The sequence below is a fragment of the Rhinopithecus roxellana genome, chromosome 11 (genome assembly GCF_007565055.1).
Source record: "Rhinopithecus roxellana isolate Shanxi Qingling chromosome 11, ASM756505v1, whole genome shotgun sequence".
NCBI classification, from domain to species: Eukaryota; Metazoa; Chordata; class Mammalia; order Primates; family Cercopithecidae; genus Rhinopithecus; species Rhinopithecus roxellana.
In genome coordinates, this window is record NC_044559.1 from 18,207,163 (window position 1) to 19,360,595 (window position 1,153,433).

The following is a 1,153,433-nucleotide window of genomic DNA, read 5'->3' on the forward strand; positions in this document are numbered from 1 at the left end:
AATGAAATTCACAAATTTTAGGTGTGAAATTGAAGAATTGTTAAAAAATGCCTACGTTTTCACCACCCCAGCAAAACGTGTTTGTGCTCCTATCCTAGTCTGGCATTCTTATTTCCTAATTTGATCAGGGGCCAGGCCCAATGACTCACGCCTGTAATCCCAACACTTTGGGGGGATTGCTTAAGCCCAGGAGTTTGAGACCAGCCTGGACAATATGGCGAAATCTATCTCTACAAAACACACAAAAATTAGCTGAGCATGGTGGCACACACCTGTAGTCCCAGATACTTGAGAGGCTGACCTGGGAGGATTGCCTGAGCCCAAAAGGTTGTGGATGAAGTGAATCTTCATCATGCCACTGCACTCCAGCTTGGGAGACAAGCTGTTGTTGTCTCAACAACAACAAAAAAGGTTTAGGTACATGTTTTCTCTAAAAATAATAATAGTGACAGCTAATGTTTATTGAACCTTTACTCTAAACCAGGCATGGCACACATAGTACATCATGAATTAAGAGAATGATCACTATTAATTCACACATAAATTTTATAGTAAAGGCAATTTTATAATCTCCACTTTCCAGATAAATAAACTAGAGTTATAACAAGAGAATTTTTTTTCTTTTGGATCCCAGAAGCAGAAAGTTGAGTTAACCATTCTTTTTAGTGTGGAGCATGTTATTATAGTTCATCTGTGTAGTAAAAGCAGCTTTTATGTAAGAGTAGTTACTTAGTGTTAGATCAGGATAGGTCTTATGCTAATATCTTGTTACCAAAGTCTTGACAGTCATCTTAACAAACTATGAACTTGAAAAATGTTGAATGGGAACCACTTTTGGAGAATTTGTGCTAAAAATTTGAACTTTGTCTGTCTGACTTAAACATTTAAACACTGAACCACCAAATCCTGTTATCCTAAGTGCTATGGAGAACATTTCTTACCATTGGTCACTGTGTATTCTGTCTCGTGTAAGAGAAAGCACGCATTCCCATAGTTTCAGTAACCCCAATCCAACTTCGAACTCAGCTCCTTTTGCCCTTCATTGTGCTAAAGTAGTCAAAGCTTCTCAGACACTGACACACTTTCACTAAATTGAATAAATTAAAGGATGTGTGAAAAGTACATAAAATGATTCTCCTAGACTACTTAGATTTTGTCCCCATTGAGATTCCTTTGTAACACTTCTCTTTTTCTTTTTTGAAAGTAATATTTTCGTTTTTTTACGAAATCATTTTCTTTTTTCCTTTAAAAGCAAATCTGGAAAGAGTAGCATTTCTGAATGTCTGAGGCAACCCCCTCCGCCCTTTTTTAAGGAGACTTTGTGTCTCATTACACACTTTTCTCTTTAAAATGGTAACTCCATGAAGCAGGTCCCCAGATTGATAATTATATTCTCTGAATTCTCTGGGTGCCTTCCCAAAATTATTGCCAGAACTTTTGGTGCTAGAGGTAGAGAAGGTTTCTCAGCATGGAGGCTCAATTCTGCAAGAAAGGTCTGGGAAATGCTAAGTCTCTGCTGACTTCACATCTTTTTTTTTTTTTTATGTTAATATAATGTATCATGTTTATTGATTTGTGTTCACAGACGACATGATCTTATACCTAGAAAATCCTAAATACTCTATCAAAAAACTTACGTTGATAAAGAAGTTCAGTTACGTTGCAGGGTACAAAATCAACATAAAAAAATCAATGGCATTTGTACATGCCAACAGCAAACAACCTGAAAAGGAAATCAGGAAGGCAACCCCATTCATAACAGCTACAAAAAAAATAACATAACTAGGAATCAATCTAAAGAAATGAAAGATCTGTACAAGGAAAACTATAAAACTCTGATAAAGGAGGTCACAAAAAAATGGAAAGACATTCCATGCTCATGGATTGGAGGAATTAATATTGTTAAAATTACAATATTTCCCAAAACAATTTACAGATTCAATGTAATCCCAGTCAAAATACCAATGACATTCTTCACAGAAATAGAGAAACAATCCTAAAATGTGTATGAAACCAAAAAGGATTCTGAATAGCCAAAGCAATACTTGGTAAAAGGAACAAAACTGGAGACATCACACTACATGACCTCAAAATTAACTACAAAGCTACAGTAGCAAACACATCATAATACTGGTGTAAAAACATACGTGTAGACCAATGGAGCAGAACAGAAAACCCAACTATAATCCATGCATTTACAGCCAATTCACTTTCACTTAAGATGCCACGAACATATAATGGGGAAAGGACAGTCTCTTCAATAAATGGTGCTGGGAAAACTGGATAACTCTCTGCAGACGAATAAAACTAGACCCCTCTTTCTCATACACAAAAATCAAAATGCATTAAAGGCTTACATCTGAAATCTGAAACTATAAAACTAGCAGAAGAAAAAATTGGAAAAGTGCTCCAGAAAATTAGTCTGAGCAAAGATTTTTTGTATATGACCTTAAAACCCCAGACAACCAAAGCAAAATTAGACAATCAGGATTGCATAAAGCTAAAAAGCTTCTGCACAGCAAAGAAAACAATCAACAAAGAGAAGAGATAACCCACAAAATGGGAGAAACTCCCTGCAAAGTGTCCATATAACAAGGATTCAATAGCTAACATATGTAAGGAACTCAAACAACTCAACAGCAAAAAAAAAATATGATTTTAAAATGAGTAAAAGATCAGAAAAGACATTTCTCAAAAGAAGACATACAAATGGCCAACAAGGATGTGAAAAAATGCTCAACATACTAACCATGAGAGAAATGCAAATCAAAATCACAATGGCATATTACTGCAATTAAAATGGCTTTTTTTTTTTTTTTTTGTAAAAGTTAAAATATTTTACTGGGCATTTAAAAATGCTCAAATGTGAATTCTAAACAGGGATGTTATCTTACTGAACTTTGAGTATTTAAATTTTAGCATCTCAGATACTCACATGGGATGGACTGCTTCCTCTACTCCTCCAGATGTCTGGGTAAAATCTGTCCATCCTTTTTTTTTTTATTTATTTATTTTTTATTATACTTTAAGTTCTAGGGTACATGTGCATAACGTGCAGGTTTGCTACATATGTATACTTGTGCCATGTTGGTGTGCTGCACCCATCAACTCGTCAGCACCCATCAATTCGTCATTTATATCAGATATAACTCCCAATGCAATCCCTCCCCCCTCCCCCCTCCCCATGATAGGCCCCAATGTGTGATGTTCCCCTTCCCGAGTCCAAGTGATGTCATTGTTCAGTTCCCACCTATGAGTGAAAACATGCGGTGTTTGGTTTTCTCTTCTTGTGATAGTTTGCTAAGAATGATGGTTTCCAGCTGCATCCATGTCCCTACAAAGGACGCAAACTCATCCTTTTTTATGGCTGCATAATATTCCATGGTATATATGTGCCACATTTTCTTAATCCAGTCTGTCACAGATGGACATTTGGGTTGATTCCAAGTCTTTGCTATTGTGAATAGTGCCGCAATAAACATATGTGTGCATGTGTCTTTATAGCAGCATGATTTATAATCCTTTGGGTATATACCCAGTAGTGGGATGGCTGGGTCATATGGTACATCTAGATCTAGATCCTTGAGGAATTGCCATACTGTTTTCCATAATGGTTGAACTAGTTTACAATCCCACCAACAGTGTAAAAGTGTTCCTATTTCTCCACATCCTCTCCAGCACCTGTTGTTTCCTGACTTTTTAATGATTGCCATTCTAACTGGTGTGAGATGGTATCTCATTGTGGTTTTGACTTGCATCTCTCTGATGTCCAGTGATGATGAGCATTCTTTCATGTGTCTGTTGGCTGTATCCATGTCTTCTTTTGAGAAATGTCTATTCATATCCTTGGCCCACTTTTTGATGGGGTTGTTTGTTTTTTTCTTATAAATTTGTTTGAGTTCTTTGTAGATTCTGGATATTAGCCCTTTGTCAGATGAGTAGATTGCAAAAATCTTCTCCCATTCTGTAGGTTGCCTGTTCACTCTGATGGTAGTATCTTTTGCTGTGCAGAAGCTCCTCAGCCTAATCATATCCCATTTGTCAATTTTGGCTTTTGCTGCCGTTGCTTTTGGTGTTTTAGACATGAAGTCCTTGCCCATGCCTATGTCCTGAATGGTATTACCTAGGTTTTCTTCTAGGGTTTTTATGGTATTAGGTCTAACATTTAAGTCTCTAATCCATCTTGAATTAATTTTCCTATAAGGAGTAAGGAAAGGATCCAGTTTCAGCTTTCTACTTATGGCTAGCCAATTTTCCCAGCACCATTTATTAAACAGGGAGTCCTTTCCCCATTTCTTGTTTCTCTCAGGTTTGTCAAAGATCAGATGGCTGTAGATGTGTGGCATTATTTCTGAGGACTCTGTTCTGTTCCATCGGTCTATATCTCTGTTTTGGTACCAGTACCATGCTGTTTTGGTTACTGTAGCCTTGTAGTATAGCTTGAAGTCAGGCAGCGTGATGCCTCCAGCCCCGCTCCCTTGACTTAGGATTGTCTTGGCAATGCAGGCTCCTTTTTGGTTCCATATGAACTTTAAAGCTGTTTTTTCCAATTCTGTGAAGAACTCATTGGTAGCTCGATGGGGATGGCACTGAATCTAGAAATAACCTTGGGCAGTATGGCCATTTTCATGATATTGATTCTTCCTATCCATGAGCATGGTATGTTCTTCCATGTTTGTGTCCTCCTTTATTTCACTGAGCAGTGGTTCGTAGTTCTCCTTGAAGAGGTCCTTTACATCCCTTGTAAGTTGGATTCCTAGGTATTTTATTCTCCTTGAAGCAATTGTGAATGGAAGTTCATTCATGATTTGGCTTTCTGTTTGTCTGTTACTGGTGTATAAGAATGCTTGTGATTTTTGCACATTAATTTTGTATGCTGAGACTTTGCTGAAGTTGCTTATCAGCTTAAGGAGATTTTGGGCTGAGACAATGGGGTTTTCTAAATATACAATCATGTCATCTGCAAACAGGGACAATTTGACTTCTTCTTTTCCTAACTGGATACCCTTTATTTCTTTCTCTTGCCTGATTGCCCTAGCCAGAACTTCCAACACTATGTTGAATAGGAGTGGTGAGAGAGGGCATCCCTGTCTTGTGCCAGTTTTCAAAGGGCATTTTTCCAGTTTTTGCCCATTCAGTATATTGGCTGTGGGTTTATCATAAATAGCTCTTATTATTTTGAGGTACGTTCCATCAATACTGAATTTATTGAGCGTTTTTAGCATGAAGGGCTGTTGAATTTTGTCAAAAGCCTTTTCTGCATCTATTGAGACAATCCTGTGGTTCTTGTCTTTGGTTCTGTTTATATGCTGGATGACGTTTATTGATTTGCGAATGTTGAACCAGCCTTGCATCCCAGGGATGAAGCCCACTTGGTCATGGTGGATAAGCTTTGTGATGTGCTGCTGAATCCGGTTTGCCAGTATTTTATTGAGGATTTTTGCATCTATGTTCATCAGGGATATTGGTCTAAAATTTTCTTTTTTTGTTGTGTCTCTGCCAGGCTTTGGTATCAGGATGATGTTGGCCTCATAAAATGAGTTAGGGAGGATACCCTCTTTTTCAATTGATTGGAATAGTTTCAGAAGGAATGGTACCAGCTCCTCTTTGTACCTCTGGTAGAATTCAGCTGTGAATCCATCTGGTCCTGGACTTTTTTTGGTTGGTAGGCTATTAATTATTGCCTCAATTTCAGAGCCTGCTATTGGTCTATTCAGGGATTCAACTTCTTCCTGGTTTAGTCTTGGGAGAGTGTAAGCGTCCAGGAAATTATCCATTTCTTCTAGATTTTCTAGTTTATTTGCATAGAGGTGTTTATAGTATTCTCTGATGGTAGTTTGTATTTCTGTGGGGTCCGTGGTGATATCCCCTTTATCATTTTTTATTGCATCTATTTGATTCCTCTCTCTTTTTTTCTTTATTAGCCTTGCTAGCGGTCTGTCAATTTTGTTGATCTTTTCAAAAAACCAACTCCTGGATTCATTGATTTTTTGGAGGGTTTTTTGTGTCTCTATCTCCTTCAGTTCTGCTCTGATCTTAGTTATTTCTTGCCTTCTGCTAGCTTTTGAATGTGTTTGCTCTTGCCTCTCTAGTTCTTTTAATTGTGATGTTAGAGTGTCAATTTTAGATCTTTCCTGTTTTCTCTTGTGGGCATTTAGTGCTATAAATTTCCCTCTACACACTGCTTTAAATGTGTCCCAGAGATTCTGGTATGTCGTATCTTTGTTCTCATTGGTTTCAAAGAACATCTTTATTTCCGCTTTCATTTCGTTATGTACCCAGTAGTCATTCAGGAGCAGGTTGTTCAGTTTCCATGTAGTTGAGCGGTTTTGATTGAGTTTCTTAGTCCTGAGTTCTAGTTTGATTGCACTGTGGTCTGAGAGACAGTTTGTTATAATTTCTGTTCTTTTACATTTGCTGAGGAGTACTTTACTTCCAATTATGTGGTCAATTTTGGAATAAGTGCGATGTGGTGCTGAGAAGAATGTATATTCTGTTGATTTGGGGTGGAGAGTTCTATAGATGTCTATTAGGTCCGCTTGGTGCAGAGATGAGTTCAATTCCTGGATATCCTTGTTAACTTTCTGTCTCGTTGATCTGTCTAATGTTGACAGTGGAGTGTTGAAGTCTCCCATTATTATTGTATGGGAGTCTAAGTCTCTTTGTAAGTCTCTAAGGACTTGCTTTATGAATTTGGGTGCTCCTGTATTGGGTGCATATATATTTAGGATAGTTAGCTCTTCCTGTTGAATTGATCCCTTTACCATTATGTAATGGCCTTCTTTGTCTCTTTTGATCTTTGATGGTTTAAAGTCTATTTTATCAGAGACTAGGTTTGCAACCCCTGCTTTTTTTTGTTCTCCATTTGCTTGGTAGATCTTCCTCCATCCCTTTATTTTGAGCCTATGTATGTCTCTGCATGTGAGATGGGTCTCCTGAATATAGCAGACTGATGGGTCTTGACTCTTTATCCAGTTTGCCAGTCTGTGTCTTTTAATTGGAGTGTTTAGTCCATTAACATTTAAGGTTAATATTGTTATGTATGACCTTGATCCTGCCATTATGATATTAACTGGTTATTTTGCTCGTTAGTTGATGCAGTTTCTTCCTAGCCTCGATGGTCTTTACATTTTGGCATGTTTTTGCAATGGCTGGTATTGGTTGTTCCTTTCCATGTTTAGGGCTTCCTTCAGGGTCTCTTGTAAGGCAGGCCTGGTGGTGACAAAATCTCTAAGCATTTGCTTATCTGTAAAGGATTTTATTTCTCCTTCACTGATGAAACTTAGTTTGGCTGGATGTGAAATTCTGGGTTGAAAATTCTTTTCTTTAAGAATGTTGAATATTGGCCCCCACTCTCTTCTGGCTTGTAGAGTTTCTGCCGAGAGGTCTGCTGTTAGTCTGATGGGCTTCCCTTTGTGGGTAACCCGACCTTTCTCTCTGGCTGCCCTTAAGATTTTTTCCTTCATTTCAACTTTGGTGAATCTGGCAATTATGTGTCTTGGAGTTGCTCTTCTCGAGGAGTATCTTTGTGGTGTTCTCTGTATTTCCTGAATTTGAATGTTGGCCTGCCCTACTAGGTTGGGGAAGTTCTCCTGGATGATATCCTGAAGAGTGTTTTCCAACTTGGTTCCATTTTCCCCCTCACTTTCAGGCACCCCAATCAGACGTAGATTTGGTCTTTTTACATAATCCCATACTTCTTGCAGGCTTTGTTCATTTCTTTTTCTTCTTTTTTCTTTTGGTTTCTCTTCTTGCTTCTTTTCATTCATTTGATCCTCAATTGCTGATACTCTTTCTTCCAGTTGATTGAGTCGGTTACTGAAGCTTGTGGATTTGTCACGTATTTCTCGTGTCATGGTTTTCATCTCTGTCATTTCATTTATGACCTTCTCTGCATTAATTATTCTAGCTATCAATTCTTCCACTCTTTTTTCAAGATTTTTAGTTTCTTTGTGCTGGGTACGTAATTCCTCCTTTAGCTCTGAGAAGTTTGATGGACTGAAGCCTTCTTCTCTCATCTCGTCAAAGTCATTCTCTGACCAGCTTTGATCCGTTGCTGGCGATGAGCTGCGCTCCTTTGCAGGGGGAGATGTGCTCTTATTTTTTGAATTTCCAGCTTTTCTGCCCTGCTTCTTCCCCATCTTTGTGGTTTTATCTGCCTCTGGTCTTTGATGGTGGTGATGTACTGATGGGGTTTTGGTATAGGTGTTCTTCCTGTTTGATAGTTTTCCTTCTAATAGTCAGGACCCTCAGCTGTAGGTCTGTTGGAGATTGCTTGAGGTCCACTCCAGACCCTGTTTGCCTGGGTATCAGCAGCAGAGGTTGCAGAAGATAGAATATTGCTGAACAGCGAGTGTACCTGTCTGATTCTTACTTTGGAAGCTTCCTCTCAGGGGTGTACTCCACCCTGTGAGGTGTGGGGTGTCAGACTGCCCCTAGTGGGGGATGTCTCCCAGTTAGGCTACTCAGGGGTCAGGGACCCACTTGAGCAGGCAGTCTGTCCGTTCTCAGATCTCAACCTCCGTGTTGGGAGATCCACTGCTCTCTTCAAAGGTGTCAGACAGAGTCGTTCGGGTCTGCACAGGCCTCTGCTGCTTCCCCTGTTGTTTTTTAGCTGTGCCCTGTCCCCAGAGGTGGAGTCTATAGAGACAGGCAGGTTTCCTTGAGCTGCTGTGAGCTCCACCCAGTTCGAGCTTCCCAGCGGCTTTGTTTACCTACTTAAGCCTCAGCAATGGTGGGTGCCCCTCCCCCAGCCTCGCTGCTGCTTTGTGGTTAGATTGCAGACTGCTGTGCTAGCAATGAGGGAGGCTCCGTGGGCGTGGGACCCTCCCGGCCAGGTGTGGGTATAATCTCCTGGTGTGCCCGTTTGCTTAAAGCGCAGTATTAGGGTGGGAATTACCCGATTTTCCAGGTGTTGTGTGTCTCAGTTTGCCTGGCTAGGAAAAGGGATTCCCTTCCCCCTTGCGCTTCGCAGGTGAGGCAATGCCTTGCCCTGCTTCAGCTCTCGCTGGTCGGGCTGCAGCAGCTGACCAGCACTGATTGTCTGGCACTCCCCAGTGAGATGACCCCAGTACCTCAGTTGAAAATGCAGAAATCACCGGTCTTCTGTGTCGCTCGCGCCGGGAGTTGGAGACTGGAGCTGTTCCTATTCAGCCATCTTGCTCCGCCCCCTAAAATGGCTTTTTGACTTCACATCTTTCAGTGGATGGCAGCATCTCCTTTCCACGAGAAGCAGGCAAGAGAACCATGGGAAAAACAAGGGAAGCTGAAAACTAGGAAACCAAGTGTACCCTCATATTTTATAAATCACAGTATCGAGAGCACTAAACAAACAATCCTTCTAACATTATACCACACAGACATGCCAAAATCCCCTCTGGATCTAATTAAAATTTTTTGACCAACTATCAATCATCATGATCAACCCCCAAAATCTGGAACATCCTAAGATTGAATAAAACGTAGGACCTTCTGAGAGATAGTCTAAACCATAAAACCAAATGCATTCACTATCATATTTTATTTTTCTAGCCTGGAAGCTACAAGAGGACAATTCAGATGATGAAAATATTATTGTTTATTGGTTAAAAGAATTTGAAGTCACAGAAGCAAGGGAGAAAGGAGACCCAGCTGTGTCAAAATTCTGGAGAATAAATGTTTATATTTCTAAATTTAGGAATGGTTGAAGGGAACTTTAGAGCAAAACATAGAACCAAATAAAATGTAAATTAGCTAAGCCATTGTTTGTTTATGAAAATTGTAGTTACATAATTAAGATGTTAAGTGAGAGACTTTTGTACATGTAGTATCACAATTAGTTGTTTTTTATTTTAATTCTCTGAATAGAAAATCATCCCACTTTGTTCTTTGGAAACATTTTCCTCCTTCAATTTCTCAGTACTAAATGGTCAGGAAACATTAGCAAAGTCAGTTTCACAAACATATTTCCATTTAAGTGTCAGTCAGGTTCCAGCCAGAAGGTGGAAACAAAATCTCCTATTTTAATTGAAAGAATCCAATAGAATGTATTGTTACTTGGTATGAGAGAACTGAAAAAAAGAAAAATAGGACCTGGACGTATCATCACAGAGGCAGACGAAACAGTTACTACCCCTGAAACTGGGTGGAGGAAGGGAGGGAGTTGGGCTTATTAAGTGTACAGGCTAGAAGTAGCTACAGAAAGCTGGGCACTCAGGTCTTTGAGAAGGGTCTGTTGTTTGTCTGGTACTTGTACCCCAAAAGCTCACAGGAGCTCATTCAGAGCCAGGACTGGGACCACTGATGAGGAACTATTGCTAAAGCAGTAGCTAAGGAGCTTGGAGGTCAAGTTTTGTGGAGCTGAAACTCAAACCATGGAAGGGAGAGTGCTGGACAGCTGATGTCTCTCTAGCCCAATGGATTTCTCAGTAAAAGAGTCAGAATAGTACACTACAATGTATCTAAACTGCCTGCAAGATTTAAACAGCCTCACCAGTTACTATTAAATGTGCCTCCCATTTAATAGGGGAGGCACATGAAGGGGATATCTCAACAAACTTCAGACCATCAGACATTAAGAAATTGCCCAAAGATGGTGTGTCACTGAAGTTTCATAAAGTTCATCTCCCATCATCTGGCTTGCAGGTGTCTTACTAAAGCAACTGAAGTAATTGATATTTTGTGCTCATCTGGTCTGATTGGCACAATACCCTCAGAATAGTGGCCATTCTTAAGGCATTCAAAATTTCTGCAGCCTATGAGTGCCAGCAAAAGATTTGATGTTGCCAGGAAGCAAGTTTTTGAAGATGAATCGTGGGGTGAAATTGAACTGCTTCTGATGGATAGATCTTGCAAACTGAAATAGAGAATAAAAGCATGTTCTAGCTGAAGAGATGTGTTATAGTTGCTGGCGGCTGTGCTGATTTGCTTCTCGAGTCACCTTACCATATCTGCAGCAGCAGCTACCATTATAGTGGTGACCTAATTGTGTGTATGATACTCACATTTGTTCTTAAAGTTCCATCTCCCTTTATCATAGGCTAATAGGAATACTAAATGAGGTACAATAGATATCCACACTTACAAATATTTCAAGGTTTTAGTGGTAGCACTAACCTTTGCAATCTATAAGGATATGGTGTGGTTTTTCCTTTGGTATTATGGTAGGAGAAGATAAATTCCAGGGGCTTCCACTTGGCTTTTCCTTTCACAATAGCAGTAAATCTATGGGTCAGAGAGACAATATGTGCCTTCTGATATTTTAAAAGTCTGTCTATTAGAATTCCTCATTCGGGAACTGAGGAAATATACAAATATACACAGGGTATGGATAAAACTACTAAATCTACTGTAATTCAAACTTTTACCAAAACTCCATCTATTGCCTAAACTCCATTGGCCTCTAATTAACTTGAAGACCACTGTCATATTATGGATTCCTAGAAATTATTGTCAGATTGAAATGGTTTGGGTCTGTGTCCCACCCAAATCTCATGTCAAATTGTAATCCCCAATGTCAGAGGAGCGACCTTATGGGAGGTGATTTGATCATGGGGGCGTATTTCCCCCTTGCTGTTCTCATGACAGTGAGTGAGTTCTCACGAGATCTGGTTGTTAATTAAAAGCATGTAGCACCTCCCCCAACCCCTTCCTCCTTTTTCGGCCATGTAAGAGGTATCTGCTTCCCCTTTACCTTCTGCCATGATTGTAAGTTTTCTGAGGTCTCCCCTACCATGCTTCAAGAAGAGCCTGTGGATCCGTGAGCCAATTAAACCTCTTATTTATAAATTACCCAGTTTCAGGTATTTCTTTATAGTAGTGGGAGAACACACCAATACACAGATCAAATATAATGTCTATTGAGTGTGATAAATTCTAAGTATTTTTATTTCCTTTGTTAAAGTGCTCATACCCTTTGGGGAAGGTGAAGGAATATTTACATATATACTGTGGCTACATAGTACGTCCCATCCTTAAGGAGAAGAGATTCCTCCATTAAACAAGTGACTGCAGGTCTGTTAACTGACTGTGAAAGAAAAACTAGGTGAGTGTCCATGATTCTCAATGATAGCAATTAACCCACCAAAATTAGAAGTTTTGTTTGTTTGCTTGCTTGTTTGCTTGTTTTATGTTGCTCAAGTAATATCTATTAGGCCAACCATTTATTCCTAGAGCATTTTCATCAATTAGCAAACCTCAAAATTTCCCTATAGGTCCAATACTGTGATTTCCACCACATCCTTACAGCTCATTATGGTAAATATTCCCATGTTGTCCAAGATAGTTATGTGCTGCCAGTTGTCTTTTGTTCTTCTGGGATCCTATCATCTCCTTTGACATCAGGGAGTTCTTACTCATCTTCATATGCAGCCTAGATAGGAAAGCGACCACAGAGCTTATCAAGGACACTAGTACTCTCATTACTAATGTATATGTCAATGTCTTAGTAAACCAATCGTCTTCTGGGCACCCTTAAGGGATGTCGTGGGGATGATGAATATCCAAACCTCAAATATTTGAGGCTTGGATTACATTCCACATTTCCATCTTCCTGAAAGTTTGAATTCTTTCCTTTATGTTATTTCAGGGAAGTTGGGCATCTCAATTACATTAAACGAGGGAAACCAGTAAGTTCTAGTTTTACTCAACCAACGAAACTTTTCAGCTCTTCTAGATTTGTGAAAGTTAAGTCTAGTATTTGTGATAAATGTGCATGCATCAAATACTTGGACTAATCAAGGATTATATTCAGTCTTAGTTTGGGCGAAAATACAGACTGGGTAGCTTAAAAAAGTTCCATTTATTTCTCACAGTTCTGGAGGCTGGGAAGTCCAAGATCAGATGTCTGGTGAGGGAGGGCCTACTTCCTGCCTTGCAGACAACCACCTTCTCACTGTAGCTTCACATGGTCTAGAGAGGGCAGGAGAGCTAGTGCTCTATTATGTCTTCTCTCATAAAGGCACTAATCCAATCATCAGGGCTCCAGCCTCATGGGCTCATTAACTCCCCAGTCCCATATCTCCAAAAACCATTTCACAGGACTTAAGCTTTTCAACACATGACTTTAAGAATTTGTGGGAGGGGGACAGAAATATTCATTCTACAGTATATTCTACCCTGCTTTATCTTTAAGGGGCTACCAAAGACACTGTTAAAATCCAATCTCAGACAGGTGCGGTGGCTCATTCCTGTAATCCCAGCACTCTGGGAGGCTGAGGTGGGCAGATAATGAGGTCAAGAGATTGAGACCGTACTGACCAACATGGTGAAACCCTGTTTCTACCAAAATACAAAAACATTAGCCAGGTGGTGGTGTTCTCCTGTAGTCCCAGCTACTTGGGAGGCTGAGGCAGGGGAATCACTTGAACCTGGGAGGCAGAGGTTGCAGTGAGCTGAGATCTCACCACTGCACTCCAGCCTGGCAACAGGGCAGCAGAGTGAGGCTCCATCTCAAAAAAAAAAAAAAAAAAAAAAAAAAGAAAGAAAGAAAGAAAAAAGAAATCCCTTCTCACATTTATTTCCCAGGTTTCTGTTGGTGTAAATTAACAAAATCTTGGAAACTGTTTAGAATATTTGCTATTTTCTTCTGGATTATAATTTGTGCTTGTTCTCCTAAAGGATTCTAAGATGTGACCCTAGGATTCTAATTTATGACTTTAGTGACAATAAGGATATGTATATGGTGGGAATGAGAAGAATAGGCATTCTCCTGTAAGATACCCTCCTCTCCAGGCAGTTATTATAATGTCTTCAAGAAAGAGATACATAGACTCTTCAGACACAAGAGAATAGATTGTTTCTATTAAAAGAAAAGGATTCAAAATAAATTGAAAATTCAAGATTTTCAGCCTTATCTCAGTCTACTCACATACTCCCAACCTTAATTTTATAGCCCCAGTACTTTTCAATAAATGCCCTTTCACATGAGATCCTTGGCAAAGCTGCGAATCCAATGTAAACTGAAATTTTGCAACTTTCACAATTAATCTCTGTGTCTGGATCATTAAATTTAACCCTGTGGCTACGAGAATAAGACATTCTTTTGGGAGGCAACCACAGAAGTCTTTTGGTTCCTTAACTATGACCTGTGCCTGTGATTTCTTTCTTTAAGCACTCCACACCTCTCAGAAGCAGTTATTCCACACCAAAGTCCCTGTTAGCATCCTTTGTGCCATTATGGCATGAGGTCACTGAATCACACAAGGTCACTGAATCACAAACAGCCAGGATGATCACTTAACTAATTGTCATTTCACTAAATGCTATGGGTTACTAGCCTTCCAGTCCTGCCTACCAATATCAAGGATTACAGCACTGCATTGAATCCCAAAGACATAGACAAACCAATCTATAATTCCTATCTTTGAGGGTTTGTTCCTAGAACCATTCTTGTTATCCATTTCCATATTATTCAGGTTCCAGTCAAGAATAAAGAACAACTGACCAAAATTTTAACAAAGCAAATTTAATTAACCAGATATTAGATAAGTGAAAAGGCAAAAGGAGATCACAGAGCAAGTAGCTATGACCCCGAGGGTGGGGAGAAAAAATGGAAAAAGATGGGAGAAGGGAACCCCACAGAGCTGAGAGTCAGCTCTGGAAGAGGGGGGTCTGGTAGGCTGGAACTAGTGTCTCAGAATCTCAGAAACGTACCCCCATCAAGGTGGACCTCAAACCTCTAAGCAAGACATGCTGATATGTCTGAAGCAGCAGTAAGGGACCAGTCCTGTATTGTGGAAGAACGACAAACGGTAATCAGCCACTGATACAGAAACCAGCCACCACAGCCAGGGTGAAGAGCAGTTTCTGTGGTGACACAAACAGGAGCAAGTTTGTTTGTCATTCCCAGTCTTACAAATTCTATCTGGCTTTCCTTGTTGGTTGAGCCTAACAGCAAGCCAGTCCAAAAAGGAGAAATGTAATTTTCACAGTCCCAGGCCCAGTATCATAGAGCATGGTATAAAAGGGTGGGTTTTTTATTTAAAAAAAGAGGCACTACCTTGACAATCATCAAACTTTGAAAAATGGAAATAATCCCAATATCCAAATAAATTGCAGGTGTTACCAAAAAACAAGAATAAGGGACTAAATTTTGGCATTAGCTCAAAACTTACTGAATGTGGAAATAGATTCCCACATTAATGTATAGAGACAACTTTGTTATTCTTCATGCTAGCCCAACTAAGTATAAATTAATTAGGTGCTTTATGAAATCTGTCCTTATTAAAATAAAATGAATTTTACCATAATAAAAATTGTGATATTCTGGAATTGGTGACTAAAAGTATTTGCTGAATTTCTGTGCATGAAGTATTTAAGAGCAGAATATGCCACCTGGGTCAAAGAATGAGCAGTGAAAGAAGCAAGGTCTCTAGATAACCTTTAGTTTCTTCTGCATTTTGGTAGTATTCTGGTATTTTTTAAAAATCAATGTTGGTGTCACATCATTTTAGAGTGCCTATCTTTACCACTAGTGGAGCCTGAGTTTATATAGAGTTTTGAACTTTTAATAACTTACATTAGTTTTCTGTGGCTGCCATAATAAATTCCCACAAATTTATTAGCTTAAGCAATACAAACTTAGAAGTCTTAAAAGTCTGGGTGGGTCTCACTAGATGAAAATCAGGGGATTGGCAATACTGTGTTCGCTCCTGGAAGCCATGGGGGAAAATCTCTTTTCTTGCCATTTTTAGCCTTAGAGGCCATCCACGTTCCTTGGCTTGTGGCTCCATTTCTCCATATTTAAAGCCAGCAACTTTGCATTTCTCTGACCATTCTTCTATGATTATGTCTCCGGCTGACCACACCTGGGGATGGCTATCATATTTTAGGGAGCTGTGTGATTAGATTAGCCCTACCTGAATAATCCTGCATAACCTACTTCTCTCTGTGTTTTAATTTAATCACACATGCAAAGCCCCTTTTCCCATGTAAGGTAATATATTCACATGTTCCAGAGATGAGGGCAAAGCCATTTTTGGAGGCCATCATTCTGATTATCAGAACACTCATAATCTTGGTGAGATGCACAGCCACCTGTAGAAATGCAAGCCAGGCATTTTATGGGTAAGGCAATTGTAACATAGAGAAGTTAGGAAACTTGCTAAAAATCACACCTCAAGTAAATTGCCAGAGCCTGAACAAAATGCACATTTCAGATGTTAATTTGTTTTTATACTGATGTCATGAAATCATAACTGCCAACATTTAAAAATTACCTAGCCTAGTTCTTCATTACACAAAGGAGGAAATGAGACCTAAAGAATGTCGGCTTTCTTCCAGATCAGTGCCAGTGAGTGAGAGACCTAGTTTTTAAAGAAAGGACCAGAAACAAAAGCAGAATCTCCATGTTTATTATACCACTTTGCCTCTACAAAATTGTCTCATATTTTTATAAATTGTTTTAAACATAAAATTCACAGTCAACATCCCTTTAAGCATCTGGGCACGTGTCCGCATGTGGACTTGCTGTAGGACAGGCTTCACATGCAGAGAACTGGTTCAGCTCTGATGTTTTTAGAATTCCTGGACTCGAATCAAATTGTTTAAGGCTCAATATGTGTGTAACCAGTATGTTGAACAAGCACGACTCCTGACATAATCAAAACACAACTTTATTTTTGTCTCTCGCCATTCTTCAGTTCTGATAGTTTTTCTGCCCCTGGAAGAAAACTTCAAGTCTATGATATTTTTATTCGTTTTTTTTCTGGTAATAAAATAGCCTGGAGCTACTTTAAGTAACAAACTGGTCCCAATTCAGAAATTAGAATGTCCAGTCCAAATCATTAATGCAGACTTTGAATTTGATTTAGCATTAAAATGCTCTCATCTCCCCAGTCTGCAGAAGCCTGCATCTCCTGGAAGGATGCAGTGGAAAAGAGGCGAGGCGTTGACTTATTTTTCATTTCATTACCTAGTGCTTTCACTCCTTCACTACCCCACCTTGCTAGGTAGTTTCTGACTCCTACATAGCTGGAACAGGGTGAGGGTGGAGCAAAAGAAAAATGGAATCTTTTATTTTATTTTATTTTATTTTTATTTTATTTTATTTTTTTTTTGAGACGGAGTCTTGCTCTGTCGCCCAGGCTGGAGTGCAGTGGCCAGATCTTAGCTCACGGCAAGCTCCGCCTCCCGGGTTCACGCCATTCTCCTGCCTCAGCCTCCCGAGTAGCTGGGACTACAGGCGCCTGCCACCTCGCCCAGCTAGTTTTTTGTATTTTTTAGTAGAGACGGGGTTTCACCGTGTTAGCCAGGATGGTCTCGATCTCCTGACCTCGTGATCCGCCCGTCTCGGCCTCCCAAAGTGCTGGGATTACAGGCTTGAGCCACCGCGCCCGGCCAGAATCTTTTATTTTAAAAGATAGTTCCATAAGCTAGTTTTCTGCTCTGTGCACTTGGCAACTATTTTGAGCTAAATTGTTTTCTTTGGATTCTCTCAGAGACTCTCTGGAGTTTCTTTGCTGACCCCTCAGGCTGTAGATCATATACCCTCAGCATCAATTTGTGGGTAGTGGCTTAACCCTAACCTGAGCAGCCCCTAGATATCCAGGGATGCACTTTAGTTTTTGCTGCTAGGAGTTGAAACTCTTATTCCTGAAACCTCTTGTTGGCACTCCTGGACTGGAGTCACAGTGAACCCAGGCTGAATATTACTCTTCCATACGTCCACTTCTGGTCCAAGAGAAAACCCAGCGGATCCTTTGCATTAACCAATTTTGGAGGTACATGCTGATTGCAAGATAACTACAAAATAGCCCTCCCAGAACTATCGATATTTCATTAATGGGAGTTAGACTGTGACATTTGGTCTCAGAAGTCATGTATTAAGTTTCTTGTGTTGTTTCAGGAATGCCTACTTAGCAAGGATCTGTGTGAAGGAATGAGAGCACCCTTCTTCCAGAGTTGCTTGTTCTCTCTTACAAAATCCTTTCTTTGATATGTATATATGTGTGTAATGTGTACATACGCACATGCAAACGCATACACTCATACAGACAGACACAAACACGCAAATGCATATAGCTATTGATATAAATACACAGAGAGGGTTGTGTGTATATATACGTATAATCTAGCTAAGAGTTTCAAAATTTGTGGAACTGGTTTAAAGGATTTCCTTTGAACATTTCCATGAATTAATTTGGAAAGTAACTTTAGAGGTTTTCGTCTCTTGTACCTTGATGCCTAGTTAGAATATCACCTTTAATAGCTTTTCTGTGTGATTCATTGCCAATTTAAAAAAATACATATCCTAGAGAAGTGCATCCCCAACTTTTGTGTGCATCATAATCCTCTGCAACGTTTTTAAACTTTCTGATTCCATGAGTTTAGTTGAGGACAAATAATTTACATTTCTAACAAGTGCACAGGTGATGTTGATGCTGCTGGTTCGGAAACCACACGTTAAATCCCACTGCTATAGGGCAACAAAATGGAAGGGTAGCTCTCATTTGGTACTGTTTTTGGACTTGCCTAACACTTAAGAATATAGAACATGTATGAGTGTGAAGTTCTTATATAAGATTCAATAAATGTAACCCGTCCAACCAACATCTGTGATCCTAATGCTATTTTGAGTTAGAGACTTTGCTTCCAACTTGCAAGTGATACAGAATAGCAGCATGCATAAATTTTACTTGTCAATATCATCTACTTATTTAACTAATCAATAAACATCTATTAATACCTATTGCATGCCAGGTATCATTCCTCTGGGACAGTGTTTCTCGAAGTATAGTCTCTGGACCACCAGCATGAGTAAAGTGGTTCTCAGTCTTTCGCATGCATCAGAATCACTTGGAGGGCTTGAAAAGCACAGAGGACTGGGCTCCGTCCCCAGAGTTTACAATCTAGTAGGTCCAGAGTGGGCATGAGGATTCACGTCTCCAACAGTTTACCAATTGTTGCTGAACAAATGTGGGTAGATACTTCTAAATTGTCTTACAGTATTACTCATTTCTGTTTACTCTTTACAGTTTTCAAAGTAAGGGAAAAAATATATCTCTTTAACAGTGAAAGTCTCCATCTGAATCATCTTGAAATTTTTGCTGATGGTTGAAAATGAGTGATATTTTAGCAGCACAGAATATGTATCTTTCATGTCAAAAAAAATACAGAGTTCACAGATCATTATAATTGCAATCCTTTTTCTCTCATTATTTTCTTTCCTCCAATTAGCTGTTTCAAAATCAAGTTAAGGGCTATAGGTGACAGGGATGGACAAGAATTTCTATTATCCTGTCAATAAAAATAAATGTCCAGCATGAAAATGCCATACATTTTTGGCAATGACTGAAATCCAGTGATGTATTTAAAGGAGTCACGTGAAAACAAAAGTGCGTTTTGATATTTTGGACTCCTGGTTATAATCGATATGTAACAGCTTGAATCAGACCAATCCCCCTGTTGAAAACAACTGAAAACTTAGGCAAGAACATAAAATAACTGCTTAAAATGCCTTGAAAATAAACTATGCCTAGAGGACTCAAGGGGCTACAATTCACAAAATGAGTTAAGCTCCATGTTCCCAAGGTTTTATTCCTGAATCTGTCAACTCCTGCTTGGAAGAAAATTTTCCTAATTAAAAGGAGCAAGCACATTGGGCCAAGGAGACAGAAGCTTGAGTTTAGAGTGGACAAAGCAGCTAGGACTTTAAGGGCAAATATTCCAAATAAAGGAAATGTGTAACTGAGTATAAAATATGCATGTAATCTGCCCTTGAGTTGTTTGCAATTCAAGATTTGCATATTGCAGGATAAAACTTCAAGAAAAGTAGCAGAAATTAGCAGCTGCTGGAATATTAAAGAGTTGAGAGCCACAGTGATTTTGTACTAGAGACACACCAAAAAAGTTGACATTCAAGGCTGTTTGAAGTAGAACAGCCCCTTTCATAGTTTTGTTTCAGACCCCAGAACATACAGCAGCTCTAACAAAGTCTAAAGCCAAATCTCACCTAGATAAAGGTTGTGTACTCTATCCTTCATCCAGAAGAAATATTTATACAATTATAATAGAGCTAACATCATTTACAGCCTCTAAATATTTGTGTTTTGTCTAGGACCCAAATAAAAGTACAAGCACAGAACAAAACAGGACAAAGAAACAGAGACAGAGACAGCGTGTGAAATAGACAATAGAAACAGATACACAGATGATTCACATTTCACATAGACAGGTACTTTATGATAATTACAATTAATATGTTCCAGAAAATATAGGAAAAGGCTGGGTGCTGTGGCTCATGCCGGTAATCCCAGCACTTCAGGAGACCAAGGTGGATGGATCACTTGAGCCCAGGAGTTTGATACCAGCCTGAGTAACATGGCAAGACTTCATCTCTACAAAACATAAAAATATTAGCCAGGTGTGGTGGTGCGTGCCTGTGGTTCCAGCTACTCTAGAGGCTGAGGTGGGAGGTTTACTTAAGTCCAGGATGTCCTGGCTGCAGTGAGCTGTAATCACACCACTGCATTACAGCCTGGGTGACACAGCAAGACTCTGTGAAAGAAAGAGGGAAAGAGAAGAAAGAGAAGAGAGAAATACAAGAGAAGAAAGAAAGAGAAAGAAAGAAGAAAGAAAAAGAAAGAAAGCCTGCAAGCCCTAAAAAAGTCAATTATAAATTTTACCACTGAAAAAATTGTAATTTGAACCTAAGAATTTAACAGAATGTAATAGAAGAAAAAACATTGTTTCACTGGAAATTATGTCAGAGTGCTATAATCAAAAGGATGGAAATACATAAAAAAGTATAACAGTTTTATTGCACTTCTAATTGCAGTCTAGAAAGAGTGGAGAGGCAAAAAGATTCTGAAGCAATATTTGAAGAAGTGCTAGCCAATAATTTTCGAAAACTGGCAAAACAGTGAAATAAAGCATCAAGAATGAATAAAGAAAGCGTAATCATGAACTTGTAGACTGCTATCATTAGTTAATTAGAGTTTTGGGGTCTTAGTTTAGTTGTGTGACTGACTTTGTTCCTGTGGAACAAAGAGTGAGCTTTTCAGATCCTTGGGTTTGGGCTCCATCATGCAACGCGCTTCGGCTAATGAGACGATAGCATATAAGACACAGAAGAGACTTGAAATACGCTTTGATAGTCATGCTTACTCTCTGTGTCTTCTGCCATCATCATGAGAAGAAAATACTTCAGAGAGCCTGCTGATCCAAGAGAGATGATACACATATAGACCACTTGTGTGAACAATCTTCCACCTTTGGCCACTTCCTGCTAAATTGACCAAAAATACCCAGCCCCAGCCAATCTACAGATGGATGAATATGAATAAAAGACTATTGTTTGTGATTTCAGCTTTAAATTAGTGGTTTGAAAAGTGATTTCTTATACAGCACTATGCAGCGACAGCAAACAATATAAAATACTAAATTCTTCGGTTAAAAGACAACGACTGACTGGTTTCTGGGAAGATGGAGTAGACATACTTCTCCATATTCATGGTAGAGATACATTTAAGAACTTAAGCCATTATATATTAAGCAAACATAAAATGATTTTGAAAGGTACAAACAAGATGGGAGATCAGCTAGGGACCTTGAAGCACAAGTGAAGACATAGTGGTGAATTCCCTTGTTTTCTTGTTACGTCATATGTTACAGTTATGGATTTGAAAAAATTGGCAACCTAGTAATGCCAACAGACACACACACAAAAGTCCTAATGAATGCCAGGTCTCTCCAGCCAAAAGACTAGAAAAGATGCAGGCTAGCAAGACACAAAACTTCTACTCAGCAACTGTGCTACTCAAGCCAAATATCACAGAAAGAAAAACTGTAGCTCCCTCCCACCCATATCAGCTAATACCAAGTGGAGAGACCAAACTTTCATCTTTCTTATGCTCTAACACAGTGTGCCAAGCACCCCCGACCAGAGAAGACAATGTAGGAGGCGAGGATTTTCATTCCCACTAGGCAATAAAGAAGCCCTTCTCTCCCTGTAGTAGAAATCATGTGGAAATCCTGGACTGGAGATGGTCAGTGAGGAGTTGGAACATTCACTGCTGCCCGTTCGTAGCAAGGGCCACTCTCACTTGGATGTCATTGAAGGCTACGCAAGGAGAAATACAAGACTCTCCAGGTTAGTCCATTCTTGCATTGCTATAAAGCAATACCTGAGGCTGGGTATTCATAAATAGCAAAGGTTTAATTGGCTTATGGTTTTGCAGACTTTATAGGAAGCATGGTGCTGGCATCTGCTTCTGGTGAGGTCTCAGGAAGCTTACAATCAGGACAGAAAGTGATGTGAAACCATCAAGTCACATGGCACGGAGATGAGTAAGATAGAGACGTGGCAGGCGCCAGGCTCTTTGAACAACCAGCTCTTGTGCAAACAGAGTGAGAATGCACTCATGACTACAAGGACAGCACCAAGCAATTCATGAGGGATCCACCCTCATGACCCAAACACCTCCTACTAGGCCCATCTCCAACATTGGAGGTCGTATTTCAACACGCAATTTGGAGGAGATAAACATCCAAACCGTACCAAACTCCTGCCAGTCAGGAAGGAAACAGTGCTGGCCTAGTGAAGAATCAGAACTCCCACTCCAACCACAAGTATTAAGGAAGACACCCCTGCCTCTGTCAAAAAGACTGAGAGGGGAATATGGAATTATTACCTCTTCTGTCAGTAATGAGGCAGCCCACTCCCCACCCCTATTCTTTCCTTTTTGGGAAAAAGTAGCTGAAACAGAAAGCTTAAATAAGAGGCCAGGTTTCAACCAAGAATCTCTCAGTATACCAAGAACCTGAAAAATCTCAATCTCAATGAAAAAATGACAAGCAATCAATGTATACACCAAGGTGACAGAAATGTTAGAATTATCTGAATACAATTTTAAGGTGGCCATTAAAAAATATTTCAATGAACAATTATGATCAGTCTTGAACCAAAGTAAAAACACAAAGTCTCAACAAAGCAATAGAAAGGCACAGAAAAAAAAGGGAACATAGAAAGAACTAAATGGAAATTTTAGAGCTGAAAAATTAAATAACTAAAACACAAAACTCCATAGATAGACTCAAGAACAGAATGGAGAGGACAGAAGAAAAAAGCAGCAATCTGGAAGAGAAGCAATGGAAATTAAACAATCTGAAAAACAAACAGGAAAAATGATGAAAAAAGTTGAGCACAGCTTTAGGGACCAGAGGGAGTACAGCTAACGATCTAACTTTTGTGTCATCAGCACCTCAGAAGAAGAAGAGAAAGAGAAGAAATAAAAAAATTCAAACAAATAATGGCTGAAAACATTACAAATTTGGCAAGAAACTTAGAGTCAAAACCCAAGTGAATATGAAGAAGAAAAATGAAAATCCACACCAAGACACAGTATCATCAACTTTTGAAACTAAACACACTCAAAAAGTTTTTAAATGTCTTTTCTGTTGCTTTTTTAAAAATTGTTATAAGAACACCCTGAAATCTACCCTCTTAAATTTTTCAGTGTATGATACAGTATTGTTAACTATAGGCACCATCTTTCACAGCAGATCTCTCAAATTTGTTCATCTTGAATAACTGAAACTTTATGTGTACCGAATAGCAACTCCCCAGTTACCCCTGCTCCCAGTCCCAGGGAGCCAACATTCTACTCTTTGCTTGAGTATGACTGCATTGGATACCTTATATAAGTGGATTCATGCAGTAGTTGTCCTTCTAAGACTGGTTTATTTCACTTAACATAATGTCTTCAAGGCTCACCTATGTTGCTGTATATAGCAAAATTTACTTTTTTAAAAAAGCTGAGTAATGTTCCATTATATGTGTATACCATATCTTCTTTTTTTTAACTTTTATTTTAGGATCGGGGTACATATGCAGGTTTGTTATATAGGTGAACTCATGGCACTGAGGTTTTTTGTACAGATTATTTCATCAACCAGGTACTAAGCTCCATACCCAATACTTATTTTTTCTGCTCCTCTCCCACCTCTCAGCCTCTACCCTCAAGGGGGCCTCAGTGTTTGTTGTTCTCTTCTTTGTGTTTGTGAGTTCTCTTTATTTAGCTCCCACTTATCAGTGACAACATGTGGTATTTGGTTTTCTCTTCCTCTATTAGTTTGCTAAGGATAATGGCCTACAGCTTCATCCATGTTCCTGCAAAAGACATAATCTTCTTCTTTTTTATGGCTATATAGTATTCCATGGTGTATATGTACTACATTTTCTTTATCCAATTAGTCATTGATGGACATTTAGGTAGATTTGATATCTTTGCTATTATGAATAGCACTGCAAAGAACACATGCACGCTTGTGTCTTTATGATAGAACAATTTATATTCCTCTGAGTACATACCCAGTAATGGGACTGCTGGGTTGAATGGTAGTTCTGTTTTTAGCTTTGAGTAACTGCCACACTGCTTTCCACAACAGTTTAACTAATTTACACTCCCACCTACAGTGTATAAGTGTTCCCTTTTCTTTTTTTTTTTTTTTTTTTTTGAGACGGAGTCTCGCTCTGTCGCCTAGGCTGGAGTGCAGTGGCCGGATCTCAGCTCACTACAAGCTCCGCCTCCCGGGTTTATGCCATTCTCCTGCCTCAGTCTCCCGAGTAGCTGGGACTACAGGCACCCACCACCTCGCCCCTCGCCCGGCTAGTTTTTTTTGTATTTTTTAGTAGAGACGGGGTTTCACCGTGTTAGCCAGGATGGTCTCGATCTCCTGACCTCATGATCCGCCCATCTCGGCCTCCCAAAGTTCTGGGATTACAGGCTTGAGCCACCGCACCCGGCCAAGTGTTCCCTTTTCTCTGCAACATTGCCAGCATCTGTTATATTTTGACTTTTTATTCATAGCCATTCTGACTGGTGTGAGATGATAGCTCATAGTTTTGATTTGCATTTCTCTAATGATATTGAGCTTTTTTCATAAGCTTGTTGGCTGCATGTAGGTTTTCTTTTGAAAAGTGTCTGTTCATATCCTTTGCCCACTTTTTAATCGCATTGTTTGCTTTTCTCTTATAAATTTGTTTAGGTATCTTATAAATGCTGGATATTGAACCTTAGTCAGATGCATAGTTTGCAAATATTTTCTTCCATTCTTTAGGTTGTCTGTTTATTCTGTTGATAGTTTCTTTTGTTGTGCAGAAGCTCTTAAGTTTAATTAGAACCCATTTGTCAATATTCACTTTTGTTGCAATTGCTTTCAGCATCTTCATCATGAAATCTTTGCCTGTGCCTGTATCCTAAATGGTATTGCCTAGGTTGTCTTTCAGGGTTTTTAATAGTTTTGGGATTCACATTTAAGTTTTTAATCCATCTTGAGTTAATTTTTCATATGGTGTAAAGAAGGGGTCTAGTTTCAATCTTTCACATATGGTTAGCCAGTTACCCCAACACCTTTTATTGAATAGAGAGTCCTTTCCCATTGCTTGCTTTTGTAAGCTTTGTTGAAGATCAGATAGTCAGTGGCCTTATTTCTGGGTTCTCTATTGTATTCTGTTGGTCTGTATGTCTGTTTTTGTAACAGTACCATGCTGTTTTGGTTATTGCAACCCTGTATTATAGTTTGCCGTTGAACACTGATGCAAAAAATGTTCAACAAAATACTTGTAAACTGAATTCAGCAGCACATCATAAAGCTAATTCACCATGATCAAGTAGGTTTCAGGTAACATGATGCTTCCAGCTTTGTTATTTTTGCTTAAGATTGCCTTGGCTATTTGGGGTCTTTTTTGGTTCCATGTGAATTTTTAAATAGTTTCTTTCTAGTTATGTGAAGCATGTCCATGGTAGCGTGATAGGAATAGCATTGAATCTATAAATTGCTTTGGGTGGTATGGCCATTTTAACGATATTGATTCTCCTTATTCATGAGCATGGGATGTTTTTCCATTTGTTTGTGTCATCTTTGATTTCTTTGAACAGTGTTTTGTAGTTCTCCTTGTAGAGAACTTTCAGTTCCCTGATTAGCCGTATTCCGGGGTATTTTATTATTTTTGTGGTATTTGTGAATATAGTTGCATTTTTGATTTGGCTTTTGATTTGGCTGCTATCAGTGTATAAGAATAGTAGTGATTTTTGTACATTGATTTTGAATCCTGAAACTTTGCTGAAGTTGTTTATCAGCTGAAGGAGCTTTTGGGGCAAAACTATGGGGTTTTCTAGATATAAAATCATATCATCCGCAAGGAGGGATAATTTGACTTCCTCTCTTCCTATTTGGATGTCCTTTATTTCTTTCTATTATGTGATTGCTATGGCCAGGGTTTCCAATACTACACTGAAAAGGAGTGGTAAAGAGAGCATCCTTATCTTGTGCTGGTTTTCAAGGGGAATGTTTCCAGCTTTTTCCCATTTAGTATGATATTGGCTGTGGGTTTGTTTGTCATAGATGGCTCTTATTATTTTGAAGTATGTTTCTTCAATATCTAGTTTATTGAGGGTGTTAAACATGAAGAGATACTGAATTTTATTGAAAGTCTTTTCTGTGTCTATTGAGATAATTGTGTGCTTTTTTGTCTTTAGCTCTGTTTATGTGATGAATCATATTTATTGATCTGCATATGTTGAACCAACCTTGCATCCTGTGGATGAAGCCTACTTGACCATGGTGAATTACCTTTCTGATGTGTTGCTGAATTTGGTTTACAAGTATTTTGTTGAAATTTTTTGCATCAATGTTCATCAAGAATATTGTCCTAAAATTTTCTATTTTGGTTGTGTCTCTGCCAGGTTTTGGTATCAAGATGATGCTGGCCTCACAGAGTGAGTTGGAGAAAAGTCCCTCCTCCTCAATATTTTGGAATAGTTTAAATAGGAATGGTACCATCCCTTCTTTGTACATCTGGTAGAATGCAGCTGTGAATCCATCTGATCCCAGGCTTGTTTTGGTTGGTAGGCTATTTTTTATTGATTCAGTTTCAGAGCTTATTATTGGTCTGTTCGCGGAATCAATTTCTTTCTGTTTCAGTCTGGGGAAGTTATACGTGTCCAGGAATTTATCCATCTCTTCTAGGTTTTCTAGATTGTGTGCATAGAGATGTTCATAGTAGTTTCTGATGGTTATTTGCGCTTCTGTGGGGTCAGTGGTAACATACCTTTTGTCATTTTTAATTGGTTTTTTTCAACCTTTTCTCTTTGTTTATTACTCTAACCAGCAGCCTATCTTACTGATTTTTTTCAAAAAGCCAACTCTTAGATTCATTGATCTTTTCAATGGTTTTTTCTGTATCTTAATTTTATTCAGTTCTGATTTTGGTCATTTCTTATTTTCTGCTAGCTTTGGGGTTGGTTTATTTGCATCTCTAATTCTTTCAATTTATACAATATTTTTTAACCCATTTCTTCATTAAGTTGTTTTCACATCTTGGCTATTATGAAAAATGATAAAGGGAACATGGGAGTGCAAATATCTCTTCTGGATTCTGATTTCAATTCTTTTGGATACCTATCCAGAAGTGGGATAGCTGAAACATACAGTAGTCTATTTTTAATTTTTTGAGGAACCTCTGTTTTCCATACTTGTTGCACCATTTTATATTCCTCATGACAGTGTACAAGGGTTCCAATATTCCTTCATCCTCACCAACACTTTTTATCTTAATTTCACAATAATAACAATTCTTAAATGTGGATTGACCATCCTTACTGTGGCTTTGATTTGCATTTACCTAATGATTAAGGACATAGAGTATTTTCTTAATTTACTTGTGGATCATTTGTATTTCTTCCTTGGGGATATGTCTCTTCAAGTCTTTTGCCCATTTTTTGAAATTAATTTTATTATTTTATTTAGTATGGGTATATAATAGGTATATATATTTATAGAGTACACATGATATTTTGATAGAGGCATACAATGTGTAATATAGTCACATCAGGGTAATTGAGGTATTCACCACCTCAAGCATCTATTATATTTTTGTGTTAGGAACATTCCAATTCTACTATTTTCACTATTTAAAAATATAGAAAAAATTATGTTGAGTGTAGTTATGCTGTTATGCTATCAAATAGTAAATCTTATTCATTCTATCTAACTGTATTTTTGCACCCATTAATCATCCCCACTCCCTGCCGCCCCAGTCTCTGTTACCCTTCTCAGCCACTGGTAACAGTCATTCTACTCTCTATCTTTGTGAGTTCAATTGCTTTAAATTTTAGCTCCCACCTATGAATGAGAATATGCAAAATTTATCTTTCTGTGCCTGGCTTATTTTACTTCACATAATGTCCTGTAGTTCTACTCATGTTGTTGCAAATGACAGGATTTCATTCTTTTTATGGCTGAATAATATTCCATTGTATATTTCATCATTATTTTAGAGTGTACTTCCTTTACTTATTAAAAAAAAAAATAAGTTAACTGTAAAACTGCCTTAGGCAGTCCTGTCAGAAATAAGGCATTGCTATCATAGGAGATGACAGCTCCATAGGTGTTATTGCTCCTGAAGACCTTTCAGTGGGACAAGATGTGGAGGTGGAAGACAGTAATACTGATGATCCTGACCCTGTGTAGACCTAGGCTAATATATGCATTTACGTCTTAGTTTTTACCAAAAACTTTTTAAAGTTAAAAAGTTAAAATAGAAAAAAGCTTATAGAATAAGGACATAAGGGAAGTAAACACTTGTCTACAGCTGTACAGTGTGTTTGTGTTTTAAGCTAAGTGCTATTGCAATAGTCAAAAAGTTAAATAAGTTAAAACATTTATAAAGTTAAAAAAAATACAGTCAGCTAAGGTTAATGTACAGTATTTATAAAGTCTGCAGTAGTGTATAGCAATGTCCTAGGACTTCACATTCAATTATCACACACTCACCGATTCACCTAAACAAGTTCCAGTCCTGCAAGCCTCCTTCATGGTAAGTGCCCTACTCAGTTATACTATATTATAATAATTTATACAGTATTTTTACTGCACCTTTTCTATTTTTAAATATGTTTAGATAGACAAATATCATTGTGTTAGAATTGCCTGCAGTATTCAGTACAGTAACATGCTGTATAGGTCTGTAGTCTAGGAGTAATAGGCTATGCCACATAGCCTAGGTGTGTAGTAGGCGATACCATCTAGGCTTGTGCCTAGATGTGTGCGCAACTACAAAATATCCTAAGGAAGCATTTCTCAGAACCTATCCCCACCATTAAGTGTTGCATGACTGTGTTAGAAAAAAGGAAAAATTACAAATCAAAAATCTAAACTCTTATCTCACAAACCTAGAAACAGAACAGAAAAATAAACTCAAAGTAAGAATAAATATGTAAATGATAAATATAAGAGCAGAAATCAATGAAGTTGAAAACAGAAAATGGTAGAAAACATTAATGAAACAAAGAGCTGGTTCTTTGAAAATGCAAAAGAAATTGACAACCCATAGGAAGACTAACAAAGGAAAAAAAGAGAAAAGCCATACATTATCAATATCAGAAATAAAGCAAAGGTCAGAGCCTTTCAACTAATAGTTCTGGAGCAACTGAATATCCATAAAAATACAAATAAAATGAAATAACTTTTTTTTTTTTTTTTTTGAGACAGAGTCTCACTCTGTCGCCCAGGCTGGAGTGCAGTGGCACGATCTCGACTCACTGCAAGCTCTGCCTCCCAAGTTTACGCCATTTTCCTGCATCAGCCTCCTGAGTAGCTGGGACTACAGGTGCCCGCCACCACGCCCGGCTAATTTTTTGTATTTTTAGTAGAGATGGGGTTTCACTGTGTTAGTCAGTATGGTCTCAATCTCCTGACCTCATGATCCACTCGCCTCGGCCTCCCAAAGTGCTGGGATTACAGGCGTGAGCCACCATGCCCAGCCAAAATGAAATAACTTTGACCTAAGCCCAACACCTTTGGCAAAAATTAACTCAAAATAAGTCATGAACATAAATGTAAAGTGTAAAGTTATAATACTTTTTCAAAGAATAGGAGAAAATCTTGGGACTCCAGGATTAGGCAAAGAGTTATTAGAATTGACACCAAATCATATTTCCACAAGACTAAAGATGCTTGTTCAAGTCAGTCTCAGTGGCTCACACCTGTCATCCTGGGCCAAGGCAGGAGGCCTTGGTAGGCCAAGGCAGGAGGATCACTTGAGCCCAGGAGTTTGAGAATAGTCTGAGCAACATAGTGAGACCTCATCTCTATAAAAAATGACAAGTTATCTAGGCATGGTGACAGACATCTGTAGTCCCAGCTACTCAGGAAGCTGAAGTGGGATGATTGCTTGAGCCCAGAAGGTTGAGGCTGCAGTGAGCTGTGATCACACCACTGCACTCTAGGCTGGGCAACAGAGAGGGACCCTGTCTCAAAAAAAAAAAAAAAAAAAAGTCTATTTTGTGAAAGGCCCTGTTAAAAGGATAAAAATACATGCTGAAGAGTAGGAAAACTTATTTGCTAACCATATATCTGATAAAGGGCTAATATCTAAAATATGTTAAAGAACACTCAAAACTCAACACTGTAAAATCAAATAATTTAATTAGAACATGGGCAAGAGACACGAAAAGTCATTTCACTGAAGATACACAGATTTCAAAAAATGCTTAAAGTTATTATCCATAATCGAAATGCAAATTTAACCCATAATGTGAGGTCACTATACACCTATTACAATGGCCAAAATTAAAAATAGTGACAACATCAAATGCTGGCAAATATGCAGAAGAATTGGATTACAGTGCTGAATACACACAATGATCTGAACTAATTTCCACAGAATCATGCAGAGTAAAAAAACTATTCTCAAGAGTTTTATATTGTACAATTTTTTATATAACATTCTTGAAATGAAACAGTTATATAAATGGAGAACAAATTAATGGTTTCTAGAAATTAAGGAGAGTATGTGGTGTCTATACAAGGGCAATATGATACATGTATGCATTGTAGAATGATTAAATCAGGCTAATTAACATATCCATTGCCTCACGTACTTTTCTTTGTAGTGAAAACAATAAAAAAAAATTATTTTAGGGCATTCAAAAGACCAATAGGTATATGAAAACATGCTCAACATCACTAATCATCAGGGAAATGCAAGTCAACGCCACAATGAGATATCATCTTATTGCAGTTAGAATGGCTATTATCAAAAAGACACAAAATAAGACATGCTGTTGAGGATACAGAGAAAAGGGAGCTCTCATAGGCTATAGGTGGGATGTAAAGTAGTACAGCCATCATGGACAACAGTATACAGACTTTGCAGAAAACTAAAAATAGAACTACCATATGATCCAGAGATCCCACTACTGGGTCTTTATTCAAAGGGAAGGAAATCAGTATATCAAAGGAATACCTGCACCCTCATGTTTGTTGCAGCACTATTCATGATAGCTGAGATAAGGAATCAAATTAAGTGTCCATCAATGAGTGAATGGATTTTTTTAATGTGGTATATATACACAATGAAATATTGCCATTCAGCCATAAAAAAAAAAAAAGAATGAACCCTGGCATGGTGGTTCATGCCGGTAATCCCAGCACTTTGGGAGGCCAAGATGGGCAAATCACCTGAGGTCAGGAGTTTGAGACCAGCCTGGCCAACAATGTGAAACCCTGTCTCTACTAAAAATGCGAAAATTAGCTGGGTGGGGTGGCATGCACCTATAGTCCTAGCTACTCGGTAGGAGAATTGCTTGAACCCGGGAAGCAGAGGTTTCAGTGAGCCTAAATCATGCCACTGGGTGACATTCCAGCCTGGGTGACAGAGTGAGACTCTGTCTTAAAAAAAAAAAAAAAAAAATATATATATATATATATATATATATATATATATATATATATATATATTGGAAAAAAAAATGAAATCCTGTCATCTGCCCCAACATAAATGGAACTGGAGGTCATTACGTTAAACGAAATAAGCCAGGCACAGAAAGACAAATATCGCATGTTCACACTCATTTGTGGGAGCTTAAAAGATTAATCTCATGATAGTAGAGAGTAGAATGATAGTTATCAGAGGCTAGGAATGGTGACAGGGATGAAGTGAGCTTGGTTAATGGGTACAAATATATGATTACATAGGAGTAAGTTCTACTGTTTGCTAGCATAGTAAGGTGACTACAGTTAACAAATATACTGCAAATTTCTTTTTTTTATTTCCAACTTTTAAGTTCTGGGGTACATGCACAGGATGTACAGGTTTGTTACATAGGCAAAAGTGTGCCATGGTGATTTGCTGCAGAGATCATCCCATCACCTAGATATTAAGCCCATCATTAGCTATTCTTCCTGCTGTCCCTTCTCCCACCCCCAATGCTCCAACAGGCCCCACATGTTGTTCCCCCTCCATGTGTCCATGTGTTCTCATCATTCAGCTCCCACTTATAAGTGAGAACAGGTGGTACTTGCTTTTCTGTTCCTATGTTTGTTTGCTGAGAATAATAGCTTTCAGCTCCATCCATCTCCCTGCAAAGAAATGATTTTGTTTCTTTTTATGACTGCATAGTATTCCACAGTGTATATGTACCATCTACTGCAAATTTCAAAATAGCTAGAAGAGAATATTCAAAATGTTCCCAACACAAAGAAATGATAACATTCAAGGTGATGGATATTTTAAATACCCTGATCTGATCATTACTTATTATAAGAGTGTATCAAAATCTCACGTCTACCATAAATAGGCATAATTAATATATAAATAAATCTTTTTAAAGTAAAAAAATAAATTCTTTTAGCAATTTTGAAATATACTGTATATTATTATCAACTATAATGACCACATTGTGCAACAGATCCTATAAATATATAAAATTATTATTTGTCAATTAAAAATACATATTTTTTAAAGGACAACATAAAGATCTTTGTGGTGATGAGAATATTTCATATTGTGACTTTATGTCAAGATGTCATAATATCAATATCCTGGTTGTAATTCTGTAAGATGTTACCATTGGGGGAAACTGGCTAAACAGTACATGGGAATACCCTGTATTTGTTTATCACCACTACTGTGAATCTGCAATTATCTCAAAATAAAAAGTTGAATTTATAAAAAAGACAAAGAATGGCAGGCAGAAAGAAACAATATAGTATTTTAAAAGATAGACTTCAAGGTAGATTGAAGGCAATCTAGAAATGAAAAAAATGAAAATACAGTACATATTAAAAAGGCAAAACTATATGAATATACAAAGTCAATTTTAAGGCAAAAATAATATAAAGAAGAATTCATAATAATGAAAGAATGAAATTTAAAAGATGATATGGCAGTTCTAAATATATTTGACCCTAATAACACACCTTCAGAATATCAATAACAAATTGAAAACCAATCACACACATATGATTGGCAATTTTGATACACCTCTCTTCATAACTGCAAATTAAGCCGAAAATATTAATAAAATTATAGAATATTTGAAAAACATAATTAACAAACTTGACCTAATGAACATATATAAAACACTAAGTGTAAATAATGCAGAATACACAGTAATCCAAGTGTGCTCGGAACGTTTACCATTATTGATCATAGCAAAGGCCATTAAGCAAGTTTCAACAAATTTCAAATAACTGAATTTATACAATATTCCTTCTGATTACAATGAAAGAAAACTAGAAATTTTAAAAAACATAATTAGCAATACTTGTCTAGGTGCAGTGGCTCACACCTGTAATCCCAGCACTTTGGGAGGCCAAGCTGGGAGGATCGCTTGAGACCAGGAGTTGAAGACCAGCCTAGGCAGCAACATACTGGGACCCCATCTCTAAAAAAAAATGAAAAAAATTAGCCAGGTGTAGTAGTGCCCATATGTAGCCCCAGTTACTTAGGAGGCTGAGATGGGATGATCACTTGAGCCCAGAAGGTCAAAGCTGCTGTGAGAAGTGATCACACCACTGCACTGCACTCCAGCCTGGGCGACAAAAGGAGACCCTGTTACAAACAAACAAAAAGAAAGAGAGAGAGAGAGAGAGAGAGAGAGAGAGAGAAAGAACGAATGAACAGAGAGAGGGAGGGAGGGAGGAAGGAAGGAAGGAAGGAAGGAAGGAAGGAAGGAAGGAAGGAAGGAAGGAAGGAAGGAAGGAAGGAAGGAAGGAAAGAGGGAAGGATTACATATAGTATTTTAATAATTCATGAATCAAAAAAGAAATAACAATGGAGATATTTTAAAAGTTAAACTAAGTGGTAATGAGTGGGTCGTATCAAAACTTGTGAGATGTAGCTAAAGCAGTGATTATAGGGGAATAAAAAGTTTCAAATATATGTACACATATGTATGTGTGTGTATAAGCAGAAATAAATTAAAGCAAAATATACAAAACAAGAATAACTCAAATTTGCTTTTAACAATTAATAAAACTGATAAACTTCTAGTAAGTTTGATCAAGGAAAATGAAAGAAAACAAAAATTACCCATATCAGAAATCAAGAAGAGGACATTAATGTAGATCTAACAAATAGCAAAATGGTAATAGAATAATAAAACAAATTTATATCAATAGATTTGAAAATTAAGATGAAATGAATAAAGTATTTGAAAAACACAATGTACCAAAACAAACACAAAAAGAAATAAATTGACCAGGCAGGATGGCTCACACCTATAATCCCAGGACTTTGGGAGACCAAGGCAGGCGTATCTCTTGAGATCAGGAGTTCAAGACCAGCTTGCTTAGCATGGTGAAACCCCATATCTATCGAAAATACAAAAATTAACCAGGCATGGTGGCCCACACCTGTAATCCCAGCTACTAGGGAAGCTAACAGGGAGAATCACTTGAACCTGGGAGGCAGAGGTTGCAGTGAGCCGAGATCATGCCACTGCACTCGAGCCTGGGTGACAGAGCGAGACTCCATCTAAAAAAAAAAAGAAAGAAAGAAATCTAAATCGGTTGATAAATAGTCAATAAAGCTTCCTATAAAGTAAACTCCAGATCCAAGTAATGTCAGGGGTTATTTCATTCAAAGAAATGAGGAAGAAATAACACTAATCTTTCACGAACTCCCCCAGAATATAGAGAAAGTGTGAATTCTTATCAGCTTGCTTTATGGTGCCACCACCCTAACCTTGATTTCAAAATCCATTAAGGACATTATACAAAAGGGAATTAAAAGACAGGCTATCTCACGAATATACTTGCAAAAATCCTAAACAAAATATAAACAAATCAGATTCAACACTATAATAAAATAAAATGTTTTAATCAAGTGGAGTTTGTTCTAGGAATGTAAGATTAGCTTCACATTGGATAATTAGTTAATATTGGCAGAACAGAGGACAAAAACGTGACCATATCGCAAGATGTGGAAAGGCATATAATAAAATTCAAAACCTATTCATGTTGTTAAAAAGTCGGCAAATTAAGAATTTAAAAAATTAGTATGATAAAGTCATTTGCAAGAAAAACTCCAGTAAACAGCATACTTCATAGTGAAATAATAAAACCTTTCCCCCTGCTCTTTTGAGCTAATTTTCCCCATACAATATTGTAAAATATTACCGTTTCTATTCAATATCATGTTCATCTTCCTAGCCAAATAATCATCAACCAATCAATGGTAGATATATTTCAAATAGAGAAGTAGAATTTTAATATGCACATATCCTTGAGTACATAAAAATTCTAAAGGGCCCTAAAAATTATTAAAATTAATAAGTATAAGTAACAATTTCACCAGATATAAAGTCAATATAAAATTAATTTTGTTTTTATATTCTAGCAATAATGAGTTGAAAATTAAGATAAAGAGATCATAGTCACAATGCCACCAAATACCTTAAGTAACTGAAAATAAATGTATTGAAATATGTGCAGGATTTCCATATTGGAAAACTAACAAATATTGCTAAGAGAATTTAAAGATCAGAATAAATGCAGAAAAATAATATATTCATGGATGGGAGGACTCAATGCTTTTAAAATACTAATTTATCCATAATTGATTTATACATACAATGCAATCCTATTAAAAAGTCCGTCATTCTTAGAAGTTGACAATGAGATTCTAGAACACGCTGGAAGAACTAAGGGACTTCATATCAGGTTTTATGATGTATTATGATGTTGCAATAATTAAGAAGTGTTTTTTAGCACAAAATTTAACAAACTTCATCCAATAGGGAGGATAGAAAATTCAGAAGTAATCACACACACATGCAGTCAGTTGACTTTAATGAATGTACCACAGCAATACAACAGGAAAAGGATTTTTAAATTTTAAATTAATGGTGCTGGGTTCATTGATATCCATATAACACAACATGAACCTTCAACCTTACTTCATGCCATATACATACAAAGAAATTCCAGATGGATTATAGATAAAAGTGATAAAACAATACATCTTCTAGAAAAAGTTTCACAAACATGAGGTAGGAAAATATTTATTAAACTGAAAATAAAAAGCATTAGCCATAAAGAAAAGGTTTGAAGTAATTGATAAATTGGATTACATCATATTAAGAACTTCTTTTCCCTTTTAGCTCTTACTGAATATATTTATGATGTATAACATGATGTTTTAATGTATGTATACATAGTGAAATCATTACTAAAGTTAAGCAAATTAACATATCCATCCCCTCACATGGCTACTCCTCCTTCCCCTACCACTTTTTTTGGTGTGGTAAGAGCACTTAAAATCTACTATCTTAGCACATTTCCAGTATATAATACAATATTAATAACTATAATCCTCACTGTATATTAGATTCTAGACTTATTCATCCTATATAACTGTAACTTTGTACTCCGTGACCTACATCTACTCATTTAACACCCCCTGCACTGCTAGACACAAGAGTACAAACTGTTTGATTTAATTGAATAAGTTCAAGAACAGCAAAATTAATATATAGTTATAGAAGTCAGAATCGGCATTACTTTTGTCAGGGTGGATGCACATGGGCGTTATTGACTGAGAAGGTACAAGATCCTGTTCATATGCTAAGAAATATTTCTTTTTTTTTTTTTTTTTTTTTTTTTTGAGACGGAGTCTTGCTCTGTCTCCCAGGCTGGAGTGCAGTGGCGCTATCTCGGCTTACTGCAAGCTCTGCCTCCCAGGTTCACGCCATTCTCCTGTCTCAGCCTCCCTACTAGCTGGGACTACAGGCGCCCGCCACGACGGCCGGCTAATTTTTTGTATTTTTAGTAGAGACGGGGTTTCACCGTGTTAGCCAGGATGGCCTTGATCTCCTGATCTTGTGATCCACCTGCCTTGGTCTCCCAAAGTGCTGGGATTACAGGCGTGAGCCACCGTGCCTGGCCGAGAAAGAGTTCTATCTTCATCTTTGTGGTTGCATTTGTGCATAAAAATAAAATCACAGAAGCAATATATAATTAAGATTTTGACAGTCTTATTCATGTGGGTTAAATTTTAATATAATTTTCAAATATTTAAAAAATGTTAACAAACATTGTCAATGTTACTGGGCAGGGTTCTCTTTAAACTAACTTCAGCTAATAGCCATAGGTTAGAAAAGAGGAACATTTTCAGTTGATGATGTTTTGCCTTAAATTGCCATACTCATTGATTCAAGTTTTCTCTTAAGTGTAAATTTAGCTTTATGTGACATTTGTGGTGGGTGTTTATGATTCATCCTAGTGCTGATCATCTGACAACATTAAGAAAGGCTATTAAAGATATGAGAACATTAGCTTTGTTATTCTCATTCAAGAAACACTATCTTCTCTGTGCCTGCTTTAGGTTATGGACAGAGGTTAAGAGACAGATGACACAACCCCTAAGCTATAGGAGTTTGCAGTCTAATGGAGGAGATGGCTAACTTAGAAGATAAGAATAAAAAAGTACAATGTCAGAATAGGCACAGAGTGCCAAGAGAATACAGAAAAAAGAGATACTGTTTACCTACTTAGCACTACAACAACAGAACCAAAAAGTACATTGCAAGATGATCTCCATAATGAGAACCTTTAAAAGTCTGTGGATAAATTTCAAACATTTCCTAATATCATGCCAATATCTAGCGGATGATGGCACAGGGGGTGGCAGTCACAGACCAAGAATTGTGCTGCAAAGAAGGAGGCCATCAATTTGGGGTTAAATCTATGGTAGCAGATATCAAAGAAATAAAAGTAGTTAATGTAAGTCAAAGTAGATAAAGCTACTAAAATCTAGAAATATCAGTGAGTTGGATGAGAGATGGAGAAATGGAGAAAAAGATTTTGGCCACAGGCCTCTACAGAAGTTGGGCCTTTGGATAGCAGGCATAAAATACCAGTTTAACAATGAACCGATTGACTTCTTAGATAGGGGCTCATTAAACCACCCCTGGAGAACCACAACTCCTTTTAGAAAATGAACAGGCCTCAGCTAATAATGTACATCATAGAGATATACCTGGTGATAGTAACTGAGCAGGTAAAGGTAGTTGAGTGGATCCTAATAACAATTTTTCAACAATCATGGATCTACGTCTAGGCAGTTTATTAAAGTTCATTCATATCTTCACATTCTATAGTATCTCCACAAGATAAATTGCATGTGTTGAATAAGGGATGTATTAAGGGATTCCCTGGCTGGGTGTGGTGGCTCACGCCTGTAATTCCAGCACTTTGGGAGGCCAAGGCAGGTAGATCCTTTGAGGTCAGGACAACATGGTGAAAGCCTGTCTCTACTAAAACTACAAAAATTAGCCAGGCATGGTGGCAAAGCCTGTAATCCCAGATACCTGGGGGGCTGATGTAGGAGAATTGCTTGAACCTGGGAGGCGGAGGTTCCAGTGAGCCAAGATAGCACCAATGCACTCCAGCCTGGGAGACAGAGTTAGACTCTGTGTCAAAATAAAAAAAAAAAAAAAAAAAAAAAAAAAAAAAAAAAAAAAAAAAAAAAAAAAACAAAGGGATTTCCTTGGACCTTTTCTAAAGTTAATTTCTCAAGCTGCAAAGGATAATTCAAGTGCATAGTTAAAAGCTCAGTCTCTTGCCCAATCTACTGTTGACGTCCTAGAAGCTTGCAAAGATGCAGATTGATGGTACAGTGTTTCACGTAGAAGACCGGCTTGGCAATAACTAAGAAGGCAGTAGTTTATCCCATCCTTTCAATTTGCTTCCAGAGTGAAACTTCTGCGTTCCAACACCTGTTCTCGACTCTTCTTTTTATATCTTCTGGGGTATGATGGTCTTTAAATTGTATTTTTACCCTAACTGGAAATAAGTTGATTTTTTAAAAAAACTGAATGGATTTTAACTCCTTATCTCCCATCTAGAGAAGCATGTTGAAGAACAGTGTCAAACTGAAGTTGGTATTTGAAGTATGAAGCAACTTTAACAGCTACCATGTATTGAGTGTTCACTCTGTCTCAGGTAAATTAGTCTTACATGAGGAAGGTGATGTAACCTACATTTTGCAGATTAAGGAACAGGGATTCCAAAAGTCAAATGATAATGTACAGTCAGTGAGTGACGTGCACGGGATTTAAAAGCAGGATTTTGACTTCCAAGTTTAGGATTTTAAGCCCCACACTGTTCTGCTTCTCAGCACGAGACAGACAGACACAACAGACTTTGTGCCTTTGACCGCCTCTTTTCATTTCATCTTTGGCGTCCCTCTGTGCCACTACCAGAGCTTAGCATAGTGTTGGGAATATCTGGACTGGAGGCCTGCTCTTGGTCCAGATCAAACAGAGAAATGGGAAGCAGCATAAAATAATTAATGTCTGTTCAACTGTGCTACTGATTCTTTGGTTTGTTTTCTTCTTCTGCAAGATACTCTTTGCTCTGAGTGAGAGTTCCAAAGATCTTGTTTGTCAGTGGCTACTGTACATTTTATAGAGTTGTATTCTGCTGGGATATTGTGCCCCAGAAGTCTACTGAATTTGACTTTATATTAACCTCATTCATCTTTGGATAGGTTCTTGTTAAAGGGGACAAAAATAACCAAAGACTTCTTATCATATAGAAGCTTTTGGTTGTGTAATCATTGGCCTTTGAGGAGTTTTTTGAGGTAGCATTCTGTTTCCTTTGTCCTCTCTCCTCCAGTCAGTATTCCTGAAGCAACAAAAGTAAAATGTAGCTCCAACTTTAGTTTAAAATAAACTGAGTTTATTTTTCCTATTTGTATTTCTAGGGAAGTTGGACCAGAAAACGTGTTATGAAGTTGGTTTCGTGATTTAGTACATCAAAGTCTTTTTATGTTAGACTTACAGGCTAGAGAAAGACAGAAAAGAAATCACAGAAGTTACATTATACAGTTTTCAGATCAGTTTAAGACTATAATAAAGTTATGTTAATGCATTCTCAGACTTTTTGGTAAAGGTATATTTTCAAAAATCTAATAATACAATCTTTAAATAAACTTATTTAATCATAGTATATTTTTATCTATTTCACTTTAAGTATGAATATTAAAATTGGAAAAATATATATACATATGTGAGTTTACATAATGACAGTGATATTATTTCATGCTTCTCTTTTCCTATTTAATTATGCAAACTATCCTTTGAAACCTGAAATGATTGTATAAGCACTGCATAATAGCTACATAAAAATAATGTGGAATTTTAATTCATGAATATACAAATTGGGAACAGAACTGGACAAAATAGGGGGGGAAAGGATAAAAAGACAATCTGTTCTAAGTCTTGTCTCTAAGTCTGTGACCTTAGATAAATTTCTTTGTATTCTGTAAGATACAGGCAAAAACTGCCCCCTACCTATCTTTTGGAGCTGCTGCAAGATTTATTAAACTAGGGGGAAAAAGGCAAAACAAAAGCTGTTTAGAGGTGTGATGAGATAGAGGGTACACAAATCCAAGACAGTTTTGTTATCTCCAAGGGGTGTCCAACGTAGAATTAACTTTCATAGCATCCTTATGAGTTAGGTAGATAATCTTAGCCCTATTTTTAAAGATAAGAGGGCTTATGTTCTCCTACTAGCACCACTTAGATTGGGTGTATGAGAATGGATACAATTATTGGATTCAGAGCTAGGTCTGTATTTGTTGATATCTGAAAGTATTTTAAGGAGCAGATTTTTAAAAATCCCATCATTCTGTTGGCAGGCAATGAGAATAGCCTGCATATTATTCTCCCCAGTTTTCTTTCTGTGGTTCTTCATGAAATTGATCTGAAATGCAAGACAAGACACCTTGTCTCAATGGTATCCAAGGGGAGCCAAGTATTTTGAGAACTATTAAAAGACATTGTTCCAATGATGAGGTGTATAATGTGATTTAGTGCAAACTGAAGCCAAAGTAGCCATCAGAAATCAAGAGACTTAGGAAAGAGGGAAGACAAAAAACCAATGAAACAGTTAACCTGTAGCTTATGCCGTAAGATTATGTGGGGAGTGGTTATACCACTCTCTTTAACATTACTCTCCACACACAAAATAAAAGCAAATAGAAATGGCGAGTATATATATATTCCCCTCAGCCTAAAAAAAAGTGTGCACTTGTTCCCAAAATTGCTTGCTCAACGTTACTAAAAATGATTCAAGCTAATTAGAGAGCCTGACACATAGAATATCATCAATAAATGTTATCTGTTATTAGTGGGATTTGGAGTAAAACAGTATTTCATAAAACCAAGAACATACTAGGAATAAGAATGCCTATTGCAGAAGCCTTGTCTCTGCACTAATTGCTGTGTGACCCTAGATAGTTACTTAATATCATCTGTGAAGTGGGGGAAATGATAGTACTTATCTGAGATAAGCTTTGTAACAAAAAAGGCATGAGCTGGTACATTTAAACTCCATAGCATAGTTTCTGGCAGAGAGTATATATCCGATTTACGAGGTATTAGTTACTAAGAGTTGTGCTCCTAGGCTTGTTATACTGGTACTGCCCAGCTAGCCAGCCATTATTTCTTGGGCACTTAATAAGTTAGTGAGTGGAAGAAATGTTGAAATGAGGTTAATAAGGAGGATATGGCCTTTATCCACATGTAGATTTTTTGGAAGTTATTAACAAAAAACAGGTTTAAGTAAAATAATTAAATGCTGTAATATACACTTAGAAAGATCTGGCAAGAGACTGATACAGAAAATATAGAATAAATTTCTTCTTTAGGCAGAGGTTCAGGAAAGGTCTCTCTAAGGTTGTATATTTAAAGTGGTCTCAAAGAAGAGGAGTCAGCCTTGTGAAGTGGGTTGGAGGGTGGATGTTCTAGGCAGGCGGAACAGCATGGGCAAAGTCACGAACTGGAAAAAACCGGGCACATCAGAGGAAAGGATAGCCCCTAATGGTTGGCGTTTTAGAATGAGGGTAGAGAATCCTGCCAAGTGTGACTCAGAAGTGAGTATTTGGTCAGCCATGGTAAGGAGTTTGGATATTATTCTGTTTGTGATGGTAAGCTGGCAGGAAGTATTAAGCAGTTATAATAAATTATATTTTTGATACTTTTGAAAGACTACTTTTGCTGCTTTGTAGGGCAGAGTGTTCACACTTTTTTGATTGTGCACACCAATCAGTATACAATGACTAAATGTTCATATTCATTGTCTTTCTGCCTCTGCTTCTTTCTCTATCTGCCTCTGTCTCTCTCTTTATACATACATATGCATATATATACATGTTCATATTGTATATAAAGCTATATATAACATAGGTATATTCATCAATAAATATTTTAGCAAGGCTAAATTTTAATCCTTCTGATTAAAACTAAATATATCACCAAATTATTATTTTCATCATGCACAAAAATGGATCATCTCAGTGTGCTTGTGCCCTTGTACTGATGCCATCTTTGGAGATGACTATTGGAGAGAAGGAATGGAATAGTGCAATTATGGAATAGAGTGAGCAGTAAGAGGCTGCTGTGGTAGTCCAGATGAGAACTGATGATAACTTAGACTAAGTCGTGGCATATTTGTCACGTGCACAGTGAAAAGACTCCTTATTGGAATTACAGATTTATGTTCTCTACTAGCCTTTGATATCAATTACTTTCCTAACAAGTGACTCATTCTTATATATTATATTATATTAATAAAAACCTATTGGATTGCTTAGTGGGTTGTTGGATTGAAAACATCTTGAAATAGACTTCCCTCCATGATTAGCCTATTTATTGTAGTCTTCTGGAAAAGGGGAATAATTTAGGAAATTACTGGTACTTTGCTCTTCTATTTGTTGGCAGAAGTAAATGGGGAGCAGAGCCATAAAAAATAAAATGAATCTATCTATCTACATAAGAACAATACGACTTGCAGCCAATTTCATCCACACTTGTGTAACTTCTGTCTCAAATGAATAATTAAAATCAGGCATTAAAAACTTGCCTGCTCTCTATGAACTCCCAGCAAATGGACTGCAAATGCTTTCACTTTAAAGGGATCATTCTGACAGGTGTGTTCGAAAAGATGTTGTAAATTCTGGGAAGGAAAAATCAACTCTACTTGTACCAGCATTCTTCAGGATACTCTTCCATTTTGAAACCAAAATAACATAAATTTTGGTAGGGCAATAATAGACTAAGGCCAGGAAATCTGAATCTACTAATGTCTTCTTTTCCATTTTGCTTCTTCCAGCCTATATTTGAAAGAGAATTTATTTGTGTTCTGATTCTTTAATCTGGTTTTCCTTTCTTGGAGGAATTCCCACGTACTTATCCAGACTGGAAAGGAGGTTAGCAGGGCATAGAAAGAAGTCATTAAGTAAATGATCCTGCAAAGCTCTAAAAACCTTTCTGAGGAAAGAAAAAACGACCGCTCTGGGTTTTGACAAAGAACATTTGCAATTTGGGGAGGAGAGAGGACCTCTGGCTCTCCTCTCCTCCATCTAGAGGCCATAGCCTGCCAGACAGCCTTTCTGTTTTAGAAGATCCAGGCATAAAGATGTTTTTGGTTGTATTTCTTCTTTAACGACAAATGGAACATTCTTTGGTCCTTTTAGGTACTCAAGTTTAATGGCTGAGAAGCCTGCCCTCCTTGCATTTGCAGTTTTCCTGCACTGGTCATAAGAACAATAACTTAGGTTGATATTTTACAACACCTCTCTGGATTGGATTGATATAACAGACATTTTCTTGGACATTAGAAAGAATTTAATTAATTGAATCGTAATTATCCCTCTGTATTACATTGAACTTGGCCTCATTGCAAACACAGTATACAGATTTTTCAGTGAGGTTATCATTCTAAGTGTGAAAATGAACAAAAATGTTAACTAGAAACTGGAATAGGTACTATTTTGTTGTGTCATTCATTCAATCAGTAAATATTCATTAAATAATGTAATAACTACCATGTACATAAGAGAATATTACGTATATGAAGACTGCAAAGAACTCTGAAACCATTTCAACCCTTAGAAGCAAACTGTCTACTTTAAAAAGGATTGGATTTTGAGAAATTCTTTGCCATTTTCAAAGCCCATTCACCTGCTATAAATCTTCATCTGAACTTATAAACAGTAGCAGAGGCGCTAGGCTGGGCAGATACTATAATCATACAATTATAGAATTTTAGGAGCGGTAGGGATTTTAAAGGTCATCTAACGTGATCATTTAATTTTAAAGCTTAGGAAGCTAAGAGATTGTGATTTGTCTGAGGTCCCAAAGCAAACCACTGGCAGAGCACCATCACAGACTTTCTAATAGGGATCTCAAAGCATGTAGCAGTAGCACTGGGTCAGGCACCGAATGACACAGAATAACGATAAGTACTGTGCTTCCTTTCCTGTATTTATTTGTTATGCAGATATGCGTTAGACTCACAATACACATTTATTGAACTAATGACTGGCAGATTTCCTCCCATGTAGGATACAGTGACAAGTACTGAGGAAAATGATAAACAAAAACCGGATCACTTCCTCCAAGTTGCTCTAAATTTGATCTTCCTGTCCTCAGTGAGTTTGCAGTCTCTTAGGGAAACCAAGATATATCCGCTTAGAAAACGCCTAGTGGAAAGCGTTTTCTTAAATATGATTGCATACAGGAAGATTGGGTTCAAATTCAATGAATGCTTTAGGAGGTTAGGAGAGAAATCTAAGCGTTGTAATTGATGGGAAAAAAAAATCCCCCAAACTAAAACACACACACACACACACACGAGATCATTTAATTACATCACTCTCTGCTGCTGCCTTTCCGAGATCTCCCCCAGGCTGGGACACACAGCCTGTGCTCCGGGTAAGGTCAAGATGCCAACTCAGGAAGCATAAGAGAGGGGAAGAGCAGAAGCCCACCCATCTGTATCTCCTCAACTAGCAAAGACGAGAAAGATGGAGAAAAAAAGAAACAGCAACACAGACTGATAGAAACAATAAAGCAGGAATAGGAAGCTCCCGACACAGAGACTGCTCCTGGAGCCCGGGGTCGACCGCCCCCGCGGGCAGGGTGCGCGGACTCAGCGCTGGGACCCGCGGCCGCGGGGGCGCAGAGTGGGCGGCGGGAGAGGCGGCGGCAGCGCCTGCGAGGCCGAGGCGTTCGCTCCAGCGCCCGGAGACCCGGTGCGCAGCGCAGCTCGGCCGCGGGACGCGGCGCCCGGAGCCCCGGCAGCGCCCGCCCTCCCTCCCGCGTCGCCCGCCCTCCCTCCCGCGTCGCCCGCCAGCGCCCGCGCCCGCTCCGCCAGTGACTTCAGCTCAGCTCCACCCCCGCGCGGCGGCGGCTCGCTCCGTCCGGACCCGCGCTCGGCACAAGCCCAGCCCGGGCGAGCGGCCGCCACCTGCCTGGCGCCGCCTCCGCCCGCCCCCACCGCGGCCCAACTTGGATGGAGTTGGGGTCCTGAGCGCCGTCCCCCCACAGCCGCCAGCGCCGAGCTCCGCGCCGCCACCTTCGGTCCGGGACCCTCTCTCCGCTGCTCTTCGCTCCCGCGATGGGAAAAGTTGGCGCCGGCGGCGGCTTCCAAGCCCGGCTGAGCGCGCTCCTAGCCGGCGCGGGGCTCTTGGTCCTCTGCGTCCCGGGCGTCTTCGGCGGCGGCTCCTGCTGCCCCCCGCCGCACCCCAGCTCGGCCCCACGCTCGGCCTCGACCCCTAGGGGCTTTTCTCACCAGGGTCCGCCAGGCAGGGCACCTGCCACGCCCCTGCCCCTCGTAGTGCGCCGCCTGTTCTCAGTGGCCCCCGGGGACCGAGCGCTGTCCCTGGAGCGGGCTCGGGGCACTGGGGCATCCGTGGCGGTTGCTGCACGCTCCGGCCGGAGGAGACGGAGCGGTGCGGATCAGGAGAAGGCAGAACGGGGAGAGGGCGCGAGTCGGAGCCCCTGGGGAGTGCTAAGAGATGGAGGGCAGCAGGAGCCTGGTACTCGGGAGCGGGACCCGGACAAAGCCACCCGCTTCCGGATGGAGGAGCTGAGGCTGACCAGCACCACGTTTGCTCTGACGGGAGACTCAGCACACAACCAAGCCATGGTCCACTGGTCTGGCCACAACAGCAGCGTGAGTAGAATGGGACTGAGGGCAAAGGGGTGGAAGGACGGAAAGGGTTAAAGTCGGCTGTGTGATCTGGTGGAGAATTGGGGGGAAATAGGGTTTCCGGACTTGGGAGATGCTGCAAACTGGTCTTTGCCCACTTCCCCCAAGAGTTAACATCACCTGTTAGGAGACCAGCCTCCCCATCTCTCCCACCAACACCATCAGAGTCCTCTCCAAATGCCACAGTTTCAAACTGAGGAGTCAAATCCCTATTTCTTGTTGCCTTGGTCGCATTGGTGTGTGGAACTGAAGACCAGGCAAACAGAGGGGTTAAAGTTCTCCTAATATAGAGACGAAAGGGTTAAATTTCCAGGCAGGCTGACATCCCCTCAAGTGACTTTCCCTTTACTTGCCAGACTTATGTACTGGCTCAAGGAAGATTAAGAAGACCCATGTATGTAGGCGTTTTATTTTATTTCATTTTAATTTCATGCAGAGCTCCTAACCCCTTCTTCCCCACGAGGGAGAACTGCAGTGGAGAGTATAAGGTGTTCTTTAGTGTATCCTCTGCTTTGGGGGACCAAGTGGATGCAAGTTTCAGGACAGGAACTCTCCAGCATCTTCTAACAGCACTAAGCGAGTGTGTTTTGAGAACTGGGGCTTTCCAGCCTGTGAATGAGCGGTTGTTCTCTGGCATGGTCAGTCTCAGGAAAATCAGATATATGCCAGTGACAACAACTCCCTGTTCTCCCCCATTGCCTGACCTCCTCTAATGAAGAGCACAAATAAAGACTTAACATTCCCTTTATGAAGGCAGGAAAGGGATTGCTCAGTTCCAGGAGGCTGGATTCCAGGGGACTTAGGATGCAAGTCCATGAGCTTTGGTCATATCAGGAAAGGTTTTAGATTTTCAGAAAAGCTTGCTTGTCTGCAATCTGAGGGAGCTATTCCCATTTAAATTGAACCTGGAAACTTCAGTGAGTTGAAATAATAAAGAACCAGCTTTGATTGTAGTAACTAACAATGATTTTAAAGTGTGGAAACTTCTCCAGACATAGACAAGAACATAAAAACCAAGGATGGGTAAAATGGGGGAAAAAATTTTCAAGTTTTACAGCTTCGACCAGGTAATTGAGATTGTAGTGTTTGTAATATGCACAATCTACACATTCTGGTACCTTTCAAAACGTTTTCCGTTGTGATGTAATTCCCAGAAACCTTCCCAGAGAAGTGCCACTTTAGTGAGTTGTGCTCATTGTCAGCTTTTAAATGAGAGTTGTGAACATTTTAAAATGCTAGTCTGTCATCATGAATTCCTTGGGTACATCGATATAAATTGTATTAAGGCAAATCATGGTAGATAATATTTAATATTGATGTATCTGTCCTGAGAGCGGTAGCAGGGTTTTCCCTACAATTCCTCCTTCACGACAGAGGCTGTGGTTTTATGTGGTTCTCAGGAGTGGTTTGATCAAATAAATGAAGCTGAAATTCTCTCCATTCAAGTTCTGGAGACCCTTGCCCTCATTCCTTACCTTAACTATTTTATGTTTCATATCATAGCCACTAAAATTAATCCTCTAATTTGAACTCAAATCTTCTTAAACTGATTGAATAACTTTCACACTGCTTTAAGTGATTAACTCAAAGCTTCTGGCTTTGAGGGGAGATTTTAAACACATCAAACATGTTAGCTCTTGTTGTATTAAGAAGTAAAAGACCTTGGACTCAAAATGTTTCTGGCTTTTAATGTAATTCAAGCCGTAAAATATCACTCACCCATTAGACCTCTTTTTTTTTTTTTAGCTCATCTCTTGAAAGATCTTGGAAAGAAAGAGAAAAGTAGAATACATCTTTGGCAAATTTTTAACCTCCATTTAGGAAATGGCGCCAAGCACTGCCAGCATTAAAAAATAATAATAAATGCTGCTTATAATTCTAGTAGGGCTTGTTAGGGTCAGGGCGTTGAACATGCAGGCAAGTCTGAGATAATGTAGGAAATAAGGTGATGAGTGTTAAAGTTTTGATCACTCAAATCATGTTAACTAATGAGGTGAGATTTCTGCCCTCTGAAGTCTCTTATTCCATAAAGACCTCTTCTGACCCAGTCCCTTCTCTGGTCATCACACACAACGGTGTTTCTTCTTTTTCTTTTGTAAGTATAGATATACAGACAGTGGAGAAAGAGAAATAGTCTTTATCTGTGTCCTCCAAAACAAAGCTAGTCCTACGTATCTGGACCAGACTCAGAGAAAGTTTAAAATATTTTTTAAAGGAAAGAAAGCATAAATAAACTTTTTTTTTTTTTTTTGGCAGTTTTGTAGAATGCAAAGCAGAGTGGAGACCTGAATTCTAGTTCTGCTTATTTGTGGTTAGACCGAGGCAAATTGTGGATTTTTCCATCTCTGAAGTGGAGACTGTACCGGTCAGATTAACTACAGATAATTAGGAGCCAGGCTGTACCTAAGAGGGCAGCGTGACTTTAAAGCCTCATACACTTGTTTGGTACTCTGAACGGCACTTCACTTTACCCCAGAGTGGGAAATCCACTAATTTAAACCCGAGGGCCAGACTGGAGTGGTGGGGGGCATGGGGGACTCTCATCTTTTCACATTTAGATGTCCTCCCCTATAAATCTGCCTCCAAACCCATTCAGGGCCACAGGCAACACACATCCTGTGAACCCCTCTCACCTTTAGCAAAAAGCCTTTGCTAAGAAGAGTCTCTGATTATGACAACACCTGCATTCAAGGTGCAAATGCATGGTAATTATAGGCTGCCTGTCAATCTGGTGAAGAGTTCTGGATGGTTCACTCACCTCCTTCCCTTCTCTTTCCTGCCCCCTCTCAGCTGTTGGACTTGAGCAGTTGTATAAAGACATGTCTGTTTTGCCTCATCTGTGGGTGTGATGTGATTCCTCTGTACTGCAGTCTCGATTGATGGAAACTGTTGCTAGAGTTGGTGGAACACCTGGGGGGATCTTCTGGCATGAAAGGTGCTGGGTATGAATCATTTGTCATGAGCTTGGTGTCGTAAGCAAGAACATATTGTTCCCACCCTACTCATCCCAGGCATGCTGTGCCCTGATCTAAATTTATATAGTAATCCTTAGAGTGTTAAAATATATATTTGCCTTTATATGTATGCATAATGGTGTATGTGTTTATTCCTTATTTCTAAGGGATTTTAAAGTGCTGTAGCATTAATCTTTATAAAATTCTTTGTAGGTAGTAAGTAGGTGATGAGTGTTAATATCTCTTTTTCATATTTTTATGCCGGAGTTAAGTTTAGTATTTCAATTCACCACTCTGCCCCTTTCTCACTGGCAATTATATTACAAGATGTGTTAACAGAGGGTTTTACTTGACTTCTATTTTGCCATAATGACATCTTTAATGTTACATTTCTCATAGCACGTGATGGACTGCTTGATTTCTGTGTACCTCTTTGCTTCCAGTTGTTCTGGGATTTGACATTTACCCTCCAACATTAGTGAATAAATTGAGTCCCAATCTGGGCCAACTTCTGGGATAGATGCCTTACATTCATCATCTCACTTAATTTTTCACAGAAATGTCATGAGTAGGTGTTATTATTGTCATTACATACAGGAGGAAACTGAGGTTCCAGAAGGCTAAATGAATTGCCAAATAGACACAGGGGGTCAATGGCAGAACAGAGACTGTCACCCAGAGTGATCCTATGCCCAAACTGTACAGAAGGTCGCTTGTACAATGGACTTTAAAATAGAACAGAAAAACTCAGACCTTTTGGAATCTGTATTTTAGATAATCCTGTCTTGAGTTGATTTCTGATGATGGTGGAGGAGGATGTACTCTTAGCTGGAAGCTCCATCTTCTTGTAGAAAAGCGAGGACATGAACACGTGCCTGTCACATTGCACTCTTTACCTTAAGTAGTGATTTGGTTGTTCTCTCATCCACCCACCTCTTCATCTTCAGTGAGATGTGGAATCTGCACCTGGTGATTCAGTGAGCAAGAGGTAACCTGCGATCTTTCATCTTTCAGCACAGTTGTTCTTCAAGAATAGATTCCTTTTCTAATGTAATGACAAATCTGATATTATAGACATGTTGGCTATGAATGCTTGACTTGGCTATACATTTTGATACAGTTTTTTTTTTTTTTTGGTGGGAGGGGTGCTGACCTTTTAAAAAGTAAAATGATAAAAGATTTTAGCTTTATCTAGCAAGCCTACATAATTCCTTCTCTCAGTACTTAATGCTATATGAATGCTAATGTGGTGTGATTTGGAAGGCAGTGGGTTTGAAATCAGACAGATTTGAGTTTGAATCTTAGTTGTCCTGCTAAATCAGCACATTGCCTTGAGTAAGTCACTTAAATTCTTCAAGCCTCAGTCTCCCCATCTAAAATATGGGGATAGTATATCTTTTGGAGACTTTTTGCTAAAGAGGCGACATCGTGGATACAAAGTGCTTTGTTCATAGTAAATACTCAATAAATGCTACTTACTTTTCTTATGAGAAGAAAGAGTTCTTTACTGGGAATTAAGAATTGTGGGTTATAATCCTGGCTGTATACAAAAATTATATATGTAGTCATAGCATGTTGAAATGTTGTGGCCTCAATTTCATCCTTTGTAAAATGGCGCTAATAGACTAAAATCCTTTACAGGTCAAAACTAATTTAGTAGTTTGTTCATACAGATACTGTGTACCTACTGTATTTACTAAGTAAAGTGCACTAGGAGTGTTGGGGATGCAGAAATAACACAAAGACCTATACCCTTGACCTGTAAGGGAACAAACCTTTTATTTCACAAGATTCTTCCTTTTTCCTCAGTTCATATGCATATCTATTTAAGGAAAATCAAGTAATTTGAGATCCCAGCAGGCCTTCATGTCAATCTGGGCACATGGTTTGCAGCAAAACATAGTTTATTAGGTTTGTTGTATTACATCTTCATGTTAAGGAACTTGCTATCTTTGGACCTCCCCGCCCCCCAAAAAAATACCCTAATGTGAAATTGGAAAGTAAAAATCTCTTAGTTATTGAATGAGATTTTCTAGCGATCATTGACATGAATGTTGACTCTCAGAACTATATCCACATTTTTTAAAAGAGACGCCTTAGAAATTTATAAGATAGGGCAAAAAAGCAGATACACCAATCACATTTATATATGAGAGTAATGATTGCTCCCATTTAGGAGTAATTGCTATGTGTCAGCATTATGCTAAGAGGCTTACACAAATTATTATATTTAGTTTTAATTCAACAAGTATTTATTGAGTTCCTAATATTTGTCATTCACTGGCATACGGATATTTGTGAAGTGCTACACAAGATGAAAAGAAATAATTCCTGCCCTCAATGAGCTCTTGGTCTTGTACACAAAGAAACTTCTTAAGAGACAGCGGGAGATGTGCATTCTCTGAGGACAGAACATGCTGTAGGAGGTCAGAGGAGAGTTGGACATCTTCTTGCTGGGGTGGCCTTCAAACTGGATTGTAGAGTATGTACTTCAGACAAACCTTGATGTGTAGAGAAGATTGAAAGTAACAGTTGGAGATGATTACAAGGATATTTTTAGCTGAATGGATGTCATGACTAAAAGTTGAGAGATGTAAACCTTCCTCTTTATATCCAGGAATTTAAATTACTTTATTTAAAAACTATGTTTAACTAAAGTTTTAACCTTAGGAATGATTGAAAAATATGAATTAAGCAAAATATATACACATCAATCTTGTAGTAAATTTGGGTACATTCCAAGCCCAGTAGGAAAATAAAAACCTTTATGGTCACTGAGAGACATGACTGCCCTTATTTGCACATTAAATCTTAGCTGGAGTCATCATCATTTCATTTTTACCTTGACATTTTCCACACAGAGTTTTCACAAAAGGACTTTCTTTTGTTTAAGTTGCTGATGAGAGAGATCACTGTTCAGGCTGCCTTGAGGATAAATTGATTTGGCTCCCTGCCAGCTTATATTCAGTCACTAAATGTATGTAAAATATTTGTCCTGTTTTTGTGTATATCTCAATTACTGGCCCTTATTTTGTGGCTAAAAGGTGTAGAGAAGGCACTTGTGTCTCCTGGAGGGGAAACTGCCAAACAGCGTCTCTGCAGTGACTAAAGGGGATGGCAGAGAAGAGATGTGTTCATTGCGAGGTGAACCCAGGCTCCATAAAAGTGCAGTGGTTCCTGTTAAGGAGCTCAAACTCTGCTCCGATTGTATGGATGGAGTAAGCAAACAGTTGGCAAGAAGCAAAGGTGGAATCTTACTGTGCAACGTTTAGAATGAAAGAACAGCTTATCCTAGAATGTAGATAGGAATAAAAAAAGGACGTGGATGCTCTGTCGGAAATCCTATGTGAGATTTTACACACATATGAAAGATATTGTGTCTATTTCTATAGCACTCCTGAATGTTTTTATACCACTTTAGATCAGTTATAGCCCTTTTTTCTCTTTGCAAAATGATTCAGTTTTCAAAGATCGACACATTACTTCCATTACTTAAGGTATTTCTTCTCACCACAATTCTATAAGATAGGAAAGACAAATGTCATCTACACTCTCAGATAAAGAAACCAAGATGTTCCTATTAAGTAGGTCAGTTAGTGGAAGAAGAAGGTCAAATAACATTTGGTCACACTGTAGGAGTGATTCTTGGTTTGGCCCACTGCTGGCTTGCCACAGGCAAGAGTTAGAACACAGCTGCACCCTAGCCTTGTGGTTTGTCTGAAGCCCATGCACCTGTGTCCATAAGGTTTTCCATTGTGGGCAGAAGAGTGAATAATGGCCGTAGAGCTCCTGAGTTCTAGGTTCCGCTTTTCAAGTTGTTGTCTTGGGCTTCAAAACAAGTAGCCTCATGAAAAGTCATGCTCTTGGCATTGTTTAAACCTCTGAAGTTCCCTTAAAGAGTGATAATGGGACCTTCTGGAAGTGAGGTTCCTAGTAATAACCTGTCTGCCATATATATTCCACTGCTAATGAACTTCAGAGATGAGACTACTTATGACTGGGTTTATTGCAATAGTGGTTGGGGTAGAAAGGAGGTACAGCTATCTCTTCCTCTGTTTAATTTTCTTATGCAGATAAAAGCTAGTTAAAAATAATATTAAAGGTGGTCTCACTATGTCTTCTCATATAGGAAACCTAGAGTATTAATCAACATTTTGGAGCAGCAGTAGTCAAGCTGAAGGACTGCCTGTTGATGCTAATGGGTTTTACTTGCTCTAGGATTATAATTGAGTTACCAACTATAGCTTTTTCTACTTCTAACTTTTGGGGTGATAGTGAAAGAAGAGAGCAAAGGAAAGTTTGCTGAACATCAGGGACAACTCTGTCTACATAAGACATATTGATTATAACAGAAGTCTCCTTTAACAATATTAATATGAATAACCACCAATTTAGTGAACAGCTTCCCCAGAAATATGATCTGGAACATCACCACATGATTTTTCTTGATTCTCACAACACCTTTATGAACTACATATTGTTGTCCTCATTCTAAAGCTGTAGAAGTCAAGCATAAACAACTTGCCAAAGGTTACCCAGCTAGCAGGTGGCAGAGCTGGGATTTGATTTTTGCCCTTTCTGGCACCAAAGCTGTTTCTGCTAAATCATGCTTTGTATGGGTTTTTTATATAAGTTCATTTTTGAATGGGTTTATTTTTGAGTTTCTTTTTTTTTTTTCTTTTTTTCTTTTTTTTTTTTTTTGAGACAGATTCTTGCTCTGTCACACAGGCTGGAGTGTAGTGGTGCAATCTCTGCTCACTGCAAGCTCCACCTCCTGGGCTCACGCCATTCTCTTGCCTCAGCCTCCCAAGTAGCTGGGACTACAGGTGCCCGTCACCGTGCCCGCCACCGTGCCTGGCTAATTTTTAAAGAACTCCACAATTCAGTGCAGATGGGGTGATAGGGGAACTCTTGATATGAATGACTTTTCTTGGGGGTCTCCCTTTCACTTCACCCCATTGTCAGGTCACTGACACTTTACTTGGCAATGACTCACTCCATGATGCAGTTTGGGTTGAAACCCTCACCTCTGTCCATCCCCACAAGTGGCTTCCGGGGGTTATTAATGTGTGTCATCTTGTTATCCTGGGAGGATGTTTGGGATGGGCTGTTTGGTTTCTCCCTGCTGACTAATGACCCTACAGTGACAGTGTGTACAACGTGTACACTTTTTAAAGAAAGTGCTAATAAGAATCATGTTATCAGACAACCAACTAATCATGTTGTGCCCTGGAACCAATAGATTGATGCCTCTAGTCGTATTTCCCTAACCAGAGTAACGGGAGCTGTTGAGACACAAAATCATGGGCTATCAATCCTTCTGCTCCAGGGCCTTTGGTGGTTTGGGGCTGGGTGGTGGGTGACTGGGGGGGGGGGGGGGGGCAGATTGAAAGTGAAAGATTTTCTCCTTACCTCAGCAATTCCCACTGTACGTTCTTGATTATAATCATTAAAGGGAAAAAGGCTATTTTAGGCACATTCAGCACCCTGGTTTAGAAATTTATCGTCTGCAGCCCTGCTTGCCCTGACTTGCATTTTGCTGAAACGATAGAAGAACTCTTAACTGGGCAGGCATGGGCTCACTCATAGGTGCCTGGGGCAGCATTTCTCAAAGTACTGTCCTCATGGGTCCTGCTTTTGAATGCCATGATGGGAAGAAGGGACCAGGAATCTGTATATTTTACGAACTCCCCAGGAGATTCTTGGGAATACTCAAGTTTGAAAATCATTTCCTTAAGATTTGCACATGAGTTTAAGAGTCCGTGGACTTCTTCCATTGTCTGCATAATTTTGTGTTAATATGCTTTACTTTTTCCCATGGAGAGATGCAGCCCACAGTGTTTATCAGCTTCTCAATGGAAACCATGTGCAACAAAGACGTGGTGGAATGGAAGGCTCTATAAATCACATGGGACAGTACAATGTCGCCCAGGTGAAATTTCTGTCATTCAGTGTACACTAAAAAACTATCTTCCATGGCTGTCCATGTAACCATGGGCAAAATATGTCTTAAATGGCAAAAAGTACACATGATTTAAAATATAATTTATTGGGTGAATTGCCGACTCTACTATCCACTAGATGTGTGAACTTGTGCAATTAACTTTATCTCTGTCCTTAGTTCCCACATCTGTAAAATGAGGATACTAATGGCATATTTCTTATATGGTGGCTTGATGGTTAACAGAGATAATATAACTTCTTAACGGAACATCTGGCATATAACCCATATAATCATCAATAAGGGTTAGCTGTTATTACAGTTTCATTGATATTAATAGTGCTTCAGTATGGCCTATTAAAATATGTTTGTAATATGACATTTGTGATGTTGTTTCTGTTTCTGCATGTAGGTTCTCTCGCTCCAGTTCTATTTCCTTATATCGAAGATTAGGGCACTGTCCTAAACCTTTTAGCAACCCTCTCAGCATCTCTAGCTGTTTCCACTTAATACTTGCTTACTAAATATTTGCTATTTTATTTGCTATTTCCTTGGGAAAGTTTTTTTTTTTTTACATGTGCTTTGTACCTGTGTGTTGTGGAATAATGAAGTCATTAAAAAGTTGATTATGTAAATATATATTTTGAATTGGGAAACTGTCCACAAAATATCAGAATAAAATATTACAAAATAGTACAAACATAAACCCATTAAGTCAGAGTTTTTTGTCTGTGTTGTTCTCTCATATATCCCAAGTCCCTAGAAATATACCTGGAGGCCAGGCACGGTGGCTCATGCCTGTAATCCCAACACTTTGGGAGGCTGAGGCAGGCAGATCACTTGAGGTCAGGAGTTCGAGACCAGCCAGGCCAACATGGAAAAACCCTATCTCTATTAAAATACAGAAATTAGCCAGGCGTGGTGGCAGGTGCCTATAATCCCAGCTACTTGGGAGGCTGAGGCAGGAGAATTGCTTCAACCTGGGAGGTGGAGGTTGCAGTGAGCCAAGATGGTGCCACTGCACTCCAGCCTAGGTGACAGAGCGAGACTCCATCTCAAAAAAAAAAAAAAAAAAAAAAAAAAAACCTGGAAATAGTAAGGGTTTGAGAGAGTTTTTTTTCAATTATTATGTACTGTAAAATTAAACTTTTGTGGAAAAAAAGCAGGAAAGATACGACTCAAAATGTTTGCCAGTGATTATGGTGAATGTTAGGATTCTATGCAAGTTTCTTGTGTTTGTTCGTTGTTTTTGTCATTTCTCAATAAATGTGTATTGCTTAAGTTATTTTTAAAAGTTATTTTAAAATGAAAATAAATGAAAGAGAGAGCAAACGAGTTTGTGAACTTGGCCTCATTAAAACTGAATTCCGGGCAACAACTGTACAAGAGCTCACATTCAAGTTGCCTGTTTCCCTTTTAATCACTGTTGTTGGGAGACAGTCTGGTGTCCAGGCTTTTTGCAAAAGATCAAGATCACTCTGTGTCTGTCTCCTGGGTATGCAGCAGCATGTGCTACCAGGCCTTTTGTTTATCATCACCTTTGTTGATTCCAGAGAGAATGATTCATGGTAGTTTCACCAACCTGACTATATATCCCAGAAATTCCAGTGACCTCCATTCACCCAATAAAGCAACATATATTTCAGTTTAAATCTCAATCTCTGTCTTGATTTTGCTATCCATCTCCATGTCATATAAATACATATAAATATATACATAATAAATATGTGCACTCTTGTATGTCTGTATACATTCACAGCAACATAAGCACCAATGTACAACATTTAAGTCTCCACTCTTAAAAATGAAATATTAGCATCATAAGGCCTCAGTAAGGATGTTTACTGATTGTGAATGCTGATTGGAAAGAGAGCTCCAGAACAAGGAGAGATGAAAAAAAAAAAACCAAAAACAGAGAGGAGACAGAGCGATGTCAATAACAGATATATGGAAGACAGAAAATGAATAAGAGAGAGAAGAAAAGAGAAAGGGAGAAAATGAAGCAGGGAGAGGGAGGAAGATGGGAAGAGAAAGAACATAAGTGCATGACAAAGGTAGAGAGAGACAGAAGGAAAGCCAGAGAGCAGAGGCAGATTGAGAAGAGGAGGTAAAAGGAAAGATGAGAGACAAAGAGACATGGAGAGACCACAGGCAAAGAAAGTCATGTTGGGAGACAAAGACAGAGCTGATGGAGGCATATAAACAAAGCAGGAGAATCACAACAAGAGAGTAAGAGGTGAAAATAAAAGGCAAAAGTTTCAGTAAGTGTATTAGTCCATTCTCACACTGCTAATAAAGACATACACATGACTGGGTGATTTTTAAAGGAAAGATGTTTAATTGACTCACAGTTCAGCATGGCCAGGGAGGCCTCCAGAATTTTACAATCATGGCAGAAGGGGAAGCAAACAGATCCTTCTTCACATGACAACAGAAGAGAGGGGTGCAGAGTGAAGGGGAGGGAAAGCCCCTTATAAAACCGTCAGATCTCGTGAGAGCTCACTCACTATTATGAGAACAGCATGGAGGTAACCACTCCCATGATTCAGTTACCTCCCAGTAGGTCCCATGTGTGGGGTCCCGTCCAGGCTGCTTACCTGGGCTGGCATTGAGTGTCTGTAGCTTTTCCAAATGCATGGTGCAAGCTGTCAGTGGATCTACCATTCTGGGATATGGAGGATAGTGGTTCTCTTCTCATAGCTCCACTAGACAGTGCCCCATGGGGACTCTGTGTGGGGACCCCAACCCCACATTTCCCTTTTGCTCTGTCCTAGCAGAGGTTCTCCATGAAGGCTGCACCCCTGCAGCAAACTTCTGCCTGGACATCCAGGCATTTCCATACATCCTCTGAAATCTAGGCAGAGGTTCACAAACCTCAGTTCTTATCTTCTGCACGCCCACAGGGCTAACACCACGTGAAAGTTGCCAAGGCTTAGGGTTTGCACTCTCTGAAGCAATGGCCTGAGCTGTACATTGGCCCCTTTTAGCTGCAGCTGGAGCTGAAGCAGCTGGGATGCAGGGCACCACATCCTGAGGCTGCACAGAGCAGTGGATTGTGGACCGGGTCCACTAAAGCATTTTTCCCTCCTAGGCCTGTGGGTCTGTGATGGAAGGGCCTGTCGTGAAGGTCTCTGAGATGCCCTGGAGACATTTTCCCCATTGTCTTTGTGATTAACATTTGGCTCCTTGTTACTTATGCCAGTTTCTCCAGCAAGCTTGAATTTCTCCCCCCAAAATTTCTCTGCTTCCCCTTGAATGCTTTGCCACGTAGAAATTTCTTCCACCAGATATCCTAAATCATTTATCTCAAATTCCGAGTTTCACAGATGTTTGGGGCAGGAGCAAAATGCTGCCAGTCTCTCTGCATAGCAAGAATGATATGTGTCTCCATCGAAATCTCCACTTGAATTGTATCTCCCAAAATTCCCACTTGTTGTGGGAGGGACCCAGGGTGAGGCAATGGAATCATGGGGGTCAGTCTTTCCTGTGCTTTTCTCATCATAGTTAATAAGTCTCATGAGATCTGATGGGTTTATCAGGGGTTTCCACTTTTGCTTCTTCCTCATTTTCTCTTGCTGCCACCAAAAGTGCCTTTTACCTCCCACCGTGATTCTGCGATCTCCCCAGCCATGTGGAACTGTAAGTCCAATTAAACCTCTTTTTCTTCCCAGTCTCAGGTGTGTCTTTATCAACAGCATGAAAAGAAACTAATAAAAAGAGCTACCTTTACTCCAGTTTGCAACAAGTTTCTCATCTCTATCTGAGAGCACCTCAGACTGGACTTCATTGTCCATGTAACTATCAGCATTTTGGTTAAAGCCATTCAACTAGTTTCTAGGAAGTTCCAAATTTTCCCACACCATCCTGTCTCTGAGCCCTCCAATTCTCTAGGAAGCTCCAAACTTTCCCAGATTTTCCTTTTTTCTTCTGAGCCCTCCAGTTCTCTAGGAAGTTCCAGACTTTCTAACATCTTCCTGTCTTCTTCTGAGCCCTCAAAACTGTTCCAACTTCTGCCTGCTACCCAGTTCCAAAGTTGTTTCCACATTTTTGGGTATCTTTACAGCAGTGCCCCACTCCTTAGTACTAATTTACTGTATTGGTTCATTCTCATGCTGCTAATAAAGATATTCCCGGGACTGGGTAATTTATAAAGGAAAGAGGTTTAATTGACTCAGTTCAGCATGGCTGGGGAGGCCTCAGGAAACTTACAATCATGGCAGAAGGGGATGCAAACACCTCCTTCTTCACATGGCAGCAGAAGAGAAAGGTGTAGTGTGAAGACAGGGAAAAACCTCTTGTAAAACCATCAGCTCTTGTGAGAACTAACTCACTATCACGAGAACAGCACGGAGGTAACTGCTGCCGTGGTTCAGTTTTCTCCCACCAGGTCCCTCCCACGGCACGTGGGGATTATGGGAACTACAATTTAAGATGAGATTTGGGTGGAGACACAGCCAAACCATATCAGTGAGTGAGAAGAACTTATAATCAAATCAAGGGCATAGAAGAACTTGGGTCCTAAGAAGACTGCCCTTCCAAAAGCACAATACTTCACTTGCCTCTTGCTTTGCGTGATTTTGCACCCAACCATTGTCAGATGGTTAGCACAGGCAGCAACTCCTGCATGTGTGATGGCTTTGAAGCCATATGTTGGTCAGATGGGTGTGAGTGGAAGGGGTTCATGTAGTATTTATGCATTAAGAATCTTTTATGAGTGATTTTGTTTTGGAAGTGGTACTGATGTTCTGAATGTTGGAAAGACAACTTTTAACCTTTCCTTTTATACCAGTTATGCTGTTCTGAATTTTTAACATGGGCATGCATTTCTTTAATAATAAAAATACTAAAACATGTTTTAAGTGGCTGTTGTGTCAGCACTGTGGTGAGCACTGGGAGTACAAAGATGAATAAGATCTGATCTTTACCCTTAAGGGTACATATTCTGGTGGAAATAGAGCCATAAACAGATAAATTGCAATTTACTGTGATAAGTGCATAATAGCCGTAATAGAGTTTTGTGCAAAGTGCTATGGGAGCAAAGATGAGTGGGGGACAGCTAATTTTGCCTGAGATGGGGAGGCAAGGTTTTAAAGGGAAGTGACATTTAAGCTAGGTTTTTATAGAAGATTAAGAATTTTGCAGACAGAATAGGGCAGGGTAGGAGAAAAGGTCATTTGTGCCTGTTTTTAACTCTCCATATCTTGGGTCTTGGGTTGATCTTAGGTTGTTAGCACAATCACCAAGCTGTGACTGGAATAAACTTTCTTTATCGTCTCAATGTCTAAAATATTTGGAACCAAGGCTAACAGTGTTTTAAAATATCAGATTAGATTCCACATCTTAGAATGTCCTGTTCTTGTCCTCAAACTGGACAAAGGAATCTGATTTTCTCAGAGATAAATTGCTCCCCTAAATCTTCACCCAACCAACACACGCAATCAAGAATGCACACGCATGGGCACATACACAAAACCATTTTAAAGCATCGCCATTTTCTCTCTTCACAGTTAAATCTGATTAGCACAATGGTGATGGGATTTTTTATTGGTTATTCTGTATACTTCTGCTTTTAAAGACTTAAAAGTGGTTGTTTTTGGTATATTCTTGAATATACTGCCCAAATCAGTATTAGAGATGAGTATATTGGGATGAATTGGATGGTTAACACTTATGATTAAAGCATGATTTTTTTTTTTTTTTTTTTTACAGCAGTAAGAAAATGCAGTAGAATATTCCACTCCAGTGTTAGTCATACTTAGTTATGCCTTGCCAACTGGAGACAGTGTATGTACACTAAATACATGGAAAAGTCCCAGAAAGTCAAGTTAGCTTTTAATTAGTTGGCCCTTTCCGTTCTTCTTGTCTACCTTCTAAATAAAAGAAAAAAAAGAACAGAAAGGATGAAGCTGGGAGGAAATGTATGTATAGTCCGAGACAGAGGGAATATGTGCTCTCAGAGCTGGCTTACCATCCAGTGAGTAGTTGAAGAGGTACTTTTGTGGTCTTTCAGTTCCCTCCTTTCCTTACACATAAGTCTCAGCAGTCTGCTGTTTGAGATGATATTACAAGGTCCTGATCTGGCTTTAGGGTGTTGTGACTTTAGAAATTTTTGCTTAGCATTTTTTTTTTTTTTTTTTTTTTTTTTTTGCTAGGCAGTAGAGAATCAATTCTAGGAGTTTCATCATTTTAAGACAAGAATTAGTTAAGAAAGAGCTTTTCAGCAGTCCCAAATATACCCTGAGACAAATAGATGACTATCCCCAGAGAGTAGGAATTAGCTCCCTTGCAATCACCTAATCGTTGGTTTAACACCTTCTATGAAAGTCTCCTTGACATTCATTTAATTTAGATTAAAATCTTAGGGCAGGGAGAAGGGAAAATTATATTTGCCTTGAAAACTCACCAACTTTATAAGTATCCTAGTACCTCTTACTCAACTTAAATCCAGGTGTTGAAAATATCTTTAAAGAAATGCTTGCATTCCCCATTAGAGGGAAAGATATAATTTATATTTTGTTGCAGGTAGGTTTTGAGGTAGTTTAACATAGGGGTTGCCAAATTATAGCCCATGGGCTATATCTGTCCTGCCATCTGTTTTGTATGGACTGCAAGCTAAAGATGGTTACTACACTTTTAAATGACTGGAAAATCTAGAGGAGAATGATATTTCATGACACGAAAATTATTTGATATAAAATTTTATTGGATCATGGCCACACTCATTCATTGACATATTGTCTATGGCTGCTTTCCTGCTACAACAACAAAGTTGAATAGTTGTGACAGAAAGTGTATAGCTCACAAACCTAAAATATTTACTCTCTGACCCTTTACAGGAAGGAAGGTTTGCCAAGGCCTGATTTAGGAGATTGGAGAGAATGTAAGCAGTGAGGCATAGCAAAGGTCCTGTGGTTGTCATCTGCATGCCAACCTGAGAGTGTTTTTTGGACCCTTGGTTTTCCTGCCTCAAAGGCATACACCTAACCGTTGCAGACTTCCAGTCACAAAAGGGATCATTTCTTTTCCGTCCCTGCCCCTTCGCTCAAGCTGCCTAAAACTTTGCTGCCTCTGTTTAAAAACTCAATCTGCCATGTCTGTGTCCACTTAAATCCTTTCCATTATTTAAGTCCTCATGTGGATATCACCTCCTTTCTGAGGATTTCTCCAACACTTTCAAGAAGAAGGGAAGCCTGAATATCATGAAGAAAAGATCTGCTCTTGTGTGCCAGGTCACTCTCTCTATGCCTCCCTCCAAGCACTAAGCATCACGTAGTGTGTGCTCCAATTAATAGTGAGTTTCTCAAGGGCAAGGCTTCATTTCATTCATTTTTATATGCCAGTATTTGGCATATAGATGGTTTGCAATAAGCATGTTTTTTTCAGGACACTAAAGCAATAGAGAATCTTTTTATTTACCTCTCTTGGTATAGAAGATAAATGTTCAGCATTGATATACCATAAAGAATGGCTGCCTGGATAGTTTTCACTGTCCTGATTCTTGAAGTATAAACTCCCTGAGTTGTTTCATCCAAATTTTTCTACAAAAGTGGCCAAAAATGAGACACAGGAAGAGAGAGAGGGGAGAGAGAAAGAGAGACAGTGAGAGAGGGGAGAGAGAAAGAGAAAGAAGCACAGATTCAGATCAAATCAGATGCATTGGAGGCCACAGCTCCCTTGTGGCAGGGAGAGCAGGGGTGCACTTTGATAAAGCGTGCTGCTCCAGTGGATAGGATGGGCTGATGGCTGTCTAGTCGGGGCTAGGACTGCCAAAGGCCTGAGGGAGAACATAGCTTCATGCTCTTTGTTTAAGGAGCTGAACTGAGAACCAGAACCCATGATGCAAAGTCTCAGCCACGCAAGAATGTTTGAAAAATGATGAGGACGCATTGCATTATGAGAAAGATAAAATTGCATTTGTGATAATGGACTGAACTGAGAGCACTATGACAATAAGAAAAAGAATTGCAGGTTAAACTTACAGTTTCTTTCAGGCACATTTACCTGAAGGGGTAAATTGAGTTGCTGGGTTTATCAAGTGAGTTTGGGTATAATAGAATTTCAATTAAAGGTAGGTAAGGACTTAGGGCTTGGGTGATAGTTAATATAATAATAACTAACACTTACTGGGTTTTTACTATGTGCCAGGCACTATTTGAGGGGAAACACGTATCTGCAACAATAGGAAGTAGGTACTGTTATGATTTCCTAGAAATGAGTACAAGGAATTGTACTAGTCCCAGTACAACAGGAAGTAGTCACCATCATTATTCTCTAAATTAAAGTCTAGGTTAAGCTACTTAACCTAGGATGAGAGATTAAATAACTTACCCAAGGTCACATAGAAAGCAGATGGTAGAATTGGGAGTTGTGAAGTTGGGGTCTAATAACACCAAACAGTTTAGACCCCATGCAGTTGGGGTCTGAAAAGCTCAGCTCTTAACCGCTATATTCTACTGCATTTGGAACACTATGACATATCATCTTCAAGTAGCCTCAAGTTTTTCCTGTATTTAGTAATTGTTAATTGGATACCTGGTGTATGACAGGCGTACACCAGGTGCTGGGGATTTGTTCATGGTAAAAACCAGTCATAGCCTCGATCCTCCATAAGCTGAGAGCATGGGGCATCCGCTTATGCTCTGTAGGCTTTGAGACATTATGATCCAGGATTCTTTTTGGAAAGTAGACATTTCAAAACTCCCAAAGCTAACTCATTCGTTAGGAGTTAATTGAAAACATTTAGAGGAAACATTTTTTGAAATGAGATGAACATTTTTAGGCAATAGGTGGAGTGGTGGTTGTCATGGTTTAAATACTGTAAAAATGCATTTACAGCAATCTATATCTAAAGAGACAAATGCTTAGGGTTTTGCTTATCATGGACATTGGTGAGTTAGTATTTGTGTGTGTGGGTGTATGTGGTGGACATTTATACAGTCACACATGTCTCTGCTTCTGCTTCTACACCTATATTATAAGCTATACTTATACCTGGAACTGGATAATCTCATTCAGTGTCTCTGCTTTGTCTTCAAATTTTGAGGCAAATTCTGTTATATAAGGATGCAATGATACTGTAGAGCTACTTCCCTGTGAAAATCAGGATGCTTGCCTCTGTGGTATGATTAAACAAACAATTTATGTGTACATGACAAAATGATGAAATTGTTTAAAGTTCAATAATAGTGTAATAAGGCACTGACTTAAAAATAGAGCTAAAATGATAGTCATTCTGTAAATAATTTGGGCTCCTTTCTTTTTATAATAATTTCTTCTCTCACCTGGAAAATGCTTCTCTCTGTTTAAAAGCTGTCCTTTTTTTCTCCCAAATCAGAAACTGTTTTAGTTAGATTGTGTGTGTTCACTTGCTCACTTGCTATATTTCATCCTAACATTTAAGTTGCCTGAATTCAATCAGAACAAATTTGAATTGTCTGACCTTGATTTATCATTAAAACTTCCCTGTAGCCAACTTGTTTGTATTTTTAATGGACTTTATTATGTTTAGAGCTGCTTAAATTTTATTTATGCTCAATTGTTTTCAAAATCATGAATTTGTAATTTTATTTTATTTTATTTCTTTGTTAAAACACTTCGTGCATGTGGGTAAATTTCCTGCACAGTGATTTAGAGTAGGACAGATGTTCTTAAAGTGCAGTATTTGGACCACCATCAAGAAAGAAAACCAGGATAATAAATGGTTTTTGCATATTTTAGACAAAACCATTTTTGTAATCTGCCAGTCTAGGATAACTGATGAAATGTTTCCTTCCCAGAAGTTGCTGGTCTCTGGCCTTTCTCCAGGCTCCTCATTTTCTTCTTTTGGTCATTTAATTCAGTCACATTTGCTTTTTCCAGAATTCCTGGTAGTTTAACTAACTTGTACCATCAGGAAATGCCAAATATGTTTGCCTAAGACTTTCCTACCAAACACTCTGCTTTATTCATTGCTTGCCCCATCTCATATCCCACTACCACCCACCTTGGTGTTTATCACATTGTTTGCTGATGGATATGAGCAGAGAAATGTAAATGCTTTTACACCTCCCCCTGCATTCACTGGAAGATAGAGATTATTGCCACTTTGTTGAAAAGGGAGATAGATTAAATAGCACCATGCATCCTGATGGCTTAATTCTTTAAAGGAGACACTGCAGAAAGCCTTGGTATATTGACATAACTATTCTTCCCCCTTCCCCCCCACCTTTTAACAGCATGATGTGGAGATTTGTCACACGTATATCCTTATAATCCTGTAAAAAATGCAGGCAAGTGATGAAATGCAAAATGTCTTTCTGTCCCTACTGTGATGCTGTCATTTCTCAAAATTGTGACTGCTCTTATATAGATAGGTTCTAGCAAAGCTGTGCTGAAGGCGGAGAGGAATGTCAAGGAGTTCAGCAGGTGGAGCTGTTCCCTATGAGACAGTGCTGAACCTGACTTTTCAGTTGGGGCTCAGCTGCTCACTACTGAGTGCCCAATATGGCAAGGCTGTGGGCTCTTGTTTGTTTGGCAGAGGCCAGCTAGTTGCAGAGTCATGCTTTTTCTTTAAACCCAGGTGATGTTCCACAGGGATATGCCTTGTATATGATGAGATGGGGGAGTTGTGTGCTTAGCTCTCTGGATGGCCATTTTGATACTCAGGCACATCATCTGTGGTCAGCAAAGAGTTACAGGAGGAAGGAGAGAGTAATGGTTAAAAATATGGACACATGTACCCAACAGTTTTGAGTTTTGTTTACTAACTCTTCATCTTTGTTTTAGTATTATTAAACCTATCATGTGCTTAACTTTCTGGCAGGGCTAAGAACACAGAGATAGTCCTCTTCTCAAGTAGTTCAAAGTCTAAGAGGAGAAATAAATAGTTGAAATATAATTTGGTATGTGCAATACACAGGTATGTACAGATGAGGAGAATCTAGCCAAATAAGAGTGGAGTAAGGGGAGGGTATCAGCAAAGATTTTGAAGAAGATATCACATAAAAGATAAATAGGATTTTCCAGATGAAAGCATGAGAAAAGCAAGCTCTAAGGGGGAAAGATAAGCATGTGAGGCCCCTCAGAGCACAAAAGGAAACAGCCCATGAAAGGAAGGGAGAATACAGAGTGGAAGATGGGATGGGAGATGAGGCTGGAGAGAAAAACTGGCATCACATCAAAAAGGGCCTTGAAAACTAGATTGAAAGAGTTTGGGGCTGGGTGCGGTGGCTCATACCTGTAATTCCAGCATGTTAGGAGGGTGAGGTGGGTGGATTGCTTGAGACCAGCAGCCCGGGTAATATGGTGAAGCCCCATCTCTACAAAAAATAGAAAAATTAGGCCGGGCGCAGTGGCTCATGCCCATAATCCCAGCACTGAGGCAGGCAGATCACGAGGTCAAGAGGTTGAGACCAGCCTGACCATCTCTACTAAAAATACAAAAATACAAAAAAAAAAAATTAGCCTGGCGTGGTGGTGCGTGCCTATAATCCCAGCCACTCAGGAGGCTGAGGCAGGAGAATCGCTTGAACCCAGTGAGCAGAGATCAAGCCACTGCACTCCAGCCTAGGCGACAGAGGGAGACTCCATTTCAGAAGAAAAGAAAAGAAAAGAAAAGAAAAGAAAAGAAAAGAAAAGAAAAGAAAAGAAGAATTAGTTGGGTGTGGTGGTGTGCGTCTGTAGTGCCAGCTACTTGGGAGGCTGAGGTGGGAGGATGACTTGAGCCCTGGAGTTGCAGTGAGCCACCATAGTGCCACTGCAGTCCAGCCTGTGCGACAGAGCCAGACACTGACTCAAAAACAAAAACAACAAAACAAAACAAGAGCTTGGACTTTATTGTGAAGGTATGATGGAGTGACATAATCAGCATTTTAGTTGGGAAGAAAAACATGTATAGCAAAAATAAATTGGATGGGTGAAACATAGGAAAAAGGGAGACCAGTTGCAAAGCTACTTGTAGGAGTCATTCATCCATTGAACTCATTTTCAGGGCATTGTGTGAGTGCCTGACCGTGGATATTGATGGGGCTTGTGATTTTTACGCCTACTTTCTCAAGATAACACTATAGAGGGCAGGGCCAGTGCACAGAGTCTGTCACAAAATATGTATCATCAAGGGTGATATCCTTTGTCTGTTTTATACTACTTCATCCTTTGCTTTTGGATGTATAACATATGTGACCTTAGCAATTTTGGAAGCTAGATACAGGGATGCCTGTGCTAGGAGTCAGTACACCTTGGTCTTGGCCCCAGTTGCACCACAAATTTCCTGTGTATCTAATGATAGTAATTTTAGTTCTCTGGATTATTTCCTTCATTCCAAAATGAAAATGCCAGACTGGACAATAACCAAGGCCTTATCTGTTCCAAAACCCTGTCAGTGTCACCCTACCTATGACCTAGTGATGATGGCATTGAAGAAGAGCTGGGAGAAGAACCACAGGTGAAACTGGACATTAGACTGAAGTACTAATGATTGAGAGGGCTTTCTAGGAATAGAAAGTATGCATTTGAGCCATACTAAGACATTTTAATATAGACTAGTGCACAAATAAAATATATAAATTTAGGCTGTGGATAAATCTTCTGAGCATACGGGTGATGTTTAATAAGTATCCAAAGTGAATACTAAGTAGCTTTAAGGAATAGAGGACATCTACTTTCTTCATCACTATGCCTAACACAGTGCCTTTCTCCCACTAGTATTTGAGAAATGTCACTTAACGAAGAGGATTTAAAACATTTTTGAGTGTAGCTGAACACTTAAGCAAGAAGAGCACTTGTGGTTTCAGCAGCTTCTTGCAGCACGGGTTCTCTGTGCCACAAAATCCAAGCTCCCCACCACAAGCTGGTGTTCGTAAAAATCAATCACTAGTAGGAACTCTGCTAGAATCTGCATCTCTCTCCTGGGCACACATTTTAATATCATTTCCTCCTTCCAAACCTCTGCCAAAGGCTGCACTTGGAAACCACAAGTAAATAGAGAATGGCCGCTGGGAAGTAGCAAATGAGGGGGCCAAGCCAGGGTCCATTTCCCTAGAATTGAATAGGAAAGCCATGGGAGATTAAAGTGATTAAATTGGTTGGGGAGGATAATTCAAGGTGCCCCAATCTCTTTTCCTCCTCCGCTTTATCTTCCCACTCCTTAAAATGAAGGAGATTCAGGTGTGTTTTAAGCTGCCAAGAACTGCTTTCCCATAGCAGTGCAAGTATAGGTGAAGGAAGGAGACTATTTTACAAGAAGGTGAATGCTGGTGCTTTTGATTGTACAATATTCAGTGAAGTGGAGGGCTGGTGCCACAGACAGAAAATCACTCTGCTGCCTCAGCATAGTTCCCTGGGTGCAGGACCTGCTGCTGGGACTGTGCTAGGGGAAGCTCCTGAGTGCAACACGAAGCCAGGCATCTGGGGAGTCATGATCAAAGGCAAAAACTCCTTGTTACAGGCAGCCTTTCAAATAGACCCAATTAGGGCCTTAACTGGAAACCCGAGGGATTCCTCTGCCCCATACCTGATACCACTGCACTCTGCGTGGGACTTCTGCATACACACAGACTAGGAACAGTAATAATAACTTCTTTTTATTACATGATAATGAGCCAGGAACAATTTTGAGCCAATGATCTGAGCACTGCCCCAGAGCAAGTCTGTGTTACATAACTACCACCTTTTTGAAAAATAGTCCAATAATCCTCACTGGGCTCACTGCATACTTCCTCAGCTTGGAGAGTATGAACAATGTTAACAATAGGCCCTGGAAGGAAATGCTGAAGTTTATGTTATTAGATGGAGGAAACAATAATAATTTTAATTGGTTTCAGTATTAAATAAGGTGTGTGTGCCCCTCCCCACCATGGAGTTCCTCTCTACAAAAGTGGCCAAGATAAAACTTGGCCCAAGGGATTGCTTAGTCCAGAATCTTGTGAACTCCACTTGAGCGCACATGGGATTTTGCCAGACACCTTTCATTCCTTGCGTTTCCACCAGTCTGATTTTGGTAATTGAGTGTAGTTAACTTGGGTCTCTTATGAAGAAGAAAGATCTCTGAGGTCATTTTCTCCAGTGTCCTCATTTTACAGATGAGAAATCTGAGGACTGTAGAGACTGAACTAAATATGCTGTGAAGGACTTAAGAGTGTGGATGCCGTTGCTTTTCATAAAGGGTTCGAAACACTGGCAGGGTAATGTGATGGTTGAAGACTGGGTTTGAATTCCTGGTTCTGCCATTTACTAGTTGGGAAATATTTGAGGAGTCATTTAATTTTTCCAAGATCATTTCATTGTTCATAAAATGAAACTAATATTGTGACAACTAATAGGGTCAACCTGAGTATGACAAGAGATCATGCTTATAAAGCGTTTTGTCCAATGCTCAGCCAAAATTCCCATGTGTGTCATATGTTGGGATATCGAATGATGTCTTGAGACAATATAGCTATAGATGTCTTGAAAGCAATTTCTTATGGGACTATGTATAGGTGTATGCAAGGAGATATATATATATATATATATCTAATATATATTATATATATATAATATTATTTATCACAATGGTTGGTAAGACAGCTGGCCTTCATAATGTAAGAATCTTCTACTAAAGGCAGGTTGTAGAATGCATTTCACTTAAAAACATTATAGGCATTCACGGTAAACGTGGAATTTTAGCTCAGTCTGTGACAACATAGGTCAATAAGAACAAATGTTTGTTCATTTGTTTAAAAACTCAACATTTACAAGTCAGTCACAAAGAAGCAAACCACAAAAATGATATTGTGGAATTATTGCTGACAGTAAAACTGCATATGTCATGAAATTAGAAGTTTGAATTTTAACAACTTTTAACATAGCATACTTTTAGAAGATTTTGAAGCCCTGTATTGCTGGAATCGGTATGTAAGAATAATTGTGATGTGGTAAACTCAACTTCATAGATTGTGCAAGGAAAGTTTGATAGCTGAAACTTGAGATATTTAATGTATGTTCACATAAACATACATTATATAAACATAGACACATATATTTTCTTTTTGAATGGTAGATAACAGAAAAACATGACTGGCTGTGAGGTCAAGATGGAGATTATTTTATTACTGGATTTAATTTGAATGTTGTTGCAGTGTTAGCTTTGCTCTGATGGAGGAGTGGAATGTCATGCTTTAGAGAATCACTGGAGGCCCATGAACCTGGGTTTGAGTCTTTCTCCACTTTTTACTAGCCAGGTGACTTCAAAGAAATTACTTAAACACTCTAGATCTCAATTTCACCAAATGCAAAATGGGACTGATGATAGCAACTCCATAGGAGTGTGGTGAGGACATACGTGAAACACTTAGTGCTTGGCCAGGTGCATGGAACTGCTGAATGTGAGCCAGTTATTAGCTATGTCTGGGTTATTATTATTATGTGTTGGTCACACCAGGTTTCTCGGAAAGGACTGTGCAATCACTATAAATAGTTCAGTGAAGAGCTTGCCAAAAGACTAGATGATATGGTTTGGCTACATTCTGTCTTGTGAAATATGGGGAGCATCATAGCAGCCATTTGGTGATGAAACTGCCTCATGTATACGGGCGTCACCAATCTCTACTGATTGTGTATATGTCTCACAGCCTGACTATACCTTTAAGAATCTACTCTCTGTTTTTTCCCCTCTGTCTTTTCTTTTCTCTTTCTCTCCCCCTCTCTCTTCCCAATCTCCCTGGCATCTCCTAGAATTTGCTAGGAGCTCGCTGCAGTCACCAATTGATTGCAGGACCAGATCACAGGGTCTAGGTGGCAGTGTCTTTATTTCATTTAGAAAGCTTTTAGACAGATAAATAGTAATAGAAATTGCATTTTGTCTTGACTTTTTTTCTTCCGGTTTTCCAAATAAGCCAATCTTATATCAGCATGGCTAAAACTAAGTGCACAACTCTGCCTATTACTAGCTTGGTTCCTGTTTTTAAAAAGTGTGTTTCTGGCTTTCCGAGACTAGTGACTTACCTTCTTTTCTACCTGGAATTTCTTTTTAAAGAAAGAATATCCAGATGATTTAAGCAAATGGGAATTTAATTCATCAGATTTAATCTTATTTCCGTGCTTAGATTCATAGCTTTAATCTGTAAACAAGCACATCATTAGGGAGATAGGTAATTATACAAGTTAGATTGGAGAAATTTTGCCAGGGGAGATGGATTTTGTTTACCCTCATTTGGTTGGCACCAGAGGAATTTCTCACACAAAACTCCATCTTATGTGGCTAGAGAAGAGGAAAAGAGTGAAAAGTCTAGGAAAGGAATATGTTTGTCCCCAGGATGAAATCTTGAAGCAACAAACGCGTGTTCCAGCCTGCTCATGGGGGTCAGTCTGTAGGGAGAGACAGGAGGAAGTATGGCCCGCATAGAGGCACTGCGGCTTCACTTACCCAGGGGCCTGGCACATACATTTTTTTTCTCAAAATATGTTATTTGGCTTCAGTGAGAAATCTCCCAAAATTTTAAGATGTGCTCTGCACATGTTGACGTGCACTTATGAACAATTAAATTGCCCTGAAAATCTTTACTCTTAAAAATAATTTCTAAGCCTGATAGAAGATATTTTGTCCTCAAAGTGTGGATAATCTACATGACAAATAAAATGAAAATGCGAACTGATGTCTCTGTCTGCCTATCTTAAAAGAAGAATGGGTAAAAGATTGATGAGTGGTGTAGACCATCAACCCTGGGCACAGTTTACCAGAAGATAGGATTACTGAGGGTTGGAGCAAGCAAGGAAAAATAGGAGGGGAAAAACTGTGTATGAAAAGGATGCAGTAAGAAAACAATTCTCTTTGGACAGATGGACCCTTGTAAAGAATAATAAACAATGAATCTGCAAAGATAGTTTGGATCCTAGTCATTAACTATCGTCTTTCTCTTATGGACAAGTGGGGAGCCAGTAAATATTTCAAGTAAAGAATGAACTAAGGAAAGTCACATGAAAATAAGAATGGTTAGTCATGAAATTCAGAAAGGATTTGAGGGGTGGAGAGATCATTTAGGAGATAGACGATTCATTGGTTTATTTTAAAAAATATTAATTGACCACCTACTATGTGCTAGTCACCATACCATTTGCAGAAATGAAAATATAAGATAAATTATTTTGACTATGATTATTGTGATAATAATGGAAATTTATCCGCTCAGTAGCTTATTTAACGCATATAGAAGGCTTATGATATTTCAGGAGTATAATAATAGGTGTCAGAGATCCTGTAATGAACAGAATACACATGGCTTCTGCCTTCATGGAACTTGGAATTTAGTAGGTAAAAAAGGATATAAAATAAATAACAGTATTAATTTCTTTTTGTTTTTGAGACGGAGTTTTGCTCTTGTTGCCCAGGCTGGAGTGCAATGGTGTGATCTTGGCTTGCTGCAACCTCTACCTCCTGAGTTCAAGCAGTTCTCCTGCTTCAGCCTCCCAAGTAGCTGGGATTACAGGCATGCGCCACCACGCCTAGCTAATTTTGTATTTTTAATAGAGATGGGGTTTCTCCATGTTGGTCATACTGGTCTCAAACTCCTGACCTCAGGTGATCTGCCCACCTCGGCCTCCCAAAGTGCTGAGATTACAGGTGTGAGCCACCATGCCTGGCCTCATTCTCCCAATGGTGCATACTTGAGTCGTTTTCAGTTTTGGGCCAGATATTTTTGCTATGAATATTCTTATAACTGACAGTATTGCAGCACTTTTGATACATTCTAGTACACATCAAGGGGATTTAACCTAATCTGATAGGGCAGTAAAAAAATTCAAGGAGTTGAAATTTGAGTTGGGGGGCGCGGGTAGGGGGTGCAGAGTCTGGTCAGAAAGAATGGAATACTGTATGCCGACATCCAGGACAGGATGAGATTGGATTAAAGTGTTCCTCTAGGTCAAAAAAGGCTGGGACCCAGTGGGATCAGTACAGTTGGCCTTGGAATGCTCTGGCACTTGTGTCATCCAGTGCCTACGTAACACCCAAGGTCTGCTTCATACTCTGCCATTCCTACCTCTCAGCATTCTCTAGTGCCTGGCTTCCAGGCTGGAGGAATGATGGCTGTGTCTCCAGGCTGGTAACTACATAAGGGATACCATTATGGGAACCAAGAGTTAAAGGGCCTTTGGGGAGCCTTCTGACCACAGAGTCCCGGATTCTTATGTTGGTGAAACATTTCCTTTCCAAAATGGAACACTGGGCAAGATTTTATCTAGAGTAGGGGCTAGACTGTGGTCTTATACCTGTCTAAGGTAGAGTGATTTGAAGATAATTTGTTCCCAGATAGAGTTAGGTGGAGCTGACTGGTCCTCTCAAATTTGCAAAAGGAAGCAGGGGATGGAGGGGAGTTTTGGTGGAGTGCAGGGAGGCTGTTGGTGTAGACTGAATTAGCTACGAATATGAAACCAGAGGTCACATAGCGTGTGCTTGAAACCTGGTACTCCTGCTTACTAGCTGGGTGATCTGGCCATGGTGTTTCACCTCCCTGTGCCTCCATTCTCATATTTAACCTGCACTTAATAATCAATGTGTTTATGAAGATCTAATGATATATGTGAGGCAGTTAAAACAGCATCTCCTGTACCTAAGCACCTTGTAAGTGTTGGATATTATTGTCAATTGGGCCCCTCACTTACCAGTTATGACTTAGGATGAGTCCTTTTCCCTCTCTAAGCCTCATTTTTTTCTGCACTGAAACTCTGAGGTCTCCAAGACCCTTGACTACTGCAACATTTATGATTCCCCAAAACTAAATGATTTGATCACACAGCTCAGTACACAAATATGTTTTGTGTGCTCCCAGCATTGACAATTATAGACCCAAAGTGGTCTAGCAAAACCCGCTGCTCTCAGGCTTTGATGGCATGCAATCTGAACGTGATGCATTTTGTTTTTGTTGCAGGCTATGTGGAACCCCCAATTTGGCTCAGAAAAATAAAGACTTCTTGTCTGAGCTCTGTTCTCTCATTCTTTTTGGTTTTTAAGATTTCAGCAGATCACTTATATGAAGAAAGCCAGGACTTTTGTCCTCTCCCCTGTGTATGGGTTCCAGAGTCACTCCTGTGAAAAGTCTTTGATGAAAAATGTCCTCCTAAGTTTTGCGTAAATGAATTTCTCAGTGTTGTCTCCTTGATTCTAAGTTGTCTTTTCTTTTCATCCTTTTTTTGTTTCTTCCTAAATGTCTTTTTCTACAACTGCAGTCTTTACTACTAAACAAGGGCCACCTTTTCCTTTCATCTTGATGAACAACTTAAACGAAAAACCAGAGGTTATTTATTTGAAAATAGGATCATGGTGAGGGGTGGGAAAGAATGAGAGAGAGATCAGGGGCTGCTTTCAGTTGCTATAACAACCATATGTAATATCTGTATTTTCTTCCCTCTTTGCTTTTAGTAGCTTCTCTAATCTGTCTTCTGGCTTTTGATTCTAGAAATCACCTGGGATTATTTTATGAAAGGACATGTGATTTTAATAATACTTTAAAAAAGAAACATAAATGCAACAATGGCTGTCTGGCATTGTGGGTCTCCTACTGGCTGGGCACTTTACTGGGTATTTAATGTGTGTCGTTTCATTATAGTATTCTGTTCTACAAAACTGTAGAGTATAATGCTTGGACATAATTGCTTTCTGGACAATACAGTGTTAATCAGATACACTGATAGTTGGAGCCATTAGGAAACTTCAAATGTATATTCTATATCAGAGCTTCTATAAGGAGCACCCTTCTGTATTGGCAGGTGCTGGTTAAGGAAGATAGCTTGATCAATGCCCTTTCATGATTTTTCCAGCAACTTGTGTTTATTTGACACAATTAAAGTTACGTTTGGTGACATAATTGTCTGGGTATATTTTTTATTTGTTAAAGGGAATTCTGATCTGTGTGTGTGATACTTTTGCCTCTTTAATGCTTAATGAGAAGAGGATATCGGCCACTTTTATACTTCAGTGCATTTAATTTTGCATGTACTATGTGCAAAGCACTGTGCTCAGTGCCATGTGGGAAAGTAATAATAGTCTTCAGCCTTCTGGACTTCATATTTCAGTAGGGGAGAGAGGCACATATGTGAATAATGCAAATAATTTTCCAATTGTTTTAGAAAGGACATAAAATCATTAAAAGAAACTAATGATCTTACCATAATAAATTATTTACCATAACAAATAATTACCCGTATATTAGTTCTTTCCCACAGTCCCCTTTTGACTATTTGAATTCAATTCACAAACATATAGGAAGCTCCTATTATGTGTTAGGCCCTGTGTTCAACCCTGGGTTTACAGTGGTAAACAGGACAGATCCTCACCCACGTGGAGTTCTTGGGAAAGATGTATTTGTACATAGTTACCTGCAGAAAAGCATGAATGTGATTTCCACAGCACCTTTTTCTCCTTTACAAATCTCTTCCTTGTATGTTTCTTATCACAGGCAAAGCCATAGTCACTCAACTAAGGGCCCAAGACATCATCTGAACAACTAGAGTTAAGTTTCTGAAAGACGCATTCGGTTGTGTTACTCTGCTTAAAATCCTTCAGGGTTCCCTATAGTGTATCTGGAAACAATAATGACTTTTCCTCTGCTGACTTGTCCCATTTCTCATCTGTCCCAACCCTTACATTGTGGTCCAGTTATACTAAGCTACTGTAGAATGATGGAATGTAAGTCTTTTTTGGGGGAGGGATGGAGTCTCGCTCTGTCACCCAGGCTGGAGTGCAGTGGCGTGATCTTGACTCACTGCAACCTCCGCCTCCCAGGTTTAAGCCATTCTCCTGCCTCAGCTTCCCAAGTAACTGGGACTATAGGCATGTGCCACCACGTCCGGCTAATTTTTTTATATTTTTAGTAGAGACGGGGTTTCACCGTGTTAGCTAGGATGGTCTCGATCTCCTGACTTCGTGATCCACCAGCTCAGCCTCCCAAAGTTCTGGGATTACAGGCGTGAGCCATCTCACCTGGCCGATGGAATGTAAGTCTTAAATTATTCACTTTAGTCGGAAGTGGAAAGACGGGAGGCTGATCAGTAGGAGTTAAAAGTGTAAAGTTTAAAGAGTTGTGAAATATTTGTAGTAAAGTGATGGTTACTTCTTCATGGAATTAATTGTGACCACACAATTCCTTTTTTCCTTCCTGATGTCAGTTTCTAACTCTCCCTGGTCCCCAACCCATTAGAGTGAAAGTATGCCAGTTACTTTTCCCAGGGCCAGGAAGACCCTCTGACTCCATCATTGTCACCAGTACTATCAGTACTGCTACTACTACTACTAGTAGTAATAGCAACAGTAGCAGTGCATAGGGAGAGAATTCTGACTCATACAAAATGTCAGCAATTTGTGGCAAAGTTTGTTGGAAGCTATAGTTCTGCATATGCTTTTTTCGTTCAGCAGTCTTTTGACACAGTGTAAAGGATTGCTTTAGTAAGCTATTTATGTTTGTTAGAGAGACAGAAAAGACAAGAAAATCTAAAGTTGAAAGCTGGGGAGCTGTTGGACTTCCATCCATTTCACGGATATAACTAGATGTTTTTGGTTGGCAAATTTCTAAAGTTCTGAATGTTAGAAAACTGCAACAGTTGTCTCCAAGTGCCAACAGTTACATACATGCACCAAGGCTGGTGAAAGAGACACAAGGGAAGAAAATAAGAAATGCAACGAGGCTGAGTTGTGGGTTCTTTCCACAAAGGCCTTCCAGCAGCCTAGGTTTCTAACTCCTATAAAAACATCTTTTGTACCTGATATTGGGACTCAGAAAATGATATCCCCAAATGTACTGCTTCAGCACACTGAGTACTCTGAAATAAAGGATGTTGAAAGGCTTCAGAAATATCCTCAGAATCAAGGTCTCTCTGACCTTCTCTGGCACTCTACCCTTCCCTCCTGAAACACAGGGAGGGGGTGTCTCTGAAGTTCCCTTATCTGAGTAAGGGAAGTTTCTCCAGAAGGAATGCAGTTGTCTTGAGCCCCCTCCCTATAATATCAAACAAAAGAATAGCTCACTGGAAAGGAGACCAAAGGTCCATGGATCCTGTTCTTCTGAAGACTGCTGCCTGAAAAACCATATCCGCCCGATAAAGCAACCTTTGTTCACAGTGCAGTTCCTCCCCTCACCTTCTCATTGTTTGTCTGCAGGAACCTTCAAGCCCCTATTTATTTCTGTAGTTCAAAGTGCTATTTAAGATTCAACCAATCTGGCCTTTCTTTGAGTCTCATATTTTGTTGGACTCCGTGAATATGAACGTAATAAATTTGTATGTCTTTTCTCCTGTCTAGTTTATTCCAGAGATTGAACCTTCAGCAGGTGTAAGGAAAGGTCCCTTTGTCCCCACACTGATAAGAGGGATAAAACAAAATTGCTCTGACTCTTCCAAAGGTGTGATTGTTGTTTCAAAGGGAGGGAAAAACTTGTGTGTATGTTGAGTTAGTTGTTCACAGTCTCATTTTTCTTGATTTTATTCTTGAAATATGGTTATATACATAGAGTAACAACGGGGCTGTTGAACATGGTAATCTTAGTGAGTCTGGTTAATGCTTTAACAAACAGACAATAATCACAATCAGCACATTGATTCTTTGAATGGAAGTAGGCACGGAAGTGCTGCTTAAAATAGTGTGTTGATTTTCACATAAAGTAGGCCAAATTCTCTATGTTTACAGTATTAATTTGCTTAGCCAGCCCTTTATTTCATTGACAGTATGGAGATAAACTTCAGCCCAGCTGTGACTGAATTATCGAATCAAGCAACAAGTATTTGTTGTCTACTGTTAGTGTGCTAAAAGTTGCTTGACACCATGATGAGTACATGGTATAAATGATATCATAACTCCAGTTTCCAAGAAGCTTGAGTCTAGAACTAAGAAACTACTAATTTGAAAGTTAAGTGCTATGTTTTGTAAATTAACATGTGGCACCGGAATTAAGAGAAGAGTGGGTGGGATAGTGCTAAACAAAAGGGGCTTTCACTGAATTTTTAAGAATAGGTGGGTTTGGATAGGAAAAATGTGAAATTGTCTATTCATAGGTAAAGCTTGGGTATAGGAATAAATAATGGGATTACCTGGAGTCTGTAAAACCTGAATGTCTTGAGGAGATAAGGATAATGGGTGGGAAAGATGAGAGAGAGGAGAAAGAAGAGGGGAAGGGGAGAGATAGAGAAAGGGAGAGAGGGTGAGAGAGAGGGAAATTGACCTGTATTGGATGCCTTTAAATGCTAGGCAAAAGAGAATTATCACAAGTTCTTACTCAGTTGAGTCTGAGAAGTTTAACTTTCTAGGTTTTTTCTTTGCTACTTTCTTCTCAAAGAAGGAAACATTGATGGAAAACAAATTTTTTTATTTTTCAGCCAATAGCAGTGGTTCATGGTGGAAGGAGGCTGAGGGCAGTGGACAAGAAGGAAATGGACAAGGAAGATAAAATTTTTCCCACCTATCATTGTGCCTCAGCTGCTCAGTCTGTGAAGTGGATTGATAATAACTCAGTCACAGAAGATTTGCACGATAGCATCCTCTGTGTAACAGGCTCTTCCTAGCATTATCCTAAAGTGTAAAAGAAAGAGACTTTTGTTTATGAGACAGTCTTGCTTTGTGGCTCAGGCTGGAGTGCCATACTGCGATCTAGGCTTACTGCAACCTCTACCTCCTGGGTTCAGGAGATTCTTGTGCCTCTTGAGTAGCTGCAACTACAGGCACCTGCCACCACACCATGCTAATTTTTGTGTTTTTAGTAGAGATGGGGGATTTCTCCATGTTGGCCAGTCTGGTTTCAAATTCCTCACCTCAGGTAATCCACCCGCCTTGGCCTCCCAAAGTGCTGGGATTAAAGGTATGAGGCACTGCATCGGGCGGAAAGAGATAGACTTTCATCCAAAATGCTGTAACATCCAAGAGATGGTCTGCAGCTAGACTGTGGGAGCAGCAGTTTTTGAGGGAGCCTCTATAGTTGATAGATTTGTTTTAAGAAAAGAGGGAAGACTTGGAGGAGCAGGAGTTGGGTCAGAGGATAAGGCAGAAATGTGACGTGAAGGTCTAAGTCAGAGACCTGGGAAGAGGACATGCCAATGATAGTGTCTGTGTCAACACCAGGGGACAAACATTAAGAGAAATACAAAAGAAGCCCAAATGCAAGAATGCTCAGAACTAAGGACAGGTAGTATAAAAAGCAGGAGAGTGTATATAGGGCCTGGACGCCTACACGTGGTGTTTGCAACAAGGAGGCTTTGAAAAGTGAGTTCAAATTCTAGCCTTTATCACTTATACGAGTTACACAGAATAGGCAAATTTGTAAAGACAGAAGAAAGTAGACTAGAAGTTACTGGGGGATTGGGAGGGAGGAATGTGGAGTTATTGCTTAACTCCAGGGTTTCTGTTTGGGGATGATGGAAACATTCTGGAAATAGATGGTGGTAATGGTTGCACAACATTTTGAAGGTACTTACCGCCACTGGATTGTACATTGAAAAATGGTTAAGATAGTAAATTTCATTTATGTATTTTTAAATTCCAATTGAAAGAGTAATCTAGCCTTTAATCTAGGATTTAAAAAAAGTAACTTTCTGCGAGGAAGGAACTCTGGGGCCCAGGGTCCATAGGGAAATCTGTTCACCTTCAGGTAGGATAAGGGCCAAAGTGGGAGCAAAAGATGTTAGAGAGATTCTAAGTCAAAAGATTTCACATTTTTGTGCTCCCATCCATTGCCTGTCTGCTGCACAAAAGTTCTTGTCAGCTGTATGAGGCCGTTGTTATGATGTTGAACTCCTCTTACAACTCTAAGCAAGTTGCTCCCAGCCTTTGCTCTTATAGGTAGATTTGGGAAAGGTTTTGATTAATCATTTAATACCTAGTTTACCTCTGAAAATTATTTAACATCCGTTACTGCTTTTGTAATATGTTTTCTACTTTAAACTATTATAAGTATGAAGCTTGATTTTGAGAAATGCTGATTATTTGTTGCTCTGCAGTTTGTAACTGTATAGCAGAGTCCCCTTGTTCCTTATGCAAATAAAAGTAGCCATAAGATGAGAAACTTATTTTTTAAGAAATTTTTCTCTGCTTCTACATAAGGATGCTTGAGTGACGAGGATTTTCTCATTATTGGTGGTTTGACTGAGAAAGTTTGGGTTCTCTTAACTTACAATGAAGTCTCAAAATTAGGATTGGAAAACAGTGATTCCCTCCAGTTGGATGGTCCTTTATTGCATGTGAAACATTTTTTCTTCCTTGAGAGTTTGTTCTTTTTCTCTAGAATATATAGAACATTTGGACATGCTGAAGACGTTATTAAGTCTGCTCCAGTTAGATGAGGTGAATCCTCCTCTGTAATGCAGAGCAACATGATTTCATTCCTAATGGATAAACGGACATCAACAAGCACAGAAACTCCCTCTTGAGCAAAGCAAAGCTTTTGTGAAGTTAAGGAAATGATCAATGGTCTTTCACATAGAATCCAACAATAGCAATATAGTGAGTGATGGGGTAACTAAAATCAATAAGTAAAAAGAGATTTCATCCAAGCCATCAAAGAGGTTATTAGGGGCAGTGAGAAAGGAGAATTAGAAGAGCAGTTGGAAAGGGTCTTAAAGATCTTCCTTTGAAGAGGTTTGTTTCGAAGAAGCCTTTGGAATGTAAGACATCAAGAACATGCTCCCATTTTCAAGTTAAATGACAAATTGGGAAGTGTGGGTAAAATTTAAAACTTAAATTATGCTCGTGTTGAAATATTTTCCTAATTAATACATTAAACCGTCTCCACCTGGTTTCTCCCTAATGAACAAAGGCAATTATGTTATTGTGCAGGCTCATGTGCAGCCTTTGATAACAACAGAGTTATTTGTACATTCTTTTTCCGCCCTTCTTTTTATGCCAGTGAGCAATTGAGCCCAATTATTGTATTTCTCTTAACGTTGAAGGAACTGGCAGCTCTCGCTTGAGCCTGATGGATTTATTCTATGTTCTTTCGTCCCACGGCAACTAAATTCTAGTTAAATTTATTTTTGAACAAAGGTAGTCAGCCTCCAAGAGATTCTCTTTTAAATGAATGACAGCAGACAGTTCCAAGACCATTCATTTGCTTATATCTATTTGCTGTATCTAGACAGCTATTATCATGCATGTGGTACTTCAGAACAGTTTCACCCAGTCTGCTGTCAATAGCAACCAGCTGAAGAAGCCTGCACCAGCAAGACTTATACTTTGTGTCTTGAATCTGAACGGAAACTTTTGTTGTTGCTGTGATATTTGTATGAGTTCATGCTCAGAGACTGTTGCTGAGAAAGAGCATCTTTTTGCAAATAAGTTATTGGTTTAAAAGGACTTCAGATGAGCATTATATGTTTTTAGGCAGCCCTGTTATTAAGAAGTTTGCAGAATTTAATGTATTTTTATCAGAGTCTCATCACCAGGAATAGTGGCACGACCTGGGAGTATAAGACCCAGGACACCTTATTGGAGATTGAGATCATAGCTAAGGGGCAGTGGGGAGAAATGCCAAAGAACTAATGTTAATCCACATCACGCATCAGCATTATGAAGCAAGGAGAAAATAGAAGAAATGCTCCATCTCTACAATACAGGGGTATTAGAATTAATGAAGTCCCAGCTAGGAAAATGTTCCTTAAGAAACTATTGGTAGCAGTTCTTCAGCAGTTCCCTATGCTGTGGTTCAGGTGTGTGTTTGTGTGTTTTTGCTAAGCACATTCCATGGATTTGTTTCCTTATATTTAATCATCACAAAGTACTGTTGTTACTTCCATTTTAGAAACGAGAAAAAAAGTTCAGACACTTATCCAAAGCCAACAGCTGGTAAATGACAGTGATGGAGTCAAACACTTACAGGAATGATGATTTCATAATCTAGACTCCGTTGCCCCTTCTGCCTTTCTTCCTTGTCTGGTGACTGTGAAAGGTCACTCTTGAGATTTGCAACTTCCCTAACTGTGAGAGCAAGACGGGACATCATGCAACACATTGTTGTGTTCACCCAAAGGACACTTTAATCTCTTGTTTCTTTTGTGTAGATTCTTTCTCATGAAGAACATGATTTAGGCTTAGTTTATTTCTATCTGGAAGTAGGGCTTATATTTATCTGGAGAAAAGGATGACTTAAATTTCCTAAGTAGAAATGGAAGCGCTATGGAATTTGTTTCCTGCCTATGAAGATTGTAAGACCTTATACTTATCTTGAAGAGTGTACAAGCAGTAAGTAGAAATATTGGAAGGAAAATAAAATAATGTGTTGAGATCCTCCTGAGTTCTAATCCCTTTCATAGCTATTTTGCAGAAATACTTGTATTCTGTCTATGAAATAGCTGAAATCACCATTAGTGTGACCAATTTACAATGAAGAATCTGAGGTTCCAAGATGATATGTTAGGGGCCAAAGTTCACACAGCTAGTAAAGGAAAGAGACAAGATTTAAAGCCAGGTATGCCTGACTCCAAAACCAGCCTTTATTGCCACATTCACACCACTCTTTCAGTGTGCCTCACATTCAGAGGTGGAGGTGGGCCCTACCTACCAGGTGGAAGAAATCTGGTAAGGCTGTATGCCTCTGAACAGAGCCAGATGGAAAGGCAGCCTTTGAGCATGAGGGCAGAAGGGGAAAGCTGTCTATACAGGACGGAAGCACAAGTGAGGTGATGCAAAATCAGAAAAGGCATGAGATGCACACAGAGGACTTGACTAGAGCCAATTGTTTGCTTAAGCTCCTCTGCTATCTTCAGGAACATGATCCCATTTCCCTACTGTCCTAAGAATTAACCAAATCATAGACAAAGTTATGCCTGTGGGGAAGATGCACAAAAAGGATGCAAGAATACTTAAGAAAATGAATGGAAAGACATGCCAGTGACATAGAATCCCCCATACACAACCTGTTTTCTAAGGAAATCAAAGTAGTGGAGGAGTCCAGACCTATGGAGGCCTAAACAGATATATCCTGGAAAATTGGAGTTTCAGCTATGGTGCTGAAAGTAAGGGAGCTATGTTCAAGCAGAAGTGCATTCATTGGTTCCAGCCACGTAAGAATAAGAAATGCCCCAAATGGCAGCGTAGAATCCTGATCAATTAGGTTTCATTTAGAATTTCTCTTACCTAATGGCAAGATCTGGCTCTTTATCAGCAAACCTCCTTGAAAAGCCAACGTAACATGAGCATTTTTTTTTTTTTTTTTTTTTTTTTTTTTTTTTTTTTGCGATTACCTATCTTTGAATAATCAGCCTGCCACAAACAAGATTGGGGTTGGCATCTCGTTTACTTCCAAAGCCATCAAAGATCTGTAAATCATGTTAACCACTGCTGGGCTCAAGTGAGTGGGCTGGGGTGGAAAGGCTACTTGCCTGTGGCGCTCAGTTGTATGCTGTTCCCTTGCTGTTGCTATTTATGGCAAGCCGAGTGTTTACAAGTATTCTCCCAATTTGCTCATTAGTTCCTAACATATCTTTTAGGCTTGTTTTTCTGTCATGGACAGACTGTGTCCCTTCTGCTTGGAACTGATTCATTAATACAATTTTGTTGAGGTCACAGATCCTCCCTCTCAACTGGGATGCAGGGAAATGCCCACAATTAAAGGAGACAAAATCCACATCCATCAAAAGAAGTGCCTCTGCAATGAGCAGAACTGTTGTGTCCCCTCTCCTTAGTGTTTCATAATGAGCTGATGACATGGAGACAGGCTCTCCACAAATATGCAGAGCAAGGTCCCTAATGAGGATTTCTGACTTCATCCCAAAGGCTGGAAATGGTTTAGACTAACTTAATGGAATACAGAATATCACAAGGGTCTTCTCTTTTAAAGGTCAACAGGAAGCCAGATTATTTTTATTTTTCATTAAAATTAATCAATTTAAATCTAAGAATTTTAATAAGGTAGTTACCTGTCTATCGAAGATGTTTTTCTTATTTATGAATCACAGTTTTCTGGGTGGTGCAGGCCAGTTTTCAAAGATGCTGACTGTATGTCTTGGAACTTTGGTAAGTCACATTTTTCTAGGCTGGTGATCTAAGTGTTTAATTATAACTTTAAAAATTAGGAGCAGACATTGGAGAGGGTGTTGCTGTTTGTTTGTTTGTTTTAGATAGGATGAAGTGACTGTTGGTTTTCTTAGAAGAGGTTAGGCTTAAAGTGAGCCTAAAATGGGCTGGGCGCAGTGGCTCAAGCCTGTAATCCCAGCACTTTGGGAGGCCGAGACGGGAGGATCACGAGGTCAGGAGATCGAGACCATCCTGGTTAACACGGTGAAACCCCGTCTCTACTAAAAAATACAAAAAACTAGCCGGGCGACGTGGCGGGCGCCTGTAGTCCCAGCTACTTGGGAGGCTGAGGCAGGAGAATGGCGTAAACCCAGGAGGCGGGGCTTGCAGTGAGCTGAGATCCGGCCACTGCACTCCAGCCTGGGCGGCAGAGCGAGACTCCGTCTCAAAAAAAAAAAAAAAGTGAGCCTACAATGAAAAGGACTATTGTCACTCAAGGGATGCTTCCAAAGCAAAGACTTATTCAAGAAGGAAAGAAAAGGAACAAGGTCAAAAAGGAGGTAATAAAGTCAAGCAGAGATAAATGTGACCTTCAATAAGTATTTAATTAGATTAAATCATGTTTAATCATGTGTTACAGACATTTGCCCAACATGTTAGCTTACTGGAAAATCACCTTAGGGACAAAGGAAGGAAGAACATTCCAATTTACAAGCATTGGTAGCATTTCTTCTGGGACCTGAAGCATTTCCCATTATGATGGTTTAATACAATTGTGGTCAATTACCTCTTCTGAGAGAGCTAGGGATATGTGCCACTTTGCTGGAAATGTTAAAATCCTATTAAACTTCCGTTATTAGTAGCAGAGGGGGAAAAAAAGACCTGAATGACTCAATTAAGACACAAACCACCAGGTGTCGGTGGTACTGAATTAGTTTTCCTGTTATGACCAAGAAATACTGATTTTCAAGTTGGCTAAAAGCCTGTTTTCCCCCTTATTTCACCTTCATTATTTGCTTCCCGGCCTTCTGATGCAGTCCCAAAAGCCACACTTTCAGAAATTTTTCCCATATGCAAATGCATGAAGCAATGTCTTCTGTATGCAAAAATTATATAGCTACCACTAATAAGATGAGTGAGTAGTGACGGAGTGAATATCCTCGCTCCTGACTTTTCTAAGATAACCTTCCTGGTCAGACCAAGCACATCCAGGCAGAATGCGTTAAGCTGTTCTCAACTTCCAATGGTAAATCCAAAGCAGTTTTCATGTTGAAGTAGTCAAATATTACAATCCTTGAAAACGTCTAGCTGAGCAAATTTGTGAAGCTTCCAGGCCTTTCTGAAATAAAGAAAATGGGCATTTTTGCTTTAAGAAAGCTGAGCAGGGCCGGGCACAGTGACTCATGCCTGTAATCCCAGCACTTTGTGAGGCTGAGGCGTGCAGATCAGGAGATCAGGAGATTGAGACCATCCTGGCCAACATGGTGAAACCGAATCTCTACTAAAAATATAAAAATTAGCTGGGCATGTTAGTGCACGCCTGTAGTCCCAGCTACTCGGGAGGCTGAGGCAGGGGAATCACTTGAACCTGGGAGGCAGAGGTTGCAGTGAGCTGAGATTGCACCACTGCACTCCAGCCTGGCAACAGAACAAGACTCTGTCTGAAAAAAAAAAAAAAAAAAAGAAAGAAAGAAAGAAAGGAAAGAAAGTTGAGCAGAGTGGGCAGTGAAGTAGAATTCAGCTCTCCACAATTGCATTTTGCTGACACTTCCTTGATCAAATTGGAGAGATGCTGTCTGCTCTGTGAGTTTTGTAAAGAGAAAATTACACGTTTCATACATGGTCGCTTATTTATCAGGTTTGGCTGGTTTTCTGTTTTTCGTTTTGTTTGTTTTTCACTTTTGATTTTGTTCTTATATGAGTCCTCAAGTTGATGGATCACTGAGTCATAGACTCAGATTACCTGTTTGTCTTTTATCTTTTTTTTTGTGCTGCTCCACTAGTGCTCACATCACATCGACCACCAGTTCCCAGGAAAATGTTTGCAGGGAAGAATTGATGCCCTTAATGGTTCGTTTACCTTCCTTTTCAGTTTTCTGTGCTCAGTTAAGAGCATTTTGGAGCTAGTATTCATAGTCACCGGTTTGGGGGGAAAACAGGAAAAATTAAAACCTGACTGGTCCTGATTCCATTTTATGTTACTTATCTGACAGATTTCTAATTACATACCTAATTCTAACATTGGAACCAGGATTGCAAAGGGAACAAGCCTTAAATACATTTCAGATGGATTTGTCTCAATTGCAGGCAGTGGTCAAAATTAGGACCTAATTTTGGAACGAGTCATGAACTTGGAGGCCAGCTGAACACCTCTCTCTTCCTGGGGCTCCTGTGCTCAGCAAGAACAATGACAACGCATACCTATAAACACACTAACACTGAAGCATGGTACAAAAAGTTTTCATGTATTATTTAATTCTCACTCTAACCTTTACAGGCTGCATTGTCTCCATTTTCTTTTTCTTTTCTTTTTTTTTTTTTTTTTTTTGAGATGGAGTCTCGCTCTGTTGCCCAGGCTGGAGTGCAGTGGCACCATCTCACTGCAAGCTCCACCTCCTGGGTTCATGCCATTCTCCTGCCTCAGCCTCACGAGTAGCTGGGACTACAGGCACCTGCCACCACGCCTGGCTAATTTTTTTTTTTTTTTTTTTTTTTTTTGTATTTTTAGTAGACACGGGGTTTCACCGTGTTAACCAGGATGGTCTCAATCTCTTGACCTCCTGATCCGCCAGTCTCAGCCTCCCAAAGTGCTGGGATTACAGGGATGAACCACTGCGCCTGGCAACATTGTCTCCATTTTCAGATGAGCTAACTGAAGCTTCCAGTAGGTAATATGTTCAAGTCTCCTAGCTAGTAAATGACAAAGCATAGATTTAGACAGGTATTTTCTGTCTCCAGGGCCTGCAAATTTAAACACTAAGCTATATCATGTAGGTGAAAGAAAGTACTCACATTGTGAGTTAAATTAAGCGTTCTAAAAATTATCCAGTGTATCATCTTCAACTCTGGACACATCTCAGTTTCTTGTTTATATTTGCAGCATTAACTTATGATACATTATATTTATTGTGTTTCTCTCTTGTGCTAAGTACTGTGCTAATTTTGACACATTCCCTGCTTTCAAAGGGTTCTGCCTTGTGACTTCCCATCTATCCACTGCAAGGTTCTGTAACTGAGCTTACTTTCAGGAATTAACATTCAAATATTTCCAGTACATTTTAGCTTCTTTTACTGTTTATTGAACAGTATGGTTGTCTTCTATATTGCTTCATTACATATGCATATTAGTTCATCTAGTCTAAGCTTTCAATATCAGATGTGGGTAAAACTGTGAATATAAGTACCAATTATTTTATTATTTATTGGGGAGATGCAACGTCATTGAGCATGTTTATTTGCCACATACCCCCTTGTAAGTTGGGAGCCGCTTTGGCTCTTGAGACCCTTTGGGCTTCATTCAGTTTTGTTGTGTTTGTTCATTTTTTTCCTTTTCTTTCTTTCTTTCTTTTTTTTTTTTTTTTTGCCAGTTTGTCTTTGCCTCATGATTTTTAGATGTTTCAACAAAGTGAAAAAAAGAAAGGGGAAATTGTGGGTGGAGAGGAATATGATTTCTCATCTTACAAGTGAAAGAAAACCTCCCTGGGAAAGCAGTAACAGTGAACAGAAGGGGCTTGTCAAAATGACTGATATTGTCTTTGCCTCTCTAACAATGTCTAGGATGACATCAACAACTCTGAGCATTTGCTTGTCATTATTTCAACTTGAGTTTTCCTTCCTTTTCCTCTTCATGCCCAATTCTTAGCTTATCTCCAGCTGCAAATTCAGAAGAGAAGACGCGTGCTAAATTGGTGCCTCACTTTGGAGCCTGAAACAGGACTATTTTTTTTCTTTCCTGCTTTTAGTCCATAAGGAGATGATAGACATTGTATAATGACACAGAGGTGCCATCGTGCTATTGTGCCATCAGCGTCAAAGTTAAAGAAAATTAACGTAAAAAGCTATTTTATCCATAAAAATAACTAAATGCTACAGCTATTCGTATATGCATAATTTAAGATTAGAGTCTTACCTTATTTCCTTCTTCAGATAAAAGCACAGACACTCAAATGCCATGCTATTTTTATCTATAATTAGTTTGAGTAGCTTCTTCCTTACCTTTCCTGGTTAAGTGATCAGAGAGGCAAGAGCCACAGAACCCTGACGTTGGAGTGGAACTCTTGCTACTTACTCCTCAGCACTTCTCTTTTGAATGGGAAAAGAAGGAAGGAAATGAAAATCAGACTTCTAATGGTTTTACTTGAAGGAAAAGTACATGGAATAAATAGTACATGAAAGAAATACCAGGGTTGACCAAGGTCAGGAATGGCAGGCACTTGCTTGTATTGTGCTTAGTTGTGAGAACAGAGAGACAGAAATAAGAATGTCATTTGAAAGGATATTTTCCCTTATGAGGTGACCTCTCCGTGCCCTCTGGAATAGATAAAGCCAAAACCAGTCTTCGTAGCACTTCTCAAGACTGGCACTAAGTACAGAGGGTTACATCTACATTCACAGCACCATCAGGTGGCTGATGCGTTTTCTCTTGGGGCACTCCCTGTCCACCAAACTAATTTTTGGAGGTAGATGTGCTTGCCTCCTTTTTTTCTTTTCCTTCATTTTTATTATTGTACAATAAATACATTTTTGTATTAAAAGGTGAAAATAGTAGATAAAAATATTGGTTTCCTTTGATAGCCCTTCTCCCCGTGCCCAAACCACAGATAGTCCTTGTGTCAAAAGGAACCACTGTGTATTTCTTTCAGACATTTTTTATTTGTTATGTGTAGAGATGCATACACAAGAAAATAATGTTTTTGTCCCTTATCATAACAATTTTCCAACTGTATAACTGTATGTATTGTTATGGCAGTTTTATCTTTTCTCTAAATGATATTCCCTGGGGAATTGATATGATGTTACTTAATACCCTGTGATGTTTTTTTTCTTTTTGCTGTAGAATTGTGTTTGATAATGTTGTTAAATCACAGTTAGCCATTTTACATTTAACGCATTTCCCTCCAGTCTTAACAATAATGTGATAACAGGCACCATCTAGCCTTTGTTGTATTTTCCTTTAAACAACTTAAAAGCTTAGAAGGGATGGTCCCAAAGATGTCATTGCACGAATTTTGTCCTGGAGAAAGAACCCACGTCTTTGACTGAGAGCAGTGGGGATTCTGCTTCTGCTCATATAACCAGCTGTAGCTCTGAGCTCCTGCTTTGCCTAGGTCCATGCATTTGATGGATCCTCTCAACATTCTGAACATTTTTGTTATGTCAAAAATGGCTCTCAGGATTGACAGAGAGGGATTATATTTTACTGAGCTACTGTATTCCAGACAATCTCATGAATAATCACATGGCATCCTATGGCAACCCTGAGAAACAGGTGGTACTGTCCGCAGTCTATAAGGGAAACTGAAGCTCAGAAAAATGAAACAAACTGCTTGAGATTGTAGACACTAAGTAGCATGTTATAAATGTAAAGACTTCAGCTCCAAAGATACCTGTGATTTTCACTGTGCCATGTTACCTTCTAACATGAATCTCACTTTCAAAGTGCTGGTCACTTTTCTCTTTATCCTCTGCATTTTGGCATATAGACCCTAAGCAAAGCCTTCATATCCCCATCTCTCTCTTCTCCTTAGCATAGATCATTTTTTCTTGCTTTTTCTCACTTGAGACCTGAAACATAGAACCTGGGGATTTCCCCACTGTGGTCTCCCCTATGAGAAGCATGTTACAAGAAGCAATGTTGTATGGAAATTAAGTGGGTTTGCTTGAATGTGGATGGCCTGCTTTCCGCATTTTCAGTTGTAGCAATTTGGTACCAGTGATGCATGACTGGTTTAAGCAATCGTGCTTTGCCTCTCAAGTTAGTCATCTTTGGTTTCATGGAAAGATTCCTCCCTCAGAGGAATAACAGGTGGAAAGATCTATTAGGTTATCCTGTGCATGAGATTGCTTACTTCTGTGAATTTCCTGGCTCTTTGCTTTATCTTTATTTAAAGTGACCCATCTTATAAGTCTTTGGTCTCTGTCTATGAACTAATAAGTATCACTGCTGTGATTTGCTTAGTCTCAATGTCCTCTTACTTGTTTTGAATTTTTTACTCTAAATCCGGCTCTTACCATCAGAGAATAGAATAATATAATACTGTACAATCATGTCTTCCAGGTACTTTCCTACAGGCGTGAATTTTTTTATTACTTTTTTTATTCATGTATTTATTTATTCATTCAGCAAATACAAATTACCTGTCTGCTATGTGCATAGCACTGTAAGAGATGCTTTATGCTGTATTGATGTATAATGTATGATACATTTATATATGATATATGAAGGTGCCAAGTAGTTAACATTCATTCAATACTTACCCTAAAAAATCTTGACTTCTAATTATTTCTGACATTAAGTATATTCACTTGCAAAGGTAAAACCAATTTGAAGTCTAATAAACAGTAATAATGATAATAACACAGGAGATATATTATAAGGCAGGCCATGATGGAAAGCCTGGTAGTCATCCTAGATGTCATGTGCTTTGTGCTCTGAAAAGATATTAATACATACAGGAATTAACTGGAAGAAACCTTGGACTGATTTTCTAAGTGAGGGCAGATTTGCAGTTAGCTGTGATCAGTCTTTGGCTGTAAATGGATAGCTCCACAGATAGAGACTCTCAGGCCTCCTTCATTTTCTACCACTCCAGTTTTTGGATGATAAATACACTCACTCTTTCATCTATCTGAAATTAATTTTGACTTAGCTTGTGACCTATCTACTTGTTTAGTCCTCAGGAAATATGAAAAATACCCCAATTCTATGGGTTAGAAGACATTTTTCTTAGCTCCTTGACATGGACAACTAGGTTAATCTCTCTGTGGATTAGACTTCCTACTGTAAAATAAAATGTTAGAAGGCTTTTAACAATAATTGAACTTTTTCCCTCGCCAAAGATTTTCTTGGATTATTTAATATGATTATCTAATCAACACCGTATATAGGTATAATAATCTCCATTTTTGTAATAAAAATCAAGGCCAAGCAAAGCAAAGTAACATTTTCAAAGCCTCGGCCACAGTAAGGTATTTCTGAAAAATCAAATCACATGTTTTTATTATTCCCTTGAAGGGTTAAATTGGATTACTGCGAGAGACTCTTGAAATGCAACCCTTATATATAAACCATAGCCTTTCTTTAAAACTAGTTGCAGTACCTCAGCTGAGTGCATGAAATGTACAAAGTACCACCATTCTGTAGGTAAATAATAAAAGCACATTTAATATTTCTTTGCTGTATCTATGTCTATCCTAGTCACTTTCATGATTCATCTCTAAACCCTTACCAATTCTTTTGCAGTTTTGAAAGTGTACTTCAAAATCTGCTGTTAAATTTTGATATTTTGCCTTTTCCCTTCACTTCCTATACTACCAATTCAGCTACTTTGGAGGCTTGTCCACCACTTCCATTTCACTGGCTCTGTATTCATTTCATTGTGGTATATAGCTGTCAGGATAGATTAGCTGATGCTGCAGCAAAGAACAATGTGACCAGTGTGAGTCATGTGGGAGCTCTTATCTGCATCGTTATCACTCAGGGACCCAAGTGTTAAAGAGTCCACCAATTGTGGCATTGCTGGTTCTTGAGATTGGAAAAGAGAGCCGTGGAGGACCTCACATTGTAAGTATTCTGACCTGAAAGTTATACGTGTCATGTCTTGTCTGTGTCCATTGCTCAGATATAGTTATATGTTATTTCATGGTACCCAGAAATAGAAGAGACAGCCAAAATGCTGACATACTCAGTATATGGTTATTATGACAAGAAAAAAAAATGTGGTTACTACTGCAGCTATCCTCAAAGACTAAAAGGAAGTGGAAATGGATAAGGTTGCAAAGACCTGAATAGATATTATTTACCTAGATATCATTTCATTGGCATGTACCCATTGATCTGTTTATCCTTTCATATAATTTTTTGCAAAGTCCCTCACAGACTTGTGAAGTGAGATAGAGTTAGTTTTTAAATCAAAGGACATTGGATGTTAGATAAAAAAGTGGAGGAAATAATAAAGCCCAAGGATAAATGTGTCATTGGCATATGCATATGATATGGTCCCATTCAACTGATGGATTTTTCCCCAGATTTACTGCAAACTTTCTGGTAGCTAAAGAAAACATAAACACATTGTCTTAGTCAGTTTTGGCTACTCTAACAATACCATAACCTGGGTGGCTTATCAACAACAGAAATTTATTTCTCACCGTTTTGAAGGCTGAGAAGTCCGAGATCAAGGCAGCAACAGATTTGGTGTCTGGCGAGAGCCCACTTCCTGGTTCATAGATGGCTGTGTCCTCACATGGTAGAAGGTAGAAGGAATCGTATCTATAGAGTCTCTTTCTTAAGGACACTAATCCCATTCATGAGGCCCTGCCCTCATGACCTATACACCTCCTATAGGCCCCACCTTTAAATATAATTGCACTGGGGATAAGGTTTCAACATATGAATTTTGGGGGGACATAAACATTCAGTCTATAGCATTCTGCCCATAGCCCCTCGAAATTCGTCTTTCTTGCATGCAAAATACATTCATTCCATTCCATTAGCCACAAATATCTTAATTCATCCTAGCATCAACTGTAAAGTCTGTAAGTCCCAAGTCTCTTCTAACTCTCTTCTAAATTAGGTATGTGTGAGACTCGAGGTATGAGTCATTGTGAGGCAAAATCCTCTAAAGCTGTGAACCTTTGAAACAAAACATATTATGTGCTTCCAAAATACAATCGTGTGACAGGCATAGGCTAGACATTTTCATTTCAAAAGGGAGAAATAAGAAAGAAGAAAGGGAGTAATAGAGGCCAAGTAAGTTGAAACTATAAGGCAAACTTCATGAGATCTTGAGAAGGGAGGGAGTTAAGGCTCAAGAACTGTGGCTCCATGCTATGGCTCCATGCTGTGCCTCCAAGTCCACTGGAGCTAATATTTCACCTTCTAGGAACACCAAGGAAGAAGTCCTGTACTTGAAACTCTACTCTGCAGGGTTCTCACCCGCAGCGCTTTCCTGGGTACTCATGCCCTCACAGTTCTGGGGGGTCCTGATCTCACAGCTTTGAGAGAGGCTTTCTGGCCTGTTGAAAGCAAAGCAATGATCCCCCATTTTGAAACGGAGAAAGCAGGCCTGAGGGTCTCTGAATTGCCTCCCAGGGTCATTGTTCTTGTCTTGAAGAATAATGTCTGTTCTCAGATAATGTAACTCTCTGGCTCCATGCTGCAAAAACAAGAAAGCCTGATAGCTTTCCTTCATTACTTTTTGTTTCTTTTCTTTTCAGTTCTAACTGGCAGTTTTCCTGTTTGAGTGGTGGATTAAGTTCGTAGTTCACACCCATATTAATCTTCTTTTTCAAATAGGCAGTTGACCATGCTTTTTCACTTTTTGCAATAGGGATAGACTAAGAATTTTTCAAATCTTTAAGTTATCCTTCCCTTCTGCTTGACTATTCCCTGTTTAACTCATTTCTCTCATTTTCTTTTTTATACTGAAAATTGAATTTTAATTCTGACAAATTTGGATATCAACAATAATTGTGTTGCTCTGTAGTGTATCAGTTTATATATAGTTTCTATGTTATTCATTAACACCAAGCTCTTGGAATAAAATTAAACCAAGGCAGTTAATCTGTTGATAGTAAGATTATTACTTTTTATGTTTTAAATAGTTAATTGGCAAATAAAACTCATATGTGCTCAATATGTACAATGTGATGATTTGATACGTGTGTACTTTGTGTAATGATTATAACACATTAATTAATTATACCCATTACCACCCATGCTGTAAATTTGATCCCTGGAATTTGTTCATCTTCAAAATGACATTTAGTACCCTTAGATCAACATTTCCCACTTTATTGCATCCCCTAGTCCCTGGTAACTTCCTGTTTCTATGAGTGTGATTCTACATGTAAGTGAAATTATACGGTATTTGCCCTTATGTGCCTGGCTTACTTCACTTAGCATAATATCCTCCAAGTTCATCTGTGTTTTTATATATGGCAGGATTTCCTTTTTAAAGCTGTATAATATTCCATTGCTCATGTGTGTACGTATGTGTATATATTATGTATAATGCATTATATATATATGTATGTATGTGTATATATAATTTTCTTTATCCATTTTTACAGCAATGGACACTTTGATTAATTCCATGTCTTAGCTGTTATGAGTAATGCTGCAATGAATATGGAGATTCTGGTATCTCTTTAAGACACTTATTTCATTTCCTTTGGAGATAGTCCCAGGGTGAAATTGCTGGATCATATAATGGTCTACGTTTAATTTTTTAAGAGCCTTCCTACTATTTTATATAATGGCTATACCAATTTACATTCCAATCAACAGTGGACAAGCATTTCATTTTTTCCCATCATCACCAATAATTCCCTTTTTTCTTTTTGATAATGGCCATCCTAATATGTATGAAGTGACATCTCATTGTGGTTTCATTTTTCATTTCTCTGATTAATAGTGATGTTGAGCACCTATTCATATTTTTCAAAGAATACATACAAATAGCCATTTATATGTTTTCTTTGAATAAAAATGTCTACTTAGGCCCTTTGTACATTTTTTAATCAGGGATTTGCCTTTTTTGCTATTGAGCTGTATGAGTTTCTTAAACATTTTGGATATTAACCCTTCATGATACAGATAGCTTGCAGACATTCTGTCTCATTCCAGGGGCTGCCTTTTCACTATGTAGATTATTTTCTTTGTTGTGCAGAAGCTTTTTGGTTTTATGTACTCCCATTTGTTTGTGTTTGCTTTTATTGCCTGTTCTTTTGTTATCATATCCAAAAAATCATTGCCAAAGCCAATGTCAGAGAGCTTTTAAACTATGTTTTCTTCTATGAGTTTTACAGTTTCAGATCTTACATTGAAGTCTTTAAACCATTTTGAGTTAATTTTTATGTATGGTGTAACTAAAAGAATTCTGTTTTTCTGCATATGGATATTGTTTTCGAAGCATCATTTATTGAAGTGATTTTTTCCCTACTGTATATTCTTGGCACTCTCATCAAAGATTAGTTGAAGACATATGTGTGTGCTTATTTCTGCAATCTCTATTTTGTTCCATTGGCCAATGTCTCTGTTTTTATGCCAATACCATACAGTTTTGATAACATGACTTTGTAATATATTTTAAAATCAGGCAGTGTGATGCCTCTAGCTTTGTTCTTTTTCTTCAAAATTGCTTTGGCTATTTCAGGTCTTTTGTAGTTCTATATGAACTTTAGGATTTTTTTTCTATTTTCATGAAAAATGTCATTGGAATGTTGAGAGAGATCGCACTGACTTTGTAGATCACTTTTGGCAATATGGACATTTAAACAGTATTAATTCTTCAATCCATAAACACAGGATATGTTTTTATTAGTTTATACCTTCTTTGATATCCTTCATCAGTGTTTTATAGTTTTTAGTGTAGGTATCTTTCACCGGCTTGGCCAAATTTATCTTAGGTGTCTTATTTTTGATGCTGTTGTAAATGGAATCTCAATTTCTATATCTCAATTAGGATATAGTTCTTTGTTAGGTGATAGAAATGCAACTGACATGTGTATGTCCATATTATTTCCTGCAACTTTATTGAATTTATTTATTAGTTCTGACAGATTTTTGGTAGAATGTTTAAGTTTTTCTGTATATATTATTATGACTTCTGCAAACAGACAGTTTAACTGTTTCGTTTCCAATTTGAATGCATTTTCTTTCTTATCATCACACAATGTTTCTGGCTAGAACTTCCAATACTATATTGAGTATAAGTGATGAGAGTGTGTATGCTTGTCTTATTCCTGATCTTGAGGAAAAGTTTTAAATTTTTTCACCATTGACTGTTGCACTACCCAGAAGCCTGTCATGTATGGCCTTTAACATGTTGAAGTAAATTCCTTCTATATCTAATTTGTTGCGAGTTTTTATAGTGATCATTGAATTTTGTCAGATGCTTTTTCTGCGTATATTGAGACTATCATATGATTTTTGTCCTTTGTTCTTTTAAAGTAGTGCGTCACATTTATTGATTTGCATATGTTGAATCATTCTTCCAACTTGACATGGTGTATGATCCTTTTAATGCACTGCTGAAATTGTTTCACTAGTATTTTGTTGAGGATTTTTGCATCTCTCTTTGTTCATCAAGGTTTCTGGCCTGTAATTTATTTTCTGGTGTTATCCTTACCTGGCTTTGGTTTAAAGGTTATGCTGGCCTCGTAAAATTAGTTTGAAGATGTCCTCTTCTCTTTAATTTTTTGAGAGACTTTGAGAAGGATAGGCATTAATTATTTAAACGTTCGGTATAATTGACCCTGAAATTTTTTTGTTTGGAGGTTTTTGATTACTGATTCAATCTTCTCACTTGTTATTTGTCTATTCAGATTACCTAGTTCTTCATGATTGATCTTAGTAGGTTGCATGTTTCTAGGAATTTATTTATTTCCTCTAAGTTATCCAATTTGTTGGTGAATAATTGTACTCAAGTAGTCTCTTTTGATCCTTTGTATTTTTGTATTATCAGTTTTAAGTCTCCTTTATAATTTTAATTTTATTTGTTTGAGCTCTCTTTATTTTCTGATTAACCTAGTTAAAGCTTTGTCTATTTATATCTTTTCAAAAAAAAAAAACTCATAGTTTTGTTGATCTCTTCTTCTTAGTCTCTATTTCATTTATTTCAGCTCTGATCTTTACTATGTCTTTATTTCTGCTGACTTTGGACCTAGTTTATTATTTTCCTAGTTCCTTGAGGTGTAACAATAGGTTGTTTGAGTTCTTTCTTCTTCTTCTTCTTCTTCTTCTTCTTCTTCTTCTTCTTCTTCTTCTTCTTCTTCTCCTTCTCCTTCTCCTTCTCCTTCTCCTTCTCCTTCTCCTTCTCCTTCTCCTTCTCCTTCTCCTCCTCCTCCTCCTCCTCCTCCTCCTGCTCCTCCTCCTCCTCCTCCTCCTCCTCCTTCTCCTTCTCCTTTTTTTCTAAGACAAAGTCTTGCTCTGTCACCCAGGCTGAAGTGCAGTGGTGCGATCTTGGCTCACTGTAACCTCCACCTCCCGGGTTCAAGTGATACTCCTGCCTCAGCCTCCCAAGTAGCTGGTACTACAGGCGCATGCCAACACACCTGGCTAATTTTTGTATTTTTAGTAGAGACAGGATTTCACCATGTTGGCCAGGATGGTCTCAATCTTTTGACCTTGTGATCCATCCGCCTCCGCCTCCCAAAGTCCTGGGATTACAGACGTGAGGTACTGCGCCTGGCCTCTTTCTTCAGTTTAATGTAGGCATTTATCACTATACAGTTCTCTCAGCACTGGTTTTGCTGCATCTCAGAAATTTTGGTATGTTATATTTTACTTTCACTTGTCTCAAATACTTTTCATTTCTATTTTGATTTTTTTCTTTGAACCATTGATTGTTCAACAGTATGTTGTTTAATTTTCACATGTTGGTGAGTTTTTCATAATTTTTCTCATATTAATTTACAGTTTTATATCACTGTGGTCAGAAAATATACGTGGGTTGATCTCAGTCTTCTTAAATTTGTTAAGAATTGTTTTGTGGCCCAAAGTGTAATCTATCATGGAGAAAGTTCCGTGTGCATTTGAGAAGAATGTGTAGTTGTTGCTGTTGGTTGGAATGTTTGCTGTAAGTGTGGTAAGTCCATTTGGTTTATAGTGTTGTTCAAGCCTGCTGTTTATTAATTTTCTGTCTGGATGATCTGTCCATTGTTGCAAATGGGGTATTGAAGTCCCCTATTATTATTTGATTACTGTCTATTTCTCCCTTCATTTCTGAAATATTTGCCTTATATATGTTTAGGTGCTTCAATGTTGAGTGCATATATATTTACAGTTGTTATCATGTAGCTACCTTTTTTGTCTCTTCTAACAGATTTTGACTGAAAGTCTATTTTGTCTGATATAAGTATAGGCACCCATGCTCTCTGTTGTTTGCCATTTTTCATAGAATACTTTTTACTATTTTTTTTTACTTTCAGTCTATGTTTGCCCTTAAGGCTTAAGCAAGTCTAGTTTAGGTAGCATATTGTTCATATATATATATATATATATATATATATATATATGTATATATATATGTATTTAACCCATTCTGCCACTCTTTATCTTTAGAGAGTTACATTCATTTACAATTAAAGTTATTGTTGATAAGGATTTACTATTGACATTTTGTTAATTGTTTACAATTTTGTAGTTCCTTTGTTTCTTTCTTCCACTCTTGCTGTTTTCCTTTGTGATTTGTTGAATTTTTATATTGATATGCTTTGTTTTCTTTCTTTTTATGGTTTGTGTATCTCTGGAGATTTTTTCTTTTGTGGTTACTTTACCATGGAGCATACATAAAACTTCCTAAAATTATAATATTATAATTTAGCTGATAACAAATTACCTTATTTTGCATACAAGAACTCTACATTTTTACTGCCGCTTTCTCATTTTTATATTGATAGCACATTTTCATCTTTTTATATTGTGTGTTAATTAACCAATTATTATAGCTACAGTTTTTTTTATGCTTTTTAACCTTTATGCTAGGGTTAAAAGTGATTTGCAAGCCACCATTATAATATTAGAATATTCTGAATTTAGCTACATACTTAAGTTTGCCAGTGAGCTTTATACTTTAATATGTTTTCATGTTGTTACATGAAACAAAAATAACTCTTTTCTTTCAAATTGAAAGAATCCCTTTAGCATTATAGTTGCTGAGTATAGTATTGTTAGTTGGCAGTTTTTCTTTTGACACTTTGAATATATTACGTTATTCCATTTTGGCCTGAAAGGCTTCTGTTGAGATGTCTACTGTTAACCTGATGTGGATTTTCTTATATGTGACACATCTCTTTTCTCTTGCTGCTTTCAGGATTTTCTTTGTCTTTGACTTTTAATAATTCATTTATAATGTGTCCTGGAGTTTCTTCTTTAGGTTGATCTTAGTTGGGATCCTTTAAACTTCATGAATCTGAATAATGATATTTCTCCAAAGGTCTGGATAGTTTTCAGCCAGTGTTTCTTTAAATAATTCTCTGTCCCTTACTCTCTCTCTCTCCTTTCTCCTTCCAGAAATCACACAGTTTATGTATTTGTACAGTTGATTTTTGTCCCATAGGTCCCTAATGCTTTCTTCAATTTTTAAAAATCTTTTATCTTTTTGGTCCTGGACTTGACTAATTTCAAATGGCCTGTCTTTGAATTCAGTAATTATTTCTTCTGCATAGTGGAGTTTGCTGTTAAAAGTTGTCTATTGAATTTTTTAATATTGTCATTTTATCCTTCGGCTTTAGGATTTCTGTTGGTTCTTTATTATGGTTTATATTTCTTTATTAAACTTTTTATTTTGTTCATGCATTGTTCTAATTTCATCAAATTGTGTTTTCTTATATTTCACTGAGCTTCTTTAAGATGATTATTTTTTATCCTTTTTTTAAAAAATTTCTAGATCTCCATTTCTTTGGAGTCAATTATAGAATGTTGATAGTTTCCTTTGGTGGTATCATGTTTGCCTGATTTGTTGTTATCTCTGTAGCCTTGCATTGATGGCTATGCATTTGAAGGAGCAAATACCACTTCTAGTCTTTACAGACTAGTTTTGGCAGGAAAAGCCTTCTCATGTTGAGTCTCTGAGCTGATGGGATTGCCTATAGGATTGCAGTCTTATGGCAATTGAGCTGGATCACATGAGTCCATGAGGGGACCCACAGTTGACAGGCCTGTTACCAGTGTCTCTAGTAGGCATGGCTTTTGTTTGACCTCTTGGTGGACCAGACACCATTAGTACCTTGTCCAGTAGAGCTTGCACTGGGATGAAGAACTGCTTGAAGTTATGCAGACAACAAGCCTGCTACCAGTTGCACAAATGGGAGTGACTTCCTCCAGGTCCCTGGGAGGGCTCCTACTAGGTCACTGAATATATACCTGGGCAGGCAGTCCTGACCCTAGCCATGGCTTAAAGGGACTAAAACCAGTCACAATGATATGGTTTGAATATTTGTCCCCACTGAAACCTCATGTTGAATTGTAATCCCCAATGTGGTGGTGGTGGCAGGGGTGGGGGGAAGTTGGTGGGAGGTTTTGGTTATGAGGGTGGATTTTTCATGGCTTGATACTATCTTTGTGATAATGAGTGAGTTATCATGAGATCTCGTCATTTAAAAATGTGTGGTCCCTCCTCCCCAACTCTCTAGCTTGCTCTTGTGTTTGCCATGTGACATGCCTATTCCCCCTTTGTCTTCCACCATGATTGAAAGCTCCCTGAGGCTTCACCAGAAACTGAGCGAATGCCTGCACCATACTTTCTATTAAGTGTGAAGAACTGTGAGCAAATTAAACCTTTTTCATTTATAAATTACCCAGTCTCAGGTATTTCTTTATAGCAATGTAAGAATGGCCTAATATAGAAAATTGGTACTACAGAGTTGGGTATTGCTATAAAGATACCTGAAAAATCTAGAAACAACTTTGAAACTGGGTAACTAGCAGAGGTTGAAAGAATTTTGAGGGCTTAAAATAAAAATGAAAGATGAGGGAAAGTTTGGAACTTCCTACAGACTATTTAAATGGTTGTGACCAAAATGCTGATAGTGATATGGACAGTGAAGTTCAGGCTGCTGAGGTCTCACATGGAAATTAGGAGCTTATTGGGAATTGGAGCAAATAAACTGAACTCTTGTTATACCTTGTCAAAGAAGTTTGCTGTATTGTGATCTATGTCCTAAAGATCTATGGAAGTTTGGAATTGAGGGTGATGACCTAGGATATCTGGCAGAAGAAATTTCTAAGCAGCAAAGTGTTCAAGATAAGTCCTGGCTGCTTCTAACGGCCTACTTATCAGATGCAGGAGCAAATAAATGACTTAAACTTGGATGTTACATTTAAGCAGGAAACAGAATGTAAACGTTTAGAAAATCTGTAGCCTAGCCATGTGACAGAAAGGAAAAGCTTTCTCAGGAGAGGAATTCAAGCAGGCTGTGTAGCAACCACTTGCTAGAGAAACTTGCATAACTAATAGGGAGCCAAGTGTTAATATCCCAGAGAATGGGGAAAAGGTATTTCAGAGACCTTTGTGGCAGCCCCTCTCATCATAGGTCCAGAGGTCTAAGCAGAAAGAATGGTTTCAGGGACAGGGCCCAGGGCCTCACTGCCCTCTCTAGCCTTGGGATGCTGCTACCCACATCCCAGGTCCTCTGGCTCCAGCCTTGGCTCAAAGGGCCCCAGAGGTAGCTTAGGCTACTGCTTCAAAGGGTGCAAGTCATAAGCCTCGGTAGCTTCCATGTAGTGTGAAGCCTGCAGATTCACAGAGTGTATGAGTAAAGGAGACTCGGCCTCCGTCTAGATTTTGGAGGATGTATGAGAAAGCCTAGGTGCCCAGGTAGAAGCCTGCTGCAGGGGTATAACCCTCACAGAGAACCTCTACTAGGGCAGCACAGGGGGGATATCTGTGGTTAGAGGCTCCACACACAGTCCTCACTGTGGCATTGCCTAGTGGATCTGTGAGAAGGAGGCCACCACCCACCAGACCCCAGAATGGTTGATCCACTGGCAGCTTGCACCATGCACCTGGAAAAGTCTCAGGCACTCAGCACGCTGTGAGAGCAGTCTCGGGCTGAACCCCGCAAAGCCACAAGGGCAGAGCTGCCCAAGGTTTTGGAAGCTCACCAGTTGTACCATCACCCCTGTGGATGTGAGACATGGAGTGAAAGGAGATTATTTTGGAGCTTTAAGATTTAATGACTGCCTTGCTGGTTTCAAACTTGCATAAAGCCTGTAGCCCCTTTCTTTTGGCTGACTTCTCCCTTTTGGAATGGGAATGTTTATCCAATGCCTATATGCTCATTGAATCTTGGAAGTAACTAATTTTTTTTTTTTTTTATTATTTTACCGGCTCATAGGTAGAAGGGATTTCCTTTGTCTCAGATAAGACTTTGGGTTTTGGACTTTTGAGTTGATGCTAGAATGAGTTAAGGCAGGGGGACTGTTGTGAAGGCATGATCATATTTTGCAATATGAGAAGGACATGAGATTTGAGAGGGACTGGGGTGGAGTGATACAGTGTGGGGATTTGTTTTCCTGCCCAAATCTCATGTTGAAATGTAATCCCCAAATGTTTGAGGCGGGGCCTGGTGGGAGGTATTTGAATCGTAAGGGTAGATTCTTCATGGCTTAGTGCTGTCTTCATGGTAATGAGTGAGTTCTTTTGAGATCTGGTCATTTAAAAGTGTGTGGCACCTCCCCACTACTCTCTTGTTTGCTCCTCCCTTTGCCATGTGATATACATGTTCCTCCTTTGCCTTCTACCATGATTGAAAGCTCCTTGAGGCGTCACCAGAATCCAAGCAGATGCCAGCACCATGCTTTCTGCGAAGCCTGCAGAACAATGAGCCAATTAAACATCTTTTCTTTATAAATTATCCAGTCTCAGGTACTTCTTTATAGGAATGTAAGAACAGCCCAATACACACAAGGATGCTTCAGGATATACAACTGAGACTAAGAGATCTGCAGTCCTGTCTCTAGGATCATAGATAAGTGTATTTTCCTCCAGATGCCTGGGCATGTAGGATTGCTCACAGGCTACAGCTCAGAGGGGTTGTAGCTAAGTTTCAGTATCTGCTGTAGGGCTGAGTTTGGCAAGCCTACCCAGAGGACTCAGGCAGGCATTTCTCCCCCTGGGTTCCTGGTTGAGAAGGCCTACTCTCAATCCACAGCTAAGAGTGTCTAAAACTGAGTTTCAGAGCTGTTTCAGGGTCTACATCCAGACTAAACTTTGGCTGGCCTGTCAACCAGCGTACTAGTGTGCGTGAATTTTTCTGGGCCTTTTTGCTGATGATTGTTATAATAAGACCAAGGCAAAATGGGGCCGCAAGAGGACAAAGCCATTTCCAGGTCTGCAGCCAGGACCATGGTCAGCAAGTCTGCCATCTGGGCATGAGTCGACCCTCTCAAAATGGCCCTACTAAATATTGGGCTCCCCTGGAATTTCACAACCTCCTAAATTAATCCAAGGCTCCCACAAAGGCTATTTTGTCTATGGATGGCTGAAAAATTATTGTTGCTGTGGGAGATACAATTAGGTGAGCTCTTATCCCACTATTTTGCTGATGTTACCTCATTTCTTTCACACTTAACTATGAACAGTCAGGAGGAGCCAAGCCACTCCTTCAGTGCTTTGTTTAAAGATTTCCTCAGCCTAGTATCCAATTGCCTTGCTCACAAATTCTACCTTCCGGCCGGGCGCGGTGGCTCAAGCCTGTAATCCCAGCACTTTGGGAGGCCGAGACGGGCGGATCACGAGGTCAGGAGATCGAGACCCTCCTAGCTAACACGGTGAAACCCCGTCTCTACTAAAAATACAAAAAACTATCCGGGCGCGGTGGCGGGAGCCTGTAGTCCCAGCTACTCGGAGGCTGAGGCGGGAGAATGGCGGGAACCCGGGAGGCGGAGCTTGCAGTGAGCCGAGATCGCGCCACTGCACTCCAGCCTGGGCGACACAGCGAGACTCCATCTCAAAAAAAAAAAAAAAAAAAAAAAATTCTACCTTCCACAAAGCACTGAAACACAAAAACAGTTCATCCAAGTTATCTGCCACTTTATAACAAATATTACCTTCCTCCACTGTCTAGTAACATGTTCCTTATTTCTGTCTGAGACCTCATCAGAATGACCTTTGCCATTCATATTCCTAATTTCAGGGTTATATAGGTATTTTCTAAGATTGAGGCTTTCTCTGTATCTCTTCTTTTCTTCTGAGACCTACACAGAATCACTTTTAAAGGTTCTTTACAGCAATGTAGGCTTTTTCTAGCAGACACTTCAAAACACTTCTAGCCTCTACCCATTGCCCAGTTTCAAAGTCACTTGGACATTGTTAGATGTTTGGGATAGCAGCACTCCTAGTTCTGGGTACCAATTTCCTATCTTAGTCTATTTGGGCTACTATAACAGAATACCATAACTGGGTGGCTTTTAAACAACAAAAATTTATTTCTCGAAGTTCTGGAGAATGGGATCTTGAGCCTCAAATCGCTTCACTAGTAGATTAGGTATCCGGTGAGGGCCTGCGTCCTTGTACATAAATGGCCATTTTTTCTTTGTGTCCTCACATGGCAGAAGGGATGAGAGAGATCTCTGGGGCTTCATTTTTCAGGGTACTAATCCCATTTACGAGGGTTCTGCCCTCAAGACCTGATGACCTCCTCAAGGCCCTGCCTCTAAACACCATCATGCCAGGTATAAGGTTTAAACATATGAATTTGCGAGGGGAGGGCATAAACATTCAGTCTATATAGTACACATATATTCCTAGGATTGATAATTTTAATTTGACTGAAAACATGGTTAAAAAGGAGAATCTTTATTCCTGATACTGAGAGCTGAGTGTGATTTTTTTTTTCCTTGGTGATTCTACAAAAGCCATCCCCAAAGATATTTAAGAGATATAATAGTTTTCGTTATAATGCCATTCAGTATTTAGATATATAGTTTGTAGAAGAAAAGCACTTCTTCAGGAGATAAATAAATGCAGAATAAATAAGTAGTTGTCCGGTCTGGTTTGACCCAAAATAATAGGCAGTTAGTACTCATCTGTTTATAACATCTATTTAACAAACATATACTGAGCTTGTGATATGCTGGCACTGTTCTACATTTGGAAAATACTAGAATGAGGTACTCATCCTGTAGCTAAATTGATTAACTTCTTGCATGATTACTATTGGGGAAAAGCATCTTGCTTTTGCCAAATGTGGAATGATGGTCAAGTCTTTTCAGTATAATACTATCTTAAGAGTGAGTCTCATTTATATCATCTGAATATACCTAGTATTCAGATTTTTGAGAATATTTGACAAGGAGATCGTCATCCAAACTTCTCATTTTCTGCACATAATCAGCAGAGACATAACCATCTCTTCCTTGGATCAGCTCTGGGAGGTCCACGGAAGTCCAGATCTGGTCTAGCTTATGAATGTGTTTTCTGCCTTTCTAACTTCCTGAACTTTTTTTTGTGCTTCTCTCCCCTCTTTGCAGCCTTCTCATGTGATGCTTCAGCCATCAAGAATTACCCTTTCCTTCCTAATCACTACATTCTCAGACCTACCACAAGAACTTTGTGTATGCTCTGTGTGATGGTTAATATTGAGTGTCAACTTGATTGGATTGAAAGATGCAAAGTATTGTTCCTGGGTGTGTCTGTGAGGGTGTTGCTAAAGGAGATTAACATTTGAGTCAGTGGATGGGAGAGGCAGACCCACCCTCAATCTGGTGCCAGTGTGGCTAGGATAAAAGCAGGCAGAGGAACGTGGAAGGTGTAGACTGGCTGAGTCTTCCGGCCTCCATCTTTCTCCCATGCTGGGTGTATCCTGCCCTCGAACATCAAACTCCAAGTTCTTCAGCTTTTGGACTCTTGCACTTACACCAGTGATTTGCCAGGGGCTCTCCGGCCTTCAGCCACAGACTGAAGGCTGCACTGTTGGCTTCTCGACTTCTGACATTTTGGGACTGGGACTAGCTTCCTTGCTCCTCAGCTTGCAGAGGGCCTGTTGTGGGACTTCACCTTGTGATTGTGTGAGTCAATACTCCTTAATAAACGTCCTTCATGTATATATCTATCCTATTAGTTCTGTCCCTATGGAGAACCCTGATACACTCTGTTGCCTTGGATCAGCCTTCCTTACACTCTGACTTCTACTTGCCCTTTAGTTCTTAATGAGACACCATGTTCTGTCCTAAGGCCTTCCTGACCCTCCAGACAGTTCATTGGAGCCACATCTGTGTTCGCCCCCAGAACTCATTTCCTCATTTAGGCGAGATATGTTAAGTGCTAAACACAGTTATTACCTCACTACTCGCTGAATACATGTTAACTGTTTGAGTGTTATGATCACTATCAGTATTATCAGTATTACAATTATCATGCACTTTTCAAATATATGTTGATTATTGAGAAATAAAATTAGACTTTCTGGCCAGTGTTTTTTTTTCCTGTTGATTCTTCTGAATATACCACAGGCATTCAGGTCACTCTTGGCTCCTCTAGTTCAGCTCTTCCAGATCCTATCTCCCACACAACTAAGGTTGTTTCACACTTGCCAGTTCTTTGTTTCTTAGCTCTGGCAATAAACTCCTGACCTGTTGTTTCCTATAACTTAGAACCTCACATGTCTCTGAAAAAGATAAGCAGTACATGTGGATTTAGACATAACTTTCCTGCACTCCTTAGGGAATTTGGTAAAGGATGGCAGAGCAAAAAAGGGAGCTCTTTCATACTAGGATCATGTGAAGCTAAGTACTTTTCCAAATGGCCAAATCCTGGAAGATCTTTCAGCCATTCCTCTCTGGAATGGACATCTCTGGCCCTGGCCTGGCAATCATGCTTTTTTTTTTCCTCCTGGAAACATCACACTTCTCCAGTCTCAGTCCACGTGTGTACAGTAGAGTGGTTCCCACACTCCAGATTCTGAGGTTACAGGTGGCCCTTGTCTGCCAGTGAGGCCACAGTATTTACCTTGGCTAGAAACACTGTTTCAGGAGAAGGAAGGTGACCAAAGCCAGACCTTTCAAGCCAAATATATTCAGTTTCCAAACTTCTTTTGGAACTACTGGATAATAGGAACTTCTTTCAAACTAGGGCTGCAAAGCAGGAGAGGTAAAATTGAGTGGAAGAGGATTAAACTTGGTGAGAATTTGCTTTAATATACCCAAAGCAAGGAAAGCTGATCTGAAAGGTAGGGAGAGACTAATTCCTAACAGTATCACTTAGCACCCTGAGGCAGTCAGACCTGCGGATGCATTCCTTGAATTACTCGGTTGCGCTGGCAGTACATTTCCTTGAATTTCCAGTACAATTCCTTAAATTTCTTAGTTGCACTGGCAGTACATTCTGTTTGTTGTTGAAGTTTCATACAGTTGGGTTTCTGTCATTTGTGTCCAAAAAGGTTCTGTCGAATCTGCCATCCATTAAGGCAGGAGAAAAATGATGCATGCAATCTTTTGTCCAATAGAAGAGTGGCCTTTGAGGCAACTCACAGTAAAATGATGGTCTGTTATAATTTGACATTTCCTGGCTCTAAAATGGAGCCCATGGCAGTGGCCACAGATGCTTAGGAGGATTTGGTCTTTGAGTTTTACATGAAGGAGCACAAAGGGGTTTTATAATGGCTACTGGATTCCTCTTTGGGATTCCCTTCTCTGCTTCCTACTGAAATGTAAATGCCTGCACAATGCAGATGGCATATTTCATTAATACAAACAAAAGTCCAGGCAACAGATGCTTTGGGGACTGAGGGGAAAGGAGATCTCTGTATTTCTCCAACAGCAACAACTCCGATGATAAATTTCTCCCACTGAGCATATTGAACCAAGAGCAAAGAAATGTGTAGTTTTCAAGCCTTAGGCACTCTACAGTATTTAAAAGTAGGAAGATCAAAATCAGTATTTTTGGACAAAGAGATCTTATGTTGAGTTGAGGAAGCTGCATTGAAAAGCAATGAGCAAGAAAAGCTGAGGCATGCTTTGTGAATTTCACAGGGCCTGGGGATGGGCAGGACTTCCAGTGTTCTGTTTGTCTAGAGAGCATATATTAATAAGCCTTAGTCGGGGCCACTGCCATCTACAATGACAAAAGCCAGACCAGGCCAATTATTTGCACATCAAGGACTGGGTTAGCGTGGCTTGTGTTCCTTTGTTTCTTGTATTGTTTTGTGGGAAATGTAATGCAGAGATGATTAATTGCAGAGCAGATCCAACTCTTTCTCTGCTTGTGATCAGTTTAAATAAAAATGCCCCAGTCTAAATTATGAAACTATGTCAAGGTGTAATAATTCAAAAATTTATAAAAATTACACCATGCTTTCTGGTCATGTTCTTCTGAGTTTATTGTGACTATGGGCAACTACCCAGGCAGGAGTGTTGGAAGGAGAAAGGTATGGGGGTAGAATGAATTAGAAAGGCAGAAAATGTTATCTGCCTTATTTTGCTGCTATTTCACTGAAGAGGGAAGATTGATAGCAAGCAATTGGAAGCAATATTACAGCAATTTTTGTGACTCCTCAGTAGGGTAAGCATAATGCTAATAAAATATTGTGGACAGGGATTGTAGGACATTTTTCTGTCCACAAAATGTAAAGATTTTTACATTATATTTTATAATATATTACAACATATACTCTTTAAAATACCTGCGCCTCTAATTGTGTGTGCATTTTTAGCCTATTTAGTTATCAGAATAGAAAAGGCTGAGTTAAGCCAAAGAACCACAGTTTATAGCTTTGCATCTAAGACATAGATGCTCAGAGTCTTCTGCTTTTGCAAGGCTTTTTCCTCCTTTCTTCTTTGTAGTGCTTAAATAAAATGCTAACTAATTGCCCACTGAGCGCAGGAAGCAAAACAAAGCACCTTTAACAAATCCTAGTTAGATCCCCTTTTTATATGTAACTCAAAGAATTGATGCCATTAAAAATGTCAACCACTGACAATCCAATATCTTGCCACTGCTGGAAACCAGTCTTCACTTGGTAACACTTGTCTGTTCTTTATATCCTGATCCAGATTCCAACACCATGACATTTCACATGACTCCCCTATATCCAGAGGTCTTCTCAAATCCAGCTTCAGGACAGTGAGCCATACAACTTGACTTGCATGAGAAGAGCCATACGTTTTCCTTTCTGTACTTTAAACCCTCTCATATCAGAACCAACTCCACAGTGTCTAAATGAATAATAAGATTAAATAATCAAGGCGTGATAATGACAAGTACTTAAAATGCAATGACTATTACTAAACATGCATTTATTCATTCTTCACTTATTGATGTAGCAAATACATATTATGTATTGCATTATGCTAGTCATTAGGGGAAATGATGACCCTAATGATGACCAAGATGGATATTGACCAAGATAGATATTGTTTCATATTGGTCTAGAAAGCTGCATTATATTTGATCCAGGCCATACTGAAAATACACACTAAATATTCTATAGAAATAAACTAAGGTGATAGGCAGAGTCATTATAGATCAGAGATTGCAAACTGACAGACTAAATGGGCCATGCAGGTTACATATAGATACAAACTGGGCTAAATGAGAGTTGATAAAGCATGACAGAAGTTATAGCTAACTGAAAAATGTCATACTTAAAGACATTTCAGTTATTTTTATTATAAAGAATATTGAGTCAACTCTCCCCAAACAGAAACACACACACACACACACACACACGCACACACACACACACACACAATTAGCCCATGGAAGACTTGTTTCTGGAAATGTTAACATACTTAAATTTTAGGTTACTATTTTTTATTCAAGCATATTCAGCCCTGGTCTATTGGCTCATTCCTATAATGACAGCAGTTTGAGAGACCAAGATAGGAAGATCACTTGAGGACAGGAATTTTAGACCAAGAGGGAGGGCTGCCTAGGTGAAGTACAGGGGAATTTTACTTTAGGAAAACTATTCTGTATGAGCCTATAATGGTAGTTACGTGACATCATACATTTGTCAAAACCCATAGAGTTTAAACACAGTGAACCTTAATGTAAACTATGGATTTTGGTTGATATAGACATGTCAGTGTTGGTTCATTGGTTGTAACATAGTGAGACCATATTTCTACAAAACATAAAAAAGTTGACAGGGCACGGTGGCTCACGCCTGTAACCCCAGCACTTTGGGAGGCCAAGGCGGGTGGATCACCTGAAGGTCAGGAGTTCAAGAGCAGCCTGGTCAACTTGGTGAAACCCCATCTCTACTAAAAATATAAACTGTCAGCCAGGTGTGGTGGTGGGCTCCTGTAATCCCAGCTACTTGGGAGGCTGAGGCAGAGAATTGCTTGAGCCTGGGAGGCGGAGGTTGCAGTGAGCCGAGATCGTGCCATTGCACTCCAGCCTGGGCAAAAAGAGTGAAACTTGGTTTCAAAAAAATAAATTAATTAAATAAATAAAAATTTAAAAAAGCTAAGTGTGGTGGTGCATGCCTGTACTCCTAACTACTCAGGAGGCTAAGGAGGGAGGATCTCTTGAGTCCAGGAGTTCCAAGTTATAGTGAGCTATATGGTTGCATCACTGTTCTGCAGCCTGGGTTGCAGAGCAAGACCCTGTCTCTAGAAAAATATTTTTAAAAATACATGTCCATTATTTCTCAGCAGAAAGAATTATTATTTTCTTAAAGAGGGAGAAGTTTAAAGTAACATTAAGAATCTTGACAGATAAACTTTTGCTTTTATGTGGGTATTCCCTTGTTCTTTCTCCCGAACCGTCTGTAGGAGTTAGATCTTAAAATAATGTCAGGAGAGAGTAATCAAGATCCAGCCCACTAACCACGAGAGTCCTTGGTTAGAACTGGTGCTCCCTCCTCTGAGGATTGTTCAGCTCAAACAGCTGAAGATAAGAACTATTCTCCCACCAACTTTTAAACTTACCCAACCAAAGGCTAATTTTCAAGCTCGCTCTTTGAGATTTTCAATACCTGCTCTTTTCTCTGATGTCCCTAGACACAAGATAGCTTTGACTGTATCATAAAGGCTGCCTAAGAGACTATTTACTTACTTTTTTTTTTTTTTCCGAGGCTGAGTCTCACTCTGTTGCCCAGGCTGGAGTGCAGTGGTGAGATCTCAGCTCACTGCAAGCTCCGCCTACCAGGTTCACGCCATTCTCCTGCCTCAGCCTCCCCAATAGCTGGGACTACAGGCACCCGCCACCACACCCAGCTAATTTTTTTGTATTTTTGGTAGAGACGGGGTTTCACCATGTTAGCCAGGATGGTGTCGATCTCCTGACCTCGTGATCCGCCTGCCTCCGCCTCCCAAAGTGCTGGGATTACAGGCCTGAGCCACCGCACCCAGCCTATTTACTTACTTATTATTACAATTTACAAAATGTTCTCATCTTTGAAAAACTCATACTTGAATATATGTGAGGTGAAAACATTTAAATGCTGGCTGTTAAATTCACATCTCAAAAACCTACGGAAATTTCTGGAAGGAAACTTTCCTTTAGTTAGCATGATGGTTTGGTGACCCAGAAAGATTGTAGCTTCTCAGGGACAGACATGTCTGCTCCTTTCTGCATGTGCAAATGTAAAAGAGTTTCCACTTACTGTGATTGTGACAAAATTAGAGGTAATAGCAAATAATCACATTCTGTTGAAACTACATGTTATGTTATCTGTATTCCCTCCAGGTTTTAAGATCAATGAGGTCAGAAATCATGTATATTTTGCTAATTAATCTCTTACTTCAAGTACCATGCCTGGCACATAGTAGGCACTTAATATGTATGTGCTAAATCCATGGTGAATCTAGATCACTTTTATTTGTAAGATTTTATTGTCTTCTTTATGGTTTTATTAGATGAACCTATAGTTCCTTGGTTCAGTAATTTTAAGGAAACAAATTTCAAATGCATACCAGCATTGTTTAATATACACTTCTGCAGTGATGGAATACCTGTTGTAGCCACCAGCCACATGAGACTATTAATAGACGATTAAGTGTGATTAGTATGACTGAGAATCTGAATTTTAAATTTAATTCAATTTTAATTTGACTTAATTTACATTTACATAGTTACATGTGGCTAACGGCTAAAGGTCTATGCATAGCGCATAGACCACTCCTTTAGGGAATCTTGTTTAACTGTTGATTAGGTCAGTATTTGGAAATGCTCATTGGAAGGCTCACATATTAAGAGATGGACATGTAGACCTCTTGTATTTTCTGGTGGTCTCACACTCAAAAATCTTCTCAATCAAGAGTCCATGAGAATTGAATTTGAGTTAACATAAAGAAAATTATATATTATGCAGTTAATAGAGAAAGAAAATATCCTGTATCAAGCTGCCCTGAAAAACTTTTATCTGCCAGTCAAGACTGAACCCAACTTTACTACTCTCAGAATTGTTTCTTCTTTACATCCTCTGGAATGCCATAGAATTTTGTCAATACCTTTAACACTATATATGCCTTCACTATAGATTGTTTACAGAGCAACTAAAACTTCCTTAATTAATGGACGCTATATCTTACTTTTGTGCAGAAGCTTGTCCTGGGACTAATTCAGTACTGTACACATTGTTGGTTGTTCATGAAGAGTTATTGAGTGAAGAATGAAATTTGGGGTCCAAAGATCTGAGTTCTAGTCCTGTGTCTGCCATTTACCTAGTGACCTTGTGCCTGGAATTTAACACCTCTAAGTTACAGTTTTCTTATTCTTAAAATGGGAATATTAATATGTGTTTTCCAAGACTAATGCATGAGGGCCACATGGGAGAAGTCATGCATGTGTAAAGATTACCAAAAATAAATCTAATTATTGTCTATATGGAGCTTTAGAGCAATATCTTCAAGGAACTAATTTCAGTTCCAGAAAGAAGTCATTCCAAAATTGTTAGAAGTTATGCCACAAAGGCAGTAATTAAATTTCCTCTTCCCTTATAAAATAATGTCATCTTTAACAACGAGGTGTTGGCTGAGCCCAGACAGAAAACAGTAAATTCTCAATTTGATATGCATTCCTGACACGTGATACATATGTACTCACCACATCTTTTATGGGGATAGCCTAAATGCTGAATGGTGGGGGAAAACAAAACAAAACAAAACAAAACAAAATTATTGATTTAGATTCTTGATTTAGACGATATAATTATTGATTTAGACGATAGAGACAGCTCACCAGTCTGCATTAGGAAAACTGACTACTTCTTCAGTATGGCAAGTAGCCCTCAGAAACAATAGTTGTTTCTGGACCTCTTATTATCTACTTAGTGATGTGCTAGATGTTCGGCAAAGAGGTGTGAGACTAAAGAGCTAAGTTAGATTCACTTGGGAGGAAAGACAAAAGACCTAAATATAGATAAGTTGGTAAAGAAAGACATACTGAGAAACATCATGATAGCCTAGTAATATATGGCAACCTGGATATTATGCCTGACATAAACAACAACAAAAACCAGATATTACAAAACTTGGCTGCTTTGCAGCTTACCTAATGATTGTCTGCATATGACTAAGACATGACCTGCACAAGGAGAATGCTTATCACAATAGTGCTTTGCAAAAGGTGACTGTTTTATAAGTAAAAATTACCAGATATTCATCAATCACCCTACTGTATAACAGGCATAAAATGGGCATTTTTACCTGTATTACATTGTCTCATGTTTTTATAATAGCTCAAGGATGTAGATTTTTGTGTGAGTTAGGATTCTGGCAGAAAAGAGATGGCACACTCAGATGGAAATTAGAAATTAAAGATAACTTAACGAAGGGACTATTTAAAAGTCTGAACTAAAGGAAACCTATAAGCAATAAGAAAGCACCCAGGCACTAGCCGGTGTGCAACTCTCACCTCTAGTCCTAAAGAGGCTGAGAGTTTGGTGACCAGAATTGAGAGGGAACCATAAGAGCAGGGAGGGCATAGATGAGGAGAGCTGTAGGCACAGGTGAGAAGAATATGGCCCCTGCTAATGTGTGGCCTGGCAGAGAGGCTGGGGCTAGGGATGGAGTGGGATGGTGGGGTGGAGTATAAAGACTTTCGTCTTTCTCTCATTCCAGCTTTGGAACCCTAGCCAGTTGCTCCCATGAACTCAAATGGGCACCTTGCAGGCCCAGTTGTTATAGCACCAAAATTGGCATTCTATGACACACAGTAGGGAGACGGAAAGTAGGAAAGGACCTGGAAGGCAAATGGAAATGATCCAGCCAGTTTTGTTGCCTTTATTTTACAAATAAGGAAACTGAGGCCCAGAATAAATAAATAATTTGCTTAAAGGCATGCTACAAAGAAATCATATGAAAGATTTCTGATTCCAAAAATGTGTCTTTTAATTTTTTCATTTCTCATTCACTTGTTAAAAATAAATCACAAATTGGACTGTGCTCCTGGATTTCATTCCCTGAGCACAGAGGTTTTTATTCAGTTCCTTTATTGAAAACTGTGTCCTAACACTGGCCAGACGTTTCCCAGAACCTTGCATTCATCACAATTGGACATGGTAAAAGTGAGTATGTGTGTTTCTGTGACTTTGCGAAAAGATCTCAATACTGAGAGAGGTTATTCTCCTTAAAGCACATTAACTGTTGTTAAAAACAATTGAAGATTGAAGGTTGGATAAAACTAGTGTTGGGATAGCATAGAGAAGTGAATAGCGGAAATGAGATGGTCAATCTAAATGGAAACTAGGAAAAAGGAGCTTCTGGAGAAAATCTTTGGTAAAGAGTGAGTTGATGATCCGTTTTGTTAGGAATTTGGCCTTTAACAGTGTTGATAGGGCCGGATGCGGTGGCTCACACCTGTAATCCCAGCACATTGGGAGGCCGAGGCGGGCGGATCACCTGAGGTCAGGAGTTCAAGACCAGCCTGGTCAACATGGTGAAACCCCGTCTCTACTAAAAATACAAAAATTAGCCGGGTGTGGTGGCGGGTGTCTGTAGTCCCAACTACTCAGGAGGCTGAGGCAGGACAATCGCTTGAACCCGGGAGGCGGAGCTTGCAGTAAGCTGAGATTGCGTCACTGCACTCCAGCCTGGTGACAGAAAGAGACTTTTCGTCTCAAAATAAATAAATAAAATAATAAAAATATTGATAGTTATAGCAAAGCTTTACTGAGGGCATATGATATGGTAAGTTGTTTTGCTAAAGCGAAGTCTTCATGTACATGATCTCTGTGTTCCCTACAGGTAACTGCTTAACCTTTTCAAGCTGAAAGAAGTTGAAAGTCATATCAATAGTATGTGGTAAAACATGATTTCAAACCTAGTAATCCATTTACCTCATAGCCTGTCCCTTTTACCTTTTAAAACTTGTTAAAGCAAAGCACAAAGGCTTCAACATCTTATTCCTCATTTATTGAATGCCAGTCAAACATAACTTCAACTGTTTCTTGCTTCTTGCAACAATAACTTAGCCATATATTATCTGCATTTAAGGTGACTGCAAACACTGGATAAAATGCAATTCATCTATTAGCAAACCATAAGTAACCATGTCAACTTAGTGCTGTATATTATAATGGATATGGTTGTTTCCAACTGGATGGAAATAGAGAACAGACAGGGAGGGTTTCATATATACAAGAGGAAAATTCCTGGGTAAGTTGTAAAGTGTATCTTTATTCTTGTTTTTTTAATGCAAATTGAATTCCACTCACCAGTTGGAAATAACTGTGTTGGGGCTATATTATAGGTTTATTGTAAGCAGGGCATAAAATATTTCTCATATTTGGCTTTACAATATTTTCGCTGAATCACCTTTTACCGTGTTTCTCCTTGGATGGGAGGTAACTTTTGTTTTTTAATATTCGTCATGATTTGTGCCCTATACTTAGCCATTGGTAACTTTTAAAATTTTTATTTTACTGTAAAACTCAGCACTGATAAATCGCTAGCCCTTACATATAGAGTGGATTTAAAATTTATACACTGTGACTGAGGTGGGTAGAAATATAACTTTATTTCTTCATAGCTGAATACTGCTTGCTCACCAGCACCCATTTCTGCTTAAGGAAGGAATACTTAAACATGCCACTTGAATTTATCTTACTGACTTCCAGTTAAAATCCGTCGCCTTTTGGATAAATCCAGCTCTTTGGAATAGACACTTAAACTTTGAGCTTTTTTTTTTCCTCTGCTCTTTCTTCTTTGCTTGGGTTCAGGGAGACTATGAGTTTCATGGCTACATGCAGCATGATGAGGTGGGGAAGTGGCATCAGGTCAATGTGTACCCTTCGGTTGTTGCAGGCTCCCACTAAAGAATGTTGTCCCTTGGCCTTTCATATTGACTCTGTGTCTGGTGCAACTGCAGATGAGACAGATTGCCTTCTGTTTCCTTGTCTGTATTATGCGTTGGCATCAGCCCTCTGATGGACTACATCCCCATCATAATGCTTGCGGGTGCTATATTTTTTCCCAAGACTAGCTGTGACTGCCACCTAATTCCTAGCTTGGGCCATTTACCCTAACTCTTTCTCCTCCACAGTCACTTCACCTCTTGCCTTAATGACCAGCCAGTGCATCTGTGTCCTACACTAGGCCAGGGGGAATTTTCACATCGTGTTAGCAGCGTAGAGCTATCGCATGTTTTTGAGAGACACTCTGCAAGACTGCCTTCTCTCATGTTCCAGAAGATCATGCAATGAGTTTCCCTTGCCGACAGATCATCAAACCTGTCTATGATGCTTCTATTACTTTCTCAAATGAAGGTTTCCACTGCGAAGAGTGAAGGGGCTGGCTGTGTCAGGGACCATTCTTACAATGAACCATATTGCTTCTCTCATTCTTAGGGGTCCTCCCACCAAGTCAAATGCTACTCTTTCTATTGGTCTTGCAAACTATATCCTTATCATTTCCTATTCAACACATGTTGTCCTCTCTGATACTACTAACTACTGATACGTGGAGCCTTTTTTTAAAAAATTCTAAACAAAAGCCACTTCTATTTCTTGTACCTAATTATTGCCAATCAAAACGTCTTGGACTCTAAATCTGTTGTAGGATCTGTGGCCTTGAATGAAAACCATTTTTTGAAAGTCACAGGTGAATAATTTTTATCCTATAGTTTATATCTGTCATTCCCCCTTTTTTGAAATTATATACCTCACCTTCATAGCCTATTCTTAGTGAGAACAAAGTGCTTAAGGAAATATATCATGAAGCAGAAATGTGATTTCAGTAATATTTAGAAATGTTTTTCAACTGCAGTAATAAATTGGAGTTTCTTAATGGCAATTTGGAAGAATCCTTAACAGAAAGCATTTCCCTGTGATTTTAGGTTCTCTATTTGATTGAAGGATGTTTCTTAGACTATTAAAGATGATATATTATACATTCATATGATAAATAATTACCATATGACACTTAGTGCTGGGGATGTAGCAGAGAATAAAAAAAAAAAAAAAAAAAAAAAAAAAATCTAAAATGTTTGCCCTCACAGATCTTATATTCTTGATTAAAAAAAGAGAAAATGTATACATTAGTGAAATATGAAGGGCATTATATGATCGTCACTGTTATGGAGAAAATGAAGTAAGGGACAATGTTAGAAAGTCTGGGAGAAGTGGGGTTTTTGAAGTTTTAAATAGAGTGATAAGAATTGGGAAATCTCGAGGTAGCAAGGGAGTGAGCTATGTCTGCTTCTGAGGGATAGTGGTCCAGGCGTAGGAATGGTGACTAAAAAGTTCCTGAGGTTGAAATGACCCTGCTGTGTTCAAGAAACAGCAAGAAGATAAAGTCACAAGAGCTGGAGAAGAGTGAAGGAGGCAGAGAACCTAAAGGGATGAAGCCAGAGAGATTATGGTGGAAGAGGAAGTGATGGGCAGGTTATGTAAGGCTTTTCCATCCGTCATAGGGAATGTGGCTTTTATTCTGAGGGAGTGATATGAAAGACTCACTTTTTTTTTGAGACGGAGTCTTGCTCTGTCGCCCAGGCTGGAGTGCAGTGATGCAATCTCAGCTCCCTGCAACCTCCTCCTCCTGGGTTCAAGCAATTCTCCTGCCTCAGCATCCCGAGTAGCTGGGACTACAGGCACCTGCCACCACACCCAGATAATTTTTGTATTTTTAGTAGAGATGGGGTTTCACCATGTTGGCCAGGATGGTTTCTATCTCTTGACCTCGTGATCCACCTACCTCGGCCTCACAAAGTACTGGGGTTACAGCCGTGAGCCTCAGCGCTTGGCTGAAAGACTCACTTTGTAAGTCAGTTGCTCTAGTTGAGAAGAGATTGAAGAGGAAAGGGTATAATGAAGAGATGCCATTCAGGACGCTATTTCAGAAATGGAAGCAAGTGATAGAAATGTTTCAGACCAGGGATGCAGCACTGTCAGTTGGAGGACGTGTGTATGTGCTGGGTATGTATGTGGAAATCAGTCATACGTTTTGGGAACCAGTACTGCATCATGGTTAAAAAAAAATCATGGCTCTGCAGTCAGGCGGCTTGAGTTCAAATTGTAGTTCGAGCACTTACTAGCAATGGAATCTTGAAGAATTCCGCTAAAGCATAAGCCACATGAGGCTTTTGTAAGGATTAAATGAGAAATGACTGAAAAGTATCAAAGAAAGCTCCTTAGCTCATAAAACTTAAATCATTACCTGGCATTATTATTGCCATGGTTTCTTTTCTTATTGAACTTGAGAAAAGTTGGAATCATGAAGCAGTTAGGGATTTTTTTTTTTCATGGTCTTCTTTTAGCCCGTGAACCTGGGAATATTTTCCAAAAAGCTGAAAGTGCTTTCGGGATTTGTCTGGCATAGGTGCTTAGAAGTAAAATATAAAGCCTTCTGTTTCTCAAGTCCTGCACTTGGTTTTCCAGTGAAAAGCCACAAGATATACTTGGCGTCTTATGGTTATTGAGAAAAGGGTGTAAAAATAAAGTTGTGATAGCTCTCTCACAGCAGGTTGCTTAGTTCTTAAGCCTGTTCTTTGCTAATCTGTAGTAAGTGTTTGATTCCTGAATGGGGAGCTCAGTAAGAAGAATGAAGGAGCCCAGCATCTGACTGGCAGGCATATTGGACTGCAGCCTTGTCATGTGCAAGGCAGGGAGAATGATACTATTGAGAGTAGAGCAGCACTAGCTGTCATGCATTCAGCACTTAAGTGTGTGCCAAGCCCTATGCTTGCATTGCCTCTCACCATGCAATATGGATGATATTATCCCTCAATGCTACTCAGCTTCCATAACCATAAACGACGATCTCCTGAAGAATTCTTGTCTCTCATCCTGGTTTTCACTGCAGAAAGAGCTCATGTCAGTCTTCGGTAACATCAGCTCTTGAAGCGTTCTTGGCATCTTAGAATCACACAGAGAGTGTATCATGCAGTTTGAGAGTCTCTCTCTGTCCTGAGCTCCAATTTTGCAGTTGCCTTTAGTATGGCTTCCAATCCTCCTTCTTAGAAGCATTTCTGAACTTCAAATGTATGGATGTACCTGCTTTACCACATTTTCATAGTTGGCTTAAGCAAGAGATCTTTTTATCTTCCTTCATAAATCAACTTTCAATATTCTTAAATCACCTTTGCAGCTCTTCTCGGAAATCTCTTAGATTTACTGGCCTCTTTTGGTCCTGTAGGTACTCTGATAGGTACTGATATGCAGTGTCGTGTGCTCTGATGGCATTATGTAGGAGCTCATTCATACGTAAAGACAGGAAAGACAGGATAATCAGAAAGTGAGTGATGGGTCATGAAACTGTGTGGCAGCTACTTGGCCATTGTGGAATATTAAGATTTTTTCATTTTACCATCTGAAAGAGCGAAACGAGTTGAAGAAAATAAAATGTAGCCAGATGGATCATTTAGGCTTTGAAGGACCAAAGTCCAGCTGTTAGAGGCACATGAGGGTCTCCAGCAGTTACTATATCTTGAAGGGACTACTCTCAGGTAAGCAATATTTCAGAAGACAATTGAATCTCAGTGACTTATTCTTCTCTACCTGGATCCTTAATGTAGCAGCAAATGAACTCAGTCTCTGGAATTTGAAGTTCATGCCCATGCATAAAATGTTAAAGATGACTTTAAAACAGACACTCTATTCATCTTCCCAAGTTTATGGGACTGTCAGGAGGCCAGAGGCACAAGTTTAGAAACATCAGAAGAGTTATCCTCCAGGAAATGGAAATTAATGTCCCATCTTAATCTCAGCCATCCTCCTCCTGTTTATATGACCACATTAAATGATGAAACAATGGATTGTTATCATCAGAAGGCTGACTCACAGAAAAGGGAGAGAGAACGGCAGCATTTGCTTTGAATCCTAAGGCATCAGTCGTCACCGATGCTGGGGAACTCATAAGCAGGTGGTGAGGATTATGGGATTTATCAGGGAAGGCTCAAATGGGGCTACTCACCAGCTCTCTGACATAGGCAGGAAGGGATTTGTAGAACAGTCATGTCAGCAGCAGCTGTGTGATGAGATTTGTGACAAAATGTGGTAAAGGATGCTGCATTAACCGCTTTTGTTGGTATTTTCCCATGATGAACCATAACAGAGGGCTTGGGTCTCCCTTGCTTTTACTTTTTCCTCCAGACACCTCATGGAGATAGAGCTTTTCTTTCGCATGTGTTTACTCTCTTCTAGGTCACTGGCTATCTTTTCTTTCATTTCACTCACCAATTGTGTGTGTACGTGTGTGCGTGTGTGTATGGGTACGTACGTACTTTAGAATAGATACCTGGCCATATTGTTTTGGACAATATATTCTAGATCCAGTGTTGCTTCTGACAGTGTCTCTTTCCATATCACTTCCACTGGAAATAACCTGGGTTCTACATCCCAGCTCAGAATCTTACTGGCTAACCCTTCCAGAACTCTGTTTATCAAAATAAGGGCTTTGGTTCAAATTATGTGTGCAGTCAATGAGGCTGTTATTTCTAATTTTACCATCTCTATCATGCCCAGAATCTCCCAACTCCAGCTAAGCATCTAGGCTTAGTGTTGGAAGGTTCTGCACAGTTGAAAAATAATAGCTGACATCTATCTGTAGCTTTAAATTGTACAAAGTACCTTCTGTCATTTAATATCTCCAAAAATATTGGAAGATAGAAATGATTTTTATTGTTATCAGTCATAATTGTCATCATTAGTACTATCATTATTTTACTCATGGGAAAGGTAATGTTCATGAAGCAGTGACCCAACCCAAATTACAAGTCCAAACTACTCTGTGCTCTCTTCCTACAGGGACAATGCTAAAAATGATTAGTCACGTAAGGGAAACATTTGATTCCTCCACAACTTACATGGTAACTGGAGGCTGCCATGTCCCATTCCATTTTCCTTTGTCTTTTACTTCCTCTCTCATGGTGTCCAATTAGGCCCATGCTTCTCCAGGGTTCTCTTTAGGGATGCATAAACTAGGACAGACCACTGTTGGGGAAAGTGCTCACAATATTCCTGCCCCTGTACAAGGAATTGTGAGTGAGTGGGAAGAGATTAAGAAGGCTTATTCATCCCAGAGAGAGACCTGAGCCTCTCTGCGTGGAAACCATCAGGCTCTCCACATTCTTTCATTCTATAATGCCTCTATGTCATTGTTGGGTGAGTTGCAAAGTGAAATAAACACAGGCTTAAGGGATTTGGTGGGTCAATGGGTCATTCTTCCTAGTGCCCTCTTCACAATTAAGTCTGAAAAGAGCTGCAGCAATCTGAGAGCCCTTTTAAAAATTGTAACGATGGATAGAATAAGTATTGCTAGACATGGGTGGGTTCATTTTAAGACTTTAAGAACTTACAGTAACTTGAATCTAGTTTTGTGCCATTTTTCTTGAGTTCAGTGCTTTGTGTGGTTAAAGATGGGGTTTGGGAAAATATAGATGTGACAAATATCATTGTATTCATTTTACACCTGGAATAACTTGTTTGCCTTTGTCTGACAGCATCAGACTTAAATCCTTTTGTCTTTTTATTGGGTTATTTTACCTCTTTTTCATTTGTGTATTCCTTCATTAATTTATTTATGTAAGAACCAATTTGAGTCACCTGTTCAAGGTTTGGCTCTATGCTAAGTGATGAGGATACAGCAGTGAGAAAGAAAGATATTTTCTGACTCCCCAGAAATAGTATCTGTTAGATGATATTAAAGCACATGGAAAAGATGTTTTAATTTCTGCAAATTTTTAAAGACAAGATAGATTTTCAGATGTCTAGGGTAATTTAAACTTGTCTTTTCTGAAGGTCAGAAAGATAGGCTATATACACTACTCGTATGTGTTGGATGGGAATCACATAATAACTAGAATATCTATGCCGCTTTTTGTTTACCCCAATAAACATTTTTTTAGTTCATGTCAAATAATATCAGCTGTACTACTAATATTTGTTAATTTTATGAAAACATTGGCTTTAACTTTTAGTTTGTCTTAGCAAAGACACCAGCAAAACAAAATTAAAAAGTAAAATTCTAAAAAAAAAAAAAAAGATTTCTTATATACCTAAATGAAAAATAAAGGAATTTGGCTTTGGGTGATTATTATTGATGTTTCAGAGGTTAGCAGTTGATCGATCCAGTCTATTTTCCATGAATGTCTTTTATATATCACAAGATTCTAAGTCAGATGGTAATGGCAATCTGAATTAGATTAATGTATCTATTAATATTAGTAATAGAATTAATAATATAAATAATAGTAATAAGAAATAATAATTGTTGAAATTAGCTTAGAGGAGGCACTGACTGGAAGGTACACAGATACTAAAAATTCTAGGAAAAGCTGAACAGGAAGTTTCTGGGAAATGGAGGAACCATGACAATTTCAGGGGCTACAATAGAAGTTCATGACATTTTATTGTAAGGTCCTACCATTTATGTAACTCAAACCCTGCATCTAAATTACAGATGAGTAGGAGACGCATGCTAACTATCCCAGTTTGGTTCGGTTGTCCTTATCTCTTCCAGTGATCTGCGCTCAGAGAGTAAAGGCAAAAAGCTGCTGATTATCCAGCAGTAACTGTCAGAGCTGACCCTGAGAAAAGGTGGGTGGAACAATTGAACAATATGCCTACTTTGTTACATCGTGGGCCTGCCATGTCTGTTTGCGTTACTTCCCCGGTGAACTGGAGATAACTCTAGAAGACGAAAACCAGTCACAGACATCAGACAGATAGAGTGCCTGCCATGCCCCACCCAATTAGGGAAATCCCACAGTCCCACCCAGGGGCTGCCTCCAGATGCAATGCATTGAGTATAAAAGCTGCTTGTCAGTCATTGCGTTTCCTGGGTGAGGTGCTTGCCTCCCTAATGTTTATCTTAATTTTATGTCACAATTCTGAGATCTATGGATAAAATGGTGAATTTAACTACTTCCAGTGTAACTGTGTAGAGTATTCAGGGGAAAGGGTGGGAACAACAACAACAACAACAGCAACAACAAAATCAAGCCTTTTAAAAAAATAAATTCATGCTGGGCGCGGTGGCTCACGCCTGTAATCCCAGCATTTTAGGAGGCTGAGGTGGGTGGATCACGAGGTCAGGAGATCGAGACCATCCTGGCTAACATGGTGAAACTCCGTCTCTAGTAAAAAATACAAAAAGTTAGCTGGCCGTGGTGGCAGGTGCCTGTAGTCCCAGCTGCTGGGGAGGCTGAGGCAGGAGAATGGTGTGAACCTGGGAGGCGGAGCTTGCAGTGAGCCGAGATTGCACCACTGCACCCAGCCTGGGTGACAGAGTGAGACTTCGTCTCAAAAATAAGATAAGATAAGATAAGATAAGATAAATAAAATATCAGCTGGTTAGACAAATTACCCAACCCACAGCAATTGAGCAACTCTAGCAAACAAAAGGGAAACAGGCAGGGGCTATGGGACTATGGGAAGGTTTCTGCAGAGAGTTAGGAGGCCTAAGCCGATATTTATTTTCCCTCCTCTACTATTCCATCTTTGCCGTGTCTTCATAATACATGTTACCTTTGTTCTTCAAATACTTGACTTCTCATAACTATCCCTATATAAGGTTCTCGAAGCTTTCCAGTGAATCTTGTGCTACTTGTCACCTTCTTTATCTTCACTATTGCTGTGTATTGAGCATTGACCAGGTGGTAGGAAATCAACTTAGTATATTACATACATTCTTATTCAGTCTTTACAATGACTCAAGATATTGGTATTCTTTAGAGAGGAGCTAGTGACTATTCTGATAGGTTAAACTGTGTAATATTACTGCTGGGAAGTAATAGAACCAATCAACATAGATGTATCAGGAACTTTCCATTATATTACATTGTCTTTTATTTATTAAATGAAAACATGTTTCTCCAGGAAAACTAGACATATGGATCAAGGATAAAGCTACTTAGTAAGACTGGACTGGCTAGAGCCACTGTGCAATACCATGATTTCCAGGAAAAAACACAAGAAGGATTGTTTTATCCCCCAATAAGGCTCCATGTTTGAGGGGACAGCCAAGCCAAATGGTGGCAAGTGAAATGTAGTGAGTTTCTTCTGTTTTTTAGGGGATAATTATTTTGTCTCACCAAAGACAACCCCAAGACTGACTTCAAGTAAATGCGATAAAGCCACAGAAGAATAAAAATAAAATCTAAAATTGAAATCCTCAGTCTAGTGTTATTTCTATGTCTGTGTGTGTGTGTGTGTATATATATATTATTTTTTTTTTTGAGACAGAGTCTCTCTCTGTCGCCCAGGCTGGAGTGCAGTGGTGCGATCTTGGCTCACTGCAAGCTCCACCTCCCGGGTTCTCTCCATTCTCCTGCCTCAGCCTTCTGAGTAGCTAGGACTATAGGTGCCCGCCACAATTCCGGGCTAATTATTTGTATTTTTAGTGGAGATGGGGTTTCACTGTGTTAGCCAGAATGGTCTCGATCTCCTGACCTTGTGATCCACCTGCCTTGGCCTCCCAAAGTGCTGGGATTACAGGTGTGAGCCACTGTGTCCAGCCTGTGTCTGATAATATTTTGTAGGTGGAGTTATCTAGTGTGACTAACAGAATACTGTGTTCCCAAACCATGCTGGTAGGTCACTTAATACAGCTAATGACTATATGATGTATGTGTTCTTCCAATTGCTTTAAAAAAAGAGAACCATATAACCCAAGAGATAATTCAGATGTACCTAAAGTCCACAGCTATAAATGGCAAAGCGAAAATATTGAAAATGTTGAATCTAGACCTACTTGACTCATAATTCATAGTCTTTCCAATATGCCATATTATTTATAGTTTGATAAATTTATTATTTGAAGTATAAACAATATAGGATAATTTTAGGATATCTCAATATTTTAAGCTGTTGTGTAGTAACTTCCCTTAGTTATTAAAAACTGGTCTTTAAATGAGGTTAAGTATCTGTCCCTAACCTCCCAAAATAATCCACCTGTGTCACAAAATGCATCATCTGCTCACTTCCAAGCTTTGAGAAGTGGATTAATTTTGCATCTGTATGTTCACATTTTTTGTAGTCTTAGCTGGGTTTTACTATAATATACAATGGATTAGGACTTCTGTTTGAATTGTGAAACTATTAAATGATTCCATGTCTCTGGAAAGCAATGAGCCCTCTAGTACTGTGCTTAGATGAGATTACACAGATGCTTCTCCATTGCCCGAATTCTCTTCACTGTGAAAACAAGCTTTGAAAATCCTTATTTTGACAGCATTTATGAAGTGCTTTAAACCTCAAGTCGCTTCCAGGCATTGGACTTCTTTATTCAACTGCATTCTTTTCAACAACATGGCTTGGAAATTTGGTAATGGGGAAAAGGCCTTGGTTTGTTTTATTGTCAAATTCCAATTGCTTTGTGAGTGATTGTAGAATACAGAGCTAGTGTCTTTAATGCAGTTGCCTCGGCATAATATAAAATGCTCATTGTCTAGTCTTCTTGAGAAAAACATTGTATGGTTGTTAAAAAGTATTCTTCATATAATTCTACAGTGTTCAGCCAAGTAGGATTTTTAAATATCCATCTTCAGTGTGTCACATATGTTTGGGTGTCAACAAACTTCTGTATTTCCTGAGCTCGAGTAAATGCTCTCAGGAACTTGTTTTACTTACCCAATTCTCTTCAAAACTGCCCTTGGCATTTTGTTTATCCTATATGTCTTCAGAGTGACATCTATCTCCCTTATTGTAGCTTTTAATGAGAATGTTATTTTATAGTAAATAAATTATTTAAGGGTTTAATAAAATAAAGCACATCATGATTGTCCATAAAAGGCAAGCTGCAAAATGAGCTTTAATCATGTTCTTCTGTTTTGGAAGTAGATTTCACATGTATTTACATAAAACTAACCATTTTCAGTCTTAATGATGAGTCACCCCAGTTTGAGGAGAGACATGTTAAGTCAGTAGAGATATTATATGTTGATACTCTGGCCAATTTTTGTTTGTTGTGTTTAAATGGTATTACCGAAGGACAAATCAGGCTTTTCTAAAAAGACAATGTAGTTTTCAGAGTCCTCGAGACAGAATGATTTAGAGAAACCTAGAGGCAGAAGAAATATTTAGTGACATCTCTGTCTATCTGCATCTATCTCTATCTTTCTCTGTCTCTCCGTCTCTTTCTCTTCCATTGTGAATAGGCTAAGGTACTTGTGCTTTTAAGATTTTATGAATCTGGAACCCAAGATGTCTTCAATAAAACAAAAGCTTTGAGGGCTTCACACTGCTCTGAATGCTCATCAAGACCAGATACTGGTTTCAGAAGCTGTGCTTCTGAAATTTTGCATGCCCTAGAGTTTATATCTGGTGGATCATCAATGTTTTAGTAAGCTTGTAATCAGAGTCTCATGAACGATTGATTCTAGTGTTTTTCAGGAAATGGGATAGATTAGAGCCTCAAATAATCTTGAAAGCTGTAGTTTTTAAAAATAAACTCACGGTAACTTTTGAATAATTTGTACTTGTGGTTTTGTAGAATTTACTTCATCTCATTATGGGTCAGGAGTTAGTTGAGAAATGAGTCAAGGAATGCATTACTGTACCTCTACCTTTCAGATGGAGAAGTCAAAGTGTAGATGTGATTAGCTTGCATTTGTAACTATTGTAGACTATTATTAAGCATTCATAACTAAATAAAAATAAAATTACATTTTATTTTTTCATGTTCTATTTTTTTAATGCTGGGAAATTCAGTATTCTCTCTTCTCTCTCCCCTCTTTTCTCTTCCCGTACATATACATACACAAACACGTCTGTGGTCTTTATGCATGCTGAGGCTTAAACAGAGATTTGTCTTCTGAGATTAAGAAATAGTATAGTCCTTGTCCATTTAAAACCGTTTCTCGGCAGGGCGTGGTGGCTCACGCCTGTAATCCCAGCACTTTGGGAGGCCAAGATGGGTGGATCACGAGGTCAGCATATCGAGACCACCTTGGTTGTGGTGAAACCCTGTCTCTACTAAAAATACAAAAAAAAAAAAAAAAAAAAAATAGCCAGGTGTGGCGGCGGGTGCCTATAGTCCCAGCTACTTGGGAGGCTGAGGCAGGAGAATGGTGTGAACCCAGGAGGTGGAGCTTGCAGTGAGCCGAGATTGTGCCTCTGCACTCCAGCCTGGGTGACAGAGCGAGACTCCATCTCAAAAAAACCAAACAAACAAAAATCAACCAACCAAACAAACAAAAAACCCCACCTTTTCCCCTACTGTGGACATTCACATCAGCTCTAGGTAATATTCTGTATAGTTTTAGATGAATACAGTTGAGAAAGTTGTGTTAGGTAGAAAATGGAAGGATATGTCATAGTCATCCAAGCCTGAGTGGATATCCAACAGCATTCCATACATTTCATCTTAACAGCAGGTTGAGAGGCCCATGCTAAAGCCTTGGTGTCATGTTCAAACCCTTCATATAACCCCATTCCAGTCAGAATTTTAATAGATTGGCATGAGTCATCCCACTCCCCTCAAGGGCCTCCTTTTAGAGTGCTCATATGTAGTCCTCATCCTCCTGTCCTCTTTCCTTTAAATCTGTGAGTTCTTTGTGAAGAAGAAAGGTTTTCACTTAGAATAGCTCTGCTCACCTATAAGGCTAGGGGTAGGTTAAGAATCTTCTGAAGATGTAGTGTCCCATTTCTTAGAATTGTGGAAGTAATTGGTCTGAAGAATTCCTTGGGTTCACAAAGTACTAATGGCCACACTTTAGCTTTCTAAAGATAAAGAAAAAAGTATGACCCATGTCAGTCTTATCCTTTAAGTGGTTGTGTCTTAGTCATCAAGGGTTTTAACTTAAAAACGTGTTTAGTAAAATGGGATTGGAATAATAATATGAGAAACAATACCAACAGACAATCAAAATCATTTGGAAATCGAATGGAAAAAATTGAAATAAAACACAACCAGAAGTCTAACTTGAAATATATGAGCTATAAGATTGACAGTACGCAATGCTTTTACCTCATAGGATGTTGCTTTAGATTTAAGTATTCTTCTTTTCAAATCTGCTTACCACAGTTCCTAGTTCTCCTCAGAGTCAGAGGCAATGAGCCAGGAGAGAAAACCTCCATCTTCATGTTGTTACCTTTCCTTTGATAATAATAATAAACCCTTTCAAATACTGTATTCAAGCAGTAGACTTTTTTTTTTTTTTTTTTTTTTTTTTTTTTTTGTGACAGAGTCTGGCTCTGTCTCCCAGGCTGGAGTGCAGTGGTGCGATCTCAGCTCACTGCAAGCTCTGCCTTCCAAGTTCACACCATTCTCCTGCCTCAGCCTCCTGAGTAGCTGGGACTACAGGCACCCACCACCATGCCCAGTTAATTTTTTTTTGTATTTTTAGTAGAGACGGGGTTTCACCGTGTTGGCCAGAATGGTCTCGATCTCCTGACCTCGTGATCCGCCAAGCAATTGGCTTTCACAGATTTCTTCTCATATCAAGAAATCTGGGTCTTGGACTTTGGACTTAAAGGACTTATTTGTAAAAACAAAACAAAATGAAACACCAGGCCAGGCGCGCTGGCTCACACCTGTAAATCCCAGAACTTTGGGAGGCCAAGGTGAGCAAATCACCTGAGCTCAGGAGTTCGAGACTGGCCAACGTGGTGAAAACCCCTATCTACCAAAAATACAAAAATTAGCCAGCTGTGGTAGCACATGCCTGTAATCAGCTACTTTGGAGGCTGAGTGAAGCAGAATTGCTTGAACCCAGGAGGCGGAGGTTGCAGTGAGCTGAGATTGCACCACTGCACTCCAGTTTGTGCGACAGAGTGTGACTCTGTCTTTAAAAAAAAACAAAAAAGAAACATCACTTCTTTGGGGTAGTAAACAAAATAAAACAAAAGTCTTCACCTTTGGACAGCACTGTGTGTGAATTAAAATGATAAGTAAGTAGTATATATGTGTCATATATACATATATATGATGTATATATGTGTATATAATGTGTATATGTAGTATATATAGTACATATATATGTCATATATAAAAAGTAGTATAAACAACAATAACAAAAAACTTTAAAAGCAAAGCAAAATAAAATGAAACCCAACCAAACAAAAATCTCCTCTTAAAGAGAAGGGAAAGCAAATTTCCAAACATTTGAGGCCATTTCATTTCCACCTCAGAGCCTCTGAGGGCAGACAAGGCCCTGTTCTGACAGGTGGGAAACCATGCCTTGAGGATGGAAAAATCTTTGCTATGAGAGTTTCTGAAAGTGCAGATGTGATTAAAAATCAAACAAACCCTGAAATTAAATTGAAGGAAAACTAGGCTATTCACAACAAATTGGACAATTAAGAAATGGCACTATTGCTTCAAACATGCCAAACGGGAAACTGCCACTGTCTCTTTGGGGGAAGTCTCTTTTATCAATTTTATAGTGATTTTCTTTCTACCCAGACATACAAACACAATATTCTGCATGTTATCTTTGCTGTGAGTCCAAAGACAAAGAGAGATTTTTTCTAGCACTTTCCTGCTAGTTCATGTAGCTCACAGCAATGGTTTCCTTTATGAATTCTTCTCTGTGGTTTTCTGGTTCATGCTAATAACTCATGACTGAGATAACCACAGGAAGGGCCAATGATCTTTGAGTGGTTCTTGCGTTTTCGGTTGATGCTATTCCTGCAGTTACTTCCTTATTCTGTTTTTCTTCTGATCATACTTTTTTTTCACTCTTTTTCTTTGTGTCTTTGTATATTTATTGTCTCAAAAATCTGCTGCATTTATAAATAGACTAAGTGATAGCCATAAGCAACAATACATGAACTATTAGTACCTTTTTCAGAAAAAGGAGAGAATTAATTGCTATAGAATGCAAAGAAAGAAAGCAGCGTTCAGGGGTCTAAGTTCTCAAGTCTCTCACCCACAGGAGGCAGACTTGAGGGGTAGTTGAGAACAGTTCTCTAAATGGAAAGTCTTGTGGGTCTATGTAACAATGGTGTAGTATAGTGATAGATATGTTCACATCATGTGTAAAAAGCAATCAAGTCAACTTTCTTCTATTTCAATGAATTATGGAACATTCCCTGTGAAGAAATTCATGGTGGATTTCTATTAGATAATTTTATTTGGGGTTAGCTTGTGACATGGTGACCTGAGATGTACTTCAGGAAAAATTTTCAGATGTCTTCTTATTTTACCATTATCCATTGAGTTGTAAAGTTTGATGAGATTGGATTCTTCTAGTACAGATAGGGAAAGATTAAAGAGAGAGTTCAGCAGAGTGTTTAGAGGTACAGCTTTTAGGATTAGATGTGAAACTGAACTGTAGTTATGGTACTCACTAGCTTATGACCAAGTTGGTTGACTTTTCTGAACTTCTGTTGACTCATGTATAAAATGGGAGTAGCAATGATATATCTTTTTATGGTTGTGTGACTAAGTGTTATGATAAATGTAATATACTTAACACAGTAACTCTTAAGAAATGTATTAGTTATAATCACTAAAGACAGAAAATGCAGAATAGAAAGAAGGGTCATGGTGAGGACTGACACTCTGGGAACAATACATACGTTTTGAGTTTCCTATAAGATTTTATTGAGATCAGTTGACAACGTGAGGTTAAAATTCATTTAAGAGATTGTTATTATAGTTTTAATAGCTGGGTTTTAAGGATGTAAAAGAGGAGAACTTGTTAAAAATTGCTTTTTGAAATATCATAGCAGTGGAGCAACTTTTAGCTCTTATATGTAAAATGCCTCTGATGGAAGTACAATACTTTCTTAATGTGTGGGTTACAGAACTGCTGAAGGCCTTTCACATACAAAGCTCTTTATAAAATGATGCACTGATTACTCAACGGAAAACCTTATCAATAAATATGTTGTTACTAGATCACACAGTGACTCAGAGAAGAGTTTGTGGGTGGTTGTTCAAAGACTAAAGTACATAATTTTTTTAACCTAAGGAAAAAAATTGTCTTTAAATTGAAAGTATTATTAGTGTTCACAGTCCCTTCTGGCTAATGCTGGAATGACTTGGGGTCAAGGGAGATAATCTCATTTTACTAGTTGCCTACAGGTTGCGGACAGTATTTCTGGGAGAGATTTAATGCAGGGGAACATAACAGAAAACCCTTGCTTGGCAGTGAGAAGACTACACACTGCAAAACAACATTATGGCTTAATGTTAGCCACTCAGACAAAGCACTGGGGGTTTTGTCATTCATTGGAAGACTTTGAGGAAGCTAATAAAATACATTAGAAGCAGGTTGTTCAAAATGATCCTAAAAATGGAAAAGAACCCAAATGTTTATTGCAGCAATTTTATTGCTGGGAAACATGGACTTTATGACCAGAGTGTTTGTAATGTATTCAGTTGGGTCTCTGAGGAATTTCAGACTGCTGAGAATTATTTGGATTGCATGAGCATAATTATGTTACAATTTGAAAGCTAAATCTCTCTTGTTTTTTATCATACATTTTATTTTGTTAATCTTTTAGGTGGGAGCTGCTCATGAGGCAGGTTGTAAGCCAGCCAAAGGCAAGAGCTGGGGTCCATCCAAGATACCTTAATTATTGGCCAGTAAATCCTGGCTTCTGTGTTAGCTTGGAGTTCTCCTTTTGGTGATGTTTCTGTGGCATGTGTACGGACTTCCACAGAGCTATCAGTTTTCTAGGGTTCTAGTCAGGTTGATTGAGTTTTCTCACTCTGGGCCGTTCTGGTTTGCTTCTGAAGTATCTGTGGCTTCAAATTTTTATCACCCATTTATCGGAATTGGGGTGCAAAGTTTCTTCCAAGGGTTAATTAGCTGATATCCCAGCCTCTAGCAGCCTTTCTGTGTTCTGGCTCTTTGCCTTACACTGGCAAGATGTAGCAAAAAATTGTTAGCAGTGGTGGTTCCTAGAGCAAGTGGTGATTGTTCTCTTCTTTCCTATCTTCTTCAGGAATCAGTACTGGGATCAGGGGAAGCACCAATACCAACCCTCCACTATTACAAACAATGTAGAATGTGGCCATTTTAAACATGTGTAGTGTGTAGTCACTTAACAATAATGGCCTAATTCCAGAAAGGGTCTGTATTGGCGCATCCATGGAACTCTTCCAACGAATGGTAAAATTCCTGTATTTAGTGAGAGGGATCATGTCTTTCAGAGTCTTTCTTTATGATCTCAACACCATTTTTTTTTTTTTTAAATGGAGTCTTGCTCTGTTGCCCAGGCTGGAGTGCAGTGGCGTGATCTCAGCTCACTGCAAGCTCTGCTTCCCAGGTTCACGTCATTCTCCTGCCTCAGCTTCCCAAGTAGCTGGGACTACAGTTGCCCACGACCACGCCTGGCTAATTTTTTTGGATTTTTAGTAGAGACATGGTTTCACTGTGTTAGCCAGGATGGTCTCGATCTCCTGACCTCGTGATCTGCCTGCCTTAGCCTCCCAAAGTGCTGGGATTACAGGCATGAGCCACCACGCCCAGCCGATCTCAACACCATTTTTAAGCAGTTAACTCCTTGAGTATGTTTTGTATAATTTGAAAAATACAGTAAGATAAAATGTGACAGCTGACCTCAGAGGATTTCAAGCTAGTTGCAGAGTACTTCACACAAATACAACCACAGTGAAACAGTAAGTGGTCTTAATATAGTTAAGTGCTAAATTAGGAAATATGGGATGTAGTTTTCTCAGAAGAGGAGAGGGGTGTTGGTAAGTCAAGTTCAGTGATGTCTCTGAAGAAATGATCAAGTACAAAGCTTTAGGTAATTCAAAATATGAAGAGTCCCTGGGCATAAATGGGAGAAAAATGAAGAGAAGACCTGATACTGAGGGAGCGATAGAGAACACAACTGAATGGAAGAGGTGTGTCCAGAACAAAGGCATTCATTGTTTTTGGAATTGTTTTCATCACGAGACAATACTTCAGCCTGAGATCTAGGCAAGAAGCTATGTCGAAGGCGTTCACGTGCAAAATCCCTATCCCATAATTCAGTGTCCACAAACAGGCTCCTGTCCCTTGAATGATAAATTAGCTTCTCATTTCTAATCTTATTTTGAATTACCTGGAAGCTGAGCTAGAACTAGGCTAAATTGAATGAGTTATCTATTTTATTTTATTTTATGTTTTTGTCCCAAACACTTCTACTACTCCAGCATGGAACCTCCTTTTACTCAGTATAAGTTATTTAACACAATGGTCTTAGAACATTTTAAATTGCTATAGTAAAATATTTTTATTGGTGAATTACTGAAAATAGACGCACTGTCCCAAAGTATTTTACACAGTATTTAATGTTGTACATCACCTTGGAAAGACACTTTGAAACTGATATTGAGTGTTCTTTAAAATTTTCTAATTTCTCTTTACTCACCTAACACTGTATATTCATCGTAAGTGATTAGAAAACAACAATTCCATTTAACAGATGAGGACCATGAATTTCCCAGACATTAAATGATGGCTTGGAATTGCAAAATCAGTGAAAAGGATTTTCCTGATTTTGAAAATTCTCACCCTAATTCTCTTCCTAAACACTTGCCTAACTTTCTTCCTAAATGCTCCTTTCTCTTCTAATTATCACATTCTCATCTACATCTCTTCTTTTGCATTGCTATATGTAGCATATTTAGAGTAGATTGTCCTTTTCTGGAGGCAGCAAAGCATAGTGGTTAATAGGGAAAGCTCTGGAGTCAGAGAGATCCAGTGTTGAGACCTGCTTCTGTGTTTCACAGTGGAATGGCCTTGATCCAAGTACTCAACTCTGCATTTCAGTTCTCTTAACTGTAAAATGAATGTAAGAGATTCTTATGAGGATTAAATGAGATCCGGTATGTGAAATGCTTAATACAGGATTTACTATATAACAAATATTAAATAGACATCACCAATTATTAACTGTCTGTATAAAATATGTATGTTTTCCTAAGTTTCATCCTATACTTGTTCTATATAAACATCTGAAAAAACACAGAAAAATTGTGCCTTTAAATTTATGAATTTGAAAATAACTGGTGGTAGATAAGTAGTAGCAGTTTTATAAGAATAGCAAGAGTTTATAGTATGTATTTCTTAAGCATTTTTGAGACTGAGTTTAGAATGTATACAACAGGTAGCCTTAAATATGTCACCTAATTGGACTGAAAATAGTTATTAAATGGTGTTCAATATTGAGGATTCGATTTCTTAATTAAATAATTAATTACTTTCAAAACAAGAAAAATGGCTAAACTATGTACAAGACCTCAGAGACACCACAGGAGAAAAGCTAGTAACACATTAGAGGGGAAAAATAAAATAGAAACATGTGAAACTTTAGGTCAATAGAAACAGTCTGAAAGTATGAAGGAAGATAAAAATGATTGGTTGTGAAAAAATAGAGCAGATCCCTCAGAGGTAGGGTCATTAGAAGTAACACATGCAATTATTAAGGCTGCTTTCATCTTGAAAAAGCATAACAGGTAAAGTGTACATATCAAATGTGAGCACTGCAATGTAAGATTTTTCACAAGGGAGTTAAATGTATTGAATCAACACGCTAACTATTCTCATGATAAAAATGTTTTATTCATTCCAATGTCCCAGACTCCTCCTACAACATTGTAAAATGTGGCTTCGGGAATATAGTGGAATAATAGCCACCATCAGAACCTCAGAAAAGTAAACTCCGGGGAACACCTCGGAGAGTCCACCTCACCGTGATGTTCACCTCAATGGGAGCTAAAATAAAATATGTACCTTAATTTACCCACAAAGAGCTATGTGTTGTTCTCTCAAAAGCCCATCCCTGGGCTCATTAAATGTTGACTCACAGCAGGCCAGTGAATTATGCTTATGAACCATGTAAATAAACAACTTGCTTTCATATATTAGTAATTACTAGGAAATGTTTGTTGGATGAATTAATTAAAATTTGTTTAAACATTGTGTGTTATAGTTTTGTTCAAATATTGTGTGTTACTGTTTTGTGCTCACTGGTGTATTGTACATATAGTTTAGAAGAGATTACTATGAGAAATACCAGTGCTGCAAAATATTAATAGGTGTTAACCAAAATGTTAAAAAAGCTTCCAAAGTCAAATATGTTTGGGCTATGCTGGCTTATGCAATATTAAGTAGATTCCTTGACTGTAGGACTTTGGAGACTTTAATATGCTAATATGCTCTATGAATCACCAAGAAGGCTATATTGCTAAGTTTATTTCACTATAGCATAAGCATTTAGATACAGTCTCACAGTACTAATGTTCTAGCAAATACAGTGCCGAAAACCTAGCAACAGGCTTCAGTATTCACAGCGTCACTGACTTGTGGGCAGCTAACTCTCAGAAGTCCATGATCTGAGATAATTGGCAATTTTGCCAAAGTTAGTATTTGAATTTCAAGCACTGTGCAGAAAGTCACTTAATTAATAGCTATTCCCTATATTCTCGCTTTTTTTTGTTTGTTTGTTTTGGTGGTGTCACCCTTTTGAAGTAATAAAGTTTTGTTTCTTTTCGCAAAAAGGACCTCAGAAGAAAGTCAGCTGATATGGCTGGTGACAATAATAAAATGAATGTGAAGCTCCCTAAGAAAATCGTTGCCTGAAAATGGAAAGTGTAGATATACTAAAGAGCAGAAAATTGAATTCAGCTGTAGCTTTTCTTGATGGGAACACACCCACCATATAATTTGTATGGAAACAAGAAAGAATGATTGAAGAATAGATTTCACTAAGTTCCTCAGCTACTGCAAAATTTGCTACCCATATATGTATTTTTAAAAATTTATTGAAAGGTACAAAGTTAGACAGTTTCTCTGTGAATCTATGCATAGGAAACGTGTAACTTTAGAAGCATGTGAATGGAGGAATTCAGGAGCCCGAAGATATATTTCTGTGTTTATGAATTTGGGAATTCCTGATAGTCTTCATGATTTTTTCTGTGACAGTGTCAACAACTCTGCTTCTATAGGATAATGTTTATCAAATACCCTCTGCCATCTTCTGTGAATGGAGCATGTGAATGGAGGAATTCAGGAGCCCGAAGATGTATTTCTGTGTTTATGAATTTGGGAATTCCTGATAGTTTTCATGATTTTTTCTGTGACAGTGTCGACAACTCTGCTTTTGTAGGATAATGTTTATCAAATACCCTCTGCCATCTTCTGTGCCTAGAACATAAAGAAAGCATTGATGTCACCTTCACAGATGAGGAAACAACGATTCAGAAGGCACTTAAACTGCATCATACAAGACCTTTGCTTTCATTAAGCTTTGCTTTCAATCCCTTTCATCATACAAAAGTTGGAAAGCAAAGTCAGACTAATTCCAAACTCTCTTCACTGCATCATGCTGTTTTCTAATAAGCAAATGACTTTTTAAATTGGGATTAATTATGGAGCCACCATTTCTGGCTTGTGCTATCATTACCTCAAGTTCTCAATTTTAACATACAAAATTCAAATTCGATATATTCTGATTAGTTATAAAACCAAACTGCCCAGTTTACAAAATTCCCAAATAATATGTTGAAGTTTATTCCTTGCAAATATACTTATTGAAATGTCAAATTAGTAAGGCTGATTGATGGAGATGTAGATCATCCCACTTTGGATAGATGTGCCTTGAATATCTACTATCTAACAAACAATAAACACTTATCAATAAAGGTGAGTTACTGTTATCGATGAAAACAGTCAGATAATATACTTTATTTAAAAAACGTTTACAAAGAACTCTTAAAACTTAACAATAAGAACTTAACAGACATGTCCCCAAAGAAGTTATACAGATGACAAATAAGGATATGAAAAAATGCTCCACATCATATTTCATTCGGGAAATGCAAATTAAAACAACAATAAGATACCACTACACATCTATGAGAACAGCCAAAATTGAGAACACTGACAACACCGAAAGTTGACAAGGATGTGGAGCAACAAGAACTCTTCTTCGTTGCTATTAGGAATGGAAAATAGTACAGCCACTTTGGAAAACAGTTTGGTGGTTTCTCACAGACGAATCATACTCTTACCAAATGATCCAACAATTGCATTCCTTGGAATTTATCCACAGGAGTTGAAAACTTATGTCCACCTGAAAACTCGCACGTCGCTGTTTATAGCAGCTTTGTTTATAATTGCTGAAACTTAGAAGCAACCAAAATGCCTTTTGGTAGGTGAACGGACAAAGAAACTGTGACACCATCCAGAAAATGGAGTATTGTTCAGCCCTAATCAGAAATGAGCTATCCAGTCATGAAGAGACATGGAGTAAATTTAAACACATATTACTAAATGAAGACAGCCAATCTGAAAAGGCTACATAATGTGTGATTCCAAATATGTATGACATCCTGGAAAATACCAAACTATGGAGACAGTAAAAAGACGAGTGGTTGCCAGGTGTTGGGGGAGTGCAGGAGATGAATAGGAGGAGCACAGATGGTTCTTAGAGCAGTGAAACTACTTCATATATTATAATGGTGGATACATGTCATTATAAATTTGTCCAAATGCATAGAATGGACAAGACCAAGAATGAACCTCAAGGTAAACTTTGTACTCTGGGTGATGATGATGTGTCGATGTGGGTTCATCGGTTGTAATGAATGTACCATTCTGGTGTGAGATATTGATCATAGAGGAAGCTGTAAATGTGTGGGAGCAGGGAATGTGTAGGAAATCTCTGTACCTTCCATTCAACCTAAAACTGCTCTGAAAAATAAAGTCTGTGTTAAAAAAAATCCAAGCTCAGGTGAAATGTCATTTTCTCAAAGTAACCTTCTTTGATTTCCCAACCATACAGTACTGGTGTCCACAGTGCTACATGCCATTTAGCATTTCTTTATTGTTTTTATGGGAGGCAACATGGCCTAGGTAAACACAGAGGATTGGGAGTCAGAGTACTTGGAATTAAATTCTGCCTCCAGCTTTTATTAGCTGTGTAACTTGGGTGAAATAGCTTAAATTATCTGAGCCTCGCTTTCTTTATCTATAAAATAGGGATACTAAGACTTTTCTGCCTTATAGATTGTTGTGAGCATTTAGTAATTTAATACATATCAGACATTTTGAACAGTGACTGTCCAGCATTAGTATTCAATACTTAGTAGTAGTTATTGAATTCATGACTAATTGAGGGTAAACTCAATTCGAGGGCAGAATCCTTGAGAGCAGTGGCCGTATCTGAATCACCTCTATTTGGCAAATTATAGGTGCTGGATAAATATTTTTATTGAAGAAATGCATTAAATGGATGCCTATGGAGATTTTTCTCATAGAATTTTGCTGTATTTTTTTAAAAGTGTTTTTAAAGAATTGTAAAAGTCAGCTGAATGCTCCTTAGAAAATTAGTTGCATCTCTTTATGCTTTTATTCATGGTCTTTCCACCTTGGCTGATCCCATCTCTCCAAATCTTTTTCTATGTTTAAAGTAGTATCATTAGGAAAGAATTATATAAGAATATCTGTGCTATATGCAATTGAAGCTGTAGCTCATTGTAATTAAAAGTAGTTGAGACCAGACAGTGAATGGGTTTTAATAGGAACACAGCAGACATCACCCAGGCAGTGTCCTGGTGCTTTCCTAGCCCAGTGAACTCTAGTAACCCTGCAGCGTTAGGGCACAAGGGGCCTTTGTATCAGTGTCATTGAATATCACTGAGTGCCCTACTAGGAAAGTGGCCTTTTAGAAGGAGATCTGGTGTCCCGAGCTGGCTGTGCATAGTAATAGAGAGCAGTTAAGAGCACGGGGTTGGAGGTCAGATTGCATATAGGTTCTGGGCAATTATTCAGACATTTCCAATCTTGGTATCTTGGTGGTTCCTTTTTTTGTTTATTTATTTATTTTGTTCTGTTTAGGAATAAATATTACACTAGATCTCTACAGTTAACCCAAATAATGCAAGTGTTCTCGTTCTCTCTCTCCCTCTCGCCATATGTCTATATATGTGTGCATATATGTGTATGTATGTGTATATATATAAATATATATAAGTATATATGGATATATGTATACATACATGTATGTATGTATATTCAGAGAGCAGGGAATTTGTGTTATGAAGATTAAGTGAAACTACAGATTATATTAACTAAATCGTTACACTCTGGAGCACAGAGAGTGCTCAGTGCAGGTGGCAGTGTTATTAGCCGTTCCAAGGCATCTATTATGTAGATGAAACTTTTTCAATTGCTGATTTCAGAATTTAACAAAATCTAGAGACTTTTCATTGAGATAATTTGCGTGCCAGTTATTATTAGCTCCAAACCTACCCCTCTGCACTCTGCTTTGGGAAGCTGGAGAGGCCTCTGCAGCCTTCCTGCTTTGCCTGCAGGCTCCGTGTTAAGCTCTGCAAGCAGAGGGTGCTTCAGGAAGACTGCAGGGTTGGAGGAGGGGGTCAGAGCTGGTTCCCCCTTTGCTCACTGTCTCCTTCCTGTTACCCTGAGCTTCATCCCGGCAATGCATCTTCACTTGGGCCTCAGGAGTTCTTTCCTGTAGCTGCAGCTGCATCCAGTTTGCAATTTTTCCAACACTCCAGGAACAAATTGCATGGTGTTCCACCAGAGATGCCAGAGGAGACACGCTGCATCCCATTTTCAGAGTTTTAACTCATTGGGTCTCTCCTCTGTATTTCTGAGTTTTCATATTGCCACCCTCTTTCCATTTTTCCCTCAGCCCTGGGGTAGCTGCTTTCTACAGTTGCTTCCTCTGTAATACCTTCAAGTTCTCTTTTTACATCTTCAATTATCTAGTTAACAATAGTATAATAGTTAACAGTTCTTCCATTTAAATTCTCTCTGTTTAAGTAAGTGACGTGTTTTCTGTCCGCTGACTACGCTGACTAGTGTGAGTGTTAGGACCTGTCTTTGTTAATAGTGCCAATTGGCAGAATGCTAATTGAGGGGTGCTTTACTAAGTAAAGTTCTTAGATCCAAGGAAGTGGATTAATCTAGAGGGATGATTTTCCAGGGATATGGTGCCCCCAGTGACAATTCAACAAAGAAAAGATCACATTTATCATCAGAACACCTGTAGGAGGACATCCTCATTCACATTGCAAGGGCTCCAGGGGTGAAATGACTCACCGTAATGCAGGCAGGTGTCCTTGAAGAGGTTCGTAGGTTGACTTCAGGGGATTCACATAAGCTCTTGCAACTCTGTGTAAAAGTTGAGTACACAGACACTTTTCAAAAGAGAAGTTTTATTTTCGTTAAGTTTTCAGTGGAGACCTGGCCCATAAACACTTCAACCCTGTTATGGTAGGAAAGGAAATATAGATGGATAGAAAAAGAAGAAAAGGCTTGAGAATTATTTGGAGAATGAACATAAATAACCACTAAAAAAAATACCAGCATTTTTTCTGCTGTAAAGCCTTGTGCTGCAGAGGACAACCAGTTTTCTCTGCCAAGGTCCATGCTCCCTCTTTTGGCAACTTGACTCTGAGGCAGATGGGCTGTGACTCTGACTCCTGCTGGTCATTGCTGTGTGCCCAGCCTCAGACTGGTTATAGCCAAAGCAAATGTTTACATTTTGCATTTTGCATTATTTAGTGTCAAGCACCTAGTAGATGCCACATGAAAGCTTCCTGGTTACTGACTGAGGTCAGTAGCAAACCTTGTTTATGGGACTATTTTTTTTTTTTTAACATATCTTACCTTCTATTACAATAATTATTGGGAGAGAGATTTATACAAATCTCTTTATATAGCCTTGCTATTCATAGGGAAATTATATATGTATGTGTGTGTCTGTGTACATGAATTAGATTCTCCAAAAGAAAGTAACATAGTCATTCAGTAAGTGATAATGACAACTTTTGTTTTGAAATTTTTGCTTTTTGAAATTTTATTGTGAAATTTCGCTACAGTTCAATCACAAATGAGGTATTATTTTTCTGTATTACTTGTGTTCTATGAGAGCCAGCAGAGTGGATTTAAAGAATAAAAGAAATGGATTTTTTTAAATGATGGAAGTAAATTATTTGTCTTTCTTGGAACTCTGATTTTGTAGCCACCAAATCATAGTAGGAGGCCTAGGGAAAGATGCTTTGAATGGAGGATAAGTGCGTGACACTTAGCTTTTAAATTCTGCAATTTTGTTCCGTTATTTTTTCATTAACTCTTTTTCTCTCAGAGTGCAGAAAGAGGCCATTAAGTGGAAGTGTAAAACTATGCAGCTACTGTGAAAAACAATTTGATAGCAAAAAATTAAGCATAGAGTTAACATATTATCCAATAATTTTACTCCTAGCTATATACACCAAAGAACTGAAAACATATATCCACATACAAAAACACTGTTTACGAACGGTCATAGCAGCATTATTCGCACTAGGAAAAATGTGGAAACAACCTGAAAATAAATAAACTGATAATGGGATATTACTCAGCCATAAAAATGAAGTATTGATACATACTACAGCATGAATAAACCTTGGACACATTATGCTAAATGAAAGAAGTCAGGCACGAAGTCACATATTATATGATTCCATTTATATGAAATGTTCTGAGTAGACACTTCCACAAATAATACAGACAGAAAGTAGATTAATGGTTTTCAGGGGCTGAGGAATTAGGACAGTGGGAAGTTACTACGATGGGGTTTCTTTTGGGTTGATGAAAATGTTTTGCAGTTAGATTGTGATGATGGTCACACAAATCTTTGAATATACTAAAAAGCACTGAATTGCATGCTTTTACATAGTAACATTTAGGATACATGAATTATATCTTATTTTTTAAAGAGGCACCTGGTAAATATTCATTCTTTGCATTGAAGGTGATAATCATTTCAGAAGACATTGTTTGGATTCTGTACTACTTCTTTCAAAGACTAATTTATCTAATTCAAAGGTGGTTTTTAAAAATAGGCACATGGGCCAGGCAAGGTGGCTCATGCCTGTAATCCCAGCACTTTTGGAGAACAAGGCAGGTGGATCACCTGTGGTCCAGAGGTCGAGACCAGCATGGCCAACATGGTGAAACTCCATCTCTACTGAAAATACAAAAATTAACCAGGCGTGGTGGTGGGCGCCTGTAATCCCAGCTACTTGGGAGGCTGAGTGGGAGAATCGCTTGAACCTGGGAGGCAGAGGTTGCAGTGAGCTGATGTGACACCACTGCACTCCAGTTTGGGCAACAAGAGTGAAACTCTGTCTAAAAGAAAAAAAAAAAAGAAAAAAGAAAAAGAAAAGAAAATAGGCTTGTGGTTTTTAAAATTTAGTCTGCAATAGAATTTCAGAAATATGGAAATAATAGAGGTGAATTCAGCTCTAGAGGTGCTGATAGGGTCAGCACAGATGTCAGTTTTGTGATCACATCCCCTCTTCTCTGGGTCATAGATCTCTCAGTGCATGTAGTAAATGACCACCTTAGCTGGAGAATGCTGCACTCCTCTGGAAGTTCTTATTCAATCAACAGTATACCCTTAATTTCAGAATAAATTCAAGATACCTTTTGGATTGAGAACTCAGTTTATAGTCAGAAAGATGGATGAAATAACCAACTGCAACAACAAAATAGCAAGTATGTGTTGAGGCACGATTGGGAATCTTTCAGTGATGTGCTGTCTCTCACCAGTTAGGTTTCCTATATAATTGCTTATTGTGCTTGGGTGATGCCACCTTCTGCTCCAAGAAAAAAAAGATCATGGTGAGCTTTCTTTGTTTTTTTTTTTTGTTGTTTTTTGTTTTTTTTTTTGAGACGGAGTCTAGCTCTGTTGCCCAGGCTGGAGTGCAGTGGCGCTATCTTAGCTCACTGAAAGCTCCACCTCCCAGGTTCACGCCATTCTCCTGCCTCAGCTTCCCGAGTATCTGGGACTACAGGCACCCGCCACCATGCCCACCACGCCCAGCTAATTTTTTTTTTTTTTTTAGTAGAGATGGGGTTTCACCATATTAGCCAGGATAGTCTCAATCTCCTGACCTCGTGATCCGCCTGCCTTGGCCTCCCAAAGTGCTGAGATTACAGGCGTGAGCCACCACACCCAGCCAGATCATGGTGAACTTTCTGAAATGGATTATAATTCTTGAGGTTTAGAGTCAGGCCAACTTATGCCTGAAGTAATATTAGTTCAAATACTTACTGGTCACTTAACCTTCAGAAAAAGACTAACCATGTTTAGTACCTAGTTCCTGGTGATTTGTCCTAAGGTTTAACTGGTATAAGGCATGTGTGGCTCCATAATATCCTGAGGAATTAATCTATTGTTCCCCCTTGTTATTGTCCACTGCTTCACCAAATACCAGCAGGTAGTGTGCTGGGAGTTCAGTTGCCTCAGTGAGGAAATTGGTAAGAAAAACAGTGGTTGTCATTGACAGATCTTTCAAGGCTTTCTTTCCAAAAGTCCAGATCTTGAGTGAAGTCCAGATTTGTAGTAAAAGGCTTCCCCAAAGCAGATTAGAAAGAATTCCTCCAAACTAGGGAGGGGAAGGAGGATGATGATTACTGAAAGCAATTCTCATGCCTCTCAGTAACATCTTTTTGGTAGGGCAAGCAAAACCTTGGAGAAAGAATGAGAGAGGGAGTCTTAAGAGGGCTAACAAAACTATTCTATACCAAGCTTGCCATGGAAACAGCATTTCTTTTTATTTTTCTTTCTTGTTCCTCTTGATGCCTTTGTGAGATAGGAGCTTTGAGTCATCATCATCATTAATGGTAACACTTGAGATAGCACTCTTAATGTGCCAGGCACTTTCTGAGTGCTAGCATATATTTATTTATTTAACAAATATGTAATCCTCACAAAAATTCATGTGAGGTTGGTACTGTTTATCATCTCCATTTCACTAATGAGGAAACTAAATAGAATCAGAGAGGTAAAGTGAGTTATTCAAGATCCCACAGTTAATAATTGAAAAAACAGGTATTTGAACTCTGTCCGATTCCAGTTGCTTTTACATGCTATTGCATGCCTCTCTTAATGATAAGTTAAATCTTTTTATATAAAATCATGAAAGTAGCAGTTTCTAAAAGGCTGTATTTATGGGCTGAATTTCATGCCTACTCTTCCTAAAAAGCACACAGCATCCCATATATCTTATCAATATAGTTATATGCATACAAAAATTACAACGAGATGTTTTGGAGTTCTGGACTAATTTATTTTCCATTTCAAAGGGACTGTTCCTGCCTGCAGTTTTGCAGCAGGAACAAGTCTATGAGGCCAATATGATCTTTTCCCAGATACCCGCAAGGATTAGAAGATGGTTACCCAGATAAGTGTCTGCAAACTGCCCAGCAACCTGTGAGAAAAAAAAAAAAAAGTAAAGTTGAACTAACTAGCTACTCTTTTTCCTAACGTTTGGATTTGAATCCAGGGAAACTATTAATATGTCAGTAAGTAGAGTAAGGAGAAATGATAGTACACATTTAGAAAGCAGGTGAGTCCATGAATGCCAGAACTCAGGAAAAACGATGTCAGAATCCCACAACTGAAATCTCTGGAGCTGCTTCATCTCCAATATGAGTTTGAGTTTCAGCCAGCTCCCATAAAACAATGCTACCCTACAAATAAACTCTTTGTGGTTTTACTGTACCCCTCCCACATTCCCCATTTTTTAAATCTCAGAGTTGTTTCCCAACTAGCGAAGAGCTGTGATTGACACAATAGGGCTAGAACATCTCTATGATAATACCACCTCTAGTATTAGGGTTGACTAATTAGGTAAGCAAGATTATACTACAGAGGGCCCAACTATGGCCAGAAAGATGATTTTCCATATCCCAAGATGACAAGTCAACAGTTGTCAATTCTCCTTTCCTTCCATTTATATGGTTGGGAACACACTATTTATTCTCCCTCCTTTTATAGCTCTCAATCTTTTTTTAGAGAACTCAGTCCCATTTTGAGTTTTTCCTAAAAGGATTTGGACAGTGTTAAAAAAATGATAGAAATGATTAAATTACGACAACAAAGTAGGCATTTGAATCAAAGCTTAACAATAATTAACTCAATGATTCTTGATCATTGTACTTCGTTCCTCACTAGCCTTGGGTCTCCAGTGTCTAGTGCAATAGACTCATTTGTAGAGCCTTGTAGCAGATGGCTGGCTTTTCACTTTCAGATAGATATCATATTTGAAAAGGAAGGCTAAAGATACTAAGTAGTATTTCTAGATTTCCTTTCGGCTTGCATAACACATCCCCATTTCATTCAAAAACATTTTTATTTGGTAAAGCAATTGAAGGATAATGAACATGGTAGCAGCTCACAGAGTAGTTTTCTGCCTGAAGGGATTAGAGGCTCTTGGATCAGAGTACAGTGACAACTCCAGGGTTAAATGTAGAAGATATTTCATGAATAAATGGCAATAGAAAGTGATCATGATACCTAGAACCCCAAGCATGGACTCAGAGCTGCAACTGCCCTCTCTGTTGCAGACCAAATGAGAAAAGGAGTCAGGTAGATTAATTTGATGCAAACTTAACACTTGAAAAAGTCATAAAAACATTAGTGACCATTAAGAGTTCCACCTCTCTTCAAAGATTCAGTGTCTGTAGAGACCGAGCGCTTACTTTATGAAGATTTAGAAATATGTTTTTATTAGAATGAGAAGGTATTGGTTAAGCCATTGGTGCTAGAATCAAACAGGCTGGGTTTGAATCCTGTCTCTTGCTACTCACTGAACTTGGGAGTTTGAGCCTCAACTTTTTAATCTATAAAATGAGGGAAATTATAGTACTCATCCGTAGCATTTCTGGCAGGATTCAATGGAATTATGGATGAAATGTTCAGCATAGGGCTGGGACTGGTGGCTCATGCCTGTAGTCTCAGCACTTTGGGAGACGGAGGCCAGTGAATCTCGAGCTCAGGCATTCCAGACCAGCCTGAGCAACATAGAGAAACCTCATCTCTACAAAAAAAATACAAAACAAAAACAAAGCAAGCAAACAAAAAAAACCAATTATCTGGGCATGATGGTGCACCTATAGTCCCAGCTACTTGGGGAGCTGAGTTGGGAGGATCGCTTGAGCCCTGGAGGTGAAAGTTGCAGTGAGTTGAGATCAAGCCACTGCACTGTAGCCTGGGTGACAGAGCCAGACCCTGAAAAAAAATAAAAAAAGGAAAAAGATGAGGAAGGAAGGAAGGAAGGAAGGAAGGAAGGAAGGAAGGAAGGAAGGAAGGAAGGAAGGAAGGAAGGAAGGAAGGAGAAGGGAGGGAAGGAGGGAGGGAGGGAGGGAGAAAGAAAGACAATGTTCAGCGTAATATTAGAAGTTTTGAAGCACTCCATGTTAACCATGGCTCGTTTTATTAAGTGTGATTTGCTGCATACTCTTGACTGAGCCAAAACATTACTTAGGGATACCGAGTGTGTGCAGAGCTCTCTTAGGCTCTGTGCTGTTGGTAGGGAAAGTGAATGCTCGTTTATGTTACAGACATTTCTTGCATTTCTGAACTGGAAGAGATATTAGAAATGATTTACCGTTATCCGTCCGATCCTTGCCTCCCCCTACCCTCAATCAATGAATGTATTTGGCTTGATTAACTCCCAGTCTTCAACAACCTGTCAGTCAATGATATACTTTTCCTACCTGAGGGAAACGGTGAGGAGAAGCAAATCCACTCGAGCTCACAATTCCAGCTGTTCCCAGGGAAACAGTGCGTGGGGACCGGAGTTGCCTTCCTTCAGGTTCTCTACTCTGCCACTGTTTAGATTGTGTCCTTACACAAACCCTGAAATTCACTTCCTTCCTCTATTAAATAAGAACCACAGTAACTGACCCTTAGTGGTTTTCTGGAAGATGTATGGAGATCATAGAGATGGAAGCTATTTGCAAAGATAGTTACTTCTTTTCATCTGTTCCAGGACCACTAGGCTTGTATAATAATGTCTTGTAGAGCTTACAGAGATGGTATAATTACACAAAAATATAATACAGTGTATCACCACCAAAACAGGTTGTTGTCTGCAAGAAAAGAGAAGGAAAGACTTTAGTAGATCTTACTTCTGGATAGATGTTCAAAAATACACCTTCAGAGGATTAAGTGTGAATAAAACTCCAGCATATAAATGCAGGTCAGTATACAAGATTGCCTGCATAAACTAGAGCATGATGGGAAGCAGACTGGAGCAAAGGCTTTGTGGAGCAGTCACTTTACTGGTTATCACCTCTGGCCCCCAAACAATGTTTCCTTGGGAACAGCTGGAACTGTGAGCTGGAGTGGAATTGCTTCTCCTCACCATTTCTCCCAGGTAGGAAAAGTTTATCTTTGAGTGTCAGGTTGTTGAAGACTTAGAATTAATCAAGCCAAACGCATTAATTGATTGTGGGTGTGGGAGGAGACAAGGGTGGGACAAATAAGGGTAAATCATTTCTAATGTCCCTTCCAGATCAGAATTTAGGATTCTAAGAAGGTAAGGCCCAGCTGCTGGTACCGTATTCAATCTTTTCCATCCCTAGCCAAGAAAAAATGTTTACATGTTAAAGTAGAAATGACTTCAACCCCTTTCGAAAGGAGAATGGAAAACCACAGATTGCTGTCTAAAAGGATTTTAAAGATTTGTGAACAAAAACTATTAGTGAAAGGAGTGGGGATAGAATAGGGGTATAAATAATGAAGATGGTTGGTTAATGTCTTTTGACATAATGAGTCCTAGAAAGAGTTGAATTCTACTGAACATTTTAAGTCAGATACCTTTACGGTTCTTCCCATTCTACATTCATTTCAAGTATTTTAAAATGCACTCAGATTTCAGTGCAGCCAGAGAGTTACTGTCATGAACTCTGCATTTCTCATTGGGAATATGGAGGAATGAGGAAGAAGTTACAAATTCATTCAGCTATGTAACTTTGGTATAAGACAGCTAAGGATTGATGTCACAATCTTACCATCTGCTCCCATGTGTGCCTATATTAACTGATAAACATATAAAGCTAAGTCCCTTTCAGGAAGAACACAAAAATGAAAACTCAAATAAACAGGCTTATCTTAGACTCATAGTCAGTGACAATTTGTGTTTATTATGATGACAATGAGGAACCATGAGATTTTGAATTGCCTTTCAAATTATCAAATAGGATATTAAATCGTGTTAAACATCTTCTAATGTCAGGCATCCTAGTGCTTGAGAATTGATTTTCTGGATATTGTACACATGGTTACTTTTTATTAACCAGAATGGAAAAAGCCACCAGCTTTTAAATGATTTTAAATGATTTGTCCTGCAGAACTTTGTCAGCTGTCCATAAGCTTGGAGTGCTCTTCTCTGATAGAAATAGTAATACGCAAGTATTCAAGTATCCTCATTTCTTCTGAAACTTTTTCTAAAAGTTTTATTTTAAAACTACTATCTATTTTAGAAAATATGAAAATGGAAAATCAACTACAGAAGAAAACAGACTCCCATATTCCACTAATCAGAAGTAACTCCTTGTATGTTGATGCTTTTCCTTACCTGCCCATACCCGTTTACGTTTATATTTATTTATGCATATTTTACAGATGTGAATAAGCATGTATGTAGGAATGTAATTATACTAGCACATATTCCTCTCTTAGCTAACTTTGTGGTGTCTCACAGTCATTCATCACAGAACCTCTTACAGAGCCTAGTAAGGTTCTTATGAGTCAAGGAAAGGTCATAACCTTCCCCTAGCTGATTGGCTTTATAGAAGCATATTTATTCCTGGGTAATTTGAAATAGTCAATATGGATTTTTCCTCTTGGCATAAAGGATTATTTGAAAAAACACAAACAAAACAGCAGACTGAACCACTGTAAAAAACACCTGTGTCTTCACACATCCTTACCACTGACTTCACATTTCAAGATGCAGTATCTTTGATCTTGTTGAGTTATGGGAATTGGAGAGAAAAGAGATACTGATGTAAGAGGAAAGGAGGTGATAAAGGCATGTCATAAACCCAGATGCTTTACAAATCCGATCACAATAGAGCAGTTGCGTTCTCTTTTGTGGCAAAGTCTCTCTGGGGTGTTTGAGCAGCTAACTTCTAGTTTCTCGGCTCTGAAATTCTGACCTCATGTCCCAGCTAGGCTGCATTAATTATCTTTAGCTATGGTAGGTGGGTGATCAAGAGTTCTAGCTTCCTGTGGTGATTTAACATTACATCTCCTTCTGTTTTCATAAGTATTTTAATTAAAAAGGTGCCTTAATTATAATTATGCTTATAATTATAATTATAATTAAAGTAACTGTAATTATAACCTAAATGTGCCACCACCCAAACTAATTGCATCCACCTCATTCCTCTGCCATGTTGTGGTTGAAATACTAGAAAACAATACTATTGAAATATTAATATATTAAAAATGTTAATGTTAGCAAAATATGCTGAAGATCAAAGGGATAGCTTGTATTTTTCCATGAAATTTAGAAGAGATTAAATTCAGTGTCAATTCTCCTTATAAATAAATATTATTGCTATAAATTTAAGCTCTTTTAAGAAAATAAACTCTACATATTAAAATTATATACAGATAGCTTGCTAGCTGCATGAATTTGGAAAGATGACTGAACTTCTTTGTGTGTCTCCTCATCTAAAGATGAGGAACTTGGGGGTGGGGTGCCAATACCTACCCCCAAGGATGGTTGTGAAGATTAATTGATATAATAAAGTGTGACATACATTTAACAGTGTCTAATGCAGAGTAAAATCTCAATAAAGGCTAGCTACCAATATGAACACTCACATTAGCTTCTAATATTTATTTCACATATATTATTCACTTAACCTTGTTCTGTTAATGTATTTCTCTATTGCCATGTAATCAGCATGTTTGCAGTTTTTAATGAGTCATGTGTTTAGTATGCCCTGCTTATTTCCAAAATAATTTTAAGTTATTTTAACATTGTATGAGAGAGATAAAATGAAGCCAGAAGTTATGTGAGAAATAAAGCAAGCAAATAATGAAAGGAGTGAAAGAATAATTAGACCGGAACTCAAGATCTATTATATTGGAGCCTTACATTTTGTTCTGACTTGTTCACAAAAGGCAAAAAGAAAAACATAATGAGTTATGGAGCTTTTACTATCATCTTAAAAGGGGAAGAATGTTGGCTTTTTAGATGTAGGGTTTTTTTCTCTTGTAGTGTAGTATAAATGGGATGTATTGCATTGGCCTTTACATAAGAGATGTCAAAAAACCTGACGGATGGTATCTTTTTTATCAACTTTACTAAAAAATAGTGTGTTCTACATTTTTTAAACTATTACTAGGAAAATAGTCATTTTTTTCTTTCATACACTGAAAATAAGCATTTTAATGAGGTAGGTTGTTTTTTGTTATGATGCCATACTAATGTTAGCTTGGGAATTTATTCCTTTTAGTTTTCATGTTATAAGTATTCATTACGGATGTTTTTGAACAAGTTATTTTTCTTTTACCTTTATCTTTTATTTGTATATGTTCTTCCCTGATGCAGATGATAAGAAATGGCAAAAATTCTTGTTAAACACCATCAGATTACTTTGCAGAGAGTGAACTGGTTCATTTTTATGCCTAATTTTCTTTAAAATTGTCTTTCCTTTTTCTTGATGGAATACATCACTAGCATGGCTCTTATACTTGTCAGGCAAAATTACTGTTATTTTTTCCTCGTAGATATATCTGGCTGGAGGAGAAACAGAAGATAATTTTTTTATTTAACTTGGAAAGAGAAAGGGAAAAGATATTTGAAAATATGAGGACTTCATTCAGTACACATTGATTGAGAATTTTTAAGACATTAGTTTAGAAGCTTGTGATTCAATAAAATTAACTAAAATATGATATTTAAAGCTCCTTAAAAATCTCATTGAAAAGAAAGATATGAGATAATGAAGGAAGTGCTAAAATGAGTTACATTTAGTACTTCTTTTCATGTAAAAAGATATTGTCTAAGAGTAAACATGACTGCAAATGTCAAGAGAGGAGAAACCTGTGAGCCGGGGACTCACAGTCACAAATATCACAAAGTAAAGGAAAAGGGTTGTTGGCAAAGATATAGACTGGGCAGCTCCTCTTCCTGATCACAGAAAAATGCCTTTGATTCCAAGGAGGGTCCTTGAGGCCTGAGGGGATGTTGGGAAATATGAAGACTGAACTATCCTATCTGAGCAGAGGGCAGAGAAGGTCTGGAAGCTTCCATTTTTAGGTTTGCTATGTCTGAGACTTCATTAAGTACATGATATTAAAAAAATATATAGCAAAGAAATTTGCCTCAGTGTACATTTTGCTATCCTCAAATGACTTTCCCATCTATTAATGAATTTTAACCTCACATGAACCCTCCTCAGTACTAGTATCCTACTTTTACAGATGAGGGGAAAACAGATTATTGGATGTGTTATAAATGATTGAAAATCAGATGGATAAAACATTCTGAAGACAGCATGTGTAAACTTCTGATCCTTAATGTCATTTCCATCCTTCTGTCTACATTTTAATATTCCAGTGTGCATGTGTACATATCTGATATAGGATACTGTGTGTGTGTGTGTGTGTGTGTGTGTGTGTGTGTGTGTGTGTGTGTGTGTGTTGAGGTCTGGCAGGAGATTTGTCAGCTGGAGTACAGCTATGTGCTATCAGGGATAAGGATTCTGTGTATGAGGACAAATGGTAGATTAAAGATCACTGTGTCATCTGTCCGAAGCATTCTTTGACCCTCATAATAATCAAATCTCTGGCATTCTAATGTACTTTGTAACTCAGTTTTATTTCATTTAGTAGAATGTCTACTCTCAAGTCTGTAAGTAGATTACTGAGGTGTTTTTTAGTTTTGTTTTGTTTTGTTTTTTTTTAATCTGCTTTTGTTTTTAACATCCAACAGCGTAAAATAAAGTAGGGTCTCTACTGTCTGGATTGTGGATCATACGCCTGCTTGATGGTAGAAGGATGGGCCAGATGGACTTCTGAGGTCCCTTTCATTTTACAGAATTCATTACTGTCTTATCTCCTATTGCTCCAAAGGTTCTTTCATAATAAAGCTCATAGTCAAAGCCCTAAACAGGCCCATCCTTTATACAGAATCCCTTGGATTCTTTACAAGAGCAGAGCTGCAGGTCCTTGAACCTGACATCCACAGCGTTTCAGTGGCTTTTTCTTTTGTTGTCACTTATGACCTCACAGGAAATCTGGGCTTCTTGTTTTACTGGGATTTTGTGCACCTCTTCTGTTATCTGAGCAGTTACCAGGCAGCACAGAGCCTTTGTCTCAACCAGAGATAATGCCTTTAAACAGTGTAAAACAAAGCAAAGTAATTGCTTTTGTTTTAAGGTCCTTATCTTGAAATAGAGAACATTGAAAAATAAGATTGTGTAGGAAACTATAGCCATATCACGTCACAGTTTCAGCGAAACTAGACTGCTTGCATTTGTCACTTTTGCTGAAAGAGTGTCTTTATAATGTGTGCGTGGGATTTGCTTTTGGCCTCATTCTGGTTCTGTGGAGTGAAGTCCCTTGTTTTGAACTTGTTGGCTGGCCTGCTTGTAACCCTAGGTTCCAATGAGAAAACAACAAAGACAGGTTTTTATGTCTTGTGTTAGAGATGATTTAGATTATGCTAAGGAATTTTTATATGAATACTAATCATAGAAACAAATGCAGATCAATGAAAATATAAAAATTGCTTATTGGTTTTCCATCACTATATGCATTACAGGGAAGAGTTTTGGCACGTGATCCCAACCCAGTGCAGCGCTATTAGCAATGTGCTTTTTTAGTTGGTGATGTCCCTAGTTTTCTCGAAAAAGTTGCAAAATTGATTTACCTTATTGCCATTTGATATTCAAACAGAGTAAGATTTGAAATGCTTTGAGTTGTATTTTTTGAAAATGAAATCTTAAGTAACTGGAACTATAAACCAAAATTTTATATCAGCCAGTACTTTCATATAATGGTATTTAGTAATTCTAGTATTTGTGATTGCTAACATTTATTTTTTGGATTCCATGTGACAGGCACAGGTCTATATTCTAACTCACCATCCTATGAGATAAGTATTATTGTCCCATTTTACTGATAAGGAAACTGAAGCATAAAAGTGGTGAGTAACTTGCTCAGGATCATACAGGTGGGTGACAGGGCTGGGATTCCAACTCAGCCATTCTGCACTGGGAGTTCCTACTTCCTGAGACAGTAAGACAGTCTGGAGTGCCTTCGGAATCATTGAAGAAAATTATAGTCAAGGTAATTTCATTGTTAATAATATACTAACACGTTCTGTTTTTTTTTTTTTTAATGACAATCCATGTTGGCTATTTAAATAAAAATTATATATTAGCCAGAATGTGTATTAACCAGAAATCCCTGGTTCTCTGTCATGTTGAATAAAAGTTGATTTTAGGTCTCTTAGATAACTTTAAAACAAGGCCAGTAAGGCCAGGCACAGTGGCTCATGCCTGTAGTCCCAGTTTCTTGGGAGGCTGCAGCTAGAGGATTGCTTGAAGCCAGGAATTTGAGGCTATGAAGTGCGGTGGCCATGCCTGTGAATAGCCACTGCACTTCAGCCTGGAGAAAATGGTGAGACTCCTCTCTAAACAAACAAACAAAACACAAAGTCCATGGACATATTTCCACTATAGGAAAGTTGTTATTTCTGTCCTTTGATAGTTGCATTGTGAAAAGGATATCTGTGTTCTTTTTCCATCAACAGCAACAAAAATGTTCGGCAAATCAAATAATGCAGTTCTATTGGACATTGTTAGAAGCCAGATTTAGAGAGGGCAGGAAAGAGGGAGAGAAAAGGAGAGAGGGCAGAAGAGAGAGGACACCCAATGACAGCTCATGTGTGGAAACTGCATCTGGCTCAGTTTAACATAAGAAAGAATTACTTGGTTTGACTTTGGAGTTGAATGCAATTGGTCCCTTGTTTGCAGAGGTACAAATTGGGAAAAGTGAGCCCCATGTTTGAGGATATGACTCCCAAGAGACAGAGACTGATAGCATTTTATAATGCCAGGTATAGAAAGAACAGGGCTTTATCTTAATAAATTACTTTCTCTAAGAACTAAGCCTAGATACTGAGCTGTGTGTTTCTGTGTGTATAAGAAATAATACATTTTCTGAATTTATAGTGATGACCCCTTGTAAGTAAGATTTGTGTTCAAGAAACTCATTCTATGAATAATTTTTTTCTGGGGATGGATCTCTCATAAAGTGGTTATCCACTGATGATTTAAGAATCAACAGTGCTGATTTCATTCTTTCCTAGTATTTCATGCTCTAGTGGTGTGTTTTTTACTTCTTTGTGTGTCCTAGTCACGCTCTTTGAGGTTTTAGTGTTAACACTCAGGACAGGGAAAGGTCGGTGGTCAAGCGATTGAGGATTTAGAAAGCAGAAACAACAAGTGCTGGAGAGGATGTGGAGAAGCTATTTTAACCATTGTAGAAGACAGTGTGGCAATTCCTCAAGGATCTAGAACTAGAAATAGCATTTGACCCAGCTATCCCATTACTGGGTATACACCCAAAGGATTATAAGTAATGCTGCTATAAAGGCACATGCACATGTATGTTTATTGCGGCACTATTCACAATAACAAAGACTTGGAACTAACCCAAATGTCCATCAATGACAGACTGGATTAAGAAAATGTGGCATATATACACCATGGAATACTATGCAGCCATAAAAAAGGATGAGTTCATGTCCTTTGTGGGGACATGGATGCAGCTGGAAACCATCATTCTCAGCAAACTATCGCAAGAACAGAAAACCAAACACCGCATGTTCTCACTCATAGGTGGGAACTGAACAATGAGAACACTGGAACCCAGGAAGGGGAACATCACACAATGGGGCCTGTCATGGGGTTGGGGGAGGGGGCGGTATAGCATTAGGAGATATACCTAACGTAAATGACGAGTTAATGGGTGCAGCACACCAACATGGCACATGTATACGTATGTAACAAACCTGCACGTTGTGCACATGTACCCTAGAACTTAAGGTATAATAAAAATAAATAAATAAATAAAAGCGGGAACTGGATGCTAAAGCCAAACAGGAAAGTCTCCATGCACATAATGACAAGAAAGCCACCCCTGGCATGCTGAAAGGGGGATAGGCATAAATAGGAAATAAACATAAACTCAGCTTAAATTGTCTTGTTTGAAATATATCAATTATCTGGCTTTTTGGTGACATGAAACTCTCCTACATTGTTGGGTTAGGGTTATTTACTGTAAAACTATAGTAAAGTTAGACACAGACCTCTGACTTTCTCTGTCCTGGAAGAAGTTTGGGTGAGCAGAGAACACGTTTTACCATTGCGTCTGCAAATTGAATTAACTTATCTCCCTGTTTCATGTCCTCTTGCTTTTTATCACTTATAAATGGTTGAGTGAGAAAGAGAAATGTTATTTTGCTTTCCATAAGTCTTTGAATTAGCTATCAATGGTTATGTGCTAATTATATGATAAGAGACAGTTTTCCCCTGTCCTCATAAGTTGCTGCTTTCTGCAAAGCCAAGTTTCTGTGCCTCCAGAATACATGGCACATCATTCTCTTTCTCAGAAATTGGCAGAGAACAATTAAAAGGAAAACTCAGTGGCAAGAGAAGGATGTTATATCTATGTCTTGCAGATGGATGGCTCCTAGCTCTCCTTCTGCATCACCCTGCAAGGTGGGGCAGTGATCGTGCTTCATGCTTTCCCTATGAGGCAAGAGAGCAGAGTTCAGTAAGTGACTTGTTCTTTCAGGACACAGTGATAGTTTAGAATCTCTAGAGTCCTGGCCTATTGCTCAGCTTACTAAACCATAAAAGTACATTGCTTCATCTAGGCTCCTTTAGGAGGTCCTTTCTCATTCCTGAGCACATTATTTATAATGGTTGATGGGATGTTTATTGTGATCAAAGCCCCCCCCCCCGACACTTAACCCTGTAACAACCAATGTCTACAAGCAGTTCATTCCACAACTTCTCATTTTTTTTTTTTTTTTTTTTTTTTGGAGATGGAGTCTGGCTCTGTCGCCAGGGCTGGAGTGCAGTGGCCGGATCTCAGCTCACTGCAAGCTCCGCCTCCCGGGTTCCCGCCATTCTCCTGCCTCAGCCTCCCGAGTAGCTGGGACTACAGGTGCCCGCCACCTCGCCCGGCTAGATTTTTGTATTTTTTTGGTAGAGACGGGGTTTCACCGTGTTAGCCAGGATGGTCTCGATCTCCTGACCTCATGATCCGCCCGTCTCGGCCTCCCAAAGTGCTGGGATTACAGGCTTGAGCCACCGCGCCCGGCCAACTTCTCATTTTTTTTCTGCCAAATGTCATAAAGAAACTTCTGGGTTCTGAAATTAAATAGCTTTGTTTCTTCATGGCTGGAGCTCAAATTGTCAAAGGATGGTCTGTAAAGAAGGGCAATCTCTCAAAGCAATCCCCTTAGGTGACTTCAGTCTTCAGAAGAAAAAAAGGTAGTTATGGACTGGCTCTGATAGAAACTCCCTTGAAAAGAGTATGTCTCCTTATTTCTGTCTTGACGTGGCTCATGCTGAGCTAGTCGGTGCTCTTAGCAGACTGGTGCCTGGTATATCCTGATCTCGTCTCTGTTTCTGAAGAAACTGCAAGGTAACTCCGGGTGTTAATTAGAAACATTCAGGTGTATTATTTTTCTAGTCTCCTGTCACCCTGATGGGTCTCCCTTCCTTTTGAATCAAATGGCTATTGCTGCTGCCTGGTAGGAAAAAATGTACGGAACTTTATATATTAATGGACGAGTTACATCACCTGCTCAGATCCTGCAGAGCACACTTACAACAGCACTCATATGCTCGGAGCAATATTTTCTGCCCACTGGTGAAGGGTAAAAATACAAGACTGGCTTTGTTTTTTAAAAGTGGTTTTTAAAATTATTTTTCTGTAAGATATACAAATGTACCAAAGTCATCTTCAATGCAAGTAACCTAGGAAATCTCCAGACATGTATTAAGTCCTGCCTATGTAACTTAAACTCACTATCTATTCCTTTACATCAATGCCTCTTTCCCCTGTGCCAGATCTCTGCTTCACTTCTAAATTCTGGCTTAACATGAAAGATTACTAGTAATTTGATGTTGAGTTTGATGCTGTTTAGAACACAGAAAGTACCAGGGATAAAAGCGTTGTTGATGTAGGCAAAATAAACCGGAAGAAACTAGGAAGGTGATGTGGTATGCTTTTCAAGGCTTCTCTCAGACACCTCCTTCTCTCCCCATGAAGGCCTCTCTGGTCCCATGATTCAAAATTAATCCCTTCCACTCTGTGCTCTTCCAGCATTTTATTTCAGCTCCCCATGGTCCTCAGCACATTCTCTGTTGGTTCAGAAGTATCTGTGTTCATGTCTGTGTCTCTGACTATCTGATGGGCTCTCCTAAGTTCTAATAAGAGTGGCTAACACTTATTAGGCATGTCTTATTGACAAGGGCTTAGCAAATGTGATATCACTTTATCTTTACCTAGTAAGCCTGAGGAGGAAAGTTCACTATTAATTGCATTATACAGATGCAGCAAAGAGATGGTACATAATTTGTTCCAGTCAGATCAAAATAGATTTTGGGGCTGAATTTCACAACTCAGACAACTCCGATTGTTGACTAGCTTAGCTCATGCTCTGTGATTCGCTGCTTGGCTATTGATTAATGGATGTCCCAGGGAGTAGAGTTCATAGCATTTGGATGACCCATTTCACATCCTGCCCTAGACTGTCAAGTTAGACTTTCAGCAAGGCTCTGAATGTGACATTTTCCTGGTTATCTTTGATTCCCTGTTAAAATTCTAGCCCTTTTGCTCTCAGTTCCAGCCAGACTTTCCTTCTTTCTGTCCACCAAATGTGTCCAGCTCTTTTCTGTGATATAGGTGATATATACATGGGAAATCTCTCTACTTGGACTTTTTCTCTCTTTACCTGGTCCAGTTTTTCCCATTCTTTAGATCTCAGCTGAAGCTTCCTCAGGAAACCCACCGCCACCCTCCCCCCCGCCTCCCCGCCTCCCTGCCGCCCCGCTGCCAACAAAAGCTCCCAATTATTACATATACCTTTTAAAAAGAAAAAAGTTATTACAGTTAGAATTCTGCATTGTTCCATGGTCTGCCTCACCAACCTATCACAGTAAAAACGTTAAAAAGATTTGCATTGTGGTTCACATTTTCACTTGCATCACCTCTGTTGCGAAGATTTTTACTTCTAGCTTCCCTTCTCTGAATCATGTTGCCTATTTGTTTTCAACCACTTGTTGTTGAGTCATTTAAAAATACTTTTCATCTAAATCAGTAGACTTCAACACTTGATACATATTAGATTCACCTGGAGAGCTTTTAAAAATTCTCGTAGTTGGGTCCTACTGATCAATTAAATCGGAATCTGTTGGGGATGGGTTCCAGGTATCAGCAGTTTTTTATTCCCATAGAAGATTCTAAAGTGTGTAACAAAGGTTGAGAACTACTGACTTCAATGGTGATTGTACCCCCATAGGGACTCTGTATAGAAACGAATGCTGTTCACCAGATGGGTGTGTGCATTTCAGAAATGCAGACAAGGTATGTGCAGTAGGAGGTAAACTATATGATTGAAGGAGCTCTTGGAAACCTCTAGCAGTGAAGGTAAGAAAGCAAAATCTTTACAAGACACCAGGGCTTCTGCTTATTTGTATTTATAATGAAACCTATTTTGCTTCTGAATCATTTGATTTGCCTCTTCTTTTGCCCCAGGCAGGTTTTTGCAAGCATTTTCAGTGAACTCAATGTGAAAAATCTGTATTGCTATCCATATGTGAGTTTCAAATATTGTAGCTCTTCAAAGATACAAGTCAACCTTCTTTTCCAGTTGGAGACATTTTTTTTTCAATTGACTTAAAATTCTAATTGGAGAAAAAAATATACAACTGGTAAAGAATAAATATTCATGTTTGGCTCACTCTGTAGTTTATATACAACTACCTACCTAATCTTTGCCTGTCTATCATCATTTACTTGTGGCAAATTGTGACCTGTGGATTGTTTTTTTTCAAACTAAAGATTTTAAAGGCTTCCAGTAATGGCAAAAAGCCTGCTAAAAGCTGTTCTTATTTCAATATAATAAATCATAAATAAATAAACGCATACCTCTAGGATTTCCCCAGAGGTATGCATTTTAAAGTTTAAGTGGGGGGTACATAGTTGGAGAGACTAATGCATCAATACTCTACTAGTGGAAATCACAATTAAAGAGTTTTAAACAGGAGAATTTGGCTTGGGACAGGGTTTCTTAGGCAGTGGAGTGAAATAATTGAGTGGCTATAAGCGAGGGAAAAGCATGATTTTTGCCTGTAGGCTTTTGATTTACACATAGAAAATGTATTCCGAAGTTAGATGTATCATTGACTCATGGTTTTGCCATATTCAGAAAGTAGCTGATATTTGATTTGTATGAATTACATCCTTAAAATAATAGCGAGCCACATGGCTTTCAGTAAAAATGGTGACAGGAAAAAGAGAAGAGTTCCTTTGATTGCTGTGAATCTTCTGTAGAATTCAATGAGAAAGAAAGGATCATCTTCTACAAATACTGATTTCAGGCCTTTTTCTATCACTAATGTTCTATTAAGGGCCTATTTCACTAGAATATAATTTACAAATTTCAATGAAAAAAAAAATTCCCATTATAGAACAGAAGTTGACAGGTAGCAGAATAAGAATTCACGGAGACATATGAGAAGAGGAAAATAAATACTTGGGAGTCCAGAAGCAGATTTAAGATTTCTGTAATGTTGTTATTCTGAAAGTATTTCTGTGACCATGGAGGCTGGAATTTAACTTATGTCTTTGCATTATCCTTTAAAATGCTGATACTTATAAATGTGCTTACCAAGTAGTAGGTGCTCAGTAAAGAATACTTGAATCTGAAGATGTAGAGAACTAAGGTGACATTCAGCCTGATTTATCCTATAGGGTTTCATCACATTTGTTGTCTTGAGTAATTATACCCCCTTTAACTTTAAAAAAAATCCCAGTAGGTTGATAATTTATATGGCCATTTTTCTTAGAAGCAGTGAGTGATACCTCTCAAGGTTCAGTTACCTGAGATGCAAGTTGATTAGACAGATCTTGAAATCTGAAAATGATCCTTGATTTGGACTGTAGTGCCATCCCCAGTCTGAGCTGTCCATAGATTCCCAGTGCTGAGAAATGATAAATGAGTCTCTTGTAAGTAGCCAGCAGGCCTCCACAGGGAGGTCCAGAACCAGACATACTTAGCAGCTTCATTAATGACCTGGAAGAGCTGTAATAAGCAGCTTGCTAATGAAACCTGCAGATGACACTGAATTCTAAATTCTTAGGTGTGGGTAGCAGCAATTGAAGCATGAATAACAAAAGATCCAAGCCTAGACTGAGGCTGGACTGTAAAAGTCCATTTAAGGTGACTTTGTAAAGCAGTTCTGTGCAACACCAGTAGTCCGTAAGACCAAGGTAGGGTAGGACCTAAGAGATGATTTATGTCACTGAAAAGTCTGTGCCAACAATTTTCTTGGTCCCTAAGTCAGGAAGAGGATATCGGCAAGGTACGATTAGCATCGAAAAAGTTGGGTTCAAATACCAGCCTTTTCATGAATTAGCATGTCTTAAGCAACTCACTGCATCTCTGGAATTCTTGGTTTCATTTTATAAATGTTAAATTATTAATGTATCTGAAAATGCTTGGCACAGTCTTGCAACCCAGTATGAATTAGTTCAATCTTATTTTAAGAGCAGCATCGTAACACCAAAACTCATGCTACCACTCTGACAAGAGTCCATGAATCTCCAGGGCTTATACAAATGGTCTTCAAAAGATCCATGAACCTTCTGAGATAATATACTAAATAGTGTGTGCCTAGAAGCATGGATGGGCGTTTTTCTGGAGAAAGTGACTAAACTTTCTTCATATATCCATTGGTGTTGACAACTAGAAACATGTTAAGAACCTCTGCACTGGATTGTAAACATCTTTCAAGTTCCAATTCAATATTCTAGACACATACTGAGCTTTCTGTACCATGGACTTGACAAAATGACTCTCAACTCAGATCCTGGACAATTGCTCATCTACTAGATATTTTTATGGCTGGTAAGATTTCAGCTCTTTGGAAAGATCTAAAGTATTACATCAACTTTAGGCACTCTCTATCCCAGTGCCTTGTTTTCTTATCCTGATAGCACACGGCTATCTGAAATTTGAAATGTTCTCATTTATTGTTTCTATTTACTTGTGTGCTGCCATCCACTACACTATAAGCTCCTTGAGAACAATATTCTAGACTTTCTTGCTTACTGCTGTATGCCTAATACTTAAAAGAGTGCCTGATCCATTGTAGGTGCTCAATTTTTAATTGTTGAAGGAAGGAAGAGAAGGAAGGAGGGAGAGAAAAAGGAAGGAAAGAAGGAAGAAAGGAACTTCATGTCACACAGAACCTGGCTCATACTATATATTAAAGGATTTAATGAATAAAAGACTGAAAGGATATATGAATGAATAAGGAAGACTCATCTAGATTGTTGTAAAGATGTGGAGGGAGGGATGATGCCTGAGTAATGGGAAAATTCAGCCCACTCTTCTTTGACATAGTAGAGAGCTTCACTCTCTAGCCTGCAAAACCATATATATACTTAAGAAGGTCTGATTGATATTTTTGGTTCTAAAAAGAAAATGGACTGAAGTGTCCATTGATCCATTTCTTGGAAGTACACAGGAGCTTTGGTTCAACTGCTGACAAGATGGACTTGTGGCATATTAAATTCTATGAAGAATTCTGTTTTGAGAAGAGGTGCCACTAAAGCCATTTTGTGCCTACTTTTAGCAGGACTAGAAGGTTCTGGAAACAAAGCCTAAATAGAGTGCCATTATTCTCACCCGGGTTTCTATTGAGGTGTTCTACAATCAAAATACATCCTTCAGAATCAGAAAGCAATGTTTTAGATTCTTCTCACAGGAGTCAACTGCTTCTGATTGTGGAAAAGGAATTTTCCTTATGTCTGAAGCATACACTCCTGTTCTTTGATTGATTCATTTCTCACATGTGATTTTTCTCTGTCAAATGTTTAAAAGTGACCATTTTCTGTAAAAACCTGTCAGCCCTAGATAGTTAAGTTGCAGGAAAAAAAAAAAGAGAGAGAGAGAGAGAAAGAAATCTAACCGTTATATGTAAGCATCAGCTATTAAACTGAATCCGCTAATACCTAAGATTCAGAAATACAACTAACAAATCTGTTTTGACTGACTCTCCCCCTTAGGCTAATTTTTAAAGTTAAGGGTTAAGGTTTCTGATTGATTAGACCTTTTCTCACAGGGTCATGTTTTAGTGGGCCAGATTCCTTGACACACTTGGGATATGCATGTACAGTTGTGGAAAAACTAACTTTATACACTGGTGTCCCTCATTAAATGGGCTTGAAGCCAAAATTCTAAGCTGAGGTATATTACATTTTGTTTATTGATTATGCTCTCTTCACACAAGACATTAGCCAAAGGTGGAATTTTGGTAGCGTCGTACATATACCCAAGACACCAGGAAAATTTTTATTCCTAAAAATCCAAATTCATCTTTAGCCTCTTGTAATTTTTACTGCATAATTAACAATAATGTTTGACACTGTCATCCACTTGACAGAATCTAATTTGGAGCATCTGGTGTTATTTAGCCAAGAGCCTAGTTCTATTCTCCCAGTACAAAAGGGTTCTGATTAATTAATCATTGCCCAAACCTGAATAATACATTAAAGATAAACTTCAATGCTAAGTGAAAAACAAAAGAGGAAGTTTTCTTATGTAAAGAAGCTGGAGTTTCCTAGTAATAGAAATGTAACAATGAGTAAGTTTTAGCACTTAAACTTGTGACGGGTCTCACTCAACCCAAGCATGTAGCAGACAAAATATTTTCTTAGATGGCTGAAATTTTGGGTTCAGCCAGCAGAACTCACCACTTGCCCTGGGGTGTATATCGTCTGCTTCTCTCTCAGACACTCTTTTGCCCTCGATGTGTTGCTATTCTCCTTTTAAAGGGTCCTTATATGGGTTTCTGAAACACAGTTACTGCTACCGTCATTAAACATGGCCTTAGTGTCATGTGACTGTGTCACAATAACTCTTTCATAAAAGCCATCCTTCTTTCCTGGTTCTGTCCCTTCTATGGTTTTTCCTTTGGGCTGAATACAGATTGCTTTTCTACTCCACCCAAAAAATGTTGTCACTTACGATGTGAATGGATGTGAAAAGTTACACTTAAGGTAAGCTTCCATAGAGGAGATAGCTCAACTCTGAAGGTCATGAGATAGTTTCCATCTTCACATACTCCATAAAATATGTATTTATAAGTACTTATTAGATATTATTAAATAATTCATTGAGAAATATTTACTTTGCAAATATCACATCCCTGGAAAGTTCTAGGCATTGGGGCTACAGCAGTGAACAAAACAATGCCCTCCTACTTTCATGGAACTTATACCCTAATTGAAAGACAAATTAACAAATAAATGTAGAGTATAGGATTTAAAGTAGTGTTAAGTACCATGATGAAAAATGAGGCAAAGTAAGTAGAAAGACAGTGAGATGATATGCTAAGGTAATTTATGTTGTTACAAAGACCTTGTCAGGCATTACTGAGCGCCACTGATATGTAGTGCTGTATACTAAAGCTCACTCTGTGTAATGCACTTTCTTTCAGTCCGATAATCAAGATAGAAAATACCTAATCCTAAATAAAATACAATGTCAAAATGATTGAGGCAGTAAGAAAAGTACAAAACAGTATCAAAAGACTTAGAAAGAAGGAAAGACCCCATCCAGGTAGCCAGAGAGTAAAGGCTTTTTGCTGTTGTTGTTATTGTTGTTGTTGGAGACATGGTCTCATTCTGTCGCCTAAGAGTGCAGTGGCATGATCACAGCTCGGCTCACTGCAGCCTTGACTTCGTGGGCTCAGGTGATCCTCCCACCTCTGCCTCCTGAGTAGCTGGGACTACAGACATGCGCCACTACGCCTGGTTATTTTTTGTATTTTTTTAAGAGACAGGGTTTCGCCACATTGCCCAGACTGGTCTTGAACTCCTGAGTTTAGGCAATCTGCCCGCCTCTGCCTCCCAAAGTGCTGGGATTATAGGCGTGAGCCAGCGCACCCGGCAAGTGTCCTAAACAGGAGCATGAGAGATGGGCTTGGGTAAAGATGGGACTCCATTCTCAGGGAACAACCGGCGCAAGGACATAACATTGGGAAGATATTGGCAATGCACGGCAGTAACAAATGGTCCATTTTGGCTAGCATGCAGTAAAAGCAGGATACTATTGAGAGAACAGAGTGTGAAGTTAGCTTGTAGCCAAGTGTTGAAGGGCTTTGAATGCCAAAGTGAGAAGTTTGAATATAAGAGCAACTTTAACAAAAATATGTAAGGTACTTTTTCTGATAATCAGAACCCATTTTCATTACGTAAAATAGATACCATGCCTAATAATACGATTTCTGGTAGAAAAGTGAGTTAAAGCTACAGTAACAAAATACAATCTTAAAGTGGAAAGGTTTGCACAATGTCATATGGGCTTATGGGCATCCACTATGGTAGTTTTGTTTTTAATGATTTGTTCTACTGACACCTGGACTTTATCTAAAAACAGAATGCTGGCTGGGCATGGTGGCTCATGCCTGGAATCCCAGCACTTTGGGAGGCTGAGGTGGGCAGATCACTTGAGGTCAGGAGTTCAAGACCAGGCTGGCCAACATGGTGAAACCCTGTCTCTACTAAAAATACAAAAATTAGCCAGGTGTGATGGTGCATACCTGTAATCCCAGCTACTTGGGAGGCCGAGGCAGGAGAATGGCTTGAACCCGGGAGGCAGAGGTTGTGGTGAGCTGAGATCGTGCCACTGCACTCTGGCCTGGACAACAGAACGAGACTCCATCTCAAAAAATAAATAAATAAAATAAAATACAACAAAACAAAACAGAATGTCAGATGATACTTTCCTGGAAACTTTATGAAATCCGAATATGTAGCCACCATCATGATAGAGGGACTGTTTATGAAATATCAAGCCTTCTTTGCTTTATGCTGTTTCATGCCTTCTACTCTAACTGGTAGACCCAGAGTGTTTTGGGTCCTCATGAGAGGCTTATCCTAATTCAAGATTGCATTTCTCTGGGAGGTGTTTAAATTTCAGCAACTAACACAGGAATTTAGAAAGCCAAATAATCCCTTGTTTGGAATCAAAGCCCTTCCTCCTTTCAGATTCTTTGCTTCCTGTTTATATCAAAAATATGCTTCTTTTCCCACCCTCTGACATACATGGGGCTCATGTCACTGCCCAATGTGTAAAGAGTTTTTAAACGTCTGCATTTTCTTACCCATCCTTTCTGGGTTGTCTGTTGATTTGTGTAGACCTTAGACACTTTTGCCTTTGAGGTCTCTTTATCCATAAAAATATATTTTGATTTTATTTATATAGATATATTTTTAGTAGTATAGAAATAGATAATATATTAAATACATTTATCGATAAACATAAATATGTTAAATATGTTTATCGATGAATATATTAATGTGGCCAGATCCAATCGCTCATCCCTGTAACCTCAGTACTTTTAGAGGCCAAGGCAGGAGGATTGCTTGAGGCCAGGAGTTCAAGACCAACCTGGGCAAAATAATGAGTCAAAAAACTTAAACATTAGCCAGGTGGCCAGGCATGGTGGCTCACACCTGTAACTCCAGCACTCTGGGAGGCCGAGTCAGGAAGATCACAAATTCAAGAGATCGAGCTGGCCAACATGGTGAAACCATGTCTCTACTAAAAATACAAAAATTAGCTGGGTGTGGTGGCACATGCCTGTAGTCCCAGCTACTCAGGAGACTGAGGCAGGAGAATCACTTGAACCTGGGAGGCAGAGGTTGCAGTGAGCTGAGATCACGCCGCTGCACTCCAGCCTGATGACAGAGCAAGACTCCATCTCAAAAAAAAAAAAATTAGCCAGAGATGGTGGCAACCACCTGTAGTCCCACCTACTTGGGAAACTGAGGTGGGAAGGATTGCTTAAGCTCAGGAGTTCAAAGTTGTAGTGAGCTGTTATCATGTCACTGTATTCCAGCCTTGGTGACAGAGTAAGACCCCAACTGAAAAAAAAAAAAAAAAAAAAGAAGATATGTATACACAGAATACACACACACACACACACACGAATATATATACATGTTATTTGTTTAAACATTTTTCTCAAAAGTTTTTTTCCTGACTTTAAAATAAATTAAAACATTGGCATGGCCCCTTAAAACTATTGTGTGTCTTAGGCATTCTGAAAACTCTGCCTAATGGATAGGTTGACTCTTTTCCCTTTCTGTGGAGAATTGGTGATGAGCTGAATTGAAAACCAGAATGCATGGCTGGGCCCAAGTTGTCCATGCCCTATAACACTCTACAAATATGAAGTTCAAGTCAGATATTACATACCCTGAAAAGACCTCCCAGTTGTACAGTAGGAACATTGGGAAAGGTCAGATTCATTTTACTGACCTTTTCATTCTGGTCAATATTGGCAGCTGCAATTTCCTATTTGCAGCAAATTTAGGAAAAGTATGGACCTCAGAGTACTTACATGAAAACCACCAGGGTTCATTAAAATTCAGCTTCCTAGGACCCTTATAATGAAATCAAGTATTTTGAATCAGAATCTCAGTGTTTGATGTACGTAAATCTTACGCACACTTAAGCTTATAGCCACTGTCCTAAAACAAAAATCTGATTGGATTGCTCCCCTTTAGCAGTTCCCCATTGCAGAATAAAGCCCAACTCTTTAACCTGGCATTGATGGTCCTTCATAATACGGTCCTGGTCTCTCAAGGCCTGATACCCCAGACTGAAGGATCTGAACTTACTCAAATGCTTATCCTTCTCTTTTGGCCTAAACTCCCGATCTTTCAGGGCATTATCAGTTTCATACGCCTTATATCAAATGCCATCCATCTCCTGCAGCATGTGTTAGCCCTTCGATATAAAACTGACCCCCCTTTCCATCTGTCTGATACAGCACCTATAATACATCATTGCATTTGTTTAGCTGTCACTTTTTTTTTCTCTTTTTTTTTTTGAGACACAGTCTCGCTCTCCCAGGCTGGAATGCAGTGGCGCCATCTTGGCTCACTGCTACCTCTGCCTCCCGGCTTCATGCCGTTCTCCTGCCTCAGCCTCCCAAGTCGCTGGGACTACAGATGCCCGCCACAACACCCAGCTAATTTTTTGTATTTTCAGTAGAGATGGGGTTTCACTGTATTGGCCAGTCTGGTCTCGAACTTCTGACCTTGTGATCCACCCACCTTGGCCTCCCAAAGTGCTAGGATTACAGGTGTAAGCCACCATGCTCAGCTGACTTTTTTTTTTTTTTTTTTACAAATTAGAATAATCATTTTTTAAATGCAGGACCTATTTCTTATTTGTTTATTTCATAAATTACAATGCTTGTTTTTTTAAATTAGGCCACGTTTCTTATTTATTTGTGAGTTTTCTTTTGTGGGGGAAAGCATATGTGTGTGTTTATGTATTTATGTGTTTATGTATGTATGTATGTATGTATTTATTGAAACAGAGTCTCGCTCTGTCGCCCAGGCTGGAGTGCAGTGGTGCAATCTTGGTTCACTGCAAGCTCCGCCTCCTGGGTTCACGCCATTCTCCTGCCTCAGCCTCCTGAGTAGCTGGGACTACAGGCACCCGTCATGCCCAGCTAATTTTTTGTATAGTAGAGATGGGGTTTCACCGTATTAGCCAGATGGTCTTGATCTCCTGACCTCGTGATCCGCCCGCCTCGGCCTCCCAAAGTGCTGGGATTACAGGTGTGAGCCACTGTGCCCAGCCCTATGTATTTATTTATATTTAGAATCCTTAAGGCTAAGCACAGAATTTGGCCAATGTTAGTCATGCAGGATATCTTGACTTCTTTCTTTTCTTTTTCCTTGTTTTATTGTTTAATGAGGAGATGACTAGGTATTTATTTGGTTAGATAAGGTTGAGATTGAGAATCAGGGTGAAGATCACCAGAAAAATATTGAAAACAAATGGTTAAAAAGAAAGATCTCCTGATGTCATTATACATAGTTCTCCATCGCAGGCTTTTGTTGTTGTTTCCAGCAGGATAAAGAAGAGAAACATTAGAAAAGAATTGACATTGATGGTTGTAGGCAACCTGTTGTTCGTGTGAACAAGAATGGGAACACCAGCAAGGAAAGTCACACCCCGCCAGGAGAATATCAGTGTGGACAAGCTGTGGAAGTCCTCCTTGTATGGAACATTACCAAAGACTTAGACGTGAAGTGAGCAGGGCTTTCGAAAAGATGATTTGGTTCAATTCAATCACTATTTATTGAACAGAGACACAGATCTTCCTTTATGAAGCTTTTTATCTTAGTGGGGTAGACAGGCATTAATCATGAAATCCCACAATTAAACACTCCATTGCCAACTTTAGTAGGTATCATAGACAGTTTCCTGTGGAAGGGCTGGCAGAAGAGGCTGGTGGTGGTGAAACGTGAGGCTGAAGGGATAGGACAGGGCCAGATTGTGTCAGGGAGGAGAGTGGCTCGGGGGCCACGATGACCTTGAACAGCTGAAGACAATAGAGAAATTAGACACTTAGCAAGCTTGACAGGAAGGGAAGGAGCCCACCACAATGAGTACCAAGACTCGTTAACTTGTTAAATAATGTTAAAGAAAATCAGAAAACCTGTATTGCTTTGTTTGCTGGAGAGCTGTTCTTCCTGAAACTCAATGCCGTTATTGTGTGTTTCCCTTATGTCTCCATGAAAAGAGCATCGTTTTATCTGGCAAGGGAGAACATGAATCATTCAATTGGCAGAATCAGGATTGTAAGACTTACCTTCCAGCATAAAACCTGCAGGTTGAATGAAAACCCGTGACAGAAAAGTCTCGTTAAAATTCCCGTTGCTGCGTCCTCCTCTCTGAAGACATGGGGTAAAACAGGGGTTTTCTTTTTCCTTAGATGCTTTCCAGTTTTTTACCCAGCCTAGATCTTAATGACTGAGGATCCAGAGAGAGATCTTAACATTTCCCTGGAAATATTTTCTTACTATTAAAAAGGTTTGTCTTACAGAATTCTCTTTTATTATTTTTTCCTTCTGACAAATTTTTTTTTAGCTTAATTTAATAGTGTGTTAGAAGGGTAACAGAGCATGAAAAAGAATGAATTAGAAGCCTGGGATCTTTGGGATAAATTGAGAAATCTAGTTTAAATATCTTAACAAATAAATTTATTCTTGGGATAGCCACAGAAGCTCCAACGTGGCCTTCTTGCCCATAAAACTGTGTCGGTGTTTAACGGTTCACTTCTGGCCAGGCGTGGTGGCTCACACCTGTAATCCCAACACATTGGGAGGCTGAAGCAGGTGGATCACTTAAGGTCAGGAGTTCCAGACCAGCCTGGTCAACATGCTGAAACCTCATCTCTACTAAAAATACAACCATTAGCCAGGTGTGGTGGCAGACACCTGCAATCCCAGCTACTTGGGAGGCTGAGGCAGGAGAATTGCTAGAATCGAGGAGGTGGAGGTTGCAGTGAGCTGAGATTGCACCTCAGCCTTGGCAACAAGAGTGAAACTCTGTCTGAAAAAAAAAAAAAATAGTTCACTTCCCCGCTGCTAAAATGGAAGCCTCAGCTAAATCAGGGGTTCCCTGTACACAGCATGAGAACCACCCCTCTATTTTTCCATGTGAAAGGAAGATACTGCCCATCTGTCACAACACATTCATATGGAAGTAGGATGGCCTTAAAAAGTAGTTACCACCCAACAGATCTGAGTTAGCATAAGAGAGAAAACTTATTTACCAACCTGATTCTAGATGCTCTCCAAAGATCTTTATGACTCCAGATGATGTGACTCTCTTTGAGATTTCTGTTTTAGAATTTGGTAAATGCCGGGCCCTTTCCTGCCAGGGTAGAGCTATTCATTGTTATTACTGTCGTTCCATAGTTCTTGTTTTTGTTAAGCTGCTGGATAATTCCACAATGCCAGAAATGATTACACCGGACTCACAGAATGAAATTTATAGATACAAGTTCTAAATCACAACAGGAGATGCGTGGCTGTGTGATTTGTCATCAGCTTTTATTTACTGTGATTATTCCAAGCATAATTACAGGAGATGTGCTTAAGAGTTTGCTGTACTTTAGGGCTGACAGCACTGTGTTGAAGGCTACCATCTCTTTGCTTAAAATAGTGCATTTTAAGGTTAATGAAATCTTTATTATGGACTCAGATTTGAAACTGGAACAAGAATTTTTAATTTAAGAAAGATTTGCATTTTTCCAAAATGCCTTAAGAGCTGTGCTTTTCATGTTATCAAAGCCTAAAAGATCAATAGGGAACATGTTATTATTCTCATTTGGAATAAAGAAATCGAGGCACTTTAACACTAATTGCTTTGTCTAGGAAACAGAGACACATGATCTGGAAGCCTTGTTTGAAACGTAGTGCCTTAGCCCCTCCGTCGGACCAATCGAAGGGTTCTGAGGTCTGTGTTCTCACTTCCTCACCTTTCGCTAGACAGCTGGATTTACGTACTGGGCTTCTATATAAAATTCTATTGAATATAGGAACAAAAATGTTTAAAAACTATGGGTGTAGGGGAAGGAAAAAAAGCTGGGAGTTTGAGTGTATTTCAATTGCAAGTTAAAAATCACGTGTGGGACTAAAACTGACTCCATAACTAGAGGAATTATTGCTCCTGTAACTAATATGTCAAGCTGACAGACCTAGCTTCAGGCTCCCTTGGATCCTAATGCTGAAGTTATCAGAAATCTCCTTTCTCACTTTTCTTTTTTTCTTTCTTTTTAAATCCCCTTTAGAAGTTGTCCTTTCTTGCTTTTCAACTCAACGTTTATCTAAATATATTTCATTCTTGGCCAAGATGTTTCAGAAAGTGGCAGAGATAGACAACATCATGAAATGCTTACCTGCAGCAGCAAGAGAGACCCTGTTTCCAATGTGCTGTCCTGGGTAAATCACTATGTGGGAATATATGTGGTAAAATACATTGTATTTTACTGGTTTTTTTTTCCTAAATTCAAATTATTTCCTATTACACATTTGTTCTGAACTTGCATTTTTCTTCCTGCTTAGCGATAATACATCTTAGAGATTTTGTATGTATCAATACGTGTAAATCTACCTTATTCTTATTGCATAGTATTACATTGTACAGATAAAATATTATTTAATGACTTTGCCAATAATGGGCATTTAAGTTGTTTGAGGATTTTTTGTAGTTGTTGTTGTAGCAAACAATGTATTCTATTAACAGCCTTTTACATACTCCTTGGGCTGTGTATGAGATTCTTACTCTAGGATAGATACCAGGAGATAGATCTGCTGGGTTAAAAGGTTTTGGCATTTCCAACACTGGTAAATACCATCTAACTTTCAGAGAGTTTCACCAGTCTCATTAGGTTTTTAAATGCTAATTATGCTATTGCTGCTACCAAATCCTTTTGGCTGCTCTGCCAGGTACTATGCTAAGTGTTCTATATACATCATCTTATGTAATCCTTACAACAACCCCTAATCAGGTTTCTTTGTGTGTGCTGATATTATCATGATCATTTTGCAGAAGGGGACATTGAGGCTTAGAGAGTTCTTGTCACTGGCCTAAATTCAGAAAGGTGCTTTTCTTGTCTTTATAAACTAAAGATTGGCTTTAAATACTAAAGTGAGAGGGTATTTTACTTGTGACATCCCAGCTGCTCAGTGAAGAAATTTGTCCTTGAGTCTTGGGCCAAATATGATTAAGGGGTGAATTCACAAATGTTCTGTCCCTGGGTTCTGGATATAGATTGCATATATCATAGATTGCAACATAGAATACAACATAGATTGCAGTGATTTGGATTGCATATAGTATTTCTGCAGTTATTAGCTGGCATAATTAAATATGGAGTGCAACCCAAAGTCAATAAGAGAAAATTGCTGCTAAAGTTCCTACTGATCTGAGCATAAGACCCCAGAGAAAATTAACATGACAAGGAGAAAACTGAAAAAGCCCCCAAAACCCTGGGCCACTAGTTAAAGCAACACACGTATCATAGAGTAGGGTGTTTCTCTTTGGAGTCATTGGCTATTGTGTAGCTTGGTTAGTGTGGTGATAGCAGTGACCTGGGAATCCTGGAAGGATATAAATGTTACCACTTTGCCACTGGCTTAGTAAGTTTAGTGGTTACTTGTTTATTTTTATTAGAGATGGGGTCTCACCCTGTCACCCAGGCTACACTGCAGTGTTGTGATTCTGCCTCATGGCAGCCTCAACTCCTGGACTTAAGCAGGAGCCTGGCTAATTTTTTTCTTTTTAGGTAGAAATGGGGCCTCACTACATTGCCCAGACTGGTCTTGAACTCCTGGCCTCAAGTGATCCTCCCACCTCAGCCTCCCAAAGTGTTGAGATTATAGACGTGAGCCACTGTTCCGGGGCCTTAGTTGTTAGTAAGTAGCCTTATTTTACTATATCCTGTGAAGAAATGTGTTTATTTAACTTTCAGTTATTGTGGTCAGATGTCTAGTTCTATTTAACATAGATTGCAGTGGTGAAAGATGTCTAGTCTCTTTAAAAAATAGATCAGCTGCTGAGCTCTTAGGAGGTGGTTAATTAGTGACTGCTGAGACTGAGAGGCCCCCCCATCCCTTCCAGCTGAACCCGCAGGGGAGCCAGAGAGGAAAGAAGGATGCTTCTTCCTGCTGCTTTTCCAGAAAGATTGGGCTGAACTCAGTTACTCTGAGAAGCAGGAAAGAATCAGACCAGAACATTTAAGTGACTTTGGCTCATGCTAAAGAATATTAAAATATTCTTGGCACATTTACATTTTAGAAGTTTCTACAGGACAAACAAGAGGACAGCATTATATAGGGCCAGAATTTTCAGTTTGGCATACTTTCAGAAGTTTGTCTTTTTTATTTTTATTTTTTATTTATTTATTTATTTTTTTTTGATAGAGTCTCGCTCTGTTGCCCAGGCTGGAGTGCAGTAGCACCATCTAGGCTGACTGCAAACTCCGCCTCCCCAGTTCATGCCTCAGCCTCCCAAGTAGCTGGGATTACAGGCACCTGCCACCATGCCTGGCTAATTTTTTGTATTTTTAGTAGAGACGGGGTTTCACCTTGTTAGCCAGGATGGTCTCGATCTCCTGACCTTGTGGTCCGCCCACCTCGGCCTCCCAAAGTGCTGGGATTACAGGCATGATTTTTTTCTTTTTGTTTACCTGAAACAAAGAAAGTCATCCTTTTTTTTATTTTACACGTTTTAGATTACGTTCATATTATTTAGCTTAATTTTGCTTAGTAGTTTGTTTATGTTTTGCTTTGTAAATGACTCCTCTTTATTTTGCATTAACTCTAAAGGCATTTCCTTGGCATTTTTGTTAGCATTCAGGATTGAAAGACTGTCATGCCTTAAGCTTTGGTTAAAGTTCGGTTTTGGTAACTTTTCTGTTAGTCTCCAAAAAAGAACTAATTGTTGCTGACCTATAAGCAGGGATTAAAAGACAGAGTGTAATATTGAATATTAAATGTGTATTATCTCATTTAATCCTCACTACCCCCCCGTGGTGGGGTGGGGGTGGGGTGGACGGTGTCTACTTTCCCCTTTATCCCCATTTTACCAGTTTAAAACAAAGAGAATTTAAGCAGTTTGCCTGAGACCACATAGCTACTAGGCAGCCATTTCAGAGCTGGAAGTCACCTCTGTCTGATTTTAGGACTCCTGTACATTACATAGCTAAGTGCTTGCTTGCTTTTCCTTCACAGCTTCTTCTCCCTACATTTTTTCCTACATGTTTTCTACAGCTGTAGGAGAAATTTGTTTTTCTTTTCCTTTTTGTTTTCCCCATCTAGGGAAGCTTATGAAGTTTCAATTCAGGCTTTGATGAATCTCCCCGTTTTTCCTCTATAGCTTTGTTTGGTGACACCTGGCTGTAAATAACTAAATGGAGAAATTAAAAACAAATAAAGGGCCGGGTGCAGTGGCTCATGCCTGTAATCCTAGCACACTGGGAGGCTGAGGCGGGTGGGTCACCTGAGGCCAGGAGTTTGCGACCAGCCTAACATGGTGAAACCCCATCTCTACTAAAAATACAAAAATTAGCAGGGCCTGGTGGTGCATGCCTGTAATCCTAGCTACTCAGAGGGCTGAGGCACAAGAATCGCTTGAACCTGGGAGGCAGAGGCTGCAATGAGCCAAGATCACGCCACTACACTCCAGCCTGGGCAACAGAGTGAGTCCCTGTCTGAAAATAAATAAATAAATAAAAATCAATAAAGTGACCTCAAAACAAAGCACATAGAAAGTTTCTCCCTTTGAAATTTGGTTTGGCTCTTAATGAGCAAGTTTCTCCTATTAGCCTCTCTAGCTGAAGCAACTGGGACTAATGATCCTTTTCTGGTGTTTACCTCAAAGGGATATTATAAGAATTGGATGAGTCATTTGCAGGAAAAACAATATAATGTTCATTATTCTGAAAATTGCACCAAGTTTCTCCATGGTTTTGCCTGAAACTGATTTTATATGAGAAAGATGCTGGGTTTCCCCACTCCCACTGCTCATTTATAAAATGTGCCAATATTTATTCAAGTTTCTTTGAGTCCGGGAGCCACATAGAAATGCAAACATATTATGGTTGTTTGATTCTTATTGAGCTATCAGGGCTGTATGCAGTTCTGAAATGAGTACCTTGGCCTATTGCTTCTCCCCAGGAGCTTGCGGTAGCCTGCCCTCACGCACTTCACAGCCAGTTACATGACTTGTGTAACCATGGAAGCATCTCACCATCACTGAGCCTTTTGGTAGACTGACTTCATATATTTGGTTCCTAATGTTTTGTTTTGTTTCTTGAGGCAGTCTCAGTCTGTCGCCCAAGCTGGAGTGCAGTGGCACAATCTCAACTCACTGCACCCTCTGCCTCCCAGGTTAAAGCAATTCTCCCTCCTTAACTCCTTGAATAGCTGGGATTACAGGTGTGTTCCACTGCGCCCAGCTAATTTTTGTATTTTTAATAGAGTAGGGGTTTCACCATGTTGGCCAGGCTGGTCTCAAACTCCCGACCTCAAATGATCCACCTGCCTCGGCCTCCCAAAGTGTTGCAATTACAGGCGTGAGCCACCGTGCCCAGCCTGGTTCCTAATTTAAAACATAAATGATCACATAGAAAACCAGCAAGAATGGAGCCTTCTTTATAAATAGAAGCCTGAATGATAAGGAGGATGATTATAGCACTCAATTAAATGTTTCAGAATTTGGCATTTTCTTAACCACGAGATTTCCTTCACTCAAAGGAGAGTTGGGTGGTGGTCTGAGTACAGATATTTTCACAGAGCATATTCATGAGATGCAGGATGAGAAGGAAGCGCTGCTTAAAGAGGTCTCAGTGCTTCGGATCTCAGGTAGTAGCTATCAGGTATAGCTCTCACGTGTTGAAATCTCCGTTAAGAACAGTCCCATGTAGCCAGCTCAGGGAGATGCAATGACTCTTTGAGCCAGTCAACCCAAATAGCTTGATGAGGTCACCTCTGGGCTTGGTGGGCAGAGGACTTAAGTTCACTTATGCCAGTGTCATCAACTCTCTCCTCGATGTATTATAGGTCTGTATTATATGTGTCTGGGAACATAGAGAATACTGGCACTGGTTCAAGTCTCCTCATTTCTACCTTATGAATGCAATTGTCCCTCAGTATCCATGAGAGATTGGTTCCTGGACTCCATGAATACCAAAATCTGCAGATGCTCAAGTCCTTATATAAATGCTGTACTATTTGCATAAAACCTACGCACATTACATCAAAGTATCTGTAGATTACTTAGAATGCCTACTACAATGTAAATTCTAGGACAATAGTTGTTATACTATTTTTATTCATATTTTTATTGCTGTATCAAAATGAAAGGATCTAATAATTCAGCATTTCTTTCTTATGACCAAAGTATTAAACATTTTCCCCTTCAGGCAGGCTAGATTAAATGAAACTATACATAGAGATGGGCTTTTAATTTCACTCTACTCCTAGCAAATATAACGTTATGGGATACTGGAAATATGTAGGCTCAAGAATCACACTGTCTGGGTTCAAATCCTGATTCTGCACTTACAAGCAATATATATATTTTTTATTTACAAACTATATATATTATATATAATATGTTATAAATATATAATATATATTTTATATATTGTTTGTAATATGTAATATTGAGACATAAAATGGGAGATCTATACTTATAAGGTTGATTTCATAGGATATTTGTGAGGATTAAAGGAGACTCTCCAAGTAAAGCACTTAAGAGTGTAAGTATTCTAGAAGTGCTGTCCCTTTACCTATTAGTCTGTTCTAAAACACATTAGTGATTTAATGATCCTCAAATGTGAAATAGCTTTTAAGTGAGATATGGGTTTTCCATTGATAGGCAAAGCAAGTTAGAAGAGGAAAAGCCCAAATTGTAGGTGGTGTTTGCAATCAATCAGTGAGCCCTATGCCTCATCTGTAGAAAATCTGATTGACCGTGGAGCTCCAGATGATTTAACACTTTGCATAGTTCCCTATCTATTACTAATGATAAATATGAGATTCTTTTTCTCTCCATTCTGCAAAAGCATGGTTCTGCTGGTATGGTGTTGCTTGAATGGTAGGGCGCTAAGCTGCTGGGTTCAGGTGAAGGTACTCTCATTTAATCATGTAATGGGAAGAGACATTCTTGATGAGAAGCACAGCACCTGATTCACTATGCTTTCCTCCAAAGAGAACCATGCATAATGTTACACGTGAAGTTTTAGTTGTTTTTTTTTTTTTTTTTTTTTTTTTAAGATTCACTGGACCAAATGCTCTAAGTTGCCTTAGAAAACGCTGGCTCGCAATGAGTCTCCACATCTAAAAAGATGTCGGGGGCCTGGAAATCATCTGGATCTGGGTCAGTGTATTCAATCTAATCTAGAAATTGCTTGGGATTAAAAAAAAAACGGTGGTAATGAATATACTAAGCTTTTTAAATGTTACAGATGCCCAATTAAAATTGTACATGTATTTGTGTTCTTGATTATACAGAATAGCGAAGTCATTCCAGCGTTTAGATATTTCTTCAGCTGGATGATGATTACATTGATTATATCACCATGATCCAGAGATCAGGTTAGCATTCTTGTATAATTTAGTTAAAAATGAGTGAATAGATTAAATTATTTTATATTTGAGTACAAAAATAAAACATGCTGTTTATGGGGAAAACTTGTAAAAGGAGTTCTGGTGGAAAAGTCTGGGAGTCAATGTCCAACTAACTCATCCTACTGGGAGAGATGGTTCTTTCATTCTTTTTTTTTTTTTTTTTTTTTTTTTTTTTTTTGAGATGGAGTCTCGCTCTGCCGCCCAGGCTGGAGTGCAGTGGCCGGATCTCAGCTCACTGCAAGCTCCGCCTCCTGGGTTTACACCATTCTCCTGCCTCAGCCTCCCGAGTAGCTGGGACTACAGGCACCCACCACGTCGCCTGGCTAGTTTTTTGTATTTTTTAGTAGAGACGGGGTTTCACCGTGTTAGCCAGGATGGTCTTGATCTCCTGATCTCGTGATCCTCCCGTCTCGGCCTCCCAAAGTGCTGGGATTACAGGCTTGAGCCACCGCGCCCGGCCGGTTCTTTCATTCTTTAGGTTTTAGATGGAGCTGTAAAGAGGCTTTGTTTCTTCTATGAACATTGTTTTTTTTTTTTTTTTTTTGAGATGGAGTTTCACTCATGTTTCCCAGGCTGGAGAGCAATGGCGAGATCTCGGCTCACTGCAATTTGTGCCTCCTGGGTTCAAGAAATTCTCCTGCCTCAGCTTCCCAAGTAGCTGAAATTACAGGCTCCTGCCACCACACTGGGCTAAATTTTGTATTTTTAATAGAGATGGGGTTTCACCATGTTGGCCAGGCTGGTCTCAAACTCCTGGCCTCAGGTGATCTGCCTGACTCGGCCTCCCGAAGTGCTGGGATTACAGGTGTGAGCCACGACACCCGGCCTATTAATGTTATTTTTAATTGATGTATAAAACAAAGAAAGGTGGAAAGAACACAAATGCCTCTCATCCACACTTCCCTGATGAAGCAGTGTCTGTGCTCCTGACTCTGGGCTCTTTTCTGATACTTGGATCATGGTCAACTGTATTGACTCGCTAGCCTGCAGCTCCCTCTCTACCCCTCCATACCATTTCTGTTTATGAGATCTTCTTTACTACACAATCTAATTAAGACTTAACCAGGGTGCTTCCAGATGTGACAAATAAGAGATTTTCCTGTTGAATTGATCTGCCTATCTCTGTTCTCTCCAAGCTGTCTCTTAGAAACCTCCTTCCAAATGTGTTTGTGATACTGATTAACAGTTTTCCCACCCCACTACCAATGAACTAGGGGATTAACTGGCTTATAATTGTATCTCACTTCTCCCAGAGCATCAGGAGTGATTAATGTGCCACATGCAGCTGCCTTGCTTAACTCTGTATTTCTTTATCTGGAGGCTCACCGGCTCCAGGCTCCCTCACCCCACATGGCTGGAAAGTTCTCCTGGAAGCAGAAACCCACTTACTTGTACTAGAGATGGCAGAATTGTGAAAATAAGAGAATGGGGTGAGGATTTAAGAAAAGCAGCAGAAACTTCGATAAGCCTCCAGGAGGGGAAAACAACTAGCTAGCTAAACTCTAGCGACTTTCTTTATACTGTTAATGGGAGTATTTAATCTCTGTGATCTGTAGTCTGTAAAATGAGAGAATCTCTATCTTATTGAACTGTTATGTGGTAATTTGCTAACTTAATTGGAGTAAGAGCTTAGCATAGTTGTTGGCATATAGAAATTGGTGTTTACTTTTAGGTGAATGTGTTTTTGTTCAAGTTCTCTATCATCACCTGTTTGCTATAGAGATCAGACACTTTGCTCAGCCTATGCTATGCCCCTGCCAAGAATCATACTATTGTCTTTCTGTACCTGCGAGACTGAGGCTTTATGAAAAATAAGATTGGGAAAGCATAGCACATTATACTGGTTTTTAGAAACATGTTGATATGGTTTGGTTCTGCATCCCCACTCAAGTCTCATTTCAAGTTGTGATCCTCAGTGTTGGAGGAGGGGCCTGATGGGAGGTGATTGGATCATGGGGGTGGGTTTTCCCCTTGCTGTTCTCGGGATGGTGAGTGAGTTCTCACGAGATCCGCTGATTTAAAAGTGTGTGGCACTTTCCCTCTGCGCACATGCTCTTTCCTGCTGGTGGTGAGAATATGTGCTTGTTTCTCCTTTGCCTTCCACCGTGATTGTAAGTTTCCTGAGGCCTCCCCAACCAGCCCTCCTGTATAATCTGCAGAACTGTGAGTCAATGAAGCCTCTTTTCTTCATAAATTATCTAGTCTCAGGTAGTTCTTTATAGCAGTGTGAGAACAGACTAAATACATATGCCTTCCTTTAAAAAAGAAGATGGTGAGCTTGTTGTACAGACAGATTTCAGGGTGGACAGGTTCAGTGGTGATTGTGGCAAAAATCCTTCCAGTAGTCAACTCTTGTTTCTAGGTTGATGACTGCAGCAGTGTGAGGGTATCATGTAGTTTAAGGTGCACTGAGTAAAGAGACGGTGGGAAGGAGCCTTAATTGTGTTGTTTCAGCCCTGAATGATTGCCTCTCTCAGTGAATAGTTTCAGCACTAACAGCTCTATTGTCATTCCCCCTGTGGCATTAGATGCTGTGGAGAACCGTCCAACTCACAAGACCCCTCTTTTCTGGAGACATCTGCACATATCCATAGGGCAACAAGGGGAGGTTCCCAGCGGGCTTATTTATAGTAAGTGATTCAGCTCTCCTAACTCATTGCTGGTTGATATCAGATTTCCCATTCCAGGAAACTAGAGGTAGAATGGGGGGGCAGCGGCTGTTTCTGTAATGGACAGAAAACATGAAACTCTAGGAGTTCTAGGGTGGACATGATCTACCCAGAATGTGAACTGAAGAGTGAAAGAAAGGAAAAATTGCAGATAAGCAGAGAGAAATCAAGGAAGAACATGGACAATGAGCACTACAGGGATCTTGATGGTTTTTATGTCCTAATTTCAGCCCTCAAGGCTTTTGATCCATGGCATGCCTCTTCAGAAATGTAATAACTTTCCCTTTATTTGTCATTTCTTGCTTAAATTAGTCCCAGCTGATGCCTGTTAATTGTTGCAGCAAGAGTTCTTACTAATGAACATGTGTGTCTACTTGTCTTATATGTATTTATATATACGGAATGCAGCTTAGGGCAACAGATCCAATTCAAACTGCAGTCCTTCAGAATCTTAGTCCCACAGAGAAGCAGTAAGGCTCTCTGTTCTTGGCTCTATCAAAAGGTTGCAAATGCTACCACTGATTCCTATGGGTACCCTTTTCACTCCATGGATACACCGGACTATGCATATGTCTGGGATGCTAAACATGATGGAATAACATATGGAGAAGAATAACATGTCAATGTTAGTTCAGATTTCTGGCTTTGGAAAGCAGAAACACAGGGTCGTAGTGAAGAAAAGTTGGGAATGGGAGCTAAAGAGAAGCAGATAAGATGCTGAGTTTTGTGTGGAACACAATATGGTTTGAAATGTTAGAGGTAAGCTCAGAGAGGATGTCATTTTGGCCAGGCATGGTGGCTTACGCCTGTAATCCCAGCACTTTGGGAGGGTGAGGAGGGAGGACTGTTTTTTTTTTTTTTTTTTTTTTTTTTTTTTTTTGAGACGGAGTCTCGCTCTGTCGCCCAGGCTGGAGTGCAGTGGCCGGATCTCAGCTCACTGCAAGCTCCGCCTCCCGGGTTTATGCCATTGTCCTGCCTCAGCCTCCCAAGTAGCTGGGTCTACAGGCGCCAGCCACCTCGCCCGGCTAGCTTTTTGTATTTTTTAGTAGAGACGGGGTTTCACCGTGTTAACCAGAATGGTCTCGAACTCCTGACCTCGTGATCTGCCCGTCTCGGCCTCCCAAAGTGCTGGGATTACAGGCTTGAGCCACCGCGCCCGGCCAGGGAGGACTGTTTAAGTTCAGGACTTCCAGCCTATAATGCACTATGATTGTGTCACTACACTACAGCCTGGGTGACAAAGTGAGACCCTGTTCCCCCCCACCAAAAAAAAAAAAAAAAAAAAAAAAAAAAAGAGATACAAATTGGTTGTCATTCACATTTTGAGGCTATTAATGCAATGTTTTTCTTTTCTATTAACATCACAGAAACCTTGCAGAAAAGTCAGTCTTTTTTCAATGAGAATGGAAATAAAGTCATTCAAGGCGGTTTGCCAAGTGATGTTACTCTGTGCCTCCAAGCCCTAGGCATTGATTCTTGAAATGACTATAGGCATGATCAGTTGCTTTCAGATTGCTAATTTGATGATTATTATGGGCCATGGCTAGAAAAAAATGCATTAGAAATGGAAAAAAAATCTGGCAAGGGTTGAAAAGGATCACTGGAAAGTTACTTTTTGATGAAACCAAATGAACTAGCTTAGCTATAAATGAAAGAAGAAACTATTGACACATTTAATAATTCTCATGGTCCAGGGGTTAGAAAAAAATAGGTTGTTCTATCAATATTTTCAAACCAAGATGAGAAACTTCTGACTTTTTTGTCTAATTTTATGTTTAGACTTCTGCTTCTGTCTGCATGAATACCCTCCACATAAGCTGAGCTGTCCCTTCAGAAACAAACCAGTTTCCGAGAAAAGAACAGTTTGAGAACTGTGAGCAGTAGTTTTTAATCTAATTGTTTCTCTAAGAACGGTAATGGGAAGCATGAAATTCTGAGATTTGGGTGAATTGCAGAAAATTTGGCATCTCTTGCGCCCTCTACAGTTTGACCTATTTCATTCATTCTTCTGCTGTTTGTCCTGTTCCTTTTTTGTCCTTTTCCTTCTTGTATAGCTTTCCCCTTTATTTCCATCTCCCTTTCTTTGGTTTTTAAAAAATCTTTTCAGTTTTAAACTCAGCATAATGTAAAAATGAGGTCTGCCTTTAAAATGATGACTTGTATTAATTGAGAAAAGTTTTATTCCTGTTCAAAATCAAGTGAGTTTTGCCACTACTGTGTTTTTACATTAACTTTTCAATATGCCTCCAAATGAAGAAAACACCAAATTAAATTGCTTGTTAACTTCTGTGAAATTCAGCTTTAAGACCTCTTAGGAATATGTGCCTACACCTGTTATATTTGTGATTTTCTTTTGTCCAGACAGCGGAACTATGGGTGTGGAGAACTGAGACACAAAGTGTGGGACACAGGCAAAAGCAAAGAGAAGTTAGAATTGTACAAATTGGGGTTTACAAATTGACCGCAGGCAAGATATTTAACTGCATTTTCTTTTCTGTCACTTAGGGACAAAAATAATACCTACCTCGGGGTGTAGATAGAAGATGAGTATTATGTGATGGATATAGAGTACTTAGAACTTTAGGCATTCTCAATAAATGGTAGCCATTACTTTTAATAGTGCTATTATTATGCTTCTCTGTGGTCACCTGGTACTTAAGTATTGAATGTGGAGACTGGCACTTGACCCAACAAAAGAGATGTTCTTAAAACTAAAAAAAAAAAAAAAAAAAAAAAAAAAAAAAAAAAAAAAAAAAAGGCAACACGGAGTAGACCACTCTCGATGTCTTTAATTTTTTTCAGGTAGAAAAATGGTTAAAATACTTTTAGAACTTGTAAATTATTGTGCGACATGGCATTGCTTGCTGCATGTGTGTGTCCCTCCAAGGCTCACTTTAGGCTCCTCTACCTTCCACTCCCTGCTTTCCAAACACATCTTCCATCAACTCTTTCATTGCTGTGATGTTCCTTGCTGACTCAGAGATGTCACATAAGCTGTTCCCTCTACCTAGAATGTGGCTTTTGTTTTCAACACTAGTAAGTCCCTAATACAAGAAGAAGGGCCTGGCTGCCAACCTAAAACTTGGATAGGAGTGAGAAAATAGAATGAGCTTTTATGCATATATACATGCAGGTATGTGTGGGTGTATTTGGTTAGTGTCTGTTCCCCATTCTTAATTGTAAGGTCTAAAGTATCAATGGCCTAATTTTGTTTTTTACCTTCTCCCATATCTAGATTACTTAATTCTTACCAAAATAAAGTTTCAATATATATCTGTTGGATTAATTGAATGATACATTGAGAATTTAGGCAATAGGCTTAAAATGACGTGGCTCTCCTTTCACTCTTTGGATTTTGCTGGAAAGGAGAGAGCTAACATTTTACTGAATGTTTGCTACATACTATGGTTATGGAGAATTGCAGGAAAAGGAATACCAAGACTGATATTTGCAGTTGAATGTGTGAATGAGAAGTGTATGGTGAGGAGGATATGAGCTCCTACATAAGTAGTTTTAGTGGGAATTCTTCTGACGAATGTGCTCCAAAACAGGTAAACCCATTCTTCTGACTAGGGAAAGAGAATATTGGCCATCATGCAAATGCCTTTATGGTATCCTCCCAGTGTTACAGAATGATGCTGGTTTGCCAGTGAATGACCAAAACATCCTCTCATAAAAGCAAACATAAAGTCAGGTTTGTCTAGGAATTTGCTTAAAAGAAAATATAACTCTTGATTGACATTCCATAAGAGCATCTAGCAAAGTATCAATACATGCTATGGGATTACTATATAAGTAATCTTCCCACTAAAGCAAAGTTAAGACAATTATGTGGCTTCAGTTGGTTTAATATTTTTTAACTGGACTGACTTAATTGATTTGGTATCTAGGAACTATGAGTGCTCATTTCCTATAATCACAAACCATTGAGCCAAAAGACCTGAGAGATTGTCTAGTCCATCTGATTCATCTTCATGATGAAAAAAGAGAAGTCAAGCGAGGTTAAGTGTCTTGCAGGGGTCACACATCTGCCTCCTTCCTTGATTTAGAAGTAAGCATATGCAATCTATGTTGCCCTTCAGTGAAAAGGAGAGAGAAAATGAGAGAATGAATTGCTTACAGATGAAAACCTTGGGGTACACCAGCAGATGTAACACATAATTAAAACACTGTTTTCATGGTTGGATAGTTGGTTGGTTTCTACAACAGTGCCTGATTGAATTATGAAGGGGTTCCTAAGGATTTAACCAATATAACCCATTACTCACACAAACCAAAGACTGCTAATCTCTCTAAAGAGAATTGATTAAAGTGATGTCTTCTTACTAATGAGCACCTATGAAGTCCCAGGAAATATGTTAGAAACTTTACACTCAGCATTTCACTTACACTGTATTGTAGTGACTAATATTGCATGTGGTCTAGATTACTACTCTGGTTTTACAGATAAGGAAACGGAGGCTCTTGGGAAACCAAATCTGCCAAGGTTACAGAAATAGGAAGTGGTGCAGATGGGAGTCTAACCCAAGTGTGCTTGCAGATGAGCCTCTTTCTCTTCCCTGAGCCTATTTCACATGAGGAAAAGGATGGGGAATTGAGCATTTAAGGGTAGTCTTATGAGAAACTATTTAATGCTTTCTTCCAATATATGTTAGCGTAAACCCTGGAATTAATTCTCTTGAACCATCTGAGTAGCCTTACCAGATTAAGATACAGTGGCCTCTGATTTACGAGGCAGAAGTCAATCTAGAAAGCACCTCCTTCCTGTTAAGAGCTGTTCATTAGTTCAATTCATGAGAGATAAAATAAGAAGAGAAGCAAATTTAACACCAACTTCTGTTTTCTTTCTTTGATAAAATAACCATTATCTCATTCACCAAAACTCACTCATTCATTCTTTCACTCACTCACCATACATATTTTGAGGACTTCTCTTGTGCCGGACACCAGGTAGAGAACTGTGAATACTGTTCTTCCTATCAAAGTGTTCACATTCTCACTGGGGGCTGACAGGCAGGCCAACGAGTAATTGTGATGTGATGGTAGGGGTACCTTGACAGAAATCCATTTGCCACAGAGAGAATGGTTTGTGTTTGGAGTCTCAAGTAATTCTGTATATATGGACCTGCCACAGAAGTGGAGAAAGGGTATCTTTCCCTGCAGCAGCTGGTGACTGAAACTTCTGCAGTGCCCTTGCTGATCCTGCTAATAAATCAGGCTGGATCCAGAGTGTGGCTTTCCATGGCTGTCCTTGAGGAACAGTGTCATACAGCTGCTCGGGGATGAGTGTAATGGTTTATGACTTCAGCACCTGAAGTCCTATCACACAGCAAGTTCCCTGGAGATGATGATCATACAGAACGAATATTGCTTAGCTGGTGATAATGTCACGCTGCCACGCTGAGTTACATGGATTGCCTGATTCCTGCAGCTAAAAAACTCCTGGCTGATTAATCCCGATGTCATGTAAATAGAGTCGGTGTCAAGGAGATCATAAATGAGAAAATGGATGCTCAGATGGGGACATTAGTGAGGAATGGAGAGCCACCATCACCCCACTCATCCCTCAGTCGGCCCCTAACAACATCATTATCCAGGTGAGAGGAGGCACATCACTCAGCCAGATCCTGGAAGGCTTCCAAATCTTCCTTCCCTATCTCATCCCCTGACTCTATTTTAACCAGTGAATATTTTACAAATCACATAACCAGGCTTTCTCTTTCTTGTCATGCCTTCAGAGAGGAGTTACAGGACCACTCTATTTTATATATATATATGTAAAACCTGATAGTCAAGCACCTTAATTACCAGCTAGATAAATTGGGTCATGATTTATTCATATTTTTAAAGACTCATTAGAGAGTTCCTTAAAGAAATGTTCTCATATTTGACTTACAGAAATTTAATTGCACATGTAGGCTAGGTTTCAGGTTTGTTGACAATCAGCTCTTTAATTGGTTTATACCCAGAGATGTACAAGTTGACCCATGTCAATTATCTTATAATTTGGTGGCTTTACTGTCAATGTGAAGGGTCGTGGCATGGCAGGGTGTCACATCACACTCAGCACAGCTCCTCTTCCCCCATGACACTTGCTCTCCTCTTTTTTCTTCTTCTCTCTTTCTCCGTGTCTCTTTCTCTTTAACAAAACCCAAAAACTTTCTTTTAGGAGTAGCCTCTACCATAATCTTTAATCAGGGCATCTCTTTCAAATAAATTTATTCCTCTAAATAAATGTTTTATTCTGCTCACCTAAAGAAATCCAGGTGAACAACATTTTTTCTCCATCTTGTTATACTTAAACTGTCTGAAACATTCCAGTGTGTAAAGGAAATTTAACCCAAACTCATTTGAAAGTCTGCAGATTTGGGTCATTTATTCCTTACCTCCATGGCTGTGATTTCCTTTTGACGTGTGTTGGGGGGTCTCAATCCTGCAACATATGGTGGATTTTCGGGTTGGAATTCATGGGGTCCTGGATGGGAGAGACAAGAGCTTTTGTGTTGTGTGAAGACAGGCTGATGTTACTCTCAAGGCTGACGTTCAACTGACCTTCTTCAACCATTCCAGGGCTTATCTCTTCGTGCCAAGATTATTTCAGCAATCCCTTTGCTGGTCCTCCCACCTGTGGGCTCTCACGCTTGCTGACTGCTGTCGTCAGATGCACCTTCCTGAAGGGCTGTCTTTAGCCCATCAAAGACTCCCTTAGTTCCTCCTGCCCGTGGAATTAAGTTCCAGCTCCTCAGCCTGACATCAAGGGTCCTCTAGAAATTAACCTTTGCCTGACCATCTGGATTTATCTTCCTGAAACATGTCAAAGTTTTAAAATTCTCCTTGGAGTACCCTTGAAACAGAAATTGACCATTTTATTTTACCCTGTAATCAGTCATTTTGTTTTGGGTCTTGTATCCAATGTATCTGCTTTGCTTCATCTTCTCTATATGCAAATACACTAAACATCATGAAACAATACCACCACACCTGGCCCTCCTTTAACACCCCCAAATAGCTTCCAGGATAGTTTATTTCATGTCCAGGCTTCCATTGTAATTTCAGTCACCTGATTCAAAAGAGAGACACTATCCATGAAAGCCCACAGAGGTTACAAGGTTTAGCTGGAGTCTGCTTGAGCCTTCAAGAACTGTTTATACCCAAGCTAGCATTTATTGGGGTTGATTCCTTCTTTTAGACTTTGACAGGCGGATAGTTCTAATTCTGTTTTAGCTAGAACTTTCAGCAGGAGTGTTAGAAATTTATTTTTCTTTATAGACGAACCATTTGCAGGGTTAAAGGTTTTAACATTTTCAGTACCTTTTACTCCCTAAGCAACCCATTTATAAGACTGTGCCTTTCATTTTTCAGATTTTCATGTGTGACCCTTGATATAACACCTGACAGAAGTCATTGGACATAATTAATATTACTGATAACACATTGTGTTTCACATCATGTGACTTTGTGGTTGATTATTCAGCTTCACAACACTCTAGTACTGACAATACTAACTCTTAACCCCAAGCCAGCTAGTTAAATCTTGCTAGTTCTTCCAAAATAGAGTATCTTCTCCTTTACCTGTCTAAATCTTTCCGTAGTATTTAATAATAGTCATGAATTACTATATTTAGGTGCAGTAAATGTTTTGTAGTCATTTTTTTAAAGGACTTTTAAAGATGTACTCTGTGAAACAATTACCAATGAAGTGATAGAGTCTATGGGATTTCCTTTAAAATAATCCAAAAATAAGGGGAGAAAATGGGCAGAGGTACAAATAGAACAAGATTGACCAGGTATTGGTAATTGTTCAAACTGGGTGAGAGGTACTTTTGTGCTCATTATGCTACTACCTCTCAAAAGCCTACACACAAATCATATGATGTTATTAAAATGTAGATTTCTGTTACAGAAATCTAGAGTTGGCATGGAATTCTGTATTTCTACCAAATTCCCATGCTGCAGTTTGGATATTTGACCCCCAGTGTTGGAAGTGGGACCTAATGGGACATATCTGGATCATGGGAGCAGATTCCTCATGAATGTCTTGATGCCATCTTGGTAATAATGAGTCCTCACTCATTAGTTTCCATGAGATCTGGTTGTTAAAAACAGCCTGGTTACTCTCCTCTCACTCTCTCGCCCCCTCTCTTGCCATGGGATCTGCACACACTAGCCCTTACCCTTCTGCCATGAATGAGAGCAGCCTGATTCTCTTATCAGATGAAGATGCTGGTGCCATGCTTCTTGCACAGCCTTCAGAACCATGGGCCAAAATAAACCTCTCTTCTTGATGAGTCACCCAGCCCTAGGTTTTATTTTTTATTTCTTTTCTTTTTTCTTTTCCCTTTTCTTTTCCCTTTCCTTTTTCCTTTCCTTTCCTTCAACACAAATGAACTAAGACATTCCAGGTGACACTGATGTGGCTGATCTCTGACCACACATTTGAAAGCTTTAGGAAGTAAGAATTAGTTTCTCTAAATTTGTAAATATTTGAAATTTTTCACAATAACAGCAAATTCCTCTATTTTTCCTTGCTTGACTGAGGTTCCATGGCCTTTTTGAGGTCTTTTCCTCCCATTTTAGGACAAATTGACCTCTCCTTGTTTTAAACTTCATTAGTCCTTCTGGTTTCTACTATGTATTAATATATAATCATGTACTATCTTGAATTATTAGTTTGAATTTGTGTTATTTTTCTAAGACTATAAACATTCTCATGTCACAAGCTATGCTTTGTGTTTTTCGGGTGCCTGCACCCTCTAGCACATGTTTATGGGATTAAAGTTGGTGCATGAAAAATAAGGGTATATATTGCCTAAAATTCTGAAGTGCTAAAATGAATACAACCAATTAAAATCCCCAGAGAAGTGGTTTAGGGACAGAGTGGCAGAAAATGAAAGAAAAATTATTAGCCTGAGAGGGAGAGGATTTGATCATTTCAGTTTGATGCAGGAAGGTCAGTGTTTCCTGGAAATCCTCGTGTGGCGGTGAAAGAGCAGTGTACTGAGAATCAAAAGACCTGGGGTTTACCCGGGTCCTGATTCTGCGATAGCGCACCATGTGGCCAGCAGCTAATGATGCTAGAATTACATATGTCCAGGCTCTGGACTCAGCAATTTACGTGCATTATCTGATGTAACTCTCACAATAGCACTGCAAGTAGTTATTATGATTCCCTTTCTACTGAACACACACTGTACTGTGAGCTTGGACTGACCACTTATCCTCTCTGAACATGTGTCACATCAGGATTCAGATCCAGGCCTCCCACTCTGCAGCCAAAGCCTTTCATTACTGGGGTTTTACTCTACTGAAAAGTGTCTCAAGTGTGTTGTGCTGTACCAGAGGGAGGATTACCCGCTGCGTTTCAGCTCCTCCCATCCTACACCTTGAATCAAAATCTTGGAGGTAAGACCTAGAAATCCACACTTTAGAAAGTGATTCAAGTGCTTTCTTTACCCTAAACCCTAAACCACTGCTGTGTTGTTGTTCTGACTGGTCAGTTTACTATGGATTTCTATAGACCACAGTTAACCCACAGGCAAAATGAAGGTGGAGTTGAACTATCTGATCACCAGTGTTTAACCTTGACTACAGAGTTAAGTCACTTGTTTGGTACTGCTCTATCACCTGTGTCCACTGCCTTGTTGTGTCAGTGGAGGTGTTAGACATGCTAATGACTATAGGAGATCTTTGAGCTTACTACTTTGTAAACTCCTTGAGTCCAAGGAGCTGGCCTTAAGGATCTCTTTATGTCCAGCATATGGGACCTAGCATATAAGGGACCTCAATGATTGTCAATTAAGGGTTGTTTCTAAAGCTAACATTTGGAAATTCTGCTAAATAATCTTTCACTTGTCCTTTACAGCTGCCGCTGGACCTCAGTCATGGTTCCACTTAAAGTCTTGATTTAAGATTGGTCTGGACTCTGGACCAGTGTGTATCATCATTTGTGTTATTCTAATGAGAATGCAAGTTAATTAACCCAGCCTTCACCAAAGTTCTTTGGAAGAAGTGAACATCCTAAACAAAAGAGAGATGCCCAAAATTTGCATATGGCAGAGGGTATGCCAAGAACCACTTGCTTGTGGGTTCTGAAACCTCCGTATTCCTTCCCTTGAGCCTCTGCTATCCTCCTCCATCCTGGAAATGAGGGAGAGGGCCATTAAAATTTCATCACAACTTCTCATGGAAAGATAACTCAAATGTTAATTGCTCAATATTGGAGATCAAAGTGATCTCCACAAGTGGGAGTTGGCAGAGCTATTCTGATTCCATGTTTGTGACAATATCATTTCTCTGGTTGTTAAATCACTACATCTTATTAAAAAATCAATATAAAATATTTATAAGAAAGAATTTCGCCAATCACATAAAGTAGAATAGAAGATGATATTTGCTTAAACCAAAGCAAAAGGTGGTTAATATGGAACTTCAGGAAGCCGTGTAAATAATTGATCAGGCTAGTGAAAGAGTTCATGAAATTTCACTGAAAGATATTTTAACTCTTAGGGAAGATACTTTATCAATTGCCTATAACAGTTTTAAATGATAGAATTAGGTGTCAAGACTAAGCCTACCTGACTCTAACATACTTGCTCTTATCCAATTTTTAGATCAAGAAGGGCACAAAGAAACGTGAAATCTCTAAAACTGCCCTGCATTTGGGAGGAGGGATTGGGATAAATATGTGTATTCTTAAATTCACAAACAGTTTTTCCACATAGCCAGTCTTCCTTCCCAGGTGTAGCTACTGTAGGGACACACACACAGTTTGCATTTATACTATGATCTCAAATGAAAGGCTGTTGCTTCATGTAGTATATTCATGTGTGCACCCAAACCCTATGCCTGTCTCTTCGTATGCAAAATATCTGGAATAAAATAGACATTCAATAAATAGCAAGACTTTCTCCCTTTTTAAAATTGTTTCCTTCTTTATTAAAAAAAAAAAATGAAGAAACTTCAATTACCGAAATGAATGCTCTATATCTTATAAGTGTGTACAATGTATGTAGAGATAGGAAAAGTAAAGTTGATTAAGTTGAGAATTTAGTGCTGTAGAAAAAAAATATATATATTTTGCTTAGAAAGTTTAGGGATTGCTGCTCTGTGTTGTCCAAAATTCCTTAAAATAACATCCTCTGAATAAACCACCCAATCAAGTCTGAAGTTTTTCATAGCCTCCAGAATTCTTTAGAAAGGTCTGTTTCTTGATGAGTAGCGGAAGCTAAAACAGGAAGGAAAACAGGACACAAATTCAGCTCATTTATTTTCCCACACTGCATGAGGGCTTAGGTTCAAAAAATAAATCCCCAAACAGAATTCCCTGAAAGCACCTTTTGAGGCATATTGATCACTGTTAACAGATTATGTTTAATCACAAAAACATTTAGAAATGCCAAATTAAGAAGATTTTCTTCTCTAAAGCTTTGTTTTGGGTCTTTAGTATGCTAACATCTATAAGAACAAAACTTGAAGTCTTCAGACATGGATACCAGCATTCCCTCTTCCTCCTTCCCCAAGCACTGTAAGAGGACATATTCCAGATAACACTTTTGGGTATCAGATTTGAACAGAATCCTACAAGCCTACTCATTTTGAGTTTGTTCTGATTCTGTACTGCAGTCCATTTACTACATGCAATTCTAAAGAAAAGAACATTTTTTATTTTAAAGGCCATAAGTGAAGTCTTAAGATTAGAGGCTGTGCATTTGGTTAGCATAAAAGGTAAAGACATTTGTCCTATTCATATCTTGTTTTTATCATTCTTGTGTGGGCAGAGTGACTTGGATAATTTGAGGTAAAAGCACTTATCCCAAATTGACTTCATCTCAGTGGTCATTGCCTTTGTGGTCACTGCCTAGGAAGAGGGAGTGGGATGGCCTTGGCTCATTGAATTTTAGGTCCATATGTTTAATGATTTCATTGCTTCTAAAACGCCTTGTCAGATTTTCTGTAGTTCACAATGATTGTTCCTTCCTTGGGGCCCCAGAGCACTCACTCTGTTTGCAGCTCTTGTTCTGGCATTTACTTTCCTTGTCTATCTAACAGACTTCTGTGCAGTAGCCGCCTCCCTAAGTAGATTGTAAGTTTCAAAAGGGCAGAGATAGTCATGCCCCAATGGGCTCAGTACAGCACACCTCACGAAGTGCATGTCTGACAGATACCTGCTGTTGGAAATAAATGCACAGCCCATCTGAGCATGCCTTTGGCATTTCTGAAATTCTAGTTATACATTTTGATTGAATGGCATTTCCTCTGCTTGGACGGTTAGGGCATTAAATGGGTTGCCTGCTAGAAGGAGCCTGCAGAGACTGGACTATGCATCACAGGAAAGAAATGGCAGAGTGAATGGGCTCTCTCTCAACAGATCCTGAACCAAAGGTTCAGTCTGGAACTTTGCAATCTGATTGAGTTTTCTAATTTAGACAAGTTTTCAAAAATCCTAGCAATAACATTTTCTGTGGATCCCAAACTCATATTTCTGTAGTAATCATTCTGTCAATAAAAATGAATGATAGGGACTACAGTGAGCCAGAGTACATGGTCCATTGAAAAATAGATACTACTCAACCTTTACTCAGCTATTGCCATCAGGAATTTGAGCCAAAGACTGCATGATTGTCTAATATTTAATAGTAATTTGAAAACCAATATTTATGACAAATCTGATTTTTCAAAAATGTTTATTTAAAAAAAAGTACAGGCCGGGCGCGGTGGCTCAAGCCTGTAATCCCAGCACTTTGGGAGGCCGAGACGGGCGGATCACGAGGTCAGGAGATCGAGACCATCCTGGCGAACACGGTGAAACCCCGTCTCTACTAAAAAATACAAAAAAAAAAAAAAAAAAAAAAAAAAAAAACTAGCCGGGCGAGGTGGCGGGCGCCTGTAGTCCCAGCTACTCGGGAGGCTGAGGCAGGAGAATGGCATAAACCCAGGAGGCGGAGCTTGCAGTGAGCTGAGATCGTGCCACTGCACTCCGGCCTGGGCAACAGAGCGAGACTCCGTCTCAAAAAAAAAAAAATATATATATATATATACAGGCCATATATAATGGCTACAGGCTAGATCTACAATCTGCAAATACAATTTACCCTCTAGTCTGCATCATATATTTATGTGATGCTGAGGAGTTTACAAAACAGTTCACAATTGTAATCTCATTTCATATTTACAGCTGAGATATGAGCTGGGATCCTCCTCACAGATGCAAAACAACGAGACTTAGATTGGTAAAGTGAGTTCCTAAAATTATATGGCTATTGAATAGCAGAGCTGAGCATAGAAGCTGGAACTTCAAGTTACTTGGTTTAGTGTTGCTTCCACCAAACTGCACTGTGAAAAGCCTGGATTATTTTTCTTTCGGTTTTAAAAATATTCTTTCTTATGAAACTGTAATGTACATACAGAAAAATGCACAAATCATGAAATCATTGTTCAACAAGTTATTTATTATAAAAGAAACATTTCTATAAAACTATCATCGCTATCGAGAGGCAGAACTTCCTAGAACTCCAGAAAATCTTGTCCTGCTGCCTGCTGTTGGAGAAGAAAGTTTTGTTTTGTTTTGTTTTTTCTTCTTTACCTGTTGCTAGGTTCATGGCTGAGGCACTTACAACAAAAAATTGATTAACAGATGAAAAGCATACAAGTTTAATATAAGTTTTATATGACATAGGAGCCTTCAGCAATGAAAACTCAGAGAAACAGGGAACCCTTTGTATTTTTATGCTTAGGTTTAATAAAGAATGGAGTTGTGGAGAAGTGTGCTTGGACAAAGGACATGTGATCTAATGGAAATCAACTAGGGAGAATTTAGCAAGACCAGTCTGTTCAGTTTCTTCTGTGCCCCTGTGTCTTTAGAGATAAGGACATTCCTTTTCTCTGAGTATAGGGTGGGCACCTGTCTCATGAGAGCCTTATGACCTGCTTCAGAGGAAGGTCAGAAAATTTTTTTTGTGCCAGGATGTGGTGGCTCACATCTGTAATCCCAGCACTTTGGGAGGCCAAGGCTAGTGGATCACTTGGGATCAGTTCAAGACCAGCCTGACCAACATGGTGAAACACCATCTCTACTAAAAAATAATACAAAAAAAACTGAAAAAACAAAAACAAAAAATAGTCGGGTGTGGTGGCACGCACTTACGCACTTGTAATCCCAGCTACTCAGGAGGCTGAGGCAGGAGAATCGTTTGAACCAGGGAAGTGGAAGTTGCAGTGAGCTGAGATTGTGCTAATGCACTCCAGCCTGGGTAACAGAGTGAGATGCTGTCTCAAAAACTATATAAAAATTAAAAATTTAAAACTTAAAAACAATTCTGTGGTCTGCTTTGGGGAAGAAGGCAATAGAAGATTAGCGAGTGAATTCCTGCTTTTATTGTTTCCTCAAATGTCAAGGTACTATATTTTGGAGTAGTGAATCCTGAACCCCATCACAGCCTTTTCTGTCAAAGCTAACTACACTCCTGACTTCAACTCCATGTATTGATGTTGCCTGTTTTTGTTCCATTTGTAAATAGAATTATACACACTATTATTTTGTGTCTATTTTTTGTTTTGTTTGCACAGACTTGTGATTCTGAGATTTATTTATATTGGTTATTTCATGTAGCAGTAGTTTGCTCATTTCATTGATTTATAATTTCTATTGTATAAATATTCCTGAGTTAATTTATCAGTTTCATGGGTTATGGGCATGTGAATTGTTTCCAGTTTTTACTTGCTGCAAATATTGCTGATACAAACATTCTTGTATGTGTTTTAGGCTCAAATATATGCATTTTTGCTGGTTATATCTAGAAGTGGAATTTCTGGGTTGTAGAGTAAGCAGGGCTTACTGTTAATAGACTCTGTCAAACACTTTTGCAAAGTAGTTAATGCAATTTACACTTCCATCAGCTGTGTAGGAGAGTTCCAGTGGCTCCACATTTCACCAAGTCAATATTTTCATGTCTTTCTATTCTTTGCTAGTCTCATGGGTATGTATAGAATATTACTGTGATTTTCATTTGTGTTTTCCTAAAGAATAATGAAATTAAACATTTAAAAAATGATTATTAGCTGTTTAACTCTCCTCTTCTGTGAATTTCTTGTTCGTGTTCTCCCTCTTTTATTACTGTTAGACTATCTTTTCTTTGGATTGGAGAATTCTTTATATATTTATGGTATGAGTCATTTATTATTTATATGGATTACAGATATCTTCTCCTACTGGATACCTTCCCTTTTCACTCTGATAGTGATTTCTTTTGATGGGTAGCAGTTTCCAATTTTAAAATAGTCAATTTACCTTGTTTTTGCTTTTATGGTTAGTGCTTAAGTGTCCTATTAAATTCTTGTTTACTCCAGGGTCACAAAGATTTTCTTTTATATGATCTTCTAGAAATCTCATTTTGTTGCCTTATACATTTAAATATCCACCTAGAATTGATTTTTTTTCTTCTTTTTTTGAGACAGAGTCTCATTCTGTTGCCCAGGCTGGAGTGCAGTGGCACAATCTTATCTCACTGCAGCCTCCGCCTCCTGCCTTCAAGCGATTCTCATGCCTTAGCACCGCAGAGTAGTGGGGATTACAGGTGTGCACCACTGCGTCCAGCTAATTGAATTGATTTTTATGTGTAGTGTAACTTAAGCGTCAGGATTCGTTTTTTGTTTTCCCATATGGATGTATCCAGTTGACCCAGTGCCATTTATAGAAAAGGCCATCTTTTCTGACTATTCTGCAGTGCAACCTTTGTCATATATTATACACCTGTATCTTGTGTGCCTATTTCTGAATTCTCTGTTCTTCCATGTTTGTCAGTTTGTCTCTTCTTCCATACTATCTTATAGATTAAAAATATTCATATCTGGTAGTGTAACTCTCTCAAATTTTTATTATTTATGACATTCTTAAACCTGCTTGGCCAATTGTCTTTTCATATTAATTTATAATTGATTGCTAATTGTCTGTTTTTAAACATTTGTTTTATTTCAGTAGGTTTGTGATATAAGTGGCTTTTGATTACACAGGTGAAATACATAGTGATAAAGTCAGAGATATTAGTGTCCCCATCTTCCAAGTCATTTACGTTACGCCCAATATGTAGTTCTTATATTAATAGTCTATTTTGACTTAGGTATTTTCTAGTCCAAAGTTGCTTCTTTGAGACCTTTACAAATGTGTCACCTTTACTCAAAATTATACAAATGAACTCTTTTAATTCATGAAATGTTCTCAAGGAAATAATGGGGAAAGATTCCTCGCAAAACATCTGTCCTCGTTGTTGAAGACTATAGATCATTGAAAGAGCCAGGAGGCCATGTGTTACATGATATTGTATTATTATAGTTCCCATTTTGAAATTATTTGTGAGTATGGATATTGTTTTCATATACAGCACGTCAATTCTCAGTATTTTAATTCCAGAAGAACTGTCACTGTCCAAGACCGGGATGTTTCTGCTTTTGAGCCTTTGTACTCACCGTCCTGATGCGTTGAATGTTTTTCCCTCACTTACTGGCATACCTAACTCCCTCACCTTTGTCAGCTCTTTGCTCAAATACCACCTTCTGAATGAAACCTAAGAACATCACTTTAAACCTCCTTGGTGATGGCAGTAACACAAGTCACCTTCTGACATACCATACAATGTACTTACTGAGTAAGGCCCATCTATTTTCTATCTCTCCACAACAGCAGAGGTCTTGGCTTTGTTGGCTAACATATCCCCGGGGAAGAACAGTACCTTGTACACAATAGGTGCTCAACACCTATTTGTAGAATGTGTTGAATGAATGATTTCCTTCATGAAATCATAGGGTTAAGTGCAATCTGTCTCTACCTGTGATTTAGACATAGGGTACACTCTGGTGAAAGGGTGTAGCTGCCCTAGAGAAGTCAGTGTTCATGAGGGTCTGAGGAGCCTCCTTCCAAAGAATTCATCCTGACCCTAAGCATGGGATATTGATTCAGTAATAGATTATCTTAGTAGTTGCAAGGGAAGGTGATCCTGACCATATTCCAACCACAATTGGCTGTTCCTTCCTTTAGGAATTCATATCAGCCTCCTCAGAGGGAGAAAATAATGTGGTTTAAGAATATGTGCATATCCAAACTCATCAAATTGTATGCAATAAGTTTATGTGGTGAAAAGATAAATTTTAAAAAGTAAAACTTGTTTATTCTCTAGACATTCTATAAAATATCTTCAAACTTGAATGTCTATCAGAATTACTTGGAGGGCTTGTTAAAACAGACTGCTGGGCTCCACCTCCAGTATTTTTAAAATGTGGTATTGGACCAGACAATTTGCAATTCTAACAGGTTCTCAGGTTATGCAGATGCTGTAGGTCCAGGGGCCACACTTTGAGAACTGCTGCTATAAGATAACAGAAAGCAAGGGACTTCAGTTCCATTTTGTGACCTAAAGGAGGAAAGAAGCATTTTGGCAATTCCTAGTTTCTCCTTTTGCCACAGAAAACTTTGCAAACTTTTGACACCTTGAAACATTTTAACAGCTCTAAAGTATCCACGAAAATGGTCAGTGGCCTCCACAAGAGGACTGATGCCCTGCAACACTAAGCAAAGGCCACAAAAAAAGCTGGAAGATGTTTTCTTCCTCCTCCCCTATTTTGTTTCTTTTTCTCTCCCTCTGTCTTGTTTTTTTTTTTTTTTTTTTTTTTTTTTTTTTTTTTTTTTTTTTTTTTTTTGCAACGGAGTCTCCCTCTGTCGTCCAGGCTGGAATGCAGTGGCATGATCTTGGCTCACCGCAACCTCTGCCTCCAGGTTCAAGCAATTCTCCTGCCTCAGCCTCCCAAGTAGCTGGGACTACAGGCATGCGCCACCACACCCAGCTAATTTTTGTATTTTTAGTACAGACGGGGTTTCACCATGTTGGCCAGGATGGTCTCGATCTCTTGTCCTTGTGATCTGCTTGCCTCAGCCTCCCAGAGTCCTGGGATTACAGGCATGAGCAACTGTGCCTGGCCTTTTCTCTCTCTTTTTAAGCCATCTCCAAGGGTAGCCAGAAATAACTGGATGGGCCTTCTAGAGGACTAGGGTCAAGAGTCACCTGGGTTACTCATTTTTACAGACTTTTTAACCGTGATAAGCTTGTTAGAAAGAAAATCTTCAGCAACCTGGTTCTGTATCCTTGTAGTATGAGGAGGTCAGGCATGCTGGCAGGAGGAGTCCTGGAGGAAATTTATGGTGTCATTGCACAGTGGATGTTTTATTTAATTCTGTCTTCCAACCACTGGCCAAAGGTAGCCTACAAGCTGAGGTGGTTCTGCATGCTAATAAATATCCCTAAAGAGCTCTTTAGGTTTCATCTTGGCTTAATTACAATGTGTAAATACAAAGACAGCCCCATTATTGATGTTAATCCTATTGATACTGCAGGAAGGGAGAGAATAGTAATGAAATAAAATACGATGGATAATGGCCTCTTATTAGCCTACTCAAAGAAAAAGTGAGTCTCCTGCTGGCTGTCTGTGTGTGACTCCAGGTTAACCCAGATCTGATTACCTTCTAGTTGGTGGCAGGTTCCATCTCAGTGCTCAGTGGAGTTCCTGGCTAGATCTGAAACCTTTCCACGCCATTTATTTTAACTTCTGCAAGGTTTCTTGCTGTATTTCAGTGAAACCTGGACTCGGTCAAATGTGACTCACATTACCTAACTTTTCCTAGTAGTTTGATCCCTTGCCCTACCTCTTCCAAATACACTTAAGGCAGGTGAATTTTAGTTTTGTGAAGGGAGCCTGCCAAAAGCCAAGGGGCAGTGTTCGGACTTCTATGTGTTTATTTATTCAACATTAATTAGCTACCAACTGTGTACCAGGTACTCTACAAGCCCCTAGGGATATGGAATTGAATGCTATTTCCCTGACCTTAAGGAACTTGATCAAGGGAGAAAATTGGACACATTGACAGATAATAGGAGGCCAAGACATGAAGTGGCATTAAGGAGGTATAGAAGAGAAACAAGCAACTCAGCCTGGAAGAGACAGGTGCAGGCATCTCAGTGGAGCTGATAGCTTAGGATGAATCCTTCATATCTGATAAGAGTTAGTTAAGGAAAGGGGGGAAGAGAGGAGCTTGCCAAAACATGCACAATGTTATAAATAAAAGCATAAAGATGATAAATCCCGTGGTATCTGTGGGGAACTATAGGATTAAGAAAGCGATGGAGGAAAAGGGTCACAGTGAGTTAAGTCTTTCTGTACCAGGTTCTGTTTATAAAGTAGTGGTGGAGCATGTGGACACTGCAGGCAGATTACCTGAGTTCCAATTTTGATTGTTCCATGAACTAGTTCTATGACACTGGACAAATAACTTAACCTCTCTATGCAGGTTCCTTAACCTTGTCATGTCTCAGTCGTCACCTATAAAATGAGGATGATGATACTATCTTTCTCATAGCTATGGTGAAAACAAAAGAAGTTAAATATATAGAAAGTGCTAGCATAATAAAAGCTAAGTGAATACTAGCTATTATTATTTATTATTATCAAACACTTAGGTATCATCTCCATTATTCCCACCAAAACCCTATGAGCTGTGAGCATCCCTGTTTGAATTTTTTTTCTCAAGCCCATTCAACTCTAGGATTTTGGCTTTTAATTGTTGTACTACACTGCAGTTCTGCAAGCCTCTGCTGACATATCTCAAATGTCTAGCCATAAAGATGGGAAGAGGGTGCGAGGGATGAGACTGGATTGATACCCAAGGCTATTCCTTGAGGCTAAACCACAACTTGGAAAAATGGAAGGAAAGCGTGAAATTGCAACTAAGCAAAAATGTCCCTGTTTCAGTCTTAGACAAGGTCTTGGAAGAAATCACGAAATCAAAATCTGCTGCAATAACAGTTGATTCTACCTGTTGTCTGGGCACATTTAAACAAGCTATCTTCAGGGAACTGCTTCTGATGTTAAAAATTACTAAAAAATGATAAAACAGTAAGCATATTTGTGGGCTTTTCTTTTCTTTTAGAAATGAAGATCTCCTTATTTCACCAGTCCTTGTAAATATAAAATTGTGATATCTCAATATTTAAATAGACAACCTTGTGATCCAGTGCTTTATAACCCAGAATATTCCAGGTATGGCAAATTAGCTGGTTCTTTACTTAGGACCTCCATGGCATACAGTAAAACAGCCTGGGGATAGAGAACCCCACATACAGTCAGTGGATTTTGGTGTTTGGGGAAGTTAAAAATAAGTAGGAGATTTTTAAGGAGAAGGTGAAACATTCTGTCTGTTCTCCTGTATTATCTGACAAATCTCTAGGCATGTCATTGGTCTCCAGTTTTGCAAGAGGTACCTTGTCAAGTTCTTTGGAGCATTGGAATTCTGCAAGGAGTTGTGGATAGCTGTGAGGTAAACCTTGTGGCTACAACGATTGAACAAGAGTCCATGTAGCATCTCACGGAGTGGTCATTGGGTAACTTGCAGGGCAGAAGCAAAGACATAGCATTTACAAGAGAAGGAGAGCAATTGTCTGAGGCTTGCATGAATTTGTATTAAGGAGACAAACATGCTTTTCTCCCTTCTGTGTGGAAGGTCTTGTTTCTGATCATCTGCTCTTGATGAGTTTAATCACTACATTCCATTGCAGACTTTCAATTACTCCCCCGTAGGAGGCGGCATTGGCATAAGTGAAGAGTGGTTTGAGAAATATGAACTGACAAGTTTTTCATGCTGTGGATAATGCTCTGTGAAAGGGAGAGTGGGTCTAAAACAGACCCAAGAAAGAGGGCTTTATTTTCTCCACAGCCAAAAAGTTAAGAGGTCCATAAAGGAAGCTGTTATTTATCAGTCACCTGTCAGCATTACTTGGTGATTAGGGAAAAATTATTATTGTTTTCTTTCCTCCTGAGGTTCCTGTCCTCCTCCTCATCACAGTCTGAGGGAATTGCCCTCATCTATCTAGGCAGATCTTACAGCATGTTGAAGAATCACAAGGCTTAGCTCCATGTGGTTCAGTTGACTTATGCATTTTCTGGTGGGGCATGTGAAAAAATCATTGTCTTCTTGTCTCAGTGGGGTGATACCTGGTTTGAAAGCTCCGTGAGAGAAACTAAAATTATCTGCAGGACATGTTCTGTATAGCGGAAAAGAAGCCATGCAGGACAGCTCTGCCAATAGACACTGCGATTGCCCGTTATCTCCATTGGAAGCTGCTTATGAACTCTGTCTTACAAAAGGAAGGGGACAGCCAACTTATTCAGAGATCTGTGACGTCTCAAAATGACCACAGCCCCCATGGTTAGCTCAGTTATTCTATCAGCTCCTACTTAACTTTCCTAAGTTGGGCTGATGGTCTAAGTTTTGTGCTTTGTGGGTAAGGCAAAAGCCTGATACAGCTTGCCGTCACAAAGCTGTGGAGAAACACATCAGCAGGGGAGATGAACTGAGTGACGGATGTTCACCGACACAGGGTGTTTAACTGAATAGCATTTTCTTTCCCATAAAATGGAAGAACTCATTCAGAGAAACTATGAAAAAAAAAAAAGTGTTATGCCTTGTGAGCAAGTAACTAGGCCTCAACTCAGTGGAGCATGATTACACATGGCTGGGATTTTCTTTCATATTCTGTCCTGCAGAGCAAGTGTTTGAAAAATTTTCTGGCCCAGTGGGTTTTCAAACTTATTTAGCAGGGAACCAATTTTATAAATGAAATATTTTGTGAAATCTCCCCTATTCCATCCTTCAGAAAAGATTAAAACAGCATTTCATTTAACAAATGTATAAGTTCACGTGCTTACAAACTCCATAGCCTCAAATATTGAAGTTATTTTGATGAACAAACATTTGAAAATGTTGTAGATGACTGTTACTAATTTTAGAAATATGTGTGATGCAGTGATTAGATTCTTTTTTCAGAATTAAGACTATACTGGCTTCCATACATAGTTCCACATCACAAGTTTTTCAACAGTTCAAATTTCAATCTTAAGATATACTTCAGCTTTTCTACTAGTCTTCTTTCGATGCTGAATCAGTACCAGATACACTTCTGAGTTCCTCCTTGTGACCCTCCTGGGTTTCTTTTACTTCATTACTTACATTACATAGTGTCTCCCTATGCATCTATTCTTTGTCGCTCTGATAATAATTATTTGCATTTCTCAATAGGTGAAATAGCAATTTAAAGGAAGTCAAAAAACAGGTTCTTAGTAAGTCTAACATTTGCATCAGAAAATACTTTTGTGCATATTATGAGATTGTGATATTTTCAATCATATATATATATATTTAAATCTTGCATATTTTGGTGCCTATCTCAGCAACTACATGAAACAGAAGAATTTATTTTGCTTTATATGTTGAGTACAAACTTGACTTTGGATGTCATTCCAGTCACTTTATCCATAGTCGTAAACTCAGTAACATTGTGTCCTGAGTTATGCTTATTTTGCATACTAAAAACTGTATTCTATTAGGGAGAAATAAAAAAGTAGTAATTTCTCTTCTCAATTTAAACATCCACACTTGCCCTTCATGTTGATCAGAAGAGCTGAACACTTCCATTAAAAAATAAAAATCTGGAACTCTCTGCCCAAATAAGTCTGAAATGTCTGTAATTTATGAACAGTATACATTGTATCATCTAAGCAACTGTAATTGAAGATGGCATCTGAAAAAGTGGTGCTACTCCATGCAACACACAAAAACAACCTGATAATATTTGGGGAATAGCTTTTGCAAGGGTCACAACATTTTACAGTTTTTCTATTGTTGCTTTTTCAACGTCTATACACAGATGTCATTGCATTTTTGCCGTACTTGATCATGTATTTAAAAAAACTGATCCAGACCCTTCAGATTTTTTTGTATCAATGTGGAATAATTTAACCAAACAACAAATCTTTCTGGTATCGCTGTATGACCACAACTTACCAAAGCAAACAAAATAGAGAGTTAAAATACCCATTTGTTTTGTTTTGTTTTTTTGAGACAGGGTCTCACTCTATCACCAGGCTGGAGTGCAGTGGCGCAATCTTGTCTCACTGCAGCCTCCACCTCTCAGGTTCAAGTGATTCCCTTGCCTCAGTGGCCTGAATAACTGGGACTACAGGCACTTGCCACCACACCCAGCTAATTTTTTGTATTTTTAGGAGAGATGGGGTTTCACCATGTTGGCTAGGATGATCTCGATCTCTTGACCTCGTGATCCACCCACCTCGGCCTCCCAAAGTGCTGGGATTACAGGCATGAGCCACCATATCCGGCCCATATAATAACCATTTTTAAGTGCTGTTGAATTCTGATGGTCTCATATAACCCGGACTTAAGCAAATTTATCCAGTATGCAGAATGTACTTTCTTAACTCTATCTCTGAAATACATTATCAAATATTGTTTCTAATTGTATCGTTTAACGCAACTTATTCATCAATCTACTTATTGCAGTGACAATATTAGAGGCATTAACTTTTTGTCTGTTGTGGGAACATCTTTCATGTGAAGAAGCAATTTATCTTAAATGCTACAACTGCATTTTAATCAACATATTTGAATTATCTTTGCATGCTCTTTTAAATAACATTTACATGTTTAGTTGTCCCAGAGAAAATTTAGAATGTGTATTTGTGTTTTATATAAAAATGACCTTGTGACTTGGCTGGAACACTATTTTGCAAAATCATACTGCATAAATTACATTGAGGGCTTGGACTTATATCACCTTAAAAATGGAAACCAATGAAATTGTACTGTCTTTTTGAGTGGCTTTATGAAAAATACTGGCAACACTACTATTTTATATACTGTTGAAGTTGTCACTGGCACTAGATGAAGAATCATATGATGTTAGTATAGAAAAAACTGCTCTCTCATTTTGAATCCAATTGATGTTATCACAGCCTTTTTTATTAAAAAAATTTATAAAACTAATACTACATTTCTAATGTGGATAATTACTTAACCTACAATAAACAAATAAATCTTAGTTTTAGATAACATACAAAGCACTTTCTAATATTATCATGGGAGGAGCTAAAATTTAGATCAGCACTGAAATTCTACAAGAATATGTCATATATTCATCATTTCTTGGCCTTTTGATGAAGAGAGAGTGAAGAATATGTTGTATATTCATTTTTTTTTTTTTTTTTTTTTTTTTTTTTGAGATGGAATCTTGCTCTGTCGCCCAGGCTGGAGTGCAGTGGCACGATCTCAGCTCACTGCAAGCTCCGCCTCCCAGGTTCACGCCATTCTCCTGCCTCAGCCTCCGGAGTAGCTGGGACTACAGGCACCCGCCACTGCGCCCAGCTAATTTTTTGTATTTTTAGTAGAGACAGGGTTTCACCGTGTTAGCCAGGATGGTCTCGATCTCCTGACCTCGTGATCTGCCCGCCTCGGCCTCCCAAAGTGCTGGGATTACAGGCATGAGCCACCACGCCCGGCCGTATTCATTTGTTATTGCACAGCTATCAAGTAAGTGTGATGTGGGCCTGAGCCTTGCATGGTATTCGATGGGATGTGGCATAGAGGTGCTGAAGTGTAGTTGGTGTATTCTCTACTAGAAGGCTCATGTGTGAAGGACAAACACAGGTCTGAGTTTTTACAATGTTTTCTAAAGATTCATCCAGAGTGTTCTACATACCTATTTCTGTGTTACCAACCACCCTAAAACTTTAGGGCCTAAAACCCCAACATTTCTTTATTTTGGTCATGAATCTTCACTTTGGGCAGGACTTGCCAGTGGCAGTTGTATGAGGAGTGAACTAGAAAGGGTCAATGGGGGCTGGAGGATTTGTTTTCAAGATGGCTTACCCACATGACTGATAAGATGGTGCTGGCTGTTGCCTGGAAACTCAGCCAGGGGACTTCTTTCTGCTCCATTAGGGTCTCTCCAAAGGGTTCCTTGGGCTTCCTCACAGCATGGCAGCTCGGTTTTAAGGCAGAGTGTTCCAAAAGACAGAAGTGGAAGCTAACAGTTTGTTAATGCCTAATCTGGAAAATGGCACAGTGTCACTTCTGGTATGGTCCATTGTCAAAACAAGATCCTGCACCTGTTCAAAGGGACAAGACAAAGACCCCCCTCTGCCTTGGGAGGAGGCCAAAGAATGTGTGACTGTCTTTAGTCACCACACACAGTTACCACCTTCATAGTCAATGAACCTTTTGAAGAAATTTCAAATGATTACACAAGGATTGCCAGGAAGTTTTAGACCAAGGTTAACACAAAAACTACTACAAAATTGAGAACAAACTAGTTGCTAAGCATAGGTCTAGTTGGGACATGGAGATACAAGGGAAATGACTTAACCTGGAAAAAATTAACACTTTGGAGTGTTAAGATTTGTTGTAAGTGCATTTGAGTATGTAAGTTTGAGACTGAGCCTTGCTCTGTCACCCAGGCTGAAGTGCAGTGATGCAATCTTGGCTCACTGCAAGCTCCGCCTCCCGGGTTCATGCCATTCTCCTGCCTGGCCTCCCAAGTAGCTGGGACTACAGGCACCCGCTACCACATCCGGCTGAGTTTTTGTATTTTTAGTAGAGATGGAGTTTCACTGCGTTAGCCAGGATGGTCTCGAACTCCTGACTTTGTGATCTGCCTGCCTTGGCCTCCCAAAGTGCTGGGATTACAGGCGTGAGCCACCGCACCCAACCAAAAGTTACTATTTTCATGTTCTTTTCTTTCAAAGTCCAATTTCTTTTGCCTTCCAGAAAGAAACAGTTCTGAGTTCCTACTTGTTACCCTCCTCGGTTTTTTTCACTTGTTCATTACTTACATTAAATAGTGTCTCCCTGTGCCATTTATTCTTTTGTTGCTCTGATTTAATACACCTGTTTTTCCTCCTGGTCTTCCTCCTTTCTTTCATTGAAGAGCTGCTTTTCTAGTACCTGCCAGGTGCTAAGCACAGGGCTAGCTGGGATACAGACACACAAGGATATAAGTTAAGAGCTTTTTGTCCTCCACACCTCCCTCCCCCCTGCTGCATTGTTCTACTACGAGGACCTAGAATAGGGTTTATGGAATCAAGGTGTCAGTAAGTATGTGTTTAGTACGAGAATGGGAATTCAGTCTTCAAATAACTCAAAATCTAATAGGAGAGAAATAAAGAAATAATTAAAGCTGCTGTGCTGTGATATGTATTAAATTGGACAATGCAGGGAAATATGAAGGGGAGGTAGGTTAAAGTGCAACCTAAAGATGACACACCTCAGCCCTGAACAAATTACCACAAAATCAAGATTGGGCAGTTGATGTAATTTTCCATCATGGTGGTATAGAAATTGAAATATTTATTGATTCCAAATAATTTTAGGTCCTCATTTAGATGGTTATAGTTAGGTGTTAACAAACTTGAATAAAAATGGGACCAAAATCTTCATGTAATTTTAATGTCAGAAAATATGTGAGAATCATATGCCTATTTTTGTCATTTTAAAATATTGTATGGTCCCACTCATTAAATAAATTTCCCCAGGATTACAACAGTAAAATAATCTTATTGTAGAAAATACATAGGGTACAGAAAAGTACAAAAAAGGAAAATAAACTGTGCAGAATTTTACCAAGAGATAATTATGTTAACATTTATTATAAAGCATACATAATATGTAGGTATTCATATGGAAAAAAGGAGGAAATACAATTTTTAGAACATAATGCCTGTGCAGTTTTAAAAAACTTCCTATGTCTTTCGGTTAAATTTTTATCTTCAGCCTTTATTAGTGAAATAGTTTTCACAAATACCATAATTTATCATATCTATATTATTCCACATTTAAAATTTCTGTATTTAGAGCAATCTCTAGTTTTTAAAGTTTACATGGTGTTCAGCTTTTTCTTCACCCCCTGCCAAAAGAGACAAAGTCTCATTCTGTCTCACCAAGCCTGGAATACAGTGGCGCAATCATAGGTCACTGCAGCTTCAAACTCTTGGGCGCAAGTGATCTCTCACCCCAGCCTCCCAAAGTGCCTGGATTATGGGTGTGAGCAACCACACCTGTCTTGGCTTTTCATTTTCTATTATAAATAATGCCGTGATAGGATTCCCTTATGCAGAGATCTTTGACCATATCTCAATTATTTCCTTAGAATTGATTGCTGTAGCTGGAACTTTCTTAGCTGTGACCATCCCAGGTCTCTTACTCTGTATTGGCATATTGTTTTTCGGTGGTTTGCATTAAAATATCTTTCCATATTGGCAGGCAACTGGAGAAACTTTAATCAGGACCGGATGACTTGCTGTTTTTGTTTTGTTTTGTAGGGTCACTGCTTTGGCTATCTTTAGAAATTCACTTTTACATACACGCACAGGCCCACCCACACACATACCAGCATATTTATGGGAATTTATAATTTTGTCCTTTAAAAATGCCCCAACTACAGTGCAGATGAAAAGTTTTATATTTTTAATAATGCCAGCCTGCAACCCAAAGTAGGGACCTATAGAAGAGTATTGTAAGGAGGGCTTCCCAGAAGAGTAGCCATTTCTGGTAAATCATGAAGTTTAATCAAGAAATGATATAGTTTGACTGTGTCCCCACCCAAATCTCACTTTGAATTGTAATAATCCCCGCAAGTCAAAGGTGGGGTCAAGCGGAGATAATTGACTCCTGGGGGTGGTTTCCCCCATACTGTTCTCATCATCGTGAATAAGTCTCGTGAGATCTGGTGGTTTTATGAATGGGAGTCCCCCTGCACAAGCTCTCTTGCCTGCCACCATGGAAGACGTCCTTTTGCTCTTTTTTTTTTTTTTTTTTTTTTTTTTTTGAGACGCGGAGTCTCGCTCTGTCGTCCAGGCTGGAGTACAGTGGCCGGATCTCAGCTCACTGCAAGCTCCGCCTCCCGGGTTCACGCCATTCTCTTGCCTCAGCCTCCCGAGTAGCTGGGACTCCAGGCGCCCGCCACCTCGCCCGGCTAGGTTTTGGTATTTTTTAGTAGAGACGGGGTTTCACCGTGTTAGCCAGGATGGTCTCTATCTCCTGACCTCGTGATCCGCCCGTCTCGGCCTCCCAAAGTGCTGGGATTACAGGCTTGAGCCACCGCGCCCGGCCCTTTTGCTCTTTTTGTCTCCGCCATGATTATGAGGCCTTCTCCACCATGTGGAACTGTGAGTCCATTAACCACTTTTTCTTTATAAGTCATCCAGTCTTGGGTACGTCTTTGTTAGCAGTGTGATAACAGACTAATACAGGAATTACCAAAGAAGGGAACTGAAAAATGATTGTAGAGACCTGTTTAAAAATCCAAACTTGGATATCGGGAGTTATTACATACAATGTCAGTAGTAGTCTCTGCTTTAAAAAGGGATTTGCTATGGATTGCTTTTGAATTATGAGTTTCTGTTATAATATTCCCTTCCCCCTTCCTTCTTCCCAGCTATTCAGGGCCATGTTAATGATGTAACAAGAGGCACACTAGTCCTGAGCCAGGGGTAGGATCTTCTCTGTGAGATGCCTTCATCTCAGGTGGCCTCCTTCGCAAGGCCAGAGACTCCATCCAGAATTAGACCGACACTGCAGATAATGTCATTACCCTAAGGATTACAGTACAACATGATGGTGCATTTTTATGGCTAGATTTTCAGATCTGAAATAGACACTAAGAATGCATTAGATCTAATATTCTGCCTTGGTCATTTATTTAAAAGATTAATATTCTTGTTGTATGAGATAGCTAAGAGGAAGTGAGTCTCTGGATTACTACACACACACATACACACTTATGGGAATTTGTCATTCTGTCTATACACACAACACGTGCATACTTTGGCTATACATAAATATACATCACATTCTTATATTGCTATCCCATTGGAAGGATGCTGATATTAGCTGCAAATGTATTACTTATGCTGCTAAGTACCTATTGCAGAACAACTTTTTTTTTTTTTTTTTTTTTTTTTTTTTTTTTTTTTTTTTGAGATGGACTCTCGCTCTGTGGCCTAGGCTGGAATATAGTGGCGTGATCTCGGCTCACTGTAACCTCTGCCTCCCAGGTTCAGGTGATTCTTCTGCCTCAGCCTCACAGGTAGCCAGGATTACAGGCACCCACCACCATGCCTGGCTAATTTTTGTATTTTTAGTAGAAACAGCTTTCACCATGTTGGCCAGGCTGGTCTCGACCTCCTGACCACAGGTGATCTGCCTGCCTTGGTCTCCCAAAGTGCTGGGATTACAGGTATGAGCCACCACGCCCTGCGTAGAACAACTTTTTATATTAATGAGTGAGCCCAGTGCTATAAACCAAAGCTTATTTCTGTAAGACTGTCAGTCCCCTAATGGAATCTCAGTAACAATCCCCACCTTGAATGATGCATGTCAACAATTAGTAGGACAAAAGGTATTTGGCACTTTTACACCTGTGTTTAAAAATAACCCTACTTATCTCCTCTAGGTTTTAAAATCAGACTTGTTCCATTATGAAGAGACAATTGTGGAACCTCCTGCTTGCCTCTTGGTAGACACAGATGACATTCTCCATATGGAATGCAGCCTGGATTTTCTAGGCATAATTATCTTAGTTTGCGAGTATGCAATTCCAGCAAACATACAATTCATGTAATATAGCATATTCAGGAAAGCTATGCTGTTTTCTTACATTCTCCCAGGTTTTTGGAGCTATAGAAATGAGAACTCATTAGCTATAGTTTCTGCTTCACTACGTGCTATGTGGGCTGGAGACAGTTGTTCACAGTGAGAGAGACAAGGCATCTAATAGCCCAGAAGAGTGGCTGTTTCTCAAAGCTTCCTAAATTAGTCTCAGGTAGGAGCTTTCCCAGGCTCCTGGTCTGACACAGTAATTAAAGGAGACTGGGAAGATTCACTCATTCCATAATTATTTTTAGTTCCAATATGGTCTGACCTTACTAATTCAGAATTATTGAGAGAGAGATTACTTTGGCTTAATGAGAAGCATGAAAAATGTAACATTTTAAATTGAAACATGGCTTTATTAGTTGGGGCTATATTCAAAACCACAAACTAATAGCTTAACACCTTTTGTGGTGATGCTCCTGGGCGTGCTTTAATGATGAGATTAGGATGATTTTTAATTTGCTCAGGGCTGTTCTTGTCCTTGGCATACAGATTCAGTGGTCGTCACTGTGTTCATTTGCTGTGTAACACGTTTTTTTAAGTTTATATATTCTTGGATTTTTTTCCTGTAGAATCGTAAACGTGACACATTACTACTGTAAGAAGCCAAAGGAAAAGAAAGTATATGAAGAAAGGAGAGTTAATAAATTCCTTATCTTTCCATTCAAATCTCACATATAACCAATAATAACAGATTGGTGTGAATCCTTTTAGAGCCAGGTTTAACTGCCTTTGCCAGAGAACATACGAGATACTTAATACATAGCTGTTAAGCCGACTTGAAGCAAATACCTGCTTATAGACAGTTTATTTCAGCTGGTACAGTGGCTTACCCCTGCAATCCCAGCACTTTGGGAGGTTAAGGCGGGCAGATCACCTGAGGTCAGGAGTTCCAGACCAGCCTGACCAACGTGATGAAACCCTGTCTCTGCTAAAAAATACAAAAATTAGCCGGGTGTGGTGGCACATGCCTGTAATCCCAGCTACATGGGAGGCCGAGGCAGAAGAATCACTTGAACCCGGGAGATGGAGGTTGCAGTGAGCTAAAATCGCGCTGTTGCACTCCAGGCTGGGTGACAGAGGGAGCTTCCATCTCAAAAAAATAAAAATAAAATAAATAAATTGTTTATTTCTATCTCTTACAATGTCCTAATTCTTTCCTTCCTATTACTCCTATCCCAGATTGAACCCCCATGTCTTTGCTTGTAAGTAGATTACTAAAAAGGCTTCTACCAGGCTTCTACACCAGCAAATTTGACCCCCCTCTGTTCTGTATATGGTGTTGGAATAATTGGTCTGAAATGTGCCTCATCCTACATTTCCCTGGCCAAGAGTCCTCCCATTGCACTTCCCACTGCCTAAAGAGGTAATGACATTTCATTTTAGAGACTTTTACATCTGGCACCAGCCCAACATAACCATATTTCCTTTGCAACATTCCCCATACACATCTTAAATTCCAGGCAAACTACACGTTTAAAAATGCCTTGTCTACACTCTGCCCCTTCCTGCCTCTCTGCCTGTTTTTATGCTAAGCTTCATTTTAGTATTCAATTAAACATTAAGGAGCTCCTGTATTCAAGATTTGGGCTAGTCATTCCAGAGACTAGACGGGTAGTCATTAGGAAAACATTTTTATTTTCTTTCAATCCAATGTGGCAAGATGTCAAGAAAGTTGTACAAAAAAACTCTTAATAGCGTGATCTCTATTCCATCTCCCACTATTGTGGCTTCTACAAATAACATCCATCTTCTAATGTTCTCTCAAAATAATCACTGATACGTTCCTTTCTTACCCTTCCCTAAACTGGCATTGCCCCTTCCCCACACCCCTAGTCTCACACTTCATACTTGGCATCATATTATATGTATTTGAGCCCATGTGTTGAAGAGTATCTTAGATATATGAATATAACTTATTATCTTGTATTTATTTGTTCAGTCTTCTTGCCTGTACCAACTAATTGAAACCTTTATTTTATGTAAGCCAGGTGTTAGCTTGAAGCATACAGAAATTCAGGTTTGAGGTAAAATTGACTGTTTTTTTTGAGATGGAGGCAAAATTTTTTGAGATGGAGGTTTTTTTGAGATGGAGGCAACAATCTTCTGTTGCCAGGCTGGAGTGCATTAGCACAATCTTGGCTCACTGCAACCTCCACCTCCCAGGTTCAAGCGATTCACCTGCCTCAGCCTCCTGAGTAGCTGGGACTACCGGCGCCCGCCACCATGCCTGCGTAATGTGTGTGTGTGTGTGTGTATGTGTGTGTTTTAGTAGAGACGGGGTTTCACCATGTTGGCCAGGATGATCTCGAACTCTTGACCTCGTGATGCACCCACCTCAGACTCCCGAAGTGCTAGGATTACAGGCATGAGCCATTGCGCCCAGCCAAATGGACTCTTATACCTAAAGATCTTCCCAACATTTCAGTCGGTTTGTGGGGGAAAGATGGGAGCATGTTCTCAGGACCACTTTGACATCAACTGCTGGGTGTGCATTGCACACAAGAAGTTACAAACTTTTCTGTTTTTTACAATAACAACATTTTTAAAACTTATTTCAAATCACTGTTAATTCTGCGGACTTAATTGCTGATGGGGAGAGGGTACTGTGGTGTCACTAAGAGTACAGTTTTCTGCCCTGTCATAGGTGGCTTTTCCCCTTTCTCCCCTTCTCTGCTTCCCTCCTCACCTGCTTCTTTCTAGCTTGCCCCTAGAAACCCCATACTTTCTCTCCTGTGATGCCTGGCCCAGCTGACATCTGCTGAGATCTTTTTTTTTTTTTTTTTTTTTCAAACAACAAACCATGATCCAGGTATATTTTCAACCAAATCCAATGTTACTCTTAAGAATAATTCTGGTATCAGTTAAGATAATAAAATTTCCCCCTATGCTGTTACACTTGAGAAATCCCATTTTCATCGTGAGGAAGTAAATTTGAGCTCAGCCCTTGGCTGAATTTGTAAAGCCTGAATTAAGGAGGTATAATCTGGAGGCTAGTGCCTGATTTGGAAACAAGAATGGCTCAGAAGTCCCTGAAGCTAAATTATTGTTTGCCAGAGCCAAGCTTCTGCTGGTGCAAATGGAAACAGTTTGTCTTGTAAGTCAACTCAAAGTGATTTCTCTGACAAAGTGAAGAGATGAGAGAATAAATATGTACCCTGAACTCCAGAATCCTGTTTCTTCTGTGTAATTTAAGACCAGGGACTAAACACATTTTCTTAAATGAAACAAATGGTGCTATAAATGGTAATAGAAACCATGCATCTTCACTTTTTGATGTGGCTCTGATGAGCTCCTGTTAATGAAACAGGACACAGCAGATGCAAAATTGTCAGAGTAGAAGACGGAAAATGGAATTCCACGTGAAATACAGACTTCAGTGCCCAGAGATCTGATCTTAGAGAAGACTAATGATGTTTGCCTATTTGTGTGTGTGCTTGTCTGTGTGTGTATGTATGTTTGGTGGTGGCAGTGGTGTGTGTGTGTGCATATTTGCCAGTTTATGTGTGTGTATGATTGTGTGTGTCTGTGTGTTCAGTGGTTAGAAGTGCTGGGCATTACCTGTTTTGTTTTCCGTTAAACCCGAATTATGTAAATCTAAATTTTAATGCAGGCTCTTGGAAAAACATTTTAGGACCTGTCTTCATTTTACAAAATGTGGTACTTTAGACGTTTTCTTACTACTTATTTCTGAAGAATTTACTTAGAGTCACCTCTGACCAACCTCAGTTTCCAAGAATTATTCAGCACCAAACTTCTGTAGTCAGCAACAAATGGGGGAACTCAAAAATAATGCAAGGACATACTTCTTAATTGCTCCTTTATTGTCTTTGCAGTCTGATTCTACTCTAGAGACTGTTAGCTTTACTGACCACAGAAATTAATCTTTGCAAAGTCCTAAACTTTTGGAGCTCAGTGTATCAGAGAGGTTATTTTTAGAAGAGATAAAACCACCAGTTATTTAAAATGAGGTAATGGTGTGTGTATGTGGTAGGGGGTGGATTGAAAACATTTCGTGCTGATGAATAATTCAGTTTGATTTACTGGAGCAATGAAAGGGGATGGCATTCTGCCCTTCTCAATGTAAAAAAGATAATAGAGGTTTCGCATTAACTGTATATCTGAAAGTATCTGATACAGCTTATTTTTGTTCCAGGTCAAGTTGTCTTTAAAATAGTTTAAGACTGGCTGTCATGTTAAAGTGCACCTTTAAGAATAAAAGGAATGTGAGATGAAATTGTGCCATTTGCTCCATTATCCTACCCCTACCCAGGTCTCCTTGCAAAAACAAAACGTGTTTCTTAATTGAACATTAAAAACATGAAAGAAGCCAGAGGTTGGGAATCCTGATGACAAAGGCCATCGTGAATGACCCCAGTAATTCAGGTAACCAAGCCAGCTTTATGAGTGCTGTTACTTTGACACTGCAAAGGCATAGACTTGCAGAAGCTGAGCTTATTCTTGTAGCTATTGTTCTGCATGAATAGTTCCACACTAGCCTTAACTCAGTCACTTTTAAATCAGAGGCCAACGAATTATGTAAAAGCAGTGGATATAAACATGTGAGTGTATGTATTAGAATATGTTTATGAAATTATGAGGCCTGACATTCACAGAAGGAGGCTTTGTACATTAAGCTTCTGTTCTTCTATTTGCAAGACTACTCATCTGTTGCATTTAACTGAGGTCTTCTCCTTAATTAGAAGAAGACAGTAAACGTATCTGCTGAATCTGAGAAGTAACCAGAATATATGGTCACGAATGCAAAGTCCTTCCTCTTTCCCCTCCCTACCCATGCACTTCCCACTAGGGGAAGTGGCCATTTGAGAGGGCGGTTCCTGGGAGGTAGTGGAGACGGAGCTTGGGAGACAGTGAAGAAAGAATGCTGCTTAGTATGTTGGAGAGAGGTGGTTCACCAAGGAGAAGCATGGTTTTGAATTTATTTACTGTCTTTTTTTGTAGTTGTTGTTCTGCAAAGTGGCGCGGTTATACTCTTACCCTTTAAACCACAGTGTCTATATAAACATGTTTATTTCAGGAAAGCCATTAGTAGAGGAATATATATTTCTCTCATTTATGATGCCGCTTTGAAAGATTTCCTAAGTAAAGGAAGCTCTCTGTCTTCTCTTGTTTGTAGTTTTCCTTCAGATGTCTTGGAACATGACTTCTGTGTGGATGAGTGTAACATGCTTAGGGATGAGATGAATTGGGCAATATTTTACTAGGGCTGAGTTGGGGAGAATTATTCTGTGGCAGCATAAGTAATTTAGTATAGTCCAGATGTAGTCAAAGAGAAAAGCAGTTGGTCAAAATAAGAGAATCTGTGGCAGCAGTGAAGTGTTAGGAGCATATCAAAGCTGCAAGTGTGGGAAAATGAGTTGTAAGTTCAGAGGCAGTGACAGTCAGGGATAGAGCAGAGAACACAGAGGTGAGGGCAGGCACGTAGTGAGTGGCTCAGGGGACAGGCGGAGTTCACCAGCTATTTATAAGACACCCACTGTGGGCCAGACAAGGTGCTGAGTCTAAAGGTAAGTAATGGATAGTTCTTGCCTTCAGGGGAGTTAAAATTACCAGGAGAAAGAATATCAGAGAATAGTTGAATGTGCTACCTGCCTTGCAATGGCAGTGCTATATGTAAGGGCTTAAAGGACCAGGCTAATCTGGTGCAGCTTTATAAAGAGAAAAAAAAAAAAAGGATGTAAAAGAGAATGTTATGCATTCCTCCTACCTCTTTCCTTTTCCCTAAATGAAAAGAAAATCCAAGAAAAAAATAGCAATGGAAATTGAGTCCCATATGTTTCTCTTGTGATTTTAAACATATTTCCTTTCATTTTTAGAAAAAACATGGATATTACTTTATAATTGCAAGATAGGCACTAAGCAAGGTTTCCTGAGTATTGGAAACATTGAGTTTAAGTCCCTTACAAATTGGGCTTTCTCATCCTCCCAAAGAGTACCAGCACTAATCACACTATGCAGGCGACACACTCTGGTCATATCATCCAGAATGATCAGCACTTTTCTTGCCTGCTGTGGTATCATTGGGACGCCTCATTTGCAAATGGGAAAATTGTAGGGCTAAAAACAATATGCTTCTGATTTTTTTTGGTACAGCAAAAGGCAAGTGGTGGTCAGGATAATGTCTGAGAGAACTTGTGCATGTGACTTTCATGTGGGGTTGTAACTGATTTCTAAGGATCCTAGGGGCCAAGGTTGAGCTCAAATAGTTCACTGGTATAGGGAGAAAAATGTGCTTTGGCAGAAAAATATGCATTTTGTCTTTAGTATACCCTTCCGGTAGTTATCTGATTCTATGAAAGCTGTTTTATAATTATTTAAATTGTAGATGAATGATAGAAGTGCAAAATTTTTAGCTATAGACAAGCAAATTCTGTTCCGTTGTATAGAGGCTCAGTTGACTCCCCCGACCCCAAGTAGTTTTGCCAGCATTTGTGCATTCATTTCTACCTTCTGGTTTTTTTTTTTTTTTTTTTTTTTTGATACAGTGTTTTGCTCTGTCGCCCAGGCTGGAGTGTAGTGGCTCAGTCTTGGCTCACTGCAGCCTGCCTGGTTCAAGCAGTTCTCTGCCTTAGCCTTTCTAGTAGTTGGGATTACAGGCCACCACGTCTGACTAATTTTTGTATTTTTAGTAGAGACAGGGTTTCACCATCTTGGCCATGCTGGTCTTAAACTTGAACACAATCACAGAGTGGTCATGATCTACCCGCTTCGGCCTCCCAAAGTGCTGGGATTACAGGCATGAGCCACCGTACCTGGCCTCATTTCTACATTATTTTAATCTGTAAAAAGTGGTGCTTTTTGAACTTCTCCTTTGACTGGTCACAACACTTGCCAGGTTCCCTTGTTATAAGTAGAGTAAAATCTTCAACCCATATCCTTTTTATGCATGTATGAAAACCATGATTTTGCCTTTTTTTGAAAATTATCGCTTAGTATTGTATTATTGTTGCTGTTACTGTCACTACCACTGCTGCTGCAATTGCTTACTGTTTCTACCATGACTGATATTTTCTGAGCAATGTCAGTGCTCAACTTCCTATGTAGCCCTAACTTAGGAAGGAAGAAAAGAGCAATTTGATGCATTAGAAAAGCAACACTTCAGATACTTTTTGTGAACATATATCTCATCCAGTGAAGTGAAGGCGAAATTCCACACCCATAGCGGACTTTTTTTTTTCCCCATACCTTCCCAACTTGTAGGATAACCTGGTGGTAGCTTCACTTTGATAATCCATGCCAGAGCATAGCAGAAAAAAACAAAGCAATACAACCTGCTGAACAAATCCCGTTGGTTTTCCTGCCCATACAGACAGATGCAGTACCTTTTTATTCAAACTCATTTCTAAGGCTGTTCTTCTATTCTCTGTTACCCTGTTCTTACTTTTTTTTTTTTTTTTTTTTTTTTTTTTGAGATGGAGTCTCGCTCTGTCGCCCAGGCTGGAGTGCAGTGGCGCCATCTCCGCTCACTGCAAGCTCCACCTTCCGGGTTCACGCCATTCTCTTGCCTCAGCCTCCCCAGTAGCTGGGACTACAGGCACCCGCCACCACTCACAGCTAATTTTTTGTGTTTTTTTTTAGTAGAGACGGGGTTTCACCATGTTGGCCAGGATGATGTCGATCTCCTGACCTTGTGATCCGCCCACCTCGGCCTCCCAAAGTGCTGGGATTACAGGCATGAGCCACCACACCCAGACGGCTATTCTTACTTTTTAACTGCTAATGTCCACTCTCCTATATGTGTTTTATTTTCCTCCTTCCAGTTATTGCTAATAGTCATTCTATTGAGAAGGTTTCCATTTAACTTTTATGAGAGAAACGGATAGATTCACTTTGCTTTCTGTGCAGAAAGGGTGGACAGCAAGGGCAAAATACATTTTGGTGCCTGCCTCTAGGAAATGTCAACTCTTAAGCCAGTTTGCTCTCAATGAATTATTGCCTCTTCATCTTCTCCTTCTCTTCAAAAATATTCAGCACCGTTTCAGAATGTTATATCCTGAGTTGTTAAACTTTCACCAGTTTTTTCACTTTCAAGTAATGCTAAATGGCACGTTTGCCAGCAAAATGTAAATTGAATCTGAACCATTACTTTTACTTCAGGGCAAAAACAGCTCAGTGGCATATACTTCTGTCTGAAATAGTTTTAATCAGCTGCTAAAATCAAAATTGCCATTTACATTGGTAGCATTTTCAAGAAAAAAAATGGTTTCAGAGTCCTTTTCCAAACTGTCTGTTGGCTGAAATATGGGTCAATTGCTATAACTGTATCTATGCCATCCTTATTTGAAACTTCTATGGTATAATCCTATTTTTTTAATTCCCGGATTACTTAGCACTGAATTACATACTAAATAGTAACATATACTGGTAGAGAAACAGATACCTGATTATATTACTTTCTTTGACTCCTAATTTTTAAGACATTCAGCATATTCCAGACAGATTTTTGTCATGCTGTAGTCATTTTACATAAAGAGCTGACCCCCCAAAAATCAATTTTGTAGGTAGGAGAATTTCAGTATCATGCAGGTTTCCTGAAAGTCCTTGGGACTAGATCTAATTAGTTTTAATGGGCTTGTATTCATAGCAAAGTGGGTTTATTGTTTTCACTAAGACTATGAATTACAAATTTGCTTCTCATTTTCTCTTTCTTTTATTTTTTTGAGATGAGGTCCTGCTCTGTCACCCAGGCTGGAGTGCAGTGGCACAATCTTGGCTCGCTGCAGTCTCCACCTCCCAGGCTCAAGTGATCCTCCCACGTAACTGGGGCTACAGGCATGTGCCACATTGCCTGGCTAATTTTTGCCACTTTTGGTAGAGATGGAGTTTCACCATGTTGTCCAGGCTGATCTCAAACTCCTGAATTCAATCAATCCCCCCACCTCAGCCTCCCAAAGTGTTGGGATTACAGGCGTGAACTACCGCACCTGGCCTTATTTTCCCTTCTATATATGAAAATTTCCCTTCTTTGTGTTACAACCTTGGAAAAATAAAATTTACTTAGTTGCTTTCCAACTTTTAAAGGAATATTTTTTTTTCCTTGTATGTACATTCAAACAAAGTGTTAACAGTTTCAGCTGTGAACATTGGGTCATGATACTGTGTCAGATTTGAGCTAATACTTGTTACAGAATGAATAAAGTACTATCCAGGTTTTAGCTTTTTTTTTTTTTTTTTTTTTTTTTGAGACGGAGTCTCACTCTGTCGCCCAGGCTGGAGTGCAGTGGTGCAATCTCGGCTCGCTGCAAGCTCCGTCTCGCGGGTTCATGCCATTCTCCTGCCTCAGCCTTCCGAGTAGCTGGGACTACAGGCACCTGCCACCATGCCCAGCTAATTTTTTTTTTTGTATTTTTAGTACAGACGGGGTTTCACCATGTTAGCCAGGATGGTGTCGATCTCCTGACCTCGTGATCCACCTGCCTCAGACTCCCAAAGTGCTGGGATTACAGGCATGAGCCAACACACCCGGCCCAGTTTTTAACTTTAAGAAAATATCTTTTTAAAAAGAAATTCCTGCATACTCTTCTAGAAGTCAAAAATTCTAATTCAGAGGTTAGCCTCTATCATTTCTTTTGTGTCCTTGAGAGTTAAGTCATTTATCTCTGTGCGCCTCAATTTTCTCACCTGTAAAACGGGACCGAAAAAAGTAACGGCTGCTTTGAGAGTAGTATTCAAGTGTGAGGATAGTTTGCACTGAGATGTAATAAAAACCACCAGTGCAGCTTTGTGTAAAGCTGATGTCACAAACTGAAGCAAGTGAGGAGTCTACTGTCAGAGCCCATGCACAAAGGTTTCCTGAAAAGACATGTATGGGTAGGGTTTCCAGCCCTACTTGGGCATCTAAAGAGGTGCTTAGAATGTTGGCTCAAGATACAGTATCTAAACCTGACATGAAAGCCCTGTAAGAAATTAGCTAGGCCCAGCCGGGCGCAGTGACTCATGCCTGTAATCCCAGCACTTTGGGAGGCTGAAGCAGGCAGATCACGAGGTCAGGAGATCGAGACCATCCTGGCCAACATGGTGAAACCCCGTCTCTACTAAAAATACAAAAGTTAGCTGGACGTGGTGGCTTATGCCTGTAATCCCAGCTACTCGGGAGGCTGAGGCAGGAGAATTGCTTGAACCAGGGAGGCGGAAGTTGCGGTGAGCCTAGATCACACCACTGTGCTTTAGCCTGGCAACACAGCGAGACTCTGTCTCAAAAAAAAAAAGAAAAAGAAAAGAAAAGAAATTGGCTAGGCCCGGTGCCGTGGTGCATACCTGTAATGCCAGCACTTTGAGAAGCTGAGATGGAGGATTGCTTGAAGTCAAGAGTTCCAGACCAACCTGGGCATCATAGCAAGATCCCATCTCTACAATATATATATATATTTTAAAATTAGCCAGGTGTGATGGTGTACACCTATAGTCTCAGCTACTAGGGAGGTTTAGGTGGGAGGAACACTGGCACCCAGAAGTTCAAGGCTGCAGTGAGCTGTGATTGTGCCAATGCACTCCAGTATGTTAGGCAACAGAGCAAGACTCCATCTCCTAAAAGAAAAGAAAAGGAATTAGCTGGATTTTAGAGTTGACTAGAGAAGGGAGGTCTGCAATAGTCTGCAATACAGATCATTAGGAACTACCTATAGGTTTTCCATCTTGGGAAAAATTTTAGTAAATGTATGGTATTTTTTTACTCTATCATGATCTATTGCTTTTAAGTCCAAAATCAGCCTCTATTTTCCTGGCTTGAGCTTATCCAGAAAACCACTCCAATTCCTCATTATCATGACTAGGAGAGGAAGTCTGAGCACTGCAACTATTGGGATGAATATACAGAAGTCAGGGGCTCCTTTGTGCTTTTAAGCTCATGCCGAACACTGCTTGAGAGTGATGTGTACCGAGAAGTAAATACAAACAAGTATCCAACAGCTTGTCCACTGTGATCCTGTGTTGATTGCTCAGTCTTCACCTGTTTATTTTCTACATCTCTCTTCACTGCTAAGATTTTGAAGCAATATTCACAGTGATTCACATGATAACATGCAAAGTTTAATTGCATGAAACATTTCATCTTTTTCAGATCTGTCACAGGTGGAAGTGGAGATAAAAAAAGACCCAAAAGAGTAATTTACTTTTACTCTGAGAATCAGATTCTAAATGTAGAAATTAATGAGACGTTTACAGTTTTAAAATGAAGCTACAAAAGAAAAATGCAAAAATGACTTTATACAACTTCAACTTTGTCCTCCCTCTTCTTGTCTCTCCTCTTTCCCTGTCTTTTTACTCTCTTTCTCCCTATTCTTTTCCCTTTCCCCCTTCTAGTGATTTTTGTAATGTACCTGGGAGTTAAAATCCAACTCTGCTCCAGGAGTAATACTTTTTTAATCAAAAATAGATAATTATCAGTGATATTCAAAGCCAAAGATCATGGATTTACCTATTCTTGATTCTGTTGACTCTGTTTCAAAAGGCATAACTACTTTTGTCAGTGAAACTGACAGGCACAAGTAGAGGACTCACATGGAGAAGATCTGTTCAGAGAAAATCAATTTTCAAGTAAGAATTGCCCACTATAATTACGATCTGTGCACTTTCAAACATCTCAGCCCAGCTCATGAGTTAAATCCAACTAGACGTGTTCTCATTGTTGTATGTTTTAGTTTCATTTATTTGAGGAATAGAAAGGCCAGGATGTGGGTATCATCTTCCTGTCCAGCTTGTGAAACATGTCACTGTGGGGAGAATTATTGAGCCATTTGACTTCTGCAACGAGAAAACATGAAAGCTGAAATAACACTCTGGCTGCTAGAACACGTGCTGAATAGGCATTGGTGTGGATGGGAAGCTCTCCTGTATGTATCCCGAGGGCCTTCCATGTCAAATATAAAATGTAAGTCAAAGGCAATGGAACATAAAGTTCTATGCTGTACCTGGTATTTGACAAATGGGTGAACATAAGCCTAAGTCAGATAAGTTAGTCTCATGGAATACTGAACAGCCGAAAAAGTGGCAACTTTCTTTTCAACATGGTGTAGAAGAACTGAGCTCCAGTAACCAATGGCTAGGCATGAGGGTCCCTTTAAGCAAGATTATTTTAGCCACTATCCTAACTGTGAAAAGCACAAATTTTAAGTCATTATTCATTTTGCAAAAGGATACTGTGCCTCAAAAGAAGTGTTTATACATTTTCTTAAGTTACAACCTCTTTTAATGAGATTTTATTTTAATTGGTGATTTTTGTCTATTTAACAGTGTACTCACAATTTTTCAGAAGTAGACCATATGCATTAACTAAATAAATGAGATGCAGGTAGAAATGGAAAATAGCAGATGAAGGTCTACATTTTCTCTGATCTCCTTAAGTCCTGTCATTCTTAATTACTAATGTTTGGTCCCCATTTGCCCTTGTAATTTGTACTATCATACATCATGACAAAAGGAGCAGCATTCGTTCTGAAGAAAGAAAAACTTGGCTGGGTGTGGTGGCTCACACCTGTAATCCCAGCACTTTGGGAGGCTGAGACAGGCAGATCACTTGAGGTCAGGAGTTCGAGACCAGCCTGGCCAACATGGTGAAACCCTGTCTCTACTAAAAATACGAAAAATTAGCCGGGCATGGTGGTGGGCCCCTGTAGTCCCAGCCACTTGGGAGGCTGAGGCAGGAGAATGACGTGAACCCAGGAGGCAGAGCTTGCAGTGAGCCGAGATGGTGCCACTGCACTCCAGCCTGGGCAACAGAACGAGACTCCGTTTCAAGGAAAAAAAGAAAAGAAAAGAAAAGAAAACATGGGTGTATAAAGAGAAGTTTTGCTTTGGAATGGTTATATAAACGAAGGGGCACAGTGCCTCTTGCTACAACCAGAAAGCCCTATGCAAGAAGGGGGAGAGGATGAGGATTAGAAAGTAGAAAAACTCCTGGGAAAATTACATTGTGAGTGGGCCTTAAAATGTCAAAAGTGCCCTGCTGAATGGAAACAAGGAACAGATCATGCTTGAAGACGGGTAGTAGAGAAACGGAGTGAGAGTTAAGTTACCATACATCAAGGTTACTGCTGTTAGTGGACTTGGCAGAATCAGGGTACTGCCAAGGGATATAGATAGCCTCTAAGGAAATTTTAGGGAAGGCACTTGCAGTATTCTTTTTTTTTTCTTTCCCCAGATGGAGTCTTGCACTGATGTCCAGGCTGGAGTGCAGTGGCACAATCTCAGCTCACTGCATCCTCTGCCTCCCAGGTTCAAGCGATTCTTCTGCCTCAGCCTCCTGAGTAGCTGAGATTACAGGTGCCTGCCACCACAACCAGTTGAAATTTTTTTTTTTTTTTTTGTATTTTAGCAGAGGCAGGGTTTCACTGTGTTGGTCAAGCTGGTCTCAAACTCCTGACCTTGTGATCCACCTGCCTCAGCCTCCCAAAGTTCTGGGATTACAGGCGTGAGCCACCGTGCCCAGCACAGTATTCTAACACCATTTACATTAGAGGAAAAAAGCCCCTCCTAGGGACGTTTGATCCTTATCTCATCAGTATGAGATTCTACTTTATAGAATATTCTCCACCACTTTGCTTAGTATACTGTAGTTTTAAGTGATGGGACTTCTGGCTTTTTCTCCTGGGAGGTTATTACAAATTCTGAAGATATTTCAGTGTTACAATTGTGTTAAAAAGGCACATTTTGAGACCTGATTTTTTATTTATTGTAGAGCATTACAACCATTTATAGTGCTATATGAATGTTAAATATTAATGCATTTTTCCTAGTCTACCAATTCCCAGGCATCCTATGAGTGTATAATTCTGGAAAGGCAGTCAAAAGATTTCTAGGAGCTGTCCCACATTAGCCTTAAAAGGTGACCTTCTTGCAGAATTCTAAAACAAAAAAAAAGAAAAGTAAGATTATTTACTCACTTTTTGACCCAGTAGCTTCCTAGATAAGGGATTCTCTCCAGAAGGAAGCAGATTTTTTCAGATGCTAAGACGTCCAACTGACAGACTGGTGTAATTCTCAACCCTCTAATTCCAACTAATGTTAAGCAGTCTTACCTTAGCCAGTGATAGTCAGAGATAATATATTTTTCATCTACCAGCCTTCTTATCAGCTGAGATATGAATGCTGTCCTTGCTCTGGTTACACATCTGGAAAAAATAACAATTTTAAAGCCACCACCATTTTAGAACTTGGAAGTAAGTGGCTAGATTCCTTTGTTCCCTGGGTGAAAGTAAGTATGGTATGACTCTTAATTTATAAAATAAAGGTGCTGTCCAAAGTTGGCAGGTGAGCTAGAGATCAATGTCTGCCTTTCCCGCTACTTCTGTTGATGACTTAATTTGGAGACAATACAGAAAAGTCACAGGGCATGGAAAGAAATGGCAGATTGATAGCTTCCCATATTCTTCTGTAATATAGTGAGAGAGAGGAAGATGAGTCTGGTGAAATGGCCTTTACTATAACAGGATCAGTATATTTCTGTTTTTATCACTTTTTGTTAAAGTTGGCCATGAGGGAATTCACCTTGGATAAATTCAGAAAAGAAAATAAAAATCTTCATAGAACATAAGTGAACAAGTGATTTTGTAATATAATAATAATTATTATCTTATTTAAAATAGGGTTAAGAAAGTAGCACTTGAAAAAGACGGGGTTGTTATTTTAAGAAGGAGCCCCAGAGTGATGGTGGAACAGCTTATTACTAGGTTTTCTGCAGATAATAATTATAAATTCTGAGGAAGAAGAAAAAAACATGTTTGAGGGCACTGGAGAGGGATCAACAACAGACAGAAACTGTGAATGGGTTTTAACCCATGAAAGAGGACAACCTCAGTAGGCGGGGGCTATGTTTATACAGTTTATTCCCTGAGGACACCGCCCAGTCCATAAGGCATTGGGTGGCTATGTGCCAAGAAGAGAGCTGCTGAACACAAGGTGTCCTTGGGTAGAACTTGGGGCTTCCAGAGTAGCTAGCGATTGTGAAGAAGTCCCAAGAATGAAGAAGTCACGGAAGTTAGAGTCCCAAAATCTGTGTCAAATACTTGCTGATTCCTGAATTCTAAGGAGCAGATAGAAACTGCTGTTAAGACTGAAAGAACTGAGAAAGGATTTCAGTTTCTGGTCTCTGCAGGGAAAACAGACTTTGGAGTTTGAATTCTGCCATCTTCGAGGAGCTTAGTAAGTAGCTGAGCCTTTCATGAAAACACACCTTACAAATAAAGACTATGTACCAGAATAAAGGAATTTTCCAGAAGCCTAAGTGAAAATCCAAAGAGTCTCATCCAAAGAAAATGTAAAGCTAAGCCTCTACATGTTCCAGTTTATCAGTCAGTAATTTTTTAAAAGCCTATTAGGAGTGAAAAAATTCTTCAGAAGAAGATCCAGTTCCTGCAACATCAACCATAAGGTTCGATGAACAATCAGAAATTACTAGTCATACAGAGAAAGTGGAAAATGTTACCCATTGTCAAGGAAAAAAGCAGCCAAGAGAAACCAACCTGAAGATATCCCAGTTGTTAGAGCTAACAACAAAGACTTAAAGCAACTATTGCAAATATGTTTAAGGGCTTAAAGAAAAAGATTGAGAGAACAGATGGGGGTCACAGAAGAGAAGTGGCAACTATCATGAAAAAAGCAAAATAAAAATTCCAGAAGTGAAAACATACTATCAAAAATGAAAAGATGTATTGAATTTGCAGAGTGGAGACTGTGTAAGGAAAGGTCATTAAACTTGAAGATAGACGAATAGAAATTATCCAATCTGAGGAACAAAGAGAAAGAATAAGTCTCAAAAAATAAACAACCAGAGCCTTAGTACCTGTGAGAAAATATCAAGCAATTTACAATCTGTGTACGTAGAGTACCAGAGAGGAAAGAGAGATGGGGTATAAAAAAGTTACACACACACATACACACACACACACACACACGGTTGTATATATATTCTTAAGAATCAACTTCATATTAAGTAATGGTCTTCTCTAAAATAAATTATGGAAATAATGAATACTTTTTTTAGCAGTTTGATTATGATATGGCTAAGTATTGTTTCCTTTATATCTAGCCTACTTTGGGTTTGTTGAGCTTCTTAAATATGTAAGTTTTTTAAAACAAATTTGGAGATTTTTAGCATGTATTTTTTACATGTGTGTTTGTATATATATCTGCTGTGCATATGTATGTGTATATATAGGTTATACATGTATGAATATACATGCCATATGTATGTATATATCATGTATATGTTAAAAGTTCCAAATTTGTTTTTAAAAAATTTACGCATTTAAGATAGATGTAAAGGAACCCACATTTAGCCATATCATAATCTAACTGCTAAAACACAGTATTGTTTCAAAATTCATTTTAGACATGACTGTTACCTAATATGAGGTTGATTCTTTAAATTGTTACATCATGATCACCACTAGAACACAAACATATGGAAGGAGCTTACTAGATTTATGAAGAGATAGACCAAGGATTGGGTCCTGTGTCTTATGCTTAATGACTGAACCCTTGGGGAAAGGGGCACTCTGTGTCACATGTTCATCATCTGTAAGATTGCCAATAACCATAGGGTTGTTGTGAAAGCTTAAATGAGTCCAGGCGTGGTGGCTCACGCCTGTAGTCCCAGCACTTTGGGAGACCAAGGCAGGAGGATCACAATTTCAGGAGATGGAGACCATCCTGGCCAACATGGTGAAACCCTGTCTCTAAAAATACAAAAATTAGCTGGGTGTGGTGGTGCATGCCTGTAATCCCAGCTACTCAGGAAGCTGAGGCAGGAAAATCACTTGAACTTGGGAGTAAGAGGCTGCAGTGAGCTGAGATCGTGCCACTGCACTCCAGCCTGGTGACAGGGTGAGACTCCCTTCCAAAAAAAAAAAAGCTTAAGTGAAATAATAATACATGAACAGACTTCACGTGTTATCTTGAACATAGGTGACACTGTAGACATTCATTTCCTTTCCTCTTTCCATTCTTCAAGGCATTTAGAGTGCTTTTTAGCATAATTCTGCATTTTCTATGTAGCATAAGACATAAGGATATGTTTTATAAGAGAAAAAATACACTTCGCAATTTCAAATCAAAGGCCTCTGATATCTTCAACTTGATTTATAACATATTTTATGTAATGTTTCCACTCACAAGTCATTGGAGGACATGCATGACACTCATAGAACTATGACTACATGATTTGCTCTCCCTATTTATTTATTTATTTATTTATTGAGATGGAGTTTCAGTCTTGTTGCCCCGGCTGGAGTGCAATGACATGATCTTGGCTCACTGCAACCCCCACCTTCCAGGTTTGAGCGATTCTCCTGCATCAGCCTCCTGAGTAGTTGGGATTATAGGTGTGCACCACCATGTCCAGTTAATTTTGTAATTTTAGTAGAGACGGGGTTTCACCATGTTGATCAGGCTGGTCTCGAACTTCTGACCTCAGGTGATCTGGCCATCTTGGCCTCCCAAAGTGCTGGGATTACAGGTGTGAGTCATGGCACCCGGCCTGCTTGCCCTATATTTTTCAACAACTTAATAAGAAGGTGGTTCATGTTTACTAATGTTTCATCATATTCCTGTGTCCATGAGGTTTCAAGATTGAAATCAGCTGTGAAATAAATATATAAATGTGTGTCTATAAAGAGAAAATTTAATTTCATGCCCTTTACTACTACATGAATGATGGTGATAATAGTAACTTTTACAATTAAGAATGGTAATCACTATTTAATTTCTGAGAAATTAAGTTTAGCTCTATCTAAAGTCTTGCAAAGGTATCAGAAATGCTTTTGACATCTGTTGGGCAATTTACATGTGAGTTAGTGAATAAGCTTGTGTCCCTGGGAGAAATATGTAAAAAAATACAAATTAATCAGTCTTACCTGTAAGATGCCATGCTATGTTCCTAGAATCTGACTTTCTGATTATTGAGATAAACTTCAGTAGTATGTCCTTGTCTTTATAGTTCCCTTTTATAATTGACTAAAATATGTCAACCTTTTAAAATATGTGGTCCAAGTCCTGTGATACATAATGTGTATTGTTAATTTCCATTAACCCAGGAATTGATAAAAGCCATTAGTTCCTGCATTTACAATTTTTAATAACTGGCTTTTCTTTAAAATATTTCACCAGCTTTCTTATTAATTATCACCCTACTTATGAATACCAAGTTAGATATGACCTTTACAAGCTGCCATTAAGGCCCTAGACAACTTAAAGGTAACAAGAATTATAGTCTTTGGTCCTCCTGCTAGAAAATTGCCTGCAATTGCTATGGTTTAGGTGATTTAGGCTTCAGTTTTGCTGTTGCTGCTGTTCTGTGTTAAGTTCTTCAATTTAGTGTTTTGTAGTAAAATCAGACGCAGAGATGGCAACGTACGTATGAACTTAAATCTTTACCAGGGAACACTATTCCTAGAATGGTTATGAATAGGGGCAAAATCTGGTTTCAGAGACCATGGGCAGTGTTGCTTACGGGACCTCTAGTAGTGAAGCAAAGACAAATAGCTCCTTGGGAAATAGGAAGCACTTCTTACTTAGATAGCTGACTCTTCAATGATTGTATCACAGAATAAAAGCAATGCTGATAGGGTCCTCATTGGCCTATGGAAAGAGAAGAACCATTTCCTTTGATTTTAGAATTCTACACATTAGGTTGTCTACTATGAGGTACAGTATATAAGAAAATAATACTAGAGTGTAACTCTAAATAATACAATCAACTATATATATATCAGAATATTATCAGTTTAAAATTCACCCATTAATATGTTGCTCCCCTAGTGTTAATTTCTAAGAATAGAAATATTTATGTATATTTATTTATATAGAGAAATATATATATAACCTCCTCTGAGATAATGAGGATATAAACTGTATATTGATACCAAAATAAATATTTAAAAATCACTGATTTGCATGTCTTTTTTTTTTTTTTTTTTGCACCTTTGGTATTTCACTCGTTTGATCAACAGTTATTAAATCTCTGTTCCAGGAAACTAGGCACTTGTGATATAATGTGAATATAATAAGATCTCTGGTATCAAAAAGCTCTCAATAGGCTGCCTTCAGGACTAATCAAATGTTCTTTATTTGGTTATTTTCCTATTCTTAGAAATTAACACTAGGGGAACAACATATTAATGGGTGAATTTTAAACTGATAATATTCTGATAATTTTGGAATGCAGTTTTAGTAAACTGCAATCAGCAAGCCAAAACTTTGTTGTTTCTAGAATATTTAATTATCCTGGCTGTATCTTTTGCCTGTGATACTGATCCCTTTAAGGAACTGAGGGCAAATCCATAATCCATAAGAAAGTAAAGGTAACAGAGAGTTTGTCTTAACAGTTGAATGCCTTGAAAAGATATTGTTCTTAAATGTTGAGTTCAAATACATTTCTGGAAATGGTAATAGTTTGATGAAAGACGTGTACCCCCTACTCCCCCTTAAAATCTAAATCAGCTTGTCATCCTTGAAACTGGGCACAGTTCTCTGTTTACATTTCTGCATTTCACGGACTAACATACTGTGAAATCTCAAGCTAAGCTGTCTTGGCTAATGAATATACAGTATGTTGAAAAAGTATGATCCTTACCATGGAAGGCAGAAGGACAATTTTGTTAGCAATTTCTCTATGTCAATATTTACTTAGCTATGTGTATATATACACACATACAAATTAATATTATCCTTACAAGTCGGCACAGTGAAAATCATAGGCATCAAGTCCTTGGTTGAGTCTAAAGATTGTATTTTCTTCGACTAGGTTCCAGTAATGGCCTTTCTTGTGGTTAAAGGATCTAATTCAACCTTTTCTACACAATCTCATTGAAGACTATGTTCCAATTTTTAAAATTACACCTGAGAACTCCTAGGTACCTAAATCCTTAACAGAAATAATTACTGTGCCTTGGCTAATGTATTGATGCCTGATTCTTGGTGACCTGGAACTTGGAACTCCACAAAAACAATGAAAGTCAATACGTTTCAATGGGTCTTGAAGTCAGAAACTCAGGAACCCACATTGGATGTTTTGTCCTTAAACCATTTCGTGGGTTTCTCATAGGAGATCCATGAAAACTTCAAAACCTAATAGACACCAGAAGCATCGAGTAGTCGGGAGGGCATTCACAGGAAAGAGGGACAGGAAGAATAAACAACAAAAGAGTCTGTTACATTCTCCTTGGCAATGTGATGAGGAGTCTTGTTCTGCTTTCTTCTTTTGGATATTGGTTATTTTCCTGAGCGTGGCCATTTTTTAGTATGCCTCAGGCTATTGTTGGAGATGAGAAAGAAAATTCTTAAAGATGAAAAATGCAGTTATTCTTTTGAGTCCTCTGAGAATATAAGTACCCAAGGGAAGTGATTACATCATCTACCTCTGTGCTCTACTTTGAAAGAATGTTGGTTGTGTGAGAAAGATCATCTGCATCTCTATAATTGAAGTTCTTTACCTAGAGTTAAATAAATGAACTTCAGAAGGTTTTCCCAGCATTTTGTTTGTAGTTGGTGTTTATTAGAAGAGGTGTATGTCGCATCCATAGCTCTCATCAGGCACTCAAAAAAGTTTTTAACCTCAAAAAAGAGCCAGGTGCAACAAGCTCCGCACTCACAATTGCACTGGAATTCAGATTTAATTACTCTCCCAAAGAAAGCATTTGGACAGACTCCTGGTGGCACACAACTACCGCAAATGCATTCTTGCAAACAGATTGAAACTCCTTCAGCTTTCAGTATTCAGTGTTTTCAGCAACATTTCCTTCCTGTTTTATTTATTTATTTATCTGGAGGGAGGGGTAAGTGTTAAGCCTCTCGCATACTGACAACCTAAACACATTTTCTAGAACACTACACTCTTGGAAAATAGACTTTCTGAGTCATTCCTATCTAAATTGTGATCTTTTTATTGGTTCAGATCCCTTGAAACTTAAGGAATTGCTTGCATTGTGTCAGCCAGTTGTTTTTTTTTCCTCATAAACAGATGAAACCTTCAGTTCAAAGTTCAAGGAATCAAGCTTAAGTGAAATAAATTAAAGCCCTCTGGGGATGAGTGTTGAAGGAGAAGAATGAAGAATCGATGACCTGTTAACAGTTGTAATTCTCCACTTTGAATTATTGACAGTATGTGACATTATAACCTTACAAATTGCAATCTATGAAGCTTAGAAAATATGACCTTTGCATTACAGTTGGTCTCGTGAAGCTTTCAGCTTATTACAAACAGCTACCACCAGCATGTTTTCTTGTAGACTGCAGAAAAGAGAGAATATGTATAACAGGAGCACTGGATACTATTTAGACAGAGCTCAGCAAGGCCATTACAGGCAGAGTGATAGATGATGAGTGGCAGAAAATTTCTCAGCCAGGGTGAAGGTATGAGAAGTTTGCTTGTCATTGATTTACAGTCACCAAGTAAAAAGAACTAATTAGCAAAAGTTGGTTGACTTAGCACTTTTTCTCCTCCACTTTTGAAACAGGCAGGGACTGAGAATTTATAAACAAGACAGAGTTGCTCCAGGGTGTTTTTGCCAGTGTTTCTAGCCACTATTGTTCTCCAGGATAGAATGCAACTAAAAGTCGCCAAACTTGGTTTAACATGTGGCCTGGTTTTTACTCTCTTTTACCAATGGTAGAATAAATGTTTATAATTCCTTTATGTGGCTTTGGCAAAAAAGCAACTCACAGACGTACAATTATTATATGTTTGTTCCAATGTGCTGCATTTGGACATAACCCATGGAAATGGTTAGACCCTTTGGCCCAGCGTCATCTCTGATTTGCTTTTTTTTTGTTTCCCTTCTTGGTTCAGGGCATGCATTTGTTAGATCCTACAAATAATCCTCAGTGTATTTGTGGTGGAATGTGCTCAGGGTTTTGGAAATTGCTCTAGAGTCAGTGGTTCTGCCACCAACTGCCAATGTGGACTTGGGCAATTTATTTAACTTTTTAAAAGCTTTCATTCACCATAATGATGATAATCACAATATCTAACATTTGAATGGCCAGGCTTCACATACAGTATTTCACTTGACTATCATCATCATCCTATGAGGTAGGAGCTGATAATATTCTATACCTTCATGATGAGGAAACCAGAGCATCTAGAGGTTAAGTTACCTCCCACGGTGGCAGGGTCAGGGTACCAGCCTGGCAGTCTGACTCCACAGCCTGTGCATTGAAATCAGCCTATGCAAACTTAAATGCCTGAGAGGGCCACACGAGTGATGGTAGAGGGCTCCGGTGACTGAATGGAGAGTCCACATCCTTCAAGCAGCAGGTAGCTGCTACACTCTTCCAACTAATTTTGTTATGTGGGAACATAAACCCAGTACTTCCAGGTCTTCCAGGTTTTTGTTTGTTTGTGTGCCTTTTTAAGAGAAGCAAAAACTCCAGTCTGATATTTTTCAATGCTGAGAACTGAGCCACTTTGTTTTACAAACATACTGAGGGCTAATACTGTGTAGGACAAACCAAACATGATTTGAGGCCACTGTTGTTTGCTAGTCCGGTCATCTGATACAATATAAAATGAACTAAATAATCTCTAAATCCCCTTGTAGCACCAAAATTCTCTAGAATTCTGTGATTATCTTGACTCTGGGTTCCACATACATATCTTTTCAAATTGCTGTCTTCCAAACTTCCTAAGTAGTTTTTCTGGAGTGGGTAACTAAGAAGACCTTGCCTGTCAAAGGTACCTTTACGCTCCCAGTTCTCTTTGTTTAAAACCATGAAAAGATATTGTACATTTTCCCATAAAGTATGCAATTATTCACCCTCTTTTTCCCTGGAACGTCTTTTCTTTTTTGGCTCCATTTCAACTCCCACCACCCTGAACCAAACCTCCAAAATTTTATACCAGTACATTTGAATAGACTCTTAAATGTCTTCTCTACCACTTATTTTTCTAGACCAGGAGTTGGCAAACTACAGCCTGAGAGACAAATCTGGCTTATTGCCTGTTTTGTAAATAAAGCTTTATTGGAACAGAGCCGTGCCCATTTGTTGACATATTGTCTATTGCTGCTTTTGTGATACAACTTCAGCATTGAGTAGTTATGACATTTTGTGGTCCACAAACCAAAAATACTTACTATTTAGTCCTTTTTTTTTTTTTTTTTTTTTTGAGATGGAGTCTTGCTCTGTCACCCAGGCTGGAGTACAGTGACACTATTTCCGTTCACTGCTACCTCCACCTCCTGGGTTCAAGCAATTCTCCTGCCTCAGCCTCCTGAGTAGCTGGGATTACAGGCGCACACCACCATGCCTGGCTAATTTTTGTATTTTTAGCATAGATGAAGTTACACCATGTTGGTCAGGCTGGTCTCAAACTCCTGACCTCATGATCTGCCTGTCTCAGCCTCCCAAAGTGCTTGGATTACAGGCGTGAGCCACCATGCTCAGCCACTATTTAGTCTTTTAAGAAAAACTTTAATACCTGCTAATCCATTCCTTACATAGCTGTCAGATTAAACTTTCTATTTCTAATACTGTATGTATCACCTCTGTGCTCAAAAATGTGTAATCATTTTCCATGCTTTATTATACACATAAAGACTCCTAGGGATTACTTAGTCTGGAATTAGAGACCATTCACAAAGGCCATCTTGTATCTTTTCGTCATATTTTCTAACATCATTCTGATCTCCATCCAGACTGGTTAAAATGTTTAACCACAGGTCAGGCATGGTGGCTCATGCCTGTAATTCTGGCACTGTGGGAGGTCGAGGCGGGTGGATAACCTGAGGGCAGGGAGTCACCACCATCCTGGCCAACATGGTGAAACATTGTCTCTACTAAAAATACAAAACAATAAAAGAGGTTGTAGTGAGCGGAGATTGTGCCATTGTACTCCAGTTTGGGCAACAAGAGCGGAACTCCATCTCAAAAAAAAAAACGATGAACCACAAACATATCATGCTCACTCGAACTCTGACATTTTGAGAATGTGCTACCATTCTGCAAAGTAATTTGCTGTTCGACAGTCTTTATGATATTCAGTGGACATTTATGATTTGGATTAAACAAGTTATTATTGAAACCCTACTGTGTGTCAAGGTTGCTGGTATTCCAGCACAAATAATCTCATTTGCCCCATATCGGCTCATATGTAAAAGATGCATATTTGTCTATTGTGTAATTATTCACTGACAATATACTGGTGCTTTCTTTATGTCAGGTTCTGTCCTTGCACAAGAAACTATCAAAACAAAACAAAATTCAACAGGAACAAATTCACAATCCAATGAATGACACAGGTTACACAAATAATGAAAGTAATTTGCTTCAGTCATAATAGAAACATGATACTGAAGAAGCACAGATGATTGTCTATTCACTCTGATGAACAGACAACCTACAGAATGGGAGAAAATTTTTGCAATCTACCCATCTGACAGAAGTCTAATATCCCGAACCTACAAGGAACTTAAACAAATTTACAAGAATAAAACAACACCATCAAAAAGTGGGCAAAGGATATGAGCAGACGCTTCTCAAAAGAAGACATTTATGTGGCCAAGAAACGTATGAAAAAAAGCTCATCATCACGGATCATTAGAGAAATGCGAATCCAAACCACAATGAGATACCATCTCATGCCAGTTAGAATGGCGATTATTAAAAAGTCAAGAGACAATAGATGCTAACAAGGCTGTGGAGAAATAGGAACGCGTTTACACTGTTGGTGGGAGTGTAAATTATCTCACCCATTGTAGAAGACAGTGTGGTGATTCCTCAAGGATCTAGAAACCAGAAATAATAAAAACCTTCAGTGTTTCTGAAGAGGAGAGAGGCAATCAGATTCTACCTAGATTGTAAATTCCTGCATGGCAGAAATTACATTTTGTGCATTTCTTTTTCTCCCACAGGGTCTACCAGCTCTTCCTTGAACATAGTAAACCTTCAGTAGATAGTTGTTTATTGATTAATTTCTTCCTGAGGGTGAAGCATTTCTGGCTGGCTGGTAGCCAACAACATTTTGAGTTTTCTCTGAGCCCGATAAAATGCTGACAACAGCATAGTTTTTAAAAAAGCAGCAAATATTGTTAAGGTGATGAGAAGCGTCAGATTCATGACATTTCTCAGTGCCTGTCACCTTCATTCTAGTAGTCAGAAGTGTTGTTTTCAGCTTTCAGCAAAATGTTGGCAAAGTTGAAACTACCTAAAAGAAACTGGACGTTTGTTCTCATTTAAACCACTTGTAAGGTAAGGTTGGAAAATGGTGGATCTCTAAACTCTGAGGGAGACGTGCAGTTACTATTATTATTTAAATCAGAGGGAAATGAGATAATGGAGAAACTCCCTGAACCAGTTGATAGAATGGGAGGGTTTTGCTTTTCCTCCAGATGTGTAAAACCCAAGCCTTTGGCCTTCTGTGTTGTAAGCAGTAGGAATTATCAGCCTGTGCTAATTGTCAGGAGCTGCCAGGAGTGATGGAGGGCTGCAGGCATTGCTGATGTGAGTGTTAGACCTCAGGTTTTCTTTGTGGCACTGACAATTTAAAAAGAAGAGACATTTTGAAATTTGTCATTTGAGGTAGTTTAACTCTCAAGGAACTATTTTGTTTCCGTCCTCAACAAAACCTTGGATTGCATTTTCATTCTCAAAACTGCACAAAGCTGGGGTAATAGAGCAGCTCTACCTTTGACTTGATTGTAAGAAGAGACAGGGTCCTTCTTTCTTTTAACCTGAACCAGTTTCTCCTACTGTAGTTCTGCTGCAGACAGACTTGGTAATTAGCAAGGCTGGTAAATAACAGCTTCAAAACCTAGGTTTGGAGACTGAGTCTGGTTTTGGCTTCTGGTGTCTAGGGCCGATTTATCCAGGGGCCACAGTCTCTAGAGCCTGTGAAGGTCACCCTGCATCCTTGTGGATCTCTCGTTAAACTTCTGCCACCCTTCTTTCATTGCTGTCCTCACCGTCACTGAGTTGTACCACATCACCATACTCACTCTCCACCCAAACATCTCTGGGCTTCACATTTGCATTCCTCTGGTCTCACAAAGACTTCTGTATTGAACGCGCTTCACATTTTCCAGCACTTCGGCTAAATAGACCTGGATACAGTGAAACTGTCTTTATAAAACTTTCCAGATTCCCATCCCCCTACTAGGCATTTTGCATACACTTCTATCATAATACTTATCACATTATATAAAGTTGTCTGAAGACCCCAAAGATCAATTTAAGAGCATAGAACTCATTGTGTTGTTGCAGTGGAATATCTCCATCACTTAGTCCCCATGTTTGGCCCACAGTAATTGCAATCATAAAATAAATAACAATAGCTATGATGTCATAGCAAGTTACTCTGTGCTAGTCATAACATCAAATGCAGTAGCACAAGTAGATGTTCATTTAACCCTTGTAAACGGAAGAAAAAGCCTCATGACTGACTCTCACTCCAACCTATCCTACTCCAGATCCAAACAAATTCCTGTTATGCAAGGAAATCACCTTTATCTTTATTGTGCCTGCCTCCCTGCCAGGCACTACCATTCAGTAATTCTGCCAAGTGGTATCTTTCCTCCTGACAGAGTGCTGAACAGTGATTTATTGCTTGAATACACATGGCTTTCATGGAAGTGATTTGTTTAAAACAACGTAAAACACTAAATAAATTATTCATTCCATGCTAATTCTTCACTTTTATGTGATGTAGTAAGCGTCAAAATAAGCAGCCTGTGGGGCATTTTATTTTTGCTACATTAATCTTGGACGATTTAAGGGGGGGAAAATTGAAGGAAACCTTAAGAAGAGGTTCTATTTTCAAGAAAACAGATTTTTTTTTTTCTAGAGCCGCCAGGAGCAGCAGTTCTAGCAGACATGCTTGTCTCTCCTGTCCCCAGGGGCTCTGTGAGTTACCTGCAAGACCTCCTTGCACTCTTATTCCATGTTGTGAACAGTGGCTCTTTTTCTTTGCAGAGTGATTCACAGTGGCCCCAAGCCTTGTCACAAGGGCAGGAAACAAGTGGGTTCTTTCCTGGGAGATTTGCATTTTCTGGGGCAGACAGGGTGTTGGGTTTCTAAATTTCACTGGTGTCTTAATTTCGGATTAAGGGATTATAAAGTGAAAGAAGCAGCAGGGACATACTTACCCATTCCTGCAACTGTTTTTCCGCTTGGAATAGAGGTATCATTTGTTTCTAGCCTTCCTTAACCTTCTTTACTGGAAATCTCCTTTCTTTGAATTGGGGACATTGGAGTGATTTTCAGTTTAGGAAAGTCTTTCTTAGCAGAGGAGAAGACAGATGGTCTTCTTGTAAATTCTTGGGAAGCTTCACTCTTCTTTTCTGAACATGACCCCTTCACGTTTTATACCTGCTGAGGAGGGAGCAAGGGCTTGTGCTCTCTGCCTGTGGAATCCACCAAGATCTCAGTGAATGTGATACAAAGATGACCCCTCAGCCCCAATGGTAGAAGAGCTGACACAAGCCATCCTTCAACGCCCTACTGCCAGATCAGAAGCCAAGAAGATCCAGGATTAAATACGTACTACTCAAGCCCCAGCCAATTTTTATCTTCTGTAAGAGAGCAACACAAAACATCTCCCCAGTGCTGTAGAATGGATTAAATGACATACTGTGTGTAAAGCACCTAGCTGGTTTTAAGAGCTTGATAAGGTCCCTACCTGCATGTAGCTAGAGATTGTCCCCTTCTCTTTATTCCCATAGTAATTCATCTCTAAAGCATTCAACTCAAACCTGTCAGCTCGGTATGTCTCTACACAGCTATGAGGGGTAATGAGAGCAGGCATCTGTTTACTCTTGTCTACAGCACTGACCTTTGGACTCAGACTGTTCAGGTTCAAATCTCAGCCCCACCACCTAGCTGATCCTGGGCAAGTCACTCAAACTTTATGGTCAAGAAAAAAGAAGAAAGGTAAGAAATATTGCTTAAAAGGATAGTTGAGAAGGTATATAGATTATGTTATTCAAAATGCTTAGAAGAATGACACAAATAAAAAATAAAGTCAGTGATAATCCAGTTAGAAGGGGAATTCTGATTTTTTTTTTTTTTTTAGACAGAGTCTCACTCTCACCCAGGCTGGAGTGCAGTGGTGCAATCTCAGCTCACTGCAACCTCTGCCTCCTAGGTTCCAGTGATTCTCCTGCCTCAGCCTCCTGAGTAGCTGGGATTGCAGGTGCACACCATCATGCCTGGCTAATTTTTGTATTTTTAGTACAGATGGGGTTTCCCCATATTGGTCAGGCTTGTCTCGAACTCCTGACCTCTGGTGATCCACCTGCCTCAACCTCCCAAAGTGCTGGGATTACAGGCGTGATTGATTACCAGCATGAGCCCCTGCACCCAACCTGGGGAATTCTAATTTTATCATTCCCCTTTAATAATAAAAAGAGGTTAAATGAATTAACTAAAGTCATACAAGGTGTTAGTATTGGCTCTGTAACCAGAATCCAGCCCTTTCAACCTCTTGCATTAGCTCTCGCCCTGCCACCATACATACTCTATTTGGCCTTGCTGCTATTACACAGAGGAAGAGACTTTGAGAGTCTCAAAGGAAATAGTTGAAAAATCTGGAATTCAGACTTTGATTCAAAATCTGCACCCTGTTATATTTGCACTGACCCAGGGCTGTCTTTTCCTAGATAGAAGAAACTGACAGAATGGGAAGTGGATCTCTGCAGTGTCCTGGCCAACCTTCAAAAATCCCACAGAGCTGTGCATGAAAGCTAACACTCTTGAATGAAAGGACAGGAAAATCAATAAACCTTTGGATTAGATCATAGACATGTTTTACAACTACTCAGCCCTCACAAAAGAGTTACACAGCATTGAATTATGTGTAACATTTAATCCTTTAATCAGCCTAAGCTTTCAAGAGGAAATCCAAAGTATTTGCAATGTCATTCCTAAAATTGGAATTTGATAAAATGGCAGTGCTGGTAGATTGCAGTTTCTCAGGGTATTGTGATGTGACTCAACTCAAGAGGCTAGTTAGAATAATTGCTCATGTAACTGAAACATGTTGTTAATGCCTGGAAAAGCCCATCATCAATATAACCACAGTCATTCAGTCAGATGATCATCAAATACTGACATTCCTTAGGTCAGTGAGAGGATATTACGTATTAGTTCACATGGAATTGTGAGAGGATATGGGGCACTGGCGTGATGCTGATTTGAACATGAGCACAGGAGCCAGGCCATTCTTAGAGGTCATATTTTGAAATTTAAACTTTAAGATCAGTGAGAGCTACAGATGTGTTTCAAGGAGTGGGGAAAGATGTTTAGACTGCTATTTTTTAAACTATTGTGGTGGCAACAGCGTAAAGGGTGACCTGAGGAAAGCAAGATGAGACGCTGTAAAAATTGTCGGAAGCAGGCTGGTCTTGGTGGCTCACACCTGTAATCCCGGCACTTTGGGGGGCCGAGACAGGTAGATCACCTGAGGTCAGGAGTTTGACATGAGCCTGGCCAACATGGTGAAACCCCATTTCTGCTGAAAATAAAAAAAAAATTAAAAAAATTAAAAAATTAGCTGGGCATGGTGGTGGGGGCCTGTAATCCCAGCTACTTGGGAGGCTGAGGCAGGAGAATTGCTTGAACCCAGGAGGTGGAGACTGCAGTGAGCTGGGATCACGCCATTGCACTCCAGCCTGGGCAACAAGAGCAAAACTCAGTCTCAAAAAAAAAAAAAGTTGTTGGAAGCATTGTGATCTTCTGGTTGACGTAGCCTAGATCAGTTGAGGTGAGGTTAGATGGTAGAGGTATATACAACTTAGAGATTGGCCAGGTGTGGTGGCTCATGCTTGTCATCCCAGCACTTTGGGAGGCCAAGGCAGGCAGATCACCTGAGATCAGGATACCAAGACCAGCCTGGCCAACAAGGCGAAACCCTGTCATCTCTACTAAAATTTAAAAAATAAACCGGGTGCAGTGTCACACATCTGTAATCCCAGCTACTCGGGAGGCTGAGGTAGGAGAATCGCTTGAACACAGAAGGCAGAGGTTGCAGTGGGCAGGGATCACGCCATTGCACTCCAGCATGGGAGACAAGAGTGAAACTCCAGCTCCAAAAACAAAAGAGAGATTGTTTACATTTGGAGGGAAGAAGGGGATAAAACAGTCAAGGAAGACTCAGAATTCTTAGTTTGAACAATGACAATAGTACTTACTAAGACTGGCAACACTAGAGATAGAGTAGGCCAAGGTATTCCGCATTGAATGGTATTGTAATCGGAAGAGACCCTGGCAAACATGTAGTGCAGCCATGGAGGAAACTGAAGCCCAAAGAAGTATGATGACTTTCTCCCATCCAAGAACTAACCAGGCCCAACTCTGCTTAGCTTCCGAGATCAGACGAGAACGGGTGCGTTTAGGGTGGTATGGCTGTAGAGTATATTGACTTTCTTCGTGTCACAGAGTATTGGCAGCAGAGCCTGGGCTCAGGTCCATATCTCCTGATTCATAGCCTAGGACTGCTAAAATGGATAGTTTCATTGAAAAGGCTTAATGAACATCTAATGGGGAATCCTATCCAAAGATGAATTTACAGTGAAGCTAATGAAGCTTAAGATTCAGGGCCTTCATGGGCACTGGCTGCTATGAATGTTGGGAGTTTGGGGAGCTGTCAGTTGTTCCAGGTGGAGAGAGGAAGCCAGGATGCAATCAGAAAGCATTTCTGTATACTTATTTCTGTTGAACCACCCGAAGGCATCTCAGAACAAAAGTATATCTCTAAAGCACTATTAATTTCTTGTGATCTAATTTCTTGGGCTAGTAAGTATAAAGTTTTAGATCTCATTTTATTTATGACTTTGTATTATTTTTCATAAAGAGAAGCTCAACATTGGATAACTTTCATCCCCACAAAACGTGGGTCTAGTCATGATCCTGGATCTACTTCTCCCAACTCTTCCATCTCAGAACTGGCCCAATCCAGTCCTTCCTTCTGTACCTAGCTAGGCCTGCTTCAGGGACAAAATCAGCAAATGGTATATTAAGATTATTTTTTGCTCTCAGATATTCCTTATTCAAGAACTAGTTCTTCTAAAAGTATAACCTACACTATTTGTGAAATGAGGTGGTTGGAGTTAGATAATCTTTCCAGTCCCTTCCAATTTTAAGTTTCTTTTAAAAGAATAACAAAATTCTAAATTTTTATACCCACCCACTAGCCATGCCATTGTAAAGAATTAGAACTAGAATCACATGGAAACATTTTGGTTCTGTGACTAAAAGACAAGGAATATATAAAAATCACTTAACCTCTGTGGGATTTTTCCCTAACAGAAAGTCTTGTTATTTATTAACACATTTTACTTGGAATTTTAAGATGTTGCTTAAATTTTAGTTTCAAGTCAGATTTTTTTAAGCTTTGAATTTCCTTTTAGGCAAATTGTGTCTTACCACACCTTAGCACTCAGACAAGGCAAACAAAAGATCTGCTAATAGACAAGTCAGTTGTTATTGTTGATTGATTATAATTTCTTAAGAGAGTAAAATGTTTTTCTTCCTCCCTTGCCTACCTTAAGACTTTCCCATAGTAAAAGATAAGATCTGACACTTGCTTATTGACTATCTCTGGTGTTTTATTCTTGTTGCTTTTGTTAGTTGTACTTTATGGTAAATGAGAGGAGACAATGAGAAGAAAAGTTAAAAGCTTGCATTCTTTTCAGTTTTTATTCCAGTTTCTTATTGAGGTTTATGTTCTGACAATTGGAAGGCAGTAATATGCATCGCATTATTTATTAGCTTCCTGCAAGTGTCTTGTGTTAACCTTGAATAATAATACTTTTTAGAGTTGAGTTGACTTCTTCAGACCTGTGAATAAACAGCATAAAAAAACAAGATGGTGAAGTGGAAACGGAAATACTTGCTTCATTTCTTCCTATTGAAGCTAAATATATAAAGGCTTAGGAACAGAAGGGCCCCTCATCGTTAACACACAGTTTGCTGCTTAATGGTGTGTTCACTTTGTGTGCGGGTTCTCACATAGGAAGTATCTTAATATTTAGATAGTGCCTGTAATTCAGACAGATACTGATTTGAGAGCATGGAAATCTGTCTTTCTCAGATCATCACCTCAGGGAAGTTAGAAGAGAATTTCTCCAGCCCTTCCATTCCATCTCGCTCCTACAAAACCTGGCTTGTATCCCTCTTAAGTACCTGGCACATCTTTTCTCTTTTTTTTCTTTTTTTTTTCAATAGACTTTCAGAGAGAAGATAATACAGTACATATTTTCTTATTGTTTTACAGCTGTAAACTGAGAATTCTGTGCATTGTCTGTGTTTGTGCAGCTGTGTATCAGGTGAGCTAATTTGAGTAGATACTAGCTTGAAGAAGGTTGGTTATAATCTCTCTTCCCTTCTAAGCATTGGAGGGGAATGAGAACAGGGTTTAGAGTTTGTTTCTTTAGCTATAAAACAATGGGCTTGCACAAGATATGCTAGGTGCTTTCCTCCAACGGCAGCTCTGGAGGCAACCACACTAAGTTGCCAGCTTCTCCCCCTATTCCCTAGCCCTCAGTTAATTTCAGGTCTTGAAGCTTTGGCTTTTGGTCTCTAGGTCTGTTTCATTTTTCTGTTTTACTATCCATATGTAGAAAGATCTTGTCTTGAATATGCATTTTCCTCACATTTTGTATAATTATCTCATCTTGGTACTCTTTTGGGATTACATTGGTGCAGCTATTTGGTTTTTTTCTAGAAAAAATATTTAATTTAGCATCTCCCTTATTTTCCTGGTTTAGTGCAAAAGAAAGTTAAAATCATTTGGGGCAGAATAATTTACCAAGAGGAAGAAGAATATGCAGTGGTCAACTAGGTACTGTATATGGATATGTATTTTGAGAATTATCCTCTTTTTATTATTCAAAATAAAAATGAACAGGAGAAGGCGGTGGCAGAGGAGGAAACAGGACAAGTGTCCTCAGTCTCTCTGGTCTGGCAATGTGAAATTAATAGATTTTGGAGGGAGTGCATTTTTTTTTTTTTTTTTTTTTTGAGTGGATAGCATCTCTGAACTTGGTAAGTAGAAGAACCTGTCAGAGGTTAAAGATTGTATTTTCAAGATTTGCATCAAAAAGCAACTTAAGTCTAGTGGATTTGACAAGTTTAGTTTTGTTTACTAAATATAAAGACCTATGACTAGAGTCTGATAGTTTAGCCTTATTAAAAGTTTTTTTTTTTTTTTTTTTTGCTTGTTACTAACAGGAAGGAACTTAGCTTTCAGCAAAGGGAGAAAACACGTGAGTTCCCTTGAGTGACAGCTGCAGTATTTCTCACATGGCCGCTCCTGGGACAGGAAGATTCCTGCAACTCAGGTGCAGATTTTATGTCTTAGCTACAAATGACCTCTGGCTCTGTGGGGAAACTGAGTCAGGAGGATATAGCAAATTTACCAAAAAGTTTTTTGCTCTTCAGGACGGCTCTCCATGTGCTACAATTTGCTGTGTCTAATGTTGATTCGGTTATCTGTATGTCCCTAACTCTGTCTGCATCACTGTTGGTTGGTCTGCCTTTTAATTTCCCCAGGAGGGATGCAGTGGCTGTTTCACTCACTCAATTTCAGTGCCATGCAGACGATTTTACATAAACAAACATGACATTAAATTTTGTGTGGACTGCTACGAAATATAAAGGGCATTTAAGGATTAAATACTTTTCAGAGGCAAAAATACACTAACTGCTTTCTGGATGCTTTCTTGTACCCCAAATTAGTCCACTGTTCTTACTGTTTTTTCATTTCCTCAAGTATGTTTGTCTATACCAGATTACTTTTGTCTGATGACTTCAAATGTTCATGTGTGTGAGTATGTGTGGTGTGTGCGTGCACATGTATCTCCATCAACCTTTCAACTCTCCTCTGGAGCACCATGATCCAGCTTAGCCATTATTGATTTCTTTCCCCTTTGTTAACTCAAAAAGAGTGTAATTATGCATTCACTTAAATCTAAATGATGATACTGTAAAACCATCTGTGGAAATCTGCAGTTAGCTGCGTTGGCATTCTCTGTCAGGAACCCCTGATCTGGCAGCAGCCAAGTTCTCTAGTAATTTAAATGGAAGGATCAATTCCTAAAGAGGATTTTACCAGGGCTCAAAACTTTAAAAATGTAATAATTAAATTTTAAAATGACCCCAAAATGCCATTGACTTGAGGTCAGTAAAGAGTGAAAACTCAAGCATGTCTATGATCAGGAAAATATATTCCAGCAATGTCTAGAAGAAGGCAGAGTGAGAGAAGGGTTTGTGACTAAGTACCGTGTCTGACAGCTAACAGGGCTTCAATAAATGTTTTTGAAATGAACAGAAAGTGAGGGCATTTCACTCATTCTGCCTTGCCTCTAGTCATCATCATACCCATGTTAGACAGGATACCAGAGAGGAAAGTTTAGCACAGTGATGAGGATTCCATATGTGATGTGAGTTAGACTTCAAATTACTAGCTCAGTAATTTAACTTACTTAGCTTCTCTCTGGCTCAATTTCATCATCAGAAAACAGTGAGATAATTGACATTTCTTAATTATGATATCTGATACACACAGTAGACATCAAATAAATGCTAGATGGTAGTTCAGGATTCAGGTGACTTACTGAAAATCATACAGTGGTACACCCTAGTATTTGCTACTCAGCGGCCGTTCCCCACTCTTTCTTTGCTGGCAGAACCCACCTCTGATCATAGTAAATGTCAAGTGGAAATACCAGTTCCTTGTTTTCTCCATCTTTATTGCAACCACAGGTGGGCATGTGGCAGAATCCTGGTTGGTGAGGGTAAAGGGTGTTTACTGGCAGGGCTTTTGGGAAAGAGTTTCTTCCCTAGGTAGAAAAAACAAAACAAAAACAACAAAAACCCATGTATACACCAGAGGCCCTTCTTGACTCTGCTGAATATAACCACATCTTCAGGTGATGAAAAGAAGTGTTATGATCGTTTTGCAGACGTGAGGGTAAATAGCACTGAGTGCTGACACTGTCGAGAGGACACATGAACATTGCTTGGGTCCTTGATGACATTGTTGGGCTAAATTAGTCCTGGAACTGTGTGAACTCTGGACTTCCTGCTATATGATATAATGAACCACTTATTGCTTGAGTCACTATTAGCATTCTGGTTTTTGCTGCAAACAGCATTCTAATATATCTGGTGGCTTAACCAAGACTCAAAATCTGGTCTTGGCATGGTAACTCACACCTGTGATCTTAGCATTTTGTGGGGCTGAGGCATAAGGATCACTTCAGGCCAGGAGTTATAGAGTCCAGCCTGGGCAACATAGCAAGACCCTATATCTGGCCAGGGACCATGGCTCACGCCTGTAATCCCAGCACTTTGGGAGGCTGAGGTGGGTGGATCACGACGTCAGGAGATCAAGACCATCCTGGCTAACATGGTAAAACCCCTCTCTACTGAAAATACAAAAAAATAGCCAGGTATGGTGGCAGGCGACTGTAGTCCCAGCTACTCGGGATGCTGAGTCAGAACGGCATGAACTTGGGAGGTGGAGCTTGCAGTGAGCTGAGATCGTGCCACTGCACTCTAGCCAGGGTGACACAGCAAGACTCCATCTCAAAAAAAAAAAAAAAATTAGCAAGGCATGGTGGTGGGCACCTATAGTCCCAGCTACTCAGGAGGCTGAGGCAGGACAATGGCATGAACCCGGGAGGCAGAGGTTGCAGTGAGCCGAGATCACGCCACTGCACTCCAGCCTGGGCGACAGGGTGAGACTCCATCTCAATAAAATAAAATAAAATAAGATAAAATAGCCAGGCATAGTGGTGTATGCCTGTAGTGCCATCTACCCAGGAAACTGAGGCAGGAGGATCACTTGAGCTCAGGAGTTCAAGGCTGTAGTGAGCTATGACTGCATCACTGCACTGTAGCCTGGGTGACAGAGTAAGACCTTGCCTGTAAAAAAATAAATTAATTAAAAATCAAAATCTGGTCATCTTCTGGTTCCAAAGCCTTTTCTGTTTTGAGCAGAGCACACTACCAGCCTAATATTTAAGGTCCTCCACAATAATGCCAAAGCCTATCTCTGTATTCTGATATTGTGTGGGTCCTTACTCGTACTCTAACCTTTAGGTAAACCAGAAGACTTGACCTTTTCTTAATGCTTTCTGAGCTTTCTCCCTCAGTTCCTTTCCTTACAGTACCCTTTGTATACCTCTCATCTTCATCAGAATCACACTCATCTTCTGGGGTTTGTCTTAAATGCATCCTTTTCTAAGAATTGTCTCCTGATTACACCTCTCTTACTTGCTCCTTGAAAGATAGAAATACTTGGCCGGGCGTGGTGGCTCACGCCTGTAATCCCAGCACTTTGGGAGGCTGAGGCGGGTGGATCACAAGGTCAGGAGATCGAGACCATCCTGGCTAACACGGTGAAACCCCGTCTCTACTAAAAATACAAAAAATTAGCCGGGCATCATGGCAGGTGACTGCAGTCCCAGCTAGTCGGAAGGCTGAGGCAGGAGAATGGTGTGAACCCAGGAGGCAGAGTTTGCGGTGAGCCAAGATAACACCACTGCACTCCAGCCTGGGCGACAGAGCAAGACTCCGCCTCAAAACAAGAAAAACAAACAAACAAAAAAACAAAAGAAAAGAAACACTTTGCTCCTGCTTCACATCTTTATTCCTCATATTTTGTAAGTATCTGTGTACGGGTCTGCCTCTCCACCACAAGACTGAGCTTTTAGAGACTCATATCAAATATCATTCCTTTCTTTGTATCCTCGCAACATGTATTTTAAAATTATTGCCTTTTAACAAAGCTTAATAAATGTTTATTAAATTAAATCTGCAGAATTTTGGAGCTGAAATTTCTTCTAAAGAAAGCTCTTATTTTCTGAGAATTATAGAGGTTCTTATTCTTGGATGTATGACCCCTCCCCCCAGGATTCAAGAGATGAGTAATATTATTGAAGTTATATTTATTGTTTTATGCCCATAAATTGTATCAGATAATATTCTTAAAGGATTCTTGGATCCCCATAAGAATGAGAACCTCTGTTTAAGTTGGAAAGTCAAATAAATGCTTACTGAGCCAAAGATACACAATCTGGAACATGCATATCTTAAGGAAAACTAGTGTGAGTTGGCTTCTTTTCCCTATAATTGGAGTGCAAAGAAAACAATCAAAAACAAATCTCTGGCCATTGAACACTCCCCTCTTATTTTATCCAACTCTTTGATTCTCGTGAAAGATTACTACAGATCTCTTCAGCCTCCTTATTATTCTCTTCCCCCATATTTGCTTTCATCAGGATCTGTAAATACATCTAAACAAATGGTCTCTAGCAAGCTGCTGAAATAAGCAGAGGGGGCTATCTGAGCTTGGACCATGAAAAATCGCTAAGGCCTACTGGAAGGTGGTGGGGACAGGACAAAGGTAGCCAGCATCAGCACCACCCAACCTGCTGGCATCTTCAGTATGGTTGTTCTCTTGCTCACCTAAGCCAGACTATGGCCCACGCCAGGCAAGAGCAATTATGACCATTAGTATGGCTAAGCACTGTTGAGTCTTCCCATGTGTTACAAGAAGCACCTGCCCATGCCATCCCTGAATCACCAGTGGTTGAGAGAAATACAAAAGAAATAGTGTTGTTTTATAGACTAGGACCTAGTCGTCGTCTACATTATTCAGGATTTGGAAATAGAGACCATAAGGAATGAAAGAAATTTTAGGATCTTGTGCCCCAATCCTAAGCCCATACTTTTGTTTCTTTTGAGATTCGATACTGCTTCTACAGTTGGACATAGAGGAAAACAGGAATGCAAATTATTATTAATTGAAGAGTGAAGAGCTATGTCCCCCTTTTCTTTTTCTTCCTCTTCTCTTCTTTTTATTTTTCCTTTTTCTTTTCTTTTCTTTTCTTTGTGTTTTTTTTTTTTGTTTTTTTTTTTGAGATGGTGTTTTGCTCTTTACCCAGGCTGGAGTGCAATTTCGTGATCTTGGCTTACCTCAACCTCCACCTCCTGGGTTCAAGCAATTCTCCTGCCTCAGTCTCACAAGTAGCTGGGATTACAGGCATGTGCCACCACACCCAGCTAATTTTGTATTTTTAGCGGAGATGGGGTTTCTCCATGTTGGTCAGGCTTGTCTCCAACTCCCAACCTCAGGTGATCCTCACGCCTCGGCCTCCCAAAGTGCTGGGATTATAGGCATGAGCCACTGAGCCCAGCCCTGATATGTCCCTATTTTCTAAGATGTCCTTGAGATGAGCAGTCGCCAGGCTAAGTATCCTTACAAATCCACTGACACCCTCCCCAACCTCCTGATGCAGAGCAGGTGAACCCCACAATTGGGGCTTAGCCTGGGAGGGTTCTTCACTCAGGAAAGAATTCAAGAGTGAGCTGATGGTAGAAGAAAGCAGGTTTATTAAGTGGCAATGTATAGCAGAGTGGCTACTCCTTCCAGAGCGGGAGTAACCCATAGGCAGTGTGCCCAGAGTAGCAGCGTATGGGCTGTTTGCTAGCAATATTTATAACCACTTTTAATTACATGCAAATTAGGGGGTGGGCTATTCACAAATCTCTAGAAAAGGAATGGTAACTTCCAGGTGTTGCTATGGAATTTCTCAACTCTCATGGCACTGGTGGGAGTGTCTTACCCTGAGGAGCAGCGAGGGCAACTAGAGATGGCCTTTGGTGCCATCTGCTAGTTCTGCAGGTTTCTTCATTTCTCCCTGCCGAGACCAGAAAATAAGTTCCTCCAGTCTCCTGCCTCACTTCCATCCCACTTTCTGTGGGGTGAATTCTTTAGTAAATAAAAGGAGGAAGATACTACATTTTTTGTTTTTAAGAAAAGAAATGGAAAATTCCTATGCTTCTATTTAGAAAAGCATAGAAAAATCTTGGTTCTCTACAATCTACTACTTAGTTAATGCACAAGTTTTCAAAAGTTGCTGTGTGTAGAACCAGATTACCAGGAAGGTGTTCTCAGGTTCCTTAAATGTTTGGGATTTCATTTCTAAATTATATGTTATGTTAATAATAAAAACCATGCTGTCATAGTCAAAGGTGTTACATGACTGATAATTGGCATGGTAGAGACTGCCTGTCTTATGCTTCTGGCAGGTTAATTCATTTCAATGCATACCTGTAAATAAGCTTGCCCTACCGTTTTGATACAACAGAATATTTTTCACTGACTTTTGGTAATTTACAGTAGAACAGTCTTATTAGTCATCCACATACCAGCATCTGTTTGTGAATGTTTTTGTTCTGTTACCCAGTGCAGAAAGGTTGGGGCCAGAAGGGAGGAATGAATTGACATTTTCCTCTCACAGAGTCCTTTGTGATGGTTTCTCAACTCCTTGTCCAGAGGGAGTGAGGGCTAGAGTTGATGGAATTATTCAGTAGGAGCTTTGTAAGGGCCTGAGCAAAGCATCACTAATCGTTTGGGAGCCCGGGTTATGAAAATGTGGCTCAGTGCTGTGGGAGAAGCCCTTGCTCACTCCCTTGGACCCTCTCCCATTCCTGCACAGAACCTGACCTGTTACTATTTCTGGCACCCTTCTACCCTCCAAGGAATGGGTGATTTGAGAACAGTAGCTTGGCGAGTGGGCACTGGCATCCTCTCTCTGAGTATGTACCAGCCGGGTGTGGTGGCTCACGCCTGTAATCCCAGCACTTTGGGAGGCCGAGGCAGGTGGATCACGAGGTCAGGAGATCGAGACCATTCTGGCCAACATGGTGAAACCTGTCTCTACTAAAAGTACAAAAATTAGCTGGCTGTGGTGGTGCGTGCCTGTAGTCCCAGCTACTCAGGAGGCTGAGGAAGTAGAATCGCTTGAACCCAGGAGGCAGAGCTTGCAGTGAGCCGAGATTGCGCCACTGCACTCCAGCCTGGCGACAGAGCGAGACTCCATCTCAAAAAAAAAGAAAAGAAAAAAAAAAAAAAAAAAACGTTTGGACCAAGTGAAGTTCCTCCCAAAAGTTTTGTAAGCGATAAATGTGGCAAGAAGGAGTCACACAGTGAAAGATGAAGTGCAGATGTCATGTGATGACAGCAAGTCCTAGACTGGCGAGGGGCATACTTGAAACATGTTACTGTGGAAAGTCCTAGAAATAATTGGATGCTGAGGTCCTGCTACGGCACAGGTGGAGGTTATCAAGTCGCAGATAACTTGGGTTATAGCTATTTAAAGATAATATCCTAAGATTTAGAGAGGAACCTTAAAAAGCTAGTACCATATGGTGACCACTTGAATCGGGGATGTTTTAACACTATATAATGAAAACAAGATACAGAAATAAATGGGATGCTGATGGATATGCCAGTTTGTGTGGGGGTATATGTGTTCATATGCATTTTGAGATGTATATGTGTTCATCAAAATAGCCTTTTTGATTGAAGTTATAATTGAATGCTATACACTTGGAGTTTTGCTATACATGAAAATTGTGTGCTGAATGAATAAAAATAAATTATGTGTATATTATTTAAGCACGTACGACATTTCACTTAATTAAAAAGTTCCACTGAAAGCTGGATGCAGTGTCCTGCACCTTACTACTAGAGAGGGTAAAGTGGGAGGATCCCTTGAGCCCACAAGTTGAGACCAGCCTGAGCAATACAGCGGGACTCCCATCTCCAAACAAAAATGAAAGCAAACAAAACAGCTCCATTGTGTTCCATTCTGAGTTTGAAAAATACACAAAAACAACAGAGAATAAGACCAGAGTAGGAAGGCAATTGCATTTTTTCACATTTTATCATTTAAATGTAGTAATTTTGGCTCTGGTTCCCTTAACAGAAACTGATTTGTTAAATAGTATTGGCATAATAGAAAAGCAAACAAACAAACAACAAAACATACCTAACATAAGGATGCATCATTGTTCAGGAATAAGATGGTAAATAATGCACAGAGGCAGTAAAGGGAAAAAAGAAAAAGAAATCTCAAATAATCGATTGAAAGCATAACTAAAGGTTAGCAGTTCTCCCTTCTTTCTTGCTCTCGTTATGAAAACAGAAAGATTAAATAGATTGATTCAAGCAGATATGCTTTCAAATGCCATAAAGGACTCCTCTTCTGGTGCTGTATTGATAAACTGCCTGAGTGTATCACTGGCATTACAGTTTTACTAGCTCTGCAAGAAGAGGCAGGGAGCGGTTTCTACCTCCCTGCCTGCCTGCCCTGGGATTGCTTAAACAATTTCTGTGTGTGCTTGTGCGAGTGGCTCCACACCATTACATGCTGGGTTAAAGGGTTCCTTCTCCGGGGCGCCTTTGAATTCCCTCATCACATGAATGGGAGACACAGCCTGTGACCAGCTGAACTTCATTATTTAGTTTACTGTGGTATTGTATCAGGAGAGCAGCTACCTAGAAATGCTTTATGCCCACACCCCTATTTTCTTGGTGGGGGATTTATAGGCTTATTCGGCAAAATGGTACTGAGGTGGAGTAGCAACATCATTCTGTGTCTTCAAACAAACAGCCACCCTGCTGCCACTGATCAGTGTTCCTGGGATGGCAGTGATTGAAATTTAGCACTGAGCGCGACTTAATTGGCACATGGATCTGTTAAGCATATGCCCCCACCACAGGCATGCCATCTGATGTGCCCATAGGGTGTCCCGCACCTCACACGTGCCCACGTTTTGCTAAAGAAGCAAGTTTTGAACAGGACCTGGAAGGAAGGAAGCCGTGCTGTAGTTTAGGAGAGGGGTGGTCTTAGATGACAGGTACTCAGGGATCTCTGCCTGTTTTTAAGTTACTGTAATTTTTTTTTCCCCTTGAACTTAGAACAAACCTAAGGTCAGGGAGTTCCAGTTTGCTTGCTGTGAAATTAAAAAATTAAAAAAGTTAAGAATGTGTTCACTGATGCTTGTGCCTTCAGTAAATCAAACGCTGTGCTAGTAGAGTGGAACTTGGATTCAGCATTCCTCAGTAGCTTGCAGGCCCGGAATTTAAGGTTAGAATATTCTCTGCTCACTGTGGCTAGAACTGATCCCTTGGCCTTCAGAGAAGAATTCAGGAAATCAATGTCGACATGTTTCTGCTGAGTTGGAAACAGCTGGGCTGGGCCAAATGTTCTGGGTTATGAGTACCAGGAGGAAAATACGAACTTCGACAGAAAACTGAGCAAACCCATAATGTTTTTCCCTTACGTAAGAAGAGCGAGTAAAGGTGGAGAAATCAGTGGTTAGGAACACACACTGCTCTGTGGAATCTTCTCAAGTGTCCTTGGGCTCATGTATTTCAAGTAACCAAGTGGACTGTGTTCGTTGCTGCAGACACCAAGAGAAGCTGTCTTCTGGAGCAGCTGTGATGGGAAGAGTTTCGGTGTGACTGAGAAGGGGTATATAGCTCTTCATCAACTTCCCTTTTCTTTCATGAGCGCTTCTGTCCTAACCGGATCACGGACTCATAGACTGAATCTGTTTTCCTTTGTGTTCTCTTCTGGCATCAGACAAAATCCTGGGCTCCTAATAAACGTTTAATATATGTTTGTTGAAGTCTGAAAGAATGAAATGGTTTAGGTTCCTCTGGGTAAAGTTGAAAATAGTGCTGCTTTCGATTTCAGAGGAGGATTTGCTGCGAAGCGAATATGGCTTAAATTTAGCCTTCTGTAATTCTACGGCTTCTTTCCTGAGACCTGTTCCTAATTTTTGATTTTATCTGTTTCTTATGGAGGGTTCCATAAGAAACAAATTACACAGTAATTATCTGGACCCCATGAAATAGATTTGCTCCTGTTAAAATGCTGTTGTTTAGCTCTGCCAATGTGGCTTCTATTTTATGGCTTTCCTAGAAATTGGAAGTCAGAAGAAAGTTAAAACCAAGCTCACATAGGGCAAAGGGAAGGAACTAACATTTAAGAATCCCATGCTAGGCCAGGCGCAGTGGTTCATGCCTGTAATCCCAGCACTTTGGGAGGCCAAGGCTAGCGGATCACCTGAGGTCAGGTGTTTGAGACCAGCCAGACCAACATGGCGAAACCCGATCTCCAAAAATGCAAAAAATTAGCTAGGCATGGTGGCGGGTTCCTGTAATCCCAGCTACTTGGGAGGCTGAGGCAGGAAAATCACTTGAACCTGGGAGGCGGAGGTTGCAGTGGGCCGAGATTGCGCCATTGCACTCCAGTGCGGGCGATATGAGTGAAACTCCATCTCAAAAAAAAAAAAAAAAAAAAAAACCAAAAAAGACAAACCACCATGCTAATTGATATGTAATTTGTATTTATTTCCTAATTTAACTTCAAACAGCAATTCTTTTTGGGAGATAGCATTACTCTTCATCCCCCTTAATAAATGGGCATTCTGACATTCTTTCAAAGAATTCTTTGCTATCTCCCAAAAAGATGGTAGCTGGGCACATTGGGTAACCTCAGTGCGCCCAGCTACTAAGACTGGAAACTAACCATTGACCTTCCTTTCTCCCAGGCATCTGCTCAGTGAGTACCTGCGTTGTGTTCATATTTGGCAGTTCTGCCAGCGTTCCCTAAAAGCATTAAACCCACTAGGGAAAGAAACGCCTGGAGGAGCAGTTAACCCTTGCTGCAGGGTGACAGGGAGAAAGGTGGGGAGAGGATAGGCCTAAGCAGTTCAGTGGAAAGGCAGAAAGGCACGCCAACCCTTTCCCAGTCAGTGCTGCAAATGCCATAACAATTCATTCAATTATGCTAAGCACCTATTAAAGGAATCCTAAGCCCTCCCTTGGGCCATTTCAGTTCTAAGAGATTGTAATTGTTTGAGACTAACCATGATGTCTTCTTTTGCCTTCAGGTGATTCTCATTTTGACAAAGCTCTATGACTATAACCTGGGGAGCATCACCGAGAGCTCACTTTGGAGGTATGTAGATAAATGGAGCTAATAATTACCTTGTTATTTAAGCATGATGCCTGCTACTGCTGTCCCACCCACTTTTTCCTGGCAGGAAGGTTCCTGGTAATGTGTACTCCTTGCTTTCTCTCTTTAGTGATGTGCTGGGCTTTATCTCCAGGCAGACCAGAGCTTTACCTTCTTTATAGATCCCTTCTTTTAATCAGTCAGATTCTTTTGCTAACCTGTACAATGGATTGTGTTTATGCACCGTCTCACTGACCTGTAAGTGTATTGGATCAGAAGTGAGAGTGGAAGTCTCTTTGCAGAAGGACTCAGCACAGCCTCTTGGTCTGTAGAATGAGGCTCTCTACCAGGGAAACTTTATTATTATTATTATTTTTTTTTTTTGAGGAGTTTTGCTCTTGTTGCCCAGGCTGGAGTTCAATGGCACGATCTCGACTCAGCGCAATCTCTACCTCCCGGGTTCAAGCGATTCTCCTGCCTCGGCCTCCTGAGTAGTTGGGATTACAGGCATGCACCACCACACCTGGCTAATTTTTTGTATTTTTGGTAGAGACTGGGTTTCTCCATATTGGTCAGGCTGCTCTCGAACTTCCGACCTCAGGTTATCTGCCAGCCTCAGCCTTCCAAAGTGCTAGGATTACAGGCATGAGCCGCTGCGCCCAGCCCAGAGCAACATCTTTTACTAACTTCCCTTCCATGACGGTCCTGCAGCTCACCAGCAGCACAGGCATACATACCACACTCATGCACACCCTCATCCTTAGGATACACACTGTATTGCTTCACACATACAGAGTGTGGAAATGATACAGGATTTTTTCAGTGCCTCTTTGCCAGCCAGAGACCCCTGCAGCCGCCAGTGCCTCTGCTTGAGTTTTGCTTGTGCCCACAGGGCTTGCTCTGCCCACTTGGCCCATCAGGCTGCACTCAGCTCATACAACTGGTCTATATCTCATGCCCGCCAAGGGCAAGCCAGACGCACCAGCTGCTGTGGTGGGGTGGGCACTCCAGGCATTGGCTCTGTGCAAGGCTGTGGCTGGACCAGGTGTACAGCAAGGGGCTTCTGCCTTGGGTGCTGGTGTCTGGATGAGGGGAATGCGGTGGCGCCCTAAAAACTCAGAGACACCAGCAATCACAGAACTCCGAGGGGGGTGTTACAGCATGGCACACAGCCCTGGCTTGGGGAGCTGAGGTCTGGGTCCCCAGCAGGGTCACAGCTCTTCTCTCCTTTTCACCAGCCACAGGGCAGCAAATGGGGTGGGGGTGGTTTTCAGGTCGTTCATGTTACAGCTTGTTCAGTCCCACTGCTCTGCTCTAGCTCATGGCTCCTAGGCTGGCCCGGCCCCACTGCTACTTCCTGTTGTGTGGGGCAGCTGCCTGGCACCAACAGAGGACAGGAAGGCTACAGTGTTACAACTCCTTTCTCACTCGCTGTTTGTTGGGTCCCGGGTTCTTGTCCTGCATCCAAGAAGAATGAGGTTATACGGACAACTGGAGAGTGATCCAGGCAGAGAAGAGTTTTATTGAGTGATGGAACAGCTCCCAGTGGAGAGGAGACCCAAAGCGTGTAGTCCCTACCAGAAGGCGGGTAGTCCCAACGTGCGGCTGAGGCCAGGGTTTTTATAGGCTCCAAATGGGGGAGGTGCAAGGTGTAGGTAGAAAGAAAAAAACATATTGGGTCTTGGAGGAGTTTCCCAACCATGATTTTGGACCCTTGGTAGCCCAACTGCCCAGTCATGCTGGTATTCAAGGAGCTCCTCCATGCTAAGGGATTTGTACCTATACATTTGAAAAATTATTGTGATAATGGTAGAAGGCAGACAAATTCCTAGGCAGATAGGGGCAAGCACCCAGTGAAACCCAACCTTCAAGCCACAAGACAGCCTGAAGCCTGAAAACCAAGCTGCCACTTCTGGGTATAGTTCCTAGTTACAGGGATGTAGCTGAAAGTGTGGGAAGTTTGGTAGCGGCCTTAATAAAATGTGTAATTTTTTAGTGCATTAAGGAACCAGCATCTACTATATTGCTTCAGTTCTGTAACCCTTCATCAGAATCTCTGTGACTCTGATCAACTTCGTATTTCCCTGATAGATTTCTCTAATAGATCTCCATGTATCAGAGCAAAAGCCAGCATTTTTTTCTGCAGTGTATCTGCCATATAAAACATAGTCTGCATATTAGAAATTTAATAGATAATGCAGTTTTGTCTCACTGGGACAGAGGCTTTCAGCAGTCATAACTCTCCACCTGCATGGTGGAAAGAGCATGCTTGCGGGGCCTGAGGAGCAGGTCGCCCTAGACTGTCGAAGCTCAGGTTCAGTATGCTTTTCTCTCCATGATGGGGCATTGTTACTGATGGCCCAGTCTAGGAAGAATGTCCTTTTCAAACTTAGTGGAAAGGGTTAATTTAAAAAATGGCATCACATTCCGTTAGCGTCAGGCTTCCCTTCTGAAGGAGCAGTCTACTTGGGTGAAGTCTGGGAAAGTGTGGCAAGAATGACCTGCTGGCTTCTGAATCTTAAGATGAATTTCACTGAAGGATGTATACTGTCATGTACTGCATAATGACATTTTAGTCAATGACGCCATATACAATAGTGGTCCCATAAAATCATACTGTATTTTTCCTGTACCTCTTTTGTTTAGATATGTTTAGATACACAAATACCATGATGTTACAACTGCCCACAGTGTTCAATACAGTAACATGCTGTATGAATTTGTAGTCTTGGAACAAAAGGGTATACCTTACAGCCTAGATAGGTAGTACGCTACACCCTCTAGGTTTGTGTAAGTATACTGTATGATGTTCACCCGATGAGAAACTCACCTAAGGTCATGTTTCTCAGAATGTATCCACCTCATTAAGTGATACATGACTGTAGATACACATATAGTCAGCCTTCTGTCTCTCTGAGTTTTAGATCTGTTAATTCAACCCATCTTGGATCAAAACTGTTGGGGGAAAAAATTAAAAAACAACACTATCACTAATACAAGTAAAAAATACAGGATAACAACTATTTACATAATATTTATATTGTATTTGGTGTTACAAGTAATCTGAGAATGATTTTAAATATACTAGGGAGAAGGTCAGTAAATCATATGCAAATACTACACCATCTTCTATCAGGAATTTGAGCATCTGTGGATTTTAGTATTCATGGGGGGTTCTGGAAACAATCTCCTCCAGATACTGCGAGATGACCATGTGTATACGCCCACACACTATACCCATAGATACATAATATATTTTAAAAATATACCCCTAATAGTCATTTGCCATATGTCATATACTGGTGTGACTACTGCAGGTATGTGATATATTAAAAGCTGGTAATTTTATTGATTTTAAATTATTATTATTATTATTTGGGAAAGAATCTCACCCTGTCACCCAGGCTGGAGTGCAGTGGCGTGATCACAGCTTACTGCAGCCTCAAACACCCAGATAAAAGTGATCTTCCCACCTCCACCTCCCAAGTAGCTGGGACTACAAGTATTTGCCACTACCCTAGGCTAATTTTTTAAAATTATTTTTATAGAGACAGGGTCCCATTTTGTTACTCAAACTGGTCTTGAGCTCCCGGGTTCAAGTAACTCTCCCACCTCAGCCTCCCAAACTTTCAGGATTACAGGCATGAGCCATCACGCCTGGTCATTTTAGTACTTTAATAGGAATGGCAGGTACCTTACTGAAAATATAATTTAGAAAAGAGAGAATAAGGTGGAAAATATGTATAATACTTCATATTATAATATAATATATAATATATATAAAACCTCGGTAGGACTTTTGAACAGCTCACGGTGCCCATACTCAGAGTTTAGGGAACCTCCGTAGGTATGTTAATACGGAGGAGGAGTGGGACAGGCCTGGGTGGGTAGACGACAGGGGTCAGGAAAAGAAAGCCTTATGGTTCTGAGTTGTCTAGCACATACTTTCTTGAAGGAAACTAGATGGCCTAGCATAAGCTGACTTTCTCCTGCACCAGTTCATACTGTTACCAAAACACCAAGGATCCAGTCTCAGCCCTGCTGCTCACTGCACAGAAAGCCCATCACCGAGACAACAATTATTGCTAAGGAAGAAGGCTTTAATCAGGTGCTAGAGCTGAGGAGATGGGTGATCAGTCTCAAATCCATCTCCCTGACTCACTAAACTTAGGGGTTTAATATAGCGGGATAGAAATGTTAACAGTGTGTTGGAAAACAGGAAGTAGGGAAGGGTAAGGAAACGAAATGAGGGCCTGGCATCTCATGGTCTGAATGCAATGAGCTGGTGAGTTTTAGTTCTTTGATACTTTTTGAGAGGCTTCCAGGGCCTTTCCTGAGGAAGGAACTCAGATGAAACAAATGTTAAGTTTCAAGCTTTAAGACAGGAAGGGCCAATTCCTATTTTTATCCAAAAGAAATGTGTATGGGACTATTGGGGCAGTTTCAGTACTTTATGTTCAGAAAACCTGCCTATGCCAAAAATTGGGGACTATGACCTCAGGCAAGTCTTAGACATCTGCAAGGTACCCATGGCCCTGAGTACAGGAGTTAGCATATAAGCTAGTACTCAGTAACTCTGTTTTTAAACAGAGCAGTGAACACAACAAACTGAATGGTCATCCAAATATTATTTTATTATATTGTATTTTATTTCTTTTATTCAACAGTGTTGTATTGATTAACTCCTTTATGCCTTGGAATGATCTGGTCCAGCAAGGGGAAGGTGTGTGTGTGTGCCTAGATCAACAGCAGATAGGCTCTGTCTTCCAGGTGTTCCTTTTTAGAGGGGGACAAAGATTTGTGGACAGTCAAGGTGAGAGGAAAATACACTTGCATGTATCCCTCCTTATGTAATTGTATAGAATAAGTTATTGAAGCAGCCGCCCAGAAATGCCAGATCCCACAATAAGGTAGATGTAATGTAAATAGACAGACTCTCATACAACCGTAAGTGTTGTAATAAGAATATGAGATAAGTGTTACTTCTTTACTTTGCTCATGTGGATATTTTCTCTTCTTAACTCATCTTTGAGTCCTTGAACCCAGCACCTTGCTGGTTTAGTGATAATGATGATAATGGTAATAATGACAATACTGAAAACTTTTATTGGGTATTCACTATGTGTCAGGCATGATGCTGAGTGTTAGACATGTGTTATTACATCCTCTTAATTTATTTTTATGGTGTGCCCAAGGTCACACAACTAGCAAATAGTAGCCTACAGACTTACAGACGTGTTACTGAACTCCATCCATTCATTGCTTATCTGTCTTCCAGAGCTCTGCCTTCTGGTGGAAGGCAGATTTGTATACCCAAACAAATCAACAGAATATTTTATAGAAATATATGTGTATATTATTATATAATATCTATATATGTATTGTGTATACACACACACACACACATAGACACACACACATACAAACGCTGTATACAGAGCGAATAGGGTTTTCCATGTGCTGTAACATTCTGAGCAGCAGTTGCCTTACTCCTGAAAATACTGGGCAACAGAGAAATGGCTTCTTGTCCAACAAATAGATGCATGCAGTTTTCAATTGAGCCCTTATTCTTTACAAGTTTTAGCAGCTAAAGAGTCAGAAAGGGGCAAATGGCAAATGCCCTTGAGGTGGTAGGGTAGACAAGAGGCCAAGAGGCTGTTGACCTTACAGAGTGATGTCCTAGGGCTGTAAGCCTTGCTGGATATTAACAAACCAGGAAAGACAGAGCGAGACATCACTGTACCAAATGAATGAGTTTTTGCTCCCATTTGGTCTTGTCATTGATTACACCTTAATCTTGGAGCAAGTTGGTGATTTTTGTTTCGTTTTGTGTTGTTCTTCACTCGGGGAGTCAAACCGAGAGGAAGAGGAGATGATTTGATGCAGAACAATTAACTGCACCTTAAAATTGTCTTCACTTTATAGTGGATTAAGCTTTGCGAATTGGAGAGCGTGGTGGTTTTACCATATTGATGCAAGATAAGCTTAAAGGTTGAGAAAAATAAAATGTCAAAATCTTGAATATAGTACTTCTGAGAAGAAATATATTCATCTTTTTTTCCCCCTGTTACACTAGGGCAATCAGCAGTCTGTTGAGAGAGGCTTAGCTGGTGAGAAAGCCCTAGGCAATTCTGGAAGAAGCTGAAAGTCTACTCTCTTAAAGCTGAAAGTCTACTCACACAGCCTGCAGTGCCTGTCTGTCTTAGAGTTTGCCTGACATGGCTGACATCTCAAATGCAGTGTCCTATTCTCAGATCCACATGGGACACAAGCAGGCTTCTAACTAGGTCTCCAAAAGTATGCATTTCTCAAACAGCAAAACCTGCTTTTGGAGGGGCACAAAGCAAGTGCAGTTTAAGGACAGAGAATGTGTTAGGCTTTTGACGTGATTCTGTATTGGTAGCCAACCCTGTCCCATTTTCTCAGGAGACACATTTTCTTGGGCATTACACATCGTGATTATCAAGAGAAGTTCCCCAGTAGTGTTTGTGAATAATAGCCTTGAGGCAGAGACTGTGTGGGGATGAGGGCAGCCTGTGCTCTCTGAAGAACTCCTTGGGTTCATGCTGAAGGGAACTCATCTGTGTGCTGTGAGCCCTCTGCCGGCCCTGTGGGTAAGTCCCAACACCTCCCTTCTCCTCCCACACCACATCAGGAGAAGAAGAGTGGGTGGCTTGGGTCAGATTGTTAGTCCCTGCTTTGAAGGATGTTTTGCTACCAAATCCATGTTTCACTCCGCTACAAACACAAGGCTATATGCACATCCTAAAATATGAATAATAATAATAATAAAACCACAGTGTGATAACTTCCAGGCAAGAGAAGTCTTCATGCCACACAGATTTAATGATGCTATTCACACCTGTGGGTACAAATGTTTAGTACCTCTCCAAGGTCCGAGGGAGCTAGTCAAGCTCCCAGGCAGGATCCGGAAGTGTTCTGGATTGTGGCTCTTTGGATTCTAAATTCTTTTGTGTTTTGTAACTCCCATTCCATATTTGTGTCACTTGGAGTTGCTTGTGGTTCCTGAACTTATACAATTAATTTTTTTTTTTTTTTTTTTTTTTGAGACAGAGTCTTGCTCTGTCGCCCAGGCTGGAGTGCAGTGGCGCGATCTCAGCTCACTGCAAGCTCTGCCTCCCGGGTTCACGCCATTCTCCTACTTCAGCCTCCCGAGTAGCTGGGACTACAGGCGCCCGCCACCACGCCTGGCTAATATATTTTTTGTATTTTAGTAGAGATGGGGTTTCACCATGTCAGTCAGGATGGTCTCAATCTCCTGACCTTATGATCTGCCTGTCTCAGCTTCCCAAAGTGTTGGGATTACAGGCATAAGCCACTGTGCTCGGCCTACAGTTAATTTTTTTTTTTTAAAGAAATGGTCTTGCTCTGGCACTCAGGCAACGGAACAATCATAGCTCACTGCAGCCACAAGCAATCCTCCAGCCTCAGCCTCCCAAGTAGCTGGTACTACAGGTACACACCACTGCGCCAGATTAATTTTTAAATTTTTTTGTAGAGACGAGGCCTCAATTTGTTGCCCAGATTGGTCTTGGACCCCTGGCTTTAAGCAATCCCCTTAACTCAGCCTCCTAAATCACTGGGATTACAGGTGTGAGTCACTGCACCCTGCCGACATTTATTTTAGTAAACCTTGTTATTTTTTAAAAAATCATAAATGTATGCTCATTACAATGAGCCAGAAAAAAATACAGATATATTTATTTTTTAAAAACTGTGAATAGTTTCTTACATACCACCTAGGTCGAGTTTTCCTGCTATCTGTGATGTTGAGTTATTGTTTTTTTCTCTTCATATTTTTATGACTCAACTAAAAAGTGCCAAAAGATATATACATACCGTAGGTCTACTTTTTCATTTGTTTAAGAAAACAGAAGTATACTATTCACTTGACTATGACAACCTGATTTATTTCCCTTAACAATGACTCTTGGGTGTTTGTGCAGATGAGTGCATTGAAAAAATTGGTCCAGGCTTATAAGCATCCCAGAGTATGCATATTGTACAGTATATTGAATTAAACAACTGCATGCTTAATTAACTTATGTATTGCTTCTTACATGCCAAGAAGTGTTTTCAGTGCTTTCATCCTTTTAACTACCCCCAAAATAGGCACTGTTTGTAGCTCTAGTTTCTTTTTCTTTTTTTTTTTTGAGATGGAGTTTCACTCTTGTGAAGAGTGATGGCATGTTCTCGACTCACTGCAACCTCTGCCTCTCTCTGGTTCAAGCAATTCTCCTGCCTCAGCCTCCTGAGTAGCTGGGATTGCAGGTGCCTGCCACCATGCCCAGCTAATCTTTTTGCATTTTTAGTAGATACAGGGTTTTACCCCGTTGGCCAGGCTAGTCTCCAACTCCTGACCTCAGGTGATCCGCCCGCCTTGGCCTCCCAAAGTGCTGGGATTACACGCATGAGCCACAACGCCCAGCCTGTAGCTTTAGTTTCTAGATAAGAGAAGTAAGACTTAGAAAGATTTAGTAGCATGCTCAATGGTCTGACAGCCAGCTAGTCAGATAGAGCTGACTCCTGAGTATTCTCTGAATGCCTGTGCTACACTACTTCTCCATTACCTTTCTGATGGATCTTTAGTTCATTTCCTCAAGAGTTCTTATTACACACAGTGCTCTGATAGACATATCTGTAAACATATCCTTTTACTTTGGTAATTTTAGCTTTATAAAGTACAATAGAATTCATAAGATGATATTGTTGTATCAAAAATGAATGCATTTATATTGTAAATGATACTCGAGATTACATTCCAAGAAGACTGCAACAAATCATACACATGTAAGCAATAATAGTTTGCGGATTTCCCTGGGCTTTCATCAGGACTGGAATTTTCAATACATAACTTTTAAATCAGTCTTTTGGATGAAAATGATGTCTTGATCTCCATGTATTTTAATGGGTATTTTCCTGACCACAAGTGATAGTGAGGATCATTTCATATGTGTATTGGTCTGTGGCACTGTGGACCTCTCTTTTTCCCTCACTCCTCCAGCAAAAATAATTGCTTCTTCCTCATTAATCTTGTAGTGAATTATGTATCTTTGATTTACAATGGTTATCAGATGTATATTTATTTTTTTCCACAAACATCTCTTAGACCTACCTGTATGCCATGCCAAGCAGTGTACCAGGTGGTCAGTGGGAATAAGCATATAAATAAATAATTGTTCCTGTGCTACAGAAACCCCAAATTTAGTGAAGAGCAGACTTTCAGTGGATAGTTACAGAAATGTGCTAAATGCAGGGTAAAATGTATGCATTAGTTATTGTGATGTTTGTCTGTTTCCGTACTGTGTTAGTCTGTTCCCATGCTGCTAATAAAGACATACCCGATACTGGGTAATTTATAAAGGAAAGAGGTTTAATTGACTCACAGTTCCACAGTGCTGGGGAGGCCCCACAGTCATAGTGTAAAATGATGGAAGAGCAAAGCCACGTCTTACATGGCAACAGGCAAGAGAGTTTGTGCAGGGGAACTCCCATTTACAAAACCATCAGATCTCTTGAGACTTACACACTAACACGAAAACAGTATAGAGGAAGACCGCCCCCATGACTCAGTTACCTCCCACCAAGTCCTTCCCTTGATATGTGGGAATTATGGGAGCTAAAATTCAAGATGAGATTTGGGTAGAGACACAGCCAAACCATATCTTATACTAACCTGGAATTCCAGAGACTATGACCATGTCTTATTTTCATTTGGTTCACACCCAAAATAGAACTGGTCTTACTAAGCATCATTAAATGCTTTTTGCTTTGAAGCAGTATGTTACGAAATGATTTAGTGTCACTGAAAGCCAGGCCTACATCATATACTTGTTTCTATCCTAAATTTTTAACCTACTGTCTTATGTGTAGGCGATACAGTTCTGAATAATGTGCTACATGACCTCGTGAAATTCCATGACATTGCAGTCAGAGAAGAAGAGCATAACCAGTGCCAAGTGGGAAAAGCCCAGCGATTCAAGTCAGGAATCTGTTATTTCCATAGAACTCTAGGCATTCCTGTTCAGTCCCCTTGATTTTAACAAAATGTTAGAACTCACCACATGAAAGCTGGTTCTACAAGGATCTACATGTATTCATCCAAAAGATGCTGTAGACCTTCCTGAGATCTGTGAGACTGTCTGTGAGAGTCTGGTCTCAGCTTGCACCCCTGCTCTCCTTGTTTGCCTCAGTGATTGACACCCTGCTGAGTTCCCCACTTCTCCTTTTAGCAAATAATAGATGAAATACACAGTAAAGCAACACTGTCCTGAGGTCCTAATAACTTTGCCAATATAAGCTGATAAAGCAAAGGCAAAAAATTTTATAGAGAAAACAAAGCAACTGACATTCTGCTATCAAACCTGGTTATATATTCCTGGAAGTATTTAGAATATTAATTCCCATTTTAGTACATTGATATGAACATCACATGGTAAAATTCTACATCTGTGAAGTCCCTTGCGATACAGATCACCACCATCCAGTTACCTTCCACATCCTCACAGTTCCTCAGAAGGCTTTCCTGTTATGTTCACTCTTTTGGATTATCCTTCTATGTTAAAATTTAAACTTATTAATAAGCAATCAAACAATGGAAATTAAGTGCTATTTGAGTATAGTGTCCTGTATTGGGCACAAAGAAAGTCAGAAGATCCTCAGAACACAATTTCATACCTTCTAGGAAGACAAAGTCTCTTTATTCCTTCAGCATGACTAGATCCTCCATAATTTTCAGGTCATAGTCCAAATACCAACTTCTTTTTAAGAAGCCATTCGTATCTATATTGTTAAAGGTAGACTTGGCTGGACATGGTGGCTCACTCCTGTAATCCCAGCATTTTGGGAGGCCGAGGCGGGTGGATCACTTGAGGCCAGGAGTTCGAGACCAGCCTGGCCAACATGGTGAATCTTTGTCTCTACTAAAAATTAGCTGAGTGTGGTGGCTGGAGCCTATAATCCCAGCCACTCAGGAGGTTGAGGCAGGAGAATTGCTTGAACCCTGGAGGCAGAGATTGCAGTGAGCCAAGATCACATCACTGTACGTCAGCCTGAGTGACTCAGTGAGACTCCATCTCCAAAAAAAAAGGCTCTTGCTTCTTTCTACCATAGCTCTTTGTATTTTTCATTCACTATATGTGTCATGATCTAGAATGATTTTATTTATTACTTGTCTATTGCCTGATGCCACCATTAAAATATAAACTCCCTGAGGGCAGAGACCTTGTCTGTCTTATTTTCGGTGTCCAGGAAATTGCCTAGCACAAAGGTATTCAAGTGAGATGTGGCAAATTAATTGAGTGTGTAAATACCTACATACATGGACCCATGCTAACTGGTGTAAATCCAGATATAAATAAGATCAGATTGTTGTCCTTAAGTAATTTGCAGTCTGTTAGGGAGACAGATAGATAAATGAGAGATTATATTAGTATGTATGTCAAGTGCCATAGTAGAAGTACCATAGGTTCTCTGGATGGGGAAGGAAGAGCTTCCTGGAGGAGGAGACCTGAACTGAATCTCAAAGAAGGAGTAGAAATTAGACTAGTAAGGGAGGCTGATTATTTAGTGAGTACCTCCCAAATTTCAGGCACCTCTAGGTGCCGGCAGCATGGCATATTGAGGAAATTGCACCAAATCACAATACAGTCTGTGTGTGCAATGGGTCAGTTCTTTGCTAAGTATTCTGACATTTATCCCAGAGGAAGTAATGCATCTTTGAAAGGTCTGGGGCAAGTAAAACGGTTGATGAGATATGAATTTCCCCAAAAAAATTACCTTGGTGTCATGTTGTGGATTCACCTGGCAAAGAACAAAATTGGTGACCATGAACAAAGTAGTCAATGAAGTGAGAAGTAAGAGATGAGAAGGGGCCAACCTTTTCAGAGAGTGGAAAAATGGAGTTCAATATATAGAGGGTAGGGGTGATTTCAATAGATTTTGTAAGGGAAAGATGAACAGGACCAGTTGTTCGGTGAGTAAGAAGGTGAAAGAGAGAGACATATCTGCAATGACTTTCTCACTTTTGTCTTGGACATTCCAGAGGATGGTGAGATTATTTTCTAGGAGAAGATGGAGGAAGACAGTTTTAGAATGGGAGATGGGGATGAGGTGAAAAGAATATTAATTAATTACTTACTTTTATTTTTTATTTTTTTTTTTTTGAGATGGAGTCTCGCTCTGTTGCCCAGGCTGAAGTCCAGTGGCACGATCTTGGCTCACTGCAAGCTCTACCTCCTGGGTTCACACCATTCTCCTGCCTCAGCTCCTCAAGTAGCTGGGACTATAGGCACCTGGTACCACGCCCGGCTAACTTTTTTGTGTGTTTCTAGTACAGATGGGGTTTCACTGTGTTAGCCAGGATCCATGGCCATGACCTCATGATCCGCCCACCTCGGCCCCCCAAAGTGCTGGGATTACAGCATGAGACACCGTGCCTGGCTTATTATTTTTTAATAGATTGAGGTTGAGGTAGAGGTAGACAACTCAAATGGAAATTTTCAGGTAACTAAAGTGTACATGGCCTTGGAGTCCAGGCAGAAGGACTGATGCGAAGACATATTTGGAAGGCATGAACTTGAGCAGTAGAAGCTGTGTTCATAGGAGCCTAGGGAGAGTGTGCAGAAGAAAATGAGAGAAAAACTGAGAAGATCCCCAGTTCCTAGACAAACAGAAGTCTGAGGAGGAGTTGGAGGAGTTGCTGCTTGAAAGTTGGAAGAAAAATTAGGCAGAGGAGCAAGTGAGAAGAACATTAAACATCAGAAAAATATGTGTGAAATAGCCACCAAATTTGTCAATGCGGAAGACATTGGCTCAACAGAAGTGGGGGAGGGAAAGTTGGGTTACAGGGGGCTGAGAAGGTGCATCTATCTATCCTGGTGATGCCTACTAAGCACCTCTGACTAGTGGATGAGCAGTCAGGGAATGGGGACAGGATATGAAGACAGCTCTCTCAAGAAGGAGCTGTGAAGGCAAATAAAAGGAAGAGACGTGAGTTTGCAGAAAGGAGGTGACAGACAAAAGGAACGTTTTCCTTTCTTTAAATGAGAACAGACCTGGCCATGTTTGCATTTTCCAGGGAGAAATCAGTGAAAAGAGATTGAAAATATAGAACAGTTAGTGGAGAATAGAACTGATAGAGAACTGTTAGAGAATTGAGTGGTAGAGAAGGTATGGAATCCAAGGTCAGGTGGAGGAATTATCCAGCCATAGTACATCAGGGAGGGCAAGGGGTGGACCGAGGGGAGCTTTCCTTTTACCAAGCAAGGAGGCCAGGAGGCCAGGATAGGGACTCCCACATATCAGCTTTCCTGAGCGATGTGGGTTGAGGGGTGTCCTGCTATTTGGTTGTATGTTGAGTGGGAGATGGACGTGAGATGGGACTTGACATTTTGGAAGAGCCACTGAGAAGACAGGAGAGGGGCAGCTCAGGGGCTGGCTTGCACTGCATTGAATAATGCTGAGATCCAGATAAGGCTACACTCTGGGGTCAGCATGGCTGTGCTTTTGTTCCAGTGAGCCTTATGTAACACACAAGAAGGCATTTGTTTATGATTCCAGGAGGAAAGACAAGAGGTTGGGGGAGCTGATGGGCTTGAGTGGTAGATAAGAGGTCTCGACTAAATAGAGAAAGAAAGGGAAGCCAGAGGTGGGAGGAGGACAAACAGTGAAACAGTAGGACCTCCGATCTATTCATATTTAAGAGCCTAAAGAACACTTTAAAAAAAATATTACCCAGAGGAGTGTGAATTTTTGTATTATAAAACTTGGAACATATCTTGTCCCCAGGGAACTCCGTGAATGGGAACTGGTCAGAGCAGGTGGAGTGAATCAGAAAAGCCTTTTATAAAAGCTACTCTTAAGAAATCCACTCAACTCTCTAGGAGAAGGAGCTGCTATTTTTCTGCATGTATATGGAACAACTAGATCTACTTGTCAATTCCCCCCACATCCCTGAGTTATTTGTGAGTGACAACCCACCTCCACACCTTTGGGGAACACTAAGAAGCCTTCTCTATGGGAGATTTTCTCCAGGCAGCTCTCTATTCCCAGAACTAAGACTTACAGATTAACCACAACTGGCAGTCCCTGTGATACCATTGTCAACACAGAGCGAGTCGCTCAGATGTGAGATTGAAGTAATACTGATTTTCTTGCTAGTCACCATTTTTCACCCTACTATTTACTCTGAAGCGCATTCCAAAATTTCTTTTCCTTTTATGTTTAAAACTATATTTTTTAGAGTTTAGTTTTCTGGAGTCTAAGTTGACCTTACTTTGGCTTCTCCAATCCCTCTCCTACTGGGAGCCGCATTCCTTGGTATCGTTCATTTCACTTACTAAAATTCTCAATAAAGGAAGGGTGTTGTGTGTTCTAGCCATGATGAATTACTTATAGGTTCTGCCAAGGCAACATGTGCTCTTGGAAGGCCATCCATGTCATGGGTCAGCACGTGGGCTTTGACCTTGGGCTGTCTGGACAGGAATCCCAGCTCTGTCCATTTACTAGCTCTGAGACTGTGGGAGATTTTTTTTAAGTCTCTCTGCTTTGTTTCCTCATCAGAAAAAGTATACTTATCTAGTAGGCTTATGGTGACACTGATGTTGAGTGTAGGTCATCTAATAAACATACATTAATAATACAACAATAACAGACAAACACAAATCTTGGATTTTGTACTTCTTTGGTCTTTGCTGGAAATGCCTTTCCCCTTCTATTCAATTTGCCTAAAAAATAATACTGATAGCCATTTATACTGACATTTTACTATATGCCAGGCATGCCTTCAAGTGCTTTATATGTATTGACTGAACAAATTCCCAAAATAATTTTATGAGATTGGTACTATCATTATACCCTTTTTGTAGACATGGAAACTGAGGCATAGGGAGGTAACCCAAACAGCATCATTAGGATACTAAGCAGTAAAGAAGAGATCTGAACCCAGTCTAGCTCCAGAGCCCAGGCTTTGACCATCCCAGGACCTGGGTCCCAGCCCAGGACCATCTTTTGTGGAACCCTTCCCTAGCCATCTGTATCCACACAGAGAATAATTTTTTTATTATTATTTTTATTATTATTTTTTTCAGATGGAGTTTTGTTCTTGTCACCCAGGCTGGAGTGCAGTGGCACGATTTAAGCTCACTGCAACCGCCACCTCTCGGATTCAAGCAATTCTCCTGCTTCAGTCTCCTGAGTAGCTGGGATTACAGGCATGTGCCACCACACCCAGCTAATTTCTGTATTTTTAGTTGAGATGGGGTTTCACCATGTTGGCCAGGTTGGTCTTGAACTCCTGACCTCAGGTGATCTGCCTGCCTCAGCCTCCCAAAGTGCTGGGATTACAGACATGAACCACTGCGCCTGACTCACACAGAGAATAAATTACTGCTCATGTGCTCTTTCTGTTGTACATACTTTTCCTTTTGAATGTATTGATTTAAGTTGTAAGCACTTTCTATTAATCTCTTACCTTTACCAGGAACATTTTGAAGGACATATGCTACCTTCTTCATTTTTACATACCCAAGACCAAGTACAGACCTTAGTGCATAGTAGTATGCACTAAGTAGTAGTATGTTCAGTAACAAGAAGCAACAGGTTAAATGTAATGAGGAGAGGAGATTTTAAAAAACATATATTATCTGTGTTATCTGTGGGTTTAATTCATATAAAGCATGTCCCATATTATGTAGCACAAGTAATCAATGGTTAACAGAAGATGGTTTACTCAAATGTCATGTTTTGCTTTAATCTATTATAATTGCACTTGAGGGAGGTGACAGATACTAATCTAATTTCAGCATGTAACTTGACACTGCTATGCTGAATGTCTGTAATGATGCTTCATGAGTGCTGTAGCTAATCTAATGGTAATGCGGAGGTACGTTTGTTCAAATACAAATGTAACGTCTGGCCCATTGAATTCCCAGTTCCAAGGGCTGCACCTTGTGCTGTCTCCTGACAGTTCACTTTAGGAAACAGGACACAGGACCCCACTATGGACCTGGCTCAACTTTGACCAAAGGCCACTAGAGCTATGTGTGACACTGAAGGGAGTATCCATGGCTCAGGGGGCATTGTTCTGTATATCGTAGGACAAGGAGGATGAGCGCAACAGTACTGGAGAACTTTAGAAAAACCTGTTTCTTATTTCAGGTGAAGTTTCCGAAATACAGTACTGCTCATCCATAAATCAGGCTTGGGCGCTTTCAACTCTTCTCCTCCTTCTAAAGGGAAATGGTGTGCTGAAGAGTTATTCCTCAGCACGGCTTTATTTCTTTCTCCTGCTGGGATATATTAGCAAGGTCATCACCTTTGGTTTATTGGCTTCAAACAATCTGTGATTGCAGAGGATTATGATTTCTTAGCTTGCAGAAGCAGGAGATGCAATCAATTCCTGAAAGGCACAGGACTGCGTTTTCTTTCAGAAATGTATATTTATTTCTGCCATCACTTCTGGGGACCAAAACTTTAAAAAGACTTTTGTAAGGAATTTGTCTTTGAATGTCCTGCGTCATCACCCCTTTCAAATGAGAACATTGAGTCAGGCCAGTGTGAACTTCAATTTAACTATCTGAGTTTGAAAGAAATAAGATGACTTCACAAGTTTGTCTTTCCCATCTCCAACCCTCAACCAAATTAATTGGGAAATTTATACTCTTTGCATTATTCCAAACATATACCCTTTGAAATAATCAAAGACTTGAATTAGCCATGCCTGCAGGTTGATGAATACATTCTCTTTGCTGGGGCAAGGAAAATGTTGTCCAGAAATCTTTGAAACTTGATTGGTATTTATTGTGATGTCAGTTTTCTTTCTTATTTTGCCATTATCTGTCAGTTTCCTAGCTCATTTTTCTTAAATTTGGTATTGCCCTTCTCCTAATTAGGAATTTATCACTTCCAACCTCAAAAAAGAGTCAGAATTTACACTATTCTCTTCATTCTACATTACATGGGACATTTTCTCTTTCGGGTTACGAAAAAACAGTCCCAACAATCTGTCTCTTCAAAACTCAACAAATTAATGTTACAACATGGAGGCTATACTTTTGCTAGGCAGCAGGAGGTCCCAGCCTACAGTAACCTCTGCAGTCAGTTTTGCTGACACCAAGTGCTTCACTATTAACAGAGGTCTGGCCTCTGAGTTCCCATTTTGGCAGCTCCCCAGAGGTCAGAGGTTGATGTTCTGATGCAGATATGACATAGGAATTTGTGGACTCTGCTAAGAATAACCACTTTATTTATTTGTTTGAGTAGTTTTACAGAATCTGCAGAATGGCAAGACTGTTACTTAAAATGGGGTCGCTGCCTACTTATTCTTTGGGCCGTCTAAGCACATGATACAATCGCTCCTCCTGTCACCAGGAAGCATGTGGGAAGGAGGAAGGAATAGTGAGATCAGCTACTGTCTGGACTATAGGACGCAGGGTGCATCTGCAATGGCTGTATCCATGGTGGTCCTGATTAGCTTAGCTTTACTAGCTAGCGTGGTAGCCTGAGGTCCATCAGTTTGCAACTTCTGCTCTTGGGAACTAATTCATCCATGTTCCCCATCTCTTCGAACATAAAACTCTACAGGATGTCATCAGACCGAAAATATCTTCAGGCCATTTTTCTTATTGGACTCATTGTAGTAGGGCAAAGATCAAGGTACAAGTACCAAGCTGGTGTGTAATGACAAACATCAACTTGATGTGTTAAGTTCCTGAAATAGGCCTGTACACTAGAGCAGATTGGGGCCGTGAATTTTGATTCCTTTTCTCTCTACTTCCTGGGCCTGCTTTCTTCATTGATTTGACAATTTGACAGTCCCTGCCAGGCCCGCCCTAGTTTCTATGTCCTCTTCTCTTCTGAATTATTTATCCTTGTAAAGAAGATAGAGTTGAGATGGATACCTAACCTGTCCAAGCTAGGGTTAATGATGCACTCTCTGGACCTCGTTTTCCTCATCTGGTATAAGACCATTTCCTTTTTTTTAATTTTTTTATTTTAGACAAGAGACTTGCTCTGTTGCTCAGGCTGGTGTGTAGTGGCTTGATCTTGGCTTACTGCAACCTCTGCCTCCCGAAGTCAAGCAATTCTCCTGCCTCAGCCTCCCAAGTAGTGGGGATTACAGGCGCCTGCCACCATGTTGAGCTAATTTTTATATTTTTAGTAGAGACAGGATTTCACCATGTTGGCCAGTCTGGTCATGAACTCCTGACCTCAGGTGATCCACCTGCCGTGGCCTCCCAAAGTGCTGGGATTACAGGTGTGAGCCATTGTGCCCAGCCTAGGCCATTTTCATACTGCTATGAAGAAATGCCTGAGACTGGGTAATTTATAAAGAAAAAGAGGTTTAATGAACTCACAGTTCCACATGGTTGGGGAGGCTTCACAATGATGGCAGAAGGTGAAGGAGAAGCAAAGGCATGTCTTACATGGCAGCAGGCAAGAGAGCATGTGCAAGGGAACTGTCCTCTATAAAACCATCAGATTGGCCAGGCACGGTGACTCATGCCTTTAATTCTAGCACTTTGGGAGGCCGACGAGGGCGGATCACTTGAGATCAGGAGTTCAAAACCACTCTAGCCAACATGGTGAAACCCTGTCCTACTACTCAAAAAAAAAAAAAAAAAAAAAAAAAAAAAAAAAAAAAAAAAAAAGCTGAGCATGGTGGTGGGCACCTGTAATTCCCAGCTACTCAGGAGGCTGAGGCAGGAGAATCGCTTGAACCTGGGAGGCGGAGGTTGCAGTAAACTGAGACTGTGTCACTGCATCCAAGCCTTGGCAACAGAGCAAGACTCTTATCTCAAAAAAAAAAAAAAAAAAATCAGATCTTGTGAGACTTATTCACTGTAATGAGAACAGCAATGGGAAAAACCCACCCCCATGATTCAGTTACCTCCCAGTGAGTCCTTCCCATGACACATGGGATTGTGGGAGCTACAATTCAAGATGAGATTTGGGTAGGGACACAGCCAAACCATATCATCTGGTAAATGAGGTTATTAGTACTTCCGCATTTTAGACTGGAGTGGACACATATATGCTAGTTTAAGATTAGATTGAGTTTATAGTATTTAACCACAGCGTAAATTTATCAGAAGTAGAGTGGTCATCAAGAATTGCTAGTAATTTTGTCCTTGAAGAATAGTTTCCTACCATATCTGAGAAGTCAACTATTTTGTTTTCCATTATCCCTTTAGAGTTGAACCTTGCATTATATTCAAAACAGTCTTTGCAGTTGATGCTTCCTCTTAGGGGAATGAAGATACAACTTTTCTTAGGGCTTTATGCCAAACTTCTCATCATCAAGGTCATACCTGATCTTTGGAGGAAATCAGAGTTCAGGAAATTCCTGAACAGTAGCTCTGTTTCCAACTTCCCAGCATTCACAAAAACTTATTCCCTCACATATATATCTCATATAGACGTGTTGCAAGGAAGAAGATATTTGAAGCTCCAGATGAATAGTAGAATCTCATTAAGTGTGAGTTTCCTCCATTAGTGGCATGTTCCACACATTCTTCTCTTCTTGATGCCAGAAGGTATTGGTGTTGGTCCACTGAAAGATGCACTAGGGTTAAGAAAAAGCCTGCTCTGAGATTGTCTAACCAAATCTATGTTCCTGTCTTGGACTTGAGTAGCTCTTCACTGCATTTCATCTCAGTTTTGTGCTGTTTCTGGGAACAGGATTCCGTGGAATAGTTAGCAGCCATCTTGTTGTTTGCCTTAGAAGATTATGCAACTGAGTGCCCATGAGATACTGGTCAGGATGTAAATGGAAACAAGAAGGAAAAAGATTGGTGAAGGGCTGTGTCCCAAAGTCTAAGCCCAACTGATGGCTTGAGGCCAAGTCAAAAATTAGAGAAAAGGGAAAGTGAGATTTTCAACAATTAGTCAGTATTTAAGAATAGATAGCTTCCTGCACCATACTGCAAAGATCACTTTTGCAGATTTTCAGGAGGCAGTAAAGAATAGTTAACATTCAGATATGCTCCAATCAGATGATAATAGGGGTAATTTGAGTTTACAGGCTACCAGTTCTTAAATTTAATTCTCAAGTTTCAAAGTACTTTCTAGAAATGTTAGAAATTCTAAATGCAAATTGAAATAGCTTCACCTACTTGAATTTCCCTCAAACTTTTGCAGACAATCAAAACAGTAAAAAGTGACATTATCACTTTGATGAATGCTGTGAAAAGTAAATAGTACGTTCTGTGCATATTGAGAGTAGGTGTGAGCATGTCCTGTGTTCTAAACTTAGCACTGCCACTAATTGTGTGATCTTGGGCAAATTATTTTGTTTCATAGAATCTTGGTCTTCTCATTTTTAAGACAGAAACTTCATACTAGACAGACTGATTTTCAACCCAGCTCTAACATTCTATATTTCTAATAATTGCTGGCCAAACTATTTGGCTTGTTTACAGCAGGTGTCCTTGTATATTTTAGAATGCTAGTGGTAAAACATTGCTACTCCTATTTCTTCTAGGAATTTTTTAAAAAAATGTATCCATTATAACTCATTATTGGTTGACTACTGGTAGACCCAGACAGGTTAACCCACTATCGTTTTGCAGGTAGGAAGCCAGGTATTTCATGACTACTAAATTAGAGGACTTAAAATTGTAAATATGAGAATATTATCTTCACCAAGTTTCCATATCTCTTTGGACGTTTATTTCTATATTCTATATTAGGGAAAATAATAATTTAATCAATTAGGTTACAGTGAAGAGTAAATAAAATATTTTAAGGACTCGCCAGGCACATTCTAAGAGGTAGAAACATAACTGAAACTCAGGTCTTCTGACTGTAAAAGCAAACTGGGAAAAGAGCTAACTATAAACTACCTAAATGCCTCTGAGTCTCAGTTTCCTCATTTGTAAGTGGGTATTCCAAGAATTCTTTTCTTTTCTTTTTTTATTTGTAAATATTTTTTAATTTCAATAGTTTTGGGGGTACATGTGGTTTTTGATTACATGGATGAATTGTATAGTGATGAAGTCTGAGATTTTAGTGCACCCATCACCTGAGTAGTGTACATGGTACCCAGTATGTCATTTTTTATCCCTTACTCCCCCTTTCATCCTCCCTTTTCTGACTTTCCAGTGTCTATTATGTCACTCTGTATGCCTTTATGTACCCATAGCTTAGCTCCTGCTTATTAAGTGAGAACATATGGTAATTGATTTTCCATTCCTGAGTTACTTCACTTAAAATAATGGCTTCCAGCACCATCCGAGTTGCTGCAAAAGACATTATTTTGTTCTTTTTTATGGCTGAGTAGTATTCTATGGTGTATATATACCACATTTTCTTTATCCACTCAATGGTTGATGGGTATTTAGGTTGGTTTCATATCTTTGCAATTGTGAATTGGGATACCCAGTAGTGGGTTCCTGGATTGAATGATAAATCTACTTTTAGTTCTTTATAAAAATCTCCATACTGGCTGGGCGCAGTGGCTCACGCCTGTAATCCCAGCACTTGGGGAGGCCGAGGCAGGCGGATCATGAAGTCAGGAGATACAGACCATCCTGACTAACATGGTGAAACCCCGTCTCTACTAAAAATAAAATAAAAAAAAAATTAGCCAAGCGTGGTGGTGGGCACCTGTAGTCCCAACTACACAGGAGGCTAAGGCAGGTGAATGGCGTGAATCCAGGAGGCCGAGCTTGCAGTGAGGCGAGATCGCACCACTGGACTCCAGTCTGGGCGACAGTGCGAGACTCTGTCTAAATAAATAAATAAATAAATAAATAAACAAAATAAAAAATAAAAAATCTCCATAGCGTTTTCCCAAGAGGTTGTACTAATTTACATTCCCATAAGCAGTGTATAGACATTTCCTTTTCACCACATCCACGCCAATGTCTATTATATTTTGGCTTTCAATTTTTTTTTTCTTTTTTTTTTTGAGACAGAGTCTCGCTCTATTAAGCAGGCCAGAGTGCAGTGGTGTGATCTCGACTCACTGCAACCTCTGCCTCCTGGGTTTAAGTGATTCTTCTGCCTCAGCCTCCCAAGTAGCTGGGATTACAGGCGTGCATCACCATGCTCGGCTAATTTTTGTGTTTTTAATAGAAATGGGGTTTCGCCATGTTGCCCAGGCTGATCTTGAACTCCTGACCTCAGGTGATCCATCTGCCTTGGCCTCCCAAAGTACTAGGATTACAAGTATGAGCCACTCCCAGCCAAAAATGTTTTTCATAGTTGAAGTTGCTATTAATATCTGGTAAAGTTAATGATGGTTCGTGTACTCTACAAGTTGTAGAGTACTCTGTGGATGTTAGCTATCCTTACTTGGGAGTTGGAGCAGGTAAAACTTGGCCTTTGTGCCTTCCTCTGCCATAGCTTGGGGTGGGGAAGGGGCATCCTGGATACAACTGTCTGTTCAGATATCATTGTGTTTCACTATTGGACTCCTTGAGAGTAAGTGTTTAGTTTGCAACTTCTTGGCCTTGTAGCACCAGAGTTACCACATAGTGGGTACTCATTAACTAGTTGTTTAATAAATCAAAGAATTAATAGATCATTGATTATATTTTAGCTACCGTTCTATTGATCCTAAGCCTGGAAATATGCTAAATACATTTTATACTCAGTGGCTGTCAATCCTGTAAATATTAAAATCTTCTGGGGAATATTTTAAAATAGTTTATGTGTGGCCCCACCCAAGACCAATTGAATCAGAATCTCTAGGACTGAGCCCAGGACACAGGTAGTTTAAAAGCTACCCAGGTGATTTTAATCTGGAAAATACATGGAACTGACGAACTTTGGCCCGTTATTTTTCTGGGGTTTGCTTGGCTGTCCTGCTCATTAATGTTGCTGATACCTTACTTCTGGGCTTCCTAGTTTCAGTGAATATCTTCTCCCATCTTGCCATTCGTCATGGCTAAAATATTCTGCATTTACAAGGATGCCAATTCATCATCCACATGTAATCTCCTTTGCATTTAGACCTGAACACAATCATGCTGTCCATGTAAATCATACACTTAGATCCCTTTGTGGTGTGAAAGAAATGTAAACTAGGATGGGGAAAATTAATATTGACAAAGATGCTTTAAATTGCAGAGGCCCAGGTCTCAGATTGGTTTCTGAATCACAGCTATTGGTTATCATTCTATAACATTATAAAGTGAGGAGGCAGTGCCTGGAAAGTGGTTTGAATTGGAGTCTAATCCTCACTTAAGCATTTAGCTTGCAACTGTGTTGGCACAAACCAGCTAAAATTTACCATTGCTGCGAGGGGAGTGCTCACCTTGAAGGTGCTTCTGATTCTACAGAAGGCAGAGGAGACAAGCTCACTTTGCGTGTTTTTCAGGGGTGTCCTTAGAACAAAACTTCGTCTACATTTCTTGGAATTATGGTGCTTTGCTTCTCTGGGATAGTTAACATTTTCATTTTCCTGAGTCTTGCTAAGGTGTCATTTTGTCCAAGAAGCAAGCATAAGTTGTGCTGGAGACAGGCATATACACGTGTTGGGAACTGGGGAGAAAGATCACTGTGACTCTAAGGCAGCAACGTACACCTTTGCTTTGTCACCAGTGACAAAGTTAAAGAACAACTTAAGATTCCAGTAAGAACACAGGTGACAGCAGTGCTGTGAGCTGCTTCAGGAAAGGAGGATTCGATGCCAAATAAATAGTATCAGGGGAGCTATCAGCAGCCAGATGTGAAGTTATTTTTACTCAAGACAGTGCTTTCTACTTTGTTTTTTACAAAATTTCAGGATATACTCAAATATATCAAAAAAATCATGTAATTCTCAAAAATAATAATATATTTGTAGACTATATTAATACTATAGTATGCTTCTACCAGTGTGTATGGAAGGGGGTAAAAATTCACATAACATCAGTGCTTTGTAAATGGGGCATCAGATTGACTAATCTGCTTGACACAACCTTTCCCCATGAGAACATCCCCAGGGTATAGCTGTCAACGTCCCCAAACACTGTGCTTTCCTAAGCTTCCTGGAAGCATGCAAGCCTGTGAATATTGCTATTACGAAAAATTTGGCTTTTGTTTTTCTCCATGAGATATTTTTCCTATCTTACCAGCACATACGACCAGCATTTGCAGTGCATTTATCTCCTATCACCCTTTTGTTTTTCTTTTTGCTCTTACCTTTGATTCTAGAAATGTTTTTAAAACAATGGATGGTAGTTAATAAACAGCGTGGCAGGCAGGAAAAATGAACAGCAGTGAGTTCATTTTGATAGACTATGCTGTCTGCAGATAATTTACCAGGGCAGAGTGCTGACATACCAACCCTAAAAAAAGGACTTATCCTTGTTCTTAAACCAAAATCATTCTTGAAAGCTTCCATTATTCATAAGGCACCAGCTCTGAAAACTGCAGGGGGCTTGCCCATGATGATGCCTCTGAGCTAGTGGCTCTCCGGTTCAGGAGTTACAAACGAGCAAACATCTGTATTTGTACACTTGCGGAGACTGCCAGCTTTCAGAGGACTTTACGCTGAAGGCCAGCGTGGTGAAACAGTTTTCTGTCCTTATTACCAAGTATTCTCCCTACCCGCTTCCATGCTCTTCTCAGTGAGTTCTGCCTTCTGAGATTCTGCTCTTGCAGTTATTTTTTTAGCTCCATTGTGTTGACTATATTTCATCACTTTTCTGTCCCACTGCTACTGTAAACCCCTTGATGGTAGGACCATGTTTCTTTTTATGTCACTAGTTTACTGGAGTGTACATTAAGTAGGCTTATCGACATTAAATTCATTAATTAACAGCCAAAAAATTATTTCTGGAGCTCCCTACATAGGATTTAAGTACAAACACCTCTCAAGTATTTTTGCTCCCTGAGAGTCTTCTAGGAGAAGAAGGATAGGGCAAGGATTTTTATGAGGAGTCTTAAAATTAGGAAGGAGATTAGACAACCAGTATGTATTTTTCCAGGATTTAACTCCACAGCATGTGGCTTTTCCAGAATCACACAGCTATAATTTGTGGTCATTGGTGGGGATTATAAAACCACAGTATCTGCATTAATATATTTCATAGCCAGTTCCACCACAGTTGTATCTTAGGAAACTCTGCTTGCAGAACTCTCCTGAGATCTGCTGTAATTACCTTTTCTTTGAAGGGCAGATTCCCCATATCTTGATTGAGAAGGCTTTGAGCAGTTGTGGTTTCAGAAGGAGTTAGTGGGGAAGCATTAGAACACTAGGTTCCCTGGACTTTTGATGGAAGTTTCACCTAGAAACCTTATCTGACTAACCATATTTAAAAAAAAAAAAAAAAAAAAAGGCCAGGCGCGATGGCTCAAGCCTGTAATCCTAGCACTTTGGGAGGCCGAGACGGGCGGATCACGAGGTCAGGAGATCGAGACCATCCTGGCTAACACGGTGAAACCCCGTCTCTACTAAAAAAATATAAAAAACTAGCCGGGCGAGGTGGCAGGCGCCTGTAGTCCCAGCTACTCGGGAGGGAGGCTGAGGCAGGAGAATGGCGTAAACCCGGGAGGCGGAGCTTGCTGTGAGCTGAGATCCGGCCACTACGCTCCAGCCTGGGCAACAGAGCGAGACTCCATCTCAAAAAAAAAAAAAAAAAAGAAAGAAAGAAAGAAAGAAAGAAAAAGTCCTGACTCCTAAGAACCGTCATATCTTTCCAAATTCTGAAGAAAAAACCAAAACAAAGCAAGATAAAACAAAATTCATTCAACCGTGTGATATATAAAGCCCTCCTTTGTTGGTGGTGTGCCTGCGAGCTGGCTATTTTCTTTAATGTGAAGATAATAATTTATAATGAGATGCTCAAATACATAAATACACACAGGAACATACAATGCCAGCTTCCATGTATCCCCAGTAGCAAAATGAAGCAAGGATAGCTGATGGTTCTGCAAATAATTTGTATTTATATACAGCAGCCCTGCCACTTATTTTGCAGGGTAGCTGATGACTGTTTACCCTAAGTATAATGACTCTGTTACGAGTGACCTTTCCTTGTGATTTTGTAACCAATCTGTCTTAACCCTTTAATTAATTAATTTTCTTAAGCAAAAGAGGTCCTTCCATCCCTTCTCTGTTAGCAGTCATTCATTTTATGCCATATTCAAAATATTAGTTTAGGAATTTTAATGACCATACTCCATTTCTTTCTTGCTGGGATCTCAGCAACTGAGTGCTCTGATTAATACTCGTGGGTGTGTGTGTGTGTGTGTGTGTGTGTGTGCGCGCGTGCGCGTGCATGTGCACACATGCGCATGCCTGTGCCCTCACAGTTGTGTGTGGTCATTTGTTTGTTATAGGAACCTTGCTGACTACTCCAAAATTCAGCCAGGAGCAGCAGCTTAAGTTGACAAAGTTTGATTTCCCATAAACTCAGGCTACTAAAACAATGAAGGGAAAATGAACCAGAAAGCCTGCAATGTAGGCTTTTTTGGTTGATCTGCTTTTCCAGAAGCTGATTAGCACTCTAATCTGTCTCAGTGTGGCTTCATTGTTAGAGAGGGAAAAAGAAAAGAGACAGAGCTTTCCTTTTTATGAAAGTCCATGTTAGTAGGGAGGGAAAGTAAACATAAGCCACATCTCTGTAGATCTCAGTTTTCTCTAATGGGCCAATTCACATCTCTCTTTAATTCTGATACCCCAGGTCTTTTTCCTTCTTTCTTTCTTTCCTTTTGTGGTTTGAATTTTTCTATTAACTGCCACAGGGATACCCACATAAAATGTATAGTGGAAAGAAGATGGAAAAAGGATGAGTAATGCGCAATTTCTAAGGGTTTTAGAAATCATTTGTTCTGGGGAAAAAATTCATTCTCTTCTGATCTAAAAGTATAATCCCCTTCTAAGTCTCTCCTCTAAGGCTAAGCCAAACTTGAACATGAAGCAGTTTTTAACTACTGAAGCATATTCATGGAGACAAAGTGACATAGAAGGAGCCATTGCTTTCATACCTATGAGAGCCTGTGTATTTCTTATGGATGATTTAATATGTCTCACCATCAGTATGCTTTAATTGCATGTAACTGCAATTTTAAAAAGATTTGTTCTTTTTTCCTATAAAATTATATATATGTATATAATTTTAATTTTATAATTCAGTGAATTTATGTGTATAGGTATATATATTTTCACTGAAAAATTAGAAAACTATGGAGAGCTTATTTGCTAAAAAGCAAAAAATAGATAGATAAAAAATAGGTATTGGGTAGGTGGTCAGAAGCTATTAATTCCCTTTCCCCTTTTGAGACACCTTTTAGCCTTTCTTTTTTCTACTTCTCTTTCTCCCTTCCCAGGAGAATGGGACACCTCTGCCCATAGTCTATGTGAGATGTGAGGTTGCATGCTTACATGTGGCTTTGCTTTTGTGGGGTATTTATTTAAAAAGCATATATTCTTTTTTTTTTTTTTTTTTTTTTTTTTTATTTTTTGAGACGGAGTCTTGCTCTGCCGCCCAGGCTGGAGTGCAATGGCCGGCTCTCAGCTCACTGCAAGCTCCGCCTCCCGGGTTGACGCCATTCTCCTGTCTCAGCCTCCCGAGTAGCTGGGACTACAGGCGCCCGCCTCGTCGCCCGGCTGGTTTTTTTTGTATTTTTTAGTAGAGACGGGGTTTCACCGTGTTAGCCAGGATGGTCTCGATCTCCTGACCTCGTGATCCGCCCGTCTCGGCCTCCCAAAGTGCTGGGATTACAGGCTTGAGCCACCGCGCCCGGCCAAAAAAGCATATATTCTTAATGGCTGCATAATGGCTCATATGGATTTACTTAAAAATATTAAACCCCTGCTTATCATTTAGGTTGTTTCTGTTCTTTCATTACAACAAAGAATGCTGTGATAAACATAACTCTAAGGATACAAATAGCTCTATGCTTTAGCTGGGATTGAATGCACTTGCGGTATCTTGATCTACTCCTGTGTTGTGCATTGATGGGTAATATTTGGTATATGTCTCGTGATTTACCATCTAGGAAATTATTTTTCAGTCTGTTTTTTTCTTTCAAAGCGTCTTATTTTAGAATGTGCTTTTTAAATAATTGTGTGCCTTGAATAAAAAGACTAAAGTCAAAAATAACCGAGTTTCAATAGTAGCTTGCTTCCTAACCAGCTATTTAATACTGAACTCATCTCTTTATCTTCCTGAGCCTCAACTGTCTCATCTGAAAAGTGGGGATTTAAAAAAGTAATTACCTGAATGGGCTGCTGTGAGAATTAAATGAGATAATACCCTTGAAATGCTTAGCCTATTTTAAAGTTACCTTTTATTGAACATTTACTGTTATTAGGATGAGGCACATAAAATTGCCATTTTATTGTTCCAATGTAGTCAATATTTAGAATTGTTTAAATATCAAATTTCTGGTAAAGTCTATAAAACATCCGTTATTTTTCATAGATTGTTTATACACAGTTGTCCAGGAACACAACTATTTTAGAGAGCCCAATAAACGTTTCATTGCAGCCCCTTACCAAGTCTTACCAAAATCATTGCCTTTACCTCTCCATGGAATGGACCCTCCCTTGGGCTCTAGTGTTACCATCAAATATACAGTGCAATTGTTCTCTATTGTGTTGTTTTGCTGGGAAGGTACAATTTCATCATAAAAACACAGAAATACATTTGAAGCAACTATATGTAAAATGCTGCATGAACAAATTTTAGATTATCTAGACATAAAAGTAAAAACTTGTTGTTTGAGCTAAAATATTCTCACTTCTCCAAAGCAGTTGTTAAGTGGAGGGAACAGTGAGGGAAGAGATTGCTGCTGGGGTTGGAGACACTCAATCTGACTTTGTCTTGGGATATGAAGAGGTTACGTATCAGTAAGCAAGCTTGAGGCCATCAGGAGGGGCTGCCTCTTAGCCTCTGTATTTCAAACTAATTTCATGCTAAGCAGGGAACCAGTATAATTTGGATAAGTTTCTGCTGTAGGGACAGCCAGTGAAGTGTGGGTCCCATCCAGGAATCCAGAAGCATGGAGTGAATGCTATACCTTGTGCGGCACTAATCATGCAGAGAGGGCAGCCTGAGTGCTGGCCCACAAAGGGCCCTGGAGGGAAATCTGAGGCTGCTCTGGCCCCTGGCGGAGGCAGATAGGATAGGGGAAAGGGCCTTTCTGCTGTACCAAAAAAAAAAAAAAAAAAAAATAGAGAAGACAATCACTTATGCAGAATTGTGAGTCTTCCTCTTCTCCAAATGAGCAATACTGCCAGAGCTTTGATATTTTAATTTGCAAATACTCAATCATTACAAAATGATTTTTAAGTACATAAGATATGATATATAATATAGCATGTAAAAGTACTATTTTAAAAATAATTTTTGAAGTAGATATGGTTTAGAAAGCATGTTTTTCTTTAATGTAAATATATCTTGTGAGTGAGGAAAAGAATTGTCATTTTGCATAGATCAGAACATCTGAAGTTTGTTGAAACCAGAATGAAAATATATAAACCGGAGACACTTATGAAAGTTACACAAGGAATACATCTTGCTTTTCCGTTCTTGTCAAAATAAAAAGCATTAATTCACACTGCAATCAGGTTGCCTTAACATAAAAACAAAACAAATCCATGCAGTTAAATGTAAAAATTAAAAGTAAAAAAAATAGCCTTGGGGAATCCCTGTTAATCTGTTTCTCCAGGCTCACTAGCAGCAGCACCAACATCTGTAAAAATAGAAAGTGAGGGTGGTGGAAAGTTATTTTTGACAAAGTCCTTCCATACCACCTATCCTCTTGTTCTTACGCTTCCTTTCTTTTCAATTTCCTCTTTTGCCTTTTGCCTCCATATATTTTGGAGTAGCTCCTAACCAATGCAAATTAGAGAGAGAGAGAGAGAGAGAGAGAGAGAGATAGATAACTGTGGAATTTTCATAATACTAAAAATTGTCAAAATTTTATTTGCTTGTTTTAATTTTGCTTTGCTTTATTTTTACCATATCATTTATCTAATACAATACAATGTTCCTTTCGATCACTGAGCAATTCCTCAGACACTATCATTATCATGCATTTCTCACTAAAGCAACTTGTTTTTAATTAAAAAGTAGATTTTTTTTTTTTTTTTTTTTTTTTTTTTTTTTTTTTTTTTTTTTTTTGCGATGGAGTTTTGCTCTTGTTGCCCAGGCTGGAATACAGTGGCGCGATTTCGCCTCACTGCAACCTCCACCTCCCGGTTCAACCGATTCTCCTGTCTCAGCCTCTCAAGTAGCTGGGATTACAGGCATGCACCTCCATGCCCAGCAAATTTTGTATTTTTAGTTGAGATGAGGTTTCTCCATGTTGGTCAGACTGGTCTCGAACTCCCGACCTCAGGTGATCTGCCCACCTCAGCCTCCCAAAGTGCTGGAATTACAGACATGAGCCACTGCTCCCGGCAGATTATTAAAGTCATTTGTCAAAAGAATGAGAAGACAGTGCACAGATTGGGAGAAAATATTTGCAAAAGACATATCTGGTAGAGAACTGTTATCCACACTGTACAAGCACTATTACAACTCAATAATAAAAAAAGCTCTCTTTAAAAAGTCAAACACAAACAAACATGCAAACAAACAAAAACGGGCAGAAGATCTGCACAGATAACTGGCCGAAGAAGATATGCAGATGACAAATAAACATGGGGAAAGATGTTCAACACCGTGTAAGAGAATTGCAAATGAAAACGACGATAGATATGCCACTAACACTTATTAGGATGGCTAAAATCCAAGACACTGACACCACCAAATGCTGGTGAGGCTGTGGAGCAACAGCAACTCTCATTCTCATTACTGGTGGAAATGCAGAGTGGATCAGCCACTTTGGAAAACAGTTTCACAGTTTCTTATAAAACTAAACATAATCTTACCTTAAGATCCAACAATCAAGCTGCCTTTACCCAACTGAATTGATGAAAACTTATATATTCACCCAAAGTTCATTCAAAACCTGAATGCAACTAAGATGTCCTTTAGTAGGTGAATGGATTTTGGTACATCCATACAATGGAATATTATTCAGCTAAAAAGAAATGAGCTATTAAGCCATAAAAAGACATAGAGTAAAATGCATATTACTAAGCACACACCTCAGCCTCTCAAAGTGCTGGGATTACAGGCATGAGTCACTGCGCCCAGCTGGGCCTAGCTAATTTCTTACAGGGCTTTCATGTCAGGTTTAGATACTGTATCTTGAGCCACAGACCATTATCCTTTCTCTGACATCTTAAAAATATCCATCATTTGGCCAGGCATAATGGCTCATGCCTGTAATTCCAGCACTTTGGGAGGCCGAGGCGGGCGGATCACGAGGTCAAGAGATTGAGACCATCCTGGCCAACATGGTGAAACCCCGTCTCTACTAAAAGTACAAAAATTAGCTGGGTATGGTGCACCTGTAATCCCAGCTACTCAGGAGGCTGAAGCAGGGGATTGCTTGAACCCAGGAGGTGGAGGTTGCAGGGAGCCAAGATCGTGCCACCACATTCCAGCCTGGCGACAGAGCGAGACCCCATCTCAAAAAAAAAAAAAAAAAAAAAAGACTGCCTGGTTGTCGTGGGTTGCAAGAAGGGAGGGATGAATAGATCAAACACAGAGGACTTCCAGGGTAGTGAAACTATTCTATATGATACTAAAATGGTGGACACATTGTTATTACACATTAGTTCAGACTTGTAGAATGTATACATCTAGGATGAACCCAAATGTAAACTGTGGATTTGGGCCATAGTAGTTTGTCAGTGTTGCTTCATCAGTTGCAACAAATGTACCACTCTGGAGTAGATGTTGATAGCAGGGGAGGCTGTGTGTGTACAAGGGTGGGGGATAGGAATCATATGGGAACTCTCTGTACTTTCACTTAAATTTGCTGTGAACCTAAAGTTACCCTTAAAAAAAGCCTAATAAAAAAATGCCCCAAATGTCTTTGAATAGTTTGTTATTTGATGGTATCAAAGTTTTGACTTTATGATCAACAGGCTTTTTTTTTTTCTTTGTCTATTTGCGTTGTTTGTTTATTGTTGGAAGCCCTTCAGGGGATGACAGAAGATCTATCCAGGTGCCAGAGTCTGCTGTGGTCTTCATGTTGAGAAGTCAGCTGGTCTTATCTCCCACATCCCTAACAAGGCAACCCTGTAATTTCTTACTCTGTTGAGGTTCTATGTTAGTGCTCAGTGGTAGTTGTATGTTTAGCATATGTCACCTGGAACCTGCCTCTGAAATTCCTAACTTTGTCCTTGGCTCAAAATTAAAGTGCTGAAAGAAACTTATCCCTTTCATTCTTTCCTAAACTCTAATGTAAGCTTTGTTCACCACCTGAGGAGACCTGTCTACTCAATAAGACTGTCCATTTACCAGTGGCATTTTCAGAGTTTTGACCTTTCTTATATTTCTTAATGTTTTCCTACTTCTGGGACTTCAAAAGTTCAGCAGATCAGAGGGGATTTCTCAACTTGGTATGAGATGCAGCACAATGGAAAGCAATTTCTTAGATTTCCCTTATGGGAATAAGGTACGTGAATTAAATGAGGTCAGACCCTAGAGAGGGCTTTTCTGGAAACACAGGCAACATAGTAAAGAAATAAGCATTGTTCAGATTGAATTTGCAATAGGAGGAGGATAGATGTCTGCTTGCTTACCTGGTTTTGCCTTTTGGGGCACCAGACCCTTAGCATTAATACCCACAGAGGGTTTATAATTTCTTATTGTTTTTAATGAGTCCTTATAGTTTGGATGTTAGCAATGCAATGGATGTTATGGTTCCAGGGTGTGTGTGAGATAGACTTTCTCTGTCCTCACCACTGCCCATGTCCCTTGCGCTGATTTATTAGACAAATGATTATTTTTTAGGCAATGGAAAAATGCCTTATATTTATTAGGCAAATGGAACCTGTTTAATAACATTTGCACTCTTCAGTCAAATAGAGGAGGCAGATAAAGAATATTGAAATGGATCAAGAGGAGAAGGTGAGAGAATATTCGAAGTCTGATATATCCAGATGAAGTTATGCTGTGAACTCCATTTTCCCTATTTCAGGAATTTGGTTCTGGTTGCATCAGTGGAGCCTGATAAGGACCAGGGAAGCAGAGGCATTCTGCAGGTCTTGTATGTAAGGAGCTGAGTGAAGTGAACTTCTTGAGAAAGAGTCATCAGAGTTCTGGGCTATTTTCTTTCCTCACCACATAGGGGTAGGAGGAGTCTTCCCCTCACTCTGAGCCACATGAATGTATGGGCTTCAAGAGAGCTTTACCTGTATCTCTCTAAATTTGGGGCTATAAAAACTGGAACATAGCACTTGACTGAGATAATCAAAGTGGTTTGTAGATTGAGATCTGATGCCTGCCAGGGAAATCGAGAGGGAGAGTCAAGAGCTGACCGCCTGCAAGATGATGAGCTAGAGATGTTCTTGCCGTGGTGCCTTGGAGCTGGAAAAATGGGAGTGTTTTCCCAGGAGCATGCAATGGAGAATGTTGCTGGGGTCCTCTTAGGTCTTGTTCAGCAGACTTCTCTGGACGGATGAGTAGGCCTCACGGTGAAAAGGGCTGGAGTTGAGCTGCCAGGTGGCAAAGCAGGTAAGGAGGGTGTCTCCATGCACTATTTGGACTGGAGATGCATCCATCCAGGTCATAAGACCACAAGGCAGAGATCCAGCAAGAGATTCTAAAGAGCACGCCAAAGAAAAAGAGTCACTTTCACCATCTGCCAGGCCCAGAGTGCTGGAAACTACCCAACCACAAAAGAACAGCCCTCACTTCCTACACGCTTTTCTCTACTACTTTCCTGGAGCAAGGTGGCGAGTTGAGTCAAGAAACTCCATTAGGCTCCTTAAAGAGCAGATGACCACATACCTTTTCTGCAGTGCAGGTGTCAGCCTGAAAAGGGCGGGGGAATTCAGGGACAGGGTGGGTGTGGGGATGAGGACATGGGAGGGAGAAGGGGTGGATTTAATACAGTCGTATACTGGATTTTGATGACTGTCTTCAGCCAGACATTTTATTTACAGAATTAAGACCGTGCGTGTGATTTAAAGTGACTCTGGGACTATCTTTTATAAAAGAATAAATAGAAAGCCCGGGGGCCTGCCAGAGATTATATGCAGGAGCAAGGGAGAGTGCTCCCGAAGAATAAAACCTAAAGAAAGAAACGGCCAGGCATGGTGGCTTACGCCTGTAATCCCAGCACTTTGGGAGGCTGAGGTGGGCGGATCACGAGGTCAGGAGGTGGAGACCATCCTGGCTAACACAGTGAAACCCCGTATCTACTAAAAATACAAAAAAGTAGCTGGGCGTGGTGGTGGGCACCTGTAGTCCCAGCTACTTGGGAGGCTGAGGCAGGAGTATGGCGTGAACCCAGGAGGCAGAGCTTGTAGTGAGCTGAGATTGCGCTACTGCACTCCAGCCTTGGGGACAGAGCGAGACTCCATCTCACAAGAAAAAAAAAAAAAGAAAAAAGAAACCAAGACCATGCTTTAAGTCACTAGTCGTGTTTGCTTACCACTGTGGTTACAGACACAGGTTTGGATGTGGATGTTGTCCTTGAGCCCTAGTGGCTGGGTGGTGGCTCCCTGCAGCTCATGCTCACTGTCTGCTTTTCTCTTTGCTGGAGTCATTGTTCTGGCATAAAGTGGTGACTGGGGGTAACAGTGGTGGCTGTCCAAAGCTGCTTTTTTTGGGAAGTGATAATATAACTTTGGAAGGAGGAGGCATTTACCACCTACTCCCTAAAACCTTTCTAACATCATCAACAACCTCTGAGGAGGAAGCATATCCCCTTTAAAAGTGACTAAACCTGAAACCTGATAATATGTTAAACCAATCAGGTATATTGTGAAACTCAAGCCATATTTAGCATGACTGTATCATTTATCTTGATCAAACTACAATCCTTTTAAGAATGGGTATTATAAATATTCATATTGAAACAATGGGAATAAATTAGAATTGTCCTGAGCAAATCAGGACATACATGGTCACTCCACTCATATTCTGTCACTCCTAGTCTATAGAAAAAAGCATGACTTCATTTATGTATTTTTATTTTTTTGCTAGAAGTGAGAACTAAAAACATACCCTGCTTTTCAGTAGCTTCATGACATTTACTATGTAGTACCATTAGGTATCCCTTGAACCTAGTAACTCAGGGAATTTCCATTTTTTTCACTTCATGCTCTATAATATTGTGGGTTACACACATACCTATCAGAATCCAGCCAAGACACTTAAACCAAGGTATCCGATAATGAAGCAATGTGTATCTCTTCAGGAATCCTTACATGTTCCTGGACAGGGGTCCCAGTAAACATCCTCTTCCCAGGCAGACCACATTCCAGAGTAAGAGGGAGAAAAAGACTACAACTCGCAGGATAGAAAATGGGAAATCAGTAGTATTAGATGTTTTCCATTTAAGAGTCACTGGGATCAAAAGGGGGAAAAACCCATACGATTTAAAATCAGAAGACCTGGGTTTAAGTACCTCACACTGATATTGAGTGACGTTTGGCAAATATTTTACCTTTCTTCAGTGAAAAGGGCATAGCTATCATACCATCACCTCTTTATATAGAAGTGTTTAAGTGGTCAATACTGTAGAAGACATTAAAATGTACATTATGCAGACCAGGCATAGTGGTTCATGCCAATAATTCCATCACTATGAGAGGCCAAGGTTGGTGGGTCACTTGAGATCAGGAGTTCGAGACCAGCCTGAGCAATGTGGCAAACTCCATCTCTACAAAAAAATACAAAAATTAGCTGGGTGTGGTGGTGCACATCTATGATCCCAACTACTTGGGAGCCTGAGGCAGGAGGATTGCTTGATCCCAGGAGGTCAAGACTGCAGTAAGCCGAGATCACGCCACTGCACTCCAGCCTGAGCAACAGAACGAGACTGTCTCAAGAAAAAAGAAAAACAAAGTATAATATGCTATACAATTTTCAATTATTTTGCAATTATACAACAGGAAGTTATTATGAAAGCTCCTGGCAGTTAATTTTTCCGTAAAATTAAGTATAAAACTTTTTCAGCCTTGCCTATTCTGTTCATCTGAGCCCAGATGTTGAAACTTCTGGGGGTGAGATAATTGCTTGTTTTTCACTTTTTTGATCACTGAATACTCCCCCATCTCTCTCTCCCCTTCTCCCCTTTCTCCCTCTCCCCCTCTCCCTCTTTTCCTCTTCCCCCTCTCCCTGTCTCCCCTCTCTTCAGTATGCATACTGTTCAGTGAGACATTGTATGTGAGAGTATGTAGCAAATGACAAAGTTCAACCAGAATATTCGCTATTAAGAAACATATTTGGCTGGGTGCAGTGTCTCACACCCGTAATCCCAGCACTTTGGGAGGCCGAGGCAGGGGGATCATGAGGTCAGGAGATCAAGACCATCCTGGCTAACACGGTGAAACCCTGTCTCTACTAAAAATACAAAAAAATTAGCCGGGCATGGTGGCAGGTGCCTGTAGTCCCAGCTACTTGGGAGGCTGAGGCAGGAGCATGGCGTGAACCCGGGAGGCGGAGCTTGCAGTGAGCCGAGATTGCACCACTGCACTCCAGCCTGGGCAACAGAGCAAGACTCCATCTCAAAAAAAAAAAAAAAAAAAAAAAAAAAAAAAAAAAAAAAAAGAAACGTCTTTGCTTCGGTTCTCTGCTGTCTGGCAGAAGGCACTGCAGTGAAACAGGTGCATATTCTTACCCTCAGGAGGATGTCCTGGACGGGAAGATTTTTTTTAAGTTACAATGATGGAAACTTAATTGGCGAGTTCAGGGAATAGTAAATAAGATAAAAATTTATGTACTGTTCCAAGGATGTTCAAAATGAGCTGTAGCTATTGAGAAAACAATTACTAAGGAAGAAGTTAGCATAGGCTCCTGGCCAAATTGGCATCCGTTTCAAGCACTTGAAGTGAGCACCACTCATGGGAGCTGACAGATATTTTTAGATATTTGTTCTATACCTTGGCTGTAGTGGAACAATTCCTCTCAGAGTCTGAGGGACTCTTTAGAACCCAGAAATTGCCAAGCCACGTTGCAATCTATTAATCAACATTGATTAAATTAATCACTTAATCCACTGCTTCTCAGCAGGGTGTCAGGGGCAGATTTTGCCCATATAGGATATTTGGCAGTGTCTGGAAACATTTTTGGTTGTCACAACAGGGTGTGGGAGATGCTACTGGCATCTGGAGGCCAGGGATATTGCTAAACATGCTGTAGTACATGGGGCATGTACTGCATGACAAACAATCATCTGTCCTCCAGGGTTAATGATCCCCGGCCCTAATCTAACTGTGGGTTTAGTACCATGGGGGATACTAAACAAGCAAACATATACATGTCTTTCCTCAAGAGATATAGAATCTGGATGCAGAGGATATCAAAGCTGTAGGCCATTAAGTGGAAGTAATTTTTCAGGCAACAGTACTTACTGAGCACCAACCATGTACCAGGAACTCTGCAAGGTTTCAGTATTAATTACAATTATAGCAAAATAGATGTAGTGCCTATCCTCAAGAAGCTTAGAGTTTATCAAGAAACACAAATGTTAAAAAGAGAAGCACAAAATTTGCTGTATATTGGGGTAATCATATTTGGAATGGAAAATTAGAGCTGCCCTGAGAGAGATTAACAGTTTTGTTAGATTGGATGGTCTGGGAACACCTCACCAAGAACATCATACTTCAGCTGAGAAAGAGCTGGCCAGGTGAAAAATGACAGGATAAAAAGGAAAAATTGGAAAGTAGGCTGGGTGCAGTGGCTCCCACCTGTAATCCCAGCACTTTAGGAGGCTGAGGTAGGCGGATTACCTGAGGTAAGGAGTTCGAGACCAGCCTGGCCAACATGGTGAAACCTTGTCTCTACTAAAAATACAAAAATGTGTGGTGGCACATGCCTGTAATCCCAGATACTTGGGAGGCTGAGGCAGGAGAATTGCTTGAGCCTGGGAGATAGAGGTTGCAGTGAGCTGAGATCATGCCACTGCACTCCAGCCTGGCCGACAGTGAGACTCTGTCTCAAAAAAATAAAAGAAAAACTGGAAAGTAAACCCTCTTCTTTGTATGTAGAAGATATCGCTAATGGGAATATGTATATATCTATTTATATAATTTATTATTGTGTGTATATTTTTTCCAGTTCCAATTTCTCATTTCTAATTGTGCATATGTGAGTGTGTGTACATATACAATTATATGTAATACATAATTATGTACATAATTATATGTTTTTAATATGCACAATACATATATACATAATATGTAATCGTATATTTATAATCGTGTGTATGTGTATACACACACATACCTACACAATTAGAAACAAAAAATTGGACCTGGAATAGCAAATAGTATAACGGAAAAAAAATTTATTGCCATCAGTTAACTTTCTACTTAATTCATTCATTAAATAGTTTGAGTGCCTTTGATGTACTAGACCTTGGAAACATATTAGTGACCAAAAGCAGAAATGATTTCAGCTTTTAGAATGTTTACATTTTAATGAAAGGGAATGCACTAAACTAAAAAAATAATTAATTGAATAAAGTATTCACAGAGTTAAGTACTGGAATGTGCAGATCTTTATCTTTATGAAAGCCTATGGTAGAGGATTCTACCTAGGCAAGAGTGACAGGGAAGATTTTTTCAGCAAAGTAATGAGCAAGAGGTGTGTAGACACTGACCAGGTGAAGTAGGTTAGAAGGAAGTCTTGATAGAGGCATCGAGGTTTTTAGGTTACCTTTCATTGCAAGCAATCTTTTCCTGCAACTTTCTTATCAATTGGCTTTCTCCTAGAAGTTTCCATTACTCCTCCTGGAGGAGGATTTGGAGCCAGGTCTCTTCAAAATAGGTTATGGCTCACTCTTTGCACTTTGTGGCTCTCACTTGGTCCATGTGTCCCGAAACACTCTGGGAGTGCAGCAAACTGGAAGGGGGCGATGAAGTATTGGAAGTCAGACATCTGTAATGAAGCCACTCTTCCTCACTTAAAAAAGTTAGCCATGCAGCCTCAGTTTTCACCTTTTTTTCAGTGTGAGTCTACTATGTTCCCCAAATATATTGTGCATATCAAGTTCTCTGGGAAATCGCCATGTGGATCCAAGAAGCACGACAAGAAAGAGGAATGGAAATGACTCCAATGTGACTAGAGTGGGCCTGGGAGCAGGGAGTGTGAAATGAGACCACAGGGGTAGGGAGGATGAGGAGGGAGGTGGGCAGGATGGCAGTGGAGTAGTATGGGGAGGGGAAGGAGTGGCCAAATACGTATTTTGAAAGGTCGAAGAGGAAGTGCTGCCAGATCATGTAGGAAAATATTGTAGAAACTGGGGAGGGATAATGCATATGCTAAGATGGTATTGGTAGAAATGCATTGGTTTGTTTTGATTTAAGAAATTCTCAGGGAGTAAATGATAGGGCTTGGGGATGAACCAGTGAAAGGGATAGAGGTGTGAACGATGATGGCTAGGTGCCTAGCATGCCTAACAGGACAGATAGTGGTACCATTCACTGAGAGAGGAAACTCGAGAACAGGACCCATTTTGGAGGAGAATATCACAAGTTCAAGTTGGAAAAGTTGACTTTGAGGTCAGTTTGAGACACTTAAGTATAGTTACCAAATGCAGGTCTGTAACTGAGCTGAAAATAAGCAACCACTGTGCTCCTGCTTAATGAAAAGCTGACGCTCATCCCTCTGTTAGCGGATGTTGTCTTGCCCCCGTCACAGTCTCTTATCTGTTACTCCACATGCTTGAAATGGGTACAGCCTGCTGTCAGCACGACTGATTGGAAACTGAGCAAGGAGCCAATGGGAGTATAAATCCAAGATCAATGTTGAGCATGTGTTGAAGGGAGAAAGTGAAAGGCTAGAAATCAGATTTACCAGCCTGAGGGGGCACCACTTCCACTTGCCATAATTTGGAGAGATGAGAATTAAGGTCCCACACTAGTCATTCATGTGTAAGCCCTGAGGTAACTGATTAATGTTGTGCTTGCTGATGAGCTAATTGGATAATTTGATAATAGGACTGTAGCTTGGGATAGGACTTTAAAAGTTGGTCAATCCATGCCTTTTTCAGTTGAAATAGAGGTCCAGAGAGGATAAATGACTTATCCAGAGTCACCATGCACAGTAATGCCAGAGCATGGCCGCCATTTATCTCAGTTTCTTTCACAGTCTTATTTGGTTCTGTCCAGTATTTTGAATGTGAGGGGAGTGACATACAGTATTATTTTACTGCCTGGCACTTTGTATATAGATGTTGGTCATGTAGCCCCAGACCCCTTTAGTTGAAAGAGACAGTGTTTTGTGGCTTTTTGATAGCACATACTTATAAATCACCCCCCAGAAATCCAGGATAGCTTGGATAATGATATGAACCTTAACTACGAATTTAACAGTCTGTAACAACATCTAGCAGTTTTAGTTTATCACTGTCCCAAGGGGAGAAAGGAGAAAAAAAACCAGCATAAGAAACAAGCTAATAAATTTGTTTTTAAAACCCAGCATCCTCCTCCCTCCCTTCAGCAAATGTTGTAAATTCTGGGCGTTTATGGTTTGCTTGAGGAAGCAAGCTCAATGTCAAAAGTGTTTTAATAGCCTTTGATTTACTTTTTAAGTGCTTATTAGGATGATTGACGACAGTATTTTGAAGTCAATCACAGACTTGGGAGAGATGGGAACTTCACAGCCATCTTCCCACTGGCTGAATGTATGTATCGGTTGGTTTGGTTTGGTTTGGGGAGGACCTCCAAGCACAAAAGGGACTCAACTTGTATTTTCTTTTCTCTGTGAGTGGCAGGTGGCTCTTATTTTTCCCTTTTGCCTCCTAAAAGAATGTGGCAACTCAAGGACATTTCTTAGGCTTCTATCCCTCAGATGCCCAGTTCCAATGGCCACCTACTGAGTGAGATTTGAGTGGCCTGCTCTGGGGGCTTCACCCTGCCTTCAACATTTACAGGAAAAATGATCTTTCTGTGTGAAGTTATGAGCTGAGACAAGAACTAGTACCCCATTTTGCATGCCTTAAAGTCCTCCTGAAAAGCACACCAGGCAGTTGAAGCCATAATTGGCTTGAGTTTGCATTTGTTCATGCCATAATAACCTCTTCACCATACATAGCACCCAGCTACGAAACCCCTCTCTCCTTAATAGATAGAATTATGTTGCATTTCATCCTGTGCTCATTCAGGCAGCCCCAATAGCCAGCATAACTGAGAAAGCTGTAGAGTAGGCTTTTGAGATGTAAATACTATCGCCTCCACATGAAAATCCATGAAGTCAGTTCCTGGGTCTTTAGTTACAAGACATTTAAATGAAGAATTGGTGTATTGCAGTTCCAGCAGCATCTTTCTTCTCTCTAAATCCAGCCACAGTGTTCATCAGTGTGTTTAATAATGCCTGGGGAGCTTTTGGTTCCGGCATTGAATAATGAACATTCGAAGTGCCCACTGCTTTAAATACTTTCTAAATTTGTGTCTCTTTCTGTGTACAAAAGGCAAATGGACAAGAAAGAGACTTTTTCTCACTCTGAAGATAATTGACATGGAGGAGTTTGTTTTGGAAATGACACCTGGTCAAAGAAAAGACACTTTAGCAATGTAAGCCTTGCATTTTTTTTTCTTTACAGTCCAGTGGCGTTGCCATTATCACACAGGCTCACAATCCAGCTTTTAATCAGAACTCTATATGAATCTTTAAAAAAATTCAGCAATGCCCGGTCAGGCGCAGTGGCTCACGCCTGTAATCCTAGCACTTTGGGAGGCTGAGGCTGGTGGATCACGAGGTCAGGAGTTTGAGACCAGCGTGGCCAACATGGTGAAACCCCCATCTCTACTAAAAAATACAAAAATTAGTTGGGTGTGGTGGTGTGCGCCTGTAGTCCCAGCTATTTGGGAGGCTGAGGCAGGAGACTCACTGGAACCCAGGAGGCGGAGCTTGCAGTGAGCCAAGATTGCACCAATGCACTCCAGCCTGGGTGACAGAGCGAGACTCCATTAACACAAACAAACAAAAACAATAATGCAGGTACTACATCAGAATGCGTGGGGTAGAACCAGGAATCTGTATTTTATGTTTCTTCTTGTTTTGCAACCAGGGCAGAAAACCCCAGAAGGATTATACAAGGATCCTTAATGCAATCACTTAGAAAGCAGTGGTCCAAAACTTTTGTGGGCTTAGGTGCTCTGGGGTACCTATTGAAATGCAAATCCCCCGGCAAACAGAGATTCTGATTCCTTTAGGTTGGGAGTGAGAATCAGAAATTCACACTTTAACAAGATCTTCCCATGTGAGAAATAAAAGGATCATTTCATAAGAAAAAGCGGTATAGGTGGACTGTCGGGTGTGCACTATTGTGTTTTGCTTCGTTTTGTTTTGTTTCATATTTGGTTATTCTGACTTACAGGATTTGGCCAAACTAAGCACTATAATTCCATTTCATTCTTACTGTTCTCCATGCTCAGTAGGTGCAGCCTTACCGTCTGGCCACAGTTAACCTAAAGCAGCAGCGGAAGCCTTTACTTCTGAGCAGCTTTTAATATAAACTGATGCCTGAGTTCCCCACTTCCACCAGCAGATCCTAATTAAATTGGTTTGGGATGGTTCCCAGTTATTGACATTGAAAAAAATCTCCCCATGTGACTCTAATGGACAACCAGGATTGAGAACCACTGGTGTAAGTACTCTGCAAAGCCACAGGAGTTCTTGGACCACCCAAGTAATGCCAAGTGCCGATGCTGTGACTGCAGGTGCTGACAGTATTTAGTGGGGTCAGTGGCATCGCCTGTGGGGGCTACACTGCCCAACACTGAGTTCGTGATCCTGGCTCTGTGGTACTGATGCATGCAGCTAATCTATAAATAGGATAGGGCTGAGGCTATGTGACTGAAGAAAACAAAATTTAAGAGAAGAAAAGGACATTTGCAGGTTTTGTTCTCCTCGGTGGACACGAGGGTGGTGTTATCTGTACCGGCAGTGACCCCACTGCTACTACAGAAGGGAGTCCTAATGTGTCACCGGATGGTGGTACACTCTGCTATAAATCCTGAGTGAGACACATCAACCAGGGAGCTTATGAATAAAGGACGTTCACTTCCCTTTGAAAAGCCAGCTTTTCTGTTGTTGAAAGCTAATCTACTGGTGTCATCAGCTGCAACAAAGAGTTCTTGGACATTTACTGAAAATTAACACCATGCACTTGCCCAGTGCTTTACAGTTTACAAAATACTTTGACATGCATTTTCTTCCTTGATCTTTACAAGAGATCTGTGAACTGGACCAAATGAAGTACCTGGAGCTTAGAGAGTTTAAGTGATTTATCCAAGAACAGGCATCAGAAATATATAAGACCTAGATGGGATGGTAATTCAAGTCTTACTATTCTGCTTCCAAATCCAGGTAATTATCCTAGTTGAAACCTGGATAGACAGATTTAAAATGTTGGTTATTGCTACTTATGCACATTAAGCAATGATTAACAGCTCGGTAGACCTATGATGTCATAGTCATTGTCTTAGAACAGAGAAATATTGTTGATTTAAAGAAAAATAAAAATAAAAAGTGAACAATAGCACGTGCCATTGTCCAGGATCAGATAGAAGCCTGCTGGCAGCACACCGAAGGATCATGGTCGAGCAATACTGCTTTGCTCACATCATCATTGTATGTGTATCTTTGTTCAGTAGATAATAATTTGATATGTTCAGCGGAGGAAAAATGTGCTATTGAAAAACAACTGTCAAATTACTAGAGCTGTTTTTGCCTTCTGTGAGAGATGGTTATATTAACTGATATCATTGGTAATAATCTATCTGTATACTATACATTTCTTCAGTGACTGATGGGATGAGACCTCTTGCATGACCCCCTGTCTAAGGCAAACATTAAAGAGGATTAACTCTGTGCCAGATGAACACGTTTTCCTCTCATTTAAGCTTCATGCAACCCCATAATATGGTACTGTCATTAACTATATGAAATGTGGCACGCTCTCTCTCGCTTGTGAGCTCTCTCTCTCTATATATATATATGTATATGTATATAGATATACACACACACACACACACATACACATAATGTAAAGAGATGGAGGCACAGAATTGTTAAGTAGAATACCCCAAATTTCACATCAGTAGGAAATCAGGCTTCTTGTATCTAGAGCCCAATTATCAACTACTTTCTTCCACCTCAACTATATTTAAAACTTGTTGCATGTGCCAAGGGGAACAAAATTAGATATTAGTTTAGAGGTAGAAGCCACAGAGAATAGAATTGCTTTGCATTATATATTTAGATAAGTATTTTGCCTTGCTGAAACAGAGGCATGGCTATTAAAAAAATTACAGTATGTAGGTAAAAGTCAGTGAAAATTGCTAGACAGCTTTTAAAGTCATTTTTCTTGCCATGATATACAACATGGATTCTTCCCCACTGTGACAAGCTCTGGAGACCTAACTATTCCCCCCACATCAGCAACCACATGTGTAGCAATACCTGCAATCATATTGGGTGGATACGTATCATTTGGTCAGTGCATATATATCTGTGTGTGTATGTGCATAGATATTAAGGAAAGGAGAATGAATTTCATGGACAGTGGAGGTCCACTGGAGGTGATTTGTAAAAGAGATGGAGAAACCAGGTTGGAGCCAAAAATAATTTTAAAAATTAATCATTCACAGAATGCACAAAACTCTTGGGAAGGATGTGGGATAAAGGGATTTTAAGCTGTCAACTGGATAGATAAGCACATGCCACCACCCCCTACTTAGACAGTAATGCATAGTAACTAGGAAAGGCATGCCCATATGCTGTTTTGCAGAGGTTAAGTAGAGAAATGAGAATGTGAATTTTAGAGTTGGTCAGATGCATGGTCTGGGGGCGAAGAATCCCTCTCTCTGTAACCATCTGGGTGTGAATCTGCATTTCTACCTCTCAATTTCTATTCCCGAGTATCTTCTTCTCTCTCTCTGTCTCTCTCTCTCTCTCTCTCTCTCTGTGTCTCTCTCTCTCTCTCTCTCTCTCTCTCTATCATTTGTATTCTCCTTCCACTCTATACCTATAGCTACTTTGCAAGGAAAAGATGATGACTTGTGACAAAAGGAAATGCATTCTTTTCACCCCAGTGAAATCAGCAAGGGTCCTCAGCATGAGACCAATAGATTGAGGGCAAGCAAGGCAGCCAGGAGAAAATTGAATGCAGTCCTCAAAGACCATATGTTCTGTGGATTTTCAAAAGCCTGTGTCAGAACCTCTCTCCCAAACATCAAGGAGCCTGGGATACCGCACCCAGTGAAGGAAGAGGGTGGGGAGGGCAAGGAACTGCTTGCCTGCCTAGTGGCTGTTGTGTGGTTAGCTGAGGTGTGCATCTGAAGAAAGAGTTGATCTTGGAAGACAGGCAAACATTTCTTCCAAAGCATCTGAAGAAGCAGAGAAGACAGGGAGGATACAAGTACCATGAAGATAAAAAATGGATTAAATGGACAGTTTAAAGATGGCTGAAGAAACAGAAATTGGGTGGTGGAGGCTGAAGATGCCTAGGGCAGATTTTAATGTCTTCCCTAGATGTAGGTTGGTGTCGTTGTTGAAGTCGCAAATGAACTGCTCAGTGGCTGACTGGGAAAAGCGGAGCTTTGCAGCCTGCTCACCTAGGGTAGTTTCCATTGCCTCAAAAGCACCATTCTGTGGCAGGCTTCCTCCATTGTTCAGGGCATGCTGTGTGTAAGGGCTACTAGGCTCTTCGGAAAGAATGGACAGAATGGATAATGAATCCCACTGAAGATGCATCCAGCTTGGGCCTTGCAGGGGACACATCCGCCCAAGCAGAGCTTCAGCCATAGCTCTCTTCAGCTGTGGCTGAATCAGAGAAGGTTCTGTCATCCACACCAGCCCAGAGAGGGGACAGAAGTCATTCATTCCAGCCCAGAGAAGGGACAAAAATGCTCATTAGAATAAAAGAGGATTCAGTGGAGGGCTCCTGGAAACCATCAGTGTTGATAGGCGATTACATCAGCTTCAAGTTTGACATCTATATTCTACATAGTTATGTGCTCATGAAACTTCTTAGTACAACTCAATGATAAAAACGCCTAATCCGTATTTAAGACATATGCCAGTTAGGAAGTTAGGACAAGGGATGCTGGCATATGCCCACAGCTCATAACCCGTGGAACTGTTACCCGACAACATTAGGGGAAAAAATGAAAATACTTGAGTGTGATACTATATCAACTGCCATTTAGAAGCCAGGGATTCAAATACATAGAGGGACATATAAATACATACATACAAATAATGACATATAGTCCTGACCTGTATAGAGGGACCTCTACCCAGAAAAATGGTCAGTAAGTACTTAAGGCACCATATGCTGAGTAGCAAATGATGGATACTTTTTTTTTTTTTTTTTTTTTTTTTTAAGATGGAGTCTCACTCTGTCACCCAGGCTGGAGTGCAGTGGCACGATCTCGGCTCACTGCAAGCTCCGCCTCCCAGGTTCACACCATTTTCCTGCCTCAGCCTCCTGAGTAGCTGGGACTACAGGTGCCTGCCACCACACCTGGCTCATTTTTTTGTATTTTCTAGTGGAGACGGAGTTTCATGGTGTTAGCCAGATTGGTCTCGATCTCTTGACCTCGTGATCCGCCTGCCTCGGCCTCCCAAAGTGCTGGGATTATAGACGTGAGCCACCACGCCCAGCCAAATGATGGATACTTTAAAGATGTCAGAGAAAGCATCATGGTCTGTGGCTGTTAATAAAACTCTCCCAAGAAATTTGGAAATAGGACTGTAATTTCCGTATTAATAGAGTTTCTGTATATGTGACATAATTTTTTTTTTTTTTTTTTTTTTTTTTTGAGTGCAGTGGTTTGATCTCAGCTCACTGCAACCTCCACCTCCCAGGTTCAAGTGATTCTCCTGCCTCAGCCTCCTGAGTAGCTGGACTACATGGTGCACGCCACCATGCCTGGCTAATTTTTGTATTTTTAGTAGAGACGGGGTTTCCCCATGTTGGTCGGGCTGATCTCGAACTCCTGACTTCTGGCGATCCACCCGCCTCGGCCTCCCAAAGTGTTGGGATTACAGGCATGAGCCACTGCTCCCAGCCATGACGTAATTTTTTAACCTTATTCATGGATACTCATTTTTGTTATCAAAATAAGAATATATTTACTATTTTGCTGATTATCAGAGTAATATTTAATTATTTTTAAGATTTCAATGTTAAAATAATTGAAATAACATAAAATTCACTATAATCTTAGCACCTTCAGATAAAAACTGTTTATTAGGTATATATACTTTTTTTCTGTATGTATGGACACAAATAGCTAGTTTAATGACAGTATGTTTCAACTGTGTCCTTTATTTCTTCTTTTAGTGTATACTAATCATATTTTTATGTCAGTCAATATGAATCTATATTATTTTAATATGTCACAATATTTAATGGATATGTCATACAATATTTATTGGTTTTCCTATAATTAGGCATTAGAGTCTTCCCAGTGTGTTATTATTGTATGTAATACTGGAATAAAACTCAATGACCTAGCAAAGTCACTGCTAGGAAATAATAAGAAAATCTTGCAAAGATTCAAGCAAAATCATGTACACAGTTACTCTCTAGAACAGTTGCACTAAATATGCATCTACTGGCAAGTTATTTGGGTGCTTGTTTCCCCACACACTTGGCAGCAATGGGTATTACCATTCTTTTTCAATTTTTGTCAGTATGTTAGCTTGGAAGAAAAAGCACGGTGAAATAGCATTGTTTTGGGTCTATAATACCTTTATTGTGTCTGGATGCTGATTCTTTGATATTACAGCAGCTTAGTCCATGGCACATTTCCTCAACCAAGTACTCAGCCCCTTCCCCTGGGTGTTACAGCTGAACATCCCATACTCTATTGATGACAGATACTTTGGGATCCAAGTAGGACATTGAATTTATGTATCTGGATTCTCAGGTTTGTATTCGAAACCAGACTTAACTGTTATTATTCTAATTAAGTTATAGTCATGATATGGTTTGGCTGTGTCCCCACCCAAATCTCAACTTGATTTGTATCTCCCAGAATTCCCACATGTTGTGGGAGGGACCCAGGGGGAGGTAATTCAATCATGGGGGCCAGTCTTTCCTGTGCTATTCTGGTGATAGTGAATAAGTCTCATGAGATCTGATGGGTTTATTAGGTGTTTCTGCTTTTGCTTCTTCCTCATTTTCTCTTGCTGCTGCCATGTAAGAAGTGCCTTTCACCTCCTACCATGATTCTGACTGAGGCCTCCTCAGTCATGTGGAACTACATGTAAGTCTAATTATACCTCTTTTTCTGGCCAGCCACAGTGGCTCACACCTGTAATCCCAGCACTTTGGGAGGCTGAGGCAGGCAGATCACCTGAGGTCAGGAGTTCAAGACCAGCCTGGCCAAAATGGCAAAATCCTGTCTCTTCTAAAAATACAAAAATTAGCCCGGCATCATGGCAGGAGAATTGCTTGAACCCAGGTGGCTGAGCTTGCAGTGAGCCGAGAGCATGCCAGTATACTCCAGCCTGGGGAACAGAATGAGACTCTATCTCAAAACAAACAAATAAACAAACAAAAACCTCTTTTTCTCCCCAGCCTCGGGCATGTCCTTATTAGCAGCATGAAAATGAAGTTATACAAGTGGTTAAACCTAAAAGTTTTCCCAAAGTGGAGAACAGTGTTGATGTGAGGTAGATGAGATTGAGTTATAAGAGGATAGAAATTAAATGAGTATGACCTCAGGTAGTATAAAAAGTTTGCAGATTATTGGAGAGACTGATAATACATTGTGGGATTGTTTTAAAGCTAATTAGAGCCTTCTAATTCTAAAATTCAGTGTTTCAATATTTGATAGAGTTAGCAGACATGCAAGACATGCAATAACATTTATCATTCTGTGTGTGTTGATATACACACAAATGCATACAGGCACACGTGTGTAAACATGCACCCTCTATTTGTATTGAGATATTCCATCTAGACAATAGCCTGTGCTATTGATGGAGAAGGTGAGACTCACAGAAGTGCAGATTTGACCAAAGCCAAATGATGTAGTATTGGAAAACCAGCCCTAACCCTCTCAGTTTGTTTTGCAAATATGTTTTCTTTTCCATTATAACTATTTTAATTAGAAAATTACCTGGAGTGAAAATTAGATTTATATGTGTTTAAATCACTTGCAAAATAGCCATCCACTACAAACTTTTCTTGGACAGGGCGATGTAGGGAGGAGGAAAGAATAGTTTTCTAATTATGGGACAAGAATAGTTTTATAATCTTGCTCCATAATTCTGGTAACATTTATTTTTTTTTCTTTATTTTGATAATATCTATTTTCTTAGAAATGTATTTATTCCACCTAGATTTCCAAATATATCAACATGGAATTGGAAAGAGGAATCTATTTCTAATTTAAAGATTGTGTGTTTATCTTTTCCTTCTCCAACTTAATTTTCTAAATAAATTCACCAGGTTCATACATTACTGCTTAATATAATATACTAATTATGTTTTCCTAAGAAACAACCCTTGGATATATTGAGCAATTTAATGTTTTTCTTTTATTTTTCCTTCTCTAAGTCAACCTTTTCTGCCTTTACTTTTATTTCCTTCCTCCTGCTATTTTAGAATTGCAGTTATTTTTCTACTTTCTTCAATTCAATACTTACTTTTTAACTTTATTTAATTATGAAAGTATTTAAAGTTAAACATTTATTCATCTACACAGTAGAGTTGTGTTATATTCCGTTTTCGACAGCAGTGTTTGCCTTTTCATTATTTTCTAATTAGTCTGTAATTGCAGTTATTTCCTCTTTCACTCAATACTTTTTGTAGGGCATTTTTGATTTCTGAGTATAACATTGTTTTTATTTAAAATGTGTTAATTATGTAATTTTACTTCATGAAGTTAGCAAATTAACATTGCTCAGTACAGAAGTCCTCGGTCCCAACTTTTCCTCTTAGTCTAGATGGAATATCTCAATACAAATGGGCCAAAACAGGTCTATCAGTTGGATTCATTTGTGGGATAATTAGGCAAGAATTCTCTAAATATGGCATAGTTTAGCTAAAATCTTACTTAGATAGTTTAGCTGCATTACGCCCCATGGCTGTGCATCTTTTTATGACTTTGTGGGTTTGTCCAAAGTATGAGATGGAGATCTGGATGCCCTGACGGTTAATGATCTATTCCAAGTCTCAGTGTAGGCACCAGGCTTGCTCTCCTCAGCAATCCTCTCCAATCCTCACACACCCAGAGCTGTGATTTTTTTTTCCCATCAGTTAATGCCCATGGTACTTACATGCATTCCTCTCTGTGGCGCTTTTTGTTTTTCCTCTTGTTGGGGCTGAGCCATTGATATGTTTATTTCCTTTTCTCCATTAGAAGGTAAATTCCTAGAAGGCCCTTATGTGTCTTGATTAGAGCTGAGGATATACCATGACCATAATAAGCACTAAATAAAGGTTTGTTAAATAAATGTTTAGACCAAGTCTAACTTTTAAATTTGGTATAAATCCACTTAATTTGGCAAATTCCATGACCACCTATAAGATAGATAGTGATAATAGATCTGTATACTGAGGATTTCCCTGGTATCTACTACTGAAAGTATTCTGGAGAGAAATTTAAAGGAGCTGGATTATATCTATGATTTCAGTAGCAACTGCATAAATTTAGGCAATGCCAATTAATTTATCTGTTTCATCTGTAAGCACAAAAACAGCTGTGTTTTTCAAGAGGTAAGAGTTCTGATTGCTGGATTCTAAATGAGGATTGAAGGAAGAAGGATGATTTTTCTAAGTCATTATAAGGAAAGCAATGGTAATGATGCAACCCACCATTTGTTTTAGAGAGACCATAATAAACAGGCAAATACAACTATTTTGTCCCATGCATACAAGCATGGACATAAATTATGAGATTTGCAAATATCTATAGACTAGTCCCTAAAGCAGAACCAACCAAAGCAGAAAGAAAACCTTTTCCCAAGCTAATGCAAAATCTCATAGTAAGTAGAATTTGATCCCTTTGTCCTACTGAGAATGTTGTTATTAATGTAATTTAAAGGTAATTAAAACTACATTTGGTTTATTGTTGCTTTCCCTTCAAAATCTTCACTCTTTCTTTTCTCTGAAAAAGTCCTGCTGAGTCAGTTTGATCTTCCAAAACAAACAATGTTCGTTAATTTACAAAATTTTAGGCAAATTTGTTGATTATGGAGAGATGATGGTATCGGAAATTAACACAGAGCCAAGTAACAACAGGATTGTCTTGTAGTTTTATATTCTGTAACATTTGTTCTGCTGCAACTCTTGGAGAGGACAAGAAGCAACTGGCACTCACAGTAAACCTCTTTTTACTCAGTGAGGAAAGCAATTCATTACCAGATGTATGACCTTGGCTTTACTGCTTTGTATACTTGTCAATTGCCACCTTAATGGAAACCGCAAAAGCAAATGCTTTCATAGAGTCTATGAACCCTTAGAATTAGCACATGCCCATCAACCACAAGATTCTCCAGTGGGTGGATGTTATGGTTGGAAACATTAAAATGGAAGGAGAAAGGAAGCATGAACCCTCCAGATTTGGAGAATGAATTAGGCAAAGAGAGCACTACATGAATTATTTTGTTTTATCAGCTAGTTATTTTATTATTATTATTAGTAGTAGTAGTAGTATTTTGAGACAGAATCTTGCTCTCTCACCCAGGCTGGAGTGCAGTGGCGCGATCTCCACTCGCTGCAACCTCCACCTCCTGAGTTCAAGTGATTATCCTAATTCAGCCTCCTCAGTAGCTGGGATTATAGGTGCCTGCCAGCACACCCGGATAACTTTTTGTATTTTTAATAGAGGAGCGGTTTCACTGTGTTAGCCAGGATGGTCTCAATCTCCTGACCTTGTGACCCAACCGCCTCGGCCTCCCAAAGTGCTGAGATTATGGGCATGAGCCATTGTGCCCTGCCCAGTAATTTTAATGTAATCCCTGGTGTCTTTTTATGCAGGAATAACCACCTATAGGTTTACTTCCTAAGTATAGCAAATTCATATTTTAAAATAACTTCATATAAACATAAAAAAATTTCATGCATATTTTATAAATGTAAATTAAAAAGTAACCCATAAGACCACCACTAGTTATAGCTATGAATCTCTTCATGTGATTTTCTTTTATCTTGATTTATTAACACTTAAAATAACTTCATGCCATATATGAAATTATAAGCCATACATTTTTTAAGCTCTCTATATTATTTTCTCATGCTATTTTATAGTTTTCAAAATCTCAAACTTTAATGTTTAAGTATTCTAATGTATGGTTAAATCATTTATTTCTTTTTCTTGTCTTAGTGGGCATGTAGGTGATTTCTTTTTAATTAGCTATTATAAATAATTGATGATTTTCAAGACAAATTTTTGTTGTATGTAAGTATAATGGGTGTGAGTTGTCTTCTTCTTTTTTTTTTTTTTTTTTTTTGAGATGGAGTCTCACTCTGTCGCCCAGGCTGGAGTGCAATGGTACGATCTCACCGCGGTTCACGCCATTCTCCTGCCTCAGCCTCCCTAGTACCTGGGACTACAGGCACCTGCTACCATGCCTGGCTAATTTTTTGTATTTTTAGTAGAGACGGGGTTTCACCGTGTTAGCCAGGATGGTCTCGATCTCCTGACCTCGTGATCCGCCCACCTTGGCCTCCCAAAGTGCTGGGATTACAGGCCTGAGCCATCACCCCCAGCGGGGTGTGAGTTGTATTCTTAAGGCAAATCCATGGGAGCAAAATACTGGACTAAAGCTTAGGGATTATTTTAAAAATTGTGAGGTCAAGTTTAGGGTCTGTATCAAGAAACCTATTATAAAATGCCAAATGCATTTTCAAATAGATTTCACCAATTTATATTCTCATTGATATTATACCAGAATGCCTATTTTACTAATTACATGAGCATTGTACCTTATCACTTTTAATCTTTGCTAAGATTGTGACAGAATAGTAAAATCTAATTCTTTTTTTTTTTGAGACGGAGTCTCACTCTGTCGCCCAGGCTGGAGTGCAGTGGCGCAATCTCGGCTCACCGCAAGCTCCGCCTCCCGGGTTCACGCCGTTCTCCTGCCTCAACCTCCTGAGTAGCTGGGACTACAGGGGCCCACCACCATGCCCGGCTAATTTTTTGTATATTTAGTAGAGATGGGGTTTCACCGTGTTAGCCAAGATGGTCTCGATCTCCTGACCTCGTGACCCACCCACTTCGGCCTCCCAAAGTGCTGAGATTACAGGCATAAGCCACCGTGCCCGGCCAGTATTATCTAATTTTTTAAACTTTGTGGCCAGGGAAAGTGGCTCATACCTGTAATCCTACCACTTTCAGAGGCCAAGGTGAGCAGATCGCTTGAGCTCAGGAGTCAGAGACCAGCCTGGGGAACATGGTGAAACTCCATCTCTACAAAAAATACAAAACAATTAGCCAGGCATGGTGGTACATGCCTGTAGTCTCAGGTACTTTGGGAGGCTGAGGCAGCAGGATCATTTGAACCCAGTAGTTTGAAGCTGCAGTGAGCTGAGATCATGCCACTGCACTCCAGCCTGGGTGACAAAGTGAGACCTTGTCTCAAAAACAAAACCAAAAAGCTGTATAACTTTAATTTTTGTGAAGTTGAACAGTTTGATGTGTTTTCCTCTCCATTATTTATGTTGTAGAAAAATTTTTGTCTCTTACGTAGCTTTCTACCATGTCTGGTTTGCATAAAAATTACAAAACAAGGCTGGGTGCGGTGGCTCACGCCTGTAATCCCAGCACTTTGGGAGGCTGAGGTGGGTGGATCACGAGGTCAGGAGATCGAGACCATCCTGGCTAACATGGTGAAACCCCGTCTCTACTAAAAAATAAAAAATAAAATTAAAAAAAAAAATTAGCTGGACATGGTGGCAGGTGCCTATAGTCCCAGCTACTCGGTAGGCTGAGGCAGGAGGTGGCGTGAATCCAGTAGGCAGAGCTTGCAGTGAGCGGAGATCGTGCCACTGCATGCCAGCCTGAGCAACAGATTGAGACTCCATCTCAAAACAAAACAAAACAAAACAAAATTCTAGAAATGTACTTTTGCTTTGTGCATTGGGCTGCTTTCTAATACCTGTGAATTAATCCCTCCTATCCTGGGTAATCACAATGGCAACTCTGTTCCTGCAACTCCCTTGGGTGATCTCTATGTTATTTTGGGGAGAGGTTTAGTTTGCCACTCTACTGAGTTGCCAGGCTCTGCTATTTTAGGTGCTGGGCTATAATCCTTCTCCAGAGGGCTGCCTTTTGAATCAGGGGCACCATCAGCCACTGGTATGTGAGTATTTTCATTAACGATGCTAAAGAGATCAGAAGAAGAAAGTTGGTGGGAAAAAAGCACACCCACATGCACAAACCAAAACCAAAATGTGCAGACCCATTTATGATAGATTGTCCCTTCAATGACATGCTCTAAATTTACCGAACTTTAACCTCTTTGTTCCTCAGCTTCCTCATCTGGGTAATAAGGATGATATGAATTCCTACTTCACTGACTTATATAATGGTTTTTAAACTTAAAAACATAGTATTGGATACTGTCTTAGTTGAGTTCAACCAGAAACAGATTCTGAAGGTAGGATTCTAGTATAAGTCACTTATTTGCAAAACAACCCCTGAAAATAAAATTTGGAGAGTGGGGAAGTTAGGGATGGAAAGTCAGCCAATATTACGGAGCCATTGGAGCCATTCACCACTGGGGATGACTGAAGCTTACTCTCACTGGGAGAGTATAGGAGTCAGTGTAGGGCACACCTCTGAGTTATCCTATATGAGGGATGTATTTATATAACCTCTTTTTGGCCATTGGTTGAGGACTGCTACAGTGAGTGTTAATTCACCTGCATGTGCTGCCTGACTCTGTTATCACTGAAGGGGAGAGAGACTCTTGCAACTAGAGAAGAGCCACAGAGAGCAGTAGGGCTATTAATAGGATATAAGTAGATATTGTATATTGTATAATCAAAAGCAATATAGCTTTTGATTTCAATTCTATTCAGCAGGCATTGTTACCAGACACAGGGAAAGGTACCGGCGATATGATGACTGAGACATGGGCTCTGGACTCAAGTAGCTCGTAGTTTTGTTTTTACAAACAGAGGAGTAAGCCAACATTGTGGTAAGTGCACACTGTTTCAAATGCAAAAAGAGGATGTGATGAAAATTCATAGGAAGAGCAATCATGAGAATTCATGATGGAAAATATGCCTATTTAGTGTGCGGTTTGGGAAGGATGGTTCCAAGAGAGATGTCCCTTGAGCTTCTTTTTTGAGGTTTGAGGAGTAGATAATAGCCTTGCAGAGAAGGAAGAGATTAACATCTCATGAAGGAAAAAGAAATATGTGTATGTGTTTGTGTGTAGATCCACATATAAATATACATATATATATATATATATATTTTTTTTTTTTTTTTTTTTTTTTTTTTTTTGAGATGGAGTCTCACTCTGTCGCCCAGGCTGGAGTACAGTGGCCGGATCTCAGCTCACTGCAAGTTCCGCCTCCCGGGTTTACGCCATTCTCCTGCCTCAGCCTCCCGAGTAGCTGGGATTACAGGCGCCCGCCACCTCGCCCGGCTAGTTTTTTGTATTTTTTTAGTAGAGACGGGGTTTCACCGTGTTCACCAGGATGGTCTTGATCTCCTGACCTCGTGATCCGCCCGTCTCAGCCTCCCAAAGTGCTGGGATTACAGGCTTGAGCCACTGCGCCCGGCCCAAATATACATATATATTATATAGAGAGAGGAAGAGTGCAAAAGGATGGAATAGCGAAATAACATGGCTTATTCTGCTATTTACATGCAACCCTATATACTTGGAAGGAAGCATTCATTTGGGCAAGTGGCTCATTGTTGAATCTAAAGATCCATGCTGGTGCCAGGACCTTATGAAGGAAGTTAAGGGATTTTGAATCTATCTTGAAAGCCCTTGGGAGTCATTAAAAGACTCTACACAGTAAGATCTTCAAGTGACATTTGGAAGATACCTTTGGAAATGCAACCCTGGAAGCATAGAGACCAGTTCAGAGGCTACTGTAAAAATTTTGGCAAAAAAGAAAGGAAGCCCCGGAGGCAGAATGGATTTAAGTAACAGTAAACAGGTGGAATGAAAAGGAAGTGCGTGGATGGCGCAGCCCTGGGTGATTTTCAGAACTTCAGACTAGGCAACTGACTTCGTGCTCCCGCAGCTCGTCCACACGGGGTGCTGGAGAGAGAGTTGGCTGGTTTTGAGGGGAGAGGACTGGGACATATAATAGGGCAGGATGTTGCTTATTTATCTTTCTTTAGGATCCACCATTCCTTCCCTCATTCTTCTTCTGTTAATGCCAAGTTTAGTTTTCAGTCTACATAGAGAATTTTTACTTTTCTTGCCAAACCCATGTTGTTAAATCCCCAGAGCTTAGTGAGGAACTCAGAGAGGGAACTTCATGGCTGCCACTTGGGTTCATGTGTAGACTGACAGGAAGAGCAAATGTGTTAGAATAGGGTTGGCTTATAGCTATTACAGAAAAAATGTGACTTGGTTCTGTGTTCTCAGCACTACCACGTTCTACCAGTAGGACTTTGGAATGGGTCCTTCACTACCTGGAAAGATTATCGTGAGAAATGAATGATTTATGGAGTAAGAATCCGCCTGGTAAACCACTGAGGACCGTGTAAATATAAAATCAATTAATCTGTAAACTAGAGAAAGAAATTAGGCCAAAACCCAGCACTATTCTGACCAAAGAAGTCAAGACCAGGCAGTGAGTTCCTTTACTTAGGAGCTGGAGACAAAGTATAAATAAATGGGGCTTTGGGTTTGTGGGAAAAGGTGATAATAAAGATAAAGGCAACAATGAATGGCTTAGAACGGAAGAAGAACCATCACAATTGATCATTACAATTAGGAGCTATTTCTTTGGCAAAAATTAAGGAAAACCCAAGAGGGAATAAGAAGAATGATGTAATCAGGCTAGCAGCCCCGTGTCTTCCACTCCCCCACAAGTCTGGCTCTGACTGCTGTCAGCCACACCACCTACATCTTCTCAGCAGTGTATCCTAGATTTGCACCCTGACAGCTACCCCCGACCCCCTACGCAAAAATTATCTTTTGATCAGTGACAGTGGCCATTTGTTTGAGGCTGGGAGGTTTCCAGTGCCATGCTCATTTCGGAATGGTTGAAATGGTTGTCTTTTCATGAGTAAGCAGAGGAAGAAGATTATGATGTAGGTGGTTAACTGGTTCCTAATGTACCTGTAAAACTCCTGCGTAGAAAGCTCAGCAGAAGGACAGCAATCCTGCTGAAGTTGGCTGTCAGACATCTAATTAGGTGGGAGGGTGATTAGCAGGCTCTGCTGTAAGTGGTTTATTTTAATAGATGTTTTTAGGACATCATTGGGCAGAGCAGTATCTGATCAGCATGGAGTTAAAGAAATCTGAGGAGCAAAATGACAAGACTGGAATTAGAAACATGGAGACATTTTCAAAACCTTTCCGTATAGAACCAGGAGAATAAGAGTATTTCACATTGCCCTAGGAGCTGGAGATTACAACCACGGCATTGCTCTTTTGAAAGAGCTGTGGAAATAAACATTGTCAGGCAATGTTTTCTAGTTGAAAGCAAAAACAACCACCTGTGACTGTTTTCACTGAAGGGGAATGTATGTGCAGGATAACTGGTGTTCACAGAATCGGCATGGGTCCCAGTGAAGGAATGACCAGTGGCCAAGGCTGCACCAGAGGACTGGAAAATAGGAAACTTAACAAGACAGGTTGCTGTTTAGCAAATGCCCAAACGCCAAATGTTTGTTCCATTCTTATGTTTCTCAAAGTTCAAAGTCCTGAGCTCATGTATCCCACTGACTAAGCATTGGTTACAGTCTCACTCTGTGACTCTGCATAGTGGAAGGACAAGGATTTTGGCCCCTTTAGTTCCGACCCCTACTTTCAACCATCCTATTCATGACACTTTTTTAGTGATAGAGAGGTGTTAATTTCCTGAAAGGAAACTTGAATGTTGGGAAGGAATAATGAGTTTTGAGTCACATACACAAGCACACATACATGTACACACACACACACGCGCGTGCACACACGCACACACACAGGCGAATTTCCAGTGTGGAAATGGTATGGAGGTTTTGGGAAAACCCAACCACAAAAGCTGATGTTTTTATGATGAGATTGTAAAATATTAAGATTTCAGGACAAGGAGAAGTGAATAGAAAAGGTACATCTTTTTTTAATGTAGGACGTACATTAAGGATAAACTGAAAAGATAGAGGATCATAAAAGGCAACAGCAAATTGACCATGGACAATAAATTCTAAAAACCTTTGTCATATCTGGACCAATGCACATAAATTAAACAGTTTTGGGGGCCAGGTATGGTGGCTTATGCCTGTAGTCGCAGCACTTTGGGAGGCTGAGGCAGGAGGATTGCTTGAGCCTAGTGAACTATGATGACACCACTGCACTCCAGCCTGGGCAACAGAGCAAGACCCTGCCTTTAAAAAACAAACAAAAACAGTATTTGGGGCATAGATTATGGAAATAGAGTGAGTAATGTGTAAGAACATCTGAACTTGTGACCTTGAGTCATTTCATCTCTCCCTGTGAACTCTAACACTGACCTTCAGTTATGTAAACTGTTAATATTTGTAATATGTTATGGGTTTGTGCTTTAGTTGGGGAAAGTTTCCAGGGAGAGTGGATCTAGTGTGTTTTCAAAGTTCATTTTAATCTGTTTTGTAAAAAAATGTAGAAAACATATAACCTAAAATTAAGCATCTTAATTTCATCTTATCTATTTCTAACTGTACAATTCACTAGTGTTACATATATTCACAATGTTTTGAAGCAGATTTCTAGTTTACATATATTCACAATGTTTTGAAGCAGATCTTCAAAAAATTTTCATCTTGTAAATTTCAAACTCTGTATACATTAAACAACTGTTTTCTCCCCTATCCCCATCCCCCTGTAGCCACTGTTCTACTTTTCATTGTGTTTGTTTGTTTGTTTGTTTTGAGACAAAGGCTCACTCTGTCACCCAGGCTGGAGTGCAGTGGCATGATCTCGGCTCACTGCAACCCCAGCCTCCTGGGTTCAAGCAATTCTCATACCTCAGCCTCCCGAGTAGCTAGGATTACAGGCACCTGCCATCACACTGAGCTAATTTTTGTATTTTTAGTAGAGATGAGGTTTCACCATGTTGGTCAGGCTGGTCTCAAACTCCTGACCTCAGGTGATCCCACCCACCTTGGCCTCCCAAAGTGCTGGGATTAAAGGCATGAGCCACTGCACCTGGCCTCTACTTTTCATTTCTATGAGTTTAACTACTTTAGATACCTCATAGAAGTAGAATCACACAGTGTTTGTCTTTGTATAACTGGTTTATTTCACTTAGCATAATGTCCCTCAGTTCCATCTACGTTCTAACATGTTTCAGAATTTTCTTCATTTTTAAGGCTAAGTATTATATGTGTCTAGGCATATGTGTGTGTATATATATATGTTTGTGTACATATATATGTATAACATTTTGTTCATTAATCAGTGAGCAGTTGGATTGCTATTGTTGGCTATTGTGAATAGTGTTGTTATAAACATGGGTGTGCAGGGCCGGGCGCGGTGGCTCAAGCCTGTAATCCCAGCACTTTGGGAGGCCGAGACGGGCGGATCACAAGGTCAGGAGATCGAGACCATTCTGGCTAACTCGGTGAAACCCCGTCTCTACTAAAAAAATACAAAAAACTAGCCGGGCGAGGTGGCGGGCGCCTGTAATCCCAGCTACTCGGGAGGCTGAGGCAGGAGAATGGCGTGAACCCAAAAGGCGGAGCTTGCAGTGAGCTGAGATCCGGCCACTGCACTCCAGTTTGGGCGACAGAGCGAGACTCTGTCTCAAAAAAATAATAAATAATAAATAATAAAAATAAACATGGGTGTGCAAATATCCCTTTGAGACCCGGTTTGGACATACACCTAAGAGGGGGATTACTGGATCAAATGGCAATTCTATTTTTAATTTTTAAAGGAACCTCCATACCATTTTCTGTAGTGGTTGTACCACCACCAACATTATGCAAGTGTTCCAGTTTCTCCACATCCTCTCCAATTTATTATTATTATTGTTGTTGTTGTTATTATTATTATTATTATTATTATTATTATTATTGAGACAGAGTCTCTGGAAGACTCTGTCTCCCAGGCTGGAGTGCAGTGGTACAATCTCAGCTCACTGCAACCTCTGCCTCCCAGTTTCAAGTGATTCATCTGCCTCAGCCTCCTGAGTAGCTAGGACTACAGGTGCATGCCACCATGCCTGGCTAGTTTTTGTGTGTTTAGTAGAGACGGGGTTTCACCATGTTTATCAGGCTGGTCTTGAACTCCTGACTTCAGGTGATCTGCCCACCTCGGCCTCCCAAAGTGCTGGGATTATAGGCATGAGCCACTGCACCTGGTCATCTCCAATTTATTTTTATCTTTTAAACAAAACCTAAAAGTCACAGGTCATGCACAGAATTAATGAGGGTCTAGGGTAAGTGAGGACCTCTAATACAGCTGTTTAATATCATTTCCTGAGAATTCCAGATGTTTCAAAACCCCTGCTACAAAGGGAAGGGACAGAGAAAGCACAAAACGGACTTGAGGAAGGTGAGCAGGAAATCATCTAACTTTGAGGTCTTAACACTGATCTGACAAATGAAGTAGGGTGAGTACAGTATGAAAGCTTGACCAGGCCAAATTTACCTGGTTTTCTTCATCAGGAATTCTCCCAGTTGACATCTGGTTTGTATCAATCATGAAAAAAGCTAATAGGTTGGGGTACTTACAAAAAAAGACTCATGTAATCCTCTCAAATGCCAAATAAGAAATGTGCTCTCATTATCCCCATTCCATCAGTTGAGAAAGCCAAGGCTTGTGACAAAACTGTTTACTCAAGATTATATTGAGTGTTTCTGAAATAGCCGGAACTCCTGGCTTTCTTCTAGAACTTAGGATCCTTGGCAATGTCAGTAATGTGATAAAATAACAAGACTTTTTAAATTTTACCTGCTTAGAAAGGCTGTTTTTCTGATATTACATGTACCTAAAGCTAAGTATAACTTTGGTTGAAACTCATGAGCATCTGCTTTTCTTAGTGGAAACTGTCAGATTGATGACTCCCTCAGTTCCTCATCTTCCTTCATTGGCTACACAGGTTTATTCCACACAGCACTTGTAACTCTACCATGGAGGTCTCCAGCATTTCTGCTGTCAGTCTTGGGGCTTATTTTTGTATATCTACTTCTTTTAGGACCTGCCTGAGATCACCAGATCTCATTTAATAAAGATGGTCTCTCCAGCCCTTATAATTCCTTTAGACTGCTGTCAACATTGATTGGAACTAATGTCTTAAAAAAAAAGAAAAAAAAAGTTTTCTACCCAGAACATGTAACAGCAATCTTTTCCCCTTATCTCCACCACAGAGGCCTTTCTATTCTCCCTACACACACACACACACATGCATGCACACGTGCCCTGCTAACTTCCTACATGCTGACGGATTTTCCCAATTTGCTGTTCATTAAGTTACATCAACTGTGGAAATAAAATGTCACATGATCAAATGTTATTAGATAAAAATGAATTTGCCACCTGCTGCTTCCACCCACCCCTCTGGGAGAGAAAAGGAATTGAATTTGCTGAAAAATCCTCCTAATTTGTGTGTTTTTTTTTTTTTTTTTTCTGTTAAGAAGCTCCATATGTCAGGGAGAGAGCCACAGCTGTAGTAAGTAGCTGAAAGTCCATCTCTGTTATTAATGAAAAACTTCTGTGCAAATAAAAAGCTCCATTTTATAAGATAAACTTCCTATTTACTTGCAAACTCATGTTTTAATATCAGGACTGATGATGTATTCAACCTCATGCTGCTGGCCCAAAGAGCTGGAGAGATAATTATCCATTTTTGAAGGCTATGAAGTATTGAATAAAAATGTTTAGTTTGTCATTTGAGCTGAACTGCACTCTTTCTCCTATTTTTTTTTCCACTTGCATTTTTTTTTCCCTGTGAATCTTCTACAAAAAAAAAGGAAATTACCTTTCCTGGTGCACTGAAATGATCTGCAATAATCTTCTAATAATTTTTTTGCATGCAACATGTGGCAACATCATGTTTTAATTTGAAAGCTATTTAGTGATGTTTATAATTTTCAGTGTGTAAAATTATACCGCATTGATTTATTTCATCATTAACTTATTTATTCCATAATTATTACATGTAATATATGCCAGGCATTGTGCTAGGTGCAGATAATACATGAATTATCAGAAGTACATAGCCCCTGCCTTCAGGGAGCTTATAGGCTAATAGGGAAAAATCAATAAAAAATAAATATAGTTAAATGTATGTGTTGTTACAAAATCTGAGCTAAACTAAATGTTTTAGATCAAAGCAAATGTTTCTTATTCCTTTTGTTGGCTTCATCCATTATTATTTTTGAAAGTATTTATTGAAGGTGATCAAAAGCCCTATGCTTTGGTGATGATAGGGGAATGGCAATTGATAAAAGTTTTCAAGGCTGGGTGTGGTGGCTCACACCTGTATTCCCAGCACTTTGGGAGGCTGAGGTGGGTGGATCACCTGAGGTCAGGAGTTCGAGACCAGCCTGGCCAACATGGTGAAATCCCATCTCTACTTAAAAAAAAAGTACAAAAAACTAGCTGGGCGTGGTTGCAGGCACATGTAATCCCAGCTACTCGGGAGGCTGAGGCAGGAGAATCGCTTGAACCAGGGAGGCAGAGGTGGCAGTGACCTGAGAACATGCCATTGCACTCTAGTCTGGGCAAAAAAAGCAAAACTCCATCTCAAAAAAAAAAAAAAAAAGCTTTCAAAATGCCCCTTTTTATTTCTGTGATTTTATTGAGTGAGTTTTAGACACTATAAAAAATACAGTTAAAGTTTTTCATTTGAAATGTGTAGTTCTTAGATAATCTATTTTGGTAAATGGAGTTTAGTTTATCTGGAGACGTGTAGAGGTTAGAAGGCTGGAGACTTGACTTCTTTATTTGGCCAATAATCCTACACACTATGAACTCTGGCAGGGTTGAACTATCCTCATTTATATTTATTTCTTGCCTAAAGAAGACTCCATGAAAAATTGTGAAATAAGTAGAATGAGTGCATAAATGAATGAATAAATGGGTGGATAAATCATGGAGTCTTGATAAAGTCCCAATATATTTATGTACAACTTTGTTATTCAAATTTAAAGCTTTGGACTGTGAAAAAAATTTGGTAAGTGCCTGCACTTGTGAAATGTGCTAGGTGTTCTGTGGAGCATAAAACCTACACAGTCGCTGAGCTTTCCGGTTAATATGCTGTGATGGAAGGCATTGTCCAGAGACTATTTAAAGTAGGTAAATAACCACATCTGTTTAAACTAAGTCAAACTCCAGGTGACTTAGAATAAAAGGTTGTTTACGAATAAGAGAAGTAGATTGCAGTTGCAATCCTGTTTGAACTGTTGTTTAACTCTGGGGTCACCAAGGAGTGTTGGTGACTTGTTGACACATGTTCCCATTTGATTTGCCTTCAAGGGAAATCTTGGTCCATTTCATTCAGTTTCACATCTGCAGATCAGCCTGGTAGCAAACTCATGTAGGTTATAAAATGCCAGGAACCTTTGCTCTGAGACATGGAGAAGGCTTTGTGTGAAGCATATTCAGGGTCACATGCAAAGGTAGTCTGGCGTAGAATGTTACATTTGGAGTGAATTGGTCAGAATTAAGGCCATTTTGATGCTTACCCAATTGAGAACACTGTGGTAGTAGAAGGAATGGTTTACCTCCTGCTCCCCAACCCTGGACCCTCACACAAAATGAAAGAACAGTATATTGCGTAAGTGATTTAGGCATGTGAGTAGATTGTCAAAACTACAGACCTATTAATTCTCCTGTATGTCTTTAACAAAGAAAAAATGGATTGGTTTAGTTGAAGCCCTAAATTAAGACAAAAATCTTCTTTGATGTTGATTCCCTTTGGTCTGTTTTCATCTTTATTCTGTGTAATTGTCAAAGAGGATTGTTATACTCAGTTTAAAGAGGATTGCTGGCAGGGTGCCTTGGCTCATGCCTGTAATCTCAGTGACTTAGAAGGCCAAAGTAGGAGGATCACTTGAGCCCAGGAATTCGAGGTTATAGTGAGCTATGGTGATGCCGCTGCACTTCAGCCAGGGCAACAGAGCAAGGTCTTGTCTCACAAAAAAAAAAAAAAAAAAAAAAAAAAAAAAAAACAGAATTCCAATTGAAACTTCTGATTACTTTGTTGTCTTGATATAGGTCAAGAGAGCAGGAAACTCAAATCTGTCCATTCATTCATATATTTGATACCTACTTGATACTTACTGTACAAGAGGCATTTTCATTCATTCTGATCACTCTGTCAACTTTTTGCTAACTTATTCATCTAAAAATACCTTTTCTTCAGATTTCTAAGGGGCCACCGGTTATTAGCTCAATTTACAGGTGTGCTATAAAAACAGCTTCCTATCACCTCCAGACCAATCATCAACTTAATTAATTTAATCAAGCACTCCAGTGTGACACTTCATCGTAATTAATATCTGTTTCTTAGCACTCTTAGGACCTAGATATTTTTTGTTATGTAAAGTAATACGGGAACCATATTGCTTTCCTGTTCTTGAAGGCCTGGGGGTTACTCAAGTACAGGATAAATTCAGAAGATATGTTCCACTAAGAATGAGTCAGAGAAGAAAATGTATCATAAAGACTACTAGAGAAATTATCCTTGAATCAGGAACACATGTTGAGTGCTGCTCTTTTTGCTGGAGCTGTCATAGTTACTATAAAGTAGAATCGATGCTCTCAACTTTGCTTCATAGGATTATTTACTCAATTCTTATTGAGATGTGGTCTCAAGCTTTTACTTTTAGCATGATTTTCCAGAAAAAAAAATATATATGTATATAAATGTAAAACCACAAATGGTGCCAATAACTGACATTCTACTTTGGTTCATAGAGGTACAAACAGGGCCAGCGTTAGGGCTCTCTACATCATAAACCAACAGTGAATTTGTTAATTTCAGAACTTCTGATAACTTCAGAATTGAGAAGAGTCCCTTGTGTTTCTATTCAGCATTCTCCCCTAGTAGCCCACTGATATATTTGACCCGTTTGTGTTCCTTTGTCTTCCTAAGATGTCATTTAGAAAAGTTTTCTCATCACTAATGCCTCTCAGGGCTGATTTTACATACTCATCGCCAGCGATCACATTTTAATTACATAGTCCTTTGTTTTGTTTTCTCCTTTTTAATAAGGCTCCACTGAGGAAATTTTCCCCTTTCTAGGTATAATCAGGTTGTCAGATCAATTAAGGTAATTGATGGCAGGCTTATCACATCCCTTAATCAAGAGTGTAGCCATTTTATTAGAGGAAAACAATTCCTAGATTATTTAGAGATAGAAAAAAAGGTTCAATCTGTGTAAATGGTGAGTGGAGAGAGGGAGAGAAAGACAACCTGAAATCTCAGAGCTCCAAGTGAGAAAGGGAAATGTGAGGGAAATAGCCAAGGGTTTTCAATCACTAAGGAAGAATAGTGCACAAAATTAATTGTGCATCAGAATCACCTTGAGTGATTATTTAAAATGCAGACTTCTACTCGCCATCCCAGTAACTTTAGTAGGTATGTGGTAGAACCCAGAAGTCTGTATTTTTACAAACACCCCAGATAATTTACCCTTAGGTTGTTCCATTGCCTGCTGCACTTCGAGAAACAGTAGTGTAAAGTTATCAGAAGAGCAGGATGTCCTAATATCAAGCTGGGTCTGGGGAAGTGGTTTTTTTTTTTTAATTTTTATTTTTTATTTCTTTTTTTGAGACCCAGTATCGTTCTCTCACCCAGGCTGGAGTGCAGTGGTGCTATCTCGGCTCACTGCAAGCTCCGCCTCCTGGGTTCCTGCCATTCTCCTAATTCAGCCTCCCGAGTAGCTGGGACTACAGGCGCCTGCCAACACGCCTGGCTAATTCTTTTGTATGTTTAGTAGAGACAGGGTTTCACCTGTATGAGCCGGGATGGTCTTGATCTGACCTCGTGATCCACCCGCCTCGGCCTCCCAAAGTGCTGGGATTACAGGTGTGAGCCACCACGCCCGGCCAGGAAGTGCTTTTTATACCTTAATGGACACACACATTACCTGGGGCTCTCTTTTCTTATGGATGGTGTGGTGTATGGTGTGAGCGTCTATACTCCTAACGAGCTCCTGGGTGACGCCATTGTTGCTGGGCAGTGGAACACATTTGGGGTGGTAAGGCCCTATAACTGCTGTGTGTTTTTCTTGGTTCCTTGGTGCTGTGCTGAAAAGAGAGTTGGCAGGGGCAGTGGCTGGGTTGTCTGTCCATTAGGGCACTAAGTATCTTGAGGCAAGGGGATTGGGCTTTCTGCCAAGCTTCTGGCTGCCTGGGGAACCAGAGAAGAGGATGCTTAACCTAGGATCTCAAAAAGTAACAACTTGCCTTTCCCCGTGTTTCTCTGAAACTATAGAAAATTGTTTCTAATTTCTGAATACTTTTGAGTAAAGACAAGTATTCTTTCTACGAAAAATTTTACCTCCTATTGAAAAACAGTATTTATTGGAATGACCTTGATGTTTTTCACATCTTTATTCCCAGTACTTTTTTGTGTCACATAAACCATTCTAAAACCACACTTGTGATTTTAAATACTTTCATATTTTACAGATGCTTTCACATCTGTGGTTAATTAGTTTATCCAGTGTAAGCTCTGTTCCATCTCTGCAGTGGCTGGCACAATGTTTGGAGCAAGGTCTAGGACATAGATTCTACTACTCTTACCAGCTTACAATCTATTTGAGGATATAAGATATCGTTTCATGCTTTGCATTGTTGGTTATATTTATCTTTTGACATGCAAGTAGGATATTCAGTCCAGCCAGAGAGTAGGTTATTTCCATTTGAGATGGTGATGGAAGTGACACTTAAATTGGTCATGGAATAGAAACTTGTGAAGCCAACAAGGCACATTATTACTACCCTCATTTTATGTAATGTAACCAAGGCTAATTGATTTCCCACTAGTAAAACCAGGATTGAAGACTTTTATTCAAGAAATATTTATGGTCATCTGTGGTTTCCAGGTACTTAGCAAAATACTGACCCTACTTTTGTGGTAAATAGGGCTGTCTTAGTTCTTTTGCTTATGTTGATGATAGTCTTGATATTTTCTTCTTTTCCAGTGCTGTTTCTACCATGAAAAATTTTTTAAAGGCACTAACCTCCTTAATGTACAGGCACCAGCACCAAATACCTTCCAATTGTTGAGCAGCCTCGATCAGTTTGATCTTACTAAGGAGACTATGAAGTTAGAAGGCCTGAGACTTAACTTCTGTATTTTAGTTTTTTTTTCTTTTCCATCTATTCTCTAAACTGTCTACTACCTCAAACCAGCTTCTGAAGAATGGAGGAATAGTTTGTGTTCCACATTTTTCTATAAAAACCCAAAGAACATTCTCAGATTCTATTTCACTTATCTGTATGACACCATGGATTGCAGAGAGGAGCCAGCACTGTCCCCATTTATAGTTGGCAAGACTAAGGCTCAAGGAGTTGGGAATTGGGAATTTGCTTCATGTTACACATTAAGTCAATGATAGAGGCAAGAGTAAAAACCTGTCCAGGTGAGCATGCAGTTTGCAGCTTTGTCTGTGTAGCCACTCCATCTTCAGTTAGAGTGTATGTGTATGCAACAGAAAGAATACAGAATATGACGTATATCAATACGTTGCCCATATGTTAGAAAACAATGCATTTGTAATGAAAAATAATAGTCATGTAGACATTACAGAATGTAGTTTAAGAAAGCAAATCTCCAAAGTCTTTAATACTAGATCCTTTTAAGAGTGATTCTGTAACCGTTAGTACATGAGTATGTTTTAAGCTAATTATTTGTCTTACTGCTAATAATTACCACTTACTGAAAGGCTATTTTCTAACCACTATGTATGTACTTCTTTATTGGGAGGTTATATTTATTTATCTATTTTTGAGATGGAGTCTTGCTCCATCGTGTAGGCTGGAGTATAGTGATGCGATCTCGGCTCACTGCAACCTCCGCCTCCTGGGTTGAAGTGATTCTCCTGCCTTAGCCTCCCAAGGTTATACTTAAATTTATAGTCTCTGTGTCCAAGTAATAACATTTTTCATTTTCTGATAACTCTCTAATCCATCTAAGATTACTGAATGTCAGGCAAGATTTTGCCATCTTGGTCTCTGTTTTTTCACCCAAAATATTACAAAGATGATGTGAATTATTGCTAAGTTCAAATAGTGATATTATTTCAAAATAGTATTCACTAACATATTTTAAATGTCATTTTCATTTTAATGTATCAACAGTTGCTTAGTTTTAACAATTCGTTGAATGTTGTTACATGTATTGAAATAGCACAATTATGGCCAGTTGTTAAACAATATATTAATATTAATTAGTAATAATATATTAATACTGTTCCATGTGACTGATGTGTGCTTTCATTGGTACTCTGCTGGTGTTTGTGAATCTATTGGTAAGACTTGTTATAACTGATATTTCTACTCTGTTTCAGAAGCCATCAACTCTCAATTATGAAGTCCATTATGTTTTCAAGGTCACAGTCTCTAGGTCCCTGGTCATCTTTTTCTAAACATTCTCTGCTTAGTGCCTGGCATAGTCCTGGGCACATGATAACTTAATAAATAACTGTTGGTTGCTGAAGACAACTACTCTAGCCTTTGCTTTGCTCAGTTATTTGTATCATCTAATACATTTGAGCTTCCATATTACACTTTCACAGTAGAAACTTCCACTTACATCTGTCTGAATTTTATGTCATTATAGGGCCTAGATTCTAGAAAGAGAATGGATCTGCTGCATAATTTTTCTGTATGCATGAATGTTGGTACATTTAGTTTACTTCTAATGAATGATACCTGCAGAGTAGGTATTCAGGATCTTTAATAACATCCATCCTTCTTCCTTCTTTCATGACCAGCCTAGTAAGGTTGAGTTGCAATGAGCTGAACAGATCGATAGTAATCACAGGGTACTTGGAAAAGACAGCCTCCTCTGTAATCTTGGGACAGCTTAGTTAGTGTTGTCACTCAACCGAAGATGACAGAGTGTGTGTGTGTGTGTGTGTGTGTGTGATGTTTGATTCAAAGAATTACTAAGAACAAATCCACAAAAAAATGTAGAAAATAATTCACCATGGTGTATTAGTCCATTTTTTGCTGCTGATAAAACATACTTGAGACTGGGTAATCAATACAGAAAAAGACAGTTTTGGGTTTTGTTGTTGTTATTGTTGTTTTGAAATGGAGTCTCACTCTTGTCACCCACGCTGTAGTGCAGTGCTGTGATCTCGGCTCACTGCAACCTCCACCTCCCAGGTTCAAGCGATTCTCCTGCCTCAGCCTCCTGAATAGCTGGGATTACAGGTGCCTGCCACCACGCCAGGCTAATTTTTGTACTTTTAGTAGAGATGGGATTTTGCCATGTTGACCAGGCTGGTCTGGAACTCCTGGCCTCAGGTGATCCACCCACCTCGGCCTCCCAAAGTGCTGGGATTACAGGAGTGAGCCAGCGCACCTGGCCAAGAAAAAGAGGTTTAATGGACTCACAGTTCCACATGGCTAGAGAGGCCTCACAATCATGGGGGAAGGTGAAAGGCATGTCTTATGTGGTGACAGGCAAAAAGGGAATGAGAGCCAAGCAAAACCCCTTTCCTCTTATAAAGCCATCAGTTCTCGTGAGACTTACTCACTACCACGAGAACAGTATGGGGGAAACCATTCCCATCATTCAGTTAATCTCCCACCTGGTCCCTCCCATAAGACATGGGAATTATAGGAGCTACAATTCAAGATGAGATTTGGGTGGGGACACAGCCAAACCATATCACATGGCTACCATTACCTTTTCTTCCACTAAGTTAGAATATAAGCATGAAAATTATACAGTGAGCATCCTTGCTTCCCCTACTCTGAGGCTGTGTGTTCCTTCACTGTCCTCCAGATAGCCTTGTTAGTTGCTCACATTTCCTGCAACAATGAAAGAAGCATTCTTGTAAGACCTGCCAAATCTCTTTCCTTTGCGGCTGACTTCATGGGCAAAAACCATTTTTAGATATTTGGCCATGAATTCTTTTCTTCAGACTAAATTTTGAAGCATTCAATAATTGAGATCCAAATAGGAGAAAAACCAGAACATTCAGTTCTATTTGATGTGAGGCTGACTAGAGGAAATTGAAAACTAATTTTTTCTTTTACTTTTCTTCAGTTCCCTCCCCCAACTTTCTCCTTAAAAACTTTATTGTATTTCTAATACAAAATAATACATATGGTTGAAAATAAGAGAATAGAGAGAAGTTGGCCGGGCGCGGTGGCTCAAGCCTGTAATCCCAGCACTTTGGGAGGCCGAGACGGGCGGATCACGAGGTCAGGAGATCGAGACCATCCTGGCTAACACGGTGAAACCCCGTCTCTACTAAAAATACAAAAAACTAGCCGGGCGAGGTGGCGGGCGCCTGTAGTCCCAGCTACTCCGGAGGCTGAGGCAGGAGAATGGCGTGAACCCGGGAGGCGGAGCTTGCAGTGAGCTGAGATCTGGCCACTGCACTCCAGCCTGGGCGCCAGAGCGAGACTCCGTCTCAAAAAAAAAAAAAAAAGAAAATAGAGAGAAGCAAGAGGAAAAAAATTATATGATTGTTGTAGCTCTTAGTCTCTATTTATCTGTCTAAATTGACTATTTACAATATCCTTCTTGTTTTATAAAGCCTTCCACAGAAATTCTAAACAACATAGCTTTTCTACTATCTAAAATCATACACTGTCTTCAGTATAACAAGGGATTCATGATTTTATCAAGCTTTATTCTTGATGATTACATGTTAATTTCTAATTGCTCAGGTGCTTTTATATCCCAGTGAAACTCATAAACTTCAGTAAAGGTTTAGGCCCTGCCCTGACTTACTTCCTCAGTAGTAGGTGTTCACATACTTATACCATTGAATTGATTTTCAGTATTCAGTAAGACAGTGTTTTATTTTGTTTTTTCATTGCCACCATGAGATAGATCACTTTTTAGTAAGAAAAAATATTCTAACTCTTAGATAAATAAATATTCAGGTCTTCTTTTAAAAACTTCTCAATTATGATATTTTTTTGGGCAGGGTGGCAGTTTTCCTAATTGACAACCACTGGTGATATTCAACATTGAAAGTGTCCATGCTGCACACAAGTGGTGGAAAATTTAATTTGTCTGGTATGGGCTTTAACTGACAAATGTTAGAAATTGACCTTTTCAATGGAAATTTACTTGGAAGTTCTAAGTGAAGCTCTGCTTTAAGCTAAATTTGTCACCAAGACATGATTAAATTCTCTTAAATGTAGATCAATTGCACATATTATTAATGGGAATTGAAATCTCTCTAAATGGTGTCTATAAATTTAAAAGAAAAAAATAGAATGTGAAGGTTAAGGTGCCTCATCTGCTGAGTGGGAAAGCTTTTCCAGAATATAAGACAAAAGACAATCTTTGATGCTTCCGTAGAAAGGTGGTTATAGCTTAGATAATCTTACATTATCTCAGCACTCTATTTGAGGGGAAGTTGTTTTTTCCACCATAGGCTGTGGCTAGACTATTCAAAATCTTATAAAAAGGAATTTAATGCTTAAATTTTCATATCACTGGAATCCAAGAGCCTTAGTTCTCACAGCACATTGTAGGAGTGCCATGAATATAGTTCAAATAAGAGAAAGAAAGGAGAGAGGAAAAGAGGAAATAAGAGAGGACAGAGTAAGTTTTTACAACTTTTCTAAATACTAAGTAGTTTTACAGAATTAGGGAGAGGAAGCAAGGTTGTAGATGTATATTATGGCTTGAGATATGACTTATGTTCTCAGCAAAAATAATAATAATAATAATAATAACAATCTATTGGCTCAGAACTCCAGCTATAGATGCATTATGAATTTTGAGCAAGACTCTGTACTGGACTGCAGATGCCAACATATAAAAATAGCGAACAAGCCAGGTTCTTCCTGCTGTGACACTGTATGAAAGGTCAACTTACCTGTGCAAGATCAGAAACATCATCATTTTCTTTTTCCTGGTGAGTCAGAGAAGCCTAAGTCAAAGAAATGAGTAGAGCTGGCAATAGATATACAACTAGGACCATTGGTTAATAGATCTGCAGGCCAGATGTGGTGGCTCACGTCTGTAATCCCAGCACTCTGGGAGGCTGAGGTGGGTGGATCAGGAGGTCAGGAGATCGAGACCATCCTGGCTAACATGGTGAAACCCCTTCTCTACTAAGAATATAACAGCAAAATTAGCTGGGTGGCAGGTGCCTATAGTCCCAGCTATGCAGGAGGCTGAGGCAGGAAAATGGCGTGAACCCAGGAGGCAGAGCTTGTAGTGAGCCAATATCGTGCGGCTGCACTCCAGCCTGGGCGATAGAGTGAGACTCCATCTCAAAAAAAAAAAAAAAAAAAATTGGGTCAACAACAGCCAAATTCTACCTACCACTTGATTATAAATAAAGTTATATTGGAACACAGCTGTACCTATCTGTTTACATATTGTCCATATTCTAATGAGAGAGTTGAAAAATTGCAAATGAGACTCTATGACCCACAAAGCCAAGAATATGTAGTGCCTGGACCTTTACAGAAAAAAGTTTGCCAGATGTTGACCTAGACCAAGCTTGTCCAACTCACAACGCAGAACAGTTTTGAATGCAGCCCAACACAAATTCATAAACTTTCTGAAAACATTATGAGAGTTTTTGGTAATTTGTTTTTTTTTTTTTTTCTTTTTTTAGCTCATCAGCTATCGTTAGTGTTAGTGTATTTTATGTGTGGCCCAAGACAATTCTTCTTCGTCCAGTGTGGCCCAGGGAAGCCAAAAGATTGGACACCCCTGGTAGACCATATTCCCAATAGTATGCTCAGATTCACAGCATAATAGTGGAACCAGGGGAATTGCAGTTCGTTCTCCATGTATCTTGAGTGAAGCTGGGAATGACAACTAAATAACTCAGGAGCAACTGTACTAAATCCAGAGGCAGAGAACTTAGGTATTTATAGCCTCTGTGGAGCATCTGAAAGAGGTAGTAACTTAGATTTCACTTTAGCTAAGCTTTCCCTCAGAGATCCTGGGTAGCAACCAACCAAATTCTATTCATTTCTGTGCCCACAGTATTTTGCAGGGCCTATGGCATACAATAGAATGTTCAGTACATGTTGGTTGAATAAATACAAGCATATCGAAGGGGGATTGTTACCAAAATTATTACCAATTCCAAGGGGATAAACAGGATACCAGGTAAGAAATCTATTCTAAAAATAGTGGCTTAGTAAGGTGGCAACAAATTTGAATCTTCTCAGCTCTTGCTGTTAAGCCCATTGGTCTCTAGCGACATTAGCTGTCTCATTTTAATTTCTTCTCTACTTCATGAATACATGTTGTAGATAGATAATAGATTCAAGTTTTATTAGGTGGGATTTGAAGAAGGCATTTCTGGTATAAATGATGTTACTGGAACAAATGACTAAGAGATGTTAATGAATTTCCTTTTCTGGCCTTTAACACATAATGGGATGCAAGCTTTTTTCTCTGAAAAGGTTAAAGACCAGAAGTGGGATTAGTCAATTTGGAATATATTTATCACCTTTGGAGCTTTTGTTTCTAACAGAGAGCAGACAAAAGAATAGATATTTATTAAATAGCTACAGTTTACGAAAATGACAATAGTTATTTTAATCTTCAACACTTACTTAAGGATTAGTCACTGCTGTTCCTATTTTGCAGAGGAGGACACAAAAAGATGGAGAAATTCCTGTAGTTCACTTGTGAGTGAACCAGTGAGGATGTTAATGAAGGTCTAGCTGTCCCTAAAGCCCAAAGTCATTTTACTGGACCACATAGCCTTTCTGTTCAAAAGTCATTGCTCCTCTTTGTCATGTCTTTTGAGTAGATTTATTCTGTTTTTTTTTTTTTTTTTTTTTTTTTTTGAGACAGAGTCTTGCTCTGTCGCCCCCCAGGCTGGAGTGCAGTGGCGCAGTCTTGGCTCACCACAAGCTCCACCTCCCAGGTTCATGCCATTCTCCTGAGTAGCTGGGACTACAGGTGCCCGCCACCATGCCCAGCTAATTTTTTGTATTTTTTTTTTTTTTTTTTTTGAGGCAGAGTCTTGCTCTGTCGCCCAGGCTGGAGTGCAGTGGCCGGATCTCAGCTCACTGCAAGCTCCGCCTCCCGGGTTCCCGCCATTCTCCTGCCTCAGCCTCCCAAGTAGCTGGGACTACAGGCGCCCACCACCTCGCCCGGCTAGTTTTTTGTATTTTTTTTTTTTTAGTAGAGACGGGGTTTCACTGTGTTCGCCAGGATGGTCTCGATCTCCTGACCTTGTGATCCGCCCGTCTCGGCCTCCCAAAGTGCTGGGATTACAGGCTTGAGCCACCGCGCCCGGCCGGATTTTTTTGTATTTTTAGTAAAGACGGGGTTTCACCGTGTCAGCCAGGATGGTCTTGATCTCCCGACCTCATGATCCACCTGCCTCGGCCTCCCAAAGTGCTAGGATTACAGGCGTGAGCCACCGCACCCGGCTTATTGTGCTTTTGAAACTGGGCCTACTGCTTGTTTCTTAGGGTAGTAGCTGAGTTTGCACAAACAGGTATATGGATATTCTTGTTCCATTTCTCTTCTACTTCACTGTTAGGTTATTTTTAGCCTATTTGTTTATCCTATGGAGTTTCAAACACTCTTTGTATAATTCCCTTACCTAAACCTTTTCTCAAAGTAGACTGTACTAATTCTAGGAAGCTTATTGAACTATATATAGATTTCTGAGCACTTCCAGGACCTGTTGGCTTAGAAGCTTTGGGAAAGAAACCCATGAATCTGAATTTTTAACAGACTGCATCCTTCTCCCACTTCATAAATGTCAGACAGACTGTCCTTTAGGAAACTGGCCCTTTAGTATCCTTCAGTGACATGTTTAGGAACTCTTCAACGGAAAAATTTTGTTTTCCTAAGTATTTTCTAGGTATTTTTTCTTTTAACACAAAGAAGATGATTTTATAGTTTTTTAGCACCAAAGCTAGTCTTTATTTCATAGTATCTTTAAATGTAGTAAGACTGAGGTGCAACAATTCTTTTTATACCTTTGACTATCAGGAAGAACGGAGCATGCTTATTCAACAAGTAAAATGGAACTCTCGTACCTAAAGATTTCATTTTGAACTATTACTGGAGCCTGATCAATATCTGTCCCAGGTACCAAATAATGATACTGTGAACACTTTGCATTCCAGCCACCTTAGCCACCAACCACCTTGTGCTGTCATTATTAGCTTTATCAGAACTAATATCTCACATGAAACTATATTAGGTTTCTATTGCTTCCTAACAAATTACCATAAATTTAACATCTTAAAAGTGTATCCATGTATTACCTCACACAATTCTATAGATCAGAAGTCCAGATGAGCTCAGCTTGCTCACTGCTTAGGGTTTCACAAGGCTGATGTTAAGGTATCAGCTGGCTGGACTCCCATTTGGGGCTCTGGGGAGGTGTTCTCTTCTGTGCTCATTCCGATTATTGGCACATCCAGGTCCTAAGGCTGTAGGTCTGAGTTCACTGTGCCTTTGCTGACTGACAGCTAAGGCTTGTTCTCTGCTCCTGCGCACCACCCACAGCTCTCCTCACTCGGCCCTCTCCATCTTCGGCAATGGCAGGGGCTGTCCTTCTCACACGTTAAATCTCTCTTTTTCTTCTTCCCTTAGGAGCACATGAGATTATATCAGGTCTGCCTGGATAATCCAGGATAATCTGATTTTAAGGACAACTGATCAGTAACCACACTTACATCTACAAAGTCCCTTTTGTCATGTCATCTTAACATATTCATTAGGGAAGAACATCTTCAGGGGAGGAGGAGGGAAAATTCTGCTTAGTTATACTCACCTACACGTGTGATTAAAAATAACCAAATAATCCCCTAATTGTAATACAATGTAGAGATAAAAGGAGTGTAATATATAATAACTGAATGGATTAAAAATGTATTTTAGAATGTGAGCGTTTAGACATTACACTGCCAAAAGTAATAAAGTTGTCAGAAGAGCTGTGACAACTGATACAAGTAAGTTGGGTTGGCAAGTTCCGTGAGCAGTATGGTCATCAGTTATGTGACTTTCATAAACGACTTGCTCACCATTGCTCGCTCTTGATAAGTTATCAGTGAATTTCTTTTTTTTTTTTTTTTGACGGAGTCTCACTCTGTCACCCAGGCTGGAGTGCAGTGGCGCCATCTTGGCTCACTGTACGCTCTGCTTCCCGGGTTCATGCCATTCTCCTGCCTCAGCCTCCTGAGTAGTTGGGACTACAGGTGCCCGCCACCACGTCCGGTTAATTTTTTTTTTTTTTTTTTTTTGTATTTTTAGTAGAGACAGGGTTTCACCGTGTTAGCCAGTTTGGTCTCAATCTCCTGACTTTGTGATCTGCCAGCCTCAGCCTCCCAAAGTGCTGGGATTACAGGTATGAGCCACCGTGCCCAGGGAAATTTTTGAAAAAAGAATACAAGTATTTCCTCACTTACATGGGAGTCACATTCTGTCAACATTAGTATATGTAAAAAATGCAAAAAACCTGAAGAATTTTATATGTAAAATTACATATAAATTTTACACAAAAACCTAGAGGGACATATAAAAATTATGTGTGATGACATCAACTTCCTGTTTTAGTCCATTCAGGCTGCTATATATATATATATATATATATATATATATATATATATATACACACACACACGAGGTAGTTTATAAAAAGCAAATTTCTCAGTTTTGGAGGCTGGGAAGTTTGAGATCAAGGCACTGGCAGATTTGGTGTCTGGCAAAGGCTCCTTTTGGGGTTCATAGATGATGTCCTCACATGGCAGAAAGGGGCAAGGCAGCCGCTTAATAAGGGTGTTAATCCCAGTAATGAGGTCTCTGCCCTTATAACCTAATCACCTCCCCAAGGCCTCCAGCTCCTGATACCATTATATTGGTAATTAGGTTTCAACATACGAATTTTACAGGGAACACGAACATTCAGAACATAGCATATCCCCAGGCCCCCTGCGGTATATATCCCTAATTACTGTGACAAGTTTATAACCTCCCCCATGGAGTCCCCCAGAAGACAGTGGTACCCCAGCTGAGAAACAGTGGCAAGCTGAGGGAATTTTGTATTATCTGGATTAAAAAAAAAAAAAAAAAGCAAGCCCTGTCTGCTCTTGGTCTGCTCATAAAAATTTACTACCTTGCCAGAAACAGAGACCTGAAGTCATGTATGGTATGACCTGGCCATTTATACCATGGGGACATTGATAGACTAGGAGTAGGAGTAGAGAAAGCAGCAATATTCAGTTCACTCTTGGATAGTATGTTAGAGAGATAGTATCAGGTAGAGATTATGACTAAGGACTTGGAGTCAGACACACTGACATTTGGAACCCCCCTTACTACTCTGAGGCTTGTTTCCACCCTCTGAAAAGTAGGACACTGTCTGTAAGAATACTCTGCCAGGCATTATGGGAGAATCTTCCTGCTTTTTTGTGGCATGTCTCCTCCCATTGCCTCTCTTCTCTGCACCACAGAACCAGAACACGGTTCTGCATTTCAAAGGTGATTCATCTTTGGGAGTAATTCCTCACTGAAGCTGCACACTGAATGTGCCTTCCCAGAGGGGACTGGATTCTACCAGGACCTGCGTATTCCCAAGTTCTAATCTAGAATTCGAATCCCACAAATCCTAGATATATAGATCAAATATTCATTTTATTTCCCACCTGTCACCAGACATTACCCATGTTTCTGCTGGGCCTATATTCAGTTTTTGTTTTGTTTTGTTTGGAGATGGACTCACTCTGTCACCCTGACTGGAGTGCAGCGACACAGTCATAACTCACTGAGAAACTGGAACTACAGGCATGCACCACTATGTCCGACTCTTTTTTTAAAAATTTTTTTTGTAGAAACAGGGTCTTTCCATGTTGTGCAGGCTGGTCTGGGACTCCTAGCCTCAAGCAATCCTCCCTCCTCGACATCCCAAACTGTTAGGAATACAGGCATGAGCTATTGCATCCATCCCCACTTTGTTCTTTGAATAGAATTCTACTTGTTCAAAAGTAGACTGATACTTGAATTTTCTCTTACAGCCCATTAACCAGCCTGAGTTTGATCCCTGAATTTTTGAGAAGATTTTGTATTATTCATAATTTGTATAAAAATCAAGCTGTGGCAAAAGAAAAGTTCTCTCCAAAGATTTTCAAACCTTTTAAAGCACAAAAGAGTTGAAATGTTTTCTGAGGTATAAAAATAGCCGGTGATTCTCATTAGCCTCATAATTATCAGAATCATTAGGTAAATGTCTAATTAGTGAAGACTTTATGCTAGGCACTTTACAAAGGAAACAGCATAGGCACAGTCTTTGTCCTCCAGAAGCTTATTCTGGAAAAACCTCTTAATGACATGAAAATGCCACATCTTCAGTTATCAGAAGAGAAGGACTGATTAAAGTGGCTGTTTATGTTGGTATATTTGCAAGAGACACGAGAAGTTATACTGTGACATGGGAAAGAATTTTAGAGCAGAGCTAACCACATAAATGATATAATAAAGAGCTGAAGACTGAACGAAGAAAGTAATGAGTCCTGGAGACTTCTTTCCCAAGCAATCTCTGAACAGGATTTTAGGAGATCATAACTCATTTTGAGAAAATTAGCCTCATGAACTCTGATGCCAGACCACTCGGGCATCCTGTCCGTCATTCCACTGCCACCCACTCTGTAGATTTGACACACAATCCACATTACTTACCATTTTTCTTCTGGGAAGCAGCCAGAGAGGGCATTCCCTTGAGCACCCAGACTGGCATTAATCTCCAGCAATGTTCTTTCATTTCACTTCCTGTAAAAATCCATCTCTAGATCCTGTGCTTGACCTAAGGTTAGATGTCAGAGGAACAAAATACTGATTCTCATTTCACATCGCAATTGTTGCTATAAATAGCGAATTTTATAACCTGGTAGATGCAAGGGATGCAAAGTGATGGATGAGCTTCTGCTGATTAAAAAAACAGTCCATAACTTCTAACTACAGTTCAAGTTGAAGTAAACGATAATAAGGCACAAATAATGCACTGCTGAATTATTCATGTTGATTATAAAAACTGCACCCTCAATGTCAGAGAAGCTGCATTCCTTGCAGTGTATCTTTAACCAGAATGCTTCAGGAATTGCCTGGTTCTAAGTGAAAAGGAAGGTTCAGGCACTGAGTCAGAATTATGCTGAAGAAGAGCTTAAATTGAAGAAATATTAAAAGTCCTAGCTAAAAATCATATAAATAATAAATACAAATTATTTTGATTTATAAATCAAACTAATTATAAATGATTATATTTTGAGGCAAATGATAACTGATCATAGCCTATATTACTAACTGAAGAATAAAGCCCAGAAATGACTCCTAGCGTAAGTTCCTAGTCCAAGCCATCAGTGTCACTTAACTGGCCTCCCTACTTTTTCTACTTCTGTCACTCTGTATTTTATTCAGCAGCCAAAATTATCCTTCAAAAATGTTGTCAGAAATAATCCCATCAAAAAGTGGGCAAATGACATGGACAGACATTTCTCAAAAGAAGATATACAAATAGCCAATAGACATATGAGGAAATGCTCAACATCACTAATCATCAGGCAAACGCAAATTACAACCACAGTCAGATACCACCTTACTCCTGCAACATTGGCCAGTATTAAAAAGTCAAAAAACAATAGATGTTAGTGTGAAAATGGTGAAAGGGGAAAGCTTATACACTGCTGGTGGGAATGTAAATTAGTACAACCTCTATGGAAAACAGTATGGAGATTCCTTAAAGAACTGAGAGTAAATCTACCATTCAATCCAGCAATCCCACTACTGAGTATCTACCCAAAGGAAAATAAGTCATTATATGAAAAAGACACCTGAACATGTATGTTTATTGCAGCCCAATTCACAATTGCAAAGATATGGGACCAAAGTAAGTGTCCATTGACCAACGAATGGATAAAGAAAATGTATATATACATCCTGGGATACCATTCAGCCGTAAAAAGGAAGGAAACAGTATCTTTTGTGGCAACTTGAACAGAGCTGGAAGCCATTATTCCAAGTGAAGCAACTCAGGAATGGAAAATCAAATACCATTTGTTCTCACTTAGAAGTGAGAGCTGAGCTATGAGTAAGCAAAGGCACACAGAGTGACATAATGGACTTTGGAGACTCAGGAGGAGGAGAGTAGAAGGGGGATGTGGGATAAAAACTACATATTGGGTACAGTGGACACTACCCAGTTGATGGGTGCACTAAAATCTCAGAATTCACCACTATGTGATTCATCCATGCAACCAAAAATCACTTTTACCCCAAAAGCTATTTAAATAAAATAATACATTGAAAAATACAAACAAAGCAAAACAAGCAGAAAAAACACAAAGATGTTGTCAGTTCATGACATGTCTTTGCTGAAATCCCTCATGTGATTTCTTACTTTACACATAATAAAATCTAAATGTCTTATCTTATACTCCAATAAAGGCCATGCATGATCTAGCAACTGCCTGCCTCTTTCTATTCATCACCCTCTGAACTATAAGCATATGACTGTCGTGGTTCCTCTAATACATCTACAAGGCATTTGCACTTGTAGTTTGTTCTGTTTCCAGTGCGCAGCCATGTGCCTCCCAGCTTATGTCATCTGCTAGGAGAAGTTGTCCAAGATCATCCAGTGTAAAGTACTGTCACTTCTTACTGCAACACGGTTTTGTTTTCATCTGAGTACTTATGTAAACAAGAAAATGTCAATAGATTGGTTGGATTGATCGTCTCTTATGCTAAATTGCAAGCTCTTGAAGAGTAGGATCCTTGCTTGTTTTATTGAGTATTTTATCTGAAGTAACCAAAACAGTGTCTGTCGTATATTGTCCTTAGTTCACTTGGTTTGTTGAGTGATAAACTCGGTTGTACACACGCTTTATTATGAGTGTCATAATAATTTCTTTTCTGCATATAATTATGCCACTTTAATGGACTAGAATCATTGTTTTCTTTGACTTGTAAGTGACTTCTAAAGCTTCCCTGATCTAATTCATTCTCCTCACTTAGGATAAGAAACCAAATCATCCCAGAATGACGATAATATGTAAGACTTAAAAAAAATTTCAGGCACAATGTTGATTGTTATTGTGGGGTCCAGACAGAGTTTTCTGTGGCTATGCAAATCTCCTGGCTCTTAGATGCAGTGACCTCATTGTATATTAGTAAATATTTTTAAAGTACTCTATATTGACTAAATGTTTCATAATCAGGTTGATTAGTAGTAATTCCTCCCAGCAACCTTGTGAGGTCAATCATCATTTTGAAAGCACAGCCCAGAGAGGTTGGGCAGCTTGCCCAATGTCACTCAGCAGGTCATTGGCAAAACCAGCATTGGCGACTTCAGAGCCCATTACTGTGACAAGCCCTGGCACTGACTCTCTTTGGAAGGGTGACCCCAATCGCTTTTCTTGTAAGGTAGGCATATAAACACTAAATGTTCTGAAGCGAGAGAAGTACAAAGGCCTTGAGGTGAAGGAGTTATTGGTGCAATTAGAAACTGGAGCCAGCTATTGAAAATTGAAAATGCTGCCTAATGGAGGTGAATTGGAGGATATATTATTTTTTGAGAGAATTAGAGAAATATAGTTTGAAAAATAGGAATCTAAAAAGCAGGAATGTATGTAGAAAATTAAAGTAGGTGACTTTGGAATGGGTAAGAAATAAGTCATAGGGCCAAAATGGTTTAGGAAAAGTTTATGTAGGCCATGGTATCAGAAAGTCTGTTCTCTAACATTATATGCCACCAATTCACCTTCCTCAAGCAGTGTTTTCTAAAGTTTTGGGAAAATGATAACTGGTTTCAAGTATGGAGTATTTCAGTCCTTGAAGCCCAACATGCAAATTACATAGGCCCCACTATTAGTTTCATGCCCTGCTAAATATATATATCAAGGAAATTATCCTTTTTTTTTTTTTTTTTTCTTTTTGAGACCGAGTTTTGCTCTTGTTGCCTAGGCTGGAGTGCAGTGGTGCGATCTCGGCTCACCACAACCTCCGACTCCCGGGTTCAAGCAGTTCTTCTGCCTCAGCCTTCCTGAGTAGCTGGGATTACAGGCATGCGCCATCACACCCAGCTAATTTTGTATTTTTAGTAGAGATGGGGTTTCTCCATGTTGGTCAGTCTGGTCTTGAACTCCCAAACTCCCAACCTCAGATGATCTGCCTGCCTCGGCCTCCCAAAGTGCTGAGATTACAGGCATGAGCCACCACACCAGGTTTTTTTTTTTTTTTGAAGACTGCATCTCACTCTGTTGCCCAGGCTGGAGTGCAGTGGTGCAGTGGTGCAATCTCGGCTCGTTGCAACCTCTGCCTCCTGGGTTCAAGTGATTCTTCTGCCTCAGCCTCCCAAGTAGCTGGGACTACAGGCGCCCACCCCCACGCCCGGCTAATTTTTTTGTATTTTTAGTAGGGACGGGGTTTCACCATATTGGCCAGGCTGGTCTCAAACTCCTGACCTTGTGATCTGCCCACCTCAGCCTCCCAAGGTGCTGGGATTACATGCATGAGCCACGGCACGTGGCCAAGGAAATTATGTTAATTTTAAGAAAACATGATGCATCTTTACTTTCCATTCCTTTCTTTTTTTCTTTATGTTTGTTTCTTCCCTTGAGATTTAAGATAAATAGATTCAAGGTAGTGATACATTTCTGTCCTACCCAATTTTGTCTTTTGGTACCTCAGATTATATCTTCTGTGTTCCCTGGAAGCAAATTATTATGACTAACCATTGCAACCACAGTGGTAGCTGCTTATTTTGGTAAATGCTTACTACATGCTGAAAACTTTCCAGGGAGTATCTCATTTAACTTTTCTAACATTCTTATGAGAATAGGCATGCCTATCCCTATTTTGCATTTGGGAGCAGAGCTCCCAAGTGTAACTCCAGAGCCATTATTCTATTAAAATCTTAGTAAAATCTTCTTCTCCCCTTTCTCAGAACCCTCCAGTGACTTCACATGGTCTGCAAGGCTTATTGTGGTTTAGGCACAGTTATCGTGGTGAACAATCATCTTTGCTACAACTCTCTTCCTCACCTACAGACTTTGCCTCAAATATGCTCACCACCTGGTCATAAGTCAGATATCCTGAGCTTGGTCTGACTTGGTGTCCTTGAACTTGATCTTCTCTCTGCCTGTTATATACTTCCTCAACACATGCACCTGGCCCAATTATGTCATTCAGATTTATCCTCAAATGCCGTTTCAGGGAGGCCTTCTTTGGCTATGCTATATAAAGTAGTACATTCCATTTTAACTATCTATTTTCCGTAACTGCTTTCTTTTTCTTCATGGTATGTACCATCCCTTTAAAAATTATTTATGCATTTGCTTATTGTTCATACTCTTTTTCCCCGCTAGAATTTAAGTTCCATGAGGACATCAATTTTGTATTTTATTTTCTTTATTTGATTTATTGTCAGTGGCCAGACAAGTCATGGAACATGGGAGACTTTCCATAAATAATTGTTGAATAAATAAATGAACTATCACACTACATTGCTACACCAAGTTTTTTTTTTTTTTACTGTAATTTTAGATTGGGGGATACATTTGAAGCTTTGTTGCATATGTAAACTCATGTCATGGGGGTTTGTTGTACAGATTATTTCATCACCCAGATATTAAGCCAAGTAGGCAATAGTTGTTTTTTCTGTTCCTCTCCCTCATCCCACACTCCACCTTCAAGTAGACCCCAGAGTCTATTATTCCCTTGTTGGTGTTCATGAGTGCTCATCATTTAGCTCCCACTTATGAATGGGAACATGGGGTATTTGGTTTTCTGTTCTTGTGTTAGTTCCCTGAGAATGATAGCCTCCATCTCTATTCACGTTCCCCTAAAAGACATGATCTTATCCTTTTTGATGGCTCTATAGCATTTAATGGTGTATATGTACCACATTTTCTTTATCCAGTCTGTAGTTGGCGGGCATTTAGGTTGATTCCATGTCTTTGCTATTGTGAATTGTGCTGTAATGAATATTCACATGCATATGTCTTTATGGTAGAATGATTTATATTCCTCCATTAATGGGATTACCAGTAATGGGATTGCTCGGTGGAATGGTAGTTCTGTTTTTAGCTCCTTGAGGATGAGTAGAATGGTAGTTCTATTTTTAGCCTTTTCTGCATCTATTGAGATAATCCTGTGGTTTTTGTCTTTAGTTCTGTTTATGTCATGAATCACATTTATTGATTTGCCTATGTTGAACCAACCTTGTATCCTGGGCATGAAGCCTACTTGATCATGGTGGATTAGCTTTTTGATGTGCTGCTGGATTCAGTTTGCAGGTATTTTGTTGAGGATTTTTCCATTGATATTCATCAAAGATATTGGTCTGAAATTTTCTTTTTTTTGTTGTGTCTCTGCTAGGTTTTGGTATCAGGATGATGTTAGTCTCATGGAATGAGTTGGGAAGCAGCCCCTTCTCCTTAATTTTTTGGAGATGTTTCAGTAGGAATGGTACCAGCTCTTACTTTATATGTGGTAGAATTTGGTTGTGGATCCATCTGTTCCTAGGCTTTTATTGGTTGGTAGGCTGTTTATTACTGATTCAGTATCAGAGCTCATTATTGCTCTGTTCAGGGAATCAATTTCTTTCTGGTTCAGTCTTAGGAGGGTGTATGTGTCCACAAATGTATCCATCTCTTCTAGGATTTCTAGTTTGTATACATAGAAGCGGTCATAGGAGTTTCTGATCGTTACTTTTATTTCTGTGGGGTCAGTGGTAGCACCTCCCTCATCATTTTTCATTTTGTATATTTGGATCTTCTCTCCTTTCATCTCTATTAGTTGAACTAGTGGCATATCTGTCTTATTAATGTTTTCAAAAAACAAACTCCTGGACTCATTGATCTTTTGAAGTTTTTCATGTCTTAATTTTCTTTGGTTCAACTCTGATTTTGGTTATTTCTTGCCTTCTGCTAGCTTTATGGTTGATTTGTTCTTGCTTCTCTTTCAGTTGTGATGTTAGAGATCTTTCTAAGTTTTTGATGTGGGCATTTAATACAGAAATTAATGCCTTTCTTAACACTACCCTAACTGTATCACAAAGATTCTGGTATGTTGTATCTTTGTTCTCATTAGTTTCAAAGAACATCTTCATTTCTGCCTTAATTTCATTATTTACCCCAAAGTGATTCAGGAGCATGTTGCATAATTTCCAAGTAATTTCATGGTTTTAAGCAATTTTCTTAGTCTTCTACCTTTATTGCACTGTGGCCTGAGAGTGTGTTTGGTATAAATTTGGTGCTTTCCCATTTGCCAGGGATTGTTTTATGTACAATTATGTGGTCGATTTTAGAGTTATGTGCCATATGACGATGAGAAGAATGTATATTCTGTTGTTTTTGGGTAGAGAGTTCTGTAGCAGTCTTTCAGATTGATTTGGTCCAATATTGAGTTCAGGTTCTGCATATCCTTGTTAATTTTCTCCCTCAATGATCTACTACTGTCAGTGAAGTGTTGAAGTCTCCCACTATTATTATGTAGGAGTCTATGTTTCTTTGTAGATCTCTAAGAACTTGCTTTATAAATCTGGGTGCTCCTGTGTTAGGTGTGTATGTATTTAGGATAGTTAGGTCTTCTTATTCAATTGAACCCTTTACCATGATGTAATGTCCTTCTTTGTCTTTTTTTGATCTTTCTTGGTTTAAAATCTCTTTTGTCTGAAATTAGGATGGCAACATCTGCTTTTTTCTCTTTTCTATTTGATTTTCCTCCATTTCTTTATTTTGAGCCTATAGATGTCATTACACATGAGATGGGTCTCTTGAAGGCAGCATTTCATTGGATCTTGCTTTTTCATCCAGCTTGACACTCCGTGCCTTTAAAGTGGGGCATTTAGCCAATTTACATTCAAGGTTAGTACGGATATGTGTGGATTTCATCCTGTCATTGTGTGTTGTTAGCTGGTTATTATGCGGGTGTTTTTGTGGTTGCTTTATACTGTTACTGGTGTGTGTATTTAAGTGTGTTTTTGTATTAGCTGGTAGTGGTCTTTCCTTTCTATACTTAGTGTCCAATTACTCACTCAACATTTACTTATTTGAAAAGGAACTTATTTCTCCTTTACTGAGGAAGTTAGTTCAGCCAGATATGAAATCTTTGATAAAGACTTTTTGTTTCTTTAAGAATGTTGAATATAAGCTTCCAATCTGTCCTAACTTACGAGGTTTTAACTGAGAGGTCTGCTGTTAGCCTCATTGGATTCCCTTTGTAGGTAACCTACCCTTTTTCTCTGGCTGCCTTTAACATTCTTTTTTTTTCTATTTTGACCTTGGAAAATCGGATGATTATGTGTTTTGTGGATGACCTTCTTGTGGAGAATCTTGCAGGGATTCCCTGTATTTCCTGAATTTGACTATTGGCCTCTCTAGCAAAGTTGGGGAAGTTTTCATGGACGATAACCTGAACTATGTTTTTCAAATTGCTTGCTTTCCCCTCCTCCCCTTCAGAGATGCCAGTGATTCATAGATTTGGCCTCTTTACATAACCCCACATTTCTTGGAGTGTTGTTGTTTTTTTTAATAATCTTCTCCATTATTTTTTCTTTTTGTCTTACTGTCATATTGCAGATAACCAGTCTTCAAATTCCGAGATTCTTTCCTCAGCTTGTTCTATTCTGCTGTTAATACTTGTGATTGCATTGTAAAATTCTTGTATTTTGTTTTTCAGCTCTGTCAGATATATTAGGGTATTTTTGTATCAGCTGTTCCCTCCTTTAGCTCCTGTATTGTTTCATAGTGATTCTTGGTTTCCTTGGATTGGGTTTTGTCTTTCTCCTGAATCTCAATGATCATTTCTGTTTATATTCTGAATTCTATTTCTGCCATTTCAGCTAACTCAGCCTGGTTAAGAACTCTTGTTGGAGCACTGGTGTGGTAATTTGTAGGAGAAGTGGTGTGGTCATTTGTAGGACATGTGACACTCTGCCCATTTGAGTTACCAGAGGTTTTGCATTGTTTTTTTCTCATCTCTGCATGTGGGTGTTCATTTAACTGCAGTGCAGATTAAGTATAGTCAATAGATGTCTTTTCTAAATGCTCTCACAGGGTCGAGGTTTTCTGCAGCATTTTTATTTGAAGCTGACTTCTTGTTTTTGGTTTCACAGTGGGGTTTTTAGCAAGATATTTTTGGTGCTGAGGCTTTGAGTTATGATCCAGTAGGTGGTGCTTAGGTGTATTTGTCAGTTGGTAGACACTTGCTCAGTTGTGTGGCTCCCCCATGTTTCCTCTCAGTTGCACTTGTTCCCTCTCAGTGCTCTGAGAGTGTGGGCTTTTCTCCCCATTGAGTTCTGGCTGTAGATCGCCACTTGGCACTCTTGGGCTGCCCACTGCAGCTCTGGGGAATTCTCAGTGTTTATGTTTCTTCCCCAACTTGGAGATAGCAGAGGAAGAGACCTTAGTAGTGGTGTGGCAAAAGGTCTTTTGCATGTCTCCTGGGGACTCCACCCCAGAGAGATGCATGTCAGCAGTCGCTCAGTGTAATCAGCCCTGGATGGAGGGTCTGTGCTATGGGCCCAAGCTGGAGGTTCCCTGTCTGGTAATGAGTGGGGTTGGAAGGGATCCATGGGAGATGGAGTGACCTCCTCTTCTTGGGTTGACTGCAGCTTGTTGGAGGTGTGGATAAGGCACTTAGGGTCTTTGCTCTTTTGTTTGTTGGAGGGTAGCAAGGGCAGTTCCACTGCAGAGTCAGTGGCAGAGAGGCTTTCAGTTACCCCTGGGGGCTCTGTCCAGGAAGTTACAGAGCTGCTATTGGCTCAATAGCTCTAGTGGGAGGTGGCTAGAGGACCCAGTGAGGAGATATGGCAAGAGGCATCCACATAGTCTGGCCACAATTTTTTTTTTTTGAGACAGAGTCTCATTCTGTCACCCCGGTTGCAGTGCAGTGGCGTGATCTCGGCTCACTGCAACTTCCGCCTTCCAGGTTCAAGTGATTCTCCTGCCTCAGCCTCCTGAGTAGCTGGGATTACAGGTGCATGCCACCATGCCTGGTCAATTTTTGTATTTTTAGTAGAGACAGGGTTTCACCACATTGGCCAGGCTGATTTTGAACTCCTGACCTCAGGTGATCTGCCTGCCTGGGCCGCCCAGTCTGGCCACTTTTTATTTATTTATTTTCTTTTATTTTATTTATTATTTATTTTTGAGATGGAATCTCACTCTCTTGCCCAGGCTGGAGTGAAATGGCGCAATCTTGGCTCACTGCAACCTCCGCCTCCCAGGTTCAAGCAGTTTTCCTGCCTCAGTCTCCCAAGTAGCTGGGATTACAGGCGCCCGCTGCCAAGTCTGGCTAATTTTTTGTATTTTTAGTAGAGATGGGGTTTCACCTATTTCCCCAGGCTGGTCTTGAACTGCTGAGCTCAGGCAATTCACCCACCTAGGCCTCCCAAAGTGCTAGGATTACAGGCATAAGCCACCATGCCCGGCCCAGTTTGGCCACTTTTTAATAGGGCTGCTCTAGTATGTTAGGGGTCTGCTTCAGTTCCTAGTCACCATGGGTTTTCCAGTACCTGGAGGGATCAACAGTGAAGCCTGTGAAACAGCAAACATGGCTGCCTGCCCCTCCCTCTGGGAGCTCTGTCCCAGGAAGGTATGGACCCATTGCCAGCTCAAATGCGCCTGGAGGAGGTAGCTGGAGATCCAGGTTGGGAGGCCCCACACAGTGGAGAGGAACTGGATCAGGGACCCACTTCAAAAGCAGTCTGGCCGTGTTTTTGTATAGCAGCTGTGCTGTGCCCAGGGGTCTGCTTCAGCCCCTGGTCACCTATGTCTCTCCAAAGCCCAAAGGGCAGGACAGCTAAGTCACCAAAACAGCAAGGTTGGTGGCCCACCCCTCCCTCTGGGAGCTGTCTCAGGGAGGTTTGAAACCTCTGTTGGCCAGTGAACACCACTGAGGGTGGCTGCAGATCCTAGTTTGGGAGGTCCCACCCAGTGAGGAGGAACAGGATCAGGGACCTTCTTTAAAAAGCAGTCTAGTCACGTTTTCATAGAGCAGTCGTGCTGTTCTGGAGGTCCACTTCAGCCCCTGGTTACCTAGGTCTTTCCAAAGCCCGAAGGCTGAAAAAGCTAAGTCTGCCAAACAGCCAACATGGCACCCCCTACCCCCATCCCCCAACCCTAGGAGCTCCAGCTCAGTGAGGTGCAATTGTTGCTACCAGTGGCTGGATGGAGTTCCACATCAGCAGGTCTTATCCTGAGGTGTTGTGGGAGTGGGGCCTGCAAACGGATGCTACTCATTCCCCTGGATTCAGCCTTTTCCTAAGGGTGTATATGAGGGTCTAACCTCCTGCTTTGCCAGAGTTTCAGCTGCTTTTTCCAGGAAGTTCAGAAAGGCCGAGTATCTAAGCTCCTGCATCTCTGCATGTGCCCGAGTGGCTGATCTGCCAAGCCTCCACTTAGCTCTCTGTGTTAGACTAAAGGCCATGGTGGAGTGGGTTCACATGGGAATCTCCTGACTCGAGGGTTGCAAATATCCACAGGAGAAGCGTGGGTTCCCAGAGCCACACATTCACTCACTGCTTCCCTGGGTGGGGGAGGTTACCCTGGCTTTGTGTTGCTCCCCGGTAGGCCGTAATTCTGCCTTGCTTTTCTCTGTTCTCCGTGGGTCGAGTTGTTTTCTTGATTAGTCCCAATGTGAGCACCTGGTTGTTTCAGTTGAAGATGTTGTGTTTACTCACTGCTTTCATTTTTCTCCATGACAGCCAGCCACGCTAGCTGCTTCTAGTGAGCCAACTTTTGATTGTTTTCTGTACTAAGTTTCTAATAATTGGATTAACTTCCCACAGGCTACATATTGTGCTGGTTGTGAAGAATCAAAGTCTTGGGCTTTGTGTGAACATTTTGCAGCATCTGTTACTGGCTATTCAAAGGTCTTGCCTTTGCCGCAGAAAGAACCCAAGCCAAGAAGAATCTCAGTGTTTTTGTCTACACTGTGTTCATCTCAAAGCATTTAAGAATCCACGGAAGGGACTCTGGAAAGATTGTGAGATGGGCCTGGCAGCTTTACCTGTATTACTTTGCTTTATTTTTGGAAAATCTGAAGGCAGTGGGAATCTGGCAATTCTCCTGGGGCTTGTGGGCAAATGTCAGTGTGTCTAGTGTGATGGTGCATGTTAGAGTTCCACCCCCTGTCAGCTATACCGTCCAGATTTTGTGAAACAAATATTGCCTGTGAGTTAGTTGGGAATCACTGCATGCAGACTGGAGGAATAGAGATCAGTGACTGAAGGGTATCTTGGCCAAAAAAAAAAAAAAAGAAAAAATCATCTCTATTTCATGAGGGATGCTGGAATGCATTCTCTGTCAGCATTTTTTTTTTTTTTTTTTTTGAAATGGAGTCATGCTCTGTAGCCCAAGCTGGAGTGCAGTGGTACGATCTCAGCTCACTACAACCTCTGCCTTTTGGATTCAGGCGATTCTCTTGCCTCAGCCTCCCAAGTAGCTGGGATTACAGGTGCATACCACCACACCTGGCTAATTTTTGTGCTTTTACTAGAGACAGGGTTTCACCATGTTGGCCAGGCTGGTCTCGAGTTCCTGACCTCAAGGGATCCCCCCTCCCCAACCTTGGCATCCCAAAGTGCTGGGATTACAGGCATGAGCCACTGTGCCCAGCCCTCTATAAGCATTTTATATAATATTTTATTTTTAATATTGTCTTAGACCTTGCCTCTTTCCCAAATGTAACTACAATTTTCAGTTGGGTGTGATTCTGAAGTATAGCAGGACACAGGTTTTTACATTTGTAGACCTCTTTGTTTGTTTCTGTTTTGTTTGTTTGTTTTGGGGGAAATCAGCTTCTACAGAAATATTATCACATTTTTTCTTACAGTATTAGCTAATTCTAAAATGGATAAAGTTTACAAAAAATTTTTAAATGATGATTGAAGTTGCCTTTGCATATTTGATAATGTATAATTCTAAGAAATATCTTACCAAGAGAATCAGAAAACCTGGATTCTTTTCATGACTTTGGTCTTAACTAAATGCTTGACTTGCTTTAATCTAATTTCAGCTACTTCAGAATGCTGAAACTTATTTTATTACGTGAAAACTCTATTTTACTGATCCTATGAAATGGTATGAAAGTGTTAAACAGTTAATAAGGAAGGTAAACTGTATGTGTTGGTGTGGGGGTGAAATGGAGAACAAGTGTTTTAATGAGCACTAGACTTGGGTTTAAACACTTCTGCCACTTAAAAAACAAAAAAGAACATCGAAGAGAGATGAGATTATTTCTAAAACATCATTGAAGCTGTAATTTTCTAGGATTTTTAGGTTTCCTCAAAGTAATGGGTAGGGACAAAATAAATGGTGATATTAAAAGACATTGTAATGATGTGCACAAATAGGCAAACCATGTTTTCTGGATAGCATCAATTATTTCACCCTTCAAGAAATTAAGGAGAAAACAGACAGGATATAATACACAAAAAAAGATGTACGTCTACCTTGACACTCCGACCCTGAATGTCTCCACTGATTTGGGGATGATATTTATCCATAAGCTTAACTTCTCACATATGTAATAGGTTTCACTATAGATGTTCAGTTCCCTAAAACTCCCTGACACTGGAATTCTTTTTTTTTTTTTTTTTTTGATTTGGCAAAACATTTTATTTTCATATTATTTCAAATATTGTCTTCTAATATGCAAATTGAAGTAAGTTATTAGGGATTTATTTCTTAATCTAAATGTCTCAAATCTACTTTCTAACCCTATTCCAATCTCTCTTCCCTTTGCTACATTATTAGTTAAATGCTGAATAGGTTGCCATTCTTCAAGAATAAGATGTGATTTTATTTATTTATTTATTTTTTATTTTTATTTATTTTTTATTTTTATTATACTTTAAGTTCTAGGGTACATGTGCATAACGTGCAGGTTTGTTACATATGTATACTTATGCCATGTTGGTGTGCTGCACCCATCAACTCGTCAGCACCCATCAATTCATCATTTATATCATGTATAACTCCCCAATGCAATCCCTCCCTCCTCCCCCCTCCCACACTGGAATTCTTAAATGCTAGAGTCAAAGCTAGAGATCAGCTGGTCCAGTCATCTCCCATTACAGATGAGGAAGCGATGTACTCACTTTTCATCGCATTCAACCTTTAGAAAACTAAAGGTAGCAAAAGCTCAGTTAAACATGTATCTTTTAACATGAGACTGAAAATCCCATCATCTATGGTGAAAAAAAAAAGAAAACTAACAAGTTGACCTTAGACTATGACAACTAGAGAATAGCTTACACATTTTTTTTTTTTTTTTTTTTTTTTGAGACGGAGTCTCACTCTGTCGCCGGGGCTGGAGTGCAGTGGCCGGATCTCAGCTCACTGCAAGCTCCGCCTCCCGGGTTCACGCCATTCTCCTGCCTCAGCCTCCCGAGTAGCTGGGACTACAGGTGCCCGCCACCTCGCCCGGCTAGTTTTTTGTATTTTTTAGTAGAGACGGGGTTTCACCATGTTAGCCAGGATGGTCTCGATCTCCTAACCTCGTGATCCGCCCATCTTGGCCTCCCAAAGTGCTGGGATTACAGGCTTGAGCCACCGCGCCCGGCCAGCTTACACTTTTTTTGAGATAGAGTGTCGCTCTGTCGCCCAGGCTGGAGTGCAGTAGCATGATCTCGGCTCACTGCAACCTCCACCTCCCCAGTTCAAGTGATTCTCCTGCCTCAGCCTCCAAGTAGCTGGGACTACAGGTGCACGCCACCATGCCTGGCTAATTTTTATATTTTAATAGAGATGAGGTTTCACCATGTTGGCCAGGATGGTCTCGATCTCTTGACCTCGTGATCCACCTGCTTTGGCATCCCAAAGTGCTGGGATTACAGGCATGAGCCACCGTGCCCAGTCAATTGAGGATTTTTAAATCATTTTAAATTTAAGGGATCAAGTAAATTCCATTGTCACTGGTATATGTTTAGTAGCTTGTCCTTCTGGAATACATTTTTCATAATTTGCATATGTATGTTTTGACGGAATTTGATGGAAAAGCTAGGAGAGCCAAGTAACGCTGACTTCATTTGGTAAGTATTTTCTTTATTTTTGCATATTCTTTTCTTTTCTTTTCTTTTTTTTTTTTTTTTTCTTGAGACAGAGTCTCAGTCTGTTGCCCAGGCTAGAGTGCAGTGGTGTAATCTTGGCTCACTGAAACTTCTGCCTCCCGGGTTCGAACAGTTCTCCTGCCTCAGCCTCCCAAGTAGCTGGGACTACACGTGCACGCCACCACGCCTGGCTAATTTTTTTGTATTTTAGTAGAGACACGGTTTCACCTTGTTGCCTAGGCTGGTTGTGAACTCCTGTGCTCAGGCAATCTGCCCACCTCGGCCTCCCAAAGTGCTGGGATTACAGGTGTGAGCCACTGCGCCCAGCCTGTTTTTGCATATTCTTAAGGCAGGACAATAACACTGCATCTTTAGCCAACCGAGTACCATGTGAGATGAGAGTGAAACACGCTGGCAGAAACAGCACATGATAATGGGCAGTTGGAACTCCAATTCATTTTCTAACAAGGGCTTTAAGATAAAAGACATGTCTATGTATGCCATTTCATTTCAAGTACGGTGCATTCACAGCTGGGGGAGAAGTCTGCAGTAATCCCTATTACCTTCAATACAGTTGAACTCCTAGTTTACTAGAAGCTTGGATTAGGGATCCTCATTCTAATAAAAAATTGAATTGAGGATGACAACTCACCAAGATGACAAACAGCAGTGATTTGTTGTTTGGAAGGCAGGTGATGTGAGTTCTGGGAGCACCATTGGGAAAAATCTATTCTTTTTCAGACACACTGCCATCATTCTATGAACAGTACCATATCTAAATGGACAAGTCACCATATCTCTGTATTAAACATACTGACTTTGGAGCCTAACTGCCTGAGTTTGAATCTAGGCCATATTGATGAATATGGCCTATGTGGCACCGCACAAGCTGATCATCTTCCTTAAGTCTTGGTCTCCCCATCTGTAAAATGTGGATCATACCAGTACTTGTGCGATGTTAGAGAATTCAGTGAGGTAATCCTTGTGAAGTGCTTAGCTCAGTGTGTGGTATCTTAAGCATTCAATAAATATTCACTATTATTCATAAACCACATAATTTGGGAGTATAGGGTAATGCAGTCTATGAAGATTTGACCCCAGTGTGATGAAGGATGCTCTGCCTGTCAGACTAGAAGTACCTGGAGATTGGGGTTGTATCAAAAGATAGAACATGTCACAAAGCTGAAAAGATATGGTCCTCTCCTTCCTAATTTATCTTTACCCTTGTAACTGACAAATGGATATTTTATTTTCCATAGCTATATTTATAGACATTTAAACAAACTGATATATAATACATTTTGCATATGCATTTGTTTGAGTTCTTCCTTAGTGAGTCACTAATCTGTTATATTTATGTCTCATAATTATTCCTACCCAACACAAACTCAGTTGGAAGCCCTGAAGTTTTCTTGCTCCCAAACCCTCCAAAAAGAAATGCAAAACCCAAATGTGAAAATTTTCAAACTAAATTTTCTGGTGATAAAGGAGAACTTTACAGGATAGTGTATTCAGTTCAACATAGCAACCCTGAGCACCTTCTGGATTGTAAGAAGCAGCTAAATGGTGGAGAGAGATGCAGAAGAGTAAGCATAAATGCATTTTGCTCCTAGTAGATGGCCATCTGGTAACTGAGATCAGACCTATGTAAATGTAATACATGGCAGCATATAAAGACCAATAAGGAGAGATTCAAAGAATCACTTGTGTTATAAAGGAGAGAGGCATTCCATTCAGCAGAGGGATGTGAAAAGGTTCAATGAAAGAAGGGATATTGGCCAGGCACAGTGGCTCATGCCTGTAATCCCAGCAGTTTGGGAGGCTGAAGCGGGCAGATCACTTGAGGCCAGGAGTTCAAGACCAGCCTGGCCAACATGGTAAAACCCGTCTCTACTAAAAATACAAAAATTACCTGGGCATGGTGGCATGTGCCTGTAGTCCCAGCTACTCTGGGGGCTGAGGCAGGAGAATCGCTTGAACCCGGGAGGCAGAGGTTGCAGTGAGTCGACATCGTGCCACTGCACCCCAGCCTGGAGACAGAGCGAGACCCCGTCTCAAAAAAAAAGAAGGGATACTTGAGTTCAGCCTTGAAGTATATGAATGAATTGTGATCAACTGAAAGAAGAGTGAACGGATAAATGTTATCTATCCTTGCCTTTAGAAAATGCAGTCTATTAGCACAGACAGCTGTGAGCATTGATGATGACGATACAATGCCAGGGAATCTGGGGTGTCATGGAAGAAAGAACAAAGGCTGACTGCTGGTTGATTGGCGTGGTCAAGAGTGGCATCCCTTGGAAGAAAACTGTGGAGCAGAATGTTAAAAGATGAGAAGGAATACGTGCCCTCTGCCCTCCTCACCAGTACCAGCTTGTCTGCTTAGCAGTGGATATAGCATTTGCAAAGACATGGAGGTATGAGAGAGGTCGCATCTCTGAGAGGGAGCTGCTAGTAAATTTACCTGGACTACTGCAACAAGTTCTAGCCACGGCACAAATAGTAATAGCCTGCCCTAGGAATGGTAGTAGAACTAGAGTGGAGGGTACATATTGGATACACTGGGCACAGACAATTGTGTGTTTTTATAAGAAGGGTGTCATGGACATCATCTAGTGAAGGATAGTACTCCAATTTGCTCCTGAAAAGATGAACAGGAGACCTCTGCTTAAATGACTTTGCTCTTTCTTTCTTATGCAAAATAGAGATCCAGGTGTCAGGGCCAATCTAGGTTACTTTTATACTCAAAAATAAACCAACAGTGTAAGTGGTAAGGGTAGCCTACAGCAGAAAAGTCACTGTCTGCACACAACCCCAATCAAATGCACTGAAATTTCTTTTCCTTTTTCTTTTTCTTTTTTTTTTTTTTTTGAGAAGGAGTCTTGTCCTGTCGCCCAGGCTGGAGTGCAGTGGTGCGATCTCGGCTCGCTGCAAGCTCTGCCTCCCAGGTTCACGCCCGGCTAATTTTTTGTACTTTTAGTAGAGACAGGGTTTCACCGTGTTAGCCAGGATGGTCTCCATCTCCTGACCTCGTGATCCTCCCTCCTCGGCCTCCCAAAGTGCTGGGATTACAGACGTGAGCCACGGCGCCCAGCCAAATGCACCAAATTTCTTAGCTCACCGGCTCTGTATGACTAGAAACATCAAGAACACAGAATAAAGATGTAATTAGGAGAAGAAAAATGGAACAGACTACTAGATAGATGAGAACTTGTATCACTTATTAACACAAAAGTAACTTATATTTAAACAATAAAAGCTTTCGATGTGATATTAAAAATTCTGTGACATATGACGGAATAGAAATATTTTTATGGCAATTTTACATGACTTCCCCTTAACCTACTATTTAATTCCCTTAGCTAATTCTACAAGTTAACCTGAAAGGTTCAGGGAAACCAGGAAAGAGAGGGAAGCTCATTCAGCTCAGGATGCACCATAATGTCTCAGCAGCATATTTAAATTATATGTTTAGGCTGACAGGCAAACGTATTTCAGGGCAGAATCCTTAGAAAGCAGGAGACACTTTCCTTCAGCTCCACGTCATCGTTTGATGTAGATTGCCTATTATATTCTTGAGGTATTATGAAAAATGGATTTGAAGATATTTTCTTGACAGTGGGTAGACGAATGGAATCCAGTGACTGTATTTAAAATGTGCAGGGGTTTGTTATAGCATGGTAATAGAAATATCAATTGCACTGACAGGTTAAAAATAATCTGTCAATGAATGATAATGAAGTTATTTAAATGTCGACTCACTTGCAAACATTTTCCAAACCCTAAATTATTCTCACTGCTTTAACCTCATGCATCCTAAGTTATTAAGGAGCAGAGTCTGTGATGCAGCCAATGCGCCCTTGGCTTTCAGAGCTATTTTTATGCCGCCAAATGCACTAGGAGCAATGAAAGTGGCTGCTCTTAATGATTTTAGGAAAGAAACAAAACACAGACGCAGCAGCTGCTTGATTTAGAGGTGCACACGGTTCCGCTGTCAGGACATCTCATTGGCAGTGATTTGAGCAATGCCCTGATGCTTCCTGTGCCCAAGCTTCCCTCTATAGCCTGAGTCTTTGCTTTGTGACCTTGGCAGTATGGCTCTTTGTGTCTGAAACAAGGAATCTTCCCTCTGTGGGGTTTTGGGTAGGGAAGGAGATGGTCAGGATATTTGTATGCTTTCTAAAGCCCTACTGATGGAGCAACTTGGCTCATCTCTGGTTCAGTATATGCCCATTAGGCATTCATTCACCCTTCATGTGGAGAAGGCACCTGATTGTGCCAGCACTGTCCTGGGGACTGGGGATCTGAGGGTGAACAAAGGTATGTTTACTGCTTTCAGGGCACTTAGAGTAATCAGGAAATGGGTGCCAGGCAGAGATTTTCTGATTAAAAGGAAGAGAGGGGAACTCCTGGTTTCTGGTCCAGCATGTAAGAAGTTCACAGTTTGTCCATTTTCCTAGCAAGTTAAAAGCTGTAGAAACTGAAGAATTGACAACTCTGTTCAGATCATCCTACAAGTGAAGTCACGGGACAAATGCTGTCCCCCGAATTGGAAAGACCAACAGGCAGACACAGAAAATCACAATTTACCTGAGCAGAAACTCACAAGCAGAAACTTCCACAGGAACCAGTGCTAAGTTGCAAAAACTTAAACAGTAGTTGATGGTTTGCTGGAGGCTCAGTGTGGACATGTCTGAGAGTTAAGAACTTCGCAGGGACCTAGTCAGAGAGGCCCTCATATTTTTGTGAGTTCTACCTCCAGGAGCTTTACCAGCTCCCCACAGTGACAATTGGTGGCAGAACTTACCTTTGTACTTCCAGCAGGGAGGGGGCAAAAGTAACCATTCTGAAATATGCCAGAGCATTCTGTCTTAACAAGACCTGCCCTCGGAGAAGCAACTTCACAGAACCTCATCTGCTGGGGATCTATCAGACCATAACTGACTAGGGGGAAGGGAAGTAAGCAACTGCAACTTCTTCTAGCTATTATGTTCCACCTAAGCAGGGAAGAAATCTGAGAAGCACTGGTAAAGTTCACATTCCAGGGGCAAAGGCTCCCAAAAAATCTGAGAGTTTATCATAGAACTAAAGAGTGTTTTGCCTGGCTGGGCAGGGTGGCTCATGCCTGTAATCCCAGCACTTTGGGAGGCCGAGGTGGGCAGATCACCTGAAATCAGGAGTTTGAAATCAGCCTGGCCAATATGGTGAAACCCTGTCTCTACTGAAAGTACAAAAATTAGCTGGATGCCGTGGCGCATGCCTGTAATCCCAGCTACTCGGGAGGCTGAGGCTTGAGAATAGCTTGAACCAGGGAGGCTGAGGTTGCAGTGAGCCGAGATCGCGCCACTGCACTCCAGACAGGGCCTCCCTCTTCACCTCCCCGTATTACCACCACACAACTAAAGGCCTATTGACTTTGGTTCCTTTAACCTAGTACCTCACATCAGCTGTTCAGGCATTCTAAGAGGGAAACAATCCAGTTTCTAAAGATTAAACAAGCATCAGAACCAGAGTCATATGTGATAGGAATATTGGAATTAGAAAAACTGATAATTTTTATAAATGTGTGATCAACATGCTAAGGGCTTTAACAAAAAAAGCAGACAACATGGAAGAACAGATGGATAATGTCATCAGAGAGATGGAAATTCTAAGAAAAGATCAAGAAGAAATGCTAGGAATCAAAACCATGTAATAAAAATGAAGAATGCCTTGGATGAGCTCATTAGTAGACTGGACATGGCTGAGAAAAAAATCTCTGAAATTGATGATACCTCAACAGAAACTTCCAAAACTTAAAAAAAGACCATCAAAGTGCAAATACAGAACAAGAACTGTGAGGCAACTACAAAAGTGTAATATATGTATAATGGAAATAACGGAAGGGAAAGAAAGAGAGAGAGAAACAAGCAATGTATGGAGCAATGATAACTGAGAATTTCTGCAAAATAGTATACCAAACCTCAGACCTAGAAAACTCAGATAACACTAATCAGGAAAAATGTCAAAAAAAAAAAAAAAAAAAAAAAAAAAAAAAAAAAGGATGGGGGAGCAAGATGGCCGAATAGGAACAGCTCCAGTCTCCAACTCCCAGCGCGAGCGACACAGAAGACCAGTGATTTCTGCATTTTCAACTGAGGTACTGGGGTCATCTCACTAGGGAGTGCCGGACAATCGGTGCTGGTCAGCTGCTGCAGCCTAACCAGCGAGAGCTGAAGCAGGGCGAGGCATCGCCTCACCTGGGAAGCACAAGGGGAAAGGGAATCCCTTTTCCTGGCCAGGGGAACTGAGACACACAACACCTGGAAAATCGGGTAACTCCTACCCCAATACCGTGCTTTAAGCAAACGGGCACACCAGAAGAATATATCCCTCACCTGGCCGGGAGGGTCACACGCCCATGGAGCCTCCCTCATTGCTAACACAGCCGTCTGCGGCGATCTAACCGCAAGGCAGCAGTGAGGCTGGGGGAGGGGCGCCGGCCATTGCTGAGGCTTAAGTAGGTAAACAAAGCCGCTGGGAAGCTCGAACTGGGTGGAGCTCACAGCAGCTCAAGGAAACCTGCCTGTCTCTATAGACTCCACCGCTGGGGGCAGGGCACAGCTGAAGACCAACAGGGGAAGCAGCGGGGGCCTGTGTAGACACGAACGACTCTGTCTGACAGCTTTGAAGAGAGCAGTGGATCTCCCAACACGGAGGTTGAGATCTGAGAACGGACAGACTGCCTGCTCAAGTGGGTCACTGACCCCTGAGTAGCCTAACTGGGAGACATCCCCCACTAGGGGCAGTCTGACACCCCACACCTCACAGGGTGGAATACACCCCTGAGAGGAAGCTTCCAAAGTAAGAATCAGACAGGTACACTCGCTGTTCAGCAATATTCTATCTTCTGCAACCTCTGCTGCTGATACCCAGGCAAACAGGGTCTGGAGTGGACCTCAAGCAATCTCCAACAGACCTATAGCTGAGGGTCCTGACTGTCAGAAGGAAAACTATCAAACAGGAAGGACACCTATACCAAAACCCCATCAGTACGTCACCATCTTCAAAGACCAGAGACAGATAAAACCACAAAGATGGGGAAAAAGCAGGGCAGAAAAGCTGGAAATTTAAAAAATAAGAGCACATCTCCCCCTGCAAAGGAGCGCAGCCCATCGCCAGCAACGGATCAAAGCTGGTCAGAGAATGACTTTGACGAGATGAGAGAAGAAGGCTTCAGTCCATCAAACTTCTCAGAGCTAAAGGAGGAATTACGTACCCAGCTCAAAGAAACTAAAAATCTTGAAAAAAGAGTGGAAGAATTGACAGCTAGACTAATTAATGCAGAGAAGGTCATAAACGAAATGACAGAGATGAAAACCATGACACGAGAAATACGTGACAAATGCACAAGCTTCAGTAACCGACTCGATCAACTGGAAGAAAGAGTATCAGCGATTGAGGATCAAATGAATGAAATGAAGTGAGAAGAGAAACCAAAAGAAAAAAGAAGAAAAAGAAATGAACAAAGCCTACAAGAAGTATGGGATTATGTAAAAAGACCAAATCTACATCTGATTGGGGTGCCTGAAAGTGAGGGGGAAAATGGAACCAAGTTGGAAAACACTCTTCAGGATATCATCCAGGAGAACTTCCCCAACCTAGTAGGGCAGGCCAACATTCAAATTCAGGAAATACAGAGAACGCCACAAAGATACTCCTCGAGAAGAGCAACTCCAAGACACATAATTGCCAGATTCACCAAAGTTGAAATGAAGGAAAAAATCTTAAGGGCAGCCAGAGAGAAAGGTCGGGTTACCCACAAAGGGAAGCCCATCAGACTAACAGCAGACCTCTTGGCAGAAACTCTACAAGCCAGAAGAGAGTGGGGGCCAATATTCAACGTTCTTAAAGAAAAAAATTTTAAACCCAGAATTTCATATCCAGCCAAACTAAGTTTCATAAGTGAAGGAGAAATAAAATCCTTTACAGATAAGCAAATGCTTAGAGATTTTGTCACCACCAGGCCTGCCTTACAAGAGACCCTGAAGGAAGCCCTAAACATGGAAAGGAACAACCAGTACCAGCCATTGCAAAAACATGCCAAAATGTAAAGACCATCGAGGCTAGGAAGAAACTACATCAACTAATGAGCAAAATAACCAGTTAATATCATAATGGCAGGATCAAGTTCACACATAACAATATTAACCTTAAATGTAAATGGGCTAAATGCTCCAATTAAAAGACACAGACTGGCAAACTGGATAAAGAGTCAAGACCCATCAGTCTGCTGTATTCAGGAGACCCATCTCACATGCAGAGACATACATAGGCTCAAAATAAAGGGATGGAGGAAGATCTACCAAGCAAATGGAGAACAAAAAAAAGCAGGGGTTGCAATCCTAGTCTCTGATAAAACAGACTTTAAACCATCAAAGATCAAAAGAGACAAAGAAGGCCATTACATAATGGTAAAGGGATCAATTCAACAGGAAGAGCTAACTCTCCTAAATATATATGCACCCAATACGGGAGCACCCAGATTCATAAAGCAAGTCCTTAGAGACTTACAAAGAGACTTAGACTCCCATACAATAATAATGGGAGACTTCAACACTCCACTGTCAACATTAGACAGATCAACGAGACAGAAAGTTAACAAGGATATCCAGGAATTGAACTCATCTCTGCACCAAGCAGACCTAATAGACATCTATAGAACTCTCCACCCCAAATCAACAGAATATACATTCTTCTCAGCACCACATTGCACTTATTCCAAAATTGACCACATAATTGGAAGTAAAGCACTCCTCAGCAAATGTAAAAGAACAGAAAGTATAACAAACTGTCTCTTAGACCACAGTGCAATCAAACTAGAACTCAGGACTAAGAAACTCAATCAAAACCGCTCAACTACATGGAATCTGAACAACCTGCTCCTGAATGACTACTGGGTACATAACGAAATGAAAGCAGAAATAAAGATGTTCTTTGAAACCAATGAGAACAAAGATACAACATACCAGAATCTCTGGGACACATTTAAAGCAGTGTGTAGAGGGAAATTTATAGCACTAAATGCCCACAAGAGAAAGCAGGAAAAATCTAAAATTGACACTCTAACATCACAATCAAAAGAACTAGAAAGGCAAGAGCAAACACATTCAAAAGCTAGCAGAAGGCAAGAAATAACTAAGATCAGAGCAGAACTGAAGGAGATAAAGACACAAAAAACCCTCCAAAAAATCAATGAATCCAGGAGTTGGTTTTTTGAAAAGATCAACAAAATTGACAGACCGCTAGCAAGACTAATAAAGAAGAAAAGAGAGAGGAATCAAATAGATGCAATAAAAAATGATAAAGGGGATATCACCACCGACCCCACAGAAATACAAACTACCATCAGAGAATACTATAAACACCTCTACGCAAATCAACTAGAAAATCTAGAAGAAATGGATAATTTCCTGGGCACTTACACTCTCCCAAGACTAAACCAGGAAGAAGTTGAATCCCTGAATAGACCAATAGGACGCTCTGAAATTGAGGCAACAATTAATAGCCTACCCACCAAAAAAAGTCCAGGACCAGATGGATTCACAGCTGAATTCTACGAGAGGTACAAAGAGGAGCTGCTACCATTCCTTCTGAAACTATTCCAATCAATAGAAAAAGAGGGAATCTTCCCTAACTCATTTTATGAGGCCAACATCATCCTGATACCAAAGCCTGGCAGAGACACAACAAAAAAAGAGAATTTTAGACCAATATCCCTGATGAACATCGATGCAAAAATCCTCAATAAAATACTGGCAAACCGGATTCAGCAGCACATCAAAAAGCTTATCCACCATGATCAAGTGGGCTTCATCCCTGGGATGCAAGGCTGGTTCAACATTCGCAAATCAATAAACGTAATCCAGCATATAAACAGAACCAAAGTCAAGAACCACATGATTATCTCAATAGATGCAGAAAAGGCATTAGACAAAATTCAACAGCCCTTCATGCTAAAAATGCTCAATAAATTCGGTATTGATGGAATGTACCTCAAAATAATAAGAGCTATTTATGACAAACCCACAGCTAATATCATACTGAATGGGCAAAAACTGGAAAAATTCCCTTTGAAAACTGGCACAAGACAGGGATGCCCTCTCTCACCACTCCTATTCAACATAGTGTTGGAAGTTCTGGCTAGGGCAATCAGGCAAGAGAAAGAAATCAAGGGTATTCAGTTAGGAAAAGAAGAAGTCAAATTGTCCCTGTTTGCAGATGACATGATTGTATATTTAGAAAACCCCATCATGTTAGCCCAAAATCTCCTTAAGCTGATAAGCAACTTCAGCAAAGTCTCAGGATACAAAATTAATGTGCAAAAATCACAAGCATTCTTATACACCAGTAACAGACAAACAGAGAGCCAAATCATGAATGAACTTCCATTCACAATTGCTTCAAAGAGAATAAAATACCTAGGAATCCAACTTACAAGGGATGTAAAGGACCTCTTCAAGGAGAACTACAAACCACTGCTCAGTGAAATAAAAGAGGACACTAACAAATGGAAGAACATACCATGCTCATGGATAGGAAGAATCAATATCGTGAAAATGGCCATACTGCCCAAGGTTATTTATAGATTCAATGCCATCCCCATCAAGCTACCAATGAGTTTCTTCACAGAATTGGAAAAAAATGCTTTAAAGTTCATATGGAACCAAAAAAGAGCCCGCATTGCCAAGACAATCCTAAGTCAAAAGGACAAAGCTGGAGACGTCACGCTACCTGACTTCAAACTATACTACAAGGCTACAGTAACCAAAACAGCATGGTACTGGTACCAAAACAGAGCTATAGACCAATGGAACAGAACAGAGTCCTCAGAAATAATACCACACATCTACAGCCATCTGATCTTTGACAAACCTGAGAGAAACAAGAAATGGGGAAAGGATTCCCTATTTAATAAATGCTGCTGGGAAAAGTGGCTAGCCATAAATAGAAAGCTGAAACTGGATCCTTTCCTTACTCCTTATACGAAGATTAATTCAAGATGGATTAGAGACTTAAATGTTAGACCTAATACCATAAAAACCCTAGAAGAAAATCTAGGTAGTACCATTCAGGACATAGGCATGGGCAAGGACTTCATGTCTAAAACACCAAAAGCAACGGCAGCAAAAGCCAAAATTGACAAATGGGATCTAATTAAACTAAAGAGCTTCTGCACAGCAAAAGAAACTACCATCAGAGTGAACAGGCAACCTACAGAATGGGAGAAAATTTTTGCAATCTACTCATCTGACAAAGGGCTAATATCCAGAATCTACAAAGAACTCAAACAAATATACAAGAAAAAAACAACCCCATCAAAAAGTGGGCAAAGGATATGAACAGACATTTCTCAAAAGAAGACATTCATACAGCCAACAGACACATGAAAAAATGCTCATCATCACTCGCCATCAGAGAAATGCAAATCAAAACCACAATGAGATACCATCTCACACCAGTTAGAACGGCAATCATTAAAAAATCAGGAAACAACAGGTGCTGGAGAGGATGTGGAGAAATAGGAACACTTTTACACTGTTGGTGGGATTGTAAACTAGTTCAACCATTATGGAAAACAGTATGGCGATTCCTCAAGGATCTAGAACTAGATGTACCATATGACCCAGCCATCCCACTACTGGGTATATACCCAAAGGATTATAAATTATTCTACTACAAAGACACATGCACACGTATGTTTATTGCGGCACTATTCACAGTAGCAAAGACTTGGAATCAACCCAAATGTCCATCTGTGACAGACGGGATTAAGAAAATGTGGCACATATACACCATGGAATACTATGCAGCCATCAAAAAGGATGAGTTTGCGTCCTTTGTAGGGACATGGATGCAGCTGGAAACCATCATTCTTAGCAAACTATCACAAGAAGAGAAAACCAAACACCACATGTTCTCACTCATAGGTGGGAACTGAACAATGAGATCACTTGGACTCGGGAAGGGGAACATCACACACCGCGGCATATCATGGGGAGTTGGGGGGGGGAGGGATTGCACTGGGGAGTTATACATGATATAAATGATGAATTGATGGGTGCTGACCAGTTGATGGGTACAGCACACCAACATGGCACAAATATACATATGTAACAAACCTGCACGTTATGCACATGTACCCTAGAACTTAAAGTATAATAATAAAAAAAAAAAAACAAACTTAACCAATGTAAAGAATTAAAAAAAAAAAAAAAAAAAAAAAAAAAAAACAACCACAAAAACCACCATAACCCCACCTAAGTATATCATATTCAAAATTCAGACAATCAAAGATTTTTTAAAAAAACTTTTTAAGGCAGAAAGAGGAACACCTACCTGTAAAGAAGCAAAGATGAGTAATACATCTGACTTCTCAGATCTATACAGGCAAGAAGAGAGTGGGATGAAATATTTAAAGCGTTGAGAGGAAAAAATAATGAAAAACACCAAGAATTCTGTACCCAGCAAAATTATCTTTCAAAAGTGAAGGAGAGATAAAGACTTTTTTCAGACGGACAAAAGTTGAGGAAATTTGTTACTGGTAGACCTACTTTGAAATAAATGTTAAAAGAAGTTCTTCAGAGAGAAGGAAAATTATGTAAGACAGAAACTCAAGTCAATGTAAGGAAAAGAAGAGCATCAGAATGAATAAGTGAATGTACCACAAAAACCTTTATTCTTCTGAGTAATAATCTCACAGATACTACTTTGTTCAAAATAATAGCAACAATGTATTCAATTATGTATGTTCATATATATATACATACATACATATATATACACATACACAATATATATACACACACATTTAGGTATGCTTATGTACAGGTGAAATGAATGACATGAATAATACAAGGATTAGGGAGGAGAATTAGGAATATGTTGTTATGACAGAGTGCTTGCACTACCCATGAAGTAGTGTGTTTTTATTAGAAGTGAACTTCATTAGTAGTAAATATGTATTGCAAACTCTGCAGCAATCACTAAAAAGAGTCAGAAAAGAAAAAAAAATAGGCCAAGGAGAGAAAATAAATTCATATAGAATGCTCAATTAAAATCACAAATGGCAGAAAACACATGAAAGATAATAGGAACAAAGAATAAAGGAAACAAAGAGAAAATAGTAAAAATGTGATAGGTAATAATCCAACTATGTTAATAATCACTTTACATGTCAGTGGTCTAAATATACCAATTAAGACATAGATTGATGGAGTGGATCAGAAAGACAAGCCCTAACTATATGTTGTCTACAAGAAACTCACTTCAAATATAAAGATATATTCAAATTAAAAGTAAATGGATACAGAATGATATACCATACTAACACTAATTAAAAGGTCTTTGGAGTCATTATATTAATTTTACACAGGGCAGATTTTAGAGCAAAGAAAATTATCAAGGTAAAGAGGGGCATTACATAATGATAAAAGGAAATCAATATGCCAAGAAGACATGTAAGTCCTTAATATACACATGCCTAACATGAGTGTGTCCAAATACATGAGGCAAAAACTGACTAGAACTGCAAGTGTAAAGATGAATTCATGGCCGGGCGCGGTGGCTCAAGCCTGTAATCCCAGCGCTTTGGGAGGCCGAGACGGGCGGATCACGAGGTCAGAAGATCGAGACCATCCTGGCTAACATGGTGAAACCCCGTCTCTACTAAAAAATACAAAAAACTAGCCGGGTGAGGTGGCGGGCGCCTGTAGTCCCAGCTACTCGGGAGGCTGAGGCAGGAGAATGGCGTAAACCCGGGAGGCGGAGCTTGCAGTGAGCTGAGATCCGGCCACTGCACTCCAGCCCGGGCGACAGAGCGAGACTCCGTCTCAAAAAAAAAAAAAAAAAAAAAAAAAAAAAAAAAAAAAAAGATGAATTCATTATTATAGTTGGAGACCTTAACATCATCTTTCAAAAATGGACAAATCTATTAGGCAAAAATTATAAGGACGTATTTGAACTCGACAACACCATCAACAAACAGGGTAAAATTGATCTCTCTAGACAATATCACCTGGCACCAACAGATTACGCATTCTTCTCAAGCTCACATGGAACATTTAATAAGACAGACCACTTTGTGAACTGTAAAACACACCTTAACAAACTGAAACAAATAGAAATGATATGTCTATTCTTCAACCACAATGAAATTAAACTAGAAATCAATAAAAGAAATAGCTGAAAATTTTCAAAATAAGTGGAGATTAAACAACATGTTTCCAAATATCACATAGATCAAAGAAAAAAATCTCAAGAGAAATTAAACTATAATTTGAAGTAAAGGAAGATGAAAATATAACTTATTTAAGTTTGTTGGATGTCATAAAAGCCATGCTTAGAGGGGAATTTACAATGCTGAAAGTATATATTTAAAACATATATATATATATATGTTTTATATATATATATATATATATATATATATATAAAATCAATAATTTAAACTCCCACCTCAGAAAATTAGGGAAAAATGAGCAAATTAAATTTATAATAAGCAGAAGAAAAATAATTAAAAGCATAAATCAACAAAACTGAAAATAGATAATCAACACAACCAAGACCTGTTTTTTTGAAAAAAAAAAAAAAAAAAAAAAAAAAAACAGTAAAATGGATAAACCTCGAGCCAGGCTAAGAAAAAAGAGAGGGGGCACAAATTACTAATGTCAGAAATGAAAGAGGAGAGAACACTACAGATGCTATGGATACTAAAAGGATAATAAAGGACTATTATAAACACTTCTACTCACAAATTTAATAACTGATGAAGTGGACCAATTTCTTGAAAGACACAATCTGTCAAAACTCACATAAGAAGATGTAGAAATCTGAATAGGCTTGTAACTATTAAAGAAATCGAATCAATAATTAAAAATCTTCCAAAACAGAAAGCACCAGGCACAATCAGTTCACTGGTGAATTCTCCCATACATTTCAGAAATAAATTATGCCAATTTTCTACAAACTGTTGCACAATACAGAAGCAGAGGGAATACTTCTCAGCTCATTTTATGATGCTGGTATTATTCCAATATCAAAAACCAGACAATGACATTAGGAGAAAAAAGCAAACTTACAGACAATTATCTCTCATGAACAAAGATGCAAAACCCCCCAATCCAATAATGTTTGAAAAAAATTGTGCATCATGACCAAGTGGGGTTTATCCAAGGTATGTAAAGCTGGTTTAATATTCAAAAACCAATTAATTTAATTATCACATCAACAAGCTAAAAAAGATCACATAATATACCAATAGATGAGGGAAAATAACAAAACTTGATACCAATTCATGGTAAAAACTCTCAGCAACCTAGGAAAAGAGGAAATTTTCTTTTTCTCACTTTTTTTTTTTTTTTTTTTTTGACAAAGTCTCACTCTGTCACCAGACTGGAGTGCAGTGGTGCAATCTCGGCTCACTGCAAACTGCACCTCCCAGGTTCCAGTGATTCTCCTGCCTCAGCCTCATGAGTAGGTGGGACTACAGGCGCGCAACACCACTCCCAGCTAATGTTTATATTTTCAGTAGAGACGGGGTTTCACCATGTTGACCAGGATGGTCTCAACCTCTTGACTTTGTGATCTGCCTGCCTCGGCCTCCCAAAGTGCTGGGATTACAGGTGTGAGCCGCGGCACCCGGCCGAGGGAACTTTCTTAAATTGACAAGAAACATCTACAAAATACCTTCAGCTATCATCTTACTTAGTGATAAGAAACTCAAAGTTTTCCCACTAAGATCAGAACAAGGCAAAAATATCTCCTAACCACTGTTTTTCAGCTGGAAGTCCTAGCTAATACAATAAGACAAGAAAAGGTAATAAAAGTTATACAGATTGAAAAGGAAGAAATAAAAACTGTCTTTGTTGCAGAGACATAAGCATCTATGTATAAAATCTTAGAGAATCAACAACAATGAAAAAAACTAGTAATGTAGCAAGATTGTAAATATAAAAAAGTAATATATATTAGTAATGAACAAGCAGAATTTGAAATTAAAAACACATTACCGTTTACATTAACACAGCAAAAAAGAAAATAGACATGAATTTAACAACATATGCATACAAGATCTGTATGAGGAAAACTATGAAACTCTGATAAAATATATTAAAAAGGTAAGTAAATGAAAAGATATTCCATATCCATGGACAGAAAGACTCAAATATTGCCAAGATGTCAGTTCTTTTAAATTTGATCTATAGATTCAACACAATCTCAATTAAAATGTAGCAAGTTATTTTGTGGATGTTAACAAATAATTGTAAAGTTTATATGGAGATGTAGGAGACCCAGAATAGTCAATTGAGTAGCAAGGTAGGGAAACAAAATTGGAGCACTCACTACCTGACTTCCAGACATACTGTAAACCTGTAGTAATCAAGACAGTTTGTTATTGTGTGAAGGAATAGACAAATGGATCAATGGAACAGAGTAGGGAGCCCAGACATAGAACAATATAAATATAGTCAACTGATCTTTGACAAAAGACCAAAGCCCATACAATGAGGAAAAGAAAGTCTTTTCAACAAATGGTGCGGAAACAACTGGACACCTACAGGCAAAAATAAATAAATATAAATAAAAGGAAGTTGGAACACAGACCTTACAGCCCTCACAAAAATTATTTCAAAATGTATCACAGACTTAAATGTAAATTGCAGAACTATAAAACTCCTAAAGATAACTGGAAGAAAACCTACATGACCTTGGATATGGCGATGACTTTTTACATACAAGACCAAAGTCACAATCTATGAAAAAAATGGATAATCCAGACTTCATTAAATTTTAAAACTCTGAGAATGACAATACCAATAGAATGAGAAGACAAGCCACAGACTGGGAAAAAATTATAAAAGACCTATCTGATGAAGTCCTGTCATATAAAATATACAAAGAGGGCCGGGCGCGGTGGCTCACGCCTGTAATCCCAGCACTTTGGGAGGCCAAGGCAGGTGGATCACGAGGTCAGGAGATCGAGATCATCCTGGCTAACACGGTGAAACCCCGTCTCTACTAAAAATACAAAAAATTAGCCGGGCATCATGGCAGGTGACTGCAGTCCCAGCTACTCAGGAGGCTGAGGCAGGAGAATGGCATGAACCCGGGAGGCGGAGCTTGCAGTGAGCTGAGATCCGGCCACAGCACTCCAGCCTGGGCAGCAGAGTGAGACTCCGTCTCAAAAAAAAAAAAAAAAAAAAAAATATATATATATATATATATATATATATGCACACACACAGACATTCAGCAAATGGTGTTGGAAAAACGGGACATTCACCTGCAAAAGAATGAAATTGTATCCTTATTTTATATCATACATGAAAATCAATTAAAAATTGATTAAAAACTTAAACATAAGACCTGAAACCATGAAACTTCTAGAAGAAAACATAGAAGAAAAGCTACTCATTATTGGTCTTAGAAATGATTTTATTTTAATTTGACACCAAAAGCAGACACCAAAAGCAAAATGTGGGAATATATTAATCAAAAACGTTTCTGCACAGCAAAGGAAACAATCGTCACAGTATATAAGAAACTTATGCAAGTAAATAGCAAAATTAAACAAAAAACCTGATTAAAAATGGGCAAAGGACCTGAATGGCATACAAAGCTGGCATACAAAAAGTCATTAGTGGCCGGGCGCGGTGGCTCAAGCCTGTAATCCCAGCACTGTGGGAGGCTGAGACGGGCAGATCACGAGGTCAGGAGATGGAGACCATCCTGGCTAACACAGTGAAACCCCATCTCTACTTAAAAAAGTACAAAAAACTAGCCGGGGGAGGTGGCAGGCGCCTGTAGTCCCAGCTACTCGGGAGGCTGAGGCAGGAGAATGGCATAAACCCGGGAGGCAGAGCTTGCAGTGAGCTGAGATCCGGCCACAGCACTCCAGCCTGGGTGACAGAGCGAGACTCCGTCTCAAGCAAAAAAAAAAAAAAAAAAGGTCAGTAGTATATGAAAAGATGTTCAACATCACTAATCATCAGGGAGATGAATGATGAATGCAATTTAAAACCACAATGAAATATTACCCTACAACTGTTAGGATGGTTTTTATCAAAATGTCAAAAGATAAGAAGTAATGTGGAGAAAAGGGAACCCTTGTACACTTTTGGTGGGAATGTAAATATGTAGCCACTATGGAAAACGATATGGTGGTTCCTAAAAAATGAAACATGCTCCATATAGATCCAGCAATTTTATTCCTGGATGCATATCCAAAGGAAATAAAATCACTATCGTGACATAGCTGACTTCTGTGTTCATTGCAACATTATTCATAATAGCAAAGTTATGGAAACAACCTAGGTGTTTGAGAAATCAATGGATAAAGAAAATGTATTATATATACAGTGGAATATGATTCAACCTTAAAAAAAGGAAATCCTGGCCAGGCGCAGTGGCTCACACCTGTAATCCCAGCACTTTGGGAGGCCAAGGCGAGCAGATCATGAATTCAGGAGATGGAGACCATCCTGGCTAACGGTGAAATCCTGTCTCTACTAAAATACAAAAACAATTAGCTGAGTGTGGTGGTGGATGCCTGTAGTCCCAGCTACTTGGGAGGCTGAGGTGGGAGAATGGCATGAACCTGGGGGGCGGAGCTTGCAGTGAGCCGAGATCACGCCACTGCACTCCAGCCTGGACAACAGAGCAAGACTCCGTCTCAAAAAAAAAAAAAAAAAAAAAAAAGGAAATCCTGCCTTTTACCACAACATGAATTAACTTGGAAAACAAACATTATGCTAAGTGAAATAAGCCAGACATAGGAAGGCAAATGATGCATGATCTCACTTACATGTGGAATCTATAAAAGAGCCAAACTCATAGTAACAGAGAGTAGGTGGTGCTTACTAGTGGCTAGGGGTTGGGAGAAAGTGGAAATATGAGTCAAAGCCTACAAACTTTTCATTATTGGATGAATAAGTTCAGGATACTTCATTTACAACATAGTAACTCTAGTTAATGCAATGCATATTTGAAATACGCTGCTAGAGAACTCAAGTGTTCTCACTGCATATACACACAGACAGTTAATATTTGAGGTAATATACATATAATTAAGTAGACTGTGGTAATTATTTCAAAATGTATACCTATATGAAAACATTATATTGTATACCTTAAATACAATTACATTTGTCAGTCATATCAGTAAATTGGGGAAATACACACACACACACACACACATGCACGTAACTCTTAAAACTCAACAGTAAGGGCCAGGTGCAGTGGCTCATGCCTGTAATCCCAGCACTTTGGAAGGCCGAGGTGGGCAGATCACCTGAGATCAGGAGTTCGAGACCAGCCTGGCCTACATGGTGAAATCCCGTCTCTACTAAAAATACAGAATAATCCCTGGGCATGGTGACACATTCCTGTAATCCCAGCTACTCAGGAAGCAGAGGCAGGAGAATCACTTGAAACTGGGAGGCAGAGGTTGCAGTGAGCTGAGATCGCACCATTGCACTCCAGCCTGGGAAACAAGAGCAAAACTCCATCTCAAAAAAAAAAAAAAAAACAAAAAAACAAAACAAAGAAAACTTAACATTAAGAAATCTATATTTAAAGCCATTAAAAAAAATGACAAAGAGCCTGAACAGACATCTCATGAAAGAATAGGCCAGATACAATGGCTCACACCTATAATTCCAGCACTTTGGGAGGCCGAGGTGGGCAGATCACCTGAAGTCAGAAGTTCGAGACCAGCCTGGCCAACGTGGCGAAACCCTGTCTTTACTAAAAATACAAAAACTGGCTGGGCCTAGTGGTGCACAAGGATACTCCCAGCTACTCGGGAGCCTGAGGCAGGAGAATCACTTGAACCTGGGAAGTGGCGGTTGCAGTGAGCCAAGGTCACGCCATTGCATTCCAACCTGGGTGACAAGGTGAGACTGTCTCAAAAAACACAAATAAATTAATAAAATAACATATACAGATGTCCGGTAAGCATATAAAATATGTTAAACCTCATATGTCTTTAGGGAATTACAAATTTTAAAAAATGATACACTGCTATACACCTATTAAAATGGGCAAAATCTAAAACACCGAGAACACCAAATGCCAAGAAGGATGTGAAGCAACAGGAACTCTGAGTCATTGCTGGTCAGAATGCAAAATGATACAGTCACTTTGGGAGACAGTTTGGCAGTTTCTTACAAAACAAATACACTCAATATACAATCCAGCAATCACATGCCTTGTTATTTACCCAAAGGAGTTGAAAACATGTTTACACAAAATTCTCTACATGGATGTTTATAGAAGTTTTATTTATAATTGTCAAAACTTGGAAGCAACTGAGATTTACTGAGATCAGTAGGTGACTGGAAACTGTGATGCACCCAGACGATGGGACATTATTCAGCACTTAGAAAAAAAGCTATCAAGCCATGAAAAGGCATGGAGGAAGCTGAGATGTATATCACTAAATGAAAGAAGCCAATCTGAGCAGGCTAGATGTTGTATCATTTCAACTACAGGCATACCTCAGATACTGTGGATTTGATTCCAGACAACTACAATAAACCAGATATCACAATAAAGCAAGTGAATGAAATTTTGGTTTCTCAGTGCATATAAAAGTTATGTTTATACTATACTACAGTCTATTAAGTGTGTAATAGCATTATGTCCAGAAAAACAATGTGTGTGTATGTGTGTGTACATATGGGGTTTTACCATTTTGGCCAGGCTGGTCTCAAACTCCTGACCTCAAGTGATCCGCCCTCCTCAGCCTCCCAAAGTGCTGGCATTACAGGAGTGAGCCACTGCGCCTGACCACCAGTGTACATATCTTAATCAAAAATATTTTATGGCCAGGCGTGGTGGCTCATGCCTGTAATCCCAGCACTTTTGGAGGATAAGGCAGGCGGATCATGAGGTCAGAAGATCTAGACCATCTTGGCCAACGTGGTGAAACCCCACCTCTATTAAAATGCAAAAAAAAAAAAAAAAAGCGGGGCGTGGTGGCGTGCACCTGTAGTCCCAGCTACTTTGGAGGCTGAGGTAGGGGAATCGCTTGAACCTGGAAGGTGAAGGTTGCAGTGAGCCAATATCATGCCACTGCACTCCAGCCTGGTGACAGAGCAAGACTCTGTCCAAAAAAAAAAAAAAAAAAAAAAATATATATATATATATATATATATAGATATATATATATATCTATATATCACTAAAAAAATGTGAATAATTATCTGAGCCTTCAGTGAATTATAATCTTTTTTGCTGGTGGAGGGTCTTGCCTTGATGTTGATGTCTGCTGACTAATCACAGTGATGTTTGCCGAAGATTAAGGTGGCTCTGGCAATTTCTTAAGATAAGATAATGATACAGAGTCCTACATGAATTGACTCTTCCTTTCATGAAAAATTTCTCTGTGGCATGCAATACTGTTTTGATATCATTGTACACATGGTAGGACTTCTTTGAAAATTGGAGTTCATTCTCTCACATCCTACTATTACTTTATCAACTAAGTGTATTTAATATTCTAAACTCTTTGTTATCCTTTCAACAATATTTACACCACATTCGCCAGGAATAGATTCCATCTCAGGAAACCACATTCTTTGCTTATCTGTCAGAAGCAATTCCTCATTGGTTCAAGTTTGATCATGAGATTACAGCAATTCACTCACATCTTCAGGCTCCACTTCTAATTCTTTTGTTATGGTCACCACATGTCCAGTTACTTTCTCCACTTAAGTCTCAAACCCCTCAAAGTCATCCACAAGTATTGGAATTAACTTCTTCCAAATTCCTGTGAATGTTGGTATTTTCATCTCCTCCCTTAAATCATGAATGTTCTTAATGGCTTCTAGAACGGTGAATCACTTCCAAAAGATTTTCAATTATTTTGCCCCCAGATCTGTCAGATGAATCACTATCTATGGAAGTTGTGGCCTTACAAAGTGTATTTCTTAAATAATAATACTTAAAACTTAAAATTGCTCCTTGACCCATGGACTACAGAATAGATGTTGTGTTAGCAGGCATGAAAGCAACATCCGTTTCCTTGTACATCTCCATCAGAGTTCATGGATGACTAGGTACATTATCAGTGAGCAGTAATATTTTGAAAGGAATCTTTTTATCTGAGCAATCGGTCTCAATAATGGGCTTAAAATATCCGGTAAGCCATGCTGTAAACAGATGTGCTGTCATTCAGACTTCATTGTTGCATGTATAGAGCACAAAGAGAATAGACTTAGAATAATTCTTATGGACTCCAGGATTTTCAGAAAGATAAAAGACCATTGACTTCAACTGAAAGTCACCAATTGCATTAGCCCCCAACAAGAAAGTCAGCTTGTCCCTCAAGGCTCTGAAGCCAGCATTGATTACTTTTCTATAGCTTTGAAATTCTATATGGAATCATCTTTTGATTGAATGTTGTTTCTTCTACATTGAGCATCTGTGGTTTACTGCAGCCACCTTCATCAATGATCTTAGCTAGATTTTCTGTATACAGTGTCTGTATCAGCACTTGCTGCTTCACTTTGCACTTACACATTATAGGGAAGACTTTTTTCCTTAAACCTCATGAACCTAATTCTGCTAGCTTGAAACTTTTCTTCCACAGCTTCTTCAGCTCTTGGCCTTCATAGAGTTGAGGAAAATTATGGCCTTGCTCTGGATTATGTTTTGGCTTAAGGAAATATTGTAGCTGGTTTGATCTAGCCAGACCACTAAAACTTTCTCTGTATCAGCAATAAACCTGTTTGACTTTCTTATTCTTGTATTCAGTGGAGTAACACCTTTAATTTTCTTCAACCTCTTTTCCTTTGCAGTCACAGCTTGACTGTTTGGCACAAGAGGCCCAGCTTTTGCCGTCGTGCCTTTTGACATGCCTTCCTCACCAAGTTTAATCATTTCTAGCTTTTTATTTAATGTGAGAGATGTGCAGCTTCCCCTTTCACTTGAACACTTAGAAGACACTGTAGAGTTATTCACTGGCCTAATTTCAGTATCATTTATCTCAGGCAACAGGGAGGCCTGAGGGGTGGGAGGAAAGAAGACGAGGGAAAAGGGGGGAAAGGGGGTAGGGAATGGCTGGTGGGTGAAGCAGTCAAGACTTACATAATATTTATTAAGTTTGCCATCTTACATGGGCATGGTTCAGGGCACCCCAGAATGATTATAATAGAAACATCAAAGATCACTGATCACAGATCACCATAACAGATATCATAATAATGGAAAAGTTTGAAATATTGCAAGAACTACCAAAACGTGGCACAGATAGTGAGCACATGCTGTTGGAAAAATGACACCAACAGACTTGCTCCCTGCAGGATGCCACAAAATTCCAATTTTAATATTTGCAAAGTGAAATAAAGTGAAGTGCAATAAAACAAGGTATGCCTATGTAGGACATTCTAGAAAGGGCAAAACGATGGAGAGGGTAAATAGATCAGTGGTTATTATGGGATAGGGGGTTAGGAAGAGGACCAAGCATTTTTGACATAGTAAAACTATTCTCTGTGATATCAAGTGGTGGATACATATCATTATGCATTTGTCAGAACCCATGGAATGTATAACACCAAGAGTATACCCTAATGTAAACTGTGGACTTTGAGTGATAATTATGCTTTGTTGTAGGTTGATTGTAACAAATGTAACACTCTGAAGGAGGATACTGCTAATGGGGGAAGCTATGCATGTGTGGGGGTGGGCTATATGAGAACTACTTCTTTTCCACTCTCTTTTGCTGTGGACCTGAAACTGCTCTAAAAATCAAGGTTATTAATTTTAAAAAAGTAGAGGGCATAGAACCTAGTCACCACCCTAGTCTCCCTTCTTTCCGCACAGCTGATTGTATCTTCTAACAGCAGGGGCTGTTGTGGCCAAAAGTCCTTGCCAAACCATATGAGCTTCTCAATTTTTGTTTTTTTTTTTTTTTTTTTTTTTGAGACGGAGTCTCGCTCTGTCGCCCAGGCTGGAGTGCAGTGGCCGGATCTCAGCTCACTGCAAGCTCCGCCTCCCAGGTTTACGCTATTCTCCTGCCTCAGCCTCCCGAGTAGCTGGGACTACAGGCGCCAGCCACCTCGCCCGGCTAGCTTTTTGTATTTTTTAGTAGAGACGGGGTTTCACCGTGTTAGCCAGGATGGTCTCGATCTCCTGACCTCGTGATCCGCCCGTCTCGGCCTCCCAAAGTGCTGGGATTACAGGCTTGAGCCACCGCGCCCGGCCGAGCTTCTCAATTTTTATTTCATAGAAGTCCACTAGGTAACACAAGAAAAGCAAGCATCCATCAGGCTAGCAAGTAGTCAAAAACAAATAGTGCCTACTGTGCCCAGGGTGCTGTTCTGAGTGCTAGGAAGACATCTGTGAACAAAATAGCCATCAGCCCTGTTCCCATGGAGGAAGACATGGTAAAAATAAGTAAAAATCTATCATATGGGGATAAATACTGTGAACAGAAAATAAAAGCACCTAGGAAAGGCAGAGTGTGCTGAGGGGTGGGTGAGGGAGGCTGTTACTTCATACAACATGAGCATTGTTCAGAAAGCAGTAAGACAGTTATCTATTAGGTACCTGGGAAAAAGCTTTCCAAGTGAAGGGACAAGCCTGGAATGGGAGTCGAGTGGGGAGGAGGCAGAGAAAAGAGAGGGACTGGGTATCAGGCAGCTCACAATTATATTGCAATACTATTAGGTGACAATTAGAATGCAAATTATACATGAAATTCTGTGGAGTACTGAGAAATCTATTTGTTGTAGAAGCCAGGGCACTGACTGCCTACTAGATAGTGATGTTATTGGGGGTCTCAGTTACCCCAAAGGGGGCTTTTTCCTGTTTGGTGTTGCAAAGCCAATACACAAAACTGAAAGTGAGTGTCAAGCAGCACTGTCTTTATTCAATCATCATGAAATTGGAGAAGTGGGAACATAGCTCACAAATTAATTTCTCAGCTCCTGAGAACCAGGCAGTTACAAATACAGGGTGTCTTTAACGTAGGGGGTTGGGTTGAATTCAGAGCAAGGGGAGGAATATTTATGCTTTTCTTTTGAAGGGACTGAGACTTTCCTGGAATCAAGGAGCTGCATCTTTTCTGTATTTTCTTGGTCTCCTCCAGTCATTGTCATGGTGACTGTCAACTGTCATGGTACTGGTGGGAGTGTCATTCAGCATGGAAATTGGATTATAATGAAGCTAGAAGTTCTTCAGAGGTTGAGTGAGTTGCAGTTGTGGATTTTGCTAACTTCAGCTGGTTTATTTCTAAGAAGAAAGTTCTGACCACAGACATCCTGTTTGCTAAAAATAAGCAGAATTAAAGCTGAATAGGAATCTAGTTTTGACATATTGGCATTGCACTGGGCAACATAAGTGGGCTAGGAGTCCAGCTAAGTCGTGTAGGCACTGCAATGGGTGTAACAGTGAGTGACTGATTCCAGTTGTGTTTTGCTTTAAGAACTTGTTTTTTCTATTACACTGAGACATCTTGCTAATCTTAATGAGGCATCATCAAGTCATTAACTGGTTGGCCCCAGTCACTTTGTGCATGGTTTCAGCTTTCACAGGAGCCAGGCTGGATCAGATTAAGGATATACCTTCTTTCCCTCATAGATCCTTGTGAGAGTTTCTGCATATACTTGTTTAAAAAAAAAAAATCAATTTTCCCTGGCAGGCCTGCCCTTTAGTAGGTATAAAGAAAAGCCAGACTTTGGTCTACATCATATACAACCTCAAAGAGTTTTAGTTAGTGTTTCTTTTACTAAAAAATGCTCAACTAGATTTTCTGAATACATCTCCTTAACAGCAAATTTCTCCTGGTGGCTTTTGATAGAGGCACAGCAGTATGGAGTTAAGGATGCCGGCCAGTGGGCACTCAGCACCTCCGAAGTTTTTTTTTTGTTGTTTTTTGTTTTTTGTTTTTTTTTTTAGACAAGAGTTCCTCTCTGTCGCCTAGGCTGGAGTGCAGTGATGCAGTCTCGGGTCACTGCCAGCTCCACCTCCCGGGTTCACGCCATTTTGCTGCCTCAGCCTCCCGAGTAGCTGGGACTACAGGTGCCCGCCACCACGCCCGGCTAATTTTTTGTGTTCTTAGTAGAGATGGGGTTTCACCGTGTTCGCCAGGATGGTCTCGATTTCCTGACCTCGTGATTCGCCCGCCTCGGCCTCCCAAAGTGCTGGGATAACAGGCATGAGCCACCGCGCCTGGTGCACCTCCCAAGTTCTTTAGTCTTAAGCAGGCTGGTTACGCTTCTTAGTCTTCCTTATTTGTAACATGTGATATTAATATCAGTGTCCATCTCATGGGATTCTGCATGTGAAGAGCTCAGATAACATTGTATGTACCCAAGGAGTATTCATTTTTATGATGTTATCTGTTAGAATATTTTTTTTTTTTTTTTAAAGACAGAGTTTCGCTCTTGTGGCCCAGGCTAGTGTGCAATGGCACGATCTCAGCTCACCGCAACCTCCGCTTTCTGGGTTCAAGCAATTCTGCCTCAGCCCCCTGAGTAACTGGGGTTACAGGCGTGAGCCACCATGTCCGACTGACTTTGTATTTTTAGTAGAGATGGGACTTCTCCATGTTGGTTCGGTTTGTCTTGAACTCCCGACCTCAGGTGATCCACCCACTTCGGCCTCCCAAAGTGCTGGGATTACAGACATGAGCCATCACGCCCCACTTCTGTTAGGATTTTTAAGCATAATGGTCTATTCACCAATGGAATTCTGACATAATTATTATAGAAGCGGAGTGTGGAATCTTTAATTCTTATATTCCAGTTCTTACCATCAACTCTCTGATCCAAGCACCAAGTAAAACTACTAGCACATATCCTTCAAGACATGATAGACTAAATTATGCTACATTTTTAAAATGTTGTAATTGCTTTATGAATATCCTTTTTTCTAAGTAACCTACGTCAAAATTAATTTTAGTCATTGGAGTTTTCCTTGAAGGGTTCATGTTACAGGTTTTTAGTAAGTATTGAGCAAAGAACACCAAAAACAATCAAGAAAAAAAGTTAGAAAATGAGTAACAAAAGCTATCATTTATAGTTTACTTATGTGCCAATCATTGTGCTTATGGATTAATTTAGATTACAATGATTCTGTGTTTATTTAGTATACCATTTGATGGCATAAGATTATCGTGAAGGAAATCCAGTCACACATTGCATTTCTGCAACTCCTATTAAAACTAGCTGTATCCTATGCTGATCCTTTTTTTCAAGCGTGATAGGAGATTTTGCCACCTCAAAAAGATCATAACCTCTTGGAAGGTGGGTGGGATGCCTCAGATGGTGGTTTCTGAATGCCACAGAGCAACTTATTTCAGCTCTATGTACCTAGTAAATAATTAAATAGAGACATACTTTCAAATGTTCTAAAAGCCACTAAGATATATTTGTAAAAACAGTAGTGTAAAGATTAAAGATCAAAAGCAGAAGAAAGTAAGCCTTAATTTATTCACTTGCATATTTATTTTCATGGAATGCTTATTTTGTTAAGCTTTTAGCCTCTTCTGGCACAGTATAGATGTTGACAGAAGCTCTCTTTTTCATTTATAGATAAGTCAACCTGTAAACAAAGCCTGAAAATAAAAATGCTTGCTTTGAAATGATTTTTTAAAAATGGTACAAGTGAAGAATTCAAGGCTGCATATGTCGCATCTTAATTATGAGTGTTTAAGATACACATTCTAAGATCCTTTTTTTGTTTTTTGTTTTTCTATTACAACAGTAGTCACTTTATGGTTAGTACAGGCTGGCATTTCTGTTTGCAATTTTCATTTGAGATACTTGTATAGTTCCTCTTTCTTACGAAATTAAGATCCATACCTTTCTTTTCCTTTCTTTGTCTTTGATCTTACGCTTCCCAAAGTGTGTTGCTTAGAACACTAATCTCATTAGATATCCCTCAAGAATGGATCCTATCATCAAATAAGTTTGGAAAATGTTGTACAAAATATGCTCTTAAGAGGTTCAATGTATATTAGAATAATATAGTTTGTGAAAAGTTATGAAGTAAAGGAATGTTAAATGTTGCCTAATCACACATTTCTCAATATTTTTTGTTCTTGGAAAATGTCCTCCTCTCCCATACCTAGGGCTGATAGTTAAAATATTTAACCAACACATCGACTCACCTCTTTGTTAGGTAAAACGCATCCTCTGCTCTTTTGGAGCTCATGTCCATAGGAGACTACAGCTCCCATAAATGTGTGAGTAGAGCTGGAAGCATCTCTTAGCTGTGAATCAGGGCTTACAGATGGGCACTAGAAATTGCCTTTCATGATGGCAATGCTAACCCAAGATCACTGAGTCCCCCACTGGGGTGCAGCCTGATTGGCAAAGGCATCGACAGATCAGCACAGGCGTTGGTCTTGGTGCTGGAGCAAGTTTTTTGAGGATCTCTGCTGTGCCAGGCCTCAATCTTTTGTTTGCCATACTGTGAGGAAACTTGAAAGGCTCCTGAGTGGGAGACCATGGTGAAAAGGCTCGCAGGAAAAACTACTCAGAGAACTTGGTGTAGTAACTATTTATCAACTGGTTTGAAAGTATTTGCTATTTTTACTTCTGTACCACCATACCAGTGTACGCCAGCTGATTGTTGGTTCTGCCAATGAAACTTGTCAACACTCTATCTAATTCTAGTTCTGTGGGACACCCTTGGACAACCGCTAATCTATACCACTTGGATATGTGAAAATGCATCATTTTCTCTCTATCAATTGCTTATTACAAAGCCATGATGTTTAAATATGCAATTCTGCTCGAGTGGAGAATTATCAAAATTTGGGTTAACTTTTAAGCTTTGTAAAATCAAGAAACAAGAGATGGCACCAAACAGTGATGGTTACCTTGAAGGATCTGGATTGGTGGATGAGTTATGTTACAATAAGATAAAAATGTCCAATAACATAGTGTAAGCTTCCTGAAAAAAAATGTTGCTAATGTAAATCTGACTAAGTCACTCAATTGTCATCTTGTCACGTTAGGATTAGAGTTTAATACGCACCCACTCACCCACCCACACAGACACACACACATGCAAATAAGGATGATTGTATGTAGCATCCTTATAATCCTCATTTGCCTTTCTATGCCTTGTTTTTTTAAATGTAAAAGTATTCGTCGAATAGCTCAAGGATCAAGTTAATAGAAATTATAAGAAACTCGTCACACTCTCTATAGACTAGTTCCTACTTTTGTAGTCTCTTTTTCTCATTATTCCACTAGGAAAATTGAACCATTCTCTCGTCTTTAATGTAGTCTTACTGATTTCCACCTATCATCAGGCTAAATTTATTAATGTAGCAGTATTTACACATTTCATTCTTTTCCCGCCACCCCCCAGGTAGATTTTGCATCTGTTTTTTTTTGGTTCTGGAACTTGGGAGTATTGTTCAGAATAATGAATAGAAAAAAAACTGTACAATAAAAGGAGGTAGAATAAGGCTAGCAACATGTGAGAGACACACAAGACCTTCTAGAAATAGAATCTTGACTCAGGAGATTAAGAAAAGAATGCAAAAAAAGACAAAGCACCAAGAGCGGACTAGGGGCTGGGTGCCTTGACTCACGCCAGTAATCCCAACACTTTGGGAGACTGAGGTGGGTGGATCACCTAAGGTTAGGAGTTCAAGGCCAGCCTGACCAACATGGTGAAACCCCATCTCTACTAAAAATACAAAAATTAGTCCAGTGTGGTGATGTGTGCCTGTAATCCCAGCTACTCGGGAGGCTGAGGCAGGAGAATCGTTTGAACCCAGAAGGTGGAGGTTGCCGTGAGCCGAGATCACCCCACTGCACTCCAGCCTGGGTGACAGAGTGAGACTCCATCTCAAAAAAGAAACAAAAAAAAAAAAAAAAAAAAAAAAAACAAAACAAAAGAGTGCACTGGGCTAGGGAAGAAATCTTAGACATTTCTTAGAGAATACCAGGAAATTCCCTCAAATAAGCTATGAATTTTCAAGAAAAAGATAGATTTGAAAGGAAGATTTTAAGAAGTTTTGTTGTGATTCATTAATAAGATATCCTGTGAAATAGTTCTGGAATGCTCCTCAAATATTCTTGACTATTAAGCTAATGTGTGTTTGATTATAATAGTGCAGAGACTGGTCCTGAAATAAGCCAGGTATATATTTTTGTTACAAAGGTAACATCTAGTCTGTGATGCTTTAATTTTGTTTTCTAAACCTACCCATTATTGAGGTTCATAGTTATTTCAAGAAGTTTTGCATAGTACTTTATTCTTCAGCGATTCGGAATGGCATCTCAATCCTCTAATTGTTGACCCTTTTCTGTTTGCCATCTACGTATAAATTTTAGAAAGAAATATCCTGAATCTCCAGCCAGAATAAATCCTAAATTCCTAGCTCCAGGATCACTTTTATACAGCTTTCTTGCTCCAGTGTTTGGTCCACCATATATACTGAACGGACTGTAGTGAGGTTGTTAACACACACTTCTACTTAGTCATTATGGCCTGTAAAAATTTGTAACTTTTACCAGTATCAGAAATTAATTAAGATGGTTATAATTTTTGTGTTTTTCTAATTAAATCAACTTTAATTTCTAAGCATTGTTAACTCATATCTCTGTCTTTGCACTTAACATATTCTAAATATTTGCTTATATTTCTTTCAAATAAAAGTGTGACATACTTGAGAGTAGAGGCTGTGTGCTGTGACCTTGCACTTAGCAACACTGGTATGCTTTAGGAGCACTACAAACGTGAATGAATCAATGAATTTTATCAACAATCTCCTAAGTAAGAAAGCTGAAAGGAAATTTTATATCATTTTATATCTATCTTCTTCTTCTTCTTTTTTTTTTTTTTTTTGAGATGGAGTCTTGCTCTGGACAAGACTCCACCCAGTCTGGAGTGCGGTGGCACTATCTTGGCTCACTACAACTTCCACCTCCTGGGTTCAATCAATTCTCCTGCCTTTGCCCCCTGGGTAGCTGGGATTATAGCACCTGTCACCACGCTTGGCTAATTTTTGTATTTTTAGTAGAGACAGGGTTTCACTATATTGGCCAGGCTGGTCTCAAACTCCTGACCTCGTGAACTGCCCACCTCAGCCTCCCAAAGTGCTGGGATTACAGGTGTAAGCCACCACGCCTGGCCTTTTGTTTGTTTTGAGATAGAGTCTTGCTCCTTGGCCCAGGCTGGAGTGCAGTGGTATGATCTCGGCTCACTACAACCTCTGCCTCCTGGTTTCAAGTGATTCTTGTGCCTCAGCCCCCCAAGTAGCTCGGACTACAGGTGCGTGCCATCACACCAGACTAATTTTTGTATTTTTGGTAGAGAATGAGTTTCACCATGTTGGCCAGGCTAGTCTCTAATTCCTGACCTCAAGTGATTGACCCGTCTTGGTTTCCCAAAGTGCTGGGGTTACAGGCGTGAGCCACTGTGCCCAGCCCTATCTTCTTTAAATTAAAAAAAAAGAAGAAAGAAAAGGAAAAAAAAAAAGTTGAGGTATAATGAAAGCAACATGGGGCTTAGGCTAAAATACCTGAATTCAATTTCTAGCTGCCCATTTATCAGGAAATTTTTAAAATTTCTTTAAACAAGTCACTGAAGTTCTCTCAGCCATTGTCATCAAATACAAATAATCCCTGCTGTACATAGTTGTCATGATGATATAATAAGATTAAAATTCTGAAATAGAGTAGACCTTCATAGAGAAGGTTATTAAAAGCAATTTATTTAATCTGCGTGAATAATTTGTTGACCAATGGCTAAAGTTGAGAGGCTCTATAGGAAAAACAGAGTCAGTGTCGAGAAGTCATGTCCTCCTGACTTCAGATTGCTTAACACTGGAAAAGGCCATGGAGTAAGAAATTAGTGAAATCTCACTTATTATTGAGACATTGTCTTGCCCTTAAATAATAAGACTGACTGACCTTTGAAGGGACTGATCCACCATATATTCCCTGACTCATGAAAGAAAACACAATTTGTAGATAAATCAGGAGAACCTGCTTTTCTACTGTGCCAAACATAAAGTAAAAGTTTGGAAGTGTCATATCTAACTAAAAGCTCTTTAATTCTTTGGTCAAATCAAGGGACACCCTCATCTCTTAATATTTTTAAATTAACCACATTCTTTATGCAATGTGCATACATTAAGGAGCAGTAGAGAGATGGAGTTTTAATTTTACCAATTCAATTTAAATGCAAATTTTAACCACTCACATGATGCTACTGTGTACATCATTAAGCATCATTATATACTACATGAATCATTGAGAAACCTCCTGAGAGCCATTCTACTATGTAAAACATGCATTATACTGACAAGCAGTCAAATGACGTATACTTCTGTCCTCATTAATGCTCTTTTTGAATTACAGGTCAACCGATTATGGAACAACCTATGAGAAGCTGAATGATAAAGTTGGTTTGAAAACTATTTTGAGCTATCTCTATGTATGTCCTACCAACAAGCGTAAGGTAAGAAATGTATATTCAGCATGCTAATCCTTCATGATGTGACTTCTGTCTTGGTTGGCTAACATCTCTAGCTACCTAAAAATTCATTATAGTTAAGCTGGGATTAGAAATGTAAAGAGGAGTTGATGGATGTTAAGGTTGTAAAATGTGTGACACATCATAATTTTCAGATCAGCAGCTGTGAATGTAAAAGGGCGAGGGATGGGTAGATCATTACCATTTCCGAAAGGCAGCTACAAAGAATGAGTCTTGTTGGGTGGATGCTGCTGACTCTCTAGTAAGAGTTCTGACCAGTCAATCACAAGAATCAGAATAAGTCTTGACAAGACAGCAGAAAAGATGGATTTTCATCTGATGGCCCAGTTTTTCCTCGACATGGAACAAATAGATTAACTAGAATTTAAGTGAATGCATTGTCCTACAGCAGATAGGAAGTTTCATTTTTAAAGTTTGTTCAGTCCGCACACAAATGTCAGGATGAATGCAATGCATTTAGCAGAATAGAGTAGCTTGGAAAGAGTGATAAGATTAGTCTCTTCTGAGCATGGATCTTAGCTGCAAGAAACCTTGGAGATCATCATATACAACACCCTTATATTACAGATAAGAAAACTGAGATTCAGAGGAAAGAAATAGATTGTGCCCATTGCAGAGTTATGGCCATAATTAGGACTAGAATTAAGGCGTCTTGGTTAGCAGTCATACTTTTTCCACTATGTCATACGTCTCCTATTAAGAGAGCTGATCTACTGCTCGGATATGTCATTTTTTTAGGAAGAAAATATTGCTTTTAAATGAGAAAGACATTTATTTGTCCCAGAAGGAGAGTGGTACTACATCTGTACCTTTGTTTTTATAAACTTGCATTATCAAATTCTGAATTCTGACATACAATTGATAAGTAGTACATAGGTTACACGAACTAATAGTATTAATCAGGAAATAGAAGCGTGTCATTCATTAACATACCCTAAACCATAATGTGTTATGAAGGTAGCACTGATGTCTATGTTCTCATCTCAGATTTTTCATTAGCTACTGTTAGTGACCTTGGGTAGGGTCTGCATTTTGCCGTCTGGACTATGGAAGGTGGTGAAAATATCTCTTAAGCAATCACTCTCAATTCTGGCTGCATGTTAAAAGGTGCACTCTCAATTCTGGCTGCATGTCAAAAGTGGTCCCCAAATTTGCAAGCCCTAGCCCCACTGTGTCCGGAATTGGTGAGTTCTTGGTCTCACTGACTTCAAGAATGAAGCCATGGACCCTCGCGGTGAGTGTTACAGTTCTTAAAGATGGTGTGTCCAGAGTTTTTCCTTCAGATGTTCAGATGTGTCTGGAGATTCCTTCCTTCTGGAGATTCTTCCTTCCTTTAACCTGATTTGGACTGGGTGGGCATTTTTTGCCCTTCCAAATTGTCCTTCCAATGCCCAGACTTGAGGGTTGATTCCCTCTTCAAGTAGGGGACAACAAATGGGTAACTTGTTCCTTATATTCATGTAGATAATAGCTCCAGCTTTGGCTAATATATCCCTCCCTTATAAGGGTATGGGACTTTCAGGCATAACAAGAAAGGCACGTGAAAAGAGCAAAGTCTCCCAATTACAACTGAGGAGGTGGGACAGACCTTGGGGACAGTCATCTAGGAAAGGAGATCAACACCGAGAAGGTTGCGCCAGTGTCCAGGAGGAAGTCAATTTCCTGGCCCTCAATGGTTAAGCATACCCAGGGCTCAGTAAGGGTAATGACATGAGCTGGTGCTTGTCCCAGGCACCGTCAGTCCTGTTGTTGGATCATCTGGTTGGGGGCTTCTGTCCCAGAGAACCTTCATCCTCCGGGGCAGTGCACCTTCCAGTGATTGCCTCAGCATAGTGGACATGGACAAGGGGGCAGCTCGTTTATCACTGGACAGTCTTTTTTAAAGTGTCCTTGTAAACCACACTGATAACAAGCCCTACCGGGTGATTGGCCTGCTCCATTTTCTGTCCTCTCTGAACCACCAAGATTTGTTTGTCTGAGGGCCATGACTAAGGCTGTGGCCTTTCTCTGATCTCACTTTTCCTTTTGGACTTGTTCCTCTTGGTCCCTATTATAGAACACCGAGGCTGCGAGGTTTAATAATGCCTCCAAATTTTGTTCAGGGCCCAAGGGCTTGCTTTTGGAGCTTTCTCCTGATATCTGCGGCTGATTGGGTAATAAACTTATCTTTTAGAACCAGTTGACCCTCGAGTGATTCAGGTGACAGGGGAGTATATTTTCTTAAGACCTCCCATAGCCGCTCGAGGAAGGCAGAAGGATTTTCTTCCTTTCCCTGAGTCATGGTAGACATCATTGAGTAATTCATGGGCTTTTTCCTAATTCTCCTTAGTCCTTCTAGAACACAGGTCAACAGATGTTTATGACTCCAGTCTCCATGAGCTGAGTCAAGGTCCCAGTGGAGATCCATACTGGGGACGGCTTGCTGACCAGTAGGGAATTTGTCCCTTTTTTCGGCTATCGTTCTATCATTTACGGGACTAACATACCAAGTATCTCCAAACTCTCAGGCTGCAGCTAAAGCCTCATTCTTTTCATTAAAGGCCAGGGTTTGATCTAACAGTAACATGATATCTCTCCAAGCGAGGTCGAAGGTTTGCCCTAAGCCCTGTAGGACATCTGTGTACCTATTAGGATCATCTGAAAACTTCCCCAGGTCTACCTTGATCTGCTTCAAATCAGAGAGAGAGAAAGGGACATGTACCTGGGTTGGGCCAAATTCTCCTCCCCCTACAGCTTGAAGGGGACATAACCAATAGCCTGGTGGTTTTTGGTGCTTTAGAGATTTCTTTGCTTATTTTCTTCTGGGCAGGGGAGATTAGAGGGGGATTATCATTAATAGGAAGGGGAGCTATAGGGAAGTTAGGATTTGGGGGTAACCTGAAAGTTCCTCCTGTGGGATGTAAATTGCAAGCTTTGCCTAGCTGTGTATTCTCCTTCAATGAAAAGAAAGCTTGGACATAAGGTATTTCACTCCATTTGCCTTCCCTCTTACAGAAAAGGTCAAGCTGCAAAACAGTATTGTAATTTGTACTTCCCTCAGGTGGCCATTTTTTCCCATCAGAGAGAGAATATTGGGGCCAAGCTTGAGTGCAGAAAAAAATGAACTGCTTCTTTTTCAGGGTTTGTGGGTCAAACTGGCCCCAATGGCTTAGGATTCATTTCAAGGGTGAGCCTGTTGATGCCTGAGTGTTTCCCATCTGAAAGACAAAACTGCCCGCGGTTTTGGTTTGTTTTGTTTCTCCCCCTGCCCAAGAATCCGCAGCGGTCCCTGGACCCTGCTGATCGGAATAGTTGGGCTCACCGATGTGGTGGCAGAAACAACCCCTGCCCAAGAACCCGCAGTGGTCCCTGGACCCTGCTGATTGGAATAGTTGCACTCACTGACACAGCAGCAGAAACACTAGTTTTCCTCCCAGACCACAAGGAGGACCGAGGAAGGTCCGATTTAGTGACCCTTACCGACGCATTCTTGAAAACCTGTTAGAGTCCTAAGCATTCTTCTGTTAGTATTGGGAACTTACCCATGTCCTGTAAAGATGTTATGCCCCAAAAATGAAGTGGAGGGCCATACCCTGAGGGAGGGAAGGGATCTTGAGTTGGAAGAGTGACACCTTTTGTCCTCACTTATATGAATAGGAAGGATACAATTTCTGAGACTCCCCATATTGTAGCTTCAGGAATAGCTTTTGTTAGGCCTGCTAGTCTGAGGTGGGATCCTAAAATTCCAGATAGTCCCTCCTACATTGGGACTTTGGGCAAAAATTATGTCTTTCTGATTGGTGAGCCCAGGTGCCTAGAGAAGGTAACGGAGTCCTGGAGTTTATACTAGAAATCATTCTTATAGGAGAAACGAGTAAAGCATCAGAGACAGGGAGCAATTTTTAGAAGCAGGACTAACCTCGGAGAAGAGAGGCGAGAGGAAGTTTATCTCACAGGCATTAGGATCCAGGAGACAAGGGTCAGGTAGGTAGAATAGATGGGGGAGTCTTGCTTGGGCGACATGACTTTTGAGAGTTCCCCTCATGGCTTCAGGGTCAACCAACTTGTTGTCGGGACCCCAGAGCTCAATGGCTTTCCTTTCTGTTGACCCTCGGCTCAGCCCAGAAGTAGAGGAAAAGTGGAAACTGGTTGCAGGCAAACCAATGCTCCCAACTCCAAAGAGTTGGGGGTTGTTAGAGAGCCCTTTCCCAGGAAGCCTGACACCCATGTCTTTAGTTCAGTGGCCACACTAGTTGCTTTTAACTGGCCAATAGGTGCCCAGTATTTAGCCCCTGAATTCTAAGGAAAAATAGGACAGAATAGCAAGTGAAAAGGATCCAGTGGTACTCACTGCTTGGTGATAGGCAGTGGTCTCACTTCTTGGCAATAGGCAATAGTCCCTTCATAGTCACCAAAATGTGTTTGGAATTGGTGGGTTCTTGGTCTCGCTGACTTCAAGAATGAAGCCATGGATCCTCACGGTGTTACAGTTCTTAAAGATGGTGTGTCTGGAGTTTGTGCCTTCAAATGTTCAGATGTGTCGGGAGTTTCTTCCTTCTGGCGGGTTCGTGGTCTCACCAGCTTCAGGAGTGAAGCTGCAGACCTTCGCAGTGAGTGTTACAGCTCTTAAGGCGATGCGTCTGGAGTTGTTCGTTCCTCCTGTCCGGAGTTGTTTGTCCCTCCTGGTACGTTTGTGGTCTTGCTGGCTTCAGGAGTGAAGCTGCAGACCTTCGCGGTGAGTGTTACAGCTCATAAAGGTGGCGCAGACCCAAAGAGTGAGCAGCAGCAAGATTTATTGTGAAGAGCGAAAGAACAAAGCTTCCACAGCGTGGAAGGGGACCCGAGCAGGTTGCCACTGCTGGCTCTGGCAGCCTGCTTTTATTCTCTTATCCGACCCCACCGACATCCTGCTGATTGGTCCATTTTACAGAGAGCTGATTGGTCCATTTTGACGTGCTGATAGGTACATTTACAAACCTTGAGCTAGACACAGAGTGCTAATTGATGCATTTGCAATCCTTTAGACAGAAAAGTTCTCCTAGTCCCCACCCAACTCAGGAGCCCAGCTGGCTTTGCCTAGTAGATCCCATGCCTGGCCCTGGGCAAAACTGCCTGCCAGTCCCGGGCTGCACACCCTCACTCCTCAGCCCTTGGGCGGTGAATGGGACTGGGGGCTGCAGAGTAGGGGGTGGTGCCCATCGGGGAGGCTTGGGCCACGTAGGAGCCCATCGAGGCAGGGGGCGGGGCTCAGGCATGGTCGGCTGCAGGTCCCAAGCCCTGCCCCGCAGGGAGGTGGCTAAGGCCTGACTAGAATTCCAGCACAGCGCAGGCGGGCGGCAGTGCTGGGGGACCCAGCGCATCCTTCGCAGCTGCTGGCCCAGGTGCTAAGCCCCTCATTGCCCAGGGCTGGCGGTGCTGGCCGGCTGCTCCGAGTGCAGAGACCTCTAAGCCTGCATCCACCTGGAACTTGTGCTGGCCCAGTTCCCACCCGCGCCTCTCCCTCCACACCTCCGGCAAGCAGAGGGAGCCGGCTCCGGCCTTGTTCAGCCCAGAGAGGGGCTCCTACAGTGCAGCGGCAGGCTGAAGGGCTCCTCAAGCACGGCCAGAGTGTATGCCGAGGCTGAGGAGGCGCCGAGAGCAAGCTAGGGCTGTCACCTCTCACCACCAGTGTTGCTCTGGATTAGGGTTTAGGTAACTATATCTTGGTAAAGCTCCCCAGATGCTTCTGATAGGTATCTAGGATTAAGAACTACTGATATAAAGTGTAATTTTCACTCTGGCTGTAAACATTTCAAGTTCTTCAGTAGAGACAGCATAGCTTTTCAGTTGAGCATAGACTCTGGAGTAAGAAGAGAGAAAACCCAGCTAAACCGATTACCAAGTATATAAGCATGGTGATTTACTTAATCTCTCCAAGCACAGTGCAATTCAGTTTAAAAGGGGGACAGTTATAGTACCTACCTCATGCGGGAAGTTGTGAGGATTATATGAAATTAGGCATTTCAAGTGCTTAGCACAGAATTGTAAAAGCTTAATTAATGTTTTCTCTGCATTTCATTCTTTTTTCTTCCTGCAATGTCCAGCAGAACTTTCTGTGATGATAGAAATTTTCTTCTAAGCTCTTCTGTACTTTAGACATTAACAATTTATAGGCCGGGCACGGTGGCTCAAGCCTGTATCCCAGCACTATGGGAGGCCGAGACGGGCGGATCATGAGGTCGGAAGATCAAGACCATCCTGGCTAACACGGTGAAACCCTGTCTCTACTAAAAAATACAAAAAAACTAGCTGGGCGAGGTGGCGGGCTCCTGTAGTCCCAGCTACTCGGGAGGCTGAGGCAGGAGAATGGCGTGAACCCGGGAGGTGGAGCTTGCAGTGAGTTGAGATCGTGCCACTGCACTCCAGCCTGGGCGACAGAGCGAGACTCCGTCTCAAAAAAAAAAAAAAAAAAAAAAAACAATTTATGGCTGTTGAGTATTTGAAATATGGCTAGTGTAACTGAGTAATTGGATTTTAAATTTCATTTAATTTTAATTAATTTAAATTGATATAGCCATGTGTGGCTAATGGCCACAGTACCACACAACCAATAATGTCAATCTCACAAATTAGAACTATACCCCAAACATTCCTATCTTCCCTTTACTGGCTGGTTACTTCATTAACAGTTATGTCTAAACAATTTTGATCTGCTGTATGCAGTCCCAAGTTGAGGAACTGAACTTATATCTTTTATTTTTATGATGAGATTTAGTTGTTTGTTGGCTTTGTATCGATTTTTGTAATCTCTATTGTACAAAATCTCTATTGTAATCTTCAGTTCACATTTTTAGCAAATTTAATTTTAACAATCAGCAAACTGTATGTTAGGCAATGTGCTATGCACTGTAGGATATAAAGAGAAATAAGCTAGCAACTCATCCTCAGAGGTCCTATGTTCTAGTACTAGATGTGGCATGACGTTTTGTAATTTAAAGATCCCTGAACTAAGATTCAGGAATCTAAGTCCTTGCCTTGAATCTACTTCCACCTAACAGGCAACTCTGGGTGAATCATTTACATTTTCTCCATTTGTAAAGAAATATAGGAAAACGGAATAAATTTATGCCTGGAAGACACCTCAGAATAATCAATGATACTCTCTGTTTCATTGACGCTGTTAGAGAAAAACATGAAAAAAACAAACAAAAAAGATGCCAAATATCGAATCTGACTATAGGCTTTTCTGTAGCTGCAGAAGATATGATGATCCGGAAACTCCAGGATTGTTTTCAGGAGCAGGACTTAAGGAGTGAGATGCTCAAGTCCAGATGTAGCTACTAAGACTGGAAGGGAAGCAGAGAGGTAATAATAATACAGCAACAAGCCTAACCATCGAATCCACTCAAGTCAATATACCATGAATCAGGCTGCGTAATTAGTCCATAGTTACCTGAAGGACGTTTAAAGGGGCATTTAGCCATGGGCATTTTACTGATCTTAAGACTTGACACTCCCTAGTTCTATAAGAAGAGAAGTCCCTGTGCATGACTATGAGGGAATGGCTTTCTCTGGAACTGTTTCCCTTCAGAGCAGAGGTGGTCCTGAGCTGTTTCAATCACAATGTTATAAGTGAACCTAGAGGAAGGGATCTTTTCCTCTATAGATAAATGAGGCCCCTATAGTCACTTTCTGAGATGCTGATAGATTTGAGAAATATTGGAGGACGATGAAGGTCTTAACAATGGTACACAAATCAATAAAGTTGACATAGCAGTATATTTGTGCACAGTTTTTCTACTTATGAGGTGAATTTATTACCATGAAATATGTATTCCACCCACCCAAAGGACATATTGGAATCAAAGAGATAGTACTTGCACAACATTTTAAAATGTGAATATATCTTCTCCAGTCAATGAGAATTTATGTTAAAACAAAAAGAAAAAAGAAATTTCAGGCTCTGTTAATTATGCAGAACAAAGGCAGTGCTCAAATGTGCTCCAATTTTTCTAGGACTTATGCTCTCTTCCAGTGAAAAGGGCAGACTCCTTTAAAAAGTTGTATTAATTCTCTCAGATCTCCAGGGTGCTATCTAGCAAGTAAAAATCTTTTGTACCAGATACTTCTCTCTGCTTTTCACACTAGTGGGAGCAACTGGAATAAAGCTGACAACATCAGGGTAACTCTCTGCATTCCCCAAAACCTGTTTTTTGCCTTCACATTCTTATAGCTATTTTTAGCTGTTTGTGTGGACAAGAGCAGTTCTTCAATCATCATGTTGGAAACAGCAGGCTTCATGCCTTGGCTTTGCAGGCAGCTTGTTAGGGGCACTACCGGAGATCAGAGTCCAGAATAAAGCAGCATCTTATTTACAGTTTAAATTAATGATCATCCATTGGCTGTTTCCCTGCAAGCCTGCTGTAAATTACAGCAGCTTTTCTTGACTAGGTCTGTTACAGTAAAAGCTGTAATCTCAACATACATCAGTGTAAGAAATCTTGACTAAGAGATAGAAAGAGGGATCCTAGGTATTAGCCTAGATCGTTCATACTCTCTTTCAAAGGAGACCTGCATCTGGCCGCTGATATATGAGGTTGGCCCAAAAGAAAAGGCTGAGTGGTCCTAGTGCCAGAGGAAAGGCAGGCTGGCTATCTGTCACCATGTCTCAGAGGGAGAACAGTTCCCCCCACCCCAATTCATGATAAATCCCAAGGCTTGTTTTTGTCAGCAGAAGTTTATTGGTCACCTATAGTCTGCTATAAGAAAAGATGATTTAACCTGTACCGGAAAGGAACGGCTGGGATGCAGAAGGTGATGGGAAGAACTAATACAAATGTAGCAAAGAAAAAAAACAAAAAAAAAGTTGGTTGGGCACGGTGACTCACGCCTGTAATCCCAGCACTTTGGAAGGCCGAGGCAGGAGGATCACGAGAGCAGGAGATTGAGACCATCCTGGCTAACACGGTGAAACCCCATCTCTACTAAAAATACAAAAAAGTAACTGGGCGTGGTGGCGGGCGCCTGTAGTCCCAGCTACTTAGGAGGCTGAGGCAGGAGAATGGCATACACCCGGGACACGGAGCTTGCAGTGAGCTGAGATCGCGCCCCTGCACACCAGCCTGGGTGACAGAGTGAGGCTCCGTCTCAAAAAAAAACAAAGTTGAAATCTCTGTTTTACTCTCAAATTTTCTCTGAGTGGACATGTATTCTACCTAAAAAGAAAACTTCTATATACTCTGTGTGTCTTTATCAGCCATACCTTTTCCATCACCCCCAACCAACCTGAGCTGTTCTCCTTTCACAAGGGATCGTGTAACATCTTCAAGGATTAAAGAATGTAAAACCGCTAGTAGAATTCACTGGGGAATGAAAGAAAAAAAGAAGTGTTTTGTTTTGGTTTTTTACTTGGAAAAGCCAATTCTTTTAGTTGTTTTATCCTTGTGGTTTCAGCACATTATATTCTAGCAAAGAAAAAACATAGACAGTATTTGTTGTTTTCTGCACCCCCTTCACACTCCATTTTTCCTCATTTCTATGTTATCGCCACTTAATTTACATCATTCCTGCTGAGAGACTCTTCCAAGACTTTCATTCTATAAAGAGAACCCTAGCTCCTCAGAACACATTGGTCATGCCTACGCGTCTCTTGGTACATACCAGCATTAACCACTGTTTGCATTTTCTCCAGATGCTTAAGTTTTAGTTACCCTATTGTATGTGACACTTTCTTTTTTTTTTTTTTTTTTTTTTTTGAGGCAGAATCTCGCTCTGTCGACCGGACTGGAGTGCAGTGGCCCGATCTCAGCTCACTGCAAGCTCCGCCTCCCGGGTTTTACGCCATTCTCCTGCCTCAGCCTCCCGAGTAGCTGGGACTACAGGCGCCCGCCACCTCGCCCGGCTAGTTTTTGTGTTTTTAGTAGAGACAGGGTTTCACCGTGTTAGCCAGGATGGTCTTGATCTCCTGACCTCGTGATCCGCCCGCCTCGGCCTCCCAAAGTGCTGGGATTACAGGCTTGAGCCACCGCGCCCGGCCTACCTGTATGTGACACTTTCTAAATGAGGGTTTGATTACTGACTTCTTGTCTCTTTAAATCTGAGCATGTTTAATTCCTCTTGTCATTTGGTTGAGTGTTTTGTGTATCATGTAAGTGACTTTTTTTTTTTTTTTTTTTTTTTTTTTGAGATGGTGTCTCACTCTGTTGCCCAGGCTGGAGTGCAGTGGCACGATCTTGGCTCACTGCAACCTTGAACCAAACCTCCTGGGTTCAAGCAACTTTCTGCCTCAGCCTCCCGAGCAGCTGGGATTACGGGCGTCCACCACCATGCCCAGCTAATTTTCATATTTTTAGTAGAGATGGGATTTTACCATCTTGGTCAGGCTGATCTTCAGTTCCTGACCTCGTGATCCATCTGCCTCGGCCTCCCAAAGTGCTGGGATTATAGGCGTGAGCCACCACACCCAGCCTTTTTTATTTTTTTTTGGGGGGGGGGGGGGATGGAGTCTTGCTCTGTTGCCCAGGCTGGAGTGTAGTGGCACAACTGCAACCTCCGCCTTGTGGGTTGAAGTGATCCTCCTGCCTCAGCCTCCTGAGTAGCTGGGACTAAAGGCATGCACCACCACACCAAGATAATTTTTGTATTTTTGGTAGAGACAGGGTTTCACCATGTTAGCCAGGCTGGTCTTGAACTCCTGACCTCAGGTGATCCACCCTTCTCGGCCTCCCAAAGTGCTGGGATTACAAGCATGAGCCACCACGCCAGTCCCGTGTGTGTGACTTTTGAGGACAGCAAAGAGGAATGAATGGTTGATAGGATCCACCATCTTCTCTTAGGAAGAATCATGTATTATTACTCATTAAATCTGAACCTAAAAGATTTTGGGGATATTAAAAGTCTACTCTTTTCTTTAACAGATATGGAAACTGAGTCCCAGAGAGTTTAATGACTTGTCTGAAGTTACATGCAGCTGGGGAATGATAAGCTAAGATCATTAGACCTTGAAAGTAAATCTTAAATGCCACGTCTTCCATAAAATTTAATCAATTTCTCTGATGAGACTTGCTCACTCCCTCTTATCTCCAAGACATCTGTTTTCTTTTTTCTAGCACTTTACTCTCACTTCTGATTATAGTTGTTCTTGACCATGTCTAATCCTCCCTTTAGAATGCAAGGTCCTAGATGACATAAAGTGCCTTAATCAGCTATGTATTCTTTAATTTGCTGAGCATAGGATTTTGGTATACAGTAGGTATCCAAAACATGACTGAGTATTTGAGTTGAACTTTGGTTCGCTTTTGGACTGCTAGGCTGAAACTTAAATGAAATGCTCTGTGAAACCAGCTTTGACTCGTTTATTTTCTCTAACTATAAATTTAATTATTCCAAGTGAGTAAACAAGAACAGTAAACCTCTGTAGGTTTTAGTCATTTCTAGGTCATAATGTATAATTTTGTCTGTTCTAACCAAGAACAACATGATTAATATTTAAAATACCAGGACTTTGCATAGCACTTACTTGACATTATCTAGCGAGGCCAAAAGGAGCTAGCGTATTATATAATACATCAAAGCGGGTACGTGACATTCCCTTGGCGGACAAGCAACACTTGCTCATTCCACCCTAACTCTTTTATCTGTCCCTTTGTACACAAGATCATCCATTTGCCTCTAATCTTTTTAAAAAGAATGTATGTTTCATTCATAAAGAAATGGGCCAGGTGCTGTGGCTCACACCTGTAATCCCACCACTTTGAGAGGTCGAGGTGGGTGGATCACCTGAGATCAGGAGTTTGAGACCAGTCTGGCCACTATGCTGAAACTGTCTCTACTAAAAATGCAAGAAATTAGCCGGGTGTGGTGGCGGGTGCTTGTAATCCCAGCTACTTGGGAGACTGAGGCGGGAGAATTCCTTGAACCCGGGAGGCAGAAGTTGCAGAGAGCTGAGATCCTACCACTGCCCTCCAGCTTGGGTGCGACAGAGTGAGACCCAGCAAAAAAAAAAAAAAGCCACGCATGAATTTAGAGACATAGTGGAAGTGGCATTTTCCAAACTTCAATAAAAGTGACTTGTAGTAAATAAATCCTTACTTGCCTACACTTAACCTGAGGAATGATGGCCAAAGGGAAAGGTCCTCTCCTTTGATCCTTTTTGGGTACAGCTGAGTGTTTATACTGTTTCAGTCCATGAAGCATTGTTCTGTTTCCTTCTTGAGCATTAAAAATATAAAATCCAAGAACGCATGCTGCATCTGTCTTTTTACTCGGAGTGATTTTCCAACAGTTATCCCCTGGGTTTCAAACGAGCTACAGAATAATAAGTGCAGAATGCTCTCTTTGAAACAGGGTTGGAGTGCCAGGAGCAGTGCCCACTAGACAACCCCTCGTCACTCCAAGAAGTCCCTGCGTAAGCCTTTGGAACTCCTGGGCTCTTTGGAACATAGAGAAAAACAGCACTGATCTAAGACACTCTTCTCTGTGTACACTGACCTATACCTGAAATTGCCATATATCCTGTATTAGTTTATATAAATCAAAGCACCTACTATAACATCCATAAATTTAAAAATGCTAATAAAACTAACTCTTAAATTTTAATACAATATGTTACATTACACAGTAAGTACCTAGTTGATTTTTCTGGGATATTATCTGTGTCTCTCTAACACTGATGTTGTAAAAAACAAATAAATTAATGATAAATCAGGTTCAGGCAATAAATTCTGATCAATGTATACATTCCAAAACTTACTTTTTCCTTCCTCCTATCTCTTCTTGTCCCCCATATCTGCTAATTTGCCTGGTTCTCAGAACTGATCAGGTTAACTGGTGGTTTACTGTTTTACTTCATGCAGCGTTAAGTAGTACTAAGTACTTTTTAAAATTTTTTTTTGAGATGAGGTCTCGCCCCGTCGCCCAGGCTGGAGTGTGGAGCAATCTCGGCTCACTGCACGCTCCGCCTCCTGGGTTCACCCCATTCTCCTGCCTCAGCCTCCCGAGTTGCTGGGACTACATGCGCCTGCCACCACACTCGGCTAATTTTTTTGTATTTTTAGTAGAGACGGGGTTTCACAGTGTTAGCCAGGATGGTCTCGATCTCCTGACCTCATGATCCGCCTACCTCGGTCTCCTAAAGTGCTGGGATTGCAGGTGTGAGTCACTGCCCCTGGCCTAGTACGAAGTACTTTTTTGTTAGAAAGAAGCTTCCTGCTTAATTAACATAACACATTTGTTATTCTTCATTTGTAAGGTGTTATGTCTATCACATATAAGAATCATCTAATACATTACATACTAATCATGAATTGGTGACTTTAAAAACTAAGTTATATCTGTATGATGATCAAGTTTATATGTTATTGACATTTTAATTCAAAATTGTATTAGCTACATTTATGTATTTTTAAAAGATACAGGTAATTAGCTAGCTCAATAAATAACTAGGTAGAAAGGTAATAGATAGGTCCACCTATAAATCTCTTCTAAGTTTAGATAATGCTTTTTTTCATTAAAAAGTAGAACTCTATCTTTTGGCTTTATACCTTTTTGACAAATGAAATTAATCAAGGTAGTAATAGCCTGAATTACTCTCTAAATATTATGAAGATTGATCTGGAAACTGCACATTTTTTATATCACTGAGTGGTTCTTGGAAAATAGGTTGCCTCTGTGGCCAAGTGATCAGAAATTCTTAAATACAAAAGGAAACCTTTTGGAAGCTGACCATTCTTCAAAGTAAGCATAATAGACTATCTGTGTAATCTTCTTTGAGAACAATTTGTTTTTAAAGTTATCTATCTACTTATTTATTTATTTATTTTTGTCTCATCATCTGTCCTTATTCGAGCTCATGTTCTCTGATTCTGGCTGGCCAAATATTAAGTGCCCATCTATTACCCTTTCATGAAGGTCAAATGCATTATTTCTCATTGGTTCCAAGTTATGCTCTGCTGTGGAAAATGGTCAGAGGTCTTTTCAACATTCTGATCAGTTTGCTTCCAGCACACTCCCTGTGGTTTCTCAGGGGTTTCCATCATCTTGTGTTTGACATACTGTATCTAGAACATTTGTTTCTGGTGAATAGTCTGTGCTGCTCTTATGATGGATGGAGATGAATGCTGGCCACTACAGGAAATTTGCCATATTTACTAGGGTGGAGATGTTTCACTCCAATGTATCAGAAATGCCCCAAGCTTTCTCCTGGTGCTGTCACAAAAACAAAGTCAATGTGGATGAATCTTTAATAAAATCACTATTTTCTCCCCTGGAGAAATTAAGAGTACACCACCAGCCTCAAGGGCTAAATTGTTTCTATTCAAATATTTCTTTTGCTGACCGACCTTTCCCTTGACCAAATCTTCTTTTCATGGTTTTGTCCTTTTGTTCCTCAAAGCATCGCTTCCCTATTTTACGGGGTCCTTGACCTCTAATGTGCATCTTGTTTTATAACCTTTCAAGTCAACTACTTAAATTAAGTTTTGCAGAACAAAAACTATAGCTCATAGGTAACAAGTAGGCTTAGATGCTCATAGGTGAAAAGGCCTGCTATATGGGATATATACGATGCAAGAGCTGGGAGAGAAAAATCTTTTCCTGACTGCTTGGGGCAGTGTTTGGGGAGTAGAATACTAAGTGTTACCTTGATTGACAGCATCTAGCACCAGAAAATGAACACGCTTGTAGTGGAGAAAATGACCATGTGGATGAATCCAAAAAACAAAAGATATGTAAAAAGAAAACATCTGGAATACACAGCCTCTCACAGATAAGAGGCATAGAAGGAAGGATATAGAGGTAAAGCCAAGAGAGAGAAGACGACAGAGATTACTATGAAGATTTTAAAGGAACCAAAGTAATGAGAGAATGCTAATACAAAGAGCACAATGAACACAGAGGGTAGGAGAAAAAGAAACAATAAAATTGTAAATATTTTCAGCAGTAGAAGTTTAAGAATCTCTTGAGATCTCTCAGAGAGAGGAGAGCTAATTTACCAGGAACTTATTAAGGCTTTCAGAGGGAGTACAATTTACCCTTATCTTTCTGTTCTTCCTGAGTGGTTTCAAAGGGGTAAAAGATGTTGATGGCTGTGGTTGAAATTGGTTTTGCCAGGAAGGAAAACACAATTATGACTCAAGTGTGGGGGTGTGGCAGGCCTAGATCTAGGTTCCCTAGCTCCCCTGCAGCAGATTCAAATAATCATGGCTGCTGCCCACACTTAATGAGTTTTTGTCCTTTTAATGCTCTTTCTCTTAGCTACTCCCTCATACCACTGTGCATTGATCTCCCGTATATATATGTATACCTTGTATTTTCTGTACTCCTCACGTATACCAACTCAGCACGTATTTCCTCCCACTGCAGAGCTACACTTCGTTATTTGAAAGTGGTCATTGTGAATTTTTGCTCAGTGGCATCATCAGTTGTAGAACAATGTGTAATATAATGGACCCTGGAGCCAGGTGGCCTGGCCTTAAATTCCAGCTAAGCTACATACTAATTCTGTGCCCTTAGACAACATGTTATTTGTTGGTTTGTTTGTTGTAAAACCCTCCATGACACAGTTTTCTCCTCTCCAAACTAAAATATAATGATTGTGTCAACATCCTAAGATAGTTATGGGAAATAAAGAGTCAAAACCAGCAAAGAACAGTGCCTGAGACCTGGCAAGCATTCAACAAATGTTAGTCTCATTGTTACTCTTCTTAATTGTTTGAAATTATATGGCCATGCCTTTATGCTGTTTTTTTGTCAACTCATCCAGAAGGTATTAAATGCCTATTTTGTTCCAGATCTTTTTTAAGAACTGGGAAATAGAAATATAAGACATTGTTCTTCCTCTTAATGATTGCACAGTCTGGTAGAGGAGATGAATGTATAAACAATCTCTTACAGCACAGTACTTACGTATCATGATAGCTATGTACATAGAACTCTATCTTTGGAGACCAGGAAGGTTTCACAGAGATGCAAATACTTGTCAAAGGAGAAGGGGAAAGGAAAATGAAAACACTCTTTCAGTGTATTTAACTCTAGTTTCCCATAGTACAAGCGCACAATGCATATCTTGGAATAGTTTTCAGATTTAAATGAGTAAGAGTGTCTATTTTGATTCTTAAAACATGTTAATTTCAACTGATATCTGACTATACTAATTAAATGCTTAAAATGTCCGGCTGGGGGCGGTGGCTCATGCCTGTAATCCCAGCACTGTGGGAGGCGAGGCTGGTGGATCACAGGTCAAGAGATGGAGACCATCCTAGCCAACGTGGTGAAACCCCATCTCTACTAAAAATACAAAAATTTGCTGGGCATGGTGGTGCATGCCTGTAGTCCAAGCTACTCGGGAGGCTGAGGCAGGAGGATCGCTTGAACCCAGGAGGCGGAGGTTGCAGTGAGCCAAGATCTCGCCACTGCACTCCAGCCTGGTGACAGAGTGAGACCCCATCTCAAAAAACAAAACAAAACAAAATCCTCATGACCCATTTGAATTACAGTTTTTATATAATAGTATAATTTATTTTCAGTTGCAATAAATTTTCTTCCTGTCTTGCTTATAAAATCAATATTTGGGCAGTGGTGATGTTATTAATATGGAATTAATAGAACTAAAATTCACCTTATTATAGATTTGACATATTCAGCATGTATCTTAAGTACTATTGGCCAGTCAGAACTATTGATGAAATTTGGAGGTATAATATTAAGAAGAAATTAATTGACACGTTTTATTGAACACCTGGGTTGTGCCTTGTTCTCTGCCAAAATGAAGGTGAATATAAAAGAAGCATGAACCTTGTTATGCTCTTACGAAGTTTACCATCCCAGTTCAGGGATGCAATTAAATAACATAAGGTAGTAGAGTGGGTCGTACAGATGATAAAGGCTTTAAGAGTTTAGAGAGGGCTGTAATCTCACATGGTCAGGGAAGCAGCATCAAAGGGCTTAAGCTGACCAATGAAGCAGATCAGCGTAACACAAAGTCACGACATTCACAACAGAAAAATACCATTTAGTTGAACCAATATTTATTGACTGCCAGGCAGCAGAGATACAAACATGCATCACACAGGGCCCTGTCTGCAGAGAGCTCACAGAAGGAAGGGAGAAGTATGTAGTTGGAAATGAGCATCGAGTTTATACTGGTAAAGGTACTATATCTTTCATTCTCTAGAATCTTAAGAATTTGAAGTTACATGTTACACATTCTACTCTTTTGCTTCCTAAAGCTTATAAAATGTTCCTTTGATAGATCGTTTATGTAAATTGTTGATGTGGAGAATACAGTCTCTCTAAACTTATTGGACCCTGAGGAGGTGGCCTGGATCACGGGAGTGGGTGAATATTGGGAACGATGAGGAAATGAGAAAAAGGGAGTAAAACATAGCAATAAAAGAAACGGCCAAGCATTTGTGGGGAAGCAGGAGGGACGTGGTGTTCCAATGATTAGTACTTCATCTTCTTCTCTGCTACTTTCTAAAAAGGGCCCAAATTCCCTTGAACAAGAATAACTACAACTTTAAATGCAGATGCTATCCCCATCAGCATCCAGATTTCGCTGGGATGGTTGTAACTTTTCTTAGGAGCCAAACCCATCCAACTTGGCGCTAATAATTAAAGTGTTTGAATTCAAGGCTGTCCAGGAAAACAGCTGAACCTGTGCTGGGGAAAGAGAGACTGGATCTTACAGGAAGGCATGTATTTGATATTGAAGTAGTCTGCTTTCTTTTGAATCTCCGTGATGTGTGTTTGTGTGCGTCCACCACTTTTACTTTATTAGTGCATTATTTAACCAGCTGATTTACATATTTTCTCCACTGGCTAATACTGTCTTTGTTCCTTGGGCCCAAGCCCTTTGTGCTTCTATTTGGAAGTACATTGCTGACATTTACAGACTCCCACAGAGGACTCAGTCAATTACTACCATAGATGCCCATTGTTCCAAGAGAGCTGACCTTTGCCCCTAGGCACCAATTAAAATCCATTGCTTCTTGCCCCTGCAGTGCCAGTGCTTGCTGTAATTCTGGCTCGATGCCCAGTGCAACTGGTGGGATGCATTCATTTTAGTCTTCTTTTTATTATTGTTATTTTTTTCAAGAAGAGAGAGACCTGCAAATGAAAATGTATGCTTTCTTTAAAAGAAGGGGCAGACCACCAGAATTACCAATCATTTTCAATTAAATGACCTTTTGTGTCAACATAAATAATGACCCTAAATAAATAAAATAATTAGGAAAAAATTGGGAAGTTGCCTGAAGGATTATCCCAGCTTCAAAAAACAGCAGAGCTCTCTAATTACTTCCTGATGATGATTTGTTGCTAATTGCAGGGCTATTCTGCCCTAGGCATAGCTGGGTATGCTCTATGGCAAGCTGACAGAGAGACCAAAGTCCCAGCATGTGGGACATCAGGCACTGAGCCCTCTACCTGTCAAATAATATGAGTTACCAACACACTGCTAGGCTGGTAGCCTCTTAGGTAAACATAAGTTTCTTCCTATAATCAAATTTAGGATTAGGGCATTTAGAGCCAGAACTAGTTTGTCTGAAATCACAGATGTTCATGGTAGCAAGAGTGATGCTTCTGACCGACCAGTAGCCTTAAATATGTGCTAATTTAGAGAAATAAAAATGGAAAGGTATTGAAAAATTTATAATTCCTATTGTAACTTTTTTCACTTTTCTATTTCCACTACCTTCTGTTGTGCTAAGGGTGTGATGCTGCTGACATTTTAATGGGATTCGAAGCCAAATTCTATCAACCAAGTTATTTTGGTAGAAATGGCCATAATATAAACACAGTGGCCCAGAAAGAAGTCTGAATATACTCAGATTGAGACAAGAAGTCCCAATTTGCTAAAAAGTAAATGGAGCTTGAAATTTGCCTTTCCCTGTTTGATTTAAAATTCCAGATCTAAGCACGTTAAAGCTTGACAGAAAGAAGTGGCCTCTTCTTGTAGAAATAGCCTCTTCCTCCCACTTCCTCCTTGCACTTTTAGTGCTAACAACCAAATGCAGAAAATGCAATTAATTATTTGATCTGCGGAGGAAGTGGTTTCTGCAGTTACATTTCCCTTCTCTTCCCCTCTATTTACTATTTGAAATTTTATAGACTTGTGAAGATTATACTTGCATGAGGGCTTAAAAATTCCCAAGAGCCATAGCATCTCACTTATCCCACCCCATAGGCCTTCATGGTATAGACTGGGAGTATAATATGATGCGTAGGAGGCCATCTGGCTCCCTGGAGACCCAAGTCAGCATTCTCTTACCCAGGTACCAATGGAAACTGATCAAGCTTATTTGATAAAGCCCAGAAGATTATCAAACTCAAACCATTTGGCTTCAATTATTACAAATATAAAGTTTTACCCATTGTTCGTTTTGTTCCTCCCATACATACCTAACTCGCAAAAAACACTGAAATATGTGGGAGAGGGCCTTGTTGAAATTGGATATTACCTATCTACAACTGCTTTGTTTGTTGCTTCTATCATTTATTTTCTTCCCTCTCTCCCTCCCTTTATTCCTTACTTTTTTCTTTTCCAAGTATCATTTATTTGAAGATCAGAGGCCAGGCGGGGTGGCTCACGCCTGTAACCCTAGCACTTTGGGAGGCCAAGGTGGGCGGATCATGAGGTCAGGAGATTGAGACCAGCCTGACCAACATGGAGAAACCCCATCTCTACTAAAAATACAAAAATTAGCTGGGTGTGGTGGCACGTACCTGTAATCCCAGCTACTTGGGAGGCTGAGGCAGGAGAATTGCTTGAACCCCGGAGGCGGAGGTTGCAGGGAGCTGAGGTCGCGCCACTCACTCCAGCTTAGGCAACAGAGACTCCATCTCAAAAAATAAAACTTACATAAAAGGACAGAATATAAGACCACCTTGTGTATTTACAACACAGTATATTCTCAGAATTATTACAGAACCGTGTGTGTGAATGTGTAATCATCGCATCCTTATAAAAATACCATGAGGTGGGTAGGAGAGGTTAAGATGGTGCTGCTTTATATGTGAGGCCTAGTTAGTGACTGGTTGCCTTTAACTGGAACCCCGATCTTTGCATTTCTGGTCTATGTTCTTCTGTCATAGTTTACTGTTTTCCAAACATTGCTCTAGTTTTCTTGTCTGGAAGGTTAGTTTTTACTAGTGTTCTTCAGGCTGATTCCTCTGTAGATCTTCAATAAATTTCACGTTTTAAATACAAATTATATAATCTCAGATAAAATACAAAGCACAGAGAAAATGTAAAGGCAAACCATATGTCATATTTTTAAGTTGCCTTATGTAAAATAATTCAGCCTCCTGCTTGTCATTTCTGGATAAAAGCCTTGACAGATTTATAGGATAAGCTTGATGCTTTTGGAAGTCTGAAAAGGATTCCATATCGAGGATCCCAAGAAAACCTTGTAACTCCAGGTCTCAGTACTGGTTTCTAGGAAGGACTCAGTAAATACTTGCCAATAAGTCAGTGAGTAAATACATGCATGCATGAATGAATATAATAGATAAAAGGAAGTTGGTGGATTTTCTCCTTGGTATTTCTTTTGTTTTTGTTTTGAGACAAGGTCTCACTCTGTAGCCTCAGCTGGAGTGCAGGTGGTGTGATCATAGCTCACTGCAGCCTTGAATTCCTGGGCTCAAGCAATCCTCCCACTCCAGCCTCCACTGTAAGTAGGGATGACAGGCACATGACACTACCCACTGTTCCCTCTGCCAGCTAATTAAAAAAAAATTTTTTTTGTAGGAACATGGTCTCCCTATGTTGCCCAGGCTGGTCTCAAACTCCTGGGCTCCTGCCTCAGCCTCCCAAAGCTTTGGGATTGCAGGCACAAGTCCACTCCACCTGGCCCTTGATATTTCTAAGATTAGAGTTGCCAACAATAATCAAGATAGATTTTCAATGGCAGGGAGATGTCCTGCCATTTCTGTAACAAGACAATATTTCTTGTTCTAACTTTAAGATTTCCTGGTGGCCTGCAGCTGCCTCTCTTTACTCACAATGTACATTCATTTACTCTGGGTTTCTTTTCTCCATTGGAGGGAATGCGTTTCAGAAATGTGCCTGTCAGGCCGGGAGTGGTGGCTCACATCTGTAATCCCAGTTCTTTGGGAGGCCGAAGTAGGTAGTACCACAAGGTCAGCAGTTCGAGACCAGCCTGGCCAACATAGCGAGACCCCCATCTCTACTAAAAATACAAAAAATTAGCCGGGCGTTGGGGCGGGTGCCTGTAATTTCAGCTACTCAGGAGGCTGAGGCAGGAGAATCACTTGAACCTGGGAGGCGGGCGTTACCGTGAGCCAAGATCTCACTATTGCACTCCAGCAAGGGCGACAGTACAAGACTCCATCTCAAAAAAAAAAAAAAAGAAAGAAAGAAACAAAGAAATGCGCCTGTCCTACTCACTTATCTATGGCCAGTGTCATGAGGGACAATACAATTCGCTGATGTTTGGTGCAAGGATCTGCTTAGATTCCATTGCCCTAAATGATGCTCCTTGGAGAAGCCACAGCTGAGAAATGGTTATTACATTATTGCATGTGCATGCTGAGCAGAGCTTGTTCTTTCCCTTGTACAGCTTTATTCATGGGCTCTGATCAAATCTTGTGGCTCTATTGTTACCTTTAACCTTTGAGATATACTACCATTAAATCTGTAGGCACTTGCTTTTTCTTTAGGAACTACTAGTCTTTCTCAGCTCCCTAGAAAAAAGAGATCCTATTCTTCCATGAAATTTCCTCTGTAGTGTAGCTATTAACATATACATAATATACATGCATGCATACATAAATGTTGCATTTGCTGTATTAAACATTGAACACATGAACCCTAGTGAATAACCCTCCCCACTTTTTCAGTGACAGGCACTTTTTCTGTATCAGATTTATAAAAGAAACTAATAAAACTACCACAGGGAAAGACATAAAGAAAAATATTAGAAAGAAAGCTGTTTACAACTAGACCTAAATTGGAACTAGAAATCTGCCTTTGCCTTTTGAGCTAAGTGGTATTTAAAGTAACCCACACTCACACGTTTTAAAGAAGAAATAGAACAGCAATGGCTCTGGCTTCTCAAATCAGTGATTATAATAAACTGTAAGCTCTAAGACATGCATATGTGAAATGTACTGAGAACATTCCCACGTATGGTGGTAGTGGATGCAGAAACAAAACTCTGAAACCATCAAGGTAAGTGCGATAAACTCCATTTTAAAGTTGAGGAAATGAAGGTTCAATGAGTGGATTGTCCAGGTCATGTAGCTGGTAACCATGCAAGGATATGGCAACCTGGAGATTTTCTCCAGCTTTTTGGTTAACTTTCACATTCTCCACATAGTAACTAAAGAGTATAATCTCCCTAGGGCCACAATTATTTCCCCAAGGGTGCATGGGAGTTAATAGCAACTGCTCAATGAAGCAAGCAGTAACAGTAATTTCTGTTTCTTAGCCATTTATAGCAGAGTGCTGCTGCTTGAATGTTTTGATATCTTTTGCTTTTCCCAATATAAATGAAAATCCTAAAGATATGCCCAGTTGCCTTTCAAGGGATTAGTGGGATGAAGTGGCTAAATTACTACTGAGGTTCTTAAACCTCTGCATATATGAAAATTATCTAGGGAACTTGTTAAACTGCAGATCTGGGGGCCTATTTCTCAGAAATTCTAGGTTATTAGTTCTGAGAATCTGCATTTTAACAAGCACGTGCCACTTTTCCATCTCTCTACAGTTCTGTTGCACATAGACCAAGTACTACACTTTACTAAACAGAAGTGAGCTGTGCTAACAGGAAGGTATTATTTTTCAGTGAAACTCTTAGTTACATTTTTTCTTTATGAAAAGGCTCTTGATGTTGGTGATGCAACGATAAAATATTGAAGGTATGTGTTTGAAACTAGTTGTCCTCTACTGGACAGTGGAAGTTTTGATTTGAAAACTTCTGGTGGCTCACGCCTGTAATCCCAGCACTTTGGGAGGCCAAGGCATGTGGATCACGAGGTCAGGAGATCAAGACCAGCCTGACCAAGATGGTGAAACCCTCTCTCTACTAAATATACAAAAATTAGCTGGACATGGTAGCTGGCACCTGTAATCCCAGCTATTCAGGAGGCTGAGGCAGAGAATTGCTTGAACCCCAGAGGTGGAGGTTGCTGTGAGCCGAGATCATACCACTGCACTCCAGTCTAGGCGACAGAGTGAGACTCTATCTCCAAAAAAAAAAAAAAAAAAAAAAGGGAAAAAAGAAAGAAATTATACCCCTTTTCTCCATTTTGTCCATGTGACATAAAAACTGACCTCATGATTTCTCTCCTGGAAAGACAGCTGTATTTTGCATTTGGCTGCTGGATGGGTGAAAGAGAGTACATAGACATGCTAAGAGCATCTTTGAAATTTAAGGAACTGGGTAGCCACAACTTTTAGGAGTGCGTTAGGAGAGCACAGTGGGCAGGTAGCCCTTTCCTCTCTGCTTTTCCACCTAGGAATGAAGTAGGGACTGGAATTCATAATTCTTAGTTACTTCATGGCATAGAATGCTTACTAGCAATTGAACTTTCCAAAGCCCTGGGAGGCCACTTTTATGGTGCATTCAAAGACATTTGTTAAGCCCAGGGAGGGGAGCTTCTTGGAATTTTGTTCCACTCCATTATTCCAGAGTTCTAACTTTATTCCTTAGCACAGCAAGTGACTCTATCTTGGTATGAAACACAGGCATCCCACACAGGCTTATTAGATACAAACTGCTGTTCAAAGAGTCCTTGAAAGCAAAACATTTTTTTTTTTAAATCACAGATATTTTTTTAAAAACAAATTTGGGAAAAAATTCTAACATGTGTCATTGCCTGCAAGATGAGTGAAGAGGGGGTTATCATTGCTTTGAGTTTGGACTGATGTAGTTTTAAGACAGCTTGGACTAGTGGGCTATTGCCTGTAACTGAACTTAAACATTTTTTTTTTCTTTTCTTTCGAGATGGAGACTCACTGTGTCACCCAGCCTGGAATGTAGTGGCATGATCTCGGCTCACTGCAACCTCTGCCTCCCAGGCTCAAGTGATTCGCCTGCCTCAGCCTCCCAGGTAGTTGGGATAACAGGCAGGCGCCACCACACCCGGCTAATTTTTGTATTTGTAGTAGAGACGGGCTTTTGCCATGTTGGCCAGGCTGGTCTTGAACTCCTGACCGCAGGTGATCTGCCCGCTTCTGCTTTCTGAAGTGCTGGGATTACAGGCGTGGGCCACTGCTCTCGGCTAACTTAAACATTTTTCACCTCCCCACAGAAAGATGCTATTAATCATGGACATATTTTATTCCGTAAGTGTAGTGCCTCCCTTCTACCATCCACAAACAATAGATGTGCCTTGAAGTGAAATAACAAAACACAAGAGAAGGAGAGGACTGTTGTTTGAAACGAGACAGACACAAATACACAGAAGAGGGTTCTTTCATTTTAATAGATCACCAGGTGCTCATATCAGCCTACAAACAGATTGTAGAGATTGTACACACACACACACACACACACACACACACACAGTGAAGGGGAGTCTATGAAGGCTGTAGAATTAATGGAAGAATAAATGGTCCGGATACCACCAGATGTCCCCTTTCCTAACCCCTTCCTTTGTACTCAGGAGCTCAGCCTTCCTCTGCCCAGTGCTGCCAAAGCTGGGCTGTCACTCATCTCCATTTTGCATTTTGGCTGTCATGTCTTTCAAGATCCTCTCTTGAGGAGTGGAATTGTACAGGGCTAGCAGGGGGATGCTGGCATGATGAGAGAGCCTTCCTGGGAGTCCAGTACAGATTGGATCATGCCATCTTCTGAAAAGGGCAGCCTGACTGCAGAGTATATAAGCCAAGAGAAGAGTGAGCTCCTCCATACTTGGCATCTTCTGTCCCTGTGCCAAACCCAAGGTCAACTTCATTTCTAATGTCTAAGAACTTGGAGACTTTTAGTCTGGGAGGTTTTTTTTCTTTTTTAATTGTATACGTATTACTCCCCATTCTCACCCCTCCCCCCACAACCACAAAAACAAAAGCAAAACAAAACAAAACAAAACAAAAAGAGAAGAAAAAAGAAAATCATCATGCAAAGACTGAATCTGAGTCTGATGACTTGGCTTGAGTCCCATGTCTTGTTTACTTTACAATTGGCGGTTAAAGGGACAACTGCTTCCTGATTCCTGGAGGCTTATACCTTGAAGTTATTCTTTTGACTTGGTTTATTCAAACACATGCAAAGAAATTGCCACCTCTAGAGTGGAGGGCGTTTCAGAATGAGAACAAAGATCTCTACATGGGATGAAGGCAGTGGAGTCCTCTGGTTTTGATTACCACTCCAGCTAACAAAAGACATTCAGTCACTTTGCTTTAAATATACTCTTTTCTGTTGTGCACACAAAACCACACAGCTTTGGGTGCCGTTCTTTCTTTATCTCCAAATACTGACAATGACACATATTCTGTTAGCTCATTGCATGGGAGTGAGGGCCAGGAGGTCACAAACACAAAAGGATGTGCATTTGAGTGGATCACCTGAGGTTGGGAGTTCGAGACCCACCTGACCAACATGGAGAAACCCCATCTCTACTAAAAATACAAAATTAGCCGGGCGTGGTGGTGCATGCCTGTAATCCCAGCTACTTGGGAGGCTGAGGCAGGAAAATTGCTTGAACCTAGGAGCAGGGTGTGAGCGGAGATCACGCCATGGCACTCCAGCCTGGGCAACAAGAGCGAATCTCCATCAAAAATAAAAAATAAAAAAATAAAAATGAAAAAATAAAGGCACTAATACCTTTATTAGTATTAGTGAAGAAGAAGAAGAAACTTGGCCCGGGTACGGTGGCTCAAGCCTGTAATCCCAGCACTTTGGGAGGCCGAGGCAGGTAGATCACGGGTCAGGAGATCGAGACCATCCTGGCTAACATGGTGAAACCCTGTCTTTACTAAAAATACAAAAAATTAGCCAGAGGTGGTGGCGGGCGGCTGTAGTCCCAGCTACTCGGGAGACGAGGCAGGAGAATGGCGTGAACCCGGGAAGTGGAGCTTGCAGTGAGCGGAGATCACGCCACTGCACTACAGCTTGGGCGACAGAGCAAGGCTCAGTCTCAAAAAAAAAAAAAAAGAAAAGAAAAAAGAAGAAGAAACTCAGAAAAGGGTGCAATTGCTCTCAATCTGAGAGGCTTTTGAAGGACTCTTTGGAAGAGAGATTTAAGCTGAATCTTGGCAAATGGGAAGATGTAAAGAATGCACTGACGCTGTAAACTAATACAGCAATCATTGCAGATGACAAAGGAGCCTATGGCAGTTGGGGCCCACTGTATGTATTCTTTAAATGACTTCACTCCAGAAACAGTTTTGACCCAAACATAGTTAGAGCTTAGCTGCTGCTGTATTCTTGGCAAAGATGCAGAAGACTGCATGGGAAGAGGCTTTTGTTACAAACTACCTGGTGGAATGCAATTACTTGGAATGGATTCTGGCCAGGGCAATTGCTGTTAATATTACTACCTTTTGCAGAAAATTTCCAGGGAGTCTTTCTTAAATGACTGAGTAGTCAGGGCCTTTGTTTTACATCTCAGTGAAAAACCTGCAAAACCACAGCCAGAAATCACCAACCAAGAGAAATTACTTTTCTTGCATGGATCTACAAACATCTGAGCTCAAAAAGCAAGGGCAGGCAATAGGGCCTTGGGGCTCTTAGAGGAGAGATGTAATCGGGAGTCCCAGTGCTTAGTGAATGAAACAATTTATTTTATCATGTCTTAAATGCCATTTAAACAGAAGTTTAAAGTTTCAAAAAAGACAGTTTACCATTCAGTGCTGCTATGTGGTCTCTGTCTAAACACAAACATTAGGAGGAGAAAGTTCTTTATCTGCAGTCCTTGCATTCTCCGACTGAGATTCCCTCTCTCTGCTTCTCTCCTTCCTTCCTTCCTTCCTTCCTTCCTTCCTTCCTTCCTTCCTTCCTTCCTTCCTTCCTTCCTTCCTTCCTTCCTTCCTTCCTTCTTTCCTCCCTCCCTCCCTCAAAGCAGATTGTTATGTTAGCAGAAAACGTTTGATAGTGTCATTGACCAACACTGCAGTACAAGCTAAGTATTTCGAGAAGTAATCTAAAGAGAAAGACAAAGAAAGGGAAAACTAGTTGGGTTTCCCTGAATTAATCTTATACTAAATTATGACGAGAAGTAGGATGGTGAACATATGTGCTTTTTTCCCCATGCCTTTATTGATATTGTGTTCAGGACTATGGGAATTAAAATACACAATCTCAGCTCCACTTATAGCATGATAGTATGTGAGTAAGGCAGGATGTTGAAAAGAGCCAAGCAATTATGCATTTGTCATGAATAATAGGGAAGGTGGAGTCTTCTTTATTTGAAAGGCTTCCTCTCCGCCGGGCGCGGAGGCTCACACCTGTAATCCCAGCACTTTGCGAAGCCGAGGCGGGCGGATCACGAAGTCAGGAGATCAAGACCATCCTGGCTAACACGGTGAAACCCCATCTCCACTAAAAATACACACACAGACACACACACACACACAATGGTTGGGCGTGGTAGTGGGCGCCTGTAGTCCCAGCTACTCGGGAGGCCAAGGCAGGAGAATGGTGTGAACCTGGGAGGCGGAGCTTGCAGTGAGCTGAGATCCGGCCACTGCACTCCACCCTGGGCGACAGAGTGAGACTGCATCTTAAAAAAAAAAAAAAAAAGGAAAGACTTCCTCTTTCATCAGATGGGCTGTAGTCCCTCAGGATTTATACCCATGGGCAGAGGCTACTCCATGATTTTTTTTTTTTTTTTTTTTTTTTTTTTTTTTTTTTTTGAGACAGAGTCTCGCTCTGTCTCCAGGCTGGAGTACAATAGCCCGATCTCGGCTCACTGCAACCTCTGCCTCCCAGGTTCAAGCGATTCTCCTGCCTCAGCCTCCTGAGTAGCTGGGACTATAGGTGCCCGCCACCACGCCTGGCTAATTTTTGTACTTTTGGTAGAGACAGGGTTTCACCATGTTGGCCAGGATGGCCTTGATCTCTTGACCTCGTGATCCACCCACATCAGTCTCCCAAAGTGCTGGGATTACAGGTATGAGCTACTGCGCCCGGCCTACTCTATGACTTTTTTTTTTTTTTTTTTTTTTGAGAGGGAGTCTCTTGCTCTGTCGCCCAGGCTGGAGTGCAGTGGTGCGATGTGGACTCATTGCAGGCTCCGCCTCCTGGGTTCACACCATTCTCCTGCCTCGGCCTCCTGAATGGCTGGGACTACAGGCACCTGCCACCGCACCCGGCTAATTTTTTGTATTTTTAGTAGAGACGGGGTTTCACCGTGGTCTTGATCTCCTGACCTTGTGATCCGCCCGCCTCAGCCTCCCAATGTGCTGGGATTACAGGCGTGAGCCACCATGCCCGGCCTCTATGATTTTTTTTTAAATCTATTTCCTTTAGATCATTATGATTTGTATGTATATATCCAGAAAAAAATTAATAAATGTCACATCCAGATACCGTATAGGCAAATAAATCATTTCTCTCATGGCATGAACTCAGTATTGGAAGCTATAGATGGCAAGTGAGTCAACAGGCAGGGTGGCCTTGGACAACTTGTCTAATCTTCCTGGCATTGGGAATAAAGCACTTAGCATCATAGAATCTTTTTTAAATGAGTTAAATGGATAGTTACCTTAAGATCTCCTATAAATGTCATGAGGTCCTTTCTACTTAACATATTGTAGTTCCTTTGATGTCTACTGCAGTCTGCTCTCTTTACTTGACCTTTACTTTGTAAAACTAAGTAGTAATTTGCAGCTGCTGGCTTTCTGCACAGGGGCCCCAAAGGTAATAGATTCCAAGCCTCACAACATCAGAGGTACCTCTTCAAGGAGTAAGTTAATCCTTTCAAATCTCCCTAGTTAGTTTCTTACCATCCTTATCAGGTTCTCTGCTACTTGTTTGATCATATCCTTTAATCTAACTCATTGATTTGTTATCTCTAAACACCATTTTAGTTTAATTTGCAGCTATGATGTCCATTAGCAAGTGATTACAGTGAATGAACTTAACTGCTGTATATTGAGATAAAATACCTTTTCAAATCCTTTGGAAGGCCTGGGGAGTGATAAATCTGTAGTGCTCAGGAAGGCTTCAAAGGTTATGACAATTGGGTTCTGAGGTTGATACAAATGGTTTTGAAATTCACTTTATCATATTTATAGTTTGCACATAATCTTAGGGCATCAGTGAATGGTCATGCTGAAAATATTGAATAACCAGGAGCTAGTTTGCAAAAGTAAATATAAATGAATACCATTTTCTTAGTGCACTTATATCCTATGTAATGGGTTATCTATCTTTAGAAACAATGTTATTCTTTCTGGGACCACCGCTTTAATTCTGAGTACACTTCTGTACCAGGGGTTGCTGTCATTTATGTTCATTAAGAAGTCCATATATTTCACTATCGCTTGTCAGTGCACCATGCTAGGAAATGTCTATGCTCAATTTAAGTGGATTTCCTAGATAACTGAAGCTTATCTTCTACTTAAAAGTATTTCAAAATTAGATTACATTCTCACCTTCCTTTTTCAAGTATCTTATATTTGGCATTTCTTTTATGAATTTTAAATATGTTTTTGTTCTTTGTAATGGTTCTGGTATATATTTATCACTTCTTTTTACTTTATTCATTGAATTTGTGTGTGTTTGTTTTATTTTTTATTGTGGTTAAGCGATGTTTCTTGCTTCTGTTTACCATGTAGAAGGATTATTCTTATAACTAAATTGTTAAGATTTTCAATTTGTTAGGTTTATTTTATTTTATTTATTTTCTCTTCGGAGGTGGAGTTTCACTCTGTAGCCAGTCTAGAGTGCAGTGGTGCAATCATGGATCACTGCAGCCTTGACTTTCCAGGCTCAAGTGATCTCCCACCTCATCCTCCCAAGTAGCTGGGGCCACAAGTGCACACCACCATGCCTGGCTGATTTTTTAAAAATTTTTTGTAGAAACAGAATGTGGCCCCGGCTGGTTTCAAACCCCTGAACTCAAGTGATCCTTCTACCTTGGCCTTTCAAAGTGCTGGCATTACATCAAGAATACTACTCTCATTCTTGAACCATGATTTTCATTTATTGGTACATTGGTTCAGCTTCTTACAAATATTGCAAGCTGGCTGATTCTGGTTTGGTGAGGAGAGGTTTGGGCCCAAGGTCTGTGTTCTAGGTTGGTGTGAGCCTTCATGCCTAGCCTCATTTTGGTACTTTTAACAAGGAATTTTAAAATCTAAAGTTAGAAATAAATGTTTTATAAATACTTAATTTGAAGCAATTGCATTTTGAATTGGCCTCTGATTAAAGTGAAATAATTCTGTGGACCTCTAAACAAGTGCCTTCCATCCATAGCTGCAGCTTCTCTGTGCTAAGGAGGGTCATTCTTATTAAATGCTGTACATTTTCCTTGCCTTGCTTTTGACTCCCATCTCATAACACTTTCGGATGGTGGTATTGCTCCTCATCTGTTGCCTCACCTGTGAAACTGTAGCTTGATATACTCAAATTTCTAGGATGCAGAAATTGCCAGAGTAGTATCTATATTTGAAGTTCTATATTGGATTTTCAGAGGACAGTAGCTCAATATACCTGAAGCAGAGAAAATAAATAGGTACCTTCTCACTTCTGATTTAAAAAAAGAGACAAGGAACCATCTTCCTTTGCCTACTTTCATCCCCACCTTTACCTCCAAAGTGAATGGCAGAGCCTCACAGCGATGGACCTTGCCTCTATCAATGTGACATTCCTGGGCTGGATAAGAGTTTTCTGTTGAAGAAGGAACATGACCTAATCTCACATCCCATCCCTGCACCAGTGACAATGGACCAGGTGACTTGTGGTTTTCACTCTGGGATAGGAGTGAAAGGACTTCAAAGAGCAATACAAAATATATCTGAAGAGGGGGTCAAATTACATCATGCGTTTTCAGATTACTTTCAGGCCACTCAACAATATTTACCAAAATTGTGTGGTCCTGTGCTGAGCTCCCAGCTCTGTCTCCAACAAGGTCATGCTCTTTAATTGATTCAACCAGCACTTATGGAATATGTACTATATGTGAGACAGTATCCTAGGTATGGGGTAAGATGTACAGATACATCTTCTCTATAGTTTTCAATATAGAGGAAAATGCATATTATGTGGTAAATGTTTAACTTCCAGGGGTTATGACAAGTAAGAGAAAGTGTTCCTTAAAAGCCCATGAGACAAGTATCTGGCCCAGATTTGAGTTAGACCGACGGTTGGGAAAGATTCCAAGGGGGATAATCTCTGGATAAGATTAAGAAAATAAAGAAGAATTCAGCTGTTTTCAGAGGGGGATAAAAAAGTATGTCTGGCTGAGCAAACAGCAATGAGAAAGAGAATCCACAGGCTCACAGACTGTTCATGAGCAGGGAACCTGGAGTTGTGGATATAAGAAGCAGAGTTATGAGTAGCTGAGGAGGGAGGCAGGAGTAAGATCATAAAAGATTTTGTGTACCAGCCTGCTGAGGGGTTTGAATTTTATGCTGAAAAAGACTGGAATACATTGGAAATTTTAAGCAGAAAATGAACTAAGTGTCCATTTTGCAAAGGCAGAGAGGAGCAGGAGTGGAGGCAGTGCAAATATTTAGGAGCCTGATGCAGCAACCTCTGAAAGAGAGGATGCATTTCTGTTTACCAGGCAGCTGACTTTGAGTGAAAGAAATTAGCAAAAGAAACCTACTACCTAGTAGAAACATAAGATCTACATTATTCATCATGAATGAGACACAAAGATATATCTGTAATGGAAGTTGTAGGGTTGAAACAAGAGAGTTGATCAGAAAGTATACATCAAGTCTGACGTGATAGCTGATGCCCGTAATCCCAGCACTTTGGGAGGCAGAGACAGGCGGATCACCTGAGGTCAGGAGTTGGAGACCAGCCTGGCTAACATGGTGAAAACCGACTGTACTAAAAATACAAAACTTAGCCAGGTGTGGTGGTGTGCACCTATAATCGCAGCTACTCAGGAGGCTGAAGCAGGAGAATCGCTGGAAGCTGGGAGGTGGAGGCTGCAGTGAGCCAAGATCATGCCTCTGCACTCCAGCCTGGATGACAGAGTGAGATTCCGTCTCAAAAAAAAAAAAAAAAAAAAAAAGTATAAGTCAAGCATATTAAAATATAAAAATTTAAAGTTTATGAAAATAAAAAATAACAAATTTTTCATATCAGTAATGTCCTGGTATAAGATGCTAAGAGCAGATGGAATCTACACCCAAGAATTTAAAGAATTCCCACATTCCTAAGTTGCTATGTAGAGACTGAGATAAGCACCCTTCTTCCCATTGATAAAACTCTTAAAATACCTAAAGTTTACTCAGAGACGTCTGTGAAAGGATTTAGCTTTGGTGATTTAAACCCAAAGTCCTCTACATTTAAGAATAGTATTACTTGACCTTAGGTTTCAGAGGGATTTCCGGGATCTCTCTGGATGTTTCGCTTTTTTTTTTTTTTTTTTTTTGAGACAATCTTGCTATTTTGCCCAGGCTGAGTGCAGTGGTACGATCTCAGCTCACAGCAACCTCCACCTCCGGGGTTCAAGCAATTCTCTGCCTCAGCCTCCTGAATAGCTGGGATTACAGGTGCCAGCTACCATGCCCAGCTAATTTTTGTATTTTTAGTAGAGACGGGGTTTCACCATCTTGGCCAGGCTGATCTTGAACTCCTGACCTTGTGATCCACCTGCCTCGGCTTCCCAAAGTGCTGGGATTAGAGGTGTAAGCCACCATGTCTGGCCTGTTTTGCTTTTTAGAACGGAGTTCTTTCATGGTTTTTGGATATGTGTTGCTAGAATACATTTGTCCATCTCTTGTCCAAGAAGACACCCAAGAAATATGCAAACTGGATTCATGATATCGCTAACCTAGAAGTTTCTCCTTCCCAACCAATGTTTACAGATGTCCAAATTCCACAGCATAATCCTCAGTTGTCTGTTCTGAAAAACAACATTTCACTACAAATTTTCCCCAAGAGCACAAGATTAATTATTTCCATACACAGTTGTTAATTATGTTTCCAAGCTGCAGCTGATATGGCAAGTAGCCAAATTTGTCCCCAAGCACACTGTCCTCATTTTTGATAATAAAGAGATTTTCTTTGATACAATAATTATGATAAGTACTTTTTCACTCCCATCAATTTGTTTAGATCACCTGTGGCTTGCCCAACTGACTTCCTCTTTCTAATGAAACACTCAGGTTTTGAAATTCCTTTCTTTTTCAGATGCTGTCCCCCAAAATTGGCCCCATGTTCTCCTGGAATTTAACCTGTAAAATAGGCTGATGGTTAAATGGTCGCATGTCACTTTTGTTCACATGAGTCGTCTGTACAGTAGATGTTTGGAGATTTTGATATGAAAAATGTCCTTGCAGAAATCAACTATAATAGGAAACGGTTCCCAGCAATTCTCTGCTGCAAGCCTAGATTGGGAGCCAGGGAGAAGATGCACAGTAATCTATCTCATTGCCTCCCTTGGCTCTAACAATTCTGACAGACACTACATTCAGAAACTCTTTTATCAGTTGTTCATAACTTTCAAAGAATGTTCTACTCTCCCTACATTATTTGCATCAGTCAACAAACAATATATAAGCTGGAGAGATACCAAAATGTGTCACTGAGATAACGAGACCTAAAGAGCTGATAGATGTTGGAGAGAAGTTACTGAGTATGATCAGTACCCAGAACAGATTGGAGTCTGACCAACAAGCTTCAGCCATGCTATCGAGAGGACAGAATCTAATCATTCAAATGTACAAAGTATTGTGAGAATGAAAACTAGTGGTGGGCATCAAAGCTTCTGCGTAGGTGAATGATTCGATAAAAACTAGCCTTTTACAATAAATACTCTCATAAGTGTGGTTAGGTGTACTGGTATGTTTTCCATACAAGTGTGTGTCCCTTTTGTAATGCAAAATATACTTCTTTGTAAAGATATAGGTATTTAGATGAATAATTGTGTTACCATAAATCTGTTTCATCAAGAATACTACCCTCATCTTTGAACCACCGTTTTTATTTATTGGTACATTGGTTAAGGTTCTTATAAATATTGCAAGCTGGCTGATTTTGGTCTAGTGAGCAGGGCTTTGGGCCCAAGGTCTGCGTTCTAGGTTGGTGTCGTGTCAACATATGTGACAGACTATTGAGACCATCACATGTGATCAAGTGAAAGAGAAATAGCTCAGTCTCCGTAGTCTGAAGGGAGAAGATCATTCCTGAGTAAAGGTTAGTTCTTTCCTTTCTGTCATAATTTGCATTAAACCAGAATTTTAATGAAGTTTTTAAAAATAGTGTAAAGTCAGGCTGGTCCTGGTGGCTGATGCCTGTAATCCCTTTTGGGAGGCTGAGGTGGGAGGATCACCTGAGATCAGGAGTTTGAGACCAGCCTGACCAACATGGTGAAACCCTGTCTCTACTAAAAATACAAAAATTAGGCTGGGCACAGTGGCTCATGCCTGTAATTCTAGCACTTTGGGAGGCTGAGGCGGGCAGATCACCAGATGTGAGGAATTCAAAACCAGCCTGGCCAACATGGTAAAACCCCGTATCTACTAAAAATACAAAAATTAGCTGGGCATGGTGGGGCATGCCTGTAAACCCAGCTACGTGGGAGGCTGAGGCAGGAGAATCACTTGAACCTGGAAGGCGGAGATTTCAGTGAACCAAAATCAGGCCACTGCACTCCAGCCTGGGCAAAAAGAGCTAAACTGCATCTCAAAAAAAAAAAAAAAAAAAAAAATTTGCCAGGTTTAGTGGCTGGTGCCTGTAATCCTGGCTACTCCAGAGGCTGAGGCAGAAGAATTGCTTGAACCCGGGAGGCAGAGGTTACAGTGAGCTGTGATCGTGTCACTGCACTCCAGCCTGGGTGACAGAGTGAGACTCCGTCTCAAAAAAAAAAAAAAAAAGTGTAAAGTCAAATTTTGCTAAGCGACCCATTCTACATATGTTTCTCTGCCTTCTGTGTATGCAAATCTTCCCTGAAGCCAAGCTCACCTTATCGCCCTCATAATACTTTCTATGACTCCATCATCCTTAAACATTTCTTCTGACTCTGTACTCCTACAGTATGTATGCTCTTTTTGGGACTCGGTCTTTACTCTCCATATGCTACTTTCTATCTTAGAAGATATGACATGTACTTGGTAAAGAAACTGACAATATAAAGCAGTGGCATAGACATGTATATCCCTCCTGTGCCTGACCAAATGGCATGAACTTTGAGAAGGAAAGTGCTCAATAAATGCTTGCAAATTCAAGAGGGAGCCGCATAGCATAATGGATGAAAACATTGACACTAGAGCTAAACTAACTACACTCAGTCCTGATTTGGCCATTTATCATCTATGTGATCTTGGGCTAGTCGTGAAACTTTTCTGTGCCTTGGTGTATTAATCTGTAAAATGGCTATACTAGCCGGGTGCCGTGCCTCACGCCTTAATCCTAGCACTTTGGGAGGCCGGGATGGATGGATCACGAGGTCAGGAGATCAAGACCATCCTGGCTAACACAGTGAAACCTCGTCTCTACTAAAAATACAAAAAATTAGCCGGGCGTGGAGGCAGGCACCTGTAGTCCCAGCTACTTGGGAGGCTGAGGCAGGAGAATGGTGTGAACCCAGGAGGTGGAGCTTGCAATGAGCCGAGATCGCACCACTGCACTCCAACCTGGGCGATAGAGTGAGACTCTGTCTCAAAAAAAAAAAAAAAAGAAAAAATGGCTATACTAATAGTTCCTGCCCAATAGATTTATGGGTTTACATGAGTTAATATGTGCAAATTGCTTAAAATGAGCCTAGCACACAGTAAGGGCTATTAAGTGTTTGCTATTATTGTGATATTCTATAAATTATTTTAAAAATTAGACCAATTATAGTTAATATATAAAGCACATTTAGAAATTTTTCTTAATTTCCCAAACCATACTATTTAGAAACTTTCTCCTTCCTTCTCTTTCCTTTATTCCTTCCCTGTTTTCTTCTTTCTGTTTATTCCCTTGTCCCTCCTACTTTCCTTAAAATTATAAATGGTACATATTTAATATGACAGTATGTGAAAATTAGGTGTTCATATAAATAATGAGTTAATTTGTGAATAAATATTATAAAATTTAAAAAATATTTTGTCCGTTCAATCATCAGACATTGATTAACAACTTACTATGTAGAGACCCTAGAGATACTGAACAAAAGACGATGATATTGTGGTATTGATAGTCCAGTCTGGAAGAGGAGATACACAAATAAGGAAATAATGACAAAGTAGAATTGATTTGGGGTTAGCATCAACCCCAGGATGCTTTTGAAGGACAGAGGAAGGTCACCTAATCCAGCCCACTGAAGGCCTAGGAGACTCTCTCTTTCTTTTTAAGATTCACCTAGAACCGGCCGGGCGCGGTGGCTCAGGCCTGCAATCCCAGCACTTTGGGAGGCCGAGGCGGGCGGATCACAAGGTCAGGAGATCGAGACCATCCTGGCTAACACGGTGAAACCCTGTCTCTACTAAAAAAAACAAAAAAAAAGAAAAAGAAAAGAAATTAGCTGATCCCAGCTGCTAGGGAGGCTGAGGCAGGAGAATGGCGTGAACCCAGGAGGCAGAGCTTGCAGTGAGCCGAGATCACGCTGCTGCACTCCAGCCTGGGTGACAGAGCAAGACTCACTCCATCTCAAAAAATAAATAAAGTAAAATAAAATATTTACCTAGAACCTATGTATCTTTTGGCCCCTCAGTCTCTGCTGTTGATGGTATGTTGAACTATAACACACAGACACAGAAATCCCATGTATATAGTATTGTACACAATCCTAGAAGTGTTCTGTTAAACAGAGATATCAACCCTTAGGAAGTATTACAGTCATATGTAGGTTTTATGTAAGTATCACTTAGCATATATTATTTTATTTTTCAAAATGATTAATGGACATGACCAATTACTTTACATGATGGGTGAGTCCTACTGGTGCATTTAATTATTTATTAAGAGATTTTTTTTTTCTTGAGAGATTAGAGCTAGTGTTAGAAAGTATCACCTTCTATAGGTCAATTATAAATGAGACAACATATCCAGTTGTAGCAATGCATCAAAATCAAGAGCCTGGTCTAAGTTGTAGAAACATAGGGCAGGCAGACAATTCTGACCCCCTGTAATAGGTCCTGTTTGATCTTTATAACCAAATGTTACGTTTGTGGCAATGCATATAATAGTTCTGCTTTCAGTCACTTCTGAATCTAGGCATCCTAGGCTTCTTGCAGGAAATTGAAGAATAAAGTGACAGAAGGCAATTGCCCTCTAAGGACCTGTTTTAGTCCGTTTTCATGCTGCTGATAAAGACATACTCAAGACTGGGCAGGTTACAAAAGAAAGATGTTTAGTGGACTTAAAATTCCACGGGGCTGGGGAGGCCTCACAGTCATGGTAGAAGGTGAAAGGCACGTCTCCCATGGCTGCAGACAAGAGAACAGAGCTTATGAAGGGAAACTCTGCCTTATAAAGCCATCAGATCTTGTGAGTCTTATTCACTATCACAAGAACAGCATGGAAAAGATCTGTCCCCCTGGATTCAATTACCTTCCACCAGGTCCCTCCCACAACATGTGGGAATTCAAGATGAGATTTGGGTGGGGACACAGCCAAATCATATCAGGACCCATAAGAAATGGTACCTCATATTTCAAGGAAAGGTCCAGTAAACTTTCTGTGTCAGATTGCTTTATATCTTAGTCTATCTCTGCCTACTGGTAGTTTTAAAAACATATTTTAGAGGATTACGTGGTTATTTTTACTTTTTACATCTGTGCGCCACTCTGGGGTTGCCCTGCTCCCTGGGCGCCTGGACTGCACAATCAGAGATGCAGTCTGAAAAAGTCATCATCTGGGAGCATCTGGCTGCAGGGACTGAAGGTGGTAAAAGCAAACTGGCCATCTGCTGGGGCTGGTATAGACACAGAGATGATACTGGATAATATTCAGATTGATGTTTTACCCCAAGGGTGCTTGGAGAGGTTTTGTTTTGCATGTTTTTCAGCAGACTTGGTTTAAAAATTCATGAATGCACCTGGTTGGTTGTTTCTACCCTCTGTTTTTCACGTATTCTGGCGCAGCTAAAAAACTCCTCAGCAAGAGTCTAAATTGGAAAGGGATTGTATTCAGAGTTTAGAAGAAAATCTATGTGGTTTTCATGAAAATCACCTAAGTATAGATGTTGGGGTCAAGATTTCCAAGAATTAACAGCATCATGTAGTTTACTTTTCAGTCTTAGAGAAATTTAGCCAAATGATATATTTGAAAAAAAAAATAGATATTTGGGTTAAATGCCATTGTCTAGGAATTCCAAAATGCTCAGAGATTTTTGAAACACTTTGATGCAGATAAAAAGAGCCAGAGCAAAATGACAATGTTTTTCCCAGCAAAGAATTGTACTGAATCTCTTAGAATAAAGATGAAAGATAAGTAAAAAAGTGGTTGTTATCCTGTCCGAGAAAGGTACATTCTTTTGTTTTTGTTGTTATTATTTTCTTGAGACTGAGTCTTGCTCTGTCGCCCATGCTGGAGTGCAGTGGTGTGATCTCGGCTCACTGCAACCTCTGCCTCCCAGGTTCAAGTGATTCTCCTACCTCAGCCTCCCCAGTGGCGGGGACTGCAGGTGCACACCACCACACCCGGCTAATTTTGTATTTTTAGTAAAGATGGGGTTTCACCATGTTGGCCAGGATGGTCTCAATCTCCTGACCTCGTGATCCACTTGCCTTGGCCTCCCAAAGTGCTGGGATTATAGGCATGAGCCACTGCACCCAGACAGGTACATTCTTTTCTAGGTAAGATTTACTTTTGGTTTGAGTGGAAACTCGAGTTAAACTATGGATGAGACAAATTAAATTTGGTTAGGATCCAGGGAACCAGTTTCAAATCCATTAGTAAAAGTTTCTATTCCCCAAACTCTACTCCCTTTCTTTCTCCCCACCCCTGACTGTCCCTGTCCCTGTCAATCTTTGTCTCTCTCACTCTTTCCCAGGAAAAGGGAAGAAAGATATTTAGCCTAAAGGCTAAGCTTTAATACAGAAAATGACCTTTACATTTTAGCTCAAAGAAGTAAATATAATCTTATAAGTATCATTGGCAATTGAGGCTTGCTGGGATGGGACTTATGAGTATAATGCAGCACTAGAAGAATTACCTGCAGGGAAAAAAACAAATTTGATAAAGGGACTGGTGAGAAACATTGTTATGTCAAGAAGATCTACATCTTCTTGAAACTTTCTGATGATAGATTTAGAAACATGCTGAAGTTTCTATAATTTAAAGCTTCCATTTAGCACAGACTTTCTGTCTGCTGTGTCCTTGGCACCCTAGGTTTACCTTGATTTTAGAAAATCTGAACTGTCAACATGCAAATGTAGAAATTCTTCACTTTACACAAAGCAGCAACTCAGATATTTTAAAAAATAGCAGGCAGTCCTCGTACATTTTGCTAAGCAAGGGCGAAACTTAAAACTCAAATGTTGAGATCCAGTGCCACAAGAAGATCAATTAATGGTGAGAAATGGCATTTTTGGAAAATGTAATGTCAATGTATAGGTATGTAAGATTTGATTCACTAAAATTTGATTTGCTCATAACCTCACTAGCATGTATCTCTCACCCCAGAAAAACCACATGTTTGAACTGGAAAATCGCTAGAAACCTTCTTTTCTAACTCAACATTTGACGATGATGAAATTTGGGCTCACAGATGTGAGCTGGTTTTCTCCCAGTGTCTTAGAACCAGGCAGTGGCAGAGATGGACCCCGTATCTCATTCCACGGCACACTGCCTCCCCCTGCTGTCTCTTAGAGGTTGACCCACCTTTACAGAATGTTCCCATTGAATCTCTTTTAATTCAAGAGTTGTAGCAAATTTCCTTCATTATATTGGATAACTTCAGAATATGTAGCAAATACCTTGATCCCTATAAATACCAACGATCACACAAGCACCCATTATTCTAATGGCTCAGAGTGATGTGGATATGATATCTCCCGAAACAGGAAGGATCATTATAGCCAGAGCTTCTTACCCCTCTTTTAGCCAGCAACCCCACCTCACGTGGTCTAGTCCTCAGTGTTCCTATTGTTATTGTTTTCCATCTTGTTTTCAAAGATAAACTTGAAAAAACTGCATTTAATCTAAACCTTACAGAAATTCTAGATCCAGTTCTAACAATGAATTAATAACTCTTAAGTATCCGCTATGTGCCAAAAAAGGATACTAACCAATCACTAGTATCCCCAAAGTATGTTTCTCAGAACCTTAGTTCTCTAGAAGCTTCCTGGGGAAAAAAACAAAAAACAAAAAACTAGATTATATCTTTGAATACATTTGGCAAATTATCTTCGACTCTTCTTGCTGCAGGATGCACTTTCCAAAGACTTTAATAAACCAAAGAAATCTGTTTTGTTTTCTGTATTCTGATATCCCTCAAATTTACATGACTGTTGAATTCTTATGGTGTTATAACTTTTACTTTCACTTAGAAAATGCTATATTCATTGTGTTAGCTCCATCAAATCATAATGAACACCCATTCTGTGAATTGGGTATTGTTAGCCTCATCTCATAGCTACGGAAGTAAAGGATCAGACCTAATAAGTGATTTCTAAGGTCATGTGAATGAGCAGAACTGGGACCGCTGGTTAAGTTTATTTAATCTTAGCTCCTACAGGAGGCTCAACTCAAATACCTATTGACTTGCACAGGTCATTGTAGATGAATGGAGTGACTAGGGATTCTATGAATACAGAAACTGTATTTTAAGAAAAGGAAACAATGAGGGCCAGGCGCCGTGGCTCACGCCTGTAATCCCAGCACTTTGGGAGGCCGAGATGGGTGGGTCATGAGGTCAGGAGATCGAGACCATCCTGGCTAACATGGTGAAACCCTGTCTCTACTAAAATAAAATTTTTAAAAATTAGCCGGGAGTGGTGGCGTGTGCCTGTATTCCCAGCTACTAGGGAGGCTGAGGCAGGAGAATGGCGTGAACCTGGAGGCAGAGCTTGTGGTGAGCCCAGATCGTGCCACTACACTCCGGCTGGGACGATAGTGTGAAACTCCGTCTCAAAAAAAAATAAGAAAGGAAAAGGAAACAACGAGAGTAAGCATAGGACGTTGTAGGAAGTGAGGAATATTTCCAGTGTTTAATGTGCTCTCTGCCCGCTAAATCTGTTTGTTGTTCTGTTTGAACAGCCAGAAGGATACAGTACTTTGTTTTGGCTAAGAATGTATGCTTTTTTCCCCTTGTATCAGTAAGAAATGCCAACAGAGACCTGCTGTTAGTTTTAACAAGATAACAAAAGATGATGTAGGCGGTGGTAACCTGGAAAGCTTATGACCTCTCTATAAGGGATAGCAGTTCTAGAGCTCTTGTAGAATATGGCCATATGGGAATAATGTCCAGGACATCTGAACATTGTTGGAAATCTGTTAAACAGTGCTCTTTGGGCCAATATTATCTACATCAAACAGAACTTGGGTGCTGATCAGTCAGTCTGTGGACTATGGGGTTCTAATGTTTGCATTTCACTATGCTACTTGCCAAGGAAAAAAAGTCTCTCACTGAAATCATTCTTTGTAGCCTGATAGTTTCCTTTGTGGCAGTTCTACGTTCTGTGGCTTGAGGAATTTGTTGAACATTGAAAAGGCACATGTGCTCATTTACATTGTTGGCAAGTGTTAAATTGGGGAGACATATGTTTTGTTTATTCTCTCTTCCTGTTAGATCCTTAAAGAGGATTGGTTGTCAGACTCAGCAGTAGCTTTATAAGTAGTGTGTTTTGGAAAAGTATTTTCAGAATTGCCAGTACTTATACATTTGGCTGGAAATAACTATAAAGTATGCTTGGAATCCTGGTGGACATATTTTAGGTAATGCTTAACTGGTCATCTGCCTGGATTTAAGAGTATTTTTATTTTGCCTAACGCTGTTATTGTGTGTTTCTGAAACACTTCTCTCAGCTGAACCAATGTAATAACCTCTTAGCTTGAAGTTCCTGACCCCCATTCTCTTGTCTTTAACACAATCTCTGTATTACCTCCAAAGTGATCATTCTGAATGAGCTATACTCTTTCTATTCCCCTGTTTAAAAATCTTGATTCTGTATGTATGTCCTAGAATAAATAGATTCTGTTGCTATTTAAGTCAAAATCCCTTTACTTGGGAAGTAAGGCTCTTTCAACTTGGCTGTAGACTGCTTTGCCTAACTTTAGCCAAACTGAGGAACTTGCCATTACCAAAACATGTAATGCATGCCTGCATTCCTCTGTTTTTGCATATATGACTCCCCTGCCATGAATCTTTTCTACTCATTCTATTAAACCCCTGTACTTCCTTCGAAACTAATTTTAGTGTCAGGTATTCTGTGGTTCCATCTCTTATTCCAGCAACAGAAAAAAAAAAAAAAAAAAAAAAAAGATGCTTTTCCGTGTTCCAGTAAAATTTTGTACGTCAATAGCTTTGCAACTGTGCTTTCATTTATCTGTTATTTTTGTGTTGTCTGTTGTAATAAGGTGTTTAATGCCTTTTTCATAATTTAATCCTAAGTCTTAAGCACAGGGACTGTCACTTGGTTCCAGAAACTTCTTAAATTAGATTAAAAGAAAAATGAAATGAATGGTTGAATGATGAACATCTGCTCATCCCACAAAGAATGAAAGTTTCCTCTCAAAAAAGTCATGTTTTTCCAAAAGTCTTGTTTTTCTATTTGTTCTTGAAAGGCCTAAAAAAGGATTCTAGTAATTTTAATGTTTTTGAGTATTTATATATATTCATTAAAATATTTTATAGACAAGGCAAATTATAAGGTTCCATTTAGTGTATCACTTATGAATTGAGTGTAATGTGTGTCAAAGAGACACTTTCTATTATTTCACATTTTCACTTATGTTTTAGACAAATTTTAAAATGTTGGTTAGCTGCTCGATAAGCCCATGCTTACCCTTCAGAAGACCTGCTTATTATGTTCTCTAATGGTTAAAATACAGGCCTGGGAAACCGGGTACATGGAAATGCCAAGGATGCTCTAGAATAATCTTGGAGGAATGATTGTGCCTCTCCATGCCTAATTTCGCTCTCTTGAGGTTTGCTTCAATTTCTAGTTGGAATATCCTAATTAACATTTGTGAAGTGCTATGTAATGCTTAAATGAAAAACATCATGTGAGTATAAAATCTTTTAAAATAGCAGTTTAACAAATTTGAGTTTCTCGTGCAGTGAGCTATTTCTTAACATCTTATAATTTATGATAAAAAAATAACCAGAAAGGTTTGGCTGGGAATTGATGACATAGTACAAAAAGGAGAAATAATGTTTTTTCTGCAACTCTTTTATTTAGGGAACACAATTACTGAAATATGCAGTTTAGAGTTTCTAATTTTTTAATTGTCTTCGAGCTTGAAATATGCACTTGGGATCACCTATGTCTATGTGTTATAATATGTGCAGAATGCTACTGTATTGTCTTTTTACAGAAATGTAGATGAAGATAGAAAGTGTGCGTAAGCAGACTTGTAAACAAACTATGAAGTAAGAATGACAATGTGTATAAATCAATAAGAAAAAGAGACATACCCATAATTTTAAATGGAGAAAAATATGACCAGTATATCAAAAGAGGATTTCAAGTGAGTAAACAGAAATGACAAAAGGATAAAGGGAGAGAAAAAGGAATGAAAAAATTCACTGTCATTAGGAATGAAAGTGGTATGTATTGACACAAAAGACATCTTTTTCTCCAGTCTTCTTAGAAAACAATATAAAAAGACAGACAAACCTAGTGTTGTGATAGGCATTTACAGTGTCCCAACCAAGGAACTATAAATTGGTATACTCTTCCGAAAAACATTTGGTAGTATTTATCAAAAGTGGTTACAAAAGTCATATTCTCTTTTTTTGTTGTTGTTGTTGAGATGGTGTCTCACTCTGTCGCCAGGCTGGAGTGCAGTGGCGTGATCTCAGCTCACTGAAACCTCCGCCTCCCGGGTTAAAGCAATTCTCCTGCCTCAGCCTCCCAAGTAGCTAGGACTACAGACATGCACCACCATGCCCAGCTAATTTTGTATTTTTAATAGAGACAGTTTCACAGTGTTGGCCAGGATGGTGTTGATCTTTTGACCTCATGATCCATCTGCCTGCCTTGGCTTCCCAAAGTTCTGGGATTACAGGCATGAGCCACCGTGCCCGGCCCAAAATTCATATTCTTTATTCATAAATTTCACTACTAGGAAATTACTTGAGGAAATAGTAATTGACATACAGAAATATTAATCTACATTAATCATGATATCAGTGAAAATTGGAAACCTTGTAAATAATAGATTAATTACATAGTGGCATATTTGTATAATCAATCCTATATTACCAATAAAAATGATATCACGGAAGAATATTGAATACCGTAGAAAATCTTTGCAGTGTGGCTTTAAAGTGGGAAAAGCAGGTTAAAAAGCAGAAAGTGTCATGTGACACCCTCTTGCTATATAAATTTCCCTTTTTCTCACTTTGTGTCTCTTTGTGACACCCACAAACATTTATGTATATGTGTGTATATCTATATATGCATAAAACAAAGATTGTGAAAACAAATATCAAAGTGTCAGCGACAATAATCTCTGCATAGTGATGATGCTTAAGTGATTGTTGTTTTATTCTGAGTATGTTTTTGGGGACATTTTTCAAAAGTGTCTGTAATTAATATTTTTTTTTTTTTTTTTTTTTTTTTTTTTTTTTTTTTTGAGACGGAGTCTCCCTCTGTCGCCCGGGCTGGAGTGCCGTGGCCGGATCTCAGCTCACTGCAAGCTCCGCCTCCCCGGTTCACGCCATTCTCCTGCCTCAGCCTCCTGAGTAGCTGGGACTACAGGCTCCCGCCACCTCACCCAGCTAGATTTTTGTATTTTTTTTTTTTTGTGGTAGAGACGGGATTTCACCGTGTTAGCCAGGATGGTCTCGATCTCCTGACCTCGTGATCCGCCCGTCTCGGCCTCCCAAAGTGCTGGGATTACAGGCTTGAGCCACCGCGCCCGGCCCAATATTTTTTCTTGTTCATATTTGAACGCAATACCTAAACTTTAAAGCAAATAATATAGCTAAATAAAAAGAAACAAAATTATTGTATCTTTGACACAAAGATTCATACCTAGCAAGAGCTAGACATCAGACAAGTAGCTTAAAAACCTGTCCTGCCATCACTAGGAGCACTCTTTGTCTTCATTCTTTTATTCTGAATTTGAAGCCAACCCAATAGTCCCATAGACTGTCCTTTTGGATAAACATAGAAATTGATCTTTCTGGTCAATTCAAGCTGGAAGCTTACATTTGTTTTATCGGACTTCCTTTCTTAGGAAAGGACCTTCAAGCCTCTCAAAAAAAATGTATCAAATAACTGAAACTCACCAGATTACTACATCCTGACAATGAGAAACTTAGACCCCTCTTTCACTTTGATTGCTTCCTTGACCTTCCTTAGTTCCTGTTTTCTTACACACAATTACCTGTCTTCCTGCTATATAAACCCCTAGTTTCAGTCAGTCAGGGAGATGGATTTGAGGCTGAGCTCCCAGCTCATTGGCTGCAGCACCTGATTAAAGCCTTTTTCCTTGGTAATACTCATCTTCTCAGTGATTGGCTTTCTGTGTGGTGAGCATCAGGACCTAGACCAAACCTCTGGTGTTACAGTAACAAATTGAAGGAATTAAGTCCAGTACCAATTGTTTATGAATTGAGGAGACACCATGATGTGGTTAGGCTTTGTGTCCCCACCCAAATCTCATCTTGAATTGTTATCCTCAGGTGTTGAGGGAGAGATCTGGATCATGGGGATGGTCCCTGCCCCCTCAAACAGTTCTCATTATAGTGAGTGAGTTCTCAAGAGATCTGATGGTTTTGTGTTTGGTAGTTCCTCTCTTGCTCACCTCTTCTCTCTCCTGCCACCCTGTGAAGAGGTGCCTTCTGCCATCATTGTCAGGTTCCTGTGGCCTCCCCAGCCATGCAGCACTGTGAGTCAATTAAACTTCTTTGCTTTATAAGTTACCTAATCTTGGGTGGTTCTTTAGAGCAGTGTGAGAACAGACTAATACAGTGAATTGGTACTGCAGAGAGTGGAGTACTGATATAAATTGAAACTGCATAACAGGCAGAGGTTAGAACAGTTTGGAGGAATCAGAAGACAGGAAGATGTGGGAAAGTTTGGAACTTCCTAGAGATTGGTGAATGGTTTTGACCAAAACTCTGATTAGTGATATAGACAGTGAAGTCCAGGCTGAGGTGGTCTCAGATAGAGATGAGGAATTTGTTGGGAACTGGAGCAAAGATCACTTTTGCTATGCTTTAGCAAAGAGACTGGTGGCATTTTGCCCCTGCCCTAGAGATCTGTGGAACTTTGAACTTGAGAGAGATGATTTACAGTATCTGGCTGAAGAAATTTCTAAGCAGCAAAGCATTCAGGAGGAAGCAGAGCATAAATTTGAAAAATTTGCAGTCTGACAGTGCAATAGAAAAGAGAAACCCATTTTCTGTGGAGGAATTCAAGCTGCCTGTAGAAGTTTGCCTAAGTAGCAGGGAGCCAAATGTTAATTGCCAAGACAATGGGGAAAATGTCTCCAGTCTCCAAATGTCGGAGACCTTCACAGCTGTCCCTCTCATCAGAGACTTGGAGGCATAGCAGGGAAAAATTGTTTTGTGGGCCAGGCCCAGGACACTGCTGCTGCTCTGTGCAGCCTATGGACTTGGTGCCCCCTGTCGCAGGCATGGCTATAAGGGACCACCATACAGCTCAGGCCATTGCTTTGAAGGGTGCAAGCCCCAAGTCTTGGTGTCTTTCACATGGTGTTGGGCCTGCAGGTGCACAAAGTCAAGAATTGAGGTTTGGGAACCTCCACCTAGATTTTAGAGGATGTATGGAAATGCCTGGATGTCTTGGCAGAAGTTTGAGGCAGGGGCAGAGGCCTCATGGAGAACCTCTGCTAGGGCAGTGCAGAAGGGAAATGGGTCAGTGCCGCCACACAGAGTGCCCACTGGGGCACTGCATAGTGTAGCTGTAAGAAGCAGGCCACCATCCTTCAGACCCCAAAGTGGTAGATCCACTGATAGCTAGCACTGTTCCCCTGGAAAAGCCACAGACACTCAACAGCAGCCCAAGAAAGCAGCTGGTGTGAAAGGGTGTGCTGTACCCTCCAAAGCCATAGCAAGAGAGCTGCCCAAGACTATGGGAGCCCACCTCCTACATCAGTATGACCTGGATGTGAGACAGAGAGTCAAAGGAGATCATTTTGGAGCTTTAAGATTTAATGATTGGGCCGGGCACGGTGGCTCAAGCCTGTAATCCCAGCACTTTGGGAGGCCGAGACAGACAGATCACCAGGTCAGGAGATTGAGACCATCCTGGCTAACACAGTGAAACCCCATCTCTACTAAAAAAATACAAAAAACTAGCTGGGCAAGGTGGCGGGCACCTGTAGTCCCAGCTACTTGGGAGGCTGAGGCAGGAGAATGGTGTAAACCCAGGAGGCGGAGCTTGCAGTGAGCTGAGATCCGGCCACTGCACTCCAGCCTGGTGACAGAGCAAGACTCCGTCTCAAAAAAAGAAAAGATTTAAAGATTGCCCCGCCGGACTTCAGACTTGTGTGAGGCCTGTAGCCCCTTTGTTTTGACCAATTTCTCCCATTTGGTGGGAGCATTTACCCAATACCTGTACCTCCATTGTATTTTGGAAGTAACTAAGTTGCTTTTGATTTTACAGACTCAGAGGTGGAAGGGACTTCCCTTGTCTCAGATGAGACTTTGGACTGTGGATTTTCAAGTTAATGCTGAAATGAGTTGAGACTTTGGGGGACTGTTTGGCAGGCATGATTGGTTACTAAATATGAAAAGACATGAGATTTGTGAGGGGCCAGGGGTGGAATGATATGGTTAGGCTTTATGTCCTCTACCCAAATCTCACCTTGAATTGTGATCCCCAGGTGTTGATCATGAGGGTGGTTCCCCTCATGCTGTTCTCATGATGGTGAGTGAGTTCTCATGAGATCTGTTGGTTTTATAACTGTTTGATGAGTTAATTTATCATGCAAGTCATATCTGAATGTCAGTAATAATATTTATGATGGTGCCATAGGAATAAGCCAAGACCTTTAAAGTCAAAATGTAATGTATGTTCACCCTATTCATGACACATTCAAAGCAAGTCAAACTATCTATGAACTGGATTTCATATGATCAAAGCAGCTCTTGAATCAAGATCAGCCAACTTTTAAAATGATAATATCTTCATGAGCTTATTCAACTTATCACGAATATGAACCTGGGTCTGAAAATGGCTTTTGTATAGTCACAAAACAGAATTGGAGCTTTTATAATTGGACTTCATGGTAGCCCCTTGATTAGGAATTATTCTTATTGATGAGGATCCTAACCTATAAGCAATTGTGGTGACTACCTATATAAAAGTTACTAGCCCAGATCCATAGAAAGATCGTGTTTTTTGAAAAGATTTAAAGAAGGCAACATTTTTGTTCCCTTTGAATACAAAATACTTTTGGGGTGTTGAGAAATACCACTGAAGTCAAGAGAGCTGATTTTGTGGTTGTTTTCTTAAAGTGTGGATTCCCTGTTGGTAATAACTTAGAGCAGATGAATGTTTTATAGGGTTGGCATAGCAGCAGTAGGAATTGAGCTATGCAGCAGGATGCAAATACAATTTAAAAAAATATAAAATAAAAATTTTAGATGATTTTATGTGGGCCTGGGCATGATAAAAATTGAACTTTCTGTATGTTTCTAGAATACATTTACCATTCACTTTCAGACCTAAATGGCCTTTTGTTGTTGTTAGCCCAAGGCTACCTAAAAATCAGTAGGTTTATTTTAAGATCCATTTTTCAAACTGAAGGGAACACTAAGTATCCTATTTTGTTTCCTGTTTATGTTGTAAATGATATTTGTGCTTTTCCTGTGAGCATACAGGAACAAGGACTACTTTGCTTTTAAGAAACCTATATTTCATGGTATCAGATCCTTAATTAAATAGAGGATTATAATGCCTGGATATAGATTCTCTTATTAGAGACTTACTTATACACACTTCAATGAACATTGAACTTGTCTATTCATCTATAATTTAATATGGGTAATTTATGTACCCTGAAAATTAACACACCGAAATTACTCAACTTTGGGTCCCTTAATGTCCCTGAGAGGGAATAAACAATGCAATTCACTTGGTCTTCGATAAATATACTCACCTTAAACTGATAACAGATTAGAAATTTTCAGTCTTCAAAAGTTTAAGGTAAGAGCTATTTCATAGTTAAAACCCAATGAAAAATCTGGCAACTTCAAGGTATCTATATCCCAGGAATACTATGATTATGGGGACATTTTAATTCATATTAAACATAATAATTACAACTCTTTATCATATCTATTGTATCATATCATATATAAAACATATACTTTTAAAAATTATAAGTGACAAGTTTTATAGAAGATAGTTGTGGTTACATATCTTCAATATGGCTTGCCTTCTGTGTGTGTGTGTGTTTATGTTTGCATATGTGTGCCTGTACACGCTTTTCTTCCCTTAAGAGGTGAAGTCTATTTTTTCCTCCCGTTAAATCTGACCCAGAATTCTTTGACCAATAGCACATGGCAAAATTGATGTCCTGGGTCTTCTAAGGATGGGTCATGCAAAGCTTTGCACCTTCCACTTTAGCCCTTTGGAACACTTGATCTTGGGACATTCACACTGAAGGAAACCACTGCTGTATAAGAAATTCAACTATTATGAAACTGCCATGTTATGTGATATTCAGCCACATGGCGAGTCCTGGAGGATGAGAAGCCATGCAGGGAGAACGAGAGAGGCTAAGCCAGATACAGGAATGAAGGAGCCATCTTGGAAGTGAAATATCCAACTCTGGCCACCACAGTTGACATCATGTGGATTTGAGGCTACCTACTTAGCTCAGCTTTTCCAAAAGTCCTGCCCCACAAAATCTTGAAACAAAATGCTTGTTTGAAGCCACTGTTCTGAGATAGATTGTTCTACAATACATAAGTGGAACAAAACTCCTTTTCTCTTTAACATACTATGTCATTTCTACTGCTTCTGAGGTATGTATATTAAGATGGAATTAAACCTAGAATATGTAGTCATGAAAAAAATCATCTGCATAAAACTCCACACTACTATCTTTCCTGCTGTGACTGAAATCAAAAAAGAGAGAGGAAAGCAGCAGATGATGTAATTATGCTCTGGCATGTCAATTAAGCACATTGACCCTTTTCCACCTCTAAACAACAACTTGAGATGATCAATGTTTGTTATTAAATAACTGAAGAAGGAAGGAAAATATTACATGAAATGGACTTCATTGTTAACATGAGAGACTTCTTCCTAGATGACCCCCTCTAGGCCCATCTTCCAAAGAGCTCTGCAGTAGAGCTGCATTAGGCTCTTCTCACTTCACTAATCTGCAAATCCTGTATAAGAAAAAATCCCTCGTAGTCTCCATAGTCTTTTCAGGAAAGCTTTAATAGTCAAATACATTAGCAAGGTCTCTTGCGGCTGAGATTTCATTAATCTTCCCCAGTATACCCTAGTATATTTGCCAGTTTATCATGAAGCATTAATATAAGTAAGTAAAATTAAAACATACTTGTTAGCGTACGAAAGGGAAAAATTTCCCTCTACCCTCTGAGTGCTTTATAATTGAGTCCATGAAATAAACCATCAACCATCACTGGACAGATTAATAAGAGAAAAGGTAAACAAATGTATTACATGTACAGGGGCGTCACATGAAAGAAAAGTGAATACCAAAAAAACCAGTGAGATCTAAAGGTTTATATGCCCACTTCATAGGAGGGAGGAGAGGAGGGATGTAGGCAATTTAGGGAAAAGTAAATGAATTTTGGGAAAGACCAGTTGGCCCTCAGAAGAACAGGTGATAGCCAGTCTGGGTGTAATGTCGACTTCTAGTCTCTTCTGTATTCTGAGTTCATCTTTGGTTGATGAGATTCCTGGGGAAGGAATTTATGACAATTGAGTTATTTTAGGAGGATCAGTCTTTAGACAAATGAGGAAAGCTCCTCTGAACTTTCTGTGTTCCCCAAGTGCCTTCAGTTTGAAGTAATAAGTATACCAAAGCAGCATCTTTTGGGGTGGCATTTCCTGAACTCCTTCATTAGGGTGATGATACAAATACAGCAAGGGATGAAGAATGTGGGTGAATCCTGTTCACTGATTTTTAGAGTGGATTAACGTCTATGGATTTTTCATTTTACTTTCCTGACTTTCAACTTGACACTGACTCAGACTCTTAAAATCAAGTACACAACTTTTAGATTTTACGAAAAATGGATTTCCCTCACTTAAATCAATGTTAAAATATACTGATAGCTTCTCTTTCCTGCTCTGTCTTCCTTCTCACTTGAGTTTCTTTATCATTTCCTGTGGAATAAAGAGATTTCTTATCAGAATAAAGATTTCTTATCATTAAATGAACATCATTTCTTGTAAAGTTTCCCATGAGCAAAGAAGATGAATGTCCATTTCTCTTAGCATCATGGCTCCTTCTGATAGCAGCTAACATTTAAAATGATGTAACCTTTTGGCATTTATACATCTTTGGGGATTTAAGAGAGAAGTTACTTTGGGACTTGCAATGGCGATGGAAGTGTGTTTTGATTGGGTTGGAGCAGAGGCTAGGGGATAATGATGAGATTTTTAAGGTGGCTCAAATATTCTCAAGGTATTTAATCAGTTCTCATAGTGACTGCAATAATAAAAACATTCTTTGAATGTGTACATCATTCTTTCCTTCTGAAATACCATGTTTAGTTTTGTTTGTTTGTTTGTTTGTTTGTTTCGAGACGGAGTCTCACTCTGTCACCTAAGCTGGAATGCAGTGGCACAATCTGAGCTCACTGCATGCTCTGCCTCCCGGGTTCACGCCATTCTCCTGCCGCAGCCTCCCGAGTAGCTGGGACTACAGGTGCCCACCAGCACACCTGGCTAACTGTTTGTATTTTTAGTAGAGATGGGTTTTCACTGTGTTAGCCAGGATGGTCTTGATCTCCTGACCTCATGATCCACCCGCCTCAGCCTCCCAAAGTGCTGGAATTACAGGCGTGAGCCACTGCACCCGGCCCCATGTTTAGTTTTTTAAACCAGATGACCCAATGCTAAGCATTAGTTAATATTCCATATTCCCCACTATCACCTCAGTATAATATTAATAATAGCTATTTCTCCAGCAAAATGAGTCTGTTTTTTTTAAATGACAATTAAGCATGGGATGCATTTATTAGGAAAACAGTTACACTGTAATAGTTCCTATTTGCTTTAGCATACAATTATTTGGGAACCAGCATGTGGGAAAATGTTTGTTTCTCCACCAATAAGAACATTACATCAGAGATTTTTGCCCATTTCTATTATTCTTTTCCCATCCATTTTTATGATAAAGCATAAAATCCAACCTATGGGAGAATCATGCTGGAAGGACAAGGTAAAGGAAGCCAGAGCCATTGTGAAAAATCTGGGGTATGAATCATGACTGGCTATTTTGATCTTCTGACTGTATATTTAAAACCAAGAAATTATTTTTGTTTATTCAAGAATGTAGTGTATTAGTAACACTTGTTACTGAAATTCTCCATTATCTTGCACCCCATTTCTTCTTGCCGCCTCTTTTTTTTTTTTAATCTAGGCAATATTTTTTTTTTTTTTTTTTTTTTTTTTGAGACGGAGTCTCGCTCTGTCACCCCGGCTGGAGTGCAGTGGCCGGATCTCAGCTCACTGCAAGCTCCGCCTCCTGGGTTCACGCCATTCTCCTGCCTCAGCCTCCCGAGTAGCTGGGACTACAGGCACCTGCCACCTCGCCCAGCTAGTTTTTTGTATTTTTTAGTAGAGACGGGGTTTCAGCGTGTTAGCCAGGATGGTCTCAATCTCCTGACCTTGTGATCCGCCCGTCTCGGCCTCCCAAAGTGCTGGGATTACAGGCTTGAGCCACCGCGCCCGGCCAATCTAGGCAATATTTTTATGAGATATTTGCATTGCCAGATTTATATGTCTCTCCCTCTCTTTTTTGGAATTCAACTATCATATTTTAGCAGAACACAAAGTACGAAATATGCCATCCTTTGTGGGGTAAATGTAGTAATATTTGCACAAAACTTAACAGTGCTTTTGCACAGAGAATCTTATTTGCTCTTCACCCAAATCTATGCAGGGCATGACATAGATAACCTTATCACTGACTAGCTGTGCAACCTTAAGCAAATTGCCTCATCTCTCTAAGCCTGATATCAAATGGACATAATGATATCTACCTCAAGTAGTTTTCATAAACAGTTTAATGGAATAATTCAGTTTAAAGCTTTAGCGGAGACCCTGATACACAACAGCTCAATAAATGGCAACTTGTTTATGGTATCACTACTATCTTCAATGAGGAAACTGAGACTCAAAAAAGGATTAAATGAGCTATAAGGCATTCAAAGTGGCACAACTGATAATGGCAGAGAAGAAATTCAAATCCAAGTTTTTAAACCCAGGCCCCCTGCTATTTCTTGTGACTGTACTGTACCCTTCTTCTCATGGTATGAATAACCTTCACTAAGCACACTCCCTTCTTTTCTATTTTGTGAGGAAAAGTACACATTCATGGAGACATTGACTAGAGCCAGTTGAATCTGGAGCAAGTCAAAGACAGTGAAAGTGCGTTTAATTTTTGATGGCACCGAGCTGTCACTGTGGAACACAAGTCAGTGGTGCACCAGCCCCATGCTCAGCCCTGCAGATCAGCCCTCCGTGGAAATATATACATGGACAGATATTTCCTTATAGAAGTTCAGTGCCATTCACACAGTAAAATAGTGTTTGTAAGTTTCGATTTCTCTAAATTGTCTCAAAGGAGAAGACTGTTCAGTAGTCCCAAGTGAAATAAGAAGAGATGTCCTATACATTTTCTTTTTCTTTTTTGAATCATCTTCCAAGGACTATAACTCACATGTTGTCATTCCTGGTAAACCTTACTCATCTCCTATGTACTCTACGGAATTGGGCAAGAGGTACTGAATGACTCCTCATTATTGTTACAAATAATCATTAATGGGTTGGGTCTCTTGGCAAGGCAATTAACACACATATAAAGGACTGAAATTACATGCTCTTTAAAAAAAATGTTTCTTCCCATCCTTGCATGGTGGCTCGTGCCTATAATCTTGAGTGTTTTGGGAAGCCAAGATGGGAGGATCCCTTAAATCTAGGAGTTTGAGGCTGTGATCATACAACTGCACTCCAGCCTGGGCGACAGAGCAAGATCTTGTCTTTAAAAAATTGTTTTATGCTTCTTTTTTTCCCTTAAAAAAAATCTAAGTCTGTGGATCCTCACTAGAAAACCAGTTTGAAAGCAAAAGGACAGAATAAACTCTGTAAAATACAATGCCATAGTTTCCCAGTCATTTCACTGAATCACTTTCCAGGTCACAAGTGGACGGTCTGTTGCCCAAATGTTCTGTTCATCTCTTAGTATTGAATGACGCGATTTTGTGCTAATAAACAAAGATGGTACATAGGTAAGCTTCGTTAAGTTTGGAAGGGTGGGATTTAGGAAAGTTGGTTGTGGCATTTCCATCTTCTTACAGACTCATTTCTATCAGTGTGTGCTTGATTTGAACTTTTTTCTTTTTAATCTCCTTCCTACCCTTTCTTCATTGTTTGTATTTCTGTGATTTTCTTTCCTTGGATCATTCTGGGATCCTGTTCAACTTTCCCTAACACTGTCCTCCAAATAGTTGCCAGCTGATAAGCACTTACTGCTCTTTCCCTCAGCTCATCTGGGAAGGATAAGTGCTCAGCCCGCATTGAAAACAGGTAGCTTTTCCAGCCTCATTGGTCAGCAGATGACTTACTTTCTCTGATTACATTTTGCTTAATTTGTTTTCAATTTTGAGGTCAGAGGTTTGCAAATAGACTTTCATGCTGTTTATAGAGAGAAATATTTCTGTTGGAGTAAAGTGGGTAGCAGTAGATAACTGGAGTGCCTAATTGCTGCTGTTGCTGTTTTGCTTTGCTGTTGTCATTATCATTATGAAAAGCATTTATTATGCACCTGTGATATGGGCATCTGGAGCTGAATTAAGCTCTTAGTAAAGCAAGAGAGATATCCACACAGCAGCCCATTACCTCTGCTTGATTCCAGCCCATTTATGACAAGGAGTAGACAAATGAGCAAACAAATAATGAACAACACATAAAAGAAATACTTTTTCCATTAGGAACAAAGAAATGGTACAAAAAAGTATATGCCCAGAGGTACTGAAGAACTCTTTATTAACTCCACGCCACATAAACCAGTAAATAGCGAATTCCAAAAATAACATATCTAGGAAAAGAATTTGGAAAACTAGATAGGAGCAGCATTCCTTTGGGAAGAAGGTCCACAGTAGACGACAACTTGGAAGAATCAGAAAGCTGCCTGCCAACCTTTTGTAGAATTACTTCCTGTAGCCATATGTTGAATCTGGAGCAAGTCAAAGACAGTGAAAGTGCGTTTAATTTTTGATGGCACCGAGCTGTCAGAAGGACTAATACCAAAAATAAATAAATAAATAAATAAAAAGAGAAGTGACATATTTGAAATCTATAAATTGCATTTCATGTTCATTTGTCTGCTCTAGGAAAAGCAAATAAAGTTTCTTCCTCCTCCTGAAGTGGGTGATGAATGATTGCTTGGAGTTGGGTGGCAGGATCCTGTGTTGCCATCATTGACCTTCTGTGGAAACAATTCATCTGCAAGTGCAGTCAGTGCAGCGTCGGCACACCCTGCAAGGCATAAGTAAACTGACTGTAATCACTCATGGGTGGATCTGAACAGAGAATAATTACTTTCCTGTTAAAGGCAGTGTCTTTCTCTTATCTTCGCCCTCCTTGCCTCAAGTAGAACAGCGAGGATTTGCTCAACGGGACTGGAACTCCCAATGTGGCGGGGGTCCCTGGCCTCCAGGCAGCAGAAGGCAGGAATGAAAAGGACTCATTCATTCATTAGTCCATTCCTTTATTCATTTACAGTGATATGTGGACCTACTATGGAACAAGCTTTGTTCCAGGCAAACAATGACCTCTCTTTTTTAGAGAGCTTACTTTAGGAATCTGCAAAGCTTGGATTCCTGCCTTTTAGAAAGGCCTCCTAAAATTCTGTTGTCCAGAACATACTCCAGAATACAGAGAAGTAAACACAACAAAACATGATTTGTTCAAAGTTACATGAAGAGTCAGAAGCGGATAAAGAGTCATTCTAAACTAGCAAAAATAGGGATTGTTAGGCATCTTTAAGAAATATAATCTATTGTTTTTGAAGCGTATTTGCTAATTTGAACTTACTATTTTGAAAATATTTCCAAGTAGAAAATCTTGTGAGAAGATATGACTTACTCATTTATGAAAACTATCATCTATGTCTAAAGACTGGATCACATTTATTATTTACGGTATTTGTTTCTCAAGTATGTTAAGCCTTTTTTATTTAGATCTCATTAAATTTTTTACTTATTAGCTTATTTATATTTTATGACTGATAAAATGATGGGACAAACATCAATTCACTTGAAGCAAAATTATTAAAGAATTTGAATTTAAGGCTAAAATAATAAGGTTTTACTTATTCAATTAATAATTAGGTACATACTATGTTTCAGCTATTACAACAATCATCATTTAATTAATTTGAAGGTTGTGATTCATTGGAGTACATTATACAGTCATGTGTGTCAATGTGTGTGCATTTGTGTGTTTATGGCTCACTTAAAAATGAATATTTGGGGGTTCGGGCACGGTGTCTTACACCTGTAATCCCAGCACTTTGGGAGGCTGAGGTGGGTGGATCACCTGGGGTCAGGAGTTCGAGACTAGCCTGGCCAACATGGCAAACCCCAGCTCTACTAAAAATACAAAAATTAGCCAGGAGGCGGAGGGCAGAGGTTGCAGTGAGCCAAGATTGTGTCACTGCATTACAGCCTGGGTGACAGAGGGATACTCTGTCTCAAAAAAGAAAAAAAAAAATGGGTCATAATGTGAAACTTAAATAATAAAAAAACAGAAAAAAATCATCAATCCTCAATCAGCAATAGGATATAGAGATGTGGATAAAGAAGTAGAAAGAAATACAAACATAGGGTCATAATTTTTTTTCCTTTTGAAATCTACTAGAGGTCTTATGGAGTTGTTTCTGCAATAAGAAAAATAACTAATGAAAAATGTATCCAGATTGACCTGTTCATTTTGAGTAGAATTGAGCAGAAATTTGAGAGAGCAACCACTGGAATGCTTCTGTAGTACAGACATACCTATAAAGCTCATTGGGAAATTTCTGACTATTTCCCACTATTTCCAAAATGTCAAATTCTCAAATGGAGAGTTTTAGCTGAGGGCTGCATAGAGAAGGTGGGATTTTGGTCTGCCTATTTTCAATATCCAGAAAAAAGCCAAGGATACGAGTCGCTTTATTTTTATAACATTAAGTTTCCATCTGTTGGGAAATACGTGCATTACTCTGCCATTCGCACCCAATATTACCCAATGCAGGATGTCTTATGCAGTCTGATCATGTGGAGTATAAATGAGTATCAACAATATTTTAAAGTGATTGATAAAAATCAGCTTGCTTTGGGAATATTCTGTAGGCCTAGTTTATAATTGTGTTTAATTTTATTTTGATTAAGTATTCTGCCAGGAGAAGCAGGTGGGGAGATCTGTTCTCATGGGAAAAGAGGAAAGCATATTCTGGCTAACAGGGAACTAGAAAATCAGAGTAGGGGAGGGAATCACCTTGCCTGAGACAGTAGATATTCTATAAAATTGAGCCTCTTCATGTTATCATGGAAATGACTTTTTGGCAGTAGTGCAAAATGGTTGTTTTACATTATTGTTAATTGTGGTTAGAGACACAAAGCAATATAATCATTTGATGGCTTATTTGTTATTCAAAAAATGACAGCTTTTATGTGCCCATAAATATGAACTCATCTGGAAATATTCCTGTGAATTAGGAGCCATCTAAATATACTTGCTTAATGCATTCACTAGATTTTAATGAAGCCATATGAGTTTGTACTTAGTAGATTACCTGATGGCTCCTTGTCAGCCATCTGATGAGGGAACGCTGTCTGCTTGGTGAATGTGAGACAGAGAAATCCATAACTTTGTCAGAATTTATGGTTGGTGAGCAGTGGCTTTCCTGGAACATGGTACAAGAGACAATTAGTCTTCAATTTTGTGTGCGCTTTTCATCTTGTCGGGAGTGTGGCTGACAGCAACAGCATTGCCTTCACCCTATTACATCCCTTTTCTCCTCTTCAAGAAGGGGATGTTGAAAGAACAGCAAGGAACCTTAAATTTGTCCTGGATAACATAAACAGAGTTTGGGCAGAGTGTCTGGCATGCGATCCTTTTGTGTCATTTACAGCGACAGGACACCACTTTCAAAGATGACACTAACTGTTCAGAGGCTTTAATATGATTGCCTCCAAATGCTTGAGAAAGCTCCATGTGTTTGCCTGGCACTCTGCTCTTTTAAGATATGACTGTATTCCCCGCCCCACCCCCCCCTTTCTTGGAAGTGCAGCATCCTCAGCTGGTAATCTTTAAACCCTGGGTTGCAGTGATTTCTCTTCATACAGCAACACAATAAGCACATATTTCATGCTTCCCCGAACCAAATTCAGAAAGTGCCAATTAATAAGTTGATGGGGAAGAGGTCAATGGGTAGCATTAAGGCCACCTGTCTGGAGACACTAGGTGCACACTTTGAGTGAGTGAAAGGAGACCCACAGACAGTTGGGAATGAAGTAATTTATCACAGATTCCTGGAGACATAAAATGAGAGGATTTAAGGCAGTTTTGAGGGCAGCTCCTCCGTCTTGCTGCTATTGTGATTGATCCCATTCCTCTGGACAAAATTGGGCATCCCAGTGAGACAGTGTAAAACATCTAAAGCTGTGAATATTTACATATTTATAGCTTCTTCTGTGGTGCAGGTTGTGAAGAGCAACCAACTTTTCTTGCAGAGAGTTTTAGAGACTCATGTGGACTTAGAAGTTGTGAAGCTTCCATCCATATCTCAGAGTGTTCTGGGCATCTTTCTATATACTCATCTATTCATTCATTCATATGACAAATATTTATCAGTGTACCATACATACTGGACCTTAGTCTAGCTGCTGGAAATACGTCTGTGAACTATACGGACAGCTATCTCTGTTCTCACAGGGTTTATTTTTTAGTAGAGGATATGTAGACAAGAAACAAAATAAATAAGTAAATTATGTAGTAGGCTAGAATGTGATGAGAGTGGTGGGGTAAAATAGCCTTTGTTAAATTCCTAGAGAAAGCTTCAGAGCCTACACTTTGCCTTAAGACTCAGAAAATCAGGCTAAGTTAGGATGACATAGGATATCATTGAAGTGGAATGAAAGGATTTGAGGTAGGGAAGAAAAACAATGGACTCCATCCTCTTTCTCTTCCACCTTTCCCACAACAGACTATAACCAGTCTTTTAGTCCCCCAAAATAGAAAGTACATAAGGCACAGTAGGAAGAAGGGAAGAAGGGTAAGTATGCCAGGTTTAGGAAATAATCTTGGAAATAAAACAAGGGGGTCCCCTAAAAGAGAAGAGTATACAGTTACCTATTTCATCCCTCATTCTTTCAGCTTCTCCTACTCCCTTCATTTCTTTGTAGAAATATTTTTGTAGCACTGATCCAAGATGGAAGAATAAGCCTGACAGAGTCAAGGTCCCTGTTTGGCCAAGCGTTATTTACCTGCCCCTGTCCTTCCCTTGTCAAAGTAGCTAATTTTCAAGTTTTGCAAATTTGTAAACTTAATTTTCTGTTGTTTCTTGCTCCAACAATTCTTTGCTGCAGATAATGTTGCTCACAGACCCGGAGATTGAGAGCAGCTTACTGATCAGCTCAGATGAAGGCGCAACTTATCAAAAGTACCGGCTGAACTTCTACATTCAAAGCTTGCTTTTCCATCCCAAGCAAGAAGACTGGATTCTGGCATACAGTCAAGACCAAAAGGTGAGCATGCTTACCTTGTTTGAGACAGTGAAGCACGGTTCTCCGGGGAAAATAGTGCTAATTTAATTATCTCTTCATTTCACCTCAATGATCATTTTTGTTCTGAGCCGTAGCCTGAACTCTGTGCTAATGGGACAAGGGAAATCAAGGAGAGTCTCAGGTTGCTTGTTTAAATCATGTAAATATCTGAAACCACTTACCAAGTAAAGATTAGGTGTACTAAGTAAGACGCGGTGGAGAAGCAGTTCTTAGCATAGATGCTTAAGACAGTCAGGAGTCTCTGACCCCCACTGAGTGGAAGACAGTGTCTTAGTGGATTGGTGATCATTTCTCTTGGTGAAGGACCCATGGCTTTTCTCAGACTCTTAAAGGGAAGCATAACCCTGAAAAGGTTAAGAACAGGAAGTAAGGTTTTGCTGAAACACTGAGAGAAATGGCCAAAGGAAAAATAATGATGTATGTAGGTAACCTTATGCAGAACCTAGTCATCTCAGAACTTCTCTTCACTTGGTGGTAAGGTTGAAGGAGAAGTCACTTCGTGAGAAAGGATTAAATGAGCTCATGGTATTAGATGTGTGTGTATGTGTGCATACATCTCATAAAATGTCATCCTATAATATGTATTCTATACGGCATATATACTATAACATACATATGGTCCCTGCTTTTAAGGAAACTTGTATTCTCGGGTAGAATAAAAGGCTAGCAATAGCTAATAAAATTAAATTAAAATGAAAAAGAAGTAGCATTTACACAGGCAAATGTGAGAGAAACTCTGGCCATAAAAGCCAGAGGGATAATTGGTGAAATACTAGAATACTCCTTGTGAAATGCATTATTCAGTGAAGTCATTCTGAGAATTCTCCTTAGAGGAATCATAAATTAGAAATTACATATATTTAAAGAAATACTGGACTTAACTAAGTGAGGGGAATATTCTGGGGTTTTGTTTGTCTGGGTTTGCGTAGATGTGTGGCATTTTTGAAGGTAGGAGCATGGTATAAGCAACTTCCCAAGGTCTCTACTGACAGGAGCATTTTAAAGGAAGCAAATTAAAATTCTTAAGATTGGTGTTTTATTCATACTGCCCCTACTGCCAAATAAAATGCACATTAAGCCTAAAAATAGAAAGAATTTACAATTCATTTTTTTTTTTTTTTTCCTCTTGAGCAGCCTGGCTACCCTTTCAGCAGAGTGTACAATTTTGTTTCTGGAGTCAAGCCACAGTGCATTTGGTCCAGGATGGTGCAGTTAACAGAGGCAAAGCCTGACCAGCTCAGACAGAGTATTAGTCATTTAATCCACAGGGTTATTATATTTTATTCGACAGTTGGTTAATTTTTCCCCCCTGATGCCAGAGGCGCAGCGAGGGCCAGATTTACCTGCCTAAGTAAAAACTCTGCATCTTTGCAATTATGCTGGAGGAGATGCCCAAATATGTAACTCTTTCGGTCCCAGCACTTCAAAGAGTGCCTCCCGTGGTCACTGTGGCAGAGTGGATGATACGAGACCAGTCAGGATGCCGGGGCTGTGACTTCAACCCAGCAGCTTAACGGTGAACAGTATTTAGCGTTGGTTTCCTTTGCATTAAAATGTGTTTGTATGGATAATTATAATTGTAGGTACCTTTCCAAAGTGATTTAAAAAGAAACAAATATTAGATACCACATCTCTTTTAAGTGCCATGCATGATACAGTGTTGATATAAAATAACAGTATTCTGTCCATCTGGAGATAGATGATTAACACATTTGAGTTGGTCAATAGTTTAAGAGAGGCCACAAAGGCAGTGCTGTCACTGAATATTATATACAAGTGACTGGATGAATTACATTAAATTGGTAGCGCAAAGTTCAGGAGATGGAGCTCTGGTGATCTGTCTACTCCAGAGGTCTTACAAAATGACTTCAGCTGAACTTTAATGGGTATATTGGATTTCTGTTGTGATAGTAGGGGAGGCCAATTTTTTTACAAAAGGAATGTCACATACATGAAATTGTAAAAATCCTGTGTACAAAATTGCAAAATTTTCTATTTGGCTGAAACTAAAATTGGTTACAGCTAGTTATAATTTACACACATACACACACACACACTTTGGAACCTAATCTTTACTATTTTTCACTGTTTTGGCTGTTTGATTTTTAGGAAAACTAATTTTTGTTTCCTTACTTAGGAGCCTTCAGAAATTTGGGTCCAGAGAATGATATATTTAGAGCTGTAGATTTCAAGGGTTAATCGGTAGTAATTATAAGTATAAACTGTGGTAATATGAGGTCAAAACCAAGACCGGTTGGGATGATATTACAGCAGTCCTGGCATCAGATGCTAAGGGTAAGAACAAAAAGGTGTCCTTTGTGACCACAGACCCAATGAATCCTGTCATTTTAGGGTTGGACGCAGTCTTCATCTGTTTGTTGTTGCTAGGTTTTTTTCTGTATGAGGCTAAGAATCTAAATATCTAAGAGGTTAACAAATTTTCTCAAAGAGAAAAATCACTAATTAGCATCACATGTGGATATTCTACAATTGGGGTAAGGGGCTACCTGACATTTGATAGGGTTCTCATTTTCTTTTTCTTTTTTTTTTTTGAGATGCAGTCTCACCCTGTCACCCAGGCTGGAGTGCAGTGGTGCAATCTGGGCTCACTGCAACCTCCGCCTCCAGGGTTCAGGCGATTCTCCTGCCTTAACCTCCCGAGTGGCTGGGATTACAGGTGTGTGCCACCACGCCTGGCTAATTTTTTGTATCTTTAGTAAAGACAGGGTTTTGCCTTGTTGGCCAGGGTGGTCTCAAACTCCTGACCTTGTGATCTGCCCGCCTCGACCTCCCAAAATGCTGGGATTACAGGCGTGAGCCACCACGCCTGACCAGGGTTCTCATTTTTGAAGGTGATATTTTGAGATGAGCAGATGGGTAAAAGCCAGCCTTTCTACTGACCTCTCTGTTTCTTTAAGAAAGGATGAAGGATAAATCATACTGGAAAAGACACATTGTGGATAGCCAGCTATACAAGTAGGAATCAGGGAAGACCTCCATATCTCAAGGCTTGAATCACAGAATAGGGAGTGGGGCATTCGCTGGAAGGGAGAGAGCTGCAGCTGTTAGCTGATGGCATTGGCTGGAAGTCAAGTTGAGAGGGTCTGTGGCCACTCAGGTGGGTCAATGATACGGAAATAAAAGCTGACAGTCACCCATGGGTCATGGAGCTTTTAGCACTGATGAGATGTGGCAACAAGGAGGACCATGTGCTGGTGTTGGCTGGCCAGTGACTGCACTTGTCTAGGAAACAGGAACATTTATTCTTTCATGTAAGTATTGTCCATCAGTTTTTCTGTGACAGCTGCTAATGTCCCTGCTGTAGATCTCCCAGCTAGGATCTCAGTCAGTATTATCTCTGCTGGATGCTGTTTTACATCAAATTGTGGTGAACAATCCCTTAGAAAATGCCTTATTGAGGTGGCAACTCCTATGAACAGGGTCTTCCTCTTTTCTCTTTTTCTTTATTTGCTGACTTCTTTGTTTATTTAAGGCATACTCTCTGTCTTTTGAACACATAGCCACATTTATTTTTCCTTTATCTCCCTGACATTGCTTCTTCTCTCCTTCAGTGAATGCAACTTTTTAAGCTCCTAAGGACAGAGTTTGGAGCTCTGGCCTGTAGGATAGACCCCAAATGAGCTGCGATACCCTGGTCTAACTGTGTTTCATCTTGGGTGCCTGAATCCCAGTGGAGGCTTTTTGATGTGGACATTATAAGGGACTCAAATAGTTTTGTTGAATAGATGTTCCTTTCTGGCCCAAGACAGAATTTTACTGCATATCAGTTCTATGGGAAGTCATATTAAGATTTAAAAAGGTGGTTTTAATCAGGGAAAAATGTGCATGGCCAAATGTCCTCAGAATTCACAAAACCAAGGTTTTTGATATTTTTTCTTTTCACTTAGAAAGAGAAATCTGTTTGTGATATTCAACATCTAGGTGATTGTATTATTCAGGGTTCTCCAAAGAAACAGAAGCAATAAGGGGAGGGGAGAGAGAAAGAAAGAGGGAGAGAGAGAGATTGGAGTGGGGGGAGAGGGGAGAGAGAGAGAGAGAGAGATTGATTGATTATGGAATTCACTCATGCGATTATGGAGGCACGCAAGTCCCAAGATCTGCCTTCTGCAAGCTGGACAACCAAGAATGCCAGTGGTATAATTCAGTCCAAGTTGGAAGCCCTGAGAATTGGGTGGGGGTGGAACCAATGGTGTAAGTCCTGGTCCAAGTCCAAAGTCCTGAGAAGCAGGAACTCTGATGTCTGAGGGCCAGGGGAGACAGATGGATATCCCAGCTCAAAAAGAAAAAGGGAATTCACCTTCCCTCTGCCTTTTCTATTCAACACCTCCAAGGATTGGATGATGCTCGCCCACACTGGAGAGGGTGGATTTTCTCAGCCTACTGATTCAGACACTAATGTCTTCTAGAAAATCCCTTACAGATACACCCAGATAAGTTTTATCAGCTCTTTGGGCATCTCTTAGCCAAGTCAAGTTGACACATAAAATTAACCATCACCATAGTTGCCAAGAGGTAAATCCTATCTTGTCTGGGGATGTGGCTATCCAGGCACCACTAGAATGACTGAAAGGAAAAGGTGTGGAACCTTTTACCCATTGTAATTCTTTTTTTTTTTTTTTTTTTTTTTTTTTTTGAGGCGAAGTCTCGCTCTGTCGCCCGGACTGGAGTGCAGTGGCCGGATCTCAGCTCACTGCAAGCTCCGCCTCCCGGGTTTGCGCCATTCTCCCGCCTCAGCCTCCCGAGTAGCTGGGACTACAGGCGCCCGCCACCTCGCCCGGCTAGTTTTTTTTTTTTTTTGTATTTTTAGTAGAGACGGGGTTTCACTGGGGTTTCACTGTGTTAGTCAGGATGGTCTCGATCTCCTGACCTCGTGATCCGCCCGTCTCGGCCTCCCAAAGTGCTGGGATTACAGGCTTGAACCACCGCGCCCGGCCTGTAATTCTTAAATGAATAGTCTGGGTACATAGGAAACCCTGCCCTGAGACTTACTGAGTAAAGATACAGGACCTGGACTTGGCCTCTGAAGGGCCTATGTGAGGATGTGCCTTTGGAAAGCCCTGAAATTTTCAGAAAAAGGAACATTATAGATATAATTCTAGAGATCCTGTTTCAAATGGACAGGAGGCTATTTGGTGTATAAAATCCCACCCCTCACATTTTTAAAACAATGAATCCTTGTGGAAAGTATGAAGAATTCCATGGCATTTATTATAGGAGCACCAAAATCTTGCTTTCTTTTATTAACTTATTTTTTATTTCTATAAAACAGTAGGCAAACCAAGCATTCTACCCATTTAAAAAAATTTCTTTGTATTTGGAAACTGAACTGATAAGAGAAAGGAGATATAGTCCTTTACTTCATTGCTAGCTGACTTTCCTGCCTCAATACAGGAAACCACCCAAGGAAGGCTTAGCAGAAGGCTGAGTCTGCCAGATTACATCTTTATTTTAATTTGGCAATAAACTAGTGTACAAACTGTGCTATAAAACATTGCCTCCAACGGCATCTCTCAGTCTGTCTTAAACACCTCACTAAACATGATGTGTTGGGAAACATTTGAAATGAGAGAAAACAAAGAGCAGATGTGACTGTAAGGAAATTGAAAAAAAAAAAAAAAAAAACAGGAGAGAAGCATAAGAATCTGTGTATACTTCAGCTTTGCTGTCTATGCCAGGGCAAGGGCTCTTGATGCCTCTGTTAGGATTTGCAATGGAGAAGTATTTGTAAAGCGGAGAGTGCCATGTTGTGAAACCAACATGAACACGGTCAGGACTCTGGCTGCTGAGCGGCTGGAGAGCAGAGGCCCCTTGCTGTCCTTATCCAGACCTCTTCTTCAGGTAGCTCCAGAGAAGGGCTGCTGCCCCTGACCATGAGCAAGAAGGGCTGTTCTTTCTCTGTCCTGTGCAGTCACGACCCTCGTGGACGTCCAAGACCACCTAGAGCATGAACGCAGTTCCTACACAAACAGGCAAGAAGTACAATTGAACAAAACAGCCTGGGTCCAGACTGTGGGAAGTTGGAGAGCAGGTGTTCATTTAGAAGGAGGGAGGGAGGCTGTCAAGCTCTAGCCTGCTGTTCTTGCCATGTAGGAAGGTGGGTCCAAAGTCACCAGACCTTCAGAATTCTTTCTTTTTTTGAGAGAAGTAATTCTGCTTTGTTTTCAATGTGAACTTTTCTTATTTGTATGTGTGTAACCATGACCTCAAAAATTTCAAAAGAAGCACTGCATAGGACGAACAAACCTCGTCTGCTGCCCTGTGCTTGTCCTTTCTTCTTTCCCATTATCTTTGTTTTGCTTTGTTCATGGCTTTCCCTTTTGATTTTATTTGAGAAGATTTTATTTATTTATTTATTTATTTATTTATTTATTTATTTATTTATTTATTTATTTATTTATTGCAATTTTTTGAAAAAAGTACATTCAAATAAATGATTGGTTTTATTGAGGGAGAACAAAACCTTTAGGACAGTTTGGTGAACCACCCTTGATTTTGTGGCAGTTCTAGAATATTTGTAAGTTTATATTGACTCGCTTATTTTGGAGCTCTGTGAGTCCGCATTCCAAGTAAGAACATGTAGAAAACTTGCTTCATTCCTGATCTTCTTTAAATTCCAAAGGATCACAGTTTATGAAATAAACAGAAAATCCTGAGGCCTGTACGTTGGCCTTCCCTTCAACATTTTTTGGTACATATGTGTCAGACACCAAAACATTCTTTTAAAGGCAGAAAACAGGCTTTGATAGGGAGGTTCTGTATACAAATAATGGAAAATCTATTTTTTTTTTCTTTTTTTGGGGACATAGCCTTGCTGTCTTACCCAGGCTGGAGTGCAGTGATGTGATCTTGGCTCACTGCAACCTCTACCTCCCGGGTTCCAGCGATTCTCCTGCCTCAGCTTCCCAAATAGCTGGGATTACAGGCACCTTCCACCATGCCTGGCTAATTTTTGTATTTTTTTAGTAGAGACGGGGTTTGACCATGTTGGCCAGGCTGGTCTTGAACTCCTGGCCTCAAGTGATCTGCCTCAGCCTCCCAAAATGCTGAGATTACAGGCGTGAGCCCTGTGCCTGGCTGGAAACCTTAAATATTAACAGTCAGCATTCTCTCCATAAATGAAAACTGACTTTCAGTTAAAATCATATGTTGATAGAAAAGGAAAAATGGACTGCCAATGTGATGAACAGCCAATGACAGAATTTTAGTAACATACATTAAAGTGAATTTTATTAAAAAAGAACTAATTTTAGTTATCTGCCTTCTCTCTCTCTCTACCAGTCTTGCAATGTTTTTAAAGTTTCATATCTATTCTACATGTATATCTATAAACATATCTATAAACAAAAAAATCTTCTCTTTATTCCTTTTAATCATTAATCATTCCTTTCTTTTTCTTTCTTTCTTTTTTTTTTTTTTTTTTTTTTTTTTTTTGAGACAGCGTCTAGCTCTATCATCCAGGCTGGAGTGCAATGGTGTGCTCTCAGCTCACTGCAACCTCCACCTTCCAGGTTCAAGCGATTCTCCTGCCTCAGCCTCCCGAGTAGCTGAGATTACAGGCACGTGCCACCACGCCCGGCTAATTTTTGTATTTGTTAGTAGAGACGCGGCTTCACTGTCTTGACCAGGCTGGTCTCGAGCTCCTGACCTCGTGATCTGCCTGCCTCGGCCTCCCAAAGTGCTGGGATTACAAGCGTGAGCCCCTGCGCCCAACCAATTGTTCCTTTCTTTTCCTGAGTGAGCCCTCACGGAAGGGAGATATTTATTATGGCTGCTTTGAATGGCAAACATTCCCTGGGAAATAATGACGACTTAATAAGAAAACAGATGCCAGTGCTTTCAAAATCTCAGTCATATTTTGGTTTCTCACCACTGACTGACAGTAGAGTGAGCTGGTAAGAGGATCAGCTGTCTGCTCTGCCAGGTCCTACCCCTGCTCTGTGACCTTCAACAGGTCATTTAAATGTAGGTTCTCCAACTGTAAAGTGGAAATAATAATAAGAGTACCTGGCTCCTGGGGCTATTTGATGATACTGAGATAACGCATGCAAAATATAAACACAGAGCCTGGCACATAGCAAAAATGGCATAGATACCAGCCACTGTGTTATCCAACGACCTGAAAAATAGCACTTCCGGTGTGGTGCAGCTGGAATTAGAGAAAGCCTGTCTTAGTCAGAGGCTGTCTTATCCCAGTGTCTTTCCAGTACGTAGAGCTACAGGCACTTTAATCAATTTAATTTAAATGACTTTTTAGACAATCACTAAAAGGTCCTGTGAAAGCAGAATGAATGGAACAGGACAGATGGATATACGGTACTTAGAAATATTATTGATTATAATAATAGAACACCATTAAATATTAAAGTTTTTATCTTCACATTAACTCTATTTGCTTTTGAATAGACCTAGCAGCCCCTTAATGTCAAAAGGGCAAGTTGAGATAAAGACAAATTGATCCTTGAAATTCAACCCCCTGGGGATATTCAAATGATTTCTGCACAAGCACAAACACTTAGGAAACTGATATCTACCTAATGTCATCATGTTTCCCCAAGGCACTGCATTAAGTTAAAAGGCACTCAGTTTTTTATAAGAAATATGTTGAGCATTATATACCATGCTGGTTTGGCAGGATTTTCATGTGCTTGAAATTTCCCAATGTCAGAGCTGATTTCTAATCTCATGAATATGTAAGTAATTTAAGTATCCAAGTACAAAACTGGCAATTAGAGTGGAAACCAGGGAGCTCGCTAAATGTCAACCCCAACCCTTGTTTATAAAACAAATTCTCAAGCTGAAATGCCATCATATGCAAACAAGGAAGGTCTGCGTTCACCTTAGATACCATGTTTAAACAGGTTGTATCATTATTTTTCAATTGCTACCTTTGATCTGCCTGTTTCTAATGATTTGGAAAAAAAAAAAAAAAAAACAGAGCTCCAAGATTAAGGAGAAATGAACATTTTAAAACAAGCAATTGGGTTTAAGATGTGAACAGGCAGGCACAACTGTGCTATTTGATAGTTTTGTAGGCTTTGAAAGAGAGGTATTTGTATATCCAAATTTTTAGCTAGTTCTTCATCTGTTCTATGCCACCAACACTTGTCTTTAAGAATGTTTAAGGGGCCGGGCGTGGTGGCTCATGCCTGTAATCTCAGCACTTTAGGAGGTCGAGGCGAGCAGATCATTTGAGGTCATGAGTTCAAGACCAGCCTGGCCAACATGGTGACACACCCCCCCTCCGGCTCTACTAAAAATACAAAAATTGGCTGGGTGTGGTGGTGCATGCCTGTGATCCTAGCTAACGGGGAGGCTGAGGCAGGGGAATCGCTTGAACCCTGGAGGCAGAGGTTGCAGTGAGCCGAGATGGCGTCACTGTACTCCAACCTGTTGTACTCCAACAACAGAGTGAGACTCTGTCTCAAAAAAATAAATAAATAAGAATCTTTAAGGCCAAGATTTTATCTTATCATGTTCCTATATACCTCCAGACCTGGATGCACAGGAGGTGTTCACAAATCAAACTCGCCCACAGTCGTATATTGACCCTCCCTTCCCAACCAGCTCCAGTTCCGTAGTCTAATCTTCTAAGCTTCAGAGCACCACCCTCAACTGTAGGGCTTGTGACAGACTTCAGTGACATCTGGGGAGTGGACAGTGACAAATCTGATAAATCCAACTGCAGGAGAGATTGATGGAACCAGCAATAGGCCATCATTCCTGCCCAGCCTTCATCAGCAAAGCCTGACTGCTCAGCTTTGATACTCTTATCTTTTGACTTTAATGACATTTGGATCCAGTCTACATCAGTTCCCCACAAGTACTGGTAAGATTGCACCTACCCAGCCTGCTTCCAGGCTCTCTTTATAGCCCCAGCTTCCACTTCACTGTTATGCATCCCAACCAAACTGGGTCTCTTGCTATTGACCAAAGAAATGTGAGAACACCACCCTGAGTTTTGCTGCTCTGTTTATTTGCACAGACTGACCCATTCCCCTGGAACACTGTTTCTGCATGTCTTCATTCTAAGACATGTTAATTGTACTACAAAGCCCACTATGAATTATTTTGCAAATTCCAAACTTTTCATCTAAAACATAGGCCACTACAACACTGTACACAAAATATTAGACATTACTGTAGGTTGTCTGTGATATCACTAATACACTAACATTTTCTTTGAGAAACTTTATTGGGGCAGGGTTGGGTGTGAGGTCTGGATTGGGCATCATGGCTCTCTCACTATCTGCTCTCTGTACTGAACAGCCAAGGTAAAGACTCATATCAGCTCTTAGTGAAGTTTGCGGAATCCTTTTAAGTGTTGCAGATTTTGGTTCCCCTTAGTGTGGGTTCTGGTCCCCTCCTGTGCCGTGGAATGAGAGCATCAGAACATACTTCTGAGGACAGCATTTTTCTCTGGACTGATTCTCTTTCTTCCTATTGAGGGTGATGGAAAAAAGAACTTGATATTTGTGATGCCTCAGGCCTGGCATTAGGAATTTATATGAAGTCCTTAAGGTACCATCTCTTTCTTGCTAAAAAGGATGCAGGAATAGCAGTGAGAATCAGAGAGTCATGAGGTGGATGAGTGCTTTGTACCCAGGCCATCCCCAGGGCAGTATTAGGATGAGGCAAATAAAATAGAACTGGCAGGATTTTCTGTCAGCCTTTTCAAGAAGTACAATTTGCAGGCCCCCTGCTTCCAAAATGTTAAGAGGAGAGAAGGAAAGAGGAGTGGGCAGGCAACCTTGAAAAGAGCCGACAGCAGGATGTTTTCCGCCAACGCAGACGTCTTCTAAGGAGCCTGTGTGGAGGAGCTCCAGGAAACTGCCCCCTGACCAGGGAAGCCGCCGTGGGAAGCTTTGTGGTGAATAACATCTGGTCCCATGAACCAAAGACTTAAAACATTATCACAACTCTTAGCTTCTATGGAATTCTCCTAGCACAAATTTCTGTGGAATGGATGCTCTTTCACTCATTTCCCAGCTGCAAAAGAGAATTCCATCACGTGCACATCTCTAACAATCTGCAAAGAGAGGACACGTTGATCCGATTTAGAAATATTGAAAAGACTTTTTAAGGACACTGACATTTGCAAGCTTGTGGATCACCACAAGGAGCTGAATTTCTTATCTAGTAGCAAGTTGTCACTCTTCTAGGGATTTAACCAAAATGTGAATGTTAAGGTGGAAACGAAAGTTGGAAATGGCTGCTCCCCTTCTCTCATCCCATCTTTATCTGCTGTAGACTAGGAATCTTGAGCAAAACCAGTGCATCCCATTCTTTCCCTCCCCCAGTTTATTTTGTCCTGCTGTGGCATCCCTCTTTATCATTCCTTATAGCCGGTGCCCACCATCCAACTTGCAGCTCCAAAGACATCCAGAGGATGGCGCCAGAGATGCCTAAGAGTTGGCTCAAAGCTGTCAATGAAACTAACCCTGGCCATTTCATCCTTTGGAATTAAGTGTATTTTTATCTGCATTCTTCTTAAAGCAAACAAAGACAGATGGCAAGGAAACAAGCCAATGTGAAAGATGTCTTAAAAAAAAAAAAATCCTTCAGGAGAGGAACATGTCAGGAAAGAGAGAGAAGTGCTAATGGCTCCAGACCAGCATAATGACAGTCTGGAGGGTTAGGCCCTAAGGCTGCTGATAGATCTTGAGCACAGGTGAGTGCTGGGTTTGTGCTCATTAAGTTGTATTTACTAATGCAAGGATGTAGTCACAGATACTTCAGAATGATTTTAGACAGAAAGGATTTTCTGTGTTGCATTCTTATTGCAGATATAACCAGAATCTTTCCTTGTTCTCTAACATTTCTGCTCCTTCAGTTCTTTTTCAGCATTTATAGTAATGTTAGCTAAACAAAATCAAACCCTCTAAGAAGGGCAATTTTAAGTTCATGACACGGCACTAGTAGAGGCACAGTGGCCTCCTAAAACTAGATTAAGTACTCTTCCATCCTCTTCTTAATCTTTCTGTCTTTCTCTAAGCTTGGCATAGCTAGAGAAAGCTGCTGCTGCTTTCTCTGATGTGACAGATAGTAATGATAGTTCTCAGTTCTGTGTTCTGACAGTCAAACCTTGGAGCCAGAGACAGACAGGCAGGGAAATAAATCTTATTTAGGTGTGCCAACACTGTGAATTTTATTAAAGGACCTTGACTCATTCTACAGGGAAAGCCTTCCGCTGGTGGCTGAGACAGTCATTGGGTAAAATGCTTTGATACCTTTCCCTTCTTTGTGGAGGAGCACTTTGCTTCCAGACTCTGTAGGTTTAATTAACACGTTAACTTGAATGGCTGAGTTGTTTTCTTTTTAGTCAGTATAACACCAGACTGGACAACTAACTTTTTAGGGAGAAAATGTCTGAAGTAGTATATGGAGAATACAGAGCAGTTTTGTCTAAAAGTGAATATTCAAGACTCTGCTTTCAAATCCATGGGAGTTTCAAATATACTGATATTTACAGGGTTTTGTGGATGTGTGTTTTGTTTGTTTTTTAGGAATATGCCTCTAGTTATAAATCCATGGAAGCAAAATATATTCCTCTGATAAATTTTCTTTGTCCACCAATTGTGAAACCTGGGTGCTTTATTAGGTAGAAACATGACTAGGAAATTCACGTGGTTCCAAATCATTATCTTTTTCCTTTATCATCTACTGTTTGAGGCACCTGTACATGTAGAATGATAGGATTTCCAACATCTAAAAGCTTTGCAATCTCATTAAAGAGGCAGGAAGTGGTCTTAGAAATTTTAGAGTAATTTTAGATAGAAAGGAATTTCTGCTTTTCATTCGTGAAAGATTCTCTTGTAAGGCTGTTAAGAGAATTAAATATAAATACATGGCTGGTAGTTTGATAGCATCTGCTCTTGTTCCACAGTTCTTTGGAGATGAGACCAGTAGGAATCTTAGTAGGTAGAGGAGGGTTCATAGAGGAGGTGGACTTTCATATGGCTCTGAAAACAAGAGTGGTGTTGAAGAAGGAAAGTCTTGAAGCCACTTTTGCCAGAGTGGGCAGCCTCAGTGAAAGCACAGCAGGGCGCATGTGGGAAGGTGACAGGGCCAGCCCACCAGGACCAAAAGGTACCTTTGGAGAGAGTAAATTGAAAGAATCTCACTGAGCTGAATAAGAGAGGCTTGGTTTATTGGATTGTTTTGTATACCCACTGCTTGAGGGGCCTCTACATGCTCACAAATAACAAAGTTGCTCTTTGAAGATATAAACAAATGTCATGGGACATACCTGAGTGGTCCATAGGCTCCAGATTCAAGCTTAGGGGATAAATTTAAAAACAGAAAAACAGAACCACAAATGCTGGCGCCCAACAATTCCTCACAGAGATGAATTATCTGTGGAAGCGGGAATAGTAATCCTTTGGTGTAGCCGTAGGAGCACACAGAGTTTATGTATTATTCTTGCAGCATGTATATGAGTTCAGCCTGTTACCCAGACATATTATTTTGAACTGTCCTGATACTTTTACATTTGCATTAATCTTTGTATGTTACTAAATATAGATATATCTGTATGACATGGGCACACCACAATGGTATGAACTCTGCTTCCTTTAAACTTACAGAAAGAAGTAGAGCTCTAGGCTTAAAAAAAAAAAAAGAAAAGAAGACAAAGGGGAGAGAGAGAGAAGTGGATACTCTCGGGTTGGGTGCCTGCTGCTGTTGTACAATTCTCCGTGTTGAAATACCAGGTGTTCAGGACATGCTGGGAACAAGAAGCAGGCCATGCATACACTGCCTGTTTGGGTTCTCAGTTAAGATGGTGTGACCTGTCCCATCTTCTGTTATCTCTATGAGGGGAGTTGTCACCCATCTCTCCTTGGCACTTATTAAATATATCAAACATGAAATGTACCCAGGAAACCAGTCTCCCTCAGGCATGATGGCCAAAGAATGAATAATAGGCTGGGCATGGTGGCTCACACCTGTAATCCCAGCACTTTGGGAGGCTGGGATGGGCAGATCACAAGGTCAGGAGATTGAGACCATCCTGACTAACATAGTGAAACCCCATCTCTAGTAAAAATAATAATTAAAAAAAAATAGCCAGGGGTGGTGGCAGGCACCTGTAGTTCCAGCTACTCGGGAGGCTGAGGCAGGATAATGATGTGAACCGGTGAGGCGGAGCTTGCAGTGAGCCGAGATCACACCACTGCACTCCAGCCTGGGCAACAGAGTGAGACTCCATCTCAAAAAAACAAAAGCAAAAACAAAAGAATAATAAAAAAGACTTAGAAAAAGGTACAGATTCTCCTTGACTGGATGCCTGAATAATGTGTAATTATTACTTAGATAAGCTTACATAGATAAGTTGGCTTATTTATACGTTGTCCCTGTCTATCTTACCACTTTGACTCATGCTGTTCCTTTGCGAATAATGCTATTTTTGTCCATTTGAATGCTGTCATTCATTCAGGTCCCAGCTGTTTCACCACAGCATCTGGGAAGCATCCCTAAATTGGCTCCTGTCTTCTGCATTGTTTTATCACTGGCTGCCTCGTGCATTTCTCATTATCTGAGCCAGGTTCAGGTTACATTGCGTGCTCTTCCAGAACCTTGTCTAGATTTTGCACTTCTTTGCATTCCCCACAATTCTCGGCCCATGCTAGGTCTAGTGGCACAGCTGACTTTATCGCCAGGCAGAACAGGGTGTGCATTCCAGTTCATTCAACTACTGACTTGACATGTAATTTCTAACAAGTCGGTTAATCCTTCTCAGCTTCCATTTCCTCAACTGTAAAATGAAGATATTAATCTGCCTTGCAGAGCTTGTATAAGGAATGGAGATGGTACATGTGGAGCACTCACCTTGTGTATGGCAGGTGTTCAATAAATGTTAGGTATTATTATTACTATTGATCCAATGAACTGATGTTTGTGTATGTGATGTACTATAGAACCATAGTGTTGAGTAACTTCTGTTCTTTACAGTTATACAGCTCTGCTGAATTTGGGAGAAGGTGGCAGCTTATCCAAGAAGGGGTTGTACCAAACAGGTTCTACTGGTAAGTCTCACTTTATCTTGTAGCACATTGAGATATGATCTAGTCAGATATAACCTAGTAAATGACCATTAGAATCTTGTTCTCACCAGTGCTCTCACATAAGGTCTGTTCTTACTGGGACATGCCCACATCCCCTCAGGGCAGGATGTGACATTAGAGTAAGAAACACTTTAAGAGAATGTTAAAAAATGTGTCACAGTCTTTTTGAAAAACCCCAAATGGATTATGGAGGTTAGTGAACTGCAAGGGCTTTATTAGAATTGCGTTGTTATATTTTGGTGGAATTGTGGAGAGAGACATTTAAAAAAATCTAATAGTGACTTTTTATTATTAAAATCATTATATACACATATATTCAAATGAAGATTTTCAGTCTAAAGAAGTAGGTGTTATTTAGTCTAAAAGTAGATCTTCCTCTCATTCCTGATTTTAGATCTTGTAAGCCTTCTCCTTGTCATTTATTTATTTATTTATTTATTTATTTATTTATTTATTTTAGACAGTCTCACTCTGTCACCCAGGCTGTAGTGCAGTGGTGTGGTCTCAGCTCACTGCAACTTCTGCCTGCTGGGTCAAACAATTCTCCTGCCTCAGTCTTCCCAGTAGCTTGGACTACAGGTGCACGCCACCATGGCTGGCTACTTTTTGGATTTTTAGTAGAGATGGGGTTTCACCCTGTTGGTCAGGCTGGTCTTGAACTCCTGACCTCAAGTGATCTGCCCACCTCGGCCTCCCAAAGTGCTGGGATTATAGGCTTGAGTCACCGTGCCTGGCCAGCCTTCTCCTTGTCATGTGGGACACAGTTGCTATTACTAGTTTCTTAATTATCTTTCTAGAAATGTTCTGTGAATTGCCAAATGTGTGGTGTGTGTGTGTGTGTGTGTGTGTGTGTGTGTGTGTAGTCTTACTTTGCTTGGGCTGCAGTAACCGAATACCATAGACTGGGTAGCTTAAACAACAGATATTTATTCTTCATTGTTTAAGGCTGGGGAGTTCAAGGTGCTGGCGGATTTGGTTCCTGCTAAAGACTCCCTTCCTGGCTTGCAGATGGCTCCCTTCTGTCTGTGTCCATACATGGTAGAGAGAGCTCTGATCTCTCTTCCTCTTTTTTTTTTTTTTTTTTTTGAGACGCCTGCCTCAGCCTCCCCAGTAGCTGGGACTACAGGCGCCCACCACCACACCTGGCTAATTTTTTGTATTTTTAGTAGAGAGGGGGTTTCACCATGCTAGCCAGGATGATCTCACTCTCCTGACCTCATGATCCCCTGGCCTCGGCCTCCCAAAGTGCTGGGATTACAGGTGTGAGCCACCACGCCTCTTCTTTTTTTTTTTTAATCAGGGCATTAATCCCATCATGAGGACCGTATCCTCATGACCTAAGCTAAACCTAATCACTTCTTAAAGACCCTATTTGCAAATACCATCACATCATTGTGGGTTAGAGTTTCAACATACGAATTTTGAGGAGACAAAAATATTCAGTCCCTAACATATATAGATAGAGATACTCACATTTACATAAATGGTAGCTGTGCACACTGTTCTATGCCTTGTTTTTTTTTGAGGGGATGCAGTTTATTATGCATACATCATTATTTTTAGTTGACTACATATCATTTTGCTCTAAGAATATAGATTGGAGGTAAATCTTATGCCTAATTAATGCAAAACATAAACTATATATGTTAGTGGGATGTATGTATAGGAAAAGAGAAATAGGTGAAGAGAAAGAGAGAAGGGGACAGCAAGAAAAAGAAAGGGACAAAGGAAATAGCATTCCTTTCTTTAACCGCCTCAGTTCATCCCCCTAGTTAAACTAGAGGTGGCTCTGTCCATGGGAATGGGTGGGTAAAATTGAAAACAAGGAAATATCAGAAGTTAACTTTGGCTTTTAAGTTTCCAAGGTCTTAGATTCTGGCAAAGTAAGAACAAAGCACAGAACATTCTAGTGTGATTTTGATGTTAATATTTATCAATACCTTTGAATGTACATCCTACCTCCTGCCAAAAGATGTGATTCTACGTTACCCTAATTTCTCTAATCTGCCTGTGGAAAAGACATTCAGGTTGTTTCAAGATTTTTACTACTATAAACTGTGTAACAAGGAACTAGTTCAGACAAGAGTTTATCCTTTATTCATGTCATTCAGAATCACTGTGACAGTGACCTTTTAGGAGCCAATGAGCTCCCTGCAATGAGGGCAGTGAAAGTATCTCCTCTTGATTCCTCTTGAAATCACACTGCCTCTCATCAGCCTTTAGAGTTACAGGCAGAATAGATCACCGAGGTACATAATAGCTTCCCACCTCCACTCCAATTCTTTCGCTTTTATATGAACTTCTAAGAGGAATGCATTTTTATCTTTCTCATTTTCAAACACTACCCTAAAACCCCTGTGGGAGTTGAAAGCCAGAGAAATACATTAGAGAAATCTCTTAAAAAGCTAGCAAAACTGCCTGAAAAAGTTAGGCCATTTGCAAACAAACTGGCTCTGAGATAATAACACAAGGACTTCTATATGGCAAGATACCACTTTTTCCCCTATCAAAACGAGACATTTGTAACTAAAGGAGGTTTTGTTGCACAGAAGTTTATTTACCTCTCTCCCTCTGGTGCTCTTGTTCAGGATGGTGTGAGCCTTGCTTCTAAAGTCCAAATTGACATCTCCTGTCTCCAGGAACTCAACTCTGTCTCTTACTGAATCTCCTTTCTCTGGTCAGCGTTTTCTTCTCCCTCTCTTACTAATTTTGTATTGTACTCATGAGAAACCTTCATCTCTGTGTGTTTTGTCTATAAAGTATAAAGTTAGTTTATGGAAGACAGGGTTCATGTCTTTTTCTTTCATTCTCTCCCTTTTTGGGTACATAGAAAGGCCTCAGAAAATAAGCAAATGAAGGACTGAAATAAATGAATGTTGTCCTCCTAGTTTATCCTGGAAATGCAGTTGCTGCTTTGTTAATGAAAAAGCATGAGGGACAAATCTTCTCTCAAGTCATACTTTCAAATGACTGCAAATATCTGCTCATGGTGCCTAGAACTATAGGGTAGGAAGTACCCATTTAGAGGACTTGGCAGAAGTTGGTTCCTACCAAAAGAAACAATGAAAAATATGGACAGGATGGGCAAGAAAAAGGAACTGAGATGAAGTGGTACGTATATACAGTGTTTTCTATGTCACCAGAGGTCTTATTTATGCATTATTATAACCTGAACAGACCTCACCACTGCTTCCACCAGTGCTAATAGCAATATTTTCTTGCCTATTCCTTGAAGAAGGAATCTTCTCTGTGAAAGCTTGACTAGCAAAGCTCTTCTAATCAAAAGCCATAAAATTATCTTTATAAAAACATTACACATTATTGTATATGAATTCTTTTTTGTTTGTTTGTTTGTTTGTTTGAGACGGAGTCTCGCTCTGTCGCCCAGGCTGGAGTGCAGTGGCCGGATCTCAGCTCACTGCAAGCTCCGCCTCCCGGGTTTACGCCATTCTCCTGCCTCAGCCTCCTGAGTAGCTCGGACTACAGGCGCCCGCCACCTCGCCCGGCTAGATTTTTGTATTTTTTTAGTAGAGACGGGGTTTCACCGTGTTAGCCAGGATGGTCTTGATCTCCTGACTTCGTGATCCGCCCGTCTTGGCCTCCCAAAGTGCTGGGATTACAGGCTTGAGCCACCGCGCCCGGCCCAATTGTATATGAATTCTTTTTTTTTTTTTTTTTTTTTTTTTGAGACGGAGTCTCGCTCTGTCACCCAGGCTGGAGTGCTGTGGCCGGATCTCAGCTCACTGCAAGCTCCGCCTCCCGGGTTCACGCCATTCTCCTGCCTCAGCCTCCCGAGTAGCTGGGACTACAGGCGCCTGCCACCTCGCCCGGCTAGTTTTTTGTATTTTTTAGTAGAGACGGGGTTTCACCATGTTAGCCAGGATGGTCTCGATCTCCTGACCTCGTGATCCGCCCGTCTCGGCCTCCCAAAGTGCTGGGATTACAGGCTTGAGCCACCGTGCCCGGCCTATGAATTCTAATTGACCTGTTAAGTAAAAGAAATAAAACCTCCTTCTTTTGTTTTTGAAAACAGAGACACATCTTGCCCATTCAAGTCTTAATAGTGCAACAAGCACTACTTAAACTTAAGCTATTTAATCCTCATAACAACCTTCTGAAGTAAGTTTTTCATTATCATCATTAACAGATAGGGAACCTATGGTATAGAAAAGGTAAGTAAGTTGGCTAAAGTCACACAGCTGGAAAGTGCCAGAGCCAGAATTTGAATGAAGGCTGTCTGTCACCGAAGTCTGTGCTCTACTAAATCAACAAACGCTGTTGTCTCTGCCTCTTAGCCTTATGTTCTTGTCTGGGACTGTGAGCCCTGAAAATCTAGCACCCTCAGGCATATGAATGGTGAGAACCCAGAGTTCTTATGACCACAGTGCCAACTGTGCTTGTCAAATGGCTCACATGGGTTCCTTAAGCTTGATTGATTTTTCTAGAGAAGGCATGGGAACTCGTAAATTGCATAGTACCATGACTGTTGATGAAAATCTCGGTCTCTGCCCACATGGTCTGTATTTTCTAACTCTGAGCAACTACCTTAAGCTGACAGAAAAGTTGTCAGTCAAAGCAATATTTATTAGATTCACTTCTGGAAACCAGTTATGTCAAATTATATAGGAACTATGGGGCTATCTAGGATAATTCAGCAAAGTATAGTTAAAGTCAACCTCCTTTAACATTTCTGCTTGGAACCTGGCTATTGGGAGTATGTATGGGACTGAGGGAGATTTCTCTAGTGTTAAATTGTTAAGTTACCATGGGTAATAACATAGAATTTCCCTAAAGAAGAAATGAAGACCAATTCATATTTTTTCCTCATCACCAAACACATTGATAATTATTTTTATTTCTGATAGCAATGCTCCTGCCACCCCTGGAAGTAATAAATAGCAATTGTGAAATAATTATGGCATGTAACAGCTTATTCTTTTTTTTTTTTTAAGTACAGACAGGGTTTCACCGTGTTGGCCAGGATGGTCTCGATCTCTTGACCTTGTGATCCACCCGCCTTGGCCTCCCAAAGTGCTGGGATTACAGGCATGAGCCACCATGCCCAGCCTGTAGCAACTTATTCTTATATTATCCCAGTGGTTTCTGACAATGTTACCAAAGCACTAGAGGTTTGGTCAAGACCCTACTGCACAAAAAGCAAGTCACTGAGACAGCAAATATTGCCAAGGAAGAAGGCTTTAATCAGGTGCTGCAACCAAGGAGATGGGGGCTAAGTCTCAAATCCATCTGCCTGGCTAAAAGTATGGGTTTTTTTTTTTTTTTTTTTAAGCAGGAAATCAATGTAACAGGGTGTACAACAGGAACTAGGGAGGGGCAAGGAGACATCTGGTTCATGGTCTGATGAGTTTCAGTTCTTTAATACTTTTTTTTTTTATAGGCTTGAAGATCCTTTCCTGAGGAAGGAACTCAGATAAAACAAATACAGGTTTCAAGCTTTAACAGCAGAAGGGTCAATTTCTATGTTTATCTAAAAGAACAGTGTATGGGAGTATTGAGCTGGTTTTATTAATACTACCATAGCAACCATAAATATGAACTTTCCTCCAAGGAGTTCAGATTATTTCTAAAACTTATTTGCATATATAGAACATCATATCATGTAAGAGACAGCATAATAATTACCATTAATAGAATAGGTGTCCTTTTAATTTAACTGACAGCAACAGTGGTCTTGTTCTTTCCTATGCTGGAAATCAATTATATTGGGAGGCAGTACAACTTGCAGGTCAAGGGGTTCAAGGACACTGAGGTTTAATTTCTAGCTTTGCCATTTACTAAGTAAAAAAAATTCATGGGGAAGTTTCATAATTTCTTTGTGACTCAGTTTTTCCCCCCTGTAAAATAATTAATACCTACTTCATCAAATGAGATGCTTCTTGTGAGTTGGTTACATGCCTTGTGCCTAAGAATCATCTTGAATGCCCACTGGCTAACAGTGTTAATATTATTCATAATAGCTACCTTTCTATCTCTATTAATTTTGTTTTTCTTTGTGTTGTCTTCATTATCAGGTTTGCTTTTCCCATTTTGTGACAGCAGTGGACACTAGCAGCTTTAGGCTTACTTTTTTTTTTTTTTTTTTTTTTTTTGACATTGTCTTGCTCTGTCACCTAGGCTGGAGTGCAGTGGCATGATCTCGGCTCACTGTAACCTCTGCCTCCTGGGTTCAAGAGATTCTCCTGCCTCAGCCTCCCTGAGTATCTGGGACTACAGGCGCATGCCGCCACACCTGGCTAATATTTTGTATTTTAGTAGAGACGGAGTTTCACCGTGTTGCCCAGGCTGGTCTTGAACTCCTGAGTTCGGGCAGTCCACCTCCCTCAGCCTCCCAAAGTGCTAGGATTACAGGTGTGAGCCACCGCGCCTGGCCTAGGCTTACATTTTAACAGTTTAGAAATCCCATCAAGCCAGTCTGTCTCTTTTTCTCTGTTTCCAGGGATTGAATCTGAGAGGCCTGGCTTGGATCAAGGACATACAAGATGATTCATTACTCATGTAGATCAGACACATATCTACCCCAACAGTCTGGGGTTGAGACCTAATCAAACTGCATGGTTCAAGGTTGAAGGAAATGTAATTCCTAAAAAGGGAATAAAAAGACAAAAAAAAAAAAAAAAAAAAGATTATGCTACTGTAAGGGAAGATGGGTTTTCTTATTAGGGAAAATATATATAGATGGGAGAACTGAGTGTCATAAAGATAAAATTCTATCAGGGGATTTGTATTTGTTGAGTAACTACATTGGTGTAGCCACATGATAATCATGCTATTTGATCCTCTTAACAAGATTATATGGTAGTGGTTATTATCCCCATTTTGATGAAACAGAAAAGTGAAGTGCTGTAGTTTATCCAACATAACACATAATTTGTTACAGCCAGATTTTGAAAGATCAGCTCAAATTCAAGACTTACTCCCTTCTCATCCTCCAATAAAAGACAGGAGAAAAAACTTTAAATTCTAAAATTTTATTTTAGTTGATTTTAGTTTAGCACTTCAGTAGGTAAAAGCTAAGGTGCTGCATTTGACACTGAACAAAGAACATGGTGGTGGATGATCAGTGGCATCCAAATGCCTTAAATAAGGAAAGTTCCTGCCAAAAGCTAAATTCTCTACTCAAGGACGGTGAATGTGGTTTGTTAGGATCTGAGTCAAGTTTAGTATAAAGCAATGGAAGGCATTTCTCATTAGAAACTCTTCAGCAATCTATTAATTATGCAAAAGACAAGGCAATCTCGGGGCTGTTTCACTTAATTAAAAACAGGTTCAGCCTTATCTTATTGATTATGTTACTCTGACATACAGACAGCTGACTTGACATAGGGACAGCTGAATGGTGATACATATTTTCTGTGACTAATTCACTCTTGGAAAATCAAGAGTTGGCTCAGCAATGAACCTTTGTTATTTTGGAATGCCAGCTATGTTTCAGTGATGTCCCTCTGGGGGTTATATGACATCTGTATTATATAGCAGAAGGATAAATGTTTATCCTTATGCTATACTCAGTGCATTTCAGCATGTATACCCATTCTCATTCTTCCCCCACAGTTCCATGCCAGTCAATGTGAATGACTTCCCATTGCACATCTTTTTCAACAAGTCCCATTTGTTGAGCATTTACTGTGTGCCAAGACTTGTGCTAAGTCTTTTGCACATATTGTTTAAATCAGTCCTCAAATAATTGATGTGAAATAGTTTATTGATCAAGATTCTTTCTAGATACGTGATAGAAAAATGCATCCTGTTTTAAGAAGAAAAAGAATTTTAAAGAGATATTGGCTTATGGATCTGGGAAGTCAAAAGGAACTTTATTAGACTCCACTACATCCATAGGCTTCTTAAATGCATCAGATCTTGATCTCTCCCCATCACTCCACTCTCCTTTCCTCTGTTTTAGCTTCACTTGGGCAAAATTTCTCTTTGCAGTGGCCTCTAGAAGCTTCTATCTTCCCAGTTCACTCTAATGTAAAAGAAAAGTACTTCTTACTTGTTCCAGAAAAACTCCTAGGATTAAATCTTATGGGATCTGATTAGGTAAAACGCCCATAGATAGACCTGGGGCTAGAATCAACTTTACTAAACCATATGGACAGAGAGTAAGGAATATGATGCCCGGGGAGAGACTAAGGTGCTTTTATCAAAAGAAGTGGGGAGGATAATGGGAAGGCATCAACAAGAGGTACCCATTATCCAGAGATGTTTCAGTCCTCTTTTTCAGATGAGAAATAAATAAGGTAAATAAATAAATAAATAAACACTATCTTATACAATTTTGCCTAATGTCTCACACTAGTAGACAATAGTAATGAAATTTAAACCCAGGTATGTCTGGCTAGAAAGCCTGTGTTATCTGCACACCATGCTATAATCTACCTCCAGGGTATCTTCATGGCCCCCACTGTGCCATGGACCAGTAAAGTCTGGCTTGAGTTTGAGCTCTCTTCATATGTAAAACTCCTACGTTGGCAGATACTTTATCCACATCCACGGGGCCTCACTGCTAGTCCTTGAAGTGACTTTTTTTTTTGTATACCTGTCCTATTATCGCTGCCCCAGATTTTCTCCTCTAACCTTGAGTATCAAGGCTGACACAAAAGAGGCAGCTTCATAAACTTTTGCTGACATACCTGTCCATGATCAGAAAACACTCCAGAATATAAAATAGCCTCTCTCTCTCTGATTCTGACTCATATCATTACCATTCATTCTCAAGGCCTTGTTGAATATTGCCACCAAGTCAACTTCAGATTTTTATCCCTCTTATTGTGGTTTGATAGTTTGGTTTATATGCACGAGGTCATCATGGCCATTTCTCTTCCTCCTTCATATATACCAGTCATTCAGCACAGCATCCCCAAGACTTCTGTAAGCCACCCACACCAAAGAGGCTTAGAGAATGTGGCGTGAGATGGCTGTAACTCTTTCCTCTTCCCACCCTGCAGTGAATTTAGTGGATTTAGTAACAAGAGACTAAGCCTCTGCATTTTTCCTTCTCCAGGTTCTGCAAAGTGGAAATGGGATGAAGTCTAATAAGGTTACAAAAAACAGAGAGAAAGAACATAAAACTCTGTTAGATAAAAATGACCAGATATACCGATAATATATTAGGAAGGGGGTATGGCTTTTTTTTTTTTTTTTTTCTCCAAGATACTCTACCTCATCTCTTACTCAAAGCTATGAAGCAGGTCACTGTCTGCAGAAAACTTCGAAATGAGTACCATCACTTACTTTCAATGTTATGTTGAGGTTGCAGTGGAATATCTTACCATTTAGAATCAGCTTTTTAAAAATAGGCTTCCATATTTCCTTATTCCTCATATCGCAGCCTGACCACTTTCGGGTCATATTTATCTCTGCTCTCTTACCTCTTCTTAAATATGTGGATTTCCAAGTTGCATCAGTTCTTCCCTCATAATATTATCCTTCCTCTCCCATTCTCCTTTAGCATTACCTTGGTTTAGCTCCACCACCAATACCTTACCGAGAAATAATGAAAAAGCCTCTCCATTCATCTTCCTATATCACTGCCTAAGAACTCCCGTGTCTACCCAATCAAATATTTGTCTCATTCATCATTGTTTGCAACATAAATTGAAGAGGAAGATTCTAACTAGGTTCTTGCCAATGTGGGCTCAAATGTCCTTTTTCTGACCTACTACCCACTCCAGTTCTGTATGCTAAATTCCAGGAGGCCAGGTAAGTAATGGTAAGCACTAGTAAGTCTATGGGTCTGTCAATACTTCTTACATCTGTCCTTACTTATTTTAGTAATGATTAACTTTTAGCACCTATTATGAGCCAGGACAGTTTTAGTCTTTGAATACAAAGGTGCTGTCTGAGGATTTTTGTTATTATTAGGATCACAGTGGATCTTTATGGCCTTATACCAAAGCCCACCTCTGCCATGGAGTCTTCTTTGGTTCTTCCTGCTTTTGGGGGCAAAATAAATCTCTTTCTTCTCTGAATTTAAATGTGATGATGTCACACATAAAATGTAATATATCATACCATGTACTAGATTGCAGGTCTATATATGCGATTGGTAGGAAAAGCACGGATTTAGGATGATCATATTCAGGTGTAAATTTCCAGCTTTACTATTAACTAACTAGGTGATTCCAAGAAACAATTTCACCTGCCCAAGCTTCAATTTCTTGCTACGAAGTCTTATTTTTAGAATTAAAAATGACATATTACCATTAAGTAACTTAGCACTTAGTGTGTTCTCCATATATATTTCTTTATTGTCTTCTTTTCATTTCCTTCTAGAAGACAAGTTTTTTAAGGTTCAAGACTCTGCCTTTAGCATATTTCTATCTTGTGTACTACAGTAAATAGAGCAGCAGAAACTTGTGCATACACACATACAGAGTACTAAAACTCATCAGATTTACACATGCTTGCACGTGCACACATATAAATCCATCAACACACAGATTGAAATATCTTGAGTAGACCTCATTAGTTACATTAGAGAGCCATAATAGGTAACCTCTGTATTTCCCTCTAGCATGAGAATGCCAGAATTCTAAATCACTGAAGTATATATTGAAGGAAGGAAAATTTTAGATCCATAAAAGGCACACTTTTCTATGCACTAGGCTATTTATTAACTCCTTAGGCTGTCCTATGGAGTAATCAGATCCCTGTAACCAGAGAAATTCAAGCAAAACCAGAAAGACTCATCCTGGACTGCTCTCACAGTGTGAGCCTGTCCTTTACTGCTGATGTTGACAGGTCTGGATACATTTCAGAATATGGAGTTCAAGAGAAGAACTCAGAAAGCCCTTTTCTTTGAGAATGGACTTTATTCGCTCTTCTTTTACACTTTCCCTTATTCTCCCAGGCAGTCTCTTCTGATTCTGAGCCGCTGCCCTCTCAGTAGAATCTTGTATGGTTTGGATAAGGAGCAGGGAGAAGTGGCAGAGAATCTTGCCTGAGATCCCTTCCCAAGGTCTGTACTGAGGCATTTCTAGTGCCTGCACTATTAGTGCTAGCTAAGAAAATTTTTATTACCTTGAGAGGCGTGGTATTTCTTCTTGTTTTTTTATTGTTGATGATCTCCACATGAATGCTGTTTGCTAACCCTTTTGCACCTCCTCCACATTTTTTTTTCCTTGTTACTGTTACTCCGCTCTGTCACCAGGCTGGAGTGCAGTGGCGCAATCTCAGCTCACTGAAAGCTCCACCACCCAGGTTCACGCCATTCTCCTGCCTCAGCCTCCCAAGTAGCTGGGACCACAGGCGCCCACCACCATGCCTGGCTAATTTTTTTTATTTTTAGTAGAGACAGGGTTTCACCATGTTAGCCAGGATGATCTCGATCTCCTGACCTTGTGATCTGCCCGCCTAGGCCTGCCAAAATGCTGGGATTACAGGCGTGAGCCACTGCACCTGGCCCCTCCTCCACTTCTTAATCTTTTCCTGTGATTAGCAAGTTTTCCCTTCAAATTAAGATAAATTTCCCCTGCTGCAGTGTGAGCCCATCACTTTTCATGTGACCTTCATTCACTAATGGCCATCATTGATTCCTGTCATCCTTATCTTGATGATGCCTGTCCCCACAGACTGCAGCTTCCTAGCTTTGAACAATAGAGATTCAGTCACTTCTCGAGACTTCACTAAGAATTATTATGATGGCAGAATGTGAGTGATTGCCATGAATGAGGGTAAGAGGGAAAAAATATCCTCATAATTGTGTCTTCTTAATTTAGAATTTTATTAGAAGGAATTGACTTGGCCCTAGTGATCACACCTCACTTAGCTTTCAAATTAAGGGCCTCTAGGTTTGCATCCTATCTTTGTATGGTTATCCTTACTCATTCAATCACCGACTCTGAATGTTGCCTTTAGTCAATAGGAGATGGTGTTTAATGTGTAAAAATGAGAGTTCTGGAGTCAGAGTACCTTTGCCAGAATCCTGTTTTCAAGGGGCCTGACATTGAGCTCTTTAATTAACTTCTTTAACCCTTACAGTATTCATCAGTAAAGTGGTCCTCATAAGAGTGTCTTCCTCGTATACTCACTGTAAGGATTAAAATGAGATCATTCAGGTTGGTTACATATATGATGAGTAAATGCTAACTGCTACTAAAAAGAGGAATAGGGAAGAGTTGGGTATTAACGTGTTTCTGAAATGTGACAATCTCATTTTGATTCGATTGAATAATTTATATTTTCAATGGGAATTTTTAATGTGTGCATGTATTTTACTTCTTTGTTGCCCAGAATCAGGAACCACGGATAGAAAATCAGCTGAAGGTTTTATTTGTAGCTTCTCAATTTTTTTTTTTTTTTTTTTTTTTTTTTTTGAGACAGAGTCTTGCACTGTCACCCAGGCTGGAATGCAGTGGCATGATCTCCGCTCACTGCAAGCTCCACCTCCCGGGTTCACGCCATTCTCCTGCCTTAACCTCCTGAGTAGCTAGGCCTACAGGCACCTGCCACCACGCCCGGATAGTTTTTTTGTATTTTTAGTAGAGATGGGGTTTCACCGTGTTAGCCAGGATGGTCTCGATCTCCTGATCTCATGATCCGCCCTCCTCAGCCTCCCAAAGTGCTGAGATTACAGGCATGAGCCACTGCACCCGGCCCTGTAGCTTCTCAGTTTTATATTATCCAACTCATTTAATTTTAATATCAATAGAGTGATTTTACAAGCCAAATTCTGGCCACAAAGATATAGGAAACACAGTCCCTTCTACAAAGGGGCTTGCAGCTGCTTAGGTAGGACTGCAAAGAGAATGCCATACGGAAGGATATTTTCCCTGCATAGCTACTGCTCAGTGACTTTGCAGCCAAGCAAGTTTGGGACCTGAGGTCACAGGAGGGCAGTCTCAAGTAAAACTGGGCATGGAATTGGGAAGAGAAGAATAAGGACAAACTAGAACCTGTCGGGACATCTGTATCTGCCCTCACTACCTGTAACTAAAATGTGTCTTGGAAGGAATTGACTGCCGCTCCTTTCCTGCCTTCCAAATCTCATATTTCCTTTTGGCGAATTCTAATATGAAATCACACAGAGACTCTGAGAAATATAGTTCAGGCAGAAGTAAATCACAGTCTACCCTTTGAAAACTTGTCACCTGTGCAGGTATTTTGAAACCATGTATAACTCCCAAATAAAAACAAAAGCAAAATTATGCTTCTACTTAGTATGATGGCATTTCTGCTCCTCCATAACTTAAATGTGATAAATAACTTCCCTCAAAATGAGAACAGTTGGGTATGCCACATTATGTATATTTGGGTAATATTCCTCCTCTCGTTGAATCATGCTTTCCCTTTCTATATCCTGAAAGCATATATACTGAGATGTAGGATTAATCAATATAATCAATATTGACATATTTTATGCAGAAAACATAGGTAAACGTGGGAGAACAAGACAAAAGGAAAGGATTCTTACACACACACACACACACACACACACACACACACACGTAAGAAGAAATTGACCACAGAGCGGAGACAGCAAAGTCCCTAGAACAGTGGTGGCAAGTACTGTGTATCATAAAGTCTAAATATTAATCAAATGAAGATGAATTATTATTTTATGTATCAGCAAAAAAAAAAATGCTGCCAATTAAACTACGGGTATATCTAAAATATATTGTGAGTTCCATTCCACAAACAAGTGAATGTTGCAATATTCTTGCATCTCAGGGAATAGGGAGGCCTGAGTAGAGGGAGAGAAATGGGGGAATCTGTGATCTGTGGAGTCATCAGAACACATATGCCATTTATCAACTAAGTTCGCAGTCTTACATGATTGTTGTTTGTAGCACTCCAAAACAATCACAATAGTCACATCAAAGATCGCTGATCACACATCACTGTAGCAGGTGTTATAATAATGAAAAAGTATGAAATATTGCAAAAATTACCAAAATGTGGCATGGAGATATGAAATGAGCACGTACTTTTGGAAAAATGGCACTGATAGAATTGCTGCATGAAGGGTTGCCACAAACCTTCAATTTGTAAGCAAACAAACAAACAAAAACCTCAATATCTGTGAAGAGCAATAACATGAAGTGTAATGAAAATATGCAAGTATGCCTGTATAACATTTTAGCAATCATAAGATACCTGCTGATGTATAAGATGTTAAAATGAGAAAAAAAATAGCATTTTGGAATGGATGGAAGAGGTGCTCAGTAAATATTTTCTGAGTGAGTGAAAAAGGTAGGACAGATAATGGGGATGAGGTAACATTATTTATTCCTTTTATTTATTTTAATATTTCAATTGACACAGAATAGTACATATTTATGGGATACATATAATGTATAGTTATCAGATCAGAGTAATTAGCATATCCATCTTCTCAAACATTTATTTCTTTGGGCTGAGATCACTCTATATACTCTCCTCTTGCTGTTTGAAAATATATACTATATTATTGTTAACTGTAGTCATCCTGTTGTGCTACAGAACAAGAGCACTTATTCTTCCTATCTATCTGTCATTTTGTATCTTTAAGTACATTTTCAAATGGAAGGTTAAATAGGGTTGTCATAGTAGATAACTACTGAGATATGGAATGCTAAATCCAAGACAGAAGAGTAGAGAAGACCCAAAAACTGAAGGTTGACTTACTTGACTGAGCAGAAAAGAAAGGCAGAGTAGACAGAGGAAAATTCTAAAACCAACTGTAAGACTAGTGAACCTATGTAGGTGAGAAGCCCTGATGTATTTATGCATCGGAATCTCAGGATCAAATAGAACTTAGAAGACATCTCATCTGATCTCTTATGACTTGCAGGAATCTCTTCTAAAAAATGCTAGAGAAATGGATGAAAATATCATTTTGGTTTGAGAATGGAACTTGGTCTGTCAGGATTCTCTTCCTCTAAAGAGAATCACTAGAGGAAATGGATCTGTCCCACTATTTTTTATTGTTGACTTTGGCACTTAAAACATCAACATCTCTAAAGAGAACAATTACATAATTTAGAGAAAGCTGTCAAGGTTTTCACAGACATAGCAAGATGTGCCCTGGGGTGGGGGACAGAACCTGCATTTATAAGATTTATGGTAAAGGGTTTTACATGAGTGCTGAAGTTTAAGGCAGATAAATCCTAGAAGACAAATACTACCAATAATTGAATTACAAAGCCATTATCATGTGCTCAACAGAGCAACTTTATGACTCTATTGTGACAGATGAAACTTGTTAGAATATTTATGCGCCTGGGATAGCTTCTGCTTCACCATCCAAGAGAACAAACCAGCTTTTCCATTGCCTTCTATGATCAGCTGGCCTTCCTGAGTAATTCAGTAGCCAAGGAAAGCAAGATGCCTAAGTGAGAGGAATCCAAAAGAGACATAGCAGACAACCACATCAGGCACAAGCCTCACATTTGACCTCACATTTCAGCAGCTCCTGGACCCAACATCTTTAGGTTGTCATCTGCTATCAGGTTCTTTCTGTGGTAACCAGGGAAGCCCTAGAATAAATAAGAACTCTGGCTGTCAGCATTGTTTTCTACTTATGAATAAATGAAAAATAAGAACATCCCAGAAATAAGAGCCACTTAGCAACCTTAACCTTTTTTTGAAAAATGAAGTAGCTTTATTTTTTTGTGATTGTTAAAATGCCTGAATCATAAATATAGGACAGCTGAAGTGATACAGTTGTTTACCTGCTTTAATGACAGCATACCCAGTCCATTCCATGTGATGAGGCTGACTTACTGAACAGATTACTCTCTTCTCTGAAGGAAATTGTGGCTTTGCTCTAATTCATGTCCTTAATAAGATTTGGGCATAGGATTTTTTTCCTCTTTTATTTAAAAATAATTTTAGAATTACAAAACAATTACAAAGATAATACAGAGAGTTCCCATATGCTATTCACCCAGCTTTACCTAATGTTAACATCTTACATTACCATGGTGCAGTGTTCACCATTAAAAAATTAACATTGGTAGAAAACAATGAACTAAAATAGAGACTGTCTGGATTTCTCCAGGTTTTCTACTAATACCGTCCCCCTCCAGCTTTTCTTTTTTCCTGACCCAGGATGCAATCCAGAATCCCAAATTGCATTTATTTTTCATGTCTTTTTAGTCTCTTCAAATCCATGGGAGTTCCTCCATCTTTCCTTGTCTCTGATGACCTGGACAGTTTTGAAAAGTACTAGTCAGGTATTTTGTAGAATGCCTCTCAAATTGGGTTAGTCTGATATTTTCTCATGATTACAGGGTTATAGATTATTGGAAGAATATCACAGAAATGATGTACCCTTCTCATCACCTCATATCAAGGAATACAAGATATCAATATGTCTTATTACTGATGATATTAACTTTGATCATGTGGTGAAGGTGGCATCTCCCAGTTTTCTCCATTGCAAAGTTACTTTTTTTCTTGTCCCATGTTCTTACTTATTGGAAACTCCTAGATTTCTCCATTGGAAAGTTACTCTTTTTCTTGTCCCATACTCTGTTGGAAGCAAGTAACTAAGTTCAGCCCACACTCAAGGGAAGGAGAATTAAGTTCTAACTACTGGCAGGATAAGTATCAAAAAGTGTGTGAACATATGTTAATATAACCAGAAAATTGATTAAGATTTTGGAGAGATACTTTGAGAACATGCGTTTGGCCACTAACTTTAGTATTCGCCAATCTTGCCTACAGCAATTATTACTATAGTATGCTGATGAAGTTTGTCTTTATTTTTATCATTTCTTTCTACTAACTGGAATTGTTCTGGAAGGAATAATTGTTCCTCCTTGACCTTTTATTTATTATACCTTTGTTCAGTTGCTCAGTCAATGAAGAGACCAAAAAAAATGGTGAATAAGCTCAATTCTGGATTGTGTTTTGTTCTTTTTTTTTTTTTTTTTTTTTTTTTTTCTTTTTTGAGATAGAGTCTCGCTTTGTCGCCCAGGCTGGAGTGCAGTGGCGCGATCTCAGCTCGCTGCAAGCTCCACCTCCCGGGTTCACGCCATTCTCCTGCCTCAGCCTCCCAAGCAGCTGGGACTACAGGTGGCTGCCACCATGCCTGGCTAATTTTTGTATTTTTAGTAGAGATGGGGTTTCACCGTGTTAGCCAGGATGGTCTTGATCTCCTGACTTCGTGATCTGCCTGCCTCGGCCTCCCAAAGTGCTGGGATTACAGCGTGAGCCACCGTACCTGGCCTTTGTTGTTTCTTTACTAATGTCCCTTTCTCACTTTAGGTGTCCCTGTGCCCTGGCTCTGAGCTGTTGTCCAGAGGATCCCTGTTGACCTACTAATTAAGGGCAAGACTTTTGGGTTAATAAAGTTTTTGTTCGTCTTTTCTTAAGGAGCGTTTTAGAGTCTGACTTGAAACGGAGGTGTCAGAAGAAAATGCACTTTCTCTGTGACTGATTTTCTTGGTTGACCATGGAGGTGGGGTTCTCTCCCAATAGTTCTGAGCTCTCCTGTCTGTTCAGTTGGCCAACTCACACATCTTTTCCAAAAGGAAGATGTTATACACATACACACACACGCACACACTCACACTCACACTCTATTTTACCTTTTCCTGTCTCTCCTCTGTCTTAGCCAAGGAAAAAAGCAAGCCTGGCTGCTCCCAAAAAACAAAACAGACCTGTAAGAAGGGTACTAACCTCTGTGTTTAAATCATTTTAATTCCCAGAACAAAGAATGAAGGTTCTAAATTGACCGATTAAAAAATACATGAAAAATACAGTATAGTAATAAGGTAAATATTCTAAACATTTTAAGCACTCTTATACCTTATGGACTTAGACCTTATGGATAAGGGAAGACTGCAATATTTCCTCCTATAACAGTTCTTCCTGTTGAAAAACCAGAGAGATGTGAGACACAGATATTTACCTACAAAGATCATCAGTGCAGCATCATGTCTAAAAGTAAAACGATGGCCGGGCACGGTGGCTCAAGCTTGTAATCCCAGCACTTTGGGAGGCCGTGGCAGGCAGATCACGAGGTCAGGAGACTGAGACCATCCTGGCTAACATGGTAAAACCCCGTCTCTACTAAAAATACAAAAAATTAGCCGGGCATGGTGGCAGGTGCCTATAGTCCCAGCTACTCCGGAGGCTGAGGCAGGAACATGGCATGAACCCAGGAGGCGGAGCTTGCAGTAAGCAGAGATTGCGCCACTGCACACCAACCTGGGTGACAGAGTGAGACTCCATCTCAAATAAATAAATAAATGAAAAACGATAGATATTACCAATACTCTGTGATCAGAAAACTAAGTCAACTATATAATATTGTACAGCTGGCAAAACAGTGCATTCTAATATTATATTATGTGTTATACTCTGTTCATGATATGATGCAAAAGTCTTAAAAAGAAAAAGGAGTGCCTACACAAACACTGAAAAAGTACTGAAGGATCAACAGCAAAATATTAAAGGTGGTTAATTCTAGATGGAGGGATTTTAAGAATGTTTTAGTTTCCTTTTTATACTTCTGTATACTTAATATTATATTTTCAATGAATACATGTTCCTTTTGCAGTCAGATTTTTCGAAGCGGTGTTATTTTTAAAGTGTGCTATTTAAATAAATTACACAGGCCAGGTGCGGTGGCTCACACCTATCATCCCAGCACTTTAGGAGGCCAAGATGGGTGGGTCACTTGAGGTCAGGACTTCAAGACCAGTCTGACCAACATGGTGAAACCCCGTCTCCACTAAAAATACAAAAATTAGCCGGGCATGGTGGTGCACGCTTGTAGTTCCAGCTACTCAGGAGACTGAGGCAGGAGAATTGCTTGAACCTGGGAGGCAGAGGTTGCAGTGAGCTGAGATCGCACCATTGCACTCTACACTCCAGTCTGGATGATAGAATGAGACTCCTTCTCGATAAAATAAAATAAAATAAAATAAAATAAAATAAAATAAAATAAAATAAAATAAAATAAACAAATAGTGATAATAATAAAGCAGTCAATCAAATTTCCAGATGGATGGTGCTGTGGTGGGATTCGTAGCAGCCAGGCAGCAGGAGGGCATGGTGACCCCTGTGGAATAGTCACAGCGAAGAAAGTCTCCTCTCTCTGACTTCTCTTTCCTCCCTTTCTATCCTCATTCCATCTCTAATGCCTTCATTTGCCCTTCTCATTCTCCTATCCTCTGTTTTCCATGTTCTCTTTTACTCCCTCTCCTTCCCTTTCCCTCTTCCTCTTCTCTCTTTTCTTTGTCACATTGAGATATTTTCAAAACCAGCTTTAGGAATTCATATCCATAGTGGACTACTGATTTAAAAACAGACCCAAAAATGAGATAAATGAAAAGGTGTGTTTTTCATTTTTTGTCATCACACTGGTTTCCTTGGCCAAGCAGTTAATATGAGTTCAAAAGCAAACTGGCACAGCCTTCAAAGTATTTTCACAAAATAGCTTTGCTGTGTTTGCCCAGGCCCAAATCCCTTTACACCTTGTACTCAGAACTCCAGGAATTATTCATCAACAAACAAAGTACAGGTAGTACATCCCTAATTTGAAAATCCCAACCCTAAATACTCCAAAATCTGACACTTTTTGAGTGACAACATAATGTCAGAAGTGAGAAATTTCATACCATACTTCGTGCCATAGGTTCTGGTCGAAACGCAGTCACAACTTGGTTTTATGCACAAAACTACTAAACATATTATATAAAATTGGCCAGGCATGGTGACTCACACCTGTAATCCCAGCACTTTGGGAGGCTGAGGCGGGCGGATCACTTGAGGTCAGGAGTTTGAGACCAACCTGGCCAACATGGTAAAACCTCATTTCCACTAAAAATACAAAAATTAGCGAAGTGTGGTTACATGCGCCTATAGTTCCAGCCACTTGGGAGGCTGAGGCATGAGAATCACTTGAACCCAGAAGAGAGAGGCTGCAGTGAGCTGAGATTGTGCCACTGCACTCCAGCCTGGGAGACAGAGCTAGACTCCATCTCAAAAAAAAAAGATATAAAATTATCTTCTGGTTATATGTACAAGGTGTTATAAAACATAAATGGATTTTGTGTTTAGACGTGGGTTCCATCCCTAAGATATCTCAGTATGTATATGCAGACATTCTAAAATCTGAAAAATAAAACCCAAAATCTGAAACCTTCTGGTCCCAAGTACTTCAGATAAGGGATGCTCAACCTCTGCTAAGGAGAGCAGCTGCCATTTCCCACCCCAGAAATTGCCTCTGCGATGAAGATCAATCTAATTTCCTCCTATATCTAACCCAATTCTATTCTTACTCCTTTCCAAGCTTTACTGACTGGATCTCTTTTCCTTCTCAACTGAAGAATTTGAGGGCAACAGCCTCTTAGTGTATTTTTGCGGAAGTACCAATACCCAACAATAACGCAAGAGAAGGCTTTGTGTCATAATAATCTGATGAAGTATGGAAAAGCGACTATAAGGATAGCTAAACCAGCCTTACCTACAGGCCAGGCACTGACTGTCCATGTAAAAACTGACGCTGTGTTTTCTGAGAAGGGAGATAATTTATTAGTCATTTTGCAAGTGACTGCAAAAAAGCCACCTTCAAACTTAGAAACCCTGCTATTTAACGTCTAAGCTGAAGAAATTAATATTTAGTCTGTTTCCAATCTCTGGGACATGGGACCCCTCAAATATGTCCAGGCTCATGACTTCCAATACATATAATGCTTGCAGGATGTTGAAATGTCGGGATTTTCCATTATTTCTCCATATATATATATATAGAGAGAGAGAGAGAGAGACATACACATATGTATACATAAATTTTTTTTTTTTTTTTTTTTTTGAGACAGAGTCTCACTCTGTCACCCAGGCAGGATTGCTGTGACACAATCTCGGTTTACTGCAACCTCTCTGCTTCCTGGGTTCAGGTGATTCTCCTGCCTCAGCCTCCCAAGTAGCTGGGATTACAGGTGCATGCCACTATGCCCAGCTAATTTTTGTTTTTTTTTTTTTTTTTTTGAGACGGAGTCTTGCTCTGTTGCCCAGGCTGGAGTGCAGTGGCACGATCTCCACTCACTGCAAGCTCCGCTTTGCGGGTTCACACCATTCTCCTGCCTCAGCCTCCCATGTAGCTGGGACTACAGGTGCCCGCCACCGTGCCCAGCTAATTTTTTTTTTTAATGTATTTTTAGTAGAGACGGGGTTTCACCATGTTAGCCAGGATGGTCTCGATCTCCTGACCTCATGATCCGCCCTTCTTGGCCTCCCAAAGTGCTGTGATTACAGGCGTGAGCCACCGCGCCCGGCCAAGTTTTGTATTTTTAGTAGAGACGAGGTTTCGCCATGTTGACCAGGCTGGTCTCGAACTCCTGGCTTCAAGCAGTCCACCTGCCTTAGCCTCTCAAAGTGCTAGAATTACAGATGTGAGTCACCATGTCCAGCTTCTCCTTATCTTTTTAGTGTGTAAGACACACACATTACCTTTCTAGTTAACACCGTCTCGCCTCAGACACTAAGGGGTAATTTTTTTTTCCATGAAAATAATTATTGAGATGAGTTAAGGATCTGGGTTAGTAATTCTAACCTTGATACACTCTGAGTGGTATGACTTTGGATGTGGTATGTGCTCTCTGGAAGCCTGGGCTTTCTTACAGGAGGTGTTTGAACTACTTACTCTCTAACAGAATTTCTGTCTCTAAAGGATTCCTTAATTCATACTGTTGACAGCAGTAGTAGCTACACATCTTTTGTCTTTTACCTTTCACAACAATCGTATTATTCGGTACTATTATCTCTATCCTTTTTACAAGTGGTATATGGAGCCTTAGAGAAATTAGAATGTCTAGGTTCCAGTCTGATTGTATCTTTTATTAGCCGTATGCCCTTAGGCAAGTAAATTACTTTCAGAGATAACACTGTCTTTCTCTTATCTTGTCATTATTTTTCCTGAATTTGTGTCATGTGTGAATTTTGTAGGCACACAACATGTATTTTCATCCAAGTTGTTGACAATTGATGAGCAGGACACCGACAAGAGCACAGCCTTGCGGCCCTATGTGACATCAATCTCACACTTAATAGATGGAAACCAGCCATTGATTGACACCATGGAACAATGTTTTTTTTTTTTTTTTTTTTTTTTTTTTTCTGATATGGCTAAATGTTTGTATTTTATATATTTTTCCTAACACAGCTTTTGAGAAGTATTGTGAGCATCACCTGACATGTTTATTTTTAATTTCCCTGTCTTTCCTATTGAATTGTAAGCTTCATGAGGTATAGGGATTGTTCTGTTTTATTCAGTGCTAAACCCCTAATGTCTAGAAAACATATTCAAAAATTTATTCATTTATTCATTAAAAAATTAATTCAGAATCAACCATCTGCCATGCCTGGTGTTAAATATTAAGGATATCCCAGGAATCCTCAGTTTAGAGCAATAGTCTCCATGGTGACTTACCTGCACCCATACCCTAGCGGGATAATTGGTCATTTACTGAGTTGTGGGAAAAAGATACTTTCTGATTATTCTTTGCTCCTATTTTAGTTTCTATTTTGTGTATATTTTCTAAAGTTAGTATGTAAGTACTGTACTGCATTTCCACAACTTACATCTAAGAAACCATCATGTAGTGGGTGTGCCTACTTTCCTCCCTTTGCTTGAGGTGTTCAAACAAAACATGTGGAGATAGCTGTTCTGGAATTCTGTTATGGAATATTATTTCCATGGGGTCAGGTTATCTCCAGCAGCAAAATGCTCAGGTTTAAATTTTCTTTTCTATTTATTTATTTATTTATTTTTGAGACGGAGTCGCGCTCTCTTGCCCAGTTGGAGCTCAATGGCGCAATCACGGCTCACTGCAAGCTCCACCTCCCGGGTTGACGCCATTCTCCTGCCTCAGCCTCCCGAGTAGCTGGGACTACAGGCGCCCGACACTTCGCCTGCCTAATTTTGTTTTTGTATTTTTAGTAGAGACGGGGTTTCACCGTCTTAGCCAAGATGGTCTCGGTCTTCTGACTTCATGATCCGCCTGCCTCAGCCTCCCAAAGTGCTGGGATTACAGGCTTGAGCCACCACGCCCGGCCTTGTTTAAATTTTCAATTCCTTTTTTTTTTTTTTTTTTTTTTGAGACAGAGTGTCTCTCTGTCTCCCAGACTGGAGTGCAGTAGTGCAGTCTGGGCTCACTGCAGCCTCTGCCTCCCGGGTTCAAGCCATTCTCCTTCCTCAGCCTCTGGAGTAGCTGGGATTGCAGGTATGTGCCACCATGCCAGGATAGCTTTTGTATTTTTAGTGAGAGGAGGTTTCACCATGTTGGCCAGGCTGGTCTCAAACTCCTGACTGCAAGTGATCCGCCTGCCTTGGACTCCCAAAGTGCTGGGATTACAGGCGTGAGCCACCATGCGTAGCCAAGACAATGGCAGTTTTCCCCAGGGGAAAAGTGGGCCACACTCTGGACTTCCTTCTCTGAATTTCCATCTTCTCTCAGTTTTTGGCCTCATAATTCTTTTCTTTCCTTGGTAGATCTGTTATTACTTTAAATATTTACCCAACCTTTTTGGTCATCCATAGTGAGGGTATAGTTCAAATACCTAGTCCGCTAACCTTGCCTTTTAAAACAGTCCCTGACTGGGCACAGCAGCTCATGCCTGTAATCTCAGTACTTTGGGAGGCCAAAGTGGAAGGACTGCTTGAGTCCAGGAGTTCAAGACCAGCTGGGGCAGTATAGTGAGATCCTGGGATTACAGACGTGAGCCACTGTGCCTGGACTTTTAAAAACTTTTTAATAGAGATGGGGTTTGGTTTTGTTGCCCAAGCTGGTCTCAAACTCCTGGACTCAAGCAATCCTCCCATCTCAGCCTCCCCAAAATACAGGGATTACAGGTGTAAGCCACTGCGCTGAGCAATTCCTTTAAACTTGTATTTGCTCTACCCTCTAGTGTAAAGTTCTTTGTCCTTAACAGAAATGGATAAAGAGAGGAGAAGTGGAGAGGTTCTCTCTTCTCCCTGTCTTCTGTTACTGTGGCCCCTCTGGCCCCACGCAGGGTCTCCAGCCTCCTTTCTTCTGCTGAATTTAACGTCAATGCAAGCATGCCCCTCCAGGAGGCCCTTAGCACTTCTTCTCTGACCGGAACTCTTCCAGGCTTTTACCTTCCTGGCCCTCTTACTAAGATGGTGTCAGACTTGTAAGTATTCAAGATTTAAGAAAATCCCAGGTCTCCTCCCTACGGAAATGCCACTCATCCTTTTTTCTCTCCCTTTGTGATTTGTGCACATTTACTACCCACTTAGACTTTATTTTCCAGATGGAGAATATTTTCTTTTTATTAATAGTACAGATGTATTAATTATTAGAGTATTGCATACATACATCTTCCTTATAAAAATTCTTAAATTACTGATAAGGATAAGGATCCCTCTGACTATTACCCACAACCCCCAAACTCTACCAAAAGTGACTTACAATTATGAATTTTTAATGTGTATCTCCAGTTATTTTTCCCATTTATGTATATTTTTTCTTTGGGTCCCTCAATAGACAATGACTGAATAAATTGGATATTTTCATTTAATAGGTTGCAATAAAATAGAGATTTATCTCATTAATTTTATGTTCTGGTATGGAACCATCTCTAAGATATATTACTGAGTACATTTAACAAGTTGCTAAAAATACGCAGGGTATGATACCACTAAAGTTTAAAAAGATAAAAAGAAACCTTATTAAAAATATTTTAAGCTTTTCCTTTACCTTAATCTCATGCTCTTTGATCAGTTGAAATGCATTTCTCTGTATCTCATTGGCACTGTGATTTTTGTGTGGGGATCAGGAGCACTGATCTGGGCATGGTCCCTCTCTGGACCCCCACATAGTTTTATTCTTTTTTTTTTTTTTTTTTTTTTTTTTTTGAGTCCAGTGGCATGATTTCAGCTCACTGCAACCTCCACCTCCACCTCACCTTCAGTGTTCAAGCGATCCACCTGCCTCAGCCTCCTGAGTAGCTGGGATTACAGACGTGCGCCGCCATACCTGGCTAATTTTTGTATTTTTAGTAGAGATGGAGTTTCGTCATGGTGGCCAGGCTCATCTCGAACTTCCAACCTCAAGTGATCCACCTGCCTCGGCCTCCTAAAGTATGTGAGCCACCACGCCTGCACCATCGTCCTCTTTAAAAAAAAAAAAAAAAAAAAAAAAAAAATATATATATATATATATATATATATATATATATTTTTTTTTAAGAAACAACAAAGACAGAGAGGGAAGCATAAAAGTGGGGAAATAAGAAGGAAACACAAAAATGCAAACACTGATGGAAAAAGCAAAGTCATTAAATTAGAAAAGAAAAACTTCATCTTGGCTGGTTTATGTCTGGTCATTGTGATGTCTTTAGAGATAGGTTGCTTGTTTCTAAACATTGTTGTTTAAACTTTTAGTCCTATTTACCAAGCCCTTTGCTCAATAAACATGTTCTCCTCCTCACTGCCCTCCTGAGCTTTATGTATTTCTTCGGTCCAGGTCAGACTTGCATGCCTCACTTTGCTCCCCTACACCTACACACACACACTCACATGCACACACACACACTTTGCTGCAGACATCATAGAAATAAACACTTGGGCTTCTGGTTTGGGCAGTAAAGATGACAAAATGCAGCATATAGAGGGCTTCAGGATGCTGGCAATGCTGATTCTCAGTAGGCCATTATGCATTGAGGAGATTAAGCATCGTTTTTATCTGTCTATTTATTGATCTATGTATTTGTTATTTTTAGTAGGTACCTTTGGTTCTGGGGAACCAATGGGACAGTGCAGGGGGCCAGAGGAATAAAAGCAGAAAGCAGACATGTTTCTTAGGCTTAAGGGGGAGGTTAAATGGTACCTTAGGCTGCTTTGTAGATTATCTGGCCCGTTTGCCCTCGTTGGACAGTAGATGAGACCTCAGGCTAAGATGCTGTATTCAAAAACAAAAGCTGTGGCCTTAACCAGGATTATCTTGAAGATGTTTGTCTGAGGGCTAATTATGGTGGCAGGTGATGGGGAAACCCTTGACTGTGGGAGAGGAAACCAAGGTATCTCACTGCCAATACCTGCCAGGCACTTTGGTAGCAGACAGGACCTCTTGCCCTCATGGGCTTTGTTTATGAAGAGGGGCTGTGGGAACATGAAGAGGAAGGCAGGGGTCTCTGTCCTTCCAGCTCCTGTTCCTCTGGAGGTCCCTCCTTGTTCCTTCCCATATACCATTAACTGCAATTCTGAATCTGAATAAATAGGTGCTATCATATCATGATATTTATTTTGTAATACTTGCTCTGCGGTTATCTACATCAGGACATTTTGTGGCTCTGCAGCATTTATTAGGCACTCTATTAAGCTGGTATAAACTTGGACAAAATGCCAGGCAAATGATAAACTAGTGACATTTCTGAGTTTCTCTGTAGAAAATGTCTACACAGGCTGCATTTGGCCGATTGTGTTTCAGAAGGCTGATGTTGCACTGCTCACATTACTGGTATACTATTTCAGGGTGTGATTTATTTTTCTTCATATTCTTGTCTTCAGTGATCTTTAGGCTTTATTTCAAAATAGCTCCTAAATGTGAACACCTACTTAAGATACTGGAAGCATAGATGCAGGAGGCTGCAATGGGCTTTGTCTTGTTTTCCTCAACAAAGCTGAGCTAGATGACCTGTGCAACTTCACCTCATACTCCCTCAATAGCGAGGACCACACGTAGACCAGGACTGAAGTTCTTTTCACCTGTTTATAAATGTATCTGCTTACCTTTCTTTAGTGCCATCTCATGGCTTTCAGGATCAAATACAAAACCTTAGCATTATGCAAAAGGGGCTTTTTGATTGGGCCCCTGGTATCTTTCCAGTTTTCTTTTACTAATGTACTTTGGGAACACTGGATCCAGCCTATTGACTTACAATAGATGCCTATATGGGTCATCCTCTCTGAACTAGGGCCCCAGTACCTGCTATTTGTCTGTGGTTAGAATGCTGTTCACCCCTTCTGTCCATTGATCTTATTGCTGCGTATACTTGAAGATTTGATTCATTTACTCCAAAGGGATCCTGGACCTTGCTTTTCCTCCAGGTTTCCATATACAGGCGAAAGGTCATTCCTCCTGTGGCTTCAAATAGCACCTTGAATGTTAGAACCCTTGCTTCATTGGGTTACTGCCTCTTCTGTAGTTCTAAAGCTCTTAAATGCAGTAATTATGGAGCTCTCATTCTTATTCCATAGTAGGGGTTTGGAATGTTTCACTGACTAAATAAATGAATGAATAATTGAATTTTATATATTCATATAATTGATCTCTGAACCATTGACCCATTTTTTTGTCTATTGACTTATGAGAATAAATAATTTTGATAAATCATTTCTGTTAGGCATCCATGATATGTCAAGAATTTTGTTTGTTTGTTTTTTGAGACAGACTCTCGCTCTTGTTGCCCAGGCTGGAGTGCAGTGGCACGATCTCGGCTCACTGCAACCTCCACCTCCTGGGTTCAAGCGATTCTCCTGCCTCAGCCTCCTGAGTAGCTGGGATTACAGGCGCCCGCCACCACACCCAGCTAATTTTTGTACTTTTAGTAGAGACGGGGTTTCACCATGGTGGCCAGTCTGGTCTCAAACTCCTGACCTCAGGTGATTTGCGGATTACAGGTGTGAGCCACTACGCCTGGCCAAGAATTGTTTAATACCAACAGAAATTTTAATTTCTTAGGTATTAATATTCCCCCCCCCCCATTTCTTGAAATAAAAAGGGGGGAAAAGAGAATAAATAAATTACCTATTTTTCCTGAGCCCTAGCTGTGTGCCAGTAATCTTCTAGGTACTTAAAGATGTATATTATAGGAAAAATATAGGAAAAATTATGTTAACTTATTTTAAAGACTAAAAAAGTGACAGCACAGATGTTAACTAACAACGAAAGTTACATATACAGATAAATTAATACATGCTGATATGGCTGGTTTGTGCACTTCTCTTTTCTCAAAAACCATTCAGTTAATGCTTTTTCATAATCTATCTGTGGCGTGCAGGTGCCTAGCACAGAGATACAGAAAGGTTTTAGTCTGTCTGTCAATAAAGGAGATTGACAAATGACTCACCAATTGTAACATGGCCTAATTTTTTCTGTGCAAAAGTATGTTCATCATTCTGAAAGTCTCAGAAAGGATAACCAACTTGGCTTAAGTGGCACCCCTGCTGAAAAGCCTATTTTCAACTTCAGTCATCTGCAGCTGAGCCACAGCAATGAGAGTTATGAAGGCAGAAGAAGGATGAGAGGAGATCCTAGGCAGACACCACGATGTGCACAGAAAGACTCCCTTTCCCTTCCATAAAATTCAGTTCAAGAAGGGAGTTCATTTTCCTGGTTCAACATAAAGACAATATAAAGGTATACAAGATACATCTACCTATTACCTTTTTTTATAATTAAAATATCCTAGACAAAATTTTTATCATTTATTTATAGAGAGGTTCTGAGTCCCAGAAATGAATAACATCCTGTATTGGACATTAGTAAATACTGACTGTTACAAAAATGTTGTATTGTATTTACTGAGAAAACTTGCTTCTCTGTACTTTGGTAAGCATAGAGAGTTCAGTGATAAAAGAACATTTGCCTTTGGGAGTCCAGTGTAGTAAGAGAGTCATTTATGCAGACATGTAGCAAATCATTATGAACTATGACAGTGATATGTGCTGGATAACCTAGAGGCGTGAAGCAAAGGTACCCAATCTCTTATGCTTAATACTAGAAGTCAGATTTGCCAACGTCTTTGGATAGAGATGCTTGAGTATCAGTCTCAAGATCTCATTCTGCAAGTAAGACCATGAAGAGTTCATTTTGTATTAAATTCTATGTTGATGCTGTTTTTCTTTGATGATTATAATGATGGTGATGTTTAATGATGAGGATGATGATGACACCCATAGTTGGTCTCAAAACACACAGAATACCTCCTAACTCCGTAGCTCCAGCTAAAATTTAGGAGCATATGTAGGCTAGAGTAATATCATTTGGGTCAACTGCAGTGATATGCTTTTCCAAGGTGTCTGGTCAATGACAGGACTGTTAAAATCAGCACTTACACAGACATTTAGCATTGATTGGCCTCAGCAATTAAGAACTCACTAGGGCTATAAAGTAAAAGCAGCAATAATTCTTTATCATCTGTGACTGCTAGAGATACTCTTGGACCACAGGTCTAGGAATGAGGACATCATCAGATAAAAATTATTGGAAACACTGTGGTTTGACTTTCATATGTAAAGTTTTGTTTTGTAGTTTGTCATTGTTTTACTTTGGATGAGGAAACATGTAGGCAGAATAAGGAGGTTTGTTAGCCACAGTAGATTTGGGGAGAACAAAGAATTCTGTTTTGCTCTTGCCTCTTTTTTCTTTATTCTTTTCTTTTTTTTTTTTTTTTTTTTTTTTTTGAGATGGAGTCTCACTTTGTTGCCCAGGCTAGAGTGCAGTAGTGTGATCTTGGCTCACTGCAACCTCTGCCTCCCAGGTTCAAGGGATTTTCCTGCCTCAGCCTCCCGAGTAGCTGGAACTACAGGCACCCACCACCACACCCAGCTAATTTCTGTATTTTTAGTAGAGACGGGGTTTCACCGTGTTGGCCAGGATGGTCTCAATCACTTGGCTCATTATCCTCCTGCCTTAGCCTCCCAAAGTGCTGGGATTACAGGCATGAACCACTGCACCGCACCTGACCTTGCCTCTTTTTTTATTTGTTGATAAGGCAGTAGGGGATGTCACTGGAAACAATAGCTTTGCCATTAAAGATAATACAAGATTTAAAAAAAATGCTACTATTTATTTGAGGCCATAAGCACATGGAAAGCTACACTGAATCCAGGGTAATTATTTTGCCTCCCGTTGACACTAGCCATAAGCTGAGCAGATAGGCTTGCATGCTAGTTTTAACCTTGTGTTTCTGGGGTGCTAGGTTTCTCCTGGGAATAAATGGTGGTAGTCATTTCAAGGATGAAACTTAAAACAAAGTGGACAGTTGAACAACATGTAATGGCTCATTTTGAAATAAAACAGTTAACTGCTGAGCTTTCTGGATTTAGGCTTGTCAAGCAACTCATTTTCTTTTTTAATGCTCATGACTGGTCTTGTCAGAAGAGTTCACCTGTGGATCCAATTAATGCTTCAGTGTGGGGAGAGTCACCACCCAAAGCCTAGTAGTCGCTGCAGTACTAAACTGAAATGCTGATGAAAGGGTCACTTTCTGCCTGGATTCAAGCAGATTCCATTGATTAAAATGTCCAAATGCACGTCCCATGTCTATATGAGGGAAGTTATGAAACCCTTTTTAGGAAATATCTGCTTCCTAGGGGAAGAAGAAAGTAGGATGTAATGTTTCAAGCATAGGCTCTGAATTTCAGGCCATGTATCAATCAGAGAAAACTTATTGACAGCAATAACAGGGCCTTAAGGAGACTTCTTTTCTCCAGATGAAGAGTGATTAAGCCAGCTAGCCCTCAGATTCTTTGAGTTGGGAAAATGAGTTTAAATAAGTAGAGTTCTGGGAATGCCCCTAGGACAATGATTAATGTACTTACTTCAGAAAACCCACAGACCTTTATAGCTCCTTTTCTTTCTTTCTCTGTATCTCCTCCCTCTTGTCCTCCCTGCCTTTCCTCCTAACTTCTTTCCATTTCTTTAGTCTTTCCTTCATTCCTTCCTTCTTTCATTTCACATTTGACTGTCTGTTATATACCAGGAACTATACTATGAATAGAAAGTGTGTAAAGAGAAGACCTTCCAGTAGCTTCATTGAGTATCTCTGTGTGTGTTCTTTTGTATTTGGGTGTTTGTGTGTCTCTCTTGGGGGAAGGGGATGCCTTCACATTGGAAAAACACAAAAATAATTCTTTATAACAAACTCTGATAAGGATCTTACAGGATTTATAACAAACACTTGCTGATAGGAGGAAAAGGCTTTCCCTGTTGTAAATGAGACATATTTAACAGAGGAAGTGAATTTTCAGTTGTGTCTTAAACTACAATTCAGGGGTTAGGTGAAGCTGGAGAAGAGCTTCTCAAGCTGAAGGCAGAAGCTTACAGAGGCTCACGGGTCGGGGGAGGAAATGAATGTGGCACTTTCAGGCAATGGCAACATCTTTCAGTGTGGCAGGAGATGAGGCAGCAAAAGTGAGATGGACCCAGTCTGTGTAGGGTCATGGATACCACACTAAGCTCTGGAGGGATAAGTACTTTTTTTTGTTTTGTTTTGGAGACGGAGTCTCACCCGGTCGCCCAGGTTGGAGTGCAGTGGTGTGATCTCGGCTCACTGCAAGCTCCACCTCCCGGGTTCACGCCATTCTCCTGCCTCAGCCTCCAGGGTAGCTGGGACTACAGGCGCCTGCTACCACACCTGGCTAATTATTTGTATTTTTAGTAGAGATGGGATTTCCCCATGTTAGCCAGGATGGTCTTGATCTCCTGACCTCGTGATCCACCTGCCTTGACGTCCCAAAGTGCTGTGATCACAGGCGTGAGCCACCGTGCTCGGCCCGGTCCTGGATAAGTAGTTTTAACATTTGCATTTTCTAGCCTTGATTGAGTGGCTGGGCTGAGTGGCTGGGGACCAATTTTGCTGTTTTCTATGTCGAAATGGAATGAATTAAAGTTCTGCAAAGCCTGATTTTTTTTTCAAAAAGTGCAGATGTTCCCAAGTTTAATTAATCTCATTGTATAAAAATCCTAGAGATAAAGCGTGATTGCCCATATTATTTATGTTACAGAACAATAATTATTTTATATTTAATATAGCTTACTGCAAGATTACACAAAATAATATGTGTCTCCAAGGCATTTTAAATAAACTTTTATTTTGCTTACACATACAGTTTCAGGCACGTTTCAGAAAGTGAGGTGCATCTATTTCTCTTCACACGAGTTCGACAATACAGAGAATTGTCACTCTGCTGTAACTGCTGCTGCATGGGTTGCATCACAGTGTTTGTTCATAGGGCAGTAGTAGGTGGTTTGGCAAATTTCAGTGAAAAAATTAATTAGATCAGTGTGCTATGGAAATCACTGTTCAAGTCACCCAGCTGAAGCAGCATGCCTGGCATCTGTCTCATAAGTTTTGAAAGTTTAATACACTGTCACTAGGGTTGTTGCTAGAGTACACACGCAGCATGTGTAGGACCTGTATGCAAGTCCCAGCTAATAATACACAACATCTTTGCTAGAATGCAGCCTGCCTTTCATCAAGTGAAGTTTTCATTATCATTTTTATTTTAAGTGGAAATTTTACTGTCAGGCTGTATAAATAAATTGAGTAGATATATTCTAAAGATTGTGGGTTTAGATGCCTGTGGATATTAGTAGTCTGGGGCTCTGCCGAGTTCCTCTAAGGCACATGCGAAGTCATTAATATGGATGTTTCTTTTCATGTTTCCCCATTTTTTAGGTCTGTGATGGGGTCAAATAAAGAACCAGACCTTGTGCATCTTGAGGCCAGAACTGTGGATGGTCGTAAGTAAATCAACTTTGCCACAATATTCTTAGTAATATTAGTTCTCTGACTCTGTCATGAACTGAGTCTGTATAATAATCTCATGGTGTATGCAGAGTAATAATGGATGTGTGGTTTCTGGGGATTTGGGGTTGCAGGGGTGACCTGATTCTTTTGACTCTAAGCTAGTAAAGTGCAGGTATCTTTTGTTCAGAAGAGCTAAGGATAGGTAGGTAGGGACAATGGCACAGTGGCAATAATCGTGTGATTTGGGCATGAAGACATTTCCTGTCTTCAGTAATGCAAAATAGTCTTAATAATTTTTCATAAATATATATTTTCATATATATTTATAAATATATAGGTTATCCAGAAATATGTATATTTGGATAGTGGTGACACCAGCACAGCCCTCTCATCCAATCAAAGTGGCTTTCCAAGTAAAGAGAATACCTCCAAACTCTTGATTCCTGAAGTGTTTTGTTGTTGCTGCTGCCGCTACTGTTTTGTGTTGAATTGTTTCTTCAGTCTCCTTGTTTTGTCAGATACCATCCAGGCCATCCCTCACTGTCTTGTTCGGAGATTCACAAAACACTGGGAAAGAATTTAAAAAAAAAGAGAGAGAGAGAATGTTTCTGTGTGTCCCCATCAGAGGCAGCAGGAGGAGAGTCAGTTGAGTGAATTGCTCACCCGTCAGTAGTTCTCATCAACTCCAGGTGGTTATGCTGCAGTGAAGGACAGGACTACACCTTGTGGCCTCATGACAACATTGTAGGTTGTTTTTCTCATTTCACATATGAAGAAACAAAGGCATAGAAAGCTTAAGTAATAATATACGTAAGCTCCTATGGTAAATAAGTAGAGGACAGTGATGTCTGTCTCACAAAGCCCATCCAGGTGAGAATTCGAGAAACCCATGCACATAAAATACTTCACACAGTGTCTGACCTACTAACACCAGCGATGAATGTTTCCTTCCCCTTCTCTGGCACGGAGGATCCTCAGAAGGGCTAAGCATTTGAGAGGGTAGAGTTAGGCCTAGGATAAAGCACTCCAGGTGAGAGGGGTAAAAGAAAATGAGAAAAGGGGGAAACTGTAGATAGAAGAGGGTGAGGGAAGAAAAGATAGGGAGAAAGAAAGAGGTCTCAGATGTGGAGGAGAGGAAGAGAATGGACTATCCACAATTACCACAGAGCAATGAGGCTGGTGTAGGCTGCCCAGCGCTGGCCCAGAGAGGGATCGTCTCATTTCTAAGACATTCCCAGTTTCTAAAATATCCCTCACAATTCAAAAGCACCCTAATCACTGCCATTGTGCCTGTCTACCGTTCCTTAGCTCTTCTGCACACAAAGGCAGAAGATCCTGCACTTTACCAGCTTACAGCCAAACAAAGCAGGTCACCCCTACGACCCAAACTCCCCAGAAACCACGCATTTTTTTTTATTACTATGGATGTACCATGAGATTTCTCATCTCTAACGGTTTTGTTTACCTTTTTGGGGGGAGTGAATATGTTTTTTGACAGAGTCAGTAGGGGCACAGGTCAGGGGTCAAGGCTGACCATCGTCCTCTGTAACCCAGGCAAAGCTGCCACGTGTGACATGCCCAGCACTGTGCCTGACACGGAATGAGCTCAACAGGTCAGAGCGGCTTTCCCACCTCCTCAGTGGGCTCACTCTGGTGGTGACCTCTCCATTTCCCTGGAGCAGATGATGTTATCTTGGACTCCAAGGTCCAGTTCTTGCTATATAACAGAGATCAATATTTTCTTAATGCAAAAGTAAACACATCATTATTTAAAAGTCTTGCTTACTAGAGATAGAGACCGTCCTGGCCAACATCATGAGACCCCATCTCTACTAAAAATACAAAAATTAGCTGGCCATGGTGATACACGCCTGTTGTCCCAGCTACTTGGGAGGCGGAGGCAGGAGACTCACGTGAACCCGGGGGGCGGAGGTTGCAGTGAGCTGAGATTGCGCCACTGCACTCCAGGTCTTGCTTACTTCATGTTGCTTTGATCGTACAGAGCTAAATTCTCATCTTGACCTATAGCTCCAGCATAACCTGTGCCTGCCCATTCCCTTAGCCTAATCTTACTCTGCCCTTTCCTCACTCCTTGTCTGCAGGCCTTTAGGCGTGTTTTCAATTCTTGGAACATACAGGGGTATGTGTCTTGCCATAAAGCCTTGATACTTGCTGTTTTCTCTATCTGGAATATCCTTCTCTCTTGCCCGTACTCTGACCAATCAAGCATAATTGATTACTGTGGATGGTTTGGACCTCAGGTTAATCACCTATTTCTTAGAAAAGCCTTTCGTAAACTCTGAATCTAAATGAGTTTCTTATTTTGATTGCTTTTATATAACTATGTTCTTCTCCGTTTGAAATTATACTTTCTATTTACGTGATTATTCTATCACAGTCATTTCTCCCCACCAGTCTGTAAGTTTTATGAGAGTAGGGACCATGTATGTCATATTCAATATTGTATCTCCAGAGCCAGGAATGGTAGCACACATCTGTAGTCCCAGCTACTGAGGAGACTGAGGCGGGAGGATCATTTAAGCCCAGGAGTTTAAGACTGTAGTGCACTATGAACACACCTATGAATAGCAACTTCACTCCAGCCTGGGCAACATAGTGAGATCCCATCTCAAAACAAAAACATTATATCTCCAGCACTTGCTACGGCATCTACATGTAGAGAGATCTCACTGAGCATATGCTGAGTGACTGCAGACCCGGCTGACCAGTTGTCAGGGCTACCAGTTGGCTATCTTACCTCACTTACCAAGTTGTCTGAAAATGTTAGAGCCTCCCATCTTAAACCTTTGCATGTATGCTACCCACCTAGGGACCTTGTTAAGATCTGCATTGTGATTCAGTAGGGGCCTGAGAGTCTGCATTTCTCACAAGCTCCTGGATGATATCCATGCTGCGGGTCTGTGAAACATGCTTGAGTAGCAAAGTTCCACAACTTTTCACTAATTTTAAGAAAATTAGTGAAAGAGCTTGAGGGTCTGTCTCCCACGATCGCACCCCTAGTTTAGGAAACTCTGGATGGAATTGGTAGCATCCCGGATTGCTTTTATTTTCAAGCTTTTGGGCATATGCTGCTGCTTTCTGGCTTGTGGCATCCAATGCACATGACACTGTATCCTAAAAACAATGAGGCCATCACTCTCTGTGATCTGCACATTTTCTTACACCCAGCATTATTCCTGTGCTCCCTGAAGGCATGGCGGTTGATAATGCCAAACTGTCATCTCAGGCTTAGCTTTCACAAGGCATGAAATATATCAGTTCTAATTTTATTTATTTTACTTTACTTTTTTTTTTTTGCAAAGGCAGCATCTTCAGAAACTATCCAAGGGTGAAAATTCAATAAAAGGATTTAATTTGAAAAGTTAGCCCTGTCAAAACAAAACAGAAAAAAAAAAAAAAAACAACTACCAATTGATTTAAAGGGTCTAAGCATAACACCTGACCTGTCACAGTGTCCAAAAAAAAAAAAAAAGAGAGAGAGAGAGAGAGAAACAGAAAGAGATTGTGTCAATAACCAAGGCTCCAGTTAAAACAACAACAACAAGGACAAACAGAGAGGAGGAGGTTGGAAGTAAATAGCACAGAGAGGTCAGGGTAGCCAGGTGTTACCAAATGTAGCGGCCACAATCTGACAGTGTATTTATCAAAATCAGGTTACAGTCTCATCAGCTGCGCTAAGAATTCGGTATCTCTGTTATCTCTTTCTCATTTCCTTTTTTTTTTTTTTTTTTTCCTGAGACAGAGTCTCATTCTGTCACCCAGTCTGGAGTGCAGTGGCACCATCTCGGCTCACTGCAACCTCTGCCCCCCAGGTTCAAATCATCCTCCTGCCTCAGCCTCCCAAGGAGCTGGGACTCCAGGCATGCACCACCATGCCAGGCTAATTTTTGTATTTTTGGTAGAGATGGGGTTTTGCCATGTTGGCTAAGCAGGTCTCGAACTCCTGACCTCAAGCGATCTGCTTGCCTCTGCCTCCCGCAGTGCTGGGATTACAAGTGTGAGCCACCATGGCCGGCCTCTTTCTCATTTCCTGATTGAAATCCTCTTTTTTTCTCCATCCACTTATTATTATTATTATTATTATTATTATTATTATTATTATTACTGTTAGGTTTTTTGTGTGTGTGATGGAGTTTTACTCTTGTTGCCCAGGCTGGAGTGTAATGGCGTGATCTCAGCTCACTGCACCCTCCGCCTCCCGGGTTCAAGTGATTCTCTTGCCTTAGCCTCCTGAGTAGCTGTGATTATAGGTGCCCGCCACCACGTCCAGCTGATTTTTTGCATTTTTAGCAGAGACGGTGTTTTACTGTGTTGGCTGGGCTGGTCTGGAACTCCTGACCTCACGTGATCCACCCACTTGGCCTTTCAAAGTGCTGATTACCGACGTGAGCCACTGTGCTAGACCCCATTCATTGTTTACGTATATGGAACCCATTGTTTTTTATTCTAGGTTGTACATCTTGTAGAGTATATGCCAAATATACTCTACAATAATGTAATGGTTTTTTTGTTTTGTTTTGTTTTTTGAGATGAAGGCTCACTCTGTTGCCCAGCCTAGAGTGCAGTGGTGCGATCTCAGCTCACTGCAACCTCTGCCTCCTGGATTCAAGTGATTCTCCTGCCTCAGCCTCTCCAGTAGCTAGGATTACAGGCACCTACCACCACGCCCGGCTGATTTTTGTAGTTTTGGTAGAGATGGGTTTTCTCCATATTGGTCAGACTGATCTCAAACACCTGACCTCAGGTGATCCGCCCACGTTGGCCTCCCAAAGTGCTGAGATTACAGGCATGAGCCACTACACCTGGCCATCATGTTTTTGACTTTGAACAAGAAGTTATTTTCTGACCTTAGTGTGTTCACATATTTTGTAGTCAAGACACTGAGACATTTGACACAGAGTGTGTTGTGAATCCTTATCTGGGTTTGTTATTCAAAATTTACTCTTGGTCTATTTCAGATGTCCCTAGATTACGTGTTATATGTAATTTCTGTTTCTATTGAAGTTCCCAAATTTGAGGGGAGGTGAGCTCTGGAAAGCTTTAGTTTTTACATGAGAAAAAAAAAATTATATCTTTATTTTTACAAACCTTATAACTTACAAGATTACTTTCAATTATAAGGGTTGGAAATAAACTGTAGTAGTATTAGCAATATAAGTGACTTTGTCACAATAGAAATCGCAGAAATTTTTATATAATAATGCAGTCATTATATCTGAAAATATTATTTATGCTCATTCTTTCCTCAAAATTGTAGTAGTTATCAGACCTGCCAGTAGATCTTGATATATATTAATTTAAAAAGTACATACAAGGGTATTAAATACTTGTTTTTTAATCTTTTAATAACTTTATTTAAATGTAATTGAATTATTGTTTGTTTATTCTGGGTAATTTATTTTATGCATTAAAAACATTCTGAAAAAATGGGTCCACAGGCTTTCTCAGATTGCTGATGGAGTCCATGGCACAGATTCTGAAACTTTGCCCCCAAAACAAGTGTCTGCATAGGAATGTGTGGTTATTTATATAAACTAGTACTTTATCTTAGATCCTCTAGAAAGCTTTTGTACTGTGAGAATCTATGGTTGGCACTGGTGTTTCTTACCAGCTATCCTCTTATATGTAGATATCTTGTAGTTTACATCTGTGACAAGGATGTTATTCTTTCTTGTATTACTTTCTGCCTTGGGAGGTGAGCTGAAAAGAGCAGGCTCAACTACAGTCAATCACAGGAGGTATTGAAAGTTTTGGCTGGGTGCGGTGGCTCAAGCCTGTAATCTCAGCACTTTGGGAGGCCGAGGCGGGCGGAACACGAGGTCAGGAGATCGAGACCATCTTGGCTAACACGGTGAAACCCCGTCTCTACTAAAAATACAAAAAATTAGCCGGGTGTGCTGGCAGGCACCTGTAGTCCCAGCTACTCGGAGGCTGAGGCGGGAGAATGGCATGAACCCGGGAGGCGGAGCTTGCAGTGAGCCGAGATCGCGCCACTGCACTCCAGCCTGGGCGACACAGCCAGACTCCGTCTCAAAAAAAAAAAAAAACAGAAAGTTTTGAACATATTTATTGGATGTGGCATTTATTATTGGCCCGAGTTCAAAGGGGACAAATTGACAGGTTCTCATCCAGGAAGCAAATATTTTATTGTTTAAATATTCTGTGTGTGTGTGTGTGTGTGTGTGTACATTGTAGGAGCCCAGTACATTAAAATACTAAAAAAGAAACCTACATTCTATTGATTTACCTAACATAGGTGCATTTGTGTATGTGTGTGTGTCATGCATGTAGTTAAAGAGAAAATATTGACCAAACTGTTGGATTGAAAGCTGTGTGAAAAGTTGCATCTTATTTAATCTCCGTTCTATGTCCAAAATATAACTTAGAGCCCAAAACATTTATTTTTATTTTTATTTTATTTTACTTTTTTAGTAGAGATAAGGTCTCACCATGTTGCCCAGGCTGGTCTTAAACTCCTGGGCTCAAGTGATCCGCCTGCTTTGACTTCCCAAAGTGCTGGGATAGGCATGAGCCACCACACCTGGATGAAACATTTAATATTTGTTGAATTAATAAATATATTAGTGTGTCACTGTTTAGGTATATCTACTGAAAGAGGGATCTTTAACCACTGGGTCTGTGGAGCCCTGTAGCACTAACAGATGAATGCAAGAGACTTACTAACTCCCTGAAACTGGGTGCCACATTTTATGCATATTTGATTTTGGAGGAAAATAACATAACTTTTATTAGAATTTTTCACATGGCAATTACACATGGATATATAGTTGTATATTATGGTCATCTGTAAGAGAACCTGCAGTACCGTCTTTGGCGTTATTGCTTCTCCCTTTTACTTCTCAAATAAAAGGCCCAACCCTCAACTTGAATGTTTCTGTACTGGTGGTGATCTGTGCCAGCAGGAACAGGGGACAGGGGACAATTATTGGTCCCAATGTTTATTTGCATGAGTAAGTAACCTCATAACAAGTTTCCCAAGGACTAATCTTATTCACTGGGGAACAACAAACCTTGGCCCTTTAACCAGCTGTGAAAATGACTGCCCGGGAACTCTGTGAAATGAGCCTCAAACTAGCATTTTAACAGGTCGAAATAAAATAAAAGAAACTCACAACTTTATATAACTATGCATCCCACTAATTCTGGTCTTGGGTGAGAACTGGAAATCTCATTTTCTATATCCTGTCCGTCAGCTTTCCAACCTAGTTTCCATATTGAACAGTAAGTGTGTCAAAATTTGGATAAGGTAAGTGCTGTTGAAATGCTCTGGGGAGGTAATAGAGACCTCAGTTCTCAAAGTCTTCAATATCTCAGCTACAGAGTGGTTTTACTATGAAAATAGATTACTTTTATACCAACAAAAATAGCAATGATAACAATAAAAAGCTAAGAGGTTATATATGTATATGTGTATATATATATAACATATATGAAATATAGCATATATATATGCTATATTTCTCCAGAAATTGTTTAGGCTTATACAGATGATTATGTATATGTATACACACACATATACTTACACGAGTGTTCTTATTGAACAATTGTGGCAAATTTAGTGTTTGTGAATACAAATGCAACTTAAAAATCTTTTCATATCAGCGCATATACATTTAGCAACTTCATGGTTAATTGATATATAGAACCCCATTATAAAGTCAACTATATTTAGTAATTACTAAATTATAGAGACCTTTGTAGATATAGAGACCTCTGGCTATTTCAAACAATGCGAATATATACACATACACACATATTATTTATTTGGTTAGTAAGCATTCAAGCTGGCGTAAGCAGCAAACACTACTGAAAGAGAATTTGATGAAGGAAAATTCCTGGATCAGAGAGTATATCCATTTCAAATTTTTGTAGACATTGTCAAATTGCCTCCTGAAATATTTGCAACAAGACTCTCAGTATGAGAATGCCTGTGTTTGCAAGCCCTCAGCAATCTTGGACATTATCGAAGACTTTTCAAATATAACCCATCTGAGAGCAAATTTTAAAAAGGCATCTCCTTATTGTTTTAATCTGTATTTATTTAATTAGGAGTGAGGTTGAGAATTCTTTTTGTTTTTCTTCACTACCTTTATTTCTTCTTCAGTGAACTTTAAAGAAATCAAATCTTTTGAATAGAAAAGATGAAACCTTTGGCAATGATATACACATTTAAAAATACCAAATTGGCAACCCCCACTTTGGCCAAAGTTCCAACGCTAGCACAACAGTTGCCATTATTAGACCCCACATTTCATAGTCTTCCTTTATCTTCTTTTTTTAGTCAATTTATTAATAACTTCCAAGGTAGAGCTTGGAAGAGGTTAGACGTTTCCATTTCTGGTCAGCTTCAGATTCTGACAGATCCTTACCACTTCCCAGCATGCTGAGAAAATGCACATTCTCACCTCTCTTCTATCCCCAAATAAAGCAACAAGGTTTAGCTGGTATAGCTAGAATCTAGTACTATGCTTTTTTTTTTTTTTTCTAGCAGTGTTACTCTGACCCTATATTTCATATTGCAAAAGGCTCTTGATTTCAATGACTAGTGACATCCACTTGACCTCTCTGATTTAGTAACCTGAAGACAGCCCTAACAACCAACCAGAAAAGCCTGAAATAAGATAACACAGGCCTCCTAGCACAGCATTGAAAAGCCTGATAGTGACAGTACAACAACAGGCTCTGCTGGGCAGCTTTCAAATTGGGTTCTTTGTAGCCATTATATGCCACTTCCTCTGCTTCCCAGGTGCCCACCCACCTGCATGAAGGTCTGTGCCCTTATATTCCATGCTGAGGCTGAGAGAACAAAGGTGCACAAAAAACTTTTCACTCACAGGCCTTAACTTTAGGACAAAGATCTAGGCGTCTGTTGGGTCCTTGGGATCCCTCAGAATACTATAGCAGCAAGCACTCCATATAAGATGCAGATGGCGCGGTGGCTCAAGCCTGTAATCCCAGCACTTTGGGAGGCCGAGACGGGTGGATCACGAGGTCAGGAGATCGAGACCATCCTGGCTAACACGGTGAAACCCCGTCTCTACTAAAAAATACAAAAAACTAGCCGGGCGTGGTGGCGGGCACCTGTAGTCCCAGCTACTCGGGAGGCTGAGGCAGGAGAATGGTGTGAACCCGGGAGGCGGAGCTTGCAGTGAGCTGAAGTGAGCTGAGATCTGGCCACTGCTCTCCAGCCCGGGCGGCAGAGCGAGACTCTATCTCAAAAAAAAAAAAAAAAAAAAAAAAAAGATGCAGATGTGGCAATCCCCAAGTGTTGAAAAATTTCTAATGTTTCTGACTCCTGCTTAAAAAAAGTAGCATCATAAAGACCCTGGCATTTACTCACATGTTTTCTTCCTTTGTCCTCTAAATTCTCAAGCAACAGTGATGCTAGGATCATGCATTATATTCCTATTACTTATCTGGTGTGAGCACACTAGGTACTTTTCAGCTGCCTTACTTATAACAACCCTTATAAGTAGATACTATTCTTATTTTCCTCATTTTAATGATGGGGAAATGGGGCGTACAAAGATTTAAGTGTGTTTTCCATTGTTTCAGAGTTAGGATTTAAAGCCAGGTCTGTTTCACTGAACCTGTTATTCATTCATTCAAAAAATATTGTTGGACATCTACACCACATCAGATGCTCTTCTAGGCATGAATGAGGGATGATTAGGAATGGATGCAAAGGCTCTGCTCTCATAAAGTTTACCTTCTAGTTAGGGGAGATGTTAGAAAAAATGTATGAAGCATTTGCATGAGAAGTGGGGCTACAAATGTATGAGAAAAACAGAGTGGGGAGAATAGAGAGTGATCAGAGAAAGAGGGCCATCAAGGAAGAAATCTCGGATAAGGTGACATTTGGTATTTAAGCCAAGTCTATATGGAAATATGGGAGAGAGCTGTGTGTCTGCCTGCTGGAAGAGCATTCCAGACAGAGGGAAGAGTACATGCAAAGGATATGGATATGAGCATACTTAGCATGGCTGAGGCATAACAGAAGGCCAGGTGACTGGAATAGAGAGAGGGGCAGGCAGACGTGTCATCTGTCTTTATTCCACTGAGACAAGGACTGTGCCATACTGTTCTTTGTTGAGCGTCTCCTGTGTTTCAGGTATGATAGCTGGTATGGAGGGTGATAAAAATAATTAAGAAATTGTTCATTGAGGCCGGGCGCGGTGGCTCACACCTGTAATCCAAGCACTTTGGAAGGCTGAAGCTGCTGGATCACGAGGTCAAGAGATCGAGACCATCCTGGCCAACATGGTGAAATCCCGTCTCTACTAAAAATACAAAAATTAGCTGGGCGTGGTGGTACTTGTCTATAGTCCCAGCTACTATAGAAGTAGGAGAATCGCTTGAATCTGAGAGACGGACATTGCAGTGAGCTGAGATGGTGCCACTGTATTCCAGCCTGGCGACACAGAGAGACTCCATCAAAAAAAAAAAAAAAAAAAAAAAGAAAAAAGAAAGAAAGAAAGAAAGAGAAAGAAGAGAAAAAAAGAAATAGAAATTGTTGATTGAATGTGTCCACGTGTCTTAGAGGCAGTGTCTCTCTGTTCTGAAATTAATCTTATAGCATGTAGACACATCTAAATAAATGTGCATACCCTCTCCCCTCTTTCCCCCTTCCAAAAATAAAAATAAAACACCTGGAGAAGAAACTGGAAACTATATGCTTTCTCTTCTCCATGGAACCTATACAGTTTCATTTCTTCCTGCCCGCTTTCCACTTTCATTCCTGCTTGCTTCCTTCTTTTTTTCCTACTTTTTATCCTTTTCTCTCTGTCTCTCTTTAACTCCTTCCCTTGGCCCCTACTATCTTTGTAAACTTAATTTGGAAAGTTATGTGATATGCTTCTCAGTTCTCCATGATTGAGTGTGACCTTGTGTATAATTTTCTGTCTTTATCCAACTAAACTAGGTTCTAGTGTGGGTTTCCAGTAGGACTTCCTTGCAAAACACACAGCCCGTGTTCCCCAAACACATCTCTCATTCTCTCATGCCTCTGTGCTCCTGCCCAGTGCTCCTTCTTTCTTGAATGATGAGTTATCCTTGTCATCATTCCAGGCAGCCTTCTAGGCTTTCCTCAGCTCTTCCATAATGTCCCCATCCCTGACAAAAGTAATTCCCTCTATAACATAGACTGAATAGTAAAATAGTCTCTAGCCTAACGAGGACTAAATAGGCCATGGAGGAATAACAAGTCCACAGCTCTGTGTGATACAAAGTGAAATAAATTCAGAGTCACAGGAAGAGTTTCTAGCACAGAGCAAAACATCTGTGCAGAGGTAGGAGGACTGAATGTCTCACCAGCAAGCCCATAGCACTTCCATTCCTCCTAGGATGCACTCACCATGCTGCACTGTAATTGGACAGTGAACTTTCTGTATTTATATTATCAGATTGGTGCAAAGGTAATTGAGGTTTTTGGCAATTACCAGAGTTACTCTTTGCACCAACCTAATAGTATGCTTTTCGTTTTCTCTCTCATGTTCCCAGTTTTTAGTTTCACGCTTGGCTAAATTTTATGATCCCAGAATTTTCCCTGTAGTAGTCATGGCCTCCTGAATGCCTAAAGGCCAACAATAAAATACAATAATTAGTCAATTACACTGGTCCCAAATCAAGAAATTTCATAGAAGAAAGCAATGCTAAATCACAAACTCATCATGCCAATCTAGAACATCTGATGTCAGTTTATAATTTTTACAGAAGTATCTTGTCCTCTGTGTAGACTTTCTGGAGCCAAGACTAGAATCTCACTTTTGACATTCTCAATTTCTACCTGGTACATGTGACAGAGGGCACTAGAATAATGATAGGAATTAAATGTATATGAACAGCAGTGTGCTGACTTGTGTGTGTGTGTGAGATGAGTGAGTACATTTAATACAAAAGTTTCAAAACAAGTAATAGAGCCGTAGAACAAAAGGAAAAGTTATATGCCCTTGTATGGGCTTTAAAATCTGTTCTGCTTTGAAACAGATTGCTTAAATTACTGATTTAAATTGTTTCCAAGTGGAAACAATGAGGAATAGGTGAGTTTGAAAGTGCTTATGCTTGCCTACATCGTTTCTAGCTTTGTTTATAATTAAACTTCTGCAATATTAGGGAAAATTAAAGTATTTGGTGCTAAATAAATATGTGTTGAATGATAGAATGGATGGATAGAGTCCCAGAGATCTGTAATATATTTTTTTGCTCTGTTGGTCAGGCTGGTCTCGAACTCCTGGTCTCGAGCACCTGCCTCGGCCTCCCAAAGTTTGGGGATTACAAGTGTGAACCACTGAGCCCAGCGTGGATTTTAAACAAAGTTTAAGAGAGAAAAAGTCATGTGATCCACTTAGCACAGTTCCTGACCCTGAGGAAAGGTTGCTCTGGTTATTTTGGAGGTTAATGCTGCCGCTGCTGTTATCAATGACATTCCGGGGATGGAAAGGTTTGTCTAAGCCTCAGGAAAAACTTCACAGAAGAAGGTCCAGGAAGTATTTGGACTGAGTAACAGGAAAGGAAAAGAGTTGAAACCAGCAGAACTCTCTGAATGAACATAGGGAGTCAGCCAGGAATAAGCGTGCCGTTTAGAAATAGCAGAAGCCCGCAAGACACAGACTTGCCAGCAACATCTCAGAGCTTTGTTTTGTTTTGGCAGCAGTGGGAAGGAAACAGGTTTCAGTGGATAATTTATGGTAAAGATTTGTTGGATCTTAAAGTCATAGTCTGATTTTTAGCATCCTTTTTGTTTCTAAGCTTCTAATAACTCTCATTGTGGAAAGAAATAGTCTAAAACCTAGCTTGGTCAATGACCTTCTCAGAGTCACATGCCATGCTGGAGATGGAACTAGGACCCAGAAGATCCCTCCAACAGGAAGACGGAACACCTGCCATACCCACTGATTGGCCCTGTGTATTGGGTGCAAAGGTGACTGCCACATTCTCCTTGTAACCCTACTTATTTTGCAGTGCTGTCTGCTAACTGCTACCACACACTGTACTCCCTATGCAGAAGATTTGTGTTTGGATTAATTATTATACAAGGAGAATATTTTTTCATGGTGTTTTTAAAAACATACTTAAAAGAAAAAAATCTTTAACCCAAACAAAAATTGAATATAAAAAGAAAGAAGTGGCCGGGTGTGGTGGCTCACTCCTGTAATCCCAGGAGGCCAAGGCAGATGAATCACGAGGTCAGGAGTTCGAGACCAGCCTGACCAACGTGGTGAAACCCCATCTCTACTAGAAATACAAAAATTAGCTGGCCATGGTGGCATGCACCTGTAGTCCCAGCTACTTGGGAGGATGGGGCAGGAGAATCGCTTGAACTCGGGGTTGCAGTGACCCGAGGTCGCTGCCACTGTATTCCAGCCTGGGTGACAGAGTGAGACTCTGTCAAGAAAGGAAAGGAAAGGAGGGGAAGGCAGGGGAGGGTAGGGGAGGGGAGATGAGAGGAGAGGAGCTGCCTCAGGTAGAAATATCCTTAGTACTTTACAGGTGGTTAGCTTGAGACACAGTGAGCAGTATTGGTGATTGAAGAGAGAGGACTTAAATACCAACTACAGCTACTATTATGTGAGTTCAGTCTAACCTGGCACTAGACTCAACACATTTCAGGACTAAGGTAATCAAATGTCATAACTTCTGGCAAGATGGATATTGTTTATTCCCATTTTGTAGATCAGAGTTTGGAGACGTGGAGTGATTTACTAAGCTAGCAGGCCTTGAGCCTGCATTTAAACCTCTGATCCTCTGTTCAAAGCCTACCTTTTAAAAAGCAGCATCCCTTTTCTAGAACAGCACAGGTTTTGGGTGGATGGGGATTGCATTATTCTAAGCAGCAGCTGTTGCGGAGAGTGAAGATGCTTGAAAAGAACAGCACAGTGTCCTAATTACCTATGGCGAGGAAAACATCTGTGTAGGAAAAGTAATGAAATTAATTCTAATGTCTAGCAGTTGCATGCATTAATTGACATTAATTAATGCCAAATTACAAGATACTTCCTATGGAATCACATCATACACTCACCAGAATTGAATATGGAAAGAGTTCATCATACTTAATGCTATTACAGCAAGCCCCAAGGGGAATAAGAGTGATTGGTCCCTCATTATGAAGTGCAGCCAATTTCTTTCTGTTTCCATTAGGAGGAGAAAGGGAACAAACCAGGAACACTTTACCACGGGCAGACTGTTAAAAATGGATCATTTCCCCTTCAGCTTGCAAATTTCACTTTGAGCCACTCAGAGCAAGAAGTGGCTTGAAGACCTCTTCCGGGGCTTTTCTTGTGTCCCTACTTTTACACTTGGTAATTCTCAGACCAAAGGTAGGCTTATTGCACAGCTCAACAGCAGTATGTGGCAGGGGAAGTAGAGGAAGAACAAGCAGAGAGAGACAGCTGATCTCACAAGCCCATCTTGACTCCCCTCTCCCCTACTTGCACGGCTATAGAGGGGCTGGACTAAGGATTTGTTGTACAGATTGCCAACTCTTTCACATTAGTGCCTCTCCACTGTTGTTGACATCACATATATATCTTTCATTCATTTTTCCTGTGCAAACATACATTTATAGATATCTATATATACAACCTGCAAAAAAACCTCAGGTCCATAATGCACATATTTTGGTAACCTACTTTTTAAAAACTTTTATTTTGGAATAATTTTAGATACACAGAATACATGTACTTTATACCCAGCTTCCTCTAATGTTAACATTTTATGTAACCATGGTATATTTTTCAAAGCTAGGAAATTAACATTGGAATAATATTACTAATTAGTAACCTACTTCTATAATATAAAAGATATTAAGCATTTCCTCATAAAAGCAAGATTTTAATAGCAAACTCTAAATGTTCCATAGTTTATTAAGTTCTTTTTCTATTGTTGACCATTATGTTTTCTCCAAAATTTTTTATTATAAATAACACTAATAAATATCTTAGTTGTTAAATCTTTACATTGATCTTTGACTTTTTCCTTACATAGAATTCTCAGAAATAAACTCTAGATCAAAGGTATCTCTCTTTTTTTTTTTTTTTTTTTTTTTTTTGGAGACAGAGTTTCACTCTTGTTGCCTGGCTGGAGTGCAGTGCCGTGATCCCAGCTTACTGCAACCTCTACCTCCTGAGTTCAAGTGATTCTGCTGCCTCAGACTCCCAGCCAAGTAGCTGGGATTACAGGCACGTGCCACCATGCCTGGCTAATTATTATGGGGTTTTTTAGTGGAGATGGGGTTTCACTATGTTGGTCAGGCTGGTCCCACATTTGTAAGTATCTTGATTCATATTGCCAAATTACCACTCAAAAATATTCGGGTGTTCTTGTTTTGTATCTAAGGGTATCCGTTTGAACCTTAGGTAGAAGCAAGAATATACTTAACAAAGATTGGCCCCAAACTCACTGGGATTTTTCATGTAACATAGTATAGTAGAAATAAACCAGAGTTGGAGTCAGTCTAACCACGTTGCAACCACATACTGCCATTTCTACAAATCACTAATTTTTAGCTTCATTCTCTTTATCTGCAAAATCAGTTGATATACTCTGTAGTGTTGTGAATATTAAATGTACTATAGCTCTGTGAACATGTTTCAGACTGCCTGGCTCATAGATGATTAACAAATGTTAGATTCCATCTTTGTTTTCTCCCTAAAATCCCTTAGATAATAATTTCTATATAGGTGAGTTAGAAACATGAAAGGAGTATGTTATTATTTTCCATCTTATGTTTGTACAGGGACCTCTGAAGAGGAGATTTAGGTTTTAAGGAAAAGACCCATCAGACATTAATACAAATAAAACAAGAATTGTGTATGCATCAAGTCCTCATTAGGTGTCAGTCTTAGAAGTTCTAGTTGGAAATTGTATTTATAATTAGAAGCTCAAGACCTCCTAATCAAATTCTTACTGTGTTTAGCCATTGTTTTTTGTTCATTATCTCACATAACAAGAGGCACAGAGGTTGGGCAGCTTGAGGCTCAGTACCATCAACAGCTCAATGATGTCATTAGGGAATGGGTACTTTCCATCTAGTTGTCATACTCATTGTATAAGCTTGACTGTAAGACTGGCTCCTTTGGGCAACCAGAAGCCTAGAGCCATTCACATTGAGACACAGTGTTTACAGAGGCAGAAGATCTTCTGCTGTATCTCCTGATATCTCTCAGATTCCCCTTAAAAGCTCTCTCCTCACTTCTCATGTACCAATACTAGGTTTAAATGCCCTCTTCTAAAACAACCAATGGCAAGTGGAGAAGGAAGGCTTGAGTGGGTTTAGAGTGACAACATTCATTCTTGCATATGGGAACTTCTGAGTCACATGGAGAAAAGATGAGCTGACAGATCCAATATTCGATATTTTAGCAAAAAGGCAGAGAAAAATGGGTGTTCAGCAACTCACCAAAGTATCTGATTCAGAAATATAACTAGAATATTTAAATTTGGCTTAACTAGTCTTTTTAAGTGTGTTCCCAAAGCTCTCATCATTATGAAAGGTAGCAAAACAGAAAACAGAAGTATTATCATTCTTAATCATAACAACTAACATCTGTATGAGTTTGAGTTTCAAAACATTGAGCATATATGTTATTTTAATTCTTTTTTTTTTTTTTTTTTTGAGACGGAGTCTCGCTCTGTCACCCAGGTTGGAGTGCAGTGGCCGGATCTCAGCTCACTACAAGCTCCGCCTCCCGGGTCTACGCCATTCTCCTGCCTCAGCCTCCTGAGTAGCTGGGACTACAGGCGCCCGCCACCTCGCCCAGCTAGTTTTTTTTTTTTGTATTTTTTAGTAGAGACGGGGTTTCACCGCATTAGCCAGGATGGTTTCGATCTCCTGACCTCGTGATCTGCCCGTCTCGGCCTCCCAAAGTGCTGGGATTACAGGCTTGAGCCACCGCGCCTGGCCATGTCATTTTAATTCTTACAGCTAAAGTACAAGATAATTGATATTGGCATCCTCCTTTAATAGATGAAGGAAGCAGTGAAACTGGCCCAGTTGTCCCATAGAACATGATGTTTATGCTTTCTTTTGAATAAACACAGAAATTGATCCTACCAGTCTTCAAACTTGAGAAAGTTACATTTGTTTTATCCAAGTTCTCATCTGAGTTGCTTTATCAGGAAACCAACCATCAGGCCTCCCAGATGTCATCAAGGAACTTAAGCTTACCAGATCACTGCATCTGGACAATAAGACACCAGACCCCTCACCCATCCTGACTGCCTAACTGACAACTTGCTTCCTGTTGACCAGCTCTTCTTCCTTACACCCCCTAATTCCTATTTTCCCACACATGGTTACATTTCTTCTCTGCTATATAAACTCCTAATTTTAGTTTGTCAGGGAGATAGATTTGAGACTGATCTTCCATTTCCTCAGCTGTGGCACCTAATTCAAGTCTTCTTCCTTGGCAATACTCATTGTCTCAATGATTAGCTTTCTGTACCATGAACAGAAAAACCAAGACGGAACATTGGTTAGCATTGCAGTAACAGCAAGGCTCAGGAAGATGAAAGGATTGCCTATGAACTACACAGCTAATAAATAAACCACACCAGAATTCAAGCCCAGTTCTTATTTTCATAAATCTCCATTGTGTCTATGACCCCCAAGCTACATTGTGGAAAACAGAAGTCACTTAAAAGCTGTAAAATGGTCTGGCAGAGTATAAAATTATGAGGTAAAGATTTTGTGTGCTAGAGGGAGGATCGTTCTGGGAAGGGGTGAGTCCCAGAAACTGTCTTTAAAAAGATCCTGTGTTCTGCTCTAATGTGAAATTACAGGAATGCCTGAAAAAGGAGATGAGGAAGGAAGGATAGAGGACTCTATTTTAATTTTGGAGGTGGCTTCACACCAAGACTAGACAGGTTAAAGCGCTTGAAAGCTATCCCCATCTTGGGAAATGGCAGCGGGGTGAAGGAAGATGGTGTGTAAGGCTCTCTATTGTCTCCTGAGAGTTTATCAGAAACCCCATCAGTCATTGGTCAGAGGGAGCAAGAGTGCATGCCGCCCCCTAGTGGCACTCTTTGCAGAATACAGGTACACACAAGTTCCTTAAGTAAAGGTGGTCCTGGACAACTTTGCCTTCCTAGTTTTCTTAAGAGAAATCTTTACTGAATCCTTATATCTAGCTTATCTGTCTTGACATACTATTCCGCACCTCAATTTCCTGTAAATAATCATCTTCTTATATTTTCATTTAGAAAAGTGGATTTCTGCATAAGTCTCTGATATCTTAAAATCAAACCCACCTACTCATTAAGCATCAAAAACAAGTAAAATAACTTCTTTTTTATAATCAAAAGGATATATTTCAACAAGCGGCATGTTCCAACAAATATTCATTTATTGGCTACTGTGTGCCGGCAACAGTATTAGGAGCTGGTGGGCACAACAGTGAATAACAGCAACAACCAAAACACAAAAGGCATTTGTCTTTATGGAGATGACATTCTAATGGGAGCAGGGCTCAGTAAGAAAGAAATAGCAAGGTGATTTTATATTGTGATAAATTCCATAGAGAGAATTAATGGGATGGTGCGTGATAAAGAATAATCATGGAAGATCCTCAGATGTAGCAGTGAGCTAGCTGAAATCTAGAACCTGCTTTGAGAACAGCCTGGGGAGAAGCATTTTAGGCAGAGGGAATACAAATAAAGAGTCTTTAAAGTGGTAGAAGGTTTGGCCAACTTCCTGAACATAAAGTAGGGTGGATTAGAAGAATTACAGAGAGAGAAGAAAAGATTAGCATGGTGAGAAGTGGGGGAGGTTGGAGGGTTGGCGTGGTGGGTAATGGAGAGTTTGAATTTATTCTCAATGCAATAAGGCAAAAGGCGTTTTACGTAAGGGAGTAACATAATCTGATTAGATAGAGACCAGGATAGTGTGCTCAAAAAACAGGAATAGCCTCCCTCATAAAATATATTTCCAGCAATAGAGATCAAACTGATGTAAGAGTTCTCATTACTGATATTGTATTTATCATCAGATGATCGGGTGAGATCCAGGGTCTCAATCGATCCAATTGTAAAAACAAAGTCTTGACTCAAGGAACTCCTCCCAATTCAGTTTTGCTTTTTTTTTTTTTTTGAGACGGACTCTTACTCTGTCATCCAGGCTGGAGTGCAGTGGCGTGATCTTGGCCCACTACAACCTCCGCCCCCTGGGTTAAAGTGATTCTTTTGCCTCAGCTTCCCAAGTAGCTGGGATTACAGGCGCCTGCCACCGCGCCCAGCTGATTTTTGTATTTTTAGTAGAAACGGGGTTTCACCGTCTTGACCAGGCGTTGTGAGCTTCAGATCTCATGATCCGCCTGCTTTGGCCTCCCAAAGTGCTGGGATTATAGGCATGAGCCACAGTGCCCAGCTCTGTTTTACTTCGAATGAATTATGAAAGAAAAACCCTTATCTTAACCTAGAATCTTACAACAACATCATTTTTATCATTAGATGATGAATGATTAGATGTATGTGTGTTTTCCTGTTTGTCAAAGATCAAAGTGTGAAGGTGAAACCTACTAATGAGAAAAAATTGACCATGAAATCGCAAGTATTATTGCCAGTTTTTTGAAAATATTTTCATTTGGGATTGGGAGGGAAAAAAACAATTAGCAAGAATTTAGTATTCTAGGATATCAAGACTTGATGGAAGCACCAGGAGATGTTGTAGGTAGTATTGAGAACAAGTGAGTAAAATAATAATGATAATAATTTAAATAGTAATAGCAATGACAACGTATTTAACAAAGATTGTGAGACTTGTTTAGAGAATTGGAAATGGTGGCAGGGCGCGGTGGCTCACGCCTGTAATTCCAGCACTTTGGGAGGCCAAGGCAGGTGGATTCGAGGTCAGGAGATCAAGACCATCCTGGCTAACACAGTGAAACCCCGTCTCTACTAAAAATACAAAAAATTCGCCAGGCATGGTGGTGGTAGCCTGTAATCCCAGCTACTCGGGAGGCTGAGGCAGGAGAATGGTGTGAATCCGGGAGGCAGAGCTTGCAGTGAGCCGAGATGGTGCCACTGCACTCCAGCCTGGGCGACAGAGCGAGACTCCATCTCAAAAAGAAAAAAAAAAAAAAAAAGAATTGGAAATGGTAAGGGAAATAGCAGACGTCCACCCTGACTCTAAAGCTGTATCTGTATATCCCCTTTAACCCCATGTTTTTTATTTATTTATTTATTTTCAGATTCACATTATCTAACTTGCCGAATGCAGAACTGTACAGAGGCCAACAGGAATCAACCTTTTCCAGGCTACATTGACCCAGACTCTTTGATTGTTCAGGATCATTACGTGTTTGTTCAGGTATGAAAAATCCACTTCTGCTGATTGTCTCAGAAACCTTTATTTTCCTTGTTTCTGTCCCTATTGCAGTCCCTTTTGCCGGCTTTACACTCCATTAAGAGTCAAAAAGAGAGGAAGGGAGGGAGGGAAGGAGGTAGGGAGAGAGGGGAAAATCACTATCTTTTCAACAAAAGGATAATTACTGAGTGTGGAATCTTCTATACTAACAGAATAGTAATGAGTTTCTTTGGGCTATGTCCGGAGGATCTTATCCTTATGGGGTCATGAAGGCATCACAGAGAGGAGTGAGATTGTCTCTAGGATGATGCACAGTACAATCTGTCCCCCACACGTGCATTCCAAAGAAACTTCCAGTTATCAAAGGGACTGAACAAATATGTCAGTCTCTTTCTATCTGGGGAAGGGTCAGCCAATCAGCCCCCTCCCCAATACCCACTTTAAAAGTGGAGAAGCAGGAATGGGAAGGGAAGCTGTGGGGTGGCTGGAAATAGTGGGAGGCAGAGGCCAGGGGGAGAGTAATCAGCTTTTATTGTCATGCACCAACTGTGATTAGAATAAAGACACTTCAGAGCAGATGTATTCAGCCAGGTTTTTCACCCCCAAGAGAGTGGAGAACAGTTTAAGAAGCTGAAGTTTCCTGAGTTGTTCGTAGAGACAAGAAGCAAATATGCTGCACTGCTTTTCAGCATTCAAGGAGAAATTTAAGCTTGTTTGGACAATGCATTTAAAAACTTAGTTACCGCCTTCCATGTTAAAAATGGCAAAGGTACAATTACTAAATAGCTTATATGTATATATAAAATTATACATAAAGACCCATTCTAGACAGTATTACATTTATTTCGACAAGAAATTAGAATTTAGAATATTTGATTACATGCTTCGAGGAAGCCATTTGTTTAAGTGCCCATTGGCCTGTGTACTTTTAAAATGTTTCACATGTGATCTCACACAGACACACACACACACACACACCCCATTTCTTTATTCTTCAGGAAAATTAGTAATTAATACTCGGACAATTTCAGCATCAAGTTGTCAAGGGACATTCGAATAGTTACACGTATTGGTTCTGTCTATAATAATTCATTTCCGTATCAGTGCCGCTCCCAGGAACCTTTTCTGGTTTCTAATAACAGTTTGTGATCCACATCTATGACTTACAAATGAGAATCAATTCTGCATTTGGAATTTCATACAGTCTTTACCTATGCCACCATGAACATCCTGTAGCCCCTCACTAGACCTAAGAGGTGATCTGGCCACATGACAGTGAAGATGATAACTTTCCAAGTCAGATTCCTAATGTGATGAACATGCACATTTGTCGACCTTCAGGGTATGCAAACTCCAGCTGTCATTGAAACTCCAGGCATTTAAAGAGTTTGAGGGTGGCTGCGAAGGAGCGAGAGAGACTGGTGGTGGTGCCCTTGACACTGTGCCCTGCAGGTTGCTCATATGCTGGGCTGGAGACCACACCCCTTCCTGCCCTCTCTCACACCCACCAGGATTCATTGAGCTACATGCTTTGGACAAAATTGGAGGGAAGCTAGCTCTGGTGGCCCTTGCTTTTAGTCTCAGTTCCTGGGGAGGACTGCTTGAGCCCAGGAGTTGAAGGGTGCAGTGAGCTATGATTGTGCCACTGCATTCTAGCCCTGGGCAATTCAGTGAGATTTAGCTTTAAAAAAATTTTAAAAAGGCTGGGTGCAGTGACTCATGCCTGTAATCCCAGCACTTTGGGAGGCCAAGGTGGGTTGATCACCTGAGGTCAGGAGTTCGAGACCAGCTTGGGCAACATGGTGAAACCCTCCATCTCTACTAAAAGAATACAAACATAGCCGGGTGTGGTGGCAAGGGCTTGTAATCAATCCCAGATACTCAGGAGGCTGAGGCAGGAGAATCACTTGAACCTGGGAGGTGAAGGTTGCAGTGAACTGAGATGGTGCCATTGCACTCTAGCCTGGGTAACAGCAGTGAAACTTCATCTCAAAAAATAAAAATAAAAATAAAAATAAATTAAATGAAGAATCCTACGTTGAATTTGGACAACAATCCTAGCCTGGTTTGCTGTCTGATATGCCAGCACTCCTGTCTGTGCCACGTGCCCATAATCATCAGTGTAACACCATCAAACTGGAATTCAGTGCCCAGAAATGTGAGCCTCCAGCTCTGCCACTGTTTGACTTGGGCCATTTCATTCTGATATGGCACAGGGACCTACCTACTTATAGGGTCATAGACTTGGGTCTAGAGACCTGGGCTGGTGATGGCAATCAGCCAGTGTACCCCAAGGTTACTATCATTTGAAAAAAATAACTTAAAATGTTTTCTGGCATCTGAGCCACAGTGCAAATTTAAGAATTGCATTTTTGTCCAGTAGGTTCAGTTTGGGCCTCTGACCAGCTCACATACTCTTTGTAAGTTGTGTTTGAACTGAATGCCAATTCTTTACACGTGTCTGCAATAGACATTAATGCCATTTGTTGTATTGGAAGCTACCTCCTTCCATTCAGGTCGCTGTTCTGTGACCTGTGTCTGTCATCGTAGCTTGAGCTTCTTACAATCTTGTTTTTATGATCCAGCTGACATCAGGAGGGCGGCCACATTACTACGTGTCTTACCGAAGGAATGCATTTGCCCAAATGAAGCTTCCGAAATATGCTTTGCCCAAGGTATGGCCTAGATCACTTTCTTCATTTCACTCTTGACTCTCATTCACAGAAGCCAGCCTCCATCCCTTTCCCAAGGACTCTTTCAACCTCTCATAGTCATGTTTTATTTACGTCTCTCATCTCTGTTTCCCAAGTTTGCTCTGCCTTACTGTCTTTTCGATCATTCTTATTACCTTCTCTTGTTTCCTCCCTCCCTTCCTTTCTCTCTTTTTTCTTTTTTCTTTTCTCTTCTCTTCTCTTTTTCTTTCTTTCCTTGTTTCCTTTCTCGTTCTTTCTTTTCTTTCATCTTTCTCCTTTTCTCTTTCTTTTTCTCTCTCTTTCTTTCATCTTACTTTCTCTTTTTCTCTTTCTTCTCTCTCTGTCTCTCTGGGATTGTTGCTATAGGAGCATTCATATGAATTTTAATAATTGATTTGATTTTCAGTAGTAAAGATTTTCAAGCCATATGTATTGGTTTTCTAACAAGACAGAAAATATTTTTTGGATGTGTTATGTATCAGTGCAACAGCTGCGATCCATTTCTATCTGGTTTGATTATCAGTTGTTTACTGAGCGGCGATGCTGTGACGTGGCAGCAGCCTTTGCTTTCTCTCTCAGCCAATCAACTCTCTGTAAACTTATGAGACTGGTTGTCTTTAGAGTTCTTAGGCGCAGCTAATTTTTTAGACTTCCCCAAAGGCATACCCTTTGGAAAACAGAGACAAGCAAAAGTTAAAGACCCTCAACTGTTGACATCCCCAGGCTGTCTTTCCAGAAGTGCTGAAGAACTGCGTTAATATGGAGCGCCACCTAGTGGAGGTCAAACTGACTTGGGAGCTCAGAGCTGTGTGTTCGCGATCTTGCTGCCATTGTGATGTATTTGAAGTGACTAGGAACTGTAAATGTATTGTGCCTTAATCTTAGAGCAAGGGAGACGTATGTGGCTATAAGAAAGGTATTCTGCAGGTTTAAATAGAGTTATAGCTCAACTTGGAAGACTTTGGGTTGCCCAAAGAACATATATAACTTTTCTTTTTTTTAATTGAGTTTCCATGCCTCTTTCTCTTATATTTTCATCCGTGACTTTGTAGTATGTTGACTTGAACCAACACCAGATAGCTGCCCAGGAAGTCATATAATAGACATAACACAAGGGCACAGCAGACTTCCTCTCCCAGGAGAGCCAGTAGTAACAGATTGTTCTGGCTTCTCCAGGCTGAATTCTCTCTCTTGGCTATGACCCTTCCCTAACCCTAACATGGTGAAAGGTGGGCTGTAAGCCTCAGTCCATTAGAGGTAATAACACACATTGAGTTGCACTATTAACTCCAAAGAACTATAGCTATGCTTGTAGTTGTTATTTTCAGCTGCTGAGAGATTAATGACTGTGGTAATTATCCGGAACTGTATGTATGTCTGTGTCTGGATACATTTAAGTTCTTGTTCTTGATTTGGCTTAAGTGGTTTTTTTTTTTCCCAATAAAACACGAATTTACAACATTGAAGTTGTGCCTTTGATAAGAATTGGATAACATCACTATGTAAAAGGAAAACTGAGTGTTGTTCAAATTACCCCTGATAATCTCTTAGGAAGGTTTGTCAGAGAAATGAACATGTTAACTCAATAAATACAACAGAGCCGGGTTTTCTTTTTTCTTTTCCTCTTGAGCATCTTTTCCTCATTGAGATAAATTGTTGTTTCTTTGATTGACTAATAAATGAAGTAGTTGACTTGCAGGATTTGCACCTTAAAAAAAAGAATTATCCTCAATGCAATGACATGCTGCTGTTGTTCAAGAGGGATGTGGAAATGGAGACCATATCCTCATCTTATGTGCACTCTTGGGAATAAACTGTTTTTTGTTTGTTTGTTTGTTTGTTTGTTTTGAGACGGAATCTCGCAGTGTCACCCAGGCTGGAGTGCAGTGGCATAATCTTGGCTCACTGCAACCTCTGCCTCCTGGCTTCAAGCGATTCTCCTGCCTCAGCCTCCCAAGTAACTGGAACTACAGGCGCGTGCCACCAAGCCTGGCTAATTTTTGTATTTTTAGTAGAGAAAGGGTTTCGCCATATTGATCAGGCTGGTCTTGAACTCCTGACCTTGTGATCCACCTGCCTCAGCCTACCAAAGTGCTGGGATTACAGGTGTGAGCCACTGCGCCCAGCCGGGTATAAACTCTTTAAGTGACATAAGTTTCGGTCGAAATCAAATGCTACTTGTAGCATAACTGAGGCTAGAACTCAAGTCTCCTGACTCTCAAGGTAGTGTATATATATATATATATCTATATATCTATATATCTATATATATATATATATATTTTTTTTTTTGAGACGGAGTCTCGCTCTGTTGCCCAGGCTGGAGTGCAGTGGCCGGATCTCGGCTCGCTGCAAGCTCCGCCTCCCGGGTTCACGCCATTCTCCTGCCTCAGCCTCCCGAGGAGCTGGGACTACAGGCGCCCGCCACCTCGACCGGCTAATTTTTTTTTCTATTTTTTTTTTTTTTTTTGGTAGAGACGGGGTTTCACCGTGTTAGCCAGGATGGTCTCGATCTCCTGACCTCGTGATCCACCCGTCTCGGCCTCCCAAAGTGCTGGGATTACAGGCGTGAGCCACTGCGCCCGGCCGGTAGTATATTTTTTATATTATACTTTCTTACCTTGAAGGTAAATTAATAGCTTCTGTTATTAAAACATAGCATCATCACGTCCTCAAAATTCCATATACTGTCAGGGGCATTAAGAAGAAAATCCCATTGACTTAAGGAGCCCTAGAAATCATACTTTAAAATCAAAGAAACGTTTGTAGAGTCATTGCTGGAGGTTGGGGAAACAGATACTTTGCATTGCTTGTTCATAGCCATCTCACAGATCATTGCTGACAGTTGCCCCCAGTGGCATCTAGCCAATATGGAAGGAAAACGTTTTACTTTGAACCCGAATTTACATCTGTCTTCTTCCTCCTGTTCTCCCAGAAGATCATGTTCCATTACTCAGTCTCATCTGGGTTCTGAGGGTAGAATTCAGTCAGTAATTTAGCTTGTTACCAGAAAAAATAGGGGCTAGTACAGCAAATGAATGTATTATTTGATCCAGATGGGTATTAATTATTTAAGGCAATGAGATTCTTTATTATAATCCCATTATACCTTCAAAAAGAAACCCCAGCTTGGGTGGAGTGGTCTGCGACAAAGGTGCATGTATTTTATGGCCTTCTGTCAGAGACAGGGCTGGTGCAACTGGAAATGAACAAAGCTTCATGCCGACCAAAGGAATCGAGACAAACCAGCAATTTTATGCTCAATTTTCTTTAATCACCCACTACCATTGTATCAGCTCCTGAAAGATCATAGTCACCCTGAGCTGTGCTCAAAAAAATGTTTAATAATATAATAGTAAAGAAAGATGGGGGTAGGGAGATTTTAATATTGCTGCTGGCATTAAGAGCACGTGGCCCTCCAGACAGGCAAACGTAGTGGTAGTCTTCCTTAACTTGCTCGGAACCCATTCTGAGCTACTCAAGTGAGATAAATGAGGCAATACATACGAAAGTGCTTTGAGCATTTTGGAGGACAGATACTCTATAAAAGCAAGGTAATATTACTATTAGTATGGATCTAGTTGTCTCCATGGTGGAAGATCGATGTGGACCAGGATGCAGGTGATATGAAGGCTGCTTGATTTGCAGCAGGAGACCTGGATTAGGGACCCAGATCTGTCACTAACTTGCTTTGAAACCTTGGGCTGGTTTGTCAATGCCTGTTTTCTTTACTTATTTTTTTTAAATAAGGAGCTTAGATTCACAACAATATTTTCTCATGTGTGTTACTTAAAATAAAATGTCCTTAGTAATCCTTCCTGAGAATTTGGCGGTGTGGTCAAATATGTCTAAAAAAAGAAATAAACTCCATTCTGTGTTTCTTGCCTAGAGAGTAACAGTAGCTCGCTGGTATATTGAAGGTTTAGAATGTCCAATGAGCAAGAAAGCTCTTTAATTCACCATTAATTAAAATGTTTTACCATTTTAAAATAGTAAAACATTTTTCAAGTTTTCTAAACTTGAAACTTGAAAGTTTTCAAGTCTACTAAAATCCTAACAACATTGTTGTTCTACGGAACAGACTTTAGAAATGCTTCAATACAAAATCTGTAAGATCACAGTTGCTCTCAAATTCTGTGATTTGGTTAAAGCATTCAACATAAAGTGCCACGTTGGGAGAAAAAGCACATTTTTCCCAATAGAAACAGGGTTTAGGGAAGGAGAAAAAAGAAGGTATATAAATATTTTAAACTTTTCAATTAAAATGTTTAAGACCAGTATCATTTGAAAACATAATTATATGAAACAAACGAAGGATTGAAACTCAGCCCATATCTAGAGATGGACATTTTAATCTGTTATCATTGTGTGATTAGTTCTCTAAGTGACCTAGAGCACAATATTTGATGCATCTGTGTTTTCCTTTCCACGTCTACAAAATAAAGGCTTGGGAGAGGTGACCGGTACAGGTGATGCACTTTACTCTTCTAGCGTAGGATTATTTAATCAAATATCTAGTGTGAGAAACTCAGAGGTTCACCAGTGCAGAAATTCACTGTAAATCACAGAAGTGGGAATTAGCTATGAGGTCAGGTGACTGTTGAAATATTTTAAGTTGGCTTCAGGGATTCTGCTGCGTCTTACGGACAAGGAAGGGAAGATGAATTGGGAACAGTTGCTTGATGCTTCTCAATGTCAAGGTAAGGATTTAGGTCTTTGCCCTATAGGATGGAGAGCCACGGAAGGTTTGGTCGTCAATGCAGGAACAGCTCTGGAGCTAATTTCCACAGACAAGTCTCTCTGTTAGAAAGAAACCAAACACTTGGGTGTAGCTTCTCCCGGTTCAAAGAATTTTAAATTTTATTTTAAACAACAACAAAGACACTTGGGTGAACCACTTCTTCTCGTGTATGTAGTTAGGACTTGAGTATTTGCAGTGAACAGAAAGGCCAAATGAACCTGGATTAATCAACAAAAGGGATGTAAGGGCTCACTTAACTGAGAGTAGCTAACATACCTAGAGCATCTGCTAAGTGCCAGACACTATTAGAAGTGCTTAACACTTATTCATGGATTTCATCCTCACCACTCCATGGGGAACCTCCTATCCTTGTCTCTATTTTGCAGGTTGAAATTATGAGACACAGAGTGTCCAAGTTCACGTGGCTAAGTTATACAGCCAAGATCTGAACTCAAGTAGTTTTACTCGAAAGTCCATTCTTCAGTCACTTTGCTAGACTGTCTTCTTTCACTGAAAAGTCTGGCAGTGGGATCAGCTGCTTAAATGTCCACATTTAGGGACCAAAAAATGTCACAGGATTGGGCCATCTCTCTCCATCCTCTGACCCTGTTTTCATAAGGATTGGTTTCATCCTTTACCTCCAAGATATATCTCCAGCAGATGTGGAATTTTCTCTTTTATTCTTACTGCTTACAAACCAATAGTGAGATACTAATTTTGTCTCTCCCTGATGACTCCACAGTCATTCTAGAAACATGTCATATTGACTTTATGTGGGTCACCTGCCCATCAGTTGCTGTTGCCCATCGGTTGCTATTCAGTTGCTGTTGCCAGAGAAATGGAATATTCTGAATGTCAGTTCTAAAAGCTCATTTGTTGTGCTGCTGGTAGAAGAAAGTAGAAAAAAGTTTAGATTAAATATAGAAATATATCTGAGAGGAACGCGGCTGTTTTTCAAAACACATCAATCCTTGCAGTTGGACCTGTGTCTCCTCAAGTTCTGCATCAGATTGAAAATATTAAAAAATATATAATAAAAAGTAATACAAATTAAATAAATGGTACAACTATTTGCATAGCCTTTACATCGTATTAGGTATTGTAAGTAATCCAGAGATAATTTAAAGTGTACAGGAGGATGTGCATACATTACATGTAAATCTTATACCACTTTATATAAGGAATTTCAACTTCTGTGGATTTTGGTATCTGAGGACAGTCATGGAACCAATCCCCCTGCAGATACCTAGAGAGAGCTGTAATTACCAGGAGAAATGTAAATAGACATTCAATGGATAGAAGCACACATGAAATTAATGGGCAGGATTCATTTTTTGGCCTCTCCAGTTGGGGTTCTCTCTACAAAAGTGTTATCAAACTCGAGTATGTCATATTGAGCCTGAGTAGAGGTGAGGAATATAAAGTCCTTTGGATATGGACTTCTCCCTCTGGGATCGAGTTTACTGTGATAAAGGGTAAAGAGGAGAGGGAATCTTGTGCCTACAGGTCTAGAGCAGAGTCAGAGCTGAAATGCTGCTTGATTGAGAACATGGGCATATATGACAATGAGAAATTTAGGTTAGTAGTTAGGTAGAATTTCCCCGCACTGGAATTGTTAACAGGAAGATTGCCAGATCTCCTAAAGCTTTTCAAAAACAGAGTATGGTACATCTGAAAGATTAGAGTACTAAGCAATGCCAAAAACAAGAATTGTTCTACGTTGTTCTTCTACCTTTGTGGTTATATGCAATCTTTGTTTTTGTTTGTTTTGTTTTGGTTACTTAGCTTTAATTTTTGGTTTTTGGAAGTTGTTTTATGTCTACTGTCTTGGGCAAAGGGTAAAATGCAGCCAAGAACATATTAACAGACATCCCCTAAAGAAGAAAGCAGGCTTTGGTCTGAGTCAGCAAGCTTCGGACTGTGGTAGCTTCCATTGTTTTTCTCCAGAGTTACGAATGGAGGGAAAAGAATTTGAAACTCCCACCCCGGGGGCATTTGCTCACTGCCTCCATGCTACCTTTGCTTTAATTCTGTCTTCCAGGACCACCAGGGTCTGAAAACATCGTCAGTTATGCAGACTATCTTTTGCCCTTTTTCACTGGAGGATTCCTGCAGAACCTCTCAGTTTAGGTTTTGATAAGCAGCTAAGTCTTTGAACACATTAACATGAGGATTAGTACTTTGGGTTTCTCTGGTGAATATTTTCTTAGGGCTGAGGGTAGAGGAGACTGGCTGGGGGTTGCTGAACCTTAGGGCAGTGCTTTTCAAACTTTAATATGCATGGTAATTATTTAGCAATCTTATTTTTTTTTTTTTTTTTTTTTTTTTTTTTTTTTTTTTTTTTTTTTTGAGACGGAGTCTCGCTCTGTCGCCCAGGCTGGAGTGCAATGGCCGGATCTCAGCTCACTGCAAGCTCCGCCTCCCGGGTTTACGCCATTCTCCTGCCTCAGCCTCCCAAGTAGCTGGGACTACAGGCGCCCGCCAACTCGCCCGGCTAGTTTTTTGTATTTTTTAGTAGAGACGGGGTTTCGCTGTGTTAGCTAGGTTGGTCTCGATCTCCTGACCTCGCGATCCACCCGTCTCGGCCTCCCAAAGTGCTGGGATTACAGGCTTGAGCCACCGCGCCCGGCCAGCAATCTTATTAAAATGCAGATTTTGATTCACCAGGTGAGGCCCAAGGTTCTATGTGTTTAACAAGCTTACAGGTGATGTCCTTGCTGCTGGTCCATCAGCCATGCTGAGAGATGCAGGGTTTGTCTATTTTCTCTCTGTCCCTCCAGCTTTTCCTCATATCTGCCGCATATATGCCTTCTGAGCAAGTATTGTATTTGTGCTTGGCAAAAATATCAGGATGCTTGATTCTCCAAATCATACATATTTAAGAAAGTATTTTTCAAATTATGTAATGAGGCATTTAAAACTGATCTATCAAACATCCCTCCATCCTATTTCTTAATGACCTTATTGCCTAACCCCACAAGTGACAAAGGAAATATATGATTAATGCTTAACTAATTATTATTTCTCATATATGCAAAACGAAGCTACCTTCTATTAAAGTGCTCATTCTGGTATTCCTTATTTGACGCCACACTCTTTGGATGCCTGCCAGGTGAACATATAAAACTCTTCTTCCCTCTTCACAACCTTGTGTCTTTTCACAGGACATGCATGTTATCAGCACCGATGAGAATCAGGTGTTCGCAGCGGTCCAAGAATGGAACCAGAATGACACGTACAACCTCTACATCTCAGACACACGTGGTGTCTACTTTACCCTGGCCTTGGAGAATGTCCAGAGCAGCAGAGGCCCGGAGGGCAACGTCATGATCGACCTCTATGAGGTATGTCACGAGGCATATGTGGTCCTAAGTCATAGCAATGCCCAGCTGGCTGATGGAAGCCCCACATGGACTCTTTTCCTGGTCATTTTAATACAGTTCCTTATGTGGCCTCATTTCTCTTGGGAAATGGAGAGATTTGCAGAACATTTTTATTAGTTAATTTACAATCCACAGAACATCTCTGGGAGGGATTCTGGGAGAGATTCTTTTTTGACAAACTCCACAGAACATGAAGGCTTAGCGGACTTGCAGAATGTCTGGGGAGGCAGCCAATTACAGGGTTTGATGAGAGTGGCCTGCATGCGATGTTTGGACATAGTTTTGAAAGGCAGACAGGGCCGTGAGTAAAGGGATGGTGGATGACACTCCCTTGTCTCTCAGAAGAAAGAATGAAGGGGATCAGGTCTCCTGCATCCAGTCAGAAGACGCTTCATTTGGACTTGAAGACCTTTCTGGTTAAAAAAGCTCCCTTGGCTAATGGCGTTTTTCTCACAGGGCCAGAGAGTGAGATAAGATTAACAGGTGTTTGTCTCCTAAATCCAGAAAAATAAAATAAACAGCTACTACAACAAAAACAGAGATTAGCAGACTCTTTGTTTCTCAAGATGGCTAAGATTCAAAAGAAAATCATGTATGTTGGATTAGTTAGCTTTCATGATAAATACCAATGCTTTAATTGCCATTGAAGGCACAGTTAGCTAGAAAGAAAACTGCTGCCTTGGGATGGATTTTAGCCATTCATCAGTCTTATCATGCGCTGTGAAAGATTTATAATAGGTTATAATAAGCCATTTGAAAACATTCAGAATTTGGGAAGTGCTACAATATACCTATATTCTATCTGAAAAAAAATCTAAAATGGATTCAGATATGTACAGTCTTATAATGACACTATCATTTAGTCAAGAATAAGCACAGTGAGACAAGAGGTTGATTGTCTAAGAAGTAAGCGTATATCTAGTATGAAAGAAACTAACTTCACTTAAGAAATTTTAACCTGTCATTGTAAACCCTTTCAATGTGTTCTATCTTCCTCCTCCTTCAGAGGTTCTTAGTGATTTTTTTCTAGTATCTAAACTTCTGTGTATGTATAAAAGCATATTAGTAAACTGTATGCCAAAGTTAGAGTCCAGGTATTTGTAATAGAAATTGTGGCAGACTAGCATACGGTCTAGTTTATATGTATATGTTTAGAAAATTCTACTGCAAACTTTTTCATACTTTCACAAGTTTTTCCACTTTTTCTTCTGCCCATGTTTCAGATAAATACTGTATCATGCATGACAACCTCAAACTGTATTCTAGAAGAAATTTACATATTGTGATGATTTAGTTTCAACTTCATGTTGAATAAAATTTAATTTAGAGTACAGATTTTGGATTTAGGTTGCCTAAGCTTAAATCCTAGCAATGCCACTTGTATGTATTCTTGAGACAAATCCGGTAACTTCTGAGCCACAGTTTCCTTGCTTAAAATATGGAGATAAACATGATACCTAGTAGATGTGATTTTTCTGAGGATTAAATGAATTAATCCTTTCAAAGCACGGAGCACAGTGCTTAAAATACAATAATGCTCAACAAATTATAGATAGCATCATTAATATTATGTTCCAGTGTGTTCAAGCACCACTGCAGTGTTCTACTGTCATAGCTTTAACATCTACCCACATTGTTTAAATGCCCAAAACATTTTTATTATTTCAGATTCCTGCATCTTCCCTTATTGCAATTAGTGCAGCCATATGACATTCTTCATACCAAGTAGTTGTCTTTATTTTTTTTTTTTTCCTTTTGATATGGAGTCTTGCCCTGTCACCCAGGCTGGAGTACAGTGACACGATCTCGGCTCACTGCACCCTCTGCCTCCTGGGTTCAAGCTATTCTCCTCCCTCAGCCTCCTGAGTAGCTGGGACTCCCGCCACCATGCCCAGCTAATTTTTGTATTTTTAGTAGAGACAGGGTTTCACCATATTGGCCAGGCTGGTCTCAAACTCCTGACCTTGTGATCCGCCTGCCTTGGCCTCCCAAAGTGCTGAGATTACAATAGTTGTCTTCTTATAAACAAGTGTAAATTACCACATTTCTTTTTCATTGGTAAATAGACTATAAACAATAGACTATAAACATTTTAACTTGAAGTGTGTTTTGTTGAAATGTCATGCATTTTCTTGCCTTGACTCAACACTAAGCATGCTCTGAGCATTCACTGGCATGAAGTCAAAGCAACTGCCCAAGCTTAATCACCCAGTTTTCTTTCCTGGCCCTCATTCTATCCTTGGTCTCCCAAAAACATGTTCTGACTTTCAGGTTCCATCTTCCCCTTCCTGATTATCCTCTTCCCTCTTTTTGAGTCAACATGGAATTGATTCTCTGGATAAATTTTGTTTCCTGCCAGAAATGAAAACCATTTTAATTGGTCCCTTGATGACGAAAAAATGACAAGTTTAGACAGGAATGACTTTGCAATGTCTTGTTATTTGCAGCTCTTTTCATGACTAGTTTTCTGAATTCAAACATCAGTAACAGGTATGGAATGAAAAGAGGAAACAAAGCGACCTCTGGACATGCCAAACATTGCTTTGTTAATCTTGTGCTTCCCCTTTGTGCCTCTCTTGCAGTTGACTATCTGTAGGGAAACTGCGGGCTCTTATTATCATCATTTTGAGCAGTGGTATGACTGTATTGTGTAAAGATGCTCTGCATCCTGGGGCTGGGAGAGAGGAGTCTTTGTTTTATTAGCCTGACAGTTCACAGCAATTTGAATTGAAATTGATGTGATCAGAACGGCAGTGCCGTATCTGCTGATTACCTAGATAGAAAGAATATTGGCTGACACGGAGCCTGGCACAAATGTTCCCTTAAATCTGATTGTTCTGGCTAGCAGGAAGCTGAAAGCCATCCAGCATGAATTTCCCAGTAGAATTGTAATGAATGGTGAGAGCTTAGAGATAAATGAGAAGTAAGAAAATCCATAAATGAATTACTAAGGAGCGAAGATGAGCAACACATGAGGTGGGGGTTACAGAGATAGCATACATGGAGTGCATGTCTGCTCACATTTGGGGTGACTGAGGAGGATGGCCTTTGTTCTTTGTTTGCGTCTGCATGCCAATTATGTGCTGTTCCTGCATTTGTGAGCTCTTCAGGCTATTTTAGCAGAGGTGAACTGTATAATGTATAAACATGTAGATGGGTCTGTGCGTCACGCATGTGCACTGCCGATGGGTCTTTGTAAAAAATGCAGAAGGGAGCACTGTGCTCATTAAAATGAAGCATTTTGTTTGCACACACGTTGGAACCTGGATACAGATTCTGTGTTCGCTACCCTAGAACTATGGAATGAGTATATGGAATGAGAGAGAGAAATGCTAGAGACAAAGTGTTGGGGGTACAGCCTTATAGGGTTTAGTTATTGAAATACCAGAATTTTCCATCAGTGTGAATTGGACTCCATTCAAGAGAGCCAAGAAATAAGAGACAAGAAAGTTGGCCTCAGAGCAAAAATACTAGAAATGGATTTTGTTGATATTAATAATGTCTAATATTTTGGGCCACTTTGTGCCAGGCATGGTGTAAAGAACCTTCCATAACAATCTCATTCAATGCATACATTCACTTTATGATGTAGGAACTGTTGTCACTTTCACTTCAAATATAAGTAAATGGAGGCAGAGAGAATACAGCAACTTTTGCAAGACCCCAAAGATGGTAAGTGGCAGAGTTAGGACCTAAACCCTAGAGTATGCAAACTCTCAACTATAGACTGTCATGTTTTCCCTGAAGGATCCGCATCTGGGCTCGTATTTGGTTGTGAAGGAGTGATAGCATTAAGACTGAAGAACATAGAAGGGCAGGGTAAATAGAGTTAGACTTTGCATACCAGTGGAAAACAGAAGACTGGAAGAAGAAAATGATAAAAGTCAATGTAAAGAGAATCAGAAGTTTGATTGCCTGAGACCTATCTATGCAGCGCCTTTAGTACCAAGTGCTGAGTTACAGCTAAGTTCAGGCCATATTGACACATGGCTCTCAGTCTTGTCGGGTGGATGTATTTGTGTAAGAAAAGCCTGGAAACAAGTGTCCTAAAACTCCATCACACCTGAATAGAATGAATGTTCCAGTGGCATCGTGTGGGTTGGGGAACAGAAGACTGCATGTCTGATGGTGGCCAGAGCAAAAGAAATGTGCTGAGTGTATCTGAGAAGAGTAATGCCTGATGTATTTGTGTAGTGTGGATGATGTGAGGGAGCCTGACAGGTTTGCATGACACCTTCACTCCTTTGGGAAGGGAATATTAATTAATGATGATGAAGAGCACTTTGGCTTAATAGACAATGACAGTTCACCCCAGCTGAGTGCAAAGGGTTGTGTTGGGAGTGAAGCCACTTGGCTGACAAATTCAGAATACACAAGAATGTGTGCATACATGAGTGGGCCCTGGTGGGTGTCATGAAGGACAGCCAGTGACCAGGGCATGTTCTGTTACACACAGTGTCTTCTGTACATCATGAGTATCCTCTCTTTAAAAGAGAAAACTCAACGGTTATGATAATATAGCGTACACCTTGATTTCTTGGAGAAAGACTGCCTCTTACAATCTAGGTTAGGAGGTAGGGAAGAAAAATGCTCTCCTATTGAAGATACATTTATTACAGGATGTTGAATGTACTATTGGCCAGGTACAGTGGCTCACACCTGTAATCCCAGCACTTTAGGAGGCAGAGGCAGAAGGATCACCGGAGGCTAAGAGTTTGAGACCAGCCTGGTCAACATGGCAGAAACCCTGTCTCTACTAAAAATACGGAAAATAGCTGAGTGTGGTGAAGTCCCAGCTACTTGGGAGGCTGAGGCAGGAGAATCACTTGAACCCTTGAGGTGGAGGTTCCAGTGAGCCGAGATGGTGCCAGCCTGGGCAACAGAGCGAGACTCCTCCTCAAAAAAAAAAAAAAAAATAATAATAATAATAATAAAATAAAAGAATGTACTATTATTTCAGGCTACTGTCTCTTGAGGAGGAGAGTGCTGTTTGAGGAGGAGAGTGCTCTTTGGTTGGGGCAACAGAGAAGGAAAGAACATTTAGGTTTTTCTTGGCCAGTGGTTTCCCTGATTGTGAAGGCACCCCTGGCCTCATGTTTCTCCTTCCTGCTATCCTCTCTTGAGAAGAGAAAAATATCCCATCCACAAAGCCCAAAGAAATTGTGGCCATGAATATGTTCTCTTTCTTGCCACAGTTGTTGTTTCATCTTTTTAATTTTTTTTTTCAAATTTTGGCTCTTAGGATTTGTAATTTAAATCTGAGACTGAGAGGGTGGTAGTATTCATCTTTTAGTCAGCATTCAAGGCAGAAATAAACAAAAACACTTGCACAGGAGTCTTCCCAACTTAGCCTCTGCATGGAGCTTACAAAGGCTTCTCTTACACAAATACATGAGTTCCTTTGAATTAATTTGTGATAGAGTATAAGGAGTACTAGAGATATTTATGGGAAGATTCCTGATTCCCACAAAAACAGGACAGAACCATCCAGAAAGTAAACCTAAAAAACAAGGGAGATACCTGTGTTTTTTTCTTTAAGTCACCAAAGAAATTCCCAGCACCTAGCACATTCTAACTCTCAAAAAATGTAGTTGTTGAGATATTCTACGTATTGTATCTGCAAGTGCCTAGAAGATCGTATGATACATAGTAGATGCTCAGAAAATATTTACTGAACGACTAGAGTAAATGTACTAATGACTGAATAAAATACAATTTATTTGAGTAGAACATTCTGATGTGGTATTTCTCTCAGGCCACTCTAGGATAAAAGGAGAAGTTCGAAGAGACAGTACAGCCACAGGCCTAAGGGTGTAGATAGACTCTGTAGTTAGACAGACTGACTCGGAGTCCAGATCTAAGATTCTCCAGGGGGATGACCTTAGGCAAGTGATTAGCCACATCTGAACTTTAGTTTTCTCATCTGTAAATGAGGATAATATGAACTCTAATGCATGCAGATATTCACAAGTTCCTGTTTGCAAAACCTTTGATGTACAGGTTGAGGATACTTTATCTGAAATGCTTGGGACCCATAGGGTTTCAGATTTTAGATATTTTTGGATTTTGGAATATTCGCATATATATAATGAGATATATCGGAACTGGGACCCAAGTATACACACAGGATTAATTTATGTTTCATACACGCCTTATCACATGGCCTGAAGTTAATTTTAAATAATATGTTTAATTATTTTGTGCATGAAACAGTTTTTTGTATTCTAGAAATTTATTTTTTATTTTTTATTGGTACATAATAGACATACATTTTCAGGGCATATATAATAATGTAATTTATATAATTAGTAAATAACATATTAGTGTACTTGAGATTATTCATCACCTTAAATATTTTTCTTTTCTTTAGAGTTTTGATTGTGTTTTGCCTGTGACCATCACATGTGATTAGATGTAGAATGTTTCACTTATGGCATCATGTCAGTGCTAAAACATTCTAAGTTTTGGAGCATTTTGGATTTTTAGATTAGGGATGGTCAACCTCTGGTACCTGAAATTTAATAATCAATAAATTTGGGTTGCCATTATTGTGATATCTTTCCTCCAAAACAGCTTTATTAAAATATAATTCACATATCATACAATTTATCCACTTAAAATGTAAAATCCAATGGTTTCTAGTATGTTCACAGAGCTGTGCGGACACCACCGCAATTTTAGGCCATTTTCATCGTCCAGTACAGAAGCTCCACAACCATTAGTAGTCACTCCCCGTTTCTCCTCCTCGCATCTTCTCCCCAGTCGTGGTTACCAGAGGCTTGGGTGTTGTATCTTCTAATGCAGAATTCTTACTGCCTATTTCAGTAGGAACAAAGACAGGGGCTGGCACGGTGACTCATACCTGTAATCCCAGCACTTTGGGAGGCCGAGGCAGGTGGCTTGCTTGAGCCCAGGAGTTTGAGACCAGCCTGGGCAATATGATAAAACCCTGTCTCTACCAAAAACAAAACAAAACAAACAAACAAACAAACAAAACCCCCAAAATTAACTGGGCATGGTGGCGTGCAGCTATTGTCCCAGCTACTTGGAAGGCTGAGGTGGGAGGATCGCTTGAACCCAGGAGGTCGTGGCTGCAGTGAGCTGTGGTCACACCACTGCTCTCCAGGTTAGGTGCCAGGGAGAGACCCTGTTTCAAACAAACAAACAAAAAAAAGCAGGGTTCTTTGTATAAAGTTACTTTACTATTATTAATTTTAAAGAGTAGCTTGGTGGAGTGAATGACAATCTGAAGGTTGTATTAGAGTGGGAGACCATAATGTGAGAGGTCATGGGGATGACAAAATTGGAATTAATATATGATAAAGAGTATAAGGAGTACTAGAGATGTTTATGGGAAGATTGAGTCCCATAGGAAGATCCCACAGTTGTTGACAGCCAAGATACAGGTACCATCTGTATGAGAGACAAATTAAAGAACAGAGAAGAAGTGTCAGGATAATCAGGATGAAAAGAGATTCTGGTTTCTGGAAAAGGTTTATGAGCTGAATCTTGAGGGATGAATAGCTAGAGGCACATCAGGAGGCTGTCTGAGGGAGTTGGGGGTAACCTTTGTGAACAAAGAGAGTCAGATAAGAGAAGGGAAGAAAGTGTTCTGAGACCATCAAGTTGGCAACAGGAAATGCACCAATGTACTTTGTGTTAGACGTAAGGTTTGAGCTGTAACACTTCTCATTTAAAGTCTAATTAAAATGATATCTTGACTTATATTAAATAATAAGAAATAACTATTACTTTTGCGATATCTGGTAGCACATTTGTCTATATGAGAAGCAAAGACTAAAGTAGCTTTCCAGCACACTCAGAATTCTTAAAGATCTTTATACAGAATTCAGAAGGACAGTAAAGGCAACAATTCTTCTCCCAAAGGAGGAAAGACTTCCAACAGTGGGATGTACCATTCCCATGGGAGTTTTGTCCTCAGAAATCCTGTGTCTATGGGAAGACATGGCTTCTGTAGGAAATACTACTTTGCCCCACCCTACCACATCCCTCAGCTCCACTCTGTTCCATGAATATGCATGCAGTGTGGATACAGAGAGGTTATCTAGAAACATAAACATGCCCCCTCATCCTCAGTGGAACCTCAGACCTTACACTCACACAGAGAGAGACATACACTACATGCATAGGCAGGTACACACGTGTACACCCACGCACATTCCACATTTGGGGCACTCATGCTTGGTATTAGTCCCCTTGATATCCGAAGTCCTACAGTGAGAGGGTAGAGGTTCCAGGAAACATAGGATAAGACTTAGAATAGAGCACTGGAAGAAAGTGGCTCGTGCATGCCTAGGGGTTTCCGTGAGACACACAGAAAGATGGATTTCTCAAGCTCAGAGTGAAAGGAACAGTGAATAGCACAAAAACCTAAGACTAGGGCTGACTACCTTTGCAGAGCAGGCCAAAGCACCAAAAGAAAACAACAAAACAAAAAACCCTACCTTAAATGGATAAAGTGCCTTGGCTGCAGGAGGAAAATAAGCAATAAGCAGACCCTCTCCAGCTCTATCCTGTGTTGCTACACATTCCCTTTACTTTGCCAAGTTTTTATTCCTCAAGATAAACCTGAAGGCCAAGCTGCCAGAGATGAATTACAAAGCACAGCTCTTTGCTCAAGTGGCATTTGATAATGCCAAGCAGTTGGGGGCCAATAAAGTCGCCACTTCTGCAAATCAAATGAACCAGCTCCCAAACATGCATAACCCTGCGCTGGCACCCTTGCCAGAAGAGGGAGAGGGCAGGAAGGAAAATGGGCAATGAAACTACTGGAATAGGTAACATTTTTATTCCTTCTGCACTTACTGTCACCCTCTTCAGTGTTGAATGGCTAAGACAGGGTCATTTCTCATTCCTGAGAATGGTATAGAGGAAAGACCAGTATGACTTTGTGAAATTGTGATTTACGTAATTTAATTTTTTAAAGAACTGGCAGTATATTCATATTTAAGTATGTAACAGCTTCTTGAACATATGCAAAACCAATATGGAGTTCCCTGGTGGGCAGCCCTTGCGGAGCGGGTGCAGTGAATTACTAAATATTACTTGTAATTAACACACTGCTGTTGGGAGGTAGAGTGCTCCTGGAGTTAATGCCTTCCACATTTGTTGAGGTTAGACAATGCACAAGAAATTGTTCTGGCTGCTATTGATTGCCCAGAATGCACCGTGTTTCCTGAGTATAATAGTTCAAAGTATTCCTCTCCACAACTCATTTATACCATTTAGTTGTTTAACATACTTGTTGTTTCAAAAGAGTACATATGTGGCCCAACTGTAAATTATCCCAGATGCCAGATCAGCGGGTACACACTAATGAGGTCTGACTGTCAAAAGCAAAGGAAAAATGTGTGTCTTCTGTCGATTGAAACCCAACCTCTTAGAATTGACAGATTCAAGCTATATTTGAAGTCAGGCAGATTTGGGTGTGAATCTCAACTTTGCGTGATCTCAGTTTCTTCATCTGTAGAATTGGGGTAAAAGCTACAGGTGCAGGTTTGTAGTGAGTATTGGAGGTTTTATAAATAAAATACTGGACATAGTGCTTGGCGTTTGGCGAGGTCTGAAGAGGTGACAGCTATTGCCTCACTATTCTGCTTAAAAATTTTTCATATTGTAAAGGGCCCAAGTTGAGTAGGTTTAAATATGCTTGTTAGCCCTCTCACCTACTCCCTAGGTGTGTTCCAGAAAGCCACCAAGTCAAAGTGTCTATTTCCTCATCCTCAAAATGTAGCTAATGATAATTATTCCATGGTTATTCTGAGTATTAAATGAGGTAATGTACATGCAGCGTTGGAATGCATTACTCAACATGTTTCAGTCCTTTTCCTCACTGCCCTTCTGTTTTCCTGGGTTGTTACAATTGCAAGCAGGGTAAAATGTGCACAAATGTGTTTGATAAACTCCAAAACACAAGAAAAATATAGTGCACAATTATTTGCTTTTGCAAGATTTTGACAACTTACTAATGATTACTTCTTATCTAACATATAGAAGAGAGGAGACAATCATTTTCAGAGGCAAATAATTAATAGCATCTGTTTAGGCTGAGAACAACGGTATTATAAAAACAAAGTAGGGCATATTTGATGATTTAGGAAAACCACCATTTATTTAAATTTAAAAGCTGTCCTCTTATATTCAGTGCATTCTGGTGGCTTAACAGAGAGATCTTACACAGAAATAAAGCAACAGTAATTGGATCAGGAGCTTTAACTGACCCCTTTCAATTGCCCTAGCCTGCAGATAGCTTGATAATTGAGGTAGGCATTAAGAGCATAAGCTGTGAAGCCACAGAGTTGTGAGTTGATAAGCCTGAGTCTGATACTTACTGTGTGCCCTTGGGCAGTGTGACCTTAGGCAAGTCACTTTATTTGGATGAACCTGAGCTTTCTTTCTTCATCTGTGAAATAGAATAAACGATACCAAAGAGGACTGTTTTAAGGATTAAGTGAGATTAAGTATTGGAGACTGTGGGTGCTACGCTAGCATACAATAAAAGTAACCCCTATTTATTTATGATTACTTACCAAGCAACAGAGCTGAAGCCATGGGAATTTATCTCTTGGTAACTGCAGGCTCCTGTCAGCCTATGTTAGGGGTAAAAAGAAGCCGCTATCAAACTCTGATTGTGACCTCCATATGATAAGGATCACCAATCTGTTGTTGTTTGTCCAGTAGCCTGGGAAGTCATTATACCTTGAGTGTCACCTCCTTCCCTCATTGTCAGCCTTTCTTTCCTCCAAGATAAGTGCTCTCAGCTGACTTTGACAGCCTTCTTTTTTTTAAGTAAACAAATATATCGCTTCTCAAATTGATGTATTTTTCAGCCATGTCAATTTTTCCCAGGTAGCAGGGATAAAGGGAATGTTCTTGGCTAACAAGAAGATTGACAACCAAGTGAAGACTTTCATCACATACAACAAAGGCAGAGACTGGCGTTTGCTGCAGGCACCGGACACGGATCTAAGGGGGGACCCCGTGCACTGCTTGCTGGTGAGTCTTCATATTGAAGCAGAATGCCTCACACAGTAGAGGGACGAAAATGGATATTTAACAGAGGATGAGGATAGTTCTGGGACTTCTGCTCAGTTCATGAACAAAAGGGAGTGGGGAGGGGCGTGAAGGCAAAGGGTATAGAAAACTCACAGCACTGCCTAGTGTGATGTGCCAGAGAGATGGGAGAACATGGGCAGTTTCTTGTGCCCTTCCAGGATCCTTGGTTCCTGCCCAAGTTCTGATGAGGGCCTCAAATGGTAGTTTGAGGGAGAATATGACAGTTTCTATCACTGGCGAGGATACACCCTGAACAACCTACTTGCTCATGAGTAACCTGTTACAGAACTAATGATACATAAATTCAGCTATAGAGTTGATGAACTGAATGCAGAGTCATGTAGGTGTATTTTCCTGTGGACATGTTTAATCATATTTTCAGAGGAGTTTATGACTCAAAAAAGGTAAGAACCACTGATTTATACCCTTATTGGTATTCTTTACAATATGTTCTGTTCATTTGTGTCTTATTCTATAAAGCTTGAGTTGGCAAACTATAGCCTGTGGGAAAAATATGGCCCACCACTTGTTTTTCTAAATAGGGTTTTATTAGAACACAGTCATGCTTATTCATTCACGTATTGTCGATGGCTGCTTTCACTCTACAAAGACAGAATTGAGTAGTCATGAGAGAGACTGTTTGGTGAACAAAGGCCAATGTATTTATTTTCTGTATCATGAAAAAAGCCTGATATTTATTACCTGGCCCTTTACAAGGGTTTGCTGACCCCTACTTTAAAGTATGGCTTCCTTTTAGTTGCATTACATTTGGGCAGTGTATAGATTCATATGAATTTATTTATGTATTTGATATATGATGGCATCCAAAAGGAGGATCAAAGATGAATCTTGCTTTCAAGGAGTTTGCAGTCTACTTGGCTACTTGAATGTGACTAGATTAATAAATGGAAGACTGCAGAGTCACATCTCATTCCTCTTAGTATCTCTGATGCCTGCCCCAATTTTGACACACAGTAAGTACTGAGTGAATGCAGAAGGAGGTGAGGAAGAGACAGATTGCAAATTGCAAACATTATTAATACTATCAGTGTCTGTAAAACACTTCAGAAGTTGTGTCTAAATTTAGAAAAAGGAGAGCTGATGTGTAAGCCTAGAGGGAGGACCACTTCATCTGAGTAAGAAGGGCTTGTAGGGGACGGGGGTGTGTATGTATGAATTACACGTATATAGTTGTTCACACTCTTCATGCAGTTCTGACTTTGATGTTATCTGCACTCAGCTTGCTTCCTTCCATCCCGTAAAGTCTGGACAGTCACTTTGCAGGTTCATCTCTCACAGCTGTAGGCAGGTCACCCTCCTAGTTGAGAAGATGCCAGCAGCCATAGCTTGACCTTATTAGTTGCAGAGGATATCACAGTTGTCACTGTGCATCAGGGAAGCAGTCTAAAATTCAGCTTCCCACTCAGCTTCTATCCTTATTACTGGCAACTTACAGGGGAAAAGGCCAGTTGTTATAGTAATGGCAGTGACACAGTAAGTAAATGTAGCAACTATTATTGAATACCTACTCTATGCAAGGCACAGTTCAGTGGCATTTTAAAAAAACAGGGTCACCTTCCTAGTTCAGCTGTAGCAAGTTGGAGCATAGTGCTGCTTAACCAAAGATGCGTGGGATATGCCAGTTCCGTAAGCTGGTCTCTACTCCACAATTTGGAGATTAAATGCCTATGAGAGAGAATTAACCATGTCACCTAAATGGGCTTGCCTGGGGACTCTGGCATCATAAATGAACCATTAAAAATGGCTTTTAAGCACTTAGCAAGGTATTCCCTGCTTCACCCCCAACCCAGTGTCAGAAACTCTTGTTGTTGTACTTCCAAAATATAAATGTAGTATCAACTTACTTCCCTATCACCACTGGGACTGCCCCAATCCAAGCCACCATTGTTGCTCACCTGATCCACAGTGACAGGCTTCTAACTGGTCCTCCCACTTTTACTTGGCAATCCCTTCTCTAGACAGCAGCCAATGGGACCATTTTTTAAAAAATAAACTTTATTTTGAGGTAAAATACACATACCTGCAATTTTAAGAGTATAGTTCAACGAATTTTGACAGATGTATATACCTATATAACCATTACTACAATCAAGACAGAACATTTCCGTTGCCCTAAAAAATACCTTTGTGGGCCGGACGCGGTGGTTCACGCCTGTAATCCCAGCACTTTAGGAGGCCGAGACGGGTGGATCACGAGGTCAGGAGATCGAGACCATCCTGGCTAACATGGTGAAACCCCGTCTCTACTAAAAAAAATACAAAAAACTAGCCGGGTGAGGTGGCAGGAGCCTGTAGTCCCAGCTACTCGGGAGGCTGAGGCAGGAGAATGGCGTGAACCCGGGAGGCGGAGCTTGCAGTGAGCTGAGATCCGGCCACTGCACTCCAGCCTGGGCGACAGAGCCAGACTCTGTCTCAAAAAAAAAAAAAAAAAAAAACTTTGTGCCTCTTTGTAGTTAGAACCCGCACTCTCAGCCCAGCACAACTAATGATCCACTTTATTTTCCTGTATATTAGATTGCTGTTTTTTAAAATTGTGTGTAAATGGTATCAACTTGAACTTTTGAAAAATCAGATCATATCACTTCTTTCCTTAAACCTTCTAATGGCTTCTAATACATGTAGAATAAGTAAAAATACTTTATCATGACCAATGAGACTTCATGTAATCTGGCCCCTGTGTAGTTCTCCCTGGTCTCCAGCCTCTCCCCTCTCCCTTTCTTCCTTATGTGTAAGCCAAGGTGGAGGAGGGGGTTTTTCTTTCCATACCGTGAACTCACCATGTTCATGTATGTCTTAGGGTCTTTGCATATGTTATTATTTCTCTTAAAATGTCCTTCTCTTTGTCTGGCTTGTTCTTGGCATTCAGATCATTGCTTCATTATCTTAATTTTAGAGAACTTTCTTGAGCACCCCCTAAAGTTGTATTTGTCTTAACTCTTTTTTTTTTCTTCATGGTCCTTACTGTTATCTGAAATCAGCAGGTGTATTGCTTAATTTTTGTATCCATCTTATCTTCTGAAGTGTGGGCTTCATGAGCCTAGGGACGGTGCCTGTCTTTTTGACCATTCCAAAGAATCAGCTCCAGGGATCATACGTGCCACGTGGTAGGGGCTCACCATCAGGGGTGCCACGTCTGGGGCATGCACTCCATCGAAAGGTGTTGTGACAGTTTCACATTTGGATTTTAATGGAAGCCGTTCATTCCCTCTGAGAGTCCACTGGAGGATTTGTCACATTGTCTACCTTCTGAAGCTCATGTGCTCAAGTGGAACCCAAAGTTAACAAAAGCAGGAAGCTCATTAAGATGGAAGAAAGATGGATTATTGGGATACAGATGTATGGAGCTCAGGAGTCTTCCAGCCTTCCTTCTTTGTTAACCCTGTTGTTTAATGTAGTTTTAACCTGAGCTTCAGAAAGCAGGCTGCAGGTGAGAAAGGGAAAATGACAAAGGAAAGCAGGGAGGAGAGACCAAAATCACTTTACAAAAATCTGCCAAAGGCACTAAATAGAAAAGGAAATTTTTGAGCTACAGGAGACGAAGACTGTTAAAAACCTTCTTTAGGCTTGGGAGCTGGTGGCAAAGATGAGATAAAAAGTGATTTTAGATTGTGAGTACTTGGAAAGTGACAGTGTCACTGAAAGCACAGCCTAGTGATTAGAAAAGAGATTTTTCCAGCAGGACTGTTACAGATGTGGAATAAGTTCAGAATTACAGCCCGAATGCAATGTTCCTGGCAAAAATCTATGCTATAGAAATAAGACATCTAGGGTAATTTGGGCTATATTTTTAGGACTTTTAGACTGATTGCCTGGAGGGCCCAGCTGGGATTTCTTTCCTCTGAAGACAGAATTGTACAATTAGATAGAATATTACAGGTCATGGTCCACCTGTCTCCAGAGCCTCAGGATTGGGCTCCCAAGAGGCAAGATGTCAGCTGAACTGAGCCTGTGACAAATCCTTGGGCCCTTAGGGAAAGCACAGTGTTTCACGGAAAGAGGCGCTGACTTTGTGGATTCGTCTGGCACTTTTCTTTTCTTTTATTTTTTTTTTTTTTTTGAGATGGAGTCTCACTCTGTTGCCCAGGTGGAGTGCAGTGGCGCGATCTTGGCTCACTGCAACCTCCGCCTCCCAGGTTCAAGCGATTCTCCTGCCTCGGCCTCCCGAGTAGCTGGGATTACAGGCATGTGTCACTACGCCCACCTAATTTTTGTATTTTCAGTAGAGACAGGGTTTCACCATGTTGGTTGGCCAGGATGGTCTCAATCTCTTGACTTTGTGATCCACCTGCCTTGGCCTCCCAAAGTACTGGGATTACAGGTGTGAGCCACCGCGCCTGGCCTATCTGGCAGTTTTCTATTGGAACTGATCTGGCAGCTGCCCCAGGAGAATCTGTTTTTCACCTTTCTTCCATTGTCTGTGACTCCATATATTTTGCTGATTTGGGCTGGAGCTGAATTCCCCATACCCAGCCAGATGATCCAGGGGCCTCCTTCCTCTTTGCCATTGACTTTTTTTTTTTTTTTTTTTTTTTTTTTTTTGAGACGGAGTCTTGCTCTCTCGCCCAGGCTGGAGTGCAGTGGCCAGATCTCGGCTCACTGCAAGCTCCGCCTCCCGGGTTTACGCCATTCTCCTGCCTCAGCCTCCCGAATAGCTGGGACTACAGGCGCCTGCCACCTCGCCCGGCTAGTTTTTTGTATTTTTTAGTAGAGACGGGGTTTCACCGTGTTAGCCAGGATGGTCTCGATCTCCTGACCTCGTGATCCGCCCGTCTCGGCCTCCCAAAGTGCTGGGATTACAGGCTTGAGCCACCGCGCCCGGCCGCCATTGACTCTTTATTGAAGATGCAATAAATTCAAATTTCAAGTCAGAGAAAGAAATTATACAAATGAGTATGTATTTCGGGAGGGAGAGTGTTACGGATACTATTTGAGAGCTTGTTCTTTACAAAAGCTCTGATGTGTCTTTTCAGTACAGTATTCAGATTAGATACCATGGAGATAAAGGTACCATGAAGAAAGGATCTAAAGGCAGTTGATACAGAGCCTGAGGAGAAAGAATTGGGATTTGAAGCTGGTTGACCCTGAAGTAATATAACAGCTTTTAAAGGTGACTTATGACATGGTGGGGAAATGCCTTCCATTATATGGTAATTCCCCAGTGGGATCCACAATGCTAGAAATAATTAATGGATCACCTGGAGAATATTATGCTAAGTGAAATAAGCCAGGCACAGAAAGACCAAGTCTGTTTCTCTCTTCTACTTGGAACCTAAAACAGTCAAACTTATAGAAGCAGAGACAGAATGGTAGTCACTGGAGGCTAGAGGTTGGAGGAAATAGGGAGATATTGGTCAAAGGGTACAATGTTTAAGTTAGACAGGAAGAATAAATGATAAATATTTGAAATATAAAATAATAATATATCAGTTAAATTCAGCAGACATTTATTGAACGCTTGCAATAGCCAAAGTACTTTGATGGTTAAAATAAAAGAATCAGGCAAAGAAAGGTAACTAGTAACTAGAGGTCCACTTGTGGTTTCACGGGTTTGCAGACTCCCTGAAATGAAGTGCAAGACTCTGTGTACTTGTCTGTGTGCACTTTTTCTTGGTCTTTAGTTTGCATCAGATGCCCAAAGTTTGTACCTGACCCAGAAAAGATTACAGACTAACGATCTAGTTGCTCCTAGAATTGGTATGTCATGGATAATTGATATGCCATGGCCTGTGACTATGTGTAAGGATGCAAAGGGCAGCTTCCAATAATGTGTGCTGGTCATTCTATCCTCTGTAGGTCAGCTGCTGGCATTGGTGGTTTGGGTGTACATTTCTATATTTTCTGAACGTGGAAAGGTCAGGAAAATAGAGAACTGCCTTTGGAACAGGCTGTGCTTTGACTCTATTGACTTGGAGATAACCCTGGAGAGAAAAAAGCAACTATTGTGACTATTAGCATGTGTAGGTACTCAGCACATATTTGCTAATGAGAGAAAAGAAGGCAAGAAGACAAGAGAAAGGAAGAGAGGGGCCTATGATGTGCCCCCAGCCTGGGCAAAATGTGCATAAGAACTGGAGAGCTTTGTCCTGTGTCCTCCAGGAACTTGGAGGGGTTTGATAAGCATTATAATAAAATATACTGATATAAACTATATTAATTGTTTATGACTTGACTTGGGCAAATGTCCAAAACTGGTCAGTGCAACAGCTTAAGTTGAAAAAAGTGAAGATGAATCACTTCACGCTGTTTTTTCCTTAAACATTTGTGTAGACTATAACTGCCTTGAAGAAAATGAAAGAAAAAAGCCACAGAATATTCTCCTTGTACCAGCTGGGGGCAATCCAGTACTACAAATGTGAGAGTGGAGAAAAAAGTGCACCAACAGATAATTTCTAATGTTGCTGTTACTGCGTGAACTGGTGTCTTTTTTCTCAGATTAGTAGATCTCAGCCCTCTGAAAGCGATAGCAACAGAGGCATGCTGAGGTAGCCAATGGAAAATGACATCTTTCCTTTGTTTTTGGTTTTGGTTGTTGTTGTTGTTGTTGTTTTGTTTTGGTGTGGTTTGGTTTGGTTTTGTATTAGAGATGGAGTCTCGCTCTGTCACCCAAGCTGGAGTGCAGTGGTGTGATCTCAGCTAACTGCAACCTCCGCCTCCCGGGTTCAAGTGATTCTCCTGCCTCAGCCTCCCGAGTAGCTGGTACTATAGGTGCCTGCCACCATGCCTGGCTAATTTTTGTATTTTTAGTAGAGACAGGGTTTCACCATGTTGGCCAGGTTGGTCTTGAACTCCTGACCTCAAGTGATCCACCCACCTCTGCCTCCCGAAGTGCTGGGATTACAGGCCTGAGCCACCATGCACGGCCTGACATTTTCCCTTTGTAATGGCAACTGCCCCTTACCAAATAATCCTTAAGTCAGGTGGAAAATGACTTTCAAAATCTTCCAGCCGTGGCAAGCAACTGGCTTAAGATTATAAGTTGGGTGCTCTCCTGGCTAGGAGAGCCAGGTGCACCTGTTGCAAAAAGTCCTTGGTGATGCAAAATGTCCTCTGTTAAGCTCATATGTCTAGGGATAATCCCCAAGCAGTAGTCTACTTCTTGGAATGCCATACAGATGCTCACAACATTATTCAGATTATGTGGTTTATATTCCTGCCCACATACTTCTGGCATTGCTCTGAGTAAAATAGTAAAGTGATATCTTTCATGTCCTAACAAAAAAGCATTCCTTGATATTGCAAGCTTCTATTTATTATCTTGTTTAGATTCTATGCTAGGTTTCACAAAAGATGCAAAGCACTACTTAATGAGTTATCTTTATTTATAGAGTATATTCTTAGAGGTATATAATTGTATATACCTGAAATAGATAATACAAGATTGTACATAGTGAAATAAATTGTTGTAGATTAGAGGAGGGGAGACCCTGATAGGCTGCAGTTATCAGGAAGACTTTCATAGAAAACTGGTTTTGCACTCCTGGTTTATCCTGTCTTACATCATCTGAGTGTTGTACTGTGCTACTCTGGAACATCCACCGCATTTAATTATATCTGTTCTAGTCTTCCTCATGGACAAATAAAAGCCAAGCATCTAAGCCTAATATTTCTTGTAATAGGAACTGTCTTTTTTACTCTTGTAGAAGATTATAAAATGAAAAGTCCTTTTTTGAAAGATTTACGTGAAAATTTTATGCAAAACCAATCATTTCCTACTATTGTTGTACCTTGAGAATTTTACTTTGTTGGCAGTAAAGAAAATTGTGATCTGCTATTTTATTTCACTAGCGTTCTGGCTGCTTTTATTCCTGAGTTTCATTTTCACTTTGTCATTTACTCCATCCTATATAAATTTAATCATTGCATCTGTAGGTGTCTGAATGTCTGCTGGCTGAAACTTACAGAGCAGAATAAAAGTAATAACAGAGATACATTGGTGATTCCAAAAACTCCAGTTGATAAGATTAGAAAGTAATCATCCTGAGAGATGAAAAGAAATGTGGGTTCAAACACAAACTTATATTTTTTGACAACTCAGTACAAGAACTATTTTAAACAAAATTCGTATAAGATTTATTATCCATTTTTTCTTGAAAACTGTTGATATCTCAATCAGATAATTTGACTGAGGTTTCTGCACAGATAAAGTCCCTTACATTTTCATTTAAATTTTTACTACTAGTGCCTTTTGTTTACGAGTATGACTTTTATATTGAATGATTCTGATTCTGATAATATCCTGGTAGAGATGCTGGGTCAGTTGTCTGGCAGGTGTTTGGATAGTTTCATATACTTTTTCTATACAACTGAGACCAAGGGCTCAAATGGAGGATGACTAAGAGATGCCAACCTACTTTTTCAAAATCCTCCCACCTGACTTGACCTTCTCTCCTGGCTTCGTATTCCCATTTCTCCTCTTCAGTCTTTCCTGATGACATACTGTGCTACTCGGCTTTTCTGCTTCTTTTTCTTTCTTGTTGCTATTACTCAGGCCTGAAATATTCTTTAACCTCTTGAACATCTACCTACCGTTCATAACCTGTCCATCTTTGCTTCAGACACTGTTTTCTTTTTGGAGTCATTCATGATTCAAAGTTCAGCATAGTATCTCCACCTTCTACCATCTCATACTATTTTGTCTCTACATTTTTTATGGCTGTTAAAATATTCTCTTTTATGGTAATTAGTAGAAGGATCTCATGCCCTCTATATAAACTGTAAGCTCTGTACTGACAAAGACCAAATTAGATTATACCTAAAATGAAGGTGATCTTTCCTCTACTAACTTGAAGGCTGTTTTACACTTAGTGGACACTAGATATTTGGGGGATGAACGATGATGGGTAGGTATAGGTACAGTGGGTGGTTGGAGTGGTGCATGGATGTATGGTAAATGGGATGGTTGGTTAGATGGATGGATGGATGGATGGATGATCTAATTCTGAGCTTCGAATGACCATTTTGATTATGCGATTTTGTGGCACTTATTATTTCTCTTTTCAGCCCTATTGCTCACTACACCTTCACCTGAAGGTCTCTGAGAATCCCTACACATCAGGGATCATTGCCAGCAAAGACACAGCTCCAAGCATCATAGTGGCATCAGGTAAGAAGCTTGCCTGGTTTGCTGGCTGTGGTAAATAGTGTTTATTTTAAGAAGCTAGATATCTGTACTTAGAACTTAATGAGCAAGCTAAAAATATTTTTGAAAGGCACCTAAGCCATTGGCCCCGAAGCAAGTCTGCAGAAAACTCCTGCACAGACAGAATGCTTGCAGTCAAAATCTTTCTCAGGCAATGCACCTGCCAATATAGTCCATTGTTGCTTTTGCAGAAAGTTCTTTTCACTAATGTCATCATTCTCTTTCTAGGTAATATAGGTTCTGAATTGTCAGACACTGACATCAGCATGTTTGTCTCTTCAGATGCAGGAAACACCTGGAGACAGGTAAGAAAATACCCTGGGTCAAATCACTGAAGTTTAAGTAACATAAAAATTGCCCAGCTTGGTTCAAATCTGGGAACTTTTTCAGCAGTGCTACACATAAATAAATCCTAACGACTGTGAATATGTTTGTTTTCCTTTTTTAATAAAAGTCTTAAATCTTGGAATTTAACAAATATTTATGGAATTAGATTTTTTATCATTTAATAAAGATGTTCCTTATTCAGAGCTTGTATGTAAGGACATTTATAAGTCACAATGAAACCAAATTAAGTCTGACTAAATTTTTTCCCATAGATGAAAACCGGAATTCCTAAGGGTTTATCATATAGGGAATATGCAGCCTTAAGGGTAGATTACATATCTAATGCTGAGTTGGCTCCATAAATTCCCCTTGCCTTGAAGTCAGAATAGGAAGGAATGCAGATATAGAAATGGCCATTACCCAGGTGGTGTTCTGAGATGTTTAAATCTCATGTGCAAATGACAGAGTAATAACCATCAGGATGCATACGTTAGAGAAAGTAGAAATGGAATACTTTAAACCAGTGTGTTTAGCTTAAGTGCTTCATGCCTTTCTTCTGAATGAAAATTAGGTACCCATAGCTTATAAAACAGGCATTTAATGAGGTTTAGCAATCTTAACAAGATATGCACCTAATGCGTGGTTGTTATACTTCAATAAATATGTTTTAATAACCTACCGATGTTTAATTATCATACAATAACTAGCACTGTAAATTGAAATCTAATGCATAGGTAATCACACTTAGCAATGAGAGCACTCTGCTTTACATTTTAGATAGAAATGTCCACATTATGTTCCAATTGCCATTTCTTAGCTTCAGACTCTTTATAGATCCTCAGTGGGATTCTGATATTTTGAGCGGAGGAGGAAGGGAAGAAATTTGCATAAGAAACCCCATAGCAATTGATCTTGGAGGTATGTAGAAACTTGGACTATCCTAAGTAAACTTCCTTTGGAGAACAGAGAGCTAGGATCCCATTTTCTTCTTTCCAACACCCCAAACAAGGCAAAGAAGTCTTACTTCTGTAGTCTTGGGGTGCATCTTGGGTATAAGAAATAAACGAATTGGAAGAAGAGTGTCTGTAATGTAACTCCAGGCAAGCCTATACTAACAATCTGAGAAAACAGTATGCATCTTATACAGAAAGGATCTAGAGATTGTTTCCATTGTGTCTCCATTTGACTTCAAATTTGTTTCTCTACATTTGGAGAAAGACCCAATGACACATGTACCCAAAGATGACAACAGAACTCACCATGATTTTGGTGGAACATCTATTAATTAAACAAGAACAGTTTTTGATAACAGTTGGAAACTTCAGAGTAATAAGATCTGGAAAGGGCACTGTAATGCAACAAGTCCAAGTTCCGTCCATTACTGTATGCATGATCTCAGGCAAGTTACCACATCTCTCTAAACCTTAGATTCCTTATTTATGAACATGAGACTGTTGGAGTCAATGATTTCTAAGGTTCCCTCTGTCTAGAGATGTGTAATATATGACAGTTAACCAATATTCTGACATCATCATAACTGGGAATCAATAGAAATTATCATGAAAATGAAGGAATCTAAGCACGAACCCATAAATATTCATTGTTCAAATTTAGTTTATACACACCTAAAATTATTTTGTATAACACCAATGGTACAGTAGCCTATGTTGGGGGGAATTGTTCTATAACTTTATTTTCCCAAAGATTTAGGGAAACCTATTTATATCATGGGAAGGATTTTTGTTCTCATATGAAGACTTATTCTCTGAAGCCTGGGTATGTGTGGATGTGGATGTGTGTCCATGTATGTGTTTTCCTCATCCAGATCTTTGAAGAAGAGCACAGTGTTTTGTACCTGGATCAAGGTGGAGTCCTGGTTGCTATGAAACACACATCTCTCCCAATTCGACATCTTTGGTAAGGGCACCTGCTGCCTGTGTGATCTGCACCTGATGGTCCTGCACTGCTAAGATCAGTCTAGGAGTCAGGCTATCGAACTGTATCTGTTTTTGCAGTAAATCTGTTACCAAAATGCCGAGGTTTGGTTCAGGTCCTCTTACTCTCCACACAAAAGGCCCATCCACTGAGACTACAAATGTTGCCAGGAAAGAAAGCTTTAATTGGGTGCTGCAGCCAAGGATACGGGCCATCAGTCCCAAGTCCATCTCTCTGATGACTAAAATTAGGGGTTTATGTAGAGGGAAGAAACGTAACCAGGTGTGGGAAAACAGGAATTAGGGAGGGATAAAGAAGAGGAAGTGAGGAAGAGGAAGTGGTCCACAGGAAGCAAGTTGTCAATTAGACAGTCATGATGGGTAAGTTGTCTGGCTTCTCATTGTCAGATGCCTTTATCTGGTAAGTTTCAGGTCCTTGATACTACCTGGGAGGCCTGATGGTTGGTTTCCTGAGAAAAGAACTCAGATAAGACAAATGTAACTTTCTCAAGTTTTAAGACAGGGAGGATCAATTTCTGTGTTTATTCAAAGAAACCATAAACATCGGTTCTATAGGACAGTTGGGCCAGTTTCAGAATGTCAAGGTCTACTAGAGCAGTGGCGGTAGGAAAGAGAAAGAGACAGAGACAGAGAGACAGAGACAGAGAGACAGAGACAGAGAGAGAGAGAGAGATTGCATTATACTTTGCAAATGTTATGATACTTTCACCCTCACTCCCTCATCAGTATATTGTTCTCTCAGCAAGATTACAGGTAGAACAATGTTCATGATCAGGTATAGTCTCTGAATAGCTTGACTTGCAGTCACCTTTCCCAAATAACATCTCCTGGAGTTTAATATCCATGTCCATTTTTGCATTCCACACAGAGATAATCAACTCGTCACAATTCTGCTCCAGTCTCATTTCTCCTGATCTTGCTTTCTTATTTTTCTTTTTTGAGGTGATATTCCCCAGTTCTGCCTGTGCATGTCCCACAGATGGATATATAAGGACTAACTTCCAGAGGAGTTATCGATAGGCTCTTTCATCTGTGTTTTTGAAAGTGGTTCTCTCCATATATGAGTTTGTCCAAAATCAAAAGCCCAGTTTTCCTTCTACTGTTAGTTATTTTGATGACAGAAGGGAAAGCTGCAAAAGAGAAAAGAAAAACAGGCTAAGCTTGACAAGGGCATTCATAAAGAAACGCAGAGCAAAAGAAAGGGTCCTGGGTGACCATCTTAGTTCATTTGGGCTGCTGTAACAAAATACCATGAACTGAGTGGCTTATAAACAACAGAAATTAATTTCTCGTAGTTCTGGAGGTTGAGATGTCCAGCATCAAAGTGCTGGCAGATTCAGTGTCTGATGAGGGCTCCACTTTTGGGTTTATAGATGGCATCATTTTGCTGTGTCCTCACATGGTGGAAGGGCAAGGCAGTTCTCTGAGGCCTCTTTTATAAGATGACTAATTCCTTTCATGGGTGGTCTGCCCTTATGATTTAATCACCTCCCAAGGTTTCCACCTTCTAATATCATCACATTGGTGATTAGGTGTTCAACATTTGAATTTTAGAGAGGACACAAGCATTTAGACCATTCCAGTGACCATCAGGACTGAAGAATTATCTTCTCTTGCTTTCAAGAGCCTATCCTGTACTCATTCATTCAGTGAGGTCAACCAGGATTAATAGTTGTAAGAAGGACACACTGAGGACTTGGTCACTTAGAGATGGGTTGGTTGAAATCTCATTAAGTCTTACAAGGTCATCACTCTTCAGTATCACCTGTGAGACTTGTTAGACAGTAGAGAGGTTTTGGACAGGGTCAAGAGCTTGAGGTCTAAGAAATAAAAAAAATCCAAACTTTCAAATATTTTATAAAAGACTTATAGTTAATTCCCATTTAATGTAGCTGTTCCTTTATTGATGTTTTAATACATCTGTGTCCCCATGGCTTGGCTAACTGTATTTCTATTTTCTGATATAATTAAGAACACTTATTTCTATGAAAGGCTCATTTTGACAATGTCTCAGCTACTTTTAAAATGTATTATCTCTGGGTTGAGAGTATCTTCCCTTTGAAATGACTATTTTTTTTCTTTCAGAGATCTGATGACTGATATTTTTTATATCATTAGGTTGAGTTTTGATGAAGGGAGATCTTGGAGTAAATACAGTTTCACATCTATTCCACTTTTTGTGGATGGGGTTCTGGGTGAGCCTGGAGAAGAGACTCTCATCATGACGTAAGTTGAAACTATGACGTGGTCCAGCCTTCATAGAAAAGAGTAATCTACAAAAATGTTTTATAGCTAAGCCTGTTTGATTTGCAGCTGTTAGGTTCAAGGTTGTTGCATCTTACTGCAAGAGCGTACAGAAAATAGGGAAGAAAAATATGGGCAGCTATTTTCTTGGTTCTTTGGTAGTTTTTAGGAGACCCAGACTGAGGCGCTTAGAGAAACTAGAAGTGACAATTTCAATAGGAAATAAATCTGTACATTTAAAACTTTAATAATAAAGAACCTGCATATGTAGAAAATCTCAGGCATATAGGAATGATTTCGCTTTAAGTCAGAAAATAGAGTTTCATCAAAATGCCACAAAGCATTGTATTTTTCCCTGGCTCTTTACCTAGCCCAATTGTGAGGCATGTTAGGAAAACCGTGAGAACAGTCTGTTCTTGTGAAATTGCATTTATACTCATTTTTGTCTGGAATGTGATGATCATTAATTTGTGAAAGATTAATGACCCTGCCACATGGACTTTGAATTTCAAGTATGAAACTGTAATAATTCATTCCTTTGGAAAAGTGGACATGGAAAATAGGGATGGTTGTAAAGTAGTTGATCTGGTCATCAGTGAAAACTTTCAAGCCAGAGTCAATACTCGGTAAGCTTTCCAATTCTCTCCCCTACCACTATTCCTTTTTTTTTTTTTTTTTTTGAGACAGAGTCTCACTGTGTTGCCCAGGCTGGAGTGCAGTGTCGTGATCTCAGCTCACCGCAAGCTCCGCCTCCTGGGTTCACACCATTCTCCTGCCTCAGTCTTCCGAGTAGCTAGGACTACAGGCACCCACCACCATGCCCAGCTAATTTTTTTTAATTTTTTTTTTAGAAGAGACAGGGTTTCACCGTGTTAGCCAGGATGGTCTGGATCTCCTGACCTCATGATCCACCCGCCTCAGCCTCCCAAAGTGCTGGGATTACAGGCATGAGCCACTGCGCCAGGCCTACCACTACTACTTTTTAATGGCAGAAAACAACAATAAAAATCTAATATGACTAATAGTTACACTTTTCTCAATGAGAAACATAGCTAAATTAGCAATGCATTCCATGATTTGTCTTTCTTCAATTTTTATATTTTCAAAACAGAGATTTTTAAAAACTGACCCAACAGGCCACTTCATGGCTTTTCTTCAAACCTATGATTGGTAATTCAAACATCTCAGTAAATACTTAAGTCTCTCTGAGTAAAGAGAGTAGAATGTGCAATGTAGGAAGCCATTGTAAGTACTTGGCTCTGCTGATCACTTTCGCTAGGGGCTGGTGGGAAGGTAAAATAGCATGGAAACCATGAGAACTATGTGCATTAGCAAGATAACCTAGAAGTCTAATCTTGGACCACATAGAATACAGCATTTATGATTGCTTTTCTCAACCATATTTTCCCAACCAATCCTGTGGCACAATATGTACAAGTGGGCTCTTGAATTAAACACTCTGGGTCTGGTTCTACCTGTTATTATGACTTGATTTTGTTTTTTGCAATGTTAACAAAACTCATTGAACCTCATGTTATCTATCTGTGAAGTGGATCCAGTAATAGTACCCTCCTCGGCCAGGTGCAGTAGCTCACACCTGTAATCCCAGCACTTTGGGAGACCAAGGCGGGCGGATCACAAGGTCAGGAGATCAAGACCATCCTGGCCAACATGGTGGAACCCAATCTCTACTAAAAATACAAAAAATTAGCTGGGTGTGGTGGTGCATGCCTCTAATCCCAGCTACTCGCGAGGCCGAGGCAGGAGAATCACTTGAACCAGGGAGTCGGAGGTTGTAGTGAGCCGAGATTGCACCACTGCACTGCAGCATGGTGACAGAGCAAGACTCTGTCTCAAAAAAAAAAAAAAAGTACCCTCTTCATGAATGTGTTTTGAGGATTAAATGATGTGATTCATGTAATGTGCTTAGCTCAGGGTGAACACTCCACAAATGCTCTCTGTGGTTATTACTCATGGCATTATTATCATTGTGATTATTTTTATCACCATGAACTCTGTAGAGTGTTTGGACACTTCAGCCACCGCTCTGAATGGCAGCTGGTCAAAGTAGACTACAAGTCCATTTTTGATAGACGGTGTGCCGAAGAGGACTACAGACCCTGGCAGCTGCACAGCCAGGTAGGAGGAAAAGAACTGAGACTAAGGCCTGGGCAGGAAGCATGAGTGGTGTTGAGGGAAAGCTAGTTGCTAAGGTATAGGAACTAGGATGATCTAGGCCAAAATGTCCATCTACTGTTTACTTACACGTTTTGTGTTCCACAGCAGTGAACAAGCTCACCATTTATAGCTTGTTGTGAAGTCATTTCTGTTTTTATTGTGCTAGAATATAATGAGACAAAATTCAGATGTGCTTGGCTTAGACTTACAACTCAAAATGAAATACCAATTCAGCACTGAGATCCAAACATAATTCATCTAAGAATGTCATATGGTTGCATGGTGGGGGAGGGGATGAGGAAGAGATCTTCAATTTTATCTAGCAGTGCAAACAGAGACATAAAATAACAAAATTATGCTGGGTGAGTGTTGCCGGAGAAATCCTTCTTCCCCTTTGCCTTGATTCCTTGGAACTATATAGTACTTTTTGCCTCCTTGCCAGGTACTCCTGGTATGAGAATGCAGAATTATTAACAGGCAACTTTCATTTGTCCTGGCCTCTCACCTATTCAGCTTATATCAAAATGCTTGGATGGAAGTGTCTCTCCCTTGATTTCCCAAGGTACAAGTCGTTCCGCAGATCTCTCAAAGGATATGGTAGAAGTACCTGCTGTAAAACCATCACCATATTCAGGCAGAAAAACGTCATATACCTCAAACCTAGACTAAGTAATATATTTGAATGTAAATGTGTAATGAAGCCAGTTAAAGTGAGTTTGCTCAAGAAAGACAGTGTTCTGTAGATTAAGCAAAATTCTACTCTGATCTTTCCGAAACACAAAAGGAGGAGTGTGTCTGATAGTGGGCCCTGCGTTATCTGGGAACACCCACCCTTTTCAGAGGCTAAACAATAAAATCGCTCATTTACATTGCTGATATTTTCTCCTTTGGGATGCACAAGCATCGTGATATTCAAAGCTTTTATTTATTTTGTGGGAAAACACTGAATTTAGCTCTATCACTTGTCTGGTAGAGGAGCATTAAAATCTGTGCTGTAAAGTTGTGTGGGCAGAGGCATAATAAATCGAGGCAAAATGGATCTTTATATTTCTTAGCAATGCTCCTCTTTCATGCTCTCATAAATGACCAACTGTGTAAATCTTTTACTATAGGGGAATTGAACTTAATTACTACAGATTTGTTGGCAATGCACTAGGTACAGGCTGAGTCTTACTTATCTGTGTGTCCTTCATAGCACTGCACCCAACACTTTGCCAAATAAAGGTTTGGTAAGTGCACACAAAATTAAGAATGTTATTTAATAATCCTCAGTGATTGTTAGGATTGCCTTTATAGTCAGGTTGTATAAGAGGGCTTTGGACCGCAAAAGGAAAATGTTGTTAGCACAAAGAGGGCCACCAAAGTTCACATTACACTAAGATGTGCAAATGTCTCCCTAAACGTCACTCATGTGGAACAGGGAACGTCCAAACTATGTGCCCAAGTATCTGTGATCCTCCTCTGCTTACAGGGGGAAGCGTGTATCATGGGAGCAAAAAGGATATATAAGAAGCGAAAATCAGAGCGGAAGTGTATGCAAGGAAAATATGCAGGAGCTATGGAATCTGAACCCTGTGTCTGCACTGAGGCTGATTTTGATTGGTGAGCTTGTGCAATTATCTCCTGGAGCTATTCAGTGTATCAAATCCACAAGGGCCTGAATGAAACCTAGAATTGAAATAACAGTAACATACATAGGGCTAAGTGGCAAGCTTCATATTTTATAAATTACCTCATAGTTTACTAGCTATGTACATGTGTATGTGGGATAATCAAGAGTTTCTTTAGACTGAAAGAGGACTCAGAAGATGGCTGGTAATTATCTTCATATAATTGCTGGATTCCTAGGACAAAAAGAGAGCAGATTTGGCCGGGCGTGGTGGCTCATGCCTGTAATCCCAGCACTTCGGGAGGCTGAGGGGGGTGGATCACTTGAGGTCAGGAGTTGGAGACCAGCCTGGGTAAAACCCTGTCCCTACTAAAAATACAAAAATTAGCTGGGCATGGTGGCAGGCACCTGTAATCCCAACTACTCGGGAGGCTAAGGCAGGAGAATTGCTTGAACCTGGGAGGTAGAAGTTGCAGTGAGCCAAGATCACGCCACTGCACTCCATCATGGGTGTCAGAGGGAGACTATCTCTTAAAAAAAAAAAAAAAAAAAAAAAGGCAGATTCTTTCTGTGCTGCTTCAAACAGCAACACTGGAAACAGTAAATGTATTTTTTAGGGAGCAAACAAAACAAACATATTTGTGTTCTAGATGAAAGCTTTCTAGAATCTAGGATTGCCTGTATGGAATAATAGCCTTTTAAGGCAGTAAATTTTCTGTCCCTGCAAGTTTTCAATTCGTAGTTAGCTGACCACAGATTATGAGATTCATGGAAGACATTCCTGAACTCAGAGCAAGGATGGATTCAATGGTATTGCAAATCTGTAACTCGGTGAACCTAGCGATAAAGGAGACTTCTTGCTTTACCAGGATTAAGTTAATTTAAACTGGAGAAGTACTGAGACATTTAGAGGTTAAACTCTAAATGTGCCATAGAGTGCCATAGAGTCCTTCTTGAGACATTTACTCAGCAGAAAGCTAGCTTGTGGGCACAGTGAAGCCCTTGGCTTGTTGTCAGTGTTAATTGTTCAGGTAAGGCTTACACATTATTGAGGACAAGTAAGTGGTAACTCCCTTGGTGTTTTCCATCTCATTTTCCATTGTTTTCTTCCCTCTTCTTTTTGCTTTTCCTTTATTTGTTTGTTTTTAATTTAGAGAACGCAATCACTAAATATATACATATGTGTTACCTAACTTGACCGGCATAAGAACTAAAGTCATTTTTTAACAATTTATTTCTAGCTGTATTGCAGTCTCAGGTTACATACTGAATCATTAAAATATCAGTGATTGGACTGAGATACTGTGTACATACTCATCACATATCTTAGAAAAATTAAACCTTCTCTTATGATAGACATCTGGAGATATTCTAGCACTAAGAAGGTCTGACAAGAGTGGCAGCCAGCAGTCAGACCAGTAACCCACAGCTGTACCCCTTGTTGGTGAGGACGCCAAGCCAAGAGCCAACGAAATATCTCTTTGGGCTCAGCCAGAGGGCAACAGAGTTTCAGTTACATTGAAGCTCAAAATGAAATCTTCAGGGGCCTCCCCAGTTGTGACTTCTGTTTTAGTTAGTGCAATATTATTACAGTGACAAAAATATTTTATCTTTGTACTACCCTTCAGGACTCCCACCCTGAAATGCATTCACAGGGAAAACTACCATGAGATTTTAAGTCATTCGTCGCATCCCTCTTTTTGAAGCAACTGCTTCTTCTTCTTCTACCCTGTTCAAGGAAGATTTGCAAAGGAAGTTAGCATCTTACATTAGTGGTTTAGCTTTTGCCTTAAGAAACAGCCATTCTTTAGCAGGAGGCAAATTTATTCTCTGGTAGAAAACCAAAGAGAAAAAAAAATGAGATGAGATGTCCCAATGTCCTGATTTCTCCTCGAAACATTTGCTTCTCTGGGAATCTTTTCTACAGGCTTCAAAGGAAGCCAGTCTTTTGTTGTTGTTGTTTTTCTTTCTCAATTGTAAGCTAGTCCAGACTGAAAGGAATACCAGATAAGCAATTAGATTTCTCCTCTCCCACATCCCTTGTGCCCCTCAGTCTTGGCCCAATCCCTGCATTCGTTTGTGATTGGATCTGCTACTCATCCCACCAGCTGAAATGCATTCTGAGAAGTGGGAAATTAATCACGAAGGAGGCCATTGTAAGGTTTTCTGATCCAATGGGATTTCTGTAACTGCATGATTTCTGAAAATATTTGGGAAGGCTCATCACAACCTTGTTGGGTTTCTACCAGTAGCTGGAGTTTCAGTGATTACACCTGGCTGTAGTGTAATGAAAGGTGATTGTCCCTGAGTGTTTCTCTTTGGTTTGGCTTTCTCCTGGACAGTTCCCCAAATGACTTTGCCTGTCCCTCTCCAGCATTTGTAAAGTAACTCCCCAAAGTGAACACTGGTTGTCCTATAGGCAGCAATTCTGAAGTCTTCCTACCCATGCTGCGTTGAACCAGCACCAAATCCTGCGGTATGTGCAAAATTCTAAGTACCAGCTGCCTGGTGACAGGCCTCTGAGCTGAGCCTATTTCTCCCTTCCTGATCCTTGTGTGCCAGCGTCTCACCTCCATTACACAGATGGGCCAGTTCATACTAATGCTTGCCGATTGCTGCCTGCGATTTGTCTGTGCATGTGGAGGTGCAATTTGTTGTCATTCTCTGTGCCCAGGTTCATCTTCCAGAAGCCAAGAATATCAGGCAACTCAGAGGCCCCTGGAAGCATGAATGAGAGGAAGCTGAGAGGGAAGTCTTTGACTATTTCCAAAGTAGAGAGAGGATTTAAAGCAGTTAGTCCCAACTGGCAGCGCTAACTGCCTAGTATGAAACATTTCCTTAGGGGAAATGCTCGAGACACTCCTGAAGGACATTTCCTTTTTGGCTGTAACTTTGAAGCATATGGAGTGTACACAGAGAGACCTGGCTCAGCTCTACTTGGTAGATCCAGATGTCTTGGAAGAGCATCCCAAAGACATCACCAGTAATGAGGACTGTGCCACATGTGACCGTGTTAAACTCTGCGATGAATTTCTCACCAAGGGTTGAGTCCCACCACTGCCTGTTTTCTCATTACAGCTTTCTCTGGGCCCAGCCATCTGTATTGTGTATCCTTCTAATGAGAACACAATCTACTCGCTCAGCTTAAGAGTGTTTAAATGGAATAACCAGTTGTGTAGGATATTTTCCTGAATAATTGATAGATATTCTATGAAAAAAGTTCTATTTTTGAGAAGTCATTGATTCAGGGAATGCTTGTGTTGTTTTTTTTTTTTTGTCTTGTTTTTGTTCATTTTGACTAATTGATTAGTGTAGCACTTGGCTGTGGACTGACATGGAATTGTTTTCAGTAATTTTGCCACCTACTGAAAGGTTTTTCTTGGCTCTTTCCTAACAGCGACTATGGTTATGAGCGACACAGCAATGGCCAGTGCCTGCCGGCATTTTGGTTCAATCCATCCTCTCTCTCAAAGGATTGCAGCTTGGGACAGAGTTACCTCAATAGTACTGGGTAAGTGTCTGGAGTAGTGACCTTGAGAGGCCAACCTTTGCTGCCTTTCAGCATGTGTTATACTGACAGAATTACTTCTGATCAAAGACCAAGCATATTTCCTTACAGCACAATGTAATTGCTTTTGTTCATTTTAACAATGAAGCACAACTTTGCACTAATAGTGCAAGTTTCATGTGATAATAAGATCCCAATTGCAAATTTTAAAAAGAGCAATGTTTATTGGATGAAGATCACGATGATGATATTAAAATAAAAATGTCTTCATTTTCTCGACACTTTGTTTTCAAGTTATTTAATCCTGTGAAGTTACCCTTTACCCTCATTATATCCATGATGAGAAAGTCCAAATAGATATTTCATATTTGCCTTTCCTGTTTTATAGATGTGGAACCTGGAATCACAAAAGGAACTCACTGACTTTTTAAAAGTATAGTAGTGTTAATACGAATGTATTTTGCTTTCTCCTTATGTTCAGTCTTGACACATTTAAACATGCATTCTGACCTTGGTAAATCCGGAATCACATTCTAAAATTTGGTGTTTAATATTCTGTGTCATGGGTTTTTATGCAGTATTATTTAAGAAATACTATAAAAAGGAAAAAAATTTGTAAATTTGTCTCAAATGTAGTTGGTATCTATAAACTGTAAAATAGTGTGTGGAACCTATTTAAATTCTGATTCAAATAAATGATCTGTAAAAAGACACATTTGAGCCATCGAGGAAAATTGAACATACACTAATTCGGGTAATGTATTAGGGCTTTCCAGAGAAACAAAACCAGTAGGATGTATATTTATTTAGAAAGATATTTATTGGCCAGGCATGGTGGCTCACACCTGTAGTCCCAGCACTGCACTTTGGGAGGCTGAGGCAGGCAGATCACTTGAGGTCAGGAGTTTGAGACCAGCCTGGCCAAGATGGTGAAACCCCATCTCTACTAAAAATACAAAAAAAAAAAAAAAAAATTAGCCACACATGGTGGTGTGCGCCTGTAGTCCCAGACACTCAGGAGGCTGAGGCAGGAGAATCACTTGCACCCAGGAGGCAGAGGTTGCAGTGAGCCGGGATTGCACCACTGCACTCCAGCCTGGGCGACCGAGTAAGACTCCATTTCAAAAAAAAAAAAAAAAGAGAGAGATTTATTGTAAGGAATTGGCTCATTCGATTATGGAGGTAGGTGGGTCCCAAGATCTGCAGGGTAAGTCAGCAAGCTGGAGACCCAGGAGAGCTGACAGTGTAGTTCTAGTTCAAGTCTGAAGGCCTGAAATCAAAGAGCCAATGTTGTAGTTCTAGTCCAAAGGCCAGCAGACCAAGACCCAGAAGAGCCTGTCTTTCAGTTCAAGACCGAAGGCAGGAAAAGAAGCCAGTGTTCCAGTTTGAATGCCATCAGGTGGAAGGAATTCTCTCTTACTTTGGGAACTGTCAGCTGGTTGAATTTAAGCCTTCAGCTGATTGGATGAGGCCCACCCTCACTAGAGAAGTCAATCTGCTTTACTCAGGCTACTGACTTAAATGTTAATCTCATTTAAAAACACACAGAAGTGTAACATTTGACCAAATATCTGGGCTTACTATGGCTCAGTCAAGTTGACATATTAAGTTAACCATCATAAGTGACATTAAAGAATTATATATTTAGGCATGATGAAGGCATTTTGGCTAGACTAAGAAAAAAGCCTTGGTTTTAGAGATACATATTTGTGTGAGTTTTGTTTTAAAGTGTTAAAAAACAGATAAGTATTGATAATTTTTTGGAGATGGGTAATGAGCACATGGGAATTGATTACATTACTTTTCTTCATACATATTTGAAAATTCTGATAATAAAAAGTTAAAAAAGAAGCTGGTGTGGTAGCACTTGCCTGTAGTCCCTGCTACTCAGGAGGCTGAAGTGGAAGGATTGTTTGAGTCCAGGAGTTCAAGAACACCCTGGATAACATAGGGAAACCCCCATCTCTACAAAAAAAAAAAAAAGAAAGAAAAGAAAAAAAAAAAAAAAGAGAGAGAAAAGGAAGGAAGAAGGAGAAAGGAGAAATAAAGGAGGTAGGAGCCTTACCAATCTGCCATTTCTACTTGACAAAGCCCCTTCTCCTTTCTCAAGCCAGCCACAGTACAGAGAATCCACGTGAGGAGGTGAGACTTCCATTGATGTACTCTGTATTTGAAATGTTAAATATGTTTATTTTTTTTTAAGATTATCAAAATAATAGATACTATTCTTTTCAAGGAGGGAAAGGCATAGAAAAGGACTGCAATGATTCCTATTTCTGATGTTAGGGATTCCTAGAACCTTTGAATAAAGGAATAAGCTATGATTTTTTTGAATGATAACACAACATCCAAGGAAATACAAGTAACACTTTTATAGAAATGGGTCAGTGAGGTCTTAGCATGGTACCATGGGGGAAAAAATGAAAACGTTGATAAAATAGCTAAACTTAATGGGGAAGGAATGCAAAAGACAGGAGTTTTATTACTTGCAGGTACTAGCATGTTTAGACACTGTAAAGGGCATTGGAAGCCCCTCAAGCTAATTTAAGAATTGTTTTTTTTTGTTGTTTTGTTTTGTTTATAACCAGCGCAATCAGTCAAGAAAGTTACATTAGTCTGTCTTTGGTATTGATGATAGGAGGCTGAAACACAGAGGGATCAAATTGTTCCAGATGCTACTCAATCATAGACCAAGGCTGAATGACACCTGTGACCCCTCACTCTTCAGTTCATTGAGATTTTTTTTAATTTTTTTGAGACAGCGTCTCGCTCTGTCACCCAGGCTGGAGTGCAGTGGCGCCATCTCAGCTCGCTACAACCTCTGCCTCCCAGGTTCACGCCATTCTCATGCCCCAGCCTCCAGAGTAGTTGGGACTACAGGTGCCCGCCACCATGCCCAGCTAATTTCTTGTATTTTTAGTAGAGACAGGGTTTCACCATGTTAGCCAGGATGGTCTGGATCTCCTAACCTCGTGATCCACCCACCTTGGCCTCCCAAAGTGCTGGGATTATAGGCGTGAGCCCCCGCACCTGGCCCATTGAGATCTTATAAATCCTGACTAACATCAAATAAAACATCAGTGATGATTAAGTAGTTTTATATTCAAAAGGAATACCATCTATGCCACATAAAATTAAAATTATAATGTCAATTAAAATGTGACTTAGCAATAAGCATCCAGGTATATAAAGGTTGGTCAATGCAGTTGTTATGTTTAGTAGTCACAAAATTACAACTCTACCTTCTAGGACTCCACCTTCGCTCTCAGGGGCTTGTTCATTTCAGTGGGTATTACACGATAGCATCTGACCCCAGATGATTTTTGTTAAGTTGCCACATCCACCAGTTTTGCCTGTTCCATTTAAACATTTTGCAGAAAAGCATCAGCATTGGTGAGCAAGCTGGTTTGTAAAGAGAACATATGATAAATACCAGCCATTAGCGGGTGTGGTAAATGTTCTGCTCTCATAAGTAACATGCTCATAGGTGGAGGAGTGAATATGCAAATAGGGCTTTACACACGAAAGTCAAGGGAATGGTTTTCAATAATAACCCCACTGACCAGCATGTTGTCTAAACTACACATTTTGCATTAGGAACACGAAGACCCTTAGCTGGGACAGAGGCCTGAAATCATCTACAAAGAAGGCCTCACACCACTGAATTCCCATTTGCAATGTCTGTAGCCAACTCAAGAGTTGGTAAGAGGTAAAATGACGGTGAACTTGGAAAAAAACTTTCTGTTTCCCTTAATGTCACTCCAGCCCCTCACCACAGATGTCATTTGGCTATGTGTTGATTCAGTGGTATTTTATAAGCAGATTCAGTGTATAATGTTGTAGCCACTAATAATGCTGCCACTATACATTTAGATTTTTACTTAAAAATATTTAGTCACAAAATAAATGTGTATGTTTTATATGTTTAAAAGCCAATTTACATCATCACCCCAATCCTGGCCCCCTTTCGCCACACAACTGTGATCTGTTTGATATGCATGCTTCTAAAACTTTTCTTTGCATTTGCTAGCAAATACTCATCCCAAGAGAAAATACACAAATTAATTTGGGAGGTTGTTTTCATATGTGATTTCCTACTAGATACATTGTTCTTCTGTTTTCCTTTTTCGTTCAAAAATATGTCTTAAACATCTTTCTAAGTCAGAATATATAAGGATACTTTCTCATTTATTTAATTCTATAATATTAAGTATTATTATAGTATTATCAGTCATCCTTCTTCCATGGACATTTGGATTACTTTTTATTTTCTGCCACTATAAATAATGCTGCAATTAATATTCTCATCCTATAATACTTGTTATACAAATAATACAAAGATAATTAAGTCTCTTTTGGCAATTGGAGGTGTTTCTGTTAGCTCATAATGCAAATTCCACTCAGCCAACTGGTTCCGTCTCAGACCTGAGTATCAGGCATTGCCACGTTTCTCCCTTGTAAGGGTTAAAACACTAGCTTCCTGCTCACGGACTGCCTGTGAGTCCCACAAATTAGAGATTCATTTGTATTAAGTGCCATCCTCCTTTAAAATTCAGATGCCAGTGGATTCTGTAAAGGAAAGCTGAGGGGAAGGAGAAGTAGAATTTAGCTAAATGAATAAGGTGAGGAAGGTCATTTCATGCAAAGAGAACAAGAGATGATCCTGGGGAAGGGCCACAATGGTAGTTTTCTCCAGGACAAGCCCAGATGCCAATACCTGCATGCTTAAAGAGTTAAGCAGCCGCTGGGAACCCTGTGTCCAGTGCGATTTTAAGCCATCCATGGTCACCTCATGCTCAGTCAATGCAGAATCTGTATTAGCCTCGGGGCTGGGATGAAGCACAAAGAAATCCCAAGTGTAGGGTTGGCCAGAGAGTGAGCGCCTTCATAAATGTTGCTCCCTGGGCACCTCACTTGTCTCACCCTTTTCTTACAGCATAGCTCATGGTGCAGACATGCAGTGGGAAAGTGAATTGAGTGGGGTGAATGACCAAACCTCCCAGCATCACCTTTCTGAGAGTTTACTTGGAAGCGTGCAGGAAAACTTTCCTTTTATAAAAACATGTTCTTAAATACCTCACTTTATAAATGTCTATGGTGACTTTCACTGTCAGCTTATTACCCTGTGTATATAGCAGTGTTCTCAGGTTTACCCGCTTCTCCAGGATGGGGAAATCCTGGCATCGGTTATTATTGTGCCCATTAAAATGCTATTTTGATGAGATGCCAAAATATTTATCAGCTTCACTACGTAGAAGTGAATGGTTGTACAATTTTTGTTTTAGAGGTTGGCTAGGACTTAGAAAGGATGGATGGAATAAGAAGTGAACACGGTGCAGAATGTCCCTCCAGGTGGCTGTAACCACCAGTCCTGCTCCTTGGTCCGGTGGCATCAGGGTTTCTCATACCCACACAGTGGAACGGTAGAGCTTGCTGTGTTCTCCACAGTTGGCTCCCTGCCTCTCTTCACCCTCTGCCCTCACAGCTTCTACGTGTCATTTTACATGAAGGTGGAAAGTAAGGAGGCTGGCACTGGGGCCTCAGCCTGTTATGGATTGAGAGTGAAATACAAGTGGGGATGTTTTGTTTGGTGAAAAAGGGAGTAATTGGAATGAAACAATTAAGGATGTTCAATCTAACCTCTGCCATTTACTGTTATGTTTTGCAAGTGACTTTGTTTCCTTGACCTCAGTTCCTTAACCTATAACATTTTGTTATTTGCCTTCAGAATTTGATTAAATGTGACGCTGTATGTAAAGCATGTAGCACAATGCCTAGCACACAGTCATCACCTTATAAAATGTGTACCATCACCAATAACTATTGTCTGAAGACTCCTCTAGAGTAAAGAAAGAAGGGAAAAAACGTATTTGTATTATGAATCCACAGTCCAGACATGTATTTGATGTTTAATTGTCACTGCAGTACTAATATCTGGGACATATTTAATGTAAGTCTCTGTTTTCTCATTTGTAAAACAAAAATAAGAACCTACATAGGCTCATAAAGTTACAGAATTAGAAAGTGATGAAAGCAGTGTATACCAAAACATGTCTGTCCCTTTATGCCAGTCAGGTCAGATAATGTGTTTAGCTGATTACTGAACGAGTTCCTTTTGCTCAAATAAAATGAAATCAGTATTCATTTTTATTTTATTTCATGTTAGTGCTGAAATAACCCCAAATTTATTCCTCTTTGTTTCTCTTTCAGTATCTATAAATATCTCAGTATGCACATCCACAAGCACAAGCTCATTTAGTGATACTTATATATGGTTAAATCTTGTTTATACTGTTTTGGAACCAGGGAGCATACTGCAAAATTTAAGTTGCCAAATTAACTAGCATGTTGCTTGTTTCATGCCAATGGTAAAAGATTCTGTAAATATAAAATAAAGTGGGCATTGGGTTGGTTTATTCTAAGAAATCGAGATAATCTTCTCAAGGGAAAGATTTCTTCTTGCTATTAAGCTGAGATATTTCTAGATGTGCTTTAAAAAGTATGTATAGAAATTTCTATCATCTGTAGAGTTTCTTTATAGGGTCCATTAATTCCTCATGGAAGAAGATACAAAGACAGTTCTTACTGCTCTTCAGGGTTAGTTTCTCAATATGCAATGGGGACTCTTTTTTCTTTTTTTTTTTTTGAGACAGAGGCTCACTCTGTTGGCCAGGCTGGAGTGCAATGGCATGATCTCGGCTCACTGCAACCTCCACCTCCCGGGTTCAAGAGATTCCAATGGGTATATTTATACAATAAATACATTTTTAAAAAGTTGAAGTTCTGTATCTATTTATAAATATATAGTGGGTTCAAGAAAAAATACACACATAAATTCTAGCAAAATAGTTACCTTTATACTATCAACATACATTTGGAATGTTTTAAAATATGCTTTTTATAAATAACTTTTGGTGTTTTATTTCACAGTAGACTATAGTTAATAATATTATGTTGTATATTTCAAAATAGCCAGAAGAGAGAAGCTTGAATATTCTCACCATAAAGGATAAATGTTTGAGGTGATGGATATGATGGATTTAATCATTACACAATGTATATATGTATCAAAACATCACACTCTACCTTATAAATATGTATAATTAATATATATCAATTAAAAATAAAAACTTGAATACTTCCTCTGTGCATAAGCCATAAAACACTTAAATTCTGCTAACCTGCCATTTCCTGGATTTGTTATTTCCAGTGTCTTTGGGGGCTTTGGTCTTTTCCAGGTGATTCTGTTTTGGTTGCCTTGTGGTGGTATTGATGTTTGGTCTGATCTCCTCTCAAGGATATTTTTCAGTGTGCATCAAGGAGAATAATTGGCCCTAAAACTGGTGCATGTATTTAAAGTCCACAAAAAAGGCAATCAGTTGCATTATTTACAGACTCATCGCTGCAGGGGCCTCTGTAGCTGTTTTCTAGCCAGGAGCCATACAGCCTCACTGCACACACTCAGTAATTGTTGGCTGCTACAGAGTTGACTCTTCAGAGTACCCTTCTTAAATGAGGTTTTCCATCTTTTCATGGATGACATTGGGGTTGGGAAATGAAGGAAAACGTGAATATCACTGTACGTGGAGACTTGCTTTCTCACATGGCAATTCTTGCCCACATCAATGGCCTTGGCATTAACAATTCTTACCCAGGTGCTATGGTACAGTGGCAAGAGAACACCAAACTTAGTCCAGAGTCCCAGACGTGCTACTCGTCACCTGTGTGAGGTGCAACTCTCTAAACTGTGTTTCCTTTTCCTTATGTGAAAAACAAAAGGATAGTATGGGGTGATCTTAGAGACCCCTTCAAGCTTTGACATTTCCATGACCAATTGAAAGGATTCAGTATTAGAATTCCTTGGACTGTAGGTGCTCAAAAGATAGAAAACAAATTCATATAACTTAGTTGTACAACTGGTGAGCTCAGACAGTGGATTCTGTGAGGCATTCTCAATCAGTATGATTATCGATATTAAGTGATTTAGTGAAGTGTGTGTGGCCATATGTCCCATTTCACCATTTCATCAAGCTCATCTTCAAAATGAAGTCACATACCTATTACTATTCAAATTAAATGACGTGTGTTTCCATCCTGCTTAATACAAGAGAAGCTTTCTTCTTTCTGCCTGGTCTTCTGTCTTATGCCTTTCCCTTAATCCCAAGGTCTGTTTATTCCGTTGAGGGGAATAGTCCAAAGACCTGTTGCCTTGAGGAGAGAAACTTGGAAAGCCTGCTTAGCCAGCCATGGAACTCTATTCCTGATTGCTGATGTCATGGCTGCTACATAAGATTATTGTTGATATGTGGACACATTGCCACCCCTGAGCATACCTTGTCACATGGGATCACAGTTAAAGAATAAATGGCCATTTTGGGGATGCCTGTATCTATTGATGAAGAGTCACAATGATTAATATACAGCCACCAATGAGGTCTGTCAGCCTGGAAGTCTGGTATAAATAATCCCTAATCACTGGAGATCAGGAAATCTAGGCTGCCTCCACTTCTACTTTTTCAGAAGCAGTTTCTCTGGATACAGGGGTAGAAGAATCTCTCTCTACCCTAATTGTTAAGCCATGCCATCGCAGCCCTGTATCTTCATGTCAGAGATCTATAGTTACATAGCTCTTTTAATTTACACACATGAGCATACACAAATATCTGTTTTGTCATGGCACACCTACATTAAGTAGCTTTGGAAGATTTTAAGTCTTAGCCATATACTCTACCCAGAACTAGCCCCCTTCTCCATCCCCAAGGCTTCCTTCATTTCCTGCTTCATTAAGTCTAGTGTCATTGTAACAAGGCAGTATTTTCCCTTGAAAGCAAATGCACATAGCACAAGCCAAGAAATTAAACTATTTATGTTTTTTTTTTTTTTTATTGTGAGTGCAAATGAGGAACACCATTGCTCAATGACAGTAACACCCCCTGGGGTACAAGAAGACCTAGAGTTCCAGTTTCACCTTGGTTGCATGTGATAACTACTGTCACAAAAGGGAAGAGGAGGTTTCACAAAAGGGAAGAGGAGGTTTCACAAAAGGCATGATTTTGAAGCTGATTTTTTTTTTAAAGGATGAGTAGAAGTTTGTCAGTCGGAAGGAGCGTCCTGGGCAGAATGAACAGCACAGGCAAAAGAAGGCATTTAGTATATAGAATGACTTGGCTAAGAGAGCATGTCAGGCCATGGAATGAGCTGATGCAAGAAAAATGCATTGAAGTCAGGTCATGGATCTTTACTTTAAACCTGAATGTTACTCTTTAGAATAAACCTATGGGAAATTTTGAATGATTTTAAGAAAGGAATTGACATAATTGGATTTGATCTTAAGACGACCTTGGCAATAAGTACATCAGTTTTATTTTGGGGGAACTTGAACTATCATAGCAAGTTAATATTTGATACTTAAATACTTTTTTCTAACTTCTGTTGTTTTAATATTTATTAAGTTCTAGATGTGCGAAAATCTATGCTAAGCCCTTTTCAATGCATTGTCTCATTTAATCTTCCCAAGAACTTTAGGAAAAGATTCCATAATTATCCCTAATTTGTAGGCAAAGAATCAAAGATTTGAGAGAGGATGGGTAAACTGCCTAAATTCATGGAGTAAGAGAATGAATTTAAACTCAGACAATTTGGTTCCACAACACTAGTTTTAACCTTCAGGTCAGTAGTGTTTTATTTTCTTGAAAAAAAATATACACACACATATATATAGTGTTATATATTTTTGAGATATATATATTTATTTTATATATATTATTTCAGTAGCTTTTGGAGTACAGGTGGTTTTTGGTTACATGGATGGATTGTGTAGTGATGAAGTCTGAGATTTTAGTGCATCTGTCATCTGAGTAGCATACATTGTACCCAATATGTAGTTTTTTCTCTCACCCTCCTTCTTCCCTCACCCGTTCTGAGTCTCCAAAGTTCATTATACCACTCTCTAAGTCTTTGTGTCCCCATAGCTTAGCTCCCACTTATACGTAAGAACATGTGGTATTAGATTTTCCATTCCTGAGTTACTTCATATAGAATAATGGCCTCCAGCTCCATCCAAGTTGCTGCAAAAGACATTATTTCATTCTTTTTTTATGACGGAGTAGTATTCCATTGTGTTTATACACCACATTTCCTTTATCCACTCATCAGCTGATAGGCACTTAAGTTGGTTCCATATCTTTGCAATTGTGAATTGTGCTGTGATAAACATACATGTACACATGTCTTTTTGATATAATGACTTCTTTTCCTTTTGGTAGATACCCAGTAGTGGGATTACTGGATTGAATGGTCAATTTAATTTTAGTTCTTTAAGAAATTTCCATTCTGCTTTCCATAGACATGGTACTAATTTGTACTAATTTACATTCCTACCAGCCATATATAAGCGTTCCCTTTACACCACATCCACACCAACATCTATTGGTTTTTGCCTTCTTAAATTTGTAGTCTTTAACATTGGCTGCAAACTAGCATCACCAGGGGAACTTAAAAACAAAAACAAACTGATCCCCATAATTCTCAAATCAACATTTGTGGTTGCAGAGCCTGGGTATCCATCTATTCTAAAGGTACCTCCAGCTAATTCCAAAGGGTAGACAGGGTTGAGATCTACTAAGCTAGAATATACTGTCACCTTAATATACACTGAATACTCAAAAACATCTGTATTTTGCCATCACCACCTCAAAATGTCAGAAAAAACCTACTAAATAGAAAAGTCACAGGCTACAAAGACTTTTAATGCTTTCTTCCAGTTTTACTTTCACAAAGAAAAATATTACCTTCTTCTTTTTCCTTTCTTTCTTTTTTTTTTTTTTTTTTTCTTTTTTTTGAGACAGAGTCTCGCTCTGGAGTGCAGTGGTACAATCTCAGCTCACTGCAAGCTCTGCCTCCCAGGTTCACGCCATTCTCCCACCTCAGCCTCCAGAGTAGCTGGGATTACAGGCACCCGCCACCACACCCAGCTAATTTTGTTTTTGTATTTTTAGTAGAGACGGGGTTTCCCCATGTTAGCCAGGATGGTCTCAATCTCCTGACCTCGTGATCTGCCTGCCTCAGCCTCCCAAAGTGCTGGGATTACAGGCATGAGCCACCACTCCCGGCCTATTGCCTTCATCTTTTTTAAGACTTGTAGGTAGCGAAAAAGCAAAATCAAAGAGGGTAGGGGCAAAAAGGAAAATGTGACAGGGATATCAAGATAGGGAGGAAGAGAATAGCTGAAATTGGGGTTGTTGGAGTAATAAAATCCTATCTACTGATGAACCATCGGTAATATCAAAGGCACATTTGCAGAATGTTTCCTTTTCAGTAATTGTACAAAGACTCCCTTGCCATTACAAAGCACTTTTCTTCTTGGCAGATTGAAGAATGCTTTACCAACTAAATGCATCCCAGTAATATTCAGAGCGCAGGTCCAACATAATCATAAGTTGCCTTGTTATTACAGAGGTAGCAGCCCCATTTAATAACATATTAAATGCATTATTCATTTATATAACTCAGACCCAGGGACAGCTGCTGGGATGAAAATAGAACCATTCTGTAATGCAGAAAGCAGGTGTGTGCTTACTTGAGTAAATGAACTCTGTATTACGCCACAATTTTCTTCTGAATTTCAGAGACAGGTCTGGTAGGGCTAATGTGATGCCATTTTCATACAGGAAATAAAATGGTTTCAGAATGGTTTTTAATGAGCATTTAAAAAAATTACCAACAGCCTTCTCTGTGGCATAGTCCCAGGGGGATGGATTCGTGCTTTGGATTTTAGCAGAACTCCTGTTATTGCAGGATTCAGGAAAGCCTAAGGTAATGATTGATCAGAACAGTGACAAACAAAAGAATGTTCTCTAGCTGATGATACTAGTGGTGATGGTGAACCCATGTTTCTATAGCTGCACACCAAGAGAGAGTCACGGGTATGCTTGGATGCTGAGTGATTAAAAATCATAACCTGACTTCAGTTTGTACAGTGCCTCACCTCTGAAACCTGTAGGCAGTCTCTGATGCATAGTGAAACTCACTGAGATACCAAACTTAACCTGGGTGGCATCACTGGTCATTTTCTTGCTACTATTGCTGGTACCAGGATGCTATCATACACCAGTGTGTGCATTTTGTGTTTTATTTCCTTCTCTCTCTCACCTCCCCTTATTTTCTCTTTTAATATACATATACTCATAAGCAACTACAAAGGAGTTTTTAAAAAATACATCACATGAGGTCAGGTGTGGTGGCTCATGTCTTTAATCCCAGCACTTTGGGAGGCTGAGGCGGGCGGATCACTTGGAGCCAGGAGTTTGAGTCCAGCCTGGCTAATATGGTGAAACCCCATCTCTACTAAAACTACAAAAATTAGCCATTCGTGGTGGCACATGCCTGTAATCCCAGCTACTTGGGTGGCTGAGGCAAGAGAATAGCTGGAACCCAGGAGGTGGAAGCCGCAGTGAGCCACGGTAAAGCTGCAGTGAGCCAAGTAACGCCTGGGCAACCGAGCGAGACTGTATAAAAAAAAACCAGATGGAATGATGTTCAAATTGCTTAGGCATAACAATGACCAACCAGCATGGGCAGTGATCTTATGTCTGGAGCAGAGTTTTGGTGACCCCCCATCATGGGCGAGGTGTTAACCCATAAGTTGCTGAATTACGAGAAGCAAGGACTCTAAGGACAGGGATCAGCGTAGTTGGGTTGGTGAGTGAGATGCTTGGAGGGTTTGGGGATGTGGTAATAATCAATTAATATGCAGATATTTCCACATTTAAACTGGTACAGTTACTGGTATGGCCCTCCTGATTACCAGCTTTGAATGTCTGGAACACAAGGAGGCCCTCAACGAGCTTGAAGTTCACACAGCCACAACAGGAAGAAAATCATACAAAGTATAAAGAATTCCTATCAAGTAAATCATAAGGATTCTTTTAAGGGTTCAGAGGAGGGATAATCTCACTCCATTTAAAGCAGCAGTGCAGTAGTAAAGAGGGGATGTGTGCTACAGACAAATTTTCTAGGGTCCTGGCTATTTGATCTTGAGAAAACTGGTTGGCACCTATGAATCTCAATTCCTCCATCTGTTTATTGGGAATAGTTACAGTATCTTATTATGGATACTTTTGAAGATAAATGAGTTAATTTATGTAAAGAACTTAGCACAATAACTAGGACATAGTAAGCACTCTCTAAATATGAAATTCCTGCCATTTTACTCTTATATTCAGAGAAATTGTCTTAAAGAAGACAAGAAGTAAGCTGTACCTTAAAGGGTGGGCAAATTTTAGGCAGATGATAGGGCATGCAGGAGGACATTGAAGCAGAAAAGGAGAAAAAACAAGTACTCTCAAGAAAATTAAAAAGAGAATGGACATGGGCTTATGAGGGAGAAAGAGTCCAGGAAAGCAGAATAAAATTAGCTAGTGGAGGGCTTCATGCCCAGGATTACAGAATTTACAGCTTATCCTAAGGTCATATGAAGTCCATGAAGGTTTTGAACAGAGAAGAGAAATAGTAATAATATTAAATAGAAATAATTGGTAATATTTTATGAGCACTTGCAGAGTATTAGGATACTTTTAAGTACTCTGTGTACATTATTAACCCATTTAATTCTTACATTTAACATATGAAATGAGTTAAGCATTAATAATTGACATTGTAGTGATCCATAGTGTTCAAAGTACTTTTCCAGACAGTGTCTCCTTTGACTTTCTCACAGAGGAAAGGGCATTCACTGGACTTAAACACATTGGAAAACTATGCCAGTTTTGTAAATAAAGGTTTTCTGGAATCCAGCTGCATACATTCTTTTATGTGTTGTCTGTGTTCACCTTCATACAGTAAGTGCAGAGTTAAGTAGTTGTGACAAAGTCTACATAACCTGCAAAACTGAAACATTGACTATCTGGCTCTTTATATAAAAAGTTTGCTGACCTCTGGTCTAGAAGAGTGGAAAGTAAGCTTTCATTGCTTCTCATTTGGGCTCTACCACTAACTCTAGGCATGTAAACTTGGGAAATCAAATATATACATACATAAAGTGGTTGCTATGGACCCAACAGTATAAAACGATAATGGCTAGATGACACTGAACCTCATAAATCTTAAAGGTTTGTCATCCTAAAATTGCAAATTTTAATTTACTATGAATCTGATAAATTATATAGGTTAATTTTGTAGAATAATTTTTTTCCCATTATAGCTAAAACAAGAAATAAGCAAAAGAGCATCAGTCTGCACAAACTGAAGTCTCTTTAATGTGAGGTTTGATCGTTTAACCAGTATAACCTCTCATGAAATATTGAGTAGAAATATCAAGTTTAGCCAGTGTTGTCTGTGCTAGACCATAACTGTAGCAATCTCTATGCAATCTATGAATGTTGAGTCACATATCCATCATAATCTATTCTTTCTCTGAATTGTAAATTCCTTTGCAATATTTATTACTCATTCTAGTCCTTAATTATATAGCCTTTGAATTGTCTCCTAGATTAGCCATCTATGTCTCTCCAACTAGCTTATAAACTTAGTGAGAGTAGGGGCTATATCTTCTATTTTTGCACATTTCCCACAACTCCACAATGAAGTGATTGATTAATTTAAGAGATGAATAAAACTCAGTTACAATGCTAGTAATAAGTACAGCATGTGACCATGATTATCTCTCTGTTGGGTGCTTTATATAAATTAACCCTACTCCTCATAGTAGCATGAAAGATGGTTACGTACTTACTGATGGTCCTCAGGGCTAGGCACTATGTCTCATTTAGAAATGTGGGAATGATTCACATTATAATGAGCTGGCTTACAACTTGAGCTTCTTTCTATTTAGGTACAGGAAGGTGGTTTCCAATAATTGCACTGATGGAGTAAGGGAACAGTATACTGCTAAACCACAGAAGTGCCCAGGGAAAGCCCCGCGGGGGCTGCGGATAGTCACGGCTGATGGAAAGCTGACAGCGGAACAAGGACACAACGTCACTCTCATGGTGCAATTAGAAGAGGTAGGGCTGATTTTCCTATCTTCCCGCTACTTTCTATGGCCAGTGATTTTTCTTAATAAACCATGGTTTTGTTTCCATATCTTTTTCAACTTTCTCCATTTTAGATGCTATTTAAAAATTTTTATTTTACTTTTAGTTCCTTGGTTTTTGTTGTTATCACTTCAACTTCTCTGATCTATTTCTTTAATTACTTACATTTCACCGCAAGTTGTTCTTCACTCATACTTAATCTCTTACTTTTGGAGGATCTGTCAGATTTAATCTTGCCTTATTGGCAATTTTAGCAAAATCCATTTTCTCAGAATACATAAATAATACTCCTGAAATAATTTAATACATACATACTAAACTAACCTGAGAGATGCTAATACTTTCATCCCCTCTCAGTCTGCAGGGTTTTCTTTTCCAAGGGCAACATGATGGTCATGCATGTAGCACTGAGGCCAATCTAAACATAATTGAGTGTAATTTATCTGGCAGTTAAGAGTTTGTATAGTGTAGCACCTCAGGGATATCATTAAAAGCATGCATTATTATTTGCCAGATTATGGTTGTCTGAAATGTCTATTTATATGGGGGATAAGATGAAATTTATCTTATATATTTTAGAATATACACAGGAATTCTGTCATCTTGTAAATGAGGAAGACGGTCTCTAAAGGATAAGTACTGACATTAAATCATCTCAATTATTAAACCAAGCAGTCCTATCCTCAGTCATGTTTTCTGGGTACCTAATTATGGTTACCATTGTGTAAAGCCCTGTAAATACGAAGGGATTTTAAGGGCTAACAATGACACCAGAATTAAAATATATAACATTGACTTCCAGCTTCGTCTGCTGATAGTCCAGTGACCCTCAGTTTTTACTAGGTATAAGACAATCACCTGGAGAGCATGTGAAAACACAGTTCTCTTGGCCACATCCTTAAAGATTCTGATTCAGTAGGTTGGAGTTGGGCCCAAGAATATACATTTCTAACAAGTTCACAGGTTGTGCATTGTGCTCAAGAAAAACAAAAACCATGGCAAGGCTAGGGGTATAGAGAAGTCAGAGGCTCTGGAGTGTGACATGAAGGTGGAAGGATGAAGCATTTATGATTGCTTTGTCAGGTTTGATGAAAATTTGTAGTATTTTAATTCTCATAGGAAAAATAACTGTGAAAGAACGAGTTTGAAACTGTAGCTCAAATGATGTGCATAGCTCTGGTCCAAGGGCCATTTACAGAATCACTGTGTAACCCAATACTCCTTTCCTGATTATCTCCTTAATGAGTGCCTTTCAATTGGATTCAATCTTCTAAATACTAAGGTGCTGAAAATTCTTCAGTTGGAACTAGAAAAATACAGGCCAATTTAGGCAAATTGGAGTTGCTCATTTTTCACATAAACTCTTTGGGGATTTCTGCTTAAGACTGTGACAGATTAGCATGCAGTAAACCAAATATATGCATAAATATTTAGAGCAAGAGGGACAGAGACAGAGAGAGAAGAAGAAGAAAAATGAAGAGGAGGAAAAGGAGGACTAGGAGCTGAGATAACTATAAAGAGGATTGAGAAGCTAAAATTCCTTTCTTAAAAAATGGGAAATTCACTGCAGTGAGTCCAACATTTTCTGCTATATTTTCCTTTCGAGAACTTTACCAATTCATATGCCACACTATAGAGGAGGTACAGATTTTAGATTTCCAGTAAAAGGCCAAGTAGAAAGTGTTGGCTAAACAGGTGTTAATAGACTCTCAAGGCTTGGGAGATAAAAATTGGACTATGAGAACATTCCAAAGTTGGAAGTGATAAGGTCATATCCCAGGGAGAAGGAAAGCACAGGGAAGCAGCACATACCCAGGGGCTTTTTCCTCCCTGAGGTATTTCATGATACCTAAGTAACACAGGAAACATAGAAAGCAGTCAGAGGCTGAGAAGTTAAACAAAGTTTTTAGAAGTATTGCTCTTCGGGGAGATAAAAATTTGAATTCAAGATGTATCAAGGAGGAGGGCCCTGGTGAACTATCTAAGACTTGGTTCTTGGAACTTCTGGAAATCTTTGTCCTAGGAGTAAAGGCAAACCTGAATTAGAACAGGCCCTCTGTACCCAGAAATCTAATCTGAAATCACTTCAGTCTCTGAATCAATTAGAGTGATTCTCTTCAACTCTAAAGTGATTATTAGAAACCAAAGTAAACCTTCTTTAATGGAAAATAACATAAACCACAGGTTTACCCAATATTTTTCATATAAAATGTTGGGCATTTAGAAAAATCCAAGTATATCAAGATACAGAACCAACAGGGGGGAAAAACAGAAAAGAGCAACAGTTGGATGAGATATAGTGTTTATTTAAGATATCCTATAAAATAACAGTGATTAATATGTTCACGAATGTGAGAAAAGGTGGAAAATTGAACCCCAGGGCAGTAATCAATAAGAAATACCAAATAGAAATTGTAAAAATAAAGATACAATAACTGATATTAAGAACTTAGGTTTAGAGCAAATTGAACCCATATGAATAGAGGTTAAATGGAAGAAAGGACAGCAGGAAATATACCATCTACAGCAAAAAAGAAATAGAATATAGAGAAAAAATAATACAAGACAAATGGAAAATGACAAAAAGGTCTAACACAGATGCAACTGTAGCCCCAAAAGGAGAGGAGAGAGATAAGGAACAAGAATCATTTTTGTAAAGATAAGGGCTGAGAATTTTGTAAGCCTGATGAAAGATATCAACATATTAACCCATAGATTTAACAGAATCAGCAAACTCAAGAAGAATATGTGCAAAGAAAAATCACTGAGCTATTACATTCAAACCGCTGAAATCTAAAATCAGAGAGAGGTGTTTAAAAAGTCCAGAAGAAAATGGAATGACATCTTTGAAGCGCTGCAGAAAACACAAATGGTTTTATAGATAAACAATAATGGAGATACCGAAAGGGGAAATGTTCCCTTGTCCCCCTCGCAGGCGTGTGATGGGGGTGTGGCTCGCTTCTTCAGCGCCCCACTACTGAAATCTCTAGAGGAGCACACAGGAGCAGGCTGTGGGGCTTTGACCCCACGGCAGTGTCTAGGCATGAATGTTTACAGCTCCTGAAGCCCCAGTGGGCGTTTGCTACCGTGTGCTTTTTTTGTTTTGTGGTCTATAGACAGCTTGTCTTAACCAGCTCAATTAGACCCTCTACTTTGTCGCAAGGACAGACTGCTTTCTGTATCCTGGGTTCTTACCTTGGTGCACTGGAAGAATCGGATCACACCTGGGCTTGGAGAGTGAGTGCAAAGTTTTATTGAGCGGAGGTAGCTCTCAGCAGATAGAGGAAGCCAGAAGGGGATGGAGTGGGAAGGTTTTCCACTGGAGTCCGGCCATTCAGTGGCCTGGGCTCTCCTCCAACTGCTCCAGCTAAATTCCGTGTAGTTCTGCTGGTCGGTGGCCTGCTGGCATGCTGGTGCCTGTCGGTGCATTCCTCTTGACGTCCATCTGGTGTGTGTGTCTGCTTGCTAGGGTGTCGGGGGGTTTTATAGCCACAGGATGGGGGCATGGCAGGCTAGGGTGGTCTTGGGAAACACAACATTTGGGTGCAAAGGCAGGAGTGCCTGTCCTCACCTAGGTCCCAAGGCACAGGCCCGGGGTGGAGCCCTAGCCAGGGACCACGCCCTTCCCCCTTTCCGTATCATTTAAAGGGACCATTCCCTTCCCTTCCCAACACTTCCTTCCATAGCAATATCTCATAAAAACTACTGCCTATAAAAAGAAATACTAAAAATAATTATTCACACATAAAGAAAATGACCCAGACAGAGGCACACACACAAACACACACAAAATAATGGAAGGAATGAAGAGCAAGAAAGGGGGTAAATTGAAATTAATAATAACTGCAGACCAAGAATGATAATCAGCTGTGGGATTTAAAATATACGTAGAATTAAAATACATTAGAATAATAACACAGTATGTGGAGTGGATTAAATAGAGTTAAAGTAGTTTAAGGTTCATGATACATCTATAAAGAGATAAAAGTACTAATTTATATTAGACTCCAACATATCCAGAATATGTGCTTCAATACCTAGAGTAACAACTGAAGAAGTAGTAAGAGAATCTTATCATCAAGCTACTGGCAGGGGAATTACAGTAACTTTAAAAGGATTTCATTAATCCAAAGTAAGGCAAGTAAAAGAGAAAAAAAGAACATAATACAGTTGAGACAAATAGAAAACATCTACTAAAATGGTAGATATAGGCATGGTGTGGTGGATCCCAGCATTTTGAGAGACCAAGGTGGGAGGATCATTTGAGTCCAGTAGTTTGAGACCAGCTTGGACAACTACCAAAAAAAAAATAAAAATAATTTTTAAAAAATAGCCAGGCATGGTGTCCTGTGTCTGTGGTCCCAGCTACTTAGGAGGCTAAGGTGAGAGAATCACTTGAGTCCAGGAGTTGAAAGCTACAGTCAACCGTAATTGCACCACTGCACTCCAGCCAGCCTGGCTGACAGAGTGAGACCCTGTCTCAAACACATTAAAATTAAAATTTAAAAATGGTAGATATATACTCAAATATTATCAATAATTACATTTTGAAAATTAGTGATTTTTGTCACTTCAGTGCTTTTTGTCAGGCTTAAGGAGTCTTTATCTAAACCAACATTGTAAACACAGTCATACCACAAGATTTCTCTTTAGGTTTCACATTGATGTGTATGATTTATCTTGAATAAAACTGTTTCAAGTTTCTATATTTCGTCCACATGCATATCCAATTGTCCCAATACCATTGACAGACTATTCATTTCACACTGAATTGCTATAAGCCTTTGTCATAAATCAACTGACTGTCTATTTGTGGTTCCATTTCTAGGCACTCTATTCTGTTCCCTGGGTGTGAATTTCAAACCATATGTTAATTACTAATTTCAAACACATTATATTTTCACTAGAGGTAGGGTGAGTCTTGATGCCTGGACATATAAATCCTCTACACAAGTAGAAAATTATGTGTGTGTGTGTAAAATTTATAATAGCATCAAAATACAACAAATATTCACACTCAAATCTAAAAACTTATTTTCAATAGCACTACCCAGAAAACAACACAAATTTGGAAATAAATTTTGAAAAAACCTAAATGAATGGAGGGATACACCCTGATCATAGATTGGAAGACTCAGTATTATAAAAAGACATCAATTTTCTTCATATTGACTTGAATTAAAAGCAGTCAGAATAAAAATCTCCAGCATGTTTCGTGTATTAAAATTGACAATATGATCATAACATTTACACAAAATGTCAAGACCTAAAGAATAGCAAAGATACTTTTGAAGGTGACTCAAAAATTTGGATGACTAACATTACCATATATATACACACACACACACATATATATACACATATATGTATGTATATCAATATATACATATATGTATGTATATCATTCACAAGCTGAACAAGCAGAGTCAAGAAACATATATACATGCATATATTATATATATAGACACACACTTACTTTATGACAAATGAGACACTGCAGTACAGTGGAGAAATTATAATATTTTCAATACATGGGTGCTACAATTTTGAATATCCATATGGGAATACATGAATATTTATCTCACATAATATACAAACATAATTATAACTGTATTGTCAATCAAAATTTGAAAGCTAATACTAACTTTTTTTTTTTTTTTTTTTTGAGTCTCACTGTCGCCCAGGCTGGAGTGCAGTGGCGAGATCTCAGCTCAACTGCAATCTCCGCCTTCCGGGTTCAAACAATTCTCCTGCCTCAGCCTCCCAAGTAGCTGGGACTACAGACACATGCCACCATGCCCAGCTAATTTTTGTGTTTTTAGTAGAGACAGGGTTTCACCACATTGGTCAGGCTCGTCTCAAATTCCTGAACTCAAGTGATCTGCCCACCTCAGCCTCCCAAAGTTTTGGGATAACAGGCATGAGCCACCGTGCCCCACAATACTAACATTTCTAAAAGAAAGCACAGAAGAATATCTTCATGACCTTGTGTTATGCAAAGATTTTTTTTAAAACAGCAAAGAAAACCCATTACGTATAAAGGAATTATACTAAGAAATTTCTTTATAATTATACTTTCTTTATAATTTTATTTTTATTTTTATTTTTATTTGTTTGAGATGGAGTCTACCTTTGTCACCCCAGACTGAAGTGCAAGTGGCATGATCTTGGCTCACCGCAACCTCCACCTCCCAGGTTCAAGCGATTCTCCTGCCTCACTCCCCTGAGTAGCTGGGATTACAGGTGCCAGCTACCATACCCATCTAATTTTTGTACTTTTTGTAGAGACAGGGTTTCACCATGTTGGTTAGGCTGGTCTTGAACTCCTGACCTCAAGTGAACTGCCCACCTAAGCTTCCCAAAGTGCTGGGATTTACAGGCATGAGCCACCACGCCCAGCCTAATTATACTAATTTTAAATAGGACTACATTAAAATTAAGAATTTCTGTTATTTAAGGCATTATTTTGAAAATAAAAAATTAAGTCCTAGAGGGGAAAAAGATATCTGTAATAATACCTTTTCAATAAGCTATTATTATTAAATTAAGCCCTAGAGGGAAAAAGGTATTTGTAATAATACCTTACTGAAAAGGTATTATTACAGTAATAAAATAATAAAATTGTTTTATTTGTTTTTTATTGTTTATTTTTATTATGCAAAATAAAGCATAATTTCAATGAAGGAATCATAATTAGGAGAGTATAAATAAATTCTACAAATTAATAAGGGAAATACTGGTAACTCAATAGAAAATGCACAAATGGGGCTGGGCGTGGTGGCTCACGCCTGTAATCCCAGCACTTCAGGAGGCCGAGGCAGGCAGATTACGAGGTCAGGAGATTGAGACCATCCTGGCTAACACGGTGAAACCCCGTCTCTACTAAAAAAAAATACAAAAAATTAGCCGGGCGTGGTGGCGGGCACCTGTAGTCCCAGCTACTTGGAAGGCTGAGGCAGGAGAATGGCGTGAACCCAGTAGGTGGAGCTTGCAGCTTGCAGTGAGCCGAGATCGTGCCACTGCACTCCAGCCTGGGCGACAGAGCAAGACTCCGTCTAAAAAAAAAAAAAAAAAAAAAAAAAAAAAAAGAGAAAGAAAATGCACAAATAACTCAGGGTAACCAAATAGCCAATAAGCATATGAAAAAATTCTGAGCATCCCTATATAATGCAACTTAATTTATAATAATATATTATTGTGCACCATCAGAAGATGTATATTTTAAAAGACTAATAATAGTCTGGGTGTGGTGGCTTACAACTGTAGTCCCAGCACTTTGGGAAGCCAAGTTGGGCAGATCACTTGAAGTCAGGAGTTCAAGACCAGCCTGGCCAACATGGCGAAACCCCATCTCTACTAAAAATGAAAACAAACAAAAATAAAACAACAACAACAAAAAATGAGCTGGGCATGGTGGCACGTGCCTGTAGTCCCAGCTGCTTGGGAAGGTGAGGCAGGAGAATCATCTGAACCCAGGAGGTGGAGGCTGCAGTAAGCTAAGATTGCGCCACTACACTCCAGCCTGGGTGACAAAGTGAGACTTCCTCTCAAAACAAAAAAAATAAATAAAGACTAATAATATCAGGTGTTATTGAGAATGTAGAGCAGCTGGTCATTCATATAATGCTATTTGGAGTGTAGATACATACTGCCATTTGGGACTTGTTCGACATTAACTGCTCTAGCTGAACATGTATACCACCTATAACCTGGTGTTTCCACTTTTAAGTATATACTTATCAGAAATGCATACACATACGCACCAGAATGTATGTAAGATAATATGCATAGCAAAAGTATTTGTGAGAGCCCTAACTGGAAACAATCTAAACATCCATGAATAATAGAATACATAAACTATAGTATATTTACAGAATGGAATGTCATACAGCAATGAAAAAGAACAAACTAAAGCTATATGCAAAAAACTGGATAAATGTCATATCCATTATTGAGCTAAAGAAGTCAGACTAAAAAGAATATATGTTGCCGGGCGCGGTGGCTCAAGCCTGTAATCCCAGCACTTTGGGAGGCGGAGACGGGCGGATCACAAGGTCAGGAGATCGAGACCATCCTGGCTAACACAGTGAAACCCCGTCTCTACTAAAAAATACAAAAAACTAGCCGGGCGAGGTGGCGGGCACCTGTAGTCCCAGCTACTTGGGAGGCTGAGGCAGGAGAATGGCGTAAACCCGGGAGGCGGAGCTTGCAGTGAGCTGAGATCCGGCCACTGCACTCCAGCCTGGGCGACAGAGCGAGACTCTGTCTCAAAAAAAAAAAAAAAAAAAAAAAAAAAAAAAAAAGAATATATGTTGCATTATTCCATTTAATTAAAATGCAAAAATAGTCAAAGCTATTAATAATTTATGGTGGCCAGGTGTGGTGGCTCACACTTGTAATCCCCACACTTTGAGAGACCGAGGCGGGCAGATCACAAGGTCAGGAGTTCGAGACCAGCCTAGCCATCACAGTGAAATCCCATCTCTACTAAAAGTACAAAAATTAGCTGGGCGTGGTGGTGGGCACCTGTAATCCCAGCTACTTGGGAGGCTGAGGCAGGAGAATCGCTTGAACCTAGGAGACAGAGGCTGCAGTGAGCTGAGATCACAAAACTGCACTCCAACCTGGGTGACAGAGCTAGACTCCGTCTCAATAATAATAATTCATGTAATAGAAGGGAGAATTACTGTTAACTTTGGAGGCAGGGTGATTGGAGAACTTTGGGTGTACTGACAGTTTTCAGCTGGTTCATCTGGGCAGCAGTTAATGGATGCATTCACTTTGTAAAATTCAAGTTGTATATTCAGTGATTTGTACATTTTTAATGTACAATGAGTACATTACATTAATATACAATTTGAGTAATGTACAATGTTAAGTACATTTTACTCAACAAAAAGCTTACTTAAAAGTCATTTTGGAAATCCATTTAAAATATAGTACTTTATATTTACGTCTTTGGGCAAAAAAAAGGAAAAATAAGAAAAACCTTTCTGGTACGCTTAGGGCCAAACTTCCACCCTGTGTGCAAGGTGAATGTGAAGGTTCTCTTCCCAGAGACATGAGGCACCTGATCCTGATACCCAGAGGAGTGTCATCTTTTGAAGCAGCAGATGTTTATACTAAGGCAGAGTTCAGAGAGTTTTTCCATTTCTAAGAACACAATATAGCAAGATCAGAAACATGAACTTTCACTTCTGATTAGCTCCAGCCTTTATGCAAATGATAGAGAACACACTTCAGGGACAGAGGCCTGGTTCTCATCTGTTCAACTCTGCTTTCCATGTAACAAAGATCATCATCAGGCATCTCACACTGCGTTGAGTGATGTGGGAACAGATTGGGGAATCTGGTTCGAAGATATGTGAATTCATGCCTTCTGGGCACAAGAAGGAAAAAAGATAACAAGTCAGTTCATTCCACTTCAGTGGGCAAAGCTTCAACAGCAGGGATGAAATCTGCTGCCTCCAGCTGTCAGATCTGGCTCCTTGAAGCTCTGTTCTCCTGATGCAGAGCACCAAGCCAACAGCACATTCTTCATATCGGGAGACCCTGGGGACCTCACATGTGATTGTGAGATGCTGTGCTGATGATTCAGACTCCTCCTTGCAGAAAAAGACCCTCAGTTTCTCTGTGACCCTCTGGATTATATATGTAGGCATGGGAGATGCACGTGATTAGCAATGCAGAATGAAGAGACACAGAGTGTCTCAAAAGTTGAGGAGAATTGACACTTGACACAATAATAATAATGTGGTTATCCAACATTCATTGAGCACCACTGTTCCAGTTTGTGAGGCTTTTCATGAATTATCTTACGCAGATCTGACAGCAACTCTATGCAAGTAGGTGTTACCATTATTGTCATTTTATAGATGGCACAGCTGAGGCACAGAAAGGCAAGTAACTTACCTGAGATCACACAACTACTAACTATTAGAGCCTAGGGTCTAATCCAGGATCTGTGGTATCTTGTCTTTCTACTGCTTCTTTATGGTGAAGGAACCATTTTCTAAGAAGAACTTCATGTAGCTCCTAAGAAGAACTTCATGTAGCTCCTAAGCCTCCGTAGAAACCCATGGCTGGGATTATCAGTAGTCACAAAGGTGAAGGAGTAGAAAGAAAAGGCCAAATCATCAATGACCAAGCCAGTTTAGCCTGTGGCTCTTATATTCATTCTTAGACACTAATCGATAAATGTACCAAAATTTTCTTCCTGGCTTCTCTGAGAATACTAATGGCTTGGGACCTATTTGTGGAATATTTCACATCAGCAAAGAGAGATGCGAAATCCTCTCTGGGCTCCCCCTCTTTGGAAAATGATGCCTTCATTGAATGCCTAGTGTGCCTGACACTGATATTGCAAAAACATAGGATATGAATGCAGCACCCAAGGAATTTAGAATACATGTGTTTCTTCAGAGGCTTGGGTATAAATTAGGCTATAATATTTTTTAATTAAATCCAAAACAAAAACAAAAAATCCCTGGCATGTGCCCCTACTGGCAATACATGGTATCTTTATTCTCCTCAAAATCTATATGAGTGCATTTCTTATTTAAATTTGATCCTTCTGAATTTACTTTGAAAATAGTGCCTGACTCTTGCCCTATTTCTGGTACCAACTCTTTATAAAAACAGGGATCTTAAGGTCATGCTTCTGATGTCTGTAAAAAGCAAGTCTTCCAAGTACCAAAGAAACCTAGAGGTCTCTGCTAGGTTCTGATAGGACATCACAGTGTATTAATGCAAAAGATTCACCTCCCCAAGTTGTTACAGTATTTTTTTTTCATGTGAGTACCAAAGCTTGTGCCTCTGTCCATCTTATATCATGGTTCAACTTTCTCCCACAGTCTTGTCTTTCTTTTATGGGGCTAGGTTGGGTTAGGGACTGATCTAAGCCTCTTTTCTTTGTCCCAGTTACTTGCATACAAACCCCTCCTTGTAATTTCCATCTCCTTTGCATTTCATCTAAACCATCAGAGACCTGAGGCATCAACTGTCTCAGCAAATAGTTAGATATTTGTGTTTATTTATTTGTTCTTTGACGAATATTTTACTAAGTGCCAATTTTATATCATGTACTTTTCATTCATTAATGGACTTACTTTAGTTTGTGGGAATATATGTTTTGGTTTGACTAGAACCTCTGTTATATTGAGTTTTAAATGAAAATCTAATGACATGAAGTAGAAAGTGCCTAATACCTTATATCTATTGGAAATAAAAAAGATTAATAATAAATTATCTAAATATAAATTATAGTGCAGTAATTTATTGCATTGTTTTGTAATAATATTTTTGGCATCCCCCAGTAAACTATACTGGGGGTATAGTTTAAGGTAAGAATCATGTCACTCCTGATTGAAGTTCCCACATCTCTGTACAATGTACCTAACATATTGATAGAAACTCAATAAATGTATCTGGATTTGGATAGGCTTCCCCAAGAAGCATAGAGATAAAACTGAAACTTAAAAGGAAAAGACTCTTAACATTTGAAAACCAGTCAAAACGTGGTATATTCTTCATCTGAAATCTAAATCTCTTCCTTAATCCTTTCCTAGTGCATGTCCTAATTCTAGCATAAGAATATCAATGAAAACATTGCTAAAACCAGAGCAAAGAGAACTTCTTATTGCCAGAAAATAATTAAAGACTAGGTACACTGATACTAGTTTGCAACTTCATATACAGTAGTATGTGCTCAAGCCAGAAAATTACAGATTTAATATGTGCAAGAAATGGGATTCTTTTCTGCAAATAGCATATGAGGTCACCCTCAAAACCTAGGTGATAGAAATGCTTCCATAACACAATTCCTCCAAAATCCCACAACTTGGCTCACCTGATGTGTTACTCAGAAAGCCACATAGCTATTCTGAGGTTGATGAAAAATTGCAATGTCATCAATACCACCTGCCTCATTTCCTGCTGCTTTTAGGGTTCTCTCCAAGTGTACTCTCATGACAGAACCTTCATTAGCAGCACAAGGCAAAGGAGCAGTCGTACTTCCATCCCAGACTCACTGTGGCAGATGAAAGAAGAACACATGTGCGCACACACACAAGCACACACAATGCATTTAGGCATCATTATTGCCTTAAAAAATAAAGAACAGTTAGTCCAAGAACCAACTGGAAGAGGAGTAGAGAAATCCATAAAGTTGAGTCTAAGATGCTAAACATTTTCAAACTATGCCTGACTTTTAGGAAACTGATCGAAGGTGTTTTGCACTGAGATTCAAGCAGGCAGTGAGAGGTGGCATCTCTGTGCTTGGAGACTCACTCAAGATGGATGTCCTCTAGACCACTAATGAGAACCTAATGAGCCTATAGACTTTCAACACAATAACTCAGCTTCCCAGAGAAATCCAATGCAAGGACCTGAAGGCACAGGATAGATGGCAAAGGCCCTAATCAGTCTGAAGAACTCAACAAAACTGATTTGGGAGGCATTTGTTTGAGAGAACTGGTAGGCAGAAGTAGTATCTGCGTGTTAAGGAAGATAATTAAATCTGTTTTAAACAGCTGTAAGAGTAAAGAGATGGAATTCTCTGCATAATTTAAGACTTTTAAATTAAATCTGAGGCAAAGGACGAAAATTAAAACTTTGATCTGTATCTCATTGTCTTAATACCTCAATTTACATACAAAGACTGAAACTTAATAAGGAAAATTCATGATTATCACTTTTGTGAGATTTAACTCCAAAACGTGAGGACTGTGTCCTCGTTAGACAGATTTCAATGATTCGTAATTTCATATACATTGAAAGACTTAAGGGAGCATTAAAGTACCCAGAGTGTAATAACACTTCATAAATATTGCAGGATGCTGTCAACCATCAGATGGTAGAGAAGATGGCTGTTGATAAAAATTTCTATGAGATACTCACTCGTCTGAATTCATGACAGTTTGACATACTTTCTCATCTGGAGAAAAGGTTATTTGGAGCCTTTAGTGGTGGCACAAAGGGTTAATAAGCAGTGTTATGTTGAGGCAGGCATCAGTTTCTTTTCTTTCTTTCTTTCTTTTTTTTTTTTTTTTTTTTGAGACACACCCTGTTGCCAGGCTGGAGTCCAATGGTGTGATCTCAGCTCACTGCAACCTCCGCCTCCTGCGTTCAAGTGATTCTCCTCCCTCAACCTCAGGAGTAGCTGGGATAACAGGCACGCACCACCACGCCCAGCTAATTTTTGTATTTTTAGTAGAGACAGGGTTTCACCATGTTGGCCAAGATGGTCTCGATCTCCTGACCCTGTGAGGCAGGAATCAGTTTCTAAGCCAGCTTAGTTCTGACATAGACACCTCAACTGTTTTCTTCTTCCATACAAAGGAGTGGAAGCTGATTTCAGTGAACCTTGAAGACTTGAAGTTTTCTCGTGTATTACTTACTCCTTTCTCCATTCAGCATCATTCTCTTTGACTCTAGCAAGGAAATTGAGCCACTTAATTTCTTCTCACTTGTTGTTGTTGAAGGAAATGAGGCAGACAATATAGGTTTTCTTTAGCTAGAAGCCTAATGTCTGAAGTTCAAGTTGGATTGGTCAGCAACCCTTTCTAAGGCTCCACTTTTCTCTCCCCTGAAAACAAATGCAACTATATTGGAGTACTGCTCTTCTTTAGGATCTCAAAGAAAAGATGTTTGCTAAGAACTTTAGTCTGACTTACATACCTGGCTCATTACTGACAGTTCCAGTTCAGCAAACATCCCAGAGGCTGGATTCATGAAATAGTCTTCAGTTTGAATTTTCAGTCTTCTAGTCTGCCTACTTTAGGCCCTGACAATACTAATGTCCCACTTCATCCACCTGGGTGGTCACCAGCCCTGAATCAAGGTTTCATCACACCATGCAATCCTCATCTGAGTGAATAACTTCCTCAGGCTTCTGGCTTTGCACTTTGCCATTTGTTACTCTATGATCCTCTGCTCAGCCGCTCAGTCCTTAAGCTGGTCTACCATTAATGTGCAGTGGAAAGTCTCCACCTTATGACAGCAGCACTTGAATAAGTTCCACATCTTTACCTGAGATCTGAGCTTATCTCAGCAGCACAAATTGATGTTAGAATATATATGTGTTGATTCACAATAATGCTAATAACAAGAATAATAGAATTGTAAAAATCACAGATTATCTGACTTGGAAGTGACAGTTAGGATCATCGGCTCTTCCCATCTTTAATTTACAGGTAGAGAAATTGAGGTCCAAATAAACAATGTTTTTCGAAGGACATAAAACTAGATCTTCTAATTCCCAGGTTGCCACCTAACTTTTGTAGGGCGCCTCTTTCACATGCAGCACCTCTTTAAAATGAATTTCACAACAACCTAATAATTTAGGAGGGGGATGAAGTGACTTCCAGGGCAAGAAATCATATATCCATTTCATAGAAGAGGTCTTATGACTTGGTTAAGATCACCAAGTGATACTAGGTATAAGAATTTAAGCTATTTAAACATGTTGACCGCATAATGCTAAAAACAGTATAGTAATTCCAGTGTTATAGGAGTGGTATCTGTGTCCACGTGCATTCTCATTGATTAAAATGGTATCCACCAATATGTTAACAAGGTAATCTGTGGGTGATATAATTATGGGTGATTTTAATTTTCTGTGTCATCGTTTTATGTATTTCTATATTTTACCAATGAATATACCATGCCTTTTTTTCTCTTTTTTTTTAAATTTTTTCTAACAATGCTGACATATTTCTGTTACATATTTTACTACTAGGAAAACCTGGTTCCATAGAGATTTATTCCTAAAGGAAACTTCCTACTATTTTTAAAGTATATACAATTTTGTTCTAATTACATAGCTGAATGTTTTTACTTTATGAGTGAATTTCAAAAGTCATTCAAAAACATTTATGAGATTTATGTCATTTGGCAGCCCCCTAGTTTTCCAGCCAGAGCCTGCTGATGTAATTCCTGCAGCCACCATGCAGTGCTAACAGTATAGCAGTGCCCGTTATTATCTAAAAAGTGCTTCCAAACTGCAATGGGTCAAGATTCTGAACCTCTCTATACCACAATATCTAGATAGAGTACAGAGGCCCCAGCTCATAGTCATTATCTGCTTACACACACTAAGTATTCCTCCTGCCTTATATATTCCATTCCATTTTAAACCAGACACCAAGTACAGAACACACAAAAGGGAAATTTGGGATTCAGTGAAATACATGGTACTATCACCCATTTCCAAGGGAATGATTAAACCACTTTGTGATGTTGCTATTGGAATGTCTTGATCTGGGCATTAGATCCAGAAGTATTTGGGTTTTTAGTTAGTTAAGTCCCAAGGATCTGAGACCTCACAGAAGGGCCCGAAAAACAGCCATCTTCATTTCATCTGAGAGAAAGTGAAATGTCATAAATCTAGGCCAATGATTTGGTGTGTTCAAAGTTGCTCTCTCTGGAATTCCTGGCCTTGACAGATCTGAGTTCTCTAGAAAAAATGTAAAACCTTCTGCACTATCCTCTTCACAGTGGTGACTCTTCATCTCCCAGGTCAGAGCATCCAAATTCACCATAAGTTTTGCTTGCAGAGAAGCTCAGGAGGTGTGCACATTTGGAGAAAGACATGTGCTTTAGAAAACCATCTTTGAACAGACAAGAGGAAAAGGCTGACAATACTCTGTAATTATGCAGGGATTTGAATATCTTGAAGTCACTGTCCAGAGCTCAGTTTTGAAACTGAAGAAACACCTATAGGGCATGATGCAAACCAGACATCCTGGGAGCACTCTGTCCCAGCTGCTCTGGTGTGGGAACTTTGGCTTTCAGCAGTGGCAGCACCTCTTGGAAGAGAAGTCAGAGAGGACAAATAACTTGCTTGGGAACAGAAGATAGGTTGTATGTAGCTGCCTTTTATCCTAGACTGTTTTTTTTCTGTTCTATAAAAGCTCAGTTTACTATGATAAAATGTCACACGAGAAGGTCCAACACAGTTACAACATTTGTTTCCTGATTAGTCATATTAGACTTTGTCAAACACTCACACCACCAGGAACACTCACAAACACATTTTGATGCTTCTGGGGTATTTTGTAGAGTCTGGCATATTACACTGGGATCATCTTACATCACTTTGGCATTCCTCTAAAGGGTTGTAGTTAGCAAAGCTTACAAAGTTCTTTGGTTTCGCACATCAGTGGATTCATTCTTTAGCACCCATCTGGGAATGAGCACCAGAGTAGTTTGAGTGTTTTCTGTGAACGAGTTGTAAGAGTGCTGGACTCAGAGTTAAGAACAGCCTGATTCAAACTAGTCTTGTGACTCTAGGCAAATTTGAACAGGTCTGAATTCTTTTAGGGTTGGAGATTGATATGGTTTGACTCTGTGTCCCCACCCAAATCTCATCTTGAAATGTAATCCTCATAATCCCCAGTGTTGAGGGAAGGACCCGGTGGGAGGTGATTGGATCATAGGGGTGGTTTCCTCCATGCTGTTTTCATGATAGTGAGTGAGTTCTCAGAGACCTGATGGTTTTATAAGTATTTGACAGTTCCTCCTACACACACTGTCTCTCACATGCCACCACACAAGACATGCCTGCTCTCCCTTACACTATGATTGTAAGTTTCCTGAGGCCTTCCCTAACCATGTGGAACTGTGAGTCAATTAAACCTCTTTTCTTTGTAAACTACCCAGTCTCAGGCAGTTCTTCATAGCAGTGTGAAAATAGACTGATACAAAGATTAAATAAGATAATATATAGAAAGTAGTTGCTATTATTTCTGACACAGTAAACTTTCAAGAAATGTTTTCTCTCTTCTCCCTTGGTGACCACCCAGGGGATCTTGTAGAGCAATTATTTTCCTTTTCTATATTTTTTCTTTAATGAGAGAGTATTTCACTCTGTTTTCCAGGCTGGAGTGCAGTGGTGCAATCATGGCTCACTACAGCCTTGACTTCCTGGACTCAAGTGGCCCTTTCACGTCAGCCTCCCAAAGTACTGAGGTTACAGTCATAAGCCACTGCACCCAACTAGATCAATCTTACTTGCACTCTCACTTTGTGTACGAAGTCACATGCCATAGTTCACTGTTCTGAATAAACACAGGAGGATAGCTTTTCTCTCCATGTATTTACTACACTGGCTGATGAAATCTCTTCTTTGAATGCCAGGGTACATTGAAATGTTATTTCCTTTTCCACTTCTTGTTGAGACCTTGCTAACCTGAGTCTACCTCCTTAGAGTAGGGTATGCAGGATAATGGTGAGTTACTTTTATTTCATATGCTCTACTCTGCCTAAATATCCTTAGTCATATAAAGAAATGGCTGAAATAATCTGATTTCCTTTCTATCACTCAATGCTGCTTAATGACGTGTGAAAAATCTTACTTTGTGGTCAAAAGAACACAAAAATAACAACATAAATCCAGCTGGTTATATTCCATCAACAGTCAAAACAAAGTCTGTGTTACATTGGTTATTTCCAATGTATGTAATCCATATTAAAATATTTACAGTAATAGTAGAGGTATAATGTTGTATTTTGTAATGTTTCTTGTGTTATACAGTCCTCTACCCGCTTTTAAATTTGTAGAAATATGTATTTCCCCTCATTCACTCCTTTCTTTTAATCCTGCTGATCCCTTCCTGCCCCTCACTTCACTCCACTTCCAGGGTAATCAATATTAACAGTCTGGGCTACCTTTGCTATCACCTTTCTCTGTACTCACACAAACACACACAGATTTATTATATTTACTGTGTTATTTGTTGCTTTTTTTAATTAAAAATGGGTTATACTAGTGATTTTTCTGCAATGTAGTTTTTGCTCATACGAAGCTTGAGTCAGGGCCACTGCTGTGCTTGCATGGACCAGGTTCTGATATACGAGCCTGGTATCTGTCTACAATGGGTCTCTGATGCCTTAAGGGACATCTTGGAGTCACATTTCTGGACTGAGGCTGTCAGTGTTGAGTTTCCATAGCATTTATTTTCCCATTCTTCTGTGAATCTGTGTTACAGGAACTGATAGGTTCACACACCTTTCATTGCTCAGGTTAATATTGGCTTCCTGGTGGCCATTTGATATATTTGTTTTTCTATTCTAGAAGTCAGCAATGCCCTTGGAGAATAGAATCATCACGTGGACTTCATGTGGGTTTTGTGCCTTTCTCAGGAACTTCTTTTGAACTAGTCTTCTGAATTCTGTGTCTGTATTAGGACATGTGACTAAAGAGCATTAGATCTAAAGAATTTTATAATAGTCTAGATGTTTGCCAGCCTGGATTTAGTTTCAGAAATGATTTCTTTTGATTTATTAGATTGAAGTATTTTTCACTTAATTATACACATGACTTTACTGACTACTGATTATGAATACCAATTGTTTCTCATATTCTCTATCTTCTTTATGGCTTAAACATAATACTGTTTTACTAGCAGGTAGACAGAAGCAGAGTGTTGAGTAAATGCCAACCTATCATTGTGGGAGAGGAAAAGAGTCAAAGCCAGGAATACAGTCAAGCAAGAAAAGAAAATAATACTTTATCTTTGTTACCACCTTCCTCTTGGTCTGAGAGAAATATTGCAAGGAATTTCAATTAAAGAAACTCAAAGAGAACTGAACTGAATAGGTCAAGTCAAAGCACAAATCTTCTTAAACCCTTTTGTAGGTCTCTAACTAGCTACATGACTTTATGCATCTTACTTAACCCCTCTGTACTCCAGATTTTCTGGTGTATCAAACATAAATAACATCTGTCCTTTCTATCTCCTAGAGTCCTAACATCCACATGAGATAATATATAAGAAATAATTTTGACAAACACAATAGAAATGTGCAATTTTCAAATTATATGGAACTAAAAAGGATCATTCGCAGGCATTACATTAAGTCACTGAAGATACAGCCATTAACCAGACACTTCTCAGACCCATGGAGTTCACACAGTCTACCCTAGTACCACCCAACAACTCATTTTTCTAGCGAAGTTTGCTAATCTTGGCTGCATATGTATTATGTCACTTTTGTTTGTGATTATGCTCCAGTCCACAAACAATGAGTTTAGTCTTTCCATTCCCAGCCTTATTACAACCTTAGTATTTACAGTCCTAAAGCGTCCTGGTAAAGCTGTTTCATCATATTAAAACCAAGTAAGAATAGCATCAACTTGTGCTGTAGTGTTCATCTTCAGATGAATCCGACCACAAGAAGACCTAATGTTCAACAATCAGAATGAGAGGACCTCAGCCTTCGCTACAGCCCAGCATCGGCTGCAGACCTCAGACTGCAGCAGGACTGGGCATCCTCTGAGAGGCCTCAAAACACTGCTGGATCGTGGGTAGTAGTTGGACATCAAGATCAAGAAATAAAACTCCTAAAAGAGATGTTGATATCAAAGGCTCAGAATTACTGATTTCAAAACCAATAAACTATGAGAATTAATTTTGACAGAAAGGTGCATATAATTTTCTGCTGGAGCTTTTTTGTTTGTTTGTTTTTTTGTTTAATCTACTATCATCTATCCTAGAATACCTCCAAATTGGCTTTCCAGCACACTTGGATCCCCTTCCAGTTCATCTCCAATAGCCAGAGTGATCATTTTTAATTAAAAATATCATCATGCCATCTTCCCTTAAACCCCTACTTAGAACACTTGAATCATTAAGTTGATCTCACAGAATAGGAGAGTAGAATGGTAGCTACAAGAGGCTGGGTAGGCAGAGATTGGTTAATGGGTCCAAAATCACAGTGAGACAGGAGGAATAAGTTCTAATGTTCTATAGCACAGTACAGTGTTAACTGTCATTAACAGTAATTTATCATATATTTCAAAATAGCTAGAGGAAAGGAATTTGAATGTTTCCAACACAAAGAAATAAAAAAGATTCAAGGTTATAGATGTCACAGTTACCCTGATTTGATCACTGCACATTATATACATGTATTGAAATATCGCATATACCCCCATAAATATATGTGATTATTATCAATTAAAATTTTAAAAACATTTAAAAATTAAAACACTTCAATGGCTTCTCATTGCTCTTAGGAGAAAGATAAAAATCAGGAATTTGACTCACAAGTCCGAAAAGGTATTTTTCTCTGCTTTAACCTCATTTGGTAACATGCTCTTGTTCTCTCTCTCTTTTTCCTCCTTCTTTTTTAATTTCTTCAACCGTACTATCTCCCTCTACCACAGGGCCTTTGGACATCTGTTCCCTCTGTTCCCCTGGCCTGCACTCTCTCAGTTGTACCTCTTTCATTCATCTCCTCCATTTGGTTAATTTACCTGCTTCTTTCAGGTATTCTTAGCTCAGATATCACTTCCTTTTGGAAGCCTGCTTTGAAATTCCCAATCAGATCAGCTCTCTAGTCCTGCGTATTGCAAAAGCTTACAACTCCATGTACCTTTCCTTCATGTCACCCTGCAATAATTTTTATTTGCATAATTAGTTAATTAAAGTACATGTGTTTCACTAGTGGTCTGTAAGCTCATGAAAGCCCAGGCCATATTTGTTTTGTTTGTTTGGCTATTGCTTGCTTAATAACATTTTCCCATTTGGTGACTGACATGAGATAGACACTCAATAAATATCTGACAGTTGGGTGAATGAATGACCAGAGAGTTGGTAGGGTGAGTATGCCTAGTCAATAGTTATTAGGACTTGGGCTGCCATCCCTTTGCTCGGTTTCTTATTCTCTGAAAGTGGCTGGCATCCTTGCTTCCAGCAGTCATTTGAGCCCAGGAACACCAGAATCTAATGACAGATGAGCCCCAGTATGAAGCTGTTACAGTGGTATTAGTCTTACCACTCACCTGAGAGCTGCTGAAGGAAAAGGCATGGAATCTAGTTTGTCCACCTTTAGTGGAAAGTGACAGCAGGAATATAATTTGCTGCCTTCTGCTGTCATACATGGTCCCTTGACATTCTTGTCTCTTAGTGCAGAGTCCAAGCCCAGAGGTCTGTCTGTCCCAACATCAGGAGGTCCTGGGGACTTCACATTTGATTGGAGAATTCCATGCCTTTGTCTTCAGGGGCTGTCAGGTGCATGTTAAACTTAATACCTGATTCTATCGTCTAAAGTATGATCTGTTATATAATTATATGTAAAATACCTGACCTAACACCCTAGTAGCCTGACTCTGTAATGGAAACCTTACTAATTAATGCACCAGTCCAAACTTTGAGTAGCTCCATCCTTTCACCCGTTATATAGGCAGAGAACATTCCATGAATGGAGAATGAAGAATCCTATCATGAAACAAAACGCAGCAAGACAGACAGTAGACATCAAGAGAGATAGAAATTGGAGGGCTTTTATGTAACTGGTCTTGATGCAGAACAACAAAAAGGAAGTGATGAAGACCAGACAGAAAGGGCAAGGCAAGGTAGACTCAAGCAATGGCAGCCAAAGTTGTATTCTTCCCACCTGTGTGTCTCCTCTCTCTCAGTGGAGGCTGAAGTAGAGTTGACTGAAGGTGTGAATCTCCCCTCTGTCCTTTTGCAAATGATGGCTCCTGCCTGATGCTCACTCAGTTGCCACAAAGTGCATTAAACTTGTCTGTCTCCCTCTTCCCTCATGTCCTGCTCCTCTCTAGTGGAAACTGCATTCCTTGTTTTATTCCGTGGATAACCCCAGATATCCTTACTGTTTCCCTCAGATACTTGCTCCAAAAGTGGGCTCTTTCCCCATGCCCACACCTAGGGCTGTCTTCCTGGCAACTCTGTTAAAAATTAGGAGTGGAAACTAACTGGAAACAGAATGAGAAATTGATCAGTCCACTTTGGTTGTTTAAATGAAGGGCACGTCAACAAGAATAGTTGACATTTATATTTATTAGTGAAGGGAATTCAAGTAAGTGCACAATGTCTGGGCTTGTGGATATTTATTTTGTAGTTTTGAATGGAATTTCTCTTTTTACCCTGGGGTAGAATTTGTGCCTGTGTACTTATTGAGAGTCCACTGCTGTGAGTCCCAGACACAATGCTTGGCTGGGCATAGAGCAGAGGAGTAGGTCACACAGATTCATAGGATTTGAACTACTTTTCTTTTCCCTGTGAATTAATCTTTTAAATGTCAACATTTTAAACTTGGCCTTTTCAAAAAATATGATACCATATGAACCTTACTTAATCGAAAATACGTTTCTAGTTCAAAGGTTTTTGTTTTTTTCTTTCCTGAAAGTGGGAAAGGCTAAGAGCAACAACAAAATTGGTTAAAGGATGGACTGTGTGTGAAGGAAGCTGGTTTTTGTCAATGGGGTCTAAGCAACTTTTTTCCTTAAGAATCTAAACTGTTGTTCCAAAGGCCATTTCTTTTTTTACAGGTCTGGGATTTTATAATGCAGAATTTATCTTCTTCTGCCTACCCATGGGAAATTTGGAACCACACAATTTCAATTAAGCTTTAAAGGGACAATAGTAGGTCTTTTACAGCTACATTGATTTACAGTCATTTTTATGTAGCATTTTACAGATAACTAATTAATCTGTAATTAATTTCCTGCGTATTTTTTACAACAGCTCTTTAAGACAGTAAGGTATTATTATACCCAGTTCATAGATTTGTCACTGAGACTGAAGGAGACTGAATGACTTGCATGAAGTCTTCCAGCTTGTTAATGGCACATGAGAATTCATGCCCAGGAGAGCCTTGATTGCCCACAGTGCTATATTCTCTCTATAATGAATGACCTGGAAGTGCAGAAAGGTGGGTTAGAATCCCAGGATCGCCGCTGACTAGCTGTGTTAACCTTGAACAAGTGATGACATCTTTTTTGACTTCACCTTCTTCATCTGTAAAGTAGATCTATAAAAAAGATTGCCTACTCCTCTCTCCAGACTAGACTAAGAATCTGTGAAGAATAACATGAGATCATTTTGATAGTTTGAAATGCTAAAGCATAAAAGAATCAACCATTATTATCTCAAATAATAACAGTGCTGAGTCCAGTGTCATATCAGATATCAGGCAAAGTGTCTTCCATCCTTCCTATGATACAATTAGGGAATGAGAAATAACAAGGGGGATTCGGGTTGAGGGGTGGTCCTGAAGACACAGGAAGTGGAGTGGTCCATTACCATGTCAGTCAGGTAGGCTAAATTTTTTTTTTTGAGATGGAGTCTTACTCCATCATCAGGTTGGAGTGCCGTGGCTCGATCTTGGCACACTGCAACCTCTGCCTGCCAGATTCAAGCAATTCTCCTGCCTCAGCCCCCCGAGTAGCTGGGACTCTAGGCATGTGCCACCATGCCCAGCTAATTTTTGTATTTTTAGTAGAGACAGGCTTTCACCATGTTGGCCAGGATGGTCTTGATCTCTTGACCTTGTGATCTGCCTGCCTTAGCCTCCCAAAGTGCTGGGACTACAGGCATGAGCCACTGCGCCTGACCCAGGTAAGCTAAATTTTTTAAGTTGTGTGTGTACACCTTTTATCCTTATAGATGCTAAGACTATTACCAAAGCCTTTGGAGGAAATGAATATCACATTGCAGCTGATAATCAAGCACTTTTAATTTTCAAATCCCTGAAACTTATAGTAGTTGGTGTCCTTCAGATTTGGAGTGTATCCATCATAGCAAACTCTTGCCTGCCAGGGAATGTCACAGGGATTCTGTCAAAGGCAGGCAGATGCTCCTAGCTGTAGGAGCGAGCCAGGGCTGCTGTCATGCCTGAGCCAGGGACTAGGACAAGCCATAGTCCCCAGTCCCCTAGGCAGGAGCAGCCGAACACTGACTCCTTCCCTCTGATGTTGGGCTGTTTTTCAGGGTGATGTTCAGCGGACACTCATCCAAGTGGACTTCGGCGATGGTATCGCGGTGTCTTACGTCAATCTCAGCTCCACGGAAGATGGGATCAAACACGTCTATCAGAACGTGGGCATTTTCCGTGTGACCGTGCAGGTGGACAACAGTCTGGGTTCTGACAGCGCCGTCCTGTACTTACATGTAACTTGTATGTTATTACTGTTGTTGGTTTATGACCTATCTTAAACATTGCGTCCTTTCAAATAGAATTCACAATTTTATATCTAGAAGAAGTGCACTAGTTATCTTTTAGCAGAAGGGGAATGGGGAAGAAGTGATTAAGAGACCAAAATAAGGAAAGAGTAAGAAGAAAAGCAAAGAGTAGAATTTGAATAATCCTGGACTCTCTGGATTGCTTCAAATTCTCATTGCATTTCCCCTCTACCCCAGGTGCCTTGAAGATGCAACACTTGAATCTGGAGGCTGGGCCTGAGCAACTTGCAGAGCTATTTGGTTGAAACAAAGAAATTTGGTTTTGGGGGGGGGGGGGGGTCAGAAATTGTTGTAAACAATCCGCATGCACCACTCAATCTAATGCATTGAGAATTAGCCCAAGTAAAGAAATTTCTCACCATCTGATTATTTCCATCTTCTCATAATATGTTGCTATTAATAATCCTTTTAGAGTTTTGCTCCTTTTCTAAAAAAAATATGTTTCCTGGGCTTCTATCTGTGGATGACTTGGTGTTAGAGAGAAGGTGGTGTAGAGAGAAAGAGTATAAAAACAATGTTAAGGAAACTGTAGTAGGAAACAGTTCCAAGAAATGCTAAAGCTTTTCCCTCACTGGGGATTCTGAAGATGGGAGTAAGTTTGATGAGACAATAATAACTTCTAAGTTATGTGTGCTCATGTGTCATTGATATGTTAGGTGTAAGGGGTTTCCCAGTCATACGACTTTTGTTGATTACTAACAAAATTGTTTCCTTTAAATGAAAGTAGCTCCTTTATATGAATGGCCTTGTTCAAATGTCAAGTTTTAGTCCAAGAGTCTGAAGGCCAGGCATCATTACTCCATGCCTCTCCTCTGCACCTTGCCCATGGAACAAAACTGAATACAGAAAGTATCAATTAGAACATTTTCTTTTTTAGCTGCTGTGGTCCAGTGAGAGAGCAAGGCTATTAAGCGATGACCAAGGATGTTTTGGTTGTTGAGTCTTCCTAACATGTCAGTAATTCTGATCTCTGTCTCCTGTACTCTCATGGCAGAGGTGCTTCAAAGAAACATGCACTCGTTTATTTGGGTCTAGACAAAGTTACACATGATTCCCAGTGTGCCAACTCGGTCTGTCTATTTTTGGCTACAGTTTACAGTATATTCCAGACTTTGTGCTAAACAGGCTCTTAATGTATATTATCTCACTTCTCAAAACAGTCCTATGAAATACGCACTATTAGTAACCCTATTTACAAAAAGTGTTGAGGTTCAGAGAGCTTAAGTTACTTGCTTGAAGTGGCCAACCTACTATCTAGCAGAACCATGCTTCAGACTCAGGTCCACCTGCCGCAAGGATCCTAGCTCTTGCTAACTAAGGTCAGTGTCAGCGACAAGAGTGGCTTGGGATTGGAGGAGCTGTCTCCATAGCTTTTACCATCTACCCCCTACTCTTTACAGATCATCTTGAAGAAACAAACATTTTGGATAGAAGCAGTGTGCTTGTTGCACAACTACATAGTTCAGGACTCACCACGGGGGCTCCCTTCCATCTAACTGCCATCCCTGACTCATCCTATATAGACATTCAGGACTTGCCACTCACTAAGACATAATACCTCCCTATATGTTAGTATGTAGGGAAATGATAGCAATGGTATCATAGAAATGATCACGCTAAAATATTTAAAAATACATCACAAACATTAATGATTAGTAACAAAAATAACTTGCAATGAAAATGACAGCACGGGCCAGGCGCGGTGGCTCAAGCCTGTAATCCCAGCACTTTGGGAGGCCGAGATGGGCGGATCACGAGGTCAGGAGATCGAGACCATCCTGGCTAACACGGTGAAACCCCGTCTCTACTAAAAAAAATACAAAAAATTAGCCGGGCGAGATGGCGGGCGCCTGTAGTCCCAGCTACTCGGGAGGCTGAGGCGAGAGAATGGCGTAAACCCGGGAGGCAGAGCTTGCAGTGAGCTGAGATCTGGCCACTGCACTCCAGCCTGGGCGACAGAGCGAGACTCCGTCTCAAAAAACAAAAAAAAAAAAAAAAGAAAATGACAGCACGTTTGCCGAGAATGGCTCCTACCTAGATCATATCATATCTTATAGCTTATTCTATAAGGGGTAATTTTGCCAGAGAACTAGCTTCCTTACAAATTATAATTGTGTTCCGTATACCACAAATTTGTTATACATCTACCGTAGTCCAATCACATGTAAATACTGATTTAAAAGCCAGTATCAGCTTCTGATCTAAATTTTCTGGGTCTCCCATTAAATCTTCCATAGCTTCACCTCTTTGTCACTCTGTAGGCTTTTTCTCGTTCCTATGTGTGTGATCATACCTGTTGAGGTGTCTACTGCTCCCCTGCAAGACTCCTCCCTAGTTAACAAAATCCTGGAGAGGAAAACAACACACATAGAGATTGTCTCTGCTCAAGATTAAGGGCTGCTGAAACCCTTCTAAAAGAAACCAGTTTCTCATTCACTTGCAATTCTTTCATTTCATTAGCCTAGTTGATTGGATAAAATATTTGACCTTAATCTTAGAGGAAGATAATTTGTAATGGAATGTTTCGTGTTCTGAATTTGATTTTGTAGACTCATCTTGGGTTAAGTGGTTGGATAAGCATGCCTCATATAATGGAACTTTTTTCTAAGCCTGGCTCTTGGGTACTAATTGTGTTAAAAACAAGGTCATGTTTGAAGCTGTTTGCTAACTCACAGATATATAAACTCATGTCATAACTGTTTCAGCAGATTCTGACATGCCTGGTTAGTACCTCCCTCCTAAAGGATCCAGGGTGCTTTGCTATGCACACAAACTCATTTTGCTCATCTTCACATCTATACCGTAATAGACTTCTGGCCTTGTCTTTCAGATGGAGAAATCAAGGATTGGAGAAGCACTGTGACTCTGGCCTCACTTTACGCTCAAAGCAAGTCAGAACAAGAACATGACTGAGTCACACTCTCAAGCATCTTAAAGCTGGAGGGTGTCATGAGTGACTGTAGGTGCCAAAGTGCCATGATATGGCAGTGAGAGGTGGCTTTATAGGGGAAAAAAAAGCATTGGACTGAGTCGGGCATTCTGACTAGGTCCAGATTTTGGTTCAAACTCCTGGAGAAGTCACTCCGTCTCTCTGAGCCTCGATGTTCTCCTCTGTCAAGCAGATGCGCATCTCATTCCCAAAAGTCCCATCAAGCAAAATATATGATACCCTGGCACCTAGTAAAACTTGATTTTTCTATCATCACAAAGTAGCATATACATTTGGACTTAGTGGATTGTAGGGAGCAGCAACTCTTAGCTCACCAAGCCTGTCCTCTGTCCCTCCCCCATTCCTACCCTGGGGGCAATCCTGAAAGCCCATTGCCTGTCTCACATACACATTCCGACCACTCTCCAGTGCAGAAAGGTGATTTGATTCCAAACCAGAGGGTTTGAAAAAAAAGATGGGTTTGCAAATGTCACCTGAAACAAATGGAGCCGATGTTCCTGCCTAGTGTTTCAGGAGTGGGCCCGGTCTTGCTGGGCGCCTGGTAATCTGTTGTAGCCTGACAGTTGGTAATTCCTTGGGGATAGTATTCACTGTGCTCTGCTAGTTTGCAAACTAATGAGACACGTGCTGCAGCCAGTGTTGCCTTCAGTTGGATGGGGCAGAGGATTCACAGAGCATGCAGATTTCTGCTCAGAAAGCTGCCCTGTCGCAGCCAGTCTTGCAGAAAAAAAAAAATCAGTGAAGACTGCAAACTTGCAGAACAGGAAGTGGAAAAAAAAAAAAAAAGATAAGGTGGATCTTCTAGTTCTTGCTAAACCGCTTCCCTTAGCTGTTCCCTTATATAAGAGCCATGTGCAGAAGACTTTCTGGCCCCATCTTAGAGTAAAATTATCTGTGTAGCTTGAAAACCCACGTAGTTTTTCAACTGTTCACACCATCATTTTATTGACCAGCAAATGTCAGACTAGGATTTTGTAAAGTGTGGCTTAATGAGCCACCTGCCCCCAAATTAAACGATAAAAATGTAGTTTCTGGGTCTTATCCCTGACCCACTGAATTAGGATTCCTGGAAGTATGGCATCATAATCTGCTTTGAACAGATTAGTATGATTTTTATGTACACTAGAGTTTGAGAAACTCTGTTTTAGGATCTCAACTTTATGGTTTGAATCACTCTTATTTCTTCTAGTAGCTTTTTTACACATTGCAGACAAATAGCAATATGATATGTGCACAATATTTAATTAGGTGGCCAAAGGTCTCTGAAACATAAATGCTGCAGGCAGGCCACAGCAGCCGGTAAACACACACACACACACACACACACACACACACACACACACACACACACACACACAATATGCAGCCTCAGGCATCAGTTGTTTCCTGCAGCACAGGAGGGCTATAAACAAGAAAAGAGAAGGGAAACCCAATTCACACAATTCCCCAATTCTTTCAACCACCTTTCCAGAAAGATTCATATGGAATGATGCAGCGCCACCTACTGTCCCTTTTGTGCATTGCAGGCACCTGTCTGAAGGAGCCATATCTGCCCGTTCAGCTCTCTACTTAATGCAGCCAGCCAGCTGGGAGCCTCCAGGGTCTGGAGTTTCACCTCTGTGGCTCCATTAGGGCATACTGCACCCTCTGTGATGAACAGAGATGGTCAAAGAATAGGCTTTTGGATAGCAGGAACCAGGTATTTTAAACCCGTGAAAAGTAAATGAATAAAAGATGCTGTGGGAATCTGAAAGATAAATTTCATATGTGTATACATATATAACATATATGCATGTAAGCGTGAACTTATACAAACACATATATACGTATTTCAGGGCCTACAAGGCCAACGTACTATGTGTCTTGAATTTCTCTTACAAAATTCATCACTGGCCGGGCGCGGTGGCCCATGCCTGTAATCCCAGCACTTTGGGAGGCTGAGTCAGGCAGATCACCTGAGGTTTGGAATTCGAGACCAGCCTGGCCAACATGGTGAAACCCCATCTCTACTAAAAATACAAAAATTAGCCGGGCATGATAGCAGGTCCTTGTAATCCCAGCTACTCGCGAGGCTGAGGCAGGGGTATCACTTGAACCTGGGAGGCAGAGGTTGCAGTGAGCCAAGATCGTGCCACTGAACTCCATCTCAAAAAAATAAAAAATAAAAATCATCACTGACCAAAATGAGGTTATGTGAAAATAAAAGGAAAAAAGAACATTTCTCAAACATGGCAGGCACCCCTCTTCCTCGTGGTCTTTTCACTTACTCTACCCTCACCCTGGAACTTTCCAAATAGATTCTTGGTGCTGTCTTTCACTTTATTCAGGTCACTGCTCAAATGCCATTTCCTCTGAGAGGCCTTCCATGAACCCACTTTCAAAAATAGCATCTTATCACCTACCTCTGCTTTATGCATCCAGCACCCTCCTCCCTCAGAAATACCTAAACTCTACCAAATACCAGGTATCCCCAGCACCTAGAATAATACCCAATAGTTCACAGTACTCAAGAACTATTGAGTGAGGGCCAGGCGCGGTGACTCACGCCTGTAATCCCAGCACTTTGGGAGGCTGAGGTGGGCAGATCACTTGAGGTCAGGAATTCGAGACCAACCTGGCCAACATGGTGAAAGCCCGTATCTACTAAAAGTACAAAAATTAGCCGGGTGTCAAAACTTAGCCAGGTTTGGTGGCACGCCCATGTAACCCAACTACTTGGGATGCTGAGGCAGGAGAATTGCTTGAACCCGAGAGGTGGAGGTTGCAGTGAGCCAAGATCGTGCCACTGCACTCCAGCCTAGGCAATAGAGGGAGACTCTGTCTCAAAAACAACAACAAAACAAAACAAAACAAAAAAACACAAAAAGACTGAGTGAATGAATTACCATGTTTTACTAACAAGATTCGAATTTTTTCATTGAGACAATGACATAGAGCATTGTTCTTACTCTGGTTTATGACTTTTAAAAAATGCTCAGCCAGGCGCGGTGGCTCACGCCTGTAATTCCAGCACTTTGGGAGGCCGAGGTGGGCAGATCACAAGGTCAGGAGTTTGAGACCAGCCTGGCCAACATGGTGAAACCCTGTCTCTACTAAAAATACAAAAATTAGCCAGGCATGGTGGCGTGTGTGTGTAGTCCCAGCTACTCGGGAGGCTGAGGCAGGAGGATTGCTTGAACCTGGGAGGCAGAGGTTGCAATGAGCCGAGATCGTGCCATTGCACTCCAGCCTGGGTGACAGAGTGAGACTCCGTCCCCCCCCCAAAAAAAAAAAAATTGCGAGGAGCAAAGTGAACCTCTTTAGAATGGAACTAGCATTTCTAGCATAGCTTATCTAGTCATTGTATTCTAATGGATTCATTTAACTCAGATCGAGGGACTCAGGAAGAATTTCACAGAGGAGGGGATGCTGGAACTGAGACTTGAAGACTGACAGGTGCCATAAGAAAGGTGTATAGAATCAGAGGCCCTGGGGTGGACCAGGACGTGGCTTGCTGGAACAAACCATTTGATGGGGAAACAGCAAGACTTGTGCAATAAATGAAACCAGGTGGAAAGTGCATTTTCCAATGCCCGGGACACATTTACTTGATCAGGAAGCAGCAACTCTTAATAGCTATTTTGTTTGACTGGAAAGGTTCTTTCAAACACTTGTCATCTGGCCAGAACAAGGGCTCTGAAACCAAACTGCTTTGGTTCATACCCTAGAAATAATGTTTCCTAGCTGTATGACCTAGGGAAAGTCACCTTACTTTGTTCATCTCTAAATGGGGAGGATATGAGTGCCTACTTCATAGGATTGTTTCATGAGGATAGAATAAGAAAAACAGAGTCCTTAGCAGAACATTTAGTTGTAGTCATCACTCAGTAAATGTTCCCCTTTTATTATTTCATTGAACTGTTCTGGCTTATAATCAACTGCTTCTCAACATATGCTTTATGAGCCAGAAGATCAGTTTGATTCTGTATGCTGATCACCAGACTTTTCATTCTCTGAAGACGGAGTAGCGTGAACAAAGGCAGACATGGGAAGTTATATCATTTGTTTTACCTAGTGAATACTTGAGCATCTATTATGTCTTAGAAACTCTGCTAGTCTTTGCATATGTAGATAAATATGAAGAATTCTTACGCTCAAGAAGTTTTCAGCCTCTGTCTTCTGTCTCACAAATTTTAAATCAATATGTGTTAGCTATCGTTATTATAAATGGATCATGGGAGTCTTTTTTTTTTTTTTTTTTGAGACGGAATCTCGCTCTGTCACCAGGCTGGAGTGCAGTGGTGTGATCTTGGCTTACCATAACCTCTGCCTCCTGGATTCAAGCAGTTCTCCTGCCTCAGCCTCCTGAGTAGCTGGGACTACAGGCACACACCACCACGCCCAACTAATTTTTGTATTTTTAGTAGAGATGGGGTTTCACCATATTGGCCAGGATAGTTTCGACCTCTTGACCTCATGATCCACCTGCCTTGCCCTCCCAAAGTGTTGGGATTATGGGCATGGCCACCGCACCCAGCCGGATCATGGGAATCTTAATTTTGAACAAGTATGAATAACATGATCAGCTTGCCTTTCTAGAAAAATTACTGTTGCAGCCATTCCATTTGGAGGATGGATTCAGGTAGTGAAAGGTTAGAGGCAGGAAAATCTGGAAGAGAAATGAGAAAGTGCTTAGAGTATGAACCAGGGCGCCAGATTGGGGAGGGTGAGATAAATATCTTAGAGATATTTATGGAACCAAATTGTCGGTTTCCTAAATGGACGTGAATGACAAAAAAGAAATTGAAATTGACTTTCTGTTTCTGTAGTGGGCTCCTGGATGAATGTCAGCATTAATCACCAAACTGTAGAGAATACAGGAGAGGGAAATAACAGGGTCCTTGAGAACATTTGACTGCTGGAGCCAAAGAAGTCTAGTCCCCCCAGAAGGAGTCTAGAGCCCAGAAAGGGGTGTTCAAGCCCTTCACATGCATTTGACATTTGAAGGTTAAGTTACGGATGGTGTTGCCTAGTAGAAAAGTGTGCAGAGAGTGAAAAAGTCTCAACACAGGACTCTGGGAAACACATTTAAAGGAAAAGCAGAAGAGGAGGTAATAAACCAAGTGAATAGGCCCGAGGTATTTATCTCTCTCCTCCATCTCGTGGGACCAAGATGGGGATGGCAAATGCATAGGAAGCTGCATTTTGCTTGCAAACAGTGACTCAAAGAAAAGATTGAGGGTCAAAAGAAGGGTCCTAATGGTTCTTTATGAAGAGGGCATTCACATCTTTGTGAGGTTGGTACATCTAATTAAGGTTTCCAGTTTTTATAGGCCTCTGTAGATAAAATCACTCTATATTGTAAGTGAGCATCTTCTGAGAACCGTAGAGCTCTCTGTCTACTCACACACACACCTCTGTCCTTGTTGAACTTAATTCAACCGCAAACACAGTATGTGTGCCATGCTTACCTAACTAGACAGCTTTGCAGACACATACACAAACACATTCACACATACACAGATCTTTAAAACCCAATAAACAATAAAGGGTAATTACATGGAGAGTGGTTTGAAGATTTGTCCACCCACCCTTCACCAGCATGGATTCTATGAGGTCTTCACGACTCTGGTTTACCCCCAAGGATACAACCTCTTGGAAAGACTGCATCGCCTTGTGAACTCTCAAATGATGCCTGTTCTTAAGGACTTCATAAATTACCTGTAATGTTTTTTAACTTTTACAGACACCTAACTCAGGTTTTAGAGCTGGTAGAAAGATTGGCAAGTGCAAAATGTCAAGGTGCAATTGTGCTCAATGTATTCTTTCTCCAAAGTGGGGAAAGCATCTGAACACTTCTTTCAGGGAATATGGCAGCCAGGTTTTGGGGGCTTCAGGAGTAAATGTGTGTTCTCTTCAGAGCAGGGAGGACAGAGCAGAGGAAGCTCTTCCCCCTCCATGGCCTCTCTTTCTCTTGTGCCTTAGGTCCCCTGGAGCACGTGCACCTGTCTCTTCCCTTTGTCACCACAAAGAACAAAGAGGTCAATGCAACAGCGGTGCTGTGGCCCAGCCAAGTGGGCACCCTCACCTATGTGTGGTGGTACGGAAACAACACGGAGGTGGGTTCACCTTCCACATGTTCCACATGCGGTCTGGGGACAGAAGTTCAAATCATGCTGCCTGAAGCAAAGGAGGGAAGGAAATGGCTTATGAACCCGAGAGTGTAGAAGCAGTCATAGCTTCAAGGACAACAAGCTCCCTTGGTGCTTAAGTATCTCATCATTATGTTATCTCTCTCTCTCTCTCTCTCTCTCTCTCTCTCTCTCTCTCTCGCCCCTCTTCACCTGCGTTTCATCTCTGCCTTCCTCTATGTTGACATTTTTCTCCAGATGCCCTTGTCTTTGCAGTGACTCTTAGCAGCCCTAGCTTAGCAGAGAAATTAAACTCTATTTCCTGAAAGTTCTAACAGCAGTCCTGAAATTGAGTCTTACTGGCCAGGTCTTGATCACAGTGCTGGGGGTGGAGAGAGAGGTGAGGAAGTCAGTCTTCTCGGAACCACATGAACTGCAGAAGGGGAGAAGTGATTACCAAAAGAAAACAAAGCAACTGGATGCTGGACAGGTGCAAGCCACAGATTTCCATTACAACCCACCCCCGACAGCCTCCTCCCCCTAAATAAAAACTCTTATTTATTTAGGTCAGCTTTAACTTTTTTGTGTTTTTCCAAATGTTCCCTATACCCAAAAGTCAGTGGCAATTTTAAATCTAGTAGAGACCTAACACCTCATTTACTCTAAGTCTTTCATTTTGCACATGAGAAAAGTGAGGGTGATGCAGCTGGAGTGGTTTGCTTTGATCTCTTCCAGCTGCTTCATCAGAGGCCAAATTTAAGGCCTTCTGATGCCTCCATTAATTTTTCTTGCCTCTGCACCAGGCTGCGTGGTCTATTTCAGTTTTGAACTCATTCCATTCTCAGAAATTAAAGTGCTTCCAAATATAAGGCAATAGAACTGAGGCCCCAGAGGACACTGGGATGAACTGCTTTGGGCTGAAACCTTCCATCTTCTTCTAGCATAGCTTCTTTCACTTGGTGACTTTGCTCTTCAAATACGATGTCTCTTATTTTAATAAGAACATTTTTCTACTCTGGAGCTGAAAGTTGACTTTAGCTGAAGATGTAATTTTGCACAGGCCCAGGAGGAAACTAAACAGTGGAAAGAACTTCTCACCTCTTCTGCAACCATAACTAAACTGAAAAGAGACCCTTTTTAATTTCATCTGAAACTATGCGTGTAAATTCAGCCCATAGTGGGCCCTCTATCCATAGTGGAAGAGGAGGAATCTATGTCATCTCCTTGAAAACTAGTACTAGAAGGTGAATGTACTGAACAACTTTCTTTTGTACCTCCTATTGTTTTTTCATTTTTAAAATGTTTCCTTTGAAAAGAAAACCAGATTCTCAAGAGATCCCATTGGAAAGGCTTCTCGTGCTGGGCTTGAGTCTTCTTTCTGGGAATTAAATGAATTGTGATTTTTAAATTAACTAAGAAAAGATGGGAAATAAATGTTTGTGAGGTGTGTGCTGAGGGAGGTCAGTAGGCTAATATTTTTTCCTCTAGGACCCCAGCATTCGATTGTATTGCAGGCACCACTCCAAATTTTTTTTCTTTTTTTTTCTGTTTTGAATCCTCAAACCACTATCCAATTAGTGCTTGTTTCCACAGCAGCTACTTCCAGGAAACTGCTGATGAGGCTTCTCAGAGGGGCCAGCACACAAGGCCACTGCTGTTTAACTAGTGTATGGTTTTGGCGTACCAGATTCATGTTCCATTGTAATTCTACAGAAATCGTACACCCTGGAGATGAACACATGGCAGCTTATAGATTTTCAGTGACTGCTGCTTTCATCTGGATTAATAGGAGCCCCCGTTCTCATTTGCTTTGATCGTTTCCTTGTATTAGGGATCTGCTTGATATGAGTAGGTCATGCATAAAGAGAGACGTATATCCCACCAGCAAGCCAGACCTATCCATCTCCCCAGCCCTGAATCAGGGTGATATCAGGAATTCACAATGAATAGGCAGACTTCCTTGGAGTCATTGCTCCAATAGCCTCTTTTCTGTTTTGGACTTGAGATGATGGGGAGGCATAGAGGGACCCAGTGCCATTGTGGTACATCGGGAAGAGCCTCTACTGGGTTAGACAGCCTATTGTTGGCTCAGAGTTAACGGCTGTCTCAACTAAACTAAAGAACTTTCCCTTCACTCTGGGCCCTTGTTTATTTTAGCCTTTGATCACCTTGGAGGGAAGCATATCTTTCAGATTTACTTCAGAAGGAATGAATACCATCACAGTGCAGGTCTCAGCTGGGAATGCCATCCTACAAGACACAAAGACCATCGCAGTATATGGTGAGTGCCCATCTCGGTGGATCTGCTGCTGTCTTCATGCTCAGAGGAGGTTCTCTTGTACCATGATTCCCGAGACCATCCCCCAGCCGTGGCTTTTACCTGGAGAATGGAGGGCAGTAGTTGAGAAAGAGCTGAGGCAAGTCTCATCTCCTCCTGCAGGGAAATTTGAATCACTGGTAAAACAGTGATGGGATCCAGAAAGGGTTTTCTTAGAGGTGGAGTGACTATTCACTCACTCATAGGGTAAAGTGGATTTTAGGATGTGTAAGGCTAACTCATTTTACTTAGAATGGTAGTAATATTTGAATACCAGTTACAAAATAAAATAGCTAATGTTGAATCTCTTTTTTTTAAGTTCAACTTTAAAATTCTCGATTAATAAGGGAAATCTGCCATTGTCTAAATACTTTAAAAATCTCTTCCACAAATCTGTATCATAAAAAAAATTATCTGCTAGGTTAAGAGTCATAACAATTAGATGCCGTGCATAGCCACAGACTGGATATTTGAACAAATGGCTCTATGGAACAATTTTGTGATCAGTTGGGGAAATTGAATATGGTCACAGTATTAGATGGAATGAAAATGTACTGAAATGAAAAGATGGAGTCATTGATTGAAAACTGGAAAGAAAAAGGCACTTGATGGATTGATTTCATTTTGGTAAATCTTTTTCTGCATGGAAAGATAGTCATATGGATATGCACTGTTACTAGTACATGGCAAAAATGTTTATGATTAATATGGAAATGGTACATATGAATCCTGAAAAAATTAGTTTTTGAAATATAAGAAGTGGAAATTACATAGGAAAAGGAAATGCTGTGCAGAGAGAGGAGGCAGAAGGAGGGAGGAAGGAAGGAGGATGAGAAAGAGAGCGAGAGAGGCTGGGCATGGTGGCTCACGTCTGTAATTCCAGCACTGGGAGGCCGAGGCGATGGATCACCTGAGGTCAGGAGTTCGAGACCAGCCTGACCAACATGGTGAAACCCCATCACTACTAAAAATATAAAATGTAGCCAGGCATGGTGGCACATTCCTGTAATCCCAGCTACTCAGGAGGCTGAGGCAGGAGAATCGCTTGAACCCGGGAGGCGGAGGCTGCACTGAACCAAGATCGCGCCATTGCCCTCTAGCCTGGGCAGCAAGAGAGAAACTCCATCTCGAAAGAAAAACAGAAAAAGAGAGAGAGAGCAAGAGAGAGACAGACAGCCTAGCTTGTGGTCCAAATAATATCAATTGGCCAGTTCCAGAATCAATTGATTTTGATGAGATAATTTGGAACTGGATTGTCCTGTGAGGAGTCAGGTTCTGTTAATGCTCATCTTGTGAACTTGACCTTCAAAATCAGAAAATAACTTATAAGCAACTTTGAACACATCTAAGGATCAAAAGGCCTTAACACTATTCCTTTCATGGCTGAGTGTTAGATTTTATAATTTCTTCTCTCTCCCTGCCTCCTGAAAGGCTTGATCAGCCCAGATAATAAGAAATAAACCAGGGCTGTGATTTTCCTACCAATGTCCCATTAGCGAGGTACGAGGCAGTCAAACAGTGGCTGTGTAGAGTGCAGCAAAGTCTGCCTCTCTTCCCTTCTTCATCTCCTTTCTGTGTGCTGAGAATGCATTTATTCTTCATAACAACCCGAGTTGTTAACAACTAGGGTTGTTATGAAGCGTAAAGCAGGTGATATTATGACCCCCATTTTTTCAGAGTGATGAATAACTTGCCCCAGCTAGCAAGTGGTGTAGCTGGGTTTGCAACCCAACCCATCTAGACTCAGGGCCTATGCACTGAAACTATCCTACTTAACTGACTCACATTTATTTTCACTGGATGTTGTTGTTGTTGTTGTTGTTGTTTTTCCTTTCTCTCGCTCTTGGACGTCACAGGTTGCTCTAACGGGCACTGACCTATTAGCCCAACAGATGTCCTCTTGGTAATGCATGTTGGTGATGTCATTAGAATCATGGAGATAACCTTAAATCTTGGCCTTATCTGGTCCAGCCCGTCATTTTATAGATAGGAAATTATGGCCCAGACATAGGGAATTACTGGCTTAAAGTCATTCTTCTGTTTGGTGACAGATAATGATAATAACAATGGTGGTGGTGATAGTAATTAACATTGATGAAGACTTTACTAGCCACTGGCATCTGTTCTAAGCACTTGGTTTGATCTGCTTTATTAAGTCTGCTCAGATTTATGAGAACTATTATATAATTATACATTTTACAGATGAGAAAACATGAGATAAGTATAATAAACAGAGCTAAGAATTCTGAATCCAGAGGGTATGTTTGTAAGCACCTCCCATGCCTTGCTATGCTTGCTTCTTCCTCTTTCTACAATTTCTTTAAAGGTATCACCCAAGGGTGAATCCCTCTTTATAAAAATAGGTTATCATATGTCTCTTCATTAAGAGATTGAACAAGGTTCTCTTCCTCTTCTAACCAAATTCCTGCACCATCAGCCATCCTTAATTTGTCTTCGGCCAGATGAGTTATCCAGAGATTCATATACATAATCAGAAAGTTATTGGGTCTCCCTATGTTGCCCAGGCTGGTCTCAAACTCCTGGCCTCAAGAAATCCTCCCTCCTCAACCTCCCAAAGTACTGAGATTACAGGCGTGAGTCACTACACCTGGCTCCATGATCAGAACGTTTTAATGACAGGTGTGACTCCTTAAGCAAAAGTTGCACCAGGCAAAGTTAAACAGGAAAGATGGAACCCAACTGAAAGAAAAGGCAGGAAGATTTGTAAACACTGGGGTTAGCTAGTGGGAAAATACTGGAGGACTTTAGGAAGCATGTGGGTTTTCAGTGTGATTAGACCATCTGTGTGAGTTAATCTCTGCTTAAGGAAGTCAGTCTCCTACTCTCCAGCACAGACAGGGAGATAGGGAGGGGTGCTATCTTTCTTGATGATTACATTTCAAAGGAATGGCTCCTAGATCCTTGAGAAGGACATTCATGAGTTGTAGAAGATTTACATCTCAAGGGACAGAGAAGGAATTTACAATTGTAAGTTTTCCAGAATATTCTAAGAAAAGCGAGTCCAGGAGCTTACAGTCAGGAAGAAACAGAAACTTGTTTGAAGTTTAGTGAGACTGACAGGAACATGAAGACTTGTCATGATAGGACTGAAAAAAACATCACATTTGGGAAATTGACAGGGGAAGGTTTGTCTACCCAAAGCAACACAATCAATTAAAAGAAAGAAAATCTAGTTTGCATTGTTTCTTCTTATTTGCTCCAGGGCACAGGTTTGCTTGTAAATGAAAATATGCAAATGTATAGACTTTATCTCTCTCAACAACTGCAAAAAATATATATTATTGGCGTTTACCCTTTTCAGTCCTCCCACACCCATCCCCTATTTCTTGAATCAACTTAAGTACAACGTTTCCCTGCCCCCTCCCTGCCATGCTGTTTAGTATGCTAAGTAATTACGGAGGGAGCTGCATCATTTTCTCGTTTGTGTCCTTTTACTAAGATAAACATTCTCCCTTGTAGATGAAGTCTCTGCAGTTTGGTAAGAGGTACAGAGAAAGTGAGAATGACGTAAACTTGTATCTTCATAGCAAAAAGTGAGGACTTAATGGGTGATTCTTTGGCACTGCTGTTTACCACAGTATTTAATTAGTGTACATTTCATTGTTCTCCATCAGGTAGTATTCACATAGGTGACCAGTGACTCATAAAATAGTCAAGCTTTGAACAATACCTCTTTGGAATATATTAACTGCCATGAAAACATAACTTATAATGTCAGAGTCTTCAAAACATGTGTTTGATAACTTCTTAGCATTGTTAGGAAATGTCCAAGTGAGCTTTTATGCTTCCTGAAGGTAAATTGGCATCCCTAACGTCGCTTCTAAGCGCTCCTAATGAAACAAAAGGACGTGCTTAACATAAAAAATGTTTATTAAATAAATAAATGCATTAATTTCCAGGAGCCTCCACCATAAGTTAAGTATACATTTATTCAACAAATGTTTATTAATTATAAATGACTCATAGATAGTAACTGAAAACCTGCCGTGTGCTAGACACTGTCCCAAGGGCCAGGAACACAGAGCCATCATCCTGATTGAGCTTATATTCCAGTTTGAAGGACATAACAATGAAAACAAAATAATTTAAACAGCATTGAGTATGAAAAAGACACAAAACGTCCAGTGATGAGGGGAGCATGGGATGGTGGAAGGGAGGCTACCTAAGGTTGGGTGGTTGGAAAGACCTCTTGGGGTGAGACTGAATGATGAGAGGGGAGTTTGCTGCAGTCCAGTGGAGTAGAGAAAGCTGGTATGGACAGAGCCAGCAGAATTGAGCACAGGGAAGTACAGGTCCTGGAGCACAAAGAGTGCAGGAAAGCCAGTTAGGACAGGAGGAAAGAAAGGAAGTCCCTACCAGGTTATGTGGGGCCAGGAAGGCTGTGGTAAGAATCTAAATTTTATTCTAAATGCAATGTGGAGGCACTGGCAGGTTTTAGGGGGAGCCATATGATCTGAATCTATTATGTGCCCAACACTATGCTGGGTTAGGGGTGTCAAGGCCACAAGAATGGGCTTCACAGACCTCCAGCTCTGGAGAGTTTAATTAACCAAGGCCACCAGTGCTGTCCTCTGAAGCTTATCACCAAGCTAGGGCTAGGACTCCACCTTCCAGGGACTTATCCCTGCCGATGACAGAGTGTAGCAGGGATACTAAGGCTGAACCATTCCTGGGATGCAGGGGACTCCTCTGCCAGCCGACTTTGGCTCCGAGACTCCTGAACAGGCTTACTGAACCTTCCTCAGACTGCAGAGTAGTCACCCACTCTTTCTTCCTCTCTTTGACTTTCCTGTATGCATGCACGGTGGTCTGATGGTTCTCCCTGACTCCTGTGGCTCCCTGCCCACTTTCTCACACAGAGAATTCCCCTCATATAATCCTTGCCTGTGTAATCACCATCTTACTTCCTAGAGAACCAAACTAACTCAGGTGCTACAGAGACAATGAAGAAAATCCCTGAATAACATAAAATTCCATTAAATGAAACTTCCATGCAAACAAAATATAGCAATAGAATGATTACAGTGATAATTATAAATATCTAATCATCATCATAATTATTCCATAATCCTATAATAATAGTGAAAGTATATACAAAACAGAGTAGTGCCATAAAAAAGAAAATTAAAATGTGATGGGGGAGGGTAGTGAGCCAGGGAGTGCTTGAACTAGAGCTTGAATATTTTGTGCATGGACAGTGGGGAGAATGGGGCATTCGAGGCAGAAGAACAGTGTGTGCAAAGGCCCAGGGTCATAAACCTGCCATGCATTTGGGTTGCTCCAGATCATTTATTATGCAGGAGTAGAGAACCTAGAACTAGGAATAATGGGCAAAGGCTGCAAAGATAGGCATGGAACAAAGTTAGGGGTTTGGTTTAGAAAATAAAGGGCTGCCAGCTCTTAGAGCTGGCTGGCAACCTTTGATATGCAAATGCTGGCCATCAGAAACTGGGTCTAACCAAACATGGCACTTTCCCGCCCTCTTCTTGCCCTTGCCCTCACATGTGGCTGGCAACATGGTTGCCCCTACACATCCCTACATGTGTAGGACAATGTGGCACCCTGCATTTTCATATTAAAAGGCTAGGGTGGGAGGGCCAGTTTTTTCCCCATCTCCATCATGAATGACATGCCTGGTCAAACCAATCCCCTGAGCCCTATGCAAATCAGACACTGCCTCCTCATATAACTGGCTGGTATCCAAGGCCACACTGCTGGTGGTGGGGGAGTGCAGGGGGAGGAGGAGAGGGAGAGGTGGGAAAGGTGGGGAAGGGGGAAGAGGGAAGGGAGGGAAGAGGGAAAGGGGAAGACGAGAAAGGAGAGGAAGGGGGAAAGTAGGGGAAGAGGGAAAAGGGGGGTTGGGGGACTCGCCTCTCTCAGCTTTGGAGCCCCCCTTCCTCTGTCTCTGTACAGGGGAGCTTATTCCTTCTTTTTCTGCCTTGTTTCTTGCCTGTTAAACTCTCTGCTCCTTAAAACAATAAAACAAAAAAGAAAAGAAGGGGCTGGTGAGATATGCACAGGGTAATGACTTGCCTTCTAAAAAGGTCTGTATGGTAAGTGTGAAGGGGAAGGACCCTCCATTTTGCATAAAATAGTCTAACAAACTTCTAGACAGGACTATTTGACTTATAGTAATCTATCTACTGTTATATCCGCAGAGGAATTCCGGTCTCTTCGCTTGTCCTTTTCTCCAAACCTGGATGACTACAACCCAGACATCCCTGAGTGGAGGAGGGACATTGGCCGAGTCATCAAAAAATCCCTGGTGGAAGTGAGTGCACACAGTTTCTCCTCTTGCCTGGGTACCTTTTCTCTCCTTGAATAATTTCACGGAAAGGGGAATTTTGTACAAAAAACAAACAAACAAACAAAAACCCAGCAGGGAGAAGCTAGAGCCCATGGGAAGTTCAGTTTACTGGCCTGATGTCTGCATAGCTGAGCCCCACACATGCAGACACATCAAAGGCACTAAAGGGGATGCAGCTATGGAACCATGGACAAACATGGGGTCCTTGCCCCTGAGACGCTTATTCTGCTTAGAGAAGGAGGACAAAGACATCCTAAATTCGCTTGTCTACATTTCTGTAGCAGAGTTCACAGGCCATTAGGAAGAGCATAAAACCAGCTACTGTCCATGCCAGTGAAGGGACTCAGCATGTAAGTGTCCTCAGGTGAATACAATTAGTAAAAGTGGTCCCAGGTTCCAGCTTCCACTACTGTGAGCATAACAGTGCAGTGAGCATTCAGTATATGACACTTAGTCATAGTTCTATTTCCCCATTTTTTAAAGACATTTCTCTACTGTAACAGCCCCAAAAAGGAATTATTACCCACACTTTGTAGATGAGGCAACTGAGGTTTAGAGAGGTTAAGTCACTTGCCTAAACTCTCACATCTAATAGAGGATGAAGCTGCAAAATGGAAATTAAGGGCCTGAGTCCAATGTCTGGGCTTTTGTGTATTTGACAAAGCTTCCTAAGGTTTCTCAGAGAATAACAGGGTGGTTGTGGTTTATCCCTCCCTGAGCAAATGTCACTGGCAATTAGAGAAGACACCTTCTTTTAGGCACATCTCCCCCTCCTTGTTCTACTTTTTTTTTTTTTTTTTTTTTTTTAATGAGATGTAGTCTCGCTCTGTCACCCGGGCTGAAGTGCAGTGGCTCAATCTCGTCTCACTGCTACCTCCGCCTTCCAGGTTCAAGTGATTCTCCCACCTCAGCCTCCCGGGTAGCTGGGATTACAGGCGCTTGCCACCATGCCTATTTTTTCATATTTTTAGTAGAGATGGGGTTTTACCATATTGGTCAGGCTGGTCTTGAACTCCTGACCTCAGGTGATCCACCTGCCCTGGCCTCCCAAAGTGTTGGGATTACAGGTGTGAGCCACCATGCCCGGCCCCTGATTCTACTTTCATGAGTGAGCAGAGGAATGGGATAGCCGCTCATGGGGCAGCTTGAGCTTATTGTGCAAACGTCGAAAATCAGAAGTGAGTTATCTACTCCCAGGGTATATTGTTAGCTCAGAATGAAAATCAGTTTAGGTTTGCTGAACATTCTTTCCTGCTCCCAACACATGGTGCCACAGGACACAAAAAGATGATGAAATAAAGGCATTCAGATAACCCCTGCTCAGAAAACAGATCTTACATCCAGCCTCTTGCAAGGAGCTGGTCTTCCCCGTCTTCATTACCTTTGTTAATATTTAGTTAGCACTTAAAATATTCTGGGTACTCTCTTCAGTGCTTTGCATTATTTTAACACATTTAATCCCCCAGATAAGCTTATGATGTTGAAACTGTGAATATTCCCATTCTGTAGGTGAAGAAATGAAACCTAGAGATATTAGGTTACTCATCCAAGGTCATGCACTTAAAAGATCAGCTTCTGGAGTCAAACCATCAAGGTCTGAATCTTGATTTTGTGGTTTCCTAACCACTCCATTCTAGGACCATCCTTTCCCTTATTCCAAAGATAAACAGGGATAGATGGAATACTAGGGTAAAGAAGGGGTATCTTCATGTGCCTCTGGACAATGCCACCCACCTCTGTCTCTATGGCTCTCAGCATCTGTGACGTGATTGGTGCTTACACATTATCACCACAAGAAGGCACAACTACCAGACTACAATCCTCAAAGGAATAGGCCTTTCTGCCCTGAGCCATCTGTCTCTAGGGTAACAACTGGTTTTTGTCCTCTGCTGTCCAAGAAGGATGACTTATGCTCTTTAATCAACCCACTGCCCATCTCTTCTCATCTGCAGCATCCCCATAAGTCCTCCCCCAGGTGACTTATCAGCCAAGCATTAGCTCAGCAATGTCCAGCCTTCCAGGCTGATTTCTCTTCACACTTATTACCTAGAGATCAGACGCCCTGTACCTCCACCTTTCTACCAGCTGCCCATTAGGCTAGAAATTACTGCTCATCAATATTTCTAGCCTGCTGTGCAGGATAATCAGGAATATGCAGAATAAACAGATTGACTCAATATCCCTCAGGGCAGGGTTATATCAGCAGTGGTGCTGGTATTAATACCTTCTAGTTTCCAAGGCTCCCTACTTACCTGATCCCAAGAGGCAGCTGATGCAGAGCTTGGTTCCTAGCAATTTACACTGACTTTGAGATCAGTAATTGCCCTTGGCCACTTTCTTAAGTCCCGAGGGACCACATTGCCAAGTGTACACTAATAAACCCTATAAGAGGTACAACTGAGAGTCAGCTAATTTGCAGTTTTCTTCCTATTCATTATGAAACAAAATTTGATATTAAATTGTTTGCCTTTTCTTCATCAAAATGACTTTTGCTACTGACATTTCACAATGAAATCTTTAACTGAATGTCATTATAAACATTTTTGTGTACAATGAAGATTGTTCAGGCACAATCTCTGAGTTTACAGTCTAGTAAGGCCATAAAACAGTATGGGGTTTGCTATAATAGGAGCTGTTGTCAGGGTCTGGAGAAGGGAGGTACAGAGCAGAGGGTCCCAACACAGGCTTCACAGTCAGACCAGGCTTCAAAAGCATCAACAATCACTTCCTAGATGGCCTTGAGCCACTGTCTAATCTTCCTACAGCCACCATCTTTCCTGGAGTGGAAATTGAGATGCACCACCCAGATCTCTGTTCAGGGAGACACTTGCTGTCTTTTCTGGAAGAGCTATGAGCAGTCTTCACCAGCCTGGTTCCAAGTCATGTCACTTCTTGGGGTGATTCATGTCTGATGACAGGCTGGTGCAGTTATATAAAGTCCTGGACATCTCAGCCCAATTTAAGACAACTCTGAAGGGCCATTCTGTCTCCCCTTGGGATCTCTTGAGGTTGTCATGGGCCTACGTGGCAGCTCAATTTTTCCCTTGTCCATGTTTGTTTCCTTCTGTTTGCTCACATAGGTGTTGTTCCCAAGAGCACTTCTTAATAAACATCCTGCATTCTAAACTCAGGGTCAGCTTCCTGAGGACCCCAGCATGTGATATGTCCTCACTGCAAAGTGAGGTATAATCATATTTGCTTCAAAGGGTTGTTGGAGGTTGCATAAAATAATATAGTAAGTTACTTATAATAATAATGTTGTTGGAGGTCGCATAAAATAATATAAGTTACTTAGCGCAATGTACCCAGGAAGTACCTGGCAATGTGCTAAGTAACTTACAACATTAGGTGAGGACCTAATACCTGGAATTTCTTGCTACTTCAAAAAAATGCAACACAGTGGAGTTCAAAAACTAAGAATCACCTAACTGGGAAATAATGAAATAAATAAACTTTAAGATGACTCATGAAGGATAAGTAGCAAAGGCAGAGAAAAGACATTCTGGTGGAGATAACATGCACAGAAACATTTGCAGGAAAAGGCTGAAATATTGAGAAATTGTACATCATCCCATTTGGCAAGAGCATAAGAGTTGTGGCTAATTAGTTTGGAAAGGAAGCGTGGGACCATATTGCAGAAGGCCTTGAATATTTCCTTAATCCTGTTAGCAATGGGAATTCTTGCAAGCATTTTGGACAAGGGAACATGATCTGAATCGGACTGCTAGAGAGAGAAGCTAGGATTATAGCTATTGATTCTAGAAGCATCTAGAAAGAGAATTCAAGAGAGAGAACAGTGAGCTGGGATAAACAAGAAGTCCTTGAGTGATATCTGTAATTTTAACAGAAGAATCAGTGTGGCCAAGTGGAGGGCTCGGGGTGCTTCAGGGAACAGGGTTGGTCATCAGGTCTGATGCTGCAGAAAAGTCAACGGGCCCTCCTGAGGGTTGTGATATGAGGGTGTCCTCTTAGGTTAGTTGGTTAGGATGTGATTGGGTCTACTGAAGAGTAACTTCAGTGGGATGACGAAAGAGGAAGCTAGGTTAGAAAGGGCTAAGGCATGAGGGGCAGATGATAAAGTTAAGGTCTTTTCACTGGCATGGTCCCCACCTTGGAGGTGCTCTCTAGGAAGAAGAGCTAACATTTGAATCCCCAGGCTCTACCATAAATGCTTCATGTGTAACTCATTTAATCCTCAAAATCACCCATGCACAAGGCAAGTACTGCAACTGTCCTCTCTTCTATTTAAAGGAATGTAGGCATAGAGAACATGAGCAATGAGCTTAAGGTCTCATGGTGTTGAAGCTGGGATTAAATCACAGACAGCCTGACTCTGGAGCCTGGACCTATAGCCCAGTGCTGCCTCTCACATACCCTCTGCCTGATACACCCAGACCTCTGCTTTCAGGCCCCTCATTGTGTCTTCTGCCTACCCCTGATCCCTCCACCAAATACTTGGTCCCTTCTCAGCTTTCTTGTCTGCAGCACTAATGTGAGCCCCTGTGTCTGTCCCTTAGGCCACAGGGGTTCCAGGTCAACACATCCTGGTGGCGGTGCTTCCCGGCTTACCCACCACTGCTGAACTCTTTGTCCTACCCTATCAGGATCCAGCGGGAGAAAACAAAAGGTCAGCTGACGACCTGGAGCAGGTGAGTCCCTTGAAAAAGGAGGCGTTTTCAGCTTCTCTCTGCAGTCAAAGCCATACCCACTGCTAGTCTGAGGGGTCTCTGGAGAACTGGGGCTTAAGAGTGAGGGCACCAACTGTTTGTGGAGTCTTCAACTTTCTGAGCCTCCATTTCTGACCCATAAACTGGTGATCCTAACTACAGCTTCACCAAAAGCACATGCAAGAGCATTCATGGTAGGTGTATTAGTCTGTTCTCACGCTGCTAATAAAGACATACCCAAGACTGGGTAATTTATAAAGGACGTTTAATTGACTTACAGTTCAGCATAGCTAGGGAGGCCTCAGGAAACTTACAATCATGGCAGAAGGGGAAGCAAACCTGTCCTTCTTCACATGGTGGCAGCAAGGAGAAGTGTAGAGTGAAGTGGGGAAAGCCCCATATAAAACCATCAGATCTCACGAGAACTCACTATTACAAGAACAACATGGAGGTAACTGCCCCCATGATTCAGTTACCTCCCACTGGGTCCTTCCCATGACAAGTGGGGATTATGGGAACTGCAATTCAAGATGAGATTTGGGTGAGAACACAGCCAAACCATATCAGCAGGGAATGGCTAAATTATTTACAGTGTGGAATACTCTGTGGAGTTTACAATGAAGTAGATTAATCTATGTATACTGACACAAAAAATTGTCCATGATATCAAGTGGAAAAAAAAGCAAGTCGCTAAACAATATCTTACTTGTCGCAAGAGTGCCGTGAGAATCAAATGACATGATATGTATATATTTTTTAACAGCTACAACTTTTATACAAATAACTAATCCTTTTATGATCTAATTTGTGTTTGTAATGAATAACATGGGCTCCAGAGCAGCTCTACTACCCTGTGGGGTTCACCTCCTCCTCATCTCCACTACCTTCTGGAGCATTTGAGTGTGTGTGTGTGTGTGTGTGTGTGTGTGTGTGTGATTCTCTTTTTCTCTTTTCCCCTTTAGTCTTCTTTTTTCTTCCCTTTCCTCCTTTTAACTTTAAAAGACTCTCCCATCTCTGTAGTGGGGATTATTATGTTGTTGTTATTCTTCTTTGTCCATTCAGTTAAAATGATCAGTCTTGGTCTAGTTGCCCTTTTAGAAACAAAATGATTTCGATTTCTCAGTTCTTCCAGGTAAATAGATTAAAAATAAGATTCTTCTCAGCCCCTCAGTAAATATTAGCTGTTTCCCTTCCAGTACTTGGAGATTTTCTGTTTACTAAACCCATACTCTAGCCCCATGATCTCTAGTCTTCCAGGATGACTTGAGAACCTTCTGTAATAGTCTTGTTAAAAACAACCCCAAATTATGGCATGGCCCACCTCCTAGCACACACCCTCTTTTCAGCTGCCACTTTCTAACTTGGCAGAAGGCTCACCTACATAATTTTCTCTGTGTGCAAGTAATGAAGAGCAGAGCTCTCACAGAAAGCCCTGTTGAACCCCATTTCCTAGTGAAGTGGAGTTGAAGGGTGGACAGCTGGTAACCCCTCAGATTTGCATCTAACCTCACTCCCCACCTCAGCTTCCCATCATACTCTACAAATTATTATCTGCACTGCATTTTGGTGGGAGAAAGAATAGATTAGTTCTTATCACAGCATTGTCAAGAACCTAGAGGGAAAGCAGATCCCTATCCAAAGCCTTTAGATAGGAATATTTGCAGTTGTACCTCCTCTAAATCTTACTGGTTTTTCATGAAATCCAGATTTTAACCTTTTCAAGTATGGAAGAGGGTACAGATTTAGAGTCACCTTTTTTTCTAGTTACCACATTGTCTGTGCACTTTTATTTCTCACACTTTCCATATTTTCTTCTAAAAGTGTTGTATTTTCTACTTCATTCTTTGAGGGGAAATTTGGAAAGAAGAGGGGTCCATTCTGTGAAACTTCTTATATTTATGTACGGATGTGTCTTGCTTTGACTATCTGCTTTCTCTAGACTTCTTGTTTCCCTTCATTCTCCATCTCTTCTGCGTGTTTCCTGCAAAAGCATTCTCAGAGAGCTGAGTGTGGCCCTCAAGGCAGCCTGTATCAGTCATCGGTGTACCATGTCATCAGAGATCTGAAACCCACTATCTTGCTTGAAGGCTGTGTGACTTAGAATTGTCACACATGTAGAGGAGTCTATTTTGTTAGAACACAGGTTTACATAAATATCAACCAGTTTCTAGTTTCGCCTCTGATATTTATTATGTCCATTTTACAGATGAGGAAGATGAGGACAAGAGAAGTTGAATAATTGAGCCAAAGTCACACTTACCTCATGGGGTGTCTGAGAGGATTAAAGAAATGATACAGCAAAGTGCTTGGCCTTATTAATGTTCACTGGCGGTATAGAGATAATGGTTACATTCATGCTCATTATATGATAAGAAGAGATGTGGCAAATGAAAAAAAAAGTTTAGGCGTATTAAATAGACTGGTATAGTCAAGGGCATGTATTGGAAGAGAGGATGGTGGGAATAAGAGAAAACAGATTAATGAATGCAATTACTCAAAATGGAGAAAAACAAGGACAATAAGGAAAGAATGTATCTGAATGGCATGAGCTCATGCGAGGTATGCAGATTTATAGCATGAAAAGAAAGTAAAGTACCAAGCTAGAGACTGTAAATTTGTTTAAGGAAATTGCCAGTGTATCAGCCTATTCCAGGACTCAAAGCAAAGTAGACACAGTGACTTTACAAATGCCAAACATAGCACATTAGAAATTAGTGTCTTAGTTGTGGAGGACATTATTACCCTGTTGGAAAAATGCACATGAAATCAACTTTTTAAACCAAGGCACATGTCTAGACCCTGTGAGACAGGGGCATCTCCTGGAGACCCGTAGTTTTCAATCCAGGAGGGGTCCTTTCATTGTCTGCTCTGACTTAGTCACTTAACTTTATGGGTAAAAAAGGGAGTTTTTGAATTCATTTAATTGAGAAGTCCAGAGATACAGTTGAGACAGATGAATTCAGAACCACTCAAAAGTGTCACCAAATTACTTCCCTCTCTTCCTCTGTCTCCATCTGTTTTCCTGGCTACCATATGGGAAGTTGGCCTGAGAATGAAACCAACACATAGGAAAGCAAGAATGGCCACAGGCATCCCCAACTTCTATTTACCAGTTTATCAACCCCAAAGACAGTACCTCTCATCTGATTGCAACAGTGATAACTCCAGGTTCACAATTTGCGCTGGTCTGACCTGTTTAAAGTGGGCATCTCTTAGTTAGTCCCTGCAGTCAAGGGGATAATGTGCTGTCAGTGACAACTCAGATGTTTTGTACCCTCCCTGAACCAAATGGACCAGGACTAGACAAGCATATGGATTCCTCAAAGAACAATGTGGGGAAGGGAGAGGGAATGCTGGGAGGCAAATGCAACTGACTTCCGGTGTCATAAATTATATAGAAATTTAAGACAAATGCAAAACAAACCCAGACAACAGAAATGAACCCCCTGCTTTGAAGGCTGTATTCTAAATCTCAGCTGAAACTTGAGTCGGGCTGTCCTTATCCCCTCATTTCATGCCTTGGGCCCTGTCTTGTAAAGGTACAGTGCAGACCCCCCTGCAGTGAAAGAACTGGGATCCTAGACAGATGTGTCCTAAAGAATGGGAGGGCAGGGCCCCAGCAAAGGACTCTCAGTCCTCCTTCCTTAGCTTCTTCTGAGAGACTTCCTGGGGAGCAGCAATGCAGGCTTGGATCGAGCTATCTTGTCTGTGAAATAAATTGAAAATTCTTCACAGTGAGAAGTACTTGACCCTGTTATCAGGATGAGGTGGGCTGGGTTAATCAAGTGACCTCTGTCTGGGAGGGTTCCACCAGCCTTTATTTAGGATCTGTGGTGAGTGAGAAAAGGCTTTCATGCCCTGAGCTGGTCTCCTCAAGGGTAGTGCGTGCTGCTGTCCTGAGGCCAGCTGCTCAGATGTGGAGCAAGCCCTGCCCCTCAAGCACCCCATTTCCTTGCTCCCCTCGGCATCCTCAGGGGTGAACAAATTTGTTTCTGTCTCTCCTGTAGGGAGGAAAGACCACCATGCTCTATCGCAATTGTGATGCTGTGCTGAGGAGATAAAGAGCCTAGGTGTGTTGTCTTTCAGGATCCTTAAAGGACATTAGAACGTCTAAAAAGAACAAAAAAAGATGTGGAAGAAATGTCAACCACAAATATATATATTTTTCTTCCTTGGCTGTTTTTATTACTCTACACGATTGGCAGATGCAGAACCTGAAACCTAAGGAAGAAAGGAAAGGCAGACTTGAACAGAGAGCAGGGTGACAGCTTTTAAGAAATTAGAAATGTATTATGAAATGGAACTAATAATCTCTATTTTCTGCATATCCACACATTTTGCTTATCAGTCTAGATCTTTTTAATATGGGGAGTCGAATTATAAAAGTACTCTGGAATTTACAAGGCAGGTCACTGAAGTAGGAGAGCTATAACCAAAAGTGGAGCAGGTAAGATGTGGACCAGAGCCAATGTGTTAGGAGGAGGTAGAGAGAAGCTTAAAGTGGGCGATGGGAAATCCAAAGGAAACACATATTTATGACTGATTTGTTTCTTCATGCACCATTATCCAGGAGACCTCTTAGGCACTTTAACCAGGCTAAATTTGTGTGTGTGTGTGTTATGAAGGAATGAAATTGAGCTACTCTTAATTAGAACTTCATATTTGGCTCCATTGCTTCCCTGTCATTCAATGCAAAAAAATGTGTGAATTGGGAAAGATCTTCCTCTGTTTAATACAAAAAGAGTATTCCTCAACTGCTACTTGAAGAGACTTTAATAGTGTGATGGAATCAAGATTGACCAACTGAGCCAGCTCCCAGGTCATCCCAGGCAACACCCTCTCTAAACATGGCACCAGAATGCTATTATGTTCAGTAAGATTTGCATTCCTCCTACCACCTTCAGAATAAATATTAGTATTTTGGTCCAGTGTAGCTCTGCCATTAATACATTTGTCTAAGCACATTTGCATCTGTATTTTTACCTTGTACCACTTATTTGGGTTACGTGTCCTATGAATTTATAAACTACTCTACTGTCCTTAAAACTTTTATTTTTTCATGTTTCAAGAATTGCCACTTTCCTTCTGATCATCTGACAGTGTTTCCCCCTCTTGGTTTCATTGTAAATTGTTTAGGCATTGAATATGTTCTTTGTTTTTGTTTTTGTTTTTGTTTTTTTTTTTTTTTGAGACGCAGTCTTGCTCTGTCGCCCAGGCTGGAGTGCAGTGGCCGGATCTCAGCTCACTGCAAGCTCCGCCTCCCGGGTTTATGCTGTTCTCCTGCCTCAGCCTCCCAAGTAGCTGGGACTACAGGCGCCCGCCACCTCGCCCGGCTAGTTTTTGTATTTTTTAGTAGAGACGGGGTTTCACCCTGTTAGCCAGGATGGTCTTGATCTCCTGACCTCGTGATCCACCCGCCTCGGCCTCCCAAAGTGCTGGGATTACAGGCGTGAGCCACCGCGCCTGGTTGAGTATGTTCTTTGTGTGTTAATCATCACTGTGTGGCTAAATATTTCCAGCCCACTGCTTTCGGGGTACATGATGGGGCTGTACCCATGAGTCTCTTCTGCTAGGGCAGAGCCTCAGGACTGTAGGAGCAGAAGTGATATGTGCCACTTCCAAGCTAAAGTGTTCAAATGCACATTGTAGAATTTTGCTAGCTCCTTTTCGTTCTTGTGCTGTATGTAGTGAATGGAAATATTTGCGATGGCCGCTCCACCAGCCAGAGTCCCTCTGTGACTACAGTGAGCCCAACACCACTGCGTAGCTGCCATGGATACAATGTGTGAGCAAAAAGTTGTCCTTTCTTGATTGAAGGCCCTGACCACAGGCATATCTAGTTGATTCTGAGTGTTGCATTCAATCTTCATCTTTTGTGAAGATGACAATGAGGAACATTGGTGTTTTCCCTGCGGCAGGTCCCTCCCAAGACATCCTTTTGATGGTAGCTTTCGTAAAATTCAAATTGAGCCTCCACTGTCCTTTTAAGTGGTACTCTAAATGAAATGTAGATTGCACTTTAATAATAGGCATCTTTCACCAAATAGGCAGAAACCAAGAATAATGTGTTATTTCTATGGTCGTGATTGTTTAGCTGATGTGGAATAGAAAATGGACTGTGCTGGAAAGCAGCAGAAGAGGGCTGACTGTGTACAGGATAAATCAAATTTGTTAAGACAACACACTTTTCACCAGACAGAAAAAGAAAAAGAAATAAATTCAATTTGCTTTAGCAGGTTCAGTCTCCCTCCTAGAAATCACATGGTATTTCACTTGAGTCTCTACCAGGCAAGTGTTTTTCTTCTCATTTAGGCTGTTGCCATACTTTTCAGTAGAATGCAGTTTATTCTACTCCTTTCCATAGCCGAAGACTCTCCCAAACGTTACCCAATTATGCAGCTGGTGAACAGAAAGTGCCCCCTCTGAGGATGGTGTTAGGAAATTCCCACTCCTGTAGCCCGTATCGGTCACTGGATATTGGAACTGATGTTTTAACTTCAGGTGCTTCACAGATGAATGAGAGAAGGCAGCATAATTAATAAAAGTGCTGTATTTTCTCATCTTGTAAACCTATCTTGCCAGACCTCTCTCCAAAAGAAGTCTGTCAGCTTGTTCAAGGAAAATATTTTTAATGGAGATACTTTAGGATTAGGAGTCAAACAAAGCTAGAGTGTAGTCTCAACTCTTCAAATATTAACTGAATACACTTTGGTATTTCCTTTAAGCTGCATGTTCCTTTCCATGAAGATGCCAGCACTGACACCTAAGATGTGCTCTGCTAGAAAAGATAGTAAGAAATAAGCAACTTTACCAAAATAGTGTTCACAGCATATATAATATACTTTAGAATATACGTAACAACTTGTAATTGTTTGAAAAAATACAGGATAAACACTTGTACAAGTGGTGTGGAAAACATAATATTGTCAAAATCTGTCAACAGTTTCATACTCATTTATTTCACTAGAAAAGCACATGGTTCTAATTGAGATTATTCTTGTATGCAATGTAAATTTCATTTAGTTTTGTTTCTTATGCAAATTTTTTCTCACAAAGCATGTGTTCATTGTTGAATGTCCTTTGATGCAAGTACTTTCTGTTACCAGATAATTTTTAAATTTAAATTTCCTTCTTAAAATTTTGTGAGTGATACAGATAGAGCCAATGAAACAATGTTATAAACCGAAACAAAAACAAGTAGTTAATTATTTTCACAAGGGTCTTTCCTGGAGATTATAAATAAAAATATGGTATTTTGATAAACTCTATTTTCTGGTTTAGCTATTTGTATCTCTCACTTGAAGAGAAAACATTCTCAGTGATAAGAAACAAATATTGCAGCCAGGTGCAGTGGCTCACACCTGTAATCCCAGCACTTTGGGAGGCCGAGGCGGGCAGATCAGGATCACATGAGGTCAGGAGTTAGAGACCAGCCTAGCCAACATGGTGAAACACCACCTCTACTAAAAATACAATATATATATATATATATATATATAGCTGGGCATGGTGGCAAGCACCCATAATCCCAGCTACTCAGAAGGCTGACGCAGGAGAATCACTCGAACCCAGGAGGCAGAGGTTGCAGTGAGCCAAGATCGCGCCATTGCATTCCAGCCTGGGCGACAGCAGCGAGACTCCGACTTCGTCTCAAAAAAAAAAAAGAAAAAAGAAAAAAAAAGAAATATGGCTGCAACTGGTTGAAAGTGGAGAGTCTTTCTCCCACTTCCCTTTAGTCCATATAATAGATTTGGCAAAACAGTCTAATTCCTTAATTACTTTTGACAGGTCTTTCATATTTGAATAAAAAATATTTTTCTGCAATTCTGTATCTGTGTGTGTGCATGTATGTGTGTGTATTTCATAGCTAAAACCTTTGTGATAGACCTCTGAAAATTCCACTGTCTGATTCCGATAAAGACTCTGCCAATTAAAAGATAAGAACACAGAGGAAAACCATTCTATGCAATCTGTGTTAGAAATCCACTTCTCCACTTCTCCTTCTCCTTCTCCTTCTCCTTCTGCTTCTCCTTCCCTCTCTCCTTCCCCCTCCCACTCCCCCTCCTTCTCCTCCCCTTCCTCCTCCTCCTCATCCTCCTCCCCTCCTCTTTTTTTTTTTTTTTTTTTGAGTCAGGGTTTTACTCTGTCTCCCAGGTTGGAGTGCAATGGCATGATCTTGGCTCACTGCAACGTCTGCCTCCTGGGTTCAAGTGATTTTCCGGCCTCAGCCTCCTGAGTAACTGGGAGTACAGGTGTGCACCACCATGCCTGGCTAATTTTTTGTAGTTTTAGTAGAGACGGGGTTTCACCATGTTGCCCATGCTGGTCTCGAACTCCTGAACTCAAGTGATCCACCCCCCTCAGTCTCCCAAAGTGAGCCACCGTGCCCAGCCAGAAATCCACTTCTGTACACCTGGATCGTTCTGGATGATTCCCAGCACCCAAGAAAGGAAGTAGCCTAATATACAGAATAAAGTTGTTTTTGTTTTCAGCATAGTTTTATCACAATCTTGTTTTTCTGTATTGTTTGCTAAATTACAGCATTTGAAAAGCTGGGTTTGAACTGGATCCCTGATGCTCAATGACTGGGCAGTGGTGGTCATCCTCTGTTCCTGTTGTTCAGGAGAGAAGTTTATCTGTGGGCAGTTCAGTTCTATCACCAATCAGGGGCTTCTGCAGGTGACTCTGCTTCCAAACTGAGCCATCAGGCCCTGCTTAACAAATAAAGGGATTAAAGGTGTTATTTTGGCAACTCACTGGAGTAAATAAAACTCAACAAATAGAAAAAGGAAAAAATTAAGAATTTAATTAGCAGAATGATGGTCAGAAAGCATCTAATTAGACTTAAATAACATGTTAAGTAAAATATTAAATTGATTATTAGAATATTAAAAATAAGGCTAGCAGACCAGATGAAAATAGTAGGAATGGGCTGGGCGCAGTGGCTCACACCTGTAATCCTAGCACTTCGGGAGGCTGAGGCGGGCTAATCACAAGGTCAAGAGATCAAGACCATACTGGCCAACATGGTGAAATCCCGTCTCTACTAAAAATACAAAAATTAGCTGGGTGTGTTGGCTTATGCCTGTAGTCCCAGCTACTCAGGAGGCTAAGGCAGGAGAATCACTTGAACCCGGGAGGCGAAGGTTGCAGTGAGCCGAGATTATGCCACTGCACTCCAGCCTGGTGACAGAGTGAGACTCTATCTCAAATAATAATAATAATAAAATAATAGGGGTGTTGTTATCCCCGTAACTTTTCAGAAATTCCTCAAAATTATAAAGGAAACAGCAAATGGAGCTAGGTTTTCTACTCTAAACAGACGAACAGGTTTACCTCATCCATAAAACCTTACCTTACACTATTTCTACCCAAATGAAGTTATTTGTCCCATGCTTGGGGTTAAATATTTCGTAGTCCAGACTTCCATGGGTCTGCCCAGTACCCGTGTGTCAGCCTGAGGTACAGTTTAGATAATACTTATAAGCATGAAATAAAGGTTAGCCAATTTGTTACTTACGTTATAGCTATACTTTGTTTCAATTGTACATTTTAGCAGAACTATATTTACCATACAATAAATATTCATAAAGTATTTTGTGAAAATCACATGGTTTGGGAAATAGAATGGAAGTAAAATGAATATATATGAATCTTATCAGAATGTGTAAATTGTATATACTTCTTTTAAGTCCTTATGCATAACAAATGTTCTCTCAAAAGACTGGGGGTAAATTTTCTAAGATCATTCAGAATAATTTTTAAAGAGTATAATTATTTTCATTCACTAACAGTTTCTCCTATTTTGTAGCAATTAGCATGTAAAGACAGGTCATGCTTAAAAATAATTGTATCTGCATATTCTGGAATTAATATAAACCTTATTTATGTGACTCATGGGTATAATATTGTGATGCCTTAGTGAAAACAGTAAATATTTCTAAGCTTATTTGTTTATAATCTGTATAACACTTTTGGTGGCACTAACTATGCTTCTTTTTTCAGATATCAGAATTGCTGATCCACAAGCTCAACCAAAACTCAGTACACTTCGAGCTGAAGCCAGGAGTCCGAGTCCTCGTCCATGCTGCTCACTTAACAGCAGGTCAGCGTCCATGTCCCTGGGTTCTGGCTGGTGGCTCTGGCAAAGGGAATCCCAGTCTGTGCTTCCTTCCTCATAAAAAGGCTAGATGGTAACAGTGCTAATCAGAAATCAGATCAGTCATCAGATCTTGAAGGTTGTCTTGCTTGGTGTTTCTGCCTCAATGGAGAACCAGTTAACAGAAAAAGGTGACACTTTTGGCTGGGCTTAGTGGCTCACGCCTGTGATCCCAGCACTTTGGGAAACTGAGGTGGGTGGATCACTTGAGGTCAGGTGTTTGAGATCAGTCTGACCAACATGGTGAAACTCCATCTGTACTAAAAATACAAAATATAGCCAGGCGTGGTGGCGCATGCCTGTAGTCCCAGCTACTTGAGAGACTGAGGCAGGAGAATCGCTTGAACCTGGGAGGCAGAGGTTGCAGTGAGCTGAGATCACGCCACTGCACTCCAACTTGGGTGACCCAGTGAGAAGGTAGTATTTTATACTTAGTCTCTGGCACAAACTGTCAGTGAAACGCTTAGATACATCTCACATGAAAGCATGCTTCATTGATCTCGTCAGAAATCTTGAAAATAACATTAACAAATACATTTGTGGGGGTCTTTCTGCAAAGTCTTATTTTCAACATATTCATATTACAAATAATTTGCTTTCTTTAAGTTTCAGAATAATGTAACGCAGTAGAGATAGCAGGAACTCAGGAGTAGTACAGGGCCATACCCAGGAACTGAACCTGGAATTGGTCAGGATCTTACAACTTACTTAATGTCGTTGAGCTTCCATCTCTTCACCTGAAAAGGTGGTGGTGAGGATGGCGGATCCTCTTTCTAAGCTTATGGAGAGTTTTCAATGATAGCACAAGTAACTTAGAATAGATGATAACACAAGTAGCTTAGAATAGTTTTCAGTGATAACACAAGCACTTAGGAACAGATATTGTTGTGATATATTAATAATAAATTAACAATATTTATTGAATACTTATTTTTGCAGAGTACCATGCTGGTGCTCCATGGAGTACAAACACCTGTGAAAAGTGGTCTTCGTCTTCACAAAACTTGTAACCTGGTTGTGGTGTGGGGAAGTTCGGTGTAGCTATGGCGGTGGTACAGTGGGATGGGAAGAACAGGCAGCAGAGAGTAGTCAATGAGCAAACTGCATACATGCTTATAGAGAGAGACTATGTAACATATTTAAGCACTTGGATTCTTTTTTCCAGTCAGAACATTGGTTTCAATCTTGGCTTTGTTACTGACTATGTAAACCTGGGAAAGACATTTAGCTTCTGTGTGTCTCAGAGATGGTAATAGCATCTCTGCCAGTGGGATTGTGTGAAGATTAAGTTAATTCAGGTAATGCACTTAGGATAGTGTCTGAAACATAGCTTTAATATTCATTTTTATTGTTATTATTATTAGCAACTAAAGCTGTATAGGAAATTTAAAGCAGAGATGAGTTATATCCTGTCAAAATAGTACAGTATTGTTTCACGGAGTAGTGGTTTCGAGGAAGAACTTTAAAGGATGGATAGGATTAAATGCAGGAAGTCATTCTAAGCAAAATGGAAGCACCAGGGAAGTAAAGCCTAAAGGGCTCTGGGCATGCTGAATAAATGAGGATAAAAAGTAGCTATTACCAGCACCATTGTCTGGTTTCCTGGAGATGTCACGAGGCGCTGCTAGGTCTAGCGGAAGGCCAAGCAGGTTGACCACTGACCTGTCACCCTCTTGGATTTTATCTTTTTTCTTTATTGGATTTCATAGAAGATATTATTGTTCTTGTTGTTTTTTCAATCCCACTATTTAAAGTCACTGTTACTCAGCATGGGATATGGAGGTGTGGAGGGTAAAAACGTACCAGGGTGCACCGTTTCTACTTACTTTAGTGAGTAAGCCGTCAAAGGTCTGGGAAGCCATCGAGACCTTTGAACAGAGGTGTGATGATTCAGAGCATCCCTTGAAAAAGATGACTGTAAGGAGCAGGAGGATTGAGTAGGGCTCGTTTCCTATTCTGCGTCTTGTCATCCTAACACATCCATTGAACAGACACTTACTGAGTGCCTGCCTACACTGGGCCAAGAAATGTTGTCAACACTGGGGACAGAGTCTCTGCCCTCATAAACTACTATTGTTGGTCAAAGCCGCTTTCTGAATCCTATGCTGGTGAAAATTATCTGAAGAAAAGATGGCCAACTTAGGGCATTTGATGGTCTTGACTGGCCCTTTCCTACCCAGAAAGTTGAGCTTTGGTGTTTGGTGAGTGGGGTTAGCACATGGCAGAGGCACACGTGACTAGTTGTATGGGAGAATGATCAAATTCCAGAAACAAGAGTTATAGTCATCCTAATAGCCGAGCCACTGACAAATGTTGTCAACTGAGTAGAAAGTAACCATTGAACATCGGTTTAAAAAGATTCACTAATTTATTTAATCTAATCAGACCATCGAGCCTGTTTAGGTAGCTGACTGAACTTCATCAGCCACTACTTGTTCCCTTTGAGTTTAGAAATTAAAACAACTAAGCCTGATATTCCATACTGAGGTCTGGGTTTGAAGGGATGTGGCCAACTTGTCTATCCTTCGTGATGCAAAATTTGCTTTTACAGCATAAGCAGCCTTTGAATGAACACTATCTTTAGGCTTGGTGTAGCAGAAAACAGTGCCTTTTTGAGTCCAGAGACCTCCCTCTGTTGAACAGGAGAGCATTGGAGGTCAAGCTAGGCCTGGAACTAACCCTACTTCCATTCTTCAATTCTGGAGGCCACTCACTTTTCACTCTTTTTCTTCCTTCCGTACTTCTCTTCCATCTGTGTCTGGTTTTTATTTAACGATTATTGCATTATGCTCTAATGATGGTTCAGATCGTTTTGGAAGATAGTGAATGTTCCCGCCACAAAGAAATGATAAATGATTGAGATGATGGATGTGTTAATTACCCCGATCTGATCACTATGCTTATGTATCTCAGCATCACTATGTACCCCATGAATATGTATAATTGTTATGTGCGAATTTAAAACGATTTAAAAGATTGATATGTTACCATATTTAACTTTAGGGAGAAGTGGGTCGTAAAAAAAAAAAAAAAAAAAGGAAATCTTATTTTAAATGTTACTTAAGAACACTTTCTTCAATGACAAATGGTTTAGAGCTGGGACCAAGCTGAAATATTGAGATCAAAAAGGGGGTAATTAGCTGAGACTGGTTTGGCCAGTAGGCTTGGCCAGAGAAACTGAATACAGCAAAGGCATCCAAAGGTCCTTGGATTTATAGCTCCCTGTGGGAAAGGAAGTCAATTCCTGATAACCATGAGACGTTAATCCCACGGGTAAAAACTCCAGATGGTAAAAAATAATGCAAAGTTGGAAGAACTGAAAAATATTTTCAATTCATGTTTGTAGTTTATTATATAACTAGGAGTTTCGCAAGCAGGACTAAGATTCCTGAGAAGAAGGACTGGGAAAAGGGAGATATATTTTGGGGACCCAGATATGCACACTGAGATATGAAGAAGAACCCCTTGCAATATAGGTGTGTGTAACACAAAGTCACCAAAGGAAAAAAAAAAAGTCCATTTCCAAGTAAAAAGCCCAATCTTAGACTGGACCAATTTCGAGAGAGTGAGAAAATTATTTGACTTTCAACCATTGTAGAAATCTTTCCTATTAGTTTTGATAGTAGGGTCTTTCGGCTATGTAATTCCAAACCTAATCAACTGGCATTATTAAGTTTGCTGTCATGGCTAGTTCAGCAACTGGAGTAGATACAGATTTATATGTGGAAAATTAGCTCCAGTTTGGTAAGTAAACAAAGATAATTTCCTGGGTTGATGGAATAACTGGAAACTTTGTCTTGGAAACTTTTGCTATACTAAGTTTGGCTATGCTGGTCATAACGCATTAGAGCTGGCAGTGTCCACAGGAGCACAGTCACTCAGGGCTCGATTTTCATATGCAAAAGACAAACATGTCAACGGCAACAACAATTGTGATAAGGAAGTAAAGTATGTGAGGGATCTGGGATCTGTTTCCTGTTGGTGATTGCTCCTAAGTTACCTCTAGCTACCCCCTGGGCTCAAGTCGTCCTCCATCCTCAGCCTCCCAAGTAGCTGGGACCATAGATTCACGCCACCATGCCTGGCTAAGATTTTTTGTGTTTTTGGTAGAGACAGGGTTTCACCATGTTGCCCAGGCTGGTCTCGAACTCCTGAGCTCAAGTGATCTGTCTGCCTCAGCCTCCCAAAGTGCTGGGATTACGGGTGTGAGCCACCACAGTTGCTTTTATTAGGTTGAAATTAACACATTAATATTTGGGTGGCTAGGAAGAGAAGGAGAAGGAAGCCTGAAAAAAAAAAAAACAAGAGAGAAACAGTGGGGAGGAGTATTAGATGCAGAACTTCCACCTCAACTCTATTTCTCTTTCTCTCATCCCCCCTGTAGGCAGGGGAAAATAAAAATTCAAAAGAAAAAAAAAAAAGGAAGAACCATTGTTAGCAACATTTCATGTCTCATAAGCAGGATTGCTAATACCTTCCCAGGGACCATTACAACATGCTGCTGCATCCCATTAATTGCTCAGCAGATGTTCAGCAGCCTTCTTTTAAAAATGTTTGAGCCAGAGTATGTTGTTGGTGAGAGAAGCAAATGCATAATTTGGTTTGTCTCCAAGGAAAAAGAACTGTCTCTTTTCAAGAATTTACTACCCTTATTTTGGTTTTCAAATTCCGTTCCCTATTTGCTTTTATGGGAACACAAGGAAAGCATTTGCAGATACCTGAATGTCATTAGAGACTGGATTGTGTTTGCCCCCCACCCACCAACACGTTCCATTTGGGAATTCATTCACTGTGGCATCTAAGCTGAGCTAAATTTTGAATGTAGTTCTCATTTCGTTCCTAGCCATTCCTATGCTTCTTGGTTTTCAAGCAGTTTTTCTTCAGGGTCTAACCACTCCTGACAGGTATGTTTCTGAAATTCTCTTTGCAGAAAGGAGAGATTTAACACTGTATGAGAATAAGGGAGAACGAAGAGCATGTTATCCAGAAGGTTGAGGGAGGGTTATGGCCTGAGTGGCTCCCTTTGACTTTTAGTACCTGATGGCAGCTGGCATCCATGTTTAGCAAACAAAGGCTATGATGTTGCAAAAACAATACAAAGAGTTGGAAAAGGGAATAGAAAGCAATCAAGCTAGTGTTAGACTGGAAGGACTGCTGTCTTGACCAAAGTGTACCTCTATTCATGATGTTCCGGATTGGACTATTTCTCCCCACTTCTTCACCTATTTCCCCTTGTCTACCTGTACTTTAAGGCTCAGCTCAGTGCCAACATTTGCATGACATCTTTCCAGAGACATTTGCCTGGACAACATCTTCCTCTTGTCTGAAATCACATGGATTTTTAGATCTCCATCTGTCTGACGCTGATAATGATCATGACCATCACCTTTTGAATCACTCCTATTTAATTTCTTGTGATCATATCTTTATCTAATCTTCTTCATATATTTTTATATCATCTTCATCATTATACCTAGCAAATAACTTACACATATCAGGTGCTTAACAAATATTGTTTTTATAAATAATTATATGCATAATTTATAGCTTGCAGAGATATATTTAAAATCCCATTCCTGCAGTTAACCTTCAGATCCAGTTTATTCAGTTTATTCATTTGTGAACCTGTCTCCATGACACGCTACTTCTTTTCAAATAACTGGTGAGTGGAGATTTGCATTCATTTATACAATAAGCATCTAGGGAATCTCTGTTTTTTTTGTTTTTGTTTTTGAGACAGAGTCTCACTCTGTCGCCCAGGCTGGAGTGCAGTGGTGTGATCTCAGCTCACTGCAAACTCCACCTTCTGGGTTCACGCCATTCTCCTGCCTCAGCCTCCCGAGTAGCTGGGACTATAGGCGTCTGCCACCATGCCCAACTAATGTTATGTATTTTCAGTAGAGACTGGGTTTTACCATGGTCTCAATCTCCTGACCTTGTGATTCACGCACCTCAGCCTCCCAAAGTGCTAGGATTACAGGCTAGCCACTGCGCCCGGCCCTGGCAGGTGTTCTTTAAATACACATTATAACTGTTTATATACACACTGGGGGGAGTAGGCAGTTGAAAGAAAATTGGGCCTATCCTTCCTGGGGTTCTGTGTCCCAGAATGAGAGATCTGAGAGAGAATGGGAGAAGGACTGGCAGGAGACTGTTACCAGAAGAGACTGAATCACTGGTCCTTATCTTATGGCTGTGGCTGTTGGAAGACAAGGTTTCAGTATCAGAGCAGCTTCACTTCATGGCATAGCTCGTGGTCACACACCTTGGACTACACCCTCTTCACCTTAACAAACCAACTAAACCTTCTTCACATCTTTTGTGATGCCTCCTTTGTCCTCTCCATCTCTCATGTATGCATTTGCCCTGGCCTTATGTATCATATGTCTTAAAAACAATAATGGGCTGGGTACACTGGCTCATGCCTGTAATACCAGCACTTTGGGAGCATGAGGTGGGTGGATCACCTGAGGTCAGGAGTTCGAGACCAGCCTGACCAACATGGTGAAATCCCATCTATGTCAAAATTACAAAAATTCGCCAGGCATGGTGGCATGCAGCTGTAGTCCCAGCTACTCGGGAGGCTTAGGCACAAGAATCACTTCAACCCAGGAGGCAGAGGTCACAGTGAGCTGAGATCGTGCCACAGCACTCTAGCCTGGGCAACAGATTGAGGCTCCATCTCAAAACAGAAACAAAAACATAAAACAGCTATGATGACATTTTAGAGAGAGTTTTTCTAGCAAGAATCTGGAAGGCTCTGAATCTATCGCAAACCATTTGATCCATATAGTTACTTGTGGAAAAACAAACCTGAGCTGTTAACAAAATATCCCTAAAACGCCAATAGTTTTCTTATTGCCTCTAGTAACTTGAAATTTACTCAAGGGCATGATCCATTTCAGATTTATCGTCTTACTCTTCACATGACTCTATGCCTTACTTTGCAATTATTCCTTTAAACCTATAGTTTATCAGGGGACATGAGATGAGTGAGGGCCCTCACTCACACCGAGCTAGCTAGACCTGAGGCACAAATACTAGTTGCATGAGACTTTACTAAATTCTACATGAGGAGAATGAAAAGATATTCTATGCAGAAGATTCAATAAAGTCGAGTCTTTAAGGTTGATTAGGAATTCACCAAAAAGAGAGCCAATAAGCATTGCAGGTTGAGAGGCCAGGTTGCACAAAGGCACAAAAAGGTGGGATTATATGGTTTATGTATAAAATTATGTGTTGTCTGACATGGATTGGGGCTTCTAGATATGTACCCTCAAATATTCATAATTAGTATATTTACTGAGGGTAAAATTATGAGCAGAGGGAGAGGGATACAATTCAGGAAAAATAATATGCTGGTATATGATAAACTTTGTTTTCCATCATCCATTGTGCGCTAATGAAGAAATTTTATGCTGGGTGTGGTGGCTCATGCCTGTAATCCCAGCACTTTGGGAGGCCGAGGTGGGTGGATCACGAGGTCAGGAATTCGGGACCATCCTGGCGATCACAGTGAAAACCCGTATCTACTAAAAATACAAAAAAAATTAGCCAGGCGTGGTGGATGGTGCCTGTAGTCCCAGCTACTCAGGAGGCTGAGGCAGGAGAATGGCATGAACCCAGGAGGCGGAGCTTGCAGTGAGCGGAGATCGTGCCACTGCACTCCAGCCTGGGTGACAGAGGGAGACTCCATCTCAAACAAAAAAAGAAAAAAAAAGAAATTTTATTAATGCAAATTTGAGATGATAAGGTATAATGAATTTGGAAAATAAAAAAAAAAAGGCTGCTAGAAGGATTTTGGTGTTTTTTTTTTTTTTTTTCTTTAATAATGGTTTTGGGTAAAACTCCATTATCATTTCTCTTTTTAACAAAGTATTTACACACAGAAGTTTACAACTCAAGTTGCAAGATATAGTAATTTTATTTAGTCGAGATAGAGACCTGGGAGGAGGAGCTTTTTTCTTTTTTTTTTTTTTTTTGTTGTCAAAGAAGATAAATCTGGTGGTTCATGTTAGGTTGGATGTCCTCAAACATATAAGTGAAAAACCCCAGCAGGAAGCTGGAAATGGGGAGTGGAAACTCAGGTGAGAAGACCAGGACCAGAATATACATTCAACTGTGAACTTTAGTTTACCATGTCATAGCAGATAATCAGGTGAGGGAAATCTGCTGACAGGTGATACGTTAAAGCCTTAACTGCTAGTTGAAATATTTCAAGCTCTATCAAACCCTGTATCTTTGTTCTCATGAGAACCCTGGGTCATGAGTCAATTTAGTCCTTTTATTTGGTGGGGAGAAGGAGGGAGTGGGAAATGACCTGAAAACCTGTTGACTCTGCTAAGGCAGAATAGGTAAGGTTTTCCATGAGAACAGAAAGTAAAAAGAGGATAAGCAAGGGGCAACACTGACCTTTTATTTGGGAAGGCAAAAGCCTAACTGGATGGATACCTCCTAAATAGCAAATAACAACCCTTTAGGGATTATTTGCACTTCGTAAGAGTTATGTACTGGGCAAATGAACTGCAATTTGGGTGGTGGGACTTCTGCTCAAAGTACAGAGTCAGGGAGCTGACTAGTTCCCTCAAAGCATTTGATACATGAAACCCCACCCCATAGTTAGAAAACTCTTTCCAACTCAGGATGGGAGATATCTGCTATAAACAGCAGTTGTTCTCAAACGTGACTTTACATTGCAGTTAACTTAGGACGTTTTATAAAAATAGAGATTTTCCAAGCCTCACCACACAGAGTGAAGAATCCCAAGGAGCCAGGAATCTTCATTTTTAGCAAGCTCCCCCTAATGATGCTTATGATGGTGGCCTCATCACCAGTCTCAACAACCACTGTTCACCAGCCTTTCACAGACAGAAATCCATCTGCATAACAAGGAAAGGCGAATGGCTGTCTCCAGTAATAAATCTGATTTACAGCTCAAGGCATCCACTAAAACAGAAGCATGAATTAAACAAGAAGAGCCTGTGATATTAAGTACAGGAGGAAATTAGTAATAAACATTAAAATCTAATTTCTTGGAATATTTGGAGCTAACCTAATTGGCAGAATGGGCAAATGACAGTGAGTAAGGGGGAGAAAATGAAACATACCCCTGAATCTGGGGCATATTAAATCCATAATCTAGATGAATGACAAAGGCCAGCCAAGAGCTGTGGCCATGAAGCGTTTGAAACATGATTAAAGTGTGAACTGGAATCTTAATGGCAGATGTAATTGAACAGCCATGAGTTTTATGAGGGTTAAACAAATAATATTATCTAGATGCTGTGCATGGACCAGTGTGAGCATAAAATGATACAGCTACATTTCACTATATTTCTGTACATATTTCAGAATTCAGAGGTTGCCCTATCCTGGGCTTTCCAGTTTGGTCACTATTCATCTGGAGTTCTGGAGACACGTGATAAAAATGGTAAAGGGTTAATATTTATCAAAGGAAGAGCCCCAAACCTCAAGTTAAATAAAAAACATGACAAAAAAAAAAAAATACACAGGAATATTGCTTCTGCCCCCTCCTGTCTGTCTATCAGTTGCCTTATTTAAGCTGCTCAGTTTAGGAAAACTGTCCTTTGTCAAGGGTATGTGTGGGGTTTTTAATAAAACTGTTATCTTGTGTTATCTTGGCCTCTATGGCTGCTGCTGACTGGTTTAATTTCTTTTGCAGGTGTAATAAAAAGATGTTATCACAGAGATATTAGAGAATTAATATTTCCAGGCTTCGGTTGCTACCACTGGATGTGTTATGAGTAAATTTGGGAGGGAATAAGAAACTTCAAATTTCAACCTAGGTCGTGATACATCATGAATTCTGCACTACAGTTTAACATTGAGAAAAAGACTTTCCACTTGAAGGGAGAATTACCATTTGTCAAGAAGTTTTAGAAACCTGCAGTATAATCTAAGCTACAACATTATGGATTCAGATGCCAAATAGGAGTTGTGAAACTCTGAACTGTAAAGTGAAGTAAATTGTTGCAATAACATTTTCCACTTAGGGATGAAATTAGTACTGGTGAAATTCTTCCACGGCCAAGAAGTTTATCTGTCTCTTTAATTTCTGGTCACCGTATTATCTACATAGTAATCATTTACAAGTCTTCTTTAAGTAAAGCCGTGGTACCAATATGTTTTCTTCCTTTTATTTTTCCCCCAAAATAAATACTTTTTTTATCTTCAAGTAATTGAGTAGTTTCACAGATACATAGACCCAGTGACTTTTCATAGTTATTTAATCATTAAGGTGTTACAAACAATGGATTTATCATGTAGGTATATATCTAAATATATCCCTCCCCACGATATGATTAAATGTGATATTTTTCATCTACCTACCAGGGTGCAGCAATGAGGCTACTCGTTGGCTTGTTTTAGACACAGGATCTAGTTCTGTGATCCAGTCTGGAGGGCAATGGCACATCATAGCTCACTACAGCCTTAAACTCCTAGGCTCAAGAGATCTGCCTGCCTTAGCCTCTCGAGTAGCTAGGACTACAGGCATGCACCACCACACCCAATTAATATTTTTATTTTCTGTAGAGACAGGATGTTGCTATGTTGATCAGGCTGATCTCAAACTCTTGGCCTCAGGAGATTCACCCACTTCAGCCTCCCAAAGCATTGAGATTGCAGGCATGAGCCACCATGCCTAGTCTAGCTTCTAATAAATTATTTCTTCACCATTTCTTTTTTTTCTGAGATTATGGGGGACCATAAAAGGGGCTGAAATTACCATAGGGTAACCAGACTGAGTTAGCCAGTCTAGAGGATATGTATGGAAACTCTTGGTCAGAGAGAATGGTCAGCAAGGAACAGTCAGATGAACAGAAACAGGCACAAACATGCATCATAAATGGTTTCCCAGGGGAAGGCAAGGCAGATAGTCAAGAGAAATCAGTAAAAAAAAAAAAAAAAAAAAAAAAAAGAAAGAAAGGGGAAGGATAACACATGTAAAATACAGAGAAGATGCCAGAACATAGGACAAGCTACCCTTTAGACACCAAGTTTCTTATACCTAGAGTGATCAGGACTGTCCTGGGTTATCTATGCTGTATCAGCGTAAGCTTTAATAGCACCCTCTTTCATTCTTAAAGTGTCTTATCTTCGAAAATAATACGTATGGTCTTCTTACTTTTACTCTGCCACCCTGAGAGTGGGGATAGAAGTCTATACCAAAAATTGACTAATGTGGAGCTCAAAGGTAGTAATTGGCAATTGAATGTTTAACCAGTTGAAAGAGACTTTTGAGGAAAGTAAATAAGCTATTGCTATGTAACAAACCACCTAGTTCAGTGGCTTAATAGTAAGCATTTGTTATTGCTTATGCATCTAGTCTTATCTATGTTCACTTGTCTGTCTGCAATCAGCTATGGGTTGTTGGTTAGGGAGCTCTGCTGATCTTGGCTGGTCTGTCTCACATGTTATGGGTTAGCTGCCTGCAGGCTGCTCTAGCATGCCTTGGTTAGAATAATTAACCTGGCTTCTACATGGCCTTTCATCGTTTGACTGTTCTAGGCTTGCTCACACATGGCAGTGGTAGAATTCCAAGAGAAAAAGCAGAGGCACACCATTGCTTCCATTGCATTCCATTGCCACATGCAGATTATAATGATAGCTCAGATTCAAGGCATGAAGAAACAGATTTTACCTCTTGGTAAGACAAGTTTCAAACTCATTGCACAAGGCTTAGACACAGAGAAAGGTAGAGGATTGAGCCAGCAATGTAATCCATATCTACATGAGGCTGACTGCTCACTTAGGGGAGATTTGAGATGCTTTTAGGTAGTTTAAAAAACTTTCTTCTAGAGTCATCACCAGATTGAGCTATCAACAGCAAAGGGGCACATTTGTGTGTGTGTGTGTGTGGGCGGGGGGGGGGGAGCGGTATTTTTGCTTTGTTTTAGTGATCCAGAGAACATAAAAGTCAGGCATGCCCTAAAGACAGGACTGGAAGGTTTATACGTGAGAATAGCTGGGGCCTGCTATGCAGTATTCTCAAACTGTTATAGATAATAAGTACCCGTGTACCTTGTCACATATATGGATTTTGGAGACCTACTCTCAAAGACTATACATTTTTTTTTCTTTTTTTTTGAGACAGATTCTCGCTGTGTCCCCCAGGCTCGAGTGCAGTGGCACAATCTCGGCTCACTGCAAGCTCTGCCTCCCGGGTTCATGCTATTCTCCTGCCTCAGCCTCCTGAGTAGCTGGGACTACAGGTGCCTGCCCCCACGCCCGGCGAATTTTTTGGGGGCTCTACATATTTTTTTCAAGTGAAGCCTAGGAAGCAATATTCTCACAAGTGCTCCAAGTAATTCTGATTCAGGTAGTCCGTAAACTATGCTTTGAGGAATATTTCACATAATAGCCAGGAATCATCACCTTCCAACCCTAGAAAACCAAAAGTCGTTCTTCTCTTCTTGTCTATTACGATGATGCTTGCTCTTGGAGTTGCTGATGTTTGTCATTACTTGGCTAAGTGACCTCAACTCCCTGTCACTGGATATTACTGAAGACTCACCCTCAGTTTAAATTCAGAAACAATGCTTCACTCGTCATTAGAGCTACTAAAGGATAAACTGAGACACATTAAAATGTTAAAGAGTTTATTTGAGCAAATAATGATTCATTAATCAGTTAGCACCAGACCACAGTTGATTTAAGGCTCCCTAAAAGGCATGAGGCTTTTATGGGGTGAAGGTGAAATCTAGGCAAAGAAAATATTTGATTGGTTAAAACAGAACAATAGCCTTCTTTGGATCATTCTAGTAGAAAGTCCCTTATTACATTTTAGTTAGTGGTTTCTAATTGATTAAGTTTAAGTTTTGTTTTCCTAGAATATGACTGTTTACTCTTTACTTAGATTTTGGTTTGCTTACATAGGAACCCAGGACTCTAGAGCTGCCTCAGTCTAATGGCCTCCCAATTGGCTACTTTAACAAGAGACTTCCCTGGAAATTCCCACCTAGTCTGGTCTGCAGTCTTGTGGCTTTATATCAGTAATGTAGCAAACTTTAAGACTCTCATGATTGGATTTGTTTCTAAATGGAAGAAAGGCCCATTGGACAACCAAGAGTTCTCTGTAAATAGAAGCCTTTCTGCCCATTCTGCATTCTGCATAAACTTTCTCTGTGCTATTCCCATATCACTGTAATTCTGAAAAAATATTTCAGATCACATGGATTTCGTGATATTCAAGGCATGTAACTCAAGCTTGAATTGATCTACTTTGGGGTCAGGAGAGGAAAAAAGAAAATCAAGGTATGGTAAATTACTTCTGCAACATCCTGACAACACTAACTCTTGGATTAGAATTAGAGTTGAAAGTTTCGGGGTCATAGTGCAAGTAGCAGTTCTCCAGGAAAGTCCTTTTGATAGAATGAAAGTGAACACTGGACAACAATAAGATTATTCTGCATGGCTTCACTGGGTGATGCTACCATGTTATTGACCTTAAAACTTGGAGATAAACCAAGCAAAGGGCAAAACTGCAGCAAGGCGGGCAGGGTGTGATGGCTCACACCTGTAATCCCAGCACTTTGGGAGACCAAAGCGGGTGGATCGCTCAAGGTTAGGGTTCGAGACCAGTCTGGCCAACATGGTGAAACCCCAACTCTACTAAAAGTACAAAAAATATATATATATTAGCCATGCGTGGTGGCGGGTGCCTGTAATCTCAGCTACTCGAGAGGCTGAGGCAGGAGAATTGATTGAACACAGGAGAAGGTTACAGTGAATCGAGATCGTGCCACTGCACTCCAGTCTGGGTGACAAAGCAAGATTTCATCTAAAAACCAAACAAAACGAAAAAACTGCAGCAACAGGGAAAGCAGTGCCTGGGGAGAGGCATTTCCTAGAGTGTTACATGGAACCTAGTTCTGCAAAGGGTCTGTGGTCAAATGAGTTTATGAAAGACTCTGGTAAAGTTAAATGTGTTCTTTTCTGCAAGGGCTGCTGTGACCCTTTAAGATACTGACGTACATTGTGAATCTCCACATGAGGAATGCTGTATGTATCATTGCCCCAAATTATCTCACCATGGAACTGTCATCAGTTTTCAGGATTTTTTTTTCTGTAGAAGAATACACTTTCAGAAATACGATAGCATTGAAATGACAAGGTTAGAAATATTGGGCATACTGTAGTCTGTCCCAAATACTATGACAGTGCTTTATAAATTCCATCTCATTTTAATCTCACAACTTTCTAGACCAAACACTAGTTTCATCTCCATTTTGCAGATGAGAAAACTGAGATTTAATTTAAGTCACTTAGTCTATAAGTGACGGAGCCAGTTCTGATTCTGAAAAGGGATCATATCATTTCTGAACCCCAAAGGTGGAATTTTGAATTTGTTCTCATACATACAACTATAACCACTTATTTAGCACTTACTACATGGCAATCACTTTTCACAAGAAAATTGTTGTTATTATTGTAAGTGTTCCCGTTATTATCATCCTAGGTCCTCATGAATAAAATATAAAAATTCAATGCATTTCCAAACTCCTCAAAGGATTTTAGAAATGATACGTGCAAGTACGCAGGCTTAGAAATGTTGAGTCACTCGGAGAACTGCTTGTATCCATGTTTTACTTTGTGCATGAATAATGGCAAAAAACTGCTCAGCACTTTTCCTACACGTCTACCTTGTTTAAGCTGCAACTGGAAAGGGATTAATGTATGCTAATTCCACACAACAAGCTAAAGCCCATTTATCACAAGTTTCCATTCCTCAGCAAAACATACACAAATGCACCGAAGTGTTGGGCAAACTAAGAAATGCAGCTGCTGTTGTGTGGAGCAATAATAGGTCCGTTTATATTCAGGCACAGATCAGCAAGCAGAAGCCACCCACGGACCACAGAGGGCAGTGGTAGTCAGTCTCTGGCCACTGCTGCTGGCTGCTTCCTGCTTCCTGCTTCCTGCCTCTGAGAAGTGACTGACTGATGCAGAGATGGGGAGGGCGAAAGGATAATACACATTTTAGAACTGGGATATGGAAGTTCATTTTCTGTATGCTAATAATATGCTAATTACTTAACAGTGTTAATGCTGCTTGTTGAAGAATGATGATTTAAGTGTAAATGATTTAGAATTGAAAGACTTAACCTGGGGATGGGGAGAGATAGGAGGAAGGAAAGAGAAGGGAAAAGGTTCATTTGTGTGCGTGTGTGCGCGCGTGCGCACGTACGTGAGAATATGATGATTCGAGTTCAAGTCTTAGTTCTTCCATTTACTAGTAAGTTCTAAGTCCTTTTAAAACAATGCTAACCAATGAGAACTTCATTGCTATCTGTTTAAAGGGATCATAATCACTGCCTTCCATTTGTGAAAATCAATTGTGATAATGTCTATGACAAATGGAAGGTATTCTCTTTCCCTGATGACATCCTACCAGTTGCAGGGTGAGTTCTGAAGAATTTCTGGACCTCTCTCCCGATGGTACTGAGAGCTTTCTTTTCTAATTTTGAACCGAAAGAAAATTTGCCTTGGATGTTTCACGTCAGTGGGACCCCCCCACCTCATCTTTTACACACAAACTCACATACTCCCATTTCAAAACTGAGGTGATGCTTAACTTACAGGGGAGAGAAAATAGTGGGGGGTTCCTTATATTCAGTACCTCCTGAAAGCCAACTCTCCTGAAATGACTATTTTCATTTTTCACCAAAACTATGTGATTAGATGCAATATGCTTTCCAGTATCAATACAGAGTAGCTAAGATGTAATCCTGAAAAAAATAGAGCAGAAGCAACTGAGAATCTTGTCTGAAACCATCAGTGTTATAGTCACTTATTCTTGAACTTTTTTACCTGGGTGACTAGAACGTTGCCCTCTCAGCTCACACCAGAGAAAACCACAGAAAATGGCGATTAAAGGTCACCTGTATTTCTGGGTGTCGGTTTGCTTAAGTTGATGGAAGGTAAAGGTCAGCACCAAGGCTTCCCTGGAATACACGCGGCTTGTCTTTTATGCGTGAGCTACGCTACATTTGCAAAATGTCAGCTTTTAAGAGGGTAGAAATTAATTGCAAAGTCTACAGGTACAACAGGTTTGACTGTGAGATGGCAGAAGGTGTAGAGGTGGAGAGAAGTGCTTTCCAGACTGCGCTTTAAGGTGAAACTCAGGGAGGGAGACTGTTTATGGAGGCAGAGGCTTCTGTTTTGTCTGAGAGAAAAACTCACTGTATTTGAAAGGCTGGAGCATCTTGGTGAGGGCTGTCAGAGCTTTTGGGAAATTGTTGAGACAGCCAGGTGGCATATCCCTCCTTCAGCATGTCAGCGGCTGGCCTTGTGAAATATTCACTTGGCCATCAGTTTCCTGTGTACAGAAATACAAGCACGCTCCTTCACTTTGCTTTTCTTTCTCTCATGTATGACAACTTTCCAATTATTTTTCTCACATGACAACTACTGGAGTAGGGGTGAGGGGGTGGTTGAATTCACAAATATATTCCTGCAGGTGGTTTTATTGGCAATCTGTTTTGCTTTGTGGAAAAAGTTTACACTCAGAGTATAATAAAATACAATTATTATATTATTATAAATATTGATTGGTAATAATACTAGCAGCAGTAGAAATGAAATCTAGTAATTACATGACTTACTATGTGCTTGGCACTTTTCTCAATGCTTGACGTACACTAGCTCACTTAATCCTCATAAGAACCCAATGAAGTATATACCATTGTTTTTATTTTACCACATAAGGTACATTAAGGTGAAGCAACTTGCCCGAGACCACATAGCTACTTAGAGTGGGACTTGAATCCAGACAGCCTGGCCCTGGGGTCTGTACTTTTCATTGCTCTGCTGCAGAGCAGGAACATTTGGGGTGGGAGTAGGGGTGGGCTTAGATGCATCCCATGTCAGTCATGTGACGTGCTTCTTGTGTGTATACCCCACATGGTTTTCCGGGACTTACCATGCTTGTGTGTGAACCATTTGAACCTCTCATAGAGTCTCACCTGCCCAGTTCTCTGCTCATTTTTCTCTGCTCTGTTTCCCCTCCCCAGCCCCCCTGGTGGACCTCACTCCAACCCACAGTGGATCTGCCATGCTGATGCTGCTCTCAGTGGTGTTTGTGGGGCTGGCAGTGTTCGTCATCTACAAGTTTAAAAGGTGCGTGTCTCTCCATCCACGTCCCCTCTACCCCTGACCTCTTGCTTCTCCCTGACAGGTTCAGAAGCATGTGTTACAGTGATGTGCACAGCAGTGATGGTTTCTATTAATATTTTAGGAAGATCCCGGGGATTAATGTTTATGCCCAGATGCAGAATGAGAAAGAACAAGAGATGATCAGTCCAGTCAGTCACTCTGAAAGCAGGCCCAATGTCCCTCAGACTGAACTAAGGAGGCCTGGCCAGCTTATAGATGAGAAGGTGGAATCCCAGCTCATAGGTAAATGATTCCCAGTAGCCACCAGCTGTTCAGCTGAGTAGGCAATGGCTGACTCTCTCTCTAACCCCTTTCTGGCTTGACATAACCACTTTCTTCTGCTCTAACAGCCCTGAGAGAAACAGCTAAGATGGCTTTTTCCCTGCTTCCTGTCATTGGGATGGGGGAAAAACAAACAAACCTCTTGCTTCTATCTAGTTTTTTTCTCTCATTAGTTTATTCCTCCTTTTGCAAAACCCTCCCTAAAATATTGGGCTTAAAATGTTAAAATGTTATATGTTTGTGGGCAAATAGCAAAGCATTTGCTTTAATAGTATATAAGAAGGAGAGGCCTCAGAGGCTCGGGCTGGTGGACCAGAGGGCAGGGCAGGGTTTGCAGGACACAGTATGTATTGACTAGATTGAAACGTGGTAGCCTCAACTGGATACAGCCCTAAGGAGGGCACACTGCTCCGGAACACCAGTAGAGGAGTGACATAATGAGAGTGGCCAGCCTGATCATCCGGGGAATTTTTTTTTTTTTTTTTTTTTTTTACATCTATTGGTAGTCTAGGAACTTTCCCTCAGGAGATTTGGAACCTAAGATTGAGGACAAGAGGCATAAAGTTTGCAGACATCCAGGGAGTGGAGCAATCCTGAGAGAGACCACTGGTGGGTGAGACTATTACAGAGCAGATTAGCAAATTTCTTCCTCTTTTTTGACTGTCCCTTGCCAGAAGTTGTAAAATGGACTTGGTCAAATTTCAGTAGTGCTCTCTCTGCCCGTGAAGTAGGCACGGGAATCCAACAACGAGGTATAGAGAATCTGACGTTCACTTGCTAAATTCTGCAATTTATTGCAGAAGAAATTTTCCAGGAAGCTAGGCAAACCCATGAAGCCACTATTGCTGATCCATTTCTCTCTTTGGTTCCTCCTGTCTGTTGGCGTTAGGAGTTGAACCCTTATATGTTTACATTTAGATCCTGCGTTGCTGGCAACAGTGAATAAATTATTATATAACCATTCATGCTCCACTCTAATGTGATAATGCCAAACCACCTAGAAGGCCTTTACATACAATTTTTAATCTTACTTGGAAAACAATGAGAATGTAAATGGAAACATAACCCTCTTTAAATGAATATGGGAAAGGTCTGTGGCTGTGTTAAGGGGAAATTTAAATGCAGTGACTGGTTCCTATCATAGATAATGATAACTGCAGTCACATCTGGTGTCCAATTTTCACAGTGCACTTTCTTTTATTTCAGGAGACAGGGTAATAAATGTGTAATTGCTTGGGGTTAAAAAGAAAAAAAACCTTTTCTGTCTTCAAGTCCAGAGAGGCATTCACCCTGTCTACTCATTCCTAAAGCTTCTAAGTGCATGTTTTGGGATCATTTGGTTCTCAGCTGCATTTCCGTAGGGTATGAAGCACAGCCTCTACTTGCTTTATTAAAGTAGTAATTCCTCCTTCACCAGGAAGATATCGCAGCACATTGCAAAGTCTCTGACACCTTTCCCTTTCCAGTGTCATTAAATGAGTAAGTGTTACACGTTTTCTCTTAGGAGAGTAGCTTTACCCTCCCCTCCCTCCCCTTCTACTCAACCTGGTGACTCATCTCTCCGATTGCAAAGAGCAAGACACGCCACTCCGCCTTCAACGCCAAAGCGGGGATCTGCTGGGGCACAGTATGCAATTTAAGGAAAACCCCCAAAGGCTACAGGCGACCTGCTGATCAGGAAAGAATTTCGCTCTTGTCAAGTACATCATCCTTCATGACCACTAACTTTGTGTTTCTTTTCTTTCCTTTGTTGTTCTGTTTCCTGTTTTGCCAGGAAGTATTTCCATAGTTGCTGAGAATCAAAGCACAAAAGAAATCCCTACCTATGTAAATGTTTGAATGGAGGACGCCAGTAAAAAAACAAAACAAAAACAAAACATAAAATATAAACAATCAAAATCCAAACAAACAAACAAACACTCACTGCATCGGGACTTTTTAATTCTTCAGACACAGACAACAAGGGTTTTTAGCTTTAAGCCTGTGCATGTGGATGATACTCTGAGAACATGTCTGGAGGGGCAGTGTACAGGTGCTCTATTTTAATGGAAAACACTCCCCCCTCCCTCTTTCTTCTTCTCCTCTCTCTTTTTTCTGATCGGTCGTGTTTGTAGAAAATTCATAACATATATAGGCCAAGGAAATCTGCATGTATTTTTGGAAATATTCTTGGCTCCAGATTATCAGCTATTTTAGCATTAAAGGCTGATGGGTAGATTAGCTACCCCAGCTCCTTTCGTAAGACACAAAGACATGCACAGGAGTTTGAAACCCTGAGCTGTTTCTCTGTTCCACTTTCCATATTGTCATTTCCCTTCTAAGTTAGCTTTGGTAGCTCTGTTGGTCAGCAGTGGCCATGAGGCTGCTTTCTGCACTCTCTGTGGCCACAGGAACAAAGATACGAGTTGAAGATCCCTTTGTGCCAGTAGAATAAGGAAGGCAGGGAGGCAAAGCATGTCAGAAACGGACCTTGGTTTCCTGTTCACCTCTTTCCACCATGATTGCCTCCCCTTGCAGCTTTCCCTACTCCTGCCCCAACTGCAGTAGGAAATGGAATCCCATTAGTTACCCATTGTCCTGTCTTCACATTTGTTTGTCATCTGTGTGTGACCATGATCTGTTGATATCTTTGAATGTCTTCCTTCTAAACCCCAAGTAAGTTGTCCTTCAAGTGTTCTTAATTTTTCTTCCCAAATATATTGCTAGATTCTGGACATTAACCCTGATGTTTCCTAAATACTGGCCTGGCCTCTGCCGCCCCTGCCTCCACCACTCGCAAGTTTCTGAGCCCTTTGTCAGTTTTGTACATTCCCAAGCATGCCAGCTTCTGTGCCCATGGACCTTACTGCATCCTGCACAGCAGGGTTCAGTTTCATGTATCTTTGTCTTTTCCTCTAGAACCTGCCTTTTTCAAATATCCCCGCCTTTTCCCACCTGCAAACATATACTGTATGTGAAAGAGTTGATATATGCAAAGCAATTCAAACCTGGCCATGTACTTTGGAAAAGAAAGCATAGAGATGAATTGTGGTGTTCTCACACCTTAACAAAAATCTCATGCAATCTGATTCCAGAAGATTTCTTGTGAGAAATGTTTTGAATGTGTGACAGTTTTGCAGGGCACTTTCCTCCTGTGATGGTTGCTGTTACCCGGTATTTCCACTCTCACAATAGAATAGAAATGTTTGTGAAATAATACTGATTTTAACTAGAAGGAGAAACAGGTTAATGGACTTTGTGTTTAAGAGTGTCAAACAGTCTGAGAGAATACATGGGGGTCTTATCTTACATTAGGGTGAGAGTTTGATTATTTAGGATGATCCCAGTGATTTCATGTGTGCTCTCTGACCTCTGAGTATCATAGGAAAGATTTATGTCTGTATAAAGGAGAAAAGTTAGCTGATTGGCAAAAAAGATTGGTGCAAAGCGTGAAGAAACCCCAGTTTTCCCCAGGGTAATCATGAAAGAAGGCCCAGAGAAAGAGGGAGACAAAAGCCTGTTCAGCAGAGGCCCCTTTAGTATTATCGACTGGGCAGAGACCACTATAAACTATAGGAGAAAGAAGTTCTGATAAACCTCTTAGTATGCTCAGCCTCCTTCTTTGCTATGTCCCTAAGCCAACAGGGTATAACACAGGCCCTGGTGATAATGAGGGTGTCCTAAAGGTCCCGATGTCCATGACTTCATGTAGTTCAGGCACAGAAAGAATAGCAAAACTGCTGTCAGAAGTTTATCAGGCAGAGATGTTTATGGTTGAGGATACCCCATATGAATCTGGGAAATGGGCTAGGCCTGAGGCAGCCACCTATTTGTAGAACTCAATTGATCCCCAACCTGCCAGGCTTCCTATCTCATAGGAAACATCCTCATTGATCCTCTTCAGTTGGAGCCTCCCAAATTTAATCTGGAAGACAAAGTGTTGGAAAACCAAAAGAGGCTCACTCAGACCAGCACAGGGAGTCCTCAGAGTTGCAGTTCAATTCATTTTAATTAGAAAAGTATGAAAAAGGAATAACATTCTTATTCTAGCACAGTGCCTTGCCTAGAGTAGTCGTATGAAAATTATTTGTTGAAGAAATAAATGAATGGAAAGACATAGGGAAGAATGGGCTGTAAATCCTAATTAAAAATAGAGGTAGACATGAGATGCCTGGCATTTTGGAAAGTGACCAAAGATGGCCAGCTAGAGATCTAGCATCTCCAGGATCCTCATGTGCCTCTCCTCAAAGCTCCCTCCCATCTGTAGGAGATTAGTGAGGCAAGATGCTGCTCAGAGAGGAGGACCTCATTGTTCTTGTGACCTTGGCCAGTTGTTCTCAAAGTGTGGTACCTGAATCAGCAGTATCACCATCACTTGGGCTTGTTAGAGATCCAGATTCTGGATCCATACTCCATACCTACTGAATTAGAAACTCTAGGGAATGAATAGTGGTGTTCTCTGTTGCTAAGTGATAGTGGGCCCAGCCATCTATTTTAACGAGCCCTCCCAGTGATTGTGATACATCCTAAAGTTTGAGAACCATTGTACTAGGCCATTCCGGCTGACTCACAAAGAGAAGGCAGTAATGAGAGCCTACAAATGGGAGAGACCTAAGTGCCTACCTACTCACTAATCGCAGGTGCAAACACACAAGGAGTTTGGTGGGCTTAAGGTCAGAGGAATGTGTAGGGAGGAATGTATGTGGAAGGTAAGATTCAGGGCAAGCTAAAAATCCGATACTGCAACGTTTTCCAAAATCCCAGAAGGCAAACTGTGCATGTTCTACCCTGAACCACCCGCGCAACACTTTCTCCCTTGCCTTATTTTTAATTGGATTCACTGTCCAAAATGCAGAGGTTTGCTTTGCTTTTTTTCAGAAGTTCCAAACAGCAACTTTGAGAGCAATGGGGTGCTTGGCAGCTGTTCTGTGTTTTCCAGGAATCCAACTGAGCATTGAAATCTCTCATTTGCCGACTTATTTTTATAGGAAGCCAATTAAAAAAAAAAAAAAAAGTTTTCTTATAGTATTGGAACTACTTCTAATTTTAAAATGACTTTTTTGATGTATTTTTTGTTAAATACTATGTAGTGTAATGTATAATTGCTCTTGTTTATTGCTTTTACAATCATATTTATTAAACAGATAATGTCTCTAAAGTCTTTGCCTCAGGTATTTTTTTTTTTAATCCTAAACCCTTGATGTTCATTCTAAATATAGAAGTGTTGCATGTATAGGATTTCATAGAGGCTAATTGCATAAGAAATAGTAAACACCACAGCCTTGAGGTTTTTTGCTGTTTTTTTTTCACTAACAAGGCAGAATGTATGTACTACCTGAATTCTACCTGCATTTCAATTAACTATACAATGTCTGTTTATTAAATTACTTTGATTTAAAAATTAGTCCAAACTGGTTATTTTAGAATGAGTACATGCTCATTATTATTAGTTCAGAATTAGAAATTATGGATGGGGAACAAACTCATTCGAATTTGTTCATAACCTTGTGGTTACCAAAGGACCAAACCTGCATGGAATGAACTGAAACATGCGGAGTGGTAAAAAACAGCAGATGAGTAAAAACAGCTGTGGACCTGGAATCAGGAAAGAGGAGTTTGCCTCTGGTTATGCCAGCTGTGTGACCTTGAGCAAATCATTTTAACAGATAAGAGCTTTAGTGCTCTCATGCATATAATTTGGAAGAAGATCCCTTCCAGCTCTGCCTTTCCAAATACTATGGGTGAGTCATTCCCCAAGACTCCCAACTATTTGATTTAAAGTTAGCAGGAAATAACGTGATAGACTGGATTCATCTTTTCAGCCCTGTGGCTCACCTAAGTAAGTGGCATTTCTCCCTGGACATCATTTGGTGCTGATATTTGGCTGAAACATTTGTACAGGCATAAAACCTTCCCTAGCCTTCCCGAAGGCCCAGACACAGTGGTGTTGCCTCATTAGCTCAATCTCGGCATGTGTGAAACTTCCTGTTACTTTAGGTGGCCCTAAACTTTTCAATTTCCACAGACTAAACTCCTGAATCTTTATTCCTTTCCAGGCCAGAGCCCATGCTTCTCCTTCCTATCAGGAGCAGTGTATCACCTGTGTCAGGCAATCAGCAAGCATCCCTATACATGTCAAACAGAGGGGAGTTAATACACAAAATGTGTGCTGGGTTAATGGAAGAACAAAAATACCAAATAGGAACAGGTGAGGCAACCCTAAGATCAGCCTCAATAGGGAGCCTCTCACTTTCCTGTGCTAGAGAGAGCCAGATATTACCAGAGCCCTGGACAGGACCACCAGGTTGAAGCTGCAGTCGTGGACGACTTGTCTGGCAGGAGCTGGAGCCATGGAGGAGACGTGACTACCGCCTGTCCTGTGATGCTGCCCAAGCAGAGGGGTAGGGAGGAGTAGCTTGCTTTTTCTCTTGCTCTGGTCCTCTCAGCTGTTGCCGACCCTTTTAACTGCACAAACCCAGCCACAAGCCAGTGGGCAGTGGAGCCTGGGAAATGTTGTTTTCTGGAATACAAAGTGAACTGGGAGGGAGTGGGAAATGGATTTGAGAGAACACAGGCAGATGACTGGCACAGCACCCCTTTCATGGCCAGCCCATATCATAACCAATGTATCTCCCCCAACCCAAATGCACCAGGTACTGTAACTCACACCTGTAATCCCAGAGCTTTGGGAGGCCAAGGCGAGGGGTTGGGGGAGATTGCTTGAGCCCAGGAGTTCCAGTCTGCAGTGAGTTACGATCATGCCACTGTTCGCCAGCCTGGACAGCAGAGCAGGACCTTGTGTCTGAAAAATAATATGTAATCCCAGCACTTTAGGAGGCTGAGGCGGGCAGATCATATGAGGCTAGGAGTTGGAGACCAGACTGGCCAACATGGTGAAACCCTGTCTCTACTAAAAATACAAATATTAGCTGGGTGTGGTGGTGCATGCCTGTAATCCCAGCTACTCTGGAAGCTGAGGCACAAGAATCACTTGAACCCGAGAGGCAGAGGTTGCAGTGAGCCAGGACTGCGCCACTGCACTCCAGCCTGGGCGACAGAGTGAGACTGTCTCAAATAATAATAACAAAAAGTAGGTGCTCCTTTCTCTGTGACTATGTTCACATATTTTTCTTTAAACATCATGTATTTAGAACTTGGCTGCATGTTTATGTGTGGCACTTATGCCTTTCTCACTAAATTCTACACTCATTTAAAGAAGCATCTTTATTTTATTTTTTTCATTTTATTATTTCAGCACTTAGAACTGGGCATTGCCATTAGGGGGCACTAGATAAATGTTTGCTGGAATTCAGCCCTTGATTTTCAGCTTAGTGTTGTGAGCAAGTCCATTTTATTCAGCGATGATCTCTGAGGTGGCTTCACAGTCCGATTCCTCTAACCCAGCTAGCACCTCTAATTACATGTTCCGTTGGTGTTTGTCAAGAATCAACATATCCCTGCTCATCTCTGTTACCACTCAAACTGCTGTATTCCCAGAGCTATTCTTAGACATTAAGTGAAATAATTGCAGTTTAGAAAGAAGAAAAAGAAATGGCTAGAAACTAGCATAAAAAACAGAGGTCTAAGTTTGATTTCTGGATTTGAGTACCTATTCCCCAAGGAGTTAACAGTACTATGAAAATGCATGTTAGTCTGAGGCTTGTATAGTAGGGAAGTCCAAAATAATTCCAGATGGACAAATACAAGCAAATGGCTGTTACAAAGTTTTCATGTTAAACACATGAAAAGGGACCCGTGTTTTACAGCATAGAGATACGTATTGATCAGCATGTGGTGGACACTGTTTTAAGCAGTGAGAATCTTCTGCGAACAAGGCAGATGACATGTCTGCATTTATGAAGTAATATCTGAGTAGGAACAATGAACAAATAATATAATTTAATGTAACATATGCAATGCTGTCAAACATACAGGAGAATTTCAATCTATCACAATGTAAAAATAAAACATGATAGGTGACAGGGCAATCAGAGTGACTGGGGTGGGGGCGGGAGATGGGGAGAGTTGGTCCTGGGAAACACAAATGTCTGGATGCTGAACGAAAACCTCTTCAGGATCTGAAGGCTAAAAAGGAAACAGCCACTTAGACAAATGCATTGTCCCAATATGTTCAAAAGCCACCTTAGAACAACCGCGCCCAGAAAACAAACAATTTTGAACCTAAACAACTATTAGAAATGTTTGAGTTTAAGGGAAAATAGCTTTTCCATTGCACCTAAGCAGGGTCTTTACCGGAGATGATCTGTACAGTCAGTTGTACTATTATGTAACATATGTGTTTCCAAAATTAACACTCTATGCCAAATGGCATAATGAAGCCCATAAAGCTTAGGGAAAAAGATGAGGCTGGGGCACAACACGCAAAAACTTTGTCATATCTCAGTGTAATGTGTCTCTGGACACATTTTTTAAAAGGTACACACCGAATAAAAATGGTAGCATAGTTTTACACACACTGAATAGTTAAGAAATACACAAAACGCTTACCTTGAAAAAGACTTGAAATTTGCTTCTAAGAGTGGGCGTTGGAATGTTTACAGCATGTGAGTTATTGTGAAGTGGTAGAAGGGAAGTTACCTGAAATCTGACAGAAATTTGCAACACCAAATACAGATAATGTAGCTGTAATACACAAGGCAAGTGGATGGGGCTGGTAGATGTTTGAGGGGTGTGTGTGTGTGTGCGTGTTCTATGTACTTTTTCACAGCTGGTTTCAGCTGGGTGCAGTTTTCTGCATTCATCTAGTTTTTCTCATTGACAAAATCATGCATAAGCAAACACAACATTTGAATTATCCTCAAATTATTCCTTAATATATCAATTACAGTAGAACAAATTTATATTTTCAAAACTGCTTGATAGCAGAACTGACTATAATTTAGGTGATAGTTTAAAAGTATGGGTGGAGGGAAGAAACCCTACTTGACAGCAGAGGGAAAAGATAAGGAAATAGTGCCAATCCTCATTAAAACTGTCATCTCAGTCTAAGACCTTTCGGTTTAGGGACCAGCAGCCCTATTCATTTACACAGACCTTAGAACATCATCCAATTTCCACCTACCCCAGCAACAAATATTTAGAAACAGGCTTTGGCCCAAGGAATGTTAAGTTGTGGTCAGAACCCCTTGTTAAAGAAAAACATGGCTGGCCGGGCACAGTGACTGACACCTGTAATCCTAGAACTTTGGGAAGTCGAGGAGTTTGAGACCAGCCTGCACAACATGGGGAAACCCCTTCTCTAATAAAAATACAAAAATTAGCTGGGTGTGGTGATGCGCACCTGTAATGCCAGCTATTCAGGAGGCTGAGGCATGAGAATCGCTTGAGCCTGGCGGTTGGTGGTTGCAGTGAGCCAAGATTGCACCACTGCCCTCCAGCCTGGGCAACAGAGCAAGACTGTCTCCAAAAACAAACCAACAAAAAACATGGTGTGAAAAAGACATTTATGAAGTATTTGAAGAAAAGTAAAACAGCTGAAGATTTGAAATGTTTACAAATAGACTCAAGGCCTCTAGATAATCGTAAAACACTTTATAAACAACACTAAGTAAAATATTTCAATATATGCATTTATGTTTATCTTCATAACATCTTTCTGTTTCTGTAAATACTAATAACTTGTAGATGCAGAAAAATGATTCAGTAAGCACTATGTATAAACTAGTTAACAAACAATATATATGCATATAATAAAATATAATTTTGTTAAAACTCTTTTCTAAAGAATAAGGACTTGAGAAATTTTTCATGTGATAAGAGAAAGCAGAATTTAAGACTTTACATAGTATCATAGTTTGTACAGAAAATAAGGACAGAACAAGATGAAAAATAGTAACACAAGTTATTTCCAACTGGTAAAGCTATGGGTGTTTTAATTCCCTTCATCTTTGTTTATATATTTTCTAAGATATTCTAATATTTGCTAATTAAGTTAACTATGTAATTATTGTAAATAACATATAAAAGTTATAGGAAAATTCATAATTGTTGACGGCATATACTTAAATTCCTTTAATAAGTTAAAAACAACTTCTCTAGATCTAAAGACAATTTTTTACCTTATGTTTATCAATTTAAATTCATATTGAGATAGAAATATTTTTTGCAATTATGGCACCTGCAGTTTAACTCATGAAATTTCAGATGTTTAAAATTTTTAAACTGTTTAACTCTGTGATCCATGTGTATATATGTATATACATGTACACACACATATATGCAGACATATATATACATGCATGTAATTAATACAATTTTACAGTATAAATGTAAGGTAAATATATGTACATACATGTTTATACATTATTTTATTTTATTTATTTATTTTTGAGATGGAATTTCATTCTTGTTGCCCAGGCTGGAGTGCAATGGGGCAATCTCGGCTCACTGCAACCTCTGCCTCCCGGGTTCAAGTGATTCTCCTGCCTCAGCTCCCAAATAGCTGAGATTACAGGCGTGCACTACCATGCCTGGCTAATTTTGTATTTTTAGTAGAGACGGGGTTTCTCCATGTTGGTCAGGCTGGTCTTGAACTCCCGACCTTAGGTGATCCACCCGCCTCAGCCTCCCAAAGTGCTGGGATTACAGGTGTGAGCCACCACACCCAGCCTAAGCATTATTTAGTTATGGGCACATACACATAGAAGTGAACACTCTTGCATAGATATAAAACAGCAATATGGTAATGGTAGTTAGCTATGGGTCATAAACATACAGAAACATGTGCCATTAATGGGCCTAGACCCATTGCTTGACTGTGTATTGAGTATTGCAAACCAATACTGTCTGAAGATGTTGTTGGTCCTCAGTAATCATGGCTGGGGTAAGCAAGAGAAGTGAAGGTAGAAGAGTTATTTCTAGGGGAGAAGATGCGAACCTGCTGGAAGATACCCTTTTGCTTTAACTTGTGTAGCAGCCTTCTTAACTGCCCAACCAGCAGTCACTCACTTTCCTTAACACCTTTCAGCCACAAGAAGAATGCCAACCTTAGTTAGTAATAGCACCAAGATATAATACTCACATGCACATACATACATACGTACATACATACTTGACTAATGACAGGGACTAGCCTCACCAAGTGTCTGCTGAATAACTGGAGGCAGGAGGTTCTCATTGGCCAAGGCTAGGGCACAGAAGCAATGCTGATAGTGAGGTTGTGAGTGAACCAAAGTCGCAGTGAAAAGTCCAGGGCCAAACACTGGTGTGAGCACATGTGAATACTAAGTGCAAAGGGGCAAAAGCTACCAAGATTTTAATTCCCAAGCACACAGTTCAAAGTTACCTAAAAATGAAAGATGTGATGAAGCAAAAGTGTAGAAATGAGGAAGTTGTGAATGAAAACTATATTGATATGAGGCCAGGCGCAGTGGCTCATGCCTGTAATCCCAGCAGTTTGGGAGGCAGAGGCGGGCGGATCACAAGGTGAGGAGATTGAGATCATCCTGGCGAACACAGTGAATCCCCGTCTGTACTAAAAATACAAAAAAATTAGCCAGGTGTAGTAGTGGGTGCCTGTAGTCCCAGCTACTTGGGGGGCTGAGGCAGGAGAATGGTGTGAACCCAGGAGGCGGAGCTTGCGGTGAGCAAGCCTGGGTGACAGAGTAAGACTCTGTCTCAAAAAGAAAAAAAAAAAAAAAGAGAGAGAAATGTATTGATGAAAATATAGTAAAGGTAAAGCAGCTACCATTTTGAACATAATGTGTCATCTGTGTACCCATTATCTCATTTAATCCACACAAACTCTCGAAGTAGGAATGGTTTTCTTCTTTTACATTGGTTAAAGTGGAGCTTGGAGAACTGAAACGATTCAGTTGTTCATCATGATCATGGAGTAGCAGGTCCGTATGACACCAAAATGCTCACTTTTCTTCAGTGCTGTATTTTTTCCTAAAAGATGAATAATATGTCAATCTCATCTTTAGGGTATATAATAATTGAAGCATTGGGCTAACTCAAAGAGTGGGTCAAGAAGACTTGAAAACTAGGTGGACCTGAAGCTTGGGAAACTTAGAAACCCCACTGGATCTGTTCCATATCAAAGCCCACGTACATGCTCGATTAAATCAGAAAACTGCTCATACAACATAGACTGTTTTCCGAATTCTTCAGTGTGCTGCATTTCAGATGGCACAAAAGCAAGGCAGACACAGTCGTCCTTAGTGACATGCATGGCCAAGTTTCTGTCTGGAAGAATGCCCAGCAAAGATTCAATTCTTCCTTCTTGCTCTGCAGAACTTTTCTCCTGGTTGGGATTTAATAGATGTCCCTAGGGATTTATGGAAGCGAATCTGGGCATCTGGAGAGGGAGGGTAGATGTAAGTTGATAAAATCTCTCTTGGTTAAAGTACTACACTGGCAAGCACATGAGAAATAATTAACCTGAGATGGGATTTTTCTATAGAAATAGTATGACATTGCTGCTAGGATATCTAGGAGGGCAGATTCGGTTTGTTTTAATATGGCAGGCAAATCAGAAAGTTACTTTGTTTAGTGCATCATTCTAGATGTTATTTCCAAATGTGCTATAAATATATCTTCTTTTTAGCCTCTTGAATTTACACAAATATAGTCTAAACAGTGTTGAGACAGACAGAAGAATGAATACTTTGATCTAAGTAGAGGGCAATGGGCTATAGGAAAGGAGAAGAGTTAAAGTTGGTGATTTGTGGTACATTCACTATGTTGTAAGTAATAAAGGAATACATGATTTAAAACCTGCAAACACTTTAAGGTAGGTATGTTATTTTATAATGTGGAAACATCAGTCTGGAAAGTTCAATTCACTTGTCTAAGATCACATGGCCAGTAAAGTAGGAAAGTCAGAATTTCAACCCATGATTCCCAATCCTCTTTCACTCTACCCATACACTCCTCCAGTCTTCCTATAGGTAAACTGCAAATAAGAGGTGGTTCAAAACAACAAAACTGCATGCTAATGCAGTTCTCTGCTCCAAAGGTGGTTGTTGGAAAGAGTTTACACGAGGAAAAGAGCTATTCTTCTAAATGCATATACCAGATTTTGCCTCAGCCCTACTTTGAGTTACACAAATAGAGACTTATTCCTTTCGACCTTAGTTGACATGGTACACACGGGAAGTGGGCCATCTAAGCTCTCTTGAACTGAAGAACTGATATTTGCTACTCCAGCAAACAAGCGGATATAGAGTAAGTATTTTCCAAATACCAACACTAAGTCATCCGAAACCCAGCAGCTCATACAGCACCCGGAGTGCTGCATATAAGCCGTATATATAGATATGGCTTAACCTATTAGAGATGGGATCCGCTACGTAATTCCCATGCTCATGCATGAAGTTTCTCTTCAGTGACCTCATTGTAGGGCAAGAACTTCTTTCTCTACTTTGGTCCATGACTGGAAAATTTATTTAATACAGAATGAAGCCTTGTGGCTCTATTATATTTGAAAACATTTTACTAAGCTTTTTTTTTTTTTTTTGGTTGGTTGGTTTTGTTCATATATGTGTGTGTGTGTGTGTGTGTGTGTATATGTTTGTGTTTGTTTTTGTTAACTGATGAGGGCCCACAGTATTATTGCAAATAGCAAAGAATTGGTTTGGGATGTCCTGGTGAGTCATGAGGCATTTTGAAACTCAAGTGGGAAGGAATAAGAAAGCAAGACAGGAGAGGACTGGTGGGGCAGGACTGACCCATCAGAGAGACTGCTTCTTGAATTTAATGTGGTGTCTGAAGAGGCATACAAAACATGTGCTGTGCTGGGCCCAAGCCCATAGGCGAAACACCTCAAGATTCCAATCAGTGATTATGTCAGCAATCTAGCTGGTGGTTGTAAGCCAGGTGGTCCCTGGGTATCCACAGTAATCAATATCAGTCTGTTATGAATAAGAGACCTGGGATGGGAGGTAGGCAAAGGCTAACTCTGTAGGACAGAAGGTGGCAGAGGCAAATCAGGGCATCTGGGTTCAAGGAGCCATTGTCAGGTATCTGGAGTCTCAGCAAAAAACTGAGGCGAAGGCCAGGTGTCAGGTCCCCATGTCTAAGCCATGCAGTGAAGACAAAGTAATAGCTGAGATTCACCAAAAATATGTGTTCAGAGCTAATCTCAGGCACACCAGACCCACATCTAAAAGCATCCTAACCTCCCAGATTGAACTGGTGACTCCTAACATGCTTTAATCCTTGGTGGCACTGGTTCTGGGACACAGTGGATTCCAGTTCCTCCAAATTCTCTGGGGATTGATTATCTAGTAGTTTCAGAGCTTCCTTGACAGTCCCTCAAAACTGGCATGAAGAAGGGCCACCTAAAGAAAAGCAACTGCCCATTTGTTATCAGGTTCAAATGAACTTTTGTCTATACTTGCTTTCCCTCCACATTCTCCACATTATCTTTTTTTCTTTGTTATCAATATTGACTTGGTCCTAGCTTTGCATAGTTTTAGGGGACAATAAATAAAGTGAGTGAACATGTAACCAACTTGCCTTGAACGCTTTTGCAGACGAAACTTTTTGGTGAACCCAGCAGGTTTGTATACTTTGTGTATATGCAGATGTGCTCTTTTTGGTAGAATGTGTGGTAGGCAGTTTCTAGGAACAAAACAAAAGTGATGCCAGGATGGTTTATTAAGCATATTACAATAGCCCACTCTGCATAATTTCAGAGGCATTACAAATGGGACTGCAATCCACTCCTGGAAAGCAGAGGCAGAAAGTAACTCAGCGTGAGTTCAAATTTTCAGAGCTCAGGGGATATCTATATTAAGAATCAAGTCAGCACTGCTTCGGTAGAATCATAGATGCACAGAATTCTAGAGCCCAAAGGGAAATTAGAAGTAACTCTCTAGGTATTTTTGGGTGCTGATTATGTGCTATGCATCATGCTATACCATCGACTTGACCAACACCTCATATGATCAAGTTTCAACAATTTCTTCATGAACACATAAGTTAACAGCAAAGCAAAGATTCCTGCATCTTCTTTCCTAACCCACATTGCTAGTCTTGGTTCTTTTCTCCATGGCACCTTCCTCTATCCCCATCTATGCAGAACGCAGCCAAGATTCTTGGAATGAGTAGAAAAATGTTCAAGAACTGTGGGAAAAATAACTTCTACAAAATCCATGGTTTGAAACCATGAGATGTCTCTTAACCCATGAAAAATAAAGCATTTGAGGCCAGGCACGGTGGCTCATGCCTGTAATCCTAGCCCTTTGGGAGGCTGAGGAAGGCGGATTGCTTGAGTCCAGGAGTTTGAGACCAGCCTGGGCAACCTGGTGAAACCCTGTCTTGGGAAAAAGTTAGCCAGGTGTGATGGTGCACGCCTGTAGTCTGAGCTATTCAGAAGGCTGAGGTGGGAGGATCACCTGAGCCAGGGGAGGTTGAGGCTGTAGTGACCTGTGATTGCTCTACTGCACTCCAGCCTGGGTGACAAAGTGAGACCCTGTCTCAAAAATAAATACATCAATGAAAAGGAAGAGAAAAAGAAAAAGAAAGCGTTTATGAGTCTATTCATTCACTCATCCAACAAACACAATCTGAATACCGAATCACACCACAGTCTCTGAAGTGTATAACTTTAAAAGTAGCAATCTAGCCGGGCGCGGTGGCTCAAGCCTGTAATCCCAGCACTTTGGGAGGCCGAGACGGGCGGATCACGAGGTCAGGAGATCAAGACCATCCTGGCTAACATGCTGAAACCCCGTCTCTACTAAAAATACAAAAAACTAGCCGGGCGACCTGGCGGGCGCCTGTAGTCCCAGCTACTTGGGAGGCTGAGGCAGGAGAATGGCGTGAACCCGGGAGGCGGAGCTTGCAGTGAGCTGAGATCCGGCCACTGCACTCCAGCCTGGGCGACAGAGCAAGACTCCGTCTCAAAAAAAAAAAAAAAAAAAAAGAAAAAAAGTAGCAATCTAGTCATCAACTAGTAATAAAAAAAATCTCTAACCCTCACTTGCATCTTTCAAGGAATATTGCTAGGGACGTGACTCATAACTCCAGCAACAATTCTTAAAAGCTCCCAGTTTTCCCCTCACAACTGCTTGGGAGTCTCTCAGTCAAACCTGCACTCCTCCAGCTTTTTCTTTATCTTCCACTTAGGCCTGCACTCACCTCCCTGGGTTCTTTATTGTGTAAATCAGTTTAGATTGCTGCTTAAATCTAATCTTTGGTCTAGTCTCTACCCAGTCACATAATTCTTCTTTCCAAAAGGTTCCTTTTAAACAACTAGATGAAGGGAAGAGAGGGGAATGCTTATACTTTAATAAATCTTGTCTGAAAATTGTATGTATGAATATGTCACATAAGAATTAATTAAATTGTGTACAATTACATGTCAAAAAACAAAATAAAACTTTGAAAAAAGAATAATTGGAGAAAGTGACATCAGGAAAATTTGGTAATATGTTAGACACGAGAAACCAGAAATAAAGAGGAGTTAAATGTGAGATTTGGAGTCGGAAGTATAACAATTCTCTTTGAAAAGAAGATGTTGGTAAACATAATGGTTTTGGATTTAAATACATTGCATAGAAGCAATAAAGACTGCTGATAACATTGGTGAGAGGTACCAGCAGATGGCATAAGGTAATCAAAATGTTGTAAGAGGCCTGGGAGTGGTGGCTCATGCCTGTAATCCCAGCACTTTGGGAGGCCAAGGCAGGTGGATCACTTGAGGTCAGGAGTTCGAGACCAGCCTGGCCAACATAGCAAAGGCCTGTCTCTACTAAAAATACAAAAATTAGCCGGGTGTGGTGGCATGTGCATGTAGTTTCAGGTACTTGGGAGGCTAAGGCAGGATTCTTGAAGCAAGAATCTCTTGAAGCTGGAAGACAGAGCTTGCAGTGAGACTAGATCACAACATTGCTCTCCAGCCTGGATGACAGAGTAAAACTGTGTCTCAAAAAAATAAAAGTTATAAGAGGCAGAGAAATATATAAAATCCCAGACATCAAAGGCACTTTAATGATGGAATAAAAAGGTCTTAAATATGTAAGCAGTCCTGGAAGGTGTCTCTATGAACAAAAGGTATATAGTCATAATGGTGGTTCTACTTCAAAAAGATCATTTGAATTGTGTTGAGTCTTTTTTTCTTGGTGGGGGAGGGGCCATGAGTATAGTATATTTTCTAAAGATCCATTGACAATTATTAAAATGCTTTTTGGCATTTAAAGTGAAATGCTTCAGTTATTTTTAAATGAAAAAAAAAAAAGCCTTATTTTTGTAAAACCCTTAACGGCCCAATGATGCCACATAAATAAACTAAATGGAGTGCGACTCTTCTATATTTCAATTATTCTAAAGAAGCAGGCCATTCTGGAGATGTGATTCCTAGACTGCCTTTTGGTAATAACTAGCCATTCTTATTTGTTCAGTTCAGGATTAACTCATTTCTCACCATGGCCAGCTACTTAGAAATTGCTCTAGTAAGGCTAGTAAATGAAATTACAAAAGGAAATTTTTATCAATGTGCATGGAGTCTCTCATGGCAAAGCCTCAATTCACAAGTTACTAATGGATTGTCCTGCACCGAAGGTCAGGGGACTGGTACCAATATGCCTTTTGGAGTTGGATCTGAATTAATGTCCTGGATCTTCCTCTTGCTGATTGTTGTAGGCCAACAAGGTTTTCTTTTCTTTCTTTTCTTTCCTGGCCCTTCCTCTTCTTTTTTAAAAAATTTTTCTTTTTCTCCTTCAACCCAATTATATAAAATGTAATATACAGCAATTTCAAATGGTTAATGTGTGGTTTAAAAATATAATCTACAGAAAATATTTAGTGAAGGGTCTGGTATGTACTAAGCACTCAATGAATGCTGGTTAGGAGCCGTTGCAGTAGTAAGCAATACTAGTAGCAGTACAACAGTACAAATGTTTATACCTGGTTGTTTAAGTTAATAGATGATAAACATGGCATAAATGCAGTATTGTCATGTATTAGTTCGGGTTCTTCAGAGAAACAGGACCAATGGGATATATACATATATAGAGAGATTTATTTTAAATAATTGGCTCACATGATAATGGGGCCTTAGACTGGAATCCACAGGACAGGCTGGCAGGCTACAAATCCCAACAAGAGTTGATGTTGCAGTCTTGATTCCTAAGACACAATTCATTCTTCCTCCTGGGAGCACAGTCTTTTCTCTTAAGGTGTTTAACTGGGTGAGGTTTATCCACAATATGGAGGGTAATCTGCTTTACTCAAAGTCGACTGATTTAAATGATATTCAGATCTAAAAAAATAAAAAAATAAAAAAAAATAAATGCTGTCATGGCAACATCTAGACTGTGTTCGACCAAACAACTGGGCACTATTGCCCAAATAGGCACACAAAATTACCCAGTGCATGTCATCAGTACCCCAGACTATATACACTTTTTTTCATATAGGAAAGCTGGTAGATTGTCATTGTCTAAGAAATGTCACACAATTATGTGACAGTCTTAAAGAAGAAAATACAACTATTTTATCTTCCAGATTAAAACAATAAAATGATAAATGATGTTTGGCACCTCAGGAGGATGGAGGCATTTATAAGTCACTGCCTACTTTAAAGGCATATCAGATGGCTGACTCAGGCCTAACTATTCTGTTCCCATGGGAGAGTCTAGCAAGAACAGGCCTCAATTTATTCACATGACTAAATTAAGATTAAATGGACAGAGTGTAACAGGACTTGAGATGCCCCCATTGTAAACCCAAAAGCACCAGGCAGGAGAAATCAAAATTCTGCCTTTGCCAAAGCAGCTACTAGTGCCCAAAGACTGAGATAAAGTGGGTTTTTTTGTTTGTTTGTTTGTTTGTTTTTTAGTAAAATTAAAAATGTTAACTTTTTGCATAAGTACACTTTCCTCAAAGTAAAAGCATGAAGAACAGCACTTAAACATATAACAGATAAAAGAGATAAACAGATAAAGGAGAAGAAAGAAAAGGATTAGAGATAAATTTCTCTAGCCAGGTGATGAATGCAATAGAGAACAAATTTTTTAATATCAGGGAGGTTCCATATACATCCTGGTCAAGCAGAGCCAGAGTGGTAGACACCCTGACACAGTTCAGAAATAACAGCTCTGGAAGAAGTGGGCCCAAAGTCAGTAGAGAGAGCAGAAAAGAGGACAGAGTCACACTCCTGACCAACCAAAACAGTTATTCCAGTGTCCTCACCTGCAGAAATACCAGATGACCCAAAACATATTCTTTTTTTCTGAGATGGAGTCTCACTCTACTGCAAAGGCTGGAGAGCAGTGGTACGTGATCTCCGCTCACAGCATCGTCCACCTCCTGGGTTCAAGCGATTTTCCTGCCTCAGCCTCCTGAGTAGCTGGGATTACAGGTATGCACCACCACGCCCGGTTAATTTTTTGTATTTTCAGTAGAGATGGGGTTTCGCCATGTTGACCAGCCTGGTCCCAAACTCCTGACCTCAAGTGATCCACCTGCCTCGGCCTCCCAAAGTGCTGGGATTATAGGTGTAAGCCACTGTGCCCGGTCGACTCAAAACATATTCTTATCTTCATCTTTCATTCTAAGTCTCTATCCTTCTGCTGTACTTAAGAGAAGCATTCATGTCTGTATTTCCTTAAGGAAAAAGGTTTTAAATAATGATGAAGATAAAAGCCTCTGTGATCATCATGAAAAAGTTTACTACATTTCTTTTAGGAACAGGATTAAGATAGGAAAGAGCATATTAAACAGAGAATAAATCATCTTTCAGATTGACTGAAACAGCAATGGCAACAGAGAGTATTCTGGGATATAAAGCTGAAGAGATGGGTTGGTGATGGATCATGGAAGGTCTTAACAGACTAAAAAGATAGGTCTTTATTGAGAAGAAAATTCAATTCCAAAGCCTTTGGAAGTTTTTAGCAGTGAAGTGGTATACTCAGAACTCTGCTTTTAAAGTTTACTTTGGAGCAGATTGTAAGATGGATGGTGTATTAGTTATCTATCACTGCATAAGATATTGCCCCAGAATTTTGCAGCTTAAAACAACACTGTTATTTCTGCAGTTTCAAAGAGGTAGAAATCCAGGAGTAAGCTAGGTGATTCTGACTCAGGGTTTATGAGGCTGTGGTCAAACTGTCGGCCAGTACTACAGTCATACGCGGACTTGAGTGGGCTGCAGGATCCCCCAAGATAGCTCAATCTTATGACTTTTACTGGAACATTTAGTTCCTCCCCACACGGACTTTTCTACAGGCTGCCTAATTATCTTCATGACATTTCATGACATAGCTTCCCCTAGAGCATTCCAAGAGAAAGTGAATGAGGAGGAAGCCTTGTGCTTTTAATGACCTAGTCCTTGAAGTTGCACCCTGTCACTTCTGCTCTATTCTATTATTAGAAATGGGCCACTGGCTGGGAGTGGTGGCTCACGCCTGTAGTCCCAGCAGTTTGGGAGGCCAAGGCGGGCAGATCATAAGATCAGTAGATTGAGACCATCCTGGCTATCACAGTGAAACCCTGTCTCTACTAAAAATACAAAAAATTAGCCAGGCGTGATGGTGCGCACCTGTAGTCCAGCTACTCGGGGGGCTGAGGCAGAAGAATCACTTGAACCCAGGAGGCGGAGGTTGCAGTGAGCCGAGATCGCCCACTGCACTCCAGCCTGGGCAACAGAGTGAGACTATGATTCTGCCTTAAGGGGGAAAAAAAAAAAAAAGTGGATCGCTAAGTCCCACCCACTCTCAAACATGGACAGGGGCAGGAGTCAGAGGAAGGAACTGGGCTCCAACTCTTGCAGGGGGAGATAGCAAAGAATTTAGGGACGTGAATTATTAATAAGACTAATATAGATGGTTTATCATTGGAATGTCTTAGAGATTTTTATCTTACCTCTGATGCCTTCCATTCCAACAGATATTTCTGGCAGGAAAACAAATCAAAAGTCTGGTGCAATGGTAAAGAGGCCAAACAAGCAGACCTCAGCTAAGGCAATGTGTTGAACAAGAGGAATGTCAGGAACAACATATATGAGGATAAATTATGAGGGTTGTTTTTAGCAAGACTTTCAGTAAATTAGATGTTAAGAACTATTCAAAAATTTTTTATTTTAAAATTATCTGTCGTCATCAGATAGGGTAGATGGGACTGGTCAGATGATGACGTCATTGGCAAGAATAAAGAAGTTAGAGGACATGTTGAGGAGACACAGAGAGATAATGTGTTTGCTTCTGGAAAGATTGACTTTGTACTATCAGTGGGCCTCCCATATGCAAACACCCAGCAGGCTGTTGAAATATTAACCTGGAACTGAACCATGAAAAATAGTGGGTGAGCAATAATATAAATAAGCAATAATATATATATATATATATATATATATATATATATATATATATATATTTTTTTTTTTTTTTTTTTTTTTTTTTTTTTTTTTGAGGCGGAGTCTCGCTCTGTCGCCCGGACTGGAGTGCAGTGGCCAGATCTCAGCTCACTGCAAGCTCTGCCTCCCGGGTTTACGCCATTCTCCTGCCTCAGCCTCCCGAGTAGCTGGGACTACAGGCGCCCGCCACCTTGCCCGGCTAGTTTTTATATTTTTAGTAGAGAAGGGGTTTCACCGTGTTAGCCAGGATGGTCTCCATCTCCTGACCTCGTGATCCGCCCGTCTCGGCCTCCCAAAGTGCTGGGATTACAGGCTTGAGCCACTGCGCCCGGCCAAATAAGCAATAATATAAACTAGGCAAGGAGTGGCTTGGCCAAAGGGGAAAGACTGAAGATGTTTTGGTTTAGCCTCTTGAAAAATGGATACATTTACAAGAAGGAGGAAAAAACAGAACTTTTGAAAGGAATCAAGAAAATAGTTCAGAATTGCACGCGACATGATAGCAGGAAGAAAGGGAAGATGAGGTCAGTTTGCAGTGCCAAATGCTGTGAGAGGTCAGGAAGGAGCTGGACTGTGTGGGGGTAAGTGTGTTCAGAGATTGTGCTGTCTGTGATATCTAGGAGAAGGTTATAAGCAGGATGGGGAGTGAAGAAAAACACATGGCATGGAGTTGAGCAGTGAGAGGAAAACCTCAGTAGTGTGCTGAGAAAGGTTTTAACAGCTGGCTCTCCATGTGGGTGAGTGGGTGGAAACCCTGATGTGTACCATTTGCTGGATTCCAGTGTGTAAATATTTCTACCCTGGCCAATTTCAAGCTACCTGTGGTTAATAACTGCCTCACAAGTTCCAGAAAAACTCAGCCATCAGTTCCCACAAACCTTTATGAGCTGGCTACAGTACATCACTGGAATAATTGAAAGATAAATGCATATATTCATCTTCTAAGCCTTATATTATATGTAAGGCATTCTTTTGAACTTAAAAAAATATGGGCCTGGCACAGTGGCTCACGCCAGCAATCCCAGCACTTTAGGAGGCAAAGGCAGGTGGATCACCTGAGGTCAGAGGTTTGAGACCAGCCTGGCCAACATGGTGAAACCTCATCTCTACTAAAAATACAAAAATTAGCCAGGCATGGTGGTGGGAACCTGTAATCCCAGCTACTCGAGAGGCTGAGGCAGGAGAATCGCTTGAACCCAGGAGGCAGAGGTTGCAGTGAGCTGAGATCATGCCACTGCACTCCAGCTCGGGCAACAGAGTGAGACTCCATCTCAAAAAGCAACAACAACAAAAAAACATGTTAACATACACTTATGTCCTATAAATATGGAAAAGCATTATAGCATCTCAGAAAGCTTTCCATAAACCCCATAAATTTCAGAAGCCAGAGAAAATCTTTTTTTGTCTTATCCTCTTGCCTCTCCCATCAACGTTACAGGGACACCTGGGGTTCACATAGCAATCCAGAGTTCACACTTCCCTTCTTTTGTCTCTCTCTTCCTTTCTGTCACGTTTTCCTTGGGGATGACTTTACCTCACAACTGCTACATTTTTCCATTATGCATCTTTTGCATTAAATGCTCACATTCTTCATGGATGAAGTATTGCAAAAACAAGCAAGCCTCTTACTTTCTAATACCCACAGTCTTTCAGAGTAGAATTTTGATATGTCATGCTTAAAGCCTTCTTCCACACCAGGGATAAGAATAGTGGGGGACAAAAGGACAAATGAGGAACTAGCCTAGGTCTTCCCACACTTAGAACATGTGAAAAATTCACAGTACAAAACTAGCTATTCACTGTCTCCCACTGCTAGAATTTGTATATTTTTTTCATCATCATTGAGATTTTGGTCAATGGTATCCTTGTTTTTGAGCCACCAGGCCCAATGAAGAAATCCTTACAAAAACAATCCAAAGACAAGGGCTTACTTTAACCGGCAAGTATTTCTGCCATAGCAGGGCTGAATATGCTTACTGGGGAGTTCTAAAGAAACTCAGTGCCAACATTTATTCATGATATATGTTCTTCCAAGCCTAAAATTACCAGACTTGAAAGCTGTGTGATTTTAAAATGAATTGATCGAGACCATAACTGTTAATAAAATGCATGACTACAGTCTGTATATTAACTATGATCGCTGAGAAAATATACTTGGGAATCACAGACCCGTATTTTGCACTTGATCTTAGAATCCTCATTTTTAAAAATCCCACTGCTAATTAAGTCCAACTGAATATTTCCTTTACCTGAAGACAGAGAAGTGCTTCTTGTTTGTCAAATTCCTTTCAGCCAAATAACCACTTAACTAATCTCAAATTGAATATCTTATTTAAGATTTTGAATTATCCTTTCTCTCCGGAGAGCTGCTGTTGAATATTATAACAGCATCATCCAGGGAAATATTTCTTATCCTCTTGACTGGAGGAAAGGGGGAAAAACCATGTTTCGTTATATCACTGAGTATATTGAAATCTGAGAAAATGAACAAGCTGACATTTTTAAGCCAAAGAGCATTAGTAGGAGGCAGAAGTGGCTTTCATCACTGCACACAAATCCTAGTCCTGAGCTCAATGAAAAGAAAAGAGGAGTTGGGTCTTTTCCTGCCTAGACTAATTTGATGATTCCTGCTGAGAGTGACCAGGATGTCAGCATATCATAGGGAAAAGAGAAACGGATCTGTCTCCTTCACTTGCTACCTTTGTGATCTTCAATAATTCACATAAATACTTTGAACTGCAGTTTAAATGACATGCCTGAAATAGTACCTGACTTTTTGCCATTAAGGCCTATTTGAATTGAAATAATATCAAAAAAAAAAATATTGCAATTATTTCTCTGTTCGTACCATGAAATGGCTCACCATTTCACTCTAGTTTACAACCCCACATCCTTCATCTTTTCAGTGGCCTATGATCTGTCACTCCGTTATAGCTCCAACTTCCTTCCTTGCTTCTCTGTCCTATGCTCTCACTGTGCCAGTCACACTTGCCTCCTGCCTGTTTTTAGAGAAGTGCACTCTTACACCAGGTCCCTGCACTCACTGGTGCCTCTTCCTGTAATGTTCTGATTTTCCACAGGGCTTGTTCTCTTACTTATAGCTCAGTGAAGTCTTCTGAAATGGCAACACTTCAACACGGCTGCTAACACTTCTTACCCTTCTGTTAAAAGATAATTTATTGAAAAAATCCTCAGTCTCATATAAATATCTGTCACGGTTAATTTTATGTGTCAACTTGCAGAGTGTTTTGGAATGAAGTTAACAGTTAAATTCGTGAATTTCAGTAAGTAGGTTCTCCTCCAAAATGTGGGGAGCCCTTATTCAATCTGTTGAAGGCCTGAGTAGAATAAAAGGACTGGCATCTCTGAGCAAGAGGGAATTATCCAGCAGACTAAACTTCAGATAGGAACTGCACCTCTGGCTCTCCTGGGTCTCTGGCTGCTAGGCCACACTGCAGATTTTCAACTCTCCAGGCTTTATAGTTGTAGGAGCCAATCCCTTATAATAAACCTCCCTCCATATTTATACACATCTTATCAGTTCTGTTCCTTTGGAGAATCCTAACTAATACAACATCAAATTAACAAGTGTCAAATATTTTACTTAACTCATTAATTAACGAGTAAACCACTAAGATGTTAAGACAGATGACAATGAAAATTGCACTTACAGTTTCCTTGGGCCAGGCATATGGGCATAATTAGTTCCTCTGTGTAGTTGTCTTAACAGGCTGCAATCAAAGTGTTGAACTAGGGCTAGGTTACCACATAGAGGATCAATCAGAGAGGAACCTACTTCCAAGCTCAGATTGTCAGCAGAGTTATCTTCCTACAGTTGTAGAACCGAGAAACTTGCTTCTTGTTGGCTGTTAGCTAGAGGCTATCCTTAACTCCAAAAGGCCACCTGAAGTTCCTGTAGGCCGATCCCCATTCCTTCCCATGTGAGTTTTAATTATATGTTCACTTCATTAATCCTGCAAGGAGATCCTCTAGAGCAAGGCTGCTAGCAAGACGCAGATGTATGTAACATGAAGTAATTATGGAAATGATATCCCACCAATTTGGTTATATTCTCTTGGTGAGAGTAGAAGAAAGTCACAGATCCATGATTACTCAAGGGGAAGAAATTACACAAGCACATGAATACCAGAGGTGTATACTATTGTGATATACCTTAGAGTCTGTCTGTCACACAGTCAAAGTCATTCAAACACTCAGACTCCTATGGAATCATATACTCCTTGGAGGGTCCACTAGATAAGACAACAATTTGGAAGAATGTCAATTTCTTACAAAGCTCTACACAGTCTTGCCATGTGTCTGAAAATCATACTGTTAGGTATTTCAATCATGATTTGAAAGCTGATGTCCTCACAAAAACCTGCATACAAATGTTTATAGTAGTTTATTTCACGGTCATCAAAAACTGATTGCGAGGGGTTCTGAAGAAACAGAGGAAGAGCTGAATAGGACAGTGGAACTTTCTGTGACACTATAACCATGAATAAATAACATTATGCAATTTTCCAAACCCATTGAAGTTTACTGCACAAAAAATGAACCTTAATGTGTGCAAATTTTTAAAAAATCATTTAGAAGTTCTGGAGAATTCTAGGATGGAATGCAGAGTTTGAAGTTAATCAAATTTATTCTTAGGTAAATTACTATATTTTACTAAGAAGAAAGTGTGTAAGGAAAGAGGGGAAAAGAAAATTGCTGCTTGTCTAGCAACTCATACCCTCTTCACATGCTAACACATTTGATCACCACAACCATCCTCTCAGATAGTCCTTATTATATCCTCATTTTACAAACCAAGAGTTTGAGGCTCAAGGAAGCTACGTCACTCTCCCAAAGCTGTACCTCAAGTAATGAGCAAATTTTAACTGGAAGAATCTTATGTCCCTAAGTTTTCCCTACCAATCAATGATTCTTATTTTAGGATATAAAATATTTTCTCTGAGATTTGGAAAGCTTTTTCTCCCCTTTAAAAAGAAGTGGTCCATTTTAAGTTTGAACACTACTGCCTATTCTATGGTCGCTTTTGGAAAAATCTTTCATTCTTTCTCCAATTTTTAAACGGTTTCTTCCTGTTAGGCACTGGCCTTGAAAACAAGTAGGGAGACAGCAAAAAGGAAAGTATAAGTTTGGGGGTCAAATGGAAAGAGACAGTGATGATGATGGGATCAATTCAGGAAAAGGCAGATTGGTTCCTTCTTAGTGGTTCCTTCTTAATGAATTCCAGCAGCAAAGCTCCACTGCAATAGATGATCAATGCCCAAGACTGAGCCAAGTAAGGTTCAGAGTGGCACAGACTTCACTAGTCTGTTGCCAGCCATGGAGCTGGCGCTCATGGAGTAACTATCTGGACTAAATGGGATGTCCATTTTCTTACCAGTCCTGATAGTCACTCATATTAAAATGAAAAGGCCATTCTCTAAACCCTAGTGAGTACTATTTTGCTACCTGATCAATGAGAAAAATGTATTCAGTTTCCACCAATAATGGCTTCTACAATTCCTTTAAGTAATCATCAGAGAAAAATAAACATGGCACCTGTGAGAGAAAATGAGAATGTTTTCATTTGTTGTTGTGTTTTGCTTGTTTGTTCTATACATCTACCATTTGGAGGGATTTTCTTTCCCTATGAAGAAAAGTCTTCACTCATCCTTACATTTATCCACAATATAAATCTGGCATTTGTTGAGAACCTACTCTGTGGACCGTTTTAAATATTTCATCTGTATTTACTGACTTGACTGTCACAATAATAATGTGAAGTATTACTTCATCACATATTGTGATGAAGTAAAGTCTGTTACGAATCCACTTTACATATAAGAAAACTAAGTCACAGGGAGGTGACATGCTTTACTCAAGTCACATAGCTAATGAGTGGTAATTCAAACCCCAGCAGTTTATAATTAAACACTCCTAATGAGCGTACTGAGATATAGAGATGTCTGAAGAGGCTGCTTTTGTTCTTGTGTATGTGTGTGTCTGGGAGTGGAGGGTTGGTTTTAATACAAAACAAAAACTTAATACATTTTCTAAAAACACACACGCAGTTTCATGAAAAAGGAAACAAACAAACAAATAAACTACTGGATACACCCACTAGTATATACTCCACTTAGAACCTTGGAGTCCCAAATGCCAAAATGGTAGAGGATGGTTGAGGGAGAGAGGACTTAATCACCAGTTATGTATTGAGAATCTATTATGTCCCAGGGATAGTGCTACGTGTTATGATAAATAACAAAGGAGATTGAGTCCTTCGAAGGGGCCTCAGGGAACTTACAAATTAGGTGAGAATATCAGATATAGACATAAAGTAAGAAGAGAAAATGTCTATAGAATTATTTAACTGGGTACAGTGTTATTTTCAGACCTCTTCCTATTGTAAATAATAGAATACCAATTCAAACTGACTTAGGCCCAAAGGGTTTTGATGAGCACATCTGCATCCAGGATTTTGCAAAGTATCATCTGGAGAGTAACTCTGTCCCTTGGTTCTATTTCACTCTGTAACTCTAGAATGGCTTCTAGAAACTTAGTTCTTTTAGCTTAATAACTGCAGCAGAAGAAGGGTGTCTTTCTCAGTAATTCCCTTCCTAAATGGACTGCCCATTTTCCTACCCGCCCTACTAGTCACTGGTGCTAAAATAAAAAGGACTTTCTCTAAACCCGAGTGATAAATAACACAAGTAAGCCTGGCTTGGATTATGTGCAATTGATAATCCATCTCTGTGACTAGCAGGAAGAAATTCTCCGACAAGACCTAGGTTGTCTGTCTAGCTCAGTCTTAGGGTGGGTCAGCACCATCCCAACCACTTTAACTAGGACTGGTGATTCCCCAACATGAAAATCAGATGCTCTTACGAGATGAGGGAGAAATGTATGCTATATGGGCAGAAACCACAGAATCCTCTCATGTGACTATAGAACCATGTATATATATATATACATATATGTGTGTGTGTGTGTGTGTGTGTGTGTATGTGTGTGTGTCTGTGGCCATACTTAATGACTTTTAGACTTGTCACAGCAACATTAACCTCACAAGGTACAGCTCACTTTGTGGAGAACATGGAAGCATTCCTTTGCCTGAATTTAATGTGGAGCTTCTTCTGAAGCCAGTTGGGTGACTTCCAGCTCAGGACATTAGCTTTTTAATTTACACTGGCTCTTGGTCAGTTTCCAAGTTCAAGTCAAGGTGTTGAATTTAATCCAATGTTCAAACTTGTAAAGCACTGGCTACTGTATTTGCAATAGTACAACTTGCATTTTTGGTTCTGCAGACCTAGCTGCCTTAGTTTGGTGGCTAAATTGTAGCCTCATTTCTAGAGCCCCTTCTATGGTTAAAAAACCCCTTCTTTTTATTCCCTCTGCCTCCCACTCTGAAAAAGAGATTTTATTTAAGACATATTCATTGATGGGAAAATCTAGCACTGGCATCAATAGAATTAAAACATCCACATGAGCTCTAGGAGAAACCTTCAATTTTGCTTACTGTTTCAACTGCCTTCCTTCCTGCTTTCCTCCCTCCCTTCCTTCCTTCCTTCCTTCCTTCCTTCCTTCCTTCCTTCCTTCCTTCCTTCCTTCCTTCCTTCCTTCCTTCCTTCCTTCCTTCCCCTCTCTCTCTTTCTCTCTTTCTTTCTTCTTTTTTTTCTGGTGAAAAGCTACATATATTTAGAATTAGCCAGCTAGACTCAGTTTAGATGATTCTAATTTTGGTGACAACATCCAAAGCATTGCCGTCAGGAGCCAGTTGAACATGTATGCCTTCTTCTTTTCATCAGGCCTGTGATGGTTAATATTGAGTGTCAACTTGACTGAATTGAAGGATGCAAAGTATTGTTCTTGGGTGTGTCTGTGAGAGTGTTGTCAAAGGAGATTAACATTTGAGTCAGTGGACTGAGAGAGGCAGACCCACCCTCAACCTAAGTGGGCACTATCTAATCAGCTGCCAGCATGGCTAGAATAAAGCAGGCAGACAAATGTGGAAGGACTTGACTTGCTGAGTCTTCCAGGCTTCATCTTTCTCCCTTGCTGGATGCTTTCTGCCCTTGAACATCAGACTCCAAGTTCTTCAACTTTTGGACTCTTGGACTTATACCAATGATTTGCCAGGGGCTCTTGGGCCTTCAGCCATCTACTGAAGGCTGCACTATCGGCTTCCTACTTTTGAGGTTTTGGGACTTGGACTGGCTTCCTTGTTCCTCAGCTTGCAGACGGCCTATTGAGGGACCATCACCTTGTGATCGTGTGAGTCAATACTCCTTAACAAACTTCCTTTCATATATACACCTATCCTATTAGTTCTGTCCTTCTGGAGAACCCTGACTAATACAAGGCCTGATGAAGGTGTTGACCTTGGCCACATCAGGGTCATAGAGCTTCTTCACAGCCTGTTTGATCTGGTGCTTGTTGGCTTTAACATCCACAATGAACACAAGTGTGTTGTTGTCTTTTATCTTCTTGATGGTAGACTTAGTGGGCAGTGGAAACTTGATGATAGCACAGTGGTCAAGCTTGTTTCTCCTGGGGGCAGAGTCTTTTGAAGATACTTAGGGTGCTTTGGGAGTCACAGTGTCTTGGGCCGTCGGAAGATGGGTGAACTGCAGATCTTTTTTCTTATGGCTATGGACACCTTTCAGCACTGCCTTCTTGGCCTTCAAAGCCTTCACTTCAAAGCTTTGGCTTTAGGAGGGGCAGGAGCTTCCTTCTTTGCCTTCAGCACTATCTTGTATAAAAAGGTCAAATGCCTTTATTACATGTATCCACTGTATTTGTTTTTATTGTGGTAAGAAGTACACAACATAAGATTTACCATCTTAGCCATTTTTAAGTATACAGTACTGTAGTGTTAGCCATATGCATGTCATTGTGCAACAGATCATTGCTAGATCATATGGTAATTGTATTTTTAATTTTCTCAACAAGCTCTATACAGTTTTCCATAGTGGCTGAACCATTGTATTCCCACAAACAGTGCACAAGTCTTACAATTTCTCCACATGTTTGTGAACCCTTCTTATTTTCTGTTGTTGTTATTGCTGTTTGTTTGTTGAGACAGGGTCTTGCTCTGTCACCTAGCCTGGAGTGCTGCAGTGTAATCACTGCTGACTGCAGTCTTCACCTCTTGGGCTCAGGTGATCCTCTTGCTTTGGCCTCCTGAGTTGACAGGATCACAGGTGTGAATCACCATGCCAGGCTAACTTTTTGTAGAGATGGGATTTCGCCATGTTGCCCAGGCTGGTCTCAAATGCCTGAGCTCAGATAATCCTCCTTGCCTCAGCCTTCCAAAGTGCTGATATTACAGATGTGAGCCACCATGACCAGAAGTTTGTGGGGGGTTTTGTTTTTATAGTGGTCATCCTGAGAAGTGTGAAGTCATAATTCACTGTATTTTTCATTTGCATTTCTCCAATGATTAGTCATGTTGAGCATCTTTTCACAGACTTATTGTGAGTCAGCTGTATTTTTTTTTATTGAAAGCGTTACATTTTTTTTTAACTTTTACCTATTCCCCTAGACAGCAAATCATTCTTCACCATTATAAGATGGCATAGCAGAAATAAAAACAAAAAGAGTACTCAAGGAAATAAGAATAACTTAGCATAGGTAAGAGATTTTTGAAATAATATAAAATAGAAGACAAACTTTAGAACTTGGAACCTAAATATTTTGGATGGGGGAGGGTTGAAGAGAAAGAGAGACAATGGGGATTTAAAAAAATGCAAGAAGAGCAGTGGGACTCAAGGATTGTTTAGATATTGGCTTTGGAGGGGCCACACAGACCAGAGACAAGACAGTATCCAGCACTGTTTTATTCTACTCAAGCATATGTCAACACAGCCTGGGTGCTGATTTAGTGACTACAGACCATATTGTCTCTAGATGCATTATCAACGTCCACTATCTACTCTAAGGCATGTAAAGGGATCTAGTAAAAGCCACTCATGCACATTAACTGCTCTGTCACTAATTTACAACTCAGCAAGAATAATTCCCATCTGCGACGTGAGCTATGTTAGGTTTTCACTGAGTTTACACAATGTGAATAATTTGCCTCACTCCCGTCCCATTTTAATGTTCAAAGATTCAAGAGTCTTGGGAACCTGGAGGTTCCTAAAAATTTGGCCCATGCCAATAATTTTTGAGAGCTAATAAAATGAGCTCTATATAGATCCTGATTTGGGAGAGTGACAAAACATATACCCAATTTGTATATATTTTGTAGGTTGTTCAGACATCATACAAGGATTAACTTTAAAGTCTCCTTTATTCTTTCCTACAGTGGAATTGCTCTACAAAAAAGTGAAAGACTATGATTTATTACCTATTTGGCATGACAGAAATACAAAATTCAGTATTTTATATGAGATTCAGAAAGTTGAAATTTCAAAGTGTCTTGTGAAAATGCTCAAATCGTAGTACGCTTTATAAAAATTTAAAATGCATATGGAAAGTATGGGGTTTCCTTCCATTTTTGTACATAAAAGAGCATGAAAAACCACCATAAACAACTAGAAAGCCTGGCAAAATAGATTGACTAACCGTATTCAGACTTCAGACCCTAGGGATTGCCAGAATATGATACTTGAGAGATGAAAAATAAATGAAGTTAATACTACAATTTTCCTGACTCTCTACCTAGGGACAGTTTTCGAAACATTGGTACAGGAAAGGGAAAAACAAAAAGGGCCCGGAGATCTTGCTAAATGGAAAAAATAGAGATCAAAGTTCAAGGAGACTGAAGTGTCTACAAGTGTAGCTAGAACACTGGAAAACAGAAAGCAATGTAGAAAAAGATATCTAAATATCTGCGTAAGGTTCTCCAAAGGGTGAAACTTTACAAGGATGAAAAAGTAGGAACCACAGAATAATAAGCTGAGCAAGACCCAAAGCTCACAGAGAGTAAAGAGAGGTTGAAACTTCAATCAGTCCTAGTCCAGTCCTCAGTGATCTGTCACAGTAATTAGTAAATTTCCCAGAAATTTGATACTTCAAGAGTGAGGCTGAGCTATCCTGAAATGGTGACTTTAGTTTAGGTGCACTTAAGAAAATCTTAAAAACAAACAGCAAAAGGATCATACTAATCCATACATAATTTAACTGCCTGACAGAACAAAGCTCAGTGTTCTTTAAAGGAGGACAACACAATCTAGGCACTCAATAATGTAACATTCACAATATGGAGCTGTTACCAGACATGCCAAGAAGCAGGTAAATGTACTTTATAACCAGCAGAAAGATAAGTCATTAAAAACACAACCAGTGGCTAGGCGTGGTAGCTCATGCCTGTAATCCCAAAACTTTGGGAGGCCAGGGTGAGTGAATCACCTGAGGTCAGGAGTTTGAGACCAGCCTGGCCAACACAATGAAACCTCATCTCTACTGAAAATACAAAAATTAGCCAGGCGTGGTGACACGTGTCTGTAGTCCCAGCTACTAGGGAGACTGAGGCATGAGAATCACTTGAACCTGGGAGGCAGAGGCTGCAGTAAGACGAGATCGTGCCACTGCACTCCAGCCTGGGCAACAGAGTGAGACTCTGTCTCGAGAGAGAAAACAACAACAAACAAACAAAACCCATGACCAGAAATGATGGAGATAATAGAAGTAGTCCAGAAGGATATTAAAACAGCTTTTATAAGTATGAAAAAGTTTTAAAAGATTAACATGAGAGAAGAAAAAATACATAAAAGAACCAGTGGAACAAGCACCTAGAAATTAAAAATTTTTAAAAACCCCAAATTTAAAAACTTAAGCATAAAATGAATAGAAGATGATAAATATCAGAAGAAAATATAATCAAACTTGAACATGAAGCAATAAATTTATCCAAACTGAGTAAAAAGACAAAAAGCAAAACTAACTAGAAGAGTATTGCCTAAGTGACCTATAAAATAGTATCAATTGATCTAATATGCATACATATAATCTGAGTCCCAGAAAAAAAGGGAAGTGACAGAAAAACATTTGAATAAACGAGTACATTTTCTCAAATTTGATGCAAATAATAGACACACACATTACAGAAATCCACAAAAAAGCACATTATAATAAAAAAGATAAAAATCTGTAACCAAAAAATTGTAAAAGCTTTGAGAGATAAAAGACAGATCAAATACTGAAAAGCAAAGCTAAGAATTGTGACAGAGAAAAAGAACACACCAAATGAAGAGGAACAAGACTAAAAAAGAAATTAAAATAAATCTCATAAACTATCCAAGCCAGAAGATAATGGAGCAAAATTTTAAAGTGCTCCTGGGGAAAAATCTGATAATCTAGAATTCTATACTCAGGAGAAAAGTTCTTTGAAAATTAAATTAAAAGAAAACTTTTCAGGCAAGTGCTAAAATAATTTTCTGCCAGCCGACTTGTACGATGAGAATATTTCAAAAGTTCTCCAAGTGGAAGGAAGTGACGACAGAAGGACACTTTGATTTACATAAATAAATGAAGATAATTACCAGTGCTAAATATAAAAGACATTTTTCCTCATTTTTAAGTGTCTTAAAAAATAAACTGCTTAACACAAAAGTAACAATTGATTGTGGGTTTTAAAATGTATGTTAAAAAATGCAGGATGATATGAATAGTCCAAAGGACCGGAAGAAAGAATATTATTGTAAGGCTTATACATTTTTATATTTTGGATGCTTCTGCAAACTTTATAGCAACCAGTCACTGGGAGATGAGATAAAGTAGAAGAAACATCTGAAAGTATAAAACCCACTGATAAAAATAAGTACATAGTCAAATTAAGAATACTGTAATGATGGCATGTAAATCACTTATATCTTTATTATGAAGGTTAAAAGACAAAAATATTAAAAATAGTATTAACCACAATAATTTGTTAAGGGATATGCAATATAAAAAGGTATAAATTTTGACAACACAAATTCAAAATCTGGGGAGAGATGGAGTAAAATTATAGAGAATTTTTTCCAATCAACTTTGTTACTAGCTTAAAATAGTCTGTTATAGCTATGAGATTTTTTTTGCAGGCCTCATGGTAGTGACAAAGCAAAAACCAGGAGTAAGAAAATAAAAAGCAAGGAATCAAAACATATCAGTAGAGAAAAATCACTTAGCCATAAGCAAAGACAGCAAGAGAGGAAGAAAGAACAAAGGATTTACAGAACAGCTAGAAAACAATTAACAAAATGGCTGTAATAACAGAAACAGTATGATATTGGCCTAAACCAGACATTTAGACCAATGGAAAAGAATAGAGATCCCAGAAAGAAATGTATGCATTTATAGCCAACTGATTTTAGACAAAGGTGCTAAGAATCCACAATAAGGGAAGAACCAGTTTCTTCAATAAATGGTATTGGAGAAATGGATAGCCACATGCAGAAAAGTAAAATTAGACCCTTATCTCACATATAAAATCAACTCAAAAATGGATTAGAGATGTAAACAAAAAACATGAAACTCTGAAACCAGAAGAAAACATAAGGGAAAATGTCCATGGCATCGGTCTGGAGAAATAATTTGTGGTTATGGCCCCAGAAGCATAAGCAATAAAAGCATTATATATATATATATATATATATATATATATATATATATATACGCGCAGCCAAAGCCCATTCAAGTCTTTGTAGTAAAATTTATAATACGTCCTGGTGGCCTCTATGTCTTTCAGGAGCAAAATTTCTTCATTTTACTGTCTGATCCTAGAGCAAGAGTTCTAACTTTTCCTAGGATTAAAGCTAAATTGGGCTGAGCTATCTACATTTTACTCTCTGTTCTGCTTTTGATAAAGTTGACATTTATATTAATATATAAGGCTAGTTATGATATGGACCAGCAGGGCATGATCAAGGTGCCTGATTGCCTGCCCAGGACTTTGGTCTCCCTCCATGCCCTGTACAATTGACAAGGCAAATCATTAGAGCTCAGGAGCTCCTACTTACCCAGACAGCCACAGTTCTTAATGCTTACATCTGACATCCAAGTATAGCATTAGAGCCTGATCCTTTCTGCTGTACCTTTAACTCTGAAAAAAGTCTATGATGGTAAACCAAACTTTACCTTTATCATTTAAGTGATAAATTTTATGATTAACTGAATGTATTAAATAGAGTGTGGTTTACTAGAAAGTTCTTCACAGTTAATTTTGGTCCAAGATTTGTTTGCAGGATTATTGCTACATTTAGCTTTATTTCTCTTCCTCAAAGAGAAAAGGACTTTGGCTGAGCTTTGTTCTCTCAATAGTCCAAAACCATTAATTGATAGCATTGCTCTGTGTTGTATATTGTCTTTCCAATCATAAAGCATTTTCTTTTGGATTAACTAATGTACTCTGATTATGTCATATAGATGGAGGTGGTTTCCCAAGTGGACTTTAGGTTTTTAGTGTTCCCTTACAAGCCTGAATTCTGCAACATACCCCAGCTGTGCTTGGTTTCATCTGAAAAGTACAATAGGCAAAAACATTCTCATCAAGAAATTGGCTTTTTTTTTTTTTTGCACGAGTGCACTGACCTTTAATATCACTGATGGTGAATCTTATAGAGCAGTACTTTTAGGTGTGTTATACAATTTACTGACTATGAAAACACTTTTTCAGATGCTACAGAGATAATTTTTTAAAACTTTTAATACTTCTGTGTTTATTTTACTATGCATTATAAACTACATGAGCAGAAAATAAATCCTACAGTTTTATGGATTATATTTTTAAGACAAACTTTAAGATGGATATTGGCTTGAAGATAAAGCAAGGTAAATAAAAATTTTCATTAATATATGAGTACACAGATGTGCAAAAATCACAGGATTATATGGAAATGCCTGAATTTTGTGGGTGGAGAAAAGGACTTTAAGACACATGCTAGTAAGATTTATTACCTAAACTTAAGCACTGTGATTTTCAGTGGCATGTTATATAGCCACCCTGCACCTCGCTTCCTCTCTCTCAGTTGCAGGCACAAACAACCCTCACCTCCTTCCTGGTTATGATAACAGACATGCACACATCTATACCTCCAATGGCAAATGTTCCAACTGGCCAGTATTTTAATAATGGCAATGACTTACTAGTGACCTGAACAGAGTAGGTAGGTATAGAGCCCAGATCTCTGAGCCGATCCCCTGACCTCTAGCAGGTGTCTCAGGTTTATCAAGAGGAGGCTTGAGCAAAAGGATTTCAGAGAGTTCACTGTGATTTATGAGCTTACAAACCAAGTCATGAGTGGGGAAGTAAGTTCTATTTATTAGCTCTCCGGAGTCAATAGTACAGAGTTGGAGTAAAAGCTGGCTACTAGGCCCAGCAAGGAAATAGCTCCCATCTACCAAGGAAGGCCAAAGAACACTAGTCACCTGTAGTCAGAAGCAGGGATGCCATCATATTTCTCACCAAATACTACTTTGCCAAGTAATTTTTCACTTCCAGTTGGAAATCTTAAAAAAAAGTCAAAATTAATGTTGAGAATTGATGTTATGAATAAAAAATTGTGCCAAATTAGCACTTCTGATTTAATTTTATGTGTAGCATGCTTGCCAAGCAACTTGGAACATTTGTGGGTTGTTAGAAAATAGTTAGAAATGGCACACAACTTCTTCCATCACCTTCTCTTTTCCTCCCCTTTCCCCCATAGTGTCTCCTCTGGGAGAGACACTGATACTGGATCTCTCTCTCTCTCTCTCTCTCTCTCTCTCTCTCTCTCTCTCTCTCTCTCTCTCTCTCTGTGTGTGTGTGTGTGTGTGTGTGTGTGTGTGTGTGTGTGTGTGTAGGGATGATAGGTGTCAGAGGGACATGGGATGATTGTAGGAAATGTTTAGACTTTTTTTCTAATTTGCATTCTTTTTTCTTTTTCCACTGAGACGGAGTCTCACTATATTGCCCAAGCTGGTCTCAAACTCTGGGCCCAAGCGATCTGCCTGCCTCTGCCTCCCAAAGTGCCAAGATTCCAGGCATGAGCCACTGCATTTGGTCTCTAATCTGCATATCTTAAGAATTGCAGGGCAAGGAATTCCTTAAATTCAGACACCTGTCCTTGAATTCACATTCCCTTGGAACAGAAAAGATGGGGAAACAAAACAAAACAAAACAAACAAACCTCACCTGTTTTCATAACCTGCTCTCTCCAAGAACTCGTAAGGACACATTGTACAGTGTCTCTCTCACTTGGGTCACACTTTTTAAAAGATGCAATTAAATAAATAAAGTGTAGTCTTTCCTTCATAACAACATGCACTTTAAAGCAAACTCATTTTCAAAAATCAAGAAATAAGATAACTTGCTTTTTGTTTACATTGAGCACTGCTCTAGGAGGGGTTCTGAGTTCTATCACAGGGCACCTAACTTCTTTCCCTCTATTGTCTATAGTCTGACTCCAAATCAAGTGATTATCTTGAATAATGCCAAATGTCGGCTGAATTACATGTGCCTGCTCCACTAAAATGGGGCTTCAATTTTCTTAAACTGAACATCAAAATGCTTCTCCTATTTTCAAGCAAACTCCTTCATGCTGGTCTGGTTTACCATGCTAGGTCTTATTCCATGTATGACACATTGTATATTCACATAACCGTACATTTTGAAAGAATATGAGGAGACATCTGGTTCCTTCTCTTTTGCACAAGGGAAAGTGCGGTCCATAGGCAAGCTGCTTACCCAAACTGATGTAGAGAGTGACTGATAGGAATCTATCCTATCAGTTTTCACTTTAGGCCCAGATATTTTCGGTGTCACTCCTCTGTCTCAGGTAGTAGACATGGGGTCTGTTTTTAAGTGAAGACTCACTTGTGTTCTCTCTGGAAAGAATGTCTTGAATGGTGAGTGCTTTTTTTCTTTTTTCTTTTATCTTTTTTTTTTTTTTGAGGCAGAGTCTCACTCTGTTGCCCAGGCTGGAGTGCAATGGCGTTATTCGGCTCACTGCAACCTACACCTCCGGGTTCAAGAGAGTCTGCTGCCTCAGCCTCCTGAGTAGCTGGGATTACAGGCACGCACCACCATGCCCAGCTAATTTTTGTATTTTTAGTAGAGACTGGGTTTTACCATGTGGGCCAGGCTGGTCTTGAACTCCTGACCTCAAGTGATCCACCTGTCTCAGCTTCCCAAAGTGCTGGGATTACAGGCATGAGCCACCGTACCCATCTGGTGAGTGCGGTTTTGCACACTTGGCTTCAAAGCTGCTCTTGAATTTTTAATGTGTTTTCTTGTCCATCAACAAAATATTCAGACTCCTATTCTGCTTGAGTGCCCTGGAGTCTAACTGCCTTCAGCACTGCCAGTGTGAGTTTTATTCTTTCTTAATAAGCCACAGTGGAGTGTAGAGCTGAAAGCTGGCTGCCTAGAATATGCAGCAGAATATGAAAAAGGCAGGAGCTGTCCACAGACTGGAAGATAATGCAAACATCAGACTCTTGTCGGGGCAGAGAACAAACAAGTGAAATATCCAGAGGCCACACTCCAGGAGCCAAGTGAGTCACCCATTTATTCATTTTTTCACACAACAAATATGACTGAGTGCCCACCATATCAATGCATTCTGCTAGATGCTATGGAAAACACAGAAACAAGAACTCATGCATTCTTTTCCCCAAAATTGAATTAGAAAGCCACACCTAAAAAAATTTTAAAAGAGGGGGTCCCCAAACCAAAAAAGTTTATGTTAATGACCAAATAATGAGTGGCACAGAAAAAAAAATGTTGTAAAATTTCCACAATGAAGAGAAAGAGTTTATTAAGACTTTGGGGATTATGAATTGCAATACAAGTTAACATTTCTCATTCACTTATTATGTGCCAAGCACTGTGCTGAATGTTTTACGTCCATTAGCTTATTTAAATTCCTAGAGTACGCTAAACCTTAGTAAACTTTCGGGATTTGTTTCTATGTTTGTTTTCTTTTTTGAAACAGGGTCTTGCTCTTTTGCCCAGGCTGGAGTACAATGGCACTATCACGGCTTATGGAGCCTCGATCTCCCAGGCTCAAACCATCCTCCCACCTGAGCTTCTGGAATAGCTGAGACAGGCGCACACCACTACTAATTTTTCTGCTTTTTGTAGAGACAGGGTTTTGCAATGTTGCCTAGGCTGGTCTTGAACTCCTGGGCTCAAGTGATCCTCCTACATCAGCCTCCCAAAATTCTGGGATTACAGATATGAGCCACTGCGCCCAAACCTTGGTAAGTTTTAAGTAACTAGATCAAACTCATACAGCTATGAAGTATTGAAGCCAGAAGTCAATTTTACGGGTTTTCATTAAACAGCCAAGCATTCACCAAGGAAGTCCGTATTGAGGGTATGGAAATGAAACAAAGATTATTTGCAGTTTGAGTAGGTGAGTATGAAAAAGAAGGACAAATCATTGGAGGGAGTAAGGGGAAGGAGCAGAGTACTATATGGTTTAGAAAGTTGTCATGTATTTGGCCATTATATCTACTGAGATTATTAATTGGCAGGCTGGTAGTGTGACACAGGAAGACTGAACAGTGGTTGTTTGGGATACTGTGTCCTGGAACCGGAGAAATAGATTACATCCCTTATTGGGACAGATGACTTATGGAGCTACTCTCCATCTGCCCCTTCAACTAAAATAAAAGAAAGGGAAACCTCTTGAACCATCCTCTCATTTGTTTTTTATCTCATAATTTCCTCTGCCCAAGGTTCTGGGTAACATCACTAATCAAACCTTCCCACCTCAGGAAAATCAGCCTGGAGAGAAGAAAAATCAAAGATGGCCGGGTGCAGTGGCTCAGGTGTGTAATCCCAGCACTTTGGGAGGCCGAGGCGGGTGGGTCACCTGACATCAGAAGACAGAGATGAAATGTCTGTCTGAAACTGGAGAAAATATCATCTTACATTTAAATAGTGCTGTATGATTTTCTATTGACTTTTGGTATATTTTATTTTTGTATTTGATCTGGTAATCTATCCTCCTCTTCACAGATGGGGGATCTTGGAAAAGACAGTCAAAGATTTTGCCAAGGCAAACTTAGTGATAGATCTAAGCTGCACTGCGGGTCTTCCAGATTCTACCTGATTGACCTAGAAGGTGTTCATCCTTGTTATTTTATTCCCATTTATTTAATACATTCTTGGGTATCTCTTATTGAAGGAAAATTAAATTTTCATCATAATTGCTGCTTTCATTCTTTATAATCAAAATGTTTATTTGTTAAATATATCTATCCTCTTACATTAGAAGTTTCTTGAGTATTGGGATCATGTCTTAACCATCTTAGTATTTTTTCACAGCCTCAAACACAAACCAAGGCCCTATTCAACAATGTTCTGATTTATGTGTTGAAGGAATAAATATACATATGCCACTGGTGCTGAGTGGTAGCATCATGGTGGTGAAGAACCTTAGGTTAAGAGGTAAACAGACCAGGATGGGTGCAGTGGCTCATGCCTGTAATCCCAGCACTTTGGGAGGCCAGGGCTGGCAGATCACTTGAGGTCAGGAGATCAAGACCAGCCTGGCCAACAGGGTGGAACCCCATGTCTTCTAAAAATACAAAAATTAGCTGGGTGTGGTGGTATGTGCCTATTGTTAGAGCTACTCAAGAGGCTGAGGCGGGAGAATCACATGAACCCAGGAGTGAAGGCTGCGGTGAGCCAAGATCGCGCCACTGCACTCCAGTCTGGGAGCCAGAGCGAGAGTCTATATCAAAAAAAAAAAAAAAAAAAAAAAAAAAAAAAAAAAAAAAAAAAAAAAAAAAAAGTGGAGTGGGGGTGGTGCACTATACAGACCTGTCTCTGTTATTTACCATCTCCAGGATTTGGGGCAAATTGCTTCATCTTTCTAATTTTTGTATTTGTTTATTAATTTATAAAATTAATTAAGATAGAACTTATAAGCTTCTCTGAAACTTGAACTGGATTAATACATGTGACATGCTTAGCACCATTTGTGGCATTGGTAGGTTTTTGATTAATCGTCACTGTTATTCTGCAACCCTACTCAGGTTTGGGAACCTAAGAATCAAAAGGTCTTGCATTGCCACAGTGGGTTACTAACAAGTTCGAATATGTGATGTTTCCATTTGGTCAAAAACCCATTCCTCTGGAAAATGACCATTTACGCTCAGTAAAATGACTAAAAAGGCAAATGTTAACTTACAAAGAAGTGCATTGTGTTCTTTGAAGACAGCCTTGAGTTTTCTGTGTGTGTGGGAGACAATTTAGTGATTGGTTCTCTTGTCATTAATGCAAGAGAGATGGTTCCTGTGACTTTCTGTCCTTTTCACCCTGGTAGTTCAGCTGTGAGAGAATGGTAGCCTGTGGTGGTGATACTGCATTGATGATGCCCGCCAGCTTCTTTCCCTGTAGCTCCAAGTGTCTGTTTTGTGTTTGGATCAGTGGGTAGAAGGTCTCACTGCTCTTCAGTATGACATACACATTGCCAGTAATTACTTCCCTAAAATGGAAAGGGAATTAAAATAAAAGCCTGAATGTAGAAGGAGGTGGCAGGTTTTTGGAAAAGTGTATTGGCAATTTGAAGTGTGAATAATTAATTTTGTCTTGAGATTAAGTTCAGCCTATGTTTATAATCTGTTGAAAAAATAAAAAAACACCTCTAATGGGTTCTAAATAAATTCAGTATCAATTTAAACTATTAGAGGAAGTTAAATCAAAATAATTAGGATATTAAAATACTTTGTGCATTTCCAATCACTGCCTTATTGAGGCTCTGGATCTTTTCCAAGGAACAATAATAGCATGAATATATTAGGATGTTTGTTCGCCTTACAATGTGACTGTTTGCTCATGTAAAGATGATTGAGAACTTGCAGGAGACAGAAAGCCAGATTGTTGTGTTGACATATTCAAGGGATTGAATGGTATATAAATGATGAATTATTTTGTACATATAGATTAAAAACAACGTAGTGACAGTTCACTGTTAAAGTAGTTGAATTTGATTATTCCTTATTTACAGTAATTGCTAATTTCATACTACAGTAAGGAAGGCATTACTTTTGTGACATCTTCAATTACTACAGAATGGGTTGGTAAATCTAAATAAGATTCACGTGAATTCCACTAGAGCCCAGCGATTGGTCATTTGGTCACTTTGCTTATGGCTGTCAATACTCACTGTAATGTAAATTGAGATAAAGAGATTCTTCCCCCATATGTTATTTATTAGGATTCTTCTCCCTTCCTTCTGCCCTTAATGCTTGCTTGGAGCCTACCAAGTGTAAAAATTTGAACAAATATAAAGGATTTTGAGACAAGTTTTTCCCCTTTTCTGAGGTAACAGCTCATTTTCTTTTAAATAATTTTGGTAAACTTACATAGTGGCTGCCATAGTGGAGTGATTGTGAACATTTAAGAGCTTATACATTCTCTGGATTTAATTCTAGGGCTTAAATAATTGGTTTCTAAGAGATTTCTCTGCAATATTTTAATTTTTTGTTTCTTTTCTTTCTAAGCAATATCCAGTTTATATTTAATATCTCTTAAAAATATTTTAAATTAATATAGCACTAACATAATTTATAACTGCCTATCAAAATGAACTGACAATTATTATGGCAATTTATGGCTTTCCTATTTTTTTCTGGAGAAAGAAAGAGAGAAGACAGAATTTCAGGGCATCCAGAGTAATTTATTCTGAAACTAAAGTATTGCATTAAATTTTTTGCTTCCCAGAGAATCAGAAAAGATAATCAGGATTTACAAAGATGGATCCTCCATCCCCAAAAGACATCATAAAGTATAATTTCTAGCAATATTATAAATGATTCAGCAAAACAGTAGTATTTTGAGTTCCAAAGAGCTCAATAAAAATATAAACAAAAATTAACAAGCAACTGCAAAATAATTCTTAGAAGAATTATGAAAATGTTTGTTATGTGTCTTAATGAGAATAAATAATGGGTACTTAATTCACTATTTATATACATACAGTGAGTTTTCCCTTGCTTGAAATATACTTACCAGTTTGTATATTAAAGGAACTGCACTGTTTCTCTGCCTCATTAGAAAGGGGTTGTTAAGCTTTCAAACAATAAGTTTTTATATATTCTAAAAGAGCTGAGCATCAATAGCTGGAAAATTGTATCTTTCAAGCCTTTTGTCTCACTTCAGAAGCTGTGAATAGAGCCGGCTGTAGTATAGATGAGGGCAATATCTTTTTTTCTGAATTATGTTTTCATAATATTTCTAATAGATAAGCAAAGTCTGCATTTGTTTCAGGACTATGTTTGCTCACCTCTGTCATTTTCTTTCTTAGGGGTCTGTCTATACTCAATTCCTCATATGTAAAATGGAGCTAAAATCACCCCCTTTCAGTTTTCCCCTGTATGTGGATATGCATTGTGTAAGAGAAGCCAGAAAGGTTGACAAGGAGGTCAGCTAACATGATGGAAAAACTTTGGGTGTGGAGCCAGATAGTACTGGGTTTTCTTGCTGACACCAGCACTGACTTTGGGCAAGTATGTGGGAGTTCAGGCAGGCTGGTGGGAAACATTTTAAAGATAGTTATAAGAAATAGTCACAAACCTTCTTGGAAGGCCAGGGGTGTTGTATAAGCTTCAGTAATAGATCTAGCTGAAGGCAGCCTAATCTTTACCTTGAGTAAATAGCTTAAAGTAGGTACAAAGGAATGTAAGGGAGTTCATCTAAATAGCTTGTTTACTTGTGTGATCCTAAAACTAAACTTTGATCTTTTGTTAATTACCCTCTAGTGGTGTTAACTCAAAGCCTTTGTCATTTAATGTGTGCTGAATAAATGCTGGCAGGGCCAGCTATTCCGGGCAGTGGCTGCTACAACTCTTTATTATTATTATTATTATTATTATTATTATTATTATTATACTTTAAGTTCTAGGGTACATGTGCACAACGTGCAGGTTTGTTACATATGTATACATGTGCCATGTTGGTGTGCTGCACCCATTAACTCATCATTTACATTAGGTATTTCTCCTAATGCTATTCCTCCCCCCTCCCCCAACCCCAGGACAGACCCCAGTGTGGATGTGTGATGTTCCCCTTACTGTGCCAAAGTGTTCTCATGGTTCATTTCCCACCTATGAGTGAGAACATGTGGTGTTTGGTATTTTGTCCTTGCGATAGTTTGCTGAGAATGATGGTTTCCAACTTCATCCATGTCTGTACAAAGGATATGTGCTACAACTCTTTCGGTCAGCAGTCTGGCCCCCTAGCCCACTCTTTCATTGAATATCAGTGTCTGAGTACGTTATTCAACCATTATACAGCTGGGGTCTGCAGGACAGACCCTGGCACAAGTAGCTATATTTCACTGAACCTCTGTTTCCTCATTTGTAAAATACCTAAATTGACAATACCTACTTGCAAATTTCTCATTAAGTACTAGAAATAATTTATATAAAGTGCTTATTATAGCACCTGGTAAATACTGTTTACTCAGTAAACATTGGCTGATAGTAACAGAGGTGGTCAAGGTCATAGTCATTGCAATAGTGACTTTACCATTTAGGTTAGGTATTCTTTTATTATAGGTGAGCCTTATCATATACTCATGAATTAATATTTTTTAATTTTAGAGCCTTCTACATTCAGTAGAATGTTTCTAAGAGATTTCTCTGCAATATTTTAATTTTTTCATTTTTTTCTAAGCAATATCCAGTTTATCTATATTTAATATATCTTGAAAAAATATTTTTAATTAATATAGCACTAACATAATTTGTAATTTTCAGTAGAAGACTTGTCCACCTACCATATAGGTTAGGTATGCTTTTGTTATGGGTGAGTCTTACCATATACTCATGAATTATTATTTGTTTAATTTAATTTTTTTTTTTGAATTTCTACATTTAATTTCTACATTCAGTAGAAGACTCATCCACCTACACAGCTTGGATGAATGTGTTAGATAAGCTGTGATGTGAGGAACAGCATGTGGCATTTGGGCTCTGGATTAGGGAGGCAGCAAGCAGCTGTGGATCCCAGAACACCAGAGAACACATGTCCTGTCTAAACGAGGCAGGCATCATTTGCTTGCTTCCAGCAACTTTTTTTTCTTTTGAGAAACAAAGACCTCTGTTTTATCCATTTTTTTTCCTAAGAGAATCTAGAAAATCTGGATTTTATGTAAAATATCCCCCTGTAAATATTGACAACAAATTCAAAAGTATTGTGTATGCCAACAGTGTTAGGCTGAACACAACATAATTGTAGAATAGGTTCAGCCTGTGGATGTCAGTTTGAAATCTCTCATCTATCTAACAGAGAGCAATACAGTTACTATTTATTTACACGACATACACTCTTGCTAGTAGGTACTTTTAAAGCACTTTACATATATTTATATTACGTGTGCTTATATTTAAGCATCCCAATGCCCCTAGAAGATTGGTAATAATAATCAGTATTATTATAATCAAGTCCATTTTACAGATGAAGAAACTGAGGGAAAGGGAAGTTAAGTAACTTGCCCAGGCTGTTATTTAGCAGTGGAATTGAGATTTGAACCTAGGTGATCTGATTGCAAAGTGTTTGCATTTAATTCTAGAGTTTATATTCTTTGAAGTGAGTTGGTTGAAAAAAAAAAGAAAAGATAATCCTAAGGTATATATATTCAAGTAATGGATTCTTCTTATTTGCAAGAACTATTGTTAAATGAGATCTTGAAGGAGAAAATTCTATAGGACCTAAATTTCATTTCAGGTACATACCATTCAATAGCATTTATTGAATTTGTTCAAAATGCCAAATTCTCAACAAGGAGCAGTAATGAGGATAAAGACAGAAGTCGTGGACCTTGTCTTCAAGCATTTTTCAAGTAGTAAGAGAGAAAATGAATAACTAACATAGCATCACAATATATAAAAGGTTTCCATAGGATATTTCTAAGGCTTTTGATAGAAGAGGGGGGATTGTGATTAGCTTGATAATGGATGACTTCACAAACATGGTGGCATTTCAACTAACTCCTAAAAATTAGGATATATTTCAATAGACAGAGATGGAGGTAGTGAAGAGTCAGTATTAGCAAATATTTTGTGGCAGGAGAGACAATACTTTAGCAAATACAGGCAATAGCCTTGTTATTCTATAACTAGGATTTGTGGAGGAATAGAGAGAAAAAGAAGATAGAAAGGTATCTGAGGCCTTAAATGTGCCTGTGAGTGTGTTCTCTGGGTCTCCCTGTTATAATTATATGAGTACATTCCTTAATCATCATTTCTCTTTCTCTCACACACACATATGCACAATTGGCATTCTCATGAAAACAGTAAGACCAAACTAGTATGAAGTTTTCAGAAGGACCAAAATGTCTCTAGCAATTGAGCAGAGTCCATTTTTGAAATGTTTACTATTGTTGCCCCTACAACAGAATTGTAAACAAAGAAAGAGCTATAAAAATTATCCTTGTTTCATTTATAAAATAAAAATCATAGGAGATAGAGATGTTTCAGAATGAGACCATAGAAAGGAAGATAAATTTTAGCCAAAAGGAAGGGGTTATGGATGACCACAAGTGTCAACTGAGAATTACTGGACTGCTACTGAGACTGAATTATGAGTCTTTCTCCCCTGCAAGGCTAACACTAGCTCTCTGTGATCTATTGCATGCACAATACTCTTAGATAGACCTAGTGATTTCAGAACTTCCTATAAGTGTTAGCTTCCACAATAAAATGCTAATACTTAATGATTACTACTAAGTAGAGGTAGGTCATTCTTTTCCTTTTACTTATTTTTAAAATTATTATTTTAAAAATATAAATGAACCTGCATTTTGAACTGATGTGAAGCTATTATGACACAATACACAATACTTGCTAGAAATAAACTAAGACTGTGAGGGAAGGTTTTTCTTATATTTTGGCCCTTAAACCTGCCTGCTAAATCATCTCTTCAAGTAAACACATTTTATGTATATAGAATGTTTAGCACACTGCATGGCGTGGAAAGCTGCTCTATGCATTTGGCTATAAAAGCAATATTACTTGTTCTTATTATTTCTATCATCATCAGTGGCAGATCTCTTCCCAGGTTGCATTGGAAAACTCATACCTTCCATTTATCTTGGTCATTAACTGCTCCGAAGATGGCACTGGATTCGTGAAGTCTGACACGGCAGAGTTTGGACAGCAACCTGTGGAAGGCCATTGAATTTCAGCAGCCATCACTGTGAATCTATTTACTTGCTACCAAAGCCTTTAATTTACTGTGTTAAATCACAACTGTAAAAATTGTCAACTCAAGTATTTCCCATTAACTATAAAGCATTAAAATACGAATTACATTTTTAAAACACACATTTATTATTCTTTCTTTTCTTTCTACTTTATTTTCCCCCAGGGGTTGGGAAGAGTGGTTCAAGAGGGGCCTGCCTTTGAAGTTATTTTAAGCTTTATTCTATCTAGTCCTTTCCTGGACTCATTTAATATACTTGATTTTTAAGTCATAATTATATTCTCCAGATACCAATTCATGACATCCTTTTAATCGTTCATTAAAATCTAATTTTTGCCTTCTAATGTTGGCTTTTTAGCTAATGAAATCTGCAGTAATTATAAATATCCATCTTGCAAAACCTTCAAATTATTGACATTTATATATAAAGTCAGGCAGTGAGAGAATGATATTAACATTGAAGTTACCTCTTTCCTTTTCATTTCAATGAAGTTAAGGTAGTACATATATAGTTATGTATATTTAAATAAGAGAATCTCATTTAGCTTCTTTCAATATTTTTACACTGTCATTAGAACTCTTTTGAATGGTACCCAAGGGATATCACATCTAATTTAAACTTCAAGGCAAAAAAGACATCAGGAAACTTCAGATTTATTATTCAGCCTGATGATCTGAAAAGACTGTAAAAAAGTTTGTGTAGTATTGGGCTCTGATCTACTGAAGGTGTCCTGTAGTTTTCTGAATTACCAAGTGAAATTTTATCAAAAAGACAAATCATTTATGAAAAGTTAGAATACTTCCCTGGCTCACGAGTTTAAGCCATGCATAAGCAAAACAATAAGCTCTAAATTCCCTTCTTGGCACTGACAATGTGAGGGCGGCCGGGCGCGGTGGCTCACGCCTGTAATCCCAGCACATTGGGAGGCCGAGGCAGGCAGATCACGAGGTCAAGAGATAGAGACCATCCTGGCTAACACGGTGAAACCTCGTCTCTACTAAAAATACAAAAAATTAGCCAGGCGCGGTGGCGGGCGCCTGTAGTCCCAGCTACTCGGGAGGCTGAGGCAGGATAATGGTGTGAACCCGGGAGGCGGAGCTTGCAGTGAGCCGAGATCGCGCCGCTGCACTCCAGCATGGGTGACAGAGCGAGACTCTGTCTAAAAAAAAAACAAAACAAAACAAAAAAAAAAAACAATGCGAGAGCTAGGCTATGCATCTGAATGCATCTGATATGAAAGGACTAAACCTGAAGAAAGCTCAGTACTAATCAATATCCAGCCTGTATGGTCCAAGAATAAAGATCAGATCATGAATGAGGAAGTTCCACAAAATATGAGTTCCACCGAAGTTAGCTGTTGGAGGGGAGAATGCACAGATGGTGTAGAAAAGAGAGGACACACTTTACCCAAAGATACAGAGTTAGAAATTGGCAAAGCTATGTTTCGAATCTAGGTCTATATGACCCCAGATTTATAAGATGTATATGAGTCTCCATTCCATTATCTGCAAAATAAGAATAATAACACCGGCTTAAATAGGTCTGATTCTAAGGTTAGATAAGACATTACCCATGATTCACTGAATACTTTTTATATGACAGTTTACCGTTTTCATTTAACAGCAAGTGTGCCCTGTGGACTAGAATGAGAAATTAGCTGCCATTCTAAAGCCTATTGCCCACTAGAATCATATATGAAAAAAAGCCCATTGTTCACAAGCAGGTGGCCCTCAGTTTCTTTCCCTTGATCTGGTGTCTTAGACTCATGCAAATATATCTTTATATATCTTCCTTAGCCATATACACTCATGCAAATATATCTTAGACTCATGCAAATATGTCTTTATATATCTTTGTTAGAGATAATTGAATGGGAAATACAAACCTCTAAGCCACTGCACTGACTGTCTGCTTTGGGAGGGCAGCTGAGCTGACACTGACAGCAAAGACCCAGTACTGTGAACATTAATTTTGCTGAAAATAATTTGTATTCTTCTAGCATAAAATTGAAAAAGACTTAACTAGGTTAATGTACTTCCTCTTATTTCCACACCAAACTTAATTTCAAACACCTTGTCTAAATCTGATAGTTTTAGAAACCATATTTAATAAAGGATTCTATCAGCTAAAGTCTTTTATTCCAACATCAAGAAGCATCCAGTCTTTGTGAAATGAGTAAATTCTTAATATTATTTGGCTTATTTCTTTCCATTTTAGCTTTAATAATAAACAAATTATTTTCTTAGGGATTTCTTTTTTTTTTTTTTTTCTTTTTGAGACAGAGTCTCACTTTGTTGCCCAGGCTGGAGTGCAGTGGCTGGATCTCAGCTCACTGCAAGCTCCGTCTCCCGGGTTTACGCCATTCTCCTGCCTCAGCATCCCTAGTAGCTGGGACTACAGGCGCCCGCCAACTCGCCCGACTAGTTTTTTGCATTTTTTATTAGAGACGGGATTTCACCATGTTAGCCAGGATGGTCTCGATCTCCTGACCTCATGATCTACCTGTCTCGGCCTACCAAAGTGCTGGGACTACAGGCTTGAGCCACCGTGCCCGGCCTTTCTTAGGGATTTCTATAAAATTTATTATTTTCAAATTAAGTCAGAATCCATGGTTATAGAACCATTAACCCATAAGATTCATGAGGTTTGGTGTTACCTATTCATTATTTAAGTGGGACCCAGAGCAAGCACTGTATTTATTCATATATTTATTCATTAACTTAGCATGTGTTTAGTATTTATTAATATGCACCCAGACATTTGCAGGATAAAAATATTTTTACATATTTTTGTTTTTCTTGCCCTCTAAGACCTTAGAGATGATTCAGAAAGACATGATTAATGAGTAAAACTAAGTTACTAGAGAATAAAAATACATAAGTGTAAAATGTACAATGTATTAATAGAAATGATACTTATCACTTAAATGATAGCTATGTACCAAGCACTGCATATTTATTATCACATGTAAAAGTCACACATGATCTTCACTGAAGTCAACAAGATATATCCAATTCATCTCCTTCTAAAGGGAAGAAATAGAAATAGTGAATAATTATGTGGCTTCTGGATGCTACTTTTGCCAAGTTAGTGAAAGAAGTAAGACTGGGACCAAAGCGGGTCCCAATTCTGTCCACTCTTTGAGACAGTCTTCTTCACATAAAGTCAAAGTCAAAGCCCAGGGGAAGAAAGCATGGAGTGAGATTAGACAGGAAAAGGTCCATAGAGATGTATATTCTCTCTTTATATCAATATATATCTGTTTAGGTTGTAAGCTTTTATAATGCTATAATCCTTTCAAAAACAAGTTGTTGACTAGTTTGTACTGATACAGAAATGATGCATTTTTCATAAATATTAAAGTCTTTGGAGGCCTATGGATTAGAAATATGGATTTGTTTGCTGAGTGAAGTGAGAATACATCTGCAATTGGGAGATGCACAGGCTGAAAGGCCACTGAAATCATAAGGTTTAACCTTCGGTTTTGTCATCAAGGAATGGAAATTCCGCAATGTGTTCAGTTCTGTGTACACATTTAAGAAAAAGCTGAAAAACTGAAATGTATTGAATACTTATACAACATCTGAAAATGATAAAGACAATAAATGTACAGTGCATTCTGAAGTATGAGATAAAGACTATAAGAGTTATAAATGTATTTCCATAGTGGTCTGTACACACTCAGGTTTGTGTTTTATCTCCTCACATTGTAATTATTTACGTGTTGACCTTTTCTTTTGAAATATAAGAATTTAAAAACCCAGACCTGTGTCATACTAATATTTGCATCTCTGACAGCTAGTGACTTTGTATCTTGCACATAGTAAGTTAATAGTGAGTGAATGAATAAGAGATCAATAAAAGATCAGTAGTTCGAAAAGAGTTCACTGTCCTAGTCCATTTTGTGTTGCTATAACAGAGTAAGACAGACTGGGTAATGTATAAAGAAAAAGGATTAGTCTCACAGTTCTGAGGGTTCGGACGTCCAATATCGGTGTACAAGCATCTGGTGAGGGCCTTCTTGGTGCGTCATTCCATGGTGGAAGGCAGAAAGGCAAAACAGAATGAGAAAGCAAGAGATCAAACTTGTAGCCTCAAGCCCTTTTATCATTGGTAGTAATCTATTTATGAGGGTGAACCCCTGAAGACCTACATCCTCCCATTAGAGTTGCATTGAGGATTATGTTTCTGACATGCTTTTCTGAGTAATTCAAGCCATAGCATTCTTTCCCTGACACCCAAAATGTATGTTCTTCTCACATGCAAAATACGTTCATTCCATCCCAATAGCCCCAAAGTCTTAACTCATTTCAGTGCCCACTCAAAAGTCCAAAGTCTCATATAAGTCAGATATGGGGAAGCCTCAAGGCAGGATTCATCCTGAGGCAAATTGTCTTCATCTGTGAGCCTGTGAAATCAAAACAAGTTGTGTGCTTCCAAAATACAATGGCAGGACAGTCATAGGATAGATATTCCCATTCTAAAAGTGATAAATAGGTAAGAAGAAAGGGATAACTGATCCCAAGTAAGTCCACAACCCAACAAGAAAAATAGGCTTTGCTGCCATGGCTCTACTAGGCATTACATTAGTGGGGAATTTCTGTAGCAGCTCTGCCACTCATTTCTGCTCAGCATTACCCAAGTAGGAGATCTTTGCAGTGGCTCTGCTTCTGTGACAAGTCTTTGCCTGGGCCCCCAGGCTGTCAGTGACATCTTTTGGGCAGTGGCTCTGCCCCATGACAAATTTTTGCCTGGGGCCCCTAGGCTGTCAGTGACTTTTGAAATACAGATGGAGGCAGCTGTGACCCCACAGGTTGTACATTCAGTACATCTGCAGAGTGAGCACCATGTGGATGCTGCCGTGGTTTAAGGATTTGCTTCTAGAGTAGTGGCACAAGCCATATCTAGGCCCATTGAGCCAAGGCTGGGGTGGCTGAAAAGCACTGTGCTGGAATGCAGGGAATGGAGACGAGAAGGTGCAGGGGTAGCAAATGCTGAGGTTCTGCTGGCACCTCTCTGGAAGCCTTACCTTCAAGATTCTGGCTTGCCTCAAAAATCTCTGAAGGGTTATCAGGGTTATTCTCTTGTTTTCTTGATGAATGGAATCTAGCTTTCTTCTATCCATACTAATCTCCTTAGCAAACTTGTTTGACCACACTCATGGTTTGTTCTCCTAAACACATCATTTTATTTTTTACATAACTAGCCTGCAAATTTTCCAAATCTTTCATCTCTGCTTCCCCTATAAATTCTATCTTTAAGGCATTTCTATTTTCTCTCATTTTTCTGTAAGCAGCCAAAGAAGCCATGCAGTATCTTGGATGCTTTGTCACTTAGATATTTCTTCTAGTTCATCACTGTTGAGTTCTGCATTTCACAAAGTCCTTGGATGTGGACGCAATTCCTCCAAGTTCTTTGCAACTGTATAACAAGGATGGCCTTTATTCCAGTTTCCAATATCTTATTTCTCATTTCTGAGACCTCATCAGAAGGGCCTTACTATCTGTATTTCTACCAATATTCTGATCCCAATCACTTAAGTAATCTTTAAGAAGTTTCAGAGTTTCTACAACTCATCTCTTCTGAACCCTCACCAGAATAGCCCTTACAGTTCCATCCATGACAGTATAGGCTTCTTATAACCTGCTTCTCCAAATTACCCATTGTCGAGTTCCAAAGCTGCTTCCACATTTTCAGGTGTTTATGATAGCAACTGTCCCATTTCTGGTACCAGATTTCTGTCTTTGTTCTGTGTTGCTATAAGAGAATTCCAAAGACGTGGTAATTTATAAAGAAAATTGTCACAGTTCTGGAGGCTGGAATGTCTAATATCAAGGTACCAGCAAATGGCAAGGGCCTTCTCGCTTCATCTCATGGCAGAAAGGCAAGAGAGAGTGAGAGAACAAGAGATCGAACTCACAGCACCACACCCTTTGATAATTGTCAGTAATCTATTCATGAGGGTGGAGTCTTCATGACCTGATCCCTCCTATTAGACAGCATCTTCCAACACTGTTGCATTGGGGACTAAGTTTTCAACACATGGTTTTCAAGGGACATATTCAAACCATAACAGGGCCTGAGTCCAGATATCAAAGACTGAGTGGAATTAGAAAGGGAAAAAGGGAGCAAAGAATATTTGCAGCATGGAGAATTTGATGGCATAAATCATAGAGGTGGAAATGATGGTTGAATGTTGATGGATTGGGAAACCATGAGTATTTCCAGCAGAAACAGGATAAAGATGAGGGCAAGAGAACAATAGGGAATGAGCTTCAGTAGGCCATAGATCATGAAAACTCTTGAAAATCAGGATAAGAAATGGAAATCCACAGCTCTTACAGTAAGAATGAAGAGCTTTGGGAAGAGGAGTCAGAAGTGAGATGGTGAGAATGATGACTAAATATGTAAGTAGAACAGAGAGATACAGAATGAACGGGAAGACCACCTGGACAGATCCCATGTGACCAATGTCAGCAATAGAGCAGTTACCTAATAACTTCCAGTAATCTGATTCTATTATTCATGGCTCATCTTGCAGAGGTTGGGGAAAGTAGATATTTGCAGCTCTATTGCATTCTCAAAACTGGAGGATTCATTCAGTCATTTATTCAATACGCATTTCTTGAATATCTATCATGTGTCAGGGAATATGCAATTTGTTAAGATTCAAATGTTCAGAAACTGATTAAGGATCTGGAGCTGACTCTGTCACAGAATGTTCAACTCAAATCTCTAATCAATTTGTACTCAAAATTTTTGAATAAAGGACACTTTCTTTTGTAATGTCTTGTAACCAATTTTGCCTTTAATACCATGGCATCAAGCTTTTCTCAATTGTATTATACTGTCATGGTACAACAGTTAGGATACCATCTGATGGCATTGTAGACATGAATATTAGGTAAAGCAATAATAAATGAAGGCAGTATCACTCTAGAACATTCAATTTTCTGAAAAAATGATAAAACTTCAGTTATAATAGTATACTAAATACTGTCAAAATGGAGCTGAATTGTGCTTAAAATATGCATCATTTTGCTACTGATGTTGATTTCACTCTGTTAATGATATGAAACTGTATCCCATAAGTCAATATTAATCACTGTGTTGGTTGTTTCTGAAGGAGGTAAACTGCTATAGTATTTATTAAAGAAATTTCAGGAAACAGAATGTAAGCCAAGAGTTATTAGCACTCAACTAAGAGAAGAGCAAATACATCTGATGCTGTGTAGATATTTTGTTGGCCTGATGATTCCATGTTTCTAGGGATATCATTGCCCAGATTTGCAAATATACAAGTGACAGGAAAAGTTGACTTGTAGGAATTAGGAGAAAATGGCTTATTTAATAAAGGAGTCATAAGACATCCCTATGTATCCATATGTATGGTATACATTCATAAGTATGGTATACTAATGTGATCTTATAAAATTAACAAGACTTGTTTGGGGGTAAGCTGAGATCACAATAGCAGTAATAACATAATTTTGTTATGGTTATAGTTGTTTGTTGTGCTCACCTGCAAGAACTCCACTTTCCTCTAATTCTTCCTTATTTTGATGAGGTCACACATGAATTATATTTGCCTTAATTTGTGCCTTTTCTATTTTTTCTATACTGTATGTATCACTTATACTATCAGACTAAAAAGTTACAAAAATGTAGCTCAATCCAAATAGTTATTGAAATCTCCAAGGGGCATCTTACATGCTCATGAACTCTTTTTATTCTCTATATGAAGTATATTTTTTATTTTATGTATTTACTTTTTATCATTTTTGTCATTTTTCTGTAGTTTATTGGGGCACAGGTAGTATTTGGTTACATAAGTATGTTCTTTAGTGGTGATTTGTGAGATCCTGGTGCACCCGTCATCCAATATGTGGGAGCTAAGCTGTGAGGACGCAAAGGCATAAGAATGACACAAGCTTACGAATTCTTGCTTGTTTTTATTTGTTTTTCTCCTCCGCTGTTGTAGTGTCTTCTGCTGAGACCATCAGAGACTTCTTGATATGCTATGCCATTTCCTTCTTTCTCTGGTCTAGCTCTTTGCTCACACTAACTTACATATTTCACATTTTCCAGTACATGATGCCAAGAAAGATGATATTTCACTCCCCTACTTTTGATTTATTCTATTACCTAGGTTTCATAATAGAACTACCTCATTTCCTCAATGCTTTAAAAAAGTTCTGTAAAGGCAGCTCTTTTATTTTTACTGATTTTATTTAAAAAAAATCTAACTAATGGACTTAACTGTCAGACCTAAATTTATAAAGATGGGATGATACAGCTGTGGGTGATGAATACTCTTCTCCACTCAAGATTGACTTTCCTCTTCATTGTTCTATTGTCTGTGTACCGACTTAGTGTTCCTCATCTTCCTTTTCTCTTGAGATGAGTTATTTCTCAGAAGGCCACCAGATCTATTATATAAATAGGCTTCTGGAGGACCTGAATCACCTGTCTTCCGATGTATCTGAAATAATGGAAGAACATAGTTTAGCTTTCCAACTTGGGAGCATCCACTTTACTATGTAGATGCATCATTATTAGTGCATGTATTTTACATTCAACTTGTTTTTCCATTGTGTACACATGTTTACATGTAGACTAAATTTCAATTGTAATATTCTCACAGAGGGCCTGAATTGTGTTCTTTTCATATATTGTTATTATTTGAGCTGGAGTTTCATTGTTGTTGCCCAGGCTAGAGTGCAATGGCATGAGCTCAGTTCACTGCAACCTCTGCCTCCTGGGTTCAAGTGATTCTCCTACCTCAGCCTCCCAAGTAGCTGGGATTGCAGATGCGCACCACCATGCCCAGCTAATTTTTGTATTTTTAGTAGAGATGGGGATTTGCCGTATTGGTCATGCTAATCTCTAACTCCTGACCTCAGGTGATCCACCCGTCTCGGCCTCCCAGAACGCTGGGATTACAAGTGTGAGTCACCGTGCCCGGCCGTGTGTTTTTCATATAACATTATGCACTTAATGGTTAATTATAGTGATCATAATGAGAATCAAATTTGGATTATTGTTACTTTCCATTTTAATACTTTAATAATTTAAATATTTAATGGTGACTATTGATTTGGGTCTAATTATCTTGGTATACATCTGCCTTGAGGATAGGGCAGTTAATATCTTCTTATCCAAACAGCAAATGGGGAGAAAACAGAGTGGGGTAAGCAAAGACATACTATTGCTTTTATTTGAGGTTAGGGTGCAAGAAAAGTTTTTATCTATAATACCCTAACACAATATTTAGTAATCTCAAAAGCAGGTATATCAGCCATTGTGTAGTGAGTCAAACTCCACACAGTTTAATTGTTGGAATTATTTGCTATGACAGCACATAGCTGCAATGCTTATATTAAAAGAGGCTACATACTCTTGAAGATCCATCTATAATTTCACAATGTAAAGACTTTATATCCCTTTACAATTATTTCTATTTGAAAATTGAGAGTTAGGTTTAAGGTACAACTTGTTAGATGCTGTAACTAGTACTCAGTGACCCACAGTGTAGATCTGATTTATTATGCAAATAAGACAGAATAATATATTCTACTTAATCATGTATAATTTTTTTTGCTTGATAGAGTGTCCAGGCACACAATGAATATTCTGTGAACCCAAAATCTTCTTCAGAAAGGAAGATTTATATGAGGTTGTAATAGCAAGGTGCCAGAAACTTGATTTACAGAATTTGCTTGGTCGATTGTAGAAAACAGTTTGTCTTTAAACAACTGAATCTTATAATGAGAAAATTAGCAAAAGCTTTTAGCTACTCAAGTTATTTAAGTGAAAGATGAATTCATCCATTATGAGCTATAAAACCCATTGATTACTTGACTTAATTACTTAAACCTTACAGCCTGAGAATCTTGTCTGACTGAAATGTCTCCCTTCACCAGAATGTATTTTTGAAGAATGATTTTATGATACTGCAGCATTTCAGGTAAGCACTGTTCTCTCAACAAACATGAGGAGATAATTCACATGGGCAAATGGTAATATATTTAGAGTGCAGCAGCAGTTTCTTGGCAGCCATTAACCATTGTCACACCTGGTGCCAAAACTCACGTCTCACATCCAAACCTGAACTCAGTGTCAGAACCATGGATAATTTTGTTTCTAGCATTTTTTCAGGATCCAAATACCTTTTAGCAAAATTATCTTTCTTTATATAAAGCTTAATATACATGTCAGAAAAGAGTAATTGGGAAAATGGTGACTATGAGAATCATTGCTATGACTAGGTTGATGTGGGTTGTTTGAAAAAGTGAAAACAAATATTGTAAAATTATTTCATTTCTTGTTAAACTTTTAGGTATGTACTTGTGTGTGTGTGTGTGTGTGTATGTGTGTGTGTGTGTGTTTTGATATGGAGTTGCCCAGGCTGGAGTGCAGTGGCAAGATCTCAGCTCACTGCAAGCTCTGGGCTCCAACTCCCGGGTTCATACCATTCTCCTGCCTCAGCCTCCCGAGTAGCTGGGACTACAGGCACCCGCCACCATGCTCAGCTGATTTTTTGTATTTTTACTAGAGACAGGGTTTCACCATGTTAGCCAGGGTGGTCTCGATCTGCTGACCTCGTGATCCACCCACTTCAGCCTCCCAAAGTGCTGGGATTACAGGCGTGAGCCACCGTGCCCGGCCTTAGGTAGGTACTTTTGTACTTATTTTATAGATGGGACATCTTCGGCGAAGTTAAGTACCTTTTTCAAGGACATTCAGCTGAGAAATAGGAGGGCTTTCTCTTTTGCGTGCTCTTTGAAGTGGAACGTTATTGGTTTCAGACCTTCAGTTTCAGAAACTATAAGAAGAACACCATGATAAAAGTTAGATGCAGGAAACAACCACCCAAAATATAAAAACTGCACTAATATATTGTTAACATACCAGTATACTATGAACTATATAATTTGATACCTGCGTTTTGGTTTAGTTTGAAAAGCAAACCAGTGATAATGACTAAGCAAAGACTGCAATATTCATTGCAATTATTTAATACCCAAACTGATTAGAATTCTTCCGAACTTCCTTCTGTATCTCCAAACTATGAGAGACTGATGAATTCTTTCAAGGAGGAAATCTTGGAGCTTTTTTTTTTTTTTTTTTTTTTTAAGAAAACATAAAAAGACAGAATTTGCACTCAAACTCCGATTTTAAGGATCTGTGATTTGTGATGTATGAAGCAAGCCGAGGTCAAAATTAACTCTTGATGTTCTTAAAATTATTATGACTATCTGTTTTCCAGTATATTAATGCAGAACAAATCTCTGAAAAATGTTCCTCATTACTGAGATAGTAATAATTCAGAGTGTTGTACAAATTGTGTTTGTTTAATTGCTGAATTTTAAACAGTCTTTGATGATTCTGGGCTATCTCTTTAAAAATGTTGTATAATGTTTTGAAATAATTCTGGCCATTTTATCTGTCTTATTTTCGTTATCTTTTTTTTCCCCTGATAATTCTTCCATAAGTCAGTTAAATGGAAACATAATTTTTACTTTTAAAAGTTTATTCCTACTACTGTATTTCTACCTTAAGTTGAAAAGTCTGTTTTTATCATGAGGTGCCATGGGGATGAATGAGCTGCTTTTTTACGTATGATGGGTAGTTTTCTGGTTTTGTGATTTGGGAAAGAAGAGGATCCAGTTTCACAAAATCCCTTTTCCATTCTTGTTTAAAACAAAGCTGAGAAGAGTAGGAAGGAGAAACAGGCCCTCTAGTGATGACTGCCCAAATGCCTTTCCACAGCTTTGTCATTTCTTCCCTGTAGCTGTATTGTTATGACTATGTATCCTTCCTTTCATGGTACAGGTTTGGGGCAGCACCAGAACTAAGAAACAAACGTATAAAAGTGGGGCTTGTAGAGTATCCAATGGCTAATCAAGATAACGTACCAGTAAACTTTGGCCATGGAACTGTAAACTCTGAAACTAGAGGCTACTGCTGTTTTGCTGTTGTATCTCCAGTGCCTAGCACATGGCACCAGGTCAATAATTTGTATTTAGAGAATGAGGTTGGCAGTCCCACTTTCTTTTACTCTCTTTATCTAGGTGTGCCCATACCATCAGGTTTGTGACTTTTATGATTAGTTAAGGAATTGAAGACTTCTTGGGGATGATAATTCGACTGTTGGAGCTTGTTAAGGAAGAAACGCCTAAATTTTGGGCAATCCTGTGTGTTGCCAAAAGGGACAAATCTGGTGGAAGGATGGACAGATGGAAAAATAAATTGCAGTAGATTCTTTTATAGCACTATGAGTGCAATAGGAGGAGAGAGAGTCAGAGACTTTCAAAAGAGATTTGAAACAAGTACCAATTTCAGTGACCTTGCAGGGCTGCTATGAAGGGCCTGTGCTTTGAATCATATGAAGTATGGTAAATATGCCAGAAACTACTGTTGAGGGTTTGAAACTGTTCATCACGTGCATCTCCTGTCCAAATTCTGAATCAGTGGAGGAGGCTTCATTTCTGCCTGTTTTGGTGAAAGAACATAGCAGGAATGAGAACTTAGAATAGGCTTCCTAATAAAACATTCTTCTCTCCTCTCCAAGTCTAAAATTCAAGGGAGAAGACAAGATCTGCAGAGCACACGCTTACCCAGCTGGCTGCATGGAATATAGTAGCTGACCTCATAGCTTATCAAGTGCAGAAAGGCCAAGTGGCACATTGAGCCTTTAACATATTAGTCCTCCCCAAGAGAGAAATAAAGACCAATGAGAGTTGCACTTTGGCAGCCTCAACAACCAGAGATATCATTCCTGTGATGGTAATATTAGAACTTTAATACTCCCTCCAAAGGGAGGAAGCTACCAAGAGAGGCAACCAGGGGTAGATTCTTTCTTTCCATTACCTCTGAGATACAGAAGTTCCTCCTATACAGGTTGGCAGACACTGGGAGCAAAGTAATGATTTCTATTAACATTATTTTCCACATTATTATTGTGGCCTCTCTTCTCTTTTCAGTGACGTGGGATTCAGCTCTCTGTGAGGATCTTATAGGCACAGGCTTAGTTTCTAACTCATAGAGTTGAGTTAGAAAAGCAATGGTGATAACTTTAGCATTATTCCTCTCTGGCTTTCATAACTCATTCTAATAACACCAGATATTAAACTCTGAACCCTGCTTATTCCATACTCCGAATATTCTTCCTAGTAGTCGACCTCACTAGGAGCTCCACAAACCCTGTAGGAAAGATTGGATGGAAGTACCTTAAGTGCGTTAGGTGAGTATAAAATCTCTAGAGACATTCCTTTTACAGATTTTGCCCTCTTTTGACTTTCTTTTCATAATTCACAGAGACCATCACATTGCCATAAAATTAGAAGGACGCAAGCTACATAACTTAATCTTAGTAGTGTTTAGATAGTTCTCCTCTGTTGTTCACACAGACACACAGTCAAAAAATTGTGATGGCATGATTTATAAACATTCCTACATAAATGTGGGATGGAGATCGTGTATGTACACTTATTCAAGGATAATTATGAGACAGTCATGACAACAGTGGCGACAATTATAAGCTGATTAAGTTTATAATTGACAACACAAGTGCACATAAGTTGTATTCCACTTGTTTCAATTGTGTTTAATATAAGTGGCATTCTGTATTTTTCAGCAAGTGAGGCTTCTAATCAAGGCACAAATAATCTCCTAATTAACTGCCTTTGTTTGATCCTCTGAAATAAAATGTAGTTTTGTTTAGGGAAATGAAGTAGGTGTTAGAATCATCCCAGCCTTTATCAGGAGGCCAATCTCTCCTCTTTTCAAAGGCTTTGTTATCAAAGCCAGAAAATTAGTGCTTACACGTTGTAAGCCTCATGCAATCACTGAGTAAATCATGCTGAATTGCGAGTTAGCCATATTTTACAAATTTGTATCCAGTGGCATCAATTGTCATCACAATCAGTTTGTAAAGGCATTTCCCTGCCAGTGATGTTTAAGCCTGACTGCACGTTAGAATCAACTGCAAGATTTTTTAAAAAACACAAATGCACAGGTTCCCATTCTGTATCAATTTAATAAGCACTCAAGAGGTGGGACTCCACAGTAGGTGATTCTAAATGTCTATCAGAGTTAAGAATCGTGGACATAGACCAAAGATCAGAAATTTTTTTCTATAAATGACCAAATGGGAAATATTTTAGTCTGTGCGGGTCTCTGTTACAGATACTCTGCCATAAACGCAAACAAACATACACAGTATGTAGACAAATGGATATGGTTGTATCTCAATAAAACTTTATTTACAACCAGACGCACTAAGCCAGACTTGACCTGACATTAACAATTTAAGTTAGCAACGTATTGATACTTATTTTAGTCTCAGAATCCAGTAATGAATTTAATAAATGAGAACCACTGTGTTTACAGATGGCAAAATATACTAAAGAAAGCATTAGTCTTATAATCAAAAAGATGTTGTTCAACACCTTGCTTGTACTACCACTATATGCCGTATAAAAATACGGAAATGTCATTTAACCTGACTGAGATGCAGCTTCTTCACTTCTAAAACGGGAATAATGACACTTAAGTCAAAGGACTATGGTGCTGCTGGATTTCTCATGAAAATTCAATAGTTTCTCTAGCTAATAGTGCATTTTATTCATTGAGCATTTACCATGTGTGAGAGACTGTTCTAATCATTTTTTATTCATCGACTTATTTCATTCTGTTCTGAAAAAAAGAGAAAAGTGGTAAATATTCTTCTTCAATGAATTTTCACCATAGTGTAGAAAAATATAGTCATAAATTGCTGCATTTCAAGTGGGAATATGGTAAATGCGAAGAGATTTGCAACAATATATTAGGTTTCATAGATGGGGAGGTCATATGCAGGTGGGTTAATTAAAATCTTCAGAAAAAAACTGGTAACAAAAACTGATAGCTAAAGTCTATGTATAATTTCATTTTGCAGATTTAGGAGAAGCAGAAGGAAAAGTATGGGGAAAAATGTGGAAGTTGGAAAGCAGTGGATATGTTTATAGATAGAAGCCAGCAGTATGGAGTTATAGTAGTGGAGTTGAAAGTGACAGGCAGGAAAGTTAGAGTGAGAACATGCAGGACTGTGAATTTCAGGTTTGGGCAGTTGAACTTATTTATAAATCAGTAGAAACATATTTAAAGTTATAAGAGATAAGTGCTATGCTCTGAGCTATGATTTGGAAAAATTAATCTGACAGTGGTGGATATATTAAAAAGGGTGGAAACTGTGGTATTTTTCTTTTATTACACTCATTACATAGAACTGTTGGAATGATTAAATGAGTTCATATAGGTAAGCCTCTTGGAGCAATGACCTGGCAAAGTGCAAGTAGCATGTAATTGTTAGGAATTATTACGGTTCCATATAAGGTCAAGTATTTTTCTTTATTTAAATTATTATTATATTTTTTGCTTTGCCTAGTTTAACATAGCCCTAGAAGGTGATTATAGATGTATGTGCATCTTATATTCATAACTGATTTTAAGAAACATGCCAAAACTTGGAAATAAGTCAAAGGTGGTGATGAGTCTGTTAATGCCATACTTGTATATTGTCTAATAAACCTGTTCACACATTATTTAACTTAGACCTAATACCTTTGCAAATGGAGTCACAGAAAGCTTTGAGCAAAGGCAGGACCCATGCACAAAACTTGGGAATTCTCAAGGACGAGATGATTTATGGTGAAGATGTGGTAAATTGAATTTGACTGTGTTCAATTGGAGGTCTTCAGAATAGGACCAGCTTGCAGGCAGGTGGAAATGTGGGAGTTAATCAAAACCAAATGGGATTCTCAGTGCTCGGGAGTTGGAATAAAAAGGAGGAATCTGTATTTTAAGAAATTGGATAACCGTAAAAGCCATGAATATATTTCTGTGCAGAAACTACCTCTTCCTTTCTTGTTGACTCAAGATTTGGTCACAGCAAAGCAAATGATAAAGCATATACTTGATTGTGCATGAAGCCTAATTCACTCCAGCAAATCCCTAATCTATTCTAACTACTATGTTTAGGGTAAGATTTTTTCAACCTATTACCACTTAAGCAACTTTTACTCAACACCTCTTCGATGAGATCTGCATTTCATAGTAATGCAGTCTGTTTTCTTTTTTCTGTTTTCTCATCTCATGGTCAATACATTTTATATGCTTTTAAAAATTTACTCAAGGAGAATGAACACTAAACATTTGAAGAAGTCAAAACAAGCAATCATAAAAAATTAAAATGAGAAAATGTGCAAAAAGCCCACATAGCTCTCTGTACTTTTTCCTAGGGAATAGTGGGCTCATCAGTGATATAGTCCAAAAATTACTGTCAATTGAAAGTTTCATAAGAAATGGTAGAAATGAGAGAAGGTTAAATGAATGGGGAGCAGTTGTTGAGGGTCATGGTGAACCAGAAAAAGTTTCTGAGATGAGTATTTGTACATCCATATATTTTTTTAAGTGTGTGACCTATGCCATATTACAGTAGAAGAGACTAAAAAGAGATAGGTAAGTGAGAAAGCTCTTGAAGTACATAAGGTTGCAAATAATAGAAAAATATATGAAAAATTGCAATAGTAGAGCTGATAATGCTTAGCAAATGGTTAGATAAAAGTAAGCAGTAGTGAGAAATATGAATCAAAGGCCACTACATTATTTTAAGCCTGAGTAGCTTGAGGAATGCTGGTACTAGTAAACATCAGAATTGCTGGCAGAAGATATGATTTTGTTGTTTGTTCTGGAATGGGGAGGGCTTTGAACATGAACATTACATGTTAAAAACATTTAGAGAAAGGAGAGATGATCATAAAGAGACGATTGGGGGAAGGAAAAGGGCTTGGGTTGATCTTAGGGTTGGATTTAAACCTGCAAAGAGCATGCCTTTGTTTTGCTAACACACTAATTATACGATCCACCAATGGACTCCAAGTTCCAGTTTCTTGAGAGTTTCTCGAATCCAACTTCTGGGAAGCATCATTACAGGAGATAGAACTTTCACAGTCAGTCCTCGTCCCAATAGGAATCCCATATTCTTGATGGCCCACTGCCTTACGATCACCAAGGGGAGGGCGGGGGTGGAGGGTTGGGGGAGGGGAGGGTGTGTCTGTGCAAGGAGTGGGAAGCAAGAAACTCTCAGACCTATTACAGCTGCTAGAAAACCGTAGGTTCTTTATCCAATGCATATACCATCTTCTGATGTTGTTTGTTTCTTTTATTTTTAATGTTTGTTTTGATTTTTCGTCCCAGACAACCCAAGACTCCCTACACCATGCGTGCCAATTTCTCTAAACAAATGCCTGCTAATATCACTGTAGCAGTTTAGAAAACTACAGGCTTTGGAATGCACTCCTCTCAAAATATCTGGGTGGCCCAACCTTCTGCATCTCACCTTCCTATCTCATTGAGAAATTAGTGGGTTTTTTTGTTGTTGTTTGGGGAAAGCTACAATCTTTGCTAAGCTTTGTCCTACACATTCAGCTAGCCTAAGAAATGTAATGGCAGCTAACAACAGATTGTGGTTAAGTAGGTTGTAGGATGGTGCTGCTTATGATGACCACTGTTTAGAATGATTGAACTAAATCCACGATTGTTCTGTGACTACAGCCCCATATCCTCCCAGCAAAAGAAACCTTCACCAAAACAAAGCAAACACACACACACACACACACACACACACACACACACAGAGCCAGGTAATGTCTTCCTACACAATTAGTTTCACATAACTAGTTAGTAATCAATTGTTGGGATGCTCAGCTGGCATTGTTACATAGTATTTTTTAGCCTGTAATTCTCTCTAGTCCTTCTGTACAGTGAGAACATTTCTCAATTGTGATAATTAAGCCGATGCTTTCTTCAGTTATACTCAATTCTGCTTCCTTCTCTGGCCTTTCTGAAAAATTATTCTTTAAGTGAATAATGTCAACATGGTTGTCTGCATAACCTACTATAATCATGTCTCGTACCAGTTTTATTTTAACAGTGGCTGCTGATCTAGTTAATTTAAATGTCATCAATTGCCTAATTGAATTAACCAGATTTGTGTTGGTAGTTAAAGACACTCTTATACTTCACAAGGAGGATTTATTATCGAGTTAAAGAAAAACATTCTGTTTGACAGCAACAAACACCTTCTATTATCTTCTCCATTCATTTTTTTTAAATCAGTATTGTTCATTTCTGGTAGCTTTCCAGTTCAGGAGCAATTTCCCATTGTACGATCACTCAAAACATGCAAATCTTTACTTAGCTGTGTCTTTATCCTGTCCCCTTAAAAAAAAAGGTAGCTTCCCTATTCCATAATGAGACAAATAGCCTGCTGTAGAGGCGGAGATTAAATAAACCAGTCTCTATTTTGCTGCAACTAGTGACACCACAACCAGGCACCCTCTCACCAGTAATTATTATGTGGCAGCTTTCATTTCAGAAGGTAACAATGAATGGAATCACACCAATCTGTCTCTAACACTGCTGGCATGTCAATAAAAGAAATTGCAGGGGGGCGGAAATCTGTGTCTGAAACAAAACAAACAAAGAATTCAGGGTTCCTAGGATGGTTTTTATCAGCACAAACACTAGCAGTTTGGTGATCATGCCTCATAGAAGTAGGAATAAAGAGGCTCTTATTCTTGGTAGGGGTGTTATAAAAGCAGAATATCCTGTCACATGACAGGTGTTGGGGGGACAACATTTTATAAATATAGGTTGTTTCTTACAGAAAAAATGTTATTCTTTGTTCACTTGGTGCTATCATTATCTCCTTATATTTTGCACTGCATTGAGATTAAGATGCTCATCATTAACTCCTTAGAACACTTAGCATTCCCTACTCTTCAAACGAATGCAAACTAATTCCAAGGGTGTTAAGCTATAGGAATTTTTTTGCACACCTCCCTTTCTCAAAGTCATATCATTATAAAGCCTGGTATTGGAGTTTGCTCTATGCATAGCTATGCTCGGGACCTCAAGTAATATCATTAGAGCTTGGTCTGTTTCTCTCTATGTAACTTCTGTCCTATCTTTGGGTAGTATTCTAAGCATGTTTCTACCTTCTTATGGTATACACAGCTCTGGGTTTTTACCTATCAGCTGAACAAAACAAACAATCCCCATACATGTATTTCAATGGCTGGGGTCCTAGGCCCATCTTTGAATCAGTTACTCTAACTGGATTGCCTAACATGCATCTACTTGGCCAGGCATGGGTCAAAATTTGGGATGAAAGTAGAAGACGGATGGGTTCCCTTTGAAAAATCAGGATGTAGCTATTGTAGTTACTGGTATATGGGTAAATGGATGCCAAACACACACAAACAACTAATTTTCAAAATCCACCAGTCTTTGAAATGTATTAACCCATGGGTTTTCTTAGCTTCCTTTGTAAAACAAAGCCCCTTTTAGTCCTTGGGCAGAGCAAAGCCTTTGCCACCTGGTAATTTCATAGTACTCAAATGTACTTTGACCATGGCCTTCACTACATTGTTGCATAATTATAATTGACATTACTATTTTTTAGTCATCTGCCTCTCCCACTGAAAAGTGGGATCAACAAAGACAGATAAATATTAAGATTTTTTTTAGTCTTGTATAAATTCCAGTAGTGTCCAAATAATAGAGCCTCAATAAATGTTCATGGCACAATGATAGTTGGTTCACATAGATTTAAACCACTGGACTCTGGTTGCTTTTTTGTTTTCTTATAGTGAGTCTAGGCTATTTTTTCCCTGAGAAGAATTCAAGAATAGATTTTTCTTTACTCTGTATAATCAACAATAAAATAGGCAAGGGAAGCCTATGCTGTCTCCTTCAAGAAGTCTTCTTGGATTCTCTTCTCTCCATAGATCATTGACTTTACTATCTGTGTTAATTAATAATAGCCTTTCTTGCTAACTTAACACCATTTTATGTGTTTTTAAAAATCATGTCCAGTCAACTATATTGAAATACCATATCTTACCTCATACTTCCAAAGCTCTTCAGAGTAATTACATCATTGCTTGCTTAGTAAGTGAAAAGTGTGGAATACAAGAAATAAAAGGAAAGAAAATCTATTAGGAAATCTGAAATGACTTAAAAAGCTCAAGCTCAATATATATACCATAAACTAAAATGTCAATAGTCAAATCTGCCTGAAGGTAAATACGGGTGACATCTCTTGCATTTCCTAGTTTTCTACCACAGATATGTTTTATTTGTATTGTTAGAAAAAAAAAATCAGGTTTTAAAAAATTCTAAAGGAGTCGATTTGGCCTAGCATAACCTAATTCTAATTCTATAATTTCGACATAAATTATCCTTTTGTGTGTGCATTTGTGTATGTGTACCTATGTGTGATTATATATGGTTTGTAAAAAAATACAAATCAACTTCTTATCATAGCTGTTACGAATTCTGCACTACTGGTGCTTCAAATTAATAATGTCTTATACTTTTGGATTTACTATTGTATTAATTCCCATGTAAAGTTCAATAGGTAACAATTTCTTTGCCTATATCTCTCCCAAGACATATAAATAGTATTTAAATAATAGAGTGATTATCTTAAGGCATTGTATCATAACTCAGTGGAGAAATAGAAGACCTGATAATGGATGTTATTTCCCTATGCGCTGGGCTAAACGTTAGGCAAGGAAAGTGTCACAGGCAATTTGTGATACACATATCTGATGAGTGTCTCAAGTGCCCTCTATCCTTCCATTTTGATTAAAGAGAGATATTCATGCTTTAGAGTATTACATGTATAGGTGGAATAAATTTAATTTTTATTCATATATTCTCTTCTAGTCTTTATTGATTAAATAAAGGAATAAGAGAGTCAAAGGGATTAAGTTTACACTTTCCTGGATAAATTATTTAGTTGAGACTACAGATTTTTGTGCTGCTTAATATAGGAAAGATAGTTTTTATATGACAATATTAATGGTACGTGTTTCACACTCATGGCCTGAACTATATAGATGTCTCAGTCAAATGGTCGTTGAAAAAAATTACAGATTGTCTATTACTCGTCTGGCTCTGAGTAGGGTGCTTGGGACAGGTGAGACATAACACATAGCATCTGTCATCAGAAACCTGAAAATATGGTAGAGGAACATAATAGAGTTTGTTAAATGCAATAATGACTGTAGTTCAACAGACTTTGGTGGCTGGCTTGGGGTTCGGGGGCAATAGGTAAATGAATTAGGTGAAAATAGCTGTAAGAGTTTGCCAGTGGGGGCCGGGCGTGGTGGCTCAAGCCTGTAATCCCAGCACTTTGGGAGGCCGAGACTGGCGGATCACGAGGTCAGGAGATCGAGACCATCCTGGCTAACATGATGAAACCCCGTCTCCACTAAAAAACTAGAAAAAACTAGCCGGGCGAGGTGGCGGGCGTCTGTAGTCCCAGCTACTCGGGAGGCTAAGGCAGGAGAATGGCGTGAACCCGGGAGGCGGAGCTTGCAGTGAGCCGAGATAGCGCCACTGCGCTTGTGTAGCATACAAGGATACAAGGAGAGCTGTTTGATCTGCAATAGAAATGTTGAGAGTTCTAAAATATATGGTGCCTATTAGCGTGACTTGGATCACAATTAGATTCCCAATACTAAACAGATATAAAATTAAAATTTTTTTTTATCATTGGTCATTGATTTTTTGGAGAATGACTACTAAATACAATGATTTTTTTGTTATAATATTAAGGTCATCTGTTTCACTATAATTTACCCGAGTCCAATATCTTGGAACACTTTGAAATTTCCTAACTTTATAATTGTAAAGTTATAAATCATTATTAAAATATTCTTAATTTTTATTTGCTAAGGCTATAAGCTTGCTTTTAAATGACATAATACTTTCAAGTTTTAAAATATGATATTAATAATGATAATCTATATCTAATATGATATAGAGAAATATTTTGTATTGTAACGTAACCTGTAAATGTGATGTTTTGCCCATTTCTGACTTTGACAATTTTTTTAATAGGAAGAATTTAGGAACATTAAATTCTAAATTAAATTTAATAGGAACATTACTAATTTAGGATTTGTACTAAGATTATAAAACTTGGTCTAGCTATTATCTATAGAATCTAAGGCTGACAAGAGGCTAGGTAATGGTACAAACAATCTTCCTTTGTTCTTACTCATTTTCTCAGTGATGTTAAAGAAATGCAGGAATGTTTAATGATGAAAAAATTGTACTTAAAACTAGTTGCTCCTTATGAATGACATTAGATTAAAAGTTCTAATGTAGGCTGAGCATGGTGGCTCACACTTGTAATCCCAGCATTTTGGGAGGCCAAGGTGGGTGGATCACTGATTTCAGTTCGAGACCAGCCTGTCTAACATGGTGAAACCCCATCTCTACTAAAAATAATAATAATAATAATACAATAATTAGCCAGGTACGATGGCAGACATATATTATCCCAGCTACTTGGGAGGCTGAGGCAGGAAAATCACTTGAACCCGGAAGGCGAAGGTTGCAGTGAGCCAAGATTGCACCACTGCACTCCAGCCTAGGTGACAGCGTGAAATTCCATCTCAAAAATAATAATAATAATAACGTAAAAGTTCTAATCTGGCTTTTTTTAAAAAGAAGGAAATCTTAGCATCAAAGTTCAAAGTATTGTCTTACATATAAATGGGCTCAAATTGTTTGAATACATATTATAAGCATGTTTTCTCTACTCTTGATGTTTCTTTTCATGTGGATTAATACCAACTAGTACAGTATTTCTCATTTCTCTTTGCATTTTTACTCTGCCCCAGAGAGATGGAGAGGTATCTTGTTGGTGAGGTTAGAAGAAAACTTGGTATGTGTAACCCAGCCTCTTTCTCTTCCTTCTATCAGGGTAATATACTCAAAGGCTTATGATTTGCTTCTACTCTCTCTGCCATATTTTCTAAGGGGTGCTGCCTCTCACCTGGAAGGGACAGGAGATACCTTGTCCAGGGATACCTGATACTGAAGGGGCTATTGCATTGTTATGAAGGTCATTGTTAGGATGGTAATTTGCCTACAAATGCTTAACAGATTTATGAGTAATAAAGATATTTCTGGTCTCTACATGGTTTATTACCTTACAACAACTTTTAATTAATACAGAACTCTGTAGGGAGAGAGGAGTTTTTATTGGGTGTCCTCAGATTCTATCAATGTGATTGTCTGAAATAATCTGTCATATTTTACAGTCCCACAGAGGCAGAATCTGAGACAAATATTTGATTGCAAGTAAATTAGTGGAGAAATCAGGGAAGGGAGATGGAAAAGGGTAGGCGGTAAATAAAGAATGTGTTATTAAGCTACTTTCCATGGTAAACAACTAGGGTAACTAGTTGTGAGTTGAGCTGGGGAACTCTAAAAAATAGTGTGAAACATGGACCCAGAGTTATACCAATGGAGAGATGATGAAATTGGGTCATATATACACCAATTGTCTTCAGTCATTATCTGGGGGCTGCTCTTAATGGGCATTAATTCCCCGATACTTCATGCTGTAGGGAAGAGAGGCAGAGAGGCTCTAGAGTCCCAACACAGACATGAATGGCAAAGGTATCCATGTGCCAGCAGTTGAAATTCTAGTCCATGTACACTGAGATAGAAAAGAGTTGGGTGACATGTTATAGGGCCTGACAGTGTCTTCTATAGAGCTGGACATGTAGGCTTTATTAGGTATTAGGTAAATTATATGGTTGGCATAGAACCTCTCAATTAAAATAACATATCAATTCTTCTGATGCTGAGATATCCTGAAAGCTGTTTAATGTGACTAATACATATTTTTTAGCTGATTATGATACTGTGTCTCTGCTTTGGAGAACCAATATATAAAATTTGGAAACTTTTTGTAAAGTCAAGTTTGTCTCCCTGCTAAGCTAACATTGAATGCTTACCAGCTATGTCATAACACTAGTTATTTTTCTTTTACATTTCTACATTCAAAACTCAGAATTCTGTCCTAGTGTATTATCTCTACAAGCAAGTATATTATCTCTATAAGCCAGTGTGGTGCAGCTGAAATTCGAGAGATATTAAAGTCAAGTAGAACTAGATTCAAATTCTAGCTGTGTCACTGAATAGCTATTGTCTCTGGTCAGGTTATTTAACTTCTTTGACCTTCAGGTTCTCAACCTATGTATTGGATATGATGCTAAACACCTATTAGACTATTAAATGAAGTAATGCATGCACATCATCAACAGAGAACTTATCATGTAGTAGACTTATAGCAAAATGTTTTTTCCCAGCACCATTTTCACATGAGGAAAAGGAGCCTTAGAAAAGTAGGTTTTTAAAGGTCAGAACTTTAAAAATCAGCTTTGGATCCAAGATTAAATCCATATCTCCCAAAGTAATACGATAGTACCAGTCATCAATAGATTTGTGCTGCTGCTTTTTGCTGTTTATTGCAGGTGCCATATCATTGGTGACTATAATTATTTTCCCAGATTAAACAAAGACTTCCCATTGATATCTATTAAAATCCAATTTATGTTTCAGCAGTTTAAATTGCTAATTTAGTGATTTCAACACAAACTTTTAATCTGGATCTTAGCCTTGTATGAAGTACTTGCTATTATTTTGCTGTATCTTGTGATGGGACTGGCATATATTTAACCCCATTGATGACACTTGAATTGTATTAAAATGATGTAGCTAAGAATTTGGGCTCTGAAGCTAGACTCTTTGGGTTTGAATCCCAGTCTGTCATTTACTAGTTATGTTTGTGTCTCAATTGCTTCATTTATAGAGCATACAGAGTACCTTTCTCCACAGAGTTACTATAAAGATCAAAAGAGTGAATAACATACAAAGTGCTTAAAATGGTGCCAAGTCTATAGTAAACGTTCAACAAATGTTAGTTATTATTTAGTAGAAAGGCTTCCTTAAAAAATGTGTGATTATACCGTAAGATTAATCCATAAAGAAATGTGGGGTTAGGAGGTACTTGACTGGAAATTTAAGTCCTTGGAATAGCAATAGAGAAGAAAGGAAGAAGAAAAAGATCCTACCAGAAATATGAGTATCTAACAATCAAGGGAAAGCCACATAAAACAAGAACAAGATTGAAATTGCAGCAAAAGGAGTTTGGGACTATTTCCTCCTGGCACGGTGTTTCCCTAAGCCTCCAGTTGAAAACAGCCTGGTTGGCATGATTATTTAGTGGCCAGTAAATTCCTAAAAAATGAGAAGAAAAGGCTGGGAGTGGCGGCTCACGCCTATAATCCCAGCACTTTGGGAGGCTGAGGTGGGTGGATCACCTGACCAACACGGAGAAACCCTGTCTCTACTAAAACTACAAAAAATTAGCTGGGCAGGGTGATGCATGCCTGTAATTCCAGCTACTTGGGAGGCTGAGGCAGGAGAATCACTTGAACCCAGGAGGTGGAGGTTGTGGTGAACCGAGATCGTGCCATTGTACTCTAGCCTGGACAATAAGAGCAAAACTCCGTCTCAAAAAAAAAAAAAAAAAAAAAAAAAAAAAAAGAACAAAAACAATTAATTTGGTACCTACGAGTTGATACCATACGTGACAGAGGGCAAAAATGGCAGCCCTCTGTGACAGACCTAAAAATATATTTACTACCTTTACCTAAGATAGTATATGTTCTGCATGAAACAGTCATGAGAAGTAATGAGTCACTTCACCAGGAAGTGTATATCCGAGGAATTTTAGGTGATACAAATAGAGTCTTAGTAAGGAAGTGGGGAGACACCATCTCCTGCTTTATTTTAATCACTTTCATCTTCTGGCCCTGGGATCCAACCTGCCTCAATGCTGTTAAACCAGCGACTTTCCACGTGGGGTTTTTCCATTGTTTCTATACAGCGAGGCTGAGGTCCCTTAGTGTACCCAGTCTACCCTGGAACTCAACTCCAATTTTGCATAAATTTCTTTTGCAAAGTTCTCCATTGACACCTGCCAATCAAGGACCATCTTCTAACCTTTGTTACAGAATGTTTGGGGAACTTCGCAATGGCCACAGAATGTACCAAGACAGTGCTGCTGGACAGGCTGCCACTCTCAGGGAATTCAGAGGACCTCTGAGGGAAGCTGTTTCATTCTAGATGCCAACCTTATATCGTCTCATCTCTAAACTCATTGTACAGTTACACAAACTGAGTTTATTACAGTGTGTGTGGATGTTACCAGAGAAACAAAGAGCATACTAGCATACTATGAGAGTACATCATAGAAGCTGAGCTAGCCTGGTGAGAGACAGTTAATGTGCCCTGAATTTGTGAGAGTGAAGTAGGAAGAACACGTCAGAGGTAGAACTCCAAAAACAGAAGGCTTTTTTTTTTTCATTTGAAGAGTTGAAATAATTTTGGTACAGCTTTATGGGATGAGTTAATTCTAGTAGACTGCCAGAGATTGGAGGTAAATAGACCTCTGTAGCCACAGTTAAAAGAAGATTCTGAATTCAAATGGCCCAAAGGCTCGTCTAAGTTCATGTTACTCTGTAAAGCATTACTTGCAAGCACATGGTTTGGGTGGGATGCATCTTACACACCTAATGAGAAGGTAGGAGGGTATTATGAAGGTTGTAGAAGTAACAAGACAATTCTAAGACCTCTAAATCCAAGCTTAACCATCTGCTAGCTCTCTGGAGGACTGATTTTATTCTTAAATGGTGGTGCATTTATATTGTTCCATATGTTAAGTCAACACTAAAATTTACCATATTGACTGTATTTACTAAACCATAGACATAGTTTCATTATTTTCTTGTGTAACTAAGGCCACTTTTTGAGTAATGCCACCTTCTGTCTACTGTTTAATCATTTAATGCCAAGTTCTCATGGAAATCAAAATAGGCAATTATAAGTGACCCAAATGAAATCATGAATTTAGATGGACTTTCTCTGCAATTGTAGATAGAAACACAATGGCAGTAGGAAAGACTGAATGAGGATGAGAGAAAACACTCTACGGGTATCGGGAATTGGCCTAATGGTGGATCTGTAATGGAGATGGTAGCTGTACCAAAGGGAACCACATCTGTAATTATCTATCAGTCCATGAGTGTATAGAAGTATAGAACATTTCTGAATTCTGGAGATTTTGGCTTTTTATACCTTGCCATATATGATGAGTACAAGCGTGGCTTAAATGAAATAGGCTTTGACCCTTGGTAAACTCGAGAATAGATTTCAGTTATGATTTAACCAACATCGCATGGTAAACTTAAGAATAGCTATACATCCATGAATTAACACACAACATGTGAAAATGTTACATTCAGAAAGAAAGACCTATTCCACTAACATTTCCTTCCCTGTAAAGGAAAGATCTATTTCTAGCAACTCTGGTCAGGCTATGGGGACATAAGATTCATACAAAAAAATCTGGCCGGGCGCGGTGGCTCAAGCCTGTAATCCCAGCACTTTGGGAGGCCGAGACGGGCGGATCACGAGGTCAGGAGATTGAGACCATCCTGGCTAACACGGTGAAACCCCGTCTCTACTAAAAAATACAAAAAGCTAGCCGGGCGAGGTGGCGGGCGCCTGTAGTCCCAGCTACTCAGGAGGCTGAGGTGGCAGGATCCCTTGAGCCCAGGAGGTTGAGGCTGCAGTGAGCTGAGATAGTATTACTGCACTCCAGCCTGAGTGACAGAGCAGAACCTGTCTCACAAAAAAAAAAAAAAAAAAAGTGTAATTTTGGGGAAAAGAAAAAAAGTTTTGTCTTCTCTGTTTCTATCATTTCCCAGCACGTTTGTCACGAATCTGAGCTGGAAGCAGGCCCATACCATCCAGAGTTGGCTATGCTTGGGAAATCAATAAGGATCAGTATAACCAGAAGCAGTGTAATCCGTGCCTTAGCGTGCGTGCTGATGGTATTCTGGACCTGATTTACACGCTGTTTTTGTTCCAAAATATGGTGTAACTTGGTTGCTGCAAATTCTTAACACATTTATTTTAGAATGATAATTCCTTTGTCAGACCAGGATCCCCAAACTGATTTAACATGTAATGCAACTGAATATATATCACACTGGTGTGGTCGTTGAATTTTTGAATCACAGAATCAAAAGATGGAGAGAAGATAAAGAGTTAGAGGAGAAGATGAAGTGAAAGTGAAAGATAAGGTGAAAAAAAAACAGAGAAAGAATAAGAAGGTGTGAGGGTCTAAAAAGAAGGTAGCACCATTTCTTCCCCATTCCAGAGGAGATGACTGACTCTAGGCAAACTGACGAAGAAGGTTTATTTTGGGAGCCTCCTTTGTCTTTCTACTTCTTTTACCTTCTACTTGTCATCTAGGCTTTTATGTGTTCCTAAACCTCCCACTTTGACAGCCCACTTTGCCTATCTTTCACCCCACCATGTCTCATGCCCCAAGAGTACACCCTCCTTTCATGTCCCATCTCCTTGGTACTTCTGGTCTTATCTATTTGTAAAATAAATGCAAACTGAATAATTCACACAAGATTCAGAGCTACTGAGAGAATGATAACACTCCCAATAGCACTTCTATTTTTTAAGAACCATTTTTATTTAACACAATTTGTTTAATTAATGCAACTTCAGATGGTTTGAGGATAAATGAACACATTCAGGTGGTATAGAAGGAAGATAATTTCAGGTTTGGGAGCCTAGTAAACACACAGAACAACATTGCTCAGAAAATTGTTCACAAGCTAGCTGCCCTTGCCTTGCATTAGTTAACCCAAGGAATTTCTAAACATTCTTAAGTTTTTCAAAAGGACCTCTATGCTGTTTCTTAAGTTTTTCTTTTTTTCCTCCCATGAGATCATTAGTATCATTGAAGGTAGGACAGTGTTAAGTCATCTTACTCTTTTTTTTACTCCTCCCTCCATCTTGCAGCTTATATATGAAAATAAGTGTTCAATGTCTAATAATGTTTAAATGTGCAATACCATTTTCTCTACTTTCCTTCTAAGTGTCAAAGCATTTGAAGTATTTTTAGTATTGCTTTTCAAAGAAAAGAAAGGATAGCTTTCATTCCTCATTCTAAAAATAGAAAGAGGCTGGATATGTTGGCTCACACCTGTAATACCAGCACTTTGGGAGGCCAAGATGGGTGGATCACCTGAGGTCAGGAGTTCGAGACCAGCCTGGCCAGCATGGTGAAACCTCATCTCTACTAAAAATACAAAAATTAGCCAAGTGTGGTGGCACATGCCTGTAATCCCAGTTACTCAGGAGGGTGAGGCAGGAGAATCGCTTGAATCTGGGAGGTGGATGTTGCAGTGAGCCAAGATTGTGCCCCTGCACTCCAGCCTGGGCAACAGAGTGAGACTCTGTCTCAGTAATAATAATAAATGGAAAGAAGGAAAGAAAAAAGAAAAGAAAAGAATACAAATAAACATAGAAAGCAAGTCATGGCATGTTGTCATTTATCTATGACAAAAAAATGGAAGATTCCAGTGAAATTACCATATATACAAATATGTGGATCTGCTTTTATAACATAGGCCTTTTTCCCTGGACATAAAATTGAGACAACTTTAAATCCATTTCCAAACTGAAACCAACTTTGTCTTCTCTTTGAAATAAAGGGAACTTTGAGAACAGGTCTCTTTTAAATAATCAAAGGCATCAAATTTTCAAACAGCTCACTGCCATTCTTAAGGTATTTGGTATAGAGGAGGCTGGGATGGGAAGAGAGACTTCTAGTCACTGGAAAGATCTAAATCCTGAAATGATCTAGGAGGCATTCAGCAAAGAGAGAAATAAAAAGATCGTGACTCTGTAACATAGAGGGATTTTGATTATTTCAGCATGTGGTCTAATAGGCAACAAATTCAGCAAGATGAGGATTAGCATAATGTAATGAGACCAGAATTAAAGAACCAGAAAGCCAAAAAGAAACTAGTGAGAAGATTTTACACTTTGGCAGACAGATCAGGGTGGAATATGAGAGAAGGAGCAGAAAATTTCTGTCAACTAGACACCATATTCTCTTAGAATCAACCCCTTTCTTAATAGAGAATTCCTCTGAGACAGGAGCATCATAAAAACTGAGATATTTCATAGATATTTCTCTGGGTGTCAGGATATTTTCTTATATAACTCAGATAACTTAGGGGAAATGGGACTGTTTTAAAAAAAGACATTAAATTCTATTCGCGAATGGATCAGTAACAATGCCAAGTTGTCAGAATTTTAAAACTATGAAGAAAGATGGAAGACATTTGCTTCATAATTACGGGAATTTGGGTGACATCACTGGGTGCTAATTGCCTCTTCACAATTGAAGAAGGGGCTTGTTAAAATTGATTTAGTTGGATTTAACACACAGTCCAAGAGCAGGTACATGAAAACGATGTGCTCTATAAAGAAAGTGCTATTAAGAGAAGCAGATTGCTGTTCATGAGGGCACTCCATAAAATAGGCATAAAGAGGTGATGATCAGTTACAAGCCAGAAACAACTGAATCATGTCCTAGGAGAAAAATGACAATCTATAACGTATTTTTGAGATCCTAATGAGGAACTTATAGGCATTTCAAGTCAAGTATCGGTATTTTCCTTTCGGTTAAAAAACAGTATTAAATGTTGGTTCTTTGAGTATTACTACCAAGTTTTCTCTTTGTTGACCAATTGCTGTAATAAGGGCATCAACCATGACGGTCAAAGGGACGGGGAGGAGATTTGCGTATTCTTGTCTTTTGCAATGAACATGTTGTACTGTGATACATTTTACTTCAAATAAGAGGACATTTTAAGTGGACTTTATTTTGTTCCTGGAGTGATTATGGATTATTATGCAGTATGCCCATCAGGAATTCTTTGAGGTTATCTAGCATGCACTCACATTTGAAATGATGCTGAGAAATTTGCAGTAACTCTGTGAAAATCTTCACGGCAAAGACTAGAAAACACACACACACACAAAAATTCTTTTTGTTATTAATCTAGCTCACTTTTCATGTTTTTTTTTTTTTTTTTTTTTTTTTTTCTTATTTTGGAGGACGAGGCATTTGAGACAATGCATTACATCATGTGTATGCAGTTCTTGGACCAGATTTAGTGTGCAAGGCAGGCTTTAGTGGCTTTCTCTGTGATGCAGTAGGGAGGTAGGAAAACATCTCCAAAGATTTCACAGGGAGGATAAAACATGTTGAGCAGTCATTTGTGACCCTGTTTAACCCAGGTTTGCATGTTTTTAGATTATGAGCAGTATGCCCTTTTCCTGTATGAGTTTTGGGTGGACTTGCTATTCAGTTAGCTTGTTTTTCTTTCTCCTTTCCTTACTTCCTTCCTCTCTCCCTTCCTCCCTCTCTTTCTTCTTTTACTTGCATCGTGCATCAGATGACATATAATGTTAAAAGCAGCTTCAGATCACACCATTTGGGGATTGAAGTGGTACATTATTTCATATTCTTTTGTTGCCAGCAATAGAAATGGTCAATGTTAAACTTTACTGAAACCCTGGGATCCTGAACACGACAATGTTTAAGAAATCCTCCAAATCTTTTGTGTTCTGGGAGACAGCTTTAAGGAACCACCCTTCACCATATGACTTAAATATGATTCATGGACACCCCCCTTATTTACCTGTGGCAGACCTTTTATAGACCTACAAATTCCTTCTTCTTCTTTTTGTTTTTTTTTTTTACTTTCATAAATAATTAGCTGAACCAACTGTTCCCACTGATCAATTTCAACAACCTGCTTGTTAACCAAATTCTGGTTGAATTTGTCTCCTTCCCTAAGCCCCCTGAAGTTTGACATATCCTCAGCCTAAGGCAGCAAACAACTCCTTAATAGACCTCTAAGAACAGGCTAGCCTCAGGGCAAAACATTCTCTCTTCTACTCTTCATCAAGCCACCCTTTCACCCTACTTTCCCTTATCTGGGTTGTTTAACCTTGTTTACTCCTCCATTTAAAAGAAAAACTCTTTTTTTCCTAACTTTTGAGAATTCTTGCAGATCTTTTGGTCAGAGCTTTCTCTTTATTGCAACAGAGCCCCTCCTCATATTACATTAACCCCTTCTCTTCCTCTATCCTTCACTGCAATAAACGTTTTAAATAAAGTCTCTCCTTACTAAATCTGCATTTTTTTTTATTTAACAAAAACATGCTAGATAAAATAGTTAATTAAGTACCTGTTTTTATTTTTAGAAAGGACAAAATCTAGGTAGAGGTAACAAGCCTTAAAATGGAAAGTACACTGAGATCTCCACAGCTGGGACTGATCAGCTCTACACATTTCCTGTGCTTATATTATTCTTCTGAAGAGACAAATTTCAGAGAAGAAGAGTCAGCCTGGCCTGACTCATGTCACCAAAATACACGAAAGTCAACCTGGCTAGAAGTTGCACCAAAACCACATGCAACTGGGGAGAGGTGATTCCTCAAATAAAAGCTATAATCCTGTAGCAAAAAGGAAGGGGAAATAAGTTGGCTTTGTAAAGTCAGCAGTTTACTACAGTTTCTGTAGAAAGTCCACATATGCCAAGCTTGCTAGGTATAGTAGCAAGCTTGGCATATGTGGACTTTCTACAGAAACTTAAAAAAAAAAAAAACAGGAAATTACAGATTTGTGTACCTGTACAATGGTGCCCCTATGCAAAGGATTCTTGTGGCTAATCTGCAAAGTAGCCATTTGGTGTCACTTTGATATACATGTTTTCACCATTTGTCAAACAAAATATTAACAGTCCTATTTATATAACATAATTCTCTCTATATAGTTACATAACATGTGTATCAGGAGCCCAGCCTGTGATACTGTTGGCACCAATGAATTCATATGGGTCTGCAGCAACTTGATTCTCGCCTCTTCAGAGGAAAGAATTCATCTGAGGGGCGTAAGGCAGAGTGAGAGACCAAGGCAAGTTTTTGAACAGGAGTAAAAGTTTATTAAAAAGTGTTGGAGCAGGAAAAAGAAAGCAAAATACACTTGGAAGGGGGTCAGTGGGGCAAGTTGAGAGATCCAAGTGCCCTGTTTGACCTTTGACTTGGAGTTTTAGATATTGGTATGATTTCAGGGTTTTGCATCTCTCCTCCCTTGATTTTTCCTTGGAGCAGGTTGTCTGCACTTGGGAGGGGTCCCATTCACAGTGTGTTTACTGAAGTTGTGTGCATACTCCTTTGAGGTGTTTTTCCCTTACCAGTCAAGTGTTCCTAGAGGAAGGGCATATACCAGTTAAACGCCACCATTTTGCATCTTAGTGTGCATGCTTGAGCCCACTTGCCCAAATCCTGAGATCTTATTGGGAAGCTGCTGATCACCAGCTTCAGGTGTTTTCTATCCATTGGGAGACTTCTCTTCCCTGACACTTGCAGGGAACCAGTTATTTTAGAGAGACAGTTTAACTGGCCATCACCTGATGGTTGCCTGACATTTCTGGTGGGGGAAACCCTCTCCCACACTGCTCATGTCTACCTAACTACCAACCCTAACAATACAGTATCAGAGGAATTAATTACTATGCAGTTGACTTTTTGTAATCCATGTGTAGTTGTGTAATCCATATGTGTGTGGATAAAACAGACACTAAATCCTATAATGATCCCCAGATAATCTTCAGCTTTTAAGCAACTGTGCAGAACTGTTTCACTCTGGCTTTACCTTCCTCTTCTTTATTTTGGCAATGAACTATCATGGACTAAATTTTGGGAGCTTTTCATTCAATACCAAGAATATGGTTTTTTAAATGTTTAATAACTAAGCTAGACTTTGGTCTGTAGGACAAAGTCCATTTTTTTTAAATAATCAAAAGGCAAGACACTTTAGACATTTTCTCTGTGTGAGCATGTATATTTGTGTGTGTGAGAGAGAAAGAGAGGGAAAGAGAAAAAGAGACAGAAAGAGAGACAGAGTTTTTCATTTTTAAAAGACTAACAATGATTTTCACCGAGGGCAGATTATCAAGACTTGCTTAGAAATCCTATACATAATTTTAAGGAGGGTAGTTGCTAGAACTGTTACTGAGTTTAGCCTGATAGTTAACTTAAAGTCAGGACTGAAATGTAAGCCATGGGGTGAGATTTCATTTCTAAAGTGTATTATGGCACAAGACATAAGAGTTTAGCTGGGCCGATTCACAGATCAAGGGGCTCAGATATCATACACAACAAATTGGTGGACAGAACCATAAAGGAAATAGAATAAAACAAAGTAAAACACCAACACCATCACCATATCTCCATGCAAAGACCTAGACAAAAAAGAACAACTTCCCCAAGATTAGAAAATGATTACATTTACTTATGAGGCTTGTAGAAAGTGGCAAGTATTACCGTAATGTTCATCATTGAGGCTCAATTAACGGTTGGGAATTGATTGAAAGCAGATCTTCCATATCTGCAAAAAACATATATATGATTGCAACTTGTTTTGTAAATATAGACTCTGAACCTAGACTCCCGGGTTGAAATACTGGCCCTACCATTTGCTAATTGTATAACCTCAGACAAGTTACTTAAATCTCTCTCTGATATTGCTCACCTGAAAAATGTGGATAATAAGAGTAGCTACTTCATAGTTTGTTTCAGAAAGGACTACATATATAAACATACAGAATGCTTGAAACAGTAGTTATCATACAGTAAATTCTCAGTAAGTACTAGCTGTTTATTGCTATTGTTATGTTCATTATCCCATAAGTACTGACAGATGATAACTCATTGCTTTGGGAAAGTCAGTTAGGTTCTCTGAACCCCTGTTGCCTCCCCTATAAATGCAACATATTAACCATTGATCTCTTTCTATATGATTATTTCTAAAATACAGGACCATTTCAAAATATGATACCACGCAACCCTCACAACAACTTTAGCAAATAAGGAGGCGAGGTAAAATTGTTTTACATTTTATAGGTGAGACAATGAAGGCCCCAAAAGCTAAACTGATTTGCCCAAAGTCAGTATACTGCCATGAGTTAAATGGAATATTTGTGATATGAAGTCCTGTAATCACCTGATGGGTTCTTTCTGACCATTACATAGACAAAATCAATTCACTGAGATTGTGGCTTTGTAGTAAAGAGTTTAACTGATGCAAATCTGGCCTCGTGGGTGATGGAGCTACCACTTAAACCAGTTCCCCCAAAGGCACAGAGGTTAGGGTTTTTCAAGGATAGTTTGATGGGCAGGGGGCTAGGGAGTGGGAAATGCTGATTGATTGGGAATGAAATTGTAGGCAGTGTGGAAAATGGTCCTCGTGCGATGCTTCTGTCTCTGGATGGAGGCCACAGGACATGTTGAGTCAGGAGTTGCAGCCAGAGTAGAGTCAGCTGATCTTCAGAAATGCAAAAGTCTAAAAAGACATCTCAAAAGGCCAATCTTAGGTTTTACAATAATGATATTATCTACAGGAATAATTGGGAACGTTACAAATTTTGTGACCTACAGAACAATGGCTGGCTATCCTTTATGCCTATACCTTAGCAGAATTCAGGCCCCTCTCATAATTCTAACCTGTGGCCTTTCATGGGTTTTATACAGGAAGTTTAGTTTGGGGTAAGGTTGTTAGCATCATTGCATGAAGGTTAAACTATAAACTACATTTCTCCTCTCAAAGTTAGCTTGTTCTACACCCAGGAATGACCAAGGACAGCTTAGAGGTTAGAAGCAAAATGGAGTCGACTATGTCAGATTTCTTTTAGTGTCATAATTTTGCAAAGGCAGTTTCGGCTGTGTACACTTTCTAGCATGATTTCTAGAATCTCCAAAAATAATGATGCTATGGAATTTCAGCCATGTTGAAGTCTTTACTTTGGTAGGCAGGCAGTCATTCATTAAAAGTCTCTCTCTCTCTGTTTCTGTAGTAGCTTCAGGACTGTATAGTGATGTTACAGTGTTAGGATCTACTTAAGTTAGTTTGAGCACAAGACATTTAAGTATCGTTGAGAGCATTAAGCCCATGTGATTCTGCTCCTCTGGTTCACAGATAATCATTTGTTTTTTGTATACACGCCAAAGTGATTATTTTTGCCAATGACTCTGGTGTCAACTGATCTTATGATGAAGCCAGAGCATGCCTCAGAGTCTCCTGTAACTGCTCTGGGATCAAACTAGCTGGAAATTCTTAAGAAACTTGTTCGGTCTAATTTCTAATGTCATGGTTCTTCTTAATAGCATGACTTACAATGCCAAAGTTTTTCAGAATGGTTTGTTAACCTGTCAGAGGTACATCTATGAATGATAATGAAGTCAAGGAGGTGATATTACCTTACAGCTAAAAGAGTATATTGAAGAGCTTTCTCTGCCCACAGTTTTATCCTATAGAATGTGATCCAGTACAGCAGTGGCACTCTTTCTATCTCAAAGCCTTCTTCATGCCTTGTATTCCTCTAAAAACTCAACACCAGTATCCAGCAACCACATAAATAGTAGCTTTAGATTATCAACACTAACTTGTTACAAACAAAGAGGAATTCCTTCAATTCCCCCAACAGCACAGATGTGTACTTTATCGACAGGAATTTCAAGAACAGTGTCAGTTACCCTGATAGAACAAGCCCAGATTGACAGAAAATGTCATGTCATACATCAGCTTCTCAATGCTCTGTGAGAGAATTTGTGTACCGTTATTCCTCTTTAAATAAAATGTAACTAAGGCTGGCACTCAGGCTTGTAATGAGCTGGGCACCATTGATGTTTTCTGTATAGAAAGATAGGCAACACATTCTGAAAATTCCCAAAGAAGAAGTCTTATCATTTTTAATGGGAAATAACAGTCATCTGGCATTTATTGCACATTTACTTTATTCAGCCCTCAGCTAAACACTGTGTAGGAGCCTTAGAGTAAGTAAATGAAGTAGTTTCTCCTTTAGCAATTCATGACTTATCCAGGGAGCTAAAAAATACATGCGGAAAATAATGTTTAAAAAATGATAAATGAACCAACTGCTAAATTGAACATAGGCAAGTGCGTTTATGAGAATGATAAAAGGGAACATGTGTTTGAATGACCAGGAAGGGAACAACTCTCCTGTAGTATGGCCAAGGAGAGACGGTAAATCAATTTCATGCCAACCACCTAACACACAGAAGATAATGTGCTAAACATTTTGTTTATATTAGATAAGGGGAGGATAAGAATATCATCACGAAGAATACCTAGGTGAACTGAATTGTAGTTTCCAATATTTCACTTTCTTGTAACAGAGTTATAAATCTACCCTATTGCTATGATCCATGGTGGGTGAATGTATCCTTCCTTCACTTTGGTCTGGGCCATGAGAGTTCCTTTGGCAAATACGTTGTTAATGAATGTGATAGAAGCAAAAGCTTACAATGTGCTTCCGTGGTTAGTCCCCTCTTTTATTTCTTGATCTGCCATGTAAAGCAGGTTGCCTAAGTACTTCCCTTTCTGCCCAAATAGGAAGATACATGGAGCACATCTAAGCCCGACCCTTAGATTGCATCCCAGCACAGCTGGATGGGCATGCTGTGGCACATCTGCCCAGCAGAGCTCAAACTAGATCAGTTAATTTGTGCTTAACCTGCAGAGTAAGAGCAGAAGAATAAATGCTTTGCATGTTATAAGTCACTAAGATATTGGAACTTTTTGTGACACAGAAAAAACGGGCTAATACGGAAATTAAGGCTGCCTTCTAGAAGTTTTAATTTAGAGGGGACATAATAGTTTGTGCTTAAATAACTATATTACTCATTAAATAGAAAGTGTTTTGAGAGAGGTATAAAGTATTTTGGGGAGGAGGGACATGGAGGAGGTGAGAGGTCTCAGGTTTATAAAGACTTGATGAGAGTGGTAGGAATGGTGTTGCCTTGAATGGAAGGTGAGATTTGAGTAGATTTGTCATCGACCACAGGCTCTTAGGCTTCCCATGTGACTGAAATTAACAAGAGGCCAAGAAGGTTTCCCAGACAAGTCTTTATTTTGGGGCTTGTGCTCGAGTGTACGGGAGATGGCAGAGATGGAAGGATTCTCTGGCTGGCTCCCCAGAAAGAGCATGTAGGACTTTTTATATGAGGCAAAGTGCAGGAATTGACATCAGGGGTAGAGTATGCAGGTTTGCATATCTGGTTGCCATGGTCATATTGGGTAATGGGCAACCTGGTGGTCCAGTTGGAGGCAATAAGGCTGCCAAAGAATTGTTCAGCACATCTGTTGGATGTGGGACACTCCGCAACTTGGTTGCATATTTGAATCTCCTGAGGCCAGTTTCTGGAAATGTTTAAGTAAAACACTATAAGAACACTAAAGAACAGCTATTTTTCTTTGTATGTATGACTAAAGCCTCGGTGTGAGCGGCTACAGCCTCAGTAAGGTAGTGGTGTGGGTTTTGCGATCAGGGGGACATGAGAAGAAGAAAAAAGAAAAAGGAGTTGTGTCCCACTTTTATTCCATCTCAGACTGTGGAGGGGCAAGGGAAAGATGCAGAAGTATCCCAACTTTACAAAGCAAAATACACCAAGAATAAGGCAGTGTATCAATGAAAGCGATCTATTCAATTCCTACTGTTGCCATAACGATTTACCACAAATTTAGTGGCTTAAAACAATACCTGTTTATCACCTCACAATTGTTAGGTCAGAAATCTGGATGCAGCATCACTTAGCTTAGAGTCTGGGCACTCTGCTTACAGTCTTATATTGGGGACTGTGCCGGGGGTGGTGGAGAATGAACAGACACAAGAGACAAAGACAAACAGAGAACATGGCGGCCGCACCTAGAGCCTCCGCCTCACTTTATTTATACTCCATAAATCCCACGTCAGCAAAAATAACACAATGCAAAACAAACTTTCTGCACCCAGATATAACCTTCCGTTTAGTTCCTTGTCTCTAAGTTCTTTCTTATTTGTCCGCCTTCTTGGCGCCCACTGGAGTTCATTAAAAGTTCAACTAGAGATACTGTCCTTGACTACTGGAGTTCATTGAAAGTGCAACTAGCTAGAGATACTGTCCTTGAGCCTTATCTATTCTTAGCATATTATTTTCAATGGCCCCTGCAGTCTTACAAAGCCAATGGCAAGGTGTCAGCAGGGGTGTGTTCTTTTCTGGAGGATCTGGGCTTGTATCCACCTCATGCCTCATTCAGGTTGTTGCCCAGATTCAGTTTCTTGCAGTTGTAAGACCGAGGCTGCTCTTCCCTTGCTGAGTGGTATGGTTTGGCTGTGTCCCCACCCAAATCTCATCTTGAATTCCTATGTGTTATGAGAGGGACCCAGTGGGAGGTAATTGAATCATGGGGACAAGTCTTTCCCATGCTGTTCTCTTGATTGTAAATAAATTTCATGAGAACTGATGGTTTTAAACAGAGGCGTTCCCCTGCACAAGCTTTCTCATTCTTTGCCTGTCACCATCTGTGTAAGATGTGACTTGCTCCTCCTTGCCTTTTGGCATGATTGTGAGGCTTCCCCAGCCACAAGAACTGTAAGTTCAATTAAACCTCTTTCTTCTGTAAATTGCCCAGTCTTGGGTATGTCTTTATCAGCAGCATGAAAACAGACTAATACACTGACTCCGGTGGGGCCTGGTTTTTACACTTGGCGGCTGCCTGCATTCCTCTTGTCAGAGGTGTCTAAACCAGAGCAACTCCATCTTGAATAGGGACTGGGTAAAACAAGTCTGAGACCTACTGGGCTGCATTCTCAGGAGGTTAAGGCATTCCTAGTCACAGGATGAGAGAGGAGATCAATACAAGATATAGGTCATAGAGACCTTGCTGATAAAACAGTCTATGTCATAAAGAAGCTGGTCAAAACCCACCAAAACCAAGATGGCAATGGGAGTGATCTCTAGTTCTCCTCACTGCTCATTATACACTAATTATAATGCATTAGCATGCTAAGAGACACTCCCATCAGCACCATGACAGTTTACAAATGCCATGGCAACCTCAGGAAGTTACCCTATATGGTCTAAAAAGAGAAGGAACCCCCAGTTCTGGAAACTGTCCAACCCTTTCCAAGGAAACTCATAAATAACCCACCCCTTGTTTAGCATATAATTAAGAAATAAAATGGTGCTGCTCTGCCTATGGAGTAGACATTCTTTTATTCATTTACTTTCTTGATAAACTTGCTTTCACTTTACAGATTCGCCTTGAATTCTTTCTTACATGAGATCCAAGAACCCTCTCTTGGGGTCTGGATTGGGACCCCTTTCCAATAACACTCTCATACTTGTCATATGGCCTCCCTCCGGCAGTGGTGGGTTGGTGAGTTCAGTCCGTTTCATGTGTTGAATCTTCCTCTTTTACCTTCCATTCTGCTTTTAAGGGCTCCTGTGATTACATTATGTTCATCTGGATAAACCAGAGTCATCTCCCTATTTTTAAGTCAGATGACTAGTAATTGTCATTTCATCTGCAGTTTTTTCACAGAAGTACCTAGATCAGTATTTGAATAACTAGCAGGCAGGAATCTTGGTAGGGGTGGGAATACTTCTTTAGAATTCTGCCTACCACAGGTGGTCCATAAGGAAATTAGTCCTTTTTGAATAAAATTTGAGTAAAATGTAGGAAGCATGTAAGGAAGTATAGAGAGATAAACCTTGATATATGGAATTATCTGTCCTCCCACCAAAATTCAGTGAGTTGGTATAACACTCATTTTTCTGTGTAAGTATTTGTATCAGGACCTCAGATTTCTATACCTGGATCTTTTATAGTCCTTCCTTTATTTTTGGATGGGGGAGTTAGAGATATTAGTAGTTCAATACCAACCCCTCACCTTTTGTTAGGTCAGTGTTACAGGGTATATGCCAATAGAGGAGAAACTTCTATTTTCCCCATATCAGTGGGGTTTGAATGGACTCCATGGAGCAATGATGTTCATGTAGGCCAAGTTTTCCTAGGGGCTCACCAGCTTGTGGGTTCATATGGGGATATACTGACTCAAATTTTGGTCGCTCCTGCCTCTCTCTGTCTCCATAGGAACTCAGGCTTCCTAGAAAATCCCACACAGACATGTTTGAAAATCATAGACACATATTGATGGGGGCTTGTGAACACATATCTCACAGGGCATCCTCCTGTCTCCCTTTCTGATGTCAGTCAGTATTCCCTCATCCCCAAATGATCCCTAATAACCAAGAACTCACTGGAACATGGCACAGCAGGGCTACTATTTCTACAGTATCCTAGAGAATGCCAACATATCTATCTGGAGACCTGTCTTCTGATGTGCCCAAGCAGTTGGCTCTCAAGGTGCCAGAGGCTGCAAATTTCCATGCTGCAAATGGAGAACCATCTCTTTTCCACAGGCTATTTCACTTGTGTTTGCATATCTCAGTATAAGACCTACATGTAAACAGAAATTCTGGCTGTTAGCTGCAACTCTTCCTTTCACAGGGCTCATGATTGGACTGGGAATAAGGTGAACAATATGCTGTCTCATTTGGTTTGCCATACCCCTTTCTAGTACCTATAAACTTCCTCCCCTCTTTACAGCAAAAACCAGCTTATTATGCAAATGTATAATTTTTCAACCTATTGCTATATTAATATATTTGCCTGCTATGTTTCAATCTCACGTTTTGGGATCAAGATATGTGTAACAGCAAGATGTGATAGTAACAATTAAAATATATATCTATGTGTGTGTGTATATATATTATATAACATTTATATAATATATAAATTATATAATTATATTCCCCATTATATATTAAATTATATATTTATATATTATATAATAGTTATTATAAATTTAAGATATTTAATATTGTATTTAATATTATATATTTAATAATTATATATTTAATATAATAAATTACATATATGAAATATATATGAAATACATATTATATAGTATATATGAAATATATTATATATTTAATATATCATATATTTATAATATATATTTAATATATAATAGGGGAATATAATTATATAATTATAATTATAATTATAAATATAACAATAATATAGTTATATATTATTAAATTAAATATATTTGTATATTTATATAATATATAATTTAAATATTTATATAAAATATATTTATACATTACTCTTAAATTATTATTATTAAATATATTTTTCATATTATATATTATATGAAAAATATAATATATATTATATATTATATTATATGAAAAATATAATATGTAATATATTCATATTACACATTATAATATGTATGTAATATGAATATTACATACATATGTATGAAATATATGTATGTATATGTACATACATATGTATAAAACATATTTTATACATACATATGTATAAAATATGAATAAAATATAAGATGTAATATTTCATATAATTTATATTATATGAAAAATATAATATGTAAATATATAATAGGGAAATATAATTATATATGTAAAATGGGGAAATATAATTTTATATATGTAATGGGGAAACAATATTTGACATTAAGAAGGAAAATAAAATTTATGCATTACAAATTGTGATGAAATGGAAAGGCAAATGAAATACCAGCAAAGCAAATTTGTAAAGGCAAGGTACACTAATACATAAAGAGCTTTTGCATAAACAACTCCAAAGAAAAATTCTATATTTAAAGAAAATTTCAAAAAAGAAATATAATTGATAAGCTTATGAAACTATGTTCAAATATGTCACTAATCTATATATTCCAAATTCAAATATCAAGGTGTTTGTCTACTATCAAGTCTATAAAATGATATTGTTATACATTTTTATAGATTGTTATACATGTTGTGGGCAAGATGACAGTGGAAGGGTTCATCATAGGCTTTTGGAAATGCAATTACTATAACTTCCCTGAAAATCCTCTCAAACTGTTCACACTTTTGTGGCCACATCATTCCAGTCTCTGGCTCTGAGGTCTCATTGTCTTCTCCTCATCTCTGTTTGTCTCCCCTGTGTGCCTTTTATAAGGACATCTATTGGATTTAGGACCCATGATCATCTTCTTCTCACAAGATCCTGAACTTAACTACATCTGTAAAGGCCCTTTTTCCAAATAAGGCAATGTTCACAGGTTTCAGGGACTCAGCTAGAAATATCGTTTGTAATGGTCACCATTCAACTCACTCTAGCTATTGTGTTTTGGCAAATACATATGCTAAAATATGCAGCCATTAAAGTTACATTGAGTGGCATGGAAAAATGATAAACATAGGAAGATATAGTTGTATAAGCTAAACTATTCCAATTTTGCAAGAAGAAATTAAAGGAAAAAAAAGAAAATACAAACACCTCATGAGCACCCTATCTTAGTCCATTGTGTGTTGCTATCCAGCATACCACAGATTGGGTAATTTATAAAGAAAACAAAATTATTTCTTACAGTTCTAAAGGCTGGAAAGTCCAATGTTAAGGGGTCCACATCTGATGAGGGCCTTCTGTCTCATCCTATAGTGGGAGGGAATAGGGCAAGAGAGCACTAGATCATAAAGGAGCAAGATGGGGTTGAACTCATTTTTATAACAGGCCAATTCTTGTGATAACTAACCAGCTCCCAAGATAAAGGTAGACATTTACCCATTCATGAGAACAGAGTCCTCATGACCTAATCGCCTCATTGTGTTGAGACGCCTTACCTCTCAACACTTGCACTGGGGGTTGTTTTCAATACATGAATGTTTGGGGGAGACATTCAAACTATACAACAGAGATTTTTTTGAAGAGGACAAAGGCCAGGCATGGTGGCTTACACCTATAATCCCAGCACATTTGGAAGGTCACAGTAGGAGGATTGCTTGAGGTCAGCAGTTTGGAACCAGCCTAGGAACATAGTGTGACCTCCACTGCTACCAAAAATATAAAATTAAATAAAATTAAAAAAAAAACACAACAAAACAACTAGCAGAGTATGATGGCACACACCTGTGGTCCCAGCTGCTTGGTAAGCTGAGGTGGCGGGGGTGGTGGTTTCTTTGAACCCAGGAGTTTGAAGCCGCAATGAGCCATGATCATACCACTGCACTCTAGCCTGGGCAACAGAGCAAGACCACCCTGTCTCTAAACAATTTTTTTTGAAAGCGAAGAAATTTACATTATAATGTACCACAATGCTTTTCAAGCTTATCTGTTTCTGACTGGTGGGATTTAAATTTGCTTTTATTCTTTTATTTTGTTGTTTGATTGCAGCATTTGTATTTTTTAATAAGAGCATGCAATTATTTACAACAAGACAAGAAATTTGTTTTATTCTGTTTTTCAATTAAACAGTAGAATAAATTAAGGCCAAACAAAATTTTAAAAAGTTAACCATAATGAAGTAAATTAAATTAAACATAAAACAAAAAGATGTTTAATTGAAATAATTATATATGAATAAACAAAACACATGGGTTTTTCAAATATTTTGTAATGAATTAGAAACTATAAGAGAAAAACCCATAATGCTTTTTAAAATGTTTAAATATAAATTAATATATTGTGGAGAAAAATTAAAACTCTACCTACATGGAGAAAAATTAAAACTCTATTGAGAGAGAAAACAATTAAAAAATGGAGACAAGGTTGCATTATTGGATGGGTAGATGACATTGTACAATGTCAAATCCTTCAAATTGTGTAATGACTTAACAAAGGGGGTTTAGAGAAACATGAGAGATCAGCCCAGGTAAAGGACCATATGTAGTCTCTAACACCACAATAAGGTTAAGGATAAACCTTGATGTTATGAATGTGTTGAAATAGCAAAATCTCAAACCTGGTTTCAAGTTACTAGCTTCAATCCCCGAGTCAATGATTTATTTCAACTGAGCCAAGTTTACTCATCTGTAAAATGGGAATAATAATAACCATCTAGAGGTTTATTGTAAAAGTCCATCAATGTAATAGACATAGAAGCACTTAGTAAAGCTATAAACCAGCCTGTAAAATGTATTGCTCTTTCTGCCTACAGTATATGATTAAGTGATTACAGTTTCTGAGGGCTCAGAGGATGTCAAATGCAGAGACCTTCCTGAGGGTATATTTTGATATTTCTTTTATTCCCACTATTCTAAATCATTTCCATTATCATTTTTAAAACAATTTTTGACTCACTTGATTAGTAGACACAATTATTGTTCATCATTTAATCATATGATTATCAAATTTTAGAGGCAGAAGAGAACTTTGGGATTACTTAGTGCAACTCCCTTACTTTATAGATGAAGTAAAAGCCCCCAAGCATTAAGCAATTTGCCCAAGTTCCCCAAGCTGCTGTGTGTAAAAATAATAAATAAGTAGTAATGGATAAGTAAATGGTTACATGGTGGCTTGGGACCTCTTGTCTGGACATTAATATTAGACCTCCACAACCTTAAAATGAGTGAAGTCACCCATATATCAACAGCATTAAATAATATCTCATTGGATAAATGTTGGGCAAATTTGTCTGACTTACAGTAAAGGTTTCTGGTGGTCACTGTTTCCAAAATAAAAGGGACTCTAATTGTATCTAAGTAATAAGCTTGTAACAGTTATGAGACCAGATGCTACAGAGAAATAGTTGAAATTTTCAGTTAGGGAGATTTAGGACCAAGTGCCTCAGAGTTGCCCCCTCCCCTAAAAATCACTTAATGAAACAAGATCTGGTTTAGCAAAGAGTAGGAAAGTCAATAGCATTTAGATTACAAATGAGATTTTTTTTCATTTTTATTTATTTATTTATCTATTTTTTAAAAAATTATTATACTTTAAGTTCTAGGGTACATGTGCATAATGTGCAGGTTTGTTATATATGTATACTTGTGCCATGTTGGTGTGCTGCACCTATTAACTCGTCAGCACCCATCAACTCATCATTTACATCAGGTATAACTCCCAATGCAATCCCTCCCTCCTTCCCCCTCCCCATGATAGGCCCCGGTGTGTGTTGTTCCCCTTCCCGAGTCCAAGTGATCTCATTGTTCAGTTCCCACCTATGAGTGAGAACATGAGGTGTTTGGTTTTCTGTTCTTGCCACAGTTTGCTGAGAATGATGGTTTCCAGCTGCATCCATGTCCTTACAAAGGACACAAACTCATCCTTTTTTATGGCTGCATAGTATTCCATGGTGTATATGTGCCACATTTTCTTAATCCAGTCTGTCACTGATGGACATTTGGGTTGATTCCAAGTCTTTGCTATTGTGAATGGTACCGCAATAAACATACGTGTGCATGTGTCTTTATAGAAGCATGATTTATAATCCTTTGGGTATATCCCCAGTAATGGGATGGCTGGGTCATATGGTACTTCTAGTTCTAGATCCTTGAGGAATCGCCATACTGTTTTCCATAATGGTTGAACTAGTTTACAATCCCACCAACAGTGTAAAAGTGTTCCTATTTCTCCACATCCTCTCCACATCCTCATCCTGTTGTTTCCTGACTTTTTACTGATTGCCATTCTAACTGGTGTGAGATGGTATCTCATTGTGGTTTTGATTTGCATTTCTCTGATGGCCAGTGATGACGAGCATTATTTCATGTGTCTGTTGGCTGTATCCATGTCTTCTTTTGAGAAATGTCTGTTCATATCCTTTGCCTACTTTTTGATGGGGTTGTTTGTTTTTTTCTTATAAATTTATTTGATTTCTTTGTAGGTCCTGGATATTAGCCCTTTGTCAGATGAGTAGATTGCAAAAATTTTCTCCCATTCTGTAGGTTGCCTGTTCACTCTGATGGTAGTTTCTTTTGCTGTGCAGAAGCTCTTTAGTTTAATTAGATCCCATTTGTCAATTTTGGCTTTTGTTGCTGTTGCTTTTAGTGTTTTAGACATGAAGTCCTTGCCCATGCCTATGTCCTGAATGGTATTACCCAGGTTTTCTTCTAGGGATTTTATGGTATTAGGTCTAACATTTAAGTCTCTAATCCATCTTGAATTAATTTTCATATAAGGAGTAAGGAAAGGATCCAGTTTCAGCTTTCTACTTATGGCTAGCCAATTTTCCCAGCATCATTTATTAAACAAGGAATCCTTTCCCCATTTCTTGTTTTTCTCAGGTTTGTCAAAGATCAGATGGCTGTAGATGTGTGGTATTATTTCTGAGGACTCTGTTTTGTTCCATTGGTCTGTATCTCTGTTTTGGTACCAGTACCATGCTGTTTTGGTTACTGTAGCTTTGTAGTATAGTTTGAAGTCAGGTATCGTGATGCCTCCAGCTTTGTTCTTTTGGCTTAGGATTGTCTTGGCAATGTGGACTCTTTTTTGATTCCATATGAACTTTAAAGCAGTTTTTTCCAATTCTGTGAAGAAACTCATTGGTAGCTTGATGGGGGTGGCATTGAGTCTATAAATTACCTTGGGCAGTATGGCCATTTTCACAATATTGATTCTTCCTATCCATGAGCATGGTATGTTCTTCCATTTGCTTGTGTCCTCTTTTATTTCACTGAGCAGCGGTTTGTAGTTCTCCTTGAAGAGGTCCTTTACATCCCTTGTAAGTTGGATTCCTAGGTATTTTATTCTCTTTGAAGCAATTGTGAATGGAAGTTCATTCATGATTTGGCTCTCTGTTTGTTACTGGTGTATAAGAATGCTTGTGATTTTTGCACATTAATTTTGTATCCTGAGACTTTGCTGAAGTTGCTTATCAGCTTAAGGAGATTTTGGGCTGAGACAATGGGGTTTTCTAAATATACAATCATGTCATCTGCAAACAGAAACAATTTGACTTCTTCTTTTCCTAGATGAATACCCTTTATTTCTTTCTCTTGCCTGATTGCCCTAGCCAGAACTTCCAACACTATGTTGAATAGGAGTGGCAAGAGAGGGCATCCCTGTCTTGTGCCAGTTTTCAAAGGGAATTTTTCCAGTTTTTGCCCATTCAGTATGATATTGGCTGTGGGTTTGTCATAAATAACTCTTATTATTTTGAGATACGTTCCATCAATACCGAATTTATAGAGCGTTTTTAGCATGAAGGGCTGTTGAATTTTGTCAAAGGCCTTTTCTGCATCTATTGAGATAATCATGTGGTTTTTGTCTTTGGTTCTGTTTATACGCTGGATTACGTTTATTGATTTGTGTATGTTGAATCAGCCTTGCATCCCAGGGATGAAGCCCACTTGATCATGGTGGATAAGCTTTTTGATGTGCTGCTGAATCCGGTTTGCCAGTATTTTATTGAGGATTTTTGCATCGATGTTCATCAGGGATATTGGTCTAAAATTCTCTTTTTTTGTTGTGTCTCTGCCAGGCTTTGGTATCAGGATGATGTTGGCCTCATAAAATGAGTTAGGGAGGATTCCCTCTTTTTCTATTGATTGGAATAGTTTCAGAAGGAATGGTACCAGCTCCTCCTTGTACCTCTGGTAGAATTCAGCTGTGAATCCATCTGGTCCTGGACTTTTTTGGTTGATAGGCTATTAATTATTGCCTCAATTTCAGAGCCTGCTATTGGTCTATAGCAGAGATTCAGCTTCTTCCTAGTTTAGTCTTGGGAGAGTGTAAGTGTCCAGGAATTTATCCATTTCTTCTAGATTTTCTAGTTGATTTGTGTAGAGGTGTTTATAGTATTCTCTGATGGTAGTTTGTATTTCTGTGGGGTCGGTGGTGATAACCCCTTTATCATTTTTTATTGCATCTATTTGATTCTTCTCTCTTTTCTTCTTTATTAGTCTTGCTAGTGGTCTATCAATTTTGTTGATCTTTTCAAAAAACCAACTCCTGGATTCATTGATTTTTTGGAGGGTTTTTTGTGTCTTTATCTCCTTCAGTTCTGCTCTGATCTTAGTTATTTCTTGCCTTCTGCTAGCTTTTAGATGTGTTTGCTCTTGCTTCTCTAGTTCTTTTAATTGTGATTTTAGAGTGTCCATTTTAGATCTTTCCAGCTTTCTCTTGTGGGCATTTAGTGCTATAAATTTCCCTCTACATACTGCTTTAAATGTGTCCCAGAGATTCTGGTATGTTGTATCTTTGTTCTCATTGGTTTCAAAGAACATCTTTATTTCTGCCTTCATTTCGTTCTGTACCCAGTAGTCATTCAGGAGCAGGTTATTCAGTTTCCATGTAGTTGAGCGGTTTCGATTGAGTTTCTTAGTCCTGAGTTTTAGTTTGATTGCACTGTGGTCTGAGAGACAGTTTGTTATAATTTCTGTTCTTGTACATTTGCTGAGGAGTGCTTTACTTCCAATTATGTGGTCAATTTTGGAATAAGTGTGATGTGGTGCTGAGAAGAATGTATAATCTGTTGATTTGGGGTGGAGAGTTCTGTAGATGTCTATTAGGTCTGCTTGCTGCAGAGATGAGTTCAATTCCTGGATATCCTTGTTAACTTTCTGTCTCGTTGATCTGTCTAATGTTGACAGTGGGGTGTTGAAGTCTTCCATTATTAATGTATGGGAGTCTAAGTCTCCCTAGTGAGATGAACCCAGTACCTCAGTTGAAAATGCAGAAATCACCTGTCTTCTGTGTCGCTTGCGCTGGGAGCTGGAGACTGGAGCTGTTTCTATTCGGCCATCTTGCTCTGCCCCCCCACAAATCATATTTGAAACCAAAAAAATATGTGCTTTTGAACTTGTCTGAGGTTTGCCTTGAGAATGATAAATAACAAATTGAGGGTGGATTTTGTCTGAGTCACACTATGCTCCTCATATAGGACTTTGGATTAATAAGTAAATGAACCACAGCATCAACTCTAGAGGGGTTGTTCAACTGTAGCCAGTTCTTGCTCCTGGCCCATGAAGACCACCTAGATAGTAAAAAATATCATAATTCTTGTACTGCAACCTCTAAAGAATTTGGACCTCCCATAATTGCTCAACTCACTCACACATTTTTTAAAGAATTTCTGTTTCTGATAAGTCAGAAGACAAATTGAAAGGCTATGAAATGCTTCTTTTATGTAACAGATTGCTTATAGGTTATTACATTTCCCTTTATTCTAAACAAGGAAAATCACATTAGGAAAGAAGAAAAGTACGTTACATTATCTTTGCACCCCTTTATTTTCCCATAATCACTGGGTAGCCCTAGGCATAACCTGATAAAACTAAGAGGAGTATTAGGTATCTATACAATATGTAAGTAGGGGGGTAGAACGTAACTCCACGAGATGATAGTCATATTTGTGTTTTGTTTTAATTTTCTATATTCATAAAAATCTTGCAATGCTAAAGAACTAATAAACTCTGACACCCCAAATGTTCTTTGTTTTTTCAAAAAAAATTTTTTTAATAACTGGAGACAAAATGTTACTATGTTGCCCAGGCTAGTGTTGAACTCCTGAGCTCAAGCTATCCCACAACCTTGGCCTCACAAAGTGCTGAGATTACAGGCATGAGCCACTGCAGCTGGCCACAAATATTCTTTAAATGGTTCTATAACATTTATGAAAGGCACATTTTTCCCCTTGTACTTTAGTATTAGGCTGGTGCAAAATGAATTGTGGGTAAGTCTGCAATTAATTTTACACCAACCTATTATTGGATCAAAAATTATATTGAAAATTTAGGAGCAGGGCACATTAAATGTTAGATAGGTATAAGATAAGGGGTGAGTTCCATTTCTCAACCTGACACTACTTAGGTTTACAAATGTCATAATTGCATTTTTTTTTCCAGGAATCTTGAATTCCTGATGGCCAGCACCTTAGAGACTGTGCTTGCCCTAAAGGAGACATACAATAATCCTTGGGTAATGGGGGAAAATATTGCCTGTTGACTCTTCCTCCGAGAAATTCTGGGCTCTTGGCATCTTTATCCAGAATACACTCACAGCAGCATTAAGAAAATATTGACCACAACCCTGCAAGATCTAAAATGAATTACCTTATCCCATTTTTCTTAGACTGTCCAGATCTTCCAGTAGTTAAAACAGAACTGTTTCTTCTGTGAGATTTTAAAACTTAGTAGATTCATTCATTGTTGCTGGGCTTTTTTTGTTTGTTTGTTTTGTTTAGTTGTTTGTTGTTTGGGGACTTTTTCGTTTTTTGTTGTTTTTACTGAAGTTCTCAATAAAACATGAATCCTGTGCTATCTAGTAAAAGCACAGTGTCCAGCTTCACTCTCCTCCAATACAATAGACATATAGACTCAGCAAGTTGCTTACAAATAGAGTCTAAAAGAACTACTTTTGTTTGGGCAATCCACTCTCTCAAGCATGGACATATTTTTCACTAAGCCAGTCCCAGGAATCTCATCCCCTTCTTTCTGTGAATGGTTTGTGAATTGGTTTACAATATAATTCTGGCCAAATGCAGGCAAGGGAAAAATCTCTCAGGGAGACTTCTCGGAAAGCTTTCCCTAAATATACTAAGAAATTGTCCTTCCTCTTTTGGAAATTTTTACATCTGAAAGTTATATCTAGAATTGTGGAAGCCTTTTTTTTTGTGACCACAAGGGTAAGCCAACAAGCTGAAAATGGCTAAGAGGAAGGACCAATATCACAGACATATGATGGTTAGTTTTGCATCAGTTGACTGGGCTAAGGGATTCTGGATGCCTGGATAGCTGCTGTAATGTTATTTCTGGTGTTTGAGTGAGGGCTTTTCCAGAAGAGATTAGCATTTGAATCAGTAGACTTTGTAAAGATTTCCCTCACCAATCATCATCCAATCTTGAGGGCTTGAATAGAAGAAAAACACAGAAAAGGGGTAAATTAGCTTTCTCTCTGCTTGAGCTAAAAAAAATCCATCTTCTCGGCCAGGTGCAGTGGCTTATGCCTGTAATCCTAGCACTTTGGGAGGCGGAAGTGGGTGGATCGCCTGAAGTCAGGGGTTCAAGATCAGCCTGGCCAACATGGTAAAACCCCGTCTCTACTAAAAATACGAAAATTAGCCAGGTGTGGTGGCATGCACCTGTAATCCCAGCTACTCATGAGGTTGAGGCAGGAGAATCACTTGAACCCAGGAGGTGGATATTGCAGTGAGCCAAGATCATGCCATACACTCCAGCCTGGGTGACAGAGTGAGACTCCACCTAAAAATAAATAAATAAATAAATAAATAAATAAATAAATAAATAAATAAATAAATAAATAAAAACTCTATCTTCTCTTGCATTTAAACATTGGAGCTCCTGGTTTTCAGGCCTTTGGACTTGAACCTGTACTTAGACCATTGGCATCCCTGATTCTTGGGCCTTTGAGCTTGGACTGGAATTACACCATGGGTTTTCCTGGACCTCCAGCTTGCAGATGGCAGATCATGGGACCTCACAAGTTCCATAATCATCTGAGCTCATCCTTTACAATAAATCTCTTTCTATTTATCTTTTTATATATCCTGTTGGTTCTGTTTCTCTGGAGAGCCCTGACTAACATACAATGGGTCCATGATGTTGTTGAGCTGATAAAAGCTAATCACTTCGGAGCTACCCTAACTCGGGGTTTCTTGTGAGTTATTGTCCTTAATATTAACGATACTTTGAATTGGATTGTCTATTACTTAGCCTAAATGTACTAACTGATCATTTGCCTGTCCAGTCTCTTCAAGAAGACAATAGAATGTGCTTTAAAAAGTCAGTAGAATAGAATAGGAAGAAAATCTAAAGGTAAGGGCTTTGGATCATTTTAACACTGATTCAGAGAATATTCTGCATTGTTAGAGGACTAAAAGCAGGGAAAAAAAAAAAATCCTGTCACTTCTCGTTGACATGTATAACTTCTCAGATACAACTTGTAAATGTCAAAGTGCATAGAAAAACTTTTTGAAAACTGAAGTGCAGTCTGACCATTAACCAGTATTATTTAAAGCACATTGCAGGCATTGAATTAAGTGGGATTTTGAATGTGGACCCCTGTCTAAAAGCAGAAGGTTCTGGGCATAAGGGTCTCAGCAAATGGGGCCAAAATAGAATGAGTATGCAAGACTCAAAGTAATAAATAAAACTTCCTAGATTTATGTGGTTTCAACCAATTCGTTGAACTATTTTTTAACCAGAAACCAGTGATCTTAGCATATGTTTCTACGTGCTTGCTTATGGCAAGATGTAGTTTAGCACAAACACACATTATTAATCTTTCTGAAGGCAGATTTCACTAGAACAAGTAGTGCAAATTGGAATTTGTCTCGTAAAGATGTGCCATTTTGATGCAAGCTAAATGATGCCTTGGTATAATTACTGGTTAAAATATAATTACGAAGAAACTGGATTCATAATAAAATTCCAAGACTTCACTGAGGGGTCAAAGGGATACGCATTCTTAGATACGATGTCAGTAGAGAATGTATATGGAAAGCTCCTACTTTTACCAGATTTATGCTGAAAATGTCAAAAGAAAAACAAAAACCCGAGGAGCCCCCCTGGCTCGCCCCCCTACCCCCACACACACTAGAGATCTAGGACAAAGAAAAGACAAACAAAACATTGTATGACATTGACGTTAAATTGCAAGTTAAGAGAACTAATAACCAATCCTTGTATCAGCCTGAGGAATATATTGGGGAAAACTTTACTCTGCTTCCATTTTCTGTTTTTTTTTTTTTTTTTTTTTTTTTTTTATTATACTTTAAGTTCTAGGGTACATGTGCATAACGTGCAGGTTTGTTACATATGTATACTTGTGCCATCAGCTCATCAGCACCCATCAACTCGTCATTTACATCAGGTATAACTTCCAATGCAATCCCTCCCCCGTCCCCCCTCCCCATAATAGGCCCCGATGTGTGATGTTCCCCTTCCCGAGTCCAAGTGATCTCATTGTTCAGTTCCCACCTATGAGTGAGAACATGAGGTGTTTGGTTTTCTCTTCTTGTGATAGTTTGCTAAGAATGATGGTTTCCAGCTGCATCCATGTCCCTACAAAGGACGCAAACTCATCCTTTTTTATGGCTGCATAGTATTCCATGGTGTATATGTGCCACATTTTCTTAATCCAGTCTGTCACTGATGGACATTTGGGTTGATTCCAAGTCTTTGCTATTGTGAATAGTGCTGCAATGAACATATGTGTGCATGTGTCTTTATAGAAGCATGATTTATAATCCTTTGGGTATATCCCCAGTAATGGGATGGCTGGGTCATATGGTACTTCTAGTTCTAGATCCTTGAGGAATCGCCATACTGTTTTCCATAATGGTTGAACTAGTTTACAATCCCACCAACAGTGTAAAAGTGTTCCTATTTCTCCACATCCTCTCCAGCCCCTGTTGTTTCCTGACTTTTTACTGATTGCCATTCTAACTGGTGTGAGATGGTATCTCATTGTGGTTTTGATTTGCATTTCTCTGATGGCCAGTGATGACGAGCATTATTTCATGTGTCTGTTGGCTGTATCCATGTCTTCTTTTGAGAAATGTCTGTTCATATCCTTTGCATTTTCTGTTTTTTAATTTGACAGTCTTTATATTGAGGTTCAGAACTCAAATGATAATTGGTGTCTTTTCCTATAAAATTTTATTTAACCTCTCAGTAAGGGAGAGGAGGAAAGAGTCAAATTTGGTGTGTGTGTGTGTGTGTGAGAGAGAGTGTGTGTGTGTGTGTGGTGGGACTTGCTGCTGCACTTCAGGGAAGAGTGGAGCTTTTTTTGGTTTAGGTTGAAGTATGTCTTCAGCTTTGGTCAATGCATCTTATATCTGGGGAATGGGGCTACCATATTGTACAATGCAGGTTTAGAAGGCATCTCAATTAGAATGCTTTTGATGAGGTCACTGAAGAAACTCAAAATGGAGAATAAATAAATGTAGAGGCTGGGCGCGATGACTCATGCCTGTAATTCCAGCACTTTGTAATTCCAGGCCCTGGTGGGTGGATAACAAGGTCAGGAGATCGAGACCCTCCTGGCTAACAGGGTGAAACTCCGTCTCTACTAAAAATGCAACAAACAAACAAACAAACAAATAAATAAAATAAAATAAAATTAGCTGGGTGTGGTGGCAAGCACCTGTAATCCCAGCTACTTGGGAGGCTGAGACTGGATAATCATTTGAACCCGGGAGGCGGAGGCTGCAGTGAGCCGAGATTGTGCCACTGCACTCCAACCTGGGCAACAGAGCAAGACTGTCTCAAAATAAATAAGTAAATTAAATAAATAAATAAAGAGATGGGGTGATCCTAAGGCAAATTCCATGACATTAAAGATTCAGGTTCTTTCCATCATTTGGTTCTTCACTCCTCAGTAAATTAGCTTTGTACTTGAGGCCAATCCACAAAACAACCAGAATTCCACTGAACATGATCTGATTACCTCTGAATTAGATGCATTTTCATGTTTCTTTAAGTTTTAAAATTCTGATTTACTCTACCCAAAATATTGTAGAGAATCAGCCATATGTCTTTAAATCTGGAATCTCCCAATATACCTTCTGAAATAAACTACAACGATGCATTACATAAAACTACATCGTTGTAGTTTTATGTAGATTATGTAGTTTTATGTAGATTAAACTACATCGTTGTAGTTTAATTCTGTGAAGGAACGTATGTTTGGTGGAAGTGGAAGGCTAAACACAAATTTAATAGCTCCTTAATGTTAGTGAGCAAAGTATTCCCCAAAACTATAATGAACAATTAAAAGTCAATTAAATCCATTTAAATTATTATAAAATAAAATAGATATTTAAGATGGACTTAAGCTATCTGCTGCTGATTGTAATTTGAAAAACTGATCGATATCAGCAAGCTTTGGGTTTCATTTATTCAGTATTAGAATGGACAGAGAAACCTTTCAGTTCTTTAGGAGTAGTTCCTATACCAGATTTTTAAAGGAAACAGTCGCAATTTGATGAACCCATCCATCATTAAAAATCTGAAATGTAGAGGGTATTAGCATTCTTTGCCTCACATGATGAGAATAATGAACATTTACTCTTTTTTAAATAATTGTACTTAAAAAAACAATTCACTACCCACTATTAGCATTTGGAATAGGCTCTAGTGAATTTTAATTCAAGGAAACAAATGTAAGGAACCTAGAAATACACCATTCATATGAGTCACAATGGCAAATTTTGATAAGGTATCACTGGTGATTTTAAACAATAAACAGCTCAATTTTCACTGCTTATGAATAGGTTATGTTCAGTGCCTCCTGGTTCCAGTCAGTGTAGAAATGGCTCCAGAGTCACTGCTGTAACAGGATTTTGGCTCATTGGGCTTCTGTCAAAATTCACAACTAAAGATACTGCTCTGAATATAGGAAGTGAGGAAAAGCTTTAAGAGTGCAAATGATTTTAAAGCTCAAAATAGATTGCACTGACTTTGACAGCAGTTGTTCTTTTTCTCTCACCTCCATTCCTAACTCAAGGTCATTCAGGGTGTTTTGTCAATAGAATGGACAGTTCGTAACTTCCATCAGTGATCTCATGATGATCAAGACTCATTTTCCACTGTTCTTTTGCTGTGGAGGAGATGGGGCAAAGGAGGCACCCACCAGAGGCAGGATACACAGTTCTACGGCTAGTGTGATGCTCGGCAGGTTGAGCCTTGAAGCAAAAGGAAGCTGGTGAAAATGCCTCCTCCTAGGGTCCCTCCAAGGGTTAAGAGAGTTAATGCATATAAAGGAAGGGTCTGGCACATAGGAAATGCTCAATATCAACAAATGGATCTATTCCTGTAGTTTATTACTAAGAAGTCTCTTTGCTTGCTACACTCAGCTAACTCAGATGTTCATCGTTTTGATTTTTGCTTTGTATAGGTTACATTCAGTTCTTTAGAACTATTGCAACTGTCGGCCGGGCGCGGTGGCTCAAGCCTGTAATCCCAGCACTTTGGGAGGCCGAGACGGGTGGATCACGAGGTCAGGAGATCAAGACTATCCTGGCTAACACGGTGAAACCCCGTCTCTACTAAAAAATACAAAAAACTAGCCGGGCGTGGTGGCGGGCGCCTGTAGTCCCAGCTACTCGGGAGGCTGAGGCAGAAGAATGGTGTGAACCCAGGAGGTGGAGCTTGCAGTGAGCTGAAGTGAGCTGAGATCCGGCCACTGCACTCCAGTCCGGGCGGCAGAGCGAGACTCCATCTCAAAAAGAAAAAAAAAAAAAAAAAAAAAAGAACTATTGCAACTGTCAAGGCATAAGTCTTAGTAATCTTGATGATATTTCATTCAGTCTTAAGTGGGTAGGAGTCCACAAATCTACCATGGAGAGCTCCCTAGCATTCTGTATCAAGGGATAAATACATGGCTTTGAGAGGGTGAGCAGAGCCAGCTTGCTGAGCTGGAGTTTTGACAGAAGTTCTTGGAGTAGTTATGAAGTCTGTGGGTATGGGGCCAACATTTTTTTAGGTAGACTTTAATCTTTCATCAGGGTTATATTCATTGCCAAAGATGTTTTCAGCTCCTGAAAGCTCACTCATTTTACTTTAGACATATAGCCAGGAAGGTTGTTAGAGCTCCAAATTCTCTTAAATTCTATGGATGTGAAATTCCTCTCAGACAATATCACCGACCTGGAGTAAGTACTAGGTGATTTGTTAACATGATAAAACTAATACACCACAAAAGACAGGCAGCCCCCGAGGCCTGACATTTCACACAGCACTTTCACTTTATGGCCATCTCTCTCATCCGGGGCATAAATTCGATTATTTTAATGCTCTGGAAAGATAGAGAATTTGTAGGGCATTTAAGATATGGAAACTTAGTTTGGCCATCACAAGGTCAGATTTCTTTTTTTGTCATGGTGCTATCTAAACAAATGCTCTTACATCTTTGCTTATGATACTTTTCAGTCAAGGTTGAGAATAAGTTTACATTTTAAAAAGAAAAATCTAAAATTTCCTTTTTTAAGTGCAAACTTAGAAACGGGGGTATTTAGAGATGGGGAGTGTTGCTGTCATGAATATCCTGCTTTGTCACAAACTTCATGACTTCAGCTATAGCTCTTCTTTATTTTCAAAGGCCTTAATAAGGTGACCTGAGATGAGTTTCTCAGTCACATCCCCATGACATGTAATTAGATAATGAAACTCAAATTTTTAGGGAGGGCTTTGTACTGAGTAAGAAGTGGAAGAAATGACTTAACTGGGCTCTAATCAAAGAAAAGTAAAGACCTGTGACAGAGAGACAGCTGGGGAGATGCAATTACTTATGAATTTGCCCTTGTTTTAAATTATAACACTATAACCGGGCACAGTGGCTCATGCCTGTAATCCCAGCACTTTGGAAGGCCAAGACGGGTGGATTGCCTGAGGTCAGGACTTCAAGATCAGCCTGACCAACATGGTAAAACCCCATCTCTACTAAAAATATAAAATTAGCCAGGTGTGGTGGCACGTGCCTGTAGTCCTAGCTACTTGGGAGGCTGAGGCAGGAGAATCGTTTGAACCCAGGAGGCGGAGGTTGCGGTGAGCCGAGGTTGCGCCATTGCACTCCAGCCTGGGCAACAAAAGTGAAACTCCATCTCAAAATAAATAAATAAATAAATAAATAAATAAATAAATAAATAATAACACCATGTCTTGAAAAGTGGTGAAAAAAAGCCGGGCATTAATTTTGTTACATTTTCATGTTATTGATTTTATTGTAAGACCTACAGAACTTATTCTTAGATTTTAGTGTTCCTAGGAGTCACACCTGATGCCTATTAAGATGGCAAAATTCTTTTTCCACCTCAGAACTACTACAGTAAAATGAGGAATCTGAATTTTATGCACAATAAAGTTTAAGATTAGCTGCCATAAATTATCCCCCCATTTCTTCCTGTTCTCAAATTTGCCTTTGCTAAATCTGTAACTGGAGTCAAGTCACCTTCCATTTCCCTTGATTAGACAACAAGTATTTTTTACCGTCTTGAAGGTAAAATCATTCTTACATTTTTGGAGGTACTAGGATCAATAGGAACTTAAATTCAGTCTAGTTTTTATACTATTTATTTGGCACTGATCTCCTACTACATACAGAACACCTGGTCCTCAGATCCAAACATGAACCCTGCCCTCAAGATCCTTTTAACCAAGTAAAAGATGCAAAAAAAAAAAAACTGATGGATACCTGAATCTGGTCAATAAACTGTGAGAGGTGCTCAGAGTAGGTTCTGAGGAAGGGCACCCACTCTAGCTTTAGGAGTGTGGGGATGGTCAGGAAATTCATTCTGGAAGAGGTAACACCGGAGACCCATCTGAAATGATCGGGTTTTAGCTAGGGTTTGGGCTATTCAGAGGATACAGAACATTATAGGGTGGGAGAACAATTCTGGCAATGCCATGTTAAAAGGACGTATTATATTTATGGAGATCACACATATTATTAGGTGCTGGTGATGAGTCTGGAAAATGAAGCCAATTTTTGGATGTCATATTTAGGACCTGAGACTTTGTCCTAAAAATAAAGAAAAGATTGGCAAGAAGCTTTTCGTTAGACTCACCCATATCAAAGATGACAGACAATTGCCACAAAACAGTATTAAGTGGTGAAATGTTTTGCTCATCAAGTCAGTTTGCATTTAGAGAAAAAGGCATAATTCTTCCTTCTGTTGTGGTAGATAAGAGCAAATGCCCTTTTGCAGCAATCACTCACAATCTTATCTGTGAAATAAATAGATAAGATTAATTCGTGGTGTTTATGTTAGCTGGAGATTTATGCAGTTGATGTAGAGACATCATTGCTTGTACTGGTGTTGCTGTAATAGAAACTATTCATTAGCACTGCCAAAGCCATGCTTTAAAGCAGTGGTCCTCAACCTTTGTGGCATCAGGGACCAGTTTCGTGGGAAATAATTTTTCCACGGACCAGGTTGGGGGTTTTGGGATCATTCAAGCACATTTCAATTATTGTGCACTTTATTTCTATTATTACTACATTGTAATATATAATGACATAATAATACAACTCACCAAGATCTAGAATCAATGGGAGCCCTGAGCATGTTTTCCTGTAACTAGATGGGGGTAATGGGAAAGAGTGATAGATCATCAGGCATTAGCATCTCACAAGGAATGTGCAACCTAGATCCCTTGCATGCACAGTTCACAATAGGGTTCATGTTCCTACGAGACTCTGATGCCACTGCTGATCTGATGGGAGGCAGAGCTCAGGTAGTAAGGCGGGCAAGGGATGGGGAGCAACTCTAAATACAGATGATGCTTCACTCACTTGCCTGCTACTCACCTCCTGCTGTGCAACCCAGTTCCTAACAAACCATGGATAGGTGCCAGTCTGTGGCCTGGGGTTTGGGGACCTCTGCTTTAAATAAAACAATTATACATAGAGACAATAGAGCATGGTGGTTAGAGACTCAGGTTGTGGATTCAAATGTGAGTAAATTATATAACTCTCTTAGCCTCAATATATATATATATATATTTTTAAGTCTGGGTGATAGTTCATGATAGTGACCAGCAATGATGAAAATTAAATGAGGTAATACACTGTTATGGATTGAATTGTGTGCCAGAAAAAAGAGATATTGAAGCCCTAACAGACTGACACCTCAGAATGTGACTGTATTTGGAAATAGAGTATTTACAGAAGTAATAAATTAAAGCGAGTTATTAAGGCAGACTGAAATCCACTATAACTGATATTCTTGTGAAAAGGAAAAATTTGGACACAGAGAAAGGTATACAGGGGGAACTTATGAACATGAAGGCAGAGATCAGGGTAATGTATTCATAAGCCAAGGGATGCTACAGTTTGCCATTAAACCCCTAAAAGCCAGGACAGAAAAATGGTAACGTTGCTCCCACCAGCTCTCAAAAGAACCCACCCTGCCCACACATAGATCTTAGACTTCTAGCCTCTAGAACTGTGAGACAGTGAATTTGTGCTGTTTGGCCACCTAGTTTATAGCACTTTGTTATGGCATCTCTAGCAAACTAATACATTCATGTAAATACTCCAGCACATAGCAAATGGGCAACATTATCAGTCTTTCTTTCTTTTTTTTTTTTTTTTTCTTTTTGAGATGAAGTCTTGCTCTTGTTGCCCAGGCTGGAGTAGAGTGGCATGATCTTGGTTCACAGCAACCTCCACCTCCTGAGTTCAAGTGATTCTCCTGCCTCAGCCTCCCGAGTAGCTGGGATTACAGTCACGCACCACCACACCCGGCTAATTTTGTTATTTTTTGTAGAGGCGGGATTTCTCCATGTTGGTTAGGCTGGTCTCAGACTCCCGACCTCACGTGATCCGCTCGCCTCAGCTTCCCAAAGTGCTGGGATTACAGGCCTGAGCCACCGCCCCCGGCCTATCTGTCCTTCTTATTGCCGTTAATACTAAGCTTTAGTCACATTTCCAGATTTCTACTCAGACTCTTCTTGTCCAGTCTGGCTCCTTTGATGATAGCGCATTGTTCTATAGGTCACAGACAGGAAAAATCAGAGGTGTAATGCAGAATGGGATGCACAGATTTCTTACAGCTATGTGTAGAGAGCAGGGCCATTCTGGAAGCATTGAAACCAGTTATCAGCCAGTCGCAGGTAGTGCTAGGATGGTGACATGACAGGGCAGCGTAAAAAGCAAAGGCTTTTGGTATGAACAGACTGGGCCTGACATCTTCAGAAAAAACAAACTAACCAACAAATGAAACAAAACAACAAAACACAATACAAACAACTCAATGGTTTGATTAGGAATGAAGGAGAAGTTGAACATATACTGATAAGATGCTTATGTGGTTGCGTATCTTATTTTTACATGAATCAAATATATTTATTTGTTACATAGTATTGACCAGAACCAAAGACAGTTACAAGAAGACAAATATAAAAGAAAAATAAGAGGGAAGAAAATGGGAGAAGGAGAGAAAAGAGAAGGAGGAGAAAGAGGAGTGTGTGTGGAAATCAGCCATGTAGATTCAGGCAGTTCCTTCCATTGCGAACACAGTACTTCAGCATAATTTCTCAGGAAGGTGTGATGGAAACTTTACCACCACAATTTCATTTCAAGGACGAGCTTTTGCTTTGAGATTTGTGAGTCCATTCACTCTGAGCTTAATGTAACTGGGCTCTGCCAGTGTCCTTGAGCAATAAGCAAGGGAGAAAGAAGAGAAAATATCTGGAAGTATTTGTATGTGGTTGGGAGACCATGGGTAGAAGTGATAAAAATAATAAAAAAGAGGAGAGACAGAGAGAAAATAAGCAAAATAAACAAATAAGCAAATCAAAGGATGGTCAGCATTATTGCTAAGTACACAGGTTCTATACCCTAGCTCTGTCACCTCAGGTACATGGCCACCCTCTTTTAAGACTCTGCTCCCCCATCTATAAAATGAAGTTAATAAAAACACTTATCTCATTGAGCTAATTGTGAGGATTAAACCAGCTAATACACAGAAAACTTAGGTTGTTTCTATTCATGAATTATTACTGTGCTGGGTATTCATCAAGAGGAGAGGATTAAATAAATCATGGTCTATCTATTCTATGATACAATTAAAGTGAATCTGGTAAGGCTTCATGTATCGATAAGGCAAAATGTCCAGTATGAACAGTTAAGTATAAAACAAGAGTTGTATAAGATAGTGCATAATATCTACACATTGCCTTGAAAAATGATGCATTTTCTTGCAGATTTATATAGGTAGATTATTTCTGAAAGAATGACTGAGAAATTGGTTATAATGGTTACTCTGTGGAAGTCATGTGGGAAAACACAGAGTAAGAAACATCATATTTTATTGTATTCCTCTTTGTTGTATTTGAAATTTTATCATTTGCATGTATTTTTTTTCAATTAAAAATAAAGTAAAAAATGAAAAAAATAAAAAAACCCAGGAGAGTAAAACTAGCTTCTGTTGTATAGTTCGAGAAGATTAAATGAAATAATACATAAAAGTTAGCATTATGCCTGACAATTAAAAAGCCCTACAATTATTATTACTATTATTAATAAAGTCATCTTTAACTTTCAGTGTAACTATTAAATGTTAAAAAAAGGGATGTTTATGGAAGAAGGAGGCATTGGGCTCATCAATGATGCTGCCAGAGTTGCTTGGCTACCTCGTTTTTGGGGGTATGATTAACCACACTTTGCATGGTGTGGTTTACAGGTATGGCGAATGTTAGCTTACTTCCATGGCTTCCTGGTCTTTTAATGACATGGATTCATGTCAGAGCACCCATTTTCACATTATCAGTTTAGAAAAGTTTAGAGAAAGCCTCCTGAGACTCTTCACTAACAGGAGGTTTCCTGACCCCAAGGTCTACAGATTGGCTCCAATGGGGAGCTGCAATCCCATTTCATGCTAGGGTAAAAGTTTTCAATTTAAGGAGGAAATCTCAGAAGAAGGATACATGTTTTAAAGCTAATAGTGTATAAGTTAATTTTGGTTCTTCAACCTGGAGTTACAGAAAAAGGGAGATTCCCTTAAGCCTTGGATTGTTTCTGTTAAGCAATTTTCTAGAAACACTAGGGACACTATATGGAGATTGAAAGTGTGTAAATTGTGTGTACACCCTCCCCCCAACACACACACACACACACACACACACACACACACACACAAAATAGAAACAGAAAAACTAGACTCTTTCAAGGTCAATCCTTACCTAGGTGGCTAACATAAGTTGTTCTCATTTTGATCCTTCACAAACATTCTTTATTTATGAATTTATTCAAGGAACCACTGTGAGCCAATCTATATCTCACTTATTTCAGCATATTGGTGCTGGGAAAACTGTTTTGTTTTCTTCTGCTGTACTTAGACCAATGAGAGACTACTTTGAATTGGTGATTTGTGGAAAAGCAACTAGACTAGAGCTTATTAGTGGCTAAGCTGGTGACTCTGAGGCCACCCATTGGAAATGAGCTGAAAAAGTTGTCCTTTCATTGCAAACTTGCTCTCTCACAGCACAATCTAACACATGTAAAAACAAACATAATAACCTCAGCACTGGGGAAAATATTTTGTTTTTCTTAAATGTATGTGTTATGTATAGTTAAATGTACTGCTATATACGTAATACATATATATGTCTGTGTGTGTATATATATCATATATCAGGTGAGATATATATGTATATATGTGTGTGTATATAAATATATATTCTTTCTATATATATTTATTTCACCTTGATAGGAAAATTTCTTTCCATCTTACTTGCCAAGACATCATGCTCCAAGAGCACAAATAGCCTTTGAAAGCTATTTGAAAGCCTTTGAAATAGCACAAATAGCCTTTGAAAGACTAATAATTCTGTTTCTTCCCCCAATTCTTGGGTTCTTTCATTTTTCTATAGTTTTCAGGTTGGTTAATTGTATTTTAGGTCTGTACATTTAAACCTGTTTAGTGAAAAAACATCTGTTAGTTGCTGAGTTTGGTAAAACACTGAAGACATTAGTCACCTTACAACCAACACAAAAAATAATAGGTTTAGCTATTCCCTTCAACCGCTCTGGGAAATAGATGTGGTGGCAAGATAAATATTAGCTTTCATTTTCTCAAAGTTCTACAACTAGGTAATCTGAACTGTTTCCCAGATAAGTCTGTCTATGTCCTTAAGTGTCAACTAAACTACGAAACTTTAGTTCCTAAAATTGTAGTTTCAGGTTTGCTTGGTTCAATGCTCCTTTCAGAACCATATTTTCATGCATTTATTCATGCATACATGTTTGTTTTCAACCAAAATCTATTGAGCACTTATCATATTCAAGTCCTAGTTGAGAGGCTGGAAAAATATGAATGACAATTAATGCAAAATCTGATTTGAACAAGGTTTGGCTTAGGAAACAGACATGTAAATAGATAATTCCACCACAGTGTCTTAGTGTTAAATATAAGGTATTCTAATATATAGAGGAAGAACACCTAATTTAGACTGGACGGGGCTGCGATATAAGGGAAAGATTCCAGGAAAAGTTGATAACTGAACTGAATGTCAAAAGGTAAGTATATGTGGGTTAAATAAAGAGTTGTACAAATTTATTTTTCTGATGTTTTGAATGACCTCTCCTTACTAATTAAAAGAATGTGCTGAAATTAAAGTACATTGAAAAACTCACAGGAGAAAACAAGTATATTTTTGTAATGAAAACATTGAATCTAGAGTACTTGGCAGAGTTACATGTCTAGTGTAATGACACTCTGAATGGAAAGGGAAGATGATGAAGATGTCATCATTGTCCCCTTAGGCAGAACGATCAACATTTAGTGACTTGAAGAATCTCTCAGCATGCTTTTTAAAAATAATAATTTCTGGGTTGTCTCCATGAATTCTGATTTAGTATGTCTGCAGAGAGGCCTAGGAATATGAATTTGTAACATGCCACCCAGATAGGTACAGGGTTTTTTGCTCTTTGATTTTTATTTCCATCATCATTCCCTGCTCTTTTCTGTCCCACTACTACCACATTCACAAGAGACTGCTGTTTTCAAAACGAAATTTTTTTTTAAATGCTAAGTAACAATGGAAAAGATATAAAATGAGGAAGTCATACAATTAGTTAAGCTTATACAGTATTAAGGTCCTGCTTCTACTGTAAATGCAATGTAGCCTTTGAACTAAGGACATCTTTTTTCAAATAATTTCCCTGTGAGACTGCTCCACTTTATTTCCTGCCACATAAAAGTTTGTCAATTGTTCATTTTACTTCTAACTAATTTGAGCATAAGCATCTAATCTTAACTCTACTGACTACTTGATCTTCTTCAGGTTCCTTTGGGTTTCTTACTCAAAGGAGCATTCTTATCCTTAGATGATTTTAAAGGACATACTAATATCTCAAATAAGCCAACACTGTATTTACACAGAAAGCGACCTTTGTTGAATCCTTCGTAATGATAGCACCACAGGTTAGAGATACCTTCTCCATAAAATAATAATACCTATGACAAAGCACTTGCACACATAACATCCCAGGCTTATCCATGATACTCAATAGATATTTGCTGAAAACTAGATAATGAAATTCAGTAATTGTGAGTCACTCAAAGACATTCTTGTCTCAGGATACTTATGTCTAGGAAAAGTGATATATCATTCTGGATCTTATATTTGACATGGGAAAAAGTGACTAATGTCAAAAATAGCCAAGGTGCTATTTTATTTTTATTTATGTATTTATTTTTATTATACTTTAAGTTCTAGGATACATGTGCACAATGTGCAGGTTTGTTACATAGGTATGCATGTACCATGTTGGTTTGCTACACCCATCAACTCATCATTTACATTAGGTATTTCTCCTAACACTATCCCTCCCCCAGCCCCACACCCTCCAACAGGCCTCGGTGTGTGATATTACCCTCTCCGTATCCATGTGTTCTCATTGTTCAACTCCCACTTATGAGTGAGAACATGAGGTGTTTGGTTTTCTGTCCTTGTGATATTTTGCTGAGAATGATGGTTTCCAGCTTCATCCACGTCTTTGCAAATGACATGAACTCATCCTTTTTTATGGCTGCATAGTATTCCATGGTGTATATGTGCCACTTTTTCTTTATCCAATTTATTATTGATGGACATCTGGGTTGGTTCCAAGTCTTTGCTATTGTGAATAGTGCCACAATAACCATATGAGTACATGTGTCTTTATAGTAACATGATTTATAGTCCTTTGGGTATATACCCAGTAATGGGATTGCTGAGTCAAATGGTATTTCTAGTTCTAGATCCTTGAGGAATCACCACACTGTCTTCCACAATGGTTGAACTAATTTACACTCCCACCAACAGTGTAAAAGCATTCCTATTTCTCTACACCTTCTCCAGCATCTGTTGTTTCCTGACTTTTTAATGATCACCATTCTAACTGGTGTGAGATGGTATCTCATTGTGGTTTTGATTTGCATTTCTCTGATGACCAGTGATGATGAGCATTTCTTCATGTGTCTGTTGGCTGCATAAATGTCTTCTTTTGAGAACTGTCTGTTCATATCCTTCGCCCACTTTTTGATGGGGTTGTTTGTTTTTTTCTTGTAAATTTCTTTAACTTCTTTGTAGATTCTGGATATTAGCCTTTTGTCAGAAGGATAGATTGCAAAAGTTTTCTCCCATGCTATAGGTTGCCTGTTCACTCTGATGATAGTTTCTTCTGCTGTGCAGAAGCTCTTTAATTGAATTAGATCCCATTTGTCAATTTTGGCTTTTGTTGCCATTGTTTTTGGTGTTTTAGTCATGAAGTCTTTGCCGATGCCTATGTCCTGAATGGTATTGCCTAGGTTTTCTTCTAGGGTTTTTATGGTTTTAGGTCTTGCATTTAAGTCTTTAATCCATCTTGAGTTAATTTTTGTATAAGGTGTAAGGAAGGGATCCAGTTTCAGCTTTCTACATATGGCTAGCCAGTTTTTCCAGCACCATTTATCAAATAGGGAATTCTTTCCCCATTTCTTGTTTTTGTCAGGTTTGTCAAAGATCAGATGGTTGTAGATGTGTGGTATTATTTCTGAGGACTCTGTTCTGTTCCATTGGTCTATATATCTATTTTGGTACCAGTACCATGATGTTTTGGTTACTGTAGCCTTGTAGTATAGTTTGAAGTCAAGTAGCGTGATGCCTCCAGTTTTGTTCTTTTTTGCTTAGGATTGTCTTGGCTATGTGGGCTCTGTTTTGGTTCCATATGAAATTTAAATTAGTTTTTTTTCCAATTCTGTGAAGAAAGTCATTGGTAGCTTGATGGGGATAGCATTGAAACTATAAATTAGTTTTATATTTATACCTTGGACAGTATGGCCATTTTCACGATATTGATTGTTCCTATCTATGTGCATGGAATGTTATTCCATTTGTTTGTGTCCTCTTTTATTTCGTTGAGCAGTGGTTTGTAGTTCTGCTTGAAGAGGTCCTTCATATCCCTTGTAAGTTGGATTCCTGGGTATTTTATTCTCTTTGTAGTAATTTTGAATGGAAGTTCATTCATGATTTGGCTCTTTGTTTGTCTGTTCTTGGTGTATAGGAATGCTTGTGATTTTTGCACATTGATTTTGTATTCTGAGACTTTGCTGAATTTGCTTATCAGCTTAAGAAGATTTTGGGCTGAGACTATGGGGTTTTCTAAATATACAGTTATGTCCTCTGCAAACAGAGACAATTTGGCTTCCTCTTTTCCTAATTGAATACCTTTTATTTCTTTCTCTTGCCTGATTGCCTTTGCCAGAACTTCCAATACTATGTTGAACAGGAGTGGTGAGAGAGGGCATCCTTGTCTTGTGCTGGTTTTCAAAATGAATGGTTCCAGTTTTTTCCCATTCAGCATGATATTGGCTGTGGGTTTGTCATAAATAGCTCTTATTATTTTGAGATACATTCCATCAATACTAGTTTATTGAGAGTTTTTAGCATGAAAGGCTGTCAAATTTTGTCAAAGGCCTTTACTGCATCTGTTGAGATAATCATGTGGTTTTTGTCCTTGGTTCTGTTTATGTGATGGATTACGTTTATTGATTTCTGTATGTTGAACCAGCCTTGCATCACAGGGATGAACCTGACTTGATCATGGTGGATAAGCTTTTTGATAGACTGCTGGATTCAGTTTGCCAGTATTATATTGAGGATTTTCACATCGATGTTCATCAGGGATATTGGCCTAAAGTTCTCTTTTGTTGTTGTGTCTCTGCCAGGCTTTGGTATCAGGATGATGCTGGCCTCATAAAAGGGGTTAGGGAGGATTCCTCTTTTTCTATTGATTGGAATAGTTTCAGAAGGAATGGTACCAGCTCCTCTTTGTATGTCTGGTAGAAATCGGCTGTAAATCTGTCTAGTCCTGGACTTTTTTTGGTTGGCAGGCTATTAATTATTGCCTCAATTTCAGAACCTGCTATTGGTGTACTCAGAGATTCAACTTCTTCCTGGTTTAGTCTTGGGAGGGTGTATGTGTCCAGGAATTTATCCGTTTTTTTCTAGATTTTCTAGTTGATTTGCGTAGAGGTGTTTATAGTATTCTCTGATGGTAGTTTGTATTTCTGTGGGCTCGGTGGTGATATCCCCTTTATCATCTGATTTTTCTCTCTTTTCTTCTTTGTTAGTCTTGCTAGCAGTCTATCTAATTTGTTGATATTTTCATAAAACCAGCTCCTGGATTCATCGATTTTTTGAAGGGTTTTTTGTGTCTCTATCTCCTTCAGTTCTGCTCTGATCTTAGTTATTTCTTGTCTTCTCCTAGCTTTTGAATTTGTTTGCTCTTGCTTCTCTAGTTCTTTTAATTGTGATGTTAGGGTGTCGATTTTAGATCTTTCCTGCTTTCTTCTGTGGGCATTTAGTGCTATAAATTTTCCTCTACACACTGCTTTAAATGTGTCCCAGAGATTCTGGTATGTCTTTGTTCTCATTGGTTTCAAAGAACATTTTTATTTCTGCCTTAATTTTGTTACTTACCCAGTAGTCATTCAGGAGCAGTTTGTTCAGTTTCCACGTCATTGTGCGGTTTTGATTGAGTTTCTTAATCCTGAGTTCTAATTTGATTGCACTGTGGTCTGAGAGACAGTTTGTTGTGATTTCTGTTTATTTGCTGAGGAGTGTTTTACTTCCAATTTTGTGGTCAATTTTAGAATAAGTGTGATGTGCTGCTGAGAAGAATGTATATTCTGTTGATTTGGGGTGGGGAATTCTGTAGATGTCTATTAGATCTGCTCGGTCCAGAGCTGAGTTCAAGTCCTGGATATCCTTGTTAATTTTCTGTCTTTTTGATCTGTCTAATATTGACAGTGTGGTGTTAAAGCCTCCCATTATTATTGTGTGGGAGTCTAAGCCTCTTTGTAGGTCTCTAAGAACTTGCTTTATGAATGTGTGTGCTCCTGTATTGGGTGCATATATATTTAGGATAGCTAACTCTTCTTGTTGAATTGATCCATTTACCATTATGTAATGGCATTCTTTGTCTCCTTTGACATTTGTTGGTTTAAAGTCTGTTTTATCAGCAACCAGGATTGCAACCCCTGATTTTTTTGCTTTCCATTTGTTTGGTAGATCTTCCTCCATCCCTTTATTTTGAGCCTATGTGTTGTTTTGTACTTGAGATGGGTCTCCTAAATATAGCACACTGATGGTCCTTGACTCTTTATCCAATGTGCCAGTATGTGTCTTTTAATTGGGGCATTTAGCCCATTTACATTTAAGGTTAATATTGTTATGTGTGAATTTGATCCTGTCATTATGGTGCTAGCTGGTTATTTTGCCTGTTAATTGATTCAGTTTCTTCATAGCATCAATGGTCTTTACAATTTGGCATGTTTTTGCAGTGGCTGGTACCGGGTGTTCCTTTCCATGTCTAGTGCGTCCTTCAGGAGCTCTTGTAAGGCAGGCCTGGTGGTGATAAAATCTCTTAGCCTTTGCTTGTCTGTAAAGGATTTTATTTCTCTTTCACTTGTGAAGCTTAGTTTGGCTGGATATGAAATTCTGGGTTGAAAATTCTTTTCTTTAAGAATGTTGACTATTGGCCCCCACTCTCTTCTAGCTTTTAGGGTTTCTGCAGAGAGATCCACTGTTAGTCTGATGGGCTTCCCTTTGTGGGTAGCCCGACCTTTCTCTCTGGCTGCCCTTAACATTTTTTCCTTCATTTCAACCTTTGTGAATCTGACAATTATGTGCCTTGGGGTTGCTCTTCTTGAGGAGTATCTTTGTGGTGTTCTCTGTATTTTCTGAATTTGAATGTTGGCCTGCCTTTCTAGGTTGGGGGAATTCGGGAGTTCTCCTGGATAATATCCTGAGGAGTGTTTTCTAACTTGGTTCCATTCTCCTCATCACTTTCAGGTACAACAATCAAACATAGATTTGGTCTTTCCACATAGTCCCATATTTCTTGGAAGCTTTGTTCGTTTCTTTTCACTCTTTTTTCTCTAATCTTGTCTTCTCACTTTATTTCATTAATTTGATCTTCAATCATTGATATCCTTTCTTCCTCTTAATTAAATTGGCTATTGAAGCTTGTGTATGCTTCACAAAGTTCTCGTACTGTGGTTTTCAGCTCCATCAGATCATTTAAGTTCTCCTCTGCACTAGCTATACCAGTTAGACATTTATCTAATCTTTTTTTCAAGGTTTTTAGCTTCCTTGCAATGGGTTACAACATGCTTTTTTAGCTCAGAGATGTTTGTTATTACCGACCTTCTGAATCCTACTTCTGTCAACTTGTCAAACTCATTCTCTGTCCAGTTTTGTTCCCTTGCTGGCAAGGAGTTATGTTCCTTTGGAGGAGAAGAGGTGCTCTGGTGTTGGAATTGTCAGCCTTTCTGCTGTGGTATCTCCCTATCTTTGTGGTTTTATCTACCTTTGGTCTTTGATATTGGTGACCTACGGATGGGGTTGTGGTGTGGATGTCCTTTTTGTTAATGTTGATGCTATTCCTTTCTGTTTGTTAGTTTTCCTTCTAACAGACAGTACCCTCAGCTGCAGGTCTGTTGGAGTTTGCTGGAGGTTCACTCCAGACCCTGTTTGCCTGGGTATCACAGCGAAGGCTTCAGAGCAGCAAATATTGCTGCCTGATCCTTCCTATGGAAGCTTCATCCCAGAGGAACACCTACCTGTATGAGGTGTCTGTTGGCCCCTACTGGGAGGTGTCTCCTAGTCAGGTTACATGGGGGTCAGGGACCCACTTGAGGAGGCAGTCTGTCCGTTATCGGAGCTCGAATGTTGTGCTGGGAGAACCACTGCTCTCTTCAGGGCTGTCAGGCAGGGATGTTTAAGTCTGCAGGAGCTGTACGCTGTCTTTTGTTCAGATATGCTCTGCCCCCACAGGTGGAATCTAGAGAGTCAGTAGCCTTGCTGAGCTGTGGTGGGCTCCACCCAGTTCGAGCTTCCCTGCTGCTTGGTTTACAATGTGAGCACAGAACTGCCTACTCAAACCTCAGCAATGTCAGACGCCCCTCCCCCTGCCAATCTCCAGTGTCCCAGGTTGATCTCAGATGGCTGTGCTACAGCGAGCAAGGATCCATGTGTGTGGGGCCCACTGATCCAGGCATAGGAGGGAATCTCCTGGTTTCCCGATTGCTGAGACCATGGGAAAAGTGCAGTATTTGGGCAGAGGTGTACTGTTCCTCCAGGTACAGTCACTCACGGCTTCCCTTGGCTAGGAGAGGGAAATCCCCTGACCCCTTGTACTTCCCGGGTGAGGTGACTCCCTGCCCTGCTTCGTCTTGCCCTCCATGGGCTGCACCCACCGTCCAACCAGTCCCAGTGAGATGAACCAGGTTCCTCAGTTGGAAACGCAGAAATCACCCATCTTCTGTGTCGATCTCGCTGGGAGCTGTAGACTGGAGCTGTTCCTATTCGGCCATCTTGGAAGTGACTCCAAGGTGCGATTTAAATACTCATTGAAATAGCATGTAAACATCATCTCCTATCTTTCTCAAGTTGTTAGCTGATCTCCCATGATCCCTTCAGAGCTGGTTTATTAACCAAGGATTACTGGACAATAGTAACTAGGCTACTCGCTTTTCCCCCAAGAACTCAAAACTGTCAAAGTGAAATTATGATATAGATGATTTGAAGCTATTTATTTGACATTTCGGAAGTTCTTTCATGAGCTTTAGAGTTAGAAGAGCAAAATATTATTGTCCACTAAGAGCTTATAAGTAGACAAAGTTCACATAATACAGTAATGAGCACATTTGATTAAAACAAAAGGAGTCTGTATTTCTGCAGCTATATAGAAACTAGTAAACCTTAGGCATATGTCTCCAGTACTGAACAGGGACCTTTCTTCAAAGTGAGGGGGCCTGGAGAAATAATTCAATGATGTTAGGAGATCTGATTTGGAAATACAGTTATTAGATGAAAGTATGTATTATGCTATAAAGTCCCCAAATGCCCAAACAAATGTAGAGACGAGAACAGGGAGATTTATAATTTAAATTTGGTTTCAAAATCTTCAAGACAACATCTATTTTTATTATTTTATTTATTTATTTTTGGGGGGATGGAGTTTTGCTCTAATCATCCAGGCTGGAGTACAATGGGGCGATTGTGGCTCACTGCAACCTCTGCCTCCTGGGTTCAAGTGATTCTCCTGCCTCAGCCTCCCAAGAAGCTGGGATTACAGGCATGTGCCACAATGCCTGGGTAATTTTGCATTTTTAGTAGAGATGGGGTTTCTCTATGTTGGTAAGATTGGTCTTGAACTCCCGACTTCAGGTGACCTGCCTGCCTCAGCCTCTCAAAGTCCTGGGATTACAGGCATGAGTCACTGCACCTGGCCTACATCACCTATTTTTATTTTTGAAAATTTGGTTATCTGATGTGCACAATGCAATAGGGGAAAGCTTACAACGGGGCCCTGTGTGGCCTTGTCTCTTTCATTTCTCCTTTGGATGTCTCTGAGACTATAGCATAGTCAGTCAGGTGGGCTCATTTTCCTGAGATGGCTGCTCAATTAGGGGTTACGGCAAGCTTTGAAAGAGAAAGATGAAATGCTGACGACCCAACACAGGAATTAACATTTAAAAATTGTTCTGTACCAGCTCACAACATTGGTAACAACAACAGTAATTATCGTTGTTATTTTAGAAAGTTGTGAGTCTCAAAGTAGGTCTCAAAGTCAAACTGGAGAATAAACTTCCTCTGTTTGATTGACATTTTGGGAGCAATTCTTTACCCTAATCATCAGCTCAGATTTGCAGAAACAATCTCTCTCTGAAAAATCACAAGCAAGTTCCAATAAGGTAAGAATTCTGTTTGAATAAAATGAAATAAAGGAAAACTCAAATCTAATTCAAAGTACTTTAGCTATTAAAAAATTATTCTTTCTGGCTCCATAGACACATGAACACCTTTTCATCCATATACAAATTTTAATGTTCTCTTCAAAATAATTCAATGTTATTTACTATGGATATCATTGGACAGACATTGAAAATGGTATTATTCTTGCTCTCCTGCTTTTTTTTTTTTTTCTTTCTTTCTTTTTTAGATGTGTCTTGCTCTGTCAACTAGGCTGGAGATCAGTGGCATGATCTTGGCTCACTGCAACCTCCACCTCCCAGGTTCAAGCGATTCTTTTACCTCAGCCTCCTGAGTAGCTGGGATTGCAGGCGTGCGCCACCATGCCTAGCTAATTTTTGTATTTTTAGTACAGATGGGGTTTCACCCTGTTGGCCAGGCTGGTCTCAAACTCCTGAGCTTAAGTGATCCACCCACTTCGTCCTGCCAAAGTGCTGGGATTACAGGCCTGAGCCACTGCCTCCCAAAGTGCTGGGATTACAGGCATGAGCCACCACGCCCCACCTAATTCCTGCTCTCTTGAAACGTACACTCTATTGTCCTCAGATCTCTTCACAGCATTACTTCTAGTTACTCCCTAGTTGAGCTCATCTGTCTCATAGCTTAATATCAATGATTTTCTTGATCTCATTCTAGATAAAAATCAAAACCCTAAAAATGACTCCCCAGTTAACTTTAGTTAGGACTTATCCCTTGAATTTCATAATCATATATCTAACTCCCTAATTGACACTTTCACTGGGATGATTATTTTGTACCTCCAGTTAACTGTCCCAAACGGAACTCATTCTCCTCTCACCACCCACGTCTCTGAGAATCTATTCTTTCTCTATCCTTCTACCCAAAATGCTAACTTCATTCTTCCAGTCAATCTGGCAGAACATCTTACAGCCATCTATAATCTCTCTTTTTATCCCTATATCTCCCTCTGCCATCTGTCTCCTGCACTTTGATATATTAATATACAATCTATACCAAATTTTCTTAATGGCAACCATGAAACATAACCCAAATTCCATGACTCCTAAATATTATCTCCACTGTTACTCTATTTAAGCTACCGTGTTTTCTTACCTGGAATGTTGTGATCACTTCCAGCTGGTCTCTTAGCTTCCAACACTGATCCATACATTCAGTTTTCCATAGTGCAGCCAGAAGGACCTTTTAAAAAATGTTAGCTCTTGATACTCTTCTACTCAAAACCTTCCAGTGATTTTCTATCCCATTCTAGATTAAAAAACTATACCACAAGAATGAATTTCAAGGCTCAAAATGGTCTGTACATATCAGTCCCCTAGCCCCCAACTCTGTATTATTTCCTGCTTTCCTGTCAAGCTCCTTTCATTTCAGGCACAGTTTCTCCCCCAGATTTTGCATGTGGTCTTTGCTTTGCTTGGTATGTTCTTTTCTTCATATACCTGCAAGACTCTTTCATTTTATTTAGCACTCTATTTAAATTTCACTTTATCAGAGTGACCTTCCCTGACCAAGCCATCTAGAATAATACATCCACCCTCCTTACTCTAAGTCTTTCTTCATAGTATGTCTTATACTTCTAGTTATCTGTCATTACAGTTGATTCTCATTATTTGAGGATTCAATATTTGTGAATTTTCTTACTTGCTGAAATTTGTTTGTAACCTCAAAATCAATAATCACGGCACTTTTATCATTATTCACACACAAGGGCAGTGGTGAAAAATTTGAGTAGGCTAAGGTGTACATTTTCAGCTGAGGTCTAACAAGGAGACATTCTGCTTTCTTTTTTCAGCTCCCATACTGCAAACAAATGTCCTATTCAGTCTATTTAGTGCCCCATTTTTACCATCTTTGTGCTTTTTCTTCTTGATTTTGCTATTAAAAAGGGCCTCCAAACACGGTGCTAAAGTACTGTCTAGTGTTTCTAAGTGCAAGAAGGCTGTGGTATGCCTTCCAGAGAAACTATGTGTGTTAGACAAGCTTCATCAGGCATGAGTTAAAGTGCTACTGGCCATGAGTTCAATGTTAATAAATCAACAATACATATTAAATAACATGCCTTTAAACAGAAACACACTTTAAAACAAAGTTATATGTTGATTGCTTGATGAAAATTCTGTGACCAGAGGCCTACAGGAAACTAATGTATATTTCCCTTAGGAGTGATGATCTAGTAGTATTCACTAATTCAGTGTTTGGGATGACTTTATAGAACATAACTACCACAAAATATGAGAACTGATTATAGCTGGTTTTTCTATTTCTTTATTTTCCTCTGATAAAAAATAAACTTATGAGAGCAAGGACTTTGTGTTCACTGCTGTATGTTCAAAGGTACTAATAAATATTTAATGAAATAATGAAAGGAAGGAAGAAAGAAATTCTCATTGTAAAAGAATTACAATAGGTTAGTATTTCAAGAAAAATTCTCTAAACTGGTAAACAAACCAATTAAAAATAGAAATTGTGAAACCCTCTCTGAAGTTGATGTACAAGTTAATGAGGTAGAACAACCAGTCGGCAGGGGTGTTGTCATTTGAGTTGAGCCCTAAAGGGAGAAGAATAAACCATACCTGAGCAGCAATAAGGAAACAACATTCCAGGCAGAAAGAATAAGAAGTGAAGACTCAGTTAGGCGCGGTGGCTCACACCTGTAATCCCAGCACTTTGGGAGGGCAAGGCAGGTGGATCACCTGAGGTCAGGAGTTCAAGACCAGCCTGGCCAACATGGAGAGAGCCCGTCTCTACTAAAAAAAAAAATACAAAAATTAGCCAGGTGCAGTGGCGCATGCCTGTAATCCTAGTGACTCGGGAGGCAGAGGCAGGAGAATTGCTTGAACCTGGGAGGCGGAGGTTGCCATGAACCAAAATCACACCACTGCACTCTGGCCTGGGTGACAGAGTGAGACTCGGTCTCAAAAAAAAAAAAAAAAAAAAAAAAAGTGAAGGCTCACAGCAAGAGGGATGGCAGCAGAGATTAAATGATAAAGTGAAGCCAGTGTGAGCAATGGGAAGAACAGTGACAAAAAGGTGAAAGACATATGGAAGAAGTGGGAGGGATGCTAGATCAGGAAAACATTTTGTATTTTGGATGTTCTAAGAAATAGGAATCCATTGAAATATTTTAAGGAACATGAATTGATAAATGTGATCTATACTCCTAGGAAAACAAAGATAAAGAGGAAAATGATTGGTCAACTAATGGGCCCAGTTTTTAGTTGCCATATATTCTGTCATTGCCAAATAATGATCTATTCAGGGATGGAACCTAAGCTGGTCCAGGTACTACACAGACTGTTATGGACCTCTAGTTTGATTGCTTAAAAATAAACTTGAAGAAGTTTTATTGGAGTTTCAGGTGTATGACGGGTAGCTTTGGCCAAAGAATTCTTCTCCATTTGGAAAGTACCTCTTCTTCAAACAAATATGCAGATTTGGAAAAATACACAGGGAAACAAATTGAGGAGACAGGAACACTTTTGTAATCAGAATGATCTGTCAAAGGAACCCTGCTGCGTGGTGGCTCACACCTGTAATCCCAGCACTTTGGGAGGTTGAGTGAGCGGATCGCCTGAGGTCAGGAGTTCAAGATCAACCTGGACAACATGGCGAAACCCTATCTTTACTAAAAATGTGAAGATTAGCTGAGCCTGGTGGCGTGTGCCTGTAATCCCAGCTACTCGGGAGGTTGAGGCAGGAGAATTGCTTGAACGCAGGAGGCAGAGGTTACAGTGAGCCGAGATTGCACCACTGCATTCCAGCCTGGGTGACAGAAGGAGACTCCGTCTCAAAAAAATACAAAGAATTAAAAAAAAAAGGAAGTGTGCTCATCTGGAAATCAAGGAGTAGCAAATATTACAAACAAACGCACTCAATTTTATTAGGTATATATTTTAAAAGTCTTGTATTATGCTCAGCACTTCAAATGTGCTACGTAAATTGGTAGTGATTATTATGATGAATTCTTATAATGAGTTCAGAGGTCAGTGGTTTTGAAAATTTGAAATCAATACCAAAAGGAACTCTCAAAACCACACAAGTACACAGAAACTAAACAACTTACTCCTGAATGACTTTTGAGCAAATGACAAGACAGAAATAAAAATAAAAATGGAAAGAAATAGAAATAGAGACACAACATGCCAAGCCTCAGGGAACTAGCAAAAGCAGGGTTAATAGGAAAGTTTACAATTATAAGTGCCTACATCAAAAAGAAAGGTCTCAAATTAACAAAATAATGCCACATTTCAAGGAACTAGAGAAACAACAACAAACCAAATCTAAACTAGACAAAGAAAAGAAATAAGAAAGATCAGAGCAGAACTAAATGGAATTAAAACAAAAAAAAAGTATACAAAGGTTCAATGAAAAAAAAGTTGTTGTTTTTTTTTTTTTATAAGAGTAAACAAAATTGATAGTCTACTAGCTAGGTTAACCAAGAAAATAAGAGAGGAGATTCAAATAAGCACAATCAGAAATGATAAAGGGGACATTACCATTACCACAGAAGTACAAAAGGTCATCAGAGACTACCGTGAACATCTCTAACACACAAACTAGAAAACCTATAGGAAATGGATAAATTCCTGGAAGCATAGAATCTCTCATGATTGAACCAGAAAGAAATAGAAATCTTAATCAGACCAATAACTAGTAATAAAATTGAATAAGTAAGAAAAAAATTTATCAGTGATAAAAAGCCCCGGACCAGACAGATTCACAGTCAAATTGTACCAGATTTACAAAGAAGAGCTGGTATCAATCTTACTGAAACTATTTCAAAAATTCAAGAGGGTATATTCCTCTTTAACTCATTCTATAAAACCAGTATTGTCCTGATATCAAAATCTGTCAAGGACACAAGAACAAAAGCAAACTACCAGACAATATTCCTAATCAATATAGACGTAAAAATCTTCCACAAAATACTAGCAAACCAAATCCAACAGCACATCAAAAAGATAATCCGTCATGATCAAGTGGTTTTATTTCAGGGATGCAAGGATCATTCAACATATGCAAATAGTAAGTGTGATTTACCAAAGAAGCATAATTAAAAACATAAGCCATATTATTATCTCCATAGATGCAGAAAAAGCATTTGGTAAAATCCAGCATTCCTTCATGATAAAATTTCCCAACAAACTAGGCATCGAAGGAATATATCACAAAATAGGAGCCATTTTTGACAAACCAACAGCCAAGATCATGCTGAACAGGGAAAAGTTGAAGGCATTCCCCATAAGAACTGGAACAAGATAAAGATATATACTCTTACCACTTCTATTCAGTGTAGTACTAGAAGTCCTAACCAGCACAGTCAGTCAAGGGAAAGAAATAAAAGACATCCAAACAGGAAGAGAGAAGTCAAATTATCTCTGTTCATTGATGACATGGTCTTATACCTAAAAATCCCTAAAGATTCTTCCAAAAGTCTCATAGACTTGATAAATGGTTTCTGTAAGGTTTTAGGCTACAAAATTAACATACAAAATTCAGTTGCGTGTCTATGCACCAACAATGCTCAAGCTGACAACCAAATCAAGAACTCAATCCCATTTACAATAAAGACACAAAAAACAAAATATCTAGGAATACATTTAACCAAGGAGGTAAAAGGCCTCTATAAGAAGGACTACAAAGTACTGATCAAGAAAATTGTAGATGACACAAACAAATGGAAAAACATTTCATGCTCATGGGTGGGGAAAATCAATATTGTTAAAATGACCATGTTGCCCAAGCAGTCTATAGATTCAATGTAATTCCTATCAAATTACCAACATAATTTTTTCACAAAATTAGAAAAAAGTATTCTAAAATTCATATAGAACCAAAACTTGGAGCTTGAATAGCCAGAGCATCCCAAGCAAAAAGAACAAAGCAAAACAACATGTTACCTGACTCCAAACTATACTACAAGACTATCGTAACAAAACAGTATGATACTGGTACAAAAATAAACACATAGGTCCATGGAACAAAATAGAGAACCCAATAATAAAGCCACATACCTACAGCCAACTGAGCATCAACAAAGTTGAAAAAAATAAACCATGTGGGAAGGACATCCTATTTAATAAATGGTGCTGGAAAATCTGGCTATTCATGTGCATAAAAATAAAACGGGACCCCTGTCTCACCATATACAAAAATTAACTTACAATTGATTAGACTTAAATGTAAGACCTTAAAATATAAAAACTCTAGAAGAAAACCTAGGAAAACCTCTTCTGGATATTAGCCTAGGCAAAGAATTTATGACTAAGATCTTGAAGGCAAATGCAACATAAACACAAATTGATAAATGGAATTTAATCAAACTAAAGAGCTCTGCACAGCAAAAGAAGCAGTCAACAGAGTAAGCAGACAACCTATACAATGGGAGAAAATACTTGCAAATTAGCATCTGACAAATGACTAATATTCAGAATCTGTAAGGAACTCAAATCAATAAGAAAAAACAAGCCCATTAACAAGTGGGCAAAGGACATGAATAGCCATTTTTTGAAATAGTTCATACAAGAGGCCTACAAACATGAAAAAACAATCATCACTAATCATAAGAGAAATGCAAATTAAAACTACAATGGGATATCTCACATCAGTAGGAATGGCTATTACTAAAATGTCAAAAAGTAACAGATGGTGAGGATGTGGAGAATAGGGAACCCTTATCCACTGTTGGTGGGAATGTAAATTAGTTAAACTGTGGTAAACAGTGTGGAGATTTCTCAAAGAACTAAAACTAGAACTACCAATTTAACTCAGCATCCCACAACTAGGTATCTATCCAACGGAACAGAAATTGGTTTATCAAAAAGACACCTGCACTTGTATGTTTATTGCAGTACTATTCACAGTAGCAGTCATGGAACCAATGTAAGTGTCTATCATTGGTTGACTGAATAAAGTATATTTGGTACATATACATCATGGAAAACTATGAAGCCATAAAAAAGAAGGAAATCATGTCCTTTGTAGCAACATGGATGGAACTGGAGGCCATTATCCTAAGTGAAATAACTCAGAAACAGCGATCAAATACCGCGTGTTCTCATTGTAAGTGGGAGCTAAACAATGGACACACGTGGACATAAAGATAGAAATAATAGTTTCTGGGGACTTCATTGACGGGAGGCTAGGAGGGGAGTGAGGGTTGAAGCTTTTACCTATTTAGGGTACATTTTTCAGTGTTTGGGTAATGGATTAACCAGAAGGCCAAACCTCACCATTATACAATATATCCATGTAACAAACCTTCAAATGTACCCCCAAATCTAAAATAAATGAACAAATAACAGTCAGTGGTATTAGGCATTTCTAATAAGTTTCAACTCAGACAAAGAACTCTGATTTCTAGTGGCTTCTCAGACCACTATGTTAGGAAGGTGCTACCATAGAATGTAGGCTCAAAGAGCACTGCTATCAACTGCTGATGTCTGCTAAAATGAGGAGAGGGAAACTGTAATGTGCCAACAGTTCATCATGCCTAAAGTAAAATACCCTGACAAACTAACCTCTGATAGAGCAATATGTTGTACTGAAATCAGCATGTGATTAATATCAGACACAATCATCTTCAAATCCTTGCTACATGATTTCTAAGTGTGTGTGATTTTAAAAGTACATACGCATCACTGTCTCTACACAAGGAGGGCACACTATCTACTTTTGATGTTCAAAATGGTGACCAAAGAAGATCATAGATGTAAGTATATAATTTGAACTTGGTAAACATTGGCTTTCTGTAACTTCCTTCCATTTCTCTAACATCTCTTGGAAAGACCTTTTTGGTTTCAAGGCTCCACAGCCATTTTTGGCAGGATGCTCATTCAGTGGACCATTCATAGAATTCAAGGCTTACTTTTGTTACCTTTCTCCATCGATTAACATTCCATCCCTCCGTACCTCTCCCTATCCAATTTATATAATTATTATCATTTGTTGTTGTTTACCACAGTTCTCATGAGTGTTGAAATTAGGAGACATTTGCCTTCGGAGCCTGCCCTCTACTTTGAGTTAAACCTCCTCCCTTTCATGCAAGTCTAAGCTAGTTTCCTAATAGGGGACCCTGAATTTTTGTCAAAAGACAGGAATTTAAAAAATGTAATATATAAGAAAGTTAATCTTTCATCCCTCCAAGAGACATCTGTACTTTAAAATGCTTTTCTATGTGTGAGAAAAAGGTGCTGAAACAAACGTTATCAAATGGAAGAATTTTAGGTGATAGGAAAGAAATGATATGTACTATAAATCTGATTTCACGGATTAAAAACCCTATATTGTAGCCACAGCTGGAGCCTAAGTCCTCTGCACAGACACTGTAGTGTGGGTCTTTATACTTAATTAATTCAATTTGTTTTCTTGTATACAAACCCTATGTTGTAGCCACAAATGGTAAATCTTATATTCCATAATTTGACATGTTTTTATTGAATATTTTCTGTGTGCCAGGGCTGGGCTAAGTACTACAGATTCTAGGAAGGAGACTGTGTCCTTTCTAATTGCTAAGGGAAATAAGAAATGGACAAGAATTTGACTCTGTGTGGTATTTGACCAGTGGTTACCACAGAGCTTAAATGGTAAGTATTCCAAGACCTGAAAGATCATCTTCATCTGTGAAATAATCAGAGCAGGCTTCATGGAAGAAGATGGCACATGAAATTTGCCTTAAGAAATGGAAGGCTCTAAATAATATGGATTAAATTAAAAGGGAGAGAACTTTACAACTATAGGAGCAACATATGCAAATATACCAAATATCTTCAGGAAATGGTAAAGAGTCCAGTGTGGCCAGATTTAGGGCATACATTTATATGGAACAGGCTTGGGGCAGGTTTTTAAGTGTTATGCTTTTGTGTGTATGATTGATTGAAAAAATAGAGAACTGTTAATTTTGAAGAAGGACTGGTGCTAATAGAACAGTGATTTAGAAAGAAAACTTTGCAATTTATATATATAGTAAACTGGAGTTGAAAAATAATGTCTAGAAATATTCCTTAAAAAGCACTTACTAGAATAGGGCAAGTATGTCTAGGACCCAAATTAAGATACCAAGATTAGGCATAAAGAACATCACAAATTTGAGTTATATTGTAAAGGGATCCTATATTAGAATTTGTGGATTATACTGATGGCTGAAATAGTTTAGATCTATACTTGCATGTGAAAAAGTAAGTCCTGAAGTGACTGGGCATTTTACTTGGATATTTGACAACTACATTGGAAATGCATTGCTGTTACAAAATGAAAGAGAAAATAAGCAACTTGTTGACATTTAAGACTTTCAGTGTGGCTGAATCGTGAATAAAATACTTCTGATTCCCATATCTGAAATAGTACATTCGATTTATGATACAGAAAAGGAGTGAAAAAAGTCCTCAGTCACCCATGTAAAATATGCATGCCAAGAGAGCGTGCACTGGGTGCCATTTTATCATATCTTCTCTACACTTTTTAGGTCAAATGAAATGAATTATCACCCGTGCTAAATTGCCAATTCTCAGATAATGTATACCTCCAAGTCAGATCACTTGAAAGGATTCATCTCCTGGCTTGTAGAACACTACATACAAAGTGGTATTGTTTTTTTTCTCTGACTTTGCTTGCAGTGGAGACATTTAATACACAAAACTATTGATTTTTTTTTTGTTTCACAAATGCTTCCAAAGCTCTTAACTTGACCTTATCCAGCCAAGGACAACCAGTTTACATTTGTTGGTGATCATATGCAGTTTCAGAACATTTTATGCAGGCTGATTCTTTTATCTTGCCTGTTTTGGGTGATGAGAACTTCAGTGTGAACTGGAGGAAGAGACTATGAGAAAATGAGTACTAGTGATCTAGAACCCATCATGTGTAGATTTCTGCACAATTTTATAAACCTTATTTTATCTTTTGACCCAATCCCAAATATTATTTCCTAAATTTTACTCTTATTGAAATAATTATACACATATGCTAATATATGAAAATAATTTAAAAGTACATACAATAAAAATGTAAACTTTAACCCCTCCAAAAAACTCAATTCGTTAACACATTTTGTGCACCTTTCCAGAAAGTTTATATGCATATATGAATGTGTCTCTGTTGTGTTTGTTCTGTTAAAACTGTTTATTTTATTTTTAAATTAATATAGAATAAAATCTACTTTATATTGGTGTACAGTTTTATGAATTTTAGCATGCAAACATTTTTGTGTTAACACAACCACAGTCAGTAGAAAGATCAGTTTCTTCATCTGGCAAGCACTGATCAAATAGTTACTATAGTTTTGTCTTTTTAAGAATGTCATCTAAGGGGAATCAAACAGCCTATAACCTTTGGAAACTGTCTTCTTTTGCTGAGCACAATGCCTTTGAGATGTATTCAAGTTGTTGCATCTATCAACAGTTTACTTCTTTTCGTTCCTGAGTAGTATTCCACTACATAGATGTTTCACAGTTTGTTTATCAATTCACTCATTAAAGGCAATTTGGCTTATTTCCAGTTTGGCCTAATTTCCAGATAATTAGGAATAGAGCTGCTATAAAGATTTATACAGAGGTTTTGTGTGAATTTAAGTTTTAATTTCCAAAGGTTAAAAAACTAGGAGTTAAACTTCAGGGGCCACATGGTAAATGTATAATCTGTAAGAAACTGGAAAGCTTCTCTTAAAGGTTGATTCCCACTAGTAATCTTTGAGAATTCCAGTTGCTTCATCATATCCTCTCAGCACTTAGTCTTGTCAGTAGTTTTTGTTTTAGACGTTCTGATAGATTTGTAGTCATATCTCAGGATGGTTTTAATTTTCATTTTTGTAATGACTAATTGTATTGAGTATTCTTTCTTGTGCTTATTCTCCATTCATATATTCTCTTTGGTGAAGCATTTGTTCAAGTATTCTGCTGATTATTTAACTGGGTTATTTTTTATCTCTTTTGAGTGATTTATAATTTTTAAAAAAATCTATTATTACCAGGCATGGTGGCTCGCATCTGTAATCCCAACACTTTGGGAGGCCAAGGCGGGCGGATCATGAGGTCAGGAGATCAAGACCATCCCAGCTAACATGGTGAAACCCCGTCTTTACTAAAAATACAAAAAATTAGCTGGGCGTGGTGGCAGGCGCCTGTAGTCCCTGCTACTCAGGAGGCTGAGGCAGGTGAATTGCTTGAACTTGGGAGCAGAGGTTGCAGTGAGCCAAGATCGTGCCACTGCACTCCAGTCTGGGCAACAGAGTGAGACTCTCTCTCTCTCTCTCAAAAAAAAAACCTTATTATTTATAATTTCATTTTCTTAACAGTATCTTTCTGCAGAGCAAAAAATTTAATTCTTTGGAAGTGTGCCTTATCAATATTTAGTAGTTCAATGCATCATTCTTTTGGAGTCATGCCTAAATGTTCTTTGTTTAAACCATAAAAGAAGATGGAAAAAGACAAATTCATAATTATAGTTGGACATTGATACTTCTCTTCCAGTATGATTAATAGAGTTAGTACATAGAAAATCATTAAGTATATAGAAGAATGGACCAATAACATCAACCAACTGGATTTAATTGACACGTAGGATTCTCCAACCAGTAGTAGAATACATATTCTTTCCAAGAGCAAATGAAACATTCATCAAGATAAATCATATTCTGGGCCTTAAACTGAACCTTAACAAAATCAAGTTTTGTCAAGTTTTGAAATCATACAAAATATGTTTTCTGACAATAGAATTAATCTAGAAATCAATTACTAAAAGATAAAAAGAAAATCTGCAAACACTTGGAAATTAAGCAACATATTTCTAAATAACCTGTGGGCCAATGAGAAAGTCTTGAGGGAAATTATAAAATATTTTTAACTGAAGAGATATGAAAGTACCACATAACATTTTATGAGATGCTTGAGCAGTGTATGCAGGGTGGGGGGCATTTATAGCACTAAAATTCATATTAGAAAAGTTCTCAAATCAATCAGCAAAAAGCTTTCTTAAATCAGTAATTTAAGGTCTGTTTTAAATCTGCTTTACCTGATATTAATGTAGCCACTCCAGCTATCTCCTTGTTTTAAATTTTACTATTTCAAAAAGTATTTCTTATTATTCATTCAACAATATAAGTATTTAAAACTACACTATTTTCAATAAACTTTGCTTTAGCTGGTCAGTGAAATTGTGTTTTCATTACTGCAGTTAAAATTTTGATTTAAAGTTAGAAGAGAAGTTCTGTTATCTGATACTCGATCATTCGATATCATGTTTTAATTGTATTGAATATCATGTTTTAATTGTATTGAATATCATTCAGAGAATATAATTTTTCCATTTTGGAAAATCTATCAGTATTTTAAAGAAATATGTTGTCATTTTTAGTAAATGTTTCATAGATGCTTAAAAGATATTTTCTTTTATATCAGGATTTACATATTTGGCAGAGATGACTCTTTGTCCATTATTCCCTTTTGTAATATAACTTTTTGATTGGCCTACAACCTCTTAGAATAAAGATACTATGTTCAGCCTAAATACAGTTATATGACACACTTCCGGTCAATGGGATATAAGCATGTCATCTTTCAATTTCTAGGAATTACTTAAGAGATACATATGAGACATTCTTGGCCTGTTTCCCTCAGTCTTTTCATTCTGCAATTTGGAATATGAATATAATTGCTGGAACTCTATCTTATAAGAATGAATACCACTCCTTTATGACAGAGGAGTACAAAACTAGAGGAATGTGGGTCTCTAAAGACTTTGTAAAACAAATCATATTGCAGGCCTGAATTGCCAACTAGATAGATTTTATTTTGTTTAAAACACTATTATTTTAGGTTTTCTGTTACCTACACAAACTTAATTCCAAGTAAAGTATTGTACTATGTTTTTCTATATCTGTATTTTTAGTATGTTGATATGTTATGATAGACATCACTACCATTAATCACTTTAAAATTTATGGTAATTTTTATTGGGTATCTGTAGAGATCTCCTTATGTTTCCTTCACTTGCCCTGGGAGCCTGTTTCCTAGTGCCCTCACCATCTCTGAATATTGTCATTTTTGGTTTACTTAATATTCCATATTAGTTTGAACATGGTTTATTGGATTCCTCACCCATAAGAAAGAATAGGAAGTGTTTGCTCAGAGAAAGTGCCTTGACTTTGAAGTAGTTAGATGACTTTATCTGTCATGGTGCTCCGAAAGAACTGTGATAAATCAAGGGCAGATCTTAGAAGGGATTGTATTCACCATGTTTTAAATACCTGGAAGAATAGTTTTGGATGAGTTGCTTTATGATTTTGCCGTAAAACATGTGCCACTCATGACCTATGAATATTTTAGTTTCTTCATAGAGCAATTACATTCAACTAAGAGCTTTATTTTTTCCTCATCACGTCACTTTTAAAGTTTTACAAGTATTTTCTTCATTTGTAGTCAACCTCTATTAAAGTCTGTTGGCTAGTAATCAGAATTGTGCCAATATCTAGTGAGAGGAACAAATAGCTAAACTTATAAATCCCTCACTAATCTAACTTTTCAATGGTTAAAGTAATTGACTCTGAGCACTAGTAATGTTAGCCAGTTCTAGGGAAAAATCCATTTTTCCAACTCACCCTCTAGGTAAAACTATTGCACTGTAGATAGGACTCTACCTTTGAAAGAAATTAAAAGCTATCAATAATAGCTTTCTGCAGACTCTAATTAAAAGATAACTTCACACTTTTTCTTTACTTGATTATAAAAGAATGAAAGAGTAGAGAAATTTTATATTTAATATTATATTTAATATTTAAATATTATTGTCTACAGTTTTGCATATCCACCCCAAGAGCCAATTTCCTATGGCTGCTGTAAAAGATCGCCGTAAGTTGGGTATCTTAGAACCACAGAAATGTGTTCTTTCATAATGTTGGAGGACAGACTTCAGGATCAACGTGTAAGCAGGATTAGTTCTTCCTGGAGGTTCTCAGGGATGCCTCTTTTATGTCTCTTTTCTTAGCTTCTAGTGGCCTGCAATCCTTGGCATTTCTTTGTTGGTAGCAGCATAACTCTAATCTCTACTCCCATCTTCGCATGATTTTCCCCTCTGTGTGTCTTTATGCACAAGTTTCCCTCTGGCTTTCTCTTACAAGGACCTCTACATCAGGGTGATCTCATCTTGAGATCCTTAACTTACTAATATCTGCAAAGATACTTTTCTCAAACAAGATCACATTCACAGGTTTTGGAGGTTAGGACATGGGCATCTTTTTTTTATGGCTGGGGGCGGGGGGTGTGAAGTATGCACTATTCAACCAACTACAAAGTCTATTATTTACTTAGGTAAAAGTGATTCATTTTCACATTCAGAAGCCATAGAAGATGTCCCAGGACCTGAACAGGATGTCTCTCCTATGCAACCAAAAGGAAGAGGTACAAGTTGGAGCGCTCATAGTAAGGGAGGAGATAGTCTCTGAACACAGATTTCACGCTGTGTGTTACTGACGCATATGTTTGTCTTCTTAGAATATTGCTACTTTATTGTACGGTGTGAATATAGGAATTATATTTCACAGAAAGAAATTGTTTTACCCAAAATCATTATTTTCACTCTAGGATTTCAGTGTAACATAATACTTTCAAAAATAGCTGTTGATTAAAAGCGGGTAAGGGTACACTTGGGCAAAATAAGCATGCAAAGTCTGAATGATTTACCATCTAAGGTGTTAATGGGTTTTGCTGAAAAACTTACTGAACTACTGCTGATGGTTATTTATGAAAATTTACTGAGAACTGGGAAATGATAGGATGGAATGCCAACATTGTATCAATTTTCCAGAATAGAAAGAACCGCTATCATGGTAATTATGGTTCAGTGAATGTAACTTAAATCCTTCAGTAACGGAACAACTATTAAAAAAAGAACCTGTAAAAGCCTCTCAAAGGTAACAAAATCATGAACAATGAATAGAATTGGTATATAAAGAAAAAAATTGTGACAGATGGAGTTTAACAGCTTTTTGATAGGATTACCAGATTAATAGACTATGGAAAGGAAGTGATTGTAATATGTTTTTATTTTATTATATGTTATAGTCTCTAGTGAAATTTACATCAATTCAAATTTTCTGGAAAATGAATAGCACCTTGTGGTTTGAAAACTACTTAAGGTCTCAAGCAGTAAAGAATCAACAGCAAAATACCTAGTTTGAAGAGGAGTAAGCTATTCCGATCCATTTAGATTTAAAGTAAAGCTGAATTTTAATAACTCATTTGAGGTCTCAAAGAGACAATTTTGTTTCTAGAAACTTTTATCAGTTTAGAAGAATGAAAAACATAAGACATTAATGCATGCCAATGAGACTAGCACACTGTGGCCATTTTTCTCTTACTTAAAAAAATAAATAAGAAGTAGGAAGGTGATAGAATTTGAAGGTGAACAATCTAGTAGCTAAAATTAAGAAAAACAATTTCGTCCTGGACTTTAATTTAGCTGCAGATGCTGCATTTTGCTTTAGAAGGCTCTCTGCTGTTTTGTATTCTCCTATTTTTTTTGAAGAGAATTTTCTTATAAAGACGTTGTCCAGTTTTAGGGTATACAGGAGATCCTTGAGTGATGTTGTTTTGTTCAAGGTCATTTCATTATAACATTAATAAGGGGGAAAAACACAATTCCTGGCCAGGGCCACGGTCTGCTGGAGTTTGTACTTTCTCCCCATTTCAGTGTGGGTTTTTTTCTGGGCAGTCCAGTTTTCTTCCACATCCTACAGCTATGCCCCTTAGGTAACCTGGCATGTCTAAATGGTCCCAGTCTGAGTTAAAGTGGGTGTGTGTGAGTACGTCCTAGAGTAGGATAATGTCCTGTTGAAGCCTGATTCCCGCCATTGCCCTGAGCTGTTGGGACAGGTTCCTGCTAACCTTAACTAGAATAAGCAGAGTGGCAGATGAATGGTTTAATTAATAAAAACTATTTTAAAATAAAGTTTCTTGAAGTATATGACATTTATACCGATGCACAACAATAAAAAATATGGTATGAAGGCACTCAGCAAGCCTGCCATATTTATTCTTGTTATGGAACTGCATGGTAGAAGAGATTCCTTCCAATTTTTGCTTTGCAAACATTTGTTCCTTGATGTAACCCGCCACCACTCCAATTGCCATCACTCACTGATTGAGCAAAAATTTGGTAGATTCCTTCACTTGCTTTTATTTTAATGTTTGGTATTAGAAGTGTCTTGTGTCTTTCTTGATTTAGAAGTTTGGTGATGTTTTTATGACCAGAAATATGCTATAGGAACTTAATTCTTTTTTATATCCATTAGCCTGTGGTAAAATTGGTTTAATCAAATGTTATTTTGCTTCAAGTCTTGCAAGAACCTATGCACGACATTAATTGAGGACTTACTATATTTGATCCTTAAGTGAGATTGCCTTGAGAAGATTTGGTCCAAAAAAGAGGAAAGAGGTTGTTTGTTTGTTTGTTTGTTTAATTTTTTTTTAATTATTATTTTTTGAGATGGAGTCTTGCTCTGTCACCAGGCTGGAGTGCAGTGGCGCCATCTCAGCTCAAAGAAACCTCTGCCTCCCCGGTTCAAGTGATTCCCCTGCCTTAGCCTCCCGAGTAGCTGGGACTACAGGCACATGCCACCACACCTGGCTAATTTTTTTGTATTTTAGTAGAGGTGGGGTTTCACCATGTTGACCAGGATAATCTCGATCTCCTGACTTTGTGATCCACCTGCCTAGGCCTTCCAAAGTGTTGGACTGGAAAGAGGTTTTTAAGTTTGGAAGGATATGACTTACATTGGTGGGACTTAGAGGGCTGTATCGGGGGAAGATGAAATAGAATCAGAAAGGTAAAGAATTTCAATTGAGAAAAAGTTCATCCATAGCATTGCATGAAAGATAGTGTAGCATTAAGCATAATATTCACCAAGTATTTCAAAAGACATAAAATTATGGGATGCATTAAATGAAAACATGTGAAACTATATTATAGCATTTGCTCAACTATGTAAAAATATTCATAAAAAATGAAAGAGATATGTTAAAATTATAACAATCATTATTATTGCATGCTAGGATTATAAGTGACCATTATATTCTTTTTTTTATGATGAGTTTTCCAAATTTCTACAATGAAAATACAATTCAGCATTAATCAACCCCCTGAAAAAATAAAATGTTTATACACACCACTAGAAATTCCCTGGGATAGGACATAAAATTGGAGTTAAGAATGAGTAATGTTTAAGTATTTATTATGTGACAAAATGTGATAGGGCTTTATGTATGTTATGTCCTTTAGTCTTAGAACAGCCATTTGAGATCGATGTCAGCTCCAATGATTGCTTCACAATATGGCTTTGAGTTTGGGATAACATATTGCTCAAAAGAGGCCAAATGAATAAATCAGAGACTGTTTAGAAAAGAAAATGATTAAAGAGCTTCAGGTATTGATTTATGATGTAAGACAGAGTGTATACAGAGTTCTGTCAGGCATAAATGTGGTCAAGAAGAGATAAAGTAAGAGCATAAAATGGCAAAATTATTTAGAATAAAGATTGGGTAAAATTGGTGGAAGAAATTGAATTATCATGTGATAGTGGAGCATGTCTAGGTTGTCATCAGAATCTAATGAGGAGCCCATAGTTTGAAAACAATTATTTTGTATTTAAAAATTAATACTTGGGGCCAGGCATGGTAACTTACGCCTGTAATCCCAGCAGTTTGGGAGGCCAAGACAGTTGGATCGCCTGAGGCTGGTCGGAAGTTCAAGACCAGCCTAGCCAATGTGGTGAAACGCCATCTCTACTAAAAACATAAAAATTAGCTGGGTGTGGTGGTACACACCTGTCATCCCAGCTACTTGGGAGACTGAGACAGGCGAATCACTTAAACCTGGGAGGCAGAAGTTGCAGTGAGCTGAGATCATGCCACTGCAGTCCAGCCTGGGCAACAGGGTGAGACTCTTTCTCAAAATAAACAAATAAATAAATGAATAATGATAAATATTAATACTTGTTAACAAAGCTATTGCTTTGTAATAGCAAGATAAACTGGATAAATCCTAAGAACAGGTAAGAAGGTACAGAAGATGAGTTATTTCCACTGAGGCACCAATTAGAAGGGACAATCCTATGAATAGATCTTCCATTGGAAGACAAGCTGATAGGCACCACTGTAAGTGATGCATCAGACTGACCACACCTAAGCCTACCTATCAGACTTAAGATCACAAAAAGAGGGAACTAGAAATTAGGTGCTCCTGGATGGGATGCAATGGGTAACATACTAAATCACCTATAAAGTGTTCTTGTCTAAAAAATTGAATCTTGAAATATTAAACCTAAATCTGATCATGCTTCTAGATTTAACTTTCAGATACAAACAGTATGGGGGACAGAAAAACAGGGGAAGGAAAATCAGAAAAATGAAGAAAATAGAAATGTCTAGAAAACAAAGATTCAGTTTCTTTAAAATATTAACTACAAGAAAAGAAAAAAAGAAGAGGAACAAAAGGGACATATAGAGTAAAAGACAACAGGGAGGCCAGGTGCGGTGGCCCAGGGCTGTAATCCCAGCACTTTGGGAGGCCTAGGTGGGCGGATCACGAGGTCAAGATATCAAGACCATCCTGGGCAACATGGTGAAACCCCGTCTCTACTAAAAATACAAAAATTAGTTGGGTGTGGTGGTGGGTGCCTGTAGTTCCAGCTACTCGGGAGGCTGAGGCAGGAGAATAATTTGAACCTGGGAGGTGGAGGTTGCAGTGAGCTGAGATCGTACCACTGCACTCCAGCCTGGTGACAGAGTGAGACTCCGTCTCAAAAAAAGACAAGAGGTAAAACACCAATTGCTGGTGAGAATATGAAGCAACAGGAACTCCCTCCCCTCCACTCCACTCCCCTCCCCTCCATCCTGCCTTCCTTCCTTTATTCCTTCTGTATCTCCTTTCTTCCTTTTCTTTCCTTAAATCGACTTAAAAATTAAATATACTTATCATGTAAAACATAATGTTTTGAAATATGTGTACATTATGGAATGACTAAATCAAGCTAATTAACCTATATGTCATCTCACATACACTTATCTTTTGTGGTGATGTATTAGTCCGCTTGTGTTACTATAAAGTAATACCTAAGACTGTGTAATTTATAAAGAAAAAAGGTTTAATTGGCTAGCAGTTCTGCAGGCTGTACTGTAAGTGTGGCGCCAGCATGCGCGTCTAGCCAGGACCTCAGAAAAGTTTTACTCATTGTGGAAGGTGAAGGGGGAGCTGATTAGTCACATGGTGAGAGCAGGAGCAAGACAGAGAAGGCGAGATCTCAGAGTCTTTTTTTACAACCAGGTCTTAAGTTAATTAACTGAGTCTGAACTCAGTTATCATCAATATGGTGCTAAGCCATTTGTGAGAGATCCACCCCCATGATTCAGTCACCCCTTACCATGCCCCACCTCTAACGCTGGGAATCACACTTCAGCATGAGATTTGGAGGGGAAAAATATCCAAACCATATCAAGTGAGAACACTTAAAACTTACTCTCAGCAATTTTCAAGAATATAGTACATTGTTATTGACTGTGAATAGATCTCTTATTCTTCCTAATTGAAATTTTTTATCCTTTTAACAGGATCTCCCCACCCCACCCCACCCCCTAGTTCCTAGTAATTACCATTCTACTCACTATTTCTATGAGTTCAACTTTTTAAAATTCCACATATCAATGAGATCATTAAGTATTTGTCTTTCTGTGCCTGGCTTATTCCACTGAATGTAATTGGTGAATTTCCAACTGTTATTACACATGCACTTTGGAAGACAGTTCATCACTTTCTTACAAAGCTACATAAAGTCTTCGTATATGATGCAGTGATTGTGCTCCTTGGTATTTACCCAACTGATTTGAAAACCTATGTGTACATATAAACCTGCAAACAAGCTTATAACAGTTTTACTCATAAATCATCCCAAACTGAAAGATGTACTTAAATAAATGAATGCATAACAAAACAGTGGTACATGCATACAATATTGTTCAATGATAAAGATAAACGAGCTCTTAAGCCGTGGAATGACATGAACAAATCTTTTTTGTTTCTACTATGTTAGGTTTTATTGTTAGGTTTATTTTTCCTGAATTTTCAAAATTAAATTTTGTTTTTAAAAAATATTTAATTTTTAATTTTTATGGGTACTTAGTAGGTGTATATATTTATGGGATACATGAAATGTTTTGATAGAGGCATGCAATGCATAATAATCACATCATGGACAATGAGGGTGTCCATTCCCTCAAGCATTTATCCTTTGTATTACAAATAATCCAATTACAGTTATTTTAAAACGTACAATTAAGTTGTACATTTATGACTATATTATTCAGTGAATTGTTTCATATATTTATAATGCAGTTATATTTTTTGCCAAGTTCTGCAAATGTACAAATAAAGTTGCACGTTTATTGATTATTGATTATAGTCACCCTGTTGTGCAACCATATAGATGATCTTATTCATTCTTCCTGTTTTTTTGTAACCATTAACCATCCCCACCTCCCCTCCATCACTCTACTACCCTTCCCAGACTCTAGTAACCATCTTTCTACTCTCCATGTCCATGAGTTTAATTATTTTGATTTTTGGATCCCACAAATAAGTGAGAACATGTGATGTTTGCCTTTCTGTGCCTGACTTATTTAACTGAACATAATGATCTCCAGTTCCATCCACATTGTTGCAAATGACTGGATCTCATTCTTTTTTATGACTGAATAGCACTTAATTGTGTATATGTACCACTTTTTGTTTATCCATGCACCTGTGGATGGACTGAGGTTGCTTCCAATTCTTGGCTATTGTGAACAGTGCTGCAACAAACATAGGCATGCACATGTCTCTTCAGTATACAAATTTATTTTCTTCGGGGTATAAGCCAAGCAGTGGAATTGCTGGATCATACAGCCATTCAATTTTTAAATTTTTGAGGAACCTCTAAACTGTTCTCCATAGTGGTTGGACTAACTTGCATCCCCACCAACAGTATATGAGGGTTCCTTTTTCTCTACATCCTTGTCAGCATTGGTTATTGCCTGTTTTTTGTTTGTTTGTTTGTTTTGTTTTTTTCAGATATAAGTCATTTTAACTAGGGTGAGATGCGATCTCATTGTAGTTTTGATTTGCATTTCTTTGATGATAAGTGATGTTGAGCACATTTTCATATGCCTGCTTTCTATTCGTATGTCTTGTTCTGAGAAATGTCTATTCAGATCTTTTGCCCATTTTTGATTAATTTATTAGATTTTTTTCCTATACGGTTGTTTGAGCTCCTTATGTATTCTGGTGATTAATCTCTCATCAGATGGGTAGTTTTCCCATGGAAAATATTAGATTCACATTTCTAAGTGAAAGAAGGCTGCCTGAAAAGGTTACATACTATATGATTCCACTTATATAGCATCTGGAAAAGATAAAACTATAGAGACATTAAAAAGATCAAGGCTTGCCAGAAAATTTGGGAAGGAAGGAGGGTTGACCGGGTGATACAGGATTTCTTTTTAGGTTTATTAAACTATTCTGTGTACTATAATTGTTGATACATAATAGTATGCATTTGTCAAAACCCATTGAACTTTATAGCACAAAGAATAAAGCTTAATGTATGCAAATTTTAAAAAGTAACTTAGGAAGCTGATGGAAGCCCATGAAAAAATGCAGAATTTGGCAAAAAAGTATAACTGCATTATAAATATATGAAACAGCTCACTGAAGGATTTGTGGAAAAGGTGCTGACTAAGTAACTTTGGAACCGAGTGGGGTCTATAAAAACAAAGCAAAATAAACTATGCATAAATACTATATGCTGGTTGAAAAAATTATTTTCCATAGAGATATGAGTTAACATATCTAATTTTATTATACCCGTACCCTGGAATTGAACAATTAAATGGATGGCAGATGGTGTGAGCCAGGTTTGTCACTGTTGAAGTGGGAGTTTACAGATGAGAAAGGGGAGGTGCCTAGAATGACTTATGTGGTAATAAATTTGAGTTAGAGACATCAGTATAAATTTGTGTTTGGCTTAATATAGATACGGATGGTTACATATAAATATGTTTATAGATATGTGAATTCAGAGCGTTTAATATATGCATATATGTTTCTTTGCTCTGTCAGCTAAGAAGGCATAAAAGAAATGACACCCAGTAGCTTAGTTTTTAATACCATTTTCCAATAAAGGAACAAGAAATACTTGGAGAAATCGCGGATTTTCTATGGCAGAAAATAACAAGATGAGGTTAGAGTATCTTGTGCTAAAAAGTAGGGAAATACTCAAAAACAAAATAAAACACAGCGATGAAGGTATATATCAAAGGGGCACAGAACCTACTGAAAGAGCTCCCAAGGGCTACAGCTGAAACAGTTAGAAAAGCAAAATGAAGTTGTATTGGATTGTAAATACAAAACAGAGTATACTGGAATATAACCCAAAGTATAAAATAAATATAAGTCCATGCTGATAAAAGTAAATAATGGAATGAATACGTAAGTGGGGGAGTAATGACACATTTTCCATGCAAAGAATTCCAAATTAGCTTTGTGGATCCTCTGCATTCAAGAAGGTAAAGCATGATTATCCACTTCTTAAGAAGGGAAAGTGTGATTAACCACTCCTTAAGTCTGGGCTGTACATGCTGATTTCCTTCCAAAAGACAAAGTATGGAAAAAGAGGAAAAACACAATGTTATAATGGAGAAAGCTGACAAACACAACCTCAGCAAGGTGATCAAGGTTAATATTAATAATGATAAGCTGTATAGATATGTACCTTTGATATGACATGATAAACATGACACCTTTCGTCATTCATCTCTGGGATTTTCCCCTAAATATCCACAACTCAATCTAATTATAAGAAAACATTAGACCATTCTAGCAAAGGGACATTCTACAAAATACCTGACGGGTATTCCTCAAAACTGTCAAGGTCATCAATAACAAGACAAATTTGTAAAATGGTCACAGCCCAGAGAAACCTAAGGAGGTATGATGACTACATATAATGATGTATTTTGAATAAAATTCTGGGACAGTAAAAGATACTAGGAAAACTCTAAGGATATTTAAATAAATATAAACTCTAGCTAATAATAAAATATCAATGTTGGTTCATTAATGATAACAAATATAGCATAGTAATATAAGATGTTGGCCTTTCTTTTGACTTGTGAAATTGGATCTAAGGCTATCATTCCTTCTTTCCCATATGTCTCTGAGTGCTCCATTCCTTTAATGGGTCATGACTTATTTATCCAATTTGGAAGCTTCAGTCTCCCTCCAACAGAAAGACATTCAAGTCTCAGTATCCCCTGAGAAAGAAATCCATCTTTTACTGGCCCTTTTGGCTCCCCAAAGTCAGCAACCATCCCCTGTCCCAGAGAAAATACTAACTAAAGTGACAAAGACCGTATGGGACACCAGTACTCCAGAAAGGTCATCAGTGCAAAGCCTGTTAAAATTAAACTCAAGCCAGCCATATGCTACCCATGCAAACTCCAATATCCTTGCAGGCCAGAAGCCCAACAGAGGGTATGGCCCTTCCTGGAAAAATTTCTACAGCATGAGCTAATTCAGCCCTGCCAATCCCCCTGTAATACTCCAATCCTGCCTGGGGAATACTGCTTTGCTGAAGACCTTAAGGCAGTAAATGTCTCAGTTGTTCCCATTCATCCTATAGTCCCCAACCCCTACGCTCTCCACTCCCAAATATCTGGGTGGACTAATTTTATAACATGCCGTATTGAAAGGATGCTTTTTTTGGTAAACTGTTGCATACTGATTCCACCTACATTTTGCCTTAAGTACTAGTCATGCTATCACTATATTATATTTTATTTATGGCCTGATCCACCTAAATAAATACTACAGGGCAAGTAGAGATTGACATTCAGGCAATGTATAATCAGGCAATGTAGTTATACTCTTTTGGTAAAGGGGACCCAAGAGCTGACTCAGTGAGGAATGCTGTCAAATCAGCCTTACCCTTTATAACTTGGTTCCCTCCTTTCTTAGGGCCTGTATTAGCTGTCTTTCTTCTTTTAATCTTTGAACCACGCTGGTTTAACTTTCTGGTAAAATTCATGTCTTCTGGACTAAAAGAGTTTTATGCCAAGTGAGTGGTCATGCAAGGCTTCCAGGCTGTTCCAGAAACTGCCATCCAAGAGTCATATAGCCCATTCCACTAAGCCACAAGAAATTTCTACTCCTCCTAGGAACAGATATAGGGATTATGTCTTTGCTCAGCAGAAAGTAGCTCCAGGAGAAAAGATCTTCACTCCTTAACAATAAGAAGCATAAAATCTCTCAAGGGGGGAATGAGACAAACAAGTTGGCTGATTTCCTGTTTGAATGTGGTCTGGAGAAAAAGAACAAAAGCCCCTTACTCAAGCTGTAGCTTATTTAATCTCCAGATAATTAGCATCAAAGGCCCAAGAAGCTATTTTTTTCTTTCTTTTTTTTTTTTGGAGACAGTCTCGCTCTGTCACCCAGGCTGGAGTGCGATGGCATGATCTCCGCTCACTGCAACCTCCAGCTCCTGGGTTCAAGTGATTCATCTGCCTCAGCCTCCTGAGTAGCTGGGATTATAGGTGCCTGCCATCACACCCAGCTATTTTTTTTTTTTTTTTTTTTTTTGTATTTTTAGTAGAGACAGGGTTTCGCCATGTTGGCCAGGCTGGTTTTGAACTCCTGACCTCAAGTGATCCGCTGGCCTGGGCCTCCCAAAGTGCTAGTATTACAGGCGTGAGCCACTGTGCCCGGCCCCAAGAAATTATTAACCACATGTATCTGCTTTAGGGGACTAGAGACGTCCATGAGGCCCTATATGTGCAGCTAGGCTTAAGTTTCAACTCATAGTGAACTTTTCCTTATTTTAATAACAAAAACCACGCCCAGGCATAGAAATTCAAAATGCTAATGTTACATGCAGTGTGTGTTGAAGCATGTAAAGCCACTATGCAAATGCTAGAGAAATCCCTTCTGTACATGCCCTGACATTATCCCTTCCTATAGGAAAGTTTTAAAAAACTAACCCACACTGTCCTCGGAGAGGAGTTCACCTTTTTCCTTTCCTGTTGCTGACTTCCCTTGTGCACAAGCTAAATCAATCTTTCTCTTTTTCTTTGCTGCTCTGTCTGGAGACCTTTCCTGATTTCTGTTCCGGGAGATTGCAAGAACCCAGGATGCCCATAGCAGATTAGCCATGTGTTAGTAATCATTGAAAGTAGGTAATGGGTATTGGTAGTTTATTATATATTCTCTCTACTTCTGTATATATTTCAAATGTTTTAACCAAAACAGGTTTTTTTATTTTTTAAGTTTGAGAAACAATATGTGGAAGAAAATGAAAGAATTACTAGGTATAAGTTAAAAGTCACTGTTGTGAGTTGCAAGGAATGTAGTGCAAATGCATTCTGAATTTTACTCTTAAGTTTATCCAATGTTGAGGAAGCTTATGTCCTAAATGGTTTTAGACGTCTAGAAATAAGTGTATTTCTCACATTTAGAATAATTTATGAGGGCAAAGGGAAGTTCAGTCGCTGGAAAATGTTTGATTTGACTGCTTATAAACCATTGCATTGGAAACATTTTTGTCCCATAATTATCCGTAGTCCTGGTCTGCCTACCAATTTATAATCCACTGAATAAGTTCATGGAAAGGGATGCAAAAAGAGTTTTTGTTTATAAATAAGCCTTAAAGCCTTTCTTTAAAAACAGACATCAATTATTTTTGGTTTCTATTAATGTTCTCTTTCTTACTCACCAATACTTAGATATGTTTATGTATATATCTGTCTGTGTGTGGAATAAAAATCTTTCTCTGAAAAATTTCTCTGTGCTAAGCAATCATTTTAATTATTGCTTCATACAATTTTTAAAAGATAGCAGTAAATGCTGCTTAAATTCCAAGTAAATCTAGAGAAACCCCTACTGTTGTGAAAATGGTTTGGTCTTCATTTGGTAGTGTGCGACTTGCTTTAGGAAAATGTGTTATGACCAATTCTGACTAGTTGGTATTTCTTCTTTCCCCCTTTTTTTCTGCACCTCTTAGTGTTTTGCAAGAGTGTTAGAGAAAATATGACCACAGTGAGAGCAAAGATTGAATTTTTGGCAAACTATGAATAATCATGATGTCAGCCAGATGATCCCACGTTTTGTACTCAAATAATTTGCTTTAAAGTAGATATTTTACTACTTTACTGTTGAGAGGAAGTAAGTTTATTACTGAAAAATTCTCAACTACATTTACTAATTTATTAAAAACACACTGCATGCTGTATAGTCCTGGAAATATTAAGAACTTAATTCTCTGTTTCAATCACTGGCTTGCTCTAGTTGTCTCTCTATCACTGGAGATATTTACTCCCTGAATTGGAAGTGATTTTCCTATGCTCACACTGTTAATTAGTAGCAAAAGCAATCTAAAAATCCACTCATCTTTCCACAAAATCTCCAATGTCTCTGTTGAGTTTTGAATATCTTTATTGCACCCTCTTTGCATGATTCCTTTAGAGAACAAGTAACATAAAGAAAATTGTTTTTCCCACTTCAAATGAGTGATTATGTGTGTTTTTGCATACCTATGATATTATGTATATGTATATGTGTGTATTTGCTTTGCCAAAATATGACAGGGGAGGCAGATGAAAAATGCTGTAAATGAACAAACCCTGGACTCTGAGTAATTGTCAAGTTTACTTACACAGAGTCTATTACATGCAATATTGATTTAACCATTGGCTAATACCTCTGTCAGTAAGTGATCACAAAATGGACCTATTTGTGGTTAGAGTTGTTTTTTTCCACCTTAATGAACATCGAAATTTCTTCATTAATTTGTTATGTAACACCATGATCTATTGCCTCTAGGACAAAACCCTAAAAGCTGGCATTCAGTCCTCTCTTGGTCTCTATTTTCAGTATCATCTCATTCTATTCCTCACCATAAACCATGTTTACTATTTCTTAAACACATCCTAGCCTTTTATTTCTCTGTTTATGTCAGTTCTAGAAATATCTCACTCCATACTCACTTCTTTCACTGGTAATTCTCATTCTAGCCACCCTTAATGTGTGCAAACTCCGTGAAGTTTTCTCTGCCTTCACAAGCTCCCCATGATTTCTTCCTTTTTTTGAATCCCTGTAGGAACAGCTCTTATTAATAAATGTGCAACTTTCGTGACTGTTGGCAAAATGTGGACAAGGACTGAAGATTATATATCTCTGTATATAAAAATCCAAAGTAGAAGCAATATAAATGTTAGTGAATCTAGTAAACAATGGGTAGCTTTCCCAACACACAGTGGTACCTCCTAAAACCCCAATCATTAGTGGATGACAAGAAGGAAGAGGCAAAATCACCAGCCTAGAGCAGTGGTTCCTAAAAGCCTATGGACCATGGATCAGCTAAAGGGGCTGCATCATAATCATTTTGAGGACTTAAATAATTCAGAGCACTGTCCCAGAGGGCTTGATGCTGGTTTGTGGATGTGTCCCACAATTTGCAAATGTAGTCAAAAGAACACTGAGGTGGGCATTTGCATTCATAAAAAGTTGTCATTTTCTGGCTTTAGGCAAAGGTTTCCAACCATAGCTGCACGTTACAAACACCTGGGATGCTTTCAAATTAAATGCATGCCAGGCCTCACCTCTAGAGATGCTCATATAATTAGTCTAGACTAGGCCCTGGTATCCGCATTCTTAAAAGCTCCCAAAGTGATTCTAGTGTTCAGCCAGGATTGAGAACTATTGCATAGACATCCTTTTAAATTCAATCCATGAAAATTATTGGAAATGTCTCTCTCTGGCCCCTAATTCAAGTCATTTCCTTTGCCTTCTCTTGCCCCACTCCACCTCCCACCCAAGCCAGGAGATACTTTCTTTTTGCTGGCATGAATTTTTTCCCACTTTTTATGAGTTTGTCTTTTATGGAAATGCCTATTGGAATGAGTTCACCTGGAAAGGCCTCCGGGGTGGGGATAATGGGTGGTGAGGTGTTTACAGCATGATTCATTCCACCATCCTATTTATCTTCTCAATGAGCAAAGTAGCTTACAAAGTCTTTAAAACTGCTTATGTTACTAAGATAACTAATTCCCTGGGCTTACATAGTAGTCGGAATTAATTCTTTGAGCATGCCTAAAATAGGTCACCATGGAAGGTAGTTTTAAGAACTAAAAGGAAAAATAAATACTTATGAATCATGTTGCCTGTTTCCTGGCAACCCAAGCTCACTTGTTCCCTTAATCCACAACTGCCATTATGTCACTGGAGACTCATGTGCTTCCTTTCCTAATAATTGATCACTTTTTTCAGAATTGAGAGTTGTTGTTGGAAGTGATTCAATTCTAGGTCAAAAGCAGGAACAAACTCTTACTTTTTAATCATTCTGTCATCAATTTGAGACCTGAGTGTGATGAATAATTTATTCTCTCAAAATAAAAGAAAACAAAGTATCTATTTTTTTTTTTTAAAAAAAGTGAGCCAAGAACGTGAAGGGGACTGTTGTCTCCTTACAGGTATGCACAGTTGACAAACACAGGGCCACTCATCTGTAGAATACCACAGATACATGAGTTTTTAACTTCAGGCAATTGCAGTTGAAAAAAAGAAATAAAGAGGAAATTCTATGCTTTGGCCTTCAATTAATTGAGTCGTCAAGGAACCAAAGGCTGAACCTACTAGTTTTAGAAGCAAAATAAAGTTATGTCTCAGAATACAAGGTGTAAGGATGTACACAACCCCCTTTCATGGGAGATTATAATGCAGCTTGTGGTTGGTCTCTTTAAAATTGGCCTCTGTCTAGGATTGCATTTGTATTTGTATTGCAAGGGCTTTTGATGTGATGTTTATGGATATAACCAATGGGGTGTTGATGATGAACTTGCTTGTAGAGTTGTCTGGTTGTTACTGCAGTGATATTCTTGAAGGAAGCAGTGCCCTTTAATTATTGCAGCACAAAACGAGCCCCAGAAAATGTCTGTCTTATTTCAAGGATATGTTTTTAAACTTTAAAGTGTTGTCTGTAAGTTGCTGAGTGCAAAAATAGCCAAAGAGCAGTGTGGTGGACAATCACTAGGACTACTTCCCATTACCCCCAGCTCCTGCTTTTAGTGTACATACCCTTATGTGATCCCTGTCCCTTGAGTGTAGGCAGGACCTGTAGTTTTCTTCTAAACTGAAACAATAGCATATGACAAAGGTGATGAGTATCACTCCCCTGGTTGGTTTATGTTACATAGCAAAGATGATGAGCTATTACTCCCATTTACCTCATGTTGCATAAGATTCTACCTAAGCAGACTGAAACTCTGTGGGGTTCATGAAGTCAATAGTCATGTTGGAAAAGCTCATGTGTCCAGGAATTGCAGGGGGCCTCTAGGAACTATGTGTGGCCTCTAGGAATTGAGGATAATCTCCAGCCAAAGAGTCAACAAAAAGCTTGAGCCCATCAGTCATACAACCACAATTAATTTGCCAACAACCTGAAAAAACTTAGAAGCTGATGCCTCCGCAGTCAAGTCTTCAGATGAGAATACAGCTCACCTGACGTATTGATTGTAGCCTTGTGAGACCAAAAGCAGAAGGCTGAGTTAAGCCATATCTAGACTTCTGACTTCCATAGAGTGTGAGAAAATAAATGTGTTTTGTTTAAAGCCACTGATTTTATGGAAATTTATTATGTAGCAATAGAAGACTAATATAAGCAGAAATTTATTATGTAGCAATAGAAGACTAATATAAGCAGAAACCGCCTGGAGGCTTTTAAATGAAAAAAGTTGCCTAGCTGGCATTTGCTTATCTGAATCAGGTAATTAAGAAAAATAGCAATTGAAAGCTGCAACAATATGTGATCCTCTGACTTGACAGTGGAGTCTAATAAAAGGGAGAACTTTAATTCATTCCTACCAGAAACCAAAGGTTGGGGGAGGGGGGCAGTGTGGAAATAAACTTTTCTGTTATATTCCTACCTGCTCTCACTATAACACTTTGACATTATGCTGTCTTTTTGCTATTTGTTCTCATAAATTTTCATCATAGAGAAAAGAGAGTAATCTTCATTTCTCATCAATGAAAGTATTGTTTCCCATCTGCATTTCTCAAGGATCACTTTAGAAAGGTAACAAAGGGTTTTATTACAGAAGCTGGGCTTCTGGGGCTTGATAATTTATCCACCTTGTTATTCACTGTTCAGTTGTTAGAGCTCAAGGAAGGTACCTCCATCTTTGTAATAGGACAATGATATAATATAATCCAAATCAGTGGATAGAAAAAAGGGTGCATCCCATATGATGCGGAATTCAATTAAGCACATTGGTTGCTAAAGAAGAAGCTCTGCATTATTTCATACACATAGTCCAGCTGTTAGAAAGACATTATTCATTGCTTTCTCTGTCCAATAATATTTTCCTGTTTCACTGCTCTTAAAAAGTAATGTAATTGTTTCTTTATATATTTACTAGGATACTACTAATTTTATTTTCTATTATAATCTGGGAAGTAACTATATAAAAGCTAACAAAAATACTTAAAAGTGTCCATTGATATCAAGACAGAAAAAAATGTAATTTCATCAAGAATTCTATTTGGATCAGGATCTAGGTTGATTTTTTTACCAATTGCATAGAAGTACTTACAGCCTCTCACAGGGCTGCTTTCCTTTTATACAAAATGAGTAACATTGAAATTTAAATATACTTCTACCAGATGGCCATTGTTCCTCAGTCATAGCCTAAATAATTGTTTCAAAAATAGTAAAATAACATTTTTAAAAAATTGACAGTGATACACATTATTAGCGCATACATGTAAGCGGTATGTGAGAGAATGAGTATGTGAAGATTTATCTGTCTACACACAGACACGCACACACACACACACACACACACACACACACACACACACACACACACACATCTTTGGGACTTAATTTTATTCAGTTGATCTGTACATCTCTCCTTATCCCAGTACTACTGCTTTACGGAGTACTGTAGCTTTGTAGTAAGTTTTGAAATTGGGAAGAGTGACTCCTTGTTCTTTCTCTTTTTCAAGATTGTTTTGGCTATGTTGGGTCCATTGCATTTCCAAATGAATTTTAGGATCAACTAGTGAGTTTCATCCAAAAATGAAGTTGGAATTTTATTAGGGATTACATTAGATCTGTAGATCAATGTTGGGCATATTGCTATTTTAACAGTATTAAGTCTCCTAAGTCATGAAAACACTTATTTCCATATTCATTTATTTCTTTTAGGCAATACTTGCAGTTTTCAGTGTATACGCCCTGCACTTTTCTTGATAAGTGTATTTCTACTTTGTTCTTTCTAGTGCTATTGTATGTGAAATTATCTTCTTAATTTAATTTTAGGATTATGAGTTGCTAGTGTTTAGAAATACAAATGAGTTTTTTTTTCTGTTTTGTAAGAGCATTGCTTTTTACAATTGAATTTTCAATATGCATCTTGTATTTTCTAACTTGCTAAACTTGGTCAATAACTCTAAAATTTTTTTGGTGGATTCCTCAGGATTTTGTACATATAAGTTTACATTTGCAAATACAGATAATTTTCTTTTTTCCTTTCCAATACGGATATCTTTTATGTCTTTTTCTTGCCTAATTTCCTGACTAGATCCTCCAGCGACAATGTTAATAGAAGTGTTGAGGAAGGACATTTATGCCTCGTTCTCGATCTTGGAGAGATCAGGAACAGAGTTTTCAGTATTTCACCATTTAGTATGAAGTCAGTTGTGTGTTTTCTTTTCTTTGTTTGTTTGTTTGTTTTGAGACAGAGTCTCACTGTATCACCCAGGCTGGAGTGCAGTGGTGTGATCTCGGCTCACTGCAACCTCTGCCTCCTGGGTTCAAGCAATTCTCCTGCCTCAACCTCCTGAGTAGTTGGGACTATAACCATGCCCGGCTAATAGTTGTGTGTTTTCAGAGAAAACTTTATCATGTCCTATTTCTAGTTTTTTTTAGTGCTTTTCTCATGAAAATGTGTTAAATTTCATCAAATGATTTTTCTGTGCCTTTTGAGATGTGTGTATTTGACTTTTATTAATAATGTAGATTTTGTCCTTTTTTTTTTAACGTGATGTATTATATTAGTTGACTTTCATATGTGGACTCAACCCTGGATTTCTGAGATGAATTCCACATGGTTATGGGATATGTTATGTGGTTCTTGATTTAGTTTGTTTGTTGAGGATTTTGTGTCAATATTCATGAGAAATATTAATCTGTTTTTTTTCTTTTGAAATCTTTGATGTCTCCCATCAGAGTAACAGTGGCCTCATAATATGAGTTGAAAAGTGTTTTCTTCTGGTCTAATTGTTGGCAGACTTTGTGCTGATTTTGCTTTAAATGTATGGCAGAATTTACTAGTGAATTTGGTACTGGACCTTTACTTGTGGGAATTTTTTTTTTTTAATTACTAATTCAATCTCTTGTTACATGTCTATCCAGAATTTCAACTGTTAAAAATCAGTTTTAGTAGTTTGTGTATGTATAGGAATTTATCCATTTCGTCTGTTATCTAATTGATGACATAAAAAAAGACATAATTCTTTAAAATCCTTTCTTTCTTCTCTAAGGTCAATAGTAATATCTCCTCTTTCATTTCTAATTTTGATTCTCTCTTATTTTCTTGGTTATTCTAGCTAAAAGTTTTGTCAGTTCTGCTAATTTATTTAAAATATTTTGTTATGTCAGTTATCTCTAATTTTTCAATTTCTTGTTTTATTTATTTTCTCTCTAATATTTATTACTTTCTACCTCTATTTGCTTTGGGTATTAGTCTACTTTTCTTTTTCTAGTTTCATAAAATGAAGGAATAGGTTATTGATTTGAGAACTTTCTTTTTAAATGTGGTGTTTATGGCTATAATTTTCTCTTATAATTTTTATTACTATATTTTTTCTTACAAATTTCTCAAGGACTGTCTTTGTTGGATCCAAAAAGTTTTAGTATTTTGTATTTTTGTTTTCATTATCATAAGTTTTCTGATTTTGTTGTGATCTCTTTTTGGACCCCTTGCTTATTTAGGAGCGTGTTAACTTCCACATTTTCCCGAATTTTCAAACTTTTCTTACATTATTCACTTCTAAATTTATTCTGTTATGGCAGCAGAGCATACTCTATATGACTTCAATCATTTAAATAGATTGAGACTTATTTTTATCAGCTAACATATACCCTCTCCTTGAGAATGTTACATGTGTACTTGAGAACCATATGTATTCTGTTGTTGAGTGAACTATTCTACAGATACTTGTTAGGTCTAATTGGTTTATAGTTTTCTTAAAGTCTTCTATTTCCTTGATTATCTTTGTCTTGTTCAGTATTTACTGCAATTGGGTAATTGACGTCTCTATTATTATTGAACAGTCTATTGTTTCCTTCAGTTCTGCAGTTCTGCCTATTTTTGTTATACATATTTTGGGGCTCTTTAGTTAGAGGCTTATATGTTTATATATTTATATCTTCTTCTTTAAAAAAAAAATTTTTTTTGAGACGGAGTTTCACTCTTGTTGCCCAGGCTGGAGTGCAATGGCATGATATCAGCTCACTGCAACCTCTGCCTACCAGGTTCAAAGGATTCTCCTGTCTCAGCCTCCCTAGTAGCTGGGATTACAGGTGCATGCCACCATGCCTGGCTTTTTTTTTTTTTTTTTGTATTTTTAGTAGAGGAAGGGGTTCATCATATTTAGCATATTTCATAAACAAAAAATTTAGTAATTTTTTTGTATTTTTAGTAGAGACAGGGTTTCATCATATTTAGCATATTTCATAAACAAAAAAATTAGTAAATTTTTTGTATTTTTAGTAGAGACAGGGTTTCATCATATTGGTCGGGCTGGTCTCGAACTTCTGACCTCAGGTGATCTGCCCCCCTCAGCCTCCCAAAGTGTTGGGATTATAGGCATGAGCCACCGCGCCCGGCCATATTTATATCTTTTTAAAGCTTTGATAGATTTAATACATTTTAAAGTGCTTTTTAATCTCTAGTAACAAGCTTTGCTTTAGAGTTGATTTGTCTAATATTATTATACCCACTTGTTTACCTTTGTTACTATTTCCTGGTATATATTTTGTTATCTTTTTACTTGCAACCTATTTTTGTCTTTGAAGCTAAAGTGTATCTGTCATGGATGGTATATAGTTAAATCATGTTTGTTTTTATTTTTTAATCTTTATATCATTCTGTTTACTTCAATTGTAATATTTACTACAGTTAAATGTAATGTATTTACTGATGAGGTATGATTTACATCTTCCATTGGTTATTGTTTTCTATTTGTCACACATTCTTATTATTCTATTTCTTCATTACTATTTTATTGTGTATTAAATGGATATGTGCTGGTATATAATTTTATTTTTTTCATTTCTTTGACAATATTATTTTAAAAATTATTTTTATTGGTTGCTCTGAAGGTTGCAATAAATATTGTAATTTATGACAACCTACTTTGAATTAATACCAACTTAATGTAATATTTTGCAATTGGATATGCCAAAACTTTACTCCTATATAACCCCATTCCCTCTTCCCCACTGTGTGCTGTTATTGTCATGCACAAAATTACGTATTTGTGCATATAAAAGTATGTATACTAACTCAGTTTTATAATTAGTATTTTATGCAGTTGTTTTTTTAAATAATTGTTTTTAGGAGACAAACAATTATTAAAACCAAAAATATATTTATAATTTGTTCTTTATATTTATCTTCATAATTATCTTTAATGCTTCTCTTTAATTTTTCATGTCACTGTCTAGTGTATTTTCATTTAAGCCTTAAGGACTCCCTTAGACAAGGCTATGTTGTAGCTCTGCTATAAAATAAATTTTTCTCAGATTTGTTTACTGTATGGCCTCTTAATTTCACCTTCATATTTAAAGAAGAATGATATTTGATATAGAAAATTCTTAGTTGACTGTCTTTTTCTTTTTAGCTGTCTTAATGTCATTTTACTATCTTCTGGTCTCCATGATTTCTGATGTTAAATCAACTGCTAATCTTATTGAAAAACACTTGTATGTAAAGAGACACTCTCCTGCTGCTTTCAAGATCTTCTCTTTGTCTTTTTCAGTTCAATTATCATGTGTCTAAGTGTAGTTAGCATTGAGTTATACTACTTGGAATTTGCTGAGCTTCTTGGATGTGTAGGGTAATGTTATTCTTAAAGTTTAGTAAAAGTTTAGTCATTATGTCTTTGAACATTCTTTCCCTTTTTTCTTTCTCTTCTATTCTGGGATTCCACAGAATGTATATGCGTACTTGCTACATCTGATGATGTCTCACAGGTCTCTAATTATCGCTTCATTTTTCTTTATTCTGTTTTTTTTCTGTTTTTAAGACTGGATAATCTCAATTAACCTGTCTACATTTTGCTGATTCTTTATTCTGCTTGTTCAAATCTGCTGTTGTACCCCTCTAGTGATTTTTAAAATGTTTCAGTTATTGTATTTTTTAACTTTCCCTAATTTCTTGAAAGACATTTGTGAGCCCTTTATTTTCAGTTTGTGACAATATCAAAACATCCCTGGTCTGTTGACATTTCAGTATTTGATTAAGTTATCCGTTAAAAAAGTTGATCTAACGCAGCTAAGCTATTTAAACTGAAACGGAGCTTAGGTTTCCAATGTTGTATTTACATAACAGGGAAGACAAAGTGCCAACTATAAAGGACATCTTGTCACAGAGAGTATCATCAGTGCTCTTTACTGCCTTTACTCCTAAGGCAGGTAACTCCACCTTACTCCTGTACTCCCTATTTCTTATTTACTAACTATTAACTTGAAATTAAAGCAACTTGACAACATTACATTTCTCATACAGAATAGCTTTAAAAAAATTCTTGTTCCAGGTTAACCTATTTTTTAAAAATTTAAAATGTACAAATAAAAAAATCAATGGATAGAAAAAAAGAAATACGGTTGTAGGAAATGAAAAAAGTTAAAACTACCTCAGATTATATCATCAAGAGATGATCACTCCTAAAACTTTGTCATATATACTTTCTGATTTTTCCCATGTATATACATAAATGTATGTACAATGCATCAAAATACATTATACCGTAACTCATTATTTTAATAGAAAATATATTCTATATGTGACATATTCTTACATTTTTAATGGTTGTGTATTATTCCATTGATATTCCTATGATTTAAAGAATCACAGCTATCAGATCTATAGATGACCCACACTAATCCCAATCATTAGTAACCGTTTGTAACCAATTTTTTTCCAATCTCTGCTCAAACATTACCCTATTAGACAGTTATTTCTCTATATTCTTTTTCCTGCTTAATTTTTCTTCTTCTTATCATCACCTGAAATATGATACATTTATTTCATTATTTCTGTCTTTTCCACTAAAATATCAGGAGAAGCATGCCTGGGCCATGGCAAAGACACAATATATATTTGTTTATTTTAATGAATTAATCACCCGTAGCCAACAAAACTGTAGTAGAGTGGTGAAGATATGTCTATTATTTAATATTGAGGAATGAACTGTAGTCATTTGGGATATCTCTATTTTTTAACTCAATTTTTTCTTATCAACTTTAAATGAGGGTGGGCTACATCTGCACACTTCCAAATTATGGCCTTAGATTCAAGATTTTAGAAATATTTCTACAATTAAGGACAAGAAATAATGAATTATAAAGTTTGACTTTAACCTCAGAAGCTTCTGGTAAAATTTAGATAAGAGGTCATAGAGAAAATAGTTCTGTTGCTTTCATAGAGCAGGAATATTCATGCCATCTTATTCTTAAAAATCTTCCAGAGTTTCTTTTTTTTAAAAGTAATGCATGGCTAAACTCTTCTTCTCACATTGTCTTTTTTTTTTGCTTCCAGTAAAATTAAGCACTCTATGAATGAAAATAGATAGAGATAGTAAAGTACATATTTTCCAAGAATATAACATAAACCTGTGAACATTTCTTAGGTCATAGTCATATCCTACCCTCCACCCTCAAACATCTGCTGACATGTCACATGAAATGATTAGCTATTTTTTGATATATTGGAAAAGTCATTATGATTCAGTGATGTAAGTACATCACTATGTACTTACTTATGTAAGTGCTTATGTAAGTACTTACATAAGAACTATGTACTTATGTAAGTACTTACTTATGTAAGTACTACGAGGGAAGAGGTTACCAACACAGGATAGTACCATGAGTTCTCTGAATCCCAATCCATTGTCTTGACTCAGAAGATCTTCAAACAACTAATTTCTAAAAATTGTGACTCAACTCTATTAGAATTTAATGGGGACCTAGATATAAACATCAAGTTTTAAGAGAAATATCATATACAACTGTAAGGCAAAGTTACTTAATCTGTTTCTATCTTTGCCCATGAAAATCTCAAAACAGCATAGTTTCTCAAAAGCAGATCAAACTTGAGCCGCCTGAGAAATGTAGACTGGAAGGCTCAGCATGAAATTTTTTATTTTTGTATAGTTTGAGCTAGAGAACATGTGTGCTAGGATGGAAAAAGTCCTGCTCTAAGAATAAGAGAACCATAGGTTCCATCCAATGGGATCACTAACTAATTGTATGACTTCAAATGCCTGAGGGTTTCAGTTTCTTCATAAGCAAAACAGTGGGGTTGCATAAATGACATTAGGGGCCCATTTCTGACTCTAGCTTATCATAAGGCTGATAAAATTATGAAAAAATCTAACTTCTGATGAAATTTAAAAAATAATTTTGATGTTTGGATATGCTAATTTTAATTGGGGGAAGCTGAAGAAGAAACTGAAGAAACTGAATTCCTTTGGGATTACTATCTGACCTGTAGTAATAGGGAGATAATTTGGCATTTTGACAAGTAAACAAAACGAACATTTTAGAAAACTCCTTCTGGTCCAAGCATATATGAACTCCAAAGCCCATATTATATCCTCTCCTTTGGGAGGAACTTTTCCAGATTAAAAATGTAAGAATTCCTCGTGACTCCAAAGCTTCAACCAATTGGATCCAAGCTTTCAAAATATACTCTCCAAATAAAAAAACAAATGACCTAAAACAGTACATTAAAATACTTTGCCAATATTTTCTCTCCTTTTTTTCCTACTGAAATAGTAAATATGTGAACAAAGAGACTATTTCTCTTTTTTTTCTTTTAAATGTCATCAAGTGACCAGTTTTGAGCTCGTGTTCATAGTTTGGGTATTGAACATTTCATCATTTTATGATGGTGAATAATATATCCTGCAAAATCAGCTTCTTTCTGGTTTTATTCTTTTAACATCAGATTCCTGCTGTTCCATGAATTAATATTAAGTGTATCTGGGAATATAATGATAAAATGAAAGAATAATGATCATTGACTGATGAATTTATCAGAGTTGGTTTGTTTCACTTAGTTTTAGATGGTCAGCATCTACTCTGCTAAAGGGATTGAATTTCTATTTGTAATACATTAGATTTATCTTTAAAACAAATGAACACTGGAGACTACCAATGTCATAGATGAGCTCCTGCATGCTAACCTTCACACAAAAAAATACATTTTGCCTACAATGTATTCCTTCTCTGACATGTTTAGACAACTTTGTGAACTCCAGATGATTTGGTTCACGACTTTCTTGAGATATAAATGTGTTGGCCCTAACATATAATGTGTCCCTGCAACCAAGGAGACAAAAATGCTCTGTAATGTTTCATATCTAATTCCAGGAAAAAGCCTTTTCAGTTGTCTAGAATGTTATATAGTCTTAATAGAATTCAGTGAAGATTATTTTATGCTTATACAATATTGCTTCAGAACAAGAACGAATGGTACATCTGTGTATAAAAGTTAATTTTTCAAAGGCACGCTTCATTCTAACATCAAATTTAAAATGCCCTTTGAAGAGCCTTTTGAGTCTGAGAAAACAGCAAATGAAAAACCCTTTAGTACATAAGGTTTATCTAGGTGCTGTGCAGAAATTTTGGCAAGTTAAAATCATAGTCCTCTAGAACTAGTGTTTCAGAAGACAGCTCTGCAAAGCTAGAGAGGATATAAGTCAGGAGATGGCAAATATGTGAAAGGAACCAACTGGTTAAAATATGAATAAAGGTTATGCATTTTCTGCTTCATATAGAAAGATTGTTTTAGAGGAGGTATTGTCTGAGGAAAGGAGTCACATATCCTGGCAATTTATGATAGCAATAGCAGAAAACATTAAGAGAGTGGGAGATTAGAGCATTGGTAGGAATGATTTTTCTGTTTCTACAAAACCATCCTTAGGTAAATCTTTCATGTCATCACATTAAATGTGAAAAGCATTTAGTTAGAGTATTCATAACAAATGAGCATTTTTTGCTACTTGTGCAAAAACAGAATGTGGATGTTACTTTTAGTTTTCATCACTGCTTTCTGCCTGTGATGAGCAGAGTATTTACCTTTCTCTCATAATCCATTACAGCTTTTACTCTCTCTCTCTTTTAGCTTTAAAATGGTGTTATTCTTTCCAACACTTGCCATAGAGGTGTAGGAAGTGTATATATTTATGAGGTACACCATATGTTTTGATACATGCATGCAATGCATAATAGTCACATCATGGAGAACAGGTTATCTATCCCTTCAAGCATTTACCTTTTATGTTACAAACAATCCAGTTATACTCTTTTAATTATTTTAAGATGTACGATTAAATTGTTATTAACTATAGTCACCCTATTGTGCTATCAAATAGTAATTCATTTTTTCTAACTATATTTTTGTACCCCTCCCACCCTTCCTACAATTCTGTTTTTAAATGTTTAGGGAAATATTTGCATGATTTTTGGTTCTCTTACTAGGTTTTAAGTTCCACCAGGTCAGGAACTGTGACTGTTATGTTCATCATTTCCCTAGCACAGGCAGGTTATCATTAAATATTTCACAGGCAGGTTATCGTTAAATATGCTTTGTTAAAAAATGAGATGAGGAGGAGATTTTTGCTTGATTTGTGAGTATAAGGTACAGATATGGATACTAATTTAGTAAAATTATAATATGCAATTATGATATAAAATTAATTACAAATTTACTTTTATTTTTTTCTTTTAAATTTTTATTTCAATAGTTTTGGGGAAACAGGTGGTTTTTGGTTACATGGATAACTTCTTTAGTGGTGATTTCTGAGATTTTGGTACACCTGTCACCCAAGCAGTGTACACTGTACCCAATGTGTTGTCTTGGATCCCTTTTATCCCTCACCTTCCTCCCACCCTTCCCCGCATGACACCAAAGTCCATTTTATTATTCTCTTGCATCTGTGGCTTCATAGCTTAGCTCCTACTTATAAGTGAGAACATACATTCAGTTTTCCATTCCTGATTTACTTCACTTAGCATAATGGTCTCCAACTCCATTCAGGTTGCTGGAAATGCCATTGTTTCATTCTGTTTTATGATTTAGTAATATTTCATTGCATATATCTTTATATATCTACATATATCACATTTTCTTTATTCACTTGTTGGTTGATGGGCATTTAGGCTGGTTCCATATTTTTGCTGCTATGAACACGAGTTTGCAAGTGTCTTCTTCACACACTGACTTCTCTTTCTCTGGGTAGATACCCAGTAGTGGGATTACTGGATCAAATGGTAGTTTTACTTTTACATCTTTAAGGAATCTCCATGCTGTTTTCCATAGTGGTTATTCTAGTTTACATTCCCACCAGCAGTGTAAAAGTGTTCCCTTTTCACCACATCCATGCCAACATCTATTATTTTAAATTTTGTTGTTGTTGTTATGGCCACTCTTGCGTAATACCCCATTGTGGTTTTAATTTGCATTTCCCTGGTAATTAGGGATGTTGAGCATTTTTTCATGTATTAGTTGGCCATTTATATATCTTGTTTTGGGAATTGTCTATTCATGTTCATTGCCCACTTTTTGATGGGATTATTTGTTTTTTTTTCTTGCTGATTTCTTTGAGTTCCTTGTAGATTCTGGATATTAGTTCTTTTCTGGATACATAGTTTTTGAATATTTTCTCCCACTCTTTGGGTTGTCTAACTCTGCTGGTTTTTTGTTTGTTTGTTTTCGTTTTGCTGTGCAGAAGCTTTTAAGTTTAATTAGGGCCTATCTATTTTTGTTTTTGTTTTATTTGCTTTTGGGTCCATAGACATGAACTCTTTGCCTAAGTTGATGTCTAAAAGAGTTTTTCTGAAGGTATCTTCTAGAATTTTTATGGTTTCAGGTCTTAGATTTAAGTCTGATCCATCTTGAGTTTTTTCTATAACGTGAGAGATGAGGATTCAGTTTTATTCTTCTATATATGGTTTGCCAATTATCCCAGCACCATTTGTTGAATAGGTCGTCCTTTCCACACTTTACATTTTAGTTTGCTTCATCAAAGATCAGTTGGATGTAAGTATTTGGCTTTATTTCTGGGTTCTCTATGCTGTTCCATTGGTCTATGTGCCTATTTTTATGCTAGTACCATACTGCTTTGGTAGCTATAGCCTTGAGTATAGTTTGAAGTGTGATGCCTCCAGATTTGTTCTTTTTACTTCATCTTGCTTTGGCTATGCAGGCTTTTGTGTGTGTGTTCCATAGGAATTTTAGGATTGTGTTTTCTACAATTATATATTCAACTGACATAATTTCAATTTTCTTAAATTTTACTAAGACTTGGTTTGTGACCTATCATATGGTCTATCTTGGAGAATGTTCCATGTGCTGATGAAAAGAATGTGTATTCTGCAGTTTTGGGGTAGAATGTTCTGTAAATATACGTTAAGTCCTTTTGTTCTCGGGTATAGTTTAAGTCCATTGTTTCTTTGTTGACTTTCTGTCTTCATGACCTGCCTAGAGCTGTCTGTGGGGCATTGACCTCCCCCACTAATATTGTGTTGCCATGTATCTCATTTCTTAGGTCTAGTAGTAATTGTTTTATAAATGTGGAAGCTCTAGTATTAAGTGTATATATATTTAAGATTCTGGTATTTTTCTGTTGGATTAATCATTTTATTATTGTATCATGTCATCCTCATGTCCCTCTTTGTCTTGTTTTCCCCTGTGGTTGCTTTAACATCTGTTTTATCTTATATAAGAATAACTACTCCTGCTTGCTTTTTGGTATGGTTTGACCCTGTATTCCTACCCAAATCTCATGTTGAATTATAATTTCCAATACTGGGGCAGGGACCTGGTGGGAGGTGACTGAATCATGAGGGTGGTTTCTAATGATTTAGCACCATCCCCCTAGTGCTGTCTCTAGACAGAGTTCTCATGAGACCTGGTTGTTTGAAGATGTGTAGCACTTCCCCCTTCACACTCTGTCTCTCCTGGGCTACCATGGTAAGATGTCCTTGCTTGCCCTTTGCCTTCCACCATGATTGTTAGTTTCCTGAGGCTTCCCAGTCATGCTTCCTGTACAGCCTTTGGAACTGTGAGTCAATTAAACCTTTTTCTTCATAAATTACCCAGTCTCAGGTAGTTCTTTATAGCTAGTATTTTGTTATGCACTAATACACTTTTGGTTTCCATTATAGTGGATTATCTTTTTCCATTCCTTTACCTTAAGTTTATGTGAGTCCTTATGTGTTAGGTGAGTTCTTGAAGACGGAAGATACTTGGTTCAAGATACTTGGTTGGTGGATTTTTATCCATTTTGCCATTGTGTTTTATTTATTTATTTATTTATTTACTTACTTACTTACTTATTTATTTTGAGATGGAATCTTGCTCCGTCACCCAGGCTGGAGTGGTGTGATCTTGACTAACTATAACCTCCACCTCCCAGATTCAAGTGAGTCTCCTGCCTCAGCCCCTCAGTAGCTGGGATTACAGGTGCCCACCATCATGCCTAGCTAATTTTTATATTTTTAGTAGAGACGGGGTTTCACCATGTTGGCGAGGCTGGTCTCGAACTCCTGACCTCAGGTGATCTGCCAACCTCTGCCTCCCAAAGTGCCGGGATTACAGGGATGAGCCAATTTTGTATCTTTTAAGTGGAGCATTTATGCCATCTATATTCAATGTTTGTATTCACATGTAAGGTACTGTTCTATTCATCATGCTAGTTGTTCCCTAAATGCCTTGTTTATCATTGTATTATTGTTTTACAAGCCCTGTGAGATTTGTGCTTTAAAAATGTTCTATTTTGGTGTATTTAAAGGTTTTGTTTCAAGATTTAAGACTCCTTTTAGCATTTCTAGCAGTGCTGGCTTGGTAGTGGCGAATTATTTCAGCATTTGTTTATCTGTAAAATACTTTATTTCTCCTTCACTTATGAAGCTTAGTTTTGGTTGATACAAAATTCTTGACTGATAATTATTTTGTTTAAGGATGCTAAAGATAGGACCCCAAACCATTCTGGCTTGTAAAGTTTCTGCTAGTAATCTGCTGTTGATCTGATAGGTTTTCCTTTGTAGTTTACCTGATGCTTTTTTCTCACAGCTCTTGAGATTTTTTCCTTCTTTAGATAACCTAATGACTCTATGCTTAGGAGACGATCTTTTTGCAACGAATTTCCCATGTGTTCTTTGAGCTTCTTGTATTTGGATGTCTAGATCTCTAGCAAGACCAGGGAAGTTTTCCTCAATTATTTCCTCAAATAAGTTTTCCAAACGTTTAGATTCCTCTTCTTTCTCAGAAATACCAGTTATTCTTAGGTTCAACCATTTAACATAACCCCACATTTCTTGGAGACTTTGTTCATTTTTTCAAATTACTTTCTCTTTGTTTTTGTCCAATTGGGTTCATTTGAAAGCCTTGTCTTCAAAATCTCAAGTTCTTTTTTCTGCTTGTTCTAGTATATTTTTGAAATTTTGCATGCAGTTTGTATTTCTCTAAATCTTTTATTTCCAGAGGTTGGGATTGTTTTTATTTTATGATGTCTATTTCTCTGAAGAATTTTTCATCCATATCCTGTGTTGTTTTTTAAATTTCTTTAGGTTGGTTAACACTTTTCTCCGGTATCTCCTTGAGTAACTTAATAATAAATATTCTTAATTCTTTATCCAGCAATTCAGAAATTTCTTCTTGGTTTGGATCCATTGCTGGAAAGTTAGTGTGATCTTTTGGAGGTGTTATAGAACCTTGTTTTGTCATATTTCCAGAAGTACTTTTCTGGTTCCTTCTCATTTGGGTAGACTATTTCAGTGGAAGTCTGGAACTCAAGACCTGCTGTTCAGATTCTTTTGTCCCACAGGGTGATGCCTTGATGTGCTGTTCTCCCCCTCCTGCTAAGGATGGGGCATCCTGAGAGTCAGACTGCAGTGGATGTTAATGTCCTTTGGGGTGTAGCCACCCAGTGGGGCTACCAGGCTCTGGGCTGGTGCTGCGGAATGTCTGCAAAGAGTCCTGTGATGTGATCCTTCTTTACCACTCTGACTCCCAGCAGCAGACACCAGTACCTGTTCTGGTGGAGGTGGTAGGGGAGTGAAGGAGACTCTGTGAGAGTCCTTGGTTGTAGATAAGTTTAATGTGCTGGCTTTCTCAATGTTGGTTATGCCAGCAGTAATGTTGTTATGAGGTCCACAGACTCAGGACCACTGGTTAGCCAGGATGTTGAAGGCAGTGGGATTAGCTATTGTTTTCTCTTTCCTGGGAACAGGGTTATTCTGTCATTAGTTGCTATACTGGCCTGAGTTGGTTGGCCTCCAGCCAGAAGGTGGTGCTTTCAAGAGAGCACCAGATGGGTTAGTAGTAGGGGGTCTAAGCTTGCCCTAAGTTGGCCAGGGTAGGTATTCTGATTTCTCACGTGATGGGCAGGGCCATAAAGTTCCCAAGAGTTTATGTCCTTTGCTTTCTGCTACCAGGACAGGGAAAGAAATACCGTCAGGTGGGGGCAGGGTTAGGTGGGTCAGGGCTCAGACTTTCCTTGGGTGTTGTTTGCCACAGCTACCGTCGGGGATTGGGGGTGGTTCTTAGGTCAATGGAATCCAGAGGGGATTATGGCTGCCTCTACTTTGTCATATAGTTCACCAGATAAGTGGGGGATAGCTGGCAGTGAAAGACCTCACTAGCTCCCACGCAGTTGGTGAGGCCAGTCTCACTCCTGCAGTGCTCCGTTCAGACCTTGCTGTAGGGCGTAAGCTTCCCCTGCTGTAACCTTGTGAAATTTTCAGCAGCATGCTGCTGCTTTCAAATGATCTGTGAATACTTTTGGTTTTCCTATTATGTTCCTGTGGTGGTTCTAGGAGCAAAAGTTTACGGTGTGAATCTCCATACACTGTTCTGTCCATCCAAGTGGGAGCTGCACGTTAGCCCTGTCTCCTATTTGGTGACATCATATGAATTAGAAGGTAAGATCTGACTAAAAGCCAAGGCAAAAAATAAATAGTAAAGTCAGGCAGATAGGAAATCCAAATATGAAATGATCAAATACTGCTTTCAAAATAGCTATTATTAATACTTTTATGGTAATAAATGACAAGCTAGGGATTTTAGGCATGGGCCTGGAAACTATTTAAAAATAAGCAATGAGGGTTTATAAAATTAATAATCCAAATAGTCAAAAAACACATGAAAAGTTACTTATTTTTGTTAGTGGAAGTTAAAATATAACTGAAGTAACAATATGCTCACCTATCCAGTTGGCAAAACAAAAAGTGAAAATTTATTTTTCTGGTAGTAGTGCAGAGGAAAAAAGTAGTTTTAAATATTCTTGACAGGATAGAAATGTTACAGCATTTTAGAGAAATGATCTGGTAATACATTTGTTGTTTTCAAAATTACATGTCTTTTAACCTAAAGTTTTCACTCCTACAAATATATTTCATTGTAAACAAATAAAAGCATCGGTATTTAAATATATATATATATATCAATGGAAATGAATATTTTGAAAAGGAGATACTTTTTAAATGCACAAAATAGCTAATGTTGTATATTCATATAATTAAATATTGTGAGACTTAATTGAAGTTTGGTATATATTTTTAATTGAAAAAATATATTTTAATTTAAAAAAGCATCAGTATTTAAAGATATATATATATATCAATATTCTAAACAATGGAAATGAATATTTTGAAAAGAGGATACTTTTCAAATGCACAAAATAGCTAATGTTGTCTATTCATATAATTAAATATTGTGAGACTTAATTGAAGTCGGCATATATTTTTAATTGAAAAAATATATTTTAATTTAAAAAAGCATCAGTATTTAAAGATATATATATATATATCAATATTCTAAACAATGGAAATGAATATTTTGAAATGGGGTTACTTTTCAAATGCACAAAATAGCTAATGTTGTCTATTCATATAATTAAATATTGTGAAACTTAATTGAAGTATGGTATATATTTTTAATTGAAAAAATATATAGTACAATTCCATTTTGGAAAATGATCAATTGCTAATACAGCAGACACTTTTAGTGCTCTAACTCAGTGGTCCCCAAACTTTTTGGCATCATGGACTGGTTTCACGTAAGACAAATTTTCCCATGAATGGGGGTAGGGAGATGGTTTTGGGATTAAACTGTTCCACTCTGGATCCCTCGCATGTGCAGTTTACAATAGGGTTTGTGCTCCTATGAGAATCTAATGCTGCTGCTGATCCGAGGCAGAGCTCAGGTGGTAATGCTCACTCACCCACCACACACCTCCTGCTGTACAGTTTGGTTTCTAGCAGGCCACAGACCAGTACTGTGGGCTTGGGGAATGCCTGCTCTAACCAATGTCCATTCACAAACACCCTGTCCATCCTCAGCCCCCAAGCCCCACACATTCTAATGTAAATGTGAGTTTATTGAGATATCCACTCACTTCTGCATGGTCGCGGAATTAAAGAAAATAATTCCATTCCTAACTCAGGGAATAAATAGTAATTGGTTTAGGCTAAGCATAATGGTTCCATCTTATCTCTTCAGCAAATCATAGGCTAAGGGGAAATAAAGGAAGTCTCCTGGAGCTTCTTGGAAAGAGTTTTCTCACTGAATTGAGAAAGTGAGAGAGAATGTTCCTCCTGTTGATTGCTGTCACGCATGCGTGCATCATTTGGAGCCATAGCAACATTGTGTGACCATGAGTAGGGTCAATTGTACACACTGAGGAGAGCAGATGAAAGAGTATTGATTCTGAATTAGTCAATTATGATACCACTTTACCTCTTAACTTCTTTCTATTTGAAAGAATTCATTTACTATATTGCTTTAGCTAGCTCACTCAGAATCTTCTGTTTTACAGTTGACTATATCTTAAATGATAAACTTACACACACACACACACACACACACACACACACACCTTTGTGTGACCACGTGTCCAGCCTGACGACAAGACCAGATCAACCTGAAGACAAAATTCTTGTCATATTTTTATGTTGCTCTTTGAACCAAAGCCTTATTTGGAAGCTATTTATCTGGGAAAATAACTGGGGGTAAAATACGTATTCCCCAAAACACCTTTCCCTAAAGATTTCTATTTTGAATATATGTATTATCTGTCCAAAGAGCCATCTCAGTGTTAAGTATAGGATGCCTTTACTATTTTTCTCCCTCAGAGTAATAAAACTGTTAGCAGCCACAACAAAGACTATGCATAATGTTTGGTAAAATGGTGAGCTGTGAGTTAAAGAAGAAACAATCATAATTTGTTAATTTTCCTAAAATGCATTTAAAAACCCTTTCACATTAATCTCTGTGATTCATAAAGAAGGAAGCCAGGCTGGCAAAGTGTAAATGATTGAAAATGATGCTGGTGGCCTTCTGCAAAATCTGATTGCAGCTTTGATGATTGATAGCTTGCCATTAGCACAGAGGGGGAAAAAGCCTAGAAATTGAACCAAGTAAATCAAGCAAAATCTTTCTAGTTTATAGGGAACACTTAGACATGATTCAAAAATGTTTTAAACAAGATTTCATTTTCTGTAAATATATGTTGCCTTCGAATATGAAGCATTCATTTCAGTGACTTTTCCCTGAACTGTGCTTTAATCTTGTCTTCAAGAAAGTTCAGCTTGCCCTGCTACCTTCCCTGGGATTCAAGGCTGGGGTGATTTACTTAAGTGACAGTGTGCCACTCTATTTGTATTCCTTTTTTCATTTGGCAGCTTCTAAAGGATGCGTGTTGCTGTTGCTGGGCAGACATGGACATTGGAAAAACCAAAAGTGAGAAAAGTAAGGAATCTGCTCTTTGCTTGGAAACTTTCCTGCATTTGCTAAATTTCCCATGTCAATTTGACCTATAGAACAAGATGTGACAGATCATTAGCTTTAGGTTTAGTGCAATATTTATATATTCAGGCCTCTCCCTAACATCAGGTACCAGAAAAGACAATTCATAAGTACATCACAACTACATAGGAGTATTTCCAAGACGGTTTAAGCAGATAATTACAACCATGCTAGGGTTTACTATCAATTGACATATTACACAGGCCATATTGTTGCAAATTTCCAATAACTGATCAAGCAAGTTACATATAGTTATGGAGAAAATGTATACATATTTGTATACCATCATTGCATGCATATAACATATTTAATACAGCTTAAAAGTATTGAGTAGCCCACCATGTCTATATTAGCTAAACGTATCTTTACAAGCAATGTTGGTAAATCTTTACTGACATTTACTGTATGGGAACACCGTAAGAACTTACTACAAGTCATTATTACTGAGAGTTTACTATGTGCCAATGTTGTAGAGTCAATTTGTACTGAGCACCAAGTGCATAAGACTGTAAACTCTTTGAAGGTAGAGGCCATGTCTTTATCTTGAGAGTTTAACAGAATGCATAGTACAGAGCAGTTATCCTTCTTGCAAACACAGTTTTTTTTATAAGTACACATATTAAACTATACAATTTTTGCTTAACTCTTCCACTTCCTTCTTCAAGAAAGCAAACCATAAAATTGGTGTTTTTATTGGTCTTATTTTACAGAAATTTAAACTGAGACCTCGGGATGATTTTTTAACCTTCCATGAATACACAACTGATTCATGTCTTGAAGTAGCATTTTCAAGATAATTTGAGAATGTGAGGGCATAGAGAGTGAGGGCATGTGAGGGCCTGGGAAATTTTAGAGGAGTGATGTGGCCAATAGAAAAAGTGTTCTAAGAATTTACTCTGAATGAGTTGATGAACTTCTTTGACCTCCAAGATGCTCTCTTAGTTAAACCATCATTCATGTCATTGGAATGGTTCTGTATTAGTTTTCTATTGCTGCAAAACAAATGACCAAAAAACTTGGTGGCTTAAAACAACAGAAGTTTATGATCTTACATTTCTAAAGGTCAAAAGAACAAAATGGGTTTCAGTAAGCTGATATTGAAGTGTTAAGAGAGCTGTATTCCTTGTAGGGTCTCTAGAAAAGAGTCTGTCTCCTTAGTTTTTCTAGCTTCCAGAGGTTGCCCACACTCTTTGGCTCATGACCCCGCTTCCATCTTCAAAAACAGCAATGGCCAGTGGAATGTTTCTCACAGAGCAGCACTCTGACTATACTTTTGTCATCACATCTCCTTCTGTGACTCTTCCTATCTCTTTCATTTATAAGGACTCTCAGCATTACATAGGACCACCCAGATAATCCAGGAAACTCTCTTGTTTCAAGATCTTTAGCTTAATTACATTTATAAATCTATTTTGCTATGTAAGATCACATTCAGAGGTCCCAGGGATTAAGACATGGATATCAGCTGGGCATGGTGGCTCACACCTATAATCCCAGCAGCACTTTAGGGGACTGAGGCAGGTGGATCACATGAGGTCAGGAGTTTGAGACCAGCCTGGCCAACATGGTGAAACCCCATCTCTACTAAAAATACAAAAATTAGCTGGGTGTGGTGGCATACACCTGTAATTCCAGCTACTGGAGAGGCTGAGGCAGTGGAATCGCTTGAACCCGGAGGCAGAGGTGGCATTGAGCTGAGATCGCGCCACTGCACTCCAGCCTGGGGGACAGAACAAGACTCCATCTCAAAAAAGAAAGAAAAAAAAAAAAAGACATGGATATCTTTGGGAGTCCATTATTCTACCTACCACATTGTCTATACAGAGAATAGAAAGAAAAAAATTTGGGAAAACATTTCAGAAGTTTTATTTAGGAACATTCCTCAACAGGTAAGTCTATCAGCACCATTCGTCTAATGCAACACACTAAGATTGTTTAGTGAGACATGTTTTGAGTCAAATCAAATGCTATTTTACAGGTATAATTTTGCCTTCGTTTGGGATTTTGGACTACTGTGAAAGATATAAACAACTTATGTAGGTTCACTTTGTCATGGATTTGTGAAAATAACTAAGGAAGAACAGTTACGTGTATTTGATTTCATATATAAAAGCATTCAAACGTCTAAAATTGATAAAAGGTAGTAGAGCTCCATTTCCTTCTCTTTGGAAGGAAGCACTCAGAGGTACATCCACATTTGTGGTTAGATCTTTACTGCCATTCACATAATCTTGGTTTCCCTATAAGAATCTTTGTGGGGCACTACAACTGGACTCTAGTTACATTCATTTAATCACCTTGTAGGCAATATTTTAATCTGCCAAATCAGACTCCATCTAAGTCAGATTATTTTTTGTAACATAACTTTAATTATGTTATTTTTTTGGCTCTAATTCCTCATTCAATTTCCATTGTGTACAGGCTTACTTAGACTTGTATTCAAAATTCTCCCCAGGCTGCTTCCAGGTAAATATTTAAACTTTCACTACTCTTTTAAAGGAGCTCTTGTTTTTCTTTATTTTATGTTTCTTTCTCCAAAGGTGCTAGGATTCTCTGCAGATCCTCTTGGGCAAAAGGCAAGCTAGTGGGAAGATCTCTGGATTTTCTTCTCCAACTTCAATCAGAGTGCCTACAGTTTATCTGGCGTATGCATTGGATTTCACTGCAAGGTTATTGTTTTTTAAAAAAAGTTTCTATAGGCTGGCATGGTGGCTCATGCCTGTATTCCTGGCACTTTGGGAGGCTGAGGCAGGATGATTGCTTGGGCTCAGGAGTTTGAGACCAGTCTGGGCAACACAGGAAGATCCCCATCTCTGAATTTTTTTTTTTTTTTAATTAGCCAGGTGTGGTGGCGTGTGCCTGTGGTCCAGCTACTCTGGAGGCTGACATAGAAGGATTGCTTGATTTCCAGGAGGTCAAGGTTGCAGTGAGGTACGGTCATACCACTGCACTCCAGCCTGGGTGACAGAGTGAGACCTTGTCTTAAAAAAGAAAACAAAACCAAAGTTTCTATAAATGTGATGGAATGAAGATGGCTGTTCTCTGTGAACAGTGTATTTAGCCAAATGATATCTTTTACTGGAAACCAAACATCTCTCACATTCTAGCTTCTCACCTTTTGCTTCTGCCCCTTCCTAGGTTATTATTTCCTATCCAGATACTCCATCCACAAGGGCCAGCTCAGGTTTTATCTTCTGTGGGAGACTGTTCCTAATCACTTCAGCACAGAGTCATCGCTCTGGAAGGCTAAATATCTCGTTTAATCATATCTTTACTGTCTGGTTCATTTTTATTAAGGAATGGCATGTAGTGCATTTTACAGAAATTTAAAATGAGACCTGGAGATGGTTTTTAACCTCTAGTGGGTATACAGTACACGGTACATGATGGAAAGAAGGAAGACAGGAAGGAGGAATGGTAGGCAGAAAGAAAGAAAGGAATTTGATATTGCCTGCATATTTGATATTGAAACATATTGTAGTGTCACTGATCTCCTTTTTTTTTTTTTTTTTTTACTTGTTTAACTTTGTAAATGTAAATACAAATCTACCCAATTACTTTAAAGGGAAGAGAAGACTGCAGGTTTAACGTTTATCAAATGCTACATGACGTTCTAGGTGCATTATATGATTATCCTTTTTAATCTTCACAGGAATCCTATGAAGTTTTGCCAAAGAAGCTGAGAAAATTAGGCAACATTCCCCATGCCACATAACACTAGTGGGGCTGGACTGATACCTCAGAGTACACTGTACACATTTCCTCAGCCTCTCTGGAAGGTAGTCACTGCTTTCTAAATGTCACAAACTACCTGGCAAGAAGCAAATACTCATTTCATATTTTATGAATAAATAAATGAATTGCCAAATGATTTATTGAAGAAGGATGGCATTAATACTTTTAATTATACTACTACACTTCTACAGTGTTGCTATTACCACCTCTATTTCTACTGTCATTGCTGGTAAGAGCCCAGATACTACAGCCATTGCTTTGGTTTCAGTTGTATTCCTATCACATACCAGCTGTATATTCACAGTCAAGTTTCTCCATCATCTTCTCTGCCTCTGTCTTTTCATTTGTTGCAGGAGGAAAATAATTGCAGTTATTTTATAGGGTTATTACAAGAATTCAATGCATTTAGCCTAGTTTTTAATCCATATTAAGACTAATATTTTTTGAGAACTAACTACTACCACAACCTCCATCAATGTTTATTGGGTGTTTAATAAATGTAAAGCATTTGTGTTAGCATTCTCCTTTTAAACCTTTTAACAGCCTGTAAAATTGGTACTGTTACTGTTCCCTCTTATAGATGACAAAACTGAAGCTTAGAATAGAAATTACTTGCCTAAGATTGCTCCACTATCAAATGACAGAGCTGAACTCAAACCCAGGTCTCCTTGATTTCCATAGCCTAAATTAGTAAGACCAAACTGAATGTTGGCCTTTAAAGAAAATTCAATAGCTTTAGGGGTACAAGTAGTTTTTGGTTACATGGAAGAATTGTATGGCGGTGAAGTCTGGGATTTTAGTGTGCCTGTCATCCAAATAGCGTACATTGCACCCAATACCAATAGGTAATTTTTCATCCCTCACTCTCTTCAGACCCTCCTCCACATTTGGAGTCTCCAATATCAATTATACCACTCTGTATTGTACTCATAGCTTAGCTCTCACTTAAACATACAGTATTGAGAACATATACCATTTGGTTTTCTGTTCCTGAGTTACCTCACTAAAGATAATTGCCTTCAGAGCTGGGCGTGGTGACTCATGCCTCTAATCCAAGCACTTTGGGAGGCCGAGGCAGGTGGATCACAAGGTCAGGAGATCAGACCATCCTGGCGAACACATTGAAACCCTGTCTCTACTAAAAATACAAAAAAATTAGCCAGGTGTGGTGGCGGGCACCTGTAGTCCCAGCTACTCGGGAGGCTGAGGCAGGAGAATGGCTTGAACCTGGGAGGCAGAGCTTGCAGTGAGCCGAGATCTCACCACTGCACTCCAGCCTGGGTGACAGAACAAGAAGACTCTGTCTCAAAACAAACAAACAAACAAACAAACAAAAAAGATAATGGCCTTCAGTTTCATTCAAGTTGATGCAAAAGACATTTTTGTTCTTTTTATGGCCAAGTAGTATTCCATGGTGTATTAGTCCATTTCCATGCTGGTAACAAAGACATATTCGAGACAGGGAAGAAAAAGAGGTTTAATTGGACCTACAATTCTACATTGTCTGGGTAGGCCTCAGAATCATGGCGCGAGGCAAAAGGTACTTCTTACATGGTAGCTACAAGATAAAATGAGGAAGAACATAAGCGGAAGCCCTTGATAAACCCATCAGATCTCTGGGGACGTATTCACTATCATGAGGATAGCACCAGAAACACCAGTCTCTGTGATTCAATTACCGCCCCTGGGTTCCTCCCACAACACATGGGAATTCTGTGAGATACAATTAAAGATGAGATATGGGTGGGGACTCAGCCAAACTATCACGTCGTATATGTATAGCATATTTTAAAAAATGCATTCATTGAATGATGGGCACTTCAGTTGTTTCCATATCTTTGCAATTGTGAATTGTGCTACAATAAACATACATGTGCATGTGTCTTTTTCATATACTGACTTACTTCCTTTGGGTAGATACCCAGTTGCTGAATTGAATGGTAGATTTACTTTAACTCCGTGAATAATCTCCATAACGTTTTCCATAGAGGTTGTGCTAAATTCCCACCAACAGGAAAATATTGGCCTTTATCTGGTCTGCTATGGCTTGACTTTTCTTGTTATTGCCTCTGTATACAGAACCTCTCCCAATACATGTTTTGGATGGCAAGTCCCTTGTGTTATGTTCACTATTGTCCTGATTCATTCCTTATTTATCTATATTCAGTAGGTAACTCTATGATTCTTCTACTTTGTTGGAGATTAATGTCAGATATGGAGTTCCATTAATTTGGGAAGGCAGTTGAGTGTTACAATTGCAATCGATTCTTATTCATTTGGTTGGTACCAGTTGTTACACACACAAACACACACACACACACACACACACACATTTTTCTCCTCTGGGTTCACAGAGAAAATTATCTGTTGTGAAAATGGGATGACATCAGTCAGAGGCAGCATGATGGATTTCTTTTAAGTATTCTCATGACTCAGGGGATATCCTTCTCTAAAATAATGTTCCCAGGAGACTCCCATTTACTTTTTCCTCATAAAAGCAACTTACAATAAGCAATATTTAGTGGGGCTATGTGCCAAATATGTTAATTTACTGCCCAGAAAATGCTCAGACCAAAACAGGCTGATCTCCACTACTCTGGGACACTGTGGTCTCCTTAGGATGAAAGTAAAAATAAAGTAAAATATCTGATTTAGGAGGCTTGTTTTTTCAGAGCTACAGCAGTAAACTCTGTCACCTTTCTTTATCTCTTTTCTACAGGGTAAAGATATAACCCACTGACTTTGTTCTGCGGTATCCCAAGGCAATTAGGCAGTTGTTTTTGTAGCAGTGCCTATTGTATGCTATTTATTCACCATATATGTATTTAGCTTTTTCCACGAATACAGTGCTAGGAGTTTGCAATTCACTAAAATACATGTTTTCAAGGGGATTGGAATTCAGTAATACCAGATACAATACTACATGACTTATCACAAATTTTCTTACTTAATTCTCATAGTAGTCCCAAGAGAAGCAAATTATTATTTCAATTTCTATATATGAGCAGTAAAAGGCTCTGAGAAATTTGCTAACTGATATTTGAATTGAGAATTACATAATTCTGAGACCCATCCACATTATACTGTATTACTTTCTCTGCCAATCGCCACTGCAGTATGTCTCTGGGACCTTTTGGTAGCATAGTGCTTAAGATTGCAACTTTGACATCAGACAGATCTTAGTTCAGGCACCAGCTCTTTTAAGTTTTATGACCTTGTGTGTATGTGCATACATGCACATATACATGCACAATGATAATAATTTACCTATATTATAGGGTTGCCCTGTGGATCAAATAAGATATTGCATTAAACCTACTGAAAACCTAGCCTTTTAAAATGGTAGCTGCCATTATATCATTAGTAAAGGGAGTTTCCGTCTGACTGTCTTGGTTAGAGTACCTGGTATTCAGTATAACTTTATTCTTCTACAGAAATAAGAAAAAGAAATCGAATCAGCTGTGGATAAAACAGAATTTTGTCAGCTAGGCAACCATCATTAACACTAACGAGTAAGCCCATCCTTTCCTCCTAAGACTTTCCAGTTTTTTATTTCTTTCACAGAATGATCCTTTTGAAAGCAGCAAGAATGCAAGGAATGTACATTTTCATCATTTATAGCTAGTTGATATTTGGACTAATTTTTGAAAATTCAGTGTCAAAAGATTGGAGAAGTCTCATTATAATGCTATGCGTTCATTTAAATGAAGTGTGTCATGAGGAACCTAATAGGAAAATGCACAGTCTTTTTGTCTTTACGTGACTTTGTGGCTCATTTGCCCAAGGAAAGAGGAAGCATCACCCCAATAATATTCCTAAGGATCTTAAATGAGCATAGGGCCAATTTTGACACTTTTCCCCCGATTGATCCACAAATATATTTTTATGACTTGGAGGCTAGCTATGGAATACAGGTATTCACTCACTAATTCATTCGGCAAATATTTATTGTGTCCTTCTCTGTGGTACCTTCGATCACATGGAGATTATACTGTTCGGCGATCCCTTCTCTCATGTCTGCCACTCAGCATGTCACATTTGCAGTTACCGATCATATGCTTATGATGTATATTTGAGTAGTATAAGGTTAAAATATTACTATAATTCTGAAAAAAATAAAGGTATATGAAAAAAGACAGCAAAGGACAGTACAAAAAGTGATCACTGTTTTGTACTGGTGAGGTTCTGGGGAATTTTTGGTGTGTGTGTTTGCTTGTGTTTGTGAATATGCGTATGTGTGTACCTTCCATGATCTCTAATATTATTAAACCTCATGAGACATATTTTTGTCTCTGGGAAGGTTCCTAAAGTCATCTTTGACTGAGCTTCTACGGACTCTGCTTTGTATCTATGTCACTTAGCCTTCATTACTCATTATTCTTTATGTTCATTCTTCCCTCACACACTAGGTGATTTAATTTGGACCGATGGCTTTAAATACCATGTATTGCTAATGAAGCCCCAGCTGTGTCTCTAGCCCTGGCCTCTCTCTTGAGCTGCCCACATGAAAATTCAGGTGCCCTCTTGATGTCTATTGAGCATCTAATAGGCATGGCAAGAGTGACATGCCCCAAGCAGAACTTCTGATACCTCCCCCACAGACAGGCAGGAATGAAAAGAATTCCTCTTTCTGGATAATTGCACGCACTACTTTTAAATGAATTGTTGAAATAAAAAATAAATAGTGAGTTTTCCCCCATCATCCTCTTTCTTTTTTACCTTATACGTAATCAGCAAATTCTCTCAGCTTTATTTTCAAAACATATCCCCAATCTGACCACTTCTACTTTCTATCCTACTCCAAGCTGCTGTCCTTTCTGGGCTGGCCAGTGATGCTGATCTCTGATCTGGTGTCCGTGTTTCTTTCCTCGCCTTTCTCACATCAATTCTCCACACAGCATCCAGAGTGACATTTTAAAAATGCACATCAGAGTATGCCACTGATCTGCTCAGAACTGTTCAATGGGCTTCCATCATATTCAGAATGAAATCCTTACTGTGACTGAAAAAGGCTGTTTCTTATTTGTCACAGGTTACCTCTTTGACCCAATCTTCTTCCATCCTTCTTTTCTCTCTCATTGCTTCAGCCACACTGGCTTTCCCGTGGTTTCTTGTGCACATCAACTTTATTCCTGACCAGCAGCATGCTGTCCCTCTGCCTGGAATACTATTCCCCTACATCTTCATTTCACTCACCCCTCTTACTTTATTTACCACTTTTTCAAACGTCACCACCTCAGAGAATCCTCATATGACTCACCTAGCTAGAACTTCCACCTCCTTTGCCCCTTATCCACCTACTTTTAGTCATTCTTCATCTTCATCTGAAATTATATATGAATACACACAAATGCACACATGCATATCCATATTAATTTACTATTTGAAGTATCCACAGCATTTTCTTAATATGCCTTTCTTATAAAACTCTCTCCTTCTGCAAGGTTGTGAATACCTCAAGATCTGGGACCATATCACAGTCAGGACCTATTGCAGGAATCAGCATATAATAATTACTCAATAAATGTTTGTCAAATTGAATTGAATCAATATAGTGCCCTTGGCATTTATTATTCATTTACTTGTATAGATTTTTAAATTGACTAAATGATTAAACAGGCCATATTTGCAGGCTCATACAAAGCATTAAAATAGTTAAAATAGAAATACAGGCTTAGCTCTCTGCTTTCAGTTAAATGCCAATCCTTATATAACCGTGCCAGTCTGGTAACTTTCATATGTAACAACTCTTTGAGGTAGATATAGAATAAATATTTTTATTCCCAACTTTGAGTTAAGGAAATTAAGAGTCTACATTGATTTTTAATGCCAGAAATTATAAAAGCACAAATACATATTAAAGATTAACTAGCTAAATCCACATAGAGATGAATACACTAAACTTAGACTAAGAACAAGTGACAAAATTTTCCAAGTTATTACAGATGCTTAGTGGAATACAAGCCAAAACGAGGAAGTATTGGAAATGCTGGAATGAAAAAAACCATTTTTTTCCCCTCATACATGTTCTAGAGTTTTTCCATAAGTCTGTCTTGTCTTTTGTTCTCACCTGGGAAGGTGGCATGCTAACTGGCAGGAGACCTAGTGATGAAAATACTGTGGATCTTTACACATTTCTCAAGGCATCCAGGCTGACATCAAAGAGCAAATTTCAATTAATAGTAGAACTTGGTAGCAATGACAATCCCTTTGGTCCTTTCTCCCCACTGCTCTTCCAGGGTGCCATAGTTTGTCATAATATTTAATTATAATTCAACTTGTAATGCACCTGGATGGATATAAGTATGGTTAAAACAGCATATTTTTTTTCAGATGTGTTGTTTACCTCTTTTAATCCACACTGACTACAGGAATCTTGTCTGAAATAGCCAGGTAGGGTGTCAGTTCAGTTGTGTTATTTATCTTTAATTTATCTGGAAGGGATCTTAGGTTTAGAAATTTATGAAAATAACAGAAAGATGAATTGAGACTGATTGAGGCCATGCTATAGAATAAGCATATACGCTTCGTGAGTACTTAGGGAAGAGAAAGGGGTCTAGGACTGAGCCATGGAGCAATGCAATATTTAAAAGCTGAATAGTGGAGAAGCAGCTAGCAAAGCAGGCCAAGAAGCAGCAGCCTCAAAGGAGCCTCAGAGTAGGAGAAAAGCCAGGGAAGTGTGTTGTTCACAGAAGCCAAGAAAACAGAATGTGAATAGCCACAATCAGTGCTTTTGAACTGAGTTTAAGATAGTTTAACAGTTTAAGAAAAGAACAGAGACATAATCAGTGTGCTGGCAATGTGGATGTCATCGATATGAAAAGAGAATAGTCTCAGTGGAGTGGCAGGGACTGAAGTACAATTATAGTGGGTTGATAAGAGAACGCAAGATTATAAGGTGGGAACAGCAACTACAGACTACATTTAAAGAATCTTACAGGAGAATAGGAAAAAAAAGTGTTGGCAGTGGAGTAAACAGAATCTATATCAGCATGATATAGATAATAATCTATATTAACATGGTTTAATATGGCAACCTTCAATGTTACACAGAGGGATGCCACTATGCATTTTTCTTTTTAATTAAGAGCTGGTAAAAGTGCTTAGCTGAGTAGAGCTGAGAAAAGAGTCTGTGTTTTGATAGAACCTCAGTTTATACTTACTTTCTTCCTCATATCCTATGAGCAAGCACATGGCAGTCAACACTGAACTGTTCTTTCCTCATATCATCTTATGAGTTTCAGAAGATTCTTTTTTGTTTTGTTTTTCAGCTTTTTTTTTTTTTGAATTTTTCATTTCAATAGGTTTTTGGGGGAACAGGTATTGTTTGGTTATATGAATAATTACATAAATTGAAATAAGTGATTTTGATTTTGAGAAGATTCTTGACACTGTTTATATATGTACACAATGTTAACTTTAAGACTTGGGAAAGTCTTTGTTTCAAAATTACAAAAAGTCCAATGCTTAGGTAAGAGAGCAGACCTCATTATAAGGATATAGGACTTTCTCCTAGAATTGTATGTTGGGAAGTAGAGTGAAGTCCAAGGGTAGTTTGAAACCTGGTACTGTAAGGCTCTCAAGAATCAAAGCAGGTGCATAGAAAGGCCTCTCTTTCTAGACATGTAATTTCAACCTTTTTCTTTTTAGGGGGGCATAATTTAAAGGTACTTATTTATCTTTTCAACATCATATTTATTAACCCACCTGCATTTATGTAATGTACTTATTCTGACTGTCCTTCTCTTACCATGGCTGAATGTGTTCTTGCTCCTAGATGAGACCAACCCTCCCCTTTTAGTCTCCTGAATCTATCTTCTTCTGTTCCAGGACCTCATGTCTGCTTTATACAGAATGATTTCTCCAGAATAATCAATTTCTCCTTCTCTGTTGAACAATTCCACTGTCACTGTATCCCCTATTGATATCTCAATATTTCCTGTCTTAAAGTACATTCTGTTGACTCCACTGCCAACACTATTTTTTTTCCTATTCTCCTGTAAGATTCTTTAAACGTAGTCTCTAGTTGCTGTTCCCACCTTATCATCTTGCATTCTCTTATCAACCCACTATAATTGTACTTCAGTCCCTGCCACTCCACTGAGACTATTCTCTTCATATCGATGACGTTCACGTTGCCAGCACACTGATTATGTCTCTGTTCTTTTCTTAAACTGTTAAACTATCTTAAACTCAGTTCAAAAGCACTGATTGTGGCTGTTTGTTCCATGACTATTCACATTCTGTTTTCTTGGCTTCTGTGGACAGCAGACTTCCCTGGCTTTTCTCCTACTTTGAGGCACCTTTGAGGCTGCTTCTTCTTGGCCTAGTTTGCTAACTGCTTCTCCTCTATTCAGCCTTTAAATATTGCATTGCTCCATGGCTCAGTCCTAGACACCCTTCTCTTCCCTAAGTACTCACTCTTCTAAGGTGAACTCACTCAGCCTCCTGCCTATAAATACCATGCATGTGCCCTTCACCTTTCAGTTCGCTACTCACAACATGACCTCTTCCCACAACTCTGCACCAGTGTATGTAACTACCTACTTTTCACATGTTTAGATTTCTCATAGATATCATAGACTTAAGAGATCTGAACTAGAGTTATTTATTTTAATTTTTGTGAGTACATAGTAGGTATATATGTATAGGTTACATGAGATGTGTCATGCAATGCATAATAATCACCAGGGTAAATGGGTGATTACCCATCACCTCAAGCATCTATCCTTTACATCACAAACAATCCATACTCTTCTAGTTATTTTTAAATTTATAGTTATTTTTAAATTTATATATAATTTTTAAATTTAGTTATTTTTAATTTGATTTTTAATTTTAGTTAATTTTATTTAGTTATTTTTTAATTTATACTTTTAGTGATTTTTTAATGTGCAATTAAATTATTTTGACTATAATCACCCAGTTGTGCTAGCAAATACTAGGTCTTATTCTTTCTATTTTTTTGTAATCATTAACACTACCTACTCCCCCACCCCAACTACCCTTCCCAGCCTGTGGTAACCATCCTTCTACTTTCTATCTCCATGAGTTCAATTGTTTTAATTTTTAGATCCCACAAATAAGTGAGAATAAAGTCACAAATAACATGTGATATTTGTCTGTCTGTGCCTAGCTTACTTCATTTAACATAATGCAAATGACAGAATCTCATGCTTTTTTATTGCTGAAGAGTACTCCATAATAGCCAAAATTTGGAAGCAATCTAAGTATCCATCAACAGATGAATGGATAAAGAAAATGTAGTACATAAACTAGAATTCTTGACTGCCACTTATTCTCACTCAACTCTTCCTATATTCTTTCTCATTCCACTGAATGGTAAAAACCACTCACTCAGTTGCAAATGTCAATAAGCTAAGAGCAATCTTTAACCTTATTTTCCCCTCCTCTTACCATATAAGATCCACTACCACATTTTTCTTGCCTCTGCTTCCAAAATGCATCAAATATGTACCCACTTCTCTGTCTCTCTGGTCCTACCGCTGTCATTCAAATCACCACCCTATCTTGCCTGGATGTCTTTAACAAATACTTGGCTTTCAGTTTTTTTCAATAGAACCCTTTGTCCATATGCCTTTTATGTTAAATGTTTAAGAAGTTGAAGTCAATAACTTGGCTCCCCCTGCTGGAAATAAAACCCTCCAGTGGAACTTAGATTTTAATCTAACTCCTTACTCTGATTTATAAAATTTTATATGACCAGGCCTGTGACCTGTTCTCTGACCTCATTATTTATACCAGATTATGCTGAATTTATTGTAATCAAGAAAAACAAAATAAAATCACCAGTTCCCCTACCTCCCACCCCTAATACACACACAAATATACCACACTCACATATGTGTAGTGGCTTCTTTCCGTTCCCAACACACCAAGCTTGCTCACACTTCAGGGTGTGTCTCAGTCAGCTTGGGTCCCTACACAAAAATCCTATGGACTGGGTGGCTTAAATATGTTTCTCACAGTTTTACAGTCTGGGAAGTCCATCACTGAGGAGTTGATAGATTCTGTGTCTGATGAGAACCCTCTCCTGGTTTTCAGATGGCCACCTTGTTGGATTTTTACATAACAGGGTGGGGTTAACTCTCTGGTATCTTCTTACAAAAGCATTATTCCATTATAAGGGCTCCACCCTGGAACCTTATCTAAACCTAATTACCTCCCACCGTTGTCATCTCTAAATATATCACACTGGGGAGCAGGGATTCAACATATGTAATTCGGAGGGTACATAAATAGTCAGTCCCTTTCAGGGTCTTTGCACTAGCGTACTGAAACATACTTTATTTTTGCTTGGGTACCTTTCTTGTAATTCACATTTCAACTTGTAATTCACATTTCAACTTGTAATTCACATTTCAGCTTTACTACTGTCTTTTGAAACAAGCCTCCTCTGACCATCCAATCCTTTTCTATCATGTTGCCCTGTTTTCATCACCCACAGAGCACTTGTCTCCTGAGACTGAAACAGAACCTGTCTTATATCTACAAGTGCTTGATAAATATTTGTTGTTGCTGTTTTTGTACAAAGCCTTTGACGTTTTGTAGGGCAGGGATTTACTTATTTTATTTTGTGTTCTAAATAAGTAAAAGAACAACATCCAATTTGATTTGAATTATAGTAATTAAGACACAATACAGAAGTGCAATTAAAAATAAAGCAAGGAGCAAACTGAACCCTAAATTGCATATTTCTGGAGGCAGCATGCAATTAACCAAAATGGAATAAATCTGCTTTTGAGAACGTGGGATGGGAATGAGAATCTATAATGATCGTAGTTCTTTGGATCCTGTTTTTACATTTCGTGAAAAAGAAAAAAATATATACTGATTATCTTTACTCTTTACTGTCCGTAAACTTCCAAAGCTCTGTAGTAGGATTTTTTTTTTTTTTTTTCTTTGAGACAGACTCTTACTCTGTTGCCCAGGTTGGAGTGCAGTGATGTGATCTTGGCTCACTGCAACCTCCACCTCCCAGGTTCAAGTGATTCTCTTGCCTCAGTCTCCTGAGTAGCTGCGATTACAGGTATCTGCCACCACACCTGGCTAATTTTTGTATTTTTAGTGGAGACGGGGTTTCATCATGTTGGCCAGGCTGGTCTCAAACTCCTGAACTCAAGTGATCTCCCCACCCCAGCCTCCCAAAGTGCTGGGATTACAGGCATGAGCCACCACTCCGGGCCTGTGGTAGGTTCTTTACAGGAAGATTGAAACTAGACAAGCACTTTGTCCTTTTATCTCATGCATGACCTTAATAGTAACCTAGGCAAAGAGACATTTTACCACTGAATAATCTGTGGAAATCAACAGGCTATGTAATGAGGAGACTCAGTGAACTATAGTTCTCCAAAGTGTTGCTCTTTGTTTTACACATTGCACTCGTGGATATATTCTTCAGGAATTAAAAAGACATGTGTATGAGGTGGAAAAGTTAAATGATTTCCATGTCTATGGATTTAAATATCAACCAACTAGTCATTTTTACCAGGAACACAAATGTTTGTGCTGTTATATTGTCTAGAAGTTATTCACCATTTTTCTGATAATAGCAGTTCAGCTTCTCCTGGGGGAACCCCTCTTTCTCCTACTTTCAGCTTACAGGTTTTCTGTGGAGTCAGCTAAGCCACCACTCCAGGAGCAGACATGCTTCTTAGCCTGGTCAATCAGAATATCACATGCCCCTGGCTGTGGTAATTGGTTCACTGACAGGCAGATAATCAGAGTCAATACAATGAAATGGGACTGTTGTTGGGATTGCTGACAGAAAAACACTCTTTTCTGTTTCTCCTTCCCTTATCATGACAGAATGGGGACTTAGATCTGTTAGGCCAGAGGTCTCCAACATTTTTGGCATGAGGAACCGGTTTCGCGGAAGACAATTTTTCCATGGACAGGGGGAGGCGAATGGTCTCAGGATGAATCGAATGTATTACATTTATTGTGCACTTTATTTCTACTATTATTATGTTGTAATATATAATGAAATAATTATACAACTCACCATAATGTAGAATCAGTGAGAGCCTTGAGCTTACTTTCCTGCAACTAGACGGTCCCATTTGGGGGTGATGGGAGACAGTGATAGATTAGCAGGCATTTGGTCCTCATAAGGATTGCGAAACCTAGATCCCGCGCCCATGGAGTTCACAATAGAGTTCGCGCTTCTATGATAATCTAATGCCTCTGCTGATCTGGCAGGAGGCGGAGCTTGGGCAGTAATGTGAACAATGGTGAGGGACTGTCAATACGGATGAAGCTTCAGGTACCTGCCTGCCTCTCGCCTCCTGCCATGTGGCCTTGTTCCTAACAGGCCACAGGCAGATACTGGTCCATGGCCCACGGATTGGGGACACCTGTGCTAGACCATATTGCTACCCCAAAGAGAGTGTGAGTATAGCTGATCAGGCCCAGGGGACACAGAGCAATCAGAGTATGACTTATAGTTGGCCCCATTCCTGGCTTTCTTAGTTATGTAAACAAATACATTTCAATTTTGAGTCATATTTTCTGTTATTTGGTGTTGAAAGTGCTTCTTGAGAGATATTCAACTTATGGCGCAGTTTCCTGTTTTCTGAGAGAGTGTGTTTGTGTATGTGTGTGTGTGTGGTCATCCTTTCTGCCTTGCCTTGTAGGTTGGGATCCGGGAAAACAGATTTACTGTACTCCTGATTTTGATGGCACAGTTATGTAGACTTGTATTAATCTCCAGTTTTTATTTATGGCTGTCTTATGGTACTATGGCCATGTCAGACTATATTTCTGAGCACTGAACATCAAAAATACTTACTAATATGGATATATTATTGATAATTATCTTTGCACAATACTTTGTGGATGTCATGGCATTGGGCTTACTGTGAGTAACAAAAAGGTTTAAAAACCAAGTCTTGTCTCCAACTGACATTTCTGACTGGAAGGGTAGGATTGCTTATATGAAGCAGTTGAATTGGGAAATAGCTTTCTACAGTTGTGAAAATGGGAGGTAACATTGAATTTAATAGTTTGATAAAGGGATAGATGACTATGGTTTGGGGTATCCATAGAAGAATTCATGGAGTAATGGGGAATTGAATTAAACCTTAAGGGATAGCCAGGCTCAATGTAGTTGGAGAGGATTCAAGAGACTATTTTTGGTGAGAGGCAAATACCAAAATTTTGTTGCCTTTGGAAAACAAGGTGATTGGAACAGTGGATGTTCCTTAATAATACAAGCTATTCTTATTACACTGTGGCAGGTAAGTCATTTTCAGAATATGATTTAGTGGAATCTAAAACCAAATTTACATGAGAAGGCCTTATTTTTAGTTTATGGTTCAGAAAGTTGAGGTATTGTACAGGTGCATAACTTGCCCGCGTTACTCAGCTTATGGTGGTGCAATGATGAGGAAAATGGACCACAGATCTTACTACAAAGTTTGTGCTTTTGAGGGTTGCACAGGCTAAGTCGTACCAGTTGACAGAGAACCTCCGAAGCTGGCCTGAGGAACCTGGTGAGAATTCTCGAGAGGGATCTTTAAGGCAATCTGCTAGTTGCCCACATAGTGAAGTTTTTGAGTCAGAATTTTGGTGTAATTTGAAATAACATAAGTAATGAGGCATCTTCTTCCATGATGACACTCTGATAAGGAAGATTCCTCTAAACTGGGAAAAGGCTTTCTTTGCTTCATTTCATCCAAATTTCCTTGGGAGCATTCTGTCCTCATCCCTGTATCCATTCCCTGTAAGTTGGTTTCTACAGGTTAGAGTGAAATTAGAATTGAAACAGGAAAGTTAAAGCCTGTTTTGCCTTCAATGTATTTAAAGTCTATTTGTAAATTTTTCTAACAGCTGCAAAGTGGCTTTTTAACACATCCAGTAATTGAAATTATTTTGTAATGCAAGTCTTGTCATACATCATTAAGATCATCCTTCTACCTCTAGGCCGATTTAGGAGTGGCTCAGGCATTTGGACTGCCCTGCTGAATAAATCTAATTTGTTTATAGCTATCAGGGATGCAACATTAGGTTTGGTGATTCCAGAGTGACTGTTATATTCAGACATTCACAGTTTTACCAGTTCTGGAATTATTTTGCAGAATCCGTCCTTGTCTTGGTTACCAGGGTGTGGTAATGTTGGTTTCTTATTATTTATTACAGGCAATAATCTTTTCCCCTGAGATCTGTGCCTCTGTCTCACCGTTAAATTTGGAAATAGAGAATTGCTCAAAATGCTGTCTTGCATTGGTTCCAGTGCCTCTGTCTTTAAAATTCCCTTTCAGTCTTGGACTTTTTCAATATTTTTCATTATCTCCTGTTGCTGTCATAGCAGTGCTATTGCTCATTTACATTCATAGTGGTACCAAGAATGAGTAAGTTGCAAACAAAAGGTTTCATTTTAGCTAATTTTTATAGAAATACCGGTTGTATAAACTCTTATCAGTATAAGCATACTAGAATTAAGGCAAAATACAGAATACAGGAATATGGCAACCATGTCATAAGCCAGAAGCAGGCATCAACACACTGATTTGAAGAAGTCCAGAGCCGGAGAGAGTAGAGGATAGCCAGATGATAAGCAGGTGCCAAAACAGAGACATCGGAACAAAGCCAAGGTAAAACCACAGCTGAAGAGTAATTCAGGGCAGTACAGAAGCAGGAGCTTGAAGGCCAATGAGGGTCAAAACCCAGCACACATCAGATGTTTCATTGGGAGCAAAGAAAGGGCACTGAGAGAGAACTCTGTTGGGCTGGGCCTGTTGCTGGCTGCTTTTATTTTTACTTGTTATTTGAATCTGTTCCACATTCAGAAGCTTTTACTTTCAGAGATTCTTTAAACATCAAGTGATTTATACCACCCTTGATTGAGAGCTGATGCATGGTGCTTTGCATATATTAACTCTAATCCTCATAAGAACACTCAAGGTAAGTATTTTTACTTAAATTTTCCTGATGAGGAATTTGTAACTTGAAGTGATTTACTAAATCTATCTAGGGCTATACAACTATGATGTGGCAGAGCCAGGATTCATAGCCAGTTGTGTCTGAATCCAGTGCTGGTTTGATTTTCTTTGAATTTTCTCACAGTGCTTTCCCTTCATCTGATGGAATTCCAAGTCAGAATGTCATTTCTTCAGTTGAAATCAAAACCACACATGCACAGTAGACAGGGAGCTGAAATAAAATGTAGAGTCAATTAGTTTAATCCATTATCTTTTCAGATAAGCTCGGAGAAGTTAAATAACTTTTCAAGGTTGTTCATACCGTTTTGCCAACACCAGGAGACTAAAGCCAATGTCTCTAGATTCGTAGGCCTGTATTGTGCCTCTAGACTGTAGACCCTTTAGACCATACCACTGACTGTCATGGCTATAAGAATTTGGATTTTTTGCCATTTAGACTATCTCCGCTGTCACCCCTGACAGCCTGTTCACTTTGAATCCAGAAATGCATTCACTGACTGAGCAAATACTTTGACCTGATCAAGGTTCAAGTGAGGTTGTTATCCAAATGAACATTCCTGGAGAAATAATTTCACATTAAAAGGGTCGTAGGTGAGTGCTTGGTGTCAAAATCAATCCATCATACATGAACAGGCAGCATGTGATTACGTTTTTTGGTGGTGGTTGATGCTGGGTAATAATAAATTCCTTTAGCCTCAAGGGATTGTTGCAGTTTGAGTTCTACCATGGACAATTTCATCAGTCTAATAGCAATGAAGTACTTCTCTAAAAGATGTGTGCAAATTATTTCTGATATTGTGAAAACAACCCACAGATCTAGTCATTTGCATGGAAATTAGATGAAGCTCTGGAGCCTGGGAACTGGCTTTGTTTTGGACGTCATTGAAAAAGAAAAATACTTATAAGATGCCAGAGACCAAATAGCATTTTCATTCCGTCAGTTGTAATTTTTAAACTGATAAGAACAACAAAGGTAATGTAATTTTCAGTTCTGCTTGCTAGAATTACTTCAGTCACCAAACTGCCACCTCAATGATCTCTCTAAAATAGTAGTTCTCCCCATGTCTTCCTGGCAAATAAAAAAAAAAAGTTTATAAATCAAAAAGTGAAAATAAAATAGTAGTTCTCAAAGTATGGTTCCCAGACCAGCAGCACCAGCCCTTTGGCATCACCTGTGAACATGTTAAAAATGAAATTCTTAAGCTGTACCTAAAATTTAATGAATGAGAAACTACAAAGATGGGGTCCAGCAATCTGTATTTTATCAAGCCCGCCGGGTGACTCTGATAGCCCCTAAGGCTTGAGAACCACTGCCCTAGAGTCTGGACCTATTTATGCCACACTGGCTTATATATTAAGACCATGTTGTTTGTGTGTGTCAGGAACTTAATTCAAATTAATTTAAATCCAGATTTTTATTGGCTCTTTTACCTAAGAAGTCAAAATGGGCAGCTCATACACTAGATCTCAAATTACATCAAGACATTGTTTCAGTGCAGCTCCTGGGTCTGTTCTCAGGGTTGTTTTCTTGTTAGGTGGTTTCTCTCTATTTGAAAAGGGGCACTGGCAGCCCTAGGCTTGCATAATTTTCATAGACCTTTATCATATTAGCCTCAGTCAAATTACAGGGATGGGGGTTACTCACATTGGTTTCTCTTGGCCCATCCCTGAACTATCATCAGTGTGGCCAATGAGATGGAGGATTCTGATTAAACAGATCTGGGTCATGTGTTCTACCCGGAGCCAGTGAGTGGTGTCAGCATCACCTAAACTGCATCTCCCGAGTGTGGGAGGATTGTTTCCCAAAGAAAAAGATATAAAATAACAACAGCAAAAATTTAAAAAGCACAGAAATTCATTATGAAATCCTTCCCTTACAAGGTTGTTTTGAGTTAAAATGTGTCTTCCTAAAATTTATGTTGATGTCCTAACTCCTCAAACCTTAGAATGTGACCTTATTTGGAAGTAGTGTTACTGCAGATAACACTGCAGTATTAATAATGTCCTTATAAAAAGGGAAAATTTGGACACACACACACACACACACACACACATACACACAGACACGGAAAATGCCATGTGAAGATTGGAGTTAGGCTGTCACAAGCCAAGGAACTACCAGGAGCTAGGAGAGAGGATGGCGTCAGATCCTTTCCTTGTACTTTCAGAGGGGGCATGGCACTGCTGACACCTAGAATTTTAGACTTCTAGCCTCCAGGACTGTAAGATGATGTATCTATGTTATCTAGACAATATATTTGTGGTATTTTATTAGAGAAGCCTTAAGAAACCAATGCAAAAACCAAGTGCTTCTTCCTTCTAACAACACATAAGGTTGCTATCAACGCTATTCAACATTGCCTGCATATTAGAACTCTTCAGGCAGTGTATCATACAGGTTCTCAGAACACAATAGCATACTCAAGAATAAATGATGAGAATTTTGTAAAGTTACTACTTATAGAGATGTGGGCGGGGTTATGGGAACCAACAAAGAATGGTGAAGCATGTAGAGCTACAGGCAGCGAAATGCTGTTAGGAACTCAGCTGAGCTGGGAAAGGGAGAACTAAGCTGCCACGTGTCAGTGTAGCCAATTAAAACAAGCCAAAAATCAGAAAGTTAAGCCGTTAATCACTTATTGCAATAATAAAAGCAGGAGTCTGAAAACACAGAAATCACCGACTCCTACTGTTCCATTTTTCCCCATGGAAAAGAGCACCAGGAAAGGGCCAGGTGGATCAGCACTGGTTTGGGCAGATTCACACTGTTGAGGGAGCCCCAAACTGAAGATTCCGGCCGTTGATGAACCCTGATTCCATAGAGAGTAGAGTGGTGAAGAAGGGCTAGGAGTGGAAAAGTATTAGACACTGTATCAGAGGGTGGAAAAATATCTTCAAGATTTCCCGAGTCTCCCCACATAAGAAGCTCTTGTCGGAGGCACCTGAAGAAGACCTCTGCCCAAGGCCTGAGACACTAACCTAGTACTGAAGCTGCTAGGGCTGGGAATGCAAACCTGTGTTACAGTGTGACTGGCCAGAGGGGCCCGAGTCCTTGGCTGCAGCTCCTCCTGGAGACAGCACTGCACTGGCTGTGCACCAAGCCCATGGGGAGACCAGCTGTCCCACGTGAGGCCTCTCAGGTAAGACCTTTGTCATTGCCTAGGGGCAGGTCTGAAAAAGCACAGGCAGGGTTTTAACCAGACGCTGAACTCCTCAGATGCCATGAGTACCCCAGGCAAAAAAGGAAATAGTGCGATTAGAGCAGAGTGGCATTGTCATGGCAGTGATCACCTGAGAAACTAAGTAAGCCATGCTTAGAACCACAGTCAGGCAGGCAGAGAGCAGGGTGGGGGGGACACATGCTTTCATATCACTCTCCTTCTCTTACTAACGGCTCCCTCAACCCCTTTTGCACCATGATTGGCCAAATCCAACGGGCAGGCAGAGGGTTTTGGGGCAAGCAAAGAGGGAGCTGGAGGGATGCAGTTCTTACTCTTAAGCCTTCCAGGCACAGATCAGGGCAGAGAATGAGAGGAGGGGGTAACTCAGCACTCTAAACTTTTTTTTTTTTTTTTTTTTTTTTTTTTTTTTGAGATGGAATCTCACCCTATCACCCAGGTTGGGGTGCAGTGGTGTGATCTGGGCTCACTACAGCCTCCCTCCACCTCCTGGGTTCAGGGGATTCTCCCACCACAGCCTCTGGAGTAGCTGGTACTACAGGCGTGCACCACCATGCCTGGCTAATTTTTGTTTGTTTGTTTGTTTTGTTTTGGTAGAGACAGCATTTCACCATATTGGCCAGACTGATCTTGAACTACTGACCTCAAGTGATCTGCCCGCCTTGTCCTCTCAAAGTGCTGGGATTACAGGTATGAGCCGCTGCACCCGCCTCAGCCTCCCAAAGTGCTGAGATTACAGGCGTGAGTCACCACGACCAGCCCAAGGAATCTTCTATATAGTGGTGAGGACAAGTTATCTGAGTGATTTGAGTACAAGGCATTGAGTTAATGAATATTATTTAATGACTCTAGCATGTTGTAATAGGAATAAATGTGACTTTTTTGTGTGTGGGAAACAAAAGGTGTTGCGTAAGTACAGAATTGAGATAGCAATGTCTAGTATGCAAGATAGGTATTTAGACCTTAACAATTCTAAAATCCACCTGTATATTAAAAAGTGTGGCAAAGAATACTGAAGGTCTATTATAAGGAGAGATGACTCATTAAGACACACACACTGAGCATGAAGGCTGAAACTGTAATGCATAACTCAGTCCAGCCTTATTTAATTTCAAGTGATGAACAGCAATTGGAAGTTTTACATTCAAATGAGACTTAGTTGATTCTTTTTACCAAGTCAGTGTTGTGTGATTAGGGCTATAATGTTGTGCTTGGTGGTTAAATCTAATTATTCCTGTTTTGCACATAGCGAATATATTTAGAACTTAGCCTGAAGAGAATATGTGACAGGGACTTCTCTAGAGAGAATCCTGTCTCCTTTTTTATAGGAGAGAAACATTTATGAAATAACATCTGCTCTGTCCACATAACTCTGAATAAAGGCCAGCCTTGTACCGGAATTGAGATTGAATGGGCAGAGGAAATACCTTTCTGATTGAAGTTCATAACTAGACCCTTTCTTTAAATGTTTGTTCATAAGCCGCCTTGTTTTAGTTACACATAAAGTCATGCTGATGAAGTGAATTCCCAAAGGGATGCTGTGACTAGGAAGCTAATTCAGCTAATACTTTCACTGGGAACAGTGGCTTTTGAGAGCCTTGCTTTAAATTATGCAATTTGCCATAAAACTCTTAAAGCAACTATTTTCCTTTTATTTTTTATTTCAGAAGTTATTTTCAATTTGACAGCTCTGTGCCATGTATTTATAAAACTTCTTTTTAATGACTTTAACACTGTTTTGAGGTTCATTATTCTGAGCAAAACCCCAAATTTTGTAGGTAGTATGACACTGTTTACTATTCTCATACTATGGAAAAATACTCAATATTGACAACATTAAAACAATCTCTGATAACTGAAATAGTTCTAATGGACTTTGAAGGCAGGCTCACTCTCCCAAATCTCCCTCAGACACTCTATGTCCTTGCCTGCCGACCATGGTCACTCACATTGAGGACTGGGGAGGTAAGGTTTGAAGAGATTCAGAAGACTTGTATGAGCAGAGGTAAATCTATGAACTCAAGAAATGTTTTAAATACATACAATTTGAGCAATAGTAGTGGGTTTTAATAAATAATTCCCTCTGCCAAAGAAAGGATAATGTGCCAATGTGTCTTATGTCCAATAGGTTAAGGGGTGGCAATTTCCAAAATTCTTAAGATGCTCATTCTAAATAGTATAAGTAAGTGAGTATAAAGTTCGTAGAGCAATTTTCTCCACATACCCATCTTTGAACCAGTACAAGTGTATGGTTGCAGTTTCAGTGGTCTGTACCACAATAAGAACGCTTTCTGTTCTTCCTAATGCTATTGTTATTCATTTTAAAAGGTTGTTCTATAATATTTCCCCTTCCTATATTTTTGGCTTTAAAATGATTACTTCTTTTATAAAATATCGAGATGGTACTTGGTAGAGGTTGTTACTATTACTGTTAATGTTTTATTAATGCCCTAACTTGTTTGTTAAAGCAAACAACTTTGAGTGCCATTAAATTTTTTAAAGTCTGTTCTAGTAATGACATAACACTAGGAACTGCTGTTTACAAAGTGCTGTTCTTAATTATCAGGAATCTAGAAATAGGTATGGAATTCTTTATATTTCTACTCTGTAGACTGTATTATGCATGCACAATGTAAGACAAAGGATAAGGAAAATGTACTTTCAAGATGCATTCTTAGTTGACTACTTAGCGTGTCATCCTCAGTTGGTCACTGTTCCCCTTAAGAGAAGGGTTTCCAGGAATAGTTTCTTTGGTTTCTCACTTGTCTTCATCCCCACCAAAACTACACAAGGAAAAATTGCTATGGATTTGTCTGATTTTTGCATGGCTGTAATTATTGTGCATAGATGTAGCTGGCTTTCTCACACTCTGTCTTCCATGTTGCCTGAGTGCTAAGATGATCCAGTCCAGGAGTGGATCTGATTTTATTCTCCATTATCTTTCTCCTTCTATGGTTATGTATCCAGTGTTTAGCTAGAGTGCAGTAATTTCTGAGATTCATGTTTCAGTGTCTAATTTGGGGATCATGATACACTGCTATTCTACTTTGTGGTACCATTATTTCTTGATTATATTGTTCTCTTAAGAAAGTTGGGGGTGGAGATGTATTCTGAAATAGGACTTGAGTATTTCTAGATTTTCTGGCTATTGCTCCACCTAATAGAAAGTCAGTTACAGATTAATAACTAATATTCTAGTACAGTCATCCCAGTAACCATGGGTGATTAGTTCTAGGACCTCCCTAGGACACCCCAATTCCTGGATACTCAAGTCTCTGATATAAAACGACATGGTATTTGCATATAACCTGTACACATCCCCCTATAAACTTTAAATCATCTCTAGATTACTTATAATACCTAATACAATCTAAATGCTATGTAAATAGCTGTTATACTGTACTGTATAGAGAATAATGAGGAAAAACATTCTGTGAATGTTTAGTATGAAACCATGTTTTTACAAATATTTTTGATCTGCAGTGGGTTGATTCCCTGGATACTGAACTCACAAATAGAGAGGGCCCACTGTACCTGGAAAAACGTCAACTCAGCTCTTCTATTCTAAGAAGAGATTTCTATAAAACTCAGAACAAGTTTCTGAGAGTATTAATGGCCAGTTTTGTATTCTCTTTTCATTAGTAAACTTTCTTTACTCCATTAATCTGTTTATCCCTTTCTCCATGAGGTCACCATTTACCTAATAGAATTGATTCTCATAGCACATATTATGCTTCATTGCAAAATGTTGGTGGAGGTTAATGTGTCCCCTAAACACTAAATTCTTGAGTGCAATGGCTGAATTTCATTTATCTTTGTATCTCCAGCTCTTATCACTGTGTTTGACATGTGATAAAACATTCAGTGAAATTTGTTCAATGAAGACAGGAAGGAATACGTGAATGATTTAATTAATTTCATCAACTTTGATATCCATGTAATTGCAATGAATATTTTATTACATTAATAGATATAATCACCCCTGTCCTTAATATTCAATTCCGCTCAACCCTAGTTCTGTGAGCTGGTAATAGGAACTGTATTTTCCAACCTTCATAGGTTTGCAGATTGAGTTTTCTTTGGTTTGAGATTCCACGGGATAGCCATGAAAGTGTCAGTCATTCCTTTGAGTGAGGCCATAACCAATACTTTCCCTTGTCCTTACAATGATATCATATGACTTCTTTTTTTGCATTTTAAAGCAGTGTGACACATATTTAGAAAAATAAATTAATACCCTCATCTGATCTGACTTTATATGACGGTAACAGCAAGTTCTTATGTCGGTGCATAGGCTAATTGACATTACACAGAAACTCTGAATTGCACATATGTTTGTATTTCTGTAATAAATATTGCAGCCTCTGAAATTTCATTTTTCTTGTTTTGTTTTCTTAGCACATCAGTTTACCTTATAAAGGCGTTCTTTATATGTTTAGTCAGTCCCATGTAGGACATTTTTCAGACACGAAATTTCAGCATGGAGAGAAAACTGATTTCTCTTTTTAGTGTCTATAAGTAGCTGTATAATACCTTTTAAAGACCCTGAAAGTAAGAGGAAAGAAATCTGGAACCTATTACTTCCTTGTCATCAATAACTACAGCTTTATTAATTCAGAATGAGATGGCTTTTTGATAATTTGTTTTGTTTGTTTCTTTTTGCCATTGCTACAATTTATTAATATTCAAATCATTGCTCGAGATAATCAGCATGTAACTTTATATTAGTCTTCCTGTAAACCCATAAGTTTGCAACTTTCCTGTAAACCCATCTGTGAGTTGTATAAGTTACCACCCTGTCCCCTAGCCTCCTTGCCTTTAAAATGAAGATTTGGACTAAAATTTCCTGCAACTCTAATATACTATAAATCTATGAATATTTATTGGGTTTTCCCTACAATCTCAGTTAGTTAAGTTCCTGATTCTTTTATGTATTTTATTCAAGAATACTTTCAGGTTTATGTCGCTGCAAATTTGATAAACAGTGCCTCTAACACCTTCACCAAAGTCACTGACAAAAATATTGATCAAGATAGACTAGGGACCAAACCCTGCAGGGAATCAATTCATTAGTTGCTCCTCTTTGGGCAGGGTACTTCAATCAAGTATGAATCTATTGAATTTTACTAGTGTCTTAAACTTATTTTAATACTTTATATACAGTTATCGGGAAAGGATTTTCAAATGCCTTACTGCAATCTTACTAAATCACGTGTATATCAGTCTGACTTAGCCATCTTTCAACTCTACAAAAATGGAATGTGACTCACTTGATACTGCCCGTTTTAAATTACTCATGTTTTTAGCAAACCTATTTCATCCTCTTAAAACCCACAAATCACTCCATTGCAACATCATTCTAGAAGCCTTCCTGCACAAAACTTGCCAGTCAGAAGTTAGTAAAATCTGTCTTCTACATACTGAGACTAGAAAAGACTTTTATTTGCCCATATTTAATGTCTTTTTATCATTCCCATTCTATCTGATTCTTCCAAGAAGATGGATATGACTCAGATAACTAATTTCCCTCAGCATCCCAGTATGCAGGTTGAACCTGGAATTGTTATACTCTGTTTTTCATTCATGTTGGAATTCTGTAAATTTTTTTTTTTTTTTTTTTTTGAGATGGAGTTTCACTCTTTCACTCAGGCTGCAGTGCAGTGGCACCATCTCAGTTCACTGCAACTTTCGCCTCCCAGGCTCAAGTGATTCTCCTGCCTCAGCCTCCTGAGTAGCTGGGATTACAGGCTCACGCCACCACGCCCAGCTAATTTTTGTGTTTTTAGTAGAGACGGGGTTTCACCATGTTAGCCAGACTGGTCTCAAACTCCTGACCTTGTGATCTGCCTGCCTCGGCCTCCCAAAGTGCTGGGATTACAGGCATGATCCACTGCACCCAGCTGGAATTCTGTAATCATTTACCATAATTAATTGCATATCGTTTTTTGTTCATCAAAGAAAGCAGAAAATGTAGGGGTTGAATAGCCTAAGTTAGTATCTGTCAACAACAGCATTATAACAGTAGAATCTTTGTAGAACTCTCGTTTCTTTAGTACTTTGTACAAAGCCACTTTAATTTTGCTGACAGTGATCATTATGATTTATCATAATTTCCTTTTTCATACACTCTATTTCCTCACTCATTTGGGCTGATTGAATTTTTTTTTTTTTTTTTTTTTTTTTTTGAGAACGGAGTCTTGCAATGTCACCCAGGCTGGAGTGCAATGATGCAATCTTGGCTAACTGTAACCTCTGGCTCTTGGGTTCAAGTGACTCTCCTGCTTCAGCCTCCTGAGTAACTGGGATTACAGGCACCCACCACCATGTCTGGTTAATTTTTTGTATTTTTAGTACAGACGGGGTTTCACTATGTTGGCCAGGCTGGTCTTGAACTCCTGACCTCGTGATCCGCCTGCCTTGGCCTCCCAAAGTGCTGGGATTACAGGTGTGAGCCGCCGCGTCCGGCCTGAAAATTTTTTAATGCAACAATGCTGGTTTCTGTTTTTTGCCTCACTGACGTATTTCACAATTGCAAGATCAAAATTACATTTCTTACAACCTTGCAATCAATTATGAATCACAATTCATAATTCCAGCCATCTTCCTTTCAGTGTGATCTGCCAGGGAATCACTCCTATGACCTGAATATTTAAAATTTACCTACTAAAAGTTTATGCTGGTTATTTGATAGACTTCACATCTTTAGATAGTAGATCTTAATAAGTAATATTGTTAATTTTATTCACAATTTTCATTTCAAAATCTATTAAGAAGTTCTCTCACTTTTATTTCATTAATCAATGTTCTATTTTGGCTGGAGTTAGAGTTTGCCTTGAGCAGAGTTTCTCAACTTCAGCATGATTGAATTTGGGGCTGGATAACTTCTGTTGTGGGGTGCATTCCCGTGCACTGTAGGATGCTTAATAGCAGCATCCACGGGTTATATCCACTAAATGCCAGTAGGACCATTTCCCAGTGAGGACAATGCCTCCAGATATTGTCAAATGTCCTGCTAGTGAGAAAATCATCCTGGTTGAGAACCACTGTCTTACTTGGTTCCATTGCTCTGTGAGAGATAAAAATTTCCAGTCAAGATCTTGCTATTTCCTTTACCATCTCACAAACAGTCCTTTAACCATTACACTTCCCTTCTGTGACTAGAACATGATAGACAGTAGAGATCCCTTCCCCTTTCTGGGGAAGTAGCTGTCATAAAATATTTTTCTCTCTTTTTAAAAATATTTAAACATTGCTTCTTTATTATATTTCTGTGCAGTTGTATATATAATTACAATACAGAGCTAATATTTCCCTTTAGGACATAATTGGGATTTTATATTGTTGTAAAATAATGTTTGCATTTAAACAATGTATCGCTTGAAGAGTTGAATACTGAAAAAATACTAATACTAAAAGCTTGTAAATGAATGGTGAGTACAATACTATGAAAGTTTGGGTAAAATATACACAACTTTTAGTGTGACGTTAACAAGCTGAACAGAGAAGGTAGAATGTTGCCTGGACTTTAAAGGAAATGTAGGATCACATGAAAGAAAGGGAGAGCAAAAATTTCACCAGTGGTAAAATGGTGAACAAAAGCAAAAAATTCCAGAAAGCAAAAATATTTGGTAAAGGGAGGTATAGTCTGTGAACCAGTTCAGCTGGAGAAACCAGTTCATTTCCCTTCAGTCCAGGGAAAATGATAAACATTTTTTGGATGTTGCATTTCTTGTCTATTGCTGCCCTAACAAATGACCGCAAACATAAGGCTTAAAACAGCACAAATGTATGTTCCTACGGTTATGTGGTTCGGAAGCCCTCGTTGGGCTAAAATCAAGCCATTGGCAGCTCTGTGTTTCTCCCTGGGGCTCCAGTGAAGAATCTGTTTCTTTCCCTTTTGCAGCTTCTAGAGACAAGTTTCATTTCTTGGCTCAGGGTTCTCTTTCTTCATTTTAAAAGCCAGAAACAACAGGTGTAGTCCTTCGCATGCTGTATCTCTCTGGTTCTTTTTTTCCAGCAAAGGTATTCTGATTTTAAGAACTGATTTTAGTAGATTTGCATACACAAATAATCCAGAAATTCTCCCTATCTCAAGGTTTTTAACTTAATCACATAAATGAAATCCCTTTTGCCATATTAAGTAACGTATTTACAGGTTATGGAATTATGATGTGAATATCTTTGGGGTGGAAGACATGATTCTGCCAACCACAGATGGACTGGCTACATGCAGAGTAACTTGAATCACTGCATACAGGTATTTTCCCTACTTCTCTAGGGAAGAAGGAGCTGTTGAAGAGGAACCAGTTTCATAAAGCAACTCAGATCATCATCACCACCATCATCATCGTCACACACAATAAAGTGTTTCCATCATTTTACTAACCTTCAAATTTATTTCTATTTTTCCTTTTGATCCGACTTTCCTGCTTCATCTACTCAATTCTTCAGCACCTGGGACTATCATTCAGCACCTGTGCTACCACTTACGATGCAACTAGGATCCTACCATTGACAAATTTTCTAATGGGAGTCTTGACATCCTCTTTGTTCATGTGATCTAAACCAATGCCGAAGATAAATAAACCAGGGTTGGAATACTCAGGAGCAGACCTGGAATAAAAGTATTAGCTCTAAGTCACAAGGAACATGCAGTCATGGGGTAAAGCAGAAGCTCACAGGAAACATCCCTCCATAAAAATGATGGTGGTGACTGGCCAGAGGTTAAGGCAGTGAAATGGGTAAAGAAATCAGAGCAACCACAACACATGATATGTGACAAGAGTTGAAAGTTAGCTGGGCGCAGTGGCTCATGCCTGTAACCCTGGCACTGTTGGAAACTGAGGCGGGTGGATGAAACCCCATATCCACAAAAAAGTCAAAAATTAGCCAGGAGTGGTAGTGCACACCTGTAGTCCTAGTTACTAGGGAGGCTGAGGTGGGAGGATTGCTTGAGCCCAGGTGGTAAAGGCTACAGTGAGCTGTGAGCCTGCCACTGCACTCCAGCCTCAGGGACAGAGTGAGATCCTGTCTAAAGAAAGAGACAATTGAAAGTTGAGGCCAAGCCTGTTTCAGCTAGAAATATTGTCAGATTCTCCCTCTTGACTTGCTTGTCCAGATAGAATTAACCTAGTGCTCAAGCTGTCATGATTAGCATTTCTCCCTAAGACCTACAAGACCTGGAACTCTTCTGATAGGATAAACATAGAGTGTTGGATACAAAGTATGCTTAATCAGCAGTTTCCAAATATACTTTGTAATCTCCTGGGAAAATTTTAAAAATGCATGGCCCCAGACCAGCCCAGCCTGCTCTATCAGAATCTTCAGGGAGAGGGATCAGGAAATCTGTATTTTTATACAAGCTTCCCAATTAATGACTCTAAAGAGCCTGACACAGACCAGTGGACTCACTGTGGAAATAACAGACATGTTCCTGTGTTCTCACTTTACACTGAGTGAAATTAGGGTCTAAAGAAGTTTAAAAATTTTTCCTAAAGTCACACACTCCATAAACTAGAAATCCTCAGTCTAAATACCTCAACTGCCATCACCTGAACATGATAATTTGGAGTCTGGAAAGATATGCAGACACATAGAATATATTCTGGCCAATGAAAGGTTTTATGCATAAAACTTCTTTCTCCTTCGCCCCAGACAGTTCTGGACTTGTCATTAAAACATGGCAAAAACTGAAATATGTCACTCAAAGACCTGATGCTAAATGCCTGACTAGATTTATGCTTTCTTTTGCTCCAAGAAATAAATGGACAATTTCCCACCTGTATCATGAAGAACTTAAAGCCACCTGATCTAAAACTTCTGGCCTCTTATATCCCTCCCTACAAGTCGGTCTATTGTACTTGAAATGTTAGACATTCATGACTTTTCTTATTCCTGAAATACATTCTCTGAAGTCATTCCAAAGAATAGGAATCTGAATAGCATGATACATTTGAAATGTCAGAGGTCTTTCTACCTCATCTGAAAGAAATCAAAAATGTTGACAGATGTGCTCAGAGATAATGGGAACTGAAGCAAATTCTCAGAAGCTCATATAAACTACCTTGGTTACTCAATCTTTCACTTTCAATTGTTTCTCTTAGGATTAAGTAATAAAAATAATGTGGAAAAATATATTAGAAAATATATTTTTTATCAGTTAAACCAAAGTTCTAATATGTTTTATTTAATGCCTCTACACTCTATCCTTCCTTCCCAGACTTGTGTGGAATGAACAGAAAACTTCTCACCCTATTTCACTTTTCTGTTTAAGGAAAAATTGCTTAATGCCCGAGTTTTCTATGGAAACATTAATTCAATTTATTCAATAAATATGGCTGGCAAGGTGGCTAACTTTGGGAGGCCAAGGCGGGCAGACCACTTGAGGTCAGGAGTTCGAGACCAGACTGGCCAACATGGTGAAACCCCGTCTCAACTAAAAATACAAAAATAACCCAGGCATGGTGGCAGGTGCCTGTAATCCCAGCTACTTGGGAGGTTGAGGCAGGAGAATTGCTTGAACCCGGGAGGTGGAGGTTGTGGTGAGCCAAGATAGTGCCACATGCCACTACACTCCAGCCTGGGTGACAGAGCAAGACTCTGTCTCATAAATAAATAAATAAATAAACATTTACTCTGCCCCTGTGGAACAGACATTAACATGAGCCCCATAATTTTTACTTCCTGTTCATGACCTTATGTGATCCCTTCCTCTTGAGGGTAGGAAGAACCTGTAACTTGCTTTTATTCAATAGATATGGCAAAGGTGATGGGATGTACGTGATTGTGTGATCATGTGTTTATGTCTCATAAGATGCTAATGTCCATCTTGCTATAACCACCCCCGCTCTCTCTCTGGCTGGCTGGCTCTGAGGAAGCAAGTGGGGAATCTCACATGGGAAGGAACCGTGGGCAGCCCCTAGAACTGAAGGGGACTTCCAGCCAACAGTCAGCAAGAAAATGAAGCCCTCTTTCTTACAGCCTCAAGAAACTGTGTCCTCTGCCAACAACATGAGTGAGCTAGGAAATAGATCCTTCCCTATTGAGCCTCAAATGAAGCTGGTGCCCTGGCCTATACCTTGATTAAAAGCTTGTGAAATCCTAAGCACATAACCCAGCTAAGGTTTGTCTGGATTCCTTACCCACAGCAACTGTGAGATACTAGTGTGTGCTGTTTTAAGCTATTCCATTTGTGATATTAATGTACTGCAGCAATAGATAACTAATATGTCCTATAATGCAGCAAACATGGTTGTAAATGTAGGGATAAAATTGTTAGTAAAAACCACACATAAAGCTCCTGCTTTCATAAAGTTGCACTCCAGAGGTGCAGCAGATAATACATATACAAAGAAAGCAATTATCGCTTACGGTATGTCCTATGTATTGGTGCATATATGTAGGGGAGTGATATTTTAGACAGGGTTGTCTGGGAAGGCTTTTCTGAGAATATGATATTTAAACTCAGATACAAAAGATGGAGACCAGCTGCACAAAAAGTTGAGGAAAGAAGAGTTTCAGGCATAGAGAACAGCAAATGCGAAGATTCTATAGCTAGAAAAATTTAGGAATTAGTGCATTAATATGGATGGAACATAATGTTTCAGTGGGCAGAGTGGCAGAAATATTTGATCTCATGCATTGTTTGATGGGTTGGGAAGTCAGTGAATGATTTGCTCTCAGTGGTTGTTTTCTTTTAATTGTATTTCTCCGTGTATTCTGCTTCAATCAGCTTGTAAGCTCAATGAGGGAAAACTCAGTAGGGCACTGTGCTGCACAGTGAGCAAATGCGGTGTGTTGGATGCATCTAACTAAGTATGCTTACATTAAAATAGCTTACAACATTCATACAAAGATTAGACTATTCCATGGTAATGGATGAGGGGATTAAGGTCCTGATGATAAAATGTCTTAACCAAGATTACATGGCTAGATAAAGGTGAGCTCACACAAATCATATGTGTGTATATTTATCTTTTACATGTATACATATTTTAATGATTGAAAGTGATACATATTTTACTGATTCAAAGTGTCTTATTTATATCTTATTAAAACCTTCTTTCTCCATGTTTATAAGTGCATAGTAAGCTGTTATTGTTATTTTAATTTTAGAAAGAAATATGAACTCACACATCACAGTTAAACATTTGGTAAATAGGAATTAAAAAAAAACAAAGAAATTAGTGATAATCAGGTCACCCAAAGATTATGTCAATTAACATAATGATGAGGGTTCTGTGAGGCTTTTTTAATGCATAAATTATTTATTTTAATTTGTATTGTACATATGGTTGATAATCTTTTTAAATAATATATGCTAAATTATTCCTTTTAAAAATATTTATAAAATATGACTGCACTATTATTTTGTATAGCTGTGTCATTGTTTGTTTTAAATGTCCTTTATTGTTGGAAATTTATACAATTTAAATTTTTCTGATGTTATAAATAGTGCTACAATGAACGTCTTACACATAATTTTCCTCCTACCTCTGAGTGTTTCCTTAAGGAAAATTTCTAAGGAACTGCAATTACAAATAATCAGTTTTCCTAATCCTTAGGAATCAGTTGTCTCCATCTTTCTGGACAGAACTAATGTACTTTGTACATATATTGATTGATGACTCACGTCTCCCTAAAATGTTTAAACCAAGCTGTGCCCCGACCATCTTGGGCACATGTCCTCAGAACTTCCTGAGGCTGTGTCATGGGTGCATTCTCAACCTTGGCAAAATAAACTTTCAAAATTAAATTAGACCTGTCTCAAATGTTGGGGAGTCACAATATGATATACATAAAAAATGGATTAAAAATATTAAATATAAACTATGAAGCTAAAATAATTGGAGAACACATAGATGTACATTTATCTACTTAATTTAAAAATGTATACAGTTTTTCGGCTGGGCGTGGTGGCTCACGCCTGTAATCACAGCACTTTGGGAGGCCAAAGCGGTGGATCACAAGGTCAGGAGATCGAGACCATCCTGGCTAACAAGGTGAAACCTCGTCTCTACTAAAAAATACAAAAAAATGAGCTGGGCATGGTGGCGGGCACCTGTATTCCCAGCTACTTGGGAGGCTGAGGCAGGAGAATGGTGTGAACACGGGAGGCGGAGCTTGCAGTGAGCCAAGATCGTGCCACTGCACTCCAGCCTGGGCAACACAGCGAGACTCCATCTCAAAAAAATAAAACAAAAAATATATATACAGATTTTCTAACCACAAAAATCAAGAAAAGAATAAAAATATAGCTACATAAAAATGTAACATTTTTCTACTTAAACAAAAATACAAAGTTAAAAAAGTTAAAAAATGACTATCTAGAAAATATATTTGCAAAACAAAAGGCTAAAGAAAATTATTATGTGAATAACTCATATGTAGTAACAGAGAAGGGCAGATGGGTTTCCAGGCTTTTTCCTCTTCCTGGTCACAGATAAACTATACATCCTAAACACTTAGCATCTAGTTGAAGTACTAGTTTTAATGGATGAAATGTGAGTGGCAGTGATGTGAAGTGTCACTTTTAGCCCAAGATAGTTGGGCAGGTATGCTGTATCCAAGCTCTTCATACTATTCATACTCCATCTGTTTGCTGACTGTGTTAGAACTATAGCCTAAAAGACATCAGATTCATAAATGACTATATAGGACAAATCTCCATCATACCTATACACACACATTACATTGGACTGAAAATTGACTGTGAAATAATCTTTAATGTCCTAAACCAATCAGATTCAGAGGTGTTTTATATAGCAGCTAGGCGAATATACATGTTTTTAAGAAAGAAAATGTTATAAATGTGGCAGATTACATTTTCCAAAAATAGCTTCAACAATATCTCCAATCAATATGTTCTTACAACATAATATTCACAATTCTTCTTCCACCAATAATTGGAGCCTCTGGTCTCAGGTTTTATCTGACCTTTCAAGGCTAGGATGCTTTATTTCTAGATAGGTAGGTCCCAAAAGCTCATTTTTAGCAGGTTGTGAAGTCCCATGTCCTGTGAAGACATAATAGTGAGGAGGAAGGGAGAAAAAACAATGACAAACAAAAGAACAATCCTAGAAAAAAATCAATATAGGCCACATTACTCTGAAGTCCATACATGAGTAGGCAGGTATGAAAGTGGCTTATGTATTTAAATAGGCTACTGTTATTTTCTTCTGAAGTTTAAGTTGTCTGCTTCACTTTGCAGGGTTTTAAGAAAGCACAGCTTAGTTTTCAGTGACTCCGAATTAGGAAAAATGGAAAAAAAAAAAAAAAAAAGACGGAAAAAAGTTGAAAACAGTGTTTTGAAGACTTATAGCCAAGAAAAATTAGAATTCAATCCAAATTGTAAATAATGAAAACTAAAAAAAAGAAAACATTAGGCAAAACTAGAATTTAACAATAGGTATACAATCATTTTAAAATGTATTTTTTTTCTCTCTCCAGTTTCCCATTTTACTAAAGACAAATCATGGTAGGACTGGTTTGCTTATTATACTTGGGCTAATTATTTGTATACAGTGCAGCAAGAATAATTATTTTTTATATAAGCTTTGATGGAACTTTGCTCCATAGGAGGTATCCCAGATAAAACTTTTTTAAAACCTAGTCCAACCATGGATTCGTGCCATCAATTACCCATGAATTTGGTGAATTTCTTCTGCTCTTGAGGTTCCAAGATAAACCTGGGGCTTCTGCACCTGTCAGAAAATGACATTTTTACATACCACAGGTCAGAAACCCTGTGCAGGGACTGTGTACACAAAATACAAGGCCAGTTTTCCAAGGGCTTTATTGGTCCCATAAGTCAAGTTTGATTCCTTAAAGGAAAGCATTCCGATCCAGTCAAAGCCTTGGTAAAACAACCAATTTCTCCAACTGTGTCCTGCTATATATGAAAACAGATTCTTATTGCACTTACGCAAACATCTGTATTGCCAGAAGTTAAGAATACTCACAAATAGTTCCCAAATTCTGGAGAAATCAGGCAGGGAGAAAAAAAATATGCTCCAAATTTTGTTCATAGGGTTATACTAAACTGTTAAAAGCTGTCATTAGCTCAAAAGAAAAGTTTTAAGTCTCTGAAAACCAAAACAAAGGATCCCCAAACATTTTAAGCAAAAAGTCAAAAAGATTGGTTCAGTCCGTGTAGTTCATTCCTGTTCTGCTTGATACTCATATTCAATATTTTACTCTCCATGAGTACTGAAAGTTTTTCCTCTATTCTGATGTCACAATCTCCAAAGTTATCAGAAACCTACTTTTAAGAGCACCTGTTGGAGTTTTATAGCTGATTATTAAACCACTTTCTAAAGAGGACCAAAACAAGACAATTGACCATGGATGAAAAAAATATTTTAAGGCAGCCATATTTAAAAGTTACAATTGACAAGGAAATTTGTTACCTCTGTTGCACACAATAATTTTACCATAACAATTATGATTATTACTAATAATGTACACTAACTTATATTAGAATTACAGGAGTTTTCCATAATTTTGGAACACATGCCAATAACATGTTTATACAAATACACCCCCAAAGAATATAAAACACCATTTTACATTTGACAAATGCTTACTGTCTAATTTTTATACCAAATAAGCCAAATTATGTCATTTTTGGACTTTAGGAAGCTTAATGTTTTAAAGGATTAGTTAGGTTAGAAAAAAATATAATTTATAATTTGATTTTGGAAAGTTTGTCAAATATAAAAGGTTTAAAACATTTGATATTACAAAATAGGATTACAGGTCATTATAAAGTCTTTTATTTAACCAAAGCAATCCTTCAAAGATTTTTTTTAAGTGAAAACCTTCATTCTTTGAGAGAGGAGACTTAATTTCCTGAATAAGAAGCCCTAATAAAAACAGCACAAAGTCAATTACATTTGTTTTTCAAAATTTTGTAAACAATCTATAAAATTTAATTTTGATTACAAAATATAATTTACATAAACCTTTTATAACGTTTATAACTTTTATTAAGGAGTTGGTTAATGCTTCAAGAAAACCTTGTTAATCTGACACAGTGATCCATATACTGGTTTTGCATCAGTGTGCATTTGACACTAATGATTAATATGTAGAGAAACTGAACTTATTTTATCTCTCAAAATTGGCCCTTACAATCTTACATGCCCATCTCTTCTGTGATAATCCCTTGGCCCTGAAGAATTGAATAATTTTATTTTTTTTTTGCCCTGTGACTCAGGAATGCAGTTTATTTTGATTGGCATCTTCTATGGGGCCTGAAGATGAGGCTTCAATTGCTGTCAATGTTTAAGAGTTAGTTGGACTTAGTGTCCTTTTTAGACCCAGGAGTTAAAGACCTGTAACTCAATGTTATAAGGACTTTCAAAGTATATACAGGAAGATACATGGATGTAATAACTTTAATTTAAAAAAAATTTATATCAGTTTTTTTCTAAGCAAACCAAAAAATAATAATATGACAACTTGATTATATAAAAGTTTTAAAAAAATATATAAATACTCTTATTGGGACTTACACTGACCATTACATGCATGCTCAGACTTTCTGATTTGTTCTGAACATCCCTCTTTTTTAAACAACCAGTTATTTTATTTTAGGACTAAGTTTACCGTACAATATTTTTTTCTATATAAAATTATTTTTCTTTAAGCTTTTTTTTAACCTCAAAAAAATCCTCTTTATTTTTATAACTTTTTTTCCATCTTTTTTTATTTCCTAGTTCCTTTTACCTTGTTTTATACATAACCTTTAAATATGCTTTGAATTAGATAAAACTTGATCACTTTTTTTAATGACATACTTCTCTCTTGCATTTTAGCAACAGTATTTTCCTACAATATATATTTATTGGAAAATACCCAAATAATGAAATATCTATTATTTAATTTAATATAACTTTATATTCTAAATTACGAAGAGCTTTTCTGCAAGTATTTATCCCATTACATTTACCTAATTATTTTATTTTAATTATTTACCTAGATTATTTATGAAAACTGTGATAGTCATGAATTTAAAGTTATGAAACTGCCATTGTAAAATTATAACTGAGACAGTGAAAAAATATTTGACCTAACTGACTCTATCTTGCACTTAACCTCCAAGCTGTCCTGGGCATAGGCTGAACTAACTTTGGGAGTAACTTAGTTTATAGTTTAGATTTGAAACAAAAATGATAACAGTCCTTTCCCAAAACAAGCCTTCTTATTGTCTATGGACTAGACTGCCTAGAGCCACAGGATTAGAAGTTATGGTAATCTTACTAAATTCAAGATGCAGCTATTTTCATTAAACCCATATCAATGTCTTATTTATTAAAAATTACAAATACAAAGATAATTCTGATTTGGGATGGGTTTAGAGTTTTGTAATCCCTATGCCAAATTTTGACACCTTATGGTATATGGCAGGGAAAAGTATGAAATTGCTTGATTAATAAATGCAAACAAAAATGTATGCTGGCAACTCTTGATTAATAAATGCAAACAAAAATGTATGCTAGCAACTCTTAAGACATTTCTAATATTACTTTACCAATAATTTTTAAAGCTAGTTTATTTATTAAAGATTTTACTTAAGTTAAATAAAGTTGAAAAAGCATTTGACTAGTCTTTTCTTTTATAGTATCTGATTTAAATGCTTTTATTTTTCTTTAAGCCAATTAATTAGAGCTCTTTAATATATTTTTAGTAGTGAAAGACTGTGTACACAACATGTAAATACATATAAAGACATACTGGGCATGATGGTGGAAATACATTTTATAGATTTTTTTTTCCCTGTCTTTAGGCTTTCAGATTCTTGATACCCTGTTTCACAACCCTAGGCAGTGGTCAGCTAAATAGTCTTAAATTTGCACATTAAGGGAAACAACTCAGGTGAAAGTCAAATAGCAAAATTTACAACATAAGGTACAGACAGCAAAAGTCTGGTGGTGCTAGAGGGAGATGCTTTTATTTTTATGTGAGCCAAATTAAACATAAAATTAAACTACGCTCTTCCTTAAAAGCCCTTAAAAACCCAAGAGTAGCCTCTGTTGCAATAACTATTTTAGTCACACACACAAAAAAATTAGGATGAAAACAGAATTCAGTCAACTGAGAAGAAAAAGAAAAAAACATTTTGCTCAAAAAAGACAAGGTCGTAGGACCTTTCAAATTAACAAAGTGTCCTAGAAACACCAATGAATACAAACAACCTTCCTTCCCCCACTTAAAAAAATACCATTTTGTCATATGCTAACTTCTCTTTGGGAAATGTTAAATTTCTTCCACTAATCTGGTTAACATTATTATTACTATTTTAATATTTGAAAGCATAAGAAGCTTTTTATGAATATTCTATTTCAAAATGACCTTGTTTTGCCTAAATATTTATTTAGTTTTCCATATGGATTTTGATAAATATGCTATTTCATAGACATTGTGCACTTACTTTTAAAATTTGTTCCCAGTTATTTTATATCAGTGATTTTGTAAATGACATTTTTCCAGTGTGTGTGCGTGTGCGTGTGTGTGCGCGTGCGTGAGTGTGTGTATACATGTTTTTAACATATCACTGAAGGCAGGTATAAAAACTATTAGTATATAATCATCATACAACATCACTTTAAAGCACTGTTATTGATTCTAACATGATTTTTTCTTTTTTTTTTTTTTTTTATTTCTGTGATACATCTTTCTTCCAAGTTATCTTTCCCTTGGATTTCAAGTGCCATTTTTTTTTGCCTTTGTTTTTCTGCTGCAGAATGATTCATTCATTCCTTCATATATTTCTGCCTGCTTATTTATGATTGATTGAGTAAAAATTTGTGGAGTTTTTTACTTTGCAGTCTTTTTTTATATTCTCCTTAATTTCCCTATTGTTCAAACGTGTGCAGTTAGACGTAGATGGAGAGTTGATGTAAGTTTTACTGTCCACTCAGCGATCTGAAGGCTCAGCTGGTTGGAGATAAAGAAGCAGCTAGTATTACAGGCACTCACATCAAGAGATCACACCAAGTGCACTCTCTATCTGGTTGCTATTGTTGCCTTTCGTATGATTCTGTCCAGTTTCTTGAAGCAGATACTTTGGAAAAGATTCCTGCTGGATCAGGATACATTCTCCCTCCTGCTTGGCTTTTTACTTGATGCAGCCTCCGTCCTTCCATTGCAAACGCTTTTACCCAATGCTGATCAGTCACGGTATGTGAGTTTCTACATACGTGTTCCTTGTCTTGTCTGTGGTGCTCTCTTACCTTCCTCCTTCTGTGTTGGAGTGTATTGGTGGGTTTTGTCTGATCCTCTTCCATATATTTTGCCAACTTTTGACCACTCTTCAGAAAAGCTACATGGAAAGGGTTCCTACTATCTTCCTCTGATCTTACTTCAACATTACGTAAAAAAAATTTTCAATTTCATCTAAGTTCATAATATGGGATAATGATCATGTGGAAGACCATTTTAAAATTTGCATATAATCTACTTTTTAAGAGAAAAGCTTGTCTATTTCTTTTATTTTTCTCATAGATTCAACATCCATATTTACATTTTGTCCTAATACTTCCACAAGTACACTAGCATTTAGCATGTTCAGTTGACTTGGAAAATGTATTTGCTATTCTTTTTCTCTTCATTTAGCTGCACACTGGTTGCTTTCCCTTGTGCTATTGTTAGAAACATTATCACTCTTGCCACAACAACTGCTGTGTGTTGAATATAAGACAGTGTTTCTCACTTTTTTTTTTTTTTAATTATTGACCATCCTCCTGTAAGGAGAATGTGTAGACATTTTTTGCTAATTAGCATCCCAACATTATTTTTAATGTCATCGGTATACTTTAACTGATTATATACTCTGTCCTTTGGAATGCTACAACCCATCCTAATTTCTACATTTTTTTTCACCTCCCAAAAACCAGTTTTCACTTCCTGTGGATAATATTGCCCATACTGAGGAATACGGTGCAATCTATATGCCAGGAAATTCACTGCACATTTTGTATTCATATTTATAATATTTTGTTGTTAATAGATTATCTTCTAGTATGTGACTGGGCATTTCTCTAATTATAGGTGAACATATCCTACTTACACAAAGTAGCTTATAAATTCTGTCTTCCAAAAGGCTATACAGCAAATACCATTCTTTTGGGTCTTCTTTTGATTTTTTTTCCTGCCCATTCCTTCACCGTATGCACTTCTATATACTTTAACCATGAGAAATAAGTAGTGTCTAAGTACTGAAAGGCTAACACTACATCATACCATGTGGTAAAAGTAGTGTCTACAACTGCTATGGGATTTTCAAATGCTATTTGCTTTTTATTTTTCTTATCAACTACATACTTCTGGAATGAGGATGAAAAAGATATGAAGCTATGTGTCCCTTTGGAGTTGAGTGGAGTTGAGTGGAGTGGAGTGGAGTGGAGTGGAGATCCTGTCTGTCCTAATGTGTTCTACAGAAATCCTTCTTGCTGTGTGCAATCAAGTAGTTCTACTCACACAGCACATTTTTAAATAAAGAACATTGACAGCACCTTTTGCATTACTGTATCCTCTGGAAGCATAATTTAAGTTATGGTTTCAGAATATAATTGTATTTACTTACAAAGCAGTGATTATTACATCCATACTTATTTGCATTCTACACATGTGTTTTGCAAATTGCTTTACAAATAATTGCATTCAAGGGATATCTTTGCAACACTTGCTCTTGTCCTCAGTTGCCACTGTTAATTGCAACGTGGATGAATGGCTGACTCAGGCTTGGCACCCATTGATGGATTGGTTGATTAAAATGCCTATTGAAAATTTGAGTGAAGACTAAAGACTATGATCAAGCAGTAGTTGGTAGGCATAGAAATCAAAAAAATTATCTGGAGTGAGACTAGAATTAGCCTTATGAAAATGAATATTATTCGGCCTTAAAGAGGAAGGAAATGTTGACACATGCCACATCATAGATGAACCTTGAAGACATTATGTGAAGTGAAATAAGCCAGTCACAAAAGGACAAATATTGTCATGATTCCACTTATATGAGATATCAAGAGTAGTTAAATTCATAAAGACAGAAAGTGGAATGGCAGTTACCAGGGGTGGGGGGAAGGAAGGAATGGAAAGTTGTTACTTAAATGGCTACAAAATGTCAGTTTGGGAATATAGTAATAAGTTCTAGAGATGGACAGTGGAGATGGTTGCCCACCAATGTGAATATACTTAACATCACTGAACTGAATACTTAAAAATGGTTAATAGTAAATTTTATGTTGTGTATATATTACCACAATTTTAAAAGTAAAGGAAATCTCCCTGTTAAAAAAATAAAGAAAACGCCACAAGAATATTGACATTAAAAGAGAACAAAACAAAGAGTTGTTAGTTTCTGTGGAGCAGTGAAGAGCAGAAACTAAAATCTGTGCAGTTCCAGGGAAAGTAGATAGGATGATTTTCGGGTATTTTGTTCTTGCACTTGGATTATATGGATACCTTAAGACCCCCTACCCCCCTTTTTTTGAGATAGCATCTCACACTGTCACCCAGGCTGGAGTGTAGTGGCACAATTCGAGCTCACTGCAATGCCTGCCTCCTGGGTTTAAGTGACTTTTGCACCTCAGCCTCCCAAGTAGCTGGCACCATAGATACCTGCCACCATGCCCGGCTAACTTTTGTATTTTCAGTAGAGACAGGGTTTCACTATGTTAGCTGGGCTGGTCTTAAACTCCTTGACTCAAGCGATCTGTCCACCTCATCCTCCCAAATTGCTAGGGTTACAGGCATGAGCCACTGTACCCAGCCTTTATACCCTTTCAATGGACCTCTGTTTAACTCTGACTTCTTTGATGATAACCAAAGGGTCTTAGCAAGGATTCTTTTGCCAAGAAAACAATTCAGGAGGAAACATATATCCCAAAAGAATATTAGTGCCATGAAATTTGTTCATTATGTTGACCATTATATTTCTGCTGCTCAGAGCAATATCTTTCCATAGCAGATGCTCCATAGAAATCTATTAAATCCATAAAAGGAAATCTACATGATTAGCATGCACATGCAATGCAGAATCTGGGATACCTCCCAGATGTTGAAATGAAGCCATAGAAGTGGGGTTGTGTGGGAGAATAATCTGAAGATGAGGAAACATTTCATTTGATCTTTCTTTCTTTGTTATCCTGGTGTGAGGTTTGCTTTGCTTTGCTTTGACTTTCATTTCTTTATAGATTTCAAGTAAGAAACTGAGCCTTGGCTGCCAAATGCCACTCTTCACTATTCTTAACAAAAAGCACTATAAAGATCTTGAATATTTGACATGCTAAGAACATGTTTTCCAGAAAAAAACCTCAGACATTCTCCACAAAGTCCAAAAAGCACCTTTTAATGATACAGCACTCTTCCCCAGATGTTTAGATTTCAAAGACTATTACAATTTCAAAATAATTTTTAGGTGTCAATTAAGGTTGCTTGTTTTCATTTACCCAAGTAAAAACATTAATCATAGCAAAAAAAAAAAAAAAAAAAAAAAAAAAAAAAAAAAAAAAAAAAAAAAAAAAAAAAAAAAAGGATTTAGTTTCATAAGAATTAAAGAAAAAGGAAAGAAACACGAAAAGGTGGTTCTCCAGTCAGGACAGATTTAGTTTAGAGAAAACAAACCTGAGTGGCATCTTCTGGCCAAGTTAGGTCAGAGGCACATTTTCTTACAGACTGAGTTTTGAAAGATTCTGGGTGGGAGACTATCAGAGGCTGGGACTGTTTCTGTGTCTTTTTGTTGTGCTCATCTGGGAGGGAGATTTGTGTGTCTGCTTGCATACATCTTTTTGCAGCTGCCGGCATATTCCCCGAGTCTGCTTCTAGCTTTCCTTTCTTAGTGCACCTGAAGGGAAAGGAATGTGCTTATTAAGGCCCACTGTTTTACTGAGGCCCATGATATGAGGGTGAAGTTTGGCAGTTACTTAAGAGACTTTCCCCCCACCTTCCTCTGTGCCTGAGCTGTTTTATCTGTGTCTTACTGTCTGCTCTTTCTGGCTGCTAGTAGTTAGAAGAGAAGTGATCTTCTTGAGATGCATGAGGCTAAAAAGGGAGCTGGAATTGAAAGTGGCCGTGCTTGTCCAAGATGACGGTGCTCGTGCTCTATCAGTTGCAGCATTATTTTGTAGGGAAAAATGATACTTAAAAAACTCAGTGAAAAGAACATAATTTCAGAATAAAAGATACCTTAACATGAACATGCTCAATTTAATGTAAGATTTACTACATTGTTTAATTTTTCTTATTTTCCAGTGATGTGATGAAAACTCCACCTCTCAAAAGAGTAGCTCTTCATAACCTTTGGTCCAAGATCAGTAAGAGTTGATGGTCTCTTAAAAACACTGTACTTCAAAATCTGAGATTCAGACCACTGAAAGACCAGTGTTTTTTGTTTTTGCCTTGCCTTGACATAGACCAACTTACTCCAATAACCAGTAATGATTTCATGCAGATTAGTAATGTGGAATGGCAATTACACATGCTTTTGTAATAATAGTCATTTTAAAGAGTACTTAGTAAATGCCGTGTAGTTATTGACACAATGAGGGAAATTACTATCCTTTTTCTATTTTATTATTAAAAAATCTATTTGGCAAACAACATTGGCAGTTAATAAGTCAGTGCTGATGGCACTAAAGTAGTAAATTCAACCTCGTTTGATTTTATCTTCTTGACCATCACAGTACTTTGGTATGACCTAGCCATATTATGTATAAGGAGGTATCACTGGCAAGTAAGGCCTAGATCAAAGAGGGGACATAACTTTCTGTAACATTATCCATACACACCCACACTCTTGTGGCTTTATGTTAAATGAATTTCTACCACTGAAGTTACAGACATTACTATGCATATACAAGGGGAAACCTGTGGTCCGTTATGATACATACCTCTAGAGACACTTAAATTTTAACAACCCACAAAAAGCCCCATCTATGCAAATTCATTTTGCTATTAATGTTAACTGAGTTTTTACCCAGATTTTTTTTTTTTTTCCTTTTAAGGGTCAAACACAGTGGAAGTTGAGGTCTGACTGAATTGCTTTTTGAAAAATTTTAATCCAGTGTTACCTCAGCAGGCAACAGATGGAGGAAAAGCCATTTGATGTCAGTTCAGTAGCAATGTGCCCAGCACATGATATGAAGCACGGATGTTTATCTGGAATGGCCATAAAGTTGGAAAATGAAAACTTGGAAGAAAGCTATTGCGTTCCAAAACCTCTCTAATGCCATATTGTAAACAGACAGGACAGCCTTCAAGGGGTAATATTAATACCTGATTCTCTTATGATCTTTTGGTAATAGAGTATGCACAAAAGTGCTTGTGCTCAACACTAAAACCTCAAGTCAGAAATGTCTTCTTCTCATCTTCTGAACAATACTTTCAGTTAATGATTTTGTGTGTATGAAAAATTTCGTTTCCTTTTCCCCAGTGGCTCTTTGGAGTTTTACAGCCAACATTTTATTATATCTCTCATGCATTACATGATGAGAGTACAAACTGCTTCTTACACATCTTTTTATACCCTTACAAATGTGTGGTTTTATACCCTTACAAATGTGTGGTTTAAAACATCTGTGTATATGTTATGTCACAATTATCCTTCAGATAACTGTTTTCCTGAATGGCTGTCAATTTTTTAAAAATTTGTTTGCTTTTATAATGAGGTAGCGTTTTGCATTCTGACTTCTCTAGAGGCTGTTCCTCACTCAGCAAAGAAGGCAAACATTTGAGTGAGTTGTCACTTGAGACCATGAGAATGAATGAAATTATCTGCTCAAAGTGGGATTTCGACTTTCTAGATGTAAACAGGCCCAGCTCTAACATTTGTGTGACTTGAGAAAAGAGGATGGGTGAGGAATACTTGGTCAAATGTATAACTCTGAAATTCCTTTCCCTGGTTCCAGCCTGAAGCGTGTTTGTGGACACCTCAAACTATAAGTCCCATCTCTGACAACTAACGCCTTCTTTAAAGCGCTGGCCCTTGAACTACTCCCAGGATATAAGGGTACATACATCATGATGGCATGCTCTGCTCTTGGGAGTACAGACTGAGGAAGAGGGCTCCATACTTCTGTCAGCAAATTTGGGGCTATTTGGGCGGAGAGTTCTGCGGACTTGAATACCCAGAGGGCAGCATAAAAGTGGAGGTGTGTGGGTTTGTCTTGATCATTTCAGGCTGCTACATTAAAATACCATACACTGGGTGGCTTAAATAGCACACAATTCTTGTGGTTCTGGAGGCTTGAAGTCTGAGATGCCAGCATGGTTGGGTTCTTGGTTAAAACTCTTTTCTTGGTTATGTTCTCACATGGTCTTTACTTGGTGTGTACACACATACACACACACACACACACACACACGGTGGGCGGGGGGCACAGAGAGAGAAAGAGAGAAAGAGTGTCCCATACTCATTACCTAATCTAACCCTAATTATTTCCCAAAGCCTCCACCTACAAATATCATCACTTTGGGGATTAAAGTTTCAACATACACCTTTGTGGAGTGGGGAGACAGAAACATTCAATCCAGAGAAGGACTCTAGTTTGGTTATTTCGTGGGCCTCACTTACTTCTTGCTTTATATGGAGAGACACAGCTGGGAGAGTGCTATAGCAGGGACCTCTACAGTACAGGGCCAGTGACAGCAGTCTAGTTGCCCAGGTCTAAGGTTGATACTGTGTGTAAGCTTTATTCCTTTGTAAACATAAAGAAAAGCAAAATTCGTTATAATTTGTAGTTGCACAAATAGAAATGTCCAGTTTATATTTGTGAACAATATTATGTCAGCCTAATTAATCCATTTGTATTTGTTTCCGTGTGTGATGGACACACCCTAAGGTGACTCCCAATGGCCACACCCTTGCATACTCTCCTTTTCTTGAGTATGAATGGGATCCATGTCTTAATTGTAACTATTAGCTTTTTGCAAATGTATTTGGAAATTACTGTCTTGATCAGGTAATGTTATGTGGCAAAAGTGATGAGATGCTTATATTGTAAAAGATTCCTTCTTAGGAAGCTGGAGAGAACGAATCTCCCTGCTAGTCTTGAAGAGGCAAGCTGTTATGTTATGAACAGTCTATGGAGAGGACCACATGGCAAGGAACCGGGACAGCCTCTAGGAGAGCCTCAGTCCTACCATCCACAAAGAATTAAATTCTGCCAACAACTGTATGAGCTTAGAAGACGATGCCCAACTCCAAAAAAGATCACAGGCTGGCTGACACTTTGATTGCAGTCTTGTAAGATTCTGAGCAGAGAACCCATTTATGCTATGCCCCGACTCCTGACACTGTGAGATAATAATTGTGTGTTGTTTGAAACTGCTAGGTTTGGTGATAGCTTGTTACACAGAGTAAGATAACCGATACATTAGTTTTTTGGAGATTGGGCATTTGTTCTTTCTTGTATTATCTTCTTTCTGTTTACTCTTTCCTCAGATTTTATGGTCTGGTAATCACTCTATTCTTATGTACAGACACTTGTTATATTGGCATTGGACAATCTTTGGGAATCCCCACTTCCCTGAATTGTTTGAGTAAAGTCTTTGAAAACACATACTTATTTGATACTATAACTGAGCAAAGATTATCATGTTCAAAGACACCCTAGATTTTTTGAAGACTTTGCTTGTGACACATCCCCTTTCCATTTCTTTCTAACTAGTCTTCAAATATGCACTCATTCCTCTGACATCTTCCTGATTTCTTATTTTGCCCCTTGACACAGGCAAAAATATGTTTCTTTCTCTTCAGATAATAAATCCCTTTCCATGCTCTCCTTTTAAGACTTTTTTCTTTCTTCTTCTTCTTTTGGCTTAATCCCTTAGTTAGTAATTTTAGTTGAGCTCTTCCTTTTCTAATTAAATTATATTCTCCTGGAGTGGAGAAAGGGTCAGGGGTAGGTCAAACTTTTTTCTGTCTTTATGACCTGTCCTCAACCCAATCATGCCTTGGATACAGTGGACTCTCTTTTAGCTACTTGCTTGTATCAATGAAAGTGATGTTGTTGAGCTACATAGTTTTCAGCTCATAGATTTCTCAGGAAGATAATCAACTTTTTTTTTTTCTTTTTAGAATCTAACAAAAAAAATAATCAGAAGATAAATGTCTCATTAAAACTCAAGTGAGCTTTTCCATCCTGAAACTGACATTACCTTATTGATAGACTTGGTAACTTTGATCCAGCAAATTCTTATTTGCTTGGATGCCATTAAAAAATACAGCAGCCTTAGAGGGCAGTTGAAGTGAGTGATGTGGTTTGATCTATAATACACTGATAAAAAAAATGCCTATGGGTATTTTTAGAAGGACAGATAAGCACCGAAATCAAGTGGGAAATTCTGGTGACTAGCTTGTATTTCTGCTCCAGTTATTCCCTCAGCTGGCAAGAGTGAAATGCAGCCTCCTGTGGGTTCTTGTCGTTCTTGGTTGAAGACCTGGATGTTGGCAGACTGTCCCCAAAGGCAAAGTAAAAGGAAGAGTTTAGGCAATAATCAGGATAATTCAAGCAGTGTGTGTGTGCTAATAAAGAAAACAGGTGCTTTGAGCTTGGTTGAACCAGTGTGGAATGAAAGCCCTGGATAAATGGCCTTCACACTGCTTTCTGTTGCATGACTAGAGGCAACTTGAAATGTCTGCCTTATTGATGCCCTTACAAATGAAGACAAAGCCTCCTTATGAAAACATCCAGATTGCTCTAAACTCAACCTACTTACAAAAACATTATAAACTTCAGCCATAATTGCAATGTCTTATTAAAGTGCAGATTTTTGCTTCAAATAATATTAATGATCTAAGATTTGAACGACAGGAAAGAAATGATTTGAGGACTCAGATGGCTTGTCACAATAGGGAAAATTCAGCAGAGATGATTTGTGTAATGGAAACAATGTTACAAGCAGTTTGACTTAAAGTTTCAAGAGCTTGCTTTCTTTGGATTGAGTATACCATTAATGTTTGGTAGTGGTGATGGGGTGTCTTGCTCTAACTAGCCTCACCCCACCACCACTGTGCAGAAGTAGGAGAAAGGGTGGCTGACTCCATATACTCCATGTACCACTGCTCCTTTAAAATAGCAGATGTGCTCACTCTTTGTAATATTGATCACAACATACACCTTGGGGCGAATAGATGTAGTTGAACCAAGCTTTCTCTGCAGAAGTTCCTTAGATATTAAAGGGAATATCCAAAAGGATCCATGTGATATCTTCATTTGATTTTAACAAACATTTATTGAAGACCAGTCAACAAAACAACATGCAGTGGCAGAGCCCATGGAGTTCCCTTATAGAGCCAGCAAATGGAAAAAGTTTTAACTGAAGTAGGAGGGGGAAAAAGATCACCTCAAATCTACATACAATCAGCATTTATTAATTCTAACACAATTACAGCAGATTAACTCCATGTCAAGGCTGGAATGAAATAACAATGGACAAATCATGAAGACTTATTTCAGAATCATTTTGAATCTCTTTCTTCTTCCTGAATTTGAACATAATTGCTGATTATATTTGAGACTGTAGTTCAAAATTTATTTTCTTTTAGTTTTTCAAATTTTCCTGTAATGTAAGAATGAATTCTCTTTGATTATTTAACTTCCATGAAAACTGCCTCCAAGATTTAGCTTTTAGGAAATTTGTCTTATTTCTTAAATAAAAGGATTTGTATGTTACAGTTAAGGATCATATATATTGCCTCATTGCAATTCAAAAAAAGTGTAAATATATAAAGCTAACACCCCACCCCAATTCCAATAATACTATTTCTTCAGAAATAAACTTAATTTTTTTTTTTTTTGCCTGAATTTATCCACCCGTTTCTCTATGATCATATTGATCTTTGGGTATACAGACGGTCCCCAACTCAACAATGGTTCAACAACGATTTTTCAACTTTATGATGGTTCAAAAGAGATACACATTTGGTAGAACTTATACTTCTAATTTTCTTTTTTTTTTTTTTTAATTTTAGAGATGGAGGTCTCACTATGTCACCATGGTTGGAGCGAGTGATGTAATCAGAGCTGTGGCAGTCTTGACCCCCTGAGCTCAAATTATCCTTCTGCCTCAGCCTCCCGAGTAGCTGGGACTGTTGGTATGTGCCACCACACCAAGATACATTTTTGTTTTTCGTAGAGACAGGGTCTTTTTATGTAGCCCAGACTGGTCTCAAATTTGTGGCCCCAAGTGATCCTCCCACCTTGGACTCCCAAGTCACTGGAATTGCAGACACATACTTTATTTTGGATTTTGATCTTTTTCTGGGCTAGCAGTATGTGGTAGGGTACTCTTACAATGCTGAGTAGTAGTAGTGAGGCACCGCACCTAGTCAGCCATGTAATCAGGAGGGTAGACAACAGCTACTCTGCAGTGCACTGTGTTGCCAGATGATTTTTCCCAACTGTAGGTTAATGTAAGATGTGGCGAACACATTTGAGGTAGCCTAGGCTAAGTTATGATGTTCAGTGGGTTTACGTGTATTAAATGCATTTTCTATGTGTGATATTTTCTACTTAATATGGTTTTATCAGGGCATAATCACATTATAAGTCGAGAAGCATCTCTGTAAAGAAATATTGTCTTCTCCATCTCTTTAACTGCATGAAATTGTACAACACATATTATCGTCTTTCCATAAACAGTGAATCCATTCTTTTAGTAATTTGTATACACTATAGTTCCATACTTTGGATATAACATATTTTATTTAAACATATTCCTACTAATAAACACCACTTGTGACAGTTCTGATTTGATTTTATAACAATGCTCAGCAACTATCTACATATATGTGTCTTCTAATATTTCTCCTCTATGACTGATTCTTAAATGGGAGGTTGCAAGATCAAAGTTATGTATGTGTGTGTGATTTCAATGGACACCTAAACACACTTTAAATTATATACCAAGTACTCACAAGCTACGAAAGAGAGAAGATTGGGCCCCACTTGTCTGTAAAGAAAATAAAAGCCTTCATTCCCTCCAGAATCTTAATACCATGTTCATCTTTGAAAATAAGGCAAAAATAATTTTCCTAAAGTACTACATTCTTTATTTTCAACGTCTTAATTATATTCCTATATCCAAACTAAAACAAAAATCTCATTTCACTTGTTGAAATAGATTACATTTTGCTTCTACAAGTACATAGAACAGTCAATGAGTTAGAGTGAGGCACAATAACATGCATCCATAGTCCCAGCTACTCAGGAGGCTGAGGTGGGAGGATTGCTTGAGCCCAGGAGGTCAAGGCTACAGTGCACTATGGTCATGCCACTGCACTCCAGCCTAGGTGAGAGGGAGAGAACCCATCACTAACAAATAAAAAATAAAAACAAAAATAAAAAATGAAAGTGAGGCAAATGATGTGAGATTGAATTAGGAAATGGGAGATGAAAGTTCTTGTGTAGAAACACTGGTAATCGTTTCTGGCTGACTTGTTTTTTGGTTAATTGATTCATCTTTAAACACGTTTATTGAAATCTACTATGTCCCAAGCATGGTGCTGAGCAATATGTACCATATTTTGATATTATGCATATAGCATATGCATAATTGGATTTCACTTTTGGTCTAATAGAAAGTTTCTCATCAAATAATAATGTATATGTTTTTTAATGAATATGCAACTATAAGCTGAGATAAATTCCATCTTCAACAAGGTACTTACAAAACAGTTTGTCTTCTCTGAGGAAAAAATACTTACAATATTAGTAATAAATACAAAAGAGAGTCAACGAATGGTGAAAGAGCATGGAGAGCAGCCACAGCTGTATGGACAGAGGAGTGCGGGCTGTCTGAGAAGCGACCACAAGCATTGTGTAGTGGAGATAAGAGTATGGGGAGAGAGTGTTGGGAAGAGTGAGCAGAAATCAGATCACACTGCCTTGCACACCATGTTAATGATTTTTTGGACTATTTTATGTGCAATGAAATGCATTGGAGGATTTTAAGCACACATTGCCATAGTGAGATTTAATCTTTGACGGTTAAACTTGAAAAGTTTAATACAAATAAAGAATCTCCTTTTGAGTGATTGACCCCTTTATTTTTATTTATTTATTTATTTTTTTGAGACAGGGTCTTGCTCTGTCACTCAGGCTGGAGTGCTGGAGTGCAGTGGTGCAATCTCAGTTTACTGTAACCTCGACCTCCTGGGTTCAAACGATCCTCCCACTTCAACTTCCGTAGTAGCTGGGACTACAAGCATGTGCCACCATGCCCCGCTAATTTTTGTATTTTTGTATATATACAGGGTTTCACTAAGTTGCCCAAGCTGGCCTCAAACTTCTGAGTGCAGGCAATCCACCTGCCTCTCAAATTTCTGGGATTACAAGTATGAGCCACCGTGCCCGACTTTTTTCCTTTAAAAAAAAAAAGGCATTTCTTTTAGTAGAGACCATGTTTCACCATGTTGTCCAGCCTGGTCTTGAATTCCTGGGCTCAAGCAATCTGCACACCTTGGCCTCCCAACTGACCACTTATTAACCAGAGGTGGTGCTTACTTTCACACACACTGAATGCATCTGCCATTGCATGAAACTGATCCGTGCAAAGATTTAGTTGTGCCCTTATGCTTTATAAGAAGTGTTTTAACAGAACCACAACCAAGTATAAAGCCCACAATTGTCTTTTAGATATGGCCATTATCAATATATATTTAGACTGTTTATATGTTTCTTAATTTCCTTTTTTTTTTTTTTTTTTTTTTTTTACTTCAGGTTATCATAACACTGGACAGAGACTGAATATTTATGTAACAATTTCTAGTTTTGTATTGAATTGGTGAGCCTAATAATTGTTATTACTAGTTTTGGCACAGTTTTAAATTTTTTAATCTTTTCATAAGAATGGTGAAGTACAGCAAATTATTAATATGATTGCATAAGTTAATAGTGACTATGGCCACTTACAGTTAAATTTTTGCACAGGTCAATTTCATGCAGTGGCAGACAGGAGCTTTAATGATTCCTGCTTCTTGGTGTTCATGCTGTTATGTGATCCCTACCCCTGAGTGTGGGTGACACCTGTGATTTGCTTCTAAGCAATGTAACAACAAAAGTGACAGGATGTACATCATTATTTGTCTACAAGTATATGATTAATTTACATAACATTGTAGTGCTGGACTTGCTGGAGTCTCTCCCTCACTCACTTCGAGGAAGCAAGTGACTATGTTGGAAAACCCCGTGTTGTAAGGAATTGTGGGTGGCCTCTAGGAGTTGAGGGTAGCCTCCAGGAAACAGTCAGCAAGAAACTGAAGCTCTCTTTACTACTACTGCAGGAGATAGAATCCTGCCAACTACATGAGTAAGTTGGAAAGCAGAAACTTCCTCACTTGAGCCTCAGATAATACTGCAACCCAGATAAATTATCCTTTTTTTGCAGATTTCTGAGCCATGGACACTGTGAGACAATGAATACGTGATTGTTAAGCTTCTAAGTGTGTGGTTATATTGTTGTGCAACGCTAGATGAATAATAGATTCTGATGCCAAAATCACACTGTGCAGAGCAGTATCACCACTCAGTGGGTAAGATGTTGATTGGATGTTCAATACAGGAGAAATGGAATTTAGCCTGGGAAACTTGGTTTAGGGAAATCCATGCATTTTTCTGAAACAATGTGTTCTCACAGAGTCAATTGTATTAATGTAGAAGAATAGTTGCCTGTTATTTTGGGCAAATCGCAACTTCCCTGGTTTTAGTTTTCTTCTCATCTGTAGAGGGATAATATTTGTCCTTCGTATATGGAGATTGTGATAAGATTAAATTGAGATCACTGTAATTCAACAACTAAGTTTACACTTGTACAGTGCTTTCACATATTATGCATGGACTCCATTGCCAACAGTAGAATCCTAGCTATTCAAGTGAGAGTATCAACATGGTACAAACGAGCTCTCCTCCATTCTCTGTGACCCACTATCACTAATACATCTGATGTGGACAGATTCTCCAGTCAGAGTTCCTGATTTTCTGTCTGAGTTAAGAATAGATGTTTGTTAATGCCTTTGTTGAAACACTCACAGTGTGGCCCTTCATTTTACCTGTGGCAGGTGTATTATTCCAGTCTAAGTTATAGGAATTCTTGTAGATGATTTACCTGCTTTACCCTTAAACCTTGTTCTTGGATGCAGTGGTGTACTTGAAATTCTCTTTTGCAAAATCCAGTGCTTTCCATTTGTTCATGCTTTGCCATTAATATTTGCCTTCACATTTGCAAGCTTGTCACAAAATATGAATTTATTTTCAATCTTTCACCATTTGTGCAAATGCTGTTGTCACTGAAGGGTGAAGATATAGACAGACTTTAAAAGCATAATATCACAAATGTTTTCTAAGCCTTTTTATTAATGCAGTTCACAGCACAATTAACATAAATAATATTGTTTTTAGTCTACTGGTTCCCAAAAGCATTAGGATGCAAAAGCAGATTGTGGGGGGAAAGGATTCTCAATATGGTTGAAAAAAAGTTAGTGACTGCATGCAAAATGTGGTTCAACTGCTCCTGTAAAGTTAATAATAATAACAATAATAATAATAAGATCTGCATTATAAGAGACCTTTTCATTGTTGTTCTTGTGTTTTTCCTATTGGATGATTTTTCGGCTTATAAAGTATCCTTGCTGTCTGGGTGAACCATCTGTGATAGCTCCATTTAAACTGATTTTCTTTTTGTGTCAATGACAAACCCACACGGGAAAGAGTTAGCAACATAGACAAGTGTCCAGTTTGATGGATATCATTATTTCTTTGAATCAAGGAGACTTGGGAAAAACTTTATGTAAATTAAGAAGTATCCCTGAAAATTGCAGTCCTCAGGAAATAAGTTCTTTTAGGTTTCAAATTAACTTAATACAAAATGTATCATCTATGTAGCCAGCAATGAGCAGGAAAGAACATAATCACTAGAACGTTTTAAAACATCTTAACTAGATTTTCAAGATTTTGCTGTCCCAATAAATGGGGATTAATGACAAAGGAAATATATTTATTTAATGTAAATATTTTGTTTCCTTAAAAATTTAGCAAAACAACACAATTCACATAGTTGCTGAGAAGTGATACAAAGGAAAACTGAGTCTTGGTTAACACTTATTATATGCTTACTATGTGCCAATTTATATTTGCATGTCTCTACACAGATTATACAGTTTATTCCTCACAATTAGTCCTATCAAATGTGCATTATTACCATCGCCAGTTACAGATGAGGAATGTGAGACAATGAGATGTTAGGCAATTTAGCCACAGGCCAGACAATTGGGATTCAAATCCAGGCAATGTAGGAGCTGAGAGTTGAATCCAGGCAGGTGAATTAAAATCTAAGCCAACCATGAATCTTTGGCATAGTGGAAGTAGGACAGATTTTGTAACCAGTATAAACTGGAACTAAGACCTGACTGTGCTACTCAGTAAAGGTCTGATCTTGGGAACTTAGCTCCCTCTTCAGTGAAGGTTGCATTTCAAAATAAGACAATAGGACCCAGGATTACATGAATGTGGCTCAAGTTTCTTCCTTGCATTTTAGAACCTCATGAGGGTGATAATAGTACACCACACCAATAATTTCCTAAATCCTCTCCCAGAATCCTCCTGTCTTCTTTCCTACGCCCATTCTTTTTTTCTTTGTTTTTTTCTACACCCATCCTTGAAATGCAAGAGATGAGGAGGGATGGAAAGGATATTGAGAGAGTCATGCCAAAATTCTTCTTAGTGGGCAAAAGGAAAGCTATAGTCTGTAGCACTCATCCTTTACACACTTTTGTTTAGTTACAACATTATTGTTATACATTTAGAGGCATCCACGGTATATATTTTGGAGACTCTAAAGGTTTAAAATGTTACAGGTTAAAAGTTGGCCCTTTCATGTGAGAAACAAAAGTATGTAGACTCATGATGACTTTATGTGGCTTTCATATTAGACAATTCCTTCTAATGGAACTCATGTGGATGGGCAGGAATAAAATTAAAGAGCAAGATTCCTAATAGATGAGTTGAATCATGTCTGACCTAATATCAAGATGGGCTGTGGGTTTAAACAGTAAAGCCTACACTATTGTTTTGAGGTTTTGATATAGATGAGAAGATCTCTGTGAGACACACTGATGATTAATACCAACTTACTGGGTAATAACAGTGCTTTAGTAAGTTTGGAATTAAGGTATAATTTCATCTTTACTCTTAAGCGATCCAATGAACATATCTTGAGTAAGCATTTTCTCTACACTTCATGATAACATCACTTTTAAGCCACATATATTGAGGAGGGACAGCTGGCAGCCAATGTGTCATACCTTGTGCCTCATCTCTTCAAACCTTCACCTACTCACCACCTGTCAGCAACTTATCTGCTTACTATTTCTATAATTTTGTATTTTCTAGAATGTCACTTAAATCAATTCATCCAGTATGTAACACTTCAGACTAGCTTATTTTATTTAACAATGACGTTTAAGATCTGTCTGTGTTTTTAGTGGCTTGATAGCATATTTCTTTTTATCATTAAATGTTAATACTATTCTACTGCTGAGTATTCCACTGAATAATAATATTTCATCGAACAGTATCTTACAGTATATTTATCCATTCACCTGTTGAATAACATCTTGGTTGCTTCCCGTTTTGCATGATTTTGGATAACACTGGTATAAGTTTTCATGTACAGGTTTTTGTTTGGATGAGTTTTCAAATTAGTTGGTTAAATACTTAGAAAGGCAACTGCTGGATCATATGGTAGGACTATGTTTAGCTTTTAAGATGCTGCAAAACTGTCTTCCAAAGTGGATATACTATTTTGTATTTCCACCAGCAATGACTAAGAGTTCCTATTGCTCCACATCCTCCCCAGCAGTCAGTATTGTCAGATTTTTGGATTTGAGCCACTCTAATAGGTATGTAGTAATACCTTGTTGTTGTTTTAATTTGTATTTCTCTAATGATGAGTTTTGAACATCTTCCTGTATGCTTATTTCCCACCTGTATATTTTCTTTAATTAACTGTATAGATCTTTTGCCCATTTCAAAATGTGGGTTGTTTGTGTTCTGGATTTTGAGGGAACACCTGTTTTTAATGTATAATTTCAAACTATAAATAAGAGTATGGAGGACTATCTATATGAGCCTGGTACTCTGGCATGCATCATCTCATTTTTAGCTTCAACCTATTCCTATGAGGCAAGTACTATGATTCTCTGTTCACACCTGAGAAGTCTGAAGTTAAGTGATAAAACTTAATTTTTAGAGGCTACAAAACCAGTAAGAGGTAAGACAACCCTTTCTTAATAAAGTCTAAAAAGTGGTTTTTATAACCATCAGGTCTAACAGCCTTCTTTTTGTTACAAATGTTTTTATACTCCACTTACTCACAAAATGATATTCATAAAAAGTATAATCTAATTAAATACAAAAATCAAGCAAATCAATATAAAACTTTGTATGTAATATGGAGGAAAAATAAGAGGAAGGAGGAATAAGAGGAAAATAATGACATAATATGTGTTTATATATTGAATGCCTTTGCATGATTATATTAGGTACAATAATAATTAATAAACCCACTTATAATAAATACATTTATTTGTAAAAATCCAGAAGCTTATTCATACAATAATCTCAGGAAGTTAGTAGAATTTAAACAAGAAGGTGCTCGAATAAAATCTAATGTTAGATTTACTATTAGCCAACTAGACTTACTTGAGAATAACACAAGGAGGAAAGATAATGCTTTGTGCAATAGGAAAAACATGCCAGGATACATTTTAAAATATAGAAATGAAGAAATAAAGTAACAAGAAGTCTTTGCAAGCAAGAGGTATTCAAAAGTCATGTCGTGTGTGGCAAAAGTCTTTACTGGATAAAACTTCTTTACTCATTTTGGATGTTTAAGATACCCAGCTACTAGTTTCCAGTCATATGCTTCATTCATTGTAACAACTTAAATCATATTTCAGTTTCTTTACTGCCTCATTCTAAAGCCATACAGTAATTGTTCTATTTGTAATATGTAATTTGGGGATGACTGTGACATGCCAGGTTATAAAATTCAGGAACATTTGAGACTATTTTGGAAATATTAATTTATGGCAATAGAAATGTCAAAAATTAGTAAAGTTCAGTGTTTAAATTTCCCAACTTGTGGCCTTGAATCAAATGAGTCTTATCTTTGGTAGCACAGGCACTTTATAAAAATTAATAAAATACATTAGCTAGAATAGAGTCAGATACTAAATAGTTGGAGCACAATTGACCAAAAATTCTTTAAAATCATCTGCTTGGTTCTGCTTCCTGAGGTCTTCGGCTGAAGATTACCCTTATAACAGTAACACTGAAGGATGGGATGTAAAAAAAGCATTGCTTTTACTTTCATAAACATCCAATACATACTATTTTAGTTACTAAGAAATATGCCATGGAGAATAACTATATAATAAAAAAAGTTCCCTTCATTCAAATTTTTAACTTCTTTGACCATAATCTGCAAGATTAAGTTCATGTGACACTCCAAATCTTAAAAAGCCAGTATGACCTTGACATTTTTGAATTTATCTGAATTTTCTTGGCATCAGTTTATATTTTCATGCTGGGTCACCTCTTGTGGTCATGCATTTTATAGATTTATTCCCTGTTCTATCCAACAAGTCTTGTGCTTATTAGTCTTCAATTTTGCTATCTTTATTTTTAAGGGAAATTTTTATCATGCTAGCCAGATAAACAGACTACAAGAGCAGTCAAGCTAGAGTGGGAGTGGGGGGGATTCCAGAGATTTTGAATCTGAACAAGAAAAAAGATGTGGCCAAGAGGTGGCGGTAGAAAATACAAGCTTTTTTTAGGTGACCCTTTGACAAATTTGCATTTAGGGGGCGTGACAGGGGTGCCACCCAGAAAGGTAGGAAAGCAAAGAACTCCTAAAGGAAAGACAGATCAGAAAGGGAGCGCTTGTCTCTGTGATATCCCTCAACAGCATGGGGTGACCCTGGGTCAGAGAGCTGCAAAAGGCATCTGTGTCATGGGGTATGTATAGAGCAGGGGCTTAGCTTACCTATGACTAGCAGATGTTGGCACAGTTTTGTGGGGTATGCAAAACAAGCAGGCTCTAAATGGCTAAAAAAATCTGCTTATTATGGCCGTGTTGAAACAACTGGACATACAAAATTTGGGTTTGGTGCCAGAGAGCTTTTAAGCTAATGGGTCTCATCCAGATGTGAAGATCTGGCTCTTTTGCTCTTTTGGCAAAAGAGCAACTTTGGCTCTTTTCTGGGAAAAGTTTGGCTCTTTTCTGGCAACTTTGGCTCTTTTCTATAAAAGGGAGGCCCTGTGGCATGGTGAAAAGAAGGTGGGTTTGGAATCAGACAATCAGGATTTGAAATCTCTATTTTATTTCTTATTAGCTGGTAACCTTTGTCTAGTTCATTATCTTTAAGAACCTCAGATATCTAATGTGGAACAAGGGGATCAAAATAGCTGACAAAAGCCTCGGGTGAAGATTAAACAAGGTAGCACATGCTGATCACCAGGTACATAGGTTACGTTCAATAAATATTAGTTGATTTCATAATTCTTTTCCATACTTTGGGGTATGTTATAATTCAAGTATCACTTGGATAATTTGAGTCTTGGATAACAGAATTTCATGGAAGAGTTTGCATGCAGGTAGTTTAGTTTGGAACGTGATCTCAGGGAACAGAAGTAAGGGACTGAAGAGAGATAATCAGGGAAACAAGAAAAGCTTGTGTATAGGTGTGCTCTATGGTCTGTTTTTGTAGTGATCACCTGTGGTCTGAGTAGCAAATTGAATGTGCCGCAGGATTAGCCAGCAGAGGGACAGAAGAAGAATGTATCTGTGGACATCTCCCTTCATGCCACCAAACTGATCAAGGGTTACTCTTTGGCATACTAACTCCTTCTCACTTCTAGTTTGAACATGTGTGAGTGCTGGGTGGTTTCCAGCAGCTGTTCAACACTACCACTGCACACCCAGAGAGGCACAGGGGCAGAAAGCCATAGAAAATGCTGCCACTGAGGTAAGAAGTTTTGTAGTTACACCTGTATGAAGTCGGTTGCTGCAGAAATGTTTGGAAGACAAGGTGGGTTGAGAGTTTGGAGAAGGGAAGGCACATGGCATATTCAATAGAGAATGACAAGGCAAACAAAAGTGAGGTAATTAGTCTATAATGGGAAAGACCATCTTGAAAAACATGGGTCATTTTTAATAAAACCATGAGTTAGTCCACTGATTTTTCAGCTCTGACATATAACATTTTTGTGAGCTGCATGTTCTACAATTCTCTTTGATAATTTTTGAACAGAGCTAATTTTAGTACTTTCCAATTGTCTTTCCAATTTCTCTGTAAACAAAGTGATAAAGCACACTTTTCAGATTTTTCCAGTCTATTTAGATTCTTTGGGTTGCAAAAGACTAATGCTTTCTTATTTCACTTAAAGCATCGGTGATTATTTAAGAAGATGCACATGTATAAAGATTCAGGGCACATTCTGAGACAGGCACATTTAATTTGTGCAAATTCCATTTTATTGGCTTTTCTATGAGGAGAGGTGAAACATTTGAAATGCATGAGACATTTCTGTGACTATTCCACACTCAATTAGCATATTCCAGAAGTAACCGTAAGCTGGGAAATGGAAATTTGCTATTTCCTTGGTCATTCTCTCTCCTAGTGAAAACATCGCATGAAATCCTGGGGGATTACAGAGTTTAAAGAAGCATACATTTTTTTTTTTTCACATGAAATTTCTTACAAAACAAGATAACCACTTCATCTAGTACTCAATGAAAGAAACCACAAACTGGTGCAAAACTAGGAGGAAAAAAATAATATTTGTGTCTATATTGCCATTCTCCCAAAGGATTTTTAAGGGAAATGATAACTTTATTCATTTTGGGTAAAATGTAATGCAACTGATGAGACAGATCAACAGGAGGGAAGAATCACTAGAAATCCCAGGGCCATTGGAAAGTTTCAGTGCTTTTTTTTTTTTTTTTGAGATGGAGTCTTGCTCTCTCACGGAGACTGGAGTGCAGCAGCCAGATTTCAGCTCACTGCAACTTCCGCCTCCTGGGTTCAAGCGATTCTCCCAAGTAGCTGAGACTACTGGCGTGGTGCCTGCTAATTGTTTGTATTTTTAGTAGAGACAGTTTTCACCATGTTAGCCAACATGGTCTCGATCTCCTGACCTAGTGATCCTCCTGCCTCAGCCTCCCAAAGTGCTGGGATTACAGGTGTGAGCCACTGCACCCGGCCTTGTTTTGTTATTTGACATGTTCTATAAATTGACCTTTTTCCCCCCCTCAATGATGCTCCTTTTCCATAAGCTTGGTTTACTCACAATTTTATGTAATAGGAGCTGTCATGGATTAAATTCTGTTTCAAGGTATTGTTTGATTATCCTCTTTTTGATAATGGCCTAATTTTCTGGTTTTGTTTGTTTGTTTTAGCTTAAATTCCTGAGAATCTACTTGACCCAGCCCATGATTTATTTTTCAGAATTTAGCATTTCAACTGTTGGTGACCAGCCTGAAAATTTACTTTTGGGGGTATCATTGTCCCCCTAAATCCTATTATTCCTTGGGGATAGGGCAAGGACGTAGGATTTGCGTAGGGTTTCGCAAACAACAAATGAGGGCTATGGGTGAAACAGTTTCATGCAGAAAGGGGCTATGGCTCTGACAGGCAATCTAAGAACCAGTTCATTTCCCCAGTTGTTTAGTACAAGGCGTATTCTCTAGTTTAGTGAAAAACAGTCAGCTACATGCAGTCCTGTATATCATTCAGATAAAACTGCACTTGGAATTGAAGCTTCTTTAGCAAGAATTTTGTATCTAAAGTCCCTTGCGTTTGTCTTCTCCTATTCTTATTTTTGAAGTTGTCTAATTTTCCTTGATCTAAAATATTTATGATTCTTATGATCCTTATTCTCTATATTCTCACTTAACTTTCTTTTGATTATTAAATAAACAAACAACAATAAAACTCTTATTTTAAACTTCCTTGTGGACCAGTAGAGAAAGGAGAACTTAAATGTATCATAATTAAAATTCTTTCCGTATCATCATTAAAATTGCTAGACATTTTGAGAATATCCTAAGCTAAAGAGGACAAGGGCTTAGTTTCAATTGATGACAAGGAAACATCTACTTGAAATCCAGCCATTTTGGGAAATATTTTGTTGGCTTTAATTAAGATGCATTTGTTCTATAGAGAAAGGTTTAAAGCATCCCCTCTTTAGACTATTATTCCAAAATAGTGAGAGAAATATTATTATTCACTATATATTAGCCAACTTCTTGAGGAATTTGAGTATATTTAAAGTGGATAAAAGAAAAAGCAAATGAGATGATGTATGAAAAAGGAGAAAGAAGAAATTCATTAAAATTTAATTTCTATGATTTTTTTTCACTCATTAGGCATGGCTGAGCATGTTTTTATAGTGCATATAATATATTATAGCATTAAGTTAAATAGTTTCAGGTTTCATATAAATTCTTTTATTCTGTAGGTGCTTCAGGACATAGCTCATTTCTAAGAGAGGTGATCTCATTATGTTTTTAAATGATAGCAGTATGTTCAGGTATTTTGCAAAATATATATTAATTAAATTTCATGTATCTTTCCAGCATGATCTATACCATATAGACTATATCAAGATTTTCTCATTATTACAAAATATAATGATGCAAAATTTCAATTTAAAAAATATATTCATCCAACCATCCTCTCATCCTTAAACAAATACTAAATGCCCTTAATGAGGAGTAAAAGAACCTATTTGTGTTTGAATAAGACGCAGAGATGAGCAAAATAACCTTAAAGAGGAAGAAAGATATAAATGGTTAAAATACAAATGAATATGTGCTAAGTGTCATAATAAAGGTAGCAATAACAAGTTTTCTGAGTTGAATATTCAAGAAATTGCTGGGTGCATGATCAAGAAAAACTCCATGAGGAAATAGGCATTTGGGATGCTCCTCCAAGAAGAGGTACGAAATTAAGGGGATTAAGGGGTATTAGGCAAGGACGAAGAGACTATAGGCAAGAGCAATGGTACACTGAAGATGGAAGCATAAAACACTGGGGAAAATCCATAATAAATACAAAATTGTAAGAGGAAAATTCTGCACAATAGAGCTGAAAAGGAAGAATGAAGTGTGAGTGTTGGGCACCTTGAATGCCATCTAAGGAGTTTTGGTTATTTTCTTTGTTCAACAGATGGGAAATAAATAGGTTACCAGATGTTTCAGCAAGTAATTTGCTACAAAAGGACACGTAAGACCTCTCTGAACCCTGAGTATGCAAAATGTGAGTTATGTATTTATTCAACTATGTCTTAAGAACAAATTTTTTCTCTGAGCAACTGAAATTGTTATTGTGAGAGGCAACATAGCCCCAAACATGAAAAAGATGAACTATTCTAAACAGCTACATCTTTTGTATATTAATTTTTCTTCACAAATAGCTGGAGTAAAAGTCTTTCTTTATTGTTTGATCCAATGAATCCTTGCAAAGCAAAACCACACTTCATGATCTACAAGGTCAAGTGCATCTGAGAGGAACATCTCAGTGAAACTTTAAAATTGCTGTGTTTTCAGATCTTGGTTCTCAGAATAGAGGTAGGCAGGAGAAGGGGGAAAGAAGGTTGTTCTATGAACATTTGCAGACATTTCTCTCTGTTGGGTGCTCACACAGGGAGATCTGATGCTTGATATGAGTAGAAAAATACTAACTGACATTAGCGAGGAGATGTGGCATCATTAACAAGGCACTATCCTTTGTTGTCTGGGTCCTCAATGAAGGATAAATGAAGAGATGCAAAGAATATTAGAAGCTCCAATAAAAGAAAATTAAGCACATTCAGAGTTGCATGTTGAAAACTTATAAAATCAGAAGGGCTCTAAATAGCTTTGGTAAGAATAATGAGGAAACAGTATAATCAATGTAACTCAGCTAAATGGATACTTTGCAAGCCAAATGCAGTATACATAACTTAGAGACTCAGGAAGGCAGTCAATAAATATTAATGATGCTAAGAATCAGAAGATGGTTTAAAACTCATGAAATCAAGCATACATGTCTTTATTGTTGGATTTTTTCTAGATCGAGATAATTCTAGCCATTGCTTTTAGGTTCACATGGAAAAACAAAATATACTATTCTCTTTGGGCCTCAGTTTTCTCATTTGAAAAATAAAAGGTTTGGACAGAGATCAGAAAACTACAGCCCAAGGACCAAACCTGACCTGTCGTCAGTATTCATAAATACATTTTTGTTAAATGTAGTCATGTCTATTTGTGTATGTATTGCCCATGGCCATTTTTGGGCTACCATAGCAGTTAGGTAGTTGCAACAGAGACTGAATGGCTTGCAAAGACAAAGATTTTTCCCTCTGTCCCTTATACAGTTTGATAACTACTGGACTGGATGATCTCTTAAGTCAGTTAAAACAATCCACAGTGTAAGAGTACATTCCAATGTTAATTAGAGCTGGAGTCTATTATGCAATTTATAAAGGAAAGAATTCCAGAATATGACACATTTGTGTTCTTGACAAACGCTAGGTTGAGGGATTTGTGTGTGCACTTGAACAAACAATTAGCAAGTACCTTAAAAGCCACAGACTCTTCTTCTAAAGCAAAATGACCCTAAATAACCATTATTCTTTCTCTCACTGGGACTGCACAATTATTGCTTCATTCAATTTGATTAGTTCAGACTTCATTAACTTGAAATTTTCCACAATTCAGGCAGACTGGACTACAATATACCATTATTGCTTTTTTTAAAAAAAGGATTTGTTGAAGATGTACATAGTGAAAAAATAGTTATGGGGAAGTATTTTACCCTACAAACTAAACCTCCTTAAAATATGAATTAAGTTGGTAATGACAATGTTTCCCCCCAAATTTTCTGTTTGCTATTAAAACAGATTCCAAAAAACTTTCCCCATGAAAACCTCAGTTTGCCATTTGAATTAAAGACTTAATGGCCTGTTATTTAGATTGAAAAGATCCGGGTCCCAACTGCAGGGTTGAAAGTTCATCACGTTTCTTAATTTCTCTCTTTTTTTTTTTTTTTTTTTTTTTTTTGAGATGGAGTTTCACTCTTGTTGCCCAGGCTGGAGCGCAATGGCGCGATCTCGGCTTATCGCAACCTCCGCCTCCCAGGTTCAAGCAATTCTCCTGCCTCAGCCTCCTGAGTAGCTGGGATTACAGGCATGTGCCACCACACCTGGCTAATTTTGTATTTTTAGTAGAGACGGGGTTTCTCCATGTTGGTCATGCTGGTCTCGAACTCCCAACCTCAGGTTATCCACCCACCTCGGCCTCCCAAAGTGCTGGGACTACAGGCATGAACCGCCGCACCTGGCCTCTTAATTTCTTTGTCTCATCTACTCCAAATTTGTTGATCCTCTTCCCATCAAGTGGTGGGGACTATGTACCTTCCCTTTGAGACTGGGTGGCTTGGGACTCAATAGAGTATGACAGATTTCACTTAGCATAGCATCCTCCAAGTTCATCCATGTTGTCACAAATGGCAGGTTTTCCTCCCTTTTTATGGCTGATGTTGATTAATTTGATTGTGGTAACCATTACATGTACATATCTATCACGTCATCAGGTCTTATACCTTGAATATATACAATTTTTATTTGTCAATTATCCTTAGTAAAGCTGGAAAAAAATAGGGGCAGCAGAAGTAGGTATGGTCATAGAAGATGATGAAGTTTCCGCCGTGGTGTCTGGAACACTTGTACCTGGGCCTCTGAGCCACCAGGTCAGAAGTCTGACAATACTGAGGTGGGCACACTGCAAGGAAGGCAATCCACTCAGCAGTCTTGGTTTCCAAGTCTTTTCTGACTTGATGCCCAATGTGAGAGCAAAGGAGATCGCAGGTGATTCCTTCCTTCAATCCTTGAGTGACCCTAGCCTTCAAGCCTTCCCAGACATGATTTCAGACTTTGGAGAACCAAGAAAAGTCATCTCCACAAATGATAACATATGAAATACATAATAAAATATTTGTAGTTTTAAGTTACTACATTTTGGGGATAGTTTGCTTAGCAACAGCAATAATAAAACTGTTCTGCCATCTACAAAAGAGAAACAATATTAATCAATGTGATACAACTGCGTTGGGAAGACTAAACAAAATCATAAATAAAATGCTACAATGCCTGATCTATCATAAGCAGTAAATTATAGCTATTCATACACATTTCCTGAAAGTGATAATTTAATTCTACTTTTGTTCATTGTAACCAGGTTCTATATTCCTTTTACTGCTTCTCTATAGTACCCATGTATCTAGTTTCACTACCACACAAATAGAAGCTATGAATTTTAAAAGATCAAGCTCAGATATTCAATAAAGCAGATTGATTCCTAACAGATATGTATACAATAGGAAACTAGAATCCAGATAAAAAGTTAATATAAATTATTGCTATTATTAACCAATTTATTGGAATAAACATTTATAAAATACCTACAATGTGCCAGACCCTCTGATGAAGCTCATGATAAACATCCATGGGGAAAATATCTGCTTTAATTGACCTAACACAAGAGTTGCTGTACTTCCTTATTTAGTAACACCATCCTTTTTAGCTAGGAGTTAGTGATCCATCATCTTTCATCTTCTCAGATCTGACAGACACTGGCATATACCATAAGACCATAAATGATCACCAAATCTCAGGACTTTCTCTCATTGAGGATTCAGATCTAAACGTCTCCTTGAAGTTTATCCTGCTCTTTTGGCTTGTCAGTAAACACAGTGTGGTAGAGTTTGTGAGGCAGATACCACGGGTGAGCAGCATGAAATTCAAATGCACAGTGAATTGAAGTGACATTTTTTTATCCAAAGCAATTCCATTCAAAGCCACATCATTTCAGAAGGGCACCAGTACTGATGATAACAACTGTGCATTGAGACTACTCTGAGTAGACAAATTGTCTTGCATTTTAGCTAATGAACAAGCACTGTAGTGAACAGTTCTTTGCTTCGGGGTCATAATTCAACTTGCTATTTGCTCCTTTGGACGTTCATACAGGGTTTGTTAAATTAGGCAGTAATTTTTGATTATGTGGTGCCATCCTAATGGTTATGATCTTTGGCAGAACTCTTAACAGATTACAATGGGATGGGACTGTGAAGATATACTAGGAACTCAAGGGAAGGTAGAATTAAGAAACAATTTGTTGGCCAAGAGGCCTCCATCTTTTTTACCCTGCATACATTAGTAGAAATAAAAGACAATGTTGAATTGGTGGGGAGTGATGGTAGTTTGGGGTCGATTAAGTGCCAAGCATTGTTATAAACTCTCCATGTACATTTTCCAATTTAATCTTCATGATAACTCTGCAAGGGAAATACTTATCTTTCATTATCTAGAAGAAGAAAGTGAGGTATAAATTAAAGGACTTGCTCAATGTGAAAAGAATTATGACCTTTTGAAGTGTGAGGGTATAGCTGTCTCACAGGTGGAGTTGTTTAAGCCCATAAGTCAAATAGTTAAATAGTAGGCGTAACTCTCTGTACCATATTTTAGAGTATTGATACATGGTTTAAAATAATCCTTAAACACATTATAAAATTAGTGCATACTTAATTAGAAAACTGGGAAGACAGTAGCTGATAAAGAGTTAAACTGATACTACCTTTAATTCTTCTACCTAGAAATAACCATTGATAAGATTCTGATGGACTATGTTTACTTGTAACATTTTTGCTCTGATTTTGACCTAAAAAGGCTCCCCATCTTATACTACAAGTAATACACTTATTTATGAAAGGCAGAAATGTATAAAGAAGGAAGTAAAAATCACAAAGAATTCCACACAATCCAGATATATTAACATGTAGGGAAATTTTCATATAAAACATACCTGTATACTTATATATATATATGTTCATGTATAAGTACATAATTTAAATATATTAATTCATATTTTCTACCAAATTAGCATCATACCCTTTATGCAATTGTATATGCTTATAAAAACACTGTCATTGTCTTGCTAGGGAAATTATCTATTTAAATCACATTTATTAGGGGAGAGGAAGAAGAAGAGAAAAAGTAGAAAAGAGAGAAGGTGGGGAGGGTTGGGAAGGAAGGGAGTGGGGAATGAGAGAGGAAGGGACTAGTCATTAGTTGTGTAAGTTCTGACTCTATCAGCTTTTAGTATAAATGCAATAATTCATCTTCATCTATGTTTTTCTATTTTAGTCTCTATGGTACATCATTATCAAAGATTATTATTAGAACAAATTTATATTGCATTTAACAGCAGAGAGCAAATTTATATCTTATAATCACAGGACATCTCCATTATCACCATTATCATACCATCACTATCCTAATCATCACCGTCATCATCATCTAACACTTGTTGAGTGCTGAACCCTGCCAGTTCTTCAGATTTTATGTAAGACATGTCACTTAATCCTTACCACCTTCTAAAGTAGGGGCAATATTTAATTTCATTTTGCAGATGAGAGATCTGAGATCGAGAACTATTAGATACATTTCCCAAAGTCTCTCCACTAGGAAATAATGCTGAGATTTGAATCTAGGTTTTCTGATTCCTAAGGCCATGATTCCAGTTCTGAAAATTATACTATGCTGATCAGCTTGATCAAAAGTTGGGATCATAGCTGTGGTATTTGCCACATAGTTTGCCAGTAGAGTCATAGGTCACAGAAAGATAGAATTGTCATATTTTAGAAATGGAAAGAATCTTGATTGATAGCCTAAGGTTCAAATATTAAATATGAAGAAAATAGAAGCCAGAAAGGCAAAAATGGCTTGCCGAAAATCACCTAGTGGGCTGAAGACAAATCCCACATGACTTTTAGATCAGTCCCCTATAAACTGAAAAGCATCCCAGAACATAGAATGGCAGGAAGGTCAGTGCTCTGAACCAATAGCACTGAGACCATTTTCAAGTCCATCCATGTGTAGACTTGTCATGTGACCTTAGTCTAGATATTTAATCTCTCAAAAATCTGGGGTTTTTTTTTTTTTTTTTCCTTTTCTTTTCTTTTTCTTGTCGAAGGAAAGGGGTTAGAATAAGTGACACTCAGAGGCAAAGGCTAAAATACAGGCTCTCACCCCTGAATGTGAATTTCAACTTCACCATCTGTGGGTAGATCTTCTTACCTTGGGTAAGTCACTTGGCCTCTCCAACCCTCATTTATCCTAACTTTAAAATAGTGATAAGAAGAGTCCCTCCTCAGGGGTCGATGTGAGGATAAGGTGAGATAATCTAAACAAAATACCTGGCTTATCATATGTACTCAATAAATGATAGTAATCTCAAGTTCCTTTAGGCTCTAAAATTAAGTGTTACAAATCAGTAAATACTCACTGGATATCTACCATGGCCCAAGGTCACCTACCAGTACTAACTTTGAAATGTACATTGCTTACAGAAATTTTTTATTTTAACCTCCCTGAATGTTAGGTCTTTGACTTGAAAAAGTAACGTTCAGTTCAAGTTTTCTAGAATCATGCAGAGAGAACTAAAGAGGGGGAGTAAACACACAGAGACCATTTTGCTATATGCCTTTCACGAGTTTAAATCCTTTAAGCCTGGACGAGCTCTTTTCTCTCTTACAATTTCTATTTGAAATCTCTTCATTTTAAGTGTCGTATACATATTTATGGATGGTTTTACTTTCCTGCATCTCTTCTAGTTCAACTCTTGCTTTTTCAAAACAAAAAGCAAGGAGATACACTTTTGTAACTATTTTCAGGAAGTAAGAGCTACTTCCTGGTAATATGGCATGCTTCACTGATACCATTTCAACATTCTGCAGTTTGGATACATTTTACACTATAGTTTTGCCTCCAAGTGGCATTGTTCTTTTCTTCTCAATTACATAAAGTATTGGCATATGTTGATGTTTGACCGTATCTAATTATTCCTTTCAGCTTTGTTCACAAATACTAAAAGAAAAGAAAAACAATGCAGTAATAATTTCTATGTCCATCCTTAAAAGACCTATCAATACTTAATTCTTAGGTTTTGAGTTTTCTTAATTTTTTTTTTTTTTTTAGGTCTTTCATTCATCTCAAAGTATCCCTTGGTGATTCAGACATATTGGAAGTGTGGCACATGAGGTTGAATTGGCTCCTTAAATTAAGGCATTCTTCTGAATACTAGAAATTTATGAAGAGAAATTCATTTGTCTCTGTTACATCAAAGTGATTAACATGTTCACTAAGCAAGGTTAGGTGACAAAATGCTGACAGTGTGACACTGTTCCCTCTGCCCAAACATATTAAATGGCTTCCATTACGTATGACAAAATATACAAACTACCTAATGTGTGGTAGCCACTTTGATAGAGTTAGGTTATTTCAAGTGGTGCGAATAGAGATTGACTAAGGGAATGGGATCAATTTTGAGGATACAAGAGGAAGTCAGGATGCTCAGAAAGCCATGTCAGTAACCTTTTGTTGATTTTTTATGAAGAAATAAAAATTCATACAGACTATCCTTGTAGTCCAAAAGCAATAGCAATTCTAACAATGTGTCTTTTTTTTTCTTTTCTTTTTTTTCTTTTTTTTTTTCTTTTTGAGACAGAGTCTCGCTCCGTCGCTAGGCTGGAGTGCAGTGGTCTGATCTCTGCTCTCAATGCAACCTTCGCCTCCAGGGTTCAAGCAATTCTCATGCCTCAACCTCCTCAGTAGCTGGGATTGCAGGCATGCACCACCACACCCAGCTTTTTTTTCTTTCTTCTTTTTTTTATTTTTTTTTTTTGTGACGGAGTCTCACTGTGTTGCCCAGGCTGGAGTGCAATGATGCGATCTCAGCTCACTGCAGCTTCCACCTCCTGGGTTCAAGTGATTCTCCTGCCTCAGCCTCCTGAGTAGCTGGGATTATAGGCGTGTGCCACCACGTCCAGCTAATTTTTGTATTTTTGCTAGACAGGGTTTCGAACTCCTGACCTCATGATCCACCCACCTTGGCCTCCCTAAGTGTTGGAATTACAGGCTTGAGCCACCACGCCTGGCCTATTCTCATTACTCAGCTTTTCTGTGCTTCTGTGCTTTCCAGTCTACTTCTATAGCAATTTCTAATACTCATTTCACTTATTAGTACACATCTTATACCAGCTACTGTGTCATGCATTTTTTTTGCATTTATGTAATCTTGCCTTCAGATACCCTAAGACAGAGCTTCTGATGGGCTTGGTTCATGGCTCAGTATGTAATGTTGAATGTCCTTTGGAGTTGAGGGTTTTTTTGTTTGTTTGTTTGTTTGTTTGAGATGGAGTCTCACTCTGTTGCCCAGGCTGGAGCGCAATGGCATGATCTCAGCTCACTGCAACTTCTACTTCCCGGGTTCAAGCGATTCTCCTGCCTCAGCCTCCCGAGTAGCTGAGATTACAGGCGCCCGCAACCACGCCTGGCTAATTTTTGTATTTTTAGTAGAGACGAGATTTCACCATATTGGCCAGGCTGGTCTTGACCGCCTGAACTGGCGGTCCGCCCGCCTTGGCCTCCCAAAGTGCTGGGATTACAGGCGTGAGCCACCATGTCCGGCCAGGGCTGAATTCTTATCCCAGGAGATCACAAAGCTAGAGTCCTGTCTGCAGATAACTTCTTTTGGCTCAGGATTTGAATCAGTAGATAACTGTATGATTGTGTGACAAAGTATCCTTTAGATCAATAAACCTCTTTATCTGTTTTAATGGACAGGAGTCAGATGACAAATAGGCACATCAAAGCTTCTTTCTGATTAGGGCAAAAAGGGAAAAATTGTAGAAACTATTACTAGTAGTACTAGTGTTATTATTATCATCACAGTAGCTAATAGTTGCTAGCACAATAGCTAATTATATCAATCACTTCTTACATGAAAACCTTTCTTCTTTATGGAGATGAAACTTACATACGTTTATGTTATTATATCTTCACAGAAAAAAAAACTCAAGGGAGAAATACATGCTCACTTTATACTAGTAATTAAAGAGTTGGGGCTTCAGGAGATAACCTGGGTTTATTGCAAGTAAGCTGCTCTGATTTGGGGAGAGCAGAATGGAAGGGTGACTAAAACTGTATTTGAAGATAAAAATCTAGTGGAAGCAGGGCCTTTATTTTGCAATGTGTTCACTCGAATTTAGCACACAAAAATAATTTCTTCTGAAAAAAATGTGAGAGTTCATTAAATATGCATAACCTTTTGCTTTTCTTTTTTTTTTTTTTTATTTCTTGAAAGCTTCTATTCCTTTGGATGTCAAATGCACCTAATTAGTATAAGCTGATGTGTGAATCTTATTCCACTTTTTAAGACAAGAGGGAAAAAGTCTCATTTGTATAAAATTTAGAGTTGTGAATTTTAAAGCATGGTTAAAAAATAAAATCATACATCTTAATTAAACTAAAAAGTTTATTTGTAGAATGACAGATAAAATTGAGTTTTTTAGTAATACAATTATGTGTGATGTAATAGAAAGTACTTTTGAAAACAAGTCAGGATATCTGAATGCTGGCTTAAACTCTCACTATTTCTGGGATATTGGGCAACTTATTGAAACTTTGTTGCTTTGATTTAAGTTTCCTTATCTGCAAAGTGATGTATTTTGATTAAATGATTTCCATTTTCTCCAAAAAGTTTTGGAAATGCATGGTATTATATACATATGATCTATTTACATCAATTTTCCTCCCTATTACAATCACAAATATAACATAAAAATCCTGAAAAATTACCAAGAACTTAGATTTCTAATCAAGAATATTGAATTTATATGATTGCACGTATTCAGACATTCATAGGGATTTGGGGAAACATTTAGCTCCTGATACATATTGTTAGGTTTGGAAGGGAAGGCGAGAGTTAAAGAAAGACACTCACACAGAAAGAGGGTGACTCAACAGCAAATGCAGGCTTTCTGCCCAGCATAAAACCTGCAGAAGTAGGGGACCAGCCTAATGCCAGAGCCCACTGCTGCTTATAGGCTGGGGGTACTTAGAGGTATGGGCGGGAGGGGTCTGGGCAGTATGACTTGCTGCCCAGCAGGATACTGATAAGATGTTCCCATGATGAGGCAGTTCTGGCCCTCGTTCCGGCGGGATGTCTTCGTGGTGTTCCTTGGATCTTTGTCCAGCAATAAACGATAGGGATGTTTCTTTAGTTGGGCCTTTGTCTGCCTTGTGTTCAGGTGGTTAGGCAGGATATTTCTCATGGCCCGAACCCCCATGAAATGTTTCACTTTGACTAAGGTCTGCAAAATAGCAGGGAGCTTACAAAATGGTGCAGTTTGGACTAACACATATCAGTATCTTTCTGGTACTTTCATATTTCTTTCTAGGAAGGTTTCTTTCAATATTGAGCCAACTAACTGAATTTTGGAAGAAAGATACCGTTTAGTCCACCAAATCTAGAAATAACATTCTCTCTACAAATTGTGTGCTGAGTCCATTTATGAGTTTCTACCCTTGCTCCGCAATTCCTCCTCCACCTGCACATCTCACGGATATACAGGAGGTTTTGTAGCAACATCGAATGATGAAGATCAGCTCTCACAGGACAGTTTCAAGCATTTTGCAAATTCTATCCAGAAGAAAAAAAAATCCCCAAAACTTTAGCAATTGCTGTGCTCCCTTAAGGATGAAGATGACAGCTGTTTTAACAGCTGGAAAGTCACGTCTTCTGACAGCTCAGCAAAAGAGCTATAGACTGCTGAACATATCAGAAAGAAAGTATGCGTGAGCAAGCTGTCTCAGAACTTCTACAAGACAAATTGATCTAACAGCCTTGCTCCTCTGAATAGTTTATAACCAGAAGCTGTCAGCAGGTTGGATGTAAGACCTGGGAACATTTCCAGCTCTCCATTACTCTGAAGTCCCTCCTAGGGTTCCAGATTAGGAATGCTTTAAGGGGAATAAAAGCTCTTACTTGATAATTAGTGTTACTAATCTGAAAAAACATAATACCTGATCAGTTGGATTTAATGAAAGCTGACTGAAATGCTACATGGGCGAGGGGAGGGGGAGAGGCTCTTGAAAGATCTTACAGAAAAAGTTATAGGCTAGGAAACAAGGAAATACATGCAGTTAATTACTGTTAAGGGTAATATGAATGGTTTTGCTCAATTTCCATAATGAAAGCATAACATTTTCAATAAATGTCTAAATATAGTTTCTAAGATACCATTCATTTGTTCATTGATTCATTTATGTTTTCCATGTGCTTATTGAGCACTTACTATATCTATCATCTACTATATGTTAACACTAGATTAGATACTGAAATGTATATTACCTGTCCTCATGAAACTTGGTAGGGAGACAATTAATTAAAGAATTCTAGTGAATAGTATGTGCAAATGTCTATAAGCAAAACAAATAAAACCCCCCAAAACCCCAATAAATGGAAAGAAAGAATAGTGGTGCCTAAGTGTGTAGGCAAGAACAAGTCAAGACTTTGTAAGCCACATAAACGTTAGACTTTACCTTAAACATAATCAGAAGCTTTGGAAGCCTCAAACAAGAGGGAAAATGAGGCATGATTAGAGTTTCCTTTATTACTGATCTTTCGGCAACAGAATGGAGATTTGTGGATGTGCTTGCAAGACATGATGGATAATTGACTTTAGGACATAAATTAGGAAACTATTGCTGTGGTCAAGAAAGGAGATGATACTGATGACGTGGCCAGTTGTGAGAATATAGAGAAGTAAACAGATTTGAGAGACAAGAAAGTAGAATGCATAGGACTTGGCTATCCATTCGGGCCGTTGTGCATAAGGAACAATCTGAATTATTAATTTTCTCAAATCTACAATAATTTTAAAGTAATACTTTACTGAGTTAAAAGAAGTAGCTACAAAGTAGTACTAATTTCTTTCACTCCTGCTTTTGTGTGTGTGTGTGTGTGTGTGTATAAAGTATAAAAACAGAGGAAAGGATGATCCATGATGTTCAGTTATATGTTTTATCATAATAATATAATTAACTATATGTGTGTGTATTTATAGAAATGCACATATAGTTACTTATATATTATTTAAATTTCTACAGTTATATGGAAAATAATATATATTTATAAATAAATATTATAAAATTATTTAGTAATTTGGGCCGGGCGCGGTGGCTCAAGCCTGTAATCCCAGCACTTTGGGAGGCCAAGATGGGTGGATCACGAGGTCAGGAGATGGAAACCATCCTGGCTAACACGGTGAAACCCTGTCTCTACTAAAAAAAATACAAAAAACTAGCCGGACGAGGTGGCGGGTGCCTGTAGTCCCAGCTACTCGGGAGGCTGAGCCAGGAGAATGGGGTAAACCCGGGAGGCGGAGCTTGCAGTGAGCTGAGATCCGGCCACTGCACTCCAGCCTGGGCGATAGAGCAAGACTCCATCTCAAAAAAAAAAAATTATATAGTAATTCAGTTATATATTTAATTCAAGCTTCACAAAGGGCCACAAATAATTAAATAATTATATATACACATATTTATATACAGATAAAATTATTTAGTTATTTTTGGTCCTTAATGTAGCTTATATAAAAGCTGATGGCTTCAACACAATGATAAAGGAATTATCTTCAAAATGCATATTCAATATCAACTGTTTCTTATTCCTCTATAGAAGAGATTGAAAAATTATAGACTATGCCCCAAATTTAGCTCATGACTTGTTTTTTTTAAAAGGGTTAATTAGAACACAGATATACTCCCTTTACATATTTTAACTATAACTTCTTTTTAATTTTAATAGCAATGTTGAGTAGCTGTGATAGAGAATATATGGCTCACAAGTCTAATATTTATTATCCGGCTTTTTACAGAAAAAGTTTGTCAATCTCTGCTCTATTGGTACATAAACTAATCCTATAATATTCATTTAGTCTGTTGATTAGAACACTTCTTTCTGGATATTTTACAGCATAGAAAATGAATTACATTGTGGGATTGTGAATTTTTAAAATATTCATAAAAATCCTCAGAGCATTAAAGGATTTAGAAAGATATGTTTACCACTGAGAAATAGTTACTACAAAGGAAATAATAATTACATTAGCCAGATGCATTTTAGAAATTATGACTCCCTTCAGAAATCTGAAGAAATGGATAACTTTTATGGGCTTTGGTGTTACTTTTGGATGTCAAATTCTATAACGGTGCATCCATCTCGTACTTAAGAATTTCAAAGACTGTATTGAATGTGGCATACTGAAATGTTTACAGATTTGTACAATAGATAAATTGAGCCAAATAAATATTTGCCAGTATTTTGCATTTGGAACAGTGAGTAGATCACCAGTTACCTAAATTATACTATTATGGTTCAATAAATATACAGACTTCTCTCTCCCATTCCCACCTAGCCAAAACTGAATTACACATTTTTGGTGTATATTGATAGCTGCTGGAGTCTTTCTGATGCTATTTAGATATCACATGGCCAAAAAGAGAGGCTTTTAAATTTTTTCCTAAAGTCCTTTCATTCTGATTGCTTGTTATAAAACTATTAGCCAATGTCAAATCAATTTGACTGGATTCCTACAAAAATAAAGTTTAGGTTCAAATTAACTTTTCACCAAATGATTTTCACAAAGCATGAAATTATCTCAGTGCCGCGAATCACCAACTAAAATTACACCCTTGTCAAAATTTTCCTAATTAGTCATTACTCACAGCAACTGGCTCTTTTTTTTCTTTCCTTTACACAACTGGAGCTATTTGCATTGAGAGAGGATGATGCTTCTGGTAACCAATTGTTACTGGAAACTAGCCCTGTGAATAGATCCCCTTGCAGCTGAGAAATTATTCATGGGATGTGTTAAGCATGTCCTCGACAACAACAGCAGTGATAGCCACATTCCCCTTGTAAGAAAGTACCATGGCAGAATTGTTAGAAAGTTCTAGCAACATGCTTCCTGTAAGCTACACTCCATATATCAATAGCTCTGTTAAAAGACAGTTGTCTTCCCAAAGGAGAGACAGTCTGAGTGTTCTCTGTACCTCCAACATCCTTGGTGTTCTTTATTTTTCAATATCCTTGGCGACCTAATACAAAACTGTTCATTTTTTAACATTATGAATATATGCATTTTTTGTGTGTGGCTATACACATATGTACTAATTTCTTTCACACCTGCTTTTGTGTGTGTGTTTGCACAATTGTATGAACACTGTGTTTATATCCACATAGAAGTTCCTCCTAGGATATATATGCATATCCCATCCCTCGTGCTATGTATTTTTTTGTTTGCTTGTTTGTTTGTTTTGAGATGGAGTCTCACTCTGTTGCCCAGGCTAGAGTGCAGTGGCACCATCTTGGCTCACTGCAACCTCCATCTCCTGGGTTCAAGAAATTCTCCTGTATCAGCCTCCCGAGCAGCTGGGATTACAGGCACCCAGCTAACTTTTGTATTTTTAGTAGAGATGGGGTTTCATCATATTGACCAGGCTGGCCAAACTCCTGACCTTAGGTGATCCTCCCGCCTCAGCCTCCCAAAGTGCTGGGATTATTGGCATTAGCCCTGTGCCTGGCCCATACTATATAACTGTATGAGAGCTGGGATGTGTGTGTGTGTGTAAGATATGTATATATATAAGATATATATACACACATATATATATCTTAGTTATTGAGGAATTTCTCACCTGCAAGGAGATCTATTCATAGGGGCTAGTTTCCAGTCACAATTGATTAGCAGAATTATCATCCTCCCTCAATGCAAATAGCACCAGTTGTGTAAAGCGGAATAAAAAGAGCCCCCCCCCCCCCCCAAAAAAAAAGCCACAAGACAAATTAAGACCAAAATACGGCTTTTAGAATTCTGAGTACACAGTGTAAAGAAGTACATACAATACTTTGTATGTATTCTTCAGTGGAGGCAAGTAGATTCTTTCCTCAAACTTACAGATAAATTCTCTCCTATTCCACCAGATCTTAATTTTATTTGCTATTTGTCATTGAAATGGAGGAGAGATTATTTCACAATGTATCAATGTCTTATTAAGCAAAAAAAGTCTCTATATTTCCATTGCTTTCTCCAATCATCAAACATCTAATAGAAGCCATCCTTGAGGATGCAAAAGTGAATTCAGACTTTTTTCTGATAGGATTAACAATTAGCCAGGTGCAAAAGGTAGAAGGAGCGTTAATCAGGCAAAAGGGACCACATGTGCAAAAGCTTGAGGCGAAAAGAGAGCTCAATGCATTTTATATGTGCCTTGAATAAAATCCAGACCCTTAAAGGTGCCTGCAAAGTCTCGGATCATCAAGCCCCTCTGTCCCTCCTGACATGATATTACTCTACTTTCCATTTCATGATCTGTGATGGTTAATATTAAGCGACAACTTGTTGGGATTGTACCTGACTGTTTCTGGGTGTTACCAGCAGCAATTAACATTTGAGTCAGTGGACTGGGGGAGGAAGACCTACCCTCTGGAAGACCCACCCACAATGTGGGCACCATCCAATCAGCTGCCACGGTGGCTAGAAAAAGGCAGAAGAAGGTAGAAGCAGCTGACTTGCTATGTCTACCCGCCTTCATATGTATCCCATGCTGTCTACTTCCTGCTCTCGAACGACAAGACTCCAGGTTTTTCGGCTTTTGGACTCTTGACTTACACCGGTAGTTCGCCAGGGGCTCTTAGGCCTTTGGCCACAGACTGCAGGCTGCACTGTCAGCTTCCTTACTTTTGAGGTTTTGGGACTCGGATTGAGGCACCACTGGCTTCCTTGCTCCTAAACTTGCAGACGCTCGTGGGACTTCACCTTGTGGTCATGTGAGTCAATTCTCCTTAATGAACGCCCTTTCATATATAAATATATCCTATTAGTTCTGTCCCTCTGGGGAACCCTAACAAGACGGAAGAGTTCCCTGGACCCCTTCACCGGACCTGCTTCAGGGTTGTGGCTTGCTTACTCAGCCACTGCGCTCAAACCCCTCATGGGAGGGGAAGCACCCAGGCGAGCAGGTGCGGTGGCTGGGGTGAGCTTTGGCTCCAGCCCCACGATAGTGTCTACGGGTGTGCTACAATTAATGCTCTTTTAGCAGCTGCCATCTGCAGATGGCTATGTGTTAACCAGCTCAGTGGAGAGTCAAGGTGAGAAGTCTTTTAAACCCTGCCCTCTTGGTACTCGGGTCCTTTTCCGGTGTCCAGGAAGAATTCGGTCATATGGACTTGAAGGATGGTGAATGCAGAGGTTTTACTGAGTGATGGAAGTGGCTCTCAGTGGGATGGACGGAGAGCTGGAAAGGGGAAGGAGTGGGAAGAAGGCGATCCTTCCCTGAAGCCCAGCCGCTCCTCTCCAAAGTCGCGCTGTCTGAAGTTAAGCTGCGTCTATCTGTAATCTCCCACACTCAGTTACCTCTTCTCCTCTCAATATTCAGCTGCTTGTCTCTTCTCTCCTTCTCTGCCCTGTCGCTCTGCTGCTCTGCCACTCTGCAGTTCCCCTGCTCGTGGAGCCTGGGGTTTGGAGTTCTTACGGGCGCAGGATAGCGGGTGGGGTGGGCCAGAGTGGTCTTGGAAAGGGCAACATTCAGGCATGAAAATAGGAACGGCTGTTCTCATTTAGGGCTGCGGGCCCAGACTTGAAGGTGGAGCCCTTGCCAGGGACCCCGCCCTCCTGTCTCCAATCACTAACTTGACCTACGCATTTTTTCCAGGCTTTTGATAAGGCGGGTTCCTTCTTTAACTTCAGATCTATTCTTAACTATCACTTGTTCAGTAAGCCCTAAACCCACCCCAGACTAACTCCTACTTCATCGTTCTGTTACCACACCTTCTTTCTTTATTTCATCGTTCTTACTATATACCATAATTTTATTTGTTTATTTATTGTCTTTCTCACCCATGTGGACTTTAATTGCCATTACAACTGTGTTCCCAGGGCCTAGCACAATGCTTGGTTCATGGTAGAAATATAGTCAATACTTTAAAAATGTACATTCTGAAAATCTAGTGGACAAAATCCAGTGATAATGCTGGACAGTTAATCAGAAGTCAACTCATGTAGACCATAAAGACCTTGTCAATAAGGACTTTAAAGTTTATTTTAAGAGCAATACGGAGTTGTGGATAGTTTTTTTTTTTTTTTTTTTTTTTTTTTTTTTTGAGACGGAGTCTCGCTCTGTCGCCCAGGCTGGAGTGCAGTGGCCAGATCTCAGCTCACTGCAAGCTCTGCCTCCCGGGTTTATGCGGCCTCCCAAAGTGCTGGGATTACAGGCTTGAGCCACCGCGCCCGGCCTGTGGATAGTTTTAAGCTGGGGTTAAACTATTGAACTTAATGAACCACCCTTTCCTCTTTTTTATACTTTATTGTAATGCCATAGGACCTTCCTGTTGTTGAAGTTTTCCTTGGATTTCCAACCAAGAATCAACACCTCCTGCTGTGTGACTCTTATAACAATACTCTATTGTTAAAATTATTTTTCTTAGGTGTGTGTACTATAAGATTCTGAGCAACAAGAGAGTAATGATCATTTTATTTCCTGTGTCACACATAGTGCCTGCTCAAGAGTTGGTGCCCAGTATTTACAAAATGATGAACCAATAGAACAGAGAAAGTCTGGATACTTGGTTCTATAGAAGTGAGAGGGTTGGAGGACTATAGGTTTTGGCTAAGTTTCCTTGGACAATAGGTTTTTGGAATCATTACTGTTAAGACATAGTTTTAACTCGTTGTATACTACTGACTTGGTGAGGGTTAGCTTAAGAGACAAGTTCATTGCTAAGGAAGTCAAGGCTTTGTAATGAAGAAAAATACCCCCTTATTAGTTGCAATAGAAACAATACTCTATTTCCTTCATCATTTCTGCACCGATAATTTTGCCCTCTTAGTAACATGTGCTGATAGTTCCAAGATCTTTTAGTGTAGTGAGGCTGGTTCACCCTCATCCACGGCTGGTATTACAGACTGTAGTTTCTCATCTCCGTATTTAAGAGGAAAAAGGCCTCCTTGTTTCCATGAGTATCTGTGGCTTAGTGCATTTGTATGCTACAATAGTATACCCCCAAATCAGCTCAATTTTGAATAGGTCAGGATGGCTCAGACTCATGAAGATGATCTCCTATAAGGCAGAGATAGATAACTGGTAAGCTCTTTAGCTAGCTCAGAAGAGTCTATGGTTTCTATCGCATTGTCCGACTATAGCACAAACAGCATGTTTATTGTTGATAGTTTATGGTACAAATATAGTTGCATAAAGTTTTTTTTTTTTTTTTTTTTTTTTTTTTAACTGAGTCTTGCTTTGTCACCAGGCTGGAGTGCAGTGGCACAATCTCGGTTCACTGCAACCTCCGCCTCCCAGGTTCAAGCAGTTCTCCTGCCTTAGCCTCCCTTGTAGCTGGCACTAAAGGCAAACGCCACCACAATGAGCTAAGTTTTGTATTTTTAGTAGAGACGGGGTTTAACCATGTTGACCAGGATGATCTAGATCTTTTGACCTCGTGATCTGCCTGCCTTGGCCTCCCAAAGTGCTGGGATTATGGGCGTGATGCACCGTGCTCAGCCTACATAAAGTCTTAACCAGAAGAAATCATTTGAATATAGGGTAAATCTTAAACATCATAGAAAACACATTAGAACATAGACACACCAATTCTACTTCTCTGAATAGCATTTACAAATCCACTTAAATATTTATTTTTAATAATTTTATTTTCTTTAGGAAGTCATCAGAAGATTTACATATTTCTTTTTAGCAGAAGGCCTTCCAATGGGCTATTCTATTCAACAATTCAAGAGGAATTGATTTTTAAAAATCATGCCTTCTCCCCCATCCCATAGTCAGAAAGCATAACCATTTAAGGAGTGAAGCTAATTGTATTGCGTTTTTCTGTTTTATAGATGGCATTTACTACATTCAGCCCCACGGTAATTACAGTCACACAAACCTTAAAAACAATTTAATCATGACTTTTAAGGACAAATTCTACCCACTTTCATTATAGAAACTGAACAGTATTCTTCCTCCTCTGTATTACCCTTGGAAAAAAAATATGTTTCTATGGTGAGTTTTGTGACATAATTTGCAAAATGTTGGCATTTGGGAATGAGGAAACAGTTATTTCTTGTCTTTAATTATGTTAAAGTCATCTCTGTGAAACTATTCTCAGGTCCATGGCAATTAGGATGGTAAAATAGCTTATTTTTAATCAAAAAATAAGTCATTAAAGCCCATTTTCCCCTAAGTAAACACACAACTTCTGGTTTTAGAGATGAACAATAATCAACTAAATAAAAAAATAACATTTATTTACTGCCGGTGGTCACAGAGAATCAGGCTTTGATAGTGTGAGAGATGCAAAGATAAAGGGTGGGTGATTTTTGTCATCTGAGAGATTAGTTTGAGGTTGGAAAAGAGCAAAGACAAGTAGAGGAGTAAACATGCATCTGGATATCATAATATGAGTCAGAGAGAGCTTAATGCTCCTTATACAAACTTGTGGTATTGCCTACAATTTTCTTTTAATGAAACAAATATATTCTCTTTGTTGAACCTCATAAGAAAGTTGGAACAGGTCCCTTGGAAAACAAGGCTTTGTTATTTGCTCAAAAAAATACCAAGTGTGGTTCAAATACCTCTCTGCACATCTGCGCATCATGAGAGGTCTCTGACCACCAAAACAATAAAATGTGTCATGCTTCTGTGTGGTTCAGTGACCACAGAAGCTTGACAAACTTCTGACACCCTCTTTCCCTCAACAACGTGGATACAATCTATTGTAGAATTTCAGATAATGGTCTGGGAGCTTTGTGGGTAGAAATAATTTTCTTCTTGACCTTTACAACTTCTATTCTTATGACTGTTACTGACAAGGGGAAAATACATAACAGATGCCTATTTGTGTGAACTAAATTATTTCATGTTCAGTGGTAATTATGTGGCAAATTTTCTTCTCGACTATAATTGACAGGGATTTTGAAGTTTGCAAATTGCAATTTGGTAAGCAACATTACCAAAAGCTAAAATGTACTTTGAATTGTTTTAAAGGATAGTTACCTTAATATAATGATTTGAACTAAGTTTTCTTTACTGAAATCTGGTTTTCTTTATGGGAATACTTACTGAAAAAAGAAGCATTGTGTTTATACTGAATAAAGTCAAAAATTGGTTATAAGCATACTTTTCTTAGCCACGCCCTGAAATAATTGGCCCTTCATAAGTGTAAAACATCATCGATAATTTTTGGATCACCAGAGAATGCATCAGTAATGCTCATGGATGATGAGAAGTGGGATAAAGCATCTTGAGCTGTTTTGGGGGTATTTATGGTAATAATCCTATTATTTTGTTACCATGAGGATCTAAAAATCTTTCTTGTATTATACCAAGCATAGCATGCTAGAGGCCTGTTCCAATGAAATAGTTTCTATCCTAACTCAGTCTAATTGGGTTAACCCAATTGTTAACCCAATCAGTCTGGGATTGAGCAGGATTTTATGTAACAATAAAAAAATTAGAAAGTTATCAAATGTCCCATTGATATGAAACCCTTACTTGTGTAGGGATGTGACAAGAATAAAATAACAAACACTTGTTAAAATTTATTTTGTGCCAGGTAGTTTTGTAAATGCTTTACACATATTAACATCCAATACAACAACCTCTATGGGGTAATGAAGATTAGAGTTTCTCTTTAATTTCCCAAAGTCCTACAGTTAGTAAGTGGCAAAACCAGGATTGAAACAAACAAACAAAAAATTGTATCCAAAACTTATAGTCTTAAACTTATGTAACTGTGGTATGTAGTTCTTATAACAGGATTAAATAGTTTCCGTTGGTCAGTGAGAAACAATTATGTGGGATATTTAAATTGTCTCTTCTGTGGTTTACTTAAAATACATTTTACCCATTTCTTATTTCTTCTTAGCAAGCCTGTTGAATTCTATAGGTAGGGGCTTGCTTTGTTAAAGAAAGAGCTATTCTAATCCATCTTGAATTAATCTTCGTATAAGGGGTAAAGAAAGGATCCAGTTTCAGCTTTCTACTTATGGCTAGCCAATTTTCCCAGCACCATTTATTAAATAGGGAATCCTTTCCCCATTAATAAAAACCCTAGAAGAAAATCTAGGTAGTACCATTCAGGACATAGGCATGGGCAAGGACTTCATGTCTAAAACACCAAAAGCAACGAGAGCAAAAGCAAAAATTGACAAATGGGATCTAATTAAACTAAAGAGCTTTTGCACAGCAAAAGAAAGTACCATCAGAGTGAACAGGCAACCTACAGAATGGGAGAAAATTTTTGCAACCTACTCATCTGACAAAGGGCTAATATCCAGAATCTACAAAGAACTCAAACAAATATACAAGAAAAAAACAAACAACCCCATCAAAAAGTGGGGAAGGATATGAACAGACATTTCTCAAAAGAAGATATTCATACAGCCAGCAGACACATGAAAAAATGCTCATCATCACTCGCCATCAGAGAAATGCAAATCAAAACCACAATGAGATACCATCTCACACCAGTTAGAATGGCAATCATTAAGAAGTCAGGAAACAACAGGTGTTGGAGAGGATGTGGAGAAATAGGAACACTTTTACGCTGTTGGTGGGATTGTAAACTAGTTCAACCATTATGGAAAACAGTATGGCAATTCCTCAAGGATCTAGAACTAGATGTACCATATGACCCAGCCATCCCACTACTGGGTATATACCCAAAGGATTATAAATTATTCTACTACAAAGACACATGTACACGTATGTTTATTGCGGCACTATTCGCAATAGCAAAGACTTGGAATCAACCCAAATGTCCATCTGTGACAGACTGGATTAAGAAAATGTGGCACATATACACCATGGAATACTATGCAGCCATAAAAAAGGATGAGTTTGCGTCCTTTGTAGGGACATGGATGCAGCTGGAAACCATCATTCTTAGCAAACTATCACAAGAACAGAAAACCAAACACCGCATGTTCTCACTCATAGGTGGGAACTGAACAATGAGATCACTTGGACTCGGGAAGGGGAACATCACGCACTGGGGCCTATTATGGGGAGGGGGGAGGGGGGAGGAGGGAGGGATTGCATTGGGGAGTTATACATGATATAAATGACGAATTGATGGGTGCTGACGAGTTGATGGGTGCAGCACACCAACATGGCATAAGTATACATATGTAACAAACCTGCACATTATGCACATGTACCCTAGAACTTAAAGTATAAAAAAAAAAAAAAAAGAGCTATTCTGACATTCGTTAAAATGGAAAAGAAGACTTTCTTCAAACTATTGCAATAAAGCTATTGCAATAGGGGATAGAGAATGGACTCAACTCTGAATACAGTAAAGACAGCTGGGGATTTATGGCTAAGGAGCAGGGTGAGGGAGTCGGTGACTAGAAAATCACTAACATGAGACAATAAGGGTGGAAGGTTCTTGTTACCTCACCTAACAAGATTCTTGCTGAATGCAAGCCAAGGACTTAAAGGTAGGGAATTAAAGGCGGGGAATGAGCAACTTCATCAGATTTCAAGGGTGAGGAGATCCTCACTAAATTGTCTTAGCAGGTTTCTTGCTGAGGCTAGGTTAGGCCGTCCAAAGAGAGGACAGGGCCAAGGTCAAGGCCTAGTTGAAAAGAGGGGTCAGTGGAGCTTGACTAATGCTTGAATAAGGACAAGATGCTTGCTCAAGAGACAGTCTTCCTCTGAACAGTATATTTCTTTTCTTTTCTTTTCTTTTTTTTTTTTTTTTTTTTTTTGAGAAAGGGTCTGACTGTGTTGCTCAGGCTGGAATGCAATGGCACAATTTTGACTCACTGCAACCTCTGCCTCCTGGGTTCAAGCAATTCTCCTGCTTTAGCCTCCCAAGTATCTGGGACTACAGCTGCATGTCACTGAGCTGAGCTAATTTTTGTATTTTTTGTAGACTCGAGTTTTGCCACGTTGCCCACTCAGGTCTCAAACTCCTGGGCTCAGGTGACCCGTCCACCTTGGTCTCCCAAAATGCTGGGTACAGGCATGAGTGCCTGCACCTGGCCCATTTGGTCCTCTCTTATCTATTAAGGAACAGCTGAACTATCTGTTGAGACTTGGTAGTAGAGGATATTTGCTGGATGGTGTGAGCCATCAGGTATTCAATGAGAGGCATTTCTATGACAACAAAATAAAAACAAAAATGAACGATTGTAGCCAACCACAAACCTAGTTTCTGATTCTGGAGAGCAGCTGGTGAAGATGTCTGGATTTCAGGCCCAAAGCTTCTTTAAGTGGTCAGGTGAGGACAGTGGTAGCAACGTGACAGATTTCTTGGTTGGAAGTTTGAATGTCTTTCATGTCATAGACATCAGTGACAGAGTGGTTATTTCTGGGAGAAGAGCATGGAAAATGCAGGTGTTTGGTGAATTTCCTGAGCAGCCTGCACAATAGCAGGCATGAAATTTGCCCAACCTGTTGTAGTGATGAGCTCTTAAAGCTTATATTAAGCTGTGCAGCTTCACCTTCAAAGGTTTCTTTAGATCCTTGAGAGAAAGGTCAACTGCAAGACAACTGAGAGTCCCAGTAAAGATCTGGGGCCAGGCGCGGTGGCTCAAGCCTGTAATCCCAGCACTTTGGGAGGCCGAGACGGGCGGATAACAAGGTCAGAAGATCGAGACCATTCTGGCTAACACGGTGAAACCCCATCTCTACTAAAAGTGAGGTGAGATCCGGCCACTGCACTCCAGCCTGGGTGACAGAGCGAGACTCCGTCTCAAACAAAACAAAACAAAAAAAAGATCTGGGCAGTCAGGGTTTAGTTCTCAGAGATCTAAATCAGGGGAGTGGGAGACAAATTGGAAATGGTAACTTGGAGTGTTGTAGAAAAATATTGAAGAAAAACACAAAATTGAGAATTTGAGAACTGACAAAATGTGCACAACAGCAGGACCCAGTCTAATTTATAGTAAAGAATAAATAAAATGTAGCTTAAGAAGAGATGTAAAACAGCTCAAAGACAATGAACAGAACTAAATCTTAACAACCCACAAAGGTGTGCTGTATAGTTTTCTACTGAAACAAAACATTTCTCTCTATAGTCACTCTTCTTTTTAATTAAAGATAACAATGTGAGATTATTTTCATTTATGAAACAAATCTGGTCTTATTAGATTTGGCCTGATCATTTACATAAGTGTATCAAAAATGGTAATTGGTAATATAGGCCTTATTAAGTTTGCTTTACTGGAACATTTCGTAAGCAATCTCAGATTAGACTTTTAAAAGTCTCTCACGGTTAGGAGGCCAAGCCATGCACTCAGCACTAGACTTCATCAACAGTACCTACAGATTTGGGTAAATTCCTCTTCTTTATGTCCCCAAAATATCCTAAGATTTCTGTGCCTGCCAGGAAGTCACCCTGTTTACTCGCCTGTTAGATATGAGTAGGAAGGTACAATGCTGGTTTGCCTAATAAAGCTTCATAAGTGTTGGTTTCATAAATTCAACCTCAGTTCTTTAAAACTGAGGTTATATCTGTTTAAACAGGTTTAAAACTGGTTATATCTGATCCAATGCATCGGAATTCTCAAACACAACTCTGTCAAATACTTGGTTATATAGCCAATTTTTCCAATTACGACTTGTTAGAAGGAGGACAGATTCTTATGCAAATAATTATATTGCCATGAAAATGAGAACACTGAATATGAGTTTCTGAATTCTAGATAGATCAGTAGGGGAGAAAAATAATGTTTTATTTCTCTTTATAAAAGTATAATCTAATTGCTGTGAATAATCAATAGATAAGAGAAAAGAGAGGCCGGGAGCGGTAGCTCACGCCTCTAATCCCAACACTTTGGGAGGCCGAGGTGGATGGATCACCTGAGGTCAGGAGTTTGAGACCAGTCTGGCCAACATGGTGAAACCCCATCTCCACTAAAAATACAAAAATTAGCTGGGAGTGGTGGTGGGCACATGTAATCCTAGCTACTCGGGAGGCTAAGGCATGAGATCAGGCCACTGCACTCCAGCCTGGGCAACAGAGTGAGGCTTTGTCTCACACACACACACACACACACACAAATAAAATAAGAGAAAAGAGAAAGGGGTCCCTTATATCCAGAAAATAAAAATTAGAGAACTAGCAATGGTCCCTATAAAAAGCCATTACAAAGAAGTCATTTTTATTAGTTCATTCAGTCTTAGGTAATTAATTCTTGTTCTCCTTGATCTTGGTTTAGTAGTTTCAAGAACCTCTTAGTTTTTCTACTAGAGTTTTGAAAATTCTTACATCAGTTCAACAGTATTGACTCAAAGTTGTATAAGCAACTCCATAAGAAGTCTGTGCCCCAAATTACTTGTCATAATGTTTTTTAAATATCCAACTAGTCTTATATGCCAAAGATTTACCCAAATTATATAAATTTGAAAAGTATTTAGGTTAGTTTCTATGTTTTGTGGAATTTAAAAAATATTTAACTTACATAAGTTCTTACTGATCTTGAAACCAATCAGAATAGAGATCCTTTACAGGATGTTATAAACTTATGTGGTAATAACATTTGGAGGTAGAAAAATACCACATATACATAACATTTACATACCCACGTAAACATATAGACAGATGCAGAAATCTTATAGCCATGAATAGGGTAAACACAGTAATATGAAACTCAGTGGCTTATATAAAATAGTTGGCTCTCGTCTTTGCCCCAGTTCCTATTTTTATCCTAATTCTTTCTGACACATGGGACAAATTAAGGTTAATGTGTTCAATATTAAAAATAATTCTTTTTATCAACGTTTGTGGAGGAGTTTTAAGGTATTTTGTCCTGCTATATAGTTTATTTTGGGGGTCCATGAGTTCCTTGAGAAACCCCAATGGGGACAGGAGCCTAAAGTTCAAGTGACCATAAAGAGTTGAGGGGCTGGAATGTGTAGCAGAAAGTCTCCAGGGGATAAACAGAGGATTAGAAGAGGTAGAAGTTTGAAGGGGGGCAGATAAAAGGATTAAAGAGACTTAAGGAAAGATTGAAGATGGTAAGATGGTAAAAGGAGGAAGGAGGAACAGAAATAATGGAAGCGAGAGCTCTTAAAGGAGCCTGTTTAGGGAAGACATTCGTGTTTACAAATTATCCTTAGTGAAATCATGCAAGTAAGAGAGGAAGCGGACAAAATTTGTGACATAGTAGCAGAGCATATAGACAGTAGGGGGTTCTGAAAGGTGGTGAGAGATTTCAGTCAATTGAGAAGCTCCCACATTCTTATCATATTTTGCAAGCAAAAGAGTGTAGAACTCTAACACAGCCTCTATGTCTTTTGAACACAGGAGTCTTGAACTCTAAACCAGTGTCTGTCCTTGACAGAGAAACCTGGGACTGTAACCCAGCGTCCGTTTGCCTGGGACTCTAACCTAGTTGCTAGAATATATACAGAACCTGAAAAATTAAAATCTGCCCATATTGTGATCTTTGAAATTTAAGACAAATAAACTTAATTATTAGCCCCATTTTGCGGATGAAAAAACTGAAGTTCAGAAAAGTAATCTAAAATTACAAATAAGCCCAATTTGAGCTAGCTTCAAGAAAATATAATTTCATGGCTTATGTACCCAAGAAGTTTGGAATATATCTGGCATCATGCAGATTAGGCTTAATATTTAGGCTTACTATTAGGCCAATACTTCCTTGTCTTACTGAAAAGTGGCTTCTGTCTATATAGCACCTAAGATGGCTGCAGGTTGAACTACACAATACCAAATAAGAAATATATATGGAAAGAAAGATTGTGTTCAATTATGGCCATATTGATTTTAAGGTATTTGGAACTTCCAAGTGAAGATGTACAGCTGACATTTAGTTAAATGAGTTCTCAGAAAGAAAGTAGAAGTTAACATTAAAAGCTTTGGAAAATTTTAGATTATTTTTCTGAGCTTCAGTTTTTTCATCTGCAAAATGGGGCTAATAATTAAGACTTACAGGAGTGTTGTAAGGATTAAATATGACAATGGACATTCTTCACAGGATTAGAAGAAACTTCTAAAATTCATATGGAACCAAAAAAGAGCTCACATATCCAAGACAATCCTAGTCAAAAGGAACAAAGCTAGAGGCATCATGCTACCAGACTCCAAACTACACTACAAGGCTACAGTAATTAAAATAGGATGGTACTGATACAAAAACAGACACACAGACCAATGGAATGGAATAGGGAACTCAGAAATAAGACTGCACATCTAGAACTGTCTGATCTTCAATAAACCTGACAAAAGCAATAAATCGGAAAAGAATTCACTATTTAATAAATGTTACTGGGAGAACTGGCTAGCCATATGCAGAAAATTGAAACTGGACCCCTTCCTTACACCTTATACAAAAAATAACTCAAGACAGATTAAAGACTTAAATGTAAAACCCAAAACTGTAACAACCCTAGAAGAAAATCTAGGCAACACCATTCAAGACATAGTGATTGGGAAAGATTTCATGATGAAATCACCAAAAGCAATTGCAACAAAAACAAAAATTGACAAATGGGATATAATTAAACTAAAGAGCTTCTGCACAGCAAAAGAAACTATAATCAGAGTGAACACACAACCTACAGAGTGGGAGAAAATTTTTGCAACCTATCCATCTAACAAAGGTCTAATATCCAGAATCTACAAGGAACTTACACAAATTTACAAATAAAAAGCAAAGAGCCCTATCAAAAAGTAGGCAAAGGACATGAACAGACACTTCTCAAAAGAAGGCATTCATGCAGTCAGCAAACATATGAAAAAATTAAACATCACTGATGACTAGAGAAAACGCAAATCAAAACCACAATGAAATACCATCTCATACCAGTCAGAATGGCTATAATTAAAAAGACAAGAAACAACCGATGCTGGCAAAGTTACAGAGAAGTAGAAACACTTTTACACTGTTGGCGGGGATGTAAATTAGTTCAACCACTGTGAAAACAGTGTAGGGATTCCTCAAGATCTAGAATCGGAAATACGATTTCACCCAGCAATCCCATAACTGGGTATATACACAAAGGAATATAAATCATTCTATTACAAACATACATGTATACATATGTTCACTGTAACACTATTCACAATAACAAAGACATAGTGATATGGTTTGGCTGTGTCCCCACCCAAATTGTAACTCCCAGAATTCCATGTATCATGGGGGGAACCCTGTGGGAGGTGACTGAATTATGGTGGCAGGTCTTTCCTGCACTGTTCTCATGATAGTGAATGAGTCTCACAAGATTTGATGGTTTTAAAAAACGGGGGTTTCCGTGCATAAACTCTTTATGTCTGCCACCAAGTATGTAAGATGTGACTTGCTTCTTCTTGCCTTCTGCTCTGATTGTGAGGCCTCCCAGCCATATGGAACTGTAAGTCCAATTAAATCTTTTATTTTGTAAATTGCCCAGTTTGGGTATGTTTTTATCAGCAGCATGAAAACTAATACAGTACATTGGTACCAGGAGTGGGGTGTTTTTGAAAAGATACCTGAAAATGTGGAATCAACTTTGGAACTAGGTAACAGGCAGAGGTTGGAACAGTTTGGAGGGCTCAGAAGAAGACAGGAACATGTGGGAAAGTTTGGAACTTCCTAGAGGCTTGTTGAATGGCTTTGCCCAAAAGCCTGATAGCAATATGGACAATAAGGTCCAGGCTGAGGTGGTCTCAGATAGAGATGAGGAACTTGTTGGGTACTCGAGCAAAGATGACTCTTGTTATGTTTTAGCAAAGAGACTGGCAGCATTTTGCCCCTGCCCTATGGATTTGAGGAATTTGAACTTGAGAAATATGATTTAGGGTATCTGGCAGAAGAAATTTCTAAGCAGCAAAGCATTCAAGAGGTGACTTAGGTGCTGTTAAAGGCATTCAGTTGTATAAGGGAAGCAGAGCATAAAAGTTTGGAAAATTTGCAGCCTGACAATGTGATAGAAAAGCAAAGCCCATTTTTTCTGGGAAAAAAAATTCAAGCTGGCTATAGAAACTTGCATAAGTAATGAGGAGCCAAACATTAATCCCCAAGACAATGGGGAAAATGTCTCCAGGACATGTCAGATATCTTCATGGTAGCCCCTCCTGTCACAGGCCCAGAGGCCTATGAGAAAATGGTTTTGTGGGCTGGGCCCAGGGTCCCTGTGCTGTGTGCATCCTAGGGACTTGGTGCCCTGAATCCCAGGTACTCCAGTTGTGGCTGAAAGGGGCCAACATAGAGCTCTGTCTGTGACTTCAGAGAGTGCAAGCCCCAAACCTTGGCCGCTTGCACATGGTATTGAGCCTGTGAGTACACAGAAGTCAAGAATTGGGGTTTGGGAACCTCCACCTAGATTTCAAAGGATATATAGAAATACATGGATGCCCAGGCAGAAGTTTGCTGCAGGGGTGGAGCCCTTATGAGAACCTCTGCAAAGGCAGTGCAGAAGGGAAATGTGAGGTCAGAGCCCCTGCACAGAGTCCCTACTGGGGCACTGCCTAGTGGAACTGTGAGAAGACAGTCACCGTCCTCCACTCCCCAGAATGGTAGATCCACTGACAGCTTGCACCATGCACCTGGAAAAGCCTCAGACACATTGATCAACGTCAACCCGTGAAAGCAGCTTGGAGGGAGGCTATATCCTGCAGAGCCAAAGGAGCAGAGCTGCTCAAGACCATGGAAACCCACCTCTTGCCTCAGTGTGACCTGGATGTGAGACATGGACTCAAAGGACATCATTTTCAGGCTTTAAGATTTGATTGTCCTGATGAATTTCAGACTTGCATGAGGCCTATAGCCCCTTTGTTTTGCCCAATTGCTTGCATTTGAAGCAGCTGTATTTGCCAAATGCCTGTACTCCCATTGTATGTAGGAAGTAACTAACTTGCTTTTGATTTTACAGGCTCATAGGTGGAAGGTACTTGCATTGTCTCAGATGAGAAATTGGACTGTGGACTTCTGAGTTAATGCTGAAATGAGTTAAGACTTTGGGACTGGTGGGAAGGCATGATTGGTTTCAAAATGTGAGGACGTGAGATTTGGGAGGGTCCAAGAGTGAAATGTTAGCTAGGTTTGGCTGTGTCCCCACCAATATCACATTGTTCCTCCCACAATTCCCATGTATCATGGGAGAAACCCAGTGGGAGGTGACTGAGTTATGGGGGTGGGTCTTTCCTGTACTGTTCTCATGATAGTGAATGAGCCTCATGAGATCTGATGGTTTAAAAGCAGTTTCCTTGCACAAATGCTCTTTTTGCTTGCCACCATCCATGTAAGAATTCTTTCTTTTGTAAATTGTCCAGTCTTGGGTATGCCTTTATCAGCAGCATGACAACGGACCAATACATTTGGAATCAACCCAAATGTTCATCAATGATAGACTGGATAAATAAAATATGGAACATATACACCATGGAATACTATGCAACCCTAAAAAGGAATGAGATCATGTCCTTTGCAGGGACATGGATGGAACTGGAAGCCATTATCATCAGCAAACTAACACAGGAACAGAAAACAAAACACCGCATGTTCTCACTTATATGTGGGAGCTGATCGATGAGAACACATGGACACAGGGAGGGGAACAACACACGTTGGGGCCTGTAGTGGGGTAGGGTGCAGGAAGGGAGAGCATTAGGCAAAACAGCTAGTGCATGCAGGGCTCAATACCAAGGTGATGGGTTGACAGGTGCAGCAAACCACTGTGGCACACCTTTACCTCTGTAACAAACCAGTACGCCCTGCACATGTACCCCAGAACTTAAAATGAAAAAATTAAATAATTTAGTAAAATACCTCATATATAGCAAGCATTTAATTACATTTATCCATCATCATTAACATCCTAATCATGACCTATCAGCAATAAATTAGTGCTACTCCATATATATCTTTAGATGGGTGTCAGTCTACAGGTTTTTACCTGTCCATGATGAGATAAGTTCAAAAATTAAGAGTAAGCACTTATATAATTTTATAGCAATTTGCAAGTAATTTTATGCCTATTAAATCTAAAGATAAGAAGGTTTACATTGTGTATGCATTTATTTCATTTTTCTAGTAATCTATGTTTATTATATTTTGCAAAAATATCAATCTGTGGTAGATGTAAAGGACAGTTGTTGCTTTTGTCTCCCTTATCAGTCTAGAAATACTGATCTAGACCTCAGGTAGAATCAGGGACCCATTTGTATACTAATTCTTCTAACTGGCCAAGAATTGTTGGCCTGGACTTACCACAATAACACAGCTAAAATCCAGTGTTTTCTTGCCCATCATAGATTTTTCTCCTCTCTTGACAATGTTTGTTTTATCTTTCACAGGTTATCCATGACCTATACATAGATCTCCAGGGCACACTGTAAGGAGTGTTTCTCAGTTTTTCATTGTTTTTATTTTGCCACAAAGTTTTATGAAAGTTTGCTGTACACACTCGTATACAATCCTTACAAAATAACAATCATGGACCATTTGGTGAAGTATTACAGGACCTTTTGCTGTCAACCTGGCTCACACTGCAGAGTACCTTGAAAACTTAAACTAAATTTGTAGAGTGCATTTGTGACAGAGAAATTACAGCGTTCCATATCTTAAGCAGATGAGTGAATATAATTGTGAAATGACTTAAATTCTACCTACACAATTATTGGAAATGGAATTCTAAGTGAATTCACTGTTATTCTCTGAACTACTAACAGTGAGTTTGGCTTTCTTTCCCCTTAATCAACTAGTCATGGCATTCTGTATGCAGAGTCTTAATAACTCCTTCATGGGTATAAGTAATCAGAACTGCATATTGATTACATTTCAATTATAATGAAACAAGATTTTAAGAAATCCCAGAGGAGAGTTTTCTGAATCAAGACAATTAAGGCTTTTATTGAACTTCAGAGATTTATAATATTCTGACATGCTTCTTTTCTCCTGAGTGATTGATGTTCCTCATGATTTAAAAGGGAAACAAAGGAAATATGCTTTGTAGATGTGCAATAAACTACAATGTCACTTGTACTAAATTATCTCCTTTTAAATAAGGGTTTTTGGTATTTTTTTCCTTCTTACTATGAGCTTGTGTTTTATCTGTGTGTTACTTTAGTGTCTTTACAGTTTGCATTTTCTTAACAGATTTGTTTCTAACAAAAACTGGAAAACATTTTTGATCTCAGATTTCATTATTATCTACTGAAGCTTCTTAGTCCCCTTTTCACAGCACAGCAGTTTCTTGCAGGAAACAGAAAAGCATGATTATATTTAGCAGAAAGATTCAAACTCCTTGATGGATTTAGTGTGATCTTAGGTGTTTAACAAAGCCTTTGTGTTTGAGTGTCCTTTCATGCCATCTGGGAATAATGCTGGTCCTACTGATTTCACTAGTGGCTTTGTGTGAAGATTACATTAGGTGTTAGATAATAAAATTGGTATGAACATGCATTAAATGTATTCAAAATGCAGAATATTATAATAGCTTCTTATCAAAGAGACTCTAGAGAAGTATTTTTTTTTTCTTGCAAGGAATACATAAATCAACGCTGAGCAAGCAATGTAGGTTTTGATGACCTTGTGGCCTGTAGGCAATGCATTAATAAGGAGATGCTGTGCAAAGGTTGGATCTTTGCTTTCATTACACTTTTACAACTTTGAAGCTTCTGCTACCCTTTTGTTCAATCCTTGTCCCCATGGCTTTAATCTTGGCCTTAAAAAAAAAAAAAATCACCTCACTAAGTTACTCTTCCTGTCCGGGGAGGTAAGGGGAGATTATTACAAAAATTTACCTTACCTAAAGTGCAGAATCCCATTTAGGGATCTATGATTACTTAAATTTTACTTACTTTTATTTCCCCATGTGGGCATCAATTCCTACTTTCTCAGAGTGTTAGTGGTTCGACTGTAATGTAGTTGCAACAGAAGCTCTGAAAATCACATGGGAAGCTTTAGAGTTGAGATGACCCATCAGAGATTTTCTAAAGTGGCCTGGACCTTTGTACCACGGCACTGGCCAGTCACTGGGTGAGACCTGCCTCTAGGAAGAAAGTACAAACTTGGATGAGGCAATTTCCTTCAGCCAAAGAAAATTATTAGGAAGAGACCCAGTCATTAGCAGCCAATGCGCCCAATAACTAGGGAATGGGTATTCTTTTACTTTAGATGATATCTGAGTGACACCTTATTACATTCACTATAGGGAGGTATTGGGAATTTTCAAGCAAATGTTGAGATTACCTTGTCTCATAAGCATTATTCTGGCTTCTGTATGAATATATAGGGTATCAAAAACAGAAATAGTGGGACCCCTTTAGAGGCCATTTTAGTAACGCAAGAGAAATGGTGGTTTGGATGGAGATGGTAGCAATGGAGGTGGTGAGAAATGGTAAAACATGAATATGTTTCGATATAGAGCCAGTAAGATCTAGAGATAACTGGATATGGCAAGTGAACAAAAATGACATGGCTGACTCCAAAGTTTATAAGCCAACTGGATAGATGGAATTGTTATCTGAGAATGGGAAGACTGCAGGCATAGCACATTTAAGAAGGAAGTTCAGGGAAACCATCTGGGACATCCAAGTAGAAATGTAAAAGGACGTTTATACATCTGAGTTTGAGAAATAGGTCAAGGTTGATTATATTTATTTGCAGTCAGTGAGGCTTTCTTGCTGCTAAGCTGAAGAAAGTGGTCTTTATTTTACTACTATATGATTTCAGAACATTCAAGGACTCCCTGTTGAGTGGTTCAAACTTAAATGTTTTAGGCTAGAAATTCTTAATTTGAGTAAACTTAACATTTGCATAATTTTAGTTTAAATATAAGGAAAATGTGGAGAATATTACTAACATCTGTATCTGCCATCTAATTTTAACAAATCTTATATTTTCTGTTTTATATTTAGATTACATTTTTTTGCTCCTATTATTCTCTCTTCACAGCTACAGCTGGTTATGCCTTTGATACTTTCCCAATCTCATTCCATCCTTTACTCCAAAGGTAACCACTATTTTGGATGTGCTTACTGTCCTCATAAATATTTTTTAACCCTAGTCAATGATATATATGCAGCTGTAAGAAGCAAATTATATGCATGAATGTATATTATATACAATATACCATACTCTATTATAATCTCTATATTACATTTTATATGAGTAATATCACACTATATTTTCCATCTGCAACTTCGTTTATTTATTTAACATCGCTTTTTTTTTCAGATTTATCTAGCTCAATAGGTAATGACCTAGGTGTAGATATGAATGTAGCTCTGTAGCTCTGTCATTTACATTGCTGCTTTATGACAATCCACTGTGTGGCCTTAACCACAGTATATTTATCCATTCTCCTATCATGAATATTGAGATGTTTCTAATTTTCCACTATTACAAACCATGATGTGAAAAATATTCCTTGATATAACTCCTTGCTTACTTTTCTGAGCTTTTTAGGAAAAATAGAATTGCTTGGTGGAAGGAAATTATGCATCTTCTGCTCTAGAAGATATTACCATAGTACTCATTAATAAGAACTATACCAATTTACCCTCTCCACAGTAAAGTGAGTTCCAGTTTCTCTATTTTCAAACATAGAAAAGGACACATCAGCATGATGTGATAAATTATTGTTTATATTTTCATTTTTTATATTTCAAGTGAAATTGAGCGTATGTCCATTTTTTATTTTCTATTTGTGTTTTATCTTCTGTGAATTGTCTATTCATAATCTCTGTCCATTTATTGTATGTACTTCCTATTGGTTTAGAGGATGTAGGGGAGAAAGAGATATTTATATACTTTGAACAAAAAATATCGGCAGTGTTGTGCATTGCTATTATTTTCACTTTTAATATTACTTGCAGTCATTTATTTATTACTTATCTGTGTATTATGTAAATGTTTTGCTTTTACATAAACATTTCAAAAATTCATCTTTGCTCTTACATTTTATGCTTTTACTGTCTAATTTGTTTTCAATGTTCTGGTCATTTAAATTGTTATATATTTAGAAAAGTGTTTTTAAAAGTTTGCTTTTTATAATTAGATACTTAATATGTGTGTAGATTATTTTTGTGTACCATATAAAGTACATATGCATATAAATGACAAATTATTTCAGCATTATTAATTAATTTTACCTCTGGTATGTTATTGTTATGGGATCCTTGAGGTGTCTTCTCACCAGATGGAAACCTCTGTGGCCAGTGGCACCTTTGCTCGAGTTTTGCTCTGGCATGCTGGGCTCATTCTGCCCACTTGGGCTAGCAGGTTGTGCTCAGCTCATAATACCAGCCTGGATCCCGTGCCTGCCAAGGGCAAGCCAGGTGCAGAGCAGCAAGGGGTGTGTGAACAAGCATGGGCTCTGTCCACTGCACACAGCCAGACACACTGGCTGTGGTGGGGCGGGCAGCTCCAGACACCAACATGGGTGTCAGCTCCCTGTGAGGCTGTGGCTTGACCAGACTTACCATGAACAGCTTCCATTGACACTGCAGAATGCACTGGCACCTGGAAGCTTGGACATGCCAGGAACCACAAAGCCCTAAAGAGGGTGTTACAGCCCTCACTCAGGGAGCTCCTAGGTCTGAGCTCCCCAAAGGGCTGCAGCTCTTCTCTTCTCTCTTTCTTGTCACCTGCAAGGTGATGTACAAGGGGGGTGTTTCGGCCTTGTTTGTGTTAGAGTTCTTTTAGCCCTGCCATTTGGTGGGTCCCGAGTTCTTGTCTTGTGTCCAGGAAGAATGAGGTACATAGACAACTGGAGGGTGAGCAAGATGAAGAGGAGCTTTATTGAATAATAGAACACCTCAAAGGAGACCCACAGTGGGTAGCTCCTCTTCATAGCCAAGATGTCCCAACAAGTGTTTAGCTCTTAGCAGAGAGAGTAGCTCCTCTCTGCAGCTGGCTGTCCTGTTATCTCCAAGTCTGGCTGAGTCCAGGGCTTTTATGGGCCTCAGGGGAGAAAGTGCATGCCTGTTGTTCCATGGGTGGCCATGGTAGGCCCGGAAAAGCACAGCAAGTTCCCAGTCTGCAGGACCAGCAGCCCAGCTGGCACACCCCTCATCCTGCCATGGTGGAGCCTCTGGGTTTGGGAGAAGGTCCTGCCTAGCTGTGCGAGGGTGGGAGTGATACAGTCAGCTGCATCGGGGATGTGGGGCACAGGGGTCCCCACCACCACCACTGCTGCTCCTACAGCCAGCACCCACACCTCCCTGCTGCAGCTGAGTGATGACAGTGGCTACTCCAGACGTCCTGCCGTTCCCATCATTATCAAGTTTTAAGATATTCATGAGTCTGTTTTTCTGCACTTACTATTCTGATTACTGGTCAATTTGTCTATGTGCCAGTTATACTATTTTAATTATAATGTCATAAATTTTGGCATATAGTAGGTAAGATTTCTCCATTCTTATTCTTTAAAATTTTCTTTACTGCTCTTGATCTTGTAGTAATAGACAGATCGATGCTCAAAAAGTTTCATGAAAAACACTACTGCAATTGTAATGTAACTTGCATTAACTTAGTTTAATATTTTAATTAGGAAAACACCAGTAACTTTATACTATTTCATCTTCTCATCCATGATTCTAGGATTATAGCAGGTCCTTGAATAACATGACTTTGTTCAACATCTTTCATTATAACATTGATGAGAAAAATAGGAATGATTCCCAGCACTGGCCCCTGACTCTGTGGCTTGCATGTTCGCTCCATGTCTGTGTGGATCTTCTCTGGGTACTCCACTTGCCTTACACATCCCAGTGACGTGCACGTGAAATGAACTGGCATATGAACGTGGTCCCAGTCTGAGTGAGTTGGAGGGAGGGGTATGTGAACATGCAATGGGATGGTACCCCATCCAGGGTGGGCCCCTGCGCTGTGCCCTGAGCTGCTGGGACAGCCTCCCAGGATGGGCTCCCTTAACTTGAATAAGCAGATTGGAAGGTGAATGAATGAATGTTAATTATTGTGAAAGGAAATTTCCATAAAGATAATCATGCAAATGCATGACAATAAACACTGTGCCCTGAAACCATTCAGCTTGAGTAAATAATTACCTTGTTTTTCTTAACCTTTCTTAAATGTATGTATAACTCATATTAATATCAGTGATAAATATTAGAAGTGTTTTGGGTCTTTATTTAGAATTTTGGTGATTTTATGACCAGAAATATGCCATAGAAACTTAATTATTATTTATATCAGTTAGTCTATGGTAAAATTGGTTTTGTTTTATACATTGTTTCCCTTAACAGTCAGTTTCCAAGAACCTATTGATGATGTTAAGCGAGTACTTACTCTGCACTGTATCTCTGCATTTATTAATGGCTTTATGTCCATCAATATTATTTTATAATTTTCTCTGTAAAGCCTTGTGCATTTTTTTGTTTCTTTTTCTGTGTATCTTAATTTTATTATTTTTGATGTTATTGTGAATGTGATTTTTTAAAATAGAAGTCATAACCCTAGGCAGTAGTCAATTAATAACTACACTTACATCCTTGAGGAATCGCCACACTGTCTTCCACAATGGTTGAACTAATTTACACTCCCACCAACAGTGTAAAAGTGTTTCTATTTCTCCACATCCTCTCCAGCATCTGGTGTTTCCTGACCTTTTAATGATTGCCATTCTAACTGGCATGAGATGGTATCTCATTGTGGTTTTGATTTGCATTTCTCTAGTGACAAGAGGTGATGAGCTTTTTTTCATATGTTTATTGGCCACATAAGTGTCTTGGATCTAGAACCAGAAATACCATTTGACCCAGCAATCCCATTACTGGGTATATACCCAAAGGATTATAAATCATTCAATAAAGGCACATGTACGTGTATGTTTATTACAGCACTATTCACAATAGCAAAGAGTTGGAACCAACCCAAATGTCCATCAATGATAGACTGGATAAAGAAAATCTGGCCCATATACACCATGGAATACTATGCAGCCATGAAAAAGGATGAGTTCAGGTCCTTTGCAGGGACATAGATGAAGCTGGAAACCATCAATCTCAGCAAACTAAACAGAAGAAAACTAAGCACTGTATGTTCTCAGAGAGTTTAACAATGAGAACACACGGACACAAGGAGGGGAACATCACACACCAGGGCCTGTCGGGGTGGGGGTGGCGCTAGAGTAGGGATAGCATTAGGAGAAATACCTAATATAGATGATAGGTTGATGGGTGCAGCAAACCACTGTGGTACATGTATACCTATGTAACCTACACATTCTGTACATGTATCCCAGAACTTAAAGTATTAAAAAAAACAAAGATTAAAAAAAAATTTATCTTTTTTCCATGTACCAATGTGGGGAAAAAGACAGTTTTGTGATGAATAAAGTGAAAAAAAACTATACTTACAAAAATCTTCTTACATGATAACTACATATTTACAAGTCAGTTCCACAAGTCAATTATCTCAGTGGATGCCATACGATTTGTAGGTCTTCAATAAATGTCAGATGGTTGGATGAATGACTGAATTACTATATTTCAATTATTCTTTCTGTATATCATCAAGACCTCCTTTGTGGTCCATTTCTGTCTGCTTTTTCCTAATCTATCAAATGAGGTTAGTGAGAAATTAAAGCTGTCAGGGTCTGTGACAGGTTATAGATTCTCTTGACTCTGCAGCATTGACTGTCTAGAGTTTCTTTCTCAGCACTTAGGATTTACTGTTTGAAGTTGCTCAGGTCTCCAGTTCTGTGGTGTTAAAAGTAACTGCTACCTTGATAAATTCCTTGTGCTGACTTACTCTTTCTTGAGATGAACATGTTTAGAGGTGGCCTTACTCCCAATCAAAGGCACACTGTGAAACAAAAATGATCTGAGCCTGCACATGCAAACACTAAATCTTTAGACAGTTCTCCAGATCTTTCCGACAAATAGACTGTTTCCAGATTTATTTTGCACTGTCCCTGTTGCAAGTAATCTCTGGGGAGGTCTGTCTACTTGTCATGTAGAGCTTTCTGACTCATGAATTCTTCTAGAACAAGGATAATATTAACAAATAGAGAGAGAGAAAAAAGAAATACCAGTGACGAGGGATTTGAATTTGCAATTTAAATAAAATTGTAAGAACAGGCATTGATTTATTCTGAATGTCCTTTCAGAGTTGGACAAAGACCTTCTCATGCTTAAGGATTTTGGTTTTTATGGGGCATTTTTATTATGAATAAAATATTTCTTGGTGTCCTAGTAATAATATATTAAGTTTCAAAAGAGACTACTTATCAAAATTTTACAGTGCTTTTTGTTTTTCTGCCTAATATGCCCTGTCTCAGGAAGGTCAAGTTGGCGCCTACATTTTTTTTAGTCTCTATCACTTAGAATGAGTGTTTTTCACTAATCGCATTCCAGATGAATTTGAGCTGTATATCTTCATTTTATTCTTCCATTTCAATGCAAGAGATAATTAAAAGGGCTCTGATGCAGATAAGAAAAAGGCATAGTACAGAAATTCACCACTCCCCCAAGCCGTGAATATTATTTTCCAAGATGGAAGAGAAAAATGTTAAGCTAGTCATGGTATACAAGCCTGAAGCTAAGTATGTATATATATTCTTTAAGTAGCCCAGGGAGCAGAGTCAACTTACTTTGTGAAATAATAAATGATTTTCAACAACAATGCTAACAATCGTATCATTGCCACCATAATAATAAATTATATTGAATATATATATTCCAGGAGCTATCTATATTATCTCACTTAATACCCACAAATATCTTAGAGATAGGTACTTTTACCATCATTTTACAAATAAGAAACTAAGACATACAAAAGCCATCCAAAGATCATAACTTATAGGTGATTTTAGCATCAAACTGATGTTTTTCTGACCTTTAAACCAGTGGTTTTAATTACTGCACTATATATTTTGCTCACTATAATAGTGATAAGACTATGTAGAAAAGGAATACAAAAACATTATATATTCAACATTATTAATGAAACAAAATCATATAGATCATACTTATTTCTGTAAAATAATTAGAACAATTTGGATTCATTTAACCTTTTTTTGTAGAGACTGAGATTCAATTCCATATTGAGTGCAAGATAAAATACAATTGAGTGTCATTATAGACAGGTTGGAGTTTTTCCATTGAGAGTATCCTAAAGCCTGCTGAAAAGGATATCCTGTGTATTAATGACAAATATTATTTGCAATTTTTTTGACCAATGTGCCTTTTTCAGGATCTACCTGCCATTTTCTTTCTTTCTCATTTCCTTATTTCCTCTTGATTTTCTTCCTTTCTCTCTCTCTTTTAAATAACTATGGCTAGTGTTGATGTACCTTCCAAAAGCAAAGGATACTTATTTTAGTTATTAAGTCTGTGCTCCAAAGGGGTGTGATTCCACTCTTGATCTAGAGGCAATTTTTCATGGTGTCTGAAATTAAGCACTTACTGTCCTCCTGCTAGTCTCTATGTTTACTACTTATAAAGATTTTCATGTTTGCTATTCAGGAGCTTTTTGTTACTGAGCTGCCTACATCATCCTGTCTCCTCTGGAGGGATTAAAATAAAGTCAAAAGCAGCCATGCAATAAGGGATCAGTGTGTCTGGAGTGCAGGAACTATCTGCTAAGAACTTCCTATTTCTTTCTCCACCCTCCCTCTCCCTGGGAAGATTGTTTACTGTAGTTGAGAGGGATGTTGCAGGCACAGAAGCTTGATTTACTGAAAAGGTTTAACACAAATCTTCCCTTTGGTAGGATTAGTTGCACTTGTACCATTGGCAGAAAAGTCACCATGAAGTAACTATGCAATTGGTAGAAGGGCCCAGACAAGTGGATGGATATGCAATTTTGAACTGAGTATCTGAAAAAGATATCCCCAGTTATAAATTAGGCTTAGAAGAATTTTCAAAACAAGAAAACAATTTTAGCATGTGTTTCAAGGTAGAAATTGGTTATTAACTCTAGTTACAACTTTAATCACTAGGACACTGACAACTCAAAGCCATCTCTATATTTTGATAACTTCAATTGCTTTGCTAATCATCCTTTTCAGAAATTAATACAATCGTCACATCCAATATTCAATAGTAAAGGAGATAATACTGTACTGTGTATATATGTGCTACTTAGGGGCTAGAACTTGTATGAATTATCAGTAGTTTAATGCAAGTTCTTAATTTCTGAAGTCAAATTACAATGATTTGGGGAATCAGACACTTTTGGCATCAAGCAAAAATTTAGAATGCTGGTTAATGCTTACAAGGTTAGACTGGAGTGTCATTCTGTAACTTTGCTTTACTCAAGGAATAGGGAAAACTATTCTTGATATAAAATCCTCAATTTATTAGAAACACTTCATAAAAGATGACCAGTCACCACTCCATTTTCAGGCTCCCTATACATATGAAGTATATTAAGTATATGATTAAAAACAAAAGGAAAGATATTTTTAAATCCCCAATATTTAAAAAACAAAAATGTTGTCTTCTGAAAATTACTTGGCTGAATTTAAAAGATTAAAAAATGAAGACAGGGAAACTGATTCACAAGATGCCAGGGATGAAAAATTTTATGATATCAAGATGCATGATAATCTCTCTAAATTTTTCCTTCAACATCGCATTTTAAAATTATCCCTGATTGAAAATGAATTCTAAAAGTGCTGTTTTTGTAATTATTGATTATCTTCCCCTCAAAAAAAAATCCTTCATGGACTTCCAAGTATCCTGATTACTCTTGGGGTTGAGTTATAATGATGTGCCCTTGGGACCCTGGCTTCAGGAGGTTGTGCCTCCGTGGGGCACTCTGAACTAAGAGAGGAAGTGAGAGGGACTTGCTTCTCTTTTCAAGTCTTTGGGTGAAAAGTTTGCAGGACCACCAAGGTCTGCTATTTCCCTTTTGACTTTGAGTTCTTGAAGCTATTTGGGTAATACAGCTTAATTCAATAGCAAAAGAAGTTCTATGAACTTTAAAGAGTAACTTCCTTTAACATCGAATAGTCCACCTTCTGTAAGAGCTTCCTCTTATATGCCTAATTTTTTTCTGTTGTACATTCACACATCTCTTATTCTTTTTCTTATAGAATATTTAACACATGCTTTTAAAGTCATGAGTACAATACCTTGTTGACGGGAACACTAAGAAAGCGTTGAGGCCGGGCGCGGTGGCTCAAGCCTGTAATCCCAGCACTTTGGGAGGCCGAGACGGGCGGATCACGAGGTCAGGAGATCGAGACCATCCTGGCTAACACGGTGAAACCCCGTCTCTACTAAAAAATACAAAAAACTAGCCGGGCGAGGTGGCGGGCGCCTGTAGTCTCAGCTACTCGGGAGGCTGAGGCAGGAGAATGGCGTAAACCCGGGAGGCGGAGCTTGCAGTGAGCTGAGATCCGGCCACTGCACTCCAGCCTGGGCGACAGAGCGAGACTCCGTCTCAAAAAAAAAAAAAAAAAAAGAAAGAAAGAAAGAAAGCGTTGAAGAGATACACGACATTACTTTTATCAAGATTCTTTATTCACATTCAAAACATCAGTTATTAAATATTTGAGGTGTTTACAATGTTGAGCTGTGAGCATTCCTCTTATTTCCATTGCAAACAATTTTTTCAAAGACTAGCAAATTTTTAATCATTTATATGAATACACACAGGCCTCAAAACAAATACAAGCATTTGTGTTATAGCCTGTGTTAATTTTTAATTTGCTTTTTACAACAGAGATAATCAAAATGAATTTTTTAAAATAGTTATTGGCATTTAGCATTGATGTGTTCAATTATTTACAATTTTCTGGACTGTGTAGGTGATCTGCAAGTGTGTGTTTTTAATTATTCTGCAAAAGGAATATTAAATTGGAAAGAAATGGCCAGTTTGACATGCATCATGCAGTCTATTTCAGCCTCATTACCTGAACTGTTAGATTGCAAGTAAAGAATAGTTAAATACCTATTTGTTATCTAATTGCTAAAGAAGCCTGATAAATTTAGGTTGCTGGCTCACTGAAAAAAATAAGATAAATTGAGAAGTAACTGAATGATTGATTCATCTCCTCCAGGGAAAAAAAAAATAAAACATAAATGTGTCAAATACAGTTATAGAAAATTGATGTTTTATGTAACTCCTTTTGAAGTATAAATTAAATTTCCTTAAAAGGTTATATTAAAAAGGAGATGGGATGGAACCATGAACCAACACACACCATTACTCTAATAAATCTGGGGGAAAATACATATTGAAAACTTTTCTGAAGTGTGTTATTAAATTGATTTATTCAGTCCTAAGCAGTAATTATAGAATGTGCTTATCTAGAAACCCTCTGCTTCTATTGATCCTCACGTCTTCTGATGAAAAGCTCATAATTCATTACATTCTTGAAGGTTAGTATTGTTAGAATTATTTATGATCCATGGTCCTAGGTGCTGGTAACTAAGGTAGTTGCAGTGATAATTTTACAATGTAGCATACTGGCTGTTTTTCTGAGCCAAGTTAGTAGCTGATGGATCCAGGAAATGTACATAAACAATGCAGGTTTCCTATGAAATTTTGGAGACCCATTATTGTGTCTGGAAACTAAGGAATCTGTGAGAATGTTAGATGTTTCAATGTAGTTTTCCTTTGCATTGCTTTGTTGGTTAAGGGGGACTAACCTTCACTGTATCTGCTTGCTTAGATTCGCAAAATACGGTGAACTTACAGTCCTCTGGAAATCTAGATCTATAGATTTCTGTTGTATGTGCCCTAGGCAGGCATAGCTCTCAGCAGTGTAGTGAAAATGGCATGAAGTGTTAAAGCACTTAGCTAGTCAAATTCCTGTTTTCAGTGGCTATACACTGTGACTTAAATCTAGACTAGCTTTTGCTTTTTATTTTAGAATTAATATTGCATCTTGCAATCACTGTCAAATGTGTTCCTTCTCCCCATTTCCTATTTCTGTTGATGGAACCCAAGTTGGTCCAGTCACCTAGCACTTAAGCATGGAGGCTTCTTTGACTCTTTTTGCTCTCTAACCTCTCTTATCCGATTAGTCACAGTGTCCCATCAAGTCTGACCCTGTATGTGTGTCTCCCATCTGTTCTTTTTTTTCCTCATTCCCACTATGACAGTTCCCGGTTTCAGGACTTCATTACATCTCATTTGGAAGTAACAATCTTCAAAATGTGCTCCCTGATTTCAGTCTCTTCCTCAGCCAATCCTTCCTGCTGCCAGATTAATCTTCCTGAAGCACAGCTCTAATTATGTCATTCTCTAGCTCAAAAACTTTTAATGACTCCCCTTTGACTCATAAATTAAATTTAAATTCTTTCACTTAGCAATCATGACTCTGGGTGATTTGAACACACTAACCTCACCTTTGAACTCTTCCAACCATTATTCCACTACTTGGTCTAGTCAACCATTTTCCAGACTTTGGAATTTCTTGCACATTATTATTATTATTATTGTTCTGTGCTTTGGACATATCCTTAATAAGGTCAATAAAGGATTAAAATATCTACAAGTGTCATCTGCTATAACTGTGTCATCATTGATGAAATAAATATGTCTTTAACTTAAAACATAGATTACAAATGTGGAAAAAATAATTGTTTTTAAAATGAACCAATTTGTCTTTATAAAACACTAATGCTTTTGTTCTTTTTTTAAATATATTGCCAAGAACCTATGGATAACTACCATAATGCTGTAGGAACTGCAGGACCAGATTACTTAGCAAACACATCTTGTGCTTTCCCAGCTTTGGTGATGTTCTTCCATATGTTGGAAGGGCAGGGATTGTGTCTTGTTTTTCTTTGGATTGCCAGAGCCCCATGTGCATGAGAGACCCTTGATGACATTCTCAGCACAGCTGCTGGCTCATATCCAATAAGCTGAACCACATGTTATTCCTAAGGGTGTTCTACCATGAGGGATCCTATGGTCATTCAGTCTTAAATAAATATGGTCAAAATCTGGACTCTTCACTGGGCTGTGAATGAGAAACAAGAACTGGGAGAGCAAAAGAAATAAACAATAAAGAAAAAAAAATTGAAGAGCAATACATTCCTGTTTCAAGTGCCTATTTCATTCCACGGACTTGATTATTTTGAGAGCTGAATCATTTTATACTATTCAGATGGGGATTTCTAGTTAGAGTACATGTTTTTCCAATGATTAGGATACATATACTCATAATAGATGATCATATGTGAAACTGGTGTTGTCCCCAAAATCAGGAATGTCATAAATTGAGGATCCACAAACTTTTTCTGAAAAAGACTGTAGTAAGTATTTTAGGCACCATGGGCCAAACACCATTCTATCTACTCAGCCTGGCTGTTGTAGAGTGAAAGCAGCCATAGACAGTACCTAAAGGAATGGGCATGGCTGTGTTCCAACATAACTTTAAGAGCCCTGAAATTTGAATTTCACATAATTTTTAAACATAAAATATTCTTTTTTTGAATATGTTTCAGCAATTTAACCACAAAAAAAAAGAAAAAAAAATTCTTTGCTCAAGGGCCATATCCAATTACCAGGCCAGATTTGGCCCGTTGGTCTTGGATTACCAACACCAGTCACAGATGTAGTACCAGCTCAGATAGCTGAATACGTTGATTCTAATTATAAAAAGGCCTAAAGCTCATTTTGTGTTGCTATAAAGGAATACCTGAGGCTAGGTAATTTGTCAAGAAAAAAGGTTTATTCAGCTCATGATCTGGTTAGAAGATCGTGTGTCTGGTGAAAACCTCAGGCTGCTTCCGCTCTTGGGGTGAAGGGGAACCAGTTTGTGCAGAGACCACCTAGCAAGAAAGGAAGCAACAGAGCAGTGTGAGTTTGGAGAGAAGTGCCTTGCTCTTTTCAACAGACAGTTCTCATGGAAACTAACATAATGAAAACTCACTCACCCCACCAGGAGGGCACTAATCTATTCATGAGGGTTCAACCTCCATGATCCAAACATCTCCCACTAGGTCCTACCTCCCAACACTGCCGCACTAGTGATTAAATTTTAACGTAAGATTTGGACGGGACAGATACCTAAACTATAGCAATAAAGGTTACTTTAGTTTCAATATAGTCAATTGAAAATGGTTTAGCCTAGTTCTTTGATAGCAAGGTTATAACTGGAGATTTCTCTATCTGTAACTATTTCTGAAATGTTTCTTAAATATATGAACCCCATTTAGTAATCTACTATCTACAGGGGAGAGTGGAGGGAAATTGTTTTATTTTTTTCCTCATGAACAATATTTAAATATCTGATTTGTTTTCTACGGACCAGGGCCTTTGGTAAAGTTGATGATGTAGAAAGACTAACCTGGGCTGTAGGGGAAGACTGTCTTAAATTATGCTTTGGATTTGTTTGGATCTGTGTTTTATATTCAAAGACTCTCAAGTGATTTGACAGTCCATCTCCAAAAGGAATATATTGTATCTAGATTTTAAATATTCACCACAGGCAGAAGAGCCCTGACAGGAATTTCTATTACATTTTTTAAAGGTAAAAGTCAACAGTGTTATCCTTTCTAGTTGAAGGTTTTCATACTTTTTAAGGGTACATTTTTAGGCAGTAACTTGTCTTTTTACATACCCTTCTCCTGACAATGTTTTCCTTGGGTCTTCTGTTCCATTTTAGGTGAGCAGATCTAATTCAGCCTTGAAATATTAATTGTAGTCTCTGGTGAAAGGATAAACTTTCATGCCTTAAGGATATCTGTAAAATTGCAGATATAAAATGTGAATCTCTTTACTGTCCCATAGGGTTCAGCTCACAATGCTTCCAAAGTCTTAGAAGCTAAAGGAACCCTTCTCTTTGGATTTAGATTATGGCTTAGGTTAACAATTATCTATCATTAAGTGTTTAAATTTTTAGGCTATTTAAAAACTTTTGTGAACTATTTCATATTGCAGAAGACCTATGCTTAATAAAACAAGTAGCAGGTTACATGAGGAAAACAACCCACCTCATTCATATTTTCTCATTTTTTTCTTATACTTTATCTTCCACCACAACCTTTCTCTAAATCTTTCGGTCCAAATTTATGCATATGGAGCAGCCACGCTTAGTTCTGTCCCCTTAAGAACTGTTGAGAATCCAACTTGCTAAAGTAACCCCTAACTCAATATAGAGAGGAAAAGATCCAATAATAACCAAACTCAGGAGCATCCTTTTATGTGAATGTTCTAACTTCTACTAATACCTTATATTTGAATAACATGTACCCTTTTTAAAGTCTGTTTTAAAATTGATTTTAGAGGGTGTGTAGTGTGAAAAACTGGCATAAGACAGACTTGGTTAGCATTTCAGATTGCTCTAATTATTCTGTTTATTCTTTCAGCAAACATTAAGTACACATGAGCCAAGCATTTCACAGACTTTGAATAATACAAAAATAAACAGGAAGAGGGTTCTTCTTCTAAAGAATGTGTAATGTAGAGATCAGAGAGGATTAGGCAAGAGGACTTGTTCCAGGCTAAAATTGAATTTGAATTCCAAGTTTAGCCAGTTACTACTTTTGTAATCTTGGGACATTATTTAACTTCCCAAAACCTCAGTTTTCTTATCTGTAACTTATTGAAAACAACATCACTTCTAGAGGGTGCTCCAAATAAGATGATACATGGGATATACTAATTACTGAGCTCATCATAGAGTAAGCCCTGAAGCATTCATTATTTATTTCCATGACAATTATTATTACTATTGTTGTTAAGAAAGAACAGTAACAATAGAAGCACCTAACCTAGTTTAAAGCTTGGCGTAAAAGGTATTTGGGACAGTGTTTTGGAGAAGATGATGCCTAGGTTGTGCCCTAAGTTACTTAATCAAGTTCTTCAACTGTCAAGATAGGACCGGTGAGTCCCGTCTTGCCATATATTATACAGATCAATGTTCCTTTCCCTCTCTCCTCTTTCCCTTGATCCTCAAAACAATTTAATGAGTATGGCCTACATATGTACAGATGTGATTTCTCCATGTTGTCCACCTTTCTGGTTAGATTCTAAAAGTGTTTTCTTAAGCTTCTTGTGTAAACATTTAGAATGCAGAATTGAAATGAAATTGTCGAAATAAACTGGAAATGAAACTTCATTAAACACTATAGGCTGGTTTCAAGTTTCAATAGTGTTCAGAAATTCTAAGGTCTCATGAAGATTAATAGCCTAGAGAAGCAAAGGTGTAGTTTCTGATAACAGACAGAATGCAGGTTATAACAGGGCTTGATAACTATCAGCATGCAGATTACCGAAAAGGACATTCTAGAAATCAAACAGTCACAGTGAAATTTTTTCAGCAGGATACAGCTCTGAGCAAGGTACAAGGTCCTCGAATGTTCACAAATAACAGAGATCAGCTGTGTAATTGAACATTCTTGATTCCTCATTCATATTGGCAGCTGTTATTTTTGTCTGCTGAAAGTGATAGAAGGATACTTCCCACTGGGAGAGGTGAGATGAGTCTAAATGAAACCTGTAATTCATGTGATTATAGCCACTGCAAACGAAAGAATCTGATTTGCCAAGAAACCTAATAATAGGCAAGACTATGGGGGCAAAATAGCAATCAGAGATTAGTCAAGCATTTTCTACATTTATGGAGGAAAAAAAAATCAGTGTTTCCTTTATTTCTACTCAGAGTCATGCAGAGAAGCAAATGTTTTCACTCAATCTACAATGCCTGCTGCCCATACTCAGACACATATTTGCATAGATACAGTTCTTTCAAAGGCTGATTGTGTTGATAATTCCGATAAAGTTACTTTCTATGACTCAGATTTGGATTTTTTTTTTTTTTTTCCTCCTTGAATAGATGCTCTTTGCTACGTTTTTTGACCAGAGCACCCACATGAAAGAACAGTTTGCCTTTTTGGGCTTCAGTGACCTAATCCATAAAACACAAGTGCCTCAGATCCCTTTCGCACTAACATCCTATGGTTCTTTTCGGCAATTCTCAAAGGAGCTTTGGACACGGATGTTATTTTTTACACTATGAGCCACCTGGTTTCAAAAAACCAAAGAAGACCCTAAAATTATTTTATCCTAAATTTAAATATTTTTTTCCATAACAGAATATTTGGTACAAGGGCATAAGTAGGTTTCAAAATAATAATTTTCAGTAGCTTGTTTAATTTGAGACAGCAGAATCTATTTTCGGAGACCCACTTTTGAATGATTTATTTTGAGATTAAAAAATAATAGTAACATATTATTTTTCCTTACTAATGACTTATAAAGGAAGTGTAATGAGCAAAATTCCGTAAGTTCTTAATTTTAGAGTAGCTTGGAAAAGGTCCCAGAATTTTAGGTGAATATTTGTTGTTATAACTCACAGGTTGTTTTTTAATGCTTGATAAAGATATTAAACCTTATATTTTAGCTTTGCCATTTATTCCCTTTTTTGCTTTTTTGTCTTCTCTCTCTTCCTTTTTACAAAATTGTTCAGTTTCCATTTCTCTGTTTATTTGTTCTCCTAATTCTATTGCATTTCTCCTAGCCTGAGAGTTTTCTTTCTCTTTCCAAAATTTATCACAGATAGAATCTTTCTAAAATGTATTGTCACCTAAGACTCTAAAAGTTGCTTTTATTTTGTTCTTTTTCATGGAATTTTTAAATAAATCAACAAAAAATGATGAAAAGTGCTATCATTGCTTTTTTCCAGGAAGAGTTTGTCTCAATATCTTTTTCATTAGCATTGCTTGTCCACATAGGTTTCCTTAAAACCCACTGAAGTATTTTTAGCCTCCAAGAATTGTTTAAGATCCATATTGGAGAGCACGTTATTGAGCTGCTGGTATGTTTCAGGCCTTCTTTTAGGTGGACAATGTTATATTTATTATCACATGTATGATTACATTTTTTTGAGGTAGGCATTCTTATCTTCATTTTACAGAAGAACAATAAGGCAACAGAATGTGAGTACTATGCCCAGGGTGACCTCATTAGTTAACTGGCAGTGGTTGAAATAGTGGAGAGTCTGGATTTAAAACCCAGATGTAGAGAATCCCAAAGCACATCTTGTGTCCCTTAGCACCATTGATTCTACAAGCCCAGGTATATCAATGCTAGCAGGGAAGGGTTTCTTACACTCTAAAGCAAAACATTCACAGTGACTAAAAATCACTTTTTGACAGTTTAAAAACTGCCTTCGGCCCTTCTTATCAGAGGCAATTCATTTTGGGGAAAAAGAACGGTCAACCAACTAACTAAAACATCACAAGATGGTGGCACAGGTGATGCCCTGATTGGGGTTTTGATTTAATGATGGCTCCTGGGGGCTATATCTTCACAAGACAAACATTTGCACTTTCTTGAGGCATGTACATTTATTGTTGGATTACTAAACTGCCAGCAAACATTCTGTTTCCTCTTCTTGTATCCTAACAGGATTATTTTTCTAATCCGATTGTAACTCAACCTTAGCTAGAATGCAGCCTTTCTCCAGATTCCAATATAGTAATCATCCATCACTTACCAGGAACAACTAAAACTCTGCCTTTCCCCTAGCTACACAGATTTTGTTACATTTTATTTTCTCTAATTTGTAAAATGAACACCACTGTTGTTCCTTAAATACAGACCATAATATTACATTTTTATGTTTAATTATTTGCCTTTTAAAACTCTACCCCTTAATCCCTCCAGAAGAAAAGAAAATAACTGCTACACTCAAGCACATGGACCCACAGTCCATGGGATTTTTCAGTAGGTAGGAATATGGTGAAAAGACATTAGAGGAGTCAGTGTGAGACCACTAGAAAAGATACATAAAAGGTTGTTTGTAGACAAGCCAAGATGGAAGATCTGTGGCTTCTCCTTCAAATCATCAGTGATTTCCCTTTATACACTGGTGAAATAAATATAAAATATATTTGTGTTGTTGGATCTGGCTTCCCTAAAAGCAGAAATCTGTAGCCATGGGCCTTATGTAGACTCTGAATTAATGCTTGCTTAGATGAATAGCATGAAGAATTGGATGAGACCCCTTTACTAAGCTTGCGTAGTGTCTGTGTCTGCTTAGTGCAGGTTCTTTAACTTTTCCCCCAAGACTCCATAGACACCTATGAAATAAAGCCATCATGAATATCTGAATGTTTGCTTCAGGGAGTCGATCCAATTCTCTGCTTCTTCTAGTCCTTGCTTTCCAACTGTCTACCCCTTACCTTCTGACACATCATTAGTTACCTTCATTTTCTTACTCTCAATGCCTCACTCACCTCTAGGCTCCTTCTCCCAACCCTGTCCTAATTTGGACAACTGGTTACTCAGCTCTAGATTATTACAGACTAGGAACCTGACCAGGTACTAGAGGAGCAGGCATTTTTACCTCATTTTATTTATTGACCATGGTACATGTTGGTCTGGATCAGTGAAGTAATAATATTATTAAATGCCCCATCAGAGGATTAGATCAGAATCATGCCCATAGCCTCACGTACACACAAGTAATAAATATATATTTTTATTTTGCAGTATATAGTGGTCTCACAAAACTTCAGGAAGGATACATCAATTCTGGCCGAAAAAAATAGAGGGTATCTCCGCTGCTAATAGTGTATATTGACAAGTATAAAGTACAGGATCATTAGACATCTGTGCAACTTCTTTTCAGGAGAAGAGTAATTTTTTATGAAAAGGAAAAAGAATCCCCGAATTCTTCTTAACTGAAAGAGAAATACCCCCCAGACTGTAAAGGTGATAATTTTATTAGAGTTTTACAGCCATATAATCAGATAAACAGCAAACCAACATTTTATCTTTTGTAAACAGTATGAGAAGTATTTGGAATTTAAAAAATTTGACCTTACAATCAAAACATATGCATAGTTTCTTGAGATATACACATGTAAACACACATGTACCTCTCAAGCAACTATATGTGTATTTAATAGTCTTATAAAATGCATGGTTTAAAATACCTCATGTACCCCATAAATATATATATACCTACTCTGTACCACAAAAATAAAGATTTTAAAAATAGTTTTATAAGAAACATTGTTTTACAAGAAAACTGAGCCTTACGGAAGTGAAGTAATATACTTCCATTTTATAATTTAGAAGATAAACAATTCGACTGATATTTTAAAATTAAAATCAGAATTTCAACTCAGGTCTATAAAACCCCAAAGCCACTGTGAGATCCTTCCACTGTCATGGCTTCCTAAGACAAAAGTTTTAAGGAAAATGTGTCAGAACTTTCCAGATAGTTAAGACATTTGGTGAAAAAAAAAAACCACACAGAATATCAAATCTTGGCTACAAAAATCACTTCCAAAAATAAGCAAAGATGCATCTTCAATGAGCCAAATAAAGGGCTCCCAAAAGTACTGATGTACTTAGTATAGAAGAAAAGTCCAAAATGGCAAAGTGGCAAAGTGGCAAAGTGTGTTTTAGATCCTCTAAACTGGCTGAATAACCTCAAAGGTTGAAACTATTTTACCCAAATTGAAAAGCACAAAAGTATGCTTTCTCTTCAAACTAAATATTCTTAATTATTATTTTACATTATTTAATTTTATACTATTAAAATTATTAAATAATAATGATGACAGTAATAATGATGCTTTGGCCCTCTGTGCCCCAGGGTGGACAGAAATATGTAAGCTGGTCCAGAATTATTTGAAATCATTAGATTTGGGGCACAGACGCAGTCTCCAATACACCTCAGGAACAGATGGTAATAATAAAATCAGTTTTCTGAATTGATTGCATATAATTTCAGATCAAGAATCATTGCTGCTCTGAGAGTAATAGGAAAGATATTTTATAAGCTTTGCCTACTAAACTTAAAGTCAGTACTGAAAACTACTACATTGTTCCACTTCACCAAAATTAATGGATAATCTGAATAAAACTGGCTAGCTTTGCTCTCATCATAGAAATGATCTGGTCTCAGTGCAGTGATACAAAGGAGTACATAGCAACTCTGAAAGCTTTGAAAAAAATTATGTACATCTTTACTGAAGATTTTTAAATTGGGCTTCTAAGGGAAATTACACCACACAGCACAAAGCAAAATGTCCTGAAAGTTGTCTCTATGCAGTAAGTTCCCTGAAGTATGCCCACCATGAAACAGCTGTCTTGCAAGGCACAACTCTATTAACTAAAGTCGGCAATCTGCAAACAAGGATCTACTTATCACATTCCTTAAAGATGGCAGTTTCCTTAATCCTTTCAGTGCTGTATAAAGACTATATAACCCTTAACTATGAAAAGTCACGGGAAGATCTTTCTCATTGCATTTTCTTTTACATTTTATGATTGTGTACTTATTATAGTTCCTTTATAATAGGACTAGGTTACCAGACTCTTCAGTATCTCACTTGTTTTCTTGTGTGTTACTCTATCTCCTCAATCCCTACCTTGCTCAACATCCTAACATCTCACACCATTGACTTGATCCCTTGGGACATGTGTTTATAACCATGAACTCTTAAAACTGCAATACAAGCAATCTGGCTCTGTTAATAATGTTATCAGCAGGGAGAAACTCATTTAATGACCTGTATGGGAACCATGCTTTCAATCACATGGACATTCTGAGCAATTAAAGTGGAAGATCATGTGAAAGTGTGTGAACAAAAGACACAGGATTTTAGAGACACGTATATGTCACTGAAACCATTGTATCTTGGAATACAAGGACAGTTGCACAAAAGCAGTATGCGGTACGTAGTCCCATTCCTAGATATCATTGGCCATTTTCCTAGCCCGACACCAAATAGCATGGGATACTTAAAAATAAATTAATCCAATAATAACTAGGATTCCAAGAAAGAGTAAATATATTTATGAGGTTATTAACCGAATAATATCATTACCATTGCTGCATTTATTCCTAGAGATGGTAGTGAGCTCACACAGGGCACACAGCAGTACTGAAAAACTCTCAGTTCATTCTTCTTCCCCTTCTCTTTTCTCCAAAATCTTTTTTTTTGTTTGATTGCTTTAGGGTGGGTATAGAAAGATTCTCCCCTATCCAAGTTAACAGAGAGGAAAAAGCTGTACATCCACAGATGTATAGCTAAAGAGGGCCATTGAGAACCTCCCGACCCCTTCAAATAACAGAAGAGAGAGCCAAAGTTAAGAAAAATAAAATGACTTACTCATGGTCAAACAATGTGACAGGGGACTGTCTTTTCCCCTTACCATCACGGGATGGATACCTAGCATATGTCGGATACTTTTCATGCACTCTGTAATTTAGTGAGTAAACTGATGAATGTATTTTTTAATGCCATAGCTATTACCAGTACTCAGAATCCCTAATTCCTTGTATTTTTTCCTGTTCTAGTTCACTTTGACAGTTTCATTTGGGATAGTATCCTCTTTTCTATCCTCCCTGGAAATTCAGGGAATGGTCATAAGTGTGAGATGAAGAACAGCAAAAGGTCAAACAGTTGACAGTATTGGGTGAAATGATGGATTCTAAGGCACAGGAGTAGACAAGCTTTGCTCAAGACAAATGATCAGAAACTATTTGAGCTTCTTTGAGGTACATGTCTAAGGTGTTAATGTTTGAAATCAGAGCATCAGTGAAATGAAAAAATCAGAATATCCAAATCTTTTGGAACACGTAGAGATGAATTCATTATTTTTATGAATGTTTTCATTGTACAAAAAATATATTCAATTTTTATAATTTAGTTCACTTAAAATTCATGAACATGTTAAAAGAACCAGTAGAAATGTTACCATCTAGATAAAACTACTGTTAAAATATTCATGCTTGTATATTCAAAGTTTTCCTATGCCAATATCTATAGCTGTGTGTTTTCTCCTTTTGGAAAGTTAAAATGATGAATATTAAATGCCATTTTACCCTGTCTTGCTTGTGGCACTTTCTCACCTTCCTCCAGTTTCACTGGTATGTGAACTTGTTTTGATAACAGTCAATTGGTATGGGAATATCAATGTAGCTATCATTATTATCCTGAAAAAGGTCCCCAGGTATTCTGCACTGAGTCATGTCTTCAAAAAAATTTACTCTGTAATATAAATGTGTATGTATGTAGCTGCTCCATATTTTAATTTTTAATTAAATGTTTCTGATGTGGTTGATATTAAAATGTTTTTGCAAGGTCAACAAATGACAGGGATAGTCAGGATTATGAGTCAAAAGAGAACCTAGAATTAAACATTTCCCCTGAAGTCATCTATATAGTGAAAAATTTAGAGCCAAAAATGGTAGAATATTCCTGACAAAGTAAGACTTCTTGCTTCTAAAGTGATCAGTGCCTTGGCAGCCAACCAGCTTTCAAGTAAGGAAATGTATTCACTAGTAAGTGGCATCCAACTGTAAAATAGAGCATCATTGAGACTTGAAGAATAATTGAATGAGTCTGTGTCTTTGAAGACAAATAAGGAAAAATAAATACTATATTCAGGAAGCTATGTCAGATGTTCTAGAGCTGGGCTGACCAATACGATTCCTATTAGGCACAGGAGTGTATTTAGACTTAGACTGTTTTAAATAAAGTAAAATAAAATTTTTAATAGTACATTTTTTACATTAAAAAGTATAGGACAGTGTAGATTTAAACTGTTTTCTTCATTACAGAAAGTTCTATTGGACAAAAAGTTCTCTGTTGGATTACACAAAGCTTATATCCTCCATGGCACAATTGAAGAGAGAAGACACAAACACTAAAGGTTAAATAACAGAAGAACAACTATCATAAGGTGATACATATTGCAAAGGAATGAGAATGATGGTCACTGCTCTAGCTTCAGCTCAGATATCATGGACAAGATGGCACTTGAAGTGAACATCAAAGAAAATTTATATATGGGATGATAGAGACTAGGGTGAAATACTTTTTTTTTCAGACTTCAGGTCCAAGGACAAAAGAGGTAATGGTTTCTTTTGAAAGAATCTGAGAATGACCTGATAGCCTACTAGCCTAGGGATCATCGTTGTTCATTGAGAATTTAACCTCTGGTTGTATCATAATGTATTAGGTTTGGGGATATCTTAAGGCAAAATATTAATCCCTTTCTTTTGAGGGTCCAACTTTGGTTATGAGTATCCAACTGTGTGCCAAGTGCTATGCCTAGGAAGTCACAATTTCATCTCATGTGTACATGAAGCATTTTTTCCTGTATAGCTGAACCTGATGCTCTTACATATGCTTCACATTTTATCCAGTTGCTCAGAGTAGCATGGTCTGCTTCGAGTTTTTTACGTTATTTAAAGATGGAAATTAAAAGTTAACTTCTTTTCCTCTTTTGTGATAGTAACATTGCTGTTTTGTTTTAAGAGTGGTACTAAGCAAAACTGAAAACAAAAGAGTATTGTTTTTCAGAGTGACAAATTCTTAGGGATTTAGGGATTGGTGGTGCTTCAAGGCTGACTTGACAAATATATCTGTTCAGAAATTTCGTACTGTCTATACAAATGGAACTAACTTGATACCCTTTCATATGGTTTGGTTCTGTGTCCCCACCCAAATCTCACGTTGAATTGTGACATTAGATTATTTTAAACACCCCATACAACTTCACAAAATTCTGAGATGGCATTGTCGGATTCAGCAAATAAGAATATGGGACATAAAATAAAATCTAAATTTCAGAAGAATAATTATTTTTAACATGTAAGTATGTCTCAAATATTGCATAGGGCAGACACTTAAAAAAAAAAAAAAAAAAAAAAAAAAAAAAAAAAAAACTTGGTGTTTATCTGAAGCTCAACTTTAACTGGGTGTCCTATATTTTACTTAGCCAGTGTAGCGATAGTCATTCATTTCACAAATATTTATAGAATATTGTTAAAATAAAAATCTTAGATAAAATATATTTAACAGAGATTAACTGAGCAAAGAATGATTTGTGAGTCGGGCAGCCCCCAAACCAGAATCGATTCAGAGAGACTCTAGCACAGTCACATAGTGAAAGAAGATTTAGGGATAGAAAAAGATAAGTGACATACAGAAAATGGAAGTGAGGTACAGAAATAGCCAGATTGGCTACAGCTTGGCATTTGCCTTATTTTAGCACAGTGTGATTAGTGGACTGACTTTGATTCGCTGAAACTCAGTGATTGGCACAAGAGTAATGTATAGTCTGTTTACATATCCAGTTAGGTTGTGGTTTACTAGGGACGGAGAAATTTTTAGGCTGAACTTAAAATATGCAAAGAGGCAGAGTTAGTCTAAACTTAATTTAATAGTACCTGCAGGATTTATGACTGGTCCTAGGTCCTAAGAATACAGACATTAAAAAATCAGTTGTAGCTCTTGGACTCCTGGAACTTACATTTAAAAGAAATGCTTCTCAATTTTTAGTCTCAATCACCAATTATGTGTTTTTCTCAAAATTTAGCAAATTTTCACTTTCTCTGGTGGTTCCTAGTAATTCATTCCTATTAATTATTAGTAAACTAATACAAATTATTTTAAGCAAATGATTGAAATACATTAAATAAATTTTGGACATTTTTAAGTAGATTAGATCATTTTCTACCTTTTAAGAAAGAATGCACTGGTGAGAGGAATTTTATCAGTGACATACATTAATTTTTGCAACAAAATTATCAAACAAAAATATTTCTAAAATCCATGTTCAAAATGCTCTCTCAACTGAACACTTTTAGAGAAATTCAATACTATAATTTCAGTAATTATTTTTATTTGTATTTATTTATTTATTTTGAGATGGAGTCTTGCTGCATTGCCCAGGTTGGAGTGCAGTGGCATGATATCGTCTCACTGCAACCTCCGCCTCGCAGGTTCAAGTGATCCTCCTGCCTCAGCCTCCTAAGTCGCTGGGATTACAGACGTGCACCACTACACCCAGCTAATTGTTGTATTTTTAGTAGAGACGGGGTTTCACCATGTTGGCCAGGCTGGTCTCAAACTCCTGACCACAAGTGATCTGCCCACCTGGGCCTCCCAAAATGCTGGGATTACAGGCCAATTATTTTTATTTTTAAAATGACATTATTAAAATATCATTTCTGTAAGTGTCTGCTAACTTAACTGATACTCTTTCTATGCAATAGCTGTTGAAGGACTCACCTATGACAAGTTTAGTCATTTTCTTATTGTCTACTTTTGCTTGTAGTAGGAATATTTTCTTCAATCCATGGTGCCTATCTCTTAATTTTTTAAGCTTTGCAGACATTCTGTGAGGGTTAGTAAAACGAGTATATATTTTCTATCAGTTGTCTTAACTAGACACATAAATGGAACACATGTAAATTGTAGAAAGTTGAAAATAATTTTAGGATATTCTTAATAATTCTCTTTAAAAACAAACCAAAAAAACACTTGAATTTCTTTTACACTTGATCTTAGCCAAAAGGCTGAGAAATGATTACCTTGGCTTTCTTTTATTGAACATGTTTTCACATATTAAATTCAAATTGTTAAAAATTATATGTAAGCACATATTGTACAATACATTTATCTAAAAATATGTGGGTAACAGTTTTGAGTAAGAAACCATTTGAAATTTAATTTTTTGTTTGTGTAACCAATGCGTGTACGGGTTTCTTTTATGTTTGAGTCACTAGTTTATTATTCGTGATGATCCACTAGTGTATTCACTAATGCTCCCATAAGGTTGCCTAACTTATTCTTTTTAATTATTATTATCGTGTTAAGAACACTTAACAGGAGATCTACCCACTTAAATAATTTTTATGTGCAGTACAGAATTGTTAACTTTGCCATGATGCTGTACAGATCTCTAGAATCTAATCATCTTGTATCACTGAAGTGTCAGTTATTAAACTCTGAGTTTTAAAGTCACTTTTTCTATCGAAACATATTTTATTGACTATGATAAATAACCACAACAACAATAACCACAACAATAACCACAGAAGCAATGTATATATGAGTAAAGCTTACATTTTTAAAAAAGTAAACATAAATACAAATATATTAGTTCTAATATTTTCTTCCTTTATACTAGTGAACTGTCTTGTGCTTCCCGGGTTGAGGACCACCACCAGAGATAAAAGCTTGGTCCATTGCCCCCATGTATAACTCAGTTAATCACTTACTGCACTAAAATAGGGCTTGTCATCTACACTACCATTAAGTAAGCCTTAATTAGCCCTTGTGATAGTAAGGAAACTTGACATTGAATCAGCATTCCCAAGAGCACAGAGAAGCAAATGGAACACAGGATAAAATTATTGCATGTGAAACCTTTCTTTCAAGAGAACCAATAACTATAATTGAAACATCTCACAATATTTGATTTGCGTTCACCCCATAACCAAATGCTTCAATTAAACTCATTTGTATTAGAATGGCTGAGATAATTTCCAACACTTTGTCTAAATTACTACAGGCTTCAGTCTGGAATATCAAACTCTGACTTCAGAGGACACAGCCTGGGCTCTCGGCAGCCTGTGGACAGAATGTAACAGGGATCTTTATCATTCCCTTCTGTGAGTTCTTATTAGTGACTATAAGCACTTTTTTCATATTCTTGAAGCAAAGTTTCTTCCACAGAGAGCTAATCAGCATCCACAGCCAGCAAACAGGATTCCAAAGTAGTTTTTTTTTTCTTTTTAAAGAGGTGTCTGGTTTTACACATGGTAAAGGAAGATGAAAATACTCCTTCTGCTTGCATTTTGGATCTATTTAAAATATTGAAATGTTGTCTAAGCAGAGATGAATTTCAAGGTCAGCTCTCCCATGGGACCCTGTCTTTGCTTCCCCTGAGGAAATAATGTAGACTAAGTTCTAAAATATTTTTTCCAGTTATTTTGAGGTCAGAAATTTTACTCATTAATACCAACTGAAATGTAAGCACCTAGAAATACTGTGGAATGCAAGAAAATCCTAAGTACATCCAAACTGTGAAGGAATAGTTCATGTCTTATAACCAGTCCTACTTTTGGGGAAGGAGCTCATCAGTGACCTAAAAAGACCTTAATGCTTAGTGGTAGCCTGGACATTGACTGATAATACTCATTGTTCTCTGATACCATGAATCTTTTCTCTGGTACCATAAACTTTTAGAATTCAAAGAAAGCAAAAATGCAACCCGTGCTCCTCTAGATAACAATCTGAGGCCATGGAAGAGAATTGGCTTGGCCCGAGGTCTCACAGCTATTTTGGACAGAGCCAAGGAAGCTAGAATCAAGAGTTTGTGGGTCTCAATATTCTTCTTTGTCTTAGTGACTCCATTGGCTGAAAAGTACTGATTTTCAGCACTTATACATCAATTTAATGCAAATAATTTAGAAGACAACCTGATTAAGAATTATCTTTAACACAAGTTTTTAAAAACATCTGAAGTGTGTATGTGTACATTCTCCAAATGATCATAAGCTTTATGAAGTAGGGACTGAATATTTAATTTCATGGGATTTTTTTCCTAGGCAGTGCAAATCTTTCCTCAATATAAGTGTTCAGCAATCGCTGGTTAGTGGGGAAAAGCATAAGGTCATGAAGACTGTGATATCTAACAGTCTCCTCTGTACCCATGCTTATAAGATAATGTGAAGAAATTATGGCACTGGGCAGGGAATATCTGAGCACATGAATACAAATACACTTTTAAAAGGATGCCTTTAAAATTCCTCCTTTCTTTTCTCTTCTCCCTGCTCCTGCTGTGAAATGTAAGATAGGATTTTTATGCTTTTACACATCTTTAGTTCTGTGAGAGGGGAAGGGTTTGAGGACTTAGTCCTCTTCTTAAGTGCCACAAAAACATCGAAGCAAAGATCAATCTTGTCTTTGAAGTTTATAAGGATTTTTTGAGCCAAAACCTTTTGTCCTTAATAAGTAATAGATCTGCAGGTAAGCAAAGTCCTTAGATGCTTAGAACTGGCTACCTAATTGGCAATAACATCAGAACAATTTTGATGTATTTTAAGGTTGGATGAGATCTCCAACCCAACCTCCTTTTTAGTAAATAATAATTTGCTGTACTATTGCTGACCAGTCCTTTCTTTGCCAGTTTCAGAGAGTGTTTGACGACTATCATCACCACACAGGAGTAAACATTGTAAGGAAGAGAAACAGATAGATAGAAGATTCTTATGGTATCATTTTCAGCTGGCCAAATAGGAAAGAAAAGTGGTACAGTTCCTAAGTATGAAGAGATGCCAAAATCTAAGAAAACAGAAAAGCTGTTATTGGAAACAAACAAACAAAAAAACAAACAAACCAACACCATATAAGATATATTTTATTGCTTTAATTTCCAGGATTTCTGTGCAATCAATATTTGTTGACTCATATAACATGAAGTTATGGCTATTTAAATAAATTTAATCACCAAAGATAAGCAAAGGATCTGTTAAAAAAAATTAATTAGGAGACCATTAGGCATCTTGGGTTCCTATGTAAGCAAACTGAAGCTCAATATAAGCAGTGAAACAAAATGAAACTTCACTTTAACTAATCAGAGACTTCCCACTAACCTCTAACTTAGGATATTCCACTTTAACCAATCAAATTTCTTTTTGTCTTGCTTCTGCCAACACCTTATACGAGTTTACTTTCTCGCCCTCTCTGCCCCTCATCTCCAGGGGAATACTGAATCACTTGCATTTGAATTGGTGTGGCCCAATTCATGAATCACCAAATGCCCAAATAAACTCTTTACATTTTTATTGTGCCAAAGTTTATCTTTTAACAGATCGAAACTGAAGGTTGGAAAATATGGTGGGAAAAACTATTGGCTCATATGATGTTAGGTCACACTAAAATATCAAATGGGGATTGTATTAGTCTCTTCTCCCATTGCTGTAAATAACTACCTGAGACTGGGTAATACATAAAGAAAGGAGGTTTAATTGACTCGCAGTTCTGCAAGCTGTACAGAATGTATGGCTGGGGAGGTCTCAGGAAACTTACAATCATGGCGGAAGATGAAGAGGAAGGAGGCACATCTTACATGGCAGGAGCAGGGAAAAGAAAATTAAGGGAGAAGTGCTACACACTTTTAAACAACCAGATTTCATGAAAACTCACTATCACAAGAACAGCAAAGGGGAAGTCTCCCCCCAGGATCCAATCACCTCCCACCAGACCCCTCCTCCAACATTGAGGATTATAATTTGACAAGAGATTTCAGTGGGGACATACAGCCAAACCATATTAGGGATATTTAAAATAACTATTTTGCTTTTCTTGTGATAGTGAGTTCTCATGAAATCTGGTTGTTTAAAAGTGTGTAGCACTTCCCCCTTAATTCTCTTTTCCCTGCTCCTGCCATGTAAGATGTGCCTCCTTCCTCTTCATCTTCCGCCGTGATTGTAAGTTTCCTGAGACCTCCCCAGCCATACATTCTGTACAGCTTGCAGAACTGCGAGTCAATTAAACCTCTTTTCTTTATGTATTACCCAGTCTCAGGTAGTTATAACCATTTTAAATATCCCCTATTCTCTATATAGATGTCATGCTTTAAGTGAATACATACTTTTTTCCCCATGTCTATTTGGAATAGTTTTATCAAACTAACCTCATCAGGCCCATCAAATTTAAGCTACCTTAGGATATTATGAAACCCAGCCCCAAACTAGTATTAAAAAATGTTCTCTAAAAGCAGAAATAACTATTTGGTTTGAAAAGGGACCTTTGTTTCTCAAAGTCTGAGAACACAGCAGGGCAGGGAACAGCATGTGTAGTCTTCCTTGCAAGTCAAATGCTTTATTTGTGAAGCAGAACACTATGCAGAACTCTGGTTCTGCCAGAGACATAGCAGTAATGACGCTATTAATTTGTAGTTTTGGTTGAATATGTGTCGATGAAGTAAAAAAAAAGCTTAGCTCCTGGAGTTTTTAGAATTAATGTTTTTCAAAGTTGTAAGAAAATGTAAGGCATTCTGGCCATGTTAGCAAAATATAAAATTGGTAGGGAGCTGGAGGACAAAATTCAGAAAAAAACATTTCCCCAAGGCTTTTTTGAGTTTTAATATTCAGAAGGCATTGCTACATTTGTACAAATGGCTATGGAGAATAAAACTGAAACAAAGTTCTAGGAACATAGTGGATGGAAAAATTCATTAACCCTCATATCTACACAACATTCTTTTCCTATCTGATGTTCTGTATTATATGGAAAGTCAGCAATATCTACTACTGTTTTAAAGATGGGAAACTGAGGTCTTGGAGAAGTTGAGGCCATTTAGTGAAGAGATGTACTGTAACCAAGGGCAAGAATGCAAACATCCTAACATTAAAAATTCTCTTTTAGTGGGATGCAATCCAATACCAACTCTCCTAATTTGAATTTGAATTGGATTTCAATTCATTCACAGTCAAATTCAATTAAGAAACATTTATTGGGAGCCTCCCGTTAGCTGGTACAACCTAAGGGACTAGAAATAAAGTGAAAGACAGCTCTGTCTTCAGAAACCATACAGTTTATTTGGAGAAATAGGCAAGAGAACAACAACTGCAAAACATAGGAATATGAACATTCAACAAGTGGGCCATTGGAGCACTCAAGGGACCGTAAGCTTAAGATCACTCTATATCCCACTTTACCTGGGAGAATTCTGGTTTACTTCAAATGTCCTTCAGTAATTATTGTTGTCACCCAATTTCACCCTGGAAAGAACCCTGGTTGCGATTATAAGTTATTTGACTACCTTACTCAACCTATGCTAGGAGATGAGAAAAAGCCTTTTAAAATGAAGTTAAACTAGTTACTCCCATATAGTTTTCCAATTAATTTCAAAAACTCCTATTTAATTTACTTCTAGTATATTATCTGTATTGTTTTCCAATTAATTTCAGAAACTCCTATTTAATTTACTTCTAGTATATTCTATGTATTGTCACCAAATGATCATTCAAAAATCCAAATCTAGCAGCGTCATATCTGACATTTAAAAAAAGCTTCATTAGTCCCTTATCTGTAGGATAAATTTCAAACTCTTTAGTACAGTATGTAAGGTATCCCCTGTCCTAGCCTCTGCCCATCTGTGGATATTTGTTAAAAATAATTTTTAAAAAACTGCCTGTTAGTTCTTCAGTCATAGCAACCTACTTGGAATTCTCAATTGTGCCACGCTATTTCAAGCCTCTGTGCCTTGACACATGCTGTTGCCTGTGACTGTAATTCTCTTCCTCCAACAACGATCTGCCTAGTGGATACCCAATCCTTCTTTCATTAAAAAACAAAACCAAAACCAAACAAAAAACCTTTCCTGAGCCTCAGAAGCTGAAATTTGCCCCCTTCATTTAACCACTGAACAATTTCTAGATTGTGCGCATCACAACACATTACATGTTTTGTCTACGTGTCTGTTTCCCTGATTTAGCTACAAATTTTTTGAGGGGTCCAACCTGTTCTCATCTATGTCTCACTGTGCCTGTGCCCGTTTAATAAATGCTTGTTTAGCTGCGTGTCTAAAAAATTAGGTGGGCAGGAAAAAAGGTAGGTTAGGAGAAGTTTTTGAAGGATGACAGAATTTGCAAAGGTATAGATATTTAAGAACATCAGATAATCTCTGGGAACTGCATATTGTTTAATGTGTCCAGGTCATGGGGTAACTGGGAGAAGGGATTAGGGAAGGAAAATTGTTTTGTGTAATTATAACAAATTCCCACAGGTTTTGGAAAACAAAAATCCCATAGATTATCTATTTTGCTAGAAAGTATATTTTAAAAGGGGCAGACAGGCTAAAATTTTCATTCGTTTCCTAAATGAGTAATGATTTACTACCAGTAGTAGGTATCGTGCTAAGCAGATTGTGTACTGTGGTTGTAAACGAGCCCATTAACATTGACTCTTCCCTAATATACTTTTCTCTGTGTTCCATTAAGGGAATCTCAGAAGTAGAAATGTCTGAATTAAGAAAGGTCTCAGGCAGGGTGTGGTGGCTCATGCCTGTAATCTCAGCATTTTGGGAGTCTGAGGCAGGTGGATCATGAGGTCAGGAGATCTAGACCATCCTGCCTAACATGGTGAAACCCCATCTCTACTAAATGTACAAAAATTAGGCCGGGCGTGATGGCTCACGCCTGTAATTCCAGCACTTTGGGAGGCCGAGGTGGGCGGATCATGAGGTCAAGAGATGGAGACCATCCTGGCTAACACAGTGAAACCCCCGTCTCTACTAAAAATACAAAAAACTAGCTGGGCATGGTGGCAAACACCTGTAGTCTCAGCTACTTAGGAGGCTGAGGCAGCAGAATGACGTGAACCCGGGAGGTGGAGCTTGCAGTGAGCCGAGATCGCTCCACTGCACTCTAGCCTGGGTAACAGAGCATGACTTCATCTCAAAAAAAAAAAAAAAAAAAAAAAATTAGCCAGGCGTGGTGGCACGTGCCTGTAGTCCCAGCTACTCAGGAGGCTGAGGCAGAAGCATCGTTTTAATCCGGGAGGCGGAGGTTGCAGTGAGCCAGGATTGCACCACTGAGCCGTTATTGCACCACTGCATTCCAGCCTGGGCGACAGAGCAAGACTCCATCAAAAAACAAAACAAAACAAAAAAAAAAAAAAAAAAACAAAAAAAGAAAGGTCTCAACTTGGAGATTAACATTTAATGAGCATCTACTCTTTGGCATCTCTCTGTGCACACAAAACCAAAAACCAAAGATAAGATCGTAGGGAATATCAGTAGCAGAACCAGCATGACTAAGAATGTACCCAGGCATGACTCTGATCCTAGAGGATCCTGTGATCAATCAACTTGCTTGAAAAACAATGGAAAAAGCAACTTAAATAGATACTGAAAAGCATCCATTCGCTTCTGCTTGGGATATGCAAATGTCTGACCAGTCTCCAGCACTGATAGGATTTTAGCGAAAGTTAGCAAACATTAAAGAATCAAGAAGCTATTGAAACAAACAAACACCTGATTAATTATCCTGCATAGATTTCAAATACAGTGAACTTGAAATTATCCCTCACCTGTTCCTCATAGGGTGATTCACGGCATTAGGTTTTTTACATTCCTGGAGCCATAATGGACTGATAGGTGAAGAATTCAAGAAGGTTTTTTTTTTTTTTTTTTTTTTTTTTTTTTTTTTTTTTTTTATGGGGTGGGGAGGTCTGGCATTAAAGAATTATGCATTTAGGAGATTTTTTTTTATTTTTTTTTATTTTTTTATTTTTATTATTATTATTTTTTCTGTCTGTCTGCCCTGGGAAGTTTACTGGAACTTTGGTGAGGAAAGGGGGTTAAATCATTTTCAATCTCCACTGAAGAAATAAGTCTAGACATTCAGCAACAAAGGCTGAGTATGTCATAAAAAGAGAGATAGCTAGATATTTTTTGCCTCCTAATGAAAAAAAAAATCATTTATAAAATAGTATTGAAAAAAGAAAATCTGACCTGAATCAGATCAGCTTCTATATCTAATTTCCAATTTATAGTAAGTATAGAGGACAGAGGAGCATGTTAAATTCTACTATGGAGATTCAATCAACAAAATATTCATTTTGTAATAGTCCACAAACAAAATTACCCTGTTTATTTGGCCAATAAATTGCGAGAGGGACAGAGCAAAAACAGAAAGATTATATAGATTAAAAGAGACTTCGAACATATATCGAGCAATCCCAATGTCAGGGCAGTATTTAAATCCTAATTCAAATAAATGTTAAAAATAACTCCATAAGACAATGGAAATTTGAATACTAGCTGCAAATTTGATTATATTGAAAATGATTTTTAAATTATTTTTGGTGTGATAATGATATTGTTTTTATGTCTAACAAAGCCCTTGTCTTTTAGAGATGCATATTGAAATACTTATGAAGAAAATTACATGGTATATAATATTTTTCAAAATAATTGAGAAAAACAGTGGTCATAGATTTAATGTGATTCGCCATGAGTTCATTATTGAAGCTAGGTGATGGACATATGCAAGTTTAAACATATTCTGTCAATTTATGTCTCATATTCTCCATAAAAATTTGAAAACTACTGGAAGGAAAGACAATATATTAATTAATGTAGATCTCTCTTCACAAAAACAAGCATGTTAATTCCCAGGGAGATGAATCTGTCCATTTCACTGTGAATATTTTATTTTATTGTAGAAAATATGTATTATAGAGTAGCAATATAGAAATTTTTAACCTGGTATATAAGTCCAGGAGTGATTTAGTAAATCCATAGTTACCCAGAACTATATACAAAATTGATATTAGCTGTTTGTGTTTTTGCATTCTGGAGGTCAAAGGATTCAATATTATCGAGAGTATAAAATAAAACACAGAGACATTATTGCTTTTTAAAAAAGAGATTGCAGAGAAATGTTGATTTTCCTAATGTGATTTGGAAACTGAAATGAAAAAAATGCATTTCCAAAATAACATAATCAATGAAAAAATGTTTATATTTTGTCAAATCCAGGCATATTACAATGTATAATTTGAGGAAAAATAATGATATATCCTGTATTGAAGTTTGTATTTGACTAAGTCTGCTTTGTCCGTGTTTGTGCACTCAAAACCGTCTCCTCTCTAGATCGTGTCCCTTTACTCATTTAAGGCAACCTCCCTTCTAGCCCATGGCCTTCTCCAATTTACCTTGGCCAATGTTGAACTGTAGGAACTCTTATGAGCAATGTTTAGATTTCTATATGTACCATTTAATAAATGTTCTGTCTGCAAGTTCAGAGTAAGTTCTCTATTGGCATAGACCATAATTTTGCTGCCTATGTATTCCTCTAGTTGTGTAAATCAGGTGAGTAAGAAAGCATCACTATTCACGGTGCTTCCACTCATCTCATTTTGCCCTTGATCTGGAAGTAAAGACGCCTGAATTAGACATTGTAGAGGGAACCAAATAATTGCCATCTTTGAAGAAATATTTGTATAATACTTTTTTATTTCTCTAAGTTTACTCATACTTTTATTCTAGTTGAACGTGAAAAATTAGGCACACATGGAAATATTCAATGACATAACTGTAGGCAATTTCTTTTTTCATATAGTTCATTTTTTAGTTCTCATTTTGTTCTCATAATCAGGCATTTTAAAGTCCAAAAGACAAATTCTAAGACAAAATTACAACAGAAACCTTTCCCCTCATGTAAATTTCCTTGTTAGGTCATTTTGAATGTGATCCTTTTTTACAGCTTAAGGTACATAAGTTCACATATTTAGTAGGTTACCATGATCTCTTTTTCTCACTTTTAAAACCAAATTTAGGAAAATATAATATCTAGGAAGATTTTCATGAGTTTTTCTCATCAGCAGTGTTACCTATTTTTCTGCAGTGTAACAACTTTGGAACACAAAGGCATTTGAAATAGGCATCCTTGATACAAATTGCAGATTACTTTCTCACTACTCCTGGCTGTGTACTCCCAAATCAATAGAAATTCATGGGATCTGAAAATTAAATCTTGCAGTCCATTTTAAAAATTCTGACTTTATTGATAAGGTTATAACCATTCTGCACCATTTTAGCAAGTTCAGGTGGAAAAGTATTAACATCGACATTTGAAAATGAATGTGTTAGGTAGGAGGGGAAGGAGATGTAAGGCCTCTACATCCCTAGGTCCTTTTTAAATTTCATAGACTTCACTAAGTACATCAGAGGCATTTTGCTGAAACACCCTGCTATTGCCAGGTTGGTTCCTTTTGCATTACCTTAATGCAAGAAACTAGACTCATCCCAAGTGAGGAAGAGTAAAGCTCAGCCATTTCCAATTAAGGACCTGATCTCGGTCATCAAGACTCTGAGAGATCTGACAAAGTCTAAGACAGTTTTGTAAATACAATGGCCATATATTCATTTCTGAAGGGCTAGCATTCGAAGCTCTATTAACAATAAATACATTCTGAATTTACACTACATGCTATTTAAAAGCCAAGAAGAACATTTGGCGACTTTAGAACTAAAGTCTAGTTCCTTTCCCCTTGTGTAAGTTTTCTTGTCGCTTTGAACATGATTCTTTTTTTTTTGCTTTTCTTTAGAACTAAAATAAAGTCTAGTTCTAAAGTCTCCACATGTTCTTCTTGGCTATAAAATAGAATGTAGTAAGAAACAATGTGTTTACCTTTCTCCTTGATAAACAATATCATAAGGACTGCGATTCATCACTTCAACAAATCTCAAGGAGAATATATTTTTATAATTTGTTTATCTTTCCCTGTTAGATAGTTTGGAAAGAACCAATCATTTCCTATGTCCTTGCTTATGTCAATCACCATCACAAGTCTAAAATTCCTTGTTTCTACAACTAGATGGATTTCCCTCGGTGTGAATATGTACATCCTGTAATTGGATTTATACTGTTCATTAGTCCCCCAAAACTCTCAGAATCCTCAAAATCTTATAATCTAGCATCACAAAAATACTCTGTCTCTTTAACCTTTTCAGTTATTATTTCTTCTCCTTGCCATGATTAGAACACTGCATCTCTACTGAATTCATTGCTTCCCTGGAGGCTCTGTGAAGTCATCACTATTTTTTGATGCTTATAATCATTACAACACAAGTCCCATAAATAAAATTGTTTCTTGATGTGGCTGTTGCTTCTTTTCTCCCTCAAAAACCCCTGCTACTTGATGTCATACATGGCCACTTTCTACCCCTTTGTATTAATCTGTTTTCATGCTGCTAATAAAAACATACCCGAGACTGGGTAATTAAGGAAAGAGGTTTAATCGACTCACAGTTCCACATGGCTGGGGAGTCCTCACAATCATGGCTGAAGGCGAATGAGCAAAGTTACGTGGTACACAGCAGCAGGCAAGAGAACTGGTGTAGGGGAACTCCCCTTTATAAGATCTCGTGAGACTTCTTCACTATCATGAGAACAGTGTGGGAAAGACCCGTTCCCATGATTCAGTTACCGCCCACCGAGTCCCTCCCGTGACATGTGGGAATTATGGGAGCTACAGTTCAAGATGAGATTGGGTGGGATACAGCCAAACCATATCACCCTTCTCATTGTTATTGTTTACTACTCTTCCAATTTTAGCACTGTAGTCACTTTTTTTATCCTTAACTTGTAATCTTTCTTGGGGGCAATAACAGTCATGGGGATAATTCGTTGTAAACGGCTCTCATATTTTTACCACTTTACCTTACCCAATTCTCTCTTAATTGCTTAGTCATTATCAGTCCTGTCTATACCATTTTCCCAAAGCCTAAATTTCAAATCTCTCTGATCACCATTTTCTATATTTTATGCTCATTTACTCCATTCCATCCATGACAACAATTTAACTCCATTTGAACTTCCAACCCACTTAGACTACAATTTTTCCACTTTCTCCTGACTTATGTACTCATTTTCCCTCTTAACCAACTTAGGCTTCATGGGTCCATCATTGTAGTAAGTTGTTTAATGTACTTTCAATTCCTTCCACCTTCCCCTGACACCCGCTAACAGTCTCACAAAACTCCAGCACTACCCAAACCTAACTTCCTCCTTACTTGTCTCCCTCTGCTCCCAGTATCTGGAGGAATCACACAGCCTTACCACTAGGACTCCATTTTAATTTATAACAGCAAATGTTAAGTGAGTACCCAGGAGGACCACTCAGAAGTGCCCAGACACCCTTCTACATTTGTCTAGTGAACCCACTTTAGTTATTCTTTCAAACTCCATATTCTCTCCAGACCACCTTTACCCTCAGTGAAAAACTCATGGAAGTAAGAAAAATTCTCCTTCACCATTGAATCTATCAACCTGTGTGCAACTGGACTCACACTTTGAGCATTCTTTCTCACTGATATTGTGACATCCCTGCCCCTGTTACTAACTGGATCTTACACTCAGGCTCTAAGCCCCATTGCTGCTTGTTTTCTCGAGGACTTCTTGCTATTACGTCTGGTTTCTCTAACATCATCACTTTTTCCATGTGTACTGCACCTTTGTTACTCAGTACACAACTATCCTGTACAATTTACAATGCAAAAAATTAAATTAAAAAACCCTCTGTCTTATGCAGTCTAGTGAGGGGACTAAAATCCCACCAGCCTCTGGTTTGGAATAAAGAGTTAAGGTGACCAAAGGCTAGCTCAGACTTATCCACGTTTTCAGGATGGTCTCAAGTTTTCCAATCCAGTAAGAGAAAAGTATGCTGGCACGTTTCAAGTTTCTGCCTATGCCTTGGTTGGTACATGTGCATTGGCTAAAACAAGTTACAAGGCCATATTCAAGGAATTGAAAAACTAAGTCAGTCACATTGCATATGCATGGATACATGGAAGAAAATAAGTTGTGGAAAGGTAGTAAGGCTCCATAAAAAGGAAGTGGCTGTGTGATATGTCTAGAAAAATGAGGCCTTAGGCAGTCTTGCAGATATTAGATATTTCCAGTGGCTCTGCAAGGCACAGAAGTATCAGGAAGACTCCTTTGGAGCCATAAATGACACAAAATTAATAGAAAGAGGTGGTTAATAGAATGGGGCTTTGTGGATGGGCACAAAGAGTGACTGAACAATGAAAAGCTGAACTAACAGCATGATGAGCTCTCATGCATTGATATTCAGAGTCAGCATAGGGAGAAAAATCTGTGAAGTGTAGATAAACTGAAATAGATAAAATATTCCAATACCTTTGCAGAGGAGGGGATTAAAATAGAAATATAGTTGCAAAATAAAAAATTAAAGAATTTTGGTTCATTACATCTCTCAGTTTGTGGCCTAAAATTCATTCTCATTATACTTGAATTGTCTACTGTTATTTATCTAATGCTTCCCTCATACGTAAGATCATACTAGGGTGTCTTGTCAGGGAAAAGGTAGCTTTCATCTGGCAAGAACCAAAACTGCTTTTTTCCCTTACATTCCTCCTTATTTGGGGAGGTTCCTTTTCCAAAACTCCACTGCCTTTGGCAACATTCACACAATTTTAGAGCTCTTATCTTGGCCAGCAATTGTGCCAGTGACTTCACTGAGTCCCTGATAAATTAAACCTGGTGAGAATACTATGGAGACAGCTGGCTGAGGCTGGGTTTCACCTTGCTTAGTGCGCTCTTTGTAATCATGTTCTTCCTATTTTGTCATTTTAATAATTTTATTTCCTCATTTATTCCCTTTCTCTCTCTCTTTTTTCCCCCAGTCCAGCTCACTCTCAATTTTATTTTCTTCCATTTCTTTTCTTTCTTTTTTTTTTCTGGTTACTTTAAATTTTGAATGGCATGGGTAGTCTTTAGGGACAGAATCCATTGAGATCAAACTGAATGTTCTGATTTAATACTGTTTTAAATATTTGTGTTCATATTACATGGCCAGGACATTTGAATATTATTAATAGTTTTCCTCATGTAGTGTGTAAAACTTATTTCACAGACATTTACATTGCTTCCAAATTTTACCATTGTATGTTGAATAACCCCATTGTTAATATTTATCATTCTCTTTTAGTCTATATCATTATTTATTTAGTGGGTAAGTATGGTTAAAAATCTTGCTTAATTCATATTGCTAAATTGCTCACCAGTAATAACGATATCTTTCTAATGAGAGTAGAGTTACTCTTTAATACTAAAAAATCTTTTAAGACTTAGAGGAATAATAGTAATAAGTCAGGGCAGGCTTTAAAGAGTCCTATTGAGAGCACTGAGTGTGGCTTGGGCACCAAAAGGACCCAACTGAAATTCACAGACTACTCTTAGAGCTGGAGAACACAATTGTAATAACAGGGCAGAAAGCAGTTCCGGAAAGAATACCCATATCCAAACAAGAAATTATATATTTATTTATTGTTATATTGTTTTATATATATAAAGCAATATCATTATAAATTTAAGTATGTATATTGTTATAAATATTGTACCCCCAAAACTAAAAGTCAAATGTATATACAGATATATAGATATTATACTAAAAGTCAAATAATATATATCATTTGACTACATTTGTTACATGAGTAAATTGCGTACAAATTGTTGCATAAGATTGCTTATAATTGTTGTATGAATGATCCCGTCACCCAGTTAGTGGGCATAATATTGGATAGTTAGTTTTCCAACACTTGTCTCCCTCCAATCTTCCCCCTTGAGCTGGTTTGGCTCTCTGTCCTGACCCAAATCTCATCTTGTAGCTCCCATAGTTTGTACGTGTTGTGGGAGGGACCCAGTGGGAGATGATTGAATCATGGGGGCATTCTTTCCCCTGCTATTCTCATGGTGGTGAATGGGTCTCATGACATCTAATGGTTTTAAAAATAGCGTTTTCTCTACACAAGCTCTCTTTTTGCCTGCTGCCATCCACGTAAGATGTGACTTGCTCCTCCTTGCCTTCCACCATGATTGTGAGGCTTCCCCAGCCATGTGGAAGTGTAAGAACAATAAACCTCTTTCTTTTGTATATTGCCCAGTCTTGGGTATGTCTTTATCAGCAACATGAAAAAGGACTAATATACCCCTCTATTAGTCTCCAGTGTCTGTTGTTTTCATCTTTTTGTCCACGTGTACTCAATGTTAAGATCCCATTTGTAAGTGAGAATATGTGGTATTTGGTTTTCTGTTCTGCTTTAATTTGTTTAGGATAATGGCTTCTAACTGCATCCATGTTGCTGCAAAATAATTTTCATGCTTTTGTATGGTTACATAGGATTCCATGATGTATATGTACCATATTTTCTTTATGCAGTCCAATGTTAATAGGCATCTAGGTTGATTCTGTGTCTTGGCTATTGTGAATAGTACTGTGATGCACATACAAGTGCCTTTTGGTAGAACAATTTATTTGTGTCTTTTTGGTAGAGCAATTTATTTTTCTTTAAGTATATTCTTAGTAAAGGTACTGCTGGGTCAAATAGTAGTTCTGTTTTAAATTCTTTGAGAAATCTCCAAACTGCTTTCCACGGTGACTGAACCGCTTTACATTCATACCAACAGTGTATAAGCCTTCCCTTTTCTCCACAACCTCGCCTATATCTGTTGTTTTTCAGCTTTTTAGTAATAATCATTCTGACTGGTGTAAGATAGTATCTCATTGTGGTTTTGACTTGCCTTTCTCTAGTGATTAGTGATGTTGAGCATTGTTTCATATGTTTGTTAGATGCATACACATCTTCTTTTGAGGAGTGCCTATTGCTGTCTATTGTCCATTTTAATGTGGTTTTTTTTTTTTTTTTGGCAAACAAGCAATTTTTTTTTGGCAAACAAGCAATTTGAAAACAATACCAGATGATAACAAACTGGGAGTAAATGCGTGGTGTGACAGGGAAGCTTCAGATGAAGGGTAGTTCTAATCGATTTTTCAGTGATAAATCCATTCTGGAAATTCTAGGTAATGCATCTCTCAAATATTGGCATGTTTATTATTCACCTGGGCCTGTGGGATTAGGTGGGGCTGAGGTGGGTTGGGTGTTGCAGAGTTGCTTATCCAGAAATTATGATTGGTAGAGCTGAGTTGGGGTCTAGGTGACGCTGATGGAGACGCTCAGTTAAAGGCACACATTTTGAGCACACTGATTTTAAAGGCAACTGACTTGAGTAATCCCTGCAGTCCCTCAACAAACATTAAACAGTTTAGCTCAAATTCCTTTCAAATATATGTCTGAGGGTCTTTTGACTCTCACTCTCATAGTCTGGGGATATAAAATTTAGTGAGATACCTTACTCTTTCCCTTGTGAGGAACTTATCCCGGGGGCAGCTACCTTTCTACCTACTTTTAAAACCTTATCTGACCATATGCAGGTGCTGTGCACTGAGTCTGAAAACACAGTTTTTATTCATCAGTTTGCCTCTCCTTCTACCCTCTCTTCTCACTCTTCCTCCTTTGTACCTTCAACAAGGGCACTAATTTAATGACACTCTGTAGCCGAGAAGATAAAGCTGGATTTCTCCAAGCTGAAAGCCGTCTTCCTTCCATGGCAACAAGTTCAGACTCATCCTACACAGACAAGAAGCATTAGCATCTGATCTGCTTTATCCTGCAGCAGCTGGAGCCCAAGTGCTTTATGGCAGAAAGCAGCCCTTGGTGTATCCGTGGAGACAGGGAGCTTCTCCTTGCTCAGCTTGTTCTAGGATCAGTATGTAAGCTTTGTTTCCAGCAGTGTTATCTGTGACGAATGCCTCCCCAAAGTCAGGCTGCATCTGTTGACTGACACCCAGTCCCCATCCTCCAGATTTCAATGAGCATGTACCTTTTAGCAGTCCTGTGAAAGAAACGCTTGTTGCAACAGAACTAGCAATGGACTCCACGGCTCACTCCAAACTTCCTTTGGAAGAACTAAATCACATATGTAACATTATGCAGATTTGGTCTGTTCCAGTACCATGGTTCTGTTATAGTCAAAAAGAAGGAACAGAAAATAGCTGTTTTTACTGATTGCCTTTGAATTGAGACAGGAGATTGACAAAGAAAGGCAGAGTAGGATGTAATACTGATTTGAGCTCCCTGTGGTTACACAGAAGCAGAGACAGCTTAGATACAGTCCCATCTCTGCCAAATGAAATGACTGGATTTGATCTTGTCTAAGCAGAGCCCTCAGAAGATGAAGGATGCTGTACAGTAGCAGCTTTCCTTTTGAAAACTGAAATGCAAAGTTGCCTAAATTTGAATGGGCAAAAGTAGTATTGGGGCGTCCTCATGATTGAGACTCACTATCACCCTTTGGCCTGCCTTAGGTCTTCAGCTCTCCCTCTCACCAGCACCATACCTGCCTCCCCTGCCTAAGTCTGAATGGAAATCTTTTAGCCAGTTCTCTTTAGAAAAGCTGAGACACTGGCATTTTAAAAGAATTTTATTAACTACTGAGAAAAACACTAACGGAAAATACAAACAGAACCGAAACAAGTTTCTAAAGAACATCTGCTGATCCTGTAATCGCAGTCTCTCAGAGTCAAGAGAGACCATGGTACACACCTTTCACTTTCTGTTTCTGATTCCATTATCAAATAAAAAATGGTTGCACAAATTGTGAAATTTTGTAAAAATCTACTTAACATATTGACACTTTAGATTTTCCACTTAACATTTCCATTAGAAATTGGCACTTTTTACAAGTTTCTAATGGGTGTATTTATAATCTCTCATGACGCTAAGACCAGAAGTCTGAATCTGAGGAGGATCTATGTGATAAGGCTTCAGACAAATCCCCCTGCCCTCCATCACCCCATGAACATAGTAGAGTTCTGCTACCAAATGTTTGCCAAAGTCTCTGATATTGCCCTGGGCTTCTACTTTCTTAGCTTGTCAGATCTTCATGAGGGGATGACACATCTTATTTCCCACACGAGTGATGGGGTCTCACCATGTCAGGACCCATTAAGTGTTCTCTGGTAGTGAAGAGACCAGGCTGAAATCATCCAGACCCCTAAGTTTCTGTCTTCTATATGGGGGGACATGTGTACACAGGAGTGATATTTTTCTTCAGATGTAACTTACTTTATATCCCTGTATTAGTCTGTTCTCACATTGCTATAAAGAACTACCTGAAATTAGATAATTTACGAAGAAAAGAGGTTTAATTGACTCACAGTTAGGCATGGCTGGGGAGGCCTCAGGAAACTTACAGTCATGGTCAGAGGGTGAAGGGGAAGCAGGCACATCCTTACATGGTGGCAGGAGAGAGAGTGAAGGGGGAAGTGCTACACACTTTTAAACAACCAGATCTCCTGAAAACTCATTCAGTATCACCAGAACAGCAAGGGGAAAGTCCACCCCCATGATCCAATCACCTCCCACCAGGTTCCTCCCCCAACATTAGGAATTACAATTCATTATGAAATTGGTGGGGACACAGAGCCAAACCATATCAATCCCACAGAGAGAGGCTAATAACAGAATCATAGCACAAGGAAACCGTCACCATTTAAACACTAGAGACATAAAACAAGAACCAACTAGTACCCAGCAGAGGGAGTCAGTCCCTTAACGGTAATCCTTACTTGTAGTATTTCCCCACGCTTTGAATCAGGACTACCCATCCCCAATAACAGGCAGATTTTTTCATAAATTTCTCCATGTTACAAGTGGGCTGACAGCCAGTCTTCTAATTTGCTACTTACAGAAAGCACTGTATTGCAACACTGGTTTAGAAATTTAGGTTTTTGTATATTTCTCTGAATAATCACATAGCAGCATAATAAGCAATAGGATCTCCTCATAAAGTAGCTGCCTTTTCTTAAAACAACCATTCTCTCAATCTGGTATTGGACTCCAAATTCTGAGTTACCCACAACTGATAAACAGCCACAACAAAATGTATGTTATTTCATGTAATATTCATCTTCAATATTGGCTGTTATGTAACTGGGGCACAACTCTGGGGAGAAATTAGATGGAGTTGAGCAAATTGACCAGCTCCATCTAATTTCTCCAAATTGACCTAGTGTCAGAAAGGTAACAGTTGTTGGCATCTGTTGATAATGTATTTTACTCTGGGTACTATGTTAAACCCTTTACATGGTTTATATCATAGTCTTTATGCTCACCGTGGGTCAGATACTGATATTATCCTCATTTTACAAAAGTGGAAAACAGGCTCGGGACATTTAGGCAATTTGCTCGGCTCTCAGCTTAATTAAGGTAGATGACTAGGACTTGAACATAGCCTTAATCGGGCCCTGGATTCTGTCCTCCTAACCAGAGGAGGTTAACTGGTTAACTGTACTCTATTCCCAAAGACAAGTGGAACAATCTTGATTTTTGATCTCTAGGTTTTTGACCTCTTAATCTGTTCCTGTATAATTTATGAAATTCAAAAATAAAAATCCAGCCAAGTTCAAATCAGTAAAAAATTCTGGATTTATGTATTAAACATTTAAGCATTTGGGACTTAAGAATAATAAACATATTTGGAGATTTATTAGTAAAAGTCCACAATTTGTAAATATGGGCCTCTAATTCCTAAGCTCTGTGTATCATTTCTGATGGATGATTGCCTGATGAAGAGAGTATTAAGGTAGTTTGTTATTCACTCTTTTGAAGAACCAAATTATAGCCATCACCACTCTCTCTCAGGCCTGTACTTACCAATAGCCTTTAGGCTTGAATTCTAAAGATATTTTTAAAGGACATGAGAAAGAAACATAACAATAAATAAATAAATGCAAAACACTCCCATAATCCAAAAAGGTCTTCGTACAAAGCAGTCTCAAATGCCACTGTGTTTTTGATCTTCTGAATAGCAATCACTTATATTGTAAACAGAAGACTATCTAAAGGTTTGTAGAGCTGTTGCGAACATTTTAGACAGAGCTGAAAAAGCATAAAAAACAGAACTTACGGTTTAAAAACACCTTTTATAAAATCTGTTCTATAGCACTTCCACCAAGTGATGTTATAAATTCTTATTCATAGCATAGACTTTCAAGGAGCAATTATGTATTTAGTTCTCCTTAGCAAGCTAAATGACGAATTAGGAAAGACAAAAAGTTATTCTGTGTTTGCATCTGTGAGAAAGATCCCCACAGTTGCTCTTAAGTGTGTCCTGAGAATGACTTACACTGTGTCATTTGTAAACTAGGCAGATTAATCGCTCTCAGAAATTATGTGTAAGTTTTTTTTTAACATATTTGATAAAAGTATCTTAATATTGTAAGTTTTTGCAAAGATATGAGTTTGATGACATATATCAGGCCATTTCACTCCCATAGTATCTCTTAGTCATGTTCTATAGAATCATCCTTTCAATATTTTGGGCAGATTGCATAGGTTTCCTCTGCAAACCTATGGTCACATTTGGTTATAAAAAAGTTCAAGTTAGTCCAAGTGCAAATGTAACATAATATTCAAATTAAAGCCCTTCCTTCTTCTTGGTTTAGAGACTTGCTTTGAGAATGGGACTGGTCAGTCTTTCCCCCTTTGGTACTAACTAGTTTTCATTTGGAGATATATATATATCCATGGATATATAATGGATAAATTATATCTGATTTGGAGATATATATATATATATACACACACACACACACACACACACACACACACACACACACAAACTTTTCTGTGCTGACATTGGAGATATATATATATATATATATTTATATATATATATATAAACTTTACTGTGCTGACATTGGAGAGAGAGATATATATATTTATATATATATAAAAACTTTTCTGGGCTGACATTACAGATAGAGAAATAAAACAAAGCTGTCTCTTAATCTAAAATAATCACAGTATGGTGGGAAACAAAGACAATGAAATAATGGTTTTATAATACCATGTGATAAGAGCCACAATGAAGGGTTAATAATGAACATGGAAGTAATAAGAAACGTGGAAGTTTATTACTAAAGTAATAATGAACATGGAAGTAAATTCTCAGAGTGGATTTTGTAGAGGAGAAGTTGGAACTGGGTTTTGAAATCTATTCTGAGGGTCCGGTAGAGAAAAGACATTCTGGAAATAAGTAGCAGCATTGCACACAAGCTAAGAGGACAGAGACAGTTTGATTTTTCAGATAACCACAGGTAGATACTATGTAAAATAAATGATGGTCAACAGTATTGGAGAAGAAACTAAAAAACAGGTATTTATTGCATTAGGCCCAATCTCTAACATTAACATTCAATTACTATGGATTTCTCTTCACCGTATATGAAACACAGCAAAATCACATGTCATATAGGAGCTGTTATGAGAACTGTGGGAGATTCAGAAAGAAAGGCCCATGGGATAGGAGTTCTTAAAGAAGACTTGAAAATTTATTGACATGACTATCACCCACTCATTCTACTACTATTTACTGCTACTAAACATGTGTAAACTATTTTTTGCTTGTCAGGGTTCAAAGATTAATGACATAGTTTCCTATTGCAAGAAATGTACAGAGATTTTTAGGATGTAAAAATGTAGGAAGTGCCTTAGGAAAGGCACAGCATGCACTGATTTCGGAGTAGGAGTCATAATTCTGAGATAAGAGATCAGGTACAGCTTTATTTATGTAATAGCAAGTGATGTCTGACTGAAGCCTTGACAAGTGAATATAATGGTAATAGGTTAGGGCAAGAGTTGAAGCAAAAGCATAGAGGTGAGTAAACATAGACGTACCAGGGTTGCAGTAAGAGGTCTGACCCACATAAAAGAGGAGGGAAAATACAAGTGGGAAGTATGTTGTGAATGAGAATAGATGGCCTTGAATGCCAAGCAGAACATTTTCATTGGTTAGCAGCGGAGACTCGTTGTCAATCTTTTCTGAATAGAAAAATAACAAAGAGAATGTGTCATGAACCTTACTATGGCAACAGTGTAAGAGTTTAGACAAATGATGCAAGAGCCCAAGAGACAAGTTATGAGGGTAAAAGGGAAGTGTTACATGATGATAGGAGGAGTGATAATATATGTCACTAAAAGAAATCAGAGTAACAACTGGTTGTAAGTTGATAAGATGGGTACTGCCTACATGAAGCTGTACCCATGTTTATGATAAGAGTTGGCTGAGCTATGGCACGCAGATATGTCTGTGAATAGCTTCATTACATGTGTTGGCAACTATGAGCAAATTACATGAAACAATCAGATGATTAGTTGGTCACCCAGTGGGAATATGTGAAAAAGAAAGAATTTTAAAAAGTAGGCCTTCAAGCAGCAAAACTTTCTCTGGACAGGTGTGTTCCTGGTTTGAATTGCATGAGCACACTCAGGTACACAGGTTCTGGCATTCACAGACTGCATGCAGTATGTTTTGTAAGAAGATTGGCAAGGAATAGTACTGCTTTGCCGAAACTGTTTTTGGAAAATTGCTTAGATAAAGGGAACCCTTGGTAATTGAATGTTAGCATTATCTAATTATTTAGATAAAGTTTGATGAACATGGAAGTGATAGTGAACGTGGAAGTCAGTCAATCAAAGGAAAGTTTTGGGTCCTCTTCTGGGTTGGCTGATGCAACTCTCTCAGTTTCTCAGACCCTTACTAGAGTATAATGAATCCCAGAATCTATTCCAGTGGCCTTTCCTGCCATAGGAGTAGAACGAAGTTAGTACAGTGTAAGGTGCCTTCCAATCTGGGCCTATAGAGGGAGAAAGGGAAGGAAGTACCTTTACCAGCATTAGGTCCCCTGCGTTGAATAGAGGTGGCCCTAGTTCACAGGAATGGGCCTCTGACAGTTGTTTCAGTTCCTATTAGAAATGTGCCAAAGAAGTTATATGTTTATTGAATCAGAGGTTTCTTGGTCTAGCAAGAAATCATTGGTGAGAAAAGGCCATTCATACATCATTTCAAAGGGACTTAAATCTAGCTTTGAAGGGGTGTTTCTAAAATGTATTAGGGTTATGGGAAGAAAGGTAGTCTAAGGGAGATGAGTCTCCTGAGACAGTTTCCTGATGTGCCTTTTGATAATATCATTTGTCTTTCCTACCTTTCCTGAGGATTGTGGTCACCAAGCACAATGAAGATGGTATTGTGTGCCTGGTGTCTTTGAGACTCTCTGGGTCACAGCCACCTTGAACGAGGGGCTACTATTGCTCTGGAGGTACGTGGGGAATCCAAAGTGAGGAGCTATCTCATTAATTAATACTTTTATCAACTCAGAGGCTTTCTCTGACCGACATGGAAAGAAATGCTTCTACCCAGTTAATGAAGGTATCTACCCATACTAGGAGGTACTGGATGCCTCTTGTCTTTGGCATATGGGGGAAATCCATTTGCCAGTTTTCTCCCAGATAACACCTTGTCCTTTGGGTTCTGGGGGAAAGAAGCCATCCATTGAGGGGATTATTTTTAAGGGAAATCTTGCAAGCATTAATGACATGTTGACTATAGCAGATTTTCACCTGAGAACCATCTCTAGGACAATTGAAGGGTTTTATCCTTACCAAAGTGGAAGTCCTGGTTAGTACCTTACACTGTATTAACTTCTTTCTACTCCTATGGCAGGAAAGGCCACTGGAATAGATTCTGGGATTCATTATACTGTAGTAAGGGTCTGAGAAACTGAGAGAGTTGCGTCAGTCAACCCAGAAGAGGATCCAAAGTTTCCTTTGATTGACTGACTTCCACGTTCACTATTACTTCCATGTTAATTATCACTTCCATGTTCATCAAAACTTCATCTAAATAATTAGATAACGTTAACATTCAATTACCAAGGGTTCCCTTTATCTAAGTAATTTTCCAAAAACAGTTTTGGCAAAGCAGTACTACTCCTTGCCAATCTTCCTACAAAACATACTGCATGCAGTCTGTGACTGTCAGGACCTGTGTACCTGAGTGTGAAGGATTTTAAGAAATTTCCATTGGCTGGTAGCTGAAGCTTGCCATCCTCCAATTGCAGCCATCCTGAGGACTGAAAGATGTATCCCCAAGAGATTCTATTTCTGTGAGAGAAATATTGAGGTTTTATTTCTCTTATGGAGCCCTCCCAGTTAGAAGGGCTTACAAGTGGATTAGAAATCTGGGGCCCTGTCACTGCTGATTTAGCTTCTTGATCTGCCAGCCTATTTCCCTTGGCTATTTCATCAGCCCCCTTTCAGTGGCCTTTACAATGTATTACTGCCACTTCCTGTGGGAAGAAAACCAAGGATGATAGTCTGTTAATTTCCTGATGGTATTTAATGGGAGAGCCATTAGCTGTGAGGAAGTTCCTCTCTTTCCAGATAGTGGCATGAGTATGGAGGACTAGGAAAGCATACTTAGAATCAGTGCAAATGTTAACTTATTTCCTTTTGCTTAACTTGATCACTCTTGTTTGGGCAATTAGCTCAGCTAATTGAGCGCTTGTACACAAAGAAGGAGATGTGCTCTCAACGATATCATTCAGCATAACTATTGTATACCCTGCTCTATGGATCCCTTGTTCTACAAAAGAACTTCCATCAGTAAGGAGAATCCAGTCTGGGTTCTCTAAGGGGGTTTCCTTAAGGTCCTCTCTGGCCACATAGGTTTGTACTACTATCTGTTTGCAGTTATGTTCAAGCTCCCCAGCTTACTCTGGGAGGAAGGTGGCTGGATTTAGGGAGGGACACGTTCTTAATTGGACTGCAGATCCCTCTAATAGTGGAGCTTGATATCTGAGGAAGCAGTTATCGATTCGCCAGAGACTCCCCTTAGAAGACAGCAGTCCTGCCACATTATGTGGGGTATAAACACTTAAGTTATTCTCCATGATTAACTTAGTAGCCTCTGGTACCAGTAAGGCTACCACTGCAACTGCCCGGAGGCAGGCCAGCCATCCTTTAGCTACTAAATCAAGCTCCTTACTTAGCCTACGGGCTGCTAAGCTGGACCTCAGGCCTGCATTAGAACTCCCAGGGTCATTCGCTTTCTTTCTGACACATAACGATTAAATGTCTTCCCTATGGAAAGACTAAGGGCTGGTGCCTCAAGCAAGGCTTGTATTAATTGGTCAAAGCCCTTTTAAGCTTCTGGTTCCCAAAATAGGGAATGAGTTTTAGATGACTGAGTCTCCTTTATTAGGTGATATAAGGGATGAGTCATATCACTGTACCCAGGTATCCATAGTCTGCAGAATCCTGTAATGCCCAAAAATTCCGTCAGTTGCTTAAGGGTTTGGGGGTGGGTAAAGGAGGAGATGGGCTTAATCCTTTTTTTGTCCAATGCTCTGGTCCCCTCTGACAAGACCAGACCTAGGTACTTCATTGAGGTCTGAAAGAGCTGAACTTTAGATTTTGAAACCCTATGTCCTCTGTTAGCTAGAAAGTTAAGAAGAGCCTTACTGACCTCCTGAGAGAGTTCCTCAGTTGGGGCACAGAGGAGAATATCATCTACTTATTGTGAAACTTTAACCTGAGGATAAAGGAACTCAGAGAGGTCTTTGGACATTGCCTGCCCAAACAGGTGGGGGCTGTCTCAGAGTCCCTGAGGTAACATTGTCCAGGTTAGCTGGGTGGTCTGGTTGGAGGGATCCTCAAATGCAAACACTTGGAGTCAGCGTGTAACGGTATGCAGAAAAAGGCATCCTTTATGTCCAGTACTGTGAACTATTTAGTTCCCTCAGGAATTTGAGTTATCAGGGTATACGGATTGGGAACCACTGGGTGAATTGGATCCACAGCCTCATTAACAAGGCAGAAGTTCTGGACCAGACTCCATTCCCTGTTGGGTTTTTGTACCCCCAATATCAGGGTATTACAAGGTCTATTGTGGGATTTGAGGAGGCCCTGCATCTTCAAGTTATCAATGATGGTTTCAAGCCCTTTCCTAACTTCTGGTTTCAGGGGATATTGCCTCTGGTGGAAAGGAGGTGGAACCCTTAAGGTGAATCTGGACCAGTATGGTGGTTATAGCTTGGCCAACTTTACCTTGAATTGCCCAAACTTCTGGGTTAATATCGGTCTCCACTAGTGGGGGACAAATAGTTTGTCCTGGGGCCATCAAGATGTGGTCCCCATATGGGCCAGAATATCCCTGGTCAACAGAGGAGCTGGACTTTCAGGCATGATTAGAAAGCCATGGGTGAAAAAGAGGTTTCCCCATCTACAGCTAAGGGGTTTGGGAAAAATATCAGGTTAACAACTTCCCTGAGACGTGCCTCATGGTTGTGCTAAGACAGGATGGGGGACCCTGGTTGGAGAAGGAGAACTGAAAGGTCCACTCTGGTGTCCAGGATGAGGCCCACCTTCCTCTCTTCAATTACCAGAATCACCTGGGGGCTCCTGTATGGTAATGGTCATCTAGACCATTGGAGCCAGGAAGAGGAGTCCTGGAACCTGTTGGTCTTGCTGGACCATTTGTAAGACTGGCTCTGGACCTGGTGACCTGCATCTCCAGGGACAGTCGGCCCTTCAGTTGTCCCCATTACAGATTGGACAGGGTCGAGGTGGCTCCCTCATGCTGTCAGTACAGTCTTTCCTAAAATGCCATGGCTTGCCACATTTGTAGCAGTTGGTAGGTACATTCCAGGAATTCTGGAGTTTGTGGGCATGAAAGGAGGCCATTAAAGCCTCTGCCTTTTTCTTGTGTCTCCTCTCTCTCCTGGGCCTTCTCCCTATCTCTATTGTAAAAGTCCTTGGTTGCCACTTTCAGGAGGTTCTGTAGAGCACTGTCTTGTCCCATGACCTGCTTCTGCAGCTTCCTCTTGATATCAGGGCCTCCCTGAGCAATAATTAATTGGCCCTTGACTGAATCAGGAGACAGAGACATGTGATTTACCAAGGTCCCCCTTAGCCTTTCCAGGAAGGCAGTGGGATTCCCATCATATTCCTGGTTTATCACGGATAGTTTGGAGTAGTTGAGAGGCCTAGATCTAGTCCTACGTAAGCCCTTCAGTAGGCATACCTGAAAGTATTTCCCCTTCCATTCTCCCATTTCATTATTGGGACCCCATTTAGGGTCATCCAACGGTACTGCTTCTCTTCCAACTGGATAAGGCTCATCTCCTTCCCTGATACTATGTGAGATACAAAGCTCATCCCCAAATCTTTCTGTCACTTGCAGAACATCCTGCTTCTCAGTGTTAATCAGGGTTTGATTCAAAAGTAACATAACATCTTCCCAGGAGAGTTCAAACATTTGGTTTAAGTTCTGGAAAGCCTCTATATACCTGTCAAGGTCATCTGAAAATTTGCCAAGATTCCCCTTAATTTGCCTTAAGTCCTGTAGAGAGAAGGGGACCTGGACGTTACTGGGGCCATATTCACTAGGCATCTGTCATTGGGGCAGGAGTGAGACTGGGGCCTGTCTAGAGTGGGGATTTCTAGGAGGGGGCAAGCTAGAGGAGAAACTCCTCTGGGGTGGATCCAGAGGAGCAGGGCTGGAGGGACCTTGTTCTCCTGCTGGAGATGACTCTGGGCTTTGTTTCTTTAGTTTTCTGGGATTGTCCCTTGCAGCCTTGCCTGAGCTGGCCAACAGGAGGGTTGGATCAATCCTACAATGTTGGCAAAGATCTGTATTATCCTGCAAGGTAAAGAAAGCCTGCACATATGGGGCCTTGGACCATCTGCCCTCATGTATAAAGGAAAGATCCAGCTGAAGGATGGTGTTGAAATGAATGGTTCCTTCCTGAGGCCAAGCAAGTCCTTCCTGCAAATCATAGTTTGGCCAGACCTTTGTGTAAAGGGCTATGAGACATCCTTTCTCCAGAGTCTGAGGGCCAAAGCCATCCTAGTTGTTTAGGATACACCCCGGAGGAATGTAGACTGAAGATGGCTGGTTACTCATCTGAAAGAGAGAGGGAACTAGGCATCCCTTAGTTCCTTTCTCTCTTTGGTTGAAAATCTGGGGTGTGTGAGGGAGAAAAAAAAGGGTGTCCCCTTTTTCCTTACATCTTTTTATCCCTGAGTCCCAGCGACATAGACAGATGCCACCCATGGGTGCCAATAGGATCTGCAACCACGAAGCATGAAGCCTAGAAGGCAGATTATTCTCACTTACTTATGCTTTCTATCGTCCCTACTGTCAATAAGCTATGAGTTCCCTAGACTTCATTTATTCCATGGATACTAACATGACCTCGATCCATGAAATGAGGGCTTAAGCAGCAGAAATTAGTCCTGCCCACCTATGCTGTGTCCCTTTTCTTCCATGGTCATCTGCCTCTGGATCCCTCAGATCTAGTTTTCCTTTCTTCTTATGTTTTTTATCCTTTGAGATGGAGTCTCGCTCTGTTGCCAAGCTGGAGAGCAGTGGTGTGATCTCAGCTCACTGCAACCTCCACCTCCTGGGTTCAAGCAATTCTCATGCCCCAGCCTCCTGAGTAGCTGGGATTACAGGCATGCATCTCCACACCCAGCTAATTTTTGTATTTTTAGTAGAGACAGGGTTTCAACATGTTGGCCAGGATGGTCTCGAGCTCCTGACCTCGTGATCCACCCTCCTTGGCCTCCAAAGTGCTGGGATTATGGGTGTGAGCCACTATGCCCAGCCTCTAGTTTTCCTTTCTAGGGCTTCAACCCAAAGCTTAGAATTGAGTTTGGAACAAAAAGATCTCTCAAAGGTGCATGGATTCATTTAAATTAAATCTCAGATGGTCCTCGCCAAATTTGCTGCCAGCAACTGTGGGGGTCGCTCCTCTATTGCTTCTCTATCATAAGCAGAGAGCTAAGGTAGGAAAGACAACCCTCTCACATAGAAAAAAATCCCTGTATTTGCAGGGCTATGTAAACTCCTGACAAAAAAAGAAAAGAAAAAAAAAAAAAAAAAAAGCTTAAGTGTAGGGGGTTTGGGGAAAGTTGTTGGAGAAAACAAAACATCTTCCTCTATGCACATGGGTTCCTTCAACAGGGGAAGGACTCTTAATCATTGTACCGTCCTTGCCTCTAAGAACAAACGGAAATTGCTTTACTCTGTACTGCATATCTGATGGTGTGGCCAAATGCTCATTCCACCTAGTAATATTTCACAGTTTGGAGTAACATCCTTAACATTATAAAAGAAGAGGTAGAAGCCATTTCAAGCCATGAAAGGGAGGAAGGAAAAATACTATAAAAATAGTCTGGGGGTCTGGGCTGATGCCCCAAGGGGTGGTTGGGGAGGGAGCCAAGTCTAGGGGCCTTCCAGCAACGCTGAGAAGTGGCCTCAGCCAGATGACCTCAGTTGCTACAGGACATGATTCCAGTCCCACACGATGGCTAGACCTCCACGAAGTGAAACAAGCCAACAACAACTGTCCTTTTATCCAAAAGAAAGAGATAACTGGCAGGGCTGCATCCTGTCCTCTGCAGCTGTGTCATTTGCCCTTAACTGGCCATTCAAAGGTTCAGTGCTTCATCTGCCTTCAGAAGAAAGTCTGAGGACAAGAAGTCTTAAAAAAAAAAAAAAAAAAAAGGTAAAGAGTCAGACCTGCATTTACTCACCCTCCTGAGGTGAGAATCCCTGCAAGCCCCCAGATGATGCAGGATTTTTCTTGGCCTCTTTTGTCGAACTCCCAGCAGGGGTGACTGTTTCCTCGGCCCACCACACTGAACCCGTTGCATAATGCAGCATGTAGGCATGCAAACCTGGGTCATGGCCAGCTGCTCTGGGTGCCTGCAGGAGCAAGCTCCATGCGGGGCACACAGCCAGGCCAGGCATGAGCAAGCGAGTATGGGATCTGGCTGGCTGCTCTGGGTGCTGGTGGGAGCAAGCTCCATGCGGTGCCCACAGCGGCACCCAGGTGAGGGTGCCTGTGATCCCGAAACCCCAAAGGAAGTTTCACAGTGCTCTCTTAGGTCCACCATCCATAGATAGCTGTGTGTTAACAGTTCACTTGGCCCCTTACCTTGTTGCATGGGGGCTGCCTGCTGCCAGTGAGTGCAAAAGGCCAGTGTGACAGCGTTTTTGGATCTCAAGCTCTTGTCCATCATCCAAGAATAATAAAGTTCCACAGACACTTGAAGGATGGTGAAGGCAGAGAATAGTATTGAGTGGTGGAAATGTCTCTCAGTGACAGCTGGAGAGGGGACAGGAAGGGCAGGTAGGCTTCCCTGAGGTCAGGTCGTCTTCTCCCCAAAGTCAGGCCATCCCTTCCCTGAAGTCAAGCCATCTCCCCTCTCCAAAGTCCAGCCATCTCTCTCCTCTTTACTGACTTATTCTGGGGTCTTATAGGCACAGGATTGGGACAGGGTGGTAGGTAGTTTCAGAAAAGGCAACATTTGATTGGTAAAAAGACATTATTCAGGAAAGAACAATTGGGAGAGAGTGGACAAATAGGAATAGAAGTTCTCATTTTGGGCCGCATGTTTCAGGCTACTTTGGTTTGAAGGTGGAGTTTCACTGAGGATCGCCCGTGCCTCCTTAGAATTTTTCTGCCTCCTGCTGCTATCAATTTTATCCAGAGAATGTAATCTCTTTATAGGAAGAAAGAGCTACTGTCATTCTCCCACATTAGATTGAACCATAAGAAAACTACTGTTGTGGGAAACAAAAATAGTAATTTATCAGAATGGTTCAACCTCTACATCCCTAGTAAGAGTGACAGAAAGAATGTTGAGTAAAAATCAAAGGAACCCAAGTTCTGGTTCTGATTTACCCATTAGCTAGATGTATGATTATTATCACTCAGTTCGATTTCAAAGCTTGGAACAAATCAAGAATCACAGAATTATAGAGCCAAGAGAGACCAAAGATGGAAGATTTTTTTTTTTTTTTTTTTATCAGAGTAAGCAGCTATTATTAGTGAAAGTATTATCACTCATTCAATAATATCAGTCATTTGGACTGTAGATTGTACTGGTGAAGGACATAGACTCTAAAGCCAGATTGTGTTGGTTTAGATCCTGCTCTGTCACTTACTATCAAATTGGGAAATAACCTTTGTGCTTCACAGCTCCTTAATCTGCAGTATGAAGATAATAAAAGCACCACTTTATTGGATTGTGAGAATTAAAAGGGTAAATATTAAAATATATAAAAATTTTAAAATTTAGATAACATTACTACATCATAAGTACTATATCTGTACTTATTATTATTGCTATTGTAAGGAAGTTCTTTGCTAGAAGAGTCCTGCTACCTTCACTTTTCATTTAATCTCAATCAACTAGTGCTAAACTGTCAATGGTCAACTTTCAGACCATGAACAAATCCCTGGGGATGGGAATCAATAATGATGGTAGCTAATTGTGATGCTTGAAGATGGGGAATCCTAATTGAAATAAATCACTGGTATCAAGGAATGAGATAAATGCCCAAATGAAGAAGTTTAAAATGGAAAATAACAAGGGCTAAATTACACTTTAAAATTTTTGATCGAATCATCAGCCCGTAGAGAACGGGGCATTTTATTACAGAAAAGTAACCAAGCAACTATTGTACAGAAAGCTGCCATGTTTCTGGGGCTCCTGATGGAGTGGAAAGCTCTTAGGTAACATTAAGACCAATTAACAACTGTATATACTTAGTAGTCACTTTAGCCAAGAGGAAGTGAAAAGAAACTATTGAAATCTGAGAATATGGGAATAAAGGGAGAAATCAACTTCAAGGTCAGCCATTAGTAAAAAAAAAAAAAAAAAAAAAAAAAAAAAAATCGGTTTTGCTTTTCAGTCTTTTGCCTTTTTATTTGTTGTCTGCCGTTTATCTCCGCCCTTACTTCAAAGAGTAACTTTCAGCTCTCCCAGCCACAAATGCTCTCCAGATTGCTGCAAAATAGAAAATGTTCATGACTCTTGGTATTTAGCAGACAACGAGAGATACCTTTACATATAGGCTCTCTTTCTACAAAAGAAGTTTCATAAAAAATGCTTTGAGCAGAATATCTAAAAAATGAACCAATGAACTTTATTCTAAATTTTGAAGATTAACATTTCCTTACTCAGATAACTCTTGTCATTTGGTTTGCTGCTGCTGATGGTAGCATTGAGGCCAACAATCAATAAGCTCATTAGGATTTACAAGCATCTTTGATTAATACTCCTTGTCTAATTCCCTGAGAAATGTGCTATATCTTGTAGCTTAATGAAGACAAGGCTGAGTTATTTAGGTGTTTGTTAGTGAGACTTATTTGCATATAATTAGCTAGATTCTCTGTTTATAGCAAGGAGTAAAAACTTTATATCAATAGATCCATTTCCACCAAGTTCTATGTGGTTAACCAAATGCTTTTGTTTCACTAGAAACTCTTTGATTGAAAGGATGAAAGTTTTTATCGATTAAAAAACACACACCTATAGAAAAATGGATTGGAGTCTTTATTTATTGAGAGCAATTTTCATATTACTTTTTAATAAAATTAATAAACATATTTAGAGAAATTTTAGATTCACCGCAAAATTCAGAGGAAAGTACAGAAAGTTCCCATATTCTCCATGCTCCTGATAGACACAGTTTCTCCCATCATCAGTATTCCACATCAGAGTAGTACGTTCGTTACAATCTCTGAACCTACATTGACACTTCATTATAACCCCCAGTCAACAGTTGACATTAGAGTTTACATTGGTGGTGTATATTCTATGGGTTTTGACAAAAATATAATTGCATATATCTCTCATTATAGTATCATACATACTAGTTTAGTTGCCATAAAAATCCTCTGTGCTCTGTCTATTCATTCCTCCCTCCCCACCTACCCCTGGCAACCATAAATCTTTTTGCCTTGTCCAAGATGTTACATAGTTAGCACTGTGCAATATGTGGTAGCTTTTATGGATGGGCGTTGTTCATTTAGAAATATTTAAGTCTCTTCCATGTCTTTTCATGGCCTGATAGCTGATTTCTTTTTAGCATTAAGTACTATTTCATTTTCAGGATGTGCCACAGTTTATGCCCTCATCTACTGAAGGATAACTTCGTTGATTCCAAGGTTTGTCAATTATGAATAAAACTGCTATTTACAGATAAATATCTGTAAAGGTTTCAATTCATCTGGGTAAATATCAAGGAGCAAGATTTCTGGATCATATAGTAAGAGTTTAGTTTTGTAAGAAACTGCCAAATTGTCTTTCAAAGTGTACCATTCTGCATTCCCAACAGCAGTGAATGAGATTTCCTGTGGTGTCACATTCTCATCAGCATTTGGTGATATCAGTATTTTGGATTTTGGCCATTCTAATAGGTATGTAATGCTATCTGTATTTGAATGTGCAACTCCCTAATGACATACGATGTTGAACATCTTTTCATATGCTTACTTCATATCTGTATGTCTTCTTTTTTGGAGGTTTCCAGATCATTTTTCTATTTTTAAATTAGGTGGTTCATTGTCTTGCTGTTAGTTGTTAAAAATTCTTTGCATATTTTGGATAACAGTCCTTTATCAGATAGGTCTTTTGAAAATACTTTCTCCAAGAGACTGTGACTTGTCGTTTTTGCTTGTCATTGTTTTGCACAAAGCAGAAAATTTTAATTTTAATGAAGTCCACCTTATCAGTTATTTCTTTCAGTGATTATATTCACCTTTGGTGTTGTATCTAAAAAGTCATCACCAAAACCAAGGTCACCTAGGTTTCTCCTGTTACTGTTCAAGAGTTTTATAGGTTTGCATCTTACATTTAGATCTGTGATCCGTTTTGAGTTAATGTTTGTCAAGGGTGTAAAGTATGTGTCTAGATTCTTTGGTTTGCAAATGTGTGTCCAGTAGTTCTGGTACCATTCGTTGAAATAATTATCTGTGTTCCATTGTATTGTGCCTTGTCAAAGATCACTTGGTTATATTTATATTAATTTCTGGTCTCTCTATTCTGTTCCATTGCTCTCCTTGTCTTTTCTTTTTGTCAGTACCACACTCCCATCATTACTGTAGCTTTATAGTAACTCTTAAAAAGTCAGGGAGTGTCAGTACTCTGTTCTTTTTCTTCCATATTGAGTTGACTATTCTAGGTAGGTCTATTGCCTGTTCACATAAATTTTGGAATCAGCTTATCAATAACCACAAAATAACTTGCTGAGACTTTGATTGGCATTGTGTTTAATATATTGATCAAGCTGGAAAATACTGAAATCTTGCCAGTAGTGAATCATTCTATCCATGAACATGAAATCTCTATTCATTTACTTAGTTCTTATTTGATATCTTTAATCAGAGTTTTGTAGATTCCCTCATATAGATCTTGTACTTTTTGAATATTTATACTCAAGTATTTCATTTTTGAGGGTGCTAATGTAAATAATAATGAGTTTTTAATTTCAAATTCTGTTTGTTCATTGCTTGTATATAGGAAAATAATTACCTTTTATATATTAATCTTGTGTCTTGAAATCTTGTTATATTCACTTGTTAGTTCCAGAAGTTTTTAATTATTTCAGATTTTCTATATAATCATGTCATATATAAATAAAACGTTTTATTCCTTCCCAATTTTTATACATTTTATTTCCTTTTCTTTTCTTATTGCATTATCTAGGAATTTCAGTACAATGTTGAAAAGCAATGGTGAGAGCTGACATTCTTGCCTTGTTCCTGATCTTAGCAGAAAATCTTCAGTTTCTCATCATTAAGAATTGTGTTGGCTGTACTTCTTTTTTTTTTTTTTTTTTTTTTTTTTTTTGGTACATGTATTTTATCAAGCTGAGGAAGTTTCCCTCTATTCCTAGTTTGGTGAACGTTTTTATCATGAATGGCTGTTGAATTTTGCCAAATGCTTTTTCTTCATCTATTGATAAAATCATGTGATTTTTCTTCTTTGGCTTCTTGACGGGGTGGATTGCATTAATTGATTTTCAAATGTTGAACCAGCCTTGTATATTTGGAATAAATCTCACTTGGTTATTGTGTCTGATTCTTTTTATTCATTATTGGATTCAATTTGTGAATTTTTGTAATGATTTTTGCATCTATGTTTGTGAGAGATATTAATCTGTGGTTTTCCTTTCTTGCAATGTCTTTATATGGTTTTAGTATTAGGATAAGGCTGGCCTGAGATAATAAATTAGGAAGTAGTCCCTCAACTTCTATCTTCTGGGTAGAATTCCTCAGTGAAACTATCTGGGTTTAATCCTTTTCTTTTTTTGGAAGGTTATGAATTATTGATCAAATTTCTTAATAGATATAGTCCTATTAAATTTTTTTTATATGTGATTTTTGGCAGATTGCGTCTATCAAGGAATTGGTCCATTTCAACTAAGTTATCTAATTAGTGAACATAGGGTTATTTGTAATATTTCTTTATTATCATTTTAATTTCCATGGGATCTTTAGTGGTGTTCCCTCTTTCACTTGAGATTATTAGTAATTCTGTTAATTTTTTTCTTAGTCTGGCTAAAGGCTTATCAATTTAATTAGTCTTTTCAAAGAACCAGCTTTTGGTTTTGTCAATTTTCTATATGAATTTCTGTTTTCAGTGTTACTGATTTCTGCTTTAATGTTTATTATATTTTGCTTCTGATTACTTTGGATTTAATTTGCTCCTCTTTTTCTAGTTTCTTTAGGTAGAATCTTATATTATTGATTTTATATTTTTCTTCTTTACTAATATATGTATTTAATACTATAAATTTTTCTGTAAGCACTACATTTACTATATCCCACAAGTTTTAATAAGTTGTATTTTTATTTTCATTTAGTTCAGTATATTTTTAAAATTTTTCTTGAGATTTCTTCTTTGACCTATGTGTTATTTAGGAGCTTGCTGTTTAATCTTCAAATATTTTGGAATTTTCCAGCTGTATTTATGTTATTGATTTCTAGTTTAATTATTATCTAAGAGATGCTGTATGATTTCTATTATTTTAAATTTGATGAGGTGTACTTTATGGCCTAGAATGTGATCTATCTTGATGAATGTTCAATGTGAGTTTGAGAAGACTGTGTAATCTGCTATTGCTGGATGAAGTAGTGTATAGATGTCAACTGTATTCAGTGGATTGATGGTGCTGTTAATTTCAACTGTATCCTTACAAATTTTCTGTCTGATTAATCTATTTTAGATAGGGGGGTGTTAAGGTCTCCAACTATAATAGTGGATCCATTTATCACTTCTTGTGATAATATTCTCTTTTTGCTTCACATGTTTTGACGCTTTGTTGTTAGGCACATCCACATAAGGAATGTTATGTCTCCTTGGATAGTTGACCTTTTATTATTATGTAATGCTCCACTTTTCCCTGGTAACTTCCCTTGTCTGAAAATAACAAATCTACTCCTGCTTTCTTTGGACTCATGTTAGCATGGCGTACCTTTATCCATTCTTTTATTTTATTCTATTTGCGTCTTTGTATTTGTAAACAATATATAATCAAGTCATCTTTTTATATACTTCAATAATCTTTGTCTTTTGATTTGTGTATTTAGATTATTGAAGTTTAAGATGTTGATTGATATCGGTGGATTAATATTAACCATATTTGTTACTGTTTTCTATTTGCCACTGTCATTCATTTTTCCTGTTTTTATCTTCATACTTTTTTATTGCCTCTTGTGATTTTAATTAAGCATTGTATATGTTTCTATATTCTCTTTTCTTAGCGTATCAATTATACTTTTTAAAAACCATTTTAGTGCTTGCCCTGGAGTTTTCAATATATCAGGTTAGGGCAAACATAATTGTGTTTTTTGCCATTAAAAGTAATGACACCCACCTGATACATTTACAACCAATCCAAGTCCACTTTTGAACAGAACTATCCTGTTTCATCAGTAGTATTTTATCATAATAAAATAGTTCTCATTCTTTCCTCTCATGCCTGTGTCATTGCTGTCATTTATTTCACTTACCTATAAGCATGTAAATATATATTTGAAATATATGTAAACTGAAACACATTGTTGCTATTGGTATTTGAACAAACTGTTAACTGTTAGATCAACAAAGAGTAATAAAAATAAAAGATTTTATTTTACCTTCACTTATTCATTTTCCTAGGCTCTTCTTTTCTTTGAGCTCTGGTAAAATAGTTTCTCTTGAGGGCAGGCTTTGTTAAGAACAGAAAATTGTGATATATTCCAAAACGGTTACTTTCCCCCTCCTCCTGCCTGAAACACTGGACGATTTTTCTCTGATATTCACTGTGAGAATCTGGTTGATCTTCTGCAGGTAGGTCTCACAATATTGTGGAGTGTCCCTATGACTTTGTTCTCCATGAAATTTTTAAATCTTAGAGATGTCCGTGCTGAACTTCCAGCAATTCATCAATTACAGTTCAGGTTTTTCTGTTCCAGTCCTGGTTCCCATAGAGATTTCTGCTCACAGATTTCTAGTCGGAAGGTTGTGGTTCTCTGTATTCACCTGTCTGTCTCTAATTTGGGGGCAGTGATTTGCCCTGTTATCTCATTTCTCTGATGAATCCAAGAAGAATTGATTTTTCACTTTGGTCAGTTTTTACTTGTAAGGGCAGACCCTTAAGCTTCTTATATGCCAGCCTGTAAGCCTATTTCTACATTTTGATGTCATTTTTCTTTTTGAGGGAAGAAGAATGAACAACCATAAAAGCAAACATTAGGAAATAATAAAGTTCAGTATATGCAAATAATAGCAGGCCTTATTAGGCTACAAATGGTAAAAATTGACCTGGTTTTGTCTTTTGATTGCGTGTCATTTAATGTTCAGGTGAAGTAAGTTATTTAACCAGAGAATTACACCTACATACCTGTCTGTGTTATAAGGAAATGATGCATCTGAATTAGATTATAAGCTCCAAAAGGGCAAGAAATATGTATGTTGATTTTTAATACCTACTGATCCTTCAAATATTGAGTGAATAAAGGAGTAAAAAAAAGTATAAATGCATTGCAATTTGTAAAGTATTAATATAAGGCAGGTATTTTCAAATATTTCTACCAAAGTATGCAGAGAGAAAATGCAAATTCTAGGACTATGGGGCCTATAACCAAGAACTGGATCCTTTCTCGGAGCACACAATTTTTAAAATCCCAAATGTGGTCTCAAAAATAAGTTTAAATATTGCATAATCAATCTAACTTTGTTCTACTATAAAATCAAGTTTTACAATTCCTGAGTAAATTGAGTACTCCCAAAAGGTGTGCTCCATTTTTTCTGTGCCTCAAGGAATCTCTAGCCAGCTGGAAAGTAGCATAGAAGTCAACGTTTTCTCATTTGAAAAGCACAGAGTAAGGTATCATTGCTGTAAATTTATATCATCCAACTGAGATCAGATTACATATCATAGTATTCACTAAAAATGATGAATATTTATTACCCTGCCAAGCAAACCATGTCACATGGCTATTTTATCAAATAATATCATATGTAATCTAAAGAATTTACAAAATTTAGTAAAAGCTGTCTATAAAGTCGGCCTAAACTGAATAGTATTTCTTAACACTTTTTAGTTCTTAGATTCTTTTGTGAATGTGATGGAAGCTGTGAACTCTGTCCTAAGGAAAATGGATATATGCAGATATACTCAAATGTTTTATTCAATTTTTATGAATCCTTTATAAACCTAGATAGCAGGCTGAGGAAAGTACCATGTGGATTATAAATTGGAATAATTGTAAAGGTAATACATCTTAGACATTTTAAAATGAAACTGTGATTTATGGTCTGTACCTCCTTCCTCCCCTTCTTTGTTTTGAGAGGAAATATAGATTTTAGTGTCTAGATGTGTGTGTGAGGGGTAGTATTTTTCTTAATATAAGCTCATTTAAATTTACCAATGGTCGGAAAGGTTATGCAGCAAATATTTCCTCTGTCCCAGAGATTAAAGTCATTACCAGTTTCTTTGTAAGATAATTATGTATACATAAGCATATATTTCATATGCATACATGCCAAAACCACAAAAATGTTTACATATTTTGCAGACTGTTCTATGCTTTCCTTTTCCTCCCATATCACATTTAAATACGTTAAACTGTTTTTAATATTGCAGAGTATTTTATTTATGTACTATTTATTTACCCCATCTCTTATTTTTTGATATATATTTATGTTGTGTGTTTGTGGTCCTTTGCTACTGAAACAAATGAAACACGAAACATCCTGGTACACATGTCTTTATGCGCATAGGAGTCACTCTATTTTAAATACACTGAAAAGCTAGGGCAGTCACGGAATGACTGGCACTTGGTCGCAGACTCACCGCATTCAGCACAGCATGTTCAATCGTAGGAATGCTGTAGGGAAATTAATTCATTATATGCATGCCACCTAGGGGTACCAATCATCCTTTCTATTCTTGTTTCCACGTCTCTCATTGCAGCTTGGTTCTGTAAGGGAACGGAAATGAGGCTGAACCTTAATTATGTTTCACCATGTAGTTTGCCTGAATTATAGAAGAAAAGAAAAGCTTTCAAGGCTCTGTCTCACCCTGCCTGTGCGTCCTTCCCACAGACGCTGTCCAGAGTATTGTTTACTGACTGTAGTCTGTGCTGGCGTTTGTCAATGTCTGATGCTGAGAGTCTCTGTGGGTGCATTGGGGAATAAAGTGTGGCCTCTCTGGATTTCTGGTCCATGCATTTTCTTTATTTAATTTTAAATTGACAGATAATATGATAAGTTTTTGTCAATAATATGATGTTTTGAAGTGCATATATATTGTGGCATAGTTAAATCCAGCTAATTAATTCTTTACTTTCCATAGCTATCTTTTGTATGTGTGCTGAGAGCAACATAATATCCATTCTCCTTACATTTTTCAAGAATATAATGTATCCTCATTAACTATAGTCACCTTGCTGCAAAAAGGCCTCTCAGAATTTATTTCACCTGTCTAATTGTGATTATATAGCCTTTGACCAACATGTGAAAAACCTGAGAAATTAAAATAACAGAAAGCATACCTGTTACGTTTCTCTAATTAATTGAGTCAAGGTGCTGTAGTTATACATCAAGGCCAAAAGTTGATGCACGATAAGAGAGTGTTCCTGTTCCAGAAGGCAGTAAGCATCTAAGACACTGTCAAACCTAAGTCATTCAGTTATCTCAATATCGGTGCCTTTTTTTTTTTTTATGACAATTTCACTCTATTACTCAGGTTGAATGAAGTGCAGTGGCATGATAATAGCTCACTGTAATCTCAAACTCCAAGGCTCAAGCAATCCTCCTGTCTCAGCCTCTTGAGTAGCTGAGAATAGAGGTGATAGCCACCACTTCTGGCTGTTTATTTGTTTGTTTATTGTAGAGTAAGGGTCTCACTATGTTGCCCAGGCTGTCTCCAACTCTTGACCTCAAGCTATCCTTCCACCTGGCTTCCCAAAGTGCTGGGATTATAGGCATGAGCCACCGTGCCCAGCCTGAGCCTCTTTTTCACTCACATTGGCTCTTCTGACAATTTTGTATATGATAGGTAAATGCTAACTTTTGTGTGAGTTGAAATCTATTTTTTTTCTGGATATGCTGATTTCTTATTTTTATCTTATTCTATGGCAAGCTTCCCTAATTTGCACATTGGTACTGATTTACTTCTGGCGTTTGACCCATTGTTTAAAAATATGTCCCATTGGTGCTTCCAGACTGTATGCTGTTTAGAAAACTTATGATTCACAGTATGTCTAAATGTGTCACTATGTCCAACTGGTCTGTCTTCCTTGGATGGGCTTTATTCTTGTTCTCTCATGGTGGCATATGTATTCATAGGTGATTGGGGTTGTCAGGACAGAAGTCAGAACTGGGAAACAAGCAGAGTACAGAAAGGTCTTATGGGTATCAGAGGTCAGAGCAGAATACGAATCAGACAAAACAGATGCTGAATAGATTCATGACAGAGGATCAGGATTTAGTCTGACGACTTACAACAAGGAAGACCCCAAAATCAAACACACAGGAGAGTTCACAGCCAGGCAAACTGACATGGACCAAGAGAGCTGTAAGTGCTGATGGGGAAGATAAAAGGGATGAGAATAAATAAGGAACCAAGGCCAATAGAAGAGCTTATAACTTATTCAACAAATACTTGTGAAGTGACCACTATGTGTTGGAGTCTCCTTTAGACATTAGAGCTACAATAAACAGTGGGGGATATAATAGCAAAACAAATCCCTATTCACATAGAGCTTATCTGAAGCAAAGTATCTCTTTATATAATTAAAGTGAAAGGAAGAATCAAATTCCCCTGGATGAGTAACCTGAGATTTGTATTTAGAAATAATGCATACTTGAGTTTTATAGAATAATCTCTCTCTCTCTCTCTCTCTCTCTCTCTCTCTTTCTTTCTCTTTCTTTCTCTTTCTTTCTTTCTTTCTTTCTTGCTTTCTTGCTTTCTTGCTTTCTTGCTTTCTTGCTTTCTTGCTTTCTCTCTCTCTCTGTCTCTCTCTTTCTCTCTTTCTCTCTCTCTCTCTCTCTCTCTCTATTTCTTTCTTTCTTTCTTTCTTTTTTTTTTGATGAAGTCTTGCTCTGTTGCCCAGGCAGTGGTGTGATCTCAGTCCACTGCAACCTCCATCTCCAGGGTTCAAGCAATTCTCTTGCCTCAGCCTCCCAAGTAGCTCAGACTACAGAAGTGCACCATCACGCCTGGCTAATTTTTGCATTTTTAGTAGAGACGAGGTTTCACCATGTTAGCTAGGCTAGTCTCAAACTCCTAACCTCAGGCAATCCACCCTCCTTGGCCTCCCAAAGTGCTGGGATTATAGGCATGAGCCACTGCACCTGACCAGGATAATATTTCTTTAAGCATCTTTGGTGGAAAAAAATTTTATAGACTTTTAAATATATAGATACATAGAAATTCATGAGTTCTTGGTACTTTTAATAGCCTAGGGTCCCAAATAGGTTTAAAGAGAGTTAACATTTTGAGTGTTTCCCAAATGTACATATTCACGGAATCCTTTTGAAATTGAGTATCTTCTAGAACTATTAGTTAATAAAACACATTTTGACAAATGTTGATGTAGGGAATAAGTGAGTAGGGAAAAAGAAATAACTGCTCTCTCCTGATGCCAAGAAATGCTTCCACTGGCTCTCCCTGCTCCTCCACTGCCAGTCCTCCTTATGATGACACCAAACTGTGCATGGCTGGGTGGGGGAGGGTGGGGGCAGGGAGACAACTTCAGCTACTTCACTTCTCTCCCTTCATCTGGCATGAGAGCCATTGGACCACATGAGGAGAGTCTATGAATTCTTTCCTGCAGCATATGGAGAAGTCAGTGTCAGATGTTGGCACAAAAGATGGCAGGTGCCTTCCTTCTAGCTGGAGTGGCTGCTGACTTTAATACATGAAAAAAAAGTGTTGCCATCTGTACTTGAAATCAGCTGTCACCCCAAATGTGAAAATGTGGGAAGTGGCTATCTCATATTGCCATACTGTTTTGACAGGTGGAGTAGTAGAAGGATTTTCTCTAAATCTGCATTTTATGCAATTACCTCTAATGCAAGTCAGTCCAATCTCATTGCTTCCAAGAAAAATTCCTGCTGCCAGTTTCTAATATGTATCCCTCACTTGGAGACATAATTGCAAGGAAATTGCATAATTGTTGATAGTTTTTACCTGTATTTCTGTTTACGATAATTTGATATATGATTTAAATTTATACATTTATCTAAAAAATCAATTATCTCATTTGTATTTGTTAGGTTATTGAAAGAGAAAGAATAATACATTTTAAGGGTTGTGCTGCTTTTTACTTTTGTAAAAACCATGGTTTTACAATGGTTAATGAAGTATTTTATTTTTTTACTATTTTCATAATTTCAGAAACAATTCATACACCTAATGGCCCTGATATATAATAGAAATAGAATATATGATCTATATACTCATAACCATAAGAACAGAGAAATACTTCAATAAAATACTCAAAGCACTGAAAGATAACTGCATGAATTGTGTCTGATATGAAAGAGACAGAGGAAGTACCCCTATTGCTAGTTTGGCTGAAACAAATGTAAATATTTTTGAAAATGATAGGGTAAATATACCTTTCTTTGGTACATAGGATGGTGAGTTCATTAGCTACATTAAATTAGTACATTTCTCATGGAAAGTGGTTAACCTTATAGTTCAATAGACTGAAAGTAAAATAAGGTGTTGATTAGCGTGGGTATCTGTGCAATGCATCTGGGGCATTTTGACAATCTGTATCCAATCTGACACTAATTAATGTATGATTCACAGGGGATGAGAGTTCAGTGGCTAAATGTCCTAATTGTCACAAAAGTTTTCTGCTTGGTTTGACAAGAGGCAGAAACATGGGTAAATCACTTGTCTGTGATGATAAACATCATACTGAATTAAAGGGTCAAGATGAAATGTGTGTAGAGAAAAGTAACTGAAATGGACAGCACCCTCCTCCAATACCTTTTTCTTCTTGGAGATAGTTGGGGAAAAGGCAAAGGGAGACTGCATGGACATAACTGAAGATAACTAGCATAGCTTTCAGAAGGCAGCATAGCTAGACAAAAATGTCTGGTCCTCAACTGCAGATGGAGTTAGGTCAAATTTCTGTTCTAGCATCATTTACTGGAATAATTCCATGGCCTTAGGCATGTCTCATCATCATGATTTATAAATATATAGGAAGGGTAAAATGAAATAATATATAAACATGTCCACTACAGTAGTCATCATACCACAAAGGCTTAATAAAAAGTGTTTTTATTGTTTCATCCCTCATATCACATTTATATTTAAATCACATGCCTGTTCTATACCTTTAATTTTCTTTTGTCAGAACTTCACTTTCATGTGACCCAGATTCAATTTTGATTTCATGCGATGTGTATTATGTGTGTGTATAGATAAATCTCTCTCTATATAAAGACATATGTGTGTATATATATGTGTGTGTACATAAATATGTGTGTACATGTAGATGTGTGTATATAGATATATGTGTGTATATATAGATATGTGTGTACCTATAGATATGTGTGTATATATATGTGTGTGTATATAGATATGTGTGTGTATATATAGATATGTGTGTGTATATATGTGTGTGTATATACAGATATACGTGTGTGTATAGACGTGTGTATATATCTAGATATAGATATGTCTGTATATATCTAGATATGTATCTATATACAGAGACAGATGTGTGTGTATATAGATATATATCTAGATACATCAATACGCCCAACAACATGGATTAATATTTTCCTTTTTTTTTTTTTTGAGATGGAGTCTCACTCTGTTGCTCAGGCTGGAGTGCAACCGCACAATCTCAGCTCACCTCAACCTCTGCCTCCCAGGTTCAAGCGATTCTCCTGCCTCACCTTCCCGAGTAGCTGGGATTGCAGGCGCGTGCCACCACACCAGGCTAATTTTTGTATTTTTAGTAGAGACGGGGTTTCACCATGTTGGCCAAGCTGGTCTTAAACTCCCAACCTCAGGTGATCCACCCACCTCTGCCTCCCAAAGTGCTGGGATTACAGGCGCGAGCCACCGTGTCTGGCCGGGTTAATATTTTCTAGAAATACATAGCAACATTGATACGTTTGCTTTACCCATTCAGTAGCTCCCTATCAGAGCATAGCTTTGAAGAAATAATAGGACAGCAAGAATCATGTCTGATCATTGAAATAGGTAAAAACCACGGCAGGAATGTCTTAGGAAAATGAAAACAGCCAATGACCCTATCCTATGCTTCTATTCTCTCACAGTGACTTTTTTTTTTTTTATTACTGTGGTTCTAATGACTCTAATGAGTATCATTTTATTGTCTGTCTTCTCTCTCCACTTCACTGCATGTACATGCCTAACCTTCCTCATAGAGGATAGAAAGGTTTAAAGTACCACCATTTCCAGATTTTAAGAATTTAAGAATGTCTTCATTAGTGTATAAATGTCAACAGCACTTTCAAAAAAATGCAAAACTGTTTATCTTTATTTCTCATTATATCTTCCCTGAAAACCGCTTTGCTTACAAATAGAATGACCTTACCCTTCTCAAAATATGAGAACCCAAAAGCCTACACAGGTCCTCAACTTCCTTTGTTCACTGAGCAATGAAGAGGAGGATGAGAATTTAGGCTCCTGATTCACTGGTGTTCCTTTTGCTCCATCTTTTCTTGTTTTTCATCCTATTTCCACTTAAAACCATTCCCTCAATTGCCTTTAGTAAAATCCAAAATTCAATTCAAAATCCTAATGGAATTTTAACCAAAAGTTCTGGAGAGGAAAATCATGCTAAAATTCATTCATCGGTGGCTCTTGATAGCTATTGACTTTAAATGTGTATAATTGAATTGGTTGAAAGAACAATTAAAATATAATTAGACTTTCTCCCAGGCATAATTTTACCTTTGAGACTGATTTGTTGATAGTAACCAATAATCTTCCTTTCTAATTCTAAACTGAAGGCCTTTTTTTTTTTTCCCTGTAACCCTTACCAAGGCTGTGGCAATTGGCAGGATGGTAATACAAAATTGCAGATTTCTTCTGTTCATTCCACTACTATACATCTAAACATTAATGGACTTTCAGGGATAAGGGGAAGACTTAATTATTATTTGGTTGAAACCTAACATTTTACAGAAGGAACTTGGTTCAGGAAGGGAAGTGAGCCGTCCAGAAAAAGCAACAATTAGTGGTAGGTTTAGGACTACAATTTAGATATTTCGACTCTTCTGACCCTTGGTTTAATATTTTTTTGTTTGTTTGTTTTTTAACCGTTAACTCAATGGCCCCTTTTAAACTTATATGACATTATACATTTCCTGACAACTTACAAGTTTTAAGGCTGTATTCTGATAGGTGCTATGCTCAACAAAGTGCACTAAATTTCTGATCACCTATAATCATATTGAACATTGTTGATCTCTGAATTATCCCTTAGGGTAGTCATACATCTTATAAGAACAGGGATTTTTAGCATCTCTGTTAGAAAAAATCTAGTTAACTAATGACTCCTCACACTGAAAAGAAAGAAAAAAAGGCAGATGAGATTCTTAAAGATATATATTCTCAGATCTACTTTAGAATTAATGGATCAAAATTTCCACGCATGATGTCTAAAAACAAAAACTAACAAAATACATAGGGTTATTCTGTTATGCTACACATGGAAATCTCTTCACTAAGCTACCCAAGGAGGCAATAAAATAAAAGTTTAGTGCAGGGGTGTCCAATTTTTTTACTTCCCTGGGCCACATTGGAAGAAGAATTGTCTTGGGCCACACATAAATACACCAACACTAACGACAGCTGATGAGCTGAAAAAAGAAAATCGCAAAATAAAAAAAAAAAAAAAACTCATAATGTTTTAAGAAAGTTTACGAATTTGTTTTGGGCTGTATTCAAAGCCATCCTGGGTTGCATGTGGCCTGTGGGCCGTGGGTTGGACAAACTTGGCTTAATGGTTTTGGAGAAGATGCCTCTTGGTGTTACTGACTAATATGACTCTGGAGAAATCTGGGATGCATAATGTCCTTATATGTGAGCTATTGGGACCCCTGTCCCAGATGCCATGCTTTTCAGGGGTCTGCTCTTGCTGTTCCCAGTTGTGCCCATCCCTTCTCCAGAATAAGGATTCCATTGGAGCCAGTGAAATATGTCCACAACTGGAATATGTATTTATGTTCTCTTCCAGACACATTTTAGGTGTCTGGGACCCAGAAGATTCTCTGATCAACCTGTTTTAAGTTTGTTTCAGGGTCTATGAGAACCTTTTCCCAAAATCAATCCTGCTGAAGGCACACTAACCGTTTAAGGAGAATTGCTGCTGGCCCTGGGGCATGTGGGTATGAAGTGTGGATGTTTGGATGGATGTCCTTACACATATCAGCTAGGTCTGCGGCAGTGGGTGGCAGTTGGAGTGACGTGAAAAGGTGGGAGTTATCCATGTATACTTCTGTTCCTAGTTCTCCAAATGTCAGGAGCAGTCTGTTTGAAATTACCTGATTTCAAATGTGGTAAGTCAAGTCTGAGAGCTGCTTTTTGTTTTAATGATATGATTAAGATACAATGAGAAACTAGTATATTGGTTACAGAAAAGTATGAATTAGGTGAAGTTTTTATTTTGGTGCTCCCCCAAATTCAAAGTGCTACATGCTTTTCACAACTGTCATAAACCACACCAATGCTTCCCTTCTTAGGCAGTACCCGAGGTTGAAAGCAGTAAATGATTATAAAATAGATCTTTGCCCTGTTTATCAACTGCCTGTTGTCTCTTTCAGAAGCTAATCGGCCATATTTCCACATCACTAGGAAACATATGACCCCAGGCATTAAAATGTACATGTCTTAATACATACATCACTATGCATGAACCTCTTCCTTTCTTTAGAATTATATGATTCATGAAGAAGTTGTGTGAGGTGAGTGTGTTAGTAAAATGGTCCATTTTACTAATGAGGAAACTCAGCATGGGAACATTTCATTTTCTTGTGTGAAGTTCAATACTTAATAATTGGTAGGGCTGATACTAATTGGGAGACAAAATTCAACCCAAAATTCTACATATGGTGTTGAAGGTAGAGGATACTAGGGGTAAAAGAGACTGAAAGGGAGATTATGTTGGATTCTTGTTTGTGCCTGTAATTTGGAGGCAGAAATTTTTGCTGTAATCCATACATACAAGGAACCACCTGAAGAATACAAAAGGTAAATATGCCAAGTAAAAAACACAAAAAGTAAGATTCAGAAATAAATCCTAATACATGAATTGTTATAATACATGTAAATAGGCTAAACTCATTGTTCAAATAATGGTCAAGGTGAATAAAAATCAAGAACCTTTAATATTATTATAGGAAAGATGCATATAAAATAATTATTTTTGTTTGAAAAAATGTATAATCTAAAAGAAATGAAGGTTAGGACATTTAAAATCAAACCAACTTTACTATAAGAGTAGATGAAAGGGAAAATGTATCAAAAAGATACAAGTAATGGTTAGCATATATTTGTTGAAAATATTTTAAAATTCATAATTAATAGTTGACAGAACTATATGAGAAAAAATAAACAGTTATAGTACAGTAATGCAAAATACTCTTTCCTGAAAGTAAGATGTTAAGCAAACACAAAAAAGAAAATATGTAGGCAATTTGAAAATGATGATCCAGATAGAACTTTAGCCAACAAACGTGGCATATACATTTTCTCATTCTTTTCTGTTTTTTCTATTTGCTTATTTGTATTTTCTTCTGTTTATAAATAATTATATGTGTTACATCTTTTTAAAAATGAATTGGTAATTTACATATCAGTAAATATGAAAATCTGTATGAACCTGCATTTCTAGAAACAAAAAATGCCAAAATTGGCAAAATAAGGAATAAAAATTTGAAAAACACTATGACAACAAATTTAATTCATAATGGTACCTCTAAGTTCATTCCTACCAAAAAATTCCAGGCATTGTTCAAAGGTGAGTTGTGCTAATTTTTCAAGAAGCATATAATCTAAATTTTATATAAGAAATTTTGGGAATCCAATCAAATAAAAGTGAAATTATTCAGGTTGTTTTACAAAATTAATTATAATGTTGATATTCAAACAAGTCAAGGGTAATACAAGAAGAGAAATCACAGACCAATTTCACTTATAGATGTGGCAATTCTAAATAAAATAAATCTAACAGAGCTAGTAAAAATGTGTTAAAAATAATTTATCACAAATAAATTGGTTTATTCCAGAAATGCAACTATGTTTTAACATTGGAAACATAACTGTAGGTAATAATAGACTATATGGTGAAGATGTATATAAATATCTCAAAATATGAAGAAATATAAAGTTCCTCATGATTTTATGATAAGAATAAACAATTTAAAAATAAATGATAACGTCTTTACAGAAACTGGCAAAATTACAAAATTTTCAAATATTAATGTACTTAAGATAATATTATCAACCCTTGCTTATTACTGGCATGTGATTAAACTGTTCATTCATTGTGGGGAACACACTGTTAGTGCCTCACATAAATGTTTATATCATTTCATAAAGACCAAGAAATATCATTTCAAGGTCTATATCCAGAGAAAGCCTGCATATGTTCATTATGAGACAAGAACAAAATTTTTATAGCAGTATTTTTATTTGATGCTGGAATTTAGTAGTTGGAAGTAATCTATATGTCCATTCTCAGGATAATGGGTAAGTAAAATATAGTGTATGCATAAGATAAAATATGATGCAGAGTCAGAAGCCAAAAGCCAGATTTATATATGTAAATAGGCTACATCTCACCAACATGTTGTTACATAACAAAAGGTAGTGAGAATAAAATTTATAGCCCCATTTATGCAAATTTAAAACACAGGTGCTAAACAATACCATGTATTTTTTAAGGATACACATATATCTAAATAGGTATAAAGAAGGGACATTGTAAAAATATGTAATCCTAGGACTTTGGGAAGCCAAGGTTTGGGGATTGCTTAAGTTCAGGAGTTCGAGACCAGCTTGGACAACATGGTGAAACCCCATCTTAACAAAAAATACAAAAAATTAGTCGGGCGTGGTGGTGCCTGCCTGTAGTTCCAGCTACTGGGGAGACTGAAGTAGGAGGATCACTTGAGCCTGGGAGGCGGAAGTTGCAGTAACCAAGATCTTGCCACTGCACACCAACCTGGGTAACAGAGTGAGACACCATCTCAAACAAACAAACAAACAAAAACAATATATATTAAATACACTAGTGTGAATATCTTTCAGAAGAGAGAGAATCTCAGTAGGAAAGAGAATGAAGGGAAAAGTAACGAAATAAAAGGGAGCTTTGTAAGGGTGAGTCAGGAGAGTGGAAATGAATAATTTAATTCTGTGTACCTAAGGTACAGACAAGATTTTTTAAGTAAAGTGAAATTGACTATGTGGTATACATACCTATATATGGAGCTTTCTACTTTCATGTTCCTTGCCAGGTTTTCTTAAATTACAAGTTCTACAAATACATTTGAAATAGGATTCAAATTGCATATTTTTTCTCCCCGTGAACACATATGTAACGTAAGGTGAATTTCACTTGTATTTACTTATCAGGGAATCATAAGTTTTCTCCCTTTCCTTGGCTGGAGGAAACAGAATGGATAGGTTTGGGTATTTCATTTTTCTTTTCAGACACTAAAGATGAAAAGAAGTCTGGTTTTTAGACAGACTTTGAGTAGACATGTTGCCACCTTGAATCTGAATCAAATTTCCCAAGGGTCAAGCTGACAAAGTAAGCCGCTCTATGAATATTCTTTCCTGATGCTGAATTGAACTGGGGACCCAGTTTTAATGCAGCCCAAGCACCTATTGTAACAATACACAAATGAACAAATAATGACAAGACAAACAATAAAAATTCTTGAGCAAGTATTATTTCATTTCTCTGATGAAGCAAACTGAGGCACATGATGATTTAATGACATATTTCAAATCATGCCATGAATCAGATAAAACTCAAGTTGGAACTAGAACCATATTTTCTGACTCCTAGCAAGCCTTGTTTCCACTATGTGCTCCCTAATAAAGTATTCAAGCACATGTGATTCAAGGTATGATAACAAAATGCATCATCAATCTTTAAGATTTTGTATATGACGCTTTCCATGGAGTTTGAAGGTTTATAGGAAGATGCAAAGTAGCAATTTATGTCTAAAGTAGAGACATTTTAAACTACTAAAGTTTTAATTAACTGGTAATTTTTTTTTCTTCTCACAGTGCACAATAAACTTTATCTGTTTGCTGTCTGAAGCTCTGTGTTTGCAAATTAGGAGCTCCAGCTTCTTTCCATTTTAATTAAATATTGTGAGCTTGACATAATCAACTTCCTTCCTTTTTTGGTTGTTTAATGAACATTAATGAAACAAAATTAAAGTGCTATTTAACATTCTGAAAATTTATTAGTGGTCAGGCAGGATAACTTTGTTTTCAGGGACTGAAGTTGAACTGAAATAATTTAGGGAAATTAACTTTCCCAATAGCATTCAACAAAATCACAGTGGGCCATGGGACCTGCAAAGCTGGGTCAACACATCATTGATGTTATTGTTTATATTGAGAAACATCTTAAAATCAGAGAAACAATCAGAAGCCTAATCAACAATGGCTTCCTCATGATTAAAATTCTGGCATTTCCGATGAGAGCAGAGTGTCATTCTTTCATGATAGTGCTTTGCCCACTTTATTCAGTTGCCAGCTCAAATTCATTTTATGTATTTGCACACATGTCCCCCAACTATCTTTTCGGTGCATTATCTGCTTACATATTCAATATCTTTTACAAACCTAGTCCTACCTTAAATTTTGTATATTGTACTCTGAAGTTAATTTTTAAAAGTCCGTAAGAGGCAATATAAGAGAGTATTCTATAATAAGCCTTCAAACTTTCACACCAAAAAGACCTTAATGTGAATTCTACATCTGCCTTTTACCAGCCATGTTACCTTGGGCAATTTATTATTTTCTTTGATTCTCAAGTTTATCTCATCTGTGTTTGTAACATAAAATTGATCATTCAATCAGGAAATAATTTATGCCAGATTTTGTACTAGGTCTTGGTTCATAAGGCTGAACAAGATGAACATCTAGGCTTGCAGGGAATTTACCATGTAGCAGGGGAGAGAAAAGTAAAATATTAAATCATGCATAATGATTATTTACTTAAATGCTTACCAAATTTTAATGAAATGCTTAGAAGTCTGAAAATCATTATAGACTCCCTTTAAAAAAATACTAAACAGAACTTGAAAGAACAGGGAAAGTTGGTCAGGAGAAAAGAGGTGGAAAGAGTGTCTCAGGGAGAAGAAAAAAATGTGCAAAAGCTGTGAACAGGAAAGGAGTTTGTAGAAAGAAGACAGTTGACAGATGTAGGCACAAAGTTGATCATATAGCAGCTTGTAAGCTAAATTGGGAATGTTGGATAACCCTTGAGTGCAATAGCAAGTCACCAAATGACTTTAAGCAGTTCAGGAAATGAGAGTGCATTTGTTTTCTATCACTGTCGTAATCAACTAGCACAAACACAGTGGCTTAAAACAGCACAGATCTAGGATCTTAGAATTCTCTAGATCAGAGGTCCAACACAAATCTCCCAGGGCTAACATCAAGGTGTTGGTAGAACTGTGTTCCTTCGTGGAAGCTCTAGAAGAATCCATTTCCTTGCCTTTTCTAGCCTCTGGAGGCAACCCACATGTCTTGGTTCATGGCCCCTTCCCTCTCCTTCAAAGCCAGTAATAGTGAGTGCAGTCTTGACTTTTCATCACTCTGACTTCCTCCACATTTAAGGATGTGTGTGATTATAATGGACCCACCTGGATAACTGAGGATAATCTCCCTATCCAAGGTCAGTTTATTAACAATTTAACAATCATAATCTCATCTATGAACTTAATTTTTTTTCCATATAACATAGTTATTCACAAGTTCTGAGGATTAGGATATGAAAACTTTTGTGGGGAGGTCTCATTCTGCCTACAACAAGAAGGAAGCAAAGCAAGGATATGATCTCAGGAAAAGTCCTGCAGAAATACTTCAGAATATAGATCCACTTTAGAGTTAAGAAATAACTCTAAGAATAACCCTTAAGAAATAAGGGTTGCTCCAGTGAGAGGTAAATTCTAAGACTCTTCAGCTCTTATAGTCCAAAGACAGACCTCCTAAAGAGATGGAGGTACAACCGGAAAAGAAAGTAAATCAAGGCTTGTACAATACACTACTGTTTTATGTGACACTAAAAGAGAATATCCTGGTAATTAAACTACATCAATTATGGGACTTTTCCTGAATTTAGCAATGATAAAATGTGAAAAATATGCATCTTTCAAGGAAATAAGACAATGATATAAAACTTTTATAAAGCACTTACCCTCATCAACTGATAAATCTAACTATCATCTGTGTCATTAATGTGAGCTACATATGCCAATATAAAATATGTTGTCAAGTGATACTCTCCCATTTGTCTGCTTCCTTTACTCTCCTAGCTAAACAAAATATTTGCAATGGACTCATACATTAATATGGACATGACAAACATGAGGTATATAAGCTCTGCAGCCATCTCTATCAGGTTTTAAACGATTCGTAACTCTGAGGAGACATCACAAATCAATCAAAAATATTTCTATGGAACCTTAAGAAGACTGAGGGTCTTATAGGTGAGGTGACAATGTAATTGATGATTGAAAGTAGTACCCTCCTGTGAGTCAAAGTGAAATCTATTAATAAATATGCTTCAATAAAATGTCTGAAATGGCAATAACATCCTAGGCAATATGGGATAGACTGTTCGTCAACTCATATAAGTTCCATGATTCACAGCTGATGGATTAAAGTTAGCGTGCAAGTTGAAACCTCTTTACCATTCCTGTCTGAAAAATGCATTCATTATATAATCAGAAACAGTAAAAGAAGCTCCTGGCTGGACTGGAAAGGATGTGATGTCATGATTCGTCTGAGGAATCCTGGCAGTTGTTGCCTCCAGAGAGCTCTCTGTTCTGTGTATTCCTATCTCCCAACTTGTTTTCTCTCTGACCTCGGTTAGCTGTGTAGCCTTAACTTTGCTTTCATCATGCTAGAACCCTGAGCAGCTGTTTGCTGAGCTGGCCGCCACATGGATTAGAAAACCTACTATTCTACTCTTTTTCATAGCACAATTATTTTGTCTCTTTTGAAAAGAAGAATTCAACCATAAATATTTCTATCATAAATATTAAAACTTATATTTTAATCACATAGCCTGAAGGAGGAAGTTAAGAATAAGAGAGACAAGATTAGAAAGAAAACAAAGGAACAAAAAGATAATACTTTTAGAAAGCTTTCTAGGTGGCTGAAGATAACCTACCTACCCAATATTTCCTCTCAAAACAATTCAGAATAGTAAAAAGAGGAATTACATACATATAAAAAACATATAAATATATAAAATTGTAACATATTTAACATATAGAAAATGTTATATATGTATATAAAACATGTATATGTGTGTGTGGGGGGGTATATATACATATATATATATATATATATATATATATTGCTCTGGATGATTCAAAAACCATAACATGTTAAATTTTCAAAATACCTTAAGTAAAAGAAGAAAAGTCACCAGATCCTAGCTCTATACTCTCTCATGCTCTCCCTCTACCCCTGTCCCCTGCAAAACTTTGCAACAAAGAAAGACAGATGGAAAATAATTTTGAAGAGAGAAGGCACAGTTACCTATGAGGCCTAAGTTTAATGTAAAGGCGCAGACATTAGTGTGAAAGAAACTGAAAAAGTGTCAAGGTAGATCAGAGCATAGACTATTAGGAGAAGCTTAAACGTATGCATAATTGAGAACAGCAGTTTTGATATGCATAGTTTCTGAAGGAGGAAAAGGGAATAAAAGTAAGAAACAATCCCCTTTGTTGGATTATGAAGGGGAAAGAAGAAAAAAAAAAAAAACTTTGCTCTTTAAGATAAAACTTAGGATCCGCAAGCTACAGAAACTAAGAATTTTAAATCCTCCCCTACCACAAGAATAAACAACAAAATCCACTACTATCTACATGGACAGAATAGGGTACCTCTAAAAATCCTGTAAAATACCTCAATACCACAAAAATTCACTAAAGGAAAATTAACAAATGATATAGGACTATTGTAAAAATTCAGAAAACAAAATTCCAAATACATCAGCTGCAAAAAATTATTCAGGAAGCAGAGAAAACTGCAAGCCAACACTCCAAACAGAATTAAATATACCGAAATAAGCATTTGAGGATATGAAAACCACATTGAGTGAGAAACTCAAAAATTAAACATCAAAATAGACAAAAAGTAGAGAGAAATAAAAGGAGACTTGTTTGGACTCAAGAAAAAATGAAGAAAAGACAAAATTATTTTCAGGATGAAAAATAAATTACAAGAGAGAAGAGACTGAAATAAAAATTTAATACCAGGTGATACAGTTTGGATGTGTGTCCCCGCCTAAATCTTACGTTGTAATGTAATCCCTAGTCTTGGAGGTGGGGCCAGATGGAAGATGATTGGATTGTGGGGGCAGATTTGTCATGAATGGGTTAGCACTGCTCCTCTTGGTACTGTCCTTGTGATAGTGAGTGAGTTCTAGTGAGATCTGGTCTTTTCAATTGTATAGCACCCTCTCACTTGCTCTCTTGCACCTGCTTTCACCATGCGATGTGCCTGCTCCTGCAGAACCATGAGCCAATTAAACTTTTATTCTTATAAATTGCCCATCCTCTTGTTTTTTTCTTCTCTTTCTTCCCCCTTCCTTTTTTTTTTTTTTTTTTTTTTTTTTTTTTTTGAGACAGAGTTTCGCTCTTGTTGCCCAAGCTGGAGTGCAATGGTGCGATCTCAGCTCACTGCAACCTCCACCTCCCAGGTTCAAGCGATTCTCCTGCCTCAGCCTCCCAAGTAGCTGGGATTACAGACACACGCCACCACAGCTGGCTAATTTTTTGTATTTTTAGTAGAAATGGGGTTTCACAATGTTAGCTAGGTTGGTCTCGAACTCCTGACCTCAGGTGATCCACCTGCCTTGGCCTCCCAAAGTGATCGGATTACAGGCATGAGCCACAGCGCCCGGCCCCTCAGGTATTTCTTTATAGAACGAACTAACACACGAGGTTTTGAAAAATGTCAGAGAATCACCCAAGAAAAAGAAAATGAGATAAAGAGTTTAAAAATGATAGAAGGAAAAGTAGGAGAAATAAAAGGCAGAGAATGAATAATAATGATTAATAATATTAACAGAATCCCAAAGAAGAAAAGCTACATAATCAAATAGAACTAATAAAGAAAGTCACCATTCATAAAACACCATCAAAATAATTATTTCAGGCAAAAACCACTGATGAATGATAAAATTAGTGGGGGAAAGTACAGTGAGAAATAGAAAATTTGCAGAGCTCAAATTGACTCTACACTATATACTTATTAATTACAAAGGAAAAATAGCAACTTTACAATGGAGGAAGCTGGCAGACAGCACTCTAATCAAGTCATCAAGGTTAACACTATTAGTAATAAGATATACAAATGCAAATCCTGATAGGATGCATTGAGAAAGACACACCACCTCTGTGTTACTCTTGTTGAAACTGTATAACCTCATTCTAAAAATGAGAAGACATCAAACCTCATTGAAGGACATTTTACAGGAAACAATCACTGTTAAAAGTGTCAGGGCCATGAAAGACAATGAAATGTTAATTTCCTGGCTTCTATAACTTTAGTGTGACTATGTTAGATGTATATATTAGGGGAAACTAAGTAAAGGATATAAAGGTACTACTTTTGCAGCTTTTCTTCATCTAAAGCTATTTCAAAAAGTAAAAATTAAAAAGAAAATCAAATGATGGTAGCCACTATTTTTACTCTATAATGTTGTTCTGTAAGAATAGAATAACAGTTTATATATCAATGCTATATATGTTAGTTTAGCTTTATTTATATATAAATATAAATATACAGCATATAATATGTATATATATTTTTGTGTATGTAAAATCATCAAATATAAGCTATTTCCCAGTGGAGAAGATTCTTCAAGAGGTTTTCTTTGTTTTACATACTTGATTATTTAAACTCTTACAGTAGATTTTTACTTACTAATTAATTTGGTTACCAATGCATGTTAACATCTACGTGTAATACAATTTTCACGTATTTCATTAAACAATGTTATTTAAATTCTTTAAATCACCTTTGCCATCAGTGTTTTCATTATCATTACAGTCACACTTTGGATCCTCTAACACAGTTGTTGGAGCATATCATCTTTATTTTCTTCTAAATTATTTGATACATGGTACTTTTGAATCTGCTGATGGGGCTGTCCTAAAATTTTTATTCTTAGACATGGTACTAAATTGCAAATAGGTAACACCATTTTTTAAATCCTTTTAAAAATTTCATCTTAAAATAGAAAAATTTGGTTGAATGGTGGAACAACTTACTATACTGTGTTTTAAAATTTTTTAACATTTAAGAAAGTTTTATTTTTACATGACAAATAATAATTATATATATTCATGAGGTGTACAGTGATGTTTTGCTACATATACAGTGATGAGATCAAGTAGTCTGCAACTGCTTTGTAGTTTGCTGATTAAGAAGTATTTAACATTCACAGCTATAAAGAATAATTACCAATCTAAATTTTTTAGTCTCTTTTTAAAGTTTTCTGTCCCACAAATTTTTAGTCATCAATACTATTATTGTTTGAGATCTCTTCCATCTAATGTGCATTCCCCAAAGAGTTCTTTAATGTACAAAACGAATTAAGAAACTGCTTTATATATACTATGTTCCTTGCGTGTTTTTTGCTTTAGAGGAGAATGCCAAAAATCCACTGGACTTTTTTAAAAACTATTCACAGCAGTGCTTCAGAACTGCGTACACACTTCTAAAGTGGGATTGTTACTTAAAATCACGCCTCTGTGCATTGGGCTGGGTGGACTTTATAGATCCAATCCTTCTCTGACCTTTCTCTCTATGCTATGGTTCTGATTAAAGCAGAATGGCTACAGGGAAACTTTACAGTCACAGATAAAAGTCTACCCATTTTGGTAGAAATGAAATGATGTCTGACAACTGGCTGGAGATAAAATGAGATGAGAAGGTGCCTGCTTCCTGAAGTGGCCAGGTCCGGTGCATTCTGCTGGGCACCAGCTGGAGATAAATCTGTCAGCAGAATTTTATTTTCCTCATCTCTAAGTCCATACAACTCTCTTCACAAATATTTTGTTCTCTTTCACAGACCTGCAAATCTGTATCTATCTATATATATATGTATATACACACACACATACATACACACACACACACACACACACACATACACGAGAGATACGTGCGATGGATGTGATGTAGTTACCAAACTCAGGTGCAGTAAAGAACACTGGTGGGGCAGGGGAGGGGAGGAATTCTATTAATACTTAACTCATTTATGGGAGATGTCCGTGCTTTTAGGGAAATCCAGCAAATTCTAGTCTCCATCCTGTCATGGTTGTTGCTGCTGGCCTTATTGTTCAAGTCCATGTGTTTCCTGGAAGACTGGCAGCTCTGGGGTTCCACGACACATGATGGCATATGATTCTTCACTAAAGCAGGAGTAGCCAGGAGTCAGGGGCCAGGGGCTGGCCTCCCTAAGCATGCCAAACTTCAACCTCTGCATGTTTCACCAGCACGCTGAAGTGATGTCTGGAATTGGAGAATGTGTTCCTACTGCCTGCAAAACCCAGAGACCTCTAACTCCTACTCATTTGCAGGGAGGAATCTCTTTTTCTCCTCTTATAATCTACAAAGGTAAAGACTCTCTGATATGGTTTGGCTGTGCTCCACTCAAATATCATCTTGAATTGTAGCTCCCATAGTTCCCACATGTTGTTTGAGATCACTGAATCATGGGGGCAGTTTCCCCCATACTGTTCTTGTGGTGTGAATAAGTTTCACAAGATCTGATGGTTTTAAAAGGGGAAACCTCTTTTGCTGGCCTCTCATTTCTCTTTTGCTGCCACCATGTAAGACATACCTTCTGCCTTCTGCCATGATTGTGAGGCCTCCCCAGCCACATGGAACGTGGAACTGTGAGTTCATTAAACCTTTTTTTCTTTATAAATTATCCAGTCTCAGGTATGTCTTTATCAGCAGCATGAACATGGGCTAATACACTCTCCTTCTTTTTCTCTAGTAATCCAAGAATGTTCTCTTCCCTGATTTTAAACTTTTACTAAAGACATGAAGGATACATTTCACTTTGAAGCTTTTGATTTACTCCTATAAAATTCCTGAGACAAGGAAATACTAAGACTGGCATGGCATGGATGAGGGGCACAGAACAGGGAAGAAGTGAAAAATGCTTTAACCAAACTAATATCTCAAATTGCTGCAACTAGGAAAATTATAATTGACTAAATATTTGACCAAATGAATATCAGAAAAACCTGTTACCACAGACTCTTAAGGAGAAGGTCAAGACTACAGATTTTGTTATAGTGACAGAAACCAGATTATTTGCATCCAGAGAAGCAAAAGCTGTGTATCTTCATATATTCTCTCATTTGTTTGTCTCATATGCTAACTTCTCTCAGTCAAGAGGGCCTCCTCCCTGATCTGTGAACTCTCTAAATGCTCTTCTGTTTGTGTCTTTTACTTAGCTCGTTCTAGCTTGCATGTATGTAAGCATGCTCACTCTTTAAGTCACATGCTAGCTCCCTGAAGTTAGGATCCCTGTTTTCCGCATATGGATAATGTTCACAGTACTGACCATAGTACCAAATCTATGTAATACACAATAAGTTTGCCAAGATTGTACAACATGAGCATTCAGCATATGCAAATACAACTATACAAGCAAAGAATAAAAGTGCTTTATTTTTTCTTAAGAACATAGATTTAGGCTATTTTTTTAATTTTTTTTTTCTTTTTGGTATTTCACTTCTTGGGCATTGGGACACCTGTGCTCTCTGTTCTCTGTATGCCTCAGCATTCTGTTTCCCTTACTATGACTGTAATGATTGGAAAGCCCTTGTCTTTAACATAAGCCAAGTGCAAAACTGGAATACAACAGTTTTATCCAAACTAGCAGTAAATGTGGCTATATTCAATTTAGGGAGGAATAATACAATACTGGTCATTCAGTGGAACGTATAGGGTAATGTTCAGGGTAATGTTCATTTGAAGCAATTTTCAGCTTATCCTATAATTGTTGAACCCGATCCCCAGATGTGGTAAATCATGTGCATTGGCTCTCTTAGCATTCTTTCTATCCATTTTCTCTTTAGAGAGGCTGAAAACTGAAAACTACACTTCCCACACTCCCTGGAGCTGGGTCCAGTCATGAATCAGGTAAAGCCATTAGCAGAATGTGTGCAAATCCATGAGTAGTTCCTTCCAGAATCTATCATTCTGCCCTTCTTGAGGGCTGCTAGAAGTATTTTCAGTAGCTGAATGCCTTGCTCCAGTGTTTAGTTTTCAGAATTGTAGTGGTGAGAGGCCTTTAAGGCGGGAGCTGCAGTAACTTGCTAACCTCAAGGTTGTAGCTACAGCAAAATATTCCTAAATTTAGTAAGTTGGAGGCTGACTTGCACCAACCACTCTGCCCTTCCAACTATTGTGTAAGCACCTAATTACACCTTTTAAATCAGTAATATTAGTTTTTCAAGAAATTACTCAGCACTTAAAAGCATACCTATTTCCCTCAACCAGAAGTGTTAATAAAAAAAAAGCATATATAAATGTATGTGTGATATAAATATGTATGTATATTTTACCGATTTTACTACCTATAACATCATAGAATGTTACTGTAGTAAGGAACCAGAAAAAGTATATGTCCCCTTCTTTCCACTACAGATGAAAGAACTAAAGGCAAAACTAATTTTGGCTTATCTAGATTTAAACCACACTGATCTAGAGCCAGGGCTACCACCCAGATTTTTTTGGCCACATGTTCAGGGCCTTCTCTACTTTAAAAAAAAAAAAAATATCTAGTTGCAAAAGATTCAAGAAGGTATTTTATAAATTTAAAGTCATTGTAATTTATGTATTCTATTCTCCCTGTTTTTCCTCTCTCTCCTCTTTATGCCTCTCTCTCCCCTATTCATTGACCCAGAGTCTAATTAATTGAAACTCAAATTTGATGCTTATATTTACAGTATGAAAAATGAAAAATGTGTGTGTGTGTGAGGATAGATGCAAATGTCATGTGTTTTCAGGAATATTATTTAAGTTTGAAGATGATTTTAACCCAGTAGTTTTGTTTGTTTGCTTAGTTTTAGAAACGAGGCCTTTCTATGTTGCCCAGGCTGGAGTGTAGTGGCTACTCACAGGCGTGATCATAGTGTACTGCAGCCTCGAACTGCAGGCCTCAAGCTGTCCTTCCATTCTCAGTCTCATAAGTAGCTGGGACTACAGGTGGATACCACTATAGCTGGCAAGTAATATTATTTAGATGATACCATTTACAAAGTACCAGTCACTTGGGATATTACCTATGTTCTAACACTTTATTAACTGTGTGACTTTGGAAAGTTTATCTTTCTGGTCCCCAGTTCAATCTCTGTAAATTGAAGTTAATATGAGAGCTATTAAACAGGGTTTTCCTGTATATTAGGTTGGTTATGCTTATGCATAATGAGGCCAGTTTTTCATCGTGTATATGAAACCTGACATTGATCTCGTAACACTAGGATTGCAAACTCTGGAAACATACAATATAGCACTCTTGTCACAGACATTGGTCATCTCATGATTAGTAGAGGCACCTGTGAGACTTCTCCAAGCAGCCATTTAAACAGAATTTTAAAGAAGGAAGGAAGGATAGAGCACATTTCTTGTGGTGACTTTAGATGACAGAAAGGCACACAGGCACATTGGAAGCACCCTATTGTGGATTTACAAATACGTCTACTTTTGGGAGGTTTGCCACCTTGCCTGGGATAATAGATGTTACCAAGATAACATATTTTTATTATAAATTTTAAATCCTTAATATCAAATTATTTGGTATGAGAATATGCACTAAATAATTGGTATGCCCTCACTGTACAGCTACTGTATTTTGTCTTTCTAACATAAATAAGTTTTGTCATTACCCCATGGGTGAAAAATTTTTTGCACAACCAGTTTCTATAGTTAACAGAGTTCTGGGGAACTCAGCGATAGCTAGATTAAGAGATGCCATCATCCCGAGATGATTAAAGACCCAAAGAAAGTCATTTACATCACTTGCCGAAAGACAAAGTGTGGGGCTATATATTTCATAAGAGATCCAGGCATATACATTGATTCTGCTGTGGACCAACAGAGTCCATGCTCTGTCCTGGGGAAGCAAAATTTAGTGTTATTTTAAAAAGCTAATTAAACCCACTGATGTATGACCGGTAAAAAAGTGAGCATATCAGAATGCCGGTATTGCAAGAAGGCACTGAGAGAGAGCAGACTTCATGACGGAAAGGATGTCTTAAGAATGGTGCCAACTGCTGCTCTCGTCTTTCCAGAGAAGCCCTGTTTTTAAAAATAAATAAATAACAATAAATATCCAGATAATATAATAGCTTCTGAGAACTCTAATGGCATAATATAATGAAAAGAATGCCAAAAAAGGGCTCTATACTCCTTCTTCTCTCCATTTATTTATTTTAAAACATTTATTGAGCACCTAGGTCCTGTGCCGACTCTAAGAGATATAACACTCAACAAGAAGAATCGGGTCTTTGCCTTCAATGAGCAGACACTCAACAGGTTCTGATTGTACTCACTGTATGTACATCACAGGTTACATTTCCTCTCTGTGGTTCAGTTTTCTTATCTGTTAGTTGACTGATAACCTGTGATTCTTTTGGTCATACCCTGGAAAATAGGCATGCAAGATGACAAATAGATATGGAGGACAGCAACAGAGAGGTGGTGGGGTTTCATTTGGGACATAATGAGTGTGAGGTTCACCAGAGATAGGAAAATTTTGGATTGAAACTAAGGATGGAATCTGAGATTTAACATAAAGAGGAAATGAATGTACAGGGGTAAAGATTTACCAGTTATCATTCTGAAGGTGGTTCCATAAGGGAAGGAGAAAAGAGGATGGATGAAAGGAATGCACAGTGTTAGCACCCTTACCACATCTCCTTGTGATTCCCGTCGTTGCAATGAGAAATTTGATATGCAGCAAGATAAAAATGTCCATGATTACACACTCGGGACCTTGAGGCATCCTCTCCGACCCAGTTCATTCTAGCTCTATAGCCTGTATTTCTCATTCTCTGTTATGTGGCCTGTTCTAGAGTGCACAAAGAACAGAGAAGCAGCAAAGAAGGAAACAGTGCTTCCCACTGGGTGAAATCATGTGGAGTTTTATGGAAGAGGTATTTAAGCTGGGTGATATTAGGACATGTGGCAAGGAGGGGCAGAATTGGCTGTAAGTCAAAATGCAATATGAATAGAGAGAGAGTAAAAAGCCAAGTGATGTAGAATGAACAATAAGATTGAAGCTAATGATATAGTCAAGAGACAACAACTTAGAGTGGAGATGTACGTTAAAACCAGTTTTTCTAGGCTTTGAATACCAGGCCAAGTATTTTAGACTAACGCAAAGTGGCAGAGGATCCAATGTGGAAAGTCTATGAGTGAAGCAGTGATGTCCTCACAGTTGTACTTTGGAAAGTTTCATTTTTCCATCATTTTCAGATTGACTGAAATCCTTGGTTATCATCACCAAAAAACCTTGAAATCTAGAGGAAGAAAGTCTTAATTGTGGTCCCTGGCTTTTTTGCAAAGTTGGATTCTCTATGCTAATTCTATTGGTTTATTTCTGGCTCCTGTTAAAGTAAATAAAAACAGAGACCAGGCTTGAAGAATCCCTGAGCAGACAAGGTCAATTAAGCCTTGTAAGTGACTTTAGCCTTAAGGTTAAGTGAAACTTAACCTGGGCCATTTCTTGTAAATTCCTTTATTAAAGGAAAACAGAACTTAAACTCTACCAATTAGAAGCAGCCACAAATGTATAATTATATAACTAGAGACTTTCTAACTGGGCACATCAAATAAGGCAACTATAGAACTATAACCGATCAAAATATTTTCCTTGCTTTTCTTCCATGTTTGTCCAAACAAACAAACCAGCCTCTTTGTTGTATTTCCTTGATGGAGCATCTGAACAACTTCTGGCTTGGAATCATGAATTGCTGTTTGCTCAAATAAACTCTTAAATTTTATTGTGCCTCAGTTTACTTTTTAACATTCCTCCTCCCCACCCACATCTCCTAAGAATATGTTGGACCCAGTGTCCTAAAATATTTTGACAGAATGGCAGGCTTCTCTGTTCCCCTTCTCTTTGGTTAAGCCACGGCACACCACTCTGCATGTTAAGTGAGGTATGATAAACATCTATTCCTGTGTTATTGCGTTGCTCTCTTTGTCTCCATGTATCAAATTAATAAGTATGTGTCCATGAAACAGTCTCAGACACAACTTCTTAGATAGACATAAATAAATGCTATTAAAGCTGCTTGCATTTTGCCTTCTTCTGTACCTTAAAACCTGTCCCAGCGCAACATGGGCTCTCTCTGTTACCTAGAAAAATCCTCTGGGGATCTGAGTAGATGGCTACAAGAGTCAGTGTGGGCTGTTGTTTCACCAATACCTTTTCGCTGTCATCTGAAGGTCTCACAAAATAAAGGACAAAAATAACAACAGCTCCTCATTTGTGTGTCTTTTTGGAACTATTCCATCAAAATGATATCCAAATGCCACTGTGTTTTGGGTACTTTTATAAGGGAAACAATTTGGTTTTGATTCCCCAAGAACATGTTTGTTGACCTGGATGAAGAAAACCTGCTCCACAATGAACATCTGTCTTTGCAGGCAGTAATTCCATAATACTGTTCGCAATAGGTCCTTCTCCAAATGACCGTGTGATCCTACCTTCTAATATCAGGCCTAGAGCATTTTCCTCCTAATCTTGAAGCCTCGATTGTCTTTGTATTTTTTTTTTTTTTTTTTTTTTACTATTGAATTAATTTGTGTCTTCCATTAACTAAGTTACTTTGTAAGACTCTACAGGTTCACTCAAAACCACACCAAAATAAACGGTCATATGAAATAGTGGTTATTCTTTCTCACTTACATGACAAATACGGAAGTAGCTCCATATTGTCTTACTGATAGCTGGGTACTAGATTCAGTGACTACCTCATTATGCATGTTTTATGGGAAGCCTATATAAGAACCATTAATGGTTCTTTTCCTGTTATACTTTAAACAATAAATTAGAAGTGGCATATGCTAGAATATTTTCTTTGGAATTATTCACCAGCAAATCTGGAGAGTTTTTAGATCTCACAAGATTTGTAACACAGAATATACCAAGAATGTAGGCTATGCGAGACACTTAATTTACTGTAAAATATTGTGCCTCTCAATATTAAAAAAGACAAAATGTTCTAGCATTAGCTAGCTACTTCTTTTACCAGAACATTGAATCTAAAATTGTAAGTAAAACTATCCAAATTGCTAGAATTAATTTTCTATTAAAATGTTTGTCTAAGGTGTTTTTCCATCCATAGACAATTATTTTTCATTACAAGTCTGCTAGAATGCAGGATGCTTGTCAGTTATTAGCAAGGAAATAATGCATAGTTTGTGACTTTGGAGTCAGGGGAGAAAGATGCAGATTATGGATGACAAATGTGAAGCGAAAACATCGCTCCTTAACAGCAGTGAAATCCCCTTTGACCCTCCTCCTACTTTTAAAAATCAACCTGGTGCTTAGCATTTTCCTAAAATGAAATTACAAATATTTCTTTCACTAGAGAAATATGCTCTGACTCATTACAGTGACTTATAGTACACCGAACAAAGAGGGTTCTATTCTGAATAGACTCTATACATACAAAGAGAGAACGGTCTGCAAAGAGATTGCCCATATGCAAAGTCCAGAGAAAGTTAGTTACTAAAAGAATCGCATAAATTCTTCCCCCTGCTTATCTGGAAACCCAAATGGCAAATACTCCCAAGAATTTTATATCAAGTCACTTTTATTATGCCCATAATATGACCCTCCGGGGTTTGCTTGCAACTCATCTTCATTTTATTTTCTTTGATTATTTAATCATTCATGAAAGCCTGTCTTCCGTCTAGCACTTTCCAATTCTATAGAAGCTGATAGTAGAAAGACAGATTTTTAAAGCATCCAGCGAGGGCCTTCATTAATTCCACACACTCTCAAGACAGCACCTACTTGAAGATGATCAGGATGTTTTGCTGGCGTATACATGACTCCTGATTCTTGCTCTTTGAAGGTCATTTGGCTGAAAGTGATTCCACTTGTCTTTTGTTTCTTTAGCCTAATTATTCCCAAACTTTGTAGTTTTTTTTTTTTTTTTAAATCAGATCTCAGTTAATAGTCAGATTCTGTCATCAATCATGGAACAAGCCTTTTGTTGGCAGGAAGTATGAAAATCTAGGAAAGCTCACTGCATTTATAATGTAGATTTTATGTTTCATTTTCCTTACAATTTTTACTATGATGTTCAAATTTTTTATTATTGAGACTTGCTTTGTACTCTGTAAGACAAAAACTGATTTTCAGAACTTAGAGTTCCCACTCAAATGCTCTGTTATTTGGAAGCATCTATTTCTGCCTCTATATTACTCTGTCCTTCTATTCTACTCCTCTTACTTTCTCCTCCAGCTTTTCCCCGTTCTCTGTTCTTCTTACAATGACCATGTTGTCAAGAGTTAAGTATGGCACATATTGAAAATATTAGCATGCAATTGCGAGGTGAATAAAAGGTAAACCTCATAGCTGTGAAAATCACATATTGCTATTATTTTTTATTTTGTTTGGTTTTGTTTTGGGGTGTGTGTGCGTGTGTGTGTGTGTGTATGTATGTGTATTTGATATGGGGTCTCATCCTGTTGCCCAGACTGGAATGCAGTGGCATGATCATGGCTCACGGCAGCCTCCACCTCCTAGGCTCAAATGATCCTCACACCTCAGCCTCCTGAGTAGCCAGGACTACAGACATGCACCACCACACCCAGCTGTATTGTTTTTATCTGTTGCAGAGACAGGGTCTCACTGCGTTGCCCAGGTTGGTCGAGAATTCCTTGGCTCAAAAGATCCTACTGCCTTGGCCTCCCGAAGTGCTGGAATTACAGATGTGAGCCACTGCACCTGGCCTGTATATTTTTCAGAATATAAAAAAATTAATATCACAGTAATAAGTAGATGGCCATTTCCTTACCTATGTGTACACTTTTGATATCGCATAGAGAGGTTGTTTGTAGCTCCTTCTCTAAAGTGTATTTCTCTAATTTGGTCACTGTCCTACTTCAGTGGAGTAGGAGAATGTTAAAAAGGCCCGTGGGGATCAGACCTATCCTTGGCTACTTTCTCTTGCTGGGCATTATAAGAAATAGTGCTGCACTCTAAATCGACTGCTGTTTCCTGAGGCACAATTCTAGAGTTGTGAAAATTGTTGATCCAATTAGATGAGAGAGTCTTGTAGAACAGCAGCCCATTTTAAGCCCACATTACACAGCAATTCCAGTATAGAATCCTTTCTAAAACAATGCGTGCTGGGTGTTATGATAGGATGTATTAAAAATTAAAAGGCTGTATTATATACATGCACTGCATTTTTTTACTTTTTAGAAAGCAAGCTCTATATCAATAAATAACTATGCAGTTATAGTAGTAGCCTTTTGAGGTGTGCATATGTGTATGTGCATGTATGCAAGTGTATGAAGGAGGAGAGAGAATGAGAAGAGAGTGTGTATAATAAGAGTAACAATAATAGAAATAATGTATAATATTAGTGTTTTAGTATATATTAGGTAAGACAGGGATGGGGCTAGGGTGAAACAAGGGAGGTACTCACTTCAGAAGCAAAATTTAGGAACATGCCAAAGTCAGTAATCAAAATTAATAACATTTTAAAGCTGTATTTTTAAAAAATCATAATTAAGACAAAATATTTCATGGTGAAAAATATCAGATTATTAAATGAAGCAGGTTTAATAGTAAGGTACAAAACTCTTTGCATACATTGTCTGGTTTAATATCCCAAACATCCATATAGAGTTGGTATAATTGTTATCCATATTTTACTGATAAGAAACCTGAGGCCCAGCATGGTGGCTTGTGCCTGTAATCCTAGTGCTTTGGGAGACTGAGGTGGGAGGATTGCTTAAGCTCAGGAATTCAAGACCAGCCTGGGCAATGTGGGGAGACCCGCTCTCTAGAAAAATGTGATTAAAAAATTCTTAAACAGAAGAAAAAGTATAAACCTGAGGCTTAGAGTCATGAAGAACAAAAAGAGAGCAAATCACCTGACAGTTTGCAGCCCCAGATATGGAAGAGCATTTGCTGGAAGTTCAGAGATAGACATAGGTATCGCCTAATGTCCATTGTGCCCTGGGCAGTGCACAGGAATCTAGGTAGGACTAGATGGCAGATGCAGAAAGGATCCATGGCTAAGGGTTTTTGGCTTTCCAGCTGCAAAGTTAGAGGCAGTACTGATCTCCCTCATGAAAATGACCCTGGCTTGTTATAATGTCGTGGACTAGTAGCCTCCAAGCCCTGTTCTTGTGCCTTGATATCCAGGGTTGGTGGAGCACTAGTGACTCTCCTGGCATAAATAGGAGCAAGAATTCATGCACTGGTTGCAGCTGGGTTGTTGAAATGTTTCTGTCTTGCCCAAACCTCAACACATTCTTATTGAGAGGCCCAAGTCCCTCCACTACATGATATAACTTCAGTGTAGTCCACTGCTGCTTCAGAGACTGATTGCCTGAAACTCCCAGGTGTGGCCAGTTTCCAGTGAGCGGTTTTCAATTCTCAAATGGCCTTGTTCTGTAGGAGACCAACTGTTTTGCTGGGAGGCCATCCTTCAGGAAACTCATCTTTTAGGAGCTCCCTGAGTTAGCCCTTAACTCAAGTATTTAATGTGTTTGTGCAAGGCCATAGAGCCAATACATTTGGAAAGTAAGGATTCAAATACAGGTCTGTCAGATTCCACAGCTCAAGCATTTAGCCGCTGTATAATATTGACGTCATGTATTCATTCATCTGGAAAATATTTAATCTAGCTTATCTTGTGCCAGATCATTTTCTAAGCGCTGGATATACAATAGTAAACAGGACAGTCACCATCTTTATCTTCACAAAGTTTATTGGTTAAAGGACAAGGAACATAAATCTTTATGATTTTAAAGCAAAGGAAATCTCTCAGTGGGTCACTCCTCTTTCTCCAGGTTTATGTTGTGTGACATGCTATAATGGACCATGCAAGGCAATCATAATGTATTTAAAATGAAATCCAGTCCAGGCCACAGCTTGCAAGGCTATGAATTTGGAGACCCTTGCTATCTTTCACCATCAAGTTTATACCACAGTCTCCCTTGCTTGTTATATTCCAACAATTCTGGTCTTGCTTTTTAGTTCCTCAAACATACCAAGTTCCTTTTTGCCTTGGGAAATGCTCTTCTCTCTATTGGTAATTTCACTCTACTGGCTTTTCTCTTGAAAACTATTTCATCTTTTGGGTCTCAGTCTAAATTTTCATTCCCAGAGAGGCCTCACATGACCGTGCTAAGACAAGTGGATGACCACTTTAATCATTTTAATTCTTTCTCTGTCTCTCATTGTTTCTTGTTTCCTTATCACTAATAATAATTTGTATGTATTTACTCATTTACTTAACTTTGTCTTCTTTAACAGACATTAAGGCTGAAAACAGGTTTGTCTTGTTTGCTATTACATGCCTAGAAAATTGCAGTGTTTTACATAAAAGAAATGCTCACTAAGTATCTACTGAATGCATGTTATATTATAATAGTAATTATAGCAATAACAGCTACATTCAACCAGGATTTAATCTGTTTCAAACCTTTCTATAAGTGCTCACAGAAATTCATAAAGTAGAAGCTATTTTCATAAAAACATCTTATTTTATAATTATAAAGTAATCTTTAATGACAAGAAATGCAAATAGTACTGAAGGTTTCTTTTATCTAAATCAACTCTCCAGATGTTACTACTGTTCATAGCAAGCTATCTATTCTTGCTGATATGGTTTTATGACTATAAATGCTCTCAGATTCTTTTGTGGCCCCAAATGTCAATAACTCCACATTTTGAAGTGAGTCTATAGACCAACTATAGAGAACTTGTAAGAGTTGATTAAGAGCAAGGAAATAAAATTTCTGCTATTGGCCACTCATTTCCATCCTTTAAGACTGAGGAAACCAAAAAAGAAGATGCTGAAGTTTAGATAAAGGATTTATTTGGAGAGAATTGTTGGTGCTGTGGGTTCTATCCATGCATGCCTTGGTCAGCGTGTTCTTTTCCCTCACTTCAAGCCTCCTCTAAAAGAGGGCATCGAATTTTTTCCCATGAAGAGTTCTGGGGCAGCAAAGGAGAGGTTGTATCTGTGAAGCAATTTCATTTCTGTGGATGAGAGATCAACCGTGCATGTTTTCATTTGGCTAGATATGAACCACGTGTGAGAAAGACCAGCTCCGGCATTGTTGGAGAGAGCTGCCTAAAGGAGCAAGGAAACCTGTGCTAAAAGTGTTGCCACCAAATGCCAGAGGGTGAAGGGAAATCTGAAACTGCCCACTGATAGAGTCACATTTCTATGAGTCAATAGAGCTGTAATTGTTTCTGAAGAAATATTCAGGAGTAGATGTTTCTGAAGAACTTACAAAGTACCACAGAGAAGAAAGAGTTAGCCTAACATATACCTGGTTCAGAGGAAACAAGTGACAGATTGCATTAGTACTAGTTAGCAAGACCTTTGCTGGTCCTACCTGCCCTCCTGCTTTTGCAGAAAGAAATAGGTACCACAACAGCATTACCTTGGAGTTGATTGTATATTGACATGGAAGTATTTGCATGACATAATACAGAATAGGAGGCATGGTATGCTCCTAATTTTATTTAAGTGTGTGTGTGTGTGTGTGTGTGTGTGTGTGTGCCTGCCATTTCATAGATTGATCAAATGGGACTCCACATACAACAAGAAAACAATTGAATTTCTTTCCCCCTATCTCTCACTCAAGCCATGCTATTCATTGAGAATCAAGCTCACAAAAGAGGTCACTGGGGAACCAGGCATTCAAAGAGTACTGTCTTAATCCGTAACCTGCATTCCTCTGCATTGTTCTATTGTGGCAAGCTGTGTATAGTCCAAACTTAGCAGGCATAAAGGGTGGACTATTGTTGATTAGGATGCAAAGTGTGCATATCTTAAGGATTATCATATCTTTTATCAGAATGGACAAGAACTTTTTGTACAACATACATCTGGATGAGGTTTTGATTGTTGCAAGTCTAGGAGAATTTTGCTAATGCTTGTTGTGTTGCATAACTTCAAAAGTGAAACCCCACTGGTGTGCAGAGATATGTGTCATGGCACTTAGCATAGAATCAAGGCTTATGAAGGTCAGCAGGGTCAGAACTTGGCTCTGCACTTACTTACCATGTAAGTAAGAGCATGGACAAGTTGCTTCTTCCTGAGCCTCATTTCTTCATTTCTAAAATTGGGTTAAAAATACCTATCTCATGTATTTGTTCTCTATTCAAAAGAAAATGCTGTTTAAAAGCACTTAGTTGGCATGTGTTATAGGCTCAAAATTTGTAGGCATCATTATATCCCCATTTTTCTTACTTTCTGCTCCAGTTGGATGGAGGTAAGGGAAAGAATTTTCTGTTTCAACATGTCTAGGGCTATTATCCAAGTTCTGAAAAGACCTTGGTAAGTGGGGCACAGCCAACAAATCACTAGTTCTGGTTTCATATAACAACAGTGGCCAACTGCCTTGTGTGGGAGGCAGGACCTTTATGATCTATGAGACTTTTACTATGTTGATATTGCTACAGATGTTACAATAGTGTATTTCTTGGAATTTATAGACAGAAAAACCCATGACCTTGCAATCTTTAAAACAGGAAGAATAGAAACTGACAAAAAATGTTATGGTTTTTTTTTTGTTTTTGTTGTTGTTGTTTGTTTGTTTGTTTGTTTAGCTAGTTTTTCAATGTCTGTTTACATGCATCTAACACTGATGAAATTTCGGGGAAGACATTAGCATAAAGTACAAAAAAGGAACATTGTCTCTGCTCTTCCTACATCATCATAACCCCACCCCAAATCCAAGCACCACACGGCAGCCAAAGGGGCATTTTACAAATACCATCTAGACTTGTGTAATGGACTGAGTTGTGTTTCCCCAGATTTACATGTTGAAGTTCTAATGTCTGATGTCTATATTTAAAGACAGGCCTTTCCATAATCAAAGTTAAATGAAGTCATTAGGAAGCATCCTAATCTAATAGGATTCCTTATAAGAAGAGGAAGAGATACCAGGAGTGTGCATGCACAGAGGAAAGGCCAGGTGAGGATGCAGCCATAAGGCAGTCATCTGCAAGGCAGGGAGAGAGGCCTTACCAGAAACCAGTCCTGCTGCCACCTTGATCTTGGACTTCTCAGCCTCCAGAACTGTGGAAAAATAAAATTTGGTTGTATAAGTCACCCAGACTGTGATATTCTCTTGTGGCAGCCTTAACAAATGTAAAAACCTTTTTAAAAGTCTCTATCACTCCCCTTTTAGTTCCGAATAAAATTGAGTCTTCTTAACATGACCTCTGAAACCCTGTATCTGACCTTTCCACTTTTCCAAACTTATCTCCTGCTCTTTTCCCCTACTACATGCCATCAACAGGGACTTGAATTCCTTTGACAGACAAAGTTTGTTGGGAAAAAAAGTAATTATCAAGGTCCTTACATGTGAAGCTTGTTTATCTGGAACTCTGTTTCCCTGACCGTTTGCACAGCTTCTTCTCTTTATTCAAGTCTCATTTTAAATGCCTTCTCATCAGAGAGGTTATATCTGAGCATTCCATCTCAAGTATCTCTCCTTCTCCCCTACCCTCAGTACTTCTGACCATCTTATTTTATTCCCTTATCACCAATTATCACTATCAGACCTTATCTCCTTTATTTACCATCTATGTGTTTACTGTATGTACTTTCTCACTAAAATGAAAGCTCCCAGAGTGAGGAACCTGTGTATGCTGGTGAATGTCTGTTCTCTATCTCATTGTCCAGCAGAGAGCTTGATATATGAGCTGCTCAGTATGTGCATGTTGGATGTTGAATGAATGCATGCTTTTCTTCTTTCTGTTCCCTATTCTCCATTTCCCATTCCACTCTATGCTTGTCTCAGAGCTCATGTCCCAAGCTTCATGTTTTCAGATATCTGCTCTAATTAACTTCAAGCTCTTATCAAATTAAGATAATCCTTTCACAGGTGAAGTTGTATTTCCCTTGAAATTGGACTTCTTATGTTGAAAATTTAGTCAAAAGCAAAAATATTGACAGATACCATGAGTTTTTCAGTGCCCCTCAAGTTTAGATCACCATCAATAGCCTTTTATTCTCTCATCCTAAAGCTCTTACAAGGTCTTTAGATCTATAAGAGATAATAATCTTATACGAGGTAGAACACTGGCTCATTCTGAAGGTCTTTCACTGCACCAGGGCTTCAACAAAAGAGAATTCCTTCTGCCCTGGAGGTATGAGCGGGAGAAAATGTGGGAATGTGTTGGTCACAAATACAGAAAAGCTCTATAACCTGATGATATTGAAAATCTGTAGTGCATAGTATAAACCACTAAACTATGGCTAGATTGACTCACAGCAACTATACCACTTCACATGCTGATAAGACAAAAAAGTAATGTGCTAAAAACCAAATAGAATTCTTAATCACTAGTTTCCTCATTTTAAGATGCCCCCAATCTATTATCAAACCCTTTATCTCCATCTGTTCCTGCAAATTGTTCTAACTGAAGCCTTCTGATTAATGCTGTGATCTTTCTTGTCATTTTTCATTACAAGTGTTTGTATAGGGAATATTATCCCGCCTTCACGGAGGAAGACTCGAAGTTCATCTCCTTCTTCACTTCATTATGCTGAGTCTAAGCTCAGTTTCAATATCAAACACTGAGAGAATGATATGAATCTAACAGAGTAGAGATTGGTTACAGAGAAGAACTGAGCAGGCCCCTACAAATAAACATGGTTTCTCAATGAATGTCTTGCTAACAGCTCCTTCCCCCTATTTTATTAAAATGGCTTGACTAATTGGAATGGTTCCAGATTTTTTTTCCCATTGGCATCTAATGCATAATTTCAGCAATTTGCAGATAAAGATTGTATTAGCATTGAATATATAGTTATTTTCCACCAATTGTGCATAACATAAAAAGGCTACTTTAGTTCACAGAATTCTTAGCACATAGATGGCTTACCAGTTCATTGAACAGCCCTGATAAAAACAGGCCAAACAGGTCTCTGTAAGTTTAAATGCTACCTTCAATCTATCCTGTTTAGATTATCCCAATTGCCTATGCATGTAGAACTGTGTCCCTATTTTGCTTTAAACTCGATTTGATTAAAGAGAAGCTGCTTGTATTTCCTTTGCCACAAATATAAAGAGCAAAGGCAAATCCTTGAAACATCCCTCACCTTTAACAGGAGAGAAAAATAACCATGACATCAGATCAGCTCAGAGGGCTGATGAGACAACTTGCAGCTGAAAAGAGAAGTGAGGATAAGGAAAAAAATAAAACCTTTAAAATTATAATAGACTGGGAGATGAAATATATTACCTTCACGCCCTGGCAATGATTTCTGCTGAGAAGGGCATAGTCTTTTTTCCCCTGCTTTTCCCCTTAAGAAACAATTTCCTAGGAATGTGAAGTGTTTTTTTCCCTATTAAATGGAAAATCGTTGCAGTTCTGCAGTAATACTAAAAAAACTAATAAGAGAACACATTCTATTTGTAAATATATTATCCTGTTGGCAGACTTACAAGAACAAACCAGCAGCGATGTTTGGTCTGGCATTTATTTCTACTTATAGGAACTGTCCCTAAAGTAAGTTGCTGATAACATTCAGTACAGCTTACTAAAATAGATGGCAAGACTTTTAAAGGACTTGTATCTTCTTTGCTTGTCAAGAAAGAAAAAATTCTGGTAAATAAAACTTCTAATGTTTATACAATCATATGCTATGGATTAGTCATTTAAATATATGGGATATAAGATGAAGCGTGAATGCATATTGTCAATATTTTTATGAACACTTTTGTTGTTCTTCACAAATCGCAATGTTATTATTCACTGTGCCAACCTTTCTCCAATTCACAAATAAGAAAGATGAAAAACTCTGCAATCACTTATGTACATAATCTTTTTCTTGATAAGCTCTCTAAGTTAGTTGGCATGATATTTTCACCTTGTGATCAGACTCAATTTCAAACCTACTCAGTATCATGGTATTTCCCCTAATATGATTGCAGAGTTATTTAGCTGGATATATCATAATAATAATGTTTGTTAGGGTAGTAGAATAATAAAATAAAAAGAACTAACCCTACTCCAGTGTGCCTATTTTCTAATTTAGCTCATTTTAAAAAACAATTTTTAATTTCACCCTTAGATATTCTATATTTTGTTTCTCATGTATTGTATATTTTATTTAAATAAAAGTGTAGTGGGATACAAGTTTTTTTTTATCTTCGTTTCCTGCATATCTTAATCATTGTTACTTGTCTTGCCTTTTACGAACAGCAGTCTTTCTGAGGACTGCTTCTAGAATGAAGTAGTAGTAGTTCTGGCCCTCTGAAAACTCTGAATCACTATTTTGCTCTATAAAAGTTTATGTTTATTTTTATTACAGTGACTGTTGTATTTAGAAAAAAAAACAACACTTTTACCTCCACAATTTATTTAATAATAGATAACCTTTATTTAATAGATACTGCCTGATGGACACTGTTCTAAGTGTGTGGGAACCCAAAAGAAAAGAGATGGCATATTCAAAACGGAGTATTTGGGAGTTTCATTAAGGGGATATTCACAAAAACATGGGCAAGATTAAGGTAAACCAAGAGAAGGTGGTGAGGTACCTCTAAACTAGAAGGAGCAAAAGGTGGCAGAGGTTAACAGCACTTGGCAAAACTGTAGGTGTGGAAGAATGCCACTCAATGTCTGCCACTTGATACTTCAGTTTTGGTAGACAACTGCAGCACTCTCTATCTGTGGCCTGGCAGGAAGCTGGCCCGTAGGGAAAAGTACACAGACCTCATTTTCCTCCTGCCCTCCGATTTCCTGCAGTGTCTTGCATTTGCTGAACCTGTTTGGAAGCCAGAAGAGAAGGAGACTTTATCGCAGCAGAATACACAAGCCTGCCCCCCAGGCACCAAAATGAGGGGAGAAAAGTGGAGTATAAACCCCTGGAGGCTAGTGGAAACCCTCCAGCCCAAAGTGATTCCTGTAGATACCTGATTCAGTCCTCACAATGACTATACCATACCGATAAATAACAGTAGTCCTATTTTACAGGTGAGGCAACTGATTCAGGCAATCTGCCTGTGGGTCATACATTCCATGAGCAGCAGAGGAAAGGTTTGAACCCAGAGAGTCTTTTCACACAAACAATACTCTGACTCACTACAATGTGCTACCCAAGGAATAGCTTTCTGCCTGCTCCAAGGACAAAACCCGACACACAGAATATGTCTCTCTTCCTGGAGGATTTCTTCCTTTTCATGCTCTCCCATTTTTGTGTCTACATATTTAATTTGAGAACCATGGCAGCCATGGGATAGTGTGATATCTGAGATATCATTTGAGACATTTTCTCAGAATAGTTATATTTTTTGAATCAATAAACTATTTTAAGAAAATAGTCCCAGGACTTCCTAGAATTATTTTTAAATTGCCGGATAGGAGTGAGACACAGGGAAGGGTGATAAAAAGTATATGGAGAAAGAAACTAAATGTTGACTATATGATATGCTAGGTATTTTATGTAGTAATATTAAATAATAATAGTAATAATAGAAAATGTCATAATAATAGAAAACATTTATTGAACATTTACTACGTATCATTCCCTAGATCTAATTTTTGCATATTATGTTACTTAATCATCATAACAAATGAATGGGATAGGAATTAGAATGCTCTTGTTATACATAAAAAGTTGAGGTTTTATGAAGTTAAGATCGTCACATAGACACAAACAAAAGATAGAGCTCTAAATCAAACATAGGATTGTCTGATGTCAAAAGTCCTGATCCTAACCAATGTGTATCCTTACTGTTAACCTTTGCCAGATGGTCATTATTCAACTAGCTTGTTTAGGTGCTTAAGAGACTTTTATGCTTCATCCAGTTTTCCAAAGTTAATAAAGGACAAAGCTGGGATTGGAACTCATCAATAGGACTTCAGTACCACTTCTAATAAGAAGCACACAGAGGCATCAATTGTGTAATTTTATCTACTAGCACAATGAAGTCGTCTAGAAAAAGTGAACTGCTATTTTCATTGTCCTCACTTTAATAAGTCATAAAGGTTTAGGGTATATCTTCTGTAATAAGTCCACTTATGACAAATCAAATGTGACATCAATGGAATCAATTGAGTGAGTGGACACTTAGCTGGACAATTTATTTCTTTTGTCACTTAGTCACTGTAGTCATTTACAAACCATCTAACCAGGCCTAGAGATTTAGTTTTCAAATTAGTTATTGATCTAAACTCTAGAAAGCACAGTTTTTTTTTTTTTTTTTCTTTTTTCCCCAGATTCAGAGGAATCCACAAAAGAAAAGCTTCAGGGTTATGATGAACAAATATCTCCTTTTTAAAGAACTTTCTTGTGGTTCTAAATGTCTACCTTAAAGAGATAACACATTGGTGTTTTCCATAAGGAGTGACTCAAGAAAACATAATGAGGGAGGATCTTAACCTAGTAATCTTTTTTTTTTTTTCTTTTTCTTCTTGAGACGGAGTTTCGCTCTGTTGCCCAGGCTGGAGCGCAATGGTGTGATCTTGGCTCACTGCAACCTCTGCCTCCCATTAACCCTAGGACTGTTTATCATACCCCTCTGCAATGCAATGACTTAGGTCACAAATTATAATATTCTGATATTATAATTTGAATGGTTTATTCTTATATGTATTAGTCTTCTATTACTGCATAACAAGTTATCAAACACTTAGAAGCATAAAACAACACACATTCATTATCTCACAGTTCTGTGAGTTAGGAGTCTTGGTAAAGCTTAGCTAGATTCTCTGCTCAGGGTAACTCTGTAATCAAAGTGCATCCAAGCTGGATTCTCATCTGGAGGCTGGATTGAAGAGAAGTCTGCTGCTAAGCCTACTCAGGTCAGTGGCAGAATGCATTTCCTTGAGGCTAAAAGGTGTATGTTCTTGGCTTCTTGCTGACTGTTGTCCAGGGGTTGCTGTCAGCAATAAGAGGCCAATTGCAAATCTGTCACATTACCCTCCCTACAGGCCCTCCTATAACACGGTAGCTTACTTTTTCAAGGCAAGAAACAGAGAGGAAGAGACTTTAGCAATACCTACACAGGTACTAGAGACTTACATAATCACCATAATCTTTGCCATACTAAGATTAGAAGCAAGTCCTAGATCCCACCACCAACTCAAGGTAAGACATTTCACAAAGGTATGAATGATAGGAGTCAGGAACCATGAAGACCACCTTAAAATCTGTCCTACACTGTGCTAACATGGAAACAAGCTCATTCTGGAAAGCTGCATTGAATAGCTCCAAACATATTATATCCTTCAAAAGGCCAAAGTCTAGAGTTTTCTGAGAGATAACCTTTAGCCATGTGTAGTAAATAGATTTTTAGGAATCTTATTGTCTTGTAAGTATTAGAGTCCTATTAAATCTAAGTTAAACTATAAAAAATAATTAGTAGACAAGAAGCTACCTGTCTCACAATATCTGGACTTTAGGCATAGTTTGGAATCATGAATCATGTAGTTGTAGGGAAGCAGAATTTCTCTATTTCCATCTCTTGTTTTTGTTTCATTTTGACCTGTTGTACTCTCCTTTCATATTATAGACAAGTTTCTCTTTTTGTATTGGCCCATGTGCAGGAAAATGTTTGGAATGGAAGAAAGGCTTGAAAGAATTTTCCATTTATGCACTTTGGGCCAAGAATTATACATTCATGACCAAGGGGCAAAAATATGTAGCTTACCTCAACCATGGTGTACTTGGAAGTGGGAGAATTTCTAGAAAAGTGATAAATGATAGAGTTGGACTCTTTTCTGAATTATTTAATGTCCAGGAAATCTCTGTCTCTCTCGTTCTCCTTCTCGTTCTCTGTCTTATTTTCCTGTTGAGTGAGTGAGACATCAGACTGTGCTTTTCAAGAACTTGAGTCTTAAGGTCCTGAATGACTGGCATTTTTTAGCACTGTGATTTATAAATTTAAATGTTCAATAAATGCTGAGTTTAATCTGTTCTATTTTCAATGACAGCAAGTCAGAATTTTACTCTGCTGCTTAAAGCCTTCCAAAGGCTTCCTATTTTCTTCAGAACTTTCAAAGTTCTTAGGATGGGCTATGTGGCTTATAGGATGAGGCCACTGTTTCTTCTCTGACCTCATGTCCACCTACTTTTCCACTCACTCACTGGGCTTTAACCACACTGGCCTTCTTTCTGAACCTGGAAAACACTAACTAACTTTTGGCTCAGGCCTTTACGCTTGCTGTCTCTTCCCTTTAGCATAGTTTCCATTTGAATCGCTGAATATCTCCTCCGTCTTCCTCTCCCTTCCTCTCTCCCAATCAAGTCTGTTTTTTAAATGTTGCTTTCTTAGGAGTCCCTTGACTGCCCCCGCATTTTTTTTTTTTTAAATGAAGTCTAACTCTGTTGCCAGGCTGGAGTGCGGTGGCTCAGTCCTGGTTCGCTGCAACTTCCGCTTCCCTGTTTCAAGCGATTCTCCTGCCTTAGCCTTCCAGGTACGTGGGACTACAGGTGCGCACTCCCATGCCCAGCTAATTTTTGTATTTTTAGCAGAGACGAGGTTTCACTGTGTTGGCCAGGATGGTCTCAATCTCTTGACCTCATGATCTGCCCACCTCGGCCTCCCAAAGTGCTGGGATTACAGGCGTGAGCCACCATGCCGGACTGATCACCACTTTTAGAATTGCAAATGCTCTTCCTTTTTCCTTCATTCCCTACTGGCATTCCCTAATTTATTGCATCTAGAGCATTGATCATCAACCAGCATACCATATACTCTGTTTTACTTGCTCCCGTGTTTAGTACATATTTCCACATCTAACATGTAATCTTCATGTGGGCAGGCATTTTTGTCAGTTTAATTCAATATTATGTTGCTTGTGATCAGGACTTGGTACACAGTAACCTTTAAATATGTATGTATTTATCACAATAATTGATTTTATGACCACCCATATTATTTGTTTAGATTGAGACTCTGAGAAAATTTCTTTGGGTCATTCTTTCCAGCAGTGTGTAAAAGGCATATTCTAGGACATGCATAGGATGCCAGGTGGAAGTAGGAGGCATTGGGGTGTGTGAAAGGAGGATATCTGAGCTGCAGTTCGAAGTAGTTCTATGGCCTCTGAAATTCTTTGTTTTATACATCATTGTTTATACATACTTCATAATTTAGTGCTTCTTAGTTTTCTGGTCATTGAGAGCTATGCTCTTCGCGTTGTTTCTGCAGCTTTTTAAACTTAAACATTGAGTAGAATATTCATATCACTAGAAAATAAAAAAGAATGTTGTCAATGTCAAAATCATACGCCGTAAAAATGACCATAAAATAGCAGTCTTTTGGTTGTGCAACTGATGTTATGCCTTGTTTTATTAGCCCTGGCAGAATTTTGTGAATTGGATTTATATTTCCTAATTTCTATCAGTTTGGCTTTTTCATTACTTTCAGCTTGGACAATCAAAATAAGGCATTCATTATGTTTCTCTGCTGTGTTTGCACTTCTATCCAGGCAATAAACAGGAGAGATGCCTGCATATACAAATCAGATGGAGAAGAAACTCTGCTTACAAATTGAAGACTTTATAGCTGATCTCATGGCCTTTCTCATTCACCGGGAAGGCTGGGGCAAATTCAATCCTTTGATTAGGGGGAGTAATATAAAATAGTTTGGGTGACTAAGACAAATGATTTCAGTGATTAGGGAGAACATAGTATGTCATAAATGCATTAACTTGTTCCCAATCTTATTCACTGCATCAGGCACTGTTCATGCACCACTGCATAGCCTCTCAGTTTTACCTGAGTCTTACTTCAGCAGAGGTTGCAGTGATGCACTCTGAAAGGATTCTGACCAGCTTCACTCAGGTTCAACCTGCCAGTGTCTGCCTCATACCTGTGCCATGTACTTCTTGCCTCCCGCCCTGGTTCTTCTGTGTTGACACAGGGCTTTGCATGTGGTGGACATTCCTCTGTGACTATAATAGTGAAACCTGCTTCCTTCTTCACTTCCTGACCTTTATCCTGCTCTCTAGGATGCCATTCCTGAATAAAGCAGTACATTATACATCTTTGCATTGTACTCTGCTTTGTAGCAGAAGGCAAATTAAGACAGTTGGTATGGGGGTGGGGAGGAGGCGGCAGAGCTCTAGAAAGAAGATGAAAATTTGGAACTTGATGACTCTTTGATCTGGTGACAATAAGATCATTACTGGTGATAATTGGGGTGGTTGTAACCATCAAGGCTTTCAATTGTGAATAATCAGAACAAAGGGCAGGTAGAAGGTGAACCACTGGTTTTGCAGTGGCTGAGGGTTTGGATGATGTGGGGGAAATGATAATCATAAGAAATGTGATTTTGTTCTATTCTTTTTTGGAAAACTTGAAATGAGAACATGATAGGCTTAGGGCAGCTAACCGCTAACTCTAAGCACACTATAAAGCCAAAGAGCCTCTGGGACAGCTATGAAGGGTACTTTCATTTTCTGAAGCCGTAGCACAGAATGCACTGAAAGCCAGGCTCATTCTAAGAGTGACCCCTCCATGCGGCATCCTTCCTGCAGAAGACTGGCCAGTCCCATGGTGGCAGGTCAATTAATTTGGATCCCTTCCACTAATAAGGCAAAGTGTTCCTTCTTACAGGAAACAACACCTACTCCAAATATGGGTCTTCCTTCCCTACCCACTGTGTTTTAACCATCACAACTTAAGGACTTAAAAATGCCTGACCTATTGTCATGGTAGCCCACACATTATTTTGAAACAAAGGATTCTTGTACAGCAAAGGAGCTATGAAAAAGGTTGCATGATAACAGATGCATTGTTCTTACCATAAACCCCATCAACCAGAAGAAGCATTGTTAAAGGATTAGCTAAAAAGGTAGGGAGGGAAAAACATCCTGAGACACTGAGGTACTACTCAACAGAATACAGTCTGTGCTGGACCAAAAGTGTTCACAATAACTGGTATACATAAGTCTGGGAACCGAGGAGTAGAAGTAGGGCTGGCTTTTCTTACCTTACCCCAATGATCTGCTTGTGGAATTTGTGTTTTCTGTCCTCCTGACTGTAGGCTTTGCCAAGTTAGTGGTCATAGATCCTGAGAGAAAGAATACTTCTCTTAGAGACACTAATGTTTCTGTTGAATTTTAGGCTTTAGCTACTTTCTGGTTGCTTTGGGATTCTTAAGGTGGTGAATAGGTGTTTAAAAAAAAAAAAAAAAGAGTTACTAGACTGAGGAGTAGCAGACCCTGATTACCACGATGAGTTAAGGTTGGTTCTACATAGTTGGGGATGAGAAGAAGGTATGTTTTGAATGCACAGGGTTCACTGTGGCACCTTGTGTTTCTGTACCCATGATAAGAATAAACTCTTGATAAACCTTGACTTTAAAAAAAATAAAACAATTGAAAACACAGATATGAAAGGGATAAGTGCCTGGGTCACCCCACCAGATAAGCCATCCAGATAAACTGAAGTGCTAACCAAAAGTGAGCGAAATTGAGAATAGATGATGGAACCAGATATGATAAATACCAAAGATAGTCTTGACGCAAACTGTAGCAGTGTGTATGGTAGCTTTTTCACTAGCCTTCTAGGCTTACATATTTTCAGATATTGTGTCTGTTCTTACCTTGAATAAGATTCTATGATAGATGGGGTTTGTAATTCACCTTTCAAGGAAAAACAAAGCATGCTGTCCCTACTACAAATGGGAATTTCATCCTGCAGTATTGGAGCTGGATAAAATGAAGAGCATACAATCAGAAATAGTTTACATGACATCTTGGAGGATGAACCCAAGATGGAGCAATCACTTGCGCTTTGGAGCTGTGAGCTCTATAGCACATCCTTGTCACAGGCTGACCCTCCTTTCCTGCTCTGCCATCCTAGTCCCTCACTCCTACTCCTTGGGATTGCACTCCAAAATAACAAAGCAACTCAGTAAGATTTTGCTTTGTTTCTGCTTTTGTGGGAGTGTAAACTGAGAGATCTACTATATATTTTAATAACTTAATAATTTTATCAATAGTGTTTTGTTATTTTAGCTTCAGACTGAAGAGTTTAAAATCACATTACTTATCATTTGGGTGATGTTGGGCATGTGGCTTAACCTCTCTGAATTGTTGCTGCTTGTATAGGTTGTTGTAATATCAAGAAAAGGTTTTTGTAATATCAAGAAAATATCTTCAAAGCATATTAGATATTTAATAATGGTAATTGTTATTGTTGTATTACAAATTCCTTGTTCATGGTTGAGCTAACAAGTAAAAAGGAGATTATTTCCCCGGATTACATGGAGGGTATGCTAGAATGCATCCAAATCTGTGGATCCACCAGGATTTCCTTTCTATGGTATCGTCCTAGAAAAAGGAATCAATCCCAACCACTCTATAAAGGTATAAGCATCTGAATTGACACCACTTGGCATTCCATAGGGAATTGTCTGGGCTCTACTGGCTGAGATGACCATGGATGGCTTCCTGGAAGAAGTGCCCCTTAGATTTTTCCTTGAAAGCTGAATGGGTTTTTGTCTCCAACTTAGTAGCTTATTTACATTTACCTCACTCAAGTCATTTATAATAATTACCTCTTGCTACTTTTCTTTCATGGTTTTAAGATGAATCACAGATGCATATCCTAAGATAATCAGTAGAATGACAAGGTTTGGGCCTGAAAAATCATAAACTCTAAAAGGACTGGGTAGCTCTTCTTAAATAGCTGAAGGGCTAAGGAAGAACCATTCTGTCTTTCTGTATAGCTCCAAATGAGAGAACTGGGACCAGTAGATATACATTTAAGGGAGACATACTGTAGAGTTCCAATGATAAGACATTCAGTAAAAGGCAAAACAGTGAAAAGATCAGTAGTTGCCAGAGGTTGGGGAGGTGGATGGAGAGATAAATAAGCAGAGCTTAGAGATTTTTTAGAGCACTGAAACTATTCTTTATGATACTATAATAGTGAATACATGTCATTATACATTTGTCAAAACCCATAGAATGTAAAACACCAAGATGGAATCCTAGTGTCAGCTATAGACTATATATGATAATTATATGTCATTGCAGGCTCATCAACTGTAACAAATGTACCACTCTCATGGGAGATATTGATGGTAGGAAAGGCTGGCGGAGTAGAGGAGGGGGAAATACACAGGAACTCTTTGTACTTTCTGCTCAATTTTGCTGTGACTATACATTTCGTATATGTATGCATATATATGCACATATATATAAGAAACAAAACAAAACAACAAAAACAAATTGAGAGTCAGAGGCACTTAAAAATGGAATGGGTTGCCTTTGTCAATAGTAAGTTTCCCATCATTAGCATTTTTAAGCATAGAGTGACTGAGGGGTCAGGTATTACGACATTTAGCGTGTCTTCTCATCCTGAGACTCCACACCTCAAGAGATCCAAAGATTCAAGTTTATTTTCGAAATCAATTTAGCATCTGCCTGTTTTGTATTCATTGCCTGATTCCATTTGGATACTGTTTTTAATTATCCTGATAAATAGATGGCAACTACTTCCTTGATTCCCCTACAGAAACTTGTTCTTCGTGATATATCAGGTGCACAGAAAACAAGAAAAACAAAGTTCTCAAGTAATGCCTAAGATGATAATTGGATGATGATTAACTCTCAGGTTCAAAAATACATACACTTCACATACAGCAAACTGGTGTTTAAGCAAAAGCCTTTTCATAAGAAGTGCAGATAAGGAGCTGTTTGTTATTTCTTTAGAGTAAAAGGAAAAAACACCTTAATCATCAAAGGGAAGAAGCCAACCAGATAGGCTAATGAGATGTTGGGCCTCGATAAAGGAGGATCCAGGAAGGAAGTATTGCCAAGATCAGGTTTTGCTGCGTTGCCATGTTAGGAAGTCACAGAGCAAAGAGCAGAGGAAGAAAAGTTGAACTTCAGGTGCTCGGCAGGAATTATAGGGGGTGTGGACTAGTGGACTGTAAGACAGCGTGGCAGCAATTCTGCTCCACGCTATTCTGCTTTAAGATCTTTTTTTTTTTTTTTTTTTTTTTTTTTTTTTTTTTTTTTTTTTTTTTTTTTTTTTTTGAGATAGAGTCTTGCCCTGTCCCCGAGGCTGGAGTGCAGTGGCATGATCTCGGCACACTACAACCTCTGCCTCCAGGGTTCAAGCAATTCTCCTGTCTCAGCCTCTTGAGTAGCTGGGACTACAGGCATGCGCTACCATGCCCGGCTAATTTTTGTACTTTTAGTAGAGATGGGGTTTCACTATGTTGTCTAGGCTGGTCTCAAACTCTTGACCTCAAGTGATCCGCATGTCTCAGCCTCCCAAAGTGCTGGGATTATAGGCGTGAGCAACTGCGCCCGGCCCAAGATCTTTTTAAGTAGGAGTGATCCTCAAGGTTTGCTATGTGGGCTTGAACAAATCATTTATCTTTTTAGAATTTAGAATCATTTGCTATAAAATAAATGACAATAATTTATTTATAATACTCTAATTAGACAATATTATTAGCCTGTTCTATTGCCTATAAGATGAAAATTAATACCAGAAGTATTATCTATTATTCCTATTTTGAAATGGGATTTTTTTTTATTCTTGAAAATTTGCAGCCTTCACTAGTCACTAGTTTCTCCTCCTTGTCCCAAGAAAATAAGACATTCATCCCAATAACCCATCAAACTCTGCTCTGACTTATAGTACCTTTATTTTCTTGGATGTGATCTTCAAAACAACTGCCAAGGATTCTCGTAGAAGATACCTGAAAGTAGTCATTAAGACTTGAGTGGAGTGGAAATGTCTCATTAAAACGATACTGCTGTCTTGTGACTATAACACACAGCTTCAAGTAAGTATTAAGACTGTTGAAGATGCTGTACAAGACATAGCATAGAGAAAATGGCTATTTGTTAGAAGAATACCAGGAGTAACATCTAAGGGGGAGAGATTGAGTCTTACCTGGCAGATGCAGACCTTCCTCAGTGACCTGCCACTGGTTTAAGCCGGCAATGGCTTTGTGGGTTTGATTTCAGAATCTCAGTGCCCAGCAGAAAAAGGGATTTTTTTTCCAGATAGATTTTGGGGAATTATACACATGAGGCTGGTGATAGAAAGTATGAGTTGCATATAAAATTATCTGAGCACCTAAACGTATCTTTGATTAGTTGGAAATTGCAATTATTTTATAATAATACTTTAAAAGCAGCTTCTAAGAAAAAAAATTTGAACTTTTCCCTCCCATTTGAAAACATTTATTTGAGATTAGCAGAAAGTATTAGAGAAATATCTGCTTCTTCTGAATCTAATCCTTCAAAGACAGAATGGCTGGATGTTTAGACAACTTCATCAAAGTAATTACAGCACTCTTTGAAAAGTTGGGCTTATTTAGATGTTCTGAGCCAATTATAGGGCTCCCCTATTTTTCTTGGTTATACTACAAAATTCAAGTCAAATTTTCCACCTGAAAAATGCAGATGAATTGTTGTATCTGGCAGTGGCAATAATATCTACTTCTCATGGAATGATTAGTGAAGATTCAAATTACATATATAAAGCATTTTCTTAACTATCAAATAAAGCCTAATTTTATTATTGTTCTTACCTATTCATTTGTTTCTTAAATGCAAAATATAGTTGGTAAAAATTATGAATTTGTTTCTTTTTCTGAAGCTGGCCAGGAGTCAATCATCATTGTGAAAACTTTGTTTTGTTAGACCCTAAATATGGTCTATACATTCTGTATTCTTATTCAACAATGTTGAACCATGAAGAGAGACATCAACCCCTGCCCCAAGGAAAAAATGGAAGGACAAATTGTAACAATGTGGTCTTAGTATGTTAGAGTCAACTTTTATTGTGAAATCTGTTTTGTTAGACCATATTTAGGTTTCACAATGAGAATTCACTCTAACATAATCACACCTGTAATCCTAGCACTTTGGGAGGCTGAGGTGGGTGGATCACTGAGGTCAGGAGTTCTAGACCAGCTTGGCCAACATAGAGAAACCCTGTCTCTACCAAAAATACAAAAATTAGCTAGGTGTGATGGCGGGTGCCCGTAATCCCAGATACTGGGGAGGCTGAGGCAGGAGAATTGCTTGAACTTGGGAGGCGGAGGTTGCAGTGAGCCGAGATCACACCATTGCACTCCAGCCTGGGCGACAAGAGTGAAATTCCGTCTTAAAAAAAAAAAAAAAATTGCAAAAAGTTTGTTAGTTCCTAAGGAGTTACATAAAAAATTTAGTTAAAACTGATTTATAATTCTTATAGGTCCACACCAAATAAAAATCCAATTAATTTTATGGGTTAGCATAAATTTCCTTAACAAAACCTAAAATAGATAGTGCAAACACCATAGACAAAACTCATTTATAAATATAGGTGTGAAAATCCAAGATAAAATATCAATAAATCATATGTCAAAATAAGATTCTTCTCAGCAAGTTGGGGTTATTCTAGGAGTACCAAAAATGTTCAGTGTTAATCTATCAAAATGTCTTTAAATTCAAGTAAAAAGTAACATCCACAAAATATTAAATGAGACATAGGTTAACGTAAAAGAACAAAAATACAATCTAAGTAAAATTCAATGAAAGTAAAATACAAATAATAGGAAACTACCCATATATGATCCTATTTATCAACCCCAAACTAACAGCAAGCATCATCTTAAAAAGCTAAATGTTAAAGTCATTTTCACTGAAATCTGGATCCTAACACTATAGATATCGTCACTATTAATCAGTACTTTAACAGATGTTTATCCAATTAATATAATTCAAAATATTTCATAACATGAAAAAATACAATTAACTTAGAATTGATTACATGTTTGTATTTTAGAAAAATCCAAGTGAATCCAATATATAGGAATTAATAAGTTAATTGAATGTTTGATTATAAATCTAGAAATCCCAAAAGTTTTCTTTATTCAAAAATAATGTCAAGAATGAAAATGAAAGAGTATTTATAATAATGACCACAAAAATATAAAATACTTAAAAATGAATTTAATAAGATAGACATATATATATATATATATGGTACCAATATAAATCTAAAAAATGCTATAGAAGAGCACAAAATAAGATCTTGATAAGTGGAGTAACAGATCATTTTACTACATGGTATTAATTAACATGAAAATGACGTTTCCTATCAAATATATTAACATTAGATTATTTAATTATACTTTAAAAAATATACTTTGAATCATATCACCAGCTGACATTTTTTGCAAAGAGAAGAAAATGTAAGCCCACATGTAATTATACATAGAGGAATAAATATATGGAAATAAGGAAAGGAACAAAAATGTGGTCAATAGTGATAAAACATTTGTATCTACCTCACATTAGAAAGTTCCTTTTATGTTAATGGTGTGTGATTAGAATAAGGATAGGGAAGTGGATAAGCAGAAGAAAACAAAGTTCAGGAAACATTTTTATTTAATAAAGTAATTTAATGTATGTAAAAGATGGCCATTAAATTTAGTGGAAAGGGGCAGATAATTTAATCATTGAAGAATAACTAGATACTTTCCATTTATCCCTCTGTATTGCTGCTATAAGTCACATATGTAATTTCAAACTGGTAGCCACAATTATAAGTAAAAAGAGACAGATGAAATTCATTTTAATATATTTCATTTACTCTAATATATTACCATTTCAGTGCAATGAATATAAACAATTATAAGTGAGTATTGCATATTCATTTTCTTTGTTTTTCCTACTAATTCTTTGAAATCCAGTACTTATTTCCTACATACAGAACATCTCCAGACTGACCACATTTCAAATACTCAGAAGTTGCCCGTAACTAATGCCTGCCATATTGGATCCTGTCTCTAACCCTCATCATTCACTGAGACCAAAGCTGTGGACTACACTGATCAGTCCCCTTGTTATCTGGTTTCTTGTTAAATTCAGTCAAGGACAGACATGAGAGAATAAAAGGAGAGTGATGTGTGTATGTATTCCTCCATATACCTCTCTGTTGGACTGTGAGTGTGTTTCATTGCTCTGCTGGGGCAATACATTCATTTAGGTGGCCGTCTCCTGCAAGGTCCTGGTAACACATCTATCCTCCTCTTACCTCTCCAAGTCTAATGACGGAGAAGGATGCTTCACTATTTCTTGGTTTCCCTCAACCTTGCCCTCTCCCTTATAAATTATCCCTTTATTAAGTTGTCTACTTTTACCCCATTTGATATTTTTCATACCAGGATCCGGATTGATATAACTATTTCATTAGAAGAATATAAAAGTATACCTCATCTCATATCACATGCACCACACACACATATACACACACAAACACACACACTAGATGAGTTATAGCTTTAAATATAATATATAAAAGACAAAACTTTTGAAGAAAATATTTGTGTAATTTTGTGGAGAGGAGCAAAAAAGCCAAGAAGCCATAAAGTAGTAAGTAAAACAAACAAACAACCCCAACAGATTAGATGACACTGTACTTAAAATTTTTATATGGCTCAATTCAGGCTCACGCCTGTAATCTCAGCACTTTGGGAGGCTGAGGTGGGTGGATCATGAGGTCAGGAGATTGAGACCATCCTGGCTAACATGGTGAAACCCCATCTCTCTTAAAAATCAAAAAAACATTTAGCTGGGCTTGGTGGCAGGCACCTGTAGTCCCAGCTACTTGGGAGGCTGAGGCAGGAGAATCACTTGAACTCGGGAGGCGAAGCTTTCAGTGAGCTGAGATCGCGCCACGGCACTCCAGCTTGGATGATAGAGAGAGACTACATCTCAAAAAAAAAAAAAAAAAAAAAAAAAAAAGAAGAAGAAGAAAATATTGACATCACAAAAAATGGACAAAATGTAAAAAGATCTATAAATTGTTTTTAAAAAGAACAGCAGAAGGAACATTGACAATAAATTTCAGTAGGAAATTCACAAGAAATTAAATGCAAACATCAAATAAGCCCATGAAAAGACATCCAACTTCAGTAGTAGATAGATAACTTCAAATTAAAACAGCAATATGCCATTTTTTTCTATTGGAGAAATGGAAAGGATTATTTTCAGTTGGTGCTAAAAAAAAAAAGCTTAATAGCTGCATTCTCATAGATGATGTGAGTGTAAATTTAAACAACCATTTACTATCCTTCTTAGATAGTAAACTGCATGATTATTCACCATAATGAGGTAAACATATAAGTTAACCTTATCAAACAAAGAAGAAAATAATAAAGGAAAAACACTTGCATTTATATGTATATAGAAAACTATTATGAATGAATATGTATAATATTAAACAATTATATCAATCAGTTGGAATTGAAGACGGAGAAGTCACAGTATTACAGTTACATAGAGAAAAATACATAATTGTTCATCATAAAGAGCGAATACTTTGAAATAAGAATAAAGAACAACAAAGGAAAACTTCAAAAAACATTATTTAGTCTTTAAAAAATATATAACAACAATGTTCTGTTAACATCCTAAAGTCAGATTCTGGACTCAATTTGGGTACCTGAGCCTTGCAAAAAGAGAAGGTGTCCACTCATACATACAGAACCAGATTCCTGTAAGACTGACCTACTGTCAAACCTGTGCATAGAGATCAGTTACCAGTTTAGCTCCTTATGATCATTGTACACCTATGAATTCACTAACTAATATTAATATAATTATTTTTAAAACTTATTTGGCAGTTTTGGCAATAGATCTGTCCAAGTTTAATTCAGAAAAAAGAAAGTCTGAATTGGGAAGTGTGCTTCCCCTGAGTCTTATCTCATTGAGTTTCTATATCAACACTTTTTTCTGTATTAGGGGTACATAGTCAATTTTATACATCTTAACCTAAAATGGTTTTGTAGCATCTGAGGAAGTTGAATGAAATCTATATGTCATGTGTTATTAGAATTTTTAATATTTAGTAATCCATATTCTTGTTCTTAGCTATTTAGTAAAGATTTTACTATTTTATTGTAAATGATAATTTCTTTGTTAATTTGTTTTCTCTACAGATATCTGTACTTAATCTGATTTTATAGTATTATTGGCATAAGAGAGTTTATGAGGGCAAGAAAGAAAACTACAAATTCCTGCTGTTCTAAATTAAATGTTTGTTGGCAAATGGACAACAGGTACAAGAACGTGTGCTCAACAGCATTAGTCATCAGGAAAATATAATCAAGACCATAATGAGATCTCTCTCGCCTCTTAGGATGGCTGTATCAAAAGGACAAGAGAAAAGTGTTAGGAGGATTTGAAGAAAAATGAACCTTTGTATATTGTTTGTGGAAATATAAATTAATACAGCAATTATGGAAAACAGTATGTTTGTTCCTCAAAATAAAAATTAAAAATAGAACTATTGCATGATTCAGCAATCCCACTTCTGGGTGTATTTTCAAAGAAAGTGAGATCACTATTTGGTAAAGTTCTCCTCACCCCTATGCTTATTGCAGCATTATCCACAATAGCCAAGATATGAAAGGAACTTAAGTACTTGTTCATTGTTAAATGGATTTTTAAAATGTGATAACCGCACACACTGGAATATTATTCATTTTTTAAAAATAAGGAAACCTGACATTTGTGACAACATGGAAGAATCTGGAAGACATCATGCTAAGTGAAATAAACCAGAGGCAGAAAGATAATTACTTAATTGTCTCACTTACATGTGGAATGTACTCTCAGAGACTCAGAGAAAGAAAAATGCTACCAGGGATTGAGGACCAGGTGAGGCATAAAAAATGGAAAGATGTTAGTTAAAAGTACAAGCTTTCAGCTTTAAGAGGAGTAAGTTCTGCAGACCTAAAGTACAGCATGGTGACTATAGCAAATAGTCAAATAGTGTATTCATGAAATTTGTTAGGAAAGTAGATCTTAAATATACCTACCACATAAAATAAAATGATAACTATGTGAGCTGGCAGACATGTTAATTAGCTTGATTGTGGTTATCACAATGTCTATGCATATCAAAATATCACATTGTACACAGTAAATAATACAATTTTTATTTGTCAATTATACCTTAGTAAAACTTGGGGGAAAAAAGATGCATCCATTTGGAACTCAAGACAAAAAAAAATTAAAGTTCTTGAATATAACCAAAAGCAAATAAATAACTACAAACAATCAAAATGTTCTGCCAAACAAAACTTATCCTCTGTGTTTTTTAGGGCGCTCTCTCTCTCTCTCTCTCTCTCTCTCTCTCTCTCTCTCTCTCTCTCTCTCCCCCCCCCTTCTCTCCCCTTCTCTCTCTCTTCTTCTCTCTTTTTCTCTCCCCTTCTCTCTCTCTTCTTCTCTCTTTTTCTCTCTCCTTCTCTCTCTCTTTATATAGATAGATACCTCTAATTATCTATCTATCTATCTATCTCTCTATCTCTCTATCTATCTATCTATATCTATCTATCTATTGAGAGATATTATGCCATTATGCAAACTGAGGAACTATCAAAGACAGTGGTGTCATTCGGTCCAAGTCTGAAGGCCTAAGGACCAGAAAAGCCAATAATAGTATAACTACCATTCTTATTCCAAAGTTAGGAAAACAAGGGGTGAGTGGCAGTGGTGTAAGTCCCACAGGCCAAAGGCCCAAGAAATAAGAGTTCTGATGTCTAAGGATGGGAGAAAATAGATGATCTAGCTCAAAAAGAGAGAGAGAGAGAGAGAGAGAAAGTCACCTTTTCTCTCTCTTTTTGTTCTATATGGGCTCTCAACAGATTGGATGATGCCCACTTACATTGATGAGGCTGGATCTTCTCAGCCTACTGATTCAAATGCTAGTATCTCCAGGAAATATCCTCACAGATACATCTAGAAATAATATTTTACCAGGTACAGCTATCTGGGCATTCCTTAGCCCAGGCAAGTTGATACATAATATTAACCATCACATGCTGTAAATCCAAAATCCTAAAATAACAGGTCTATAGTTGGCAATTCTGGCTGGCTCTTATCTGGGAGACTACCAAACTTATATACATTTATTTTGCTAGGAATCTATGAAAAATCTTTGTAGGTAACAATATGTCTTTTTACTCCTGCAATTTTCACTTCCTGGTAAATCCTCCCCATACCAAATATTTTTTCTACCTAGTCCTTGTTTAAATTCCACATTTTCCCTAATGATTTTCTTAATTACAGTGATTGGAAATTAAATTTATTTTCTCATATCTAATACTGCCATATAATTTTGATAGGTGTTATGAGTTTTAGGATTATTAATACATTATAAACTCCCAGTTAGTCGAACTTTGCACATGACATCTTTTTTCATAAGAAAAATATTGAATATCAAAAGATCTTTTATCCTTTTAACACCATGTTAAAGTAATTCCTTAAAAGATTTCAATATGAGTGTTTTGGGAAATTGCAGATACAGTCCAAGTTTCATAACAGAAGCTAGTTCATGAGTTAGAAAGTGGGAAAAGAGAAAGCAGTCCTCTGGTTCTATATCTATTTTATAATACTTCAGAGACCAGAGAATATTGGAATCAGGAGATTTATAAAACACTAGCCCTCCAGCTTTCCAATGTTTGGTTTTCCAGATGGTACATTGCATATTGTGGTTATTCATACAATACAGAGAAGATTAATTAAAAGAGCAAAACATGTAAGTGTCTTTTTAAATCATAACTTTAATACTCTCCTTTCTCCACCTCCAAAGATTTGGATAAAATATTTTTCCACATTGGAAGTATTTTAATTTGCAATGCAAATTCATAGTGTGGACCAATCCCATAATTATTCAGGCCAGACATCTCTAAAATGGTAAACATAAACTGAAGGTTTATCTGTAAATTTGTGGCATGTATTCAAACTCACTGATGATTTTAGATAAACATAAGTAGAGAACCAAATGAAAATATTTACTTACCTTATGGAAATAAAGCTTGGAAAGCTGATATCAACTTTCGTTCTGTCATACAAGCCTTGCTTATCCCTACTTCTGACCATTTACTCACACATTTCCACGCAAACTTTCCTCTTCTGGGCTCTTTTGTATTAGTTTATATTCAGTGGTTACTTTAAGTTCTATCTCAAAATTAGTTTCCTCCAAGTTACTGTTCAAGATTTTCCTACTCTGAAAATTTCTTTACCTAGATTTACATTTAGTACATACCTAATCATTGTTGTATGTATATGTTCTAACTAGCTAATATGTTATTTTGCCATTATTCTTGGATGGGATTTTCTTTTTTACTTGGAATATATGCTTCTTAATATCAGAAACTTTGTTTCAAGCTTGTCTTACCTGCAGCCCAAGGGCCACATGTAGCCCAGCATGGCTTTTAATGCAGCCCAACACAAATTTGTGAACTTTCTTAAAACATCATGAGTTTTTATTTGCATTTTTTTTTCTAGCTCATCAGCTATCATTAGTGTTCATATATTTTATGTGTGGCCCAAGACAATTCTTCTTCCAATGTGACCCAGGAAAGGCAAAAGATTGGGCACTCCTGCTTTATTCCATTAATCTTCTACTTAGGGGTTAAATGTTGATCGTGGAAAAACACATCATTAATATATTAAATGAGAGAGTTAAAATAAACAACATTAGAAAATACTGAAATCCTGGACTTTGTCTGATGAGGTGAAATTTTGATAATTGTAAAGTATTATCTTTTGGTTCACAGAAACTAGAGCCCAAATGCATAATAGAGAGATATTGTAGCATAGAATTATATGTGAAAAGGCCAGTGTTCTATCTGGCTCTAAACTAAGTCATTGGAGAGCAAATATGCGTGTTACAGAAATGATACCTATTGAGAATGGTTGGAGTTCATGATACAAAAGCTGAAGGAAGGCTCATAAGATAGGTAAAGTAGATAAAAGTTCATGAAAGCCTTGCATGCCATTATTTTTAGGCCAAGATTTATTGAGCACTGAACAGATGACAGACGCTGAAACTAATCAATTTATATATATATATGCACACATATATACACACACACACACACATATATATATATCTCATTCAATCCTTGCACTATCCCTAAGATATAGGTGGTTTTATCCACACATTATAAATGCAAAACCTAAGCCTTAGGGAAGTAGAATACCTAAAAATAATTTGAGAAGTTTGTATTGGTTATTTGCTATGAAGTTGCAAATAACCAAAAAGAGAATAGTCAATGAAACAATTTATCCAAAAGAGTGATAGTGTCAGATGTAGTTATAAGACAGAGGGAAACTTCCTTGATTTTCTATAGAAAATAGTAATCTTGAGAGGCGGCAGAGCTGTATGCAATTTGGAGAGGGGAGGATAAAACTTGAGATTTTGGTAACCTCTCTACTTACCCATTTGAGAATCACTGTTTGACAAACATTTGTTGACAGCAACATGGAAGGGGGATTTCTATTATGTCCACTTCAATTTAGTATTCTAAGAAAGAGAATGTTCGGTCTGTTCTCTGCATGGTCTGTTCTCTACTTCTAATACATCATTTATTTGCAAGGAACTAATTAAGATAAATTGATAAAGTGCCTGTTACTCAGGGTCAAGCAATTAGGATGGTGAAGGCACAACATCATTTTATAATGAAAAAGCCAGATATGTATTTAAAGAAGAGAATATTTGTGCAGTGGAGGTAACATGCATTTTGAGTGATTACAAAATATAACTTTTTCAGGGTTTAGCTTGATATAAGTAGATAATTTTTCACAATCATCTTCTACATTGGAATGGATTGTCATTGAAATAGATGAATTTCGAATAGATGAATTTCTAATCACTGAAGGTTTTAAAACATGCTATGCAACCTCTCATCAGAGGCATTATTCTCTTCCAGTTTTTCCATTGGATATGTGAAATTCTTTAACACCAATATTTTCTATGTTCCAAGCCTACTCTAAACCAACTTAACTTACAAAGGAATTCATTAGCTTATGTAAATGGAAGTCAGGAGATAGGGCAAGCTTCAGGAATAGCTGAGACCCAGAGGGTTATCTACCCTTGATACCAGAGGTATAAATTTCATTTCTCAGGTTGGCTGTTCTCATGTTGACTGCAGGTTGGCATTGATCTTGAGTTGCACGCATCTTGGTTCATATTTAGACAAAAGAAATGTTTGTTTCAATAAATTTACCACATTCAGTTTCATATCTATCCCTGATAGTTATAATGGTGGAGGTCTGGGTTATGAGCCCATCCCTGACCCAAAACTGTCAGAAATAGATTGTGAATATATTGATAAATTTGCCATATTCCCCTGAGCAAGGGTCTTCAAACTTTAGTATCGTAAGAATCACCTGTATTGCTTGTTAAAACAGATTCCTGGGCCCAACCTCCAGAGTTTCTGCTTCAGCTGGTATGAGATCCAATTATTTATATATTTTTCTCTTATTGCATGTGTTTATTGTATGCAACATGACATAAAACATGTATACATTATAAAATAGCTAAACTGAGTAATTAACATATGCATTCCTTCACATAAAATTTGCATTTAACACCTCCCCAGGTGATGATGATGATGAAACACTGCCTAGGCCTCATCTCAAAATAATTCAATGGGAATCTGAGAGAAGGGAACTCAAGCATGTGTATTTTTTAATGTGCATGCAGATCGCCTGGAAATCCTGTTAAAATGCAGATTCTGATTCATTAAGTCTGGTGATGGGCTTGAGATTCTGAATTGCTAATAACCTCTCAGATGATACTGATGTTTCCGATTTGAGGTACTGACTTTGAACAACAAAAACTCGACAAAATTCTGGTTGAATTATATGAGGAAGGGCCTGGTGTTTCCAGTGTGTAGACATAGCTGAGAATCATTTTCTGACATCATCAGGACCCAGGAATTAAAACTCAATGCAAGAGCAAGAGGAGGAGTGGGTTTCTTCTGGAAAGACAGTCCCTTTGCCAGGCAGTGGGTAATTGGATTGGTTGGGTGATCTTTGAAGTTATGTTGTAACTTTTAGTTTCCAGGAATTGTCTTGAGTTCTTTCTGTTAGCCCATAAATAAGCAGAACTTAGCTTCAGAATCAATTTATAGTTGAGAAATCAACTGAAATATAAATATTTGTTTTGTTTTGTCAACTCAAAAGGAATCTGAAATCATAAAAATCTTCCATTTCTGGGCTCCAAGTCATCTTGTGTTTTAAGTCACCAGCATCTTAATTTTTTTTTTTTTTCATCTTAATGAAACTTAGGCACTTATATAGCTGTCATCATGGAAAAAAAGTAAGGGAAAAACATTTTCACATTCCACACAGAATGTGGATAAGCACATCAGTGATTTTTTTCCTAACTCATCTCCAGTGTTTAGTTTACCTTACCAATGTGTCTTGCTTACTAATAGCTGCTGATCGGAGCTGAATGAATAGATTTGTTCATAGGAAAGATTTGCATGATTGAGAATGAATAAGGCACGTTTAAATCCTCAGGTGACATGAAGAGAGGAAATGGGACAGATGAAGCTGGTGAGTGTTTACAATTTAATTGTGAGCAGACAGGTGGAAAAAATCTACTTTGGGAGAAAAAGGAAAAAAAGGTCTATGATGTCAAGGGTGAAAATATCAGGAAAACGTAAATACAGAGTCTGGATATTTTAGGCCTATGCCTTAGCCCACACTCATTAAAACTGATTTGAGCTAGTGGTCCATCTGTCCGTTATTAATGGGAGAGAATGGCTTCAGCAAGTAACTCATTAAAGATGCGGTCTGTTTGGCCCAATGTGAAGTGATATATCTAAATGGCATTTGTAATTGCTTATGTGAAACTACTTTTAGAAGTGTCTTAAACCACAAATAAAAATAAAGAGATAGAAAGGAAGAAGAGACATCTTTCGGCGGATGCTTTTGTTGTTGCAGGTACCTATTATCTTTAATTCTGAAGCCTGGTTGGTGGAATTGAGATGAATTTGTTAGGGTCATATTTTAAATCTCAGGTAGCACTTCCCCCAGCTATCCACTATCTTTCCATGGCACATTTTATAGTTTAGATCTGCAGGGTAAGCCTCATAAAAATTACAGATTTTATCACCCCACATTAAAGTGACCGGTATGACGATCTGTATGAGTTAAGAGCATGGCTAATTATCTACCTCTTAGCATTTGCAAGGTCAGTGCATCAACCACTAGGAAGGTCAGTATTGGGTGAAGGGCTGACAAGAATTTGGGAGGTTTTGTGAAAAGATCAATGACCTTCATTTGTCTTAGGAGGCAAAACAGGCTGAAACAATTCCAGCAAAGAGCAGCAATACCTACATCCGCATGGCATTGTGTCAGAGGCCAGCAGCAGATGGCAGTAATGATAGTTGTAGCAATAACAACAATTACCAATAGAGTTTATTACTCTATGTCAGGCTATTTATATGTGTTCTTCCATTTAATTTTGAAAACAACCACATAAGATTTTTATTATACTCATTTTACTAACAAAGAAGCAGGCTTTGATTTTAAGTAGCATACCAGAATGAGTTGACCAGACGTATATAACAGAAGTATGACTTTTGAATCAAGGACTGGCAGGCAGATCAGCACTCCAGAAAACGATGGGTACTACAACTACTATCCTATAATTCATAGTGTTCTGACCATGGTCAATGTGACTTCCTCCAACTGTATTCTTAGAATACTAACATTCCTGTTAAGATGTTACCGAGTGTTCTTTGTGTGTGTGTGTGTGTGTGTGTGTGTGTGTGTGTGTGTGTATGGTTGGGACGGGGAGGTTCCCACATGGGGAGGAGTTGGATAGGATTTATGAGAATGTCGAGTTATATACTTTTTAGCAAGTTTATCTCATATTACTTTTGCAAGGAGAGATACAATGAGGAACATGATCAATATATTACAGAATATTATCTCCAATAGACCACAATTTATAAAGAGATGAATGAGAAAAAGAATATGAGATCACCAGTTAAAAACCTAGTGTCTTAGTCTATTTGGGCTGCTATAACAGAATATTGCAAACTAGGTGATTATAAACAACATACATGTATTTTTTTTACATTTCTGGAGGCCAGAAAGTTCAAGATCAAGGCCCTGGAAGACTTAGTGTCTGGTGAGGGCCCGCTTCCTGGTTCATAGTTGTCCATCTTCTCACTGTGTCCTCACATGGCAGAAGGGATGAAGAAGCAATCTATAGCAAGATAGATTTTATATTTATATAAGAAAAGAAAGCAAAAAAATATCAGACTCATTGGTGAATGTAGTAGGTCAAGCCATAAGAGAAAGTAAGAATGCAGACTTCTAGAAGATAATAAAGAATATATGGCAATTAAATAGTTGAACCTCAACTTGCTTCTCAACTTCTTTATAGCTAAAGTGTCTCAAATTTAAGTGTCTTCACCTGGTGACTTTGTCTTGTCACTTGGAATTGAAAGTTTGTTTTCAAAGTAGAAAACAAAAACCAAAGAATAGGAACAAATTATATTTTTAGGGAAAATAAGAAACTGCAGAAGTTTAGAGAAAATTAGGAAACAGAGCCAGAGGATTCCATCTGTTTGATCAAAAATACACATTTTTGTACTCCTGTATATAGAGACCTTACTTGAAATGTATACCTCTTCTTCTCTCCAACACTGTATCTCTGCAATTACCCTACTTCGATATGAATTGTAAACATAAAAATGATATTATAATATGTGTTCTTCCCCTGTGGGTCCAAGATATGTCTGCTAGCTAAGATTTTCAGAATATAGAAACAAAAGAAAAAATAACATCTGGATTACAACATCAGAGCACATGTTTTTTTTTGTTTTTTTTGTTTTTTTTTTTTTTTGAGATGGAGTCTTGCTCTGCCACCCAGGCTGGAGTGCAGTGGCGGGATCTCAGCTCACTGCAAGCTCCGCCTCCCGGGTTTACGCCATTCTCCTGCCTCAGCCTCCCGAGTAGCTGGGACTACAGGCGCCCGCCTCGTCGCCCGGCTAGTTTTTTGTATTTTTAAGTAGAGACAGGGTTTCACCGTATTAGCCAGGATGGTCTCGATCTCCTGCCCTCGTGATCCGCCCGTCTCGGCCTCCCAAAGTGCTGGGATTACAGGCTTGAGCCACCGCGCCCGGCCCCGAGCACATGGTTTAAATGGGAATTTGTTTACCTTGGAGATGGACCAAAAACAACGTCATAGAAACCCTTAAACCATCAGGAATAGAAGAGCCTCACATCTGGCATCTTTTCTACTAAAACAAGAAATTCTTTTTTTGACTAAGATGTTGCCCCCCTTGGCTGGGTGCAGTGGTTCATGCCTGTAATCCCAGCCCTTTGGGAGGCTGAGGCGGGTGGATCACAAGATCAGGAGATTGAGACGAGCCTGGCTAACATGGTGAAACCTTCTCTCTACTAAAAATAAAAAAAATTAGCTGGGCATGGTGGCACGTGCCTGTAGTCCCAGCTACTCAGGAGGCTGAGGAAGGAGAATCACTTTAACCCGGGAGGCAGAGGTTGCAGTAAGCTGAGATCGCACCACTGCACTCCAGCCTGGGCAACAGAGCAAGATTCCATCTCAATTAAAAAAAAAAAAAAAATTGCCCCTCTTACTAAGTGTACTCTACAGGATTTATCTGAACCAAAAGTACCTGTACTCATAGAATAGTAGTACTTCGGCTCAAGAGAGTTAGTTAAGTCAAAAGAGGGCTTGAGGGGACCAACATTTTCCAAATAAGAAAACTGATGCCTGGTATGGTGCCATGCTTTCTCAAAGCAAGTTGATGACAGAGCCAGGACTTCAAGTCTCTAGTCACCCTGTATGCAACCCTTTGAGAAACGGTCTGCATGTAATTTTTGTATTTACATTCTCAAAACTGTAGTGTGTTTTATAACTCAAAGAGTGTCAGAGTTAATTGGAAGTCAAAAGAGGAAAGTATCCAATTGAACATCTAAAAGAAAACAGATTTCAAGTAGGCATGCATGGAAGGAGAATGACCTGTGTTTCTACTTTAGAAAGTGATTGGGGAATGAGGCCAAGCACTTAGGAGTTAGTTAATATTTACCATGCCGTGCTATAATCACAGGAATCTGAGCTGATGCTGTTGGGTAAAAAAGGTCTCCATCTTTTCAGAAAGCAGCTTCTACCCAGCCATGGGTACGGAACAAACAAGACCATGGAAAGACATCTCTGAATTATTAAAAGCCTCGTCTACATATGAGGATTAATTGTGAGTTCTGAATCAATATTTTATCATTTTAGCTAGTGAAACATTTATGAGACAGCCCCTTTTTTGCAATTTCCCCAGTATAATTAAAAGAGATCTAACTTTTCAATTGACATCTTTTTCTGCTTATACCTAGATGACATTGATTAGCTAAGCCCTAATCAAGCTAGGAACAGTCTCTTAGACCCTCTTTACCTGGCATCATTGTACCCATATAACCTGTATACACATAATGCTTAATGTATTAATTTATTCACTCACTAAGAAAACATGTGTTGAGTATTCACATGAAAATCACTGAAACAGATGCGATGGGGTATATAGTGATAAGACATACGTAGTCCTGGTCCACCCACAAAACCCAGATATCATTATGATTAAGCACCTACATGTAATCCAGCTTTCTTTAGGTCACGCCACTGTGTATGTATGTGTGAGATGTGTGTTTTTGTGTGTGCGTGTGTGTGTGTATGTGTGCAATGGATGTACTTATTGATTCACAGTAACAAAACAAAAAGCCTAAATTCTCCTGTCTCCTACTTACCATTGTCAGATATATTCTATATCCTCTTTTTAGTATCTTTCCTAAGATACCACTTTTTTGAAAGCTCTCAAGAAGTGATTCACATAGAAGCAGTGTAAAAAAAATGGATGTGAGCATGAGCTTGCGATTTGAATCCAGACTACACAGCTTAATAGTTTTGTGACCATAGACAAGTTTCCTAATCACAGTTTCACCATTTGTAAAATGAAGATAAACAAAGTACTTCCTCCACATATTTGTTATAAAGATTAATGAGAATAAGAATATTTGGTCCAGTGCCTGATGTAAAATAAGTGATCCATTGTTATGTATTATAAATATGTCTATAGTTATGTGTATCGTATATTTCATTGGCTCTGAAGTGCATTTTTTTCTATTTCAGCATCTTTGAAATTGGGATGTGATTTAGAATCCACAATGTCTCAGATGTGATGAAGGAGAGAATTATAGAAAGCACATATTTATATAACAATAAATGATATGTATTATGGGCTCACGGACAATCACATCAGCAATGTTAATATTGCTATCTTTTAATTCCTTCTTGATCCAGTTCAGTGTGGTGAGCCAATGTTTAGGTCCAGGCATCATGATGTGGGCTTTATAGCAGGGCCCCAACAAGACTTCTTGCTGCGTTGTTGTTGTTGTTGCTGTCTGCTGATACCTGGACTGGGGTGTCTAGCAGTCAAATTCTGGTGCATCAAGGTAACTATGGAGAGCATTAAGGCCTGTTACTACAAGAGTCATTTGAGCTTATTATGACAAAAGTCAGTCTAATTTCTGCTAATGTGGGAGATCTTTTGGCTATACCTTTGTATCATCTCTGTTGCCCAGAACTCAAGGCAATTCAGCTTGGGACTCCTTATAGTTGAATGTATTAGTTACGCAGCTCTTTCGGGTGTGGTTTGTAGACTGTCCTTGAGCTCAGGGTGGAGGGAGAAGTTAAGTGACTGGCAATGTGTGCTTATCACACAGTGTCCCCTTTCTCAGGAAAATATGAATATCTGACTCTTACTCAAAGTCAAATTGTTTCCTAGGTGTCTGATCATTCCCAAGTTGCCTGTGTGTGCTGCACAAATATCACAGCAGAGCTTTCAGGTGGGGATGTTCATTGTGTGTTATGGCAGTCCTGGCATCTGTTCCTATGCCATCTGTTTCATTTGTCTGTGCTCAGGTGCATTTCCTGCCTTTCCCCTGCTTGGCTTCAAATCACAGGGCATTGACACCTGCAAACACTATTTCCCAGGACTCCCTCTCCTTCTGGCTTCTAGCTAGGTCTGGCCAACAGTGAACACTCACAAGAGCTTGAACAGAGGGAGAAAAGAAAAACTTGGATTAGTTGCCATTTTCTCTGTTTTTGGCAGTGTTCTTAGAGAGGACTGCGTGTCTCCTATGGTTCCTGTTCTTGTTGGACATCTCCCCTTGACCTCACCTCCTACCATTTCTACCCTACCAAGGTAACCAGTCTCTGGACTCCGAAAATTCCATTCCCTCCCTTATTCCTATAGCCTAAGGGTGATAGAAACTTTCTGCTTTTGCTAATTTGGGGGTTACCTTTTTATCAACTCTTTAGTATTTCAGCTCCTCCCACATGTTTGTGGTTAGTTTTCTATTTTAAAACCTTACTAGTTGGCTACCTGGAATGGGTTTCACTTTCTTGATATAGCCCCATGTAAATAGACCTCAGGAGTCCCAACCCTACAAAATACCTACCTAGGTGTATCTGAACACTGGTGAAGACAACACGGACTTAGCTTGGATCTGTAATACAGGCATATATTGAATCAATTAACGTATGGTCAAATGTGAAGACAGAGTCATTCAAGAGCCATCCAGAAAGATGGAACTTTTGAACGGGCTGATAGAAAAGACGGTGAGGGTGGTGATGAATGTTTCAGTGCATGGAGTTAAGGATGAGGGGTGGCATTTCTGAAAAATGAAACATCACATTTATAGAATAATGAATCATTTTAGGCTGGGCCTGATGGCTCAAGCCTGTAATCCCAGCACTTTGGAAGGCTGAGGTCGGAGGTTCAGTTGAGACCAGGAGTTAAAGACAACCCTGGGAAAGAAAGCAAGAACCCCTCTCTACAAAATAATACTAATACTGCTAATAATAATAATAGGTAGAATAATGATACAGTTTGGAGTATGGTATACTGTGGAAGACAGGGAAGATGTTACAAATTAATAACAATATCAGTGACAACTAATATTTTCATTTTAATATTTGCCAAGCACTAAGTGGTCAGTGTACGTTCTGTAATTTATCCTTAGAAAACCTTGTAATGGAAGCATTGTAAGCCACATATAATGATGTGGAAACGTAAGATGAGAAATGAGCGTAACTCTTTTAAGTAGAAAATGAAAACTAAGTGGCAGAGCTAAACTATCAGATGTGATGCCAGCCCCATCTATTCAGCCCAGACTTACTTTTCAGCCTTCAACATGCCAAGATGATGTCCACTTTAGGGCATTTTTACATTAGCTTTTATATCCTTGGAACGTTCTGTCTCCTGATCTTCACCTTTTCCTCTTTTTGACATCTAGAAATAGTGTATCTGTGTATTTGTTTCTGATTATTTTCTCCTGCTCCTCCTACTTTAGTTAGAATAAAAACTTCATGAGAGCAAGAACCTCAACCACCTTTCACTCTTGTATTACTTGTGCCCAGAACAGTGCATGGTATGGAGCTACATCATAATTATTCATTGAATCGAAGAATGGCACATAATAGGCCTTTAGTAAATATCCAGTCTCAACTCCCTGTGTGTTCAAAAGTCAGTCCCTCAGCCACTTCCAAGGGCAAAGACTGCATACACATAAAGGTCAATGGATCTGCTTTCAGGAAAAAAAAAATAGGGCAATCTATAAGCGGCAGGATTTGGGACAATCTCTCCCAGCTAACTATTATCGTTTAGGCTGAGAAATGAGATTCGTACTCTGCCAAACTATTTATACTTTTTAGGTAATTAAAGTAATGAAGTTGTCTGGGAGCACAACACATTGTATGCTGTCCCCTCAGGTCCAATTCATCTGCTTTAGTTTCTGACTCCAGTTAACAGTTTTATGTAGGAAAATCACATAGAATAGTGGGAATTCATGCAGAACCGCACGAAGGAACAAGCTATTTGTTATTTCCAAGAGAGAAATGAATGAGGAAAGGAAACAGGGCTTAAGTCTGCTTTCTCTGTTTCATGCAATAACTGTGTATTTTAAATAGGCCTAATGAAACACGGGAGTTTCAGCCTGTGCAACACAAGCCTTCTATGTGGACATTGGACAGCACTTTGTATTTAAAAATATATACATAAATGTAAACATATAGAGACAATTTATTTTGCCAGAGATCAGTGTAGCATAAAGGGTATGTGTATTCCTACAGAAATATGATCTCAAATAGGACAGAAAGCACTGTTTCTTCAGACAAAGCCTCAGGAGGGAAATTGCCTCTGGGGTGGATAATTTGAGCTTCTGCACACTTTCAACAGCCTCTTCCTTTCTACAAGTTCGGCCTAAGAGGCAGAAGTCTTAAAGGAGGCTCCCTTGCATCTATTCTGTCTGGAGGAAATGGCTTTCCTCATTCCCCACCTCTTGGACAGCAGAGACCTTGACTGCAGGCCAGTGGGAGCACAGACATGCCCACCAGTAGGTTGGTTATGTTTTCCAATTAGTCACTACCAATCTCTGGAACATTTTCTTTCTTTTTTTCTCAACTTTTTCCCTCATTTGTTTCACTATGTAGATGGCTTTCACATTTTTCCTCAAATAATTACAAATATTTCATACCATTCCAGTCTAGGTGTAGAAAGAAGAGTGAAAATATGTTCAGAACACCCACCAGGTTGCCTCTTATCTGTGCCCACGACAGTATTGGGGGGCAAGGTAAAGAAATCTTCAGATCCGCCTATAGACACTGGAAGCCACAGGTGGAGCCAATGTTGCTGTTTTTCATGCCGATGTGTTTTACTATGATTCTCTTCACAAATATCCCTTCAAAGATCACCTTCCATTCAGGTCTGATACTCAGACCATGTGTACTAGATTGGCTATGTCTGGTCTTTTTGTTTATTAAAAACACAGCAGAAATATTTCCATACCAGCTCGTAAATAGCCATGCCCTGAGCCCGCTAGTTTCCCCACCTGCCCTGGCCACCTTGGCTCAGAACACTTGATTTTCAGGATCCAAGTTTGTATCTGGCCCCACAGGTGGTCTGTCAACCTCTGTTTCAACACTGTGGATGAGAGCAGCTGTGACTGCCTGACCAAGTTTTGAAGATTAGGAATAGCACTCCTGCTTCTAATAAAAAAGGGGGAGGGGTATCTTTATAGTGCCGTCAAGTCTTCCCTCACTTTGGGAATGGCTTAGATTCCATGAGAAGAACTAGAAGCACTGTTAAGAGGCAAACCTGCACAACACAATACAGGCTTGGGGGTCAGCCTGAAATGCATTTAAATTTTACTTGCCAGTTGGATGAGTTTCTGCAGTTGTCCTCTCCAAACATTGCTATCACGTTTTGTCTCTGAACTTCAGTAGCCTTATCTGTGAGTCAGAGGGTAGTAATTGGAATGCAAGCAAGAGGAATCAAAGTGACTGATGTTTGAAAAACAACTTTTTTAGGTTACACTGAAAAAGAATTTACTGTAGTTCACAGCATCAAAGGAAGAATTGAGCAATGGAGCATTGTTGGGAAGAGCAAAAACCACAGCAAAACCGGTGTTTCTGAACAGATAGCTGGGCTTCAACTGTGTTCCATCTCCCTTTGTATTTTATTTTATTTTATTTCTTTGAGACAGAGTCTCTCTGTCTCACCCAGGCTAGAGTACAGTGGCACGATCTAAGCTCACTGCAACCTCTGCCCCCAGGGTTCAAGCGATTCTCCGACCTCACTCTCTCGAGTAACTGGGATCGCAGGTGTGCACCACCATGCCTGGCTAATTTTTGTATTTTTAATAGAGATGGGGTTCCACCATGTTGGTCAGGCTGGTCTTGAACTCCTGACCACAAGTGATCCGCCTGCCTCAGCCTCCCAAAGTGCTGGGGTTACAGGCGTGAGCCACCATACCTGGCCATTCCTTTGTATTTTATTAAGATTCATATTTTTGGGACAGAGAATCTGGTTGTGCTAATTTGTTCTCCCGTCTGTCCCTATATCTAGGAGAGCAAGTCTGTTTCATTGGCAGCCCCAAAAGAATAGGGAACAGGAATTTCCTGAAGAAAATAAAAACAATCAAGTAAACAACAATAATCAAGATCTCTACTTATCCTCTAGACGTTAATCACAGGGTACCACAGAGTTTAAAGGAGATAACATATATCAATTGCTTAGCTTAGCATGTAGTTCAAACACTCAATAAATAGATACTAATCATGTAATGAACGATAATAAAGTGGCATGGGAGAAATATTATATCAGTGCTATTAAAAATAGCAGCTGCTGGGTGCGGTAGCAAGTGCCTGTAATCCCAGCTACTCGGGAGGCTGAGGCAAGGAGAATCACTTGAACCTGGAATGTGGGGGTTGCAGAAAGTGAGTGAGATCACGGCCCTGCACTCCAGCCTGGGCGACAGTGCGAGGCTCGGTCTCAAAAAAAAAAAAAAAAAAAAAAAAAAAAGTAGCAGCTGCAGCGCTGGTAGTATGGTGAGAATGTGGTCTTCCGGTTTAAAAGGCTCGGTGTAAGATCAATGGCAAATCTGAGACTCATTTTCTTTATTAAAGAATGAGGGATATAATAGATTTTTTGAGTTACTAAATTAAATAGCATAATGTACATAAAGTACTTAGCACTTTTTTGGGTTCATGGCTAAGTACTAAATTTTTTATGCATGTGTATATGTCCTTATATCTCTATATACCTCTACACCTAAGTTTATATATCTTTATCTGACATATATGAGATTGTATCTTAGAACTTTAAAGGAATCATAAAATCCATGATTAAGGTAGGTTTGAGGTTGTGTCTATCAGTAGACACGGTCTTTCATTGACCCCCTTCCATCTAAAAATAGGCTCCCTTAGTATCCACATGTAGATAGAACTTGCATTTCATTCTACAGAACATACCTGCCTCTTGCAGTCTTTGTGCAAGAATATTGTTTCCTCATCAATTTTAAGGATGATTTGTTATTGTTTTCGCTGTTATTACTTATTTTCAAACCCCACATTAATTATTTAAAATTAATAGCAGTTTCATTTTTAAAATAAGATCTAGATAGAGATGAAAGAATCTGCTCATGAAGTAGACCCCAGTCCTGCATGACTCAGAGCCCACTCCATGCCCCTTTTCTGTGCTTCCTTCTGGAGAAGAAAAGCTCAGAGCAGAGGGGTCGATGCCTTTAAGAACAAATGGACACTTTCCCGGTGACTTCCTTGGGAATTGCTCCTTTGCTTTCCTATCTGAAGTCTACCTTGATAAAGCAGCTGGCCCTTTGTACTGAAAGGAGGTATTATCTCTTTTCAGGGAAATCTCTGCTTTGAGTTATTCGTCTTTGAAAGTAAATTAATTAATGAAGTTGTCTCACTACAGAAGAGGACACATTCTATCAACCTAGGTCCCAATTCTGTGTTGTGTTTGGTGATGTTCCAGAATACAAGGGGAGGAACATTAGGCAGAAATAACATTAAAATAACTTGAGGTCAACAGATGATGGAACTAAGTAGTTGTGGTAGTAGTAGTTTTCCCCAACAGCTGTTGTCCACTACTTAATCCAATTTAAAATACATAGCTAATTGTATACCCTTTGATGCAAACCTAGATGTATTTAAAAGTGGTCCCACTCAACTATTTAAATAAATTATGATACAAAGATATAGTGTAGCACTGGCATCTGTTCTTTTTAAAGACTCTATAATGACATAGGAGAAAGCTTTCAAATCTGTTGTTTGGTGGGGAAAAAAAGTCAGGATTCAAACATGATGTAATATAATCTCAAATAATATGCTTATAAATTTGTTTAAAAGGCAAGTATTCAAAATTCTACTTTCCAAATATTCTATAAGAAATATATGTTTCTTTATAGACATAAAAACAATCCATAACTGCTCTGCTCTTAAAGAGGGCCTCAGCAGTCCGTTTATCCAGCCTATGGATCCTGGTAAGGAATGTCACTGGACCCACCATCCCTGGAAGTCTAGGATGCCCTCATCCCTTTTCATGAAATTTATTTTTCTACATGTGATTGCCGAGGAAGTTACTTTAGTCCACTTACCATACATCTGAGATAAGATTCAAAGTCTGCACCTGACGATGTTATTTCAATTTGAATGCTGGAATCTTGACACTTCCATACTGAATTCATACTTAGGAATTCCATTATATTCCCCAATTCATTTTTCCACCTTATTTTTTTACGTATGTACCTAATAAGCTCTCTCCCTCTAGATTGTGGGCTCTGTAGAGGACATAGAGTGTCAGATTCTGTAATACATTCTTAGTGTCAGCAGGTCACCAAAGAGCAAACAGTGCTAAAAATTGGTATAAGCAAGGTCTTCTTAATGCCTACTGCTTTGGGGTCTGCAAAGATTGCTATATTCCACATCTTTTTTTAAATTTTTTTTTTTTTTTTTTTTTTTTTTTTTTTTGTCAAGGAGAGAACAAGGTGAGATAGATATGGTGATTATGTGGTGACAAGAACACAAATAACTATTATATAGTTATAGGACAGAAGATGTTTCAGGTTCTTATAGTATAAGCAAAGACTTGAGAGATTCAGAGGAGATCGAAATCATATGGTTTAGTGGGTTTCCGAGGATGACTGATGAAGGATTTGTCCCTCATGATGGGACCTGAAAAAGATAGAATTTGGTAGGCAGATAATGGGGTACTTGAAGCAAATGCAAAGCATGAGTAACTGGAAAGTATGGATAATTTCCAAGATGGGTATATCTCTGGGAGCAAGATAATTTACATCTTACTGTGTCATAAGGAATAATATACAGAATGCAGGGTACTTAAGTCAAGGTCTTATTGCCAAGGTTAGTTTGTTACAGGGAGGTTCTTTTCAGTTTGGTGGAAACTGGAAAATTACAAGTGGTTTTCATGTAAAGGTATGATATTACTCAACTGTGTGGAAGCCTGATTTATTTAGAAAGAATCTAGGCATGGGGAGACTATTTAGGGGGTTATTATATTATTTCCTTAAAGATAGAAAGAGAAACTTTAGAGTTGCAACATTGGGAATAGAAAGGAGAGGAATACTGAAATATACAAAATTCATGTATCTAAATCACAGCCATTTTGCAAGGTACATAATGTTCTTTACAACCTGTACTTAATTTATAACTCGTGCAATAATGGATTACAAATCTCACCTACCCACATGCATTTCTGCCTCTATGAGCACATCATTCTTCAAGCAGTTCCACTTCATCCTCTAGTCTGTTGTTTTGTGCATGCCATCTTTGTCCAGAATACCCTCTCACTTGCTCAAAGCCTGCTTCTCAGTATCTATTGACTCCTCCAGGAAGTTCCATTTAAAATTTCTGAGAGTATTTAGTCTAATATTTGATAATGCATGGTAATCTAAATGAATGTATATCTGTCTTTCCCACTAGGGCCTGAGTTCTCACTCCCAACCTCAGGATAGCTGCAAATTCGAAAAGCATTTCTTTTAGGCCCTCTAAGTCATTTCCCCAAATATTAAACAGGACAAGGCCAAGGCCCTGTCATCCTCCAAATTAATTTTATTTTAAAATATTTATGGAGAACTGCACTCTCATGAATGCTGTGCAGGATTTAGAAGAAATAAAATATACAGTTTCTGTTCCCAAGCTGCTCACAATATAGTGCAAAAACAAGACTAACACTTGTAAAACAATTTGAGGACACATATCACATTATATAATTAAGGGTTTAATTGTGTGGTGAAGATTTACAGGAGACTTAAGTGGAGGGAGATTGGAGAGGAAGACAAAGTCAAGAATGGCTTCATGGACGAGATGGAAAGAAACAAAAGAGGAATAGCAAGAGAACTGGAAGGTGTTTCCTAACCAAACCACCTGCTCTTTTTCCCTTGTGACATATGCCTCCGAGACTTGTCTGGGACAGATGGAGACATGGATGTGCAATGGCTCAGAGTCAGGGTATGAGGCAGGAAAGGACATGAACATAGACATTTTGAAAATAAAGAACTAAACCAAAAGTTTTGGGGGACAAATCAGCTTTATATATGAACAGTTAGTTTCATCTGAAGTTAGAAGTAGAGTTCAGCTGGCATATTCACTATCTCTTTCATCAAGATTCAAAAATAGTTGGTAAACCACGAAGAAATTGATTTTTTTATAATAATTACTAAAAGGTCCTTGTATCCAAATCTTCTTTCTTCTGAACAATTCAACGCAGTCAAGGAATTGAACTTTAGCTCTTCAAATGAGACAAATTTTAAACAACTATAGACATAAACATCAATGGTGATATTTATTTGAAATTATTTCTTTGATCTCTTTTTGGCTTGTCATTCTAGAATCAATGACAATACATGATTTGCAGAGGATAAAAACCTGGCTCAAACCAGGTATCCTCAGAAATGAGATGTGTTCCATTTCCACATTAAAGCTGCATAATGTTAACATGGAGTATGGAATAAGAGGTTGCCATCAATGCAATGCTGCAGTACCATATTTTGTCCATAACCATGTTTTTCTTCAATATCAAGAAATCAATTTTATGCTGAGATTTTTAGTCCATGCACCTGAGAATTAATAATTGCGTAGAATTGAGGATGAGCCAAAAAATAAAAATATGAAGCTAGATTTAATATTTGTATCTTCAAGACGGTTTGCTGATTTTTTTGTATTGGTATATTTTATGAACACCACCAGCAAAAGCATACACACACACATACACAGACACATATATGACAGTATATATACATATATTTTTGCACCAATATATTTTTCTTGTGTAATAATATTGAAACAGAAAAATATTTCTCTGTAATCTTTAGGTTAATTTGTATCACTTCTTCTTATATAATTTTCTCTCTGTATGACTGAAGAAATATTTGGGTTGTCAGGCTTAGTTAAATATAAAGACAACAATCAGTTAGAAATAGTGAAAATGTACACGTGATATGTTTTTCTCCATCTGACTTTACTGCCTTTTACCCACAAGGTGGCACTCTCTGGATATGTCTAAATTCAAGCCTTTTTAATAAAGATACATAAAAATAGAAATCTTCCTCAACCAACCTTCATTGTTAACAGCCTTCCCAAAAAACAAAGTGAATTCACAAATGCTGTTTGGAAAACTAGTATGGTTAAATGTATCACATAGATCCCTAACAAGATGTCACTGTTTATATTGTAAATTTGTAAAGTCCTTAATTCTGGATCAGTCAATTTAGGTCTGATTTTCTTCTCAGTATGAGCAGGAAAGCAGATTGTCCCTACTAAATCTGATTAGTCTTGAGGCACCTCTATTCAGTATTTCTTCTTAGGAAGTACACATGCACAGCCCAGAGGATGGAGTTTACAGAGAGAACTGGTGTGCTGTGATTGCAGTGACCATATGTCCCCGGGTTTTTTGGACAAAAATAATTTTAAATGGGCTATTCTAATAATCACATCTGGATATTCATATTTCTAGAGAACAGCTTTCATTTTTGTTTTTGTTTTTGTTTTTGTTTTGAGATGGAGTGTTGCTATGTCGCCCTGGCTGGAGTCCAGTGGCGTGACCTCAGCTCACTGCAAACTCCACCTCCCGGGTTCCAGCAATTTTCCTGCCTCAGCCTCCAGAGTAGCTGTCAGTACAGGTGCCCACTACCATACCTGGCTAATTTTTGTATTTTTAATAGAGACAACGTTTCACCATGTTGGTCAGGATGGTCTTGATCTCCTGACCTGTGATCCACCTGCCACGGCCTCCCAAAGTTCTGGGATTACAGGCGTGAGCCACTGTGCCCGGACCCAATGTTTTAAAATTCAAAGATAGTTAATATTAAAGACAGTCTTGATTTCCTTCTCAACCAAGTGTACATGGAATCTGTTAGCAACATGACAACAGATGTCCAGTCCTTTTTTAAGTTCAATCTTGGCCCTGGGAGATGTCCTATTCATTGGCCAGTAGATGCACAAAGATAAGTTTCTGGCGGCTAGATCCTAGGAACAAGTCTTCCCTATCAGCTTTCACTGCCTTTCTTAGAAGCTGTCTCAGGAAAGAGATATGCCCTTTGCTTGATACACTTCCTTTGAAATTGAACTCTTAAAAATCAGAGAAAGCATCCTCCAAAAATAGTTCCATAGCTCTACATTCTAGATTTTCAGTCAGAATTTTATAAAGCCTCTTTCCTTACCATTGAATAATTATAAAATAAAGAGGTTTTCAGTAGAGAAAATGATATATTTTCTATATCATGCAATTGCTAAGTACAAACTGGGTAGTGCCTACAAATAAGAATATTAGAGATCTTCTCGCCCATCACCAACCCCTTTATGTATATAAAAGAAAAGCAAATAATACTGTAACTGGTTGCCACTATGACAGGTTAGAGTAAGGTAACAGATTTGTTGCAATCCACATCTCTGCCTTTTACTTGGGTAGAGATAAATCGGCAACAAATTCTACATTCTACTAATGATTCTACTAGAGAGGCAGTCTGCTTATGTTTCAAAGCATTTTCTTGGTACATGGAGCAGCTGATTAAAATGTCCATGAGGGGAAGCTCATATATAAAATGAAACGAATTTGAATGAAAGGAGGTGGAGCCTGTAGAAATTTCAAATACAGAAGAATGTGAAGTGGGTAATGATTACCTGGAACTAGCAAAATAAAATAAAATAAAAATCTGATTAACTAAAAATTGGGCTAGACAGAGAGAGGCATTTTGTAAAATTTTCATACAAACAATGTCCTCCCTTGTATTATTGTGAAAATGACAACTGGGAGGAGTTATGGGCTTGCAAAATTGACTAGATACAATAAAATGGGAGTTTTGCTTTGGGAAGCATCTTTGATGCATATGGTATTGTGAAAAGTATTACAGCCCCAGCATAAATAATCTAGGTATAAGTATACCTGATAGACACTTGCAGGCGGTAATGTAAGTGGAAAGTAAACAGAAGGATTTGATTTGATTTAAAATGAGGAGGGAATTTGATAAAACAGAGACTATGATAGAGAAGTCAAATGGAGGAACAGGAGTTATAAAGCAGAAACAATCAGCATAAAGAGATGAATATGAATATAGAGATGAGTGAAATTTCAGCCCAGCACTAAATATGTTATACACTGGGCTCCTGCTGTACGCAAAGAATATGTGCTACCTGACCTCAGAGGCTACAAAGGGGAACAGCATGACACAGAATATTTTACCAATAATATTATGATCTTATTGAGGAGAAAACATATAAATACATTAACAAGTTAAGTTTAATACAAGCATTAACAATGCAACAAAATTTTTACAAAATAACACAGGAAGAGTTACAGAGAGACAAATCACATACCTGTAAATGGAGTTTACCATCAACATTAAAAGGAAAAAATAGATAATTCATATCATGTCAATTTGTTGGACACACTTTTATACAACTGTTTGAATTCTGATAATAAGAACTAACACCAGCTAAGGTAAATGATATAGACATATCGAAACTTTGCTTTAGTATCTGTGGTTTTCCAAAATGTAAGCTTCAGCCTTTGTGCTCAGCAATTTAAAACTGTAATGGCTCTGTTTGATAACTCGGAAAAATATGCTTTCTAAGTCCTTTATTTTTATATGTTTATTTGATTAAAGCAAAGGAAAAAAAGATGCTAAAATAGAAAAATGGTCTCTATACTTAAGTTAATTTAGCTTGAGTACCAATATTTTTAAAATTAATTTTTGGATCCCAGGGAGAATCACTCACTCACATTAGATTTTCTTTTTTAAATCTTGCCAGTGGTCATTAATTATGTACAATCATTTGTGACATTTAAAAATGTTAATTTCCTTTGTGATTTAGGCTGTGGGGATTTTATTTTTCAAGGAAACAGTTTCTCAAAGCCCATACTTTAAATGATTTTAAAAATACCTCAATGAATAGTAGCTATTTCTTCTTCTTATTATTAATCTGTTTGAGTACCTAGGTCAGGAACTTATGTATACATTAACCTAGCTGAAAAATTTGTAGTTAAAACAAGTCATTCAAAAGACAGAAACACTCAGAGAGGTAAAGTGATATTACCCAGCTAGAAAATGGTTGAGGGAAGGTTTATTTCCAAATCTCCCTAATTCCCAAATCATTGTTCTTTCTACCAGCGAATGCTGCCTCCTTAGAGAGAACCATATTGAGATGCTGCCATATTATAGATGCCTCTGTGTGTGTGTGTGTGTGTGCACATGCTCAGAGGTTTTCACACAAATTTTTATATCCTAAATAAGTCTCTAACCAGTTTTATAATTTGGCAAAAACTGAAGTGCAAATTAGAATTAGATTATTTGTTTTATCTTTTCTGTTCTTGGCCTGCACTACCTTCATCCTACTTAAGAAAAGAAACTTCATTTGGTGGCATGAAATTCGTTGCCAATGACTCTTAGGTGTCTTTTTGTTTTTATTTGCTCCCAGGGACTGGTATTTCAATGGCTGCATAGTACCGGACCTAAAGAGGATACTCAATAAATGTCCTTGAAAGACTGAATGGTATTAATCTGTGTTTATATCTGATTGTTCCACACACAGCCCTTGTTTACCCTCAAGTCTTGAAAATACCCAAATACACATTGCAATTTTACTTATTAAATAAAATGTATTCTCAGATGTACTTACATATGGACAATGTTTTAAAACTCACTTATATTCGCATTTGAAAAGCTTGTATCAGACCATTATATAATCTAAGAATTATTAGGGCTCTTAGAATACTGTGGTTGAAGCCTTTCATCTTACTGAAAGATAAAATTGAATCTTTGAGAAAGTAGGACATCTTTGTTTTCAAATTAAATAAGTTTATAAATTCACCTAGGGAATTTAGAGATGTGTTTCTTTCAATAATGGTAGTGTTTCCTTATGTTGGTGACTGCTACTTCCCCTGCTGGCTTACCTATTGTGGCTGGGTAGAAGGCAGTGTTGCATGGAGTGTTGGGGTCCGAATGACCTGAATTTGGGATATAACTGACATGCTTGACATGTGGCTTTGAGCAAATGACACAATTTTCTCTACCCAGAATTTCATTTTTTAAATAAATTAAGCATCATAATAACTATCTCTAGAGATTATTTTAAAGATTAAATGAGATAGTGCATGATAAGAACTTCTCATAATCCTCTTACAGTGAATGTTCAATAAATCTCAGGTTTTAGCACTGTTGTGACATAACCACTGCCTATAGTCTTTGGATTTGAAGATATTTATTTAACCTCTCTAAAACACATTGAAATGAAAAATGTTAATCATTCCTGCTCTGCCTACTGTAGCACTCCTACTGCGATTCCTTACCCTAACACCTCCTTTACTGGCTTTTCTCCTGCTCTGAATTTCTTTCTCCACTCGCATCATCCTGTTAAATTTTACCTTAAATTAGCTATGTGCACCCAAACCTTTGACTCAGGCTCTGTCTGTAGGAGAGTTCATCAAAGACAGCCCTTTTAATGAATTCACTTTCAGAGGTAAGTGACTTAAAACCAAATTTAAATAGATTGTTATGATAAAGAAATTTATTTGATTTCACACAGTTAAAAGTCCCAGAGAAAATATTTATTCCTGCACTTTTACTAAAGTGCCAATATTCCAAAGATTTGATTTCTCTCCACCACTTTGCTTAGACTTCTAATATACCAACTTTATCCTATGGTTGCTATTCCTCATGACCCCAAGATGTGTTCCAGAAGCTTCCACAGTAAGATGCATTGTCATTTATGTGAGATGTGAACAACGTGATGTCTTCATTCCAGGGTGCTTAGAAAATTTCCTGAGATTCACCCTGACTGGATCAGCATATGTTCCATGACCATGCCTGTCCCAATCACTGTGACCAGGGAAATTAAACAAGTGGATTAGCTTAGATTCAGTTATGAGTTTCAGCCTAGTGTGAGTAAAGGAAGCAGCTTCTTTGAACCTATAGAGATTCCCAAGCAGAAGTTGAAGCTGTTGGAAAGGGTAAACATCTGGGAAGGTGGTGAACAGGTAATAAAAAATGTCAGCTGGGTGTGGTTGCTCATACCTGTAATCCCAGCACTTGGGGAGGCCAAGGCAGACGCATCACTTGAGGTCAGGTGTTTAAAACCAGCCTGGCAACAGGGTGAAACCCAGTCTCTACTAAAAATACAACAATTAGCCAGGCATGGTGGCACATGCCTATAATCCCAGCTATTCGGGAGACTGAGGCAGGAGAATCACTTGAACCCAGTAGGTGGAGGTTGCAGTGAGCCGAGATAGCACCATCGCACTCCAGCCTGGGCGACAAGAGCAAAACTCCATCTCAAAAAAAAAAAAAAAAAATTCTACTATTTGACTTCACATGATTGCAGTAAAACAAGAAGGAAATGATATTTGTGAATATTCTCTGCATAGTATAGCTATAAGGTGGTTTACAAATATATAGTTATTATCATCTGATTTTCCTTAGCAGGAGCATCTCAGGAAGTCTATCCCTTTTTCTTTAGCCCAGACCAAGGACTCTATGCAAAATAGTACCAAGACCAACTTCACTTCCCCTTGGTGCTCAGTGAGAGTGGTTGCTGCCTTTTGAGCCATGGCACACCAGCAGATGTGCATGGGCAGAAAGGCCAAGATAAGTTTCTATATAGACAGACAGAGCAATGCATGTGTTCCTCTGGGCAAGATTTGATACTCACTGAAACAGCTGTTATCTCTCAGCTGTTGCACATAAGATTGAAGTGAATAGGATATTGTTAGTATAGACTCAAGCAGGTTTTTTTTTTTTTTTTTGTAGCAACAGAACTACACCACACATGGACCATTCTGCCATCTATGAGACTGTTCAATTTTGTTCCTCACAAGAGGAACTAAATAACTTGAATCCACAGAAAAACATTATAGTCTACTCTAAATATAGCATGCATTCTGCTTTCCATATTCCAAAGCTCCCAAATTCAGGAAGTAACTTTGACTTCTTGTCATCAACTGTGATTTATTTAAGAATAGCATTCCAAAACCTGAGTCCCAGAACTAACTAAATTAAAAAGATGAAACACATTTTAAAATATGTGAGGGTGTTTAGATCAAAAGTATCCCAAATGCTGTAGTAAATGTCTCAGTAAATAATATCATGGGCACTTCAAATATGAACAAGTGATGGTCAGAGCACAGATAGAATTTTTAGATGACATTTAACAAAATGCAGTGAAGATGGCCAATGTAAATGTTTTCCTTTTTTTCTTAATAAAAGAACATAGAGGCCATATGCTGAGGCACAAACAGTTGGAAAATGCACTAATCCAGGAAAAAGAAGCAGATCAGCATTAATCCTAGGCTTGCTTTGTAGTGATAAATATGTTTTTTAAAATGACTAATTGAACACATGACAAGAAAAGATATTCCTGGAAAATAACTAGCAGTTGAGAACATATCGCTACCTTGTAGAAACCGACTCATAGTAACTTATACTGAAACATGAAGTCAAGCAAACAGAGTTAGAATTAATAAACCACAGCAATAACTCAGGGCATTGTGAAATGACTGAAAAAATAGTCTTTACTCTGCAAACTTTCGACACAAAGCTGCTCCTTTAAACCTGCTTGTTTTTGCGGGAAATCGCATGTGATGGATGATTCTGTGAGTAAGAAATCATGAATATTTCAGGTTATAGTAGTCGATTAAGTACACAGGCAGGAAAGGTGAAGAGGGAAATAGCTTGAATTGGTTATTGGCCATGTCTACGACTTGATGATATATTTACAAAAACCCCCAAAGCATCACCTAGTTTTATGAGTTGCACCCTGTCATCTGATGCCACAGATAGGGTGTAGTAACGTGACCAAATCTGGGCCAAAGGTATGGGAGAAATGTTGCAGGGAAAGATTCAAAATGTCACTACACAAAAGACATGTAATATGCAAGATTGCCATAGAAGGCAACTACAGAAACTCAGAGGCAAGAGACTGTATCATTTCATTCAATAGCACTCCAGAGGACACATTCATACAAAGAAGAACAAGGAAGTTAATTTCAACACAAGACAAAGGAAAACTTTCTACCACTGAAAGCAGTTCAAAAGTAAAAGGTGTAATCTGGTCATTTCCAATGACTGTGGTCAGAGATCTCTACCCCCAGAGATGTTGGGCATCCACCTCAGGGCTGAACCAAATAATTAGGTGAGGATGCAAAACCTCAGGGGGAAATCTTTTTTTATGTTTATTGCCAATATTCATTTTATTTATTTGGGACTTTGGAAGTGAGGAAGGAATTTCTGGAGCATTTGACAAACATTTTTACAGAGATCTGCAAACAAAGAAATTTCACTGAAGGTCTCAGAATTTATGAATTGCAGGACAAAGTTATTGGCTTTAATTTCTTTGAAGATAGATTTTTTTTTTCTAAAATGAGAAGTGTGTATATTAGGACTGAAATTGATGCAGATGCAAAATAGCATTTAAGAATAGCATTCCTAAACCTGAAGGTCTAATATGACCAAAAGAGAAAGTTAAAATTTAAGTTGTCAATACAGAAATGTTATAAGATTAAATGAGAATACACATACTAAAGGTATGTCATATAAACACGGGTTCACCATTTTACTCAGAAGACATACTTTTATAGGTGTATGATAGAAGTGTACAAATTCTAAAGACCTCTAACTTGATGGTAATAGTCTGCAGTTCAGAAAATCATCCACCCCAAGATTTCAATCTTTGGTTATTTAGTCAGGGGTTCTATAGTGTCTACGAGTTCTTGGAATGGGAGTGTTCAGCTTTTCTCTGCCTTGAATTGTGGTTTAAAAAACGCCTTGGCATATCCTGCTCAAAGTACAGTAGATGAATCAAGTTCTGGTCATGTCCCAGCTATGGATGCTAAAATGGAATCAGCTCCCTCAGCAGCTAAGGTTCCCAGCCATAAAGGCCAGGCTTCTCTAAATGAACATTTCAATGGATTTATTGACACTTACTGAGGTTTGTTTGTTTGTTTGTTTGTTTTAGACAGAATAGCACAGTCTCTGTTATCTCATGGGAACAACATGGTAGAGTTCTGGCTATGGTGCCCTGGTTCTGTTGGACATCAAGGCATAGCCCACTGAGTATGAGGAAGTATAAAATGTAGTACATTTGAGGTTCCCTGGTAGAAAACAAGAACTTCCCAAACATGAAGAGATGCATGGAAAGAAACATGGAGATAGCATGCATGTTCTCTCCATGTATGAAGAGAAATCTTATTCATAGAAGACTTGAGCTAGAAGGGGATAAACTGTGACCTTACCAAGAAAACAGTCCTGAAAGGTGAGGTTACGATGATATGGCAAAGTACAGGTCTTTTTTTGTGCCTGCTGCCTTTGTTACTGATGGAAGTTCTTCAGAGTGGCTCTTTAAAGGAATAAGATATTTCAGTATCTTGCTTAGTTACAAGATCCATACTTTTCCAAGTCTTAGCCATTACACAGTCACTTCTTAGGTGCAAACCGGCCTTGACATTGCGGTAACCTTATGGACTGGGCACCAAGCCTGCTACAGGCCAAGAACCACTCCCTACCTTACCTGAACCACTTAATCCCCCAAACATAGGACATCTTATACACATCTCTCCAGACAGTGAGAACTAGCCCCTTGCAATTACCCTCTCAAGGAAGATGACAAGGGAATTCAATGTGACTTGTCAGTCTCAGTGTGTACTCTGAAATGTTTGGCTCTATTCACTGAATAAATGAAGATGCCAACATACAGTCTAGTAACGTTTCTATTAGGCATAATGTCATAAAAGCTATACAATAGTGTTAATATTTAAAGCAAATGCTCCCTCAGTATTCCTTTTCAAATCTTCTGAAGTTCATAGGTAAAATTTTTAAGGTAAACTGTAAGATAACTTTGTAAAAAATGTCATCAGGATTTCAAATATGTTTGGTACATATATATTATTTGCAGAATTTTGAAAATATTAGATATATTTGCTTCTTCCCACCAGATGGCTGATCTATTCCTACATTTATTTGAACTTTTTACACGTTTTATGATGAATTTCTATGGTTTTCTGATTTTGGTTCTAGACTTTGTTTTATGATGAAGAGTTTTGGAATATAAAAAGCTAAGAGCTTTATATATATTATATTCTCACTATTATATCTTCATTGTTTTAAAGTTTTAAAGTTAATTTTCTTTCATTTCTAGGGATAACTATATCGTTTTGAAGTAAGGTCTGTGTCCTTGTTCTCATTTATTATAATCTCAGTTGACTTTTTGTATTATTCCTGGTCTTAGGAGAAAGCATCCAATCTTTCACCCTCACATATGAGATTAACTGAGAGTTTTGATAGATGTCCTTTATCAGGTTGAGCAAGTTATCATTTTTTCCCTATCTTGTTGAGTATTTTCTTTTTCTAACTGTGAAATGAGATTGGATTTCTTTTCTATTTTTATTTATTTATTATTTATATATATATTTTTTATTATACTTTAAGTTCTAGGGTACATATGCACAACATGCAGGTTTGTTACATATGTATACATGTGCCATGTTGGTGTGCTGCACCCATTAACTTGTCATTTACATTAGGTATCTCCTAATGGTATCCCGTCCCCCTCCCCCCTCCCTACAATAGGCCCCGGTGTGTGATGTTTCCCTTCCTGTGTCCAAGTGATCTCATTGTTCAGTTCCCACCTATGAGTGAGAACATGCAGTGTTTGGTTTTCTGTTCTTGCGATAGTTTGCTGAGAATGATGTTTTCCAGCTGCATCCATGTCCCTACAAAGGACACAAACTCACCTTTACGTATCTAGTGAGATGACTGTATAGTGTTTTTCCCTTTATTATATTAATATGGTGTTTTATATTTATTGGTATTTGAATATTAAACCAGCTTTACAACCCTGGGATAAAGCCCACTTGGTTATAGAGCATAATCATTTTATGTGTTATTGGATTTGGTTTGCTAATATTTTTTCAATATTTTTTGTGTCTATGTATCTATATTCATAACAAGTGTTGGCCTGTAGATTTCTTTTCTTGTGATGTCTTTGGTTTTAATATCAAGGTAATACTGATCTCACAGAAAATTTCTTCCTTTTTAAAAAGAGTTTGTGAAGATCTAGTATTAGCTGTTCTTCAAATGTTTGGTAGAAATTACCAAGAAGGCCCTCTGAATCTTAAGCTCTTCTTTGTGAAAAGTATTGAAATTATTAATTTAATCTCCTTTTTATGTTTACTTTTTATGTGTATAAAGCATAAAATATACTTTATTTGTTAATTATTTCAAATTATGTGTGTTTAGTACTGATTAAGAGAATGTCAGTACCAAACACACAGAAATAAAGGAATAATAAGGAAAGAGTATTGCAACTGTATGCTAATCAGAGCTTCAGTTCCAAACACATTTGAGTCTTTAGATTTATAAATTTGAATGTTTTATCATTTTTTCTTATCCTAAATTTTTGTCAGTTAGGTAGTATTTTCAAAGAACCAGAGTTTGTTTTGTTGATTTCTCTATGTTTATTTCATTTGTTCACATACTTATTTCAATTATTCCCTGTCTTATGCTTGCTTTGTGTTTAGCTTGCTCTTCCTTTTCCAATTACTTATGGCAATAGGTCATCAATTTGATATCTTTCTTTTTTTGATATAGATTTCTAAAGCTATAAATGTCTCTGTCAGCAATATTTTAATTTCCACTTACACGTTTAAGTTTTAGTATGTTGTATTTTTGTTTCCATTTATCTCAGAATTTTCTAATTTATCTTGTGATTTCTTCCTTGACTCTAGTTATTTAGGAGTGTGTCATTTAATTTCCATATATTTGTGAATTTCCCAAATTTATTTTTGTTATTGATTTCTAATTTAATATCATTGTGGTCAGGAAACATGGTTTATGATTTCAATGTGTTTAAATTTACTGAAGTTTGATTTATAGTCTAGCATATTGTCTATTTTGAAAATGTTACATAGTACCAGAGAAGAATGTGTATTCCTCTGAGTGAAGTGCTGTATAAGTATTTGTTAGTTTTAGTTGGTTCAGTGTTGTTCAGATTATCTATATCTTCGTTATTCTCTCTAGTTCTATCCATTATTAAAGCAGAATATTAAAATATCTAACTATTGTTGAATTGTCCCTTTCTCCCTTCAACTGCTATACACTTTATGAGTTTTGGGGCTGTGTTGTTACGTGTATATTCATGTATAATTGTTATTCCTTCTGGATTTATTGATGCTGTTACCATTATAAAATATCCTTCTATTGATATTTTTGTTTCAAAAATCTATTTTGCATGGTGTCAGTATAGGCCAGTTTTTTTATGATTGTTGTGTGCCTGCTATATTTGTCTTCATCCTCTTACAGTCAACCTGTTTCTATATTTGAATCTAAAGATACACAGTATCTTTCCATCCTGAGAACAGAATATTGTCAGAATTATTTTTAATACATAAAGTCTAAAAAACCCTGCCCTTAATGCATTTGCATGTAATATTGTTATTGATACAGTTGGGTTTAGGTCTACCATTTTTCTTTTTGGGTTTTATATGTCTCATGTGTTTTCCTCCTATTTTATTCCTCTTTTATGTTAAGCCAAGGTTTTCCGGTGTAATGTTTTAATTACTTTACATTTGTTTTCACGTTTTTATTCTCTTAGTCATTAGTCTAGGCTTACCATATGTTTGTTATTAGAATCTACTTCAGATTTATACTAACTTAATTATAATGAAATATAAAACATTAATCCTATATATCTCAATTCCATCTTCTTCCTTTCATGCTATTATCATTTTACATATTACATTTATATGTTATAATATAAAACATTATTATAAATGATATTTCATATAATTTTATATTTATAAAAAACAGGAAAGAAAGAAGATCAAGTATTTATAAAGTTTGCTGTATTATTATTCTTGTTTTCTGTTTCTGGTTGTCTTCTTTTGTTCCTATGGATTCAAATGACAACTGATGTCATTTTATACTTCAGAACAGCTTTGGTCCCACCTGACCCCTCTGTGCTGTTATTATCAAACACATATGTTCCTCCACTTACAATGGGATGTATCATAAACCCATTGTAAGTCAAACATGCATTTACTACCTTTATAAACTCATTATAAAATTAAAAATTTGTAAATCAAACCATCCTAAGTCCAAATGCTGCCCAACTTAGGATGGAGTTTTGTCCATGTAAACCCATCATAATGCCTAAAAATCATAAGTCAAACCATCAAAAATTAGAAACTGTCTGTGTACTAGATTTCTGCATGGTATATGACCAATATAAAAAGTACAACTATATACAAATTGTGTCAGACAATTATTTTATCAATCTGTTGAGAGTAGAAATGAGACAAAACATGCATTTATACTATCTTTTAAAATTATGTAATTACCATTACCAGTAATCATTCTTTTTTCATGCAGATTTGAATTACTCTCTGGGATCACTTACTTTCAGCCTGGCAAAATTTCTAAGTACTTTTGTAAGATGAGTCTGCTAACAATATACTTTCTCAGTGCTTCTGTTATCTGAGACTATATTTCTTTCATCTTCATTTTTACAGATAGTTTTGCTGGATGTATGATTCTTGGTTGACAGTTTTTTTTTGTTTTTTATTTCTTCTTTCAGTACTTTGAATATGTCACCCCACTCTTTCCTGGTCTCCATTGTTTCTGATGAGAAGATCTTAATCTCACTAAGGTTTCTGTATCCAAGCAAAGTCATTTTCCACTTGCTGCTTGCAGTATTTTCTGTTTCTTTAGATTTCAGCATTCTTACTCTGATATGCCTGGGTAGATCTTTTTGCATTCATCCTACTTGGGGTTCTTTGATATGCAGATTATTTTTTCATCAATTTTTAGTTTTCACTCATTATTGTTAAAATATTTTTTTCTGCTCCTTTTTCTTCTCTTTTTCAGGTACACCCTTTATGTACATGTTGGTATGCTTAATAGTGTCCACATTTCTCTGAGATTCTATACATTTTTAGAAATTTGATTTACTCTCTGTTTTGTTGGATCGCATAATCTCTATCAATTTATCTTCAAGTATGCTAACTGTATCAAATATACTGTTGAGCCTTTCTAGTGGATTTTATATTTTGATGACAGAACTTTTCACTCCAGAATTTACATGTGGCTATGTTTATAATCTCAGCTAAAACATTGTCTTCATAGCTTCTTTTAATATATTTAAGCTTAGTTCCCTTTAGTTTTTTGATATATTTATAAGGTATACTTTGACTCAGTTCTTTTTTTTTTTTCCGTTAAATCTGACATCTGGGCCTTCTTAGAGGCAGATTCTATTGTCTGCCTCCAAGCAGACAATATTCCTGTATATGGCTCACACTTTCCTGTTTCTTTGTATGTCTCATGATTTTGAATTGAAAACTAGATATTTTACTTCATATACTGTAGCAACTCTGAATTCTTATCTTTCTCACTCCTTTTGGCACTCTTGTTCTTGTTTGTGTGTCTATTTGTTTAGTAATGTGAGATGACTGGATTACTTCAGTGAATTCTATTTCCCCAGTAGTGTACGGCATCTGATGTTGCGTCTCAGAATGTGCAGACTTGGCATGCAGAGTCTCTCTTTGCACCTGGGAAAGTCTGCTTCTATTAATATCACACCTAGCTTTTAGCATTCACAAATTGCTTTCTAATTCTTCTATTGTTTTGAAACAATGCTCTGAGGCATAAATTGTTCCACAGAGTGATCCAGTTAAAAGTAAGGCCCCTTTGCAGGGGGAGAATCTTTCCAGTCTTGAAGGCTGCTCTGAACCCATGAAGGCTCTTATCTTATTCTCTGGTTTTCTCTATTAAATATCTATCTCATCTACAATTTTGCTTTTTGTTATGGGTGTCAGAGAGCTACAGGTCTCTTCTTCATTGCTCATTTTGTGATCTCCATTGGGTTCAACAATGCCCTCAGTCACGAATTCACAGTTTCTTCCAAATTTAATAAACTCATTTAGGAAGAGATCTGAGCTCTTCGTTCTTATTGTCTACCTCTCTTCTGGATAGAATTTCTGTGTGACTTTAGCTGGGCTGAGGGCGAAGACAGTGGTCCACTTCTTTTAGGGTGACACCTCTGCTCAACAAGTGGTATTCTGGGCAGGGAAATAGAGCCTGAACTTTTGAACTTGTCCTTTTTGACATTGAACTTCTACCCTAAGCAAGTTAGGCAGTGCAGTTTAGATTCCAGTTTCCTCGATGTGTTGTGCTTGGGGCATAACTTCAGCAATTGAAGTGGGTGTTGGGGAAGGTAAAGGAGATCAGTGTTCCCACTCATGGTGCCCAGAATAGAGATTCTGCAATTCAGACCTGGAGTGGAATGACATGTTCATGCTGTTCCTGGAATACTGTAACCTTTGGCTGAGAGTGAGATAGGGAGGAAGCCCCATGTCTTCAAATGACTGAACTAGAGTTTTCATCACACAGATCTAGGAGGGGCAGGATAGAAATGGTAATGAGCTGTGGCTTAAGTGCCACATATTTTGACTGTTCTTACATACATTTAGTAGATTTTCTCGAATAAATAGTTGTTCATTTACTATATACCCAGATGACAATTTCCAAAGACTTTGCATGGTTAGTTTAAAAAAAAATTCATTCACTAAATGATTTTTATTTTCAACTGGGAACATGGTTCACTATATTCTTTACAGCACTGCTTTGGTAGTAAGTTCCTCCGGTTGCCCTTAAAATAACATCGTTGCCTTTGATACTCTGCAGGCTTACTATAATATATATAATTGGACCTGCTTTCATTTATTATGTTGGTGGCTCATTTTATTTCTCAATCTGAAAGCTCTCTCCTTTTTCATTTTGGTGGTATTCTCAACCATATAGTTTATAACATTGCTTCATTTTAAATGTATCCTATTTAATTTCCCCTAGAATACTTAAAGTACATTGTACAGTTTCTATGTTTCTACATCTCTTAACCTCTCTTTTATATTCTCTAGTACAGTTCTCAATTTTGCATGTATCAGAATCATCTGGAAAGCTTCTTAAAAGAGAGATTACTGATCCCTATCCTTAGAATCCCTGATTCCACACATCTAAGATAGAGCTTAAGAATTTCATTTCTAACAAGTTTTCAGTGATGCTGAAATTCTGATGCGAGGACTACACTTTGAGATTTACTACTCTAGTTCTTATATCTCTGTGCTGGATTCAGATGATTTCTTCAAATTTATCCTCAGTTTACAGATTAGCCGTGTCTGATTTGCTATTTATTGTCTTCTACATTTTAAATTTCAATGACTAGTCTTCATTTATAGAAATTCTGTTTTTTAAAATCTCTTCTGTTTATTCATGGCTTCTTTTTTATGGTTTATTTTCTATATTTTATCTTCGATCCTTTTAATTTCATTTTTATTTATTTAAGAACGTATTTCAGATTATACCATTATATCAAGTTCTGTGATGTTATTTTGTGTTGTGCCAATAAACTGCCTATTAGGTAGAATCATTTCTTCTCATATTGGGTGACTTTTGATATAAGGTTATCATTGGCAAGAATTATTTCTCCATGAGAGTTTTGCTCGTGTTGGGTTATAGTAGTTTCTGTTTAATTGATGAAATCTGGAGTTTGGTTTCTTCCAGGAGCTTGGAAAACTTAATAAGCCTAGACCTATTTTAACAATAAATTCTCATCACATAATTTATGCACCATGTGTGGTGTAAATTTGGATCCCAATTTTGGATTCTATGGGGGATATTTTGTTTTACTTTTACATCTCAGGTTCTGGAGAAATACCAGATGAACAGAATTTTCTCTATTCCCTTTTGAATTGAGGAGGGTTGATATGTGTGTGTGTGTGTGTGTGTGTGTGTGTGTGTGTGTGTGTGTGTGTGTGTATGCGCGCGCGCGCGCGCGCACATGCATTCATGTGGGCAATTTCCCTTCTAGTTTCTCTACTAAATAAGGTAAGATTCTAGAAACACCGCAGCATGTATAGAATTGACCACTACCTACATCCTAAACTGAACTGTAAAGTATTATCACATTTTTTGCAGAGATCACTATTTTAGGCCCTGGAATTTTTGTGCCATTTGCCTTTTATATTTTAATCTAAAATTCATTATCTTAAACTGATATTTATCAATTTCTATATATGAAGCTGGGGATGTACACATCAGCTGAGTCTTACGAATATTGGGAATTTTTATTATTTTGTAATCCAAAAATAAAATTTTTTAAAAATTAAAATGAGCTGTTAATCAAGGAATATGCACTTATTATCTGTAGACTTATTGTATGATATATAAAAATATATAAATATATATTTATATTATATATATATATATATAGAAAGAGAAGTTTTAAGTATAGGTAGCAAACTACTTATACTGAATATTTATAAACAAGCATGCCCTATATTTAAGATTTACATCTTCTGGTTATGTTAACTTTCCTCTTCTATTAGCTCCTTGTTTCACTAGTTATTGTTGTAATAAAAATACCAATTTAAAGTTTTTCTATTTCTTGAGAGTCAAAGAAAAGTTGAATTTACTATCACTTATAAGCAGTGATAGAACTGACAAGCAATTGGACTGACATGTGCCATTATGATAGACAGTTTCCAAGTTCTACAGAAATCACAGTGTGTAGGTACTCCTAGCTTTTTATTTACTGGTATGTTCTAGCATATAGAATAGTGCCTGGCATAAAGTGGATATTTAATAAAATTGTTGAACAATGACATGAAGCTGTGAAACTGACCTAACCAAGGAAATAATTGTGACATTTGTAATCAAAGTCTGACATTCCACATATTAATTTCCAATCAGAGCTCTAGCCCCTGAGGCCCCTTTCCTAACTGAAACCGAGAGAATGTTCTAAACCTGCCATGAATGTAAAGTAATGGCAAGAATGAGTGTGCTCTGTGGGACTACGACTATTTGTGAAAGTCACCACTGCTTAAAACCTCAACTTTGCTGAGATTTACGCTCTTTCTAATGAAACAACTGCCCTTTGGATTAAAAAATATCCCATTGCTTAAGTGTCAGGCAGTTAGATTATTATTTTAACATACCCATAAAGAGGAAAGGCGAGCTCACATGCAGAGGCTGGTTAATTTTCTAGTTACTAAGGTCACAACATGGGCAGAAGATAGGATGAAAGCCAGAACTATTAGAAAGGTCCACTCAGAGCCACAAACATATCCAGCGTTCTTGCTTTTCCCTCATAGACAGAAATCTTGTTACTAGATAGGAGCACGTAACTGATATAAGGAAAAATCAGCCTTCTTCCAAATAGTCTCTAAATATTTGACCATAGGGTCACATCTGGGCTTTGATTCATGAAAATTTCCCATAGAATCTTATAGGTGTTTAATGAGTATTCCCAGAGTGTAATCATTTGTATGATTTTAATAAATTCTTCAATGGAAAGGGAGGTGAGGCTGGATTAGATTTTGACAGTTATCTGTTAAGTTAAAATCAAAACTTTTAGACTCCTGTTGTTCTTTAATTCAAAGAGTTTTTCTTTCCCAGTTTGTCCATCAAGAATCAGCTCCTCAGAGATCTCTTATTTTAGTCCCAGCGTGATCTAGGGGCCACTTCTAAGACTAGTAGGGCACACTGAATATACGCTAGCATGACATTTACTGTGACTTTTATTAGTAATTAATTAACATACTAGTATTTCCTACTAGATTCTATGCTCCTTGAGAATAAGGTCTGAATCTCACTTTCATAAACCTTGTAGTCAACATGGTGCCTGGCGCGGCACCTACTCAATACATATTTGTTAAATAAATGCATGATGCTCCACCCCACCCTACATGATGATTCTCAGCAAAAGCCTCCAAGAATCCAGCAGCATGAAAAAAATCCTTTCCTCATGAGATCGTTCCTTCCCGATATTATGGAAAGCACTTGAAATGTCTCTCTGTGTGAGCCAGATGGATTCAAATTAATATAGCTAGAACAATGTGGCTCATCAAAAGTTAAAATAACAAAGACAAATTGGACCCCCACTTTGAAGTCCTCATATTCTTTTTCTTAAAATACTAAAATATTTTGTTAAAAACAGAATATTGGAATGCTTAACATGTAGTTTGCTAGTTAGTTTTGTTTCTTCTTGAAATTTTCCTCCAAGGGGTGGCAGAGAAAAAAGTAAATGTTATACTGGAATTTGTTTTATTGAATCAGTTAATGATACAGAATCATCTCCTTTCACCAAAGTGGGTCCCCTGATTAACAAATCTCTTCTGGTTGTCATGACTAAACATTATCAGGAGGTGGGAGGGGTGGGCAGGAATAGGGGGCGCAGAGACATCAGCCAGGAATTTCAGTAAAGCCAGACCTGGTTCGGGCACACTGCTTCTCTGCTTTCGTTGTCCTCATTTACTGAATAAGGGTCTTGATCTAGAATATTTATTCTAATCTTAACATGCCATCCTCTCTCTGAATTCTGAAACAATTCTGCCCTCTCTGGCACCATTATCACCAACTGCTAACAGAGGAATCATATAGTTGCAAGGGATCCACTGGGCTTAAGATAGAAGTAGGGTCAGAGACAGATTGGGCTGCTGCATCTGCACAGAGTCAGGTACCATCAGGATCCTCCATGTGCACACCCTTCATTGGAATGCAGAATTTTCAAATACCAGCATGTTTTCAGGGGATTCTCGTGTAAGGCAGCAGTATAGGGGTAGCAGAATGGTACATAGCAGGGAATGCGAAAAGGAAGGGTGGGATACAGTTATCACCATGCTTACTACCTATTCATCTAACAATCATTAAACACTTACTGTATACCGGGCACTGTGCTGTGAACTTCCACCTCCAAACTCAATCTTCAAAATAAATCTGTGAGTTAGGTATTACTTTGGGTCCATTATACAGATGGAGAAATTAAGCCTCAGAAAGGTGAAATAACAGATTTTAAGTGGTGTGAATGGTAAACCCAGGCAGTCTGACTCCAGGGGCCTTGCTCATAACCATTGACCTATAAAGAGTTTCTCACTTTTGCTGGTTAAAGACAAATAAACAAATGAAACACAGTGGGAAGGAAAGATCTGACAAGTTCCCACATTCTTAATGTGAACATCAAAACCTGCTCCAAAGAAGAAGCTTTGTCTCTGGAGTTCTTGGAGCAGTTCCTGCACCTGCACCTGCACCTGCACCTGTACCTGCAAAGAGCCCTGAATGTGAGATGGTGCAGGATCAGCTCTGAAATGTAGTCCAGAGAGCTAAATCAATAACATATAAACAATGATAATGTTTGATTTTCTGGAGATATATAGATATAATATTTGAAGTAAAATGGAACTCTGCAGGAGCCTAATTTTAAAACATCAATTTCTCAGTGATCATGTTAATGCATAAAATGTTTTCTTGAGTGTAGGGATTTGCAAATACTTTCTCTATAATTTGATGCTGTTATCAAACTTAATTTAATGACACATTGATTTGTTATTCATTCATTTATTCAACAAACATTTATTGAATGCTCTCTGTGTGATAGGCACTGTCCCACTCCCTGAAAGAGAGTTATAGAAAAATTAGACAACAATTGCTGGCCTCATAGAGTTTATGTCATGGTAATATTAAAGGATCTGAAGTTTTATCATTCTGGTGGAGAGTAGAATGTTATGACCTTGGTTCCTAGGATCTGGGGAGCTACATGAGGAACTTTTTTTTTTTTCTTCAAGGAATCGCGAAGAAGCTTCCCTATTCCCCACTCTTCTTTAGAAGTTTCTTAGGCCAATAGTCTAGAACAGAGAAAAAATACAGAGCAACTTGATCTGCAGAGTCTAGAATCTCCAGCTATGAAAGAAGACTTGGGGAGGAAAGCTTACTTTTCTGTTTTACTTCCCTTTAATATAATCATGGCCAGCATAAGTTTCTTAGACAAAAGTATGTATAGTATCAGATGAAACGAGATAGTTGTTTTGGGCCACAATGAGAGGATAGCTTTAATACACTTGTATTATAATACATTTTTGATTTCTTAGTAAGTGTTCTTCTCCATGTTTAATGACCTCACTTCGTCTTTTTCCAGGGTACCATGAAGAGCTAGGCCCAGTTACCATAAACCAGTTGGGCTTGAGCACTGTAAAACATGGCAGAGCATGAAGAGTATATAGATGTGGGAACCTGGGCATGACAAAATATATACTGATTTTCCAGAATTAAATCCATGGTTGTCTTCATTTTTCAAAATTAAAACACAAACATAAATCACTGTGTTTTATCAGGAAACATTTCACTGTCTAGATGTAAGTAGTCACCAGGAAAGAGTCTATAGCCTGAATTTTGATCTTGGTTTCTTTTAGGATCTCTGCAATTTTAAAGTGACATAGGGTAAAAAAATCAAAGCATCTTTTCGTTGCTAACATGTCCTTTCTTTGGAGATTTATGATGATATCTTAATGGTCTATGAGCCTGTGTCCAATCTCTGTTAAGTCACTTAAAATTTTCCTTTGATTGCAATGGGTGGGTACATTTCATAAAATCATAGAATTGGACAGTAACTTAGGTCACACACACACACACATACACACACACTTGAAATCCCTGTGTGTCCTTGGCCAGTGCTCAATCAAGATTTTATTTCACTAATTCTAGTAAACGTAAGCTATATCTGAAGGCCACCTTTTCTTTTGAGCATATTTTTATTAATAAAGTTATTTAGTTATTATAATACATTTCATGGTTACTTCTATTACTGTTTTGTCTTTTTTGGCTCTGTATGAAATAGCATGTCCATTTTCATGTGAGAGTCCTTCCTGCATTTGAAGAAAGCTTTTAGAAACTTTCAGTTTTCATGATGCTTGCCCTTTCTATTCGTTCTGTTTCTCCAAGCAATCAAAATGTATCTTTAGCATTTTGCCTAGATTACAGAACCAGAATATAAAATGTCCTGAATCCTAACATCCCCAAATCATCACTGTAAGTGTTTGACTGCTGCTCATCACTGTAAGTGTTTGACTGCTTCCTGTATGTTTAGTTTCAGAAGAGCTCATAGCCTTGCTGAGATTATATCATGCTGTGAGACTCTACTCCATCCTGGATTTATGGTTTCCTTCAATATATGGGGTCAGATGACAACTAGCCACTGAAAGTCAAGAATTAATATTTTCTTTTATAAATCCTTGATCTACATTTTGTGGTACACACAATAAATAAATACCAGAAACTGGAACTATGGCCTCTACCGCCTGTAGCACTCCTGCAGCACTTCTGTGCAGTCTTGGTTTAGAAACTATTGGGGACATAAAAGAAGGAAAGAGCACCTGCCACCAAGAAACACACAATTTACTTAAGGAGTCATGGCACCTGGAGGATATTATGCTAAGTGAAATGAAAGAAAAATATTGTATGGTCTCTCTTATATGTGAAATCTAAAAGGCCTAACTCATAGGAATGGAGAGTAGAACTGTGGTCACCTGGGAACTGGGGATTGGGGAGAATGGGGACATGCTGATCAAATGGTACAAACTTTTAGTTATAAAATGAACAAGTTCCGGCAATCTAATGTGCAGCATTGGTGGTATTTGAAGTGATAATTTCATTTGATTTTGATAATCATTACACAATGCACAGATGCTCTTTGGCTTGCGGTGGGGCTACATCCCAATAAATCCATTGCAATTTGAAAATAACATCGTTTGAAAATCATGTAACAAAAGCCTATTTTATGATAAAGTGTTGAATATCTCATGTGATTTACTGAAAGTGAAAAACATAATAGTTTTATGAGTACTGTATGAATGCATATCACTTTTGCACCATTGTAAAGTTGAAAAAATATAAATTGAACCAGCATGAGTTAGGAACTATCTGTATACATGTATCAAATCATGTTGTACACCTTGAATATATACAATTTTTAAAAAGTTATGGCAGATGATCATTAAATAAAGAACAAAATATATAACACATTTCTGTGACATCAACTTCTGTGATTACTTGTGTTTTGTGTGTGTGTGTGTGTGTGTGTATATATGTATTTGTGTGAGAAAGTAGAAATCAATATGACAGGGTTATTTGGAAAATTATTCCTAGGAGAGGAGGAATGTACATTTACTACTTTGATTACTTCAAAATATAAATCATCTGAAGGAAGAATACTAATGCTTAGTATTTAAACATTTATATTCCCTAAATTCCAGTAAAGCATGGGTTTTTGCTATATCTTAATGATTTATGTGCTTTGAATTTCATGTTTAAAAGAGAAATAATGTGGGGTGCATACACTGTAGAGCCTTAATGCAAAATTATTTTCCACTTCCTCCTTGCCCCTATTCATCTAGCTAAGACTTTTTTTTTTCTCCATGGTCAGCTAAATAACTGTGGAAGATAGTAACTCATGGATGTGAACTTCATTGTCATTTTTGCATGTATGGATATGTCCTTTGCTTTCTCAAATCCATGACCACAAGTCTAAACTCTAGCAGGTACCAGAGGATGTAAGAAGTAGTAATAGAAAGGTTCAGAAACACCACAGTTTCTGGTTTATTCTTTGCTTTTTACTCCTTTATCTAAATATTGATTTAGATAAATGTTAGAGGAGTGGTAACTATATGTATGACTTTGCTGTTTTGTTTTCCACTTACTTTTTCTTGACTTACAGGAGAAATACAGCCAAAACAAGAGCTGCAGTGCCATAATGCAAAATAAAGTTAAGTAGTTCACACACACACACACACACACACACACACACACACACACCAACACCAACATCTACGATGGCTGAGAAATTAAAAATAGAACAGAATGAGAGTTTGGGTGACATGTTCCAATTTGAATCTTTAAGAGCAGTTTAGCTGAGGCCCTTTGATGAAATTTACATTGTGCTTTCTTTTGCTACCATCTTTGTCTTAATTTCTAATCCAAACCCTAAATCTTGACAGATTGGTGGGGGTGTAAAGAAAAACAGGGTTTCTTGCTTCTAGCAGAGTCTCAACATCCTGCTGAGTTTTCTGTCAAATCTGCAGGAATCCTTATAGCCACTACTGCCTTATTAAGTGGTTCATCATACCCCATAGCTAGAAAAGACTTCCATATGCTGTCCATTTCAGTTCTACCTCATATCTGTTGTAATCATACTCCTGGCTGGCATGAACCTAAATCCTAAACTGGAGAACTAGTGGATACCTAATCAGCACAATGTTTTTTTATTATTTTTCTTATTTTAAATATTTAATTGACAACATAATATATCTTTAAGATGGACAATGCAATGGCTTGATACATGTGTAGACTGTGTAATGTTACCACAATCAAATTATCACATCCATCATCAGCCATATTAATCGTTTGTGTGTCTAGGGGGGTGAAGACATTTAAAATCCACTGTTACCATTCAGTATTATTAACTATAGTCACCATGCTATACATTAGTCCTCAGAACATATCCATCTTACAACAAAAAGCTATTACCCATTTTACAAAGTTTTAGTCTGATTGAATGGTGACTACAGTTAATAGTAATGTATTGTATACCTGAAACATGCTGAGCAAGTAGATCTTAGATGTTCTCAACACAAAGAAATAAGTACGTGAAGTGACGAATATGCTAATTAGCTTGATTTAAACATTTCACAACACACATCAAAAAATTACATTGTTCATACATATATATGATTTATATTTGTCAATTATATCTTAATAAAACTGAACAATAATTAAAAGTTTTTACCCTGTGAACAATATCTCTCCACTTCTTCCACCCTTCAGTCCCTGACAACCACTGTTCTACTCTCTGCTTCTATGAGTTTTACTTTTGTAGATTCCACACACAAGCAAGATTAAATAGTATTTGTCTTTCTGTGTCTGGTTTATTTCACTTAGCCTAATGTCCTCCAGGTTTATCATGATGTAGCAAATGGCAGAATGTCCTTATTTTTATGGCTGATAAATATTCCATGATACATGTGGCATCCATTAATGGACACTTCAATTATGTGTAGCCATTGGCTACTCTGAATAATGATGCAGTCAACATGTGGTGCAGATATCTCTTCACTATACTGATTTCAAGTTATCAGGATATATCCCCAGAAGTATATATTGCTGGAACATATAATAATTCTATTTTTAATTTTTGAGGAACTTCTATACTATTTTCCATAATGCCTGTGCCAAATTACATTCCCACTGATGGTATACAAGGGTTTCCTTTCTCCATACCCTGGCCAACACTTGTTATCTCTTGTCTTTTTGATAATAGCCATCCTAAGAAGAGTGACGCAATATTTCACTATGGTTTTGATTTGAATTTCCTTGATGATTTGTAATGTTGAACACCTTTTTCATATACCTATTGGTCATTTGTATGTCTTCTTTAGAAAAATGTCTATTCAGGTTTTTTTGTTCATTTTTAAATCGGGTTTATTTGTAGTTTTATATTGCCATATATATTGAGTTATTTGGATTCCTTATATATTTCCATATACCATATATATTTCCATATACCTTGTCAGATATATGGTTTGCAAATATTTTTCCCACTCTGTAGGTTGCCTTTTCATTTTGTTGATTTTTTTTCTTTTTTGTTGAGATAGGGCCTTACTCTGTCACAGGTTGCAGTGCAGTGGCATGAATACAGCTCACTGCAGCCTGAACCTCTCAGGCTCAAGCAGTCCTCCCACCTCAGCCTCACAGGTAGCTGTGACTACAGGCATGCATCACTATGCCCAGCTAATTAAAAAAAAATGCAGAAATGTGGTCTCACTATGTTGCTGAGGCTGGTCTCGAACAACTGGGCTCAAGGCATCTTCCTGCCTCAGCCTCCCAAAGTGCTGGAATTACAGGCATTTGACATCATGCCCAGAGGATTGTTTTCTTTTCCATGCAGAAGTTTTTTTTTTTTTTTTTTTTAATTTTATGTAGTCCCACTTGTTTATTTTTGCTTTTACTGTCTATGCTTTTGGTGTCATATCCAAAAAACGATTGCCAAGACCAATATTATGGAGTTTTCCCCTATTTTCTTCTAGGACTTTTATGGATTCTGGTCTTACATTGAAATCTTTATGTCGAGTTAATTTTTTTAATATGGTACATAAGAAGGGTCCAATTTCATTCTTTTACACATAGATATCCAGTTTTCCTATCACCCTCTACTGAAGAGACTATCTTTTCCCCATTGTGTATTCTTGGCAGTCTTGTCAAAATGTAATTAATCATATATGCATGGGTTCATTTCTGGGCTCTCTATTCCTGTCCATGAATGCATGTGTCTGTTTGTGCCAGCACTGTGATGTTTTGATTACAATAGCTTTGTAATATATTTTAAAATGAGGGACTGTGATGCCTCCAGCTTTTTTGTTCTTTCTTAAGAATTGCTTTGATTATTTGGGCTAGGTAATGGTTCCATCCAAATTTAGAGTTTTTTTTCTATTTCTGTGAAAAATGTCACTGGAATTTTGATAAGGATTGCATTAGGCATATAGACCTCTTTGGGTAGTATGAACATTTTAACAATATTAATTCTTCCAATCCAATCCACAGAATAGTTTTTCATTTATTTATGTCTTCTTCAATTTCTTTATTCAATATCTTATAGATTTCAGATAGTTTTTGTTAGTCTATAGAAAACAACTGATTTTTGTATGTTGATTTTGTATCCTGAAATGTTATTGAATTCCTTTCTTAGTTCCAACAGTTTTTTGGTGGTCTTTAGGGTTTTCTATATGTAATGTCATGGCATCTGCAAACAATTTAACTTCTTTTTCATGACTTTAATGTCTCTTATTTCTGTGTCTTTTATCCTCTGTGTAAGGTCAATGCTCATTGTTTACTTATATGATCACATTTCTAAGTAAACATTGTAATTATTCCCACTTTAATTATAATGAAACTGAATATTAGAGAGATCAAGTGACTTGGCCAAGATGCTTCATTAACAAATGGTAAAGCCAGATTTCAATTCGGATCTTTCTTTCTCCAAAGCTCACGCTGTTTACTGGCAAACTATACTGTCATCTTTTAACTTAAAATATAGAATCTCAATAAAATGCATATTACCCTGGTGAGTAAGAAGTTGGAAAGGAAGTGATAAGGGGATCCTAACAAAGGGAGTTTGTCCCTTGCTGTAGTCTCCTAGGGCTGCTGTAACCAAGTACTGCTTAATGTATGGCTTAAAAGGACAGAAATGTATTCTCTCACAGTTCTGGAGGCTAGAAACCTGAAATCAAGGTGTCAACAGGCTCCTGCTCCCTCTAAGGACTCTACTTAAGAATGCTTTTGTGTCTTTTCCAGCTTCTGGTGATTACTGGCATTGTTGCTGTTCTTTGAACTGTAGTTTATCATCCTAATATCTAATACAGTTGTTATGTGGCCTTCTTTCCTATGTGTCTCTGTGTCTTCACATGGGCTTCCATAAAGGTGCCAGTCATTGAATATAGGGCTTACTGTACCTAGTATGACGTTATCTTAGCTAGTTATGTCTATAAAGGCCCTATTTCTAAATTCAGTCACATTTATAGGTACTAGGGTTTAGGACTTCAGTTTGTCTTTACGGAGGACACAAGTTAACCCACAGCACTACCTTCCCATTTTCTTTTTTAGCTACAATTCCTTCAAAAGTTATGTTTGGGTTAGCTGTTGATTATTATATTTCTTGTAGGATGCAAAAAAGACCATTAAAATGGTCTTTCCACTCAATCCAAAGGATTTTTAAATAAATTAGTGGGCAGAACAAAATCTTCCATTACTGTGTATTTCCACAGACCTATCTTTCAAGCAAATATATGACCTGTTCATTAAAAGAGCTGCACATCAGAGAGATGCTCATTGTGTGCAACTGCCCTCTATTACTAGAGAAGGAAAGGAAATAAGTAAGACCACCTAAAGCTACATAGAATATTCAGGGGGTGATATGGTGTTATCTTTCCTAACGTAGTGTACATTGCTATTTGTTGATTGTTAAATAAACAAGGATCATTCTTCCCTTGGAAAGTCTCAGTATGATTTCAGGAACCCCACGAAATATCATGTCATCTCACTATTTAATTCATACTTTTCTATTCTTTATTTATAAACTGCCTTGTTCCAACAATGATTTAAAATAAGAAGCTATAATCAATGTAAACTAAAGAAAATAAAAGGATGTAGATGATAATATTTTAGAGTCTGGTTCCTCCAAAACAAATGTTGTACTGTCCACTTGATTGTTTTGGTGTCCCACTAATTAGTTAAAATTTGGGCATATTAAAAGTATAGTGAACTGCTATAGCTAGAATATTGTGTAGCTAATTGAATCCAGGAACAAATCGCTGTACTTTAAAGGGAAGTGATATATTTGAAAAGGATTGGTGAGTTGTTTTTATCTAATCTTTCTGGGTGCTAGATGCTTGGCTGCTTGCAATGAAACGTGGTCCTCAAAAAGTAAGGGACCTATGGCCCTTTCGTCGTTTCTCCAGGGCAACCTGAGGCAAGAGAGCCGGCATGTATCAGGTCATACAATTGTCATCTATTTGCTGAACCCTGATCACAGAAACACTGTGCCACTTGTGATTCAAGTCAAGATCCACTTTCCTTGGTGACTAAGAAGCAGTAAGATGTTAATTAATTTTCCTTTTTCAGTGTCAGTATTTCCCATACCTGCTCTAGAATGGTGAAAATCCATTGGTTGAGAATGCTTCTCTTTCTTCCCACTTGATTTAGGAAAAATAAGAGGGTCCACTAAATCATGTTTGTGTGTTTGTTTCCTTTCCCTTGTGATTTTTTTTAAAAAAATGATTGAATTGTTTAAGTTGCCTTCATTTAGAGAAAAGTGGTTCTTAGAAAAGCATTTATCAGTCATTATGTTAAGACCATTGGTATAAACTAGGATTGTCCCAGGCACCCCAGAACATGTGGCTACGCTGTAAGTAAGTATCATCAGTGTATGTTTATAGCATTGCAGCAAACTCTGATTCTGTAAAAGCAATTCTATGGTGAGCAGGTAGAGGGGATAGATTGGACAATGTGGGACATCTTAGAAGTTTGTTTCTCTGATGGTCTGACTCAATGGAAGGATAGATTTTAAAGAACCCAGTGTCATCAAGAGGTAGCATATCCTCCAAGCAGTCCTCCACCAGTACTTTCTTTCTGATGAATTTTGAAACCTGAGCTCCTAGGAATCTGAGATTACCTTTCTTGAGAATTTCTTGGATTGAGAGCTTTCCAGATTCACAGTCGAATGCAGCATCTTAGCCTTTAATAATCAAATATAACCAAGTATGAATTGACCTTTTTTTAAAAGAAATGTATGGATACCAACACACACGGAAATAGGAAGCCTTGCTTCATATGCTCTGATGTGAGCAACATTTGCTTCTACTTTGCAAGCAATGAATGCTTTGGCTTACTGGCAGCTGGTCTCTCTCTACCTTTTCCACAGTGTGCATTTGTCTACTGGTTATCTGGGTGATGAACAGACTCTGCCTGGAACTTATGGCATGTATTCTATAAGGCATTCCATCATCTTGATTTCATTGTCATTAAAAAGTCCCTGGCAACTCAAATGTTGAATGCTCATAGCAGGTCTGCCTGGTGGGACACCTGTCCTTTTAGTCACCACTGGCTCTCTCAGCCATGGTTTCTTCCTATTGGCAATATTATCAAAATGTTCATTTCATTCATAATAGCATTAAATTTTCTAGTCTGAAATAATTTCAAAGTTCATCAAGTTCACATACTTTTTTTTTTAGAGTTAGAGAAATTGTAGTGTAGAGGTCATATGAGCTCTTACTAGCAAAGCCCATAATAGAATCCAGACATCTTGATGTCTAGCTTAATCTATTTTTGGCTTTTGTGAATTTCAGGTGGTTCTGCCGAAAAAGATTGAACACACTTGATTCACACATCCTTCTTGCTCAAACATCTTTTTATGGGTTAATTTCTGTCATTAAATGTATTTTTCATTTCTCCCAGAATGTATCAACTGCAGGCAAGTTCAGGTAAAGTTTTCCGTTTGTTTTTTCAGTTGATTTACATAAATAGGATTTGTTCGCCAGGCTTGATACCACCTGAGATACCATAGCACTCATGACTTTGGAATGTATCCAGTTGTGGTCACGTAAATACTAAGCATCCCCAGAGCTTCTTTAATCTGAAAATCTTCTAGAATGGGGGTCCGCAGACGGTAACCCCTGAGCCACATCTGGTATGCTGTCTGCTTTTGTAAATAGTTTTATCAGCCGTGCTCATTTGTTCACAAAGCCTGCTTTCAACTGCAGCGGCAGAGTTGAGTAGCAGTGACAGAGAATGTTTGGCCTGCACAGCTTGAAATAGTTGGTCTGACCCTTTATAGAAAAGGTTTGCCAACTGCTGCTTTGGAAACTGTAAAAATCCCTTCTAATAATCAAGATTCTGTTTGTTAGATACTATTTCTTTTTTTATGTTCTACAAGAAATGCATTAGGTAATTTTAGACTCATGCTAAGGTTTGTAAATAGACAATTTAGCTAATGACTTCCAGAACAATCAATGATGTTTTCCTTTTTGATGTACGGTGATTCTTCCTGTGTCCCTGAATATTCATTTTTCCTGAAAGCTGACAGGTAATTATACACTGAAATGACATATCTTACATAAACGTGCATGGTTTCTCTTTTTACACGTAAGAATGTGAAGATACAAATGTGTCTTTGATTTGTGAATTGACATTTGCATGGCTTTAATGAATTATCCATAAGAAGAATATGGGAGAAATCAACATGCTTTGAAATTGCTTTTGAGTTTTTGTGCCTACTCTTGTTCTTAGTAAAGATGCTGAGGCAATAGATTTTTTTTTTTAGTGATTATATTCATAGAATTGGCTTTGTAGTAAATTGCCAAAGTCTTGGATAATTTTTTGAGAAATTTTCAAGCAAATCTAATAAACACCCTGGCACCATTTATAAAGTTGACTTAACTTTGTTAGGTGCATTTCACCATTCAGCCTAATCATATTCTAAACAAGAAATAAATATCTGCAATTTGTATGCTTAGTCTTTTTCTTCCAATTTTCTTCAACAACACTGGTCAGTATTTCAATGACTTTTCTTAGTGTTAATATTTTAGGTAATAGTTATTTTGTTACTGAATTCTGGAATGATTAATCACCATCACGCTGAAACTATCCTTCCTTCATCACAGTCACGAGTCGCTTAACAGTGGGAATATGTTCTGACAAAAGTATTCCTTAGGTGATTTTGTCATTATCTAAACATTATAGAATGTAAAAGATTTAAAGAAGAAAAAGGTACCCCTATGTAAGGTACTTCCTGTGGCCAAAGTTTATAGGACTGACTATTGCTCTGGGAGAATGAGTGAGTGAGTAGTGAGTGAATGTGAAGGCCTAGGACATTGCTGAACACTACTGGAGACTTCATAAACACGATATAATCAGGCTACAGTACATTTATAAACAAATATTTTTAAATAATAAATTAACCTTAACTGTAATTTTTTACTTTATAAGCTTTTAATTTTTTAACTTTTTGATTCTTGTAATAACTTTTAGTTCAAAACACAAACACACTGTATAGCTGCACAAAAATATTTTCTTTCATTATATCATTATTCTATAAGCCTTTTTCTATTGCAAATTTATATATTTTACTTTAAAACTTTTTTGTTAAAAATTAAGACACAAACACATGTATTAGCCTAGACCTACAAAGGATCAAGACGATTAAGATATCAGGTAATAAAAATTTTTCAGCTCCATAATAATGTTATGGAACCAACATCATATATGGGGTCTGTTCTTCACCAAAACACTGTTGTTTGGTGCATAACTGTACTACAGTTGCTTATTTTTAAATCACTCTTTCATTTGACTGTATGTTCCATGAAATCAGACACCAACTATATACTCTTCACCGTTGTATCCTCATTTATTAGTAACTTCTTTATTCTGGACATATTATTGAGCATGTGTTATTGAGCTGTGCTAATCCTGAAAAGGAGCAGTTTGAAGCAATCATGCCCAATCCTCCTGGAGTTTGCAATTATTTCCTAGCACAGTACTGAGCACGTAGAAATTTCTTAGAGATCTTCATTGAAGAAATACATTAATGAAGGATATTAGTGTATAGTACTAAATCTAACAATTAAAATTAATTTTCTTTTATCACACAGCTACAAGCCTCACATCTCAATAAGTAAGGCTATTGACAACAAAAAGGATAAGATGAGAAATTGTATAGTTCAACACTCATCCACTACTAGAAAAATAATACCTGACAAATTATGAGTGATGCAGAAAAGCTGAACTTAAATTTCATTTCCTATTATAATTTTTTAAGTAAATATTTGTATTTATTGGGTATAAATGCCAAGATATTTATAGGGGCCTCTAAAAGCCCATACAATCTGGCTCCCCTGGAATTATAACCCATATCCTACATCTCTCCCCTTCATTCATTCTGCTACCACGCCAGCCTCTTTGTTCTTCAATCACGTCAGATATGTTTCTGCCTCTAGATCTTTATTCTCTTTCCTCTGTCTGAAACATTCTTCTTCAAAGAATGCACGAGGCTTACATTCTCAGCTCCTTTGGTCAGATCTTACTTTACTCATATTATCATGTCAGAGACCCTTTCTCTGACTTCCCTGTCAAAAGTTGAACACATCCCTCCCCAGGTACTAACTATACTCACTTGCTACTGGCTTTATTCATTCGTTTCTGCATTTATTTATTTTTATTTTTAATTCATCCGTCTGTCCATCCATGTGTTCATTCACATATACTCAGTTATTTACATTCTTGGACCGTTGTTACTACAGATTCAAGGGTCATTTTTATATATTACGAGAAGCAAAGTTATATCAATATGGGTAAGGTAACGGAGAGTGCCTTGGCAAAATACAAATACAAATTTAATGCTATTAACATTCAAAAGAGTAGTGGTTACTGAATATTTCAATAATATCAAAAAAATCTAGTCTCTGTTTCTTACTAAATTCAGAGTGCATCTGAATGAAAGCCATTGGCTACAAATGTTCATAGAATGGTTTCCAAATATTCTATGATCAATCTCCATGCAACATTTGAGCAATGTTGTGTGAAAATGACTCACGTATCTTTTTTTTCGACATTTTGAGGTCCTGAGGTATGACCTTTTCACTCTATTCCAAAATTTCAAATAGTTATGCTTACTAGGGTCCAGGCTGAACATTTTTCAGGGTTGAAACAGGTAAAGCTAGAAGCTGCAGACTTTTGCCTTTTGATTGTACTGTCTCAATGCAGAAGTCCTTGAAAGCATCTTTTAAATTTTATCAACCTATATACCAAAACTTGCTGTACTCCCTGGAAAATGTTCTGAAAATTCGTAACCCACAATATCAACTTCACCAAACCTAGGACCAGCAACCCAGGCATGCAAGTATGGCATATTGTTTCCTATGCTATTCCTACATGGGATTGGCTTAGACAAATACATCCTACTACATAAATCTCAATATCTATGTGGAGTTATGTGAATTATGTTGTGCAAAAACAGGCCACAATTTCAAAATTCAAAATCACTACTTCGATAATGATAAGACTATATTAGAAGACGCATATGCAAGTACAGCCTGACACCTCATCTAGACATTGTCTTGTAATCTGCAAACCAGAGGAGCTGCTTGACTTTCAGCAGATGAAAAAACACGACACCTAGTTGTTGAGGGGAAATTGGACTTTATCGTTAGAAGTTAGCCATTTGGAAAACTGTACTGATAACACATCTTAAAGGGCTATGGTACTTATCCAGGACAATATTTTGACTAAAAACAAAATTATAATTTTTTTTCATAGAAGTGTTTCAAAATCTACAAAGAGATTATAGTGTTGTGAAGATTTTCTTTGGGAGGGAGGAATAAAATTTAAGAATTTCTTCATAAGTTGCATTTTATGTTTAAGAATATGAACCCAGTCCAGAGTTTTGTTGATTATGGATGCAGATTTTATTTTCAGCGCGTGTAGATGTTTGTAGCCATCTTATATCCACACATATCTATAATTGTTTATTTGCATGTTCTGAGGGTACCACATAATTTTTGAACATGCCATGGAAAGTTATTTTTTTCTCCCAGTCCAGCTGTTAGCTCGCTTAGTGTCCTTCTCAGACATCCCACACATTCTTTGATTGCTCTTGGAGACAGGTTGATAACACAGCCTGTGATCATGGACCCTTCTGCCCAGGGAATGCATGACACATTTGCTGTTGGAGAACTATAGTTCACAAGTCCAAGCCTAACAGGTCTCCCTAAGCTTTCATGGTTCCACAAGAAAGCAGGAAATAAAGGGTGGTTGAGTAGAACCTGGTGGTTTGCAGATCTCATTCCTGGTTTAGAGTAAATCAGTCACAGAAGGTGCTGAAGGCAGCTGGTTTCTCAGTCTTATCTGAAATTGTAGTTCTATCATAATATATTTTCTACGGTAAGTTAAGGATCTGATTGAATCTATTTCCATTAGGTTTTTCCTTTAAGAAATTAAGTCAACATTCTGTCTTTCACCTTGAGGCTTTCTCTCATCAACAAATACATAATTGAGCTTTGTTAGAAGCTATGAGCTTCTTCAGTGGCCTGCATTTTGCCTTTGATCCTAGTACTGGATATCCTGCTAGAAATGTTGGCAGTTCTTTCCTAAAGGCATGTTAAAGCCTCAGTCCAGGAACATATGACCAAGGAGCAAGCCAAGAGCAAGGGCAGAGTCAACTGAATGGCACAAATCAGCAAATTTGGGGTAAGTCGACTTTTTCCTAGACCCTAGACTTGCCACTAGCTCCACTGCATTCATTTCATAGACGCTGTTCTCATGGCCTTTATGTTTTCTCCAGGACCTTGTAAAACAATCTGCATGGGATTATCAAAATCTGTGATGATTTCCATCAGGAGACACAAACATTCTGTCCTACGTTATTATCACTAAGATGATGTAAGTCATTGAAATTGTGGTTAGAAACAAATGTGGTATCCATTTGTAGATATAATTGTTAATGGGATTTAGTCTTGAGAAAATACTGTACAAAGGTTGAAGCAAATCCTTTATTACCTGGATTATTTTTCAAGAAATAATCTCTGCTTCTGCCTACAGAGATCAGAGACAGGCTAGACATGGATCGAAATTCCTATGCTTATAAGCATAGGGCTGTAGCACAGGTAAACAGCAGGTTAACTAATATTGACTTCAGTAAAACAAGTGTCATCTCAATTGCTTTCTCAAATGTGTGAGCTCTAAATGATGATGTAGGGTACAACCACCAAAATCAGAAGAATCGTTTTTGACAACAGCACTCCTGAAGAAATAGAAGAAATAGGATAGCCATAGTAATAGCAAAGCAAGTGTTTTGTATTATACCTCAGGTAGGGTTTTGTTTGCTTTTCAAGGAAATGGGATTAATAAAGAGCTAGAGAGATTTTATTCTGTGTCTAGTTAGAGCCCATCTCACATTCTTGATCTGTTTGAATATATTATGGCAACTGGGAAAATAATATAGTAATCTAAATCATAGGTACTCTGGATTTGTGTGGCAGGCAGAAATAAGACATAGGTCCGGAAGAAACGTATGCAAAATAGTAACAGGTTCTCCGTGAATGTCAGAAGATATGTTCAGCCAGATAAGATATCTAGAATCATTGAAAGAACTGTTCCTTCTAAAGTATCCATCTTAGAGCTCATGATATCTCTTTTCCTCCTCGTTATCCTGGAAAGGAAATGAAAGTCGGCTATGTAGGAACTTGTTTGGTGGGCTTCTATCAAGCAGCGGGTTTATTTGTTGACGTTATGACTAGGTATAGGGTATGCTAGTGCCGGAGGTTTTATGAGGTTATTTCCAATATACTCTGCTTGATATCATCTTTGCTGGACAAGGAAGTAGAACTGAGAGTTTGAATATCAGCTTCTTTCCTGGTTTTACATTTGAAAGATTTGTTTGCAGAAATATTCATATACATGTATTTTACATATGTATTATATATATAATATGAATGACTTTGGTATACAATTAAAGATATTTTAAAATTATAATTATAAATTGTAAGTTTTACATTATAAATTAATATAATTATAAATTATAAACTTTTCCTATAATTATTATAATAATTATAAATTATAATATACTGTTGCATTCTCATGAAACCCTATTCCCTGTTAAGCAACTAGGGTCGTCCTTTTGATCCTAGATATGAATCTGCCCTGGCAAACCAGAGGCTTCTATACCACCTGCAAGGGTCTCATCATTAGCCATATATTATCTCAGGGTCCTCTACAGTGTATCTTTTTATATTCACTTCCATAGAGGAAATGATGTCAATCACCAAAAAAAGAGAGTTCTCTGGGTTCTTTTTTTTTTGTTTTGTTTTTGTTTTTGTTTTTTTATTATACTTTAAGTTCTAGGGTACATGTGCATAACGTGCAGGTTTGTTACATATGTATACTTGTGCCATGTTGGTGTGCTGCACCCATCAACTCGTCAGCACCCATCAATTCATCATTTATATCATGTATAACTCCCAATGCAATCCCTCCCCCCCTCCCCATGATAGGCCCCAGTGTGTGATGTTCCCCTTCCCGAGTCCAAGTGATCTCATTGTTCAGTTCCCACCTATGAGTGAGAACATGCGGTGTTTGGTTTTCTCTTCTTGTGATAGTTTGCTAAGAATGATGGTTTCCAGCTGCATCCATGTCCCTACAAAGGACGCAAACTCATCCTTTTTTATGGCTGCATAGTATTCCATGGTGTATATGTGCCACATTTTCTTAATCCAGTCTGTCACAGATGGACATCTGGGTTGATTCCAAGGCATTGCTATTGTGAATAGTGCCGCAATAAACATACGTGTGCATGTGTCTTTGTAGTAGAATAATTTATAATCCTTTGGGTATATACCCAGTAGTGGGATGGCTGGGTCATATGGTACATCTAGTTCTAGATCCTTGAGGAATTGCCATACTGTTTTCCATAATGGTTGAACTAGTTTACAATCCCACCAACAGTGTAAAAGTGTTCCTATTTCTCCACATCCTCTCCAACACCTGTTGTTTCCTGACTTCTTAATGATTGCCATTCTAACTGGTGTGAGATGGTATCTCATTGTGGTTTTGATTTGCATTTCTCTGATGGCGAGTGATGATGAGCATTTTTTCATGTGTCTGTTGGCTGTATGAATGTCTTCTTTTGAGAAATGTCTGTTCATATCCTTTGCCCACTTTTTGATGGGGTTGTTTGTTTTTTTCTTGTATATTTGTTTGAGTTCTTTGTAGATTCTGGATATTAGCCCTTTGTCAGATGAGTAGGTTGCAAAAAGTTTCTCCCATTCTGTAGGTTGCCTGTTCACTCTGGTGGTAGTTTCTTTTGCTGTGCAGAAGCTCTTTAGTTTAATTAGATCCCATTTGTCAATTTTGGCTTTTGCTGCCGTTGCTTTTGGTGTTTTAGACATGAAGTCCTTGCCCATGCCTATGTCCTGAATGGTACTACCTAGATTTTCTTCTAGGGTTTTTATGGTATTAGGTCTAACATTTAAGTCTCTAATCCACCTTGAATTAATCTTCATATAAGGAGTAAGGAAAGGATCCAGTTTCAGCTTTCTACTTACGGCTAGCCAATTTTCCCAGCACCATTTATTAAATAGGGAATCCTTTCCCCATTTCTTGTTTCTCTCAGATTTGTCAAAGATCAGATGGCTGTAGATGTGTGGTATTATTTCTGAGGACTCTGTTCTGTTCCATTGGTCTATATCTCTGTTTTGGTACCAGTACCATGCTGTCTTGGTTACTGTAGCCTTGTAGTATAGTTTGAAGTCAGGTAGCGTGACGCCTCCAGCTTTGTCCTTTTGACTTAGGATTGTCTTGGCAATGTGCGCTCTTTTTTGGTTCCATATGAACTTTAAAGCAGTTTTTTCCAATTCTGTGAGGAAAGTCATTGGTAGCTTGATGGGGATGGCATTGAATCTATAAATAACCTTGGGCAGTATGGCCATTTTCACGATATTGATTCTTCCTATCCATGAGCATGGTATGTTCTTCCATTTGTTTGTGTCCTCTTTGATTTCACTGAGCAGTGGTTTGTAGTTCTCCTTGAAGAGGTCCTTTACATCCCTTGTAAGTTGGATTCCTAGGTATTTTATTCTCTTTGAAGCAATTGTGAATGGAAGTTCATTCATAATTTGGCTCTCTGTTTGTCTGTTACTGGTGTATAAGAATGCTTGTGATTTTTGCACATTAATTTTGTATCCTGAGACTTTGCTGAAGTTGCTTATCAGCTTAAGGAGATTTTGGGCTGAGACAATGGGGTTTTCTAAATATACAATCATGTCATCTGCAAACAGGGACAATTTGATTTCTTCTTTTCCTAACTGGATACCCTTGATTTCTTTCTCTTGCCTGATTGCCCTAGCCAGAACTTCCAACACTATGTTGAATAGGAGTGGTGAGAGAGGGCATCCCTGTCTTGTGCCAGTTTTCAAAGGGCATTTTTCCAGTTTTTGCCCATTCAGTATGATATTAGCTGTGGGTTTATCATAAATAGCTCTTATTATTTTGAGGTACGTTCCATCAGTACCGAATTTATTGAGCGTTTTTAGCATGAAGGGCTGTTGAATTTTGTCAAAAGCCTTTTCTGCATCTATTGAGACAATCATGTGGTTCTTGTCTTTGGTTCTGTTTATATGCTGGATTACATTTATTGATTTGTGAATGTTGCACCAGCCTTGCATCCCAGGGATGAAGCCAACTTGATCATGGTGGATAAGCTTTTTGATGTGCTGCTGAATCCGGTTTGCCAGTATTTTATTGAGGATTTTTGCATCGATGTTCATCAGGGATATTGGTCTAAAATTCTCTTTTTTTGTTGTGTCTCTGCCAGGCTTTGGTATCAGGATGATGTTGGCCTCATAAAATGAGTTAGGGAGGATTCCCTCTTTTTCTATTGATTGGAATAGTTTCAGAAGGAATGGTACCAGCTCCTCCTTGTACCTCTGGTAGAATTCAGCTGTGAATCCATCTGGTCCTGGACTTTTTTTGGTTGGTAGGCTATTAATTATTGCCTCAATTTCAGAGCCTGCTATTGGTCTATTCAGGGATTCAACTTCTTCCTGGTTTAGTCTTGGGAGAGTGTAAGTGTCCAGGAAATTATCCATTTCTTCTAGATTTTCTAGTTTATTTGCGTAGAGGTGTTTATAGTATTCTCTGATGGTAGTTTGTATTTCTGTGGGGTCAGTGGTGATATCCCCTTTATCATTTTTTATTGCGTCTATTTGATTCCTCTCTCTTTTCTTCTTTATTAGTCTTGCTAGCGGTCTGTCAATTTTGTTGATCTTTTCAAAAAACCAACTCCTGGATTCATTGATTTTTTGGAGGGTTTTTTGTGTCTCTATCTCCTTCAGTTCTGCTCTGATCTTAGTTATTTCTTGCCTTCTGCTAGCTTTTGAATGTGTTTGCTCTTGCCTCTCTAGTTCTTTTCATTGTGATGTTAGAGTGTCAATTTTAGATCTTTCCTGCTTTCTCTTGTGGGCATTTAGTGCTATAAATTTCCCTCACACACTGCTTTAAATGTGTCCCAGAGATTCTGGTATGTTGTATCTTTGTTCTCATTGGTTTCAAAGAACATCTTTATTTCTGCTTTCATTTCGTTATGTACCCAGTAGTCATTCAGGAGCAGGTTGTTCAGTTTCCATGTAGTTGAGCGGTTTTGATTGAGTTTCTTAGTCCTGAGTTCTAGTTTGATTGCACTGTGGTCTGAGAGACACTTTGTTATAATTTCTGTTCTTGTACATTTGCTGAGGAGTGCTTTACTTCCAATTATGTGGTCAATTTTGGAATAAGTGCGATGTGGTGCTGAGAAGAATGTATATTCTGTTGATTTGGGGTGGAGAGTTCTATAGATGTCTATTAGGTCTGCTTGGTGCAGAGATGAGTTCAATTCCTGGATATCCTTGTTAACTTTCTGTCTCATTGATCTGTCTAATGTTGACAGTGGAGTGTTGAAGTCTCCCATTATTATTGTATGGGAGTCTAAGTCTCTTTGTAAGTCTCTAAGGACTTGCTTTATGAATCTGGGTGCTCCTGTATTGGATGCATATATGTTTAGGATAGTTAGCTCTTCCTGTTGAATTGATCCCTTTACCATTATGTAATGGCCTTCTTTGTCTCTTTTGATCTTTGATGGCTTAAAGTGTGTTTTATCAGAGACTAGGATTGCAACCCCTGCTTTTTTTTGTTCTCCATTTGCTTGGTAGATCTTCCTCCATCCCTTTATTTTGAGCCTATGTATGTCTCTGCATGTGAGATGGGTCTCCTGAATACAGCAGACTGATGGGTCTTGACTCTTTATCCAGTTTGCCAGCCTGTGTCTTTTAATTGGAGCATTTAGTCCATTTACATTTAAGGTTAATATTGTTATGTGTGAACTTGATCCTGCCATTATGATATTAAGTGGTTATTTTGCTCGTTAGTTGATGCAGTTTCTTCCTAGCCTCGATGGTCTTTACATTTTGGCATGTTTTTGCAATGGCTGGTACCGGTTGTTCCATTCCATGTTTAGGGCTTCCTTCAGGATCTCTTGTAAGGCAGGCCTGGTGGTGACAAAATCTCTAAGCATTTGCTTATCTGTAAAGGATTTTATTTCTCCTTCACTGATGAAACTTAGTTTGGCTGGATATGAAATTCTGGGTTGAAAATTCTTTTCTTTAAGAATGTTGAATATTTGCCCCCACTCTCTTCTGGCTTGTAGAGTTTCTGCCGAGAGGTCTGCTGTTAGTCTGATGGGCTTCCCTTTGTGGGTAACCCGACCATTCTCTCTGGCTGCCCTTAAGATTTTTTCCTTCATTTCAACTTTGGTGAATCTGGCAATTATGTGTCTTGGAGTTGCTCTTCTCGAGGAATATCTTTGTGACATTCTCTGTATTTCCTGAATTTGAATGTTGGCCTGCCCTACTAGGTTGGGGAAGTTCTCCTGGATGATATCCTGAAGAGTGTTTTCCAACTTGGTTCCATTTTCCCCCTCACTTTCAGGCACCCCAATCAGACGTAGATTTGGTCTTTTTACATAATCCCATACTTCTTGCAGGCTTTGTTCATTTCTTTTTCTTCTTTTTTCTTTTGGTTTCTCTTCTCGCTTCATTTCATTCATTTGATCTTCAATCGCTGATACTCTTTCTTCCAGTTGATCGAGTCGGTTACTGAAGCTTGTGCATTTGTCACGTATTTCTCGTGTCATGGTTTTCATCTCTGTCATTTCATTTATGACCTTCTCTGCATTAATTAGTCTAGCTGTCAATTCTTCCACTCTTTTTTCAAGATTTTTAGTTTCTTTGCGCTGGGTACGTAATTCCTCCTTTAGCTCTGAGAAGTTTGATGGACTGAAGCCTTCTTCTCTCATCTCGTCAAAGTCATTCTGTGACCAGCTTTGATCCGTTGCTGGCGATGAGCTGTGCTCCTTTGCAGGGGGAGATGCGCTCTTATTTTTTGAATTTCCAGCTTTTCTGCCCTGCTTCTTCCCCGTCTTTGTGGTTTTATCTGCCTCTGGTCTTTGATGATGGTGACGTACTGATGGGGTTTTGGTATAGGTGTTCTTCCTGTTTGGTAGTTTTCCTTCTAATAGTCAGGACCCTCAGCTGTAGGTCCGTTGGAGATTGCTTGAGGTCCACTCCAGACCCTGTTTGCCTGGGTATCAGCAGCAAAAGTTGCAGATGATAGAATATTGCTGAACAGCGAGTGTACCTGTCTGATTCTTACTTTGGAAGCTTCCTCTCAGGGGTGTACTCCACCCTGTGAGGTGTGGGGTGTCAGACTGCCCCTAGTGGCGGATGTCTCCCAGTTAGGCTACTCAGGGGTCAGGGACCCACTTGAGCAGGCAGTCTGTCCGTTCTCAGATCTCAACCTCCGTGTTGGGAGATCCACTGCCCTCTTCAAAGCTGTCAGACAGAGTCGTTCGCGTCTGCAGAGGTTCTGCTGCCTTTTTGTTGTTGTTTTTTTTTTTAGCTGTGCCCTGTCCCCAGAGGTGGAGTCTACAGAGACAGGCAGGTTTCCTTGAGCTGCTGTGAGCTCCACCCAGTTCGAGCTTCCCAGCAGCTTTGTTTACCTACTTAAGCCTCAGCAATGGTGGGCGCCCCTCCCCCAGCCTCGCCGCTGCCCTGCGGCTAGATCGCAGACTGCCGTGCTAGCAATGAGGGAGGCTCCGTGGGCGTGGGACCCTCCCGGCCAGGTGTGGGATATATTCTCCTGGTGGGCCCATCTGACCAAAGCACAATATTGGGGTGGGAGTCACCCGACTTTCCAGGTGCTGTGTGTCTCAGTTCCCCTGGCTAGGAAAAGGGATTCCCTTCCCCCTTGCGCTTCCCAGGTGAGGCGATGCCTCGCCCTGCTTCAGCTCTGGCTGGTCGGGCTGCAGCAGCTGACCAGCACCAATTGTCCAGCACTCCCCAGTGAGATGACCCCAGTACCTCAGCTGAAAATGCAGAAATCACCGGTCTTCTGTGTCGCTCGCGCTGGGAGTTGGAGACTGGAGCTGTTCCTATTCGGCCATCTTGCTGGGTTCTTTATTATAAGGGGACTAATCTCATTCGTGAGGGCTACACCCATGTGACTTAATCACCTCCCAAAGGTTCCACCTCCTAATACCATCATCTTGGGGGTTAGGATTTCAACATATGAATTTTGTGGTGACATACATATTCAGACAATAGCACTTATTTTTTTGTGATCCCTCAGAAAATTAAAAATAGAATTACTGTATGATCTAGAAATTCCATGCCTACATGTATACCTCCCAAGATGGAAAGTAGGATCCTAAAGAGATATTTGTATACCCTTTATCATAACATAATTATTCACAATAGCAAAAAGGTGAAAGCACCTCAGGTGTCTATAAGTGGATGAATGGATAGACAACATGTGGTATATATATACAAGGAAATTTTATCTAACCTTATAAAGGAAGGAAATTGTGACATAGCTACATCATGGATGGACTTTGAGGAAATTATCTATGTGAAATAAACCTGTCACAAAAACACAAATACTGTATTATTTTATTTATATGAGATACATAGAGTAGTCACATTTATTAAAAACAAAAGTAGTAGGGTAGTTGCCAGGAATCCAGGAAAGGGAAGAATAGAAATTGTTGTTAAACAGGCATAGAGTTTCAGTTTTTCAAGATGAAAAGAGTTCTGGAGATTGTACAACAATGTGAATACACTTAACACTACTCAACTGTGCACTTAAACAGAGCTAAGACTATAAATTTTACATGTGTTATGCCACAATTAAGAATAAAGTAAAATATAATACTCACATAGTAATGCTGCATTTGATATGTTATATCTTCTTGGTAATCTTTAAAACAATTTCATTCACTTCTAGGGCACCAGTCCAGAGCAAGAGGTTCATCAAGAGTCATTTCTGTTTTGTTAGGTTTTGTTTTGTTTTCTCTGGGATTCAAGTCTCCCCCTGTTCTGTGTGTGGAACACTCTCTCTTGGCTGCCTGGCAAATCTTCAGCAAGACCCCACACACTCTGACCTCAAGGAGGGCATTGTCCCAGAGCTTTCTCCCGAGATACTCAAACCTCGTGGTTTGCAGGCGTGAGGTGGCCACCACCAACCTTTAGTCAATAGCCAGCAGGCTCTGCATGGGCATCAGCCCTTGGACAAAAAAGTGACTGAAAGGAGCTGTTAAATGCCCTAGTGTGAGCACCAGTGGGGTTTCTGAGAAAAAAGGGCAGCAGAGCACCAGGAGGAGAACCCTAAAGAACAAAATGCGTTTGCTGATCTTGGGGAACTTGCAGTTTCTATGCCCTTGATACTCTTACCAAGCTGAGCAAGAGGGAGAGGAAGCAGTGCTCAGCGAGTAAGTCCTTGACCAGGCCTTCTGTAGCCTGAGTTTTGCCACAAGCTGTTTCAGCCCCAGCTGTTGCGAGCAGAATGAGCAAGCCAGAATATTCACCTGGCCATCCAGTCCAGTAGTGACGAGGTGTGTTGAACAGTGTCTGCAGCTTGGGTCATTTCAGGTACATGTGGATAGAAGACATCTCAGAGACTAGCCCAAACTTCTCACTTTACATATGAAGAAAACTGAGGACCACATTCATAGTTCAGTGCTTACTTTACTTTGTTTGAAATAAGTTCTGCGTCCAAAAAAGTGGGGGTGATGTGGAGAGTATTAAAATAGTACTGAGCTCCAAAGGAAGAATTTCTAGTATGTTACTCTCTCCTATTTCCAATACTTCCCCTTTCTTCTTAATAGAAGGGAAAATTCTTCACTTCCATGGTCTTCTTTTTCTCCCTTTCAAAATGGAGAAAGCCCACCCATATCTTACCTTTCTTCTCTCCCTTCAGTAAAAAGAGTATGGTAAGTAAAGTACAATATTCTTCACTCACCAAAGATAAAACCCAGGCATCTTTTTCCTCCTCTCTCCCCTCTAGAATCTACCCCAGCAGCCAGGCTGGAGAAGATGTCTAGGTGATCTCCCTTAATATTATCATGAGCAAACTTTCTTTCTTGGTTTGGGTCTGTGAGTATTACCTTTGTCCTTGTCCTTACTTCACGTCATAAGGTAAGGTCTAAGTTTTAGGTTTGAATAGTCCCAGACAAATGCAGAATGTCAAGTCTCTCCTGTCTATAGCACTTCACTATTTAAACCAAGCTACCTTAAAAATAAGTTTACTAGGTTGGGCATGGCGCCACATGACTGTAATTCCGGCATTTTGGGAGGATACACTGGGAAGATCACTTTAACCCAGGAGTTTGAGATCAGCCTGGGCAACAAAGTGAGACCCCATCTTTTTAAAAAAATAAAAATTAGCCAGGCAGGCTGACACATGCCTGTTAGACCAGCTACTTGGCAGCTGAGGTAAGAGCATTGCTTGAGCCCAGGAGTTCGAGGCTGCACTGAGCTATGAGCCGCCCACTGTATTCTAGCCCAGGTAACAGAACAAGACCCTGTGTCCAAAAAAAAAAAAAAAAAAAAAAAAAAAAAAAAAAAAAAAAAAAAAAAAAATTACTAAATGTTCTAGTCCAGTAGTCCAGTTTATAAAATACTTTTCATTTTATATTTGATACCTAAGTCTCTGCTTAAAAAATATTTTTTGGCCAGGCATGGTGGTTCACTCCTATAATCTCAGCACTTTGGGAGGCTGAAGCAAATGGATTTCTTGAGCCCAGGTGTTCAAGAATCCCAGTCTCTCCAAATGAAAGTATCTAATTCAAGTATCTATTGGCGTGCTTACATGCGCGTGTGTGCTGTGTGTGTGTGTGTGTGTGTGTGTGTGAAGGTGCACAGGGAAAAGCCACCTATCTTCATAGATTAATGTTACTTAGCATCCCTGGGAAAATAGTAACTCTGACTACAGAAAAAAGCAAACTCCAATTTAAAAAAGTTTTTTATGTAACTTCCAAGGTCAACGGTTAACTTATTTAATTTCAGATGGTAGCCAGAACTTCTTGAAATTGTAAAGGACTGCAAAGTGGTTAACCAGTGAAAAACTGTGATTAAATTCTTACTGTAAAGAGCCAGATCAAGACAAGTGAATATATTTCAAGGAAATGACTGCATTAAGGAATCAATATATAGTTGCAAGAGCTTTTCAGTGAGTCTACCATCCACAGAGTAAAACATTTTCTACAACTATTATATCAATATGTGGCAAATAATATCTTAAGATTTATGCACAAGTTGTTCCCACTTGAATATGCAGCCTGTTCTTTGAAATTATGCTTTAAAGTGATCATTTGTAAGTGTAAGAGTAACTGCAATTCTTGTGTCTTTCATTTCAAAATGTTAGAAGTCATTGGTGAGTACATGGGTAAAGATGAAAGAAATTAATGATTGCTAGCTATATACTTCAAGTTTTAATTAACTTATTTATGTCAGTGATTTATAAATAGTTCTGTGGAACACAAAGCCTGAAAAATGTCTTAACAGAAAAATTAAATGTTCTGTGAAGCAATGAATTTTGGAAACACTGCAGTACTGTAATGATGAATATTAAAGAGATTTTGAATTGGAGATAGTAAAGGGATTTGGATTTGGGGATATAATATAACCAAGTGGGGTTCATCCCAGGTAAGAGAATTTAATTTAATATTAAAATCGATTAGTAATAATGATTTTCTCAATGGGAAAAAGGAAATTTAATATAATTAAACACATATAATAAATATTCTCAACATACTTGAAGCAGAAGAAAACCTTCTCAATATGATAAAGAGTTTCAACACAAAGGCATCAGATAGCATAAGTCTTCATGGTTAAATAAGTATTAAATAGCGTTCTCTGATTTTAGGAAGTAGACAAGGATATGTATGATCTCACTTCTTGTATCTGGCTTCTTTCATTTAGCATAATGCTTTTGAGATTCATCAACATTGTTTCATATATCAATAGTTCACCGCCTTTGTTGCTGAGTACTAGTTAATTGTGTGGATATAGCATAATAGATTATACATTCACCAGTTGAATGCTTATATTGTTGTATTTATATTGTTGAATGAACCATATAAATGTTTCCAGGTTTGACTATTATTAATACAGCTGCTATATACATTTGCATTCAGTCTTTGTATACACATGCTTTGTTTCTTTTGGGTGGGGTGGAATTTCTGAGCAATAGAGTGTCTGTTTAACTTGACAGGAAACTGACAAACTCTGTTCCAAAATGACTATATTATTTTTATTTTTTCTAAAATAAACATTTAATCCTATACATTTTCCACTAAACACTGCTCCAGCAGCATCCCACAAATTTTGATATGTTGTATTTTCATTTTATTTCTCTTGAAAATATTTTCCAGTTTCTCTTAGGATCTTCTCTGTGACCCATGGACTATTTGAAAATGTGTTGTTTAATTTCCAAGAGTTTGGAAATTTACCTATCTTTCTATTGTTTATTTATAGTTTAATTCAGTTATGATCAGTGTGTTAGTCTGTTTAGTGTGTCTATAACAGAATACCTGAGACTTGGTAGTTTGTTTTCTATATGCATTTATTTAGCACAGGATTCTACAGGCTGGGAAACTCAAGAGCATAGGGCCACATGTTGGGTCAGAAACTGGCATGGGTAAAGAGGTCACTTGGCAAAGGAGGAAGAGAGAGTCTAGGAAGTCCACCTTGCTTTTATAACAGTTCACTCTCTGGTAACTAATCCAATCCTGAGAGAGCAAAATTTCACTCCCATAGGAGGGCATCAATCAACTCATGAAGGATCACCTCTGAGACTCAAACACCTCCCACTAGGCCCCAACTCCCAACACCACCACACTGAGAATCAAATTTCAGCATGAGTTTGGGTGGGAAAACCACAGCAATCAGAGAACATATTTTGTATAATATCAATTCTTTTACGTTGTTAAGATTTGTTTTATGAATCAGAATATCCTTATTTGGTGAGTGTTGGGTATACACTTGAAAATAATAAGTATTTTCCTGCTTGGATGGATAATTACGTAAATATCAATTAGAACCCGTTGATCGTTGGTGGCATTTTGTCCTTTTATATCTTTTCCAGTATTCTGTCTACTAGTTTATCTATGACTGATAAATAAATCCACAGATATAATTGTGGATTTTTTTACTTCTCCATTCAGTTCTTTTAGGTTTTCCTTCATGTTCTGAGGCTGTTTTGTTATATTCATGTACATGTAGGGTTGTTATGGCTTCTTGGTGGATTTACCCTTTTATTGTTATGTAATATCTCGATTCTGGTAATTTTCTTTGCTCTGAAATCTACTTTGTCTGATATTAATATAGCTATTCTAACTTTCTTTTGATTAGCATTTGTATGGGAAATATTTTTCCATCCCTTTAATTTTAATCTAACTCTATCATTGCATTTGGCATGAGTTTCTCATAGATAGCACTTGGCTGAATCCATTTTTAAAAAATCTATGTTGTCCATCTCACTTTTTTAGTTAGTATATTTAGATCATTTAGAGCCCATTGGTTTATAAATAACTTTATGGGTTTGTATTCCTGAGCTTCTCCCTAAAGTTTCCCAGGTATTTTCCAATTCCCTGGTGCTTTCACTTTTTGTCCTCTGGCCAGAAAGCTGGAGCATTAGTTACTCTATGCTGCCATATACTACCCACAACCATGTCAACATTAGGGGTAGCAAAGATCATAGTAATTGAAGCTTCAGCTTTCTGGCCTATGCGAAGACAGAGAAAGAGAAAAAATATATATAACTGGAGTTTTCCCCACACTCTTGGGACCACAAATCCTCTGGTTAGAGAGGAAGGTTTTCCTCCTTCAAAGTGTATATGCTCCTAGATAGATGTACAATCATTTTGGAGGTCAGTATGCAATGCAGTGTCTAGCAGACTTGAAGATGGACAGCCCTGTAATCCTGTTCCTCATCATACACCCTAAAGAAACATTTCAATGTGTATACAAGAGACAAAAACTGTTGACTACTTTATCATTTTATAGTAGCAAAAGATTAAAATTAACCTAAATTTTCATCAACAGAGGAGTGAACAGTTTGCTTCCACACTTTATTCATGTCTCTGACCTGAAAATGCAGCGTCTTTAGAAAGGCCTTTCGTGGCCACCATATTAAAAATAATTCAATCCTCTCCCTCAACTCCAATCTCCTTCAATCTCCTTATCCTATTTTATTACTCCTAATAGTTCTCATTATGATATGACACTAGATTGCATTATTGGCTTCTCTCCTGTTGTTCTCTCCCACCATAATCCAATACATGTGTGGATTCTTTGCTGTTCATTTTATATACTTCACTACTTCACATTATATACTCATTTGTTAACATGTTTGTTTACTACCTCTCTCTCCAACTAGAATATAAATTCCATGAGAGTTGGATAATTTGTCTTAGTCGTTGTTGTATCACCCTTATCTAAGAATGTGTGGTACTTAATAAGTGCTCAAAATATTTGTAGAATATATCAATGAATAAATTATGTACATCTGAGTAAAGACTGCGTGACATTTTATAATTATCTATCTCTATGGTTTTATATTTTAAACCTTTTTTTTTTTTCTTTTTGAGAAAGGTTCTTGCTCTGTCACCTAGGCTGAAGTGCAGTGGCATGATCTCTGCTCACTACAACCTCTGCCTCCCAGGTTCAAGCAATTCTTCCGCCTCAGCCTGGTCAGCAGTTTTCCTCTCTTAACCTTCCCAAATCAGGATACCCTGCAGTTACAGAGGGATATTTTGAAAATGAAAATCTGGTTGTGTCATTCCCCTTTGACAACTTGTCACTGGATTCCTACAACTCTTAGAATAAATTCCCAAATCTTCACCTTTGAGAAGACAACATGAACTGCCCCTCATCTAAGGCCTGGCCTCATGCAGCTTTGGTAGTGTACATCTGTAATAATGCCAACTCATTCTCTCCTTAGTGCTTAGGATAGGTGCCCCTTCCTCTGGCTCTTCAAATCTCTGGCTCCTCATTAGACAGGTTTCATTTCCAATATCACTCCCTGATGGGCCAAGCCTTTTCTGAATACCTTACCTATGTAGCCCCCCCCCCCCACACCCAGTCACTCCCCCAGCCCATGGCTTCATTATCTTCCTTGCATTCATCAGTATCTAAAATTATCTGATGTATTTTTTCAATTATTTATTGTAGTTGTATTTTCCATTAGAATGTAAGCTGTCTGTGGATGAAGACCCTTTTCATTTTATTCATTGCTTTGCAAGCTGCCCAAGAAGAGTATCAGAGACATAGTATATATTCAATATATATTTGGAAATGAAAGAGTGAATATATTTTCCATGAATGTTTATTCATCCTTGCTGAATCCTGACTAAGTTGCCCTGAACAGTCATTCTGAGTTTTTGTTTCCAGTCACTAGTTTAACTCCTTGTTGCTAAGGACCTACTGTGCATTCAAACCATTACCAGGCCTAGGACTGTGGCACATGAATTTTCAATTTCCATAAACCTGACAGTTTTCTTCAGGGTAGTGAAAGTTCTTGGCTGGGTGTTGTGGCTCACACCTATAAACCCAGAACTTTGGGAGGCTAAGGCAGGACGATCACTTGAGGCCAGGAGTTTGAGATCAGCCTGGACAACATCACAAGACCCCACCTCTAAATATATATATATATATATATATATGAATATGAAAATTAGCTGGGTGATGTGTGCCTGTAGTTCCAGCTATTCTGGAGGCTGAGGCAGGAGGATCACTTGAGCCCAGGAGGTCAAGGCTTCAATGAGGCAAGATCATGCCACTACGCTCCAGCCTGGGTGACAGAGTAAGACTATGTCTCAAAAAAATGTTCTAGATGCCTATTCACAGATCTAAAATCTATGTTTTTCTGGAACCTATGCCTCTACTGCATCTGCTTTCCATATATCCAGGTAGCTATGAGCATTAAGGACCACTGGGGCTGTACTAATTCCTGAGAGCAATTCCTCTGCTGTGCTGAGGATTGAAAGATGACCTGGAATTACTGATGCCTGCCCTCCCAATGCCTGCTGTGCTTGAACTCCACCTCCTCATGTCTACTGAATACAACCTGGGGAGGGAGCAGGGCATCAGGCTGCAAGTCCTGATAAAGAGAGTCTTGGATGTGCTTAGGAGAAATGCTGTCAGAGTGAAGATATATGAATGAATTTAATGGTTCTGCTGGTTCTGGTATTGCTTCATTCAAACTGCCTTATGGCCTAGACACTACATGCTGAAGAGGAGATTCTTATTTTTATCAGTTAGGATTAATGAGTAAAGTATCAAGGACAAAAATCAAAGGAAAGGAATGAACCCCAGATACTTGGGATGTGGTGTGTGTGCATAAGGTATTATGAGAGTGATGGTCTCTAGCATGGAAGCCCAACCAGCTGGGATAGATATAGATATTTCACATGGATATTAAGTTCGAGATATATTATACATGTATATAAAAATTTTCATGTGAAAGAAATGGACAACTATAGGGTTTCAGAAAAGAAAGATATTGCATACAGTTTTGTTTATTAGGACAGACATGATGCTGAAATGCTTTTGAATGAAACTGGAGATAGGAACAAAATGTTCAAAGAAGAACCAAATCTCGGAGAATATGAACCAATTAATTTTAACCAAAATATATGGTTTGTTTAGGACAGTAATAGTGGGAGGCTCTTAATGTAATGATCTATCTGGCCCAATCTCTTTAATCTCCTTAGTTTTTGTCTCATTTTCTTGATTATCCTAACAGTCAGGCTTCTGGATTTGTAACTTTTACTATATTTTTATGTTGCATGTTCAATGACGAGACCATTAAACATAATACAATGAAATTCTAATTATATTATAAAAATGTGTCTAATGTATAATTGTTGAAAGAAATAAAAGGACACATTTCCAGACTTGGGATATTTTTACTAAAATATTCCTCTTCTGTGAACAATTTTCATTTTAAAACCATTACATTAATGGCTGTAATTTTTATTGTGAGCAGCTGACTCCACAGATGTAGCATCAAGCTCATCGGCAACCCTCATAGAATGGGGAGGTTAAAGGGAACATGACTGAATCAGTTTGCACATGGAATCAGAGGAATTACATCTGTATTACAAGGCCTTTCATTCTTGCATTTTTTACATGTAGAAATTAATTCACTCTGATATAAGAAGATAAAACAGTGATGCATAGAATGTCAACTATCTTTATCTTATATCATCAAACTTCATGAGTGGAAGTGAGTGAGCTAGTCTCTATGTTAAAATGTTTCACATCCAACACAATTTTCAACTTGGAAAAAAGACAGGGTTGAAAAGCAGGCATTTTATATAATTGAATTCCTAAAAAGAAAGACTTTTGGTATACCTGGAATCACATACTTTGAAACAAGAATAAATTCAGGTGAAGACAGTGTCTGTCTTCTTGGAAATTAACAAGTCCAGAGGGGGAAGAAAGGAATGTGGTTTCACAAGTATCACATGATTCTTGAACAGATGCTGTTATACCTTTTGAGGGTCAGGGGTTAATTGCAAATGCCAGTGTAAAACACAGAATTCCTATACATTTTTATTAAAATAATTGTGGGGGAAAGCTACTCCCTGCAATTAGTCTGAAGACTGTTCTGGAAATGTATATGTTTGAAAAGCTACAGTGGCAAAAAATAAAAGAAAAAAATTGTCTGATTGTAAGGCGGCCAAGAAAAGACTGACTGATCCTCTACTCTTTATCCTACTTCTTTCTCAGAATTCCCTTCCTCTTCCCTTTCACTCAGCACTGGGAAGTATGAGAAGATGATCAGAAAAGGAGCAGAAAGTACCCCATTATCCAGCACCCACCATCTGAAGACTTTGGTGGCATTTATAAATATTTGACAAAAAAAAAAAAAAAAAAAAAAAAAAAAAAAAAAAAAAAAAAAAAAAAAACCAGACAGGTGCTCCTACTTTAGATGAAATTAAGCTAGGAGTTGGCAAACTTTCTAGATGAAGCCAGATAGTAAACATTTTATGCTGTGTGGACCAAATAGTTTTTGTTGCAGCTATGTAACTTTGCCATTATAGGGTAAAAGCTTCCATAGATGATATGCAAGCAAATAAACATGGCTGTGTTCCAATAATTTTTTTTTTTTTTTTTTTTTTTTTGAGATGGAATCTTGCTCTGTCACCCAGGATGGAGTGCAGTGGTATGATCTTGGATCACTGCAACCTCTGCTTCCCAAATCCAAACAATTCTGCCTGCCTCAGCCTCCTGAGTAGCTGGGATTACAGGCACCCGCTAACACGCCAGCTAAGTTTTTTGTATTTTTAGTAGAGACGGGGTTTCACCATGTTGACTAGGCTGGTCTCGAACCCTTGACTTCAGGTGATCCGCCCACCTCGGACTCCCAAAATTCTGGGATTACAGGCGCGAGCCACAACAGCTGGCCTGATAAAACTTTATGTACTGAAACAGGCGGATGGCCAGATTTGGCCTGGAGCCCTTATGTTTCCTATCGCTACCTTTGACTGTTGAATAATTTTTGCTAAGGGAATATTTATTAGAAAAAAAGACAAATCTTTAGTGCAAAATTCACTAGACCCATGATTCTCGGAACGTCGCTCACTGAGGGCATCCAGTTCATGTAAACACACACACACACGAAAATAGAATATATGTAACCTTGTAATGTTTAGTTTTAACTGAAAATAAAAGAATGTTAATTAAAATATATAATACTATACTATTTATGTGATGTGGGGGAATAGTAAACAGACTTCCAATATCTGAACCCTGATTTTTAGAGCTGCGGTAAAGGGAAAAACATATATACTTAAATGACTCTGTTTGCTATCATCTTTTTGGAACAAATTGAGTCATACATTTGGTAATTTCTCAGTAAATCTCCTGTTAGGGCTGTAGAAATCTCTCTCCAAACTTTCTGAGAACTCTTAAGCCATGTCTGAAATCTTAAAAAGCTTGACGAATGTAAATAAACATGCTTAAAATCCAACGTAGCTGAAGTATGAGTTACAATTGCAACTTTTAAGAATTTACCAATCACTCTTCTAATTACATCCTTGTATATAATTGTCACTATATTCTAAGTATCTTTCACCAAAGTATCAGATTTGTAATCATTTTAGATTGGAAAAGAAACATTTCCAAATCCAGCTATTGTTAGCAATGTTAAGAAATATGCAAAATTAGGATCCAAGTAGTAAGCATATATTAACAAGCAGGTAGTTTTAGACACAAAGGGTCAAACTACCTTTTCAGTAGACTCTCAAAACTTTATACGTGCCATGGAATTGAGTCCAATCTTCAGGAACTACTTAGATTTTAACCTAAAAATAATGATATATGAGACAATGGATGGAATAAAGGAACCACTGGCATAATTAGATACTAGTGAAAAGAACATGGAGCTTAGATTGTAAGGCAAGTGAGTTAAGGTCAAACCATTGAAAGACTGTTATATGTTGAATGATGGATTTAAAGAAAGAGTGTGGGATTTTTTAGAATCTGTAAATTGGAGAGTTTGAAAACAATGCTTCTTACACATTGACAAAAAAGCTCTTTGGCTTTAAGATTCACAATCTTTTTACCCTGCAGGTTGGTATAATAAAAGCATCCAGCAATCCAGCCATGAACAAAAAGTCCCACTGATTTACAAAGATATCTTACATAGATTTTTGTTTTGTTATGTTTCTATTTTCCTACTATGGAAGTTGGAACATGAGTGGTCCCCTAAGGAAAACATGATCTTAAGAACACAAAACTAATTATTCTCTCATTAGGATTTGAAGAAGGAAAGAGAAAGCAGTAGAATTTTTTTTTTTCTTCAGTTAGAGTACAGCCGATTTTCATGTTCACCAGAACCTATGGAATTGTTTCAATTAGTCACTGAAGCCTAGTACCACACCTCTTGCATACTGTCCAAAACACATGTAGGCAACCTGCAGTCCCAGAAGGGCTGCATATATTTCTGAATTGTGTACTGTGGCTTTTAACATCCTTAGATTCTTCCTTTCTATAGCAGCCTTAGTGAGGATGAAAAAGTACATTTTTATAACACACACCATGATGTGCATAACGTTTTCTCTCCAGTCCCTGTATCTCAGAAGTGTATTTTCTGTGACACATTGTATACAAGGTAAATGAGCTGTGGAGTAACAAATTAAAAAGCTTTTATAGAAACCTCTAAATACTATTTATGACTCCCCTGGTATTACCTAAACTTGTTACTGCTCAAATAATTACAAGTTTTCCAATGAGCGTGGGGTAAGCATTGTTGACTAACAATAGATGCAGTGAGCAGTGCAATTTATTTTGAAGGCTGAGTCATCAAGGTAGTTTTTATCAATGATGTCGTTTCTGTGCATTGCCAGAGAGACAATGAGAAAGGGCATTTTTAAAAACGGTGGTATTTTTCTGCACGGTCACAGTTCTTCCTTGGTGAGAACTCCTCGATCCCGTCCCTTTTATTTAGTATATAACATCAATATTATTTTTAAAATGAGCAGATATACAGATATACTCACCTGGTTACATAGGAATTTAAACATCATGAAAAGTTTGCAGTGCATCTGTAGTTATATAATTAATACATTTAATGAGACCTATCTATAGGCTATAGTCCCAGCACTTTGGGAGACTGAGGCGGGCAGATCATTTGAGGTCAGGAGTTCCAGACCAGACTGGCCAATATGGCAAAACCTCATCTCTACTAAAAATACAAAAATTAGCTGGGTGTGGTGGTGTAATCTCAGCTACTTGGGAGGCTGAGGCAGGAGAATCACTTGAACCCACGAGGTGGAGGTTGCAGTGAGCCAAGATTGTGCCATTGCACTCCAACCAGTGCTACAGACTGAGACTCCATCTTAAAAAACAAACAACAACAACAACAACAAAAAAGAAAAGTGGTTTTTTACCTCAAGGGGATCATGATCTAGTAAATAATTCTTCCTTTAGTTTATGATACTTTTTCAAAATAATGACAAAGTGGCATGAATTTGATTCATCCAAAATTCACTGAGCATCTACTGTGTATCAGCTATTGGCTAGACTCTGAGACTCAAACATTAAATTCCCTGGCCTCTGGATGTTCATGATCTCGTGAAGGACAGAGAAGGCCACATAAATAGCACTTCTAGATGGTAGACAGGGGTAGGTGATCTGAGTTCCAACCAATATGGTATTGAAGGAGGCAAATTAAGATTCTGAGTGGATCTGAGGGGGTATTAGGAATAGATACTAGGAATAAGGTAGAAGGTGAGCTTGCAAATGTGATTTAGGACTGGGATGAAAGGGCTTTCCAGGTAAATAATGACTTATTTTGAAAAAAAATACATGAAGCTAAAACAAGCAGAAATATAATTTATACAAGACTGAATATCAGCCAGAATTATTGTTTGGACAGCTGTTTGATGGAATGATATAGAGTAAAATTAAAAGAAAAAGGATAATTATCATTTTCATGATATGTGCAGCCTAAATGGAGAGTAAAAGAATCCATTCTGCAGGATCAGATATGTTTCCACATACTCTGTGTAATGATAAAAACTTGGATTTTGAAGCAAAACAGTTGTTCCCACCCTATCTGTTAGGGATTTTATGACTATAAAGAAGAACACACTTGGAATTGCTTTATAAGTTTTTAAACTTCAAAGAAATGTCAACATTCTGGCATGCATTGAGAGATGTGTAAGTCCTGCTTGTCCTGACATACCACACAATTGACTTCCCAGCAATTCAGCCTCTGTGTTGGACAGTGCAGACAATGCTGGCCATTTGGACATGACTGGCAATGACAAAATACTATCAGTAATGATGGTGCCTCTTTGGAAGGTCAGATGACATTGTATTTCACCACATTATGAATGCCCTTTGTGCAGCTGACAATCAAGAAGTCTAGAAAGAAAGTTTCTGTCATTTACAGAGAGTGTCAATGTGGTAGTCTTTGCCTCTCAGGTTGGAAGCCTCGGGTCTGCCTCCATCCATGAGGTGGGAGACACTAGGCTAGACCTTTCAACACATAAGCCACAAAAAGTACAGCAGCAGCAACAGCACGGGTGGCCAGGAATCCATACTTGTATAGAATGCTGGATGGAACCTATCGTCATTCCTGGATGGAACCACAGGTTTTTGGAGACTTGTTGGGTTGTTCTCTGGTTTATTCCCATGTAGGTGAGTCCAGGCTAAACAGGGCTGATCAAGAAGCCCTCTGAAATGTGGGATTATGATGGGAAGGATTACCTTGGTATAATGCAAAGGATTACCTCGGATGTAGACAGAAAAAAATGCAGATAGACACAGAGTCAATCCTACCTGATTATGTAAAGGTGGATCATTTCTTCTTTGAGATAGAGTCTCCTCTGTCACCCAGGCTGGAGTGCGGTGTGACTATCATCACCCACTGCAGCCTCTACTTAATGGGCTCAAGTGATCCACCCACCCCAGCCTCCCAAGTAGCTGGGATCACAGGCAGGAATGACTATTCCTAGCTAGTTATTTTATTTTCAGTAGACATGAGGTCCTTCTATGTTGCCCAGGATGTTCTGAAACAACTGAGCTCCACTGATCCTCCCACTTCGGCTTCCCAAAGTACTTAGGATTGTAGGTGTGAGCCACTGCACCCAGACCTGAATCCTTCTTGTGCAGCCCAGACTGTTGTTCCAAATACTCCCTACTACCCACCTGATATGGTTTGGATTTGTGTGTTCACCCAAATCTCATGTCTAATTGGAGGAAAGTATTGGTGGGAGGTGACTGGATCATGGGGGTAAATTTCCCCCTTGTTGTTCTTCTGATAGTGAGCGAGTCCTCAGGAGATCTGGTTGTTTAGAAGTGTGGCACCTCCCAGCTTTCTTTCTCTCTTCTGCTCCACTGTGGTGAAACATGCATAATTCTCCTTTGCCTTCTGCCATGATTGTACATTTCCTAAAGCCTCACGACCAGGCTTCCTGTACAACCTGTGGAACTGCGAGTCAAGTAAAATTCTTTTATTCATAAATTACCCAGTCTCAAGTAGTTCTTTATAGCAGTATGAGAATGGGCTAATGCACCACCCATATTTTATTTTTAAAATATCTAATTTTTATATTTTTCATGTGAATCATATTAAAATAATTATTATGCCCCCTCTAGTCCTCACACAAATCTGAGAAGTAGATGAACACTGTATTTGATCTCTTTGACACTTGTTGTTGTTTTCCATGGCTCCTCATTTCTCAGATCCTTTATATATCTGCATTCTTTTTTTAAAATTTTATTTATTTTATTTTAAGTTCCAGGATACATGTGCAGGACATGCAAGTTTGTTACTTAGGTAAATCTGTGTCATGGTTTGCTGCACCTATCAACTTATCACCTAGGTATTAAGCTCAGCTGCATTAGCTATTTATCCTGATGTTCTCCCTCTCCCTGCCCCATCGACAGGTCCCAGTGTGTATTGTTCCCCTCCCTGTGTCCATGTGTTCTCATTGTTCAGCTCCCACTTATGAGTGAAAGCATGTGGTGTTTGGTTTTCTGTTCCTGTGTTAGCTTGCTGAGGATAATGGCTCCCAGCTCCATCCGTATCCCTGCAAAGGACATGATCTTGTTCCTCTTTATGGCTGCATAGTATTCCATGGTATCTATGTACCACTTTTTTTAAATCTAGTCTATCTTCAATGGGCATTTGGGTTGATTCTATGTCTTTGCTATTGTAAAAGTGTTGCAATGAACACAACATATACGTGTGTCTTTATAATAGAATGATTTACATTCCTTTGGGTATATACCCAGTAATGGGATTTCTGGGTCAAATGGTATTTCTGGTTCCAGCTCTTTAAGGAATTGCCACACAGACTTCCACAATGGTTGAACTAATTTACATTGCCACCAACAGTGTAAAAGCATTCCTATTTCTCCACAGCCTCACCAGCATCTGTTGTTTCTTGACTTTTTAATAATCGTCACTCTGAATGGCATCCGATGTCATCTGATTGTGGTTTTGATTTGCATTTCTCTAACGATCAGTGATGTTCAGCTGTTTTTTCACGTTTGGCCGCATAAATGTCTTCTTTAGAGAACTGTCTGTTCATGTTCTTTGCCCATTTTTTGATTTGATTGTTTGTTTCTTGTAAATTTGTTTAAGTTCCTTGTAGATTCTGAATATTAGACTTTTGTCAGATGAATAGATTGCAAAAATTTTCTCCCATTCTGTAGGATGTCTGTTCATTCTGATGATGGTTTCTTTTGCTGTGCAGAAGCTTTTTTGTTTAATTAGATCCCATTTGTCAAATTTTGCTTTTGTTGCAATTGCTTTGGATATTTTCATCATGAAATCTTTGCCTGTGCCTATGTCTTGAATAGTATTGCCTAGATTTTCTTCTAGGGTTTTTATAGTTTGGGTTTTACATTTAAGTCTTTAATCCATGTTGAGTTAATTTTTATATAAGGTGTGAGGAAGGGATCCAGTTTCAGTTTTCTGCATATGGCTAGCCTGTTTTCCCAGCACCATTTATTAAATAGGGAATCCTTTCCTCATTGCTTGTTTTTATCAGGTTTGTCAAAGATCAGATGCTGCAGATGTGCAGTCTTATTTCTGAGATCTCTTTTCTGTTCCATTGGTCTATATGTTTTTGTACCAGTTCCACGCTGTTTTGGTTACAATAGCCTTGTAGCATAGGTCGACGTTGAGTAGCAAGATGTCTCTAGCTTTGTTCTTTTGGCTTAGGATTGTGTTGGCTCTATGGGCACTTTTTTGTTCCATGTGAATTTTAAAGTAGTTTTTTGGTTTTGTTTTGTTTTCTAATTCTATGAAGAATGTGAATGGTAGTTTGATGGGAATAGCATTGAATCTATAAATTACTTTGGGCCATATGGCCATTTTCACAATATTGATTCTTTCTATCCATGAGCATGGGATATTTTTCCATTTGTTTGTGTTCTCTCTGATTTCCTTGAGCAGTGGTTTGTAATTCTCCTTGAAGAGGTCCTTCACTTCCTTTGTGAGCTGTATTCCTGGGTATTTTATTCTCTTTGTAGCAATTGTGAATGAGAGTTCATTCATGATTTGCCTCTCTGCTTGTCCATTGTTGGTGAATGCTTGGGACTTTTGTACATTGATTTTGTATCATGGGACTTTGTTGAATTTGCTTATCAGCTTAAGGAGCTTCTGGACTGAGACAATGGGGTTCTCTAGACATAGGATCATGTAGTCTGCAAATAAATAGTTTGACTTCCTCTCATCCTATTTGAATACTATTTGTTTCTTTCTCTTGCCTAATTTCCATGGCCAGAAATTCCAATACTATGTTTAATAAAAGTGGTGAGACACGGCATCCTTCTCTTGTGGCAGTTTTCAAGGGGAATACTTCCATCTTTTGCCCATTTCAGTATGATATCTGCTGCAGGTTTGTCATAAATGGCTCTTAATAGTTTGAGATATGTTTCATCAATGCCTAGTTTATTGAGAGTTTTCACATAGAGGGATGTTGAATTTTATCAAAATCTTTTCTGGATCTATTGAGATAATTGTGTGTTTTTTGTCTTTAGTTCTGTTTATGTGATGAATTACGTTTATTCATTTGCATATGTTGAACCTGGCTTTCATCCTGGGGATAAAGCCAACTTGATGGTGCTGGATAAGCTTTTTGATGTGCTGCTGTATTTGGTTTGCCAGTATTTTATTGTGGATTTTTCCATAGATGTTCATCAGGGATACTGGCCTGAAGTTTTCTTTTTTTTGTTGTATCTCTGCCAGGTTTTGGTATCAGGAAGATGCTGGCCTCATAACATGAGTTAGGGAGAAGTCCCTCCTTTTCAATTGTTTGTAATAGTTTCAGAAGAAATGGTACCAGCTCCTCTTTGTACCTCTAGTAGAATTCAGCTGTAAATGTCTGGTCCTGGTCTTTTTATGGTTGGTAGGCTATTTTTTACTGCCTAAATTTCAGAACTTGTTATTGGTCTATTCAGGGATTCAACTTCTTCCTGGTTTAGTCTTGGGAGGGTGTATGTGTCCAGGAATGTATCCATTTCTTCTAGATTTTCTAGCTTATTTGCATAGAGCTGTTTATAGTATTCTCAGATGGTTGTTTGTATTTCTGTGGGGTCAATAGTGATATCCCCTTTATCATTTTTATAGTGTCTATTTGATCCCTCTCTCTTTTCTTCTTTATTAGTCTAGCTAGCAGTGTATTTATTTATTTATTTTTTTCAAAAAAACACCTCCTGGATTCATTGATTTTTTTGAAGAATTTTTTTGTGTGTGTCTCTGTCTCCTTCAGTTGCACTCTGATCTTAGTTATTTCTTGTCTTCTGCTAGTTTTTGGAGTTGATTGCTTTGGGATTTCTGGTTCTTTTAGTTGTGATGTTATGATGTTAATTTGAGATATTTCTAGCTTTTTGATGTGGGCATTTAGTGCTATAAATTTTCCTCTTAACACTGCTTTAGCTGCATCCCAGAGATTCTGGTATGTTGTTTCTTTGTTCTGTTTGGTTTCAAATAACTTTTTGATTTCTGCCTTAATTTCATTATTTACACAGAAATCTTTTAGGAGTAGGTTGTTCAATTTCCATGTAGTTGTGTGGTTTTGAGTGACTTTCTTGATCTTGAGTTCTAATTCAATTGCACTGTGGTCTGAGAGATTGTTACAATTTCAGTTCTTTTGCATTTGCTGAGAAGTGTTTTACTTCCAATTATGTGATTGATGTTAGAATAAGTGCCATGTGGTCCTGAGAAGAATGTATATTCTGTTGGTTTTGGGTGGAGAGTTCTTTGGATATTTATCAGGTCCACTTGATCCAGAGCTGTGTTCAAGTGGTGAATATTCTTGTTAATTTTCTATCTTGTTGATCTGTCTAATACTGACAGTGAAGTGTTAAAGTCTCCCTCTATTATTGTGTGAGAGTCTAAGTCTCTTTGTAGGTCTCTAAGAACTTGTTTATATAAATCTGGGTGCTCCTGTATTGGGAGCATATAGATTTAGGGTAGGTACTCTTCTTGTTGAATTGATCCCTTTACCATTAAGTAATGCCCTTCTTTGTCTTTTTTCATCTTTGTTGGCTTAAAGTCTGTTTTGTCAAACACTAAGATTGCAACTACTGCTTTTTTCTGCTTTCCATTTGCTTGGTAAATTTTCCTCCATCCTTTTGTTTTAAGCCTATATGTATCTTGCACATGAGATGGGTCTCTTGAATACAGCATACCAATAGGTCTTGACTCCTTATCCAGCTTGTGATTCTGTGTCTTTTAACTGGGGCATTTAGCCCATTTACATGAAAGGTTAATATTGTTATGTGTGAATTTTATCCTGTCATCATGATGCTTGCTGGTTATTTTGCAGACTTGTTGATGTTGTGTTATTGGTTTTCATCCTTCAGTGTGTTTTTGCAGTGGCTGCCATATTTAGTGCTTCTTTCAGGAGCTCTTGCAAGGCCGGCCTGGTGGTGATGATTCCCTCAGCATTTGCTTGTTGAAAAGGATTTTATTTATTCCTTGTTTATGAAGCTTTGTTTTGCTGGATATGCAATTCTGGGTTGGAAATTATTTTCTTTAAGAATGTTGAATATTGGCCCCCAATCTCTTCTGGCTTACAGGGTTTCTGCTGAGAAGTCCATTTTTAGTCTGATGGGCTTCCCTTTGTAGGTGCCCTGGTCTTTCTCCCTTGCTACTCTTAACTTTATTTTCCTTAATCTCAACCTTGGGGAATCTGATGATTATGTGTCTTGGGGTTGATCTTCTCATAGACTGTCTTACTAGGGTTCTCTCTGAATTTCCTGAATTTGAATGTTGGCCTGTCTTGTTAGGTTGGGGAAGTTCTCCTGGGTGATATCCTGGTATGTTTTCCAACTTGATTCCATGCTCCCCATCTCTTTCAGGTACCCAAATCTGTCATAGGTTTGTTCTTTTTACATAATCCCATAGTTCTTGGAGGTTTTGTTTATTCCTTTTCATTATTTTTTTCTCTAATCTTATCTGCCTGTCATTTCAGCAAGGTAGTCTTCAAGCTCTGAAATTCTTCCCTCTACTTGGTCTATTTAGTTATTGATACATGTGTTTGCATTGTGAAGTTCTTGTGTTGTGTTTTTCAGCTCCATCAGGCCATCACTTCCTTTCTAAACTGGCTATTATGGTAACAGCTCCTGTAATGTTTTATCATGGTTCTTAGCTTCTTTGCATTGGGTTAGAACATGTACCTTTAGCTCAGCAAAGTTTGTTATTACCCACCTTCTGAAGCCTATTTCTGTCAATTCACTCATTTCAGCCTCTGTCCTGTTCTGTGCCCTTGCTGGAGAGGTATTTCAATCATTTGGAGGAGAAGAGGCACTCTGGTTTCTTGGGTTCTCAGCATTTTTTAAAAGTCAGGCCCCTCTTCTGTAAGGCTGCTGCTGTTGGCTGGGGTTCCATTCCAGACCCTATTCACCTGGTCCTTCCTGCACCTGAAGGTGTCATGCATGGAGGCTGCAGAACAGCACAGATGTCTGCCTGCTCCTTCCTCTGGGATCACTGTCCACACAGAGCCCTGACTTGATGTCAGTGGGAACACTACTGTATAAGGTATATTGGGAGTTTTCACCTAGTTAAGGGGCATGAGATTCAGGACTCACTTAATGAAGCACTCTGACTGCCCCTTGGTGGATGAGTTGTGCTGTTCTGGGAGGAATTCCACTCATCTGGGCTGCCCAGATTCCTCAGATCCAGGAAAGGGAAAGACTAAGTCTGCTGATCTGTAGAGACCGTGGCTGTCCTTCCCTTGAGGGGCTCAGTCCCAGGGAGATCAGATTTTGTCCCTGGCTGGAGTTGCTGAAATCCCTGCAGGGAGGCCCTGTCCAGTGAGGAGGGATGGGTCAGGGTCTAGCCTAAGAAGGCAGTATGGCCATGATCTCCCACAGCTGCTGTGCTGCACTTGTGGGGATTTCCTCCTGGGTCCAAACCATCCAATCCCCCTGGCACCAGCAGGGAAAGCATGGCAGACTGGAGCTACAGTGATGGCTGCTGCCCCTCTCCCTAGGAACTCAGTCATCTTAGGCAGCAGGCAGACATAGTGATGGTAGACACCCTTCTCCCCTGGGGACGCAGTAGCCTTAGGGAGTGTCCAGAGGAGTGGCTTCTGGAAATCGGCACCGCTTTGTGCTTGGGACCCAAGGCCCTAGTGGTGTGGACTCACAAGGGAAATCTCCTAATCCACAGGTTGTACAGCTCTATGGAAAAAACATGACTTCTCTGGCAGGGTAGCACAATCACTCACTGCCTCCCTTGGCTGGGGGTAGGAGCTCCCCTTTCCCTCTGTGGATCTCAGATGGGTCGTTGCACCACCTTGCTTTTCTCTGCTCTCCATGGGTCATGCCAACTGCCTAGTCAGTCCTAACGAGAGAACCTGGATACCTCAGTTGCCGGTGCAGGATTCACTTGCCATTTTGATACTTTTCTGTGGGTGCCTCTACCACAGCTGTTTCTAGTCAGCCATCTTGGCCCCTCCCCTGCATGATTTTCTTAATGTTCCAATACGGCTTTGCTCAGTTCCTTAGATTTTCCTATTCCTGTCTTTGGACAGATAGAATCAAGGTTTGTATCTCATCCATATCATGTTTCTAAAATCAATAATGGCTACTGGCATTTATTCTAACTGGTCTCTTTACTGACACTTTCATAGCCTGGGAAAGGAGTTGGAGCATAAAAAATGTACTGTTATCTCATATTTATAGCTCACTCAAAGCCCCAGTAGATTCTAAGTCATTGGGAAATCATCAGTGTATCCCTGTGCATTGCCACATCTTTATAATCTTTAGGCAGAAATTATCCAAATTGGTGCATTGGTATCCAAAGATGACGAATAAAAATGCAAACTAGATGGGTACACATAACTCATTTACCCAATATTTAATACTAGAAGTATGGTGCATATTACTCCAAATTGCATCCAATTGCTTTTATCTCAAGTTTAAAATGACTCACAAATATTCATATAATGAGAAAGTCCAATTATTTCAGTTAGATGTGTGCTTAGCAGAAGGTGTCTAAGACGTAACAAAAATCTTTCTATTTGTGCACATTAAAAGATTCTGCATTTTCCCATTTTCTGTGATCTTGTATGTATTTTAAATACTAAAGGATTAAGAAGCTTTAAAAAAAAAGATTGTCAAGGGTTGACCTGCATAGATAAATAAAAGTGTTAATCTGAGAGAAGAAGATTTGAATTAGAAATGAGATAATTAAAAGTGAAGATATAATGGAACAAATAAGTAGATAAGGATGAAATATTTAGGTCTACCAATGAAGAGAGTCTTAATAAGTTTGCCATGCTATCTCATTGATTAACTTAGTGCCTACAAATTGTGTATTCTCAGTGGAAACAGTAGGAAGTCTATCAGTAATGTGGTGTAAAATAAGAAAGCCAACCAGCTCTTTACTTCATACAATATAACTGGGCCAATCACCAATGAACCATGACAGTAGAAACCACATTTTTAAATTAATTAATTAATGAATTGTGTGCCCTTTAAATGACCCTGGTGTCTTTGATATTACTTTCATGGTCTTTACATTCTAGCATTTGATCGCCTTTCACACAGTTTTCATAATGAGTATTAGTCTGTATTGCTTCATTTGCATTCTGAGTAGGCAATCCCTGCAGCAAAGCAATATGGGATGCATTTCCTATTGTCTGATGTGACTTCTTTTGCATGAGGTCCCAGCAGCTAACTGAGGACTATAGTTTCTTTAAAATGGATGTAGTAATATTTCGATATCTATTACTTTGAAATGCTGAGTGTGTAATTATTCCATCTAATAGGAATAGGACATCTTGGTGTTATAAAATTAATAAAATTCACATTGGAAAGTACACCAAGTGTTTAAAATTATTACCACTATCCTAAGTCTTATTTTCTATCAATAAAAGAATTTGACTTCCCTTTTTTGTTCCCAGCTACTTAGAGAGGGACTTTAATAGTGAGCTGTTGTCTTTGTCATCAGGTTATTTATTTTTTTAGCAATATTTTATTCCCAAAAAGCTTGGTAAACAAGCAGTTTTCCGAAAATACTTAAACGTTTCTCAAGAGTTTTGGATACTCTCTGGCTATACCTAAGAACATTGTGACTCTATACAAATAAAATTTCACATAACTTTGGATGGATGCTTTATTATTCTGTTTTCAGTGACTTGAATCGGGTTACTGAAATGTTGATCCAAAAATAACCATTAAAAAAAATTCTACATCACCTGGTTAATTCAGCAGTGGTGAAAAGACACTGCTTCCATCAGGGTCTGACCTATTGTGTCCTACCCCAGGTGACTTGTCTTATAAAGAAAAAGTCCAGATGGCATGTTCTGTCTGTTTCCCTATACCTGACAGTGAAGCTGCAAGAATGAGAAAATATCTGTGAAGTGTTTTGAGATTTCCAGGTTGAAAGAAATCTATAAGTGAAAAGCATCATTTTTATTATAAATGGAAATATCACGGATGCGTGGGAGGTAATTCTAGAGTCCTGATCATTTTCCAAAACATTGCAGTGCCCTTTTCCTCCCACTATCCATGAGCAAACAAAGAGAAAACTCTCTCCTTTTATCCACCAAAGTGGATGTAGGGAAAACTTAAACATTTGTGGTTTGGATATTGTATTATTTTAGAAGTCAATAGATGTCCCTAACTGGCTGTATATAAATGAACATTTACTTTGACAGGTCATTCAATATGTTCCATGCTGTCCAGCCAACATACAGTATGAAATGAAATTGCAGGGCAGCAATTTCTATCAGCAGGAATATATAATTACAATGTATTTACCATGTGTGTACCTTGAAGCTTTATTAAATTACTATGTAATTAAAAGGCAGTATGTCCTTCACTCAAGCTGCTACTTTTCCCAGTATGTGTGGAAGTTTCCTATAAATGTTAAAGAAACGCTGATATTTTATACAGCTGTTGAGAACACAGATGAACAATCTAAAAGTCAGTGAATGCAAGCTGTTTTCCTCAGCCATTCATTGGACTTCAATTAATTCCCATTTTAATTCTGTTTCATTATTTCAGGCAAAAGAAGATAATGCTCTTTCTGGTGACCAAACACTCAGTTGGATAACATGGTAAATAGTTTATTAGACTGATAATATTTATGTTACATCCTTACTTTTTTTTTTTGTTTAGTAGAAAGAATGAAATACCATTTGGAAAACTTGTTCCTGAAAATACCAGGCTTATAGTCTGCACTAGGTTCTGTTCCACTTCACAGATCCTAACCTAATGGTAAAGGCAGAATGACAACTGGTCAGATGTATTATGTATTTAGGTATACATATATTAAGGAGAGAAATAGTAGATGGTGGCAAAAGAGCATTCAGTAATAAAATCTAGCAATAATTTTCTACTCTTCCCCGCCCCATATTTGGTTACTACATACTCTAGAGCAGAGATTATGAAGATCTTGTTTCCTGTGTTTCCAGGGGATGACTAAAAACAGTGTATTTCAACTGGAAATGATTAAACAGTCCAAATTTTAAGTTACCCTAGAAAATATTAGGGGGAAACTAATGGTTGCAGCAGAAATTTGCAATTCAAATAGCATTCATTTTTTTCTTCTGTGCAGCAAACTGCTTTCATTCAGAAAAACGACAAAACAATGCAAAGCCAAACAACCCTATATTTACTTTGAACACCTACCATACAGAGTAATGTTGAAGAAGTGCTAATTGTTATATCACTATGATTTCTCATCTAATTGTATCAATGCTCTTCAAGGTAGTTAATGTTTTAAATTATTTTGAATTTAGTAATAATTACCTGGACCTTTTTCATACTCTTGCCATTATGATTGTTAAGGTCTTATATGTAATGAGATATTTGTGTGTTAACATTGATGGGGTACTGTTTCTTTTCATCTTTCCTACACTCATAATTTGGCCTTTGGTAAGGAGTACAGCAGGAGTAATAGCACAGTTAAATTTCCTCTCGGGGTTTCTTTTACCTTCAGATGTTGTAAGATTTGCATTGTTTATTTTTTCATCAAAGCTTATTAAAAATGTCACATGTAGATCATACTACAATGCTCCAAGTCAGCTAAATAAATGGTGAGGTCAGCCATCTAAGAAACACAAAAAGATGAATGGAAAAATAGACAAAATCATTGGAGATCCCATCTTATAGTTCCACAAAAGAGAACCACCTAGAATTCTGCAAAAGCTGGAATTTATTTTTCAGGCATCTACCAGGATTCATCCTGTGATGAAAATAGATTTGTCAGGTTCAAAGAAAATTTGGCAGAGAGGAAAATAAGTGCTAGATAGAAGATAAAATAAAGAAAAGGTAATTTGTCTACATCATTCTAAAAGAAGTTTGAAAAGTAAAAATAAAGGTAACTGGGTATTACAGAACATATATTGGAATAAACACCAAATTGTCTGATGGTTTCTCTGAATCAGTAGGTTGCTTTGTGATTGTACAGACTGAGCCTGAAAGGCTATATGTGAAAGGCATGCTTCACTTTCCTTCTTAGCACGGACACAAAGTTTTGCACATACATGCCCATGCAAAGGCACACAACTTTTTTTTTTTTTTTTTTTTTTAACTGGAATATACTTGTATTTGGAATAGTGACAGACAGGTTTGTAGAAACAGTGAATAATTACCTTTTTGTTTTCTCTCTGATTGGGTTCCAATAAAGATACAACAAATAAAACACTAATGAGTGTTTCATATACATTCTTTTAGATTTTTACCTATGTTTGTATGTATTTTTCCCATTATTTCTCCTCTTTCTTTTTCTCCCTTCTTACTATTTTTTTTATTTATTGCCTCAGAGGAATGATAGAAAATAGAAAATGTACAGATCCCCTGGCTTTGGTTTCTAAAAGTCTATAAACCCTTTCAGAAACAAAGCCTTCAGAACCTCTGTGAAATGATGGAGAGAAACAGAGAGTAAAAAGGGCCTTGCCGTTTTAGACGAAAAACAGATTTGCTTAGCCAATGAAGCAGGCAGAAAAGTAACATAAAGGAAGACACTGATGTATTAAAGAAAAAGGAGCTCTTTGCCTTTCTCAATCACAGTTCTTGAAAAGTGTGTCCTGTAATACAAGGCAGATTGAACCACAGAAAGGCTTCAGGAAATTCCTATATCCCTGGTGTGTCCTAGTTGCAGTAGAGATAATCCCATTAAACCAACATTGGCAGGGAAACATTAGAGAGAATTGATAGACAAATTTTGCCAGCAGAGCACCATCAATCTGTGCAGACCAATGACGAGAAAAATAAAAATTCACATTTGTCAATTCCTTTGCAGTACATATTCAAGTCATTTGAAATACCAGAAGCACTCTAAAAAGACTGTGGTTCAATTTTCCCATCAAACTCCATTTTCCCAATCCTAGTAGATGAAGGCTTGAGATTAAAATAACTGTGTTTGTAGAATGCAGTGAAATGGTTACTATAAACCTGAGATTGTAAACTGCTGATTTTGCATGCAGTTAGGCTCAGTTCTCAAATGGTGTATTTTCTTAGGTTAAGTTCCCATGAAGAGAGAAGTTAGAGACAAGGACATATTTGCAGACAGTTTATTTGGGAAGTCATCCCAAGAACCCAGAGTGAGGGAGTAGGGGAAGTGAGGCAGAAAAAATAAAATAAAAAACAATATAATGGTGTGTCATTGTGGGTTACTGCTGCTGATAATAAGGGCTTCATTCTTCTGGGATTTCTAAGAAACATAGCAACAGCCTCCCAGAATTGTTCATTGGCTCCTATACCCCACTGATGAAAGGTGGATTCTTGTAGGGGAAGTTTAAACTTTCACTCTGACAGTTTAATGATTGAGTCCTTCTGCTGAAATAAACTAGCAATAGACAAATTACCAGAAGAAAAGTCATACAAATTTATAAACATGTACATGAACCTGGAAGTCTCACAAATGTGAGATTCAGAGAAAAGTCAGATGGTTGAGGCTTAAATACCTTCTTAATAGGGAAGATGGATATGGGAGAGTTGGGCACTTGTGAGGGGTAGCAAATGATTTTTAGGGGAAAATGAATGGGCCTAAACAGACAGGCCTGACATAAAATATTCCTGAGCTCTAGGGGAGGTGGTGAGAAGGCGAGGGGAAGAACTTCACTGTGAACAAAATTATCTTATTACACAGATAAAGTCTCCCAGGTAATCTCTTGAAGCTGCTCTCAGAATAGATGAAAAGTATGTGGGGCATAATGTGTTTTAGTCTTTTCTGCTATGGTTAATATTTCCTGGTTATTTGATGAGATTCCTAGGGAGAGAGTCTTAAGACAATTGCTTTTTTTTTTTTAGAAGAAATTTTTCTTAGATAAGGGAACATTCAGACAGATCCCCTCCCTGCACCTGGGGAGGACAAGCAAGACAAGGTTAGAAAGTCCTTGTTTCTGAGACAGCTTCTAAGACCTTCCGATTTCCTTCAATTCAACAGTGCTCAGCATGCCAAGGCACCATACTTTGAGAGTATCATTCTCTGTGCCCCAGCACTTCTGAGAACATTAACTCTTATGTCTGCATTATGTTTTCACTTAGGAAGACTGGAATTCTGTGGCTTTTGAGGAGGCCCGGAAGCACAAAAGCAGAGAAGGAAGGACACAGAGTAGGTGTGGAAATGTTCACCACCATGGCATCAAAAATTAGAGTTGGGCCAACCAAAAAGGATAAGGTACATAAAAAGCATCTGCTATAGTCCCATTATTTCATGGCTCGGGTTCACTTTTGCTCAACATTATGTACATTTCTTATTGACTGTTGCACGTGGGGCCAGACACAACCTCTATAATGAGTTTAAATAAGGAAGGATTCCTGCCACATGCTACAGACCCTACTGTTACAGTGCTGAAACCATGTAAACTCCTCCTTTTCCTGTTTCCACTGATTGTACAGTCAGTACAATTTTGCCAGCCCTTCAGCTGTGCTGTATTACTCGCATGCTGAGGTGACTCAGCGCTCATCCCTGAGAGATCTAAGCACCAGGTTGCCTTGACTTTGATGGTCTGTAGTTGCTGACACAAAGCATCAAGAAAATTCCCCAGTGAACTTCTTGAGTCCTAAAGATGTTTTATCCTGCCCCCCATTATGAAGCAGCAACCCTTGCTCTTATGAAAAGCAAGGAAAAATAAAACAATATGAATAGCCCAAGGTGATCAGAATGCAGCTATAATTATAGGTTTAAAGGAAAATTTGTTGTATTGTCTTTTGGAAGCACCTCTCACTCCCAAAACTCTCTCTCTCTCTCTCTCTCTCTCTCTCTCCCTCCCTCTCTGTCTTTCTCTCTCCCTCTCTCTCCCTCTCTCTATTGGCTACCAAGGCCTCTAATCTAAAAGAGGATGATAAATACAAATGTTGAAAGTGGCTCACTAGGAGTGGTGGTGAGAAAGATCAATTTTTCTTCCAAAACTTGACCACCAGACCTGTTTATTTTATATATATTCTAGCTACTGGAGACTCAGCATCATATATTGGTTACTAGTTTTTTTGCGTATATTGTATTCTAGAAGACAGAAACCCAAATCTGTAGGATGCTATTCTTGAACCTTAGGGGAGCTTTTAATTGGCCTCTCTAACATTCTATTAGACTAATTTCATGTAAGGTGGCGTATGGTAAGATAAGTGAGTTATGTGATCATGCAATAATTGTTATTTTTTCTTTACTTTAAACTTGGCCAATTAGTCTGACGTGATGTTATACAACAGCAGTCTTCAACCCTTTTGGCACCAAGGACTAGTTTCATGGAAGGCAATTTTTCCACGGATTGGGCATGGAGTTGGGGGGCTGGTTTCAGGATGATTCAAGCACATTACATTTACTGTGCACTTTATTTCTATTATTATTATATCATAATATATAATGAAATAATTATACAACTTACTATAGTGTAGAATCAGTGGGAGCCCTGAGCTTGTTTTCCTGCAACTAGATGGTCCCATCTGGGGGGTGAAAGGAGACAGTGATAAATCAGCAGGCATTAGATTCTCATAAGGAGTGTGTAACCTAGATCCCTCACATGCATAATTCACAATAGGGTTTGCACTCCTATGAGAATCTAATGCTACTGCTGATCTGACAGGAGGTGGAGCTCAGGTGGTAATGCAAGCCATGAGGATGACTGTAAATACAGATGAAGCTTTGCTCACTTGCCCGCTGCTCACCTTCTTCTATGAAGCCTTGTTTCTAACAGGCCATGGACAGGTACCCGTCCATATGATGTTCCCTAGGAGTTGTGGAGCCTTGTTATACAATATTCCATGTCAATTACCAAATATTCTGTAAATACTGTAATCATGCTGCTTTTATAAAAGGCTCTTTGAGAAGAAAAACCTATGCTTAGAGTAAGTGTCAAGTCTAATAAGGATCCATAATTGCCAAAGCATCTAGTATCAGCTTCACATAAAGTGCCAAGTTAGTCTCCTCAAGGGCTTTTACCACATCAGAGTCTCAGACTTGGATTGTGCTGTTGCTATGCCTGGTGTCCAGCCATTTCTGTAGCTGGATCAACTTACTTAGAAGGAGTCTTTGCTCTTGGGACCATACATTGACTTCATTCAAGATAAATATACCTTTTGTAAGCCTATTGCACAAGCAATAGAGTGACAGAACACAAAAGCTGGCTAGAGTCCGTTGAATGAGTAATTCTGTATACCTGCTATTGGGTGCCTTCTTTGCAGTAGGATTTCTCTGATGTTTGTTTATATGATACACAAATATTCCAAACATTTTATGCCCATCTGCATAAATTCATGCATAGACTCCTTAGAGATGATGTTCTCATATTTTTTTTTTTTCAGTCCACTGACCACAGCCAGGCTCTTTGCAATTTTTCAGGAGTTTGTATACATCCCAACTTCATATCAATTCTCTTACCAAACAACATTGGCAAAAAAGAAAATAAAAATGTACTTTTAAAGTTGTCCACTAAGAACAGTTAGTGTTATTTAGGGCCACTTCTGGAGCAAGCTGTAGAGGGGCAGAATAACATTGTTAGCTTGCCCTGATATAGTTAGACAAAGCATCACACAGCAAGCCTGAATTTTTTCTTCTCATTCACCTGGTTCCTACAAGGAACTTAAACACATTTACAAGAAAAAAACAACCCCATCAAAAAGTGGCTGAAGGATATGAACAGACAATTCTCAAAAGAAGACATTTATGCGGCCAAAAAAACATGAAAAAAAGCTCAACAGCACTGGTCATTAGAGAAATTCAAATCAAACCCACAATGAGATACCATCTCATGCCAGTTAAAGTGGCGATTATTAAAAAGTCAGGAAACAACAGATAATGGCGAGGCTGTGGAGAAATAGGAAAGCTTTTACGTTGTTGGTAGGAGTGTAAATTAGTTCAACCATTGTGGAAGACAGTGTGGCGATTCCTCAAGGATCTATAACCAGAAATACCGTTTGACCCAGCAATCCCATTACTGGGTATATACCCAAAGGATTATAATTCATTCTACTATAAAGACACAGTCACGTGTATGTTTATTGCAGCACTATTTTCAATAGCAAAGACTTGGAACCAACCCAAATGCCCATCAATGATAGACTGGATAAAGAAAATGTGGCACATATACACCATGGAATACTATGCAGCCATAGGAAAGAATGAGTTTGTGTCCTCTGCAGGCACATAAATGAAGCTGGAAGCCATCATTCTCAGCAGATGAACAGAGGAACAGAAAACCAAACACCACGTGTTCTCACTCATAAGTGGGAGTTTAACAATGAGAACACATGGACACAGGGAGGGGAACATCACATACCCGGGCCTGTTGTGGGGTGGGACACAAAGGATAGATAGCATTAGGACAAATACGTAATGCATGTGGGGCTTAAACCATGGATGACTGGTTTATAGGTGCAGCAAACCACCATGGCACATGTATACCTATGTAACCTGCATGTTCTGCACATCATGTATCCCAGGTCATAAAGTGAAATTTAAAAACAATGTGAGTAAATATGAAAGAACACTAACTGTATAAAACAATAATAATAGCTATGCCTTGTGTAAGACATATAGAAGGAAACTATATGATAGCAAACCACAAAATCAGGAGGGGGTAGAATTAAACTTTTAAAGTTCCTTGCATTGTTGTAGAAGTGGTAAATATATGAATAAAAAGTAAGCCATAGTAAGACAAATATACACATCTTGGATATCTGCTAAAAGAACAATTCAAAAATGTTACTAAAAATTCAATAAAATACTTCTTTAATTATAATGTTTTAGTCAAGTAGGGGAGAAAAAAACATAGAGTGTAGCTGAGGGGCCTTTGCACACAGTTAGATGGAAGTTCACCATGACTGTATTTATCACCTGCTATTTTATAAACTCCCACAAAATCAGAGCTCTGTAATGGCATTTTGTGTCTCCTGGCATCAATGTCAGCTCAAACCCTGTATCTGTCACCTCTCGTAAGTTATCTGATTAATGGCTGCAGAAGAATCCTTGCAGAAGGATTGGCAGGTTGATTGTTGTATTGACTTTCAATGGCACTTCATGGTCCCTACTAGCCAAGTAGAAATTGGCCTCCCATCCAAATGGCAGAATCTGTATTTGAAAACTGGGGATGAAAATACTTTTCTATTAAGACTGCTAACATCAGCCTTCTCACAAGCACTGTCATTTTTCTGTTTTTACAAGTCAAGCAATACCCTCACCAGCTGCTTCTCTATCTTACCCAAGAACCCCATGTTTTCTTAGCCATTAACACAGACCACTGCATTAAAAGGCACCTTGGTTGTTGCTGTAGTCTTGCTGTCATTAGAAGAAAACTATCCACTTTGCCTCTTATAGTTGAGTTTCACCACATAGTCTCTGTTACTTCCATTGATACTAGGGAACTAAGCTCCAAGGAAACTCTCTCACCACCAACCCTGCAGTACAGAGGATAGTCACCCTAAACCAAGCAAGAGTTCTCGCAACCTAGACAGTTCCCAAGAAATTACCCAGGTATTTCTACATTACTCACAAATCTGAGGGTCCCAAATAAAGGTCCAGACTTTACCCTGGGCTGCCTGTCGAGGTTTTACATTATTTACTTGGCTATTCTGCTAGCAATTAAATTCTCAGCCTAATTTTCAGCACAGCACTGACTTCACGGAGAGGCCTCTAACAATGCCAAGAAGATCTTCAGGCTTTTATGTCATGTTCTGATACTTGAGAGACTTTGTCATTCTCTTTCTTAAAGTCTTTCAAGAAATTTAACAAAAACCACCCACTTCCTAATTTTTATTACCATTGACCCACACCATTCAAGGGCTGGAACTAATGAATAAGTTAATATGTCTTCTTTCAATTGTATTTAATTTTAGTCCATCATAGGTGAGGCTATTGGTGGTTGTGATATTGCCTCACACATCAGAGGTTATCATCATTCTGTTTATTGCCAGTAAGAAGTGATATCTGAGCAGTGAGAGATCCAGTTCCAAAATCCCACCTTAAGAATATGTTTTTTAGGATCACTTCTGGGACAACTGTCTTTGTTTAGGTATGCTCAATTATAGAGCTTGAAGGAAAATTTGTGAGGGGAACTATAACATAGTTGAGAGAGAGAATGAAAAAGAAAAATTTAAATTAAGGACGAGTATTCAAAGTAGGTCTGAGGGTAACAGGGACTCAATTCTACCGGCCCTTCCGAGAAGCATACAAAATACCTCCCACTATTATATGTCCAATAAGCATGAGAGCACCCGCCTACTGAGAGTTGCTTCTGGAAGCATTAACTCCTCTGCATTTTAGGACTGAAAAAAATATGTAAACTGAACCAGTTTCTCAATTTTATGAAAATGCTCTGAGGTTGAAAAGGAGAGAGACGTTTTCATCATTTGAAATGAAAGTCTTTCAATATGCATGAAACTATCTACCACACTTTGGGCTAAAATCAAAACTGGCCCAAGAGACAAAAATTATGCACAAACTAATATGCTACACACAGGGTTCTGGGTCTGCCTTAATCAGGGTCTTCGCAGAGTGAAAATTAAAATATACACATTAGACCATAGTGGTTCACTCAGTCACATGAGCTGACTTGGAACAGACAACTACATTGAAGAATCTGTTGAGGAGAAGTAGCGGGATACTTTTGTGGCTCTCTTCTTCCATTTCTCTCACCAATTGTCCACCGGGCTTTAAATTCCTGCATTTCCCAGTTGTGTCACCAGGACTCTCTGGATATGAGTGTGGAAACTAGATGCTGTACTTAATGGAATAGTGCTTTATCTGAGTTGAGAGTTGAGTCAAATTGGAGCTTCTGTGTGTCTGGTTCTTTCAGGCTTGATTACTAATGCTACTTTTGCTCCCACCAGAGTGGGCATATGGATACCATGCCAGAAAAGAACTCTAACCAGAAATCAAAACCAACTGGGGCTATTAGGTGATGTAACAGCAGTAACTGAGTCTCCTTAATGACCAAGTAGGAACTGGGAGACAAGTATATTTGATATGCAAATAGATTATTTCTTCTGGGGCCTAGGCATCAATACAATCATTACATACAATGCATATATATGTCACTCACAGGTTATAAGTTATTCCTAATTTATAATCAGATATCAATTCTATTTTCCCTTCAAGGAGCAAATGTACAAGTTTTAAAACAAAGTAAGGCTGGTGCTGTTTTCTGTTTAGTTTATTTCTTTATTTATTTTGTGACGTGTTCAACTTTTTCGCCCTGAGTCTTTATGGCTGTGGACATGGGAAATGCATAAAATGATGCCCTTGATAAGTGAATCTATGTTAAGCTGCTGTGAGACATGCCTGATCACTCAAGCTATGTTGTATTCCAGTAGAACTTTGGTGAAAATTTCCTCATTTAAAAAGTCATATATACCATATTGTTGTGGTAATATCCAGGTCCATGTGAAAGTCAAACGGCAAAACTTATTAAAAAGTGGAAACCTTTTATGCCTATTTGCTGGTTTGTAGCATGTTTATTTTTCCCCCTTTCTTTTTCTAAATAGGTGGCAAGATATATTGCATCCAAGCTAAGAATGTAAGAAAACTACCCACAATCATATCACAATTATATGTGTTGCTTCAATTATTAGTTTACTTAATCACCAGTTCCCAGAAGGTATTATTGAAATGGTTACATCATTGAAATGCTAAACGAAGATGGTACTTGGTCCCATATTTACTTGAGAAAACAAAATCTGACTGGTAGGAAACTTTTATGCCTGCCATTCCTCTTTGAACTTGACATGAGGTCTGTTTTTTACACAGGAATATATCTGAGCCCTGTCTGAGATAAAGGGTACTACTTTGAAGATGCAAAGAATATGTGGACTTTAAGCTGGCCTTATAATAATCTCGTTCTAACATAGTGCAAGCCAAATTTAGCCTGACATTTTATCAGATTGTTTAATTTCAGGAATATGCATCCAATCATTCTGATGGTTCTTTCTTTAAAATTCTCTATGAATTTTTTCTTTTTCTTTTTAAATTAAGTTAGCAGAACAGAGATCCAACCCTTATTTTCAGTAAAATCAAAGCAATTGCTGATTAGAAAAAAGGGAAGAAACATTCAAACCTCATCATGATAGATGATATTACCAACCTCGAGCTTCATAGAGTTACCCCTTAAGTTCCTTAACAATGGATAGATTGAAGCATCCTTTAAATCCAGTTCCCTTTTCTAGTTTGAGTAATTGTTACAATGAGATTGCTTAGTGTATTTATCTCCAGAAACATCTTCAGGCATCAAAAATTTGGTTTGCATATGCAAAATGTCCCAAATTTGATATAGTTCAGATTCACATATAAAAGTTATGAGGCCCTAGTGTAAAACTTCTGGAATGGTGGAATGAAAATCTTCAAAATTCAGCTCCTCATAAAGCAATTAAATTTCTGGCAACATTGTCAAAATCAAAATTTTCACAACTCAGGAAATCAAAAACAAAATCAGTAGACACTGTCCCAGCAGGCATCCAGATGTTGGACTTAGTATACAAGACTTTACGTATGATGCTTATAAATATGTTTGAAGAGCTAAGAAAACATTGCCTAAAATATGACAATGATGTCTCACCATAAAGAGAATCTTGGTTAAGAGACAGAAATTTGTAAAAGAACCAAATATGCGTTCTTGAAAAATGGGGCATTACCAATCTTATAAAAATAAAATGAATTGTAACAGAATAATGTGACACATTGTAATCATCACTGTCCAAAGACAAATTACAAAGGATTTTGAAAGCAGCAAGAGTGGAGACTCATCACATACAAGAGATCCTTAATATGATTAGCAGGTATTTATAACCAGAAACCATGAAGGCTGTAAGGAAGTGGGAAAACATTTAAAATGCTGAAGAAAAATTTCAAAAATCAGGAATTCTGTACTCAGCTATTATCCTTGGGAAAATGAAACAGAAAATTATCCTTGGAAAATGAAACAGAAATAAAGACATTCCTGCCGCTAACAGATATTCCCTACAGGAAATACTAATGGATTCAAATACTAATGGATTCAAGCCAACATGAAAATATGCTTGAATGCAAATGATAAAAATTAAACATATCAGTGTGGCAGGCTGAATAATAGCCCCTAAAGATATCAATTTCTTAACCCCTAGAACCTGTAGATGTTGCTGTATTTGATGAAGGGACTTTGCAGATGTGTTTAAATAAAGACTCTTGAGATGGAAAAAGTATACTAGATTACTAGGTAGGCTATAATTACAAGTACTTTTATAAGAGGGAAGAAGAGGAAGACTTGACCACATAGGCTGAGAAGGCAATGCAATGATGGAAAATGGATTGGAATGATGTGCTGCGAAGACAAAGAGGCCACAAGCCAAGAAATAGGGTGGGCCACTAGAAGCTGACAAACTCAAGGAAAAGATTCTCATCTCAGCGCCACTAGAAAGAACTGGCCCTGCCAACAAATGTCCTTTGGCCAGGGAAATTGACTTTAAGTTCTGATCTCCAGAAATGCGATAGAACAAATGTGTGTTGTTTTAGGCCACCAAGCTTGTGGCAATTTCTTGCAGGTAAATATAGGTAAATATAAAGGAGAGTAAGTATAAATATATATTTGTAATGCTTCTGCCTGATTTAAAAGGTAGCTGTATAAAGCAATAACTATAAAACTATGTTGAGTTTCTACTGCATAAAGTTGCAATATGTATTACAAAAACAGCCTAAGGAAATTAAAAGGAATGGGGCTATATGGAAAAAATTCCGTATGCTACTGAAATTAAATTAGTAATAAAACTAGATTTTTTTTGTTAAGATGCTAATTGTAATACCCAAGGCAACAACTAGGAAAATAACTAAAATATACAGAATAAAAGAAACAACATAATTAAAATAGTACACAGTTGGGAAGTAAGGGACCTTGAACAGAGGGACCAGCTGAGGCCCTGGCAGAAGAACATAAATCGTGAAGAGTTCATGGACATTTATCCCTTCCCCAATCAATACTCTTGTGATTTCCTATGCCCGTGTTTACTTTAATCTCTTAATCCCATCATCTTCATAAGCTGAAGATGAATGTCGCCTCAGGACCTTGTGATGATTGCGTTAACTGCACCGTAAGAACAGGATAACAATGATTTTCAGGGAACAAGGGGGATAACTTTAAAGTCTGACTGTCTGTGGGCCAGACGGAACAGAGCCATATTTCTCTTATTACCAAAAATGGGTAAGATAAATATCGCTGAATTCTTTCCCCAGTAAGGAATATTAATAATTAACAGCCCTGGGAAAAGAACATATTCCCAGAGGAAGCCTCTGAATGGCCGCCCTGGGAATGTCTGCCTTTATGCAGATGTAGACAGGGATGAAACAGGCCCTAGTCTACTGCAGTGCCCTCAGGCTTGCTAGGATTAGGAAATTCCAGCCTGGTAAATTCTAGTCAGACCAGTTCTCTGCTCTTGAATCGTGTTTATCAGTGACAATGCATGCACAGCTGGACATGGAAGTTCATTAGTGACTCTAGTTTCACCCTGACCTTGTGATCTCACCCTGACATCCTACCTTGTGATCTTTTGTTGCCCTTGAAGCATGTGATCTCTGTGACCCACACCCTATTCGTACACTCCCTCTCTTTTGAAAATTGCTAATAAAAACTTGCTGGTTTTACGGCTCAGGGGGAATCATGGAACCTGCGGACATGTGATGTCTCCCCTGGACACCCAACTTTAAAATTCCTCTCTTTTGTACTCTTTCCCTTTATTTCTCAGACCAGCCGATGCTTAGGGAAATAGAAAATAACCCATGTTAGCTATCAGGGGCAGGTTCCCCCAATAGTACACTAGAACATACCTAGTTGACATTTAAAAATTCGGTAGCGTAGAAATGGAGAAACAGAAAAGGCAGGACATATAGAAAACAATTGGAAAATGGAAGACATGAATCCTAATTTATCAATAATTCTATTAAATTATCTCATTGTTTCTTTTATTCATATTTTTAATTATTAGTGGCTGCCTTGGATATTATAATTAGTATCTATTTATCACCACATGAAGTAAATCTAAATTAATGTTGACTGTACAAAATACTCTTACTGTCCGATCAAGTTTAAAATACACATAAAAATAAAATATGTCACAAGAACACCACAGGTGATGGTGAAAGGAAATAAAAATATTTTAGTATCCCAGTATTGCCAGAGGTAATAAAAGAATAAAGTTTAGGTTTCCACTTGGGGAGGCATGATATAATTTCTGGGGTATTTTTGAAGGAAACTTTTTAAAAGTATAAATAATATGCAAACAGAAAAGATAATGGATTAGCAAGAAAAATACTTCATTAATCTAATACGAGACAAGAAAGGAGACAAAAAGGGAAAAATAATGGAACACATAAAAAGTAATAAATGGTAGATATGTAACCAAATAGATCGATAATTGGATAACATGTACACGAACTATTTTACTAAAAAGAAAATCATTAGACTACATAAAATATGAAACTCAACAATATGATGCTTACAAGAGACATCATTAATTAAAAGCCAGAAATGTTTTGAAATAAAATGTATGGAGAAAGAAAAAAACATACCATTCAAAAACTGACCAAAAGACAAGGCCGATTTCAAGGTAAGAAGTATTCCGATAGATTAAGAGGCACGCCATAACAATAAAATGTACAATTCACAAAAATAATATATCAATTCTAAATTGCCACATGCTTCATATCAATTCTAATATATCTAATATATTGCCACATGCCTCATAACAAACTTATAAATATTGAAGCAAAAGCTACAATATTAAAAAGTGACTTTAACATATTTCTCTTGGTAAACATAAAAAAAAGCATTTGCCTTAGTGAATCAAAGCAACTATACCAAGAACCAGAGTGATTGAAATATGATATCAAAATTAGAGACAAGGAGCTGATAAAACTTGCTTAGATTATATGAAAATATTGTGAATACCTTTTAGGTTTAAGTATATTTTGCTTTGTTTTAAAGCCTAGAATCAAGAGTTCAAGACACAGAGCCACTTATATTAGATGCAGTGATTTTACAATTTCCCTATCGGAGTTTAATGCTTTGATCAGCTGCTTATGAACGTGAGTAGAATAATCCAGGAAACTAGTCGGGCTTTCATTTTGATATTTGTGTTATTTTATATGAAGACTCAACACAGTACCTGGCAAATAAAAATTATTAAATAAATGTTATTTGCCTCATTTTATCTCATTTACCCTTCACAATCACACTAAGATTTCTTATTATGTCAATTTTAAAAATAAAGAAACTGAGTCACATAGCAGAAAATTAGCAAAAGTCACATAGCTAGTGACCTGGAGCTGAGATTCAAACCCAGTTTCTCTAACACATACACACACTCTCTCTCTCTGTCTCTCTTAATCACTATGCTCTATGGCCTCATAATTATTATTTCAAAAGCCAAATGTTTATTTTGTGATGATGAACAAGAGGAGAATAGTTAATATATATTAATTATTCAAAATACTATGTTTTGTCCTATACACACATACATATGATAAAGGTTAATTTATAAATTAGGCACATTAAGAGAATAACAATTTACTATGATGATTATTTGACATATATCTTATTATTATATCATATTATTATAAGCAATATTAAGTAGTTTCTACTTTTACCTGTTAATAGTACCTTTTTTCTCCTAATCAAATGTCATACATATTAGTATTCACAGTATATAGTACTTTTTTCTCTTGAAGGCACAGAGATTTCTGACTCAGTTTAAAATCATTTTATAATGTCTTAAATCTGTTTATTCTGAAGTATTCAATATATAAATGAAATATATATGTTATAAAATATAATAAAATGGTCAAATATGCTTCACCACTGTTAAATTGAAATATATTTGGCCTAAACCTGCTTTCATACATATTTTAAGTTTGGCGTAAAGGTTTCTCTGTAGGTGAACTGTGAACTTGTAGGTAGTGAACTTGATGTATAAACAGACTGTAACACAACATGAAAGTAGACTCTTCTAACAAGTAGCCAAGTCTCAGCTAATCATAGCAACTAAGCCCCCAGCCAATCAGAGGCTGAAGGCTAACAAAACATTACCATATAAGACAAATGCCGACTGTAACCATTTAGATTATTTCTGTATGTCACTACCTTTTCTTGGGCTATAAATATAACCTGCACATGTGGTGGGTGGGATGGATCGTTACAAACCATTTTTGGTCAGGACTGCTGCCTGATTCATGAATCATTTCTTGCTCAAATAAACTTGGCTAAATTTAATTTGTCCAAAGTTTTTTTTTTTTTTTTTTTTTTTTTTTTTTTTTTTTTTTTTTTTTTTTTTTAACAACCACACAGCTTATAAAACAGAACACTATTGAAGCTCTCCCTGATCACATCCTCCCTTCCTTCCCAATCAGTATAACCACTATATGGGGTGTATGATGATCATTCTGTTATTTAAAGAATAATTATAAAATAGGCGAGTATTCCCATATGGGGCATGAGGCATGCTTCCAAGATCCCCAGTGGGTGCCTGAAAACACTGATAGTACTGAATGAACTCTATATATACTATGTTTTTTCCTACACACACATACGTATGATAAATGTTAATTTATAAATTAGGCACAGTAGACAATAACTAATGAAACAGAGCAATTATAATAATGATATACAGCAATGAAAGTTATGTGAGTGAGGTCTTTCTCTCTCTGTTATACAGTAGCTTATTGCATTATACCACGGGTAACTGAAACTGCAAAATGCAAAATTGTGGATAAGGGAAGGCCACTGTGCTCTTTAGTTTTATACATTTTGAAATTTATGTAAATGGTGTTAGACTGGGTTTATTCTGTGACTTTATTTTATGAAGCAACATTGTTGATGTGATTCATTCATGTTGATACAGGTAGCTCATTCATTTCCAAAGCTGTATCAAAATTTATTATCCCTTGTCCTGTCAGTGAACATTTAGTTTGTTTTCAGATTTTTGCTATTATAAGGAATGCTGCTACAAACATTTTTTTGTCTTTTGGTGCAGTGATGCAAGAGTTTGTTCAGAGTGTAGATACCTAAGAGTGAAAATAATGATTGGTGAGAATGTGCATTTTCAACTTTACAAAATATGCCATATTATTTCTTGAAATCCTTGTACTGATTTACATTTATTCATATAATCATTCTCATTGCATTATATCCTTATCAACATTTGGAGCTATTTAATTGCCTTACATCTATTTACTTATCTACCTGATAATACATGTAGATAGATAGATATAGATAGATATGATATTTATTTAAATATAGATCTATAGGTCTATATCTATCTCTATTTGTATATTAAATTTTAAACTACATCTGTCTATCTATAATAAGAGAATTTATAGTTGATTCCACACCTATATTAAAATTTGTGGTGCATGAAATAGGGATTTACCCAGGAAATCAAAAATTGGAAATATGTGGTAAAAGGCATTTGAGGGTTTATGTAAACTTAAGAACACTGAGCACTATGGTTCAGCCATACAAGAATACAAGAAATGCTTCAATGTCAGGAAAATAGACATCAAAAGCCCCTAAGAGCCTGAAAAATCCCTTGGGATCTGCATGATCATTCAGAATTCAGCACTGCTTTTGAGAGCTAGTGCTCTCATTGTCTTTGCAGCAGTAGTAAATTATTAAACCCTACTATTGCACTCTTACTTTCTTGTTATTTTCTAAATGGTGGGATCAGAACCAGAAAGATATTCAGAAATTAACGGAATGAGAGTATATATGTATACACATACACACGTATGTATGTATTTCTAATTCAATCTAAAGCCATGTACTCATCCAATTACTTGTTATTCTAATTGGCCAAAGATCTCCTAGAAATTTGCTTAATAATTATTTTATGCAAATATAAAATCAGACTCTACATTTTTATTTGTACTAGCTTTCCGCAGTTGATATATTTTAATTACAAGCCCACATCATTAGATGTTCTTCTTCAACATGATTTGGCTGCTTATAACATTCTGCATTATACTTGTATGTACTTCTGGTTCCATCTCTTACCTTCTGTTATTTCTGGGCCCCTTTCTCTGCACACCCTGTCCTCACCAACAGGACCATTGTATTGTCTGTCCTGCAGCACAGGATATTGCTCTGGTGTGCCATTCAGGCTGCTCTACTCCAGCCTCTGATCATCCCTACTTTCGTTGTTCTTCCTCCTTGTATTCTGTCAATCAGAATTCACTTTTGCTGGATCCCAGTCTGATTGTTTACTCACAGTAGGGAGTACTGGGTGCTCCTAGCTGGATAAGTTACCATTCATATGTGCATTTCTATCCTGGAGCTTTGGAGAAGATGTCCTAAGTATGATAACTGGGGGGATTTCATGGCACTGTGACAAGGTAGAGATATAATGGGATTTAAGGCACTGTGACAGGATAGAGGTGAAACAACTTGACTCTCTTTACAGGACTGAAAAATAAGGTTTAGTGTTTCTACCTTATATTTATGGCCAGCCCTCTATGTGGGCTTTTATTTTGTAACAATAAATCAAAGTAGTATCATTTAGAAATTCATTCAGATATAATGTGAATGTGCATGAGGAAAAGACTGATCACTAAAGTAAAGTCTTTTTAAACTTTTTAAAACTCATCTTACCCGTGTGTGGATAACATTGCCAGAAATTAAAAGAAACTGGTTGAATAGGGGCTTTTAACTTTTTAAGGTCAAGTTTTGGTGAGATGCCTATCTATAATTTAAATTATTTATTGAGTAAGGAAATAGACTATACATCAAATAGTCTAGATTATCAAAACTTCATAGATTAAAAGTTTCTAGATGATTTGATGATGTTACTGAAGGCTGGGAGCTTTTTAGTGAGAAAGAGAGTTCAGCTGTAACTGTCCTCTTTCAGCAACACTGGAATGAGTATCAAACTCAATTTGAATCCTGAGATAATAGTCCCTAACTTTACAGATTTTACAGATTTATTGGGATTTTGCTTTACTGAACTTACTCTTCATGCTCTGTACAGCTAAATAATATTTTTCAGACCAAACCTACAAATTGAGGATCCTCAAATGATATAGGTTTTATTTCATAATACCTTAAGTCAGCAGCATGCACCAGTCACTGCTCCCGCCCCATCATGATACACATGTACAGACACAGATTACATATATCTCTATTAATCTCTATTAAGGTTGGAGTGCAATGGCACAATCTTGACTCACCGCAACCTCTCCCTCCTGGATTCAAGCAATTCTCCTGCTTCAGCCTCCCGAGTAGCTGGGATTACAGGTTTGCACCACCATACTCAGCTAATTTTGCATTTTTAGTAGAGACAGGGTTTCTCCATATTGGTTAGGCTGGTCTCGAAATCCCAGTCTCAGGTGATCAGCCCATCTCAGCCTCCCAAAGTGCTGGGATTACAGACATGAGCCACCACACCTGGCCCTTCTTCTTTGTTTTTTTGAGACATCGTCTTGCTCTGTTGCCCAGTGGTGGAATCATGGCTCACCACAGTCTTAACCTCCAGGACTCAGGTGATCCTCCCACCTCAGCCTCCCAAGTAGCCGGGAATATAGGTACGCACCATCATGCCTGGCTATTTTTTGTATTTTTCTTAGAGAGCAGGTTTCACCATGTTGCCCAGGCTGGTTTCAAACTCCTGGCCTCAAGTGATCCACCTGTCTCTGCCCCCCAAAGTGCTGAGATTATAGGCATTATAGGCTGAGGAGTTTTCTTTTTATAAATCACTTAGTTCCATTATTTAACCTCCATATCCTGTGATAACCTGCATTTCATGACCTGTCCTTAAAGTCAGGAGAATAAAGTAACTGAAATTAGTGTGTTTTAGTGATTTCTTTTGTAGTTCAAGAGACTTCTAGATAAAAAGTAATGTATACGAGATCAGCTTCTCCCAGTTATGCTACTAGCCACAGGCAGTAAGTAATTGCCTGAAGGACCTCTGCCCTTGGGGTGTAACCCCAGATGGCACCTGTGGGGAGTTGGGTGGTGCAGAATATTGGAAATACTGCTGCTGTCTTTTTGGAAGTATCACTGGGGTCAGGAAGATTACTTATTGAAATTTGTAATTACAGCTTATAAGGATAAAAGAAACCCAAAGAATGTTTTCCACCCTCTTTGAGTTTCCTTTATCTACTTTTTCTTTAAGTGAGAGATCAGTTTGGAGTATGTGTCTAATTTATTAAACAAGAAATTTTCTTTCATTGAATTCTGGAGCACTCTGCCAGACATTGGCACTCCTTTATCATCTTGACAATATTCACTGGTAATATCTTCAGTTAGTAACAAATCTAAGATTATTTATTTGTAATACCAGGTTATCAAATCTGCGAATCTCTTAATAGCCCCCAATCTCTTCTTAATTTAATGATTTTTATATTGAATAATTTTAGGATAAGATTTAATAAACATTATCAGTGATAATTTTTTATTGAGCTATCTGATTTGTTTGAATTGGAAATACTGTGATTATTTAGGTGATCAATAGGAAATCTGAGGATATACCCTTTCATTTTCTATGTCAATATTTCTCAAAGTTGTCTCTGAGCTCTTGCATGCTATTGTTCATTGTGATTACTGAAAACTTAGACTGCATTTCGGACTCATTTAATCAGATTCTTGGGGAAAGGCATGAAGAAATCTGCCTTTAACCTGCATTTAATATGCATTCCTCTTTTGTGATTATTTTTCTGACTAACATTAGCAAAGCAGTTATCTGGGGCTAAAATAAATCATACCTTAACCCATTTTATTCTGAACATGTAGTTATGCTGACTATTAAATCAATTTTAGGATTTGCCAGTGCTCTCAATTCTGCCATGCCTTTGCTTGTATAATTGTTAAACTGAATTTGGCCTGAGGCTGCCTCCATAGCTTGAGTCCCTGCTCAAGGAACTGCAACCTAACTTGGTATGTACACAGACTGAAAGCCTAATTTAGGAGTTTTTTAAAATAAAAATAGTTGAGTCTCAGCCAATCACAGGCTGCCAACTGATCAGACCATGCTATTTTTTGCACCTCACCTCCTTTTATATCTATAAATACTGTCTGCCCACCTTGCAGAGAGAAGTTCTTTCAACCTCTTTTGGTTTTGAGGGCTGCCCAATTGATGAATCATTCTTTGCTTAAAATTAAAAAAAAAAAAAAAAACAAAAACAAAAACAAAAAAAACACTTTAATTTAATTGGTCAAAAGTTTTTTTCTGGCCGGGCGCAGTGGCTCAAGCCTGTAATGCCAGCACTTTGGGAGGCCGAGACGGGTGGATCACGAGGTCAGGAGATCGAGACCATCCTGGCTAACACGGTGAAACCCCGTCTCTACTAAAAAAAATACAAAAAAAAAAAAAAAAACTAGCCGGGCGAGGTGGCGGGCGCCTGTAGTCCCAGCTACTCGGGAGGCTGAGGCAGGAGAATGGCGTAAACCCGGGAGGCGGAGCTTGCAGTGAGCTGAGATCCCGCCACTGCACTCCAGCCTGGTCCATAGAGCGAGACTCCGTCTCAAAAAAAAAAAAAAAAAAAAAAAAAGTTTTTTTCTTTTTTACGTAATGTTGGATGGGTTGCTTCTAGTACAGTTGAAGGAGATTGGGAATTGAATTTGGTGTTCAAAATCCTGACTCTCTCACTTACTAGCTCGGTAAATAAACAAGCTAGACAAAAACTTTTGAAACATCAGCTGCTTTATCTGAAAATGGGGTTAATTAATAATAATACCTTTTATTTAAAGTGGTTGTTTTATAGCATTTATGATGTTGGGATTTGTTTGAGTTCCTTTGCCTGATATGTTGAGGAAAACATACAGGGAAATATGAAGTTTCAATCCAACTTATTTTTCCATAAAATTGTTCATTTTTCTCTAAAGTAGGAGCAAACAAGAAACATTGAAACTATGAGTAGTGTGTAAAACTTTCTAATAAATGCATTCCTTCACATTAAAGTCTGATTCGCAGAGTTGATTCTTTAAAATAGCTCTGAATGTCTCTATGGTGTCTCCTATTGCTGAAGATGTAGCATGCAGTGAGTTTTGCTAATTAGTCTTAATATGGTTAACAGATGGTGAAATTTAAATTTGTGGGGGAAAAATGTGTGCAAGTATGTACGGTTACCTTGAGCTATATGTGAACCCTTTAAGGATATAAAGATGTAAGTACAGTTCCATTTGTGAATATGTCAGAGTATTGTGATATCAAGAAAAGACCTATCATATGATGTTGAAATATAAAAATTACAATATACAGTCATGAGTTGCTTAACAATGGAGGTACATTCTGAGAAATGTGTCTTAAGGTGACTTCAGTGTTGTGGAAACATTGAGAGTGTCCTGACACAAACCTAGATGTTATAGCTTACTAAACACCTAGGCTATAAGGTGTAGCCTATTGCTCCTGTGTTACAAAACTGTACAGCATGTTACTGTGCTGAATACTTTAGCCAGTTGTAACACAATGGTAAGTACTTATTTATCTAAACATATCTAAACATGGAAAGGGTACAGCAAAAATTGTATAAAAGATTTTTTAAAAATGATACACTTTTATATGACTTACCATGAATAGAGCTTGCAGGAAAACGAAGTTGCTTTGGGTGAGTTAGTGAGTGACTGACGAGTGAATGTGAAGGCCTGAAACATAACTGTACACTACTGTAGACTTTATAAATATTGTACACTTAGGCCATACTAAATTTATGAAAAATAATTATTCATTCATCAATAATAAATTAACCTGAACTTACTATAACTTTTTAAATTTATAAGCTTTTAAATTTTTGAAACTTTTTATCTGTTTTATAATAACCCTTAGCTTAAAACACAAATACATTTTACAAGTATACAAAAATATTTTCTTTCTTTGTATCCTTATTCTGTAAGTTTTTCTACTTTAAATTTTTTTTAACTTTTTAAAGACACAAACATATTAGCTTAGACCTAGACAAGGTCAGAGTCACCCATGTCACTGTCTCCCAATCTCCATCTCTTATCCCACTAGAAGGCCTTCCAGGGCAAGAATATGCATGGAGCTATTATCTCCTATGATAGCAATGCCTTCTTCAACAATACCTTCTGACATACCTTCCTGAGGCTTTTTTACAGTTCTTTTTTATATATAAGTAGAACAATCACATTCTAAAATAATGATACAAAGTATAGTATGGTAAAAATAAATCACTAATGTAGTCATTCATTATTATCAAACACTAAATACTCAACTAATTATAAGTGTTATACTTTTACATGACTGGGAGCACAGTAGATTTATTTATGCCAGCATCACCACAAACGTGAGTAATGCTTTATACTACAATGTTATGCCAGCTACATTACTAAGTGACAGGAATTTTTCAGCTCCATTATAGTCTTGTGGGACCACCATTCCATATGTGGTCCTGTCATTGACTAAAATGTCATTATGTGGCACGTGACTGTATTTATGAGGGCATTCACTAACAAAGATAATACTAATCAAATTTATTTTCTTATTTCTTGACTAAGAACCAAAACTCCTGTTTAGAGAATGAAGATTTATCTTTGGATTATTTGCTGGCTGCCATTAATGAGTTGCTCATTAGAATGCATATTTTACTCTAAACCTGGCTTTAGTAGATGATCAATAAACATTAAAGAATGTTATGATAGCTATCAATATCTACAGAGATGAATCTTAGGTTGATTGGTTAAAAAGACATCACTTCTACTTTTTTTTTTTTTTTTTTGCCTTCTTAAATAACTAACAATATTTATGATTTCTGAAGTTCAGTTCAATTCCAGGTAACTAAATCATCTCAACATAGTTCAAAAATAGTTTTGAAAAGGCTACCATAGTTGCTTTCATGTCAATGTTGCTGAATTCACATTTCTTTAACTTGGAATTAAGGGACTATTTTAACAAGTGGAAGCAATAAGACAATTTGTCACTCATCCCCCAGTAGAAGTTCTTGGAGTAAAAGTTATCTTTCCCTCTGTGTCTCTAGAAAAGTTGTCCTTTGCTGTGGTATGTGTGACCAAGAGAATCTGTGGTGTTTTGAAAAATCACAGGATGCTGCTAATAAACTTTGAAAATGCTTTTCTTTAAAAATAAAGGAGTGTCAAGGTTGTACCTATGACAACCCTATTCTCACACATTTGCTTTATGATATCCTTTTTTCAGCAGGAAAGGAAAGGGCAAATCCTTAATTTGTGTAAATATTATCCTTATCTAGTGTATAGTTCTGAATTGAACATGTGATAGTTATGTGAGGTATATGTCACTGCAAGAAAAAAATGGCTGCAAATAATTTACCTGTATATAATATTTCTGCTTTCTGTAAATTCAAAAGGGAAGATAATTAGTTTACTAATAAATCCTTTCAATGTTTCTTTCCAGGGAAACAGGGCGCTGTATCTTAAAAAAAAAAAAAAAAAAAAAAAAAAATTAAGAGACTTGAATGTTTTCTTGGAGCCATTTAGCTGAGCCTTTAGAATTTGCTGCTTCCTCCTGGGACCCTTACTGATTTACTGGTTCTAAAGGGAACTATTAAGAGAACTTTACAGAGATGTAGGTATGGTTAATTAAACCACAGGAAATAGTGATACATGTAGGGACTAGCAACAAAGGAAAGTCATTTCCATCCCTAGTCTGACGAAAGGAGAGGAGGGAACTGTACAACAGGAGCCTTCAGAAAATGTTGAACTATGGAAGAAGAAGCATCCTCTAGAAGCTGTAAATGTTGAGCACATCCACCAAAAGCTGTAGATGACACAGAAAGAAGGAGAGGAAATAAATACCCCAATCTCAGTCTCCTTCCTTCCAATTCCTGCCAGTGCCTCTCATTGGCCAAATGCAAGGAAAAAAGTCCAAATGATGTCTATAGGGGTCAGCACTCTAGAGCACAGAGCAGGAAAAGACCAGAGGGTATGTCAGAGAGGAGAAAGGATCACTTTGTTACATGTGAAGCAAAAATAAAATGAGAAAAATCAGCTTTTTCCTCTTTCCTCCAGGTGACTTTGTCAACTACCTATGTCTATATACTCAGAGAATATAAGTGAATATTAACATCATGCTGGGAAAAACTGGAGCTAATATATTATCTATTTCAAATAGATTTAAGACAAGCCTTTGATAGTGATGACTCCTGGTAAGTGACATTTATAGTTGGGACATTCTAACTGTAATCAGGGGAGTCCATATTATGCAAGTTCTATGATATTTCTATATGAAAATCCAGATGGGAGTAATGCTTTTCTTTGATGGCTGGTCTGCCTTAGTCAATGCTAAGAAAGATAGACATGTCAAATGATACATTATTTTATCTGCTTCTGACAAGTGTAATACTCTATTTCAGTGTGTGTTATGACTACTTTTCCTATAAACAAAGGAAGAAAAATTATTAAGCCATTAAAAATCCTTTTGAATATTCATAACAATATGTCTGTGCATGATTCTTTAGAAGAGGAAGTCACTATCAGATAAATAAGTTAAAAATGTATAATTTTTCTTCTGTTAGCCTTATTCAGTCAGTTTTGAGACAACTACTTATAGTTTATCTTCATTATTGCTGAATTATTTTTGCTTTGGACTTTCTACTAGCAAAAGTATGTAGACTATAGGGAGCCATCCATATCAAAATTAGCACTTGAACAAATAAAGTACTTTACTTATTATATATTAATCATGGATTAATGGGGAATGGAAATACAATTGACTCAGTAAGTGCTCAAATTTTTCTTAATCAGAAATGTGCCTGAGGAACACTTTTTAAGAGAGGAAAATAGATTAATAACAAACCTCCTAGATACAATGAAAGAAGAATATGCATAAAGAGTTTGTTATAATTTTATGGGTTTACAATAGGATGACTTGGCCAAGAGATGTTACAGACATAAATTTCCAGGCTCCCATTGCAGGCATCTGCAATTGATCCAAAAATCTCTATCTGATAAGAAAAGTTTAATAAACCATACATATGCAAAATTTAATTATATACTCAATCTAGATACAATTAGGAATACCTATGTGTGGACAAAGACAATGAAGTACAGAAAATTTGGTGGTACTAACTTACCAATTAAAATACAGGAGTATGAATTATTTTGTCTCTACATATTTATTTAGCATTTATAGTTTTAAAGTTTATTCTTTGAAAAACTGTTTGTAGATTTTCCCAAAGACTGTAGCTAATATGCAAATATATTTTGAGTGTCTTTCTATATCTATTGTTTACTAGATCATGACCCCCTTGACCAAAGTAACAAGTTCCCAGCACATGTCCTAGATTCTGGATCAGAGAATACTCGAAAATACTGGAATGAATACATACATGCTTTGAATCCAAGAGGTTGTCAACGTTGATGCAAGTTACAAATGTATAACATGCCAAGTTTTATTTTGCTGTTTGTTTTTGGAGACGAGGTCTTGCCCTCTTGCCCAGACTGGAGTACAGTGGTGCAATTATGGCTCATTGCAGCCTAGAGTGCCAAGACTCAAGTGATCCTCCTGCTTCAGTCTCCAGAGTAGCTGGAGTATTTTTATGTTGGTAGAGTTGGGGTACCAGAGTATTTTTATGTTTGTAGAGTTGTGGTACCACTTTTGCCTTCACTGATCTATAATTCCTGGGTTCAAGTGATCCTCCTGCCTCAGCCTTCCAAATGCTTAGATTACAGGCATGGCCTACCATGTCTGGCTTGTACCAAGTTTTAATTCAAAACAATAGAAGGGAATATACATCGTGTTATTTCTTTTTCTTTTTTTAAATAGAGAACGTACTAGTGTGAAAGGAATGGATAATTCAAAAACATCTTTTTATAGTACAGGTTTCCTTTGGAAAAATGACAATTCAGTAGAATTTATGCTACTTGTCAGTTATCCATATAACAACAATAAAAATTAAAACTTGGATTATCATAGTTTAAATGAATAGGAGGATTATTTACTTATGTCAGTCAATAATGTCAAAGACCAAGACATATTCTATTTTTCTACTCCTTTATGCTTGCAAGGGTATTTGCAGGAGACCTGTGATGGTGATAGCCATCCTATACATATTTAAGATAGAAGTACGGGAGAAAACAGCAGTGCCAACTGCTTTTATACCCTTTGCTTAGGAGTGCAAAGTTTTCTCAGAAAGCTCTGTACCAAATTTTACTTAGTTTGCATATATTATAATTGAACAATTAGGCTATTTAGGTATATTTTAACTGAAGAGACTCTTAAAATGCTGTAAAATAATAAAATATTGGAATGATAGATTAAAGCAAGAGTGATTCATCTCTGGGTTCTGGGTTTTTCATTGCAGACATAGCCAATTGTCTGCTCAACATCTTTCCCTGTTTCCTCCTTCATTCGTAACAAAAACTTGGGTTGGTTCATAGGAGTCCAGTGCCTAAGCCAAACCAGAAGAGGCCACTGGGGATGACCAAGCCAATGAATCATGTGATAAGATGGAATCAACATTGACATAGATGTTAGGATATTTGGATTTTGGTCTCAACTATTTCAAGAGCTAGCACATCAAAATCAGTCCCTTTTCGGGGCCTGTTAAGTCATCTATAAAATTTAAAAGGTTGGAAAAGATAGTGGATTTCAAACTATGTTCTTCACATCTGAAGTTCTGCAGAAATATGGAGTGTTCCCTATGGAAATATGAGTAAGGAGAATCTAAAAAGGAAGGACCATGACCCCCCACTTATAACAGATGAAGGAGGAATTGCTTTGACTTATTTGTTGAGATTCCACCAATGTTTCACTTGCCCATATGTTGTATTTTATTTAAAATGTTTTAAAAATCACTGGGAAAGAGGCTCTCTTTGGTCTTCTCCATCTATAATATGTTTGGTAGGCTATGTTTTAGTATATAAATTAGAAGAGAAATGAAACTATGTATCTCCCACGGGACCCAAAGACTTCTAATTCTAATTGTGTTTGACATGAAAATATCCCAGAAAACCAGAGAACTGAATCATATGCCATTTGGATCTGAATTCTTACTTATTTTTAAAAACTTATTGTTAGAAATGTCAGTGGATTCTGAGGGAGGACAACTCCAATTCTTGTGATTGCAACATAAGTTATGATTCATTTCCTTACCTAGGAGAGAGTAGCTAAAAATCATCCAAGCGAATGGAGTATATTCCATAGGGGATAGACTAAAGTGGTTAGGATGCCCAAGTTTATATATTTCGACCAAGAGTGAGTAAGATTAGAATTCATAAAATTAGGACAAGGATTAATAGAAAGAGGACAGCTGAAATATAGAAACAAAAAAGCTTAGATTCAAGGCAAATAAGATACGTATCTTATGCAGATAAAAATTAAGTAGACATACATGACTTTAAGCCTTACACATTTTGCAGAGGTAACATAAGTTTAAACTATTTATAAGCTCATGATAAAACTGCAATAGATGACAAAGATAAGTTAGCATTTTTTGACATTGCTTTAAAAATAAATACAGTCATGGGATATGTTGTTCAACTCTGGTCTCTTTCTTATAATAAGAATTCCTTGGTATTACTAACTCATAGACTGACTGAAAGATGTATTTTCAAAGTTACTATGAATTTATATTTAAAGCATATGTTCTGTGCAGTACTCCATGCTGAGCACAATTAAGCATACAAGGAGATATAAGGTACAGTACCTACCTTTATAGATGCTTAAAGTCAAGTTAGGAAATTAAAATATGGAAATATAAATGAAAATACATTTAAATATATTGCCATACAACCTGAAATATTGAAATTACTCAATAAAGTTTAACTCTTAATTCAGTGAATTCTCACAGAAACCATATTCCTAGCCGGGCGAGGTGGCGGGCGCCTGTAGTCCCAGCTACTCCGGAGGCTGAGGCAGGAGAATGGTGTAAAACCTGGGAGGCGGAGCTTGCAGTGAGCTGAGATCCGGCCACTGCACTCCAGCCCGGGCGACAGAGCAAGACTCCGTCTCAAAAAAAAAAAAAAAAAAAAAAAAAAAGAAACCATATTCGATGGTGTGATTGTTACCCGTTTTGTAAATGGAACTGCTTTAGTTTGGGAAGTAACTTTCCGAGGACTTCATAGCAAGTAAGCAGTATGTCGGAGTTGAAGGAGGAGCTCTTTCTCTTCATTATCGAGAGGCTCATGCTCTGAACCACTGCACTACATACATTTTAGATGACAAGTTATTTCAAACCTTTCTGTTTCCTCAGGCCTCTTCTCCAGCAGACCACATTATCTTCTCCTAACAAAGGAAATTGAGAGCTTGGATTAAAAACTCTGGGATGTGCATTTTTTCTTTCTGAAGACAATAATGAAGGAAATACAGTTGAGTACGGACAGAAATAGAAGTCCTTCCAAATAATTCTCTTACCACTGTCTTGAGGCCAGTGATTTTGACTTTCCAGACATCTTTTTACATCATTAGCCACTGTTCTGTCTCTCAGTCTCTCTCTCCCTGCGTACCCCCAATGCTCTTACTTCTCCCTCTGTTATGACTAATCTTCCTCATCATTAAAAGTGAACTCTTGCTCTATCTAAGGAAACACAATCTTTTCCGATCTGGCCATCAGTTTTTCCATCATAACCACACTCAATAAAGAAACACTAGCCTTTAAATTTTTTTTAAAGTGACTTCTTTCTCCTAAACCCAAGATCATGGGTCTAGTCAGCAAGAGCTCTATTAAGAAAGGATGGTGGCAAAGGAAGCGAATGAGCAGTTATTGGTCAAAGGATACCAAGTTTCAGATAGATACAAGGAGTAAGTTTTGAGATCTATTGCATAACAGGGTGACTATAGTCAAAATATCACATTGTACCTCATAAAACATATATAATTATGATTTTTCAATTAAAATAATATTAATAATAAAAAAGAAATGGCAAAAAATTAACTACTAACAACCCCTTTAAAAAAATGGTCTTCTAAGGATACCAATGACCTATTGACTCTCCAATTAAAATGGAAACTGAAGTGTCCTTAGTTTAGTAGACATTATTATGGCAAATACCAAATAAATATCAAATAAAGCTTTTGATGACAACTTATTTTTTCTTGAAATTATCTCCTTTTGCTTGAACATGCATTTTTTCTCTCTGTTACCTCACTTTTTGGAATAGCCCATCACATTTGCCTCTCCACATTCCCCTTTGTTGTATTCTTTTCACATGGCAGTGATCCCCTGAGTGTGACTTTCTTGGCTTCTCTTCTTAGATTCTATACATTCCTCTGTAACAGATGTTCTGTAACAATGACCATATCTTTGTCCCACTGCTCTGTTGAACTCCAATTCAGCCTAATGTGGGCCTCCATTCTGGTAGTTCTTTGGAACCTGAAAATCAGTTTGTCACTGTCTAAACTCATATCTTTTCACTAAATCCTGTTCTGTTGCCTCTTTTGTCTTTAAACATGTCTCATTATTTGTCTTTTTTCCCTAACAACTAATTTATCTCCAACACTTCAGTTTGTCTAGTTCTGGCCTCTCCTGGCATCCCATTCTAGCTTTTCAGGTGATATCTCAATTGGAATGCTCCCTCATCATCTTAAAGTTATGGTCTCCGTTACAAAACTCACTCCTAACCCTATTGTATTCCATTACTATAAATGCTCCACCATAAACATCATTGCTCTGGCTTAAAATCTCTGTTGTTTGCCAAATAGTAACTGCTCATTTTTTTTTAAAAGAAAGAAAGAATATACTAATATTTTTAAAGCCCTACCTGTTCCTTATATCACCACTTCCATATTAAACTAATTCAAAGTCCCTCCACAGTATCTTTTGAACTGGTGATTTCTTTCTCCCTATTGCCATTGCCAGTTACCCATTGTCTATATTGCAATAGCTTTCTACCTGATTTCATTGTCTTTAGGGTCTTCACCTATTAGACACCATCTATGGTTAATGCGACTAAAGCATAACTCTGACTATGTCTTCTCCTAGGCCCAAAATTTTTATTTGATCATTCTACCACATATTTTCATGTCCTGGACCCAATATACATTTCCATGTTTCTACCTCCATTAGCCTTATTCAGCCTATATTCAAACAGATAGATAACAGATAAATAGATAGACAGATACATGACAGACAGATGGATACAATGGTGCCTTTGCCTTCTTTCTGCCTTTGCACTCACTGTTCACTAGTTTCTGTCATATCATGTCATCTCATGACCTGTACCTTTAAAACCCAATTAAAATGCTTCACAGCATATTCAACACTTGGTTAGATATTACCTTGACTCTGGTGATAGAATCAGAGACGTCTTCGTATGTCCATACTCTCCAAATTGTACACATCAAACATGTACAGTTCTTTGTATAGCAGTTCTACCTAAATAAATGTTTTGAAAACGTTTCATAAAAATTTTTATGATCTATGTAGTCAAAAAGAACTCCTTTCTTCTCCAACTTAATGGCACATTGAATTGTGCCAACATGATGAGTATAAATACTTATTCTTTCTGTAATGATTTTACTTATTCAAAATTACTTACGGAGCGTCTACTAGGTTTCAGGTTATAATGGTGAAACAAAGAGGCTGAGAGTACAGCCACGTAAGTTTCAAGAGCCAGTGGGAGGGAGATATTCCTACTGTCAAAAGTTCTCAGAGCAACAAATGCATATGATAACTAATAAGGAAATTAGTCTTAAAGAAATCATGTTTTTATTGAGAGATGAAGGATGGATCAATACAACTATTTCCTCTGATAGACTTTGTTCAGGCAAGAACTTTATGTGCTTTGTCTTTTAGTCTCATATATTAGCTTCTAGCTTGGATTTTCACATGATAAACAAGAAATGTTTGTTGAATGAAGGCATCGAAATATTACCCTAGTACATAATCCTGCCACACCGGAAACTATCATTTTGGTGGAGCACCATGTGAAGGGTGACCCCAAATGAAAGCATGCCAGCCAGCCTATGCAGATAAGAGGTTCCACATGCTATGACAGCAGCACTTGTTTCTAATTAGCACTGGCATTTTCTTTGTAGTTTGTGGGGCTGATGGTGACCCATGCTGTGTTGTAGAAAACCATGTCATCTTAGCTGACACAACTAAGGTGGGATACAATAACGTAGATGTCACCTCAAATCATCAGCCTGAAACATTTTTTTTTTCTTCAGGAAGATAAATAAGCTGGCATTTAAGTGCCTAAGACACACAACTAGGCATGTTCTTGTCAGCAAAATAAAATGTTGTCACAAACTCGTAGGTTCCTGCTGCTCCTTAAATGCCACGGTCTTTTCGCTGATCTCATAGTGAGATTGTTTTCTCTCATATAAGGCAGTTGATACAGATATAATCACTCAAGTTCTTATATGCCACTGCTTGACATGCATTGCTGAGAAATGACTCAACAGATTGCCTTCAAAGGCAGGAGACTTAGCCATCCAAGGATCTAAATCAAAACATGGAAACCAAGTAGATTTTTTTCATTTCAATTGCACACTTGTGTCAATCAGATGTGGTTGCCTGGAATACTCTTCAAAGAAGGATTTTAAGTGTGTGTCAGTCTCAGCAAAAACAAGGATCTCTAACTCTTCTAGCATTTAACCATCTAGCTCCTTTATTTTAAAAAATTGCAGCATACTTTCCTAACTTTTCATTTTTTAATATGTCATTCCAATATCTTAATCTCTGCCTCACTTAATTTCAGACTCAACCTAGAGTCTGAATAATCCATCAGTCCAACTGCTTCTTACTTTCAAATCCCTTTCCACTTCATCCTGCCATCATTCCTGCTCATTCCAAATCCAAAAACAAACCAAACAAATTAAAAGCAGAAACAAAACCCAACACATACTGTCATCTCTCTGGATTACCTTAACAGTATTCACCTATGCATTGCTTATCTTGAATGAGAGTAGAATTCCTATGACTCACAAAAGTTAAAATTAAAGTTTAAATAAGTTGTGACAGGAAGCATCTACAATGTTTCTAAAATGTATACGGTGCTATTCTACACTCTACCTGAAAGACATACATAATTTTTTTTAAAAAAGTTTACATGCTCAGAAACCATAACTATTCAATGTTCAGATGAGCTTCTTATTTTGTAGTGGTTGGTGATAGTGGTTACTTATGAGTCAATATGATGCAAATTCTATTAATACTCGCATGCTAAATTGATCAAGAAAATCTTCCCAGAGTTGGTAGACCATTGTGTGAGCTTTCAAAGAGACAAGGCTGAAACTGGGTTTCCTGCATTGGGAAATTTTCCTAGGCATTTGGATCTGAATCCTTAAACTATTCTAATTCAGTTTATTCAGAGCAAAGGATTAAGTAATATCTATTTTCAATTAGCTATTGCTTTGGGTTTAATACATGCTGTGACTTTTATTCCCAGGATTTGTCTAGACTTTTCATTTCTAGCTGTGTGTGCCTGTGTGAGTGGGAGAGAGGGAGTGTCAGAGAAAGAGAGAAATGAGTGCTGACCCAGGAGAAATTTATTTAATCATATATTATTGATTGCATCTGGTATTTTTAAAAATCTGCTTTCAGTAAGAGAAGGAGCTATCATAAGTTTGCAGTAGTTTTCCTTTAGAAATTGGCTAAGCTAATATCATTGAGCTCATTAGAACTTTTATGTGAAGCTACACAAAAACCCTAGAACTGAAAAGGCTCATTAAAATAAAAAATTACTATATTAATGGTCTTAGATAAATCTTTTAGTTTACCACTTTACAGTTTATTTATTCATAGAATTTGATTTTATAACTTTTTTCTTCAGTTTAGAGGCAGGTGAACATTTTAAATGGTTGTTTAGTGTTTGAAAGAGACACATTCTTGCACAGAATCACTCTAACCTGAAATAAAGGGATCAAAGAGTTTGTTTAGTTTATTTTTTTATTTTTATTTTTTTACACTTGCCTGTAGTATTTGTTTGTTTGTTTGTTTGTTTGTTTTTTATTATACTTTAAGTTCTAGGGTACATCTGTTACGTGCGGTTTGTTACATGTGTATACATGTGCCATGTTGGTGTGCTGCATCCATTAACTCATCATTTACATTAGGTGTATCTACTAATGCTATCCCTCCCCCTCCACCCACCCCAAGACAGGCCCTGGTGTGTGATATTCCCCTTCCTGTGTCCAAGTGTTCTCATTTTTGAAAGGGTGAAGAAACATTCAGAAAGAAGATATCCTTGAGGAGGACTTGATTACTTAGCCAATGTGTATAAATATAGATATTAAAGCATACAGATCCTGAAAATAACTAAAATAATGAAATAGAATGCTATGAAAGAATTTACGTTGGCCTAAGGCTACAAAGACATCTTGAAAATGTAACTCTAGTAAGAACAAAATGCGAGACAGAAATTTAACCAAATTTTGTGACACAAACAGCTCTATCCGTGTCTTCTGATGATATTTTGATCTTAATATTCTTTTAATGTATGCTAAGTGAGTTGAATTGCCAGTTCATTGTCAGAACACTCATGATTTTGAATTCAGTAAATTAAGGGATGGCTAATAAAGTATTCCAATCTGAATTTCACCAAGTTTTAAGCTTTATGCTGTGACACAACCTACTAGTCATGCTCAATACATTTTTACCACAGTTTCATCATTTCATTAAAGAGTTAAGCAAGAGTTAGGTACGTGATTACTTAAATACAACTTGTTTGAAGATTTTCAGGTTAAAGGTTCAATAGAAGTCCAAACAAATACTAGTGCTGATGAGATGGTTTGGACAGTTATATGTAATTCCTACCCAAATTTAGTCTACTTCTATTATTTTAAATATTATAATTTATGTTAATACTTTATTAACACATATTTATCTACACATATTTAAAGTTTATCTACACATATTTGTCTACACATATTTATCTACACATATTTAAAGTTTCCATTTTCTCAGCCTTCCAGTGATGTTTTTAAAATTTCACAAATGGAGAAACTGGGGGAGGTTAATTGGCTTTCCACTGCAATGAAGGGTGAGTCAGTGACAAAGACAGAAATAGACACCAGGGCTTCATCTCTTCTCATCCTGGTTCACATCATGAGAAAAAGCTTTTTGCTTATAAATACATTTAATGACATGGTTCCTGAAACTGTTAATTAGGAGAGTTTTTAAAACCCACCTGGTTTTAGAGACAGATTGAAACTTCCAAAGTTGGGATGTTTTGATGAAAAGTTTGGGAGATTTGTGTCAATTTTTTGAGAATTAGAAATTAGTTCATCACTTAAGGAAACAAAAAAATATATATCATAAAAGGTGCATATAGTTGCCTTCATATATGCTTGTCAATGTGTTCCACCCTGTTCTAGTGCTAAGATAGCTACAAAGTTGTATTTATACCTATACGAGTCAAGAGTACATTGATTTTGTTGGAAACATGAACATATGAAAAGCATACACATATAAATATGGAAGAAAAACTGAGCTAAAGGGAAAACTGGGCAAAAGAAAAAAGGGAACTAGGATTGATTTAGTCTGTCTTAATGGAATATTTGATGTATGCAGATGTTCCTTAACTACAATGGGATTACACCCCCAATAAATCCTTGGTAACTTGAAAATATCATGTTAAAAATGCATTTAATATACACAACCTACCAAACACTATAGCTTAACATGGCCTACCTTAAACATGCTCAGAAATTTACATTAACCTGTAGTTGGCAAAAATCATCTAACACAAAGTATTTTCTGATGGAGTGTTGAATATCTCATGTAATTTATTGAACATTATATGGAAACAAACAAACAGAATGATACTATGGATATTCAAAGTAGTTTCTACTGAATGGATATCACTTTGGACCATTGTAAAATTGAAAGACTGTATATCAAGACATCATAAGTCACAGACTGTATGTATTTAGGAGTTTCTATCAATGATGAATTTGTAAGAATAGTGAGCTCACAGAAATAACCAGGAAACAGTGGCTGCCAAAAAATGATGATGATGATAATAATAATGTAACTTTAAACTTTATTAAATGGAAGTATGAGGAAAGTAATGTTTTTTTCCAATTCTACTGGATAGAACATACTTCCAGAACTGTTTTAGTTTTGGGTGTCTTTTTTTTTTTTTTAAGAGAGAGAAAGCAGTTGCTTATGTTTTAAGTTAGTAGCTAGAGAAGGCCTTTGAAAACTGTTAATTTTAAATGGAAGATATTTAACTGGAAAAAGAGAATATTCATGAGAATATTAATATTTTATGGGATATGATGTGAAAATGGCATTAGACTCACCCCATAATGGCACCGAGAGAGATAGCTATGTGTGGGTCAGAATCATTGTGAAGAGCTTGTTAAAAACCAGATTAGTGAACTCCATCCACAAAATTTCAGAATTGGTGGGTGTAGGGTGGGTCCTGAGAATTTGCATTTCATCTCCTGGGTGATGCTGATGCTGCTGATCAACAGAAGACACAGCATGTGGATAATCACTGCTCCAGCTCAGACACTCACTGGGGGAAACAGTAGAAAGTGTCTTCTAAACTATTGAAAAACTCTTTCTCTCTCTCTCTCTCTCCCTATCACTTCTTTCCTTCTCTCTCCTTCCTCCGTCCCATAAATGAAATCACATCATATGAGATAAATGGTTTTATAAGATCCCATAGTACCTATTGTACCCAACTCTTAAGCAAGTGATATTCAAAAATTATTTTGGGCAAGACAATGAAAAGGAATAAGACATAAGTAAAATGAACATATTCTTGATGGATGAAGAGTTTCTGGGCCATGTAGGGAGAAACCCACTGATTTCACATTTCATTCCCAATCAAAGTAAACTGATCACAATCAGTCTCTTGTCGGTTTATCTTACATTAACGTTCAAATATTGCCAGTTCTGCTACTGCAGATTTAGAAGGGCAATGCCAGAACAGGGGAATAGAGAGAATTGTTACTTTAAACTTTAGAGGTCTTCTTATATGCTAAAGATGGTTCTCTAACGTTTTAAATACTTTCCACTATCACGATGCCAATGGATTTAAAATATACTTGCTTCCTTTAATGACCAACTATTTAGGCAAATAGAATCAAGACACTGGTCTGCTTATCTCTGAACTTGTGAATAAAACAAAGCATAGCTCATCTCTTTAAGCAAGAGATGAAAAATTGAAACTACATGTGACAAGCCTAATTTATCTGTGCCAATATCCTTTTTTTTTTTTTTTTTTTTTTTTTTTTTTTTTTTTTTTGCTAAACACCATATCCATTTTCCTGAGTACTTTATTCAGTTTGCTTCTGTAAAATTCAGTTAAAGCTCTTGTTTTAAATTGCTTTTATTTTACATTGCCCCAGATTGTTTACTTAGTTCCATTTGATTCAAACTCTGCTTTTGCTTTCAGGCCTCTTCATTCCTCTAACCATTACGCACAGACTCCTTCCTTAAAAGTATCCTCTTCTGGGTGGGTTGTTATCATGTCTCGAAATGGCATAGTTAAGGTTGTGTCAAAAGTGTACTTGCACGGTAGGATAAACTACTCTTTTCTAGAATTGCTGAAATGAAAGTAATTATTTCCAGTTGCAGTGGTACCATGGTGAATCTACTGTAAGTGAACACTGAGCATATTTAAAATTATTGGTGGAGTAAACGCAGCTTAGGCAAGTGATGGAAAAAAGGGCTGCATCTTGCCTTATAGTTAGTTATACTCCAAAATGTATAAGAAGTGGAGGATGATTAGTTTCTACATTTACAGCAAGGCAAAATGTCTTTCATGCATTTCATGTTTGTGCATTAAAAACAGTAATTAATGAACGCTTTCACTGCATCTGGGTTGACAGATTAAGAAAAAAGAGAGATAGAGTGCAAGGTGACTTTTTTCAGGCTTTCAGGAAAATCTGTGGATACCAAATTTACGTATAACCATGTTGTTATTGAGTGCATTAAGGGCTTCTTTAGATTGAGCAAAAGATAATGAGAGGTTGTCTTTAAGTACTTTTTTAAACTTTAAGTTTTACCACTGTTACTGCTTTCTGAATTACCATGTGAGGCAAAATTCACTGGAAGTAGCAGAGAACAAGAGTAGGAGCCTTAGCTTACTATTTGTATACTCGAATATTATAGAACAATCCTGTCAACATCACAAATCTAAGAGAGGAATTGGCTGATGCAATAAGTGCTTAATGTTACACACACACACACACACACACATACACACACACACGCACCCCTTAAATTCTAATTCTACTAAGATGAATGAGAAGGAACATAGCGTGGCTTTTTGGAGGATTTCATGCAGATGATAGTGATAATAATATCAGTCAAGGTGAGAGTGCCTATCTGCTTCTTAACAAAGGAAAATTGATTGGGTTGTCAAGAATTCATATTTAACAATTCAAGTTCCTATAATGAAGGTTGTCTTTGTCAGAGAATGGAAGGAACTCAAGTTTCCATGTAAGTCGACATAAATTGTGGTCCTTTGTCTAACAATTTCCATACAATTTCTTCCTTGTAATATAAATATTCATGTTTTTCAATCTTGAGGCATAAAACACTTGGTATTTGACTGCCCTAATTTTACTGTCAAATAGTTACATCAGGAATCTTATTAAAAATCATTACATTGATATATCCTGCATAATTGGCGAAACTAACAACAAAGTAAAAGATTCCAAAATAGGCTTGCTTTTAGGTGTGTCTTATATATTTGGAATAATTCTGTGCTTATAATTGTCTCAGTTCAAGCCAAGATACACATCTTGAGTGCCAGTGATTATAGAGATACTGTGCTAGATCATGCAGTGAGCAACAGGTATTGAAGTCTTTGTCTTTAAGAAGCACACAATCTAGGGGCAAAGGCAGACCCAATATAGGCTCTTTATGGTAGTTAGTCTTGTATGGGATGCTTAGTTTGACATTTTGACAAGAATTCTAGGCAGTGACAGGAAAATAAATGATTGATTATGAACAAGAGGCATTCAAGGAAATATCTCGGAGAAGTTTGGTATTTGAAATCAACTTTAAAAGGGCTCATTGATTAGCCTTCTCTACGTGCCTGGAATGTCATCTCTCATATCTTGGAATGTCAAAGGCATAAGAAACGGTAGTTCAATCTATATGCAGGTAATGGTGAGTGTTCCACTGTAATTAGAAGATGGGTGACAAAAGTGTAGCTGCAAAAGTACCTAGGAAAGCATGCCGCATAATTGGAAACATTGTTTAATTTAACTGTATTCTTACAACAGCCCTATAAATCAGCACAGACACAATTTTCCTATTTTGTCAATGAGGAACTAGATAATTAAAGAGTTTAAACGTAACTCCAATGGCCGGGCGCAGTGGCTCAAGCCTGTAATCCCAGCACCTTGGGAGGCCGAGACGGGCGGATCACGAGGTCAGGAGATCAAGACCATCCTGGCTAACACGGTGAAACCCCTTCTCTACTAAAAATACAAAAACCAGCCGGGCGAGGTGACGGGCGCCTGTAGTCCCAGCTACTCGGGAGGCTGAGGCAGGAGAATGGCGTAAACCCGGGAGGCGGAGCTTGCAGTGAGCTGAGATCTGGCCACTGCACTCCAGTCCGGGCGACAGAGCGAGACTCCGCCTCAAAAAAAAAAAAAAAAAAAAAGTAACTCCATTGTGGTCATTGATTAAGCAGTCTATTTAAGACTGTTTTCTATGGAACTGAAGTCAGCAAGGCTAGTAGTCAGGAAAGGAAGATGGACACAAAATGACAGATGCATGAGAACTGTATCTGTTTCTCACCTTCTATAAACAGGTGCCCTTCACCACAGAGATGCACATACATTTGTCCTGGGATTCAGAGAAGCTAACAAAATAGAGTGGAAGCTGGTTGAACTTTGGGCCCATCAACTGCCTCATTTTACAAGGTAAGCAGTAGATTAGTGAAAATGTGTGATCTGTAATAGTACCTGCCTTTAGTGACCTTCATAGCATAAAACACATCTACTTCTTCATGCATGCCTTCCAAATTCCATGCACATTGCTCTTGTGGCCAACACTAACTCAGAGCTATGTAATGAAGGGAATTCTGAAAATGTAATCTCAGCTTAGTTAAATTGACTTGTACGAAGCCACTGCAGCTCCAGAGACTCTGGCTACTGTAAGATTACTTTGAAGAGTGGTTTTTGTCCTAGAAGGAAATTCATGTGACTGAACTTTAACTTCATACTCTGTCCCCTGGTCTGTGGGCTGCCACTAAAATCTCCACATAGCTTTTCTCAATTGACCTATTGGGGTCTTGCTGACACCTGTGTTGCTCAGCTGTCCAATTTGAGCAGATTTTATATACACTCCCTCTGTGTTTCCCCTTTTTCCTGAATTTCTCCACTAACTTTTGTCTGCCAGCTTTTATCACTGCACTCTGTCCTGTGAAACCTCAGGCCAATAGCTGCCTTGAGCCACATACATTTTCGGAACTGTCTCAACAGGTACAATCCTGTCTTGCAGGGATAGTGCTATGGATTGAATGTTTGTATTTCCCCAAAATATGTATGTTGGAGCCCCAAATCCCAATGTGATGCTATTTGGAGGAGAGGACTTTGGGAAGCAATTATGTTTAGATAGGCTCCTGAAAGTGGAACCCTTGTGATGTAATCAGTGTCCTTATAAGATGAGGCAACTTTTATCAGAGCTAACTTTCTTCTCCAAAGTGCACAAAAAAGAGATCATGTGAACACACAGCAAGACGGTGGCTGCCTACAAGCCAAAAGAAGAAGCCTCAAAATAAAAATCTACCTTGAACTTGGGCTTCTCAGCCTCCAGTACTGTGAGAAATGAAAGTCTATTTTTAAGCCACTCAGTCTTTGGGATTTTGTTATGGTAGCTGAAGCAGACTAAGACAGGTAGTCTCCATCCCAGTTTCTGTCTAATACTTGTTATTCTCCAGTGCCTGCAAAAATAGTCCTATGAATGTTTTGTTACATTATATAATTGTTATCTGTGTAAGGCTTAGAGTGATAGAACTATTCCACTATTATTAGAAGTCAGAGGTTTATTTTTCTTGATAACAGTATATTATTAATTGAAAAAAGGTGTCTCAAAAATATATGAAATATATGATATTCTTTCAAGTTTTCTGAATAAACACATTTATATATGCAGAGAAATAAACATCTGGGAAGTTCTGCAGCAAAACATTAAGAGTGACTTTGTTACTGTTCTGAGCCTGTAATTATATAAGTGAAAACTCCATCTCAACCCCAAATTTTCTTAAACTGATTAGCAACTTGAACAAAGTCTCAGGATACAAAATTAATGTGCAAAAATAATAAGCATTCCTATACATCAACAAGAAACAAGCAGAAGGCCAAATCATGAATCAACTCCCATTCACAATTGCACAAAGAGAATAAAATACCTAGGAATACAGGTAACAAGAAAACTGAAGGACCTATTCAAGGGGAACTACAAACCAATGCTTAAGGAAGTCGGAGAGGATACAAACAAACGGAAAAACGTTCCATGCTCATGGATAGGAATAATCAATGCCATGAAAATGGCTGTACTTTCCAAAGTAATTTATAGATTCAATGCTATTTCCATTAAACTACCACTGACATTCTTCACAGAATTAGAAAAAAAATAGTTTAAAATTCATATGGAGCCAAAAAAAGAGCCTATATAGCCAAGACAATCTTAAGCATAAAGAACAAAGCTGGAGGCATAATGCTACCTGACTTAAACTACACTACAAGGCTACAGTAACCAAGACAGGATGGTACTGGTACAAAAACAGACACACAGACCAATGGAAGAGAATACAGATCTCAGAAATAAGACCGCACATCTACAATCATCTGATCTTCTACAAACCTGACAAAAAACGAAAAACAAAACAAAACAAAGCAATGGGGAAAGGATTCCCTATTTAATATATGGTACTGGAAAAACTGGCTAGCCATATGTAGAAAATTGAAACTGGACCCCTTCCTTATGCCTTATATAAAAAATAACTCCAGATCAATTAAAGACTTAAAATGTAATATTCAAAACTCTAAAAATTCTAGAAGAAAATCTAGGCAATAGTGTTCAGGACATAGGCATGGGCAAAAATTTCATGAAGAAAACATCAAAAGCAATTACAACAAAAGCAAAAATTGACAAATGAGATCTAATTAAACTAAGCAGCTTCTGCACAGCAAAATAAACTATCATCGGAGTGAACAGACATATTACAGAATGGGAGAAAATTTTTGCAATATATCCATCTGACAAAGGTCTAATGTCCAGATTCTACAAGGAACTTAAACAAATTTACAAGAACAACCCTATTAAAAAGTGGGCAAAGGACATGAACAGACACTTCTCAAAGCGTAACATACAAAGAAAAGCTGAACATCACCGATCATTAGATAAATGTAAATCAAAACCACAATGAGGTACCATCTGATGCCAGTCAGAATGACGATTATTAAAAAGTCAAAAAACAACAGATGCTGCCAAGGCTGTGGAGAAATAGAAATAGTTTTACACTGTTGATAGGAACATAAATTAGTTCAACCATTGTGGACGATAGTGTTGCCATTCCTCAAAGACCTAGAACCAGAAATACCACTTGACTTAGCAATCTCATTACTGGGTATATACCCAAAAGGATATAAATCATTCTGTTATAAAGATACATGCACACGTATGTTCATTGCAGCACTATTCACAATAGCAAAGAAATGGAATCAACCCAAATGCCCATCAATAATAGACTGGATAAAGAAAATGTGGCACATATACAATGTGGAACACTATGCAGCCATAAAAAGGAATGAGATCATGTTCTTTGCAGGGACATGGATGTAGCTGGTAGCCATTATCCTCAGCAAACTAACACAGAAACAGAAAACCAAACACCACATGATTTCACTCATAAGTGGGAGCTGAACAATGAGAACACATGGACACAGAAAGGGGAACAACACACACTGGTGCCTGCCATGCAGAGGGTGAATGGTGGGTGAAGGGAGAGCATCAGGCAAATAGCCAATGCATGCAGGGTTTAATACCTAGGTGATGGGTTGATAGGGGCAGCAAACCACCATGGCACCCAATTATCTATGTAACAAAGCTGCACATCCTGCACATGTATCCCAGAACTTAAAATAAAATAAATAGTTTTAAAAGAAAGTGTTAGAGTCAGCCTGAATCTTTTATTCTGTGATCATGAAAATGTGTTTTTAGATATTAAATAATCCTTCTCAAATCCGTTTACTGTAACAATGTACTTCGATGTTTTTAATTTTCTTCTGAAAAACTAGAATTTGTTTTCTAAATAAATGATCCATGAACTTTCTCTCTCTTTTCTTCTCTTTCTATTTTTCTTTCCTATATCCTTTATTTTCTCTTTCTTTTTCTGTCCTTCTTCCCAATATTTAGCAAGTTTATACTCCATGCTAAATATTATGCTACACTCTGGAAATCCAGAGTTGAATAAACTCTCATCTCCCTGGGAATCTGTTTGGGAAGATAGACAAGTGCATATTGCGCAATGGTGTGATGACATTATGGACAGAAGTATGCACAGGGAGCTGAGGAAAGGGTAGGGGAGTCACTGGGCCTTCTGAGAAAATGAGGAGAGTAAAGGCTTGCTGTTCCTGTATGGCTTGCATAAGAAGAGATATGAAAAGCACAGCCAGGTAATTTATCTTCTTTCTCTCCCTTATAGATTCATCTTTTTTTGTACTCCAATTCTCTATTACTTTGAGGACTGTCTTATTAATATTTACTTAGTTTTCAAGTTGACATATAAAAATATTATGTATTAATCATATGCAACATGATGTTTATAAGTATATATACATTGTGGAATGGTTACCCCTAGCTAATTAACCAATGCATCACCTCCTATGGTTACCATTTTTGTGATGAGACAGTTAACATCCATCATCTTAACATTGTACAAGAATACAGTATGTCAACATTAACTACATTCACCACAGATCTCTTGAACTTATTTCTCCTATCTATTAATATGTATTTTTGACCAACATAACCCCTCTCTCCCATCCCTGCTAACCACCCAGTCTCTGGCAAGCCACCACTATATTGTCCATTTCTATGAGATCAACTTTTAAGATTCTACATATGAGTGAGGTCATGCAGTATTTGTCTTTCTGTGCCTTGTTTATTTAGCTTAACATAACATTCTGCAGATTTATTCAAGTTGTTGCAAACAACAGAATTTCATTCTTTTTATGGTTAAATATTATTCCACTATGATTCCATACTACATTTCTTTATCCATTCATCCATTGATAGACTCTTAAATTGAATCCATATCTTGGTTATTCTGAATAGCACTGCAATAAACATAAGAGTGCAGATATCTCTTTAACATAGCAATTTCATTTCCTTTGGATATACACCCAGGATTGCTGGATCATATGGTAGGCGGTTTTATTTTTAATTTTTTGTGAAACCTTCATACTGTTTTTCATAATAGCTTGATTCATTTAAATTCCCACCAATACTGTGTAAGTGTTGTCATTTCTCCACATCCTCCCCAACACTTATCTCTTGCATTTTTTATAATAGCCATCCTAATAGGAGTGAAATGATACCTCATTGTGGTTTTGATTTTCATCTCCCTAATGATTAGTGATGTTGAACATTTTTTCACCTACCTTTGGCCTTTTGTATGTCTTCTTTTGAAAAATGTCTATTCAAGGCCTTTGCCCATTTTTTAATTGAGTAATTTGATTTCTTGCTATTGAGTTGTTAACCCCTTTATCAGATATATTGTGTACAAATATTTTCTCCTATTCTGTAGGTTGTCTTTTCATTTCGTTGACGGTTTCCTGTGTTGTGCAGAAGCTTTTTAGTTTAATGTAATCACACTTATCTATTTTTACATCTGTTGCCCATCCAGAAAATCATTTTAAATTCTTATTTTACATTTTAAGTTCTCTTTCAGCAGATAGAGACAGAGAACTTTTATATATTAAGCAATTTTTACCATAATCATAATTTGTATTACAGAGGCATTCCTGTTTACTTTAAACTTGCTAAACGAGCCCTTATAGATACTTAAAGGGTTGATTCAGTTATGACTAGGACAATAGTGACAGAATCACATTTATCTTACAATCTAGATCACCTACATAAAGGGTGAGGGAAATGGGAGGCTCTTAGCTGATAATAGATTTGTACGTATCAAAATGACTTCAGCATTAGCATTTGGATCAAGCTTCATTTAAAGAGACATAAAAATAAAGTTTTGCACAGTAGTTTTACACCACTTCGGATGAAGCTGATTGATCTCCTACATTAGATAGAGAAAACAAAAATCCCTCAAGGAAACACTTAACAAGAATAAAAAGCGAGGGAAAATTAATACACCGTGTCTATGGGTCCTGCATATTTCATTTCTTTCATAGTTCATATAATGATTGTTGAAAACTTAGTGACTTTACACATTTTTGAAGTAAAACTCCCCTCTGACTTCATTGGGTAAAATGTGCATGATAACAAATGCATTTACCCTTTAAATGAACCCAACTCACTGTAAGTGATGAGTGCTTTAAAACGAGTGATGGACAATCCTTGGGAATCTGGGGAAGTTGGTACAAGTTTCAACACTTTATCTGAAGCTAATTTGAGCTATTTGATTCAGCTTATGAGACTGAAAGTCTCATAGGAGTAGGAATTAGCACACTCAGCAACCTCACAATATTATAGAAGTTAACATTTGTTGGGCAGATGAATTTTTGTTGTCAAACATAAAAATAGATTTTCTTTTCTGTAACCTACTGTAGAGATCCATGTGGAATCATAAATCTGAAATATTGTGAATTTTCAAAAGAGAATGTCAAAGATTAATTACTTCTAAGAGAATAGCACTGAGCTTTTGCATGATTCAAAATGACAGGGAGAAGTTTATCCCCTGTAATTTGAAAGGGGAAAAAAATGTGTATTTCTTTTCATATAGTCAGAAGAAGAAAACCTTGAAAGATAAAGTCATCATCATATATGATTTAAAATTTTTAAAATATTCATCTTTTCAAAGAATAAATGTAGGTATGCCTTTTTATTCCCACATGCACTCTTTAAATTAAGATATGAGAAACTCAGCCGGGCGCGGTGGCTCAAGCCTGTAATCCCAGCACTTTGGGAGGCCGAGACGGGCGGATCACGAGGTCAGGAGATCGAGACCATCCTGGCTAACACGGTGAAACCTCGTCTCTACTAAAAAATACAAAAAACTAGCCGGGCGAGGTAGCGGGCGCCTGTAGTCCCAGCTACTCGGGAGGCTGAGGCAGGAGAATGGCGTGAACCCGGGAGACGGAGCTTGCAGTGAGCTGAGATCCGGCCACTGCACTCCAGCCTGGGCGACAGAGCGAGACTCCGTCTCAAAAAAAAAAAAAAAAAAAAAAAAAAAAAAAAAAAAAAAAAAAAAGATATGAGAAACTCAACTAATTGAGTTTTTATTCTTCATTTTGTAAATTCAATTAACACTGGTTTCTCTGTGATGCTACCTTCCACATTGCCAATACCACAAACCAGATACAGTCTTTCTCTGACAAACTGAATCAACAGGAAAAGGTTACATTTATTTCAGCATCTCAGTGCCCCATGCCTTCCTGTACTGTGAATCAGGCAAAACAGGAAAGCAAACAGGATATAAAAGAAGTTAAGCTCAATTTGAGCCAAGAAAATCTATCCTCATATTAACTTCCTCCACAATATGGCTTTTTCTCTAGGCATGAGGGTGAGTTTGCTGTGATGCCACCAAGCTCCTTGTCCTGGTTTATTCCTAAATTTAGTTTGTTGTGACATTATGAGCTTTGGATTTCTGGGAGTCCTTGGACCAAGTCTGGACTAGCTTATAAGGCAACAAGGTACTTGGTGGATCCTAGAGGAAGGCAGGAGACTGGAGACTCCCATCCCACACAGTGTAATGTTGACCCACTTTGAGTTCATTCAGAAAACATCCTGCATTTTGAAGAGTTACTCAACACAGATAGGGAGCAAAGAGGGAGGGAACTGAGCTGGGGAAAATAATCAAGCTTGGCTTTGCCATTGTTCAGTAATGGTTTTTGGAAAATGTTTTTGAGGTATTTAATGGGGAAACAAAGGGAAAGAAAAAAATAGAGCAGAGAAGGAGGAAACAGGGGGAGTGATGAAGGGCTCAGACTTTGGAAGAATGCAGCTGCAGCTTCACTGCCTGCCCCGTCACTCTACTTTGGTGGCTTCAGACGCATTTCATAACTAAGTTCCAGAATTTTATTTTGCATCTGTACACATGGTACATTTATAGCATCCCATATGGTTATTGTGATATTTAAAATGAAATAACAATGGTAATAACAAAGCTGGACTATAACATTTAATGATTTTACATTTAACATGGTTATCATAGTCCCTGGCAAATATTACCTTTAACATCATTATCTTTATTAGGGTGCTACTCTGATTTTTATATCAGCTCTGCTTTTATCTTTGCAATATTGGTAGATAACTCTCCCTAATTCTCCAGAACTTTGTTTCCCCATCGAAGAGATGGCAGGGATGGATCAAGTGGGCTCCAGGGCACTATCAAACTCTAACAATCTATAACTTGATCTTTTTTAAAGACTGCACTTTTGAGAGTCACCAGCTATGCATGCATATTCTTCTGGAATTCCAAATTGGGAGACATTATTCAGGGAATAGAAATGGGGAAAAAAATCCAAGGAAATCATGACAGAAAGAACATAATGATAGAAAGGGCACATAAAATCTCTGCCTATTTCCAAAGTCTGTTTTTACACTTATGCATTCCTCATGAGACTGCCCCAAATGCAATTTAAAGAAACACTGAATTGGATTCTGAAAGTTGAGCATTTTATGAATTTTTGTCTCTAAGTGACATATGCCTTTCTACAAAATCAGAAAATAGATTTGTTCGGTGCATGGAGTGGAGTATTACTGACGTAATTGGGTAAGGCTGGCAAAATGTCTTCGGTTTTAGTTGATGACACTGAATA

At 38.7% G+C, this 1,153,433-nt stretch overlaps 1 protein-coding gene and 1 long non-coding RNA gene across 4 annotated transcripts; one reads left to right on the forward strand and one right to left on the reverse strand.

Annotated features, from left to right (window-relative positions):
• Nucleotides 1-45,490: 45,490 nt before the first annotated feature.
• On the forward strand, nucleotides 45,491-641,722 carry SORCS1 (sortilin related VPS10 domain containing receptor 1). Of its 3 annotated transcripts, none has more exons than XM_030941406.1 (27): nucleotides 45,491-46,230; nucleotides 253,085-253,152; nucleotides 378,823-378,922; nucleotides 438,917-439,075; nucleotides 454,085-454,158; nucleotides 486,580-486,644; nucleotides 506,880-506,998; nucleotides 509,581-509,670; nucleotides 517,594-517,773; nucleotides 528,682-528,828; nucleotides 537,910-538,012; nucleotides 538,277-538,353; nucleotides 540,201-540,292; nucleotides 542,449-542,556; nucleotides 544,596-544,713; nucleotides 546,224-546,354; nucleotides 549,759-549,872; nucleotides 564,700-564,871; nucleotides 588,640-588,826; nucleotides 597,806-597,939; nucleotides 600,109-600,232; nucleotides 606,448-606,560; nucleotides 611,114-611,245; nucleotides 621,269-621,368; nucleotides 638,456-638,561; nucleotides 638,680-638,840; nucleotides 640,654-641,722. In XM_030941406.1, the coding sequence occupies exons 1-27, from the start codon at nucleotides 45,673-45,675 to the stop codon at nucleotides 640,716-640,718; spliced, it is 3,597 nt and encodes a 1,198-aa protein (XP_030797266.1). In that variant the 5' UTR covers nucleotides 45,491-45,672; the 3' UTR covers nucleotides 640,719-641,722. The 3 variants fall into 3 exon arrangements, with proteins under 3 accessions (XP_030797266.1, XP_030797265.1, XP_030797267.1); XM_030941405.1 differs by lacking the exon at nucleotides 640,654-641,722 and adding an exon at nucleotides 640,384-640,416; XM_030941407.1 differs by lacking the exon at nucleotides 638,680-638,840 and having other exon boundaries at nucleotides 45,588-46,230; nucleotides 640,384-641,722.
• Nucleotides 641,723-1,028,096: 386,374 nt separating this feature from the next.
• On the reverse strand, nucleotides 1,028,097-1,083,249 carry LOC115900275. The gene is made up of 5 exons (XR_004059926.1): nucleotides 1,083,089-1,083,249; nucleotides 1,033,246-1,033,358; nucleotides 1,032,526-1,032,573; nucleotides 1,030,107-1,030,184; nucleotides 1,028,097-1,028,257 (listed from the first exon to the last, which is right to left on the reverse strand). It is a non-coding gene; the product is annotated as an uncharacterized LOC115900275 (long non-coding RNA).
• Nucleotides 1,083,250-1,153,433: the final 70,184 nt, after the last annotated feature.

What these genes read in the sequence shown, in the direction of transcription:
- SORCS1 (XM_030941406.1), top strand. Translation starts at nt 45,673, where the DNA reads ATGGGAAAAGTTGGCGCCGGCGGCGGCTTCCAAGCCCGGCTGAGCGCG. An exon ending in GGTCTGGCCACAACAGCAGC is followed by an intron (nt 46,231 to 253,084) that starts GTGAGTAGAATG and finishes TTTTGCCTTCAG; the next exon opens with GTGATTCTCATTTTGACAAA. An exon ending in GGTGGAATCCCAGCTCATAG is followed by an intron (nt 638,841 to 640,653) that starts GTAAATGATTCC and finishes CTGTTTTGCCAG; the next exon opens with GAAGTATTTCCATAGTTGCT.